At 44.9% G+C, this 1,153,433-nt stretch overlaps 9 protein-coding genes and 3 long non-coding RNA genes across 59 annotated transcripts; 9 read left to right on the top strand and 3 right to left on the bottom strand.

Annotated features, from left to right (window-relative positions):
• The first annotated feature begins 102,109 nt into the window (after window positions 1-102,109).
• COL13A1 (collagen type XIII alpha 1 chain) lies at window positions 102,110-266,242 on the top strand. Its single transcript, XM_039546112.1, has 44 exons — window positions 102,110-102,294; window positions 113,230-113,299; window positions 154,558-154,565; window positions 157,135-157,161; window positions 161,827-161,862; window positions 165,110-165,136; window positions 170,307-170,357; window positions 181,948-181,983; window positions 183,565-183,591; window positions 184,733-184,759; window positions 187,054-187,080; window positions 187,188-187,214; window positions 188,357-188,383; window positions 194,102-194,167; window positions 198,632-198,748; window positions 199,172-199,213; window positions 201,347-201,373; window positions 202,181-202,216; window positions 204,675-204,737; window positions 205,623-205,649; window positions 217,287-217,331; window positions 219,201-219,233; window positions 221,356-221,418; window positions 225,010-225,063; window positions 226,799-226,885; window positions 227,613-227,666; window positions 231,109-231,153; window positions 231,529-231,597; window positions 232,348-232,371; window positions 233,511-233,564; window positions 234,131-234,175; window positions 236,498-236,650; window positions 237,324-237,422; window positions 237,950-238,003; window positions 238,289-238,330; window positions 238,892-238,918; window positions 240,810-240,890; window positions 244,152-244,187; window positions 246,933-246,986; window positions 247,545-247,598; window positions 248,292-248,327; window positions 253,253-253,339; window positions 261,162-261,200; window positions 265,902-266,242. The coding sequence occupies exons 1-44, from the start codon at window positions 102,250-102,252 to the stop codon at window positions 265,902-265,904; spliced, it is 2,151 nt and encodes a 716-aa protein (XP_039402046.1). The 5' UTR covers window positions 102,110-102,249; the 3' UTR covers window positions 265,905-266,242.
• Window positions 266,243-306,678: 40,436 nt separating this feature from the next.
• On the top strand, window positions 306,679-353,919 carry LOC120409181 (core histone macro-H2A.2). Of its 9 annotated transcripts, XM_039546795.1 has the most exons (11): window positions 306,718-306,829; window positions 308,701-308,758; window positions 319,847-320,083; window positions 325,349-325,455; window positions 326,205-326,402; window positions 329,495-329,605; window positions 331,491-331,590; window positions 345,902-345,991; window positions 348,757-348,931; window positions 352,131-352,263; window positions 353,229-353,919. In XM_039546795.1, exons 3-11 carry the CDS (start codon window positions 319,912-319,914, stop codon window positions 353,289-353,291), a joined length of 1,149 nt encoding a protein of 382 aa, XP_039402729.1. In that variant the 5' UTR covers window positions 306,718-306,829; window positions 308,701-308,758; window positions 319,847-319,911; the 3' UTR covers window positions 353,292-353,919. The 9 variants fall into 9 exon arrangements, with proteins under 9 accessions (XP_039402726.1, XP_039402735.1, XP_039402729.1 ...); XM_039546792.1 differs by lacking the exon at window positions 308,701-308,758 and having other exon boundaries at window positions 306,679-306,829; XM_039546800.1 differs by lacking the exons at window positions 306,718-306,829; window positions 308,701-308,758 and adding an exon at window positions 307,614-307,635.
• Window positions 353,920-354,681: 762 nt separating this feature from the next.
• On the bottom strand, window positions 354,682-380,321 carry AIFM2 (apoptosis inducing factor mitochondria associated 2). 7 transcript variants are annotated; one of them, XM_039546785.1, is made up of 10 exons: window positions 380,206-380,321; window positions 378,372-378,566; window positions 375,992-376,107; window positions 374,717-374,875; window positions 373,686-373,805; window positions 368,179-368,271; window positions 367,590-367,698; window positions 359,066-359,218; window positions 356,749-356,949; window positions 354,682-354,906 (listed from the first exon to the last, which is right to left on the bottom strand). In XM_039546785.1, exons 2-10 carry the CDS (start codon window positions 378,544-378,546, stop codon window positions 354,752-354,754), a joined length of 1,281 nt encoding a protein of 426 aa, XP_039402719.1. In that variant the 5' UTR covers window positions 378,547-378,566; window positions 380,206-380,321; the 3' UTR covers window positions 354,682-354,751. The 7 variants fall into 7 exon arrangements, with proteins under 7 accessions (XP_039402719.1, XP_039402724.1, XP_039402723.1 ...); XM_039546790.1 differs by having other exon boundaries at window positions 378,372-378,560; window positions 380,206-380,227; XM_039546789.1 differs by lacking the exon at window positions 380,206-380,321 and adding an exon at window positions 379,723-380,131 and having other exon boundaries at window positions 378,372-378,563.
• Window positions 380,322-437,580: 57,259 nt separating this feature from the next.
• LOC120368543 lies at window positions 437,581-444,117 on the top strand. Of its 2 annotated transcripts, none has more exons than XR_005582634.1 (4): window positions 437,581-437,771; window positions 441,263-441,381; window positions 442,733-443,818; window positions 443,984-444,117. It is a non-coding gene; the product is annotated as an uncharacterized LOC120368543 (long non-coding RNA). The 2 variants fall into 2 exon arrangements; XR_005582635.1 differs by having other exon boundaries at window positions 442,548-443,818.
• Window positions 444,118-444,184: 67 nt separating this feature from the next.
• Window positions 444,185-490,334, bottom strand: CHST3 (carbohydrate sulfotransferase 3). Of its 3 annotated transcripts, none has more exons than XM_039480659.1 (3): window positions 489,873-490,334; window positions 453,942-454,222; window positions 444,185-452,726 (listed from the first exon to the last, which is right to left on the bottom strand). In XM_039480659.1, exons 2-3 carry the CDS (start codon window positions 454,067-454,069, stop codon window positions 451,484-451,486), a joined length of 1,371 nt encoding a protein of 456 aa, XP_039336593.1. In that variant the 5' UTR covers window positions 454,070-454,222; window positions 489,873-490,334; the 3' UTR covers window positions 444,185-451,483. The 3 variants fall into 3 exon arrangements, with proteins under 3 accessions (XP_039336593.1, XP_039336594.1, XP_039336595.1); XM_039480660.1 differs by lacking the exon at window positions 489,873-490,334 and adding an exon at window positions 488,986-489,376; XM_039480661.1 differs by lacking the exon at window positions 489,873-490,334 and adding an exon at window positions 463,637-464,580.
• A 47,697-nt stretch (window positions 490,335-538,031) lies between these two features.
• LOC120409285 (prosaposin-like) lies at window positions 538,032-573,216 on the top strand. Of its 5 annotated transcripts, none has more exons than XM_039547067.1 (15): window positions 538,032-538,116; window positions 552,473-552,606; window positions 553,977-554,051; window positions 554,345-554,470; window positions 555,051-555,245; window positions 556,614-556,757; window positions 557,371-557,427; window positions 558,773-558,781; window positions 561,782-561,898; window positions 563,457-563,558; window positions 563,863-564,046; window positions 564,274-564,437; window positions 568,256-568,336; window positions 569,063-569,170; window positions 569,895-573,216. In XM_039547067.1, the coding sequence occupies exons 1-15, from the start codon at window positions 538,047-538,049 to the stop codon at window positions 569,928-569,930; spliced, it is 1,602 nt and encodes a 533-aa protein (XP_039403001.1). In that variant the 5' UTR covers window positions 538,032-538,046; the 3' UTR covers window positions 569,931-573,216. The 5 variants fall into 5 exon arrangements, with proteins under 5 accessions (XP_039403001.1, XP_039403000.1, XP_039403002.1 ...); XM_039547066.1 differs by having other exon boundaries at window positions 552,470-552,606; XM_039547070.1 differs by lacking the exon at window positions 538,032-538,116 and adding an exon at window positions 538,632-538,786.
• Window positions 573,217-575,139: 1,923 nt separating this feature from the next.
• Window positions 575,140-620,534, top strand: LOC120369467 (prosaposin). 2 transcript variants are annotated; one of them, XM_039482800.1, is made up of 14 exons: window positions 575,140-575,232; window positions 597,208-597,341; window positions 600,197-600,271; window positions 601,663-601,788; window positions 603,467-603,661; window positions 605,376-605,519; window positions 608,830-608,886; window positions 611,970-612,086; window positions 613,973-614,068; window positions 614,600-614,783; window positions 615,017-615,186; window positions 617,000-617,080; window positions 617,641-617,748; window positions 618,950-620,534. In XM_039482800.1, the coding sequence occupies exons 1-14, from the start codon at window positions 575,172-575,174 to the stop codon at window positions 618,983-618,985; spliced, it is 1,584 nt and encodes a 527-aa protein (XP_039338734.1). In that variant the 5' UTR covers window positions 575,140-575,171; the 3' UTR covers window positions 618,986-620,534. The 2 variants fall into 2 exon arrangements, with proteins under 2 accessions (XP_039338734.1, XP_039338733.1); XM_039482799.1 differs by having other exon boundaries at window positions 613,970-614,068.
• Window positions 620,535-634,095: 13,561 nt separating this feature from the next.
• On the bottom strand, window positions 634,096-1,143,329 carry CDH23 (cadherin related 23). 26 transcript variants are annotated; one of them, XM_039481198.1, is made up of 69 exons: window positions 1,142,449-1,143,314; window positions 1,117,162-1,117,233; window positions 1,099,381-1,099,458; window positions 1,024,258-1,024,400; window positions 1,011,927-1,011,974; window positions 1,011,257-1,011,349; window positions 929,091-929,285; window positions 925,997-926,125; window positions 915,700-915,778; window positions 891,022-891,134; window positions 888,476-888,664; window positions 868,900-869,049; window positions 866,484-866,642; window positions 826,022-826,086; window positions 824,260-824,497; window positions 821,743-821,848; window positions 820,733-820,860; window positions 810,895-810,967; window positions 808,403-808,519; window positions 806,115-806,227; window positions 802,191-802,298; window positions 798,331-798,520; window positions 796,454-796,599; window positions 795,319-795,538; window positions 790,378-790,530; window positions 787,806-787,919; window positions 786,128-786,276; window positions 760,274-760,334; window positions 759,162-759,310; window positions 757,448-757,583; window positions 756,406-756,794; window positions 756,205-756,306; window positions 754,331-754,333; window positions 751,556-751,705; window positions 749,655-749,783; window positions 748,453-748,581; window positions 746,242-746,469; window positions 680,680-680,901; window positions 680,459-680,578; window positions 676,721-676,901; window positions 674,179-674,312; window positions 672,581-672,790; window positions 667,848-667,955; window positions 666,288-666,390; window positions 664,036-664,161; window positions 663,618-663,821; window positions 661,748-662,206; window positions 660,433-660,549; window positions 657,829-658,053; window positions 657,067-657,236; window positions 656,182-656,319; window positions 655,733-655,852; window positions 654,037-654,214; window positions 652,787-652,998; window positions 651,665-651,859; window positions 649,510-649,620; window positions 648,595-648,724; window positions 646,162-646,425; window positions 645,303-645,464; window positions 644,479-644,735; window positions 643,094-643,191; window positions 642,263-642,383; window positions 641,390-641,469; window positions 640,073-640,113; window positions 639,563-639,623; window positions 638,741-638,870; window positions 638,037-638,159; window positions 637,396-637,509; window positions 634,096-635,219 (listed from the first exon to the last, which is right to left on the bottom strand). In XM_039481198.1, the coding sequence occupies exons 2-69, from the start codon at window positions 1,117,226-1,117,228 to the stop codon at window positions 634,896-634,898; spliced, it is 10,077 nt and encodes a 3,358-aa protein (XP_039337132.1). In that variant the 5' UTR covers window positions 1,117,229-1,117,233; window positions 1,142,449-1,143,314; the 3' UTR covers window positions 634,096-634,895. The 26 variants fall into 26 exon arrangements, 24 of the variants coding, with proteins under 24 accessions (XP_039337132.1, XP_039337133.1, XP_039337135.1 ...); XM_039481199.1 differs by lacking the exon at window positions 1,142,449-1,143,314 and adding an exon at window positions 1,135,762-1,135,812; XM_039481201.1 differs by lacking the exon at window positions 754,331-754,333.
• VSIR (V-set immunoregulatory receptor) lies at window positions 694,119-737,397 on the top strand. Its single transcript, XM_039481223.1, has 7 exons — window positions 694,119-694,341; window positions 710,642-711,097; window positions 712,580-712,636; window positions 717,566-717,673; window positions 729,155-729,182; window positions 733,388-733,575; window positions 735,092-737,397. The coding sequence occupies exons 1-7, from the start codon at window positions 694,251-694,253 to the stop codon at window positions 735,127-735,129; spliced, it is 966 nt and encodes a 321-aa protein (XP_039337157.1). The 5' UTR covers window positions 694,119-694,250; the 3' UTR covers window positions 735,130-737,397.
• On the top strand, window positions 765,854-782,506 carry C7H10orf105 (chromosome 7 C10orf105 homolog). Its single transcript, XM_039481224.1, has 2 exons — window positions 765,854-766,126; window positions 779,947-782,506. Exons 1-2 carry the CDS (start codon window positions 766,051-766,053, stop codon window positions 780,369-780,371), a joined length of 501 nt encoding a protein of 166 aa, XP_039337158.1. The 5' UTR covers window positions 765,854-766,050; the 3' UTR covers window positions 780,372-782,506.
• On the top strand, window positions 981,966-987,544 carry LOC120368744. The gene is made up of 3 exons (XR_005582756.1): window positions 981,966-982,255; window positions 985,571-985,654; window positions 987,414-987,544. It is a non-coding gene; the product is annotated as an uncharacterized LOC120368744 (long non-coding RNA).
• Window positions 1,141,710-1,143,823, top strand: LOC120368743. Its single transcript, XR_005582755.1, has 2 exons — window positions 1,141,710-1,141,925; window positions 1,142,229-1,143,823. It is a non-coding gene; the product is annotated as an uncharacterized LOC120368743 (long non-coding RNA).
• Window positions 1,143,824-1,153,433: the final 9,610 nt, after the last annotated feature.

The raw sequence follows: 1,153,433 nt of genomic DNA, 5'->3' as shown, positions 1-1,153,433 counted from the left end.
ACAATTATTTTGATTTTTAATTCATATATGCGTTATTTAGTGTAATAAACAGGGATTGCAAAACCCATCTCACTGGCTTTGCTGGTAGCATAAGATTGCCAACTGTCTAATCGCAGAAACCCAAACATCCTTGCCCCGCCCCCCTGTCGCACCCCTTCTCTGAGGCCCTGTTCACTACAGTTCCACTCCCTCTGTCGCTTGCTCTCCCCCACCCTCATTCACCTTCACCAGGCTGGGGCAGGGGGTTGGGGTGCAGGAGGATCTGGAGGGTGGGGCCAAGAGGTTCAGAGTGCAGGAGGGACATCTGGGCTGAGCCTGGGGCAGGGGGTTGAGGTTTGGGGTGCACGCTCTGGGAGGGAGTTTGGGTGTTGGAGGGGGGGCTGGGGCAGGTGGTTAGGGTGCAGGAGTGGGGTGTGGGCTTTGGGAGGGAGTTTGGGTGCAGAAGAGGGCTCAGGGCTGGGAAAAGGGGGTAGGGTGCAGGAGGGGGTTTGGAGTGCGGGCTCTGGGAGGGAATTTGGGTGCGAGAGGGGGCTGGGGTTGGGGTGCAGGAGGGGTTCTGGGTGCAGGCTCTGGCTGGGCAATGCTTACCTCGGGTGGCTCCCAGAAGTGGTGGCATGTTTGGCAGCAGCTCCTAGGCTCAGGGGTGGTCAGGCGGCTCTGTCTGCTGCCCCTGCTTGCAGACACCGCCCCCTCAGCTCCCATTGGCCATGGTTCCCTGTTCCCGGCCAGTGGGAGCTGTGGAGTCAGTGCTCAGGGCAGGGGCAGTGTGCAGAGACCCCCTGGCCACCTCTGCACCTAGGAGCTGCTGTCGGACATGGCGGCCACTTCCGGGAGCCAGGGCAGGTAGGGAACCTGCCTCAGCCCTGCTGTACCACTGGAGTTTTAGCATCCTAAAATCTCAGTGTTTGGCTTCAGTAGCTTCCAGGAGATCGAGTCCGATTCCAGGAGACTCCCAGCCAAACTTGGAGGGTTGGCAACCCTATGTTCCCATAATGCAATACCTTGGAGTCAAGCCCATTAATGTGGTATGACAAGGTTAGTGGGCAAGGACCTCTTGAAAAGTAATGGCTGCCCCTCCTTTTCCAAGGGAATGGGTGGGGGCAATGATGGTTGAGGAAATACATTAACTCTGAACAGGAGCCCTCGCTTGGCTGAATGGAAAGACTAGAAGTTCAAAGCCAATAATAAAAGAGAATGAGTGTGTGAGAGAAATGAGGGGGACAAGGTGGGTAGGTCAGGGGGCGTGGGGAGAGATTGTGTGCATAAGGAAAGGATGGGATCAGAGGGATTTTAAAGGAAGAGACTGCCTCCCCTGAGGTAGTTACATGAGCTGCCCCATCACAGCTGAGGAGAGTCGGAAGCCTGAAAGAGAGAGTGAGTCCCCCTTCCTTAGGAATCCCGCTGCTGCTGGTGCCAGTGACAGCTGCTCCGAAATCCACCTGCTACTGTTGGCGCTAGGAGCAGGGAGCCTAAGAGAGCAAAACCCTCCTCACTTCTTCACATAGCGGGGTGGGAGGTGAGGGATGCTGCGGCTGGCTGCCACAAGGCTTGATTTCAACTTCTCTTCTATCCAAAAGGAGGGAATTGAGAGGCCGCTCTTTAGCAATACATTGGAAAAGGAAGGGCCACTGAAGTCCAAGTTCTTCACAAATATCGTGAAAAGAAAGAGTCCATTTGATTCCCCTGGTTCTGCTGGCTCCCTGCACCCCCTGGTTGATCTAGTTTGGATGAATTCCCTCTGTGTGTTGGAGCCACTTTCGTTTTATATGACATTATCATTATTGGTCCTTGCCACGGGCTCTCAGCCTATGAATGGGTCGGGCTGTATATTTAAGATTGCACATCGTCCGCCTGTCCTCCCTGCTGTGTAAGCAGCACCAGAGAACATCTGCTGGGCTACCTGGAGCAGCAGCATTAATGGAGTTAAAAATGTTGTAGGAGTCATTAGAAACATTCTGTCAAGAGACTTAAGAGCAAGTGGACTGGCTGGGGCGGCATCACTTCTGATTATTCCGATCTTCAGAGTATTCCCTGTCAGGGGAAAGAGGGAGGTTTTGACCAAATTATTACAATCTTGCTTCATTAGGCCATTTGGCAACACATCCATCTGAGAATGCCAGAAACCTGCCTCCAGCTTCTCCCAGGAAACCCATCTGCTCTGGCCAGCTGCCCATGTTTGGAGGTGTAGGGTGCCCTCTGGTGGCGGACACGTACCTTTTTTGTAAGAATAAAAGGCAATTTGCCTTGGGAAAGGAAGGATGGCTGTAGAGAAGGATTGTTTTGAGACAGGTTTGAGGTTTTTTGGTCTGGAGAGGGTAAGGTTGGTTCAGAGAGATCATTGCCTAGTTACCTCTACTGGCTTAGCCTGGGTTTCAGGGCTGAGAGGCAGCTATTCTTTCAGCTTCCCTCCCAGGTCAGAACATCCCTTTATTCCTGTGTAAACATTCTACAGTAACATTCTACCAAACACTGCGTCTCGCACTAATGCGGCTGCAGCGTCTAGTGCCATCACTGCAGAATAGTACTGCATCATGTAAGTGTCTCATTAACCTCCTCAGCCCTGGTATCTAGTCTCTCTCCAGTGGAAGACATCTGACCCCTCTCCCCCTCCCTCCCCCCCGTTCTCACTTCAAAGGTCCATATTTTACCTCTGCCTTTGAACAGGTGACACTACTCCTTCCACATAGCAAGACTCCTTCCCATGGAGCTAGACAACCTGAATAAAAGAAGACATAAAAGAAAAGGGCTCAGGCTTCCTCAGCAGCTTCAAGTTACTCTCAGGCAATGTGTCCTCATTCAAAAATAAACTGGTGGTGATGGCAGAGTGTGTGTGTGTGTTGCGGGTGGGGTGGGGATGAGGGAGAGCAGTACAGAGGAGGGTTGTTAACATGCCTCAGCTTCCATGCTATATTTTTAGGGTTGGCATTTAGACTTGGCTCAGGTACAAGTGGCTGGAAAATGTCTGGCATTTCCTCTTCCTGTCAGATGATATGGTGAGTACGTACGGGGCACTCTACCCTAACACACCAAGCCCAGGCCATCAGGTGGCTTGCACACAATGCAGGTGTCACCTCCTTGTCTTTTTGTTCATCTCTAGCTTCCAGAAATAAAACAGAGTCTCCCTCGTTAATTAGGATTAATTATTCATATTATTACTGTTAGCAATTAGCACTAATGGAGCCCTTTCCATCTTCAAAGCACTTTACAGATATTCACTAATTAATCACATCTCCTGCTCTGCTTACTCTTAGAACCTGTCTGAAGCTAAACAAATAATTTAAAGCATGTTGTACTGTGTCAGGAGCTTCAAATAGCACAGGTCACTTGGGGAATACTTTAAATATATTCAGTGAGCTGTCTAATAGGTTTTTTGTTAGATGTGCATCCATGATGGGGAAATATACTATTGCATGGTAAGGAAACTAAATTGCAAGTGAGCAGAGTCCCCACCCCAGATGTATGGGAATGGGAATATTTATGAATGGAAATTGGTGACCAGCTGTAACCAATGCACACAATTTATCTTAAAGCACTGGTAAAAGAGCTGCCAGAAGAAGTTGCCAAATGATTAGGGAATTTTGGTTTAGGTTGCAGTTTCCTCTTCTCTTTGCCTTCCTAAATTTTCAATTTCATTTTCTGTGGCTCTTCAGACCCCAGCCATCAGTTTTATGATATGACTGATTTGGGTTCATGTCACATGAGGGGCTATCAGTTGGGGATTCCAAGAGCAGGGTCACCTCATTCCATTTGCTAGGAAATCTGTGAGACTCCTGTTTTATTTTTCATATAGTGAAAAATGTCCTCAGGATTTTAGGGGGTCTGTGAATACTGAGAAGACAGCGGCCCAGTAATTCCATTTACCCAAATGCAGAGTGGGTGAGGTGAGGATTTGGACTGTGAGGGGTGGCTCACGGGCCAGTACGTGTGATGCTTTTCTCGCTAGATCCTTCAATATTTTTAAAGCTGCTATTCCCAGCACCATCTGGAGCTGTCAGTTCTAATCACCAGAAGCTTTGTGGCTGACTTTTGGATGCTGTACACTGGGATGCACCAATATCAGTGAAGCTAGCTCTGTTTAAGGGGGGAAATCTCTGGCAATGATAGAATCACCAGTTTGCATCTTTACGAACACGCGGATCCAATTTACTTTTAATGCTGGTAAAGACTCAAAGATGCATTTGCAATATTTTAAATGCTAGACCATGGAGGAACATATCACAAGAGAGGAGATGCAGGAATGGCCCAGATCATCCATGGAGAAGAACAAGCAGACACAAAGGTAGCCCCTGGTGCCTGGGGGAGCTGAATGAGAGACACACACAGGCAAGCCTTGGTATTTGCAACCAGTAAGAATTCTCCAATGTGTTGTTTTTGAGAAGTAGTTTTCATGGGATCTACTATTCAGGAAAAGACGGTTACTCACCGTAGTAACTGTTGTTCTTCGAGATGTGTTGCTCCTATCCATTCCAGTCAGGTGTGCGCGCCGCGCATGCACGGCTCTCCGGAACATTTTTACCCTAGCAACTCTGGCGGGCCGGCTGGCGCCCCCTGGAGTGGCGCCGCTATGGCGCCTGTTATATACCCCAGCCGGCCCGTCCGCTCCTCAGTTCCTTCTTGCCGGCTACTCCGACAGTGGGGAAGGAGGGCGGGTCTGGAATGGATAGGAGCAACACATCTCGAAGAACAACAGTTACTACGGTGAGTAACCGTCTTTTCTTCTTCGAGTGATTGCTCCTATGCATTCCAGTCAGGTGAATCCCAAGCCTTACCTAGGCGGTGGGGTCGGAGTGAGACGTCGCGGAGTGTAATACCGCGGAGCCGAAGGCTGCATCGTCTCTGGATTGCTGCACCAACGCGTAGTGGGAGGCGAAGGTGTGGACAGAAGACCAGGTAGCCGCTCTACAGATGTCCTGGATGGGGACATGGGCCAGGAAGGCGGTCGACGAGGCGTGCGCTCTCGTCGAGTGAGCAGTGAGGCGACATGATGGCACGCGAGCAAGCTCGTAGCACGTTCGAATACATGCTGTAACCCATGAGGAAATTCGTTGCGAGGAGACCGGCTCGCCCTTCATGCGGTCGGCGACTGCTATAAACAGCTGGGTCGAACGTCGGAAGGGCTTCGTCCGCTCGATGTAAAAGGCAAGTGCCCTGTGGACGTCCAGGGTGTGCAATTGTTGCTCATGAGGTGAGGCATGCGGCTTTGGGAAGAAGACCAGGAAGAAGATCTCCTGGTTAAGGTGGAAGGCCGACACCACCTTAGGGAGGAAGGCCGGGTGTGGTCGAAGCTGCACCTTGTCTCCATGGAAGACGGTGTAAGGTGGACCAACCATTAGAGCACGGAGCTCCGAGACTCGTCTTGCTGATGTAATTGCAACGAGGAAGGCTGTCTTCCAGGAGAGGTAGAGCAGAGAGCACGTGGCCAGAGGCTCGAAGGGCGGTCCCATAAGCTTGGCCAGAACGAGGTTCAAATCCCAGGTCGGGGCAGGACGCCGCACGGGCGGGTACAAGTGGTCCAGGCCTTTAAGGAAGCGGGAAACCATCTGGTTGGAGAAGACGGACCGACCTCCCGTAGGTGGACGAAAGGTGGACACAGCTGCCAGGTGTACCCTCAAGGAGGCGACCGCCAGACCTTGCTCCTTAAGGTACCAGAGGTAGTCCAGGATGGTAGGGACAGGGACTACGAAGGGATTGAGGCCTCGCTGGTCACACCAGAGCGCGAACCGCTTCCATTTCGCAAGGTAGGTGGAGCGAGTGGAAGGCTTTCTACTCTCTAGCAGGACTCGCTGTACCGCCGCCGAACAGGCCCTCTCCGCGTGGGTCAACCACGCAGGTACCAAGCTGTAAGATGGAAGGACTGCAGGTTCGGGTGGTGGAGTCTGCCGAAGTCCTGAGTGATGAGGTCCGGCCACAATGGAAGGGGGATGGGATCCCGAACGGAGAGCTCGAGCAGCAGGGTGTACCAATGCTGCCTCGGCCAGGCCGGAGTGACGAGTATGACGTGCGCTCTGTCCCTCCGCAGCTTCTGCAGCACTCGGTGCACGAGCGGGAACGGAGGGAAGGCGTAGAGGAGGTGATCCTTCCAGGAGTAAAGGAAGGCATCTGACAGGGAGCCCAGCGAGTGACCCCAGAACGAGCAAAACAGGTGGCACTTCCTGTTCTCCTTGGACGCGAATAGGTCTACTTGGGGAAACCCCCACCTCCGGAAGATTGTGTGCACGACATCTGGACGGAGGGACCACTCGTGGGAGAGGAACGACCTGCTGAGATGGTCGGCCAGCGTGTTCTGCACTCCCGGAAGAAAAGACACTTCCAGGTGAATTGAGTGGGAGACGCAGAAGTCCCACAGGAGCAGCGCTTCCTTGCAGAGGAGGGAGGAGCGGGCTCCGCCCTGCTTGTTCACGTAGAACATTGCTGTCGTGTTGTCCGTGAACACTGTCACGCAGCGGCCCTGCAGGCGGGTGCGGAAGGTGTGACACGCCAGACGGATCGCTCGCAGCTCGCGGATGTTGATGTGCAGAGCGAGCTCTTGGGGTGACCAAAGACCTTGGGTGTGAAGGTCGCCCAGGTGAGCTCCCCAGCCGAGCGCTGAGGCGTCCGTGGTCAGAGTGGCGGATGGGCGAGAAGGGTGGAACGGGACTCCCGCACACACGACGTCTGGGTCTAGCCACCAGCGGAGGGACTCGAGGGTTGGCTTGGTGACCGTGACCACCATGTCGACCGGGTCTCGATGCGGGCGGTACACCGACGCTAGCCAGGATTGGAACGGGCGAAGGTGGAGCCGCGCGTACGCAGTGACATACGTACAGGATGCCATGTGGCCCAGGAGGCGGAGGCAGGATCGCACCGTCGTGGTAGGAAAGGTGACGAGGTCTTGAATACTGGAGACCAGTGTCTGGTGCCGAGAGCGCGGTAGGCAGGCCCTGGCCAACTTGGAGTCGAGAACCGCTCCAATGAACTCCACCCGCTGCGACAGAATTAAGGAGGACTTCTCGGCATTGATGAGAAGACCGAGCCGGTGAAATAGAGACAGGATTTCTGTCATCTGGTCCATTACCAGCCGCCGAGACGTTCCGCGAACCAGCCAGTCATCGAGATACGGGTAGACGTATATCTGACGACGGCGGAGGGCTGCGGCAACCACTGCCATGCACTTGGTAAACACCCTCGGTGCGGTGGATAGGCCGAATGGCAACACTGCGAACTGGTAGTGTACGTTGTTCACCACGAAACGCAGGTAACGTCGATGGGGAGGGTAGATCGCGACATGGAAGTATGCGTCCTTCATGTCGAGGGTGGCAAACCAGTCTCCCGGATCCAGAGAGGGAATGATGGTCCCCAGGGTGACCATGCGAAACTTGGGCTTGAGCAGATATTTGTTCAGCTCTCGAAGGTCCAGGATAGGACGTAGCCCTCCTTTCGCTTTGGGGATGAGGAAATAACGGGAATAGAATCCCCTGCCCCGCCTGTCTTGAGGCACCGCCTCTATGGCACCCACGCTCAACAGAGACTGGACCTCTTGTAAGAGGAGCTGCTCGTGAGAGGGGTCCCTGAAGAGGGACAGGGAGGGTGGGTGGGAAGGGGGGGGCGAAACAAACTGAAGGCGGTATCCCGACTGGACTGTTTGAAGCACCCAGTTGTCCGTTGTTATTTGGGACCACGCCGAAAAGAAATGGGAAAGGTGGTTGTAAAACAAAAGGGTAGGATCCGTTAGGGAGAGTGATCGGCCGTCCCCGGGCGTCCCATCAAAAGGCCTGTTTGGACCCTTGGGGAGCCTTGGAAGGGGCCTGTGGCTGGTTGCGTCTGCTGCCAGATGGTCGACAGCAATTTAGGCCAGGCCGCCTGGTGTTGTAGGGACGGTACTGTGGCTGGGCGAAAGGCTGGGAGGGTTGCTGCCTGAAGGACCTGCGCTGTGTTGCCAGTGTATGCATCCCGAGAGTGCGGATGGCTATGCGACCGTCCTTCAGGGTCTGGATCCGGGAATCAGTTTTTTCGGAGAACAGGCCCTGAGTATCAAAAGGCAGGTCCTGCAGCGTGTACTGCACCTCCGGTGGTAGGGTGGAGGACTGCAGCCAGGAGATGCGCCTCATAGTCACTCCTTAGGCCAGGGTCCTTGCTCCCGAGTCCGCGGAGTCAAGAGCGGCCTGGATGGAGGACCTGGAAGATTTTTTCCCCTCGTCCAACAGCGCCGAGAACTCCTGGCGGGAGGCTGTTGGGAGCAGCTCTGTAAACTTCGCCAGGGACACCATGAAATCATAGGCGTACCTGGCGAGGAGAGCCATCTGATTGGCGATCCGAAGTTGCAGACCGCCAGCAGAGTAGACCTTGCGGCCCAACAGATCCATCCGCCTCGCCTCCTTAGACTTCGGCGCTGGGGCGGGCTGACCATGCCTGTCCCTGTCGTTGACCGACTGTACGACCAACGAGTCTGGGGTCGGGTGAGTATACAAATACTCATATCCCGTGGGGGGGACGGAGTACTTTCGCTCGACCCCGCGGGCAGTAGGAGGGACGGACTGCCAGATTGTCGTGGCGTTCTTTTGGATTGTACGGATTGTACAGATGAACGGTAAGGCCACCCGTACTGGAGCCTCCGCTCCAATGACGTTCGTTACTGGGTCCTCGTCCTCCTTGACCTCTGCCACGGGGAGATCGATGGCCTTTGCCACGCGGCGAAGCAGATCTTGGTGGGCCCTCAAGTCTATTGGTGGCGGATCTGTGGCAGATGCTCCCGCCACCGCCTCATCTGGAGACGACGACGAGGATAAGCCCTGGACTACAGCCTCCGTAGATGGATCTTCCAGCGGTTGGTCGGCTGGCTCGGGCTGAAGGTGCCTCTGGGGGTCAGGCGGTATCGAAACCGAACCCGGTGGTGAAGGGGGCGGTCGACTTAAGGTGGCCTCTGGTACTCTGCGCTCGGAGGCAGGGGCTCTTGGAGGGACAGGCACCCCCTGAGTCTCGTATTGGGCCCAGGGGACCCAGAAGCCCCACTGCTGTGCACCCTGAGGTTGACCCTGTAGAGCAGGCGGGAGGTGCCTGTTGCTGCCTGCCTCGGACGCGACCGACGCGGGGCGAGATGGCCAAGGGGGTGCAGAGGCACTGATGGACTGCGCCGTCGAAAGTGGCAGCCTGTCCCCGGACGGTGCCGAGGATCGGTGCCGGTCATCACGGTACCGGGATGGTGACCGAGACCAACGTCCGCCGCGGTGCCGGGAGCTCGACCAGTGCCGGGAGCTCGACCGGGATCTGGACCTGCGGTGCCGGGAGCAGCTGCGAGAGTCACGGTGCCGGCCATGGTGCCAGGAAGCGGACCTCCGTCGGTGCCGACGCGAAGGTGATCGGGACCTGGAGCGACGCCGGGAGTGCGACCGGTACCGAGATGTTGAACGGTTCCGGGACTGCGACCGGCATCGAGACGGCGGCCGGTACCGCGATGGCGAGCGGTGCCGGGATCTGGAGCGGCGGGACGGTGACCTTCGATGGGACCGGGAACAAGACCGGGACCGGGAGCGCCGTCTGTGCCGTCCGTCCAGAGAAGGGGGCCGAGTCATCATCACCAGCTTCCCCGCCGATACAACAGCCCGCACCGGCGGTGCCGGGGGCCGGAGGCTCGGTGCCTCTGTGAGCTCTATGAGCTCCCGCGCCGTTGAGAAAGTCTCAGGCGTGGATGGCAGCTGCAGCTCAACCGCGGTTGGCGCCAGGGAGCATGGCGGTGCCGGACTCGACGGCCCTTGCGGCGCCGGAGGCAACAGCACGGTGCACGTCCTGTGCACGGTCACAGCCGGTACCGTAGGTGGTGGTATTGGCTGGGCTTCTTGACCATGAGCGTGGGTCTTTGCAGCTTCCTTCGCCGGCTTACGCTTCCTGGAAGGCGAGAGGGAGCGGTGCCGGGTCGCCGGTGCCGCTGGCTGAGGTTGGGGAGCCTCGGTGCCGGAGCGGCTCGGGGCCGCCAGTGCGCTACGCGCCGATGAAGCCCTCGGTGCCAGCGCGGTCGGAGCCGGGGGCTGGAGCGATGCCTCCATCAGGAGCTGCTTCAGGCGAATGTCCCGCTCCTTACGTGTCCGGGGCTTAAATGCCGAACAGATAGGGCACTTATCTGTCCTGTGACTCTCCCCGAGGCAACGGAGACAGGAGTTGTGCGGATCCCCAACTGGCATATGCCGCTGGCAAGATGCGCAGGGCTTAAAGCCCGGTGCCTTGGGCATGAGCCCGCACTGGTAGAGGAAAAGGGGGGGAAAACCCTCTTTATCCTAATCCTAAAACTATCTAACTAACTGAATAAACTATCTACAGTAAGTAATGAAAAAACTATGTACAGAAAAAGTAGCGAGAGCTAGGGTTGTGGAGGACAGAGAGCACTCCACAGTTCCAACTGGCCGTCACGGGCGGTAAGAAGGAACTGACGAGCGGACGGGCCGGCTGGGGTATATAACAGGCACCATAGCGGCGCCACTCCAGGGGGCGCCAGCCGGCCCGCCGGAGTTGCTAGGGTAAAAATGTTCTGGAGAGCCGTGCACGCACGGCGCGCACACCTGACTGGAATGCATAAGAGCAATCACTCGAAGAAGAACACTGCAGATCCTGGTCCAGACCCTCAGTTCATGTAAATTGTCAGAGCCCCCCTGACTTCAATGAAGTCATTCCAGTTTAAGGATCTGGCCCATAGTGCCTATGTGCATATGTCTGGGCAGGTAGTAGGAGGTAGGTTAGGGTTTGAGACTAACATAGCATTGAATTGGTGTGTAGGGGGTCCAGGTGAGTGATAAGGTGAAAGGATTTATTTAGCAGTGTTGTTGATTGCAGTCACTATTTGCTAAGCACTGACAACATGCTCAGAGCTGTACAAGGCACAAATATGAAGACAGTCTCTGCCCAGAGGAAAGCCATGAAATGAGTGTGGTGACCCCAGCGTGGTACCATACAGTCAGGAGATCCAGTGCAAAGCTTGCAGTCCCAGAGTGGGTCAGGCTTGAGTTTAGAGTATAGACCTAGCTAGCCTCCCACTTAGAGGGGTTTCCCCTAGCTCAAAGCACACTGCTATGATGGAGCTTCCATGAAATCTGCCAAGGGCATGTGAGAACAACCTGGGCATGAGACCACCCTGCCGATTCTTTGGTTTGACATAGCTGCAGTAAGAAGAAAAATGTGACCTATGGTATCAACCTCCCCCGTCCCCTCTTCCCCTCTTTTATCCCTTCACCTGGAAAAAAAATCTAACACAAGAGAACCAGCTGCAGAAGTCTTTTAGTGGGAGAAGCTCATAAATCTCCATCCAGCCCCCCGACCTTTGGTTTCCCTGGGGATCCACATGGAGGGAAAGGAAGCATTTTTCCTGTATCAGTGACATGTAGGACAGAGGTCTCCCCTTGTCAAACCAGATGTTATATAGATACACAAACCTGTGCTGTCAATTATAAAATTTGCCCAGATCCTTCACCTGAAGAAAAGGATATTCTAGTTAGAAAGGCACAGCTTTGATGAGAAGGTAGGGATGGAGTAAGGGTTAACTAAAGGATTGGAAAGCAAAGCCAGGGGCTTCTTTTTGTGAAGGACAGATTTTCCATTTCAAAAGAACCAATCCCATAGAAGGTTGGGGGTTGAGTCTGGGCATGAGGAGGCATCCAGATTAGGATGGGAGAAGGCTCACCAAAAACAAAACACAGGACAGCTCAGGTTCAGTGCTACCCAGCACACCATCTTGATTTGAGTGTTGGCTCAGGGATTGATTCTGAGCTGAGTTCAAGTATGGTTTGGGGTTCAGTTCAGGATAAATGTTGGATCCTGTAGAGGACTCCACTTAGTGCTCATCCTCACCTAAGCCCATAGGGGAGGCAAGAGGCAGATGTACTTGCCTTCCAAGGTGTCTCAGGCAGAAAACCAGAAAGTAATTGGTTTCAGAGAGTCATCTGGTGATCTACCACACTCATATACAGAGACTCTTTCAGCCAGGAAGTGCAGGGTAGTTGAGAGAAGATAAATAGTTAGCGTTGCAGGGGCATTACCAGAGGAACTTACAGCCTAACAGCAGTAGCTATGAGAGAAATGCAGGGCACCAAGCAGGGGTTTCTTCTACCAGGTTTGTGTGCAGAGGGTTTGTCAGGTGTGCCATGTGGGCACAGCAGAGTTAGATGGGGGAATACGGGAGGAGCCGTGGAAACTTCATGTGGATCCAGTTAACTTTTCAAAATTCAAACACTAAGGGTAGGTCTATACTTACCCGCCGGGTCGACGCATAGAGTTCGACTTCTCGGAGTTCGAACTATCGTGTCTAATCTCGCGATAGTTCGAACTCCGAACGCGCTCCCGTCGACTCCGGAACTCCACCACCGCGAACGGCGGTGGCGGAGTCGACGGGGGAGCCGCGGACTTCGATCCCGTGGCGTCTGGACGGGTGAGTAGCTTGAACTAAGGTAGTTTGACTTCAGCTACGCTATTCGCGTAGCTGAAGTTGCGTACCTTAGTTCGACCCCCCCCCATTAGTGTAGACCAGGCCTAACAGAAATAGGCTCCTAACACTGTTCTCCTTTGTCCCCTAATGACAGTACACATCTGCTGTGGAAATGCTAAAGCCCTGTTCTTCCGGGGGGAGGGGGTATTTTCTCAAGGGGGCACCAGCAGAGTGCATTGCTCTCTCATTTGGATGGTGAGAGAAATGGCAAGTCCCTGTTCTTCCATTAAGGGGACACTTCCTGTAGGTGGCACCAGAACCACTCCCTGCTCTCTAACTGGACAGGGACAGAGATGCTATAAACCATATCTCTCTCCCAAGAGAGGATATTTCCTGTGGATGGCACCAGCACCATGCCCTTCTTTCTAGCCTGGGCAGCAGCTGAGATGTAAAGACCCAGTTTTCCAGTTACAAAAGTTCGTGAAATGAAGCTATTTGCTCTCCATTGTGCAGAGAGCAGTGTTCTGAGATTTCCCAGAATGCAAAGAATCTCCCCATAATACCCAACATAGGAACTCTGAATTTTAGATGTAAAGATAAATTAAAAATTGGCATTGCAGAGCCTCTCCTCCTCTCATGCTGCTGAAAAGTGATATTAACAGCTACCAGCTGAAGCTTAATACTGGTTTGCACATCAGAATAACCACTGCTGTTTAACAGATTGTTAATGTTCTGTGCATAATTGTTATAGTCCTTCTCTTGATTGTCAAACCAGTATTGAAACAGGATAAAAACTGGTTCACTCTCTCCAAGGCTGGGCTCCCAAATGGATGGTGCCAAAAATGACATAAGTTTTTTCAGCAGTACAGTGCTGCCTGCCAGACACTAACAAATGCACTGTGAGTGGGGGTATGCTCACAGTCCTCTTACAGTGGATAAAGGACTCACTGGAAGTAATTACTTTCTGCACTACATTTTTCTAGTGTACTCAATTGAATGTTTGGAGTCTGTCTGTGAGGTCAGGGACTTGAGTGCTAGGCTCAGCAAAGGGGAAAAAATTAATCTCCCCATCAACTGCCACTCAATAAACCAACACCTGAAGGGAAAAGTGGTGACCAGGCAGAAAGTGGAACCCATACCCCTCTTCTATTTGCTAACAAACATGGCACTGTGCACCTGTCCCAAATACACTCCGGAAAGGACTGCTGCAAGACCTGGGTGAATAATGCAAAAACGGTACTGGGAGTATTTGCTTGAGCATTTCAAGGAATTGACCTTGATTGTGTTGTGGCCCTGTGCGCTCACATTCCCCCCAGAACTGTACAGAGGAGATTTGCTAGAATGAATATGCACAGTAAGCAAGCAGTCAGCCTGAGTAGTGGTCAGATTTGACTCTGAACTGAGCAGTGAACATCCACGATCTGAACAGTGAATGTGCAATTTGAAATTTGCTTAGCTAATGATGTGCTACAAAAGTCATCCAATCAGGGAACAGAATCAATACCATATGACTGCTATATCCAACTGCCAAAGTGCAAATGGTGAATATTCACAATGAACTCTTTGGAAAAATGCTCTGCAGGCTGAGAATTAGTTACTAAAGAAATTTGAAAATATTAACAAATACACCTGAGAATTATGCAACTTGTCCATAAATAGAAAAAATGTTAAATAATTCACTAGGAATTATTTGCCAAGTTCTTCTTGTAAACTCTGCCTGCATTTTGGAAACTTTCAGGGATCATGTGAGGCCTCCGCTGTCTTCAACTTTTTTAATTCCAGGCCAGCTATGGAGAATGAGACTTAGTATCTGCCAATAAGTCAGTGGCCCTGACCATCCCATCTGTGGGGATCGCAATTACTCTGCCCATGTGTGAGGGCATGGCCTAGCACAGCAGCTGTATGCACGCCTTGTGCTCCGCTCTGTGGACACAGCAAAGGGAAGAGTAATTGTCAGAGGAGGAAATGCTGCTCGCCATTCTCCCCCACTCAGACACATTTTGGGAGACTGTGCAAGGACAACATAGAGCTGTCAGGAAAACTCTTCTGTTTCCTCACCAAGGCAGCAGCAACAAATGTGCTAGGGAAAAATCCTGCTGGACCTTAGTAGAACTGGCAGTAAACCATACCAAATAAGAGCCATTTATCATAGTGTGATGGACTGTGGCTAGAGAGGTATGCACTCCAGAGATGAAGAAGAGATATGGAGAAGCACATGGATAATGGGCAATGTCTGCAACCGTACGGTTGCCAGGAAGTGAATTCTCTGATGCACACTATTACCATGTTGGCTTCATGCACTGTTCATTTGGATGCATACTGCAACTTGTGTGCTGTTGTAAGGCCTACTCTTTTGAAAACTATGCAAGCAAGTGGTCAAGTCTTTTGTGTTTTATGGCTGTCACTTATGAAGCAGGTCAGTACAGTCTGCTGTCAGGGTCTCTATCTCTGCATAATATTGTTCGTTACTTGACACATTCAGTCAACTAGCAACCTCCATACTCTGCCATCCACTGAGTGTATTTTGCTACTCTTTTCTATCCTCAGCCTTTGTTCCTCATCATGCTGTGGACTGGTAGTCACAGTTATAGTGGCTAGGGGGTGGCAGTAGCTGTTGTACAGTCTCAGCACTTGACAAGCTGAGTTCTCATGTAATGAGCAAGACATATATGCTATGGAGAGAGGCCAAATAGAAAGACAAACAGAGACAGGCAGGTAGTCACACAGCAGGGCAGAAAAAGGAGGATGAATGATTGACCCAGGCAGGGTTAGGAGAAAGGCAGAAAGAGACATAGAAAGAAAGGGAGAGAAAGCAGCACGAGCTGGGGAAAGATGCTTTTGTGGTTAAGTCATTAGACTTTGAGCCAGGTGATCTGGGTTCAACTCTCTATTCTGCCACAGATTTCCTGTGTTACCTTGTACCAGTCACAGTCTCTCTACTCCTGAGTTCCCCATCTGTAAAGTGGGGATAATACTTCTTACAATATTAGAGGGGAGCATAAATCCACAAATACCAGGAGATGCTCAGATATCACTCTCATGAAGGCCATGACAACAGAAAGAGAGGATGGATAAAGAAAGCCTCTCATGAACTGTTACTGTACCTCCTGTTCATTGCCCTCCTTCTCTTTGCATTCCTACTTGCTCACAGCCCTGAACATGGAGGCTGCTCGAATCAGATTTAGATACAAAGGATCCTCCCTATGACTTTGCTCTGAACCACTGAAGATGGTAAAGGGAAAAGAGGAGACAGAAGTCCACCAGCTAAACCTTGCCTTGTGTGCACTCGGGTGGGGGCAGGGGGAAGGGAAGAGAGGCACAGAGGGACTGTGGTACGAGGGGAACCCACTATGATTTTAGGAATCCAAGATTGAAATATATTGTGAAATTTGTGCAGTGTCTAGTTCACACAGCTATATATATGGAACTTGCTCTATACATTGACTGCACTAAAATGACCTGCTGTGCCTTGGGCCTTTCCCTTTTGCTTCTGAGAGCAATGAGACTCAGAATGGGATTTCACTACTGAACTCAAAGGGGAGGAGCAGGGGCACTTGTATTCTGCATCAGCATCTCAGTAGAGGAAGCTCCATTGTCACTGCCTACTGTTGCATACATTGGGATAATAGAGCAGGAAAGAAGTCAAGCACAGGGTCATGGCTCCTATACTCGGAGATATCAGAGCTCATTCATGGGGAAAATGATCACCCAGGCCCCCACTCTCCCATCCTTTGTAACATGAAGAGTCAAGTCAGGCAAACAAGAGGAGTGCTAGGAAAGCCGTTTTGTCTTGCAGGTAAAGGATGAGAAAGCAGCACAAGGCCCACCTCAGACGCTGGGGGTCATGGCCAGGAGAAAGGGAAGAGGCAGTAGGGACTGTGCTTCAGACACGTATTTAGCTGTCAGAAATGTAATAGCCAGAAAGGTGACTTTCCACCTCATTCTATGGGGATGCCAGGAATGAAATGCTACTGTGACAGAGTGGTGCTATAAACCTTATATCCATGATGGCCAGGAAACTCAGGGTCTGTACTGTTGATATCTTGGATAAGAAGCTGAATAGAACAGGGACAGCAGTTACCAAAAACACTGTTTCCATGTAGCAGTTTTATTCATGAAACATAAGTTGGCCTTGCTGTGTAAGTCTCCACAATCATTTTTTGTCTCCTCCCAAAGGGGACAGCTCTACTTATTGAGCTCAATGGAGTTACACCCAGGATGAATTGTCCTCTTGATTATCCCATGACAACTAGAGGCCCCAACCAAGATCAAGGCCCCATTGTACTGGACACTGCACAAACCTAGAGTAAAAGGCAGTCTGTGTCCTGACAATGTCACAATCTCCCCTCATCTGTAGGCACTCATTCTGCTTCCCCTGTTGTTGCACCTTACTTTAGTGCATCCACACATATGTAGTCCATAATGCATCTTTATTCAAGAGAGGAGTTAGGTGAGTTTTACAGTCAGAGATGCCAAACCAGAAAACCTTTTCCTTGAGGACAAGATAGTGCTCCTGAATCCAGGTGCCTGCTCATGTGTGTATGTCAGCCACTTTCTCTTTGTAGGAAAGATGGTTTTTGTCTGACAGACAAGTCTCATCTGCCATGGCCAGTCCTATCTTTTTCAGTAGCTATCCTCCCGCAATGGACAATACTTTGTTTCAGGTGAAGAGGCAAACTTCACTATGCACCTAACCAATTGGGCAAAGCTGAAGCTTCCTTCATGACTCCTGCAGGAATCAATTCACTCCCTGAAGCAAAAGATTTGGTTACCATTCCTGAGTTAGGATAAACAATTGTCCTAAAATAACCCAGCTTTGAAATCTGACTCAGTGACTTCCTGATGCTGTCACTTGATGGTCATCTCTCCAAAGACATGACAAACTGCACAGGATACAACTGAGAGCAGGAGAGAAGAATGCAGTCAGGAAAAACAGATGAGGTGGCTTAAACCTAGTTATTTCAATTTCATATTTTATTAAGTGTATCATTATTCTTCAGGGCAGGAAATGTAGAATTGGAAGCGTACCTCTCCAAAATCTGGCGGAGAGGAAACCTCTCTTCCTTTTTTTTTTTTTTTATCACCCTGTCTCTCCCACCTCCGTCATAATGGCCTCTCCCAAAACACACAATTTCAGGTTTCAATACAGATGCTCCAGATGGGACATTGTATACCTGAGCCTGGATGCTGAACAATGCCCACTTTCTTTCCCGCGGAGCAGCATGGAGTAAGAGACTCGTGTTGTCTCAGCTTTCGTAGCGGGAGATTTATGAAGTGTTCCACTCCAGGGGACACTGCCAAATGTTAATTGCTTCTGTTACATGACTGCTGAGGAAGAAGGGGAAGAAAAAGAAGGAACTCTTTCAATAAAAGATGGTGTTTGAGGTTCATTGCCTTTAAATGAAGTATCAGTTTATATCCCTTCTGAATTGCTGGTCACCTTTGGTTCTGCTTTTGAATACTAGTTGCCACAGTGCTACCTGCCTTTATTCTGTTCTTGGTTATGAAGAGTATAGAAATGTCCAATCAGCACATTTAGCATGCAAGAGAAAAACCCAAACAACTCAGCCTCTTTGAAGTGCAGTATCTAAGCAAGATAACCACGTTGGCAAGGGGTTACCACACAAGGGGTCCCTATTAAACAAGGCACAATTATACCTAACTTGATTGCCTCTCTCCCCAGTCTGTGGCTCTCATTTTTATGCTGGTATAATTCTATGGAGTTATATCCATGTACAATTATAGTCATGCAGCTGTAAATCAGGCCCCATGTCTTTATTTGGGGTGTGAGAGGAACATTTATTTTTCCTAATGTGTTTCTTTTTAATAAACATATGTAATGTTTTGGATCCGGGCTAATTTATTTTAGAAAAGTAGCCTGGATAATTAATCTATAATCCCACTGAGAGAGAAAAGTGAGTGGGAATTTTAATAGAAGCAGTAAATTAGTAGTAACTTTTGCAACACAACAGAGACACTTTATCCACTAAGCCAGTGGTTCTCAACTAGGGGTACGCATCTTGCCAGGGGTACATCAGCTCACCTGGATATTAGCCTAGTTTTACAACAGGCTACATAAAAAGCACTAGTGAGTCAGTACAAACTAAAATTTCATACAATGACTTATTTATACTGCTCTATATACAATTCATTGAAATGTAAGTACAGTATTTATATTTCAATTGACTTGTTTATAATTATATGGTAAAAATGAGACAGTAAGCCATTTCTCAGTAATAGTGTGCTGTGACCCTTTTGTATTTTTATATCTGATTTTGTAAGCAAGTAGTTTTTAAGTGAGGTGAACCTTAGGGGTACTCAAGACAAATCAACCTCTTGAAAGGGGTACAGTAGGCTGGAAAAGTTGAGAGCCACTACACTAAGCTTCACACACTTTTGATGTGGAGCCATGATAACCATAGGACAGTTTCTGTTGTGCAGCTGATACACTGAGAATTACCATTAACTAAAAAGTTAGAAGAGCTATTACTGGATTCAAGGAAGGCCATTTCTTCATCCCACACCAAGATCTATGTGTGAACACTAAATTCCATGTAAATCAGATCTGGTTTACCGTGGCCATAACCTGAAGCTCTTAATCAAACCTGAGATACAACTGAGTAATGGCTGCAGGATTTGACCCTGTGCATTTAACTTCTTTAATGGAAGAAAACAGAGGACTTTCCCCACATCTAATGCGCACAGAGTAAGGCAAGGTTTGTACATAATGTTAAAGTAAGTCTGTGCAAAAATAAATCTCAGAAACAAAGAAACCTCATTATTTTGCAATACTTGGTATTGACAGAGCAACACTCCAGATTCCTGATTGAGTTCAGTATCAAATAGAGTTAATTCGATTCTTGTTTTTCAGACTTGGCTTGAGTCGCTTCAGTAGTGTCCATGTTACGCATGGTGTGTACCATTGGCAGGGCTGGATTAAAGCATAGGCTACCTAGACACATGGTTAGGATCCAATTTGTGGGAGGGCCCAATCTGAGCTCTGCCTGGTCTGGTTCAGGTACTGGTGCAGAAGCTAGCCCAGTGGCAGTGAGGAGCAGCAACTCTGGCCTTCCCACTACCATTCAGGTTTGTTTCTGCAGCTCCTCCATCACAGCAGATCAGTGCAGCCAGAATTGAGTGAGTGTCATTGCAACATGGCACACAGGGGTCACAGTGATGCTCGGGTTTGGCCCCTTGAAGGGGCTGTGAGCCCAACCGGAGCAGCACTGTGACCCATGTGCTTCATCACAGAGGGCCATGCAAACCTGCCAGGATGCAATGCCACTCACTCAATTTTGGCCCTGCCAACCCCTCCATCATGATGGAGGGCCACAGGGCCAAATCTGAATGGGTAGTGGGGAGGCACATTTTCGGATTGGCTCCTGCACCGGGGCTCCCCTGCAGCCTTTTCCTGCTTCCAGAAGCCTATGTCCCTTTTCTCTGCTCTGCCTCGCTCAGTGACAGCCTCAAGTCCTGTTAGAAGTACAGAGAGCCGCGGAGAGTGCCCACACACAGATGAGCTGGTGGGGAAAGGGAAGTGGGGGATTCTGGGGTGTGGACACAAGGGGTGTTTGCTTAGTGTAAGATAAAAATTTTTATGTGTAGACACCCTGCTAAACTAAAGTGAGAGTGTTTCAGTTGTGTGCACCAAGTGAAAAATTTCTAGGGATGCTTCTGAGCCACTCTCCATAGTGTGTAACTCAGAGGAAACAGAAAAGGAGGACAAGTGACTTTAACACGTAACCTTAAAAAGAGAGCTATCAAGTAATGAAAGTGCCAGAATCTGCCAGGAATAAGGGGACTCACTGTTACTGAGTCCTGCCAGTAACCTCCAGTTATGACCGGAACAAGAGATCCATCCTGGAGCATTGTTACTCAGCTCTGGAATCATTACAGGAGTCTGGATGGAAAACCATTTACATGGCCAAAATGCCCTTTTAGTTCCTAGAACTGGGATGGATTTGACTTGTACCTGGGAAAGTTGTGGAGATGGAAAAGCTGCAAGCAGAAATACCTTGACTGTTCACAGCAAAGAACTACCCATTAGCCAAGAATTTCACAAAACCTCCAGGCTATTTCTCAGAAGAACTCCAGCAAAGAGTTCAGACAGTCTTTGGGAAGGTGGAGAATGCCAACTTCTTTGTGGAGCATTTGCCCACATGCAGTTATCTCTTTAAAGTTTATACATTTACTTTTAATAATGGTTTCCAGCTCACTCACCAATAACTGAATGAAAGGGCTAAACTCCTACTACTTCCTCAGCAGAATACTCAGCTTCTGACCCAGTGTTCAGGCTTCCCTCTTCCTTTCAGAAGCTGGACTTTCTAGTAAATAAAAACATCCTCTCCCCCACCCCCCAAAGAACTAGGCCCACCACTTGTATAGCCTGATGGAGCTAATTGGATCCACCTGACAGTATGACTCAGCAGTAATTACTCAGACTTGTAATGCAGGATTTTAATGCATGGATGTATGGTGACTCAGCAGAAGAGCTTCCATTTCTATACAGGGCCTTAGAGTCTCCCACCTTGTAACAAATCTGCAGTTATATGTATTTGGAAAAGAAATGCACCAAACACTGTTAGAAATCATTCCACTATGGAAAGGTTGTTTTATTCTGACACCTTTTTGGACATTTCATTAGCTAACAGTTTCTCCCTGTCATACCCCAGGACCCTTGCCTGAGGAAATGGTAAGTCAGATTTATTCCTGGTTAACTAACTTCTGTTGAGTTACACCGCCATGAATTTGGCTGACTATGTCTGGGAATAACATCACATGGGTACTGTACTGTAAATAACACAGGTATGTCATCGGCAGGACTCATTCTGACACCTCTACTGCAAGTGTCACTTCCTGAGGTGGCACTATATTCTGGGAATGCTGTCACTGTGCCGTAACAATTACTGGGGTTATAAAATACTCCTCTGTTGCCTCTCCTCCACCTCTTACATCAGCTTGAAATTAGACTGTGAATGAAATAGCTAACAGCAGCATGGCTGGCTGAATATCAGCTGATCACAACAGTGTGGCGATTTCCAGGATGACACACTGCATGGTGGTGGGATTGTGAAATGTCCACTCCAAGGCAACACTTCTCTAAGACATGAAGGCCTCCATTCTCTGGAGAAAGCCATACTTCAGTTTGTAAAAGGAGAGTTCCTAGCTGAAACTTCCCTCCCATAAGTCACAAACCAACTGGATCCAAGCTGCCTTCATTCAAGGAAAGTGGGGAGTGTTCAAGTGACTTTGAGTGAGAAAGAAACAGATCTCTGTTTTGAGTAGACCCTTCTCCCTATCTATAGCCAGCCTCTCCAGCTTTATACAATTGACATATGCATCTCAGCAAATGATGCCCGGGGACGAAAGCTGGGGAACAGGGCAGAAGGCAAAATCTGAAAACATTTTATAAAATGAAACTCTTTCTCTAGACTTGTAAATACTGTAACAGCTTGTAACCCTGAGCCAGTTTAGAGACCATATCCCCACTCAGAGTGGGATCAGGAAGTTAGCTTTACTTAAGACCCTTTCCATTAAGTGGCAGATCAGTGGTAACAATGATTTATTTGCCAAAGTAACCCAACAGGGTTCTTTGTCCCCACTGTTTTGCAGGATTGGTTTCACTTTGCAGAAGCTGTCACTCAGTGTTCAGATGGTTATTGGCTCCTCTGTGCAAACAGCATGAGTAGATCTCCTGCTTCTGGTTTTCCAGGACTCTTTACATATTAGTGGTGACATAACAAACTCCATCCTGCCTGGTATTTTCCACCCTTTGATGATATCATCATGATGCAGTGTAGTCCTGTGCAATGTTGGAACTACTTCTTCTTGCCCTCTAACAAAGGATATGTAAGAAAACTTAGTGGGGAGCAGTTAAGAAGGTCGTAATCCAAGAACTGCCAGGTGTGTTATTGGTCAGTGAGGGGGTTCTATTCATTTGAATTAATATTTTAGGAATCAGCTTCTTCATATGCATTCATAATGCTCCCTAGGCAGAGCCTTCTCTTTGGTTTGGCCATGACAGCCTGTGACCCTGTGCAAACCAGCTCTCCTTAAACTTTGGCGATGGTATAGTGGAGCCTGCAATAAGGATCATCTCCAGTAGGCTGTCCCGCTTTCTTAAAGGACCACTTTAAGGAAGCTTTGCAAAACTGTTATAGAAATTCACATGCTCAAGCACAAATCTACTGACCAGCCATGATGATTGAGGATGGAAATAATAATGGTATTTTACTTACCAGTACTTGCCCCCAGATCAGCCCTCACCCAAAGAACAAACTCACTGAAAACTCATACAAGGTGTGCAGGCAAATACACCTCTGCAAGGCTATTTTTAAGTGTCCCCACGGGTTCTGATCAGTTCTGTTTGACCTGTAGTTAAAGAACTCAACGAGGTATGTCAGGTAGGCGATGCCCTGGATAGGCACTTGATTATATATTCAAAAGCACTTCCATGAAATGCAGATATTTGGATAAAGAAGAGTCCTTACTGGCATGACAGATGGCTTTAAGGGGGAATGGGTGGATTCTCAAATGTGCGCAGTGTTGGTCTCACTGAAAAGAATGATGAAACTACTGATGATTTCAAAGGGAGCAGAGATAGGCCAATACTGAATGTTTTGGAAAATCCCACCCTAATTCCCTGATCTAATTCCCCCATGCCACCCTATGTGGGATCCTTGGCACAGGGATTTCTGATATTCTTTTACAATTTCCCCCTCCTCTGCCCTTTCTCCTTTGAAGCTCTGACTCGTACCTATGAAGTATGGCCATGAATCCCCCTCAGGATCTGTCATCAGCACCCCTGAATCAGTCATTCTGAGTTACTATGGAACTTCACAAAGTGTTTCACCATTTTCACCTCATTTAAATAATCTACTCTCACCCCAGATCTCATCTCTTGGCTGCAAGTCTGCCGCCCAAGGACCTGTTTCTCTTTGGACCTTTCTACTTAGTTCTTAAAACATACTGTTGTTGCTGAGTGATGCAAAGTTTTCCCTTCTCTTCCCCAGCTGCCCCATAGAACCAGGGACCAGGATCAGGGACCGAAGCAGATCTGTCCTTTAATAGGGTACAGTTTGCTTTTCTTGGGTATTGTAAATATGCTTTTTAAGTAAAATGAACAAACCCAGATCAGAGAGTTTGTTCTTCTAATACAGCACAACCTCAATGGGGAAACTGCACAGGAGGGTTGATTCCGTGTGTTGCTATGTATGCACAGGCAGTCACACAGGCATAGGAGGAACACGGGAGTATGTGTCCCCTTATCCTGCCCAGGATTTTATCCAGGAATTACACACCCCATATTGTATTAGAAGCTACATTTGTCCTTTCCCAATATTATAAAAAGTTGGGCCACCCCATGTATGCATGTGTAACATCTATCTATCTATCTATCTATCTATCTATCTATCTGAGTACTTAGGTTATGTACTTACTGCAAAATTCCTGCTGCTTCTTCCCCCACCCCCACCCCCACCCACCTCCACCCCCACAACCCCGACTGCCCAAACCCACCAGCAAGTCATCTTGTCCCTGCCATTCTGTGAAACTTTCGCCTGTTCCAGTCCCATCAGTACCTGTCACTCCAGATAGCTGCGTCTCTCTCTCTCTCTCTCTCTCTCTGATCAACCCTGCTCAGCTCTTGGCTCAGGGAGAACATTCTTGGTCACTGTTTCGCAGTCAGCTCTGCACCTGTTTCTCCACAACGGCACCATGGGAGTCTAAAGCATAATAAAGGGATATAAATAATGCAGTGACACACACACTAGCTTACACAATCCACTACGGACGGCAGTGTGTGCAATCTGTAATGAGAACCATCAGCTGTCCTCTTGCAAGCTTCTCAAAACCCTGTCACTGGGCCCTTTTGGTATCATCCAGACTATCACAAGCAAGTGGGTTTTTGGGTTCTATATTGGGAGATCCTCCACAACCCAGATGGTAAAGATTTTGCAATTCTATCTAAATATTTACATAACAAATACTGATCTTGAGCTATTTTGTTGCCATCAAACACATTTTTAGGTAGTAAAAAACAGGGACCCAAATTCATCCCTCATGTAACTCCTGTGGCCCAGAGCTTTTCATTTTATTTGAGAGATCTGTGGTCCCTAGAACCCTAATTTAAAAAGAAAGGGTATTATATATCAGTTTACATTTAAAAATGTGTGCAAGCCTGCCACTGAAAACCAGTGAGGAGTTTATAAGATTATACAAAACCCCAGTGCAGATTCTCCCAAGATTACTAGGTATATTTTAGCCAATAACATAGTAGAAACTCTGAGTTGTATTTAAAATGAAAGCTTTACAATTACACTGATAATTCACTGCCTCCTGTCAGCAGTGGCTATCTTAATAGAAGGTGACATCATCTGTGGTATCAGAAGTAGGAGAGGCCCAAAGACAGAGATTGTAAACCAGTTTCCTTCCAGTGGAATACTGGTTTAACAATCGGGGGGCAGGGGGGAGTTTTTCTGTTTAAGCATTAACCAGATTATTTTAATGTTAAAGAGTATGATCCTGTTTCTGATCATTAATGAGCAGTAAAACTGAATGGGGACTGTCAAATCTCAACTCGCAACAAATGGAGTCTCCTTTCAATACCCACAGAAAAATGCCAGGTCAAACTCTCACTAAAGCTCTTTGTTACACTGTCTTCAACCAGAGCAAAACAAGGTTATTCTATTTGCTTTCATGCAGTGTGTGTACGTGTGTTTGTGTGCGTGCATGCTTGAGAGAGAGAGAAAGAGGGGCACATATCACTTGCACAGGTATATTATCTTACACCTTGGGTAATGGAACTTGTGGGTGGATCTCTTACCCCGTATGAACACTTACACCTAATACTTGGGGATGATCCTGGGTTAGTATTTTTGTGCCTGGAGTGTTTTGTGCTTGAAGATAAGAATCTTGTTACATTCAGTGAAGTTTTATTCACTGGGGCAAGTTTGGAGATTTTCTGACAGAATGTTTTTCCACTGGAAAATGCCAATTTGTCAAAAGTGAAACATTTTGTGGTAACATCTAGATTTCAGCTCAGTTTTGTTAAGGCACCTATCTGCATCTTTAGGCATCTAAATGGCTTTAAAACCTGGCCTCTAGTGAAAAAGCGAGGAGTTTTCTTCCTTGCATAAATCCCATCAAAGGGATCTGTTCTATGAGTCCTTTCCCTCTATGAGTGAAAAGCTATTGGTAAGGAGCTGAATATATACCACTCTCTTTAGCATCTGGTCAGTCTGACCATGCTGCTATAAAGTGGGGAAGCTGGTTACAATTTCCCATCAAAGTGAAAAAAATCAGCAAGATCTTGTTCAGACATCAGAAAGCCTACAGGACCCAATCCTTGAGCTCTTCCCAGGAATTGCTCCCAGCAGTGCTACAGACAAGAGATGCAGACAGGTTGTAGTCCTGTCAAGGGCTGCCATTGCCATGTGGTTTTTATGGGAGCACAGCGAACCAAGATTTAGGACTACTGGGATGCTGATCAGAGCCAAAGTTTTTGAAGTTTCTGCTCTACTGAGTGTCTTTCAGCAAGACACAAGCAGCTCTGACATTCCAGGAAAAATAAAAGAAAATTAATGGCCTCAAAAAGACCCAACTGTATTTCATAGTTGTATTTATTTTTATATCCCTAAGATTTTAAGCAATCTGTTTCCATAGGGGAAAAAAAATATTGTCGCATTCTGATTCATTTATCATTCTGATCCTTGACAAACTATATTTTATAACACACAAAAAATGTTCTAAAAGGCTCCAGAGTTTTTTGGTGCTGTAGGTCACGGTTCTGATATACAGTGTGTTTGTGTGTGTGTGTATATGTCTCTCTGTTGAATGTCTTTTCACCAACTCACTGATTAAAATATAGCCTCGGATTCCAATCCTGCAATTAACTGTGGGTGCACATTCGCCTGTGTGGAGCCCCAGAGACTCCAGTAGGGGTGTGCCTGAATGCAGTCACTTGCAAGATCAGGGACCTAGTCTGTAGTGGCCACAAATAGTTACGATCTGACAGCTGCGTGGTGACCTAATGTGAAATTAGTTGGTAATCTCAGTCCAATTCCTGGTAGCGAACATGTGACCGTATCCCTAAAAACCACCATCACAGCCGGTACGACTTGGCACCCTTATTAGCAATCTCAAATAGAAGGCTCAATTGTCCCCTGTGCATAGAAACCAAACTCCCCTCTGATCCCTAGAGATAGTGCGGCCAGATCAGGGTTGAGGTACACTGGCAGGGCAGTATGGAGAAGAGTGCATTGCTGCTGCCTGTGCTTTACCAGTTCTGTGGGTAAACAGAAGACTTCAGTCTCTCCAATGCTGTTTTCAGTCTGGCATCTTGCACCAGCACTAAATTTATTTTAAGTAAAAAAAGCAACTGAGAGCCTTCGCATGTGTTCCAAAGGTCTGAGCGCCATGAAGCTAAGTGGTTTGGGGACCAGCAGGATATGGCAAGCCATATCCAGGAAGCCCCAAGGGATGAAGAAACACACCACATGTTTTTCACTGAATTCTCAGTCCTTTCTGCACACTTTTGAAATTGTTAATATTTATTTGAATTTTCTGTCATCAGATTCCTTATGGTGCTAGGAATTTCCTTCGCTCTGGGTGGAAGGCTCACTTTGCTAAATAAGGAGCTCTCACACAGAGTTGAACACTGAACTGTATTTAGGGGTGGTGAGTGGTCTGAAAAGTCTTATAATAGAACATAAATCTTAAAGGGATATTGCCTGGATTTAGAGCCACTATTTGTTCCATCTGAAAATTGTTGTAATCGAGACGGAGATATTTTGTAGTCTCCAATAGTCAGATTTTGATCTAACTCACACTGTTTGTAAATTAGGAGTAACTCCACTGAAGTCGACAAAGAGTCCTGTGGCACCTTATAGACTAACAGACGTATTGAAGTTACACAAGTCTAAATCTCAGAATCAGCCCAAACTCTCGCTCCTTAAAAACAACATCTCACTCCACTGTAGCTGAGACAGTATTTTTAAAAAAGCTATTATTTTTATAGGACCTCTACAATTGTTTTCTGCTATTTTGTTATGTGCTTATGCCTGCTGGCTCTGACTCTAAAACCGTAATTAATTACCAAGTACTGTTCCCACATATATTTCTGCTGGCTTGATTGATGATGCTGAATGAACAACTAAAGAAGTAAAGAAAATATTCATGTCGAAAGGACATTTTCAAGGTGCTCTGTGTAATTAAAAAAACCCGCATGCATTTCTCTTCTTCTTGTTTACATAACTCTTTGGAAGCTGGAATGCAGAAGGTGTTACATTTAGCTATTTTTGACATTCACTCGGTGCACACACTAGTTTGTTGGAGCTTCGCTCAGAAGGGTTGAGCTATTGACTTCTTAAAAAAAATGTTTTTAATTGGATGCTTTGTCAAGCAGTGCATTGATATGCTGGTACCGGGAGCAGTGGAGTCAGGGAATTACGCACGGAGTGGCATGATTTCTTCTCTGTTTCCCCCATGCTCCAGGGATAGAAGGAATATGCTGTTGGTCCATTCCTATAACACAGTATTACTCACTCTTTTCTGGCTCGGATTCTGCCTGTTCCCCCACCCTGCCCAGCCACTTTCTGCTCAGCCATTTCCTGCCCACCTATTCTAGGGAGGGGGCATAGTGTGTGCACAGCACCTGTTTACCCCTACACACCAGGCCCCTATGTCTGCATAGCCCATGCAGAGGTAGAATCTAGCCCAGTGAGATGGGAAGCATCTCTTTTTTAAGTTCAGCTCCGGTTGAGGAAGCAGGGAAAGAAATCTGTCCAACAGAAAAGGACAAGAGTGGCAGGGAACTAGCCTATTTTCATGTGTCTAAGACAGTATTGCAAATAAGAGGGACTATACAAAAATGAAACACTAGAGGCCAGATTCTGTCACCCTTACTCATGTGGGGGGGTGTCCTACACTGCAATCAATCCCAATAGTTTCAGTGGGAATACTTGTGGAGTAAGGTAGTACTCAGTGTGACTAAAGGTGGCACAGTGTGGGCCTATAAAAGTGGTCGATAGTTAACTTGCCTTTAATACCAGGATTTCTCCCTCCCCCTGCTTTTTAGAAGGTGAATCTCAGTAGCAATACTGCCCTTCATGGCCTGAGCCAAAGCTGGAGATTCCTGGCTTTGCTTTGTCCGTTTTCCGCCTCATCACTTCTTTTGCTTTATTGCTTCTGCTGTGTTTTTATTCATCTCTCTTCTTTTACAAGCAGGTCCCTGCAACCCTTTTCTGGCTGTGTCCTTCCTGCTTTCCTGAAGAATCAGTTACCGAAATCCCAACTGGACTAGCCTGCCAGATTGCTTTGAGTAGTGAACTGCTGCCCCCGTTTCATTTGCCTTGTAGGCAACTCTGCGTTTCCTCCCTTTTCACAGATGTTTCACATTACTGTAGGGCTTCAAACAGGAAGGCAGGGGACTGTGGAATATTTTGCTACATTAAGTAATGCAGGTCAGACCTGAAACCTTTGGAAAGGAGTTGGATAAACTCAAACAAAGCTGGTTGTCGAAGCCCTGGTCTTGTGGGTTTCATGCCTCAGTCTCCAGTGGTAGGGACAGACGGTAAAATTTGGCAGATTTGTCAAGAGAAAAGGATGAAGCCTGTCACTTGCCTACGTGTAAAGCTGGCCTTTTGCTGCCTTTCCTTCCTCACCAACTCAGAATTTATCACTCCCTAGTAATTTTTCCCTACATGAAGCTTATTGCTCCTTTCCCTTGGGATGGCAACCTTATTCTTCGAGGAGACAGAACTTTTGGCCATATTCAGAGATGATATCCTCTAATTCAGACTCCCTTCATCTCGGTTAGAATATTTTAAAACTACTTACACCCAACAGGAATCTTTCCATTCACTTCAATGGACTTTGGATTGGGCCCTAAGTAGGTGTGACTTACACAAAAAGGAGCTGGAAGATATGAATTAAAGGAGCCTCACTCTACTTTAATTTGTGCCTTTCTTACACTTGCTCATAAGAACATAAGAACAGCTATACTAGGTCAGACCAATGGTCAATCTAGCCCAGTATCTTATCTCCTAATGCTGGCTTGTGCCAGATGCTTCAGAGGGAACGAACAAAACAGAGAAATTATTGAGTGATCCATCCCGTGTTGTTCAGTCCCAGCTTCTGGTAGTCAGCAGTTTAGGGACACCCAAATCATGGGGTTGTATCCCTGACCATCTTGACTAATAGTCATTGATGGACCTATTCTCCATGAACATACCTAATTCTTTTCTGAATCTGGTAATTCTTTTGGTCTTTACAACATTCCCTGGAAATGAATTCCAAGTTGACCATGCACGTTGTGTGAAGAAGTACTTCCTTATGTTAGTTTTAAACCTGCTACCTATTAATTTCATTGACTCCCAGTTCTTAGGGTATGTGAAGGGGTAAATAACACTTCCCTATTCACTTTTTTCACATGATTTATTATTTTATAGAACTCTATCATATCCCCTCTTAGACATCTCTTTTCTAAACTGAACAGTCCCAATCTTTTTAATCTTTCCTCGTAAGGAAGCTGTTACATACCTCTAATAATTTTTTGTTTCTCTTCTCTGTAATGTCTCCAATTCTAATATACCTTTTTGGAGATGGGGTAACCAGAACTGCATACAGTATTCAAGGTGTTGGCATATCATGGATTTATAAAGTGGCATTATGATATTTTCTGTCTTATTATCTATCCCTCTAGCCCAGTATCCTGTCTTCTCACAGTGGCCAATGCCATGTGCTTCAGAGGGAATGAACAGAACAGACAGTCATCGAGTGATCATCCCCTTTCATCCACTCCCAGCTTCTGGCAGTCAGAGGGTAGGGCCACCCAGAGCACAGAGTTGCAACCCTGACCATCCTGGCTAATAGTTATTGATGGACCTATTCTCCATGAACCTACCTAATTCTTTTTTGAACCCTGTTATAGTTTTGGCCTTCACAACATCCAGAGCCTTGGGGGTTAACCCCGGTATTTGCCTCTTTGCTTTGTGAAAGCAGACCATTTATTTCTACCCGTTGTTTCCTGTCTTTTAACCAGTTACTGACCCATAAGAAGACCTTCCCTCTTCCCCATGATGGCTTAGTTTGCTTAAAAGCCTTTGGCGTAGGGCCTTGTCAAAGGCTTTCTTAAAGTTCAAGTGCACTCTCTCAGCTGGATCACCCTTGTCCCCATGCTTGTTGACACCATCAGAGAATTCTAATAGATTGGTAAGGCATGATTTCCCTTCACAAAAGCTGTGTTGACTCTTCTCCAACTCCTTGGCCTAAGTCACACCTATTTAGACTCCCTCACATATGGACAGAATGGGTGTGAGTAGTTGTAATAGTTTAACTCAGTGTAAGTGGGTCTGACTCATACCATCTCTGAATTTGGCCCTTATTGTTACTGTGATGTGACACCTACCTCCTCCTAAATCACAGCAGGAGAGCAAATAGGAAGGATGTTAGGTCTAGAAAGAGGAATTTTTGTTATTCTTTGATGGTCATTGGCAGGGAATGCTGATCCACCCATGCTTTTATATACAGTGTGCCTATCACCATGGTACTGAAGGGCTTAGCTATCTAAATCTGATCTAGGTTCAGATCCAGGTTTCAAATTCTCTCAAAGTTCATGAGCATTGGGGAAGTGGATTCCAGTTCAGAGTATTATTGAGAAAAGCTGATCCTGAAATCTGGGTTACAGTGTAGTTCTATGTTTCAAACTCCCTAAAAGTTTGGAGAGGTTCAGATTGGGGGATCCAATTTTGGCCCAGCTCAAATCACAAACTGCGGCTCCTTTACAAGGGGAAACTTTGTCAATACCACACTGTATGAGGTCTCAGCCACCCTGTGGGAGCCTGAGGTGAGTTATGTTGAAAAGTGTCAGCCACCCCTGGGAGATATTCTGTGAGCAATCACATACTTAGTCAGCCCTTAAAGGCACAGCACACAGGTGATTATACCCTCAGCCACACAACAGTCACGAAGGCAGAAGTTTCCCCCTATTTCTCCTCAGTTCTTCAGAGGGGGTTTCAGGGCGATGAGAAGAGGAAGGACCACGTTCAGTGTCCGTATGTAAGTGGGATTCAATGGCTATTGCCGTCTCAGATTTAGAACAATAAAAGCAGCCATAAAAAGAGTGAGCGTCTCGTTTGAGGGAAAGATTCTGATCATGGTTAACAAGCAAACTTGTTGAGCCAGAAGCTTTTACCCTGGGGTTTACTTCTGATTGCCCCAGAATCCTCTGCCTAACTCTTTGGCCTTTTGAACAGGTGATTTGAAGAAGCTGGTAATTTTTTGTGCAGCCTTTTTAACCAGGCTTTGTTTGGAAGAGAAGGTGAGGAAAGGTGTCCTGTCAGGAGCAGGTAGCAGCAGAGCAGGAGCGACAGCTTGGGATGACAGTCACACTTGCCTTCTCTGCCACCTCTCCACACCCAGTCTCTACTTCATTCCATCTCCTTTCTTCTCTCTCCCCCCTCTCCTTTTCTTTTACTCTTTCTACCTTTCGTCAGCTTCATCTCTAAAAGGTCTCTCCCTTCTCCCTATCCCTTCCACTCCATGTGTTTCTCCCTTTTCTGCTCTCCTGGCCCTTATTGACTCCTCTCTGTTGTCTTCCTCCAACTCTTTACCTCTGTCCCCTTCTGTCTCCTCATTCCTTCCTCTCTCCCCGTCTCTCCACCCTGCTTGTCATTATAACTAGCAGCCCAATAAACGCGTCAAGAAGGACATCTGCTATTGCTCTCTTTGCCCTGACAGCCCGCTTCTCTCCCCACACCTCCTCCTCCTTCTCCTTCTCCCAAGCCATTTGACTCTTTGCAGTGTGAAGACAGGAGGAGGAGGGAGTCGTGGAGCAGCATCAATCCCACTCCTGTTGACATCTGGTGATCTGAGAGCTTTGTGAAAAGCTCCAAAGGACAGCTGGAAGTCTCTTTCGGTTGCACAAAAATATGCAGGACCCTCCTTATTATTGTTCATAAATACACCTCAGAGATAAGCCTCCCACGTATATATGGAACCTAGACTGTGGTTATGGGATGGGAACAAAATGGGTAGGGTGGAGAAGTCAAAGGAAAGGGAGTCTGCATCTGTCACTTGGTAGCCTAGGCTCTCTTGGGGTAAAGAAAAAGCTGCCCTGGCAGGAAAATCAACTTCCTATATGAAACTGACACAATCAAGAATTCCTGATGGTAGGTCTCATGCTGGTGCATAAATCTCCTTTCATGACTCCTGTGATCGGAAATCACTTTGCTACATCATTGCGCCTATGAAAAGGTATGGGAGGGGGAGAAACATTTGAGCCAAATTCTGCCCCCAGACACACATTCACTGCTCCCACCGACCCTACTCTGGCCTTTACTATTTAAAGCACTGTGTTTTAAAGAACAGGTACTGGCATGTTCTAAAATCTAAAGACAGTTTGAGCCACTACTTGATTTGGCAGGTTCGGGGGTTACTGACCTCCCATAACCAGGAAAGATGGAGGTGACTTCATATGAACCCCATCTTTGCTTCCTGGTCTTGAGGCTTCTCCTTACATTGGGTTTAGTCAGCCCTGTCCTGAATGAACTTTCTCAGGTGGTTCTTTTCATTCTGCTAGAACAATATCTTGCTGCTGTTGCCTGGTTCCAGTCTACTTCTGAGGCCACTGGCAGGTCCCTATACCTTGGATGGGAATGACAGGATAGGAAGAACCCAGCCCATTTACAAAGGTATCTTTCCCTAATCAGTCTCCTGGATCCATTTTGGGTATTTTGTAATTCCCCAAACACATGGCAACTAATATAGATGGGTCAATTGCTGTAGAATCGACGAGTGAAATATAGTGAATGATATGCCTCTCCCATTCAGTTTAGTCATGAAATCTGGCATGGTTTTTCTGATCCCCAAAGGTGTTATTCTTGGTCCTATGCTATTCTGCTACATTTTACTGGCCAGCATAGCATTTAACAGTGCCATGCAGGTCTGGAAATGCTGTAGTAGCCATGATGGAAGTTGTTTATTCCTGTGAGTGAGAAGGACTCTGGGTACAGAGATGGCAAAGCCTTAGGGTTTCACTTTTTGAAATTGTAGGGGGGAACCTGACATTTTCTGGAACATGAACAAAATGAATGACCCTCAAGGATTATTGATACTGCACCACAGCATTTCATTCACACCTGAAATTGACAGTTGCCTGCCCCACCGAGTCATGAACTACGGATGCTACCCCAGTTGAAATCCATGGCAAATTGAATTGAAAGGATGGAGGATTGACACTAAAATTTGACATAACTTAGCCAGTGAGGACAACAAGCAAAAAGTGTGGGAGAGGGCACAGGAGAACAGTCAGAGCAAAAGATCACAAGATAGTTGGAAAGCTGTGCACTATTTTCACAAAATGAGGTAGGCTTCCATTTTCACTCACTGCAGAAATGGGGAAGAAGCCCCCTCCTCCCAATTCCATGTGAAACTTTCCTCTTCTCTCTAGTTACTGATTAGAGAAGAGAGATTTCTCTTCCTTCATGACCAGGCCCTGAGAAAAAAGGGGTCGGTGACGAGTGACTGATGTCTCTCCTTTAGCTTTCCAAGAGCTTTGGAGGCTGCTGGGCCATTCATTCCAGCAAATGTCCTTCCTTCCTTAACCATTTGACTTTCAGTGTGCCCATTAGAGTAAAGTGAGGATAGCCTGATATCTGCAGCTCTCTTCCTTACAGTTTCTCCAGCAGGTACTGTAAATTAAAGCCTGTCTCAAAAACCCTTAAGAAGCAACAACCAGCAACATGAAAGGGAACGTCTGGAAACATTGTAAATGCAATTAGATAGATAGCATCATCTTACACCACAAGAGACTCTTTTGTATTTTTATACATGGTAAGAGAATAAGCTTTCTGAATGAATCTGTAGAGCGAGCCCCTGGGCCAAATGCTGCTCTTTTACACTAGCCCACATACAGACTCACATGAATAAAGATACTCATGTGTGTTTGTGAGACTGGGCCATGAATCTCTAATAATTATTTCTTTAACATTCTCTACATGGTGCAAAACTATACATAAAAAAACAAAGTAGGAAGCAGATGAATTATCAGCCTTGGGACATGTAATAAGACAGGAAAGTCAGAGCTGCCTCTGGTGACACAAGGAACGGCAGCAGATGTGCACACCTCTTTCAGGATAAGTTCTGTATTTTCTTTTTTGTTGTTTGTTTTGCTTAGTGTGCATTTCCCTGTCAGACGCACACTGCTCTTCACAAAGAGCTGTGGAAAATTACTGCTCCTTGTGCCTCTGGGTTCTACCTGGCTTGATACATGTCATCACACTGCAGATCCTGCTTGAGTTATAATTAAAGTGGCAGCCCCCAGGGATTTCACAGCTGCTCAGGTCACATCAAGGGAGACTGTGAAACATTTGCAGTTATAACTTATTCTCCTAGCACAAGTTTTCCTGGAGTCACCTAAGGCAGCAGTAAATAGATCCTTGAAGCTTTCCTTTAGCTGCTATACACCTTTTTTTGAGTCCTCACATTAGGGCACAAAACGAGACAGCCTTCCAGTTGGTGATAGCCAGACAGGGGTGTTTGGGAAATGCACAGAAGGAAGGAGACAGTTTACAAAGTAAGAAGAGATAAGGTACCAAGCGATAAATGATAGTGAGACCTCTCCTGGAGGGCATGATATAAATAGACAGCAAAGGGTTTCATTTTCAATATAGCACTTGCCTCGTCTCCTCACCCCACTCACCAAAGCACCGCTTAATGCATCCTAAGAACCCAGGAAGCACAAAGTGGAGCACAGTAAACCTGGGAAAGAGAAGATACTGGCAGTGTTTGGGTGGGGCCATTGGGGTTGATATGAAGAGGAGAGAAATCTGCTTCTGGAATTAAACTTTATGGATAACATAAGAAGGAGAGAACATAGCCAAGGAGTGCTAGAGTGTACCGTGTAATCCCACCTGTTATCCCACGCAGTGCTTCTTTTCTTTGCTCACATACATGGGCTTTTTATTTGTAGTGTCCATGGGTGGGGCGAGTTGAGATTTTCCAGTACCCACGTGGGGGCGTGTAGTCCACCTCTTTGTATCTTATTCTAAATTACTGTACACAGTTAGGAGAGCCTCTTGAGATATAGCAGTATAATGTTAGATACCAAGCCACTCCTATCTAGCTGATTCCCAATACCAAACATGGGACATGCATGTTCTTTAGGACATGCAGGGTTAGTTTGGTGCCTGAAGATGGTGAGAGTCTGGGAACAAGGTGCTGTACTATACTGGTGTATCTTACTATACTATCTAGGACTGGTGTTATTTAATAGATTAATTAATGGCCTGGAAGAAGGAGTAAATTTTGAGATGGCAAAATTTGAGGTGACAAAATTATTTAGGCTAGTCATATCTAGAGAGGGCTGTTAGGATCTTCAGCAGGACCTAACAATGCCAGGCAAGTTGGTATCAAACTAGGCAGATGAAATTCAGTGTAGACAAATTCAAATTAATGCACATTGGGAGGAACAATTTGAACCACTTGTAGACATTGACTGCCATAACTACTCAAGGAAAATCATTCCTCATTTTGATTATAGAGCTGACTCAAGCTTGGGGCCATGTCCCCTTTCTGACAATTCAAGTCTGCAGTTTCTGGGCTCCTATTGTCTGGAACAGAAGATTCCATTAGATTGGATAAATGATCTGATCAGGAAAAGCACTGCTAAAGCATAACAGCTGGCAGGCTGAGAAAGGCTATTCTGTCCATTCCAGAAATCAGAGGGTGTTAACAAGTCTGAGGGACTTTCTTCTGTCAGCCAGGGGGTGACAGATCATTAGTCTCAAACCTGGCCTTGCAGGTCCACCACACAGTAGCTTGCTGACACCAGTAAGATGTGTGGGCTGGTGGACTCAGTGGTGGATTTAGAGTTAGTGGGGCCCTGTGCGCAGCTTCATTTTCGCACCCCCTCTCAGGACCCAGCCAACAAAAAGAACATTCTCCCTCATCTCCCCGCCCCATTTTTCATTCTTTTTTTCTTCCTCCTCCTCCTATATTATAAGTAATGGGAAGTAAATGAAAATAAAGTGAGGTACCTTGATTGGGGCAGGGGGTTGGGGTGCAGGAGGGGTGAGGGCTCTGGGAGGAAGGTTGGGTGCGGGGTGCAGACTCTGGGCTGGGGAAGGGGCTTGGGATGCAGGAGGGAGGCTGGCATTTACCTCGGGCAGTGTGGCTCCCAAAGTGACCGGCACACACACCCCTCCAGCAGCGACTCCTAGGTTGGGGGGGCAGAGAGTCTCCTTGTGCCACTGCCTGCAGGCGCTGCCCCCGCAGCTCCCATTGGCCACAGTTCCCAGCCAATGGGAGCTGCAGAGTCAGCGCTCGGGGTGGGAGCAGTGCATGGAGACCCCCCCTCAGGGGCCGCAGGGACATACCAGCCTCTTCTGGGAGTGAAGCGGTGTGGAGGGAGGGAGGCAGAGCGGGCAGGGAGCTGCCTTAGCCCTGCTGCTGGCACATCTCTGTGTGCCCCCTGGGAGGAGGAAGGCAGTTGGTCTCCGTGCGCTCTCTGGGTTGGGGGCAGCATGGGGAGCTGCCTCCCTCCTCCACCAGGGGCATGCAGAGACATGCCAGCAGCTGGCTGCTTCTGGGTGTGGCGTGGGGCCACTGGCCACGGCATCCAGGCGGCCTGCCTGCCTGAGCCCTGCTGTGCCGCTGGTCCAGACTTAGGGTCAGATTGTCAGATATTTCTCCTGCATTTTGGGGGCCCTTTGTTGTTGGGGACCCCCTGCCACCACAGTTTGTTTCATGGTAATTCCGCTCCTGGGTGGACCCTAGTTCACCAGAGGCACCAGCCCTGAAGGTCCCAATTGGAGGAGATGTCTGGCATCTCCAGTTGGCTCAGACTCACTATTCAAGCCAGAAGGCACAGGAAGTTTTCTGAATAACTAAGTGAATCCCTAGCTGGATGCTACATTGGACCCTGCCTTCTTGCCTGACTCCTGAGCCCTGCCTTGTTCCTGATTCCTGCCTTCCTGTCCTGTTCCAAAACCCGGCTCCTATGCTGCACCCCTGGCTACTAACTCCGGCTCTGACCTTTGGCTTGACTCCTGACTCTGTCTCCATCTTTAACTCCTGGCTCTGGTTCTTGGCTCCTGACCCCCAGAGCTCTGACCACTAGGCCTGACTGCCTACATGCCAGTAAAGGGCAGTTTGCTTGAACCACTAACCCCTCTGAGTGGGCCCATCGTGGTATAAACCCAGTGGAACTCTCCCTACCCGCAGGGAATCCTGACGCTCCAGGAGCAGGTGGCCTGCCTCCAGATGGACAACAAAGCTGTGGGTGTGGATCACGCAGCTGGTATTGCAGGGGCAAGTCCATCAACTCTGTGCAGAGAAGAGTGTGCTCCAGGCCCGTGCGCCAGAACCTGTCACCCCCATCCCGGAGCGCTTCAGTGAGGATCATTCCAAATTTCGAGGCTCCGTGACCCAGTGCCACTTTTTGCTCTTGCTTTGCCCTCAACCATACTCATCCGACCAGACCAAGGTAGGCCTAATAGTCAGCCTGCTGACTAGGGAGGCCTTGGACTAGGCCTCCCCATGCTGGAAGCCAGCTGTCCAGTGCGATCTAACTGGGACATTTTCCACCTGGCAATATCAACCATCTTTAGTGATGCCAACCATGCTCGCTTTGCTGAGACCGCCTTGCAGAAACTCCGATGGGTCAGGAACAGCTGCCTCCTATGCAGCACACTTCTGCCATCTCACATCAGACAGAGTGGAATGCGGCAGCCCAGCTGTTCCAGTTCTGATGGGAACTGCAGGATGAGATCATGGATGAGCTGGCTAGAGTTGAGATCCTGATGGATTTGGGCACCTCTATGGATCTTGTCATCTGGATTGACAACCGACTGCGTGAATGGCAGGCAGAATGATGGGCGGCACCGCAGCCGTACCTCTTCCCCCCATTGGTTTCTGTTCTGCAAGTCCAGCTAATGCAGTTAACCTGGCCTGCTGGCCACTCACCCCCCAGCAAAGGGAGCACTGGCAATGTTTTAACCTGTCCTTCTACTGCAGTGAACTGGGTCACATTATGTCTGATTGCCACATGAGGAACCCAGACTGAAAAGATCAGGAAAATGAGCCAGCCCATCCCCATAAAAGGACCTGGTATGAGCACCTTGACAAAATGGTTCCCTAAGTCTCAAGTCCTGGTCCTATCTGGAATACATGCTGAACACCGTCAACCAACATTGTGTTTGCAACTACTGGTTGAGGTGCTCCGGAGCACTCCCTTCCAATCCTTCTGCAGCAGGCCCTCATTGACTCGGGTGAAGCAGAGAACTTTATCGAGAGAAATTGATGGGCCCCTGCTTTCCTCCAGGCCATGCCCCTGGAGGTCACCATCCAAGGACACCGAGAGATGCTGCAGTTCAGTGCCTTTTCCCTGCAGTTCAGTACCTTTTCCCTACATTTTACTCTGATCCTGGATATTTCTTGGCTGACTTTCCATAACCCTCTCATTCATTGGCACAAACTAAAGGTCAACTTCTCTTCGGAATACTGCCGGCAGCACTACTTGATCCCAGGAAGTAGAGAGTGTCCAGGAGAGCCCTGACAGTCACAAGCCAGGGTAGCTGGTCCAACAGACTTGCCCGCTGATGTGGAGCCTCAGCTTCCTCCGAACATACGTTGCCGATGTATTTGAAAAAAAGAATATAGACATCCTACCCCCATATTTTGACAGCTCACCTGAACTACCGCCAAGAGAGAAAATTCCATTTGGTTGCATTTATGCCATGTCTGAACCCTAATTGGCCACCCTGGCACCTACCTGAAGGAGAACCTGGCCAAGGGTTTTATTTGCAAATCCAACTTGCCTGCTGGGGCGCTGGTCCTCTTTGTTTTAAAAGAAAGATTGTAGCCTCTGATTTTTCATGGACTACTCAGTGCTGAATCAGATCAGCCTTAGGAACTGTACTCCCTACTTCTAATCTCTGAACTATTGGACTGTGTAGGGGCTGCCTGGATATAAACAAAATTAGACCTCCATGGGTCATATAACCTAGCACGTATTAGAGCTAGGGATAAGTAGGAAACTGTCTGGCTCTGGGTGGATCAAGTTGTTGGCCTCCTGGAACACATCATCTTTGATTGCAGTGCACAACTTATCTCCCGCTTCTGGTGTGAAGTCCTCTGGATGTTGGGCATTTGCTCCTGTCTCTCCTCTTCCTATAACTCCCAGTCAAACGGTCAGATAGAGAAAACAAACCAAATTCTGGAGCAGTACCTATGGCGCTATATAAACTACCACCAGAACGACTGTTCCTTGCTACTACCCCATGCAGAGTTTGCATACAATAACATGGAACATGCATCTACATGACAGAAACCCTTTTCATCAAACTATGGGGTCCACCTTTGATTTTATCTGGAACTATTTATGGCCTCTCCCAGCCCATAGCCTTAGATTGGGTGCAACAGATCCATCAGCCCCAAGGTGACCTTAAAACCCACCTACAGGATGCTAAGAGAAGCAACAAGCAAAATGCAGAACAACAATGACAAGAAGGGTCCATTTTTTCTGTAGGTCAGATGTTGTGGCTTTCAACTATATATCTGCACACAGACAGGCCCACTCATAAACTGGATTACCAGTTCCTGGGCCCCTACTGAATTTGGTGCCTAATCAATCTGGTTATCTTTGAACTCTTCCTGCTCCAATCCCTCTGAATCCACCTGGTGTTTCACATATCGCTTCTAAAGCTCCTAACACAGGATGTTTCCTCATCACTCCCAGCTGCTCCTCGGCCTCCCAATACATGTTCAAGGTCACAACAAATATGTCCTCCATGAGATCCTTGATGCCAGAATGAGATGTGGTAAACTCTGGTATTTGATTCAGACTACAAGTCTCTCAAAGAATGTTACTGGAAGCCATAGAAAATGTCCACACCCCTGACCTGGTATAGAGCTTCCAAAAGAACCAACCTGGAAAACCCAGCCCACTAACTCCCAGAGGGTACCCTGGGAAGGGTGATGTGAGGGACCATGTGTCTTGAATCCAGCTCTGTGGGTCCTCAGGAAGTCTGCAGGCTGCAGCCACAAGCTAGTAGCTTACTAGTACCAGCATGGAGTGTGGTCTGGTGGATACTAGCTCACCATAGGCACTGCCCATGAAGGTCCTAATTGAAAGAGATGTCCAGCCTCTCCAATTGGCTAAGACTCACTATTTAAGTCAGGAGGAGGAACAGGAAGTTGTCTGAACAACTATGTGAATCCTTGGCTGGCTGCTACGTTGGACTCAGACTCATAGAATTTAAGGCCAGAAAGGACCATCATGCTCAGCTAGTCTGACCTCCTGCACATTGTAGGCCATAGAACCTCACCCACCCACTCCTGTAATAGACCCATAACCCTAGCTGAGTTACTGAAGTCCTGAAAGTATGATTTAAAGACTTCAAGTTACAGAGAATCCACCATTTACTCTAGTTCAAACCTTCAAGTGACCTGTGACCCAAAAGAAGGTGAAAAGCCCCCAGAGTCTCTGCCAATCTGACCCAGGGGTAACTTCCTTCATGACCCCAAATACGGTAGTCACTTGGACCCTGTGCATTTCAGCAAGATCCACCAACCAGACCCCTGGGAAAGAATACTCTGCAGTAACTCAGACCCCTCCCCATCTAGTGTCCCATCACTGGTTGTTGCGGATATTTTCCATTAGAAGTCACAGATCAGCTACTTGCCACTGTAGGAACCTGCCTTCTCGCATGACTCCTGAGCTCTGCCTTGTTCCTGATTCCTGCCTTCCTGTCCTGTTCCTGATTCCTGCCCTCCTGCCTTGTTCCAAATCCCTGCTCCTACTCCCACTCCAGCTCTGGCTCTGACCCTGGGCTTGACTCCTAAATCTGTATCCTTCTTTGACCCCTGACTCTGGTTCCTGGCTCCTGACCACCCCTGCTCTGATGAGTAGGTCTGATCTCCTGGTCTATGACAGGGCTGGATGTACTGAGGTGTGTTTGTGGCTGCCTGTTGGTGATTTTGTTTCTCTCTCCATATGAAGGTATTTGACATGGTCACCACTTTCTCAGGCACTGGAATCACAGCTCTTTGCTTACACTTGATGGCATCAGTTATGAATACCAGACAGCAATGGCAGAGACAGAAATTCCATTCTTGTGCAGATTAATTGTAGAAGCATTCTCAGGAATTGTGCCAGCCTCTTTATCAGTCAACCCTTCTTTATGTGGCTGTGGTTTGCTTTCGCGAGTCCCACTTGCATTTATTTGAATATTAACAAACCTTCTGTAAAGGCTCACTATGGTTCTACCATTCCAGCACTAAGAATCCCTGTCCTACTTGAGATCCTAAAGCTCCTAAAATGGTCCCCAGTTAGTCTTCCCATCTACATCACTGGTAATTTATTGCTACATCTGCCATATGTTGGTCTCCATTCCATACTAATCTCGCTTCAATCTCTGCTCTTGCAACATGGCCAACCCTTTAGCTTCTTCGCTTTCTTCAAGTTGGCTTTTTCTATAATTTTCTCTCTAACCAATCTGTTTGCTCTCCCGCCTCTCTGTGAGATACAGATCTGTTCTGTCTCCTAGAAATAGGCAGACATGCTGAAGTTTTCCCAAAGCTAATTTTTCCATAGTTCACTATCTAGCTTTTAGCTTCTGCTCCATTATTAGTGTTACAGTAGTTTACCATCCCCTTTTAATATAGGTTTAAATTAGAGGTGTCCCAATAAGAACTGGATAATTCAAGCAGAGGGTAACAGAGTGCATTACCTTTCTCTCCTAGAGCAATTGTTCTGATGTTTCTCAAGTAAGTAGTGACTTAAAGTCTTGAACATCTGATAGCTGTTTAATTGGTCTATGAGAAATAAGTTAGTAGCCTCACTCCATTTTGTAGCAGACCGGTGCATACATCGTAAAAAAAAACACTGCCATGTGTAGCACCCTCGTTTGCTGCCTAAGTAGACCGGCCCAAGATTGTGTGCACATGGAGAATGAACTATCCTCTCACTTAGAGGTGGCTTGAGCTAAGTGGTACAGGGAAGCTTACATTGCTACTACCTGTGCTACAGATAAAAAGAAAATATCACTCTCTAGGACTGTCAATCTTCCCCCTTTCACCAGCGCTAATATCACTTACGAAAATGTCAAGGTAGTGACAGGCCACAGGATGGATGCAAGCAAGCCAGTTATTCACCAGCATCACCAGCAAGTTGTCTGCCATTACAAGAACGAAACAGCAAAGATATAGGAGCCAAAAGCTCTATTTTAAGAGGCATGAAGTGCAGCATTAATGGGAAACGATTCCTTTGAAAGATTTCTGCATATGTTCAGAAACTCCATAGTTTTCATAACAATGAACAGTTCCAGGGCTCAGCACTTTGCCCAAGCCTGTCAGACAGATCCATACTTTATCAAGAAGTGACGTCTGGGTTTATTTCATAGGGATCGCCTCTGGACTCAGTGAGAGAGAAACATCATGTTTCAATTCCCTGAATGGGCATATATCTTACAGTGCAGTTTGTACCACATCTGTAACGCCACCTCCAGAAAATCACAGCAACATGGAAAAGGTGAAGGAAAAAATGTGCATTTAGGCCAAGAAAAATAAAAGTATGGAAAGTTTCTGCAGATGAGATCTGCTGACTTTTCCCACCACAAAACCTGCTGCCCTCCTCAGCAAAGGCAGCATGAGCCTCAGAGAATCTTCCCTGGAATGCAGATCACTCACAATGTGATCCACCCTCACTTTGCCCCCTCCTCACCCCCAAACACTTGCCTGTATATCAGAGTGAGAGCTGCCTGCAGTCGACTCCCCGATAATATCACCAGCTAAACTTGTATTTTATAATGAAAAAAATAAACATTGATTCTATGCAGATCAAAGAATCCAAATACTCAAGAGATGTTTTAAACCTTAGGAAAGTTAAAGGCCGGAATGGAGTCAGAGCAACCAGTCATGGGGAGTTTTAATCATTATGCAAGCTTCCCTACATGGCTCTGCCAAGGCACCTTGATCCTGATCTGCAGCACCAGCTGCTATTCTAGTCCTGAGTGCCCCGCAAACCTCTGCTAATGAACCCCTACATGAACTGTAGTACCCCCTGCTATTTCAGTCTTACAGTCTCTGCCAATGCACCTGAATTCAATTCCCCCAATAAAGGCCTAAATTCCTCCTGGCCCATGAGTGAGTGATGGAATGCCAAATCTCCTGAGATTAACTCACATGAGCTTTGCCTGTTAAAATTCTTTCTCGCCACTCATGTGCAAGTCCAATGCAGAGAATTCCTGTGAAATACATCCGAGGGGTGCTTGCTTTGTTTGTGTAGGTTCCAGAAAACTCTGCTGGGAGGATGCTGAAGGTGTCAGACATTGGGTGTGGGGGAGGGAAACGGGGGGCATGGAGGGAGCACAAAGCAGGACTGATCCACCGCCTGTCAACCATTGAAATTCCTGATATATGGAGTTTCTTTTGTGCTGAGATCAGCTGTCAGCCTGCTGCCTATTTTTAGGCATGCAGATCCCACACCCTCAGTACTATGTTGTGGCAATACTAAAAGAGAGAGTATGCTAACTAATGGTATCTGTGCATGGATACTCATGTGTTTGTACACGTGTTTACTTTAGCACCTGCATGAGTGCATATCTGAGCATATGCATGTTAATACCAGCGTGCATATACGTCTGTGGATGTTCATATGTGAATAGGTGTTTGTGTTTATGTATAATAGAATGTGCAGATGTTTTTGGTTATATGCACAAGTATTTGAGCATATTCCTATTCAAGTGTGCATTTTCCTGTGTAGATAGGTACATGTATTTTATACATGTATATGACTGTAGCAACCTGCATGGAACCTGAAGGAAGAACCACAGTTGCAGGAGGGAAAAATTTACAGGAGGCACTAGTAAGTCAGTCTGTATGCACATGACTAGAATGCAAGCTGCAGTTGCAACATCTCAGTAAATAATTCTCTTAATTTAACATCTCAGTTTAATTTTACCATTTTTTAACCCAAAACAAAAAACAAAAACCCTAGAAGAGGGAATAGACTCATTATAGAGCTGAGAACTCTAGCAGCTACATGTAACTTTGGAGACATAAAAGACTCACTTAGAGGGGGGATTACATGTGGGATATGTGAGTCCAGTTTACAGGAGAGACTATTGAGAGAAACAGATCTAAACCTAGAGAAATGCCTCTAAATAGCTATGGCAGCTGAATTTTCCAAGGAAAGGATCAAAACAATGACAGTCACTAGTACAGAACAAGTACATACATTCAGGCTAAAGGAACCCAGAAGGCAGGGCAGAGACAGATTGACTGATAATGCAGGCATCATGTTCCAGCATATGTACTGTGGAAAGCAGCATGAAATGCTGAAAGAAAGATGCCCAACCTATGGGCAATGGTGCCAGAAATGTGCGGAAAAGAACCACCCTATGTCCCCAAACTGCATCTACAACACTGCATAGAGTGATAGAGGACACAGAAGCTTCCAGCGAGGAGGAGGATGTCTGCAGTGTGATTTTAGTAGATCCAAAGACTCTCAATGTACACATGCTGCACAAGAAAGCTGTCAGTTGTTCTCCCTTCTCTCTCATGCTGATTGCAGTACACCACCACAGTATCCTCAATGTGAGAGAGAGGGGGAAACAGTTACCAGGGACCCGCCCAGTATTCTAACAGAATGTAAGGCATATTTTAAGGAGATGGACACTTAGAGGACAAGCTGCAGTTAGAAATAAAATCCCACATGGAGCCCCTGAGACTCCCAAAATATAGAATTCCATTAGTCCTGGTGGAGTCATTGAAGAAGGAACTGTCAAGCCTGCTAAGAACGGGCACATTACATCCATCAAAAGTAGCTTAGTGTGGAACAGTAGTCTAGTAGAGGTGAGAAAACCTTCAAGGAAACTGAGAATCTGTATTGATCAATAACCTCTTAACAGAACATTGAAAAGAAGTCACTACCCACTCTCAATATTGAGGACATACTACCCAATCTATCTAGGCCAAAAGTGTTCACTGCTTGTGATGTCAACAATGGGTTCTAGTATATTGAGATAGATGAACAAGCCATCTCCCTGACGATCTTTGCCGCACCTTTTTGGCAAGTACTGCTGGGTATGAATGCCAATGGGCATCAGCCCAGCCCCAGAGGTCTTCCAATATAAACTCAACCAAGCACTGAAGCATACCTGAGTTGAGCCAGGGAGTATATCTACTGCACATGCATGAATGTCCTGTTGAGAATGTACACAGAACAGAGTGAAGTGTGCAAAGAATACAATGATCAACAACAGAAGGAGACTTTACAGCCTCATGAAATACCAACCTGACCCTGGGAAAAGGTCAGAATAAACGTGTTCATTTGTAATGACAGGAACTATATGCTCACAGCTGATGACTGCTCCAGTTTCTGGGAGGTGGACTATCTGGAGGACACTTAAGAAAAAACTATTATCTGGAAACGGAAGGTGCATTTCGCAAGTTAGGGAATTTTTGATATGCTATTTTCAGACAGTGGGCCACAGTATACTGCAGCAGAATTCAAACAGTTCAGTGCCAAATGGGAATTTGAACACAAGACATCTTCCGCTGGGTATCCATTATGTCTCTGGCAGACCAAGCACTAGCTCATGCCAAGGTCCCCATGTCTTAACTGAACACTGACAGACACTGAAATCACTTGTGGGTTAACATTGATAGCACAGGTATTAGAATTATAAGAAAGTGTTTGGTGTGTGGACTCTGCTGAATGCTAGTGAGTCGTTGTATGCCTAATCTTTCTTGTAATATTGGTATTCCATATTGTAATGTGATATTTGTGTGGATATAGTGTGAGCTGTGACTGTAAGAATCACCATACAGGAGAGGGCAGTGAAGAGCTGCTCTTCTATAGAAATTGTTACACCTCTACTAAAAGAGAAGACCTACCGATACAGGCTATGGTTGGAAATTACAACTGCAAACTCCCTACATCTGGACTGAGGAATTGTCAACAAAAGGATGAAAGACACTTATTGTTGTTTTGCTTTCCTTCCAATGAAGATGAGTCATGCGAATGGACTCCTCCCACCAGCTGAGTTTGCAGCAGAGAGCACATCGCAGGAGAAGGCTAAAACCCCAAACAAAAGAAACTAAGGATCGCTATATTGCCAGGACCTTGGAGGGGCAAGGCATTTCCTTGGCATAAGCAAGAGATTCCCCCAGCTGCTTAGCCTGGGTTAAAAAGGACAAATAGAGTTTACTGATTATAGAAGCCTCTATTATCTTTTAAAACTCAAGACTCTAACTCATTTGTGTGTATGTTTGCTCTCATTAACCTTGTAAATAACTCTCTAGTTTCCTTTTCCTATTTAATAAATTTTCATATGGTTTATTTTAGAATTGGCCACAATTGTTGTCCTTGGTGTGAGATCTAAGGTGCAATTGACCTGTGGTAAGTGACTGGTCCTTTGGGACTAGGAGTAACCTGAATATTGATGTGATTCTTGGTTTAAGGGCCATCTATCACAGAGATATGCTCACCTGGGTGGTAAGACAGGCCAGAGTATCCAAGAGGACCATCTCTGACTCTTTTTAAGGTTGTTAACGTTCCTGAGGATTGGCGTGGGTGGTTGGTGAAATCTAAGTTTAGAACTCACAGCGAATTTGGGGTTTGTGCCTGTGTTTTTTTAACAGTCTTCCCTGAGGTGGGTATTCACGCTGTTGCACCCCTGTTGAGAGTGTCAGACCCACACAGCAAAGGGAAGCCAGAGTCAGCATTACAGACTGCCAAGAGACTGATGGCAAAAGCGAAACAGACAGGAAGATCCAGCAATGTTGGGCCATCACAATACACTCACCCAGGGACTAGATAGTGCCCCAACACAGGGACTGATGTGTTGGAGAACCAAGACTCTGCTTCCTATGTGGGGCAGTCTGCTGCAGCCCAGCAGAGGAATGATAGACAGGAAAGAGAAGCAGTTAAGAGAATGCCAAGCTAAGCTGGCAGCCCGTCACAACAAAGGAGCCACGGACCTGAAGTCACTGTGCTCAGGTGAGCAGGTCTGTATCCAACCATCAAATAGTCACACAAAGCAATGGTGAAAGGCAACAGTCCAAGCTGCATGTCACATGAGGTGGCTACAGACTCAGGACAGTGGCGGAGATGACCAGCACACCTAGACAGATGGGCCAAGGCCAGGACCAGGAAGGCCTTGAATAAGTCATCAGTTGGCCTGACATAGGAGAGTCAGAAACAATGCATATGAGCAATACAGAGGACAAAACAGGATGACCCCTAACATACTGAAGGCTGCAGCGGGTGGAAACAATTCCCCTCCAACAGCAATAACACAACTAGGAGATTGTTTAGAAGATCAGGATACATGAAAAACTACGGGGCAGACAACTGGCTGGCAGTAAAGGCCATAGCCCTAGAGTGGACTATGTACTGGTAACCTCTGGCCCCAGTAACTAAGCAAATACCTGTACAAAAGACAGAACAATAACAAAAATTCTTGTAAGGAAAGTGGAACAACCCGCATGGAACTTGGAGGGAGGAGCAGAGGTTGCAAGAAGGAAGAGGCACCAGGAAGTTGGTCTGTATGCAAATAGGTTGAGTGCTAGATGCAGTTGCAGCGCCTGTGTAAATAGTTCTCTTAATAGAGAATCAGTTTAGTTTTACACATATGGAGTCCTCTTATGTTACTACCCAACACATGGTACATGAAACAATTATCATTAGGAAGCCATATGTACAGCGTGGTCTTGTATGGGGAGAGATACATGGATTGGTTAAGGGGAGGAGTAGGGAGACAGCCCAGTTGGCAAGAGAAGGTGAAACAGTTAAACATGGGGGGTTGGAGGAGTGGTGCTTGACCCACTAGGAAAATGCTTTCACCAATGTGGTCTGTCCCACCTGTTATGTTACTTTCTCTCTTACTCCTCCCCCCATTATTGTCTCTCACTGCTAGGTACATATGTTGTAAGTAAATATACACAAACACGCAAGGCCTACCCTCCTACATAATGCTGCTCTGACTAGTTTCTGGCAGCTTCTAAAATATAGAACATTGTGAGCACCAGTAGAGGGCTCACTGACTAGTTAAAGGGATACTCTATCCTATTCTTACACTACACTGCCTCTTCCTTTGTTTTCTCTGTTCTTCATTCCCTCTTCCCAGTGATGTGCTGCCAATATTTTAAATAACCAGTCCACTCAAAATTCCCCCTTCTGCCTGTATAGCGGGAGTGCCCGTGGGCCAGGGACTAGGGGATCTACGCACTTTAAACATAAATGTTTTCTCAGACCCTGGTTTGCCAAGCGGCTTTGCTTTCTTCCTTGGTCAAACTTTCTTTAAACTGTGTTTGTTGGAGATTATTATATTATGTTCCTGAAAGACAGAGCATATACACATAGGATAGTACTGTGTCCAGCTGGTGCGATTTGAAGAAGGTGCTAGGCACTGGGATGAAGAACTTCTGGGAAATCAAGGTGGAGGCAAGGATATCCTGGAGGGTAGGCCTTGCGTGTTTGTGTATATTTACTTCCTGACACATATTAAAAAACACCTGCAATTTAGTGAAATCTTATCCCTTCCAAAACCAAAAATATGTTGGGCAAATGTATTTCTATGAGCTCTAAGGATCTCTGGCAATGATGTTTTGCGTCCAGACTGAAGGTAACTACATCAGAAGGAGGGAAATCATATTAGCCTCCTATTCAATTTGTTGCAGTTTAATAAGTGGTTTCCAGGAGTCCTTGAGAGCCCACTCCAGTACATCACTAGCTTGAGCCCAAAAAACTGGACCCAAACTTAATTGTAGACAGGATCAATTAATTTCCTTAATAGCAACCTTGCCATAGTCAGTGCCAATATTTTCTCTAGTCCACACCTATGATCTGGTCCCAGTTCTACTATAGACCAGGCCACAAGTGAGCCATAATCCTAGCTCCCAGTCTTGCCCTCAATCTTCTGACTATCCTAGGACCATTAAATTCTAGCAGGCATTACTTTCTTATCTCCTCAGGGTACTGAGCGCTGGGTAAGCCGGGCTGCTCCTCAGGATACTGGGCGAGGGGAAGCTCAGGCTGCTCCTCTGGGCGGCAAGCACGAGGCAGACTCGGCCAGTCCTCCTCCAGGTAGCGAGCCCGGGGCAGGCCCGGCCAGTCCTCCTCCAGGTAGCGAGCCCGGGGCAGGCCCGGCCAGTCCTCCTCCAGGTAGCGAGCCCGGGGCAGGCTCGGCCAGTCCTCCTCCAGGTAGCGAGCCCGGGGCAGGCCCGGCCAGTCCTCCTCCAGGTCGCGAGCCCGGGGCAGGCCCGGCCAGTCCTCCTCCAGGTAGCGAGCCGGGGCAGGCCCGGCCAGTCCTCCTCCAGGTAGCGAGCCCGGGGCAGGCTCGGCCAGTCCTCCTCCAGGTAGCGAGCCCGGGGCAGGCCCGGCCAGTCCTCCTCCAGGTAGCGAGCCCGGGGCAGGCTCGGCCAGTCCTCCTCCAGGTAGCGAGCCCGGGGCAGGCTCGGCCAGTCCTCCTCCAGGTAGCGAGCCCGGGACAGGCCCGGCCAGTCCTCCTCCAGGTAGCGAGCCTGGGGCAGGCTCGGCCAGTCCTCCTCAGGGTAGCGAGCCTGGGGCAGGAGCTAGAGCACTAGTGTCTGTCCTCTCCGGCGGCCAGCGGCCAACTGAGCGCTGTGGCTGGGCCTTTATACTTCCTGTCCCGCCCCTTGACTTCCAGGGGGCGGGAACAGGCGGCGGTGGCTCTGCCCACTGTGGCGTCCGTTCTGGCTCGGCCCTTTCAGGCGCAGCTGGGACCCAGGCCGCCTCACTACATGGACAAACACGAGCCTAAGCCTGACAAATTTTTCCACTTGTGAATTAAATTGGATTTGAACAGAGGTCTCCAGAGGATACAGGCTGTTTCACTAATTCTCTGCATTGCCAGGTCCTCAGAGAAACTGCTTGGTCAGGTCCCACGTGTTCCTGCAGTAGAGTCTGCATTGCAAATAGTTTACATAAAACAGGTATTTCCCCCTGTTCTGTTGTATGTTCTGTTAGTAGCATCTCAGGCACTGGTAAAAAGGTGCTAGTGAGCTCAGCCACCATACGAGGAGCTGGGAATGTAAAACTTTGTCCATTCACCTCAGGATTGGTAGGTCTAGCCCATTGTGGGAGTCGTGAGTGCTGAGTTTGGTCTGACACTATGGCCATGCACAGTGATCCTGTCTCCAAACTGGTCCAAAATCTGGCAGCCACTTGCTCATTATTAGAGTCCCAGGCCTGAGCAAGTCTGAGGTGTGAACCTGTGAATTCCAGTCTGCCTGCAGGAGAGGGACAAGGTCATTGGCAGGACAGTAAGAAGGAGAGGGGATGTTTGTATTTAAAAGAAAAGAAAAAAGTATATAGTCTGCCCTGCTTAGAAAGTAGTTCCATTATGGCATTTGCAATTTGATTACTTCAGAACCAGGGCCAGAGCATTCATCTTGCTGAATGTCCTTAAGGGACTGTAAAATGACTCTCAGTCCCCGCAGGGTCTGAAATAATGAATTCTGACCTCCACTTCCAAAAAGTGGTGCTAGAACTGACTCTCAGTCAAAGGCAGGATTTTTTAAAGAGGCCTGTGCTGCAATGAAAGAGAACGGAGTGAAAAGGGCAATGCTAATGATGGTACAGATGATAGCTATGCCTCTGTTCTCAATCCTCCATCTAATGTCTTAAGCCTTCAGGGTGGGAGTCCCTTTCTGATGACTTTCCTAAGGTTAATTGAATGCAGTGATCCACAGGAGCGTCACCAGAAGTGTCCTCTATTGCTGAGCTTCTAGCTATGTTGCTCAGGCAACTTTAGCTCTCCCTGCCCACTGTTGGTAGCTAATAGGGGCTAGGACATGGTAGGAGGGAGCAGCCAGAGCAGGGATCTGCAGCCGAAGTTGCGTGGGAATCACTGCTTGCAGCTTTACTATGAAGAAAGCTTCACCCCAATGAACCTCCTCTGAAAGATGCTGTGGGGTCCTAGTTCCTGGATCATGCCCAAATTTTAGCTCAGATACATAGTGTCTCCATACATTTCCCTGCACTTTCTGTTGGCCACTTCCCCCTTCCTTTTCTTTCTGTAAGCAGCATTGTGTAATGCTGTTGGTGAAGAATGGCTGCTGCACTTCCACTCCAGCTGGTATCATGTCTCAGAAAAAATTAGTTCTCAGTTTGAGTATAATTGCCTATTTCAACTCATTATAATCGCCCATCCTGGATCCAGTGCTTTTATGTCCTTTAGCCACAGGGTCACAGTGAGTTCCATTACTGGCAGTAATCTGCTCAGCTGGAAGTTTTGACACCTACAATTAGAAGTTGGGAAGTCAGGTATTTTCCTCTATAAATACTCAGGAAGGCTCAAACCAGTGGGAGATCTGCATATTATTTTAATTAGAAATACATGTTTTCCTTATTAAAATCTTGTGATGCCTTTCAAATATGTCCGAAAAAAAGACATGAAAATTGGTATTAAAGCCACACACCTATCTCTGGCTTGTGTAGCTAATCCCATAAGCTCTCTGTAAAAGGGAAGTCCTATTGAAGTCAATGGGAGTTCTGCATTCAGAGTGCTTGCAGATTAAGCTGCTCTGTAAATAGCTTATAGTTAGGTGCAGGGAAAATGAGATGAGAGGTAGGATAATTGGACTTTAGGTCATTAACAGATTGCAGTTCTGTTGGTTAGAAACATTATAGGTCTGATATTGACAACCGTACTCATGTAGATCAGTTCTTTACTTCATGAACAGTAGCCCTACTGAAGCAAGGTGCTACTCAGTTTGATTATGGGAATTAGAATCTGACCTTGTGTTGGGTTCTTTACTCTTAAATAGTCATATTTCATAAGTCTGACCCTGAAACATAACTAGCTACGTGAAACTCAGATGTCTTGACTTCACAGGGGTTCACGCAAACCCTTCCCTCAGTTTTGGTTCATGGAATTTTAACCCCCTTACCTCCCCCTGAGTTTTCCTTTACATGAATTAATGCAAACGCTGCAAGTGAAAGTCAGCCAAAATGTCTGAGATTTGTCTAGTTTCAGGGTGAAATAAAACTAAGGGAAGCCTCTGAGTTTGTTATGGTTTCTACCCCAATCAATAAACTGAAATCAAAATTAAAAATTGGCTCAGGTTCACTTGAAACACAGCCCAGGTTTGCTTGAAACATAGCCCAATTTTATTAGAAGGCAAAGCTTAAAAGCGGGCTCGGTTGTGTGTCAGAGAGGGGTGTCTAGCACATGGAAACCGCATGAGTTACAGCCAAAGATGCACAACAGTTTATCAACCCAGGATAATTGTGTACCGCTAAACAGAGGAAAACAAACCCGCCTGGATTCCAAGACAGTGCTGTGATGCAGAGAGCTCTAGCAGGTGCAATCAAACCCACAAAGGTGACTTTGCATCACCACATGGGAAACAGAAATTAATATTTTAAATGCCTTTTTTTCTAACTTAATCGACCATAAGCAAGTTGAGAACTGCACATCAGACTAAGCCAGTGTATCCTCTGCCCGGAAAGCTGGACACTTGACCATGCAGGTGTAACTCATGTGGTGGCAGAGGAAGAGCTGGGATGACTTGGAGTACTTTATACAGGCAAAATAAGGGTTTTCTGACTGTGTAATAAATTCATTTTACCCTAGATGCAGCCTGTCATTTCTCATGTTCTGCTTGGTTTGGGATAAAGAGGCGTCAACAATATCAAAAGTCACCACTATGCCAATTACCCGTTGAATATCTACATGACTGAGGCATCCTCAGACACAAACTATGGATGCTGAGGCAAGCAAGAGTAGTTGTGTCTCTTTCAAGGGTCAGTACAAATGCTTTGCCTGGCACATGTTTCTTGGAGCACAGCTGGCCCATTGGTTCGTCACACTCTCCTGCCTCCCATCACGCGTGATGCTTGCAGGAAATGCTATCTGGACGATGAAAAAAGCAAGCTGGAGGATTTTAGAATGGAGCATGTTTGTGGTGGGTGGAAATGCTGCAATCAGTCTTCAGGAAACTAGCCCTTTCCTCACATGTACAAATTCTTGCCTTCATTTTGAAAACTAAGCTTTCTGCTGTTGCAGTTTAGCAACTAGGCTTTGATATATGTTATCAACCAAAGGTATCTATGACATTTTCAAGATAATGGCAAGTTAGTGGAACTGGATATGGCTAGGTGGAAATCTGCAGCACCAAGAATATTGCAGAGCTGCCAAATCTGCTGCTCTTCCCAACAGGTTAGTGTTTTTTGGCCCTTTCTACTAGTCAACTGGAAAACCTAACCCTTCTACTGCTGAGCTCCAGGCTTCATGCAGAGACTGGAGGAGGGGGATTTCATATGAAATCCGATAGTTTATGTGTGCTAGTACTTAGCTGTTGAATTCAAATGTTTAAAAGTGATCTGTTTTCCTGACTTCTCTCATAATTTAGATTATTCAGATTCTCTATACTCCCACAAGAGATAACTCTAAGGCACATGTTTCTACTGGTGCATACAATATATATGTAATATGTGCAAATTTACAATCCTTTGCTTATTTATTAGAGGATGTGGCATGTGCTCCAAAGATGGGCAGGGATGTGCTTCTAAAACTCAGCAATATCTTGATAATAATGATCCCACCACTTTGGGTCATGAAAACCACCCTATCTTGGAAAGTGGAAACCATGACACACCGTGATGCAAAAGGCATTATTTAGCACCCTCCTAGGCTACACTGCCCAGTCCCAGGCCTGCAGGCTGTCAGAACTTTAGCATTAAATAGCAAGTTCAGCATCCAATGGCTTTTTGTGGCCACTATTGCACTAATGAAGCTCCTTCTAGTTCCAGTAGGACTATTTCATGGTCTGCTTTCTGCAGTAATTTTGGTTTTATTGCCGTGGGGAGAATGTTCCTGCAAGCCAATGAAATGTTCACAGGGGTGATAAAAGGTGTAAACTGAACTAACCTCATGTGGTCCCCGAGAAGCAGAAGTGGATGAAGGGACTTCTCCCTGTTTAACAGGTCCCTCCACTTTGTAATAAATTGAGCTTGAGGTGTTGCTGTACGAAAAACAAATATTTTTAGGATGGCTACAGTATGCCTGAGATTGCCCCTCTGGAGAGCTCCATGGACTGGTGTTTTCTCTTCATTACACCTCACTCCTCTTAGACTTGGTTTCCTGGTGGCTACTTCATTTCCCTGTCCTCATGTTATTTTATTTTCCTGTAAACCCCTCCCCCCACACACACACATCAACTTTTTTCAATTTTTGTTTTTGTCCCAGCTGATTTTCCTTATTTTCCTCCCCTGCCTTTCTGCCATCTCCTTTGGTGCCTTCTTTTTATGAACCGGACCATAGCTGGGAGGCAATGCCAATGCATGGGGGGCACTAAAACTTCCCCCTTCTCATCACTGGCAGAAAGGTAACAATCCTATTGTGGTAATGATTTGCCAGCCAACAGAACAACCCCAAAACTCTTCTCTTTTTTGACTGTGGAAACCTATGTGGTCCCATCCACTCAGGCCTTGGACTCTATAAAATCACAAAGGGTATGGAGAAAGTGAATAAGGAAGTGGTATTTACCCCTTCATATAACACACGAACCAGGGGTCCCCCACTGAAATTAATAGGCAGCAGTTTAAAACTACCAAAAGGCAGTATTTCTTCACTCAACACACAGTCAACGTGTGGAACTCATTGCCAGGGGATGTTGTGAAGGCCAAAAGTATAAATGGGTTAAAAAAGGAATTAGCTAAGTTCATGGAGGATAGCTCCATCAATGGCTGTTAACCAAGATGGTCAGGGACCCAACCCCATGTCTGAGTGTCCCTTAACCTCTGACTGCCAGAAGCTGGGACTGGACAACAGAGGGTGGATCACTCAGTAAAGTGCTCTGTTCTGTTCATTCCCTCTGAAGCATCTGGCACCATCCACTGTTGGAAGACAGGATACTGGGTTAGATGGACCATTGATCTGACCCAGTATGGCTGTTCTTGTATTCTTATGTTCACTTTCAGTCAGCTTGGTAGATCTGCCATAGAATCATAGGGTTGGAAGGGACCACAAGGGTCATCTAGTCTAACCCCTGCAAAGATGCAGGATCTGTTATGTATAACCATCCAAGTCAGGTGGCTATCCAGACTCCTTTTGAAAACCTCCAGTGAGCTTCCACAATCTCCCAAGGCAGTCTGTTCCATTGTCCTACTGTTCTTACAGTTAGGAAGTTTTGCCACGAAGCTTGTGGCAGCACTGTGATTGCAGAGTGTCTTGCACTTAGGGTGACCAGATATTCTGATATGATCAGGCCCATACCCCTTCCCACCTCCCCACCCCACAAAAAAGTCCTGATTTTTCACACTTGCTATCTGGTGACCCAGCTTGCACTTCAATCTCTATACTCTCAGCCCTTCCTTATGCAGTCCTTGCTGAATCCTTCTGGTCTCCATTCCAACATGATTCTAAAATCCTCTTGCTCTCCGAGCCCTGATCTAAAGCTCATGGGGAATCAATGGAAAGATTCTCATTGACTTCAGTGGGATTTGGAATAGGCAATAACCTGCACTGAAAATAGCATGAAAAGTGGCAAACCTTTTCCTGCTCAGCTGTATACACTCAAAGCCTTCAGGATTCAGATTTATTTCATTTTACTGAAGAACAAATTGGAAAGGTAGGCTGTATCATATTTCCCATGTGAGAGAAAGTCACTGACTTGTAGTATTTCTTCACATTCCAGTTTGCCTCAGATTCAGATTTAGGATCTAATGGCTTATAGTCTTTCCACAAACATTCATGAAAAGGAGCCAAAGTAAGACGGTGTTCATAACAATGCTCTGGCTTGCTTGGAACATGTATGGTAACCAGAGACATGAAATCAAGCAGGCCATGGTAGTATAGTATCCCAAGACTTGTGCACTGGCATAATGAGTTGTCTCTACTGCAGTCAGAAGCTGTAAAGTTCAACCCAGGCAAGATTACAGTGATGTGCAGATCCTATTTCACTGTAGTTCTTGAGTGTGACACAGAGGCTCTTTAGCAAAGGATCCCCTGTTCTTTGTAAACATCTCTCAACTCAGCCCTGACAAACTCACTACACCAAACATATCTTACAGGATATTTATGCATAAAAAGTAATGTGAAGTTATCTACAGAAAGCTTGTAACTTGTCAAGATTCAAACTCATTGCAAGGTTGTATGTATGAGTAATATTTAAGGACTAATGCATTTATATTGAAAGTATGCTTTGTGGACTGGGAATAAGAATTAGTCACCAGGGGATAATGCAGCCTTAGGGTACGTCCATACTACCCGCCCAGGTCGGCGGGTAGCGATCGACTTCTCGGAGTTCGATATATCGCGTCTCATCTAGATGCGATATATCGAACTCCGAACGCGCTCCCGTCGACTCCGGAACTCCACCACCGCGAACGGCGGTGGCGAAGTCGACGGACTTCAATCCCACGCCGTGAGGACGGGTAAGTACTTCGAACTAAGGTACTTCGATAGTGTAGCTGAACTTGCGTACCTTAGTTCGAACCCCCCCTCCCCCCAGTGTAGACCAGGCTTAGTGATGACCTATTCGGTTTGGCGGGAGTTGTCGCATCATCCAGTTTAGCTGGTGATGCAATGCAAGACTTAATTGTTTGGACTTGTGCAATGCTAAGACTTTTGATGGAAAACCATCAGACGCAACTGCAAACAACTGAAACCACTTAAAGCTAAAAAAGTAACATTACAACAAGAAAGTGTTTCTTTCCTGTATGAATAGGAACAAAACCTGTCTCAGTATAACATAGAGGAGGGAGAGGTCCTCTGGATCCATTTGCTGAGGAAACCCCTTGTGGAGCAGAGATGTTTTCATGAATGTTTGGATCCTGGTTCTTTTGAATCTAGTCAGCTCTGCAACAGACTGAATTTTGTTGGGGAAAGGGAAGCAAAGGGATAGCAAAGGTAACTACTGATAAGTATAAAGACAGGTTTGCATTTTATTATTTTGTTTCATATTGTAACCATTTGTTTCCACCAATTTCTCTCATTTCTAGTTAAATCTTTATCCTCTCTTAAATAATCCTACTTTTGTTTGATTAGAAGTGCTCACAGGTGCTGTGCAGTTTATAGGAGTGGTGGTTTACAGCAAAACTGGTAAACTGGGGCACGCTGCACCTTTGGGGGCACAGGATCTGGGATTTGTGAGTAGCCAGTGTCAGGGACTGGATATCATGGGGGAGTGATTCAAAGGGACTCGGGGACTGGGATGTACCTACTGTTAACTTGCAAGATGAAGACAGGGCTGGCTCCCAGAGGAGAGTGCTTGAGTGGCTGGAAGGCTGGTGGTATTAGGGTGCCAGACAGAGGCACGATTCCCTCATGCTGGAGGCAAAGGGTAACAAGGTGACTCACAGTTCTGGGTGCCCTGAGAACCATCATATTGAGTGCAGATGTGATGAGTAGCAGTACAAAACCCTAATGCATTTAGCTCCCTATAGCAGTGATATAAAGGAATAAAATCCCCCTTGTTCAGATGCTGAGACAGAAGCAGCATGAGTTCTGTCCCCTTCAAGGATCTCTCTTTTTTATTTAGCCATATTAAGTGTTGACTGTCCCTCCTCTCTTGCTTGCAGCCCACTCACTATTCCATCTGGCACTTTTCCAGTTGGCGCTGCTCCTCTTTGAAGATTTGCACTCCACCCTTATAGAGGCTTCTGTTTTTAGAGGCAGCAATATCTTTACAGAGCCTCATCCACACTAAGTTGCTAACATTAGACAAGGGGGAGGTGACTCAGTCCTCTTAAGGGATGATTTCTTGTTCCCAGCTACTGTAGAAAATTACAGTAAGTAGTTAACATCACTGGTAAGATGCATACAGAAGAAAATATGGTACTGTGATGTTGGCAGACCAGGTGCCAGCTCACGCCAAGGCCACAGGGCCTCACTAAACACTGACAAATGCATAGCTGGAAACCAGTCTGGCTCACCTGTGTGTTAGTATTGCTAAAATAGATATTAGCATTATAAGAATGTGTTTAGTGTTTAGACTTTGTGGAATGCTTGTAGCATGCTGCATGTATTAATTCTACTTACAATATTTATATCTCATGTTATAAGGTAATGTTTAAATGTTTGCTCTGTAACTATAAAAAACTATAAAACCCCCAAAGTCAGGAGAGAAGCATTACTCAGTGTGAAATACCAGTTATTTGGTTGGTGACATCTAAGTATAGAACTCACAACCAGTTTGAGGTTTGTGCCCTGCTTTTTGAAAGTCTGCCCTGAGGTTGGCACTCATGGTTGTGAGCCACTCCAGCAATGTTTTCCCCAGGAGTTGAAATTAGAGGGGGTGTTTGAATGTACAGGGTGTGTGTGTGTTGGAAAAATGACTAAATTGGAAACACAGCATGTACTAGTTAACCACTGGGGCGAGGGATGGGGGAGTTTGGGGGGTGGCGGTATAGGGAAATCTCTTGACAGCTTGCTACTAATAACATTAGATCTCTGATTTCAGTCAGTCAATAGCAGGAAATATGGAATTAAAGGCTGCCACACTGTCTTTAATTCACCTTGTCAAATGCAAATAATTCAGGCATAACGTGAGAGTTAAGGATGAGGCACTGTAAATGGCATGGTATGGAATTTCCTGGCTTTTATGGTGAGGATGGAAGAAAGAAATTATGTCCTGAACTTTATCATCAAAAAACAGCCTAGTCTCTAGGGTCTTTACAGACCCAAGCATATTTTAGTCAGTTTTAACATTTGTATTTAGCAGCCAATACACTGGAATGGTTCTGCCATTAGATACATGTTTATTCATTCATTCATTCATTCAAGCAGTTTTTAAAAGTGAGCTACATATCTATATGACTCAAACAGGACTCATCTGATCTGTTAAGCAGGTCCACTTTGAGTAGACAGATACTTCAATATGTGGAAGTTCCAGGAATTTGCAAAACAGATTGGCTAATCTTTAATCCTTTATACAAAAAACATCAAAAGCAAGATGATTTCCAGCAGTGAAAATCCATTTAGCATCTTAGTACGTTTCAGCTTCTAGGTGAAGCTGCCTCTGGAATCCCTTCAGTGAGTGAAATCCTGGCCTCATTCAAGTCTATAGGAGTTTTGCAATTGACTTCCATGGAGCTGGGATTTTACTGTTTCATACTAGCCATCTGGTTACCAGCCTCACTGGACTACATATCAACAACTCTGGTTGCTTAGATCCCAACTGAACAGGTTCAGTTCAGGAAAATACTAAATCATTGGGATGCTTTAAAGTTTCAGGATTAGGAATATTTTATGCGGGGGCTGGCAGACTAAACTGAAAACTAACATTACATATGAAGTATCTCGAGCCAGGTTCCGTGAGTAGCACTTAACATGCTGTTGGGGATCCCCAGAGCTGTGAGTCATTGTTACCTCTCTGCCGCAGCGAGAGTTAACTTTGGAGTCATCCTGGATAGTTCTCCGAAAGCACCTGTTCAATGTGCAGTGGCAGTCAAAAAATACAGGGGTGCCTAGGGTCACAAGCATTGATGTCAATGGGATTATTCATAGACTCGGGTCCTATTCAACACAGACAAATAATTTCAGCAGGACAAATAGTTACAATTTCAATGAACATTTGTGGGAAATATTGTGTGGGCTTTGTCCATCTCTAGTGAGGAGACTGATGAATGTCTCAGAAACAAGGGTGTCAGGGCCTGAACAAGAGAGGTGCTGGGCAGCTAAAACTTCCATTGACATTGTATGTGGTGTCTGTACACAGGTTTACAAAGGTCACCTCATTCACCTTCAACGTGACCTGCTAACATGGGATACTTCTACTCTATTTTTGGCTTGATTCATATTTACATTAAGGGCTTTGGTCACCTGAGAGATGGAACTGTCAATCTCCAAGGTCTGTATGGGCTTGTTGACATGTGTACAGGGCTGGGAATACTGTTTTCTCCTTAAATGTCCTAACATAGAAGAACTCTTTGCAAACTGAAATACCCAGATGTTACAAAAACAAGAGAACCCTTAAAGCTGGTGTGATAGTGGACATGCAGTAAACTTCAGGCAATTTGAAAAGAACACCACAGGGAACACTGGCAGATTATGTATCAACTGAAAGAGAACAGTCATCCCAAAATAAAAATATTGGCCCACAGTTTTAGCAATGTACATGCCGGGATTCACACTGAGTTTGTGTTTTTTGGGTAGCAGTCCCTTAAGCATCCACTGCTACTGTGCGTGCTTTTATCTCTAGCTCTCTTTTCAGTACATGTACTGGTAATTTCTTTTTCTAATCTCGAGGCTCCCTGGCCCTGCCTTCAGGATTCTTTAGTAGCCCTGCAGCTAACTAAAGTGACATATTTCAGAGGGGTAGCCATGTTAGTCTGTATCAGCAAAAACAATGAGGAGTCCTTGTGGCACCTTAGAGACTAACAAATTTATTTGCGCATAAGCTTTCATGGGCTAAAATCCACTTCATCGGATGCATGGAGTGAAAAAAAATAGGCAGGTATAACTGTACAGCACATGAAAAGATGAGAATTGCCTTACAAAGTGGGGGGTCAGTGCTAATGAGGCCAATTCAATCAGGGTGGATGTGGCCCATTTCCAATAGTTGACAAGAAGGTGTGAGTATCAACAGAGGGAAAATTCCTTTTTGTAGTGACCCAGCCACTCCCAGTCTTTATTCAGGCCTAATTTGATGGAGCCAAGTTTGCAAACTAATTCCAGTTCTGCAATTTCACATTGGAGTCTGTTTTTGAAGTTTTTTTTGTTGAAGAATGGCCACTTTTAAGTCTGTTATTGAGTGTCCAGGGAGATTGAATTGCTCTCCTACTGGTTTTTGAATGTTACAGTTCTTGATGTCTGGTTTGTGTCCATTTATTCTTTCAAGTAGAGACTGTCCAGTTTTGCCAATGTACATGACAGAGGGACATTGCTGGCACATGATGGCATATATCACATTGGTAGATGTGCAGGTGAACGAGTCTCTGATGATGTGGCTGATGTGGTTAGATCCTATGATGGTGTCCCTTGAATAGATATGATAGCATGAAAGGACACAAATCAGACATCAAGAATCATAACATTCAAAAACCAGTAGGAGAGCACTTCAATCTCAATTGGACACTCAATAACAGACTTAAAAGTGGCCATTCTTCAACAAAAAAAACTCAAAAACAGACTTCAAAGAGAAACTGCAGAACTGGAATTAATTTGCAAACTTGACACCATCAAATTAGGCCTGAATAAAGGCGGGCGGGGATGGGTCACTACAGAAAGGAATTTTCCCTCTATTGATACTCACACCTTCTTGTCAATGGTTGGGAATGGGCCACATCCACCCTGACTGAATTGGCCTTGTTAGCACTGAACCCCCCCACTTGGTAAGGCAACTCCCATCTTTTTATGCCCTACATAATTATACTTGCCTACTGTATTTTTGACTCTATGCATCTGATGAAGTGGGTTATAGCCCACGAAAGCTTATGCCCAAATAAATTTGTTAGTCTCTAAGGTGCCACAAGGACTCCTCATTTTTTTTAAAGTGATACAGTGACCACCAACACATCACTTTGCTACATTTTCATCATAATGGCAAATACACACACACACAACAGGAAAAGTAATGGGCTGGAAATTTCAAGTTCAGGCTTTCTTTAGAGACATCGAGCACGTCTAGGTTTTGGCAGGGTCAGAAATATGAAAGTAGATTTCCCCATAATTTCTTTTTACCAAAATCATGAAGGGTAGATGTACATTTTTTATAAAAATTATTGGACTTTTTGGGCTTGAAGAAAAGGGTTGGTTCAGCCTGAGTTTGGGGCACAGTTTTGACATCAGTTCTTGTTCTTATTTTAGTTTCCAAATTCCATAAAAATAGCCCTTTTGGGACTCAGTGTTCCTGATCATCCCTGCAAACATCAGCCTGAGAGTTGGAGAAATCATCCAGCAACAGAGACAGGCAACAATTGAACAAAAACTTTAGACTTCCTGGCACTCAAAGCAGCCCCACAAAGATTAGCTCACCACATGCTGAGAAATCAGTGCAAGTGAAGATGGATGATAGAACAGCAGCTGTGCATATCAAAAAGCCAGGAAGGATGAAGACTATCTTCACTCTACCAGAAAGCAACCAATATCTTCCTCTGCATGAGCCAAAGAGGATCCAACATCCATTATATGTAATTCCTACCCCAAGAGAGACTGACTCCCCAGGCAGACTGGTCCCATAGTGTGAAACACTTTTCAAAAGAGTTTGGATTATATCAGGAAGGCTTGACGTTTGTAACTGAACTCTGAGGAAAGGGAGCACCAGAAGCAGATTGACTGCTCTCAGATGACATTTACAAACTTCCCACATTCTGATCCAGGACAAACTCGCCGACAGCATGGAATGTGGATGAACTCTCCTTCCCTTGGAATCCACAGTCTTTTCCTTCCCCAACTAATCTAATGCTACCTCCCACCCCCCCAAAAAATAAAATAAAATAAAAGGATCAATGGATCATGGAGCAGATTTTGTTCTCAGTTACATCAGTATAAATCAGGAATTATTCCACTGAGTCAATGGCATTATCCACCCACAGGTATAAAATCTGTGTGAGATCAGAATCAGGGCCATGACCGTAAATCTCTGAAAGGATGATCACACTGGAACCGGTATTCACAAATACTGTTAAATATGGCCACACAAACCAACTCCAAACCAAGACAAAATCCTTTACCAAAATTCACGGGCAAATCAGCATTCATGACTTGGAAATGGAAGTACGAGATCGTCCAAAGGGTACTTTACGAAACAGTTGAAGTTGTTTCAAGAAAAGAATTTCCCCATTACTCTACTCACAATGCATATTTTGTACACAACCATGTTACTGCCCAAAAATAATAGTAAATGTAGTACCGAGTAGCATCATAGTTAAAATCAGTTCTTACAGGTTAATTCATAACAATTAGAGCTGGGCAGAAATTACAAACTGTTTTCTGCAAACAGGGGATGCTCTAGGCATTTTGCCGCCCCAAGCACTGCAGGCAGGCTGCCTTCGGCGGCTTGCCCGAGGAGGGTCCGCTGGTCCCGCGGCTTCGGCGGACTCTCTGCAGGCATGCCGCCGAAGGCAGCCTGCCTGCTGCCCTCGTGGCGACCAGCAGAGCGCCCCCAGTGGCTTACCGCCCCAAGCACGTGCTTGGCGTGCTGGTGCCTGGAGCCGCCCCTGTCTGCAAAACAGGGCAGGATATAATGGTCTATATCTATTTTGAATCCAAACCGGAAAGTCATATAGTGCATGTAACCCAAGACTGAGCGTCAGCAACAGCTATTAACCATGAAATGATCACATCATATTTTCAGGTGGACGATAGGAGGTGGCATTCAATGTCAGACATGAGCAATAAGTCTTTGTATTGACCTGACAGAGAAGGCAAAATTTAAGGGCAAATGAAAGGCAGAATTTACTGGCTAACCACATGATTATTCTCAGTCATTTAGTAGCCAGAAAGGACTCTCAAGGAAACTACTGTAAAATATATAGGTCCAAATGTTCAGAATGATCACTCCATTGCTGGATGCCCAACTCAAGCTATCACTTTCAGAGGATCTAAGTCCTGTAGTTTCCATTGCTTTCACTGCACGAGTAAAGACTCGGCACCTTTGAAAATTAGACTCATGGTGTCTCAAGTTGGGCACCTATATATTGAAGCACCCAAACTCAGAGGCCATTCTGATAATTTTGCACATAGAGACAAATTCTTTCCTTAGATACGCACACAAACTAGCCACAAATTTCAATGGCTCCTGCATGCATGTATTTGAGAGTAGCATCTGACCACAGGCTATATGGTTACTGTCCAAAGAAGGCAACGAGAAATTGTAAGTGGTATTTTATGCAGAAAAAGTAAAGCTTTGAAAAGTCTTCCACTAACTAAATGCTTCATGGTTCTTTAAATGGCAGGATGGTTTTTGATGGACAGAAAATACCATGTTGGTGTTTTCTCCCGAATTCATCCAGTTCCTTACAGACAATCATACTTTCTGCAGAAACTGTTGATTAAACAGTCTGTCTAACACAGAAAGTCACATAATATGTCATTAAAATTATTTGTAATGCACTACAGGAGACACACCAGTGCTGTCAGAATCCATGGAGCTGGTTAACTTCACCTTGATTTACAGATAAACAGATGAAGTCTGTGACTTCCACTTGCTGACTGCATGCAAGCAAACTCCCGATTACATGCTGAACTCTGACTCTTTGGAATTAATTGGGACCACCTGGAAGTGTGACAGTAGCTCTGGTGTTACCCATCTCATCAGAGTGTTGTCCTCAATAACACTATTTGCATTGAAAAGTTAAGTCTTGCTGCTGTCTCCACAGAAATAATAACCTAGATGAACCTGAAAGGTAGACAGACATACTGTAATGCTGGATGAAAGATTTCACCCATCAAATGATAATGGAGAATTGAGGGTGGGAGTTGCTGATTTTGTGGAAACAATATAGCTGTGATGCCTTCCTTTTTTCAGCAGGGCAGTGTCTTGATTCATGAGTTTTAGCACAAATAAAAACCTAATAATTCAAAATATAGCAACTGCAAAATACACAAAATGATGGTGAATTTGTGAACTTCAACAAAATCAGGTAAAAGGTTTCAGTGCAGCTACCTCTGGATCGATTGGTCAGGCTCGCCACAGTCTGAGGCTGCTCTCACTCCAATTTTACCCTTGTGTAACTCCACCGGCTTCAGTGAATTTTTTTTACACCAGTTTCAGAGTGGTAGCCGGGTTAGTCTGTATCAGCAAAAACAACAAGGAGTCCTTGTGGCACCTTAGAGACTAACAACCTATGCCCAGATAAATTTGTTTGTCCTCTCACACTGGTGTAAAAACAAGAGGAATCCTTGTGGCACCTTAGAGACTAACAAATTATGCCCAGATAAATTTGTTAGTTTCTAAGGTGCCATAAGGATTCCTCATTGTTTTTACACCAGTGTGAGAGGACAATCAGACTTTACATTGCTAATTATGCTGTTTCTAAGGTATCCTTCTCATTACCTTCATCTCTGAGAGATGAAGGAATACATTTAAAATGAGCTCAAACTACACTTTGTACTCATCTGCTTTTTCAAGTCTTTTATAGATTTATGAAGGAAGTTCAAACAACCCAACAAGCCCCTTTCCCAATATCTGCTACATATCTCACTAAAGAGGCTGTCACAAGTCAGAAGTTAATTTGTTCTACAATCCAAGCTACTTTTAATGCTTTTTGTTGACACATTGGAACTCAATCCTATAAACATTTACTGATGTGAGTCATTTAGATCACATCCATTGTCCCACTGAATTTGATGAAAACAAATTAAGGAAATGACAAAGTTCTTCCTTTTGCTGCTTTAGCAAAAATGTTTCAAGCCATTTAAACCAGTCTGTGGCTCACGTTTATCGAAGGTAATGTACAGCCATTATATGGCACCAAAGTTTGAATCTTTTCTGTTAAGAAACATTGAGATCAACAGTAAGACCAGACTTTGGGAGGCAAAGAGAGGGAAGTCCATGTCCAGGGGAACATTTGCCCAATATTATTTATCTGGGAACAGAATGGAACCCTCTTTCTAAAAGAAAAACACAAACAGAATATTAGGGGCATAACTTACACATGGGGTGGAATATGCTTTGTAGACCAGACTCCTTCACTGCCTTACCTCCAACTCAATCCAATGGAAAAGATGCATCCTTCAAAGGACATTTCTCATTGGTAGGTATGCCCATATTTTGTTTTGTTTTGTTTTTCATTTGTGGGAGTTTTGCTTGGTTGCTTTAAAATAAAGGTCCATTATATTAAATGGTTTAAAATGCTTTTGTCAAAGCAGCTAAGGATAGGGAATCATGGGGCAATATCAATTCCTTTTTCGGTTCTACCCAGAGTTCTCCTTATTTGCTCAATTTATCAAGTACTGAGAATTGTTCTGGTGACAGTCTGGTGATGGCCTAAATCTCTGTGATCTTTAAAGCTCATGTCTGGCACAGATGTTTCTGTTATTTCATCTACTTTTTGTCTGTTTGTAAAAGGCTCAGCTCAAGTTAACACATGTAGAAGTCCTGGGAATTTAATAGCAGTTAACTACCTGAAATTCCCATTGGAACTGGCAGATGCTTTAAAAATGCTATTATTCCTCTGAGTTAACAAAGGGCCCATGACACAGCATAAACCTCCCCAAATGTAAATAGACACTGTTTTTTTGATACAATGTGGATATGGGGGAGAGATAAGGATGATGGGAAGAGCAATGCTTAATGGCCTGGAGGATATGCCATGGAAAACAGCTTTGCACTGAGCAATTTTTTTTAATAGGTCCCAACAAGGACATGAAAAAAAAATATGAGCGGCTCTGTTGCAGGGGTTATTATACTGAAGAGAAAACCTGACGTTCTGCAAAAGGCACACAATGGAAAGGAGAGGAAGATAGTGTGTGTGTGTGTGTGTGTGTGTGTGTGTGTGTGTGTGTGTGTGTGTGTGTGTGTGTGTGTGTGTGTGTGTGTGTGTGTGTGTGCACGCAGAATATTGGGGGGAGATGCCATTCTAGGATTTTGTGTTTGTTTTTATTTTCAATTCATTCCAAAACTCCTGTCTAAATACTCCCTGAACTTTGGATCCAGCTCTGAATTTTATGACTCAGGCCTACCTCCAATCTTCAATTTTCTCTATAACTCCAGGGCTTCTTTTTCCTTCTCTTTGTTTTGTGCATGTGTGTGTTTGTAATCCTGGTTTCCATTACACCAACTTTATTAGTGAGTGTGGGTGTATCTGGAGTGATACAATACTGAGCAGCAGCTTTAACCTAGTTATCCTACTTTCACATCCAGAGATGTCTAGCTGAGGTCAGCCACAGAGCTCATTAACACAGTAATTGCTCCCAGTTTGGATACTTGCTTGGTCTCCTGCTGATATTTGGTCTGTTAATTCCAGGGAGATTTTGCTTGTATGATTTCAGTCAAGAAAATTTGAGAGCCAAGAAAAGAAAGGTTTTCACCAGCTCAAAAAGTGAAGTGAACTGAAGATTCCAGTTCTGCAGAGAGACTAATAGAGACAGAAAATATTAATGAAACAATAAAGATACATCCTTTCATAGAATCATAGAATCATAAAACTGGAAGGGACCTCAAGAGGTCATCTAATCCAGTCCTCTGCATTCAAAGCAGGACTACGTATTATCTATATCATCGCTGACAGGTGTATTTCCAACCTGCTCTTAAAAATCCCCAATGATGGGGATTCTACAACCTCCCTAGGGAATTTATTCCAGTGCTTAACCACTCTGACAGGAAGTTTTTCCTAATGTCCAACCTAAACCGCCCTTGCTGCAATTTAAGTCTGTTGCTTCTTGTCCTATCCCCAGAGGTTAAGAAAAACAATTTTTCTCCCTCCTTCTTGTAACAACATTTTATATACTTGAAAACTATCATGTCCCCTGTCAGTCTTCTCTTCTCCAGACTAAACAAACCCATTTTTTCAATCTTCCCTCATAGGTTATGTTTTCTAGACATTTAATCATTTTGGGTGCTCTTCTCTGGATTTTCTCCAAATCTTTCCTAAAGACGTCAAAAGATCTACTGTCAAATATCAGTTCAGTCTCACTCTAGGGAGGGTGAAGTGTCAGAAGAAGCAGGATTTTCAAAAATAGTAAACATCTGTTAAAAAATTAACATGCAAATGGAAAGGTTCTGATCTCTCATTGCCCTTCACCTTATGTAGCCATTCATACCAGCACAATGGGAGTTTAAACTGCTGCTAAATCAGAATGGTGTAAATGTCTACACAAGATGCAGGCCCATAGAGACTGAGACCCAGTGACTTTCAGCTCATTACCCAAAACAGTTGTACTTTCGGTATGCCATGTTCTGACTATTCAGCACAGGTGAAGGCTGCTCACCCACACTAAAAGAAAAGACAAAAAACAAAGATTGAGAATTACTTTTTTAGGTATATCTTTGTAATATGAATTGAAAGCTGGCTAGAATTCGGAGTGCAGAATATTTGGTAAAATTAAATGTAACCAAATTCCCAGTGAACGAGTGAAAAGCAAGAGTGTAAGCCCCATGCTGGTCTGTAATGTGTTGTGTATGGTCAGTGTGCTGACAGACTTTACAAACACACAGCACACAGCACATTCTGCAAGTGGCTTGTTTACACAAGGCAACTTGTGCCCTTCTATAGCTGTAGCAGATGGTGTCCAGTTCAAAAATCAAACAGTGACACTGGGCCAAAGAGTCTTTAATGGTCATATCTATGGTGACCCCTACAGATTAGTCATCTTTTGGGTTTGGAAATTAAGCAATAATGGGCCTTAAACTGCTATTTCATTCACCTTCAGCTCCTCTCCAGGGTCCTATTTCTTCTCCTCTGTCCCATTTTACCTGTAAAGCAGAAGAATACACCCACGACTGAACCTCTGCATGCAGGGAGTCAATAAAGGGCTAATTTTCAAAGCAGTAAAGGTGAACTAAAAACTTTTGTAAACTAAAAACAGTGAAAAACTCCCAACGAAGTAGCAGAAAATGTGTGTGGACTTCATTAAAGCAAAGTGTTTGAAAAATCACCTCCTTCTTGACAGACCTGCCAAGACCTGAGATCAGGATGCTGTGTTTCTCCTACAGCTAGGGTGACCAGACAGCAATGTGAAAAATCGGGACAGGGGGTGGGGGGTAATAGGAGCCTATATAAGAAGAAGCCCCCAAAATCAGGACTGTCCCTATAAAATGAGGACATCTGGTCACCTTACCTACAACAGCTCGTGTCATCACTGATACCCAATGCTGTAGGCGTGCTTAAGTGTTTGCCGAATTGGGGCCTGGGGATTGAAAGTGACTATTTATTTTTTTCATAGTTATAGCAGGTATCTTTTTTCTTTCTCAGTCTTTGCTCCAGCAGTTTAGTTAAGGTTGCTCCACTCTGGCTCTTTTATGAGCCCCTTCTGATTTCTGATACATATGTGTGCTTCGCTGTGAACCTTGCAGACCGAGTGTGAGTAGTGGCGTGCAAGCAACACCGGTCTGCTCACTCCATAATGGAGATCCAAAAGAATGTGGCTCTTGGATTAGCTCAGCCAGTTTGATTTTACAAGAGAGCACCTGAAGCACAGCTGGAAATGATCGTTTTATTAATATTTCTTTATTAACAACAATGTATGCAATGTGAACTCAAGTGATGGACACCCTCTTTACTGAGTGTATTGTTTCTCCCTCCCCCCCCCCAATAAAAAAACAGCCTCAGCAAAATGTTAGGCCTTATATTCACAAGGAAGTTGCACCAATTTAGTTAAATCTGTTTTTAAACTAATTTAGTTTAAATGATGCAAACACCTGCGTGGACTCTCCTTTTTCAGTTTAAGAGTGGGTCCAGTCAGTGGCTTAGAGTGATTCCCAATAGACTTAAGCTAAAGTGAAATACACCCGGTTTAAAGGGAAATAAGAGTGTCCAGACATGCTTTTACACCAGTTTAACTAAACTGGCTTAAAATCACACCTTCAGTTAAACCTGTGCAATTGTTTTATGTAGAACAGCCCTGAGGCCTGGGTCCTCTGATGCAGGGGTTCCCAATGTTTTTCTTTCTGAGCTCCCCCTTGCAACATACTATAAAAACTCCATGGTCCAGCTGTGACACAACTGTTTTTCAGCATATAAAAGCCAGGGCTGGTGTTAGGGGGTATCAAGGAGGACAATTTCCTGGGGCCCCACACCATAGGGGGCAACGTGAAACCAAGTTGCTCAGGTTTTGGCTTCAGCCCCAGGTGGTGGGGCTCAGGGCCCTGGGCTCCAGTCCCACATAGCAGGACTTTGGCTTTCTGCCTTGGGCCCTAGCGAGTCTAATGCCAGCCATGCTTGGCAGACCCCCTGAAATGTCACTGAGCAGTACTGGTACTATATTCACTGTCCAGTGACTGCTGTCCTTTACTGAGCCTCACCTCAGCTTTGCCACCTTGTCCAGGGGAACCAAGGAACGGTTTTATATTTTGAGAAGCTGTCCCAATCCCCAGGGCTTGGTGCAGAGATGGGATTGTCTTAGGGAGCTTTGTTCACCCCTTAAACTCCCAGGCGCCAATAGAACAGTCAGAAACCAGTATCCATCTGCCACTCATTCCTGGCCAGTCCAGCCCAGCCCAGCATAGACCAGGTCCAGCAGTCTGAACTCATCTGATGGTTTTTGTTTTGTTTTTTAAACCACAATTATCCACACTACCTGAGTCACACACCAAAGGCCTCGCTATCTGAGTCCCCATGATGTTTATTCCCAAGCATCATCTAAAATGAAAAATAGAACAATGCCACCTTTCCTGATTCATTCCTTGTCCAAGAGAGGTGGGAGCAGAGAATACGCTCCCCATTTTGTTCCCTGTGCCCAACAACCTACATCTGTCTCTGCCCTCAATTGAACACAGATGCCAGGAAATATTTCTGCTGTAAGATTGAAGTGAAAACACATGGAGGGAAAAAATCCTACATTTGCATTTTAATTACTGTCATCTATAGAAACTTGGATAGTGCTGGGGAGATCTTTGAATCAAGCACACAGTCGTGTGTGCATGTGTGTGTGCACACATCTGCATGTGCTCTTGCACAGTAACTTACAACATGCAATAGCTCACCCTGTATTTTTGGCTGTAATGCTACACTATTTTTTTAAAAAAGATTAGATGTTTCCTTTTATTGTTAATTCAGAGAAACATGATCCCAGCCAGATTAGTCTTACCAAGGCTAAAACTGGGGGTGATGTTATACTACATTCTCACTTTGTCTGTCTTGTCGATTTAGGATGGGATTTTCAAATGCACCCGAGTTAGGAGCACAAGTCCCACTGAACATTAATGTGACTGGTGTCCCTAACTCAATCAGGTGCTTTTAAAAAGCTCACCTTTGTCAACTCTTTGAGACTGTGACTGTCTCTAACCATGTACATGTACAGGGCCTACCACAATAGGGACTCAATCTTGACTGGGGCCATTTGACTCTATTGTAATAAATTGATTAATCACTTCATCCTTTAAAAAAACAAAAACAAAAAAAGCCTTGTTTTCCTTTTTCCCAGGTGGCTTCAGTGAGAATTACTGGGGTGAATCATTTCAAATCACTTCATTTGACTTGTATTGGAACTTGGGGAAACTAGGCAATGTTTGAAGAATTGCAAACCCATTTGAAAGTCTAGAATGTGTAGAACCTTTTGAATTTTTTTTTCTCTTTTTCTCTCTCTGGGTCATAACAGTAACTTAAGGATTCCATCTGCTAAGACCCACTACATTTTAGTATAGTCTCAACAGTTCTGTCCTGGTGCTACTAACTGTTATACACAGAACCCTGTTACAGGGCTCCCAGGATTTCATGGCAATACTTTCCGACAGAAACATACACATTCTTCTTCCAGTCAAATACTTCTTGACTTTCAGAGCTAGCCAGGTACAGAGTGTACGCAACTTTCTCTTCTGCTCCTTTTTAAGCATCTGCAAGTTGCTTTACAAGAGTCCCGATTCTGCAGCCCCTAATCACAGTGCTACTAAGTGGGAGTAAGGATTGCAGAATTGGGCCAAAATTCTTCCAGCTACCTAAGGGTAGAAAGAGGCCTTGAGCATTTGCAGTTATTGTGTTTCTTGTTTGACTTGGAAAACTTCCACTGATTTTTCTGGGAGGACTTTCACTCATTCACACATTTTTGCCAGATTTGTTTGTTATTTTCTGGCCAGACCTCCTGAACAGGGTCTATCAATAACTAGCAGAGACGGGCATTAAAATGAATGATGTCTGAAGTTTGTTGAGGAACATGCAGCTAGAGTACAAGCAGCCTTCTGCATGCTCAGACAGCCCCTTCCCTGAGACTCTGACGGGACTTGGAGAACCACAAGGAAGTCACCAATCCCTTCTGGGATCACAGGTCACTGCCTACCTCCAGCAATCAACTAAGAATAAGTACACCATCCTATCACCTTCCAGGGGTGAGACACACCATGTTACATATGCAAGGGCACAGGAACGGCCCTAGCCATTTTGCCAGCCACTGAGTCTGCAAAACCTCTCAAGAATAGGCTCCTGAATGAGATTCTAGCATGTCCACTTGGTGATTCCCATTACTGATAACAGGAGTTATGCATATGGCCCTCACTGCCCTGTGGCAAGTCCTGCTCTTGGCTCTGTGGGACTCAGAGCTGGAACTTAGGGGGATTCACTTTAGATACAGATGCTACAGAAATGTTCTGCCAAAGCCTACGGGAGCTTTTATTTCCTGAGCTCACTTCATAAGTTGGAAAAGCTGCTGTTGGGCTGTAACTTATTGAAAAAAAAAAAAAGACAAAGTACATTGGAAGTCTGTGCCTCACCGATAAGCTGAGCCTGTTGGGTTGGTTTCCATCCTAAAGTGGATCCCCAAGGGAACGGGGTGATCACTCCTCTCCTCCCCTTCACTATGAAGCTGCCTTTCTGCACCCCGCTTATTAACTCTTTAGTTCACTTCACCACAACAGTTCCTCATGCTCTCTGCCAGGGTGGGGTTATTGACATTCTGTTGACTCAGATGGTAAGGAGGGTTGCCCTAGAATTGGAACAGCCCTAATCCGTCTCATATGTTTTTCATTGTTCCCAATAAAGGGACTTTCCTGCTCGACATCTGGTCAGAGGCTGGCACAGCTGATCTAACCACTGCCCTCCCCAGGGATATAGGTCAGCTGGGGAGGAGGGCTGCAGTCTCATTTCATTCCCCACAGGAGCAGTAGGAATCTATACGATTGGATATTGAGTATACTAAAGGATCCCCTCCATCATCCAAAAGCAAACCTTCATTATGTTAAGCAGACTGGACAATTGTGTCCCCTGCTCTATACCTGCCTTTCTGCTTAAAGGCTTAAACAAGTGCTGGTTTTGATTAGATCATTCCTGATTGGTCTTAGGTCTTTGTTTCCTAATGTTCATCAGGCTAGAAAGTTTCATTACATCAAGCACACAATTGCTGGTGACTCCCAGCATACAGTACTTCGTGTCACAGTAAACGCATTATGCAGTTCCTGTTAACTTCTATCTTCCTGGATTTCAGCATCAGGCCAGCCATTTGCTCCTACCATACCGCACCTCCCTATGTTTTTGTTGGGCTAAATCAAGTGTATCCAGGTTTCCTGAGCACTACAGTGAGTGACCCTGGGGAGCTGCACTGAAAAAGAATGTTTCTCTCAAGTGGAGCCATGTCACCAATAAACTTGTGATTGGAAATTTTTAGTAAGTTTGGCAAAAAATTAATTAAATTTAAAAAGTGAGCAACGGTGATCTTTTTCTTAGTGCAGCTTGGTGGCATTGTGCCTGAGAGTTGAGGGGCTGATGGCTATGCTATACTAGGCCTCTGCTCTCAAATGAAAGAAAAGGCCTTTTAATGGCAATTCAAATGCATGAATTGAATTTTCCATGAGGTTCTTACCCAACGTGTAGCTTCTGTGCTAGTTGGCTGCACTCCTGAAGACCTCTCCCTCAAAGCCTACATGATGAGGCCAAGTGCCACAAACTTTTGGTAACCCCCAAATAAACTTGTAACCCTGCTTAAAAGTCCCATTCTACATGTCACACAGATTAAATCAAGTAGAAATAGCCCTCCATTACATGCTTTTTATATAAGGAGTGAGGTGAGGGAGTTAAAACCAATTGTGTGTTGTCTCTCTTCTCATTTCTCTTGATTGTGTTCTTTATCCACAGTCTCTTTCTATTGTGTTTTCTCCCTACAATTGTAAGAGCCTTTTTCTCTTTGTTTAAAACAGAAAACACGAAAGGAGTTCTCTCAAATTGTACATATAAGCATCTTTTAATTGGGGGGAAAGGGAAAAACAATCAAAAGAAATATGAACACTCAGGATATATATTTACCAATAAGAAAATAAGCAACACAAATCGTTGCATCAGGAGTTTAGTCAACCCACTATTCCAAGTAATAATTGTCCAACTTATGGAGTTCCAGAACTCTTAGTCCCACGACAACCCCCATCCACCTAAAACCACACTCATGAGTCCAAAGACACTCATAGTATTCGGGGGCGGGGAGGGGTGAGAAGGCAGGGGCTGGCCTCTCCTCTACCAATCTATTCCAGTCCAGACCACCCTATCAAGTCCCACTCTGATATGCAGCTATTTGATCCAGCTCTGTGATACCAGCTCTGCTTCTGCTGGCCTGGGGCATTGTGAAGTCAACTCAGTGCTGCCCTGGTTATCAGGGTGCTTAAAAGCCTCCTCTGTGCTCCACTAAGTCAAGCCTCCCAGTGAGGACAGATCCAGTTCACTGCCACCACTTGTCCAGTTCCACAAATTCACTCCTCACAGAACACAGACTCTCCAAGCGGGGAACCCACAATAAAACAGGACACTTGCACATAGCCCCTGCTCTGTGAATTGGTGCTGCAGTTCTCTAGAATTGAGCCTCCTTCCCCTGCTGAATCTGAGTTTTGATACTAAGCCAAAGCCTGACAGTTATACTATTCAGGGTGACCTACTCATGCCAGGGGATATCCAGAAAATTCCTGTGCCCTTTCATTAGTATAATAATACTATTGAACTATTATCATATTTACAAATCAAAATAAACAAATTCCAACCAAAGCAACAACATTCAGTTGCTGGAATTATTGGCAAACAAAATTAAAATTCATGTAAATGAAGCTGGCCAGAACTGGCTTTCTCCTTTCTCCCCTATAGAGGGAGCAGAGTTCCAGCCCTATATGTATTCTGGCTCTGGGGCTTCCATCGGTCTAGTTAGGTTGTAAGCTCTTTGGGGCAGGGATTATCTCTTGCTATTTGTTTGTACAGTGACTAGCGCAATGGGTGCTCTAAATACCACTGTCATACTAAGGAAAGCATTGGAGAATACCATCATTTTTAGGGGGACATACTATTACCTATTCCTCCAAGTGTGAATTCTGCTCCATGGCCTATAAATTAAATGAGACCTTTGCCTGAGGAGGGAGTTTAAGGAGTTTGAGTTTCTTTTGCTGCTTGAGTAGTATTTTTGAAATCTCTCAACACTGGCATCTTGTCAGATTAGTTTGTGTGGTTTTAACATGGATGTGATTTTGTAAATTGAAAGACATATTTAAAAAGTCAGATCTGTACAAAATGCACTTTGGACCTCTAGTAATTCGACACTAATTTAAAATAAAACAATCCTGAAATACAAGTGGTCTCAAACCAAAAACCTAGATCCAAAATCCTTAAACTTTGGAGGGTTTTAAAAAAAACCCAGTCACAAAATTTGAAGCTTCGGCCCGTCCCTATGTTTAATTCTCTTTAATGTGAAGTTTTAGTCCTACATAGATGGTTTTAATAACCTTTAGTATGAATAATCAGCTATACAGGTGTAATGTAATCAAGGTTCATTTTAATTAAGTCCTGTTAGGTCACAAGGCAGTATGGTCTAGGAGGGGCCAGTATACCTGAGTTCTGTTCTTAGTTCTTTAAGTCACCTGCTATGTGATGTTGGCAATTCACTTAAATTCTGTGTGCCTTCATTTTTGCACATGTAAAATGGGGATAATGATACTTATCCTTCTTTGTAAAGCACTTTGAGATCTATGAATGAAACATGTAATACAAGAGCCAAGTATTAATTATTAATTTATGCTCTGGAACTACTCCATACGAAGCCAGTCAGGACTCTGGGGGAGAATGCCTCCTCTCTGTGAGCATACTATCTCCAGGGCAAGAAGCTTACACAGCTTCAACTTTCCTGGGTCTGACCTCAGAGCATTCAGCATCCCCTTTTCACACTGTGCACTTCCCACAGCAAGTCCGCACAGGAGGGGCTCCTAAGGGAAAGCCAGAGGGCCCTGCACCCCAACTCCGCAGTCAGAAATGACTCTCAGCCAGCCAGTAAAACAGAAGGTTTATTAGACGACAGGAACACAGTCTAAAACAGAGCTTGTAGGTACAGAGAACAGGACCCCTCAGTCAGGTCCATCTAGGGTGGGGTTAGGGAGCCCAGAACCCGGTTCTGGGCCTCTCTCCATTTCCCCAGCCAGCTCTAAACTGAAACTCCCTCCAGCCCCTCCTCTGGCCTTTGTCTCTTTCCCGGGCCAGGAGACCACCTGATCTCTTTGTTCTCCAACACCTTCAGTTGGCACCTTGCAGAGGAGGAGGGGCCCAGGCCATCAGTTGCCAGGAGACAGGGTGTCGACCATTCTCTGCGCAGACAGCATCACACTGGCCTTCTAGGGCTCTGCAACAATCATACACCATTATCCCACCATCTAGATACTTAAGAAAGGCATAGGGGAAACTGAGGCACCCATCCAGTATTCAGAGAAACATTAAATTATTAATTATTATTATTATTGCTATATTACTATTAGACATTATTATTGGTGGCACTTTATACTTAGAAAACTGGGGCAAGATCTTTAGCTGATGTAAATCAACGGAGCTGCACTGATCTACACCAACTGAGGATCTGGTATCTTTTTTTGGCTGCCAATAGTGCTGCATTAATTAATTTGTTTTGATACTTACCTGTTGCAATGTCTTTTGCTGTAAGCAGAATAAAGAGTAAAGGACATAATGATAGGTTTATAAGATCTCATACTTAACACTTCCCTACAATATGTTTCCAACATATGACAAGGAGAGCACTGCCAGTAAATAAATATGTTAACACGCATTACTAATAAATGAGACAGACTAAACTCTTGGTAGATTGGAAACACTCCTTGTGGAAATCTTTTTAATGTACAGTAATGTAACGAGGCTGTGGTTGGCCATCGATCTCTGTCAGCCACACAGACTTCCCTAGTCTTACAGTGACTTCTGTACATTGTGCAGGTGTCAGGTGGGGATAGTGGCTACCGTATGGCTTTCAGGCAGATTTCTGGTGTAGCAAAAGCTTTCCATTTTGGAACAGCTTGGAATCATTATATGAGCAGAGAAAGTGCTTGTATAAGGTAAAGCAAAGGAAACTGCTAGCCCTTAGGATTTTTGTTTTTTAATTTCCTGTGTTCCAAACAAATAATAGGGGACCTATTCTAAGCTGGGTGTACTCACATCCTGAGGCCTACAGCTTGGCAATATCAGGCGATAGTTGGAAGGGAATGTCCATGCTATCCAGTATCAGCCCACCTCTGTCTGGGGAAGAAGACTAATGATATCCATTTGGGGATCTCCACATTGCCTGTCTATTTACCCATCCCAGTCTTCTGGTTTTGGGGCTGTAGCAGAGGGCGCTCCGGACTGGAGAACAGAGCTAATTCCCGGAGTCACCAGCGGGAGGCGCCGCAGGGGTGAGTCTGACCCATTACAGGGGCCTACAGCCTTAAGCTGCATAGGAAAGGTCAGGAACAAAAGCCCTATGTTTGCCATGTCTGTGCATGACTTTTCCTGGTATGTTATCTCTGACAGTGGTGGTATCACAAAAATAGTGCAATTCAATGTAAGTCTGACACTGCATCGTGCCACTGCAGGGTAATGTTAAACTATCAACATGTCTATTTTAGATAATATAGCAACAGAGCTGGTCAACATTTTTTCATCAGAATATGACCTTAATTAAAAAATCAACATTTGTCACCAAAAAAGTTGACATTGTTGAAATTATTAATGTTTTTAAAGAAAAAAATCTCACATTATCAACTTTTTTTGGATTAAAAAATAAACAACAAATGGATCCACTTTGAATCCCTCAAAAGGAAAACAACTTTGAAATTTTGAATGTTTATTCCCAAAATATCATGTTCTCAATTTTTCAAGCAGCTTTACATAGTACAGGGGCTGGCACGCTGCTTCCCGCAGCTCCATTGGCTAAGAACAGTGAACCACGGCCACTGGGAGCTGCGGACGGTCAATGTAAACAAAATGCCTGCCAGAGGATTATCCTGATGGGCCACATGCCAAAGTTTGCCGACCCCTGACCTAGTAACTACTGCTGGGTCTCCTGGTTTTGTGAATGGAGGAGGATTAGCATGTGCTGTGTTAGTATGGGTGAGACTATAGGCCAGGCCAAATTTTTAGAAAACAATGTCCCTTTTTTCATACGCAATTCAACTTACTCCACAGTATATTACAAGGACTTAATCCTAGAATCATAGAAATTAGAGAAGTGAAAGCCCTATTAGGTCCATATCCCTAGCAATGTAGATCTATTGTCTTGTCTTTGTCCACTCTGGTTTTAAATGTTCAGAGCAATGGAATATTTTAAAGGGACACTGTCTAGTAAAATTTACTTTTAAAAAAATTACTTATGGGCCTAATCCCCATTGCAATTGTTGTGATCTGAGTCCCTGTTGGTAGTTTTCATATTCACTTTTGCAAAGATGTAAATAACTACACAAGGTGCAGCAAAGTGGAGAATCAGGCCCACGTATCTTTAGACCAAAGCTGCCATAATACATCAGAAGACCAGTGCAGTATGCACAGAGAACGTCTACCCTTCTCAACCAGAGACAACCCGGGACTGCCAATAGTGGGGAAGGGCGAGCAGAGTCAGGATAGCTGGCTTCAGCCATGTTACTGAGCATGCTCAGTCCATTTGAGCATGCTCAGTACAAGCCAAGCAGCAAATGGGGGGGCGGGGGACACATGCCTCCACATGCCCCCCCCCCAAGTCTCGCCTCTGCTCTCCCCCACACATTGGTTGCACACTCAGACCTTTGCAGTATTGTGGCCTGATTTAGCACAGCCCTTAAGCACATGCTTAAACTTAAATGTGCTTAAGTCAGCCTTAGGGTATGTCTTCCACTGAAGTCAAAGGGAGTTAAGGGTGCTTAGCATGTCTTTCATCCTGTTCTACTAGAAACACAAAGGGGAAAAACAAAACAAAACAAATGGAGTCAGTCACTTTAGCAGGGAATATTGTTTCCAAGGTTTGTACAGTCTGAAGTACTTGACAATGTTCTTCAACCCTCCAGTGTTTTGCTGTATTACTGACAGCCTCTGGTGTACTGCACAAAGGTGGCTCATGTCCAAGCTTGTACTAACGCTATCCCCGCAAAGTTAATTTCACTACAGTGCACGTTATTAAACAGAGAGCGCTTACATTGAAAATGTGTAGAAACACATGTAAGGAAACACTGAACGTGTTTGTTATAGGATGGCGTTCCTTTTATACCAACATCATACAGGTCGGTAATGTTAATGGTCAGGGAACATTTAACTTCTCCATCTGGAATCTTTATCCCAGGAGGGTCGCAGGCCCCACAGGTCTAATGATAAATTTGCTTTTAGTTGCAGGTGATGAGGTAGAAGTGCTGGGATTGTATTTCCAAACATCTCTTAACCAAACAGTCTCCTCAATACCTTATGGTTTCTCCTCTGTACAGATCACTGCACTTTCTGCAGACAATACATTACGCATTTCCTTTTGAGGTGCAAGGAGAATGTTCACTGGTTTATAAATGAAACTCCAGGACCATGAATTTCTCAATGGATGGGTGTGGTATATTCACATACACTGCAGGTTCCATCTCATGGTTTGGCTTTAATTCTTACATACGTATACAATAGCTTGTACTGGAATTGGAAGCACCTTGGCAGTACCCGAGTAAACACCAAACATCTTTTATAAAAGCAACTAGGAATGATCTTTAAATTTGGCAGAATATGGCTGAAAAGGTTGAAAATCTCAGTCTTTGTTAAACTACAGCTGCTACGAGGAAGCCACAGACCCACTGTTTGATTGCTGCTTCTTGTGAACTTTCCTAAACCCGGTCTATGGTTTAGACAATGGACCTCTTCCAACCACATTTCCTTGAACATTAATAAAATCAAATAACTAGCTATAGGCATTCCAACTGCCTGTGCAAAATGATTTCTATACCCCAGACAGGAGTTTTGTTCTCATGCAATCCCAAAATCAGCCACACACAGTCTGGAGCTGTTTAAAGATTTGCCTTTGTTCATTGACCAGCTCAATAAATAAATCAAATTCCTGCTGAAGAATCTGGCAGGTGTGTGTGTGTACAATGAGCTTCTCTGGGTTCTGACCCATAAGGGATATCAGCCCACTCAGATTCAATTTCCCTGACAATTCATCCATCTCCTGGTGATACTCAACAATGCTCTGCAAAATGCTGACACTTAGAGAGCCATCATCGGTCAGAAATGTCTATCTAAGTTAGCTACTTATTTGGCCCCCTTTACCATAGTATCTGAGCACGTCACAATCTTTAATGTATTTATCCTGATAACACTCCTGGGAGATAGGGAATTGTCATTATCTCCATCTTACAGATGAGAAAGTGAGGCACAGAGAGGCTAAGTGATGTGCCCAGTGTCACACAGGAAGTCTGTGACAGAGCAGGGACTTGAACGCAGCTCTCCCAAGTCCTAGACTAGTGCTCAAACCACTGGACCATTCCCTCTCTCTCTTTTTCTCAAAAGCATTGCTTTAAAAGTAATATTTAATAATGTAAGCTTTGCAAGGGATATCAGTCTCAGGCAGAAAAGGTCCAGAGGAGGTCAACAGAAATTATTGGTGATATGAGTGCAGTGAAGGGAAATTTTCTAAACAGTCAGCAATGAGAAGGTCAGAGGGGATATAGCGTGAGATTTTCAAAACCAAACAGCATTGGCCTAACTTTGCTCCTACTGAATTCGGTGGAAAAAATCCCAACAGATTCAATGAGAACAGAGTTATGCCAACAATCAGTGCTTTTGAAAATCCCACTCATAATCCTTATAGTATGATGCTAGTCAGGCCTTCCTATTTACCATTTCTTCTAATACAAGAAGTAGAGAGTAACTCAATTGTGTTAAAATATAGCAAGTCTAAAGTGGATAAAAGGAAATACACAATCAATAATCAATCTGTGAAACTCACTGCTGTTGAATATTCTAGAGGCTAATCACTGAATAAAATTTGTTTTTAAAGGATTACATACTGGGATAGATGTTCATCTCCCTACCTCCTTGCTACACCTAGACATCTGGTGGATCTAGCTATTTGGAGATTCCCTGGTGTATGGGATCCCTAGGCGGGAAAGAGCTGGCATAGCCATTTCTATGCCATCTGGTCTCGCAGGCTCCTGTTTGAGGTGTGACAAGGACATGAATGAGAGAAAGGAGCATGGCTGGAACATCCTTGAGGTCCAGCAATCCCTGACTACCACAGTAGCCCTTGGAAGGCCATACTTAGAGGATGCTCTAAGCTATGACAGGGCTGAACTCTCCTAGAAATTAGAAACCAACATGCACACAACTTAACTCTGCCTCCGTACTGGTGGAATGAGAAGACAAAAGAAAATACAACCAAAATCTTTCAAGTACAAGTTAATAACACAAAATACTACTTTAATATACGTCTGTTAGTCTATAAGGTGCCACAGGATTCTTTGCTGCTTCTACAGAACCAGACTAACACGGCTACCCCTCTGATACTTTAATATAGTTATATTCAGGTATTACTAAATATATAGTTCGTGCACGTATGTGTGTTGGAAAGACACCACACGTAAAACAGGTATCATATATACAACTTCCAAGCAGTATGAATACAGAATTTTGCAGTTCTAAAGTTTCTCCAGCCACCGTAGAATAGGAACTTCTTATAAGCTCTTAGAAATAAAATTGGATAATGTCCAGATCTGAGGCTAGAAGTGATATGGACACTATCAAGTTACACTGATTAGTCAGAAATTATGACGACAAACATCATCGTGGATCTCATTTGAGAAGTTGGTAAGGAGAAAAAAGGAACACCTCTCATCAGGTAGATACGTGATTATGGAGCCCTTTAATGGTGGGATTGAGAGTGAAAGGGTGAAGATTCAGGGCCAGTGCAGCAGTACAAGACCCAGTAACAAGAGCAAATTCTGTATTAATTTGGAATGTAAAATTATCTGGAACCAGAAGTCAGTTTTAAATGCAAATGAGCTGTGACAAGTTTTCAGAGGCTCACTCCCTAAAACACTAAGGCTTGGGGGAGATGTAAATGATTACATAACAAACTGTTCTAGCAATTTAGTGGTCCCCCAAAAAAGCTGTTTGCTGGGAAATTTGAAGACTCGCAATGGGATTCAGGCCCAAGGAATTTCATCCATATGATCCCACAGAGATGTGTGCTGCTATTCCTGTACATCTTGAAAGGAACCTGCTATCAGATCCTTTGCTATTTTCTCTCATGTGGCCCCCCTGATAGGCATGATATTTCAGTCTCCGCTAACCCATGCACTCCAAATATTTAAAGACACTTGTGCATACATAGAATCACAATTTGCCTTATGTTTAGGAAGAGACAGTAGGAAGAGGCATTCCTCTCTCTACAGACATGCCTGGACAATGAATTCCCTTTCCCCCTGAGAAAGATAAACCACAGTGTCTCAGTTGGCCCAGATGGTTTATGGCAAAACAGAGTTTTGCACCAATCAATCACAAATCTTAACAATGAGGGTAAATCATACTTAGATTCTGTCTTATCTGTGGCAGTTGGTCACTGCTAACTCATCAGAAATTCATAGCTTCATACAGTTTCAGGCCAGATGGAACCATTAGATCCTCTAGTTCAGGGGTTCTCAAACTGTGGGTTGGGACCCCAAAGAGGCTCGCAACCCCATTTGAATGGGATTGCCAGGGCTGGTGTTAGACTTGCTAGGGCCCAAGACCGAGGTTGAAGCCCTTGGGCTTCAGCTTTGGCCTCCAATCCAGGCGGGGCTGTGGGCAGGCTCGGGCTCCAGTCCCCTATCCTGGGGTCGTGTAGTAATTTTTGTTGTCAGAAGGGGGTCACGGTGCAATGAAGTTTGAGACGCGCTGATCTAGTCTGACCCCCTGTATATCTGGCCCTTAAATATCACCCAGTTATCCCTGTATTGAGCCCAATTACTTGTGTATGACTAAAGCATATCTTCTAGAAAGACATCTAGAGATGGAGAATCCACCACTTCCCTTAGTAATTTGTTCCAATGATTAATCGTTGCCACTGTTAAAAAATTATTCTTTATTTTCAATTTGAATTTGTCTGGCTTCAACTTCCAACCACTGGTTCTTTTACGGCTTTCTCTGCTAGATTAAAGAGCCCCTTAGTACTCAGTATTTTTGGTCAAAAGTGTTGGCTTTAGGTTAGCTGTAGTCTAAGTGTTTCACCAATTTAGCTCCAAAGCTTGGTCATCATCTTCTGATCAGAAATGATGGCTTGATGAATTAAATTAGTTGTTTATGAAGGATCCCCATGGGGCTGACTTACCGCATGATAATTTACTTGAAATAGTAGATAATTAATCACAAGTCATTCCATTTTGATGGGGATGCTCTTTCTCAAGGGTTTATCATTTATCCTCATTGTCACCATTGCACTAAAGAAAACTCACAACTATCCGATTTTAGGTGCCAGAATAACCACTGAGAACATAATGAGCATTAGATAATGAGCACTAGAACTGATTTAGTTTATTTAAACTAAGTTCAGTACCACCACATCTAACCAGATATACTTATCAGAAAGAGGAATCTTAAAACTAACATGCTTCAATATTTCCCCAGGAGGCTCCCATTTATTGATTTGCTTTTCTTTTTGAAAGTTACAGGACATACTTTTCTGGCATACACCCAAATTTTAGTTCTCACTTTTTCAGTGTCACCAGTATTTTGCCACTTGCTTCATTGTAGTAATCTCCCCTATATTTGAAAGAACCAGCTTCCCTGTATTAGTTCTCTGAGACTGAGAGTTATGCTTAGTGTCTGCACAAGATATATAATTGTGTTTCTTACTGTACATGCAGATATCATCAAAGGTGACTCTAGAAAACTGCACTGCAAAAAAATTGCTAAGCTTACAATCCATTAATGCCAATTGAAGCTGTGAGTGCTCAGCAAAGCACCCAAAATTTCAGGCACCCAAAATTCAAGGCCACTTTGGAAACTCTGTTTTATCACGTTGCCAATGGAGACGGCACACCACGGTTACTTTGCTCTGTTTTCTTTTTGTACACCAGAAGCATTATTGATAAAGTCAGCAGTGTGGTGTTTAGTGATCACAGATTGCTTATGAGCTTGCAAGAGAACTTCTGCCCATGCATTCCACCTGGCTGTACATAACAGCAGCAAGAGCTTCAGAGTGACCCACCCAGACTCTCTGTCTGGAAAGCTTCCCCCTAAAAGCACAGCTCCCAACGCCCCAGAACCTATTTGTGTCTGGGATTACATTTGCCAGCTAGCTGCTGCTGCTCCAGAGCCTGCAAGTGGTGCTCACATTGTTTTCCTGTTTGCCCCTCAAAATAGTGGCTATTGGGTTTTATGTAATTTCTCAACAGCGGCATGTCGGTTAAAAAAAATGATATTTAGAATCAGACTCTAACATTTTTAAAGTGAAATTTTAAAGGTGGTTTTAATACTTTTTAATATTTTATTTTTACTCATAGCCGTTTATGATCAGAATAAGGTATCTCAGATAAGGCGTTTGAAACTGATACTTGTTTCCTTACCAGGGCTGCCATTAGACTTGCTGGATCTCAAGGCAGAAATCCGAAGCCCGTGCCCTGCTGCCTGGGACTGAAGCTGAAGCCCAAGCCCTGCTGTCCAGGGCTGAAGCCCAAGCCCTGCCACATGGGGCTGAAGCTGAAGGCCAGGGAACTTAGCTTCGCAGGGCCCCCTGTGATGTGGGGCCACAGGCAATTGCCCTGCTTGATACCCCCTAATGCCAACCCTGTTCCTTACTGCAATTTGTCTTTGCATTGCAAAAGTGTTCCTTGCATCATGATTGCAATTATTTTATTGTATCACTTATGAGTATTAAGCTGCTGGCACTGATTTTATATGGGAAAAAAGATCAGTTATTCTGAAAGGCAACACATAAAGATTCACAAGGATTTTGCAAACAGACATTATAAAAAGGTAGATTAAATCAGAATAGTTCGACTGACTTCTGATGACAACCTGAGGAGCTGTCCCTCTGTCTCCATATTGAATTTTGCAGTTGAGTCTTCTCTCACTTACACTCTTGTAAATCTGGAGTAACTACAGATAAGTCAACCTAGTGTAAAACACCAGGGCTTGATTCAAAGCCTACTGAAATCAATGGAAAGACCATTGACTTTAATGAGCTTCTGATCAAGTCTCAAAATCGAGGTGAATCAGTCCCTTTTTGTCTTTAAAATCAGTCATATCAGTGACCCCTACTGTTTTGTGGTGCCTTTTGAAATGAATGCTCACGTGGTACAGAAACAAGTGTTTGTTAAGGATGACTAATAGTTCTGTCAGGGAATCTTGCACTAGCCTCGCAATGCCAGAGTGACTGATTGTGAAAAAAAGGAAGAAAGTCTTCAGGAGGTGCTTCAAGAGGACCAGAAATTCTTAGTGGCCAGCACCAGAATACCCCAAAAGATGCAGAATGATTATACTGCAGTTGTCTAGCTGTGCTGCTAAAAAAACACCTTCACTCGTATGGCAGCTAGAAGACATGACAAGTTGGAAGAAGCCTCACAAATGGCTGGGTTTTTTTGGAGAGAGAGCTGACTTTAATAAGACAGGTTAACCCCTGTGACAGGAAGATTTACATCAGACATTGCAAAAGCAATGACAGAGAGAGAAGCATGTTACAATAAGAGCTGTGTATAACATGAGCCCTATAAGCAGCAGCAGCTGTTGCCTCATCCATGTCACGCAGCTGTAGCTGGAATGGCTTCAGTGAAACTCCTAATGCAAAGAGCAAGAAACTTTCTTTCAGGAAGGCTGTGCCTTCCCTCAGGTCCTTCCACTAAACTGTCACCAAACTGGAGACATGAAGTGACTCTAGACATGGAGAGGAGCTACGGATTAATAATTACACTAAGGCCAATCATTTTAGACTTCCATCATTGGAAGCATTCTCAATCAATGGAAACTAGAGCACAGAAAAGCTAGTGATCTGACATCACTCAGTGACAGAGAGGTGTGAGAGAGCCTGAGTGAGAGGGAAAGGAAACAAAAAAGAGAAATAGGGACCGAGGTGGTATTTCACAGAAAACTCAAAAAAATGTGACACCAGGATTTCCACTATCCAGGACACCCCAGCTCAGGGCATTTCCTGACAGTTGAGAATATCAGGAGGGGACAAAGTTCTCCTTTTCCTCCCCCTAAATTTAGTTTATTTAATTCTTTCCTCTCACTTTGATGTGAATTATTGTCAAAAATAAAACCAGCATAGGTTACAATATTCAAAATCTGTGTTTGTTTTATGGACTACCAGAGAGATGTATAATACAGAGATAGTAAGGAGAAGAAAAGGGAAAAGAGGAAGCGAGAAAAAGTCTGTCACCAGATTGTGTAGGAATAGAGTAGTGTCCTTTTAAATATATTTGAGCTCTCTAGTGGCCCTCACCATGTTCTGTGTTTCAGAGGCAGCCAGAAACCAGTCTGAGCAGCAGTATTTATGTAGCTAGGCCAGGCTTGTTCGTGTTTAATAAACATGTTTTTTTGGAACTCAGCTGTACCCCTGTGGTTCGTATTGTTATTGTTGTAGAAAGAGCAGATGACAGAAGAGTTACTTTATGGAGTGAAGGCTCAAATACTTCTGCTTTCCTCCAAAATCCTCAGGGCCTGATTCTCCATTCCCTGACACCTTGTGTGGTCATTTGCATCAGTGCAGATGGGTGCAGAAGGTTGCCAAATAAGAGTGGTAATGTTTTACCTCTATATCGCATCACTGTAAATAACCACATGAGGTGGAGAATCTTTGCTGTCCAAAGAAGCTCTAGATCGTGGCATTCTTTGGCAGTGTACACCGGGTTACTGATAATCAATCCTTCTTTTGAGGAAGCTTCAGATCAGTGTGTTCTCTAGCCATAAACATCAGCTTGTTCAGATAGTTCTGCTTCAGATCAGAACACTCTCTGCCAAAGAACACCACACAAATGATACAGTTTTTCCCTCTAACTGAGCCCTAGTGCAGGATACACTTTTTGCCACTCATTTTCCTGCTTAGAAGAGTCTTGGGTCTTTGCACACTTTCTGATTCTGTGATTTTAAACTTCATGTCGAAATAATGGAGGAGCCTTCAGACCCTTGACCCTCCCCACCCTGGGAAAACCAGAAACTGCCCTGACAATGATCCCTTTCCCACCCCTCTCCCACTCTGCAGTTCTTGCAGTTTAACCTGCCCCTCTAAAAGAGGCCAATTTAAGGCAATGGGCCACCCCCCCAGTGTAAATTCTTTGCCTTCAACTGAATTACACCAGAGATGAATTTGTCCCCATTATTAGCGATTGCTGTGAGACCTGAATCATTCAGCCTTTGCAAAGCTTGTCCCGGAATGTGGGTAAATCATCTACCATATTTGCAGAAGCAGGCACATCAGTCGGGGAATTAGACCACCCAACAAAATAAAGCATCAACCTACAGAAGACAGTACTTGTTTTCTGTGTTGCTTTGTAGTTCTTTGAAGTGTTTAGGTAAACAAATGTGTGGGGTTTCTGGACACACTTTGGGTCAAGGATACATAAGACTAATTAGTCTATGTATCTGGTTGGGGTAACAAATTCTACATGCATTCGGTCTGAATCCCAACACCGGGGTCTAACTCTTTGACAATACGTGCCACACTTGGGGCTTACTCAGGGTTTGGAATGCAGGCAGCATCCTAGTAATTATAGACATTAAGAATGAACGGACGGGTGAAATCTATATTTACTTTAATGTGGCTAGCATGCAAATGTGGTACATGCAGTGGCTGATCTGTTGCTCACTACCTCCTCTTCCTGTTGTATGCCCCTAAACTATTGGCAGACACCAGGGATCTGCTCCTGCTCCCGTTAAAATCAATGGCAAAACTCCCACTGCTTTCTGTGGAATCAAGATTGGGTTGGTCACATCACTGATAGGATAGCAATAATCCTGCCAAGTGCTGTCTGCAAGTAACCAAAAATTGCACACCATGATATGTGACACTCAATCTCTAAGGGGAAACCCTTGCCACCCATTCCTTCAGAAAACTCTACATTTCATAGCTCCTCAACATGAAGAATACATTGTGTCCTTATTAAATAAACCAGGTGTAATGACCAAAATGACTTTAAAGATGGCAATCAAGGGGTATTGGCTTTGGCCTCCAAAGAAGAACTAATGAGAAAACAGATTCACTCTACCCCCCTCATGCCCTGAGCTCAGCTCACAAACCCTTGCCTTCCTGTGATCCTGCCCTGATTTCATTTTGTTTTCCCTTTCTCCCCTGCTCTGATGTTCCCATGCCTGAGCTAATGTAGTTTCTCCCTCCTTGTGCTGCTTCCTTACTTTCTGAACCTCTCTGCTCTGTCATATTGCTGAAAATTGAGCGAGTGACAGCGCAGGAGGAGTGAGCCCAGTGTTGTAAACCAGTTTCTATCCAGTTGTCATAACACTAGCAGGGGAACAACAGGGAGACAGTTATGGCTCCCTGATACTCTGCCTGAGTCACTTTGGGGGCTGCATGACCCTTCTGCCTCTGGCAACGACCCCCAACAGACCACCATCTAAAAGGATCTCTGGAGTATATTGTGCTCCACCACCCCTTCCCTCTCCCTGCACTGGGGGCTGCAGGAAAGGGGAACACGAGTCGACTCAGCCAACTCTATATCCCTTGGGGATTCCTCCGCTTGCTGAATGGCACAAATTTTAGAAAGCAAAAGCTGGGAATCTGTCCGCTGGTGTTTCCATACCCCAAAACCAAAACAGGTGCTTTCATTCTAAATGTAAAGGAATAGATCTTTGGGTCCAGTACAATCTCTTTGCATTGCTCCAGCTGTGCAGAGATGGCTTAACTGGATAGATCATAGTGCACCAAATGGCTGGTATTTTCAAAAACAGTTTTCCAGGGGAGGATGCTCCCTGCTCCTCTGTAAGGCTCTTACCTCTGTTCTCTTTAAATGTCCCATATGTTTGACACATGGGCAATAAACATACCCATACTGTTCCCATATATTGTGTTGGTGTGGGAGTGTGCATCTTTTTCTACCAGGATCAGCTGGTGTTCTTCAAGTTATCATTGAATAAATATTCTATTCATTACCTTATTTCCCCTAGAAGTCCTGCCACCCACGCTGTGCCGGAAGTGAGATAATTGTGCAGATCAAGCTGGAGTAGATGGCCATCTCTGTGACTCCCACTGCACAGGGCAAAGTCCATGTGAAATCAAATCCAGACACCAGAACAAGAGAAAGAGAAGTGACTGCCTGTGAGAAGCTGAACTCTCCCTTCCATGCCTATAGCTGTCTAGTGTTTCTGTGTGGAGCAGCTCCCCAAGAACGTCAAAAAATGAGTTTTTCAGGGCAATGCTCCTCCACTTGTCCACCTCAAAACAAAAGATAAGGGATTGATTGAAAACACAAATGAAGTTGCAAAAAAGGAAGCTTAACTCTGAATATTCTGGATTCTATCTGTTTGTATCTCAGCTTTAATGCGATTTTAACCTAGTTGTTTTGGATTTCCTTTATTGGGGAGGAGATAGCCAATCTCCGTATGCTGACTCCTATCCAGCTTACTGAATATGCCATAACAGAACTGTATAACAATAGCGGGTTGGTTCATCTGGGCTCACTCTCTAAGTGAAATGCAGCTGAAATCACCAAGTTTGCCTAGTGTGATACTGAAACCATAAGAAGCCACCAAGTTCCACATGGTTTCCTTCTGAAACCATAACTCAGCTTAGGTTTGCTTAGTATTCGGCCCAGGATTGTTGTGCACCTACGATGAGTTTGCGCTTTGTTACGGAACACAAAGAATTTGCGGGGTTTTGTGTGAAAGTTCTGCAGAGCTGCAGAAGCCAGCCCCTGTTGTCAGATGTATGAAGCTGACTTAACCTCGATTAAAAAGAAAAGAAATTAGTTTGGCCATATTAGGGTTATAAAATGACAAAGCCAAAACTAGATGTTACCAGTTCCACATCTTGTTTTGTGCCCTTGACATTTGCCAAATCTGATTCACAGTGTGCACTGAGCCCCTTTGTGTTTTAGAAACCCAAGTGATTGAAAACAGCCATGATATCGCAGCATGTAAAGCCTTACTACTCATGAACAATACATTTTTTCCATTTATTTTCATAACTCTTTCCCCAATGGATAGCATGTGCCTCAATTTTGTAATTCCACAATGGGCTGGAGCAGCTCCTAAGGGAAGAACTGTTCGGCTCCACAGGCTACTTAATACTTACTATAAACAATTGCCAAATTAGGTAGTTAGTACCCAATACTACTGACCTGATCAGCATGGTATGCATATTTGCATGTCTGGGGAGAAAAGGAGTGGGAGACAAGGGAGGTGAGACTGGGGTTACTGAGCAGAAAATCTGTACCATAAGAAGCCTGTAACTGCATATTTACAGTGCACATCATAGTCCATAACTTCAAAAGAAATGTAATCAAGCGCTGGTCACCGGACCCATGTCATACCCAGTTATAATGTAGCCATTTAAGGATGGAGTTTTACCAATAACCCACAGGGATACATTTGTAAAGGAGGGAGCAATCTCAGCCCTGACCTGCACCCACCCTAGCCTTTTTTCCCCTGAGTAACACCACACAATTCTCTAAATATCCCTTAAACCTGATCTATGACCTCCCTCATTATTCAAGTCCTGGGCACGTCCATACATCTATGGTCCTATATATTCATCCTCATCTGACATTCCAGTTCCGTGCTTCCTTTAATAGAAACTGCTGATCAGGGCACATTGTGAGATGGTACACAAATGGAGAAACAGACGAGACCACCAAATTCATTTCCACTCTGCCCTCCAAGAATTTAAAGCTAGATGTGCATAGGTGAAAGATCTTTCAAATCATATGAAAACAGCATCAGGCTGCTGAGAAGTTTTCCTTCAAGGAGCACAATGTACTATAATTTGCAGTGCACAAAGTGGGTGAAAGGTTGGGGAAGCCCACAACTGGAGGGTAGAGAATAGGTAACAGCATTTTTTAAAACTGGAGGTGGTGCAAGGACTGCTTACTAGGAAAGCAATGGGCAGTTGAACTACAGTGAAAAGCTAGATCTTGAGACAAATGCAAGGTATTCTCTGTGGAATTACCAGGAAAGGCTTGTGGCAAACACTGGCAGAGCCAATAACTCCCTAAGCCTGTAGGCCATCTCCGCTGTCATGGAGATTTCTAATAGGGTGACCAGATGTCCTGATTTTATAGGGACAGTCCAGATTTTTGGGACTTTTTCTTATATAGGCTCCTATTACCCCCCACCCCCGTCCCGATTTTTCACATTTGCTATCTGGTCACCCTAATTTCTAAGCATAGCAACAAGTGGAACTGGACCTGAGCCACAAAGTTCAGATCCAGAGCCAGAACTAAACTCCTCCAAGCCCCAGGTGTAGTAGTGATCTAGTGTTGTGGTTAGGCTCATTATTAAGACAGGAGTCAGCCACAAAGTTTCAATCTGCATCTGAGCCTTCCCCAGTTCAAGAACTAGTATTTCTGTACAGATCCATCTCTAGGCAAAACAAGCCTGATTTCTGTTTATGCAACATCAGTAAAAATAATGTCATCAAGGACATTAGAAGTATCTATAACTTATTGTGGTGTGGACAGAGATTTCAGTTGCTTATCTGTCTTTTTACAGTAAGAATGACATGCTCATGATAGTTAAGTGGAAAAATAACAGCAGCAGCTTCAGACCTTTCCTTTATGGGCTGGTTAACTTGCCACTAGCAGACTCTGGGTCCTTGCAAACACTCATGTCCCTTTTGAACAGCAGGGGCCATTCACTGACAGATCCCCATTCGGCTGCTCCATACATTTCCACCACTCCAATGTGCTGTTTTTCTCTCTCTCCCCCAGCTCCCACCACCATCCCTTTGCTCTGTCTCAGAAAACATCTGTTTCCAGATGTTGTTCTCAAGTCTAATAAATGCAACAAAAGGCTTGAGTTAATATATTTACAATGGCTCAAGATGTCGGCTGCTAGTTAATGTCAGCAATGGATCACCCGAGCACAACAAGACCCCCTCATTTCCTGACAGGGAGGGGGGGAAAGGAAGAAGAAATGGTGTGGATTTTTTTCCATTTAAGACATGACCTTAAAAGGGGAACAGCTTCTTAGAAAATACCCCAGATTTACAGGATCAATACTGTGGGCAGTTACTGAGACAGCTGGCTGGAGTGTCCAGCTGCTGAGAGGAACAAGCTGTTTGTTAAGAGAAGTTCAACTTTCAGCAGAGGAAGGTTGACACTGCTTGGTGCTGTCACCCAGCCCTTAGAGTCCAAATAGAATTTTGACATAGATTTGTTATAAGCTTGGTTAAAATACATAGCAGCATATGGCTATAACGGGACAAAGATATAAGAGGACCTGGGTTCCATTCCCAGCTTTGCCAGTGACTTCCTCCTATGTGACCCCTAAGTCTTGAACCTGAGAGGTGAGGAACGCAAATGCCACCTGAAAGCAGACAATTGCAGGGGCTCGGCAGTTCTCTCACAATCAGGCCCATAAAAAAGAAACTTCTCTGTGACTCAGTTTCCCTACCTGTAAAATAGGTACTTTAGAGGGGTATTGTGAGGCTTAATTGTTTAAGGTTTATAGAGAACTTTGAGATCCTCAGATGAAAGGAACTAAAGAAAAGCAAAATACTATCATCAGTTATAAATTAACATACATAGACGTGTATAGAAAACAATGAACAAACATGTAAATTAACCAAAAGTATCAGGCATGTACTTAAAACAAAATAGCACCTGCAGTCACAAAGACAGGTTCACATCTTCTTTCTGCTTAGGGAAGTACATATTTTAATATATTTACCATACGTTTCATTGCATGTTTATAATAGCGTTACCACCCCCAATGGACCAGTTACAAACCATGAATGTCTGTGCTTATCGTCCTTTTATGGAATTATATAAAACTTCCAAAGCAAAGCGAGTGCTATAACCTGAATGTTGGAATGTTGGGGAAAGTCCAACTAGGAAAAGTCACCTGAGTGTACTGGGTCAATGAAACCACATCACTGGTAGTGTTTGAGCATCTGGTTAAATGTCCCCAGCTTTGAGAGTCACAGCAAGTTCTGGGTGTGTTTCAGAAATAGGGACACAGACACATGCACACATCCCACCCTGGAGGACTACAAAAGACCAGTAAAGAATTCTGCACCCATATCAAGAGACATGAGGTGATTCTAATTGCTGGGGACAGTCTCTGGAGGCACCTTGTTAACAGAGCAGCACCACTAACTCAGCTTACACAGTTGGATATGGTCCATAGCTAAATTAGTCAGTTTATATTGGCACAGGATTATAAGACTCCTTAATTCCTCATGGATAAAAAAATTACCCTCCTTGCACATCTGCAGCCAAAACTCCTCATCCACTAAACTTTGCTGCGTTGCAGCTCCCTAGCTTGCAGCAGTTATTACAGTAAATGAACTGATCAGAAGAGGAGGTGCTGGCTTAGAGGCAGGAAAAGGCATTTATAAAGTCACTCAACCGATGCTTGTGTCTGGACTGCAGGATCTATATCACAAATCAGATCTGAGGAGTGGGGAACTCTCTCCAGCTAGCTCTGGGATTTGAATTATATACACACAGCATGTTTCCTTCTAAATGTTAAGGATGGATTTGGTGAATTTTAGTGCTCATACTGGTACAAGTGAGACAGACTGATGGCCTTAGCAGGAGTTAGGCATAATACAGGCAGGTGCTGCACACATTTCTGCCAGTTCTACTCAATCATGATGTTACAGACCCCTTGCTATTCTAAACGCTGGCCACTCATAGCATTACCAATACTGCTCAGTCCTAATTCTTCCATCCCTGGTATTTCAGTCACAGGCCCCCACATAGCTCTGCCCTTGTGCTTCCATTGTGGTCATCAGCATCATTATTGCGGCCATGGACCTCCACAGCCCAACAGTTTTTTTTCAATTCACCTCAGTACTGTCCTGCAACACCCCTTGCTATTCTATCCCTCCAGCCATCCCCATATCTCTGTTCTAATCTGAGAAATCCATTATCTCAGCCCAAGCCACCAGACATATCTCACTTCAAACCTGTCCTACCACACACCCTCAATTACAAGCCCGATACCCAGCCAAGAAGAGAGAACTAAGCCTGGCCAAGTATAGTGGGTTTGTGATGTAGGCAGTCACCCACTAGCGACTTGGATGGGAGCATCATCATCATCATGTTCCCATTACACCTCTGGTGTTTAGGGCAGCGACAAAGCTCCTCCACGCCTGTCTGTTTCTGACAAGTCTTTCAATGGTTCCCCAGCTGTGCCCCAGGTTTTTCAGCTCAGCTTTTGCAGCGCTTCGCCATGTTGTTTTCGGGCAGCATCATTTTCGCTTGTCTTAAGGTGTCCGTCTTATTGCTACTCTGGTGATGGAATCCATTTCCATCCAAAGCACATGGCCAATCCATCTCCAACACCACCTGGCAATGATGGTGCTCATGTCCTCTTGGCTGCGCTGTGTCAATAGATCTTGGTTTGAGATTGTTCTGGGCCAAAAAATACAGAGGATTATTCTGAGGCATGTTGTATGGAATGAAGACTGTTTGGACATGTCATACTTTCTCATTCCCCAGCATTCTGCACTGCAAAGTAATGTTGAAAGTACACAGCTCTGATAAACCTTGAGTTTGGTTTTGGTGTTGTATTTTGATAATTTCCAGACTGTATTTAAGCTCCTGAAGGTGTTCCATGGGTTACCTAGGGAGGTGGTGGAATCTCCTTCCTTAGAAGTTTTTAAGGTCAGGCTTGACAAAGCCCTGGCTGGGATGATTTAGTTGGAGATTGGTCCTGCTTTGAGCAGGGGGTTGGACTGGATGACCTCCTGAGGTCCCTTCCAAGCCTGATATTCTATGATTCTGGCTTTATTGATTTTGTTCTGGATATCCTGGCTTGTTCCACCATCCTGGCTGATGGTGCTGCCCAAGTATGTGAACATTTTTACATTGGTGAGAAAATAATCCTCTATCCGTACTGGTGATGATGAAGCAATATTAAAGGTCATGATATCTGTCTTATTGCAGTTGAGTTTCAGTCCAATTTGCTGGCTGAATGCACTGAGTCGAGTTGTTTTTTCTTGTATATGGTATTGGTTATGTGATAGGAGAGCGACATCATCTGCAAAGTCCAGGTCTTCAAGGGATGAGAAGGGTGTCCATTTAATGCTTCTTGGCATGTCTTCTGTTGTATGCTGCATTACCCAGTCGATAGCAATGTTGAAGAGGATTGCAGACATGACACACCCCTAATGTACTCATGTTTTGACTTCAAAACTGAGCTCACTGTGATCAGCATTGCATGTAAAGTAGAAATAAAAGCTTTGATGATGCTGATTATATGGAAAGGGATTCCATATGCCCGCAGAATGTGCCATAGGCTGGTCAATGCTATCAAAAGTCTTCTCAAAGTCTACGAAGTTTATGTAGCGTTGCTGTTGCCATTTTAAGCACGGTTCTATTATGTTTCGTAGAGTGAAGATCTGGTCTGTGCATTCACGCCCTTTCTGAAAACTGTCTTGCTCTTTTTGAGAATGCTATCAACTGCCTCTGATATACGCTGGACTATGATCTTACACAATACTTTGCTTGGCACAGATAAAAGTGTAATACCAAGCCAGTTATTACAATCACAGAGAGTTCCTTTCTTTGGTGTCTTCACTATAACCCCATTGGTCACTCATCTGGCACTTTTTCCCTTTCCCAGACTGATGTAAATAGAGGGGCCAGGATAGAGCCTCATGTTATTGAGGAGCTGGTGAGACCTATAGCCTTCAGCTGTAAAATGTTAGTGCGTTAACTCCTGGAAAACTCTGCCATTGAACTTAGCCTAAAATCCATCCTCTTAAATAGATGGTGGTCAACAGGGCTGACAAACAGGCCACCTTTCATCAGCAGGAGCAGTACAAACTTGAGAAAGGGGGAGGGAGATGGATTTTCAAACCTATTGTCTATTTAATACAGAAAGAACAAATGACCCATGTTGTATTATCTGTCATATTTGTAGGGTGCCCATCACAATAGTATCTAAATACTATCATCTAGGTGCCAATGTGCTGCTATTTCTTCATATTTCTCCATCAAATCTTACCGACCTACAGAACAGAATCGTCAGCAGAATTGAAAATAGGGCAATGAACTTAGACATTTCTTTCTTCCCAGATTTGCTTGTAGGATCTTCTATATACTATTTTTTCAGTCTTTTAACTCCCTCACCCACATACCTTTGTCTTGCAGCTAACATGCTCTCAGCCAAGAAGGTCTGCATGGGTGTCTCGTTAGAACTATCAACATCAATTTGAAACGGGTCATAGAAATATCTGCTGAGTGACAATTTCTTTCCCATTCTAGAAGTTTAATATGCTAGCTCCAAAGCTACTCCTGCTGGCCAGGATTGGGAACTGAACATGTTTCTTTCACATGGTATTGTGGGTATTAATTGGGAGTTGGAAAAAAAAACCTTCAGGTCCCTTCTCCCTGACTTCAGGGTGACACAGTGATGTTGATCTCCTGGAAAGTCATGTAGAAATGGGCCTGAGTTGAAAAGGTCAGATCTAGATCTGAACGCTTTCCAAGCTCAAGGATTTTAGATCTAGGGGTTTGTTGCTGGCCTGTCCCTAAGTAAATGGGCACAAATGCGTTAACCTTTCCAAAGTTCAATATACTTGTCAATAAACTCAGTTATGAGGAGATGTAGAATATTCAACATGCACCCAGTCATTCTTTGCTTCACATACACCAGACACGTACATGAAATCAAAGCCTCATAACAACTGGAGAGAAACTGAAACAGAGAAGAGAAAATTGTGAGGGAATGACGGGTAACAAACTCAGGTCCATAGGCAGTCCTCAGATTGCAGCCACTACCCAGCAGCTTGCTGGGACCAGCAGAGAGTGTGGGCTGGTGGACCCTAGCTCACCAGTGGTACCTCCTATGAAGTTCCTGATTAGAGGAGACATCCAGCCTCTTCAAATGCCTCAGAGTCACTACTTAAGCCAAGAGGCAAAGGAAATTGTCTGAGCAACTAGGTCATCCTCCTTGATAAACCTGAAGAAAACCAAGAAGCCTTCCTGTCTTTTCACCATTGACTATCTGCCCATCCATCACCAATTTCCCTTCCTCAGGATGTCCCCGCATCCTTCATCTGCAGCAGTAAATAGGAGACTCTGTTTGGGATATAGCCTCCTTTGTGTCTGACCAGGCCAAAACTCACCCAAAATGGTTTGGACTGGCTATATTGAAATGTGCACAGTAGATTTTAACAGGACAGAGAATGATTCCTTCAATAGACTCTGGATACAACCACCAGGGAGAAGACAGGGCTATAATTTTTGTGCCCTATTGGAATGATATCTAGATAATCTTGACATCTTGATATCTGGTATCAATGGGGATTTAAATGCAGAGGGAAAGCAGGCCAAGAATAGATAGGAAAGAATCGTAGAAAGAAAAGTATTTATTACAAATAGTGTGATGCTGCCATATAAGACCATGAGCAGGGCATGTTTTATAACTCCTAAATTCTGGCTTGTCCCAAGAGGTGGATAACATCCAAACCACAAAATAGGGAGGGTTAGGAAGTTAGCACAGTGTTCATGTGACAATGCAGGCACTTCAGGCTTTTGTGACTGGTACTTCTGTGCTGGTCTGCAGTGTATAAGCAGCTTGAGTCCCTTTCCTTTGCCTATATTAAAACCTACAATGAATTTTGTGCTGCTGCAAACCCCATGCATTGCTGAATGTAAGCGGCTGGTACAACCAAGGTCTTAACCTAGTTAACTGGTGCAGTTCCCAGAAATGGTTGAGAACTAGCATGACTGCAAATAACCTGGCCCAAGAGTCCTTTTCCTTTACAAAGAAACATGCTGTACAGCACTGTGTAACCAAGAGACCCCCCAGAATAGGGGGAAATCAAAAGCTTCAGGAAATTCAATGGAAAGCCACAGAATGCTCTCCTGAAATGTACACACTTTCTCTGTGTACCAAACTCTCAGATTATGCAGCACCAACTATTTTATATGAGAAACTGTTGAAAGAATATAACCATCGGCAGACAGAGAATGTTTTCCATTTATCCAAAGAAACAACATTAATTTGAACTGTTAAAAGACAAGAAACCTGTTAAAAGAAATTTTTTTAAAAGGATTTCCTGCCTAGCAGACGCTACAATCTCATTTTGGAAAATAAGTGGCTGTGAAAGGGATGTGGCTATTCAAAGAATAAACACTGTGTGCTACTGGGCCCTCAGAGGGTTTGTTTGACTGAGGGGGAACAGTTCTCTCTCTCTTTAACCTGATCCCACAGGTCTATTTCTTCAAACTCTCCAAAACGGAGATCAGGCTGGAGATGAATATGAGTTTTCTCTGCCAGTAATTCCAAGCACAGACTGCGTGCAAAATGTTCATTTAAAATGTGTAAATGACAGGGAAATAAATAGTCACAGGGGAACTTGACTTAAGAGGTCGGTTCACAGCTTGTGATTTAATGATCACACATCACTGTAGCCTCACATTGCTTTGTTGCTGTGTGTGAGTGAGAGACAGAAACAGAAAGACCAAAGGACAGACTGATGGGCAGATGAAGAGACAGAGGGGACACACGACCCCTTGGGGTGAGATATTGAAAGGGATTTATTTTCCTCAGTGTGAAGAACATGGCAAAGCTAGGAGGTCCTTATTCAATGCTCTGAAAAGCAGAAATAGGTCATTATTTCAGCCCCAGGGGTGGTGCATACTCTTTATAGCATATCTGCGGCATTACTGTCAAAGTCACATGTACTTTGTGGCAAGCTCTCTCTACATTCTGTGGCCAGGTCCTTGGGTTCTGGGACACCCTGACTGCAGAACTGTGCTCAGGGCTAACTTTTCACTTTATAAAAAAGCTACATTTCAGGCCCTCATGGTTGGGAAGATAACCTTGAAAACAGGAACCAAATGTAAACAGATGCAATGCTGTCTTCTTAAGTCAGCAGATAACCTGAAACTATCCCTCTGAGAGAGGTGAAATGGTGGTTGCTGTAGAGTGCCCTGAAATGCCAGATGAGCCTGCAAGGCATTTCTCACTTTCTCAGGTATCCTTCACCTGGCTGTGCTCACCCTTAGAGCTTTATCCAGGACTTGGGGATGCTCCCGAGTGGGCAGAGTGGCTGTTCATTTAGCTCTGTGGAACTAATCAGACTCCTGTGGGAGCAAGAGCCATTAAAAGAACCGCACTTTATTCCTGTTACCCAGCCCACTACACAGCTCTCATCCCTTCTCCTGACAAAGTAACCACTCTGTAAATCTTCTCCAAACATGGAGAGGTGCCTGGGGAAGGGGAACCAAGAAGCTGAAATCCTATTTCATGGAATGCTTAGTGCAAAGGAGAGACTGCACTGATTGAGGTACTTGGCATGTCTAGCGATAGCCCCTTTCCAATCCGTGATCTCAAAGCACTCAAGTTGGTCCAGCACTAATGACCCTCTTTGCACTTCATGGGGAATAAATTCTAATGGAGATCTGATTGTGACTCCACTAGTAGGGCCCTCTCGGGGATGCTTGCTATGGAAGGGATCCTTCTTCACTCCCACTGGGCGCTCTGTGGGAATCCTGTGAGCAGGAATCACTGCAAAGAGGTGTTCATTCAGTGTACTGCCAGACTGCCTGGACACCTCCTTTCACCAGCTAGCACAGCCTACAGTGGGGCTACACTGGCCTTCTACATTCCCCTGCCTGTTTCCCCAGTGCAAGGAAGTTTGTGGTCACTTTCCACTGTAACCTCCTCCTTTAGTGGAGCTGCTGTCCCCACAGACCTCTGCTACACTCTGTTCCAGCAAAATCTGATATAGACCTGGCTGTTAATTAAAACCCATGTGAGTTAAGTGAGAGATACTGAGACCAATTCACCCACCACTGAAATGCAGCCATCTCCCCAGTGGAACATAGCACCTGTATAACAATGCAGGCTGCTGGTGCACCAAGACCACTGCCCATTGTGCTGGCCACTATTGTCTCATTGTTTCCTTTCCCTTCCCTGTCTGTCTGTCTCCATCTGTTGTCTCTTGTCTTATACTTAAATTGTAAGCTCCTCGGGGCAGGGGCCATCTTTTGTTCTGTGTTAGTACAACACATACCACAATGGGGTCCTGGTCCTTGACTGGGGATCCTAAGCAACATGGCATGTAATTAATAGATTATAATAATAGCAATAATAAAATAATAATAATTAAATGATATTATATTTTAGATAAAATAAATAATATAGAACCCAGTGGGAATTGCAAAGGGAACGTAGGCAGATAGAATGTAATTACCTCATCTGGAATTTAGCCAGGACCCATATTTTTACTTTAACAGAAAGTGACACACAATCTGTAATGACCGCAAGTGATAAGAGCCTCATTTTTTACATCTGGTTGAAAAAAATAGTACTTTGAGCAGCCCAGTACCCCCTAACCCTGTGCTTGGAGAGGAGAACAATACATACTGAATCATCAGCCTCACTTCCTGCAGCACCAGAGTGTGTCAGGGGAGGCGTCCTGTCCAACAACTGACCGTGGCCAATCCTGGTTAGGTTATAGACCTAAAATGATCAGAAAACAAGGTACGCTGCCTGCAGACTGAAATATGAGCATTTAAAAGACAGTCTGAGCCCCCCAGGCAGTAATCCCCTTCCCTCCCAACACATTCTCTAGCTCCTCCATTTTGAGCCATAACATAGGTTTGATTTAAGATATCTGGGCTCTATATTCAATTTATATGCCAGCAGAGGCTGCTGAAAGGACAGACCCCATTCAGTTCAGCTGCATGCTGAATGTTAGATCCCATGTGGCTTTTGTGGACCTTGTTCACAGTTTTGGCTATTTCCCTCCTGTCCCACATCAGGGAGCTGCTCTTCTGAAACACCGGCACCAAATTAACCTACATGTCCTAGTTACTGAGCCAGATTTGTCTCCACACCAAGAAAGAAGCCAGTGGAAGATTCACTTCAGAACAACCTGAAAGCAGGGTGAAGTTCTGCTCCCAGTTACTTCCATCCCAGACAAGTTCAAAACACCAGACCTATCCAGAAACCAGGACCCATTTGTGGCAGTATCATAAAGTCCCCTATGAAGGAAGTTAAAACAACACCATGGTGTGAGACAAGGAAAGAAGTGTGAGTCCTGCCTCTGCTTTACAATCTCTTTCCTGATGCTATAAATAACTGCAGTGAGTGTCACTTCAAAGGGAAGGGGTAGCTGATGAGAGGTGCTTTGGGGACTGATGGGGATGGGGGCGTCGCAAGGTCTGATCCCACCCAGAAACTTTGCATAAATAAATAAATCATTGCACAGAGAAAGAGAGAGAGGGAGAGCAGAGGAGGTTACTTTGGGAAGCAGTACAGCTTGCTCATCCGATCCGTGTAGTTCAGAGAGAGTGTGTCATGTTACAGAGAAGCCAGGATCAGCCACAGTGCAACTCCAAAGCAGTTGAGAATTACCTCTCTCTAATGGGGACTTTCATGTGCAATCTCTTAACCACTCTGCTAAGGAACTGAAACTGATAAACCTAGAGGGAGAGGAAAAGAACAACAAAGAAAAAAGACTGAAAGACATAAACTGATCTGATTATTTTCCCCAAAACTTTTCTGGAGTTGGATCCTTTCTTTTTTTAAATCACTTTTTTCCCCTTTTTATCCATACAATTTTGTTGTTGTTGTTATAATTTCTATTATTCAGTGGCATTGGGATTCCCTCGGACGCTGCTCTTCCATGAATTCTGGATTGTTCTTCTTGGAGTGGGATTGAAACTTTATTTATTCTATTTATTTATTTATTGTTTCTCAGGACAGGGAGGGAATGTTGGAGGAGAAGGGCTGGAAAGGTGCTAGCAATGGTGCCTTTGACAGGGGGTGCATTGCTCCCCCCAGGACAGGGGATGGAGAAAGATGCTGCAGGTTTCCTCTACTGCTGGGCTCTGGGCTTCCTGGGGTGTCTTTGATTTCTCTGGTGCTGAGCCTCCTGCTATACTTTAGGACATCAGACCTGCAATCCAGGGTTTCACATTTGGAAGCAGACAGATGCACTCAGCTCCCTGCCTGGCTCTCTGCAGACCAAATGGAGACAGCTATTTTGGGAAGAGTTGACCAACTGCTTGATGAGGTCTGTGTGCTTTCATTTTCATATAAATATATATTTTAGCTTTTTCTATTTTGCTTAAAGAATTTTCTAAGCAAATGATACAGCTAAGTGCCCGTTAACTCATTAAGATGTGAATCCCCTCAGATCGCTCCCCTTTAGCCCTCCTTCTTTATAAGCAGCTCAGATTTTGCTTCTGTCTGACAAAGTCTATGATTTGTCTGAGCTTTCATGGTTTTAAAATTAGAGGGTTTTGTTTCTTTTCCCCAAGAAAGGGGCCCTTTATAGCATCAGTTTTTAACTTCAGTCTGTTAACAAGGGGTTTTCGATTCATATGAGATGACAGAATACCAGTAGGGATAGGTATACAGGATGCAATTCAGAGAGCAGATTTAAACATCACATTAACAGTTTAAAACAAATAGAAAAATTCATCGCCAGCGGAACTGAACATGCCTGGGAATAGCCTGGTGATAGTAGCAAAGGTACCCATATTGTGACAGGTAAACTGGGAAAAGCAGCAGGCAGAGACAGGTAAATATGATGATAAGCTGATGTCCTAGGTGCTTGTTTCAAAGCAGTTTGGAAGAAATTCCCCTTTATTTCGATCCAAACTACTTTTACAGTAGTTTGGAAAATAAAAAGACAAATATTGCTAGAGTCCTTCTAGATATTAACAGAAATTCATACTCTTGAGCTCTTCACTGGCTTAAGCACTAAGGGCCTGATCCAAACACTACTAAAGTCAATGAGAGTCTGTCTGTGGAGTCTATTGGGCTGTGGATCAGATTCTTAGATGCTACAGTGATGGCTCCTGTCAAAAAATCTTAGACGGACACACCAATAGATTAATGAGTCATATTGTGCATCTTAAAGCTCAGAGATAAACCCCTCCAGCCCTGAAAGATCTCCCATTTCATCATTGTAATGTACTCACTTCATGTTTCTAATCATACAATTATAGAAATGTAGGGCTGGAAGGGACCTCAAGGGTCATCTAATCCCCTGCACTGAGGCAGTTCCAATTCTACCTAGACCACCCCTGAGAATTGTTTGTCCAACAGGTTCTTAAAAACCTCCAGTGACAGAGATTCCACAACCTCCCTTGGAAGCCAATTCCAGAGTTTAACAATCCCTATAGTCAGAATGTTTTTCCTAATATCTATCTTCAATCTCCTTTGTTGCAGATTAAGCCCATTACTTCTTTTCCTACCTTTAGTGGACATGCAGAATAATATATCACTGTCCTCTTTAAAGCAGCCCTTAATGTATATGATGTTATCAGGTCTGCCTTCAGTCTTCTTTTCTCATGACTAAACATGCCAAGCTTTTTTAACCTTCTTCATAGCTCAGGTTTTCTAAGCCTTTTATCATTTTTGTAGCTCTCCTCTGGACTCTTTCTAATATGTCTACATCTTTCCTATAGTTTGGTGCCAAGAATTGGACACAGTACTCCAGCTGAGGCCTCACCAGTGCCCAGTAGAGCATGACAGTTAGTCTTACATAGGACACTCCTGTTAATACAATGCATTTGTTCTTCTCAATTGTTGTTGATGGCCAACTTTTAAAATCCTGTACAGCTTGTGGGGTTTGCTGTGGCTCTGACAAGTGCTAGAAGTTAGATGGGTGCTCACTTGTCCAAACCAGTCAAAGATGCAGAACTTTGGTGTGCACTGACTCAAATGATCAGGATGTTCTGTGATACCCAGAGAGAACCCGGGAGGAGGGAGAGGGGGGGAGAGAAGGAGGGAGCACGCTAGGTCTTTTTTTCCTCTTTCACTGTGCAAACCACTCCAGCTTTTGCTCAGGTCATAAGTATCACAGATTCGTACAAATGCAGGGTATGGAAAGGACTGGTGTCAGACCCATTAGCTTATAAAAATGGAGCCAGTTTCTGCAGTCCACTGTGCTTCATTATTTCATTCACATATTGCAATATTAGGAAACTAGTCAAGGAACAAAGTAATAAAACCATTGAGAGCTGCATTACCCTGGAACACCAGCAAACAATGAACAAGAGCAGCACTGTGACTCTACCATTGTCTCATCATACTCTGAGAGAGGATTTTTGGCACAGGTTAAAATAATGGGGGGTTCTGGATAAAATATTGCTGTACTACATGTAATGACTCTGAGTGCTTGATATCTGTGGATGGTTCTTTGACAGCCTGATTAGCTTGCAGATGAGCTCTTTAGTAGCTAACATTGATATGGCACTGCTGTGAGGAAGCTCACACAGCTGAACTCCTAGCTGGGATTGGCAGGGCACAACCCTACAAGCCCACACTGCCGGAGTCCTAGTAATGCACTTCTGTGAAGTAGATCACACTGCTAAAGTCCTACTGACCTCTGTGGGGCACTGCCATGAAGAGGCTCACACACTGTTCCATTCCCAGCTGACCCTGGGAGAATGGGAATATGAAGGAAGTCCCTATCGCTGGAGTCCCTGCTGGTATGACAGGACACTGGTGTAAGGAAGCTGGCAGACGAGACAGCACTACTAGGCCATTGCCCTGCGAAAGATTCAAAATTACAACAGACCTCAATGAAAGAAGTTAGGTTCTCTAAGAGAAAATGAGTCTGATTCTCCTGTTACACCAGATTTACACTGTTGTGACTGCATCTACTTCAATGGAGTTACTCTTGATTTACACCCGTGTCCGTGAGAGGAGAATCAAACCCAGTAAACTATATGTTTTCTCTTCTCACAGCTAGCTCAACGCTTTAGCGACACAAGTCCCCAGGAAGGATGTCAAGAGATAAGAAGGAAAGAGACAGAGCAAAAGCATAGAGAACACAGATAAAGGAGAGTAGAAAGGGAGACTGAGAAAAGAGATTTAAAGGGAGGGAGAACAAGAATGGGAAAAGCAAGAGAGGGAGACAGAAACTGATGGAATATGAGCGAAAGAGGCTGGGAGATCACTTTAGAGGAAGGGTGAGCAAGGAAGCATATTCATCCCCTTCTCTTTCAGAGCGTCAGGGCTCTTACGGCCACATCCTCCTGGACGAACTACACTCTCCCTCGATGTTTTGACCTTAATGAGTTATACAGCTGCCAGTTTCATAGAATTCAGCTCATAATAATGTTTTTAAAAAAATCCCCAGACTTCCTAATTGGGGAAGGGGGGGACTGCTGGGGTAAGTAGAAGAACATGGAGTGAAGCAGCCTGGGACCCTCCTTTCAATTGTGTCAGGGGGTGAGGCTGGGGGGACACCTGTATTTGTGGACTGGGGATTTTGTGAGTGTATATGTACATGTATGGGGCTTGGATTCACATGCCTGTGGCTGTGTGTTCTCTGTGTGTGGATATAAAGTCAATGTATGTACGAGAACTGTTACGGCATGTGTTTGTGTGTTTATTGTGAATGTGCAGTTTTGTGTGGTGTATGTATGCAAGTGTGTTGTAAATGGGCGTGTTGTGAGGTGTTTATATGGGTGAGCGTATGCTTGAGAGTGGATTGTGATTGTGTGTCGTTTTATGTTTCCCTGTGCGTGTTCAGGCTGAGTTACCACCACATACCTTTATGGGGGCAGCAGTTGGGAAGACTAAGGGCCCAGTTCTCACCTGTACTCTGGTGGCATAAAGGGACACCAATGGCACTCTGGGACTCGTCCTTTGTAAGCAGGTTTCTCAGCTAGCTTATACCTGCCAGAATGGCTTCACACTGCCGTCCCCACAAGGAGTAAGAGGCAGGCAGGGAAAAAGGGAAGGCGAGGGTGTGGTTGGACCATGCTGGACTCTGGCTGCTCTTGCCTGAGGGCAGCCAGTGCAGTCATAGTGTAAGTTCTAGCTTGCACCAGGGGCATGAAAGAGTCCCAGCTTCCCTGAAAACATGGGGATGGGAAGGAGGTTGGCAGCCACATGCTCCCCCGACTCCCATCCACACCCCGTTCCTTCGTGAAGAGCAGGAATGGAGCAACAGAGAATTGGTGCCTAAATACATAAGTGATCTAGCAAGACTCTCACTCACACAGAAAACATTTCTGCCACTTACACCTAGAGGAAGGGCCCATTCCTGCTTCCCATGGAGAGTGAGGAATCACCTGGAGAAACACATCCAGCATAACAGAAAGCCACTCTCATCCATTTCAATTTCCTCTTCTTCCCAGGAGCTGTAGCCACAAGCTATTCCATGTGAGCATCTACTTCCAGTGCAGGTTGTTCCAGTGCTGCCCACTCTCACATTTTTATTCTAAATCTTGTGATATTTGTTGTCTTTGTAAAGCCACAGCTCCTGGGGTCAGGGCATTACAGGAGAATCTCAGCTTTCATTTTTTTAAATGTAAGTTTCTAGCTGTCAAAGTTGCAGAGAAAAGCTTGAGAGACTCAGGAACCAGAAGGCAAATAAAAAGAAACCAAAACTTATCATTTTTTACAATCTCATGTTTTTAATCAAATCTCATGATTTTTTTTTTTACCTAACTCTCACACTTGGTGTTGGCTACACTGCTGTTCCTCCCTTCAGTCCAATAGAATTAACAGACTGGTGGGCAGTCCTCTACGGAGCCAGTCTGACTAGTGCAGACTTCATTAACTACTATCAAAACTTCTCACTATGGTCATGTGTAGTAAATACTGGGCTGGAGTTTTCTGCCAGCCAGGAATGGATTCTATGTCTTTCCTTGAAAAAGTCTGTGCCGACTAGGTCTGATATGGATGTTTCTGAGAAAACTTTGGCTGCAGGCTAGAATTCCTCTGTATTTATGGGGCATGAGAAAAATCAAATAAAAAGTGCAAATAAACTGTATAGTTGGCATTGAAAGCCAAGGCAGTGATTTGAAAAGAGGCAAATGAAGCATTTCCTCATGCTGGTGAACATGTGGTCTTGTCTCTTCTTGCCAGAAGCTCAGTGGGATGGAGCACAGGGTGTTCTCAGGGCTGCCTGCTCACAATACATGAAGAAACGGTGAACTTCCAGAGTTGGGAATTCATCTTTTTTACATAATTTAAAAACAATCATCATCCTGAAAACCCCCAGGAAACAGAGAGTTGACTTTACTGTCACTCTGCACCTGTACAAAATACAACTCAGCCATATATCCAATGTCACGGAGTCCATTTGTCACCTTTTAAAAGAGATTTTGGGGCTGTGTTGGAGGAGGGGAGAATGGATCAATGCTCTTTTCCATGTGTCGGTATAGACTTCTAATTTTCTCAGCATTGGGGAAGGTGCTCAGCAGGGGAACTCCTGGTATATTTTCCTTCTCTGTTCCCATCTAAAGATTTTCTCTCACTTTATTTAAGTGGTTCAGGGAACTAAACTTCATGATTCTTGCTATCTAATGGTCAGCAAGTGCCAAGCTGCGGTGCCTTTAGTACTATGTGCTACCTTTCCCTGGCTCTCCATCTCAGCATTGCCAACCCCCGACATTCAAATATCAGAGAATGAGAAAATGAAAAAGGTCCCATAATCATGAGATTGGCTTAAAATCATGACATTTTACAAAATAAGTTTTGGTTTCTACTTATTTGCCTTTTGGTTTTTGAGTTTGTAGCGCTCACTATTGAAGGTGTTTCTTTTTGCAATTAAGGGGGCTAGAAACTTTTTAAAAAATGTATGTGAGAGTCTCACATGCTCAGGTAACATGCTCCAGGAGGTGGGGCTATAAGAACACTAAATACCATGAGACTTGAGATAAAATCACACGAGCTATTAGCGATGCTACTAGTCTTTGAACTCTTCTGACTGGCTACAATGGATTCTCTAGTATCTGTTTCCTTTAGCAGCTGGGGTGGAGCAGGAAATGATTTTACCCCCTCATGAACCAAAACAACTGCAGCTGCTCAAGAGCTCTAATCCAGTGCTTCCCAAATGTTTGACTAAGGTGACACATCAGCTGCATTTGGCCTTTTTTTTTTTTTTTTTTTTTTTTGTGACCCAACATTACATATATGCACCTTCCCCCCAGCACCATAGCCCTAATCCTGGCCCGGTGTGGAGGGGATGCCCAGGGCCATGGCATGGGGTTGGACAGTGAGTCTGCCCTGCACTTACCTGTACTCACTCAATCATGACAGAGGAGAAGAGAGGCCAAATTTGAGTGTGTGGCATTCTGACCTGGCACATGAGGATGCAGCACCTCTAAGATATGGTCCAGCCACCGCTCCTGGAGTGACAGCTGGGCCAACCCTGAGTGGTGCTGCAGCCCTGTGTGCCAGGTCACAATGCCCGGAACAGTGAGCTAGGCCCAGCCCTATGGGACAGGAGTCACCACTGTGTAGTGGGCTCATTCTCCAACCCTCCAGACCCTCCCTGGGGCCTCCTCTCAGCACTGGGGCAGGAGAAGTATGTTTGCCTAGACCAGAGCCCAGTGATGGGTTCATCCAGCCCTGTACACGACAACCCATCTAGACCCTTTCCGCAACCCGCTTGTAGGTCGGGACCCACTGTTTGGGAAACACTGCTCTAGTTCAGTGGTTCTCTAAGCCAGTCCGCCACTTGTTCAGGGAAAGCCCCTGACGGGCTGGGCTGGTTTGTTTACCTGCTGCATTCACAGGTTCGGCCGATCACGGCTCCCACTGGCCATGGTTCGCTGCTCCAGGCCAATGGGGGCTGCGGGAAGGGCGGCCGGCACATCCCTCGGCCTGCGCCACTTGAGAACCACTGCTCTAGTTTACCTCCTCCCAAGTACCACTCTCTGTTTCCCCTGAGCTAGGACACATCCCAACCAGGCACTCACTTGGAATGGAAGAATGGAAGACTCCTATTAACTTTAACTGGATTTGGATTAGGCCCTATAAATTAGTTAGCAGTAAGCTGCCATCTATTATCACCTTCAAGGAAACTCACTGCCAGCTTCATTTGCTATTTCCAACATGTATTTCAGATGTATTTGTTCTATTTGCCCACTCCCAGACACTACATCTTGCCTTCTGCTCACAGCTATGGCGGCACATAGTGATGGGTGGTCCCATAACTATAAGCACAGTAGTTGCCAGATAATCACAGACAAACAGGACCAAGAGTAGAACTTACAGCCTGTAGCTGCAAACACACAGGGCACTAACCAGAGCATGAGAGCTGCAATTCCAGAAACTCAGGACAAGTTTGTAACCAATTAGTTGTATAAACAGAAAAAGTGCAGCCAGGAATGTGGATGTTTAAGTGGCTTTAAAGAAGTAACTTGGGCAAATGGTATCATGATCCTAATATCAAACCTAACCTTGGAAAAAACAGACAGGGTGACAGAGTGGTAAAAAGACCTGAGCCTTGCCTACCTCTAGCACTTCCATCTTTTTTACCATGAATGCAGCTGCATAGGAGTCTGATTTTGGCCAGTGTGGATGCACCTCTCAGGCATGTAATAACACACTCCAGTCCCACTTAATTTGGTGTCAGCAGATTTACAGACATCTCAGACTGGATCCTAGAGCTAGTGGGAAAATCGATCTTATTTTTTGGGGGAAATTTCAAATAAAATGAAAATGTATAATTTCCACGTGCATTTTTTCATTGATTAGTTTTGAGTTGAAGAAAATCAACAGCCCTCCCCAGAAAAAAACAGTTTTCTATTTTCACACCCCCACAAAAAATACAACAAAATTGGAAATTTTCTCATAGAAATTTCTGTTTAATGAAAAAAACATGTTTTGTAAATAAACAAACACATACATAGTTTTGACCCACTGTACTGTCTGTTTTTTTTATCAGCTGAAGAATTACTAAAAGCATATCCAGGTCAGTCAAATAGTTATCCAGGACTTTTCCAGTAGTTACATTTTATATAGATTCAAACATTTTACGGGGTTTAAAATATCAAATGGGTTACATCAATATTCATTGCTTAATTATTTGGATACAAATTTCAAAAAAATCAAGTTATTTCTCTTATAAAAAACTGGTAACTTTGCTGCTCATGATGAAGGACAGAGAACATCAGTTGTAGCATGGGAAAATCGTTTATAGATCCCCAATACATCTTAGTCTAATCTGCCACACTCCCTCATGTTCTGGGTCTTGAGCTTTTTGGAGCAGAAATTACTTGTATTTAGTTGAATAGTGGTTTTGTGATATGGAGAAATGAAAGTGAAGATGAAAGCAGTAAAATTACTTTCCTTGGTGACCTAATCTAGGAACTGAACTTAGGTCTCCTAAAGCCATGTGTTTTTCTGTTAGTAGTCAATATTGGTCTAGTATATTACTCATGGAATTGAAATCCAGCGGCTCCTAAATTCTAATTCCACAGCAGAAAACCACAAAGCCCCTGCTACCTATCCCTGAGGTTCCAGTGGATCCATGTAGTCTAGAGGCCAGTCTGGCTACTTCTTCCATGGGTTCAAACCACAGTAGGAGAATTTGAAGGAAACTCCACAATGGGAACTTTGCAGACCTTTCCTCTGTGAGAAGAGGGGCCAGCCTTCTATCAGCACCCATTATAAATTCTTAGATTCCAAGCTCTCCCTGCCATTTCTAACTATTTGTTTATAACTTTGTTTTTAAACTCTAGGGGAACATATGGTGCTAGCTCTGATCTTATAGATGATTTTAACAGTACTGTACATTAGGTACATTCCACTCTTCACATTCAGTGAATAAGGCTCTGGTGAGTTCTGTATTTCTGTTTCCAGAGTCTGGTGGGTCATCACTTCTTCTGCACAAAGTTCTACAGTAGCAAAGTAAATTGCTGATTAAATAAATGTTTGTTTCCACTAGTTGTGTGTCACTGTCAATTTCTTTTGACAGCTTGGATGTCCTCTGCAATTTTGAGTGACAGATCCTTTTTACATTTTTAATATTTCTGGTCTATAAATAGTACATCAAAGAGCCGAGTTCCAGGCAGAACATTAATCTTCACTAGTTAGAGAATGACTTGTCACAAAACACTCCTGTCCATGCAAATCATGCACTGTGACATCATCTCTTAACTCACAAAGATAAATGACACACAGGGCCCAATTTCCAAGTGTAGGAACTCTACTGAAATGTTGAAATCTTGTGTTTGGATGTTTAAATTGGCACTTAGATGAAAAGGGGAACATACATGTCCATTTGTTCCAATTTAAGATTCCATATAAAGCATATGAATTTCCTATTTGTGCTCATGTTTGAAATTTAGCCCAGAGTATTAAAAACCAAACTACAGCTGTGAACTTTAATTGCAGATGGGTCTGAGCCACAACATTTAGATTAGGATCCAGATCTCAACACTCCCAAAGTACAGAAGCATTCAGAGTTAGGTTTTTAGTTCCGGAGGGTACACATGTTATATATAAGGGAACTGGGATTTCCATTTTGAGGGAAATCCCATGAATCAGAATGAAAACAAAAAATCTAGGAATTGCCCATGAAATGAAATTTTAGGAAAAAATTCATTTTGGGTCAATTGAAATGTTTCCTTCTGATTTTGACATTTAATTAATTATATTGCACTACCTTATATGATACATTTTGAAATGAAAAGTAGTTCCATTTTGACTTTATCTAAACACTTTGTTTCAGTTTTCTTTTATTAAATTAAATTATGTCAAGATCAGTCTATTCCCATGGGAAAATTTTATTTCGATGAACTGTTCCATCAGAATGTTTTTGACCAGCACTACATAGTTATATGCAATGTACAGTGCCTATTTTTGGACAGTTATCAATGTTGAGAGGAAAAGGCTCAGATAATATATTTTAGTTTTCCAGACCAAGTTTTTCAAAAATAGCAGCCTAAAGTTAGGCTTCTGAGTCCATATTTAGGCTCCTAAATAAGTGACATGATTTTCAAAAGTACTGAGCACTGATCAGTTCCTGTTGACTTCTCAGTAAGGTCAGTAAGAGCTGCTGGGTGCTCAGCATTTTTGAAAATCATGTCATCTATTTAAGAGCCTAAATATGGATATAACAGCCTAAAGTCAGACACTTATCTTTGAAACACTGGCCCAAGTTCTCAGAGATGTGGATAACAAGAGCAGGTGAATATGATACACAATGATCCTTAAAAGTTAGCTTGAGTCATTAGTGGGGAGTGTTGCCCTAAAACTCATACAGATAGTTTTCTATTTAATGGATAGTCTTCTCAAATTATCAACACACCCACAGCTCCAGTCATGAACAAGATGCAGACAGCAGAGGGGTAAATCATAAACTGCTTCTGAACAGAGACCCTGTGTGGCTCACCAAGCATCTCAGTAATGTATAGCCAACCTAGATGGATTCATGTTTTCTCTTCTCAGTCATGATAGGTGTATTAATAATACACTCATGTGTATACAATTAAAGCTGGTCAGAACATTTTTAACAAAATGAGTTTTCGTTTTCAGAAAATGGTGTTTTGTAGAAACTAGTGTTTCACAGAAATGTATTGATTTTGATAGAAAGGTTTCTGAGATCCAGAGTGGACTGTCTTGTCAATTCCCAGAGAGAGAAAGACTTAAATCAAAAGCCTGACATGTTTGATCCAAAATGAGCATTTCAACACAGCTCTGTTTCACAGACATTGTCAAACAGTTTTCTTTTTGTTCCAATGGAATGGAAACACATTTCCAAACCCCAGAAGTTTTTATTAAATAGATTTGTCATTGCCCAACCAGCTCTATATGGAATGTTTCAAAGTTGCTGTCTTCTCTAGGATCATCTCTTTGGACAAAAATTACCAGTAGGCCAAGGAGCTGGCTCTTTGGGAGAGCAGGACCTGTCTCCATTTTTTATCTGCTACTTAGAGTTTTCTGTTGGGTTTGTGAGCATTACAGTCTTCACGTGGGCACATAGTCACCTCTTAATTCATCATTGTGGCTTTTTGCCAAAGGATCACTCTTGAAGGTTATTATGAAGTTTTATCTGCCTGCTTTCAATCAAGAGACATGTGGTATAAAGTTTAAGGTTGTGGACTAATTACCTGCCTTCAATCCAGCACCAGACATCTCTTTCTCTTTGTATCTCACTGATTAGCTTCCTCCCATCCTACTTTTCGGACATGCTAAGGTTTGGGTTTCATCCCTGTTACTGATGCTTTTTTCCCCGTTTACTTTACAGAAATTAAAGTTCAACTTGCCGAGACATCGAGAAGTTCGAGATACCCACCAGAGGTGCAATTGCCCAGCAGGTAGGGATCTCTGAGGCCTTGGTACCTTAGAATAACTAATGAGCTCTTATTTATCTCATCTCACCTTGAAAGCTTTCCTAATGTACTGCAGTATTGGGTTATAATGATACATATAATATAATAAACCTACATACGGAATGTATAAGTACATACATACAGGTTTGGTTACTTATTCATTTATAAATAATAAATCTCTGTATGACAGAAACTCATGAGAACACCAATATCCACACACCCAATGTGAGCAATAAAATAGACAACCAAGTGTGTTCTTATGCTGTCTCTCTGCATGCCTCTGAGGCAGTGACCTTTAAGACCCATGGAATTATACAGGTAGCTGAGGCATCTTGTAAAATTACCACCCTTGATGTATAGAAATAAGTCTATATTTTATGGCTTTGTTCAGTCTTGCTTGTTTCCAATTCCAAAGGATCGTGCAAATACTTCCTCTGATGTAGTTTTAATACAATAGGTGAAAAAAAATTGTGGAAAACCCATTCATGAGCTGAATTTTATTCCATCATCATGAGTCATGCAGTCTTCTTTGTCATCTTATAATAAAGTATACTAAGTACAGAGGAAATAGAGAGGTGGAAGTTGTTTTATTTTTAAAGAACAATAGCACTGGTCTGTGATAGGAATGAACCAAAACCCAGTGTCCAAACACTCCTGAACTTTGGAACATTATTACAGACCAGGCCCTTTTCCACAATGGTACAACAGGTTCAATTTATGTTTAGTTTAAAAGACAATTCAAATTAAACATAAATTAGATGGACTGGTCATTATCTCTCTTTATCTACACTGTATAGCAGAGATGGGTGAAGCAGTTCAAATCAAATAGGAATCCCTCAGCCTAAATCTCTTTCCAAAACTCAAATCAAAACTTAGTTGAACCATTGTTGAGTTTCAAAAAAGTTCCACTAATTTTTCCTGCCATTAGCCTACAACTTCATGTACTGCTCCACCCCCACGTTATTGCCAGGACTTGACATATAAGAGCTGAAATACCACAAGAAACAATTTTCTTATTATATTTCTGGAGCAGCCGAAAGCAGGGACCTTGGAATTTGAGTTCAGAGTAAAAAAAAATAGATTAATACATTATTAGGCCAGAATGGATCATTATGATCAATTACTCTGACCTCCTGTATAACACGTCATAGAATGTCACCCAAGAATTCCTGCCTCAAGCCCATGAGGTCAGCTGAAGGTAGCTAAGACCCTTGTGAAGTGGTGACAGCAACAATGGCAGGCTTGTCGTAGGATTTGGGTGGCTGCTCATTCCATGCAGCTCTCAGTGTCTTCTGAAAAGATAACCTTGATTCCAAGGAGAGATGAATATTTCTTAGACCTTAGACCTTAATTGAAGGTGGGGATGATGATTTCTCATTGCGTGTTGCACCGCTCTGTCATGAATAAATATTCCAAAGGCACAAATGCTCTTTGCAAAATTCCCTTCAGTCAGTCTCCTGATTCAATGGGTGAAATGTAGCCATGTTTCAAAACAGGTGGCACGGCTGGTGGAGCCTTGGTTGACGCCAACCTGTGCACATGTGCTGCTTCAATGTGGTCCATAATCCAGGTGGAGACCTTGGAAATCATTTTACCCTTGACATTTTTTCTGATGCCTGAGATGTCTGAGGGCTAGACACAATCTGGAGTCCTAGACAGTGTGACCCTTATGGGGAGTCCGAGGCTATCACAAGCATGGAAGAGAATCAATATGTTGCAAGCACTTGGTATAAGCCCCTTCCTCCCCAGCCAGCCCATTCCAAGGCCTGTAAACAAGCACACAATCTCCCTTGCTGAAAATAAATGTTTAGCAAAAGTGACATTTGAGTATAACCACAATTCCAAGTCCAACTTGTTCCATGGTACATAATGGAAAAGGAAATCAAATCCATTTGCTGAACTTCTCAGTACAGGATATAAAGGTCCTGGACAGTCAGAGAAGGGTCACACATACAGTAGGAGGGGTCCACAGCTCTAGGGCATGAGAGGTTTGTTTGTGAACTTAAACAATTTGAAGGCAGAGAGTAGGGAAGCGGAGAGGATGTATAAGTGTGTAACTATGTCTCAGTTATCTGGGTATTCATGATAAGAATAACAAGAATAGCACGGTCAGGAAAACAACAAGGTTTTTTTTGGTCTTATATATAGAAAAGAGTAAGGAAATATATGTTTCCTAAAACTGGGAAGTTGATACTTCAAATCATTCATGCTTTGCTTGGGTGTGACCACCTATGAGTATAGTGTCATTGCTGGGTCACTGTGTTTTTAAAAAAACAAGGAGTCCGGTAGCACCTTAAAGACTAACAGATTTATTTGGGCATAAGCTTTTGTGGGTAAAACCCCCACTTCTTCAGATAATAGCAAGTTTCTTAGTGCTCAAGGCATGTGCATTCAGGTTAACAGCACGAGCCTTGGTTATTTCGAACTAGATTCCTTGGATGAGATTAATATCCCATGAGCCCTTTCATTTTCCTGTAATCTGCCAGGCTTCTCTGGTACCAGACTGCCTCAAACAGGTTTGATGTATGTCCTGAGATAGGCCCAAGTATCCACAAAACATATGGTAGCTGTTGGGCTCTTCCCGCTACAAACCTTAACAATTAGGGATGAACAAACCTTGGGAACTATTTCTGGGTTTGCAAAACTACCTCAGGTATTTGAATTATTTTTTCCTGTACTTTAAACCAATGATTTTTTAAAGGAGATATGATGTTTAAAAATAGGTGGGTGGGCAAACATTGAATGCTTCAGGTGGACTTTGAAGAAAACCCCACATATTACCACAACTGGTGTTTATATAAAACTAGAATGAAAACAATATCTGTGCAAGTATCAGACTAGTTCGGCTGGCAGCTGAGCAACAGATTGCCTCATGTATAGTCTACCAATTGTGGTAATGATGATGACACAGATCAATTGAATTACGGTAGAGTTTACGATGTGCCTGACACTTTCTAAGCGTATATTAAGACTAAGTTCCTGCCACAAAGAGCTCAGAGTATAGGCTCTTTAGGAACCACAACTCAATACCGAAAGGAAAAATGAAGAATTTACTGACCAGCCCAGAAGAGCAAAGATTGCAGTCCTAAACAGTGGTGATGTGACTCTCAAGAATAGATAAACAAACTATCCATGCCCTATCATACTGACACATACCAGGCTGTCAAAATAACAAGGACTATCATACACTCAAGATAGCCACACAAGGTCACCTGCCATATCTCTCTCCTTAAGATGCTATAGAGATCTCTTATCCTAACCTCCTTCTGAAAAAGTGAGGAATACCTTCACATTCAGGACTATATCTACCCTAACCCAACCTTAGCTGAGATGAGTTGTTCTCTTCCTGACTATAACATCCCAGAATATTCAACAAACTAAAGTCCAAGGATTTGTTTAGTGACTACATCCTATCAGCAGATGCCCTTGTTCATTTCTGGGGAGTGGAAGTGACGCCATGTCTTGAGAAAGCCCCCTTCAGATTTCTGTGCAGGATTTTGGAACACCATAGGCAAAGATCCATCCCAGGTTTTGATCTGAGGCCATTGCTTGCTGGGCAAGACTCTGGAGCTTTGTTAGGACTGTGCACATGCAGAGCAGAGATGTTAAATAAAGTTCATGGTTATTAGAAGAGAGCCACAACCAGAACCTCAAATCCAAACTCATTTGAATTTGGATTGTCTATGGATTTGATCCCTAAGTATGAACCTGACTACAGTGTGGTCAGATGCAAAACTGTCCGGGGCTTATTTTCCAGCAGTGATTTGGATGTGGCTGAAATCTCTTGCAGACTGCTTGAGATGACCGAAGTCTCTCAAGAACAGCTGATTTCCCCAGATTCCTGCCATTTGGTACCACACTGTCACAAGAACAGCTTGTTAGATTGCAGCATCACTGAATGCAAATGTAAACCCTCCTAATCTAACCTCAGCATGATCCAGATTTGAAACTTGTCTCCTTAGACCATCCCTTATAGCTATCTACTGTACCTCAATCCTGAATCTCAGTGCTTGGATTCAAGGAGCTCTTAGTGACGGAAACACAGCCAAGAACCCTCCCCCGCAAAAGCAGGTTGGCACAAGCGGCTGGCCTGTATATCTCACATACGTCATTCATTTTTATTATAATTTTTTTATTTTCCTCTCTTCTGCTCCTATTTTCACAATTCCTTTCTATTTGTTTTATGCTCTGCTGGCTTTCTGCTTCAGTTTTCAACATAATTTTTATTAGATATTTTCTTTGCTCATTTTCTTACAAGATTTGTCTTCAAGCAGAATCCCAGTTCAAAATATTTTAGTTTATCAAACTTTTGAGAACATGAGTGGGTTCAAAATAAGGCAAAGTTGAGTTTTCCATCACTCTAAGTAGCAGGTTATTATTATTTGTATTGCTCTAAACTGAGATTAGGATCTCATTGTGCTAGGCACTGTACATGCATATACTGAAAAGCTGGTCCCTGCCTGTCAGTCTATCAGTAGCTAAAAGACCAGGCTGCCTCATGGATGTAATATGTAAAGTCAGGTATATAAAAAAGCTGAAAAAGTCTGAAAATGTAAGAATTTGATGGCAACAGACCGTGAATCCCAGTGATGATTGAATCTGGTAATATTCTGAACAAAAAGAGCTCTCAGCCATGCTTGTAGATGTTTCCATTGCTCTACACTGACTCAACAAGACATTCTAGGTTTCAGTGTGATGTTTGGGGTTATTGTGTGTGCTGGTTGTGTTGTTGTGTGGGTAGTTTTGAAGAACTGTGGCAGTTGGGACAAGTAGTCATGATCTGTGAAGACTCCCTCGTAAATTAGCTGGAGAGTAAGGGTGATGATTAGTTGAGTTTTCTCTGATATCAAAGGACTCTTGGCATGGCATAGATATATGCCTTCCTTTGGCACAGGTGCAATTTTAAAGTCAAAATGGCTGAGAACTTAAAAATTGGGCAATAAGAGACCACAAAACCTAGTGATGATTCAGCCTGGTGATAGTCTGAACAAAAAGAGCTTTGAACCATGCTAGTAGCTGCTTCCATTGCTTCACACTGACTCTTCAGACTCTTTAGGCTTCAGAATGACATTCCTGGAATCTTGTTATATAGCTGACCGGGGACAACAGGTGGCTACAAGACAGAGATAGCGAGGAAGGGGACACAAGGTAAGAGTGAGACAATTGTTATAAGTAGTGATCACAAATAATGAGGAGGTAGGGTTGGTTTTGTTTGTTTGTGGGGATATTGAATTTGAAAGCTGATGGACCAGTTAGTAATGGTGGAAAGTTTAGGACTGTGACCTGACTTTAGGAAGAACTCTATAGTAATAGAGAGTACTCACACTTCTGACTGCAGAGGAGGGTTGCATAATCTGTGTCCGACTGCAGCAACCTGACACCACCCTGCTGTCAGTTACATGAGCCAGGCGTTGGCACAGCCTGATAAAATGATTTCACCATCTGTCAAATGAAAGAGCTCCTGTGAGAAATGTCTTCTGGACCCTTTGAGTCCTGGGAATTCTCTAACATAATTTCTTCCTCAGTTCTCATGAAAGTCCTTGCACAGCCATAGGCCCTCAGGAAGACTACAAGAAAGGAAGATAATGTGCCTCCTTCTTTCAGATTTCACACTTACTGACAGGGGCCACCAGAGCCCTGAATTGCTGTTAATATTTGTCTTCTTGCTTTGTAGTCTGTGATGGCAAAGATAGACAGGGGGTTCTGCCTCTCTCCAAACTCACAGCACACTGAGCCAGTGGGGACAGTAGGATTTAGTCCAGAAGCTCCACTTTCCAGGAAGAAATCAGGATGAGACCCCTGTAATGCCTTCAGGAAAGTGGTATGGCAGGTGACATATTGGGCCTCTCTTCACTCTCCTTCCCCCACCTATAGCAACTTCTCTCCTCTAGGCCCACGTCTCTTGGCATGGCTGCAGCTGGGATCCTCTTAACTTAAGGAGGTTAGAAAGGAATCTCATTGGACTTATCCAGGCCACAGGCTGCAGTCCAGAATATGTCACCCAGCACTGGTGCAAGCCAACTGGCAGAAAGCAACAGGATTTCCCATTTCTCCCTATCGTCCCACTAGGGTGACCAGATGTCCTGATTTTATAGGGACAGTCCTGATTTTTGGGTCTTTTTCTTATATAGGCTCCTATTACCCCCCACCCCCTGTTCCGATTTTTTCACATTTGCTGTCTGGTCACCCTACTCCCCACCCCTGCTCTTTTTCCTTGCCTGACAGTTAGCAGTAAAGAGGAAGGAATACCAGGTTTTTCTAAGTACAGAACTTTGCATTTCTTCATACTGCATGACTATGCAGGGGAGCAAGGGGGAGTAAAACCACTCCCCGCTTATTCACATTAGCCCTCCCGTCATCATGGCTCCAGGCACAAAGGGGTGGAGAGCAGAGGCTGAGATCTGGTACTACCCTTCCCCAAGCAGAAGGGCGAGTTGATGATTGAACCTTGGCTCGACCCCCATAACATGCTGGTCAGCAGGGCTGAGCCAGCATGAAGGGGAAAGCAAGCTGCACCCAGTAGTGGGTTGCAGTATATACTTCCTCCAGGAACCCTTCACTAAAGGGAAGCTGTAGCAATACGGGGAATTTGTCTTTGAACAGCTTCTGAATTCTGTTTGGTACTGGAGACTTTCAAGGTGTTTCTATGTTACAAGGCAAACTCCATTTTGAACATGGGGCTCGCTTGCCTTCTCTGATGTGTTTTGCCTCCATATTAAGCTAAAACGCACAAGAGAAATTCTTTTACTTGGTACAGGGCTAACATTGGAAGGTCATTAAATATTGATGATCATCCATTCAAATGGAGCAAGCCTTGGACAAAGAGATGGCTACTGCCCGAGGCACCAGCGCTCCAAGCATGTGCTTGAGGCAGCACTTTCCCAGGGGCGGCACTTCGTCTCCTTTTTTTTTTTTGCTTGGGGCGCAAAAAGCCAGGAGCCGGCCCTAAGCGGCGGTGAGCTGTGGCGGTGGGGGGTATGGGGAGGGCCGCTGGAAGTAATCTGGGGATGGGAAGAGGAACCAATCCCTCCCCCCAGTTCACCTCCGCTCCACTGCCACCTGCTCCCCCGAGCACGCTGCCACTCCGCTTCTCCCCCCTCCCTCTCAGGCTTGCTGCGTGAATCAGCTGCTTTGCGGCAAACCTGGGAGGGAGCGGGGAGAAGCAGAGCGGAGGTGAGCTGTGGTTGTGGGGGGCGTGGGGAAGGCCACAGGAAGTACCCTAGGGGGGCAAAGGGACCGCTTCCCCACCAGCTCACCGCCTCCTCCCTCAAGCACACCGCCGCTCCACTTCTCCCCCCTTCCTCCCATGCAAGCCTGGGAGGGAGGGGTAGGAGGGGACATGCAGCATGGCCGGGGGAGGAGGCGGGGCCGGGGATTTGGAGAAGGGGTTGGAATGGGGCAGGGAAGGGGCGGAGTTGGGGCAGGGCTGAGGGGGCGCGAGAAAATTTTTTTGCTTGGGGCAGCAAAAAACTTGGAGCCGGCCCTGGCCCGAGGCAAATCAATTTTTCAAGTCTGAATTCTGGGTGGGAGGTAACTAAGCAACAGATCACCTAGTAGGGGATTTTGATCACCTAATAATGCTGATCAGGGGTCACCTGACAAAGAGGACTGGAGATTATAAAAGAGAGGGTGTCTCATTGCTACTTTAGAGACAGTGAGAGAAAGGAGAAAAAGCAAAAAACTGTTTGAAGGAGTGAGAGGACACTGAATGTTCTGGAAAAGAGTCCATGTGTAGGAGGGAAAGGGAGAGAAGAAGGAACCTGGATTCCTTGAAAGGCTCTGCCTTAAACCCAAAGAATGTTAAAGAGAGGGAAGGAAACTGAGGCACGGGAATGCATGTTTTGTCTGGATCTGTATATCTCTCGTGCTGTCTGAAGTAAAGAGTAATTTGTTGTGGAACCTTTGCAAAGCCTGTGTATTATGTTCTTCAACGATCACACATCTCTGAAAGGGTAAACTGTGAACCAGAGTGCCCCTAAGGGTGTAAGCAACCGGGTTGTCATCGGGGAACAGCACTGGTCCTGGGGGCCTTAGGCAGCTGGGCCTCAAGATCCCCCTTCCATGAAGGTAGCAGACATTCTGTGCCTAGGAAATGTGCCAGAAAGGCAAGAGCCTACTGAGACTCATTGAAACTTAGAGCACCTGGGTCCAGCAGTTTGGTGAGAGTCCAGCAGAGGATGTTTTATCAGGGCTGTGACAGGACAGAATGTTTCCTGGAGCTCCTTGGTTGCTCTGGTGGAAATCAGACCGTGACACCCCTGTAAGAGGTGCAGCAGGTAGAAGCTCACTGGCAGGGGCAAGATGTGGTGGAAAGTGGTGAGGACAAGATATGGCTCCACCTACCATCTGCTCCTTTCCCCCCCTTTTCTGGGAAGGTACTTTATGGGTGTGTGCGAGAGGGGAAGCAACTCAATAGCAGCCCCAGTACTTGCCCAAACACAGGGGCTACAATTCTGGTTGGCTCTTTTGTGGTCCAAACAAAGGGAGGTTCTTTACTCCTTCCCCCATGTACATTGTGTGGCTGTCTAAGCCGAGACCACCATTTCCCCCTCCCTTTTTACTTCAGCAAAATTCCTGGTGATGTCCATGGAATTCTGCCCCCTACTCGTGTCAGTTGTACCCTTATGCCAACCTATGCTCCTGCTGGAGCAGCACAGCTCTTCCCTAGCCCTCCCAAAGGGCTTAAACTAAATGCCACAATCGAGCTCCATGAAAGGACTTTAGCATTTGGAAGCCAGAAGGGGATGGGGGGCTGGAGAGGGTAGCAGCAGCAGATGTGGGATTCTGCAAGACTCTTTCTCATTGCCCTTGACAATGCTATAACACACTGATCAAAGTTACAGCCAAAGAAAAATACACTTTGGAGGTCAGCGTCCCTCACAGAACCCTATACGCCTGTCACGATGGCAGGGAAGCGGGAGGAATCTAGTCCTACTCCTTTTACACAAGATAAGTGTTCCAGCGGTGCAATGCCAAGTCAGCATGGAGACCCTTCACTCCATTCTTTTCCATCCACCCGCACAGGTCACATGATTCAGGCCTGACGCAAAGTGCTCCCTCCCGCCATGCATGCTCAGAGTCACGCCAGTGTCAGCAGTTCCTAGAGCTTTACTCAGTGGATCTATATTGGAGTCAGTCTCCATCCCTCCTCTCACCTGCCAGGACCCTTTGAAATGTTTGGGGGGGTTTATTTATTGTTGTTGTTTTTAACTCAGTCCTTTTTTGTCCTGTTAGGAGAACTGGCACAGGCACAGCATGACAGATACTAGTGCTCCTGAGCGGCCTGTGAGATTAAAGTCCTGGAAACCAGCTGAACTCTTGGGTTTGGCTTGCAGGGCATGGGGGTGTAGAAAAGTTTTGAGATTCTTGGAGGTGGGGGAGATGAAAAGGAGTGGTCTGACTATTTAAATGCAGGGGCTCTGTTGAGAGGAAGTGTGATTTGTCAGTTTGTCTGGCTCGGGGCCACTGAGAAGTGCTAGCAGGGTTTGTAACTAGATATGCCATCCCCTACGGTTCCTACAGCCATACCTACCTCTCACAGACACAGCTCTCTGAGCTCATCCAAGCACAGATGGAGAGAGGAGAGCTCCTGCACCAATGGCAGGGGGCTGGGTGTGTTTGTGGGTCTGCAGGCCTGTGCTCCTAACTGCATGTAATATATACTAGGATAGATTCGTGACTGGCTGGGATTCGGGCACCCTATGTTCCACCACACTCTCTGAGATCAAAGGGAATGGGGTCTTTGGTCCTGAACACTTGCCGGGACAGAAGCTGTCGGCTTGCAATACCAGCAATGTGTAATGCTGTACTGAGAAGGGCTATAGATTTAGCTTTCAGACAGTCAGAGGATTATTTGACAATGTTTTCAACACATCACAATAATGAAGTTTTGATTGATTATATCATGTCATCTTTCATCTGTTGTATGTTTTAATATTTGCTGGTTTTAACGTTGCTATTTGTGAGGCACTTAGACTACTATGGCTGTTTTCATCTTCAAAGAACAATACAAATGTTAATCAATCGCACAGCACCCCATGGCAGTAGGGAAGTAGAGTGAGGCAGGAAACAGTTTTCCCATCTTGCAAGAATTTTCAAGATTTCAAAAAAAATTCCTGTCCCAAATTGGGACGAAACATTGAAATCTTGAATGTTTGCAATTAAAAAATCTTGGATCAGGTTAATTAAAATGTTTCAACTCTGATTTCAAGCTTTTTATTTTACATTTTTTAAAACTATAAATTAACAAATATTGAAATGAAAAGTTATTTCAAACTGAAAAATGAAACTTCCATGTAATCAATTTTGAACCTTTTTACATTTTTTTTAACTGGGAAATTCATCAAAACCACCTCTTTCTCCCAAAAAGTTTTGGTTTTGACAACTGGCATTTTCTGATGAAAAAATGTTTCATCAAAAAAAATTCCCAATCAGCTCTGTGTATAAGTGCTTACAGATGGAGAAACTGTGCCTCAGAGAGGTTAAATGACTTTCCAGGATCAGTCAGTGAATTATGGCATAGCCCAGTTTAGAACTCAGCAGTTCCTGGTCAGACCAGTAGACACCACTGGCTCTTCTGCTAATGCCATTCCTGGAAAGTGCCACACTTTAAAAATGACTTAGCAGCATCAGAAAAGCTGATTACCTAGCAAGAGCATCTTGTGGGTGCAACATATCTGGAAAGTTATAGCACAGTAATTGTTTAAATATTTTTCCTTACTTTACTATATAATAACTCTGCTTGGAAATTATTATGTGATTCACTTCAATTTAAAAAAAGAACAGGAGTACTTGTGGCACTGTTCTCTTGTCAACATTTTTTGCCCTCCATTTTATCCACACACTCTCGACTGTGGGGTTTTTCATGCACACTGGGCTGCTGGCAGTATTATAAATAGGTTGGGGATTGTTTGGTTTAGAAATACTGTTGAATCATTTGTTTTGAAAATATAAACACGCAATGAATTCCATGGACTGTGCAAATAAGTTGATGTGAGTGAACAATTTACAAAGAACTATTTATTTAGTAATTTAACCCCTTTTCGATTAGTGAATTAACAGACTGCAGCTTAGAAAATATTCAGAACTGTTTGATGAGTAAATGAACAAATTTCAGCCTATTGCTTATTGTGACTATTCCTTCAAGGATTCAATATCCATAATTCAATATTTAAACTGTGCGATTGGTCAGCCAAATCGTGTTATTGTTTCTGTTTCTGAATGGTTGACCAAACCTTTGTATCTTCAACTCAAATCAAAATATATTGAAGTCAATGGGACTCTCTTTCTGTTGACTTCAGTGGGCTTTAGATCAGGTCCAAAAAAGAATTTTGTTTCACTATAAAATAAATGAGCTTTCATAATTAAAAAATCTCAGGTCAAAACTTGCTTTCCACTGATTCTCTAAACTTTTCCCATCTCATGAATACAGTATTTGTGAAAAGTGAGTTAACAGGCTGCAAAACAGTCAAAGTGAAATTCTACTTTGAAGTTGCGAACATGCTGGTAAATATTTTCCCCACTATTTGCCCAGCTCTGATTATGAAGAAATGAAGGTGAGTCCAATTCTGAACCTTCTGCTTTTAAATTAGAATTAAATCAGTTAAATATTATAAGCAGACATAGATGAGATTCAAAACACTGGATCTGAAAACTTCTAGGCATTGGGGATATCTGTGTTTATTTATCTAAAATAGTTGTATGCTCATAATCTGAGCATTGTATTGTGCATTTCCTTTTAGCTATTTTAGTATTTGTATTTTAATTAAATTGAGCTACCCTCAATTTCTTATATTATTGAAGGCAATAAATAGGAGGACTTGATCAGCCTTCTTTATTTTAAACCATTTATTTTAAAACATCTAGATTATGGATAGGATATTCAAAAGCACTGAGTGTTAGCCTAATTCTGTTCTCATTGAATTCAATGGGAGTTTTACCACTGAATTCAGTGGGAACAAAGGTAGGCCAATGCTGTGTTATTTTGAAAATCCCACTATGTATCTCCTTTGACTCTTCTCTAATTCTTCTCATCACTTATTGTCTAGAAATGTTTCCCTGCCCACACGCATGTCTCTAATAATTCTAATTTCATAAGGAGGAATAAGATTAAGATAGTGGTTTAGAACATGTGAAGTCATTTCAGTGAGTCTGAGCAACATGAGTAGCAAAATGTGGATATAATCTATATTTTACTGTGTAGTACACGTGTTACACAGTGATCTGGGGAGACGTATTTGTATGTATGAGCTTTGTGCCATGTATGTGGAATTCCCCCTGATCTGCAGCAGCTGGAAGAAGCCTCTGTCCCTGAACTCCTGAGGCCAATTCCTCAGCTGGTGTTAATCAGAGTGGCTCCAGTGAAATCATTGGAGCTATGTTGATTTATACCAACTAGTGATCTGGCCCTGATCTTTTCCATTTCCAGCAAGACTGAATCCCAAGATCATGTCAATTTATAAAATGACTCCAAACAAGTAGAGACTCAAGGTGGGTGAGGTAATATATTTTACTGGACCAACTTCTGTTGGTGGAAGGGATGAGCTTTCGAACTTCACAGTCTGGTAAAGGAAACTAGAGTTTCCAAGCTTAATACAAGGTGGGACAGATCGTTAACCATCAGTGGTTCACACATGTTGTAAGAGACCACTTAAAATGAAGTAGGAAATTAACACATCTGCAGTCATAGGACAATGAAGTGCTAGTAGGCAACAGGGTGTGTTACAATTTGTAATGGGCCATAAAACCAGTAAAAAAAAGAGGCGTACTTGTGGCACCTTAGAGACTAACAAAGTTATTTGGGCATAAACTTTCATGGGCTAAAACCCACTTCATCCAATGCATGCATAAAACCAGTGTATCCATAAAATGAGTGTCTCTCTTAAGTCATGGAGTTATGAATTTAAGTTCCCATAGAACTGGTCTACACTAGGAAATTAGGTCTGTATCACTACATTGTTCAGGGGTGTGAAAAATCCACACCCCTGAACAATGCAGTTAAACTGACCTAACCCCCACTGTGAGGATAGCGCTAGGTTGACCGAAGAATTCTCCCATTGATCTAGCTACCATCTCTTGGGGAAATAGATTACCTAGACTGATGGGAGAACCCCTCCCATCGGCATAGGTAGTGTCTTCACTGAAGTGCTACAACAGTGCAGCTGCAGTGGTGAAGCTGCGTCTCTGCAGCATTTTGAGGGTATGGCTACACTTACAGTTGTACAGCGTTGGGAGTTACAGCTGTCTTCGTACAGCTGTGTAGGGAAAGCGCTGGTGTGTGGCCACACTCGCAGCTACCAGCGCTGCAGTGTGGCCACATTTGCAGCATTTGCAGCGCTGTTGAGAGTGATGCATTATGGGCAGCTATCACAGCATTCAAGTGGCTGCAACGTGCTTTTCAAAAGAGGGGGGTAGGGTGGAGTGTGACAGGTAGTGGGGGAGAGAGAGAGAGTGGATTTTTGGAGCCGACACTGTGTGTCAGATTTTGCAAGGCAGGGAGCTGAACATTTCCTTGACCCCTCATTCACTGTTAACTGCAAATAGCCTGCAGACCAGATAAGCAGCTGCTCCAATGGACTCCCTTCCCCCTCCCTCCCCCCGCTGTTTCTCTTCTCAAGCAAACATTCATCCCCCTGCCTGCCTCATTCACAGCAAGGTAGTGGGTTATCTCAATTGATTGTTCACAGTCAGTTACAGATTGATCACAGCAAACAAGAGCTGTGTTTGTTTTTTTAGATAAGCAGCTCCCGGAGCCCCGAGTTCACAACAAAACAAAACAAAGAGAGTAATTTAGTTAAAAGCATTCTGGGATATCTCCTAATACCCTGGAGGCCAATAACAGCGCTGGTGTGTGGCCACACTTGATGAGCAGCGCTGCATCACCAGCGCTGCACTCGTTATACCCCAAGCAGACCAGGTGTACAGCCAGCGCTGCAGGCAGGGAGTTGCAGCGCTGGATGTGCCTTGCAGGTGTGGACAGTTACTAAGTTGCAGCACTGTAAAGCCTCCACCAGCGCTGCAACTCTCCAGTGTAGCCAAGCCCTAAGTATAGACAAGCCCACATTTGTCTTTTGAAGGTGTCATGCAGGTTTCCTTTGAAGACCAGGACTGAGAGGTCAGATATGGCGTGACTGCTTTGTGAAAATGTTCATTCACGGGTAATAGGTTTTTATCTTCGATCATTTTTCTGTGTGCGTTCATTCAAGAGCATAGTGATTGTCTGGTTTCACCCACAGAGATGTTGTTGGGACAGTTGATACATTGGAAGAGTTACACCAAGTGTTGTAATAGGCATGTGTAGGATCTATGGAACTTGAAAGGAGTGTGGTGGGAGTACTGATCATCATAGCAATGGAGATGGTTTTGCTTCTATTGTCCAGGCAGGGTCTGGTGCCACTTTGAAATGGTGCTTCCTGGTCTGTGGGAGCTTGCTTCTGATGATGATGTGGTGAGATTGGGGAGTTGGTTTAGGGCTAGAAGGAGTGGGAAAGATTTATTTCAGAATGTGGTCTCCATTGAATATGGGCTGTAATTGTTTGATGATACCCTGTATGGATTCTAGCGTGGGTTGGTAGGTGACAACTACAGATGTGATGCTGGTAGGGTTTTTTCTGTATTGAAGCAGGTTCTCCTGTGATATTTCAGTACCCCATTCCATGATGTCATCTACTTCTCTTTGTTATTTAGTGAAGTTAGTTTTAAGTGTATTAAAGTATGTATCCCAAAATTTCTCTTCTGAGCATATTCTGTGGTATCTGAGTGTCTGGCTGTAAATAACACATTTTTGGTGTGTCTGGGGTGGTTTTTGGATTTGTAGTGGTAAGTGTGGCAATCCATGGGTTTCTTGTAGATAGTTTTCTCTAGGGTTCCATTATTGAAGCTGACCATGGTGTCCAGGAAGCTGATGATGGTGTAGGAGTGTTCTAGATGGTATTTGAGGGATGGATGGTAGTTGTTGAAGTTGTGGTGGAAATCTATGAGGAATTTAGGTCCTCTCTGCAGAAGATGAACATATCATTGGTTTTGTTATGCATTTTTCCAGAAATTCTTCTTTGAGATGGCCCATGAAGAGGTTGGCCTATTAAGGAGCCATCCTAGTACCCATGGCTGTTCTCATGATTTGGACAAAGTGTTTGTTGTTAAATGTGAAGTTGTTTGATGAGGATGAAATGGATGTATTTGGTGATATGTTTGGGGTGGATTTCTGAGCATTGTCCGTTGTCTTGTAAATACTTGAGGAAGGCAGCAATGCCATCATGGTGAGGTATCTTGGTGTATAAAAAGATGACATCCATGATGGCAAGCATAGTGTTATGAGGGAAGTTGTTAATGTTGCAAAGTTTCTGGAGGAAGTCAGTTGTGTACTGGAGGAAATTGACTCTCTGTGTGGTGAGTGGTTTGATGATGCTTTCTATGAGCATCCTCCTGATATTCCTTCAGTAAGAAAGAATCTGTGGCCAGATAGGATGAGCCTGCCTGGACTACTTTGTTTGTGTATCTTGGGAAGCATGCAGAAGGTCCCTGGGGTGGGTTAGTGGGGGATGAGGTTGTAGAGTTTCTCTTGCAGTTGTGTGGGGAACAATTTGATGATATCCTTAATTTCCTGTATGAATTGTGGTGTAGGGTTTTTCTTTGCGTTCTTTGTAATAGCTGGCATCAGCGAGTTATCAGCTGCCCTCACTGATGTTCATCACAACTGAGGACTACAATGGCACCCCCTCGGTCTGCTGGTTTGATCAGTATCTCGTGGCTGGATTTCAATAACTGTACAGCTGTCCTCTCAGTGGTGGAGAGATTGTGGGGGATGTAATGTTTGTTAAGGACTTTAGTCATTTTTTTTCCTGAAGCAATCGATGTAATGATCCATTTTTTGGTCTTGTCTGCTCAAGGAAAATAGATACTCGGGTATCTCCTAATGGGAAGTTTGAGATCCATGGTGATGGCTGCAGCAGAAACATGCTGTGTGTGTGTGTATTTGTTGGGTTTGTTTACAGAGGTTTCTCAAGAGTATTTACATCAAGTGCATGCCTGTGCTTATAATGTATATGATACACATGTGCATCCATCAATGCCTTGACAAAGCAAGGCAAAAACATCCCAGTAGTACAGTCCTGAACTACTGAACAGAACCTCATCTTTAGCTGAGCTAAAGTAGTAGAGCTGAGAAGACTCTACTGTGGGCAGAGGGGATGAGATGCAGCAAAGGGAAGAGAATGAGAATGAGGTTTGAAAGGAGTTGATGTCCCCAAGCAGGCTCACAGTCAGCCAAGTGTGCACATGCATGTGCATATATGGTCATGCAGTATGCAGAGTTGTGAAGAGAAACATCCCTGGTGCTCCCCTACCTCCATCCTTATAAATACTGTCACTTATACTTGGCCAGGATGCGTAATCTGCAGTGATGTAAAAGCAAATAAAATCAGGGCCTTCTTCCTTAGAATGACTGAAGCTGTCAGTGGAGTTTCCTGCTTTGTGGTAGATGTTAAAACCTTTCAGAAGATGGTTAATTATCAGTCTTTACTAACAGAGAGGAGATGGAGGTGGCAATGGAGTGAAGGAAATGCTAGAGAGAGAGAGAGAACAGTTCTTCCCCTAGAGGAAGGGAGACAGAGCGGGGAACTCTTAAGTAGTATGTCTCTTCCACAACAGGAAAGACTGGGAGCCCAAGAAACTCATCAGCCGGACACCAGCTCTTCCCATTGCTCCCATTTCAAAGTCCCTTGCCTGATGAATTTTCACTTCACAAGTAAAGGAGCAGTGGGGAGCTGAGCTCACCCAGCCAAGGAGAGGGCCAGAGTTGAAGCTCTCTATAGCTCTTAGCAAAGAGGGGGGGAATGTACTCCCTCTGACTTTCCGTATTTTAACCCTGCCTCGCGGTCAGGATTGAGGCAGGCTTGTGGGAAGGCTGAGCTACCACTGCCCACTCAGTACCTGTTGTTGACAGACAAAGGATTTTGAACTCCAGGGCTCTCAGTCTGGCACCTTTCACCAGCCTGAAACTGCTCCTCACCTCTCAAATGTACTGAAGAGAAGTCAGGTGCTTCACTCTTCACGAGGATTGCGAGCTTTTCTCTTTGAGATATTTTGTTTCTGGATGGAGTTAGATTCAGTTTCAGTTGTTTTGATCAGTCTCTGCCCTATCTCTTAACCCATCCCTTGAGACCGAGAAGTCTGAGGATCTGCTGCGGCTGGTATCTAACGGGTGTCCTTAATGCACTGATCAACAGGAAGAGCAATGACGTTGTCTTCTTCCTCCAAGATCAGTTTTCAGCCCAGCTGCCAGGCCATATCCTTAACTGGGGTCTGTACGTTTGCGGGGAGGGAGGAAAGAGAAAATGCTGCACTGCATGCTGGGTAGGACAGCTTAGAAGGCAGAGCTGGTACAGAGAGAAACATCATCTGGTAAACACATAACACTCTCCCCAACCTTCTCCTTTCCTCCCCCCCGTCCCCCCTGCTTAGGAACACATTCAATCCTCTCTTTGATGGATGTCCAAGAAAATACTTCTTCCACATCCTAAACTTGTTAGCACCAGTTAATCATCTTAACCTTCTTCCCCTCCAAATACACACACCAATGAGTTTCCCATCACAGACTGTCATTAAAAACACAGCAACACTTTTCGGGTATGATTTGGTTTCAAAGTAAAGGTTATAACAATTAATTATTAAACTCTTATGTTAACCCTCAGGTAGAGATCCATTAATAATTCTGAATCCACTTTCCAAAGCTCACTGGATGGAAAGCAGCAATCAGACCTACCACCACTTTGCTGCAATTGTTATTTCTTTGTTTATTTTGGTACATCTCTAAATTGTCCAGGGCTATGGATTTCTGACAGGAGCAGACATTCAATTTGAGATTTACCTGCAATTCAGTCCCAGGGGGTGGAAATTGAACTAACACAGTCTGAAGCAGTATCAGACAGACAGAAGACTTTCTCAGACTGTCCACTCACTTGTAATATGGATGAAAACAACCAGAACTAGGCTTGTGTGTCTGCCTGAATCTGCCCTGACCCCAAGCACTGGGCCTGTATCTAGTCCAGATAAATAACCACTCTGTATACAAATCTTCTGCTCTGCAGCTTCTCAGCTCATGAAAGGCTGGGGAAGTTTAAATGCGAGAAGATTAACAACTGTATCAAGAATAGCATAAGAATATATGTGAGAATGTAATTTGTTAGAACTTCTCCCTCTCTTCAGATTTTCAGACAGGTTTCCTGTGCTCTGTACTTCTGTATCCACTGGTGCCTGGCATTGTGTGGGGATGAAAATAAACAATAGGTGTAAGGCAGGTGTGGCATTTCCAGAGTTTGGGTCGGTTTCTCCATGCCCTGGAAACCAGATAAAATTAATTAATGAAGTCAGCAGTTAATTCAATAGTTTGGTTTTCTCTCATGCACCAGATTTTCTGGAGCTTCAACTCAGTTTTTATGTTTGCCCCAGCAGTTTTACAGCCACAAGCACTTTCTTACATAAAATCCAAAATTTATAAACACACATTTGGGGACATAGACAAAATGGACCTGACTTGACATCATGAAATACCTATGGCATGAAAATCAATATTTTAACAGAAATGTATTAATCAAACTTGTATCTTTTTTAAATATGTATTTGAAATAATGGCGGTGGTAGATGACACTCTTTCTGTCACTTTCAAATGAGTTCTTGACAGGATGCTAAGGAATACTGTGCTAGTGGAAAGGCTATCTTTTTGCTGAGATATATTAGAAATCCTTGACCCTCTGTGATCATTAAAGACTCCACAGCACTTATGACAAGAATGAGCCCTGGGAACTTAGCTAAATGATGTCAAGTTATTAAATTCTACCAGCCTAATTCATCCGTATAATTTCACTTGGATACAGTTGGGTTTTTTGTTTTTTTGCATTTCCTTCCTGAAAACACTGTTGTTTAGGCTTACAGATGCAGTATCATTGCTACATTCCACACAGGCTGGCTGCATTTCAGAGGTGGGTGAAGCAATCCCTGTAACACTTTGGATCTTTAAAGTCCTTTTGGATCTTTTGGGGATGAATGGTGTAATGATCTTGGAGTTCATTAAATAACAAACCAGTGAATGAGAAAGGAATAAAACAAACTGTAGAGCGTCTCTGGGGAACTGCTGCACAAAGCCATGTGGTGTTCCCAACCCCCGCCTCCAAGGCACATCGCCAAATCCCTATGCTCATAATACTGTCCCTTATGACGGAGTGTCTCAAAATTATAATCTTCTACAAAGATATCTCTACAAATGGTGCTACGGCAATGTGCAGTATTGTATTTTAAATCTCTCTCACATGTGTTATGTAACTCACATGTGCTAGATGTTTGGGCAACTATGTTCTTTCCATATGTGTCCTTCTGTTCTCTGAATTTGGTTGGGCTTCCACTTTTCTGTGGTATCTCTCAGTATTTCCTGCACTAGTCTGATCTGGTTTTAATACTCTTTCTAATAAGGCCACAAAGCCTGAGGGCTGCCCTCTTCTTTTATGATGTCATTGGTGAGCGGCATCACCATCACTCAGGACAATGTAATTAAATCAGTGTATTCCCACGGGGTGTGTAGGGTGAATGGAGGGGAGGCTGATTAACAGCACATTTTACACACACGGTCTGAGACCACATTGGCAGAAGGGTAATATCAATCAATTGTCTGCCTCTTCTCCCTCCCTTAGGATGTCTTTTTTTTCCCTTTCAAAGAGAAACTGAAGATTATATCAGCCTAACTGGAATATGAACTGATGGGGGGTTGTGTGAGGGACTTGTTTATTATGGTTTGATATAGCTTCAGGCAGCATGTGTATTACAGAAGAGACCACCCAGTAATCTTCTCTGAGGCAACACAAACTTCCCCTTCCCCCAAGCATTACAGCTGTGCGGGTCAGAGAGGAGCAGGTAGGGAAGTGACATGGGGTGCAGGAATAACTTGCAATCAGAAAGGTTAGGTAACATATGGAATGCCTGGTGCAGTATCTCATACAGGGACCTAGCACAGAACAGAACGGGCCAGAGTCACATGTGTACTCCCTGGTTTTCCCTCTTTAGTAAAATCAGTCAGTGCCTTCTGATGGAGTGGATATTTTGCTTGGGGTGGTAACAACTGCTGAGAACTGTACCCTGGCCTTGCCGCTAATGGACTCTGAGGCACATTGTGGGTATTATTTTAATACTAGCTCTTGATTAAGGGATTTTAATAATAGGAGGGAGCTACTGTTCCTCCCCTCAAGATAGTCACTGCCTAATTAATAGCTCATCCCTGAAACCTCTCAGAGAATGAAAGCAAACCACGCCAGGCACAAAGAACAAGGGGCAACAACAGGCAGAACAAGAGCAAAAACAAAACTAAAGAAACAAAGCTGGGCGGTGCAAAGGTGGAATGTCCATGTAAAGCAGGAATATCACAACCCTTGCAACAACTCTAGGGCCAGATTTGGATGCCGTCTCACCTGAGCAGTGTTTATGCTAGAAATAGTTCCACCCAAGTGAAAGAGAGTTTTTGGGTAGCAAGGTATTACCCAGCATGAGTAAGGACATTAAATAATACTATGGGCCCGAGTTTATTTTTCATATGTTAATTCTGGGCCCATCAATAACATCGACACATGGCTTCCACGGGTTTTCATTCAGGTTTATCCATGTCCTGTATTTTATAAATTGCTCACAAACTGGTGCATTCTCTTCTTTGTGCTGTTGAAGAACACCAAGGCTTTTCAGTCTATCTGCACCCCTGTAAGGGGAGGGATACATATTGCCACATCTTTATGAACAGATTGTATGTCACTGGGGAGAAATAACCCCATGAAAAAAACCCAGAGGGTCCAAACAGACCCCCTGTTTGGGAATTCAGTGTTTCTCATAGATGGCTGGGAAACATTTTGGTCCTATCATGGAGCATGCATCCCAAAAATGGGGGCAATGGCGAAAGCTAGGTCTCAAGGATACATTCTGCTTTGACTTACCCCTGAGTAACCTCAGTGAAGTCTCAAAAAAGTGACATCTTCCCATGAGGTGAACTCAGAGGAGAGCATTGGTTGTCACTAAGGGCAGACTCTGTTTGTCTCCCCCTTCTCCAATTCATATGACCGCTGCAATTCAGTCATTTGGCAGTGAGACAGGTCTGGGGACTGGGTGAGCATGGAAGCATTCCACTCTTTTTCTTCCTCTTCATGCTCTGCTAATAGGTGTTCGGAGAACAAACTACGGAGGGGATCTGCTGACACCAGAAGATACACTCCACCTGGATTGTTTCCTGGTGTCACACCAGTTCAGCTGGTTCCTTGGTTACAGAGCACTCATCTATCCAGTTCCTAATCCCACCCCTTTAGAACTGACACAGTAACAGTCTGAATACACTGATGCCATAGACACATTCAGGATGCCTTGGCTGAGTATCTGGTTGTTAAAACAGGGCTATTGTAAAAACAATGTCATGTGTGCAAGAGACAATTATAAAACACAGTAAAGTAGAAAGATGCAAAAACAGAGAGAGAGAGAATGCATTTGAAAGTATGTGATGTTACCAGCTGCTTCATATAAGCAGCCTAATATTTCACAATTGATTATCAACTAATATGCACTTCCTTGTTCATTTAAACCTGTGTGTGGTAACCTATTGTTCAGACACAACCTTTGTTGTTGTATTGAACATACTGAAGGAGAAAGAGAAGGAGGTGGTGGGGGGGAGAGGAATGGGGCATTCCCTTTGTGACTTCTCCTGTCCCCAATTTTCAGAGCGAATTCCAGATTGCTTTTCCATGCCCTCTGTGTTAATGCACTTATTTTACTGTCAGTCCATCGAGATTTCTGGGTTTCTTGACAAGCTTTGATCTTTTTCAGATAATAATGGGGACTGGTTCTCAGTTCTGTTCAGAAGTGAAGCCAATAGCATCAGACTCCTTGCATGAAGTGTGGTCACAGGCACTGGATATTAGGACTGCTCCCTTGCTAGTCTGTGAGCTCTTTTACCATAGGAGTTTCCTCATGCATTTTCTGCGCAGAAATAAAATACCCAGCAAATTGCCTCAGCTCCTCTCCCTCACTCCCTCTCCTCCTCTTTGCTTTTTTTATTTATTTTATAGCTGGTTAGGAAATGGATTTTATTTTCCAGGAAAAATTTCAATGAAGGTAAGGAATGTTTATTTTTGGCAAACTTTTCCACAGTTTTACTTTTTAAGTTATTAAAAAAAAATTGGAAACTGAAAAGTTTTCTGCTTTTGTCCATTGAAAATAGAAACATTCAGTTTTCACATTCTGGAGAAAACCTGAAAAATTTAGACAAAAATGGTCTTGTGGTCAAAAAGGTATTTTAAATAAAAAAAATTGATTAATTTTTTTTGACCAACTCTACTTTTCCGCCTGTGACCTTACTTCCATCTCCTCTGTGGCTGCTCCTGCAGTTGGCACACCAAGCTTTGGTACCACAACATGGCCAGCAAATAGTGTCCCTCCACAAGAGCTTCCCTAACAGGAGTGGGAGCATGCAGGGCTTGTAGTGGTTGGTGCAGACCATGATCAGATTAGCCATACTGCATGTGTAGGCACTGCATTAGCATTGAGAAGATGTTAGATGAAAGGACTGGGAAGAGGATGAAGAGTGGGAGGAAAATCAGAGCAGAGATATAAGGGGAGTGGGGGACAAGGTTGTTCTTGTATGAAACATTTATTTCTGTGTTATAGACTCACCTTTTCAGTAGTTTTATTGATGCTGGTGCATAGTTTCTTGTGATCTAGGGAAATAAACCCAATATTGAAAGACAGGAAGTGCTGAGTTCTAATCCCAACTCTGCTGCTTCCTTGCTCTGTGGCCCTGTGTGAGATACACAAATTCTGTTCCCTAGAGATAATAATACTGACCTCATATAGGAATTGTCAGGATTACGCAACATTTTTCAAATGTGGCCACTGATTCTTGGTGCCTGTGTTCAGACACCTAAGTGTTTGTAGAGGTCTTTGACCATGCAAAGTGCTATGTAACTTTTTACTTGTAATAGGGTTGTGATATTGGATCAGCACTAGCAGACAAGTAGGGTTCTCAAACAACATAACATAAAGGTGTGCTAATTTCCTCTGGACATCTTCTCTCCCACCTTTTTTCTGGCTTCACCTTTATCCTGCCTGGTACTTCCTCTAAAACCAAGAGTCACTGTAGCACTGCACACACTCACCAGTGGTTACAGAATACACCTCTGTGAATCTGTCTCCAGGCAGGAATTCTCCAGCAGACAAATTTCTCTGTGCCAAGGGCAGTCTTGCATATTTGTATGGGAATTGTCATCATTGCTAAGGGCTTGGCTACACTTACAAATTTGCAGCGCTGCAGCAGGGTGTGAAAACACACCCTCTGCAGCGCTGCAAATTGCGGCGCTACAAAGCGCCAGTGTAGTCAAAGCCCCACAGGGCTTTGTCCGTTATTCCCCACAGGGAGGTGGAGTACGGACAGCGCTGGGAGAGTTTTCTCCCAGCGCTGGCGCTTTGACTACACTTAGCGCTTCAAAGCGCTGCCGCGGCAGCGCTTTGAAATGCAAGGGGGGAGAATGTATGCCAGAGTCTGTCTCCCCTCCTCCCATGAAAGGCTCCTGACACTTACCCTCCTCCCATCTTCTTCCTACTTTAAAAAGAGCTAATGACTTACTCTGTCTCTCTAGGTGTTTATAAGGCCCTCATCACCATAATCGCTTAGCACTCCACATGCAATAATGGATTTTTCATCACAGCACACCAGTGAGGAAGGGAAATACTAACCCCACTGTACAAATGGGGAACTGATTAGATTAAGGGACTTGCCCAAGGTTACAGAGAAAGTCCGGGGCTAAGCCAGAAGTAAACCCAGGTCTCTTGAGCCCCACTGCAGTGCCTTACCCACTATACCACCCTTGCTACCAGCATTCCCAGCCTGGGTTTCTGCTAGTGAGGGAGTGCTGTGTCCAGCAGAGCCCCCATGTCTTTAAGGATTTTTTCACTTTCTTTAACTTGAAGAAAATATAAAGTCTTGGAATTTATATATGAATCCTAAAGGAAATGGAAATCCCAGTGGAGTCTAACGTTAGCTACTGCTGCAATTACCTGCTCCCTGAGGAATGCAGGATGAGTGACTGACTCACCAGCATGCTGCCTTTCAAATCTGTAACCCTCCCCGCACCCCAACCCCTGCACTTATTAGATTCTGTTTCTGTCTTCTGATGGCATCATCAGTTGGACCAGTTCTTCCCACAGGTTCAGGTTCTGCTACTGTGGCATTAGCACATTAAAAGAGTGCATACAGGACACTTTCAGTGCCCTCACGTGGGGAGCATCACGAAGTGGCTGCCATCTTGTGCAAGGCATCACTTGAAAAATCTCTTCCCTGATTAATTATTTATTATTTTTATTTGTACTGATTCTTATATTTATTGAGCATGTGCCCAATGCTGCACGAGGCAGAGAGTAAGGAACAACCTTTGCACCCAGGGGCTTACCACCTAACGCCATGTAATATGTCATTTGGCCTGTTGAATTGTTCAGTATACATTGTTCATTTTATTTTTTTTAAGTTTGTCTGAGTGCTGGATTATCACTTTCTCCCAGGAGCTCTCCTTTCCCTCCCACTACAGGCAATTGCTTTCTTTTCAGAAAAGTGCACACACATACTTGTGTATTTGACACGTTTAATACATTTTCCATTCCTATAGACCTAAGCCTGGAATCTTTACAAAAGAGATTATGAGCTAAAAGCTAATATGTCTCCCCCTATCTCCTTCCCAAGCTATTGTCGATCCCTCCATAGATATATCGCACTGTATTCTGACAGAGCACTCTACTTTTCTTGGAGAGACACCCCCTTTGTCTCTATTTGTCACTGCTCTCATTTGTAAAAGCCATGGGTCTTGGAAGTCTTCATGGCATCCTTTTATTGTGTGTTTGTTGGAGGGATTTCTGAGATTTACACTTATTTTTTTCCTCATGACTTGGGGTAAGTTTCCTTTTAACCTTATTGTCCCTCCTCTGGGAACTCTTCCCCATTTGTTTTGCTGTGTATGAAATGAGGAGAGTAGCTCTCTGTGTTGATTTTCCCCTAAATTTTCCCCAACAGCAAAAAAAGAAAAAGAAAAGAAAAAAGAAAGAAACATCCCATCCTTTTACATCTTCGTTTCTCTCCCTTATTTCTTAGATTAACAAAGAACCTCTTGGGACTTAGTTAAGAAACACCCTTTGGCCTAACACAAAGCCAAGGCCTTGACAGATTTGCCCAGCTTCCTGGCTATTAAGAAAATGGATAAATCATGAAGACTTTAATGGAGCTTGGCTAATACCATGGATTTGTTGAAAGATGCAACAGTCTGACTGAGACTAGGAGGAAACTGGTGTTTCCAAGGCCAAGTTAAATGCAGAAATGGCTGTTCTTTTAATTTTGGTTTTGCCTTTCAGTTTCCTATGGCCCTCGTACTCTCTCTATAAAATGCAACACCTGGTGAGTCTGGTGTGGGAGCTGCAGTGTTCAAGCAGAGTATTCAGTGAATATCCGCAGTTTGATCTAGGTAAAGAAAACTACAAATCCCTCTTTCCCAATCAGTCACATCCAGGGTTTGCTCTTGGATAAAGGGCTTACACAGTGCACCAATGGCTACCCAAAGTAAGTATAGCAGGACAATGGAACCCAGAGATTCAAAACTTATTAATGAATGATTTAGGTTTAGAATAATTAATCAATATTGTGCACTTAATCTTTTAATCAGATTTGTTATACAGGCAACCTAAAGTGTCTTCAAGAAACTGAGACATATGGCCAATACATGAATGGAAGGTAAATAAACTTCAGATGAGCAGGTGACTCCATAGAGGGAGTGTGCATGGGTCAAGGAAGGTTCCTAGAAACCACAGCAAGTGTAATGACTGTGAGAGACCAGGCAGTACCTCTGCCCTGACAGGTAGCTCCCAGGATCACAATTTCAAGCTTTCTTTGCATCCAATGAGGACTAAAAACCTACTGTTTGAAAATGAAAGCTAAGATTCTAATTTCATCATGTGATTCCAGGAGCTGGGGCCTTAGGCAAAGGCGTATAGTGCCTTGACTGAATGTGGCCTTGTTGGTTCTGAAGTTACAGTGACCAAACAGAAGCACCATCACAGGTGTCCCCTCACAAGAAAATTGACAAGAAAGCTGCAGTTTCAGCCCTGCTCTGTCCACAAGTCCACTGGCAAAGGAGCAGGGCAATGCCATGGGCAAGAGCTTGAAGAAAGAATTTATGGTTACTCTAATGATGGGGTTTGGGAGGCACCCAGGAGCCAATCTGTGCCATCCTTTAGACAAAGGCTGACAAGCAACAGGGGTGTGTTACTGGCCTTTATAGGGCCAGAGCTGTGACAAGGTTAAAGTCCCACTTCCTCCTATAGTTACAGGAGATATCAATCATCGTGGTGGCCAGACATGATCTCAGTTAAAGGAAAGATCACCCCATACATTTTAATATCCACAAGGGATGTGAGACAATGTTTGAGAGACAACTCAAGTAGACAGTGATGAGAGAGGAAAGAGAGTCTTTAAAAAGACCAGGGATATGCAACTCTCATTTGCTCCTCCCAGCTTAGGTGACAGGATCTGTGGTTAGAAAAATAAGATGCAAAATGTATTGGGAAGGATGAAAAGAAGGTAGTGTATAGATTAAAAAGTGAGATAAGAAAGCAACAAGAATTAGAAGAGAAAGTGGCTAAAAATTAATGTGTGAAAGGAAATATTCAAAGAGTTGCACATTGGTAATTAAGATAATGGAAGACAGAAAAGCAGGAATGAATTTATGTAACTTGGCACGTGAGCAAAAGGTCACTGGAAAGTTGTAAATTTAGAAAGTTGGACATATTATCATCAGACGTTTTTATATAATTATTAACTACAGTAGTCTCCAACTATCTACTGCACCTGGACAACTGCCCTACAAGAGAGAGATATCATAACTTGCAGCCACAGACAAGTACAGTTTCTTTTTTAGTTCATCTGGACATGATTTACTTGTGTGTGTGTTAGCCAAGTTTCCTGTAGTTTGTTACTGATTCATCTATGGGGTTGTGCAGTGCATGGCTGAAGGCTACGGATAATGTCTAGCTCCCCAGAAGAAGAATTTCATGGATTTTCTAAGTAAATGGCCACGTGCAGTTCCAGAATTTTGAAGGAGTATCACCTAAACTCTTGGAGCAGAATATGTTATGTTAGATAAACTACAGTGTGAAGCTTAATAGATACTACCCAACACTCTTCACAGGATCTGTTCTTTGGACAGGTGTATTGTTTGAACAGCAACTTTTTTTTTATGTTAGGGACAGCATGTGGGAGACAAAGGGATTTAGGCTGGGATTTTCAAAGAGACCTGTGGGAGTTAGGTGCCCAACTCCCTCTGAAATTCAATATGATTGAGTGTCTAACTCCTGTGAGCCTTAATGAGTACAAATTCTAAGTCTCTGACTCTTATTATTAACCATTCCTAGTTCACATGTCGGATATCCTGTAAGAACTTTGATAAGATGTTATGTTCAGGTTGTGAATCTATGCATTTATAAAAACAAGCCATTTACACCTTCACCTTAAATCTTTTTTGTAGTGAATCATCTACCAGTCTAGGCAGGAACAAGCCTGTCACCAGTACATTTAGCCCCTGTCTGATCCAAACTTAAAGCACTGCTTTCTCCTGCCAGCTTGAGTCTGGGTTTTGGTTTGTTATTTCAAGTGCCCATAAGCTGAATGCACCTGACTAAGCTCAGGAAAAGGCAGGGATTTAGACAGAGACGGCAGCAAGGTAGAGAAGAGTTTTATATGCCAGAAAATGTCAACAGAGATTTAAGTCAATGGTCTATAAGCCAAGTGCAAGGTGTGATGACATTCTGGTGCTAGATCTCGCGTTGTGCCAGTCATTCAGTTAATACCTAACAAGGGATATGTTTTGGGCCTTTCTTTATACACATGGAACAGTTATGGTGCATGAAGCGGGACTACAGTTTTTCATAGAATCATAGACTTTAAGGTCAGAAGGGACCATTATGATCATCTAATCCAGGGGTAGGCAACCAATGGCATGCGTGCCGAAGGCGGCACACAAGCTGATTTTCAGTGGCACTCACACTGCCTGGGTCCTGGCCACCGCTCCGGGGGGCTCTGCATTTTAATTTAATTTTAAATTAAGCTTCTTAAACATTTTAAAAACCTTATTTACTTTACATATAACAATAGTTTAGTTATATATTATAGACATAGGAAGAGACCTTCTAAAAACATTAAAATGTATTACTGGCACGCGAAACCTTAAATTAGAATGAATAAATGAAGACTCGGCACACCACTTCTGAAAGGTTGCTGACCCCTGATCTAGTCAGACCTCCTGCACAATGCAGGCCACAGAATCTCACCCACCCACTCCTGTATCAAACATGTGGCTGAGCCAGTGAAGTCCTCAAATCATGGTTTAAAGACTTCAAGGTGCAGAGAACCTTCCAGCAAAGGACTGGTTGATCACAGGATGACTATGAGCCGCCAGTGTGATATGGCTGTGAAAAAAGCTAATGCAGTCTTGGGATGCATCAGGCGATGTATTTCCAGTAGAGGTAAGGAGGTGTTAGTACATTTATACAAGGCACTGGTGAGACCTCATCTGGAATACTGTGTGCAGTTCTGGTCTCCGATGTTTAAAAAGGATGAATTCAAACTGGAACAGGTTCAGAGAAGAGCTACTAGGATGATGCAAAGAATAGAAAACCTGTCATCTGAAAGGAGACTCAAAGAGCTTGGCTTGTTTAGCCTAACCAAAAGAAGGCTGAGGGGAGATATGATTGCTTTCTATAAATATATCAGAGGAATAAATACCAGGGATGGAGAGGAATTATTTAAGCTTAGTACCAATGTGGACACAAGAACAAATGGATATAAGCTGGACATTAGGAAGTTTAGACTTGAAATTAGAGGAAGGTTTCTAACCATCAGAGGAGTGAATTTCTGGAACAGCCTTCCAAGGGGAGTAGTGGGGGCAAAAGACATATCTGGCTTCAAGACTAAGCTTGATAAGTTTATGGAGGGGATGGTATAATGGAATAGCCTAATTTTGGCAATTTATTCATCTTTGACTACTAGCGGTAAATATGCCCAATGGCTTGTGATGGGATGTTAGATGGGGTGGGATCTGAGTTACTACAGAGAATTCTTTCCTGGGTGTCTGGCTGGTGAGTCTTGCCCACATGCTCTGGGTTTAGCTGATCGCCATTATGTAAAAACCAACATAGCTCAGTTCTAAGTGTCTCTTATTCAGTAACACGGATGATTCAGCCATGTCTAGGGAGGTTGTGGAATCTCCATCTCTGGAGATATTTAAGAGTAGGTTAGATAAATGTCTATCAGGAATGGTCTAGACAGTATTTGGTCCTGCCATGAGGGCAGGGGACTGGACTCGATGACCTCACAAGGTCCCTTCCAGTCCTAGAATCTATGAATCTGTGTCAGAAAGGGAATGGAAGTGTAAATGAGTATGTGTATCTCGGGAGAAGGCTGCATCTTTCATGATCAGAAAGAGAACAACACAATACTGATATATTTGATGACCTCCTCCCACCCCACCACAAATAGACATTCTCCTATATTAGATGGAGACCCTGAGTCTCTGCTCAGAGTTTGTCCCCTGCTGAAGGTAGGGGGAGTTTGACTATGTAGGCAGACGACTGCTTTGTGTTATGATTCTGTTATATAAGTAGCAATGGAAATTGCAATATGGTGAGACTGTATGAATGAACCAGCCCTGAAATGAACATAGGAGCACCCAGTGTTATAATGACAGTGAAGCCTATTTAAGGGACCACCTGAAACAAAACAACTCCACCAGCTGGAGCATCTGCAAAGAGATGATCTAAATTTGGACCTACATTCCAAACTGGATTCTGCAAATGGCCACTATCTTTAACATAGGCCAAATCCACCTGGATCCAAAACAACCTCAAATTCTGGAGTGTTTGAAATCCCGATTCGGATCTGAATTCTGCAAATTGAGCCCAGCTCTAATCTAAACTACTGCAAAGCAGCACACAAGCAGCCACCTGCCATGCTGAGCAAGGTCAGCTTTGGGCTGCTGACATTTTAATCAGCATTTCATAACTAATTGCCTTGACACCGCTATCTTGTTATCAATTAACATAGACCTGAATGTCAGGAAGTAATTGTATGTCTCTAACTTGCTAAGGCTGCCTTCTGGGTCTGTGAAATGACTGGGTTTCCTCACAGAGATGCCATTACACATTTAGCGCTCTCATCTTTTTGAAGAGCTCATGAGGGTTAATCCAAAGGAGTGACTATAAAGACTTTATGCTACCCATCACAGTCATGTATTCTGGGTATGCCACATCAATTCCGGAAAAACTGTAGTACAAAAACATTTGAGAAAGTTTTAAAAACATGTATTCACCTCCCCCTCTTTTTTATGTTAACTAAGGCTAGTCTGCCTTAGTCCAGCTATCCAGACCTCAGTGGGAGAGAAAAACTATATGGGATAACATTTTAGACACTTTTAAAAATTGCCTCTTCTCCATACATCAGTGGGGACCTTTAAAAGGTTCCACTGGTTTAAAAGACTATTTAAACACAGTTCTGGCAAACTTTCCATTTCTAAAGACAGGGAATATTTTTGGTACCAGTAGAATATTTAGACCATTGGAATCCACTGTAATAATGCCAAGTTTTTAAGAGCTGATATCTTGGGATTTGGGGCCTTCCAGGCTAGAAAGAAGTGTGGTACTGGCATATCCTGTTATAAAATTAGGGTTTCCTCTTCCCAATGATATAAAGCTCTTGTTTCTAACCCTGATGCATCATAACATATTGGACCTTTGAGCATTCACTGGGACAGGGTTGAATACTGCCTGTCCTGATGCTGTAATTTTGTGGGGGGCACTTTACCTTTTTGAGAGGAGAGGAGAATACAGAGCTGTTTGGCTGTTTCGTTTAAAAAAAGGCAAATGGAATGTTAGGAGTGGTCCCAGTGGAGACAGATTTGTGAGCACAGAGCAGGGGAAGCAGTCAAAGGTTTATGAAGAATTCAATATTTTTTAAATTATCATCATATAGCACCATACATGTGCATTGTGCTGTGCAAAATCCGAACATTTATAGCATGTTTCTGCAGTTCATCACATGGATGTCACCACCACATATACAAATAGAGAGAGACAGAAAGTTCCTCTGAGGGCAGCTTCTACCTGTGTAAGAATTAGGGCTGTTAGGAAGGGTAGAGGCAGGTGAGGTAATTGACATGTCACATGTGCCTTAGAAGACCATAGGCTACCTATAATGACTCTGTTTTTTCAAAGCTCATTATTTTAAAAAGCGATTTGCAGACTCATCTTTGCTGGGAATTGCTGCATCATTCCCCTGATCCACCCCTAAAATGTTTGTTCTAATCACCCCCCGTTCCCCACACTGCAAGCACTGCCACTGGCTAACAGCAATAGCAATAACTTACATTTCTACAGCACCTTGCAGCAAAAGTGCTGAATAGAAGAGGTGCTTCCAAAGCAGTCCTGTCACTGCCTGGAGCCGCATGGAGGGCTGCTGGCAACAGGGAAGTGCCCCTCACCACCACACACCAAGTCACTTGGGGCTCATACACCATAATAAAGTGACATTCAAATACAGTACAAGCAAAATATCCTCTTAAAGTGAAAATCAATACAAGCAAACAAGGGGATTCAACTGAAAAGAAAGGAACTCAGGGAGGTAATAACTACAGGGCCCCTGCTATGAAGAGACAGAGGCACACAAGCTTGGTGTGCCTCGTCGGGGAGCTCTTTGCACTTCATTCTAGCTGGATTTAATTGTTATGAACGCGTGATCATCTGTTTGAGTGATCTCTCACCTTCACCTCCCACCCCCCTGCTAGTCATGGATTTCGTCCTCGTTTGCTATTTGTTTATAGGTACTGGATTTAATTTGTCTTCTGAAGCACCTTCTCTGGCTCATACAAATAGCCTACTGTGAAAATATGAGATGGAAAAAATGATTGGCTTCATTTGCACCTACACTGGTTTGAGGGTTTCAGTTCCAAGAGAGTTTTGTGCAGTTTGCTGTTGGCTTTGCTCCTCAGGAATCCAGGCCTAGTGAGACATGGTCCATCAAGGAGTAAATAGAACCTTTTCTTCTGAGCTAGTGCCTCAGTTTCACCAGGACTGCAGAAACTTAAAATACCTGTGAGAACATACTGTAGATTTACTACCCAGGCCAAGTGTTACAGGATTGCCCTGATTTCCCATTGGAACATTCCAAAACATCACATTGTGGTAATGCCACATTGCATCAGTATTGGGCTTTTGCGATGTGGCAAAGTGGCACATGGTGTTTGTTCTGCTAGACAAACTGTTAAAAGTTGCAATTCTTACTCTGAACCTATAGGTCATGCGCTTCTCCTCAGAAAATGTAGTGAGGCACACTGGTTTTTCTGTTAATATATATTATTGTCAACTGTTCCTCCCAGCACAAAATGGTTTCTGCAGACTCTTCCCCTTATGCTTTCAACTGATTTGAGTACGTCTTATGCATCATAAATAGTGCAACTTGCTTCTTCACATCTAGATAAAAGAATGGCAGGATAGAAATTGTCCCCATGGCATCCAGTTCAAAAACGTCAATGGGGGAGAAAACAAAGTTTCCAAACTTTTGTCCATGTCAGAACACTGACTGTGTGTGACCCTCCTCCTCCTTCCCCACCCTCAGAGCCGGATATCTTTGTGACAGCCTTCTAGCCAAGGACTAGGCTGGTGACAATTTGGAGGCATGAGGGAGGTGGCTCCACAGTATTTCTAGAACCTAGCAGAGAATGGCAGCACTGGAGATGGTAGCATGTTTCACTATGGCCAGATCATTGAGCCAGCCTCTACCCCAAGTTTTCAGCATGACAACGAGTATTAAGAAGAGAATCTTCTTGATCCAACAACCTACATAGAGCAGAGTGGTGGGTGACAGTTAGTTCAGGGCTTGTGATTAGTGCACTCTTGCAGCAGCACTCCTCCACAGCAAGATTTCCACAGATCAGAGAGCCTTCTTCAGAGTGCCCAGCCCCACTCTCTAAACCCTGCACACATGACAGAGGGCATAAAGGGATGTGGCCACAGATGGGCAGCCTGGCCAAGTGATGCATTCCTAAGCACAACCCACTGCGCACTACTGAGGTAGGTGGCAGACATTTGGGGGGTATTTCACTACTCCTGCTCAGTCCCAGGAGTAAACCCTGAGTGCACAGTGTGGCTCAACAGGCTGTGAGGTATTGAACCATATCAGCATTGACCTGCTTGCTGTCATCTGCTGCTACTCAGTGCGTTCCCTTCCATGTCCCTGCTGGGTCAGGCCCCAGGTGTTTATCTGAAAGTGGCCTATGTACCCAGTATAGCTTTCATGTGGCTTAGAGACCCCAGGCTTCTTTGTTTGTTCTTAGTGTAAGTTTTTCCTACCTCATTGATGATTTCTTATAAACATAATTCTCAACCTATAACATTGCACCAGTAAGAAAGATGCTACCAAAAAACATAATATATCCATGACTATGCAACTTGAAATGATAAATGGCTATGGACCAGGGTGAGTGAGGGCTTAGTGGGGAAGGGAGGTAAAAGATAGACATGGAAAAGGGCAAAGCAGATTTATGTGCACAAAGTCCTGAACCTTAGTATCAATTGCAGCAGCAGCAGCTTGCATCATCTCAACTTGATCTCTGAGTGCTTTGTGGGACTACGATATCGAACAGTGTGAGAGGTGTGGCTGCAGACATTATTTGAGCAGCTCATACAACTGTTGCTGCTTTTTCATATGGGAGATTAGTGATAGGGAGAAGTCTGAAGAGGTTACCATGTGTCAGAAAGCCTGAGAATTGGAACGTTAAGGAATCAGAAGAGAAGTGAGGATGTGTCCCTGTTCAGAAAAGAGGGATGACACCCAGGGGAGGGACAGTGACATTAGATGACCTAGCATGTCGTGTCCATTTGCTTTTCATTCTCCCCATGTGCTGCAAGCATTTAAATAAAAGGACTGGAAAAAGTCTCATTTTTGTATATCTTCAGTAGGTGCCTCTATACCCTCTTCTGAATTACTGTTTTGCTATAGTAAAGCTCTACAGTGAATCACAATAGATAATCCTGGGTTACATGGCTCCCATAGGCACTATTATCCCCTCTTTCTCCAGTGGTGGAAGAACACAGTATTACAAAAGTCTGCTGCATCTGAGGACTCTAGCTTTCTTTTTGCTGATACTAAGTGGTCCTGCATTCAAAGCCCAGCCCCAGAAGGCCTCTACATGTAAAGTTATTACAGGCTTAGTGTATTCGTACAGGAATGCTCAGCTCACTAGTTTGAGTTTATTTATATATGACGATGCTGCTCCCTCTCTGTGACTATTAATTTTATAGAGGGAGTATAAAAAGGATGGACCTCAGCTATGTCTTCTGCCTTTGATCTGTTTGTGGTGCACATACTAATCAGCAAAGAGCTGCAGGCATCACTGGATTTACTGTGTTGTTCAGGATATAACAGCATTGCTGAGTTTATCTCTTGGAGCAGACAAAGGCTTATATTTTCTTTCAGTGGAACTGCAAGATCATTCCATGACATCCCAATGTCAAGTTTCAATTGGTCTGGAAATGCAGGGATATTTAATTATTATTTTTTTAATTTTTTGTTGTTACAGTTGCAACATTACATAACTAATAAGCACATACAATAAAAGATTATTCCATGGTTTGTTGAAATGTGATGTACTAATAGGGAGAAATACTAAATGTATCTATCCCATTGGCTGAACTATTAACTTAATGCAGTGCAAACAGGGTCAGGTGATCTCATCTTACTCAGAAAGAAAGGGAGTCTGGTTTGCCAGTATAAAGTTTAGTTATCTGGACTGATGTTTGTAAATTTGTCCATGGTTTAAAAACATTGCATAGTTTGGAGATTCATTGGTTAATTGTAGGTGAATGTTCCACTGTTTTTACTGGAATCAGGGGTTTATTGTATAACATCTCCTAATACAATCTGGTTTCTCTATGACAGAAAGATTGTACTGTGTAGAGGTGAGATGGCATCTGGATCTGGAGCCACATTAGATTTAAGGTGAGGCTGCAGGTTCAAATGGATGGTGCCAAAATTTTGCAAGTTGATTTTATGAGATTTTGGTTCTAGATACTGGAAATCTAAAGAGAATAACTGATCTTGTGAGATTTCCGCTATTTGGAAACCAAATCTCACAAAAATGTTTTTGCCTCAAGATTTCAGCATCATCCAAACCAGAACCGGGTTTCCTTCCAGTTTTGGATAAGACCAGCGGCCAAACTCAAGAGAGCTCAGCTGGGATTCATGAATGTAAATTGGACCAGCCCCACAAAAATGCAAAGGGATTCTGAATGAAGTTTCTGGTTTTGACTCATCTCCAGTTCTAATATCTAATATAATACAGATGCTTATAATGGAGTGATTAACTGACTGACTGACTTAATTTCCATGTTCCCATTGAGCTAGAGTCTTGATATTCTTGTTCATTAGGGGCACTTGAGTACAAGCGGAGAAATCCCAAATTTGAACCTTGATCAAAGGTCACCATAAGGTCATCAGTCTCTCTTATTGGATTTTACAGCTGAAGTGCCCATTTGAGCTACAATACTGAAAATTGATGCATTCATTCATTCACCATGGTCTGATGATCACAGGGGAGGGGAATTAAATTTGACATGGCTATCATAGATCACCAAAGTTCAAGAGTCAAATAATTTTTTTAACAATCTTAATTTCTCCCATGAGGTAGTCATGTTGGGTGTGAGACATCAAGTATGAAAAAACTGAAATAATCTAAGATCACCAGTTTTATTTACTGGAGTTTAGACATGAACATTTTTTAAAGATGAACAAGTACTCCACAGGCATTTACACAGCCACATCCAATGCTAACGGATGAGCCTGCTGTCAGCTACTCCATCTTATCAGTTAGCCCAGTTTCTGGGCACTTTTCTTTTAAAAGACTGTCTAGAAAATATGGAAAACACAGAAAACATTGACAGTTGTATTGTATATTCCACTTTCCCTACTGAGAGGAAACCACAAAAAATGAATCCAAATGTTCCTTTTCACAAGCAATACCCACAGAATTTTTCAGGAAAATTTGGGAACCTGATGAAAGAAACTTGTCAGTTTAAGCTCCAGATATTTACTGGTATTTATTCAAAGTTTTATGTACATGGACTCTTCAGTTCTTCATATTGGCAGCTTACAAAGGCTTTTCAAAAGAAAAGAAACCAAAGGTATTAAGGAAACATCTTCCTGGAGGATAGATTAGCTCCCAGGGGAACTGAGACAGAAATAAAATATGGAAATTAGCATATAGTAAAAGAAAAAGGTATCTAGTGTATTTGATAACTGTAATTTGTTCATTACCCTTTCCTTGCTATTGTGTTCCCTCCAACAGGAAGGTCCCTGGTGCTTGTAATAAACCATATAAAAGTCAGGAGGATTTTACCTCCCTTATGTCTACTGGACTGTTTTAAATTCTAAGGCGTTTATTGGGCATGAGGGTGGTTACAAATATAAGTCCTGATCCTCAAAATCCACTTGAGTAACTTTACTCACATGAGGAATGTAATGGGGCTGCGCACTTATGTAGAATTACTCATATCTTAGTTTGCAGGATTGGGCCCAGTCTGTTTCTTTCGTGTTTCCAATTGTTATTTAAGTTCAATGTTTGGTTTCAATACTAAAGGCTAGATTTCCCACTCTTTGGCTTCCAGCAGCAGCAGAAGTGCTTGGCAGGGTGGAAATCTAATATCTCTGAGCAGAATAATTTGGGAATAAGGAGACAAACACGGTAGCTATTGCAATGCAGGAGCTAGTATAGCCTAGCTCTTTCTTTACCCACAGCTTTCTTTTTCTGGTTGTTGTAAGCGTCGGCTTTGTCTGCTCTGACACTCTCAGCTGCTGTTTTTTGGGAAGGAGGTTAAAGGGCAGTTTGAAAGTTATTTTGGTTGAGCACGCTCATGCCAGGAGCATTTCTGAAAAACAGGGGTATGTGGAAGGATGTGGGTGCAGCAGAGAAAACAGAGAATGGATGTTTTTTACATCTTCTCCATATGCTGCCAAAGTTATGGTTACACCTTTTAAGGTCACCCACCTCATTAGGTAGAACATTCCTCATGTCCAACCCCCAGTTCCCCTCTTTCACTGATTTGGAGAGTGCCGCATCTGTCTCTGATTAGGTGGGCTGTTTTCACCCACAGTCCTCTCTCTGTCCAAAACCAAAGGGGGGTCTGTCTCCACTATGTATCCTTCTGCCCCGTACTCCACAAGTGTCCATTGTTAGGTAGAGAACTCCACAGGATTCCTAATTTTGCTATATTAGGAAAGGGTTGTCTCCTGAAATCTCAACCACAGAGGGGAAGGAAGTTGCTTCCCCACCTCTAGTCAGAGGTTTTCCTGTCTTTTGCTGTTTCCAGCATGTACCTCTAGACTGTTGTGCACAATCCGCCATCTCTGCTCAGATGTGTAGATAACCTACAGCACAACTTGCTGTGTAAAAGTTAAATATTTGTTAATACCAACCATAGCACAACATTTCCTTTTGAAACAGACACTTGAACTTGTTTGTCAGATGGTGCTGAATGTGGAGGGAGTGAGAATTGGTGCTAGGGGCAATCACTCAGCACAAGGTTTATCAACAAAGGCTGTTGAAGCACCAGGTGAATGGCAGTGGTATCTCAGAAGCCAATTCACATAAATAATAAACAAGCGTCTCCTCCATAACCAACCAACCAACCATCAGCAAATGATTGCCCACCTCAGAGAGCAGCAGGCAGTTGGCTTGTCAGGTTGGGAAATGCAAGCCAGATATTTTGCAGTTCTCTACATACAGCCAGAGGGACTCTGCCATAGTTTTGCCCCTGTTAATATGGACCTGGAGTGATCTGAAGGTGAGCTGGACCCACCCAATTGCCACCACTCGAGGGGACAGTGACTGGTTTAGGCCTGAGCATAGTTTTGACCCCAGTAGTCAAGGCCTTGTGTATTGTGCTCAAGAAAGGCCCCTTGACTTCTGTGGCAGCTTCATTCCAGTTAAAAAGTGGAGGGTTAGTCAGCACAGTAGCATCTGGTGGTGTTTATCTTGAAATTCAGTTCAGTGTAGTTTCGGTGTACTACACACGTTTGTACTGACAACACATAACCGTGAGAGAAGCTGGAAAATGTGGAAGTTAAGTGTGGGGAGTTTGGGCGTTCAGCAACAAATGAGGCATGGGAGGCAGCTTAGGACTGCTGCCTAAATACACCGGGCCCAGTCCTCAGCCTCACTATGGCTGCTTTGCACTGCATCTGGTGTCATAAAGCAGCCATAATGCAGGTGTAACTGGTTAATGGAGATACCCTAGGAAAGTGAATCCGTGGGTGGCATACAGGCAGTGTACTATCTCCTACTCCACTCTCCCTTTCCAATGTAGGGGGCCTGGCCAAGGGGAAATGGGCAAGGCCGGGCATCTCTATGCCTGAGCAAGCCCCACTGCCAGAATGACCCCTCAAGGCCACAAACAGCTGTGTGTAAAAGCAGCCCTGAGGCTGCTTTAACTTACCCCAGGAACTAGCATGGGCTTCAGCTGTCCTCTGCTCCACCTGATTTATGTCACCTCGGCGACACAAAACTGCTGTAAAGCTAGAGGATCTCTTCTGTGAGAACTCCCTTGACATTGGGTGTGTTCAAGGGAAAGAGGGTGTGGCTGCAGCATCCTTATGCCCCAGCAGTCTGCAGGCAGCCAGGTATCAGTTAGAAGAGTCTGAACCTACTCTAACTTGTGAAATGGTCCCTGCCAGATGGAATCAGAGGGAAATAAATATGGTTTAAAACCACTTTTGATCCCTTGCTCCAGTCCTGTGCTGAATACAGCTAGGTTAGAATAAAGGATCGGCCAATGTAAACTGGCTGCATATGGTGTCACATCTGCTTAAACATGCCAGTTTCTGAATGGGCATTCTGTATTGTGTGACAGAATGAGTGAAGAGATATTTCTCAGACAATGAGATCTACATGGCCCACTCTGCTGTAATAAAAGAAAGGTGGGATGGAGCAGTGGGGATGGGGGAGGAAGGAGACAAGGGACCAGGCAGAGTGTATGTTGTGAAATGTAGTGCACCGGCAGACCATGCTGCTGCTGCTTCTGACAGAGGTCTGGCATGCTTCACTGCAATCTGATCACATCAGTTTCCAAGGTGTCATGCAGCCCATGATTTCAGTAAGAGATGCAGATGAGCTTGCTGAATGGCAGCCTAAAATATTCTGTGATATCATAAAATGGTCATGGTAACAAGTGATGACATCACAGTGGATGTCTGTCTCCATTTTCCTCACAAAAATAGACAAAAATTCCACTAGGCCACAAACATCTCCAAAATACCAGTGACTGACTTGAGAGAGAGAGAGAGACTGGATTTTTCTGTTAACTTTTTGTGCTGAAAAAGAACAAAGTGGTTAAAGCTCTTAACAAAAATGGGGAGCATAAATTAGGTACAATTTCTAGACTGAGGACAGTTGCTATTTGGTGGCATTTGCTGGGCGGTTGGATTTTATTATTATTTTCTCAAATGCAACATGTTCCGGAAGGTCAGGCTGTTACCCAGAAAGGCGCAAAACTCGTTAAAAAGAGATGTACTTGGCAATGAATGAATGGATTTAAGTTCTATCCACATGATGGTTTGTCCCTGTGATTGAAAAAGGGTGCAGATGCTGTAAACCTTACATAGGTGAGACATCCCATTGGAGTAAATTGCATGAGTAAGGACAAGCAACATGAGTGAGGGCTGCAGGATCAGCTCAATAGCTAATAGCTGGCACAGGCTTGTCATGATTAACATCAATACTTTGCAGCTGCCAACTGTGCTGCAGCCATGATTAAAAAAAAACAACCCACATGGTATGGACAAGCTTGAGGGTTAGTCTATAGCATGATTTTGGCAAGCATGCTTCTAAATAAAACCCAAGCCTCTTTCCAATATAAGACTGAGACAGTATTCAAACCATAACGTGAACTTATAGGGACAAATTCTGCCGTAGGTTTTGAGTGCAACACCTGAGGATATCAGTGGGAGCTTAGTGTATTAACAAATGGCAGAATTCAGCCCACAACAAATATGCACCTGGAATTTAGGGATCTGAGAAAGTCTGACAGGGTTTATTTTAGAGCACATTTGTAAGAAACCACAGGCCTTTCTCTGTCTTCTCTCCCCAAGTGAGATCACCTCTACATAAGGTCACCCATATATGTCCAATGGACCATGAGAAGGACATTTCTGTAGAGTCCTTCCACTTTACCTTTTGATTTTAAACTTGACTGTCTGGAGGAGACGAGAGCATTAAATCAGAAATTCCTCCTTTAAAAGAAATTAGAAGAGACTGTCAACAGAAGACAGTGATGGCTAAGGTGGTATATGTTACACCCCTAACACTCAGACTCCCTTAAACCTTCTATTGATATGCAAGGGATTCTAAATGATGAAGACCCAGAAGGCATACGTCCAAGCAGAATGGCAGCTACTTTGGCTTACCCTTTCTTATATCTTCTTACAACTCTTTCTTGTGGAAACTAAACAAATGTAGCCTCCCTCACATGTTGGCAGAGTGTGAGGCGGTTCCAGGGCGTTTAACTGAGCATAAATTAGTGTAAGGAAGGTCCCTCTCACACCACCTAACATATCACTTCTGGATTTTACCCACAGCCTGGATGAAAATGATCAGCAAAAATAAATATAAGGATTACTTATTTAATTATGGTAAAAGGAGATATTGATTGACCAGAAGAGACTCTGACAAGACACACTACACTCAGCTGTCTTTAAACCTATCTGTAAATGATGCAGCATCCTGATTTTATTTCATCATATTTACCCTCAAAGGTTTTAAAAATCAAATTTCACAAATTTGTAATTCATTGCTCTTGGCAGCAAAGTGATTTCAATTAACCTGAAATGAAAATGAGTGAGAGACAGGCAGAAGACAGAAAGAAGGAGGGAAATTTGGGGTCTGATTCTGATCTTGTTTTCAGTGGTGTAAATCAGGATGAATTCACTGACAACAATGGAGTTACCTGGGTGTAGAACAAGAATAAGTGAGATCAGAATCCAGTCCACAGAGAGAATGAGTGAGTGCAATGTAAGGAGTGATCATCTAAACGTTGTCTTCAGGATTTATTCTATAACAGCACTAATACCTGTTTATTTTCCTTCTTCTTTCTTTCAGGACCTCCTGTAAGTACCAAAGTTCCAGTGCGTTTGCGAAGTGTGCACCTGATGGTAATGGGGTGAAGGGGCCTTGAGGGGAAATTAGCAGTAACAATTTTCTCCCATATGCCATGTTATACCCAAGTTTGCCTTTAAAATCTCCCAGAATCTCTCAAACACCAAATATCCTTTGTATTCAGTCATAGTGCCTAGATCCTTAGTGGGATTTCACAGACACGCCCATATAGCTCTGCACAATTCTGAAATCTCACAGCATGGGATTGAGAAAGCTCACAGGGTAGAAACAGTGAATATAAAGGGCTAGAAATACTCTCAACTATTTTTCACATACAAAAAGGAGGATAACAGTGTGCAATTTGCATGCATAGGATGCCATACACTGAATTCAACATATTTTTAAAAACCGTGTGCAAATATATGTTACACGCATACCTGTGCAACTTGTTCTCTGCCACTCAGCCAGCGTTGCTGAATGTTTGGGGCTAGATGTGCAATTATTAGTTTTGAAGAAAAATTGTGTAGATAGCTTCCTTTCCAAATGTTAGCCAAATGCAAAAACTCAACTCAGACAACTTAGACTTCAGAAAAATGTCCCAACTACTGCCAGAATGTTTCTAGTTACTCATTATTGCTGCTAAAAGACCTTGAAGGGTATGAATCAGAAAAAGCCTTACAAGGACTGAAGGAATATCCCCACAAACATTAATTGATACAAAGGAATACGGTAACTATTGCATTTTAGACCTTATAAAGGAACTTGTTTTATATTAATGTATAACATAATCATACTAGATCTCTGCAATGGGACTTGGACAGTTAGACATCCAGTAGTCATCTTTTGTCTGCATCCGACGAAGTGGGTATTCACCCACAAAAACTCATGCTCCAAAACATCTGTTAGTCTATAAGGTGCCACAGGATTCTTTGCTGCTTTTACAGATCCAGACTAACACGGCTGCCCCTCTGATACTTGACATCTTTTGTCTGTAAGTGTAAAAATTGCATTTTCTGTTATGACTTAAGCAACAAGGCTTATAAAACAATGTACAGAGGACATTTTAAGGCGAACTAGTTGCTACAGAACAGATTTGTATTCCCTTTGAGATACTGATCCTGCAAACCCTCAAATGCAAAACTTTCAAGCAGTCTCTGTAGGCAGAGGAAGACAGCCCTCCATCAGTTCACAGGTTTTCTTTGCAACAGTAAGGGCTAGAAACTTAATATTTTAATGAAAGCTTAAATCCTGCAAAAAACAAATGGGACCACCAGAGAAGTGATGACACAATGTGCTACTGTATACCAGCTTTTTCTGACCCCTGAATCTGTCTGTATAAACAACTGTTTAGGACAGGAGGTGAGAATACTGTAGCCAATTGAAATAACAAGATGAAATTAGGTAGACTGAATTTAATTAACCAAAGTGGAATATTTCCTGGGCTCTCAGGCTAACCACGCCCTATTCTCACTAAGAATGCCAGGAGATTTTAAGGGACTGCAAGTGATAGCAGTTCAAAAATCACAAGCATAACTTCACTGTTAAATATTTAAGCAAAGCACTTGGTGTTTACATGCTGAAGATTTTCGCCAGTGTTTTTTCTGATTAAAATGGATGGGAATTAGTTTATGATGTGTGGAACAGATTCCCATGCTGCTGGTTTCACATATGTTAGTCCAGCCAGCAACTCAGAAATGCTGACACACCAAAAATCTCAGTTTATTATACATTTCACAGCATGTAAATGTGAAGTTTCAGACTTCTGAGCTGAACAAAATGGGAGCAGCTCTTATCTTGTACCATTTAGGGCCAAACTGAGGGGCTATGTTTCTGCAGGGCTTTTTCTGATACATGACAGTGGTGGATAGAATTGGCAAGGCTGAATTCCAAAAAGTGAGAAACAGAAAAGATTAAAACACTCCTTAGTTATACTCGTTCTTGGGCATATACTGTCAGAGCAACTGAAGGGGCTTAAAATTACACATTGAATTAGAATGGTCCTAGACTCTTTGAATTTCCAGTGGCAGATTCTGTCATTTCTTTACCAATTTTGATGTAGATAGGGTAATTTGAAAGCCAGCAACCTGTAGATGTGTAATTGGTAAGAAAGAAAGAAAGAAAGAAAGAAAGAAAGAAAGAAAGAAAGAAAGTGTTAGTTTGGAGGTTCTCAAACTTTTTCATAGTGTGAACCACATCTTAGATACCTTCCCTCCCAGTCATGATTATACAATATCTCTATGGCAACTATAGAAATTCTGTACATGAATAATTAATATTCATCAGATGGAAACAAGGAGAAGACTCAGAAGCATGTGGCTACCTAGCTCTCCGTGGGCTACCAGTTACCCACAGACCCCAGTTTGGGAATCTCTGTGAAAGACACATACCAAATAGAAATAAAGCTTTAAAGATGGGTTGGGAAAATGGAACAATTAACTCGGGTTAGTATGAGAGCTGTTCTGATGACTTAACAGTTCTGTTTTCTCATTGTTTATACTGGATTTCTTCTTTTTAATCAGTGCTTTCCCTACCTCCTACCCCAGTTTTTGTGCCAATGTTGCCTTTTCTGTTTTATTTCAGGGCCCTTCAGGAAGACCAGGGCTTCCGGTAAATAGCTTTTTTCTATCATGTTATTTCTGTTTTGTTCACTCTCTTTCTCTCTCTGACAGTAGTTTGAAAGGCAGGCCTCAAGGCTGTGTAAATTGGGAGGTGGTAGTGGTCTCCAGTGGTGGAACTAAATTAGATGAAGAGCATGTTGCAAATGAGATATGGATCCCAATAGGATAGGAACAACAGGACCTTGGCAGAACAATGTTCCAAGAAACACATTTTTTATAGGATCCTTTTGTGTTTGGGAAACATGTGGCCTTTTAAGATCACCCTTCCAATATGAATCACCTTCCCCCATCTAAAAACCACGTTTGTATTGTACTCTCACTGATAGGAATCTGAGCTTCTACAAGCTTTCCAGGAAAGACTGGAGGTTCTATTTCAAGCAGATACCGGGATGGATATTGCAGTGATTTGGATTATTTATTTTAACTCTAGGAGAGCTTGGGGGATGCAGGAAGCATCCATTTAATCCGTGCTGATACAGGAAGTAGAGGTGAAAGGGATATATAGAGATCAGGCCACAGAGAAGTGAAATTCAGACATCAAATGGACACCAAGCCATCCCTTCTCATGGCCACAGTAGAGCCAGTTTATGGCCAGTCACTCCACCTGTTTCTTAATGTATTCCTAGTGAAGGGGAAACTTTGTTACATTGTCAAACTGGCTTCTGAGTTACACTGAGGGGTACATGCTTCACCTTTTGCAAGTGTTCTGGGCAGGGAAGAAATGTCAGGGGCCTCTTGCCCTTCCCCCCCGCCACTCCCAGGGGCCAGGCAGAATGGTGACCTAGCACTTTGAGTGTCAGGCAGGCAACCTGGGTACTGTGCCCAGATGCGCTTCTCATTTCCAAGGGCGCACAGACAGTGGATTTGGGGTGTTGTCCAGTCTCCAGCTCCCCTTTGCCTGCCAGTGCAAGCAAAGGGACCCTCTGCTCAGTGGCCACCACTCCACTCTCCCCTCTCAGTGCCCCTCAAACAGAAAAGCCAGTCTGTAACCTAAAGTTCTCAACAGTTTGTTTCTTTGCCCCCCACAAGCTTGTTTTCATGAACAGTCCTATTATCACTGGTTAAAATTAAATCAACATGGTGCCTGCCAACTTCTCAGGGAGTTGTAAATCCATTACTAACTTTAATCCAAATGAAAATGAAGTATTAGCAATGGTCTGTTGCTGAGATAAATCATGATAAGGATTGTATATGCTAGGATCAATATATTTTCTCCACTGTGGCAGCCTGGGCCATCTCCAGGGGAGAAATCAATAGATGGATGAAAAGTAGTTGGCTCAAACTCAAATATTGAGACACAGAAGTAATATTAACAGAAAGAAGAAAATACTCTAACCTCACCATCATCTGAGGGCAGCAGGCCACATATCATCAAAGCAGTGCAGATCCTTGGGCTGTGGTGGACTCATCACGACTTGTGGACATACTGATTGCCACAGTAGAAAAGAATTCCTTTGTTACATTTTTGGTGGGTCAGGAGGCTCTTCCCTCTCTTTTTAGACAAGGTTTTGACCACCATGGTCCATGTTTTCATTGCCTTCAGGTAAGATTATTCTATTCATGCTACCTGGGGCTGAATGTAATTGTCACATGAAGGCTGCAATTGCTGCAGCACAGTGTCCCACCTCACAAGTAGTAAAAGCTGATGCAAAGTGCTGTGTGAAACTGCTGGCTCCCCCTTCATCTAAGGCCCAAATTCATGGTTTGTCTCTAATTTACAAGGCTCTTACAATCCGGGGTTAGATTACTTCAGAGTAACCTTACTTTCAGAGACTATCCAAGCCAGCTGGGCTCCTGTATTGGAGAGATAAGTCTTTCAGGCTCAGGGAGCAGAACATTCTCAGCAACAGAACCAGGTATGAAACCCTTGGCCAGAGGAGATCAGACCAAGCCACAGCCTGACCATACTCTGATCTCAACATATACCACCTTTGGATGAAGTCTCCTCAGCAATGACTTCCACAAAAACACAAACAAAAATCCACCCATTGCCTAAGGGAAGGAGAGAGCAAAACATCTTTTAAGACCACTCAAGCCTTCTTCATAACTATTGTTTGGTGCTTGGTTACTAAAACAATAGCCACTTTAGAAATACAGCAGGCAGGCAGGCAGGCAGGCAGTAGGGCTATGAATACAATGCTAGCATACAGTGCAGGACATAAATATTATCTACAACAAAGTGTATTTCCTGGCTTCACATCATAGGCAACTCTTTCTCATAAACATCTGGCATTTATTTGCTATACTACTGGGACCATTTCCCCCCTGCTTGTATTGTTTAGAAGACCCTAAGTACTGTGTAGTCAAATACCAGACACAGTGCACTCATACATCATTTCACGATGAGGTACTTGGCAATTTGACATCAGGTACTGTACCAATCACTGTGCAGACTAATATCAGACACAGCTCTGTCCTATACAGTATAAGTCATTATGTGGTCAGATACCAGTCACAGCACAGCCAGAAGGAGTTTCTCTCAACAGATTCAAAAGTCTGGAACACCCTTCGACTACAGATCATGAGAGTTTGACCCTTGTCATCTTCATAACAAGTTGCCAAGCTCAGCTGTAGAAGAAAGCAATGTCCAAATTAAAGAACAAGAAAACTCAGCAGCAAGCTCCCAAGCAGAAGCCAAGAAATCAAAGAGCAAGGCAATGAATTTCCTGTCCCTTATAGAGAAATTCCATTGTTTTCTGAATAAACCATGTACAGCACCTAGACACAGAGACAGAGAGAGAGATCAAATAGCATGTTGATGGGGGCAGTATAAAAACCAGAATGGGATGAAATAGAATAGATATTGTCTCCTTTTACTATGCAGTCACATACCATCTATGTAAATTTAATCAAACTGCTTGTGTAAATCACCTGAAATAAAACTGCAGCAGAGATATGGCTTTTTGATTTATCAAAACACGTATGTGAAAGAAATGCCCATTGATTATGGAATAGTACTTGTCTATAACTATGGAGTTGTTAAACCTCTAAATACTTTTTACCCTATTACATTTAAATCTTGTGCATATTGAAGTGTATTTAGAAGATTAATCTACAGTATTATTATGTACATCAGACAGGGAGCAAAGAAAGGTTACTGAGCAACAGTGGCAGCAAAGTGCATTCCTTGAATGGCGAGAAATAATCTGCCCACTCCCCAGATTTCAATACAGTCTTCTCCATTTGCTTTTTCTCTACACTGCTTTCTGCAGTTCCATTACTGGATAGCAGAGCAAATTGGCAGGTCACAGTAGAAAAATGACCATCAGTATTGATTACAGACACTGCTGGGGAAAAAAGAATTTCTGAACATTTACCAACATCAAAGATTATTTTCCTAAGCAGAGTTACCTGTGTAATCAGTATGTATCCCTAACTCCTACTGATCACTAGTGGACACCGAACTAAGGTTCTGGCTCATTGCCATGATTAAAGCAATAATGACAGAAGACGCTCAACGATTTCATGTAGGTGACACAGTTAGGGTTGTTTTCCCCTCATCCTTGAGCCTCCTACATTGTCTATGTTCTTGTCAGGTGCTGCAGAAACCAATCTTCTCAGAAAACACTATTATAGTGAAAATATATGAGAAGATACAACAGAAACATTGATTTTTTTTCCATAGTGAAACTTAGGAAAAAACCAAATTGATGATCAGAAACAATACTGAGAGATTTTACAATGTCATTTTTGCAAATTGTGCAGTGAAATCCACAAAACAATGGACACCATAAATAGTTCTGTATCCTCTGAGCATCAGCATACTGCTCTCTAAGTCTGCAGAGCCGTTCGCTTTTTGTGACCAAAAATACAGAGTTTTTTTTAATTCTATAGTTAAATAATAAAAATATTCTTTAAGATTCAGAACTAAAATCTATATAAATGGCTAAGAATAAGCCAATGGCTTTGTGTCCATGTGTCTTTGCCATTCAGTTCAAGTATCGTCTCATACATTCTTAGGCAGGAACATTCATGCAACCTCACTTAATGATTTTCATGCCCTAAAGATGCACGGGGCAGCATTCTCTACAGTTAAGAGACACAGAGCACAGCCATTAATATACATTGTGCTAGACACGCCATTTCCTGTGTTATCTTGTTATCCACATTAGTATAACTTTCCCTTTTCTGGACTACTGGAAAATGTGGACCTGTTCATGGTCTCTGAGAGTTCTATCTTAAGTGGTAACAGCTCTGTAAATAAATAGCTACCATTCAGATTTCCTTGGAAAGCAAGAGAAAAATGTGATAATTAGGTACAGAAGGGAGCAGTTTCCCAGCAGCTGGATTATAGAAAGTGTTGAAATTATGATTAGATTCATAGTTGGATCACAGACTTGCCTTTTTTTTCCTTTCTAAATGGTTATGCTGTGTTGGTTCCTTGTGCCTATATAGCAAGGAGTTATACTGATAACTTACATACACATCCATACCCCACATGCTTACACATATGTTCAAAGATACATACAAACATATGAACATGATTTAAATATATGTATATATCGTGTATCAACATATGTGCACCTACACACTCACACACCTCAGTCAATTAATAATCAAAGATACACTCCTATGTGACATCTAATTTGTGTCATTTTGAGGTCTTGCTTATGGTCAGTTTCCAACTGCCGTCTGATTTTGCATTAATTGTTAGGGAGACAAAGGCGCCATGGGAATCCCTGGAAGACCGGTGAGTTACAACCTCTTGCATCTGCCTGACCTGACTGACACACATTTTTCCGAAAGCTGGGATGCCTGTGGGTCGTTTGGGGTGATACTTTCATTATTTCAGGGAAATGATTCCCCCAGCTCCTGGCTCCATTTTCAGGTCTGGTTTGGGTACAACAAGGGAAAAAGCAGCAGCTTCCCTCATGAATAAAACTGAATGAACTGCTGCTCAGATCTGCTTCCAGGTTTAGAAATTCTAGGCTGCGGGTTCTATCATTTGTGATGTAACCAGGCTCCACCCCGAAAACGGAGGCATGAATCCTTGGTAAGTCTGTAGGGGGCTCTTACCTGAGACATTTCCATACCGAAACCAAATCTAAATGGGACTCTTGAGAAGGAGGCCCTGGCTACATTCTGAGAATGGTCCCTGCAGAACCATGTGTTCTAGTGGTGCCAAGCAGTGGGCTGCCGATGGTTTCTTGCTGCCTGCAATGTACTTGCCTATGTGCCTCTGAAGGTAGAGGAGAGGCAAGTTCCCCCTGCGGATCTGTGTGTTGAAAAAAATGATATAGATCAAATAAACATTTGCAGCCTTTTCTCAGCCTATGAATGTACAATGTCTGCCCAGCACATTGGCTCTAATTTGGCCCTCCAGGCATACAGTACATATTTAAAATAACAGTGACACTCTGAAGAAAGGCTGGGCAGCGCGTGTCATACAGCATCACATCAGCACCCCAAACACCTTTGCATTGTGCGGCTCTGCCTTCTGTTCCCTGTGTTCCCTCTTAATGGAGTTGTTCTCTTTACTCCCCATACATGTTGATGTCTTTCCAAAGAGGACAACATAACAGCCTCAGGGGTGAGGTGACATTCCACTAAGTTCACTCTGAATTGTGGATAGGTCCTGAATCCTTATGCTTTTCTCTGGCTGAGACACCTGCCCTATGACCGCCCCACATTTCAGACAGAAAGAGGAAACTGTGTTGCTAGCTACCTTCACTCCTTGCCAGTTCCCAGCTGTTCAGCTTGCCACAGCTAAGCTCCTCTGAGTTACCATTTGGATATCTTCCCCCCAAACATTTTACATCTTTAAACATCTTTTGGGAAGGCTGCGTGTGGATGAGTGAGATGTGTCTGGGTTTGATGCCTGCAATTTCACAGGCAGATGTAATATAGAGTGGCTAAAGTGGTCATGCCATAAGAGATTACACATCCAGGGCCAGATCCTCAGCTGGTGTAAATAAGTGCAATTCCATTGAAGCCAATGGAGCTATATGAATTTACACCAGGAACTGGCCCACGGTGTTTGTTATGGAGGCTGATTAGCAAAGAGAAGTTCTCTTTTTACATACAAATACAACAAATATTATTAACAATTAACAATTCTTGGCATTAAATGACTCTTTACATCTTCAACATATTTATAAACATTAATGATATAATCAGCTACTCACTGCCATCAACAGTGATGGAAAAAATATAGAGAAAGAGTCAGCGAATTCCACAGATCGGGTGGGCATAACCCTGGGTGGCTTGGTTTTTATAAACCTCATGAGCCAGGGTAATTCAGATTTGAGTCCCAATTAATCCAAGCCCCCAAAGTATGGGAGGGTTTTATGGGTCCATTATATTTTATGTACTATGCTGAGGACTTCCTTAGCGATACCTCTGGGTAACTTTCTCTCTCCAGTAAGGTCTGCTCCCAATGCCTCATTGGTATTGGAGCCTGGCATGCCTGAGGGGGTTAGCTCTTCACTATTACTGTATTGCCAGACTGAGGGTGATTCAAGCAATGCTAGTACATGTTCATGATGCCCTTCTGATTTGATGTTGTGTTGCCATGACAGCATTACTTTGGAAGTAACTGCTGCTTTCAGTAATGTGACACAACAGGATATAACGCAAGGTAGCACAGTTTATGAGGCTCACTGCTCTAGACAGAGATGGAAAACAGACAGAAATCTATATAGTGTCTCTCATTTTCTGCTTATTTGTATGTGCTAGAAGAGGGGAACTGAGTAAAACTGCCATTAGACCCTGCTAGGAGGCCTCTGAGAGGCAGAGGAAGCCGGCTCTGCAGAAATGCCAGCCCCTGCCAACCACTGGAATAGTGAAAGATGAGCTAGTAATCGAACCTGAGACTTTTGGTGGGTAACATAGATCACAACACTTCCAGATGAGCCCCTGTTTAAAGCCTACACACTCTGTTAATTAAAGCCCCAGCTTTGCCGTTCTTATACTAAGTGAAGCCTTCCTCTGTGAGTAGTTCCACTGAAATCAGTGAGACTCCACATGTAGTAGGTTACTCCTCAGTGTGAATAAGGGTGGTAGAATAAGGTCCTACCATAAAACAGGCCTGTTTTAATTGTAATTAATCTACCTGGAGTGACTTAATATATTAAACATATTTCAGTATGTAAGACTTAAATGTATTTTGCACATTTACCCCACAGATTTCACACAGCCAGCCCATATATTATATCTAATTCCCCCATTTTGAGCCAGGCAGAAGAGAAAGAAGAGAAAAAAAATCAATATTTTACTACTGTTTCAGTAATGAAGCCTGTCAATTAAATATATTTCCCATGCCCCACCCTCCCATTCAGTCAGATACCTTCTTCCCAGCACATTCATCCATTTATCCTCCTCTGCCTTTCCTCAATGACCCTTCTGTCTCACACACTGAAAGGCTGGCCAGGAACTCCTGCCACTTGGCCAGTGTGGACTGACTGTTAGCCAAGTCCATCTTCAGCTACTGTTCTGACCACCATGGCTAATCCCACCCGGGGACTATCATCCCTGGTGGCAGCTGTGCCAAGGTTCCTTGTCAGGTCTGTTGCTGCTGCCTCACTTACTTGTGAGCTGATGTCTCTGTACTCTGAGCCAGCCTTGCTAACTATGGCAAGCTTATCACTAACACACAGCTTCAGTTTCCCCCCACACCACCACCACTTGTTAAAATCAAGAATTGATTTTCGCATGCTGGCTGAAAACCCAATTTCAGCTGCCACCTCTCTCAGCTGCCCTTCCTCTGAGACATTGCCAGGACAGCTGATCTTGATGGCAGTGGAAGGGGGAAAGCAAAGGTCATTGTGCTTGTGTGTGAACCTTAAACAGAGCATGCGTCAGTGTCTGTGACCTGTTTTTTGTTGTGTTGTTTTGTGTTTGGGTTTAGTGTGCCATTAACACTGATTCCTGTGTTTGTGTCTCTTTCTCTCTCCCCTTCACCCTTTTGCATGCGGCTGCGACTGGTGTAATTGACCCAGGGACTAAAGGGGCAACCCGGAGAGAAGGTGAGTCAGCTCTTTCCAGCTCATCATGTCATACCCTGACCTCTCTCAGCCACCTGAAATCCCTTCACTTCAAATCACAACAATTGAAGAGCTGTGCCTTTAAAGCCCTCCGTGTGTTTAAAGCACACATGGCTCTGAACTGCCCTACCCCTCTCCTCTCACAACGTGAGCTCATCTCTTGAATTCCTTCCAGCCCACACAGCATCTGAGGATGTTGAATTTTTTGTTTACTATAATTTACTAACATTTTAAGGGCTGACTTCCAGAGGTGGATGGGCACGCTCAATATTTCCAGCTGGGCCTTTGTGGTTTTTTAACCATTAGCTTCTTCACTGCTGACAGCAGTGCCTGGTAAGTCCAGGAAATGTGCATATGCAAATGTGATAAGATACAACACCTATGTCCTAATGGCCCATCCAGTTCCTATGTGTTGGGCTTCTCCTATTCACCATTCCTCTGATCACAGACCATGGCTCATCACCTCCATTCCAGGGTTAGTCGCATAGTGAAAAAACAGGAGGGAAACAGGATAGATATGGCAACCACCCCACACACATACACTTTTTTACTTCAATCATATCTTCTCCATTTAAAGAAAAAAGACCCTGCAGTACTTCCTGTCTCTCTGAGCAGTTGCCTAAACTATTTGAAAAGTATTGAATGAGTTTTTTGTCCCTACATAGAGCTGGTAGTTTACAAAGCCACTTATATGTCACATTGGTGACACAAATGTCATGAAATATTCAATGTCAGTCAACACTTTATGTCTTCAGATGCCACTACATCATACACTCAAAAGGGAAAGATAGGAGAGGGACAGAAGTGCCTTGGATCAATTCAGGCAGCATCTAATTAATTGGAAAATGAACAGCAAAATGTGCAGAAATTAGGAAATGTCTAGATGTTCACCCCATTGTTTGAGGAAACATCTGTAAAGAGTATGGTATTGGCAAACCTGTTCAGACCTCTGTGAAAAAGATAGGGAGCAAAACAGTGACATACCATAGGAAGAAAGGGCAAGGCAGGATGAAAATCTGGTTCTTCTTCTTCTCCTTCCTTTTGTTCTTCAGGTCACTCCTCTCGTTCCTTGTTTGGATTCTCCTGGTAGCCAATCAGCATTATCAAATCATCCAAGATGCCAAAGCCCCTTTGGCAGATGATGTAGTTGTATCACGTAATAACACTCTTTTCATTCCACTAGTATCTCAAGAGGAAGTTAAACAGCAGCTACTAAAGATGAGCATTTTAAAATCAGCAGGTCCAGATAAGTTGCATCCAAGAGTTTTGAAAGAGCTGGCTGAGGAGATCACTGGACCATTAATATTGATTTTTCAATAAGTCTTAGAAGATGGGAGCGCTGTTGCAGAAGAGTGGAAGAAAGCTAATGTTGTGCCAATATTTAACAAGCATAAATGGGATAACCTAGGTAATTGTAGGCCTGTCAATCTGACATCAGTCCTGGGCAAGATAATGGAGCAGCTGATATGGGATTTGATAAAAAAAGAATTAAGCAAGGGTAATATAATTAATGCTAATCGACTTTATGGAAAATAGATCCTGTCAAGCTAATTTGATATCTTTTTTTGGTGAGATAACAAGTTGGCTGTTAAAGGTAATAGAGTTAACATAATATACTTAAACTTCTGTAAGACATTTCACTTGGTACCACATGACATTTTGACTAAAAAACTAGAGCAATATAAAATTAACATAGCACTCATTAAGTGGATTCAAAGTTGTCTAACTGGTAGGTCTCAAAATGTAATTGTAAATAGGAAATCATCATTGAGTGGATATATTTCTAGTGGGGTCCTGCAGGGATCAGTTCTTGCTATTTAACATTTTTATTAATTACCTGGAAGAAATATCAAATCATCACTGATAAAGTTTGCAGATGATACAAAAATTGGGGGAGTGGTATAACAAAGAGGACAGGTCACCAGTACAGAGCAATCTGGATCGCCTGGTAAACTGGGCACAAGAAAACAGTGTCCATTTTGACTGTACTTACATAATGGGGAACTTTGGAAGCAGTGACTCTGAAAAAGATTTGGAGGTTGTGGTGATCAGCTGAACATGAACTCCCAATGTGATGCTGTGGCCAAAATGGCTAATGAAAATCCTGGGATGCATATACTGGTTAATCTCAAGTAGGAGTAGAAAGGTTATTTTACCTCTGCATTTGGCATTAGTGCAGCCAGAACTGGAATACTGTATCCACTTCTGGTGTCCACAATTCAAGAAGTATGTTGATAACTTGGAAAGGGTTTAGAGCAGGATTAGAAAACCTGCCTTATAGCGATAGACTTAAGGAGCTAGACTATTAAGCTTAAAAAAAGAGAAAGTTAAGGGGTGATTTGCTTGCAGTCTAAATGTACCTACATGAGGAACAAATAGTTAATAATGGGCTCTTCAGTCTAGTAGGGAAAGATACAACGTGATCCAGTGTTGAAGCTAGACAAATTTAGACTGGAAATAAGGGTACATTTAATCAATGAGCGTAATTAACCATTGAAACAACTAACCCAGGGTCGTGGTGGATTCCCCATCTCCGGGTGAATCAAGATTGGATATTTTTCTGAAAGATCTGCTCGAGACAGTGTTTTGGGGGAAGTTTAATGGGCTGTGTTATGCAGGAGGTCAGACTAGATGATCATAATGGTCACTTCTGACCTTGAAATCTATCATCTGTGACTATCAGTCATGTATTGTGTATTATAAAGCATATTGTTGAGATAGTCTGCCAGTCATATGACCTGGGTTTGCCATGAAGCTTTGACGGCTTCTATTTTTCCAGGAAGAACTTTGCTGTTTTTTTCTTAATCCAAAATGAATACCTTTTATAAATAGCTACAAAGAGGACTTTTCCACTCCCCAGGTCATGGCAGGTCACAGCTGCCTCTAAGTAGCCCAAAGTTCCCCATTTTTACTCTTGCTTTCTTCACTCAGTTTCTCTCTTCTTTTCCTTTAAGTAGTTAGAACATTCTTCCCCAAATCACTGCTACTCTTCTTTCACTTTGAACTGAGGAAAACTGAGAGGCTGTCCCTCCTTTTTGCAGCCAGATCATTCTTCTCTCTGAACACTTGTCTTTCTGTGACTTAAAATCCTGTTTCCAAGTCCAGTGAATAAAGTTTACTCCCTTTAAAGAGAAAGTAACTCCTTTAGAGCCATGGACTAAGTATGCTAGTCTTTCTTCAGCAATTAATGCTGCTCTTTAACACTAGTAATCTACCAAAGTAGAACCTCAGATCTGAACATCTCAACTCAGGGAAAGCTGCTACTTAAATCTGGATGAGGCCGTTGATGCTTAGGCCTATCCCTGCTTTTGAACACAGAAGGTGTCTTGTGCAGTGAAAAAGTTTCCATAGCAGCACATCCCTCCTCTGCAGTGCGTGACCAGAGAGAAGGAATGGTGAAGATATTTACTAGGGTGGACCCAGGGCATTGGGGAGGGGCACGGCCAGATTACACTGCACTCCAGTGGTTTTTGGCCGGAAGAACTAGAGTGCCCAGATGTCCCGATTTTATAAGGACAGTCCGAATTTTGGGGTCTTTTTCTTATATAGGCTCCTATCACCCGCCACCCCTGTCCCGATTTTTCACATTTGCTGTCTGGTCACCCTAGGCAGAACCGTCCCTATGGTGGTGTTTCAGCCTGAACCCAAAGGTCTACACTGCAGTTTTATAACCCCACAGCCCGAGCCCTGTGAGCCCAAGTCAGCTGACCCAGGCCAGCTACAGCTGTGCCTCAGGTCTCAGCTCAGTATAGACGTACCATAAATGTCTATCATTGCATACAATACACGATTAAGTCATAAGAACATTTTGTCTCCATGTCAGTTCCTACTTATTTTCAAAACCAGGTTTGACCAAGCCACTTATTTCTGGGTAAAATACATTAAGCTGCTTCCACATGGAGTTATTTAGTTTACTTTAGACCTAAACTTTCAAATTCCAATCTGGTCACTAAATCTCATTTGATCCATTCATAAAATCATAAGTACTAGAGTTGAAAAAGACCTTGCGGTTTGTGCAATCTATCTCGCTTTCCTTGCCCTACCCTGTGAGACACAATGTGATCTCCAGTGTATATTCAGAGCTGGGTTAACCAGCCAGTATTTTAATATCTCCAGTGATGGTGCTTTCACAAGTGAACCTCAGGAGACTATTCCATCCTAATAGTGATCTTATGTCTTTCTGTTACATTGCACCTTTCACTCCAAAGGCACCCTGACCGCTTCATAAACTTGATAAAGTGTGTACATTTTGGGTATAGAGCTGCCATTGAAATGCAGATGCATCTGGGGTGAGATGTGAAATCTGTTTAAAAAGCACACAGCAATAGACTGGAAAAGGAAATGAACATCACTGTCATCAATTCAATTTCACAAAGGAAATTTAGGGAGGCAAAATGTCATGACCTGAATTAGAGTTTACCCAGGGCTTGAGAGTAACAGCTCTTACTGAAAGTGTCACAGGATCTTTAATAATCACAAGAGGTCAGGGCCTCTGTGTTGCATTTTATCCAAAAAGTATTTTATGTGTCTATAATTTTCCTTGCAGAACATCTCATTTTCCCCTTACACAGCACAGCTTTACTCCTAGCTATGCCTCTCTGCATTATTCAGTCCCTAGACTAGGGCAGGTGAAGCTTCAGGCCGAAAAGAGTGATCAAATAGAGGGGAGGCAAATGTGTGCTCCCAGGGCATGGGGAGTATGCAGGCATGAGATGAGGTCTCATGTTCCTCACCAAAGGGAGTCCTAGTGGTACCATCTCTTAAGGGGGGTGGGACACTTCAAAATGGCCTCCTCTCATGAGCAAGAAAGACCAAGGAGGTTTTTTATCTCAGGTGGGAAGGGCTCTAAGCAATCACAGGTTAATCATGGTCTCTCTAGAGAATGTGAATATTGATTATTTTGATCTCTTTTCCATAATTGTCTTTCTTCCTCCTCCTCATTATCTCATGCAATCACCTCTCTCTCCTCCCCTCTACTGATTCACTATCCACCCTTGTTCTTTTCTTCATCTCACTTTTTGCTCTCGTGTCTTCTCACTGACGCTTTCACATCTCTCTTCCTCTTCCCTTCTTCTGCTTCCTTGCCTTCCAGTTTTTTTCCTTTTTAATCTTTCTTTTCTCACACCTTTTCTGCCTCTGTCTCTCTCTGCAGGGAACCCCTGGAGAAGCAGGCATGTCCATCATCGGTCCCCGAGGCCCTCCCGTAAGTGATTTTCTCTCTATTTTTGTATGATGCAGGCTGAGGGTGACTTACCAAAAAAAGACTAAGGAGGGGTACCAAGTCAGCAGCAGCATTTCCAGAGGAGCAATAACACTATCTGATGTGGTTTTCCTGTTTGGCCAGGCTTGTTTTTATACAAATATTATTTACTATATATAATTAAATTACAGCCCATATTGCTAGAATTAGTGAGCACCTAGTCCTTAGCAAGGAAACCATATAGGTTTTTCCAGTGGTTTTTTCTCCTGTGTTTAAAAGGAAGAGAAATAGTTCCACCTCTTGGCAGCAGCACTGATGCCTTGCTGTGATTACGCCCTTCGCTTTGGGCGAAGCATGTCTTCTTTGGCTGAGTGCTCTTTGCAATCAGTCTAGCTGGCAGATGGCATTGCTCCATCTTTACAGTGCAACATGTCTGGGTTTAAGTCTGGGCAAATGGCTGCTGGAGATAACAAAAATGGGTAATTTAGGAACTTGCTTGAAAAATTCAATTTCTTATCCTAAGACCCAAAGTTTTTGTTGCTCAGCCAGGTTCACCAATGACAAGCATGCTACTGTCAATTAACGAGAGCTGAGGTTTCTCTCTGAAGAGTTCAGTGAACCCTTCCTCGGCTGCTATCTTGATGGCTTGTTTTAATAAAGGCTTGTTTTAATTAGGGAGCAGAGAAGAGGCACTTAGAGAGATATGCTGGGCTGGAGAAGTACAGTATTAGGCCCTGATCCTGCAAGGAGTTCCAGGCAGGTGCAGAGATCCACCCACATGAAGCTCCTCAGAGAACTGTAGCCTTAGTGTCCTGGAAAGAATACAGGCTTAGAGCTTTCATGCATCCCAAATTCTAGGTCCTCCTTGGATTGAAGTTCATATTTCCAGCTCTCCCTAACATAGTAAATGCACAGTGTCGTCCAAATTTCAGTTAGGTCTTTGTATCGCTATAGAAACTCCAGTTTTCCAGTACATTTCCAGTGGTTATTGGCTAGAGTTTAGATTTGTATTAATGGCATTCACTTTGCTGGGGTTCTTTGATCTAACTTCATGCCATGGAAAAAGTTGAAGCACATTTCTCCCCATCCTTCAGGACCTAAACATGGCTGCCCCTCCAGTGGCACTTTAGAAAGGTACCTTTCTCACAGAATGAAATTAAATATTAATTTAAGCTCCACAAGGAGACAATGAGTTTAGACAATGTGTATTAGGTAGGACAACAAGTATGTGACAAATATTAGCCCATGTTTTCACTGCTTTACAGCTTATTGCCCAAATAGGTTATTACCACTCTCTTTCAGGCAAGCATTTTCACTCTCTCTCAGGTCCATCCATTCTGATATACCATTGATTTCCACTGCAGTGTGACAGAAAAAACTTCAATCCCCCATGCCGCTCACCTGCCCTGGTAACTTCCTTTTTTGATTAGCTTTGTGAGGAGTAGCATCCTTGACCTAGAGAGAGGATGGGAAACATATGACCTTGTTTCACAGCTAACTGGTTGAGGTCAAGTGAAAGAGACCTCAGCAGCCTGGACAGTCGGCTACATCTGGCTTTCCAATTATCTTTCCATAAGTCCCGTGGTAAGTGCTCCTAATAAGAAACAGCTTAGTCTGCTCCCAGTGCCACCTGTCCGCCACTGTGAGTTTGATAAATGGCAAACCCAAACCAGGAAACAAATGCAGATTCTTGGGTTTTTCAGAAGACAGTGACTTTTATTTTGATGGCTGCAGTTTTCTGAATGGCAGATAGCCTTTTAGGGTCTTGTGCTAAACTGCAGAAGTTGCTTCAACCAAGATGTTCCTGCTAGGCTGCTATTAGCAGCAATAAGTAGGCCCCTACCAAAGTCATGGTCCATTTTGGTCAATTTCACGGTCATAGGATTTTAAAAAGTGTAAACTTCAGGATTTCAGCTGTTTAAAACTGAAATTTCATGGTGTTGTAATTGTAAGGGTCCTGACCCAAAAAGGAGTTGTGGGGAGGGGGGCACAAGGTTATTGTAGTGGGGGTTGCAGTACTGCTACTCTTACTTCTGCACGGCTGCTGGCAGCGGTGCTGCCTTCAGAGCAAGGCAGTTGGAGAGCGGTGGTTGCTGATGGAGGGAAAGTCATCACCAATAGCAATGCAGAAGTAAGGATGGCCTGGTATGGTATTGCCACTCTTACTTCTGCACTGCTGCTGGCAGGGAGCTCTCTTCAGAGCTGGGCTCCCAGCCAACAGCTGCCACTCTCCAGCCACCCAGCTCTGAAGGCAGCACATCAGTAAGGGTGGGAATACCGTGACCTAAGATCCCTGTAAGTTGCGCGGCCATGCAGCAGCTTATTTAGCGCTGCACAGGCGCTCAGGGAACCTACACACGGATTTGCCATGGTGGGGGAAGAGGTGGCCTTGCCCCAGCCACAACCTAGCCCAGCCCCGAACTTGCCATGGCCAGGGCGGCCCCCTGGTCCCAACTATGCTGCATCCTGGATCTGCCATGGCTGGGGCACCCCTACCGCAGCCTGAACCCAGCTGGGGTGGCGCGTTGCAGCCCAGCCCCAGCCGTGGCCAGGGTGGCGCAGGGCAGTGCAGCCAGCCATGGGGCGGCACAGCCCAGCCCAGCCCAGGCATAGCCAAGGCAGCCCGGCCAAATAGCCCGGCTCAGAGCCAACCATGGCGGTCCGGCTTGGACCTAAACCTGGGTGGCCCGGCCTGGACCACTCGACCCGGACCCAGGTGGCTTGACCCAGACACATTGAGCCCCTCATCCCCACCCCCACCCCAGAGCTCACAGCCCCAGCCGGAGTCCTCACATCCCTGCACCCCAATCCTCTTCCCAAGCCCTGAGCCCCCTCCCACACTCCAAACTCCTCCGCCCCACCCCCACCCCATGAATTTTGTTATGTGCACCAATTTGAAGGTGATGTGTCACACATCATCTCCATATTGGTGCACAGAACAAAATTCATTCCGCACATGGGTGGGAAAAATTAGAGGGAACACTGACCGTGACCACCCCTAAAATAACCTTGTGACCTCTGCAACTCCCTTTTGGGTCAGGACCCCAAATTTGAGAAACGCTGGTCTCCCTCATGAAGTCTGCTTAGTGTAGGGAAAACGCATACAAAAGACCAGATTTCATGGGGGGAGACCAGAGTTCACGGTCTGCGACGCGTTTTTTTGGTCCTGAATTTGGTAGGGCCCTACCAATAAGGAAGGACAATAGTACATCAAGCAGATTGGGAAAGAAGACCTAATAGACAAAATGTCCCTCCCCACTACCCCAGGGTGAAACACATTGTTCACTCTCTGCAGAGTCTAGGAACAGGAGCCAGGGGCGGCTCTAGCAATTTCGCCGCCCCAAGCAAGGCGGCACGCCGTGGGAGGCGCTCTGGCAGTCGCAGGTCCCGCGACTCCGGTGGACCTCCTGCAGACGTGCCTGCGGAGGGTCCGCTGGTCCCGTGGCTACGGTGGAGCATCCGCAGACACGCCTGCGGGAGGTCCACTGCAGCCGCCTGCCACCCTCCCGGCGGCATGCCGCCTCAAGCGCGCGCTTGGGTCTAGAACCGGCCCTGACAGGAGCGTCTCTCTGGCACTGGAAAAGATATTTTATTGTCCTGATCCTTTTAGCCAACAACAGGGTGTCCTGCAAAGCATTAATCTCATCTCTTTATTGAGTTTATGTGCACACTTTTAATTTTCCATGAGAAAGGCTCAGCATAAGCACTTTGAGGAAGTACATTATAAGTCTCCCAGACTTAGTATAGCAGAGACAGAGGAAAAGAGGTTGTTGTTCAGGACTGAGGTGTTTCAGACGAGTTGTGTTGTGATCCAGGAATAAACTAGCAAGGGGTGTTACAGGTCAGGGTGCATTGACAGTGCTTGTTCTGCCTGCACTATGCTGGGCTCAGAGTAGATCAGTCCCTTAGTTTTCTGAGCACTGAATTAACCACACAATGGAATATCAGAATAACAGGCTTGTCCCTTTCCCCCTTTGTCATAAACTGCAGCTCTTAGCTCATAATCGGCCTGAAGAGTGATGCAGATGTCCTGAGAGTTGTAATTGGATAGATCTACCAACAGTCCCAGGGTCAGCCTCATGCTTTTAGCTGCTCCTTCAGGCTGCCTCTCTCACTCCATCTGTTCTTATGTGACCTCAGTTCTGTGATCGCTCTCTCTCTCTCTCTCTCTCTCTCACACACACACACACACACACACACAATCCAAAACAACACTCAACAAAAACTCCTGGGTAGGCACACACACACACACACCCCTTTTGTCTTAAGTGAGGCTTATGCTTACAATTATGTTAACGGGAGGGCAAGTTCACATCTGCTAATCTCACTGGGGTTTTAACTCAACCCATAAAAAGGGTTCACCCAAGTACTAACAATATTTAAAATGAATTTTTGTCTATCACAGCCAAAGCTCTTAGAAGACCTATGACCGAAAGCACCCCTGTATACACACCCTACACATTAGTGTAATAATCTTTGTGCAAAATATGCCTTCTGAGGTATCATTTAAAAGCTAATGACACACTGATCATCAATATTCTTGTGTAATGTATGTGTGAAATGCTTATTAAGAGTTATGAACATAAACTGAAATTATGACTACAAATGTGCTTACCAGATTAGTCTGGGGAGTGGGTAAACCGCTTTCTCAAAGACAAAGGACAAGCTGACACCTCTAGCCAGGTGTCTTCAAAGTTGACTGGCAATCACCTATCAAATGGCCATTCTTTGGCAACAAAGCAGGGCAGGAACAAATCGATCTGCATTTTAGCAAACAACAATATGGAACCTCTTGTACCACGAGACTCCCTGTTTCCTTCCTCACAGCTGGAATGAACTTTATCTAGGGGTAACCCCCAGGAAAATGTATTTCAAAGGGGGACAGGACTATAAAAGTGAGGGGCAAAAACACACCAGGTTCTCTCTCTCTCTCCACCTAAGAAGACAAAGGAACCAGCCCTTTGACTCTGGGGGGAGATCCTGATCAGAGAATTTGGTCAGCTCTGTTGCTGGGATATTACCTTGAACCAAGTCTAGCTTATTAAGTTTCAGCGACTAGAAAGAGTTTTATCTTTATTTCTCTTGTAACCTTTTCTGACTTTTCTGACCTTGTACTTGTGCCCACTTAAAATCTCTCTCTTTGTAGTTAAATAAATGTGCTTTATTTTTAATCTAAACTAATCCAGTGTTGTATTTAAACTGATCTGTTTGGTAACTCCAGTTAAAGTCGCAAACAGTTGAATATTGACCCTCTACAGGAGCAATGGACTTTTTATATCTGAGCTGCCCAGAAGGGGCTGGACACATGTGTTTGGGAAAATTCAGGATTGGGAGTGTGTTGGGGTCACCCTACAAGTAGTAACCCAGGCTGGTGAAAGCCAGTGTGGCTGGCATCTTGCTGACAGGCTGCTGGGGTCAGAGTTGCTGGACCAGGGCTGTGGCTATACACAGACATTCAGGGTGTGATTTGCATGCTGGCAGGCTGTGTGTGAGTGGCCCAGGGTGGGAGCTACAACAGTAAAGCATAGTGAGGTATCTAAGGTTGTGGGGCAGGAGGTGACAGAAAGTTGGAAGGTATTGCCAATAAGGAGGAGGACCGGAATATCATACAAGAAGATCTGGATGACCTTGTAAACTCGAGTAATAGAAATGGGATGGAATTTAATAGTGCAAAGTGCAAGCTCATGCATTTAGAGACTAACAACAAGAATTTTGCTATAAGCTGGGGACTTACCAGTTGGAGGAGACAGAGGAGGAGAAAGACCTTGGTGTATTGGCTGATCACAGAATGACTATGAGCTGTCAGTGTGATGTGGCCGTGAAAAAGGCTAATGCAGTCCTAGGATGCATTGGGTGAGGTATTTCCAGTAGAGACAGAGAAGTGTTAATACCATTATATAAGGCACTGGTGAGATCTCACCTGGAATACTGTGTGCAATTCTGGTCTCCCATGTTTAAGAAAGATTAATTCAAACTGGAACAGGTGCAGAGAAGGGATACTAGGATGATTCAAGGAATGGAAAACCTAGCTTATGAGAAGAGACTCAAAGAGCTCGGCTTGTTTAGCCTAACCAAAAGAAGGCTGAGGGGAGATATGATTGCTCTTTATAAATACATCAAAGGGATTAATACCAGGGAGGAAGAGGAGTTATTTAAGTTAAGCGCCATTGTGGACACAAAAACAAATGGATATAAACTGGCCATCATCAAGTTTAGGCTTGAAATTAGACGAAGGTTTCTAAACATCAGAGGAGTGAAGTTCTGGAACAGCCTCCCAAGGGGAGCAGTGGGGGCAAAAAAACCTAACTGGCTTCAAGACTGAGCTTGATACATTTATGGAGTGAGTGGTATGATGGGACTGCCTACAATGGCATGTAGCCCATCGGCAACTGGCATTAGCAAAAATCCCCGATGGCCAGAGACTGGACACTAAATGGGGAGGGTTCTGAGTTACTACAGATAATTCTTTCCCAGGTATCTGCTTGGTAGGTCTTGCCCACATGCTCCGGGTCTGATTGCCATATTTGCAGTTGGGAAGGAATTTCCCCCTGGATCAGATTGGCAGAGATGCTGGAGGTTTTTCGCCTTATTCTGTAGCATGGGGCATGGGTCACTTGCAGGTTTAAACTAGTGTAAATGGTGAATTCTCTGTAACTTGAAGTCTTTAAATCATGATTTGAGGACTTCAGTACCTCAGCCAGAAGTTAGGGGTCTATTACAGGAGTGGGTGAGTGAGGTTCTGTGGCCTGCAATGTGCAGGAGGTCAGACTAGGGGATCATGATGGTCCCTTCTGACTTTAAAGTCCATGAGTCTATGAGACACAGCCCCTTACTGGTTTGGATTGTACCCCAGAACTTCACAAGCCTGTACTGGCAAAATTCACTTCTTCCACCCCCAAAGTCTGTTGAAAAGATGATTTAATTTCATGAAGAGTTGGTGATAAGTATAAAGGATTACCTAATGCCAAAGATAAATAAGCAAATGCTGGAGGTTGGGGCCACTTTGGAAAGAGGTGGGATGACAAATAGTTTCCAGATTTTCTTTTAGAGGAAAGAGGAGGTTCAAGTTTTCACTTCCAGAGTTTTCTGCCGCTTAACTTCTCTTCAGGCATTCTGGCCAGAAAGAAGCATTGTGCTGATTGTCTGTTTCTGCCACTATCTCCATGATTTGGCAATTTCCAGGACTATATACTTTATATGAACAACATTTGAACAAGAGAAGGAAAAAATGTTTCTTGGAATCTTTAGTTGGTCAACTTTAGCTTTGGTCTGTTATTGTACACATCAGACTTTAGCTAAGGAGTAAAAGGAAGCAGTTTATAGTTTACAAGAAAGGTAGCAGAGGCCAAATTGCACCATTTCCGGGTTTCCTCCCTGATTCTTTTCTTAGCACTTCTTGTCTATGGGAGTAGTCCAAAAATTAATGATTTATTAATGAGATCTTCTCAGTTCTCACCCTTTTGGAAATCAGCATTGGGCAGATCCTTAAATTTATAGTGTATCTTCTCCTCTGGTCACAAGCCAATGGATCCAGGTGGTTTTATATGTATCCTGCAAAGCAACTATGACCAAATTCAACTTAGTAAAGCTTTAAAAAAAACAATGTGAATGATTCAGTCATTCTAGCATTCTGAATAACAACATTGCTTTTTGGTGCAATCTGAGACATTTTATAGTAGCTGTAGTTCTCTAGAGCCCTGCAAAAAAGATTTTGGGCCCAACTCTACATTGTGCCAAGGCCCCATTATGTCACTCCAGAGGCGTAAGGGGCTGTAAAGAGGTGGAAATATTCTCTGTGGAATACCCTGAGGTAAAGGCTCCTTCTACTGCCAAAAGGGCTCTAATCTGGCCCTTTTCCCAGTCCCCAGCACATGCGGGGGAGCCAAAGGAGGGAAGAGGCAAGGCTGGGCATTGATGTGCTCTGACTATTCCGTGCTTCCTATAGTCTATTGGGCTTAATTCCACAATGCTGCACACTGTCTAGTGAGCTAATCCCTTGCTACTGCATAGGACTGTTAACTACAGTGATGGAGGAATTCAAAAAGCACGCAGGCTCACAATTTCCGAAGAGCCCCACCAAAATCATGAACGCTTCTTTATCCACTGCTCGCTGCGCCTCTGCACCCCCTTTTTCTCCCAACCCAGCCAGATCCTTCACCTGACCTCCCAAATTCTTCTCTCCCATTCTGAACATGCATCCGGCTCCCAAGTCATTCGCCTCAACTGCTAAACAGCCCTGAACCTTCACTGATACTCCACTGTGAGGATCAAAGGTGTGGTCATAATCTATGTTCAGTCCCAGCAGTTGTTTCATTCAAATCTTCTATGCTTAGGGACTTCCCTAGGTTAAAAGTGCCCTAGAAGGTATTTCCCTTCCCCACCTCACCCAGCTCAGAACTGGTAAGTCCCAGAATGCACAAAGTCTCAAGAGAATAGTTAGCCCAGCAGAGAGAACAAGACCTATTGAAATTGCAAAATGGATTTCAGGGGTCAGAGAAGAAGAGGGAGGCACAGAATTTACTTCATTCAACTATTTTAATCTAAACAGCTTAATTTCAGAATCAGACTGAAAATTGTTGTTATTCTTTCCAAGATGGCTCACACATCGCTAGCTAAATCAGGATTTAAGATACCCTTAAATAAACAGGACTTGTAGGATATCTGTGCTCTGGCACTTAGTGTTTTGCAAACTAGCAGCCATGAGGCTTTCACCCTCTGATTGTCTGCATGTGGTTGAATCTATGGGTACGTCTACACTACGGGATATTCGAATTTTTGCATAAACTTTTTTGTAAAATTTTTTTTAAAAAATGTGTGGCGCGCCACTACAGCACATTAAATCGGTGGTGTGTGCCATGGTCCCGTCGCTAGCGCGCGTCGATTCTGGAGCGTTGCACTGTGGCTATTATATCTATTATATCCCCCGTTCCCCCCCCCCCCCCCCCTGGAACTTCTTGTTGTTGAGATCCCAGTGCCTGATGGGGCAAAAATTGTCGGTTGTGGTGGTGGTCAAATGTGTCTTACTACTCCTTCGTCTGGGGAAAAAAGCGCAGACAAGCATTTCCTTTTTTTTCCTGGCTGGCCTGGCAGCATGCCAATCATGGATGGCAATCATGGTGTTTGTTTTGTCTTTCATCGTATGTGTATGTGATATGTGTACTAGATGCAGCAGCAGCGCTGCAGCAGCGCTTTTTTTTTTTGCTTTGCATTTGCTAGAGCACAGCAGAGCCATATTGCCATAGCCATCCATCCATCAAAAACTGAGGATGATGGGCTGAGAGGATGACCATGGCTTGCTGCTTTTTTTTGCCATTGCTGCAGCAAAAAGCCAAAGCCAGAGCGCAAAAACTGATTGGTTTACAGCGTATTATTTTGTGCCATTTTTGTACCATTAGCTTGCTTTAGCTGCAAAAGCGCATAAGCAAAGCAGGAAGCAAAAGAAAGTCAATCCCTCCTGAAATTATCTAAAAAATCCCTCCTTTCTAAAAATAAAAATAGAATCAGTGCTGAACTAAGAGCACCAAGAACCAAGAGAAGAGAGCACAGCTGCAGAGTGAGAGCAGCTGCTGTTCTGTGTGCTATCAGCAGGGCTATCTGTATAACATTCCACTGTGCTCCTGTTTGTTCCCCAGCCTTTCTTCCCTGGCCCCTTCTGGCCCCCCCCTACTTGTGTGTGGAATTGTGATGAATGAATTAATAAAGACACACTGACTGACAGAGAAGAACTGACTGACTGTGAGCTGCTGCTGCTATGATAGCCAGACAGGACATTAAGCAGTGAGTACAGCAGAAGGCAGCATAGAGGTGAGAGTCAGGATCCCACTGCTCTTTTCTTTTGAACCTTTCTTTTTGATACACACAGCTGGGGGGGGGATGGATGCTGATGCCCTGATTTGCTGCCATGCAGCACATTTGCACCATCCATCCACCAGATCCATTAGGGGCAATAGAGGCCATGAGGAGCATGGCGGGGCCACGCTGACAGCTGGATGGACAGCTGCTGCAGCTGATGATGGATTTCATCTGATGATTTTCCAGCTTTGATGCTGATGATGGATTTGGAGGATGGATTTCATCATAGGAGCGAGGGAGCCAGGAGGAGGGAGGAGGGGATGCTGTGCATGGCTGCATCAGTGCTGCATCGTCATGTAGTAAAGATAGAGAGTAAGGATAGGTGACATGTAAAAGAGTGGGAGAGGGGCGGGTGGGGGTGGGTGGGGGTGGGGGGGGGGGACCTGTGTGGACTACACTGCTGACCTCTGGACATACTTGGAGCCCAGCCAGAAATGCAAATATTTTCGAGGGGGCGGCAGGAACTGTGGGATAGTCCATCTCCCAGTCTCCAGTCCATGAGCATCCATTTGATTCTTTGGCTTCCTTGCTTTCTTTTCCACGCTGTCGCTTGCTCTCTGCTGCGCTGTTTTTTCTGAGATTTTTAAAAAGGATTCTGAATTTCTTCTTCTGTGAAAGCGCTCTCTGATAGATCTGCCCTGACGTCCTGGATTTGCCACATCCGCCATCACATGCATGCCGCCTTTTTGCTTTGATTCGCGCCACATCGGTTTGCGCTGATGAGCGCTCCAAGGCTGGGCAAACAGAAAGCCACCTGGCAACAATTCCGTTTTGCTTTTCCTGCATCCGATCACAACCAGCGCACAGCAGAGGGCGGTCCGTGGATCCACTGAGTGTCAGATCACACTATATATAGCCTAATCCGATAATCTCGATACCCACTATATGTTACTCTACTGTTAATATACTGGCTGGCGTAAAGAGGAATTAAAATAAGTCTTAAGAGGCCATTTAAATCGATATAAAAAAGTTATATAAAATTGCCGGTTGCGGTTACATCTGTTTCGCGTTTAGGCCTGGCCTATGACAAGTAGTCTGACAGTCACTCCACTGTGTAATCTGCCAATACTTGCTGCATTTTGTTTGATTCAGATCTTGCATTGACAATCAGAAACTGACTTATTGGAAAAAAAGAGCAGGGAAGGGGCTTGTTTACATCACCCATTCACTTTACATACAATCCCTTTTTATTTTGCAGAATCTCTGCTACAAAATTTTCTTTGTGGGTAAAACTAATGAACTGGGGCAATAGCATAGAGTTTGTCTTGATGATATAGACTTGGTGAGCTGCAAAGGTTTGCACATTGCACTACACATCACTCAGTATTAAACGCCTCACTTTATGGCCATGCATGTGGCTATGCAAGGAATTTCCATAAAGAGAGCTTAGGCGTTGGAAAATGCTCCAGAAGGCCAGCGTGTGAGCTAGGAACGCCCATTTAATTACTTTAGAAACTTCAGACAAAGTACTCGGAGTCCAAATTGGACCATCTCCAACACTGTCCTGGCTCCATACAAAACGAAGCTGCGATTGGAGACTTCCCCTGGCTCCCCGGTAGCCTGCTTTCTTAAAACACACTTGAGTCTTGGGTGACTATACTGAGAACTGCAGTGATATTACACAGAGATCAGGTTGGGGAAAATAACAAACCCTGAGGCCCTGCAGAGCAATTTTAGGAAGATATGTTGCACTGCTCTCAGATTTCTTTAAACCTCTCTGTCTCCATTTTATTCTTCTCAGGGACAGCCTGGAACGAGAGGTTTTCCTGGATTTCCGGTAAGTGGAACTGTTAATCTATGAGGTACAAGTGTATAATATTGCCAGCCCGTGTCACTAAAGCTAAGTGCCTTTCAGCATTTCCATCCAAAACCATGGATCCAATATAATGTAATTGAAAAGGTTTTTTCTGTTTCATTACTATTTTCTTTTCTTTTTAATGATGCCTTAAAAAACAAAGATACAACACTAAAGGAAATTAAATTTTTAAAAAACCCTAATGTTAAAATACCATGCTTGACGCCAGGTCTGTGCTGTAAAAAACACCCCAAAACAACCAAAATAAAGAAAATAAACCCCAGGTAAGTGAAATTCCATCCTTAATGAACTCCAATGTGATATTGTAATAACAAAGAGCCCCTGAGATTCATCCAGCTCTGTGCTGTGTGGCTCAGCTATTGACCTTGCTAGACTGAAAGCCCAGGCAACAGGAGGGGAAGAGGGTGAAAGCATGGCTGGAATTTCTTTTGCAGCACTGTAAGTTACAGATACAGCCTGAGTGGGCCATGACATGAAAAACAGATACTGAAGATGAAGAAATTTCCATTTCAGCTCCACACTTGCTGGCAGGTTGGTCCTGCAGCACCATCCACAGCAGCTATTCTGTTCCAAAACTCCGTATTCATTATGTATTTTCTGTTAATTTATTATGATAACTGAACTACCTTTCACACACACACACACACACACACACCCGCCAGCCTGCTCAGTTCAGCTGAGGGCTTGGTAGTTTTTAATTCAAGGGTTTGCTGTATATAAACACAGATCTGTGGGCAATTGCCTTGGACTGAAAAAAAAAATGAGGACTCTGCAGTCTCCATGCTCACTGAGCACTGGATGCTCTGTCCTGCCTCTCTGAAAGGTGGCCAATAATTGCAAACTACCCTCACTTTAGTAGGAGCAAGGCACTGAGGAGAAGCAGATCTCGCCACACTTTGATGTCCAAGCATAAGGAGAGCAAACAAGACCAGATCGAGTTAAAATAAAAACAAACCAGGGCCCAGACCCTGAAAGGTGTTTTAGTGCATGACTCCGATCTTCCCATTTTATCCTTTTCTCTCCCCTCATTTCTGCCCCTCTCCACGACTTCTCAGTCATCCTGCCAGAGTCCTGAGGAACCCCCCACCCCCATTTTTCCTACACAGCCCCACACACTTGAGCCTTTGCATCACAGCCAGCATCCTTCCAGCCAAGGAAAACTGCAAGGGCCATTCAGAGCCCATCAAGATAGTTCCTTAATTAGCCAGAGGCCACTAGTGACTGAGGCAAGAAATTCCCCCATGGGACTGAGCGATGGCTACATTGGCTCTGCAGCACACCCCACCAGTGAGAGACCAGGATAAGAAATCTCTCACATAGCAGCACTCCACTGGGTTAGTCAATTTGCTTTCTTTCTCCTATGTTCTGCATCTCAAGGGGTTCATTGTTTAAAGTCACAGCCACATCATTCCTTCACTGTTCTTTCTGCCATATCCTGTGTAATCCATCTGCATCCTACTAAGTCTCCACCCAGATTTGTGGGGCAAATGTATAAACCACCAATGAACTAGTTTCCCATCAGCTCTTCCTTTTTTCTTTCAGGGCCCAATTGGTTTGGATGGCAAACCGGTAAGTGAAACATTTCCCTCACAGCTTCTCTCTCCCTGTCCATGTCCCTTTGTCTAGTACTTCCCCTGTCCTCTGAGCCAGGCTGTTAAGAGGTTAATTTGTATAGAATTATTTTGCAAAGTGTGTGCATGCCCATTTGGACAGGAGAACACCACCACCAAACTCCCCTGGAGAGGCTTCAGAGCATCAGCAAATCATGGAAGGTGCCCTACTGATGTTGCTCTTCTGGTTACCCTATTGCTTCACCTATGAACTAGCACTTATCCCTGAAGCTGCCCTTTAAACTTAACTGAGCAATTGAGTTCCCACCTCCAGCAGTGACAGCGAGAGACAGAGACAAATAGAATGAGTTTCCTAAGCTTCAGATATCATCTCACTACAGCCTAGACTAGCTATTAATTGAACATTATGGTTTATTCCTCCCCCACATTGCAACAAGTCAGCCAGCACAGCAAAGGATTCTGAAGGCCTTTGTGGCACTCAAGCCTCTTTTGTGGTGAGCTTTGTTGTAAAACAGGCAAATGTAAATAATGTTCTGCCCCTTTAAAAGGGAAACAGATACTGCAGAGTTTCTCCCAACCACAGTCAAGAAACAAGGCATGAGTTGTTTCAGGCATGTCCAAAAGAAAAGTCTAAACTGTATCTCACTGCAACCAAGTTTCAGAAAGAAAAAGAAACCACATTGCCCCACCCAGTGCTCTTCCTAGCCCCAAACTGCATACTAAGGATCCTATCTCACTGCCAGAAACATCCCTCAGCAGCTCCCAGAAGCATCCCTCTTATACTCTGCTGGGGATAATTAATCAATCAGAGCACTGCTACCCTACACATCACTGCACTCGGGGCAGACAGCTGTGCTCCTTCCTCTAATCCAAAGGAGAGCATTAACCCCTTCCTGTCAACCTCTAGGGAGGGTCTAAATACCTTACCACATGTCCATGCTATTCATCAGCAAAGCTTCATTCAGGAGAATGATCAGAAGTGATGATCCACTTGCTGTGAGGCTACATGGGCACAACATTATGTCTTCTTGGTGTCAAGAATAAGCAAAATGAAATGACCAGCCACAGCATGGGGATGTATAAATGCAGTGCTTAGGCCTGATTCTATAATGATAACACACACTCTTTTACCTTTTCAGGGCCATCCTGGACAGAAGGGGGAGATGGTAAAAATTACATGTGTATCTTCAGGGAGAAGTGGATTGGTTTGGGGTTGTATTGGTTCTCCTCAGGGGCATTAACTAGAGTTTGACTCAAATGAAATGAGTAATCTCTGCATACTAACCACCCAAATTCCTGCTAACGTACTAACTTTCTAGCTAATATAAGAAAATCATGATAGCAGAAGCTGGGAGATTTATCTATAATTTTTACATGATGAGTACCTGTATCATCATGTTACAATAGCAACTCTATAGTTATACATGGGAATGTCATTTCCATTATTAAGCCTTATGTTCAGTTACTAAGTATGTTCTTTAAAAATACTTTGGGAACTGAAATGTTTCATGGTTGGACTCATCTCAGAAGTGAATGTTTATGGAAAGTTTCATAAAAACCCATTTAGTAGATTTTGGGTTTTCTGAACAACAACAAAAAGCACATTTGTCACTTATTAAGATGATTTTTCAGATTTTTCTTGATAAATCCAAAATGGCTTAATTTTAATGCTACCAACTTGGCATGTACTTTATGGTGTCTTAAACAAGGCCTTGTGACTTTGAGATATCTGAAGAACTTTAGTTGTGAAATCACAATGATATAGATGTTTAAAACTAATATGTAGCTGTGTTAATTTCCTTCATTTCATCAAAATTTCAAATTTTGATTTTTTTTGGCCAGCTCTAATTTTCACGTTTCACATGGTTCAGGAAGTTCACTGTTCACAAGGTTATTCAAATGAGTAATTTGGAAAGCCAGCAATTAGTAATATCCCTGCAGCCAGCAACCATATCAGCTACATATAGGTAACTGGACACACTTTGGATTACTCAGTTTTTACTGTTTTTGTTCTTCCAAAAAATATCCATTTTGTTAACTCTACTGCTATTCTGCCTGAGTGTGTTTATTCCAGTGAAGTCACTAGTTTCAGTGAGTTGCAGTCCATGTGTTGATATGCAAGACAGAGAACTAAAGCAATGTGGGTGTTCTCTCTTACTCTCCACTTGAAGCTAAAGTAAAATCTTATAGCTCCCCCTTTCTTTTCTCCCTAGAATCTGTCAAAATAGTACAAGCCTCAGCCTCACCAAACTCCTGCTTGACCTGACGCGAAGGCCAGCAATTACTGATTTAACACTACTTTGCAAATTAATTGTCTTTCTCTGTCCCCTCACTGTTCAAGTAGCTTTCATTAATATACTGCATGCACAGGGCATATCATTGTTTGCGCCAGACAGAAGCTGACTGCTCAAGGTGCTAAATATTTTGTATTTAATATAATCCATTAGACTCAATAAATCTATATCCAGTCATGAAGGATGCTTCCAGAGTATTCCTAAACATCACATTGAGGAAACAGAGAGTTAAAATGGGCCTGACCTACACAGGATGCTCCCATTGGCTTCTGTAGTTAGATCCCATCCTTCTGTAGGGCTAAATGCTGCCCTTTGAGAGCACACATGTGATTCTCAATTAAGCAAATGAAAATTGTATGAAGGAATTCAAACACAGACTTTGGCTTTTAATTTATTCAGGAGTGAAGCTGCAAGGTGCTGAGCAACTGCAGAGAGACACTAACCAACCTCAGTTCCCATGGAAATGAACGGAGGGTGCCCAACACATAGCAAGAATTAAGTCTTAAAAAAGAAAAATTATAGGTGAAGCTGAACCCGCTGGTGAGCATGTGTTAGAGGTCCCCTGCTGGGCCATGCCATGCTGTGCCATCCCATGCCACAGAGGATATTGTTACAACCCCTCAGAGAGTTTTAGCAGCTCATACTTTTAGTTCTGAGGCCCCTGGTTCAATCCCTGCTGTGTCAGTCAAGATTGTGGCCATCAGATAAGTGGGGGCTCATTTGGGGAGCCTCAGATGCTGAGGATGAGCATCCTTTGAGCAGATGAAATATGTAACCCTCTGGTGCATCAGTATTACTGGTGCCCCTCTGTGCTGATCCACAGAGAATATAAGTTGCTCCAGTATCAACTTTGCTTTTGGTTCTGGAAGTCCCTGCTTCAGTTCCCAGTGTGTCAGCCAAGAGGGTGGCTGTCATATAACTACTTAATTTTTCACTCTCCTGTTGGCATCCCCATTCAGTAAAGCTGCAGGACTTGTGCATCTTCGCTCCTCTAGTGTAAGAAACACTGCAAGGGGAACTGAGATCTACCATAGAAATTTTTGGCTAAAGACTTTTTTAAAAGCCACATTTCCATCTGAGTACACACCACATGCTGAGATGTTTAATGTTCCTGTCATTGAATGTATAAGCATATATATAACTCACAACAATGTATTTTTTTAAAGGGTGTTGCTGGTCCCAAGGGACAGCCGGTAAGTGCTGAACTTATCACCTTCTTGTAAATCTACCTTCTTTTGGCACTTTCCCCTAATAGGCACAGTGCTCTTTAATTAATTTTTTTATTGTTTTCCTTTCACAGGGACCTCCAGGACAAAAAGGAGAAAAGGTAATTTTAATGGGAGCTAGGTTTATAATGACATTTAAAAGGCAAGGAAATGATTGAGTGGTTCATCTTGGTGTTCCATAGCCTTCAGCTATGGCTTTCAGAGCAAATTAGGTCAGTTCACAAAACAGACAAGATTTTTCTAGTTGTGGGCTTATCCTGTGGACATCTGAAAATCAAGCTGTGTTCCCCCCGCTTCATACATCAACTCCTGTCATGACCAATGCCAAAGATTATGGACTGAGAACTCCTCTAGAAATGCTGTTGATAATGCCTGAGGCTGAATGGAATACAGCCTGCTCTTCTATAGCTAAAGAGCTTACGGTAAAAACTTCTTTTCTTCACTGAATTATGCAACTCTGACTCAGAATAGAGATAGGAAGCCAATGTTAGCTATACCAAAGTGCCTTTTTTGACCATACTTGTAATTTTAACTGAGGCTAAAATGTTTTCCACATGGTCACATTGAAATCAGAACAGATACGTTTAAAGCATGAAGAAGAGTTAAAAGCAGCAATGGATAAGGAGCAACATGAGACCTAGGTGCTTTGATGAGGTTTTGTTTATTTTTTCCTAAATTGTTTTAAGAAAAAGACTGTGACACTAATAACAAAATACAGTGTTTCCAAAACTAGAAGTCAAAAGCATGTCTCCTAAATCCACATGTAGGCCTCTAAATAAGAGGTCTGATTTTCAAAAGTGCTGAGTGATGTTGGCTCAAGAGTTTTGAAAATCACCATTTATTTAAGTGCCTAAATATGAATTTAGGATCCTGTTTTTTTCTAAATCTTTTCCCAACTGTGAAGACCCAGCAGCTACAATGAAAATCTGATGGGTTATATGCTGGGAAATCCTATAAAATGATAGTTTGGGTACATTTCAAAATGAGAGAGAGCGAGAGAGAGAGTGTGTGTTTGTCTGTCTGTCCATTGCTTTCTGTGGCTCTCTGGGCAAAAGACAAATGACGACACTGGGGAGAAAAGGGGTAATGGATAATACGCTGGATGCTCAGTTGGTATAAATTGGCATAGCTGCAAGTGTAGCCATGCTGATTTTTACCTGCTGTGGCTCTGACCCCATATACCTACTTTAGTTCACTGCATTCACAGTTTAAACTATTTTCTTTTAATCCCCTCCTTTCACAGGGCCAGTGTGGAGACTACCCACACAGGGTAAGCAGTATTTGTTATTAACTGTCCCATGGCTTCCTGCACATTAATCCTAGTCTATTTGAATGGCTTTTATATGAGACTATAGGATATTTCATTAATGAGGTCCATCATATGTGTCCCACGAGTGCCATTTTACTGACTGACATGTATTGTTGGAATGTACTACATAGAATTTTCTAGGAGGGATTTACAACTTTATTTCATTCCTTTAAACTAGGACAGACCTCCAGATATATACCCATCCCATGCCCTCAGGGAGAACCCCCCCCCGTCAGGAGGTGGGCTTTGCCTCATGAGAAAAAGGATGCGGGCTGCACCCCTAAACCTGGTGGATCCCTAGGGATCTGTTGGAATCTAGGGTCATTCAGAGGCTTTGTGCCTCCAAACCATCTCTGGACCCTAGTGAGTGCCCTCGCTGGCAGCATGGCTAGGACATCATGGGCGGCCTCAGGGAAAATGTCATACAGCTAAGGGCTCTGTTATCTTTTTCACCTAATTTGCATAAGGCCAAGTCAGGGCACAATGGGCATCTTCTGCCCTGATTCTGCACTGTCCTGGCCGTCTCTCCCTTCCCAGCCCCTCTGCTCTCTGCCCTCTCCTCATCCAGCACAGGCCCTGGACCATGTGGAGAGCCTTCTATAGAGCCCGAAGGGAGGGATGGTGCTGCAGAGTTGACTGAGCTAAAGTTGGGCAAAACTTCCATGGGTGGCCCCCTCCATGTGCAGATCCAGAGGGCATAATCTGGCCCATAAAGGGCTGCAGAAATGTAGGCTTCAAGAGCAAATCAGCAAAAGGCAATGGGTAAAACTGGCCGTGTGCCTGGAAAGCCTATGTATTTATAGTTAGAACGCTTCAAGTCCATGTATTCACTGAGGGGCGGGAAGTTTTTTGAGGGAGGCGGGGTAGAAATTCTTTACCTGGTAAATAATGCCTATGGTCTACATTTAGAGTTAGACATTCAGTTCTGTCACAGTTCCCAGTGAATTCCCTGTAATCTTGTAGATGCCACCTGGCTTTTTGCACATCACTGCTTGGAAAAGGGGAGGGACACTTATTTATTTTGGTAATAATCTTATTAAGCCCAGGAAGTAGCCCCACTTGCTTCCCCATCCTGCCCTTTCAAGAGAGACGGGAGTATATCATGGGGTTTAGGGGATTATAGGGATAGAATTTAACCAGGCATAAACAAAACTAAAAACAACTCTAGCTCTGAAAAGCCATTGGAAATGCACTGGAAGGACATCATATGAGAGAATTGAAACTTGTAACCACTGTGCACAGGGAGACAGGCTTAAAAGCTTTCTATTTATTTTTTCAAAAGTCTTTGGACAATTAGATCGGGTGCTGGCCCCGGGCCCAGAGAGAAGTGGGGTGAGGGGTGGTCCAAGACTCTGGTATGAAGACTGCATGTAGATAGCAAACCTGTCAGTGGCATCTGGGTGTTGGGGGGAGAAGGGTGGTCGTGTGTTCCGGCCCCGATACAATAATAGAAGGTCAGCTGTGTTTATTTAGACAAGCCATCTCACTAGATTGTTATGTTAAAAAAAAAAAGCTAACAACAATGTTCACTTAAGCAGTGTCCTGGGTTCCATTACAGCCCTTGGCTCCAGACTGTCCACATTGTTCAAAGTGACAAGCAGTGGCAGGGACCCAACACAATTAGGAAATGGAGAAATTGATTACAAATTAAGAGGCATAACCTCAGTTTATACCTGACTGAGGTCACAAGTGGTCTCAATTCATAGTCATTGCTGGATGTTGGTCCACATTTAAATACCACCACCACCCAATCAATAGTTGGCAGTCTCCACTTTAAAAAGGCCCAGGACTGTAACACAGGAGGTGCTACAGGTTAGAATTATGACGCACATTGGTGAAGCTAGGCAAGGGAAGCCCGCCAGTGCCCTGCTTGGCTCTATCCAGGACTACAGGAGCACCAAATCCAATCTTTTAAAAAGTGGTATGGAGGTGCTTAACCTGTCTGAGTCAGAGCTTCTGAAGTGTGTGTAACAACTGCCCTCAGACCAGTTTCCTGTGTTGAATATACCTGTGAGCCAGAGGGCTCTAGGGGGAGGGGAATAGTAGATGTGCACAAGCCTATGCACAGATATCCCTCTCTTCCTCATTATAAGATTTTTAAAAAGGGAAATGAACATTAAGAAAAGTCCCTTTTTAAATAGTTTTATGCACTTTTTTAGCTAACTTAGAATTTGTCTGGTTCAAACAAGCAGCAGTTACCATCATCAGATGCCATGGGCAGGACAATGAATTAGAAATATAACAACAGGGACAGGTTTTTGGTTTTTTGGTTTTTTTTAAAGAAGGGAAATTTAAAGTCAGGGCTCCCTCTTAACCTGCCTTGGCCCATTTTTTAAACCATCAGTCGATTTTGTAACCCATGAGCAAACAGGACATACATTCTCGTGGGTAAAGAGAACATACTAGGAGGTTACAGGGTTATAATCCTTAAAGACAGACTGGGTCATCAGACCATGTTACAAAATCACAATGGCCAGTGCAGGGCTGGGAATGGAACCTGGTCTCAGAACAGTCAGGCCAGTAAAGTTCTTTTTTCTCTTGATGATGTGGTGTATCTAACTGACCCAGTTCTGTGTCACTGTGTCTTCACTATCCCCTAGGAATACCTAAGTACAACACTTGCAGCCCTGCGCTCTAATCAGATCCTTACACTAAAGGTTTGTGGGTAATGGTCTAACTGGACCCAGTTCTGATGCAAAAGAAACAAGGATGTGGATCCAATATTGCATGCTCTGTTCTGAAAAGAACTTGCCATTGGGACTTTGGGGATGCAATTCTGGGGACAGAAGAAAGAGGCTTGAAATATATTTCTTACACACCTCATATGCTTGCTCTCTATGTACTTGAATTCATAGTCAGGTCCCTTCTCACCTATGCTCAGTTTTGAAGAAGGGAAACTAAATAGGCTCCTGAGTTTCCATGCCGTTTTTCTCCTTACCTATTTTGAATAGCCCCTCCCACTCCCTTCCTTCTAGCCAGCACATTTCAGCCACTACCTCTTCGAGTCAATAGAGTTACATGAGATACAACAGGGTTCACTCTCACACACACACACACACACACACCCCACACACAAATCCCATCTTGGTGACTCCCAGATCATTCACCCGAGTTACTACAAGGAGATGCTAAATGGATCCTTTGCCCACCTGAAAGATAACAGTTTTCCCAGCCCCCACAAAACAGGCAACCAATCCAGAATGTTCCACTCAATCACCAGGCTGGTCTCATATTACCTTGCTCCCTGACGTTGTCCTAATAATGCCCAAAAGGAAATATCCATTCATCAAACCAAGCTGAAGAAAATTCTAGAATATCTCTGTATTTTCCAGCCATTGTGATACAGCATCATGTTGAGTGGTGTTGGCCATATTCCACACAATGCACACATGGCACTGAAAACCCTAATTCGTACCGTGAAAGCTCTGGTCAAAATCCCACCCGTCCCACTTCAGCCCTTCCTTTCTCTGTTCTTTGCCCCACTCTTCACAAAGGTTTGCTTTTTGGCAGAGGAGAACCTGCTCCTATCAAAAGTGGCCTGGTCAGTTTTCTAGGGTCATTTTGTATTTCTTGATAGCTTATGATTTCTTGTGTTAGATTAGGGGACAGGATAACATTAAAAATGATGTGAAACCTGACTGCCTCTGAGAAACTGACTGGTCTCCAGAGCCCTGGCACTGAAAACGTGGCTGCTTACTCCCTCCCAGATGCCACGTATGCTGACTGCCCGGGTACTGCAAGTTTTCAAAGGTTCAGTTGATCATATAGCTTCACCTCAAAAGCTGAAATTATCATATTTAATTCTTCTGAGATTCAGTGCGCCCTAATGTGGTCTGTAAATCTGCTTTTAATTGTGGTCCTCTGAGTCAGAGGCTCTCACCACTGGTTTGCCTCAAGTATGTATTTACTGTTTATATAAACTGCCCAGTGGGCAGGACTGTAAGGCTGCAATATTGTGATGACATTTCACTTTGCAACAAGACTGGGTCTGAGCTTTCAGTAAAACACAAACACCCATGTTTAGGGGGAGCAGAGCGTGCTGCTTAGATGCACATCATCGCTGTCGTGGGAGACCTGCGGGCAACACCTCTCAGCCTCGAGTTCACAGTTCAGACAGGGAAAAACCCCAGGGAGGAGTACTGTGTGTGCACATGTGGAGGACTTGCTGCTCCCCTCACTTACACTGCTATAAATCAAGAATGACTTCAATGGAGTTAGGACTAGTGTGAAACTGAGGTAAATGGGAAAGAGAATCAGGCCTAATATGAGCATTCCTGGTGTTTGAATCGGTGCTGTCAGCACCAGTGTGCTGTGGTTCAAAGCAGCTTCCTGAGTGCACAGGCAGACAGGAGCATGTTTGGAAGTGGAAATTAGATACAGCAGAAGGATGAACAGAAGACCCAGAGCTTTAGTACATGGTTTTGATTTGTGAGGATCAGCTTTGTGATGTAGAGAGGATTCTTGTCCAAAACAGATCACAAGCCATTGTTACTGTTAAACAAGGAGACACAAAGTGCAGGCTCAGCATATTGTGAGGCAAAAGTTCATCCCCTCTGCTGATCAGGGAACATCTCAATTCACTCGCAAGTTGGGTCATGATGATACAGAGTGTCTTTGTGAAGCAAAAGAAAATGAAGGATCTTGAACAAGTGAGACGGCTCCTAATAGAATTCTGCTTTGCTATAAAAGGGTATAAGTTCACAAACTGGTCTCATTCTCTCACTGCTGTTCCTGGCAGGAAATGTGAGGTTGATGAATAGGTGATGAACTTTGTCTCTGCTTGGGAGGGACTCCTTCACTGTTGTGCATTGACCCCTCCAACCAGTTAAATGGTGGAATCCCACAATAGCTTGAAGGAGCAGGTCTAACGAGGAGGAAAATGGCAAGATTATTAGGGCTTTTAAAGGAACATGAAGGACAATCTTGGGGTAAGGGAAGAAAAGGGGATAACTATGAACTGTAGCGAGGGTAACTGTATAGTCACCAGTCTTTGTAATTTGTAGAGAATTCATTGCAGTTTTATCTAGTAACATGGTGATGTCCAGAGAAAAAATATATTTCTTGTAATGAGGGTCACAGAAATATGGAGCCGCAATTGCCAAAGAGCTCATGTGACAAGAGGAGCTTTAAAAACATAGAGCAAACTGCTGTCTTAATAAGTGCCCCAGATCTAATAAGGACCAAGTGAGAGAAACAGCACTGTCCCAAGGGAACTCTGGGGAGAAGAATATTTATGTTTTGTTACAATAAAGATTATCTGAGGAGGGCAGCAGAAGCTGGCACAATAAATCTCTTGGTAAGTTTCCTTTCTGAGTTGAGCCGAGATAGAAAGCAAGAAAGAACTGATAGAATGGTTGGGTGTGAAAGACCCGGGGGTAGCAAAATTATATTCCCTTCAAGGAAAACCAGAGCCTTCCAAGGCCCAGCACAGAGGTATTCCTTCCTGTGTTTAAAGTATAATACAGAAGAGCTCAGAGGTTTGCCAAGCGGTACCCGATGACAAGTATCCCTCCCTGTGCCATTCACAACTATCTCTCAACTGTGGTTTATGCTCATTACAGCCTTTCTTTTTCCCTATCGTTTCATTTTCTTCATTGGCTGCTCTCTCTTGATGTCCTACTGACTCCTTTGCCTTGTGACCTTTGCCCTGTGACCTTTGGGTTCGGTCTTCTTCTTCAGCTGTTGCCTCTCCTCAATTCAGTGCGGCTGGCTCCACCCCCGGTTATAAAGAGACGCACTTTCCAGGTAGCCACTTTTTCCTCCTTGCCTGTTTTAAGCCTACTCCGAATCGTAAGATTAATTAGCTTCTTTCCTTCCTTCGAGAAGGGGTTTCAAAAAGACTTTGGCAGAGCCAGGGGGCTCTCTTTAGAATGGAGCACATATTTGGTGGGAAAATGTGTCTAAACAGAAACATAGTGAATCCAGATTTTTAAAGTAAAACAAATTAAATATGAAACATATAACTCGAAGGAAAATGGGGTAAAAAGGAGGTAGTGTCATGGATAAGCCTAACTGCTACCTTAAGGAGCCAGTTCCTGCATGCACAACAACAACATCAATGGCTGGTCAGAGATCCCTTTTTGAAATTTAGTAAGTGCTGTAAAACTGGTGCAAGAAGCCATGCTTACTAGGCAAACTCCTGTTTTAAAACATACTGAGCCACCTCATGTTATCAGCTGATTTTTGTCGCTCCTTTGCATGGTCATGTCAAACAGTTTTCACTGTGTATGAGATATAGAAAGCAGGATGTCTCAAGGGATGGGTATTCCCTATAGAGCCTTTCATTTCCAGGCTACTGGTCTGTGCCCAGTACAATTTGCCGCTTACCTAGAGTTATCATCTGGTGTTTTTTCAGCCATGTGAAATGAACTGGTGCTGTCAGCCCAGTTTCTACTGGACAGGTGTTTACATCACAGAAATCACCACAGCTGGCATTGGTTGTCCCCCTAGCTGGTAGTCTCAAAAGAGAAGCAAAGGATTGAGCTGATAGAAAGATTTTTAAAACCAAAGTTCATTTCCTGGGCCAGGTAGGGAAGCTTGCATGGCTGCACTCCATTCTATACCTGGCTTCATTCTCCAGGACTGTAAATCTCATAAGCATTACCAAAAAAAAATGTGAATTTGAAGTATATGATTCATTTAGCTTCTGTGAAATTGACTCCATAAGCAGCAGAAAATGTAAGCCCACTCCGACAAATCCTGCCTCCCCACAGCAGAATAGTAAGTCATATGAACTCTGGGAGCCAAACATTTGGAATGCTAGAAAGAGCTGAAGCTGTAAAACAAATATGACCACCAGTAGTTGGAAAAAAAACTGCTGCTACTTTACACTACACCAGCAAGAGTGTTATAACAGAGAATTTGTTGTGGGGGAGCAGTGGTTAGCTGCAAGCCCTGTTAGAGGGAGAAGAGAACATTGAATCCACAAGGAATATCTAGGCAACTAATTGGTGTTTAACAAAACTGAAAAATAGCACCAATTAATGGCTAAAAATATTAAATGACATATGATAAGTATGATATCTGATCTCCAACTTACTCTATCTTCCCAGTTACATTCCAGTTAAATCCTAAAGGGTCTTTCCAGGCTGAAAGTACTAATAAGAATATAATTATGTAGTAACTAAGATTTATGTGTCTAGGAGTCTGTCTATATGGAGCACTTGCTTAAACAAAGTCCCCTGCAAAAAAGCAAGGACACTGCAGTGACGGCATATGCTTTGCTCAGGCATCCCACCAAAGAAGGTTGCCTGTGTCTTTCTGAAAGCTTGCCAGCTGCCAGCGTGAATTTCCATCAAGGCAACTGGGTTTAACATATATACACACATTAGCACCTTCTGTGCCCCGGTGATCACAAGAAGTGGATAGCTACATCCAACAGAGGGCCCATTCCAGTTATTAACAGTCCAAGTAGTGGGAGACGGAGCAGGCAAATAGGATTCCCCCTTGTTTCAGTAAGACATAGGATTAGCAACTGAAAGTACCAGCGAAGTAGGGTGACCAGATGTCCCGATTTTATAGGGACAGTTCTGATTTTTGGATCTTTTTCTTATATAGGCTCCTATTACCCCCTACCCCCGATTTTTCACATTTGCTGTCTGGTCACCCTACAGCGAGGGCTAAAACACAAAGAGGTGAACTTTATCACCTTAGTACACAACTAATAGTTTGTTTTCATATTCATAAGGTTTTAAAATGTGTTTTTTTTAAACTATGCCAAATCCAAAGGCTTGATAGCTCAGCAGGTTAATGTATTCCCCGTCCGCCTGGCTTAACTTCAGATCCTTGTCGGGTGAGAAGTGAAAATAAATGTAGTCTCATCCATGTTTGGAACAGTGAGTAGGGTGTGCTCAGAAGATGTGTGCCAGGGCTAGCAGTGTAAGTCAGGAATGAGAGGCAATAGCAAGGAGGTCTCAGGCAATTTTGTAGTGTGCCACTGCTCAACTCTATCCAAGGCTATTTGCCTCATGTTTTTATCAGAACCAAATTCACACCAAAAAAAATATTTAAAGGTGTATGGCTGACAGTCCTTTAATGACACTGGCTATAGAATACATTCAGCTCAAGGAGGCTCATGTATCTCTATGGAAAGACCCCAGGATGTGCTAGGAAACTGCTTACAAAAAGGGGGAAAGATAAAGCTCTTTTTTCCTAAGCCGTAGCGTGGGCAGGGTAAACAACCAGCTATTGTGATTGGATACGGAGGGATATTACAGAGGGGAGGCCGGGTCACTAATGGGCTTGAAATATTTCATTTCAACTTTCTCATTTTGATTCATATAGTTTCAACTTTTATATTATATAAAATATTAACTATAATATATAAATAGAATATACCATATTTAATATAAAAAATCAACAGAAAATGGATCAAAATGATAAAGTTAAAACAAAATGTTTTGACATTATCAAAACAAAATGAAATTCAAAACAATTTGTTTCACCTTTTTCCCATCAAAAAAACTTGTTGAAAAAAACATGTGGATGTCGATTAAACTGCATTTTCCAATGGAAAACTGTTTTGTCGAAAATTTTTCGACCAGGTCTGCTGCTAATGTGACTGGTGCCCTCTAATGGCAGTGCCCTTATACTGACTTGCCACCAGCTACCAAACCCTCCTTCATTCAGGTTAAATCCTCACCCATCACAGTGTTAGCATCTCCATTATTATAGAGCAGTCCTTTTCTGCTGGTCAGTGTTGTTCCTTACTAGTTCTAGGAGAATTCACTTTCGCTAATGAAGTAATAGCTGTGGCCATTCCTTGGGCACCTTGAACAAGCCTATTTTTATGTAATGCTTGTTGTTAGTTTATAAACTTAAGGACACTGAAGGTAGGCAGAGGGATCACATAACTGACTTACAAGAACACATACCTATAGCATAGATGTAGCATTGGTACTACATGCACAGGATATGTATTGCATGCATTGTACACACATGTGGATAATGACTGCATGTGAGTGGAACCACATTGTATCCAACAACTTCATCTTCTGTGCAGTACAAGTTCAGCGGAGACAATGCTCTTTATCTCTTGTGATATAGCCCCAAACCCATATATTCATTTTGAATAAATTACTACGTTGTATTTCAGGCCTTCCAGTGAGATCACAAAGAGAATTTTGTTGAACTTAAATCCTGCCACTGATATTAGGACTTTGTGATACTGTATCTAAGGAGAGGGAATGATAAAAAACGAGAAAGCAGGGAGCTTAACTTGAGTGTCATGGTCCCCTAGGAATTTACAGGATTAATCATTTATAGATCAGCATTCTGGTATTTAAATGGGATCCTTCTAAATCATTACCTTCTCACCACCAGCCAGTTATGACTCTTGATTCCCCCACCCTGCGACAACAGAGGCAAAAGCCATGTATGAACGCTTCAGAATGTTGGGGAATCCAAGACACTGGCTGTTGAGGTGGCATGTGATGGCCCAGCTACAAAAGGTTTAGTTCAGATAAGCACCCAAAAGTTTGGATGCTTTTGTGCACCTTATCCAAATCAAACTGATTTTAAGTCTCACAGGAATAGGCTTTCTGAGGAGAATCCTAGGTCTTCCTGTTTCTGGCAGGCTCCAACTTAAAAGAAATTAAGAAAGAGCAGACACACGCCAAAACTGAGAGAGTGTTGTGTAATGATTAGAGTATGAGAAAAAATTACACTGAGGATTCATGGCTTTGCCAGTAAGTGACAGAGTGATCCTGGCTTGATTTCTCTAAAATGGGACTGAGAGTAGTCCCCTATTTCAGAAGGCACTGTGTGGTTTCAGTGATCACTGACTGGACAGTGCTTTAAGAACCTCACATGGAAAGCGCTCAAAGATTCTTGGGGGATTCTCAATATTATTATATAAAATGAATCACACTTTTTTAAACTTAAAAAACCAATTTACTTTGTATTTGGGTTGCTCCTGGCACTATTTTAGTATCTGAGCCAGTTTTCACATTTCCTCTAAGTGAGCTCTGACTAGGAGCTTTAAAATGTAGTTGCAAACTAAAGGGAAATGGCTCCCATCAGTCACCCAGAAAGACCATCAGAAGGGGACCTTTGCCTGAGTTTTGGAAACCTCTCCTGCCACTAACTGTAACTTGCTTGGCTTCTCTCTCTTTCACTTGCTCTGGCTGAGCTGCTGTATGTCACACATCCTGGATGCTGGGCTATGGGTTAAGCCTGCCTGATGGTAATCCTTGTTTTAATGAACCTCAGGGCGAACAAGGACAGGCGGGGATTCAAGGTCCGCCAGGGCCACCTGGTCCACCAGGGCCAACTGGACCATCTGGACCAGCAGGAAATCCAGGACAACCTGGCCCAGTTGGGCCACCCGTAAGTTTAAATGAAACCAAACAAGCAGCATTTATCCTTCCTCTCCCCTGACATGCATGCAATTTCCTTTGCCTTTTATTGTCTCCTCTGAGCCGGGTGCACTGACCACAAGCAATTTCTCAGGGCATGGCTGGAGGAAAGAGTTCCCAGGCAGAGAGGGAGGAGTTCTATGCCTCCAGCTATCCCTATCTGCACACACATATGTGAGACGGTGACACCAGTGCCATTTCCTCCTCTCCAGCCTATGCCATGGGGAGGAAGTAACACTCCGGCTGTAATTAGCCTGCTCTCAGCAGAAACCAGACTAAAAAAAGCCCTTGAAATCTCTTTGATGTTCTCTCCTAGTTCTATTCCCAGGCTGACAGCAAGAAGCCTAGGAAGGTGAAAATACTGTCACTAATATTCCTTTCCTTCTCACAACAGGGCAAAGCAGGGGAGCCTGGAAAGGCAGGCAAGGATGGAAAGGTAGGTTCAGAAGAGCTGCCTCACTCCTCTCTCTTGTGCATGCAGCATTCATTGCATGAATGCAGCCAGCTCCTTAATGCCTGAGGACGTGGAACATGCCTGCAGGGCTGAACCAAGTGTTCAGCAAACTGGGCGACTGCACTTAATGTCTCCATTGCTGTCTGTTTCATTCACCGGGGGTCACCTCTGCTGGCTCTGCTCTCAGGGTGTACCCAAGTTCCTTGCTCAGGGACCGTGGGGAGACATCTTAGCATATTTTCCCATGGTAAACATGATCAGAAGCACTTTACATTGAAGTCTTCTGTCCAGAAGACTTCAATGTAAAGAATATATACAGCATGGCTAGTGCCAGCGCTAGCTTTTCCCAAACTGATCCACCCTCAATGAGCCTCAAACCTGACCTGGACACTCTTGGGGGTGACAGGTAATTTAGTCTCCACAGACTTTCAGTCCTTGGTCTCTCTGCCAAAGAAAATAGCAGTTATGAGGTTTTACAAATGCTGACATCTGTCCACAAGGAACTGTGTGAAAGCACCAAGTCATTTCATATAGGCCACCAAACAACCATCAGTTAGGCATGAACTTTGGTCTTTGCCCATCTAAGATGGGTTGGAACTAGCAACCTATATGTGAAACACTCCTCAGATCATTACCCTGTGAGCCCCTCACTTCACCTCTGTGTCAATACATTTTTATGTAGCCTAGAATGATAACAGTGTCTAGGGACTGAGTAATTGAGAAGAGATGCTGATAATAAGTTAGGGATGGAGGAATGGAGAAAGGTCATAAGGATCTGTGGTAAAAAATCACCCAGACAAGAACAGCAAAATTAGGGCTTGCTTATGCTGATGCCTAACTTTTGGTTAGTGCTGTTCACATGCAACAGAATACAGAAAGCCTCAGTAATGGTTGAAGACGTAAAGCCTATTACCTTCTATTTCTTTAGTAGCACACGAAACAACTACTCAATTCCTGTGTCTAACAATGAGGAGCATGGCATTCTGGCATGCCAGACACCTAGTACTTAGGAAAAAAAGATACTATCATTCCCCAATTTTTTTAATAGCTGTTACAAACCTGCTTGCAGAAAAGGGACATGCAGTCAACAGAGGAAAGGGAAGCCTCTTTGTGCATGTTATCTACAGGCAGAAGACTCAAGACTTGGAAAATCCCCACTTTTGATCTTTCAACCCAAAGTAGCCATCTGAATGGCCATAAACAGGCAAAAATAATGTAAACTCAGGCCGTAGAACATATGTGGGGTATCCGTTCCATCTGTCTCATTTGGACTGTTTACATCACAAGGGCAGCTGCCATATAGAAATTTTAGATATTAACATTTATATGGCATGTATAGTACCTATTGCTTGATATGTGTGCAGATTGAATGGCTATTTCTAATTTAGCACAGCTACTGGTCTCCCTTCCTTCTGAAAGTCTTATGAACATATTCCCACTACTAGGAAAGTCAAAGAAAACCATGTTCAGTAAAACCCATGCTTCCTGCCCCTAAAGAGTACTTTCAGACGTGTAGCATGCCACACAGGTAGATTTCCTTTTTAATGAAGAAAAGAACAGCTCTATTCGAAATCGGATAATAGCACATTCCACCATGAAGAAAGGATCTTTCTGTTATTCCACAGTGCATTCTAAAGGACAGGTAGTCCATATCAACTCTCTCCCTCCCTTAATTCCTTTGAGATCACCTAGTTGCGTAAGGAAGAGATTACCCATTTATTGAATACTACCAGTTTCCAGTTGTGATGGTTTTGTTTCTCCAGTGCATATACATACAGTGAGCTGGGAATGAGCTAAAAATAGGCAAGAAAAATAAACCAGATCATATTCTGGAACCATGACACGTTGGGCAAAGTAGCTTGGTTTTCAAATTTACTGAGACAAAGCCTGGTGGTTTGGGATAGTACTTGTGGGAGGGAGACTTGGCTGGTATTTCCATAGAGTTTATCTACTCAACAAGAATCATTTTTGCAGTGACATTCTAAAGTGATGAACTCTTTAAAATCAAGTTAGGTAGCGATTGATGTCACAGTAGAAAAATAATTACTTGCACCCCACTTCTCTAGATATTTGCAGTTTTCCCTACCTCAGAATGTGTTCTTATTTTATCTACAGGGCTTACCTGGATCCCCTGGACCAAAGGTGAGACATTTTTCATCATCTGTAAGCATAAACGAGGATAAGAAGTTTAAAACCCTTAGCATAGATGTGAGCAAAGCTGGGCATGATCATTGTGGAAAGGTGGGGGAGGAGGGAGAAAAGAGGGTTGCTTCATAATACTTCTGAAAAAGTTCATAACCAGACTGAAACATCTTATTAAGGGCCCAATTCCAGACTCCTGGCTTATTGTTTTCAATGGAGGCTTTGTCTGAGGGAGGAGGTCATCATCAGGAAATATTGCAAAAAAATAAATAAATTGCAAGACATGTCTTTGCTGGACTTTACCATAAAACATTTACCACATTTTATGAATTTATTTTGTAGCCATGTTGCTAATTTTGCCAAATTTCCCATTTTTACTTGCCAAACTTGCGAAATGTCACTGACAAAATGTGAGATTTCTTTTGCCTAAAAAATCCCCAGTTTGCTTTCCTTGAGATACTTCAGACAGAGCTGTAAGATTAAGCAGCTTTAGGCCAGATTAACTGTGTACATTGAAAGCAAAACCAAATGATGTGCCTTGCAGTGTGTGGTGCAGCTTTCCTATTATGTTGTAATTCATGCAGAGTAAAACTCACTCCTGTGCATTGGACTCAGACAGGATATAAGCCCTGTTTTGAAAGCTCCAGAGGGAATAAATGGTGTCTAGGCCTCATTATGTTTCTCTGCACAAGGGTGAATTTCACACTCAGTGTCCTATTTTTCTTCCTGCATCTGCACAGGGAAAGGACAGGGATTTTTCCTTTTCAACCTAGCATCACCGGCTTGTCTTCATTTTGATTTTTGCAGGGAGACCCTGGAATTCAAGGATACCATGGGAGGAAGGTAAGAGGGGGAGGTAAACTTCTGAGCAACTGGATGATCAAGTATCTTAAAATGCATTATAGTGAACCAGAGCCTGGTGGGAGTGTAATAGCAGAGAAATGCCATCCTTACCACACACATTCACACACACCCCACCAGAGCTCTTCCATCATTTCCTGCAATGAATGACTTGCTGGCAGAGGCTGGGTATGGAGGAACTCTGACCTCCACCATAGCCACCATTCCTCTACCGTTCCCTGCACTGACTCCTGCTAAGAGAGCCGAGTACTGAAGATAGTTTCAACTCCCCAATAGCCACTACGCCTACCTACTTCCCTGCAGCAGTTTCTTCTGGGAGGGGCTGAGGCAGGAAAAGCTGTAAACTCCCCTATAGAGTCACTTCTTCCTGGCTGAAATTTATTTTGTGCACCCATGTGCGGACATCCTCCCTCTCCACCCACCCAGTCTGAATGGAGGTTGGAACGAGCTATGGCATTTACAATCCCCCTGGTATGTATCGTTCTCCAGATTAAATGATGGAAGGTTTGATTCAGCCACAGGTTACCAGGCAGAAGCTGGTATTACCCAGGGCTGTGGATCTCTAGAATTGAAAGGTCTGCCCAAAGGGTAGTTGTCCCAGTGCAAGGCACATGCACTCCCTATATTTTATGGGGCACAGAGGTGACCAGAGCAGCCCTAAAATGAGATGGTACTGGCCAGAGAGGAGCATAGCCAGGGTACCAGGGGAATATGTTCATTCAAGTCATTCCCAGGCAGCTGGATTCAGATGAAACTCCAACAGCACGTTAAAGATACTCCCCTGGGGAAACACTGTCTGCCTTCCCCTGAGGTTAAATCCCATCCTAGGATGTGGCTAGCCTTGCCCCAGCAGCGCTGAATCCGCCCAGAGAGTTTAAAGGACAGACAGAGAGGGGGAGAATGAAATGAAAGAGGATAAAAGGGGAGAAATATTGACAAGGAGGATGAGGGAGTGAGAAGAGGAAAGTGAGTATTCCCAACAGCCGGCAGTTGTATATACTGTGTTATCTATACGTTGTTTTATGGGTGCTCTGTGGGTGAAGTGGCAAGACCTGAGAGCTTTTTAATTAGTTCTGCATAAACTGAGAAGTTTTTGTTATGTCAGGAAATGAAAATTATAGCCCCTGTGGACCACAGTCCATTCCTGCAGACACACACAAAATTTACTGCTGCTTCTTTCAGCAAACTGTCGGTTTTCTCATTAACCATCCATCCTTCTCCTTGCGACATTCAGGAGGCTTCTTAACCTTCGAATGTGCTGAGGATGTCACTCATATGGCATATTAGTGGGTGTTTGTACCTGGATCTTTTCCTATGGACGGCAGTTAATCTGGTTGATTTATTTCTCAAGCAAGGGGTCTGAATTCCTTTCATATTATGAGAAGGGTGATCCCAGGTCTGGGATCCATTAATGGGGAAGTGTGCAGGAAACACAAGATTGAATGAACGCAGAGGAGAAAGTCCTCCCCGCTGAGTCGACAATGAAAGGAAAGAGAAACTTCTATACTGCCCTTACATAATGGGCAGACTCAGGATTTGGAGAAATCTCTCCCTCCATTTTGATTTTTTGTATTGAAGGTAGTCTTGTGATACTAGGGATGTGGTGACCATATCTTCACATTTAAAAACCAGGATACTTTTGTGGCAACATGTTTTAGGGTCATAAAATACCTAGGCAAAAGGCAAAAAAAAATTTTTTTTCAAGATGTGCTGGTGTCACTACTGTTAGCTTCTGACTCAACAGCACCACAGGTGTGTTTCTCAGAATGGAAGATTTTTTCCAGTAACTCCCCATTCTCAATGAGTTTATAACTGAACATCAAACCAGGGTAATTAACATTCACTTTGAGCAAAAAGAACAGCTTTGATACTCTCTACAGTCATGCAGTCATTATCTTCACTCCAAACACTTCATCACATTGAATAGTTGCACCACTAGATTGCTTGTTCTTGGTAAAGGCTTAGGAAATTCTACTCAATATAGCAATATAGCCTGAACAAACATTTTCTAGTTATTAAAAATCAGCAACCCAACATGATGGCTGATGAAATGAAAAACCAGGACTTTTCAGGCAACCCAAAAGAAGTTCCTGGGGCACTACGTTGTGAAAAACCTGGACACGTGGATATATAGTCACTTCAGCCAAGGATAAAATGTATTGTATGAGGGATTGGAATATGTGTTCCTAGCACCTAAACACTGATGGGATCAGGCTGTTTGTGAGGAACTGTCTTCAGTGTTCCATCTCTCTTTGCTTCTTGCTAAGCAGCATGTCTCTCAGGGCAGGGTAAGAAGGCTACGTTGCCACATGTATTATGGGACTGTTCTCTGTCCTTCCCTCCCCACATCTTTGTTAATATTTCTTGATATACTGAAGGCCCCTTTTCTTCCTTCTGACTGTGTTTGCCTCTCCCTCCATTTTCTTGCTTCTCTTCTCAGGGTGAGGTGGGTGAGGCTGGCCTACCAGGTGCACCTGGCCTTCCTGGACCTATTGGCCCCAAGGTAACCATTAAACTAACAATTCTTAGCTAGTCAGTACCTCCATCTGCTTAGTGCCGCTAATTGCCACCCAGACATGGACCCCTTTTACAGAAACACAAGTATACAGAGGTGTGATACAGTCTCAGATGACATGGTAAGCAATGTGATATAAATGTCTAGATAGACTCAATAGATTCTTTGCACACTCTGTCTAGATGACATACAAGATCCAGAGTTGTTTTTTGTAGATGGGGCCTGGACAATTGTCAGCCACTGGCCTCAAGGCAAGAATGATTCCTTGCTCTCTGGAACCAGGGCCAGGCTCCAATGTGCTCTGTCACTTGTAGATGTTGTAATGTAATGACTTGTATGTGCACAGACTATTATCTTCTGCTGGAACATGACAGATCTGGCAGTTAGTGGAGCTGCTCCTTTACATAACCTCTGGCTTTGGATACTGGAAGTGACCGAGTGACAATGCCTTGGATTTTCAAAGGGACCTCAGGTAGCAAGGCGCCCAACTCCCATTAAAAGTTAGTTGGATGTAGGTACCTAACTCCCTTCGGCTCTTTTAAAAATCCCAGTCAGTGCCTCCAATGGATACTGATGAATGTCATAGACATTGATCACCTATGTGTTCATAGAACATTCCCATGCACCCATTTCTCCTCTACACATTGTCTTGCATTGGTGTGCAAGGATGAACTGAAGTCAGCCCTCGAGATGCTACAGTCATTGTGCTTTATGCTTCGGTCATTTCTTTGTAGCTACAGCATGCATGTCTCATAAGCTAAGCTCTATCAATTACTTTCTATTGTCATTGCTATTAAGATTATACTGTTTTTCTCTTTTTGTTCAATATGTCTATCTACGTTTCTGCTCTCTCTCTCTGTTCTCCTTGCACAGGGTGAAAAGGGGGACACTGGCGTGAAGGTAGGCATGGGAAACATGGTTTTCTACCATATTTTAAGAGACAAGTTGCTATTCAGAACACTGTATTGTAAGTGGGAGTTGGGCCTGAGAGAGACCTGTTGGATATTTAATGGAATACATATATGAGCTGTGATTAATCACAAGCAGACACACCATGTCCTGGATCTTTTATGCGCATGCAATACAAGCTGTCTTTAGCCACTTAGTGGAATTTGATTCTTACCAAAGAATTTCTCCGGCTATGAAGTTTACTAATGATTTGTTACATCTCTGTATTTGAAGGGATGGGCTGGGGTTTCCTCATAAAGTTTGGTTAGCTGACACATCAAATCTACTCAAGCTCTGCAACTCTGAGGCTGAGGTTTGGCAGTATTCTTTCAGTCTCCCTCTGTTTCTAGGCTGGACAGCTCTTTTTACAAGCTAACATGGTTTTCTGCCCATATGTTATCTATTTGATTAAAATTTATTGCACCTACATATTTAAAATATATTACTCAATACAGACTGTTTAAAACTTTACAACATTGGCCGTTTTCATGACAGTCAAAGCATATTGTGCCATACCATATATTTTAAGTATAATGAGAAAAGGCCTGTTTTATAATATTTTACATACATTAACTCTGACATATATATTTAAAATATTTATTATGTGAAATACATTTTATTAATCATGCAACAAATGTACCCACATACATTTTCCCTTTGTGGGGGATTATCATTCTAATGCACTAAAGGTTCCTTTCAACTATACTCTCGTGTGTTAGAATGAGTTTAAAGGGGTCTTCTTGAGGGATCTGGGGTCTCCATTTAATAGCTGTATATTACAGCAACAAATGATCTTCCTTTTAAGATCAACTAGAGCAACACCGAATAGATCTTCTAAATCATTGCTTTACGCAGATCCTACTCATAAACAACATCTGCATGTAATTCAAGATCCTTCCACACATCCATTCTTACACTGGTGTAATTTCATTGACTTTGATGGACTTAGTCCTGATTTGCACGTATGTAAATGAGAGCAGAATCAGACCAACAGAAGATGGGTTTTAAGAGCTATGAAATTACTGGGTTCTGAACAACTGTATGCTTTCTCTTTAAACTAATAGGTAGAATGAGTTGTGGATGACCGAGAGCAGTATATGGTCCTAAATGAGGAAAAATGCTATAAGTAGAATCCAAGTCCCAAGCCTGTTTTTATTCACTTGTGTCACTGCTATCAGTCACCTGTTCCTCATGCACTCTAAGTACATGGATTAATAGGCCTTTGATTCAGTTTCTGGAACCAAAACCAAAATTGCCTGGTCCCAACTCCAGACTAAAATAACCCCTCAATAACAGATGACAAATCTGAGATGGCCTCTCAAACATTCTAATCCCCTTTGTCAACTTTAATTGCATTGATCACTTGCCTGTCTTGTATTGTGATCCTAGGAGCTTATCACAAACTCTCCTTCCCATTTCCTTGATGTCTCTGGACAGAAACAGAGACAAGAAGGGGGACTGGGAGTGGTAGCTGCTAGTCTGAGGCAGACTGCATGGAATGGAGAGAGAAATGTGGTAACCTTTCTCTCTAGTCATTTACATTTTACAGCAAGCCAATATGTTATTTTCTTTTGTGCCATAAAAAGAAAAGCTTCTTCAAACCTATCCAGTGATCTCTTTTGGTCAGTTACTCACACACACATTCACAGATGCAACCTCCACATTTTACATTGGAAAGCGATGGATAATTGTGACCCAGGAAATGTATCCTTGCTCTTATGGTCCTTATTCAATCCAGGTTCCCCCCGACTCCCCCAGCAACACATTTTGGAATGGGATCATCAATACACGTTTTAAAGGGCCACCTTCCCATCCCAAGTGCAATTTATCCCTGTTTATTAAGACTCTTCCATTTGTTACTGCCATTCTCACTTTGTTCTGGGTTCTCTTATTTCCCCACTCAAGAGGAATAAGAATAACAGCAGAGCATGAGATCCCAGACTAGCAGTAAATCAGCAACCAATGTACGTTGAGACAGTGCATGTGTTTGACCTCCCTGGAGTAGCTTCTTTCTAGGTATTTTCTTTACAAAAGAAGATTATATGGGACTTGGGAAGGCCCTTGCTGTTTTCCCCTTCAAACCATTCTGCTCTGAGTTAAACATGTGCAACCTCATTAATGGTGACAGGGTTGTGCAGAAGTAGCTTGGGTCACAGTTGGACTCTAGTTATCAGAATTTGCCCAGGATATTGTTAATTCATCGACTCTTTAAAAATGACCATGTAGGCTCCTTTTTTGTAGCTAGTTGCATACTGAGCATTTGTTCCTTATTACATTTTACCTTCTCTCACTTTACATTCCCACAACTTACAATGTTCGTTGCAGAATCTGGGTGTCTCACTTTGCTTCTTCCCCCTTCGGCCTCCATGGCACTGAACTAAATCTTAGCCCCCATTAAAGTCAATACAAGTTTTATCAGTGGTATTGATAAGACTAGGATTTGGCCCTTTGAATATATATTTTCCTGTCAAATTCTGTTTAACTTAAATGATCTATTTTAGGAAGTTTCTTATAATTATTTTTAATGGTTATTCCTCATTCCCAGAGGCAGGAGAATAGGAAGAGTAGGAAGCAACCGGCTACAGGCAAGGAAGCTAATAACCACACAATTTTCTGTCTCCTGAACAAGGATCCAAGCTTGAAGTGTTTTCTTTTTTTAATTAGGGGTTTGTTATTACAACCCAACACTGCCAGAGAGCTAATCAGAATGTGGCACTCTCCGTTATTAGGGATACCCTCAGTGTGTTTAGGCTGATAACATGAAAGGCAAGGGAAGGAAGGGTAGATCTGCCAAAAGAGGGAAACTGGCAAGTACTTTCTGTGCCCATGAGAAACGCTGCAATCCTGTCTTTCATGGCACCTAATGCCACATTTATATGAGACAAGTGACATTTGAGAAATTGTAAAATGGTATTGTGGGCTTCCATATTTATCACATTTCAGTGGCTTCCAGATCAAGTGTGCTCAGCTTCCAAAAAAAAAAAAATTCTAACTACTAGCCTTGCAAACCTGGGATCTGAAAGTGAACTGGGTTATTTCTGACCTGGGCACCATTCCCAGTCATAAAGATTCTGCAGGCCAATGTTGCTCTTAGGTGCACCTGTATAACTTCATTCCTCTTTAATTAGACCCTTAGTTATATCTGCATGACCCTATTGCCTTCAGATATAACTGAGGGCATAATTTGAAGACAGTGGGTTTGCCCAGGTAGCTTTGCAGCTGGAGCTCAGTTAACAATTCTGTTGGTGATGAGCAGGCCAGAAAAGAATCCAGTTCACTCTCCCAGAGCTGGGTTGGTTTTACAGGGCTGACAGCAGGAAAGAATCTTGTTTTTGCCACATCAGTTGGCAGAGCTGACTGAATACACAAAGGGAACAAATGTGCACAGGCTAGTGCAATGTTAAAATTATATAGTTAACATTTTTTTAATTCAGGAAATGCAAAAGTTAAGGTTCTTGCTGCCACATTGCACATCCAGTTTATTTTATAGGATATACAGTATGATATAAAGAAGACATTGTTGCCCAGTAGACAGAGCATGGGGTTTAGCATTAAGAGACCTGTTTTCTGTTCCCAGCACTGCCACTTATCTGCTGTGTGACCTTTGGCAAGTCACCTCACCTCTCTGTGCTGGAGTTTCCTCATCCCCAAAGTTGGGATAATGAAACTTACTTCCTTTGTAAAGTATTTTGAGCTCTGTGGCAGGGATCAGCAACCTTTGGCACGTGGCTCGCCAGGGTAAGCACCCTGGCGGGCCGGGCCAGTTTGTTTACCTACCACGTCCGCAGGTCCAGCCGATCACAGTTCCCACTGGCCATGGTTCGCTGCTCTAGGCCAATAGGGGCTGCAGGAAGGGCGGCTAGCACATCCCTCGGCCCACGCTGCTTCCTGCAGCCCCCACTGGCCTGGAGCGGTGAACCGCAGCCAGTGGGAGCCACGATTGGCCGAACCTGCAGACGCGACAGGTAAACAAACTAGCCCAGCCTACCAGGGTGCTTACGCAGGCGGGCCGCATGCCAAAGGTTGCTGATCCCTACTCTATGGATAAAAAGCACTATATAAGAGCTAAGTGTTATTACTAAATGTCTTATTTATCCAGAAAAACAGGAACAGAAAATATTTATATGAGCAAGGTGACCATGTTAGTGTTGCTGTAGAAACTTAAACGTTTACATATCCTGACTATTTTTAATTTAACTGTGCATCCTTATTATTGCATCAGTAAAGTTTCATGCATCAGTATATATTACCATTCACGTGTATTGCACTTTAGAGGGTTGGTAGTTATTTCCACTGTGATCTCTCTGTTTCAAAAGAGTGGGTGTGGAGGGTCTAGTCTATACAGAGTATTTTATTCACACTGAACACCCACTGCTTTGTACTTTTCTGGAACTTGGCCCCATATCACACTAGTTTCTTGTGGTGGCTTAATTAAATATCAAGTGTTGAATCTGGAAACTAAAATGACAGATGAGCAGTAAGGAAATGAAAAGAGGATGGTAAAAAAATTATTTTTCTGCTTTTATGAATTTCCTCTTTCCTTGATTTTATAGCTGTCTTCAGTTCCCCAGAGTCCCTCTGTGAGTTAATATGCAGAAGTTTGAGGTTAATATGCTCAAGAATGGCATGCGAGCTACTTAAAGAGGCCCATTTGGATAATGGGTACAGCCAATTCAGCGCTGACACCTAGGGGGTGTGTACATTGCAATTAGACATTCATGGCTGACCCATGCCAGCTGACTCTGGCTCATGGGGCTTTGGCTAAGGGGCTCTTTAACTGCAGTGTAGACGTTCAGGGTCCAGCTGTAGCCCAAACTCTGGGACCCTCCCACCTCACAGGGTCCAAGAGCCTGGGCTCCAGGCTTTGCCCAAACATCTACACCACAATTAAACAGCCCCTTAGCCTGCGCCCTGTGAGCCTGCATCAGCTGGTATCAGGGGTGAAAGTAACTTCAAAGTCTGACTAGTATGAGGGCCTGGCTCTGGGGCCCTGGAAGGGGCGGAGCCTCAGACAGAAGGGGCGGGGCCTCCGGCAGAAGGGGGTGAGGCTGAGGGTCAGCCTCCCCCAGCCAGCCCTTCAGGGCTGCCCAGCCCGTGCCACCCAGTGCTCCAGCAGCAATTCAAAGGGCCCGGGGCTCCGGCTGTTGCCGCGGTAGCAGTGGTGGCAGTGGCTAGGAGCCCCAGACCCTTTTAAATCACTGGGCCCTGGGGCAGCTGCCCCTTTTGCTCTCCCCCCCAACAGCCCTGGAGGGGGTAAAAGGGGTAGCGACATTAAGGGGCAGCAGCGTTTTAACGTGGGCTATGTACAGACCTGTACCAGCAACCACTTCTTACCGGTACGCCGTACTGGCCCATACAAGCCCATTTTCACCTCTGGCTGGTACTGGCCACCCATGGGTGTTTAATTGCAGTGTAGACATACCCATAGTTGCAAGCAATACTAATACTGATCAGCATATTATAAATGCTTCGGCCCACCTGGAAATTTCCAGCTATACCAATAGGTTAATGCAACATTGAGCATTCTGCTGAATAAAACATCACATAGTACTTTTGAGGGAGATACTGAGAGAGTTAAATAAGAGCTTCACCACTGTCTGTGAATGTGGTCGGTTCATTAAACACCAGCAATAGGCAGCTTCCTAATCTGGGATTTCCGAGCCGCTACTGACCTGAGAGAGGTTTCAGATTTCACCGTTAGAAACATTGAAGCTCCATACAACTTGTGGCCTGAAGATGGGTGAGGAGGGCAGGAGGAGGTATTGCTAGTGGATGGGACTAAAACACATTATTGGAAATTCTGGTCCTTAGACTGAGGTCTTGCACTGCCCTCTGCTGGGGTGTTAAGAGAAGTCTGGTGTCAGTGCAGTTCTTCCAATCCAGATTACATCTGAAGAAACAGTAACTTTTCCAAGTTTATCTTTGAAACAAATCTGCCTCTCCTCCATTTTGCTCAGCATGCTGTTCCAAAAGCTTATGTCATGAGAGCCATTTCCTTTCCTGCATTAACTGTTAGTTGTATATGAAAATGGCATTGTTTAAATTAAAGCTTTCATTTCCTGAGCCTTCCGCTGGCTGTGGACACCTTGCTACATCACTTGTGACCCATAGACCACACATTAATCCTGTGTCAGTGATTGCAAACTCACTTGCTTCCAGTTTTTGACTTGGGGATAGGAGTGCTAGTGTCCATATCCAGTGTGTGTCTCATGTATCACAAACAATATCAGCTATGTAGTGAATATTAAAGCTACATAGACTGTCTTGATGTCTGGGATGCAGAAGTGAGGGCTGAATTTCACAATTCCCACCCAGGCTGTTAAGAGGCAGTGTGAGCTAGTGGATAGGGCACTGAGGTACAGTTCAAGAGATGTGGTCGGTACTATTCCTGGCTCTCCCCATGACCAGCTGGGTGACCTTGGGCAAGTTACTTTACCTCCAGGCCTGTTTTCCTTCCCACCCTTTGTCTTTCTTATCTTTTTAGATAGAGGGCGCTTTAAGGCAGGGGCAGTCTGTTTTCTGTAGCTGGTCCTGACTCTTTTATAAGGAAGGTGGAGGTTAATTTCTGCCTGTGACAAGCCCCTTAGAATTGCAGTGTTGCAGATTAGGACGCTGAATCTCAAGTAGTGAAAATACTAGCACGTACGTGGCAGCATGAAAGTCAGGCTGAGGCCTAGATTTTTGAAGGCACTTAGGCATTGCTCCACTCAGTGCTGCAAGGCCGTAGTGACTTAAGAACCTATGTCTCATTTTCAGACGTGACAAGCTCCTAAGGGCCATATTTTTAAATGTATATATGTGCCTTATTCTCTTAGAAATCAGTGGGAGTTAGGTGCCTAAATACCTTTCATAATCTGGCTCTTAAGAGCCTAAATCTTATTGAAAGTCATTGACATTTAGGGTTGTAAGTGCCTAAGTCATTTTTGAAAAAGAGACCATGGCTATGTCTACGCTAGAGACCTTACAGCAGCACAGCTGTACTGATGCAGCTGTGTCACTGTAAGATTGCTTGTGTAGCTGCTCTATGCCGACAGGAGGGAGCTCTGCCATCAACATAATTAAACCACCTCTAAGGAGTGGCGGTAGCTATGTTGGCAGAAGAAGCTCTCCCGCTGACATAGTGCTTTGCACACTACCACTTATGCCAGTGACACTTATGTTGCTCAGGAGGGTGTTTTTTTCACACCCCTGAGTGACATAAGTTTTCCAGCATAAAGGATAGTGTAGATGTGACCTTAGGCTCCTAAGTTACTTAGATCTTTCAACACTGAAGGCCTGTCTACACATACAGTGGTGCAGCTGCGCCACTGTAGCATTTTAGTGAAGACACTACTACAAGTGCAGGAGAGCTTCTCCATCAGCATAGTTAATTCACCTCCCCGAGAGGTGGTAGCTATGTCGACGGGAGAAGCTTTCCTATTCACACAGCGCTGTCTACACCAGGGGTTAGGTCGGTATGACGATGTTGCTCAGGGGGTGTGGATTTTTCACACCCCTGAGCAATGCAGTTATACCAATATAAGTCTGCCTGAGCACATAGATACCGTTAAAAATCCGGGCCTGAGGACCTTGTACTACTTGACATCCCAGAGAGTCCACCTCAGACAGACCTGACCTGCCAGCTCTGTCTGTTTAGCACTGAGATGCAGGACTTGTCTACATGAACATTTAGTTAATGGCAAGTGGGAGTGTGACCATGCCACAGATAACTGTCCCTGTGGACCATGTTGACCCACATTAATAGTTCGTTAATGTGCTTTGATCTAGTCCCATTCAAAAAGGACTAGATCAAAGTGCATTAATGAAGTGTTTATGTGCATCAGCAGGGTCCACATGGGCAGTTAGTCTGTGGCATGGTAGTGTGGGGTAGAGTCACACCCCAGCTTCCTGCAACCTAAATGCTCATGTAGAGAAGCCTGCATGTTTTAAAAACAGATTTACATCCTCAGCAGCTCCTGAAGAAGTCCCCTGACTGCTTTGCCTGCACAGGATGTAATCCTAATCTCTCAGCAATTAATTTGACAAACAGCCACGTAAATTAAATATGGACACATTAGGCCACAAAAAGGCATCTACAAGACTCAGCACTGCAAACTGGCAGGATAAACTAAGGAGCTAGGAAGAAGAACACAAGAACGGCCATACTGCATCAGACCAAAAGTTCATCTACCCCAGTATCCGGTCTTCTGACAGGCCAATTTCAGGTGTCCCAGAGGGAATGAACAGAACAGGTAATCATCAAGTGGTCCATTCCCCGTCGCTCATTCCCAGCTTCTGGCAAACAGAGGCTAGGGACACCATCCCTGCCCATCCTAATAACCATTGATGGACCTATTCTCCATGAACTTATCTAGTTCTTTTTTGAACCCTTTTATAGTCTTGGGCTTCACAACATCCTCTAGCAAAGAGTTCCACAGGTTGACCATGCACTGTGTGAAGAAATACTTCCTTTTGTTTGTTTTAAACCTGCTGCCTATTTTTTTAAAAAGCTAAAGGTAGGAACATACTCTCTTCCTTTACTTTAGGATTTTTAGTACTGGATTGACAACATGAAGAGCAAAAATTCACACTTGCAAAAGTAGAAAGAAGCACCCATCAACACATTTTGATCTGACAAAGCCCAAGTCTGTTGACCTTCTGGGTATGGCCAAGGCATTTTTGTCTGCCCCAGCTTTTGCCTCAGATGGTGATTATAGGCTTTAGGTTTATCTTTGTCCTGGGGTAAATCTACATAATTATAGGGATACTGATCAGTGTATTGTATATACCACATTCTGAATTTTCTGCCCAAAGATATTGTGATGTGTGCACAGTGCCAATCCTACAATGGAAATAAAGAAATGGCTTCCATACCCATGTTCTGCTCAGGAGCTGGCACTGGGTGTTAGAAAGCTCTTCAGGGCAGCAGATGCAAGGTTTAAACATAAGGCTCTCATTGTTCTGTTCTCATTTATATCACTGATGTAACAAAACAATTTGGCTCACATTGTCCTATCACGGTAATAGGAGTAATACTTTGAGACAGAACATGGCATTGCAGTCCTCCTGGTTCCATCCAGGTGCTAGGAGGTACCCAACATAGGCGGCAGGTTTGTATAATTTTTGGTGGGGCCCAAAATGGTGGTGCCCCCCCACTCCCGCCCTGTAAGCTGATATAAAATGAAGCTACAATGCGTCAGTGCCACAAGATTACAAGGGTCAATTAAAAGTGGAAAGTCAGAAGCAGCACTTGCCTACTTCAATATACAGTATTATATTTTGTTGCACCTGTTGTGATGAAGTGGGAATGTTCTTAATATTTTCTCTGAATACTGTGTGGGTGCCTCAGTTTCCCCTGCAAGATGCCAACTAAAGGTGTTGGGGACAAAGAGATCAGGTGGCCTCCCTGTCCGGAAGAGACACAGAGGCCAGAGGGAGTGTCAGTTTGGAGCTGGCTGGGGAAATGAGGAGAGACCCAGAACTTGGTTCTGGGCTCCCCACCCCCCAAGATGGACCTGACAGAGGGGTTCTGTTTTCTGTACCAACAAGCTCTGTTTAAACTGTGTTCCCGTCATCTAATAAACCTTCTGTTTTACTGTCTGGCTGAGAGTCACATCTGACTGCGGAGTTGGGGTGCAGGGACCCCTGGTTGCCCCAGGACCAGCCTGGGCAGACTTGCTGTGGAAAGTGCATGACGTGGAAGGGCATGCTGAATGCTCCGAGGTCAGACCCAGGAAGGTGTAAGCTTCTTGCCCTGGAGACAGTCTGCTCAGAGAGGAGGCTCCCCCAGAGTCCTGACTGGCTTTGTATGGAGTTGTTCCAAAGCATCACAGCATCCCCTTCCACACCGTGCACTTCCCAGAAGTCCACACAGGCACTGACACTCCCTCCTCCGGCCTTTGTCTCTTTTCCAGGCATTAGGAGGCCACCCGATCTCTCTGTTCTCCAACACCTTCAGTTGGCACCTTGCAGGGGAAACTGATTTGGGAGAAATGAAGTAAAAGCTGCCCAAACCAAGCTTGAGCACTCCTGAATTTTGAGGTGTTCAAATCTGGAAGGCAGGTGCTGGGGGTGGGAGAGGGCTATGGGCTCCATGGGGGAGCATGGCAGCAACTGTCTGGAGCTGCAGGGAGCCAGACATGCTGGTCTGAGTGGCACAGTAAGCGGTTTGGGGGTTGGAGAAGAGGTAGGGAGTTCCGGGGGGCAGTCAAGGGACAAGGAGCAGGGGGGGTTGGATGGGGCAGAGGTTTGGAGGGGCAGTCAGGGGACAAGCAGCAATTGGATAGGCATGGGAGTCCAGGAGGTTTATCAGGGGACAGGTAGGAGGGTCCTGGGGGGAAGTTGGGTGGGGTTTCAGGAGGGGGCAGTTGGGGACGAGGAGAAGGGAGGCTTAGATAGGGGCTGAGGTCCCAAGGGGCAGTTAGGGGCAGGGGTCTTGGGAGGGGGTAATCCGGGGACAAGGACCAGTGGTGCTTAGATAGGGGGTGGGAGTCCTGGGGGGCAGTTGGGGCAGTGGTCTGGGGAGGGGGCAATCAGCTGCCAGGGGCTGGGATTCAAAGGGATCTGGGCTGCGGGCAGCCGCGGGGAGCCCAGAGCCCTTTAAATCCCAGCCGCGGCCGGGTTGAGAGGGCTCTGGGCTGCCGGCAGCCGTGGGAAGCCCAGAACCCTCTGACTCCCGGCCGCGGCTGGGATTTAAAAGGCTCTGGGCTCCCCGCCGCAGCGGGCAGCCCAGAGCCCTCTGACTCCCGGCCGCGGCTGGGATTTAAAAGGCTCTGGGCTCCCCGCCGCAGCGGGCAGCCCAGAGCCCTCTGACTCCTGGCCGCGGCTGGGATTTAAAGGGCTCTGGGCTCCCCGCTGCAGCGGGCAGCCCAGAGCCCTCTGACTCCTGGCCGCAGCTGGGATTTAAAGGGCTCTGGGCTTCCCGCCGCAGCGGGCAGCCCAGAGCCCTCTGATTCCCGGCCGCGGCTGGGATTTAAAAGGCTCTGGGCTCCCCGCAGCAGCGGGCAGCCCAGAGCCCTCTGACTCCCAGCCGCGGCTGGGATTTAAAGGGCTCTGGGCTCCCCGCCGCGGCGGGCAGCCCAGAGCCCTCTGACTCCCGGCCGCGGCTGGGATTTAAAGGGCTCTGGGCTCCCTGCTGCAGCGGGCAGCCCAGAGCCCTCTGACTCCTGGCCGCAGCTGGGATTTAAAGGGCTCTGGGCTCCCCGCCGCAGCGGGCAGCCCAGAGCCCTCTGACTCCCGGCCGCTTCTGGGATTTAAAAGGCTCTGGGCTCGCGGCGGCTGCCGGCAGCCCAGAGCAGGGGAGAAACCTAGCTCCAAATATTGCTGGAGCAGAGCCCCTGACTGTGAATATTCCTGGGGCTAAAGCCCCAGGAGCCCATATAAGTTGGCGCCCATGGTACCCAACAAGAGAAGCTCTGACTAAGAGAAACTGTCTTGTTGAAAATAAAAGCAGGAGTCGGGGTAAGGGGGTTCTGGCCTCCCTAACAAGAACTTCCTGACATCTTGTGAAATATAATGTCCACCACTGCTTTAGCGATCACCAACACAGACCCTTCTGAAGACTCATCTCATGCTTGTCCCTCTCAACTTTGTTTCTCATTCCATTTCCAGGGAGAGAGGGGCATGCCAGGGCTGCCAGGAAAACATGGAGCTAAGGTATCCTGCAAGGAATGGAGTGAGCTTGTCCACCTGACCCTGCCCATACCTCTCAACTGTCCCTGACTTTCAGGGATGGCCCCAATTTGGTTTCCACAATGATTTTTCTCACTTTCTCTATCATTTTCTTTCCGCTTCTAAAATGCAAAGCATAGGGCCTAATTTATCAAAGGGATAACAGGGGAGAAAAGTTTTACTGAAGAAATGACATGCCTATTCCCAATGCTACTTCCTATTTTGAGGTCTAATCCTGCAAGAAGCTGAGAGTCCTTTATTCCACTGAGATCAGCACTTCCCAGGATCAGACCTGTAATACTTTTTTCTAGTGAGAAGTAATACTAATTAGTATTGGTCAGCACTTTATAAACTGTGAACATGTATCTAGTGGGCCCAATTTACTCCTGCCAACTCCAGTTTTAGGTATGTGTTATTCCATGGAAATCAGTGGAGTTACACCAGTATAAAAATGGAGAATGCAGTGGTGAATCAGAGCCATTGTGTGTATGTGTTGCAGGTTTGAAATTAATATTGGAAAAGATCACTAGACTTACTCATTACAATTTTAAAGTAGAAAAATAAGGAATAGGAATAGCATCAATTCAGTAAAATCTAACCCCCAATACATGATTTGTACATGATCCCTTTCATGACTCGGGCCCATATTTACTAAAAACTACTCACCTCTGATACATTTCTGAATGCTTTTCCCCCTTTTATTACATAGAATCCCTGATTTCCATCTTCTGTCCTTGTGTTTTTTAGCTTTGTCCCTGATTTCTGTTTCAGAAAGTTGAGAGGTATGATCCTGCCCTTCCCCTGCTTCACACTTCTCCTTGTTTGAATTTTTCCAAGCTCTTCCCAGTTATGAACTCATTCTCTTCCTTCTTTTTGCCTCTCATCTGCTACGTTAAGTTCCCCAAACTCTCCTGTTAGCTTCTTTCTAACCCTGCTTCATCTCATTCTCCCCCACCTCCTTTCCCACATTGTCATTACTCCTCATGTTTGCTTTCATAACTGAACATTTTCACCAGGATATAACTAGCACTAACACTTAGAATACAAAAATATCTAGTCTGAGCAAGGGAGTCATGCTGAAGTTTTGTTTTTGCACCATTGTCACTGAGGGAAATATAATCGTACCCACAGGAGCACCTGCCCCAAGGGTCCAATAAACAACCATCTCAGTTTCCGGAGCGGGATTAGAGTCCATAATTTGTTGGTGGTGTTTTGCTCTGCCGTGCAGAATGACGCAAGAATCTGAGTGCTCGAGAGTCTTTTTGCCGGTGATATCTGGCTTCACAGATTTCCTCTGCAAATCTGATACTTGAGTTTATGTCTTCTGTGGTAAAACAGAATGATGATGGTTAACAAGACCAAGAACATTTTCTCTTTCTATTGTCATTGGACATTTTTTTCAGGGACTGTTTTTTAATAAGAGTCTGGATTCAAACATTTAACTAGGTACTTGGTCCTCATGTTGTCTCCTTCATCAGTTTCTCAACACTGCTCCTATGGGGTCATGGGTTCAACTTCACTAGATTAGCACACCTAAATCTGGGGGAAGGGATACATTGTTTCCTCTGTGTGAGTTAAGCCAGTGATGTCTTTCTTTGGTGGCACAGCATCCTTGCTATTCTGGATAGTATAGGCACTACTATAGGAAAGGTAATTTTAATGACACTCCCAGCTTGGGGAACCAGGATGGATGTGTGTGGTAGCTACTGTGTTACAATGTCTCTTCTGAGCTTTGGAAAAGGAAAGACATAGATTATTTAAAGTTCCTACATGGCTGATTTTTTTTAAAGAATATATATTTATATTTACTTCATTTCAAACCAAGTGTTCTCATCTTTCCTCTCTCTCTGCTAGGGGGTTCCTGGAATGGCTGCTGCAGGGATGAAGGTCAGTTTTATATTAAAATGCAGCCTCTTAGGACAGGTCATGGATAAGAAAGAGGATAAGGGCCATGAGAGGAGATGAAACCTCCAGCCTTAGACTGATGGCCATTAGTTCATGGTAGGAAAGCCATGGATTAAAAGAAAATGGAGACATACATTCATTCTCCTGCCAATTTGGAAAGGGGAAAGCTCAAGCTAAAACAGCTATAGAAAATGGCTATCCCTTTTATCAGGGAGAGGCTAGGGCCTGTCTATGTTATAGCTAAATGCTAACTCCAGTGGGAGAATGACTGATCCCTTCCCTGAGCAGCTAAACTATACTTGTTCCAACCCTGAGACTGTAAGAAGATTTCAGTTCTCTTAGTCCCTCAGTTCACTTTCTGTGAGACAGCAGTCCTCTCTTGGTTTCAGCTCCTCTCAAACCCTATTCTTAACAGTACTTGAACCTCCCTATTTCCATAGCTTCCATTTATTTCCTAATAAACAAAAATTATTATTATTATTAAATCCCACCTTTTCAACCAATATCTCTGTTTCTCCACTGCCTTTGAACCAGATAGATTTCTGCATTAGTATATGCTCAGTTCTCAGATTTCACAGTGACAGGCAACCTTATAAAAACCTAGAAAGATAGGTATTGCCAGATTAGCCGGCTTGAAACAGCCCAGATGAGTTCCAAAACCCACTGACCGATACCAAGGAACAATGGAATGCTCTATCCATGAGCCTAACTTCAGCAGCCTATGAAAAACCTTGGAAGCAACAAGAACTGTCCTCAACTGCTGGTGAAGGCTCTCTCTCCCACTCCCCTTGGCTGGTATAACTGGTATAACCAAGATTCCATGATTGTCCAAGGCCTAGCAAAACAGGGCACCAATTGTGATTGGTGCCTCTGGATGCTACCGTAATACAAATAATTAGTAATAACAAAAGCCGCAGAATCCCCTAGAGCCAGCGACAGCTGTACGAGTAGCAGCTCAGGAACAACGTGACTCACCACTAGAAGCTTTCTGAAATTGTGAGAGACCTGGTCAGACTATTCCACACTTCTTGCTAGGACCCCTGGGACATTCCCTTTAAACAGGCACGTCTGGGAAACCATTTCTTAGGAAACAACTCAAAATGGTCACTTACCTCTCTTTTATTAATGGCACTTTCAGCCTATGGGCTGTACCGTATGTCTTCAAAATTAAGATAAAAACAACAATATCCATGTACAAGAATAACCAAGAGAAAAGAAAAACCAAGTCTGTAATATGCCTTTAAATTTGACCTTATACCCCTATTTCCACAAATCTAAATTCAAACTAAAGCACAGCTTTGGCTTGATGCCTTCTTAAATGACCCTTCTCTTTTTTAATCTAGAAGTGGGTTGGCCGCCCCCTCTCTTCTCTTTCCTTCTCACTGTGTATTTTTCCATCTTTTCCCCATGCAGGGCAAGCCAGGAAATCCACGAGAAAAATATTGCTCTTAAAGGAATAATCATTGCAAATCTGCATTTCCTGTATTTTGTTTACAGGAGCTTATAATTATAAGGCGTTTCCTGATGTCCTCTGTAAAATGCCATCTCTGCTTCAGAAAAGCAGAGTTGCATTTCTCCCTAACAGAAGAGAGGCATGTTTGAGAGAGATTTCCATATTGTAATTAGACTATCTTCTGTCCCCTTCCCTCCCTACTCACTCAGTGCTCATGTCTGGGGGGGGATATTCCCCTGCCATTCTCTTTCTTTTCTTCTTTGGCCCTTAGGCTATGTGGCAACCTGCTATTACTGGAGAGTATATTCTCTCCCTGTTCCCTTGGCTGCCTCTCCCCACCAGCACTTGTGCCTCCTTCCAGGGACATGCCGATGCTGCAGAGGAAACTGCTGGGGATGCATTCCTGCACTTTTGGCAGATGCTATATAAATTGGTCCCATGTTTCATGCCCCCTCCTATCAATATGTGTAAAATAGTAAAAATGGTACAAAAATACCCCTGAATTTCTTTCACTTGGCAGCAGATTCAGACAACTGAGCAGCTGACTCCTCTTGTTTTAGCTTTGACTAGGTTTGTAGTGTTATATTGTAGAGTGTGGAGACCACCAGCCATATAACAGATGTATTCTCTGTCTCTTTTCTTACCAACAAGGGAGAAACTGGAGTTGCAGGGATGATGGGCCCCCCAGGTTTGCCAGGGAAAAGGGGACAGAGGGTAGGACAATGCTTGTTTGGATGTGATTTCTTAGCACTGCTGTACTGGCCTGCTCCTCCCCTGTAGCCAAGGCTAAAGTGGGACTGCTTTGCACTATACTTCCATGCTTGTGGTGGAATGCTCTTACCCCATTGCCGATGCTCTCATCTCATTGATGAAGTGTGCTTTGTATGTTCCTCCTTGCGAGAAATAGAAAGACCAACCCAAAGCGGGAATGAGTGCGTTCTGGGAAGGGAATGAAGTACTGAGCATTAGCATTCTCTTGAGAAAGGTTTTGTACCATTTGATTACAGCAATAATAAATGATGAGGAATCTGAATACCCAGAATCAGGATGTCTTAATAACATGTATGTACCTCAGAATGTTCTCTGTATGTCTCTCTGTCTGGATCCTCCTCTCACTACAGCTCATGAATGCTGATCTTGATTCTTGGAATACAATGAAAAGCAGATATGCTGAGCACATAACAGGAGCAGAGTGCTGGAGTCAGTTTGATTATCCTGAAAAGGAAATAAAATCCTTACATCCAATTAGTATTCCTTCTGCCAAAGATGCATAAAAGTCCCTTGCTACCCAAACAAATGCAATTATTTAACAAGACTGACTGCCTGATTTTGTGGGTAATGAATATATTCAGATGGGCCAAGGCCCACCTTCTGTTGTATAGATGCCAAATGAATTGCAGGTAGAAATCAGAGCATCTGCACTTCTAAACACCTGCTTTGTGATTGCAGTCTGGTAAGTCTTAGTGGAAGTACCCCGTTTGCACTCATGACTGAATTAGGAGTACAAATTTTGCGGGTGCAAATCATGCCCATGAAAAGGATATCACATTATTGAAAATGTGTCCCTTAAATAGGAAGGGACTGAGAGTATGTTCATTCCTCTTTGAATTGAGGTGTTACCCATGGCTGTTTCAATGAGCATTCAGTTTTTTTTAATTATTGACTTCTGTTGTCTGCTCTTTAGGTTCTCAGTGAACTTTTCACCACACGATATAGTGTGTCTGCATCCATAAGAGCAGCTTCCCTTTACTGAGGTGTTCCACTTTGACTCAGTGGATTAATATGAACAGTGACATGGCTGGAGATGATAATATTCTGACATCCTAGAGATGGCCAATAATTCAAACTTTCCTTAGGAAACAAAATCCAGCACATTGGGCCCTTCTCGCTTTTCCAAGGAGAAAATCATTAGCTTGTGGTTGCAAGGTACATGTTCTAACAAAGATGAAAAGTTACAGAGCACTTATACTAACCTGGAGGTCAGAGAGTCTTGTAAAATGGATAACTGTGCTGTCTTCGGTGGGATGCAGAGTTGTCTAGAACAAGGATAGTTTTCTTTTAATTAATTCCTGAAGAGCCATACAGTGCATGCCCCTTCTCAGAACACTTTTGCAGGCACCTTGCATGTTAGATGTCAGTCCTTGAACTCTGCTGAAATTCATATACTTGTCTTTCTAGAAGATTAAAATATCTCAGCCTTGCATGCAAGGAAAAATAAATTCCTTAGCTATATTTTTTTCTTTTGATTTTGTTGTTGTAATAGAGCCAAGCTTGTGGGTCAAGGTCCTGTATAAATACTTTAAAAGGCTCTATAGACCAAACTTCTGCGTTAACCCACCTTAAAAGAGATTCCATGTACCTATATGCTATTGAGAAATACAGGCAAGTAACTGTTCGTGTGAGAGTTACTCTTTAAAGAGTTTAAATAAATCTAAACCCAAGTATTATCCAATGCTATTGGGGAAAAAGGTTGGGGAAATGGGGACTAATCATAGTAAAAAAGATAGTAAAAAAATCATAGTCATCATCATCATTTTAAAAAATTACTAACTTTGGAGAACTAACAATTACAGGAAAGAAAATACCTTTTCTCTAGTGGTAAGTGTAATAGTACTAGAGACATTCTCTTAGAGACTAAAATGATTGTAAACTACAGCAACCAAAACCCTGTCAGCTGTTTAAATAGAGCCTGTTGTACGAGCAGCTCATCACGTATGGAAATGCTGGAGATAAGGGTTTGGTTTACAGTTTGCACCCTGTGGACAGATCTTAATCAGAATTTATAAGGCAGTAAGTGAGCCATTTGTGGCACAAAAATTCTAAGAGATGTGCCTTGTACTGATGGCTTCAGGCACACAAAAGATATGACTGCAAGCTAAACAAAGTCACTTCACAAAAACATCCATGGGGTGGTCTGTGTCTGTCCTTTACTCATTTCAATGTGGAATTTATCCAGAATCTGATTATACCTCTCGCAACTCAGTTCAATCAGACTACTCCTCTTGCTGGGGTTTTGACAGCTTTGGGGTCACAACAAGGATGGCCTATGTGGTCCTCTTCTGACCTTGTAATTTTCCCTATTCCTGTTTTCACTCCTCTTCATCAGCACTGAACACTCGAGAGTTTGGCTGCTAAAGGAGATGATGCACTAATTCTTTAGAGCCTGATGATGGAGAAGAGGATTTGTTATTATCAATGTACTAGCAGATGCACAAACAGAAAATATCTAAAGGTCGAACAAAGGGTATCTGAGTATCTCTGAGATGCCCTTACAGTACAGTGAGTTTGATTCCTTTGGAGGAATGCTGTCAGGATGCCCTTCAAACTCATCGGCTGCAGTCATATTCAGAAGCGATAGGTGGCAGCAGCAGGAGCAGGAATGTCTTTCAGAACCGAAATGAAAAGAGTTATTTCGGTATGTGCCCCTCAGACAATCTGGGGCATTGTTGCACTATCAAGCAGTGCTGCGCAATGCTATTCACTCACAAGTTTTTTAATTTTTACCTGATATTTGGCTTGCACAGAGGACCCAGTTTCATATTTCCCTGCACCTCAGAACACTCAGCCTTCCAGTGAAGTCAAGGATCAGGCCCTAAGATGACTTCAGTCATTTACACTTAATTGAGCAGTTCCTCAACGGGTGTAAATGGTCATAGTTCCATTTACTTAAATGAGCTCTAACAATTGACACCAGCCACAGAATTATCCCAATAGCATCTTGTATGAAAATGTCTCTCTTACTTGATTCCATGCGACCATTTGTATCTTGCATTCACTTTCAAACATTCATTTGCTGCATGAAAGGGACTAGCAACAACTCATGTGTTCTACACAAGAAGCATGTGCGCAGGTGGCAAAGAATTAACAACAACAAGCACTGCCCATCTGCAATGAGTTTGTTGAGTTTTGGCTGCTAGAACAAGGAGGAAAATACATAATCAAAGTGCAGGTTTTAAAGTTCAAAATGACCTTTAACTTGGTAGGGGACCATTGTACAGTGACCTGTTAATGCTAAGAGTTTCACAGAAAGGAACAGACAGTGGCACATACTGGCTTTCTAAAACATAAGGTGAAAAGATGTCAGAGATAAGAGAAAATGATGACACAGTTGAGCAGATACTGAAGGCAGGGAGAAAGCCTTGGCTGCCTCTTAAAAGGGCGTCCCAGAGGGAAAAGAAGAGTTTTAGGAACGTTTGCTGTATTGTATCAGATGAGCTCTATGGATCCAGTAGCACTTGCACTGATCTCACAAGTAATGGAAGCCCTTAAAGCCACCCCCTGACCATTTCTGCTTTTCACCAACAGGGAGAGAAGGGAAGAGCTGGTGATCCCGGACTTCCTGGATTCCTAGGACAGAAGGTTTGAATGTTCTCTGACTTTTGCCACACTTTCCCATTTTCCTTCCCCTAACAAAGAAGCTTGCACTCACGTGTACACAACTACCTAAACTGTATGCACATGTGCTTGCATACACACTTACACATATATATGCACGCACACACACAAATACACTGAATACTATAATCTGTACTCTACCCTACAGATAGGAGAGGGTCAGGCTCTCCAGATAATATGAACATGATTCCATGGCCAGTTCCACTGAGGAGAGGGAATTAATTTTATGTCGACAGGAAGAACACAGCACATTTCTCACCCTACCTTTATGGTACCCCCCTCTTCAATCCCTGCAAGATAGCAATTTCAAGACCCGTCCCAAGAGCAGCTGGATCCCATTTGATTTAGTTTAATAGCCTTATTTTTATTTTGTTATGTAGCTTTTTTAAAAAATACCCAGCTACCTAGTGTGAAAATCTGATTTATTTCAACCCAAACAAAACACTGGGATCCAACTGGAAATAAAACATTTGGGGTCAAACATATTGCTGGTCTAACTGGGTGCAACTCCATTGATGGCACTGGAGACACAGCTGCCTGTGACAGTGATAAACTTGGTCTACAGAATAAGAGGAATGAGTGGTTTAGGGGACTGACAGGAGAATACAAATCCTTTCATCTCTAGGATACTGGCTCACAAATCGTGTCCAGATCAGTGACGATTAAAATGCTCCTTACCATCCAATGGCTATTTGATGCTGTATATAAAATGAGAGGGTGGTTTCTGTACAGCTCCCAGTGCATGTCACACACACACCCCCAAATGCAATTACAGCTGGCACTAACTCTTCAGCAGAGAGCCAATGGACTGAATGGGCCGACCTATTGCACTATTAGAATGGCTATTATAGAAAGGGACTGAGACACAGTGGCAGAGCAATGTGGGGAAGCCTGTGCAGGTACTGTCAAGGCTGTATCTGTTTTGTGACCACAGAAAGGATTTCTGTCTCCAAAGCTGTCAGATGAGTTGATGGAGAGGTGCCAGCAGGTCAAAAAGGGTGGGGCTGAAAGGACTGATGGATTGGGGCCGGAGGAAGAGTATGGAATGAATGGATTTTGTGCATGATGGTGGGAGGGTTGGGGGTGTTTTTCAAGCCATGTCACATGTATGACTGACTGAGGTGGAGAATTTTTGAGGGAGCCCCTTGTTTAAATGTTGCCAACACGCTGCTGACTGAGGGTGTGTTTACACATGGAGCTGGGGGTCCGATTTCACGAGCTCACATAGTGTAGCCATTGCACCACAAGTGGTGAGAGGGTCTAGCCTCCCTGAGTGTGTGCCCATCAGATACGAGGTGGGTACTCAGGGAGCTTAGCTCCTCCTACTGCTCATGCTTCCATGGCTACATTCTATACCGATGAGAGCCAGTGTGAGTATGTCTCCTCACGTGGGGAGTCAGGCATGAACTGCATTGGCAGAGCTGTGTACAGGCACAGAAGTCCAATAACAGGAGGGGCTACAACTCCAGATGCAGTGGCATGGGGAGAACCCCTCTCTAGCCAGTTTTATCAGTCTCCAGTTCTCAGCTCTAAAATTCACTAGTAAACAACTAAGTAAAATGCAGCCAGGTTCTTCAGTATCATCCAGCAGCCAAACCTTGTCCTGCTTCCCCCGACCCCAACACCACCACCTGGCTGGTGAAGTTACAGAATGAGAAATTGATTTAACTGACAGTGGATTATTTCCTCCTTGAACCAGGGAGAGAAGGGAGATGCTGGCAATGCACTCGGGGGAGGTAAAGGGGAACCCGGACACCCGGGACTACCTGGGCCTCCAGGACCAAAGGTGCGTCTCTTTCCTCCAATGAAGTCTGTGTTTCCTTTTTGCATGAGAATGTACCTAGCTCAGGGTATTTAGGAAAGGGTTGAAGTTTGCATTTGTCTGCACCTGTAATTACGCACTGTGGAGATTTCATAAGCTAGCCAGCTCCTGCAGAGTTCTTTAGTTTGTTATTTTTAAATGCTGAAGGTCAGAACATTTATGAACTGCATTTCCTGGTGGGGGGGGGGGGGAATCCTACCTGTGTTCAAATGATTTCCCTATAGGGTTTGTAAGCAAACAGTCCCTCAGAATCACTGCCAGCATCTGGTGCCATAGATGGCAGCTGGGACAGGGTGAACATTGTGTATCAGGACTCGGAACCTCCTCTCCTGCTGTGTTCCTGCCTAGAGAACTAGCAGCCCTCAAACAACACCTGATAGCAGAGGATGTTTAGGACACGTAGGACTAGTTCCATTCACAGTGCAGTTAAGAGATGACCCATTGGTCCCAGTTCATACCACCCATTCACTTTGTAGCCCCGTAGCCCAAGGGTAGTGTAGTAATGGGAAGTCACCCCAGTGCTCTGAAACTCCTAAAAGAAATCTGGGTATGCCAGGTCTACCTGAGCTAGTGGAATGCTTCCTGTCTGAAGTGCTGTCAGGTCTAACCGCTGACCCCTAGCACAGCCATTGTTAGAATCGCTCCTTTCTGCTCCTTTATATGAATCTGTTGCTCTTCTCTTTTTTCCTAGGGGGAAGCTGGTGACATTGGCCAGACTGGAATTGCAGGACCGCAGGGGGAAAAGGTACAGAGGAGGAGGAAAGCACAATATGGGCTTATGGCTTAGCAGAGGATTCCAGGCCAGGGAGCTCAGTTACAATGCGGCAATAGGAAAATTGTTTCCCAATACAAAAAACTTCCCTTAAACTATACCTAACTTGATGGCTATAGCCAGTCATTAAAAGAAATAACAACTTTCTCCAGTACACACAACATTTTCTGCAGGATCTGCACATCCAAAGCAATCAGAGCAGTATTAATCAACAGGCCCACACAAGCCTGGGTCTGAGGTGCAACGGTATTTGCAGGAAGAAGGCAAACAAGCTGCAGTGGGAATGCCCAAGCAGGTAGGGAGACTCTGAGGACTGGCCAACCAGCCCACACCTAGCAACTGCAGTTATGTAGTACAGGAGCTATGACATCATGCTGGCCACCCATAGCTGAGGATTAGCAGGATGGAGGGAAGGGAGGAAGGAAACAAGTCCAGGATAGGAAGTGTGGAGCTAGACAAGGGGAAGGCTCTGCGAAAAGAAAGGGTTGCAGCCAGACTGATTGACTCTCCCAGTAAGTCAGAGATACTCCCATTTGAACCAAAAAAACTCCCGACTCCTGACTGAATAACATTATCTCCCTCATAAAACTACATTGCCCAGAATCTTGTGCGTTAGCCACACACACATACACACACATCAGTGTCTCTCTCCCTGAGTCAGCAAGAGGGGCTGAGGCACCTGATGCACAAGATTCTGGGTAATAAGACTGACCTCTGCTCTGCTTCTGGCACTGGGAGTGCAAGAGGGGCGGAGTTGGCTGGGCTTGGCAGCCAATGGTAGGGCAGGGAGGTAGATTTGGTGTGATGGTGATGCAGAGCTGAAGCAGTGCAAAGTGGTATATCAAGGAGGGGTCCATGCCCCATTTTCCCCAGGCCTTGGCTGCAGCAGAGAGGGGGTGAATGAGGGGTTCAGAGAGGGGAACCTTCCCACTCATTCTGGGACTCAACACAGCACAGGGGTTGTAGTTTAGGCGGGGGGATCATACCTCATTCTCCCCAGGCCTTTGGGTGCAAGAGGAGGGCTAACACCTCCTCCAGACCCAGGACTGGGCACAGCAGGGAGAGGGGGGGCTGCACGGTTCCGTTCTGCTGCTAACACCCTGACAAGAGTGAATGTCTTGTCTCTGCTTCCCCAGGTGTAACTGTGGGCCTGTCTCCCCAAAGGCCACCTTTGGCTGAGCTCATTATTGCCTGGCCAAGACAGGGTCCTGTAATTCTGTTTGCCTCACTGTGTGTGCTCCAGAGTACAAGGCCCTGGGCGGGGGGACAGGGAGACTGAATGGAGGTATGAGTGAGGGAGCAAGAGCGTGGCAGTGGGGATGTTGGTTGGGCTGGAGCAGGGGCAGTGAGGCTTGCGGGAGATGGAAGGATGCAGTGGGGGTATTTGGTGGGACTGGGGGAGTGGAGGGGCAGGATGCTCCCTAAAAGTAGTTTGAAAATGTTGGCCAGTATGCTAGTGAGACAAGGAGGGCTGAAAGGCAGGGTTCCTGGGATCTGGGAGGAAAGGGGAGGGGTCTAGTGGGTCAGAGCAGGGCGGGCCTTGATGGGACTAGCGGGGGGCAGGGTGCTACCTGAAATCAATTTGAACATGTTGTTCAGTACCATTGCAGCACAGCAGAAGTGCTTCTTTCAAAAGAGGTGTATCAAGAACTGGGACTAAAGGGTTAGGAAAATAGGAGATGTACAACATTTTAAGGCTTATAGGTTCTCCCTTGGCTGACCTAGTCTTTTGAACAATCTTTTCAAACAAGCAGCTTCTGCGGGAATGTGCTGAATAAAGAATATGCTAGACAGTGTTGTGGAATGGTGATAGTAGGGCGTAAACGTAGCTCAAAAATATGTTTTTCCAGATCCCTCTAGTATGCTGAAATAGGAACTACTTCTTTAAAGTCACTCCAGGCTGTACACTGCAAGTAGAAACAGCAGATGGAATTACAACAATAAGTGTTTTGGGCTGAACGTCCTGAAATAAGAAAAAGAAATAGGGGTTATACGTATCTAAATGTACTTTGTGGGGAGTGAAGGGTCTCTTCGATTGGAAAGCTGTATCTTCATTAATCAGCTGATCCCCGTTTGCTTTACCTCCTAACATAATGATGTAGCACTTGTGACTGTGTTTAATGGTCACTCCTGAAATGTGAGCTTTACAGTCTCATTTGAAGTTCAAACAAGATGTCAGATTATCATGTACAAGGCACTTATATGTAGTGTCTACATCATAGTATTGAAGAATGCTTCTCTGAAAAGAATATTACAAAAGGCCACATACACATTGTGTGGGAATTGTCCATGAAAATCCTGTTAAGGCAGCTGAAGCACAGAGCATCACTCTGGCTGTAAATCAGGGCTCCGATGGGATGGGATGTCTAAGGATAAAGAATGAAATTTGTAGGAGGATCAAAGACTTTAGTGCTATTCATCACCAACAAAATACCAGCTGGCCACTCCATGTTCATCTCCCTGACCTGATCAGCTTTGTCTAGTATCAAACTTCTCAATACAGAGAATTTTAAACACTGCTAGTTTGGATTGCTATTTGGTGGTGGGAGATATGTTAGACAGGAAAAGCCAACAAATATCCCTGGTAATGTTATTGAACAATAAAGGCATTTCTAGCCTTTGCCTTCATTAATGTGTACTACCCGCTTGAACCACCTCTCCTGGTGTGTTTTTCACATTCTGATTTCAAGTGCCCCCGAACATTAGATTGTGACTTCTTGTTTTACCGTTCCCCCTGCCATCTCAACAGGCTGTGTACCCAAGGTCCCTGTATTGTGACCATTCTGAGTACTGGTAACCATAATCAATTTCCCGTTTTGCTCTTCTTTTTTCGTGACTGAACACAGTCATGTCTCAGAGCCGCACTCCCGATCACAGAACTATCATTTTAGTCTGTACAGAACATTCCATCAGCAATGGAAGAGGGAATGTCAAAGTCAATATACTAAGACGCAGACAGGGGCCTGGACTAGGGGCCTGCGCAGGGGCATAAGTGGCAGTAGGAGTGCCCCATCCCCACGTGTCTGAGTGCCTGCCCTGGACCTTGGGCTCAGAGGCAAGTGGCAGCTGAGCACTTGCTACTCTCTCCTCAAGCAGGTAGGTAGGGAGAGGTGGAGAGGGAGCAGAGATTTGGCTCTGTCATTCTTGAATGCGCTGCCCAGCACAGTGGGACAGCATGAGGTGTGGGGGGCAGTAGTTTGCTACTGGTACAGGTCTGTAGCAAATTACTATCCCCCACTGGGGCAAGGAGAGAGCAGGGAAAGAGAAATCCTTCTGCAGGGTAATTCTGGGGAGACACAGCTATGCACTGCCCCTTACACAGGGTCAGTGTATTGCACAATCTAGCCCTAAATCATTTCATAGTTGCAGCAAAAAACTCCAGACCTTTGATAATGCAATGTTTGTATTGTTACAGGGAGAACCTGGAGCACCCGGAGAACAGGGGCCTGTTGGTCCCAGGGTAGGTGCTACTTCACTGACTAATAAAGGGGCTTCATTCATGAAAATATAAGAAATTTTAGAAAGAGCAGAAGACTACTTGTCCCATTTAAATGGCTTCCAGACTGTTTTCCTAGTGTCTTACCAAACTCCTTTATCATGATCAACTGGGTTTATTTTTAGCCCCTTTGTATTGCCATAGTAGGGAACAGCAGCTAGAGCATACTGATGAATCTGACCCACAGAACCTACATGCTGGAGTCTTCCTGCCATAAGCACTTCCCCACAGCTGTATTTATCAATCGCTCCTTGAACGGTTTTAACTTAGAAGAATTCAGACAACTCCATTCTGCATGGGAACACCAAGTCCTGACTGGAGATCTGGTTCATTTTATAGGGTCCCAAAGGGGAGCCAGGAAAGGATGAAATGGTGGATTATGATGGTAACATCAACGAAGCTCTACAGGTGAGAAACTATCCTACATGGCTCAGGAGCCATGTTCAGTGACTCCTGGAGTGAATTGTTTGGTTGTTTTCCATGAGATGCTTTCTCTCAGTCAGATTGGTTCTTTCTCCCTTTGCTACACTTTTTAGTAGCCCAGGTGATGGAAGAAGGGTGGGGCCAGAGGAAGAGAATGTCCCCTTGGAAAGACAGAAAATTTAAGACTGTTGATCTCACATTTCATTTTGAATGAACAAAACTAAGGATGTCAGTCCAGCCCAACATACTTCTTCCATACTAATAGCAATGAATAATGCTTATTACTTATACAGTGCTAGTCCTTTACAACGACACAGGACACATTCTTAATAAAGACAGACACAGAGTTCATCTGAACTCCCTCATAAGAATAACCCAGAACATACATATTAGATTGTTTAGAAAAAGTCCATAAACCATGCAGGGAAATGTCTTTCACTCTAGACTAGTCATGCACCTACCAGCAGAAGATTACTCACAACTTCTATCATCCAGCCTTCCTGGCAGCCCCTCAGTGCTCCCAGCACAGAAGGAGTACATTTCTGGAATATTATTACAAAGGGGGCTAGGGCTACTTTTCTGCTTATTTTAATTTCATGCCTGTAATATATTCCCTAGCCGTTTTAACCAGTATAGTGTTAAAAGAGAAAAAAAACCCACAAATATGATGGTCAGAAATAGTTTCATTTCAAGTGGGACTTTTATTTGTATTTATTTATTTCTTTTAATTTTTAGGAAATACGAACCTTGGCCCTGATGGTGAGTTCTTACTCTTCTCGCTGTGCATTTTGTTTTTTGAAGAAGTAACTGGATTTTAGTAACAGCTAGAAGGAACGTAGACAGTGATACAGACTGACAAACTTTTAATTCCTTGCCACAAGAATGTCTGGCCTTTACAGTTATGTGCTGACACTAAAAAGCAGCATTGACTGCTAAAAGAAGGACACTTCTTGTGTTATACTCCTGAGGCTCTTATATTAGTAGTACTATTTGTTTACCTGCTTTGTAAAGGTTATGCTGCTGTTCAGGCACTCAAGACAGCAGAGAGGATCAAAGTAAGGAAGGCCAAGTGCAGGTCAGGATGGGCCTAAGTAGTGCTGTTTTCAAGGCCAGTGAAAGTCTCCTCTCTTAAGCATACCCTTCCCTAATACCAGGGATGTATGATAGCCCAGCACTGTTTCTCCTGAGCGATAGCCATCAATATTAATCCCACTTGAGGGGGCAATTTAAAATGGGATGAAGAACTCGGTCCATTATAGGACACACATAGCTGTGACCTTTAATATGTAGCAAACGGATACTATGATTATGTGCACATTAGGAACTTGCATATCAGCCAACGTTTCCAAAAGTGGCTTCTTATTTTGGGGGCTTTCATTTTTGAGTGCCCACTTTTATGACAACATGCATGTCTTAAGCTGGGTACCCAAAAATTGGGGCACTTTTGAAAATTACAGGTAAATAAATCATTTCTACCATTGCTAAATTTGTGATAATTTGTCACTTAATTAAATTTAACCTACACTGAGGAACTCAGAAATATAGAATTTTCCTGCTATCTGTGTTCTCTATTTGGGTACCAGATTTCTACAAGCAGAATGTATTTATTATCAATAGCAAATAATTAATTAAATTCACTTCATTATCAGAAGCAGATAATCAAAAATTTTCATGGTAATTATTTTTCGTTCATCAAGTGGAGAAATAAATCTATGGTTATATTTGACTCTGAATTGCTATTTTTGGTTATTCAGTAGCCCACTGTTAGTTATTCATTTTCCAAGTTAATATATTTCAGGATTGCCAGTGCAAAAATGTAAAGAAAATACAATTCTGCCTTTCCTCCAATATGAGGAGGTTTTGAAAAAAAAAGTCATTTGCGTATTTTTCTTATTTAGGGACCTCCTGGACTTCCAGGAGTAGCTGGGCCCCCAGGGCTACCAGGACAGAAGGTACCACTTTCCCTTTGTCATTCATGAAAAGATAACTAGAAATGCATGAGAATCAAAGGCTGGAATACTGATGCGATTATGCTCCTTGTCCACCTGCATCACCCATGACATTCTGCAATTCTTCTCCTCCTTGCACTCTGTACATGCTCAGTTATCATATCTTTGCCTTCTCCATATCTCACATTCCTCCCACAATGACCAGGCATGGCCTTGGCTCCAGGAAGGAGAATGCTTTCTTACTCCCACTGTCCTTCAAACAACTGCATATTAGAGTTAATCTCAGTGCATCGTTACAGAGTAGTCCAGGCCATGAACTGCCAATCAGCATGAACAACTATAGTGGAGTTAATCACCCTTAAAATTCTGACATTGTTTTGAGCCCTGTCTCTTAAGCATTTGCAGCCTTTCTTTTTGTGGTTATTGGTAATAAGTAACTAGCTCTCCCAGAGTCATTGCTGTTGACTGTTTCCATAGCACAAGCCCCATCTTCTAGTTTCCAGGCCTCATGTGAAAATAGGCAAAATAACACTTTTAAAAAAATGATCTATGATGATTTTGCACTTTAGGGTGAAATTGGTTTACCGGGTCCTCCTGGACACGATGGAGAGAAGGTAAGATGAGGGATGCCATGCGCAGATGAGAGTTATGACTCTTCTCTGTTGCTGGATTTGGGAATTTAATGGCTGATAATAACTGGAGCTAGTCAACAATGGGAATATTTTTTCCATTAACATTTTTCTAACAATCTCTCTCTCTCTTCCACTGAAATTCAAAATCTCACCATAAGTTTTCATCAACCTGTTAAATTCTGAAATTTTCTTGAGCAGCACTGTAGCTACTCAAGAACAGGATTCATTTTTCATAAACATTTTTGCAAAAAAAAATGTATCCATGTTTTTGGGGGGACAAGGGGATGGCAAACTGATTTTGGAAAATTTTGACCAGTTCTAAATAATAAGCATACATGAACCTTTCAACTGCATCCTTTTTCACATTTTTTTGTATACATGAAAGATATACACTCTAATTCATCTCTCATTTGTACCAGATTTATAGCAATGTAAGAACAATGGTGTTACTCCTGATTTACACTAGTTTACATGAAAGCAGAATCAGACCCATTAAGGCTCAATCCAGCTAGCTGCTGCGTACTCTGACCCTGAACCAGCAAAGAACTTAACAATGTGTTTAACGCTAAGCACATGAGTAGTCCCCTAGAGTCTGATTCAGCAAAGTGCTTAAGCATATGCTTAACTTCTTTAAGCATATGAGTAGCCCCATTGAAACCAATGAGACTTCCTCAGGTACTTAAAGTTGAGTACATGCTTAAGAACCATGCTGAACTGGGGCATTAGGACCCAGTCCAATGTCCACTGACGTTAATGGGATTCTTTCTCTTGACCTTAAAGGGCATTGAATCAGACCCCTTAGTGCTTTGCTGGACTGGGGTCAAAGTGCTCAGCAGCTAGCGGGATAGAGCCCTAAGTCAGGAATTATACAGTCTCCCTTTTTCTAGTTTCACTCACATAATTGTTGATACATGAGCTCTGCCTCTGCCCTTAACTTGACACCCAAATCCTCCTCCATGCATCTGTGAAGAAAAATTGCACAGAGCAGAGCTTTGTGGGATAGAATCTCCATGAACAACTTCTCTGAACTGCATGCAAAAGTGTCAAATAGCAAAACCACAGCAGTTCCAGTACTTTTCTAGTATCAGGGAGTAGCCATGTTAATCCGTATCCACAAAAACAACAAGAAGTCCAGTGGCACCTTAAAGACTAACAGATTTATTTGGGCATAAGCTTTCGTGGGTGAAAACCCCACTTCTTCAGATGCACTGAAGAAATGGGTTTTTTACCCATGAAAGCTTATGCCCAAATAAATCTGTTAGTCTTTAAGGTGCCACCAGACTCCTCAGTACTTTTCTAATGAGCCTTATGTAAAGGTGCTGCATTCTGCCATTACACTCACACACATACATGTCTTTTTTTACTGGTGACATGTCATAAATGTTTTTCCCATGATTGGTTGAGTGTTTACACTAAAAACCAACAACAAAAATCATTTTCACTCTGCAAAAATGAAAATTTAAAGAAAAAATTTCAGGAATGTGACAGCAAATTTAATCAGAGGGTTATAAGATGACCACATAATACCCAATGTTCAAATAAAATCAGCAGATTTCAAGATACTGCTTATAATTTTGGACTTTTATTCACTACTTCATAAAATGTTCCTCTTTCACCCCAAAAATGTTGATAAAGGAAAGCTGTAAATTTCACATTACTTGTCCATGGACAAGAGGAGAGTATTGTCTAATGACATCTACTCATATGCTAAGCACTACCTCTGTGTAAACCACCATACTGTATCTCAGGGGTCAGCAACCTTTCAGAAGTGGTGTGCCGAGTCTTCATTTATTCACTCTAATTTAAGGTTTCGCTTGCCAGTTATACATTTTAACGTTTTTAGAAGGTCTCTTTCTATAAGTCTATAATATATAACTAAACTATTGTTGTATGTAAAGTAAATAAGGTTTTTAAAATGTTTAAGAAGATTCACTTAAAATTAAATTAAAATGCAGAGACCCCCGGACCGGTGGCCAGGACCTAGGCAGTGTGAGTGCCACTGAAAATCAGCTCGCGTGCCGCCTTTGGCATATGTGCCATAGGTTGCCTACCCCTGCTGTATCTTGTAATAGAGCGAGAGGGACTAAATCTCATTTATACTAAGCCTCCTGCCCCCATATTCCTCTGTGAATTACATTTGATTACATTCACTGTAAGGCTCTGTTACACTGCCTGAGTGGTGTAAAGAAGCTTCATTGTGAATGAGAGTCAGGCCCAGAGACTCCAGTGAACTAAGCCCCATACTTTGATGTCTTTCCCTAACTGTAGAAGTATTATTTTTAAATCGTGTGAATATCTTTTTAGGGGCCACGAGGTAAATCAGGAGAAGTGGGGCCTCCTGGTCCCCAAGGGCCCCCAGGAAAGGAGGGACCTCCAGGAATGAAGGGAGAGACTGGACTTACAGGGACCCCAGGAGCAAAGGGGGAAAAGGGGGAGGCAGGAGAAGCTGGCTCTCCGGTGAGTAAATACAACACATCATAGTAGTGAGTTGTGTTTGCAAACAGTCACGGCAGAGATGGGCATGAACCAAAAGCCTGGGTGCAAACACTCCCAGAGGGTGAGGGCCTTGCATGTGAACTTTAGGAACAGGGACCCTCCTTAGTGTACAGTGCATGTACGTGTAGAAGTAATCACATCAGTCTTTCAGTGTTGAAATCCCTGGCTGCTCTCTGAGTGACACATCCTAATTGTTTCTCTGAATACAGTAATAGTGGATTAATACTGCTTTACAGAATAAAGCATCTCTTATGTGTTTCCACAAGGTTATTAATAATTGACTATTGCTCTCAGTCCCATAAGAGTTAGTTTCTAGGACGAGATTTTGGCAGTAATCCAGGAAACAACCTAAGCATGAGCATAACTTTAAGCATGTGAGTATTCCCATTGACTTCACATGGAGCAATGAAGCACTTCACAACTGCAAAACCAGGCAGCAAAACATTTAAACATGTGCATGTTTTCATGCACAAGTAACCCTCTGATTTCAAGTGGAGTGAAGTGGAGAACATTAACATCACCCATGCTGCTCAAGGAACTAAAGGAACTTTTCAAATTTCAGTTTAATGTAATGTCTATTTTTTATTTGCATGATTTACTATTGCAAGAAACAAACGTCTTTCTTGATCTGTAGGGTCTTGATGGCCCAACTGGGGAGAAAGGAGAACAAGGTGACCAAGGGATACCAGGACCTTCAGGATTACCGGGTCTAATTGGACTTCCAGGACTGACAGTAAGAGTGCAAAAGAATGAATGAATTTTCAAGTTGGGTTAAGCAGAGGGCAGAGCAAGCACCAAAACTCTGAGGGTAACATGTTCAAAAGGGCTTACATAATTTAGGAGCCCTAGATCCATTTTCAAAAGTGACTTAGGGATATAGGATCCTAAATCTCAATGAGAGTCAATAGGATTTTACTCCTAAACTGCTTTGCACTTTATGCTGGTGAAATAATAGTAGATCCTAGCTATACTCTCCATACCCCAACTCTAGGATTTAAGGGAATAATCCCTATACTGAAAATCCATCCTCGGACAACACTTTCAGAGACCTGAACCTTCACATGGTGTGTAATATTGGCACAGATGTTCAGGGGAGCAGAAAGGGATGCAGATGAACCATGTCTGTAAATAAATGCTAAGTTCTCTTTCCTCCTTGAAGGCATTGCTATTTCTAAACTTGTGGCTGTTTCATAGCTGGCTGTTGGCGGAGCTAGACTCACTGGTGCTTCTGTTCACATAGTTATATTGTTGTGTTTACAGGGAGAAAAAGGAGAACCTGGTGAGGATGGGGAAAAAGGAGACCCAGGGGACTCAGTAAGTGTCTCTCTTCACTTTTTTCTGTACTATCAGAAGATGTACAGTTGAATCTTGTCACCAGTGGTTCTTGAAACTCTGCAGGTCTCACACCAGCCACCTTCTCACAGACATGACAGCATCCTCAAAGCTTTCATGAGCTTCTTGGAGTGGCAAACGCCATTTTCCATGTGATTTAATAACCAGCCATCCACTGCTCCCAAATACCTAGTTTTCTGTAGACTGTGCCTGGTACTTTCGCAGAAGCATTTATTATGACAATTACTTTTTTACCTTGGTTTTTAGGTATCAGGGCCACCCGGGCCCCAAGGCCCACCAGGTGCTGCAGTAAGTTCTGATTGATTACTTTGGGGGATGAGACTTAAGGAGATATTTGAATGAAGTTAGTGTAATGGTTGTACAGATTTTTGATGGAGCTTTTCTCGTGTATAAGAAGTGGTGTGGGAAAGTCTTAGCAGCAGGTATGCACCACTGCCGGATTGTTTTTGGATAGACTCTCTTCATTAGCAAACCAGAGTCCATGAAGTATGCCCTAATGTAAAAAATACCTTCCAAAACACTATGTATGTATATAGTTGACAATGTCATATTAAGCATATATGAGCTCAGTATGCCAGAAGAGAAAGGTTGTATGCGATGTTGTTGTAACTATGTTGGTCCCAGGATATTAGAGAGAAAAGGTGGGTGAGGTAATACCTTTTATTGGATCGGCCCTGTGTAAGCTCAAAAGCTTGTCTCTTTCACCAACAGAAGTTGGTCCGTCCAATAAAAGATATTACCTCATCCACCTTGTCAGAAAAGCAAGTTATCACATTGCACATGAAACCAGGATACTGGGATTTAAAATCATAGTAACAAAATATTTACCATTTCTTATCTCAACTGTAGGGTCTTCAAGGCCTTCCAGGACCGAAGGTAAGGCTAGAAGCTGTTAAGTATCGATATTTTACTTGAGCTGGCTGGAGAATGACAATTCCATTTCACGACAAATTTTGAGGTTTAAAAATTTGTTTTTGTTCTGCACTGGAATGAAGATAAAACATTCAGACATTTCTGCAAAATAGAATTGTGTCAGAAACATCTGTTTAAGGATTGAAAAGGTCAAGTTTTCAATTCAGGTCTCTCTCTGTGACCTGAGAGGCAATCTTGGACCGCAGAAACCTTCCTGATGAAAACTTCACCAAACTAAATATGTCTCTGCAATACATTTTGGCTTTGACAAGACAGCATATTTCAACTAAAAAACATTTTATCAAAAATGTTCTGCCCAGCTCTACATTTTAGCTTTGATCCAGTTAGGTGGTTTAAATGACCTCTCAGTGAATGTTGTAAGATGTTGATCTAAACATGGAAGTACCCACTTCTCCTGAGTAGTCTAGGTGTTTGGCTACCTGAGCTTACCGTCCTAATACATTCATGGTGCCAATTGGAATGGCGCTTTTACAGGACGCAGCACTTTTGGGACAGATGTCCTCACATTGCATACTAATTGGCTTTCAGAATTGGTACATTCTGTAAAAACCAGAGATGTTCATTCCTATTTCCCCAAGCGTTGGGTACACATACAAATATAGAAATGTCAGTTGCTCAATAAACCACTAACCACTGCTACCACTTATCTGAAAAACCTTTGAAAGACCCAGGCCTAGTAGTTTGTGTGGGTATATACCAAAAAGACCCAGACCAAAGAAATTCTTGAAGTTTTGGTTAGAGGTGAGGGAGGATGGACCACACATGACCCTCCTCAAATTGCTCTGATACCTATTGGCCTGATCCCAAAAGAAACAAGTCCAGGAAAAATTAGGTATGGAGTCTTTTATTCCATGCCCTTAAGCTCCCAGGTTCCTTATAGCACCTTCAGTCCTATGGCAAGTTTGTAGCGATCAGGAAGAGAACTGGCTACCCTTTGGAAGCACATGTTAGAGGTAGGAAGTCTCTTCCAAGTACATACACTAAGCCAAATAGAATTGTTTCTGGGACAATGGGGCAATGATATCAATTTTTACCAAAAAAGGAATGCTTTTTCATGATTAAAGGGAAAGGTGGCAAGTATGTGTTATATATACATACTAGAGCTGTGCAAGAACTGGAATTTGCATTTCTATGGGAATTTTGCAATTTTGAAATTTCTTCCATTCCAGAATGGAATGAAAACAAAAAAATTGCAAAATTTCCTGTGAACCAAAATTCACATTAAAAAATTGTTTCTGGTTGATCAAAACATTTTTTACAACATTGAAACATTTCATTCTGATTACAACTTTTTTCATTTGATATTTTATAGTATGAAATTAAAAAAAGATCAATCATTTAGAAGCGGAAAGCCAAAATGTTCCATTCCAAAAAGGTCAACATAGAATGTCACTTTAGTTCAATTTTAATTTCAAGATGAATCTTCATCAAAAGCAACACATTTCCATGAAATATGTCTGCCGGAAAATTTCTGACCAGCTCTATTATATACGCTTACCTTCCACCTGCTTGTCATAGATCTACTTTCTCACTAATTTCTGAACACCAGAGGGAGGGTAATATATGAGCTCTGTTCCCCATAAATTCTGTAATGAGACATTGGCCCTGATTCTTGTCTTTCCTGCACTGGTGTAAATCAGGAGTAACCCTACTGAAGTCAATTGAGCTACAATGTTGTTCTCCAGTGTGAGAGGAAAACCAGGTCTACACTATCCAAGGTTTCTTTAGCCTCTCGTACACTATCTTTGGTGCAGCTATGCCTTTGGAATGGAGAAATGTTTGTTTTAGAAGTGGTGCCATGATGGGTTTATTTTCTGATCCATTCTTCCTTCAGGGGGAAGCAGGGATTGATGGAATGAAAGGAGAGAAGGGTGTCCAGGGTGAGAAAGGAGACCGAGGTCCACTGGGATTGCCCGTAAGTCTCCAGGAAGCAAGGAGAACTTGGGAAGCCATACATAGTCCATTCTTAAAAAGATCCCAAAATAAGAGAGACAGATAAAGATTTGATTATCTAAAATTAGAATTAGGGACAAAAAGCTGGCCTATGAGCAGCAGTGCCTATTGGGTTTTAGTCATGGACAAGTCTCAACTGTTTTGGACAGTTGGTTGGGATCAGCATCTGAAACTGGAGAAGCTTATCCCTCGGATCTGTAAAATTGGACTAGGAATCTCATTAGAACAGGTTCCCTCAAGTTCCTTCTGCTTTCCTGGCTGAAAATACTGTATGAACAGCTTTTCTTCTGGTCTTTTGGCACTTCTGGTTTTGGTCCTGGCCTTGAAATGCTGAGATGTGCAAAAATGAAGAGAAAACAGTTTGCTGAGCTGTTTTTAAACAAAGAAAGGTTTTGTTCAAGCTTTGGGGTCTTTTTAATTTATCCAATCCAGTTAACTTATCCCTGTTGTTTTTGCAATAAAACTTGTTGCCTTCCCAGAAGCAGTAAATATCCAATTAAGTTTCATTCTTTTCTTGTATATGTAGTAAGGATATTCTATTTCAACATATTCATGTTTAAACCAGTGTTACTGTGCTGCTCAGTTACATGTTATCAAGGAAGCACTAATGCATTTCAGTAGAGTTAAGAATCAGAGTGTGGTCGCTTTATATCAAAACCAAAGGACTTTGTAAAGAAAAGGCACAAAGTTTTACCTGTTCAGAAAAAATCACTGAAGTGAAAGCACCAAAGTACACCTTTGCTGAACCTCACACTGCCTAGAAACATTCACTGCAAAGAGCTTGTTGTGTGCACCTGTGTGATTTGTTGTTATTGGCCTTTGTGTTATCACCCAGCTCCCTTGTCCAGATAGTTTTGGCTGAAAATTGCATGTCTTTGTTTATAACAATAGTGCCAAGATGTTTAAAGCAGTGATGTGCTAAATGACTTAAAAAATGAGGATATGACATCTGAAACTTGGTTGGGAAGCATGTTGCACAGATGGACTGGCTCACACATTTCCTTGTCGGGTCCCCCATCTACAGTTCCTTATAATGCAATGCAAGTGGCAATAAATCAAGAAACAAACTTGCTCTCAGGGGAGTTTTAAAAAAGGTGGAAAGCAGAAACCCTCCCAATTTCACATTCACCCTCAAAAATATAACTGGGTAGTAAATGAACCACAAAGAACGTAATTATTGAGCTATGCAGCCATTGACAGTTAGCATAACGTTTATTGAGATGTAGATGGATTTCATTTGCCATATTCAGAGGAAATAAGCTACTTACTCAGGACATATAAATACTCTCTTGTTAAGATATAAAGGGCCTGATCCTGCTAGTTTTCAGAATGTAGACCCCTAAATGTGGTTGAAATAATTAAGCGTCTAATTAGCATTTATCGTGACAGATAGACTGTAGATAATGTGTTAGAAATCAATTGTTAAAGCAGCACAGTCCCACTGAGCTCAACTAAGGGCAATAATTGGACCAGAATTTGGCCCACCGACTTTAAACATTTAGACCCAGACCCACAAAGGGATCCAGAGAGATAGTGAGTGAGAATGCCTTGTGGTTAGGGCAGCCACCAGGGAAATGGGACACTGAGGGCCCAGTCCCCTTGTTCCAATGATCCTTTAATTATTTATTCACAGAGGAACAGGTTCAACAGGAGAGACTGCAGGAGTCCCACATCAGAGTATCCCTTAGTTCAGTAATTAGCACACTGTCGTGACAGGTGGGAGACCACTGGTCAAATCCTTTCTCCCACTCAGGCAGAAAGGGCAATTGAACCTGGATCTCCCACAACCCAGGTCAGAGCACTGACCTCTGGCTAAATATTGTAAGGTCACCACCACTAATAATAATAATTTTGAATGGGACCCAATCTGGTAGGCAGCCTCTGAGCGTACCCACTGGATCGGGCCCCATGGATGAGATTGGCTCCTCTGCTTGTCTTCCCCTGCTTTGTGGATTGCACAGGGGCTTAGGTGGGACACAGGCATTCAGCCACCTAGACTGAGACAGCAGTGCACATACCCAGAGACAAAAACGTAGGGGCCAAGTGAGTTTAGGTGGCAGCTGAGCAGAAGTTTTGCAGACCACAGTGGAGCCTAAAAATGGTCTAAGGCATGTAAGTACCTTTATGGAATTGGCCTTACATATTTAAAACACAGCTACTCTAGACGGTATTACAAATTAAAGCATTCACACTGCAATCAGGTGAATGAGATCAAAATTGAGAAATATTGTGTCAACACTCTATCATGTACATGTCCTACACTATTGATTACAAGATATCATGTGTGTGTGCAAGAATTCTCCTTGATCATTAACTTGCTGTTCCTGTCTGATAATTTAATGATCACCTAATATTAAACATATGATGTCAGAATAATACCAATGACGACACAGTGATCCTATAAACCCATCTGTCTACCAATGTAGGCATTTAAACCACCCTCACCACCATTGTATCTGGATACCTAAGTACTAAACTCAGGTGTATACTTCAGTGTAAGATTCAGGCAGATAGAGAAAGCTATAATTCAAATTAAGGCTCAGCTTCCAAAGTTGAAGCTAAAGCAAGATTCCCAATATAAATCTGATTTTCAGCCACTCCCAACAGCTGGCTTTACCCCCTTGTCTGACTGCTAGACCATGCAGCTCTCTCTATGTGAGGCATGGGCAGTTTTGAAAATGGAATGTACATCCCCACTGATACACACTTCTAGCTGGGAACTCCCTGAGCAGTGGATGGCTCTCCAGAACCTATCGATATCTGGGTGGGTTCCGGACACCTCAATTCCACTCAGGTACCAGTGCTGTATTTCATTTCACCAACAATTCAATGCTGCGCTGGACAGCCTGACACTGTCATTACAAGGGTCCGCAGCTCCACTGTCACAGTGCCCTTCTCCTTGCCTAGAACAGTACAGAGCAGCTTCTCCCTAGGGTGATCACTGAGCGGTACTTTGGTACAGAGTAAGAGGGAATGTTGCAGTTTCAAAGGTATCAAAGGCACTAGCCAGTATTACATGCATTCAGTGTCTCTATGTTTTCACTGGTTTCCTTGTAAGTACTATCACCTGTCCTTGAGTTCTTATTTTTTGTTTTTGTTTATTGCGAGCATATGTTTGTCTCAAGTCACTGCTTCACTCACCTCTTCCCTCCCCCTTTCCTTTTTCTCCCCTCACCTCCCACTCCTTCCTGCCTTTTTTGTTAACCCTTTCCCATCTGTTCAGGGTGCTTCAGGTTTAGACGGCAGGCCTGGACCACCGGTGAGTTTCATTTCTCCATTACCCTACATTCCTCTTCCCTGGTACTGTGATGTGTCTTGTCCATCGCACTATGCCCTCGTTTACATTATGAGTCGCTTTCTTTTCCCTGAAGATGGATAGGATGTCAAAATGCTAAATTTAGATATTGTTACTGAGAGGTGAAAGATCGCCTTCTTGTCACTCTCAGTAATGTACTTCACATCCTTTTAACCTTTTTTTTTTTTACTTTATTTATTATTATTACCAGGATTATATTAAATGAAGCCTCTGCATGAACCCATTATGCCATGTACTTCTGTCCTCATATTGTGAACTGTCTCCGTCTTGTCTTTCCCCGTGGTAGCCTTGCTTACAGCATTGTGCAACAGCATCTCCTCAGACTTGTCTTAGACATAGTAACACCTCATTGTGTACTGTTTTCACACATACCATTTAGGACTGCATTGCAATGGGTTGCATGCGCAGCTCTTATTATAACCTTAAATGCACCTCTCCAGTAGGAGGAGAGGCATGTGAGAAACCTTCTGAAAAACAGCACAAGCCACCCCTTAGTGAGCACCAACACACCACACAATTTCCTGAGCTTCAGCAGCTTCATAAATGCTTTTACCAAGTCTCAAAATCATTGGTGGAAGTTTTAACTTTAATTTTATTCATCTGGGAGGCAGTGCTGTCTAGTGGCTGAGCAGGAGGCTGAGAACCAGGACTGCTAGGTTCTATCCCTCATTCTGTCATTAAATCGCTGTGAGACCTGGGGCAAGTCAGATAACCTCTCTGTGTCTAAGTTTTCCTAAGTTGTAAAATGAGAACAAAAATAATGATGCTAACCCAATTTTATAAAGCACTTTTGATCCTTAGATGAAAATTACTATGTAAAGGCAAAGTATTATTATTTCTTCAGAGGATGCTATATAGCCTCCAAATACAGTCAGATTTCACTTTTTCAGAGGTACTTTGATTTCCCCTACTTCAGTGGAACAGGAATTAATTTCATTGCCCCATAACTCCCCTGAAACAGAAATTGAATGACAACTTCTAATTTGCATATTTGTTTCAAGAAGTTGTATATTTATTTTTACAAATTTTCTAGATATTCCCTATGGATCTTTAGGGACTCTAAGCCTTAAACTATCTTAAAATGGAGAAAATGTATAGGTAGTTAAAATTCCCATGGTGCACTTATGGTTCCCTGCATGAGTCCAGGGAATGATTTTTTTTCCTCATTTACACTGAAGTGGCATGTGTGTGTCATGATGAATTACTTCTCCAGCCAGTTCCTGCAAATTCTTACAGGTACAAATAGTCCTCCTTACTCACACGAGTCATCCTACAGAAGTCAGTGGGACTCCTTTTGTGAGTAAGGATTGCAGGATCCAACCTCTCATGAGTAAACCTCCACTTCCTTTTCCTTCGATCAAAAGGATAAGCTACTGTAAAAGGTCCAAAGGTCTCCCTTTTACATTCCTGACTGAGAGGTAATTTTCCTTTCTAGCAGTCCATGAAAGAATTAAAAAATTGGAACTTGCATGGAAGCTAGTTTTTCACCAGTCCAACATAATATGATCTGATTTGGCATAGAGTTAAAAAGGTAAATGCAAAAATATGTTCTGTTTAGGAAGGTGCTTTGAAATCTCCTAATCCTTTATTTAGATTTTAAAATGGCAGCCTGGAGAACATTAGATACTGTGACACAGAACACTCATATGGCCTAAGGTTGCCAACCCTTCAGGACTGTCCTGGAGTCTCCAGGAATTAATCTTTAATTAAAGATTAATTCTTATGTCATGTGGTGAAACCTCCAGGAATATGTCCAACCAAAATTGGCAACCCTAGTTATGATATGTGGTATAGAAGTCCACAAGAGGCTGAATCCAGATTCAAATGAGTGTAAATCATAAGGATTTCCGCAGAAAATCTAAATTAGTCGTCTTGTCTTTAAGAATGATAACACTTCTCATGGCCAAAAGGGCTATTGCCTCCTACTGTATTATTAATGCAAAAAGATAAGAATTGATTGGGTTGACTAATTAATTTACCAACATCCAAGCAAGCTTCAATGTGGCTGAAAATTTTCGTACGAAAAAGGGAGATTGATTCTGGGCCAAAGGCTGAGCACAGAGACTGGATTTTCCCTTTACCATGACCTAGAACTTGTTGGAGTGATCTAAATGGTGAAAGGGTGGACAGAGGATTTAGGATTGAATGGGTACTCTCTCATGTTTGCCTCTGTGTATGCGTGCATCTGCATTAGTCCGTGCGGCATGGTGACCTTTCAAACTGCATGATGATCTGCCTACCAAAAAATAATGCAAATTCTATTTCATTTTTGCTCAACTGAACTCATTTGGAAAAAAGCTTAAAATGTCTACATCGCCTTTCTGCTGCTACAGGTTTCAGCTTTGCTGGGGATGCAAACTCATGGGTAAAACTACAGTCACCTAGCAAATAAAGGGGTGTCTGTCAATGTTATTTTTCAAGAAGGCCACTCCCCAAATAAAAATAAGGCTTTGTAAAAATATACTGATCTTGTATGGCCATTTCTATGGTCCTATAATTGCATGTGAGAGTTGTTAAGAGAACTTGTCCTCATCAACCCTGAAAGCTGTAGTAATTCAAATGACTCCTTACATAATTGAATCTCCTTCTCAGCTCTGCTTTTTCCTCAGGGACCATGCTGTTTCTCAGTTGTAAAGAAGCCTGAACATGAAGAAAATGATTTATGTGTTTTTGTCTCTAAAATTGCAGGGTACTCCAGGACCAATTGGAGCTCCAGGACCAGCAGGACCAAAAGGGGAAAGGGTAAGTTAGCTTTAACTAACACACACACACACACACCCCTCTCCCCAACTTCTTCAAAGTTTCATGGACGGTGCCAGCTGCTACTGTTTCTGAAGCACAGTAACTGCCGCTCCTTCCAGAAGTTGGGACTTGGCTCTTTGTGACTTTTAAGAATTTTATATTTTGGCTTTTTTCTGTACGGCAACTAGAGGCCCTGAAATGGGTGCCCTCTGCATTATTTTCAGAAGTATTCATTTATCCATCTGTGCCCAGCCTGTTAATGGATATGTCTATACTTCAAGCTGGAAGTATGAATTACAACATGGGGAGACATACCCATGCTAGCTCTGATCGAGCCAGCCACTAAAAGCAGAGTGTGGCCGTGGTGGCACAAGTGGCAGGAGGGACTAGCCACCCCAAGCATTTACCCTCCAAGGTGCTATATACATACTTGGGCAGCTAGGACCTCCTTCTGCTCGTACCACTGCAGCTACAATCTTGTGAGTTGAACCTCCAGATCGAAGTGTATTTGTACCCCATACTGTATACAAAAACTCTTCTCTTTTGTCTCTGTTTTAGGGCAGTAAAGGTGACCCTGGAAATGCAGGACCAATGGGGCTAGCTGGGCTTCCTGTAAGTATTGGGGTCTCTAAATTGTCTGCCATCCATGAAGCTTTCACCTTCCAACAGCAGCATACTCTGCTGTAATGGGAGAGAATGTTCCCTCACTGACATATTAATGCCAAAGTGAAGCTGAGGAATTTGTACAAATAACAGTAAATTGAAACCCTGGTTTTAATTTTCAAAGTAAGAGACTTTTCTCCCAGTCCCAGCGCCCTCAGTGATATTATTTAAATAATTCAAATATTTTAAAACAAATAATAGAAAAAGAATTATTCTAGCCAGCAGAACAATATAGAGAATCAATATGTAACAGTGTAGATCTTGAAATTACTGGGTAAAGTAAGCCATGCTTGTGCTATTATTGAACATATCCATTCCAAGTGTTTACTTTTCTGAACTGAACACCAGCCTTCCAAAGGCTGACAAGACAGAATTGGGGCCCCGTTTTGGAACCCTAGTCACGAAAGTAGCCCTTCTATGGGACTATTCACATGATCAGGGTTTATTCATGTGCTTAGCGGGTGTAGGATTGGAGCTGTAGCTTTAGATGATCACAAACTATCTTCGTTTTAAAATAGAAATGAAGAGGTTAGTTTATTTGCTAAGTTTTTGTCTGAAGAATTATTTTGACTGAGTAAACAAAGGGACCAGTTTGGCTGACATAAAATCCTTTTTTTTCCCCCTCTTACTGATCTATTTTAGGGTTTACAAGGCCCATCTGGTGACAAAGGAAACCGGGTAAGTCAGGAACCAAACTTCCTGCATTTGGTTACTAATGTCTTTATGTAGTGGTGGAATGGTTAAGTTCTGAATTACCTGGAAAAAACCAGATGAATTCCTACGTGTTAAACCCTTATAAAGCAATTTACAGATGTGTAATTTACAGTGTTTACATCATTCAAACACTAAAGCATACTGCTGTATTTTCAGAAGCGCTCAGTGGTGGCCTCTCTCTGTTCTCACTGAATGAGGCCAATGCCGAGTGCCTTTGAAAATCCTACCTTAACATGCTTAGTGAGATGTTCAGGGATGTCAACCAGACAATTCCCACCAGTGGTAATAACGGCGGTATAGCTAAATCTTGTCACATGGTACTCAAATTCCCCTTGATGCTGAAAAAGAATGTCAGCCACTTTATTGCAGCAAAATGTTTTCCAAAATTTCCAGAATTACTTCATTTTTTCAACCAAACATGGAAATCTGGAGAAGAAATTAAATATGACTATAATAAAGAACCGGATCATGCAGTCTTAGACTCCTTACTCAGGCTTTGACTTCAATTGGTATAAGAACTGCAGAGCCAGGTCCTAAGAAAAGCAATAGATTATATTAATCGCTGACAATCTTTTTTACATCATGTGCCTGTGTTACAAAGAAATAAACTATACCAAAGTGTACATATTTAAAATATTTTTATATTAGGATTATTAGTGATCTGAATCCTTTGATAAACAACAATAAAGAGATACACAGTTGAGAATAGTTTATTCACTTGATACATATAGATTCTCTTTATAAGGCTCTGATGCCATATGCAAGCATTTCAGAAATAGACTAAAGCTGTGTTGGAATATGTGCCAAAGCAGTAATTGTATGAGATGAATATATTTGCTGATAACATTGGGTGAGTGCTGTCTCTCCTTCCTTATCATCTGGAGTGCTCCTCTGATTCTGTGTTCGACAGATTAACAATTTTGAAAAATGCACTGCCAGTCAGCATCTTAAACAAGGAGAGACTATTCCAAATTTCTTGAAATTCATGGCAGCTCCAAGGTGCTGCTACCTTTTAATCATTCCACTTCTGGTTTTGCTCTTTAACCTTCTCTTTATTTTATTAAGGGTTTTTTTCCTGAATAAGACATAAGCTTAACAGGATCTTTATTTAGACTTTTTCAGTTGGCTTTAAATCTGGATAATGTATTTAGAGAATGGGACTTTTGTTGGCTGCAGTAGGAATCAGTTTGGGTTAACGTGGCTTCATTGTTCTCCCTCACATAAAAATAACTGACAAGTGAGAAGAACAGCAACTTCCATAGATGATGAGAGGGGAGTGTCACAGTCCCCTTGAAATAAATATTTGGCTGAAATGCAACAAATTTTTTGAAACAAAAATGTTTGAGAAAACGGAGTTTGTAAATGGGCAAATACTGTAGCTTTTCAGGTCTGATCCAGCAAATATATATTTTATCACTAGCAATTTAACGAAGGGCTCCTCCTCAGCCCACAGTCCTTTTAACAAATTATTAAGTGGGCCACTTATTAGAGTTACTCTGGGGAATTAGGGTACATTTTATTTTTTAAAAATGTAAGCTTCCCGCAGCAAATGGCTTTGTCTGATGCCCCAGTCTAACTGACATTCTTACAAATACCTCACAAGCTCCATTCCGCAGAAATCTGGAGACTTCTGTGTGCTTAAATTCATTGTCAGGCTACCAAATGGGGTCTCTCATTAGCCAAACTGTTTAGTCACGAGGAGTTTGCTCTCCTTTCCCATAGCCCAGGGTTGAGCATGGGCGATGGTACTTTCATACCTATTTATGGGAGACACGCCACAGTAATGAAATGACATGGACTTCTTCAGGCACGAATGTTTTTTATTTTGATCCTCTGAGATAGACTCTCTCTGACAGGAGACCCGGAACAGAGAGTTTTAACAACTGAATTCAAACACTTGCCTTGTGTTTGATCCATTTTCTTGCTGGAAAAGAAGCTGTTATTTAAAAATCTTTTTAATAGTATGTACTAGTAACAGCCATGGGCTATTAATAAGATTTATGCCCATACATTGTGATTAACACATTGAAAATAGGTTCTGAAGCGCCCACCCCATTCCCTGCAGTAATTTGGCAAAAATCCCCTTTACAGGCCTTCCAGTTGCAAAAGACAGAACCCTGCCTTTTTATGCTGTGGATCTTTTCTGTGGAGCAGAGCCCTTTGTTCTTATGTCACTGTAGGATGTATAATAATAGCCTTCAAGATCCAGTGCGGTCATGAAAATAGTGTGCTGTGTAACAACTGAAATGTTACTGGAACATGACAGCCTTGTGGAATACCCAACTGAAAAAGTATAAATGCTGAACGTGTGCATTAAAGCTACACTCTTCACATTTTTTTTATAATATCTATTTTTTTCCTTCTCCTGTCTGTGTGTTCGTATGTATTCCTTGCTTCTACAGGTCCACCTTTGTCCCCTTTATCCCTTCCTCCTCTTCTGCCTTTTTTCCTGGGTCCTTCCTCCTCCCTCCACTACAACCCATTCCACATTTTCTCCTGGATTATCCTCTCTCTGTTCCAGTGTTTGATCCTGGGTGATTTCTCCTAGTTACCTCTCCTATCCCATCCATTTCTTTTGTCAGCTTGTAATTTATTTTGTCTAAAACCTTTTACTTTTTTTTTTTAAATCTATACCTGTGCTGCCTGATTTTATTCCCCCTTCAGCCATCCCACTTCCATTGTATCCTCAGCAGCTTTGAAAAGTTCTGCTCTTTTTAAAATATAATTAATATGAAGATATTTTGTATATATATTTTCCTGTAAAGATCGAGGGCCTATCCTGACGTTGACCTGCGCTTAGAATTTCTATTTAATTCAGTATGAGCTGAGGGTGAAATTTACCCTGTGCAGAGGGCCAGTGGGAGACCTGTTCACTATTTAAGATCCTCTTCTGCCCTGTTTTTACATAGGCTTTATGCTGGCCCTCTGCACAGGGATGAATTTCATTCTGTGGGTGTGATTCTTTTCTCACGGACCCCAATGTAAATCAGGAGTGACTTCACTGAAGTCAGTGGAGTGACACTGACTTAAACCAATTTTATACCAGAGAAAACTCAGACCCGGCTCTCTGCACAAAACAGAAGCAATATCAGGCTAATTCATTTGCTAAAATTAAAGCTGTGACAGATACAGACCTACCTTTGTTAATTAAGAAAGAGAGAGATTTTTTTTTAAAGTACAACATTTAACAAAGCAGCGGAAAATGCTTACGTAAAACATACGGTATTTTAAAAATCATTTAAGAGAATGCATTTAAAATTACTTATTATAAACCAGAAATACTTTTGGGGGAAGGACAAGGAGAAGTATAAAGGAAAACAGGTGTAAAACTAATTAATTGGTAATCAGGTCCAAGGATGTGACAAAACAGGAGAGCCAGACTTGGAATCAAGTGGCCAGTATCTTGTTCCTTGGCTCAGTGGAGCTCATGAGAGTCTAAGAAGTGACACACTTGGGCTCCTGAGCCAGGCCTAGGACCACTCAGTGTCCAAACATCTCCTAGCCCAGGGCTGGCCAACCTGAGCCTGAGAAGGAGCCAGAATTTACCAATGTACATTCCCAAAGACAGGGGCGGCTCTACAAAGTAGGCTGCCCCAAGCAGCGCGGAGCGCTGCGCCGCCCTTCCCCAGTCCCGCGGCGGGTCCCCTTCCCCCCCGGCGCATCATGGGGGGAGGGGAGGTGTTGTTGAGCTCCTCCGCCCGCCGGCCTGCGGCGGGCCCAGGGGAGAGGGAGACGGACGGCGGACCTGCCGCAGCGGAGCCGCGCCGCGAGCCCGAACCGGCCCCCCCTCCCCAGCCCCCGGCCGCCCGCTGGCCCCCTGCCTGTGCCCGCCCCCGCCCGCCCAAAGAGCCACAGTAATACGTCAGCAGCCCTCCCATCAGCTCCCTCCCCCGGCTGCTCCCAGTGAGCGGCAGCCTTGCCAATCAGCGCCTCTCTCTCCCCGCACCTCTTGATCAGCTGTTTCCTGGTGTGCAGGAGCCTGGAGGGGGGGGAGGAGCGAGGGCACGGCAGGCTCGGGGGAGCAGGGGCGGCTCCAGGCCCCAGCATGCCAAGCGCGCGCTTGGGGCGGCACGCCGCAGGGGGGCGCTGTGCCAGTCGCCGGGAGGGTGGCAGGCGGCTCCAGTGGACCTCCCACAGGCATCCCTGCGGAGGGTCTGCTGGTCCCGCGGCTTCGGTGGAGCATCCGCAGGCACGTCTGCGGGAGGTCCACCGGAGCAGACCCTCCGCAGGCATGTCTGCGGGAGGTCCACCGGAGCCGCGGGACCAGTGACCGGCAGAGCGCCCCCCGCGGCGTGTTGCCATGCTTGGGGCAGCGAAATGGCTAGAGCTGCCCCTGCGGGGGAGGGGGCACGAAGGGGTGGAGTGGAGGCAAGGCCTGTGGCAGAGCCAGGGGTTGAGCAGTGAGCTCCCCCCCGGCACATTAGAAAGTTGGTGCCTGTAGCTCCAGCCCCAGAGTCGGTGCCTATACAAGGAGCAGCATATTAACTTCTGAAGAGCCTCATGTGGCTCCAGAGTCACAGGTTGGCCACCCCTGTCCTAGCCAGTCTGCGGAGTGGTATTAGGTGTCACTCTCCTGGCTGGAGGAGTCCCCAGTGCAATCCCATCTACAAAGTTCAGGGGGCTGACAGTTCATTTAATGCAACCGTGGGGTCAGAATCCTTATCAGACAATTGCTGAAGTGCAATACATGTAAATAAAAAATATCAATAAATCCACAAAAGGCTTTCCTATCAGAGCAACTTAACTGAAGGAATCTCCTTTTTTACAATATTTTTCTAGACATTTGTTTTATTTATTTATTTTTTTAAACTATCTCTGACATTTATTTGAAATGGATGATCCTAAAGCTTTTGTGTATTTTTTTTCTTGGACTAAACTATTATTTACAGGGGGAGAGGGGCAAGAAAGGCTCTAGAGGGCCTAAAGGGGATAAGGGAGACCAAGGAGCGCCTGGATTAGATGCACCCTGTCCATTGGTATGTTCTGTTTTATGAAATGTTTTATTTTAAGATTTGCCAATGAGGAAGAAAGAAGGAAAACTTAAAGTAACTGCTGGACATAAAGAGCACCTGCTATAACAAAAGTCACATTGCTTAAATAAGGTCCTGCGCTGCTCCAACTGGAGTCTATGGCACAGCTGTTTTCTTCAGTGTGAGGCAGGAACAGTCCCTTAAAGAGCAATTGGGCTATGGAGTAACTTGGGCTTTGGCCCTTTCCTTTCAGGAGCTCCAAAAGGAATGGGTGAAATGGCAGGAGGCTGAGAGCAAAGGGGTTTTACTATGAAAGGAGAACCCTGGAACTCCCACTTGCGGGTTGCTGTTCTTTGGCAATGTTTAATATCATCACCCTTAAGCAGCGATGAAATCTAAAATGCCTTCTTTTTTGCCTCTGAGCAGTGTCCATCTGATGTGTTTGTAAGGGAGTCGCTCCTTGTTAATGACACAGGGCACCCAGGTTAGGATACCCAGAGGGAAAACAAATTGGTGCGAAATCTGATGGGAGGTACAAAAAACGATCAAGATAGCCATGTCATTCAACATGACATTATCTCACTTCATTGGAAGCCTCTTTACATTTAAAAAGTAGCAAGAATTATCCAAATTATTTTCTAAAACACGAATGGAAAAACAATAATATATGGCAGCAAGGATTATTTTATATATATCAATCATACCCTCGCTATTAAGGAAGTTCTGTGTGTCTAAAATGTTATCACTGATCTTTTTAGTCCCCTCCCCCCCGGTATATTATTTGCTCAAGCTGAAGAGTCACTTGCGTACCACAGTAATAAGTGCAGTGTACGTGCCCAGACAGATCCTGCGCAGAAGTTATTCTCTTTTGTTTCAAAGTGGGGACAGCAACTGAAGATGATTTCTAAAAACAGAGATCCTCTTCCCATTCCCCCAACCAATAGAGTCCTCCCAGATTTAACAAAATCAGAAAAGCATCTTCAGACACACACAGAATACAGAACCAGCAAGGCAATCTTTCCTACCGGTTATGTACTAGAGATTCAAACACTGATTATTTATGTACTGGGTATGTAGCTTGAGTGCCCTTTGATTATACCAGTGCGGGACTGGGCCTCTCCTCCCATGACATGGAGGGGATGGCATTGACTGGAATAATTATAGTGGTTGATTTCATGAACAGGGACTCCGAGGTTTTAAAGGCGAGAAGGGTGAGCCGGGGTTACCTGGGCTGGACGGGCTGGATGCCCCTTGCCCATTGGTATGGTGTTACCTTCCCTTTCCTGCATGCTTCTGTTTGCTTTTCATTCTTGATTGTTATTTTATGATACCTTCAAATAGTGGCATGTACTGTAAACCTACAGCAATGGTGCCATCCTTACCAATCTCCATCCTACCTCCCCTCACCCGGCTTGCTTCACAATATGACCCATAACACCCTTTGCAGTGAGTCACAGTTGCTACAGCCATCCCTTTGTAGTGCGGGGAGAAATGAAGCAGTAGTCGGGATGTTCTACCACATTAGAGTATTAACAGAGTATTGTTCATAACTGCTTCATTACTTCCTGTAAGATTTCCTTCAGAACCCCTGCTGGACCAATGCTTCGAAAGCTGACCCTCCAACACCTCAACTCTCTATTTGATCATTTGAAATGCTTAAATCCTCCATTAACTCCGCTGGCCAAGTGTGAATACTTGAAAGTAAAGTCTAAATCTCCTCCACACCACCTATGCACCGCCCACATTTCAAAACAACCTATCAGAATGCAGACATAACTCTCAAACAATCCCTGAGAAACATACCAGTACAGTATTTCAAGTCATCAAGTTTCCAGTAACTAATTTCTAATTATAAGAGTGTTCTGAAAAGACTGAAGCACTCCACTCTCATGCCATGACTTAACAAAAGACTTCACCTAAGTCATCTTTCAATCGCTCATGAGCAACATAAATGTCTGGGGGGAAATTATGGATTTTGCAGTGCATTCAGAATGTAAACAAATTTGGGCTCTAATGGAAGAATCTTTCAGAACTGAGGGACCTTCATGGAGAATCCCATGCCAGCAGCTCCTTCTCTCTTGTGATAAGGGAGTGCCAGCTCAAACTCCTGTTCTGGCCTCAGCTCTGGCAGCAGGCCCAACATTTCTCCTTTCTGTTGTTCTTTAGTGTTTCAGAGAAGGTTACTCTTGACTTGAAGGCTGCCTAGTACATTTCCTGACATCCATCTTACTTGACTCTTAAAGAGATATTATCATTTTAATGCCCCTTCCTAAATACTGCATCTAACCCAAATATGACAAAGCTGCTCTTGCCATCACACTAAAAAGCATCAGTTTATTCATTTACTCAAAAAAAACAACTCAGCTCAAATGCAGTATCTGTTCCTTACGGTATGTCTGGGAGCATGGGTGAGGCTTATGATAGTGTAACGCCAACAGACCCTGGTTGTCAGCAGGCGAGATTGAACTGGGGACCTTTGGAGCTTAGTGTAGGAGCTTCTACTGCATGAGCTAAAAGCCAATTGCCTGTTAAGCAGACTCATTAATTTCTCTCTAAGTGGCACTAGATAGGACAGAACACCACACCCAGGAGGTGTGTGAGTTACAATTGCACCAGCTGAGCCAGTGTATTGAAAATAGCAGTGGGGACACACAGGTAGCAGCTCAGGCTAGCCACCTAAGTCCAAGCCACTGCCTGTGCCACAATGTCCACACTGCTATTTTTATCCTGCTAGTTCAAGCAGAGCTACTGAGAGTCTGTGAGGACTAAGGATTTAAGGATTAAATCCTTGATCCTCCTAGTTTCCATTTCTAATTTGACCAGTCCGGGAACAGCTGTGACCGTACGGGTGGTACAACCCCACCTGGGAGCCAGAGTATGGATTTGAGCAGCTAGCCTGTGTTGCCTTGGCTTTACTGCTGTTATTCAAGCTACCTAGACCAAAGCTAGCACAGCTACATATGCTTCAGTCACACCTTTAGTTGCAGGGTAGAAATACCCTGAGAATGTTAGCACCAAGTCCTACTCGGTGTTACACATGCACAACCACATTTGCAAAAGGTATGATCACAACCAGCTCATTTGACCTTCTTGGACCATAGACAAACCAATGGAAAATTATGTTTTAGAAAAAAAGGAGGGGGGGGGACTTTACTGAGAAACAGTTGCTGCATCTGAACTGAGTTTTTCCTGAGTAGATAAATACAGTGGTTGCCATTAAAATCTTTACAATTTTGCCTTTGCAAGTCGCTAACATTACTGTTACTCCAAGTGTTCCCTGCAGTTTGCACTTCAATTTTCTTTGCAGAGTGAATAATTGAATACTTCTGTAATAATAGCCATCTTTAAAGGCCAAACTATAAAGATTTTAATGGAAACTCCTATTCTGTGAACACTGGGTAAATAAACAAATTCTGCCCTCATTCACAGAAGCTAAAAATGCAAAAGAACTGTTCAATCAACTAGTTCACTTCCTGCAACTGCAAGTCACTTCTATACTGAACATTCCTAAATTGCATAAAACACTCTGAGAGGATCTCTAGATAAAAGGATTCTTCCACTATGCGGGAAGACTAGTTTATCTTCTCTGGCACTACTCCTTCCAACTGAAAATTGCACTGCAGGGCAGCAGCATAATGCATGTCTATCATGACTATTTTTGTTATGGGAGACACACCAGGAAATCTGGTGAAATGAAAATGCCAACAATATACAGTATTCTGGCATCCAAGCCTGTTTGAGACATTAAATAAGCATGTTTGTTGACCCAAAATTGTTAACACTTACCCCTGCCTGGCATTTTGCTGACACAACTTACTTCCATGCAGGATCTGCACAAATGTATGGAGTCTGTGAACTAATGCAAATCTAAAATATGGGACTCTAATGACTCATTACTAATAAGCATGTCCCACCTCCCTCCCTCTGCAAACTAGCCTGCAACAAACACTTCCTTGTGACCCTGTTCTTCCTTTGATCCCTAAACCATAACTCTCCAGCTTCCTGTTCCTTTACACACCTAACTTTCAATTTCCTCCTGCAATCCACTACACAATTCATTCCCCCCTGCACCAGCCTACCAATGGGAATGCACTTCTTCCCCAGTAAAGGATCCATAATCATTTATTTCCACAGTCCTGCAGCCTGGGGGAGGGAGCATTGCTGGGAGGCTACATTAAGAGAAAAGGACTTTCTGTCATCACCCAGTGATATTTGGTCCATCAAAGTTGCTTATCCGTGTACTTCAGTTAACTAGTTTCTCTCTCATTATAACAATGTTCATTTTCTTCTCTTTGGTTTTCCTTTTCTTTTTTAAAAATGAGATGGTGAGCTGTGGAGATGTCTCCTACAATAGTTAAGAAGCTAAGAATAAACTAATTTGATTGAAGAAAATGGGTCCAATTCATCCTTTGTATAATTTCACTGACTGCGGTAGAGTTACATCAGGAGTGTATATGACCCAATAGCTCGAACTGTTAGAGCAGTTGTAGACATCTTCCATAAGGATTTGATTGAACGGTCTAACTATCAATGGCCTAACTTGTTAGGTTAGGCTGTTTTACCTGTTTATTAGCCCAGTAATTTCTCCCCATCATCCTCTATTACCTGTTTGACAAAGCTGGTTAGTGCTGATCTGAGTAGAATTAATTATAACATTTCACAAAAATTCATCTACCCGTTACCAAGGCAAAGGTCACCCTGTTTGTTTTCTTTTAATATCCAAATGTTTACAGGATACAAATTTTTTTCAAAATAGAAACACTAAACCTGTATAGGGATGTCTGATCCTGTGATCCTTTAGTGCAGGATCCTGCCAACTTCAAAAGGAATGCTGCACAAGAAAGGCTTGAAGGTTTGGGCCCTGTGAGAATACAGGCCTAATCCCATCCATTTTATTGAGGCAAAATGCCTATTTGGCCAGCTATTCAGGATGCCACAAAGGGGTCGTAAAGCTGTCTTAAAGGGGCAGCTAAAGATTTCTTCATGGTAGAGGAATCCTTATCTGGTGTGGAGCCGACTCTACTACTCCACCTCCCAGACTCTCTCAGTGTAGGAACATGTTGGGGCAGGAGGAATGTGACTGGAGCGGTCTGCATTCCAGCAATCCCTACAAACATAATGGCTCCAAGTAAGCTATTTCCAGACAACACAATTAAGAGCACCCCTGAGGTTGCTCTAGGTTATCCCAGGGGTTGAATTGGCCCTGGCTGTACCCGGGATTGGGGTAGTTAAGAAAGATAGATAGTGGAAAATGGCCCTTTTAAAGAAAAGTGCACCCATTTTCCTCAGTACAGGGCTCCAACTACCATCTGGTAGTAAGCATTTAAAATAATTAGGATTTTAATTAGGTTGAGCATGGCAGCAGCCATCTTGATGAAAAGCGACAGCAGAAGTAAGGGAGCCTAATGTCAAAGACCAAATACATTTTCAACCAGATTTATAGATGTTATAGTTAACATTAAAAACAAACTTTTGCATTTAGATATGAAATATTTTGCTTCCTTATTAAACAGTTAAGTTCCTATTGTGACAGTGAAATAAGCTTTCAAAGCAGGGTGAAATCGGTTTTCTAATCCATTCTCCCAAATCAGTGTCCCATGCCACCACTATAGGAATTGAGCAAAATGGAGGCAGTAATGTCTTAATATATTCTCAGAGCCTCCATCTGGATGGCATTTATTCTGGACTTCACCCCAACTCTAAGGGATTAGCCAGATGCACCAGAAAAAACATTTTGCATCCATTTCAAACCAGCACTGAAAAGGCCTCAATCCCCACACTTCACTCCCCACAAAAAGCACAGTGCAAACACTTTAAAAATGGGCCTATTGGGCCAAGATTATCTGTACAGTAACTCCTCACTTAACGTTGTAGTTATGTTCCTGAAAAATGGGACTTTAAGTGAAACCATGTTAAGTGAATCCAATTTCCCCATAACCATTAATGTAAATAAGGGGGTTAGGTTCCAGGGAATTTTTTTTCACCATACAAAAGACTATATTACACACACACACACACACACACAGTATAAGTTTTAAACAAACAATATAATACTGGTACACAGTGATGATGATTGTGAAGCTTGGTTGAGGTGGAGGAGTCAGAGGGTGGGATATTTCCCAGGGAACGCCTTACTGCTAAATGATGAACTAGAAATTGGCTGAGCCCTCAATGGTTAACTCTCACACTCTACAAGGCAGCAGGAATGGAGGGAGAGGAGACAGTGACACACACTGTGTGTGAGAGAGAGATGCACATTTTCCCTTTAAGTACGCTGACCCTACTCTTAAGTACACTGCCTTGTTAATTAGATTAGCTTGCTGAGACCACAGCTGCTGCCAGCAAGCTCCCTTCATCTTGAGCCCTGGTGTGTCCCACCTGCCCTATGGAAGATGGGGTAAGCGGGGTGCAGGAGCAGGGGGGAGGAGGACACCCTGACAGCCCGCCTCTTCTTCCCCCCCCCAGCAAACAGGAGTCTCAGGGAGCAGCTCCAAGGCAGAGGGCAGTACATGGCAGTGGGGGGAGGGACAGCTAAACTGCCGGCAATTGATAGCCTGCTGGGTGGCTGCCCACAGGGAACTTAGGGGAGCTGATAGGGGGGCTGCCAGTCCACCCTGATTCCAAGCCCCCACCAGCTAGCTGCAACGGGCTGCTCTTCCTTCAAGCAGTGGACAAAGCAGGTGGCTGCCAAATGACGTTAGAAGGGAGCATTGCACAACTTTAAACGAGCATGTTCCCTAATTGATCAGCAAAGCAATAATGAAACAATGTTAACCTGGACAACTTTAAGTGAGGAGTTACTGTATCTGTCCTGTTATTATGGTTAATAAAATTTATATTATGGTAGTGCCCAAACATCCCACCCTAGTATGCCCAAACACAGTCCCCACTATGAACACCTTGCAATCTAGAACCTTCAAAATTGTTTAAACTACCAACTCATATCCTAAACTGGTGTTCTAACAAATCTGCGACTGCCACACCTTTTTCTTTGTGCCCTATATGCTGTATAGAATTTGCCAGTGCCCCTATTTGTATTTCCTTTCTTGCTATTGAAGAATATCTACAAATAGAATAAAAGTGTCAAGCAGTGCAACACAGAGATTTCTGATGTCTCAGCAGATTTGACACAAGGGATTTCTTGACATTTAGAAATAAGGACCATACAGCCAAGACATAAGAAAGCGTAACTCCCAATGAATTTTGCTCAAGTGGACAAAGTGACCATTCCTCACTCAATGCTAAAGCCAGCCCAGATAAATTAAATGAAAATATTTTCTAGACATTCCTGCAAGTCCAAATGTTAGTGCAATGTTTGGGATCCGTTTTGCTGTATGTTGTCAGGAACGGCACGTAACCTCCGAATTATGACATGGAGTCACGCATGACAACATAACCAGCCAGTTCGTGTCTCCCACTGCCAACATCCTGATATGTTTTACTCCTGAATTGGAGCTTTTATGTTTCCCTCTTCAAGGAAAGCAGAGCCCAACACATTTTCTGAGCAGAACTAGAGCATAAATGCGTAACCCTGCAGCCTAATACCCATCAACAGGAAGCCTGTGTGTGTTCCCTGCACAACATAGACAAATTTCCCTCTTGAATCTCTGGTTTCGGCTTGAACCCTAACCAGGTCTTTCAGCGAGAAAAAATGGGTCACCCAAAACAGAAAGGGGGAAATTATAGACATTAGGACATTCATCCCAGCCCAACTCAGACTTAAATTGTTTGTTGCAGCTATAGTAGTTATAGTAGTTAACCCTTTCCTTCCTTCCTTCCAGCTCTGTCTCCTGATCCTAAACTGTGTTTGTTTCCTTCTTTGTTGTAGGGGGAAGATGGCTTGCCAGTTCAGGGCTGCTGGAATAAGGTAAAATAATCTTGGAACTTCTATGACTGTGCTGAATTAAAGGTGTTGATGCATTTTGCAGATGCTTTTCTATGAGTCTTTCTAATGACAAAACAGATGTGTAAAGCATGCAGTGGATTTTCAGTGCCAGTGCTCATGACATGCAAGGACCAAAACTGTCCATTTGATTTATCCAATAATATACAAATAAAATAGGTTAAAAATGGTGGAATTGTATTGGCAACCCTGGATATTCCAGGCTTAAAAAATATCTTATAGTTGCACCGAATCAAAACTCATTAGCTGTGTTATATTCCTACATATCATTATTAGTAAATCATACTTTTTATCCATAGATCTCAAAGTACTTTGCAAAGATGGGTAAGCGCTGTTATCCCCATTTGGGGGAAACTGACGCACATAAAAAGCCAACATTTTCAAAGTGGAGTGCCTAATATTAAGCACCTGAATCCATTTTAGGCACCCAAATAAAGGTAATTGACCTGATTTTAAGAAGTTCTAAACACCTGCAGATCTAGTAGACTTCAACTGAGTTAATCTGGAGTTACTAGTGTAAATGAGATAAGAGTTTGAAATAGAAATCTCTTATATGTGGTTAGGTTGTTGTTTTAAATTGTTATTACAGCCAATCCAGCATGCTAAGATAAAAATCAAGATAAATAAACTAAAGCTCCAAATTTCCTTCCAATAACCTTCTGCCTGGGTTATAATTAGCATACTTTATGTTTTACAACTGAGGAGGTTTTAAAAGCTCTGAAGGGAATAGTACAGCTGGGATTTTCACAGAGCCTAAAGGAGTCAGGCGTATAACTCCCATTGACTTTCAGTAGGAATTAGGTACTTAACTCCCTTAATCCCCTTTGGAAATTCCAGTCTAAAGATATAATGATAATTCAAGCCCTAGTGCTGTGAGCAGCTCCAATTTTATTGTTTATAATATTGACTGGGAATTTCAGGTTTTAGTCCTGGCTGTATAAGGTGTAACATGATTCAGTAGCTGGAAGTTGAAGCTAGACAAATCCAGACTGGAAACAAGGCATACATTTTAAATGGTGAGAGTAATTAAACATTGGAACAATTTACCAGAGGGTGTGGTGGATTCTCCATCACTGAAACTTTTAAAATTATGATTGGCCCTTTTTAAAGACACCATAATAGAGGCCCAACTTCAATGTATACCCCAAATTAAGAAAAACAGTAAAAGAACTAAAAAAGAGCCACCGTGGCTTAACAACCATGTAAAAGAAGCAGTGAGAGATAAAAAGACTTCCTTTAAAAAGTGGAAGTCAAATCCTAGTGAGGCAAATAGAAAGGAGCACAAACACTGCCAACTTAAGTGCAAGAGTGTAATAAGAAAAGCCAAAGAGGAGTTTGAAGAACGGCTAGCCAAAAACTCCAAAGGTAATAACAAAATGTTTTTTAAGTACATCAGAAGCAGGAAGCCTGCTAAACAACCAGTGGGGCCCCTTGATGATCAAAATTCAAAAGGAGCGCTTAAAGACGATAAAGTCATTGCGGAGAAACTAAATGGATTCTTTGCTTCAGTCTTCACGGCTGAGGATGTTAGGGAGATTCCCAAACCTGAGCTGGCTTTTGTAGGTGACAAATCTGAGGAACTGTCACAGATTGAAGTGTCACTAGAGGAGGTTTTGGAATTAATTGATAAACTCAACATTAACAAGTCACTGGGACCAGATGGCATTCACCCAAGAGTTCTGAAAGAACTCAAATGTGAAGTTGCGGAACTATTAACTAAGGTTTGTAACCTGTCCTTTAAATCGGCTTCGGTACCCGATGACTGGAAGTTAGCTAATGTAACGCCAATATTTAAAAAGGGCTCTAGGGGTGATCCCGGCAATTACAGACCGGTAAGTCTAACGTCGGTACCGGGCAAATTAGTTGAAACAATAGTAAAGAATAAAATTGTCAGACACATAGAAAAACATAAACTCTTGAGCAATAGTCAACATGGTTTCTGTAAAGGGAAATCGTGTCTTACTAATCTATTAGAGTTCATTGAAGGGGTCAACAAACATGTGGACAAGGGGGATCCGGTGGACATAGTGTACTTAGATTTCCAGAAAGCCTTTGACAAGGTCCCTCACCAAAGGCTCTTACGTAAATTAAGCTGTCATGGGATAAAAGGAAAGGTCCTTTCATGGATTGAGAACTGGTTAAAGGACAGGGAACAAAGGGTAGGAATTAATGGTAAATTCTCAGGATGGAGAGGGGTAACTAGTGGTGTTCTCCAAGGGTCAGTCCTGGGACCAATCCTATTCAATTTATTCATAAATGATCTGGAGAAAGGGTAAACAGTGAGGTGCCAAAGTTTGCAGATGATACTAAACTACTCAAGATAGTTAAGACCAAAGCAGACTGTGAAGAACTTCAAAAAGATCTCACAAAACTAAGTGATTGGGCAACAAAATGGCAAATGAAATTTAATGTGGATAAATGTAAAGTAATGCACATTGGAAAAAATAACCCCAACTATACATACAACATGATGGGGGCTAATTTAGCTACAACGAGTCAGGAAAAGATCTTGGAGTTATCGTGGATAGTTCTCTGAAGATGTCACGCAGTGTGCAGAGGCGGTCAAAAAGCAAACAGGATGTTAGGAATCATTAAAAAGGGGATAGAGAATAAGACTGAGAATATATTATTGCCCTTATATAAATCCATGGTACGCCCACACCTCGAATACTGTGTACAGATGTGGCCTCCTCACCTCAAAAAAGATATTCTAGCACTAGAAAAGGTTCAGAAAAGAGCAACTAAAATGATTAGGGGTTTAGAGAGGGTCCCATATGAGGAAAGATTAAAGAGGCTAGGACTCTTCAGTTTGGAAAAGAGAAGACTAAGGGGGGACATGATAGAGGTATATAAAATCATGAGTGATGTTGAGAAAGTGGATAAGGAAAAGTTATTTACTTATTCCCATAATACAAGAACTAGGGGTCACCAAATGAAATGAATAGGCAGCAGGTTTAAAACAAATAAAAGGAAGTTCTTCTTCACGCAGCGCACAGTCAACTTGTGGAACTCCTTACCTGAGGAGGTTGTGAAGGCTAGGACTATAACAATGTTTAAAAGGGGACTGGATAAATTCATGGTGACTAAGTCCATAAATGGCTATTAGCCAGGATGGGTAAGAATGGTGTCCCTAGCCTCTGTTCGTCAGAGGATGGAGATGGATGGCAGGAGAGAGATCACTTGATCATTGCCTGTTAGATTCACTCCCTCAGGGGCACCTGGCATTGGCCACTGTCGGTAGACAGATACTGGGCTAGATGGACCTTTGGTCTGACCTGGTACGGCCTTTCTTATGTTCTTATGTTCTTATGATGTTTTTTCTCAAAGATCTGCTCTAGGAATTATGTTGGGGAAGTTCTATGGCCTGTGCTATACAGGAGGTCAGACCAGATGATCACAATGTCCCTTATAGCCTTGGAATCTCTGTTCAACTGAAATACTCTGTAGCCTTGGACAAGTCACATGGGACCTAATTTTCAAAACCTGCCTCTAGCTTTGGGTGCCCAACTTTAGACATCTCAGGCCTGATTTTTCAGAGCTGCTGAGCACCTGCAACTCTCATGCATTTCACTTAGAATTGTAGGTGTTCAGCCCCACTAAAATTAGGCCCTTTGTTTCTAAATTAAGACATCCAGAATTGAAGGACTCTAAACTAGAAGTCCTTTTTTGATCATTTAGGTTTTAACTTCAGTGTGCTCATGAAAAAAGGGGTGTATTATCTACTTTGAAGATCAATTAATTAACTGATTTGTAAAGTGCTTTGAGATCTTTGGATAAGGGTTGCTGTTTAAGTGAAAAATAGAATTACTATGCCAAATCCTGGCCTGAGTGTATCCAGGATGGAGAGCACTCAGACTCTGTGGACTGTCTGAGCTTTGCAGTCATGACAGTTTGTGCTAATTCTGAAAGGACACACTACCTGAGGCAACTCAGAGCCCTTACAAGGCTGCCCAAAACCTACTCCATCCCAGGGATACTCCCCCCAACCAAGTCCTTGAGGAGGACATCAAAGGAGGCACTGAGATCATGCAATGCATCTGATGTCCAAGAGGAATAGGTATGACACACACGCCCCCAAGCAGGCTGACAGCTATCCAAGAAGAAATTTATATCTTTGAAATGGAAATATCAGATGGAAATGTAGGGGCCCCCTAACCTGAAGATTCCAATCAATGATATACTCACAGACATGCACTGACACAAACCTTGTAATAACATGTTTTCTTTAAAGAAAGATACCATAGAAACCTATTCAGGTCCCTTCTTTTCCCTTCATTTTCTGCCATTCAGCTGCATAGGAGGTCTTGATGCCCTATAGCCATTTCAGGCTTATGCATTCATCAGTGCCACACTTCAGGTTCTGGATCATTATTATTAGTATTACCTGTTATTTGCATTAGTGCAGAAAGCAGCTCCACAAACAGCAATTTCAATGGGTATGGTGGGGCTGAGGAGGGTGGAGAGTTATCCAACATTGTACCCCCTCCTTCCTAACCAGACAAATGAAAATGGTCATTCCTGAGGTTCTTGATTGCTTCCTCAACTGTTGTGTGTCCTGGAGCATGCTCAGATAACAAGGTCCCCCAAGCTGTGTTTCCCTCCATTAAGAAATCCTTGCAGCTGTTGAATTGTGAAACTAACACAGGTTTATGTTTTCTTTTGCAGTGATGATTCTAACCATGGACTGGCCTGTGTGTGTTTTGTACATAGAATATTTATTTTTATACAATGTTCTTTTCTGAAATGCCAAGAAGTTATACATTTTACAAATTATCAAAAGCTGCATATATTTTGTACAGAAAATACTAAATTTCCCTTTTTCTGTTTGTCAATCCTTTATATAATTCTGTGTCTATATTATGCTTATATTGTTGTGGAGTCCAGCTGTAATATTTGCATGATATTTGTGCACACTTGATAAGTATTGGAACTTAATAAATTATTGCATTCAGGTGCCAAAAGGAACTGCCCTATATAGATCTGAAGGTCATTTCCCTTGCCAAATCAGGAGAAGTAAAGAATATTTGAAGTGTTATGGATTTTATTATTAAAATGAAATATGACAATGTTATCTTCTTGTGAATAAACTATGGTGTTGCTGGGGAAAGCCTGGGGCAGCCAGCAGTGCTATTAAAATGAGGGACTTCTATTTATTACATCAGTTTAGAGCATAAGGACTTTCTTACTCAGTTTGCCATATCCTAGTGCAACCAAACCACCACTAGAGGACACTACTGGTGCTATTTTAACAAAGGTGCCCATTCATCAGTGAGGATGTTTAGGCAGCAAAACATGTACACACATACAAAATCTGTCTTAAACTCTTGTAACGAGTTAAGATGGTATGTCTCACATTACCACTTAGCCACCAGCATTTGTGATTATGGCACCAGTTCAGCAAGGAACTCAAGCACCTCTCTTAATTTTAAGCACAAATAGTCCCATTAAAGTCAATGGGATATGCACATTCTTAACATTAAGTAACTGCTTGAATGCCTTGATGAATAAAGACCTAAATGAATACTTACTGTACATATGAATACACATTTAGTATCAAGTATCAGGGGGTAGACGTGTTAGTCTGTATCCACAAAAACAACAAGGAGTCCAGTGGCACCTTAAAGACTAACAGATTTATTTGGGCATAAGATTTTGTGGGTAAAAAACCCACTTCTTCAGATGCAAGTGAGGTTTTTTACCCGCGAAAGCTTATGCCCAAATAAATCTGTTAGTCTTTAAGGTGCCACCAGACATTTAGTGTCAATCATAAAGTTACATGCAAATTTGCAGAAGAAAATAATCATAATTTGCATATGCACGTCTTAAATACTCATCTTGGATTACCTATATTAATGTCTCAATTCTAAGGTGCCCACTCAGATAAAACTATGTTAGTAGGTTAAAGAGAACATCACAGTGTATGTTGCAGAAGCAGTAAAAGAACACAATGGGTGCCACACTAGTGTAGCAACTGACCTCCATATATAAAGACCACTTGAAAGAGATTGCTAAATCAGAAATCTCAATTTCATATAATTATGCACAAGCCAAACTGTGATTCTAATAACATAGAAACTCCATTCGTGCTTGTGCATTTCACATTGTACACAATGGACCGAATTCAGTCATGAAATAAGTGCAGTTCCCACTGAAATAACTCCATTTATGCCTTGGTTGAATTTTGCCCACTGTGTGTATTATGTATTGGAAAGAAAAGTATGATGTGTAATTCCTAAAACTTGTGCACCTTTTGTAGCCTGGGTCTGAAAGGTGAAACACTAGGAATAAAGTTTGCAATCGGGGGATAGAAGGGAAGCTAATAGTGTCAAAAAAATCACAGTGGAGATGAACAAAGTGTACTCCATCAATTAAACTAAACAGAGGCACTGAAATCAAGTTGCTTAATGCAATACTGCAGGTCTCTCACCATTTTGCTATATATTCCCTACCTCCAAAGTACCTGCAGTACTGTATGTATCAGTCTTACATAAAAAGAATCCCATATCTATGCAGTAGAAGGAGGGTGAACACCTGGTTTGAGAAACTGCAAGTTAAAAAAGCCCCAGTATACAGTATGTATCATATCTAGAGGGCTCCCAATTTGTTATCTTAGCCAACAGATTCCTCTTTGTTGCCAAATGGAGCTACCATCTAAACAGAATTGCCATTACCCTGTGTTAAGACACTTTGTCTGAAACAGTGTAGCATGAGCACTAACAACTGTATAGCACTATTTTTTCATAAAAACATTGATATTCAAATCCAGCTACCTGTTACAAGGTTGTGGAGCTGTGGAGCGAGGCTGGCATGGACAGCAGTTATCTGAACACTAACTGATATTACCCAATTCTAGTCTTATAATTGGATCAGACACAAAAAAGTCAGCCAGTACGAAAATCAAAATAAAACTCTGTCCTAACAGTAACCCTATAACTCAGTCCTTGTAGGGTTGTTACGGCGTTAGAGAGGAATTCCTTTGCTAACCTCGTACCAAGAAACAACCAAGATGAATCAGTCCAACCCTTTCTAAAAATGGCAGCTGAACTTAAACAGCCGGCATTGACAAACTCCTAAGAAAATTCACAACTGTCTGCCTTTTGTCTGCCCCTTTCCTGTTTTCTGAATGTGTTCTTCTTTGTTGCATGGCATGAATTTGTCACGGCAAGATTTTTTTTTTATCTAAAAGAAAACAAAACTTACAACGGTAACATTGTTTTACATGGCAACTGAAAGTTAATTCATGTGCTCAGAGGAGTATGATATTTATTTATTATTTCTCAGGCTGTTTTTCAGCTGATAAATTTATGGGGAAGGAAGCTGTTGTCTGAGGCATCAGGGACCTTGAAACGCAATCGCCAGAGCTTGGAAGCTGCTAAATCATGACAGTAAAATAGGGTTGCCAACTTTCTACTTGCACAAAACCAAACACCTGCCCCCTACCCTGCCATTCCTCCAAGGCCTCACCCTCACCCTACCCTTTCTCCAAGGCCCAGCCCCCCGCTCACTCCTTCCCCTCTCTCTCTGTTGCTCACTCTCCCCACCCTCATTCACTAGGTCATTTTCACTGGGCTGGCTCAGGGGTTGGAGTGCAGGAGAGGGCTCTGTGCTGAGGCAGGGGGTTGGGGTCTGGAAGGGTGTGAGGGCTCCGGCTGGGGGTGCGGGCTCTGGTGTGGGGCCAGGAATGAGAGGTTTGGGTTGCAGGAGGGTGCTCTGGGCTGGGATCAAGGAGTTTGGAGGGTGGGAGGGGGATCAGGGCTTGGGCAGGGGGTCAGGGATGTAGGCTGCAAGCGGCACTTACCTCAAGCAGCTCCTGGAAACAGCAGCATATCTCCCCTCCGGCTCCTATGCGGAGGCATGGACAGGCGGCTCTGCATGCTGCCCCATCCACAGGCATCACCCCCTCAGCTCCTATTGGCTGCAGTTCCCGGCCAATAGGAGCTGCAGAGCTGGGGCTTGGGGCAGGAGCAGCGTGCGGAGGCCCCTGGCTGCCCCTACATGTAGGAGCCAGAGGGGGAATATGCTGCTGCTTCCAGGAGCCGCGCAGAGCCATGGCAGGCAGGGAGCCTGCCTTAGCCCTGCTGCGCCACTGGCCGGACTTTTAACGGCCTGATCAGCAGTGCTGACCAAAGCTGCCAGGGTCCCTTATTGACTGGGCATTCCAGTCGAAAACGGGACACCTGGCAACCCTACAGAAAAAAGAAAGAGGTTTTAGGAGCACTAGATAAAATGGGCTTGATGTTCCTGTCACTTACTCCTTTATTGCACCAGTGTAACTCCAGTGACTTCAGTAGAGTTGTTACTGCTTTACACCAGTGTAAATGAAAGGCAAATCAAAGACCAATTGCTGCAGCTAGAACCCACTTCCTTTTAGTCAGCAATGTGCAAGTACACACACCCGCAACTGTCAGCTCATGCTCCTCTCCCCACTTCTTTGTTCAGCTTTACTTTGAACAATTCCATTCAGAGCTTTGGGTTGGCCTGTTCTTTAAATAATTTCCAAGATATCACTGGGCTGTGAATTACTGAGTCTGGATATCAGATCTTAGGCCTTTCAGGGGTTTACCATTCCCTCTGTGGTTTCCTAAAGAAGTCACTGCACATTTTAAAAATGTCACTGCAGTTTTTGTGTTGCAGTTTGACCCACACCCATCTTCAGTGGCAATGATGGGGTAAAATATCAAAGAGATCAGCACATCCAGGTCCCGTGCACTGAAGGGGTCCCCCCAAATAATTATTTTCCAATAGTAACAATTAGTCTTCCCCTAAATAAAAAATAAATAAAAAAGATTGTGTTTCCTAGTAATGCCTCTAGCCCTATGCAGAGAGCGGTTTGGGATTTCTGTTTTTTCTACTGATCTGCACCACCTTTAGCCTTCCTTCCCTGCCCATTTGGAAATTAGCCTGGTGTGCTCCTCCTCTGTATCAGGAACTTCTCAGTTCAGTCCTCTACTCCCTGGGATAGTCCAGTTTTCCTTCTTCCCCACAGTGTTTCCCCTGCAACACATAAACACCCTCTGAAAGCTTAAGTTCAGGCCCAAGCATTTTAAATTTTCAAGACTGAGGGCAGGTCTACACTTAAAATGCTGCTTTGGCGCAGCGGCACCGCTGTAGTGCTTTAGTGAAGACGCTCTACGCCAACAGGAGAAGCTCTTCCGGTGACACAGCGCTGTCTGCATTGGTGCTTAGGTTGCTATAACTATGTTGCTCAGGGGTGGGGATTTTTTCACACCCCTGAGCAATGTATTTACCCCAAAGTAATTCCGTAGTGTAGACCGGGCCTGGTTTTGCTCTGGGTAGATTCCACCGACTTTACAAATTAGTTTTATTTTTATCCTGACCTGAAAAATAACAAATACTTCCAGGCAAAGGGGATCTGTAGACTTCATTTTAAAAGAAAACTTGGCTCTTAAATACTAATTTTAAGGGAGCTTGGCACCTAACTCGCTTAGGTTCTTTAAGGAACCATAACACCTTTGAAAATCTGTCCCTGAGAGTCTGACAGAGTTAACAACAAGGAAGCTACAGGAAAAGTAGAAGAGTGTTACAAGGTATACACAAATCTGAGAGTGCGAGAAGTGAGGAGGAGGCAATGATACCTAGATAGCAGGCAATTCACAAAGTAAAAAGGGGAATTGACCTCTGCAAAGGGAAAAATATTGAATTTGCTCCTTTGGTTTCCCTAAAAATTTTGGCCAGTCAACAGAAACTTAAAAATTCTATTGTGGCTTCATAAGATAAAGCTATGCTGGTGATGAGGGAAAGATTTAAAGGGCCACACTGCACTACTGGAAGTTCCTAGGCCTCCTTCCTCTTGGGTGACTAGCAGTTGATGGAAGGGCATGGCCTAACTCCATTCAGAATACTTCACATTGCTGGCAGCACTAACAGCTGCCTTTGCATTCAGGAATCACAGAAACTGGTATTGTGATCCACTCCCTGTGCCCTCCTTCCCCTCCTTGTGCACCAGCACAGGGCCAGCCATGATCTAGTCCTGCTTTATTAGCACTGCATGAGATATCAGGTACATGATATTTCCACCATCTTAGTCTAAAATTTTGGTTGAACAGCTATTCTCACAAGATTCCAGACCCTTACAGTTTTGGATTAGAACTAGAACTCAGATCGTAGAGGCATTTTGTCATCAGTGGAATCAAATTTGAACCACCCTGAAATTTGAAGGTTTGGATTCAAGGTTCAGATTTTGGTCTATTTCTACTAAAACCTAGAGCAATAAAAAGCAGTGCTAGTATTAGGTATTACCTTTGATAGGCCATTTTCATATTAAATCATTTGTCTACCACTTCAAGGGTCAAACTCCTTGGTTGATAGCCAAAAAGTGAGACAAGCTTGGGGGATGACTGCAACAATGAAAGGAGAAGAACATCCTTCCTGAAGATTTGCTGAAGATGTTTGCAAATTACCATCCAGGAGTTTGAAGGAATTCTTCAGTCACGCACACCAGAGTATTGTCCTTGACCAGCATGCGTGGTGTGGCTACTGGAGATGGGCATACCAACCATTTTTGCTTTGTTTTTTTTTTTGTCCCCTCCTTCCAGAGGCCAGCAGCAGAGCTAGAAAATTACATTATTTTTTTTTTTTTGGTCATTTTCCCAAATTCTATTTTCGTCATCAGACTCTTCGCATGAAGAATTAGGTTTGTTTTCCAGCAGCCAATATGTAAAGTAAGTGTAACATAGATACAGACAATAATTCTGTGGGACTCTCTCAGTACAATAAGGAAATTCTCTCTCTTGAACAATCATCTCTTTAAAGAAAAACTTGTATATTCATTTTGGGGAGCAGCTCCAAGAGGACATTGTAAAAGCTTTGCTACCTTTCCTGGTTACGAGATGACAAACTTCCATCTATTCCCTTTGATGATTCCATCTTTAATCCTTTCATAACCTTTTATTCTCCCCACAAGCTATACATTAATGAATCTTTTGTACACACACAAACAAAACTTCTATCCCGTTTGTACAGTCACATTATATCCTGGCATAATAGACAAAAATTCTGCTGTTTGATGAAAGTCTGTTTTCATGAAGCAGTTGCTTTGGATACTGGAGTTCCATTCAGTTTCAGTCTTTCATGATGTAAATTGGAAGTATTAGTTGGCACTACACACCAGAACAAAATAATGTGAATGATGTCTTTAGATCTCCAGAAATGTTTCTGATGTCTTGATAAAGTGCTTACGTAAACTTTTCTGTGGGTACATTTCAACAGAAGTATTCCAAGATTGAAAGGAAGGATCACAGTGGTGCAATTTCTAACAGTTACAAGATATTAAGGGGTTTTACACAGATTTACTAGAGTGAAGAAAAGATTAGGCAAGGAGTTAAATGTCACAGAGTACATTTCCCCTTTCATATGAAATTCTGAGTGTACAACACCAGAACCTCAGATGCCTCACAACACGTACCACACAAATACGGCATCCCCTATTTTATTCCTATTACTGAGAGTGAAAGAAACTCTAATCTATATATATAATATATATTTGTATGGAGTATCTCTACTATAGAGTTCCTGCAATAAAACAATGGAGCTACAATTTATAAAATAAGTACAAATATTGCATTGAGTGCACTAATGCCCCAGTTCAGTAAAGCACTTACATATGAGTAGTCCAATTAAAGTCAATGGGATTACTCATATGCTTAAAGTTAAACATGTTAAGTGCTTTGCTAAATGCATTACGTTATTTTAATCACTAGAGAAAATCAGGCTGATTTGGATAATGGGCTAGCAATTCATGTTGTAGTTCAGAAATCAAATCCAATGTGATTTATTTTTTATCAGAATAAATCCCAGAAATAAGATACTTTTATATATATACCCATATCAAGCATCTCTCACTTCAGCTGACACTACCATGCCTACTTTGGGGTTTATTTGTTTTTTATCAGTGTTTTACTAACTGCTTTTCAGCTAAAATGCACCTTTTGTTATCATCTATCTCCATGTGATTGGCTGCTAAGATCTGAAGTTGAGAGATGTGGTGGACTGTAACTCACCAGGAAAATTAATGATCCCATTACACAGGTTTAAGAATCATGATTAGTGTTAAAAAGCCCACTTCAGAGTTCCATAACCAATGATCTAGTGGCACTATTTTTACAAACATGGCAGCAAAGCATTTTGGAGTCGCTGAGACTCAAGTTTCTAAATCAGTGGATCTCAACTTTTTTACTGGCGACCCCTTTCACATCGCAAGCCTCTGAGTGCGATCCCCTTAATAAATTAAATACACTGTTTAATATATTTAACACCATTATAAATGCTGGAGGCAAGCGGGGTTTGGGGTGGAGGCTGACAGCTCGCAACCCCCCCATGTAGTGACCTTGTGATCCCCCTAAGGGGTCCCAACCCCCAGTTTGAGAACCCCTGTACTAAATGATCCAAGATATTTTGAAAGCAACGTTCCAGTGCTTTTTCAACAAGGGGAATACAGAAGACTTACTTGTAATTTGAAGGGCAGAAGAAGATGCTTCCCACTCTGGTTCTAACTCTAACTGCTATGTCTCAGGATAACTTCATAAACAGGGATGTACCAAGTATGGCAATATTAGTCTGAACAGAGAGCAGGTCCTGAAATAACTAATGAGAACACAAACCTGTCAACGTTTGTCATTGTAGGGGAAATTGTATGGAATACTGGAATGCCCACAGGAAAGGCACACTTGTGATTATCCTAATTTGCCTCTAGGCAGTCCCAGTGCATTAAATCCACCCTGATGAAGAGCCTTTATCAGGCAGCAAAAGCTTTAAACAGATTATAGGTCATATTGACTATGAGACCTTATACAGTATCCACCTCTTCTCATCCTTATGCAGAACCTTTTCAGAGAAAGTCTACTTCCAAAATAATTCAAGGATGAAGGGGACAGGAAATATCATTTAAAGAATATGTGATGCAAAATTTCCTTAAGAAGTATATCAGTCACACAGATTGTGCAATAAATGTATTAGCAAAGGAGAGAAATATCTTCAGGTTAATGAAGGGGTTAATTTCTTTTATTTGTAGTTTTTACTTTTCGGGGTGTAAGAACCTGACCAGAACTGCAGGCGGTGTGCCTTTTGTTTTTTAATGAAAAAAGTTATATTTATAGTTTGCTAATTTTAATATCACTTTTCTTTCTGTTATTAATATTATTATGGCAATACATTTGCTCTTTTTTATTTCATTGTGTTTTCTTTTAGGAGTATTTTCCGTGGGACTTTGGAATATAAGGATTATAAATACTCCCCACCCCAAAGTTCCTAAGGACATTTTTGCCCTGTTTTTCCCCAGTTCATTAGCAAACTGGTGCTTTTTACTGACGTTAATTTTCAGTGCAAAGAAATATATCCACACAGGCCACCCACGGGGACCAGGTAACAGTGACCTCTTATACAAATGGTCTCTCTAAAACACTGTCTTTACATTTTCAAAAATAAAAACAAGAATATATTAGGGACCAGATGACAAAAAGCGGTCTCCTCTCATACCAGGTGGTCTATCTTAAAGAAGGTGGTCTTGAAAGTTTCTCTGTGTTATTTTTGCTAGTGTTCTATGGAATCTCAGACTCATTAGGAATATCTGAAATGCTGATTAAAAAGAAACAAACTTTCAGTTATGACTTGAAAACAGTAGGATGTTGGTAGTTACCTTCTAAAATTATCCTGTTTTCTCCCTTTGTTCTCCCTGGCCCCAATAAAGCAAAGCACTTAAATTGATGCTTAACTTGAATCCAGTGAGTCTACTCACATGTTTAAAGTCAAACACATGGTTACATGCTTTGCTGGATCAGGGACTGTGTCTCTTTTCTATTTCTTTGTTCTCTGAATCATTTTCCTATAATGTCCCTTACTGTTTCATTCTGTTTGTCTCTCATGATTTTCTTTCTTTGCTTCTTTCTTTCCATTTCATCTTTCATATCATCTTTTCTTGCAACATCTTGTTCATTGTTTTATTCCCCCTCCCATTACCTTATCCATTCTGCTACAATGTTTTCCAGCCTTTACCTCTCTATAATCAGATATTTTGATCTGATGAAAGTATCAAACCAAAACATCAATAAAGATGGTACAGTTTTTATAGTTTTTTTATTTAGTGTTTAAAATACTAGAAAACAAAGACCAGTTTAGTTTTACAACTAGTTTATGATTTTTATTGTTGTTGGTCACAATTAAATAATTGTACAAATTTGTTTCTTTGTGACACAGACTTGCTTAGAATCATTTAAAATGTCATTTGAAAAGTACTTTCACCACAGATCATTGTATTTTTTAATTTATGTCATTTTGAGATTTCAGTAGGTCAGATGGTGGTGGTATGTGCGACGACTTGGTGGTGAAACTTCTAGAGATTATATTGGATGTTTCCTTTCTTTTGCATGGCTCTGTGTGCAAATACAGTGTCCCTGGCTTGGGGCGTGCTGGGGAGTGTGGAATTCCATTTTGCGATAATTCCATTGTTTTCTCACAGTAGCATCTCAACAACTGCTTCAATAAATCCTCCCCTCCACTGTCCTGCAAATGCTCATGTTTTCCCTGCTGTTACACATAATGGACAGAGCAATAACCAAGCAGTGTATCCTTCTCATGTGATGAGACTTTCAAAACAAAGCACATTTTTACTTAAAATCCATAGCCCTTACCGCAATTGCTAGATTATCTATTGCCTCCCTATCTTCAGTATGGGACAAGTGTCTAGTCTTACTATGACAATGATCCCGAGACCACAAATAGAATGAACTTCTGCTATCCCAATCACTGATAACAGGGTAAGAGTCTGTGCTTCATGTCTAACAGGTGCACCACAGAACTTGAAGTCTGTGGGGGGAGTGGTTATGGTGATTTTTGGCCACCTTTGCACCCTTTTGCCCAGCTTGTAGCTCTGCAGCCACCCCCCTCCTGCGTCAGCCCGACCTCAGCATACCCTTATGCCAAGGCTTGTGAGAGGGTCCTCAGAAGACTGCAGGACTTTTAAAGCTCTTTTATGCCACTGTGGCCAGTTTATCCTGTGTAAAGGTGCTGGTGTGGGCATGAGAATTTCACCCCTGGTCTCTGAGTCACATCTGACTCCTTTTGGAGTACATCTATGCCATAATATTATGGACCTTCGGAACAAGTGTGTAGCAATGCTACATCAATGAAGATGAAAATCTGAGAAACATTTGGAGCTCAGTCCTTCAAGGTGCTGAGCACTGTGGCCCCATTCCATCAAAGAACTAAGCACATGCTTAAAGATAACTATGGACTGGAGCCAAAGTGCCCCAGAGTGCTCAGCACCTTGCAGGATTGAGCCCTCTGTAACGTGTATTACAGAACGACAGTCTCTTTCCGTCATTCTTCCCCTTTGTCTAGCCAAATAGGATGTTATTTCATCTAGTCCCACCATTTACTTTGAATTTAAATTGCCATGTTTAAACAGGATAAGTTAAGACAGATCTTTGTCCTATAGACAAAGAAATCATGCAGCCACCTCTGTGATGGAGAATAGGAACGAGTGGCCCAACCCAGCAAAATTCTCATTGACTTCAATGGCGCAGGATAAACCCCCAGATTGGCAACTGGTAGACCAGACTCTGCACAACAGTGTAAGGAGGAGATATTTTTGCCAAGAAAAATGGGGAAGATCCACCTGCCATGGAATCTTTAATGTCCATACAGAACTGACAGGGCCTTGGTGTTTAAGGTCTCATCCACCTAATGACATACTTCAGCCTTTACAGTCCCAAAAGCAATAGAAAAAATATCATTGTATTTTTCAGTCATATAAATTATAGTCACATCATTTGCATTGCTGCAGTTTATTATTACTACATCTTTTGGGCTCCAAATTCATCTAATTTGGGTCTCTTGCAGTTAAAAGTTAGTGATTTCCTTTTCAACCCACTAATGTCAGTCAAATGTTAATTACGGAATTAATCTGTGCAGGAGAATTATTTATTGAAGCAATTTGTTACATATCTAGTTTTCTTGACTCTTACAAGAGATGTTTCACCTTTTTTTTAATAGAATGTACAATATTTAAATGTACCTGTATTAAAATGATGAATTATGGCTATGTTGTGATGGGGCATTGTTTCTACACATTTCTTGTAGACATCAATTGATTTCTAAGACATTTAAATCTTTATATACTTTTTACTTTTGGTACGCTGAAATTTTCAGCTTGTATGTTAGATGTTGGAATACACTAGCATTGTAAGTGCTGTAATATACTTTTTATTAATAATAATCTTTCTTATAATTATGATGATTTAGAGAGGTGATTTTTGCTCCTTTTGAATTAGTTCAGATAGCTAGAAATGTCTAAGCTTTAATACAGATTCTTTACTTAAATAATAGCTAGTAGGAGGAGAGCAAATGTTTATTTTTTTCTATATCCTTTACTACCTTATTATATGCTTTTTCAGCCAAATCAAGCCTTTGTTTTTCTTCTTGATGATGTAAGAGCACTGATTTATGTTTTGCTTTTAATCTCAATAATTCAGAACATTATTCAGAATTATTATTATGCCAGTCTGAACATTTTTAAGAGGGTTTTCTAGACTAGTACAGATGACATTTTGAAGGAATAGACACTGAACTACATCTCTAGGAGTTGACCTTGGCCATGGAATTTGAAATATTGTATTTTAAAAATCTCCCAGTATATTTAAGTATTGATATGTAAGACAGGGTTTGTTTGGTTTTTAATAAATAGATACGTTTCTTACCGATTCACATTTAATAAAGTCAGTAACTTAGTCAGGAAAAGAACCCAGAGTCACAGTCCAGTGTCCTATCTACTATATGATGTATAGTAAAAATCAGAGACTAAAGGTTTAAATATTCAGTATGTATGGGGGAATAAAGATTTAGTCAAAGGACTTCCATCCATGAAGCGGGGATAATGGTACTTACCTCCTTGTAAGATGCTATGAGATCTATGAATGAAAAGCACTATATAAGAGCTATATATTATTATATTATTATTATTTAAAATGGCTTAGCCATTTCACTTAATTTTAAGAATAAATACGATAATTTCCAGGACAAAGGAGATTTTTCTGAAAATTTTAAGTACAAGGTGTCAAAAACAGGACTTAGAATGGATTGTTGGTCTCAGCCTTAAATATGGAGCCATGAGTATGACTTCATAACTGGAAAAGTCCAATTAATTCCCATGCATCATGCTGAAACTTTACTCCTCAGTGTCAGAGCAGCGGTGGGGATTTCAATTTCAATTAGTGTGCTGTATGTATTCCTGTACTATTTGTGTTTGTTACATATGTTGTAAATACTTTCCTTTTTCCTTTTGTAAAGTAAATGTTTACTTATATTTTTTCCTATCATTTGTAAACAGCAGCTGATCTAACTAATAAATCATAAAACCATTTACATGTCTTGTTTCAATTTTGGGACAATTTTTTCTTTTTAATTACTTTTTAAATTATGTAATTATATGTTGTTTAGAAGGACTTTCAAGTAGCTTATGACCCAAATTTCACTGGCATGCCTTACAAATGTTATGAGATTGTGAGAAATGCTCTATATATTGTAAATAACTGTTGTTGTTTTTTATTAAAAATTCAGCACTCCAAGAATTTTTTTAAAACAAACCATTTTGCAGGAAACAAATAATAAATCACATGATTGTCTACTGCTGTCTCATCCACAGAAGTTCAGGTAACTAACACTTGCCCAAGCTGTGCTTATATAATTGGGGAAGCTGGTGCAGAAATAGAAAGTAAAAAAAACAAAGACCAAAAATCATGTGGTGTTCCCATTTTGCTCCAAAACATAGGCAGTACACATTGTCCAGAGTCAAAACTCACCTTTTCCTGGGCTCTGGCTTTAATAAAGAGGTATTAAAATAAACTCTTGTTCGAGGCTTTTTGGGTTATTTAGATTATTTGTATTAAAGTAGGATCTAAAGACTGCCTGATATCAGGACTTCATTGGGTTACGGACTGTACAAACACATAACAAGAGACAGTCTCTGCCCTGAACAGTTTACAACCTAGGTAGATCGACAGAAAATAGTGGCAGGGATAACAGAGGCACAGAGTGATGTAGTGACTTGCAAAGATCAGAAAGCAAGTCAGTGACCTAGTCAGGAAAAGAACCTAGAGTTGCAGTCCAGTGTCCTATCTGCCAGACAATTTTGTCTCCCTTTGCGTGTTCCTAGGATTCCTCCCTTCTGACATCTCTGCTCCAGATTCTACATTCCTCTGTCCAGAGGACAACTCTTAACTCTGTTATATCCAGGCTGGAGTTTAACAAACCACACATGCCCTAGTGAATCAGCAGGACTTGATTAGTATCTCTCAACAGGGTTCCAATACCTGCATGACTCCACAGAAGATCTATAATGCCCTCTTACAGGACCATTTTAATTTCAACTTCATTAAAAACAAATAGGTAAAATAAAGACCAGTTACTTACCCTACAGTAACTGTGGTTCTTTGAGATGTGTTATCCACATGAATTCCACTCTTGGTGTACATGTTCCCTGTGCATGCAAGATCCGGTTCTTTTGGCCACACTTGTGCCCTAACTGTCCTCCTGTCCCCCATATCTGAAGGTATAAAGTGCAAAGGGGCCCATCTGTTTCTGAGTTCCTTTATCAATACAGAACCCCAGCGGGTAGAACTCTGTAGTAACAGAGACAGAGGGTGGGGCATGGAATCTGTGTGAACGACACATCTCACAGACCACAGTTACTGCAGGGGAGTGACCATTCTCTTTTCTTCAAGTGCTTGTCCATATGGATTCCTCTCTACTGTGCAGTTGCCTATTTGCTTGGAGGCAGGTACAAGGAGCCCTACTTAAACAATGACTGCAGGACAGCCCTACCAAAACAGGCACCCAGTCTGGAAGCCTCTATTAAAAAATAGTGTCTTGTAAAGTGCCACATAACGGCCCTACAAATTTCAGGTATAGTGACATTCCTTAAATGGGCCGCAAAGGCCGAGCGCTAGTGGAATGAGCTTTAATGCGGCTAAGTGAATCTAACCTGACTAACTCATAACATGTCCTTATACAATTGGACACCCACTTAGATAACCTCTGTGAGGATATGGCTTGCCCCTTAACTCTGTCAGCAGAGGCCACAAATAGCCTGGGCATGTTCTTGCATGACTGTTTCCTGTAGATGTAAAAAGATGGTAACCTTACTGCAATAAGTGTGTGAAGTTCAGCTTCCCAAAGGATTGAGTAAGGCTTAGGAAAGAAAACCAGGAGGTGAATGCTTTGATTTATACAGAATTCAAAGACAACCTTGGGCACAAACTTGGGGTGAGATCTGAGAGTGACCCTCTCCTTGTTAAACACTGTTTAAGGGGGACCTGCCATGAGGGCCTAAATCTCCCCTATCCTTCAAGTTGATGTAATGGATATTAAAAAGGCAGACTTCCCTGATCGGTGGTATGGAGAAGGTAGTATAGGGTACAGGTTGCTAAGGGCTCAAAGAGGCAGGATCCATCAACCCAATTGATATTGTATGGAGTTTCTGAAGGGAAGGGGCTCCTGAACCAAGAGAAGACCCAAGAATGAGGCCCTAAAGGAATCTTGCCACTCTAGAGAAGGAAAAACCAGTATGGCCTTGCACAGATATCAGTGCAAATCGACCCTTATGGAATTGATGGAAAGCCTAGATTCTTTCAGGGTTAGCAAATATTCCAGTATTGCTGAAATTGGTGATGATGACAAGTGTAAGAGATATATAGAATAGATATGCCTTAAAACGATTAATAACTAGTGATTCCTTCTGGCCCTCAAAATGAGAAAAGCTATCCACTTCTGTTTATCCCAAAATAAGATACACCTAGGAAGTAAAGACAATAAGAAAACAGTCACATCATGTGAGACACTTTGTCTAAGGACCAACTTTGTGAATTGCCAGGGGGTGCTTGACCCCCCACTCTCTGCTCCAGGCCCTGCCCCCACTCCACCCTTTCCCCTAAGCCCTCACCTCTGCTCTGCCCCATTCCACCCCCTCCCCCGAGCGCACCCCTCTCCCAGCACCTCCTGCATGCTGCTGAACAGCTGATCGCGGTGGGCGGAAGGTGCTGGGAAGGAGGTGGAGGAGCTGCTTGTTGGCTCCCCATGGGGAGGGAGAGGGAGGAGCTGATGCACAGTGCTGCTGGTAGGTGCTGAGCACCCACTATTTTTTCCCATGGGTGCTCCAGCCCCAGAGCATCCATGGAGTCAGCACCTATGCTAAGGACCCACAAATCAGCCAAGATTGGAGTCCCTATCCCCAAGAATAAAACTGAAATGGCTAAATGAGAGCATTGTTAATCACTTAGGGCAGGTCTACACTAAGAGCGGGGGTCGAACTAGGGTACGCAAGTTCAGCTACGTGAATAGCGTAGCTGAATTCGAAGTACCCTAGTTCGAACTACTCACCCGTCCAGACGCCGCGGAATCGAAGTCCGCGGCTCCAAGGTCGACTCCGCCACCGCCTTTTGCAGTGGTGGAGTACCGGAGTCGACCCCGGCGCTTCCGGAGTTCGAACTATCGCGTCCAGATTAGACACGATAGTTCGAACTCCGAGAAGTCGAACTCACCACGTTGACCCGGCTGGTAAGTGTAGACTAGCCCTTAGGCAAGAATCTCTCAGAATGTGCATATAGATAACACCTCTTTCTCCTTCCCAACTTAACTAAAAAGAACTCCAAGTTACCAAGGGTGACATCCTGCTTTCCTATGCAGTGGCCCATTGCACATTCTGAGTGGATTGCGGGATGGGTGGCAGGGACACCAAAATGGGGGGGAGGGGCAGAGGGCCATGGCCCCATCACTTTTGACTGTCCATAAGGGCAAGCGATGGGGGAAGAAGGGGTGGAGAGGAGCAAGTAGGGTCTTGGGAGGAAGAGGCGGTGCAAAGGCAGGGGCATGGGGACAAGAGGCAGCGCAAAGGCAGGGGCTTGGGGAAAAGGGGAAGTATGGGGGGGCCTGGTTTGGATGCCAATGGCCCCTCCAGTTTTGGAGCGCTTCCATCGCTCCTGATGGGTGGGCAAACTGCAAGTTAAGCACACTTGAAATGACTGGCTTAAAATTGAAGGTCAAATTGAGCAAACTACCTGCTACCCCAAGAAATCCAAGTCACGTGTTGTCACCCTCAAATTATTAACTATATATTGTTTTTGTGTAAATCAAATATACCATGGATAACATGTCTTTCACCCCCAATGCGAAGCTGCCATTTCTTTGCCTTGTGAGTCAGTTCTACATCCTTCTATATATGGATAATGTCTCTTGTTCTATTGTCAGTCCCAAATAATGTGAAATGCTTATGTACAATCAAAAAATGTATGGCATATGTCTGACAAATTTAAAAGATATAAGTGAGTTTGTTGGTTTTCATTGTAAATAATTGTTGCACTCCGGAAATAATAGGAATTGTCTTGCACAAGAAAAAGGGAATATTGAAAGATATAAACCAGCATATAACTTTAGAATAAGTGAAATTGCTTAAAAGGGGAGATCCAGCTTGCTAGTAGGGATTAATAATGAAATGCAATCCTTGAAATGAATCAAACATAAAAAGCCTCCGATAAGAAAAGACTTGAAGAAATTGGTTGTACACCTGCGCCATCTACTGGATACCAATGGAAGCAGCAGAGAAACTGAGCTGAAAACTGAGCACTCACTTGGCCTGTGTCCTATAGAAATCAGAGAGTGGTCCCCTGCAATAAGACCTGAGATAAAACTGAGATAACCACATGCAACTTGAGAGCTGACTGAATTCAGCAATCAGCTGCAGAATCCTAAGTGTGACCACCACCCGGCCTATCCATATGGAAAGGACTCTCCCACAACCCAGAGTTAAGAGGATAAGAAGCGGTGAGATTTCATTTCAAATATTGTATTTCCACTTCTGTTCTTTAATACAAACAACTATAGGTTATCTTGCTAAGTCTACACCTTCCAGTGAGACATCACGTAGCCATATTTTAGATTTTAACTCCTTTATAAATCCAAGCAAATTGGCCTAAGAGAGCTTGAAAACAATAACTTCAAGTAATTGGCTTTGAAATTCTCAATTTGTCTCTTTTGGACCAATCCATTCAAACAATAGTAACCACACTCTTAAAAGTGTCTTAAAGACAAGTGCATCCTTGGAAATGTGATAGATGTGTTAGGTACTAAAGAATTGATGATCATAAGTAAATGTCATAAGAAATCTTGGTAATTTGCATTGTTCTTTAGTATAACTACTAAGCCTCAACTCCATTCTGTGATAATTGCTTTGCAAGACTGTATTGTATGCAGTACACACCTAGAACATTGGTTGTGTCTGCACTGGAGTGGTGAACTGTTGATTGTATACTAATGTGATTCTGGCTGAATTCATAAATTGTTGGTTGGTTAGGAATAAGAAAGTGTCCTGATTTGAGATATACTGTTCAAGATAAAAGTTGACCTGAAAAGAACCCAGAGTTAGAACTCAATAAAAGGGATTATCCTGTTAGATTCCATTCTATTATGGCTATAAACACTTATTCAATTGGCAAATCTAGTTTGTTAGATTTCAGCTTTAAAGTCTAACTGGCACCTCAGCAAATGCATAAAAATTGACACAGACCCCCTTCAGGCTTACACCAGCGAGAAAGCTGGTGCTGAGATGCCCAAATAGGAAATCTCTTCAATTTAGCCTTTTAATTCAGTCTGGTTAAAGATTTCTTGCTTTAGAATGGAATGTCTGAACCTCAAATGAACAGCTTTGTTTGGTGTACATCATCCAGGCTGTTACATGTAACAAAGCTTGGTCTGGGTGTTGAATCTGACCATTTTTCTGTCAGACTATGTCAGGCAGGGCCAGTAGGGTGATTGGGGGGGCTGAGTGATCCATCAGACCTGAATACCAAAACTGTCTGGCCCATGATGGGGCTATCATAATTACCAGTCCTACATCTTGTCGCAGTTTCCTCAGTATCATGGGAATTGGTGGAAAGATATACATCAGTCCTGGTGTCCAGGGAAGGAGGAAGACATCTGTCAGGAAGTCTGGGTGGAAAGCCTCTGGAGCAACACATCCAACACTTCTTGTTCTGGCCTATGACAGGTCTATTTCTGGGAATTCCTACTTGCAATAGACTGGGTAGAACCGGGTCTTTGACAGACCATTTTCTGGTTGTCTGAGAATTGCTTGCTGGGTTGTTCTGTCAACTGAAGGTAGGGGAAATCTCTCTGGACACCAGCTGAAATTGGAGCCAGGAGCTGGAGACAGCACTTCCATGGGGCAAACAGGAGAAACTTCCCCAGGATTCTGAATCACGCTGGGTAAACTCCCTGGGGAGACATGACCTGGACCAGCCCGAGCTAACTGTACCTGCCCCCTACCTCCCAGCTCTGCCCTGGCCCTTAGTCCCCTGCACCAGACTCTGGTAGCCTGAGCCCTAGGCAGGCCCACGCTTTACTCTCTATGCCCCCGATGTATAATCTCCCCTTCTTTCTGCCCCCTCCCCGCCTCATCCCCTGCTTTCTGCCCCTTTTAGTCAGTGGCATTCTGGTACCTTCAGGTTTAGGACTACACCAAGTGCTCCTTTCTGCCCCTGTCAGAAGAGGTCAGCACCAATGTAGTGGCAGGCAAATGGGGCCGTTGAATAAATGTGGCTCAGGAGCTTGGGGTGGAATCATGACTCACTGGGGCACTAATAGAGAGAGAGACTGACCAGAGGGCTTAGACCTGGCTATAGCCTTCCTGTCTGTATGAGAGGAGGCTTGCTTGGTCTCCTGAGGAGGAACAGCTTCATGTGGGCTTTCCGACTGTGCTTGGAGAAAGAATGACATGCCCTCTTTTCTCAGCTTACATGTTGCTCGAGTCAGCATCCTGGGACTGCTATCATGAACCTATAAAGGGATGAGAGGTGCATTCTAACAGAGTGAAATGAAGATTACTTTCTTGTAACTGAGGTTCTTCAATATGGACTGAGCGTGCTCAATCTCTTGGGATATGTGCTGACTGGTGCAGCTGAACGGTGGAACCGCTGTAAGCGGTGCCTTAGTACTCGAGTGCCCCTTCCTGCCCCTCCCCTCAGCGTTCCAGCACATTCAGAGGGAGCGTCAGTACCGCCTCAGTTCCTTCCACCACTAATGCAGAGCTGTGCTTAATTAGGACTCTTCAGAAGAGGGGAAGGCAGGCTGGGAGCGTGAATATACAGAGTCCATCTCGAAGTAACCTTCTTCTTTGAGCGTCCTCTGCATAGTCCCACTCTTGCGATAGTTTGGTCAACCAGATACTGACATGGTACCGTAATTAAACAGATAGTGGAGAACAGCCCTGCCAAACTGTGTATTAGACCTAGTAGCTATGTCTAGTGCATAATCTTTAGTAAAAGTATGTATCCAGGGCTGTCCTTAGGCATACGCAGTTGCGTAGGGCACCCGAAAATTTGGGGCACAACCCTCACTGACTGTGATGCAGACTCCTCTCCTCTCCGGCCCCTCCCCCACACTGGGCCAGCAGGCTTCTCCCCGACCCCACGCCCTGGCCCCTCCCCTCCCCTCCCCTCCACCCACTCCCTCCTCAGGCGGCCAGCTAAGGGCTCCAGCTCGGGCGGGGCCTCGCGGGGCCAGGAATGAAAGTTTGCATGTGAGTGAGCGGGGGGGGGGGGGGGGGGGAAGAGAGCCGGGCAAGGCTGGGAAGAGAACTGAGGGGATACCCGGAGGCTGGGAAGAGAGGGGAGAGCTGAGCTCGGTGGGGAGAGCTGGGCACGGGACTTCAGGGAGCAGGGGGCAGAGGAGGAACTGAGCTGGCGATGGCTTGGAGGAGCTGGGCTGGGAAGGGAAAAGAGAAGAGGGGGTTCTTTGTCTGGCTCAGTGAGCAAGCAGCGAACGCACTAGGGCCTCCAGGGGAGCAGGATCGTGGTCCCAGGGGAGAGCAGCTGTTCCAAGCAGCCCCACACTTTACCTGCACCGCTCCCCTCTTCTGCCCACATGCCCTGCCCTGCCAGCAATGTCCTGCAATCTCTCCTAGGGTATGTCTACACTACCCGCCAGATCAACGGGCAGCAATCGATCCAGCAGGGGTCGATTTATTGCATCTAGTCTAGAAATGATAAATTGACTCCCGAGTGCTCTCCTGTCGACTCCTGTACTCCACCACAGCAAGAGGCGCAGGTGAAGTTGATGGGGGAGCAGCAGCAGTCAACTCACCACGGTGAAGACACCACGGTAAGTCGATCTAAGTACATTGACTTCAGCTACATTATTCACGTAGCTGAAGCTACGTAACTTAGATTGATCCCCCCCACCCCCAGTGTAGACCAAGCCCTCTTCTCTTTCACTTCACCACCCTCTTCTCTGAAGTTTAAGTCCAGATGCTGAGGATCCCTTTTGGACCATCACCTTTTCCTCTCCTCCCTTCCCCTGCCGGGATCAGCAGTAGATGGGGGCTGGGAGGAGGGAGAGGCACACACACAACCTGGCTGGGGAGGAGGGAAAGTTAAAGGAAAATAAAAGAAGGTGGCATTTGCTTTTCTGCCCATTCACAATATTCTGGTCTCAAGAGGAGGAAACTGACACTAAAACAAAAAGAGGAAGGCAATGTACCAGGAGCAGAAAAGCAGCAATCAGGGCTGCAGAATGCAAGGGAGGGAGCAACCTCTTAGCTGGGGAGGAAGATGGACTTGCACTTGACAAGGCTGGAGTAGCTGAAAACTTTTATTTAGGGAAAAGGGAGGTGATTTTTTTTTTCTTGTGGATCCAAGTATCTCCAGGGCTGTCTCTCTAGCTGGTACCATTTTGAAGAGGGAGAGTTCTAAACAGTGCAGAATTGAGTGGGATTTTAAAGGTCCCTTCAAGAATGCAGCACCTTCTTCCTCACCTGCGGGAAAGACCTTTAAAAACTGCCTTAAATAATCCAAAACAAGAGCCACTGTTCAAATGAGACTTGGCTGGCTGTGGCTCCAGCCCCACTATCGAAGCATTGTTGAAACTGCATGCTGAGTTATACCCAGTTCACTGAGCCGTGTGTGGCAACCAGGAGCGTAAATCAGGGCAGAAAAAAAGTCTGGTTCCTGAATATAATTCCTTTTCTTATTGAACTGCACATCCCAAGCACCTCTTTACTTTTCTGGATTAGAGGGAAATGTTCTCTTTTAGGGAGAATGAAAGGCCATTTGGGAGTTGATAGCCCAGAGTGGTAGCAGGCAAGGGCCCGGATGAGGACTGGATGGTATCAGCTATTTCCTTTTTGTCATTCAAATGGATTGTGGGTCATGGCTGACATCCCAGCCATCATGTAAAACGCTCCCCTGTGGCCTTTTGACATGCACACAGAGGCATCTCACTGCCAAGTCCCTATCCTAGCAGGGGAGAGGAGGGGGAAGCCTGCAGGGTGATCTCCCACCTCCATGCAGCCAGTGGCCTATGGTTGCCATTGCCATGCTGGAGCCTCCACATTTATTTATTGACAAAATTTGCAGAATTTTAAAATATTGTGCACAGAATTTAATTTTTTGGTGCTGAATTGCCTCAGGAATATGGGGAGCTGGGCAGTTGGGGGGGATCTATGCGGGGGAGATTGCTGGGAATAGGGATCTGTGGGGATCTCTGGGTGAAGGGCCACTGGGCATGGGGGTTGCTGGGCATAGCAGGGTGGGGGGGCTACTGTGTGTGGGGGGCAGTGTGGCAGGGCATACTGGCAGCACAGGGCTGGGGTTGGGGGTGCAGGTGGGAGGTAAGTACAGGGGTTAGGAGCGAAGGTTAGGGGTGAAGGCGACACAATTAAACTGTTTTTAATAAAGTGCATGTGACAAGTTTTCCAATACTGTAAGCTTATGTTTGTGTTGCTAAGAGCCAGTCGGGCATAGGGGTACCAGTTTAATAAAGCTGCACAGGGCCCCATAAATCCTAAGGATGGCCCTGTATGCATCGAGCTCCATGTGGTTGTTTTAGATTTCACTTAATGGAACATGTCCAAAGCATGCTGCTGAAGTCCCAACTATCCTGGTAGAATGTGTTTTAATGCAAGAGGAGGATTGTTTGAAACATTCTTATCTCTCTCTTCTATGCACTGTCTGACCCATCTAGGGTGACTAGATAGCAAATGTGAAAAATCGGGACAGGAGGTAGGGGGTAATAGAAGCCTATATAAGAAAAAGACCCAAAAATTGGGACATCTGGTCACCCTAGACCCATCTCAGATAAAGTCTGAGCAGAAACAGCTTTTCCTTACAATTATCTGTGTAGGAAACACACAGTTTATGTGAGGTCTTGAATATTTCAGATCTATCTAAGTAATAAGATACAACTCTTTTAGTATCCAAACAATGTAACTGATTCACTCTTGAGTGTGAAGTTTTGGAAAGAATACTGGGAAAGGTTAAGTTGGTACATTGATTAACATGAAAATCAGAAATTACTTTTGGTAAAAACTAAGGGTGCAGCGAGAGCACTATTTTGTATTTATAAAAGAATATAAATGGAGGGTCTGCCAATAAAGCATGGAGTTTGCTAATCCTTCTAGCTGATGTAATTTCTATAATAAAAGCTGTTTTAACAGAAAGATGAAATAAAGAGCTAGTTAATAAAAGTTTGAATGGCAGAGACATCAGTTGTGTTAAAACTACGTTTAAGTCTCACAGAGAAACTGGGTCCCTTATGGACAAGTATCGGTTCAACAGACCTCCTAAAAACCTTTCTACAAAATAATGAGAGAAAAAAAAATTCCCCTTTGAATAGGGTTTGCTGAGTCAGGAGCTGACTCAGTGCCTTGTCACTCAACTTCCCACCAGTATACATTAATTGGGACCTGATTAAAAGACAGGCAGTGGGCAGAAGTTGGGGATACAACCGAGGGGCTAACTGAGTAGAAGTAATCCTCCAGCAGCTGGTACTATATAAGCAGACAGGAAGGAAGTGCTAGGAAGGAGAGTAGGGAGCCTGAAGGAATGGAAGAATTGACAGGTGGTGTCTACTACTGTACCTTTCCCCAGAAACATGTGGGGGAAGCTGGATACGGACAGTAAATAATAGCTGTGGCCTGCTGAAGTGATATAATAAAGTGTGGTGGTTAAGAACACCTGGTGTTTTGGTGGTCAGTTACAGAGGCTGGAAAAGACTCTCATGGGACCCCATGACATCCTCCACAGGGCAATGAAAAGCCTCCATTGATTCCTTACAGCACATACAGCTACAAACAGAATCTCTTATTCTTTAGAAACAGCAAGTACTCTAAAAACACTTGCATAGGAGTGGATACTGGATCAAAACCCTTATCTGAAACCCACAGTTGAAATCGCCTCAATTTTTAATCAGTATTTTCTAGTAGATTGTTTTATAGAATTAATCAATACATGCTGCATTTCAAGAGAAAAAGAGTTCTCAAAATCTACCACTCATGCCATAAGGTGCAGCAAATGAGAGTCTGGATGATACATTCATTCCCCTTGTTATGATAGTATATCTGGTGATACAAGTAAGCACTTGTGTGATGTTATATGATTAAAATATGACCGTGTAGATCATTATTGCTACTACTGTTATATAATCACAAAAAATCTTGTACAAAGTGTGTAAAGTAATCTGTCACTGGAAAATTTATGGTTTGCTGAATAGGATTATCCTATTTGTAGGCATGTATGTTTTTTTATCTGAAGTTATGAATATTGCTATGTACCTGTATTTCAAATCTGTTTGCTCCTGTGGTATCACCCCTGAGGGTAATTTGCATTCAGTTTGGCCAGTACATTGTGAAGGGACTATTCAATCTGAATGAACACTTAACTCACAATGGACTATAGAAGAGGCTTATCCACATCTGATGGACTTTCATGTTAATGTTCTAACTAGAGCATGGATAATGGCCTCTGCTATGACTTAGCAAAGCATGCAAGAACATGTGATTAGAACATGTGACCCTAAATGCCATCTTGTTACCTGTATTCTTCCACAAACTTGGCTGAGGGCTTTGTTTGGAACAATGGGTTTCCCTCCACAGGACAAAAGCTATAAAAGGCCCTGGAAACATCTCCATTTTGCCTTTTTCCTGCTCTGATCTCTGGCCTATGAACTTATATTAATGGGAGCATTCTAACCAAGGGACTGAGGACCTTCCAATTAATTGAGAGCAACCAGAGACTTAACCACTTAACAGTTTGTGCCATCACTGCTTCAAGTCTTATCCAAGAACTCTCTGCAACATGAAAGCTCACCATCTCTACTATGGAAACTGACCTCCAAACTGTATTCATGGCTGTATGTATAATGATCTTTTATACAATTCTCTTTTCTTTTTTAATAAATTTCAGTTTAATAAGAATTGGCTGGAAATGTGTATTTGGGTAAGATCTGAAATATTCATTAGCGTGGGAGGTAATGTGTCTAGTCCTGGTAGGACTTTTTTATATGATGAACAAGATTCAGTAATCCTTGTCATATTTGACTGGGTTATCTGGGGGGAAGCCCAAGGCTGGGCTGCTTTAAGGAAACTGTGTTTTAGCTCCTAGGTAACCAGTAAAGTATTACTGTAAAGCTGTTTTGTGACTAGCTTGGTGGAGCTAAGTATTGGAATGACCACCAGCTTTGGGGATTGTCTGTCCCCTTCCTTGCAGTTTGCCCTAATTAAGTAACATCAGTATGGGCCCCTGGGACCTCAGTCACAGCTTGAATTTCCCCTTGCAGAAGAGAAGCAAGTCCTGGGTATTCTTGGTGCCTGTGCCGTGCTAGAGCAACAAGTATCATTTTGGCAGAGTCCTGGCTGATTTTCTTTACAGCCTTCAATATTAACTGAAAAATTAAGAAAGCATACATCACATCTATTCCCCAACTGAGGAGAAACATCTGTCAAGAACTGAGCATCTCCCCTCTTCTCAAAAAATGTTTGCATTCGTGCATTGGGCATAAAGGAAAAAGTGTTTGGAGAACATCTAGCATCAGTGGATGCTACCACAAATTAATGAGATCAGCAATATGCATTATCTGATTGTTCCTTGATTTATTTAAAGATCACAATTATTTCTCTGAAATAAAGCCTTCATGGATTTTAATTCAGGCTATTTGATTAATTAGTAATTGTGTATCACAGGGATGGTGTAATTATTATCAGAGTGGTCAACACACTGCACTGCAAAGTTTCTCAGCAGGAAATCTTTATGGCACACTGTTCTTTTCAGGCAAGATAATGTGCCTGTAAATTTAATCAGAGAGAAAAAACATCACTGCATCAGCAGTACCAGAATATAACAAACAGCGCAACTGCAGAGAGTGACTGTCAAATAAGTTTAACACCATGCAGAGACTTTACCAAGAAGAAAAAAATGCAAGAAAATTAAAATATAGTTTCACAGGAAGTGAGTGAAACCAGTACCACTCATGCTACGGACTCATCTACACTTGAAACACTACAATGGCATTTTAGAGCTTCAACGTGGATATTGCTTACGCCAATAGGAGGGGGTTCTCCGATAACTGTAGGTTATTCACCTCCCTGACAGGCAGTAGCTAGGTTGATGGAAGAACTTTTTCCATCAACCTAGTGCTATCTACACTGGGACATAGATCTGCTTAACTACATCAATCAGGGGTGTGAATTTTTCACACCCGAGTGACATAGCTGAGTCTATCTAACTTTTTAAGTTTAGACCAGATGCAGTTTGGCTGTGCAGGACTCTGCATCACTCCCCATATGCTCTCCAATCTGTACTGAAAACACCTAGAGTTCCCCAGCAGGACAGGCTCAGGTAGCTTGTTGAGAAAGGGATGGTTGGATTCTCTGGCACAGCTCCACACAGGGATGTAGATGCTGCAATGCTGAGTATCATGTCACTGCATCTAACTTTTAGCAACTAGAAAAATCACACAAATGTACTAGGAGTCATAAAGACTTGTGTTAGAGACCTAGGTCCTTATACAATGAATGGGGAACAACAAGAACCTTAGAATACGATCCACAAAGCCAGCATGGCAGGTCTAGAGGCACCTAAGCTAGCTAATGGGAGATGCCAAGAAGAGGGTTATGTTCTAAGCCCTGCCCCTCTCGAAGATATGCTCCTATGACCAGGCTACAGGGAGGCATCTCTGTTTAGCAATCCATGAATGGGAACCCATCTCCTGGAGTCGGATAGCTTAGGCACCTAAGTAATTTCTTGCAGGAATGAGTTAGGTGCCGGTCTCATTCTACACAAAATGGCCAAAGGAGAAAGCGCCCACCTCCTTTTAACCCAATGGTTAGCTCACTTACCTGGGATATGGAACACATAGGTTCAATTCCCCATCTCTGACAGAGGGGAGACCGCTGATGAAATCCTCTCAAGAGAGTGCTCTAACCACTGATATATGGGACTTTCTGAGGTGGGGCTCCCTCAGTCTTTCCTGTTGAAACCATTCCATGGTGAATAAATAATGAGTAGTTGGAGCAGGTGGACTGGATTAGTCATTCTGTGTCAGTGACTATTTAAGTATTTATCCACAGTGGATCTGACATTGGGCCAATGAAAGAAAGAAAGAATACGACTCTGTATCCAACGGTTAGTGTACCACCTGGGAAATGGGAGACCCTGCTCCAATCACTTTGGTTCAAGTGAGAGTTTTGTTGATCACAGTGGAGCCAAAACTGGGACTTAGTGTCTAAACCTGAAACTTAGGCACCTAAGTACTTTTGTAGATCTAGACCTCTGCCTCTTTGAGTGGCAATGGCAGTTCATCTAATCCGCGTGATCACATGCATCACTCACAAATTAGCCATTTTATCCAATTATCTTTTCTTGAGCCAGCCTGTACTTCCATTAGGGATGCATGTTTTTTTATTCATTTTTTAATCCATAATTTATATCATGTTTTTATAGCAAACTAGGAACTCTTTTGCAGCAGCATAGGGCAACAAGCCACAGGAACCAATTATGGCGTCACTTAGAATCATAGAATATCAGGGTTGGAAGGGACCACAGGAGGTCATCTAGTCCAACCCCCTGCTCAAAGCAGGGCCAATCCCCAACTAAATCATCCCAGACAGGGCTTTGTCAAACCTGACCTTAAAAACCTCGAAGGAAGGAGATTCCATCACCTCCCAAGGTAATCCATTCCAGTGCTTCACCACCCTCCTACTGAAAAAGTTTTTCCTAATATCCAACCTAAACCTCCCCCACTGCAACTGAGACCACATTACTCCTTGTTCTGTCATCTGATACCACTGAGAAAAAACGGTTACTTACCTTTGTAACTGTTGTTCTTCGAGATGTGTTGCTCATATCCATTCCATGTAGGTGTGTGCGCGCCGCGTGCACGTTCATTGGAAGATTTTTACCCTAGCAACTCAGTGGGTCGGCTGGGCGCCCCCTGGAGTGGCGCCACCATGGCGCCGGATATATACACCAGCTGACCCACCCACTCCTCAGTTCCTTCTTGCTGGCTACTCCGACAGTGGGGAAGGAGGGTGGGTTTGGAATGGATATGAGCAACACATCTTGAAGAACAAACAGTTACAAAGGTAAGTAACCGTTTTTTCTTCGAGTGACTGCTCATATCCATTCCATGTAGGTGATTCCCAAGCCTTACGTAGGCGGTGGGGTCGGAGTGAGATGTTGCAGAATGCAAACTGCTGAGCCAAAGGCTGCATCATCTCTGGACAGACAGACCAAAGAGGCAAAGGTTCGGATAGAGGACCATGTAGTAGCATGACATAGCCCCTGGAAGGGTATGTGAGTCGGAAAGGCAGGAGAAGAAGCCTGAGCCCTGGTGAAATGAGCAGTAAGGTGGCCCGACGGAACATGGGCCAATCACAGGAGGAGCAAATGCATGACGTCACCCAAGATGGAAAGCTCTGGGAGGAGACAGGTAGGCCCTTCATCCGGTCTGCCAATACAACAAAGAGTTGGGGGCGTACAAAAAGGCTTGTCCGCTTGACATAAAAAGCGAGCGCCTTATGGACGTCTAGGGAGGGCAAATGTGCTCCCATCGCAATGAATGGGGCTTCGGAAGAAGACCGGAAGGAAGATATCCCGGATGATATGAAAGGTCAACAGCACCTTAGGGAGGAAGGCCGGACGTGGTCCCAACCGTCCCTTGTCCTTACGCAACATAGTGCACCGTGGTTTCACTGTGAGAGCCCGAAGCTCGGAGACTTGTCCAGCCGATGCAAGGCGACAAGGAAAAGCTGTCCCCCAGGACAGGTATCTCAGTGAGCATGTTGTCAGTGGTTCAAATGGAGCAGGCATAAGTCTGCTTATAACCAGGTTGAAGACCCAGGAGTTGGTGGGGCGGCGAACCTGGGGGCATAAATGCCCCAAGCCCTTGAGGAACCTAGAAACCACAGCGTGTGAGAATATGAAGCGGACACTCTCCCTTGGGAGGAAGGTAGAGACGGCTGCCAAGTGCACCCTTAATGATGAACTGCGCCAGGCGCTGCTGTTTAAAGATCATAGGGAATCCCAGAGGAAATAGAATGGAACCTCTGAGGGGGAAACATTGTGTTTCGTAGCAGCAAGAGAAAGACTGCCATTTGGGCAGACACGTTAACCGAGTGGAAGGCTTCCTACCACGCAGGAGAATCCTGTAGAACTGAGGCAGAACAATGTAACACGGATCGGTTTAGGCCCGCAGCAGGCATGCGGAGATGTGCAGGGATTGCAGGTCTAGGTGGTAAAGTTTGCCGTGACCCAGCATTATGAGGTCTGGGCAAAGAGGCAGGGGAATCGGTTGGCTACCGACAGGTCTAGCAACATGGTGTACCAGTGCTGCCTGGACCACGCTGGAGCGATCATGATCAGATGCGCTCTGTCCCTGCGGAGCGTCAGCAGGACCTTGCAAACCAGCAGGAGCGGTGGGAAAAACGGACGGCAGACGGCTCGTCCATGGCATCAGAAAAACAGCCAAGATCGAGTCCTGGGGGAGGCCTTGGAATGAGCAGAACTTCTCTCTCGTTCCGTTCCCGCAAGAGCGAATTTCCGGAAATGTAATGGCTAACATCCGGAGGAATCCACCACTTGAGAGACCGGAAGGAACTGCTGAGGCGATCTGCCAGAGTGTTCCGGTCCCCAAGAGAAAGGACGCTACCAGGTCCGTCAATTGAGCTGTGCAGGAGACCCAGAGCTGGATAGCTCCCTGCCAAAAAGAGGAGGACCGTGCTCCTCCGTGCTTGTTTATGCAACGGGTGTCCGTTGTATCATCTGTGAACACGGAGATACAAAAGCCTTGTAGGTGCTGCTGAAGCGCCTGGAACACAAGGCAGACTGCTCTCAACTCCCGGACATTGATGTGCAAGGGCAGCTGTTGAGCCAACCAAAGGTCTGGAGTGGGAAACTGACCCAAGTGAGCACCCCAGTCAAGAGATGGGGCGTTCATCATGAGGGACACCAAGGGTGAGGTGGATGGAACAGCACCCCTGCACACGTCAGGGAGGGCGTCGACCCCCAGTCGAGGGAGCCTAGGACTCTCGGGGGGGATCGAGGCGACCATGACCATGCTGTCTCTGGCCGGGTGGTGAGTCACGATTAAAGTGTACGGAGGCAAAGCCTGGCATGTTTGGTTACGCACGTGCAGACAGCCATGTGGCCCAGAAAATCTAGGCAAGTTCAAGCCAAAGTTGCTGGGAAGGTCCGTAGACCTTGTACAATGGTTACAAACGCGTGAAAGCAAGGCGTAGGTAAGCAGGCTGTGCGATACTGAAGTCCAGAGTGGCCTCAGTTAAGTGTATTCCCTGAGCGGGAATCCGGGTGGATTTCGCTATATGGATCCTCAGGCCTAAACGCAGGAATAGGACCTCGTTGACGCCCACGAGTGGTAACTTGGGCCCCGGTGGCCCCTGGAATGAGCCAATCGTCCAGATATGGAGAACGTGTATTCGACAGTGGCGGAGAGGGCGGCGACTACAGCCAGAGACTGTGAATACACAGGGGGCTGGATAGGTCAGCCAGGAGGACCGTAAACTGGAAATGACGGTTGGCACAAACCGGAGATACCTGCTGTGAGGAGGATAAATGGCGACGTGAAAATACGTGCCCTTCATATTGAGGGCGGCATACCAGTCTCCGGGATCCAAGGATGGGATGACAGTCCCCATGGATACCATGCGGAACTCCAGGTATATCATAAACTTGTTGAGCTCCCGCAGGTCTAGGATAGGTCCGAGACCTCCCTTCACCTTGGGGATCAGGAACTAGTGGGGCTAGAACCTTTTGTCCCTTTCGACCGTGGAACCTCAGCTATAGCTCCGATGGTGAGGAGCGCCCGCACCTCTTGCAAGAGGAATTGCTCGTGAGAGGGGTCCCTAAGAGGGACGAGGAGGGATAGGCTTTGCCCGATTGGTGGTTGGGAGGACCCTGATTTTGGCCCCTTAGGGGTCCCGACCAATGCCTACGACTGCCTCAGCGTCGCCTGCTGGCAAAGCCTTGTCTTTGGCTAGGCGCAGGGTAAGGGCAGCGAGGCTGGTGGAAAGGTCGGCGGTGAGACATCGGCATGTACATGCCGAGAGGGAGTGCATAGTGACCTCGCTGACCTTTGGGCCTTGCAGCCTAGGGCCAGATTTGAGAACAGGCCTTTGTCATTGAAGGACAAGTCCTGTATAGTGTGCAGCAGCTGCGAGGGAAGGCTTGATAACTGGAGCCATGAAATGCACCTCGTGGCAACACCCGAGGCCAGAGCCGTGGCTGTGGAGTCCGCTACCTCCAACAAGGTGTGGAGGGAAGCTCTCGCCACTCTGAACCCTTTTTCCAGGAAGGCATTAAACTCTTGACGGGAGATCTGAGAACCCGACTCCGTAAAGTCTCCCACTCGATGACAAGGGAGCAGGGGGAAAGACGTACATATAGGTGCCTGTCGCCCCTGGAGGATACCATGCACATGCATTCGACTCCCGTGCCTACGGGCGGGATAGTGGCCACCTGGAGATTCATAGTGAATGCCACCCGTCTCGGGAGGTCCTGATGGGCCCCCAGGCCGATTAGGGGAGGGCCTAAGGAGCACGCTTCTGCCACCGCCTCATCTGGGGAGGAGGGAGACAAAAAGCCGGGGCAAGTTGGTCTTGTGCGGGCTCACGCTCCTGGACGACCTGCTGATTTGGTGGGATGTGGGAATCCGGTGGCAGAACCGGACTCCCTCCGTACTGGTAGGAGGGGGACGACTGTCACCCTGATACCCATTGCTCTGACGGAACAGAGCGCGATGGGAGCACAGGTAGCGCGCCCAAGATGTACAGGGCAGCCACTGATGGAGGTCAGGGTCCTGTCCTGGAGCACCCAGAAGACTCTGGTGTCCACATCCGAATGGATGGACAAGGAGAGGTTAAAGCCCTGAGCGGAGTCTCCCTCTCCAGCTCATGGTGCTCGACATGGCACCGGGAATCGGTACCGTGAGGCCTACCGGTACCGGGAGCGAGAATGGGACCTGCGACTGGAGCGATGCCGGGAGGCTGGCCGAGATCTCGAGGCTCGACGCCGGGAGTGGCTACGTGAGTCCAGTGCCTGGAGCGGTGCCGGGAGCTAGATCTGCACCGAGTGTACCAGGTCGGGAAACGGCCCGCTGATCGGTGCCGCGGGTATGACCGGTACCGATATGGGGAAAACGGTGCCAGGACCGTGAACAGTGCCGACACCGGGCTTGACGACAGGACCAAGAACATCTGCAGGACTGCGCTCGTGAACGGTGCCGCTCTGTGGTGCCGACGCCGGGTGGCGTGAGCAAGACAGGCTCGCGATAGACAATATAACCTGCACCGGCGGTACCGGGGGTTAAAGCAGCGCAGGTTCTGTCCTTGCCATTAACACCCTCGCTGTGGAAATGTTTCCTGCGTGGAGGGAATAGTGAGGACAACCACAGCTCGCATCAGGGAGCGTTCAGGTGGTGGACTCGACGGCTCCTGCGTGGCCGGAGTCTACGGTGCTGATACTGTCAGTGCCACAGCAGGTACTGGCGCTGGGCAGTGCGACGTAGTAGAGCACTCGGGCTGCAAAGCAGGCGGCTCGGACGCAGCTTAATCGCAAGCTCGACCACGGTTCGTACTGGGGAGCTTTCCAGCACCGGACTCGACGGCTCTTGCCTGGCCGGAGTTAACGGTGCGGATATCGTCGGTGCCGCGGCAGACATCGGTGCCAGGCGATCCGACTGAGCATAGCGCTCGGCTGCGGAGCAGGCAGCTCGGATGCAGCAAGGATATTGTGCCTCTTCATCCTCCAGGCCGAGTGGACGTCGGAGCCAGCGACGGTCGGTGCCGAGAGGCCTTGGCGGTACCGGCGATCCGGTGCCGAGGGAGCGCTCCTTGAGGATTAACCAGCGCTTGGTGCCGAGAGCGGAGGTGCAAGAGCTGCCTCCCTCAGGAGATGTTTGAGACGAAAGTCCCGTTCTCCTTTGATCTCGGATTAAAGGCCTCACAAATGCGGCACTTATCTAGGAGGTGAGATTCCTCGAGGCACTTAGGAGAGGATCTCTTGTCAGCATCGGCTTGTGGCCGGCCGAGCATTATAAAACCTGTGGACCGGGCATCGGACCCGGCACCGGGTGAGGGGAAGGGGATAAACCCCGAACCCCTGTGAAATAAATACTATACTACAAACAAATAAGGTTAACTACAACTATAAACATCTGAACTATATACTTAACGAGAGAAACTACGAGTAGCTAGGGAAGCGGAGGTCAGCTAAGCCGCGCTCCACTGTTCCAACGACCGACACGGGCGGTAAGAAGGAACTGAGGAGTGGGTGGGTCGGCTGGTGTATATATCCAGCGCCATGGTGGCGCCACTCCAGGGGGCGCCCAGCCGACCCACTGAGTTGCTAGGGTAAAAGTCTTCTGACGAACGTGCACGCGGCGCGCACACACCTACATGGAATGGATATGAGCAATCACTCGAAGAAGAACAGTCTAGATCCATCCTCTTTGGAACCCCCTTTCAGGTAGTTGAAAGCAGCTATCAAATCCCCCCTCATTCTTCTCTTCTGCAGACTAAACAATCCCAGTTCCCTCAGCCTCTCCTCATAAGCCATGTGCTCCAGCCCCCTAATCATTTTTGTTCCTCTCCTCTGGGCTCTTTCCAATTTTTCCACATCCTTCTTGTAGAGTAGGGCCCAAAACTGGACACAGTACTCCAGATGAGGCCTCACCAATGTCAAGTAGAGGGGAATGATCACCTCCCTCTATCTGCTGGCAATGCCCCTACCTATATAGCCCGAAATGCCATTAGCCTTCTTGGCAACAAGTGCACACTGTTGATTCATATCCAGCTTCTCGTCCACTGTAACCCCTAGGTCCTTTTCTGCAGAACTGCTCCCTAGCCATTCAGTCCCTAGTCTGTAGCAGTGCATGGGATTCTTGCATCCTAAGCGCAGGACTCTGCACTTGTCCTTGCTGAACCTCATCAGATTTCTTTTGGCCCAATCCTCTAATTTGTCTAGGTCCCTCTGTATCCTATTCCTACCCTCCAGTGTATCTATCACTCCTCCCAGTTTAGTGTCATTTGCAAACTTGCTGAGGGTGCAGTCCACACCATCTTCCAGATCATTAATGAAGATACTGAACAAAACCAGCCTCAGGACCGACCCTTGGGGCACTTCGCTTGATACCGGCTGTCAACTAGACATGGAGCCACTGATCACTACCCATTGAGCCTGACGATCTAGCCAGCTTTCTATCCACCTTATAGTCCATTCATCCAGCCCATACTTCTTTAACTTGCCGGCAAGAATATTGTGGGACACCGTATCAAAAGCTTTGCTAAAGTCAAGGAATAACATGTGCACTGCTTTCCCCCATCCATAGAGCCAGTTATCTCGTCATAGACAGTAATTAGGTTAGTCAGGCATGACTTGCCCTTGGTGAATCGATGCTGACTGTTCCTGATCACTTTCCTCTCCTCTAAGTGCTTCAGAATTGATTCCTTGAGGACCTGCTCCATGATTTTTCAAGGGACTGAGGTGAGGCTGAATGGCCTGTAGTTCCCCAGATCCTCCTCCTTCTCTTTTTTAAAGATGGGCACTATATTAGCCTTTTTCCAGTCATCTGGGATTTCCTTTAAGAAGTCATAATAAAAACATATATAAAAACATATTGTGATTTCTATCAGCAATTTCTATAGAACTGGTAGATAGCACCAAATTAAATAGCTGAAGTATTTACATGTCTTGGCTATCTTGAGAGAAGAGAAGTATATAAGGATACTTTCTAGAAGTAGTATCTAGCCAACTATCCACAATACCCCCACAATCAAGAACCTTCTACAGCCATAAGAAATTATATGTACTGTGTCCAATATCCCACAAAACCATATATAAAAGAATTTTTCTGCATGTTGAACAGAGCAGCCATTGTTTAGCAGGAAAGAAAATAGATGAACTGGTATTCAAATGCACCCTACTATTCACACCTGTCCCAAGTTTTTTATTTCCTTTCTTGCTGAGCAGTGGTCATAGCATCTGCTTTGAACAGATATAGGTTTCCAGAAAGTTCTTAAGCAAATTCTAAAGTGTGCCACTTTCCTTTAGCTAGCCATATTACACCTCTGATGCATTTTGTCATGTATAATTAAAACCACCGTTCCAACAGCAATCAAGGACATACAAAGATGGACAGAAAATGGTCCATAAGACATTATGTATGTATCATCCATGATTAGTATAGAAATGATCCCAAATATGTATATATATAAATTAATTATAGGTGAGATTTTTCACCCTCTCTAGCTCCTTTACACTGGATAAAAGGGCTGGAGTTGCATAAAGGGTCTCTAAAACCTCCTGATCCAGCCAAGGGAGAATTAATTACTCCAACACAAGAACTGATGACAGCCACAGGCTGCCTGAAAGGACTCCCTTGCAAGCCCCAACATATACACTGTGTACTGAGATGTGGCTCAAGGTGGAAGGCAAGTTAGAGGTGGGCCCAGTGCTGTGACCAATAGGGCAGTCCCAGGGCTGTCTATATAAAACCAGGGGGGTTGGTCACCCAAGATTTGGGACGATGAAAAAGTGGCTTAAACCCACTTTAGCATCCACTCCCCTGGGCTGTGAGTTCTGTGTGCTACTATGCCTCTTAGGTATGTCTGTACTGAAGCTGGAAGCATACTTCCCAGCTCAGAGTCAGACACACTAGGGCTGCTTCAGCTAGTGCACTAACAACGGTGTAGTTGGAGGAAGCACAGGCAGTGGCTTGGGCTAGCAGCCTGAGTATGTACCCGGGGGTGAGGGCACGTTTGTACTCAGGCACCTAGCCTGAACCACTGCCAGTGCTAACCCCATCTACTCTTCTATTTTTATCATCCTCTAGCACAAGAAGAGCTAACACATCTGTCTACCTGAGCTTTGAAGCATACTCACAGCTACAGTGTAGATGTGCAGCACAATCTTACTCTATGTATCTTGAAATGCTATGGGGAGCACCTTTGACTTTGTGATAGGTTGGTTTTAATCTGTCCTCAATTCAAACTTGATATAGAGCAGAATTAATATCAAGAAAGAATCAGAATTATATAAACCCATTATTTTTAAAAACAGACCTTGTAAACCCTGTGGGCAGGTGAGAGCGTTGCACTGATGTAGTTATAGTGATGTAGGTGCACCAGTGCAAACACCTCACATAAACACACCATGCCAGTGTAAACCATGACTTGCAGTGGTGCCGCTGACCTAAGCATAGGTAAGGCCTCAGCTGGCTTCACATTGACATTTCCAAACACCAAAACTTGCAAAATGAGAGAAAGTGCAGATAGTCCTTGGAGGGGGTGAAAAAGGTAAAAAGATGCAAAGGTGGACTGGGAAACAACTCTTATGGGGCTATACCTTCAAGGAACATTTTCAGTTACGGAATTTGTACAGAAAGAGGATCCTAAATAGTTTGTTAACGTGAAAATTACAGTGATGAATGACTTTGATAAAAGCATGTGAAGCAGACTAGTACAGCCCTTTCCAAAAACACTTGGGGATGCTGGTAAATTAATAAGCTAGGAACATCAAAGAAACATGAAAATTATAACAGTCAGAGGGTCAGAAGGTAGAGGGATAACAGACTGAAAGGTGTGAAAGAATCAGTGAAGAAAATAATTCAAATTTAAACTGATAAAAGGAAATACCCTTTTTGCATAATATATAATTAGCCTATGGAATTCATTGCCACAATATATCATTGTAGCCAGTATCTTAGTAGGATTCAAAAGATTAGATATGTACATGAGGCCTACTAAAAACAAAACAAAAAATGAACTTTTGGAAAAGATATAACCACTCATGCTTCAGGGCTCTAACTACTGGGTGTTAGGAAACAAGAGAAAGTTATGGAATTACTGCCTACTGCAGGGTTTCTTACAACTTTCTCTGAACTATCTGGTACTAGCCACTGTTACAGACAGAACTGGACTAGATGGACCACTGGTCTAATCCAAATTCAATATGGGATTTTCTATATTCCTATAACCAGCTGGGGGAAAGAGAATGTATTCTCTAGAAACATAAGGCTTTTGTTTCTCTACTGCAGCTAGCCCCCCCATACCTATCTAGTTGAGCTCTTACAGTTTATGACTAGATATTTTATACAAGCCATTTATTTTGTTTTAATCTGAATTTAATAAATTCTATTTTTTAAGTAGACCATTTGAGTCTTAGGTTGCTTTGAGGTAAGGTCACTGCAGTCAGGATAGGTGGAAGCATCCAAAAAGTGTGTGTAGGGGGGGATTTGTCCAAACAGTGGCCCCACCCCCCAGTCCCATGCCAACTCTTCCCTGAGGCCCCGCCCCTTGCTCGCTCCTCTCCAAGCCCTCCCCCAGTCACTCACCCTTATAACCTGTAAAAAGTGGGAGGGCCATGGCTCCTGGTCTCCCCTGTTCTGGTGCCCCTGACTGCAGTATGTGTTGTTAGGACCACTTATGAGAGGCAATTGAGAAGAAAACAGTCCCTTGTCTTGACCACTCCATTGACTCAACCCTTCACCAAGAAATGAACCCAATATCAGATGAAGACAGTAGGAACATGGGAAAGCCAGCTGACCACAAAGAATAGGAGGATGGAAGACAAGATTCCTCTGAATCCCTTATCTTGATCAGGGCAGGGAACAAAATTAGTATTTTGGCCTCAAAAGAAAAGTAAAAGTAAAACTGGGCCTCATCCAAAAGCTGGCAGTCTGTGCTCAGGGAAGTTCTGGGAAAAGAAAAGGAGTGGTGTTACAAGTCAGAACTTAAGTGCATTAGCATACTTTTGTTGAGTATATTGATAACACCGCACTTGCCTACATTATGTCTGGATCTAGATCCTTCATGTGTGCTGACAGAGATTTGATTATACTGAAAAATACAAAAACCAGACGTGCACACAAAGTATGGTACAGATGTACTACCCCATTCTGCCTTCCCTTTGTAATTTCTATTGTTGCCATAAATTAAAGGGGGAAAAAAAAAGATTAAAACTTCAGGTCAGATCTCCAAGGTAGTCTGATTTTTAGCCTGACCATATTTGAGTATTCTTTTTTTGGTGAGCTATATTTCATTTGCCTCTTTTATTCTTTACCTTATAAGGTCAAGCATAAAATCCATCTATCCTTTTGGTTGAGAAGGGCTATAAGAGAATTCCCTCAGGAGAGCGTTAACAGTACCCTTGGAATAGCTCAACAGTGTCATTCAAGTTATGTACAGTGCTCACTCCCACATAAAGGAGAAAGATCCAGATCCTCAAAGGTATTTCAATGGGAGTTAGGTGCTTAAATACCTTTGACGATCTGGGCCTAAGTCACCAAATTCAGATCCCAACTTGCATTTCCTGCATAACAGTGCACCAAGTTATCATAAATCCACTGTGACGGTCAAAATTGTAGTTAAATTGAAAAGTCTTCAACTACTATTTTAAAGTCCACAAAAAATTGTATTGGGTTTTAAAAGATAAAAACCCTCATAATAATGAAGTAATTTTAATACTGTTAATAAGATTCTGAAGTTATGAAATAGTCATTACAATTCTTTAGGAGTAACAATTTCTATTCACCAGTAAGTGTGCCATATCCAAACACTGTGACTCCAATAGCTTAGGAGTTAGGCAATCAGCAATTCATAAATCCCCCTTTAATAGATGTTATTTATTTTTACAAAGAAACAAATCTGTTTTGTACTAGGAAGTCAACTGGCAGATGGTCTTTGTAGAAATAAACAGGGACAGACTCCATTTGTGTGAATAAATTTCTATTACCCAAAATTTGTAAATTTTAATCTTAAAAGATTGCTAAACAGTAATACCATCTTTCCCTAAGATAGAGAGATAACTGACAAGGAACATTTGTTTGGGGGAGAGCCAAATGTTGTGTTTTGTCTGCCTCTCTTCCTTGTACTATAGCTGTTGTTATGAAAACCCTGGATGCTTGATAACATTCTGCATAATAGCAAATGTAAAAATATACGCCAAGACTCCAGGCGTATTGCCTAGAGCAATCCATCACCAAAAAATACTAATAAGCCATCAAATGTCATTTTTCCTCTTACTGATGTATAATGAAATGCAGTTTGCTTTTAACTCAGTGAAAACACATTGTTTATCCATTAATAACTTTTCTCGTCACTCTATTCTATTAATGTTTTATACCGCCCTCATCACTGTAGTATCTGCATGCCTTCCAGAAATGCATTCAGGGATGTGAGTAATAGGTGTAACTTTGTTAATGCACATTTAAGGATGAGAATGTGTTCTACCTACAAAAACCTAAACTTACTACAGGGTAGTAGTTGATAATTTAAACACTAAAAAGGCAAGGAATTCTCAATTCAGATTTCCACACCTAGGACAAGTTCAATAATATCAGGAGCACACTGTAAAGCTCTTCAATTTCATACCCTCCCCAGATTCCTATACTATGCTAGGGCTTGCATTATCCCTTCTTATAGAAAGGGCATAACCAGGCTTCCCATAGAGATTGCCAGCTCTTCTCAAAAGACACTTGCAAATATTATACTATTTTATTCCAGGTTTCTGCTGTAACATTTGTTAATTGATGCCAGAGGAGCTTGGAAACAGCTTCTAGATGTGTAACATTCATAAATGCCTAACACAGACTGTAATCTTCCCAATTCATATAGAGAACTCTTTGGGTGAAATTCTGGCCCTACTGAAATTAATGGGAGTGTTATTTACCTCAATAGGATCATAATTTCAGCATTACTTCTGATATGATGCTTTAAATATTCACACTGCTGTTCAAACACTAATTAAGCAACTGAAAATTTAATGACAATTTCTCAAACTCAGTAAAACCTCTCCTGTGCCCTTGTTCTCATGAAGAATGCCATGACAGAACAAGCAGTTTCTTGAAGTGAGAAAAGTATTGATTTTCCACAACCCTTTAACTCAAAAAATAGTTTGTTCAATTATCCCCAATTATGCCCCTTTAAAACTTATAGTATTTCCATAAGTAAGTATTTGGAGACTCCATATTCATGCAAAGACAAACACTAATAATTATAACTGCAATCCAGCACAATTTTTGTTTTATATAATCCACTTGAATGGCATTTTTGTGATAGCATACACTGCATCTATAGCTTGTACATAATTCAAAATACAAAAATATGTATATAAACAAAATAAGGTGGAGAAAATGTATTTATTGATACAAATAAAATGGCTCAGCCTAATGACAGAACTTTTTGGTGCTACATAGGAGGCCTAAATTTATTTTTCTGTTCCAGTTTCCCCCTCTTTTTCCATTGTTACTGCATAGAACCTGCCTGATGTTAATCTACAGGCGTTATAACATTTTAAAACATTTCCTATTTTCTTGTCTCAAAATAGTATTTTATAACCCTTCTTGTTTATTTTCAAAAGGTGTGTATTGTATTATGGTTAAAAAATATTGCCGACTCTTGTGACTGCATCATGGGGTCTCACAATATTTGTTGCTTTTTCAAAACCCCAACTCCTCAGTTGGTGTGACTGAACAGCTCAGCTTTCATTTTGAAAAAAGGCAAGTCTGTAGCTTTTGTGGTTATGGCAACAAGCTTGAACACACTTCCAACCCCATATGACAAATAAAAATAACCCCAAAGATGTTATTTTTAAAAACGCTCATGACTTTAAAGCCAATTTTGATATTTGAACATTTAGGGTTGACAATACTGCATACTGACCTCATGCAATGCCCGAAATACTCTGAAGGCTGGCAGCTCACTCTCCCCCATATTTTGAGAAGAGTGGCTCCCTTAATACCAATTGGGGCATTAAACCCTGGACCTGGGTGCTATGAACCAGCCCTGGATATTACTTGATGTCCCACCAAACATGTCATTTAAAGGACCCCTAAACCTCACAATGGCGCCAACTCTCCCTGCCCCCCCGTCAGGCCAGCCTGTTCCTGCACTCAGGCAAGCCCGCTTTTATTTATGTGCTGACCCACGGCACCCCCGCAGCCAAGGCCGGGGAGCCCTTTCATCGTCAGCGGGTCGGTTTTGGAAGACAGGAGCCAGCGGGCCGGGCCAGGGAGAGGCAGCGCGCTGTGTGCGGGCGGCAGGGGCTGTTGCAGGCAAGCTGCAGTGACTCCTCCTAGAGGCGGTATGTGGAGAAGAAGGAGCCCCCCCTCCGTCCCCCTCCAGAGCTGCCGCCGCCATTGAAACATACAATACAAGAGAAAGCCAGCGGCAGGCGAGCGCAGCCCAGAGGAGTCAGCGGCAGCAGGAGCCTCCCGAGGCGGGGACGGCGGCGGCGACCTCCGGGCAGGTGAGGAGAGAGGCCCGGCTGGTGCGGAGCATTGGGGGAAGGGGGGTCATAGCGAGGAAAGCGAACGATCGGCCGCTCCGTCTGCCCAGGCTCTCCACCCGCGGCGGAGCCAGGGCGGCTGCCCCAAGCCGCTAGCCCGGGGTGAAGGAATCCTCCGAGGGACGGGGGCGGGCCGGCCCGAGGGAAAGGCCTGGCCGGCGGCACCGACGGCCGAGGCGGGTCCCAGCTGTGGGAGGTCTGGGCGCAGGGTGGTGACCGGCCCCCGGGGATGCGGAGCCGGGGCTCTGTGGGCTGCGCTGTGCGGCGCCAGCGGCGATTCCCAGCGGCGCGGCGCGGCCCGGCCCGGCGGGGGTGTGCGCTCTCTCCCTCCCTGTGTGACTCTCCCCGGGGGAGTGGGGCGAGGCGAGGGCACTCCCCCTCCGCTTCCCTTTCCGGGACACCCTTTCGGTCGGAGCCCGGTTAATGGCAGCCTCCATCGAGCTGAGCCTACAGCCCCCTGGAGCCGCGCTTTGGGGGCGGGGCTGGCAGCCGACCGGCACCGGAGGCTCGATCTTTGGGGGTTTGCGCGGGAAGATTCCTTCCCTCCGGCGGGCGCGCGCCCTTAGCAGCCCCCTCTCCTCTGGCGCGCGCCCCAGCGGGTCGCTTGTATAGCCCCGAGCCGTTCGGAGCGCGCCTCCTACCCAGGGCCCCCTTATGCCCTAGTCGGCGCGCGACTTTCACCACCCACGTCAGAGAAGATGTCCTTCGCATGTCCGAGTCTCCAGCCCTTCGGCCAATCACTTCACGCCCCTCCTAGTTCTCCTGCGGTGCGCGCCGGTGCTTTAATCTCTGGCTCGGCCAATGAGCGCGCGCACCACGCGCTGGGGGGGCGGGTCTGTTGTCTGGCGAGGAGCGCAGACAGCCGAGTCGCGCAGGAGGTGCCGGGGAAGGGGCCTTGGCAGTTTGCATTTGAAAAAAAAGGCGGGTTCAGGTTTGACAAAAGGCTGCTGTTGGACCAGGAGCCCGGCCCCTTAAAGAGACAAGCGCCGCAGAGGCTACCGCGGAGAAAACAAAACAATCGCAGCCCGACACTGCTGCGGGGAAGCGGCAGGGCCTGTTCTCGTTCGCTGGGCTAGAGCGCCGCCCGCCCCGCACCACTGGGGCCCCGCCTGCGCTGAGCTCGGACCTTGCGGGGGCTGAGCCCCGAGGGAGCCGGCTGCCCTTTCCACCAGGGCAGCATGTGGGGCGCCCGCGGGGGCTGAAAATGCCCCCCCCCTTAGTACAGATTCAGTTTCCCTTTGTGGCAGAGCTGCGGCGGCTGCTCTCGCTTGTCTCATGTCTGGATTAGCGTGTGTCATGTGCCATCAGGCACGCTGGTGCTGCCAGCTGCCAACAAACTCACCTGGGGAAAGGGAGGCCACATTGCTGGCTGCTGATTATCTACCCTCTGGTCAACCACATTCATCAGCTCCTATATCTCTTCCTCAACTCCCACATTTCATTTTATCTCCAAAATTGGGGTCAGAAATTTGCCTGCCACCAACTTCAAAACACCTCAAACATTCAGTTATCTCAGGGCTTGGCTACACTTACAAATTTGCAGCGCTGCAGCAGGGTGTGAAAACACACCCTCTGCAGCGCTGCAAATTGCGGCGCTACAAAGCGCCAGTGTAGTCAAAGCCCCAGCGCTGGGAGCCGCGCTCCCAGCGCTGTCCGTTATTCCCCACAGGGAAGTGGAGTACGGACAGCGCTGGGAGAGTTTTCTCCCAGCGCTGGCGCTTTGACTACACTTAGCGCTTTGAAATGCAAGTGTAGCTAAAGCCTCAGTTACTCTTGTGCTGAAACTCCTACTAACTCCATATTTTCTTACGATTACTCTCATTTTTGGCCAGTGGCCTTCCTTTAGGGCCTGTTTAAAGGGATACTGTCAACTTTAAATCCAGAGACAAGGTGGGTGAGGTAATATCTTTTATTGGACCAACTTCTGTCAAATAAATACACCCCACACCCCCTGACAGACATCAGTGTCACCGCCAAAAGCGCTGGTGTTGACAGCTCTGTGTTGGCAAGAGAGGCTCTCCTGCCGACATAGCTAACGCCGCTTATTGGGGGTGATTTAATTATGCTGGCAGGAGAGCTCTCTCCACTGCAAGGTCTGTAGTGTAGACAGCCAGAGACAAGCTTTTGATCATACACAGGTCTGTGAAATGTACTGCACATAACTGCACGTATTTCAAGGGTCCATTCAGGGTGAAATGCCCCGTTCAAGGTGATTCACCCTGAGTAGTCCCTTGAAATGTGTAGTAACTACTTAAGCTAAACAATCTGTTCAGATCTTGTATTTAGCTGTGACACTGAGTATGTTTCCCAAACCTGAAGAAGAGCTCTGTGTATGCTTAGAACAGGGGTTGGCAACCTTTCAGAAGTGGTGTGCCGAGTCTTCATTTATACACTCTAAGGTTTTTGTGTGCCAGTAATACATTTTAATGTTTTTTAGACGGTCTCTCTATAAGTCTATATATTATATAACCAAACTACTGTTATATGTAAAGTAAACAAGGTTTTCAAAATGTTTCAGAAGCTTTATTTAAAATTAAATTAAAATGCAGATCTTATCAGTTTAGTGTGATCCTTGCCTTTGCTTTTCCTTGCTGAGTTTTCCAATGTCTGGCATGTATTTGGATACTTTAAGCTGCACACAGGCTTCTGAGTGATCACTTGTTAACTGGCTGTCAGGAGGTCAGCGGCTGGAACCCCAGATTGGCAGCTGAGGTGAGTGGAGCTTGCGGCTGGTAGGGCTGAGCAGGGCCGGAGTCCTGGACCCTGTCTGGCAGGGGGCCTGCGCTGGAACCAGAAGCAAGGTGAGTGGGGCTGTGGTGGGGACCCCTGCTGGCAAGGGGCTCAGCCCGCCCCTGCTCTGGGGTTTTGGCCGCCAGCTCCTGCCAGCCGGGGTTTCAGCCCACTGCCAGCCTGGGGTTCCTTCACCCAGGCCAGCAGTGGGCACTGAGTGGGACTGGCAGTGGGACCCCAGCTGGCAAGGGGCCAGCAGCGGGAACCCCAGAGCGGCGGCGGGCTGAGCCACTCAGCCCACCGCCACGTGCCATCAAAAATCAGCTTGTGTGCCACCTTTGGCACGCATGCCGTAGGTTGCCGACCCCTGGCTTAGAAGCTTGTCTGTTTCACCAACAGAAGTTGATCCAATAAAAGATTACCTTACCCACCTTTCCTCTCGAACATCCTGGGATTGACACAGCTAAAACACGGCACACAATTTGAAATACAGTTAGTTTAAAAAATTGAGTTAGAAATAATTGCAGTTACTGTATCTGCCTCTGTATACCACTGCTGATTTGTGTGGATTTATAATCTTATTTGTTTACAAGTTTCTCTCACTGTTGTTGCTGTGTGAAAAGCATACCTAAACAAAAAGGGGAAATAATTCAGTAATAGGATAAAAACAAACAATATATTACCAAGTACACAAATTAAGCAAAATGAACACAATAATTTTGAATCACTTTTAGATATGGTAATCTTAGGTGTTATGTGAAGCAGTAGTAGGTAAACATTTTTTCAGACAAATAATGGTTTTAGTTGTCCTAGTTTTCCAAGCCCCTTCCTGTACATGCAACAACTTTTTTTTCTTACTGGTGCCTATAAAAAGGAAAATATCTTCCCCTTCTGTTAAATTTTCACAGGTTTCTTGTCTGTTGTAGAATCCACTAAAAAATCTCCCCCCATTCAAGATACATTTTGAACTTTTCCTCTTCTCCACTTTACTCTTTCCTATTTGCCAGTCAATTTTTTATGCTATTCCAGATATCGTTTTGTTCCATTTCATCATTTTTAGAGTTGGCAGTACTGTGCACAAAGGGACCTAGGTGTTGCAACACTTAGTGTTGCGCTCAGTGTTGCCATGTTTGACTTTTAGGCACCTAGGCTCCCTGTGCAATGAATGGGGAGAGGCAGGTGCCTAAGAATGTAATACACAAAAGCCACCACAGTAGCTAAGCTAGCTAATGTGAGATACTGAGGAGAAGGGTATGTCCTAAGCACCTTACCTTTCATGGAGATAGGTGCCTGAGTCCGGGCTGCAGGGAGGCACCTAAGTCATTTGCTGTGAGAATGAGTAAGGCTTTTGCAAAGCATCTGCCTCCATAGAAAATGGCCAGAGGAGAAGATGGGCACTGGCACCACCACTTAACTTTTATCCCAGTGGTTAGAGCACTCACCTGGGATGCGGGAGACCCAGAATCAATTCCCACCTCAGAGTCAGGGCGGAGAAAGGATATGAACAGGAGTCTGTTTCAACCACAGAGCTGTGAAATATTCTGGTGTGTGGCTCCCTCAGTCTCTCCTATGAAAGCTGCTCAACTGTGAATAAATAGAGGGTCATTTTTCTACCAGGAGAGAAGGCTTCTGTAGCCTGGTAGTTAGGGCACTCACCTGGCAGGTGGGAGAGCTAGGTTCAGTACCACTGCTCTCATAACTTGTTATTTAGTTGCAGTGGAACAGTTTCAACAGGCAAGACTGTGGGAAGCTCATAGTTCAGTGGTTAGAGCACTGTCTTGAGAGGTGGTAAATTCCTGTCCAAATCTGCTATCCTCCTCAGCCAGAGGGGGGAATTGAACAGGGGTCTCCTATATCTCATGGGAGTGCTTTAACCACTGGAATAAAAATTATAATGGGGGTGACAGTAGCCACTACCAGTACATTTTATATGGGACCAAATCTGGCAGGCAGCTTCTGAGCACACCTACCGAATTGGGTCCTGCATGTAAGTTAGGCAGATGAATGTCTATCTTTCCTGGGCCTGTGGATTGCTCTGGTGCTTAGGTGGAAGATAGGTGTCCAAAGGCCTAGAGTGAGGTAACATTGTGGATGCTCAGAGGCAGAAACTTAGGTGTCAAGGGAACTTTTACCCTGAAAAATATAGATATTATGCAAGTTTAGGAGCCTACGGGTTTTAGCACACATTTTGTAGATTGCAGTGTAGTCTCAGGGTATGTCTACACTACATACCTCACAGTAGCACAGCTGTACCGCTGTAAAGGTCTTCCATATAGCCACTCCATGCCAACAGGAGAGAGCTCTCTCGTCGGCATAATTAAACTACCCCCAACGAGTGGCGGTAGCTATGTCGGCATGAGAGCGTCTCCCACTGACAGCGCTGTCCACAGTGGCACTTTGGTCAGTGAAACTTATGTCAGTCAGGGGTAAGAGTCCTATAAACTCAGCTCATGCTGGCAAAACAGATTGAGAAACAGAAACTCAGAGCTCACTTAAATTAACATACACCTCTTCCTCGATATAATGCTGTTCTCGGGAGCCAAAAAATCTTACCGTGTTATAGGTGAAACCACGTTATATCGAACTTGCTTTGATCCACCGGAGTGCGCAGTCCCGCCTCCCCGGAGCGCTGATTTACCGCGTTATATCCAAATTCATGTTATATCGGGTCGCGTTATATTGGGGTAGCGGTGTACTTTGATTGGGACTGGATGAAATAAAGGGAAGTCCTACTTTCATAACTGCTAAGTATCAGAAGTATAGCTGTGTTAGTCTGTATCCACAAAAACAACAAGGAGTCCAGTGGCACCTTAAAGACTAACAGATTTATTTGGGCATAAGCTTTCATGGGTTAAAAAACCCACTTCTTCAGATGCATGTTGTAATTTTCACTCCATGCATCTGAAGAAGTGGGTTTTTTACACACGAAAGCTTATGCCCAAATGAATCTGTTAGTCTTTAAGGTGCCACCGGACTCCTCGTTACTTTCATAACTGAAACTTTGGTCCCACAAAGATATGTGCGCACACATGCAAATCAGGTTGATTTGTTTTAGTGATCATGCTGTTGAGGGGTAATATCATTAGCTAGAGCCAGGCATAGAACCTATGTTTAAGCTTTCTTTACTCCATTTGGCCAATGCACCTCAATCCTGACCTATTCTAACACCTCTTTCATGTTCAGGTTCTCACAAGGTTCTGTTAAGCCAGTGGTCGGCAGCCTATGGCACACGTGCCAAAGGTGGCACACAAGCCGATTTTTGATGGCACGCGGCAGTGGGCTGAGCGGCTCAGCCCGCTGCCACTCTGGGGTTCCCACTGCTGGCCCCTTGCCAGCCGGGATCCCGCTGCTGGTCCCACTCAGTGCCCGCTGCTGGCCTGGGTGAAGGAATCCCAGGCTGGCAGCGGGCTGAGACCCCGGCTGGCAGGAGCCGGCGGCCAGAACCCCAGAGCGGGGGCGGGCTGAGCCGCTCAATCACTTCTCTGGGGTTCCGGCTGCTGGCCCCTTGCCAGTTGGGGTCCCCGCCGCAGCCCCACTCACCTTGCTTCTGGTTGGAGTTTCAGCGCAGACCCCCTGCCAGACAGGGTCCAGGCCTCCGGCCCTGCTCAGCCCTACCAGCCGCCAGCTCCACTCATCTCAGCTGCCAGTCTAGGGTTCCAGCTGCTGACCTCCTGCCAGCTGGTTAACAAGTGATCACTCAGAAGCCTGTGTGCAGCTTAAAGTATCCAAATACGTGCCAGACATTGGAAAACTCAGCAAGGAAAAGCAAAGGCAAGGATCACACTAAACTGATAAGATCTGCATTTTAATTTAATTTTAAATAAAGCTTCTGAAACATTTTGGAAAACCTTGTTTACTTTACATATAACAGTAGTTTGGTTATATAATATATAGACTTATAGAAAGACCTTCTAAAAAACATTAAAATGTATTCCTGGCACGTGAAGCCTTAAATTACTGTGTAAAAATGAAGACTCGGCACACCACTTCTGAAAGGTTGCCGACCCCGGTGTTAAGGTATCTCAGCCCTGACCTGAAGTTCATAAAAAAAAATTCTTTAGACTAAGAAGGAAAGAGTATTGTAATCCAAAGGTTCCTTGACAGTTGGGAAACAGCAGTTGGAGAGAAGTGCAAGGAACAGTTGCACAGAAGTGTGTGACAGTTCTGGGAGTATTAGGAAAAATAATGATCAGGTAAAGGGAGAGGATGGAAAATTAGAAACAGTGAGGGAAGAAGGAGTCAGGAAAATGATTTCATTGAACAATGAGAGAACATATATAATGTAATAATTTCTCTCATTACTTTGTAGTCGAGTACTTTTTCATATCCACAACTCTACCGATGCGCTTTGATCTTTTAACACAGATGCTGAATGCAACCACAACATTTCTGATAGGCCCAAATACTGCTCCTATTGCGGTTTTGTCGTTGACTTAGAAAGAAGCAGGATTTTGTCCTTCAAAAACAATGGAAGAGAGATTAATTTAGTGTGAGTTTGAGCTAGATAGATACTTGATAGCCATTTGAATGACAATTATCACCAGAACTAAAAAGAATGTGTTAGTGAGATTATTCAATGTTATAAAATAAAGTGCTGAGTTTAAGATTGGCTTGTGACAAATTAAATAAGTTTGGCAGTTTTATTTTGGTTTTTATTGCGGTATGCTATCTCATGTCCTCTTTTGGTCAACATAATTTGTAAAGTAGCTTATGTAATACTCCTTCCATCTTGTCGGAGAACTTGCTTTCATCATTATTTTGTAAAAAGCAAAAGTTTACTAACAGTCACTGGGCCTGAAAACACAGAACAGTTACCAAGGGGAAATTCTGTTAAAATGTTGTGAAATAAAATTGCAAACCTTTGTGCAGCACTGCTAAAGTTCAGGATTGAGGTGCATTGGTACAGTTGTGTGGCAGTGTATGGATGTTTCCTGAAGCCTGGCATAGTGTCTGTCACAGTATTGCATCCATTACTATGATATCCGTAATGCAATTCATCCTTTGCTGCCAGAGTGTTAAATCCAGCCACAGAATTAAAAAGGGGGCAGGAGGGGAAAAAGCAGCTAATGACATAATAAAATAGCATTGTTGTGGGGGGGTATTTTTCATTCGGTAGCCCCACTACTGACATTTTAGAGCAAATATTTATCCAGTAATTAGATTTTAGATCAAATGGCAATTTTATTAGTTCCCATACTACAGCACTTGATTCAAAATTGGTAATTATTTAGGAATTCATAATGAGGTCACATGTTTCTTGAATTCTTAGTATGTCTGTCTACAAGGTTATTAGTTTATTCTCCCTTAGTTTTCGTTACTATACCTATTAATAAACACATTCAGAAAGGAAAATCAGCAGCATGGTGGATAAGGACAAATGGGTATTTTAGACCACTGTTGACTGTCTGGTGTTTTTCTTTCTTAAATGTGGCAGAAGTGTAGCTAGAATTCAATTTAGATTGAAAGTGTCCTTGATTTCCTGATGGCTGTTAAAGATGAGTAATTTTTTTGAACATCTAGACTAGTATTGGACAGGTGGGCCTTTTCTTATAGTCACTTGCTTGGAATAAACAGAAGAACTAGACCTGGATTTCAGTGTTCTCAAATGGATTTTAAATGTGTCTTTGTGATGCAGTGATATCAAAGGCTGTTAAGATCCTGATCACAGTAGCACACTATATTATGTTGTTATTCCCGGTTATAGTTTTGTCCGTCACTCCCAGTCTGTCAGGGATTGCAAGAGCTGTTGAGGCAAGAAGCTTAGCTCCTGCAATGAGTGAATAACACGTCACAAACCAGTGCCCTCTCCTCAGTTCAGGAAGTCTGGGGTTTCACATGCAGCTCTCCTCAGCAAGTTTGGTCATGACAATGTAGGACCTTGAAATTACACACGTAAAATTGGAAAAGATCAGGTTGTCTGTGGCAACCCCCCTTTTAGGGCATAAAAACTGAAAGCAGGCTGAAAAATGTGGGTGTCAAAAAATAAAAAGATTTGAATGGAGTGGGAAGAGAGTTCTGTGTTGTGCCTTCATCATGCTCTGGAACTCAGAAAGGCCCTTATCTACAGCCATAGAATAGATTTCCCACAGTGCCTCACTTCATGTCACCACAATCCTTTTCAACTTAACCTTTTCCTTTTTTCTTGTTCCACTGCTGTGAATGCATATAAGAGAAATTCTGTATATATGTCTTCATCAGCAGAAGCATCAGGTGCTGCAGCCAAATTCTTCATACACTTCAGTAGAGTGACACAGGACTTACTGTGGTGTAACTGGGGTCAGAATTAGGCATTAAAGTGGACAGCTATCTTTACAAAATTAAAATGTAGCAATTACTTGACTAATAGCTGAAGCTGTATCTGTAGCTAAAAGCCTTTTATACCGTTTAAATAAAATGGCTGATTCCAGAGTCGTCATGACATTTACCTGGGAAACTTGTTTATTGTTTCCACAAAACAGGAAGACGCAAGGAGGGAGCTAGGTTTTATTTTCTTTGCTCCTTAAGCCTAGCCTAGATTGGCTCTTCCCATTGAAAACTTCTGCAGAAGGAAGCCAGGGGGCAGAAAAACTGTTAATCATTCCCTTTAGGGCGAGAGATGAGGGACCTCCTCCCAGCTCCATGGAGGTTGGCTCCTGTGGCTGCTCAGTAGCAGCTGTGAAGGCGACCCAGAGGAGGGTGTTAATATACCTCTGACCCATATAATTTGCCTCCCAGAGTTCCAGCTGAAAAATCAGGAGCAGAACAAGGAGGGGTGGTTTTGTGGAGTACAGCTCCCTGTTTCTCCCTATCTTACCTCAGTTCTACCTCCTGAACTTAATGGACCTCCATTCACATAAGACATAGCAAGTAGGAGTGTTACAGAGGTGGCTCTCACTCTCTGCCACATGGAAAGGAGGAATGCTAAATATAGCCTTGGCAGAATTTGAGGGGTTTTTTTTAATATAATTTCAGTGGATAAAAATCGATGCTTATTTATAACTTATTTTTATCAATTTAAATTTTCAGAATTGCAGGAAATTATGGGAGGAGGGGTCAGACAATAATTATGAAGTGACCATAGACATTGAGATTTAAAAGGTTATAGCTTTATAAGTGTTAAAAGACAAATTGTCAATATCACGACAGAATATACAAGGTAATTATCCTTAAATGAAACTATGTTCTCAGCAGCATATTTTTTACTTTGTCTATCTGTAAATTATGGATAGAAATATTTTTCATTGGTTTGCGTGTGTATGTTGAAATCAACCAGTAAAAATTTAATCCTTCTAAATTTAATTATGTACACATTCACAAGGGATGATCCAGCTCCCTGTAGTTATTAAAGGCAGAACAGACAGTGAACTACTATGAACAGTAAACAGACAGTGAACTACAGGTAGTTCAGCTTGCCTTCCACCCTAACACTCTGCTTTTGATTGCTTATAACTGCCAAACTTAATCATTGGGGCTGCAATTTTCTATACTGGTGTCTACCTCAGGGCCTGGCTACACTTGCAGATGTAGAGCACTTTGAGTTAGAATCATAGAATACCAGGGTTGGAAGGGACCTCAAGAAGTCATCTAGTCCAACCCCCTGCTCAAAGCAGGACCAATCCCCAGACAGATTTATGTCCCAGATCCCTAAATGGCCCCCTCAAGGATTGAACTCACAACCCTGGTTTTAGCAGGCCAATGCTCAAACCACTCCAAAAGCTAGGAGGAAGGAGGACCAGCCAAACTGGGTAAGTGGGCCCAGTGAGGGTATCCTGAATATCCTGCAAAGAAACAGTGTGCTGAACTTGTTATAGGAACCACAACTATGTGAGCGGGTGATACTGACCATTGTTACTTTTAGGTACCTGTATGCGGACACAAGCTACATTTAGCCATGTCAGTAATTGGTTACAAAATCAGTTAGAAGATGTAGCGTGGACAGGGCTTTAGAGAGGATTCCTCTAGGTCAGTGTTTCCCAAATGAGTTAAACCAGCCTTCGTAGAGCGCAGTAGGGAAAGTGCTGCAATCTGACCACACTGACAGCTGCAAGCGCACTGGCGTGGCCACATTAGCCGCTCTTGCAACGGCCACAGAGAGCAGTGCATTGTGGTAGCTATTCCAGCATGCAAGTGGCTGCAACGTGCTTTTCAAATGAGGGGGGTGGGGAGGAGTATGTTGTGTGTAAGGGGGGGGGGGGTTGGAGAGCTGAGAGCATGTCAGCATGCTGTCTTGTAAGTTCAGACAGCAACAGACCCCTCTTCCCCGCCTCTCTCTCTCACACACAGCATTCCAGACTAATGGTTGCTTTGTCTCGGAGCAGATAAGCATGCCGGCTGTCAGAAACGGAGCTTTCAAAGGGCATATCGGCATGCCTGCAGTGATTCCAAAACAATGACAAGAGTGGCCACTTGATTTAAGGGGATTATGGGACATTTCCAGAGGCTGATCAGAGTGCAGTAATGCAACACCTCGTTCATACCGATGCCTGGGCGTTTAAGCCAATGCGCACCAAATGTTAATCTTCTTGCTGAGGTGGAGTACCAGGAGTGCTATAGACCAGGAATCAAAGCACTCTACGTGCCTTGCCAGTGTGGACGGGTAGTGCGCTAGGGTGCCCGGGGCTGCTTTAATGTGCTCTAACTTGCAAGTGTAGCCAAGCCCTTAGGCTAGGTTTTTAACAAAAATGGTTCAACCGTTTTAGAGAATGAGGTTAGGGGAGAAATATGTTGCTTTGCCTATGTTAAAAAAATTCTTACAGCCTTTTAATTGAGAAACTCTAGTTCCTCCATGCTTTGAGGTGTATCAGAAGGATTGCTATGGTGCCAGGAGACCTTTGAAAATCCACCCAACTTTGACCGAACCCTGCCTCATTTAGTGCACAAGGTAGATGGAGTTCAAGGAATGAATTAGGGTTGAGTAGTGAATTAGGCTGTTGTCTGTAGGACCCCGACCACATTTGTTGTCATAGTGGGAAGGTGTGTAGTGAATGAGGCATGGAATTGTAAGAAGAGGAAGGATGGTTTCATGGTTAAGATAGTTGAATGCCACTTTTGAGAACTGGATTTTATCTGCATCTGCCAGAGTTCCAATGGAATGTTGGGCAGGTCACTAAAATCAAAATTTTCCACAGGTGGCCACTTGTGTGTTCCTCCCTATCTGAGTGCCCAACTTGATTGAGACATTGGGGGCCTCATTTGGAAAAATGTTGAGCTCTCACAACTGCAAGTGAAGTTAATGGGAGCTATGCTTTGAACATATGAAGTACTGTAAAAATACCAACTACTCTGAAAAATCAGATTTTAAGCATCTAAATTTGGGCAGCAAAATTAGTGGACGTATTTGACAACATAGGCCTTAATCTCTCAGTTCCCCATCAATTAAATGGGAATAACACCACCCCATCTGATATGTGTGTTATAAAGAAATGCATTTGTGAATCACTCAGATGCAATGATGAGTGCCATAAAAATGTCCATACATAGGTTTTGAATGCTATACAGTAATTAAAACATGTAGCCACACACTAAGTGGTGAGGATAAAAAGAAATATGAATAGCTACCCATTCAGTAAGCATTGCCTCTTTTGTGTACTAATGAGACGGGGCCCTAAAGGAAAAAATAAATAGAAGTCTGTGGTCATGTAATGCAAGACTGTATAATCCACATTCTGAATTAAGGTTGCATGGGCACCCTCACTTCTGGCATTCCCTAATTTTTGAGTGTTTTACTTTACAACTGTAACATTCTTTTAATGTAGTTTATTTATGTAGTTTTATTTACCGTAACAAACAGAACCAAATGAAACTTCATTAAATAATGATGAGTGTTACATGCCTATCTCCCACCATGGTATGCTGAAAATATCCCCCTCACTTTGTAAATTGATTTTAAGACATTTAGCAAGAATTAAATCCTTCCACTGCAGATGCATCATCACCTGCTATACACAACAAAGAGATGTTTACAGATATATTGAATAGCAGCAATTTTTTTCTATTATAATCAGTTAATGTGCATTCAGTTTTCTTGTATGCCCCAAACTGCTCTTTCTGATCTATTTCTGTCTTAATATACAGTGTGCAAAAGAACAGAGATTATAGTGTTTTGAGTGCTCAGATTGTATGCTGTTTGATAAGTGATGCTTCTGCTTTAATATCTGTACTGTGGCCAGATCAATGTCTCTGTGAGAAAGCACAAGCAAATTTATATTGATACTGTTCTGTAGAAGTTTCTGCTATACTCACCGTCAATCCATCTCTTTTCCCTTGCAGCTTTTGTGTAGGTGCAAGTAAATAAAAACTTTCTGTCAGCAAATTGAAAGGAATATAGCAGCAAGATGTCTGCCCGAAGTGGGAAAAAGAAAATGTCCAAAATGTCACGCTCAAGCAGGGCAGGTGTTATTTTCCCTGTGGGGAGGATGATGCGCTACTTGAGGAAAGGAACATACAAGTACCGGATAGGTGTTGGAGCGCCAGTCTACATGGCAGCTGTCATAGAATACCTAGCAGGTAAATTAAGAGCTTCATTTTAGAAGTGCTGATCACGTACAGAGCCAAGTGCAGTCCATGGGCTATGCACACTGGCGGGGGGGGGGGGGGAGGGGGAAACAAGCTCTAAAAGAGTATAGAATATACCAAAATGCATTTAATGGGCTGAGGTGTATTCCTTCACATATTGGAGCAGCAGGGGCAGCATGCTTGATCTCTATGTGGAAGGATTGTGTTACTGTTCTGCAATGATCTCTTTGCCTGATCTAAAAGTGTGATGGGCCATAAAGGGTTTTGCATTGAGTACTTTTTTCACAAAAGAGAGACCAATGTGATGATGTAGGACTCCGAGAGAGTTGGATGAGTATAACAGAGGAGAAAAAAGGAGAATTCACGTTACTCTAATAGCATGTTCTAGTTAAATTAAACTACATTCTCTTTAACCTCATCTACCCTTACCAAAAAAAAAGCTCACAAATAAAACCCAAAACAAAAAACCCAAAACTTGTTAAAGTGGCTGTGAAATGTGCTTGTGGTTCAACTTTGTTATGAAACAGTTTCTACTTGCTTACATGTCCAGAAAACAAACAAAAACCCAACCACCACCAGCCCTGCCCCCCCCCCACCCACACCTACCTTTAATGATGTTAGAGAATGTGTTTTAACTTTAGTAAATACCTAAGCTTTATGTGGTGCCATGAAATTGAACATAAGGTACCAAGGTTGGGGTGGGGGAGCTGACACAGCAGGTTGCTGTTGCTGCACTAGGTTTTCCCCTATCAAGACATTCAAGTTCATATTTTTATTAAGATCTAGAAGAATTTAGCCTCAGTTTCACCATAATATAAATTTGTCCACATCACAAAATAGCCCCTTAGCAAATTGTCATTGTACCAGTTGGGGGAAGGGCTCAGGCTGGAATTACAGGGATGTCACAGTTGATGACTGAGGTGTATTAGGAGAACTGTGAGGAGTCTGAGGCCTGGACTAGTTGAGTGTGCTGCAATTCACAATTACAGTTTATTGCAAGAACTGCATGGGAGAAACTTGCATGGAGCCTGCCTGCCCACGTAACAGCATATGTGTCTAGCAATTGCTATCTAGTCCCTTTTACTCATATTTGATGCACCCTCTGTTATAACTCCTCTCCTTGTCAAAAAAATCATAAGGAATAAGTTTCCTTTTCAAATGCATAATACAGAAGGATTATTTTGAGACACTGAAGAAATAAGCAAGTCTAGTTTTCAGGCTTTTGGTTATGTATAACAGGAGGGAGCAAAATGCCGGTGACACTTTCATATTCACCATAAAGCAATTCTGGAATCAGAATTCACCTTTATCTAACACTGGTTTTGAAGTTAAAAGGAAAAATATCATTTATATGGTACAAATACAGTTAAGTTTAAATAAAGCACTTCTGTTCACCTATGGCTCATCCAACTGCAAGAAATAATAAATCCAGAAAAATAAGTTAAGAATGAAATGCCACAGGTAAAAGATCCAACCTCCAGAGAAACAGACTCAAAGTCTGAAATGGTGATTGTGCCTTCCTCTCTTTCATTTTCTAATATATTATCAATTAAGTTGTTTGTTCCAAAATCTCAAGTGTGCATACGTAAATAAACCCATACTTACACAGACCTATTTTATATATTAAGGGACCATTGTAGGCGCCGAAATCCGTCTTAGAAGGATATGGTGAAGTTACGCTGTACAAGGGTAGGGGCATGATTTGGGAAGACCTTGCAAAGCGACTTAGCCCTCTGTGGCATGGAGCATGGCTCTAAGGCAGTGGTTCCCAAACTTGGGATGCTGCTTGTGTAGGGAAAGCCTCTGGCAGGCCAGGCCAGTTTGTTTACCTGCCGCGTCTGCAGGTCCAGCTGATCGCGGCTCCCAGTGGCCGCGGTTCGCTTCTCCAGGCCAATGGGAGCTGCTGGAATCGGCGCAGACCTGCGGACACGGCAGGTAAACAAACCAACCAGGCCCGCCAGGGGCTTTCCCTACACAAGCGGCATCCCAAGTTTGGGAAACACTGCTCTAAGGGGATACTTGCACGGCTGAGAGGGGGGATTGGGAAGAGTGAGGCCAAGAGGATCCATTGTTACATGGATCCTGCAATCTCTCCTCCCTGCCTAGCAGCTGCCTTGGGCTTTGCGTCCAAATTTGGCCAAGTTGTAAGCCTTTGAAAAAGCTGCAGTTTGCATATACTCAGTAAAAAGGTCTTTGATTTTTAACAGTTAAAATCCTTGTAGTGTGCTCCAGCCTCACAGCTCCTACATGTGACTGGACTGCACATTCACCACGCCCACACTAGCCCTGAGCCTGCTACTGCCCAGGGCTACAGGGGCTCAGAAGGACTTTCCCTGTAATTACTGCTCCTGACCAGGGTAAAGCTGGGTACTGGAACTGAGAACAAGGAGCCTGTCTCTCCTGTGCTCACAATAATCCCTCTGCTGGTACCCAGGCTGTGTGGAGGAGGAAGTCATCTGAGCTGAATATAGAAGGGAGAAAAGCTGGACTGAAGGAAGGAGGGGGAGGAAGTACAGCAGAACCCTGTTTATCTGATCCAATTGGTACCAGAGCCAGATCAGATGTACCGTAATCAAAAATTCAGATAATCCAGAGAATGGGAAAGTGCGAGGCTGCAGCACCGTCTAGCAGCCACAGGAGAGATCGCCCACTTCTGGACCTGTGTGCGCTGGTTGTTCAGTTAATAAGAAGAACCAGATAATGGAAGGTCAGATAAACGGGTTCTACTGTATAGGACAAGCAATCTGGTGAGATTGGGACTGGAGGGGAGGGGAGAGATTGGGACTGGTTAGGATAGGAGATTAGGAGCCGGGGGAGTGAAGGCAGACTGGGAATAGCTGGGCAAAAGATTGGGATTGGAAATTGGGGGAAGGGAGGTTTGGACTGCTTGAACTAGGAGATAAACTGGAAGTCATGGGGGGCAGTTTGGGACTAGGAGCCATCTGGCTGGGGAGGAAGGAGCATTGAGATCGGACAGAAGAAACTGGAACTGGCTGGACAAGGAGACTGGGGCTAGGAACTAGTCAGAAAGAATGGGCAGGTGTGGGGGAGAGACAGATCTGACAAGGAGATCGAGCGTTGAGCGGGAAATAAAACTGGCTGGGCAGAGCTACTGAGACAAGGAGCCAGGGGGAGATTGGGATTGGACGAGGAGCCCCGTGAGAGGAGACTGGCAGCCAGTGTTTAAAAGAACATTATTAAAGTTGCAAAATCAAGCAGTCAAAAGTTATGAAACATCAAAATGAAGGTTGCCTGTGCAAACTAAATGTTCCACAGGTCCCCTGCCTCCTTCAGGGCACAAGATGAACCTGCACTGGGATGAATGTATATGTACAAGGGAGCCAGATTAAGGTTGCACAGGCAGTCTTAATTCTAGCGTCTAATTCTTGAGTGCTTGATTTTGCAACTTTAATAATGTTCTTTTAACATAGGTAGTGTTTAATAGTTTATATATTAAACAGCTGCTAATAGTTTTTTACATAACTCATTACTAATAATTTCGAACAACTTTTACAGCTTTAACATTCATATTTTGCTGCTTAGGGTTTATTTTGTACACTAAGAAGTAGTAAAAACTGGAGGACAGGTTTGCAGGATTGAAGGCCTCTTTTCCTCCTGTGGAGTTAAACCTCCTGTCAGGGGTGCTGGAATAATTTTTATAGTGGGGTGCTGAGAGCCATTCAACGAAATAGTAAACCCGTATATGATGGAAACCACTTCAAGCCAGGAGGTGTGGCAGCACCCCTAGTTCCAGCACCTGTGCTTTCTGCTCTAGTCCCTGGATGATAAGCCAAGTAGTTTTCTATAGATTTCCAGTGAGTTTTCCTTGGAGATTTTTGTATTTGTACCTCTTGCCGTTTTTTTTTAATGAGAAAAAAGTACAATGTCATCAATGAAGGACTGATGCAATTGTGACGTGAACCCCAGTTACCAAAAGAAAAAAAAGCAAGGGAAGAGCGGGACATTAGACATTCTTAAAATGAATCAGTGCTCCAATATTATTTTGATGCTTGCTTAATGCAAAAAGATACCCAACCAAACAACCCTCCCTCCCCATTAATATACTAGTAGAGGTACCTGCCCAAGGAACAGGTTCTTCCTGTTTTTCACTATATACAAGGTTAAATTTGAGAAGTTAATGAGTCCCACTGATTGAGTTGAACATTGTTTTTAAAAAAATTGTAGCAAATAAAGAAAAATCACATCTGCCTGTGTGTTACATCTAGATAAATCACAAAAAAGGTAACTGAGGTTGCAGGTCACAGCTGAAACCTTATTGCAAATCTAGAGACACTACTTTTCACATGAACTATGGCATGACCATCAGTCCCTGGAGTTTCTGGAAGGGATTCACAACCAACAGTTCATGCAGTCAGAATCTGGGTAGCAAGTTACCTACTTGCATCCAAACCAAAACTCTTCCTTATGTAAAATGAATCTTCACACAGCTTTGTCAGTGCCCCTCAATCTAGACCCGTAGCATTTCCTTTCTGTTCTATTCTGCTGGCCTTCACCATAATTCTATCAATGCACCTCACTCCTTGCCAGCAGCATTTTTGCTTGTCTAGTCCTACGAATCCTCACCATCAAGACTCTCTACTAGATTTTTGTTTTTTCCATTGGCTGCTCACACTGTTTTATTGTTGTAGGATTACTTGTGAATTTTGGGCTGCTGACATTTTTTGAAAGAGCATTTTAACTTGACATTTGAAGAAAGCAATATAGAATTACATGAACCAGTTTTTAGCACCCTAGCTTTTTACAGTGTCTGTTTAGAGAAGTAGGAAAGGATCACAAAATAGGTTTTGTAATTTGACATAAACATTGACTATTGTTTTGTTTCTATGTTTTTCAGTAAGGCCTGGTAGATTTGTAATAAAAAGATTTTTAGCCTGATTTTCCTTTACACTAAAGCCACTTTACACTGCTTTGGCGATATAAAGTGGCATTACTGTAAATGAAAGTCAGGCTGTTCTTATCTTGAGAACATTTGCCACCATAGTAGGATAATTTCTAAGTAGGTCAAACCTGGGATTTCAGTTATTTGCTGTTGTCCCTTTAAAGCCAAACCCCCCCCCCCCCCCATCTGGAAACGATACCTTACAGAAGTTGGTCAGAAAGATGCTGTGATACTGCACATCAGATTCTGGAGTGGGGAACAAGATGCTTCATTATTCCCTGAAGAAAGCCTGCACTCCAATTTTGTTAGATTTGTTGCTTTTCTGTTGCTGATTTTTGCCCCCAATGTGTTTGCAGCCGAAATACTAGAGCTAGCGGGGAATGCAGCAAGAGACAACAAAAAGGGAAGAATTGCCCCCAGACACATCCTCCTGGCAGTTGCCAATGATGAGGAACTGAACCAGGTATGCTTTTAGTTTTTGGTTGTCTGTACACTGTAGCTCAAGTACAGCTGCCATACTTAAAGTTTAGAAACAGTCCAATGTGGTATTCAGATGAGTCCAATATGGTTCCTACAACAGAAAATTAAACAAGAATCTGCCCGCCAACATAAGAACAAAAATGACTTTTATGCCATGAACTCTTTTTTGTGTAAGGAATGGAAAAGAACACTGTAGGTAATTCCTTGTTCTTTATGTCTTAAATGGCCACCTGCATGTTCTGTCAAGTGATTTGCCAGTAATATATGAATGCGTAGTTGACTTTGTGGGAGAGATATTATTGGGCGTACTTCAGGACCCCATTCCTTCAGTGCTCCCATAAATAATGCCAGAATCTATCATTGTCACGTAGAGTTTCAGCAGTACTCTATCTCTAGTTAATTAATCTGATCCAGAGCTGAGTTATTTTTTATACTAGGCTTGGCAGATGGAGAATTCCTTAATTGCTTTTATGTCTGTAATTCTGTATCCCTAGCCAACATCCTTTAATTTCAGGCTGTTTACCTTTACTATTAAATAATTATTGTGAAGTGCATTGTTACTTTTGTATGAGCGTTACAGTACAAATGCAACAAATAGAATAAAATGAGCGTTTTAAATATTGTATACTCAACTTGTGTATAGTGCAGTGTAGTCTATGAGGACAGTTCTAGTCAAGAATGATGGATTTTAATCAGATAAGTCATGCTTCTTTACACTGCCTCTCCCTGCAGTTGCTAAAAGGAGTGACCATTGCAAGTGGAGGGGTCCTGCCCAGAATTCAACCAGAGCTTCTTGCCAAAAAACGAGGTGCCAAAGGCAAATCTGAAACTATCCTTTCCCCATCTCCCGAAAAGAGAGGGAGGAAATCCTTGGTGAGCAAGAAGAGTGGAAAGAAAGCAAAGGCTACCAAAGCCCGTGCACCCAAAAAGGTAAGCAAAAACTAGATTTGGTGTTTTGGGAAGTGGGAGAGACTGGTTGAATGAAGAATGATACAGGGGAATAGGAGAAATTAGATGGATGCCTTCCCATTGCTTATTAGTTGATTGGTATCTTGTTTGTGACAACTGGAAGTGGGAGGTAGGGGTTGATAATGAGTGAGAAGTACATGGTCCAAGAAGGTAGTGGAGAAATGAGCCATCGGATTATTTCTGTAATGAGCATCCAGAATTGTGGCAGTCAGTGCTTAAAGGATACTTTTCAGGTACCTTCACATTACCTTCTACGATACCTTTACAAAAACCCATACTGTAACTAGGATCCTGCAACAGCTTTGTGGGAAGGATGCTCTAGCATATAAAACACACTTCCTCATCACCCACCCTTATTTTTTCCACCCTGATTCCCAAGAAGTCCAACAGCAAAGCAGCAGACCATCACCACCTGCTAGCTAACAACTGTAAAGTTTTCAGCCATACTACTATGACAGGCTTTCTGGTTTCCAGTGGTCAGATTTCCAGTGGTCAGAGAACTTGTCCTGACATGGGATATATACTTGGTGCTGAAAAGGATGCATTATATCAGCCTTTTGTAATTCTCTCAGAGTAATGTCTCCACATATTCACATCAGTCTCCATCTTCTCCTCTTACCTTTTGGTCTCTTGCTGGAGACATGATTTCAATGCTTTTAAAATATATATATTTTTAATTGCAATTACATCTATGAGAAGAATGAATGGGTTGGAGGTTTTGACTGCTAAACTTTCCTTCACTCTCTAGGCCATGGGGACAAAGCTGTCCTGTATCCCCAGCCAAAGTTTTTACTAAAAGTAGTAAACATACTCACCGTGAATGTATCCCCTTTTGCTAGAGTGCAGTGCTGCCAGAGATCCTTATCTCTAACACTCCTTGCAGACCACTAGTCTTTGCACACTGGACACCTCTAGGGTCTTCTTTGGCTTGGTCCTTTAGTCAGGTCACTTAGAAGTTTAAAACCCATTTCAAGGTAGCAAAAAGGTGCAACAAAGGCCAAGTAAATCTTTAATAACTTTTCCGCCCCTCTCAGGGTCCACTGAAGTGATCTTACTGGACCTACCTCAGGGCCTCCCCCATAGGACCCTAACCTTCTGCAGAGTTCTTTCTCTGTTGCTTCTTGTCTAGCAAGTTTTTCTCTCCACTGACTCCTCTCTCTGGGGTCTCTAGTTGCTTCCCTTAGGGATCTCCCTGCTACTTGCAGGCCCTAGTTTAAGGCTCTCCACCATAGGAGCCTACCCTGCTTCCTGTATGTCCTGCAGGAGAGTCCTGCCTTCTTTGCAGTCTCTCCCCTATTGAGCTTCCTTAGTCTGCTTATAAGGTCCAGGTATCTAATGGATCATCACCTACCTCTGTCCCTGTCTAGCAGGAGGCCATCAGTCAATCACCCCTCAGGCGGAGCACGTATCTAATTGTTTTTTTTTTCCCCCATTGCTAGAAGTTGAAGGGGGTTCTGAGTTCCACCTAACTCAAAACATTACTCTTGTAGTCTCATTTGGTTTTTCTTTCCAAAACCTAATGAGACAACATACTTTGCATATTAAGAGGTCTATGAGATTTTGTTTGGATAGGACTAAGTCATTTAGGTCATCACCTAGACTTTTTGAAGCCTTGGGGGATAAATATAAAGATAATGCCATTTCCGTACATCATCCATTGAAATGGATGAGATTATGCACTTACGTCTTAGCTAGAGTACCTGAGCACTTTAGGGCTCCCTCTACAAAGGCTACAGTGGTATCAATTCATCCTTCTATAATGTTTTCATCATAGAAAACTACTAGAGCTGCTCCCTGGAGTTCTGTTTACACCTTTATGCAGTACTATGTTCTTGACTTGGCACTTAGATACAATACTTACTTTGCAATCCTTGCTTAATTAGGGTTGCTCAGCCTGTCTTTCTGGGTTTGTACTGCTTGCCATACTGCCAGAGCTGAGAAAATGCAGAGACCACCTCTAAGAAGAAAGTAGAATTACTTAACAATAACTGTAGGTATCTGAGAATAATAACTATACATATTCACATCACTAGCCACCTTCCCCTCTTATTCGGAATTCTACATTCTCAAAACTCTGGGGTTCAGCAGGAGGAGTTGAGGTGTTGGTCTACTTGGCCTCTTACATCCTTTGGTCTGAATGTTCAGAGCTGTAAGGTGCATGGTTTTTTTCCTAGAAGACTCTTGAAGCAAGGCTGCACCAAGGGGTGCATCCCAAAAGTGTGAATTTGCAGATGCAACACTCTTGAAAAACTACAGTTACTGGTGACAGGTTTCAGAGCCATGTTAGTCTGTATCAGCAAAAACAATGAGGAGTCCTTGTGGCGCCTTAGAGACTAACAAATTTATCTGGGCATAAGCTTTCGTGGGCTAAAACCCACTTCATCAGATGCATGAAGTGAAAAAAAGTAGGCAGGTATAAATATACAGCACATAACACATCTTTTCATGTGCCGTATATTTGAACCTGCCTATTTTTTTTTCACTCCATGCGTCTGATGAAGTGGGTATCGCCCACGAAAGCTTATGCCCAAATAAATTTGCTAGTCTCCAAGGTGCCACAAGGACTCCTCGTTGTAGTTACTGGTGAGTAACTTTTCATCTAGGTCATCTGAGTGGTTGTCTGATGGGTAATTATGTGATAAAGGTGCCATTGGATTATGATTTATTTTCAAGTTCTAGTGGCTGCTCCCTGTTTGTTTTTCCATATAAATTAGAGCATTTAGCTGTTACTTAGTTTGAATACTCACAAATTAATGCAGCATAAGTAAAATTACAAAAACAAAAATTCTCAATAAGCTGCAGACATATGTACGTATTACTAAATCTTACAGTACCACAAACCTCCACTGTGCTCCACCTTTACTTTTACTATGTTCAATAAATAGTAGAAAACACTTCTAATAAATAACTTTGGGATAGTAAAAAGCTATGGTTTGGTTGTCATCCTATGAAGTTTAGATGGAGACCATTGCTTTTATCTTTTGAAAAATTATAATCACAGACTTCTTTTTCCTGACTGTTATTGCTTCATTTTGCCTTCTTTCCCCCAATAGAGCAAGCAGAAGGAGAATGAAAAAGAAGGGGCCTCAAATTCAACATCTGAGGATGGACCTGGGGATGGATTCACCATCCTGTCTTCTAAGAGCCTCGTTCCAGGACAGAAGGTAATAGAAGTCAGAGAACATATGTTATGATATGATCGCACCATGGAGTCTAACATCAGCAAGAGAATATTTCCCATCCTGCATGAACACAAGCTCTCCCCTAGCATTCTGGCTCAGTTGTTTGGGATTTAAAGCTGGATCCAAACCCCATTGACGCCAGTCGCTTTTGGATTAGGCCCTTATAAGATTTGTCTGCAGACTGAAGGTTTTCAAGATCAAGACTGGATATTCTTTCTTCCTGGTAAGAGTGAAATGATGATTTGGGTCTCCCAGTATGGCGATAGGAGAAGAGGAGGCTGTGTTTAGTTAAGGCCTAGCTATGCTGCTTCTCGTTATGTTAACAAACCATGTTTAATCTTCCAGCTAAAATGATTTCTAACAGTTTGGCTGGCCAGAATTCTAAGATGTTTCTAACAGGATTTTGCCATGTCCACATTGTCCAGCTAAACTGTCTAACAAAATTCTCGCCTTCCTCTTTTGTTTTACATGGTGGTCAGGATTTTTTTTAGCTTCCTTAACCTCTTATTATCATTCTATTTGAAAGATACTGCATAATTTCTTACAGACTTAACTATGGAGACATCATTCAAGCTTTTTCATTTTAAAGGGTAGGATGTTTCAAAGAAAAATATATTTCATGAAATTTCTTCTGAAGATCCCCCCCGTAGGAGTTGCATGCCCTGCCTTATGAATCTCAGAACCTTTTAAAAATACTCAATAATTGGAGCCATATGTATGCTTTATCAGGCCCTCTTTGGCACTGGCTCCATTTGAGATCAGCACCTACAGCTGTTGGCCTGGACCCCTTAGGCACAAGGACCATGTGCAAGACTTGGGCATTGGCACCAACCCAACAGCAGCTCTCTCAGGTTTCAGTACTCCAGCGTCAGTTTGGTTTGATTCACCAGAAACTGGACATGTTGGCCCCCACTCCTGGTTCTTCAGCCCCTGCTGGGCCAAGCTTTAGCATATGAAAGAGTAGCCCTAATTTACAGATTGCATACCACAGCACATAAATCTGGCAGGTTCTTTTGGAGCAATAGTGTAGCTAAGTGGATGAGTATTGGGTCTGTCGTGTTTGAGATATGGGTCCTGGTTCCCAATTCCACCAGATGTGACTTTGTGCAGCCTCCCATTTACTTCTGTACAATGGAGAGGGCTGATACTTACCCTGCTCCTAGAATAGAGCTATTAGGCCTTGCTCAATAATAACAGTTGTGAAGTGCACAGAATTCCACTCAGTGGAATTGGTAAAACTCATTGTTTTCTGGCTACCAGCCCCACATATCTTCTCCAGACCAAAGGGCATTTTCAATAGCAGAAGATTCCATTGTGTATCATCCAGAAGTTCAGGTCTGTATTTCTGCTTCAGAATGAAGTAGGGAGACTCAGGGAGGTTAGGGAGCATGCTCACTGCACATGAAGTACTCACAGAATTTAAGAGCAAATCTCCAGCAAACTCTACTTAACGTGCAAATGATGAGTTTCCAAAGCTTATAGAGCTGTGATGTCATTTTTTGTGTGATAATCTCAATATTTCTGTCCTTTTTTCTGTTGTTGAGATTGAACAAAGAGAGAAATGAGACTGTAGAGTCTGTAGAATAGCTTTTTGAACTCTCATTAAGGCTTCAATTATTGGTTGTTTCCAGTTCTGTGATTGATGTGTGGGTGGGGAATTAGGCCTGGTCTACTCTAAGAGCATATAAAAGTAAAGTTTAAAAGTTGGAATCAGACAACTTGACTACAGTAAAATGAATGACCCATGAAAGTGGGGTCCATCTGTCTTCTCTTACAGTAATTTGGTATGTTCTGTTCTGCCCACACACGGTTTCACGGTTAAAATTATTAGTTTAATTCTTTCTATATTCTCATTCTCATCTTGCAGCTTTCTCTGACACAAAGTGACGTCAGCCATATTGGCTCCATGAAAGTAGAAGGCATTGTTCACCCAACAACTGCTGAAATAGACCTCAAGGAGGAAATAGGTAAGGCTCTGTTGGAAGCAGCAAAGGCAAATCTAGCATTGGACTGAGATCTGGTCTACTGGCTGACTGCTGAAATTTAATACTCTTTCATTTCTGTCCTGAAAACCACGCTGGAATTGAGCAGGGATGGCAGGCTCCAGATATTTGCAGCTAATCGGTGAATTGCAAATAATAGCTAACATACAGATGAGATGACAAATGCCATGATTAAAACAGGATAGGTTTGATATCTTATCATTCTCCCCTCCAAGTCAAGACTTGTTAAATCTTCTGTGGTCCGTAGTATTAAGACTAAGGGTATGTCTATATATACACAGCGCTGCAGCGGCACAGCTGTACCAATATAGCTGCGCTGATTCAGTGCATCTGGTGAAGACGCTCTATGCTGATGGGAGAGAGCTCTCCCGTTAGCATAAAAAACCCACCTCTGTGAGTGCTATAAGCTACATTGGCAGGAGAAGCTCTTCCACCAGCATAGGGCTGTGAACATGAATGCTTATGTTGGTGCAACTTATGTCGCTCAAGGGGGTGGAATATTTACACCCCTGAGCGACATAAGTTATACCAACATAGGCTGTAGTATAAACAGCCTAATTGTGGACCTAGGTGATCCTTTATTACTGCCTTTTAAAAGTTTTCATCTTTTTAGAATCCATGGGTGCTAACGCAGTTAAATAATCAATTGTTCTTCAAGTATTTTCTCGGTGGGTGCTCCACTTCAGGTGCGCATGCACCTCTGTAGCCCTGGATCAGAGATTCAGTTAGCAGTGCCTGTTCAGCCCATACACCCTATGCCTCCTCGTGTTGACACTGAGGCTACAAAGGAGTGCACGGATGAACTGCCCTCAGTTCCTTCTCAACTGCCTTGATCTGAGACGGAGCCTTGATGTGTCCCCCTTGAGCATGCCTCACTTTATCTTTCTTAGAATACTTAGTGTAGTTAGTTGTTAGTTTCAGTGTTGTTATAGTTACTTAGTTAGTACAGTTAAGTAGGGAAGAGGATCATTTCTCCTCTCTTTCCCTCTAGGGGACTTGTTTCCTCCTGGCAGGACATGCCTGGCTTCTCCAGGCTTCAAACGCTGCCTTTCCTGCTCAGAGACCATACTGGTCAGCAACAGCCCCTCTAAATACTTCCACTGCTTGGGGAAGTCCTACATCACAAAGAAGTACAACTTCCATCTAGCCCTCAAGCCCAGGGCAAGGAAGCACAGGGAGATTAAGATCAAATTAATCATGGAGCGCTTCCTTCAACCATCGTCTGAGCCAGGTCAGGAGACTCCCAACCTCTCCCGCTCTGCAGTCACCCCCATTCATCTATCTCAGGATAGATCCAGCACCTCTTCTATCTTAGCACAACCTTCTCCTAAGAAAGGGGAGACGTTTGAAGTGTCAGGGAAAACTTCCAAAAACAGGAGCACAGACTCTTACCTTAAGGAGCCAGCTCCAAAAATGACCAGGTCTCTGGAGAGATCTACAGTCTCTGAAGCCTTAGCTTCTTAGCTTGGTACCATTGACTCAAAGGACTCCTCCTCTGGTACCGGCAGGTCTGTGAAGTCCTGGAGTCCCAGAGACATTGCTCTGATAAGACCTCATTACCATCTTGGAGCAAGGAGGGCGAGCATAGACACTTGGGATGGGAACCATTGGGTTTGGCCCAGCCATTGGTACCTTTGCATTCATCCCAGCTGTTACCTGTGTATTCTGCCCAGCCATCGGTACCGGCACCCTTGGCACCAAGCATGTAACAGTGCCAGGTATCATTAGCATCAACTTTTTTATGCCCACCAATGGTACCATCAGCAACTCTGTCAGTGCAGCTACTGCATTGGTACCGATCTCCTACTCGGAATCGCAGGAGTTTAGGTATACAAGGGACCTCTCAATAACAGATGAGCGAGAGTCCCCACTCCTCTTGGGTACTGAGCAGCTGTAGGTGCTGAGACCCTGATCTCTGGATTACCGCCTCTGGTACTGCAGGACTTTGCACCGTTTTCTGTGGGTGTTACCCCATTGGACTTGATGGAGGAAGATGAGGAAGACTTTCAGTCGTCTCTTCTATTTCTGTTCAAGGTTCTCAGACATGTCTCTCCAGGAAGCCTTTGTCTGATAGTTATAGGGAGGATCACGCTTGCTATCAAGGGTCATCATTCATTCATTCATGCCCCAGATCTCCATAGTCTTCTATCCTGGGCCATTCGCTCTAGCTGGTTCCAGGTATATGGTAATCCTCCTGGTTGTGCTGTCACCACCCAGCGTCATGCATCTTCGAGTTGAAGACCCTTCTTTTTCCAGGCTAAAAGTCTCTGTTAACTCTATTGTTGGCGTTTCTGTAGCAAGCTGATTTTTACAGGGTGGAGTTGCTAGCCCCACACCCAACCCTCCTCCTTTACCCTGACTTGGGACAGGCAGATGGCCCCAAAGGACCTCTCTGGTGGAGTTACTATCAAGGGTGGTGGAACCAATCCTGTATGCCACACCCACTTCTGTATGGGCCCCGCAATGGGGCATATTGGGCTGCCTATTAAAAGCAATTTGCCAGACCACTGGTACCATCGCATAGGGAGGCCAGAGTTGTTTGATTCTCCCATCCCCAACTTGTCTCCCCCACTGGAGGAAACAATTGAGGAACAGGAGGCTAAGGTGAATAAGGAGGTTACCACTCAAATACATATTTCATCCTTGTCCCCGGAGAAGGCCACCACTCCTTGGGAGATGTTTTTCTTCTGTCCTGCAGGAGGGGACTGTTCTGTGCATTCCTTCCAATGCCACTTATATTAAGGGTGATGAACAAGATCAGATAGGACAGATTTCAGAGTAGCAGCCATGTTAGTCTGTATCAGCAAAAAGAGCAGGATTACTTGTGGCACCTTAGAGACTAACACATTTATTTGCGCATAAGCTTTCATGGGCTAAAACCCACTTCATCGGATGCATGCAGTGAAAAATACAGTAGGGATATACACACACACACACACACACACAGACAGAGAACATGAAACAATGGGTGTTACCACACACTATAATGAGAGTGATCTGTTAAGGTGAGCTATTATCAGCAGGAGAGAGAAAAAAAAAACTTTTTGTAGTGGTAATCAAAATGGCCCATTTCCAGCAATTGACAAGAAGGTGTGAAGAGCAGTAGGGGGGGGAAATAAACATGGGGAAATAGCTTTACTTTGTGTAATGACCCATCCTCTCCCAGTCTTTATTCAAGCCTAATTTAATGGTGTCCAGTTTACAAATTAATTCCAATTCATCAGTCTCGCGTTGGAGTCTGTTTTTGAAGGTTTTTTGCTGTAATATTGTGACTTTTAGGTCTGTAATTGAGTGACCAGGGAGATTGAAGTGTTCTCCAACTGGTTTTTGGATGTTATAATTCTTCTTCGAGTGATTGCTCCTATGCATTCCAGTTAGGTGTGCGCGCTGCGCGTGCACGGCTCTTCGGAAGATTTTTACCCTAGCAACACCGGCGGGCCGGCTGGGCGCCCCCTGGAGTGGCGCCGCTATAGCGCTAGATATATACCCCAGCCGGCCCGTCCGCTTCTCAGTTCCTTCTTCCCGCCCGTGACGGCCGTTGGAACAGTGGAGTGCTCCTTTGACCTCCACATCCCTAGCTCACCTCGGTTCTAGTTTTGTAGTTAGTGTATATAGTAGTTAAAATAGTTAGTTAAGTAAGTTATTAGGTAGATTAAGGGGAATTATGGGGGCTTAGCCCCTCTTTTCCCGTCCGGTGCGGGCGTATGCCCAAGACACCGGGGTTTAAGCCCTGTGCGGCTTGCCAGCAGCACATGCCGATTGGAGACCCTCACGACTCCTGCCTGCGTTGTCTTGGTGAGGCCCATCGACCAGATAAGTGCCCGATTTGCAGATCGTTCAAGCCTAGAACGAAAAAGGAGCGGGACATTAGATTGAGGCAGCTCCTAATGGAATCGGCGCTTACCCCTGCGGTGCCGACACCATCAGCTCCGCCGTCATCCTCGGCACGGAGCGCTCCAGCGGTCCCCGACCGGTCCGGTACCGAGACTATTAAGAAGCAACCGGCACCGAAGCCCTGGCACCGTTCCCTCTCACCATCGGGGAAACGGAAGCCGCAGCCAAAGTCTGGGAAGACTGCTGCATCGAGACCTCTTGTCCAGCAGCCAGTGTCGGCCCCCTCGGTACCGACCTCGACAGTGCACGGACCGTGCGCAGTACCGTCGACTCCAGCGCCGACAGGGCCGTTGAGTCCGGTACCTCCGTGCTCCCTGGTGCAAACCGTGGTCGAGCTGCCTCTCCCGTCCACGCCCGAGACGTTCTCGACGGCGAGGGCGCTCATAGAGCTAACAGAGGCACCGAGCCTCCGGCCCCCAGCACCGCCGGTGCGGGCTGTGCAGTCAGTGGGCAAGCCGGCCATGATACGGCCTCCTTCCCCTGACAGATGGGATAGAAGGCGATCCAGGTCCCGATCCTGATCCCGATCCCGGAAACGGTCACCTTCATGCCGATCCAGGTCCCGGCACCGGTCACCATCCCGGTACCGCTCTCCGCCTCGGCGCCGGTCGCAGTCCCGGTACCGCTCCTCATCGCGGTACCGGTCGCACTCCCGGAGGCGATCCCGGTCCCGGTCTCCGGACCGTCGGCACCGAAGAAGGTCCAGATCCCGACACCGCTCCCGTCACCGTTCTCGGAGCCGCTCCCGTCGACGACGGTCGAGATCGCGGTCGACCTCCCGGTACTTACGCGGTCGATGGTCCCGCTCTCGCTCCCGGTACCGCGACGATTGGCACCGGTCCCTGGCACCGTCCACGGACAGACTAGCGGCATCGACGGCGCAGTCTGAGTGCCTCTGCCCCCCCGTGGCCTTCCTGCCAACCGTCGGTCGCCTCGCACAAGGGCAGCGGTGGAGATCACCGGGCAGACCCCCAAGGACAGGACCACGGTCCACAGCAATGGGGCTTCTGGACCCCCTGGGCCTTTCACGAGGCTCAAGGCACCCCCTCCCTCCAGCAACCCAGGCCCTCCGACCACAGGGTGCCCGAAGCCACTGTCAGCAGGCCCCCTCCATCCCCTCCGGTTGAGGTTCCGCCACCACCTGTACCGGCAGAACATCCCGTAGAGGCGGAGGCTTCGCACCCCATGGACGAACCACAGCTACAAGCCATGGATCAGGGCCATTCCTCGTCTTCCTCGCCGGACGAGGCGGTGGCGGGGTCCTCATCATCGGATCCCCCACCGATTGACTTGCGTGCCCATCAGGACCTCCTCCGTCGGGTGGCACAAGCCATCAACCTCCCGGTCGCAGAGGTCACTGAGGACGAGGATCCAGTTACTAATGTGCTTGGAGCTGAGGCCCCGATGCGAGTGGCCCTGCCCTTCATTCGCACTATTCAGAAGAATGCCACTACAATCTGGCAATCACCTGCGTCCATCCCTCCCACTGCTCGAGGCGTGGAGCGAAAGTACTACGTGCCCCCGACCGGGTACGAGTACCTGTATACACACCCGGCCCCAGACTCCCTCGTTGTGCAGTCGGTGAATGACTGGGAGAGAAATGGGCAGCCCGCGCCAGCGCCAAAGTCCAAGGACGCGCGCAGGATGGACCTGTTGGGCCGGAAGGTCTATTCGGCTGGCGGCCTTCAACTATGGATAGCCAATCAGTTGGCTCTCCTTGGCCGCTATGCCTACGACAACTTCGTGGCCCTCTCTAAGTTTACGGAGTTGATTCCCACATCCTCCAGGCAGCAGTTCTCAGCCCTGTTAGAAGAGGGCAAGAAAGCCTCCAGGTCCTCCATCCAGGCCTCACTGGACTCTGCAGATTCCAGAGCCAGGACTTTGGCATCAGGAGTGACCATGAGGAGGATCTCCTGGCTGCAGTCGTCCACCTTGCCGCCAGAAGTCCAGTATACCTTGCAGGACCAGCCCTTCGATACCAAGGGCCTATTCTCGGAGAAGACAGACTCCAGAATCCAGACCCTTAAGGATGGCCGTATTGCCATCCGCACCCTGGGCATGCACACGCCTGCTACCCAGCGGAGGTCCTTCAGGCAGCAGCCCTATCGGCCATTTAATCAGTCCAGGTCACGGCCTGATAATGGATGCAGAGGCAGACTGAACCGCCGTAGACCATCGGGCAACCGGCGTACCCAGTCCCAGGCGCCCTCTAAAGCCCCTCAAGGGCCAAAGCAGGCATTTTGATGGGACGCCCGAGGACGGCCCATCAGTCTCTTCACTGGATCCTTCCCCGTTATTTTTCAACCGTCTTTCCCGCTTCCTCCCGGCGTGGTCCCAGATTACAACAGACAACTGCGTGCTACGCACGGTAGAGTCCGGTTACCGTCTTCAGTTTGTTTCACCCCCGCCCTCCCACCCACCTACCCCATCCCTCTTCAGGGACCCCTCTCACGAGCAAGTCCTCTTACAAGAGGTCAAGTCTCTGCTGAGCTTGGGTGCCATAGAGGAGGTGCCGAGCGATATGCGAGGCAGGGGATTTTATTCCCGATATTTCCTAATCCCCAAGGTGAAGGGAGGTCTACGACCCATACTTGACCTCCGAGAGCTCAACAGGTACCTGCTCAAGCTCAAGTTTCGCATGGTAACCCTGGGGACTATCATTCCCTCCCTGGATCCGGGAGACTGGTTTGCCACCCTTGACATGAAGGACGCATATTTCCATATCGCGATTTACCCTCCCCATCGACGCTACCTGCGTTTCATTGTCAACAGCACGCACTACCAGTTTGCAGTGCTACCCTTCGGCCTCTCCACAGCGCCGAGGATCTTCACCAAGTGTATGGCAGTGGTTGCCGCGGCCCTCCGCTGTCGTCGGATACACGTCTACCCGTATCTCGACGATTGGCTGGTCCGTGGACCATCCCGCCAACTGATAGCGAGTCACATGACCACGATCCTAGCCCTGTTTCAGCGCCTAGGACTTATGATAAATGCCGAGAAATCAACGTTGACTCCATCACAAAGGGTGGAGTTCATCGGAGCGGTCTTGGATTCCAATTTGGCCAGGGCCTGCCTGCTCCAACCTCGGCATCAGTCTCTGGTCTCCCTAGTTCGGGGCCTACAATCCTTTCCAACAACAACGGTGCGTTCCTGCCTCCGCCTCCTGGGCCACATGGCTTCGTGCACGTTCGTCACTCCGTACGCGAGGTTGCACCTTCGCCCGTTTCAAACTTGGCTTGCGTCAGTGTACCGGCCCCACCGCGACTCCATGGATATGGTAGTCACGCCCACGAAGCCGATCCTCGCTTCGCTCACCTGGTGGCTGGACCCGGAAGTTGTGTGTGCCGGAGTCCCATTCCGCCCTCCTCAACCATCCGTCACCCTGACCACGGATGCTTCAGAGCTAGGGTAGGGGCACACCTAGCCGACCTGCACACCCAAGGTCTCTGGTCGCCCCCAGAGCTCTCCTTACATATCAATGTCAGGGAACTGCGGGTGATTCGCCTCGCGTGTCAAGCCTTCCGCTCCCGTCTCCAAGGGCGTTGTGTCGCGGTGTTGACGGACAACACAACGGCGATGTTTTATGTCAACAAGCAGGGTGGGGCCTGATCCTCCCTGCTTTGCACGGAAGCGATGCTCCTGTGGGACTTCTGCATAACCCACTCGATTCACCTGGTAGCGTCCTATCTTCCAGGGGTGCAGAACACGCTGGCCAACCGTCTCAGCAGGTCGTTCCTTTCACACGAGTGGTCGCTTCGTCCAGATGTGGTGTACACAATTTTCCGAAGGTGGGGGTTTCCCCAAATAGACCTGTTTGCCTCCAGAGAGAACAGGAAGTGCCACCAGTTCTGTTCTTACCAGGGTCGCGCCCCGGGCTCCCTGTCGGACGCATTCCTCTGCTCCTGGATGGGTCACCGCCTATATGCCTTCCCTCTGTTCCCGCTCATACATCGGGTGCTTCTCAAGCTTCGGAGGGACAGGGCCCACCTCATACTCGTCGCTCCGGCCTGGCCGAGGCAGCACTGGTACACTCTGCTGCTCGAGCTCTCCGTCCGGGATCCTATTCCCCTCCCGTTGTGGCCGGATCTGATAACGCAGGACTTCGGCAGGCTCCGCCACCCGGACCTGCAGTCCCTCCATCTTACAGCCTGGTGCCTGAGTGGTTGACCCACGCGGGCGTGCCTGTTGATGGCGGTCAGCAAGTCCTGCTAGAGAGCAGGAAGCCCTCCACTCACTCGACTAACCTCGCGAAATGGAAGCGTTTCGCACTCTGGTGCGATCAGAGAGACCTGAATCCGTTTGTCGTCCCTATACCAACAATCCTGGACTACCTCTGGTCACTTAAGGAGCAAGGTCTCGTGGTCTCATCGTTGAAAGTGCACCTAGCGGCCATATCCGCCTTTCGGCCGCCCATCGGTCACCGGTCCATCTTCTCCGATCCGACGGTTTCCCGCTTCCTCAAAGGCCTAGATCGCTTGTTCCCGCCAGTACGGCATCCTACCCCGTCCTGGGATCTGAATCTAGTTTTGACCAGGCTCATGAGAGCCCCCTTTGAGCCCTTGGCCATGTGTTCCCTGCTCCATCTGTCGTGGAAAACAGCTTTCCTCGTCGCCATAACCTCAGCGAGGCGAGTTTCCGAGCTTCATGCCCTGACGGCTGGTCCACCGTATACCATCTTTCATGCAGACAAAGTTCAGCTTCGGCCACACCCGGCCTTCCTCCCTAAGGTGGTGTTGGCCTTCCATTTGAACCAGGACATTTTTCTTCCTGTTTTTTTCCCAAAGCCTCACGCCTCCAGTCAGGAACAACAGCTTCACACCCTGGACGTCCGCAGGGCCCTTGCTTTCTACATAGAACGAACAAAATCCTTCCGACGCTCGCCCCAACTGTTCGTAGCGGTGGCGGATCGTGTGAAAGGCGGTCTCCTCTCAGAGGATTTCCTCCTGGGTCACTGCATGTATCCGAACATGCTACGAGCTTGCTTGTGTACCAGCTAACCACCTCACCGCTCACTCTACGAGAGCACAAGCCTCGTCTGCCGCCTTCCTGGCCCATGTCCCCATCCAGGACATCTGTAGAGCGGCTACCTGGTCTTCTGTCCACGCCTTCGCTTCCCACTACGCGTTGGTGCAGCAATCCAGAGACGATGCAGCCTTCGGCTCAGCAGTCTTACACTCTGCCACGTCTCACTCTGACCCCACCGCCTAGGTAAGGCTTGGGAATCACCAAACTGGAATGCATAGAAGCAATCACTCGAAGAAGAAAAGACGGTTACTCACCGTTGTAACTGTTGTTCTTCGAGATGTGTTGCTCCTATCCATTCCAGACCTGCCCTCCTTCCCCACTGTCGGAGTAGCCGGCAAGAAGGAACTGAGGAGCGGACGGGCCGGCTGGGGTATATATCTAGCGCTATAGCGGTGCCACTCCAGGGGGCGCCCAGCCGGCCCGCCGGTGTTGCTAGGGTAAAAATCTTCCGAAGAGCCGTGCACGCGCGGCGCGCACACCTAACTGGAATGGATAGGAGCAACACATCTCGAAGAACAACAGTTACAACGGTGAGTAACCGTCTTTTCTTGACGTCTGATTTGTGTCCATTTATTCTTTTACGTAGAGACTGTCTGGTTTGGCCAATGTACATGGCAGAGGGGCATTGCTGGCACATATCACATTGGTAGATGTGCAGGTGAACGAGCCTCTGATAGTGTGGCTGATGCGATTAGGTCCTATGTGATAGGACAGAGTTATCCTTACAGTGCTGATCTGGCTGAGACAGGATTGGTACTCTTACCTGCTTCACCCATGTGCCCAACCATCATTCAAGCTCCCAACCATTCCTTGTCTGCTATCACAGGATGTGGGTCACATGCTTCTTCCCAACCTAGTGGTTCTCTGCCTCAGAGCATGGCTCCTTGATGGTTCACAGGTTTATAATCCTCCTGCTCTTCAGAAGTACAGCAGGTATTACTGAATAGTAGGAAGACATCAGTCTGTACTACTTACCTGCAGAAATGGAAGAGACTCTTCCATTTGTGTTGTCGCTGCCTTCTGCTTGAATCTGTGTCAGTTTCAGTCATCCTGGATTACCAGTTGGATCTAAAGAAATCAGGGTTATCAGTTAGCTCAATTAAGGACCATTTGGCCTTAATATCAGCTTTTTAACCTCCAGTAGAAGAGTTCTCCATATTGCTCACCCTGTGTCATCTAGTTTTGTAAGGGTCTGGGGAATTTCTATTCCCAGATTAGGGACCCCATCCTAATGTGGGACCTCAACCTGGTACTTTATGAGATCTCCATTTGAACCTATGGCAACCTGTTCACTCTTGCATTTGTCTATGAAGACGGTCTTCTTAGTAGCCATCACGTTGGCCCAAAGTGTCAAGGAGATTGGAGCTTTGATGGCAGGCCTCCTGCCATCTCACGGCATTCTTTAAGGACAAGGTCTCTTAACGTCTATAAATTCTTGCCTGAAGTTCTGCTGGAGTTCCCGAAGCCACAGTTTCCTATAGGAATCCTGCTTACACACCTGGATGTTAGAAGGGCACTGGTGTTTTACTTAGATAGGACCAAGCAATTTAGAAAGTCACCATTTCTTTTGGAGATGCATTCGAGGAAGCCTCAATTTCTAGTCAAGGACTATTGAAGTGGATTTCTGGATGTATTATTGCTTGTTATAAGGTTGCAGGTGTTCATCCCTCCAGAGGGTTATAGCACATTCAGCCAGATCATAAGCAACTTGTATGGCACTACGGAAGAATGTACCAATATCTGAAATATGTAGAGCCACTACACAGGCTTCAATATATACATTTTTGAAACATTAGGCCCTGATCCAAGCTGTTAGATTCCATATAGCACTAGGTTCTGAAGTACTGCTTTCAGTTCTGGACTCTATTCTGAAATTCCCTCCTCCATCTGGGGATACTGCTCAGAAGTGGAGCACCGATAGGGACATTACTTGATGAAGAGGTTACTCACCTTGTGCAGTAACTGGTTCTTGAAGATGTGTCCCCCTATGGATGCTCCACTGCCTGCCCTCCTCCCCCTCTGCTTCAGATTGTTCCATAAGGGATGTTTGGGTGGAGAAGGAACTCATTTTGGTTTGCCTGCACACTCCTATATAGCCTTGGTGTTCAGCATGAGGAGGCATTGGGTGCATATGCATGCTGAACGGATGCGGTTAACTAAAAATCTCCGATCAAGGGCTTGAGAGGCACATGCGCACCTGAAGTGGAACACCCATAGGGACACACATCTCGAAGAAACGCAGTTACTGCACAAGGTGAGTAATCTCTTCATATATCCCTTTCTGTATTACAGTTATTTTGTATTTGCATTTGAAAAAGCTCAGAAGGAAATGAAATGTATTTATAATACTACTTATCATGTCTTTCGCTGTAGATCTCACATGCTTTGTAAACATCAGTGTCATAAGCCTAACACCACTCCTGTGAGATAAGGAAGTACCATTATCCCCATTTTATAAGTGGGGAATCTGAGGCACAGGGCAGTGAAATTACTTGCCCAAGATCAATTGCAGTCAGGATCCCAGAAATAGGCACAGGATCAGGGCTTTATATAACCATTCAGCAAGGATTTCATCCCCACTGGCATCTCAACTGTTTGTTTGTTTTATAAATGATTGCAGAAAAGCAATTGGATCAGTTACCTCAGCTGATTCTGGAAGTCGAATAAAATACAATTTCTGCTGGCATAATTTTCCTGATTGTCCACTTTCTTCACCAGGGAACTGAAGTGAAGTTGCAGAGTAGCGATCTCTCTGCCAATAAGCAGTGTGTCATCTTCTAAATTGCTGAACCTGGCTTTTAGATTAGCAGTTTTGGGGTATTCTTGGAAAATTCTTGCAAGGCACATTTTGTATTTTGATTAGAATTTTTTCATACCCTGTGCACATCTTATTTACGATAGTTTCTAGTACAGTAACTCCTCTCTTAAAGTCATCCCGGTTAACATTGTTACGTTGCTGATCAATTAGGGAACATGCTCATTTAAAGTTATGTAATACTCCCTTTTAAAGTCATTTGGCAGCCGCCGGCTTTGTCTACTGCTTGCAGGAAGAGCAGCCCGCTGCAGCTAGCTGGTGGGGGCTTGGAAAAGGGTGGACTGGCAGCCCCCTATCAGCTCCCCGCTCCCCTAAGTTCCCTGTGCAGCAGCTGCCTGCAGTTCAGCTGTGTCCCTCCCCCCACTGCCACGTGCTGCTCCTGCCTTCTGCCTTGGAGCTGCTCCCCGAGACTCCTGCTTGTGCTGGGGGGGGAAGGAAGGAAGAGGGGGGCTAATGTCAGGGTGTCCCCCTGCTCCTGCACCCCACTTACCCCATCTTCCATAGAGCAGGGCTCAGGAGAGAGGGAGCTTTTTAGCAGCAACTGTGGTCTCAGCAAACTGATCTAATGAACAAGGCAGTGTACTTAAGGGAAATGTGCATATCTCCCTCCATTCCTGCTGCCTTGCAGAGTGAGAGAGGGCTCAGCCAATTGCTAGTGCATCATTTAGCAGTAAGGGAAATATCCCACCCTCTGACTCCTCCACCTCAACCAAGCTTTACAATCATCATCACTGTGTACCAGTATTAAATTGTTTGTTTAAAACTTATTTTGTGTGTGTGTGTGTGTGTGTGTTGTGACAAAGCTCCTCCTCTATCTTGGTGGGTCCTGGGCTTATTGGCAGATTTGCTCGCCTCAGAGGTCTTCCCTTCTGGTGGAACCCACCATCTGGGTCAACTCCTCCTGTGTCTGATCAGGAGTTGGGAGGAATCCAGGCCCGCCCTCTACTCCGGGTTCCAGCCCAGGGCCCTGTGGATTGCAGCTGTCTATAGTGCCTCCTGGAACAGCTGCATGACAGCTACAACTCCCTGGGCTACTTCCCCATGGCCTCCTCCAAACACCTTCTTTATCCTCATCACAGGACCTTCCTCCTGGTGTCTGATAACGCTTGTACTCCTCAGTCCTCCAGCAGCACACCCTCTCCCTCTCCCTCTCAGCTCCTTGCACCTCTTGCTCCCAGCTCCTCACAAACGCACCACAAACTGAAGTGAGCTCCTTTTTAAACCCAGGTGCCCTGTTTAGCCTGCCTTGATTGGCTGCAGGTGTTCTAATCAGCCTGTCTGCCTTAATTGGTTCTAGCAGGTTCCTGATTACTCTAGTGCAGCCTCTGCTCTGGTCACTCAGGGAACAGAAAACTACTCAGCCAGTATATTTGCCCTCTAACAGACTCCTGTACCCCACTGGTCTGGATCTGTCACAGTATATATATAATATAGTCTTTTGTCTGGTGAAAAAAAAATCCCCTGGAACCTAACCCCCTCATTTACATTCATTCTTATGGGGAAATTGGATTTGCTTAACATGGTTTCGCTTAAAGTCACATTTTTCAGGAACATAACTATGTTAAGTGAGGAGTTACTATATGAGAGATCTGATTCCCATGCTTTCATCCTTCTCAGCGCTATCTGAGGAGCAAGTACAGCAAAGCCTACTATACACTTTTCTTTAAACCTATACTATAAAAAAGATGGCATATTTTATAGAGAACTAAAATTCAGGTACTTCAAATAATGAGATACTAACTCAATGTACCAAAACCAGTAAAAAAAAGTGTTACATGCTGTGTTATTTTCAAGAACTCAAATAATAAGCAGATGTGTTGGACAGTACAAAAAAGCATACCTTAACTTCAAGATTTTAACAATAAGGTCATTCTGCTTGTATCTCATATTATCGGGAGATGACAATTTAATTATGCATATTAAGAACAATGATGGTCAAATGTAACTGGCATTTAGAAAAATTTAGCAAATTTAAACCTTTTAAATTTTCCATTCACGTATATCCTCTCACTTTTTCATTATTATTATATCAGGGAAAAAAATAGACTTGGCTTTCGGTTTGCGATGTCAGAATCTCATTTTTATGATATATCCGGAGAACTGAACAGGCTTCACTTACAAAAATGCATTTTAAAAAAGTTAAATACAACATTATTTCCTCTTGGTTGTTTAATATACTAACCTCTTTTTGCTGAGTGAAGTAGGAAAGAGGGAATTTTTTAGTTTGTTCAAGGTGAAGAATACGTGATCATTCCACATGGTTTAAACATACGTTTATTTTGTACATTTTTAGTTCACACATGTTAACAAACATTTATTCATTTGGCTCTTGTAAAATGCATAAATGTTAATAAAAATAAGTGCTAATAATAACAGGTAGTTTAGGATTGATAAATAAATCCTGGCGAATAAGAGTGAATCAAGATAATACATGTATAACTTTTGTTCTTGAAACAATTTGCAGTTGTATTTTCTTTTAAAAAGAAATATAGTTTGTTTTGTTTGTTTCAAATAAAAGCCTTTTGCTTTGTTTCCTTGCAGGCAAGGCCTTGGAAAAGGCTGGAGGGAAAGAATTTTTAGAAACAGTAAAGGAGCTCCGCAAATCACAAGGACCTTTGGAAGTTGCTGAAGGTAAAAAAGGCCCTATTTTATCTTTTTGAATATATCAGCTTTTCCTCCTCCCAAATACTCATTCCTTTCTCCTGCCACTCTGATCCGTTCTTGGGTTAATCTAGAGCTTTGTCTACACTAGGAAATATTTTTTAAAAAATCTCTCTGGTGATGCAGAGGCTCCTGTGCCTTCCTCCTAACTGGTGCTGGTATAGGGGATATACCTGGATGACACGGAGCGGGCTAGGATCCCCCTGTTCTGTGCCCATCACATGGCTTTGGTTTTTAGCCCCATGGCAGTAGTTAGGCTGCCTTAACTTACACCAGGGGACCATTTCTGCCCATGGCAGCCCCAAGATTGGGGGAATGCAAAGGTGAGCTTTATGACCTTTGACCTATCCCCCACCCCCAGATTTGCACATTGGGTGTTCCTCAGCCATAGTTAAGGATCTAGCTCGCAATATAATATATTCAGTATAAAAAGAGCAGTAGTTCATAAGTTACCTTGTATTAAACCAATTTTATTAGAACTAATAATCAAAGCAGAAGTTTTCCCTAACTGTACTTTAATTGTTTGAATATAAATATAGATGTAAATCTTATGATTATCTTTTTCCTTAAATTGCTATTCTCCCACCCCGGCACAACAGCTATATTATCAAAAATATAATTATGAAAGAAATACTTGTGGAAATTTTAAAATACCTGTGGCAATGTATAGCTCTGAGCTTACTTTGTAGAGGTTGCATCTTACTTGTGAACAAAATTAACCGATTTACAGGGGTTGAAGATGGAAAAAAGATTATATCCAATGTTCCCTACAATACATTTGCTAATACATTGTCCAATCTAGTGTCTCAAAACCACAGAGACTGGATGCTGTAAACAGTCTCATTTTAAAAATCCTCCAAATAAATAGCCTAGTTTTAAAAGCAAAGGGCCATCCACCACTACCCTGCTACAACTTATTTTACCTCACTATCACACTAATTCTTAAACACTTTTGGAGTAAACTACTTTTTTACCCATTAATATCAATGGACAATAAATGGTCTTCATACAGGTAACCTGTTGCCAGGGAAGATAATGAAATGAATGTATTTTACCATTTGTGTTGTCACATGCTATGTTGGTATTTTTAAAATTGCCACTTTCATTATTTTAGATGCTAATGTATGACACAAAAAGTTTTTTAAATGGCTGGAGCTCTCCTGTAATACTGTGCTCCATCCTAAAGGTGACTGACTGTATGTTAAAGTGGTAGATCAGAAAATTCTTGTTTATATTTTAAATAGCACCACTTATAGTTAAGGTTTCTCAACAATTTCCATTATTATACGAGTAAGGAGCAGAGAAGTTTTTTTACCTATGTTTTTGGCACTGTTGTGAATACTGTGTCTAGTTCTGGTGTCTGCAATTCAAGGATGTTGATAAATTGGAGAGTTTAGAGAAGAGCCACGAGAATAATTAAAGGATTAGCAAATGTGCCTTATACTGATAGGCTCAAGGAGCTCAATGTATTTAGCTTAACAAAGAGAAGGTTAGGGGGTGACTTGATTACAGTGTATAAGTACCTGCATGGGGAACAAATATTTAATAATGGGATCTCTAATCTAGCAGAGGAAGGTATAACAAGAGCCAATGGCTTGAAGTTGAAGCTGTACAAATTCAGACTGGAAAGAAGGTGTACATTTTTAACAGTGAGCGTAACTAACCATTGGAACATCTTACCAAGGGTCCTGGTGGATTCTCCATCACTGGCGATTTTTAAATCCAGATTGGATGTTTTTCTAAAATATAGTCAAGGAATTATTTTGCAAAAATTGTATAGCCTGTGTTATAAAGGAGATCAGACTAGATGATAACAATGGTTTCATCTGGCCTTCTAATCTACAAATAAGACCGTGTTTTCAGTTGCTTACAACTTTGCCAAACTTTATCCATTTCCTTGAAGTTGAGTGGGACCCCGGAGAATTGGATTCTATTGTATCCTCTGCCACCAAGTTCCTATGTGATCCTGGGCAAGTCACTTAAACCATACTTTTCATAGTTGGGCACTAATTGTATGTTCCTCGTTTTTTGGGTGGCCAATGTGAGACACGTGGTGACAGATTTGAAGAAGTGCTACGCACTCACAACTGCAACTGAAGTTGATTGGAACTGTACTTTCAACATATAAAGTGCCATCAAAATATTAAGTAGTCTGAAAAATCACCTCCCAGGTGCCTCAAGCTGGACATTCAAAACTGTTGGGTACTTTTGATCTTAATCTCTTTGTGCCTCTATTTCCCATATGTAAAATGGGAATAATAAGGTGCTGTGAAGATAAATTCATTAAAAATCTGTGAAGCTTTCAGATATAATTGAGAGAATACCATAGAAATGCCCATCAGAAAATTAGGAATACTGTATTCAGTACAGAGTTTGAATGTGTGTTAAATAAGGCCTGAGACCACACACAGAATGAGGATAAAGACAAATATTAAATAACTAACCATTCACTGAATGAGGCATGGATCCTGTGGGAAAAGTATCTGATCATGTAATTAAACAACTGTATCTTAACGTATAGCACAAGGGGGGGCAGTTAAGGCTGCAAGTGCAACCTTAATTCTGGAACATATCCTAATTCTTGAGTGCTTGATTTTGCAGCCTTAATGTTCTTGTAAGTTTTCTGGAGTGAACAATAATTAGTGTTGTGAGTGAAGTGCTTTGGGATGGAAGGTGTGATAAATTGTAAAATGATTATATTAGAAACTAATCATCACCTTTTCTTTATGTATTAGCTGCCCTCAGCCAGTCCAGTGGACTAGCAGCAAAGTTTGTGATCCACTGTCACATCCCACAGTGGGGTTCAGACAAATGTGAAGAGCAACTTGAGGAGACTATTAAGAACTGCTTAACAGCTGCAGAAGACAAGAAATTGAAATCTGTGGCTTTCCCACCTCTCCCCAGTGGCAGGTACGAATCTTTACCCGGAAGAGGCTGATATATTATTACAAATTGACTATTGTAAATGGCATCTGTGGCAGGAAGGGGGATTATTATAGAGGCCAGATTCTACTTCCATTGAAGTCAGTGGCAAAACTCCAGTTGACTTCAGTGGTGCAGGTTCAGGCACAAAGTGCTCTTCTTGAGTAAAATGGTATGAAGTGTCATTTTTGCATGAAGATAGCAATAAAAAACACTTTATAATAAATTATGTAGAACATAATCTAATAAAAAGGAGATTCAAATCTGGTAGATCAAAAATTGGGCCTACCAACTATGTTTTGTGTTGTTGGTGAATAATTCTTTTAATCTCTGGGCCTAATTTACGACTGTTACTTCCTTTTTATGCTACCTAATCTCACAATGATGTTTCTTACTATAAAACTCTGTTAGCTTCAATGCCAGCATAAAATTGGATATAAATAATAATGAACCAAGCACCTAGTCTATGCCTAAGAAGTTTGATAGAAGACGGTAAATTTTGGTTTGTTTACATAGGTTTCTCCCAAGAACACCCATTAAACAAGATCGTTGTTCAAAATCTTTTCTTTTAGATAAAAATTGTTTTGTTTTTAGAGTGTGATTCTGCTCTGAAAAGCAACTGTAAAAAGCATTGTGGGATTGCAGGTTTGTCTCCCAATAATTTGCAGATCAGCTGTGCTTGGTTGACAAGTAAAAAACAGTGTTTTGTTATTTTTTTAACTGCCTACCCACTAACCCACTTTGGACTCTGTCAGTAACAAAGCTTATGCAAACCAATTTAAGCCTTCATTTACACGTATGCAACCCTGCTGGCTGCAGCAGATGCCCTTAGTTACACTTGCACAATCTTTTATGTTTGAGTTTGTAGAGATTTAAATGATTGGATCGAAGTAAATGATTTTGTTGGTTACTTACAAGAAGGAGTATCTATCTTACTCTTTCTCATTGTGTTGGCTCTACTGTGTTAATAGGAATAAAAAAGGTTAAAAAAACCCTTATTTTTACTCCTAAAATGAGCAGATGTGTCGCTGAATGCACAGAAAGAGCTGATCTGATAAGTAATATGCTATTTTTACATAACCACTTTTCAAATTAGGATCATATTTTTAAGGGATCAGGATATAAATGGAAATGGAAATAGAATATCATGTTAATGCATGTGTTGTTTCATCCACTGTTTCCATCCTTGGTTTGACTGTGTTTTAGTCAGAGTTAGGTTTGATAGGTCAATAGTGTTCTCTCTTTTTATTATTAAATTGTAGCTTTTAAAATAAATTTGATTTCTAGTTTTCAAAATTAGTGTAATCTCCACTGTGACCCTCTTCTTTAGAGTGCTTGTTCATATATATTCCATGATTGGTGCACACGCACCCATGCACTCGAGATTGGAGGTTTTGGCCAGTAGAGTCTATTGGGGCTGCACATGTGCCAACTGTCCTGGTGCTTCTGTCCTAAAGACGTAAGGGACGGAAGGGCCCAACTGCCACATCTCACCATCCATGGCTGTGAGACGGAGCCCCCAGTGTCTCCCTCTCAATGTATCACTTCTTTCATAATCTCTAAATGTAATACGTATTTATTAGTGTTCATTAGGATACTTGGGGTTAGTTGGATAATTACCTGTTGGAACATTCTGAATAGGCTTTCTTTTGTTGATAGTTTAGGAAGTTTTTATGTTCCTTCTTCATTATTTTCCTCACGGAGATCTTTTTCCTCTTAGTGGCACTTAGGGAAGTCTCATCCTAAAGCACATGATTTTAAATATTGCCTCTTTTGTGAGGCAGCAATTCCTGTCTCTCCTGATGTTTTTATTTGGGGAATCCCGTATCTCCAGTAAATGCTTGGTGTACAAATCCTTTTCTATAAGGACTTTCAAATCTAGGGAGGCAAATCTAAAAATGTTTTTTATTAGACTGCTCCATGGGACCAACCTCTGATCTGGGCACAGCTGGACAAGTTCCATCATAATCCAGAAGTGCTCCAGTGAATTATGGATCCACTAGATTCGAGGTTCCATCTTCAGATTCCAGTAGGATGATTATTAAGTCCTCAGAGGAAAAGGAGCATTGCTGCTTTGCTAAAGTGAAAGATAGATCCTCTCCGGGAACTTCTAAAGTCTAAAAGATGTCTAAGTCTACGTACTGCTCTGATTCAGAAGAGGCTCCATGGCCCAAATTGAGAACTGTGGGAGCATAGAGGGAGTATGGTGTGAGACTTTGGTATTGTATGGCAACCTAACGTTAGCTGCCTCAGGTACTCAGACTAGAGCATCAGAGGTTACTTGAGCACCGAGTATCAACCAAGAATTGCTCCAAGTGAAAAGGACCCAAAATCCCTTGACTTATTTGGTCATGAGTTTCTCTACCATCTTATAATTCAGAAATTTGAATTATCAAGCATTGCTGGTTATGGTTTTTTGAACTAAAACAAATTTTTGGATTTTACTGATAAGCTACCTCAGAAAAGCAGAGAGGAATTTAAATCTTTAGTTACAAAAGGAGACTTAATAGCTAGAACATCCTTACAGGTACCTCTAGGCGCTTCTGACCCTGCTTTACAATCCACAGCAACACCAGAAATTATGGGATGGGCACCCTGGCTCCAAAATTCTGGCAGACAAATGTGGAGAATCTTCTTTCTGAGGGCTCAGACCGTCTTAGCTTTAAGACTGCCGATATGCTTCACACGTGGAAAGATTCCCAAATCACACTTTACTGTCTTAGGGTTCATACACCTGGTATCAAAAGAGTTCCCGAGTTCCAACCCAAGGTAGTTTCAGACTTCCATTTGAATCAAATGATCTGTCTGCCAGTATTCTTTCGCAAACCGCATTTTAATCAAGGAGGGTCTAGGTTGCACACTTTACACGTTTGCATGGCATCAGCATTTTGCTTCAGAACTTTCCCAAAATAATTGATAGAATTAGCTGAAAGAATGAAAAGGTCAACTGATTTCAGGCCAGTGTACGGGTTTCAGGGTGTATTAAGCTTTGTTATGGAGTTAACTACTTTAGAACCCCCACTTATATTAGAGCCCACTCTACTAGGGCACAGCCAGCCTCTGCTGCTTCCTTGTAAAGCATTCTCACTTTGGACATCTTTAAGGCAGCTACTTGGGATTTAGTACATAATTTTACCGAGCATTACTTCATAGTGGAAGCATTGAGGTCTCATGCTTCCTTTGGCAGAGCTGTGCTGCAATCTTTATTTAAATGGACTATGAGCACCCACCTCCACGCATCAGATCACTACTTGGAAGTCAACAAGAATGGAATATACATGGACAAGCATTCGAAGAAGAAAAGTTACTTACCTTTACAGGTAACTGGAGTTCAAGATGTATTATTCATATGTATATTGCCTGACCCACCCTCCTTTCCCACTACTATGGAGTCCTATTGCACTGGGATTCTGCAGTGGTGAAGGAACTCAGTGGCGAAGGATCTGAGTGACGATTGGGCCCACACCATCCTTTACGTCCTCCGTATGTGAGCATGAGAACATGCAGGGCACAGGCGCAGCCCCCACAGACACTGCTGGCCAAGACACCAATCTCACCTGCATAGGGACCATGCACACCAAGAATGGAATATATATGGACAAACCATCTCAAATGAACTTCAGTTACTGAAAAAGGTAAGTAACTTTTACTTTCACTTACACTTAAATTTCAGAATACATCCTGCTAAACAAGCAAAGGAACTAGTCCTGAGAATTATATCCATACCAAGTTTCGGATTTCAAACATTTTTGTTGTAGTTTTGTTCAAAAGAATGTTAGGGATTTTTGCTGGCTTTTTTTTTTAAAAGGAGAAGAGAGGGGGTGTTTGGGTTTGTTGTTTTACAATGAGAAAATATTTTTGCACTCCCCTTTGAGTGGGGGGTGGGGGGCGAGTTGCTTGAACTTCTATGCCTGAAAAAAAAAATGTAGGCATAGACCATTGATGGAAAAGGTCAACCCTAAAAATGAACATTTCAGAAAGATGTGTGAAAACTAATAATAATTTAAACTGTTTTGCAACGTTATAGTAACTGCTGCTGGTGAGTATAATACAGTGTCATTGAGTTCATGTTGTGAAAAACTAGTGTTTTATTTCTTGACTTATGTGTTTTATACTTGCAATTAGCGTTGCCTTAATGCAGGATTTCTCATGTAATAATATATATACACTCATTTTGAAAATGCATTTTGTTCTTTTCAGTGTCATGAGTACAGTGTTTCCCTGCACAATTAGAATGACTGAATTTGAGACTAACTTCCTCTTTTCCTTTTCTTCTGCTGCATAGAAACTGCTTCCCAAAACAGACCGCAGCCCAGGTGACTCTCAAAGCCATTTCCACCCATTTTGATGACACTAGTTCTTCCTCCCTGAAGAACATTTACTTTCTGCTCTTTGACAGTGAGAGCATCGGAATCTACGTGCAAGAAATGGCAAAGCTAGACACCAAGTAGCTATGGCAGCCAAATGAAGCTTTATTTTTCAACATAAATTTGAGTAGCATTAAAGAATTAGAGGTGGGTTTTATTTTTAAAACGTGGTGAAGAGGGGGAATGTTAGTAGTTTGATGTTTTGTGACTTAATGGAGAACTTTGCTATGGAGGAGAGGGTTTAGTCTGTGATTAATTCTTGCTATAGATACCCCCTACCATTTTATATCACCTTAAAGAAATCTTGAGTAGTTAATTTGCCAGCTCTCTTCAAAAGTTTGTTTAAATGTGTCTTGCTTTTTTAGTTTAGGACTCATTTTAGATTTGTAGCTTTGAATTTTACACACACGCACACAATTCTTTGTTCCCCTTTCTTTTTTCGACGGTGGATGGCAAAATGTTAATTTTTTTTGTCTACATTCCATGTTGGAGAGAGAATTTTAAAGATGTACTAGGACCTTCTATTTTGTTTTTCCCCATAATAATCTCTGTAATTACTGAGAATATTTCATCTTGTTTTTTTGTTTTATAAGAAAAAAGAAAAGAAAATGTGTCAAGTGTATTTATTATAAACCGTACCCTAACTGCAGACACTTTTGCCTTAAAATGAAAGTCAACAATACCTCGTGTGGAAATATTTGACATGTGAATACTTAGTGTACAGACAGTACCAAATATGTGGCCACAAAATACTGCCATATAAAAGACACTGAATTAGAGCGTGTGTGGAATTTTTGCCAGGTAATAGGTGCAATGCTGTGCATCAATTCAGGATGGCAGCCATCTGTTCTGAGGGCCAGACTCAGAGTATTATTGTCTTGAAGACTTAGGCAACCCAAGGCCTTCACTTGGACTATAAATTCTGCAAAAGCAGCTCTCTATGTTGTGAAGAGATAGTTTGGTTCAACAGCAAATCCTGAGCAAAAATAGCAAATGGGGGTAGTGGACTTGCAGAGATAACATATCACACATTTCACTCAAAAAGAGGACTGGTAGACAAAAATGAATGGACTTTTGAAAACAGCTTATTCTGCTACTTATTTTAAATTTAAAATCCATTTAAACTGAATTCCTTTCTCAGCTCCATCTTAGCACATGAACTGTGTTTTGAAAAAGTTTCAGCAAGAAATACAGTTTCTGTGCGGATCCACTTAACATAACTGAGAGCCACTTTAAAAAGAGGGCTTTATGTTATTATGATGCACCATGCTAAAGAATGGCATTCGTAATACATGATGTTTTGGTGCAGTATTGATATCAGTCAAATAGTCATATAGCTTGTGTCATATTTTGGTAATGATGCACCTTACACTCTTTTCCAGCTTTATTCATGCCAGTTGATACATGTACTCTCTTGCTACTTCATCATGATCCTTTCGATCTAGCAGGGCATAGTCTGTTCCATAGTCTTCCAGCTCTTACAAACAAAAAGGTCCCGGCTCTTGACAATAGTCACCAAAAGACGTCCCACGTAGCATCCATTAATCTGGCCTACCCCATCATTCCGGCCCATCGACAGCAGGAAGGTTAGTGATCCTAGAAGTGGGAAACATACACAGTTCGCCATCAAAAAAGTTGCAAATGAGATCAAACAGCATAATCAGCACCCATGTGCTTCATAGCACAATGGGACCAAATTACATGGCAAGAAATAAAAGATTTTTGTTGCTGATTCTCTAGAATGCCCAGCAATATGGGATTCAGTCATAGTGTTTTCTGGGCAGCCTGGCTTAGAATCTCCTCCCCCATGCATGCCAGGGAAGTGGGAAGCTTGTCAGCTTCAGCAATTCATTTTCTCATCTCCGTGGGCCTCAGCCACTGCTTGGTTCTCTGGGTAGTCTAGCTGTCCAGCCAGCACTTCTGGCTCCCAGATCCCACGCTGGCTGGTTCTACATAACAATGAAGGAAGCATGCACTGCTATCCAGTTACTTCCCCCTTGTACAGAGCAAAAGGACTTCCAAACAAGTCCTTAAGGGCCAGGAGGGAGAAAACAAAATGTTGGGTACCAGGCTGCAGCAAACTGAATTAATTCTATAGTATCTTGGACAAATGCTAAATTCCACAGCTGTGGAATCTCAAACTCCACGGGGCCCAGCACTAACTAAATTGGTCAATTCACCTCACAGAGTCTCAGGCTCCTTTCAGACTCAAATGGGCATCAGTTGCACTCGATTCACATTTGTAATGTTTTTGCAACCACAGGGGGTAGACACCTTTTATTATTATTATTATGATGATGATGATGAAAGGCTGAGATTCAACAAAGGGCAAGTTCTGCTGCAAATGCCAAGGAACCATAGAATACACAAGACTGATGATGCTTTTGTCCAGAGTCCTCTATCCTGGGCCATTTGCTCTAACTGGTCCAGGTATGATCTGAAGAATCCTTCTAAGGCAGCTATTAATGAAGGTCTAGGACCACTCTGGTGGAGTTGCTTTTGCACAGCTATATCCTTTATTCTTATAATTTGGAAATAAGGGTGGGAGATGGAACAAGAGAACCTTGTTTTCTCCCTCTCTCCTAAACCAGAGTTAACCTTCAGGTAACAGATGTTTCCATTTATAGAGGACTGATTCTTATCTTTTATGCTGCTGTACCTCCATGAATTCAATGGAATTATTCATGATTTAGAGTAATATAAATCAGAGGAAAATTAGGCACATGGCATCGTGACATGTATGCACTTCTTGTCCTAAGTCTTGGCATTAGAGTGGGTCAATCCAAGCCCCCTGAAATGTAATTTAAGAAGATCTGGAAAGCTATTCCAGAGAATAGGTACACAGACGGGCATCAAAAGCAAGTGGGCAATGCACTCTGGATGTCCTATTATCCCACTGCTACAGCAACTAGCAAGGAAGGCTACTGGTAAATATTCACACAAGAAATGCCACTGACTTAAATGGGACTAATTGCACAATAAAAGACGATGCATGTGATTAAGATTTTGCAGGTTTGGGTCATAAGAGTTTTAAGTCATGATATTTTGCTGTTCCAAGGATTTAATGTCCATAGTTTGATAATCAACTCATTAAGATAATGGTTTCCTTTATAAACTGTAACCACCATATCCTCCCACCAATATAACGGTAATCAATCAGCAGCGAAGGGAAAGAACATTTCAAAGTACAAAATAATCAAATAGTGTACTTGTTTTGTTTCTGTGTCAAAAGGATTGCTGAAGAGTTGGCAAGAATATTTTTTTAAGAGGAAGAAAGTAAGAATAATGTCAGTGATAAAATATTCAAATCCAAATTATTTCCTTCAACTCTCAATACAGTCCTGTGCAAGTTATGGATTTCTTACAAAGTAATTCTATATAGAGATGAAGAAAGAATCTCATCAGCTAAGGCTTGTTATGAGCAGAGCCCAGTTTTACCTGGCTGGTAGGTTTTAAGAGGTTTCTGTGTCAGACTGTTGATGATGTTTGTCACCACAATATCGGCATGGAGCCCAGCATGGTATGCCATCTTCGGTTCCTTCACATCAGTACAATCACCAATAGCATAGATGTTATCATACCCTTCCACCTGGAGGTACTGGTTGACCTTTAAAGCACCATTACTAGCCAGCTTGTCCCCTGTTTAAAAATAAAGTGCATCACCTTACGGCCTGAGGAGTTGAAAAACAATGCAAATCCAGTGACACAGAGCATTCAGGTGAATCACTACCACAAGCTGCATCATTAACTATTCAGTAAAGTAGTTGTTTAACTTATGTTTGCCACAGCAAGAGAATGACACTCGCCTTGTAAGAAGTCACTCCTATGTGATGCATGAAAAATCATGTTTAATTGATACTTCAGCTGGTAATATCACCTGAGAGTCCAACAGTGTCTGCAAACCAGGAAAAGAATGGGCCAAGTCTTCAGCTACTGTAAATAGTCATGGCTCAATTGAAGTCAGTGGAGCTCTGACAATTTACACAAGTCAAGAATCTGATCTGAAAATGCTAACTTTTGTTCTCTGTATCAGGCTCTCTGAATTGACTTTCAGGGCTAGAGTCAAAGGGTGGCCTGAACAGATTTGGTTGTTGAGGAACACCACCACTCGTAGCTTTGCCAAATGGTAATAAGTCATTCTAGTGAGAATTACAGAATTTCAAATCTATATTATAGCACATTAATTCTCACACACATACATATCCGATTTTCAGGCAGCTATATATTCTTCTAGGTGATAAGTTACACTTTGGACTTGAAATTTTTTTATGAATTTTCTCAGCAGAAATTTTAATATCTTTTCCATGAACAAAGGGTGATTTTCAGTGGTTTTAAAAAAATGAATAAAGCATCTGAACTTTTTTCCACCTGGATGACTCAATTACCCTTTTAAAGCAGTAAATAATGAATGGGTTTCATCCTCAGAGGACTAGTGCCTTTCAGATGCTTGAAGGAATTTCCTTTGAAAGTTGTTCATTGTATGTGTACAGTACACTAGTTTCTATTTTGGCCACATAGGATACAATTCTCCAGATACACAACTGAAATGCAGTTTGAGCCAGACTATTCTGGATCCTCCTTGCACAATAGGCAGCATTTGCTCCCCTCAAATCCCTTTTACCATTTCTATCAGAAGATGATCATTTGAATGTGCAACTCGTACAATATAAAATTCCTACGTCCTTTCTAATGCTGTCTAAGGGAAGAGCAGGTTAAGGGCATTAAAATTTGAATTAGATGTGCACTTGTTAAATCACACATTTAAGAAAATGCACATTCACATGTGCAGTTGCACTAACGCTCACATTTTATTTGTCTTCCCCTTGAAAACACGGAAGACAGATGAGTGATATTTACTATATAATACAATTGACTTAATTTTAAAATGTAGAATACTTTAATTGAAACATAATACCCTTGGAAATATTTTATTGCATAGGTTTTTAAATAATTCACCAAGTAGGATTAGCTGAACACCTGGGCACAGATCCTTAAATGGCATAAAGTGTCACAGCTCCACTGACTGCAGTGACAGTGTTATAACAGCTGAAGATCTGCACCCAAGGCATTTTAGTAGGGGTTAACCCTTCACATTTAGGTGGAGAGTCCTACAAGTGTTACAGGCCCACTGCTAAGTGCACCAGCTACTAAAGTTCCATCCTAATTTCCCCCATTCACCTCCAAATGCTGTGTCTCTAGAGCACGGTATTACCAGCACACTGATGGATTCATCGCGCTCATGGAGAATATTTGTTCTTACGCTACCAAATCACAATTTAGCACATTTGGCACTCTCTATATAGGATAGCTCCAGGACTGGAACAATGGGATGGGGGGCTCAAGACCGTAGTGCACTGACAGATGAGTTTAGCAGCAGGAGTGAAACCCTGGCCTTACTGAAGTCGGGGAGTTTTGCCGTTGACTTCAATGAGGCCAGGATTTCACCCAGGACTACAATAGTAGGATATATTGGGTGCCTAGCTAAAGTTAATGGTTGGGAAAGGTGAAGAAATAATACAAACCACTTAGTATATAAATATACGTCCTCTTCCACAAACTTCCACCAAAGGGCCACTTTCTTTTTTGAAGTATAAGCTTTAACCACAGAGATTAAATGTGCTCTAACTATACCAAGTTAAATTTCAATACCACTTGTATACCGTCTCTAAAATATTGAATTGAGATAAAGTTTAAAACATGTTATTACCTGTGCTGAAGAATCTTAGCTCCACCCTGTCCTATGGTTTTAACTTACCAAATGCACTGCTGTATGCTGATGAATTGATCTTTATACCAGTGCAGAGAATCACCATGTCAGCAGCAACCTCTCTGCCCTTTTCTGTCTTGACTGCCATATTCTCTTGGAATCGGTTTAAAGTCAGCATATGCAGGTTGCTGACTCTGTCACCTGTCATAAGAAGCAGCATATAGGTCTTTGTGATCATTAGCAGTGATGTTGCTACCCTCTAAGCCAATGACTCAACCTTTTACTTCTTTCAGGAGTCTGATTTGTCTTGCATATCCCCAAGTTTCACCTCACTTAAAAACTACTTGCTTACAAAATCAGACATAAAAATAGAAAAGGGTCACAGCACACTATTACTGAGAAATTGCTTACTGTCTCATTTTTACCATATAATTATAAATCAATTGGAATATAAATATTGTACTTACATTTCCGTGTATAGAGCAGAATAAACAAGTCATTGTCTGCATGAAATTTTAGTTTGTACTGACTTAGCTAGTGCTTTTTATGTAGCTTGTTGTAGCACTAGACAAATATCTAGATAAGTTGATGTACTCCTTGGAGGACCTCTGCGTACCCAAGGGGTACGTGTACCCCTGGTTGAGAACCACTGCTCTAAGCAGCGTAAGCTGCTTCCTTGAGCACCAAAGCCTAAGGAGTCCAAAGTGTGTCATTTTTAACAAAAATACTTTTATAAAGATTGTACATTTAGAACACAGATTACAATATCTGTTCTACACAAGGCATACTGAAATATCTCCCAAAGTTTCATTTCAGAGAATCATATTTAGTTTCCTCCATTTGTTCCTTTCCTGGAGTTTATCATATTTTCATCCTGAATTCCCACTGTCCCTTTTATCTTCTGTGAAGTGCCTTCACATCCAATGGCAAAGCCTCTTGTCTCTGTGGATAATCCAGTCACTTTTCCATTACCCAGAAAAGTCTGATCCTGTAGCATGCGGAGTACCTCTTGGGTGATGCTGAGTGCCCTTCCTTTCCACTGAAGTCAATGAAAGCTGCCAATGCTCAGCAACTTTGAAAATCACTTTGGTATTGAAATGTGAATTTCAGAATCTAACTTTAGGACCTAACGCTTAAAAATGTTGGCCAATATATATGATTATAGGCAGAGCTGGTAGCCTGGCACTGTTTTAAGACCCTCTTTTCAATTGCTTATATATAGCTTTGCCAAACTGTTAGGCTGAAATTTTCCATGTCGGGTGCCTCCATCAAACTGATTTTTTTTCTCTCCCCAAAGCTTCAGCTAAAATTGTTCATGCAATTTCAGAAGATAAGACTCGGGGAAGGGGGGAGGGGAGAGAACGTTGTTTTGTCAGTGTTAAAAACAAAATCATCATCCTGTTTTGTTGAGACACTCTAGACCCTCCATGCTGAAAAACTCAGTTTGCATATACTCAGTAGAGCCTTAAGAGTGTGTCAGTTAAATTCTCTGATGCATCTGCTCTTGGCATGCTCCATTCCAAACCTTTAGGGGCTGAGCAGGACTCTCCTGTAATTGCTCCTCCCAGCTGTCATGGGATACTGTGGTGCCAGATGGAAACTGAGCAAGGAGACTGTCCCTCCTGTGCTCTCAATTCTTCTAGAGCCCAGGCAGAAAGGAAAAGGAGGAGGAAGCAGCTGATTTGAATGCAGAGAGATGAGAAATGGTGAAGGCATGCGTGGCTCACAGGACCAGCTCTGCCAGTGCAAAAATGGCTCTCTCCACTGCCTGTGGCAACAACTCCCTTTTTTCAACATAAGATCTCTCATGTATTTTGGAGGTGTTTATCCCCATCTTAGCTGCTTCTTACCCCCAAAACTGTAGGCTGAGACACATGCACTTCATCTCTACATTTTGTTTCTTGGTTGGTATTTTTTGTTTTGTTTTTTAATGTCAGGGTTGGAAGGGACCTCAGGAGGTCATCTAGTCCAACCCCCTGCTCAAAGCAGGGCCAATCCCCAAACTAAATCACCCCAGCCAGGGCTTTGTCAAGCCTGACCTTAAAAACCTCGAAGGAGATTCCACCATCTCCCAAGGTAACCCATTCCGGTGCTTCACCGCCCTCCTAGTGAAAAAGTTTTTCCTAATATCCAACCTAAACCTCCCCCACTGCAACTTGAGACCATTACTCCTTGTTCTGTCATCTGATACCACTGAGAACAGTCTAGATCCATCCTCTTTGGAACCCCCTTTCAGATAGCTGAAAGCAGCTATCAAATCCCCCCTCATTCTTCTCTTCTGCAGACTAAACAATTCCATTGAGTTAGTGCACTAAAACAGGGGTAGGCTACCTGCGACACGCAAGTTGATTTTCAGTGGCACTCACTGCCAGGTCCTGGCCACCGGTTCAGGGGGCTCTGCATTTTAATTTAATTTTAAATTAAGCTTCTTAAACATTTTAAAAACCTTATTTACTTTACATACAACAATAGTTTAGTTAGATATTATAGACTTATAGAAAGAGACCTTCTAAAAACCTTAAAATGTATTACTGGCACGCGAAACCTTAAATCAGAGTGAATAAATGAAGACTTAGCACAGCACTTCTGAAAGGTTGCCAACCCCTGCACTAAAAAAATAGCAGTGTAGCCAGGGTAGTGAGAGTCCTGGCGAACAGCAGGATGGGATAGGCACGCCAACTACATGCCCAGGGGGATCAGGCGGGTTTGTACTTGGCATGGCCTATGCTGCTGCTCACTGCTACCCATGCTACCCCAGCTACACTGCTGTATGTAGAGGGCTAGCTCAATGATAGCTAGTACAACTATGTTTATGCAAGCAAGAAATCACACCCTCAGCTCCAAGTGTAAACACACCCTAAAAGTTAGGGTGCGCCACCTGAGGTGACCCAAGAGGTATTTTATCACATATAGCCACTCAAAACCCATTTCTTCATTCAAGTGCTATTTGTAAAATAGAAGGTGTGGAGGGATACATGGTATGTAGCAGCATATGTAGAAATAAAACCTTTGGGTTAGAGAATGGCGTGTCACATCTACTTCAACATACAACATTTGCATGGCTGGATCACTGTGAGGGTGACCCAAGAAGTCACAGATAGTCAAAATTTTGTCCCAGCCATTCAGATTTAGTTTCTTATTCATTGAATATTAATATTTATTTTCTTTATAAAGGAAGGTGCAAGGGAGATGCTGAGGTGGCAGAAGTGGGAATAGGAGTTGGGGGTGAGAGGGCGGGGCTGATGTGGCACAAGCAGGAACAAGGTTTAGGGTGAGAGGGAGGCACTGAGTTGGTATGGCAAAGCAAGCTCAGTTGAGATGGAGACACTGAAATGATAGGGCTGGAGCTCAGAAAGGTGCTAAGGCTGCAGAAGTGCAAGCAGGGACAGGGTGAGAGTTAATTGGCTTGAGATGGGCTTAGGCTCAGGTTTCAGTGGGTTTCTGCCTGTTCCTAGAGAAGGGCAACACAGGTGTGACAAGATGATGGCGATCAACACATGGCTCAGGCAGTGGTGCTATAAGGAGGGCTTTGGGATGTACGGCCACTGGGAAGCATTCATGGACAGAGGACTGTTCTCTCGGGATGGACTTCACCTGAGTAAGGAGGGAAATAGACTTCTAGGATGGAGACTGGCACAACTGATTAAGAGAGCTTTAAACTAGGAATTTGAGGGAGATAGCTGGGAGATGTCCAAGTAATCTCCACGCCATAATTTAACATTGAGAGGGAAAAAACAAAGAGAGGATACAGCCGTGGGCAGGAGAATGGACATACGGAGGAAGGGTAGTGTAGATACCAGTCTAATAGGTGATACTGGTGGTAAAATGTCTGTGCCTAATCAGGTAAAGAATGTCAGTGAAGGCAGACGGCAAAAATTAAGATGTTTGTGCACTAATGCAAGGAGCCTAGGTAACAAAATGGAGGAACTAGAGCTACTGGTGCAGGAAGTGAAACCAGATATTATAGGGATAACAGAAACATGGTGGAATAGTAGTCATGACTGGAGTATAGGTATTGAAGGGTATGTGTTGTTTAGGAAAGACAGAAATAAAGGCAAAGGTGGTGGAGTAGCACTGTATATCAATGATGAGGTAGACTGTAAAGAAATAAGAAGGGATGGAATGGATAAGACAGAGTCTGTCTGGGCAAAATCACATTGGAAAAGAAAGCTACTAGAGCCTCCCCTGGGATAGGGCTTGGGGTGTGCTACAGACCACCGGGATCCGATTTGGATATGGATAGAGACCTCTTTAATGTTTTTAATGAAGAAAAATCCTAATGGGAATTTTGTGATCATGGGAGACTTTAGCTTCCCAGATATAACTGGAGGACAAGTGCTAGTAATAGGGCTCAGATTTTCATGGATGCAATAGCTGATGGATTCCTTCACCATGTAGTTGAAGAACCAACAAGAGGGGATGCCATTTTAGATTTCATTTTGGTGAGTAGTGAGGACCTCATAGAAGAAATGGTTGTAGGGGACAACCTTGGTTCGGGTGATCATGAGCTAATTCAGTTCAAACTAGATGGAAGGATAAACAAAAACAGATCTGGCACTAAGGTTTTTTATTTCAAAAGGGCTGACTTTAAAGAATTAAGGAAATTAGTTAGGGGAAGTGGATTGGACTGAAGAACTCGTGGCTCTAAAGGCAGAGGAGGCCTGGAATTATTTCATGTCAAAGTTGCAGAAACGATCAGAAGTGTGCATCCCAAGAAAGGGGAAAAAATTCATAGGCCGGAGTTGTAGACCAAGCTGGATGAGCAAGCATCTCAGAGAGGTGATTAAGAAAAAGCAGAAAGCCTACAAGGAGTGGAAGATGGGAGGGATTAGCAAGAAAAGCTACCTTATTGAGGTCAGAACACGTAGGGATAAAGAGAGAAAGGCCAAAAGCCATGTAGAGTTGGACCTTTCAAAGGGAATTAAAACCAATAGTAAAAGGTTCTAGCGCCATATAAATAAGAAGAAAACAAAGAAAGAAGTGGGACCACTAAACACTAGGGATGGAGTGGAGGTTAAGGATAATCTAGGCATGGCCCAATATCTAAACAAATACTTTGCCTCGGTCTTTAATGAGGAGCTTAGGGATAATGGTAGGGTGACAAATGGGAACGAGGATATGGAGGTAGATATTACCACCACATCCGAGGTAGAAGCCAATCTTGAACAGCTTAATGGGACAAAATCGGGGGAGGGGGGCAGATAATCTTCATCCAAGAATATTAAAGGAACTGGCACATGAAATTGCAAGCCCATTAGCAAGAATTTTTAATGAATCTGTAAACTCAGGGGTTGTACCGTATGACTGGAGAATTGCTAACATAGTTCCTATTTTTAAGAAAGGAAAAAAAGTGATCCAGGTAGCTATCTGTTAGTTTGACATCTGTAGCATGCAAGGAGGTCTTGGAAAAAAATTTGCAGGAGAAAGTAGTTAAGGACATTGAGGTCAATGGTAAAATTGGGACAAAATACAATATGGTTTTACAAAAGGTAAATCATGCCAAACCAACCTGATCTCCTTCTTTTGAGAAGGTAATAATTTTTTAGACAAAGAAAATGCAGTGGATCTAATTTACCTCGATTTCAGTAAGGCATTTGATACGGTTCCACATGGGGAATTATTAGCTAAATTGGAAAAGTTGGGGATCAATATGAAAACTGAAAGGTGGATAAGGAACTGGTTAAAGGGGAGACTACAAAGGGTAATACTGAAAGGTGAACTGTCAGGCTGGAAGGAGGTTACTAGTGGAGTTCAGGGATCGGTTTTGGGGCCAATCTTGTTTAATCTTTTTATTACTGACCTTGGCACAAAAAGTGGGAATGTGCTAATAAAACCAGCGGATGACACAAAGCTGGGAGGTATTGCTAATACAGAGAAGGACCGGGATATCATACAGGAAGATCTGGATGACCTTGTAAACTGGAGTAATAGTAACAAGATGAAATTTAATAGTGAAAAGTGCAAGGTCATGCATTTACGGATTAATAACAAGAATTTTTGTTATAAATTGGGGATGCATCAGTTGGAATTAACAGAGGAGGAGAAGGACCTCGGCATATTGGTTGATCACAGGATGACTATGAGCCGCCAATGTGATATGGCCGTTAAAAAAGCTAATGCGGTCTTGGGATGCATCAGGCGAGGTTTTTCCAGTAAAGATAAGGAGGTGTTAGTACCATTATACAAGGCACTGGTGAGACCTCATCTGGAATATTGTGTGCACTTCTGGTCTCCCATGTTTAAGAAGGATGAATTCAAACTGGAACTGGTATAGAGAAGGGCTAATAGGATGATCCGAGGAATGGAAAACCTGTCTTATGAAAGGAGACTCAGAGCTAAGCTTGTTTAGCCTAACCAAAAGAAGGTTGAGGGGAGATATGATTGCTCTCTATAAATATATCAGAGGGATAAATATTAGGGAGGGAGAGGAATTATTTAAGCTCAGTACCAATGTGGACACAAGAACAAATGGATATAAACTGGACACTAGGAAGTTTAGACTTGAAATTAGACAAAGGTTTCTAACCATTAGAGGAATGAAGTTCTGGAACAGACTTCCAAGGGAAGTAGTGGGGTCAAAAGACATATCTGTCTTCAAGACTAAGCTTGATAAGTTTATGGAAGGGACGGGATAATGGGATAGCCTAATTTTGGCAATTAATTAATCTTTGATTATTAGGAGTAAATATGACCAATGGCCTGTGATGAGATGTTAGATGGGGTGGGATCTGTTACTACACAGAATTCTTTCCTGGGTGTCTGGCTGGTGAGTCTTGCCCACATGCTCAGGGTTTAGCTGATCACCATATTTGGGGTCAGGAAGGAATTTTCCTCCAGGGCAGATTGGCAGAGGCCCTGGAGGTTTTTCACCTTCCTCTGCAGCGTGGGGCACGGGTCACTTGCTGGAGGATTCTGTGCACCTTTAGGCAGTGGTAAGCTTGAGCCGGTTCACACCGGTTTGCAGGAACCGGTTGTTAAATTTAGCAGCCCTTTTAGAAACGGTTGTTCCAGGACAACGGGTTCTAAAAGGGCTTTATTTAACAAAAGCTCCGGCCCAAGCTCACTTCCCTCTCCTCTCTTGCTCCGCCCCTTCTCCTCCCCCTCCCCTGCTTCCCACGAATCAGATGTTCGCAGGAAGCCTGAACAAGCAGCAGGCAGGCAGGCAAGCTGGGGCGCGGGGGGGAGGGATGGTGCGGCTGGCTCAGCGGCTCCCTCCAGCACAATTCCTGGTCCCGGAGCGTGGCTCCCTCCAGCCTGGCACCCCCTGGCCGAGCGCCCCCAGCCCCAGCCTGGTCCCGGCCCCTGCCGAGCGCCCCCAGCTTCGGCTCCACAGCTCCAGCCCGGCCCCCGCGGTGCCGGTGCTGGTCCCAGCCCCCGCGGTTGCGGCTCCAGCCCGCCTCGCCTCGCGGGCGCTGGTGCTGGTCCTGGCGCTGCAGCTCCGGCCGATCCTGGGCACCAGTGCTGGCTCCGGCCCGGCCGGTCCCAGGTGCCGGTGCTGGGCCCGGCCCCGCGGTTGCAGTTCCGGCGCTGGGCCCGGCACTGCGGCTCCGACCGGTCCCGGGCGCCGGTGCTGGCTCTGGCCCGGCCGGTCCCGGGTGCCGGTGCTGGGCCCATGCCCCGTGGTTGCGGCTCCAGCCCGGGCCCCGCGGCGCTGGCACCAGTGCTGGCTCCAGCCCGGCCGGGCCCGGGCGCCGGTGCTGGGCCCGGCCCCACAGGTGCGGCTCTGGCCCGGGCCCCGCAGCGCCAGTGCCAGTCCTGGCGCCACAGCTCCAGCCCGGCCTGGCTCGGGCCCCACGGCGCCAGTGCTGGTCCCGGGGGAGCGGCTCCAGGCAGCGCTGTAAGGGAGCAGGGAGGGGTGTTGGAAGAGGGCAGGGAGTTTGGAGGGTCGTGGGGGTGGATAGGGGTGGGGCAGTCAGAGGGCAGGGAACAGGGGGATTGAATGGGGGCAAGGGTCCGGGGGGGGCAGTCAGGAAGGAGCAGGGGTTGGATGGGGTGGCGGGGGGCAGTCAGGGACAGGGAGAAGGGGTGGTTGGATGGGGCAGGGGTCTCGGGGGGCAGTCAGGAATGAGAGGAGGGGTTGGATGGGGCAGCAGGGGGTAGTCAGGGAAGGGGGGTGGATGGGACAGGGGTTCCAGGGGGGCGTCAAAGAACGTGGGGGGTTGGCTGGGGTAGGAGGCTGGGGGGGGGCGGCCACAACCCCCTCATGGGGTGAGGAGGAGGGAACCTGTTGTTAATATTTTGGCAGCTCATCACTGCCTTTAGGTCTTTAAACCACAATTAGAGGACTTCAATAACTCAGACATAAGTTAGGGGGTTGTTACAGGAGTGGGTGGGTGAGATTCTGTGGCCTGCGTTGTGCAGGAAGTCAGACTAGATGATCATAATGGTCCCTTCTGACCTTAAAGTCTATGAGAGCCCTGTTCAGTCTTCCTTACCAAAAACAAGCATCAGAGACAACGGTTCCTTATAAGAGAAGGAGTTAGAGATGAGGGAGTAGGGGAGGAAGCTTTGAGGATTTTTAGAGTCTCGATCTGAGTTAGAGAAATATTAAATGAAATTGGTTAAGACGTACTTAACAAGAGACGCACTTCTTTCTTGAGAAGAATCTCCTTCACCACCTGTCGGACACATGGTAGAAGCTCCACATCAGCCAGTGCGATTTTTGAGTGAATGAGGGTGACCTGCGGACAAATGCAAAATAACTACAGCCAACTGGGGAAAAACAAAAAAGAAAACAAAAACAAACCCGAGTCAGCCAGGAACAAATACTATTTAAACAGGATTGTGTCTGACTGCTGTCCCAGCAAGCAGGCAAAAGCAATAGCCAAGCCTTCTGGCTTTCAGCATGCAGTTCTTGGCAACAAAGGCAGAGTAGGGTGGATGAGTGAGTGGAGGATCTCGGGAAGAACACTAAGCTAGTCTGCTTACAGCCACCCCAGCACCAGGATGCACTGCAGGAATGCTGGCTGTGAGGGCGCTCACAGTTGCTCCACTTCCAACCTTGCTGAATGAGAGGCTCTATGGAAAATGGTGGTGAGGGAGTTTAGCCATGGCAATCCCAAACTGCTCTAGGAGGGGCATTGTGGAAGAACACATTTAAGTCACCGGATGAAGGAAGCAGCTGGTGGAGCATTAATTATTGTGTAAGTTGTTTCTTATACCTCTTTGGCTGGATATTCTGTTTTGATCTCTGCAGCCATCTCCACTCCAGCAGCACCACCGCCTACTATCACGATACGTGGAGATTTTTGGACCTTGCAAAACCAAAAAACAAACAAAATCATATCTCTTTGTTGCATTATTTCATGCATAAGGTAACCTAGAATGAGGCATTCAGCCAGAACACTCATTCTGGCAGCACCAGCCGTGCACCTTCCCAACTTAATAGGAAGACCTTAGGAAACAGTGGGGGTGAAGGACCTCTCTGGCTTTAAGTTTAAGCTTGATAAGTTTATGGAGGGAATGGTTTGATAGGATAACACTATTTAGTCAATAGGTCAATAACGTGCCGCCACTGGTAATTAGTACCGAGGGTCAATGTTGGGATATTGAAAGTCTTTTTCCCGAGTGTCTGGCTGGAGAGTCTTGCCCGCAAGCTCGGGGTTCAGCTGATCGCCATATTTGGGGTCGGGAAGGAATTTTCCTCCAGGGTAGATTGGCAGTGGCCCTGGAGGTTTTTCGCCTTCCTCCGCAGCATGGGGCAGGGGTCGCTTGCTGGACGATTACCTGCTACTTGAAGTCTTTAAACCAGGATTTGGGGACTGCAACAGCTGAGTCAAGGGAGAGAATTATTTCAAGAGTGGGTGGGTCAGCTTTTGTGGCCTGCATTTTGCGGGAGGTCAGACTAGATGATCATAATGTCCCTTCTGATCTTAAGTTATATGATTCTTATTAAAGTGGAGTCCACACAGAAACGTATCAATAGAACACCCTTTATCTTCTACCCTCTGGAATGAGAGATGGAGTTGTCCCACCAAAAGCACCTTCTAAATCCCATCCTACCCTTGAAACATCCTTGGCAGTTTTGGCCCTCAAAAAAAAAAAAATCTTGTATTTCAATAGGAAGCATTGATAGGATACCCGAGTCCTAGGGAAGGGCTGGCAACCACCAAATGCAGCTTGTTTACCAGATTTCAGGTGAATTTTTACTGTAACAATAAGCCACTCCAAGATACTCATTAGTAGGACAACACTGCAGCCTGGAGCCTGTTATGAGGCATGAGGTGGTGTGCCTTCATCTACCCAAGAAGTGCACCTATCACCTATTAATGCACACTTTTACTACCATCAGAATCCAAGGCCCATTCATTTAGATCTAAAAAGAAAAATAAGTTGGGGGCAAGGGGAAGGAAGGGTGCAGGAGTGTTGTGCAATATGTCTTTCCACTATGAAAAATAGTACTTGGAGGATGATCAATTAATAGTCAAAAGGGAAGTGGCTGCTATGGAATCAGGTGGGTCCAGCATTTTACATGTCCTGCTTTAAAAATCATCGCACCTTTTTAACATAGAGGGTAGAGGAATTTTCTTCTTTCAGGATGAGATCCCAACTGTGCAGCCTGGGCTGATGCCTGACTGTGATATCACCAAAGAGGTGTTTAGCAGGGTGGCTTGCCCATTAGGGTTGGAAGGCCTGGTGCCAGCCAACTATTGTTAAGGGTCACACCATTAGAAGAGCAACAGGAGGCTGAGGTAGTAGTGGCAGAGGCCAGGCTCTTCAGAGAAGACTGAGATTGGAGAGCAGCCCTAGGTAGGAGAACTGAGAGTAGCGTGCTAAGGCAGGAGCGAGACCCTGATACCAGGGGAGTTTGGCAGTCAGAGCCTGAAAGCTGAGCTCCAGCTAAGTAAAGCCTGGGAGTAGTGACTCAATCGCTCTGAGGAGAGGGGGTGGAGGGACTCTCTCTTGCTAAGGAAGAAGGACACACTGAACTGGCATAGGGCCTGGAAGGGCAGATTTGGAGAATTAGTTTGGATCTTCCTGCTCTCTTCAGTGAAGCTGAAGCAAGGTGATTATGGGAAGTATTTTGCAATTTCAAAATTTTTCTTCATTCCTGGAGTTGTACTTTAGTCTTTGGTTAAAAGGTACATCAAATGAGAACTGCACACGTTATAAGTTTCAGGTTCCCTTCATTATCTTCTGTATTTCTTTTCATCTGTGTTACATTTGCAGTATTATCTGTGCCAAAACTATATACTTGACACTTGAATTTTTGTTCAGTTTGTTATTGTTTTTACTGCTACTTGTAAGTATTCTGCTGTATGGGCAGTGTCCAATTGTTTCTGTAAGTTTGACAACAGAAGATAGGGTTGTCTCAAGCATGTATTACTGGACCATTGTATACACTGTTCCACCCATCAAGACTCAGATTAACACGCTTCCTGTCAATTTTTTGCACACTGTTCAGTTTCCTTCTCTTATACTGTATCCAGAAGTCTTCTAGCAATGTCTGCTTGCTGGGTGGAGAGTGACATGATTCAGTCATTACGGACCAGGCTAATGAAGTGTTTGTTCTGAACTAGATGAAAAGGAGAACTTGTTGCATAAATGAACCAAGTAATCTTTTCACTTATATAGTCTTGCTGGAATTTGCTGGTCCCGATTACCATGGGTTTATTGGATGAAGAAAGTATCAGAGGGGTAGCCGTGTTAGTCTGGATCTGTAAAAGCAGCAAAGAATCCTGTGGCACCTTATAGACTAACAGACGTTTTGCAGCATGAGCTTTCGTGGGTGAATACAACAAAGTGGGTATTCACCCACGAAAGCTCATGCTGCAAAACGTCTGTTAGTCTATAAGGTGCCATAGGATTCTTTGCTGGATGAAGAAAGTCTCTGGTACAAGAAACTGACTGTATGTTTAATTGCAGCACTGATAGTGATACCAGCAGATGATGGAAATTCATAACCTCTTAGTGTATATCTAAGCTAGGCCCTGAAACAAAATGGTAAAGTCAGTCACTGAGTATTACTCAATGCACAGCTTTAAAAAAAAAAAACGAGAGATCCCTCCTACTGCAGCTGTGTGTACCACTGTTTAAATGAGTCTAAACCCAGTTTTATAAGGAAATTAAATAAAGGATTATCTATCTAAACTCTTAACCCTAGCAACATAAAACATCTTGAGTTTAAAGGTTTAAATTCATAAATGCTAATAAAACTTTAAACAGGAATAGTTAAACTAGGATGTTGGATTATACTGAGTAATAAGAGATCATTTCAGAAGTCCAGCAGTAACAGTAAAAGTGAAATTGATATATTCCCACAAAAAACTAGCATACCAATTATATTTTGAAAGCTAACATTTTGAAATGCACAAGTAATCCATTCAAAAAGTAAGCTTATGACCATCTCTGTTTACTAGCACAGTAAGACATGGTGGGCAGTCCATAAGATTGAGGCAAAAATAAAGTTTGCTAACCAGTTGGTCCAAATTGATGTAGACATGCTAAACAAAGTCACTGCCTTCTGAAGAGCATTTTTCAGTGTCTCGTTCTGACAATCGCCCTGGAGCTCTGTTTACATTTGGCACGTTCCTTTTTACTCAGAGGTACAGGAATTTATTGACATTTTTCCCAGATAAGATCTCTTTATGATCCGCAGCCATGGCAGGCCTTCCCTATTCTCCCCACCCCCACAGTTCTCAGGCGTTGAAATCAACACTAGAGACTTGCACTCTGAAGAATGCTATCCCTTCCCCCCCCCCCCCATCCTGTTTTGACACTGGGGTTGCTCCTTTCTGATTGCACACTCTGCTCTCTCTCCCTCGTTACAGAACTCCCCTCATGACATTCCAGGGTACCCTCCAGACCAGTGAGGGGCTGTGTCACCCCTGCCCTGCAAACTTGGGTGCCTCACAGTGCTCTGCTGCTGTAGCGCTCCCACCTGAGCCACTCACAAACAGCCTTCTAGTATGCAGGTTACACCCCAAGTGTCTGTGTGTAGTTGCAGCCTGTCAGCATCACACCAGTCACGCTCTGGCTTCCACCAGCTGCGGTTCCCACTTGCAGAGTGACCCCAGTACAATCCCAGTCCTGGATTTTCCCCCAAAATATATGTTCTGTCCTGTCTAGTGCTCTCCTGAACAGTCCAGATACTGGATCTGTTGCCCCGGTAAAGGGATCAATATTAAACAATTTGCTACCATAAATGGAGTTACCCACACAGTTCAGTTTAGCCAATACTGGATTAGTTTAATTAAAAAATAAAACAAGTTTATCTCATTGTTTTGAGTATAAGTATAAGGGCTCAAACTCAAATGGTTATAAGATAAAACACTTCCTAGTACTGGTTCAAGGTGAAGTCCCTTACTACATGTTCCCAATAACATTGCCGACCAAATTCTCAGGCCTGGATCTGCTCCCAAAGGCTGTTCCTTTTGTTGTCTTAAGTGAAAAAAAGAAATTTACAGGAAAAGATATCTTCGGGTGTTTTGCCCCTCACTTTGTAGTCCTATTCCCCTCTGAAATGCATTTTCCTGAGGTTTAACATACAGTTTATTACTGCTGTGAGGCTGGAGTTATGGAGTCTCATGGTGAAAGGTTTCATGTTTTCTAAGATCCAGATCTGTTTATTCCTGCTTCCCCTTTCTTGCCATACAATGGCCACTTGACAGGAGATTGCACATTAACTCTGACACCCATCTAGAGGCATCAGCTTGTCCTTTGTCTTTGAGAAACTGGTTTATCCAGACTTGTAAATACATTTCAAATCTAATTTCAATTAGATGTGCCCCATCCCCATACAAACCAAAAAAATTACAATCCAAGACTTCTGCTTGTGTAACCCAAATCTCTTTTGCACTCCAATATTTTATTTGTTTAGCGACAGGAGGAGGCAGTTAAGAAATTAATGGATTTATATCTGTCTGCATATATAAGCATGGCCATTTACTCAAAGTGCCCAGAACCATCCAGAAGCAAGGGCTGGTAGTTACAGGGCAGATCCATGTTTTGTCATGAGCTGGAAAGTTTTGATGGTGGGTGGGAGTCATATGTATTCCTAATTTGAGATCGGAGCTTATCAGCACTCACGTAAGGAGACACTATAAATAAGAGTAGACCACCACCCAGGTGGGCTCAGTGGATGATCCTGATGAGATACATGATGGTGTCTCCTGGAGAATGAGTGAGGCTGGGTCCCAACACCTGTGATGAGTTTACCAGTTTCTCACACCCATCAGCACACACACAGGGTTCCTCACAAGGTCAATCCCTTAATACACTACATGGACCATTGTGCCATATTTACAAAGGCTGATCTCAAAAGTCAGAATGTTTTTCCCCTGGTTCCCTCTAAAAAGCAGCTTTTAACTCAACTTTTGATGGAGGATCATGGATTCAGCATTTATTTAAAAGTTTTGAAACTAATGCAAAATATGTTAAGGTCTAAAATTATAATAATTCAAGTTTCATTTTTAAAAAGAAAAAACCTTCAATCTGACTTAAATAAATGTATCCATTTTGCCAGCCCCCTCTCTGATCCAAGTGCCACTGCATTATAACACCCCACTCACCCCTGAACTACAAATTTGGATGTTGCCAGCACTTGTTAGTTTCATCTTCCCTCATCTGGATACCAATAAGATCTCTCACCATAACTATAATTTCTTGTATCTTTCTCAAAAGATCAGAGCCACCCACCACTTTTTCCACTGATGGTTTTCAGTCTCACCTCCTTGACCATGTCTTCGTAAGTCTGAATGGCAGTTTCCATGTCAATGATCTGGTTAAATTTCCCAGGGAAAGGCCCATCACTGCCTGTAGCAAGGATGAGGTGAGAGTAGAAAAGCTCCTACAAGGAGAGAGAGTGGGATCAGACATCACTTTGAGAAGTCCAAGGTAAAGGATACTGAACACTGGAGTCGCTTTGCAGGTGGTGTTCTGACACCTCCCCCTGCCCTGGAATTAAATAGCAACGCTCAGTTCAAAAACAAACATCTTTTGCAGAACTAAATGACTCATGTAATTGTTTACCTGTATTGAATCTGAAGATATGAATGGGGACTGTGTGAGTCTCAGTAATGGGATATCACAGCCTCTTTTCTAGGTGCAATCACTATGCAAAATGGGTATTGTGGCTTCAGTCCAAGTTGTGACAGACAAATATGTACATGACAAGTTACCAGCAGAGCTGGCCCTCTTACTGGCCATCTCTGCAGAGTCTAGACCAGGGATCGGCAACCTTTCAGAAGTGGTGTGCCAAGTCTTCATTTATTCACTCTAATTTAAGGTTTCGCATGCCAGTAATACATTTTAACGTTTTTAAAAGGTCTCTTTCTATAAGTCTATAATATATAACTAAACTATTGTTGTATGTAAAGTAAATAAGGTTTTTTAAATGTTTAAGAAGCTTCATTTAAAATTAAATTAAAATGCAGAGCCCCCCAGACCAGTGGCCAGGACCTGGGCAGTGTGAGTGCCACTGAAAATCAGCTCATGTGCCGCCTTTGGCACGCGTGCCATAGGTTGCCTACCCCTGGTCTAGACACTGAATGGAAATGGTGCAGACATACGGAAATAGTGCAGACATAGCTACTCTCTCCTTTTAAAGGTGGTCCCTCCAGAACAGGGTTAAAATGCTTTGGCAGGGCAGTCCTGGAAGCTTACTCTGCTGCTGTCCATATATGTTTATCCTGTGATTGAGAGACTTCTGGACAGTTAATTCAGCATTTCTTACCAGCAACAAGGAAGGGAACAGCTTGCCTGAGGGCTTGACTGGACCTGTGGTGCAGCATTCAGTCCTGCCTTACTGCATAGTTGCTGTGCGCTGCTTCCCAGCTCAACCCTACGCCCTGTCACTTTGATAAGTAGGAAGCTGCCACATGAGGCATGTTTTGGGAACGAAGGGATGCAGATGTCTCCCTGGTGAAACACTACAATTAAAGCTGGGCAAATACTCTGAACTCTTCTGTAATCAATGGCTTGAGGTTTAAAGAGAGTTTGCTTGGACCATGCCCTGCCCTCTTTTGTATGGTCACTTTGCACAACAAGGGAGTTATTGCAGAGGCTCACATAAAGTGAATTTTTAGCTTGAACATCTGAGTACTCATAGGCGCCAACGCCATGGATGCTCTGGGGCTGGAGCACCCATGGGAAAAAAAAAAACCAATGGGTGCTCAGCATCCACTGGCAGCCCCCCAGGTCAGCACCTCCCCCCTGCCTGCCACAGAACAGCTGTTCCGCAGCGTGTAAGAGGCGCTGGGGAAGAGGGGGAGCAGCGGGGGTGAAAAGAGGCAGGGGGGCATAACCACCAGGGGGCCGCAGCCCACCCACTTGGCATCCAACCAGGCCCACCCAAATCGGGGCCGGAACCCGCCGAATCCACAGGCTGGGACTCCTGACTCTGGCTTGGTGTCCGTCCACCTGGCTATGTCCCTCTCCTGCTGGCGCTGCACGCTGCTGCCCCAGTGCATTGAGTGTGCCTCGGGGGGGCAGGGCTAGCACTGGGGCCGAAGACCAGGGCAGCAGTGCAAAGCACCAGCAGGAGCGGGATGTGGTCAGGCGGCTGGACACCAAGCCAGAGTTGGGAGGGGTGGGCGCGTGAGCTTGGAGGAAAATGGGTGGAGCAGGGGTGAGGCCTGGGGCGGAGCAGGGCGGGAAGAGGCAAGGTCGGGGCTTGGAGGAAAATGGGTGGAGCGGGGGTTGGGCCTGGGGCGGAGCAGGGTTTGAGCACATACCCCTGGCAACTCGGTAAGTCAGTGCCTATGTGAGTATTTGCACCACACATGGGAACAGAGACAAACCCCAATTATCCAGGTGATATGTCTGAAATTCAAAAGAGTTGGAACTTCAACACCCTTGAATTTCAGGTGGTACGCCCTCAGCTAGTAGTCTGCAATCAGTCCAAAGAGATAAACCCTGTAAAGAAACAGTAAATCTGAACATGACAGAGTAGAAAATCATCTGCTCACTGCTGCATATGCAGAGTAAAATTATTCATGGGAAGTCATTTAGTCAGTCTGTCCCCAATGCACTCACCTCACCATCATTCAGCAAGACTTTCTGCCTCAGTAGGTCTATTCCAACCACCTTGGCTTGTCGGAAGCTCTCCCCAAAGGTCACAGCGTAAGAGATGAAGGTTTTCTTGGCAAATCCTGCAATGAAAGGAGGTTAATGCCACCTATATACTGGTTAAGAAAAAAGGAAAGTAGGGGGACTAGAAACCCCATTTTCCACTATGTTTCCAGAAGTCCTCTTCAAATGGCCCTCCTTTGGTTATAAGAATTTGCTTTCTTGTTACACAGAATAAAGGCCTGCTCCAGGGCACTAGCATCCTGACATCTATTCTCTCTGCCACACAGTAGAACCCAGAAAGTTTTTGCTTCAGTTGACAAGAACTGAAAAAGGCAGACGTACAATTAAGGGTGTCTCTACACAGCAACATCCTGGAAAACTAATCAAATTAAGTAAAGTCTGAATTTGAAGTGGATTAGTTAAACTGCATTAAATCCCTGCATGCTTTTATTAAAGTACCTTTAATTTAGTTTAATTCAGAGGGCTTGTTTTCACGTACTGTGGTGCAATTGCACTGGCTCAGCTGTAACTCTGTACGTGAAGATGCCCCTGCTGACAGGAGAGCTTCTCCCATCAGCATAGTTAATCCACCTCCCTGAGAGACAGTAGCTACATTCACAGGAGAAGCTCTCCCATTGACATAATGCTGTCTATATATGGAAGTTCAGTTGGTATAACTATGTTGCTCAGGAGTGTGGATTTTTCATCCATTTTATAATCGATATAGGTCTGGAGTGTAGACCTAGCCTCCACGACAATGTTCACACAGAGGTTTACTGCTGTTTAACTAATCCACTTCAAATTCACACCTCTACTTAGTTTGCATTAGTTTTCCTGGAAGTCCTCATGTAGCCAAGTCAGAAATCTCATTTGGAATCAAGGGAAGAAGTGTCTCATAAGAAAACCATAACTCAAGCCAACAAGGCAAAGCCATCTTAACTTTTGGGATAGTTCAGCAATTTTCAGAGTATGGTCCATGGACCTCTAGTAGAACCTTGTACAGTGAATCACAAATGAATATTGACACCAGACCACTGGAAGGTTATGGGGCTGGAGGTGGGGTAGGCCCCTGGAAGTCTCTCTCAAGGTGTGCCGTCGGATTTAGAATGAAAGAGCTGGAGAACAACCATGCTATTCCTTGCAGGGTAATCATGGGCCACAACAGGAGCTATTTCCCCTTAAACAGTCTCAGCTGCAGAGTAATGTATTAGACAAAGACATTAGATGTTGGGAGGCATACCATTTTAATGTAGATCTAAATTTGGTCTCATGCTATTTGACAGCATTTCTTTTATGACTTTTTACATTAAGTCCAGGACCAGGATATGTACTGGAACACTGCGGCAGGCTGAGAGGAAGGGATTTTTGTTTTTTAAACTAACTGATCACTACTGAGAAGAGAAAGTCAGTATGTTACCAGTCATATTTTATACCCGTGCAGCATGTCTTCAGTAGGGGATTGAACAGGCATAGCTACACCAGTATTGCCAGCCCCAAGCATTCTCACTCACTCTCACAAAGCTACACAAGTCAGCTGACACCCTACCCTGTCCTTCCTCCCGCCACCAAAAAACCAACTAAAGAAGAATGGCTCTAAAATCATTTGCCTTTTTTAGAAGTTAAGCTGAAAGTTCTTATTTGCCTTTGGGATGTTGAGCTTTTGGTGTCACTTTGTCAAGCATCTCTCTAACCTGAAGGGCTAAAACTCAATGTAATTAAACTGAGATTCTCAAGTAATTCCATTACTACTAGAGCTGGGGCACTAAAGGAAAAAAAACTAATATTGCAGGGCTCTCAGCAAAACCATGTCACTAAAACCCCAGTGCAGATGAGCCCTAAGATCCTGAGGAATCTCAGTAACAAGGCTCATGCTCCCGCTGTTAGAGTAACATTCTAAGTATCAAAGAGGCTTAAGATAGCAATTTAGAGTAGCAGTCATCTTTCATGTTCTTGTTTATGGTATCTTTAAATCTTCACAAATGCCTGTGCAAACAGTGTTCCCTATGCCTGGGGAAACTCACAGCTGGCATAACTTTACAGATTTGCCTTTGCACATAACTATTAGTGGGAACAACTGCATTTGTGGTGTCACTGTGCAGGTGACTCAGAAGTCTGCAGCTCAGGTTTCTCAGAAGGCAGTAATGGTCTCAAGTTTTATCAGAATACAGAAATAATTTAGTTTAACCACAGCTGGAGATATTTTTCTATTTTGGAATCTTACAAGAGTTTTTTAAATCTGTGCATTTCATCTTTCAGAAAGAAACTCCACCTATCCTAGTGGGGTAAACATATCACAAGGGACCAAAGATGGTCCACAGACTTTAGGAAAAAGCAAATAAGTTACCACTCTGTACAGAGGCCCGGAGAGCACCCACATTGTGGTGGAATGCATCTCTCATGTCCACAAGAACAAAGGGGATTCCCCAGGACTTTAGTTGACTGGCAGTTGCAATTCCCCCGAAACCTCCTCCAACGATCACAACACGCACCGAGTCGTCCACTGAGAGCTTGGATCCCATCCTAGATAGCAGAGCTGCTTCTTCAGGAAAAAAGAGAATAAAAGAAAAAAGAAAAAAAACACCACGCTAAGACGAAGGCAAGCAATAAAGGCGTCACAAGAGCTCCTTACCTGTGGAAAGTAAGGACTTGATCCTGCAAAGACTTAAGTAGTCCCATTGAAGTCACTGAGACCAATCATGTACTCAAAGCACTAACAATGTGTAAAACAGAAGCCAAAATACGTATGGTCTGAAGACAAACTTTCGGAACAGTTTGAAGCAGGCACTTCTACAGCTCAGCTTCTTACAAACTATCTCTTGCCTCCCAGATAGCTGATAGGAGTGCAGCAAGGAACATGCAGATGGAAACAGCAACACAGAAATTAAGTTGCTTGAGATACGAGTTTTATTCTTCCTCCAAAAAGTCATCACTCTGCACCTTGTGAAAAGGCAGAGGGGAATCGAATCGGCCCTATATGCTAGAGATTTGTTGTCAACAGAAATCTGTTTTGAGAGGGATAATAATATGTTTGTAAGAAAATATTTTAATTGAATGTACCAATATCTCCTACAACAGGGGTTCTCAACCTTTTTCTTTCGGAGGCCCCCTCAACATGCTATAAAAACTCCACAGCCCAGCAGCGTCACAACAACTGGCGTTAGAGGGTAGCAAGCAGAGCAATTGTGCAGGGCCCCATGCAACAGTGGGCACTGCTAAGCTAAGTTGCTCAGGCTTTGGCTTTAGCCCTGGGTGGTGGGACTTGGGGGGGTCCCAGGGCTGCAATTCTGTGTGGCAGGGCTTTGGCTTTCTGCCCTGGGTCCTAGCAAATCTAGCACCGGCTATGCTTGGTGCTAGACCCCCTAAAACCTGTTCGTGCCCCCCCAGAGGGCTCCAGACCCCTGGTTCTGGACCACTGTGCTAGAAGAGCACTTCCTAACTGTCTCTGTCAATGGTTTTCAACCTGTGGTCTGCAGACCCCTGGGGGGCCTCAGACTATGTCTAAAATTTCCAAGGGAGCTGCACCTCCATTCACAATGGAGGGGGCCGGAGGCCGCACACTTCTAGGAGTCAGAGACAACATTTTTTTTTTTTTAATAAACAAAACATGCCACTCCTCCCACTCCTCCGCCGAGTACATTGCATAACGCAGTGCTCGGCCAGCCCGGCGGAGCCGACCCCTGGAACCAGCACAGTACCTCCGGGGAGTCAAGGAAAGCCCCGTGGAGCACGACGCGGCCACGGGCCAGCGCTCAGGGGCAGCGTCTGTCTTCACTAGAGTCCCCGCCTCTGCTGCAGGAAGCGAGCGGAGCTGAGCCTGCCCGGCGTGACGAGCAAGGGCTGGCCCCAGCCTCTGACTGCTCCACTCGCCCCCGGCTCGCCCCACTGCGGACCCGGGAGGGCGCCGGAGGAAGCCCAGCCCGCGTCCCCGCCTGGCCGCTCATGCCCAGCAACACGGCTCAGGAGACAGGCGGGGCAGCTGGGCTCCCACGCAGCTTCCGCGGGGCACGGAGGCGGGCGTGGTCCGAACCGAGCCTCTCTCGGTGACTCGGCAAACCCGGCTCGGAGCCTCCGGACGGAGCCCCGCTCCCTCCCCTACTGAGCCGACTCCTGCCGCCCGCTCCGGGAGCCCCGGGCGCGTTGCAGGGCCTCGGGGGAAAGCTGAAGCCGCAGATACTCACCGTCTGCTGTGTTAGAGGCCGTGAGGGAGCCCAACCCTCCTCCTCCGCCTGCAGGAGAGAGAGTTCGGCTGCCTGTTGGTCTGGCACGTGAGAGTCGCGGGTTCCACCCGGCCGGGATTGTTCGTGGGCTGCTTGGTTAGATGCCCAACACTAGTCTAAGCTAGGGTGACTGGATGGCCCGATTTTATAGGGATAGTCCCAGTATTGGGGACTTTTGCTTATATAGGCACTTATTACCCTCCCCTCCCTGTCCCGATGTTTTCACATTTGCTGTCTGGTCACTAGTCTAAGCTAGCTGGTTACTTTTGCATGGGGTTGAGGTAGCAAACAAGGGAACCAGCTGCTGAGTTATAGCTATGTGGGGGTGCCTGAGTCCTGCTGGTGGCTTGTCAGGTGGCAGTGGAGTTAGGCAGTATGCTATTTGGGTTCAAGGGGGAAGTCACAGCACTCACAAGGCATGTGCAGCATGACCTTGCAAAGGCCGCTGAGGCAGGAAAGCAGCAGTGAAGCAAAAGCAGCTGCCTCTATCTCCTGCATGGCTGCTGGGGGCTAAATCCACTGGCCCCAGTCTGGAGTGATTTTACACTGCTAACTGAATGCCTGTACATGCATTTATGCTGTGCTGTTCCATTGCAAATAAAGAATATTTTCATTAAAATAATTCAGTCAGTGACTAATGGTAATTTATTCTGAATGTGTGACTTTTGCCAGTTACCATGCCCAAGTTTTAGCTTTGCCCTGATAAACCACTTCCCAAAACTCAGTATTCAGAATGTCCACAAGTTAAACTGCCTGTGTGCAGAAAGCATTTAGCCCAAAGTACTGGGAGGTATTTGATGTCTATCACCATTCTGATCTGTATCATACTAATGGCACTTGTAGTAGTTAAAAGTGCAAGAAGAATATATTGGAAGCCTTCAGGGACCATAGTAAACATTTTAAAACACCGAACAGCTGCCTTTTTAGTAGATCTTGGTGAGCAGCTGGAGAGTAAACTGCTGTTTACTTCAGTTGTGAGTTGTAAAACTACCACCACCAGGGCTGAATTGGGCTCCTAAATTTCCTTTGACAGAGGCAGAGCACAGAGGCCATTTGTGCAGTTAGCAATTGTATTTAAGTGCAGGTAATTTGGGCTTCTGCAACACAAGCTATTCCAGAAGAGCAGTTGTTACATGACGCATACAGTCTTGTGAATAGCATCCTATCGAACAGGTAGGCAGGAATTGCTCCGGGCCTGCCTAGGAAGGCAGCAGGTCAAACAGCAAGCCAGCTCAAGCACATGCCTCCACAGCTCTGTACAGATTAATTCTATTTGATTGGATTTGTTGGTTTTTCTTTCCCGTGTTGTATTTGCCACTATTGTCACATTCCCAGGGTTAGCCAGCTGGCACAGCAGTTCTTTTACAATGCTAAAGGCTAGAGCAGACTTAATTCTCCAACTGTGAGGCTGGCCTTCAAAGAGAATCTGACCTCTCTCAAGGAAGACAGGATAACCTGAGATAAGGAATATAAACAGATGCTTCACTCTTGCTTTCAGTGAAAATAAAACCATCTGGCGAATACTGAAGTCTTGTATATTAAGTATTTCTCCAGACACTTTGGCCTTTTTGAGTCCCCTCTGGAAAGGCCCCAGGGAAAATGGAAAGTGAACAGGCTGCCTCATGTAATGGCCTTTCAGGATACCTGGAGTGGAATCTTTATCTCACAGCCTCTGCTTTTTAAAATGCTTGCATGTTAAAGAGGCCAAACCACACAGCTGTGGGCTCTGCAATCTTCTCTACAATAGTGTCATTAGGCTATTTGAGCACCTTAAAGGTGACCAGAAGAGGCAAGCTTGGGTTTGTGACCTTTTTTGCTTAAATGTAGGCAGCCAATTAGGAGCAACCCTGATTCAGCAATCATTGTAGCTGCATTGGTGCACTGCTGACCTCTTAATATAGACAAGGGGATGCAGAAGTGTGCATCAGCTGAGCTAATTAACCAGGATTAACTCAAGTACTGCCAGCCCTGATTTTCCTTTGTCTATAGGGCTTGGCTACACTTGCAGATGTAGAGTGCTGGGAGTTAAACCAGCCTCAGAGACAGCAGCAGGGAAAATGCTGCCATGTGTTTACACTGTCAGCTGCAAGTGCACTGGCATGGCCACATTAGCAGCTCTTGCATTGCCACAGAAAGCAGTGCATTGTGGTAGCTATCCCAGTGTGCAAATGGTTGCAGTGTGCTTTTCAAATGCGGTGGGGGAGTGGAGCGTGACAGGGAGTGTGTTGTTTGTATGTGGCAGGAGAAACAGTGTATTTTGGGGGGGCAGAGACTTGTCAGCATGCTGTCTTCTAAGTTCAGACAGCAGCAGATGCCCCTGCCTCCCTCCCTCCCTCTCACACACACACACACACCCCTCAGCAGCATTCCACAGTAATGATTTGCTTTGTGTCGAGGAGCAGATAAGCATGCTGGGTCAGAAACAGAGCTTTGAAAGGGGATATCCACATGCCTGCAGGCAGCTGAGTTCAAAACAATGACCAAAGTGACCACTTGACTTCAGGGGATTATGGGACATTTCCAGAGGCCAGTCACAGCACAGTAATGCAACACCCCGGGGCTCCAGCAGCGCAGCTCAGGTGGTGATTTAAAGGGCTCGGGGCTCCCACTGCTGCTACCCTCCAGGACCCTATAAATTGCCACCCGAGCCCCACTACTGGAGCCCTGGGGTAGTGGCGGCAGGGCTCTGGTGGTGATTTAATGGGCATGGGGCTCCCGGCTGCCTCTACTGCAGCGGAGCCCTGGGCCCTTTAAAGCTCCACCAGAGGCTGGGGACCCCGCCGATGGTGATTTAAAGTGCCCGGGGATTTAAAGGCCCCACCTCTTCCGGTAGAGGCCATGCCCCCTCCTAAGGACTCTGGAGTACCGGTAAGTCCTTTAAGTTACTTTCACCCCGATCTTTCAGGAAAGACAGCATAGATAAGATCTGAACTCCTGTTGTAAGAGTCAAGCCAGAAGTGTTAAGGCCTTTCAAGTCCTCTTTATGCAGCATAAATACACCAAAAGGGTACAAATAGTTTCTGTACCTTTCTAAATTATCTTTGATAGGATGTCCCACAGCTGGGACATTCAAAGGAGCATGTAGGTAGGGAAGTGCCCACTTTACATGAGTGACAATGAAAACATCCAAGGACAAGCAGCCTGACATCCTACTGAGACATCTACAGTTAAAAACTATGCATTGTAGTTAAGAGCCAATTGACATATACGAGTAGTAGTCCCCAAATACTGCTGGCATTGAAGCTTTCTGCATTGTACTTGCCCAGCAGGAGAGGTTGCTAACTCAGCACAATTGCTGAGCCAGAGCCATGTCTTTGTTTTCCTGTCCCGCTGTGCAATGGGCAGCTATTTCACTTTCTGCCCAAAGCTCTATGTTGGCTGGAGGGGTAAGGGAAGAAACAACAGGCTTCATTAATACTGAAGTCATGTGGCTTGCTAAGAGTTCATGTGAAGAATAATACTTTAGGAAAACTATGGGGAGCAGGGGAGTTTGCAGTAATGCATGCACTTGGGAGGGGCAAGGCTTTCTTCAGAAGCTAGAGAACACAAGTAAATTCCTGATGCAGTTGGATCAGGCACCACACCTGCAAGTCATGTGTACCTTGAGAAGGATGTGCTGAGCTCCTGGGGGAATTCTCATTTAGCTGTGTCAACCACCACCAAGGATTTTGCCAGAGGCCATTGCAGGCAACAAACATCAACAAATCTCTAATGCCGGACCTGTAATGGAGAAGTTGTGAACCTCTTTTCAGTGAGGTGAGCCCTATCAGTCCCAATGCTGTTATAATAATTTGTTATTTAGATTGTGGTAGCACAATTTTGGGTGCTAAATTTGTTCCAACCATGGAGACATCACATCCTGAGGAGCAAAACAATAAGGCAGGCAGAGGATGGGGCTAGGGTTGCAATGGACAAGCAAAGCAATGGGGGTATTGTTGGTGTCATTAGGCATGACTCTAGGTAACTCAGGAGGGTGGAAAACCACAGTGTCAATGAAGCCTTTCTGTAGTAGGCCTGAATGAACTAAAGTCACTCCATGTCTGACCAAAGCACTCCCATGTTTGAACTTTAATCAACCTAACAAGCTAGCAACAGAGAATGGAATGTGTAGCAGCTAGTTATCAGTGCAACACTGATACCAGGAGGCAATAATGAGGCCTGCTTGCACCTGGCTAAGGGGGGCAGAATAACAGATCAAGGAAAGTAAAACAAGATAACTGTTCACAGAAGAGTTACTAACGAGCTAAAGTGGTTTTTGCCAAGTATGACTTAACTGCTTAATGTAATTGCTACTGCAAAGTGTATTTGCTGCATGGGAATGAAAGGTGGGGAGAGAGGGGGTAATGAGAATGCTTAGCTGAAATCAGGTATAAAGAGGGAAAAACTGCTTGTAGGTGTGCGCAGGATTTGAGATTGCTATGTCTCCCTTGCACCTTATTTGGGCTCAAATAAACTTTGTCTGCTTCTCCACCTTGGTGTGTTTATTGGAGCGAAGCACACCGGGCAACGAACCACTATTTGCTGCCTCGAGCATTCTGTGCCGGCAACAGTATGATAGGTTTTTTTTAATCTTGGGGTTGGCTTTTCCTCCCCCCCCCCCACCCCCAATTCAGTTCTCATCTTTTTCTCACACTAATTCAGCCTCCTTCCTCCACACAGAGGAACAGTTCACTTCAGATTGGAACAAGCCTCCAGTTCTTTATCTCTCAGTTCCTTCTTACCGCCCGTGATGGCAGTTGGAACTGTGGAGTGTTTGATAGCTCTTCACGTCCCTAGCTTCCTTTAGTTCATTGTTGTACATAGTTAGCATAGTTAGTTATAGTTGTTAAGTTAGCAATAGTTAGTGTTAGATAGATAGGCTAAAAAAGGGGGGGTTCCCCCTTTTTTGCCTTAGCCGGTGCGGGCTCATGCCCAAAGCACCGGGCTTTAAGCCCTGCACGGTGTGCCAGAAACCGATGCCCGTAGGAGACCCGCACGACGCGTGTCTCCGCTGCTTGGGCGAAGGGCACCGGACTGACAAGTGCCAGACCTGTTTAAAATTCAAACCACGGACCCGCAAGGATCGAGATAGCCGCTTGAAACAGATCCTCATGGAGGCGTCCCTCCAACCACCGGCACCGCCCGCGCCGCTTCCGCGGCCTCCCGTGCAGGACACACCGCCGGCACCGACTGCGGCACCGCCGGCGAAGAAAGCGGTTGCGAAGACTCGGCACCGCTCACTCTCGCCCGCCAGGAAACAAAGACTGGCGAAGGCTCTGGCTCTGGCTCAGGCTCGCGTGCAGGACTCCGCCAAGGCGACTCCGCAGCCTTCAGCCCCTGTGGTGCCTCTGCACAAACAGTGCACTGCACCTGTAACTCCGGCGCCGCAAGGGCCGTCGAGTCCGGCGCCGCCTCGCTCCCCGGTGCCGTCCGTGGTTGAGCCTCGGCTGCCGTCGACGCCGGAGACTTTTACCTCCGCGCGAGAGCTGATACAGCTCATAGAGGCTCCAGGCCTCCGGCCCCCGGCACCGCCGGCGCGGGCTGTCGTCTCCAGGGGCAAACCGGCAGCAATGGTCCGGCCACCCTCCCTGGAATCAAGGCGTGGACGTCGGACACGGTCCCGGTCTCGTTCCCGCACCGTCGACAGCTTGCCGTCCCGCCGATCGCATTCCCGGCACCGCACTCCATCGCGGCACCGATCGCAGTCTGCTCGTCGGTCGAAGTCCCGGTACCGCTCCTCTTCGCGGTACCGGTGGCACTCCCGATGTCGCACCAGATCGAGGTTGCCACCAGCTCGGCACCGACGGTCTCAGTCCCGGCACCGTTCCCGGCGCCGCGACTCCCGCGGACGCTCCAGACGTCGCAGTTCGCGCTCTCGGTCGAGCTCCCGGCACCGGTCGAGCTCCCGGCACCGCGATGACCATGGTCGGTCTCGGCATCGGAGATCTTACTCCCGGTCGAGCTCCCGGCACCGGTCGAGCTCCCGGCACCGTGGAAACAGTCAAGCGAGGTCGCCTTCCCGGCGCCGACGGGAAGAGCATCCCTCGGCGGTATGCCCTGGACCCTCCTTGGCACCTCCTTGGCCTTCCCGCCCTGAGTCGGTCGCCTCCGGCGCAGAAGCCTATGGGCTCCCGCCTCCGACGCCACCAGCCCAGCCTAGCGGGGCCCAGCAGTGGGGTTTTTGGGTCCCATGGGCACAATATGAGTCGGACGCTGTGCCTGTTCCGCCGAGGCCTCCAGGGGCCCACCGCAGAGTCCCAGAGGCGTCGATATCTCGACCACCGCCATCCCCACCACCAGCCGTTCCGGTGGCGCCAGAGGGCCCCTCCGAACCCCCAGCCCACCACGCAGTGGACCCCTCTTCGGCTGAGGTCGTTCAGGAGTTATCCTCCTCATCCTCTCCCGATGAGGCAGTGGCCGGCGCGGCATCAAGGGAGCCGCCCCCCGTTGATGCGAAGGCGCATCAGGACCTACTCCGCCGTGTGGCGACGGCTATGGACCTCCCTGTAGAGGAGGTAAAGGAGGACGAGGACCCCATTACGAACGTGGTGGGGTCAGACTTGCCAGTCCGGGTTGCGTTACCTTTTGTACGCACGGTCCAAAGGAACGCCGCCACCATTTGGCAAATGCCCGCTTCTGTGCCTCCCACAGCCAGGGGCGTGGAAAGAAAGTACTCAGTCCCTCCCACGGGCTATGAGTACTTGTATGTGCATCCGACTCCGGACTCCCTGGTGGTGCAGTCCGTTAACGATAGGGAGCATAACGGCCAGCCGGCCGCTGCCCCAAAGGCAAAAGAGGCACGACGGATAGACCTTCTCGGCCGAAAAGTCTATTCTGCAGGGGGCCTGCAGATGAGGATCGGTAACCAACAGGTCCTCCTGGCCAGATACGTGTTCGACATACTCACGTCCCTGGCCAAGTTCACTGACCTCCTGCCGTTAACATCCCGCCAGGACTTCACCACAATGTTGGAGGAAGGGAGGCGATCCTCTCGCTCCTCCATTACAGCCGGCCTCGACGCGGCGGACTCAGGGGCACGGACCTTAGCAACAGGGGTCACGATGCGGCGCATCGCTTGGCTCCAATCTTCCACCCTGCCTCCAGAAGTCCAGTTTACTCTCCAGGATTTGCCCTTTGACACCAAGGGGTTGTTTTCGGAGAAGACGGATTCGCGGATCCAGTCGCTAAAGGACGGCCGGGTGGCGATCCGTACACTCGGGATGCATACGCCGGTGACGCAGCGCAGGCCATTCCGCCCGCAGCCCTCCCGCTATCAGTCGCGGTACCGACCCTACCCGGCTCGGCGACCGGCCCAAAATCGCCGTCGCCCATCGGGCAACCGCCAAAACCCGGGCCAGGCCGCTTCCAAAGCCCCACAGGCGGCGAAGCAACCCTTTTGATGGGACACATGAGGGCTGCACATCACTCTCCCCTCCGGATCCTCCCCGTGTATTTCACAACCGCCTCTCCCGTTTTTTCTTGGCGTGGTCCCGAGTAACGTCGGACAGCTGGGTGCTCAGCACGGTCCACTCGGGATACCGTCTTCAGTTTGTTTCGCCCCCTCCTTCCCACCCACCTTCCCTGTCCCTCTTCAGGGACCCCTCTCACGAGCAAGTCCTCATACAAGAGGTCCAGACTCTGTTGAGCGTGGGTGCCATAGAGGAGGTGCCTCCCTCCAGGCGGGGCAGGGGATTTTACTCCAGGTATTTCCTCATCCCCAAGGCGAAAGGCGGGCTACGTCCTATCCTGGACCTTCGCGGGCTGAACAGATACCTACTCAAGCCCAAGTTCCGCATGGTCACCTTGGGGACCATCATTCCCTCCCTGGATCCGGGAGACTGGTTTGCGGCCCTCGACATGAAGGACGCCTACTTCCATGTCGCTATCTACCCCCCTCATCGGCGCTACCTTCGGTTTGTGGTCAACGACGCCCACTACCAGTTCGCCGTGTTGCCATTCGGCCTTTCGACCGCCCCCAGAGTATTCACCAAATGCATGGCGGTCGTCGCCGCAGCACTACGACGGAACCAGATACATGTTTACCCGTATCTGGACGACTGGCTGATTCGCGGTCTGTCCAGGCAACTCGTGGAGAGTCAGATGGTAGAGGTCCTGGCTCTCTTTCGGCGCCTCGGTCTTCTCGTCAACACCGAGAAGTCAACTTTGATTCCGACGCAGCGAGTCGAATTCATTGGGGCGGTCCTCGACTCCACGGTGGCCAGAGCCTGTCTCCCTCGCGCTCGACACCAGACGATGGTCTCCATCATCCGGGACCTCGTCAATTTCCCGACTACGACGGTGCGGTCATGCCTCCGCCTCCTGGGCCACATGGCATCGTGTACGTACGTCACCGCGTACGCGCGACTTCACCTTCGTCCGTTTCAGTCCTGGCTCGCGACGGTGTACCGCCCGCATCGCGACGCCATCGACATGGTGGTCACCGTCAACAGGACGGCTCTCGACTCCCTCCGCTGGTGGCTCGACCCGGAGGTCGTGTGCGCCGGAGTCCCGTTCCACCCTCCTCGGCCATCGGCAACGTTGACCACGGACGCCTCTGCGCTCGGATGGGGGGCTCACCTCGGAGACCGGCACACTCAAGGCCTCTGGTCAGCGAGCGAGCTCACGCTCCACATCAATGTCCGCGAGCTCCGAGCGATCCGCTTTGCATGTCACACCTTTCGGACCAACCTGCAAGGCCGCTGTGTGACAGTGTTCACGGACAACACAACAGCAATGTTCTACGTGAACAAGCAGGGCGGAGCCCGCTCGTCCCCCCTCTGCAAGGAGGCGATCCTCCTGTGGGACTTCTGCGTGACCCACTCCATTCACCTGGAAGCGTCCTTTCTTCCAGGAGTGCAGAACACGCTGGCCGACCATCTCAGCAGGTCGTTTCTCTCCCACGAGTGGTCCCTCCGTCCCGACGTTGCACACACGATCTTCCAGAGGTGGGGGTTTCCCCGGGTCGACCTCTTCGCCTCCAAGGCGAACAGGAAGTGTCTCCAGTTCTGCTCGTTCCGGGGGCACTCGCCGGGCTCTCTGTCGGACGCTTTCCTGTATCCGTGGCAGACTCACCTCCTCTATGCCTTCCCTCTGTTTCCGCTCGTGCACAGAGTGCTCCAGAAGCTTCGGAGGGATCGAGCCACCATGATACTCGTGGCTCCAGCCTGGTGGAGGCAGCATTGGTACACCCTGCTGCTCGAGCTCTCCGTTCGGGAGCCCATCACCCTCCCATTGTGGCCGGACCTCATCACGCAGGACTTCGGCAAACTCCACCATCCGAACCTGCAGTCCCTCCATCTTACAGCCTGGTACCTGCGTGGTTGACCCACGCAGAGAGGGACTGTTCGGCGGCCGTGCAGCAAGTCCTGCTTGAAAGCAGAAAGCCTTCCACTCGTACCACCTACATGGCGAAATGGAAGAGGTTCGCGCTCTGGTGTGACCAGCAAGGGCTCAACCCATTCGTGGTACCTGTCCCTACCATCCTAGACTACCTATGGTACCTTAAGGAGCAGGGTCTGGCGGTTTCCTCCTTGCGGGTCCACCTCGCATCGGTGTCCGCCTTTCGTCCGTCAGTAGAGGGTCGAACCATCTTTTCCAATCCGATGGTCTCCCGCTTCCTGAAGGGCCTCGACCGCTTATACCCGCCAGTGCGTCGCCCTGCCCCGACCTGGGACTTGAACCTCGTCCTGGCCAGGCTCATGCGTCCACCATTCGAGCCTATGGCCACGTGTTCTCTCCTCTACCTCTCCTATAAAACGGCCTTCCTGGTTGCCATAACATCGGCAAGGAGAGTCTCGGAGCTCCGAGCGTTGACGGTGGGGCCCCCCCTACACCGTCTTTCACGCGGATAAGGTGCAGCTTCGTCCTCACCCGGCCTTCCTACCAAAGGTGGTCTCGGCCTTCCACCTTAATCAGGACATCTTTCTCCCGGTCTTCTTCCCGAAGCCCCATGCTTCGCCCCGGGAACAACAGCTCCACACCCTCGACGTCCGTAGGGCGCTGGCGTTTTACATCGACCGGACAAGGTCCTTTCGGCGTTCCACCCAGCTCTTCATCGCAGTCGCTGATTGCATGAAAGGCGAGCCGGTCTCTACCCAGCGCATTTCCTCCTGGGTGACTCAGTGCATCAGGTCATGCTACGAGCTGGCTCACGTGACACCATGCCGACTCACTGCTCATTCTACGAGAGCGCACGCCTCGTCAGCCGCCTTCCTGAGCCATGTCCCCATCCATGACATCTGCAGAGCGGCCACCTGGTCTTCGGTCCACACCTTCGCCTCCCACTACGCGTTGGTGCAGCAGTCTAGAGACGACGCAGCCTTCGGCTCTGCGGTATTACACTCCGCCACGTCTCACTCCGACCCCACCGCCTAGGTAAGGCTTGGGAATCACCTAACTGGAATGCATTGGAGCAATCTCTCGAAGAAGAAGAAGAAAAGACGGTTACTCACCGTAGTAACTGTTGTTCTTCGAGATGTGTTGCTCCTATCCATTCCAGACCCGCCCTCCTTCCCCACTGTTGGAGTAGCCGGCAAGAAGGAACTGAGGAGCGGACGGGCCGGCTGAGGTATATATTTAGCGCCATAGCGGCGCCACTCCAGGGGGCGCCAGCCGGCCCGCCGGGGTTGCTAGGGAAAAAAGTTCCGAGAAGCCGTGCACGCGCGGCGTGCACACCTAACTGGAATGCATTGGAGCAACACATCTCGAAGAACAACAGTTACTACAGGTGAGTAACCGTCTTTTCTTTATCTACTTCCACTGACATTATACGAGTCTTCCCATTGACTTCAATGAGAATTGGATCAGAGGATTTCCTTGCAGGCATCCTGGAAGAACTGGGACATCACGAGGGATTTAAATGAGGAAAATATAGAGCCTTTGTGGACCATCTCAGGAAAGGCCTGTCAAGCATAGGAGAGTTAGGGAAGAAAGAAGAGAGAGGGTTGTGGAAGAACCTATGACATAGCTGTATGTCATAAACATACAGCTAAGGGTAGCATAAAATCTCTCCTTTACCTGTAAGGGGTTAAGAAGCTCAAATAACCTGGTTGGCACCTGACCAAAAGGACCAATAAGGGAAGAAGATACTTTCAAATCTGTGGGGGGAGGTTTCATTTGTGCTCGCTTTGTTGCCCTCTCCAGGACAGAGAGAGACCAGGGCAGGAAAAACCATGTCCTAAAACTCTACCTGAAATAAGCATCCAGGTTTACAAACATTGTAAGTAAAATAGCAAGGAAATGCATTAGGTTATCTTTTGTTTTAACTTGTGACTTTTCCCTATGCTAAGAGGGAGGTTTATTCCTGTTTTCTGTAACTTTGAAGTTTTGCCTAGAGGGGATTCCTCTGTGTTTTAAATCTTATTACCGTGTAAAATTACCTTCCATCCTGATTTTACAGAGGCACTTTTTACTTTTTTTTTTCTTTATAATGAAGTTCTGTTTTTAAGAACCTGATTGTTTTTTAGTGTCCTAAAGGGTCTGGCCTGTGCTCACCTTGTTTACCTATTTGGTTGGTATATCATTCTCACGCCTCCTGCAGGAAAGAGGGTGAAGTGGTTTGGGGGGATATTTTGGGGAAACAGGAACTCCAAATGGTCCTTTTCCTGAATCTTTGTCTAACTCACTTGGTGGTGGCAGCGATACCGTCCAAGGACAAGGAAGAATTTGTGCCTTGGGGAAGTTTTTAACCTAAGCTGGTAGAAATAAGCTTAGGGGGTCTTTCATGCGGGTCCCCACATCTGTACTCCAGAGTTCAGAGTGGGGCGGGAACTCTGACACTGGCAAACAGGGCAGTGAGGCTGGCATCATTGACAGAATAGAGGGGATGTGGTTTTACAATAAACAAGAGTGGATAAGGAGGAAAGGCCAGAGTTCTGCAGGGCCTTGAAGGCATTCAGTGTTGACAGGGGACTCAGTCCTCTGGAGAGGATGTGGCAGGAGCAGAGAGAGAAATTTACAATAAAAGGGTATAATCAGATCCTGAAGTGCTAAATGTGGGTCTGTGATGTTGTTCTGCAGCACAGAAATTATCCATAAGCGATCCAGGTCCTGTGGCATTCCAGATAAATGCAGCCAGTCGCTTGGATAAACATAGCTTTCCTCCACACTGCAGTTATTGTGGGCTGATAATTCTAAATATGAATCACTCTACAGAGGCGCGCTCTCTCTCCAATTTCTAAGGGCCAAGTTCTGCTCTTATACCTTGTGCAAACCCACTAACTTTGGGCCAAACCCTGGTCACCATTGAGGCAACAGCAACATTCCCATAGATTACAATGGGGCTAGGATTTGACCAATTATCTTTAAGAAGGCTGCACAAAGTCTAAGTCAGTACAGAATTTGGCTCTTCCTCCTGCTCCCATTTCTCCTCTTTTCTGACCCCTTCCTCCTCATTTGTGCTAGAGAAGAGTGGCAGTGGATTGATAAGCCCCTCAGAACAGTTCTTTTGCCACAGAGAAGGGACAATGTGGAAGAAGCTTCCTACCTTTATGCTTCAACCCTGTTGTTAGGGGGCCCCTTTTAGACAGACGGCAGTTTGTTTTCTGGGCTTATGGTCTAAGAAGCCTGGAATCAAAAGTCAGCTGGTGAAACGGTGGATCCTGACTTGCTCCTTTCCTTTTGGAGAAGTGACAGGAGTAATGTCTTTCTTTAGGTTCCTGTGTTCCCTTACATGGGCTGCACCTGTATAAAGGGCTGGCAACTGAATTTGCCCCTCATTCTGTCAGGGGATAGGGTTGACCCTGCATCCTTGATGCAACACAGTTCACTTCCCCCATTCCCCAAACCACAAGATCCCTGTGGATATTGGAGGAATATACTGGAGGCCAAGGCAAGTCACATGGAGGCCCAGTGTCTCTGCACAGGGTCATAGCCACATATGGCCTCTTGGGAGTTCTGCAGACCTCTTCTGACAACTACTGCTCATGGAGAAGTGAGTCTGACTGCACAGAGGAGGAGGAACCTGAGTATCACAAGAGTTCCTAGGAGTTTGGGGGGAGCGGGAGAATAACAAGAGAAAATGCCAGACACAATACAGGGAGGCTTGTGCTGTCAGGAGAGCTGTAGGAGCATGGCCACCAGGGGGCATAACTGACCCATTTGCAGCAGAGTTATCATACTCTTGGCAGGTTCAGCCTGGGAAGGAGAGTTGAGGGCAGCTCAGATCTGTGTTTGTCAGTCAAAAATCAAAATCTGGTGTATAACTGGTGTCTAGGCTCAGTGGAGGGTTTTTTTTGTTTGTTTGGTTTTTTAAATAATAAAGATGGAGAATTGGAGGCAATGCATATATTAGAACTTCAGAGCAAGTGAAAGCCTTTGAATTCAACTTCCCAAATCTCCTTGTTAGTCACTGAGTGAGCAAGGCACCTCAGGCCCTCTCCTCTCCCCACTTTCTCTCTCCTTATCTTTCCCCCATATTCTGCCACACACACCCCCACTCCCAACTTTGTAAGTGCATGGTCTTGGTTCATCATTGACACCTGTGAGCCACAAAGAGCAGGCTTTATAGGAACAGGGTTCCTCCCTCTCTCCACAAAGCCCTTGAGGCAGCATGTTCCCATAGGGGAGAGAGATGAGTTGTGCTTTCTGTAAGCAAGGGTATTTGTATGAGTGGGTTGAGCTGTGTCTCAGAGAGGAGTCACTTCTGGTGAGAGCTCCCAGGTGTAGCACCATGGCCATTTAGCGAGTGCTCCTCATGGCTAGGGGTCACATCACAGGTACCCTGCCTGTTAGCCCATTCTTGGAGGCCCCTTAAGCACTCCATACAGTCTTTCTTGTTGCTCACAGCACTCCATGCTGGGGCTGGTTTAATATCAAATAAAGCTCTGACCTCGGAGTCCTGAATCACAAAATAATCCAACCAATCCTCAATGAGTCCTCAGCATAAAGTCCAAAATCATAATTCAACAGTTCAGAGCTAGCTCCAGTTCTTCAGCCACAACTAGAGCTCTTTCTCCATCAGTCTGCTCCGTCTGAAGCAGCCCTTTCTGGCTAGAGAACTCAGCTGTCTGACCTTGCTTCCTTCTCCTGCATCTTCTAATTCCTGAGTTTGTCTCAACCACACCATCCCCATAGTTTTCTGCAGCCTTTTATATTTGAATTACCTTATTCTCTTCAAGGGGGGCTCATGGTGTAATCAGGGTTGGCTTAGCCTCAAGCCATGGGGCATGCCACCCGGCTACAACTGGAAATAACAAATTCCCCTGAGTGCAAAAGGGATTTGACATGACCAGGAAAACACCACTACAAATACCTCTATTATCTGTCTGTCTGTTTAGTGTGATCTATGATTTATGTGAAGGGAGGCTTTTGAAGTAGTCTTAAAAAATACTGGTATACAACAAAGTGTCAAGGAGCACCGAAAGCAAAGATTTGACTGATTTTTACTGAATAATGGGGGGGGGGAACCCAACACTAACTATTTTTGAAGCATTTCAGAGCTTTGAACGAGTAGCTTAACATTTTATGCATGATGTGATCATTTCCTGCAAAGAGAATAAATACATTTGTTTTTCCACCCTGTGTTTTTTAACCCATCCCCTTTAACAATAGGTTTGTGCTTTACCCTCAAACACCCATCTAACATTTCACCCTGCTGTAATCTTTCCAGGCTGGGGAAACTGGTTAGGTCATGACATCCTAAGGCTTGGTCAGTAAGGATGACAGGGTTTGGGAAGAAGCTGCAGTTTCTTGACAGCTAACTAGTCCCCTTATCCTAATACTCCTGTGCCCAAGTGCACAGCACTTGTCATTATGTCCATCCTCCTGGCAGGAACACCAAAGTGTGTACTGTTCAGAATTCTGCTAATGGCTCTCCTGCTCGAGAAGAGCACCTACAAATTGAGATATGCCAACTCACTGGCTACTTTAAAGACTTTAATCTTAATATTTATATAGCTCCATGTATGGCATGGCACTTTACAGGGCAGATCCTCAGCTGGTTTCAATTGTCATAGCTCCATCTGACAAAGTACACTAGCTAAGAGGATCTGACTTTACATGAAGATATAATCCCTGCCCCACAGAGTTTTCAAATCTAATTCAATTGTATCCCTGTAATCCTATTAACTAAACTCATGGCAGACTTCTCCAACCTGGGAACACTTATGTAAGCCAATAATCAACTCTCAGAAAGGCAAAAAATGTGCTTGTGTATTAACAATGCTTTTTTCTTAACCTGCCTTTAAAGTCAATACAATGTAAGTGAAAATAAATAGATCCTTAGAACCCAGAATGCATTTCTCCAACCAGATAATAAATATTTTTAAGGTAGATCAAATTTTAAACCAAAACTGCTCAACAGTGCCCCTTTCAGCACTTGGCAAAGGTCAACTTTTGCTGCGTCAAAACAACCTTATGAAAGTTGCGTGCTGTAGGTCTGGAGCACAACCAACATGGGAGACAGGGCCAATGTAAAAAAAGGAGCCCAAACACAACAGCTGATGTAAAAAGAGTCTTTATGAAAGGAATAGGAACCCCAGGTTCTGAGGCAAAGCATCAAACTACAGGCAAATGGTAAGAAACTCAGAATGCAAAAAACAGTGTGGTTGGATTGAAGACTTATGTGCACTCTGTAGGTGTTTCCATGCTTTTTCAAATATTGTTGCATACCTCCTTGTTTTGATGTTATTTTTCCTACAGTCGGCAAACAAGACACCTTAAGTAATGGCCAGTCTGCTTCAGAGAGAGATTTGTCTTATTTCAGTGGTCTGTAGTACTGCAAAAATACATTTTTGGACTTCAAGTGAGATCAGAAACAGTCTGGGAGAAATGGGTAGCCATCTATTTTTGACTCACATTTGCTGTGCTCAGAACCCCGGACTGGTCACACCCACAAAGTAAAATACAGGGCTGCCTGCTTCCTCTCCCCCCTGCTCCGCCTGCTCCTCACTGCACTGATCTGAACCAGAGATACAGAGCGGGGCAAAGGGAAGGGCTATATCTGGAGCACTCCTGTCCCCTTCTTTGTTGACATTAAGAGCACTGGTGCAACAGGCTGCATAGCACCTCTGCTTCCATGCTGAACTCAGGTGAAAGGAGGAAGAATGTTGTGCCACCCCACTCCCTTCCTCTCTGCTTCAAGCTGTGTGATGCAGTTTGCTGTGAGTACATGCGTGTGATGTATGCTGGAGTGTGAACACTGTATGAGACCATGAGCTGGCCCCAGCCTCAACTCTCCTGAGTGATAACCCTAAACGTTGGATGGGCTCTCCAGCCAGGCCCAATGCTAACACTTGCCCAGGCCCACAAATGGGTGCCAACTCTAACCACAGCTGATGCCCACAAACTGGTTCAAACCCAAGCCTGGAGGCACAAACTGACCCCACCATCACCCTCGCCTGAGTCCACGAGCGAGACCCAATCCTAAAAGTCACCTAAGCTAACAATCTGGTCCCAACTCTATACCTCACCCTGACTTTCAAATTGGCCTGACCCGACAAGATGGTCTCAATCTTCACCCTACCTTGGGCTTTCAGACTAGCTCCAACTTCATTTCTAGCCAGACCCAGAATCCTGTCCCCACTCTGCGATTAGATCTGGCCCTCAAACTAGCCCAAGCCCATGAACTGGCACTAATCCTACTCTAGGTTCTCAAGCCAGCTCCACTTTAACCATAGCCTGAATTTATGAACTGGCACCAAACCAGTAGAAATGCAAATGATGCCTATGTTATGAGCTTGATGCAGAAATTACTGGGTGAGTTTCTATATATAGTCTGTGATATATAAAAGTTCAGATTAAATTATTTTAGTGGTCTCTTCTGTCTTTATAATCTACAAATCAATGAAAATATCTGACTAGCAATCTAATAAAATACCAAATTCTGCAGCAAGCAGTGTCTGCTTCATTCTTTTTACTAAGTTCAGCCCCGGTGATGTAAGAACATGCACACACAGGAATACACTGTAGTGTATAGTAGGATGGTTACCCCACTTTTGCCCCTTCCCATCCTTGTTTTCATTCTGGTTGCTAAATGCCATATTTTCCTTATCTGCTCATTGTTAGATAAACATATTTCTGTCTATTTCTTTTACACAAATTCCATCTGTAAAATGGGGGAAATGATGCTGAATTCCTTGGTATAGCTCATTGAGATCTACTGATGAAAAGTGCTCTATGAAAGCTAGGTGTTACTATTCTTAATTATTATTGTTATTAACAACAACAGCAGCATAGTACCTACCTTTTAAAAATGGGGAACAAAGACCACCTGGGGAATTATAGACCCATCATCCTAACTTCAACACCTGGAAAGATAACTGGAACAAATTATTAAACAATCAATTTGTAAGCACCTAGAGGATAATAGGGTGATAAGGAATAGTCAACACAGATTTGTCAAGAACAAATCATGCCAAACCAACCTAATTTCTTTCTTTCATAAGGTTACTGGCCTAATGGATGTAGGGAATCAGTAGACGTAATATCTTGATTTTAATAAAGCTTTTGATACCATTCCAGATGACAGTCTCATAAGCAAACTAAGGAAATTAGGTATAAATGTAATGACAAAGTACGTGCACAACCAGTTGTAAAACCATACTCAAAGTAGTTGTCAATGATTTTCTGTCAAACTGGGAGGATGTATCTTGTGGGATCCCACAGGGCTCTGTCCTGGGTCTAGTACTATTCAATATTTTCGTAAATGACTGGGGTAAAGAAGTGGAGAGTATCCTTATAAAATCTGAGGATGACACCAAGCTGATTGGGGTTGCAAGCATTTTGGAGGACAGGATTAGAATTCAAAATGATCTTGATAAATTGGAGAATTGGTCTGATATCAGCAAGATGAAATTCAATAATGAGAAGTGCAAAGTACTACATTTAGGAAGAAAAACAAATTCACAGCTACAAAATAGGGAATAACTGGCTAGACAGTAGTACTTCAGAAAAGGATCTGGATCACAAATTGTGTACCAGTCAACAATGTGATGCAATTGTGAAAAAGGCTAATATCAGTCTGGAATGTATTTACAAAAGTGTTGCATGTAAGACATGGGAGATACTTGTTCTACTCTATTCAGCACCGGTGAGGCCTCAGCTGCAGCACCATGTCCAGTTTTGGGCACCACACTTTAGGAAAGATGGGGACAAAATGGTGAGAGTTCAGAGGAGAACAACAAAAATGATAAAAGGTTTAGAAAACTTGACTGACGAGAAAAGGTTTTTATAAAAAATGGGTATGTTTAGTTTTGAGAAGACTGAGTGGGGACCTCATAGTCTTCAAATATGTTAAGGGCTGTTATAAAGAGGATGGTGATCAAATGTTCTTCATTTAGATATTAAGAAAATATTTCTAAATACTGGAATAGGTTACCTAGGGAGGTTGTGGAATCCTCATCACTGGAGGGCTTTAAGAACATTTTGGACAAATACCTGTCAGGGATGGTCTCGAGGTTTATTTGGTCCTGCCTCAGCTCAGAGGGATAGACTAGATGGCTTCTCAAGGTCCCTTCCAGCCCTATGTTTCTATTATTCTTTTCCTAGTGTTGAAATGAGCTACCACCTTTGTATGGCATTGTTGTTAATGTTCAAGGGATTGGGGTCCCTCACACTGGGCCGGTGCTACTATTAAGGTGAACTAGGCAGTTGCCTAGGGCGCCAAGATTTGGGGGCGCCAAAAAGCAGTGCCCCCAAAAATTTTGTTTACAGTGTTCCTCCCTGAGCGCGCGGTCGCTGCTCCACTTCTCCCGCTTCCCAGGCTTGCAGGTGTTTGGTGCCGCAAGCCTGGGAGGAGAATTAGAGTGGGGGTGGTGTGCTCGGGGAGGAGGCGGAGCAGAGGTGAGCTGGGGTGGGGAGGTGCTGCATGGCTCCCCGGGGATGGGGAGCTGCCATGGGGGGGAGCGCCTCAGGGCAGGGGCGGGGGAGAGGGCGCAAGATGGAAGTTTCGCCTAGGGCACAAAACTTCCTTGCACTGGCCCTGACCTCACCCCTATAATGCCACGTCCTAGAATTGGCTAAGACTGAACCATCACAGTCCATGCTTGGTGACCTATAGACCTCATTGCAACAAAAACAAAAGGGTCTTCTTTAAATGGACATCATTTCCGGTCTCGAAGAAGGAAAGGAAAAAAGCCCACTCACCAGTATAGAGTACAAATGTTTGACCCATTTCTAGTGATCAATTTGTTAATGAACTGCAATGTCAGGTTCATCACCACAACAGGGGACTGTATGAAAGTCTAGCTATGCATTTTGTGGCATGTAGATATCTTTTGAGGAAATCGATCAAGGAGTGTTTGTGTGTCTGGGGATGGAGATCAACCAAGTAACGATTAATTTTGTTTGACCAACTGCATTGTTTTTTCTTGGCCTGTTAGCTGTGATCACAGATACTGTCTGATACAACTGTCAGGAGACTATACCCTGCTTTTGCATGGGAATAGATGTGATGATCTAATAGATCTTTGCTATCTCTGGCATCTGTGCCCGTATTCTGGGGGATCGAATCAGGTTAAAGCAGGACAGAAAATTCTCTGGAAAAAAACAAGTTCAGCCTAGTTTCTGATTGTTCTCTCAAAATCAACACTGGCTATTTTTGCTTTATAAATAAATCCCACTTTTAACAAAAACCAACAAACTTCATTTATTTATTCTTTCTCCAAACAACTCACTTCTCATTTTCATTTTTTCTGTGACATCAGCCAGAGAGACCTAGTCATAGGCTCATTTCCACATCCCACACTCCTAGGCCAAAATAGTCCTATATTTGTTGGGTGAGGTTAGGAACAGTACATCTATTTATAGATCGCATGTGTGTCCGTGAGAGATCATACAAGGTTGCAGAAATCCCACTGGAAAAGGGATTCTGACACAGAAAAACCCAAAGGGTGAATCAAGCCCCTTCTAAAATATTGAACTAATCTTTGTGTCTAATATGCAGTGAAAAAAATGGCCTGGGTTATTTGCCAACAGGGGGTCTAGTTTGTCCTCAGTTTTACCACAAGACTATTCTCCCTGTTTCAGTGCTATAAAAAAGGCGTTGTGCAGCAGGATGGACGTAGGAAGGAGCTCACTGTACACTCTGTGGCTGGCCTAGACTGCTGAGACAGAAGGACTCTTAAGAAGTTCCTCCACTCTTCCTGTCTCTCTCCCCACTTCTCCCCACACTCTGTGTGCAAAACACATGCTATAAAATCAAACACCCCTCCCTACCTTGGCCCTTCAGCTCCTATTTTCTGTTTCCCCTATATAAAACAGGAGAGCTGATAGCTCTTTTATGGGTATTAGCTTTCCTTGTGCTGTGACTGAGCATCTGAGTTTCAATCCAACCCACTGTTACAAATGTGATGAGCTTTCCAAACTCAGCTGAACCCTGCCTGTGGCCATCTGCATTAGAAACAGAATAGGACTGCCCTCTTTGGTTTATATCCCGATATTATGCTGAATCAAATCAGATGCCTACTAGTCCTTCCCAGTCACCAAAGAAAGGCTGGTGTTTCTGAAAAGAGCTGAAAAAGTGAGGAAGCTGAAGATGGAATGAACATGGAGATTGGAGAGGGAAACCCATTTCACTCCAGCAAGAATTTGTTTCTCCATGTCAAGACTGGCATTTGGTGAAGTATCATGTTAAGGAAACCCAGAGGTATAAAACCATGGAGTAGAATTTCCCTCCCATGTATGAGAAGGACACATCGTCTGTGGGAACATTCCCAGAGCTTACTGCAGCAGCATACAATTTCACAGAATCATAAAAACGTAGGACTGGAAAGGAACCTTGAGAAATCCTCAAGTCCAGGCCCTGCACTGAGGCAGGACCACATAAACCTAGGTGACCCCTGACAGGTGTTTGTCCAACCTGTTGTTAGAAACCTCCAGTGACGGGGATTCTACAACCTCCCCCGGAAGCCTAGTTCAGAGCTTAACTACCCTTAGAGTTAGGAAAAACTTTCTAATATCTAACCTAAATTCCCTTGCTGCAGATGAAGCCCAGTACTTATTGTGGCCCTACACTGCATGGTATGGAGGGAAGGAAATAAGTTCAAGGGCCTGCAAAATGTGAGTAGGTCATATGTACCCACACTAGTGGTGCTGCTCAACTTGTATACAAGTTGATGAGCCTGCTACAGCTTTGGCAAACAGACCTGGGTCTTTTAGTTCAGGCGGGAGCAGCTCGTGCTTTAAGATGCAGAAGGACATGGCATAACGCATGCAGATGGAGAGCACAAAGGAGGGAAACAGTGCCAACGTACTGCGTATGCACACACACAATCCTACAGAAGCTCCTTTACCCGAATACTATGATTTTCAGAAGTGCTGATCCCTTGCAGTTGCCGTTGACTTCAAATGGAGTTTGGTGCTTGACATGGCTGAACATCAGGCCCCATATGATTGGGATACGTAGGGAGGTGAGCTAATTTTTCTTATGGGGTTAAGGACTAGAAGTAGGGTTGAGCGTGGGGGTGAGAAGAAATTCTGATCATGGTTCTACTTAAGGAGTGAAGAACTAGAAGGTAGACTAGTTAGCTGATGTTTCTTCTTAAGGGACAGAGAACTGACTGGGGGTGCAAGATAATATCAGCTATTAATTATCCTTAAGAAGTAGAGAGCTAGAAGGTGTGTCAGGGGGTGCTTTTCACTAAGGAGTAGAGAAGTGGGATGAGGGGGGACTGGGGTACCTGCTGCACTCTCTTCTCCACATGTGGAAAGTTTCCAATGAGAGCACTCCCCTGTTAAGGGATCTCTTCTCTCCCTCTTCCCCGCCCCCGCCCTTCCCCCAGCATTCCATTACAGTGAAAACAGGGCATATAATAAAACTGTGCCCTTTAAAAAAAAAAAAAAAAACAGCAGCCTTACAGATGTCCTTTGTGTGAAGGTGTAATTACAGGATAAATATGGGATGCTGACCAAGAAACATGGTCTGGTGAGACATGCAGTCTCTTTAAATAGATAAATTTGCCATTTAATTTTGGCATATTCCTGTGTGCTGCAGCCACTAGTCTCTCCTTGGCCCAAAGGTACTATCTCTGGCCCACAGGAGGAAGCAAAAGTCCAGTGAGGTAGGTGTTACTATATAAATAAATGAACTCTAGTCGGGATAATGCACATTTAAAATGTTTTCTGCCTGGGAATGCCTAGCTATTCCCAAGAGCGAGTGAGGCAGTTTATGCTCCTCTTTCAGACATTGCTTAGCATGCTCTTTATGTTTTTAAACCAAAAGGAATAGAAAATATAGCTTGGTAGGGCAGTGCAGGTTCCAAGTGCCAACATGCAATGGTTCTTCTCCTCCTTCCTTGAGTGGATAGTGGGAAAAGCTGATTTCAGTGTGGGAAACAAAGAGATACTCCAGCCCAGATAGACCTTAACTTCTTAACTAGGAACAGTTGGCATTGAAAGAAAACTGTTTGCCCAACTTCTTGTCGCATGGTGTTCAATATCCCTTATTTCTTGTGCCTCCAAGGTCACTTCCTGTGTGTGGCAGCCAAAGCAGGATGAGTGTTGGAAAAGAAAAGGCTCAGGCTAAACCTCCATCTTCCCCTGGCCTCATGCTGGCACTTGAGTGGAGGTCCTCAGGACTGGATTTGTATTATGGATCTGACATGTCCGATGCTTCAGGCAGATGCTAATAAATAAATTGCTTCTCAAAAGTGTTTATCAAACTGCCTGATATAGAAACCCACCTTGATAATGTTGAGAGGGACCTAGAATTAAACTATGCCATCCTTCTTAATCAAACGGGACAGAGGGGGTGGAGGTGCTTCTTTCTCTGAAAGCTTATCTCATAGAAATTTGGCGAAATCTTTCACTTGTCCAGATCAGCCTCTTTTTGACCTTCTAGTATGTCAAACACAAACACTTAATTGTAAAAATTCATCATTTAAAAGTTAAAAAACTTTACCACACCTTCAATTAAATAATCTTCGGTATTTGCCATGCATCTTTGTATATCATCAGCACACGCAATCACTGTTGTATTTACATACTCCTCCATGCTGTGGTGAATAATATTAAATCCAGCACAAATCCCTATGAACCATGACATCTCCCTTTTTTGAAGTGATACCATTAATAATCCAGGATAACTGAGTCAACGAGCTGTTTTGACACATTGTCCAGACAATATTTCTCTATGCCTAGAGCAGTCCATGTAGGTCCCTCATCCTACAAAGTTAATGTAGGCACCTTCTAATGTTTTTTTTTTCCCTATGCGTTTGCATAACTCCTTTATGCACAGTTGCTGCTTTTGGCAGAATGCTTCCCACACATTAATTGCCCTCTGTCTAAAGCAGCTTCTCCTGAATTCCTTTCTTGATCAAGGATTACTTAGCTTTCACCTAAACTGTTTTGATTATGACCCTGTTCCCCTCTCACACTGTTGTTCATCATCCACCTTCCCTATACAGCTCAGAATCTCCCAACTGCTCTTTTCAGTTCCTCTAGTCTAAAAGATGGAAAAGCCTGGTTTTCCCCCCACTAACTTCTCACCATGACTATAACCCCCAAGCTCCTGAATCACCCCTAACATCAGTTGTACCTTTCAGTTCTCCAATATCCTCCCCTCGATAAGAAGCCCCAAACTGTGCACAATATGCCTGTCTCCACCTTTTTTTCCCTTTCTGTCCATTCACTATTATGTATTTGTATTCTGTATTTTTCTATGCACCTAGACAGTTGTCTGGCTGACTTGCTGTTAGCTAGCCCTTCATCCCTGATCTCCCTAGCTTGTACTTACTTTACCTGCGTGTGTAGACTAGAGTCCTGGCTCATCTTATTAATTTCAGACCAGGAAAGGGATTCAAACAATAAATAACACGAGTGAAAGAAATATCCTCCTAGTTTAAAGCCGAGAGGAAATTGGACTTGGATTTGAAAGGAAAGGAAAATGCTAATGTTCTCCAAGCTGCATGGTCTCGTTAAATCATTTAATGAGGTGGTTTTTTTTTTTTAAATGGCTGTTGATATTTTTCCTGCAGGTGAAGGATCCTTGGAATTTTCTCCAGAACCTGCTGCTGAAGCCAACTTAAACAAGAATAGTCCATTTTATGGCAAACCTAGCAGTGCCAGGACAGCTCCGGAACAAACCCTGAGTGTCTTAGAGAGAAGGAGGGAGGGAAAAGGCAGGACATATTTGCTGGTCCAGTGTCAAGTTTGAATTAGACCGGTAAGGGGAAAACACCAGACAGAGAGGTTACATTTAGGCTGGAACAAGGGTATTAGTGAGCTCCCCTCCACTAGCAATCCTATACCATCTCCCACAACGACTCCTTCTGGAAAGGGATGGCACTGGAATAATTGTGAACACCATCACTCCTATTACATAGACTCCAGTTAGGAGACATTAGGACTTGTGTAGCTGCATACAGCCCCCTAAATCTTCTACAGCTACATCACAGCCGCTGCTCTTATACACACACACCACTCACAGAGGTGATAAAGGGAACATGGTTCTCTAGTTTTGTACTGTCATGTTGAAGTACTGGCTGAAGCACTCATGAATTCTCATTCACCCACCCCAAAATATTTCTTTTTAGATTGCACCTATGCCGACTCGTTCTCCCGCACTAATGCATGCTCTTATACACACACACACACACGTTCCCTGTATCACCACCAGGGGCCTGTATACTCTGTAACCCTTTGAGGTGGGGGCGGGGAAGGGCATTTGGGCCCCACAATTGCATCACTAGAGCTGCCTTTGCCTCAGGGATGCGGGCCTAGTGGCCGGAGGCAATGGGGAACCCGGGCCCATCCAACTCCACCAACTCCCACGGGCGTGAATCACTGAGTCGGTGTGGGTGGGTCCGAGCAAAACACAGCAGCTCCTCAGGGGACAATGCCTAGTCCCCCGATGGCTACTTCCTACTATGAGTCCTAGCATCGTGATTTGGGTGTCAGTGTCTCTGGGCTCAGCAGGCTGCACTGCTCCTGGCAGCTGCAACCTCCCTGGGGCAGCTGCTGACACTTGGGCATCAGTCTAGGGCACGGCCCCTCTGGATCTTGAAGTCCAGGCTTTCCAGTGCTCCTCAGCTGGACCCAACGAGGTGCATCCTTCCTCCTCTGCAGTCAGCCCTGACTGGGCTTCTCCCTTTTATACTGCTAGAGAAGTTGGCACATTCTCAGCAGGGATGATGGGGGTGGAGCTTCCACTGTTAAGAGTGCTGCCTTAACCCCTTCATCTCCAGTGCAGGGCCTGTATACCCCATCACAGTATCATTCACCCATCCTGCCATCTGTTGTGGTTTATTTACTTCCCAGCATACACCAACACTTCCATTTCAATCTCTTCTGCACTGTCTGGCATTCCTTGCCATAGCAATGAATAGCATATAGAGTAATAATGATTTTCTGAGTGAGACTAAGCCTAACAAGTCTTATCACAAAGAATCACTGCAGGGGACAAAAGATTTTCTGGTTTAAGCACAGGCCTAGGAGTCAGGAGATCTGGCATCCTGTGTGACCCTGGACAAGTCACTCAGCCTTTGTTTCATCCTCTTTCAGGGTGATACTGTTCTGCCCTACTGGTGGTATTGTAAGGCTTAATCCATTAGTGTGTAAAATGCGTGAAGTTCTTCAGCTAGGTTCTGATTCTGCTCCATTGAAGTGACGTAGGGTCAGGCCTATGAAAGGTGCTCTATAAGTGCAAAGTATTTCCTTAACCCTGGATACCACGGTGGACTCTGTCAAATTCTCTGTCGAAGGATGTATCTCACTTTGAGAGTAGCTGTTTTATCATTTTCATGGGTGTTTTTTCTTTTTGCCACAGTCAAAATAAATAGCAAGTGTCCTTAGAAGCATTAATCACACGTTATTAGTGAAACTACTCATCTGAACTAAGACCAGCGGTTTGGAGGAGACTCAACATCCGTGTACCTTCTTCATCCTGGGATCGCTGCCTCTTGCTGTGGCTTTTGTAATTCCCCATATGAAAGCAGCCCTCTGTTGCTCCTCTCCAGGTAACAGATATAATCATTGTTGATGTTGGAGAGAATCTTCATCCTCCAAACATGTATGCTTGGGCAGGTTGCAGCCAGCCCAGAAAAACAAGCTACTGCTTCTTATTCATGTACGTGAGAGTGAAGATTGTGTTACTAACTATTATTGCTGCTCAGTACTATAGCCTTAAAATGTCTTAAGCTTTCTTTTAAGGGCATGGCTACACTTGCAGATGTAGAGTGCTGGGAGTTAAACCAGCCTTCGGAGACAGCATCAGGGAAAATGCTACCCTGTGTTTACGTTCTCAGCTGGAAGCGCACTGGCATGGCCACATTAGCAGCTCTTGCAACGCCACAAAGAGCAGTGCATTGTGGTAGCTATCCCAGCATGCAAGTGGCTGCAATGTGCTTTTCAAATGCAGGAGGTGGGGTGGAGTGTGACAGGGAGTGTGTTGTGTGTATGTGGAGGGTTTTTGGGGGGGGCCGAGAGTGTGTCAGCATGCTGTCTTGTAAGTTCAGACAGCAGCAGACCTCCCTCCCTCCCCCCGCCTCTCTCTCACTCACTCAAAGCAAGCAGCATTCCTCAGTAATGGTTCCTTTGTCCCAGAGCGGATAAGCAGCCAGCTGTCAGAAACAGAGCTTTGAAAGGGCATATCTTCATTCCTACAGTGAGTTCAAAACAATGACAAGAGTGGCCACTTGACTTAAGGGGATTGAGATGTTTCTGGAGGCTGATCACAGCTCAGTAATGCAACACCGCATTCACACTGGCATCGCAGCACCCAAACGTTATTCCACTTGCCGAGGTGGAGTATCAGCAGTACTGTAGCCATGGAGTCAGAGCGCTCTACATGCCTTGCCAGTGTGGACGGGGAGTGAGCTAGTGCGCCCGGGGCTCCTCTATTGCACTGTAACTCGCAAGTGTAGCCAAGCCCTAAGACATCTCTGCCTTTTGATTTGAACCCAGCATTTGGAAAGATCAGAAGGTACAAGTGAAAAATGCTTCATGCCCTGGATGGAGTCTGAATGGAAACTGCCAATAAAACATAGGACTGGAGTTCTTGCACACTCTGTTGGCAGTTTCCATCTTGCTGAAAAATTACACCCTTTGTGACATCTCGGTTTCTCTTTGACTTTACTGATGACTCCCAAGAACAATTTTACTGTCACTGTTTAAGTGACCAGTTTTGTATTGTATTAGGACTGTAGTTCTTGCGATTGTGACTACGATAGTAAAGCTAGATGGAACCTGGCTTGGTTTCCCTGGACTGCTAGGCCTGGGCTCCCTTTGAAGGCTTCCAACTTCCTTTTAAGTTCCTAGTGCAAATCACTAAGCCTGAATTGTAATGAAGGCTATTTTTTTTGGTTTTGACACCTGTTGTATCCCTTTCTAATGCATAAAAGCCATAAGTATGCCGAATAAAGCTTCCATTATATTATCCATGAGATCAGGCACATACCACTGCTGCTCTCGCTATGGGACACTGCCAGCTGGAATTCACTTTTGACAGCTCATTACACATCCATTAACAACTTCTGTTCTGTTCAGTGAGAATTGACCTTGGAAGCCTTTAGTGATTGTACCACACACTGGCAATTTACCTTTTGATTGCTTCACAGAAAACCCTCACCTTCTGCTAATCTCTCTCCCTCCCTCTCCCCCCATAATATGCAGAAGCTGCAGTCTCTATTTCATTCTGAAATAACAAAAGAACACAAGAATGGCCATAAAGGGTCAGACCAATGGTCCAGCTAGCTCACTATCCTGTCTTTCACCACTGGCCTATGCCAGATGCTTTGAATGGAATGAATAGAGCAGGGCAATTATCAAGTGATTCATCCCCTGTTGTCCAGTCCCAGCATCTGGCATTCAGAGGCCTAGGAAAACAGAGCATGGGGCTGCATCCCTGATTATCTTGACTAACAGCAGAGGTTACCTGTGGGGGGACATGCAGTGAGTGTCACATGTCCCACCAGACTTGCTGCTTGGCTTGTATTGAGCATGTTAACATGGACTGAGCATGCTCAGTAACACGGATGCAGTTGGGTGCCCTCACTCTGTCCCCCCACTATTGACAGTCACGGGGTGTCGCTAGGTAATCATTGTTAGACCTATCCTTCGGGAACTTATAATTTGGTTCAAAAAAGAATTAGATAACTTTTAGCATTCACAACATCCCCAGCAATGAGTTCCACAGATCGATTGTACATAGTGCAAAGAGTACTTCCTTATGTTTGTTTTAACCTGTTGTCTATTAATTTCATTGGGTGATCCCCTGATTCTTGTGTTATGTGATGTGGCAAATAATTACTTGCTGTACATTATTCATGATTTTACAGACCTCTAGTATATGCCCCCCTTAGTCATCTCTGAATGGTCCCAGTCTTTTTAATCTGTGTTTATATGGAAGTTGTTCCATATCCTTATTTTGTTGCCCTTCTCTGTACTTTTTCCATTTGTAAAATATCTTTTTTTAAATGGGATGACCAGAACTGCACACAGTATTCTAGGTGTGGTGTGTCAGATTTATATAATGGCATTATGATATTTACTGTCGTATTATCTATCCCTTTCTTAGGTTCCTAACATTGTTAGCTTTTTTGACTGCTGCTGTGCATAGAGTGGATGTTTTCAGATAACTATTCACAAGGACTCAGGTCTCTTTCTTGAATGAGAACAGCTAATTTAAATCCTATCATTTTATATGTATAGTTGCAATTGTTTTCCAATGTGTACTACTTTGCATTTATCAACATTGAATTTCATCTGTCATTTTGTTGACTAGGCACCCAGTTTTATGAGATCCAGAGGTGAAAGTAAGCCGGTACGGTATGGTACGGCATAGCGGCAGGAGCCAGTACACCATGCCGGACCACATCGACTTCTGTGGCAGGGATTTCAAGGGCTCTGTGGGGAGCCCTAAGCCCTTTAAATCCCAGCCCGCAGCTCCGGCAGCCAGGCTGGGGCCAGCATTTAAAGCACTCCTCCAAGCTTCCTGCCTGGCCCCAGCCCGCAGCTCCGGCAGCCAGGCTGGGGCCAGCATTTAAAGGGCCCAGAGCTCCACGGCAGCTGGAGCCTCGGGACCTTTAGTTTGCCCTGGGGGCTACCAGCCACCTCTGCAGCTAAGAGCCCCCTGGGTGATTTAAAGGCCTTGGGACTCCCAGCCACTGCTGGTGCCCCAGGGCCTTTAAATCTTGAGGCCACGCCTCTTCCGGATGAGGCCACGCCCCCTCCAGACTCCAGCCATACCGGTAAGTCCTGTGAGTTACTTTCACTCCTGGTGACATCCCTTTGTAACACTTCACAGTCTGCTTTGGACTTAACTATCTTGAGTAATTTTGTATCATCTGCAAACTTTGCTGCCTCTGTGTTTACCCCTTTTTTCCTGATCATTTATGAATATGGTGAACAGCAGCACAGGTCCCAGTACAGATCACAGGGGGGATGCTGCTATTTACCTCTCCATACTGAAAACTGATAAAGGGTAGGAATAAATTGTTTCCTGTATTTTAACCAGTTATTGATCCATGAGAAGGCCTTCCCTCTCATTCCATGACTACTTAGTTTGCTTAAGAGCCTTTGGTGAGGGACCTTGTCAAAGGCTTTCTGAAAGTCCAAGTATACTATGCCCATGGGATCACTCTTGTTCACCGTCGTGAAGCAGAGAAACGGCTTGCCAGCACACTAGCAGTTAAAAAGAGCCTGTGGGCCCAGCTAGCCCCACCTTATTATATTTGCAGCAATGCCAGATCTGGAGGGGAGAGAAAAGTATGGAGCCTGGCTCAGTATGAGGCTGACTGGCAAAGAGGCAGGCGCTAGCTGCCTCCCTACCTGAGGGATGGATCACCAGCCTAGCCAAGGAAGCCACCAGGAAATAAGCAGTGTCTTCCTGGCCAAAGGAGACTGAGGGTATGGCTACACTTGAGAGTTGCAGCGCTGGTGGAGGCTTTCCAGCGCTGCAGTTAGTAACTGTCCACACCTGCAGGGCACATCCAGCGCTGCAACTCCCTGGCTGCAGCGCTGGCTGTACATCTGGGTCTGCTTGGGGTATAACCATTGCAGCGCTGGTGCTACAGCGCTGCTCGTAAAGTGTGGCCACACACCAGTGCTGTTATTGGCCTCCAGGGTATTAGGAGATATCCCAGAATGGTTTTAACTAAATTACTCCCTTTGTTTTGTTATGCAGCCTCTCTTTGTTTTGTTGTGAACTCAGGGCTCCAGGAGCTGCTTATCTAAAAAACAAACACAGCTCCTGTTTGCCGTGATCAATCTGTAAGTGACTGAACAATCAAATGAGATAAACCCACTACCTTGCTGTGAATGAGGCAGGCAGGGCGATGAGTTTGCTTGATGAGAGAAACAGCGGGGGGCAGGGGTGAGAAAAGCAGCTGCTCCAACGGACTCCCTATCTGGTCTGCAGGCTGTTTGCAGTTAAGAGTAAGGGGTCAGGAAAAATTTCTGATTTTGCAAGGCAGGGAGCTGATACACAGTGTCGGCTCCAAAAATCCACTCTCTCCCCCGCTCCCTGTCACACTACACTGCACCCCCCTCTTTTGAAAAGCACGTTGCTGCCACTTGAATGCTAGGATAGCTGCCCATAATGCATCACTCCCAACAGCGCTGCAAATGCTGCAAATGTGGCCACACTGCAGCGCTGGTAGCTGTGAGTGTGGCCACATACCAGCGCTTTCCCTACACAGCTGTATGACCAGCGCTGTAACTCCCAGCGCTGCAACTCTCAAGTGTAGCCATACCCTGAGAAAGAGTCCTAGGAGCACCCGGCCTAAGAGGAACCTGGGTGATAGAAGTGTAGAGACCTTGTGGGGTCTCAACCCCATCAAACTTATGGCTGCCAAACCTGGACGAATCTGGGACCGCAGCAGGATGCTACCCAGGGTCCACCAGGGGGCACTACTAGAGACAGCAACTTGGACTATAGTGGCCATGCTCCAAACTGAAGGGACAGCAGTAGGAAGTAGCCCAGGGCAGTGGGTATAGACTTGCTGCTGGGAGGTCCCCTACCCTCCCTGCCTTAAAGGCTGAGGTATCTGACAAGGGGGCTGGAAGTGAAGTACTCCAACCACTAGGTCACCTGGCCTTCTAAGCCTCCAGTTACATCCACATGTTGTTTGGCCCCCTCAAAGAATTCTAAGAGATTGGTGAGGCATGATTGCCCTTTACAAAGGGCATGTTGACTCTTCTCCAAGAAGTCATGTTCACTTAGGTATCTGATAATTATGTTCCTTACTATAGTGTCAACCAATTTGCCTGGTACTGAAGTTAGGCTTACCGGCCTGTAATTGCCAGGATTGCCTATGAAGCCTTTTTTAAAAAATTGCATCACATTAGCTATCCTCTAGTCATCCGTTACAGAAATGGATTTAAATGATAGGTTACATACCACAGGTAGTAGTTCTGCTATTTCATATTGGAATTCCTTCAGAACTCTTGGGTGAATACCATCTGGTACTGGTGACTTATTACTGTTTAATTTATCAATTTGTTCCCAAAATTGCCCTACTGACACCCCAATAGGGACAGTTCCTTAGATTTGTCAACTAAAAAGAATGGCTCAAGTGTGGGGAAGCTCTCTCACATCCTCTGCAGTGAAGATCAATGCAAAGAATTAATTTAGGTTCTCCACAATGGCCTTCTCAATTGTCCGTGGCCCCACCGATTGTTTGGCAGGCTTCCTGCTTCTGATGTACTTAAAACATTTTTTTTGCTGTTAGTTTGAGTCTTTTGCTAGTTGCTCTTCAAATTCTTTTTAGCCTGCCTAATTATACTTTTACACTTGAATTGCCAGCGTTTATGTTCCTTTCTATTTTCTTGAGTAGGCTCTAACTTCCAGTTTTTAAAGGAAGTGTTTTTACCTCTTATTGTCTGTTTTACTCTATTGTTTACCCAGGGTGGCATTTTTTTGGTCCTGTAACTTCTTTTAAAAATATTTGGCATATACATTTAATTTGAGTCTCTTTTATGGTGTTGTTAAAAATTTTCTATGCAGCTTACAGGCATTTAACTCTTGTAACAAAGTGGCCAATATTGGTATGGTGGGTTCCATGCTTTTTTTTTGAGGGGAGGGGGAGGCTGGGTTAGGACACCACCCCTTGCCCCTGCTCTTGAGGCACCAAGGGCCCTGCTAGTGGCCTGGGAAGGTAGTAGAGAAAGGAAGCAGTCTGGGTTTGCTCCTCACTCTGAGCCCCAGCCCCTCTCAATCCCTGCAGGTTTCTTACCCTCATTACCCTCTGTCCTTGAGGCTGTGGCAGGGTCTCACATCCCCCAGTTCTCTGGTCTTTCAATTCTCCATAACCCACCTCCAAGCTCCAGTCCTCTCTCCTTCCTCACTCCTTCCACCCTGTCTACCGGAACCAGGGCGGGGTTTATCAGGTTCCTGACAGGGCCTTAATTGGCTACGGGTGCTCCAATTAACCAGTAGTAACCTTCCCTAGTCTACAGGGAACCACGCCTTATTTAGCCTAGGGTTTATATATCTCCCCTCTCCCACTGCTCCCTGGCTTTGCTGTATCACAGGCTGTTTCTTTTAATTTCTGTTTAACTAGAGTCCTCATTTTTGTGTAGTTCCCCTTTTAGATATTAAATGCTACTATGCTGGGCTTCTTTGATATCCCCCCCCCACACACACATACACAAGGATGTTAAATTTAATTACATTATGGTCACCAGTACCAAGTGGTTCAGCTATATTCACCTCCTGGACCAGATTCTGTGATCCACTTAGGACTAAATCAAGAACTGCCTCTTCCCTTGTGGATTCCAGGACTAGCTGCTCCAAATAGTATCATTAATGGTGTCTAGAAACTTTACCTCCGCATCCTGTCCTGAGGTGACATGCTCCCAGTCAATATGGGGATAGTTGAAATCCACCATTATTAGGGAGTTTTCTATTTGTATAGCTTCTGTAATCTCTCTGAGCATTTCACAATGGCTATATCCATCCTGGCCACGTGGTTGGTAGTGTATTTCCTATTGCCACACTCTTATTATTCAAGTATGGAATTTCTATCCATATTGTCGCTATGGTACAGTTTGATTATTTAAGATTTTTACTATATTTGACTTTCTGCTTTCTTTCACCTATAGTGCCACTCCCCCGCCAGCCTGACCAAAGTTAAACTAAGGTGATGCCACTGATCTGTGTCTCCTGATCAGCAAAATATTAGCTCTTCCTTTAATAGTGTTACTATTATTTCCAGTGCCCAGAGATCTGATAGGCACCTTGTAGAACAGATATTTAGACATGCTCCTTATACCAAAGATCTGACCGTCTCAGATTGGAAATTCCAAGCAAGGGAGAGAACAGAAAGCGAAGGGATTGGACAAGGTTACATAAATATGATCATGCAGTCTGTTGTAATACAAGTTTGGTTTTATACAGCACACGTGGCAGGATCTCACTGCACTTTGCAAACATCGATTTAATGCAAGCTGTAAACAGCCCCTGTGAGATAAGGGAAGTGTCGCTCTCTTCGAGTGGTGAAATGACTTGCTCAAAACCACACACCCAGTGGGGAGCAGAGCCAAGAGCAGAACCCAGGTGTCCTGCTACTCTCAGACCTTCCTCATCCTTCCTCCCCAGAAAGCAGCCAAGATGTGAGCCTGCTCATACTGAAAAACGATGGGAATTTTGCCATTGACTTCAATGTGAGATTGGGCTCAAAATGTGTTATTGGACAATAAAAGGAAATTAATTATAGCCCAGAGATGTATTGTTCTCCCTTCAGAAACAGCAGTACATTAGTACATGTATAAATGGAGTAGGACAGTATCACACTAACACTGGCTAGTCGTAGTATATACTATACTCAGAAGCTAGATTCCCCCAGGCAGAGAAGGTCACAAGGTTCCTGAGGAGGTCTGTTATACGACTTTAATTATGTCTACAGGGTGAAATTATCATGCCCCTTCTTTGTCCATTTTGCCCCTCCTGCTTAGCCTTCCTCAGCCAGAGTTTGGGGCAGCAAGGACTGTAGGGTCTACTCACCCAGTACTCCCTGCTGTGAGCAGGTGCACAGGGACATGGTGGGAGAGGGCAGGGAATTGGATGGCCTGGCACTACTTCCTCCTTCCCCCTTCGCCATCTACCAGGCACAGAAGCTGGCTTGTCACATGAGGGAATAAGCAGCTCCACAAAAAATGGGGCTATAACTTAGTTCTCCCTGAAAGCAAGGGTGGACAGGTGACTTAGAGAGTCAGAATGCCTTCTCTGGTCTGGGGCCCAGACAGGTCCTCTGGCAGTGCAGCTGTGCGCTGCCCCTTACCCACGACAGGTTGTAAAGCTACAGTCTAGCCCACAAAGACTAACTCCAGAGCCTTCCATTCCTGCAAAAGAAAGATTTTGCCACTCTCCATATTCAATAGGCCGAGAGAGCAGATGTAAATGAAATAAAAATGCAGACCTAGCTCTGTGAAGAGGCTCCACTCTGGAATGAAAAAAAATATATGTTAAGGAACATATATTAGTTTGCAGTCCTTTTGTGATATCATTTATATTATTTTTAAAAATCTGTTAGTGAGCAGCATCCAGATGGGCTGTGGTTTATCATCACAATGTGACTAAAGCACGGACAAAAATGCATTTAATGGAAAAGCTGCAGCACAGTTCCAGACCAGATGGTGTCACTTTGTAAGAGCTGAAGTGCTGCATTATCAGAAAAGGGGGGTAATGGTATGAAACTCTGTGCTAAATGCTTCCAAAAAGGTGGATGTAAGGAACATGGCCCAGAATTAACGCCTGGTTTGCTATATCTTGGGAAAATTAGAACAATAGACTCACTTACCAAGCTCCACACTGTAAAAGATTAAAAATAAAGCATTTGCTGTACTCCAGTGGCTCTCAACCTTTCCAGACTACTCTACCACTTTCAGGAGTCTGATTTGTCTTGCACACTCCCAAGGTTCACCTCACTTAAAAACTACTTGCTTACACAATCAGACATAAAAATACAAAATAGATGCTGCACACTAGTACAGAAAAATTGCTGACTTTCTCATTTTTACCATATAATTATAAAATAAATCAACTGGAATAGAAATATTGTACTTACATTTCAGTGTATAGTATATAGAGCAGTATAAAGTCATTGTATGAAATTTTAGTTTGTACTGACTTTGCTAGTGCTTTTTACGTACATTGTTGTAAAACTAGACAAATATCTAGATGAGTAGATCTCTGGGTACCCCCAAGGATACACATACCCCTGGTGGAGAACCATTGCTATATGCTGGTCAGAGTTGCTTTTCACAATGAAGTTCTCTAGCCTGGTGCCCAGAGAAGGTTGATCAAGATGTCAGTCGATATGTTTTGCTTTGCTAATTGACCAGAGCTACCAGTATAGAAATAGGTCACAGTAACGATTCAAACCACAACAGCCCACAAAAGTGTGTAAGTGTCATTACGGTGTTTGAGGCCATTGCTATAAATACTAGCACCAAGGATTACAATACTTCATTTATTAAAGGAAGTAGTGTCTGATGCAGGACTGGGAGTCAGGTGGTCTGGGTTTGTTCTTGGGCAAGTCAATTAACCTGTCTGCGCCTCAATTTCTCCATGTGTAAGGTTGGGAAAATGATACTTCCCATTCTCAGAAAGGGGTTGTGAGGCTCAATTCATTCGTGTGTGTAAAGTGCTGTAAGGTCTGTGGACGGAAGGAGCTCTGGAAGTGCACACAGTATTGTTGCATTATCGTAGTTCACAAATGTTAGAGCACCTGTGAGAATTTTCCCTTATTTGAAAAGCAGCTGCTAGTGATGTCTGCAATGTGGATCACAGGTATGTGTGGGCTCCCTGTGTCTCAGTGTAGAGTAGGCATCTTGGGTGAGATGTGGCTGTGGATCTGTGCCTACCCCTGTGATTGGGGGCAAAGCAAATCATTCCCTTCACGGAAGGGAGAGTAGCTGACACCATCCATTTCCCCGTGGCTGTGGCAGTGGGGGGTAAGGGCAGCAGTGGCTGTGAAGTGGCTCTAATGCAGGGGCGGCTCTACGTTTTTGGCCGCCCCAAGCAGTCATGCGCGGGAGGCGCCCCGAAGCCGCAGGAGCAGCGGACCTCCCGCGGGCATGACTGGAGAGGGTCCGCTGGTCCCGCGTGGCTCGGCTGGACCTCCCGCGGCTGCGGACGGTTCGCGGGTCCGGCGGCTCCGCTTGAGCTGCCGCAGTCATGCCTGCGGGAGGTCCAGCCGAGCCGCGGGACCAGCGCCCCCTCCGCAGTCATGCCTGCGGCAGGTCCAGTCGTCCCGGGGCTCCGGTGGACCTCCCGCAGGCATGACTGGGGCAGGTCCGCTGGCCCAGCCCGCTGCCCCCCGCGGCCGCAGAGGACACCCCCTAGATTTTGCCGCCCTAGGCACCAGCTTGTTTTGCTGGTGCCTAGAGCCGCCCCTGCTCTAATGGCGTGCCACAGCCTGGGATTCCTTCTCCTTTTGTTCCCCATCAGACTCTTCACTGTTTCATGTCTTTTACTCTTAGAACAATAAAGAATATGTCAAAACCCCCTGGGTACAACTGAGCCCCAAATAACTGTGTTTCCTAGATGTACACAAATACACAAGGCCTAGCCACAACTAGTTTCTAGTGGCTTCTAAAACACAGAACACAGTCAGCACACTAGAGGGATCACAAACTATTTAAAGAGATACTACCCTGTACCTATACACTACAGTTACACAGCCTGGTCACTGCCACCTCTCACGGAGGTGTAAAAGGATAAATGGACACAAGTCAGGTATTAGGAATGGCAATATACAAAAACCTGTAGGAGAACACTTCAATCTCCCTGGACACACAATAGCAGATTTAAAAGGAGCCATCCTGCAGCAAAAAAAACTTCAGGACCAGACATCAAAGAGAAACTGCTGAGCTTCAGTTCATTTGCAAATTTGACACCTCAGCTCAGGATTAAACAAAGATTGTGAATGGCTAGCAAACTACAGAACCAGTTTCTCCTCCCTTGGTTTTCACACCTCAACTGCTGGAAGAGGGCCTCATTCTCCCTGATTGAGCTAACCTCGTTATCTCTAGCCTGATTCTTGCTTGAATATTTATACCTGCCTCTGGAAATTTCCACTACAGGCATCTGACGAAGTGAGTATTCACCCACGAAAGCTCATGCTCCAATACGTCTGTTAGTCTATAAGGTGCCACAGGACTCTTTGCTGCTTCTATATAACATATAACTGAGCTGTTTTCGTGTGCCCTAGAGTGCATAGCCATGACATGATTGGTTCTGCTTCTGGATTTGGAGCTATCCATAGGGTGACCAGATGTTCCATTTTTAACGGAACAGTCCTGTTTTGGGGGATTTTTTCTTATATAGGCGCCTATTGCCCCCCACCCCCTGTCCCATTTTTCACAGTTGTTATCTGGTCACCCTAGCTATCCAGAAATCATAGCAAGGAGCACAACTGAACTGTAAAGGCAGCAGCACATGGGGATCCAGCCACACAGCTCTTGGCTGGGCCCTGCATTATCCATTAAGGTAAGGAAGGGATGTCAGACCAGAGAAGGCCCCCCAAACCCACCTATCCCAATCTGCCTTCCTAGGCACTTGCGTAACTCAGATCCTGGCTCTACTTCTACATCCTCCCGCAGCCCATGTGAAGCGGACAGTACATGTCCCCTAAAACCTCGCAAAGCCTCTTACAGCATCCAGCTCCAGACCAGTGTAGGCTGCAGGAATAGCTGCCTTCCAACAGATTTATGTTAAAGAGTTTGGCCAAGGCAGACTAATTAGGGTTGAATTTCAGCGGAATTCAAAGCTAAATGCTGGTACAGCATGCAAAGCCGACTGAACTCTTCTAAAGGGAGAGAGATCCAGACAGGGAAACACTTCATGACAAATGCAGTTTACAGCTGTGTAAGCCAATGATAACGTGATGCAGTTCTCCAATTTACACATACATCCTGAATGCGTGTTTCCAGACCACATTGACAGGTGCACGGCCTACACTCAGCAATGCAAAGCACTCCTTCCTCAGCAAGCAAGGATGTGCATCTTGGGTTAATATCAGATTTATATTAATGTTTAATTTAATCTTCCCGTTTGCTTGTTTAACATAATACAAACCAAAATATGAATTCCTGAGTGAGACACACTAGCATGGAGAAGGGGAGTGTTCTTCAGCCTAAACATCCTTTCCCTCATGTTTACTGTTGGGTGGTTTGTTTAGTCTTTTATGTCAATGGCCTAACTATATTGATCAGCTAAGGCACCTAATCCTCCATTTTCCTGCCCACCACCCATTTCAAATTAGCTGGAAAATATAAGGTCCTTCTCCCTAATCTCCATATGAGGAGAGAGATCTTCAGAATGATCTGTTACTTTGGAAAGCAAAGAAGTCAGTGAGCTTTCTGGGAAAGAGGAATCCTAAAGATAGAGTCACACTTTTTAACTGTTCTAATTGGACTGTTCCCACGCCTAGCTGTAAATGTAACAATAGTATCATGTAATTGCCCATGGAAAAAGCCTCTGTCTTGAGAAGCAAAGGAAATAATTCCCCTTTCTCTTGACTGAAAGTGAAATGGAATCATGTACTGGAATTCTTAAGTCAGATCCCAGGGAATGTAGTCTTTCTTGGAACAGACCAAAGTGCAGTGAAAGCTCCTAGATATGAAGTGTTTCCTCTTTAATAGGGCACAAGTGCTTTAGAACAGCGTTTCTTAGCCTTTTTGATACCAGGCAGCAGCTTGCTGCCTTCCTAAATGGTGTAGCTTATCAAAAGATCTATTTAATATAAGCCTGTTTACGTGAATGCTAATGTGTCTTCTATTAAGTTAAAGTTTGCAGCAATGCAAATGGGCCTTTTATAACTTAGTATCAAATAATATGTTGGACCACAGTCCCCCATGAGGTCATCGCTAATCTTTGCATCTGTGTTTCATTACTCTAAGCATTCCCAGGTCCCTTTCCTATCCCTACAGCCAAAAAGGAGCTTCACCTCTGCAGTTCTCAGCATGAAAAACAAAACCCAGGTTTCCTGTGTTCATTGCTTTTGTGACAGACTCTATTGCACATAGAAGACAAAAGGCTAGCCAAGCTGTACTGATGGATAATGTCCGTGATTTATTCCACGCAGAGTAGTCCAACATTATCTATAAGTCCTACATTGTGTGGTCTGGGTCTGAGACTTTAATTTTACAGGACCAGTTTCTTTTTACACATAGAAGAGGAATTTGGTCTTCAGGCCTTTTCAAAACTGACCCAATTCTGTATCTTGAACATGACCTGGAAGTTCTCCTAGGATGAGAGGATAATTTATTCTCAATACTATTCTAGGACTCCAATGCTGCTGCCATCTACTCTCAGCCACAAAACACTGCTCCTCTTATTCATCCCAAGTGTCACATGTAGGGCAAGCTTCTTCTCATGTTGAGATTCAGTTATGGAGGTTTTTAAGCAGAGGAGGGGCATTCAGATATGTTTTTCCTTGAGTCTACATGCTGTGTTAACAGAAAGCATGTGTTTCTGGTCTGCCCTTAAGCAGGGGCATCATTTGCTATGGGGTAAGGGGGACAGTGCCCTCCCAACCTTGGTTCTCCTTGAATTTTCATAGATCTCTATGCTCCCCTTCTTGCACCCTGCCTTCTTTCCCTCCTCCCCCAACTTTGCAGGATATAATATAATCACATCTAACGTTCTATACGCTGACACAACTTTGCCTCCCCCAAGAATTTTTCTGAAATGATGCCCCTGCCCTGAAAGTAAGAATAACAGACACCTTTGAAAGGACCCGGGCTTGTTTAACATTCACCCTCATGCAAATACTCAAGCTGAAAGCAGCCTTTTAGTTACAAAGGTGTGCTTTGATACCAGCCAGCTCTGTGTTCTTGGGGAACCAGGGTGCAGTATTCAGCCTGACTCATGAAAGACACTCCCCCTCCCCCAGCCTCTGCTTAAACCAAAACCCATCAGAGGAAAAAACTTGCAGAGAGCAGTGAAGGGCGTTAGGAGACACACCTAGACCCCTCCTGAAAAAGGTGACAAGTTTTTAGACATCTCCATTAGCATACAGAATGAAGAACAGAGACAATTTCCCTGCATGAAAGATGGGACAGGGAGATATCTCAATTTGCATACGGAATGGAGAGCAGAGAACTGCACTGAATTCTGGGACCAGAAAAAGCCGGGAAGTACTGCATCATGGGAATCTCTGCTCCAGATGCTAATGACCCTACACCTGCACACACCCAGCTCAGCAATTATCAGACCAATTCTAGTAATGAATCCTTGATTGATATCCAAAATACTGAAGCAGCCTAGTTGTATTGTGAGCTCCCTGGAAGAAAACACCACCCATAGCCAAGAGTGATCAGCTTCTATTGTCTAGCCTAAAGAAAACCCTTGAGTCATTATTTTCCCCGTAAACAAATCTAGTGTTCTCCCTTGAACCATTGTATTTTCTCTACAAAAATCCCTATTCACCCTCCAGTCAGGGTTCTGATGCTTAGGGTATGGCTACACTTACAAGTTGCAGCGCTGGGAGTTACAGCGCTGGTGGCTCATAGGGGTGTAGGCCAGCGCTGTGGTGTGGCTGACAGCTACTACCGCTGCAGTGTAGCACACCTGCGCACTTCCCACGCGCTTGAGAGGAGGATTATGGGCAGCTATAGGTATGGCTACACTTACAAGTGTTGCAGCTGGGGGTTACAGCGCTGGTGGTCATGCTGTGTAGGGGGGGGCCAGCGCTGGTGTGGCCACACTGACAGCTACTAGCAGCGCTGCAGTGGCCCCACACTTGCAGCACTTTGCGCTGATTGAGAGGGTGCAGCTAGCAGCTATCCCACAGAACACCTCGTCCCGTTTTGGCGCGTGTTTGGCGCTGAGTATTGTGGGAAGGGAAGGAAAGTGTGGGGTCATTCGGCTTCTGTTCCAACGCCCGTGGTGCGCCAGCTCACATCCCAGCATTCTGTCTTTCCGGCAACGTTTGGCACCATTGTGAGTGTCTTTCTGTTTTACTCTGTGGAAAATGGAGCCGAGCTGCTGAGGACTGTGCTGATGAGCCAGCACAACACACACGTTTGGCAGTCTAGCTATTCCTTCAGCTCCAAAGTGACAGCGAGGAGTCTGACGGATGATATCGATATCGATTCTCCCACTGCCACGTGACACCAAAGTGCTTGTGGCATTCACAGAAAATGCTCATGACCGTTGCTTGCTGCTTTCAGAGCACAACAAGCACTGTGTGGTCACACATCATGTGTGGAAGTCTGGGATGACGAGCAGTGGCTGCAGAACTTTCGTATGAAAAAGCCACTCATGGGATGTGTGTGTGAGCTCGCCTCGCCTCACTGCAAGCAGGACACAAGATTGAGGAGAGCTGCGGTGGTGGAAAAGCGTGGCTATTGCATCTGGCAGCTGGCAAGCTGGCAGCCAGAGACGGTCGGTCGGGAACCAGAGTGGGAGGAAAATGGAAGGAAATCGCTTTGATTTGAGTTTGCAAGGCAAGGCAATCGCTATCCTGCTAAGAAAGACTGTGACTGGGGGAGCGTGGTGCAGGACATGGTGGATGGCTTTGCAATGGGTAACTGTGGAGGGGAGGGCAATGGATGGGACGTCCTATTCTGCCCCACCCCCTGGCATCAGACAGAGCAGGTATTCGTAAATTGTTCTGAAAGGGTCTCCCAGGCGCCAGGGGATCTGGCGGGCCATTGACATCATTGACATTTGGCCTGGCTGGGTGCATGATGCACGATGCACGTGATCTTCGGCCTGTTCAGGAAGATGGAGGAGGATGCAGGGGACTTTTTCCCAGACAGGAAATGCCCATTGTGATCCTTGGAGACCCCGCTTACCCGTTACTGCCTTGGCTCATGAAACCCTATATAGGGAAGCTTGATGAGAGGCAGGGACCAAACTACACAGGCTGAGCCGGTGCCGAATGACTGTGGAGTGTGCTTTTGGCCGTTTAAAGGCATCCCCGCTGGCGTTATCCGCTTGCTGAGCTAGACTTGAATAATATTTGTGAAGGAAGGTTATATCCCATTGCATGCTCCTGTACCACTGAAGGTCAAGTCCTGATTATGGAGGGCCAGGGAGCAGGAGTTCAAGTAAGGGAGGCTGAAGGGCTTCAAGGAGAGAGGGAAACGAGGGGAAAGAAGGAGTGAGGCAAAAAGCTCAAGAAAAGGGGGATGCTTTGAGAAGGAAGATGACTGAAATACACTGTTTTTGTTTGCTGACCTAAAAGTTTTTCATAAATACACTATTTACTGGGCTATTCTATCTTCCTATATCTGCTATAATAAAGACTGTTTTCAAAAAGTATCTTTGTTCTATTGTAAAGAAAAATTCCAAAGAAAACAGACAAACACAAGACAACAAAGAAAAAAACAAATGAAACAGGGACAGACACACAACAACTCACACACACAAGAGGTGTAGGTGTGTGGGTTGGTGAACTCTTTATTCCTGCACTTCCACATGCATGCATGTGGCATATGTGTTTGTTGATTGGTTGTTTCAGTGGTGTATAGAGGCATGGGTTATGGGTAAAGAACAGGTGTTGGAGGAGTGGTGGGTAGTAGGTGGTGGTGGCTGGAAACTGAATGAAGCAGAAAGGGGGGGCAGCTGGAAGGGGGGAAAGAAGGAATGCTGAAAAAGCTTTGGGACGGGGGCTGTGGGGCAGCACGGGACTGCTCTGCCTGCATAGCTAAGATTGCCTTGAGAGAGTCCGCTGGGGCTCAGACAGGATCTCAGCAGCTGGTTTGTGCTTTTTTCTTTGCCACAGCGTTTCTCGCCCATGTCTGTCTCTGGATCATGCTTTCTTTCTCTCCTCCTTCAGTTCCTTTCTCTCTCTCTCTGCTTGCTTGAAGAAGAAGTCTAGCATGTCCTCTTTGCTCTTTCTTCTTTCTTTCTTCTTTCTTTTTTTCTCTGTGTTGTGCTGTGGAACATCTGCTACCAGGAGTCAAGGTCAGAAATAGAATGAAAACATTTAACAGGGGCAGCATTATCCACTATCTCCAGACACATGAATTGTTACACTGAGAGGAGTGCACTTTTTAACAACATTCTTTTCCCACACGCATAACACGACAGAAGCCACGAAATGGTGAGTGAGGGGTGCTTATAGAAGGAGAAGTGGGGCTTGATTGATAGAGGGGGCTGGTTGCTTCGATCTGGAGTGAGGATAGAGGGGAGTGAAGATGCAGCTGCAGGGGTGATCTCTCATCTATCTATCTATCTCTTCACTAAAACATCTTCCTCACATTTTTTAAGGAGTTAAGATATCTCCCTGCTCTCCTGCTCTGCGAGTCACTAGGGGACAGCGGGAGGCTCTTTTACAGCAATGTGGATTCCGCCCGGGACCCTACGCGGCTTGCCTGTGTTCAGAAATGATCCCCCCTCGCGGGAACAGTGGCGCGGGGCGTCGCGTGTGACTGGGGACAAACACAGTAGTGGCTCCCTATAAACCTGCGCAGGCATATTGCCCACTCTGGCTGACTTTTGCTGAGATAACGAAGCTCTGGCTGAAACTTTTGCTGAGATAACTGAAGCAGATTACCGCGACGTGATAGACCACATCAACGGGCTATTCCATCTAGAGGCTGGCATGCATGCAGCCATAACCCCCCCCCTCCAGAAACATTTTCACCCAGAAAAAAAAAAAAAGCGCCCGTTAACCCGCCTCTGCTTGTCTTCCTTCTGCTGCTGGCTGCTGCGATTGGGTTGGTACTTTCTCCTGGCTTGAGAAGAGATCCTGGCTGCATGCCCACTCTGGGTGTTCCCCCCCATCCCAGCTTCTCTCTCGTGTGGTTTCCTCCCCGCCTCCTCCTCCGCCGCCGCCTCCGCCTCCTCCTCCTGTCCCCAGCCTGCTCAGAAGTGTCCATCGTTATCCTGGGATTGGCAGTGGGGTCACCCCCATATCTCGTCCATCTCCTGTAAAAAGGGTGTCGGGTGGGCTCTCGGATCGGATCGATTACACTCGCGGGGCTTTTTAATAGCACAGCTCGGCTCCTTAACTTTCACCTGCAGCAGAAGGCCCCGATCGGCCATGCCCTATCCAGCAAGGACCTTGATATCTGCTCAAAGATATCGTAATTCCTACGGCGGAGCGCAGCTGTGCCTGCACTGATTCCCTCAGCTGTGCCCAAACACTGATGAGGTCCAACAGCTCGCCATTGCTCCATGCTGGGGCTCGTTTGCCACGTGAGGCATGGTCACCTGGAAAGATTAACTGATTGCACTCCACACCTGGCTGCAGCAAACAGGAAGGAGATTTTTAAAATTCCCGGGGCATTTAAAGGGCTGGTCACCTGAGGCAAGAGCAGTAGAGTGCAAACTGATGAGCAGAGTGGCTGAACAGGAATTCTGGGATAGCTCCTTATTCCCTGGAGGACAGGTAAAGCGCTGGTGAGTGTCCACACCTGCTGAGCAGCGCTGATCCACCAGCGCTGCTGCCTTTCCCCCCTGCCTGGATGGGTTTCAGCCAGCACTGCAACCAGGGAGTGCAGCGCTGGTTGTGCCCCCAAGTGTGACGGGGTGTATTGCAGTGCTGGAAAGAAAGCACTCGCTGCAACTTGCGCTGTAGTAGTAAGCAAGCCAAAAAGATCCAAACTATGCATCAGTTCCACTGGGACTCTGTATTCTCCTGACTGAGCGTGCTGGGGACTCTGCCTGTCTCCTGCCCTCAGGACCCTGGACTACCACCATCACCTGGGAACCCCGACCAGTTCAAGCTTCAGGGAGCGGTGAGATCCCCTTCTTTTTCTCTCTCTCTGTTTTCTTTTCTACCTTAGGTATTAACCTTTAATAATGTATGTTATGTTGGTTTAGCCCTCCTTGTGTAGTTATCACTATTATTCAGTAAATAACTTTTATGGTTAAGTTGGTTGCTTCTCTCTCTCTCTTGCTGAACTTTACTCTTTTGTGTTTTTAGCTTTTCCCAGTCACTCTGCAGCAACATTTCTTTTACCCAGGCTAAAGATCCCTGCAGTTCCCATAATACTGGGCGTTTGCTCATCAAGTAGGTTACTACCAGTACAATTGTGATGTGAGAGTGGGGATAGAGATGTGCTGAATCTGGGACGCATAAGGGTGGCAACTTGATAGTGCTGCTTGACCCAGTCCATGGAGCCCAGGGGCATAAGGAGAGGCAGCTTGAAAGTGCTGCTTCCTCCAGCTCAGTGAGTCCAAAGACATATAAGGAGTCAGCTTGACAGTGCTGATTGACCTGATCCACTCAGACTTGCTCTGTTAATGTGTGGGTGGGTGGGAGTTCATCCGGTTCTGGGGCTGGAGAAACCCAGCCCTAGGGAACCTAGGTCCTGCAGCATAGCTCCATTGGGAGGGGACTTGCAGAAGGGAGCAGTAGAGCTCCATATGAAAACACAAGTGAGACAAGCAGTACATTGATAGAATTGCAGAACACCCCTCCCCACCCCAGAAGAGTAACCCGAATAAATGAGCATACCCCAAAGTAACGGGCAAACCAGGTAACAGCTTCTAGGAGACCAATTAATCCTGTGAGCCTAAAATTCACAAGCAGCTTCAGCATCTCTAGCCAGTCCCATCAAGTTGTGCTCAGTCACAGCAAAGGCATAACGCCATCTGTCAAGGCTGAATCCCCACTCTGGCACTTCGAGTGCAGAAGGTGGGGGCCTGCAAGGATTTTAAAAATTAATACTGGCCACTCCAGGCTTGTATTAAACTCCCAAGGTTACAGTTTTTCTCTGACCTTGGCTTGGTAAACGCTGCCACCACCCAAATGCAAAAAACCCATTGGACCCAGGAAGGAGCACTTGGGAACTCCTTCCTGTGGGGTGCCCTCAAGCCCTTTTACCTCCCTTCCCTCCTCCCCCAGGGAAGATCTGAGAAAGAAAACAAAGGAAATTAGCTGTTGCTACCAGCTAATCAAACAACATGCACAAACCTCTGAGGACACCAAAAATTCAATCCTGTTTTTAAAAAAGGTAAATTTTATTAAAAATAAAAAAGAAAGAAAATACATCTGGAACTTTTAGGCTTGCTTTATTTTTAAGAGCAAAAAAAAAAAAAGCACCAAAAATAAAATTTTCTTCATCATTCATCAAAAAAAAAAAGCATCTGAGGTTAGCACAGAGGAGTCCATTACCATAAGAAATAAACAGAAATAGTCCTAATTGCATCTTTCTGAACATTCCTGATCTACTTACACATTTGGAAGTTCCAGATAAGTAGTTCTAGGTATGATATGATGATTTATGATCATACCTGGCTTAAAGCAGCTTACAACATTGGTGATCTGTGTCTCTGATCTCCAGAGAACAACCACAGACACAAAGGGAAAGCTTCTTTCCCAAGTTTAAAAAGTTCTAGCCTTCCCATTGGCTCTTTTGGTCAGGTGCTCTTTTCTTTACCTGGGGGACTTTATTAACTCTTTACAGGTAAAGCAAGCAGAGAACAACCACCAAGAGGGATTTTATAGCTAACTGGATGTCCATAAAAGGGAGCTCCCCCCTCCTCCTTCATTTATCACACCATCCCACAACTGTATTCAGAGGCGACAAATCACAAGGTGATGGAGTAAGTCTAAAAAAATGTAGAACTAACTCAGGGATGGAGGAGGAGAGATACAACAGAGAAAGCCGCTCTATTTTAAAACCTGAGGGGTGTGTGAACGTTTGCTACTGTCAAAGGTTGCAAATGCTCTCGATTTGTGAAACTCTCCCTGCAAGTAATGGGTTGTCTGGCTCTGAAACCAATTGTCCTTAATTTATTCCCTGGCTATTATGCAAGGGTCTGGCTGTATTTCTACAATGCTAGGAGGTCAGAATTAAACCAAACAAAAAAAACCCAGTGTCCCACCCCTTGAAACGAGCCCCCTCCAAAGGGCTGGAATGCCGCTCCTTGAGAAGTGCCGCCCCAAGCACATGCTCGGAACGCTGGGGCCTAGAGCCGGCCCTGGTTGCACCAGGGCTGGATTTTGTCTCTCATGTGGGGGGAGCAGCCCAGGTGTGCTCCGCCTGGTCAAGACACAAGGTGCAAAGGTTAAGTGTCTGTTTAATGGTCACTGAAGCCTGTATAGTGTAAATGCTTTGGTCCCATGCATTTACCTGCTGTCAGCTCAGGACTCTTACCTGAACTCTACCAGGCTACGTATAAAGGGTCCTTTTGCTTGGTGGCTCCAGCTTCTCCTACTGACCCCACCAAGTGCTGGAGACCCACCTGGCACATCTATAGTACTTGCATTGGAGGTCTGTGGTGGGGTTGTCACTGCCAGCAGTGTTGCACCACAGTTCACATATCATCGGGCCTGCTCTGAACAAGGAGGAGTTTGGTCACTGCTTTTACCTCGGGGTTTGGGAGTGTGTTCCTCTTCTTTCCAGTGCTCTTGGACTGGTATTTACATTTCTGTACTGGGGGGTTCAGGCACCTGTAATCAGGGCTGCTCTAAGTTCAACCAACAAGGGCAATTTAATCTTCTGAGGACCAGTTAAACTGGCTTTCCAGCTTCTTGCTGTGCAGCTGGAGCGTAGGGGAAGATCGGTGCCTTTGTTGTTATGTGATTTGTTTATACAAATCCTTTACAGCTTGGAGGACTTAGCCACATTTTTTAGGCATTGTTTGGAGAAGTTATGCTGCCAATTTTTAGTCTTGAGATGTAGAACCCTATTTCTATTCTGGGATCTACATCTGTTTTTTGTCTCTGGGGAGTGTGTCCCTCTTTTTTTTTTTCATTCTTTGCATGTGATTCATATCCTGTATTTTCAACAAGTATTGTTCTGGGGTTAGCAGTGTTTTCCCCCTCATGATAGCTAAAGAGATTTCAAATGACATAGTTACAAATTCTTCCCATCCCTGAACACATCTGTGGGATATCCAGCTGAATTCAATGACATTTCCGCTTCCCTAGTAGGATAGTTAAAAACAAAAACTTGGGAAGCAAGCTGTGCTTTGGAATGGCTGCTTGTCTTTTCAGGACAAAGTCAAGGCTGCGTGTGTGAGTGCAGAAGAGTTATTGTGCAAACAAAATAAACAATGAAATCAAACAACAAAAGCAGTTAACTTGAACAATCCAAGACCATGGCATAAGAGATATCTATTGATCTATCCATTGTTACTGCCCTCATCACAGTGGTATCTGAGCTCTTTCACGATTCTAAAAGTAAATATTTCTACAGATTCCAAGACCTAGAGCCTAAATCAACACAGATCCATTTACTTCAGGGATATTATGCTGATTGACATCAGCTGAGGAGCTGCTGTAGTCTTCCAGAAGAGTGAGCAGGGGCAGGATGATCCAGTGATTGGGGCGTTAGCTTAGAGTAGTGGTTCCCAACCTGTGGCCCTTGGGCCACTTGCGGCCCAATCAGCAAACAGCTGTGGCCCATGTGACATACTGAGGGCCATACAGGTAGTATTGGATGCAGCCCACAATGGTAAATAGATTGAGAACCAGAGTGTAGGAACTGTGATTTCAGTTCCCTGCTCTTTTACAGACCTATGTGATGCTGGCTGAGTCATTTAGCCTCCCAGTGTCGAAGCTCCCCATCTGTAATATGAGAATAATAACAGGGGTATTACGAGGATAAATATATTAATGATTGTTTGGTGCTCAGATACTGTGATAATAGAAACAATGTAAGTGTTGAGTCTGAACTTTTGATGAACTTAAACTTAACCCAGATTTGATGTCTCTGTCTGAAACTTTTAATCAAAGCTCTGACCTGCGAACTACTCATGACACCCCCCCTCCCCTTAAGTAGCCATCTCCCCTTTTGTCTTTTTAAATTTACATTTTAACCTGTTTTATCCTGTAGAATCTTGATTGATTATGCATGACCATTATGATCTGTTAATCACTTTGTTTACTTCTGTGTATAAATATTGATGCTCAACCCTAATAAACTTGCCACACTTACTCCGAAGCCTTTAAGCTAAGGATAGTGTGAGCCCGTTGATCAACGAAGTGTTGTCTGGTCTCTGACAGATTGTGAGCCCCATACCAACTCCGCACAAACTCGGGTGCTGGAGAGGTGAGTAAGGACTTGCTTTTTACCTAACAATTTGGGGGCTCGTCCGGGATTCCTTCTGGTGCGGTGCCTCTGTCCAGTGGTCAGACCACTCATATACGAATTGGCAGGCGCCACGGGAGATTTCTCCCAGCCAATTCAATATTGAGGGGTCGTGTACTGGACAGCAGGATAAACGCTAGTTGGAGGGCTCCTGTCAGACACCATGGGTCAAGGGACTAGCGTGCCTCTTGAGAGTCCGCTGGGGATTGTAAATAAGTTATGGAACGAAGGGAAACTCCCAGTACAGACAGGAATGTCTAGGAGGAAGTTGTATACACTGTGTGTAAGGAATTGGACTGGGTATACCGCGGTATTGGCCGACCCGGAGATGAGGTGGCCTTCGTATGGCTCTTTCGAACAGGCCGCCTTAAGAGGAGTAAGGAGCCAGATCGAAAAAGACCATCCGGGACAGTTATGTTACTGGTTTTGTTGGGACACAGCAGCAGAGCTGTGGAAATCTTTAAAAATTATGGCAGTCAGGTATTCTCCCAAGAGTGAATCCCCTCCATGTTATTTCGATGAAGAGTATAAACCACGGCGTGTTTTGACTCGTCAGTTGGTCCCCACTGCACCTGCCCCTATTCCTCCACAGGGGGGCTCTCTCCAGAGCGCAGAGGGGAATCTGCAGGACTCCAGATTGGAATCTCTGCAGAGGGATAAGGAGGAAATGGAAGGGCACACCTCGGGAGGAGTAATTACTAGGCAAAAGATCAAGCAGATGCAGCAGGATGCATACTACTCTTATTTCGTTTTTTGTGAATCAGTCAGTACCCCCTGTAAGGGATTATTTCTTAAAGTTTCGCCCTGGTTGGGGAGGTGAGTCAGTCACTTCAGTGTTGGACGTAACTGATTTTGCATGGGAGAAAGAAAGGGAAAGTAGTAAAAAGAAAGAGAAAAAGGAAGAATATAAGTTGATGGCTTTAGCTTTTCGCGGTGGTATTCGAGGCAGAAGCCGTGGCCGTGGCAGGGGATTTCAGGGTGTTCGGGGAAGAGGGTCCTGGCAACCCCAGCCACCAGGAAATTGTTTTCAGCACCCAGAGGGTCCGGTCGCATCCGCAGATACTTACACCAGGGACGAATACACCCCTGCACCACCAGCCCAGCCCATTCCTCAGGCTTGGATCAACTACAGGCAACAGCAGCAGCTGCAGCAAACTCAGCCTTCTCAATGACGGTACCCCGGGGGCGAAGGCAAACAATGTGATGGTCTTATTTCCTTAATGTCTTTAGCCGGCTCCTTCCTCACTTTCTCCCCTCCCAGCAAAGAGCCTCGTCTAACCCTTTCAGTCCAAGGACTGCCTGTCTCTTTCCTCATTGATACTGGAGCTACTTTCTCTCTTTTAAATCATGCCCCCTCTCCCTGGCTATCCTCTGAGGTTAAAACTGCAACTGGGGTGGAGGGCAACCCACAGTCTCTGGGACTCACTTTGCCTCTAAATGTTATTTATGCTGATAAATGTTTTTCTCACCGTTTTCTTTTTTCCCCAGCTTGTCCGATCCCTTTGATGGGCCGGGATTTACTCTGTAAGCTTGAGGCTACTTTAACCTGCACTCCTGAAGGGGTAGGATTATTGATGACAGTGTTAGGAGATTCGGCCCCAACTCAGGGTAATTGGGAAACCCCACCCTCTCTCTCCCCTGACCTCACTGACTTGCCTTTAACCCTCTGGGGAATTTCTGACACTGATGTTGGCCTGCTCCTTTCGGCAGAGCCAGTAAGGATTCAAGTGAAGCCCTCCTTAGCCCCCCCCGTCAGTCCCCCAATACCCCCTGTCGCTGGAAGCCCGGGAGGGCATCCGCCCCATTATCGAGGGATTCATTGCACAAAAGCTAGTCCGCCCTCAGCGCACTCCCTGTAATACCCCTATACTGCCTGTCAAAAAGCCTCCTAAAAAGGACGGAGACCCTATTCGTTGGCGCTTTGTACAGGACCTACGGGTTATTAATCAGTATGTGGTCCCTCTTCATGCAGTAGTTCCTGATCCAGCTACTATCATCAGCCAAATCCCCTGGGATGCTTAGTGGTTCACTGTTATTGACTTAAAATCAGCCTTTTTCAGCATTCCTGTGCACCCAGACTCTCAGTATCTCTTTGGTTTCACCTGGGAGGGACAAAGTTATGTCTGGCAACGACTTCCTCAAGGCTACAGAGACAGCCCCACGATTTTCAGCCAATGCCTCCGCCACGACTTGGAAGGCGTCACCAGTCCGCAGGGATCCACGTTAGTCCTATACGTAGATGACATCCTACTAGGTAACCGCGAAGAAGCTGCCCTCCGCATCGATGGTAAGGCACTTTTATTATACCTACACACCAGAGGCCACAAGGTAGACCCTAACAAGATTCAGTGGGTCTCACAGAAGGTCCGATATCTGGGCTTCCTGTTAACCCCAGAGGGGAGACAAATGGACCCAGTCCGCATAAAGACTATCCAAAACTGCCCTCTGCCAAACACCAAGAAACAACTTCGAGGTTTCTTAGGATTAATTGGCTTCTGTCGCCCTTGGTTGCCGTCCTGCGGGGAGTTGAGCAAACCGCTCCACCGACTCACTGCTAACCTTGCTCCTGACCCTTTGCAGTGGTCCCCAGACACGATCCAAGCCTTTCAGTTACTCAAGGACAGTGTGGCCTCCTCCATGTCTCTCCGCCCCCCCAATTACAGCAAACCCTTTCACCTTTTTGTCCATGAGAGGGGCGGAATTGCTAGTGGCGTCCTTACTCAACTGAGCGGGCCCCACCATTTCCCGCTTGCTTTTTACTCCCAGCAGATTGACCCTGTTGCTCAGGGAACCCCATCCAGCACCCGGACTCTGGCAGCAGCTGCCCTGCTGATCACAAAGGCAAAGAGCCTGACCCTGGGTCATTTTACCACGGTCTGGACCTCTCATGCCTTGTCAGCCCTTCTGCGTAAGGGCACGACCCAAGTCTTTTCGGCCCATCGTCAGCAGCAGCTAGAGGCCGAACTCCTAGAAGACACTAACCTAATTTTTGAAAGGTGTGGGCCCCTTAATCCAGCTACCTTGCTTCCTGACCTGCCAGTCCTCCAGGATCAGCACGACTGTGTGGAAGTAGTTCATAGCATCTTACAGATAAGGAACAACCTGTTTGATGTGCCACTGGACAACCCTGATTGCATCCTCTTCTCGGACGGAAGCTCCTTCTATGTTGATGGCAAGCGTTTCACCGGTTATGCAGTCACCTCTGAATGGGACATTCAAGAGGCCGCCTCACTGCCAGGCAACTGGGGAGCCCAAGCCGCCGAACTCTATGCCCTGGCCCGAGCTTGCCAGTTGGCCGCTGGTAAGACTGTTACCATTTTTACTGATAGCAAGTATGCTTTTGGAGTTGTGCATTGTCACATCCACCTCTGGAAGTTTCGAGGTTTCCAGACAGCTGCCGGTAAACCCATTCAGCACCTCCCCCTCATCCACAAGCTTTTGGACGCCCTCCAAGAACCCTCGGTCCTGGCTGTAGTTCACTGCCGGGCCCATACTAAAGATGATAGCCCCGTCACCCGTGGGAATGCCCTGGCTGACGCCTCCGCCAAGACGGCTGCCGTCTTACCCTTAGCCATGCCCACATTGGCTATTGTAACCTCCTCCTTTACTCCACCGCACCCCGTACCAGTACCCGCTGCTGAACTACAGTTGTGGGAGAGCCTCGGAGCCACTCTGGTCAAAGGGACCTGGCTTATGGCGGATGGCCGAGCCTGCCTCCCTCGCTCCACATACCCCGTGGCAGTTCGCTGGCACCATGATAAGGGGGGTCACTACGGCACGCACGCCCTTGTGGACACCATCGCTCGCTTTTGGTATGCTCCAGGCATTCAACCCTACTGCCTGTCAATAGTGAAAGCATGCAGCACATGTCAGCGTAATGGACCTGCTCCATCTCTTAACAAAATTAAGGGTGGAAGACCTCCGCCTGCTGCTCCATTTCAACATCTTCAAATTGACTTTGCAGATATGCCAAAGGCTTTTGGGAAAAAGCACCTCCTTGTTTTGGTTTGCCCTCTGACTTCATGAGTCGAAGCTTTTCCTACTGCTAATTGTACTGCTGCCACAGTAGCGAAGATCCTCCTTAGAGACATTGTACCCCGTTTTGGCATCCCTCTTGTGCTTGACTCAGATCGCGGACCCCACTTTACTGGTAATGTCCTTGGCCGTTTAGAACAAGGACTGGGCATTTCACACTCCTTTCATACACCCTACCACCCCCAGTCTAGCGGGAAAGTTGAGCGTATGAATAGGGAGCTTAAGCTTACATTGGCTAAATACTGTCAGGAAACAGGGTTAAAGTGGCCTCAGGTACTTCCCTTGGTCCTGTTTCACCTTCGTACTCGCCCAACCCGTGTATTGGGATTATCCCCCTTTGAACTGCTCTATGGACACCCCCCTTTCAAAGGCGGGGCGCTACCACGTGCTGATGTTTCACTATTGGGAGGGGATCATATGACCGCGTGCCAGTTTCTCTCCCTACAGGCTCGCCTCCGCACTTTGGAAAGCCTCGCAGTTTTCCCAGACCGTGCCACTAGAAGAACAGATCCACCCGTTCCAACCAGGGGACTTCGTCTGGGCCAAAAAGTTCGTTTGTGGCGACACCCTCCAGCCGAGGTTTACTGGACCCCACCAGGTTCTTTTAACAACCCAGACTGCAGTGTTCCTGGAAGGACGCAAATCCTGGATCCACCACTCCCACGTCAAGCCAGCCGTAGTGGACCACAGTGACGGACCAGCAGCTCTTGCCACCACTGAGGACACTGCCTCTGACCAGTGGACCAGCTTACCTCTTTCAGACATCAGACTTAAATTGACTCGAAAAAAATGAGAGGACCTTTTATTCTGACAACGGTATGTTTTTTATTATGCCTTTTTAGTTTATTTTCTGCTTATGAAGATAATGCTTTTATTAGATATTCCCACGAGGTTAAAACTCGTATTTTAGGAAATAGAAGTAATTGCTGGGTATGTACTCAATTTCCAGTAAATGCAGAACAGGGACTCCCCTTCACACCCATTCCCCTGACCACTGCTAATATGACTTGGATGCCACCGGCTAGAGTAAAAGATCCAGTCCAACACAATCTTACATGGGACAAAACAGGAGTGCCGATTAACAGATATCTCAGGGTAACAAATCAGACAGGATCACTGTGTTTTGTTAAAGAAAAGGGGTCAACTTTTGTGGGAACCAGTAAATGCAACATGTATTTTAATGGCACCGCCTTTAGTAAAAATCTTGGCTTCAAGCCTTGCGCATCCCACTTATCCCATATGTGGATCCCTCACCCCGATACAACTTTTTCATGGGTGGGCAAGCCTTCAGAGTCAGCTTTTAAGAAGCCCTGCTCAGATCACGAGGGTGTCCAACTAATTGTTAAGGGATATACGATTGCCTTCTACAACTGCTCAAGCAGTACTACACTGCACTTTGAAAACACCACTACCAAATTGTGCCTCTGCGGTTCGCACAACGACCCCTCTGCGTTACCAGGGGAACAGTGGTCCAACGGGTGGTGGGTTACCTCCTACTTTGAGAAATGGAATACCTGAAACGCAATGTATGGAACATACTGGGTGTGCGGGCCCAAAGCTTATTACTTTCTCTCCCCTGATTGGGCAGGGTCATGTTATTTAGCGTGGCTCACACCGCATTCTCGCATCTCCCTCACCCCCCCCCCCCATTTTCCCCATGTTCGCAACATCCGTGAAACCTTCAGAGATATTAATATCCGTGATGGTTTGTCGTGGCAACGGTGGGCTGGTCTTATTAGCTTGAGGGGTGGTGTCATCCGTCTACAGGGACTACTAGAATCTTTAACCAATGAAACTGTGACCCTATTTGAGAATCAGGCCGGGGAAATGTCCCAACTGCGCCAGTTAGCTTTGCAAAACCGAATGGCTTTAGACATAATGTTAGCAGCCCAGGGAGGAACTTGCGCCCTCATAAATGAAGAATGCTGTGTTTTTGTAAATGACACCTACCCTGACACCTTTCAACGTACCAAACATCTAAGGGAAATGGCTAAGAACTACTCCTCTGGCCAGCCACCTTATGATTGGTGGGGAGCCTTATGGAATTGGCTGCCTGGATTTGGGTGGGTTAAAAACCTCTTGGTGGGTATTGTTGGGGCCATAGTAATCCTTATAATACTGTGTTGCTGTATTCAGTGTGTCCCCTCCCTCATAAACTCATGTGGGTCAGTTTATTCTTTTCCTACTTCAGCCAAAGGCCTTACCCTCTTCGAGTTGGCCCAGGCTGAAATTGCCAAACGGCCCTTGGCTCCTTAAAATGGGGTATAGCTTTTGGTAAATAGTTATCCCAAAGCTACAAATGGAGGAATGTTGAGTCTGAACTTTTGATGAACTTAAACTTAACCCAGATTTGATGTCTCTGTCTGAAACTTTTAATCAAAGCTCTGACCTGCGAACTACTCATGACACCCCCCCTCCCCTTAAGTAGCCATCTCCCCTTTTGTCTTTTTAAATTTACATTTTAACCTGTTTTATCCTGTAGTATCTTGATTGATTATGCATGACCATTATGATCTGTTAATCACTTTGTTTACTTCTGTGTATAAATATTGATGCTCAACCCTAATAAACTTGCCACACTTACTCCGAAGCCTTTAAGCTAAGGATAGTGTGAGCCCGTTGATCAACGAAGTGTTGTCTGGTCTCTGACAGATTGTGAGCCCCATACCAACTCCGCACGAACTCGGGTGCTGGAGAGGTGAGTAAGGACTTGTTTTTTACCTAACATAAGTATCTAAGATAGAAACCTAGACAGTTAAGATGTTAACTCTCACACAGTTAAATACAAAGAGAAACCTCTCTCTGTAATATCTTCCAAACCTTCCAGATTAAAGATGAAGTCTTGAATTTATTAAAATCAGTCACATATTGAGAACAGATGCTCCACAACAATTGAGGTGGTCATGGTTAAAAATGGAGAGGAGAAAAATCGAACAGGCATGACAGGATAGCCTTCTATATATTTTGGTTTGCTTTTCCCACCCAGCTCTCCCTGCAGCTCTTCAGTACCTCTTCTATTCTTCCTGCTTACCCATGTGAAAGTAGAATGAATTATATTGTAAAAATAAGAATGGATTAAAGAAATGTTGTATGTACCTTTAAGCAGAAATAAGAAATGTTGAAATACAGGTGCCAGGAAAAGAAACATTAGGCATAAACAATGGTGCTAATGGCAAAACATTAACAGAAGATGGGTAATAGTAAGGAAATAAGATATGCATGCCTAGCCCAGGTAAACTTATCTGATTATGCCTCCTTTGTTATCTTGTTAAGTTCTCACCCTTTTATCTGTATAAATAAGATAGTTTGTGTCTTGCATGGTGCTCACATTATCTGGGTGTCATTAGCAGAGCGCTGTGCTAATAAAACAGAGTGGTCTGACAAACTGTGAGTCCTGAGTCTAACTTTGACACCCATTCAATCCCACTTTGCTAAAATACATTTTTCTAAACTTCCAGGTCTCACTCAAACTCCAGCTCACTACAGAAGCCCAGGCTGTGAGAACACATTGCGTTTCCTTAGAGTGGATATGGAGTATTCAGAAAATATGGGATGTGGGGTGTGTACAAATTTTGTATTTAATGACCCTCTCTCCGGAAATTTGAAACTGAGCTGTTTGCATCTTGGAGTGAAAAACACCATCGAGCAGTGACCTCAAGTGCGAGTCTTACAGCTGCATGGCAGGAGGAGTGGGCAAGGACTGGAAGGAAGGTGCTAAAAATGTAGTTGCTTAAAGACGCCTTGTAGAAAACTGAAATATAGAGAAACAACCCTTCATAATATTGAAATTTATGATTTGTCCCACAGTAGTGCCCAAAGGTCCCAGTCAGGACTGGGGCCTCGTTGTGCTGGATGCTGTACAAACATGCAATAAAAAACAACCCCTGTCCCAAGAAGTTTGCAATCAAAAGCCATGAGCCTGGAAAGTTTTATGCCCAGGTCTAATTTAAAGCATGTGAATAGTCTCACTGAAGTCCTCAAAGTGAAGCATTTGCAAGATCAGGGCCTAAATACAGTCAAGAGACAACAAGAGGAGTAGAATACAATGGACGGATAAAGAGGGGAGACAAAGGTGAGTGCAAGAGGAACACAAGCTTGAATATGTTCTTAGCTAAGTGTACAAATTGGAGGCATAAACGTTTGTTTCTTATAAGTTAGGTGGAAAAGATATTAATGAATCACTAACTGGCCACCTGCCAAGTCAGCGTCATTAAGCAGTTTACTATAGACAGCATGGAAGAGAGGGTCCTAGGAAGGGCAGTGATCTGGATAGGGCGTTCATATATAGAGCATATTAGATTTTTCTCTTCTTTCATCCATCAGTATAAATAGACAGTCTGCTCTTGAAAGTTCAACTTTTCCTGTGGCTTTCGTTAACTAAAGCCTTTGTCACAATTAGCTTCTGAGGAAATGCTCATGAAGTCACAAAGGGGATTATCTGAGGTGTGGAATAAACAGCAAGAGCCGATGAGCTCTGAAGAAATAAAGGCCAAGAGGTTCAAACCTGGGTGCCTAAAACCGCCTCCTAAATCCATGTCTAGTCACCTGACAGGAAGTGGCCTGATTTTCAAAGATTCCCAGCACCTGTAGTTCCCAGAGGGAGTTGGAGCTGTTCAGCACCTCTGCTAAAGGGAAGCGTGAGTTTCTTGATTGGCGTGAAAGAAGACACATGTGGGGGAACCTATCTATGGTGTTTCCAGGGCCAGATAGCCAAGAGAGCTCAGCATGAAAATCTAGACTTCATTTGGGTGTCTCACTGGTGGTTGAGCCCTTTAGAAAATCTGACCCTGATTGGATCAGCTCTTCCATTGCATTGTTCTCTCCTCCCCTTCTCTGCTCCTTCTTTCAGTCTCTTGATTTGTTTTGCACTCTGTCCATTTGCTGATCTGGTTTTCACCCTGTTTTTTCATTGGAGTTTAGTTTTCTCTGTCACCTCTCTGCTCCTTGTTTCATAGTTTCTCCAAGGTGAAATGGGAACCTAATAATAACTGAGTGTGAATTAAATTTTCAAATCCGTAATGTTGGCGGGGCCTTGATGCTAGACAAAGAGAGTTATTAGGTGTATTTTCAAAATGAACCATTAAGGAGCTGATCCTGCAAAACCTTCTCACACAATTATTTCAAGGGGACTTAGTGAGTAAAGATCTGCAGGACTGGGCCTTAGAAGGCAAAACAGCAGCCAACCAGTCAGTACCTTGTGCTCTGGTAGGAACAGCAGCCAACCAGCAAATGCCTTGTGCTCTGGCACACTATTATGCACTTTAATGCCTCTTTAATGTGCTGTGTTTTCATAGCTGGGGACCCAGAAAACTCCCGGGACTCTGTGCTGGATCAAAGTCAATATCTCCTTGTTGGTATTCCATGACCTGCACAGAAAGCCTCAGCAGCTGTTCCTGGCCTGCAGCTGAGACGGCAAGTTCCAGTTACTCCCAGTCATTCCTTGCAGGTTTCTACTGAAATTTGCATCCTGCTGGTAGATCTTATGGAGGTCAAAGATGCTTTTTTCCATGAGCAGACAGTCTCCCCTGCTCTGAGCAATCTGTGCTACTGAATCACATGGTTTGGGCTGGCATTTTCTAACCCCTAGAGCATCAAAACAAAATATCCACTCATAGTCACAGTCACTCTAATGTGATGTGTGTATGTTAAAGGGCTCTTTGATGGGCAGATAAATGGGTGATGACTGAATGTAATCATTCATGCCTATGACACTGTATAAATGAGGAGTTCAGTTCTGCTGAAACATGTTGGATTTTCAGCCCTGGAAAAGGAAGCTCCCTCTTGGTTCACAGGGGAGCATGAAAGGATCCTTGTACTTTTCTGCTCATGCTCCTCAGCTGTAACCTGAAAGGATCATCTCTGTGCTTGAGGTAGTTCAGCCTGGATAAACTAAAGTAAGGGGAGTTGGCAAATATTTAGTGGAGTTAAGTCTCAAATAAAGAGATTTGCGGATACAGACTAACACGGCTGCTACTCTGAAAAAAGTTGGGTGTTTTTTATTTACCTTCTGGTTTTTGAATTTGTAGTGTGCACTCAGCTCACGTTTTCCAGCTTTGTTCTGCAACTGTGAGGAGTTCTCTACTAGGAACTTTGGGGGTTTATTTTCAATGAAAGCTGAGATTCTGACTCAGTCACATGGATCCAGAAGGTGGGGCTTTAAGAAAAACACCACATCTTGTGAGACTCTTTATAAAATGGCAAGAGTTGGCAGCCCTGCATTTTTATAACAATCATCTAAAAGTCACCTGACTGCAGCCAAGACCTATCCAGCATCTGAGAGACTGAGGACACTCAGCTTATTTGGAAAATTGCCCTTGTAAAAATGTTTCAAACTCTGCTGGCAGCTCTCCATGTGGGCCAGGTTCATTTCTGAAAATCTCAGCCCCATTGTGTATAGCATCTACAATTTCAGCATTCAGAAAATAACATGGAGTTCCCTGGGAGGGATTCAGACTGGCTAGTGGGGAATATGATCAATGCAGGAACTCTGTCTTACACGAGGGAAACAGCAGCATGTGAGTGGTTAAAACCCAGGCCCGATTCCCAGTCATGTATTTTCACACTTTTTGGTAATAGTGTTATTCTTGCCCCTCGCTCCTCCTCGGCCTCTTCTCTTGGCTGCTTCTTATGTTAACCCTCCATTAGGCAGTTAGCAAAGCCTCTCTCACTAATGGACGTTAATGTGTTTCCTTAACCCCTCGGAGTCAATGGCTTCTCGTTCTCTTTCTGAGGTCCCTTTGTGGTATGGAGGGCTTTGCAGGCAACCCAGTGGAAACCCAACCCCCATTCTGCTGCCCCGGCTCCATCTTTCAGGCTGCCTGTCGCCAGATGCCCCACTGGTGGCTGTTCCTACTTTTAGATACTGTGTTTCGGGACAAATGGTGGAAGGGATTCCGAGGGGCTTTTGGATCAGACTGGACTTGATTAGGGGGCCACGAGGCTGAACTGCTCAAGGCTGGTCTCACTGTTATTAGGAAGGAGTGGTGGTCAGCCTTGGCACAGGAGCCAGCCCGGGCTTTGGAAGAATTCCCTGGGCCTTGTTTGAGGTATTGGTTTTATTCGTGGCACTGTTCTGGTCTCCTTTCAATGTGGCCTGACTGTTCTTTTTAAAAAGCAAGGCAGCCACACTGGCTTTGCTATTGTGGCCTCCCAGCGCTATATGGCCCGCAAGTCCCCTCCCTGCTGACCCCCATACCCTCTCCAGTGGTGCCTGCATGCACCTGAACAAACTCTTTCAAGGAGTGCAGTCATACACAGCCATCCCTTGTCCACCTGTCCCAGTGAATGAGACCTGCTCCTCCTTTCTTCTCCAAGCCAGGAGCACTTGGGTAAACCTTGTCCTGCTGAGCTTTTACTACCAGCCTGTTCTCTCAATAAACTGCAGGGCTGCATTTAGCAAGTCTTTTACTAGCTATTAAAAGATTACACCTCCAGGGGACCCGTTTACTATTTGGAGCCTGTGTCCAGCCATTTTGAAATGTATACCCTTTACGAGCATTTGTATACAAGCTCATTAATAGATCTGTGTGAAATTCACAATTGTTGTTTCACAAAGTTTGGCACAAACACTTTCACTGGTGTCGCCTTGTGGCTGAATTTTATTGACAATGTTTGTAAAGTGGCTGTTAGCAATGAAAAGACAGGAACGTGTGAATTTTCCCATTCCCCAGGCAAAAAATCACCCTTTCTCTAAAAAAAAAAACCTGGTCCATTTCTGTTGTGTTTGCTGTTGCATTTGTGAGGTGAGGCCAAAATACTCTGGAGGCAAGAGCTCGTGTTACCCTTTCTGCTGAGCCCTAATTCATTTTGGGAAATCTGCCTGTGACCTTGGTAAACCAACTGCCAAGGCCGTAGGCGTTAGCTAAGAACTAACAAACTCATAGTTGGAAAACAAACCAGCTCTCTGTATGTTAGTCTTGTTCAACATAGGTATTAGTTTTGTAAGAATGTATTTAGTGTTTAGATTCTATGAAATGCTCGTAGGTTGCTGCATGCATTAATCTCACTTGTAAATCTGTGATAGAACAACAAATTTAAGTTTTGCTTTATAACTTTGAAAATGTTTGCACTGAACTTGTGAACCCAGGCACATGAATCATCTCTTCCCTCCTCTCCCCCACCCATTAAGGAGGCCTATCAAGATTAAACAGGCCATCAGGATACAAAGGATTGGTGAATGGCCCCATCACACCTTGGAAATTCTACATGCAAAGAAGCTCATCTCATAGCTATGTCTACACTGGAAACGTAAGTCGACTTATATTAGGTCGATTTATAGCCACTGCGGTTATTACTGCGGTGATGCACGTCCATATTACCCTCCCTGGATCAGTACTGCGAGCAGGGGCGGCTCTAGGCACCAGCAAAACAAGCTGGTGCCTAGGGCGGCGAAATCTAGGGGGCGGCAAAAGGCTGGGTCTGGGGCCCCAGCTCATCCTGCCGCTGCGAGCTGAGGAGCGGCCCGTCCCCTGCAGCCGGGGGGGGTGGCAGGCTGGGCCGGCGGACCTGCCGCAGTCATGCCTGCGGGAGGTCCACCGGAGCCCCGGGACGACTGGACCTGCCGCAGGCATGACTGCGGAGGGGGCGCTCGTCCCGCGGCTCGGGTGGACCTCCCGCAGGCATGACTGCGGCAGCTCAAGCGGAGCCGCCGGACCCGCGAACCGTCCGCAGCCGGGGGAGGTCCAGCCGAGCCACGCGGGACCAGCGGTCCCTCTGCAGTCATGCCCGTGGGAGGTCCGCTGCTCCCGCGGCTCCGGGGCGCCTCCCGCGCATGACTGCTTGGGGCAGCCAAAAAGGAAGAGCCGCCCCTGACTGCGAGCCCTCACCAGGAGCGCTTCCATCCATCTAAGAGGGGTAGTGTGGGGAATTGAAAGTCTGGTCTCTCAGCTCTGCTGGCAGTTCCCTACCAGCTGTCACATAGGCACCCAGTGGACTGCCCTCCCCCCCACTCCCTATTTCCCGCTGGGAGCTGGGGAGGCTGCACAGGGCTTCTCGCCTTCCCATTCTCCACTGGGAGTGGGGAGGAAGCTGCCCAGGGCTTCTCGCCTCCCTGTTCCCTGCTGGGAGTGGGGGGAAGCCGCCCGGGTTTTCTTGCCCCAGGGAGCGGGGTCTAGTTGCCCTGGCTTCTCACCCTCCGGCCCACCCACTCCCAGCTGGGACGGTAATACCACCCAGGCTTCTCACCCCTGCTCCCAGCCAGGATCAAGGGCCATTCTCGCCCTGGCTCTCCAGGGGAGCTGGGGGCAGCTGGGCTCTTGCTAACCAGATTTCTTGTCAATTTCATGGCTCCCTCCGCTCTTAGGTTGGCCTGACTGTGTAGTGCGCCCCAGCCCATAGACTGGAAGGCTAAATGTAAAAGATAAAACAGAGTCACAAGAAATGTTTTCCTTTCTTTGCTGTTTGAACTTTCACAGGGCCAGAGATGCGCTAAATTAAGGCAGAGATCCCCAGGGGTTACCCCTGGGTCCACCCTGAAAGACATTTTGAATTGACAGATTACTACATCTGTCATCTTTAGGAGCCATAGATGGTAATGCATTTGTGTGTATATGCTTGCTTGCTTTAACCTGTAAATAACTGTCTCATTTCTTTTCCCTAGTTAATAAACCTTTAATTAACTTATTAGAGGGTTGGCTACAGGCATTGTCTTTGGTGTGAGAACTAAGATACAAGTTGATCTGGGGCAAGCGACTGGTCTCTTGGAACTGGGAGAAACCTGAATATTTTGTGATTCTTGGTGTAAGTGACCATTTATCAGTTAGTCCATCTTGCCTGGGTGGCAAGGTAGCCTGGAGAGCATAAAGGGACTCTCTAACTCTGAGGTAAGACCGTTACAGTGATCCAGGAGTTCACATTTGTTCCTGGGCTGGTGAAATTCAATTACAGAACATACCGCTAGCTTGGGGTGTCTGCCCTGGTTTTACCTGTCAGCCCTGAGGTCGGCACTCCTGCTCGTGAGCCACTCCAGGCAGCGTGACAAGATTTGCACCTGAAAGATGCCTAAAGCTAAGGCCCCATGACCCAAAGAAGCCTCTTTTCTTTACACCCTGGAGTCTGGCAGGACAAAGCCTCAGACTCTGGCCTGCACAATTTTGGCAGTAAAACACTTGTACCTGAAATCGAGGCAGCGACAGCCCAGAACATAGATATTTCACAAATGACTGGATACTTGGACAGGACGTTTTGGAGCTGAGAGATAGAAACAGCCTCATTAAAAATCCAGAGTTAATGGTGTTCCTCCAGCTAGATGCTTGCTAGGGATGGGTAGGTTCCAACACTTCACTGCAGCATCTTCCTACACCAGCTCCAGGGCTGGCCATAGCTATGAAAGACCCTGAGAAAAGTGAGACTGAACCAGTGGCTGTCGCCATCCCATCATTTACCCAGAATAACCCGGGCTGCCTTCATCTCACTGCCTCTGAGCTGCAGTGAGTCCCACCATGGATGCCTGATTATGGGTGAGGAAAAGAAACAGGGTGGAGCCCAATGATTCTCTCTGGTTTGTTAAGTCCTCTTAGGTTCCTGAAGATGATATTTCCCACATTCATTTTAGCCTTTTCTTTTCCCTTTGATGGGTGGTAACATTCCTCTCTATATTTCTGATGGATTTGAAACCAACTTTTCTCGCCCTCTCTGTGGTATTGGAGATAGCACCAGCCCTTGTGCACACTGCTCTGCTACCAAGGTTTGCTAAACAGCTGCTGCACAGCTTTCCTGATTGGAAATGAGCACCTGCAACTTCCATTAGAGTGAATGGGAGTTGAGTGTTCAGTACCACTGGGGTAGGAGAGGGCAACTAGGCTCTTGTTTAAATTCTTGTCAGCACAGCGGTTTCCTTTTTCATCCCCAGATCTTATTTTCCTGAGCGTCTTCCAATGTGTTGACTCTGAGCGCCGTTGCTGCTGCTACACGGATAAGGAGAACAAGTCACTGCCCCGGGGGAGCATGTTACACAGAGACTCTTACCAGCTGCTGCATCTGCTGCTGCTAACGTCTACACTTCCCCTGCTGCCAAAAATAACAAGTGAATAAATGCCAGAGAGACAGGAGATGCCTTTTTGGATTCTGCTCCATTGTGTTTTTAATTAAATAAGTCAAGTCAACCATCTTCTAACTGGTTACAAGGTTCACATTCATTTCTGTGCATGGAAGATTCAAACTAGAGTACTGAGTACTCTCCTCAGAGGATGTGTCTGTCAGCGCTTCCTGGGGCTGGCAGACCACAGTGGCTCCAGGAGTGTAAAAAACCCTGTGTAACATCACTGCTATGGAGCCAGGCAGGCCTTTAAGCTAAACTCTTAACACAGGGCCAGTAAGAAAATATCTGGACATTGGTTTAGCTGTTAATTTAGTTTTGTAAAAACTCCTAGGTGGCAGCACAGAGTTCTCCCCATCCAGATAAATAAACGAGGGATGCTGGACTCCCTTAGGTGCACACTTCCAGCTGCCCAAGGGACCCCATCCCAGTGCATTTCCCTTTGAAGCTTGCCTGATGCCGGGGCCGACCCTCCCTTGCCTCCTGTCCCCTTGGATTTCCCCCAACAATGCGGAGAGCCCCTGCAGCTGAAGTTACATCTGCTTTCCTGGAGGCAGGTGTTCTGATTTTAAACTTCTGGGCTGTGTGATGTCAGCCACTGAAGAGGGCCAGGCACCTGAGAGTCCTCCCTTTGAGCTGACAAGCAAAGATGGATGAGAGGAGGAAGAAGGGAAGGAAGAAAACAGCTGAAGTAATAAAGCAGCTCTCCATTTTACAGCCTTAGGAGCACAGATGGCAGTTGTGAGCCTTCCTCTCTCTGCCCTGCTGGGGTGAAACGCAGCATAGCTGCAAGTCAAAGGCTCCATTCAGACCCTGCTGCCAGCTCCTTCTCTTTCTTCACACTTCTCCCCACCTGAAATGTTAGTGAGTGAAAGGCCCTCCCCCCACGAACTAGCCTGATAGCTGGAGGTTGCTATGCTGCAGTACCGCAAGGGAGTTGGGGTTCAGGAGAGCACGACAGGCTGACTGCATGCACAGCTTTCTTCTAGCACCTGAGCCTGGTCCCTGTCCTATAGGACAGAGAAGGGAGAGAGAATGTGTAGCTCTATCGAACACACCAGAGAAAGAATGTGATGTTAGAAATTTGCCTTTCCATGTCTAATAACTGGAACACAGAGGAATAGTCCTTTTATGTGCCAAGGTCAGAGACTGTCTCTCTCCCGCAGCCTGAAGATCTGTTCAGGGAGAGAGAAAAAACCTTTAAATAAACAAATAACTGGTGAATGACTCTCTTGTGCTTGGGAAGGTCAAGTGACTGGCTGAGCAGAGAACTGACTCCCTCTGTCTATCCCAGGGCTATGTACAGAGAAGGTAGCCATCCAGCGTGGTTCCCATGAGCTGCTAATGAATTCAGCCCTGCCCTGAGGGACTGCTCCAGCAATGAGACAGAATTCCAGTCTCTAGGCCAAATCCTAGCCTGATTTAAGACCCACTGAAGTCATATGTGATTGCAATAGGTGTAAATCATGGCAGGATTTGGCCTTCCATGTCTAATCACATATCTCACGTTCATCTACCAAATAACCTCAGCTCTGACTATTGCAATTTTTCTCTCCATCTCTTGGGATGAGAGAACCTGGTATCAGCTCCCACCTGAGGGGGGGGGGAGAAACCTGAAACCCCCATATTTACTTCTCATTATGCACAAGTCTGATTCCAGATGGGCTCCCCAGAGACAACAGCCATTCTTTTATGCCACTGCGGCATGTACCCTTTCACTTCCTGTGCATTTCTGTGTTTTCCCAGGCCATAAAAATATATCCAAAGCCTTTGTCCTGTCTGGGATTTATTGTGTCTCAGGGCTAGGCTACACGAGAACGCTACAGCTGCGCCACTGTAGCATGTCTGGTGAAGATGCTCTCTCGTCAGCACAATAAAACCCCCTCTACAAAGGATGGTAGCTATGTCAACATAGTGCCGTCCACACTGGCGCTTAGGTCAGTATAAGTTACGTTGTGCAAGGGGTGGCTTATTCACACCTCTGAGCAAGATAACTTTTACCACCATAACGCAGTGTCAACAAGCTCGCAGCTTGTGAAATGGGCCATTTGAAAGGCTGTCATTTAAAAAGTGCTACAAAGAGTTCCATGTCCTACACAGCCCGAGTTCGCCAATTTTTGAGGTTTTTTTCACCCATGCTTTCCTTAAAAAATAAAAAAGACATTTTCCTCCTTCCTATTGCTGTGCAAAGCCCCCTGACTCTCCCAATAACAGGGAACAGTGAACCTAATCTGGTTCAGTTATAGAGTGTGGAGGTGTTACTTGTAACAACAGCAGTTAGCAGTTTCGAGACAGAAGTGTGATTTTTGTTTGTTTCTGGGTGTTAAGAAAAACAGACTTCTCAAAACAACAGCATTTTGTTTGAAATCATAACTGTGCTGCTCTGAGTTTAATTGTTTACCTTTTTTCCATTTCTTGGGATATTTATTGTCTGCCTGGTTTTGGGTGTAGCTCAGACTCCCTGCTAATAAAATATTTCCCCTCTTTTTCATATAATAAATAAATACATTCCCCTTGCAGTTTACAATATTAAACCCTCCATTCTCTGAACGGTTCCACATGTTGCAGGAAGTGGCAGTCTCTTTCCTGCCGGACTGCAGCCCTTGTAGACAAAAAATAAAAATAAACTTTTGAAAAGCACAAACAAAACAAACAATAGCAATAATAACGCCTCACTTCTCAGAACCAAAGTGCTGGTTGGAGCTCCAGGTAAACACACTCTCCCCTACTGACTGCACCAGAATTGTTTCCACTGGGGGCTCCCTGCTGGAGCTGGCAAAGTAAGTTTGATTAAGGAGCAGTATGGATCTGATTCATGGTTACCCTGCACCTTGGTGCTGATCCAAAACCTGTCAAAGTCAGTGGGAGTCTTTCCATTGATTTAAATGGGCCTTGGCTCAGGTCCACTGGGTGGTCATATCGTGTAAACCATTTCCGTTTTGTTTTGGGGACCATTTACAGCCACTTTATACTGATGCAAATGATGACACAAGGTAGAAGGCAATTGGAAATAGGGCCCCTCGTGCTGTACCTATAGCTCTTGTTGTCTTGAGTATATTGAAGAAATGCTCCAGTATGCATTAAGGCCCTTATTCTGGAAAGCACCTCTGATCAGGACAGCTTTTATGCCTATGCTTAACATTAAGGTGTGCTTAAAGTTATGCCATGCTTAAGTGCTTTCCTGAACTGAGGCCTAAGTCTGCTACCTTTCCAAAGGTAAACAAATTATAATATAGGATGAGGCAGTTAGAGGACAGAATGTGAATATTAAAGAAAGAGAGGTCAAAAATGATTGTTTGCACCAGAGGGTCTGTGAGCTTGAAGGAGGAAACTGTTGTATATTTGCCCTTTATGGTTTATACACCTATAGGTAGTAATTTAAAATGTGCTCTTCAGTGGGTGCAGAGCTTGAGGTTCACAAACAACTCCACACGTGAGTTGCAAGGGCATACATAGAAAAGCCCCCTTTGAAGCACATATTTGTTAATTTCTTTTCACTTCTCTAAGCTTCATTTATACTAGGGGTCCCCAACGCGGTGCCCGTGGGCGCCATGGCGCCCGCGGAGGCATCTAAATGCGCCCACGTCCTGGCTGACAGTCAAGCATCCGCTGAAATTGGTGGCATTTTGGCGGCGATGCCTCTCGATGACGCCGCTTGCCACCGACAAGCGACGTCATCAAGCGGCGGCGACACCGAAATGCCGCCGAAATTTGGCAGCATTTTGGTGGATGTTCAACTGCCGCCACGGTCCTTCGTCTGGCGCCCGCAAGACGAAAAGGTTGGGGACCACTGATTTAGATATAAGTAATTCCTTGAAAAACTGTAAAGATAGTTTAGGCCCAAAATTTAGGGATAGAAAAATAAATGTTTTTTTTTGTTTTTTGTTTTTTACAAAACCTGCTATTAGTCAATTTTTTCATGATTATTTTTAAGCTCAATTGGAAACAGTTTCCACCTTTTTGTATCAACATTCTCTTTGCAATATCTGCAACCCAAACACTGCAGAAAGAATTGTGCTAGTACAAGGGAGCTGAAAAGTGAAACTGCCCGGCATAAGTGCGGGAACTGGGGGTGCTGCTGCACTCACTGGCTTGAAGAGGTTTCCATCATTTACAGTTTGGTTCAATGGCTTTCAGCAGCCCCACTATAAAAATTGTTCCAGCACTCCTGCTGCCTGATCTGTTTTCATTGGTTACTTTCTGCATTTCAGTTTGGACAAACTGCATAACTGGAGTAAAATAAATTCATATCTTTAAAAAACTATTTCAGTTTAACAATATAAGGTGTTGTTAGTAACCCTGGGAGGGAGGTGTGGATTGTTGCTCTTTTTTAAAAAGAGAACTGTGATGGGGTGTGTACTCCACACAGGCCCTGAAAGGGTTAATGTGGGCCTGAGGGACCAGTTAGGGTACCTGGCTGTACCTGGAGGGAAAGCCAGGCTTAACTGAACAAGAGACTCAGCTGGGCTGGAGCAGGCTGGATTATAAAGCCAGAAAGTTTGCTGGAGAAGGGGACTGCAGGGAGACTCTGAGGTTGCTCTCTGGGAGCACAGAGGAGGGGAGATGAAAACCCAAGAGGGAGAATAAGCACCAGGATTCTAACCCTAGAACAAGGGTCAACCCCAGAGGAGTTGTGGGGAAAGGAAGCCTGAGAGAGCTAGGTGGGAAGAAGCCCAGGGAAAACAGCAAGGGGTAGGACCATGCAGACCGTGGCTGCTTGTTACAGGGTTTCTGGGCTGGAACCCAGTGGACAGTGCAGGCCTGGGTTCTCCTACCAACCCCTGAGAAGTGGCACAGAAGCCCTGGAGAGGAGCTCTGGACAGCTGGTTTGGAAATTTATTTTGTTGCCCTGAAAGGGGAGGACTATAGTGATCTCGCCGGAGGGCCAAACCACAAAAACAGAGCCCCTTGAGTCACAGAGAGTCAGAGACAGCAGAGCATGCAGTGAGCAGCGGAAGGGGACGTGGGAGTTGGACAGAGCTGTTCCCCAGAGCGAGCAGGAGGAGGTGCCACCTAGCTCGCCCTGTGATAGAGACACTGTCAATTTTTACATGGGTGTAGGTTGGGGGCATACACTATGTTACGGTACACTGAGGGCTGAGAATTTCAGCCATTATCCTGCATTTATTTTTGTGTTTCTCTTTCCGTTGCTCCAACAGGGGTGTGCTCCAGCACAACAATGGCCATAAACAGCATGTGCCTGGATCTCACTCCTGCATTAGCGTCTCCCCTATGCTGATCACCCATGTCAGCAACAGCTTACTCCGTCTACCTGCTGTCCAGCTCCAGTTTACCAGTGCTCCCAGGCCATGTCCATGGATCCATAGGCGATCAGGGGGACTGCTCCCCTGCCCAGCTGTGCCCGCCCCCACCCTTGTGCATGAGAATTCTGATATTCTCTCATGCTAGTGCATGAGATTAGGAAGTGAATCCAACCACGGATGAAACTGACTGCCTAAAGTACTGATAAATGCACAAAGTAAACACACTGAAAAACAGAGAAATGTCTCTTGCGATCTCTCTACATTTGAATAATCTGTGACAACAGGAAGTAAAGATAAGTTTCAGAAAGAAGTTTGCTGTGTTGACAGTATCCCTTTAAATTTGATTTAAAACAAAAACCTGATGCTGCCCCTTCAAAAATTACTAAAAAAACAAAACAAAACAAAACAAAAAACACTCCCAGCTCAGCTCTTGTTCCATGTTTCTTCCCTGAGGATGTATTTAAGGGTGAAGGGGACTCAGTGGGTATCTCAGAATAATGATGAGGCTGAAAAGGAGTCTGAAGACCTCTTCTGGAGTAGTCTCTGGGTTGCCCCACGAAGAGATCAAACTCCAGGAAGCAAAAACCTAACTTAACTGTGGATTGGACAAGGGTCAGCACAGGCTAGGAATTTGTCTGTTGCAATCTGAGACCATCTCTTTCTGTTATGGAAACTATTCCTATTGCCTAATTTTGGACGAGTTCCCACTTGCCTGCATCCCAGTCTCTCTCCTCCCCCCTCTCCTGCCACAAAAAGCTAACTGGTACAAACTACTCCCCTTTGCTTTGGGCAGGAGAATTGCTGGCAGCCTCCAACCAGCACTTCCAAAGATATACAAACAATAGCAAGGACAAAATATAAATACTATTACAGAAACACCCTGCCACCACCAGCCAAGAAAGCTTTCAGTATCGACCTCTAGACCAGCAAATGATCACTGAGGAATCCAGCCTCCACGGTGGTGGAAGACAAAACAACTGATGGCACCTTGGAAGGAGACCAGTTGAATCCCCAGGGATAGAGAGCATTGCTTTCTCTTTCTCTTTCTAAGTCTCTCTCTCTCTCTCTCTTAAATAGTGTTTTCATTGTCTCCAGGCCACCTCTTAGCTGCTGGCTTTGGTGCACTTGATAACAAGCAGCTAAGGTGGAAAATGCTGCACCAGTTCCAGAGATCATGGTGTGGCTGTTTGCTGGCTCTGCTACATGTTTTCCTGATGTCCTGGCATTTTGCTCTTCTGAGAGCATGGTCTGAGGGAGTGTGCTCACCCTTGTAGGACTCAGTCACATCTCTCAAGGTTTAACAGGCTGTTGGTATATTTAAAGGTCCACAGACATGCACAAAGTGTCCGACATGAGTGTCTGTCAGCATAAGGCAGCAGCAGTCAGGATGGGAGGAGAGAGTCTCCCAGATCCTCTCACTAGGGATTTACTAAGAGGTTTCTTGGCAACAAACTCCAACCAAGTCCCTTTCTGACAGTTCCGTCAACCCAACCAAATACAGCTTAGCGAGGTCTTTAAGTTTGCCCAAGGCGATATCAGTGCAACCCTTGGCTCCTCTCACCTCCTCGCTCATGCTCGGCGAGATGAGGGATTTTAAAGTGTACAAAGATTTTTAAAACATACAATTCTCTCTTTGGAGGTTTAGTGCAGAATGTCCTTTGAAAGAAGGGTGGTGCTTGTGCAGAGAAGAAAGCTAAGAGGTGAGGTATGGAAGCTAGTACCTACTGCTTTGGTTCTCCCAACTGCCAGCTTCTGAGCTCCATTTAGTTTCAAAGGGTGGCCACATTATAATCCATCTAGACGAGCCAGAGCTCCTGGCTGTTACTGCATTCCCCCTGCTGTCCACTGGAGATTCAGAAAGCACCTCGCTAGGATGAGGAGTGCATGGCAAACACAAGCCTTATAAACGAGGGTGTGATGCGTGTCAGCAGGGGACAGTGGCCCCTTTCCACTTGCCCCTTTCCTGCTTCCCCAGCTGTTCTTGTGCTCAGGTTTTTCTTTTTTCAGTCTAACCGTATGTTTCCGTACAGAAACCCAGCGATGAGAGCTCTTACGTGATCCAGAAGGCCCTCCTTTCCTCTAGCAAACTGATGGATCTGTTTGTGAGGGTCTCTTGGTCGCTGGCCAGTTTGTAGCCAAACAGATTCATGGCTGGGCCACAGACGCTCTGCACCACCTGGGCCAACTTGAAGGGGATGCTGAAGCGCCACTTCTCGAACTGCTCCGAAGAGTTCTTCTGGGTGGAGTAGATGCCATTGCTGTCCTGAGGTGCCTGGGTGTTCTTCTGGATCCATTCCTCCACCTGTGGGGTGAGGCTGATGCCAGCAAACCTGTACATCTCCTTGGCATTTTGGAGGGGTGACCTGGCAATATCCTCATAGCGGATCAGCATGTAGCGGCCCCGCAGCCAGGCTGGCTGTTTCAGGCCAAGTTCAGCCGAGAGGCGGATGCTCTCGCAGTTCCCCCGCAGCCTCTGCACCTCATCCTCGTTGAGGGGAGCTGCTCCTTCTGAAGCCCATTTCTTCCAGGTTTCATACTTGCCCGAGAAGGCCACAATGCGAGAGGCCAGCACTGCCCGAGGGTCCCGCACCAGCTGGATGATCCTCATGTCTAGGCGGGGGTCTTCAACCAGGGGTCGTAAGAACTCCAGCTGCCGAATTCGCACTGTCTTGAGTGCCATGTGATTCTTGTGCAGGCAGGCTTCTGCAGCGAGGGTAATGTTGAGGGGGCCACAGCGGCGGTTCTTGCAGTGGTACTTCTCAAAGACCTTCTTGACAAAAGGGGTGCAAACAGGGTCCTCGCACAGGGAGCGGCTTGAGCCCCGCCGGAACATATACGGGGTCAGGTGCTCCTCAGGGAACGGGGTGATGAAGTTCTCCAGGATGTAGAGGTCACAGAGTAACAGCTGCTTCAAGACATCTCGGTAGACGAGGGCCGATCCCACTGCGTTTGCTCCGCCTGGCTCGAATGACACTGTCCTCTCGATGTGCCACAATGGCTCAAAGAGATAGAAAATGTTGCCCTGTTGGTTGAAGAACTCTCCCACAAAGGAGGAACCTGTGCGGGTGGTGGCCATCAGGAGCACATGTCTCCGGGGTCTCTGTGCCACAGCAGGCTCCCTGGTCCCTCCCAGCTGCAGGGTGACATTCTGAAGCCGGCTCTTGAGCTGAGAGAAGGCAGAATCCAGCTCGCTGAGGGACAAGAGGGACCCATTTTCTGACAGCAGTAGGCCAGGGTCTGTGCTGTTGATCTCCATCAGAGATTGTGGGGCTTGCTTCAGCTTGTCTGACACCCTGCAAACAAAGAGAACAAAACCACAAACAATGAGGCAGTGGTTAAAAAGGGAGACATTTAGATTTTCACCTCTAAGCACCTGAGTTCATCTTATTTCACCTGAGGCCTAACAAGTTCAGTAGTTTCAATTTACTCCCTTGTGCCCCTCTGTCCATATTGCAAAGCCAACACAGACTGGCACAGCTGGCAGTTTTGGAGTAGCAGTAAGCTGCAGGTCGGGATTAATGGGCAGTGGTGGGGCTGTAAGAGAACCCAGCAGTAGAACAGCAGGACATGCTGCAGGTCAGGACTGAGGTGATTTTGGTGTAACTGCTTCAGGGACATTTGCACAGAATATGTCCACTCTATTCATCCTTCATTTTCTCAACTGCTAACATTTATCAGCTTTTAAAAAAGAAAAGCCCTAAGGCAGGTCTACACTGGAAACTTACATCGGCATAGCAACATCTCTCCGGGGTGGGAAAAATCCACACCTCTGAGAGACATAGTTAAGCTGACCTAACCCAGTATAGACAGCACTGTGTCCAGAAAAAGTCTTCCGTGGACCTAACTACTGCCTCTCAGGGAAGTGAATTAACTACAGTGAAGGGAGAACTCTCCTGTCACTATAGTGAGTGTTTGCACTGAAACGCTGCTGCAGCTGCACCACTGCAGGCGTGCCACAGTAGCATTTTAAGTGTAGACATGGCCTAAATAAAAACCCTCTTCATTCCCTCAGTATGGGCAAGTTGGCAGCTTCAGCTAGACACTTTGGCATCTCCTCACTTGTCATAGTCTACCTGGCTATGATCTTCTATGATGCCCATCTCCAGTGTATTTGTCTTGCGCATTTTCAAAGCATGAGACTTACATATTAATCCAACTATCCTGGGGGTCACTGGAGATAACCAGGAAACTAAGGCATAAAAAAATTTGGTTGATTGGGCAGGCTGTTTACTGAAAGTGGGGAAAGAACTGGAGGAACCAATGCTAAGCACTGCTGGGAAGAAGGCCTTTCACTGTAGCCAGTTGTAGTGACTGACTGGGATTGTAATGGAAAGAAGGTGATAGGCATTAATGGGCTTCACATTCCATGAGGGAGAAATGTATCTAGTTGTACATGGCTTTGGAAGGCTGGCTGCAGAAAGGTGAGGTGAAGGCTACATCAAGGATGAAGAGAATCCCCAATCTCCAATCCCCAATACAGCAAGAGCTTGCTCTCTCTTTTTTCCTACCTCGATATGATATTGTTTTCCTTCTCGATAATGACAAGAGCTACAACAAACACCAGGAGAATGGCATACTTGCTCTTCATTCTCAGGCAGTGCCGCAGGTCCCGGATATCCTGGGGTCCTTTATCCATGGGGAGAGACTGGGGAGTCCAAGGTCTTGCCTCAAAGTCTCTCCCCCTCCAAGGAGAATAAAGGAGCACCCCCCCCGCTCCTTGTGCTCTGCAACTATCTAGAAGGCATTGTCCAGTTTTAATACTTCTTGATCAGACAGGTGACACCCTTGCCTGCACAGAGAGAGAAAAGGGGAAGTGTTAGTGCTGGGAATGAGAAGATGGGTTGCCTGGAATAAACCAGTTTAAGAACTTAACTAGTGCAGGGTCAGCATCTTTCATATGGTGGATGCTTTAGTTAGAATTCAAGAGTTACACAAAATGCTGACCCAGGGAAATCTCCATCGAGATTGACCCCCCAACCAATCAGTGTGATATTTTCTCCAGTATCTGCTCAGAGGCTTTAATAGGTTGCACCACACAAACAGAAAGCACTTTTCCTCCCTCTCACCCGCTGCTGACTCGGACAGTCAATAAAGCATCTCTTTACTCTCTCAGGAATTAAAGAGCGAGAGAGCAGGGCTCTACATCAAGGGCCTGGTCAAGATCCCATTGCACTGGAAGAATAGGATTTCAAGTAACATTGATTATAATTGGCAATTCTCAATTTAAATAAACACTCACTCCTGCCAAGCCCACAAATGCTACCCACTGCAGTCAAAAATAGTCCCTCACCCCTCCCCAAGGCAGTAAAACATCCCTAATGTTGTCTGTCTCTGTTTACAGTAGACTGTGTGCTCCTCAGGACTGCAACTGTGGGCTTAATACTGGTCTTACACTTGTGTAAATCAGGAGCAATTTCACTGAAGTCTCTGACCTCACACCAGTTTCACCCAGTTCATTATCAGGCCAATATGTCATCTTCTGTGTCTTGCAGAGCCGTGAGCGACCGGTTAGTGCTTATGAATAATGATAAAATGTAATACATTTTAGATAGTCAAGAGGGGCACAGGATTCATATTCACTTCTCTAGAAGCTTTGCCTGGCATCAAGCTGTCAATTCAAAGATACGGCCTTTAGCTATTAGAGTTCTTGTCCTCACTTTCATCTCTCCTGCCCTGACTGTTTCTCAGTAGTTTTAAATAGAAGTAGGACTAGCTGGCTCAGGTGACTTAGGATCACCTGGGGGCAAATTTGGATCAGGTCAGTAATGTCAGAAATCACTGCACCAGCACAGCTGCTTAGCTTTTCTGGATAACAACTGGCAGGCTCCCATCGGTGAGCAGGGGGTCTGCATCAAAAACCCACCAACACAACTTGCACTAAGTAGCACGCTTCCAGACAGTCTCAGCAGAGGAGCCAAGGATTCTGAATAATTCACTCCCCATAGCCACTCTCTCAGCCCCGAACACAGGTCTTTCAGGTCAGGTTTGCAGGACATTGTCCAACCCATGTGTGACAGCTTGCACAATGTGACTATGCAGCGCCTCTCGCTATGACACCTTTCCTGAGAAACATCAAGTCCTTCCAGTGCAACTGTAATGCTTGTTCCCAGTGGATTTACTTTACTTTCGCAGTTTGGCATTTATCAAATGCAGCCGTAGGGGATTCTCATCTTTTCCCTATAGGGACTGGCCTTTCTCTAAACACAGACCTTAAATGCAAGAAGCCAAATTACCCCCTGCTGTATCTTCACTGAATTGTAGGGATGGATTGGCTGAAGTACTCTACACATCTAAACTGGCTATCAGGAAGTTTAGACTTGAAATTAGACAAAGGTTTCTAACCATCAGAGTGAAGTTCTGGAACAGCCTTCCAAGGGGGCAAAAGACATATCTGGCTTCAAGACTAAGCTTGATAAGTTTATGGAGGGGATGGTATGATGGGATAGCCTAATTTTGGCAATTAATTCATCTTTGACTTCTAGTGGTAAATATGCCCAATGGTCTGTGATGGGATGTTAGATGGGGTGGGATCTGAGTTACTACAGAGAATTCTTTCCTGGGTGTCTGGCTGGTGAGTCTTGCCCACATGCTCAGGGTTTAACTGATCGCCATATTTGGGGTCGGGAAGGAATTTTCCTCCAGGGTAGACTGGCAGAAGCCCTGGTTTTTTTTTTTTGCCTTCCTCTGCAGCGTGGGGCATGTGTCACTTGCTGGAAGATTCTCTGCACCTTGAAGTCTTTAATCCATGATTTGAGGACTTTAATGGCTCAGACACAGGTTTGATACAGGAGTGGGTAGGTGAGATTCTGTGGCCTGCATTGTGCAGGAGGTCAGACTAGATGATCATAGTGGTCCCTTCTGACCTTGAAGTCTATGAGTCTGTGAATCTCACATAGACAGATAGAAAGCAGAGGTCAGGAAACTGAAATGCATCTCTGGGCCTCAAATCTGGGGAAGCAGAGACAGCATTGCAGTGTACCGATAGTGCTTCCTGTCACCTGAGGATGACTGTCATACTGCAGTAGAGAGGAAGGTGGGGAGGGGGATTCCCTAGCTATAAGTGAATCAAAAATGTCAGGACTTGATGTTTTGGAAACATACTCCTCCGTTTAGTCCCTGGGGGCAACTGCTCCAACAACCAGGAAAACATCTGCTGCTCTCAACATCTGGAGAGCTGGTGTTAAGGGCCTATAAACAATTTCCTTCTCCTGGATGAACAAAATTTCAACTAACAATGAGTGCAATAAAAACACAAGGGCCTCCTTCTCTTTATAACCTCCATCCTGCTTAGGAGGAACAGCTGTTGAGAGCATCCACCAACCTCTGCCCCTCATATCTCCGTTCCCGAAATAAATCTTGTGAGAGACCCCTTGCTGCACACTTCCCCTCTGGCAGCATCCCTCCCCTGCCCCCATCAGAGTCTGAGTTCCCAGAACTGAATACAACCACCTACATTTTACAAGCACAGCTTTCCACCCCACCAGCTGTTCAATTGCTGTGCCCTACAGGCTTCCTTGTGAACCACTAATGAAGAGCTGGAGAAGGGGGGCAGGATGACACAAAAGGGGAATCCCAGCATGGAATAGGCAAAGGGAGGCAGCCCTATTCTCCTTCATCCTGCCAATGGAAAAGAGCCATTGCTCACTCTGATTTGTTGGAACAGTTCCAGATCCAACACATTCTGTGTTTAAGTAAAGGCCCTGTTCCCTTCACACTTGCCTGCCAGGACTAGCCCTGGGAAAGAGAGAGCACCTGAAAGTACCATCTCTTGACAGGCTTGGTGCAAATGGAATTCCTGTTACATTAGTCACCATTCCAGCCTGATGCTGTTTTATGCTCAGGCCCTGGGGGCAATATATTTTTGGAAGGGAGTTTTACAGATTTCCAGCTATTAAAAGGAAACAATGTGGAGAATCAAAGTTTTCTGTTCTATCCTTCTCTCTTAATTTCCTAGAACACAAACAGCATTCTCACTTCCCAAGAAATTTCACCAGTTCTTTGCCTGTTGTATAGACAAGTTCCTTTTGGGGTTTTATTTTTTCTTAGTGATAATTTAAAAATGCTTTTTTGCTGATTTAGAACTCGGTACCTGTACAGGGGTCGTAATTCCTATACATGTCCAAATTTATACTGTTTTGACTGGAGCTGTGTATGACTTCTCTCTGTTGCCAAGACTTCAGATACCTTTTCTATGGCTTCAGTTCAACAGAACTCTGCCTAGGCCCACCAAGAGGTTTGTGGGACACAGCAAACTTTTCAGTGAATGCTGGCCCAAGTACTGGTTTAGTAATGAAACCCCCACTCTTGGCAGATTTGGCTTGGGTCTGAGTTTCAGTACAAATGTGTGTGCAGCTCCAATCGTGATTCCAAGCTACAGATCCATATGATCACAAGTATGAAGTTACATGGTACATGGTTCCTGCTTTGGATTAAAAGTACTTCTTAAAAAGTTATACACAAATGCTGTGGACACAGCATGTTCATCCCCTGGGAACAAGGCATATTGTAGGGTAGGCCTAACACATGATTTAAAGGAGACTTTTTCTTAACTAACAGCAGCTTCTTGTTTTGGTGGTATTAATATAACAATTGTCATACAGTGTTTTTCCATTTTACTTATGTGGAAGCCATCTAATATTTTCTTATGCCCGAGATTATGCTGTTCCCCAAATGTTCCTAATGGTATTGTCACATTTAAAAAAGGCAAATATCCAGGCAAGCTGTGAACTGTCCAGTCTCTCATATGGCTTAATCAACCCCCTTTAAGTCAATGGGAGTCTTGCCATTGACATGAATAGCAGTTAAATCTTTGCAGTACAGTGTTGTCCTTCGCTCACGCCATTTGACAGGGACCAGGAACTTCTCCATGTTAATCTTGGCTCTAATAATTATTCCATTTGTTGCCATGGGCAAGTCACTTAATCTTGCTGCCTCTGTTTTCCCAACTGCAAAATGGGGATAATAATTCTTAACTATCACAAAGGAGAGTTTAGATTGCACTATATTTGTAAACCATTTTGAAGATGAAAGGCACTACATGATGTAGGTGCAAAGTATCCTTATTACGAGAACGTGAGGAAGAAGGAGTAAAGATAGTCTTGTGATTAAGGCACGGGACTGGAATGCAGGAGATCAAAAATCAGTTCCTTGCTTTCCCACAGACTTCCTATGTGACCTGGGTAAGTCACATAATCACTCTATGCCTCAGTTCATGAGTAAAAGGGGATAATACCTCCCTGTCTTACAATGTAATCTCCCAATTTGTTGATGTCTGTGAGGTGCTGCTCAGATACTACAGGGATGAGGGCAATGCAAGTTCCTATATGGATAATTAAGGGCAATTACCATTTATAGACATGATCCTCCTGCATCAATAAAACAGACTGCTCCTCTCTTTAGAACTGGCACCTTAGGCCTGGTCTACACGGGGGGGGGGGGGAGGGGGGATCAACCTAAGATACGCAACTTCAGCTATGAGAATAGCGTCGCTGAAGTCGACGTATCTTAGGTCAACTTACCTCGAGTCCTCATGGCGCGGGGTCAACTGCTGCCGCTCCCCCGTCGACTCTGCTTCCGCCTCTCGCTGTGGTGGCGTACAGGAGTCGATGGCAGAGCGATCGGGGATCGATTTATCATGTCTTTACTAGATGTGATAAATCAATCCCCGATAGAGTGATCACTACCCACCGATCTGGCGTACCCTAAGTTACAGTTTCTTTGCAGTTCCCCGATGTGTGCTTTCAGATTTAATCCACCCTCCTTTTGTCTTTGCTTGTACATTGTCTGTCAGTGTGAATACAGGACAGCTAAGGTGAGCATCTCAGTCATCAAACCAACCTAGAGCAGCCTGGGGCATTTTCTCCTTGGCTTTTGTTTGCATAAAAGTGTTTGGGGGTGTCTGATTTGTTTTTTGCACTCAGTCTCTCTCCATTAGGTGAGAGCAGGAGAGACTCATGAAGAGCACAGCCCAGAAATGTGCATTTGTGTCACTGTCCCTACAAATGCGATTATGAAACTGATACCTGGGAAGATCACACACACTGCTTTGTAGAGACTCTGCTTTGTCCTGCTACACAACTGCACAGACCAGGCAGCCCCCTGCAATTATAGTGTCACAATGACTTTTGTTTTGCCGTTGGACTTTGAAAATCATTTTGTTTCTTTTCTTTTTATATATATGGGTGTCTGTTTCCACAGTACAAACTGCCTGCCAGCAACACACTTTCAATTTCCCACTAGTTAGAGCACAGCTGCTTCACCCCTCCCCCCAGCCTATAGATTTCTGTCAGTTTCTCAGACTGTGCGGCTATGATGATACACGTCAGTCACAGGAAATGTTTCTATTTGGGTAGCGTCTAAGAGCAAAGGAACTTAGGTTTTTGCAGCAGCTTTCATTGTGGTGGAGGAGGGGTATAGACAGATTAAAATCTCTCAGTACATTTTATTTGATACTGTTTTTCACACAGTATTTTTATTCCCCTTTTCTACTCCATAAACAAATAATTAATAAAATAATTATTGACAGTACATGGAAAAAACATTTGCCCCTCTATGTACTGGGGGTAAACGTCACCTAGATTTATTTATTTATTTATTTATTTAGGCTTGATTCTCCATTGCCCTGTTCACACCAGTGCAACATAAATGAAAAGTGGATATAAACTGCTGCCAAATTGGATGGGGTATTTTGCATCCACCTATGCCCTATGCCTGCAAAGAGCAACTAAGAATCACACCCTCAGTGTTTAAAACTAAAAGAAAAGGAGTAAGTGTGTCAGGGACAAAGAGTGGAACAGTTTGCCTAAGAGAGTCAATCACTAGCCATCTTTAAATAGAAGTTAGATACGTTTGTTGGAGAAAATGACACAGAGACTCATAGACTTTAAGATCAGAAGGGACTATTCATGATCATCTAGTCTGACCTCCTGCATGTCGCTGGCCACAGAACCTCACCCACCCACTCCTGTAATAGACCCACAACCTCTGAGTTACTGAAGTCCTCAAATCATGGTTTAAAGACTTCAAGTTACAGCGAATCCACCATTTCCACTTGTTTAAACCTGCAAGTGACCCATGCCCCATGTTACAGAGGAAGGCAAAAAACCTTACATATGTTCTGAGGCAGGAGGCTGCAACAGATAATAAAAGAAATTCCTTCTGACCATTCCAGCTATGATTCTGTGAGGTTCAAATAATTTCATTTCAATTATTTTTTCAAATGAACTATATATTCATTAAAATGGCAAGGCGGCTGGGTTATAATGGTAGCACATTTTCTATAATGAAGTATCAGAGGGGTAGCCGTGTTAGTCTGGTTCTCTAGAAGCAGCAAAGAATCCTGTGGCACCTTATAGACTAACAGACGTTTTGCAGCACACTTGCATCCGAAGAAGTGGGTATTCACCCACGAAAGCTCATGCTGCAAAACGTCTGTTAGTCTATAAGGTGCCACAGGATTCTTTGCTGTTTCTATAATGAAGACATTTTTCAGTCCGTTTGGATTCTGTAAACTGCTGCAAACTGTTTTTGGTAATACTTGTCTGGAATTTATTCCCAAACCTACAGAAAGTTTATCACTCTCTATTAATCTGATAGAATTTAACAGAGAATTACATTCCTGCTATAAAATTACACAGGATGGTTTTAAAAACCTATGGGAAGGATATTGTTCTCTATTAAAGTCTATATTGCATTATTGATTTTTATGCCTATTAAATTCTATAGCCCTTTTCAGTAAGGACTGAACATGGGCTGAGACAGGGCCAAGATTGGTTTACTTAAAAGCTGAAGGGTCTGGTTGTAAATGACTGAAATTCTGGCATAAGGCACCTGATTACTAATGCATAGTTATTTCTGCTACAGTTAATAAGTGAATGATACACTTGCTATTACAACATCTCAGGAGCTGTGCTCTAGTTGAGTGCAATGGCACTCCCATTCTAAATCCCATCTTTCCAGTCACCTACAACTTTCTCAGAAACTTATCTTTAGGCTGAAATTGCTAATGGTTAAAGCAGCCTTGTCTGCCCCTTCTCACACTGGACCCTGATTACCTTTCCTCTCCTGGATGCTACTCTGATTTCCTGGCCCAGCTATAATCAGAACTGCACTATTCCAGCCTCTGTCTCAACCATCAAGCAGAGATAGGGCTGGGAAATTCATTTTCAATCTAATAAATAAAGGTATTGATTTAAAAAACAAACAAACAAACAAAACACAACAAACCAACAACCTGGGTGTTAGCCTTGAGGCCCCTCCATATTCTGCTACGCATGACTTTCAATGAGAACCAACTTTTAGCCTTCCAACTAGTCACCCGGCCTGTGATGATGACATAATCAACTCCAGTAGCGAAAGAGCCTGTTGTACAGAACATAAGCAAGAATACAGAGTTCTAATTGCTGTGAAGACCATGGCTCTGACTACTCTGGCTACTGTGCTACTAAGGGTACGTCTACACTACCCGCTGGATCGGCGGGTAGTGATCGATCTATCAGGGATCGATTTATCGCGTCTAGTGTAAATGCAATAAATCTATCCCCGATCTCTCTATTGTCGACTCCTGTACTCCACCATAGCGAGAGGAGGAAGCAGAGTCAATGGGGGAGCAGTGGCAGTTGACCCCGCGCCATGAGGACGCGAGGTAAGTTTATCTAAGATACGTCGACTTCAGTTACGCTATTCTCGTAGCTGAAGTTGCATATCTTAGGTCGATCCCCCCACTAGTGTAGACCAGGCCTAAGATCTCAACCTTAATGTTGCGGTAACAGTTTTGTGCATGCACTTTAAATGAATTCCAAGTGTTCCTGATAGCCTGAGGAAAAGGCAAAACAAACCCCGGTGAAATCCACAATGAAGTCAAAACCCACTATTTGGAATCACAAGCATAATGGGTATAATTTCATCTCTAAAATAGGGACTTTTGCACAAGAGAATAAAACCCTTAAGAGGGTGTCAAACATTGTGAACTGTTTATACTGAACGTCACACATGCAATCTTCACCCATATAATATGTGTAGCCTCTCCTTACTAATTATGCTCACACATCTTGTCCTGTACATTGTGTTTGTACTCTCTCCCCCCAGGCTGAGCTTTTGCTGTTGATAACATGACACAGCCTGGCCCTAGAACAAACATCTAGAAAGTAGCACAGAGACATCAAATTCAGTAGTCTCTTTTGGCAACTTGCTTGGCTTTGCACTGTCTAGTGTCTCAGAGACAACGTTACACACAACAACCATGAATACAAAGTCATTTAAAAAGCAAAAGAAAGAGACTGAAATGTTACGTTTCTTATTTCAGATCTTCACTCATACAACACGCTCTGTGTTGCCCTGTGTTCTGCTCTTTATCACAGAAAAATAGAGAGCAAGTTTCCTTGGTGCCCCAGCTCTCTCTCTCACATGCACACACACCCCCTTTTCAATACTCTCCAGGTTCACTCAAAATATCTAACGAATCAATAAAAATATTGTCCTTCCTTAATCCTAACACTGACCTGGTAAACAGTTTATTGCAAGAGATCAACCAAAAAGACTAGAAAAGTGTGACAGTCACTCTTTGCTTTGACTACATTGATTTTCAGAGGGAAGTGTTTTGTGTCAGAGAGAGGTAGGGAAAGGCTCAGAGGACAGTGGCTTGTAGATTCAATTGTACACTTGTAGCATGAGAAATTCAGGGATATGTTAGCATAAAGATCAAATCCCCACCAGCAGGGGCTGGAGAGAACACTAGAACTAAATGAACACGGAGACTCAATTTCCCTCTAATGCAGGAAGAGGGGCTAGTTAACATCCCATGTGTCAGGGTTGAAATGAGGACAAATTTAAGGTGAGACAGGTTGTTCATGGTGAGTTTGATTTTAATTAACTCTGGCCTTCTGCTTTGCTTCAGAGAACAGCTCTAAGGATGGAACAAAAAACAAACCAGCAAGAATGTTTTGCTTCTTTCCATTCACAGTCTTGCCAGAACATGTCTAACATGGGTAGCATATAAGAAGTCTAACCCAGGTAACATATAAAAAGTGCCATGGCTAGAAGATGAATTCCAAACTCAGGTCTCCTTCTAAATCAGAGTGATAAATACCTTGCTCAGCTTGGGAAAGCAATAGCTGTGGTTAGCTGGGAAGTTTGAAAGTCAAAAGTGAAGTACTGAGCTCTAGAGAGTGGAGATCATACCATGAGGAAATTAGCTACCCCTCACCTTGCCAAAGCTTTTAAACTGGACTAGCCTCTCTGCCCCCATCCTTCTGGCCTGGTCTGTTGTTCCAGGGCAGGGTTTCACAGAAAAGCAGACTCCCTGACCTCTGTCTCACCACAGGCTTCCTTTTAAAAGTCATATTTCTGTTTATGAGTTTTACTATGGATCGTTAAAAGTCTGCAGTGGCTCATAAAGCAACATGATCTGCAGTTTAATTTGAGGCTCTGCTTGAGGATGTGCCTCCAAACAGCTTTTCTCCTAGGAAAAAGGGGAAGTCAAGGGCAAGTGACCAGAAAGAACCTTCCCTAGGTCATTGTTCCTCTGACTGTATTTTAAAATATTTGGACACAGAGGAGTGGCAGTTGAAAAAATTCCCAGTTTTGTCAGCAGTTCTGTGTCCAGAAATAGGCAAATTCCAGCATTGACTCTGAGAATCTCACATGTCTTTTCGTTGTCCTAGCCAAGGACCCCACAATTCAATAGCTATCCTCTGCTGTGGTCAGAGGAGATTCATTCTCCATGTTCATGCAGCTCTGCTCATGTTGCTCCTCCAATGGCCCTGAGCTATAACTGTTCCTTTCTGGGAGCAGTCTGCACACAGATTCTCCTGTTCCTTTTCACCGCTCCATCAATGTATCACTACCAACATGCCCAGAAGGAGATACTGTATCTCTGCACTCCCCTGATTAACCATGCTTCTCTGTATCACAATCTGACCCTTTTGAAGAGATGCAGATGAAATGCCAGGATACAGCAGCTGCCAGAAGGGACAAAGCTAAGTCTCCGCTGACAATCAAGACAATCTGTGAAGCAAAATAGCAATTGTTGCAAAAGAATGAAGAATTGATTTATCAGGCAGGACTTCAGCAATACAGAGTAAAGTCATACAGTGTGTCAATCTAACACATATCCAAGAAATTATTTACAGAGTCCAGTTTCTATGACTACAAAACCCCATGAAATCTATATCTATAAAAGTAGATCTAAGTGACATGCTTGCAGTTTGTAAGAGCAACAAATTGTTACAGAAAAGGATGTCATAATTAGCACATCATGTAGTTCTAAACAGTATTCTACATGAGGATCAGAAATTCTAGAAATGGGAAAGACCATCTATTTCATCCCTTTCCAAGGCAGGATTTCGCCCTAGTGTACTTCTTGTGCTCTGTTCAGTCTAATTTCAAATGCCCCAAGCAACAGGTATTTCCTAAGGATATTAATAGTTACTAATTTCAGTCACTCTGCTGCAGCAAAATATCCCCTCCTACCCCAGAGGCAGGTGGGGTTCAGTGATGCTTTTTCTGGTTTGTAAAGTGCTTTGGGATCCCTAATATTAAAAGTGCTACATATGTGTGCAGTGTTAGTTTTTATAAAACATCTTCAAATATCTCCAGATTTAGCACTTTTTCTCAAGAGGGAGAGGGCAGATTGGGGGGAAGGGAAGGGAAAGATGTGTAGATGAGCAAAAAAACATAAATACACTAAGATACCATATTATATAAATGGTGGGATTTTCTAGTGCTCCTAACTCCCTTAGGTGCTTAAGTCCCAATGATTTGTAATGGGACTTGCGCTCCCATTACATGTTTGAAAATCTTCCTTTAACTTCTCTAAATAAAAAAACAAATTGCATTTTTCTTTCTCTGTGTTTTGTTTCCACCAAAATATTATAAACAAGGTTACACACTCAAACTGAATATAACACATGGCTTCAATTTCATCTCAAGGTTCCAATGATTTGAGCTTTACCCTTGTGGTTTATATTGTCACCACTGATGAAATAGTGCAATTGGATATAAGTTATTCCCATTATCTAGTAGGGGAAGGGCCAAGCCTGTATGATAGTTATTGTTTGACTGTGTCCTGCAGCAGAATGTGAACTAAAAAACTCTACTAGACATTGCATCAGGCCAGAAAACTCTTGTACTTGGTCTCAAAGCCAAAAAAATACATTTCTGGCGTTGTATATCAGCTGTCACTCACTATATACCCTTTCTGTTGTCAAGGAGAAATAACAGAGAAAGAAAACAATGCAGAGAACAAAGAGCAAAGGGTCAGATGGAGAGGAATGTAAGAAGAGAGCTAAGACTGACTCAGGCCTTGTCTACACTGCCACTTTACAGAGCTGAAACTTTCTCGCTCAGGGGTTTGAACCCCCCGAGCACTGCAAGTTTCAGCGCTGTAAAGCTCTCTGGCATGACTCCCAGCACTGCTGAGCTACTCCCTTCGTGGGAGTTGTTTTTCACCAGCTCTCCCAGCGCTGGTGCCGTGACTACCCAGCCATGTGGCAGCGCTTTAACATTGGTAGTGAATACATACCCTTAGGTAAGGGACAGTGCAAAAGAATTATTCCTAGAAGACAGCAATATTTTTTTAAGGTCACAAAAAAGGCAACAGAAAGACAGATATATTTTGAGCTGCTGCAGAAAGAACAAAGGTTCATTCACCGATTGCAATTCTCCAGAACAGCGGAGATTCCTTGTTCTCCACAGAAGAACCTTCAAAGACAGACATGAGGATTTACTGTTTTAGAGGCTTGGTTCAGCATGAGTGAAGTCAATGGGAGATTTCCCACTGAACTGAATAGAAAGCACGAGCAGGTCCCTACTCAGTAATGAAGAAGTAAACAGCAAACTGAGGATGGTAAGCAGGACAAAACAAAAACACAGACGCTTTCCTCTCAAAATAAAGTCAGTGGTGGAAAAGCCAGTTGTAACATAAGAAAATTCACATAATAGTCAGTTTGCATTTTAGTCAAAAGAAAAAGATTTGCATAGCAAGTGAGATAAGAAGTTCTCCCTTCTGGGAGGCAACTTTTCTCAAACCGGATGTGTGGTGCCTGGTAAAGCATTTGTTTTCCATTGTGCAAAAGGATTGTCTACTAAATAACTTTGGGGAATGCAAATAACTATTTTTGTGGACATTTTTTCCCCTGGTCCAACAAGTTTCACCCCATCCTTTTCCCATCACTGTTCAGTTCTATGCACAAGGCATAATATCCTGTGTACGCAGAGCCAAGTAACTGTCTTCCTACCCAGATCCAAAACCATTCTCTTCTCGTGCCAGTGTAAAACCGGCATACTCCACCAAAGTCACTGGTGCAGGTGAAAGGAGAATTGAGCCCTTTGATTCCCAACCCATTCCTTGCTTTCTGTTTCTCTTTAAATAGCTGTCACTCGTGACTGAAAGGCGCATAATCAATCAACGAATCTGTCTCATCATGAACTGATGCTTTAATGCCATGGGAAGTCTGGCTGTTCCAAAGAAAGGAGTAGTGCACACAATGTATTTTGGGAAAATTGACTGATGGGTATTCTGTAACTACCAGAACTGCACAGATTGTTGTTACTGGGTTTAAAGTTTATATTTACGTACAGACTTTTGAATATCAATTGGCTCAGAGGGAGTTGCTTGCTAAGAGTAGTGTAAAAACAAACCTGCTATAAGTGGAGGATCTGTGTACTGCAATTGTAGTTTTACACATTGCAATGTATGGGAACAATTCAGGATTTTTGCTGTGCATCAGAGCTATAACTGGGTTTAGTGTATTTCAGTTAAAGAATGAGCCTGGCAAAAATATATTTAGCTTTATACACACATATTTTGGAGATATTCTGGGAGATTTTCAGATTTGACAAAGATGCGTAAATGTGTGCAGTTTTATACTATCACTGACGAATGAACTATTTCCATTGGTGGTAAAAGCCCATTAATTCAATTACTTTTGTTTGAAGGGCAAATCTGCCCTTGTGGCTCTAATTCTTAGTATATAGGCACCTGATATAGGCACAAGATCTCCATACACCCAAATGATTTATGGAAATCACATTCTAGTTTTCAAACATAAGACTACAGCACAACTACCCAATAATCAATCCACAAATCTTGGCCAAGTGTGATACATGGCCCTTTCAAGAAACACTTCATTTAAGAGCTGCAGCAGAAACAACTATACGCAGTTATTTCACTTTGGGTCGTACTAGTCAATTGAACAGAACTGGATCCAAAGGTTGTTAGAGTGCTTCCACTTCCTGGCTCCATGTGTATAAAGCAGCCTATTGAGAAGCTCAGTGCATGTCTGCCACTTGGTTTCTGAAATTTTGGTTGCTTTACCTTTGTAGTGATCAGTAGTGAAAGAATCATGCATCAGTTTGTATATTTAAAGCTTTTGTTAGTTTAATTTGTCAGCAAACCATTCAGAGGGAATGTGTGTTTGGGACAGCTGCCTTTTGGTTTACTAGACTCTAGGGTTGCCACCAGTCAGTTTCAGCCAGACAGTAAAACTTTCAATGTTCTGCTCAGTGTCTAAGTGATGACAGAACTTGACAGAATATTTGAGCAACTGAAAAAGGAATAAAATATACAAAACCTCTCTAAATAACCCCTCAACTCTATTCTGCTCCAAAATTTAGTAAGGCTTAAAAATCCCTTCTGAGCCTCTGATTTCTTTGTTGTGAGAGAAATTTTGTTTTCCCTTCCATTAGGTTATTAAAAATAAAAATAGCTCATTGTGGAGTTAAGGAGCCCAATGCAGTCAAGAAGACAGGGCAAAAGTACACTGTGCTTTATTTCTTCTGTCTTTCTCAGGTAGGGTTGGGTGGGCAGGCCAAAGGACAGCGTGGGGAGCATCACATCAGTTGAGCTGAGCAAATACAAAAGCATTTTTTGCAAATAGTTACTCAAATAATCAAATTTGCTGTGACTGTGTTTATGGTACTTTTTTGTTTGCTTGTGGAGGATATTGCTGCAAATGTGTTTATTGGCAGAGAATTCACTGTTTTTGTGGGCATTCTAAGCATATATGGGAGAATATTTAAAGAAAATGAATTTCAAACCCATAATCACAGATATCTGCACCAGAAACTTGATTCTAAGTGTCAAACTCATCCACTCAGAGAACTGAACATTACTATAAATCCTGGGTGGCCAGTCAAAGCTAATTAACAATGCTTCAACTTCTGATACTCACAACAAACTCCTTGCAAATAAGGCACAGCCAAAAATTATTCACTGAAATTATTCAGTGAATTATTTCAAATAATGACTATGTTTGAGAAAACTAATCTATTCACAGACAAGTCACAAACTGAAAAAGAGGCAACAATACTTAAATTATTTGCTACAAAATATGCACCCAGTTCTATCCATCAGGAGGTAGATTATGCTGATGCCCCAGAAAAGGAATGAGTCGTCAGGTATTGTGGGGGAGAAAAGTTATGTAGACTATTGCCCCCTCGCTTTAACTGTACAGAGAAATTTGAGATAGTTGATGATCAGACAGAACAGGAAGCAGTGCTGTGCTTCAGGACCAACGTCACTTCACTCTAGGATAGAATGGCTGACCCTCTCATTTGTTGTATATGCAGCAAAAGAAATTTTTGAAACTTGAGCCATTCCAGACACACACAGAGCTTGTTTTCAGGAAGAAATCTCCACTCTCAACCCCTCAGTTACACAGCTGTCCAAGTGCATTATGGTTTGTGCCATGAAACATCAGATGCCCACCAGTTCTGGAGACAGGCTACAAGCTTGGATGGGCCAATGATCTGGTAAAGTAGAGTATATAGTTACTGGTAGCATTCTGGTGTGTGTGTGTGTGTGTGTGTGTGTGTGTGTGTGTGTGTGTGTGTGTGTGTGTGTGTGTGTGTGTGTGTGTGTGTGTGTGTGTGTGTGTGTGTATTTTTGATGGATGAGAGCATTGTATACTTTGTGAGTGCTAAATTTCAGAAAACATTAAGTGACAGTTGAGCCACCTTCTTTCAGATGAGATGTAAAAAGCAAGAGTGATGACTTCTGGTAGGTATTCATTTAGCTCCCATGTCTGCCAGGAGTAGGGATTGTGACAGATATTGAAACTGCTTCTCGGCTCTATGAGCTAAGATGTGAAAAAATTATCTAAGTTACATCTTTGGGGACCATACTGTATATAGCTTATGAATGGTTTATGTATGATTGTGTTCTACTCTATGGGGGAGGGCTACCACACCTCCTACAGGAACTAAAACACGTTATGGGGCAGGGGAGCAGTGATTAATGTGAATCACTCTTAGGTTTCATATACTGGTTCAAACTTTTCTATCCAGAGACCAACAGACAAAGAGCTTTTAGCACAAACAGGCTGTGTTCTTTCTGATCCAGCATGTCACATTAGCCCTTTTGGCCACAGCATTGTATTGGGAGCTCATGTTCAGCTGACTGTCCACCACAATCCCCAAATCTTCTTCAGAAATCATTGCTTCCCAGGATAGAGTGCGCCATCATGTAAGTATGACTTATAGTCTTTGTTTCTAGATGTACACATTTTTAGTCATACTAAAAGCATGTATTTGGTTGAGCCCAGCATACCAAGTGGTCTAATTGCTCTGTATCAGTGATCTGTCCTATTCATTATTTACCATGCCCTTAATTTTTGTGTCATCTGCAAACTTTATCAGTGATGAACTTATGTTTTCTACCAGATCATTAATACCAATGTTAAATAGCAAAAGGCCAAGAACTGATGCTGTGGCACCTCACTAGAAACATACCCATTAGATGATAATTCCCCATTTGCAATGACATTTTGAGACCAAACAGTTAGCCAGCTTTTAATACATTGTATGTATGACACGTTAATTTTATCTTTTCAGTTTTTCAATCAAAATATCCTACAGCACCAAGTTACACCGTACATAAGTCTATTATGTTGACATTATTGCCTATTATCAATCAAATTTGTAACTTCATCAAAAAAAGATCTCAAGATAGTTTGACAAGATCTATTTCCATTAATCCATGTTGACTGGCATTAATTATATTACCCTCCTCTAATTTGTTATTGAGTCCCGTATCAGTTTTTCCATTATCTTGCCCAGAATTGATGTCAGACTGACAGGTCTATAATGACCCAGGTCAACCCATTTACCCTTTAAAAATATTAATACAACATTAGCTTTCTTCCGGTCTTCTGGAAATTCCCCAGTATTCCAAGACTTAATGAAAATCAACATTAACAGTTGAGTGAGCTCCACAGCCACCTCTTTAAAAACTCTTGGATGCAAGTTATCTGGACCTGCTGATTTTTAAAATATCTAATGTTAGTAGTGGGTGGAGGGATAGTTCAGTGGTTTGAGCACAGGCCTGCTAAACCCAGGGCTGTGCAGTCCATCCTTGAGGGGATCACTTAGGGAACTGGGGCAAAATCAGTACTTGGTCCTGCTAGTGAAGGGGGCTGGACTCAATGACCTTTCAGGCTCTCTTCCTGTTCTATGAGATAGGTGTATCTCCATATATTTATAATATTTTATTTAGTCACTGTTTAATATCATTCTGAGACACTAGTGGAATGCAAAGAGTGGTATCGTATAATATGACTACATCATCACCTATTTCTAGGAAACTGAAAATTGTATGTCAATATATATGAGATGTGAGCCCCAATGCACCACAAGTCTGTACTGACAGCCACAGCCACAAGGCACCAAGAGGTCAGCCCTCTATCACCACAGTGATGATCATTCACAGACTGGGCCTTGCTGTTCCTGTGATTGCAGGGGAGAGACAGAAGAGTAACAATTTGCTCTCCTGCTCTTCTCCCCTACTCGGCATAGCAAAAATACCTATGTAGATAGTATGCAAAGGGGAGGCAAAGGAGAGTGAAATTCTGATTGGGCAACACATGAGTATGTAGTCTGGGGGGAAAAACTGGTGAAAAGAAGATTGTGGTCATTACTGGCATACTGGGGCCTCATTACAGAACAGAGGACCTGGGGACAAGAGAAAATTCTAGGTACAAGGGACAGATGGTCTTCCTAACAGTCTTCCTCAGTAGAGAATGCAAGGCCCAACTCTGTCCCTCCCACTTTTTATTTCCTCTTCTTCAGTACTGGAAGTAAATCCTGAGCATGTGTGCCTGCCTGCCGGCTGGGTGACGAAACAGAATGAGGTCATAAATGGCCCATTGTTAGCTGAAACAGAGAGGGTCTCTGTGCACATTTAACACTTCCCTCTTGGATAAGTTACTCCAGCTGACTTTCAACCTCCTAACTCAGTTAGTTTTATCCATGAGACTCAAGTTTTCTGGGTTGAGGAGGATTGTGTTTTCTTGCAAATCAAAGTTAGTTCGTGTTGCTGATGAAGGTTTTGGATTTGGTACTTCAGGAGTGGGGGCGGCAGCCTTGGTAGCTTAATCAGATTGGAGGTGCGATGCAACAGATTTGTGAATCTGTAAAAACCCAGGGGCTGGCTAGTCTGGGATCACAGGAAAAGGAAAATGATGGGCACCTGCATGGCTGTATCTAACCTGATTAAATGCTTCTAACCCAAATCTGTCTGAGAGATATCAAACTGCACCCAAAAGGGGATAATAAATGGGATGAATTGTGCTTTTCTTCTCTTTCAAGGTATAAACTGATCTCAGGGTACCCAATTTCTAAACTATTTTCATTACCTTCCAAGAGGTGTGACTGTACTTCTATTTGTTCCTATATTAAAAATACATGAAAAATTGCTATCATCTGCTTGCACGGAAAAGAGAGGCCACTGATATTTTGTTTCTTGCCATTTTTAATACTACCTTGGGCTCACTGGATATCCTGGCAGATGGAAAGATGAACTGATTCCAGCAAACACATTCATTTATTCACCTTATATTTGGCCCTGTCACCGCTGAGAGCAGAAAGATTTCAAAAGCCCTAGGCAACAAACTACACATGGACTCTGTATTCTGTACAAGCAGATGACAGGAATTTTTCATGTTTTGAAAACAGAAGTAAATGTATATTCACACTCCTGGAAGGTAACAGAAATAACTAGCATTGTCTATCCCTGTTAAATGCTTCTGCCACAACAACTACACCCCTGGACAGTCTTTATTTCAATAGCTCAAATATCCAGCCATTGTTAGTTTTTCTCAGCCGCATGCCATGTTATTCGAGGTGTCTCAGAGCAAACAAAAGGAACGTACACCATTAGAAATAGAAAGAAAACCCCTAACACTAAGTACAGGTGGTTTGGTGAGCTTTCCCCTGGTTGTGATGGTCCTGTGCTTGACCCATCTACTGACTGCTGCTCTCTCCACCACTAGAGCTGGAAATGTTTTTCAGTTATGGCCCAGGTTCTTACAATTGACATTGACAATAAGGTCAAGACTTAATAAACTTACAGATAAAAAAGGGTTAATAAATACTAGTCAAAGGAATGCCATTCTTACAAGCAAACCTGCAGATAGGGACACACACAGCTATACATCCCCAGGCAAAAAAGGACAGGCTGGTACAGTGTCATTGTGGAAAATTACTGACACTTGCTACTAAAGATGTAACAAAATCATCACAAAAGCCCATGGAATGGGTTACTAGGAGTTGGCGTGAGAAGGGTTACATCAGGCACCAGAACACACAATCTTTCATAGGTCTCTGGGGTTTAGAAAGCTGTCAGCCAGAGTTGACACTGAACATAATACTGATGATAGTAAGAAACAGATGTAACTGGTTTTAGCCACATCTGGGGGGAAAAAAAGAATGTTAGAATGAAACCATCCCCCCCCCCCCAGATCACCTCTTATATCTCCAAATATCTTACAAAGGACACTGGGCATGCAGCGACTATTCAGGCACAACCAGTGCCCATTATTATGTGCTCAGCAATAGCTCACGTGCTGCCTTTAATACTAAAGCTAGTTTAAGGGACTGATCCTGAGAGGTGCCCAGAAATTCTTAGCTGTGCAGGCCCTTAACAAGAGAGAATTTTGGCCAGACTGCCCACAAAGATGATGCCTCTACTTTCTGAAAAGTGCTGGGAATTCTTCAGCTTCCACCTGCACAGCAGCTAGAGCCAATGTCTTGAGAAAACGTTTGCCAAACATCTGATCTGAATGACCACACCTCCAATTTGTCCAGATCCCACCCTTATACTTCACTGCAGTGTCTACACTAGGAATAAGTTGAATTCCTGATATGGGAACATGAAGCCAAAAGCCAAAATGGTACCAGCTGAGAATTCCTGCCACCATATTAGGGGAAACTTCCTCCAGAGAGAATGGCATCTGCATGATAGGGCATCTAAGGCTATGTCTACACTGTGTTTTAAAACCCACGGCAGTAAGTCTCAAAGTGCAGATCTACAGACTTGGGTTTGTGGGGCTCATGCTATGGTGCTAAAACTGTGTATACATTCAAGCTTGGGCTAGAGCTTGGGTTCTGAAGCCTGGGAGAGGGGGTTCACAGCTCGAGCTCCAGCCCTAACTCCAATGTCTACACTGATCCCCACTCCACTGAATCCACATGGCTGAGAAGAGTTTAGTTTTGCAGACAGGCCTACAGAACTGTTCTGAGCAGCCTACACAGCGTAATGATTTGTAGAGATTCTTTTTTTGTCTGCTTTTTATTTATTTTAAAATAGTTAAGCCATGCCAGTCCTAAGCCTGGATAAAAGAGAAGGGTTCTGCAGTTGGGTCTGCAACACGCTCAGGTAAAATCATACTGCAACCGAAACTTGAGGATGGTAGGTGCTGATGGAGCACAAAACCAAGTATCCTGGCAACCAAATTTGTAACAAGAGTAGGCACAGGGAACGTACACATGTTGTATAGTACACGAAAGCCAGCACAGGTTACACAAGAAATGAAAAAACACCATCTGAATATACTTGGTGTCAGTGAGACAAAACGGGCAAGGAGTGGCATGATGATGTCTGATTTTGTTACAATCTTATACTCAGGTGGAACAATGCATGAAAGAAATGAAGGAATTATACTGGATAACTTCACAATCAAGACCCTGCTGGCTTAGGAGCCAATGAACAACAGAATCATAAGTCATGCTGCAAACAAGACATGACAAGTGTACAATAATTCAAGTATATGCACCAACAAATGCAGCAGGTGACAGTGAAAAGGATACATTCTATGAGCAGGTGCAGCAAGTACTGGATGACATGCCTAACCAGGTGTCTTCAATACACAAATTGGCAACAACTCTACTAGCTGGGAAAGAGTCATGGGCACAGTAGTGGAAAGCATCCAAGCTGATAATGGCAAATGGTTCTTGAATCTCTGTGGCACAAAACCCCCGGAGACAGGAGACAGGCTCTTCCAGCACAAGCGGACTCACAAGCTCACATGGAGATCACCAGACAACGTAACTGTCAACAAGACAAGTATACACACAGACTAAAAGATGGGCATCTTCTTTGAGAGACATCAGAGTCTGCAGAGAAGTAGATGTTGTCTCTGATCATTTTCTTTTAGTGGCCATGTTACAGTTTAAACTTAAAAAGATCATGAAGACAGACAAAAAGAGTGTTTATAGCAATAGAGAAGTTCAAGGACAAAGAAATGCAGATCAGATTCCAGACTGAACTTAGCAACCATTCCAGTGGTTTACAGGGCCAGGCTGATTAAAGTCTAGAAGACAGCGGGTCAAACTAAAAGAAAACAATAGATGAGTGGAAAACTCTGAAGGGAAAAAAGGAACAGTGCATGATGAAGGCAGAACAATTAGAGATGGATGGAAGATACAGAGAAAAGGACAAAGAAATAAAGAAGGGATGCAGGCCAGATAGAAATGCCTGAGTTCAGGAAAAGGCTGCAAAGGCAGAAGCAGCAGAACAGAGGGGAGATTACAAGCAATCCTACAGAATAATGAAAGACCTCTCAGGAAGAACCTGACTGTCACAGGTGATCCTCATCAGGGACTCTCACAAACAGATGTTGAAACACATGAAGAACAAGCCAATTAAAAGAACATTTCCATTCCACATTAAACTGTCTAGAGCTGATGCTTATGTACTAGCTTGAGAGAAATGACAACGCTAAGACAGAAACAGAAGAAGGACCAACAACACCAATGAAATGTAATCAGCCATCAGAGACCTTAAACAAGGGATAAGCTCTTTGGGTTGACAGAATTCAAGCAGAAGTACTAAATGCAGGTGGCAAAATTCTAACTGAGTAGCTAACAAAACTCTGTAAAAAAAAAATGAGTGAAAGAACAAGTGTCACAAGACTGGAAAGATGGTATCATCGTGGCATTGCCAAAAAAGGGTGACATCATCAGTGCGTGAACTAGAGATACTGTACTGCTATCAATCCCAGGCAAAGTATTGGCTATGGTTATACTGAATAGAAAGAAGGCGGCAGTGGATGGAATACTATGAGAAGAACAGGCTGGGTTCTGTCCAGGTAGATCACATTGTGGACAGATGTTCACTGTAACAGATCGTTGAAATAGCTTGGCAAAATCCCAGCTTAATCAACTTTATTGACTTTATGAAAGCATTCGATAATATCCACAGACACACACTGTGGAATACTGCTAGACACCAAACAAGCTGATCAACAAAATGAGGAGTATATGATGGAAACAGATGCATAGTAAGAACAGATACAGGCCTGAGTGAGTGGTTCAATATTGGGGCTGGAGTTAGACACGGGTGTGTGTTACCACCAATCCTCTTTGGATTAGCAATAGACAGGGTGATGAAGCAGGCAACAAAAGGTATAATGGACAGTGTAAAATGCCAGGTTTCAGAGTAGCAGCCGTGTTAGTCTGTATCCGCAAAAAGAACAGGAGTACTTGTGGCACCTTAGAGAATGGGTTAGTGGAGACAAATTACACAAGATTGACTTTGCTGATGAAACAGCTTTTCTAAGTATGACCTGGAACAGAATGACTGCTCTTACACGGGAGAACAGGATGCAGCAAAAATTGGATTGAAAGTAAATGCAAAGAAACCCAAGATTATGTAGGAAACTGGACAACCGATGCAACCGTCTACGTGGATGGAAAATAAATGAAACAGTGTGCTGCTCTCTGGGGAGTGTGATGACATTTGAAGGTGGCTGTGATACAGATATTCATACAAGATTAGGGAAAGCAAACACCATGTTTGGAAGGATGAACAAACAGAGGTCTCCACATCAAACTAAAGGTCAGACTATACCATGTGATTATACTGAGTAGGCTACTGTATAGAGCAGAGACTGGGCCAATGACAATGGCTAATAAAAAGACATTGGAGGCTGCCTGTGACAGATGGCTGAGGAAGATACTAAACATTTAATGGAAGGACAATAACAAATGTGAAAGTAAAGGGGCAGATAGAGCAGGACATGTTGGAAAATATCATCAAAAAAAGAAGGCTCAGGTGGCTGGGACATGTACACCCTGTGGAAGATGGGAGACTTGCTAAGCAAGCACTGACTGGATACTCAAAGGAGGAAAAAGAAAGTGAGGAAGGCCAAGGAAGAACTGGCAGAAGAGTGATAGAGGATACTGAATGTACTGGCATCACCTGGGATGCACCACATTTCAGTAAGAAGTGAAAATGAGTCCCCAGTGCACAGCTGTCCCATCACAGAAGGTGGCAAATGATTTTGTACAACTCGGGAGGGACACAGGACTGCAGGGCATGCCACAAGTCAAGACTGAGGTGCATTGGCACAGTTGAGCAACAGAGGCTAGAACTGGAACAGTGGCATGCGACAAAGAAAGGACTGAGGCCTGTGGGGTGTCCTGGCTGGGAACTGCAGGGCTCCAGGAGAGGATTCCCTGCCTTCTCTCTCCCAGTCATGCATGAATTCACATACCTCACCTACTACTCTGCAGCTGCACACTCACTGTCACATACTCCATCTACCCCAGCTGATGGACCCTGGAACAGCATGGTCTGCTCCTTCAGGGGTCTGGGGCCAACCAGCCCTGCTGGAGTGTCAGACCCCACTTTGAAGGGGTCAGGTGATGCCCGTAAATGGCTGAGAGAGCTGAGGAGGAAGGTTGGCCCCTGTGAGAAAGGGGAGCTGAATGAAAGGACCGTGTAATCTGTGCCGGTCAGGGGAATAGTTTTGGTTTGGGTTCCTTTGCTAGTTTTGTGTGTGAATTAATAAACTGTGCCCTGAGGGACGGGCCTGAAAGATACTGGTGTGGTTAATCCTTCCTGGGCTGGGGAAACAAGCCAGCAGCACTACAGACCCTGTCTGTGCAACCATCAGTGTCCTCTCACTCGTAACCTCCCCTGTGCTGAGTGTCTCCGGGGGGTCAAGGGATGGGCGAGGAAGTACAACAGTAAATAAAAAGTCCCCAAGAGTTTGGTGAGTTCTCCCTGCTCTTTTGATGGTTCAAAGCAGCACTTTACAGCAAGGCCCATCTGCTGTTCTTCCTACGGCCAGAACTGCAAATGGTTGCACCAATAGTACAGGTACAGCCCTGAGGAATTCATTTCTTCTTTCCTGAAGCTGTCTGCTGCCACCATCTCATCTAATTGAGCATAATTATATACTCACTTGCAATTCTCTGTAAGCACAAAACACACAGCTGGAACTGCTGTCATATAGGGAAAGGGAGGGAAATAAAGGTGTCAAGGAGAAAAGTATGGAATGAGAGACTGGATGGGCCAGCCATCTGCCAAAGTCAGTCAAAGGCAGTTTGCTCATCCATCCATTCCTCCGTGTTGCAGACTATGGGCAGCAATAAATGGGAGACATCACACAGGAATGGAAATAAATTTAAAGTTCAGATTACTAGGGCAAACCACTGGAAGGTGTTAATAAATGGAGTCACATTTCCTCAAATGACTCAATGGTCAGCGAAAGAGCTCCTGGAGTGTGAACTATGAGCCTCTAGTTCTAGGTCCCACCCCGTTCTTTATGGGATTCCTTTATTCATTCATCCTTTCTTTCACCTCCAACCCCTGCTTTTATGACTGTAATCGGAGACAAATTCAAACTCAATGGAAATGAACGTGTAGCACTAATTACTCCTCTCCAATGCCCTGGTGCAACTTCTTGGAACTTGACTGTGGTACCAGCTGGTTAATGCTGCCGTAGAGTATTAATGTTCTAGAATCAGAGTACTCCAGTGTCAGACAGGGCGAAGGCTCCCCTTGTCTCGAAGTAATGGAATCTGCTTTGGTGTCAGCTGGGCCGAGGATTACCTTAGTATGGAAATTCATCTAGCATAAGAAATCTTGAACAGGTTTCTATTTGTTCATTTTGCATAGACTCCGCATCTCCTCTGCTGTGCACGTCTCCATCCTTCCATTCTCCATCTCCCCCACTCCTCTCATACACACTCTCCAGGGATAAGCAGCACTCGGTGGCTAAATAGTCAATGATGTTTTATTGCTTGATTAGTGCAGGGTAGAGATGTTTCTTCAAACCACAGCTGAACTGGCTGACTGCAGACTACATTGGCCAAATTCAGACCCATGTAAGACAGGGGTAACTCCAGAGAAACTGCAGCCTGCTTGAACCAACTCTGAATTTCATCCCATCAGTCAAACTGGAACTGCAGCTACAGCTCCTGGAAATATTTACATTATATATAAGTTCAGAGACAGCCTCAAGTGACTGCAAGAGCATAGTTCACTTGACAGGCTCTCCTAATGCTATAAATGGCAAAAAAGCAGACCACTTAATGGATGGATTGACTATTTATAGTTGTGTGGACTGCATGTGATTCATTTCCTGGAACAAAGACCTGAGGCAAGAATACCCTTGAATAGGAGTATATTGGAGGGCTTATTAGGACACATACCCAATCACAAAGGGAACTGCTGCCCCAACCCAAAGGTCCTGCCTTCAGCATGTAGTTTTTGAGGGGACTCTTGCCGGACTTAGCGGCAGCCAGAGCCAGGCAGAATGCAATAACTCCCACGTAGCTCAATCTTTTTTTCAGCATTCCTGCTATTTCATGCCTGGGCCTCCACCAAACAGACCACCAGACTGATGTATCGTGCTAAACTGGATGGTAGTTTTGTGCTGTGAGCAAACATTCGCTGAAATCAGCAAACATTTAATTTGTAAGCCTAAATAGGATTTAAATCTTGCACACCAACAGGAAAGTCTTGCACACTAATGCGCTGTGCTACTTATTCCCACTTCAGAGAATCATATCGAACAGAATACATAGACTAGGATATTCCTGCCAAGTGGGAGTTGCTTTGTTTCTAATTCCTGGCTGTACATTATAAGCGCTGCAGGTAGCACTGCAATAGTTAAGGCTGACCAACTCCTTCCACTATAATACTCTGTTTTCAGTTGCTTATACTATATATATTTCATCTTTTTACTTTATCAGATTAAAAAAATAACGAGAGCTAATGAGAAAAAAACACTGTGAAAATAGCAGTGTGATAAGAAGTGTAGTTTTAGTTGTGGTTTCTGGTGCTACTTTTGTTCACAGTCTGAAAAAACCTTGTAGCCTACAAGTTGCTTCTAACCTGACTGCCTCTTCAGACTGTTTTGTATTAACCACTTTAGTGGTTGTTCAAACTCGTATGCTTGCTTCAGAAACACAACAAATTTTTCCCGCTCCCTTTCTCTAAGTGAAACTTTGATGCTGCCTCTAGACTTTCTCAAGTTATGATGTTACTAATGTAAAAATAAAATAAAGTCTGGGTGGATTGTACAGCTTGTTTTCAAAACATATCCTCAGAAATATCAGCTTGACTTAGGGATTCTAAGCATGTAAATGTGGCGACATGCCCCCGAAATAGGAACACTAGATAGAGAGAGTGGTGTGTGTGAATTTATATTCACTTTAGGCCATTCTCACAGTTAGGCAGACAATCTACTCTGTAGCCATCATCTTGCCAGTTAAGCTGGGAGCAGCCATGCAAAAAGGGGTCCCATTAGGAAATGCATAACATGAAGCAGCATGAACGTGGGACAAGTGCCGTTTGGTCACAGGATGAAAGCCTTGGGCTGAGTTTGACTGACATGACCATTTTGTTTTTTTAAGATGATGGCCAAGCAGAATTTTATTTAAAAATTAAAATCAAAGAGTATATATGTGAGTAAAAGAAAGTTGTCTCACTGTACATTTTTAAAGCTTCCTGAAATAGGACCAACTCCCATCCAAATTAAGTAGACAGTGTTCCCCTGGAAAGCCTCAGTCAGAGCAGAAAAGTTGGAGCTAGTGAGTATACAAATAACTGCTGCCCCACCCTACCTATGACTCCTCAGCATGGATATAGGGGACTGACTTTCAGGGATTTTCAAGGAAAAACTCCCAGGACTCTGTAACTTTAGGTTAAGAGCATTTTTACTCTCTCTCCTACTTGGTTCTGATGCAGTCTCTTGATACAGGGAGAGAAACTGGATGGATTTATATCATCTCTCCTCTGAGCAAAAGAATTCTGGCGTATCTCTGTATAGGCCAGTGCAAGCAAACAAGACACACACACCCACACCCACACCTTCCACATATCATTTACAGCATTGATTCCAGTAAGCAAAGAGTCAGAGGATCCAGTCTGAGTAAGTCCTCAGACTCTCAATGACTCCTCTGTTTTGACCCAGCTTTGGGATGAGTTAAACTTGGATCTCCCTAGCTGCCAGCCATCTAGAGGGCTGGATGGTAATATGTATGTATAGGAGAGGAATATAGAGAAGGAGTACGTAGGTGGGCATATGTGTGGATGGGATGGGTTGAGTGGGAATGTACAAGTTGTCTGGATGCTGCCACACAGCAGTGGCCTTGTATAAAGGATGATCAAAGGCAATCTTGTTAGTAGAGATAGAATAATAGAATATCAGGGTTGGAAGGGACCTCAGGAGGTCATCTAGTCCAACCCCCTGCTCAAAGCAGGATCAATCCTCAGACAGATTTTTGCCCCAAATCCCTAAATGGACCTCTCAAGGATTGAACTCCCAACTCTGGGTTTAGCAGGCCAATGCACAAAACACTGAGCTATCCCCCACTAATATATGAGTGACAGCATATGTGCACCCAGGGTTGAGAGCACAGCAGATGTCTGATATAAGCAGACTTTTGTCACTTCTGAATTGCTATTAGCAAGCTCAGAAAAAGAAACTGAACCTTGAAAACTCCTTCTTCCCTCCCTATCTTCCCCACACCAGTCTGCCTTCCTCTTTCTATGCTGCTAATTTTCTTAAAGCTTAACAATTCTCCTGAGTTCTAGGTTCTCTGTCATCTGGGGCAGTTCAGGTTTTTTGTTTCTTTCATTGTTTTTGGCTTTGTTTTCAAATAAAAGTAGTCCATGCAAGGCCACAAAAGAGCAGAATGGACCATTGCTTCCTCTTTGTTCTCTGCAGGGCAGAAGCAAACTATTGAGACAGAATATTAACTGCTCTACAAGTCACTCATGTTGCTGTCTATTTATTCATACATTTTGTAATTAGATTTTTTTAAAAGCTACTAATTCCTTGATATTGCTTGCCCTGTTCTTCTCATTTGCTCATTTTCCCATCATCCACTACAGGCTAACAGCTGTTTTTCTCTCTTTTAATATTTGTTCCATTATTTTGCTAGGGTAAATATATCAAATATTATTATTTGCATTATAGTAACAGCTAGAGGCCCCTGTTGAGATCAGAGCCCCGCTGTGCTAGAACCCATATGTGTACACAGCAAAAGACAGTCTATGCCCCACAGACGAGACAGGAAGACTACTTTGAATAGGTTTTCCACAGCCCTGGACACTGCAGCAGCCATTGTTAAAAGAAAAATTCAAGTGAGAGAAGGGGCGTGTTCTGGCTTTTATTTCACAGATAGTTGCTGAGGCCTAGAGAGATTGGGATTTATCTAAAGTCAGGCAGGAAGTCTGGGGCAGAGCTGGGGATCGAATCCTGATCTCCTGAGGCCCAATCCAATATCCATGTCTTTTCTTCTATCAGTGTATATTAATTAGCTGCTTTAAAACTCCATGGTAGTGGTTTTTACATCCTGTATCTTGGTACATGGTCTGTGCAATTGTCAGCAGACAATTTCTGTCGAAACTTAAGATGATTTGAGCAATTAGTTTTTGAGATCCATAACTCAGACAATCAATTTTTAATCCTGTTTTTAAAAATGTCTAACTTTTTTTGGGGGGGCCACATCTTATCTCAGAAATAGCTTCTCCTAGAAACTTCAGATGAAGTTTACTCAGAAGCTTTGGGCAAGGTCTAGTGTGCACGACCAAATCTGACACAGGGAAAGACATATTTGTCAGCTATTCACTGGCAAAATAAAGACTGTCAGGCTCCAACAGAATGTAAAGGGCTATCAGTTGACTGGTGCAGACTTAAGCTTTCTTTGTTGTTTTTCAATAAGTTTCTAACCCTTCTCCTTGCAGAGGGAGCCTTCCAAGTGGAAATTCTTTGCTTGGGAGTTCTGTAATGAATTCCTCTGAAACATCAGAGATGGCCATGGCAGGAGATGGGACACTGGGTGGGGTGGGTCAATGCTTTGAGGTGGTACTGAGCATTCTCCCTCTCTCAGGTGCTTGGCTGGCTGGCTGGCCGGTTCTTGGTCACATGCTCAGGGTCTAACTTGATCGCCTTATGTGGGGTCAAAAAGAAATCCCACCCCCACCCCCAGGTCAGATTGGCAGAGACCTTGGGGTCTTTTCACCAGACTCTGCAGCACGTTACTTGCCAAGATTATCTGGGTATATCTTGATTGTTTCCCTGCCATTTTGAAAGCCTCAGGCACTGATGCACCTTGGTCCACCCTATTCTCTGCCTATGGGACATAATTGTCTATTCTCCTGGTGGCAGTAATACTTTGATCTAATGTCAGTTGCTGGGTTAGTGTGTGCCTGCTGAGTAGGGTTGGTGGCCTGTGCTATACAGGAGGTCAGACTAGAGGATCTGATGGTCCTTTCAGGTATTAAACTCTATGATGGTAAAAGAACAGAAAAATTCTGGCTCACTCCTCCTTGTTAGCTATGGCCTTGCCCAGGCTCCTCACTCACTCGCTACTGACATCTTCTCCTTCCAGGTGCACCCCATGCGAGGCCAAAGACGACAGGCACCATCAGAGTCTTTATTACCCACCCACTCCTCTCTGATAGCTGCTCTTTTCTTCAGTGGTTATGCTAGCAGTACTACCAGGAGAAACTGTCCACTGCTCTCCCCTACTACGCTACATGAGCCAGACCAGCCCCTCCATTGTCCTTACAAAGACTGCAGACTTCTTAAAGGCCTATGGAAAAAGCTGACAAAAGAACATTACAAGTCCTACTCTCAGAAGCTTTAAATTTGCAGTGGAAATCCCCTCCCAACAGGACTGGAGAAGGGCTTAGAGACATGTCAGGAAAGAAAAATTAAATATTTTCCTGTCTTGGTTAAGCTCCCAGCCCCTATCAACTGCTGTTTGAAGAGAAAGTTGAGATTACCCTGCAGAGAGAGAGAGGGAGCACACATCGCAAGGTTCCTCAGAACTAAAATAATCCAATTGTACCTTTCATACCGCAAGAAATGAAGCTCATAAATAAAACCATGAACCAACCATGTTCTATAACAGCATCTGACTCTTTGCAGTTTTCCCAGAAAATTGCATGGGCATTCTGTGGCTCACTCCTTACTTAGCCCACTTCCTCCATTCTAACACATCTGGCCCTGGTGAGTGTAGAAAGAGAAAAGGAAGGACTTGTTTCTAACTCACACACCAAAATTTCTGAATAGAGCACTGAACTGGGACTCGGGAGGCCTGGGTTCTATTTCCAGCTCTGCTGCTGGGTGACCTGTGGCAAGTCACTTCCTCCCTCTTTGTGGCTCAGTTTCTCCATCCATAAAACACAGGGATAATAGTATTCACCTTCTTTGTAAATCCCTTTGAGACCTACTGATGAAAACTGCTATTTAGTAGTTATTATTATTATTATTATTTATTAGATGTTGTGTGCTACATAAAGAATCAAATCCTGGAGGTAAAATCCCATTGACTTCAGTGCCTAAGTAAGGACTCCAGAATTTATCTGGGGGTGTGTGTGTGTGTAAAGAGAGAGAGAACGCACAAGGGTTATACTTAATTTTAAAATAGATGCCAGTGGTTTTCTTCTCAGCCTGTTTACTCACTGGGGTTCGTGGAAGGTCAAGCTGGGGACTTGCTTATTTATTTTCCTCATTTTGCCCCCCCTTCCTCCTCCAGACCACTCTGGACAGGTTTTCCACTGCCCTGTTAAACGGACTAAGTGTGCTGGGTACAGTAGCATCCACTCAGAAAAGCAAAGCAAGTGAGATGAGCATTTGTAAGAAAAGAGGCTGCATTCCAGCTCCCAACACAGCACAGACTGGAGAAACAGGGAAAAGTGCTGGTAGATGCCAGCAGATCTGTACTGGCATTTTTATAACAATCTTTGTATGTATTTACTTCAAAATACAGGATACAGATGGACTTTCTAGGCCCATTATTTATTATTGTGTCTGCCTTGAAATAGGAACTGATTGCTTTGATAACCAGAATGGGATCTGCTTTTCTATCGTGCCTTTTCTACTCATGGAATCCCAAAAGGCTTTACTAAGCAATGACTTAGACATGAGGGGCTTTATTAATAATGGTAGTGCTGCCATGACTCTGTAGTTCAGATGGATCACTGTGTGGGTTCTCTTTCCTCTACAGCAGAAGTACACCAGTCTGATAAGGTGCTGTGCTATGGCAGGATGCTGGCCCTTTCTCAATTGATAACAGACCTGGGCTACCAGGGCTCGCACTAACACTCTAAAAGAAGCTGTGTGGACAGCACTGTGAAGCTGCAGCTGGGGCTGGAGCTGGGGCTGGGGCTCTGAAGACTAAGGAAGGGGATGAGCTCCCAAGCCACAAGTTCAAAGTGTTGTCTATACAGCTATTTTTAGAGCACTAGTGCGAGCCCCACTAAGTCTGTCAACCCGGGCTGGCAGGCTTGCTCCAAAATGCCGTGCTGACATACCCAGGGTGCACACCTGAGACGGGGAACTGTCTCTCCTTTCTTTCTCTAGCAGTTTTGCCTTTCTCTAGCAATTCTGTTTGGCTTGTCATCTGCCCCCCCTTTATGGTTGCCTCCACTGGGCTTTTTGCCAGAAAAGTCTGTTGAAATGAAGCAGAACCCTCTTATTGTTTGCTGGATCTGACTATAAGTGAAATGTGCCTCACTGGATATTTTTGCTGCTTCCAAAAATACTCCCTTGACTCAACCACAGTTAAATGAAGATGGACTTTTCAGGGAACGACATGAACACTGGACAGAGGGCTTTGTTCCAGGTAGCATTTTGATAGCTGCTCTCCAATCCTCCATCTGCTCATGGCTCCATAAATACCTTCCAACTGGTGTAAAGGAGGCAGCCCTTAGCAGATTGCACTCCGGTTTTGTCTTCATCAGCATTACCAATTAACTCAAGTTAGCAAACACATTTGTGCATGTCAGCCTGGACACCACAAATGTTTGTGGTTTATCCTAGAACAAATGTTTGTGTCCTGGAACAAAGGTTTAGGGAGCGTCCAAACTGTTAGCTAACTTAAGCTAACTGATATAATCAACCAATTGGAGTTAAAAATCCTCTGGTGTAGACACACACTATGTTGCTATGTTATAACCCTAGTATAAAGTGGAACCAAAAATGTAGTACCAAGTGCCTCATGTTCAGGAAGCTCTGACAAAGAACTGCAATTGTGGAAGAGATCACAATGTCTCAAATCCACTCCAGAACAAAAGAAACACTAAAACATAGTGTGCCTTACCAGCTCATTATATGCATTGGCCATGTCATTTCATGTTATAATATTACAAGTCCAGGGAATGTAATTATGCCCTCAGAAACCCTCTACTCAGAAGGAATAGGAGTAAGGGGAGTTGGGAAACAATTTTAATAGGAGAAAAATTGATGAGGGAGACTGAGAGTTAAAGGCTTTGGTTTCCCCTTGTTTTACAAATATGAAAGGCTAGACCCTACCTCACCCCTTCAGTGCCCTGGACACAATCAATCTAAGGGTTCTGCTATCAGATAGCTTTTAAGCAGGAGAAATGAAAACCACACAAGTAACAGAGAATGTAACTCCCTATAACTGTGAGGTCTTTGTGGGGCAGACGGAGCAGTAGGGACGGACCAGGAATGAAATGGCGAGTTGTTTGGGAGTCTTGATGAACATTTCAATTTCTACTCTTCTATCTATTAGAAAGCAAGGGTAGCAGGAGGCTGCTTCTCCTGACCACCTCTTGGGCCATATACCCTTGAAGAAATTATCCAGGTATGTGATTTCTCTAAAAGGGCATGATACAGGAGATGGTTTGGGAAGGGGAAAGAGCGATTTTGTATATAATTTACTAGTTATTCTGTAGACTACTTAGTAAGAGAGATCATCTCCTGGACCCATCTCTGCTCCCAGCCCAACCCTCAAGCACTGCCTCCTTGGTTCCCAAAGTGGTTCACCCTGCAGACTGCCAAGAAGGGTTAAGGGGGGCACAGCTGAGCCATGAGTAGGCCTGAGAACTACTGGCTTACACCCCAGCATATGTGCAGGTAAAGAGGGAATGAGTTGTGCCCGGCTGCTGCTGTTTCTCTATAGCACAAGATATAATGTTGATTGGTGTGTGTACACTCTCCCCGCTCTGTCCCAGAACACATTTAGAACAAGGAATGTATGTCTCTGTCTCAGTAAGTTCTTTCTCAAGGATATGTATTCTATGTATTGCTTTCAAACCCTCCCACAACTCAGGTTCCCTCTCTCCCACTCCGGGAAAATGCCCTTCTAGACAGTCGCCCAGCTTCTATGGGAATGGAATGTCCTTTTCTATTTCTCATAATCTCCCTGACCCATTCCTGCATTGAGAGAACAGAGAAACTGCTGAGCACTGTGACTGTTCAATAGGCTAATCTGAAACCTGCATTTGCTCCAGTTTTATTGTGTAAACAAAGCAGTATGTTACCCTGAGCCCACTATCCAAGCTCCTGCAGATAGGACAGGAAGCAAGAAGCAGTGTTAAGAAACAGAGAATTCCTTCTAGTAAATAAATCTGTTGTTGTGCTCCTGGGGAATTGGAATGAATATCCCAGAATGCAGCTGTGTGCATATAGCATATTTTCAGGAAACATAGTGTCCCCCCAAAGCAACAAGTCAGGTGTGTGTGTTACTGACTAACATCATTATCTCTTCATCACCCTGCTCTGGACCCATAAATCACCCCAGTTCCTAGTGGAAAAGGACAAGTAATGCAAAAAGGGACTTAGATCCCTTGGGGAAATGAGGTAAGTCAAGATGAAATCCTGTGGTTTATACATATAGGGATCTATTCTCCCACTGATGAATGAGGGATTTATGTGGATAAGACCTCTGAACAGTAACAGGAATTATCCACAGAAAGCCTCACGTGCTCTGACAGAAGAATACACCCATGTGTCTGTTTCTCCATCTTGGAGTTTGGCTACAGCAATCAGCTAAGTCAACAGGAGTCAGTGCTTCCGATCACTGTGGCTGAAGTCTAAAATGGAGGAATTAGCATGATTTGCGGTGGACCTGCCAATGCCAACTCTGCATCGGAACTCTCTGGATGGAACTTTCAGACATGGACTGGTGCTCAGCCCCAGTCTGCACCAGGGAGAAAAAGAAGCAAGTGAGGAGAATTTTCCATACCTCTGAGCAAGAAAACAGGGTTGACAAGAAAAATGATGCAATTCCAAGATACTTATGAGTAAATCCCCTTTTCCAGAGCCAGACACATTGCTCTTTTTGGACAGAAGCTCACAGTTAGAGCTGGACTGTCTGTCCTTAATTTTTAACAAAGTAACCAAAAGAACTATATCAGTGTTTTTCAAACTTTAGTACTGGTGACCCCTTTCATACAGCAAACTCATGAGTGGAACCCCCCTTATAAATTAAAAACACTTTTTTTTGTATTTAACACTATTATAAATGCTGGAGGCAAAGCAGGGTTTGGGGGTGGAGGCTGACAGCTTGCGACCCCCCCCATGTAATAACCTTGCGACCCCCTGAGGGGTCACGACCCCCAGTTTGAGAACCTTTGAACTACATGGTGTGGGAGGTTCCTGGGCTAACAAGATCTTCTCTTGTGAAGAACTGCATTCAGATCTAGCTAACTCCACTAGTGAAATGAAGTCCCCAGCAGACATTTGTCTACAAAACCAAGATGTGGTTTAGGGCAGCTTACATCCTCTGCCCATGAGAAGCCCAGGAATTATCAGAGGGTGCTGCATGCCAGGCCTACCTGAGGTGGATTGTCAAAACTGTCTATAGTAGACAGGGCCAGGAAAGATGCTGCAACTAAAGACTGAAGTGAATTGGCAGAGGTGGGTGAACCCATGATAGAAACTGAAGAAAGTAAAGAGCTAAGGGGGAACATACAATGTTTTAGCTATCGATATTAAATAGGAATCACATCTGCAGCTACTCTAGCTAGGATATAGTTACAAAGATCACAAACTTTTCTGCTGGGATCAGGAAGAAATCCCTCCTCCCTCTCCCTGTATAACACTATATGGTGCATTAAGGAGGTTTTACACCTTCCTCTAAAACATCTGACCATTGTCAAAAAAAGGATATTACACTACTGTAGATAAATGCACTGCCAGATTTCTGATCTAGTTGCACTTCCCTGTTCTTCATGTCATGGAAAAACAAACCACACCTAGCACCGGTCTCTTTGTTTCCACCTACCTGGAGGTGTGGGTCTTCCTTAATTCCTTAACTGGGCAGATCCTCAGCTGGTGTAACTAGCACAGCTCTGTGCTGACCCAGCATATTCAAGACAAGCATTTTAGCCTGCGCTTTGAACTGCCTTTCACTCCCAGCAATGCTGCTTCATTTTAAATCTGCTGGCAATTTACATTCTGGAAGGAGGTTCCATGAATCATTCCCTAAAACTTCCATCTGAACAGGCCGCGTTGCACAGCACACACACAAGTTTTCCAGAATTGTATCCCAAAGTTGGAAGGACAATTAGTGCAATGACTCTTGCCCGGCGAGGGTTGCAACCACTGCTCCTGGCTTTGCAGGAGAGCCTGACCCTCCAAATCGCAGCCTGGCTTTGGGGTGAACGGCTGTTTATGTTCTCCTCTTTCTGTTTCATGCAGCTTATTCCTCTTTGCAGCGTGGCCTTTGCAAAGCCAAAATCCGGCTAGTTGCTCCCCGGGACCCACCGTGTCTAGCTTGCTCTTGGGCTCTGTCCTCTCCCTTCCTTCTGGCCGTCTGGTCCGTCCCTAGGGGACCGCTAGGAGCACGCGGAGTGCCGCGGGACTTACAGACGGAGCAGGGGCCGCGCGCCCCCGGATTGCCCCCAGCCGGCGCAGCCCGGCTCTCCCCAGCCCACCGCGCCCGGCCTGTGCTCGCTCTTCTCACGACCCTTGGGCGTGTCTGGGGGGGGGGGTCAAGGGGCCCAGCCGCGCTCCTCGGGGCACGTTTCCTGCCCTCCTCAGGGCGCAGCGTCCCGGCTGGGGCTGAGCGCGCCGCGGGCATCAGCGCACGAAGGGTCCCCCCGCCCCGCCAAGGAACAAAAGCAGCGGCGGCGGCGGCGGCGAGACCGTGCACGCGACCGGTTGCCTTACCCGGCTCGCTCCTCCGGGGACGACCGCGGGGAGCTCTGCCCGGCGGGACGGGCTGCGGCCAGGGGACCATCCGCGCTCGCCCCTCCAGCGGCGCAGCGCCTGCTCCGGGGAAAGCGCCGCCGCTTCCCCGCGCCAGGCTGGGGCTCGCTGCCCGCCCCCTCAGCCGGCGGCCGGGCTCTCGCCCCTGGCAGGCACAGGGCTGGGGGCCGGGAGGCTGCAATGGACGAGAGGGTCGGGTCGGTTTCAGAGCAGCCCCCGGGGGCGGAGGAGCGAGCTGGCCTCCCCCCGGCACAGGCACACGCGCCTCACGCCGCCGCCTGGACCCCGGCCCCTCGGAAAGTCGCTGCTGGGCCGGAGGGAGCAGGCGAGCCCGCGACGGGCGGCGCAGGAGAGTTTTCAAGTGAGCCAAAGTCACCAGCGGGTCCCCCTGCGGCGGGCTAGAGGAGGAGACGGGGGAAGGGAGCCCCGCCCCTCGCCTCGCCGCTCCGCTCGCCCCCTCCTGGGAGCAGCCCGCTAACAAGGACCCTTCTGTTGGCTTTGTTCGAGACACTCCGCGCAACGCCGCCCTTCGCGGCTCTGCCGCTTGCCGGCTCTCGGGGGAGTCGTGCGCTTGGTGCTTGCCGGGCGGAAAGCTGCGCTCCGCGCTGGCGGAGGTGGCCGAGTGCGCATCTGGCCAGACAGGCAGAGGGGTGCGGTGGCTGCAGGAAAGGAAACCTGGGGGGGAGGAGGGGACGACAAGGTGTGTGGGGGGAGGATGGAGCGAAAGGACAGGACAGATTTCATCTGTGTTATCTCCGCACTTCTGATTTCCTTATCCCTCCCCTCTGCAAGGGAGGAAATAATTTAGGAGGGAATCGCATGTCGGTGAGAGCCAGATCTCTGAAGTCACTCGGATCGTGACTTCCCACCGTAGTAGGAAGGATTTCAAGCTCCTTTTCAATCTGAATATTCCAAGGCCGTTGTCTACCCCATTTGTTGCAATTGTATCAATGGTAATTTTGCGCACGGATCATGGGTGGGATATGACGCCCTTCTCCTCGCTGTAGCATGCACAAAGCGAAAGTAAAAGGGGGAAATTGTCGTCTCTCTTTTTTTAAGGAAAGTGCATTTGTGACTAAACAGTTTCCATATTAGTGTGGCTGGGTTTTATTTCGTATTTTCATTATTGTGTGTTTTCTATTGCTACAGGGCTCTTTTGATTATAGATGATGGACTGAATTTGTAGCCCTTCTTGCTCAGCTTTTGGCAATTCATGGTAATAATGCTTCCACTGTTTCCATTCCAGAGCAAGGGGATCTGATACAGTACTGTGAAAGTTCTTTTTTTCCAGTGGAGTGCAGAGTGTTAGATCAGCAACTGCTCTTGGAAGATGATATTTCCTTGCACTCAGGTGTTGTGGATGGAGCAGATGCAGGATGCAGATCTGAATTTCAAACATCCCAGATTTCAAAGTAGCAGCCGTGTTAGTCTGTATCCGCAAAAAAAACAGGAGTACTTGTGGCACCTTAAAGACTAACAAATTTATTTAAGCATCCCAGAGTTTATGGACATTTAGAGACAGGGTTTAGATTCAGGGCCATTTTTAGTTGTTACTGATGTGGTGACCCAAATCCTGTAGTTATTAAAAATATCTTGCATTGTCACATTATACTCCTAGCACTATAAGGTGTATATTCACCCCATTTATTGAAAGACTTCAGGGGATAACACTAATAGGTATATAACCATGTATACACAACTTTAATTCCACTTGAGCATTCAGATTACATTATAAACCACAAAGCAGCATTCAGATCACCAGTACCTGTGTGAGATGGAATTTATTTGTGTGACACTGCAGCAAGTCAGTTATTCTGGAACAGCTGGGTGTACACCAAAGATTCAGCAAACACATGAGCCTCAGATCTTTGTATTTTTTTGTAAAAACCCTTCAGAGCTTGTAAACTTGCTGCCACTCTCCCCTCCTTTCACTATAAACCCAAGTCTGCAAGCTCACAATGAGGTGAGTCCTCACATAAATAAATAAATAAACCACATGGAAAACTGCTCCACCAAAAGGTCAGGAAATTGAATTTATCTCCCTAGCTCCTATTTAAATTGGCTTCTGGCTCCAAATGCAGAAGCTAAGCAAGCTGCTGAAACATATTGTAATGGTAATGTTTTTTCTGAAATTGCTGCATCAGTTTCTCACTGTAAATGAGATTGTGTGAGACTTTGTGTGGGTGTTAATTCATATGCAGCTTTATATGCATACACTGCTTTGTATATGTTCACAGTTATGCACATGGAATGTGTGTGAATGTATGTGTGAGCATATCTTTGTGTTATGGTGTGTGTGTGTGTGTGTATACATAAATGAGTTTGTAACCATATGTATGTGTGCATGAGTATGCAAGTGTGTGTATTTGTGCAAGTGTGTATATGTGTGTATGTGAATGTGTGGTTTTGGTATAATATATACCATGCCCTCCATGTGATAAATAGCACAGACATGATACATTTATCAGAGTAGCAGCCGTGTTAGTCTGTATCCGCAAAAAAACCAGGAGTACTTGTGGCACCTTAAAGACTAACAAATTTATTTTAGCATGAGCTTTCATGAGCTAAAGCTCACTTCTTCGGATGCATAGAATGGAACACACAGACAGGAGATATTTATACATACAGAGAACATGAAAAGGTGGAAGTATGCATACCAACAGGCAGAGTCTAATCAATTGAGATGAGCTATCGTTAGCAGGAGGAAAAAAAACTTTTTGAAGTGATAATTAAGATGGCCCATAGAAGGTGTGAGGAGAACTTAACATAGGGAAATAGATTCAATTGGTGTAATGACCCAACCATTCCCAGTCTTTGTTTAGACCACAGTTAATAGTATCTAGTTTGCATATTAATTCAAGTTCAGCAGTCTCCCTTTGGAGTCTGTTTTTGAAGTTTTTTTGTTGCAAAATTGCCACCTTCAAGTCTGTCACTGAGTGGTTAGAAAGGTTGAAGTGTTCTCCCACTGGTTTTTGAATGTTATGATTCCTGATGTCAGATTTGTGTCCATTTATTCTTTTGCGTAGAGACTGTCCTCACACCTTCTATGGGCCATCTTAATTATCACTTCAAAAAGTTTTTTTTCCTCCTGCTAACGATAGCTCATCTCAATTGATTAGACTCTGCCTGTTGGTATGCATACTTCCACCTTTTCATGTTCTCTGTATGTATAAATATCTCCTGTCTGTGTGTTCCATTCTATGCATCCGAAGAAGTGAGCTTTAGCTCATGAAAGCTCATGCTAAAATAAATTTGTTAGTCTTTAAGGTGCCACAAGTACTCCTGTTTTTTTTTATGATACATTTAGTTATCATTCACTTAGGGCTGCATTACCTGCCGTCTGCCCACTAATCTATCTTCCCCAGGATTTATTCTAACATCCAACCCCTTGAACAGTTGCTAACAACTTCTTTTTTAAAAAAATCCATGTGCCACAAGAATGTTCTCTGCTTCCTGCACCCAAAGTACTCCAGCCTGAGGCCTAGGACAGGCTAGATTAAGCCCTGAGCCAGTGACAGCTTTTCTGTACATAAAGATGTTGCAGCCCCACAGGGCTTGAAATGTGAGCCATTTATCTTCGTGAAAGGGAGATTCCCAGCTTACTAATGGGGGGCACAGCACTCATTTCTAGCCTTGCAGAGCCACAAAGTATCAGGCTTTAAAGCTGCAATGTTTCTCTGTATAAAAAAGGCATTTTAGATCTTGTTTAACGAGCTCCCTCTGAGCCCTGTATGGTTGGACTCATGGCAACTAAGGCGTCTGGCTTTATAGAGAGAGGGAAACAACATATAGTCCCAGTAAAAAAATTAAGCACTCTTTAACATTCCTAAAATATTTTTTCTGTAACACACATGGCATATGCAGAATGCATGTGCCTAATAGTGTGGTGTGGAATGAAGGTTTTATTGGCATTCATTTAGGATGACCAGCATAATTTACTAGTGGCTTTGCTACTCCTGGGTAGGGCACCCATCCCAAACTCAGGCTGATAAAATCTGCGTGTGTGTATGTGTGTTTAATGTAAGCATGTGTGCCTTTAGGAACAGTGTTTGTGCACTATGAAGGTTTGTCTTTAGGTAAGTGTTTAGGTTTGTGTGTTTGTACATGGAGGTGTACATGGGTGTCTGTATAGAGGGTTGGTGAGTGCATACATGTGAATGTGAGAGTGTGTATATGACAGCCTCAGCATACTGTGTGTCAGGTTACAGCCTCCATCTATCGGTGCTGGTTGGTTATTAGCAGCTCACTAGCCTTGTCTTCCACAAAGAAGGCTGTTTAATGGATTCAGGTAATGGGGAGCATGTTAGGGAAAGGGTTTGTTGTATTAGATGGAAAGCATCAAGATATTTCCACATCCTCTAACAACCACCTGCTCCTTAGCTTGGCTTCTTTACCCTTCCTGTCTACATTACAGCCAGTGCTGTTTTCTTAGACCCTGCCTCTTCATTCATGTCACACCACCTTGTTGGACCAGTGAACCTACTACTGGTTGTATTATTTTGCTTTCTTCATCTTCAGTTCATACCACGGAGCCAAAATATTGGTATTGAATGGCATTGCAGTTAGATATGGTAGCACAAATAGAATTCTGGTACTGTAATGGTGGGGAGGGTGAGAGAGACAGACTATATTTTTATGGGTGTATATTTAAAGAATGAAAGACATATGTGGCCTCATCCTGTAGGCCTTTCATGTACAGTGTTCCCATTGAAGCAAATGGGAGTTATGCATAAGGCTTGCAGGACTGGTTCTACATAAATAATGAAATGAGATATATGTGAAAAATGATGGTTATCTGGACTGACTGCACACCATTGGGATTTATATGTGATTTCTAGACATAGTTAAGCTTGTAGGATTTTTGAACTTCTCACTTATTGTTTCCATTGTAACAAGGGAGTATGTCGTATATGTTGTGGTTAAAGAAGATTCTAATCAAAATATATATTTTAAAATTATTATAATTTTTAAATGAATGCAGAAGGAAGAGGGTCTGTAATTGGCCACGCATGTTATCTGAGAGTGATGACCTGTGTGGCTTTTAGTACACTATCAACAGTAGTAGCAGTATACGTGGGGAGTTGAAGGAGAGCCAAAATCTTTTGGAGCTCAGGTTCTGTAAAGTCAGAATGCGTGCCCTTGCTTTATTTCACTTCTAAATCTGCATGATTCTTGCCAGATTTCAACTCACTTAATATGGAAATACTGAGAGCAAGCCTCTTCTCAATGTATTTTCAGTCACAAAAATAACAATTCTCTTCCCATTTATAGAACCCTCCTTCTTAGGATCTTATAGTACTTTACAAACATGTATTAAGTCTAACATTCCCCCCTGTGACATAACTTCCCCCATTTTACTGATGAGTGAACTGAAGCCCAGGAGGCTTAAGTGGTTTTTCCAAAAAGTAGATTCGGGCTAGCACTGGGAAAAGAGCACAGGAGTTTGGATTTCTACTGTCCTATTCTAGCCACTACATCATACTCCTTTCCTAAACTACTCAGCCTTCAAATGAGAACAACAGCTCTCCACTCTGCTGGACAAGCCTTCAGTGTCCCTGACAAAGTGATCATCTTTCAGTTCCCGCAGGAACTGCATTCTTGGAGTCTGGATTCAAACATAAAATCTCCCCAAAGCCCAGAAAGCAGGTTTACAGTCTTTATTTCCAGGCATCACACCTCCTTATCCCAGCTACGGTCTCTACTACATTCCAAAGCAATGCCCTCCAACAATGACATCAGAAGAGAGGCATGGGGAACAAGTTCTTACAGAAATCAGAATGCTTGGGTCTGGTGTGGGGAGGGACCCCATCTGATTCCAATTATCTAGCTGGAGCTCTGGATACCTGCACTTGGTCCAAGCTGATGATGTGTCTGCAACATCACTCAGTTTTATTTTTAAAAGTGCTGGCTGTTTTTAAATTAACTCTTACCCAACTGGTATTTTATCCTATCCAAGCTACTGCACGAATTTGTCCAGATACAGGAACCTGTATTCCCTACCGACTGCATAGGATAGCACAACAGTTTATATACATCCAAATAGTCTTCACTCTGTACTTTCCTTAAAAGGCTTTTTGATGTTACATGATAATACAGGGTTAATATACTGCATTTATAAATAATGTATACATAAAAATGCAGTATAGATTAAATTCAGTTCTTTCCTACTTTTTCATTCACTTTAAAGTCATAAGAACATAAGAATGGCCACACTTGGTCAGACCAATGGTCCATCTAGCCCAGTATCCTATCTCCGACAGTGGTGAATGCCAGAACTTCAGGGTAGTGTACAGAACAGGGCAGTTGGAGTAATCCACCCAGCTTCCCTCCTGGCTTCTGTCACTGAAGTTTATGGTTGTCCTGAGCATGTGGTCACTTCTGGCTTTTATATTTATGGTGGATGGTAGTCTGGCTGTGGAGATAGTCACTTGGAAAAAGTCAGGCCAGATAGCTGGGATTTGGTAATGAGCTATAGGACCTGTCACTAGTCCAAACTCAGCCCAAATCAGTAGTGACAGCAAATCATTTAGCATTTCATGGTCTCAGTGGCCTGTTCAAAATTAGTTGGTGGTCTCCGTTCTTCTGCTAGTGGAGAGCTGTCCACATCACAGCTGGCTGCCTTATTGGCAGTTTCATCAAAGAGCTCAAAAAGTGAATGAAGACAGGAGGGAACTATTTTCTTGTCCTTAGGAGAGTTCTGTCCAGATCAGGGGTGAAGCAGGTTTGAAAACTTGAAGTGTAGGGTCATGCTCCATGGTTGCTCCCTGTAGTATACATTTTGGTGGGTAAATAGAGGATTTCAGAGCTGCCAGGAGCTCATCAGGAACACTGGAAAGCCATGTGACACAGAAGCAAACCCACCATAGCTGTGAGTCAGTCCATGGGGAAAAACTCAGCTAGGCTCAAAATTACATGGTTGAAAATAACCTGATGATTTAGGTGAGTAAAAATAACACTAACCCTGTGTTTCTTGAAACTTAATTTTGTAAGCAAGGTTTGCTTGTGTTTTCCATACACAACAGAATTTTTGGCATTCACACAGAAGAAAGTACAAGACTTATACATCATAGGCTCACAGCAGTTCAGAAGGATGGCTACCACACCAACCAAACATAGACGCATACAAAGTTCGGATGAAACAGTTCAGTGTTCCTCATGATGGACAAATGTGTCTGCAGCAAACATTTCAGAGTGGTGTGTCAGAGTTTAGGACATATTGGTGATGGAAAAAATAACTGGGACTAAATGGTACAAATATGTCAATTTTCTTCGGAGTTATAGCCTTTCATAATATGCACTGAAAATTGAAATTCATTAGTGGCTTAACCAAGACATATCAGCTATACTGGATTTTTATAAATTCAGCAGCAAAGAGCTGATTACCACAAATCCATGTGCAAATGACCAATTAGACACCTAACTCACCATTTGTGTGCATAACTGTGATAGTGGCAGGAACAAACTAGACAAGCACATTTTTATGCACAGCCCATGATAGCTATCTTTTGAATGCTGATCAGTTCTCAGTAATATGATGAAGACTTGTCTTTCTGTGTATGGTGTAGAAGCTTATGGATATGGAAATGATAGACATCCAATTTCAGTTCTGGTCAGAATGAAGGAAAAGAAGAACTTAACATGTTTAAGTTTAAAGTGCAGTTCTGCTCTGAAAAGCAACTCATTGAAAGTACCATCATGGGTTCCAAGTTTACTGTCTCTCAATAATTTCCATATCAAATGTTCTCAGTTTGCAATAAAATACATTTCCTTGTCTAATTGCCAACCCTACAAACTCACCCTGGGATCTGAGAACCAAACAGTTTCTTTTCTTATATATCATCACCAGTAATAAAGATTTTGGAGGCCAAATGATATCTTTGTAACCCCATTATCTTTAGACTATACCTTCACAGACAACTGTACAATCTCTGTTTGCCTTCTTTGGGGCTGCACCGAGGTAACTGTTTATATTTATCATTGGAATTTAGCAGCCAGTTTTGTTGATGATGCAGAAGATGGAACAGAATTCAGCTCACTCCTTCTTAGCTTTGTTGGCTCTGCAGGGCTAACTAAAGGTACTAAAAATGTACGTTTGACACTAAAATCAGCAGATGTGACTCTGAATTGACACACAAGGAGCAGATCCAGTGAGTAAAGAGATACCATTTTCATTCAGATGTTTTTCAGAGTAAAGTTGTGTATAATTTGAGGATTCTTCACATGCCACAGGAAGGGTAGTGTATCAGTTGTTGGGGCACCCAGGACTGTGATTCACCTTGTTACCCCTCTATCTCCAATGAGAGTGAGTCTTTCTTGTGGTATCTAGGTGTCTGCTCCCTCACACTGCCAGTGCTTTGGCCAGTCAAGCACCCTCCTCTGGGCTTATGCCAGCCATTTCTTTGCCAGAATCCTTGAGTCCCTTTGAATAGTTCCCCTGTGATATGCAGCCCCTGACATTGGCTTCTCACAGAACCTCTACACCCTAACGTGCAGCATACCCCAGTTCACCAGTTTTACCTTAAATCCCCTCTCCTGTAAACCACACAGCACTTGTGAGCACTTAAAATTAAACAAAAGAAGGTTTATTTAAGAAAGAATAAAAATTAATGAGAGAGCGGTGGAAACAAGTGGTTACAATACAAACCAAATACATAAAACATGAACCTGGGTCTACACTTATCAATAGTTATCTTTCCTGCCTATAAAGTAGATTTCCCCCCCAAAGTTCAATCTGTTGCAGAGCTGGCTGGTTTCTCAAGAACAAGGAGCCAAATATTCAGGAAAGCACCTGTTCAACTGGGGGTTTCCTCAGTGAATGCATCCAGAATGCCTTTCCCTATGCTCTGTTATACTGAAAACAGTTTTTTTGTGTCTATTCACAGACAGAGAGAACCCCTGCTTTGTAGAGTTTCTTTCCTACCTTTAAGTGGTTGGGATTGTTTCACATTTTCTCTGATGGTTTTCCCTTAGCTGTGGCAAGAGTAGACAATAGGATCTTGCATTACCTCTCCAGCTGATTTGGGAGGGGTGACAATGGACTTTTGCTTGAATGGGTCATCACAGAGGCATATCACCTACTAGTGCAGGGGTGGGCAAACTTTTTGGCCCAAGGGCCACATCGGGGTTGTGAAATGGTATGGAGGGCCAGGTAGGGAAGGCGGTGCCTCCCCCCAAACAGCCTGCCTCCAGCCCCTTATCCGCCCTCTCCCACTTCCTGCCCCCTGATTGTCCCCCTCAGAATCCCCAACCCATCCAACCCCCCCTGCTCCTTGTCCCCTGACTGCCCGCTCCTTGGATCCCTGCCCCTAACCGCCCCCTGGGACCCTGCCCCCTATCCAACCCCCCCCTCCTCTGACTGCCCCTCCTGGGACCCCCATCCCTAACCACCCCCTTGGGACCTCACCAGCTACTCACCCCTCCCCAGCCCCTTTCAGAATGTGGCCCTGCGAACATGGGCAGAGGACTCAGGAGGAGCAAGGATGGCTGCGCAGCTGGAGAGAAGCAGTGGGTTCCCCTTCAAAGCGCTGCTTCTCTCCTGCCGGCTGCACGGCCGCCTGGTGCTCCTCCTGAGTCCTCCGCCCCCGTTCCCCGTGCTCCTGCACCCGCACTGACCACCTGCTCCCCTCCCTGTGCAGTGCAGCCCCTCCCACTGTGGGGGGTTCATTGGTGCTGAGCTGCCTGAGTGCCCAGCCCTGGGTCCCCCCGTTGTTGGGGGGCCTGTGTCAGGGCACCCTGTTTTCACTTGTAAATCTGCCCCTGAACCACGCCACTCAGCTGGAGCCAGCCATGCCGCCGCGCTGCTAGCATGGCGAGCTGAGGCTGCGGGGGAGGGGGGACAGCAGGGGAGGGGCTGGGGCCAGCCGGGAGCTCAGGGGCCGCGGGCCGGGCAGGACGGCCCCGTGGGCCGCAGTTTGCCCACCTCTGTACTAGTGACTAATTTCTACTCCAAGTACATAAAGCATGCTTTTAATATAAATACATTATTCCTTAAATATTATCCATCCATACATCTCGCAATGATTATGAGTCTTGAAAAGTTCTGACCTTATGTGTTACTCTTTATGGATAAGTATCTTGTAAGACATGTGTTTGGTATAGTGAGTATGCCAGGTCTGAGATGAGAGCTGTGTGCAAGGAACAGGGATCCCTTTGCCAAGGGGTCTCTGTTTCACAAATAGTCTTGCAGGGTGAGCTCTCTGGAAACTATCCTTTCAGTGTAGACAAACTGAGTGCCACTCACTTTACTGTGAGAGGTTCTTCGGGATGAGACTCTTAAGACTCAGGTCCTGTCTGCTATGTGTGGATATTAAAGATCCCTCATCTCTTTTTATAAGAGTAGAAGTTTGTCCAGGTGTTTTTGCCTAAATTGTCTTCTTTCTTTGCTGTTGTGCATTATACTATTGTCTAATACCTTCCACCCCAGAGATAGCTGCATTTCAGTGGTACTGGATGTTCACAGTCCAATATTTCAGACCTGAATTCCTAAACTTAGGTTGCAGTTGGATCTGTGAATGCTCAAGCCCTGAAAATCAGACCTGTCACTTAAGTGTTTCCCTATGGATTTAGGTGCCGAACCTTAGGCCTCGACCTCTGAAAATGTTTGCCATAGTTTGTAAAGCACTTTGGAAATCTTTGAGATGAAATGCATTATAGACAAGAAAGTATTGTTATTAGATTCAGTTTCTTTACCTTTTTTCTAAAGAAAGTTAGTATCATCCATTTAGTCCTTACGTGTACACAGCTTCCATTGAAGTCACAGCAGTTTTGCATTTAAAAAGTCTAACAAATCAGTTGTTATTTTTACTTAGTTTAATATATACTGGTATATTAGAAGGCCTGCCTCATGTATGTAGGTCTAAAGTATATATTTTCAAGCTAAATTAAGACGAACAATAGTCATATGGTTAAGGCCCTGGACTGGAGACTTGAGAAATCTGGATTTGGTTCCTAATTACGCCAAAATTTCTGTATGACTTCAGGCAAGTTACTTAATCTTGCTCAGTTTTACATTGGCAAAATGGTGTTAATCCTCCTTTCTCCTGCCCTTTGTCTGTCTTGTCCATTTAGTTTTGAAGACCGTTGAGGCAGAGCTGTCCCTTGCAGTTTGTCTGTACTGTGCCTAGCGCAATGGGGCTTTGATCTCAGCTGGGGCTCGAGCTGCTATTATACTACTAATAATATACATTTATTTTTAAATCGCTACTAAATCCTAATACTTGCTGTGGAAGTATATTTTTACCTCATTGTCCCAGAGACACAGACAAGGTTTTCATCTTGAGGCCAAAAGACCAAAAACATCAAGACACTTGATCACGGCCTTGGATAGGCCAAGAGACTACTGACACTTGATCTTAGCTCATAGATCTGACACTTGATCTTACGCTTTGCCCAGACATTTATATTCAGCATATGAAAATGCACTTTTCATACATATTCTTCAATACACACTTTAAATGTATGTATTTTCAAATATTTAATGTGTGTGTATATATATAGTCATAGGTATAGCTCTCTATATAAGTGTTGGGGTATATAAGGGTTAAGTAAAAACCTGGCTAACCCCCATAGGGAGGAAGACACAGTCAGGCACTCTCTCTTCACTTGATAGATAAAGTTGCCACCCTTTTTCCTCCCCTTCTGCTTGTTAAGGATAGATAAGTGTTGCAGTTGCATAAGGAATGTGGTTGTCTGAGGGATACCCTTTAAGAGAAGAAGTGTTATCTCCCCCCTCCCTTCCTTTCCCAGCTACATAAACGAGCTCAGGGTCATGGCCCCTTCCTCCCTCCCCTGTGAACTGCTGATTAAGGCAGAGGGGAAAGTAAGCCGGTACAATCCGGTACGGCGTACCGACAAGAGCCAGTACGCCGTGCTGGACCGCATCGACTTCCACGGCGGGGATTGAAAGGGCTCCCGCAGGCAGCCCAGAGCCCTTTGAATCCCAGCCCGCGGCTCTGGCGGCCGGGCTGGGGCCAGGATTTAAAGGGCTCCGGGCTTCCCTCAGTGGCAGGAGCTCTGGGCCCTTTAAATCCCTGCCCCAGCCCCACAAAGCTTGGGGTTCCCCCTGGTGGCCAGAGCCCTGGGCTCTTTAATTTGCCCATGAGCCCCGGGGGGCTCCCAGCCACCTCTGCAGCTGGGAGCCCCTGGTTGATTTAAAGGCTCTGGGTCTCCCAGCCACAGCTGGTTCCCCAGGGCCTTTAAATCTTGAGAGGCCACGCCTCTTCCGGATGAGGCCACGCCCCCCTCAGGACTCCGGCAGTACCGGTAAGTCCTGTAAGTTACTTGCACCCCTGGATTAAGGGAACTTGTGGCTACAATTACTGCAAAGAAATGTATCTTCAAGTTAAACATGTCTGTATAATATGCTTAATGCAGTAAACAGGGGCGGGTATAATTATATTCAGTATATAGTTATTAATATTCATTATGTGGGCATTTATATTACTAAATAAGGAGTTTGGGGGTGTTGTAGTAAATGTGGGTATTTACATATTCACTTAGATAAAAGAGCGTGATGTGATTAACTCAGTGCTTACTCAACAATTGGGTCGAGGGAAACAAGTACCGCAATAAAGAAGCCCGTTTACTCAATCCTTGTCTGGGTCCCCCTGCTCATTCTTCTCATCTCTAGCAATAAGATGCCAACAGTGTGGCAAAATTAGAACCAATTTTGAAGCTGCTATGAGATGGTCAATAACCCCTATGCCATCCTTGATCTTTTCTGTCTCTAAGAGCATCAAGAATTCTCCATGAATAGCAAATATATGAGAACATCAAAAGCGTATAAATGCTATAAAAGGCCATATATTTGTCCAGAATATCTCAGTAGAATTTTTCCAATCTCATCATCTCCACCACTAACCATACCTTCTACCACCAGACTTTCTCTGTAGTGGAAGAGTTGTTTTCATATTGTGATTGATAGCATGCTGATTCTAACTACCAGGAGGAAGTCATTAATACATTTTCTTAATGATCCAGAAAAGTTGGTTTGGATTATCTCACCAGAGACTGATGGAGAAACCTCTGATTGAAAAGATACTTTTCCAGCTAATCCAGTCTTCTTCACCTGTCCATTGTCTATACTTAACATTCCAGAAGAAGGCAATTGTGGAAGTTTATGTAAGACAGTCGATGTGACTGACTCTATCTGGGGGATTATACAGCTGAGATAGTGTTAGTCTGCATCTGTAAAAGCAACAAAGAATCCTGTGGCACCTTATAGACTAACAGACGTTCTGCAGCATGAGCTTTCGTGGGTGAATACCCACTTCTTCAGATGCAAGCTCATGCTGCAGAACGTCTGTTAGTCTATAAGGTGCCACAGGATTCTTTGTTGCTTTTACAGCTGAGATAAAATCTGAAAATATCATTTTGTTAGGTTGCGGGCCACAATGCCATATTTCATACTTTATTCAAAACATGAGCTCAATTGTTCTTTCCCACATCATATGGTTGTTTTGCCTCATTGGACAGTGGTAGTCTACTTGCCAGTCTAGTATAAAAATGTAAACTTAAACTTTTACAACAACTCATCAGGACCCTAAAATAGATCCATTATGTCACCACTTTAAAAATGCATGGGCCTGGTCCTGGGGTCCAGCAGAGCTATGCTTGGCATAACTGGTGGCAATGATGGTAGGGAACCGGACAGAGATGGCTGGATGCCACCTCTGTGCTCCCTTGATCCCTGGAGTTTCTGGGGACCAATTTTTCATGCCCCCCCATGCAATTTAAAACAGCCTCGGGGTTGCTCTAAATTCTGCCAGCAGATAATGTGCCTCAAGGGGTTATTACACCAGTGGAGAAATGCCAGAGCACAACAGCACTCCAGCCACCCCTTGCTCCTGGTTGTGTCCCTTACACAGGGATGTGGCTAGAAGTGGGTGTATAATAGGGTGGCATGGCCAATGAGCTGGAGACCCTGGGGCTAAGCAATTCCTGATTACAGGACAACCCACACCTGGGTTGTATCAGGTGCTCCCAGGGTAAAAGGCAGCAGGAAGGTGCAGAGGAGGGGTGGGTGAGAGAAGCTCAGGAGATACTAACAGGAGAAGGAAGTAAGGCCAGAGGGCTGAACTCTCTAGCTAGAAAGGGTTGGTGGTTTCAGGTGGAGCAGACTGACAGAGAAGAGCTCTGGATGTGGCTGAAGAACTGGAGCTAGGTATGAACTGGTGAACTATGATTTTGAACTTTATGTTGAGGACTGTTTGGATTATTTTGTGATTTAAGGACTCTGAGGACTGTGTGAACTTTACTTGATATTAAACCAGCCCCCAAAAGAGATGCTGTGAGCCACAACAGGGACTGTCTGGAGTGCTCAAGGGGCTGGCAAGAGAGGGCTAATAGGAGTAGGGTGCCTGTAAAATGAGTTCAGTCTTTGTGGCCGGTTAGTCCATAGCCTCTCTGCAGAGCAGCAGTTATTGCCAGTTCAATTAAAGTTTCTAAATCAACTCACTCTCATGCAGAGACTAAGCGTGGAAAACATCCGCTCCAAAGGGGAAACATTTCAGACATTAGGACCTACTGGAATATGGCATAAAAATGCAAATAGTCACAACCACTTCCCCCCACTGTAATGTTGCCAAACTGGCCACTGTCAGATTAAATGGCCAAAACTTGCTTGCCTTTATCTGTATTGGGGGGGGGGGGGCAGGAGGGAAGGGGGATTAAAATTCACTCCTGTGCTGCATGGTCCAACATAAGGTCTATGTACCACCTACATCACACATATGATTTGAGGGACTCAAATGGTGCTTGGGCCTGGTGCTGGACTCTGCATAGGGGTGAATTTCACCTGAGGAATAATAATTGCACTTAGATCAGTGGGACTATTTGCCTGAGTACTATGAGCAGGATTTGTTCCAAAAGTAAGGTGTGTAGCAAGACACTTGAAACATGTCTCTTGAAATATATTTATCCTGTTTGATCTTATTTTGGCTTGAAATTAACCAGCGATGTAACATTTTAAATATGAGCCACTCATATAAAATATACAGATCTTTATTTGCCCTGTGGGTATGTAACTGCACAAGGGTGGGGGATGATGTGAGGGTAAACACAAGTTTAGAGGGTAAACACAAGCAGAGATGGCAGTGATGAGCTTTTGCAAAACTAGAGTTTTGTGTTTGCAAAACACATAAGGGTGTCAGATACGGGTCTCATTTTATCTGGACCCCCCAAAGCTTGGGGAATGAGGCAGGTAATGACTCTTGTTGGCTTCCATCCATCCAGGTGCCTGTCACAGTATCTGAGTGCCTCCCAGAAGTTAAAAAATGATGGCAATAACATTTTGGCACACAATGGTGTTTTGATCCGTCTCTAACTCCGAGCTCTGTGATTCAGTGAGGAGGCAGATAATCATGTGATAAATGGCTCATCCTTGTATGCTGATCATTGGTGACTGCTCCCCTGACTCATTACTTTGTCCTTCCACACATCAGCACTCTTATTCCTTTCTCCAGGCTTGTGACTCCACTACTGGAGACCCACTTCTTTAGGATCCATTTACTCTTTGGCTAGCCCTGCTGCTTCCAAGGCCAGGCGGTCATCAGACACCAGGGAAAGTTGTGGTGTCTTGTGCGCTCTGCAAAAAGCTGCCATTTGGTGCTGAATGCAAGGAAACAATGCCTTGTGATTCTTTACAGATATGCATTGTAAGCTGCTCTTCTGTCTTGGGTGGTAAAAATAAATATTGTGCCTTAGCTAAGATCTATCAGAGTACAATAGCTGAGAAGTTCCCATAGCCAGCCTGGCTAGATGATTGTCTAGGCTGACTCCTGCTGGGACTGCTGTTACTCCTACACCTCAGAAGACTGACTTCTGATGTGACCAGTACGGAAAGACTGGAGAGCAAGTGTTTCTTCATCATTCTCCACAGTGGCTCCTGCTGGGGGAGGATGGGCAGCAATGACCTCTGCCCTCCACCCCAGCACAGTGCACAGCCCACTTCCTTCAGTGACTGCTACTGGGGGGAGGCTGTTCTCTTCTTACATGCTAAGGCCAGAGCTGGTACACCATTCTCTGGACTAGAACAACAATCTTTAATAATACCTTGCACTTACATAAGTGCTTTTCCTCTAAGGATCTCCAGGTGCTTTACAGACAGTAATGAATGAAGCCTCACAACACCCCTGTGAGACAGAGAAGCTCCAAGGTGTGGTGACTTGTACTGAATTGTGAGCTTGGACTATGGTATTGACATGGCAAGCTATGCAAATGTGAAAAGACAGGGGAATGCTCAGGTGTATGTCAAAGATAGATACAATCTGCCCAGGATAGGCTTTATGGGGTGCTTGGTTGGGGACTTATCCCCTATGTCCATTTATTACTGTCATCCAGGCCTGATTTGGAGGCAGGTTCTACATAGTGTGATGCTTTCTCACAGTCAGTTGGTAAAGCTAAAATAGCAGCAGCAGCCATGACACCCAGTGCCATGCTTTAACCACTAGACTCCTGCTTCCCAAACCTAATCAGAAATCTTTCTACTGGGGCAGGGAGGAACTGCAGTTCCATGCTGAGCATAAAATCAGTCCTGGAGGACGGTTATCAAATAAAATTGTGCTCTGCTGCCGTCTGGTGGCTGATGCAGCCACCAGGAAATGATACAATTTTTGACTTATGGTATAAATAAAGTGAGACTGCCCAGCAGGTTTCAATATCCATCTTCTGGAACTGGGGCTGCCCTTGTTTTGAACACAAGCTTCTTCTCCATTCCTACCACTGTACATCAGTTCAGAGGCTAACAGAAGAAATTACCCAGAGTGCTTTTGTCCATAACGGCTTGGTCACGTAGAACATACTTATTGTATTTAAAAATAAATAAAAAATCAATCCAGTATGAATATAAAGTGCCTCTCCAGGGCTCTTGTAGTCTTTGCCAAAAGTTAACAGTATAATCAGAACAAGAGTAAAGACCAGCAGCTTCCCACATACCCCTCCCGGCATGCCTGGCTGGTTGGAAGAATCAGCAGACGGGTTCTTAAGCCAAGCAGAAGTTCAGTGGCTGCTCAAAACACATGCCCATGGCTGTAACTCCTCCTGTCTGTGTGTCCCCAGCCCTGCTCCTGCCTTACCTCACTCCAGGTAGCCTGGCTCTGGCAGCCAGCCTCTGACTGTGGACTCCAATTCCTGGCTGCTGACTTCTGCTCTGACCACTCAGAATGACTGCCCACATCCTGGTCACTGACATTACCTCCGCTCATTTATAACTGTGACAGTAAATGGATGCACTGTGTTCAGTCTAGCTAGGGTGGGGGCAACCTCCCACATTTCAGGTTGGATGGAAACAGCATAGCCACATTACCTCCCCTCTACCCAGTGATGAGCTGCCAAATTTTTAACAACCGGTTCCCTCCTCTCCCCCCCCCACTCCTGTCCCATCCAACCCCCGCCCCATGTTCCTTGACAGCCCCCCCACCCATGCCCTATCCACCCCCCTTCCCTGTCCCCTGACTGCCCCTTGCCACCCCATCCAACCCCTTCTCTCATTCCTGATGGCACCCCGGGGACCCCTACCCCATCCAACCACCCCTTCTCTCTGTCCCCTGACTGTCCCTGGAATCCTTACCCCTAACTGCCCCCCACCGCCCCATCCAGCCCCTGCTCCTTTCTGACTCCCCGACCCTTACCCCCATTCAATCCCCTGTTCCCTGCCCTCTGACTGCTCCAACATTAATCCCCCCCCCCAACTCCACTGCCCTATAACCATCAAGCCCTACCTGCTACCCTTACAATGCTGCCTGGACATTGGGTACCAGCAGGGCTGGGGCTGGGACCCCGACACAGGGGCAGGAGCCGCGCCCCCCAGCCGGACCGGCCGCAGACGCCGGGACAGGAGCCCTGCTGCGCCGCCCGGCCGGCCGCGGACCCCGGGGCATGTGCCGTGCCCCGCCCGCGCCCGCCGCTGGGCCACGGACCCGGAGCCAAGCTCCGCCGCCAGGCCGCGGACCTGGACCCCGGGGCAGGAGCCGAGCCCCGCCCACGCCCCCCACCCAGCCGCGGACCCCGGGGCAGGAGCCGAGCCCTGCCCGCGCTCCCCGCGGACCCCAGGGCAGGAGCCAAGCCCCGCCCGCCCTGCTTGCTTACCTGCGTGCCTGCCTCCGTCCCTCCTGTTCAGGCTTCCCGCGAACATCTGATTCGCGGGAAGCAGGGGAGGGGGAGGAGAAGGGGGCGGAGCAGGAGAGGAGCGGGAGGTGAGCTTCAGCCGGAGCATTTGTTAAATTTAGCAGCCCTTATAGAACTGGTTGTCCTGGAACAACCGGTTCTAAAATGGCTGCTAAATTTAACAACTGGATCGCGGGAACCGGTGCGAACCGGCTCCAACTCACCCCTGCCTCTACCCCACCATGCTCTCTGAGGGTCATGTTGCACTGAATACCCTGTATCAACTGTGCCAAAACTGACCCCGTGAAACAATCCAGTCAGGTTTTATATGCAAGGTCCAGGGCCTTGCCCTTAAATAAATCTTGGGCAACTGGAACTTTATTAACCAATGATCTTACATTTAATAGTGTGAGCCCAAAACTGGGATCTTCTCAGGTAACACCCAAACTCTTGAGTTTACTTTACAGGCCAAAACCCGTGGTTGTGAGATTATGCAGCTCAGTTCTGATGTTATGCTTATAAGAAGCACACGGGATCTTTTTTCAGGGGAAAAGACAATAAGCCACATTTATTGAAGATACAACACATTAAATTATACCACACACATACACACACTGTCCCGCCAGTCGATGTTATAGTTACCAGTTCAGAGTCCAGATCAATCTAGAGGCCAGCTAGATTGATCACAGGTAGGGAGGAGCCGGGTTCCATCAGTCACGACACGATGCTCCGGGGAAGTCTTGGCAGGATGAACCCAAAGTTTCATGGCAAGGCACCCTGTTTATATAGTGATTTTCCTTCATTGGGACCAATGAGTCTTGCACCATTGTGCTGTAATTAATTGTTGTTTGATGAGTGCTTGTTTTCTTAAATTGTCCTTCTCATCCTTTATCTTGTTCTTTTATTAAGTTCCGCAGGGAGTTATCCCTGATCACAGCTATTTTGTCCCTATTTTGTCACAGCTATTGATAGGTGCCTGTCTCATTTTTAGAGTTGTCAATCTGCCCTCCTCTGACATTTCAATTGGGGAGTGTTGCAGCTTTCTGGCACCCTTGCATCTGTTTCCAGTTCTTCCCTCATACGTCTGGTTCAGCGATGGCCTTCACACTTATCTCTAAACACATACATTCTTCATTCACAAACAAAACAGAATTAATTGACACAGAACATTTTGAACAGGAACATCAAATTGCAATGCAAAAGAAAACAATCATGGCATTCTTTTACTTATTTTAAAATGCTAAACCTCCAACAAATTGTTGACCCTCAAAGGTCTGTTACTGCTCTGAAACCAGTCAAGACACAGATTCTGGCTGCTGTATCTCTACCTATTGGCCCATTAGGCCATTCCTTTCTGTTATTCAAAAATGGTGGCTGGCAGGATATGATCAAATCATACAAAATACATTTAATACATGCTACGTTATTTTTTATTCTAAATTATGTAAAATACAAAAATAAAATCCTACTACTACACTGATTTGTGCCAAACCACTGACTTCCACCCACCTGTCTTCCGTGCCTGTTTCCAGAGGGACCAAGGAATGCAAGCGCTCACAACTCTTCCCCCACTGGGCCTCCAGATCCACCATTTTGGGATACAGTGCCTAAAGCTAGGTGTTAGCATGAGGATCCCCAGGACAAGATGCAAACGCCTTCCATACAAAATGTCCCACCCCTAATCAGGAAGGGGAGCAGTCCTGGCTGTGTGGGGTGCAGTGGGCCATTCTTGAGCTGCATGAGTATTGTGTCCCCTAGACCGGCTGCCTTGCTGCTGCTAGGGTGACCAGACAGCAAGTGTGAAAAATCGGGACGGGGGTGGGGGGCGGTAATAGGAGCCTATATAAGAGGGAGACCCTAAAATCGGGACATCTGGTCACCCTAGCTGCTGCTAATAGTGTTAGGGGCTCATATGAAATCTGCAATGACTGAGAACTGGGGATAGTACAGAGAGGATTCAGGCTGCATTTTCCCCCCCCTCTGTAGAGGCTGGAAAACTATCGAAAATACAATCTCTTGAGGCAGCCCTTTCTTCCAAGTGAACTTCCCCTCAGCTGTGTATGTATAATACTTCATCCAGCCTCATGCAGTCTGGTATAGTCCCATGACCCTGATACAGCAAGATTCAATTTCCTACAGCTTGACCTAGTCTAATATAGCTTGTTACAGCCTGTGTGCAATATGATATGAACTGGGTCAGTATATTCAGCCCTGAATGCTGGGAGTGAGGCTCTCACCATTTCCAATGAACCCTGCTGGTTGATTTAAGGGCTGGTACTGAAGGTCTCCAAAAGGATTTCTCCCTGAAGGGTGGCAGAATCTTGTTTTGACCCTTCTCTCCTCCCAGATGCCCCACAAAATTCACATTTTTCTTGATTCTGAATGTTTCTGTGCTCTGACCCCTTCTCTCTTGATGTCACAGAGGTTCCAAGAGTGAAGTTAAAGTGCACAGAATTTGCCTCATCTTTTTTCAATCTTGCTCTTTTTATTTTTAATACCTAAATCTGAAACCTCCTGGATTCTGGCCATTATTGTCCTTTTGACCATGTCACCACCTACTCTCTTGCTTCATTTTTTCCCATGTAAAGTTCAGGAGTCCTTTATTTCCAAAACTGTTGCTAACACCGCCCATGCCTGTACCTTCCTGTGGTTGAACCCTTCTGCAGAGCTTACCTGTGATAAGTGCTATATGAATGCTTATCGATTAATAGAACGAGGTTGGTATAATTGTGACTTCATCTCATCCTACAACACCTTTCTCTCTCTCTACACTCTGCCCAAGCATCTCTCCCAAGTACCTTCTTAGTTTCCTCTTTCCTCCTCCAGACCACGTGTTCCCTGTTGCGCTCCAGCTGTGACCATATAGCACTCTGCAATCTAATTTTTTAACTGCACGAATTATGTTGTGTTGCACTGTCTGTGCAGGTCTTTTATACCTAAGCCCTCTGGGGGCAAGGACATTGTCTAGCACATTTTAGCTATGGCAAAGCATTGCGCACCCTTATCTAGCACAACAAAAATACAGTAATAAAAGTGCCATCTTTGGGTACAAAGGGCTGGACAGGTACTTTCAGTCTGGCAACACTTCCCTGTTTCATTTCCTACTCTTAACTGCAGCAGCCCAGCCAGAAGTTGAAGCTAGCAGAAAGATTAATCTCTAGCTGTCTGTAACTTCCTATTGCTGTGTGGTGAATGGCTGCTGTAGGGTAGCTGCTCAGAGCAGCTTCACTCATCAATCCAGCAGCACCTTCACAAGGAAAGAACATCTGGCTTCTAATTTCTCCATGCAAACACACTGTAGCAAAAACCTGAAAGTCCAGAGGGTAGTACTGCACCTTTTGGTTTAGGACCTGATCTAAGGTCAACAGGAGCCTTTCACCATACAGTATATTTAATGGTAGACTTACCTCAGTAGGGAACAACAATACATTAAAGTTTACATTTTGAAGCAAACAGAAATACAAAATGCTCAATAGGTGCAAAGCAGCTGAATTAATATTGTGGGAGACACCTTAACTTTTGGAATGACCTCACTTTTAACTGTTTGATATTTCAGCTTAATGTTGTATTAATGCTAATGTTTTGCATTTAGTTTCTTTGTTTGTTTGCTTGAAGAAACAAGTGGGAGAGTGGTAGGAAAATCAAAAGGGGTGGGTGGCGGGGGAGATACCTGGCGTTTGTAAAATTTCTAAGCTAAATAATAGGTTCAGATCTAGGGTAACCAGATAGCAACTGTAAAAAAAATGGGACAAGGGTGGGGGGCAATAGGCCTATATAAGAAAATGTCCCCCAAAAACGGGACTGTCCCTATAAAAATGGGACATCTGGTCACCCTATCCAGATCAAAGAATTTACAAGATCTTCAACATTCCACGGTGTGGCTTTTAATTCCTTGATTCTAAGCCTCTGCTGAAAGATTCACTGACTTTCCTTCTTCTGGGTTACAAAAAGCCCTTTTTAAATTGTGAATTAAGTGATTCCTGTTTGTATGCACCCATGTTTGGGGTGGAATGCAGTAGCTATTTATAATGCTGTACAGAAGTTTAGGCCAGGAGAAGGAAAACTGTGTAGATGTGGAAATGTAGAAGGTATTCAGGGAAGAATGTAATTACCCAATTTGGTCAGGACACCTATTATGAAGGGCACTGAAGGCGTTGAAGTACACCCTGCTGGCTGACACCCTGAGAGCCCAGGGCTACCAGGTCCAGATACATGCCCTGATCATGGGAGCCCTGGGCTTGTGGGACCCCCCACAATGAGCTGGTACTGAGAGCGTGCAAAGTTGGTTGATGCTATGCCCAGCTCATGAGACAGCTCCTGGTGTCTGACACCATCAAGTGGTCCAGAGACATCTACACGGAGCACATCACGGGACACCGTCAATACCACATTGAGTAATCGAGACCGCCTACCAGGGAAATAACCCACTTCCTTCCCTGATGAACTAAGGGACACACCCCACCCATCTACTTATTCATGATACTGACTTGGCGTACTCCCGGAGCCCACTTATCCACTGACGCTTTTAAAAACTCCCGCACTCCAATCTGGGTCTATGCTGGTTATGTGATATGTATGTATCTCACGATCCTGATAACCAATACGTGTAATCCCTCAGAACTCAAGCCTGACCCCAGATGTACAGTACCTTCCCTCTTAACTTGTGTATATTTAATTTTAAACATTAACTTTAATAAAATTTTATGAATACTGTATGTTCTTCTCTTTTTGTTTGGCAGCTGTGAAGGGGTTGATTACAAAGGGGTTAATTCCAACAGGACCACACAGCCCATATAGGAAAGCAGACAAATACCTCTGATAGCCCCCTACTTAACAATACTTAAAAGACAATGTAGAGAACAATGGCTGTGAAGTGTCTCCCTCAACCCCCAGCATTGCATAAACCAGTTTGAGAACATGTGATGTGATACAGGGAGATAAAGGAGTTTGGGAGTGGATATTAGGGAACATACTCCCTAGAGGGGATGGTCAAAGAGGGACATGGACTGTGGGCAAGCTGAATAAACCCCAAAAGGGGGCAGATCTGGATAGACCTAGCTAAGCTTTAGGTCAGACAGATGTGTTTAGACCAGGCCTGTTGATTAATCGTAGTTAACTCACACAATTAACTCAAAAAATGTAATCGTGATTAAAAAATTAATTGCGATTAATTACACTGTTAAACAATAGAATGCCAATTGAAATTTAATGATCTGGAGGATGGCATGGACTGCACCCTCAGCAAGTTTGCAGATGACACTAAACTGGGAGGCGTGGTAGATACACTGGAGGGTAGGGATAGGATACAGAGGGACCTAGACAAATTAAAGGATTGGGCCAAAAGAAATCTGAGGTTCAACAAGGACATGGGTAGAGTCCTGCACTTAGGACGGAAGAATCCCATGCACTGCTACAGACTAGGGACTGAGTGGCTAGGCAGCAGTTGTGCAGAAAAGGACCAAGGGGTTACAGTGGACGAGAAGCTGGATATGAGTCGACAATGTGCCCTTGTTGCCAAGAAGGATAATGGCATTTTGGGCTGTATAAGTAGGGGCATTGCCAGCAGATCGAGGGACAAGATCATTCCCCTCTATTTGACATTGGTGAGGCCTCATCTGGAGTACTGTGTCCAGTTTTGGGCCCCACACTACAAGAAGGAGGTGGAAAAATTGGAAAGAGTCCAGAGGAGGGCAACAAAAATGATTAGGGGGCTGGAGCATATGACTTATGAGGAGAGGCTGAGGGAACTGGGATTGTTTAGTCTGCTGAAGAGAAGTATGAGGGGGGAATTCGATAGCTGCTTTCAACTACCTGAAAGGGGGTTCCAAAGAGGATGGATCTAGACTGTTCTCAGTGGTATCAGATGACAGAACAAGGAGTAATGGTCTCAAGTTGCAGTGAGGGAGGTTTAGGTTGGATATTAGGAAAAACTTTTTCAGTAGGAGGACGGTGAAGCACTGGAATGGGTTACCTAGGAAGGTGGTGGAATCTTCTTCCTTAGAGATTTTTAAGGTCAGGCTTGGCGAAGCCCTGGCTGGGATGATTTAGTTGGGGATTGGTCCTGCTTTGAGCAGGGGGTTGGACTAGATGACCTCCTGTGGTCCCTTCCAACCCTGATATTCTATGATTCTATGAAATATTTTGGATGTTTTTCTATATTTTCATATATATTGTATTCTGTGTTCCAATTGAAATCAAAGTGTATGTTTTGATTACAAATATTTGCACTGTGAAAATGAAAAATAGCATTTTTCAATTCACCTCCTACAAATACTGTAGTGCAATCTCTTTGTTGTAAAGTGCAATTTACAAATGTAGATTTTTTTTGTTACATAACTGCTCTCAGAACCAAAACAATGTACAACTTCAGAGCCTACAAGTCCACTCAGTCTTACTTCTTGTTCAGCCAACTGCTAAGACAAACAAGTTTGTTTACATTTACAGGAAATAATGCTGCTCACTTCTTATTTACAGTGTCACCAGAAAGTGAGAACAGGCATGTGATAAATGAAGGGAGAGGGGGATAGCTCCCTTTTAATAACAGCCAGCCAGTCAGTTAGTTATAAAGTCCCTCTTGGTGGCTGTTCTCTGCTTGCTTTATCTGTAAAGGGTTAAAAAGTCACCCAGGTAAAGAAAAGGGAGTCTGCACCTGACCAAAAGAGCCAATGGGAAGGCTAGAACTTTTTAAAATGGGGGAAAAAAACTTTCCCTTTGTGTCTGTTGTTGTTCTCTGGAGAGAGGGAACAGAGCCGGACAGGGCTGCAGTTATGCTGTAAAAAGCGTTAAAACCAGCTATGAAAAAGCATCAAATCATACCTCAACCCTACTTATCTGAAACCCCAAATATGCAAGTAATCAGGGAATGTCTAGAAAAATGCAATTAGGATTATTCCTTTTATTTCTTATTGGCTTGTGGACTCCTCTGTGCTAACCCCAGGTGCTTTTGTTTTGCTTCTAACCTTTAAGATGAACTCCCAAGAAAGCTATTTTGGGTGCTTAATTTTTGGAATTGCTTGTTTAAAATCTAGCAGAAGCCTAAGTTCCAGAGTGGGGAATCAGCCTTGACAAGGCATTTTCATGGAATTTTTGTAGCCGGCATTGCAAGGTATTTATGTGCCAGATATGCTAAACATTTGTATGCCCCTTTGTGCTTCGGCCACCATTCCAGAGGACATGATTCCATGCTGATGACACTTGTTAAAAAAAGAATGCATCAATTAACTTTGTGACTGAACTTCTCAGGGAGAATTGTATGTCCCCATCTCTGTTTTACCCGCATTCTGCCATATATTTCATGTTATAGCAGTCTTGGATGATGACCCAGCACAAGTTGTTCATTTTAAGAACACTTTCACTGCAGATTTGACAAAATGCAAAGAAGGTACCAGTGTGAGATTTCTAAAGCTAGCTACAGCACTCGACCCAAGGTTTAAGAGTCTGAATTGCCTTCCAAAATCTGATCATGATGGGGTGTGGAACATGCTTTCAGAGGTCTTAAAAGAAAAGTCTTAAAAGAGAAACTACAGAACCTGAACCACCAAAAAAGAAAATCAACCTTCTGCTGATGACATCTGACTCAGATAATGAAAATGAACATGCGTTGGTCTGCACTGCTTTGGATTGTTATTGAGCAGAACCCATCATCAGCATGGACACACGTCTCCTGGAATGGCGTTTGAAGCATGAATGGACATATGAATCTTTAGCACATCTGGCACGTAAATATCTTGTGACGCCAGCTACAACAGTGCCATGCCAACGCCTGTTCTCACTTTCAGGTGACATTGTAAACAAGTATCTGAGGGGTATCCGTGTTAGTCTGTATCCACAAAAACAATGAGGAGTCTGGTGGTACCTTAAAGACTAACAGATTTGTTTGGGCATAAGCTTTTGTGGGTAAAAAACCCACTTCTTCAGATGCATGGAGTGAAAATTACAGATTCAGGCATAAATATGTATTGACACATGAAGAGAAGGGAGTTACCTTACAAGTGGAGAACCAATGTCAAAGGCCAATTTAGTCAGGGTGGATATGGTCCACTCCCAATAATTGAGGAGGAGGTGTCAATACCAAGAGAGGGAAAATTGCTTTTGTAGTGAGCCAGCCACTCCCAGTCCCTATTCAAGTCCAAATTGATCGTGTTAAGTCTGCAAATGAATTGTAGTTCAGCAGTTTCTCCTTGAAGTCTGTTTTTGAAATTTTTTTTTTTTTGAAGTATGGCTACTTTTAAATCTGTTATTGAGTGTCTAGGGAGATTGAAGTTCTTCTCCTACTGGCTTTTTTATGTTACCATTCCTGATGTCTGATTTGTGTCCATTTATCCTTTTACAGTGAGACTGTTTAGCCAATGTACATGGCAGAGGGGGCATTGCTGGCACATGATGGCATATATCACATTAGTAGATGTGCAAGTGAAAGAGCTTCTGATGGTGTGACTGGTGTGGTTGGGTCCTGTGATGGTGTCACTGAATAGATATGGGGACAGAAAAGGCAATGGGGTTTGTTACAGGGATTGGTTCCTGGGTTAGTGTTTCTGTGGTGTGGTGTGTAGCTGCTGGTGAGAATATGCTTCAGGTTGGGGGGCTGTCTGTAAGTGAGGATTGGCCTGCCTCCCAAGGCTTGTGAGAGTGGGGGATCGTTTTCCAGGATAGATTGTAGATCATTGATGATGCACTGGAGAGGTTTTAGCTGGGGGCTGTATGTGATGGCCAGTGGTGTTCTGTTGTTTTTCCTTGATGGGCCTGTCCTATAACAGGTGATTTCTGAGTACCCGTCTTGCTGTCAATCTGTTTCCTCACTTCCCCAGGTGGGTATTGTAGTTTTAAGAATGCTTGATATAGATCTTGTACGTGTTTGTCTGAGGGATTGGAGCAAATGCAGTTGTATCTTAAGGCTTGGCTGTAGACTAGTAGGTCACGTGATGTTTCCTGGATGGAAGCTGGAGGCATGTAGTTAAGTATAGCGGTCAGTAGGTTTCCGGTATAGGGTGGTGTTTATGTGACCATCATTTATTTGCACTGTAGTGTCCAGGAAGTGGATCTCATATGTGGATTGGTCCAGGCTGAGGTTGATGGTGGGGTGAAAATTGTTGAAATCCAAGTGGAATTCTTCAAGGACCTCCTTCCCATGGGTCCATATGATGAAGATGTCATCAATGTAGCGTAAGTAGAGCAGGGGCGCTAGGGTGCGAGAGCTGAGGAAGCGTTGTTCTAAGTCAGCCATAAAAATGTTGGCATACTGTGGGGCCATGAGGGTACCCATAGCAGTGCTGCTGACGTGAAGGTATAGGTTGTCCCCAAATCTGAAATGGTTGTGGGTGAGGACAAAGTCACAAAGCTCAGCCATCAGGCGTGCCGTGGCTACATCAGGGATACCGTTCCTGACAGCTTGTAGTCCATCCTCATGTGGAATATTGGTGTAAAGGGCTTCTACATCTATGGTGGGCAGGATGGTGTTTTCAGGAAGATCACCAATGCATTGTAGTGTATCAGAGGGGTAGCAGTGTTAGTCTGGATCTGTAAAAGCAGCAAAGAGTCCTGTGGCACCTTCTAGACTAACAGACGTATTGGAGCATAAGCTTTCATGGGTGAATACCCACTTTGTCAGACGCATGTGAATGCATTGTAGTTTCCTCAGGAAGTCGGTGGTATCCCGAAGATAGCTGGGAGTGCTGGTAGCGTAGAGTCTGAGGAGAGAGTCCAAATAGCCAGATAATCCTGCTGTATGAGTGCCAATGCCTGAGATGATGGGGCGTTCAGGATTTCCAGGTTTATGGATCTTGGGTAGCAGATAGAATACCCCTGATCGGGGATCTAGGGGTATGTCTGTGTAGATTTGTTCCTATGCTGTAGCAGGGAGTTTTTTGAGCAGATGGTGTAGTTTCTTTTGATACCCCTCAGTGGGATTGGAGGATAGTGGCCTGTAGAATGTGGTGTTGGAGAGTTGCCTGGCAGCCTCCTGTTCATAATCTGACCTGTTCATTATGACTACAGAACCTCCTTTGTCAGCCCTTTTGATTATAATGTCAGAGTTGTTTCTAAGGCTGTGGGTGGTGTTGCGTTCTGTACAGCTGAGGTTATGGGGCAAGTGATGCTGCTTGTTCACAATTTCAGCCTGTGCACATCTGCGGAAGCACCCTATGTAAAAGTCCAGTCTGTCATTTTGACCATTAGGAGGAGTCCATGCAGAATTCTTCTTCTTGTAGTGTTGGTAGGAGGGTTCCTGTAGGTCAGTGCTCTGTTCAGTGGTGTGTTGAAAATATTCCTTGAGTCGGAGATGGCGAAAGTAGGCTTCCAGATCACTGCAGAACTGTATCGTGTGTGGGGGCGGTGGGGCAGAAAAGGAGTCCCCGAGATAGGACAGACTCTTCTGCCAGGCTAAGTGTGTGGTTGGATAGATTAACAGTATTGTTGGGTGAGTTAAGGGTACCACTGTTGTAGCCTCCTGTGGCATGTAGGAGTTTAGATAGTTTACTGTACCTTTTCCTCTGTAGAGAAGTAAAGTGTGCATTGTGAATGGCTTGTCTTGTGTTGTAAAGTCCAGCCACATGAAAGTTTGTGTGGAAGACTGAGCTCTGAAAACTGGAGACTCTCATACAAAACCATTCTTGATCTTCTCCTGTTTCCTGTACAGGATGCTAATCAGGTGGTCCCTCAGTTTCTTTGAGAGTGTGTGGCACAGTCTCGCACCATACTCAGTGTAGTATGTCAATTGCAATGGATTTTTTACCCTTTCAGTCCATTTGGTATGATGTCCATCTGTTTGCACTTGGAGAGGAAGATGATGTCTGTCTGTATCTGTGCGAGTTTTTTCATGAAGTTGATGGATTTCCATGAAGTTGATGGATTTCTCTTGGTATTGACACCTCCTCATCAATTATTGGGAGTGGACTACTGTGACGCTGTACCCCATAATGCTTTATGGGAATATGACATAACTGGCATATGTTTTGTGCTGCCTGTGCCATGTAACATATAGTAAATCATAACCTTTATGTTATTTCTATATCTATTAATTCTATTTGTACACATACATCATTTTGTACTTGAGGTTAAGAATATTGGCTGTATACTTGCTTGATTTCTAAGTAAGCTTTGTGAGGCATTTGGTCAGCTTCTTTAGGAAGGTATTCACAAGGTTAAGTACCCGATCAGGAAGCACTTGGGGAACAATGCATCTTGGAATGCTCCAATCCACATAAGAAGTCCTCCTGGAGACATACAAGATATCATGTGAAAATTGGCTTCTGTCTGTAAAGACTGTGAGTCATGCATGGACATGTGACTTGCCCAGGTGACTCTAGAACTCCATCTTGGAACTGGACTTTGCATAGGAGTGAGGAGGGGGTCTCCACCCACAAGAGAAAGTCTATTTAAACCCCTGGGAGACCCCTGCATTTTGTCTTCATCTGACTAAAGAGAAGCAGCAAAGAATCCTGTGGCACCTTATAGACTAACAGACGTTTTGCAGCATGAGCTTTCGTGGGTGAATACCCACTTCTTCACTTCTTCGGATCCGAAGAAGTGGGTATTCACCCACGAAAGCTCATGCTGCAAAACGTCTGTTAGTCTATAAGGTGCCACAGGATTCTTTGCTGCTTCTACAGAACCAGACTAACACGGCTACCCCTCTGATACTTGACTAAAGAGAGCCTCTCCACTCCTCCCCCAGCTGCCCCCACCCCAGGATACTGAAAGAAACTGGAACAAAGGACACAGACTTCAAGGGGTGTGAGTGATTGCTGGACCCAGGCTAAAAGGAGATTAGTCTGTAAAAAGGAGCATTCTGGAACTGGTGAGATTATCTGTATTCAGTTTGATTAGACACAGATTTGCGCATTTTATTTTATTTTGCTTGGTGACTGACTTTGTTCTCTCTGTTACTACTTGGAACCACTTAAATCCTACTTTTCGTATTTAATAAAATCACTTTTTACTTATTGATTAACTCAGAGTATGTATTAATACCTGGGGGAGCAAACAACTATGCATATCTCTCTATCAGTGTTATAGAGGGCGAACAATTTGAGTTTACCCTGTATAAGCTTTATACAGGGTAAAACGGATTTATCTGGGTTTAGACCTCATTAGGAGTTGGGCATCTGAGTGTTAATGATAGGAACACATCTGTTAACTGCTTTCAGGTAAACCTGCAGCTTTGGGGCAAGTAATTCAGACCCTGGTTCTTTGTTGGAGCAGACGGGAGTGTCTGGCTCAGCAAGACAGGGTGCTGGGGCCCCGAGCTGGCAGGGAAAGCAGGGGGCAGATGTAGTCTTGGCACATCAGGTGGCAGCTCCCAAGAGGGTTTCTGTGATCTAACCTGTCACAACTACATCTACCCTGACTAAATTGGCCTTCAACGTTGGTTGTCCACTTGTAAGGTAACTCCCTTCTCTTCATGTGCCAATATATATTTATGCCTGTATCTGTAATTTTCAGTCCATGCATCTGAAGAAGTGGGTTTTTACCCATGAAAGCTTATGCCCAAATAAATCTGTTAGCCTTTAAGGTGCCACCAGACTCCTCATTGTAGACAAGAAGTGGGAAGTATTATCTCAAATGTAAACAAACCTGTTTGTCTGAGCAATTGGCTGAAAGAGAAGTAGGACTGAGTGGATTTGCAGGCTCAAAAATTTTACATTGTTTGTTTTATTTTTGAATGCAGGGTTTTTAGTATATAATTCTACATTTGTAAGTTCAACTTTCATAATAAAGAGATTGCACTACAGTACTTGTATTAGGTGAATTAAAAAAAAATTTTTTTACAGTGCAAATACGTGTAATAAAAATAAATATAAAGTGAGCACTGCATACTTCGTATTCTGTGTTGTAATTGAAATCAATATATTTGAAAATGTAGAAAACATCCACAAATATTTTAAAATGGTAATTGATTATTGTTTAACAGCGCGATTAATTTTTTTAATCGCGCGACAGCCTTAGTTTAGACTGTTTGTATTGAACCCCCTTTTTCTTGTTGTGCTTTATTCCTACTTGTAAGACCAAATAATATTTTGTTTGGCTGTTTTTCTGTCATTGGTCACAGCTCCCAAAGACCTGAAGGGCAGCCCAATCTAATTGGGCCTGCTGAGTAATCATGCTTAATATGGTTAGTACACAGAGTACTCTAGGACGCAGACTGAAGAGTGGGAGAACTAGGGTTGCCAGGCATCTGGTTTTCGACCGGAACGCCCAGTCAAAAAGGGATCCTGGTGGCTCTGGTCAGCACCACCGACTGGGCCGATAAAAGTCCTGTTGGCGCTCCCTGGCTCAGTGCAGCTCCTGGAAGTGACCAGCATGTCCCTGCAGACCCTAGATGGCTGGGAACCATGGCCAATGAGAGCTGCAGGGGTGGCACTTGCGACAGAGCCGCCTGGCCGTGCCTCCACCTACGGGCCAGACATGCTGGCTGCTTCCAGGAGCAGCGCGGAGCCAGGGCAGGCAGGGAGACTGCCTTACCCCCTGTAACCATGCCTTTTGTGGGTCACACAATTGAGAAAATGAAATTCAGGACAAACTGCTGAGAAATAGGGCAGACACACCCCAAACTAGTGGTTATTCCTCCATAAGATATACCAAACAAGCAACAAAAATAAACTTCTGTCTCATCACACTGGCTAACAAGAAGTCATAAAAGCAGTTTCCTTAGGTATTCCAGTCCTTGTATTACCCCCAAAACCACTGGATTTAAAGATGAGTGGTTCTTTACAACCCATCTCATCATTCTTCTGATCCCAAAGAACTAACTACACACCCAGGTCAATATATAACTTAGATCAGGGGTAGGCAACCTATGGCACATGTGCCGAAGGCGGCACGCAAGCTGATTGTCAGTGGCACTCACACTGCCCAGGTCCTGGCCACCGGTCCGGGGGGCTCTGCATTTTAATTTAATTTTAAATTAAGCTTCTTAAAACATTTTAAAAACCTTATTTACTTTACATACAACAATAGTTTAGTTATATATTATAGACTTATAGAAAGAGCCCTTCTAAAAACGTTAAAATGTATTACCGGCACGCAAAACCTTAAATTACAGTGAAGAAATGAAGACTCTGCACACCACTTCTGAAAGGTTGCCGACCCCTGACTTAGATCTTACCCAAAAATCATGCTGATGCTAGTCCTTTAGTATCTAAAATCTAAAGGTTTATTCATAAAAAGAAAGAAAGGTGAGAGACTGCACCCCCAACTAGAGCCCTCACCCCCTCCTGCATCCCAACCCCCTGCCCCAGGCCCGGTGAAAGTCAGTGAGGGTCGGGGAGAGTGAATGATGGAGGGAGAGGGGCTGGGGTGAGTGGGGGTTGAGGTCTCAGAAAAGGGGTGGGGCAGGGGGCGGGGTAAGGGTGTTCGGTTTTGTGCACCACCCTGAGAGGTGAAGGCAGGAGGCCAGTCACTTGGAGGGACTTGCGCTCATACAAATTGAGAAGAGGGTCAAAGGTGCAGATAATATATGTGCCACAGTTCCGGGGTAAAACCCACACTATTGTGAAAAGCTCAGTAGGATGCTTGATTACCTTGAGTTGTCAGGGCCTTGATTTTATGTCTCATACAAAAAGACAGTATTTTCACTGGTTCAGGGCAGCTTCCCTCTCTTCAGTGTATGAAACAAGTAAATAATAAATGCTGTCCACAGTGCAATCGGGCTGGGATATCCTATATCCAGTCTCTGGTTATTATTTTTCTTGCATGCCTTGCTGATTGTCATCCATATCTGCAATCCCAACAAATCCCATCATCTCCAGCTCATCAGCGAGATTTTCAGTTGATATTTTTCAGCATGTGTTGCTTTTTTTTTTAATGTACATTCTAGGGTAGGATAGGTTCAATATGTGTGATCAACACTAACCGTGTCTCTAATGAACCTTGCAAATTGTCCTCTCCTAGCTGTACACACTCACATGTATGCTCTTGAAATAACTCAGCAATAGAGTTTCTGTTCCGTTTTCATTTCTGCTTCTTTAAGGCTGCCGCAGGAAAATAAAGAAGTCACTGCACCACTTTTTCTTCTTTCATAATACACATTCCCCAAACCACAGCTGAGAAGAAAAATCAGAAACTATGCAAGAACAGAAGGGCAAAAGCAATGTCTCTTACACAATTTGTTTTTTCTCTGTGACCTTTCCCAGCTGTAGCCTTTTAACACAGAAAATATGAAGAACTGTATTTGTAAAGGTTAGGATAAATCAATCTGGATAAAATGTCCCTTGATGCCCGAGATGCCATCTGGGTCAGTGGGCAAAGCTAGAAGAACCAAGATTTTTTTCATATACTGACTGCGTGTGCCCTCAGTTTGTCAAATACACAAATATCTTTTGATTCTGAAGATCTCCTCAGTGGAGTTGTGTGTGACCAGAGACCTGCTCCAACTGTCATTAACAGCAGTGGAAGTTTTCCTATTTCCTTTAATGGGAGTTGGGCTGGCTGCCAGGAGCACAGTTCAGCAATAGACAGTACACAAGGATATTCTTTGTTGCTTTTCTGTGATGCTTCATTCCTCATATGGGGCAGAAAGGTGCCTAAAACATGGTGCCTACTTCAGATGCAACCCATATAGTCCTAATGAGGCACATGGCTACTATCTTCAAGCCAGAGTCATGAACTACGGGTGTAGTTGTCTTCAGCATGTTATGTCCAAAGCCCCGCGGACAGGGAAGCAAGCACTGCAGGACCCAAATGTTGCAGCAAGGTTCTTAGGTTTGCAACACTCCAGTGCTGGAAGGCAGGCACTGGCTTTAGATAACCCAGTACTTAAAAGACAATGCCATTAAAGCATTATGTCAGGCAATGCTGGGCCAACATCCTTGGCTTGGGACAGGGGAGGTGGCCTGCAGGCAAGAAAACTGAAACAAATTTCTCACAGAAAGGAAACTCCAAATTTTTTCATTGTTCCAGTTTGAACCCGAACCCCCCAACCAAAATGGAACGGCTGGCTGCCCCCAACTCCCCAGGGGCAGCTGAGGCAGTCTCTTAGAACTGGGGGCAACCCAGCTCCAATTGGGCCTCCCAGGGTTTCCAGGACTGCCAGGCTTTCTGCTCCCTGGCAAGGAGCTTGGAAGCTCTGGTGTCCAATCCCTGACCTTGCTGTGTAAAGAGTCTGGGTTATCCTAGCTAAAAGGTACCAATTACATCCTTACTGTCATGCACAAGCACCTATTTGGAGCAACCCAGACTTGCAAATTGGGAACAAACCTGTAATTTGGGAGAACTTGGTCCCTTTTCTAACAGCAAAGCAATGTTATGACCAGCCATCCTGAGCAGAGTAGCTGTACTTAACAATTAAGACATTGCTAAGATAACATATCAGTTTAGTCTGGATTCCCTAGGAATGCCAGAGGTCCCGGAATTATTGGTCACCTTAGAAATACTTTATAAACACTGCAGGCCTATGTCCATTATGTATACTTTGCTAATGAAGAAAAGTACCATTAGTTTGGAGTTCATCACAATCCCTAATAGAATCCCAGTGGCAGGGTATATTCTGTAATGTTAAAAATTCTCAGGCTCTGCTTGATACGCCAAAAGATTGTATTCAAAATGCATTGGATGCCACAGAGGTTGCACAAAAGCTGGGCTTTACCCTCTGAAGTTTATTGGCTTTGCAACAAAGAAAAAGGTACCCTGATATGTATGCTATGAGACTGGCCAATTGTCAGGCAGCAGTGGAAATAGGTGGGCACAAGAATTAAAACAGTGTTCAGCCTCAGCAGCCAAACATCAGCCAGAAATTATATCCTAGGTTATTTACCTCCTAAACTGAGTTTAACTCTGTTGCAAAGACTTCAGTTTTCGAGGGCTGCAATGATCACTAAGTGGTGGTGAGGGAAGCTTTTTTTTTTGCAAAGATCACTAAGTGGTGGTGGGGGAAGGGTTGGTTTATCCCTGGAATAGAGCAGTGGTATTCAGACCTGTCTGAGTTAGCAGCCAAAGAAAGACTAGCTTATTGCCTTAGAGAGCAATTACGAGAAATTTAGTCCCCATTTCTAGATACACTTGGATACAAAATGTTGAGGTGGCTCAAAGAATACCAGACTTCTATTTCACCTAACCCCTCCTCCTCTCCCTATTGGTTATCCTCACCCTTATATGTTATGGGTATGTAGTATTGTCTGGTCTTGCAGCTTTGACAAGTTGTAAAACTGTAATTTTATTAGAGAGATGTATACAAGCTGTAAATTTACTTTTTGTACTTTTTACTGTCTTTATGAACATTAATCACAAACACAAAATAAATAAAATGGAGGTGGGGGGGAATCTATAAATGTCTGTAGAATCTGATGCATTTAAAATTGGTGAAATATTCCAAGGAACTTTCTGACTGCAATACAGTGTCAGGAGAACCAAATCAGGGAAGAATACACTTGCATTCTGAGGGTGCCCACTAAACAGGAGAGGCTAAGCCCAATAACGTTTGTTTCTATGGAAAAGTGTTTCCCTAAATCGCTCATTAACCCACACCTGCAGATCTGGTAATGAGCGGGGATCAAGACTCTGCTGCACCTTATCTAATCAAGCATCTGGAGAGAGAGAGAGAGAGAGAGCACGCAAGCATTTGCAGCTGGACAATACAAGGTACAGACTGGGGGAAGATTTACAGAGTGGATTCAGTGCAACAAACAGAGGTCAATGACGGAGGGTGCTCTGTTTTCCACTTCTTTGGTACCAATCTGATTTGAAATACTGAGCCATTTTTATCTCGCTATAGTTGCATTAACAGTACCTTTGGCTTGATGCATTCGGATGATCAGATAGAAAACTGTGGTGTTTTATTGCTATGATTGATATTTGTGATTCTTCAAGTTGCAACTTCTTGTGTTTTATCTGTTTCTGTTTTAGGCCTTTATCATGCAAAAGGGTTTGTTGGGGTGGGAGCACAGTGTCTGTAGCTGGCAGTGTGACTCTCTACACTTCTCTATTCCTGTACCAGGGATGGACAAATAGAGCTTTCAGGTTTCCTTTCTGATATTCTTTCCTGGGGGTTAATACTCAGTAAATATTAGGTATAAACTAATGTTTCATTGGTGGTGAATGATGAGTTTTCTCAGATCTGATTTTTATTTGTATTTATATAACTTAACCATAAATATTCTCTACATACATTCACTTTTTGGGACAGTTTTTCCATCCTTCATCTCTTCACAGAACATCTTTTAGGAAAGTTACTACAACTATTGAAAAGAAGATCTTAGGATAGTATTGTCTCGTCTCATCTCATCAGCCATAACACTTGCATTGCTGGCATGAATCTATACTGAGTCAGTATCAAGTCTGATGGTTTTAATATAAGAAGGTGCCTGGTACCTCTCTTGGGTCACTGTCAGACTAAATGAAAAAAGACCCCTTTGAATTCTGCCAGCTGAATACCAACATTGGTTAAATTGTAAATCTACATACTAAGGACTTGGCTTGCAGAATGTATATGACTTTCCTGCTATTGCACATTCCGTTGCTGTATTTTTGGACATTCTCATATGAAATGCAAACAGAAGGGTATTGAATTATAACTATCTGGCTTCCTTATTTGTGGTGCAACCGAGCAACTTTCTTCCTGATTTTAACTTTGTTTTTGCACTGCAGAACTGAAAATTGAAAACCAACCTGATGGGGTGTTTCTGTGTTGCCGATTTAGTGGGAAACCCCCACAATGTTTTGTGGTGCCACTTGTTTTTAAAATGGATTTCCTTGAAGGTGAAAGCAGATAGACTTATTTGAGCTCTGTCCCAATTCCAGAAGAATTTGGGGGTTGAGTTCTCTGGCCTAAAAGGCCAGATTCAATTGCGACAATCTTGGCTTCTGACAAATCTGTATTTTTAGACTTTCCTACAGAAATGCTGAGCTTGACTCCTCAGATCCTTGAGGCATAGATAATGGCAGTGTGTGTTCTGTCATGTGACACAGTGAAATAATTATCAGCGAGAAAATATGTTAAAGTTTGCGGTGAGTATCTAGACTCATCAGTTCTTCCATTTTACCCACGTAGCTTTGCTTCATTCTGACTCATGTCAGAGCTTTGGCCATTAGAAATCAATTTATTCTCATAGGCTCCAGTGGACGTTGTTATCTGGATCAAAGTCTTTGATTTACAATGTTTGAGTATGGTTGGATGGTGTCGCATTGCTTTTCAGAATAACTCCTGCTTACATCTTTGCTTAACCCTGACCTTATTGACTGCAGATTTCACAACAGTCTAGGAGCCAAAAAGGAATTTGTTTGACCTCCCACTCCTTCATTGGGACCTCTTATTTTTAAAATCTCAGTTCATATGATTAACTTGTCCTATCCCTGCAAACCAGCTCAATTCTCTCTACTTGTTTGGTGGTTTTGCTCTTTTGTTTTAGGGATACAGAGGAGTTGTTTAGTATAGACATAGCCTTCAAAATAAAACCAAGAGACTGTACAGCGGCACAGCTGTACCGATGCAGGTGTGTTGCTATAAGGTCTCCCACATAGGCACTCCATGCAGACGGGAGAGAGCTCTCCTGCGGGCATAATTAAACCACCCCCAATGAGTCGCAGTAGCTATGTCGGCAGGAGAAGCTCTCCTACTGACATAACACTATGCCCACTACCACTTATGCTGGCAAAACTATGTCACTCAAGGTTCCCCCCACCAGCAGCATAAGTTCTACTAACAAAAGTGCTAGTACAGACATAGGAATTAGGCTCTGTCAGGTCACCTGGTTTGGATTAGGGTGACCAGATAGCAAGTGTGAAAATTAGGGATGAGAGTGGGAGGGGTAATAGGCACCGATATAAGAAAAAGCCCCAAATACAGAAGCAGGACATCTGCTCACCCTAGGTTTGGATCATCCTTTTCATAGCAGAATTTTTTTCCCATGGGGAAGCAGAAAGCAAAGGTTTCTGCGGGTGACAAATCAAATGGATGAAGGGAGAGCAGTGTTAGCTTCTGTCCTTTATACGGTCTTGGTAAAGACAATACTGATCATAGCTTTTTCCAGCAGTGTTGACAACTCTTTTTTGATTTTTATTGTAAATCTTCCAATATTTGTCATGGTATTATTTGGTAAAGCCTCAGTACCTGGAGTCAGGTGAAAGTCTTTTGTAAACTTAACTTCATTTTCATTATTTTAAAAAGTGAGTTTCAAGCCTAAATTGTCAAGCTTTGAGACACTTGGGACAATGTAACCCCGAAAGACTCTCACATCAGAAGGAAAATAAAAACCTAAAATATATTTTTAATTGAAGTAGGAGGCTGTGTCTGACTCAATTTTTGAAGGCTGGGGTTGGCAGTACTGATAGTGCAAAGTAGTGCTGTGGCAGCTGATACATTGTCAAAAGCTGTAAATGAGGGCTATAAAAGGTGACAGCAGCAGTAACAATAAAATAATAATAAAAACCTTGGATGTCTGATGCATTTTTACAAGGAGGAGGAGGAACAAAGGGGTGGAGAATATTGGGCTGGTGATTGTGGTTAATCCTCTGCTCTGTCATACAAAAATCCAAGATTCAGTCTCTCATCCACTGGGTAGATAAAGCTGTGCAGATAAAGCGACTTGTTTTAAAAACAGATTTCCTTCAAGGTGAAATACATCATGGGACAAATCCCCTGGAGGTTGGGAGTGCCTCAAATAAATTGCTCACCACTGATCCAGGAGCATTATTAATTAGCTCTGAAGAGAGACCCCTGCAGCCCTACTCATCCAAAGAATGACAACAAGGCCTGCAGGAAGAATGAAGTTCTCCTGCATAGAGAACTTTCCACTAGGTTTCCACCAAAACAAACACACATGCCACAGAAAAGGCTTTTAATTTCTTGTTTCTTTTGTTGCCTGCTGCCTTTCAGCTATGAATTCCTGCCCGCCCGCCCGCCCACCCACCACAAGAGCAGAACAGTGTAGTGGAAGAAGTACATATACCCTCAGCTCCTGCAGGCTTTACTCTCTTGAAATTCCCATGGGAATTAATAGGAAAGACTGCAGGACTGACTCTCTTTTTAATTTCATTTGTAAAACTTCTTTTTAAATACAAAAGACACATGTTCTGTTAGCCACAATGTTCTCTGGGGCACATGTTAATACTCCATTAATACCTTTCTGGGGCAGTTACAAGCTCATTCAGTTTTGGCCCTGTGCCTCAAAACACAGCTGTGGTATACATTAAGGGCCCTTTAATGTACTCCATGTCCTGAGATATTGATTAAGTAATACAGTACTTCTTGCTATTGTTATCTTGCTATTGAACCCTCAGCAAATAATGATGAAAGGCCAGGCCAAGCAGAAATGTAACTAGCAGACAGCTCCTTTTGAAAGTGAAGGAGCCCTGCTACACTGCAAAAACAGCCATTTGAAAAAAAATGACCTTTTTAACAAAACTAAAACTAAAACTAAAAATAGATTTTATATACAGTTTCAGCTGACATGGCTGTGGTGCTTCTGTTCTTAGGGCCCAAATTGGTTACAAAAGACACTGAGATAGCTTAAACCAAGGGCTGGTCTACATTGAAAAGTTACATCAGCATAGCAACCTCTCTTAAGGATGTGAAAAAATCCACACTGCTGAGAGATGTAGCTAAACTGACCTGACCCCTCAGTGTAGACCGTGCTAGGTTGATGGAAGAATTCTTCTTTTGACCTAGGTACTGCTGCTCTGAGAGGTGGATTAACTCCAGTGATGAACACCTCATATCACTAGAGGTAATGCCTACATTTAAAGAAGCTGTGCCACTGTGGCATTTTAAGTGTAGACCTAGCCCGAATTACACCATGTCTACAGAGATAATATGGCTGTGATAGAGGCATGTACTGAAAATCAGCTGTTTGTAGGAGCCTGGAATGCAGCAGTGCTGTTACATTGTATGTTGGCCACTCCAGAAATTCAGGCTGAGCTTCAGTCTAACAGTATTGGCTGCTTTAAAAGTGGCTTGCAATGAGGAAAATTAGACCTGTGCCATCTTCTGCTTTTTAAATGATCTACTGTGAAGGCCTGAAAGCTGGTGGGTTTTAAGGTTATTTTTTCTGCTTGTATTTCACCTTAGGAATTTCAAGAATGATAAAGGGGAAGACTTGACAGAGGACTTGGATGACTAAGGGTTTGTCTACCCTGGCAATTAACAGCGCTGCAACTTTCTGGCACAGAGGTGTGAAAAAAACACACCCCTGAGCGCAGCGAGTTGCAGCGCTGTAAAGCACCAGTGTAAACAGTGCCCCAGCGCTGGGAGCTACGCCCCTCGTTGAGGTGGGTTTTTTTAGAACACTGGGAGAGCTCTCGCCTCATGCTGCACTGCAACCACACAAGGCACGTTAAAGCACTGCCGCAACAACGCTTTAGCATTGCTAGTGTAGTCTAGCCCTCAGTATGTACTGAGAGTTTCCTTAACTCCTGACTGAAGAGGTGGGAGTGCTGACTCCTTCAGGGAAAAGAATTTTGCTTCCAATTGTATGAACAAAACTAAGGATAAACAGTATTAATAAAAATCCCTTCCCTCAATTGCTCAGGCTTCACCTCTTTGGCACTGTGATGTCACAGTACCCAGGGCCGGTGCAACCATTTAGGCGACCTGGGCAGTCACCTAGGGCGCTGGCATTTCGGGGGCACCATTTTCTTCGGCAGCAACCGCAGCGGCTGGATCTTTGGCCGCCCCGGTCGCCACCGGCATTTAGGCGGAGGGAGCTGGGCAGGGTAGCGCGGGGAGAGCTGCCTGCAGCAAGTAAGGGGGGGAGAGCAGCACGCAGGGGAACTCCCCTCCCCAGCTCACCCCTGCCCCGCCTCCTCCCCGTGCACACCGTGGCTGCTTCACTTCTCCCGCCTCCCAGGCTTGTGGCGCCGAGCACCTTAGGCGCCACAAGCCTGGGAGGCGGATAAGTGAAGCGGCCATGGCGTGCTTGGGGAGGGGGCAGGGCAGGGGTGAGCTGCTTCACTTCTCCCACCTCCCAGCCTTGTGGCACCAATCACCTTAGGCGCTGCAAGCCTGGGAGGTGGGAGAAGTGAAGCAGCCACTGCATGTTCGGGGTGCTCGTGCATGGAGCAGGGGTGAGCTGGGGCAACGGGGGTGCCTCAGGGCGGAGGGTGGGGAGCTGCTGCGGGGGGGGCGCCTCAGGGCGGAGGGGAGGAGCTGCCATGGGGGGGAGGGGCGCCTCAGGGCGGGGGCGCAGGGGGTTGGAGGGCGCAAGGTGGAAGTTTCTCCTAGGGCGCGAAACATCCTTGCACCAGCCCTGACAGTACCACTACCTGTCCAGTCATCCATAGGATCTCCCAGGATAAACAAATCTAAAGTTGTAATGAAAAAAAATGCAGTTGTCTTTATAGATCACAAATAGGCAATGACAAGCAGAAACATTTTTTTTCCTTTGCAGATCATCTTTAAGGATTGGTTAAGAGCCAATTATTGAGACTTGTTCTCAAGACTTCTTTTCCTGGCAAACACAATCTGGTTGCTAAAATGCAGGATTCAGAAAGGGGAAAATTTTGTACTACATGCTCCTGAACCTGTCAAGGGTGTATTGGTTCCAGGCTATCTTCCTCTTGTTTATCCAGCAAATGTTTTGAGCTGGAATAGGATTCACCCAGCACTTTGCTTACACTATTATTATCCTCTAGGTAACATGTAAAACTCAACTATTCTGACATCAGTTGTCAAATCTGAGTCACTGGAGATGAAAATATTGCTAGTTTGGCATCTTTGCTTTGATATTGTTAACTCATGTTTGAAAGTTCAGTACTAGAATGGTTCTGCATTAATGGTGACCTTTCCAGTTGTTAAATCTTTATTTCTTGTTTGTGCATAATGTTAATTGGGAAGCAGTGTACTCCAGTGGACAGGGCACTTGGCCCGGAGCTGAAACCTCCATTCTGTTACAGGCTCTCCCATTGACTAAATACATGAGAGTGGGTAAGCCCCTTCATCTTACCTCTGTTTCCCCACCTGTAAAAAAGGGGAAATTGTACTTCCCTTCTTAGAAAAAGCCTCAAATGCTTCTGAGGCATCAGCTTCTAGTTTTGCAGTTCTTTCATGCTCTCCCCCACTGGCTCAGTGCGGTCACCACAGAACACTTAGTTGTTAGTGTTAGAGAAGCCAGTCTCCATTGCATTAAGTGAAGGTGCTTTTTAAAGTGCTTACAGCATAGAGCTTGTTCAGGCAGCCTGCAAAACCTGAGGCTGCAAGGGTCCTTGGATGGGTTCCCAGGGTTTCCAAATTGCTGTGTCATGCATGCTACATATGCAAATATATGAGATCACCAGGAGGAGTTTGAGGAGGCAGCAAAGGCAATTTGTGTGCCCTAGGCAGCACATGAAGACTCAGCACAGAGCATACTCTATTTTCTCATGCCAGCTGGGATCTCTTGTATTGGATCTGTCAGTCTAGGTAGGAAATTACATTAGAAGCTGTGCTGCTGAATTCATCCCATGAGAATGAGTCGTGTTCCAAACTGGGGACTCCCTTGACACTCATCCAGCAGCCTACAGCTGGAAAAGGAGCTTTGGATCAAAACAAGGGCTCTGTGAGGTGTTGCACTTGCACCTCCTCTCTAAAGACTAGTTGAGAGTGTTATTTTGCTGCTTATTTGGAAGAGGGAAATGTCCTGCGGACAGCATCCCACCATCTGCAAGTCTGTCCTCAAGTCAGAGAGATCAAAGCATGCCCTTACATTTGAGGGATGTGAAAGAGAGGCCAGGAGGGGGAGAACTCTTTGTGGCTCAAGAGGGTAACTGATGCTTCAGAAGTGGGTTGCTGAACTTGTCCCTGTGAGGACAAGGCCTCAGGCTGTCCTTTGCTGTAGCAGTGGCACAGGAAATCACTGTATGGCTAGTTTGATAAATTGGTAAGGGCTCATGTACCATACTTCAGTGATGGGTACAGAGTAATTATCTAGATATCTGCTCCAAAACCTGTTTGTGTTGAGTCAAAGCATATAGTCACTTTCATGAAGCATCATCTGACCAATAAACATAATTAAACAAACTAAAGCACAACTTAGTTCCAAGTTGGAGAATATCTGAAGAACATACTTTTGTGTGTGTTGTTTGTAAGGCAGGCTGGATACGTTTGTGATTTTAGGTAACAGATGAGGCAACTTATATCATGGAACCTGATGTTTGTTAATGTTCCCGTAAGGGTGATAAAGGGACATTGCTAGGCTTTGGAAGACAGTTCTGGTTTTATTTTATTTTAAAATAAATAAAAAATAAAGCAAGTCCAGAATAGCTGCAAGATAGAGAAGGACAACAGCACAGATCCCTTCTGCTAACTTTTTTTTGTTTTTTTTTTCAAAGGAATGCAGGAGGGGAAGAAATTTGCTCAGATTGGCAGAGTTCCAAGTCATCTTCACTATCATTAGTCATGTCATTCTTACTGCTGACCTTGGACTATGAAACTGTGGAACAGCACTGGGTAGCTCTGTCCTGATGTGCAAGGGGGAACAAGATATTCTTAGATTCCAAAAGCAGCAAGTATAGTAAACACCACATAAGCTTACCATACTGTTGGCTTTGTACCATTTCTCAGGTTGCCTCTTAGAATATCCTGCTACTTCCTGTGTTCCAAGCACTGTCTTCCTTCAAATTCTTCCCCCAAACCTCTTTTTCTTCCCTGTTCTGTATTAGCTGGGGAAAATGGCTTTGTAACAAATTGCAAGTTCAAGGTATTTTAATCAGCAACATCTATATACCACATTGTGTCCACACACATCAGCTGTCCTCAGCCTTTTAGAAGCATTGGCTGTTAGAGGGCTGTAATGCCAAGGTGGAGGTCTTTTGTTTAGTCTGGCTAAACCCATGCAATCTGCAATGGTTTTGCCCCTTTGTAGACAAGAATTTACAAGTATGTGATTGCACATGTTCAGTGAGATCTAACTCACATTGCAGAAAGCATCTAAAAGCTCCTGCTCTCAGCAACACCTATTGAATTCCTGCTGTCTGTTTCCAGCAACAGGTGAACACAATGGAAGATAATATGCTTCTTCATTCTTAACAACTGTAAGTGGAGTTGTATGTAGACACATCAAAATGTTTTTGTCAAAACCAGAGTTGCTTTGTGGACTTGCTATATCTTGCAAAGACAAGCAAGGCAGCCACCTATTTCTGCAACTGATATCCCTGCAAGGATTCCTTGATTAGAATAGACACTAGCTGAAGAGAACTTTCACAATGCAAACATATATAGTGTTGACCTCGTGAGTCTGCTTCAGGGTGGATTGATTTTAAATCAGCGCGTGGAAAGCCTCAATTTAAATTGATTTTTAATCAACATTTCCATATTAATTTACCCTATTTTCTAAGGAAAGGTGCATTCTCATTGGTTGATACAAATATTAAAACATGTTGATTAACAAATAGAGCCTTTATATTAGATTTTTTACATATCTTTTTTATATGTAGGAGGTACACTATAACTATATACATTTATTTAAGCAATTATATAGCTTAATATTTTCAGATTCTTAATTGTACACTTTTAGAAAGTTAGAAAATGGTGAATGATATATTGCTTAAATAGATAACATTTTGCTCATGAATTACTGTCAATCTGCATTAGGATAGTAACTGGAATTTAATTACACACCACCATATAAAATATATTTTTGTTAAACAAAACAACCTTAAATGTTTTGGACACAAACTTCTTATCAAAACATGTTTCACATTTACAATTGTCTTATTAATCCCACAGTTCCTTTAACTGTAGTTGTGAATTAAATTGATTATTTCAGGTCATCCTGGGAAAATTTTCAAATATGCCTAAGTGCAAGTGACTGGTGCTTAAGTTCTTACTCACCTTAATGTCTTGAAAATGATACTCTCCTAAATTACTTAGGCTGATTTATTGTGCCATATTTATAAAGCTTGACCTCAAAAGTTAGAATCATGGGGAAAACATCTTTATATAGAAAAGCCAACCTTAACTCAAAGGTTTTGATAGAAGCTCATGGAGTCAGCATTTTTTTTTTTACTTAAATGTTAGGAGTATAAGAAGTTTGGGCTTTAACATATTTTGGACTAAATTCAGATTTCATTTCAACAGAAAAATGTAACAATCAAAATAAGATTTAAATAAAAAATATTATCCACCCTGGTCTGTACTGTATCCAGACAAAAAGAAACATAAATGGGAAATTTACTTTTCTGTTTGTCCCAAAAGTTAACTCTTGAAGTGTATTTTAAAATCACAACTTAAATAATATTGTTAACCATTTTTCTGCTTATCCTTGAATCAGGAATATCCAGCTAATATCTAATGCAATGGTGACAAATGTTCTAATATTTTATTCATATGAAGGGAAAGTTCTTGAAAATAAGTTCTTGACTACCAGATATTCTTTTGAGTGTTCAACGGAGGTGCTTAATGACATGGTACATACTTTTATCTCTGCTCATTAGCTGATAACAGTATATTCCTGTGATATGGGCTGGGGGTTTCCATAAATGTGGTTCAGAACCAGAGGTAATTCATCTGAACAAACTGACATATGGTGAAATGATCCTTGTGTCTCCAAATACTATGGAGTTGGGGACGGGAGAGATGGAACAGGTTGGGAGAGTACAGGATTTTTAGTTTGACGACATTAGGCATACACATGTGTTTGTTGCTTTTTACTTTATAGCTTTTTGTTTTGGTTTTGTATAATTAAACAAAACTCACACTGCTTCCTCTGAAATTTCAGAGCAAAACACAGAAAAAATTCAGCTGATTTGAGCAGGAAAACCCCTGCAGACTTTGCCAACATTTACAATTTGTATTGTTATATAGTATATGAGCTCAAAAGATAGAGAGGCTCTAGCACAGGGGTCGGCAACCTTTCAGAAGTGGTGTGCAGAGTCTTCATTTATTCACTCTAATTTAAGGTTTTACGTGCCAGTAATACATTTTAACATTTGTAGAAGGTCTCTTTCTAAAGTCTATAATATATAACTAAACTATTGTTGTATGTGAAGTAAATAAGGTTTTAAAAATGTTTAAGAAGCTTCATTTAAAATTAAATAAAATGCAGAGCCCCCTGGATGGTGGCCAGAACCCAGGCAGTGTGAGTGCCACTGAAAATCAGCTTGCGTGCCGCCTTCGGCACCCGTGCCATAGGTTGCCTACCCCTGCTCTAGCAAAACAAAATCCTTCAAACACATCCATTTAATACTGTGAATCAAAATAAGACTAACCTAGCTATCCTATTAATCTACAAACCTCCCCATGCAAAAGGCTTCCAAGAGGATCTAAGATGGTGTCCATGATGATAAAATGTACATGGCTGATAGTCTGGACAGTAAAGTCTCCCAAGAAAATCAATGCCTTTGCTTCAGCTACCTGAAATCTTAGCTAATCTTTCCTCCTTTTCAGGTTTTTCCTTAGAAGACTCTAGTCCCCCCACTGGGTTCTGGGATTGGACAAAACCCACAAATTACTCCCTCTCCTACTCAGATCACGAACCATCATCCTGATTCACCCCACACAAATGGATTCAATCAAATTCCCAAATTGTGTGGGAGCAAACTCTATCAAACCAAGTAACCTAGGAGTGGAAGAACTAGTTAAGCAGAACCACCACCCCTTGACCACTTCTAAAATGAATGCAGCAGTGCTTAGGACACCATCCTATGATCCCACTGCCCTTGCAGGTGGTTGTGGCTCTGGTGAAGCCCTTGCATAAGTTGGTTAAATAGGCCAAGTTGTCAGCAATGTGCAGGTAATACACAGCTCTATATCTGATATAAAAGATGTAAATAACACCATTTTCTAATTCTAACACACAGAAAAGATCAGTGTCTGGCTGAGGAGCATGTGGTTGAAACTGAACCCAGACAAGAAAGGATCGATACTTGTGGGGAAAGAGAAGCAGTTTGAAAAACTTGCCTCCTCCAGAGCTACCCCTTCAGGCATCTACCTATTCATTGTAATTTCATAACCTCAGGCTCCTGAATGTGGAGGCCTAAACACACTCATGTCCACTTACACTGGGCCAGAAGACTTAGAGCTAGCAACAATGATCCACAATTTTGACCTCCATGCCCAATAACTGCAACTCCCATATCCGGGAATGAAGCCAGACAGCCTAAGGAAGCATCAGCTGGTACAGCACCTGCTTGCTTGCTCAGCAACATGAACTGCTGTAAACATGCTGACCTTCTGCTCTGTATACTGGCTTCCCCTGGAACTACAGTACTACACCTTTAGTGGTTATTTTTTATTGAAAGTAGTCATCTTTTCCTTCTTAAACCTCTCCCCCTCAATGTGTTTAAATCTCAGGTCAGTTTTGTTTTAAAAAGTTGCAGAGTAAAGGTTGAAAACATAGCTCTTAGGCTCAAGAATGAGAAGACACATAAAACCCATTTTTTTTAAATCTCTATTTCGAAGCCACTGTATTTGGGGATGGGGGTAAAAAAAGAGGGCTGACATGATTTTGGATTCTGCTATGTTTTTCAAGGGTTCTGTTTAATATTCAGAACCTCTACAAGGTTGTCTGCCTGCCCTATACTCTCATGGCAGTTATATGCTACTAACACAATGAAACTGATGACTAATAGGCAGAGATTTATAAGGACAAGAGGGAAGCAGAACTTTCAAAGGAGCCAGCCCATGAAAGAAGTAAGAATGAGCATGACCTCTGACTGTTCAGAACCAAATGCTGAATTGATCTTTGATTTTACTTTTCTCATAATGAGCTCACTACTCGGTCTTGTGCATATCTGGAACAAAAGAACCTCTCTTCTTTGTTTCTTTCTTTCTTTCTTCATTGAGTGAAGAGAGAGGCTTATAGTTGTATATTTCTGTAGGAGGCACTTGGATACTAGCAAGGGTGGCCACATTAGTACACATTGAAACCTATAGTCAAGCATGATCAAGTACAGCGACCATGACAAAGAAGTCCTGACAGGTAGCGGGGGTCAAACTTAGGAAACTTCCTCTCTTTAACCTTGCAATTAAAAACCCAGGGCTGGTTTCTGTCACCTGCCTGGGCGTATGGGGCTGTTTAATTGCAGAGTAGATGATGTGACTCTGGGCTGTAGGGAGGGTCCCAGAGCTCAGGCTCCAGTTTGAGCCCGGATGTTGAGACTGTAATGAAAGAGCCCTTAGCCCGAGTCAGCTGCATGGGCGAGGTGTGGGCTGCTCAGCGCAGCGCAGACATAGGCGGAGAGCCACGCCGGGGACGAACAGCAGGTACTGGACCAAGGCCTGTATTCCAGCTACTCCAGCCCTCCTTCCCCGGGGCCGGACGGCAGCCCCCGGCTTGGCTTAACGGCGGTCACGGGGCGCGCTGGGCGGTGGCGCAAGCCCGGGTCACGCGGCAGGCGGAGCCCTCCAGCCGGCAGCCGTTGCTGGCTGCAGGGCTAGGCGGCAACGCGCAGCAGCAGTCCCGGGGGGTGGGGGGCCGCTCGCAGCCAGCCTCCTGCGGGCGCCCCCGGGCGCGTCCCTGCGCAGAGATAACGGGGCGGCGCGGCCTGAGCCAACTGCCCCAGCCCGCGGCTTGCCCGTCACGTGGTGTCTGAGCACCCCCTCCCTACAACCCCCCACATCGCTCCCTCCTACGCATGCGCCTTCTCCGCTAACCCCCCTCTCCCCCTTAGGGCGAGATGATTTAGCGTCAGAAGACCCGGAGAAAAGGAGCATGCGCAATGGTGAAAACGCTGCGGGAGGGGGGGTCCGCTGTGGCGTGATGAGCGCATGCGTAATGGCAGGCGGGAGGGGGTTCCCCCCACCAGGGTGGGCAGAGCATGCGCAGTGACGGGGGCTCGGGCTGGGCTTATATAGGCTGCGATCAGCTGATCGGCTCCGCATTGCAGAGACGCAGATATGCAGCTGCTCCTTTTCCCGTGTCTGGTGGCCGCTGGTAAGCGGGGCCGGGCCGGGCCGCGCGCGCGCTGGGCGGGGGCCCTGCTGGAGGCCGCTCACGGGGCGGCAGCAGCAGCAGCTGCGGGTAGACTCCGGGCTGGGGCGAACCCGCGTCCCTTGGTGCCCGGGCTGGCCGGGTCGGCGGGGCTCGCCCCTGCGGGTGGAGGCAGCGGGGCGGTTGGCTCTAGGGCGGAGGCCGGGCAGCGGCTCCGGCAGCGGGAGCTGCCCGGGGGCAGCGGGGCCGGTGTGTGTGTCTGTATGGGGGGCTGGGCAGAGACGCCCGGTGCCCGGAAGCGCTGGGCCGGGTCCCCTCCCCGCCGCTGGGGTGGGCCTGGGAATTAACCTTCCCGCCGGCGGGCGAGGGCTCGGAGGTGGGTGATCCAGGCCAAAGGCTGCGCTGTCTCTTGGCCGCCGTGTGCAGTCGGTGCTACCCAAAGAGACCAGGTAAATACCCTCCTCAGAGCTTCGTCAGACTCAGCAAATACCGCCTGGGTCTTGACCGCGTAAACGCTAGAGATGGGCGCTAACTAATCACATCTTCCGTGGAGTGAGAGCCGCCACTGGCACAGTCAGCGTCAACCATCTCAGCAGCCTCCATGGGACTAGATGTTGTATTAAATGACTGATCGCAGCCCTCCCAGTCTGAAGAAAATAGCTGTAGCTCTTGTAATATCTTTGCTCATGTTGTTTACAATCAACTCCTTATTTTTGTATAGGTGGCCAGGGCAATAGGTTGGTGTGTTCTTACTAATTTTGATTTTTCAGATGTCAGTTGAATGCTAACGGTATTGACTATTAAAATTAATACGTTTATGATTTTCAGTACTTCCAGAATAAAACAAGCCTGCGAAATGATCATAACATCTTAAACTCCTTATGTCTAGCGAGCACTAGAATCTTTAGCTTTATATCTTAAATGTTCAATGTATCAGGGCACATGCTTCAAAAGATAATGCTGACTCTTGCTGTAAATGACACAGCATTGTAAAACACTGTTGGCTGCCAAAACCCTGAAGAAAAGGAAAAAGCATTCAAGAGAATGTTGTGGGTGGAGAGCCACAGAAAATAAATCTTGCCTGGAGCCTTACTATTTTTTACTTTACTAATGACACTGCAGTACTCATCATGATGCAATTTAGTTTGATATTCAGTGCTTCTATAGTGCTATGGGTTTAGTATTTTACTTAGTAAATAACTAAATGTTCTGTGCTCCAGCACCGTCTGTATTCTTAATAAAACAAAATATTGAGGGAGTTGACAGACAAGGTGATAGATGAAGAAAGGAATACACACAAAATATTTGAGGGGGTTTCTTGCAGCGTAGTGTTCATCACATGACTTTGTAAAGGACCTATCTTAAATCTATCCAAAAAACCTAACAGATCTTGAAAAATTAACCTGATACCTAATTCAAAAACAAATACACTAAATAGAGTAGCACTGTCTGGGGACAAAGTGCAGATGAGGAGAGGCCAACCTCCACACCAGTTACTGAAAAATGGGATTGTGCTAAGACCTATAGCAGGATACTGTAGCTCATCAGGAATTCAATGCTACTGGCTGGAGGCAGATATACTTGAAGTTTGGAAATCCTACCAATTTTTTTTTTTTTACTGTAAAGGCAAAGAACCCTTCTTTGTTCTTCCACTTGCCAACTCAGGTGCCTGCTAATGTCTGTGTCCATTACTCTGTTCCTCTTGTCAGCCTCTTTTCTGCAGATGATGATGAGGTGTTTCTAGTCTGCCCTGTGGCTTAAAGTTCTTTTTTCCCCTCAGTGAATAGCTCTGATGCCTCTGTTTGCTACTGTTAATAGCCTTGCCAAGTGTTGGCAAAGTGAAAATGAGATGATTATTTGTCAGTTTCATAGCTACCCACAGGGTTATGAATGGTAGAAGTGAAAATTGACAATACTCAGTGAATCCTCTCACTCTGTAGCTTGGGAAAACTGAACAGCAGCAGAAATATGGCAGTTGTCTCTGGACTAACAAGGGAGGCACAGCACAGCATCACTCTGATTGGAAAAATATTTTTGCAGTCAGTGACTAAACACTTTTCTAAACTATAGTCTGCATAAACTGATGGCATTGGTCCCCCCACACATCCAGAAGCTTCTCACTTGTAAATGAGGAAATGGATTTTTAACCCTTGTGTACAAAGAAGGTTTTAAGCCATAACTCAGTCACATTGTTCGTTAGGTGACTTTTTGGCTGTTTAGAAATCCATGGAAATAACTGATTAGGAGACTGCTGCAGGTCACACTGCAAAGATTGAATAGAGACTGGCAATGGTTGAGTCATTACACTACTTGAATCTGTTTCCTTATGATAACTATCTTTACACCTCTTTTCAACTGTCTGTAATTGACCATCTTGATTATTACTACTACAGTTTTTTTCCTGCTGATAACAGGTCATCTTAATTAATTAGCCTCTTAGGGCTTGGCTACACTGGAGAGTTGCATTGCTGGTGGTGGCTTTACAGCGCTGCAACTTACTCACCGTCCACACTTGCAAGGCACATACAGCGCTGTATCTCCCTGGCTACAGCGCTGGCTGTACTCCACCTCTTCCTGGGGAATAACGGCTGCAGCGCTGGAGTGCCAGTATAAACAGTGATTAATCTTACTACACTGTAACTGACCTCCGGAATTTTCCCATAATGCTTTTAACTAAAGAACTCTTTGTTTTGTGATGCCTCTTTGTTTTGTTGTGAACTCGGGGCTCCCGGAGCTGCTTATCTAAAAAAACCAAACACAGCTACTGTTTGCTGTGAATGAGACAGGCAGGGGGGTGAATGTCCACAGCTAGTGTTTGCTTGAGGAGAGAAACAAGCACGGTGGGGCGGAGTGGGGAGTCCCTCCGAGCAGCTGCTTATCTGGTCAGAATTTGCAAGGCAGGGAGCTGACAGTGAGAGAGAGAGGGAGGATTTTTGGAGCAGACACTGTCAGCTCCCTGCCTTGCAAATTCTGACCACTTCCCCCACCCCATATTCATTCTTAAATGCAAATAGCCTTCAGACCAGATAAGCAGCTGCTCGGAGGGACTCCCCGCTCTGCCCCACCGTGCTTGTTTCTCTCCTCAAGCAAACACTAGCTGTGGACATTCACCCCCCTGCCTGTCTCATTCACAGCAAACAGTAGCTGTGTTTGGTTTTTTTAGATAAGCAGCAGTTCACAACAAAACAAAGAGGCATCATAACAAAACAAAGTGTTCTTTTTTTAAAAGCATTTTGGGAAAATTCCGGTGGTCAGTTACATTGTTTTAAGATTAATCACTGTTTTTACTGGCAATCCCCATGCTCCGTCATACTCCACCCCACCCCCCTCTTTTGAAAAGCATGTTGCAGCCACTTGAATGCTGGGATAGCTGCCCATAATGCACCACTCCCAACACCGCTGCAAATGTGGCCACACTGCAGCGCTTTCCCTACACAGCTGTATGAAGACAGCTTTAACTCCCAGTGCTGCAAGTGTAGCCAAGCCCTTAGAGTTGGTATGGTACTTTCTCTGTATGTGTGTGTATATACACTCTTCTTATATGTTCCATTCTATGCATCCAGTGAAGTGGGCTGTAGCCCATGAAAGCTTATGCTCAAATAAATTTTAGTCTCTAAGGTGCCACATGACTCTTGTTGGCAAGAGCTATATGACAGCTTTTTTATGTTTTTAATATGTAACTGCGTTCTGAAAAATGCAGTCAGAAAAGTTTCAGACTTTATGTATGGTATTTAGGTAAAGTATGATCCTGAGGGTGAATTAGTCTGGTTATAAAAGGGGTGGGTGTAGGTGGAGGGGGAGTGAGGGGGTTGCTACAGGCTGGGAAGGGCCAGCTTGTTAGTTCTTATTGCTATTTCTTGGTACCTTGATGTCCCGTGCCCAGATGCTGGTGCCTTTCCCCCCCACCTCTGTGCATGCTCCTGCCCTTCCCCTGGGTTGGGTGCCTGACTACAGTGGCTGGAAGGTGGGGAGAGGAGAGCTGTTTCAATCTGCTCCCCAGCAGCTGGCCTGAAGTCAAGCTCTGCTGACCACTCCAGCCCTTCTTGGGTCCTACTCTCTTCCCTGTGTGTGTGGAAACATTGCTGGGTCCTGTACTGGAGGTCTCTTGAGCTATTGTGGGGCTGGAAAACACTTTTTTTGTGGGGGAGGGAATGTAGATCAGCCTCCCATACTTCAACTGGGGTGGGGGAGTGTGTGTGGGGCGGGGCCCTGCCTGGTTCTACTGCCTCTGCCTGAAACAATTGAGCACAACAGAGGACTTTTGTTAGACCTGTTTATTTTATAAATACTGTTGGTCTGTGCTTGCTCACATGAGTCTTGCTATGCTCACTAATTACTTCTCTTTGGAAGAATCATGCAGGTTCGAATCACTTTCCTTGCTATTGAAAATGTTGCAGCATAGTTTGACTTCATGAGCTATTAAAGTCTAGCTTTGTCTGTCATGTCTCAAAGGAATTGTTTGGAAGCTCATTTTAATGTGGCTGATGAATGTAAAAACTTAAGGCTGTTGTTTGTACCCATGCATTCACCACCTTAATTTTAAAGAAGACACTATAGAAATAAGCAGGTTTTAAAAATCCTGTTGGATATTACAAAGTAAGTATGCTTCTCAGATACAGGTGCCTTTTAAAATACACTTGCTAAAACTGAGTGCCCCACTAATCATATTGGTCTTTTGTGTAGCTCTGACAGCTGCTGCTTTTCGTCCTCAATCCTTGAGCAGTCCCTTTCTGCTCTGTTTTTTGGATGCGGTTGGCAGGTATAATTTGGTGGTTTGCAGTAAATGGAGTATGTGAGGTGGACCTATAGCTGAAAGAGTCAGAAGACTGAGGCCAAGTCTATACTGGTATAATTATGTTGCTCGGGAGTGTGAAAAATGCACCCTCCTGAGCAATGTACAGTAACTCCTCACTTAACGTTGTAGTTATGTTCCTGAAAAATGCAACGTTAAGTGAAACCATGTTAAATGAATCCAATTTTCCCATAAGATTTAATGTAAATGCAGCGGCTAAGGTTCCAAGGACATTTTTGGGGGGCAGACAAACGGTATATACTGTACTGTGGTGGAGAGGTGCCCCGGCTTACTCCTGGGGCTCAGGGTGCGGGAGGGAGCTCAGGTGGGGGTGTGGGAGGAGGCAGGAGTGCAGAGCACTTACTTGAGGCAGCTCCTGTTTGGTGCAGGGGGTGTGCCTGTGGCTCTGCGCAGTGCGGCACCTCCCCCATGGCTGCAGTTCTGGGAGCTGGCCCCCCCGGCAGGGCCACCTGGAACGAAGGGGCTTTAGGGGCTGCAGGGCCCTGGTCTGCAGCTCTAAAGCCCCTTTCAGAATGTGGCCCTGCAAGCCCGGGCCGGAGGACTCAGGAGGAGCAGGGGCAGCCAGCGGCCGGAGAGAAGTGGTGCTTTCCCCTGCCGGGGCATCTATGTGCACCTGTGTACTGGTCGGCGGACAAGCATCCATTAAAATGCTGCCAAAAAGCGGCATCATCAAGAGGCAATGCTGCCGAAAAGCGGTGTTGCCAAGAGGCAGCGCCGCCGAAATGCTGCTGATTTTTGGTGGCGTTTCGGCGGCTATGCCTCTTGATGTTGCTGCTTCTCGGTGGCATTTCGGCGGATGCTTGTCCACCGGCCATGGTCCTTGGTGGCTCGTAGTCCAGCGCCTGCCACCTGGAAAAGGTTGGGGACCACTGTCCTAAGCGGTGGGGGAAGCACTGGGAGAGAGGGAAGAAGAGAGGTGGGAGGAGGTGGGGAAGAGGAACTTGTGCAATGCTCCCTTGTAAAGTCAGCCAAACGACTTATAAAGGAGTATTGCACAACTTTAAAAGAGCATGTTCTCTAATGGAGCAGCAATGTAACTTTGGAACACTGTTAAGTGGGAGGATGCTAAGTGAGGAGTTACTGTAGTTATACTGACCTAACCCCAGTGTAGTCAGCACTATGTTGAGGGAAAGCTTCTCCAGTTGGCGTAGGCCTGGTCTATGCTGAGGGGAAGCGGGGTTGGGGGGAGAGAATTGATTTTAAGTTACGCAACTTCAGCTATGTGAATAACGTAGCTGAAATCGATGTATTTAGATCTACTCACCGCAGTGTCTTCATTGTGGTAAGTCAACGGCTGACGCTCTCCCATCAACTCCGCCTGTGCCTCTCGCTCTGGTGGAGTACTGGAGTCGACAGGAGAGTGCTCAGCGGGCAATTTATTGCATCTAAACTAGATGCGATAAATCGACCCCTGCTGGATCGATCGCTGCCTGTCGATCCAGTGGGTAATGTAGACAAGCCCATAGGTATCATAGGAGGTGGATTAACTATGTCTGCATAGTAGTGTCTTTATTAAAGTGCTACAGCAGTGTAGCTACACCAGTCCAGCTGAAGTGCTGTATGTGAAGACAAACCCTGAAGAACTGGGAATCTGGGTGAGGCTTTTATGTTGCTTTGCCTATAAAAGACTGAATCAACAAGATAAAATGGCAGGTAATGTGGTGTGAAGAAGCTTTAAGACTGTCTAGACCAGAAGTCTGCAAACTTTTTGGCCTGAGGGCCACATCTGGGTATGGTAATTGTATGGCAGGCCATGAATGTTCATGAAATTGGGATTGTGGTGTGGGATGGGGCTTCGGGCTTGTGTGTATGTGTGGGAGGGGAGGATGGCACCGCTTGGAGGTGCGGGCTTTGGGGTGGGGTTGGGGATAAGCGATTTGGGGTGTAGGAGGGTGCTCCAGGCTGGGACAGAGGGGATGGCTCCAGCTGGGGGTGGGGCTCAGGATGAGGGTTTTGGGATGCTGGAGGGTGCCGAGGGGACCGGAGCCACAAGGACCTTCCTGACACAGGAGGTCAGGTCCCTGCCTCTGCGCTCCGCGGCTGAGGCATTAGAAAAGCTGAGGCACCTGCCTTTGGTGCTGTCAGCACAGAGGGTAGGGATCTCGTGGGAGACCCCCTACCCTTGTTAAAGTCTCACCTGTGAGACTGTTCTGCTTCTTGCCTCCGCTCCAGGGAGGGTGAAGCAACGCTGCCCACCAGTTCCGATCTGGCTGGGGAGCGTGTCGGAGCGGGATTAAGCTTTCACGTCACCTCACACGGTATGAGTGCCCGTCTGTCCATGGCATGGAGTCCTGGCAGGAGATGCATCTTTTGAATCCTGAAGCTCCTGGCATTATGAATTAGAGATGGCCGAGGAGAGTGTCTCAACGGGAGACGAGCCTGAAGGATTTTTTTTTTTAACTAAGTAACTAACTATGTAACTACACTAAAGGAAGGGAAACAACTGGGATGTAACTGCATCGGTTAGTTGTGTTCAATATTTTGACTTGGTTATATTCACTGTCTGGGTGGGGGGGAGTGATGCTGCCTCCATGGCTGACTCTGCCTGGTGACTAGTGATGGTATCTCTGTCCCTCTCCCCCCAGCCACTGGGAGCTGCGGGAGGTGGTGCCTGCAGCAGGCAGATCCACTGCAATCCCTGAGCTAAAGGCTGATTGTGTGCTAGAGTGAGATTGGAAGAACTAGAATAAACCAATGATCTGTGTCCACAAAGAACTCGTTTGGTTAGTCATCATCCCTGTAGCCACTATGGGTGACTGGTTCTTTAGTTCATATCTTCATTATTAATCTCGCCTTCCATCCTGTGCTTTCCTGTTTCTTTGTTCTTTACAGCTGAAAGGATACTGTTAGTCAGCTGACTGTCCACCTGCCTCATCTTCCCCACATGAGCGTCTTATTCATTCACCTTCTAAAGCTTGTGGCTTCTCCTGATACCTGACTGAGGATTGTTCTTCTGTAGGAAAGTTCTGTGTGCCATGATTGACTTGACTAGCACTTGTGTATAGCCCCTCTTGTGTTGCATTGCATTACTCTGCTGTTGCATTCAGGAGTGAAGAGCAGATACTAAACCAAGTTCACTTTTTTTTTAAAGCTACTGGTGGAAAGATGTGTGGGGATGCTTTGTTGTGACCTAGAGGCTCAATTTGAGTGTTCAGACTATTGTTAAATAGCAAACTCATAATCTATGCAACTTCAGAAAATGAGCTAAATGTATTTTTGGGTACTTTACCTACCAGTTTTTTACTATTGTATGTCCAAGTTTTGGGGATTTTCCAAGCAAATGGGAACTTGCTAAAAAGGAAGTAGTGCTGTCAAATGCATAGGATACACGGAAAACCATATTTTGTATTATTGTAAGTCTTCTGTTTTTACTTGCACCATAAAATTATTGGATGGCGTTCCTTTAAAAATCTTATTCCAGCTGGGTCCTGCTCACTGTAAGAAGTGCAAGACTTGCATCACGCTGTTAGTGTTCTCTCTCCCAACCTGGTAACCTGAAAAAAGCATATTATTCCCACTCTTTCTAATCAAAAGATGCTCGTTATTTGCATGCCTTGCTGGCAAATAGAGCAGTCCACGCTGCTCCCATTTTATGAATCTCTGTCCAATATAGAGCCAAGGAGCAGAAATTTATATTAAAGGTATGCAGCTGAAAACTGATAACAATTAATGTGTGGTTAACAAATGTTCTGTCAAGAGTCTAGTGGCCACATAAACAACATAGGCACAAAAAGAATAGGACTGATGGTTAACCTTCCCGCAGAAAGAAGTTTTTGAAACAGCTCTGTTGGACTTGTACTTAAGTTCTTATCTAGAGACAACTCAAACACAATTATCCTGGTGGTTTTTAAAACCAAACAAACCTGTTAAACCTGGGCAAACCCCTCTGACTTAGTTTTGGTTTAAAGCAGGCTCATTTCTTTTAAACTAAAGTGAAAAAATCTAATTGATATAAGCTAAACCATAGCAAGCCTAGTTTTAAATGTCTGCACAGAAGATTGCACTGACATAACACAATAGGTTTAATACTGCCCCTTAATCTAGGACTCTTATTCACTGTATTGCCATCATCCCTCTCTAGATAAACTGATCCACTACTACATTTGTGCTTTTCAAAAAACTTCTGAATTCATTATTTCAAATGTTGGTTTGGTAGTATGGACCAGTAGACGGCCTTGGTCGTCACCTGGCTTCTGCCTGAACTGAGTTTTTTCCTGCCATGAAAGGATTCCCAAATACAAGTTGTACTTCCTTTCCATAGGATATGGGGAGCCTTTTAGCAATGTCTGTGGCTGAGGCTTGGTAAATGCAATAATGGTTAGAGCCAACTAAAGTTTAGTTAATCAGGATTGTGATTTGGGGGACGGGGGGAGGAAGAGGGAGAGAAAAGAAAAGAACGGCCATACTGGGTCAGACCAAAGGTCCGTCTAGCCCAGTATCCTGTCTTCCGACAGTGGCTAATGCCAGGTGTCCCAGAGGAAATGAACAGAACAGGTAATCTTCAAGTGATCCATTCCCAGCTTCTGGCAAACAGAGGGTAGGGACACTATTCCTATGCATCCTTATTATTAGCCATTGATGGACCTATCCTCCATGAATTTATCTAGTAATAACTTTATAATATCTCATTAAAATGTAATGCCATTAAAATAACATGCCATCTAATAGTTCCTGAAACTACTCTAAAGGGTGCTGGGTCTCCTTCATACTTCCCTCCTCATATTTTCCGCTCAAAACCTACATCCATCATAATGAAGAATTAGTAAAATATCTGTAACCGATATCACTTGTCTTGTCATGCTCCCTTGCTATGCTTTGCCTTGTACTAAGACTCTGACTTCCTCAAAAAAACATAGAAACAGCACAAACAAAGAAGAGGGATGTCATAATTAACCATTCTGTTGCAATATATTCACATCCAGGAGCTGATGCCTCTACCAAAGCAGCTGCCAAATCAAAGGTTTTGCTAAACAAATGGGAGAAAATCTACAGCGAGGCATTTTGTCATCCTATAAGCCACCTGAGATGATCTCTCAAGGAAACTTAAACCCAGTAGAAGTATACTGCAGTTGAATGATTTTTTTTTTTTAAATCAGCCAGTAAAGTTCAATCAGAATTTCATTAGACATGTAAATTGGACACCATATGCTAAACCTGACTCTCATAATAAATGAATGAAGGAACGTCAGACATAAACACATTACAAGGCAAACTAATCAAGTCTGTGTCAAAGAAAAGGCTGTAGCTTTAGCAGAGGGTTGTATCTATTTGAAAGTATAATTTGACTAGATGGGAGCAATCTGGGGCCTGAGTTTTAATAGCCCATTATGCTAATTTGACTGAAAGGCCAATAGAAATTCAACTGGTAGCATTCTGCAAGCAAATATATACAGGGGCTTCAGCAACAGTGACTACAGAGCAAAATGAGGACAGCCCCCCCTTACTAATCAGTGGGCAGAAAAGAACATTCACCTTCTGATATCTCCTCTATAGAAGTCAGTAACTATCCACTAGTGACTCAAAGTAAAGTCCAACCAAAAACTTAATCCACTCTTATTATTCCCAAATCTCAACAATATGAATCTCGTGAGCAGTGGAGCAAGCAGTTTCACAAGACTTTCTTAGTAAGTCTTGTGAATATCTTACTGGTCTTAAAGATTCTAATCCAAACGGTCTGCCTATAAGCAAGGGCCTGTGGATGGATACATAATGCTATGAACTTTTGCAGAATCATACTCCTGAATGTTTTTTTTTGTTTTTTCCAAAAATTTGTTTTTTAGATCTTACGGTTGTAAATGTAATCTCCCAGACAGTCACTGGTGTAAAGTTACTTACAATTGTTTTTCTGAGTCTAGACAGCCTCAAACTATAGTTGATAGGTGTGAACTGTTCCCCATTCTACTCAAGGGAATGTCCATTCTGAAACCTAATGTAAACATTACTTTAAAAAAAATCACAGTTGCGATAAGTACAAATTTGTAACTGTAATAGCTGACTGATTATATATTAAGTCATTAAGTAACTGTTAGCTGGATTGGAAATTTAACTTAAAAAAAACCCCAACAAAAAAACCCGCCCACTCCTGTCCTAGCCTCAAGGAGGAGGGGAAGAAGAGTGTCATCCCTTCCTCTTTGCCAAAACCTTAGATGGCCCCTATGTAGCTACAAAACTTTCTTGGCCCCAGCCCTGAATGGCTTCTGTACAGTTGTGTGTTTTCAGTGCAAACTGCTGTGATGTGCAGAAAATCTGGGAGAATTTAAAAAAAAAATGAAATCTTTGTACAAATAACGAAGGATGATATACAAATTTATTTAAAAAAAAATTTTATTTAGTATAATCTGAAGCTGCTACATAGTTCTGATCTTTCGCCAGGTGCTGCAGAATTTGGGTTGAGATCACTTTGTAGTTCAGGCTGTAGCCAGGGCTATATGTCTCTAGAAGGAGGTGTATGTGAGCACATGCACATAGCTCTGGTCCCTCAAATGAAAATCCTACTTCTTGGATGGATTTGGAGAGAGTGGACTTGGTGTGACGTAATGTTGAGAACCACCATTGCTCTCTACCAGTGTTTACAGCTGGCTTTTTAGTAAGTACCTTTTAGTATTCTAATCTGTAGAGTAAAATTGATCAGGAAGACTGTCTCTCTGTGGTCTCTCATAACTTGTCCCATGATGGGCCATCGGTAAAGGCAACAGTGCTATTACATCTGTAATACAGATGTTTAGCGGGTTCAGGTAAAAGATATGAGCATTCTTTTTGTATTAGATAGCGGAAGCCCTGAAACCATTCTCAAAGAAGGTGTTGCAATGCAGCTCTACAGGTCTAGAGGTGCTGTAAAGTACATGAGATGGAAGCTAGATGTGGTGTATGCAAATGACTTGTAGGAGGAGCCTTGGCAAATGTTGGCAATGAACCCAAAAAGGTTGGGTGGATTGACAGTGCCTCCTTGTGAGAACTGTTGCTTTCCCATCAGGATGCGTATTTATGCCTTTAGCTTAGCCTGTCCCCTATCTTTCAGTGTCCTGTGAGGGGAGAACACATTGGGTGTCCCTTTAAAATGAATAAGCAGACCGAAATTCCAGATTCTTGATCAGCAGGCACTCTGCACTTTTGTAAATACTGGATTAATAATTCCTGATGAAGTCTCTCCAGTACTTTACAATTAACCCCTTAAGAGAGATTGCTCATGAATGAATAGCATGTTTAGCTAGCATTGCGTGCTGTGATGGTGGCTGGGGTTTTTTAACTGAAGAGAACCTTGAAGCTAAAGTATGGCTTTTCCTTAATCTATTTGGTTCTGTAAAGACTCTGTGCAACTGAGCTAGTGCAAACGAGTGTTTTGGAGAGAGTGCAGGTGAGAGGGTGGTGGTAACTAGGTGAAAACGTATTGCAAAATATAATTTACACATCATATTGAAAGTAGCAGGCACAGTGACAGGTTTCAGAGTGTTAGCTGTGTTAGTCTGTATCAGCAAAAAAACAGGAGTAGTGTTGGCACCTTAGAGACTAACAAATTTATTTGAGCATAAGCTTTCGTGGGCTAAAACCCACTGCATCGGATGCATGGAGTGGAAAATACAGTAGGAAGATGAATATGGATATAGATATAGATATAGATATATACACACACACAACATGGAAAAAAATGGGTGTTGCCATACCAACTGTAACGCGAGTAATTAAGGAGAGCTGTTTTAAAAAAAATAAAATAAACTCTTGTAGTGATAATCAGGGTGGCCCATTTCCAACAGTTGACAAGCAGGTGTGAGTAACAGTGGTGTTGGGCGGGGAGAGGGAAGAATTAGCATGGCAGTTTTTACTTTGTATAATGACCCATCCACTCCCGGTCTTTATTCAAGCCTAATTTAATGGTGTCTAGTTTGCAAATTAATTCCAATTCCACAGTTTGTCGTTGGAGTCTTTTTGACAATTTTTGGGGATTGGGAATGGGAGGGTTGTATGGGGGGTTGGATGGGGTGGGGTCCCAGGGGACCTGTCAGAGGGCGGGGTTTGGATGGGGTCAGGGCACTGGGAGCAGGGGGGTTGGATAGGGGGTGGGGTCCCGGGGGTTGGTTAGAGGTGGAGGTCCCGGAAGGGGGTGGCAAGGGGACAAGGAGCGGGAGGGGGGGTTGGATGGGTCAGAGATTCTGAGAGGGGCAGTCAGGGGGTGGGAAGTGGGAGGGGGTGGATAGGGGGTGGGGGCCAGGCTGTTTTGGGGAAGCACAGCCAGCCCTACCAGCCCCTCCATCCAGTTTTACAACCCCAATGTGGCCCTCGGGCCAAAAAGTTTGCCCACCTCTGCCTTAGTATGAAACCAGCTTGTTTGCATTGGTGTCATGGTCTCCTTATGAGAAGACTATAGATCACACAGGTTAAGTATTGGGGCCGCTTCCCAAATAGTGATACTGCCCCTGACTAGTTCAACGATCCAGTTCAAAAGGATCGTTGCTATTCCATACCAGTTTTCCAAGTCTAATTCGCTTTGAGGAAAGGTGGGGGAGTAGGGGAAATAAAGCAGCCCAGTTGGAGCATTGTGGTTCTTCAGAAACCCACACTTTAGAAAGCTTGTTAAAGAAGTGCTTAGTTGATCTGATGACATATTCAATATTCAGAAATATGTATGCATTAGAACGTAGTATTTTGTTTGTGTTGGAAGTATGTGTAGGGACTGGTAGTAGGTGGGAATGGGGGTGATGTGTATAAACGTGACTACAATCTGCGTAAGTTCCTACCCTAAAATGTAAGGGCATCAATGTCTTAAATCTATTTTAAAAAGCTAATTGAACTTCTCTAGAAGTTCATGTGGAGTAACTATTTACTTAGGGTATGAGAGACCTTCAGATGTGCAATTTTGAAAATTTACTTTTCTTCAGCAGCTGTGGCAAGCCCCCTCTTGTGGGAGAGAGACTGCGTGAAGGGTCCTGAGATATGGTGTCAGAATTTGCGGACTGCGTCACAATGTGGAGCTGTGAAACACTGTCAGCAAACTGTCTGGAACAAGCCTTCTGTGGTGAGTGTAATTGAGACTTGTTCCACTCTACCATTCTGCTCATCTGTATTGTCATGTGCTGCTTTATTGTTCCTAACGTTTGTTTCTGACTTGGAGAAGGAAGGTGCCATTTGAATCACTCTCTTTTCTAGATGTTCAGGCCATCTAAAATTTTTGCATCAAAGACTTGGCTACAATGTGTTAATTCAGATCTTAAAAAGAAATAGGATTTTCTTATGCAAGCTATGGAAGGAAAGGAAGAACACTCTGCTAACTTCTGCCTATGTCAGTCCAATTACCGTTTGTAGGGTAGCAGGAGAGGGAAGAATACCCTAGAGACCATCCTGGACAGAGACCAAATGAGCTATGTAAACTTATTCCTTTTATGCTTCCAGGAGTGAATCCTATAAACTTAATGCCTGGTGTCTAACATCCATTATGGCTGCAGAGATCTCACTGAGTCACACTAAATTTGAAGGTGTCACAATGGAAAAATAAATAAAATTGTAATTGTATATATGCTGCACTGTTTCCTAAGACTTATCATGTACTGCATTTTCTGTGGAAACTTATATTGTGGCAATGACCTTCGTCTCCATAATGGTATAATCAGTGCGCCTTCCAAATCTGTGTGCTTGAGAAAGAAAGTATGTTTTAATATGGCTAACATTTGTGTATAAATGCATCAGGAAATGTGTTCGAGGGTACAAGAGTGGCTAGTTCTACTAGATCATGTGTTTCCACCTCCTACCCCCTTGTTTTACTCGTTTTGCTGCAGACAGGACTAAAAATTGATTGAATACCATGTCCCAGAGGCAATGTTTTAGCTTGATTCAAAAATTGGTTATGGGAAGATTTGGCCATCCGACCCCCACTCTTGCTAGTTTTGGACTACAGTTTTTGCATCATTCTGATCTTATTTCTATTATTCTCCTTCCTCAACGCAAAATCAAATGGTGGCATGCTTTCCACCTAATTCCTAAACAGAGCAGTCAAAAACAATCTCAGGAGCCTTAATGTCTTGAAGGGGAAGGTGGAACAGGAAAGTCCCTCTAAGATAGGCATATCAAAAGCAAATTTTCACACAGTCATATGTGAAAGAGAACATGTTGTATTTGTGATATTTCTTACTGCAGTAGATGTGCTATTGCTTTGTTTTCTTCCACCCACATATGTTGGTTTTGTATCTGACATCCGTCTATCCTAGACACTGGAACTTGACACATTTGAAATGGCCTTGACTTTGGAATTGAACATGAAGAGAATTGGCCTGTTTTTGGAAGAGAGGAAATAAAGCACAAAAGGCTTGAAAAATGCAATGCACAAGGAAAGCTTAGTATATTTACTAACTTTTAGGTCCCTCTGAAGTAACTTTTGTTTGTTTTCCTCAGAAAAGCATCCCATGTGACTTATGTAAAGAGGTTGTAACAGTGGCTGGGAATCTCTTGAAGGACAATAGCACAGAGGTAAGCTTAAGGGCACTATGTGACTTCATTGTAGTAGTGGTGATCTCCAAATGGGGCTTAATGCTTTTAAAAACTAGTGTTGAAAGAAGTATTAGTGCAGTGAGTATCAACACTGGTGGCTCTGGGAAGATCTGGTCTTGGAGAGCAAAGACCTGTATCCTCACACCCCACCCCACTTCAGAATTCAAGTGTTTCCAGATTGCGTATAGTCATTCTCTGAGAATGAAGAACTGGCACATCTCTGTGCAGCTGCATGCATGAACACCGCTAATAACCCTCCTCTCATCTCCTAGGGTGAGATCCGTTCTTATATCGAGAAGATATGTGAGTTCCTTCCTGACCAAGGCCTGGTATCTGAATGCAAGGAGACCGTGGATGCTTACCTACCAGTTGTCATGGACCTGATCAAAGAAGAGTTAGTAAGTTGACTGTAAATAATTTTTGAAAACCTTAAATTGAAAAACTATGCCATGTCTCTGAGTTTTGTCCCTTGTAGGGTAAGTGGTGGGTGGGTTTAATCATTTAAACAGATATGAATGAGATTACTAACTCCCCTAATGTGCAGACGGTTAAGTCATTGTAAAAGAAAACAAATCTAAGTAGTGGTGTATGTCCAGATCGTGTCTTTGTGAAACCTGGTTATCCAAAACTCCCTGTTCTTAAATTTTGTCCTCGATCTCTCATAATTTCACTGCTCCTGATAATATAAATGTTCCTGATGTCCTGAAATGTCTTTGATATAAATTGGGTTAATACAATAATAGAAATTACAGCCAGAAAAGTTCTATTCACTTGCCTCTACGGTGTTGCATTATAAATCCAATTTAAGTGTTTCCATTTCATGAAGGTGCCGATTAGGGTTTACAAGGAAACAATTAAGTTTAAATTCTAAAACCACTTTCTTGCAGTGCACTTCTAAGGTGCATTCAACTTGTGAGATTGAATATGGCATCAGACTAGTGCTTTGTTTTTTCTAATTTTTTTCTCTCTCATATTCAGGATAATCCTGAAGTACTGTGCAGTGCCCTCTGCTTGTGCCAATCCCTTCAGAAGCACCTTGCTGCAATGAAACTTCAGAAACAGCTCCAGTCCAACAAGATACCTGAACTGGACTTCTCAGAACTGGCATCTCCCTTCATGGCTAATGTGCCTCTTCTCCTTTACCCTCAGGACAAGCCCAAGCAAGAGTCTCAGGTAAGGATGCAGCATGTCTCTGGGCACAGGAGAAGTGAATGTGTTTTCCATTCAAGTATCACAGTGGTCTTTATAACAGTTTATTGATAATTTGTGTTAACAGGCAACTTTAGAAGTTTGGAAAGCCAAAATGCATTTAACGAAGTGAATGCCGCACTACAAATAAATTGTGTTTATCATATGAATGTGAAATGGCCATTTTACTGGCTACGCAATATTTGTTGTGATTTGTCTTCTGCATTGTTATAGGCCGAGGTAATGGTACAGCCTATCATTAGGATTGCCTGACACTTTCCGTTATAGGATCCTGCTTTTCAGTTGCTTGTAACTTTTTGCCAAACTTTAAGTCTTTGGGATGAAACTCTTCCAGGCCAGGTGTCAGCCTCCGGCAGAATTGTTCTCTTTGAAAGCTTCAAGAAAAAAGGTCCAGGTGTTTCAGAGAATGGGATGAGAGGAAATATGTTTTGACTGTTTTAAAAAAAATAAAATAAATAAAACAAACAAAACTTTCTGTTTTTAGTACCTCTCCCGGCTTTCGAGCAAAGGCTTGAAATTTGTCAGGGAAGTGCTTTTTTGCTGTTGCAGTTTAACAAAAACAAACAAACAAAAAAAAAGCACACCTGGCCAAGTTATAAGCCTCTGAAAAATCTTAAGTTTGCAAAGCTCAATAGAAACTTGTTAGTTTAGCAACTAAATTCACTGAAGATTCTGTCTGTATTGAGCATGCTGCAGCCCAGGGCTGCAGGAGCTGAGGAGGACTTTCCCTGCAACTGCTTCTCCCAGTGGCACTAGACCCGAAAGCAAAGAGATTACTGAGACCCCCAGGAAAGAATCTCCCTGCTGATACCTTGTGGAAGAGGAAGTAACCTGAATCCAATGCTGAGGCAACAAGAACTGCCTTACAGGGAAGGAACAAGATGTGTTCTACAGGGAGTAGACCAAAAGCTGCAGAGGACAGACTGGAAGAGCCTGAGGCAGAACGGCCTGTGACTATCAGAACGTTCCCCTCCAGAGCCAGGAGTCTCAGTATTCCTGAGCTGTCAGCAAACAGCTATGACACCTGCTGACAATGTGTATACCTCATCTCCCCTCAAATGGCTGGCACACACAGTGAGGGCAACAGACTATTCCTGTCAGTTACTCCACTAGCTCAAGTGCTTTGAGCAGGGGGTTGGACTAGATGACCTCCTGAGGTCCCTTCCAACCCTAATATTCTATGATTAGAACTTATGATTTTATAAAGTACTCTTTAGAAGAAGCATTAAAGTTCTTATCATAAAAGTGGTAATTGATACCAGCAACACAAGTCTGGCAGATGTTCCTGCATAACAACCGTTAAGATAGCATTTTCCTTTTCTCCCTTTTCAGGGGGCTGGGGACGTGTGCAAAGACTGTGTTCAGCTAGTCACTGATGTTCAGGAAGCTGTAAGGACCAACTCATCTTTTGTGACTTCCTTAATTGCTCATGCCAAGGAGGAGTGTGAACGCTTGGGCCCTGCCGTAGCTGACCTGGTAACAAAATAATCTTCTGTTGATTAAGGAAACTGTCCATAGTGGAGACATGAAATGACCTCTGTAAATGTCGGTTTTCAATGGGATTTTATATTTGGTAGAAACAAGGTAGATAATGTTAGGTGCAGCTCTTGGATTTAATTTGCTGGCCCAGCACTTACAAACCATAAACTTTCTGATCAAAAAAAGCTTTCTACTTCCTTCCTCTTCCCAAAACTAAATCCTCACTCTAAGGTGAGCGTCTTAATGTTTTGAAAAGCCTGGAGGATTGTGGCAAGTAATCTCAGAGCTAATAGCAATTAATGGGTGAGGTAATGCTGCAATAGTTTGAATATATTTTTCTTTCATTAAATAACAAAATGGGGTGATAGAGAACACATGATGTGCACAAGTCAAAACTTTTTTTGACTGTGTCCAAAAGTGTCACATTCAAGAAACTGTAAGTACACAAAGATAACCTCATAGCACATATATGCTGGGGACAAATTAATTATTGTGGGAAACATTGCTGTGAATTTTCCAAGATGTATGTAATTTCACCATAATGTGGCATTAACAGTTGCATGTATGGGTAAAATGGTTTTGTTTACTGACCTGTATTTCTCTCCCACAGTGCAAGGACTACATCTCCCAGTATTCAGACTTGGCTATTCAAATGATGATGCACATGGTAAGATCATATGACCTCAGATCTCCTCTTGGTATAACTTCTCTGTTTTGTATAGCTTCCTCTTAACTTATTCTGGAGAATGGTCATACCCTAAGCCTTCTAAAAGTCATCAGGATTCCTCCAGATTCATTTTGAGGTGTGTAAACTTCATAGCTGAGGTCTTGAGATCCTTAATCAAGTCATATTAGTATACTTGGCGACTAAAGTCTGAATTAATTCTTAAGCTGTTTCCCCTATGTATCTGTCACAGCCATTCTAAAGATACATAGACATCTTTGTTCTTGCAGACCTCGGAGTGCATGTAATAAATGGCTTTTAAATCTTCCATTGTGTATACTCTCTCGAACCTGGCTACTTTTTTCACCTCTATGCCAAAAATGCTTCTTACAGATACCAGAGCTGGTCCATCCCAGGGACCTGACTTGATAACAAAATCTAGTTGATGGAATGGATGTGTGTCATCCCCACGGTAGTAAGCATTGTCAGAAGAGTGGTATTTCAGATAGCTGAAGTTCTAATGCATCTGAGGTTGGGGTGTATGCAGTGGAGAATAAATTTGTTATTCCATTGATACGGGCATCGTGTACAAAAATGCATAAATTTTTTTGCAACCGCTTACAGAGCACTTTTTCGTCCAGGGATTGCAAAGCACTTTACAAAGACTGGTTAGCACTATTATCTCTGTTTTTAAAAATAGAGGAACTGAGATACTGGGATGTGTCCAAAGTGACACATTCACTGGCAAGGTAGATCTCTGAATAGAGCCCATGACTGACTTGAACACTTGTTCTAAGCAATAGACATGTGATCTTGCTTTAAATAACCTTACTTAAATTGTGTTCAGCATGTCTCAAAGGCTTGAACTTGACAGTATATTGTGGGCCTCTTGTTTCAGAGTTTGTCAGTTAGAAATGACTTTCAGGAGTTAAGCTCACACTTTAATTGGAATGAACATTTTAATTTTCTTCATAAAGTTGGCTTCAAATTTTCAATTGTAACTATTGCATCTTGACAGTACTTCAAAACTGGAACATGAACACATTTAACTTTCTGGTTTGCTCTGAGCAGTGTTCACATTTTTGTCTGGATGTAATCTTTCCCAGGGTGCCTTATCAACGTGATAGCTTGAAAAATGTGCTACGAGCTATTCTGGGGTGAGCAATTAACTAAATGAAGGGTCATCCTTGCACTGCCTACCTCATGCATAGAGGTTGGGGCACTAGCAAGATTTTTTTGTAAAAACCATATACACAGCTCAACTGCTTGAGGTTTTTTCCTTTAATCAAACTGTTATGTCTTTCATTTCTTATTTTTTCTTTCTGTCTCCAATCTCCTCTATCAACAGCAGGACCAGGTATGTGAGTAACTTGCCTGTGGTGGTCCCTTGCTTTTCAGCTGTAGTTCACCCCTTGCTAATTAGTTATGTATGTGGTGTGGCTGCCCTCAGCTTTGACAGATACAAGGGATGTTTGGGGGTGGAGTGAAAAAGAGAGAGGGGAGAGACTAGGTCATGGTTCCTGCTCCTGACATCAGCTCTTCATTCAGATTTCAACCTAACGGTGGAACCACCAGTGGAGCGGATTGCTTTTCCTGGGGTAGAGGTGAAGATGTAGGAAAATCTTGACGCTGCCTCTAATCCGTTTCCGGTTTCACTCTTGAGTCCTTGAGCTCTAAGATGAAGTCAGTGCTGTGACTGGTTTTCTTCTAGGATAACCTTTATACATCAGGGCAATAGTTGTAGACAGCCACAGTATGTGAATTGGGAAGAAGATACAGGGGGCCTTCAAATTTCCACTCTTCCAGTGCTTCTTAGTTTCCTACTTAGGAAAGTCCTGGGGGAGACCTTGTGTCTGTCATGTTTCAATGAGAACATGTTGCATGTATGTGGTGCTGCTGTAGCATTAATACCTTGAAACGCTTATTATAGTGCATGAACCAGGGAACTCAACTAAAGGCAGTGCCTGGCTGACCTGAATCTATGTAGTCTGAAGCGGTGCTTTATGTCTGAGGTATTGCTTCTATCTGTGCATGGAAGTCTTACGGACGAGGGGCATGATAAATAAAAATGTGGCATTGAAGCAGTAAACCTCCATTGTCTGAAGTTGTTGGACTTGTTAGAGGATGGAGATGGAAAAACACTTGATCTCCCTTTCTATTACTATTTGATAGTCTGACTGTCCATGTAGTGGGGGGAAGAGGGCAGTCTGAGTCTGACCACATCTAATCTAGACTGCTTTTTCTGCTAGCCTCTGGTGCTGACGAGAGTTTGCCAAAAACCTATTTGGAAACACAATCCTCTAGCTTTGTACCCTATGCTGTTGAAAGTGCTGTCTGTTTTCATTGTGTTGGCATGAGGGGTCCTATTTGAACAATTGTTCCCTGTTTCACATGTATGGCATTAGTTTGTTTTTTTTTATTAGTAGTGCCACCAGTTTCAAAGGACTCAGGACTTCTAGTTACATCTGTGCGTGTCAAACAGGAAATCAGCTTCTAAAAACTTCCCCTTCTGAAGGGGGAAAATATTCTGGAACTGTTTCTAACACACTTTTATGGCATCATAAAGTGCACTTACGGCTATGAGTGTTCTAGCACTGCAGGTCGTAGGGTCCTGGATTCTACTAATGTTTAGATAGCACTTCCTCCTGACCTTTCCCTAATCCTGTATTAACCATACACAGGATGGAGCAAACCATAGTGAACCTACCTTGGGAGAAGAGTGGGGCAGGAAGTGTCTTAGTTCAGAGAATAAATTAGTCTTTAAGAATTTCAGCCCAGTTCATTATGGGACATCAGCCTGAGAGGCCCGTCCATCCTTCTTCCCCTCTCATCTCACTGCTTCCTCCCCAAATCTTTCACAAACTCTTCTTTCTGGATTCCAGGTATGTGGGAAATGTCCATGAAGGGGGTGGGTGGGAGAGAATGCAGTCCCTTTTACATAGCAAACTCTCCAATTCTGGTGTCTATTTATAGTGCATTGCTTGTAGTGGGTAGAACTACAGATACAGTAGCTCCAGTCTTGCTGACTTCCCCCCGTGGTGGTCTGAACACAAATGTCACAGAATCAGCTAAACTGTGTTCAGTCACTTGGTTACTGTCATGTAGGTGCAAGTTCTTAAGGGAGCACCATCACTCTGAAATTTAGTCAGTCTAAAGAAAAATGCTGTCCTTTAGTGCTTTGTTGCTTTGTGAAGAATCAACACAAATGGGATGTTGGTAAGAGTTGTACAATGCACAAGAACAAACAGAAGAAATAACTTTTTTCCTCTAATCTTTGTTATAGCAATAGTAAGTGTCCACTATAATAGTAGTAGGGGAGTGACTTCTCTTTAAATTTAAATTGGTGTGCCCATTTGAATACCTTTGCTACCCCATACCGCAGCAAGATTGGAGCAGATAGCTATAATCCATTCACCATCATTGGGATTGCTGAGCTGAAATAGTCGCACTGTTGCAAAGAACTGTAGCAGAATGGCTCCTGTACCACAAGGCAGGGCTCAATACAAGAAACCTACATTTGCAGAGCCATGTTTGCTGATGATCGAGAGCTTTTGCTTCTATTTGATTTGCTCCTTCCTCTGTATGATTTGATTAGTAACTTGAGTATCTGCAAGATTTATACTATAAAACCCAAAGCCTTGTGTACAAATAACTGGTTTCTGCCTAGCTTTTTTGTTTTGTTTTTTGCATTTCTTGAAAAATTTAGAGAAATATAGGCTACGTTCCCTGCTACTGTAGGGATAGTATATTATAACTGCATAAAAGTGATCTTGTTGGAAGCATCGCTTCATGCCAACACTTTATTTACAGAATTTAATCACATAACATGGCATCTGATGAAAGTAACAGATGCTTTTACAGAAAATAGTTGATTTTGTGGACGTCAGTCAGTCTTGAACTTCCCAGCATTTCTTGCATCTTGCACAATCTCCATAGAGTCCAGATAAAATGTGTTCTTCACTCAAACCTTCATAAGTTTAAAGGGGAAATAGCAGAATATCCTCTCTACTGTCATCCCATTGGCTACTGAAGAAGATGCATGTCTTTTAAGGGGTTGGTCATTTGCAAATACCTAAGAACTAGCCCTAAATCCCCACTAGTTTCAGATTAAAAATGACTAAACCTGGTCAGTTTGTCTTGCCTATAACAGTAATGGCCAAAACTTTTGTTTCCTTCCACAATAGTTGAATTTGAGAACAATCTTCTTGCACTTTTAGAGCTCCTAGTTGTATTACTGCTTTTTCAATTCTGGGCTATCTTTTCCCCCTTTTATGGAGTCTGTGAGGTTAAATAGAATCTGTGTAGAATCTCTTAAATTCTGTCTTTAGCTGATGTGTGCGGATCCCTCTCTCTCCAGCAACCAAAGGATATCTGTGCCATGGTTGGATTCTGTCCTTCCCTGAAATCTGTGCCCCTCCTGACTCTAGTGCCCGCAAAAGTGATGCATGAAGTGAAGATGGAACCTGTGGAGGAGGTAAGATGGGGCTTTCAACACCACCCGCTGTTTTTTTTTGGTGAAAGGACAAAGGCTACTTGAGCCAGATGATGAAGCAAAGCTATATAGATGTGTGCAGACTTTCAGACTTCCATTTCAGTGCACAGAATAACACGTCTCCTAGCATATTAAACTATTGACCATCACTGGTAGGGGTTTTAGTTTACGAAGCTGCTTCCTTTTGGAGAGTTGCATTTTGGGGCAGGTGCAGAGCAAAGCTATGAGGTACCATTTTAACCTTTTAGTCAATTATGAGTTGTAGTACGGTACTAGACTATGGCCAGGACGTCTTTCAGTTGCGTATAGCTTGAATTTTGAACAACATTTTTTCAAGCATTATTAGAAGCACTAGGACTAAACCTTTGATAAAATTGAAGTTTAGCCTACGTTTGATGTTAGATGCTTCCGATGTTTTTGCCTTTTAAAAAGGGCAGTATTCATATGTAACTCAATCAGCTCAATTTATATTTTGTTCAAGCTTTCTGAAAATCAGTTCCCTGACACCTTTTGTCTGAGGGGAAGGATAAGAAACTTCAGCCCAAAAGAGAAGTCTTTTTTTTTCTCTTCAGATAGTTACAATGCACTGGAAATGGGGACTTTGAAAAGAATGTCTTTGACAGTATTCTCTCTGGTACAGGAGACTGGAGGATGCTTGTAGCTCAAATTGATTTGGTCCTGAAGATCCCAGTGAGCTCTGTAGCTTTTTAAAAATCAATGCAGATAATAGAAACAAAGTAATTGGAATGGGGAAAAATCACCTGGATCAGTGGTTCTCAAACTGTGGGTCAGGACCCCAGGGTGGGTCGGGACCCTATTTTAATGGGGTCACCTGAACTGGCTTAGACTTGCTGCCTGGGGCTGAAGCCTGAGGTCCTCAGCCCTGGGTGGCAGGGCTCAGGTTACAGCCCCCGTGCTTGGGCTTCAGCTTTAGTGTGCCGCCTGCCCTCCCCTCCTCCCTCCCCCCCCTGCCCCCTTTGAGCAGTGAGGCTGAGGCTTTGTCAGCCCTCCTCCCCCTCAAGGGCAGCGGGTCTTGGACAGGCTCAGGCTTCTGTCCCCCCACCCCCCTGGGGTTGTGTAATAAGTTTTGTTATCAGAAGTGGGTCACGGTGCAATGATGTTTGAGAACCCCTGGCCTAGATAGACACATTCCCCTGCCTTTGCAGGTTTCAGTCCGCTTCACATAAACTTTTCATCCAGTATTAAACCAGACAAGAAGTGACCTTTCCAAGGGCCATTCCTTTCTTTTGAAGACCCTTTTGGAACTTACAAATAGACTTTAAATTTCAGTTCACCCGTGGCTCTTTGTCCATACTGGCTCCATCATATGCAACTCACTTTCCAGCAATTTATCAGTGTCAATTAGTGTGTGTTTCCATTTGTAGCAATTTACTTTGTCAGCTCACGAAAGTCTAATAAAGGAAACAAGCTGTCATGCTGCACCTGAACAAATTTCACATGTGGTTGGTGATAGTCTTTTCTGGATCATTTTAACTTTAAAATATTAATGCCATAATCATCTATATTGCCTTATGCTCAGATGCAGAAAAACCTGGTGCAAGCGGAAACCTTCTCTGTCTGCGATATATGTGAGACAATGGTGAAAGAGGTGACCAACCTGCTGGAGAACAACAGGACCGAGGTGTGGAGTTGGTGCAAAGGACGATTCTTATACTGTGATATTTTGAAATAGAACTTGTACTAAATACTTGCTGGAATGATGCAGCTCCTTGCTTGGAGCATGTACCACTGCTGTTATAGGGGTGGAGGGAGAGCTGGTATGTGGTAACTTATATTGCCCTAATAGTACTCTCTGGGTTTCTCATGCTCCTGGAACAGTGAGATCTGTCCCCCTCCTAAGTGGGCTCAAGGGCATAAATGGGTACTACTGGGATTGATTCCATGGGTTCTTCCTTCTCACCATATCTCCTACTCTCATATTCCAGGAGGAAATAGTGTTTGCAATGGAGAAGCTCTGCTCTGTGTTCCCTCAAAGTATCAAAGACCAGTGTAAGGACTTTGTGGAAACCTATGGCAAAGCTGTCATTGACATGTTGTTGGAGGCAACTAGTCCCGAAAATGTATGCATCATGCTGAAATGCTGCACAAGCCGCAAGCCTTCTCCTGAAGGTAAGCACTGAGTAACCAGCTTGGAGTATAAAACACACTTGTTTAATGTGTGATCGTAGTCCCTACAGGGGAATACGATCTTTTACTATACTATTTACCTGGACCTTAATTGGTAGCCTCTTGGCTACTCTTTAGTCTAAGAACTGGACCAGCTGCAAGATAAGAGGTTTTCAATATAATCACTCTAACAAAAAATGCTAATGGTCAGTCTGTCTATTTTTGTTTAGTGAGAATTGCTTCGGAGCCGTTGCAGGCTGGTGACTTCTGTGACGTGTGCAAGATGGTTGTACATTACTTAGAGAAGCAACTGGAGAAGAATGCTACAGGAGCTGAAATTGAGGCTGCACTTGAAAAAGTCTGTCACTTCCTACCAAAATCTATCAGCGAGGAGGTAAAGTACCTTATGTGGGGAGGGTAAATAGACATAAAAGTGATAACTTAGCCCAGTGGTCCCCAACCTTTTTCGTCTGGTGGGCATCAGACGAAGGACCGCCGGCCAGGACACGGGCGCATTTAGATGCCGCCACGGGCACCCCGTTGGGGACCCCTGACTTAGCCATTATGAGGCTAGAGGATCTGAGGGCTTCCCTGTCACCTATCGAAGTGCTTTTTCTCTACCCTGATCCTTTTCCCTTCAGTAGATTATCCTTTCTAAAACCCAGCTGGGACCAAATTCTTGTGCACTGTGCCTGGATATTAATGTCCAAGTCTTCACAGTGACTTCTTCTGTGCTTGAGATGGCTCACTGCCTCCATCTGTGGCAGGTGATATTTGAAATATTATGGAAGGGCTTATGGGCCACTGACTGCTTTGAAACTAGCCACAGTACAACTGAGACTCTGGAGTGTGTGTTTGGTTCTAAATTGCCCCAAATTGGCAGCCTGATCCCTGTAGGGCCGCCCAGAGGGGGGGCAAGTGGGGCAATTTGCCCCGGGCCCCGCAGGGGCCCCCATGAGTCTTTTTGGGGGCCCTGGAAAACTCTCGCAGGCCTGGGCCCCCAGAGCTTCTTCCGCTCTGGGTCTTCGGTGCCGGGGAGGGTCCTTCCACCCTGGGACCCACCGCCGAAGACCCCAGGCCCTCTGAATTCTCTGGGCGGCCCTAGAACCCTGTTGGGATTTCTCCGATGCTTGATATCAAAGGATATAAGTTTTTTGTTCATAGTAAACTGTATGAGTGAGGCGGAAGCTTGATCTCTGGCCGATCAGATGGCAGCACCTGCCTCTGGATATGTGGCAGCCTGCCTTATAATCAGAAAAGAGAGCAGTACAAATTGGATAAACGTATAAAACCAACTAGCCCAGCAAAACAGTAGAAAGGCAGAATTCACATGTTGACTTGTATGAAAATACTGCCCAATGTCATGCTAAAGCAATTATTGATGATCAGTCAATTCCAGTAAGTATAATGGTTACAGTGAAGGACTTTGTCCCTTCTCTGGAGGGTAAAGGAGCTGGGGGGTTGTCTGCTGTCCCATCCTGAACTGGGTGCAGTTTAAAAAAACACCTTTTATATTGAGGCGCAAGTTGCTGTATTGTTTCTCTGTTAGCTTTCTTGGGAAACTTGTAATGACTGTGGTTTGATGCCCCTTCTCTGAGGTGGAGGGGTTGGAACAGATCACCTGTTAGACTGCCTCAGCCTTTTGGTATAGTTTAGGGGATTAATAAAGTTGTCAGTAGTATACTGGCTCGTGAGTTAGCAAAAGGCAACATGTGATAGTACACAGCTTAAGATATCCTGGTAAACCTTGATTGGATGGCTGAAGAGTGCTAATGGGATGAAGTCTTTCACATAGACCCTTAAATGGATTTGGACTGGTAACCTGTGACTAAAAGCCGTTATAAGTTGTTGGCTGTCCAGTGACTCCTGTAAAGTGAGCTGATAATCAGCCCATGTCACAATTGACAATCTTGTTGGAATTCTAGGAGAATTTTCTAGCAGAAATCCTAGACTTAATGGTCATGGAGATTGATCATCATCTTCTCACCTTTAAAGATGGTATCTCCAGTAGAAGGCTGAGGGGTATTGGCGCAGTGGAGCTTGCCCTGCTGCTGCCTGTGTTCAACCTGTTGAGTTTCCATTTCAGATACTGGCATAATCTCATCAATTGCACTAAAATTTGCTTTAAAAAAGTTGAGCAGACTTTTCTCTCCATAGTGCTGTGATTGTCCTTGGAATACTTTTGCGTGTACTCTGCCTCTCCTCCACCCTTCTCAGTTCTTTCATGCTTGTGATTGTATTCTAAGCTACTGCTCTGAAATTTAGCTTCAGTGGCAGGTTCGATTTTGGTGCTCCTTCCAAATAACATACAGGCTATGATGGTAAAACGTATTGCCACAGTGAACACTGTTTGGAGGAGGGGAAGGTTGTCTTGTAAACTTTTTTCAATAAATCCCTTCACATATCACAACCTAAGACAACAAATGTTAGTTTAAAAAAAAAAAGGTTGGGGGGAGGAGAGGGAAGACTTTAAATTAGACCCCCAAAAAAGGCCTGTTAATATAACATAAGGACTCTGTTAAAATCTGAATTAATAAACAAAAATCAAGCAGAAATCAATACACCAACATTGGTGTGTCGAAAATAAGGCCTGATTGGTGGACAGAATAACCAAAGGATGGGCTAGTCTGCATATCACTCTGCATTTGGGTCCTTAAACAAAAAGTTTTGGGGAGAAAAGTTGGCTACAGGTGCAAGCCTCACCATCCTGGTTGTCTCCCCCACCATCTCCTGGACTCCCAGCATTTGTTATTCCAATCCCGAGAGGTGACCTGACCAGGTCTAAGTGAGGGACCAGATCACATTGCTGCCTCCCCCAACTTTGGCTGAATCATGAACACCACCTGGGATGTGAAACTTTTTGGCTTTGTCTCGACTACACTTTTTTTGTCGACAAAAGGCAGCTTTCATTGACGAAATAGTGGCAGTGTACATGCTGAAATGCCAATGTAACTGCCCTGCTATGCCAACATCATAAAACAACCTCAATGTCAGGCGTAGGGCTTATGTCTGTATAGTTAGGGCAATGCAGTGTCTGTGTAGACACCATGTTCCCTACACTGGCTGTTGGTTGTCATTCTTGTCAATTTCATGGTGAGTGGTGAAACTGGCAAGAAAGCTGGGCAGCTAGAGTCCAGTGACCCTCTGCTCCCAGTGAGGAGTCCTGGGGTTGCTGGATCCTGCTTCTAGTGGGGAACATTGGTTGGCTTGTTAATTTTGTGGCTCTGGAGGGGCAGCCAAGCTCCCAGTAGGGAGCTGGCAGCGGAGCTGAGACTAGGCTCCCACGCTGCTCCCCTTAGGTCGGTGGAAGCACTCCTGGTGAGGATGCATGCCACTGACCTATGGAGGGTAGAGTGTACATCGGCCACTGCAGTAATTAATGCGGTGGCTGTAAATCGACCTAAATAGGTCAACTTACCTTTGTAAAGTAGACATAACCTTTGTCTCTTCCCACTGTCCCTATGTATCCTTTTCCTTCCCTGCCTTGTTTATTCTGTTTCCTCTCTCTCCTTTTTCCTTCTGTCAGACAAGTCTGGCTTTAGGCCTTTGTCTTGCTTCGTCTTAAAGGAAGTGGATTGGACTTCAGCAACAACCGCTCCAGCCAATCTTGACTAAATTCTTCCCCTTTCCTCAAAAGGACAGTTATCACCATTTAGTACTGTCTAAATAACAGTCGAACAAGGGGAGACTTCCTTCTATAAACTCTCCAGCTGAAGGGAAAAGGAACAACCAGCAATGTTGTTACAATAAAAGCCTTACTTAATACTTTTGCATTTCAAATGCTTTAACCATTTTTCCTTCTTTTCTGTAACTTAAAAAGAAAAGTTATTTCCCATGGTACTAAACAGGCTAAAGCAGGGGTTCTCAATCTGGGGGTTGGGACCCCTCAGCGTTGAGGTTCTTACATGGGGGGTGGTCCTGAGCTGTCAGCCTCCACCGCAAACCCTGCTTTGCCTCCAGCATTTATAATGGTGTTTAAATATATTAAAAGTGCTTTTAATTGATAAGGGGTGGTCGCACTCAGAGGCTTGCTATGTGAAAGGGGTCACCAGTACAAAAGTTTGAGAACCACTGAGCTAAAGTCTCTCTATATCAAACCCAAATCTTGTTTAACACAATTGAATGTTACGGTGACAGGGTCTTAACACCTTTAGCTCACATATTCCATGTAAATTAATACAAAATGTCTCAACCACCTATGTCTTGTTACAGTGTGTTCAGTTTGTGGACCAATATGAGCCCCTGCTTGTGACGCTCTTGACAGAGATGATGGACCCAACTTTTGTGTGCAGTGTAAGTAGTGCATGCAGCTAACAAAATTTCTGTGTAGAAGCTCTCCAAGGCAGGGACTGGGCTGGACCTTCGTGTGTGTGTGTGTAATATATATATTTATTTTACTTACTTACACACACACACACACACACACACACACTCTCTCTCTCTCTCTCTCTCTCTCTCTCTCTCTCTCCCCCCTCAATGCCTAGCATGCACAGGGTCCGCTGTAATACACCTAATAAGTATACCATCAGCAGGGTGCATTGGGCCTTGCAAGACTGTAGTCTTCTGGTCTTTGGCAAGGATGAAGGAGAGCAGGGGGTTTCAGTATCTCCCGCTTGCATAAGTGAAATGATCAGATCTATGTTTCCAAAATCTTAAGTACGAGAATTCTACCTTTAGTGAATAACTCAGACTCACTTATATGAGGTGGTCTGCTTCTGGTAGGAACTTGTGTATTAAGTCAAGACCAGAAAACAGCATAGAAGCTGAAATTGTCTGTCTGAGACCTGGTGTCATCGCAGAAGTCTGTTCATTCAGCTACAGACTGAATTGTCAGTAGCAGTCTGGCACTGCGGGTGTGGAAGCTCCTAGCACTGCCTCTGCTTTGGCTAAGTGTTCCAGCCCCTGTTGGCAACAGTCATAGCTGTACAGGAGGGACTGAATCATGGGAGAGGAAGTGAGATCGCTGAATGTAAATGGAAAGACACAACTCACCTTTCTCTCCCCTCTTTCGCTACACAGAAACTAGGAGTCTGTGTGTCGACTAAACAGCATCTCTTAGGGTCAGAAGAATGTGTGTGGGGCCCAGGCTACTGGTGTAAGAACATGGAGACTGCAGCTCAGTGCAATGTAAGTCATTAGGGATTTCCTATTCAATATCCACTCTAAGGGGGTGCTGGAAAATTAATATGCAGAAAGTTGAAGAGAAATGCAACCGCTTTTGTTAGAATCCCTACAAATACAATGTTCTGGTTTCTGTAACACATCCTTCAAATCCTAAATTCCAGTTTCAGAAAGTAAACAAGTGGGTCCCATTAGACCAGGGTGTCCTGGGTTTAATTATAGGCTCTTTCTTACCTGTTGTTGAATTACAGCAGAAATGTGTCTTATCACCTTCATTTCCCACCCCGAACCCTTCATATGGTACAAAACGAGCCATGTATTTAGCCATGGCTAAAGCCATGTATAAAGCCAAGGAGGATTTAACATGACTCTTTAATGGACAGATTCAACTGGCAACAAAAACAGGCAGGATGTATTGCTGTTCATTGGTAGGGGATGTTTCCTTTGGCGGGTGCAATCTCTGGGCCCTGATGAGAATGACTGAAGAATCAGCAGCTGAAATCTAACTTAGAGGCCTCTAATGTTTGAGTTCCTGTACCCCCAGTCTTTCCTTGTGAAGCCCCCCACAATGAATTTGATTCAATACAAAACAGTCTTTGCCCCTGGAGTCCTGGGTGTTGTGGAGAGGCCCCAAGCTGTTCATGCAAATTCACGGTGGGGGTGGTTTCATTTAAAGCTAGCAAGCTGTCTTCTGCACTTCTACTACTACTCCTTTCTCTCTCTCTCCTAGGCTGTCGAGCACTGCAAACGTCACGTGTGGAACTAGAAGAAATCTTTTAATTCTGAAAATGTCTGCGCAGGGTTTTTGTTTTTGTTTTTTAAATTGTGGGGTAAGCTTGGTGGGAGAACCGAATTTCCCTCCTTTCCTTGCCTTCTTAACTTCCCAACCCTGAAGTTCCTTTATTGTCATTCTTTTATAGTAGTGCTGTGGAAGGTTCTGATCTGCAATGTTGACTTAACAGAGGCTATTTCTGATCATACAGTTTAGTTGATTATATGCTAAAAGAATATGCATTACACTGTGGATTTTGGCCAGTAGGGTGGAGTATTTACAGGTCTGGGAGGAGTGGCGTACAGTTAAAGTAAAATGAAGACAAAACCTTGTGTCAGTTCTAAAAAGGATCAGGATAGTGACTAAATTTTAATTGTGGTTTTTTTTAGTCACTGGTTGGGAAGACCTCCATATGCTCTCGAGTGCTCTGCATAAACATCTGGCAAGAATATTAAATTATACACTAATTGTAAATTTCCTTGTTCCCTCTGAAGATTACACTGTTAGGGTAAATAAGTCCACAAATCCCTTGGGCTGGAATCTTCAAAGCTTTATAGTTATGTGAAGAATATGCACCTAGAAAATATTCAGTAATAAGTGTGTGTAAGGTCTTTGTGTGGGGTGGAGCAGCGTTTGTATTGAGCTCATGGCCAAAGTTTAAAGATGTGATCCCGTGTAAACAGATCATTGATTTCTGTAGACTTAGGGCCTGATCCAAACAAGTTGTGGGAGTGGGATGGGCCACATAAAAGGCTTTATGCAGTGAAAGTTCAGAAATCCCAGAGCATGCCTGGGCAGTGGGTTCTCCTTGGACCTGGCCAGTGCTTCAGAGACTGCCTGTGGGGAATTTCAAATATATCTTATGATCTGTTGGGGGAGGAAGTGAGGGTTAATGTGAGAAAACAAAAGCAAAGCTGTGTGCTATGAAAGTGAGCTCTAGCTAAAAATGTGTGAGGGAAGAGAGAGAGGAGGGGATTGAGCTTAGGTTTCCACACACACATGCCCTGCGGATGAGCAATGCTCATGTTTGTTTCCCTGGGTCCATGATGAGGGCCTTGGTGTCTTAAGCTCTCCTCATCTGCTGCGCAGCCAGAGGTGTCTGCTCACCTCATGAAGTCTGGAAATGGTAATGATCTGGGGCATTGTGGTGCCATCACTGTCAAGAGGGGAACTTGCTGGACTACTCGGGAGTGCGTACATGTCTGCCTCCTTTGTATATCTTCCAAGCTGCCTTATGGTGAAGTGCTGGACCCTGTGTGGGTGAAAGAACCAACCTGCATGAGCTTGGAGCATCCTGGCCATTTCCTCTGGACCTCATTCTAGAGGTCAGTCCAGAGTGTCCCATGCCACAGGCAATAGGCAAACATTTAAGGCATAGGTCATCCCACTCCCAATTGAAAGACTCTAAACTGCTACTTTGTTGTTGTTGCTTCTTTTCACCAGCCTTGTAGCGCCCATATCTATGTACAAAATGGTCCCAGTAAGCTAAATCAGTGGATCTAGCACATTTTGCTAAAGGGAGTATATGAAAGAGGGATGAGAAAAGAGGGCAGTGATTAATCTAAAGGTTGGAAACAGAGTGGTAAGGTTTTATTTCAAAAGGGCACTGATCCTTTTGTTTTGAGGTTCACCCAGACAGCTGGTGTTAAGATGGTATGTTTTTCAGTGGTCCAGGACTCCAGAACAGCCACCAGGCTCCCTGGCTTTGCCCAGAGCTGCCACTCACTTTCATCCACCCCTCAATCTGTCAGCATCACCAGTGCACCAGGAGAAGCCCTGCAGGACACCCATTAATATACAAAAGTGCTCTGCCTGCAGAAGATGCACTGAAAATAATAGGAGACATTTGTACTATAGATCTATTTCTGGCAGCTCTGTTAGCCTGTGAGGGGAAAAAAACTTGTGTTAATGCTGAGCCTACGCAGCAGACCACATCCCTGCCTGGATTCATGCAACACAGAGCCTGGATAATGTAATAGTATCATATTAGAGCAGTGGTTCTTTGCACACCAAAGAAATGGGGCCCTTTCTATAGCCTGAGCATTAGAATAATAGGAAAGACATTTCAAGAAAGTCAGGGTACATTAAACCCTAGCAAAATGTGGTAATGCATTCCTTTATTTGTAACGTTTCATGAGCATTTTTTCATATTCATTTCTTTAGAGCACACAACAAATCCAACAGCATACATTCCCTTAGCATGCAGTGAGGAACAAACAGGCACAGAACACCTCAGCCTTTTGTTTTTCTAGAGAATAGACAACTGCCATTAAACCATTGGAAAAATCCCACGTATATGGACATTGACTGTCTCCCCAAACGTTTGGCTTTGGACCACACAACTAATTACCAGATTTGAGTGCATAATTCTGAACAGAATTTGTCAAAAAAGAGGCACCTAAAATAAATGTTAAATGTTTCTGGAGAAGAGAAGATGTACAGCTGAGCACACAACTCTCAAAGCAGGCATAACTAGAACTTTGAAAATTCCAATTTCAGCTTATTCAGAGAGCTGCTAGTGAGAGTCTGCTTCTCTGTCAGGGCATTCTTTTGGGGTTGGGAGTGTGGAGTGGGGGACAGTTCTAGCAGCACACATCAGGAACATAAACTAATGATTTGAATTAACTTAAAACCACTCAGTTGCAGCTTTCCTGCAGCTTTACTTTCTCTAGTTGTACATCCTAGTTGACTGAGATCAGTGACTTATGTATTTTTGTTTGGATCTGTATAGAACTCCGAAAGCTCTTGTTTATCAAAAAAAGCTGTAAAAATACTAAGCATTTGCAGTTTTTCTCCATGATTGTAGTTTTGTGCAGTGGCTACTGTCTCATCTGGGGTTTCTCTGCCCAGAATTGGCGGGGGGGGGGGATGTTTTCAGGAAACAGTGGGCTCTCCTTAACAGTAGCATCTCTGCCCTAGAATTATAGGAGGTGTGATACTGCAACCTTGCATCTTTTAAATTACATGGCATCCTTTTTATTGTGGCTGGGGGTAACACACTAGTTTTCTACAGGTGACAAGATTTTAATTGTCTTGCTTTTTTTTGGGAAGCAAATGATTAACATAGTCACACTTGGCGCAAGGTGAATTGGGAACTCTTCTGTGTAGTGTTTCAGTTCTGGTGTTAAGAACCTCTAGTTTTTGTTTCTCCTGGAAAATGATAGCATTGTCTTACTCTAGACTGGAGGAGAAAAACATGCAGTTGCTTTCTGTAGAACATTGTCTTGATTTTTGCACTAAAGCTTCTTTAATTAACAATAAAGACTTCCTGAAAACCTGACATCTTTGTGCTTTTTTGCTTTTCTATGGTATAGTAGTTCCTGAAATCTTTTACTGGCTTTCGTCTGTTGATGATCCTAACATTGTGTGCGACGTTCCTCTGCTGGAAGTTCCCAGGAGGGCCTGAATTTCGAGATTAGATCTTGCCATATGCCTCTAAGGATTAGATGTCTTGCTAGAGCTCCCTTTGCATGAAGAGGAGTACATGCCATAGCTTCTCACCAAAACTGTTGGAACATAGAACAGCATTGTCACTTTTTGATGGGGTTTCCATCCTTGTTGGAAGAAGGATACACATTGACCTATTTGAGTGGTGTCATAGTTTAGAGATCAAAGTTTTCTTGTGACTTTATCTGGAACACAAGGCCGATGGAATGGGGATTTATGCATTGTGAGTGGAGGAATTCAGTGTGGCTGGACTTTGTTTCAAGTAATTACTTAACTAACACCTTTGACCTTTAAACCCACTGAGCCTGGTTCTTTAACTAAGCAGCATAAACTTGGACAACAAAGAATTGAGAGCTATGCAAATCCCACACCTTCCCTTCTAGAGTGCCATGTGGCAATATAAAGAAAGGTCACATGACCATAGGTAAGTTAACTATTCCAAGCATATCTACCATTCTAGTGAGCAAACCGAGACCTGGGGGTATGGTGCTTCCTGTTGTGACCTCGATAGCTGTTCTCACATCTCCCATCTCCCAGTGATGGAAGTATTTTCTAAGAGGAGACCTGGCACAGCAAGTGATGTGCACCAGTACAAGTGCCCACTATCTAGTCACGGTCTTAATTCAGCTTAAGAGAGACATAGGGCACTGAGGTAGGGTGAGGAAGGACAGAAACTGAGCCCAAATCTTGGGTGGGAGGCATTCAAAGCTCATAGCTGAATTGAAAGGGTTTATGGAATAAATCATGTTCTTGAGATCTCAAACTATGAACCTATTGTATCCATTCACAATAGGATGGAAGACTCTTCTCCAGGGATAAAAGTAGTGAGGAGTCCATATATGCTGTCCTTTCCTCTGTGCTCCAGTACCAGGATTCCAGACGCTGCGATTGGCTGGCAGGAGTCCACTGTCACATGGGCCAGTCAGGTCTTCCATACTGAGCAGGAGATGCCTGTAGATTAGCAGGCTCAACCATTGTTGCCAACATGGGTCCCCTCTCTTGGCTAGTGCACGTTGTGCCACAGGACCCCAAAGCAACATTAAGGTGGTACAATGCCAGTGCTGTCCTCTGGGGGTGGAGTGGGGAGTCTGCTGGAGACAAGGCAATATCAGTCTATAAATCATTTCAAATGACTCCCCTTTCTGTCCTCCACCCTTGCTGTCTCTTACCTGGATGTGTCCTGGTCAGAGGGATGCTCTTAGTCTCAAACATTTGAACTGGGTTTTCATAGGCGCTGCCGGGTGGGGGAGGGAGGGGGAAATGGCTAGTCATCTGGGAAGTAGCACGTTGGCTGCCTCTAAGCATAACATTTCACCACTAAGAATCTGCTTGCTCTACACCCAGCAACAAAAATTAATATGGAGAGTGACCTATCAATATGGGATGAGGCGGGGGAGGCTTGTGTGCTGCTGTGTTCAGTATGAAATATCCAGTTGGTTTTAGCCACCGCTCCTCCACACCCCTACTGATTGCAGGAACCATGACAGGAGTAGGACAGTCTCCTTCCACCTGCAGGGAACAGGCCATTGTGCTGAGCAGCATCAGGTTTTTCTTCAGCTCTCCTGGGGACGTGCTCAGTTCTCGCTCCTTCTTCCTCAGCATAATTTTGGTAATTATTACAATGATATGCAGGGGAATGGGTGTGGTGATGATCTTGTGGGTGTCAGCTCACTCCTTGCTGCCTGTCTCGGGGTTGCTCAGTGTTGGAGAGGCACAGCAGAGGGTAAAGCCCTGGAGAAGCTTTAGCTCTGTTTCCAGCCACTGAAGGATTTTTAACCCAGAAACAGCATGGACGGCATGTGGAAGGGCTGGGTGCTGCTAATCGCTCTCTACTTGGCTTCCTACCAAGGTAAGGTCAGGCTGTTTTTTCTCTCCTCAAAAGAGAGCACCAAAAAAACCTCCCCTCTTTTTGTATCTGCTATTGTCAGCTCTTGGAAGAAAGATGAATATTTGCTTTCTGGCCCCTTCCCCAGCCCCCCATATCATGCGCTGAGATACTGAGGATGTGCAGTATTCTATAGCTTCTATTTGTGGGTTAACCCTGGCCCAGCTAGGAAGTGAGCACAGCACATTTGCTCTGCATTCTACGGGAAGGATGTACTTGGTTTGTTCCCAGTGCAGCAGAGCAGGGACAGTGGCACCTGAGTTCAGAGCAGACTTTCCCTGTGGTCTAGATTGGTGCTCGATTTGTGTCTCATTCCTGCAGAGATGGTGTGTATGTAGGAATGTTAGGAGATGTCACTTCTGATTGATTCTGTGAGTGGGTAGAACATCATTCAGAGCTGTCTTTGCATTGATCCATGAAGGGTCTGCTTCCTAATTTTTATTTTAAAAAATAAAAGGAAAAAAAAATGAACCATCAGCTCTGAACCTTTTCTCCTGATAAGGTTATGAATACTTGCATATAGGCTAATGCTGGTTATGCTGACAAACTTCAGCGGGTGTTTGGGTGAGTTCTTATTAAGGTTACTATCTCATGTGGCATCTCCAGAACTTCACTGGCTATAGAAAAATCTCATAACTGTGGCTTTGAATATTTGCTAGTAAAGTTATGCACTGAAAATTAAAGCTGTAACTTACCAGTAAATAGATTTGGACTATGAGAGAACCCCAAATCCACCATACTCCTTGTAATACTAGGAAACTGATTGTGAGATATGCTGGTCTGATCTGAACATGTGATCCCTGTTGCAACATTAGGGAGAGGCAAAGAAACACCAAATTCCCCAAGGGAATATCGCATCCAGTCCCAAAGCTGGCAATCTGCCTTACTCTGTGTAGGCAGAAATACTGGTTTAAAATGGAAATGAAAATCCTTTCCCAGCCCACCTCCAACTTCCTTGGTCCTGCCTGTCAGATTGCCACCCCCAAACAGCGCACCCCAGATATCAGGCAATCTGCCAAAACACTGACCTTTAGAGCAGGACAAGTGCCAATAGCACCTCCCCTGGTCTGAGGAACAGGGAATAAAAATATCAAAAGCTGAGTCAGAAGCAGCTAGTAGGGAAATTCAGGAAAGTTTGTTAGCAGCTAGCGTGTCAGTGCCTGCAAAGCCAAGCGCCAGAGCTAGAGTGCTTTTCAGCCTCCTGTGCTAGTCTGGCCAGTGAGGTGATACACACCCTGCCGCCTTGCAACACACAACTAAGCAGGATACTCTGAGTCAGGATGTGAGTTAAGCTAAACCAAATTAAGGCCATTCTAATTCTGAATGAGAGGACCTACAAAGGTGTTTAATGCAGTTTAACTAAACCACTTTAAAATCACTCCTTTTAGTTAATTTGGATTAATTTTTTTGGTTGCCCATGTGTACAGTCCCATAAGTTTGCACAGGAAGCTGTTGCACAAAAGCTATTGTGCTTAAGGGGTGAATTCAGTCTTGCTCGTGTGTGTGTGTGTGTGTGGACAAGCCTTAGCTGGCACCTTTACAAATGCATAGGTAGATTAGGTTACTGGCATTTACAGCTCTTTCTGAGTGCCTACATAAAGAAGATTGGGAAGCTAGGCACTTGGTGGAGTGTAGATGCCAGACATGGAACTAAGGAAAGGGGGAGGTGTTTGATCCCCCTAGAACTCCTTGGGGATTTATCTGTGGTCTTGAGATCCCACCTCTGTATACTGGGTAAATGCCATACTATGGGGTAGTGGCAGGTCAAACAAGGCATTGGGTATATCTTATGTTTGGGTACCTGGTGTCAGATCCTAAGCATCAGGTCTGTAACCCAAAGAAATCTCTGAGCTCACAGGTTTATTCAGTACTGTAGGGATTTGCACTGATCAGCCACTTAAGGTAATATAGATAAACCTTAAGTTCTCTGTAGCTTGAGGTCTGAGAGCCTGATCAGCTGCTCCCTCTCCCCCAGCTCTTGTAGTGGGGATTCAGGCTTACACTTGTTAAAAAATTTTAAATTAAATTCATGGAGAGATCCTATCTCCTAGAACTAGAAGGGACCTTGAAAGGTCATTGAGTCCAGCCCCCTGCCTTCACTAGCAGGACCAAGTACTGATTTTGCCCCAGATCCCTAAGTGGTCCCTTCAAGGACTGAACTCACAACCCTGAGTTTAGCAGGTCAATGCTCAAACCACTGAGCTATTAGGTGAGAGAACCTAAACATCACATCTCTGCCTCCCAACATCACCCCCATCTGGGGATCATTTTTACAACCTATAGTTGGGATAACAGGAAGCATGGCTCTGTGTGCACCGATTGATTTGGGATGGGTGTCTGTGGAGGGAGTTTATATAGAGCCATCTGTGGGATGTGATCTGATTATCCATATTCATAGATTCTAAGGCCAGAAGGAGCCACTGTGATCATCTAGTCTGACTTGTCAAACACAGGCCATAGGACTTTTCCTCCCTCCCCCAAATAATTCCTAGAGCAGATCTTTTTAATTCAAGCTTGATTTAAACATTGCCTGTGATGGAGAATCCACCACAACCTGTGGTAAGTTGTTCCAATGATTAATTACCCTCACTGCCAAAAATTTACACCTTATTGGGTCTAGCTTCAACTGCCAGCCATTAGATCATGTTATCTGGTATCCAATATTTGTTCCCCATCTAGTTATGTATAGACTGTAATTAAGCCACCCCTGGAATATCTCTTTGAGAAGCTAAATATATTGAGCTCCTTGAGTCTCTAAGGCTGAAGATTCTGAACTGCATAAACCACACCACCACCTACACAAGATTGCATCATACATGCCCACAATGCTTTTGCAGGCTGAATAGACGCGTCCTTGCCTCGAGGAACCTAGTATTATTTAGTCAAATACAATACCAAACACGGAAGATCAAAAGAGTAGTGTTGAGACCTCCTTAATCAAAACTGTTCTCAAAGCATAATTGTATGGGTTGATGTAACTGCAGTGTGTTGTTCCAGGCACCCATGGTGAGTGGAGGAAGCATATACTCAGGTCAGGTCTACACTACAGACTTCTGCCAGCATAGGTATGTGGGTCAGGGGTATGAAGAGGTGTGATCCCCAACCGTCATAGCTGTGTTGGCAGAAGTCCCTAGTGTAGATGCAGCTATCCTAGCAAAACTGCGCCTTTCCCAATGTAGCTTGTTCTGCTCGTGAGCTGAGGTTTTACTAGACCAGTGCAAAGCATAGCTTTGCTGGTCTAGCTATGCCCACGGTAGGGACACTTTGCTGGTATAGACTACTGGCATTCCTATCCTGCTGTGGACACAGCCTTAGTCATGTCTGAATGCTGCTCTGAGCTCCTGTCTTATTCAGGGAGCTGAATTTTGCCCTGTCTGCACTGATGAAAATAGCTTTGCCTTTTGTCATCCCTCTGAAATGCTTTATTTTGGATCCCTTAGGACTGATGCAGGATTGTAAAACTGCTTTGGCTACCAAACACTAAGGGCTTGTCTAAGCAACTCTGGAAAGCAAAACTGCTTTAACTACTAATGTGGATGCAGTTATGCCTGCATCAGGAGTGGCTGGAAGCTCGCTTAAAGTGGGGGTGTCAATGGCACCTGAACTGTGGCCCTGCTCTCACATCGCGCTGCCTCTCTCCTCTACTCCAAGACCCCGCTCTCCGCCCCCACCTCCTGTCACTCACCCTTACTGCTGGTAAAATGTTATGGCCATCCTCCCTCTCCCCTTCCCTCCCCCCCCAATCCCATTCCGATGCCCCTGGCCAACATAAAGATTCTAATACCAGTGTAGCTGTTCCCATATGAGAATAAGCTACACTAGCGTGTGGACACAGTATGAAGATGTCATTAGGACTTGTACAGATATAACTATTTTTGGTTTAAAAAAAAAATTACACCAGTAAAACTATTTGTTACAGGGTAAGTCTTTCAAGTGCAGACTAGGCCTAAGTGTCCTAGGTGTGGGGGAAGGGGAGGAAAAAAAGTACCAATGAACCCACGGATTGGTGGGCAGGCCATGTGTTGGGGGGCAATACAGATTCCTGGTGGCCGAGCATATTCTCCCCAATAATGTAGCCGATGGATCATGTAGCCTGACAAACTGGGCTGTGCTCTGTTGTTGGTGTCAGACCAATTTGTCCATGTTGGCTAATACCAAGGAGGCAGGGTGCTGCTTAAGGCGTCCCACTTAAATGCACAGTAATATCAGAGTAGGGGTGTGCTCAATTTATTTTAACTAAGGTGAGGAGGCTTGGTTTGCTCACCAATCACATGATTAAATCAGTAATAGCACACACCCAGTTCCTATTAACTACAGTTTCCACTGGCTAAAATAGGGTGACCAGAGAGCAAGGGTGAAAAATCAGGATGGGGATGGGGGGAGGGGGGGTAATAGGCACCTATATAAGACAAAACCCTGAATAGCAGGACTGACCCTATAAAATCTGGACATCTGGTCACCCTAGGATAAAATAAATTACCAGGTTGTTCATGGTGCTTTGCTCCATTGAAGAGACAGAATGGTTAAGGCTTTGTTGGATAATGCTACAGTGATTTCCTACCTCAACAAGCAAGGAGATGCCATGGGCCTGACTTTCATAATTACTGAGTACCTACAACTCTACTGGAAGTGAATGGCAGCTATGGATGATTGGCAAATCTGAAAGTCAGTGCCCAGAAATCTGGGAATAACTAAGAGGGTCAGCTGTCTTCCTAAATCCTCCTTGGCATGTAGTGTTAAATACCAGGGGGAAATGTGAGGACAATTAGGCAAAGGAACAAACTGCCAGTGGAGACTGGAATCTCCACTATTAGAGGAAAGTTAGACTTATGCTAGGCACCATGTATTAGGCCTGGCTAGGATAGGAACAGTGGATTCCTATCAGAGAGAGGAACGCAATGATACGTTTGGTGTTCCTGGCAACCCAAATGATTCTGAGTGGGGGCATGGGAAAGGAATGACTCCAGAAGAGTTTGGACCAATGGCCTAGTTAGTACTTGCTACTTCCTCTCTTTGACTACAGACTATTGGCTTTATAACAAATCTATAGACAAGGCTTGTAAAATCCATTCCTGAGTGGGAACTTTACCTGGTGAGTGCAGGCTCTGAACTGCGGAACTGACTCTTACATTTTTTTTTTAAATGATGTAGGCTTTATGGCTGCAAAGAGAACCTTCCCAATGGTAACTTCAGCATTATTTATACTGGGGCTGCTAAGTGGCAGGGCCTCCTTGTGCTAGGTGCTATGCACCTAAATAATGGAAAAAATGGTTCCTGACCCTAAGAGCAGTATCTCTTCTTTGTGTGTAATAAAGTTACATGGAGAGACAACAGGTGGATATGATAAACAGGGAGCACAAGGGAACAGGGAGAGCGTTATGAGTAGTGTTATAAGCAGTGGACTTGGCGCACTTAGTGTAGCCTCAGTTACGCAGCTACTTTTCTGCGGCCGGTGCGGGACCTAGTCATAGGGGAGGAAGTCCCAACAAATAGAGGTGAGTGGGGGGATAGAGCACTGGAGATTCCCTTTTCACAGCCAGAAGGGGCAGAGTAGCAGAGACCTGTGAACTGTCAGGGGCTCTAGGTAAGGAAATAAGAGTAAAGGGTGTGCGAGAGAGAGCGATCAGTCCTCCTTTCTCGCAGCTTGGAAGAGCAAGGAAATCAAATGCGTCACTCACCAACAAGAGGCTGTTATGCAAGATGTTAGCTCTTTAGCGAGTGTCAGGATCATCACCCAGGCAGGAGGTTGGATTAATTTGAATCAAAGCAATTTAAATCAGCAAGCAGGAAACAGGGGATGCTCTAGGCATTTTGCTGCCCCAAGCACGGCAGGCAGGCTGCCTTCGACGGCTTGTCTGCGGAGGGTCTGCTGGTCCCGCGGCTTCAGCAGACCCTCCGCAGGCACGCCGCCGAAGGCAGCCTGCCTGCCGCCCTTGTGGCGTGCCCCCAGTGGCTTGCCACCCCAAGCACGCGCTTGGCGTGCTGGTGTCTGGAGCCGCCCCGGCAGGAATCCTTGAGTAAAGTCAGCAGTTCTAATTGTTTTGCATTCATACTTTCTCATTATTTTCCTAAAGAGAGGTTGATTCTCATTGTTGATTTGCAACTAAATATAATCTTTACACAAAATGTGGTGCTGCTTTTTGCTAACCACAAGGATACACCATACCTATAAGCATTTACTTAAGCAATTATATAGTTTTAGTTTTCTCTTCATTATGTGAGAAAATGGCGAATGATATACTTATGTACTAGATTATTAATTTTTACTTGTGATTTCAGTCAAGCTCTATTTGAGTAGAAATTCAAATTCAGTTAAAATGCACAAAACCAGCATTTTAATTTATTAAAACTATCTTAAATGTGCCGGATACATAAGAAAAAAGTTTATCAAATAAAAACGAGTCCTTGTGGCACCTTAGAGACTAACAAATTTATTTGGGCATAAGCTTTCCTGGGCTAGCTTATGCCCAAATAAATTTGTTAGTCTCTAAGGTGCCACAAGGACTCCTCATAGTCTGTATCAGCAAAAACAAACTCGGCTACCACTCTGAAACATGTTTATCACATAGTTCACCAAAACAGGTTCAGCATTTAAAATTAACTTATTTACTAGACAAAAGGAATATTATCTGTAGGGTTAGTGAATTGAACTGATTATTTCTGGTCACTGTCCTTCAAGATTTTAGAACGAGCAGATCTCATCCTTTACCTAGTTTTTATTCCTAGACTGGAAGAGGAAAACAAGCTTTGCTGCTTTTTTTCAGCTCCCAATTGGCATCTTACCATTGAGTTAAGTAGTCACTGAACTGAACTAGCTGAATACAATGAAATGAAGGAATTATTCTCTCTGCACCTACAGAAGAGGCTATTGCTGTCCAAAGCTTGGTTAGCACTTCAACAAACTCTGATTCCAGGTGCTTAGCCAGTGACTTCCACCAGTTCAGTGGTCTGACTTGCTTTAAAACTTGGTGCCAAACATGTTCTTCTCAGTATTAGTTTTTGCATTTAGGGGATTTTAACAGATTGTAATAAATTTAGGCTTTAACGTAGGTTGTCATTTCGAATTTAATTTTAAATATTTTTATTTTTAAAAAGTTTGTTTAATTTAAATAAATACCCATTTAAATAAAAAATCCAATTTTGTTTTTTAAATCATAGATTTTTATCCACCCTACGTGGCAGAAATCCCAGCACCTTCGTCCTTCCCAGCAGCTGGAATTGGGTTGAGGGGCAGGTTACTCATCAGGGAAATGCCCCTGAATTTCTACGGCCTTGCCATAGGCTAGTATGTGATAGCTTGTTGCCAGGACAAGGCTTTGAAACTAGAACAAAGGCATCCATTTTAGAATGAGATTTGTATAGCTTCCCTACATGTAAGATGCAATACATCCTGGCCTGTAATGTAGCAACATGAACAATTGCTTCATTGAGAGAGTGGGTGTACAGCACGAAATTCAAAGCCAAGGCTTCAAAAAGGGTATGACACCTACACAACTGAGAGGTAACCCCACTGAGGCCAAGATAAAAGATGAGGGAAAGACCCCACTAGTAATGCCCTGGTGAGAATCCCATCTCCACTACCTCCTCCATCTGCTGGAAGGTGAGGATACTGGCATTTCAGCAATGGTGCTGTCCTTATACCCAGACCAGATTCAATCTTTCATCTCCACCTCTGGCTACTAGATATCTGATCGATGCAAGACTTGACCCCATCTATTGTAAGGGACAAGGGGCTTTTAGTTCAGCAGCTACTCTGATCAACCTCGCTTTAGGGTCCATATGAGGTTGTATTTTGTGTGTGTGTGTGTATTCTGTATCGCAAGTTCATATACTTTAAGAATCAGCCTAATGACACATTACCACTATCGAGCTTGTTGAAATTTCATCGCACCTTCGCCACTCCCACCCATAATCAGTAAGAGTTTGCATGATTTGGGTCAAACAAAATCAAAGTGGAAGATTTCTAATACGTGAAATGAACATATTGAAGGTTTGCAACATCAATCAATAATACATATTTGAATAGGAGTATATGAGGTGGGTGGTTTGGGGTATAGCACGGACCTCAATTTTCATTTGATAGTGACCACTATTTTTAATGTGAAATAATTCAACAAATCATAAATATATGTATTCAACAAAGTTATAGTTATAATTTTTAACCAAATACTTCATTTTGGAATCATTATAAACAATTACTAATTTTTTTCCCCATTCAAAGTAAGTTGAGTACCTTAATATATGAGTAATACAGGTTACTACTTGTCATTGCTATTTTCATCTGCAAATGCTAAAGCTGATTTTGTCACATCATTGCACGACACCGCACCTCAGCATGCATACAATATGGTACATGGCAGTTTGGCACTCTTACATTCACAGCTCATAGATTTACAAGGTACATTGCTACTGTATCCCAGCCTGAGAGTCCAGGGGCAGCTAACAGTCCTGGTACAATGTTCCTGTGCTGCTCTGCAGCAGCGTGATGTCTATTACAGCTCTCTCAGACTGAGGGTTTCATAATCATTAAAGATATTAGGCCGTGTTCCAGATAATGGTGCAAGAGTAAGACAAATGTCAGTGTCATCTGATAATACTGCTACTCCTACTGGTTTCTCTTTTGCAACCATCACCATTTACTGTATAAGGATGTTGGCTTGATCATGCAAGGTGGCCATATTTTTGATCACTACATCTCACAGGTTTATTTCAGCTGGGGTGTTGTCTGTGTGTGTAAAGTGCTTTAGTGTGTGTTGATAGGGAAACTTCTTGCTTGAATGAGTGCTGTACAAATGATGTCTATCAACTGTTTCTTATTTTCGGTAACTGTCAAAACAACTTTATGTACACAGTTGCCTCCACATATCTTCAACTGATGCACTCCGCTTGCCATTGTAGCTCTGCTAGATATTGTGGCATTCTTTGTGCTAAAGTCTTTGTACCTGTCTAAGACAAGGAATACATCATGTGCTGCTAACTTGTGTTCAGCACAGGCTCTGAAATTGGTCACAAAGTTCTTGACGATACCATTTGTTAGCCAGCATGCTACCCAAAGACCTGCGGAACCATCCATGACTGTGCAGATGACTTTCTGTGAAGTATCTCTAGTTGATAACTCTGTCTGAAGCTGTTGCCTTGGCAATCCTCATGTCACCAGGGTCAGTGAACACTGTGGCTGATACAGGAGCCAATGTGTGACCAAATATTTTTTATGTCAATTTATCAAACTACCAGTATTCTTGATGTCAGCCAAAATATTCTTGATGTCAAGATGCAGTGCTGTAGGAAGATGAAGTCAGAGATGACAGAACACCATTGCTTGTTTGGTGAGATGGTGCTCTTTTCTTGTCCCTGTCTTTTGAGGTGCCTCTCTACTTTTAAGGATGATGTGTAAGTAGACACACTTTCTGTGACATTATATTGTGAGAGTGCTATCTATCGGCATCAAGTCATGCTTGGAGTTGCTCACATATACTATCACCAAAGTCCTTATGTTTGATGTTTGTCTTTATTCTCATGGCACTTTATTCTGACTCTCTTTATTCTCAGTCATGTTTTGTGGATCAGGCTGGCAGTTGAATATCCATTTGAAAAACCACTCTGTTTCTGAAAAAATCAATCACAAGATTTGAAAGATGAAAGTGCGTCTCAGTACACTCTACCATATTTTAGTAAAAATATATCACAGAAACAGATTCAACATGCCCGTATTATTCTAATCAAATTCTTGTCAAAGATAAACCAAACACACATACCGAATGAGGAGTAAACAAGCTGCAAACTGCAAGCAGGTAGTGATAGCTGGCATGGAAAGTAACCAATGAGAAGCATAAAAAGAAAACAAAAGGTAAAAACACTGCTGCCCGTGTATTTGGTTTATAATCTGTTACTGTCTATAATTATCCAATATTTGAAAATTAATTCTCATGAGTGAATATGTAAGAATTTGTCATAAGCATGCTATGAGAATATAAGAAAAATATCTTGTGACTTGGTCTGGAAGAAGTGGAGGGGAAGACGAGAGGGGTACTAGCAGGGTATACTGCTAATACAGACCTAACATATATACTTCCTAGCTAATTATGTTCCCTAACAAAATATTAGCATGAAGCTTTCATTAAAATATAATTGAAATTCAATGAAATTGCTTTCACTGTCATTTCACTTAAAAATCTGACGGGGGTTGGTAACTGGCACATATTTCAAAATGTTCAGCAGTGACAAGGTGTCATCAGGCAGTTTCTTTGAATTTATGGTCTTGACATTCAGAATCTACAAAGAAAATTGTGCGAACACTAAAACAAGATATTGTTGAAAAGTTGCATTTGGCCACTGGACTGTTTCTCTCTCTATTCTCATTGCCTCTCCCCACCCCTGAGAGCTGGAGGAGGTTTCTGCTACTCCCCAGCCTCCGTATTCTTGGATCCTGCTCTGCCGGGAAGTTGCCCCAATGTCTCTGCTGTGTAGCTCAGAGCCTTCCTGTGGGCACTAGATTGACAAGGATCATGTCAGTATCAGTTGCGAGCCATCTTTCAGCCTCTTGCAGAATATTAACTACAACTGGTCAAATTTTTTTTCACAAGATTTTTGTAGAAACCTGCCTTTTCCAATATAACTCTTTATGCAAAAATTGTCAACACTATTGAAATATTTTTTGGGAATTCTATCATTTTACTGCATTCATTCTCAACTTTTTGTTTACCAACAGGTGCATTTTCTTACCAAAAACTGAGTTTCCAAGTAAAAGAAAAATTTTAATTAAATCAATCTCAGAAAATGTCATGGAAAATGGGTCCATTCCATAGCCTGTGAAATGGGAACTTGATGTTTCTAAAACTTTTGCGGAAAGGTTCTCCTGTATTTTGACTAGCTCTAACATTAACCAAATTTAAGTGAATAGTCCTGTGTCTTTAACAAACTGAATGGAAGTAACTGCCCTTTCCTGCAGATACTTCCTACTAAGTTTACTCAGGGTTGCCCCTGTGAGTAAGGAATTTCGAGGTCTAGGCCTCTGACAGGTAGGAAGCACAAAAATCAGTGCAGCATTTGCAGCACAAAGCTCTAAACCATTAGAAGTCATAAAATGTACATAGTATGGGTGAAATTATAGCCCCTTTGAAGTGAGTGGGAGTTTTGCCAGTGACCTCAGTGGAACCAGGATATTACCCTACTTATCTTAAAAATAACTCACTCCCACAAAGGCAGACATGGATATTCTTGAAGTGTAACAAAAGCATGATCTAAGGCCAGATTCTGGTTGCTACTTTACTAATGCAAAGATGGCTGGAAAAGTGCCCTAGCAGGGCAGGTTGAGGATTCCCCTGGTGGGAGGGAATCCCAGCTGCTATAAAGCCATCCCTCAGCTTCCTCCTGACCCCAACCCAAAGCAAAGGGGATGTGATGGTAGAGTGCAGTGCTCTGGTGATACTCAGCTGGCTTAAGGGCCTGTAGAGTTGTTCTAAATAACATTGAGGCCGAACTGGCCCTGGTGACCAAGAGAGCACAAAGGTGGCTTAAATTGCCCTTTGCTCAAACCTCTTCCCCCAGCTGTGCCAAGAGAGGCTCTGACATGGCTAAGGGTCTGTCCCTCCATCTGTAAAAGTAATAGACCCTTGGTACTAAGGCAGAGCTCGTTGTATTATCTGTTGTGGAACTGTCAAATGGCACAGGTACTTCCAAACAAAATGCAAGAGGAGATCCAGAGGTTAGGGGTCTATGACAAGAGTGGGTGGGTGAGGTTCTGATGGCCTGTGACATGTAGGAGGTCAGTCTGGCCTTAAAGTCTGAGACTATGACCATAGGACTAGACCTGGATTACTGTTTCCATCCTAGCTAGAAACCTTGGCTGTTCTAGGCAAAATGAGCCCTACTCAGAATACAAAGTGAGCAGGTGACTGAGTGCATTTTAAAAACATGGACTGCTTAGGTAAGCCAGGGCAGACTTGTGATTAGGCTTTAAGGAGGACAAGTTGGTCATGAGACAGATTGCAGCACCCAGCTTGTAAGACTGGCTGGGTTGAAAACAAATGGGCAACAATGATATACTTTGCCCTTTGCTTGTATAACTGATGGAGAAAGAGATGAATGAGGGTGTCATCCTTGCAGATGAATATTTGTAACCAGACTGAACAGTGGTATGTGCTACTGCCTCTTCCAGAGTGAGACCTCAATTAAATTTAAAAAACAAACCATGGCTCCTTTTCTCCCCTCTTCTCTCTCCTGCTGTTTACTTTTTCTTTTCTTCCAGGTGTTCTGAAATCATTAACCTTTTCACTGTTCCTATCGATCTTGTTCCCCCAGCACCGGGGCCCTGGCAGAAGGCTCAGTTGATTACACTTAAATATGACACTCATCGGGAAAAGTGTGTGGGAGGTCTTCTGTGAGAAACCTGAATTATTAATTCCAGCCTGGAGCCTTAATCCTACCATTGATGCTCCAGTATGAGCTATGATGCAATTCATTCTGATTTAAAATCGGCCGGATGTTGGAGAATAAAAGTAGTGAAGAAAAAATTTCCAACATGGGTGCTAAAGTTAGGTGCTTACAGGCCTGGTAAGTGGCTTGGTTTTTCGAAGGTGCTCACTGACTACAAACCTGACTTCTATAGGTCTTGTGGGCATTCAGCACCTCTTAAAGATCGTCATAAATATAGATTCCTAAATATGGATTTAGGGCATCTCACTTTAGGCAGCCAAAGCCTGAACATTTTGGCTAGAATTTTTAGCTTGTGGTTTGTTAATATTATTGGAACTATTTTAATTGCCCTTACAGTAGTGTCTTGAGGCTTCATCCCAGAACCCAGGTCTCATTGTGCTAGGCACTGTTAAAACTAATCCACAGCCAATTTCCACAATGCAGCATTTTGAACATAAACACTGGGAAGTTTTTGAATTGCTATTTGGAAATTTTTCTCCCCCCAGCCCCACTCTTGACTTTTTCTGTTTTGGGATTTTGTCTTCTGATTTGCTTTTGAGACACTAAATAATACATTAAAAGCAGGAGAGAGCTATTTCTAAGGAAACTTTTATATCTCTGTGTGTAAAAATTATAGGTGGCATGAATATTTGAACTGGAATGTTGATGCAAGTTTTGCAAATACATTCATATCTCCCAAAAATACCTCTTCGCTTTTACCATTTAGTAGGTTTTAGATATTGAAATATACAGCATGCAAATGTACCATAATTCGCCTAATATAAACACGCAATTGAAAAGCAAACAGTAAATCCCAGAAATTGATTTAAAGCTGCAGCTCTAATGCTTCAGTAGGGGAGTGGATAACTAAACTCTTGCAAAGACATAGAACTACTCCACCGAGGACTGGAGCAGATGATCTTTAAGAGACAGTTAGGCAATGCTCCTTTAGGAGCCATCCCACCTGATGTGCAACTAATAGATGGCTGAGGAGTGTAGGGGGAGAGGGAATAATGATGAGGGATCTTGGCATTGTGAGGGGTTGGTACTACAAGGAACTGCACATGGCAGCCTTTCTTTACTCTTGCAGACTGGCCCTGGCTAGTCTTATTGGTTTTGAAAACTATTCTTTCAAATCCTTATAACTTTAAATAATGGTCAGAAATTTGTTTTTGAGGGTTTCTGTCACTTTGCAGCCCTTGGGCAATGACCGGTAAATCCGTGTTTGTATGGAGCCTCTTTGTAACTAGACCAGTGGCTGACTCTAAAAGCTCAGGGCGTATGCTCCCATCTAGGACACCAAGGGAGTCTTGTTGCTAAACCTGTTTTTCTCCTGTAATAGCATGTCAGTATCAGTCAGAGCTCTGGGCTAACACATGAGTCTTGCTGAAGCCATTAATTGCAATCTGCACCATCCTGCCCTGGATAGATCCATCTGGGTTTAGTTCAGTGTTGTAACATCTGATAGGCAGTCCCTGCCAGTCTGCCTACTCCCGTGCATGGTGTTGAGTGATGGCTTTTAAAAAATGTTGCACCTGCTACTTACTTGGAAGATTATTTAATGGCCCTGGTGGTGGAGTGTAAAATAATTGGGTGGACTATTCGAACTACACATACTGCGGCCCTTGGGTGCATACCAGCCATTTTAAAGAGAACCAAATAAAATTAGAGCAAGGCTTGAAATTCCTATTGCATGTCCCAGGGCAGGTCTGCAATGCAAATATAGGTGCTCTTAAAATATTATTGCTCAGTAGGGTACCTAACTCAGTACATCTGTCCTCTCCCACCTTGTGTACAGAATTACTCTTGCAGCTCTGCTGAGATTGTTTCTTCTGCTCTCTCCCCCTCCATGTCACTGGTAGGTTTCTCTTTGAAGTATCCAAAAAGCAAAACAGATTGAGAGGTGATGGATCAGAGACACAACTGGAGGACACACATGAAAATCGCAAGACTGGAAGGGGAGCCATGGGGGATCATGGAAGAGAAGAGGGACATTCAGGAGAGAGAAAAAAATGGAAGGGGTTGCTGCTCCCTCAGTAAGAGACTGAGGGAGACTTTTATAGGAGTGAGCAAGAGATGAATTTACAGGCAGTGTCTGTAAATGAAGCTCAGGTCCCAAAATGAATCAAACAGGCATTTCTGGCAAATTCCTGGCACCACTGTCGGGGAGAGAGGAGGTGATGGCAGAATCTTAATGGCACTTTACTGTGGCTTTACTATGAAAAGTGACCATATAAAAACACGACCATCTAACTCAACATATCTGCTATCAGCACACCTAATGCAGAGTGATCTGGACTTTTCTCCTCTTTGAATATCATCAACAGAATTACTTACTAAGTTCCAGTTACAGGGCCAACCCGTGCAAACCAAATGCAGGCAATAGGGTTGCATATGTGTAACTGAGGGTATTACTTGGTCTGCAGACCCTTTAAGTAATGGTGATAGATAAAATGTGAGAGAGAAAAAGAACCCAGCTTGACTTTCAGAGCCCAGCGTGAGTTGGCAAGACTGACAAACGGGGGGAATATACACACACATATACACTGCACGTATCTTATAAGAAAACTATTGGGAGAGACATGGAGGCCTATGGTACCATTCCTACAGCATTCATTACTTTCAGCATGCTTTAATATTAAGACCTATGCAAGGATATTGTCTTTATTTCACAGCCTTTTTGTTTCCAATTCTTGGTTGGTCTGAGCCTCGTCTTTCTGAAGGGCTTATGGGGATGGCAACAATAACAGGCAATTCCCCACTTGATACTGAAGTCTCAGGAGAGTAAATGTTTCCCAGGAACAGGCTGGTTGCTCTACAGTCACAGAGGAATGTGTTGTGTGCACAGCACAGCTGATTCCCTGAGATCTTTGTGAACAAGCTCACTGGCTTGTGCAGCTTTGGATCTAGTTATAGCCAGTTCACTGCATCTGGTACGCAACGGGTGATCTCCATAATGTCTTTGTGGGGAAATGAAGCTGTGAGTTGTATGCTGAGAGCCCCTAACAGCAAAAGGTGGAGGTCACGGAGCGAATAACTTGTGAACAAAATAGCTTGTCACCCTGTGCACTGGCTTTGCCATCTTTTGCTGTTGTCACAATTACTAGGAACTCTGCTGGAGCAATGGGAATGGCCCACGGGGGCTCCAGGAAAAAGGTTCATTTCACAGGAGTTTAAGATTTTTTTTCATATTTCAGTCATGAGAACAACATAAATCTTTTTCAAACTACACTGTAAACTGAAACTGCCTCTTGGCTTTGGCACCTTTGGTCAACTACTGCTTCATTAGACTTCACAGTAGCCTGGCATCACAATAGAGCCAGCTGGTGAGATTTGGTTGGGAATGTGACATGACCTTCTTAAAGGTCAGTTTACAATCATTTGCTCAGGGCCATCTGCCTCTTGCTGTCAGACAGAATTTAGCTCACAGCTATACTTACTATTTACTTGTAATGCGGTAGCACCTAGGAGACCCAGCCAGGGACCGGGGCATCTTTGTGTTAGGTGATGCACAAACACAGAGCAAAAAGATAGTTCCTGTCCCAGTGAGCTTCCCTACTAAGTACGAGACACAAGGCACTGAGTGGATACAGCCAGGCAGATGTGGGGAGCCAAAAGAAACAATGAGACATTACTGATCAGCATGATGGGCAGGGATCTCGGCACATCAGCTGCCTTAACCGCTGTCAAGTCTTTCGTAGAGATCGCAGCAAAGGAGACAGCCTGGGACTAGCTCTGACCTGAATTCCTGACTCTCTTCTCCTGGCAAGGTGAAGACCTGGGTTCTGCAAAGAGCACTGGAGCCACTTTCCAAATGCTCTGTTACCTCTCTGCTCTGAGTCGTCTTTTCAGTCAATTGCTGCTGCAGTTTCAGTTGCTTGTGTTGCTGGTCCCAGTGGAATAACTAAGGAGACAGGTTAAATGTTGCAGGCCAGATTTATCCTTAATAGAAGCCCATCAGAGTCAGTAGAATGAAATCAGGGATGAATTTGGGCTTATGAGGGTTATTTACATGACATACTCTTTCAAAATGGCATATGCAATCCCTCCATCAGATCAGTACAAGCAGGGGCGGCTCTAGCAATTGCGCTGCCCCAAGCAGGGTGGCATGCTGCGGGGGGGGGGGGGGACGCTCTGCCGGTCGCTGGTCCGGCGGCGCCGGTGGACCTCCTGCAGATGTGCCTGCGGAGGGTCCACTGGTCCCGCGGCTCCGGTGGACCTCCCGCCGCCTGCGGGTGGCCCACCCGAGCCGCGGGACCAGCGGACCCTCCGCAGGCATGCCTGTGGCAGGTCCACTGGAGCCACCGGACAACTGGACCCTCCGCAGGCATGCCTGTGGGAGGTCCACCGGAGCCGCCTGCCGCCCTCCCGGCGGCAGGCCGCCCCAAGCGCACGCTTGGCGCGCTGGGGTCTAGAGCCAGCCCTGAGCACAAGTAGCAGTTAGCGGAAGCTTCAGCAGGCAGTAAAGAGTGAGGCCCAGCCTTGGTTCTAGACTCTGCCAAGTCCATTCCTGAAGACCCGGGAAGCAGTACCAGTTTCACCGAGTCTTCTTCGGGTTAAGATGCAGGGGTTGGCTGTGTGTCTAGCCTTCACTCCAATTGCTACACAGCAGATTGGAAAACCAAGGTGGGGCAAATGATATAAACGTGTGCAGGCCTGTAATCTCTTTGCCAGCATTGCCATTGTGACAGGAAATGCTTACTATAGAGAATGAGTCACCAAAGAATGCCTCCTGTTGAGCAAAACACAGGGTATGGAAAAGAGCCTGAAGGCCGTCGAAGTTCCATGCAATAGCACATTGCAAGGGTCCTAACTAGGCTTGTGAGGTGACACCTTATTGAGGCTGTCAAGGTTCCTTCCCCACTTTGAACTTTAGGGTACAGATGTAGGGACCTGCATGAGAACCGCTAAGCTTAATTACCAGCTTAGATCTGGTTTTACTGTGACCACCCAAATCCTTTGAGTTATTTGGGAAACTCTGTCTACCTTCCCCCCAGACTATCTCCCTCCCAGTAGCCTTGAGAGACTTTTCCACCAAGTTCCTGGTGAACACAGATACAAACCCCTGGATCTTAAAACAAGGAGAAATTAACCATTCCCCCTCCTTTCCCCCCACCAATTCCTGGTGAGTGCAGATCCAACCCCCTTGGAGCTTAAAACAAGGAAAAATCAATCCGGTTCTTAAAAAGAAGGCTTTTAATTAAAGAAAGGTAAAAATCATCTCTGTAAAATCAGGATGGAAAATAACTTTACAGGGTAATCAGATTCATAGAGCCCAGAGGAACCCCCTCTAGCCTTAGGTTCAAAGTTACAGCAAACAGAAGTAAATCCTCTTAGCAAAAAGGAATTTACAAGTTGAGAAAACAAAGATAAAACTAACATGCCTTGCCTGGCTGTTACTTACAAGTTCAAAATATGAGAGACTGGTTCAGAAAGATTTGGAGAGCATGGATTGATGCCTGGTCCCTCTTAGTCCCAAGAGCGAACAACCCCCAAACAAAGAGCACAAACAAAAGCCTTCCCACCACCAAGATTTGAAAGTATCTTGTCCCCTTATTAGTCCTTTGGGTCAGGTGTCAGCCAGGTTACCCGAGCTTCTTAACCCTTTACAGGTAAAAGGATTTTGGTGTCTCTGGCCAGGAGGGATTTTATAGTATTGTACACAGGAGGGATGTTCCCTTCCCTTTATAGTTATGACAGAGGCAAAGGACCTGCTGAGTGTAGGGAGAACAGAGGCTTTTCCTTCTGCTGTGTAGATCAATATGGTTTTCTTGTAGGCTCTGTTAGCAAGGTAATGGTTTAAACTGGGAAGGTGATCTCTGGAGTATCGGATTTTAATAAATGAGAATAGATTCTGTGGAAAAAAGCAAAAATTACTGCAGGCATTAAAATTGTGGGATTGATTGATTTATTTTTCCTACTATTTGCCTCCTGACTTTCCACTGCCTGTGATACTTATGCACGTTGGGTGGATTTAATTAAAGCTAGATGAGGGAAGTATGTTTTTTTCACATGGTACCTTTTCTATGCTTGTTGGATTGTAAACTCTGAGGACAGGGTCTTTGTCTCCTTCCCATTCTGTACAGCACTGAGCACCCATCAGAACTTAACACAGTAACTATAAGGGGTGAAATTCTGGCCCCAGTGAAATCAATTCTTGGCCACTATGAAGCCAATGGCAAAATTCCCATTGACTTCAGTGGGGCCAGGACTTCATGCCATGTTTTAAATTTCTGTCTTATGTGAATGTTGGTGGGACACAGAAGAATCCCCTAGGGATGGTGCTTAACTGGCAGCAATTCTAATGGGGTGAACCAGTGACTACTGCCCATTATCTACATTAAACACCACCTGCTTCCATAGTTCTCTGTACCCAGGACCTGGTTGTGTTGGCTTGTGATATCAATTTGTTTCCTCATAGTTTCACTCTAAATCTTCCTTCTGTACTTAATTTTTTGTCTTTGTCCCAACTTGCATTTTTAACTTTCTGACTGGGCCTAAATGAATTGGGCTATTTCTAGGCAGCAGTTAACGCTCCCTTTGGCTTTTAAAGTAGATTCAGCATCCAGTCTCTAAGATAAAAAGCTAACCGGCAAACATCACTGGTACTTGGGCAGACAAACTAGTGAGGATGGAGTTGGCACAACTATGAGACTTAAATCAGAGGTAACCAGCAGCACATTTTGGTGTGATATTCTAGCCCCATTGAAGTCACTGGGAGTTTTGCCCTTGACTTTAGTGGGGCCAGGATTTTTAACTTGGTTCTCCACAGTCCACTTAATCTTGCTTTAGACAGCAATGCCCTTTGAACAGATTATTCAGTGATGTGCAATGGGGTATCTTGTATGTTTGCCATACCTGGATTGATCTGGAGAATGGGGACTTGTGCTACAGCCACTGTCACAGTAGGTCAAGAAGACTCTCCATTAGATACCTACAAAATCTGGTACCTAAGGATTTGGGTCATTGTCCTGCACTCCTAAAATAAAGGAATAAAACAATAACTAGACTGTCATTCACTCTAGCCTGGAAGATTTATAGCTTGTCATACCCTCCATTTTGGAATAAACTCACAATTCTGTCCCTCCCATTATATCTAATAAAAGCAGGGGTAGTACTGTAGTTGTAATAATAATACCCAGCTCATCTAGAACTCACCTGTATAAATTACTGCTTGTGTCAGGGCTCAGTAATGTGTCAATAGCTCTGACCTCCTTCGCTTTCCACAAGGAAGTTGCGATGTGGACCAAACCCCAGTAATTGAGCTCTAGCATATATTTGGGTCAAGTGGAATTTTCTCCTTGACTTGTTGCCACTGTTATGTTTAACATGAAATTTGCTATGTGCCAGTCCCACTCTGGCTTTAGCAAACCTCACTTTGTATATTCTGGATTACTTCCTGTTCTTAGCCAACAGCCTAGGTTGAGTTGTAATATTAAAACAGGTCCTGAGTGTTGAGAGAGCCAGGGAAAACAAGATGTGACTAAGAGGAGGATCAAGCTAACTGAGTAGTTTGTTTGACAATTATTTATAATACCACCCCAGAAGAGCCAAGAGGCAGTATGGGAGGAGTCTTCTGTCCTCCATCACCTCCTCTCCTTGGAGTATGGGAGAGTCTTAAATTCCTCAATTTCCTGTAACTTCTGATTTTCCAGTTCCTGTTCTTTGCCTGTGGCAGGAGCCGTCTAGATCAAAGCCTATGCTACCAACTTAGGACAGCTCATCTACTGAGCACTTACATGGTTCTATACACATGTTCTATACAAATAAAGTATATTAAAAGAACATTTTTAAGGTTGGAAAGGCAATCACTCAAGTTAGGAATTGCCAGATTTGTGGTTGCCTACATAACCTTAGTTCTGCCCCCTTCAATAATGCATTATAAGAGAGTCTTCATGATCAGATAGTATTTTTATCTACAGGAGTCCTGCCTCATTTAGTGCTCAGAGAATGAGGTAGTTCAATATTTTCTTTTATCTTCATTCAATGAATGGTCCCATGTGTTACTTACTGGACACCATCCAGAGTATGCACTAAATATGTAATTACTAATTTCTTCATGGGCTTTTCTGTGGTGTTTGATCACCATTGTATAGGAATACTTCACAAACATTAATGGATTTATCTTCACAACACTCCCGCAAGCTAGGAGTTATGATTCTCATTTTACAGACTGGGACCTGAGGCACAGTGAGATTAAGGTACAAATTTGCAAAACTGGATGCAGTGATGTCTTCCTGTGTCAGCAGAAGTCTGACCCAAGAGCTCCAAGAAGGTGATCACCCTGAAGCTTCAAGATGCCTATTTAAATGAATTTTTTTCACAGTTTCGTTGCTCATCACTTATGTGAAACTTCCTGCTAATGTGCTTATCCACAGTCCTGAACTGCTTCCCACTGCAAAACTTGATTTCAAGTCACCCTAAGGGAGTGGAAGTCTTATCTGCAGGGCTGGGTCCAGGCACCAGTGTAGGAAGCAGGTGCTTGGGGTGGCCAATTCAAAGGGGCGGCACGTCTGGGTCCTTGGCGGGAATTTACCCTCTCTTCCTCTTTGAGCTGCTGCTGAATTGCCGCCGAAGAGGAAGAGAGGGAGGGCCCCCGCCGGACTGCCGCAGAAGAAGTGGCGCGATTGAGCTGCTGCCGAAATGCCGCTGCTCTTTTTTTGGCCACTTGGGGCGGCAGAAAAGCTGGAGCCAGCCCTGCTTGTCTGGTAGGGTTTGGTTGCTAATGGGCTTTGGATAAACCCTAAAGAGATTAAAGAGCAGTTTCTGAAGGCAAGAGCTCAAGTTTGTATCTTTTGCAATGGCTGAGTTTCGCACACTGCTGTTCAGATGCTATCCCCATGCAATGTGCACCCTTTGTCCGGAAATGAACTAGCCTGCATTGGTTTCATTCCCTCCTTATGAGAAAATGATACATTGCACAGGAAAATACCAGGGAAACTTCCCTGAAGTTCCTCTAGTACCGGTACTCTAGTTAGTTAGTTCAGTGCTGAAATGCATACCAGCCAGGAATGTTAGCCCTTCAATCATAGTGAAAAGGCTTTAATATTCTTCCTTTTCAAGGCATCCTTTGTGTGAAGGAAGGCACTGGCAGGGAGTCCTGGGAGACCGAGATCTAATGGAGGAACTTTGGGGCTTAAGTTTCTGGAATCCTCTTTCGAAAGTTTACCTAATTTATCTCACTGATGCCTCCAAATTCTTTTGTGTTGACTCTTACATGGTTTTTAGCATATTAGAACTAGGGGTTTCTTGTGTGCTGGAGGTATAATTTAATCCAGTAATTGGAGACGGAAACAAATCAGTGTTTGGGGTTGTGGAGTTAATAGGACCTACAGAGCTACATAATATAGGCTGAATTGGCCTACACTGCCAACTCCTCCGGATAAAATGTAATACAGCTGTCTTAGAATGGAGACGTATGGGCAAGGCCTCCATATGGAACAGTGTGTGGTAACTCTTCTTCAAAGGTTGAATAGCCTCTGAATTGTGCAGTTTGAAAATGGGCTCTCTCTCTCTCATTGGCAGCTGTGGCGAGCCCCCTCTCCTGGCAGGAAGAGTGCACAGAGGATCCTGAGAACTGGTGTCAGGATGTGCAGACGGCTTTGCGGTGTGGGGCTGTGGAGCACTGCCAGCAGACTGTTTGGAACAAGCTTCCTGTGGTGAGTGTGTAGTCTGAACAGGCTTGTTCTCTTCTGTCAGAGCCCGTGTGTTCCCACGTGCAGCTCTGTAAAGTTCAGGCCCTACTTACAGGAAGGAGCTGACATGTGAATTGCACTTTTCTGAAACTGTTTGTGTCCTCCCAAAATTTTGTATCACGTCTTTCTTTGATACCAATAGGACTGCACAATGTGAATGAACCAAAGGGAGAGAGCGACTGGCTGACTTCTCTCTTTCAGCCCCTTTGCTCTGCATGGTTCATACCCTTTCCACGACAGGCTGCCACCAATCTAACAGACAGCCCTATTTCTTTGATGTTTATAGGAATGGACATGTAACTCTTGCACCTGTTCGAAAAAATGCATAATTCCAGAGGTCACATTAGGCCACTGTAAAACTTATGCTGGAGAATTTACAGGCCTTCCAATAAAAATAAAAAGCTTGTGAGTATGTATAGATGCCTGTGCATTTTCCCAAGAGTTCCCACGTATGGAACTTTTCTGTAGAAACTGAAGATAATTGTTGGACTAGCCTAGATCTCTCTAACTACACAATTATCACTGTGTGTACTGGAAAAATTGCAATTTGCTATGGCCAATAAAATTTATTGGCTTCTGTGCACATAATGAGTGGAGGTCTGATTCTCAATTTCCCCATCCTTGCACTTGGGGCAGGAACAGGGTGGATGGTTAAAGTGTCTTTTAAGCTACCTGTATGTCCTCCATACTGTGGGGATGTTCAGGGCACTACTCAGTCTCTGGTGTAAGCTAGAGTTAGCCTTGGGGCTGCTCTAAGTTACGCTCTTCTTCCCATGGCTCCTTTTCTCTGCCTCCCAAAGTTTAGCTGAAAAGCAGTACACTCCTGTCATGCTCCTGGCCTGCACTGACATGCCCCCAAAGTTCCCCTATACTGGGGGCTGGGAGCAGGGCTGGCAAAGAGTCGTTAGACCAGTTCTATGTCAGTGAGGACCCCCTGTCTGTCAGTCTCATGGCTCCTTTAAAGTCTCTTTCTGCCGCTAGACTAATGTCAAGAGGCCTTGGTGTAAGTGGGAATTGGGCCCCGTGTACGTCAGCTGGTTAAAGAGAAGGGGAACACCATCTGGCTAAGCATGGGAAACAGGCAACAAGTGTAAAAGTCACTTTGAACTATAAAAACCGGTTTGCAAAGAGTGATGACCCTCCCACACCAGTTGTTCTCTTCCCTCAGCCTGGTGTGGGGAAAATCTGCTTTTCTATAACCTTATGACTCATCCCAACCTTGTGTTTAATTCCCTCCTTCCTCTTTCCATGCTGAATATCACGTTGCACACCAGTCAGTCAGGCCAAGAGACCGTTTCTTTTCCACCTCCTTCCTAAATGGGAAATGCACTAAACCCCCCCAAACTCTCCCATAGAAGCAGTTCGCATTGGCTGGAGGCCTTACCTGGTCATTGCTAGACTTGTTAACATAAAGGAAGGCTGATACCGTTTTGGAGGGTTAGTGTGCTGCTTTTGAGGTGCGCTTTTGTCCTGTGCTCTTTTTAAATAATGAGCCTTTTTGATTCAGAGTTTCTCTGTGGGTTATTGGGTTTTTTTGTATTAGTGCCAGAAGTGCAAGCTAGGTTGGTGTATAAAGTCTGCAGGCAGGATCCCTGTTCTGACAGATATCACAATGTCCATCAGAGCTGGGCTCCCCCTTGCAGGTGTTAGCTCAGTCCAGGGAAGTCATGTGGAGAGGGGTGGTGGTGGTGGTGCGACATCTGGGTGGGGTCTGGCAGTGGTAGAAAGCTGGGGGCATGGGGATGGCAGATGAGATGGGGAGTCTGTTATTCATTCTGTAAAACTTAAGTGCTTGAAATTTTCTATATCTAAAATGTCAAGGAATTCAAAATGTTTAATGATATAAGATTCCATCTTTCTGTCTCCTGCAGTCACCTAGGCCCACTTCATGCCACTTATTTTCTGCCTCTGTTTCATGCTCCTTCTCCTAGCCCCTTCACGAGGTACCTTATATTTCCCCCCTTTCAGTCTTCTGTCCCCTCTCCATGAAGCTCCTCTTCCCTGCCCATACCCCATCTGAGACCGAGAAGTATGGCTCCACGTGCCACCCCCTCTATCTCCAGTCCCCAATCTACCCTCTCTGTGCCTCCATCTCTTTACCCCGCCCAATCTCCTGCCCCTTTTTATTTACTCCTCTCCCCACACCCACCTCTGCCAGCCGCAGGTCAGCGTGCTGTAAAGAGTTTTATATTTATAAATGTTTGTTATATAACATTCATCTGTGTATGGAGATAAAACCAGTTCTTGTCATTCCCCCAACTGGACCCCTACTCCAAAGACCCCACTAACAGGGAAAGTAAATATGAGTTTGGAGATGGGAGGACAAAAAGGTGCTAAGAAAACTTTCTTGGATTAAATGATAACAGGACTTTTTGGAAGCATGGTAGCTTTAAAACTCCTTTTCTGCCCCCCTCTCCTCAAAAACCTACAAAACAAACCTTTCCAGAAAAAATCTATTCTGGGATGAGATGGGGCATGTGAAATTTCAGGGGAATGTGGTTTTGGGTTTTTTTTAGAAATTGGGGGAGCAGAGGCTGAAACTTGGGCTTATGTGAAGCTAGCTTCTTCCTTCACTTTATGATACAGAGACAAGATATAACGCTGTCCTTGGGAGCCAAAAAATCTTACCGCATTATAGGTGAAACTGTGTTATATCAAACCTGCTTTGATCCACCGGAGTGCACAGCCCTGCCCCCTGGAGCACTGCTTTACCGCGTTGTATCCGAATGTGTGTTATATCGGGTTGTGTTGTATTGAGGTAGAGGTGTACCAACATGCAGGCCCCTCTCAAGTAACTCTTTCCTCTTTTCTAACCCCAGAAAACCATCCCTTGCCACATGTGTAAATTGGTGATATCAATGGTTGGGAAGATCTTGCAGGACAATCGCACAGATGTAAGTAGCCTGAAGAACCCAGCAACCTTTTTGGCTTTGGGCACTAGATGCCTTTACAACTATAGTGGTGTCCCAGGGAGGGGCAAGGAAGGGGAAGAATATCATGAGTGGCTTTTGTTACCCGAGTTTCACAGAGGTAGGAAAAGGAAAGCAACGTAAGATCTTCTGTCCGGTGTTTGATCAGGATGGTCACAAAACCTGAGAATGACTTGGGAGTTGGAAGTAGATTAACCCTATTATTACCTACCTGCTAGTCAGGAATTTCCATGCAGACGTTGGTCAAGAGTGTCATGTACGTAAAGTCCCCTTTACACTGTGCTGTCTCTGGCAGTGCAAATGGTTACACTGCAGAGGAAAGGTGCCTAAAAAGGGAATTGGTGTAAGGTGAGAATCATGGGATACAGGGAGGGGGTTTGGGCCTCAGTGACTCTAGCAAAGGGGGTCCCTTTCCCTGTCTCTCCCGTGGGGAGATTTAGAAGTCCTGCTTACCTCTGATATGCCACTGACTTGCTGTAAAACACTGTTGTTTGAAGTATCAGAGGGGTAGCCGTGTTAGTCTGGTTCTGTAAAAGCAGCAAAGAGTCCTGTGGCACCTTATAGACTAACAGACGTTTTGGAGCATGAGCTTTCGTTGGTGATCCGACGAAGTGGGTATTCACCCACGAAAGCTCATGCTCCAAAACGTCTGTTAGTCTATAAGGTGCCACAGGACTCTTTGCTGCTTTTACTGTTGTTTGAATGTTTTTGCATTCTTCCCTTGCCCACTTGGAGCACTCATTTAGCTTTGGGTAGGATGGTGGGTTACTGTGCAGTCTCTGAAGAAGCTACAAAGATCTGGTGTGTGATGTGGCAAGGGGATTTTGGAGCAGCTATGTGTCACTCTCCCCTCTTTCCCTTTGATGCAAGTGCCATTCCATCTGGTCAGCAGTCCGTCCATGTAGTCAGGTTTTTTTAGCCTCCTTTCTTATCCCTAGTTGGAATTTGGGTTTCTATGAAACAGAGAGAACAGATAGTGGATCTCCTGGATTGTATTTGAAGCTAGAGAGCTTGCTTCATATGAAGCCTTTAAACCTATAGGAATTCTTTCTCACAGTGACAGGTCTTGCAAGAAATCTTCCTCTTACCACAGTGTAGTAGGTGCCAACACTGGCATCCTTTCATCCCCCAGAAGATCTGGGATTGTCTGTTTTTAAATTTGAGACTGGAGAAATAAACATATTTCATCTATCCATGCTCCAGTTCTGCTGAAAGTCTGTCTTCCCCCAATTTGCCTTAACAATTTGCCCAGATTTTCCATAGTCTCTCCTAAGACTGTGAAGAATGTACACATCTTTTTGCCATGGTGTATGTGAACACAGCCCATAACATTCCCCTCTTCTCTTGTCTCCTAGGAAAGGCTCCGCGCTTTCTTGGATAAGTCATGCCAGTACCTTCCTTTCCAGGACTGGTCAATCAAGTGCAAGAAGATGGTGGACACTGGCATGATAGTGATCGTAGAGCTGAGCAAACAAGTATTGGTAATTGGTTGGGGGAAAAACAATGGTACAGATTAATATGTAAAACTACTAGGTTGACTTTCTGCATTTTTTTGTCCCTTTTAGGACAATAATAATAAATAATATGGTAATAGGCTTCTGAAAGAGCATATATGCAGATTCCAGTCCAATACATTAAGTTCTGTAATAAAAAAACAAAAACTTTAGATAGCTGATATACAAATTCACTTACCTGCCAACATTTGAATTCAGGGTCCTAGCTGACCTGCAGCAATTGATGACACCATTAAAACCTAAATTACTTAAGGACTGGAGGCTTAAAAGTGACCTCCAAAGGAAAATAAAACAGGTTTGCTCTATTTTTGACTTCTTAAGATGTATAAAGAGGTTCTGAAAAGGTTTTTTACAAAGCAAAATAACTTCTGCTGTTTTTAACACTAGAAATATCAGGAGTGTCAAAGCCTTCTCTGATTTTGCAGAGTCATGTTGGAGGTCTCAGGAATGTAGATGTAGAACTTTCTTGGACCTTAGCTGGAGGGTAAGGGGGGGGTGTTGAATTTTCCAAACTTCCTTCTCGAAGTACTTCTCAGTCATTTAAGTTTTTTAACAGTCTGAAGAAACTCCCCCTCTCAGTTAGTCAGGTTTCATGTCCTCGGTACTTGGATGTCACTATGTTCTCCAGCTACCATGGAGACTTCCAGGGTAGACAACACCAGCATTTCTAATATTAAAAAACAAACTTCCCAGGCCTCTTCAGACCTCATAATGAAGCAAAACGGGGCACAAATGCCTCCTTTCCCTCTTTGCAAGTTCCCTTTATGTGTTAGAGAGGACACTTACCATTAGAGCTGGGCAAAAAGTTTTGTGATGAAAAATGACCTTCTGTAGGAAATGGACATTTCTGACTTCTTCGACATCTTTAGTTTTTTTCCTCCAGTGAAACAAAAATGTTCATTTACTTTAATTTCAATTTGAAAATTTTCTTTTTTATTTTCCAGCCTGCCCCGCCCCCAAAAGCCCCAAACAAAAACCCCTGAAACAAAAAAAATTCAATTTTGTTTAGTTAAAAAAAGCCACCAGAAAATTTAGTAAAATTTCAGATGACATCAATTTTTTGGTTCAAAAATTTTCATAGAAAATACTTGCCATATTTCTATCAGCCCACTGCAAGAGCAACACAGAGACCAGATGTCCTGACTCAGGTGAAAAGTCTTTAAGTTAATTTTCCCTCTTTCTCCAGTGTTTATTTCTGCACAACGATTTGATGCCTACACCAGCCTTTTCCCATTGTATGGTGTTTAAAATTTCATTTCCATTCATCTTTAAAGCACTTAGCTTGGCTGGCTATATATCTTCTAGTTGTCACTTTTTATACAGAAGAAAGCCAGGGGGGTGTATGGGACTGCCCCTGGACTACAATGGAATAATGAAACAGGTTCCAGTGTACACAAGTTGGGGGGGGGGCGGGGGAGAATTGCTAGGGGAAAATAAACCTTTACATTCTGTAAACAATTTCCTTGCTGGGTATCTTAGCAACTGTTGCTTTGTTCACTTAGATTTTTGCTGCTCTGACTAAGTAGCAGGGACGGGTGCTGCTTTTTATTTGTATCTATCTCCTCCCCCAAGGTGCAAGGCTAACTTTGATTAGGACTGTGATTGTCCACAGAGTGATGACTTGGCCTTCCTTTGTTCTTTTTAGTCCAACCCTGACGTAGTGTGCCGTGCCATCACCTTGTGCAAATCCATGGAGACTCATGAGGATGCTCTGAAGATTCAGAAGTCACTGCAGTCCACTGAGAAAACTGTGATAGACTTCCCTGAAATGATGTCTCCCTTCCTTGCTAATGTCCCTCTTCTCCTTTACCCCCAGGACAAAACCCAGCAAGAGACCTTGGTGAGGATGCAATATGGACAGATTAGCTTCCTCAGTTAATCAGCTGCACACAAAGAAAGCATGCTGTGTTCTGTTTCAGTGTCACAATGCTGCTCAATAACACATACCAAACTGATTACACTTGGGAGCACAAACACATGGCTTTAGAATGTAAGAGAGCAGGAAGCCCACTCAGGTTTCAAGTTGCCAGTTGGACTTCAGAAACATATTGGGCCAGTTCCTGAGCTGCTGTATATTGGCATAGCCTCACTGAGGGCAGTGGAGCCACACTGATTGACACTGGCTGAAATACTGTTCAAATTTTGGTTTAGAATGAACAGCAGCCCTTTGAATTAATGGGGTCTCGTCCCTTCCCTTTGCCGTGGCCAGTGGTAGAGTATGTGACTCTCCACGAACAGACTTTAAAATGCACGTTAGCGGGTATTTAAAAATAAATAAAATCAGCAGCTAAGGTGGTGTCAATAATAGAGAAAATTAGCAACATTGCTGGTCATACAATAATTTGGATTGTTTGAGTAATGTTCTTTTGGGCAGAGATTGTCATTTACTATATGTTTATACAGGGCCTAGCACAATGGTTGGTATGGTGGAAGTATGTAGAAACCAATGTTAAACAGTAACAATGTACCGATTAGCAAGTAACAAGGGACAGTTTGATTAGATATGGGACCATTCCTGGCTTATGCTAATGTGTTTTTACTCTTCCTCCTCCACTCCTAGAACTTGTACCCTGCTTTCTGTCTCTGACTATCTTATTCCCTCCCAGTGTATAATTACACAGTACCTTTTACTAGCTCTTTCTTTTGTGTTGCACATACCTCAATTTTTTTATGATTCTGTTCACTCAAGTGTTATGATCATTTGTGCTATCTAAAAATGATAGTCAGGTACTAATTCTCAGTGCTCCCACTGGGGTGAGGGGCAATATGCAGACAGCATGTGAAAGGTAAGATTCCACCCTGTGCACAGATTGCTAGATGGAAGTCAGCAGCTTGTTAAAATCAGGAATGTCAGGGCTCAGCTGGCAAGCCCCATATGTGCCCAGGCAAGGCAACAGTGGAATTTAAATTGGATGGGAGGGAAGCCTGGGAGAAGAGTCTGTGTCTTACCTGAGTCTTCTGAGGGGGCTGTTCCTTGGAGAGAAACATGGGTTGAGCACAGGAGTGGGAGGTAGGAATGCTGAGTTTTAGGATATGTCTACACTGCCATGTTACAGCGTGGCCGCAGCAGCACTGTGACGTGGGCAGTGTAGTCACACTTTCCAGTGTAGTCAGAGCTCTCCCAGCGATTTAAAAAAAAAAAAAAATCACCACCCCAAACGAGGGGTGGAAGCTTTATTGCTGGGAGCGCAGCTCCTGACGATAAAGCAGTGTCTATACTGGCGCTTTTCATTTGTCGCTCAGGGGTGTGTGTTTTCACACCCCTGAACAACTAAAGTTTTAGTGCTTAAAGTGGCAGTGTAGATACAGCCTTAATGCTCTGACGTGGCCTCTCTCTGTTTCCTGGACAAATGACTAACCTCTCTGCCTTTCTTCACTTGTCAAATGGGATAATACCCGCCCCCTTGTAGTGCTGTGAAGATTAGCTATGTTATAAAGAGCGTTGACGACAAAACTGCTGTGAATGCTTCCTCTGTTAGTAGTGAGGACAGAGCAGCGCCACTAGTGCATGGCCGTGTGTTTTAATTTTTGGCTCTCCCCTTATCTTTCATCAGGAGGAAGGACATTTGTGTGGAGACTGTGCTCAGCTGGTTGCTGACATTCAGGAAAAAGCGAGAACCGGGCCTTTCTTCACTGAGTCCTTAGTTGCTACTGCCAAGCAACTGTGTGAACTCTTGGGACCTAACATGGCTGATGGGGTAACAGAATTTTGATTTCACTAAGATAATTGAACTGACTCCAGTGGTGGCCAGGGTGGTACTGAACAGCTGTTTGCTTGGTAGAGGCCATAAGTACTCTGCTCTGGAGTCTTTCTTCACAGTCTGCATCCATTCCCTTCCTGCTCTTCCATGTGGACAGAATGTGCATGGCTGGATTTGTCCTTAATGAAAATGCTGAACAATGTTGATACGTCTCTAAGGCCTCTGTCCTCTCCTCCTTCAGATCCTTCCTCCACCCACGTCTGCAGAGATCCTGACAAGAAGTTAACCAATTAACATTAGCTAGGCTGAGGGCAAACTGGGGAGAGCTGAAAATGATTGGTTTTAAAGAAATTGTGTATACACTGACTGTGTGTTATCCCTCTCCACCATCCTGCCTGCTTGCTTATGTTCATAGGTTGGGGCTCTCCGGGGTAGAGGCTGTGTCTTTGTGTGTAAGGACAGTGCCTAGCACAAGGTGCTACTGAAATAATAAATAATAATACTGTTGAGAGTGATACCATGATACCATTTTATTTACTGAGCCAACTTATCAGAAACAAGGCTTTGGGTTCTAAATGGTTAAGGCCGTGATCTTCAAAGGCATCTGAGGGAGCTAGTGCCCAGCTCCTTTGGTCCTTGGTAAGAGATCAGTCACTATTGGTGACCTGACACCCATAAAAGCAGCAAAGAATCCTGTGGCACCTTATAGACTAACAGACGTTTTGCAGCATGAGCTTTCGTGGGTGAATACCCACTTCGTCAGATGCAAGTAGTGGAAATTTCCAGGGGCAGGTATATATATGCAAGCAAGAAGCAAGCTAGAGATAACGAGGTTAGTTCAATCAGGGAGGATGAGGCCCTGTTCCAGCAGCTGAGGCGTGAAAACCAAGGGAGGAGAAACTGGTTCTGTAGTTGGCAAGCCATTCACAGTCTTTGTTTAATCCTGAGCTGATGGTGTCAAATTTGCAGATGAACTGCAGCGCAGCAGTTTCTCTTTGAAGTCTGGTCCTGAAGTTTTTTTGCTGCAGGATGGCCACCTTAAGATCTGCTATTGTGTGGCCAGGGAGGTTGAAGTGTTCTCCTACAGGTTTTTGTATATTGCCATTCCTAATATCTGATTTGTGTCCATTTATCCTTTTCCTTAGAGACTGTCCAGTTTGGCCAATGTACATAGCAGAGGGGCATCGCTGGCATATGATGGCGTATATTACATTGGTGGACGTGCAGGTGAATGAACCAGTGATGGTGTGGCTGATCTGGTTAGGTCCTGTGATGGTGTCGCAGGTGTAGATATGTGGGCAGAGTTGGCATCGAGGTTTGTTGCATGGATTGGTTCCTGAGCTAGAGTTACTATGGTGCGGTGTGCAGTTACTGGTGAGAATATGCTTCAGGTTGGCAGGTTGTCTGTGGGCGAGGACTGGCCTGCCACCCAAGGCCTGTGAAAGTGTGGGATCATTGTCCAGGATGGGTTGTAGATCCCTGATGATGCGTTGGAGGGGTTTTAGCTGGAGACTGTATGTGATGGCCAGTGGAGTCCTGTTGGTTTCTTTCTTGGGTACACGTCTGGCTTCCTTATTTCCTCGTGCGGGTACTGTAGTTTTGAGAATGCTTGGTCTCTGCAGAGACCAACACCTACAAAATCTCCACCAAGCATTCTCAAAACTACAGTACCCGCACGAGGAAATAAGGAAACAGATCAACAGAGCCAGATGTGTACCCAGAAACCTCCTACTGCAAGACAAACCCAAGAAAGAAACCAACAGGACTCCACTGGCCATCACATACAGTCCCCAGCTAAAACCCCTCCAACGCATCATCAGGGATCTACAACCCATCCGGGACAATGATCCCACACTTTCACAGGCCTTGGGTGGCAGGCCAGTCCTTGCCCACAGACAACCTGCCAACCTGAAGCATATTCTCACCAGTAACTGCACACCGCACCATAGTAACTCTAGCTCAAGAACCAATCCATGCAACAAACCTCGATGCCAACTCTGCCCACATATCTACACCAGCGACACCATCACAGGACCTAACCAGATCAGCCACACCATCACTGGTTCATTCACCTGCACGTCCACCAATGTAATATACGCCATCATCTGCCAGAGATGCCCCTCTGCTATGTACATTGGCCAAACTGGACAGTCTCTAAGGAAAAGGATAAATGGACACAAATCAGATATTAGGAATGGCAATATACAAAAACCTGTAGGAGAACACTTCAACCTCCCTGGCCACACAATAGCAGATCTCCCTGGCCATCCTGCAGCAAAAAAACTTCAGGACCAGACTTCAAAGAGAAACTGCTGCGCTTCAGTTCATCTGCAAATTTGACACCATCAGCTCAGGATTAAACAAAGACTGTGAATGGCTTGCCAACTACAGAACCAGTTTCTCCTCCCTTGGTTTTCACGCCTCAGCTGCTGGAACAGGGCCTCATCCTCCCTGATTGAACTAACCTCGTTATCTCTAGCTTGCTTCTTGCTTGCATATATATACCTGCCCCTGGAAATTTCCACTACTTGCATCTGACGAAGTGGGTATTCACCCACGAAAGCTCATGCTGCAAAACGTCTGTTAGTCTGTAAGGTGCCACAGGATTCTTTGCTGCTTTTACAGATCCAGACTAACACGGCTACCCCTCTGATACCTGACTCCCATAGGCTTTGAAAGGACTTGGATTCCTCTTCTTCTCCTTCCCCACTCCTAAAATATCATCATTAGAATTATAGACTATCAGGGTTGGAAGAGACCTCAGGAGGTCATCTAGTCCAACCCCCTGCTCAAAGCAGGGTCATTCCCAGATAGATTTTTACCCCACTTCCCTAAATGGCCCCCTCAAGGATTGAACAATGTTCAAACCACTGAGCTATCCCTCCCCCCCTGTCATTGCTCTCCATGGAAAGCATCCAAAATGCTGGATACATTTTAGAGGGGAGTGGCAATTAATTCCAGAGCCAGGTGAGGTAATGCTAGGGATTCTTTCAGAAGCTAGTCCCAAAAATGCAACATTACATGCCGAAGTTCGGCACTTCATTTCTGATCCCTGCCCCTCGTCCGCCTGCCCTGTGACTGTGTCTCTTCCACAGCACACTTCTGATAAGGTTTGAAAGGTAACACATAGAATAATCCAAAATACTATTCACATTCAAAATGTACATTGAGGTCATGCTAGCTTCTGTGGGAACCATTGCTTTGAATTTTCCCACACATGTGTAATCTCCTTCCTAATGTGGCATTAACAGTGATGTGTGGCAAGAACGGTTGTTGATATTTACTGGGATGTCTGTCTCTCCCACAGTGCAAGAGCTATGTTTCTGAATATTCAGAGTTTGCCATCCAGTTTATGATGCACATGGTAAGCTGAATATTATGTTAAATACATCTTCTTTAGATCTTTTCTATTCTTGGTGCTGGGTCTTCATCAGAGCTTGTTCTGGAAAAAGTTACTTTATTACCTTTAAACCTTCAGAATGAACCTTGAGGAATCCTAAGGCAGTGTGAAAACGACGTGGTTAATGTCCTATGGATCCTTTTAGGCCATGCAGGAATGCTAGTGGATTTTGGAAAGAATAACAGCTGAAAGATTTTTATTTAGCAAGCTTTTTTTAAAAAAAATCTAGTTTTGCCACGGTCTCAATTCTAGGTAGCTCTGTCACTCTGGGTGCAGAAGGCACCCTCTTGTGTTGTCAGAGTTGCATCTAGTGTGGCTTTTAAATTTCCCCACTCTGACTTCATCTCCTATGTTTTACACACTTTCAGCTCTCTAGGCAAACAGAGTTTCACACATGTACCTGAGTAAGTCCCTCCCAATGGAACAAATGATAAATGGAGCTGCTGTGGCACATCCCCAAAAATACTTCACAGCCTTGGAGGCTTTGAGACAGCTGAAATCTGAATGTGGGTGGTGTGGGTTGGGTTGAAAGTTATGGAGAAAAGAAGAGAAACATGTCATGGCAGTGATGGTGAGGCCGTGCCGTCCGCTGTGAGATGAAAATCATTGTTCCAAGTAGCACTTTGCACTTGCACAGCATTTTCATCCAAGATCTCAAAGCACTCTAGAAAGGTGGGTAAGCATTATTATACCCATTGTAGAGTTGGGGAAACTGAGGCACGGTGATTGACTTGCCCAGTGTCACTTTGAGTCAGTGGGGAACAGAACTCTTCTTTGACTTTCATTCCAACTCTAACTGCTAGACAGCAATGCTGCCTTTAAAGTAAAGAATCTTTTTTTTAAAAGAATAATCCAGATTTTAAGTTTACTTGAACATAACCCTTTTCAAATTCAAAGGGATGTTATGAGATCCTGTTTGGGATTTGTTCTTTCAGTGCCATCTGGGGATGTGGAGACATTATTTTATATAGTAACAAGAACATTCAAATACTTATATATTTGGTCCAATTAAATGTGGATTGTAACTAGTACTTAGGGGTAATATTTTAAGGTGAGGAAAAGAACACACTGAAAATCTTGGGTTTGCCCTTGGCAGTGCTCAACTTCTGTCCTGAGTTAGTCTGACTGAGGAATGTCCATTTTAATTGCATGAAAATTGGCTGTTTGCATGCCGGGAGCTAGTCTGGAATGGACAATGAAACCATTGCTTTACGTTTCTAATAAAGATGACTGGGATCCAGGTGGACTGGTGGGGAGAGGTGGCTTCCTTAGCAGGTTCATTTATTTGTGGAATTTCTATATGTATTTTGACCACTTGATTTATTTCATCTGAATTTTAATTGTTTCATCTTTTCTTTCAACAACCCTGCTTCTTCACTAGCAGAACAATAAGTTATGTGTTAAACTTCCCTGCAGTGGTGCATTTCTTTTTGCTTTTCATCTAAAAGATTCACAGAAATGTAGGGTTGGAAGGGACCGTGAGAGGTCATGAAGTACAGCCCCCTGTGCTGAGGCAGGACCAAATAAACCTAGACCATCCCTGACAGGGGTTTGTCCAACCTATTCTCAAACCCTCCAATGACGGGGATTCCACAACCTCCCTACTCCAGAGCTTAACTCCCCCTAGATCTCCTATGAGTAGGTCATGGTTCCTGCTCCCAGCACCTGCTCCCACTCCCAGCCCACATGTCAGTTAAGATTTCAGCCTAATGATGAAAAAGTGAGCTGGGAAGCAGGTGTGAAGGCCTTCCTATGATAAAGGTGAGGACAGGGTAATCTCCCTGCTGGCTCCAATCAGTTCCCTGCTTTACTCTGAAGTTAAGAAGGGCCCAAACTATAGCTGATTGAAATTTTCTGACTCTTTATTATTATTATTTTTTGGATGAAAAGTGCTGTTTTGCTGAAACTGAAATGTTTTGCTAAAACAGTTCCACTTTGACTTTTCAGTGAAAAATATTTGAAAAGAAACAATTTTTTGTTTAGTTTGGAGTTGACATTTTTGTTTCACTTTCGTGTTTGAAAATTCTGACCGGCTCTCCTCTAGGGTAACCTTTATGGGTCAGAGCAATAATATGGATAGCATGAGAGTCTGAATTGAGAATTAAAAATGGGGCCCTTCTGTTTCATAACTAGTAATTTCCTGGGAGCCCTTGGGCTTGTTCTGCTTTCATTTACAAAGAGTAAATGAAGAATAACTCCACGGAACTTAATGGGGTTACACTGGGGCAAAACCAGGGTGAGAGTAGCATCGGTATCTGTCATGGTGCACCATGGGATCATGTTGCAGGGACATGGTGCTGCTGCTGCAGAATTAATTCTTGAAATGCTTATCCCAGTGTGTGACCCAGGGAAAGACAGTGCTTGGCCATGTAGTCAGAAATTTGGCTACATCTTGGAGGTATTGCTTCTCTCTATGCACAGTCTATGGAGTCTGGGTAACGTGTCTATTATTTATCTGACGTTGCACAAGCTTCTCTATGACAAGGATGTCTTATACTTTGAGGAATAAGGTATTAATTGGGAGGATGCAGCAGGGATTGCATAGCTCTGCTGGTGCACTGATGTGGGGTACTGAAAACAGACATTTTGCAAAGCTGCATATAGTACCTAGTATCAGAGGGGTAGCCGTGTTAGTCTGGTTCTGTAGAAGTAGCAAAGAATCCTGTGGCACCTTATAGACTAACAGACGTTTTGCAGCATGAGCTGTATTCACCCACGAAAGCTCATGCTGCAAAACGTCTGTTAGTCTATAAGGTGCCACAGGATTCTTTGCTGCTTCATATAGTACCTAAGAGCTAGCCTTAAATCCAGACTAGCTACAGATCCAGTGTCATCTTGAGGAAAGGAAATCTGATCAGACCGTTGGCCTGGTAACCTACCTTCAACCACCATTTCCTCCAAGAGTGTATGGAAGCTACAGTTGCCAGGTGTATTGAAACCTTTATAACCCTGGTTTGGGTTGTCTCCTCCCTCTTTAGGGAATTCTTCATAGAGCCGATATAACCGCATAGAGCTTGTCCTTACTTGATTTGTGTATCTCTCTCCAGCAACCGAAGGATATTTGTGGCAGAGTTGGATTCTGTCCTTCCCTGAAATCTGTCCCCCTCCAGTCTCTGGGGCCAGCTAAAGTGATGCATATGTCCAATATGAAGGAGCCTGTGGAGGTAAAATGAGTCTTTAGCGCCCTCTACTGTTTTGCTGAAGAAAGAGCAAGGCTTGCATATTACCCACATGAGCTGGAGCAGGGGTTCTCAAGCTGGGGGGTCGTGACCCCTCAGCCTCAGGAGGTTGCGAGGTTATTATGTGAGGGGTCACGATCTGTCAGCCTCCTCCCCCAAGCCCTGCTTTAACTCCAGCATTTATAATAGTGTTAAATATAAAAAAGGTTTGCAGTGTGAAAGGGGTCACCACTACAAAAGGTTGAGAAGCACTAAACTGGAGGAAGGGTCAAAGTCAGGCAATAAATACAGACTTCCATGTGTACTGAACAGCCTGAATCTGTGGTATAAAGTACCAATCTCACTGTTCTGGGGTTAGATTGCAAAAGAGCTTCTCTTTATAGAGGTGGTATGAAATGTAATACAGAACTAGGGCCTGGTCAGGATTAGACCTGATCAAAACTTTCACATTTTACAAATTTTGATCTTTGATTTGTTTTGCCAAAATGCGTTCACTTAATCCCTCCCCCCACACCTCCTTCCCCAGCTCTGTCAGGACATCACTTTCAGTTGCTTCAAACGTTATCTGTGATATGCAATTCTACACCATCATCAGAGCAACTAGCCCTTAGCCAGGGCTAATCTCTGGTAAGGTTGAAATTTAGTCTGAATTTGCAGTTATCAGAACCCCAGAAGCACCATTTTTTAAAATGTACCATGTTCACATGCACATAACTCAGTCAGAGCAGCCTGTATCTTAGAATCATAGAAAAGTAGGGCTGGGAGAAACCTTGAGAAGTCATCTGGCCCAGCCCCCTGCACTGAGGCAGGGCCAATTAACCTAAACCATCCCTGACATCCCAATGACGGACATTCCAGAACCTCCCTTGGAAGACTCTTCCAGTACTTAACTATCCTTAGAGTTAGAAAGTTTTCCCTAATATCTAACCTAAATCTCCTTTGCTGCAGATTAAGCCCATTACTTCTTGTTCTACCCTCAGTGGACATGGAGAACAATTGGTCACAGTCCTCTTTGTAACAGCCCTTAACATAATTAAAGACTGTTATCATGTCTCCTGAGCCTTCTCTTCTCTAGATTAAATGTACTCAGTTTTTTTAACCTTTCCTCATATACCAGGTTTTCTAAAGCTTTTATCATTTTTGTTGCTCTCCTCTGGACTCTCACCTATTTCTCCCCATCTTTCTTAAACTGTGGTGTCCAAAACTGGACACAGAACTCCCCCTGAGACCTCACTAGTGCTGAGCAGAGTGGGACAATTACCTCTCATGTCTTACAGATAACACTCCTGTTAACACGCCCCAGTGTGCTATTAGCCTTTTTCACAACTCGTTGCTGAATCATATTCAGTTTGTGATCAACTATCACCCCCAGATCCATTTAAGCTGTACCACCTACCCAGTTGTTCCCCATTTGTAGTTGTACATTTGATTTTCCCCTCCTACCTGTGGTACACCGGACCCCTGCTAGAATGTGGGGTTTTGGATCCATGCACAGTCCTGCGTTAACACAGGAACCGCATTATAGTGGGGACCGTGTTACTATGGATTCCAATAATGGTAATTAAATTTGGGATCCATGTGCAGTCCCGCACTATAACCGAATTCATGCTATATGGACACACGTTCTAGCGAGGATCCGCTGTACTTTACACTTGTCAGTTTTGAATTTCATCCTGTTGATGCAAGATCAATTCTCCAATTTATCATTAGCGAGATTTCAGTGCAAAAGCAGTGTCCTTCAGATCACTGGGGAATACACCATATAGAATTTAATAGGGATGAAAGCAATAGGGTTCACTAGAAATGACTGTATCCCCCACCCCATATGATCATTGTTTTACATGAACATTCTGTTGTGCTGTAATAAGCAGGAAAACCTGGGACCAGAAAATAAAACTCCCCTGTGCGGGATGTGTGAGATTGCGGTAAAGGCAGCAGAAAGCCTCCTGAACAACAACATGACAGAGGTATGTGGCCTTCTGTTCAGTGATGCAGAGCTTGCATAGGCTATTTGAGTGCAGCTCCCAGCTTGGAGCATGTCCTGCTGCTGCTAGGGGGGTGCAAATAGGATGACCAGTCAGCAAATGTGAAAAATCGGGACAGGATAAGAAAAAGACCCAAAAATCAGGACTGCCTCTATAAAATCGGGACATCTGGTCACCCTAGATGCAAGAAAGTTGGTATGTAGCCCTGTACGATAGCCTAATTGTGCCCTGTATTCTCATTTCCATCGTTTAGGGGTGGTTAGGGGGAGAAGGAATTCTGTGAATGGCTAAATGCTGCTTGCAAGCTCCTCCCAAGGCTTGATGTGGGACAGGCCTTGGCTTAGACACTTTTTAGGGTTAGTGGATGAATCAACACAGTAAAACATTTGTCTGCAGCAGAGGGAAGAATAGCACAGAAGATTGAGATCTATCTGCCCACTACTGAGGTACTATAGAGGATAGATGGCATAGATTTATTCTCTTCTCCTGACCCCTGCTGCTTTTGTTTTCCAGGAGCAAATAGTCCATGAAATGGAGAAGGTCTGTTACATGCTACCTCATGGTGTCTTAGGGCAGTGTAAGGACTTTGTGGACTCCTATGGCAAGGCTGTCGTTGTCATGTTGTTGGAAGCAACTAATCCCGAAGTTGTATGCATCATGCTGAAATGCTGCCCCAAGAATAGCCCTTCATACACTGGTAAGCACTGGGTGACCAGTATCCTGTCCAAAGCATGCTTGTTTCCTTGTGAAGAGTCCAATCTATGGATATATATGGCACTAGTGCAGTATTCATCTGAGGCCCCTTGCTGGGGTTGGAGGAAAGGAGCCTTGCGCTGGTTCCTAGGTCTGGGACTAGAGCACACTAAGCAGCTGAGAACGCTCACTAGGAAGCTGGATATCTAACATTCTAATGTTCTGTGTGTCTGCTAGAGAGAAGTGCTCTGGAGCCGTTACCGGTAAATGCTGGCGAGTTCTGCAATGTGTGTCAGATTGTTGTAACTTATATTGACAATGAGCTGGAGGAGAACGAGACACAGGCTGAAATTGGGACTCTGCTTGTGAAGGGCTGTCATTTACTGCCAAAACCCTTGACAGACAAGGTAACTGCAAGTAGCTGTTGTGGGGATGGAAGATCTGATGTCCCCTACCCAGCTGGCTAAAACATATGTCTTGTGCCCCAGTGGCTCTCAACCTTTCCAGACAACTGTTCCCCTTTCAGGAGTCTGATTTGTCTTGCGTATCCCCTAGTTTCACCTCACTTAAAAACTACTTGCTTACAAAATCAGACATAAAAATACAGAAGTGTCACAGCACACTATTACTGAGAAATTGCTCACTGTCTCATTTTTGCCATATAATTATAAAATAAATCAATTGGAATATAAATATTGTACTTACATTTCAGTGTATAGAATATAGGGCAGTATAAACAAGTCATTGTCTGTATGAAATTTTAATTTGTACTGACTTCGCTAGTGCCTTTTATGTAGCCTGTTGTAAAACTAGGCAAATATCTAGATGAGTTGATGTACCCCCTGGAAGACCTCTGCGTGCCCCAGGGGTATTTGTACCACTGGTTGAGAACCACTGTTGTACCCCATCCACAATGCCTGTCACATATCTGCTGCTTCTCCCCTTCTCCTTAATGCTTTACACCTATATATTTTAGAGTATCCTTTCTAAAATCCAACTGGGAACAAATTCACATGCACCGAGGCTGGGCATTAATGTCTGAGTGTTCGCAGTGGCTTCTCTGCTTGAAATGGCTGGCTGCCTCCATCTCCAGCAGATGATATTTGGAGAATCATGAAAAGGTTCATGGGCTGGTGACTCTGCTTTGAAACTGGCCAGTGCAGCTGAGACTCTGGAATGTATATTAGTTCTTAGTCCCTGCTGGGATTTCTCTCCTCTTACTCAGCACAAAATAATATAGACTTTCTTTTTGTTCAAAATAAACGGCATGAGTACGGAGCAAGTTGATCTCTGGCAGATCAGACGGCGGCACCTGTCCCTGGATATGTGGCAGCCTGCCTCCCAATCAGAATCAGAGCGTTATACAAAATGGACAAATGTATAAGGCCACCTAGTCCAGCATCACAGCAGAACTGTTCTAGAGATAGACGCCTCATGTGCTAACTCAGGTGTACGTCGTCGTGCCCCAGAAATGTATCATATACTGTCCTGTATTGGCATTGCACCATATCTGAGCTGTTCAGTCATTTGCAATAACAGTCAGAGGGACGTGTGGAGGAGTTTCAAACCCTTCTCTTGAGGGTTAAAGGAGTTGGTGCCTGTCCCATCCTGAGCTGTCAGCAGTCTAAAAATCCACCTTTATGTAGCAATATGAGTTTGTGGATCCTTTTGATGTCTGCTGTCTGGGTAAAAGCTGTCATGGCTGCAGTCTTGGTGCCGCACTGTTACCTCTTGGGGCGGGGGGAAAAGTCATACCAGAACTACAGACTAGCTGCCTAAGAGCATTTGGCTGCCTCAGTACTTTGGGACTGCTGCTGAGAGTAACGGATGCATTCATAGCGTGTGAGTGCAGGGCAGAGCCACCTTTTGGCCAGCTCCTGCAGAGGAGTGTAAGTCTTTGTGTTTCAGCATAAGGTCATAGGAGCTTCTTCCCCTTCTCCTACCTGCCTCAGTGCATACAGAGTGTGTGGTGGGGAAGGAGGGAAAGCAATAGCTTGTACATTTCTTGGGCAATTTTCCTGACCTGTAGTAATGCACTGCTCATTTCTAAAGGACTGAACTACTCTCCCTAAGCACCTCTTCCCCAATCTCAATGGCAACGTGTTAATCTATAAAGCACAAGACAATCTGGGGTTCCCCTGTTTGAATCAGGGTACTTTGTCTTCATCTCATGATGGTCTAGCAGAGTATTCAGTCTCATGTCATCTCTTCTTGTTATAGTGTGATGAGATTGTGCTGCAGTATGAACCAGAAGCCCTACGACTCCTGGTACAGATAATGGATCCTTCTTTTGTGTGCACTGTAAGTAGTTCCGCTGGCATATGCAATAGGAGAAGTATACTATCAGTTTAGCTATCCAATTGCATGGTCTCACGAAAGGGCAGCTGTTCATAGACTATTGGTTTTTTGCCAGGAAAGAAGAAATAGATTTACAGTATTATCTTCCCTGCCCTGTGATTCAAATGCAGGAAATGTAACTGCCATGTAATGCAGTGTGAAGTGCGTGTCCCTGCTTCAGATGGGATCTTCAATATTAGATTCACAAATGTGCAGCCAGCATAGAAGCTGAAATTGTCTAGCATCTGAAATTCGGTGTCCTCTCAAGGGGCTTCTCACAAGTCTGTTCATTCAGCTACAGACCCAACTGTCTATAGCAGTCTAGCACTGTGGTGTTGGAAACTCCCAGCACTGCCTCTGCTTTGTCTACACACTCCAACTCCCACTGGAGATAGTCACTGCTGTGCAGGAGGCACAGAATCATGGGGGGAGGTCAGGTCAGGAAGAAGTGAGATCACTGATGTCAATGGTAATCAGGAAAACATAACTGCACCTTTTGTTCTCTCTCTTCTTTCACTGAACAGAAAATAGGAGCTTGTGTATCATCCAAAGAGGATCTCATGGGAGAAGATCCATGTGTGTGGGGCCCAAGCTACTGGTGTAAGAACATGGAGACTGCAACTCAATGCAATGTAAGTCACCAGAGATTCCTCCAGAGGGGAGAGTCTGAGATGCCATTAAATTAATGGGCAACAAACTAAAGTACTTCAAAAATATTGAACCTGATTCTCCTTTCGCTTATGCTGGCCTAAATGAGGAGTAACTCCATTGAATGAAGTGTAATGTTAGTGTAAATGAGAGGAGAATCAGGCCACATTTGTGAGAGAGAACTACAAATGCCTGGCCTCCGGTTGTTGGGAAAGGGAGGTTTATCTGGTGGGAATAGAGGCTTGTCAGCTCTTGCTTACCTCTCAGGTCCATTCAGAAGAAGTGTCATGTGCCACTGCTAGAACACTTACAATTACGCTGGCCAAAGGATTAGATGTTCTACTGGAGTGACCATCCTGTGCTGGCAGTGAGATTGACCTAATGGGACTCTTCTGTCTCTAAAACCTGAGGCTTCACTGTTAACAATTCACTGGTGCAATTTCGAACAGCTGACTGTGAGCTGATAGGCTCAGAAGCTGTAACCGGCCCACTCGAATGCTTTTTAACCCCTTGGATGCCAGGAAACTGAGATTATTTTGGAGAAATCCACAAATGCTAATGCAGAGGAGTTAGCTTAGAGTTTTGACTGAGACTAAAAATACATCCTAAAGGAAGGAGATCAGCTGGGAAGAAGGTTGGTCACATCCATAGATGAAATAGAAGGAGCTAGATTAGCCCACGTCTGGCTTGGCCATTTCCTCTAGAACTTGAACTCTCACCTGTCTAAAGGACAGCCCATAATATAAAGCATCTTCATGACCTGTGACAATTGTCTGGCTCTGCCCAGGAAAAAGCAAGGGTGGAGGTTTTATGGAGAACAAAGTTTTGCCCTGCCCCAACCAGGGTCGGGAGTCCTGGGTGAGGTAGCTTGACAAGTTAATGCAGCAGATCCACAAGCCTCTCTTCTTCACTGGCTAGGTCGAAAGTCTCGCAGTTACTGAATACTTGTATGGTCAAGTCTCTACTCTTTTCCCATGGTCCACCCTCATATCGGATGACTGTTTCAGTCACAGAATGGTTGCTGGTGCATACAGATGCCTATTTAAGCTGCTAATTTAATATCAGTTTGCCCTTAAATCCTGAATGGTGCTGGTGCTCCAAGCTGTTTGTGCAAATTGACGCTGGCTATGTTATGATATGACAATACAGGCCTCTTTTTCACACCCCTCTTCCTCTTTCTCCTAGGCTGTTGAGCACTGCAAACGTCATATATGGTACTAGAAGAAACCTTTCCAGCTGAAAATGTTTGCCATGGTTTTGATTAAGCATCCTGGATTTGTTTGGGTGGGGATGGGTGAGATGTCCAAGAACTGTCTCTCTCCTCTCCCTTCTGAAGGTCCTGTGCCTTCAGGTTTGTTCGCAGTGCTGCTGCCATTTAGGGAACTCCTCTGCAATGCTGACTCAACAAAAGCCTTACAACTGTACCGTTCTTTGTGCATTTGGAGCAGAGGGGTTGTTGGGTGGGGAGTGGTGTAGCGTGGGGTTTGTTGTATTGTGAATTAACCGCCTTGTGTCTAATTGTAAAATAAATAAACCAGAATAGGCTGACTAAACTGAAATTCCATGGTTGGTTGGTTTTGACTTTCCTGCAGTGTTCTTGAGCACCCTGCCCTTACTTCGAGCAAGACAATAAAGGCTCAGATTTTTAAAGCAGTCTGAGAGATTTAGGGATTGCAAGTGAATGTGATCTGGGCCTCTCAATCCCTTGGGTTTATTTAAACATCCCACCCTAAATTTTATTGACTTGTAAGTGAAGAGTAAAACTGCCATTTTGAAATGTTTTTTGTATAATCCAGAGAAGGAAGGCTTGGTGTTTGACTCCACTTGCAACTAGAAATAAGTTTTTTTTAAGTGCCAGATCCTCATCTGGTGTAAATTGGTATAGCTCAACTGAAGCCAGTGGAGTGATGTTGATTTTTACCAGTGGAGGATCTGGTCCTAAGTGCATCGTCATCGTAGCAAAGAAAAGGGCAATCTAAAAGCACAGCTTGTGTGGCAAGAGCTGCAGAAGCTGTCTCAATGTGGACATGTTTGTGTTTTGTTGGGGGGCTTTTGGGTAGACATCTTAGGAAACTAACTTGATTAAATTTAACTGTAATTCTTACCTTTCCATTACTTTCTCTGGTGGTACAGCCTCGATATTGGGTTTTTTAAAGTTGAATGAGATACAAAACCATGATGTATAGCTTTTCTGTTGGAATTAGTACAGGATCTGAAAGTACTTCGTGTTCAAAAAGCATAGAAAGATACAAAGCAGCTGCAGTTTTTCACTCCGTGTGATGAAAGTTTGTAGTGGCTACCAAAGCATCTGCCTTATATGGGGTTTTTCCCTGTGCATCAGTGGGGAGAACATCCAGCTCTCCTTAGCTGTAGCATCTTTCCCCTAGCATTACTGGCTGCATGACATTTACCCTGATAGCGCAGCCTCATGTCTATTAAACTAGACCCAAGCCCCAATCCTGGTCTCACTGAAGTCAGTGAGGTTTTAAAATGTTTCTCCTTCTTGTCAGGAGTGATTGGCATAAAAAACTTAGGCAAGGATGCTCCTTCAAGTCATTCAGATTCTATTATGGCAAGCTCAGTATAAATACCTATGTAGAGCTTATTTGTGAGAGGAGCCATTTTAACTCGGCAGGCAGTACTCTTGATCTTCCCTTCTGCCCAGCTATAGATGTGAGGGGAAAACGTGCAGCTGCTTTCAATAGAACATGGTCTTAATCGTGCATGAAAGCTTCTGTAATTAAAAAATAAAGACTTCCTGTAAACCTGACATCTTTGTGCTCTTTCCCTTCGTACATAGTAGTTCTTGAAGTTTCTCACTGGGTTTCATGTGTGGGTGATCCATCCATTATACACCCTTCTGCTGCAAGTCCTCATTATCATCTGAATTTAGATAAAGGTCAGATCATCCCATAAACTCCTAAAGGCTGAATGTGTTATACAGGTGGCTTGAACATGAAGGGTGTGTTTTCTGCTGCTTAGCAGCAAATTTGCATGAACATAGGGTAGCACTGACCCCAGGGTGTTGCTCCAAAAAGGGTAGACTGTTGAATATATACAGATGGCCAACAATCCAGTAAAGAAACTTTTCTAACTTATTTAGAGATCAAAACTAACTTTAACTTAACATGGTACCAGTACTTTTGAGTCAGGCATTGTTCTCAACTTTCTAGAAAAACTGGTTTCATACCAAAAGCTAACTTGAATAGAAGTGATGGCATCTTGGCAATTAGGAAACAAAAAACTCATAACTAATTTCTATCAATCTTTGCAGACAACTTTCCTAACCAAGAAATGTCCATACATGGCACCCTGGAAAAATGTCCTCCTAGATAGACAAATTATCCCAGAGAAATGGGGTTTGATGTGGAAAAGAGGACCAGTAACTGTTTCACTGGTGTCTCATAGCAGTCAAATTAAACATACAGTATATAAAGAGAGAGATTGAATGGGAATAAATGTTGGAGAAACTGTGGTGAAAAAGGATATTTTGTGCATATATAGTAGACATGTTCAGTTATTAGAAAGCATTGGGATGCAATTTGTAACCAAATACCATAAATTGTTGGATAGTTATTACCAAATGACCCTTTGGTAATCCTCCTAGGGGTTCCTTGAGGAAATTGTCACACAAAATGAAATAAAGAATTAGTTCCTCATCTGGTAGTAGCTTCTTGATGGAAAAAGGAAAAATAATCCAGCTGTAGAGGAATGGTTAAAAATCTGGGAGGTTTTATTGCTATGGAAAATAATAGCAAAATGGACAAAGGACAAATAAATACATAGATATTTGGTTACCTTTTAGTCAATACTCAAAATAAATTCACCTGGTCATTTTTTTTGACTATTAACATGTGATTACACATTTAACAGACCAGACATGTCAATCAGAGATTTCACTCCATTTAATAAGATCACTAGAAGTGACATGCAACAGGGGTTGTAATGATGCTAACTCTGTTAAAGAGTTACATCCTGTTAAATAGAGAGATCTAATGACTATATTCCTGTAAAATGACTCTCTAAACCAGGGGTCTCAAACACAATTTACCTTAGGGCCAGTGCCAGTCCTCAAATCCTCCCAGTGGGCCAATAATGTTACTCATGCTGCCCAGAACCCACCCCCAAAACTCCACCCCACCCCAAACTCTGCCCCCCCCCCCGCCTAAGGCTCTGGAGGGAGTTTGGGTGGGGGAGGAGGTCTGGGGTAGGGGAATGGGGTGCAGGCTCTGGGAGGGAGTTTGGGGTGGGAGGAGGAATGTGGGAAGGGGAGGGGGTGAAGGCTCTGTGAGAGTTTGGGGGTGGGAGGGGATGTGTGGGAAGGGGGTGCAGGCTCTGTGAGGGAGTTTGGGATGTGAGGGGGTATGTGGGAAGGGGGTGCAGGCCCCGAGAGCTGGTCCCGCGGCTCCGGGGGACCTCCTGCAGGCGTGCCTGGGGAGGGTCCGCTGGTCCCGCAGCTTCAGTGGAGCCGCGGGACCAGCGGACCCTCCGCAGGCATGCCTGTGGGAGGTCCACCGGAGCCGTGGGACCGGCAACCGGCAGAGTGCCCCCCAGGGCATGTTTGGGGTGGCGAAATGTCTAGAGACGCCCCTGGTCACCGAGAACAGTTTTCTGAATAGTCAACAATCAGCCTGGGGCCGTTGTGAAGGCCATATGTATAAATGGTATAAAAAAAGAATTAAATACATTTATGGAGGATAGGTCCCATCAATGGCTATTAGCCAAGATGGTCAAGGATGCAATCTCATTCTCTGGGGGTAGGCACAGCCGGTGCAAGGATGTTTCGTGCCCTAGGTGAAACTTCCACCTTGTGCCCCTCCTCCCCACCCTGAGGTACTCCCCTTGTGGCAGCTCCCCACCCTCCGCCCTGAGGTACCCCCCCACCCCAGCTCACCCCGCCCCGCCTCCTCCCCGAGCACGCCGTGGCTGCTTCACTTCTCCCGCCTCCCAGGCTTGCAGCGCCAATCAGCTTAGGTGCCGCAAGCCTGGGAGGCGGGAGAAGTGAAGCAGCCACAGCGTGCTCGGGGAGGAGGCGGGGCAGGGGTGAGCTGGGGCGCGGAGTTCCCCTGCGTGCCGCCCCCCCCTTTACTTGCTGCAGTGACCCTCCCTGCGCTCCCCTGCCCAGCTCCCTCTGCCTAAATGTTGGTGGCGACCGGGGCGGCTGACGATCCGGCCGCTGCAGTCGCTGCCGAAGAAAATGGCACCCCCCAAATGCCAGTGCCCTAGGCGACCGCCTACATCGCCTAAATGGTTGCACCGGCCCTGGGGGTAGAGTGTGTGTGTCCCTGCCTGCCAGAATTGCTGACTGCCAGAAGCTGGGAGTGGATGACAGGGAATGGATCACTCGATAATTGCCCTGGTCTGCTCATTCCCTATGAGGCATCTAGCACTGGCCACTGTTAGAAGACAGAATATTGGGCTAGATGGACCATTGATCTGCCCCAGTATGGCCATTCTCATGTTTAAGGAAACAGTGCAATGAAGAGATGAGGCTCACAGCCACTGCTTTGAAGGCCTCTATTAGGCTTGGGGAGCAGAGACATGGTCTAAGACCATGACTATGCCCATGGGACAGTAAAGCCAATAGGTGAAAGACTGAAACATGGAGGTGTTCCATGTCTGTTTTCATGAGCATTATTTTGGAGCAAGAAATAGTCCGCTCAGCCTCATTTTTCTCCATTTTGGAGAATGAGGGTGCATTTCACTGGTGAGGAGCATCTTGCCAGTGTCCCTAATGCTAGTGTTCAGGTCCCTGACACTGCAAGACCTAGATATAGGTTTGCAATTTGAAAAGTTCATTTTTTAAAAAATTCCATTTCAAGGAACTTCTGTGGGCCTGTCCATGATCGGGAAGGGGTTGTCCTGCCTGCCTCATGACAGTGAAAAACCTGCTGTTGGCCATTTCCTCTTGCAGCCTTTAGTCTGCTGAAGCAGATTATTCCCACTGAGTGGTGGCCTCGCTCCCACATGAGGGCTGAGGTGCCAACAGGTTTATAGTCCGGACTGTTTTTCGATGGAGAATTGAGGTTTCTGATTAATTTAAATGTTTCACAAAAATATCTGCTTTCCACCGAACAATTCAATTTTTTTGGTCAAAGCTTTTTGGCCAAAACCATGGCTGCTGCAGTTCCTTGAGAGGTGGTGTTCAGTTATCTTGTAGCCTCATTTTCCTCTATGGGGTGGGGGACCCTGGTTGGAGTAGTTCTCCCATAACGCATCGTGGCGAGGGGCTCCCTTAATGAACTGCATCTCCTCACCAACAGAGGAAATCATGTTTTGTCATAGGAGATGACGAGACATAGTCCAGCTAGGGAGCCCTGCCTCCAGAAGAGGTTAGGATCTTGGGGCACCACCACACCAGCCTTTCCAAATCAAACTAGTTTGCTTTTCAGCCTTAATATTTCTGAATTTGAATTTTTGCTGAAAATTGACCTTGTATGGGAAAGAGGGACACTCCATTTTTTTGACGATTTCTATTTATACTATAAATGACTTCAGGATCTTGGAGGCTGTAACAAGGCTCGGCTGTGGTTCACATGTCCATCCACATGGCTGAATCCTTCACCTTGGCACCCATGCCAGAAGTGTTTAAACTGGATAATAACAGGCCATACCATATGCACCCATAATACATGTCACAAAGAAGCCTCATACATGTGCTTCCTGTGTATATGGGAGTCAAGGGATAAGAGAAGGAAGCTCATTAGATTTAACCAGAAGGATGGCTATGCCTCCCAGAGCTCATCTTAAATATGTCATATCTGGCTTTAGCCAGGACTACCCACTCAAATCACACTTTATGGAACAATTTTATTCCAGTGCTTAACACAGTATTTTCAGCTTCTCACACTCAGCCCTCTGAATGTCTTTTCCTCTCTGACATCCCCCACCATCTCTTTTACTGTCTAATGCTCTTCTCTGCTTTACCCATGAGGTGGCTGCAGTGTTCACACCCAGCCTTCAGGAGACCATAACTCATGTTTCAATATTACAGTGTCCATTTTTAAAAGGTCTCTAAGAATTAATAAATGTGTCTCAGCTCTACAGTGAACACTGAGACTGGAGGCATGTGCATGCTCACGTCATGCAGAAGGTGGTCAGTGCACCCCTGGAAGGTTGAATCACATTTGAGGATGGGACTATTGTCCTTGCTGACGCTCCCAAAGGAGCTCAGCCAGCTGAAGTCCCTAACCTGGGGACAGAGAGATGTGGGTGTCAGGACTGTAAGAGCCTCATCAAATAATGAGCAGTGCAGGCAACAAGTCTCTGTTTCTGCATTGTCTTCAGTAAAGGAGGAAGTGGACGGTGTGGAAAGTTCATATGCTAGCCTTGGTTTACTTTGCTGGTCAAGCAGGAGAGGGTCAGTTGGGTTGCCTCAGAGCTTTGAGCTGATCAGCAGCCTTGCTATTGTGTGGGGAGCACTGCTGAAGACATCACTGATGACTCTGGTTCTCTTCCCCAGATGCTGGCTGAGGCTATTTATAATGCTGCACTCTGAGCCACTAGTGCTAACAGTGAAAGTGCATGTGACCATTTGTAAAGGGCCAGCCCCAGAAGGCAGGCTCCACATTATGTTGTAGCACTACAAAGAGCAGTGGCTCATCACCTCCCAGTGAGGCAGCGAGTGAAGGATCAAACTGAGTTGCTCAAACTAGTTGCTATTGGGAGTGATATTAAGGCTTGAGCAGCACCTGAGGCAAACAAAGGTTCTGAGGCTAAATGTAATAAGAAAAGCCAAAGAGGAGTTTGAAGAATGGCTAGCCAAAACCTCCAAAGATAATAAGAAAATGTTTAAGTACATCAGAAGCAGGGAGCCTGCTAAACAACCAGTGGAGCCCCTGGATGATTGTGATACAAAAGGAGCACTTAAAGATGATCAAGTCACTATGGAGAAACTAAATGAATTCTTTGCTTCATTCTTCACGGCTGAGGGTGTTGGGGAGAGTCCCAAACCTGAGCCATCCTTTGTAGGTGACAAATCTGAGGAATTGTCACAGATTGAAGTGTCATTAAAGGAGGTTTTGGAATTAATTGATAAACTTAACAGTAACAAATCACTGGCACCAGATGGCATTCACCCAAGAGTTCTGAACGAACTAAAATGTGAAACTGTTGAACTATTAACTATGGTTTGTAACCTGTCCTTTAAAGGAGCTTCTGTACCCAATAACTGGAAGATAGTTAATGTAACACCAGTAGTTAAAAGGGGCTCTAGAGGTGATCCCAGCAATTACAGACCGGTAAGTCTAACATCAGTACTGGGCAAATTAGTTGAAACAATAGTCAAGAATAAAATTGTCAGACACATAGAAGAATATAAATTGTTGGGCAAAAGTCACCATGGTTTCTGTAAAGGAAAATCCTGTCTTACTAATCTCTGAAAGTTCGTTGAAGGGGGGGTCAACAAACATGTGGACAAGGGGGATTCACTGGACATAGTGTACTTAGATTTCCAGAAAGCCTTTGACAAGGTCCCTCACCAAAGGCTCTTACATAAATTAAGTTGTCATGGGGTAAGAGGGAAGTGCCTTTCATGGAGAACTGGTTAAAAGATGGGGAACAAAGGGTAGGAATATGTGGTAAATTCTCAGAATGGAGAGGGGTAACTAGTGGTGTTCTCCAAGGGTCAGTCCTAGTCCCAATCCTATTCAATTTATTCATAAATGATCTGGAGAAAGGGGTAAACAGTGAGGTGGCAAAGTTTGCAGATGATACTAAACTGCTCAAGATAGTTAAGACCAAAGCAGACTGTGAAGAACTTAAAAAAGATCTCACAAAACTAAGTAATTGGACAACAAAATGGCAAATGAAATTTAATGTGGATAAATGTAAAGTAATGCACATTGGAAAAAATAACCCCAACTATACATACAATATGAAGGGGGCTAATTTAGCTACAACTAATTAGAACAGAGATCTTGGAGTCATCGTGGATAGTTCTCTGAAGACATCCACGCTGTGTGCAGTGACAGTCAAAAAAGCAAACAGGATGTTTGGAATCATTAAAAAAGGGCTAGAGCATAAGATGGAGAATAGCTTATTGTTCATATATGAATCCATGGTATGCCCACATCTTGAATACTGCAAACAGATGTGGTCGCCTCATCTCAAAAAAGATATACTGGCATTAGAAAAGGTTCAGAGAAGGGTAACTAAAATGATTAGGGGTTTGGAACGGGTCCCATATGAGGAGAGATTAAAGCGGCTAGGACTTTTCAGCTTGGAAGAGAGGAGACTAAGGGGGGATATGATAGAGATATTTAAAATCATGAGTGATGTGGCAAAAGTGAATAAGGAAAAGTTATTTACATGCTCCCATAATATAAGAACTAGGGGCCACCAAATGAAATTAATGGGGAGCAGGTTTAAAACAAATAAAAGGAAGTTCTTCTTCATACTGTGTAGTCAACCTGTGGAACTCCTTGCCTGAGGAGGTTGTGAAGGCTAGGACTATAGCAGGGTTTAAAAGAGAACTAGATAAATTCATGGAGGTTAAGTCCATTAATGGCTATTAGGCAGGATGGGGAGGAATGGTGTCCCTAGCTTTTGTCAGAGGGTGGAGATGGATGGCAGGCGAGCGATCACTTGACCATTATCGGTTAGGTTCACGCCTTCTGGGGCATCTGGCTTGGTCACTGTCAGCAGACAGGCTACTGGGTTGGATGGCCCTTTGGTCTGACCCAGTATGGCCAGTTTTATGTTCTAAATGGGCACCAACCAGGCAAGATCATGTAGCAGCAGTTTTTAAGGCACAGATGAAAAAATTACTCAAACAAACAAAAGGGTGTCTCCTCAGAACAAAGCTAATTAAATAGAAAGCACATGCACAGGACCTCCCTCCTCCCTCACCCCCTCACCGGCCAGTCTGTTGGTTTTGTAGATGAAGCACAGTCTCAGCCCCTCACAGTGTAGATGGTTCAGAGTGCCAAGCAATACACTGGCTTTTGACAATGGTAGTAACTAAATAAGCAGGCAGTTTCTGGAACCCAGGTCTGTTCTGCTCTTGCCACTGGGGTGAGTCATAATGGTTCCTTGTGGCTCTACAGCATTGTTTGCTGCGTGCCACTGTGGCAAATTTTACCAGCGACTGTAGCTGCAAGTACCATCATAGGCTGAGGCTGAACTGATCGATTCAGAGATTTTTAAGGCCAGGTGGGCCCATTAGGAGCATGGAGGCTGCCCTGGCAGCTGTGAGTGCACTTGGACAGCCAGGTGGTGCTATTTGAATTTATTAACAACAGTCCCCAGTCGTTGATGGACACTACTCACGGCTGTTGCAATAAGATAAAGTGCACCCTAGGGATTGGGTGTGGTCCCTGGGGAAGGTTTCCAAATGCTGTTCGTTTCAGTTTGTGTCTAGAAGACACACCATGCCCGCTGGTTGCTGTGCTCTTGGCCTCCTCGCTGTCTCTGTGTGCCGGATTCTATGGTTCCGTTTGCCACCAACCCCGTCCTGTGGTTCAGTCTCCCACATCAGCGAGCTGAACTATTTCAGTGCCAAAGCTGAGGCGTCCTTAGCAGGCTCTGGTGGAGCTGTCAGCTAGTTGTTTATTAGTGTCCTTGGACTAGGGTGACCAAAGGGAAAAATGGAACACCTGGTGGGGCTAGCCTGAGCTCCCCCAATGCAGGGCTGGGCCAAACCCCTCCCTCTTGCACAAGGCTGGGGCTGCCCTACCTGTTCGCCTCCCCCCACCCCCACCCTGCGCAGGGCTGACATCGCCGCTTACATCCCCGCATGGTCTGCCTCACCCCACTTTTTGGACAACAACTGATCAGCTTGGCAAGAGCAAATGGGACATATACCCACTTTTGTTGGACCAGCTGGGACACAGCTTAAAAAAGGGGCCGGGCCTGGCCAAAATGGAGATGTGGTCACCCTACCTTGGCCCCAGCCTCACCATCAGGGGAATCAGGGCAGAGGCCATATCACTACCTGTAACAGCTGTTCCCACCACTTCACTTTCATAGCGGCTGCAGCTCTACTAAGGCAACTGCCATGAACAGCTGCTCTGGCCTATGGGCCGCCTGCCTCTTCTCCATCATTTTGGTGAGGGCCAGTTTACAAAACAAAAGGACAAATGTTGCACTTTTACTGGAATTGTGTTTACAATGAGCACACGGGCTCTCTGCTACTGTGACCAGCTTTTATCCAGAATCATTGCTAAGGGGCATCCTGCCACCCCTTGGTGGTGACTCAAGCTTTTCTTGTAATTCGACTATAGCTACTAAACTGGCTGATAATTTACGTGGCAAGGCTAAATGACCTACCGTGCCTAAGTACACATTTTCCTATGGTGTTCTGCTATAAGGCTGAGGGGAAGGTGCCCTAAAGAGGGTTTGATTGATGGTGGAATTCACTTCTGCTGACACGGGGGGCGGAAGATGCAACTGGTGTCCCAGAGCATTTACCCTGGGCAAGGGCAAGTAGTTTTTACAGCCACCAGTAGAGCATGGTCAGGGTTGGGCTGATTGATTCATTCCCTGGTCAATACCTACCCCTTTCTCAGCAGTGGTGGCTTGTGTGATGATTACATCCTGGCTCCCCACTTTAAACATGCACACATTGGTTGAACTGTTTGTTTCTGATTATGTTCACAAGCGCTTCCACTTTTGCATTACCATTATGAGGAAATACACATTTCATGTTGTTACTGATGATTGAGCTGGTGCCCCATCAGGCCACTTGCAGCTGTGATGTTCAACTGTCACCTCAGAAACTTTGCAGCTAATTATCAGGTTCACCAATTAGTGTGGACTGACCAGCACAGGAACAGGCAAAATGTCATCAGCTGATAAGGCTTGAGTTTTTACTTTGCGGCAACACCGTACCAGCACTTTCCAAATAACTTAGCTACGTTGGTTTGCTGCTTGAGTGTTTGATGGCAAATATAGGCAATTCATGACAGGGCACAGTGGCTGTAGTTCATTAAGAGAGTGGGACTCTGGGGACTGAAATCTCAGGTGACCAAAAGTACTGAAGTTGCTAGGTGTGCGAAACCTGCACAAAAAAGAACGGCCTCTACCCTGTGTCCTTGGGCAAGCAGCCCGTACTCTATGGGCATACATGAAGGTGCTGACAAGGTCCACTCAGGACACAAAAAGAGCCCAGTAAGGGGGGGGTCAAGGCCTCTAGGTGTGTACATAGAGAGGGGCCCCACTGTGAGGCAAGGAGGAACCCATGAGGCCAGCCAGCCAGACCTAGTGATAGTTGCATCAGCCTTGCTTTCCTGTCCATGTAGGACAAGTAGCTATGGCCTGGGATGAAGCAGCTAATTGTCCCCAGGCTTGCAGACTCCCCAGTCCTTTTCTAAGGGTTTCACTGTGTTCCTGTCCTCGCTTCACTTTCATTCTTTTTTTATGCAGAGAAATAAAGAGCATGCTGTCTCCATGCTTCACAGGGTGAAAGTTAGTGAGCTCAGCCTCAATCCCTTTAGGGCTAACAACTCATCTCCTGCTTCCTGGCAGGAGGCGCTGTATTAGCAGAGAGGCTGGGGAAGAGGAGCACTATATGACAGTGCAGAATCAGTGTAAAAGAGAGACAGGTTGGGCAGCTGTGACCAATCCATGCCAATGGTCTGTAATATCTAATAGCTTTTTTGTAAAGGACCCCACAAATGCTAATTCAGGAGACATTGGTTAAAAGTGTAGCCTAAAGGATGAGCACCCATGCAACAGAGGCAATTCCAGGGCTTGGGGGTATTGTGTGAGGCAGCTTGGCAAGCTAATGCTGCAGATGCTTCAAATCCACCTGCTCAGTGGCTAGCTAGAAAACTACATCAGTTATTTAATACCTGATTATGCAAGTTTCTCTTTCATTCTATCAAGTGACAAATTCAGCCACAAAATGGCTAATGCTGCATAAACTTGGACAGCATGTGACTGAGCCTACTGAAAATGGGGCTTTTTCTGGTAAAGACCATCAGCCTTTGAGTTTTCTATGCCACCCCCACAACTACACCCTTGGCCCTCCCACCCCTACTTCCAGCACCCCTGCTGGGGGCTCTTACAGTGCGCTGGGCTCCAGCTATTAGGCCTGGCTGGGCTGGGCTAGGACTTCTTCTCCTGCAGGGGCCAGGGCACACCCACCTCCAGGAACCTCCCTGTACAGTGCCACCTCTCCCCCATGCCTGGGGAGTGATGCAGACAGGAAACGGAGCAGGGGTGTGGAGCTTCCTGGGGCCGGGGGGAGGTTCCAGAGGTGGGGTTGACTTGGAGCACCTCCTGCAGGAGAAGTCGTCCCATTCCTCCCTGGTGTCGCAGGGTTGACAGCCGGAGCCTGGTGCCTGGTAGGAGTCCTGGCTGGGGTGCCCCCAGCCCTGCCCCTCCTAGCAGATTTCATGGGCCTGACCTAATCCATACATGAAATGAGGAAGTGTGGGCTCATGTGGTTTGGCCATGTAAAGCACTGTCCTGAGGTAAGAGAGTCCAACAGCTCAAGACTGAAGGAAGAAGAAAGAAAAGTGGGTGTGTGTGTGTATCATAAAGGAAGATGTGTTAGCATGTGGTGTGATAGAGAATCTGGCACTGAACAGAGAGCACTTTGGAGGGAGAGGATTCACAGAGCAAACCTCAGCTGAGAGGATTAATGCAACAAAGATTAGTAAATAACCAATTATATAGCTATGCTAATATATAACATGATACTGTGGGGAGGCCAATTTATCATAATTGCATTTTTGTTAAGGTATAAATCAGTCCTTATAAGTCAGTCCAGAAACCAACGCAAATCAACCACAGGGCCTTCTTGGTGTCACTAAATGCCGTCCATTAATCAGCTGGAGGAATTACTGTTGCCTCCTAGCCTGCCATGGTGGTGCAATCCTTTGGCAGCACTCCCAATACCAACCAAAATGGAGATTTGGGGTTCAGGACCATAACTCAGACCAAGGTTCCTACATTTGTGTGTCCAGCTGTTCCAATATAGTCTTGTGAAGCACCAGATGATGCTCATTAAAAGGCCTGGTCCTACCCCATTGATGTCAATGAGAGCTTTGCTATTAACTTCAGTGAGCATGAGATTAGGGCATGAAATTAGACCAAGAGGGATCTCTGGTAATACTTTGGGCTTATTACCTGAAATCCGGACTGCAGCTGGCACTCCCAATTGCTCACAGAAAGTCACAATGGATGCCATCTGATTAGACCAAGAGGGATCTCTGGTAATACTTTGGGCTCATTATCTGAAAACCTGACTGCAGTTGACACTCCCAATTGCTCACAGAAAGTCACAATGGATGCCATCTGACTTACTATACAAGTCTCACTTCTACTTTCTCCCAGACTCTTAGCCTCTGGTCAAGTCACACATGGAACTAGAAGAAAACCTTCTGACTGTGGATTTTATGAATATTCTGGCAATTTCAAGGTAGATTGCCTACCTCAAAGAAGGGAATTGTCTCTCCCCTGTCATCTTCTCAAATATTCCTTTAGCTTAATTGCTGTTGCAATGTTGCTGCGCTTGGAGGATCTGGTGTGCAATGAAGACATAACAAAGCTCTTTTTGATTGGCAATTGAATTATGTGGTGGAGTCTGAGCATGAGCATGATATATCATTATGTTGGGGAAGTGGCAGTGAAATTGAAAAGGGCAAAATGTGTATTCTCCCCCCACTCACCTCTTCAATGTGAACAAACAGCCTAGCATCTCATATTTTTAAAAAAAGTAATTGAAAAGCTCAAAACCAAGAGGACATTTAAATGTTTTCCTTAGGATCACTGGTGATGGTAGAGTGCTTTGCCTTAAACTTGGCAAGACACATCACAAATACCTTAATTTTTTAATTGCTTCACATTATAACCAAGATGCAGAGAATCTAAAGACACAGCTAATTCAGAATTAGTTGCTATTGTCTTGTGTATTTGTTTTTCTGGAGAATGTAATTTTCATTTATACAATTTAGCCATATGCAAACTCTTTATTCAGGTTAAGGCATAGCTTTCCTTAGTTTTGTTACTTTTTCTAGTGTCTTAGCTATTTAGGTGATATTTACATTAGTATTTACATCGATTGGGACAGAAAACAGTGATTGTGTTCAAAGCAACTGCAGTTTTTCTCTGCACATAATGCAGGATTGGGCAGAGACTGCAATGGCTGCCTCATGAGGGGTTTGCCTTTGCGGCATGGGGGCAAACGTATAGAAAACATCCAGCTTTCCTTATCTGTCATCCAGTAACTGTAGTGTTGCGTATGACATTTGTCTAGAAAGTAAATTTTATAGACTATAGGCTGAAACCTGGTGCCTTAAGTGAGTCAGTTTTACAATTGCCTTTAAAGGGATCAGGCTTTGCTCCTCCCCCCCCCGGGTGTTTTTTTTCATTCTGATTGGACAGAATCATACTGAGGGGAGGTTTCAATTTTCCTGCCTTCTTGTAACGGTTTGTGCCAGGGATACCGCACCAGTGGCACAGATACCACAGTGAGGTGCACCTGTGTAGATAAGATGGATTCAGAACTTATTTGTGAGCTGGTGCACTTCCAAAAATCAGGACCCTTAAAGATCAGCCTTTTCCAGTAGCTGCTGCCCAGCTTTAGATACGGGGGCCAGGAAGTGGGGAGGGAGATGCAGTTGCTTTCTACAGTCTCTTGATTTTACAAAACAAAACTTCTCTACCAATAAAAACTTCCTGCAAGTGGGACAAGCTTTGTGCTTCCCTCCCCCCAAGTCATATGCAGTAGTAGTTGAAGTTCTTTCTGGCTTGCATCTACTGTGATCACCATGTTCTTCTGCTAGATGTCCCCATATGGCCTGACTTCAGCTAAAGCTGAATCTTACCCTTTGTCTTACAGATTAATGTGTTCAGAGTTTTTGAAGGTCAGAAAGTACCATTATGATAATTGAGTCTGACCTCCTGCATAATATAGGCCATAGAACTTCACCAGGTGATTCCCACATCAAAGCCAATGCCATGCTACACCGTTGGCTCCAGTATGTACCATGTGCATGCTATTGCTCAGCAGCATGCCTGCAGGACTGTGGAATAACACTGACTTTTTCCAAGAGATTACATTCCTTTGCTAGAAGTCTGTTAGAAAGGCGCCTCTTTGGGTAGTATTTGTAGGGTTCTGTGGGGGTAGAGATTAAAGTATGCTTGCCACTTCACGTAGGGTTGCAGATAGGGCATTTAGACACTATAGAAATGTTGAGCAGAGGAACTGAGTGAGGCCACACGCTTGTCTGTGTTTAATTCACAACAAAAATTCAGTCACAGTAGTTCTTTGCTGATATATAGCAGTGTATACACAGATGAGTGAGCACTGAGAGCTATGTAAATCCAACACCTTCCCCAGTGAAGTGCCCCTTGGTAGTGAGAAAGAAACAAAAATGGACAGGTTAACCAAATCCATATTGTATTTCTGGTTCATTTAACAGACCATTCCCAAAACTCTCAACAAGTTACTATTAGAAACGGAACAAACAAACAAACAAAAAAAATTACACACGAACACTCTACATTCAAAACCCAAGTTAATGTCAGTCTGTTTCTGGTTGACGTCGTGTATGATTTGGTAAGCCAGCAAAATGGAGAAAAGTCTTCGGTTTGTTTTCTCTTCCTGTAAAGGTGATGACACAGATTAATGCCAAACAGATTCAGACTCCCTTTATAGGCTTCCTGGAATGCCACATCAGCCCCAGAATCTTCTTCCCCCACCCTGGTGTGATGTGCTCCTGTCCCATGCACAGTAGGAGGATGCACTGATGCAGCCATGGGCGACTTGAAGAGCCAGGAAATATGCAAGTCTTGAGTCTTTGTACCCACTTGGTGCAGGTTTTTTGCAATTCTAAACATTAGTAGTTCATGTCTATATTCTGCAGGGCTTCCCTTCTTCTGTTTTGAAACTTTTAATCTTTCATATTTTTAAAAAAAATAAAAAAATATGAATTTAATGATCAAATGATGTGCGCTTCTAGTAAAGCACAGTCCTGAGAGCCCTCCACCAAGGTAAGGCTCCCCAAGGCTGCTGTATCAAAACAAAACAGTTGGCTATCTCTGTAGGATTAGTTTTTGGGGCTGTAATTAGGCCACCAGGTTCTCGTCTACCCTCTTGCCCCGTGTCTGTGTTTTCTTTTTGCAGTGACTATCTGCTTGGCCACGCTTTCTTGGAATGCTAGACGAGTGATGCCACTTCTAGTCATAACTCTGTGATCTCCAGTGGGCTCTCCACAATCACCTCCCTCATCTTGTGCATGGGGGTGGATTTGGCAGACTCGGTGCGAGCGTTGCGGTCATTATAGCCTCCACAGTCTGTGTTCAGTGTCTCCAGGGACCGACCCAGCACTTTCTGGTCATCCTCCGGCAGGCTGTTGATATCAGAAGTTAGCAGAGTGCCTGTGCTGCCATGCACCACATGGATACCGTCTGGGCCTTTGAGCTCTACAGGTTGCTTGTGCCGGAACCGAAGGCTCCCCTGGCTCGGGCTCTGCTCTTCCTCTTCATCCAGGTCATTCTGGATCAGCTGCAAGAAGCCCAAGCACAAATCAACAACATGGGTTCCAATACATGTGTCCCTTTCCCTCCCCTGCCTCCCTTAGCATCATTGCCGGTTACCAGTTGTCCCCTTGAAGGCCCTAGACAGCTTTTCCTGAAGCAGGGGTCAGCATGAGGGGCAGGTTCCACTAGTTATATTTGTAGGCAGCTTCACAGCAGTGTTTTCTTTGCTTCGACTTAAAGCTGAACTGGAATCTGAGGTAGATCCTACACGGACTATGAGCATTAACACAAAATCTGTAACTATGAACTCCTCTACTCCTCCTCAGTGGCACCCAGAGGCCTCAGCTGGGACCAGGCTAAGTTGTGCTAGAGGCTGTACAGAAATATAGACTGAGACAGTCCCTGCCCCCAAGGAGCTGCAATGTAAATTATGAAGTAATTATTTTTCGTATTACAGTAAGATCATGGAATTGGTTTTTGAGCTGTGTTGGTCTTGGAGCAAAATACTGTGCAGTGGAGAGTGCAAATGGGGTGAGTTCAAGTGGGAGATTTCAACAGTAGATTTTCAGATACTTTTTTCTTCTAACTAGCCTGAAAGAGACTCCACTAGTTTTAGAGTATCAGGGCTGGGGGCAGACAGGGGGAGCGAAGGCCAACGAAGGCAGGGGAGGCCAGGAGGAAGGAGCTTTTTGCACAATCCAGGGTTGGGTTGAAGGGAGCTGAGGAGGCTTAAGTGGGAGGGGTGGGTTTGCCAGCATGACTGAGGATAAGCGAGTGGGATTCTGAGGGAAGGTAAGTGGAGGGAAATGGTGCTGTGTGTGAATGAGGGTTCAGAGTTGTGGGGAAAGAGATTAAAGGGAGCTAGGAAAGTAAGAACTGGCTCTGAGCTGGGGGTCTGTGGGGAGGAGGAGGAGGCGGCTAACTCCTGTTGTCTCCCACCCTGCCCTGTACTGTAAGGTCTCTCAGATTTTCATTCTGAAAGGGGAAAGGTGGTAGAAGAGGGGCCTCTTTTCCTCTCACCTCTCCATCAACTCCCATCCCCCAAACCCTTCCCCATAACCATGTCTCAGCTTTTCCACTTTGAAAATCTGCTTAACCTACAATGGTGGAGCGGATGGTGAGGGGATAGAAAAAAGATTTGGAGTAGACTTTGCTACCTGCAGCCCCACCATTAACTGGAGGCCCTAGCTGCCACTGGCCGTGGTTTAGCTGTGAGCACAAAGGAGGAAGGATGGATATTTGACAATATTCTACAGAACAAACACCAGGGAGGAGTTGAAGTCTGGCCTGAAGGCGGAAGAAGAGGAGCTGAATGAGAGAGGTGGCCAGCCTGGCAGACAGGAGCATAGGGGGCATACGAAATGAAATGGCCGTGCATTGGGAGGATAAACAAAAACCTGTGCTTTGGAGAGACAGTTTGAGATTTTGGCTGGGAGTGTGGGAGGAGATATGAGATTGAACCCAGAGAGAGGCAGGCCTGGGAATCCTTCACAGAGACAGAACTAGAAGCTGAGAAAGTGGAAGATGCTGCCACGATAGAAGGGGACACAATTCTGAGTCACACCAACATGTGCGGGACCAAGAGGAGGAGAGTGACCAAAGGAGATGCTGACTGAGCAGGCAGCAATGTCGGAGAATCAGGAGAACAGAGCGCTGCAGAAATGGAGAGGCTGATCAGCTAACTATTATTATTGGAATGATATATTCTAAAGGTTTGTTCCAAAGAGCAAATGATCCAAGCAAACAGGATAAAGGGGGAACCGGTGAATGGTGGGATGTCACATTAACTGGGGGATGTAAAGAAGTGTCAATGTGGAAATTTAGAGAGGAAAGAAAGACACTATCATGCTGTTAGACCCATCCTGGGGGACACATACTCTGTTGAGTGGCATGCCATCAACTCCACTGTATTCCAGCACCATTCCATTCTGTACTCTGGTGATGAGATGGCCAAGAATGTGGCTACGGCAGGAATCTCTCTTTGTGCCAAGTCAGAATGTTTCTGTGAGTATGGCCTCCAGTATAAGGTGGAGACCCCTCCCCTGTGTCTGGTTAAACTGGCAGCCATGAGCTCACACAGCTTTAGGGGGCAAAAAGGTCACCCAGCAGAGTTTAGAGCAAGTCAAAGGCATGGAAACAGACACCCCATTCCAGAGGGCACAGCAAGCATTTCCTCTCATGTCCATGCACACGCTTTCTACCTCGGTAACCGAGGACTGGTCCCCCTGACTGGTGGTGGCTTTATGCACCATCCTCTGGGCAAGCAGTTTTTTCAGCCGCATGTAATCGTCCAAGACCACCTTCAAGAGAGAGCCCTGGATGGAGGGGGCAACAGGAGAGATTATACAGGGGCTTCTCCCTTCCAGCCCCAAACTCTGAAACCACCTTGGTGAGGAATTCCAGGTGTGAACCTAACCCCATCCAAGAGAAACCAGGCAGGCACTTTCCCCTAAACAAAAAAGGATCTCAAACGAAACTGTGTGTTTTCACGTCAATCCAGTGCCATCACATTTTAAACATGGGATTTGCCATAGTGCATTTGCTACGGCTGTCCCAACAGTTAGATGCCAAGGCTGGTTTTCTGCTCAAAGATTGTGCTGTGTCTAGTTGGGTGAATTTTAGAGCTGTGTTCCCGTTAGGTTCCCAACAGGTTCACACAGCAAAGACTAGTCTGCACTGGCTTGTGTCAGGGCAACATTCTTCTCAGCTGCGGCGAACCTGGAGCTATTTGGGAACCTCACCTTCTCTTGCTCCTTTCATGAAGAAGGACAATGATTAAGATGGCATAGGACCAAAACGTGAAGGCTTTTGGACAAAAATGGAGGAAGCCAGCTTCACTCACCTTGATGGGCCCTTCCCGCATGATCTGACCTAGTTTGGCAATGTTGTCATATTCCTGGATGGCTGCTCGCAGGTAACGGTCATCATCGGGTTTGGCAGCAGAGGGCTCTCTTCCAAATGTTCCCTACAACGGACGGGAGTTTCTGAAAACAAAACCTCAGCAAAAATGGGGCAGAACCATGGGCAGCGGGTATCGGAGGCTGTGCCTCCCCAAACAGCCCTGTGTGGTCCACCCATGTTCTGACCTCAGGCTCCCACCTGCTTCCCACTAGTGCTCTGCGGGGCTGTGGGCTGGCTCTTTCCCCCAGAGCCCTCGACTGTGGCCGGCCTGTGGCCAGAGAGTCCGGGGCGGCTGGAGCCGTGCTCGCGCTGCCCACCCGTCCTCCCTGAGCTCTGGGGCTGGAGGCCATGCTGCCCACTCTCCCTGTGTTCTGGGGCTGGGGGCCACACCACGCACTCAGGGGCCAGGGATGCTTGGGCGGCCTAGGGGTGTGTGCGCCCTCTGGGCTCCGGTGGGGGAAGAGGGGCGGGGAGGGCAGGGCCTCGGGAAGAAGGGGCGGGCGGGGCTGGGGTAGCTCTATTAACTACAATGGAATTACTCCTGATTTGCACTGGTATAAGTGAGATGCTAACTCAGTCCATCTGAATCCTGACTGAACAGTCACTTCCCCCACCAAGGGTAAGAATAAGCTGGCAGTATCTCACGTGAGTCCTGGCTGGGCTGTTCCATAGGTCTGTGATTTCACTCAGGTTCTCAGGCAGGTCATCTTCATGCTCTGCCTGCGCTGCTAGCTCCATATTCCTGCAGAAAGGATCTAGCCACACAGGGTTAGCCCTATACAAACATACAAAGGGCTGAGGTGAATGAAGGGAGACAGCAAGATGAGACCCGCTATAGCTGCTTCTCTGAAAATAACACATTATTCTACTCTAGGGCTTTATGCACGGTAACCACTCATCCCAAAAACCAGACTCTGACAAGTCATATCTCTTCCTTCCATCACAAACAAAATATGAATTTGCTTCAATCCTCCATTTGCCTTCAAGCTGTAGTTAAATTAAGAGGCATTTCTGTACAATTAATTCTAAAAGCCTGGATTAGGCATTTAAACAACAACTTCAAGCAAAAACCACTTGGCCCAGACCCCTTCCTGTAAGAATCTATAGGGGATAAACTGTAGAATTGTAACATCTGCCTGCAGGTGATTTTCAAAGTTCTGTTGTGTCTGCAGTTCATCAGTAAGTGCCACTAGTCTGCACTGCTTTGGTGCTGGATTAATACGAAGGGTGACTTGCAAGAGAGGTCCAGGTCTAACTAATGTTATGGTGTTTCCTGATACTACCAGGCGGTGGCAAGTGGCTAGGTTTTGGTGGCAAGTGGCTACAGAGATGATTTGTGTTGGAAGTGCTAGCAGAAGCCAGTGGTAGTGCTAAAACACTTGTTCTGCCCATGGAATATCAGAGATTCCTCCTGCTGTGTCATGTAGAGTGAATTGTGAAAAGCAAAAAAAAATATTATGAACTCACCCATCAAAGGAATATTTATTTGTGTTTGGCATGTCCATGATGTCCATGAAGCCTCGGTTTCCTGCGGAAGGCAGCAGGTGTAGGTTAGACTGACATTTATACAGGCTAAGTAACAGACAACAGCATGCCTGTGGGCACAAATCCACACTTCTATTTGGAGGGAGAGATGGGGAACGGACAGCCCAGCACTCTAGATCTTGAAGGAAACAACTGCAATGCCAATGGGGGAGATATTATGGGGCTGATAATGCAAAGCTCCGGCAACTAAAAAAAATTCTCCCAATGTCATATCTATGCATCTATTACCAATAACAAGGCAAACTCATTTCTAATTTATTGCCCACTAGCAGCCCAAAGTCTCTTTCAGCAGATTCCTGGGTTTCTCCCCACTGCCAATATCTGTGCTTCACACTATTTCCCCCATATTTATTAGCCTGCATGACTTCAAGAAGAATCTCATATTGTTATATAAAAAAAAAAAAACAAAAAAAAAAACCCAAGGTCTCCCACCTGTTGAGCCGGCCACGATAGCTTTTAATTTCCTTTTGTGTCTGGGGGAAAAAATGAAAAAAAAATTAAGCCAATTGAAAGAAAGAAAGAGAGAAAAAGAAAGACTTAATGGAGAGAAGTGTGAGGAACAATCATGTGAAATGGGACAGCGCTTGCAAATCTCTTCCCATGTACAGTCATAGGTCACTAGACAGCAAGGAGAAGGCCTATGGTTTCAGGACATTCTCAAAAACAATCTGTTAGAACAGGTGGTGCCTTCTTCTCTTGGCTAGAGCTCTAACATTTGTAGTCTCTTGCTGTAGGTATATTATTCCAGTCACTGCAGAACGATCCTTTACGTCAGGGCTACTTAAAGGATTGTGATTCTTGGGCTCTTAGGTAATATTTTCAGCATATGTGAGCTAGGAGCCTGAATTCCATTTAAAGACTAGGTGCATTTAAAATTGGTGCCCATCATTTTACCCTGCAGTACCCAGGAGCTTAGATTAGCCATTCTGGTTTATTGTTCCCAGGTTGCATGGGTTACTCATGATGTTCATAGAATCACAGAATCATAGAATATCAGGGTTGGAAGGGACCTCAGGAGGTCATCTAGTCCAACCCTCTGCTCAAAGCAGGACCAATCCCCAGCTATATCATCCCAGCCAGGGCTTTGTCAAGCCTGACTTTAAAAACCTCTAAGGAAGGAGATTCCACCCCTACCCTAGGTAACCCATTCCAGTGCCTCACCACCCTCCCAGTGAAAAAGTTTTTCCTAATATCCAACTGAAACCTCCCCACTGAAACTTGAGACCATTACTCTTTGTTCTGTCATCTGCTACCACTGAGAACAGTCTAGATCTACCCTCAGGTAGCTGAAAGCAGCTATCAAATCCCGCCTCATTCTTCTCTTCTGCAGACTAAATAATCCCAGTTCCCTCTGTGATGGTACCTCCCATAAGGCTTTATGGAAATATGCTTAGAATGTGTTTTATGCTACATATCTCCATAAAGGTTACGATCTACTGAATGCATTAACCCTATTTGTATGCATGTATCATTTTTGTATTAGAAGTTATGAATGTTATGAATGTTGGCTGTGTACTGGCTTGATTTCTAAATAACCTTAGTAGAGCATTTGGTCAGTTCCTGGAGAAAGGAATGTTGAAATTAAGTACCTAATCAAGAAACACTTAAGGACAATGGATCTTGGAATGCTTCAATCCACTGTCATTTCAGGTTATTGTTGTCATTTATTCTGCTCTATACTATCCAAAGAGTTAGGTTTATTCATATCCTTGCATTGTCCTGCAGTCCCAGGCACTTAGGGTTACTCACACTGTTCTGTAGTACCAGTTCATGAGGATGAAGAGCATGGCAGCCAGGAAGAGGAGAATAGCCAAAATGATGATTGCCATCTAGAAAAGATAAGTTATTTGTAACAGATGTGAGCAATTTTAAATCTGAAGATGGAGAGCAAACAAGCAGGATATTAATACAAGAGGAAATGTTTCCAAGTTTTAGGCAAGCCTGGGCCCACAGGAAGAAAGTACATATTGTAGAGAAGGGATAGTCCATCACCAGCTAGTGGATGCAGTAAAGCAACTTAGGCCTGGTCTACACAGGGGAGGGGGAGAGGAAGGGATCAATCTAAATTATGCAACTTCAGCTACGTGAATAACATAGCTGAAGTCGATGTACTTAGACCTACTCACCACAGTGTCTTCACTGCGGTGAGTCGACTGTTGCTGCTCCCCCATCGACTATGCTTGCGCCTCTCGCGGCGGTGGAGTACAGGAGTCAACGGGAGATTGCTCGGGTGTCGATTTATCGCGTTGGGTGTCGATTTATCGTGTCTAGACTAGACGTGATAAATCAACTCCTGCTTGATTGATCACTGCCCACCGATCCGGCGGGTAGTGTAGACATACCCTTAGCCTCTAGGTTTAATATGTCCTGCTGTCAACTCATCCCACTCCACTGGGTGACAGTAGATTCCTGGAGAAATAATTCCTTCTGCTACATGTCAGCAGCTGTAAATACCACTTTCCTATTTTAAAAAAAGGCAATTTGGAGGCAATCATGCAGGAGACACTTTCTTTTAGTGTCACCCAGTGAGTGGGCTGGACAGCCATGCCAAGTGATTCTCAGGGAAGTGAAAGGGTTGATGGCGCAGGCAGGTAGGGAATCAAAGATGCCCCTCTCCTTTACCTGCAGTGCTGAGAGGTCATCTGGGGCCCTGGCAGTGATGGCAGGCTGCACGTCCAACACGTTGTAATTCCTGAAGAGATTCCTCAGCTGCTCCTTATTCTCATCAATCATCTGGATCACTCTAGGAAGAAAGAAAAGAGAGCGGATGTTTGAATAGGGGCTCCTCTCATTTCCTGACCACCCAAAATACCTTTTAAGAGTTTAGCCCAGGAGATTCTGAACCCTCCTCCAGATAGCCCAAAGCACAATGGGATTGGGAGGCAGAAGTGCACATTGCTTTGGGCAGCTTGGATGGTACCAGAAGAGACTTTGCAAATGACTTGATCAGCAAGTTCCTGGCTATGTAGCAAGCTAACCAGATTTCAAGGCTAGCAGATGTTTCTTAAAAATGCAGTATTGGAATGTGATAGCCACTTGTTCTGGTGCTGGCAGCAAGCTTTGCTGGTGGAGCTAAGGCAGCAGTCATGAAGAGTTGGGGCAAAGTGGGGTATGTGCAGGTGTTATTTCACTGTCCTCACTACTCTAGAGATGGGGACAGGATGCCTAAGTTGGAAACAATGCCGAATATGACTTCACCTTGTTTACACCGACCAGTCAGTCATGATCAGACTTGGGTCCACTAGTGCATTTAAACACAGTAAGATTTCCTTGGGAGGACAAGCCTATCCTCACAGAAAGATGCATTAGATCCATTGTTACTGGCATCAACCTTTCGGTTGAAATGAAGCACACTGAGATATAAAACTTCCTTATTGATTCCAAAAGCATGAATGCCCCTCCTCCTGCTTCCTTCCCTCTCCTATCTATGCATACAGAGAGACAGCAGCTTACCGCTCCACATCCAGAATCCTATTGGTTTCTCTATTCACCACATGGATCAGCAACTCTGTCTGGGCAGAGTTCACACGGCCCTTTTTGTCCACATGGAACTAAGAGAGAGAAAACAGATGCTCATGATACAGCCACAGGGAACATGTCACCTTCGAGGGCAGCCACCCCAGGCTCTAGCGCACCATAGGGCTTTGTGCATACTATCAGGCCACCCCCATATCGGTTCTTTCATGGCACAGTTTGTCAGGAGTTCAGAGAGGGCTGAAACCCCAGTTCAGAACACATCCCAGAAAAGATCTCACTAATAGGAGACTGTAAGCCAGGGCTTCTTGCGAGGCCCCATTAAAGTTTTCATTTTGGGCCCATCTCTGCAATTTGCTCACCTACTGCTTTGGCCACTCACCTCAGTCAGGAGGTCCTACACCATTAGCCAGCAAACTAAGGCCACTTTGGGTTTGAAATAAATGGCTGAGGCCCTCTTCCTTTATTCAACTGTTACGCCTCCTTTCCTGCTCCACAAAGACACAACCTGCTGTCCCAGAAAGGGCTGCTGTCATTGCCCAGGCGTGCAGGGGCAGCACAGACATTTGGGTTGAGGAGGAAGCCAGGAGCTGCTGAGCTCTAATCCCAGATCTTCCACTGACTTCTTGTGTGAGCTTGGACTAGTCACAACCCCTTTGCGTATCAGTTTCCCCATGTGTAAAATGGGGACAATATTACCTACCTCCCATACAGCCATGCTAGGAGACTGAATTAGTCTGTAAGGCACTTTGAAGATGCCCATACTTTATGTAACGGCTAAGAATTATTCATATAATAGACCAGCAGAGAAGTGTGGGGGTGGGGGGCGTGGAACCTCTCACATAAGCACTCTCCTCTTTCCAGAACCATGATAAGCTGATATTTTTGTTAGCTCTATCCTGCAGTGTTCCCACTGAGCTGATACACAATGATCAAGTGTCCCCAGTCTGGCTAACTTTCTATATAGAGACATTAGATGTCAGTCAAAAGTGCTGCAGAAGATTGGATCCCTTTCTGTTCATGATGGTGGGTGGTGGAAGGAACAGGGCACACATTCTGCTCCTGTTTCAGGGGAAACCAGTTAAAAATAAAATAAGGGGGGTTCTTGAACCATCAGTGGTAGATCAATCACTTTGTGGCTGGATTTCTGTTGTAAGTCATAAAAATGACCACATGGGGTCAGACCAATGGTCCATCTAGCCCAGTATCCTGTCTTTCGACAGTGACCAGATTCCTCAGAGTGAATGAACAGAACAGGGCAATTTCAAGTGATCCATCCTCTATCATCTAGTCCCAGATTCTAAGCAGCGTGAGCCATGTTATGGCACATCAGGGTATGTGCATGGCCCAGGAGCTGTTATTACCTGCACATCATCTGTGTTGACAATGGCTCCTGTGATGTTGGACAACAGACTGATGAACTCTTCCTCAAACTGCCGCACCTTGTCTGGGATCTCGTTGATGATGATTTTCACCCGCTGGTCATCACGCAAGATGTAGATTCCGACAATGGCAGTGTCATTATGCCCTGCTAGGTCTGAAGCCATGATGTCCACCACAAAGTAGCCAGGGTTGTAGGCTGTGAAAAGGTCAAAGGTTCGCAGGATCCCATCCAAGTTACCTTTGGGGAGAGCCAATCAAGAATTAGCCCAATAATTTTAGATGACCATCAGTAAATAAATAGACTCTCAGCTTCCTTTGTGCTGTTTGGGCTGGATGGGGATTTATCCATAGCATATAACCTGGCCCATAACATCATCTCCGGTGTGAACATTATTCCTCTCCTTGTGCCTTGGAGGCTGTTGCCTCCTCACGCAAACCCACGCCTACTCCAAATAGCTCCCCAGCAAGGGACTGTTGAAGACATAGCAGAAAAAATGAGAAAAAGAAAAAAGTGCTCCCTATCTGTGTGGTGGACAGCTCGGCGTACCCACTCTGAGCCACAGAAACAGTGCATCAATTTCAGCCACTGCTGTGGGAGGATCACACATGGGACCAAAGAAATCTGAGATGGGAGGTCTGGCTGCAAACATATGGCATCCTTAAACTTCCCCACTCGGACTAGCTAACTGTCATTTCGGTCCCTGCTTATGGGTGGGAGGGAGGGGAATGAGAACCTTTGGATCTCTGCGCTGTCTAGTGAGAACATCTCTGCTTGAGGCCCCTGTGGTGACAAATGGGTACTTACCAATACTGAAGACGCTGGCCACCTCCTCCGAGTCATTGGAGTGCTGCTTGATGTAACGGATCCCCAGGATGTTGTACAAGACCAGGCTATTGTTCCCCACATCGGAGTCCAGTGCCACTACCCTGATCAGCTCTGAACCCACCTTGGCATCCGTCGCAACCCCTTTTGGGGGTGGGGGACAAGAAAGGAAGAGAAGAAAATGGAGTAGGGTATGTAACATGAATCTCAGTCAACACACCCCGGAGTAAGGAGGTACTGTAAGGAAGAGTTTCCCCTGAAAATGCCAATTGCCATCATGGCAAAGAGAGATCCCTCACCCCTGCCACCCCCCAAAATAACCCCTCACCAAGAAGTTTCCTTATCAGTCCTGTAGACAATATGCCCATTTGACCCCTGAACCCGTTCAGTTTGCCTGGCTTTGCCAGTAACCTTTCCCAAAGAGGGAGAGAAGCCAGGGCTATTATGGAGCTGCACAGCCAGACTCCTGTGTCAAATAGTCTTCATCAGCGAGTGAACCTCCCTGGGAAGCTTGCAGCTGACAGTATAACCGCCTGCTGCTGTCCAGGGCTTTGCTGGTAGATTGTAATTGGCTGTGCAGTATGGCAGGTTTTGGGAATGGAGCTTAGCTTGGTGAGTTAATCCAGGTCCCCTCCACTATCTCCTTGGAGAAGTTTGGGTTTCTCCTCTTGTACAGTTTTCCTTCCAATAGTCCCCATCCCAGGCCACAGTGATCTCACCCCTCACCAGCCCAGGATGCTCAGGACCTGAGCTTGTATCCTTAAATGGCAGCCTCTGTTTTTACCCCAGGGAAAACAGTCAACCAACCAGCTGGCCATCTTCTTGTAACACTACCCCTTACCTGCTGTGTATTCTGACTTAGAGAATCGGGGAGGCTGATCATTAATATCATCCAGAAAGATCCGGACTTCCTGCAGAGTGGTGTCTGTGCTGGGGTCCAAGGCCTGGATTCTGGCTGCCCTGTGACCCCGAGGAGGTGTCCAGTTCCTGTTACTGGAAGCTTTGACAGTGATGGAGTAATAGGGCTCTGTCTCTCGATCCAGGTCTCGTAGCACCTGCAGCTTCCCCTCCTGGCTTAACTTGAAATTGTTCTCCCTGTTACCAGCTAGGAAGGGTAAATGGAATGCAAGTCAGTCTTACCTGTGCCCTAAAACTTCCCTTTTGGATCTGGTACATAGATGAGGAGCACAGATGGGCACAGAAGTCTAGTTCAGACCATAAACCTGTCCTTTCCCTGCCTTTCTCCAGATTTCCCTTCCTTCCCACAGGATTACATTGGGTCCACTCCAGTCAGGCCCAGAAATGGTGTCCAAGGTCTCCTTGTCCTCACAGGAAAACATTTCAAAATAATGTATCTAGTTCCATACATTTACAGATCTTTTACAAACACCCAGTAAGATACATTCCCTTCCCTGCACAGCTCACTGAGTCTGCTCATGAATCCTGATTCTGGTTCTGCTAACACGAAGGAATCCTGAGCTCTAAAACATCACCAGTTCTTAGGAAATCATATGATATTTTAACACATGGCAGGATATAAATGGAACACTCTGGATCCATTTCTGTATCTCCTAGAATTAGTCCCACTGATGCCATGACAATGGCTCCTCGCGTTCTCCTTACCATGTACCTCACATCCACTTCCCTCTTTGGATAGACTCTTATGTATGAATAGTCCTCTGCATAAATACCTCTAAACCTGCTAGGAAAAAGCAGATGGGAGGGGTCAACAAGTCCCCCATGGGATGCACACATGAAGGCCACACAAGTGATACCACAGCTCTCGCCTGGGATGTTCCTGTGTGGCATGGAGGGTGCTGGGTAAGGGATCACAAGCTGTGCAGAGGGGTGTGTGTGTGTGTGTGTGTCTGTCTGTCTGTCTTTCTCCCACCCAACTTTCCCTGTCCCTTTCTTCTCCTTCCTCCCAGCTGAACTGGCCTTTCAGTTTAAATGTTTCATTTTCTTTAATTCAACTCATGAGCTGAGTTTCTCATCTTATGAAAGAGGTTTAAAAACTATCCCCCAAGAAGTGTGCTCACCAGAATAGGCTGTCACTGTGTGAAACATCACTGAGTTCATGTAAGGACTGACATCTCCCTACCAAAGGTTTAAACAGCTGTCAACACACGCACACACATGCTGGTTGCCTTATTATGGCACCCTGCTACAAGCAACTTTCCTAACATCCCCTTTTTTCAGCTCCTAATTAACCCATGAAACAGCAGGATAGTGTTTCTCTGGCTTAGTGATGCAGCTTCATGCCGTACGCCTGGTAAGATGTTTTGCGGTCCTTGATATGGAGTGTTGCATTGTCAGATGGAATGTGATACTGTGCTGCTAGCAACCTGCTCTGTGTGACAGCTGCATTTTTCACTGGGTAAGGAGAGCAGGCACCGCCACTACTGCATTTACAGAAGCAATGTTGTGTTCATGCCAGAGCAAAGCAATACCTTATGGATTTTATTTTAGGACCCTCTGCCTCTGCAATAGCTAAAATAACAGTACAGCCTCCCAAGGCAGGAAATGGCGGAGGAGGTGAGTCTGTGGGGCCCATCTGAAGAGATCTAGGTAGAAACCTGGACACACACGCTGTAAGTTTCTAAAGACATGATTGCCCATCCACCTCGATTTTAAGCCATTTTAAGTCACCCTTGGAATATCAGCAGAGTTGCAAGTTAAGATCAAGGAGTATCTTCAGGGCTGTGTGATGGTCCAAGGGCTAGAATAGCAGCTTTGCTCCCAGCCAAGATTGCGATGCAATAGCAGAGTTTAGGGGTCACAAGGCTGGAATAGCCAGGGGCTGATGAAGGTCAGGACGTAGGTGCTGTGACAGAGAGGCGTTGAGGAAGCTTGCACAGCAGCTGTCATTATGCCTGGCTCTAGGTATTGCTCTCTGTCCTGCACCTTCACCAACACTGAGGCCTGGTCTACACTAGAAAATTAGGTCAGTTTAACTATGTCTGTCGGGGTGTAAAAAATCCACACCCCTGAGAAGCCTTGTTAAAACGACCTAAGTCCCTGTGCAGGAAGTGCTAGGTCAAGAGAACAATTCTTCCATTGACCTAGCTATCACCTCTTGGGGAGATGGATTACCTGCGCCGATGGGAGAACCCCTCCTATCGGCACAAGTAGCATCTACACTGAAGTGCTACAGCGGAGCAGCTGTGCCACGGTAGCGTTTTAAGTGTAGACAAGCCCTTAACTGATCCAAAATTAAAGCAGCAGCACTAAACAAACAACCCCACAGAGAAACTGAGAAGGGAAGCAACTCTACCTGCTATGAAGTAATAGACGATAGCATTGGAGCCCTCATCTGCATCCACAGCACCCGTGACATTCCCCACAATGGTACCAGGGTGGGAATGTTCAGGAACAGACAGAGCTTGATACTGAGGGCTACCTCTCTGCCAGCGTGGGCCCAGGGAGAAGAGAAGGAGTGTTACAGGGGAAGGCAGTAGAGTAGTAAGAATAAACAATGATCATGATGTTATAGAGCTCACTCTGACCTTACGGACTGGAGACTTTTTCTCTCTTTGCCTTAAAATGCTACTAATAGACAAATCATAACAAACTTCATTCAAGGAAAACCAAGGGCCTCAGTTAATCCCCAGGGACCACATTACTCATCACATATACTACACACTGCACCCCCAGTCACCATAGGGAAGGCTCAGGATTGGCAGCTGGATTGAGATGAGAATTTTTGTTTTTGTGGCTAATGTTCATTTTCACTTAGCACATTAACTGTCTGCTGTCTCATTAACTTCAGCATGTCCTATGTCTACATGGGGGAGGGATAGCTCAGTGTGTCCTATGTCTACACGTGGGAGCATTGGCCTGCTAAACCCAGGGTTGTGAGCTCAATCCTTGAGGGGGCCATTTAGGGAACTGGGGTAAAAATCTGTCTGGGGATTGGTCCTGCTTTGTAGCAAGGGGTTGGACTAGATGATCTCTTGAGGTCCCTTCCAACCCTGATAATCTGTGATTCTGTGGGGATTAAAAACCCATGGCTGGCCTGAGTCAGCTGACTTGGGCTTGTCGGGTTTAGGCTCCAGGGGTGAAAACTGCTGTGTAGATGCTTGGGCTTGGGCTGGAGTCCAAGCTCTGGGACCCTTGGAGATGTACTCAGATAGTCCATATCCCTTCCCTAGAACTGTCCACTGCAAGGGGACAAGATAGCTCTGCTTACAGATGGTCTCAGGAAGATAGGTTCATTGTCATCAATGTCATCCAGTGCCACCTGGAGAGGCTGCATGGTCTCATACGTGGGCTGGCCCTGGTCACACGCCACAATGATCAGCTGCAGGAGAAACACACACACAACTTTGGTCACACGCTTGCCTTTTAAGACTCTGCAAAACACTAGCAAATGGGGAGGCCCTACTGCAAGCCAAGAAGTTAGTGTGATGCTGTATGATTGAATATGAACATTTATATCATTGATATTATCACTGTTAGACAATTGCAACAAATCTTGTACAAAGTACGTCATGTAAGGTGTCAATGGAAAAGTTATGGTTCACTAAGTATGATTATCCTGTTTATATGCATGTATCATTTTTGTATCTGAAGTTATGAATATTGGCTATGTAGTGAAATCATACATATGTGTTGCATTCCTGGGTAACACCCACCACGTAAAATTTACATTAAGGCCAGAGAGTAATGTTTTGATGGCCCTTCATATACACTTGGCCCTCACAATGGGCCATAGAAGAGCCTCATTCTGCCCAGATAGATCTTCCAGTGGATGTCTCAGCAAGAATATGGGCAATGGCTACACCCTGTGAGTCATCAAGCCCTGTAAGGACATGCAAATATGCTCAGGTGACCCTGGACTCCATCTGGAGCCAATAAATTTCCAGGCACATGGTAGAGGATATAAAAGATCCCTGAGATATCTCCATTTTGCCCTTTCCTGCCCTGATTCTGTGGACTATGGACTTACAACTAAAAGGACCATTTTGAACTATGGACTGAGGACCTTCCAATCTTCTGGAAATTACCAGGGAGACTTTACAAGTTAGCAGTTTATTCCATCACTGCTACAAACCTGATGTAAGGATTTTGCAACTATTTGTATGTATATGATCTGTTAGTCATTATTAACTCTCTTATTTTAAACCTTTAGTTTTAGTTACTAAAAGGATTGGCATTAACGTGATTACAGAGTAAGATCTGAGTTATATGTTGACCTGTCTATGTGGCTGATCTCTTGGGATTAGAAGGACCCTATATGTGATTAAACTGCTTTTCAGTAACCGTCATCATAAGAGTCCAGTGTCTGGCGGTGAGACGAGGGCTGGAGCCTAAGGAGACCGCATCTTTGGCTTCTTGCTAACCAGTGTGGTGAGACAGAAGTTCACTTTTGTTACTGGCTTGGTATAACCTATTGATAGAATAGCCACCACTTTGGGGTGAGTCTGCCCTATTTCTCAGCACTTTGTCCTGAATTTGGCTTTCTCAGCTGTCACCCACTGAGGCATGGGGACAGTTAGGGACTGAGAAAAAGGTGAAGGCTGATAGAAGAGGTTTTTTCTGGGCTAGGAATAGCAAATGAAAGATAACAGTGACCCTATGTCTTGGAGCGAATGGAGTGGAATCAGAGAATGTATTAATATCATGTTCCCCTCAGCTATCAGGCTGGTAAATCTTTTGATACATTTGATAAACTAGGGAGGTTTGTGCTCAGCAGCCTGGGGTGAGCTGTAGACCTAAAATTACTACAAGTTGAAAAATGTACAGCCCCAACATTTAACGCCCCCTCTAAAGGCCTGAATGCAACATGCGTAACACCCTAAAGGTAGCTGGATTGCAGATGATTTCTTTGGGGCGGAGTTACAATGGCACACAGCAGCCCATGACCACAGTTGGACAGGGACAAGGGTTGGGAGGAATACACCAAAGTGTCAGAGAAACAGTTCATCATCAGGACTTGCAGTTTCTAAGTTACTGCTTCCTGCTATTTTTATTACTTGAGAGGTGAGATTTTAATTGTGAAAGTGGGAAATGCACAGAGAGAGAGCCCAACACAGTGAGATCAACCACTGTGCAGGACTCACCCATACCACTCGGGGGAAGGTTTCAATCCTGACCTGCTAACAACCCCAGCTATTGCAGTCCTGTGTCCACCCACAGATCTGCCAGTGTAACCCTGTCCTTTTCTGCTGCATGACCAGTCCTGAGCCTCCATACAACTCTCCCTCAATGATAATATGGTTCATTCCCTGTGATGCCAGGTCTGAGACAGAGAAGGACAAACTTGGTAACAGTTTTGTGATATGGACAAACAAGCATGTGGACTAAATCCATGTCCCAGCCACCACTCCTTTTCCCAGACTTACACTGTACACTGCTTTTTTCTCTCGGTCGAGCCTCCTTGCTGTCTGGATGAGTCCACTGCTGGAGTCGATGCTGAAGTACTCCCAGTCTTTATTCCCTGCTCCGGTTTTCAATAAGTTGTACTGTACAGCTCCATTGAGACCCTCATCCTTGTCTGTGGCATAGACTTCGTACACATTGGACCGGAGAGGTATTTCCTATTCACACACACAAACAGAATACCAATCCATGTACAGGGGGAACACACGCCAATAAATCTCCCAACTCCCCTCTTTACAGACCATGACAAGAAGAGTGGCCTGCAAAGTACTTAATGGGGGCCCTGTCTGTTTCTGTGAGCACCCACAAACATTTCAAGAGAGTCCCTGCTATGAACTGTAAGGTGATCCAGGACAAAATGCTGGCTTAAATCACACCAGTACAATTCATGCACATCTCCACTGTACAGCTGCACTGCTGACAATATCCCTGTCTGTTTGCAATGCTTCTATCTGGTGGCCAAGGCTGCTGTTACAGCTTCAGACATGCAGGAGTATACTGGACAGCTTCCAAAGGAGTCCGGGAACACAAACAAAAGCATCATTTTCTACACCTGAAAAACAGCCTCATTTTCTATCTGGGTTCTGTATGAGCTAAGCAGAGCTTCACGTAGACAAGAAACTATTTAAAATATCAGTGTTTCAGTCCCCCAGATTGAAGACCTCATTTATATATACACTTGGCACACTCTGATCAGTGGTTTCTTTATTTTGCTTGTCTCCTGAAGTTTCAGTTCCCTAAAGCTACCCTGAGAGTCCCCATTAATTTGCTCTCCTTGAACCCTTCATGAGACCCTCTGATAGGGACAGGTTCTAGCAGGGACAGGTTCTAGCAGGTTCTAGCAGGCTACAGTGAGATATCTGATCAAAGAGTCAGTCAAAACTAGGATCACAATAGCTAATGGATTGCTCCTTTGGAAATCTGGCTTGTTACATGACATCGCTGTCCAAGTTAGTGGGGACACAGTTACTTCTCCTGGTTTTGCATCTTCCAGTACAAGCCCCTCTGTTGACATCTTAATGACACAGTGCCAGTAATCACCAGTTCAGACATCTACACCACTGCACCATGTTAGCAGAGTTTACCTCTTTAATATGCAGGATGGTGCCATTGGGTGGCCGGACAAACACTGGCCGGTTATCATTAATGTCAATGACCTCCACCTGGAGCATGGTGGTTCCCCACAGAGGTGGCCTGCCTTTGTCTGTTGCCACCACTGTCAGATTGAACCTCTCATAAGACTGTAGGTGTCTTCGGGATGTGATGAGCCCGGAGTCTTTATCAATCTTGAAGGCCTCTGGGGACAGAAGAGACAAATCTATCACTCTGGGCTCTCTGCAGGAAAGAGAGTATTATAAATTATTGCATGGTATAAACTAGGAACCAGGCTGGGAGAATGAAGCAGTTTAGCCAGCTAAGGGATTCTGGCAGACAGCTGAATACACCATAGTTCACTGGTTGAAAATCATTGGCTGCAGCATCCTCGGTCATATCAACACACTAAATCTGAATCACCGTAGGCTTCAGGACCCTACAACCATGAGTGTATTGTTTACGGAGCACAACACACTTCCCACTGCTATCCCTGTTCCAGGTACATATGCTCTGAAGTGCTGACATCCTAGTGGCATGTTGGAGTTTCAGAGAATCCCTTAAAGCCGCAGAGAGGCTATGGCTGATCTCACTGAAAGATGTAAAGCTCATAGGTGTTCTCCTGTTATTTTCAGTTCCTCCTCTATTCCACTTGCAGCCCTCTTGATACCGTGGCAACTGGGGGTGGACTCACAAGTTTCAGAAAAGTGGGGTTTTCCCTCCCTTTTCTATATACACATGCAGGCTCTGACCTTGTACCTACCACCTCTCAGTGATACTTAATACTCTGGAATACTCTGTCAGTATCCACCTCAAAAAACAACCTGCCCTCCACCCTTTCCTGGTTTTTATTTATGTAAGAGGATGTATAGTGGGCCCATTCCAGGAGCAGGAACTCGGGAAACAGTTTACATTTGTGTAACTAGGAAGTCTGGGAAGTGGCAGCCTTGGGTGTGGTAGACAAGAGAGAATCGGAGACTGAGCAGAAGTGGAAAGGTCTGCAGGGCTGCACTGCATGGCCTCGAAGGGAACAGAATAATCTGTGGTGCAGCCATTGTGTGTGCATATGGCCCCAATGCTAACTTCTTAGCATGTGAAATGGGAAGAATGATTTGGTTGTTGTGTCCTCTTAGATCTTTCCAATTTTAACTCTGTGTTTCTGTATTTTCCATCTCTCTCTGGAAACACCCTTTGTGCCTCTCCCACCCCCTAAATGCCCAGTTTTGCTAGTGGGGCCGCATACCCACTCCAGGACCCTCGATGCTGTAGGTCACCACTCCATTGTCACCCTCATCGAGGTCCGTGGCTGTCATGGTGATCACAGACGTCCCCGCTGGCTCATTTTCATACATACTGGTGCTGAACTGTCGCTTGGCAAACTGGGGCCTGAAGTCATTGATGTCCAGAACCGTAATCAACACCTGAAGTGAAAGCAAACTGGTCATGTGGATAAAGACACATAAAGGGGCAGAGAACCTGCAGTGACCCTATCAGACAATAATACCTCCTCTTCCATAATACTTCTATCCCCCGTCTTGCTCTCTATTTAATTTTGTTACACAAAATGCTGACTGACTCCAGCAATAAGAATGGCCATTGCCATGTCTCCAAGCACCACTAGGAACAATGACTACAGCAGCCCACACCTGGCAGGCAGGGAAATAGTTGCTTCAACAGAAGCTGCCTGCTAGTTACCAGACAGCCCAGCCCCCTCATCAGGGGCTTCTCCCCAAGCTGAGCAGCAGCCTCTGTACTCACATTAAGGAAAACTGTGCATTAGCAATGGTGTAGGGGGCAGGACAGACTTATCCAGTGATGGGATCAGGTGGTGGATTATTGCTCAGAGACAACCAGGTGAGATAATTTTACTAGTGAATAGAAAAGCAGGGGGCCTTGTCAGAAGTCCCCGCCCAGAAAACTTGAAATCCATTGCTCCTTACAGGCCCTTCAGAAACTGCCTTGTCCCTATAACCAGCTAAAACTGCTGCACATATAACTGATTCACAGGCAGATATGTGAGCAGGAGAGGGTAGAGGAGCTAGCTCCAGATATTGTGGCAAGTGCTCTGGCATTGGCATGAAAGGGCAGAACTGAGAGCTCAGAGCCACTGAGTTTCTTTTCTACCATGCCTGACTTCCAAGAAGCTGCAGCCTGTAGCATGGTCAGCAGTCCCTTCCATGATCCAAGGTCAGGACTTAGAGAGAGTCTGTGCAGTGACTCTAGGCAGCTCTGGCTGTATTCAGTTCTGGGAACTAAAGAACCCGAAAGAACTACAGGGTCTGTCTGTGTCCAGTAGCCTCAAAAAAAAAATCATCTTTATATCCATTACAGCCAAGATCTGTATCTTACTACACAGCCCAGTGGGATCTGCACTCTGCATGCTCCTATTTCTTGGCCACACTGTATCTTCTGGGCTTGTTTAAAATAAAGACTGCAGTAAACTTGCAAAGTCATATTGCTAGAGAGTAGATGTGATATGATCACAGCTGCATCCATTTATCACAACTGCACTGCTGGGCTTGTCAGGACACTGGAATGTAACCACTTCAGATGCTACATTGTCCCCTTACACTATAACATACCAATGACTCTGCCCCAAGGTAGCACCAAGAGATCCCATCTTGAACTGCTGGCACTTTCTTGTGGGTGCTTCCTCTTTTATACTGTTTTCCCCGCCCCCTCGGGCTTCTATGCTATTTCCCTCATTCACTTGCTCTCTGATTTTTCTTTTGCCACTTCCTTTTTGGACTCATATGCGCTCTCTCTCTTTCACACACACACACCCCTCACACACACACACACTTTGCTGCTCTCTCTTCCCATACTCTGTACTCTGCAAAGGCTTTCTACAGTCTGAAGAATGCACACAAACCCATGGAGCTTTACACCTATGGCATAAAGATGCATCTTAAACCCATCCCAGTGTTGTGGCGTGGTACCTGCACAGAGTTCTCTCGACGGTTACTAGAAATGTCCCCAGGGTTGTCCCTTGCTACAGCAGTCAGCGTGTAGTGATCCTTCTTCTCTCGGTCCAGGGCTGACAGGACATAGATATCACCCTGCAATACACAGACCTTCAGAAAGCAAGTGGCTGTTTGCATGCCATTTCTGGGGTAAGTTGACTGCTGGTTAATACCAGGTGATTAGTTTAACAGAAATAGGAGAAGGACAGAAGGGAAGGGAAGAATCCCCTTCTTCAGGCTTGACTCCTTTTCCCTAAAAGGGGAGGGGGACTTTAAGAGTTCCTCCTCCCCCCAGTTTCCCATGATATATAATGAGATTTTGACCCCCAAGGGCATTCTGTCAGCAGCAGTCCCCTCCCATTTAAAGTGCTCCTGTCCCATATCCCTGTTGTTAGTGCAGTACAGCTCCATTCTTCACCTCTTACCGTGTTGGGGTTTATCCCAAACTTGCCCTCTCCATCTCCCAGGTTGTACTGGATGAGGGCAAAGCGCCCGGAGTCTGCATCAGTGGCCCTGACCCTCAGGATGACCGTACCCAGTGGGACATCCTCAAAGACTGGCTTCTGCAAGTGCAGAAAGAAGAGGAGAGAGAGGGTAGCTGAGTGAGGGTTTGACCCACCCACACACCACTAAAACCAGCAAAGCATTCAGAAAAATCGGTGTGTCTGGAGGATGAGCGAATGGCCTCTGCTCTTTTTATGCAGGGGAGGGACTGCTCTGGGGCTTGCGGGTGGGGTCTAAAACACTCTCCGGATTTTAACTACCAGATTCTACAAATTAATTAAGCTTTCATTTAAATGCTATGAACATTCAACCCTTCTGTATGGAAACAACCCCCCCCGAAACTGAACTCAATGCAGCACCTATTAATCCTGAGCGCAGAGAAAGAGCCTGAAATAATGGCCCTGAGATAGGTGGGAAATGGAACACACACCTCACTAGGTGCTCACTCTGGAACCTAAGGATGACAAAGTAAATATCAACATTATTATCTACCTCACTGCTTACCATTTTAGCAGAAGCATACAGTTAACATTCTGCCAATTGAATCTTAGCTAAACATTCAGGGCCTGATAGTCATTTGCACAAAGACCCCTGAAGAAGTGTCTAATCAGCAGCTTTGCCCTTGGTTTTATTAGTGTTTTGCTCTCCCCTGTGTATGGTTCTCATGGGATTCTAACTAGCAAGCACCGTGTAGTACATAATATTTTGGCCTGCAAACATCCAGCCTGCCACAATGGCCAGGTACGTGCTTCTCCCACCCTGTTGGCCCCCAGCAACACACATTCTGACTGTTAAATCCCATTCACCTGGTAAGACGTCTGGCTGAAGATGGGATTATTGTCATTGATATCCACTATCTGGAGATACACTGGGATCTCAGCTGATCTCCGAGGAGAGCCATTGTCTGAGGCCCGGACAGTGAAGTTCAGCCACTGCACCTCTTCATAGTCCACCGTGCTATTTGCAATAACCTTCCCTAGAGAGAGCAGACTCTGAAATGAGAACCCCTCTGAGCCCTTTCACCGCTGGCCTGGCCATACAAGACAGGCTGATAACTGTCATCTCATTTCTATAATGTCCATTATGGAGGGAGGGAGAAGACGTTCCCATAGTTCTACATATGCATGGATCATGAAAACTCCCATAGGATGGGTTCCACTGCTTGAGACAATCACTTCCTCACCACCACTGGGATCAGGCTCAAGAAGGCTGACCAAGACTCTGAGCAGCGCTGCTGTGGGGGCTGGGAGTGGGGGAGAACAGGGAGAGTTGGTCTAGGAACGTGCTAGCTGTTCAATGCTGGTGCTGACAGCTGTAAGGAGACAGCCTTGGTGATTAGTGTCATGCCTTCAGTGATCTCTTGGCATGTGAAATAAGGAACCATTCAATGTGAGTAAGGATGGCTGTGATCTGGTCCTCTGTGAAATGAGCTGTGTCAGGATTGTACAAAGGACACCAACAGATTAGTCCTCACCTCAGCATCTGCATTCATCCCCTCCCTGCTGTCCCTTTGATAAGATTTAGAGGGTCACAGGTGAGAAAAGGGACTCCTAAATTCCCCCACCTACCTGCTGAGAGGTCTTCAAGTCGGGCATACCCTTCAGGTGAAAGGTTCAGCAACTCATAGGTGATCTGTCCATTGGCACCTTTGTCTGGGTCCACCGCAGACAAGGAAATCAGGGTGGTCCCCGGTGTGGCCCCTTCCACGATCCTCTCAGTGAAATAGGTGGCCCCAAACGGACGGAATCGGGGAGTGTTGTCATTGACGTCCAGCACGTTCACTGTCAGCTTAGCTGTGAGGGCAGGGGAGGCAGAGATGGGGGGTGAGAGTAGATGGATGGGGACCAGATGAAAAAGAGACAGGATGAAAGAGAAGCAAGTGGAGAATGGGAGAGAGAGAAAGAAAGGAGGGATGGTAAGTAAGTGGTGTGTCAGATCCTCAGCAGATGGAATTATGCAGCTCCACTAAAGTCAACGGAGCTCAGTTGATTTGAGGACCTGGCCAGAAAGTTTAAGTTTAATATTCATTCCTTCATGGAGAGCTCTGGGCTTTTGCAGGAGCTGCTCTACCCACAGTCTGAAGCCCTCGCTTTGCCCGTTTTTGATGCCTAGCTCATTGCTGGGAGAAGGGAAGCGAAGTTCCACCAGCTGCTTCCAGAAATAAGATGGGCCTGACTTATTCAAAGACCATACAGCAGACTTGAAAAATTCTAGTCATTCACATGCCCTAGGGAAAGTAATTTTCTTTGATAGGAAAGTAAAAGATGAGTAGTTTTTTGATGCTGGAAAAGGCACTTGGGCCTGGGCTGGTAAACTCTTGTAAGAATTTTGCAAGGCTGCCATCACTTACAGCTTTCTCAAAGAGCTGCTGTTAGACAGAACAATGGCGTCTTCCCAGGCCCGCTGACAGCAATTCCAGGCCCCAGGGCAGAACAGTCAATGAGCCCTCAAGCATGCACAAGCCATGCCGGCGCAGATGTGGTCCACCTGATATTTGGGTGGTGCTGTGCCTGTGCTGGCTCGTGCCCAGCGAGCTGCTGGCTGCACTACTTTTGCCCAGTGAGCTGCCGGTACAGCCAGGGTTTCCACATACCCACCTGGTAGGGTTGCCAACTGTCTAATTGTGAAAACCCAAAGACCCCGCCCCCTGCCCTGAGGCCACACCCCTGTTCTGCCCCTTCTCCAAGGCCCCTCCCCTGCTCACTCCATCCCCCCTCCCTCTTTTGCTCGCTCTTCCCCACCCTCATTCACTTTCACCAGGCTGGGGCAGGGGGTTGGGATGTGGGAGAGGGTGCAGGCTCTGGGAGGGAGTTTGGGTGTGGGAGGAGGTGAGGGGTTGAGCTCTAGGAGGGAGTTTGGGTGCAGGGTATGGGCTCTGGGATGGGGGTTGGGATGTGAGAGGCGGTGCAGGGTGCAGGCTCTAGGCTGTGGTGCAGGAGGGGGTCAGGGAGGTTGGCACTTACCTCAGGTAGCTCCCGAAAGCGACTGGCACGCCCCTCTAGTAGCAGCTCCTAGGTTGGGGGGCCAGGGGGTCTCAGCACGCCGCTGCCTGCAGGCACTGCCCCTGCAGTTCCCATTGGCCACAGTTTCTGGTCAATGGGAGCTGCAGAGTCGGCGCTTGTGGCAGGTGTAGCATGCGGAGACCCCACACCAGGGGCTGCAGGGACATGCTGTGCTGGCCGCTTCTGGGAGTGGTGCGGAGCGTGGGTGGGCAGGAAGCCTGCCTTAATTCCACTGCGCTGCCGGCAGTGGCCAGGGGCCCCCGGGCCCTTTTAAATCGTCCAGGCCTCTGGGCAATTGCCCCCTTTGCCACCCCCCTGTTGGTGAGCCTGAGTCTTCCTACCCAACAGGAAGTAGATCATCAAGGCATCCAAGAACTCAGGACCAGTGACCTCAGAAATGGGTGTTACTAGGTGCGGTACATTATTTATACAAAATTAAATACCAGTTCAGTTGTACTCAAAATCTAAGAAAGCCATGGTTAAGGCAGTGCTAGAATGGGGTGGGATATCCAGCCTGATCAATTATAAGCATGTATCTTACCAATAGCAGACCTCCCAGCAGCCTGTAGAAATAGAGATGCAATGAAGCATACCCTCGGATCACAATATACCCTCCCGGCTAACAGCACTTTGCTCATAGTCACAAAACACCTACTGCTGTTACAGCACATGTGAACTTTCTTTCGGCATGGGACCTGCAATATAGCAGGGGGCTGTTTTGTTAGGGGAAAAAAGTAGATTTAAAAAATAAACCCACGGGGATCAGCAGGAGAAATAATGCAGCTATAAAATGGAGGAAGCACCCTCTGCTATTCCAGGTTTTAGTCCCCCAATCCTGCTCTCCATCAGATCATTTCCCTCATGCAGCATTTATTGCTTTTCTAGTTCTGGGTCCCTGCTTTGCCCTGACCTGCACACCCGCTTTTACTCTATTCCTGGGATCTCCCTTAGCAGAGGCTGCAGTCATGCCAAACTGCAGCATGGTTTGAGAATGTGGAAATACAGCCATTGGGGGCCTTGCCTGAGAATCCATCATTTCCTTCTGGCATAACCACCAACAGGGTTTGAAGCCAGGTCCTTAGCCAAAAAATGCCATAGCCTGAACTGATCTGCGGCCCAGCCCGACTCTCACACTGGAATGTGAGCTGTCTGCAGCAGGAGTTCTCTTACCATTTGGCACACTGACGGAACGGTCAACAACATCGCTGGCGTTATCATGGACAGAGATGGTGACTTCATACGTGGCCACTAGCTCCCTGTTTAGGGAGGACTTAACCTTCACAGCTCCTGCAAAGCAGAAAAGGAAAGAAAACCACCACTTACATAGATTGTAAACCCTGCAGCGGCCCTGCCTGATTCCTCTAGGCAGAGGGGCACAGAGCACCAACCCCAGGAAGCCCTCTATTACCCCACAAGCCTCTCTGCCCCTGTGTGGTGGCCTCCTGCCTTTCCCTATGTCATTTATAGATTAAAAGGAAAAAAGTCAACAGGCAAAAATCCAGCTCTTTGTTAAAAGCACACCCACACCACCCTGCCTCAGGATGGAGCTAAGTAGACATCAGTCTGTTTTAGCAACTGGGTGCATTTGTGCTGGGGACGGGAAGTGAATTCTGAACTTTGGAGTCAGCTCTTCAGCTGGTGTAAATTGTGTAGCTCCACTGAAGCCATCAGAGCGACAGTGCTTCACACTGATGGGAATCTAGCCTTTATTTCACCCAAAGCCCTCGTCATGGCCATTGGGGAGAGACGTGCAGGTTTCTTCTGCCTTTTTTTATGAGTCAGCTTTCCACACCTGAGCTTGCACTACGTCAGTCCTGTTGTTCCACAGCACAAGGCCCTGCGTCATGAAGAGACCGGAGGCGTGCGATCTGGGACTGTGGTCTCATCAGCAAGTGAGACGTCCCTTACACCCACCTCTCTATACACCAAAACATGGCAAGCAAGAGATCACTTACCCGAAAGAGTCCCCCCACCCACCAGCGAGCCGCTGCTGAGCGGGTGTCTGCGTTCAGTCTGCGAAGGCTAAACAACAGCCAGCTGCGTATGTCAGGGCTGCTCCCTCACAGCGTGAGGCAGCCAAGCACCCAGCCAGTGATGAGAGTGATCATGGTTATGACTGAGATGGAAGGGAGACAATGGATGAAGCGGACAGAGGACTGACTGAGATTGACACACAAACAGAGAGATCAAACCTGCCAGGCTGGGAGCCATAAGGAAAAGAAAAGGCTTAGTTAGTTAGTTAGTTGGCAGTGCAGTGCTGTTGAAGTGCAGCTGAGAGAGAGGACAAGGAGAGTGAGAAAGACTTAAGAGAAAGGAAGAAAAAGACAGAGAAGGGTGGCAAGAGCAAGGAAGGGCTAAGGAAAGACAAAGAGAAAGAAAGCATGATGGGGGAGGGGTGAGCGAGAGAGAGCAGATAGGGATGGGAAGAAGTAGAAGAGGGAAGAGAGAGGCTCAGCCATACAAACAGTTTCTCTTGTTCTTGTACCTGTTTTAAAATCCACGGCAAATGCTCCTTGCTGGCCCAGCACTAGAGCATTGGTGTCATCCTTGGCCAGAATCTCAATGATATAATATTCTAACCGGGGGTTGAGATCTCTGTCTATTGCTGTGACCTCAGCGATGATGGTGCCAGGCACTGCTGACTCAAGCACGCTGACCGTCTGGATCGGGTTGATGAACTCCGGCCGATAATCATTGACGTCAGCAACAAGGATGTTGATGGTGGCGGTGCCAGAGAGAGGAGGCATGCCTCGATCCACAGCCATCACTGTCAGCCTGTAGGTGTCCCTTTCTTCCCTATCTATGGTGATGTTGGCCACTCGGATTACTCCGGAGTTAGCATTGATCAGGAACTTATCCTGAGCTCCACCCTCAATCCGGTAGCTCAACTGCTGGTTGAGGCCGCTGTCTGCATCTGTAGCCATTACCTGAAGGACAGAAAAACCTGTGGGGGAGGAAACCCATACTCTGACATTTGAGGCTTTTTCATTCCCCTAGGTCATTTTCAGCAAGTGAACCACCAGGCTGGAACAGTCCAGTGGTTCATCTAGTCCACCATCCTCTCACTGCGAGTGGCCAACGCTGGAGGCTGCAAATGAAGCTCTAGTACCTCTATAACTAGACTAACTTTAATGCTTTACCACACGGGGAAATTTCCTCCTCCCTAAGCTATGCCCTAAGCATGGGGAGTGACAGCCCTTGCAAGCACACAGATTAAAAACCAAGGGACAGCTGCAAGTAAAGCAAATAAAGGCACAGATAAAATCAAACTGGTGTCTGGCTTATTCATCAGGTTTCAGAGGAAAGTGCAGAGAGGAAATCATAGAAATCCCAGTTTGCTGGAGTAATACAAACAAGAGAAAAACCCGGACAACTTTGTAAAGATGATTGGTAAATTCTCCTTACTGGGTCTGACCCATGACATTGAGAGAAAACTGAGGAACATACATGTATGTAAAAAGAACAGGCGTACTTGTGGCACCTTAGAGGCTAACAAATTTATGTCAGCATAAGCTTTCATGGGCTACAGCTCACTGTATCAGATGCATAGAATGAAACATATAGTAAGAAGATATATATACATACAGAGAGCGTGAAAAAGTGGCCACTTCCACCTTTTCATGTTCTCTGTATGTATAAATATCTTCTTTCTGTGTGTTCCATTCTATGCATCTGATGAAGTGGGCTGTAGCCCACAAAAGCTTAAGCTCAAATAAATTTGTTAGCCTCTAAGGTGCCACAAGTACGCCTGTTCTTTTTGTGGATACAGACTAACACGGCTGCTACTCTGATACATGTATGTAAACATTTGACATGCAGTACTAGAACTATCTGTACAAATCCACATTAGTCAGATGGCAACAGGAACATCATGTTCTCGGTGTCACTGGAAATATGGAGAAGTGCCCTACTGTGCACAACCCCATTATGCCAATGGCGACATCAGTGGTCTGGAGTGTGCAATCAGACTGTGCACCATGCAAACACATCACACCTACATTATGAAAAAAGGAAACATGCAACCCTGTGAAAAAAATGAAACTGAGCTTCACTCTGGTAGGTCAGCTCCTTGATGGAGTTGAAGTCTTGTAACCCATGATTATTACTATGGACAGAGGAGACTTTCTCCCCTCACCTGTAAGCTGTGATGCTACTGGCGGGGCACTGCAAACATAGCCCCCAAGTCCCCAAACTCCCTTTCTGCAAAATCCCTTCATCCTCACAGACTGAAACCCTGAATCCTGCCAGCCCTGATATCTTCTGTCCTTTTGATGTCCCCAGGGCTGGTTTCTCCATCCCAGTCCCCATCTCCATCTCTGTCCCATTTCCTTCCCACACAGTGGTATCAGTCTGACCTGGGGGGCTGTTTTCCTGCAGTTGCACTGTCACCACTGCTGGGTTAAACGATGGCCTGTTGTCATTATCATCCAGTATGGTCACAGTGAGCCTAGCAGTGCTGTTCAGCTTGCCAACATCCTCTGCCACCAGTGTGAACTCAAGGCGTGGGTTCAGGAAGGCTTCCCTGTCAATCACTCTGCCAGGTTTTACCAAAATGACACCTGGAGGATAGTAAAAGTCAGCCAGAAAAAAACCAACCACCAAGAGGCAACTTCAAGAGGGGGTGCAGACTAGACTCAGGTGCAATCCAACAGCTTTCAAACTCTGAAAACATCTGTGCCTTGGAACTGGCAATGTTACCCAGTAGCTCTATATTTCAGACAGAGCCGGCTTTGACAGGGCACCTTATAACCAGGGTGTGTGTGGCTAGCTTACCTGTTCTGTTGTTGACAATGAAGAGGTCCGTTGGCATCCCCAGCAGCTGGTACCTCACCAGTGCATTGATGCCCTGATCATTGTCCAAAGCTAGAACTGGACCATTGAGCACTGTGATGGGAGTTCCTGAATCAAACAAGAAGTGTTAGCAACTGGTGGGGAGCCCTTCATGGACACCTCCTCTCTCCCACTCCTCCCCCACAGTGACTTGTGACTGATAGCAACAAATGAATGAGGCAGACAGAGTGAGGCGACATGAGACAGTGAAATAATGGCTGTTGCAGCCTTGGCAGACTGACTCAAGAAGCCCGTAGGGAGAGGTCTAACACCCTGCTAAAAAACAAACAAACAAAGCCATCAGACCTTTTGAACAGACCACAGTGACTTGAAAGGTACTTCCCAGCATGCTTTGCAGCAGAGTCTTGCTTATTTGATTTGTCCCTGAACTCAGCCTAATATACATGTCTGTGTGTCAGGGCCGGCTCTAGGCACCAGGGCTCCAAGCACGTGCTTGGGGTGGCACTTTCCAAAGGGCGGCACTCCGGCTCCCTTTTTTTTTTTTTTTGCTTGAGGTGCAAAAAGCCGGGAGTTGGACCTGAGCGGAGATGAGGTGCAGCAGTGGGGGGCATGGGGAGGGCCACAGGAAGTAACCCTTGGGGGGAGGCAGAGGAACCGCTCCCCCCCCAGCTCACCTGTGCTCCACTGCTGCCTGCTCCTCTGAGCGCACCGCCGCTCCATTTCTCCCTCCTCCCTCCCAGGCTTTCTGCACTAATCAGCTGTTTTGCAGCAAGGCTGGGAGGGAGGGGGGAGAAGCGGAACGGCGGCGGCGCACTGAGGGGATCAGGTGGCGCAGAGGTGAGCTGCGGCAGTGGGGGACGTGGGGAGAGCTGCAGGAAGTAACCCTGGAGGGGGCAGAGGAACCGCTCCCTCCCCCCCCCCCCAGCGCACCTCCGCCTCCTCCCGCAAGCGTGCCGCTGCTCTGCTTCTCACCCCTCCCTCCCAGGGGTAGTAGGGGAAATGCGGTGCACCCAGGGGAGGAGGCGGGGCTGGGGATTTGGGGAAGGGGTTGGAATGGGGTGGGGAAGGGGCAGAGTTGGGGCAGGGCTGGGGGGGGGGGGAGTACGGGAAATTTTTTTTGCTTGGGGCGGCAAAAAACTTGGAGCCAGCCCTGCTGTGTGTGAGCATGTGTGGCAGGGACATGGATCGGGGCTTGTTGGAGTTTGCTAGCTATTTTGGATGCATGTTAGTCTCAAAGAGTATTTTTGCAAGTGCACTGATCAGCCAAGTTGTTCCCAGTGTACAAGAGCCTTCAAGGACTTTATGTTCCAAGCCAAACAAAGACACCTGTGATCTCAGAGTGGGAGTTATTTTAAGGGGGGAAAGAGGGAATATTGCTACCAACTGGGGGAGCTGAACAAAGTAGTTATCTGGTATAAACTGCAGAAGCCAGACATTTTACTATACTACCTCTAAAAGCAAACACTGTTCCAGCTGCGAGGGTTACAGAAGGCTGTTCCCTACACTAATGAAACCTAGAGCTGCTCAACTTGTCCTGCTTTATGGCAGACAGAACTCACTCAGTCTGAAATAACAAGAACAAAATGCTGCCATATTTCAGCAAAACATGACAATAGACGGTTAGGCAGTTTGGCTGTACTAGAGCAATTAGCTTCAGTTAAGAACACGGCAGGCTTTGCACCACAGTCTGTGACTTCAGGACATGGAGTTCATCAGCTAGATAACAGAACAGCACATTTGCCTAATGCCACCCAGATGTATGATTTGTAAAGGGATTGTCTTGTTGCGGGACCAGAGTGTTACTTTGGTGGGAAAAATATCCACTTGTATAAAATGACCCTGACAAAGCCCTGGCTGGGATGATTTAGGTGGTGTTGGTCCTGCTTTGAGCAGGGGGTTGGATTAGATGACCTCCTCAGGTCTCTTCCATCCCTAATCTTTTATGATTCTTCTGTGATTCTATGACCCTGCCTTCTCTCAATGTTTATCTTCATTGCCCTGTAACAACATCCTAGCCCACATCAATACCCCCTCTGGCTGATCTAAAACGTTTCACTGCTAAGTGACATTGTCGGTGTTCAGTTAACGATGTTATATAGGACAGCTCATGAAGGAGGGACTTTTTTCCCTAATGGCCATCCCCTTCATCTAGCTGGAGGTAACTGGGATGGGTTGGGAATCAAAGAAAATTCCTGTAAGTTGAGAATCATATATTAAAGGGAGGACAAACGCACCTGCTGGGGAGTTCTCCATCACCTCTGCCTCATAAGAGCTCTGAGTGAAAAGTGGCCGGTTATCATTTTCATCTGCTATTGAAATCACCAGCAGGTCAAAATCCTAAGGGTGTATGAATGAAACAAAGAAAAGGGGACAGTGACTACGATACCTGCTCCTCAACTCACTTCCTGCATCAGTGTCTGACATGTACCACCTCATCCAATTCAGCACCATGGAGAACCTAAGCCATGTGCAATCACGGAACTGCATCACCAGAACATACCATAGGATCTGTAATGCCTTTACCCAGGTGCCTGGGCTTCATTCCCAATATCATATAGCAATATGAGGTCTGGAACGGCAGGGTAGGGGAATTACACATCCTATGGTATCATTCTGTAAATGCAGTTCCATGGCTGAACATGGCCAGCTCAGATTCTGCATTACTATTATACCATGCCATTTGGAATATAGGCTTTCCTATAGGGAATTTATGCTCTCACCATGAAAGGGTTTAAACCATACACACAGAGTCTGTGGATTTAAAGAAAATATTGTATCCCATGTCCTATTTTATTTCAGGCAGTTCAAGAGTTAATAAAGGGGAAAGCATGACCTCCCAGCAACCGCCTACACACACTCAATTCTGCAGGCAGCAAACGGATGCCATCTGCAATCCTATCATACTGCTCCATTTGGTCTGACTCCATTACTGCTGCCATACTGCAGTACTGCGTAACGTAGTCTGCAATGCAAAGACATAGCCTTGCTACCTTCAGACAGATCTCTATTGTAACAATACATTCCTCCACTTAAACAATAAGAGCAGAATTATACATTGTGCCCCTTTAAGGTAGGCTGGAGATTGTGAGGTCAATCAGATGGAGGAATGTGCTCCTTCCAGAGATGGCAGCAGGCCACTTGCAGTTTCCACTCCTTCTATCTAGAAAGGAGAGGGGGCTGGCCCCCCAGAAGCCTCCGCCCTAAAGATACCTTCTACAGGAGAACCTGGACACACAGGCCATACCACGTCTGTTCTGTTATAACACAACAGTGGGTCCAGTAAACCATGTTACTCAGCCACAATTGCAATACCCCCGGTATGTTACAGCACAGAATCCTGGAACTACAGAGCTACATGCTAATTTATCATCTGCACCATGTTCCAGAATGATGCCCTGGAATTCATAGTACAGAAATGCTGCATCATCTCTTCTAGTAATGTAGCACCTAGTTCTCTCTGGTACTGCCACTGTGCTGTATCTCACTGTATTTCAGAAAGGCCAGTGAAGCGAGTTGTCGCAGGGACACCATTACTGAAGTAAAGGCTGGGTAAAGGTCTATTAAGAAAATTCTATCCTGCAAGAAAAAATGTTGGCCTGGTTTTCTGACCTAGGTGGGAAATCACAGAGAAACGCGTGGGCTTGGGCCATTTGCCTCTGGAATTCAGAAGTTAATTTGGAGGAGGAGGTTGTCATATAAGTGTTTTCAGTGAATAGTCCACCCATCCCCTGATAACATAAGAAGCCTTTGCCCCTGCTGCTTCAATGGAGAACCCCAGCATTGTCCATAATTACCCGCCTGGCATTGCGCATGTTCTCAGGATTGTCCTTCACTGTGACAGTCAGTCTGTACTCAGCTACCTGCTCCCTGTCCAAGGGACGGCTTACGTAGACGATGCCAGTCTGGTGAGAGAAAAGGAGAAAGATCAAATAGAGATGGGCCTCCCCATGCCAAACTGAGGAGAAGAACCAGCAATGGGTGAGAAGCGGAGAACCCGGAGCTCCACAGGCTCAGTACGTGGGCCACATTGAGTCAGCAGTCAGTGGGACTCTCTGGAGGAATTCTGGCTGACTCAGCTGAATTTCCGCAAGAGGAGTGTACACCAGAGCTGGAGCTGTGTCACCTTTTGAAAAGGCAAAATGCATGCTCCCCTCCATACCAGTCCAGCTGTGCTGGCCAGTGTGCACAGAGGTTTGGTGTACCATGGCTTCACCATTGCCCCTCTCAGGAGCAGAAATCTACTGCCAGCAGTGGTGCTAGACAATCACACTGTCCTGCACCCTCTAGTGTGACTGGAGCAGCAGCAAGAGATGGGGAAAACTGCTCTTTGCTCTGTCTACCCCCTGTTCCACACCCACACAAGACTAGCTGGAATCTCGCCCATTGTAAATAACGCACATGCAAAAGTGGAACTGTATGTGTGTGAATGGTAACAAGGCCAACATTTTCATGAAACACTCGACTTTTGGGTCCCAATAGAGCCTTATTTTCAGAGATACTGAACACTACCACTTGCACTGACTGAAGCTAGAATTGTGGGTGCTCATTGCCTTGGGAAAACCATGCCTTAACACCAACAACTGAGGTATTCTGAATGATGGGCTGCTTGGAAAATTTGGCCCTAAATAGGGTTGCCAACATTATATTTCAAAAATAAGGGATTTTCTTCTTAGCACCCCTGATCCACCCCTCCTCTCGATATTATTAATAATGAGCAGTACTCACCTGCATTTGCCAGGGGTATTTCTTGCTGCTTTTTGCAGCACTTAGCAACTCCCAATCTCTTTGTACGGAGATGAAGAAATAAGGGACTGTTGGCAACCCTAGCCCTAAATGACCATGCCAGGTTTGAATTTTCACGCAGTAAGTTTCTCTGTGGTCAGGCCTTGCCCTGATTGTGTGTGTTGTTACTGTTACCGTGGTTGGTACATGCTTTCTCTCCCCCCCTTTGTGCATTTTCATACTGATGTTCTTTTGGGGAATTGTTCTGCAGGGATGGAAGGGTGTGGTCTAGAGTAGTGGTCCTCAACCAGGGGGATGTGTACCCCTGGGGCACGCAGAGGTCTTCCAAGGGGTACATCCACTCATCCAGATATTTGTCTAGTTTTACAACAGGCACATAAAAAGCACTAGCAAAGTCAGTACAAATGAAGGCCACGTCTACACTTACAAGCTTACAGCGGCACAGCTATACTGACACCGGAGAGAGCTCTCCCGTCAAGATAATAAAACCAGCTCAATGAGTGGCAGTTGCTAGGTCAGCTGGAGAGTGTCTCCCACCGACATAGCACTGCGCACATGAGTGCTTATACCAGGGGTGTGTTTTTTCACACCCCTGAGTGACAAAAGTTTTGCTGACATAACTGGTAGTGTAGACATGGCCTTACATTTCATACAGACAATGACCTGTTTATACTGTTCTATATACTATATCAGTGGTTCTCAAACCATGATTTCGTTTTAATGGGGTCACCAGAGCCAGCTTTGGACTTGCTGGGGCCCAGGGCAGAAATCCATAGCCTGAGCCTCGCTACATAGGACTGAAGCCAAAGTCTGAGTTTTTAAGCGAGGTGAAAATTGGGGTACGTGAGGCAAATCAGACTCCTGAAAGGGGTACAGTAATCTGGAAAGGTTGAGAATCACTGGTCTAGAGCAACAGTCAGTTCCCTATTTTGGAAGGCATTATTATGTGGTATGCCCCTTAAATATTCTTGTTATAAATAATTAAGAGATGGAGGGCTGTGTCAGAGAGTTGTCTCTCTCTCCAGCCACAGCATGTGATGACTGGCATGCAGTGCACACTATGCCTGTAATCTGTAGCTTGTTAATGTTTAAAACATGCCAATTCTTGTGCAGTGCAAAGCAGGAAGCACCAGTTTGTTGTGCTCCAGTGCAAATTGGTGCAGATAACGTGCACAGTCCCCTGCACTGAGTGAAAGTCAGTCTCAAGCCTTTGCTCACCAACTCCCTTACTTTCAGGAGGTCAAGGTAAAAAAGAAACAGGTGTGAGTGTAGCCCACACACCTTCTGGGTGTGGTGTTTTGTCCCATTCAGGGGTGAAAGTAACGTAAAGGACTTGCTGGTACTCTGGAATCCTGAGGAGGGGCGTGGCCTCCACCGGAAGAGGTGGAGCCTTTAAATCCCAGGCCCTTTAAATCAGGATTTAAAGGGCCCGGGGCTAGGGCTGTGGTAGCAGCAGCTAGGAGCCCCATGCCGTTTAAATCACCCCCTGAACTCCCAGCTGCAGAGGTGGCCGGGAGCCCTGGGGTTCGGGGGCAATTTAAATGGGGCGATTTAAAGGGCCCAGGGCTCTAGCTGCTGCTACCCTCCAGGGCCCTTTAAATCGTCTCTGGAGCCCTGCTGCTGGAGGCCTGGGGTAGCAGCAGTGGGGCTCCAGCGGCAATTTAAAGGGGCCCGAGGTGGTAGCGGTGGCAGGAGCCCTGAGCCCTTTAAATCGCCACCCGAGCCCCACAGCCGCTACCCCAGGGCTCTGGCAGTGGGGCTCTGGCAGCAATTTAAAGAGCTCTGGGCTCCAGCCCTTTAAATTGCTGCCTCAGGAAGCTGGTCCACCCCGGTATGGCGCACCAGCTTTTGCCGGCAGGGGTGGCAGGTTTGTAGAAATTTGGGTGGTGCCCAGAACCTGCCCCTGCCCAAATTCTGCCCCCCCAAACTCCACCCCCTACCTGCCCAAGACTCTGGGAGGGAGTTTGGGTGGGGGAGGAGGTCTGGGGTGCAGGCCCTGGGCTGGGGCAGGGGCTGGGGTGCAGGAGGGGTGCAGGGTGCAGGCTCTGGGAGGGAGTTTGGGGATAAGAGGGTGTGTGGAGGGACGGGGAGCAGGGGTGAGGCTGAGGGTGGATTTGGGATGTGGCTGGGGATGAGGGGTTTGGGGTGTGGGAGGGGACTCAGGGCTGAGGCAGAGGGTTAGGGTGCAGGGAGATGAGGGCTCTGGCTGGGGCTGGAGATGAGGGGTTTGGGGTGTTGGAGAGGCTCAGGGCTATGAACGAGGGTTGGAGTGTGGGGTCATGAAGGCTTTGGCTGTGGGTGTGGGCTCTGGGGTGGGTCAGGGCTTGGGATGAGTTTGGGGTGCAGGCAGGCTGCCCTGGGACTGGAGCCAGAGAGAAGGACTCCCCCCAGCCCTCTCCCTTCTGGCAGCAGTGAGCTCTGGGGTAGGGACCCTCTTTACCCCCCAGAAGCACACTCACCCCCCCACTGTCACTGCACATGCTCCTAGGGCCCCTCTCAGGTCCAGGAATCCTCCTCGCCTCCCCTGTGGTGGATGCCATGCTGGGGGCGGGGGGGCCTGCCATCACATGTGTGCCTCCTCCCTGCTGCAGCCCCTCACTGTAGCCTCACTGGGGCTGCCCCTTGCCCAGCGTGGGGCAAGAGCAGTGATTGTGGGCAGGGGGGCGGCTGTACTGGTGGTGGGTCCCAATGGAAAATGAAAGGGTCCAAGGAGGAAAGGGAGCCTGCCCTGGCAGTAGTGGAGGGGGGCACTAGGACCCTGTGGCGGCAGTTAATGCAGGCAGGCAGCATGTTGCTGCAGGGGACAGGGCTCCGGGAGCCAGGGAGGTGCATGGGGGCAGCAAAGGGGGGCCGGGGGACACTCAGGGGAGGCGCAGGGGGGCAGCAGGTGGGGCCAGGGGGGAGACCCGGCCCCGAACATTCGTGGAGCTGGGCTCCCGGACCCTCAGTTTTGCGGGAGCCAGGAGGTGGAGTCAGAGAGGGAGAGACTGCTCCATTTTCTTGCTGGTAGCCACTGCACCTTTTCTTACCGGTCCTCCATACCGGCCTGTACCAGCTTACTTTCACCTCTGCATCTAGCGGCACCAAGACTACTTAAAGAACAATTAATGTGCCTGCTCTACAACCTTAGCTAACAGCCAGTTGGCTTTTAGCTCATGTGGTAGAGGCTGATGCACTAAGCTCCAGAGGCCCCAGGTTCGATCCTGACAACTGCAGTCTGTCAGCGTTACATGAGCATTTCTGAGGAGAAGCTAGAGCAAGTGCCATCATTGGCATGCAAATGAGTTGTTTAGCTATTCTCTCCCCTCCTAGGCCTTTCAGCTGCTACTGGGAAGGAGTACCTTCCTTGATGTATGAGTAGTGTCACACTCAGTAACATAGGATCTGGGTCTCTCGCATACCCTTCTTGCTAATCACTTTTTGCCTTGCACTCATACATGCAACGCTCAAACCCCGTGCTGTGCAGAATCAAGCTCTGAATGAACTGCTGGTGTATCATGTAGGTAACATGTAGGTCTGCATGATTTGGGTCGGTACGTGGTTCTCTAGCCAATGCATGGCAGTATCTGCATGTAGAACACATCTGCATCTCTATTCTGTATGCAGTTATGTTTGCACCGCTGCGTGTAGGGCATATGTCACAGCATGTGGGAACACCTGTCACTGTATGTAGCAAATAAAGCCCTCTGCATAGTGCATGTTTGTACTCATACCTAGTGTGGGAAGGCCTATACACAGTCACATGAGTCGCTACGTGTAGAAGGAATGAGATCAGGATACTTACAGTGCCATTGATGTAAAAGGTGTTTTCTGCATTGCCGGCTGTTATGTTAAAGGTCAGGAGACCGTTCCGCCCACTGTCGGCATCATGGGCAAGAATGCGGGTCACAAAACTGGAGATGGGGGTGTTCTCGCTGAGTGTGAGATTCATCGGCAGGTTGAGGAGCACAGGATCATTATCGTTAATGTCTAGAACACACACTCCCACCATGACCTGAAATATGGAAAAGAGGATTCTGGGTAGCAAGGCAAACACCAACTGCATTCAATGTCTCCTCACGTTTTGAATTCCTGAATGGACTCTCACTCTTCTTCCATATCACATTCAAGCTTTGTGATTCCTTCCATGTAGCCTCATATGCTAGGAATTTGCTACATGACCTGCCATGATCTCCTCCCTCACCTGCTTCAAGTCACTCCTTAACACACAAGGACAGTGAGAGAAAATGGAATACACAAATAAATAAAACAGAAATCAATCTCTAAATAAAAATCATGGAATTTACAAGGAATGTGCTAACCCCACCACTCAGTCATTGCGGTAGCATATCCCCTTAGCCCTTTCGCTAGTTAGATTGCAAGCTCTTTGGATCAGCGACGTTGCCTGCATACAGATGCTCCCCGACTTACACAAGCGTTCTGTTCCGGAATGCCTTGCGTAAGTCGAATTTTGCATAAGTTGGGAACGTATACCCGACAATTACGCAAAAAAAACCAAACCCAAAAATAAAAAAAAAACCCAAACACCTTACGGAACGTATGGAACTTTTTCCGTAAGTGCGGATTTGCATAAGTCGGGTTTACGTAACCTGGGGAGTGTCTGTATTTATCTATTTTTGCCTAGTACATGGAGGGCATTCAATAAATAATGATAAATCTGCTTCTCATCCATTTCAAAGCATCCATAACTCTACCCCACCAACATCTCTGCACTTATCTCTTTCAAAACTCTCCCATCCCAGACTCTGTCTAAGCTTCTCTCCTGATAGCTTCCTTCCTCTCCTTCACATACTCCTGGACTGTGGCTGAGGACCCTGGGATTTGGCCTAATGATAAATAATAGAAACAGCAGAGCACCAAAGGCTAAACCTAAATAGGAATAGAGTAATCAAGTGGTGAGCCCAGCTCTATAAATGTGACCTCCTGAGCCCCGCTTGGGACAGGACATGTCTCCTATGATGTGGGAAGAGGGGTGTCCTGCAATGCAATAACCAGACTGATGCCATAATTATGAAGCTACTGGTATGCCCTGAAATCACAAGCCTCAACAACCTCTAGTTCACTAACTAGTGGGCTTCCTGTGCCCAATTTCAGTATATGCCAGCACTTTTTTAGGTGACATAGGTTAGAGGAGGAAGAACCTCTTCAAGCTCCAATTTGAGGCCTAGTGGAGAAAAAGAAAGGGGTGGTGGTTGTCACCTGACAGGAAAAGAATGGAAAAGGTGAGGGGGGGGGGGAAGGAGAGAGAGGAGAGAGGATCAGGGATTCCTTTTTCTTCTCTGTCCCCTCACTTTTCCCATTTGGTGTACAAAGCATGCTGGGAGTGAGACATGTCAGGGAGGCCCCACTATCCCAGCCTCATGACCTCCCAACAGGACTCACTGTGGAGCTGAGAGGAGGTGTCCCCCTATCCTTGGCAGCAATGGTGAGATTATAGAATGCAATGTTTTCTCGATCTAGCTCGGCATCCTTCCGAACTCGCAGCTCCCCCTCCACCGGAGAGATCACAAATTCTCCTATAAGAGAGGGGGTGGGGGGAGAAAAAGGGGTCAGGATATTTTCCAAAGGAGGTTTGCTAGCACCAAGCAGTGAGGAATGAGGAACTCACATCAGGTTAAAAAGGCAAGATCTTGCATTGGCTTCTTAAGTGGGAGTGGGTAGGGCTCTGGGGCATGTTGCTCCCTTGATTGTCACCAGTGAATTTAGGCTCTGGCCATGAAAGTGTTGCAACAACACATGTAAAGTCGAGTTGGGTCTGTGGAATTAAAGAAAATATTGCCTCCCTTGTCCTATTTTATTTCAGTCAACTAAAGTGTTAATAAAGGGGAGAGGGTCACTTCCCAGCAACCTCCTATCCACACTGAGCTCTGCAGGCAGCCAGCAGACACCATACTCTTTCCCCAAATGGTCACCTTGGGAAGTGGTTACTGCTGTGACTCTCTCCAGACAGTGAACCTGACTGTGGGAGTGGCTGGGCACTCTGATGTGCTAGGTACCCCCATCCAGGACTTGTGAATATACTGGGGTGAGCAAGAGGTGTAAATACCAGTTTGCTGAACCTTTCATGAATCAAAGCCATTTCTGTGACAATGGCTTAGTTACTGTGTCCTTATGTAGAGGACATTTCCAAAGAGATTTGCAGTGGCACAATCATCGCCTCTCAGGGCAAACATACTGTACCCAGGTTATTTAGGAGACTCTGAAATGCGGGCCAGCTGGCACTTGGGCTGTCCTTCCTTCCAGAAACCCGACTTAAGGAACCATGAAAATGGTGGTGTAAATCTATTCCCTGATGTTTGTTAGTACCTATCGCTGCGCACATAGTCTGCCTTGATTAGGAGTCTGTTCTGAGCAACGGCCCAGGACTGGGATACCAGGGGTCCTGTAGTTCTGGTGTGAGGTGTATTGGCAGAACTCTGTATATCTGTGGGAAGCCTGCACAAAGGCAGAATGCAACAGACCTGGCCAGAGCCAGGGCTAACAGACTCATTTTCCATAAGATTTTTGAAATTCAGTCCCTCTAATGACAAATCAAAAACTCTCCTGTCCTTCTTTAACACCCTAGTGGCTGAATGACAAATGAGCCCAAAGACTGAGTGAAATGTTTCTTTCCTCCTTAGATGTGGCGGTATGTGATGTTGGTGCTAGAGACAGAGGTGGGGATCTCAGATTGTTGCTCTGCAAAGCACAGCCAGAACTCCTGCATGAGCTCCAGCAGCACAGTGACTCTCAGAGGACTAGAACTGTGTGTTGTACGACGTGGTGAATAGATCCTGCTGTGTGTGTGTAGTTCAAAGTGTTGTCTTTTTTTTTTTCCTTTTAAAACAGCTTCCATGCTCCTCTGGGATTTCTCCAAAGCCCCTCCCTAGCTGGTGCCCCTCTTTTTGTTCCTTGGATAAACCCAAGCCCAAGTCCCCGATGAATAGGCAATAGCAGGTTGAAATGGTTCCTCACAGAGCGGATGCTTCTCGTAACAGGATTTCCTGATGTAGAAACTCCAATTTCTCAGACAAACAAGTTGAGAAGATAGTTTTTGAAATGCTTCCTGAACTTTCCTAAACCACTGCAGCATTTTCCACTCTCTCCCCAGCTCTCTGAAAGGTTTGTGTTTAAAAAAATAATATATATATATATATTTTTGAATGAAGTTGCTAGTGTGCGGCTCTCTCTTTCCAGGGCAATGGGGTCATCTGAATGAGGAGGGGAAAGAAATCATAGATGCTTTCGCCTATTCCACTTGGTCTGGTGTGGATCTCAAGGAAAAGACATTCTTCTTTACACCCTCCCTCTGCCTGCATCTGTCCACACAAAGCTGTGATCTGGACCTTCAGCCTGACCCCCTTTATTCAACGATCAGATTGTACAGCTGGACTTTCTATTGGTCTTATTCATGGAGTTGGGCCTGTGTCTGAGCATATAGGTGCAGGTTCAGTGAACAAGAGAGTGCAGAGAGGTGTTTGTTAGCAAATAGCTGTGTATACACATGCAGCTGTGTGAGTGGACATAGTGATATACACACATGGGCGTGTGCACCAAGAAGTGTGTATATGCATTTCATTTACTTACAGGCATTTCTACAGCACTTATCACTGAAGTAGCTCAGCACTTCACACATAATAATGTCCCCCTCACAACACCCCTGGGAAGTAGGGAAATGTTATTCATTTATACACTGAGGCAAAGACACTTGAAGCGACCTGCCTAAGGAAGTCTGAAGCAGAGCCAGGAATCGAATCCAGACAGTTTCTGAGTACCAGTCCTGCCCCCTACCCACAAGACCATCCTTCCTCATCAACCTGTACTTCCCTGTTTGTGCATATGTGGGCAAGAAATAGTGCACAGGCATGTGTGTTTGATGGGTGTGGGAACAATCCAAAGGAATCCTAGATATTAGCTTCTGCTTCTCCTCCCCATCCCAACTCACCAAGAGGGTTCCCTCCTATGATGCTGTACTCCACTTGTCCACTAGGCCCTGAGTCCCCATCATGGGCCAGGAAAGTCCACACCCTTGGGCCAGGCTGACCTTCTGTGATGTCAAAGGGTCCCTCATAGGCTCTTGGAAAAGTAGGCTGGTTGTCATTGATATCATTCAGGTTCACCAACACCTGCAGTTAAGACAAGAATGTATACAGTAACGGAGAAACCATGGAGAACAGTGGAAACAGAGCCCACCTTTTTTCCTCAGTCCCAGCCAGTGGTATCTAATATCCTGGTTAGAGGGTGTGAAGCAGGCACCATGACAGAGGAGTCAGGGAACATTCCTTCCCAGATTGTTTTCTTAGACTAAAGTGGTGGCATCTCCTTTGTCATCTCACTTTATTAAAAGGCCTCTGTATGTTTGTTTAAAACATTCCAGAGTGTCTAGGTCGTATTCAATCTGAAGCATAAGCAAAATGCTTCCTGATTTGCTGTTTTCAGAACATACTGACCAAGGAGACAGCAAATTATCTTCCTCTTTCTGGTTTACTGAATTCTCCAAAATTCCGTAAAGTCACTAAGTTTCAAATTAACATGCTGGTTTGACCCTGAGCATACTGGTCATATTATGGCTGTGTTCTTAGCCAAATTAAATATAGTATGAGGAAAACAAAGTTTGTATGGGTAGGCAAAGAATCTGCGGAGCCCACGGATTTGTGATGTCCCTGAAGCTTTTGTTGTATTAGCAAAGTCCAAGTAAATCACTGCCCTGCTGTCTGATTGGCTCTGCAGCCTGACAGGCTGAGGGAAAAACAGCACCAGCCTCCTTCTGTCATGTTATTCTGGTACTTTAAAAACAGACACCACCACTCCATTCTAAATGCTGGAGCAAATTAAAGCAAAAATCAGATGGTTTACATGTTTTCTGCAGCACATACAGATACAAAGCTGGACAAACTGACTACCTGAGTTATGTTGAAAAATCAGCAAAGAATCCTGTGGCACCTTATAGACTAACAGATGTTTTGCAGCATGAGCTTTCGTGGGTGAATACCAGAAGTGGGGATTCACCCACGAAAGCTCATGCTAAACACTCTGTCTCTATAATAATAAACAGGATTCTTCTTGACTAGACACAGAACTACCTAATGAAAAATGGATGGGCAATGTGGAATCCTAGGCCTTACACACAGACAGTAACAATATCAAAAACTCCTCTGACCACAGTAATCATCAGCTTGATGTGGAAGACCAGGTCGCCATATGAGTTTGCATGCTGCTGTCTTTTTCGTAGTCCGTTGCTTTACTTCTCCTTTATGTATCATACACTCAAGAGTTGTTTCTAGCATTGTGCAAACCTTAAAACCTCCAGAGTTTGGGTACTTATCCAAAACAAACCGAAAGGCATGGATACTTTGCTGAAGCATATCGCACTATGTGAATCTCTTGGTGCTGTGTGTTTCTTTTTCCTGACTAGATGAGTTATTTTTATTATTCTTATTTACTAATGTTACAGCAGTGTCTATGGGCCTCAGCCAAGATCAGCCCCCATTGTGCTAAGTGGTATAGCAAGAGGGAGTTTCTGCCATGAAGAGCTTACAGACAAGACTTGCAAAGGATTGCAGAAAGGAAGTATTATTATCCCTGTTTGATTTTTTTTTTTAAACACAGATGGCCAATGCACAGAGAGATTAGGTGGCTTGTCTATGATCACACAGAGAGCCTGTAGGCAGGGCTGGTAGTTGAGCCCAGATTTCCCTAGTCTCAGGCCAGTGCCTTCACCACAAGCCTGCCCTTCTTCTTACAATCAGGTTTCTCATGCAAAAGTTCAAGGTAACAAATTTGAGATTCACTTTCTACAAATATTTAGCAAAGAATACACTTAAAATTCACTGTTGGCACAAACCTTCTTGCCAGTTTTCCCCATTGCTATTATTTATTATTGTGATTTATTACTTCTATTGTGGTTGCACTTAGGAGCCATAGTCATGGATCAGGACTGTGCTAGGCACTGTACAAAGACAAAGCAAAATGATGGCCTCTGGCCCAAACATCTTATAATTTAACTACATATTGAAATATAATCAAACAGATATTCCAATTGCACATGGTGAAAACAGCGATGAGGCCAGTTTAAGAATTATGGCTGAAGGTCGGGGGAGATGTGATATCATTCTGGACACAGAGAGATGTTTCCATTTGACTCCTTGAGTTTTGTTTTCAATTGCAAATGAATGTTGGATGGACTATTCCAGCGGTTCTCAAACTATGTGGCAGGCCTCCCAAGGGAGGAGTAGGAATGCATCAAGGGAGGCATGAGCTCTGTGCTTTAATTTTTTTTTTATTGTTTTAAAGAACTCTGGCTTCAGCCCCGGGTGGCTGGGGATTGTGCAGAAGGGCTGTGCATATCTGGGAGGCGGGGATCAAGGGGACAGCTAGAGCGCCACTGCCCAAGCTTGGGCTTTCCTCTCTCCTCCCAACAATCCTTCACCTGGAGGTGGCGGGGCTCCAGCTGTCAGTCCTCGGGTGGCAGCAGCAGTGTAGAAGTAAGGGTGACAACGGGGCACTAAGTCTGCTGTGAAAAGCGATATTGACGAATATCAATTTTCACATCCCTTACTTCTGCGCTGCTGCTGGTGCAGCGCTACCTTCAGAGCTGGGCGCCCAGCCAGCAACCGCTGCTCTCTAGTCTGCCTTCAGAGCTGGGTGGCAGCATATGTACTTGTGGGGGCAGGGTGTAAACGACTACAGACACAAAGAAGGGGGGGCACAAACAAATAAGATCTATTCAACTCCAGTAAAGAAACAGTCTCACCATAAGTTGCCCCTTTATACGCTCACCTTGACAACCATGTCCAATTCTGGTCAATAAGGATATAGCACAAATGGAAATGATCCAGAGAAAGGCAACAAGCAGTTGGAGGCCTGGACAGACTTTCACATGGGGAGATTAGAAGGAATGGGAATGGCAGGTTTAGAAAGGAGATGAATAAAAAGGTGACTTGATAGAGGTACGTAAAGTAACATGGCAGATAGGGGCTCTGCTATTTCTCCTCCCCCAATACAAGAATAAGGGGACACCCAAAGAAAAGAAAAGGGGCAATTTAAAAAGGATCAGAGGAAATAGTTTTTTTTCTAAACACAACAACACACAAATGATCAGGTTAATTAGACATGTAAAAAAACCACTTCCTTTCATCAAGGAAACACAGCAGCTGTTTAACAGGACACAACAATCCTGCACAACAGCTTAGATCAGGAAGTGATGGAGAATGAAGCTGTTAGTTGAAAAATCAGGGGGAATGTTGATGGATATAACCAGGGGCTACAAAGTAATATGGGTGGGGGATAATATTAGAAAATGTGGGGTGCTCTGATGATGGGTCAGAAATGGCTCATGTCTCAGCCCATTTATTCAGTGTGAATCTGCTGCTCCCTTTGGGGGTAGAGGGGAATCATCACAATGAACTCGCCCCCTTCCTGTTCACGTCCATATTTTGCAACAACATTGTGGATAATAGCGTGCAGCTGCCACACATTGTTGAGCAAGGACTACTAGACAAAATGACCTAATCACCCCAGATGTGTAGAACTATTTGCATTCCATAGAAGGGGGATATGAAACTTCTCAAAGGGGCACTACTGCACAGAATGTTGCAAGTCCCACCCCTCCAGCTTCCCACAACACCCCTCTCTCTAATGGTTTAGAGTATTGTGGAACAGTGCTCCTATAGCAGCTACATACCGTTGTAGTGCTTGTGAGACGGCGTGACGGGATTGGACACTCGTCTGTGGCAGTGACAACCAGGGTGTAGCGTCCATGGCTGATTTCATAGTCCAGCTCCTTCACAGTGCAGATCTGCCCCTGAAAAGACGCACAAGAGTAGTGGGTTGTCTAGTGTGAGGGAAACTAACCAAACAAACGGGAGAAATAGGGTAACAGCTTGAAGACATGAAGTTACTAACTGTGGTGCTGTTTATGTGAAAGGTGCCCAGGATATTCCCCTCTGCGATGGCGTATGAAACTGTGCCGTTGGGCCCTTCATCCCAATCCAGTGCCTTGATGGTAATGAGGGTGGCGTTGAGGGTGGCCGGGCCCTCATCCAGTGTGACTTCATACTGCTGTTGCTGGAACACTGGAGCATTATCATTCTCATCCAGAATAGTGACACACACTGTGGTAGTGGCCTGTGGGCAAAGAACTAACACAGTGAGCGTCATGTGCTAAAAGAAATGTACAAATCCTGGCTGCAGATCAATGATCTGGCTAGAGTGGGGTTGGTGGTGCAATGATCACAGGGTGAAGAATTCTTCTAGAGATAATAATAGTACATGTGAATTATTGCCAACAAAAAACGATGCTTTTCATATCTGTTGCACTTTTCATCTGAGGATCTCAAAGCACCTTACAAACAATAGATAAGCATTTAACAAATCAGTAAACCAAGGCCCACAGAGGCTAAGTGACACGCCTATTGTCGCACGGACCCTGCCTAGTTTTGTTTCTTCAACTGTTTCACTATTGTTGGTAGCAACACTGGGAGTTGTACTGGAGACTCGCTGGTGTCTAACCCTGCTCAGAACAGGCCTACAGGACGCAGTGGTTAAAAAGGAGGCGCTGTTCTGCACCAGAGCTTCTATTGTTACCAGTGATGGCAGCAACAATAGATAGAAAAAAGAAGTCTAATGTTGGCACTGCCAGAGTGAATTAGGGGAAGAGCTGGAAATAGGATGATGGATTTCCAGTCACATGATCTAACCGCTAAGCCACACTTGTCCACTGTTTAAGCAGAGTGTTCTTAAGACTCTTCCAATTTTTAATAACAGTGCCCAAGTGTCTGGAAATTTTTATTGCACAGTCTTTGTGGTCAGCGAATCACTGTAAGTTCTTCCAGTCACATCTCAATGGTAGATGATAACTGAAGTACACAAAGACTGTCAGGATAAGAACTGTAAATCCATCAAAGTCATCTTAATTATGCCCTTTCCTCTTTTAACAGGAGAAACATTTGACAAATGGCAAATGCACCGTAAGTCACACAAAGATGAATTTCTCTTATCCCAGTGGCTGGTGATGGACAAGAACATTTCTCAGGTGGGACACTTGGCAGGGTGGCTGACTTCCCCCTATGTCTCAATGGAATGCTCCTGTCCTCACCGGCCCTGTCTCTGAGTAAGAGCAGAAGGCTGGAGAAATATTTTTACTCTGTGTTGTCACCTGCCACAGGAAATTTCACTCTGTAAGAAAGGCATGAAAGCGGAACGTGCCAATCTCACCCTGGCACAGGTCGATGATCGGGTGGGTGCAGTGACATTAGCACCCCAGCTGTGCATGTGACACAGGAAAGAGTTAGGGTAAATTAAAATGGGACAGTTGTGGGTCCCTCTGACCAGATTTTAGTTGTAAAAAACACTTGACTTTGTGCTAAATCTCTCCCTAATCAGAAGCCTCTTGTCCCTCAGGGAATAGTTTTCACAACAGCTCTGCAAAAATGTTGCAACAAAACCTCAAACCACACAATAGTCAGGTGGTTTCCTCTTTCCATTACAGACTCAAAACACGGGGCAAGTGAGTTGGAGAGTTTCTCTACAGGGTCGTACACTTCATTGGTTATGCACACCGAGCTGGCAGGCAGCGGGAGGGGCAGGAACACAGTCTCTATCCAATAACCTGTTGCAGTTTTACAGGTCACTGCCACTAAACCTACATTTTATTGTTAAGATATCTCAACCACTCCTTCTCGTCTCTTTGTTCTTTCATCAGGTTTATAAACAGCTTCCCCTTGACAGTGCCTGTCTTGTGCTGCAGGCAGAGGAGCTCTGTGACTAAGGACTTGTCTACACTTACCAGAGGATCGATGCTGTGGCGATCGATGCATTGGCGATCGAATTAGCGGGTCCAGTGAAGACCCGCTAAATTGACCGCTAATCGCTCTCCCTTGGACTCCTGTACTCCACCTGATCGAGAAGAGTAAGAGGAGTTGACCGGAGAGCATCTCCCATCGATGTCGCGTAGTGTGGACCTCGCGGTAAATAGATCTAAGCTACATCAATTTGAGTTATGCTATTCACGTAACTCAAATTGCATAGCTTAGATCGACTTTCCCCTGTAGCGTAGACAAGGCCTCAGCCAGTCATTACTCTCTTCCTCCAGTGACCCTAATGCTACACAAACACTAACCTTAACCGCCAACCCTACTGCCTGCCTTGGTCACTTCTCCTCTTGACAGTGCCCATTCGGTGCTGTAGCCAGATAGGCACTGTTTAGATTAACCTAACACGTTTTGACCAGGAATAGGTAAATGATCTTGCCTGAGCTAGCCATTGTGTGGAGAAAGTCACAGTGCAAATCTCCAGACAATATTGCTTCTGATCAGAAGCAGCCCCTGCCATTCCAGTCCTGACCTGCTACATATCCCCAACTCCCTCAAAGCACCTCGGACCTGACCTGTACTGTCATTTGCTGACTCATTTCAACCAAATGGGATCAAAGTATGCAAAGTAACTGGAAGGAGTGAGAGACAAGTAGGTCTGATGCCCTAGAGTTCCTCTGCCCGGACCCATAAATGACAGTGTGTGGAAAACAGACTTTTCTGCTCTTCCGGTTTTCTGACTTGTCACCAAAATCAAAGATATTCTTCCCACTGATGCCTAGAGCATTCCCTGGCATTTTAGAGTTGACTCATCCCTAGTCTTTTAAAGTTACTGCATTACAGACAGACAGACAAAGGGAGAAACGCCAAGGAATTAAGTGTTATGCTCCACTTTGCTTGGCCAATTAGCTTCGCTAACCTTGTTTGATCCTTGGGCCCAGTTTCTAGGTAACTCCAGCTAATTAATTTAGTCACAATTTGGACATGAAACAAGTGGAATTAATCAATTTTGGCTATATTTTACTTTGAGATTTTGAGCTTGTTTGAACCTGCAATTCAAAATGAAACTCAGACAACAGATGGGGAAGTTGCAAACTTAAGTGGATCAAAATCAAATGTTTTCTTGACACGCTGTGAAGCAAAAGCAGTGAGTGCAAAACTTTCACTCAGACTGGGAACAAGGTGAAGGCCCTTTTTACTCTACAAAAATGGAACAATAACTGGGGCAGGGGAAAAACAGCAGGGCCCCTCAGAGAGATCACTTTATCTTACTCCAAATACTTAAACAGAAAGAGGACATTAGGTTTAAAAAAAAAAAGTGAAAATGTGACTTGCATATGCAACGATGTGCAAAGAAGGCAGTTGCCCCAATCTCCACCTTGTAGGATGACGTGGGAACTGAAGCCACAGCCTGTAATAATATAGCTTTTATCTGATGGATAAGTCAACATGTGGAATACAAAAATTCTAATAAAAGATAAGGATTTAGGATGCTCTGTCCTTTGAAGCAGAGATTTGCTCTGCCTGTGTAAGGCTCTTCACAAGGGCACCTCATGATCAGTCTAAAGAAAAAACAAACAAACAAACATTCCAAACATACCAACCAACCCAGCAGATCAGGATCCCAGGCAGAGCTGGGAGGATGGTGCTTCCTGTTATGAGTACTTTTCTACCACTGGGGGATGATATATAGAAATAGTTATTTGAGGGGAGAATTAGGTTATAAAGTGCTGCGCACTGGCATGCATTGACTGTGCAGCTACTGTTTTCAGACAGCTAAAGAGAAACATTACAGAACACTTGGAGTGGGAAGTGGGAGAAAAGAAATTGAGCCCCTCTGAACCTCACATCTACAGTATATACAATCATAACTCAAGTTAACTACAGCGAAGGGGGGATACTGTATGTGGCTGGACACTGTATGTGGCTGGACAAGGGGATGTCCAGGGGGTGGGATTTCATGGGGACTCTGTTCTGAGCAGCGGCGTGGTAAGGGGGCTGGGCCGGGTGAGGGGGGGTTGGATATGGGCCACAGGGTCTTGGGGGCAGTCAGGGGATGGGGAATGGAGGTGTTGGATAGGGCGTGGGAGTTACAGGGGGCCTGTCAGGGGAGGGGGGTGCAGCTAGGGGTTGGGGCAGTCAGGGGACGGGGAGTTGGATAGTTGGTGGGGTCCTGGGGTGATTAGGGGCGGGGTGGGGTCTCTGGAGGGTGGTCAGAGGATAAGGAGAAGGGGCGGTTGGATGGGTCAGAGGTTCGGGGCCTGTGGGGGCAGGGGTGTGGAGAGAGGTCAGGAAGTCAGGGGACAGGGAGCAGGGGGATTGGATGGGTCAGGGGTTCTGGGGTCCTGTCAGGGGGTGGGGAGCAGTTGGAGAGGCATGGGAGTCCCGGGAGTCTGTCTGGGGGCAGGGGTGTGGATAAGGGTCGGGACAGTCTCAGGACAGGTAGGGGGTAGGGTCCTAGGGAGGCAGTTACAGTGGGGGGGGTGTGTCTCAGGAGAGGGCAGTCAGGGGACAAGGAGCAGGGAGGCTTAGATGGGGGTGGGTTCCTGGGGGGCAGCTAGGGGCAGGGTCCCAGGCAGGGGCAGCTCTAGGTATTTTGCTGCCCCAAGCACAGCAGGCAGGCTACCTTCGGCAGCTTGCCTGCAGGAGGTCCCCGGTCCTGCGAATTCGGCGGCATGCCTGCGGGACGTCCACTGAAACCGTGGAACCAGCGGATCCTCCGCAGGCATGCCGCCGAAGGCAACCTGCCTGCCGCCCTTGCGGCGACCGGCAGAGCGCCCCCTGTGGCTTGCCACCCCAGGCACGCGCTTGGCGTGCTGGTGCCTGAAGCTGCCCCTGGTCCCAGGAGGGGGCAGTCAGGGGACAAGGAGCAGGGGGGGTTGGAGGTTCTGAGGGGGGCAGTCAGGAAGTGGGAGGGAGTGGATGGGGGAGGGGTGAGGGCAGGACTCCCTGGGTGCACACCCTAATGAAATGTGCTGCGCACGCCTATGAGTGGGACACTGTTACAAGTAGTGAGGTTGGAGGAGGAGGAAGGGGAGGTTGATTAGTCAAGGTTCATTTGCTGTTGCATATATTTTCCCATTCCTGCTTGCCATCTCAAACTATGCACGAGTTAGACCCATTCTCAGTAGGGTACAAGATTTCTCTCCAGGCAAAACACAAGGGACAGGATTCATTATATGCCTCCCCACTAGCATCTTGGCACAGTTTCATTCCAAATGCATTTAGAAGCTTGCCTGGCATGGGGGAGGGTCTCTCCTTTACCACTCACCAGTTCACCATGTCACACAGCCCAGTCATATCTCCTAAACAGAGCAGGGTGACACCTGCATTATAACATCACCCCCAATCAGCACTATGGGCCTGCCTTTGGAATAGTGCCATATGATGCATTACAGTGCAATGAGACAACATCAGTATTGCAATGCTGCACTCATAGAGTCTTTGCCCAATGTCTCCTGCCAGCGCCTCCATTGACTTTCATAGTCCAGCTCTCCTGACCCACATTTCAAATTACTCTTTCCTTTTTCTGCCTTCTACCATCCTTTCTTCATGTGTTCTGAGATGCTCTTTCCCAAGAAGGCAAACTATTTTCTCTCATTCTCTGAAGGTTGGTTCTGTTGGGATCTGTACTGAGGTGGAATGGCCTCATTCCAGCGCACAGCAAGCTAACTCACCCTGTTGGGCTCAGCTAAACTTACCTCTTCCTCCTCACAGGAAGTGCAGGGGTGTAGCAGGGTGGTCACCCACTCCTGCCCTGAAGCGCTTGAAATCATTCCTGGGAGAGGGCTGAGGCTGCGAAAGGGCTGCTGGCAGGAAAAGCAGCAAGCCTCGGCTGGTTGGGGAACCAGCCACAGATGCGGCCATGCCCCAGTCAGGGCCCAGCTGGCCCTTATAAGAGGGCAGTGGGCCAGGAGCAAAGAGACACTTCCTCTCTAGCCTTTTGAGAAGGAGGGACCTGGCTGCTGAGCAGGGTACCTAGACTGGAGCCAGGCGGGGGAAAAGCCAGAGGAGCTGGGGAGCTCCAGCCTGGAAATCCCCCAGGCTGCAGGCCTTGCTAAAGGCCGAGAAGGTACTGGGGTTGCAGAGGGGCAGCCCAAGGGTAGGCAGAGGCAGCTGGTCCAACCCCCCCTTGCCAGTAATGAGTGGCATTTATCACTGCAGTCTGCCCTAGGGAACGGGGGCTAGGTGATGACTGGCAGCGGCCATAGACTGAGGCGAGGTGGGGATAGAAGGTGGGGATTCCTCGGGGCGGGGAGACCCAGATCTGTGAGGGTACGGCCAAGGGGCAGCACCCCGGCCTGAAAGGGGCACCGGGGTCCAGGAGGGACTCAGGCCCAGCGGTAAGTGGGACACTGGCCTGCAGAGGGCGTTCCAGAGGCTGGAAACGCTAATTCCCTGGATGACCAGCAGGAGGTGCCAGAGGGGTGAGTCCCGCTGTTACAAGGGGGCAGTGCAGGAAGTATAAGAGCAGGGCCCTGCATCTCCGTTGGAGCCAGACCAGGTAAAGAGCCAGATGTTCTTCCAAGGGAACTGAACCTCCAGTGGAGCCCATGACTGGCTGTGGTGGGTGATGAGGAAGGCCAGCTGCTGCCCCAGAAGACAGAGAGACTCAGAGAGGAAGTGGAGAATCAACTACATGGTGCAAAGACGAGGAGCCAGGCCCCCATGGCTGCAAAGCAGCCCCACCAGACAATGGTAGGAAGGATCCCAGGGAAACGAGGCAATGCCTCAGCTGTGTGGGTGCAAGGCAGCAACTCCACGCTTCCCTGTCTACCCTGTGATGGGATCACCCATCACTTCTAGGGCCCTGGGCTGGGACCTGGTGGAACAGGGTGGGCCCTGGTCTCCCACCCCTGGCCCCACACTTGGGGCTGAATGAGCACTAACCCCTAGACTCTTAGGCCTGAGCCATTGACTGCTATTTTCTTAGCCCTTTCTCAGGAGGCCTTGGCCATTGACTGATTATTTGTGTAGCCTTCAGTTCCCAAGAGCTAGCAACAGCAACAGGCAGTCCAGCTCCAGCAGCAACAGCAGCTCCTTCAACAGCTGGGCAACCAACAGTAACAGCTGATTTGGGAATTGGGGGCCCACTCCAGGCACCAGTGAAGGAAGCAGGTGCCTGGGGCGGCCAACAGAAAGGGGCAGCAGTCCGTCGGTTGTTGGGGCGGCACATCCGGGTCTGCGGTGGCACTTTGGCGGCAGGTCCTTTAGTCCCTCGCTTCCTCTTTGCCAGTACTTAGGTGGCAACTCAATCGCTCCGATTCAGTCTTCGGCAGCAATTTGGTGGCGGGGCCTTCACTCCCTCTCTTCCTCTTCGGCGGCAGCTCAATCGGGTTTTTCTTTTTCTTTTTTTTTTTTTCTTCTTCGCTGCTTGGGGTGGCAAAAAAGCTGGAGCCGGCCCTGCCCAGCATCAAGATTAACTGCAGCAATGCCTGCAATAGATCACGGCCATGCTGCCGGCCCCTGTGACACCAGGCCCCATGGGAAAGGCAATCCCGGCAGCCCTTCCTGCTCTTCTGTGTCTGACGATGACCAGGAGGCCTTTCTGGTCACATTTGAGTGGGTTGCCTCAGTGGCACAGTGGCTCCTTGAACAGTGGGCCAGTCTCCTAGCACCATACTTGACAGGCAGCCGAAAAGCATGATCCTCACCACCTTTGACATTACATCCGATACATTCTGGCAACATTTCTGGGGAGACACACTGGGGGCTAGACTGCACATGGTCATGCAGCAGCTGAAGGACACCTGGTGGTGGTGGCTCTAGCCCAAGCAGCACACCAGGGTCGAGGTCACCAAATGGGTGGTCCTGGAGCAATTAATCACATCCTACTACCACAAGGAAGGGCATTGGTCCTCTGCTTTCAGCTGGAGATCCTGAGAAAAGCGGTTATCTTAATGGAAAACTGTGTGGCCACTGAAAGCCCAGTCTGCCCTTGCTCTCAGAACCCAACCCACAGACTTTGTGGCCAAAAGAGGAACCACCACCAAATCAAGGAACTTCCCAAGCTGTTGGCCGAGATTGAGTGAGAGTCATACCAACAGGATCCCAGGTATTGGTGATGGTCACCTGGAGCATCAAGAAGGGCCACAGGGTCCACTGATCTAGTGAGGGAAACCCAGATGTCTGGAAGCCTGACCTTCTTGACAAGTCCCAGAGACTGGCCTAAGCGGTCAGAAATGGGCTGATATTTCACCTGCAGCTACCTCGGCCATCTCTGCCAAGAGTGCACCGTGATGGACTGTGACTTCGGGCAAGTCTGGACCAGGGAGGCTTGTGCTTGGAAACAGTCCTCCAGCAAACTGACGAGCCCTGTGGAAATTGACGGGGTACGGGTCCCCATGCTCATGGACTTGGGCTGCAGAGACTTGTCCGACGAGGCCTCATCACCACCCCAAATCTGCAGTGGGAAGTCATTTGCTTACAAGGTATCTGCGGGGATGTGAAGCTGTACCCCAGTGCCAGGGCCACCATGACCGTCAACGGTGTGACCAGAACCATGACAGTTGGTCTGGCCTCGAGACTGGCCTACCTGGTCATCCTCGTCGGGGGCTGGACAGGATTTATGAAGTTTCTATGCACTGAGAACCTTGAGCCAGGCAAACTGAAGTCCACATTCAAGTGGGACCTCCTCAAAGAAACAGGAGAGACATCCAGTAATCCAAACACGGACATCGGGTGAGCCTGGAATGGTAAGCTTGACAGCCCTGACAAGAAGGCAGGCCCTGTTCACCAGCATGGGGAGCATCCACCAAACTCGAGCACTGACTTTGGCTGAGATCAGTCAGAAGACCCTATGCTGAGTTGGGAGTATGAGCAACTGGCCAGCATAAATGGGAGGGTCATGGAGCCCCAATGAGCAATGCAGTACCCTTAGACTGAGCTAAAAGGGGACTGTCTATACCAAGTGGACCATGACCCGCAGATGCAAGAGGCCCAGACCCAGCTGGTAGTCCCCTGATGCCACAAGCAAACTGTCATGAGGCTCACCCATAACGTCCCCGCTGCTGGGCATTTGGGCCACAAAAGGCTGTTGGCCCAAATTTTGGCCTATTTTTTTTGGCCAGGAATCCATTGGGAAGTCAAAGACTTTTGCAGCTCCTGCCCACAGTGCCAGCTTGTCACTCCACAGGGAGCACCGAAGGCTCTGCTTCTCCCACTACCCATGGTGGGGGCTCCCTTTGAGACGCTCGCCGGAAGTGGAGGGAATCCTCGAGAGGAGCATGGCCAGTTTCAGGTACATTCTGATGATCCTGGACTATGCTACCTGCTTCCCTGAAGCAATCCCACTCTGTAATACCACAGCCCGGACCATTGCTGTGGAGATATTCAAGGTCTTTGCTTGAGTGGGCCTTCCTTGAGAAATCTTGACAGATCAGGGGATGAACTTCACATGAAAGCTGCTTAAACAAGTCTGCAACCTGTTGGGCATTGAGATGACTTGGATGTCTGTTTATCACCCTCAGATGGACAGCTTAGTCGAATGTTCAACTGAACCCTCAAGGGCATGCTTTGGAGATTCTCCCCAAGGGAGCTCCACTACAGGGACCAGCTCATCCCCACTCTGCTACTCGCAATCCAGGGAGTTCCCCAATTTTTAACCAAGCGCTCTTCATTTGAGCTGCTTTATGGGAGGCAGCCATGGGGATTCCTGAACCTGGCGGGTGAGAACTGGGAGCAGGCACCTTCGCTGTCGCAAGGTCTCCTGCAGTATGTCCTGACTGTGGGACTGACTTGAGAAGGTGGGGGAATCTCCACAATGCACAGAAGTCACGGGAGCAAGCTTACAACCAGGAAGCTTGGGGAAAGGGCCTTTGAGCCCAGAGATAGGGTTCTCCTGTTGCTCCTCTCTGAAAAGTCAAAACTGCTTGCCTGAGAGCAGGGGCCCTACAATGTTATCCTCCAAGTGGGGCCTGTTAACTACGAAATTTGGGAGCCAGACAAGCGAAAAAACTACAGATTTATCATTTGAAACACTGATGTGATCAAGAAGGGTTGCTGATTGCCCAATATAGCCCTGAGCCAGAGTTGGGCCTACAGGCCCCAGTCCTGACAGACTTTGAGGAACCCCAAAATTGGTGACACCCTGATTCCCAAACAAAGGAAGCAAGTCAGGAGTCTATTAAAAGCATTCCCCAAGACCCTATGGCTTGGCCAGGACAAACCGCTCTCGACAGCATGTGATCCTGAGAACCCCGGGGGAGATCGTCTGAGAGAACACACAGCCCCTGCTGTGGTGAATGTGAGAGATGGTGGAGAAAGAGGTCTGAACAATGGTAGAACTGAGGGTGATTGAGGACTCCCAGAGTGAGTGGCATAGCTCCAGTGTTCTGGTCCCTCAGGTTCTGTAGAGACTTTAGAAGGGTGAATACCCTATCAAAGTTTGATGCATACCCGATGCCCCAAGTCAATGAATTTCTTGACTGGCTCAGCAAATCTTGCTAGGCCCTCACAAAAGGGTACTGGCACATTCCACTGGATCCAGCCTCCAAGAAGAAGATGGCCTTTGCCATCCCAGTGAGACTATACCAATTTACCAGGATGCCCTTCTGGCTCCATGGGGCTCCCTCCACCTTCCAGTAGTTTATGGACCACATTTTATGGCCCCATGGCACCTATGCCGCCATCTACTTGGACAACGTGGTCATGTATAGCAGTAACTGGGAGGACCATCTCAACAAGTGGTGGCCATCCTTCAAGCTTTACACACAGCTGGACTCATGGTGAATCCCAGCAAAAGCAAACTAGGCTAGGAGGAGGCCACCTATCTAGGATACATTCTGGAGCGTGGTGAAGTCCACCCCTTGTGGGTAAAGTCCAGGCCCTTCAGACCTATCCACTGCTGCAACCAGAACAGTTCCTGAGGTTGGTGGGCTATTACTGCCGCTTTGTCCCCAACTTCTCATTGATCCTAGCCCCCTTGACAGAACTTCTGAAGGACAGCCCTGACGAGTTTGCTGGACAGAAGACTGCGCTCAAGCCTTCCAGGCACTTAAAGACTTCCTGTGACAACCCATGCTGTTCAGCACTGACTTCTCTCAAGAGTTTGTCCTTCAAACCAATGCATCAGAAGTGTATCTGGGAGCAGTCCTCTCCTGAGAAGGGGAGAATAGCACCCCATGATTTACATCAGTTGGAAGCTGTTTCCACATCAGTGCAACTATTCAGTCATTGAAAAGGAGGCGCTCAATGTCAAGTGGGCCACAGAAGCCCTGCAATAGAGCCCCCTTTCCTCTAGTGACTGATCACTGCATACTGCAAAGGAGACCAAACCATGGTTAATGAGGTGGCATCTGATCCTCTTACCATATGCTTTTTCAGTCCAACACTGAACTGGTAAAAGTACACAAACACGATTTCTTTCCCCAGGTGGGGGAAGGTGAATCTCAGTTCCTCGGGGATGGATTTAAGAGAGTGTGTGTGTGTGTGTGTGAGATGAGGTGGAATGGCCTCACTCTTGCACAGATGGGGCTAATTCACCCTGTTGGCCTCAGCTAAACCCTTGCAGGAAGCGTGGGGGCAGGGCCTTGCAGTTCTGTTGGAGCCAGACGTCCTTCTCAGGGAGCCAAACTGCCAGCACAGCCCATGACCGGCTGTGGCGGGTGATGACTCCCTGGAGCCAGCTGCTGCCCAGGAGACGGCGAGACCCAGACAGGAAGTGGAGAGTGAGCTGCTTGGTGCAGAGACAAGGAACAAGGTCCCTGATGCTGTGGAACAGAGCCACCAGACGACAGTAAGAAGTAACCCAGGGAAACGAGGCATTGACTCAGCTGAGGTGCTTGGAGACAAGGCAGGGACCCCACGCTTCCGCACCAACCCTGTGATGAGATAACCTGTCACTTCCAGGGCCTTGGGGTGTGACTCAGTGGAGCAGGGTGGTCCTGGGTCTCCGTACCTCTGGCCCTCCACTCAGAGCTGGATGAGCACTCACCCTAGGCCTGAGACATTGACCGCTTGAGTACTCAACCCTTAAGCCCGAAGGACTGATCCACTGACCGTCTGCTCTGCATGTCCCCGTCTCTCCCCTGTCCAGGGGACCTGAGCTATTACTTGCTCAGTGACTCAGCTGCAAGCCCGGGTGCCCGAAAGACTAACTCGGCATGAGTACCAATTCTCCACAGCTGCCAAAGGGGACCATCCCTACCCCGAGACACAGGACCCCTACAGGATCCAATAGTATCTCCTGAGGGGAAAAAAACATGAGCACGCTAGGAAAGGGTCACTTACCAGGCAAAATGGTGGACTCTGGATTCTGATCCTGAATGAGCCTGTAGCAAGGCAGCCTGGTTCCCAGCTGCCCCGGAGAGAGATGAGCCCCTCCGGATGCCAAAGTGGGCAGAGCCAGTGGAGCTTGCGCCCGCCCGCAGAGGTCAGGGCGCAGGACAGGAAGTACAAAAGCCCAACCCCAGAGCTCACTAGAGGCCCGGCTGCCAGAGAAGCCAGACGCCTGTGGCCTAGCTCCCGGTGGGGAGACTCCTGCAGTCTGTGAGCAACCTGCGGACTGGCCAGACCAGCCGAGACCCGATTTCAACCAGACCCCGGAGAAGCTGTTAAGCCTGCCTGTGGCAAGCTACCCAGAGGAGCTGCCAAGCCTGCCGCTCGCCAGGTACCCTGAGGAGCCCATGGTGCTTGATTTCATGGAGGACACCGTCCAGATACCTCTAGAGGGGGAGGTAGGAAGTAGCTTGGGGGCAGCCGACCCTAGTCTGGCTGCAGCACATCCAGAGCCGACGTAAGTGTGTTGCGGTCAGGATCCCCACTGACGCAGTAGTAGGTCTTCTGCTGCTGCTAGGGCCCCGGGCTGGGACGCAGTGGAGTGGGAAGGCCTCTGTCCCCCCTGCCATCCAATGTGCAGGTGGAAGTCTCCCCCTCTCCCTGGTCCTTCGGAGCTAGGACCTGGGCCTCCTAAACCTATTTGTTTGCTCAGCCCCTGCTTGAGGGCCTGAGCCCGACTGTTTGCTGCCCTGCCCGGCTAATTCCCCAATTCACCGGACTGAAGTAGTGAGGTGGCCTGGTTCCCAGCCGCCCCGCAGGGGGACGAGCCCCGGCCGAACCCCTCTACAGAGCCCCTCATACAACTTGTGCTTCAATCAACTCAGCTAGAAATTAGGTTCTTTAAAAAAGTACAGACTTCACTGAAACCTGGATAGTGTATCTGAGTTGTACTTTCTTGTGAGGAAAAGCATATTTTGAAGTGTCTAACTAGCTACCTCCAAATGTAACAAATCAGCCTCCTGCTACCCTCATCCACTTATTTTAAAACCAGTAACATATAAATTGAAAACAGAATGAAGTGCTGCATTTCACAGTTGTGTGTGTGTGTGTGTGTGCATGTGGCCACCTAATCTCAGTGCATGTGTTTTGTGTGCCATGGAAGTAGACAAGCTGAATTTAGCAGTCCCACCCAGTCACAGTCCCCTGTTGATTTCAGGAAACCTGCAGGGATTGGATCATTGTGTTGAACAGCACAAAGTTTCTTTTCTTCCTCTGACCTCCTGGGGGTGCTCTCAGCTCCTCTCTCAAATTACAGTATGCATTATCTCAGTGAAATTTCCTGTGTATGCAACTCTCTTGCTCCTTCTGTCTCAGGGTTGCTCAGAGTGCGCGTGTAAGACACAGGAGAGAAAAATCCTGGAGAAGGGCTAGCTCCAATTTCAGTGAATGAAGATGGATGTTTACCACAGTCATGCAATGGACAGCGTGTGGAAGGGCTGGGTGCTGCTCATCGCTTTCTACCTGGCTTTCTACCAAGGTAACGTCAGATTGGTTTTCCTCTCCCCGAAAAGGACAGGAAAGGAAAACCTAATTTTCTATCCACTTGCTGTATCCACCCTCTTTTTGTTTGATCAGAAGTCAAAGGAATTCCAGTGTAGGTAGATGTGTATTATTTACTTTCTCATCTTTCTCCCTGTGTTAAGGTTCAAGGGAGATTTCTCAGACTCTTCAGGAAGGGGCTCTCTTCTGGGGATGGCTAAAGAGTGCTGTTTATGAGGGGGTAAGAAGGGGAGCTGTTGTGTTTGTTAAATTCTGCTTTCCTGCAATTATTGTCCTCCCTTTTCCTTCACTTTGAACTAATTTGTGCATCAGAACAAAGCCAAGTGATAAACAGAACAACAGCACTGGTCCCATAAAGGGATATCGAGAATGTGCAGAGATGAAGGGCTAGATTATTTTCTATTTGCTGCTTAACCCCAGCTCTTTTGGAGATGTGAGCACAGCACATTTGCCTTGGGTTCTAGGTGAATAGAGTCTTTCATTATTAACAGAGTGGCAGATAGAGGCAGTTTGTTTGAGTTCAAAGAAGACCATCTTTGTAGTCTATAGAGATGCTCATCTTTGCTGTCATTACGGCGCATGTGTTTGTGTGCACACATTAGGAAGCTGTCACTTCTGCCTGCTTCTCTGGGCATACAGGGCACCAACCAGAGTGGACTTTGCATTGATTTATTAACTGGGTGCTCCCCAGTTTTCAGAAACTGAGCCATTGAGAGATCACTGTTGGGCTCTGAAGTTTTCCCTACTCCAATAGTCTTGAGTATTTCCAAGCAAGTTGGATACCAGCCAAGCTGTCAGCCTTCAGCTGCTGCTTTGGTGCCCTCAGCTGGCCTCGAATCAGGGTCACTTATCTCATGCGTGATGTCTCACGGCCTTTGCTGAACACAGAGAAGAGTTTTGTAATTGGGGCTTTTGATGTCTGCAAGTAAAAGTTGCTCAATGAAAATTAAAGACAGAACAGGTTAACAAATAAAGGGCTACAAGCTGAAAGTGGGGTTCTATAATGATGCCTGAAACTGCAGGGAAATGATTGTGTGGGACATGATGCTCTGATCCTAACACACACTCCCTGCTCTGTTGCTACCAATGTGACCTAAGGAAAAATCCACCTTGACTCCAAATCTGGCAATCAGCTTAACGCTGGACAGCCACAAATGTTTGTTTCATATAAAGAAGGAAAAAAACCTCATGTTCTTTCCTCCCCCCCCCAGCCCCCCGGGCACACCTCATCTCCCATTGACTGGTTACTGGCTGGCAGATTTACTGATCGCCGTGCTGTGTGAAAGGAGAAATCTGCCACAAAATAGGTCTTTTTAGTCAGACAATAATTGCTAAGAACTCCTATGATCTGGGGTGATAACTGTTGCTGTTTCTGCATGCCACACACCAGAGCCCCCTTGCATCCTCTCATTCCCCTCTGTAAACACTCTGTGCCTCCCTCCCATCCCCCTCTATTTCAAGGTCTCTCTACATTGCCACCCCTTTTCTTATGCTAGGGACTCTATGTGCCCCCCAATTCTCCTCTCCCTGCCATACCAGGGTCCCCAATTTTCCTCCCTGTGCCAGGAACTGTGTGTGTATTATCCCCCCACCACACACACACACACTCCTATTTCTTTTCTTTTTGTCTGGGAGATAAGTCATTCATTCAACATTTTTAAACTGTATTGAAAAGAAGGGCAGAGCTGAGATGGGGCACTTTTATGCTGGGAGGTGTTAAAAGCTGCCATCAGCTAGTTCTTTGGTCTACAGCAGGGATTGGCAACCTTTGGCATGTGGCCCGCCACAGGGAAAGCCCCCTGGCTGCCAGGCCGGTTTGTTTACCTGTCAGGTCCACAGGTTTGGCTAATTGCGGCTCCCACTGGCCACAGTTCGCCGCTCCAGGCCAATGGAAACAGCGGAAAGTGGCAGCCAGCACATCCCTTAGCCCGCGCCGCTTCCTGCAGCCCCCACTGGCCTGCAGCAGTGAACCCACGGCTAGTGGGAGCCGTGATTGGCCGAACCTGCGGATGTGGCAGGTAAACAAACTGGCCCAGCCACCAGGGTGCTTACCCTGGCGAGCCACATGCCAAAGGTTGCCGATCCCTGATCTACAGACAAACTGAGAAATGACATTGAGTTGAGTGCAAGACTTCGCTTTGCTCAGCCAATAAAGGCAAAATGCCAGAAACTTCATGCAGCTGGCTGGAAATTGATCAGATACTGGCACACATCAGTAAATGCAAGATCAGGCCATAGAGTTGCCATGCTTTTTAGCTCCAAACTATGCCAGTCAGACCAGTGGAGTGCTGGGATGTGGATGAGAGTGTAACACAGAACATGCAGGAGACTGGAATTCAGGAGTAGAGCTGGCAGGTGTCAGAAAGGACAGGAACACAATCTCTAGCCTCGAGCCTATAACTATTATACATAAGCCCCTTCGTTTTCAGTTTAAACCGATTTTTACCAATAAAATCTCAGGTTTGACTGAAAACAAAGAGACCTAATTATACAGCATACTTCCACTAAACCTAATATTTGATTGTTAGGTTGTCTAAGCCACAGCTTTTCCTCTCTACCTTGTTTTATCAATCTCAATGTTACTGCTCAGACTCCTCTGCCTGCAGCACCTTGTTTCATATTAACAACAAAGTGCTGCAGGCAGAGGAGTCTGAGCAGTAGCATTGTGAAATCAGAGGTAACTCAGCCAGTCATCACTGATTCCCTCCAGAAACCCTAACCCTGCTGCCTTCATGGTCATCGCTCCCCTTGGTGCCCATTTGGTGCTACATAGGGTTGTCAGCTTTCTAATTGCACAAAACTGAACAGCCTTGCCCCTCCTCCTGCCCCACCCCTACCGTGAGGCCCCACCCCCACTCACTCCATCCCCCCTCCCTCCGTCGCTTGCTCCCCGCTACACACACTCACTTTTCACTGGGCTGGGGCAGGGGGTTGTGGTGTGGGAGGGGGTGAGGGCTCCAGGGTAGGTCCAGAAATTAGGGGTTCAGGAGGGGGCTCCAGGCTGGGGCAAGGGGTTGAGGTGTGGGAGGAGGTGCAGGCTCCGGCTGGGAGTGTAGGCTCTGGGGTGGGCTGGGGATGACGGGTTTGGGGTGCAGGAGGGGGCTCCAGGCTGGGGTCAAGGCGTTTACAGTATGGGAGGGGGCTCCGGGTAGGGGCAGGGGGTTGGGGTGCAGGAGGAGGTGCAGGGTGTGGGAGGGAGTTTGTGTGTGAGAGGGGGTTCTGACCTGGGGCGGGGGGTTCAGGGTGCTGGCTCCGGCCGGGCGGCGCTTACCTCAGGCGACTCCTGGTTGGTGGCACAGCGGGGCTAAGGCAGCTTCCCTGCATGGTATGCGTTGCCTGTGGCCCACTAATGCAGCTCCCATTGGCTGTGGTTCCTGGCCAATGGGAACTGCGGAGCTGGCGCCAGGGGCAGCACATGGGAGCGTCCCTGATCGCTCCTGCGCTTAGTGTCTGGACATGCTGGCTGCTTCCGGGGAGCTGTGCAGAGCCAGGGCAGGCAGGGAGCCTGCCTTAACCCTGCTGTGCTGGCAACTGGACTTTAAACGGCCCGGTCAGCAGTGCTGACCGGAGCAGCCAGGGTCTCTTTTCGACCAGGCGTTCTGGTCAAAAATGGGATGCCCAGCAACCCTAGTGCTGCAGGCAGAGGAATCGCTATAGATGAAATAAAACTGTTTTGACTGGGCAAAGATAAAAGAATTTGCTGGAGCCAGCCAGGAGTGGTGTGGAAATCTCCAGCCTCACTCCTACTCAGCCAATATTGCTCCTGATTTGAAGCAGCTGAATACTAGTTCAGTCTTCAGGCCCTACACTCTCCAACACTCATGTCAAACCACTTCAGTCCTGGCCTGCAGTTTCATTTGCTGACTCATTTCAACCAATGGGATTGAACCATGCAAAGAACCTGGAAGGAGTGCTTAATGACAGACTCAGTTACCACTGAGGTCACAATGCAGCACTAAATGGGCACTGTGTGGAAATCAGACTTTTTCCATGTTCCAGTTTCCTCACTGTCACCAAAAATCAATGGAATTCTCCCCCACTGACACCTAGAATGTTCCCTGACATTTTGGAATTAATTGGACTTTGCCTCTAAAAGTTCTCTCATTACAGGCAGACAAGTGCCACTGAGTTCAGTGTTAGACCTCACTTTGCTCAGCCAATAAACTGAGAAGTCTGTACAGTGCCCAGCAAGCTAGGGACCTGTTTCTGATTGGGGCCTCTGAGTGTTAATATAGCACCAGTAATAACGTTACCCTGGTGAAAGAGGGATGGTTGCCCGCCCTTGTGGAAATTGCCAATTGTACCTTCCTCTGGACACATTTACGTGGATATTTAAGCAATCAAAGAAAGAAAGATTTTCAAACCTCAACAGAAATTAAAACTAGTCCTTGATTCCAACATAACACTTCTTACCTGTACCTCTAAAGCAGAGGTTCTCAACCTAATTACCATTGTGGGCTGCATATACAGCTCTCTGTGTGTTATGTGGACCACCTCCATACAATATATATAATATCTGTATGGCCCTAAGGATGTCACATGGGCCGCAGCTGTGTGCTGATTGGGCCCCAGGTTGAGAACCAAGGTAACTTTTCTGCTGTTCACTCTCTGGGCATGACCTTTCAGAGCACAGACATTCTGTCTTGGGCTAAGGTTCTCGGGAGGCCCCTGCAAACATTGTTCTTTCAAAGGTGTGTCATGCCAACACTCAGGCCTCCTGCAATTTTGTATTAGTATCACCCTGCCAGGCATTCTGCACAGAACAGATTAGTGGAAGGGCAGGTTGCAGAACATTGGTTAGGACAGAAATGGACCTGGAGTGTCCACCACTCTGTGGGTGAGGATAGGGGGGACAGAGAGACTACCCAGCTGATGGTACCCTTTGCTACTAAAGGGGGTGAAGATAGCACTATACAAGGGGCAAAGAATGGCAGGGAATCCAGGGTAGCGAAGCTCTGCTTATAGTGTCTTGTGTAGATTAAAATGCACTTTACTGTGGGCCTGATCCAAAGCTCACTGAAATCAAGGAGAGTCTTTGCAATGTCTTCAGTGGGTTTTGGATTAGGCTCTAAGTGAGGGATTCACTTTTTTTTAGCCATCTAGGATATTGGAGCTAAACATCAGGTCGCATTTAAAGTAATATGCTAGTTCAAGATTATTATTATTTATCTTCGGTAGTGCTCATGATGGGCTGGATGCTTTTCAGACAGATGAGAAGAGACAGTCCCTGTCCTGAGGGGATGCCAGTCTAAGGGCTTGTTTGTAGAGGCCTGCAAATCTGCAGATATCCGTGGACCATATTTGCAGATTGCATGCGGATGCAAATTTTGTATCCGTGCAGGGCTTTACTCATTTATACAAACAGTGCACAGCAAGCTCAACTGTAAATCTATCCTGACCCAGCCTGCCACACAGTGAGTGCGTGCCCTTGTGAACTCTGCTGCTGCGCACTAAAACTTCCATAGTGCACTTTATTCAACTCGTGTTTCAAAGTGGGATAGATTAAAGCGCACAACAGGACTTCCAGTGTGTGGGCAGCAGGATTCCCAAAGGCAGTCAGTGCACGGTACGCTAGAACAAGGCAGATTACACCCTAGCTTGTTGTGCCTTAATTTCATACAGACAAGCCATAAGAACAGACAGAGCTTAGAGGAAGGGCCAAGAAAGCCAGGGATGTAACCGTATGCTCCGGGTGTCCCTAAACCTCCAACTGCCAGAAGCTGGGACTGGACAACAAGGGACGGATCACTTGAAATTGGCCTGTTCTGTTCCTTCTCTCTGAAGCATCTGGCACTGGCCACTGTCAGAGACAGAATACTAGGCTCAGTGGACCATTGGTCTGATCCAGCCTTGCCATTCTTATGTTCTAATGGCAAAGGGATCTCTGTCTAGAGCCAGGCAAATAACATTTTTTTTTTGGCAGTTTAAAAATGTCCAAAAAATTTCAGGGTGGACAGAAAATGAAATTAATTGAAAAGTTTTAAAAATGTAATTCAGATGAAATGGAACATTGTGTTTGCCTGAAATGAAACATTTTGTTTCAGTTTCGAGCATTTTAAAATATTTGACATTTAAAAAAATAAAATTACTGGAAATTTTGAAAGAAAAGCTAGTTTCAAACCAAAAATTAAAAAAGGTTTGTTTCAAAATTTTCAAAACATTTTTTTGGGGATTTTTTTTTAGGGTTTTTTACGTGGATAATTTGGTAAAGACAACATGAATTCACAAAACATTTTTGTGTAACTGAATCTGCACTTTTTGCTGAAAAAATAGGATTGGTCACAAAATTTTGCCCATCTCTTTTTCTGTCACAAAGTAAATTAGATTCCATCTAGAGCTCATGCGATTTTCTTTGTGAAACCCCAAAAGTAGTAACACTCATGATTTCTAAATATATCACACACTTGAACATGGTCACGTTTGCTATTGCTCATTAACCTTTTAGCAAGCCACCTCTGGGCAGCATTGTGAGCGAAGGTAACACTTCAGGTGGAAACAGTGAGAAAGTTAGTGGTTTCACATGTAGTTTCAGCAGAGTTTCACTTTGAATTTTTTCTTGGAACCTGAAACAAAGCAAAACTAAAAGATGAGGCCACCAGTGACACATCCCATGGAAAATTCTATGCTAAGTCACAGAGAACATCTTTGTGGATTTGGTGTATTTCTGCTGATGAATTTACACAGGATTCTAAGTTTTGGTTGCAGGGTTTCTTCTGAAAGTGGATTGATGCAGTTAAGGAATGGATGGGTAAGGTTCTACAGGAGTGCTAAGTGAGGTTCTGTGGCCTGCAATGTGCAGGAGGTCAGACTAGGTGATCATGTTGGCCCCTTCTGGTCTTAAAGCCTATGAATCAATAGACATATTAAAAGAATAGATCTACAGTGACCATCTGCACTGTGAAAATGACTAATAGTTGACAATGGTGTCAACAATGGTTCTTCCCTGGCCCTTCCAAGCAATTTTGAAAACAGTTTAGCTGCTAGTGTAGATGGGTCAAACCTATCAACACAATCTCATTTGCTGTAATGTTTTGGTTCAATCTACACTGGCAGCTGATCTGTATTCAACACAATTGAGAGGAGGCCAGGAGAGGCACTGTCAAAACAAGATGCTTTCCCTAATGTAGATGTGTCCTAACAGAAGTCTGAACTCCCCACATTTATCTCACTGGGATGAAAACTCTGAAGCCCAGTGATAAATTAAGACAGTCTTGCAACATTCATGAAAATGTACAGCCTGGGTACAAAATGTACTTGCCTACCCTTACTGTCATGATCAGAAGGCGCATAATAGTTTTCCCTCCCCCACTAACAGCAGAGAGAGAGCACCCCTCCTCTCCCTGGCTTGGCAAAGCACTGCTTCCTCACAGTTCTTCCTCCTCCTTGGCTGGTGGGCTAAGGGATCTCCATCCTCTTGTTAAAATCTACTTCAACCACTGGTCATGGAGAAGATGTTAATGAAAAAACTGATGATGTTTTACTCAATTGTTACAAAAATAAATAAATAAAAATATTGTATTTACCCGCCCTGGGAAAGTGAGTGAGAATGTTGCTATGCTGATGCTGGGGGAGAAGGGAATAGCAAAGAACAAGGGGGATTGAAAAGGGAAGAGCTTTGGAAGATCTCTCAGAGGGCACAGAAATTCTCAGAGAAATGAGGGGAGGAGTTTTCATTTGTTTAAACAAAATTCTAGATGAAATAAAATTTATTTTATTTTAAGGAATTCAACAGTGACACAAAGTTAATTAAGTGACCTTAGGGTTTTCCTCTGCATTTTGCTTATTTTCTTAAAAACATCCTGCAAATTTAGACCTGAATGGTGAGGAGAAATCATGCCTTCCTTGATGTCCCCAGGATGCTTGCATCATTCTCTTTGCATTGGCTCACCACAGATTGCAGGAACACGGAACTAGATTACACAACCAGTGACACAAAGCTGTGTGTTGGTTGGGCTGAGGCAAAACTATTCGGACCGAAATGCTGGAGGGGAGGTGAGATTTGTATTGGCCTACTATGGTGCTAGTTATCTGCTAAGAGAAGGGCTCCCTGCGTGCGGACAAAAGCAAAGGTCATGTTGTGCCCTTACTTCTAAAACTAGGTCTGAGTAGGGGTTAGTGAAAGCCACAGATCCGCCCCTGCTACCACCTGCACTGATTCCAGTGGAAAGTCCTGATTAGGATGGGGCAGCACAACACTCTATCAGCTAGGCCTTCTGTGCCATCAAAACCTCCTGAAATCGCTGCGAGGCCAATGCCATGTCAAGATGTCACAACCAGGGCTGGCTCCAGACCCCAGCGTGCCAAGCACGTGCTTGGGGTGGCATTTTGCCGGGAGGGTGGCAGGCGGCTCCGGCAGACCTCCCGCAGGCATGACTGCGGAGGGTCCGCTGGTCCCGCAGCTCCGGTGGAGCATCCGCAGGCATGCCTGCGGGAGGTCCACCAGAGCCACGGGACCAGCGGACCCTCTGCAGGCAGGTCTGCAAGAGGCCCCCGGAGCCGCGGGACTGGCGACCTCCAGTGCGCCCCCCGCAGCGCGCCGCCCTGCTTGGGGCGGCAGAATTCCTAGAGCCGCCCCTGGTCACAACATGATTTGGTACCACATGATACTTTGATTAAGAAAAATTAGAACAATATAAAATTAACATGGCACACATTAGATGGATTAAAAACTGGCTAACTGATAGGTCTCAAAATGTAATTGCAAACAGAGAATTCACATCGACCAGGTTTGTTTCCAGAGGGGTTTGCAGGATTGATTCTTGACCCTACACTATTTAATATTTTTATCAATGACCTGAAAGAAAACATAAAACCCCATCACTGACAAAGTTTGCAGATGACACAAAAATTGGGAGAGTGGTAGATAATGAAAAGGATAGGTCACTGACCCAGAGCAATCTGGATCGCTTGATAAACTGGGTGCAAGCCAACAATGTGTATTTTAATATGACTAAATGTAAATGTATACATCTAGTAACAAAGAATGCAGGCCATACTTACAGGATAGGGATTCTATCCTGAGAAGCAGTGACTCTGACAATGATTTGTGTGGGGGATAATCCGATGAACAAGAGATCCCAGTTTTATTTTGTGCCCCAAAGAACTAATGCAATCTTTGGATTCACAAACAGAGGAATCTCGAGTAGGGGTAAAGAGGTTATTTTATCTCTAAATTTGACACTGGTGCAACTGCTGTGGGAATACTGTGTCCAGTTGTGGTGCCCACAGTTAAAGGGGAATGTTGATAAACTGGAGAGGGTTCAAAGAAGAGCCACAAGAATGATTATATAATTAGAAGACATGCCTCATAGTGATGGACTCAAAAAGCTCAATCTATTTAGTTTAACAAAGAGAAGGTTAAGGGGTAACTTGATTACAGACTATAAGAATCTACATGAGGAATACTATTTAATAATGGGCTCTTCAGTCGAGCAGAAAAAGGTACAACAAGATCCAATGGCTGGAAGTTGAATTAGACAAATTCAGATTGGAAATAAGGTATACATTTTTAATGGTGAGAGTAATTAACTTTTGAAACAATTTACCAAGGGTTATGGTGGATTCTACATCACCGACAATTTTTAAATCAAGATTGGATGTTTTTCTAAAATATATGTTCTAGGAATTATTTTGGAGAAGTTAAATGGCCTTTGTTATACAGGAGGTCAGACTAGATGATCACAATAGTCTTTTCTGGCCTTGGAATCTATGAATCTATGTCAAGACAATTTAGTTCAGAAGGAGGACGTTTGATAAGTGGTAGGCCACGAAGGTGGGACTAGTTTCTATTTGTAGATTGTTCTATTTGTTCAGTCAACAGGAACTGATTGAAAACAGTAAAATGATATATCAAAAAAGTTGAAATTTCCAAATTATTTCCATGTTATAAAATTAAAAATGGACCAATTTTCCATTTTGTGAAAATTGTCCATGATTTTATTTTACTGACTTTTAATCAAAATCTTTACAGAATGCTTTGTTTACTAAAAACTGTGTTTTCTCACTGAAAACTGGGGTTTTGATAAACAAAAACATTTTAAAATTATTTTAATTTAAAAAATTGATTTAAAACATTGAGAAAACAGAACATTTTATGACATTGATAAACTTTTTTGTGAAAAATTAATTTTAGAAAAAGACAATTTTCAGTAAAAAACCTTTTTGTATGAAAAAAATTGAGCTGTGGCTCCTTTGGTGCCTTTTCATTGTCTAATCTGTTCAGTGTGACGGATATAACTGTGGATGTATATGTACTTTCTGTTTGCATTGGGCCTTTAACTCCAAATGAGGGGGGAAGGCAGGAGAAAAGTCAGGGCAATGAGATGGATGGAGGCAAGCAGGAATTGTTCCACCAGTCACTTAGGATTGTTTGAAATATTAAGGTACCAAATATACACTTATAGGGAGCTATAATAGAGACAAGGGGAGAGTGATTGGATGTTTGAATATACATGAACCTTTGATGCCACATGGAACTAAGAGAGAAGCATGATAAAAGACTGTTTATCTGTACAGTGTGGATGACATTTGTTAATCAGTTGAACTGTAAAGGGAATTATCCTCATTAGCATCATGCATCATTCTGGGGGGAGAACACCAAATACAACAGAGTTTCCTAAAGACTACGCGTTGTGCTACTGGTACAGAGAGAATGCAAAGAGTACCAGTGCTACCAGCTGCCATTTTCCCCTGCCCCAGTCTTATCACACAATCCATTTGTCATAGGTCTCACCCCCACTTAGAGCTGTTGGGTTCCAAAATGGGGACCTGCATGGACTCCCCTAAACTAAAATCCTAGTTTAGATCTGGTAAAAGCTGCCACCACCCAATAATGTACGTGTATTGGGACACAGTCCTTCCCCAAAATCCGTGGGGATCCCAAGAGCCCCAAATCCATGGAGTTCTTACACCCAGGAGAAATAAACCATTCCCCCCTGCTTCCTCCCCCCTCCCTTTTCCTAGGAGAGATACCGGGATCCAACTACAGAGGGATGCCTTCCTTTTCCCTCCTCCCCTTTCCCTGAGAATTTACCCAAGGAAAGATCAACCAAGTCCTTAACAGAAAAGATTTATTAAAGAATAAAAAGAAAGTAACTGTGTCTGTAATACCCAGATAGAACAATACCCAGGGTCTAAACTTATCAATTTTTGGAGAGAATTCCCCCTCCCTTCTTTCTCAGTAAAAGCAATAACAGTACAGAATTAAAGAAATTCTATAGCAAATCACAGAATTGCAAATACAGAAATAAAAGTATAAGAATACTAGTTCCTTGCTAATACTCACTAGCTTGAATAGAAGAATTTATTGCAGAAACCTGGGAGGACTTGATTAAGATGTCTGTACTCCCTTAACTCCCAAGAGAGACTCTCTAAAAACAAAGAACTGAAAAAAAACTTCCCTCCACAGGGATTTGAAAATATCTTGTCCCTGATTGGTCCTCTGGTCAGGTGTTCACAGGTACTGCTTGTTAACCCTTTACAGGTAGAAAAAAAACCTTAACCCTTAACTAACTGTTTATGACACCATTAGATAGCTTTAAAGAACTTCCCTTTGAGCTTAGAAAACAGAAGGAAAACACAAAAAGCCAAACACTGTGAGCGGCAGGTGAACCCCCCACCTTAGGAGAGGCTAGCCCCGCAGCCCCACCCTTTCTGCATGAGGCCCCACCCTCCACGGCAGGAGCCCTGAGCCCCCTCACCACCCTACACCACCCCACTCCTGCCACCAGAGGACCCCTGGGCTGGCCCCAGTCCCGGAGCCAGCCAGCCAACCCCAGCTGCACCTGCCGGCTGGCCCAAGCAGCCCTAGCCCCAGCCCTAGGCTGGCTGGCCAGAGCAGCAGCCCTAGCCTCTGGCCAGCCTGAGCAGCCCCAGCCCAGTGGCCTGTAGCAGCGGCTGCAACCAGGGAAGGCGTTGCCTTCCCTGGCCTATTATACCCACCACCCCATGGCAAACACTTCACATATATGGTAACCTCTGCCCAGCACGACTGCTGGCACAGGATCTCTTACCAAATATGTGGGTTGTGTTTATTTTCCACCACTGTAGATGGGTTCCATGAAATCCTGTGGGTGAAGCAAGAGCTGTTTTAAGATGCAGAGTAGGCAAAAGTATGTACTTTCTTTTCAGTATTTAAAAATATACAAACCAAAAAAACCCACCCACACACAAACACTACGTGGACTTCCCTAGCTCTCCTCATAGACAAGTGTCAGAAAGTGGTTAGGCAGATCCTAGCAGTGCAGTGACTGTAATAGGCAAAAACAGCAACTTAAACGTGCTCAGCAATAGCTCAGACCTAGCCTTGGACATTATTATAACTTTTCTTATTCAGTAAGGGAGCATTGGGCAGGGCACTGGGACAAACATTCACTCCTTAAAATAAAATGCCACAAGATCTATAATAAGTGACAAAGATCTGTAATGTCCACCTAGACAGCAGCCACTAAAAGGTAGGCAGACGAGAGGTTGCCTCATCTGCAGGATGGCACCTCAAACAGTGCAGCACCCCAGTAGTACTGTAATGCAATGTCCATATGAGATATAAGCCCAGCTGCTGGACTCAGCTTCCCAGTGCAAACCCAATCATGATATTATGGCTGTATCCACTGTGTGCAAAGAGAGAAAGCCATGGCATGAGTCCCTCTGATGTGGGGCCTCACAGTTTGATGGTCCAACTTTAAAGGTGGAAAATTGGGGGCACCTTTGATGAGGCGGCACTCCTCTGATTTTCAGGGGACCTCATTATGGAGGTAACAAACACAAAGAATCCCATGGGACGCTTGTCAAAGGTGTTGCAAGGGCAGTTTCCTCCGATAGACTTCGACCTTCCTCCCTGGAGGCCCCTTTTGTACTCAGACCTCATGGAATCAGGATTAAGAACCACTCTTCGACATTTGCACAAAATATCCAGAGTGCCCTAGGTACTGAGATCGGCACGCAGAGACCCACCCAGAAATTTCACTGTATCAGAGCCCCTCTGACTTTATTTCCCCCACTCCCTGCACTGTCTGCTGAAATTTAGAAAAAGTAGTATGAAAATAAAAGTAAATAATACACTTAAATAATTCAGGTGCACCAGGAGGTTCAGAGTCCAACAATGTTCTAAATACAACAAGTAAAGGACAAAAACTGAAAGACTTTAAGGACATTTTTCACTTCCATTTGTCCAAGATCAATTCTGCTATTTGAGCTGGAGGTCTGTTATTGGCTGAGAAAGTCACATGACCCTGCATAGGTTAACATTAGTTCTGCATTAGAAATTAAGTTCTTGTCAATGTAGGGACCTAGTCTAGAACATAATTTTCAAATTCTATTTGCACAAGGTTTGTCTGTCTTCTGGGGGGCTAGGTAGTATGTAAACCAAGTGAACTCGAGCCTGTTTCAATCCTGAAAGACTTCTGGGGTAGTTTGGAGCAATGTGTTTCATTGGCTCCTGCGAAGTACATCAAATGAAAAACCTCAAATCAAATAAAGATGGAGCCAACAGAACAACAGGATGTAACTGCAGTGAGAGAACATTTTGTCCTCACAACACCATCATAGCTGTAACAAATTAAACCCCAGAGACACCTCACCAAGTGGTCCCCCTTTATCAATAGTTTCAAAAATACAATAAAGAAATCCTTTTCTCTCTCTCTCTCCAAATAAATCTTTTTTTATCTCTCTCTAGTTTTTGAAGGAGTCCCTGAGGATATAGTGCTTCTGAGACAGTGGGCTGGCTGGAGGCTCAGTTAGGCAGAACCAGGGGCGGCTCCAGACCCCAGCATGCCAAGTGCATGCTTGGGGCGGCATGCCGCGGTGGTTGCTCTGCCGGTCGCCGGGAGGGCAGCAGGCAGCTCCGGTGGACCTCCCGCACGCGTGCCTGCGGAGGGTCCGCTGGTCCCACTTTGGTGGAGCCGCAGGACCAGCGGACCCTCTGCCGGCACGCCTGCGGGAGGTCCACCGGAGCTGCGGGACCAGTGACCAGCAGAGTGCCTCCCGCGGCATGCTGCCCTGCTTGGGGTGGCGAAATGAATAGAGCCGCCCCTGGGCAGAACCTAGGTAGGCACCGTTCCAGTCTTCCTCCACACATTTGCACGTGCACTGCAGTATTGACCTACAGTACCCAGCCTCACCACGTCAGCCATGGTACCTCACAGATTTGCCAATTTACCACTACCTGACCTGTAGCACCCCAGGTATTCCAGTCCTGGGTCCCCACCCAACTTTGCTCATATACCTTAATCCTGACTTTCATCACCTTGCAAGCCCCAAAAAGAGCTCTGCTAATACACCTCAGTTTGGAGCTACAAACATTCCCTACTGTTCCTTTGCTGGGCCTCTTCTGAGCACAATTTTCAGTAAACAATGATGAGGGATTTCCAAACTCTGCAGAGAACAACTTCTCCCATTACGGAATTTGAGTGTCAGACAGTGCCACCTCTGCCTTTAGAGAAAATGGAAAACACAAGCAGTCTTGCATAAACAGGGTGAGGTTAAAAAAACAATCTGATCTTGGGGTAGGGGTGGGGATATAAACTGTTGCTATTTCTTTTTTTTATACAGGCATTAACAGAGCCCTGGTTGCGGGGGAAGAAGGAACTGAATATAATGCCAATGATGAGGATTTGTAACTGAATCATAGGCATTGTGAAATTTCCTCATTTGAGAACCATGTACTCCCCCTCCCATCATCCTTCCCTCACAAACACAGAGGCTGCTGATCCACTTTGATCTCTCGCAGCAAATTTTACAGTGCTAAGACATCACAGAACTTGCATCCCACAGCCCTAGTTCCAGTAAGCGAGTGACCTGCATAATACTACTGCTACCACCCAAATCAGAAAGAGGGCAAAAGCTCCTTGCTACATGACAGGAGTAAAAATAGTGACTTGTTATAGTTCAAGTACATTAAGCTTACTGCCTACTGAAAATAAGTCTTATTTATAAGGTTAAGATACACTTCCAACATTATTTACATAAAATTACATATTTTTTTACATATTTTTAACACTTTGGTGTCCACCAAACCTGTTGCCATTGAATGGGAGTTCTGCTAAATGGAAACAGGACTTAGCCCTAAGCTCTAAGAGGTTTCTCCTCCTGTTGCTTACTGGGACCTTCTAAAAAATTTAAACTGGATTAATTTATGGCTCCTGTACATTACAAACGGTCCAAACAAAGTGCTCTCTGTTCAAAGTACAGTTCCTTTGAGTGCATCTGAACTCCAGAGTGGACAGGTCAGGTGTCACTATCATGGTTTTTTAAAAACATGTATTATACATGTTGTATTATTACAAGCTTTTTGACTCTGCTTGGGTGAAACAGCAGCAAAATATTTAAGTATCTGACAGGTATAACATGAATTGGATTATCAGAAAGTCACTTGTCTATGAAAAAGAAACCCATTGGTGTCTGCTGTCTTTGATCCACAGATCTAATCCCTGTGAAAGTAATTTGACATTTACTGATTTAAGGTTTCTTATACAATTCTGCACCACAAGACATACTGCCTTTTTGTATATTATAGCATAAGTTTACCCTGTCCAATTCTCTCTCTCTTTACCTCCCCACCCAAATGTATAAAGGATACATACACACAGAGAGAGAAGTATATAAAGCATATTAACTTGCTAGCATTAATCCGGAGAAAAACTATCCTAAACAATCAGGCAGGTAATGGAGTAAATAGAGTAGAGTTAGCCAGCATTGGAGATACCTTAAAGTTTTAGCTCCTCTTGGTGAAATCTGTCTTGTGAGGTTTTTTTTTTTAATTTTTTTTTAAGAACATCTTTAATAGTTTGCACCAAAGAGCAGTAGTAGCTGCATGGAATGAAGGAGGCTATAATGTGGAATAGTTTGGTCACTCATATGATTACAGCACAGTGAAATGACAAGATACACAATGAAACCTCAGGTCTAATTCTTAGGGGAAAGAGGATTTGCAAACATTGGTGATGTCCTGTATAGCGTGTTTGCCTAACCAAGGCAATATTTGCCCAATCTAATGTACTTAAATTAGTGGTTAGAGCACAGAACTGAAACAGGACTCCTGGATTCTAATCTCAAATCAGCTGCAATGACACACTGTGTAACCTTGTGTGAATTGCTTAACTAACCTCTGTGTGTTTCAGTTTACTCATCTGTAAAATGGTTATGGTGCTTATCTACTTCACAGGGCTGTTGCAGGTGTTTGTTTAATTATATCTTCAAAGCAGTGCAAAGAGTTGTTATTCTGTAACACCTCGCCATTTATCTTACATTTTAATTGCCTAGTGTTTCTTTTCTCCATGTAGAACAGACAACAGCTTTCATGATCACCACTCCTTACTCACTCTACGTCTGCCCAGAAGGACAGAATGTTACCTTGACATGCAAGCTCTCTGGGCCACTCTCTGCTCGGCATGACTTACTTTACAAAATTTGGTACTTCAGCAGCAACGGAGACCAAAGCTGCTCTGAGAAGCAACATATCCGCAATGTAACCGAAAGGGACCTGCATCATGAGCCAGGGAAGCATCATGGGACACATAACAATGTCACAGAAAGGTACTTCCATGGAGAACAAGCAAATCACCATGGGCTGGAGACCACCTCGGACCACCATGGGACATTTCATGTCATCATGATGAATCTGACTCTGCAGGACAGTGGCAATTACTGCTGTTATGTGGTAGAGACTAAAAAGGAACATGGCAAACTGAATTACCAGCAAGTGGCTCATGGCTTCATGGAACTTCGCATACAGAAAGGTAGATGTAACTGGGAAACGTGCAGAATGTGTGTGGGAGAGGCCTTTATAAAGAAAAAATTTGTGCCACTTCAACTCACACTGAAATCAGTAGAAAGACTCCCACTGACTTTAGTGGGAACTGGGCTGGACCCAAAGTCAATAGATAAAGATGGTGCTGTAGGTCAGAACTGAGGAGCACAGGCTCAGTTTATTTATCATTCAGGACTGGATGGCCAGGGGGTGCTGTAATCAGAATCAAGGTGCATTTGCAATACTATGTGGGGCCCGAGCCTGGAAGAGCAACAGATGTCATAGGTCTGGGTTAAAGGAAAAAAAAGATCATAACTTTTTTAAAAACATAAGCAGCTGGAAAACACTCCCCCCCCCCAGCTTAGATAATAAAAACAAAAATTACATAGTCACATTGATTTTCTTCAATCTCTTTCTGGAAAAAAGTTTACTTTCAGGCCCCAAATGACAGAGAAATATCAAACACTGTTTTTGGATGCAAAAGTTATATTTAGTCCTGGACCAATGACAGTTTGATTGTCCAGTATCTTGCAAGCATCAAGAGCTAGAAATTAAAGCTGGATCTTACTGGACAGCCAGAAGGCCTAACATTCCAGTGGTAGAAAGCATCACTATTTTTAGAATTGCAATAATTGATTTATCATTTCTTTTTGGATTTAAGAAAAAAATTAGTTAACGGTTTGCTTTAATTACTGTGATTCCTGGCAATTAAGATAATTTGGGTTTATAAGCACAATAGAAATGAGAGTGGTGTAGCATAATAAAAGCAAGTCTCAAACTGTGGTTCATGGAATGCTATGCTATAGGTATGCAGAGAACTGGCTGGGCACATGGTGCTCATTCTCTATCACTTGCTTAACTGCTTTTAGAGAAAACTAAATATCAGTATTACTTTTCCATGCAAATAATTTACTGTCATTGCCACAGGGATGTTACACAATTGCAAACAGGCAGTTAAGAGATCTGGGTGGTCAAGAATGGGTGCAGTGATCCATGGGATCACAACTGAGAGGAAATCTGGCTGTCACTAGACAATCCATTAAGATGTGGGCCTCACGGCAAAATCATTTGAGAATCCCTGGTACAATTATTTTAACTTGCACTTGTACACATTGCTAGTGGCAAATGTGTAGTGCTACATGCTGGTGGCAAATGACACATTGGTAGCTTTACCACTAGAAATTGTACTGTCATATCCCAAATGTGTGTCAATAAATCCTATAGACCACATCTTCTCTCTGCGCTGTAGGTGGATTAGATGGAGGGCAGATCAGAAATAGCAGCCATAACTAATTGTTATTGCCATTTTTAAACCCTAGCTGATTCTCTCTCTGTCAAAAAGAAAGACAACTGAAGCAAAGTTAAATGTAATTCCTTGTTTAAATTTTAAGTAGGATTTTCTATCTGACTTATTACTGGATGAGAACTGAATCCCAGGAGATGTAACCAATTCTTCTCTTTAATTCCGCAGCCAGAGAAGCATTTCCAAACTGCACATTTCATCCTGGTGCCAGCAAAGACAAAGAAAGTAAGTGTTCTCTATAATGCCCTGCTTATTATCCTGTTTTATGTATTTTCCTAGGCACAGGTGTTCATTTTACACATTTGCATTTCAGACAAAACCTGGACAAAATAATCCAGCTGCAAGAAACAAACTCCAGTTAAATCCCTGGGAGGTTTATTCCTTAGCTTCTACATAGTAATAGCCATTGGGACATTGTGTAATCTGCAGGATGGTTGTGTCCTAGGTTCCTGGAATCTCCTCAAGCCCAGACTCTCCATGCAGACTACAAACTCACTCAATGGAAATCACTCATAGCACATACTGAGAGAATTAGGGTTATGAAACAAAGCATGCTGGGCCAAATTCTCTGCTGGTGTAACTATGGTTCCATTGACTACACCAATCTACATTAGCTGAGCATTTGGCCCTGAGGCTTTATTGTGGCAGTATACAACTGCTAGCTTTCACTGCATGATTGTACACACAGTGCTAACTAACCTCCCAAAGCTACGTCCCAGCATGCACATAAAACCTGGGATAAATTATTTGGGGGTGGTCTTGCCTGTTGTTGCAAAGTCCTGGTGAAGAATGTGGAGAGGGGTCTTCCCAAAACAACAGATAGGACAGCAGCGCTTTCCCCCTTCTCTGTGTTCCTGTCAATATTCCATCAAGTCCATTCTAACTCCTGGTTGGCATTCCCTAACCCCACACCCAAAGCCATATCCAGCCATTTATTTTTACACAGAACTCCCTCATTTATTTCATGGAGATTTCAGTCTGTGGATCAATGGCAGGATCAGGCCCCACATGGCTAGTTGAGTCTAATGTGAAAATGCTGTAGCTATCATACTTTGTGGCCCTCCAGCTATTTTCTGTTTTGCCCCTTCCTCCACATCAGTGTATTTTGGAGTGTTTTCTGGATGCTCACTTATTCACGCGTAGTGGTTAATATTTCTGCAGCACCAGGGATGTGCATGGTGCTTTACAGAGAAATAAAATACAAAGGCCCTTTTCTGAGGAGCTTATGATACAAAAGAGCTGGAACTTTGGGAGTAATTCATTGTGTTTGACTGGCTGGACTGGTTTACCATCACCCAGTGATCTGTGATTGCTGGTCCAGGTCCCAAACTGCGCAAGCAGTGAAAGTAGGAAGTGAGCCATTAGAAAGAGGAATTCTGCAGCGCGCTGTTCTGCGAACTACCCTATGCAGCGCAACCACACAAAAGGCCTGGATGGAGTAAATACGAGAGTCCAGTTCAGGGAAACACAGAACAGAAGTCTGAGATTTAACTGCTACTGCCACAAGCAGAGAATTGAGCAGCGAATTATTTTAGAGAGCCGAAGTGTCAGAGAGAAACCTTTTCCTGTGTGATACCATGAAAACTCTGTTACTATCCTGAGACTGAGTCATCTCTCTTCTGACACAGAAACTATTTTAATTTGAAAACATACGTATCTAAAGAGGAAATCCAAATCTCACATGAGTGATCAGACCAATACCTCACATTAGTAAATAACCTATTTATGCACCTAAGTGCCAATTTGAACCCTCAAATGTGGTGTCCTGAAAAGGATGTCCACATTATAAAATGAGGCCTCTGTGTTAATACAGATGGCTTCCCCCTCGGGTACAAGTTACTTCTCCTTCCAGTTTTAGCCTCGTGCCCTAGAACATTGCAGAACTGGTGCTTATGCTAAAGGACACCATCAGACTTTGCAGCAGTGTTTAACACTGGGCAAATTCCAATATCAAGCACCAAAAGGCTAATGGAAGCCAAGGGACTACTTGTTTGAATCCAGGGGCGGCTCTAGGCACCAGCAAAACAAGCTGGTGCCTAGGGCGGCAAAATCTAGGGGGCGGCAAAAGGCTGGGGCCCCAGCTCATGCCGCCGCTGCCAGCCGAGGAGCGGCCCGTCCCCTGCTGCCGGGGGGGGCGGCAGGCTGGGCCGGCGGACCTGCCGCAGTTATGCCTGCGGGAGGTCCACGGAGCCAGACGACGGACCTGCCGCAGGCATGACTGCGGAGGGGGCGCTCGTCCCGCGGCTCGGCTGGACCTCCCGCAGGCATGACTGCGGCAGCTCAAGCGGAGCCGCCGGACCCGCGAACCGTCCGCAGCCGCAGGAGGTCCAGCCAAGCCACGTAGTCATGCCCGCGGGAGGTCCGCTGCTCCCGCGGCTCCGGGGCGCCTCCCGCGCATGACTGCTTGGGGCGGCCAAAAAGGTAGAGCCGCCCCTGTTTGAATCTGACAGTCCAGCATCCTGCATGGGGGGGAAGCATCGAGCAGTTCCAAGGAAAACGTCACTTACCCCTTGTGCTTTTCAGACCTTTTTTTTTTTTTCATCCTGTCATGTCATTCTGAGGGTTGAACCACCGTGTGCTTTGCAATTACATCAGTCACAGGCCTGATGCCTTCACTTGTCATCCTTTAGATTGGGAGATAGCAAATCAAAGCCTCTGCTACTTGTCTCTAGTGGCTGTGGAAAGGGATATGAAATATCCCCTGGCACTTTCCAGAAGAGATGGGGAATAATCACCAATGTGCCCTAGCCAACATTCTCTCTCTCAACAGGGATCTAATGTCCTGTGGGTTTGAGCTGTTGCTGGGCACAAAAATAGTTCATCTGTTTGTCCCTGCAGTCACTAAACTCCAGGTATCTAACTTTTTTTTTTTTTTTATTAAAGATCCCTTGAGACTGGAAGATGCTATGTAAAACTAAACTCTATTCTGCAGCACAGCCCCCGCCCCCACCCAGAATTCTTAAATCTGCAAGATGATGCTAATTCTGAACCAGATGCTATAGAAAGAAATCTGGGAAATCATTGTCCTACTGAAAATCTGTTTATACTGAGTTCAACAGAATCATGCGCCAGTAATACATTTGGCTGCATACTGATAATATCACCTATCAAAATCCTGTTCTGACCCATTTTAAAATAAACCTGACTTCTCAGGAAGAGGAGTCAGTCAGGGAAGGGTCCCCAGTGACAATAGGAGATTCTTTTTTCATTTTTTTAAAATGAATTAATTTCTAGCCCTCATGATTGTGGAGAAAGGTTTGAAAACATGACCCGTAAAGGCTCAAGAACCAGAATGCTAATAAAAATAACTTCATTTATTATTTTTAAACCACACTCATGATCTTTGGGCCTGACTCATGGTTTTTGAATGCCTGGAGTCGGCAGTACTAAATATATTCTGTGAATTTATAGTACTGCAAACGCCAGGCATTAAAAAACCATGAGTCAGGTCCAAAGATCATGAGCCAAATTCAGACCTAGAGAAAATAGAAGGAAATCTACTGATTTCAGTAAACTTTAACCCTTGCACAAGAGCTGAATATGGTCCATTTAGAATTAAATATATTCTGTACTCTAAATAAGGATAATGTAATCAGAAACCTCAAAAATATACACCAACTTCATCAAAAATCTCCTTTCTGTCACATTGCCTGAAATCAGTTCTAAATTTGCCGGAGCATTCATACCATTATACCACTCAGGTATATTTAGCCCAGATCCTGATGTTCACTTGCTCGATATGTTCCTCTTTGTTATAAGATGTTCTCAGCAAGAATGGTCTGCACCGCTTGAAAATGCATTGCTTTCTGCAGCTAGCCTCCCACACCCTTGATCATTTGGAATATCAGCATCAGCATGATCCTCCTCCCTTCTTCTGAATCTCTGGGCATTCCCAGAGAAGATGCATCAAATCTGCTCTCACTTTTCTGCAGGTCCAATGAATGCCACTGACTGATTCTGAATCATATGCAACTTGCTGGGTCACTAGCCAGTCCTGAAAGGAATCTTTTGCTGAATTAACTCCAAACCTACATCCCAATCTAATTACTTAATATTTTTGCACAATCTCTGCCTATCAATTCTGCAGCTCACATATCTGTCCTGACTTACTCCCATTACATTTGCTGAACTTGCAGTACATTTCATTAAAAAATTACAAAGGCCAGAGATCAGATCTTTAGCTTCCACAGAAAATCAAGAAAATTCCTTAGCTGGATCTGGGTTATAAAGTTCTTTCCAGTATACAGTCAGTTTACTTATTACTGCCCATAACTGTAACTATTGCTAGTGGTCCTGTACCTCTTCCCCATATTAAAAACAGCACCAAGCTATATGACTGAAGACATTTTTCCACCACAGTATGTTGACATACAGCTGAATGATGATTTGGCTAGTGAAGACAAAGAGTGATTAATTTTTGTTAGCTGACTGGGGGTCTGATCCCACGCTCATTGAAGTCAATGGGAGTCTTTCCACAGTCTTCAATGGACTTTGTATCAAGCGTCTTATCACTTATTAAATAATTTTCTACTTGTATCTGTAGTACAGCTGGGACTGAACAAAACCCATGTATCTGAGCACCCTTAGAGCTTGGAGAAGTTTGGTTTGGGAACCAAATTTCATGGCTTAGACCCAGCTCAATTCTATAGACAGAAGAAATAATGCCACTCGCTACTCCTCCAAAGCAATGTCAAGCCTTCTGTTATAAGTTTGATGAGTTATCCAGGTTTCATAGGAGTAATGGTAGCATGCTTTCATGAGACTTCTGGGAGCATCAGTATCACAGAATGCTTCTGGCGTATCTTGAGAAAACCAGTACATTCTGGAGGATTTCGCAGACAGGAAACGATAAGTTAAATCTTATTTCAGTGCTAAATTCCCTCATTGGCCTGTTTAGTGGGTATTCAGTACAATGTTTTGCACATTGCTTGTTTTTCATTCTTGCTTTGCACTTTATGTATGATGGGAAGCCTGAACCCACAGAACCTTTTCCTTTTTACTCTTGAATGCCTCAGCAGATGAGAGGTTCCTGAGAATTAGAACTAGGAGTTTTTAATTGTTCATTCAGAAGAGAGCCTGACTTTAGGCCATGCAGTTTGAAACAGCTCTCACTGGCTCACTTAGTTCACCTCTGGCTTCTTTGTTCCGTTTCAGACATCACAGCAGCTGCGCTGGCAACAGGAGCATGCATTGTGGGCATTCTCTGCTTGCCCCTCATCCTGATCCTCATCTACAAGCAGAGACAAGCAGTCAACACCAGGCGTATGTATCAAAATATTCCCATTCCCTCACTCCTTCCCTTCCTCACTTTTATTTCAATATCTCACTGAAATGATTAGCATTAACTGATGTTGGGATAATGTCTTTGTGGATTCTCTCTCTTAGTCGGTTATTGCTAGGACCTTTCATGAAGAGGACACGACATTCAGAAAGCCCTAATATCTGCACCAATGCAGGAATAAGTCAGCTCTGTCATTGAGCCTGTCAGGGGTTGAACTGACATTAGCCAAATGATCCCTGTCAATATTAAAAAGTGTGCTGTGTGGCTAAACACCCTCCCTGCCCCCTCCAGTGAAAATGTATCCAGTAGCCACCTGTGTGCATAAACAATCAGGCCCTCTGAAGCCATTTTCATATTGCCCATAGGAGGCATTCAGGGCTAGAACAGGCAAAGGCTCATTACCAAGTCCACAGTGATGTACTAAGATGCGGACTGTGAGACACAATGACTTGGGCATCAGGAAGATAATTCTGGTCACCACATTATTAGCAATGGATGTCACTCATCCTAGACCCATATTTATCTCTGTTCCACACAAGCTTGTGTATTCTTACTGCTTCTTACTGTAATTATACATCAGAGTGTAAGCAGAAGCAAGTTAAAAATGGTGGGAAACCAATAAAACCTGGGGGAGAGGAATACATCCTCACATCTCCTAGTGGTTGCATTTGTGCAAAAGAAATGCTAATTTGCAACTGTGGTTATGGAAAGCTGCACATACTGTATGTTAAAGAACTACAGCTCATCAGTTTCAGCTTCCTCCTTTATAGCTCTGTGCTGTGGCCTTCATTATGTAACTCTGTTAAGCATCCTAAAGGCCAGCGTTACACATCTGGGTTTTGGCAAGCTATCATATACGAAGAGCAGGCTGTCTAGCCTGGAGAAAACAAGCTAGTTTACATAAATCTCTTGGGGATTAGTGATGGGGTAGGGAACACAGATTGAGGCAGGGCAGTTTAATATAACTGTAAATATGCAACAGCATGTTTTAAAGTGTGCCTGGGCGTGGCAGGGTACTTTGATTACATGACACCAATTCTTGGTCACATCAGATCTCTTACACTGTTGCATCAACATTTACTGAAATATAATGTTAATTTTTTTAACTCCATAATTTGAGCTTCATTATGTGACAGAAATAGCTTTTCTAGTCTGCTTTTCTTCTACTCAAGTGATTGAAAAAATTAGTTACTACTATAACTTTCTTTAAAAAAAAAAAACCAAAACACTCCCTATATTCCACATTCCTATGGCAACAGAATCCCAGAGGAATGTTTCCTCCCTCCCACCCCCTCCAGCCCTAGGAAAACATGTAGCTCCAGGGGGAACCCAGGCAAGGCCCTGCTCAGACTCTTCTAGGGCTATCACTCATTTTAATGAGCGAGCAGAAAGAGACACCCCCTTCTGCTGTGGTCTGGGCTTAAATTCAGCCCACAGGGCTGAAGCCTCGAGCCCCGAAAGCTGTGTGAGGGGGATGGGGACTTTGAGAAATAGCTTATGAGAGAATTTAAACCCTGGTTGTGGTGACATTTCATCAGTCCTTGGGAAACTGTAGAGTTTCTCTGAGCCAGTGGGTAACTATGTAGCTCTGACTACAATAAATTAGAGAAGTGATTTGTGTTGCACAATCTGGTGAAATGTAATTAGTGAAATATAGCAGCAAGTTTCAACATCGATTTCTAGCTGAAAGGAGGGGCCTGTGTTGGTGCTTCTGTACCACTATGTCAATAACCCTGGTGTAGCAGGGTGCTGGTGCAAAGGCACCTAATTAGCCCCTGCTCAGCCAGCCCCAATCAGGGGAAATAGATTGGGGCTGGGAAGAAGTCTGGTGCCTGGCTGTTAGAACTGGCTGCACCTGTGGGCCTGAGGGTTCAAGGGCTATAAAGGCTGGCTGGCGGCCAGAAGAAGGGGGATGGCCAGGGGAAGGTCAGTGTCCAGGCTGAGGGCAGACTCTGTATAGGAGAGGAGATTGTCAGGCCTGCAAGCTCTGTATATAGTATATCACTGGTGGTGGGAGAACTTGTGTAAATAAAGCCGTGGGTGCTGCAGAACTAGAAGCTACTCTGAGCTTTACTGGGGCAGCCAGTGGAAGAGGGGTGGGCAGAGGACTTGTTACACCTGGGTACAGGAGTTACTGCCTGCCACATGGAATACTGCCCTGTGCACAACTTGAGGTTGTTTTAAAGTGAATGGAAAAGCAAAAATGAACATTGAGTTAACAGAGACTGATTTGCTGAATGTCGCAGCTAACCAGGCTGTAGGGAGTGTTCGGTACAGAAGTAAGTTTTATGTATTTCAGTACCTTTTCTCCTGTTTCTGAAAGATCCTGATTTACTGGACATATGCCCCAAAATGTGACATCAACAAATACCAGAAGTCTGACTGAAATCAATGCCAGCTATGCTTGTTATGATGTCACAGAACAATGCATTCTGGGATATAGTCATTGAACCAAGAAATATTATTAGGATTTGATAGGGGTAGGGTGGAGAAGAAATGAATTTGAAAAGATTAGCTTAAATTTATTTCTTTCCTGAATGCTCCCCCACAATCCTGCTCCATTTGGGACTGAAATCTGAGTTTAACTTGGGTCAACTTTTGCTTTGCAAGCCACCTTTAAGCAGAGGTCCAGGAGAAATGGTTGGCAGCAATGACAGAACAAACTGACTCGGGGAGGGGTCTTGTGATGAGTATAGCATAAATACTCCTCACAAAACAAGGCAGTATGAATGCTCATCCACACAGGCCTATGGTTAGCCATGTAGCATACAAAGGCAGAATGCAATGGACATGCACGCATACTGCAGGCTAAAGAGGGGGCAAACATTTCATAACTGTGCAACAGACAAATGTTGCCACCTTTCTTGTATGCATATTGTCCACAGAACACAGTGCAATCTCCCAATTGCTCAACATTAGTCAACAGAATTCTCAGGGCCCGATAGCCCATTGCCCTTGTGTTGGTGCATAACAGGCAGAGGCCACCTGTGTGGGAGAGGGAACCTTCCCACTCCCATACAATTACAGTCACTGCCATTGGTAGGAATCAGAAGGACTGCTTCTTCTGTGTGCTCCCAGGGAGATGCAGCATCCCAAAGGGAGAACGGGAAGGCAGAAAGGAGGCAGGGCCAGGAATGTGCACTCTCACTGAACTGCGAAAACCAGCTACTACCATCTTGAGGAAATTTGGGGCTGAAAGAATCTTAGCAAGTTAGAGGTTGTACAAAACAAATTAATAAGGAGAATGCTCTGCCTCCCAAACAACATTTCAGTGTCTTACTCAGGGCACGGGTAGGGGAATGTGAATCAACAACAGCAGCTTCCAAAGTCATGTCTGGAGGAACAGTTCAACAAGATAAATTCTCTAAAGTCCCTCTGTGCACCTGTGAGTCTGGAGTAGAAACATGCCTCCGCAACTGTCCTTTGAGGGATTGTGGCTCTGCACAGTCCCCCAGGCATGGCAGTTTTACTCTAAATGGTAAAACTTAGCTCTTGTTCTCTAGTATGTTCGGTGAGAATTTGTTGTTCAAAATCCTTTTTGTTTTGAATTAACACATAAGGGCACAGATACCAGGGTGACAGGCCCTATGGGATTATATCAGGGTGGGACTATTTACAGTCTGACAGACAATTTTTTTCAATGGTCTAAAATCCACATGCATATCCCGATTGCTTTGAAATTTGCTATGCTTCATCAGAGTTCTGGGTAGAGTTAGTGTTCAAAGTTTGGGGTCATTTGGGCAAGGGGCTCCAGAGATACAGCTCTTCTTTAAAAAAAAAAAAAGGCATCAAGATTTACAGCTATTACAGCTTGCACACACCTGGAGCTCAAACTATGACTCTGATCCTCCCAAAAAGATAGTGCCTGTTCAGTTTTGATCTCAGTTAGTGTCCGGTGCCCACTGTCCTGCAATATTTTAAAAGTTATTCAAGGTAAAAGTTGGCTTGACAGTATGGCTCAAATTAGGTTGAAGAGCCAGAGAAAGTCATTTGAGAATATGCAGCAGGTCTGGTGCTCTGGTGGTGGCTGAAGGTGATGTGCTGTGGCCAGTGATGAGCTGCCAAAATATTAACAACCGGTTCCCTCCTCCTCACCCCACGAGGGAGTCGTGCCCCCCCGTTCCCCGGGACCCCTGCCCCATCCAACCCCCCCCCCACGTTCCTTGACACCCCACCCCTAGGACCCCTGCCCCATCCACCCCCCTTCCCTGTCCCCTAACTGCCACCTCATCCAACCCCTCCTCTTATTCCTGATGGCCCCCCAGGACCCCTGCCCCATCCAACCACCTCTTCTCTCTATGCCTGACTGCCTCCCACCACCTCATCCAACCCCTTCTCCTTCCTGACTGCCCCCCAGGACCCTTGCCCCCATTCAATCCCCCTGTTCCCTGCCCTCTGACTGCCCCGACCCCTATCCACGCCCCCACAACCCACCAAACACCCCCTCCCTGCCCCCTTACCACACTGCTTGGGGCCCGGACCGGTTCTGCTCCACCGGGACCGCAACTGGCGCCCTGGGGCTCGACTCCCCGGGCCAGGCCAGAGCCGCTCGGCTGGCACCGGGACCGGTGCCGCGGGGCCCGAGTCCCCGAGCCGGGCCGAAGCCGCTCGGCCAGGACCAGCCCGAACCGGGGGCGCTCAGCCAGGGGCAGGGGCAGGGGGAGGGGGAGCCAGACTGGACCACGTGCGCCATGCCTCCGTAGAGCTCTCCGCGCGTAACTCCCCACTGCCCGGCTTACCTGCCTGCTCCTTGTTTCAGCCTTCCCACGAACATTTGATTCGCGGGAAGCAGGGAAGGGGGAGGAGAAGGAGGACGGAGTGTTCAGGGGAGAGGGGGCGGTGAGCTGGGGCCAGGGGCTGGGTGGACAGCTGCCCGAGCCTTTGTTAAATTTAAAAGCTTTTTTAGAACCAGTTGTCCTGGAACAACCGGTTCTAAAAAGGCTTCTAAATTTAACAACCGGTTTCTGCGAACCGATGCGAACCGGCTGGAGCTCACCACTGGCTGTGGCCACTGAACCTGAACTACATTCATGTACTGTGAGGCTGAGTCATGCCTTTGGCAGCATTCTGAGAATATTTTGTTTCCCCCCAACTTTTCAGTTTGCTAAAAATGTCAAAAAAAAATTCAGTTTGGGTCAGCCTGAAACTATTTTTCAGTATGGTTGACAAATTTAAAAAAAAAAAATAATCAAACAGCTCTATACACAGGTGACCCACAATCACACCCCTTCACTAGCACCACTTTCTTAAAAAAACCCAAACCAACAACAATAAAAATTCACTGCCCAAAAACTTAATTAATACAGACTTAAGTTTGACTGGCAATATCTCCTACCCTTGCAGAACGTCAAAGTTAAGGTGCATGCCATGGCTACCACACAACCTCAGTGCTGCCCTCCGTTAGCTGGCAATGGCTCAGTAAGGGAGGTACCACAATAAATAGATAGAAGGAATGACTCAGGCAGCTCCTGCTAGTGAGTTTCATTGTGGGAATACTCATGAGAAGAGAGCACAGAGGGGTGTGTACACAGCCAAAGCCAAATGTCCTAAAATCCAAATGAATCATTTGGAATTATCAAGTTTCTTCCACCTCCACCACACTCTTACACAACACACACTGAACATACATGACCACATGCCTATAGGCATGAAAACATTTGCACACAGACCTTCACACACGTGCAGCATATACGTCTGTACCCATACACAGCCAGTTCACACATGCAGTAACTATGTGCATACTCGTATGCACAATACCTACTGGAGTTGTATGAACTTGTGCATATATACAAGTGTATTAACAAAGAGTTTTACTGGATGAGGCTCTCTGGAGACCTTTGTTAAAATTCCCTCCCCCACATTTAAAGGGAGGAGTGAGATGATTTCACAGTCTGTGAATGAATTCACCATCCCTGCCAGAGGTAACTAATTCCTGGGGCTTATAAAAGTACTTCTGAAGAGCAAGGATTTTGAAATTGGAATACACCAGACTGCACCAAGTGTCAAGTATTTTTTTTGTTTTAAATCTCAGAGATTATATCCCCTTGATATCTCATTAGGCCTTTAGTCCCACCTTTATTACCTATATGTTGCTCAGGAGCAGAGTACAAATATTTGTAGTATGTGCATTTAATATAAAGTGTGCTTGTCAAGAGGTGTTGCATTTTCAGTGTGATCATGAGAAAGGATGTGTGTTTTTTTTTTTTAAATGGGAAAACAAACAGATTTCCCTGTCCTGCACCTCTATTTTTCGCACGGCCATGCAACCAGGGGACATGAAGTTTACCACAGGCTAAGGACATAAATAGTTTAGGATCCCCTTATTAAAATATTACCAGCATGTGTGCAGATAAATGCATGGCCAACCTTAGGGAAAATGACACTCTGGGAGAATTTGTATTTTGGTGCTATTTCTTCGAGTTTGAGAACAGCAGTGTGGAGCGCAGGGAGCGAGGATCAACTCCTGGCACCGGAGCCCGGCTGAGCTGCACAGGGCAGAGTTTCTGAGCCTGGGGGCTCCCCATGCCATACCCCCCCAGACCACCTAACAGGAGGAGAGCAGGTGTGCAGGCATGGGCAAGGGGACCCAGTGTCTGGCCTGCTGGCTCCTCAAGGGCAAGCTCTGCTGCCTGCCCCTTCACGCCAGCCTGGCAACTGTGGGTGGCATTGGCTCCAGCCCCTGGCCTGCCCGCACTCACCCCTGCTCTGGCAGCCCAGGTCTGCCAGCTTGTGGCACTTGGAAGGCACCTCCCTGGCCCTGTTGCCCACCTGTAAAGTCGGCCCTGGGTAAATACATTGGATAGAGCATCGTTTCTCAAACTGGGGTCTGCGAGAGTACTCCAGGGTGTCTGTGGCCCCTGCTGATCAACTCCTCCCCCTCCCTCCCAGTGCCTCCTGCACACTGGGGAACAGCTGTTCAGTGGCGTGCAGGAGGTGCTGGGAGAGAGTGGGAGAAGCGGGGACAGGGTGCACTCAGGGGAGGGGGTGCAAAGACATGGGAAAGAGGAGGGGTAGGGGTGGAGTGGTGGCAGGAAGAGGTGGGGTGGGGCCTGGGGCTGAGCGGGGCACTTGAGGGTCTGCAAAAAATTGTATATAAAAATGGGGGTCCTCGGGTTGCTAAAGTTTGAGAACTGCTGGTATAGAGCATGCACCCAGCATAGGCGCCGACTCCATGGGCGCTCCGGGGCTGGAGCACCCATGGGGAAAAATGGGTGGGTGCAGCTCCCCGACCCGCCTGCCCCAGCTCATCTCCGCCTCCACCTCCTCCCGAGTGCGCCGCGTGCCCACTTTTCCCCCCTGACTCGTAACCCTTGCGCCACGAAACAGCTGTTTCACACGGCAAGAGCTGGGAGGAAGGAGGGGGAATGCGGCGCGCTCAGGGATGAGACGGGGCCAGGGTGGGGATTTGGGGAAGGGATCCAATAGGGGCAGGGAGGGGGCAGAGTTGGGGTGAGGACTTTCAGGAAGGGGTTGGAATAGGGGCAGGGAAAGGGTGGTGTCGGGGTGGGGCCAGGGTGGGTGCGAGCACCCACCAGCACTGGGGAAAGTTGGCGCCTATGCACCCAGGTACAAACAAGCCTGCAGTAGCCCAGCTGCAACCTCGTTTCGCATTGTGCTAACTTCAGAAACGGAAGCTCCTCCTTCCCCTTCTATTAAGTTTCAATCCAGGATGGCCCCACGCTTCAGAACTAACAACACAGTAAGCCACAAACATTAGGGCCTCTCATTTCCTTTGAGTTCAAGAGGTGGCAGCTGAACACTGGAGACTTTAAGATCTGAAGATGTCAATGAACAAAAACACGCCCCCCCACGACTGTCGTACTGCAGAATATTCCTCCTCTTCTCCCCCTCCTAAGCTGGTTTTATGTCCTGCGGAGTGAGGGGAGGAAGATCAGGACATGAGTTGTCTTCCTCAGGCCTTGGCTACAGTGGCGCTTTACAGCGCTGCAACTTTCTTGCTCAGGGGTGTGAAAAAAATACCCCCCTGAGCGCTGCAAGTTACAGTGCTGTAAAGTGCCAGTGTAAACAGTGCCGCAGTGCTGGGAGCGTGGCTCCCAGCGCTGTAAGCTAATCCCCACGGGGAGGTGGAGTACCTGCAGCGCTGGGAGAGCTCTCTCCCAGCGCTGGCGCGGCGACTACACTCGCACTTCAAAGCGCTGCCGCGGGAGCGCTCCCACGGCAGCGCTGTACGGCTGCAAGTCTAGCCATAATCAAAGGGGAAAAATCTGCATGCCTGGGCAATGCTCCAAGCAGTTTATTTATTTGTGCCTAAAGTGTGTGCAAGCCCCGTTCTGCACACCTCCAACCCACTCTGTATGCAAAGATTCCCCCTTCACACCAGTGCAGAAAATCAGGATATTAAATTGGATCCCGGCAAATGTAATCTACTCTTTCATTCTTGGACCTGCATTTCAACCTGTCCCTTCCCATCACTCTCTTTATTCCAGGCTTTCACTGAGCAGGGTTTCCTTCTAGCCAGATTGATACTTAGCACAGCATCATGTCTTTCTCAACAAGTGTGGCTCAAATTCTCTTACAAAGCTGGCGCTAATCCCAAAGCCAGAAGAGGTCACACAACAGCAATGCGTACACTCCTCTATGCTAGGGCAGGGTAAGGGGGAGTGACAGACGTCTCAGGTCACTCCTGAACATAGATCTTCCCATCAATGGCACTGATGCAGGGTCATGCTGTTGTGATAGCAGGTGAAAATACGGGCAACAGCTGCACTGTAAATTAACCCACTGGAGTTGGGATTCTTCAGAGATGGTGAAAACAATAGTTAATGCTGATGAATTTTGCATCATGGAAGTAGAGCACAAAACTTTCAGGGTTAATACTAAATCTGCCTGCCACAGTCCACTCCTACACGCCTGCAGAACACTCACTGAATGGATGATCAAGGCCTGGAATGGAATGGGCACGATGGGGCCCAGGAGTCAGCCCACTTAAACTGAGAGAGGAGAATCGATTGACAGATTGGAGAAAGGGAAGGATAAGAGCAATGAGAAATGAACAGGGAAGAGGCACAGAAAGCTAGACAAAAGGAGGCATAGCAAGAGAGAGAAACGAGGAGAAACTGAGAGAAATACTGATTGCTCTTATGACAAGGTAGTATAGTTGTTACACTTGATGTATAATGAAATCCACTCCATTTTCATTGCACTAAGAAATTACAGTCATGAAATAATCTGCAGAACAACCAAACATCACTCCTGCTCTATATTTACTGCGGACATTTAACCACGTGTAAATGTCATGCCAGTCAGGGGCGGCTCTATGTATTTTGCCGCCCCAAGCATAGCAGTCAGGCTGCTTTCGGCAGCATGCCTGCGGGAGGTCCGCTGGTAATGCGGATTTGGCAGCATGGCTACGGGAAGCCCACCGGTCCCATGCCTTCGGTGTCCCCACCGCCGAAACTGCGGGACTGGCAGACCTCCCACAGGCAAGCTGCCGAAGGCTCCCTTACTGCCACCCTCAGCGACCAGCAGGCCACCCCCTGTGGCTTGCCGCCCCAGGCATGCGCTTGGTGCGCTGATGCCTGGAGCCGCCCCGATGCCAGTTTACAACAGAGGAGCTCCTCTACTCACGGCTTTATGGAAAAGAGACCTTTTGTTGGGGCTTTGTCGCAGGAACTGAAAGCAACATCAAAAAGCAACAGTACATTTGTGACAAAAACCTTCTGAGGGAGCGAATGCTGCTTCAGAAGGCAGCTGTGTCAGCAAAGTGAACGTCAGTCCCAAGAGAGCTCTCTGCAGTTTGTACAGCTTGCCTTGCACACCTACCTGGCCACAATGCACACAGCCTATACAGATGTGACATGCAAGGGGCACAGAGTGTGAATTCTCCCATAAAATTGGCAGAGTCGGCCAAGCACCTGCTCTGTTGATGCTACTATGATCTGGAAACTAAACGGTAGTAATAGTCATGGTACTAGTCCTAATATTACTACTATTAATAGGGGTGATGCTGAAATAACTGATGTTGAAGTCAACTTTATTAACACTAATACTGACTTTACTAACATTGGGCCAATTCTGTAGTCCAAACTCAGACAAAACTCCTGTTGATGCCATGAGCCTGTTGAGAGCATGGCCAAATTGTGAGACTCCCTCACCAATAAGCCCTAATGGAAGAACAAATACTGTAAAATGCAATTGCCTTGAAAAGATGGCTCTAATTGGTACAGTTGAGCGCCAATGCGGCTGAATCAGAATTTGCTTTGATTTAGTTTTCCTAAGTAAATCAGAAGCTGTGCTGTGTTTGCACAGAGCATGAACTGCATACACCCACCCTAAGAAATCTGAGCACATTACAGAAATCAAATCCAAAACAAAATGCCAGAAAGCCCCCCAATATTTAGAACGTCCACACAAGAATCATCATGGGTCACTCTCCTTATCTTGATGTTTTCCATTAGGACAACCTTGTTACACGGCCCACAGAAAGTGCTGTGTTCAAAGGTTAACACCAAAGAAACTCAGCGGTTTATACCTGTCTGTGCCTGGATAGCAGAGAGTTCATGCCTTCTGAAAGGGGCACCAGCAAGCTTTGGAGAAAGGGTTCATGCATTATGAGCCTCTCTTCTCCTCTGGAGTCCTACTTTCAAAACATGATTGAGATCAGAAGCACAATGAGAGCTTGGAGATCTCAGGCTGCTCCATAGCAAGTATCTGTTGCGTTTACAAGTTGACAGGGTTCCTCCTCCTCATGATAATGCAGAGTCGAAATCCAAGAGAGCTCTGCAAGTCAGACTCAAGGTCCATTAGTAAAGCTGTAGGAAGACGCAGGAGGAGCTGCAGGTCAGTGTTGTGTCAGTGGGATAAAAAGGCCTGTGCTATGGCTGCTTCCACTTTTATTCATCTTTAAAACATGTTAACGAAGAAGGCAATGAAAGAGGAAAAAGGAGACAGCTCCTGGCAAGCTCCAGAGCATTCAATTTGGTATCCATTTTCCAGATGAATTGGCAGTTTCCGTTCCCCTAGTCCAAACCACCAAATCACAGATTTACGAGAACAGAAAAAGTTGCACAGGAAAACAAAACACAAGCTAATCAGTGAAGAGGAAAGGAAAGGAACGTGAGGACTTAACCGCTTGTGTGCTGCGCTTTGGAGCACCTCATTTCTATTGTATTGCATTGCCTATTGCTTCAGTTTCAGCAATGCATTCTGGTCACCATGGCTAAGGCTGGAATAGGTCCCCACACTTAATCCCTTCACTGCTGATGGAATGTGCCCATGTCCCAGCCTTTTGTGTGTAACATAGAACTCTATATCTGACACCTTACATGAGAACCCTGGGCAACTGTCCCAGTTACAAAGCAGCAAGAGCGCTCACCTTTAGGGGGAAACTATGCAGAGGAATTTCTGAATTTGCAGCATTAATATTTTTGCCATGCAATTGACTGTAAATAGCAACAGTTGTTTTTTATTACTATAATAAAACTTTTTTTGTCTTTTCGCAGGTGCTCATGAACTTGTAAGAATGGAGAGGTGAGGAAATCTTAAGTCTTTCCATTTTCCACTAGCCTGTTCATGCTCCCTTCCCTCCTTGTGACCCTGGAAGTGGCCTGCTTTTCCTCTCCTTCCTCTGATAATGACCTAAACTCTAGCTTGGCAGACTGCTAGTGACTCTGGGCTGTACTTACCTCCTTAGCACAGTGGTAGGGATGATGGAGAATCCACATTTAGATAACTGCCCCACTATCACAAACTTCTACTGCCTCTTCCCAAATGGAAACTACCTACATCTTTTTTAACCCTGTCATGTGAGAGTCGGAGTCTCCCTGCACCATGGAGGCTCCCAAATCCCCACTGCTAAGGCTTCAAGGTATCCGTTCTATGCCTGTTGTTCCTACTGGCGTCAGATAAAATATACAGAGAATGAGATGTCAAGGACATGTGAGACTCCAGGCTCCAGCACAGTACAGAGGCTTGGCTGCTGGACCAAACGGAAGGGAGAAAAGGAAGAGGCATGGGAGTGGTAGGGGGAAAATGAGGACAGAGAGGGAGCTACAGAATGTGAACAGCATTAGCAGTAGTGCTGACTCTCTCAATTTCATCACGTCTCTGGTGATTTTGGGTGTTGTTTTTTCTTTTTAACCAAGGCTGCCAAAATGGCCACCATCTCCTATTGCTGAAGCCAGCAAGATGGCCACCATTTCCGTACAGTCTATCTGCATGTGGCAGCTAGGCTGCTCTTCATAACATTGGCTTCCACCTCCCATTGTTTCTTCCAGTGAGACTGAACTTAAGCCATGCCCACAGGCAAAACCGCTACCGCTCCGTAGTTAAGGGAGCTGTCCAGGACTCAGGGAATATAAGGAGCGGAAGAGACCCTGTGAAAGGTGAATGGGGGAAGTGAGGAGGAGCAGGGCACTGGGGGAGCAGGAAGAAGATTTAGGGGATGCAGGAGGATGCGAGAAGCAGGAGGGAGGCCCTGGAGGTGCAGAGGATAGTGATGGGCATGGGAATGGAGGGGATAGACTCGCAACTCCCTCAGTCTGGGGGCAGTGGTGGGGAAGGGGAGTCCTATCGAGTAGCCAGGGGAAGGCAGTGTTGCCAAGTCTTGTGGACTGATCTGGAGTCACAGGATTCTGGCACCTGCAAGAGGAGCTCTTTCAGTGACCCGAGAAGCCCCCTCAATCCTGCAGTTTTCAGGGCTGGGCATGTGGGCAGAGCTCTGTGCAAGAGCCTCAGAACTGGGGATACAGATCTGCTCCACCACTGGGACCCGCCTTCAGGTATGTCCTTATAGCAGAGTGAGGGGCCTGGGGCAGTGGGAGGCAGGGAAGTGGTGCTGCTAGGACCCAGGCAGAGGAGAAACCTAGGGGCAGGGGAGGAGAGCAGTCAGGTGCTGCTGAGTCCCAGCTGGAGAAGTCCTGGGGCAGCAGGAGTCAGGGAAGCATTGCTGCTGGATCACCAACAGGAATTTGATAGCAGTTCCCCTGTCTTAGGGGTGAGGAGTGGGTGAGTGGAGTATACATCTGAGCAGTGGGGATAGGAGTCCATTTGTGTTCATCAAAGGTTGACTTTTCAACCTGAAATAACACCACACAGACCGGCAGAGGAATAGAGACGAATTTTTAAAAAAAAGATTACAAACTATTATTTGATTTAAAAAAAAAAAATCATTGTTTTGGGTGCTCTGACTCGAGATTTTTTATCTCTTGTGTTTGGCAATACTGCATTAGGCTGTGGGAAGAATGAATTACAAGGAACTGGGGTCATAGAAGCATTGTTGACAATAGATATCAGTTGTGTCTTCCTCTTGATCTGTTACTAAGCCAAACTATATTCACCACCTATTACAGAGAATGGTTGACGTCTTGATCTGCAAGAGGAGTAAATACAGTATCCACCCACTCTACCTTTTACTTTAATTCTTGCTTCCTGGCTTTTCATTTTGAACTCTGGTAGCCTGAGGACAGCATTCTCCACCCCCAATCTCCTACATGCAGAACTCTCCAACTACCCTTCATCTGGCCCTGTGCCAGATTTCCTACTTTTTCATTTTAAAAGTCTCATCAACTTAGCCAGACAGGCCTTGACTAAAAGGCTAAACCTGTTGCCTGCCCTGTTGAGCTGTTTCAAGCAGTAACTGAAACTGGCAGGATAAATCAGAAACTGAAATAAGAATGCAAATTAACCTTGGTTTTGTTTATTGACAGTGATGGAAACTCAAAGGACATCTGGCCACTTTGGCCTTAAAATAAACAACACATAGTGGAGGAAACATTTAAATGAAAATTTAACACTTATGTAACCCACATACCTCCTGGGTGTGGTGTTCTGTCCTATCTAGTAGCACCAGAGCGCTTAGAGAGAGAGAGAGATAAAATGAGTCTGCTCTACAGCCTTGGCTAATAGTCAGTTGGTTTTTTGCTCATGCGGTAGGGGCTCATGCACTAAGCTCCAAAAGTCCCAGGTTCGATCCCACCCACTGACAATGGGGTCTGTTGGTATTGCACTTAGTTGGCCTGTAATCCTCTGTAGCTGTCTTGATTGTTAATAAGTGCTGAAATTCAGTTAGCTAATCACAGCACAAGACACCCTAGGGAGCTATGCGCTTTCTTTCTTTCTTTCTTTCTTCCCAAGGGATAGCATTGCATGTGGAAGGAACTGGAAAGCAGCTTAGGGTTGAGGTTGATATCAGGGGTACTTTTAGCAATCACAAGCATGATGAAAAGATATTCAAATTGGACCTGATGAAATGTGACATTCCATTTGGTCAGTAACGGCAAGGGAGGGTTAAAATTACTATTTTCCTTCTCTCCTGGTCTGCAAAAGAAAATTAATTTACAAATTTTCTCCCCGTATTTCAGTGCTTTATTACACTGTATTTGTAGGGGCTGCCCTGCCCCTCTCTTTCAGGTCTTATAAACTGCCCTCATTTATAATATCACTAATTGCAAGAACTGCTCAGCTGCATTTCCTGGTTGCTGATGGTGTTCAGGTAGCTTGTGTTAGCATTTTATATTGCTAGAAAGAGGAATCAGGGCCCTTATAAATATATTATACCTAATCTAGGGCCAACTAGAGCTTCATGATTGTGATTATGCTGCATGCTATGGTCATTTGGAACTTTTCATTATCAGTGGAATTAGAATTCATATCCTGGTGCTCCAAAGACTCAGGCTCCCACAACTTGAGCTAAAGAAAAATCTCCTTTACCTGTTAGCAGTGTTGGGTCCATGACAAACATAAAATAGAGTTTCAATTCTATTGGGTATCTCAGGATGTACCTACACTGTAGTGCTGCCTACTAACTAGTGTGGCATTGCAGGCACTCCCTGCCTCAGTTTCCCTTCTCTCAAGGACAACTCCACACAGTCCAAAAAGGGGCAAGACAAAATTTTCCTGCTGGGGTTCTAGTTTATTAAATACAAATCAACTTGAAATAAAGTCTTTCCTATTGGTCTCAGGGACATGCTCAGCCTTCCTCTTTAGGGCCTGTATCTCTGGAAGATCCTCTCCGTTAGGAGAGTTTCTTTCTCTATAAGCACCAGCAAACAAGGGGCTAGCAACCCTGTGACATACCTTCCCCCAGCAAAGCCAACCTATACCGAAATGTGCGCTCAACAATGGCTAATGGTTGGTCATGTTCTCCAGCCAGGAGGGTGACCAGATGTCCTGATTTTATAGGGACAGTCCCGATTTTGGGGTCTTTTTCTTATATAGGCTCCTATTACCCCCCATCCCGTCCCGATTTTTTATGAGGCCCAGGTGCTCATTATTCAATTAAATTTCTAAATGGACTAGTTCCCTTTAAATTTGATTATCATGGTAACCTGGGCCCAGACTCCCCTTAAAGGTGCCAGTGACCCCATGACAAGGGTTATACCACTTCTCATTATATTGTTTTTATTGAGATCCTGCCTCCTTCAGAATCATGGTTTCCCTCCAGCAAGATCCCACGCCTGTGCTTGTATTACATCACAGTTGTTTGCTGTACAAAACAATGGTGGCATTACAGGGGAAAAAACAGGTGCTAGGAAGCAAGCCCTAGAAAAACGATAAAGGGCAAACACAAGAGAGACCCACCAGCTTATGTTTAAGTCAGATACATAGGAATTCCGTACTAAGAACAATAAATGCTACTGTTAGAATATAAGAAAGTCTATAATTCTGGAGTTCTCCATGGGTGAGAGAGAGAGAGAGAGGGAAAGCAAGGACTGACATTGTATTTTCTCCTGCAGTAATGCTCAAGGCATTGAAAACCCAGTCTTTGAGGCCGTTCCATCCACAAATACAGAGTCCAGGCCCAAGCCGCAGATGACATACATGGCCAGCCGCCAGCAGTCAGAATCGGGCCGACACCTTCTCTCAGAACCAAACACTCCGCTGTCTCCTCCAGGCACAGGGGATTGTTTCTTCCCAACACTGGGTAAGTGTCCATTTTACAAAACTATTTCCTTGGTTAACCCGGGCTAAAGCTGTCATGACAGAGGCATCAGGCAGCCAGCCATTGAAGGAGGACGTGAGAAAGGAAAAGAAGCAGAAAGGGAGGGGAGTGATCCCTTGTTAAATATTCAGTTTGAATCTAACTTCTCATTTAACATGAAATGTACCATCTTGTGACTTTGGGGAGGGGGAAAAACACTGCATCTCTGCTGTAGTGTCTCATTTTATACCTGCTGGGCCTAATTTTGGTCTCAGTTACACAAGCATAGACATGGAGTGATTCCACTTAATCCAGTGAAGTTATTCCAGATTTACGCTGATGTCAATGAAACCTGAATTTGGCCCACTGACCTTTTCTCATAGTTATTTGGTGTCTCAAGAGAAATTGCTGATACAAACCAAAAAATAATAAATCTTTGGCCTGGAGGTGGGCAGGGGAACTTCCCTTCGGGTTAGTTGTCACATTGCGGTGTTCTGCAGTGGAGAGATGGGGGTGGGTGGGTGTGGTTTTGAAGTTACTGCCCCATGAAAGAGGGTCCTTTCTGTAAGGTAAGGAAAGAAAAAGAAAAGAAAAGAGAAAGAGAAAAGGGGGGGGGAGGACAGGGATAGCTCAGTAGTTTGCACATTGGCCTGCTAAACCAAGGGTTGTGAGTTCAATCCCTGAGGGGGCCATTTAGGGATCTGGGGCAAAAATCTGTCTGGGGATTGGCCCTGCTTTGAGCAGGGGGTTGGACTAGATGACCTCCTGAGGTCCCCTCCAACCCTAATATTCTATGATCTCAACTTTTGGGGGAAAGAAACACAGCTGTGGCATAATTGACTCTTTTGGTTTGTCCTGTAGCATGGGGTAATGATGAGGTTTGCCCTTCATACAGGAATTTTTCTTTCATACAGGGAGTTCTCACCAGCCAGTGAGTCTCTGCAGTGCTCGAGTTCCAGGTGTGGGCTAGCAATGTTAAATTGGTGGACACACTTGTCAGTCCATTATCCCTGCCCCTAGAGTATCCTCATATTCATCTCCCAGAGCTGTTCTGACATTTCACTCCCTGTTACTACTAATACAGTAGATGCTGTTACAAGTAGGGAAAGCTAACTCAACTCAATACCAGCTAGAGAAAAAAAAATCCTGCCAGTTGCCCTAAGAAATGTTGCCTCTAGGAGATTTAAAATTGTGAGCTACGGAACAGTAGGGACAGACCCAAAGCCCAGTGAAATCAATGGAAGTCTTTCCATTAACTCCAACAATGTGCTTTGGGTCAGACCCTTAGTTCCCTTTCCCTGCCACCTTTGCACCTGGCGACATTTGGCTGAATCATTCTGCTAAAAGTGCCTGCAAATGGCAATGTATACCTCCAGCAGCTCGGATCTTCTAGAGACTTGTCTATAGTGGGGAAGAATTTTCTGTTAAGCACATAAAACCCACAGCTACAGAGGTGCCCAGTGAGCTCCACATCCCTAAATAACCTCCAAAAATTAACAGATTTGTCTCTCCTTTTCAGAGCCTGTTCCTGATTCTCCAAATTCCATGAAAGTATAAAATTGCTGAAGAAGAACAACTTTCACTGAATTTGTTGTCAGCAATATGGAAGCAGCTTTGGCTATTGCTGAAGCAAAGGCTTTATAGGCACGGCCACTTCTGAGCGGAAAAAATGACCAACACTTTCTCTAGCATTCAATGCTTCCCCTGGCACCTCAAATTCATTGCTGCGCTCATCTTCCTTAGAAAGTTTCTCAAGAAAAAAAAACAAGAAAGAAAGAAAAAAAGATCACCACAACTGTTGAAACTCTTGCTGGTTTTTCTTCACTGCACAAGGAAGCTTACAATTTAATGACCAAATACATTGCTAAACTCATTGTTGGTGTGCAGTTTCCCACACCATGCTTATTTACAACACTGGCACCTAGAGCAGATATAAGAAGATGACTTATTAAACTGGAGGGAAAGGCTGAACAAAAAAAGAAGCCTTACAAACTGAACTGGAGTGAGAGATCCACTCTCCACATTTCATATGCCCTGCCCCAATGGAAATTTGTGAAGAGGAAAACAAGTTCCTCTTCAATGGGTTTAGATTTTTGCTACCTATTTTCTTAGAGATGTATGTGTGTATATATATATAATTATTTTGCCTGCACTGTTTGATGTCATTGCATAGAAACTGTATGGTGTGTTTATAACTTGTGTCCCTTTATGAAAAGATGTATGACGGGAAGATTTCGTAAGAAAAATTATATCAGCTGCCAGCTACAATATCTAAAGAATAAGGAGTCAGTCAGAAATAAAAGTCTGGCTTAAGTCATGGAGTTTGGCTCTGGATTCAAATTGAGATCCAAACTTCTCAAAAATCCAGGAAAGTGTGGGGAATCACTGCTCCGATTCAGTCTTATTGTAGAGATGGACCTGAGCTGTGCAATTTGGACCTAGATTCAGATTCCAACTTGCCTGAAGTCCAAATGGGTTGGAATCTGGTTTTCCAGTCTGAGCCCATCTCTGTTAGAAATGTGGCAAACATCTCACAGAGAGTCTGAGTCAGAGAGACACCAGCCACACCAGTAAACATTTCAAGTGGTTTAATTTATTAGCATAGTTTAATCTGTGTTGTGTTCCTCTGTTTTCATAGCCATGTTAGAGAATCCACGCCCCCTGTTTGGGAACAACTTTTGAAATGCTTTATCCACATGCAATCATGGGAGAAAATAGTATCTTCTGCCATCACTCAGATACGTTCATCTGGGACTATTTGAGTGACCACACCAAATATCCATAGGCAGAGCACCTCAGAAAGTCTGCAAGGATTTAGTATCTCAGAATTGTCTCCTGTGGGATTGCCAGGAGAACTAACACACCCTGCCTGGTAATACACTCCAGTTAGAGGCGTGCCCATGAGAACCAACTTGAATTAAAGTAATGTGTGTTCAGCAGAGGTCTCATGGAGTGGGTCAGATGACTATTGGCAGGTCATAAAATGATTTTAAAATCTGCAGTCATGATGCAAATCATGATAACTATTTTCAGATTTGTTACTCTGAGTTCCTTTACATGGCTGAAAAAGGTACAATGTGGAAAGGCTAAGGAGATTTGAGAAAGAGAGAGAACACTATGAAAAAAACCAGTTTTTGTTCAAGGGTCACCTGCCCTGTTTGGCGTAGATGTACAATAGGAATACATGAGTCTCAATGAAACCATAACATATATAACCTTTCTGTAAATGACCCAGCTTTGTGAGAGTTTCAAGCAAGGTACAGACTGGTAATGGAAAGAATATACACTGCCAAGCATGAATGAAGGCCTGACGGCTGCATAGATAAGGGGCAGTGAGCTCCACCCGGGATCCAATCCTCTCCCATCGTCTTGCTCATATTCCCTCAGATGGGATGGGCATGTCAGCTATTCTATCACACTTGAATGATGCCAGCTTGGAACTAAGCAACCAAAGAGTCACCATCAGTAGATTGAGGCAGCCCCTCAGCATGAACAAATCCTAGGTGGAGGAGGAGAGGTGGGCAGAAGGGAACGGAAAAAAGTCTTATCCTACTGTGGGAATCACACCAACAATAGTTTTTAATGTAGCCAAGAAGAAATTTTGATGCTTTCATTCTGAGGCTAGTTTTTCAGCTGGTTCAGAACCCATCCATCTCTGTTTGAGAGTCACTCCAGCTGGCAGCTTGGGTCTCAACCTGGGAGCAGAATATTTCATTTTCGTACTTTAAAAAAATCGTAGGCATTGATGAAAAATAACCAAGATTTTGATGTTTTTAAAAAAAAACAAAAACAAGCACCCCTCCTCCCCCAGCTGTAACATTTTTTTAAAAATGAACCCTTTCCAGGTGATGGATCTGTGATATGCACTAGAGGCCCATGGCAAAGGCTGATGGGAGGTGAGAAAGGGTCCATTTGATACTTTGTAAAGTTTAGAAACTTCTTTAAACAGTGGAGAGAGACATGCAGCTTGGAACTGAGCTTCCCCCTATACCTTTAATACTATGAGGAAGGTGGAAAAGTAGAGTGGGAACCCTCTGTTTAAAAGCATATTTTACATTTTGTTGCCAAGAGATTCCCCTTGGCAGCTTTCCTCCGTGTCCTCCAGTCCAGAGGAATGCCAGGGAGACTCCATCTCCCACCTAGACCCTATCTTCCCTGGCACCTAGAACCTATCCTCCCTGCCACCTAGCACAGAGAAGCAGGTCATTGGAGGGGAACTTCTTAGGAGTGTCTGCTTCCTGACACCCTCACAGGCAATCTATAGGCTGGGGTGAAAATGACCAGGGGGAAATGGAGTTCCACTAAGATCATAACACATAACTTACACAAACCACCACCAAAATACAGAACGCAAATAGTGTTCCTGAAATGATTCCAGAATCAGCAACATGACTCCCACAGCGACTGATGTCATGCCCAACTGAGTCCCATGTCAGAGTCACACAACTAAAGCTTACCAGCAGACATTAAAAATAAAAAATCTAAAAAGTCATGTAGAGAAGAGAATATGCTCCTGGGTAGATTTCCAGCCTACTGACAAGTCTGGAAAAGTTTAGGCCTGAAAGCTACTTGTTGTGATGATTGTGTCATTAGTGTGACTCAATGGCTCCAGGCCATTAGGAACCCAGCTATGGTGCCAGTTGTGTTTTCTCTCACCTTATGTTAGATAAGCATCCTGAGATGACCCCACCAGAACCCGGGTGTAGCTGACTACCTTATCTATGCAGCCATGACAGCCCAGCAGTCATCAGAACAACCTGGGATGAGCAAAACGTCTCTTCAACACTCCAAACAGATAACAGGATAATATCTTGCGGCAGAAAATGCTACTTCAGGGTTTGATTAATTTCAGAAAAAAATCTCAGATCATTTAAATAGACTGCAACTATAAGGCCTGTTACTAGTACATCATGGTACACCACAGCAAAAAGATGCTCCTCAACCACATTGTCTCTCTGTGCCTATCTGAGAAGCTGCAGCCTTTCAGAACTTCCGCAGTCCTTCTCTTTGTTAACAGGGTGATACATGATGGTACATGGCTAGGGGCAAAATCTGCTAATTCCTTTAGCGGTACTGTACCCCATGTAAAGATGCCCATTGAGGAAACCTGAAAATCTGTGTGAAAGCTGAAATCTTCTACTGATTAGCAAAATTCTCTGCATGATCATCACCAGTCTTGTGGATCCCACAGCATGGGGACATCAGCATGACAAGTGTATATGTATCTGATCTGGGGATCTATTTGCTTAATGGGTCCATTCCTGTGTCAGCTGTTAACTGCTTCCCTGCTGAGCAGTGCACTGGATAATTCTGAGAAACAAGACCTTGCATGGCTAGAGATTTTAAAAGGAAGCAAATGAGAAGCCACTGGAGCAAGGAGGCCTTGCGCAAACCAGCTGCTACTCGTCCCAAAAGTTACAAAATAACCTCCTGGGTTGCAGAAGGTACCCAGCTGTGCGCTCCCACCCACTGACTTGCTCCAACTCAAATTTCAGTTCAAAAGATTTCACTAGCTATCGAAATTCCCAACTCTCCTCCTCGCCACCAAAAATAAAAATCAGGTAAAAACTCTCTGGGGGCCTAAGTCCCTTTGGTTCATATGGCTACACAAGCTAGCCCTGTTTCTGTGATGTGACTTCATGCCCCATTTAATAAAGGGCTCAGGATGGGGTTGAAAGGGCCAATTCCCACCTTCCCTGCGGTTCTGCTAGTCATTCCAGAGCAAGAGACTAGAAGAGCAGAGCATGTGGGAAGCATGCAAAGGCATGATAATGTCTCTGCCTTCAAAAGGAAGACATGAGCCTGATGGGAACAATGCATGACTAAAGAACTATGTGTCAGATCTGGAAAAGTGGCTCTTGATACTGCTTTTTAATTTTAATGTTGTTATTCTTTATTAAAAAATAAACAAACAAAAAACCCCCACCTTCTCTTCATAAAATGCTCACATTGTTTGTCTCCTGAGACAACTGACAGCAGGGTGGCATGTTCTGAAATTGAAGAGGGGTAAAGAGAGTAAATCTAAGGGGACGGTATAGGGGATAATCAACTGCTTCGGGCTATTTGTACATTCTGATTGCTGTGAAATGTTCTCCAGATGTGTATGCATTTGTTTATAAAAATACTGATTGATGATACAATAAAGTTTTATTGGAAATATTGTTCTCTTACGTAACAGAAAGGGATTCACAAACAATAGCTCAAAATCTAGCCAGCTGCAGGGAAGGAGGGGCCAATGACATCAAATATCAGGGGCTATAAAGAGGACGGTGAGGTTATTAACAGTGCTGGGAAGAGACAAGTTCCAAGTTGCCAGGGCACAGTGGCCTGCATGGCAAAACCAAAGTTCTTTTGCTAGAATAGTTTTTCTTTATCGTCTTAGATCATTTCCAGAAATGACAAGTCTTTAGCCAAAACTGTACAAGACTGTCCCCCACATTTCTCTATGGGGTTCTGTCGCACACTTGTAGCCTGGTGGAAAACAAACCATGTTACAACTAGGACAGCAGACTAAATGGAATAATCTCCTCTTAATGGAACCACCCCTTTCCACACCGCACCTGACATCTATCTTAACTTAAAAATCCGCTGCCCTGATTCTGCAACAACCGTGCTAAGTGTGTAGGGAGGAGGGCGGAAGAGAAGTGCTGCCATACTTCCTTTATTCTGTTTCCTCTTTTGTCTTTGAACATGTTTTTGCATTGTGGTTTTCCTGTTTTCAGCCTGCTAAGTCTTCTTTGTAGCCCTGACTGGTCTCCAGCCATTTTCCTTTCTGTGATCACTCGGACAAGGAGTGGAGACTTCAGAAAAATGGCACCGACAGTATCCCCTTCTCTCTGTTGCACAGGGACATGGCCTCAGGACTGACCTTACGGGTGGGCAACCACCCAGGGTGCCGCGGTCAGGGGGATGCCATCCAAGTGCCACAAGCTGGCAGGCCTGGGCTGCCGGAGCGGGGGTGAGTGCAGGTGAGCCCAGGGCTGGAGCCCCTGGCCAGCCGGGAAGGGGGCAAGTGATGCCACCTGGAGCTGCCAGCCTGTCAGGGAGTCACAGGCAGCATGGTTCATACCTGCAGAGCAAGTGGGCCAGCCCCTGGATCCCCCCTTCCCATGGGCATGGGTGGTGGCTGCATACCCACTCTCCTCCTGCTAGGTGGTCAGGGGGCGTATGATCGGGGGAGCCCCAAGGCTCAGAAACTCCTCCCTGTGCAGACTGACCAGGCTCCGGACCCAGGAGCTGGTCCTTGCGCCCTGCACCCCATGTTGCTGTTCTCAAACTCAAAGAAAGGGACCAAAATACAAGTTTGTCCAAAGTGCCATTTCCCCCTAAGGCTGGCCCTGCAATATCTCAGTGCTCCACTAAGGACAACTTCAGCACAATGGCAACAGCAATGTGCTCTTCCTGTGACTGGCAAAGGACACAGCCCATTTTTGCAGTAAGGGAGACTAATGAAAGTGGCAACAGCTGTGAGCTCCTCCCGCGACTGTTGCTGGGGCACAGGGACTCTGTACTTCTAGCAAGGGGCATTGCATTAAGATGGCACCAGCACTGTGCCCCTCCATCCGAGTGGCAATGGAGCATAGATACTAACACCTCACTTTCCTAATGTGGGAAATGACATCAAAGAAAGAGCTTCCCTGTTGTCCCGCATGTCTCCCTAACCCTCCCATGGCAGGGGCTCGGTATTACCCTACTTCCTTCTATGGCATGGTATCGGTTTCCCCTCCCCCTCTGCAATTCCCTCTTTCCCAGCACCACTTTCTCTTGCTGTGGGTCCCTACTCCCCCCAGTCCCTGTTTTCCTCTGCCCCAACTCCAGGTCCCTGATTCCATGTCCACCAACCCACTCACTCCCCATCCCCTGGTTCCTGCTCCCTCATCACCACCACTGCCCTATACCTCCACCATCACCTTCGGTCCCCATCCACCTACTTCCCCCTCTCTGAGTCCCTGCTTTCCCCTCTGCCCTCAGCTCCACTTCCCCCATACCAGGTTCCTGCTTCCACCAGCACCAACTACCCCCTAACTCTCTCCAGTCCCCTCTGGGTTCCTGCATCCTTTGCCCCAACCCCTTTGGCCTTGTTGATTCCTCCTAATCCCCACTCCACCTGCTTCCCCCTCCAGGTTCCTACTTCCCTCCCCACTCCACTCTGAGTAAGAAAGACACTACAGAAAATTAGCATCTACTGAACTTCTGAAGATATACAAGTGCAAAAAACAAACTTTCTGTAAAGAACCCTGCCAACAGTGGCTGAGCTGCACCCGCAGATGGGGCGAATCAGGGGATACGGCATAAAGAAATGCACACGTACACTTGAACCATTGCTTGCACACATTCTACTTTCAGCCCATTAGCAGCATAAGCAATGAGCTGGGAAAACTGTGCAAACAAACACAGGCTGCTTCTCCACACAAATAAAAGGAGCAAGCAGATTTTAGAGAACATGAACGCAGACATTAAGTTATTAATACCAGCGCTAAAGCACTAGATGTGATTTGATATCAAAGGTTGCTTTCAGGGCATTTTTACAAAGCTAAGTTGTTACTAGGCAATTTAAGGAAGTGGAAGCATGGAATAGGATAGAAGTTTAACTCACTGAGTTCTGCACTCTGTGATTGCAAGGAAAATCCACCCAGAGAGGGGCAGCAGGGAGCTGCATACACAGACCACCATCCCCATGGGAACAAACCATGTACTTGCAAACAGAAAGAGGGCAAATGAGAAATAAAGAAGGGGAAAAACTGGTTACCTGCAACAGCTCTAGCTATCCACTATGTCTTGCAGTGATGTTTACTATCCCAGTCCTAGGTCTCTACAGGTAGGTCTACATTGCATTGTAAACCTGGGCTCAGACTCAGTTTTAGTCCAAACCCCCGACCATCCACACATAAATCATCTGACTCGGAGCCACAAGGTACTTTACTTTGTTGCCTGAACATGTTTACTGTGTTCCAAGCCAAGATTCTAAACCAGATTTACTGGAGACTTACTGCAAGTTGGCTTCTGAAGTTGAAGCTACCGAAATAAAAAATGAAAGTAGTACAGCTCCACTCACTATGTTATCTCCGACTTGACCAGGAAAGGGTGTAGGGCAGGGGTGGGCAAACTTTGTGGCCTAAGGGCCACATCGGGGTTGTGAAACTGTATGGAGGGCCGGGTAGGGAAGGCTGTGCCCCCGCCAAACAGCCTGCCCCCACCCACATCCGTCCCCTCCCACTTCCTGCCCCCAGACTGCCCCCCTCAGAATCCCCGCCCCATCCAACCCCACCCCTGCTCCTTGTCCCCTGACTGGCCCTCCCAGGACCCCTACCCCTAACCGCCCGGGAACCCACCCCGTTCCCTGTCCCCTGACTGCCCCAACCCGATCCACACCCCTGCCCCTGACAGGCCCCCAGGACTCCCATGCCTATCCAACCACCCCCTGCTCCCAGTCCCCGGACTGTCCGGACCCCTATCCATACTCCCACCCCCACCCCCCTGACAGGCCCCCAGGACTCCCACGCCTATCCAACCCCCTCTGTTCCCTGTCTCCTGACTGACCCCCAGGACCCTCTGCCCCTTATCCAACCCCCCTGCTCCCTACCCCCTTACCATGCCGCTCAGAGCAGCAGGAGCTTGCAGCCCCGCTGCCCGGCCGGAGCCAGCCATGCCACCGCACTGCCTGGCAGAAGCGGCCGGCCAGAGCGCTGGTGGCATGGCAAGCTGAGGCTGTGGGGGAGGAGGGACAGCAGGGGAGGGGCTGGGGGCTAGCCTCCCTGGCTGGGAGCTCAAGGGCCGGGCAGGAAGTCCTGTGGGCTGGATGTGGCCCATGGGCCGTAGTTTCCCCACCTCTGGTGTAGGGGTTGAGCAGAGAATGGAAACTCAAGCAGGCAGATTCTCAGCCTCATAAGAACTTTTTATTTCTATTTTTTTATGCTTTCAGAGAGGTTAAATTAAGGCCACTGCTGTCCCATGCCCTAGGGTCACCAGTCAAAATCATCATCCAATGCTAAACAAAGAGAGGGATGGCTGCTGTCACTATTCTCCTTGGGTGTGTCCTGGAAAGCCCTTACCATGTGAAATAATGTGTTGTCTTACTTGTCCTTAGCACATCCCCATAGCAACACTGTTTCTGCCAGAACTGTTTTGCTACCTCCATGCACAGCATTCCTCATTATAAATGCTTGCACCAGTGCATTCTGGGACTCCTGAAGCATCTGTCCCACAGGGCTCAACATAGTCACTGTGCTTTGGCATCCAGTGCTTTAGGCATCCTGTCCCCTTTGTGAAGAAAGTGCATATTCAGCTGAACTTAAGCTAACAACCTTCTTCCAGACATTGCAACCACTTGATACAACCCTCATTAGTGACTCAGATATTTTAATAATGGGTTTGATAGACAGACAGACTTGTCAAATGCCTGGGATCGACAGCTGGTGTAAATGCAAGTCACGGTGCAAGTGTTGTTGCAAACTCACAATGTTCATGCTTGTTGCAACATTTCCTCCAAAAGTAGAACAGGCTTCTGCACCTCCAAGAGTTTCACAAATACCTGCGAGAGATGATATGAGATAGCAGGAGATGGGGCCACAGAAAGAAAGAAGCTTGTCAGTTTTTCTCTGTGGGTTTGAAGGTGTGATCCTGAAGAATACTTGTTTACTAAAAGTGTCTGTGTGAAGGACTTCAGTATAAACATCTAAAAACCAGAGTGATCAGCCAGAGGAAGAGATAAGAGTGGGCTCTGTCACATGATAAGGATCAGGTCCAGGGAAGGAGGGAAAGTGAAAATATTTATAGTAAAATAATATTTTTATTTCCCATTGACAAATATTGGTTTATCAATGTGTCTTAGTATGTCCATTTGATATTGTGGTCTAACAACCTGGGCTCAGCTAACATTTCTTCCACAAGGGGGAACTATCAGATACACACGCGCATACCAATATACAACTTGGCATGCACCACTCAAAAGCTCAGGAGCTGCAAATGGTAAAAGTGGATTTGGGATTTAAAATTTGTCACTGGTAGTATATTTTCTTGATTCCCACAACCTGGCGGCCTCTTTTGCTATAAACAAATGGAATTAGTTTTTCTTACAAGCCACCAATGAGTCCTCTTATGTATGTGCTGGAAATGGACAGGTATGAGAATGACACGCAAACATTCTGCAACAATCTGGACACTGGAATGTAAAAATATGACTTGGCATGTAGAATAACCACAGCTGGTGTGTGTGAATCCTTTAAAGAGTGCCTCCTGGGTAGGAGTTATGATAGCTTGGGTAACCTAATGTATATTCATTTGCATCAGGATGATTATTATTCTGCGTGTATTTTAACCACCGTACAAGCACCTGGAGGTAGGGAAATACCCCTGTATGTCTAAACTGAAATAAATAAAATAACACAGTTCTTAACTCTCTTCTGCTGTTGATTCTCACATTGCTATAAAAATGGGCCAGCAGCTGCAAACTGCTGTTGTTCCATTTTCACTGCTTATGGTGGTCTCCAGACTTGGAAACTTGCTTCCTACTACCAGGCAGAAATGAGACTGATGAACAAAATGGCATCAGGATAGTTCTGCTAATAGACCATGGCTGTCAGCTGCTGGGTTACTGATTCTGAGTTATGTGTTGCAGTCTGTGAGGCAGACAAACTATATGTTTTTTAAGAGAGCCCAGTGCCCGCTCCTGTCCCTAGTGGTTCTGCACAGTGGAGACAAGCAAGGCAAAAAGCTCTGGGTAGATGGAGCCCTGCATGTCTGACAGAGCACAAACAGTGCTTGTGGAGCAGGATGACCCCTGTAGTGGCCAGCACATCGGGGACTTTGCTTGTGTTTTTAGTACTCACAAGGAGGAGGTAAACAATTCAAGGCTTATTCTGGAGCCATGCCAGAACAGATTTATAAAAGGTAAAAAGCAGCGACACCAGGGCATGCTGGGAGACTGAATGATGATGTTGCAGCTGTGTGCTGACAGTATTCAGTAGATTCGGTTTTGAAAGCTCCACATGAGGAGTAACTTACATGAGGACCTTGGACACGCACAGAGAACTGCTGCTCTGCCTGAGATGAGCTGAGCTGAAACTCCCCATTGCAAATACAGTGCAGAAAACATTTACCTTTGTCAAGAGGGTCATCATTGTGCTTCTCCAGAAAGGACACCCAGAGGGCTTTTGGGGTCGCTGAGTCAGATGGCTCACTTGGCAGGTCCTGAGCTTGAATACTAATGTCAACTCACCCTCCCCCACCACTCCACCCCTTCTCTAATAGTCACACATACATACAGGAAGCGAAAGGCTGTTGTGACTCAGGACTGCGTAGGAGGGAGACCTCATTTTCCTCCAGGCTTGAGTTTTAATATGCATATCACTACTAGTGAGGTGAATCTTTATTGAATGCTTTAAATTCCCTGTATATTGACTGGGTAAATCACAGAAATGAAAATAACCACCATGAAGTGGGTGCGCTGTGGGCTATTAGGGATGGAGGAACTATTTACACTTAAACTTGTATTTACCCACACAGACCAATATCCACAAAATAAGCTCCTGTTTTCAGCCCTGGATACAGATATGCACCCTCTTACCCATACAGTTTCTCAGGGGTAATCTTGTGAACAAACAGCACTTCCCAATCAGTTCCAAGCGCATTTCCATACACAATTGTAAGAGCCCCTCCACCAGCACTTACTGAAAGGGATGGGTTGCCCTCATCTTCCACGGTGACAACCAGCCGGTAGAACCTCTGCTGCTCACGGTCTGGAGGGGACGGGCGGGTGGCGATTTCCCCAGTGACTCGATCCATGCGGAAGATGAGATCTTCATTCCCTTGGGTGATGTAGTAGGAAAGGACGCTGTTGAGCCCAACGTCCCTGTCGGTTGCTTGCACCTGAGCCACAGCAGTGCCTCCACCAACATTCTGGAGATCCATGGGTGGAAAGAGAACGGAAAGAAAGAAAAGTCAGCTTCCAGCACAGACTCATCTGAACAAAAAGGTTCACAGTGAAACAGCTCTCAGCAGTACCCTCCAACACAGCAAATGGGGGAAGGCTCCTCCAGCATTTTCATTATAAATCTCCAGGTACCTAAGCTGTACAGCTCTATGCTAGGTGAAAACTTGACAAAACAAAGAGTCGGCTTGAGGGAAATTGGACAATGGTCTCAATATTTTTCCATGGCACCTACCAGGCCTGGAGATCAAAGCTATCTGGGGAAGATAGAGCATGAACAGGTGAAGTACAGTTCTCCCCACACCACTCTGCCTATGTGCTTCACCCTCAACTTGCAAGGATTATCTCTAGGGCTGAAATGTTAGTTCAGTTACCAGCTCAATCCAGGAATGCTGTGGAGGCATGCCAGCTAAGGTGATAATTACTTTACTGCCACTCGTGATTGTGGCTTTTCCAGTGTAGACACCATTATCTTAGGAAGTGAGACCACAACTACCAGCTCATTTCACACAGGCCCGAGGAGCTGTCAGATGGAAACCACGTTTTGCCACTATCTGTTCAGCTGAGCGTTAAACCACTGAGCTGGCAGGGAAAGGCATAGTACCTTGTTACAACTCCTCACCTTTGTACGACTCTACTAAACAATAACTTTTAAAATGAAATTTCACATGGTGTCATTTCATAACTTGAGCCATTTACAAAACAAACCAGCCTGTCAGGCCAGTGCCCAGGGGCCTGCCCAGGCGCATCCCACTAATACCCAGAATGGCTTCAGTTGGCTGGAATAGCGCTGAATGCATTTTGCTCTGGCCCATGCCTGCCCTGAAGCCATGTGCAGCTGAACAGATGTTGAGCCTGTTGTCAGCAAGGGGTAACTCTTCTAGGGTAGCTCTAGCCAAACAAAAGGCAAAGCCAAGCAGCTGATTTCCCAGGGCCAGTGGCACAAATGATTCAGATACAAATTAAATAGAGAAGTGTGTTCGGATAAACTATTACGTTTAATTCAAAGCTATAAATCATATACACCATGCAGATATAACAAGGTGTCACAGGCTACACACACATTATTTGTATTTTATTTTTCATAATCACATTAGGATACCCCAGTTCAGGAAACAAGTTTCCTTTTTCCTGCTTGGTGGTGTTTTATTGCTTAATTATCAAACTTTCAGAGACTGTTTCCCAATAGCAATTCATATTCTGGGGAGGGAATTCTCTTTAATTACATGTTATTTTCTGGAAGTTTCATCAGCCCGTTAGGTCATTCAGTTTTTCCTGGCAGTTGTATGATGCCACTTAATGAGCAGAACAATGGGTTCAAAACATCCTCCAAAGAATTTTGTTTCAAATGAAGTTATCCACGTCTCTTGTTCAGAGGAATCAGGAATTGGCATGGTATTTTCTGGAGGAAATTGTTTGAAAACATGGTCCCTCTTGGCAGATCAGCACGATCTCAGCATACACCGGGACAAGAGTCTGAGAGTCCGATTCCAGGCTAGGGCCAAGCTCAGAATGACACCTGAGAGGGGTGAAGAGGGCTGTGGGCCACCTTTTGCTTCCTGGATCCTATAGGTGGCTAGGGACTGGACAAGCCCCTGTGGTAAGTTAGAGCTACCCCAAAGACTGCTCTATAATTTATGCTGCCCCCAACGGCTCCCTGTGGAGCTGTCCATTAGCCAAGAACAAGAAGAGTGCATTGTGCTTGGGCCATGCCTCCTCTGATAAGTACCTATGCTGAGGACTGCAAGAGAGGGAGCAGAGCCATACACCTGGCCCTATATCACTGAGGAATCCTACTGATACTGACAGTATTCCCCAGTGAGACGATCCACTGGCTTTACAGCCCCTAGGCTGGATTCCCAGGAAATCAGCATACAGCGGGTCCTGTGTGCAGGCATGTTTCATTTCGGGGGAAAACTGAGACTGTTATGTAAGGCAGCAGAACTGCTTACCTCATTAACACTAACATTGTATCCAAAGGGATTCCCAATGATTGGTGGGTTATCGTTGACATCCAGGATATTAACTCTTAGTGTGTGCTCTTTTCTCCGAGGTGGGACTCCACTGTCAGATGCCTGGATCTGCAGTGAAGCATAATGGTTACATCTGGGCAGAAGCTGTTTTTTGGTCAAATCTCGTTGGAAAAAAAAAGACACCTATAGTGCCACAAAACCAAAAAATATTCCATAAATAGGCCCTGCCCAATAGGTGAGATCCAAAATTTAAGTTTTCCATTAAAAGAAAAAGTTTTAACAAAATCTAAGAGCAATAAAAACAGTGTAACCAATTAAAAAGAAACAATTTTTAAAATTATATGATTTTTAAGAACTTTTCTTCCATTGCACCAACAAACCTTTGCAGCTGTCTCTGTTTAGCATAAAAAAAAAGCACTGAAACACCATTTCCCCCCCTTTGATTCCCCTTCTACATGATGGTGCTCCTTAAAATACTTGGAGAACCACCTTGTAAGGCTATCAAATGTGTCCATATATTTTTGTTTCTAATGTACAGCCCTCTCTAGCTAGCTCCGAGAAGAGGAACCACAGCTATCACCTGGGGAAAGGATGAGAGAACAAACACGTGACAGATGTCATTTCTTAATGCACTGGAAGGCACTCAGATATTGTGATGATACGGGCATTATAAGAACCCATACAAACTAGAATAGAATGTTAAAATTGCTGCTGTGGTACAGTTTTGCACCTCTATTTGGAGCGCCAGCTGTTAAAATGCTGAGCTGTAAATAACTATATAATATTACAAACCAGCCTATTTTGTGACAATCAAAATATACGCTGTACCACCATCTATTCAGCAATGCACAGCATTGTGTCATTACACTTACATACATACACACACACACAGAGATGTGCAATACTTTGCATGAAATAAGCAGCACATACAGGGAAACTATAGTATTTTTGGTGTGGAAAATTTTCCAATGATTAGTACAACCAGCCACAAAAGTACCTGCAGCATCACATGAATGACAGTCAGAAACTACAGTTTCAGGCAGTCAAACTTCACCCACTAAAGGCAACATTTGGACCATCTAGATGGGTAATGAGTTTCTGTATCTTGACTATTTGCCTTGCCCAGTGAATGGTGCATATTGCAGAAAATGCAGCTAAGATGGTGGAAAACTCCAAGTTACCTTTAAGGTGTAGTGATCCAGCAGTTCTCTATCCAATGGCCTTCCCACAAACACCTCTCCATAGGTATTGTTGGTGGTGCGTATCTCAAAGACGGTACCTATATTTCCTGATGTCAGAGAAAAGGCCACCTGCAAGAAGGAAATAAATAATGGAAAGTGTGGGGAAGTGAGGAGCAGTGAGGTTAGGGAAGGGGGAAGAAAAGGGGGAGAGAAACAGTCATTACAAAGTGACAAGTTCTTATTAAACCTGGCTCCTGCTTGCCCTTGTGCTGAAAATCCAACACAACAGTCTCTCTCAGAGTATTTCGTACACGTGCTGCTGGTTTCGGGTGGAACCAGAAAGAATTCAGAAAAATAGCTCATAGAAACATTAACCAAACATCTAGTGCCAATCCAGGTTCCAGTTCAGATGTTGTGAGCGTTCTCAATTTGAGAAAGTTTTTATTCTATGTGAATTGATTTGCTCATCTCTGCTCTGTTTGACCACATGTTCCAGGTTTCAGCATAACTGAGGCTGTCACTGAGGCATACAGACACAGGACCAAATTGATATTATTAGAGAATGATAATAATAAATACTATATTTATTAGCAGTAGCACCCAGTGTGTGCTACATGCTTTCCAAACACTAAAGAAAGATGGTCACTCCTTGGAAGACCTCAGTCTGAGGAAAGGAACTCTCTGACTTCAATAGGCTTAGAATGTGGTAAATGTGAAGTAACATCTGAATTCATCAGAGTTACTCTGGAAATACACTGCTAAGGATTAGGTCAGGGGTAGGCAACCTATGGCATGCGTGCCGAAGGCGGCACGCAAGCTGATTTTCAGCGGCACTCACACCGCCCGGGTCGTGGCCACCGGTCCGGGCAGCTCTGAATTTTAATTTAATTTTAAATGAAGCTTCTTAAACATTTTAAAAACCTTATTTAATTTACATACAACAATAGTTTAGTTATATATTATAGATTTATAGAAAGAGACCTTCTAAAAATGTTTAATGTATTACTGGCACCTGAAACTTTAAATTAGAGTGAATAAATGAAGATGGCACAGCACTTCTGAAAGGTTGCCGACCCCTGGATTAGGCTGATTAATTTTGAGTAAGAAACTCACTGGAATCTCACGGCATCTAATTAATTCTTCCAGCAGATTAAGGAAGTAACAAAGTTCCAAAGCCAGAGTTTCCTGTTTTAATCTGGATAGAAATCCCCTGCTGTCCATTGTGAGGGTAGAAAAAACATATTCCCCCCCCCCCCAATTTTCAGGCCCACTGTTGCACATGGCAGCTGTCACAGCATCTTGGCTCTGAAGGGAATGCTTAATATGTCCTTCCTCTGACACCCTTCACAGTCACCAAAGCAGCCCTTACCGTTAGTGTTTTTGGCACTATCCATCCCACACTAAAAGAGCAGCCCCATTGCCAAATATTATGGTGTTCGCGTTCATAAGGATCAGAGTTCAGTACTCTGATCTTAGAGACCCAGAGCAGGGAGTAGCTGGAAAGGAGCTTGCTGAGGAGGTTCTAGAGAAATCTTGCTTGAGAAACATTAATGAGGCCTTGTAGGATTGCCATAAAAAGGTTTTGCTCTTTGGGAATATGTGCAAGGTGTGCAGGAAGCAGACCTGCTGAGGTATAAATTAGGAACTCCATCCTCCTCCTTTCTTCATGAAGCTTGTTCCACTGTTGGGCCTGAGTCATTGTCAAAGCATGTATCTGAATTCAGGAGTTCCTATCTGTCAGTCATGTGCTCAGTCCAACAGCTCGCAGTGCCTCATAGCTTGAATGGAAATATTCCTTCATAACTTGGAATAAGCAAAATCTGCCTCCTCCATCCCACTCGCTCACCCATCTTCCTTTCTGTAGGTCCCAGTATAGTTTGTAGCTGCATAAGCATTGGTACCTGCCCGTTGCTTCCTGCATCTGGGTCTCTGGCCAAGACTACAGCAATTCGCCTCCCAATGGCACTGTCCTCTGCTACGCTCACCGCAGAATCAGAGGTGATGTCAAACTGTGGGCTGTTGTCATTCTCATCCAGAACGGTGATTGTTACCTGTTGAACGTGAGTGCAGAGATTAACAAGAGGCTTTATCAGGAGCACGGCTCTTGATAATTTTCCTGAAGGCAACCGTGCTGGATGGGATAGCCTTTCGGGTGAAACTGAGATATGTGTAGAGTATCTTAAAGATCATAAACTGGCATTCCAGTGTTGCCTTCCAATCCCATTGTATTAAATCTCACCAGGTGTGCTGACAATGTCAGAAGAACTATACAGGCCCTGCTGAGTGGCTGGGGACTCCCTTTTCACAACCTTTGGCATGCGGTTAGTGTTAAGTGCATTTGAGAGCTCCTGGAAGGGAAGGACAGATGCACTGACAGCAGACCCTAAATCCTTCCTCACTTGGTGCTGCTGATAGATCTCAAGCTTGACTCACTGAAGGGGCTGGTGCAGTTCAGCTGAAAAAGGATTAAGAGCCGTGATAACATTACTGTTGTTTAATAACATAATATACAGAGATATACCTATCTCATAGAACTGGAAGGGACCTTGAAAGGTCATCGAGTCCAGTCCCCTGCCTTCACTAGCAGGACCAAGTACTGTCCCTGACAATTTGTGTGTGCGCGCGCGCACACCCCAGATCCCTAGGTGACCCCCTCGAGGATTGAGCTCTCAACCCTGGGTTTAGCAGGCCAATGCTCAAACCACTGAGCTCTCCCTCCCATTAGGGTTAAGGATGGGACCCATGACACTCATTTTACTTTTTGGAGTCCAAGGTCTCAAGTGTTGAAAAGCTGCTGCACTAACTCCTCCAAACTTATTGAAGATGTCTAATTCAAACAGGAATGAATTGAGGGAAGTCCTATGGCCTGTGTTATACTGGAGGTCAAATTAGATGATTATGCTGGTCCCTTCTGGCCTTATAACCTATAACGCATGAATCTTCTGCATATGCATGTAAGGTAGACAAGGGAGGGGTGAAGGCTGGCGTGAGAGGGGGAAGACAGTGTGGCACTTGAGGGGGTTTCCTCCACTCAGAGCTCTCAGTTTTAACTGGCTACTTAGACATTGTATAGACCCATCCCAGCAGGGGATGCTCTGCTAGTATTGTGCAGGCTCAGGCCTTTGCTGTTAAACTCACGAGAATTCACAGGCCTTGTCTACACACAAGCTTGCCCTGGTTATTTTGATTTCATTTACACTGGGAAGTATTTGATATAGACTAAATCGACATAAGCCATTTATAAGCTGGCCTGAGTGTTCACACAGAAGTTTGCATCCATTTCACTAAACTGCTGCACTCTAGGAAAGTTTTGGGTGTGAACAAGCCCAGAGTTTCCTTCCTGGGATGATGGATACACTTCTTCCCAGTTAGACAGGATGATACTCTGGTCCACACACGATGGATCCACAATTCTATGGACAGATGGGTTCCATGCCTAAGCTGCAATCTGTGTACCATTCAGCTGTGTCAGGTAAACAGCAATGCAGAGAGACAGGAGGGATGGATACAGAGAAACCTAATACACACAGCTCCATAAATAAAATCAGTTGTGATTCAGCATTCGTATTTATAAATGCAGCACTAAGACGCAACAGTGGTAGTAACATCAGCAGGAAAGAGAAGTGTTAGATACAGATGTTGCTCAGCAACTCAAAGAGGAGACAAGCATCTGCCTCTTCTGTGACTAGCCAGAGGAAATACTGTCGTCATGTTCAAAATTAAAAACTTATACACTATATATAATGGGAGAGAAAGAGAGGAAGAACATTTTTGTTCTTGAGGCTCTATTTATGGGTGCTAACAGTCCCCAGGTGCAGAGCTAGTCAATGTGATCACGTCCTGGAGGAAACCTGTGGGTTTTTTTGAGTTTGGGTGACTGTTATTGTTATAGCTAAAAAAGGCAGGAGAGCGGAAAACCCAGTCGGCTCAAGAAGAAAATCTGCAGCTGCTGAAGCAAGCTCCCACTACACAAGGGAGGGTATGTTTCTTGGAAGCTGGCTTACCTTCTTTCCAGACCCTTTAGTAAACTTAGCCCACCTTCCTTGTACACCTACTTGGATGGCCACAGAGGGGCCAGATGCTAATCTGGTAGAAATCAGTAGAGTTCCTGGACTTCAATTCAGCTATGCTGATTTATGCCAGCTGAGAATCTGGCCCCAGATGTGCTTTTTAAAATACTCCACAAAAAATCCAGGTGAAGCGAACATGAAAACTGTGTTGCTGAGTACTCATGAGTCAGGAGACAACAAAGTTGAGGCTGCAAGGGTCGGGGGGAAGAGTAAAGAGGGTTCGAAGAGCCTCCCCCACCCTCTGCACAGAGTCTAGGATTGATCATAGTCCTTGAATTCCCAAAGCACAAGGACTGGGGAACCCTAGTACCAGCAGCAGCACTAGAAACCTCACAGGAGTGGAGACGAAAGCGCCAAGGCTCTAGCTCCCCTTCACCCCAGCCTTGGCGGGTGGAGCTGGGCAGGGGCACTGGGGAGTACATGCTATTACCTGTTAAAGGATAAGAGTAGATGCTACCACTCTGGGTGGTGCCCAGTTCTCCTGGAGCTGCCCCCTATTCAGGACCAGACACAAGTTTTGCACAGCTACCTATGCAGTGACTATCAGAGAGGAAGGCAGACAGGAGGAAGGAAGGGAGGCATTAAACTAGGAACAAACACTCTTACCTTCTGTTGGAGGGAAGCAGAATGGGAAAGAAAAAGAAAAAAAATACAGTTAACAGATCTTTCCCTTCTCTTTTAAAAACCATGGCATGAGCTAAGTGCTTTAGAAAGGTGAGGGAAGGGGAGGTTGGTGGAACCAGAACAGTGCAGGCAGGTGCTGTGCAAACTTCCCCTCCATAGCTTTGCCAGTGCACTTTAATCCACGCCCAGAGCACCCAATTGCTATTCCAGCTCGGAGACTCTCCTGAGCAGGGACTGCCAGGCAGATTGCGCTGTGCAAGGTTCCTTTTTGTTGAGCAGCTTTGTGATGTGAAGGCAGGACCCCCCAGGGGAAAGGCAAACACTTCTATCAAAATTCAGATCATTTTATCAGTGTCAATCCCCCCCCCGCAAAAACACTTTCTGCAAGCCAATCAACATTCTATGGGTAATTTGCTTCACCCCACCCCTGGCCACTTGCTCCAAAACCTCAATCTTCGGACTACAGAATTAACCCAGAAATTACCATGAGAGTGTCTAGAGAGAAAAGAAGCTGACACCCTGACTGCTGGAGGCCAGTATCAATTGCCTGAGCAGACATCATTTTTAAAGCCAACAAATGTATCAAAATTCAAGCTATTGGAGTCCTTTAAACCACAGCATATGATCCTCAAATGATATTCAGTGTCTGATTTAAAACAAAAAAAGAAAATTAGGAGTTAAAATCTCTAGGTCAGATCCTCAGCTGGTGTAAATCAGCGTAACTCCATTACCTTTACACCAAGGACCTGACCTGTAGATCCAATCCTTAGCTGATCTTTTGTGCTAGGCGTTGTAGGATATATGACCTACAAGTTGCCTGCAGATCATAAATCTTTGCAACCCCAAGGACAGTGGGGGTATTCAGGAAGGAGTGTTAACCACACAGTTACACTATCAAATATTTTAGACCCCAAATTTTACCTACCTGAGAATTGTTTTAATCTGGTGAGTAATCTCCTCCAAACTCTAAACAGTTCCTTTTTTGAAAAGCCCAGCACTCTTATGTAGAAATTAAACCACCACACCCCATGTTTATGTACATGACCCTATAATACAGGGCTCTTGCACTCACTAATTTTCTGGAGGGCTTGGCAAGAGTCCAGTGCTTAGTTTAGGAGTGGGAGCAATACCATATGCCTAGGACCCAACCAAGAGACCTCACGGAGGTTATTCAAGGAAACTTCAGGTTAACAATCACCTCACCATACAACCCATGAGTTAGCAGTTCAGGAGATAGCACTGCAGAGAGCTGCCAGGGAGAGAGAGAGGAAGGCATGTGCAAAGAGAAAAGGGGAAAAAAAAGAAGGAAACTCTTGGAAGCGTGGTGAGCACCGTGATGGCATGGTGGAGACCCCAATTATGGCGGTGTGGTGGGCATGATGCTGCCATGGCAGAGCCCCAAGTCTTAGCACTGTTAGAGGAGGGGCACAACCACAAAATGATTCATGTTTAGCAGAAAATGCACATCTGAAAGTACCTGGGTGGATGCAGACCAGGCACATTGCAGTGGGGATTCACCTGACCCTTGGGGAAGGAGAGAGGTGAGATTGTGAGTTGCAAAACTATTAGAACACTAGCTTCTTAGGGAGCTGTAGTTGCAAGCCTCTGAGGAGGCCACTGTAGACTGTTCTCCCAGCAGGGCAGCTGCACCCTGGGGAGGTGGATAAAGATTAAGCGGGTTAGAAGTAGGAAACAAAAGGCAACCCTTCAGAAGGAGAGGTGAGTGATGGTTGGCTGGGATACTCCTTCCCAAACAAGAGAAATAAAAGGATGTTCTCATCATGCGTCAGCTCTTGTTTGGCTTGTACCAAGTCTAGGATAAAGGACTACTGCGAAAACAGCTAAAATCCACTCACCACAGTAGAATCAACCTTTGGTCCACCATCATCTGCCACTACTGTTAAAGTGTAGAAATCCCCCTTCTCTCGATCCACCTGGCCTTTGACTGTGATGACACCCTACAGGGGACAAACCACCACAAAGATTGTGAATACCCATGTTGTGCTTACTGCTCAAGCACCTAAAGCTGGCCGGATTGGCCATTGTTAGCTACGTACAGTGATTCCATTGATCTTGAACAGGGACAGTGCCTGAGCATTGGTGTTGGGATCAAACTTGTAGGTGATCTGGTTCAGGTTGTCAATGGAGCGTGCCAGGACGCGCAGCACCTCTGAGCCTGTGGGGATGTTTTCTGTGATCACTGCCTCATAGGTGAGGTTTGAGAACTGCACAGCCTCATCCAGTTCATTCAACAGGCTGACATAGACACTGCAGAAACCTTGGTTGTTGGGGGGTGCCTGGTCTGTGGCAGAGACGTTAATCAGGTAACTGGTTTTTGTCTCATAGTCCAGGTAGTCGATGGTGGTGATGAGGCCAGTGCTCTCATCAATTTCAAACTTCCCCTCAGAGCCAGACAGGATTTTATAATTCACCAGACCTCCATTCCCTGGGGGAGGAACAAATGATCAGAGTTAGACTGGACTTCACAGAGAAGCAGACAAGACCACAGGACCCCTAACTTTGCCCAGCAGGTCGACTTGCTGAAAGCCTGAGGGGTGCCCCTAATCTACTTAAAATGGAAGAGGTTACAGATATTCTTATATCTAATATGGAGGTGAAGCCCGAGTCCCAGAATGTAATGTTCCATCTTGATTTGAGTTAGCTGAAGCACTTTAAGCCAAGACAGGTTAACCCCACACACAGCACAGCTGGTTTTATCATTTCTTTTACTATTTTAGTGATTTTTCCTCTAAGCTGCCCAAAGGTACTAATGAGATGGTATGACAGACCTCCTCCCTTCCCTGAGAAGGCTTGGGACAAAGCAATGACTAAATGTCCATCTATCAATGGACTGGCCTCTGCTGTCTGGAGTAAAAGAACCCCAAATCAGAGGAACTAGACAGGTCAGCTGCAGGCTTGAGCCTCCCTAAGCGCTCTCTGTTATTTCAGGCACTAATCTGCATCCTTTGCACTCCCATACCAAGAGTGGGGAAGGAGAGGCAAGAATTCACTCACACAACCAGAGACAGATGGTGTGATCCCACAAGAGGCTGGGGAGCAGGGGTGGCAGATTTTTGCAGCTCACCACAACCTCCTTACCTGTGTCTCGATCTGTTGCCCGGACAACTGCGACAGAAGTTCCAATCCCTGCAGTCTCTCGCAGCCCTAGACGGTTATACTGCCGTTGGGTAAACACAGGCACCTCATCATTTACATCTTCCACATACACTATCACCTGGGGGAATCGCCAAAACAAACCATTAGTGTATTGCACACTGTCTGGAATTTGTCCTGAAGAAAACAATGAGAAAGAGGCTTCCCTGGCAGAAGGAGCTGCTCTCTTGCATTTCAAGGACTGGGAGCCTCTCCACAGACCAGTACTATCAGAACATAGATACTCCCCGCTTCAGTGGATACCACTAGGAGAAGTTACAAGTACAAATCATGACATTCCCCCGTGAGTCCATCTCACGTAATTCCAATAAAAAGAAAAAATATATAGCTGGGAAGCTGATAACAGTAATAAAGTGATTGCCCAATTTTGTGTTTTTTTGCCAACTTGTCACCAACATTGGTGAATTTTGTGAGTTTGCTTTATTTGCTAGGGAGATGGCAACCACTAGTTCAAATCCTGGTAGAGCTGACTCGGCCCTGCCTCCTTCTGAGGTAGACACAATTTGAATTCTATGCACTTTACTGTGTAAGAGTCATTGGGACGAGACCTTAAAAAGTGAGATCCTATTTGTGCCACATAGGCATTAATGATCCTGTGTTAAATTTTGTAAGTGTTGCGGTCCACTTAGCGTGTAGGCCAAAATATCCTTTCTCCACGAATGGTGTGCTGCAGACTGGCTATCTGCCAGCTTGTTCCGGGCCTCCTCTTCCACAGTTGAATGGTGGTGTTTGTATATAGGCCTCAATCCTAGAATTGCATCCACATAGGCAGATTCCTGCATCCATACAGAACTCTGCTGAAGTCAGTGGGTCTGCATACTACAGAGGTTCACCTACATGGATCCGACTGCAGGATTGGGGCCTGGATCGTGAAGTTCTTTGGGATCCTTCAAGAAGAATGGAGTTGTACCTATAACAAATATTACTACGAATGACATTTATTTAAAGATGTCACTGGCCACACACCTGTATTTTCAGACAGATCACAAGTACAGCTGCCTTACAAAGCCACAATGTGAAAATAGCAAAAGGAAGCTAAGTAAGCAAGATTGTATATTCAAAAAGGAGGAGGGAAATTTCCATACCTGGACAAATATTGGGCAAGTGTAACCCTACAGTTAACCAGTTTTTCAATATCATGTTGTTTGTGTATGTATATTGTGTTCTGAAGTGATTACGTAGCTTCTTTTTTTCTAATTTGTGACTAAATAAATTCAGCATAACCCATTTCTAATCCCTTGAAAAAAATTCCCTTTGCTGATGATTCTCTTGCCAATTTTCAGCCTAATTACATTATGAAATGGCACAGAAAAAGATCCTCCACCCAAAAGCAGTACCCATAGAATTTCCATCAGTCATTTCTACAGCACTTTGCTGATATTTCCATCTCTGCTGACTCTGCACCGCAATGCGTGGAAATTACCAACATTTGATGAAAGCGCTCTAATATTTTGCACTAAAAAAGTCTCTCAAAGTTTTGTCTGGTTTTACCATTACCCTCTTGTTACTCCAGGTCTAGTCATGAGTGCTTTATCACTTCTGCTGATCTCCCTCACTCACCCCTTGCCAACCTTACTCTGATGTAGCTCCTCATTGCTTCTGCTGCACCCCTCTACCTCAACCTCAGTGATGTCCTTACCCTAACAGAGCTCCTCATTGATCCTTGTTCACTGTTGTAGGCTTCCACCTCCAGGACATGGGAGGAATTGTGCTCTCTGTCCAGGTTCCGTAAGCCCCGCATGACCAGCCCACTGCTGGGATTGATCCGAAAGTGGTTGTAATTGTTTCCTATCAGTAAACAAACAAAACACAACAAAGTGCATATCAATCAGTTCTCCAAGTGGAACAAACATCATGGGATCCCCACACACAGCAAAGCAGAATTGTGGAAAAGTGACTCAGAGGTGATACTTGTGTTGTTAAGTTTTAGAATGGGCATACATCCCCATAGCATTTGTTCATTGCCCTTGATTACCAAGCCTTATCCATACTAAGCACAACTCAGAACTACTTTAAAAGCTGGATTAACTAAGAATTTAATCCCCATCCACACTACAGAGAAACCATACTAACTAAACCATTCTCAACAAAACTGTGCTCAGGAGACTTCCTTTCCCTTTGCAGGGCCCAATCACGCCTCTAAAATGTGGTTGTGAAAAATTAAAAAAAAAATGTTGTGTGGATGCACATCACATTAATTCCCTAAAGAGGTAGTAATGTGGAGCAGGCTGTAATGGGTCAGCGTAAATGAAGGGTAATTACACTGGAATAGTGCTTTTTGAGACCTAACTACCACTAATTCATATATCTGGAAGTTTTACATCAACATGCAATTGCTTATCCTTACTCCTTTGGATTTATATTTAAAACATATGTTGTTAGAATTTAAGTGCATTAACTACATTATTATGCTGTCACCCATCTCAGTGATATAGGTAACAATGTCTATCTGATAGCTATTGCAGGCATCAAAAACCAAAACGACAATGCAACTAGAGTTACCATAGCAGAACCCAAAATTGTCAAGGACTTGACAATGAATGGGGGAGAGAATGATGAAATTTAATACACAGGGAAAGGGGTGTTTCTGTTAGCTGTAGGGCCCGCCAAAGAAGGCCAAAATGTGATGAAATAGTTGCATCATGCAAGTTTGCCAGTGTGCTTATCCGGCCAAAAGGTGATAGCAAAACTTCAGTTAACCAAATCACATAGACGCACAATTCCCTGTTGCAAAGAGGCACCTAGACTTACCCTTGACAATCCTGTACCACACTCTCCCATTAACACCTTCATCCGCATCTGTGGCTTTCACCTTTGAAAAGAAAAAAGCCAGTAAAGGCCAGTGATTTTCAGATTGTACCAAAAGCTATCTCCTTCTCCTGCTCTTATGCAAGGCCAAAAGCAACAGTCCTCAGATACACAGGATTGTCTTGTTTCCCCAAATCCTCTGGGTCACAGGGGCACATCTTTAAATATCCCTATTTCCCAATGGATTCAGAATCAGAGGTGCCTTTCCCATCTGGAAATCTCACCTCAACTATGGTTTAAGTGCATGGATAGACCTTTCTGTTGCTCTGTACTGTGAGTGAGGAGGTGTTGCTCCTTGGTCTTCTCTGCCTATGGCAGAAAGTAAATATATGAAATTCAATAAGGACAAATGCAAAGTACTCCACTTAGGAAGGAACAATCAGTTGCACACATACAAAATGGGAAATGACTGCCTAGGAAGGAGTACTGCGGAAAGGGATCTGGGGGTCCTAGTGGACCACAAGCTAAATGAGTCAACAGGGTAACACTGTTGCAAAAAAAGCAATCATTCTGGGATGTATTAGCAGGAGTGTGATAAGCAAGGCACAAGAAGTAATTCTTCCTCTTTACTCCACACTGATTAGGCCTCAACTGGAGTATTGTGTCCAGTTCTGGATGCCACATTTCAGGAAGGATGTGGACAAATTGGAGAAAGTCCAGAGAAGAGCAACAAAAATGATTAAAGGTCTAGAAAACGAACTATGAGGGAAGATTGAAAAAATTGGGTTTGCTTAGTCTGGAAAAGAGAAAACAGAGGGGACATGATAAGTTTTCAAGTACATAAAAGGTTGTTACAAGGAGGAGGGAGAAAAATTGTTCTTCTTAACCTCTGAGGACAGGAAAAGCAGTGGACTAAATTGCAGCAAGGGAGGTTTAGGTTGAACATGAAGAAAATCTTCCTAACTGTCAGAGTGGTTAAGCAATGGAATAAATAGCATAGGGAAGTTGTGGAATCTTCATCCATTGGAGATTTTTATGAGCAGGTTAGACAAACACCTGTCAGGGATGATCTAGATAATACTTAGTCCTGCCATGAGTGCAGGAGACTGGACTAGATGACCTCTCGAGGTCCCTTCCAGTCCTATGATATATATAATTAGCCTAAGCTAATTGGGTACCCCAAGGTTCCAGATGACTGATCTTCATTAACACATTTGTCAATTATCTGGAAAAGGCGGAACATCTACAGATAACACAAAATAATTTAGGTTAGCTAAGATTAGCGAAGATGCCAAAGAACTTCAGAGGGACCTAATAAAGCTCGGGGAACAGGCAGCATGATGACAGATGAAATTTATCCTTGACACATGCAAGGAAATGCACACTGGAAGAAATAAGTTGAATTTCTCCAACACATTGTTCTAATGATTCAGGAAAAAGACCTGGGTGTCACTACAGACAGCTCAATGAAACCTCTGCTCAATGTGCAGCGGCTGCTGTCAAGAAACAGACAGACTGTTAGGATACACATACACAATAGGATAGAAGATAACACTGCAAATGTTATAATGACATAATATATGTCTATGGTATGCCATCACCTGGAGTACTGTGTTCAGTTCTGGTCAACCTATCTCTAAAAAGATACAGCAGAAACAGAGCAGGTGCTCAAGTGGGTGACAAAAATGACTATCAGCATAGAATGACTTCCAGATGAAGAGAGACTGGGGCTGCTTAGTTTAGACTGGGGATGAATAAGACAGAGAATGATGGAAGTATGCAGTAGTGAACGGTATACAAAAGAGTAAATAGGAGCACTCACCTGACCTTTCCCATAATGCAAAATAAAGGTGACCGTCAATTAACTTAAATGGCAGACAATTTAAAACTGATAGAAAGAAATATTATTTATGCAATAGAGCCAACAACCTTTGGACTCAAATCATGGACTCAAATCATAGAGCTATCATAAAAGCTTCATGTAGATGCTGAGACTAGTATATATATTATGCTATATACAGGCAATATAACCCCTTATGATTTAGGGCAAAAACAAACCCTAGTTGAGGGGATTGTGAAGAAATGTCCTTTCTGGTTATTCCATAATTGTCCATCATGGGTTTTTTTGCATCGTGCTTTGAAGCATCTGGTTCTGGCCAATATCAGAGACAAGTTACTGGATTGGATGGATCATGGGAGGATAATTCCTAAGTCCTAGATACACAGTGTTGAATGAAATGTTGCCAAACACTCGGGGAGACTTTACATAATGGGTCCACCTGGTGTTTCTATGGAACACTACAGGGTTTCCCCTCCCCATGAGCACTTTCCAGGAACCTACGCCCAAACATCCTTCTTGCTCCGCCTCTGTTTGACCTTCAGAGCTGTTTCAGCAAATCTGCCAACATCACAGCTATTAACAGCCTTCAAGCAGGATATTGAGGGGGTGGAGGGCATGAGTGTCTAATGCCTCCTACACCAGATGAATCAAATTTTTCTAATTTCCTTTCAAGGAGAGAAACAAACGCCTCTCTTTTCCCAATATGCAGAAGAAAAACAAGTGTAAATTGTGGCTATTGCTTTGCAAAATGACTGAGGTGAAAAAAAGGCATGAATGCACAGGAATTTGGGGAATTTCTCAAACATTTTTCTTGGTCTGTTTTGCCATGTAGGTATAAAAGTTTCATTCTGTCAAGGCTGTATGTTTTGGCTGAAAGTGTTACTGAATATTCTGGTTTAACAAAGCAGAAAGGGGATATGCAACAAAATCTCCAAAAATGGCATTACACAAAGGGTTTTATCTTGCCTTGTTGCAAAACAGATGTAAGGCCCAAATGATCAGAAGCGGCCACTGCATTGGGGTGCCGCAATTCATGGGTGTCCAGCTTCAGACACCTTTGGGCTGGTTTTCAAAGCAGCCTCAATTCTAAATGACATTCATAGGATACACAGGCTCTCAGAACCTCAAAGTCGGGTCCTAGGTGCCATCAATGGGGCACCCAAAAAGTGAAGACAGACCAAGTTAGTGGCCACTTTTGCAAATGTTGATGCCACAACCTCAAATCGTCCAGCTTTCCTTCCTGTGTCACACTCAGACCCATGTCTCCTCCTCAGTGCCTGTCCAGTCCATATCCCCCGGACACTCACCTTATAGCTCAACTCAAAGCGCTCCCATCCCCTCTCCTCCATGCTGAGAAATACATGATCATTAGACACTTCTGACTGCAAGCACAAAGCTAGTTTTTCTGCTGGCAAAGGGCAGGCCAAAGCACTTCGCCGCCTTCTCAGCTACCCTGGCATGGTCTGATTTTCAAAACCAATTTTAGCTTGGTCTGGGCCAATTTTTACTTACCCGTGAGCTCATTTTCTCTGAAAAGGGGACCTATTTCCAAGTGAAAAGTGTGTAAAATATAGCATATTTTGGGGTGACCTGAAACTATTTTCAGATTAGTAATGACATGGGGGAAAAGCTCACATTTCAAGCAGCTTTGACTTTCCTGCCAAGCAAACTATTTAACATGCCTGCACCATCAGGCTTTGAGTCTGTGAGCTCATTTCCAGGACAGGATTGCATTGGCTCTCTGTTACCATGCCCGGATCTGACAAATCAGAGAAAAAGAGGGCAGTGTGAATCCGAGTTCTATTTCCGCCGGCTGATAATTCCCAAGCATGCCCAGAATGTCTAAGTGGAGGTCCCTTCTCAGAAAAGCTGAACGAAGGAGAGGAGTCAGAAGAGGACAGCGGTGAGGAAAACCAGAGGAAAGGGAAGAAGAGAAAGATTCTTAGCAGAGTTTAACGCCGCCTTGGGCCGCCATGCAGTGGGTGTGTGTAACGAGAAAAAGATTTCAGTTTTACAGTGAAGACAAAAAGGTGGGATTTTCAAAGCCCATAGAAATTAACAGGAATTGGGTATCCAAATCTCCTAGGCCAAGGTGAAAATCCCACCCAGAAAGATTTCCTCATCCACCTTCTGCACAGGATATTTTTTCACTGCTCATCCCAGGTTATTTGATAAAGCCACAAGGGCAGGTATGCCCTGTGGGGAGATGTGCAAAATGGGTCAGCAGGTGAAAAGAGAGAGCTTTGGCTCTAAAGCGATTGGCTTCCATCTGCATTTGTTAAGCTACTTGTTTTCAATACACTTGTTTGGCTGCACTGCGCAGCTTCTCCCTCTGCTGGAATTTCTGGTGAAGTCGCAATCAGGTGCCTGTGATGCCACTAAAATGACTGTGAAGCAACCAATCCAGCACTATGGACTTTAAGCAGAGAATAAGGAGAATGGAAGGTGCACGGGGGAAATATTTGATTAAACAAAAACAGTCAGATTCAAATATCCTTATTCATGTGGAGTAGTAATTTACTCCTCAAATAGTCGCATTGATTTCAACAAAAGCTACTTGTGCAGTAAGTTACTACTCCTGGGGAATGAAGGTGGAACAATCTGGCTCAAATACATTTGATACTTCTCAAAATGTAGGAAAGGCACAAAACCAAAATCTACTTTCCTAAGAAGAGAGATTTTAAAGTTTTCTATAGTATGAAAATCCTGCTTTAAAGCTGCTAAAAGCAACTTGCCCACAACTATTTGTGACCTTTTCTGCTTGTTTTCCACATTAGAAATTTAGATCTAGTTTTCCCTGTTCTCTCCTGAAAGATTCTGATGCGGACTGGAGAAGCAGCAGGACTAGGACATAACAGGTAACAACAGACAGAGCTGAGCAGCTGAGAGGGGCAGGGCTATTTAGTTAGACTGCTTAAATGTTAAAACCCATTTCATTCAAAAGGGTGGAAACACTTGGGAGAAAAGCTCTCTTTTGAAAGATACAACCTTCCTTCTTTTGCAGCCAGTCCTGTGGTGAGTGCTCCAGAACAAACTGACAAGACAAGATGAGATACTCCTGTTATTTCTAAAGGAGAAAGCAGGGAAAAGTCACCTTTAAAATAAACTATCAGGGTTTCCTTGTCTAGCAAAAAGAATACACAAAGAATTTCCCTTTTGCAGGTTATCTTTAAAAGAGAGACCAATAGATACAGGACAGAAGAGTGAGGCTAAAAACAGGTAGTAAAAGGAGAGAGAGTTAAGCGGGAGAAAGAAAAAGCAAAGAAAGATTAGGGAATTATTTTGAGGAAAGAAAAATAGAAGAATGAAAAGAGTGGAAGAGTAAGTGTGTTTGAGAGAGAAGAAGAGAGTGCAAAGGAAAGAGGCCTGCTTCAACTCCTCCCCCTCCCCCAGCTGCTGATCCCAAATCGGCTCCCAGAGTAACCTAAAGGCTGGCATTCAGTGAATAGCAGCTAGCCACCAGACTGTACCATTCAAACTTTCTGCAGGGGAAGGTGAACGCTGCTCAAAGAATTACAATTTAATCCAATATCCCTTCCCTAAAGGGACTACATCCAAACCTCAAACACATACACAATCCTAACGAATGACCAAACGAGTTTGTTGATTCTAAAGTGCAGTAGCTCTGTAGGTTTGGCTAGTTCATTTAAGTTGTTTTGACTTTGTCTGTTCCTGCTATTCCCATCCTAGCTGCCATCTCTCCCCCCAGCCTACCTTACCCCCCCTTCCCTTCCCCCAAGTAGTAAGGGTCTGGAAGAAACAGAGAGCTATGGAAGGGCATGCAGCAAGAGGGAAAAGACAGGAGAAGGTAGACACCCCTGTGCATCTTGAGTATTAGTCAGAGAGGTACAAAGCCAGGGGACCGGCTGCAGCCTCATGGGATTGTCCTGAAAAGATAACATCAGCTGTAGGAGCACACAAGGGGGGAAATGATCAATCAATGATCTGCGCTAACTCTGAAGAGCTATCCTGCAGCCTGTGTTATGCAGCAGTTCTTGACAGCTTCTACGGGAAAGGTCAGTGCTCTCAGGTCCTTCTAATCTGGACAGCCTATCCCCTCTTCCCACCTTTCAAGTCTGATTTCACAAAGATCTGGAGAAAAGCAAAAGGCTTTAGAGCCGCCAGGGCATGAGGGTGTGAGATGGTCTGGGACGCTGCTAAAATAAGGTGGTCAGTGTCAAACCTGATCATTCATGATCACTGTCTCTGTCTGTTTGCTGGGGTATCCAACAATGGAGGAGGGAAACAGCTCTGTGAATGTATCACTTACTGATCTGCAGGTAGGGTTTTGGGGCAGTGGTCTGAGTCTGAGGAGATTAGTCAAAGGGAAACATATTGCATCCGAAGAAGTGGGCATTCACCCACGAAAGCTCATGCTGCAAAACTTCTGTTAGTCTATAAGGTGCCACAGGATTCTTTGCTGCTTTTACAGAACCAGACTAACACGGCTACCTCTCTGATATTTTAAGTGATTGTTCTGCACTGATTAGGTACTAAAATACTGAGTTTTCTGAAACTTTGTGCTTGTTAGTACAAAACTGAGCCACTGAATTTTACATCCTTCCCCAAACAGGTGAAAGTTTTTTTGTTTTTTTTTTGGAAAGTTTTTTTTTTGCATATTAAGCAGAGCTGGGAACACTTTCCTAGTGTTCACCAATTTCAAGATACAATGAGAAGGGAAGAGAAAAGCCCCTTTTCATCAGCGCTGTATCACAAGTGCACAAGCCACTGAAAACGACTTTCTCTCAGCAAATTGTCAGAAAAGGTGATGAGAACTTGTGATGACTACTGCAAAAATGCACAAACCCACTCCAGGCCTGCTATTTGGTGAGATCGAGGAGAGGAACTTTTTGTTCCATTTCTTATTATGTTCCAAAACTATGACTTTTTCACTTTTGTTGCAAACACTTTACAACCTTCATCTGTGTGCTATAGTCACTTCATACTATATTTAATCAGATGGGGCAATGTTTTGCATGGTTACTGGCAGTAAGGTGACCAGATGTCCCGATTTTTGGGTCTTTTTCTTATATATGCTCCTATTACCCCCACCCCATCCCGATTCTTCGCACTTGCTGTCTGGTCACCCTAACTGGCAGATTGTTTGTTCTTCAACAGGCCTTTTATTAACACTGCTGGATTTCACTAGCTAATTGTGCTTGCGGTGGGAGCAATCACAGAATGGCAACTTTGGTATGCAGGCAGGGCTTGGGGGAAACGAAGTGGCTAGTATGTTTAAAAATACTGCTGGGCAAATGCTTTGTTAACATATTTACAGAATAATGTATCCAATTAATTTCATGAGATTTAATAAATAAATTAAATTCTAAATTATTTGCCACCTCTAGTTGTGTATGTGGCTGAATTGAATTCCACTTTCAATTCAAATGGATACATGCCAATTTTATACATATCAGGCACAATTTGCTCAGCAGTAGTATAAAACTAATTTCAAATTGCTAGCTGCAGCACTGGCCTGAATCTGTCTGTTACCCAGAGCAGCCATTTCCCCTGTACTGAACAGTGAACTGATGAAGGCCTTTGACTTTGTGTGGTAGCAAAGTGTCCCGCTTAATATGTGGTATATGGGGGAGGTTCCCCTTTCTGCTCTGAAAGCCATTAACATGGGAAGCCCTTCACTCTAGTGGGTACCACACAGCAGATCCCAGCACTAGCTCGGTTTGGGGTCCAGGCTCTGGCAACACCATCTCAGAGAGAGAGAGAGAGAGAGGGGCATGCAACTGGAGAAGGGATGAGAGAGTTGTCAGGGACAAGCAATTAGGGGTGGAAAGGATGAGATATGGAAAGGATCTGCAGAAAGAGCAGGAATGTTTCTTCTCAGACCTGTGAGTCTGCTTTAGTTTACCTGTGGATTAGGATGAGCATTCAGCAGGCTTTTGTGGGAGAAGGGAAATCAATACACTGTCTCAGGAAAATAACAGTGGACATTAAATTGGGAGTGGACATTAAAGTGAAGGAAAATAGACATAATGGCAATACAGACTGTGCACAAAGTTGTCTGATTTATCAGAGAGATTCCACTCTTCAGTTCAGAGCTCGGAGGCCAAATGCACTCAATTACAGCAGTGTAAATTTGGAGTAGCTCCATTCAACTCAGTGGAGTGGCAAGGATGCTGGTTGTAACCAAGAGCAGAATACGGCCTATGGCTGCTAGCACAAGTGACTTGTGTTTGCAAATCCCTTAGTGTATTCTCAGCCTGAGGTACTGGATATCAGCTGTGCAGCGCTCTATACTGTCAAGTACAAGAATTCAAAGCTCTTGAGACAGGTCTCCACAAATGAAATTGGCTTAAAATCTAACACATTTTGGTTTCTTTTTCTTTGCTTTCTGGTTTTTGAACCTCTGTGCTGTACATGGGTTCATGTTTTCAAGCTTGGCTCTGCAACCGTGAAGGCTAGGAATTTTCTTTGTCTTTCTTCCTTTTTTTTTTTTTTTTTTGGGAAAGCTGAGATTCTCATGTAATGACTTGGATCCAGGGACTGGTCCTTAAGAAAAAATACCAAATATTGCAAGATTTGCAACAGAATCACAACAGCTGGCAAAAATAATCTCTGGTAGTGCCAGAATCCTGTGCCAGAATCCTGTGAATCATGCTGAGAATACCCGTCTGGAAATCAAAATGATTCCCATCTGACTCAGTCAGTGGAAGAAGGAAATGACTCAAAACCTCCCTCACTCCCCTGGATGGCTGGGAATGGAATTGCCACTGAGGCCATGTGAAAAGAGTGCTTTGGGTCACCCTCTGGTGAACACTGACAATAATCCTGGTGGTATCCCTAGGGGGCCCTCAGCCATTTCTCCAATGGAGTTGTGGTAGCACGGCAGTGATGCCAGGGTGAGGGGCGTGAAGTCTGGAAAGTTTGCATTTTTTTTTTAAAACATGAAAAATCTTTCTACTGAAGGTAGGCAGCTGGAAACCTTCAGAAGCACATCTGAACTTTGTGAAGATGACTTCTGACCCTTCACTTTGCCACATGTTAAAGGAAATAATCTGATTTTGTGTAGGTAATTCGGTTCATGTGGTTTTCTTGGAGCTCTCCAGGTGAAGTTTGAGCTGCTTTGGCTGCAGCAGGGCAGCTTTGGAAGCTACAGGGAATGTGGTGGCTTTTCCCTACATGTATTGAGGGAAGTTTCTCCATCTAAAGAATTGTGAATAAACCTCTTTCATGAGAACCACCACCAGAAGGTGCGGGAAGGGCAGAGGCTGAAACAAAAGCAAACACATATCTTACCAACCTGAAAAAAGGCTTCTACTGGTGGGGGAAAGGACCTCCTCAGATCTGACATGACATTTAGTAAGATAAATGGGCCTAAGAAGTGATCCAGGGGAATGAGATTCTGATACAGTGTCACAGGGGGACTGAATTATAGCTGTGTACATTGAATCTTAAGTCTAGTCACTCACCATATGTTCTTCATCATAGTAAATAGACACCGTCAGCCACAAGTATTTTTAGGAACTGGTTGGTTAAGTCACTATTAATGCTGGAATATAATGTGATTGCTTAATGATTGAGAGTGCATGTATGTAAAATGCTGTTGTCTTTTTTATTATAATTAATAGATATCCCTTAAAGCTTTATAGACAATTTAAAAAATGGTGGGTTTTTATATTTTCATGTATTTAAAAATGTTATGATTGCATATTGTGCCATTCTAGTACCTAGAGTATTTGCATAGCAAACATTTTGCAATAGTGATTTAATCTCTGTAGAAATATGCAGCAGAATATTTTTCCAACTCTCAGTGTCAGTGGGGTCAGGATATAGTGCAGTTCACCTGAAGAATGGATTTTCTATTGGATGTAGGGATTAAGCTAAAAGCAAGCATGACTTAGCACACTCCCCTTTTCCTGCTTCTCTCATAGAAATAGGGAGTTAGACTGTGAGTTGGATAGCTCCTCTACAGCCATCTTGATCACTGTCCACCATGACTGTTGCAATAGCATAAGCCTCAAGCTTCTATAGAAACAGCCATTTAAATGTTAGCTTCGTATATAAATCATCAAGGAAATCTGTGGGAAATCTCCTATATCGTTCTGTGCACATTGCTTGATTCAGCTTTCATTTGGATAAATTCATTATACAGTTAAGTCCCTCCACTGACTTTTACACCTGGGAGTTGCCTCTTTAACAATGGCTACCAGCAATTCCACTGAAAACCACCAACTGCAGGCTAACTCTTATCTGTGGGCCAGATGTTGGCCTAGCTCTGGCTGCTCTGGCAATGCAAAGCAACAATAATGCTGGCTTAGATGGCCTGTGAAAGATTCCATTAGCATGGGGGATTCCTGAGTGATACCGAGCTGCTGTAGCTGCTCCTAAGCAAACTCCTTTTCTGGTCCTCAGTGTAGGGGGCGTGGCTGGGGAAATTTTTTTATAAGCTGGCTAAGGTGTAAAAATTTTGAAGGAAACTAACTCATTAGCATGATATGAAAAACAGGGTTCTAAATACAGAGAGAGAGAAAAACAGTCTTGTGGCTAAGGCATTGAACGGGATCAGGAGATCTAGGTACTATTCCTTGCTCTGCCACAGATTTCCTGTGCGACCTTGGACAAGCCACAGAATCTCTCTGTCCCTCGGTTCCCCATCTGTAAAATGGGGATAACAATACTTCCTTTGTCTGTCTTGCTTATTGTAGGCAGGGGGCAGTATTGCCTATTATTAAGTGTACCAGGCATTTTGCATAAGTCCCTGTTTTCACTTACTTATAACTTTGTCAAACTTCAACCATCTGGGCTGACATTTTCCATACTGGATGTCTGCCTCAGACTGAATTTGTTTGGAAAATTTCAGCCAAAACGGATCAGCCACTTCTGGGAACGAGGCTATGGAAAAATACGTTGTTTTGCTCATGTTAAATTCTTGAGACCTTTTCTCTGAAGAGCTCTAGCTCCCCTTTGGAGCAAGGACTTGAAATTTGGCAGGAGATGGCCTTTCTGTCAGGGATTGCGCCTTTGCCATCCCCATGAAAATCTGCCTCAATTTGGCCATGTTATAAGCCTTTCAAAAAATCGCAGTAATATCTATAAAAAGAACAGGAGTACTTGTGGCACCTTAGAGACTAAGGCCTTGGCTACACTGGCGCTTTACAGCGCTGCAACTTTCTCGTTCAGGGGTGTGAAAAAACACCTCCCTGAGCGCAGCAAGTTACAGTGCTGTAAAACGCCAGTGTAAACTGTGCCACAGCGCTGGGAGCTAATCCCCACGGGGAGGTGGAGTACCTGCAGCGCTGAGAGAGCTCTCTCCCAGCACTGGCGCCACAACCACACTCGCACTTCAAAGCGCTGCTGTGGGAGCGCTCCCGCGGCAGCGCTTTGGAGTTTCCTGTGTAGTCAAGCCCTAACAAATTTATTTGAGCATAAGTTTTCGTGGGCTACAGCCCACTTAATCGGATGCATAGAATAGAACATATAAGAAGAGTGTATATATACATACAGAGAAACCAAAGAGTCCCATCTCCCTCTTCTGCTCGTCTACCTATAGGATGACGATCTACTATTGCTATCAATTATTTCAGGTCTGTGCGGTTGATTCCATCCCTGTTGACAATGCATGTGGGTGTCATTTTGATGCCACATGATGGAATTTCTGTTTTTTCAGTTTGCATTTTTTTTAAAAAGAGCAAGGACATTATCCATAAAAACTACATTAAAATAACATTACTAAGGGCTTGTCTACACTACAGGACTATTTCGAATCTACTTAAGTCGAATTTGTGGATTATTCCTTAATAATAGTCATTTTTGTGTATCCATACTAAATACACAAATTCGACTGTAATCCACATTCACAGGGCCAGCTTTTTGACTTTGCACACTGCACTGTAATCTACTATCCCCCCCCCGCCCGCTGCCCATTTTTGTGATTGGATTTCCAAATGCATGCTGGGCAAAATGTGTCGTCATTGAACCGTCAAATCCCCCCCTCTCCCGCCCTTTGTCCTCCTTGAAAGAATCTGTGTTCGCGCGCCTCTCTCTGCCTCTAGCAGCGCACGGCGCCGGACCAGCAGCCAGGCCTCCCGCTCCGCTGCTGCGATCCTGCACTTATCAACTCCTCGCACATTTCTCGCCCACCTCCACACACCTCTTCCACAGCAGAGAGGGCAGCGCAGCAGGGGCGAGGCGGCGCGCAGAGCTCAGACCACAGAGAACAGTGCAGTCAAAGCAGTGCAGGGTGGGCAGTGGGTGTCATGGTGGGTGTGGGGTGGGGTTCATGGCGTGGCGGGGCGATTCGGGGTGGAGTGGCGTGCTGCAGGTGGGACCGCACAGTGTGGATAGTGCTGAGAATCTGGATGAGCGGGCGTGCACTTTCTTTGCGTGGTGCACTTTCTTTGAACCTGCTGACCTTGCTGTCCCCTGCCCTGCGCCCAGCAGCCTGCACACACAAGCGAGCCTGGCCCTGCCCCTCTGAGTACGCCCCACGCCAGACAGCTGGAAACCAGCGGAACCACTACAGCGTGCGGTCAGTGCAACGATGGGATGCTGTGTCATTCAAAGGGGATTGCTGTCGTTGAAGCAACCCTCTCAAAGGTGGTGACTGGACTGTCAGGCCAGCCATAGATGTGGCCGCGCCATCATAGATGGCTGCGGTGGGGCTCACTCGGGATTCCTGGACTCCTGGCGGGCTATACCCACCCAGGCCATCCCACCAGCCAGCCCACCAGGCCAAGGGGCACATTTGGTTGCTGCTGTGCTGTTTGGTGGTGCAAACCATGGTGGGCCACGGACGGGACAGCGGGGGGTGGGTTCAGGCGGGGGGCGGCGTGTGTGTTGTGTGTTCTGGTCTTCTTAGGCACCTCCTTCGGAGGCCAGGCATTCACACCACAAAAAAATAACGGGGATGGGCAGATGCTGGCTACAGCAGTGATCCTCGCTCCTGGGACTACGCCCCCTATACAGGCGCCTAGCCCTATACAGGACAGCCTTGGACACTGGAAAGACACTGTGAGGAACTCTGGTGGAGAATGAGTGGCAAGTGCAGAATGGTGGTGGAGTGTGCTTCGGGAGCGACTCAAGAGATGGACCTTCTGGACATCTGCTATCAATATGCCAATATGTGCTCTATCGCTCTGCTATTGCTGCTCTTGAGCTGCTGCTAGGCGGGAGGCCCGCAAGGAGGTGGGAGGAGGAAATCGCCTGGCTTTTGCATGGTTGAGGCACCCGTGCTGAGGAAGCGGCCTGCATCAGAGCGCTATGGCTCAGGCTTTGCCAGCGGGGGAGCCTGGACAGACCTGTGACTGTTTGTTGTTTTTGAGAGAGCCTTGAGAGATTCATTTCCAAGTTTTTTCCCATTTCCCACCAAGTTTTTAAAACTAAGGACATTTAAAAATAATTAATAATTTTTTACATTTCTGTTTGTTTTCTGTTGATTATTTTTGATTTCTGTGGGTTTCTAGTGACATGTGTGTGGTGGGTTTGGGGTTGGGTTTTAGTGGGGGGGTGGGTGGGTGGGTACGGTAGGGGTGGGGGGGGTGGGTTGGGGGGGGGGGGGTGGGGGTGGGGAGGGTGTGGGGGGAGGGAGGGAGTCGGTGGAAGGGGGGGAGGGGGGCTGGGGGGGGGGGAGCTACGGTCCAAATGCATGTGAAGGGAAGCCTGCCTTTACGGCATGGGACATGTGGGACAGGACCCTGCACAAGCATACACCTCAAGGAGACCAGGGGCACCTCAGGCCACAGACACCACTGGCATACCACACAGTGTCTGTGTGTGCAGACTGTGCCTGCAGTGCAGTTGCCCACTGCTGTAGGTGCTGTGTGCTGGCCTGTGGCATGGCACTGTGGGCTGCCAGCAGTGACAGAAAGTCTTCTGACAACACAGAACAGTGAACAACACAACAGCCACAGAACAACCGCTTTTAATAATACAAACACACAGTGGGGTTTGAACTTGGTGAATGGACTGGTACATTTTGGTGGTTTTGCACAGTAAAAATTTTAAGTGAGCTTGTTGTCTCTAACAAGCTGTAGTGCTGGCGAGGGCAGACGTGTGCTGCGGTGCAGGGTCCGTCTGTCCGTCCCTTTGGGTGAGGGGACAGGGACTTGGCGTTGGAGGCGACGGTTGCAGGCACACTGCTTCTTGCTCTCTCTCCTTGACTAGGCTCTCCTCCTGACTGCTACGTCGCTGCTGGTCTGACTTGCTCGGGAGCTCATTACTGCAAGCAGCGCATTTCCTGCCCTCCCGTTCCCTCTGCCTGCTGGTCTGCCCTTGCCTCCTCCTGCTCTCCTTGCTGGTCCCTGCCTCCCTGCTCTGCCTCTGCTCTGCTCTGCTGCCACATGCCCTCCTGGCCCTGGTTCTCTGCTGGCCTTCAGTTCTGCGTTGTCTTTTCTTTCGCTGTTTCCTGGCCAGCCTCTGCGTGGGGGATGGCGGGCAGTCCGGGTGTGATGTGAAAAAGGGTGGGCGAAAGGATGGTATATGTTTTCACAGAAAACATTGTGAACAAGAACAGTTAACAGGTGAAAAACACAGAAACAGTCAACAAGAGTAAACATCTCAGAAAGAATCCGAGAATCTAGTTCATTGGAATGAACCAAAGCACTGGAGGCGCCGCATAGAAAAGATAGCTGCATCCTGAGGCGCTGCGCTGCAGCAAGCCTTAGTGCACAAGCGTGCACTGAGTCTGTAGGCCTTACGCTGCAGCTGCTGGCCTGCTTAGCAGTACAGAGTGCTTATCAAGCTGTTACAGTGAGGTGCTCTCCTGCTGGAGGCAATGTCCAAAGCAGAAAGATGAAGCGTTATGCGCTTCCCTCCTGAGTCCTTCCACAAGACAAAAGTAGCTAAGCGAGGTCTGTTCTTAAAGTAAAACTCCTGTAGCGAGGGTCATTCTGTGCAAGTAAAAACTCTGTTGCGAGGGTCATTCTTAAGTCAAAAAAAAACTGTAGTAAAAGTAAGTTCTTATCTAAAGTAAACAATAGTATGCAAACACATCACTAAAAGTAAATTCCAGCCCACACACATTAGATGCACACCACGATGCAGCACTAGCTGAACAGAGACCGAGCGGTGACAGGCGCCAGTCCCCACAGAGGATGCCACGAAGCCCTAGAGTACGCTGCCCCTGCACCAGGCCCCTGCAGCGTGAGGCATTGGCGGGCCCTAATGGCTCTTGCTGCCAAAGCCCAGCTTGCCTCCTCTCCCAACCCAAGAAAGTCTGAGCTTTTTGAACTCTTCTTGAATAGTTTTTTGAAGCTTCCCTTTTTGCTCCATTTTTCATTGTATATATTATTATATAAAAATTTTTTTATATAGTTCCATTTTTATATATTTCTATTTTTTATATATATCCCTGTTTTTTATGTTTTTTCATTTTTTTCTTTTTTTTCCCTGATTCCCCTTCCGATTTCTGTTCCTGTTTCCCAGTCCGGGGCCGTCTGATCTGTGGGATTGTGAGAGGCCGTTATCCTGGCTGGGGGGGAGGGGAGTGAGGAAAGCGGGGAGGGGAAAAGTGAGCGGGACCCTTCCTCCAGGAACGCCTCCTGTCCCCCGAGGAGTCGCGATCCCCCCTTCGCGACTCACACTGAGAGTCTGTGAGTCCACCCACACGGGGCACCATCTGCTGTCCACCGTCACTGCTGGGGACTGGTCCGGTGCCCTGCCGGCTGCTCATGCAGCCCTCTGGGGCTGGGGCACTGTCTTGGCTCCTTGCTCTTTTGATCTTTCACTGATCTCGCTGCCTTGTCGCATCTTTGTTGCCGCCGCACTTTCCATTTCTTCTTCTGTATCCTTTCTCTTGATCTTTTTCTCTCTTCGGCGCGAGTTTTCGCGGTTCGCTCGTTCACCGCGTTCCTTCGCCTCCGGACCTCCAGTTGAGCAGCTCCTATCGTTGCAGGTGCTGCGGGCCTCTGCCTCATCAGCCACTCTCTGTCAGATTCCCTCCTTGCAGACCTGCATCAGCGAGGTGCGTCCGAACGGCTCCACTCTGGGGCTGGCCAGCTCGCAACGAGGATTCAAAATGTGTGACAACAGAGAATTGCGCAACAGACGAATCCAACCAACCACAGAGTGGCTGCTGACTGGCAAGCTCTCCAGAGCATCCTGCCATTGCTCGGCGTCCTGCTAAGTTCGAGTGGCTGCGGCCGAAGAGCTAAGTTCGTTAGCAGCGTTACCAAGCCTAAGCTCCCAAGTGGGTGGTGGAGTACCTTTCGGACTCCACCTGCCCTGTGGGAATTAAGCGAAAGAAAGTCAGGCCTAAGTTTGCAAAGTCTAGCACTCAAAACCAGGAAAATGCCAGAATTAAGGTTGCCTGTACATATGCACTATGTGAGAGTCTTAAATGACATGATTACAAACTATTTTTTCCACAGCAACCCTGCCCCATTCAGTGCACAGGACAGACAGTCCTCGCTTGATAAACTGCTAATTCAAGATTTTGTTTTCTCCTCCTTGTTCAGTATGTGGTCCCATGTATTATTTACTGTGTAGGGGCTTCTCAGGGCTACTGTAATATAATTATAATAAACCAATTAATAATAATTTTAAAAAATATTTACCCAGCCCTTATATTTCTTGAAAATCCAAGCAGCTCAGTGATGAAAAGAAATACATCTGAATGTTAAAATGAGTGTTTGAGACTGAGTTCACATAGCTGCACGGTTGTACTAAATGCCTTTAGAATGGTCTTGGTAGCAACATTTTCTGGAGTTTCATTGAAAAAAATCCATTTTTTTCCCCCCAACCCCCAATTATATTTGGTGAAAAATTCTGATGAATCGAAAAAGTATTTCCTATTTAAAAATGTTTTGATGGAAATGTTTCGGCCAGGTCTGGTATTTCCCTTCCTTACACTTCACTGATGAGCTTTACATAATGGAGTGCCATTGGAATAGCAGCACTAGAGATGTGACGTGCTAATTATCTGGGGCAATGGGGGAGGGGTGCATTTTGCTCCACATACCAGTATGTGGCTATATATTCCCTTTAATAGATATTCCTGTCAGGAGGTTCTGTTGTTTTATATCTTGTATTTTAGTTCAGTGCACATGAACTTTATTTAATAGATCTAAATCCCACAATAGGGTATCTTTTGTTGCATTGTCCCTGCTGGTGTATTGGAACAAACAGTTCCATAACCTCATGTCACAGGCTTGCAGCCCCGTACTTTATTTCTAGAGAGTCCAAACTCTGGACTGTCAGCCAGGGTAATTCAATTTCTTAAAAATAAAAAGCCGGGTGCTTGTTAGAAGGTGTCAGAGTTACGAGTGGAATGCAAAGATGTGCACTTTGCCCATGTGATGATGGGCCTCATGGAAACTTCTCCTACCCTCACTTTTACTGGGGCCAGTGGCAGCTTCCTGCATCATGTTTTTAGGTGCATTTTAGTACTGGTGAAAGGTGCTGGGCCGGTAACCTGGCAAACTGAAGTCTTCTCTTTAATCAAGGAACACGTATCTCACACACTGGCCCACTGACGTGCCTCAGCCCAATTCTGGAGGAACCATCCTCTAAGGATAAGATGGTCATTCCATCTCTAATCCCAAGTAGTCATTGTCCTCCTTGCTGATGTTACCCACCTCAGTGCTAACTGAAACCAGTCATGAGCGTGGTTTTGGTGATGTGTGAACCTCTGTGGACTGAGGCCATCAGTCAATTTTACAACAGCTACGGAACAGCTTCTAGATCAGGCCTGCACAACTCGTAAAGCGGCGAGGGCCACATTCTTCCAAAGAAAACAGCTGAGGGCCGAAACCTCCCGGCCCCGCGGAAACACCTGCCCCAGGGCCGCCCAGCCCTGCGGAAACAAACCCTTCTTCCCCAGCACCGCCCCACCAAAACAGCTGTGGGCCAAAAAGGAAGGTTGGGGGTGGGGAGGTGATACTTGATTTTAAATCAACCAGGGGCTCCCAGCTAAAGAGGTGGCTGGGAGCTCTCAGGGGCAAATTAAAGGGCCCGGGGCTCCGGCGGCTGGGGGAACCCAGCAGGGCCAGCTCTAGGTTTTTTGCTGCCCCAAGCAAAAAAAAATGTGTCTGCCCCCCTTCCCAGTCCTGGGTTCCCCCCTGCACCCCCTGCTGCCCCAGTCCTGGGCTCTCCCCCCACTGATCCACATCCCCTGCCGCCCCAGCGCTGAGCTTCCCCCTTTCCTCCCTACCAGTGCCCACCCTCCACCCTGCTGCTGCCCCAGCCCTGGGCTCCCCCCCACCAGTGCCCCCCCCCCACCTCCTGCCGCCCCAGCCCTGGGTCACTGGTAACTCACTCCCAGGGTGGGTCATTCAGCAGGAATTTTGGATGTGCACAAAACACAGACAGGATTGGTTCCCATATGGTTACAGAGCTGCAGTAAAGTGGAACAATTTTCAGCTTGTGTGATTGGAGGATATCTGGATGCATATTATAAGGCTGTCCTCCATAAATGAGGAAAAGTTGAGGTGCCTTTATTATTCTTTTGTTCCACTCTTTCTTTCTATGGGGAATTTGCTAATGCAATCTCACTGTCTTCCTTTCAAACAAACAAAAAGGCAATGGCTGTTGAAAATAGCAATTCCAGTCCTAATAAGCATTTCTTGCTCAATTTTATCCTACTTTTTCTACAGCAAGTTACAGTGGATCAGTATATTTGATTTGGGAGAAATGAAGTAAAAGCTGCCCAAACCGAGCTTGAGCACTCCTGAATTTTGAGGTGTTCAAATCTGGAAGGCAGGTGCTGGGGGCTGGGGGCTCCATGGGGAGCATGGCAGCAACTGTCTGGAGCTGCATGGAGCCAGACACGCTGGTCTGAATGGCACAGTAAGCGGGCTGGGGTTGGAGAAGAGGTAGGAGGTTCTGGGGGCAGTCAAGGGACAGGGAGCGGGGGTTGGATGAGGCAGAGGTTTGGAGGGGCAGTCAGGGGACAGGCAGCAATTGGATAGGCATGGGAGTACCAGAGGTTTATCAGGGGACAGGTAGGGGGTGGGGTCCTGGGGAAGTTGGGGAGATCTCAGGAGGGGGCAGTTGGGGACAAGGAGAAAGGAGGCTTAGATAGGGGCTGGGGTCCCAAGGGGCAGAGGTCCCGGGAAGGGGTAATCAGGGGACAAGGACCAGCGGTGCTTAGATAGGGGGTGGGGGTCCTGGGGGGCAGTTAGGGCAGGGGTCCGGGGAGGGGGCAATCAGAGGCTGCGGGCTGGGATTCAAAGGGCTCTGGGCTGCCGGCAGCCGCGGGCAGGCCTGTGCCCTTTCAATCCCAGCCGCGGCTGGGGATCTCTGCGGGCAGCCCAGAGCCCTCTGATTCCCTGCCGCAGCTGGGATTTAAAGGGCTCTGGGCTCCCCGCGGCTGCCAGCAGCCCAGAGCCCTCTGATTCCCTGCCGCGGCTTAGATTTAAAGGGCTCTGGGCTCTCCGCCGCTGCGGACAGCCCAGAGCCCTCTGATTCCCGGCCGCGGCTGAGATTTAAAGGGCTCTGAGCTCCCTGCTCCTGCAGGCAGCCCAGAGCCCTTTGATTCCCTGCCGTGGCTGGGATTCAAAGGGCTCTGGGCTGCCCGCAGAGCGCCGTGTGCGGGGGATTTAGAATCCCCAGGCGGGCCGCACAGTGAGGCTCCGCGGGCCGCATGCCGCATGCGGCCCGCAGGCCGTAAGTTGTGCAGGCCTGTTCTAGATGGTAGCCTATTACAGCTGGTATGGGTACTTCCACCTTTTCATGTTCTCTGTATGTATAAATATCTTCTTACTGTATGTTCCATTCTATGCATCCGATGAAGTGGGCTGTAGCCCATGAAAGCTTATGCTCAAATAAATTTATTAGTCTCTAAGGTGCCACAAGTACTTCTGTTCTTTTTGTGGATACAGACTAACACAGCTGCTACTCTGAAACCTGACCACCTTATTTCTGTTAATCTTCTGCATTGCAGGAAAGATGAACACAGAGGCTGTTGGGAATGAGACCTCTCCCACACCTAGTATCCTTGGATTCCTTGTAACCACCACCAAGTTGGTCCCACTAAGTCCTGTGGCCCCAGGGGAGAAGCCAGACCCTTTGCCTATTATCATCGCACTCATCTGCATCTTTGTCCTCCTGGCTACCTGTCTCATCTTCATCACTCTCTGCAAACCAGCAGCACTCGACCAGGCCCGCTATGGGCCACACGAGTGCATGCCCTACCACCCAGAGAATGCCAGTGAACCGCAGCTAAGGTTCTGGAAGCGACTGGGCTCCCTAAGGCGTTCCATAAACAGCTTCAGGCGGGCCCAGCCTGTCTCCCAGTGCCATCGGACCTGCTCAAGGATGCCACCAGCCACCCAGGATTGGGACTTCATGGAGTCCACTAAAATGTGACAGCTATTCTGCTGCAAAAAACAACTCACCTCATTGCACAAACACCCCATTCACTGCTGTCAATGAGATCTCAAATCGTCCAATACCACTCTGCGGAGCACAGAGTCAGGACAGAGACCTTGGGAGAGAAGAGTGGCAGCAATTCCCGTACCTATGGAAATCTCTAAAGGAGTCCCACAGCCCACAATGTGGGAGCATGAAGTTTGTAAAGACCGGCTGATGGAACCAGATCTCACCACTGTGGTACTGTTTCTTGGGGCCCTACAATCTGGAACTAACCAGCAGTGAGTGACATAAGACCAGCAACATCTGCTAGCGAAGCATTTGACAGAAGGCGCCACTAATTCTAAAGCTCCTCGGAAAGTGTCTCCCTGGGGCTAAGGTGTCTATTTCTCCAAGGTTTGGTAGTTTGAAGTTTCCCCCCATCTCTTTTACTATAACGCCCAAGGGGGTGCCCACGCCGATATTAAAAGATCTGCCCTCTCCTCACAAACAGAAGCATTAGGGTATGTCTACACATAACCCACAACAGTGGCACAGCTGCACCTCTGCAGTTGCTTTGCTATAGGGATTCAGTGAAGACACTACCTAGAACAACAGGAGGGGCTCTCCCATTAGCGTAGGTACTGTGCCTCCCAGAGTGGCAGTAGGTAGGCCGACGGGAGAATTCTCCCATTGACCTAGTGCTGTCTAGGGTCAGAGGGGTACATCGGTTTAACTGTGTCACTCAGGGCTATGGATTTTTCACACCCCTGAGCAACATAGTTATACCGACCTAATTTCCTAGTGTAGACCAGGCCTTAGCCATTACAGCTCTTAGTTAATGGAGAACAGAAGCTCTCATAGGTTTTGCCAAAGTCAGATTAAAAACCCCAAATGCACCTGTAGGACCATGTACTTCTTCATACATAAAACAGCTGTCTACGTCAGGTGTGGGACCGTGGCTAAGTGGCCATATTCAGTTCACTGTATATACCCTGAGCCAGTATAGATGGAGGGAAGCAGAGCCAGTGCAAGGCACTGTACTGAATTTGCAAGGAGGTGATGGGAGGAAGTGCCTTGCAGGTGCTGCGTTCAGACCAGATCTCCCTTCAAACATTCAGCACTGGCTGATTCAGGAGTGGCACTTGGGCTGCTACCATTTTAAAGTTTGTTCTCTGGGACAAACAGGTCATGTTTGCCTGATGCTGAGCCACAGTGTCACGTACCCCCATCCCCACCAACGCCACCCTGCAATGCTGTGATACATCACTGTCACCTTGGATAACATAACATGCTGATGTTGTGTCAGTCTGGATGTTTTCTAGGAAACAATATTGTCCCTCAAACCTCACTTGCAACACGTGTGCCATTTTAAAAAAAGGACATACAAGCTGGGCTCCAAAGGGTGCTGTTTGATCTCCCTTTGCGGTGGATGGCCCCTGGGCTTTGTGAGGGAGAAGACAAAGAAGGGGAAAAAAAACTAGTGGGGACACTGGATCCCTCTCTAGATCACAGAAAAAAGGGAGCTCATTAACCCCCTCCCCAATTAAAACATTTTCTTGTTTTACTTATTTGCATTCACTTATTTGCACCATCTGCTTTAAGCACTAACCTTTAATACTAGTAAGGAAAGTGAAATAAATGCTATTCTAAGCATTCCTGCTGGAGGCCTTAAGAATTTCTAACACTGGGGTCCGTGGGATCTTGTGTCTTTTAACCACTAACAATGCCCCTTTCTGGGAAATACTGAGAAATGGAGCTCGAGAATGGGTTGAAGAGGATGTGAAATTGTGTTACTTCAGTTTTAATATGTGTTTTGAATATTGCAACTAAAATATCCAGGGTTCCTGTTTCCTGGTCTGAAAGGGGTAGGTCCAAATGACACCCACGGGGAGATTTCACAGATACCTCAGAAGGTGCTGCTTGGTTTCTTTTGAAGAATGTTGGGTAAGTCATGTAACATCTGTAACAAATGACTTGGGCAAGAGAGCAACAGTCTCACTGGCTAACAAACACTGCATCTAAGATGAGTGACCCAGAGTAAAGCTATTACAGAAGTGTATTCTTTGAATTGACGTGTATTCCTTTTAAGCAGATGTATTCCTTTACGTTTTTTATTGTATTTTACATTTTCATGCCTTTATAAGCGTATTCTTTTAGCCGGTTTATTCTGGAATTGGGGCCTCATTATAATTCTGTAATGATTTGGAGTTTGTGCATGGAAAATGTCTTCTCTCAGCTGGCCTATTCCTAAGCAGGTGTGTGCTACATAAGCTCGACTGCACTCACTCTCTGTTCACCACGTAATGTTTATGTACTCATCCCAATGATAAAATCCGTAGGTTGTTATACATTTCTATGTAATCATGGACTCCACAAATCTCTTCTGAAAAAAACACTTCAATAAATAAGCAGCAGGATCAGGTAAACATGCTTGTGAATGCATTAAAAGGGCCTTTGGAGGGTTTCAACCACTGGCAAGTTGGCTGTGCAAGGATGAGCCCCTCATTTCTGCTGCGAAGGACATATGACTGGTACGGTAATCTGCCTTCCTGTTTACAAGAGGTTCTCTAAAAATAGCAGTATAAAAAATAGCACGTTAGTATCTTAGGGCCAGGTTTTCCAAAAAACTCCACACCCGACCGCTCCCATTTAGCTACTTAAATAAAGTGGCCATTTTTTTCACAAGTGCCCAATGCCTAGCAATGGAGCAGTGCTCTTTCCAGCTAGCATCTTGAGAACAATGAGACCTGTTAGGTTCCCATTTAGCCCTAAGGGTTCATGACACACAATTTAAAACACAGGGAACCATTAAGGGAAAGGAAAATGCATCTTCTTTAACTTACTCAGCTGTAAACATTTATTTTAAACTAAACCCACAAAATTATTTGTTTCCTGGATTTGTTTATATCATCACTCTGCCATCATTTAAACCCAGTTTAATGTATTTCATTTCCCTTTGGTTTTGTTTCAGGGAAAACAAGCTTTCCTGGAAGGTCATTAAAGCCTGTTTTACAGGCAAATTCTCTGAGGTTATCACCTTCTTTTCTTTCCAGACTTTCATGTGCATTTCATTTCAGGGAATATTCTAGAAAACATCATATTGTCTTCTGTAGGAAAGCCGTGATACCAGGTTCAGTTTTGTTTCCTAGTTATTATTGCGTTCCTCCACAATATGTTATTATCCAAAAGACAGGCAATCAGAACAGTTTCTGCATAAACACAGGGCAATTGTCAAGCATGTATGTTCCTTCTGTTTAAAAACATCTTTTGATTTGCAAACATATTTTTGTTTCAAACTCATCAAAAGGGGCTAATCCGCGTGATGAGACAGGAGCCTGGCAAGTTTGATTAGGAAAAACAAAATAAAACATACTTTCAAGGTAAAGCATGATCAGTCTATGCTCATCCAGAGCAAATGCAGCAAATGAATGAAAACAGGGTTAAATTATGGGATTGTGCAGACTACCTGACTTCCCGAATTCCCGTAGGGGGTCTGAACAGCATCACTACATTACCCCGAAGCAGAAAGTTAATGCTGTGGCTGCTCCTCCAGAAGGGAGAGGGCTGGTTGCAAAGATGGGGGGAAAGTCCTCGGCACCCACCAAGGTTCCTTTGTACTTCCAGAGTGGCACAAAAGAAGCCTGTAGGCTGGCCTATGTGGGAAACTGAGGATTCCCCTTGTGTGGGCGAATGCTCAGCCCTGCAAAACTTGCACAGTGAGCTTTAAACCACCTGTTCCTCACTTCCTGGTACAGAGGACGTGGCCAGTGCAGCAGGGGCAGAGGTGGAGAACAATGTACTTCAGCAATCCTGGGCCAGCAGAACAGTCCCCAGTCCCTGGAAGTGAGAGGCTGCTCTAACTTCACCGGGGCTGGTTTGTCCCCTAGCCAACCTTAAGATCAGGACAGGTGGAGAGAAAATGCATTACGAGAGCGCTTCCTTGGGCTTGAGTGCAGCATAATTATTCTTGGCCTTTGCCTGGAAGTGGGAGTCGAAGAGGAGTGTGCAGGTGTACGTGAACACACACTCAAGAGAGGGACATTTCTACCCTTACCCATAAGAACCTGGGAGTTACAGGTGTCCAAGTACAGACTGGTCACTAGCCCCATAACTAAGAGTGTCGTCATTATTCCCTCAAGACAATCAGACATGCTTTGCAATCTCTTCCCCTTTCGTCCATGGAGGCATCCATTTTTTACTGATTATATCTTTTAAAAGTTTGCTTCTGGATGCGGAGCTGAACTGACAGCCTGGAGAGCAGGGTCCCATATGAATTCAGAGATCAGGCAAAACATGGGCAGCAACAGAGCCCAGTACTTCTTCCTACACTGCCCTGGCAATGTGACTTGACCCTGATCTAGAGGGATCAGCTCTAGGGTAAAAGAGCAACTTAGTCTCCAGGCCTGTTCAATCCTTGGATTCTCTACCTATGTATTTAGATGTATATGCACAGAATAAAAAGGGAACCTACTGTTATGCTCTGAGCACACTGGCATAATTTAAGAACTACCCACATCAGAAATAACACTGCAGCATAGCTAAGGCGCAGCAAAGCCAGTCAGCATAACCCAGAACCAGGCACATAAAAAGCTAAAATTCAGACAGACAATCAAGAGCACCATTTGTGGTGATTTTTTTTCCTGGTAGGGTCATATGTCCACTAGGAACTACTCAGACGGAACTACTTTCACAAATGGCACCCTTGATAAGGGCCATCAGATGATAGTGACTTTCAGTTACTACCAACCTGGGTGGGATTCAACTAGTGACCAACAGGTGAAAGGCTCCACTATTTTTTTCCCCAGTGAATCACTTTGCCATCTCCTTCTCCCTCCACGTGACAGGGACAAAGCCCTGTCACCTCACTGCCCCTTTTCCAGCACTAAGAGATGCATTCAAGGCATAAGAAGGCCTCACAGAGCATACTGCAAAGACTCATTGGTGCCCACTCCAGAAAACATTTGGATTTGAAGTGAGGTTGGAAACCCTCAGAGACTGAGTGAATACATGCATTCATTCCCGGCTCATTCAGCCATTCAGCTCTACTGATGGCTAGTTCCAAAGGGGAAACAAAAATAAAAATGAGACTCCAAACTCCTCTCTCTCTGAAGACTTCTATATCCTCTCAGCCTCTTAGCTCACTGGGAGGAGAGAAAAGACACTGCAGCCTCAGCCAGTGTCGCAATGAAAGCGGCTCTGTTCTGGGGCACTAGCTGCCTGCTATTGAGGTCTGTCTCCTTTCCCTCCTCACCATGGAAAATGTTACTTTACCCAAGCAGACTGGAAACTTGCAGAGTGCAGCTCTGCTGCTGCTGTGTCCTTAGCCACATATACCAGCTGGGCGGGAAAGAGAAGAAAAGCCAAAGAAAGAGAAAGGAAGAGGCTTTCACAAGCAGAGGTTTTTTCTCAAGAAGTGGGGCGAAGCAGATTCCTGTTTTTTCTCTTCCCGGGTTCCCTCTCATTCCATGTCTCTGCTCAGCATCCAAAAAATGAATGACATAACTTGCCTAGCTTCCTCTCTCCCAGCCTCTCTCTGGTGTTTTTAGTCCATCAAAGGAGAGGAAGGACTGGCTAGTGAGTGTACAGTATAGAATAATCCTAGACTAGCAGGGAGATGGATCATGGCCAGAGGTGGAAAGACCTGTTAAGTTCTATACATCTGTGTCTTTCCAGCTAACAGTCTGAACGTCGCAAGAGGGAAGGGAGGTTAGATTTCCTTTCACACAGTAACACTCTTCCTTTGGAGCCTGAGGAAAAGGAGGGATACATGCCTGCACTATGCTGCTGGAGTCTGGGATGTTCTCAGGTACACTGGCCTCATAACTGCTCTGAAGGAAGATAGGCCGATTGTCATTGACATCTAGTACAGTGATGTGCACGGTTGCTGTCCCAGTCCGCCTGTTCCCTGTGGGGCCATTGTCTGTGAAGAACAGAAAACACAAGGGGGTCCATCTCACCTCTCTCCGTCTCACAGACAGGAAGCACATAGTTCTCTTGTCAGGTGTTGACTATTCGTTGAGGATTACATTTCTACAAGATGAAAAGGCCTTTCCTCGTCTTACGCCAAGAGGTGGGCCATAAATGAGGGAGCTCCAATTCTGCCACACCTTCCACAGGGAAACAGACTATGGCATCATAAAAAATGCACACACACCTATATGCTACATGGAGTGGCCAATTAATCACCCATTAAACAGAAACTGTGAAAAGTAAGAGGCCCACATTTTCTCTCTCTCTGCCCCCAAACTCTCTTTTCTTCTTCACCTTCTCTGCAATTTCAAAATCCATGCAATTATTTTTCCTTTTTAAGGCAAATGTTCTTTTTTAATTAACCAAAAGAAAAATAGGAAAACAGCATCAGATGCCCAGCTCTGATGCAGCAGCATAAATCAATATGCATGACAATGCAGGAAACAAAAAGATGGCATGAAAATGAGTTTGGTTTCAAGACTCCAAGGGGTTACCATGAGCAATGAGAAATAAGAATTTAACATGTTTTTAAAAACATACCTTAACACTTATCAGTTTTAAATACAGCAAACTGGGGGCCAGGAGACAACATGGAAAGACAGACACCCTGATAACTGCCTGAGGATCAGTGCTTATCCTTTGTTATTTCAGAAATGGTCACTAAATATCCAGCTGACTTGTATTACCAAGTGCCAACGTAACTCTACATGGGGTTCTTTGGAGATGGGAGGAGACAGAGGAGTTCCCTCTGCTTCTGTAGCTAGAAGAGGGCCAAAATCCATAAGAGGGAGATATTATTATCCACAGCTGCAAACACTGGGAACTGCTGGTCTCCTAATATTGTTCCGCCCCCTATATCATCTGGTTTTCACGTGCATTCCAACAATTTTGTGGTCTATAGAAAATTCCTACCTTGTGATTGATCTCCCCTTCCAAAGAATGCCAAGGCTCCTATAAACTAACACAGCACTGTAAGCCCTTGGTGATCATGGCCAGAAAATAGTTGGCACTGAGTCTCTTTGATCATGCCAGCTGGCTCCACAGTGTCAACTGGCAGTAAGCGAACCAGGTTTTGGCCTGGCACTTTCAGATTGATCTTGTTGCACCCTAACTGCATAGTGAATATTTTCATTACAGCAGGATATACAGTAACAAGAGCTTGAACTGTTTCCTTACCTGAGGGAGGGCTTTTCCCCCCAGATCACAGTAGAGCAGTACAGGGAAAGCCCTGGACTGAATGAACACAAATAAGGAATCCCTCTGCCACCCAGTAAAGGCAGGTCCCTCCACACGGGCTGAGATACATTAACAGAAGTGGGATATGAATCATTATTATTAAAACACATCTACTGACATTGGTTTACATGGTGCTGGCAGACAGTTCTCTCTCTCTCTCCAATACACCCCAAAGAAGACTTGTATATAACCTAAATTGTTTGCTTGAATAACAAACAAAAAAAAACTGAGGGAAATCCTTACCTATGGCCTCCAGGACTAGGGTATATGATGCCATAGTTTCTCTGTCGAGATTCACTACTGTTCTGACCACACCATCTCTGAAGCCAACACTGAACTTACCATCCTGATTTCCACCTGCAGAAAGGCAAATGAAAATGTTTCAAAGACAGAGCGAGAAAACAGACACAAATTAAAACCTAACCTAATATTATTGGGAAAACACCACAGTAAAACCAACGAATGCTTTCTAGTTATGGCTCCAACTAATGGATGACAACATAATTATTACACTGTTTGGCTCTTGAAAGCTGTTGGGAAGACATGTTTTTAAAATCATTATTGCACAACATTGTCTTGTACCTATTCTGCCAGATCACATGAAGAAAGTAGTCTCCAGGATACTGGATAGGGTAACACAACCAAATTATGTCAACTGTATGAAACATAGCACATTTTCCACAACCCTCACGGCTGCCCAATGTAATGCAATTAGTTCAGTCCCTCACACTACTCAGCGCAACACATTGCTACCCAAGTAACAAGCCAAATGTCACAATGCTATGGATTAATCAGTGCAAACCACCACAGCATGACCTGATCTGTGACTCAGTCAGATATACCAGAACAACTCCGTATCTGCACTCTTTGGAAGAGGATGGGAGTGTTTTATATGGTAAAGAATGAACAGGCCAATAACTGCTAAAGTAAACAGCTCCCTTTTCCCCATCCCTCCAACTACTGGCCGAGGGCCTTTATTAGACAGGTTACAGCCCAACACAGGTTATAGGGAATGCTGTGCTAAGCTAAAAAAGTCCAAATGGACACTTTTGGCTTCTGAAAAAAAGTGGGTCATTTCATACAGTTTTCATAGTGTCCATGGGGAAACACATATGTATTTTTTTCTTGCTGGACCATAAGGGCTGTGGGACAAAACATAGTGCAGCTATAGTAAGAAGAGTGATCATAATGTGATGTTACTGGTTTTTCTGTGTTTCCCTCTTCATGCCCAAGTCACAAGTGCTCACTTTGCAAGTCAAAGTACTGGAAGGGATTTTTTTTTTTTTTTAACTGCAGGTAGAGAAAACTCAGCTTGGGATGTGAAGACCAAGTTTTGGGGTTTATTTTTGGCCTTTTTCTTCACTTTCAGTATTAGAGATTCTGCAACTAGAATTCAACTGACTATTTTGGTGATGGCGCACAAGGCAGATTAGAATCCAGTTTGCTCTCCCATCACTCTGTTGGCTCTGCAGTATTAACAGAAATAAAAGCATGTTTGTTTCAGTAATGGGAGCAGATTTGACCTGGGAGGGGGGAATATAGTATTTTGTATAAGAAGGTGCTATTTTTACAGACATGCTTCCAACCATAAATGCACTTTAAATTAATTGTGCCTTATGACTTAGTTGCATATCTCACGGCTGCAGTAAGCCAATCCTTTTGCTTTTATGATGCTGAGAGGGAAGATGTGGCAGAAGGAGAACTGAAAAGAGTTCTGGTTCTGATTTCAATCAAAACCATATGAGTGAGAATCAGAATGTATAAGAAGAATGCAGAGAAGTAATGCAGGTACAGCACTTCTTTCCCGGCTAAAGGACGAGACTACTTAATAGCTAAAGCTAATATAAAGCTAAACAAATTTGGGGCATCATCATCATTTCTGTACAGAAGAGGGCGATAATGCACAACGTTTGGAACCTCTGGAGAAAGCTTTTTGGAAGCGTGAACAACAAACTTTCTGTCTTGTATATCAGAACGACACAGCAAACTCTTCAGAGAGCACCATCTCCAATAACACCTACAGACACCACAACAACACTGCCATCGAATAGACAAGCACCACTTCTGCAAACCAAAACATCCTTCTCCACCTCTCCCATACAGAACACATCAGCACATTCACACTCCCTCTAGCTCCTCTGTCCCCATGCCATTGCCAGCATTCCCACTCCACGGGGGTGGAGCCATCTTAATAAGAAGTAGTCTCAAATGTCTATTTCCCCATCCCTGGGTGTCACTGGAAGTTGTGGCCAGCCGCAGCTCATACCTCCCCTCCAGAGGGTTTGGTCTACTCAGTGCTAGGAATAGTTGGAGTTATGACAGGAGTATTCCAGAAAAACGGGAGTGGAAAGGAACCTGAATCTAACAGCTATATCAACGGTGCCCTACGAGATAGGAGGTGGCACATTTTCATGTCATCTTCCATGCCTGCCTGAATACAGCTCCCTTGGCAATGCTTCACCTGACCTTGCAAAGGAGACCAACAATTCCTGCTTCAAGCCCTCATGCTCATGTTGTGCAGACACACACAGCTGATTACGCTTTCAGGTTGATGAAGCATAGATAATTCTCAGCCTCAAACAGTTTTTCAGTCATTTGCAAAGCATCATAGGAAAATGTAAGCAAATCAGCCTTGCAAAGCAACAGCAGGATGAAAAGCCCCTTTGGCTGTCTGATTTGCATATGTTTTACCCACAGTGCTTTGCATCATGACTCTGGAACAGGTCTAAGGATGGATTGATGTTCTCCACTGCACAGAGATTAACGGCACAGCCAAGATATATCAGAGATAAGAAGGCATAGGAATATTTGGTACCAGTGATGAAGTAACTGAGCTCAGCATTCAGACCCACATCAGCGTCAGTGCAGTTCAGACGGACCACTTTGAAGTCCCGGCGTATGTTCTCAGGTAGGGAGATGTTGTGGACAGCTGGGAAGAAGGTGGGGTTCTCATCATTCACATCCAGAACTGTAACAGATAACAGAGGGTCAAATATGCCCCTTGCCTATGCACCCAGTCTAGTCTGCTGTTCTTAAAAGGCCACTGCCATCTACCAAGCTTTCAAACAGATCCCTTCACTAGTGACTGTTCTGAACTTTCAATTTTTACAATTCCTTTATTGTTATTTATTATTTGTACTGAGGGGTTGCCTAGAGGCGCCACTCGGATCAGAACCCCATTATGTTAGGTGTTGTACAAACACAGAATGAAAATACCATTCCTGCCCTGAAAGGCATAAAAGAGTTCACAGTACAAGTAGATACTCAATCAGCACAGGACAGGATTGGTTCTGAGGGACAGACATACAGAGACAGTTCCCATTGCTTCCCAGGGGAGGAGGGAAGAGAATCTGGAGCCTAGAGGTAGATGGCCTAGCCATCTCCTGGTGCATGGCAGAGAGGATGCTAGGGCTATAGGTGCAGACAAAGATCCTTCCACATGTCCCTGCCAGCAGGTATATGGGATCTTGGGGAACAATTACCACACGGGTGGGGTGTAAAATAAACTTTATTAAGAAAATACAAAAACAGGGAAAATTCAATAGTGAGGGGTATGGGTTGTTAAGGTAGACAATTGGGCAGGGGTTTCTTTTTTGGTAAACAGTAAGGGGGTTTCAATAGTGGGGTACAACACAGTAGGATACAATACAGTGGGTAATCAGTTAACACTGAGGTATGAATGTAACAAGTAGCTAGCGATTTCTATGTAAAAAGGTGTGTCACAGCAGCATATAACCAACTAACAGTTATGGATAAAATGTGTTAAATAACAAACAATTCCAGGTAAAAATGTGTCACAGTGGTGTAAATGTAGAATGTGAGGGGTACCAGAAAGGAAGAAAGTAACCAATGGGGTTTTATGCTAGAGATTTAAACTTAGTGAGACAGAGCAAACAGGTTGCAAGCTTAAGCAGCAGAGAGAGTGTAACAAGGTAGAAAGACACAGAGAAGCTGGGGGGTGTGTGTTTGCAGTGGGAAGACAGACAATTACAATTATACAGAACACAGCAAAATCTTATCTATGAGCTAACTTAACCAAGACTACACAAATTAAAACACAATGCAACAATTCTCTAAGCCTAACTTACAAAGTATAATGCTAAACTTAACTTAATGGGTGCACCTTATGCTAAGGATAGTTCCAGAGGGCTGAGTGGTGTGTGTCCAGGACACAGCTCCAAAGGGGGGTGGGGTGACTGCAGCAGTGGATAGAGCTGAAAACAGTCCAAGGCAAAGCCCACAGGAGCAGAACTTAGCAGCAGCACAAACTTATTTTCAGTGGCAGAGTGCCACGGGGTTTAAGAGAGAGGTTTTAAAACGCAGACCAAGGTTTAGCTTGAGTCTGTGTGCTGGGGAGACAGAGCCAGCAGCCAGGATAGGGGGCAGGGTGAGAGAGGTTTTAGGACACAGACCAAGGTTTAGCTTGAGTCTGTGTGCTGGGGAGACAGAGCCAACAGCCAGGATAATAAAATAAAAGTACAGAAAGTTTCACAGAGGGATTCTTACCATCCCCCAAGGCAGCAACAGAGGCAGAAGCAGCAAGAACATCAGAAGGCTCGGTACAGTCTTGATAATCAGGAGATCTCTCAGGCAGCAATTCGTTCTTCGTGGGAGGGGGTTCAAAAAACGGGGGTATGCTCAAAAATAAAATGAGAGCGGAGAAAGGGCCCCCAGAACCCCTGGCTGATCAGACCAGGCAACAATGCAAGAACCTTTCTGAAGTCTGTTAAAAAATGTCTGTTTTTAAAGACAAACCCTGGCAGCTTCCCGCCAGTAACTCTGATTGGTTCCCCTTCTCACAGGGAGGAGAGCAAGCAGGGAAAAACTGCAGGTAGCCACAGAGACATGTTTGGACTAGTCCTGAGCCCAGAGGTATGACTCATGCCCAGGATCTTAAAAACACAATAGTCTTGCAGCTCTGGATAGAGCCTACCCTACACCAAGCCCAGGTTTTAACAAGGTGATAACAGGACTAACCCTTTGAACAGGGCAGTGGTCCCACTTAGCATAGGTGGCCATCCCTTTGAGAAGGGCAATGGCTTTTGTTAAACAACTTAGGGGGCCCTCCCTTTGAGAAGGGCAGAGGCCCTGGTAAATGACTTAACAGCCAGGGAGGGGCGGCCACAGGAGGAAAACAAGAACAAAATGGAGCTAAACCGTGCCTAAACAGCAGAGTGAAACAGGCCGTTAGAGGTAAAAGGGCATCCTTTAAAAACTGGAAGTGAAGTACTAGTAAGGAAAATAGAAAAGAGCATAAACTCTGGCAAGTCAAGAGTAAAAGTGTAATAAGGCAGGCCAAGAAAGAATTTGAAGAGCAACTATCTAAGGACAACAACAACAATTAACAGCAATTTTTTTTTTAAGTACATCAGCAGCAGGAAGGCTGCTGAACAGTCAGTGGGGCCACTGGATGCTCGAGGTGCTAAGAGAGCACTCAGAGAAGACAAGGTAGTTGAACAGAAGCTAAACTAATTCTTTGCATTGGTCTTCACTGCAGAAGATATAGGGGAGATTCCCACAGGTGAGCCATTCTTTTGAGGTGACAAATCTGAGGAATTGTTCCATATTGAGGTGTCAACAGAGGTGGTTTTGGAATAAACTGATAAATTAAACAGTAATAAGTCACCAGGACCAGATGGTATTCACCCAAGAGTTTTCAAGGAAATCAGATATGAAATTGAAGAACTACTAAGTGTTGTATGTATCCTATCACTTAAATCAGCCTCTGTACTAGATGAATGGAGGGTAGCTAATGTAACACTTATTTTTAAAAAAGGCTCCACAGGCGATCCTGGCAATTTCAGTCTGCTAAGCTTAACTTTAGTACCAGGCAAGTTGGTTGAAACTATAGTAAAGAACAGAATTATCAGACACACAGACAAAAAGAATATGTTCGGGAAGAGTCAACACAGCTTTTGTAGAGGGAAATCACACCTCACCAATCTATTAGAATTCTTTGAAGGAGACCACAAGCATGTGGACAAGAGTTATCCAGTGGATATAGTGTACTTGGACTTTTAGAAAGCCTTTAACAGGGTCTTGCACCAAAGGCTTCTAAGGAAACCAAGCAGTCATGGGATAAGAGGGAAGGTCTTCTCATGGATCAGTAACTGGTTAAGAGATAGGAAACAAAGGATATGAATAAATGAGCAGTTTTCACAATGGAGAGAAGTAAATAGCAGGGTTCCCAAGGATCCGTACTGGGATCATTGCTGTTCAACATATTCATAAATGATCCGAAAAAAGAGGTGGAACAGTGAGGTGGCAAAATTGGCAGATGATATAAAATAACTCAAGATTGTTAAATCCAAAGCAGATTGTGAAGAGTTACAAAGGGATCTCACAAAACTGGGTCACTGGGTGACAAAACGGAAGATGAAATTCAATGGTGATAAGTGGAAAATAATGCACATTGGAAAACATAATCCCAACTATACATACAAAATAATGGGATCTAAATTAGCTGTTATCACTCAAGAAAGAGATCTTGCTGTCATTGCGGATGCTCCCTGCAAACATCCACTCAATGTGCGACAGTCAAAAAAGCTAAAAGAATGTTAGGAACTAGTAGAAAAGGGATAGATAATAAACATAATGCCACTATATAAATCCATTGTACACCCACACCTTAAAAACTGCATACAGTTCTGGTCACCTTGTCTCAAAAAGATATATTAGAATTGATGAAGGTACAAAGATGGGCAATGAAAATTACTAGGAGTAGGAACAACTTCCATGTGAGAAGAGGTTAAAAAGATTGGCACTGTTCATTTTAGAGAAGAGAGGATAAAGGGGGGCTATGATAGAGGGCTATAAAATCATAAATGGTGCAGAGAAAGTGAATGGGAAGTGTTATTTACCCCCTCACATAATATAAGAACTAGGGGTCACACAATGAAATTAATAGACAGAAGGTTTAAAACAAACAAAAGGAAAAAGTTCTTCACATAATGCACAGTCCACCTGTGGAACTCATTGCCATAGGATGTTGTGCAGGCCAAAAAAAACCTGGGTTAAAAAAAGAATTAGATAAGTTCATGGAGCATATGTCCAGCAATGGCAATTAGCCAGGATGATCAGGGATGCAACCCCATGCTCCGGTTATGTCTAAACCTCCAACTGCCAGAAGCTGGTACTGGATGACAGGGGATGGATCAGTCAATAATTGCCCTGTTTTGCTCATTCTTGCTGAAGCACCTGGCACTGGCCACTGTCAGAGACAGGATATGGGGCTAGATGGACTGTTGGTCTGATCCAGTATGGCTGTTCTTAGGCTTATGTATGGCTATTAAGTAAACTCACATGAATTAAAACACTAGGTTAATTAACAAAAGGTCAGCTCTGAGAATGCAACCCCCAAGCAAAGCAGAAACTCATTCCCCTTCAGGCAAAGAGCCGGGTAAACAGACTGTCCTTGCTGCACACCCTGAAAGGAACAGAAATGCCAGGGCTGTCAGAGCAATGGAGGAAACAGATCCACAAATCTAGGTTTCCCCCACCCTCACTGACAGTGCCATGCCTTCATTGTCTCAGTGCTCATGTCTGGGCACTGCTAGCGTGAGCACCCCAGATGATCTCACTTATGAGGAAGATATACACCCAAACCATGTGGGGACAGCAGTACGAGGATAGCCCCCTCCCGATGCATGGCAGTGGGGATTCTGGGACGAGGGGTATGGAAACAACCAGGTCTAGGAAAGAATGCCAAGTGTTGGCATGAGTGTAACGGCCTAGGGATGCCCAGCCCTATAGTCACCTCTGACTGTCAGGGTGCTGGTGGAGCTCTTGGACGGTACTCCCGCATCACTTGCTACCACCCTGAGGTAATACTCGGAGATCCTCTCCCTGTCCAGCACTGCTGTGGAGTTGACGAGCCCACTGCTGCTGTTGATGAGGAAGTCCATTCGGGGCATGCCCACCTGCATGCGGTAGGTCACCTGCCCATTCAGACCCTCATCTAGGTCTATGGCCACCACCTAGTGAGGATGGAGGGGAGAAGCAAGCATGAGAAAAAAACCAACATCACTCGTCTTATATCAGAGCCCTGAATATATTGCCTTGGTCAAAATAAAATAAAAATACATAAACTTCAGACCCAGAGAGTGAGAGATTCCATTTCCCACAGACTCTGAGTTAAACACAAAGGGTACTTTGACCATCACATCTGCTAGTGGTTACAGTACATAGAACCCATGCTGTGACAATACAGGGCTGCATGTGAAATGTACTCCCCTTGAGTTAAAGTATCGGTGTCACATCTGTGGGGAGAGGTTTCAGGAGTGGGAGTTCTTCTACTTAGTACTTACAGAGAGTACTTGGCAAACATTACCTAACCCCTGCACAACCCCTGGATGGCCAGTACTGATGTTTCCTTTCTGCAGATGGGGAAATGGAGGTACAGAGACTGCAAGTGACCTGCCCAAGCCACAGCATGAGTCAGTGACAGAGCCAGGACCTGAGCTGGGACCACACACCTTTCTCACAAAGAAAGGGGCCAGCGAGAGACAGAGGTTGGATGAGGAGTAAATAACCCCTTTATCACCATCACAATTGCATGTAAATTAACCTGAGCCAGTCTCCTGCCATTTGGTTAGATCCCTAACATTGCCTGTCTTATGGAGTCTGGGGCTCAGAAATGAACTATCATTTACTGCATCCCCATTTTATACAATGCTGGCTGTTGACTCTGGCCATATTTATCTGGGGGAGGGTACTGACTTCACAGAAGGCTCTCACCAAAATGCAGCAATGATAAGCATACTAAACACTTCCATAGCACTGGCACTTCAATAGCACTTTTACAAATGGTGGTGGTTAATACAGGTTAACATGGCTATACCACCACTGCAAAATACAGGTTGAAACAGAAACGATGAAAGCAGCAGATTCACCTGGAAGATGGAGGAGCCTGCTGGAAGGCCTTCAGGGACCTCAGCAATGAAAGGCAGGTTCTGGAAGGTGGGATCATTGTCGTTGAGGTCCAGCAAATTCACAAAAACTGTGGCACTACCAGTAGCCCGTAAAGGCGGTCTCCCACCTGCAGGAAAGGCACAACTTCAATCGACAAGCAAGGCTAACGGCAGAAATCCTCCAGAATGAATGCCACTGATAGTTCTACAGGGTCACCTTTCTTTCGGAAGGAGAGTGATATAGGATGATTCTCCCCTGGCTGGATCTAGCAGAGATACCACTAGGACTAGAATTGGCAGGCAACACAATTCAGATACTGGGACCCCAGGCTGGAAACTAATCATCAGAGCTAGTTAACAGTTTAAAATAATCCGCTGAGAACAGCAGACAACATGATGACAGTATGTGTATGTGGTTGCAGAACAAAAAATATCTATGTTATATGATCCCCACCATACAGCGCAGCTGAAAAATGTGTGCTGGTGTAATTAACACTGGGCAGTAGTAATGCAAACATGGAAAGGACAGGGTTAAGGCTTGCATACAATCTTACTTTGTCATTGCCTGACTTTTGAGTACTTAGCTGTGCAACCAGAATGTTCATTTAACTAAATTTAACAAACAAACAAAACCGAACGGTCCTCATAGGATATTCTTTTCAGAGAAAAAGATTTTTTTTTAAATCACTCAGCAGCCCTTTCCCCCTAAATGATACCATTATTTCGCTAGATATCACTGGAATGTCATTCCCCATGTATCCTACAAGTCTTGCAGGAGGGAGCCCCCTCTCCTGCAGACCTTAAGTGCTATGGCATGCCTGACTTCAGAGCAGTTCCCTGTGCCCCAGGGATCTTACAAGCCTCACAGAAGAGACACCAGCCTGGGGCTGCAGCCCTTGTGATATAGAACACAGAAGCAGGGTTTCCCTCTTGCACATGACAGCAGCTCCCCTTGAATGGCGTGCAGTAGCAGAGGTCCCCTCCTGCTGACTTCCTACAGTCTGCGGAAGAGGAGCTCCTCTCATATCCTTCTTATGGGTACGAGGAGGTTTATAAAAGCCCTGCCGCAAACACTTACAGAGAATGCTGGGGTTGGGGCAAAGGCGCTTAAAATTTCCCTACCTTCTGCTTTGTAGGACCCAGTTAAATTAACCATGTGTGCAAACACCACAGCCTTCGCTAGCTGCACACTCAACACGCTGAGTGAGCAAATCCTTCCGAAACATACTGTACATGCACAAAGTACAATCTGGTCAGAACTCAATGAAAGCAAACCCAGTTTTCATCACAGCGCTCAAAAGCACTTTTCCTCAGTAAGGGCTATTTCCAGGCCAAATTTCACCTCTCTCATCTAATTTGTCTGGGCTGTTAAAACAATTCATAAAAATTTTTTTTTTTTTTTTTTATAATTGGGCAAGTATTTCCCCTCCCTCCCCAATCTTCTCCTCAGAAATGGCTCATCTATTTTGCTCAAAATAAAAAAAACAAAAAACCTTAAGTTGCTTTCAAGCAGAGAACAGACTTGGAAATTTTAGCTTGATACGTGAAAGTTTCAGAAAAGTACATGCAAGTGAAAACAGAAGGTTAGAATGGAAATGCTTATTTAACCTTAGCCACAGCGGTTGCTACCAGTCCTGCTATGTCAAAAACAATTACGCAACATGGTAATTTAAGGGAATTCTACCATGCCACTCCAGTAACTTACACTCTGCTTGATAATGGTACAAAGAGAAAGAGAAAGAAACAGGATGCAAAAATAGATAGATCCTATATTTGGAGCAACAGGAGAGACAAATCGCAAAGACAGACAATAAGCAAAGAGAAGCAGCATGGAGCAGAATAACTGAGTTGGAGCTTACGGTCAGTGACGGAGACCATGATCTTCCTCATCAGTTCAGCTTCTTGGGGGTTTGGGTTCTCTCTATCCAACACGACCCCCGTGGTCCGGATCTTCCCCGTGGTGCTGTTGAGACTGTAGAATTTATTTGGTGGCCTGATGCTGTACACAAGGGAGCCATTCTCAGCAAGGTCAGGGTCAATAGCAACCACCTGGAGAGACCAAGTGCAGATGTCAGTCTGCTAAATCAAGGAAACCCTGTTCAGTACATGTATCCAGGCAGCCAACTCTCGGATCTGAGATGAAAAACTGAAAAGGAAATTAAAGCAAACCAAAAAGAAATACAAAATTAAGTGCACTAAAGAGCTTGTGTTGCCCCATGGGAAACTTTGAAAATAACCCTCTTTAGGCATCATTCTCTTCTGTGTCATACATTTTCTGTTTTATTTTTCTCCCTCAGAGTTTTTAATTCCCAAGGACATTTACATAAAAATAAGAACTTTGTTACTTAGGACTTCACTGCTCCTGTTGCTTGTCACCCACCTGATTTAGTATTATGTTGGTGATATAATTATTATTTTGCCAGCAAGTAATTGTGATGTCAAATGCATGATGACTTTCAGTGGGGAATAAGCAGCAGGAGCAGTGGCATGCTGAAGAAATACAGATTTTGTTTCATACAAGACATCCCTACAGATCAAAAATAATGGAAAAGAAATATGGAACCCCTATATGGCACCTTCCATCACAGCATTTTACTGAGACTAATCAGCCTGCGCAATATCCCTGTGAACTAGACAAGGATTATTTGCCCACCACTTAAGCGCAGCTTCTCTCTTGGGTGGAAGGTGAGTGCTGTAACAAAGCACAGCAACCCCAAACACCAATTTAGGAGAGTTTGTAGAGAAGAACACGGCCTCCAACTCAAACTGCAGGGGGAGTTCAGACAGATAAATTACCCCCACAGCAATTTGATATAGACACTGGGGTTAATTTACAAAAAGCTCCATCAGAGTTTTAATTGCCACAAGGGAGCAGGGTCTTGGTCTTACAGCTCATCTGTGTTGGGATATAGAAGTTGGAGGATTTGCCAACTGGCAACAGTTGATCTTTAGGGGCTAGTCCTGAAACCTTTAAACCCTGAATCTTTCTGCTGAACTCCCCCCATTTTATACAGAAATCATAGCACAAATGGCAGATAACATTGGTATTGCCGTGGCATCTAGTCAATGGCAGAGATTTATTATTTGTACTGTGCCCCAAAACATGCCAGGTGCTTTACAATGGTGCACCTAGCACAATAAGGCCCTGTTTGGGGCCCCTGAGCACAATTGTAATGCACCAAAATCCATACTTGAATAGTACTGAAGTGTACTGTAGCACTGTGCTATACTAGACAATGTAGGTATTGTAAATTATGGAATGGAGAATGGGTGGAATTATGGGCAGAGTGGAAACTGCAACATCATAGCTTTTACCAGTCCTCAAGCTCCATACAAACTGCCACACCCAAATAGACCAATGGTCAACAAGTCCAGTACCCTGTCCCCGAGGATCACCACTGATGGAAGCTTCATAGTAACAAAGAGCACAAGAATATTTTGAGATGGAAGGAAGCCCAGCCAGCCCCTGTCTGTCCATGTGATCTAAGTGTCTGTTCTAACTCCTTCAGGCGTGTACTTACAAGTGCAGAGAGACAGCGGCAGAGCAAAGGGTTACAAACCAATATACCATAGAAACCACCACCTCGGTTTGCCTGTATCAGCCACAATGCTTCATTTTAATTACTCAGGAATAAATTATATTTGCTCAGCATAAATGATAATAATTTAACATATTATTAAACCCCTCTGCTTTCCCATATCCTGCTGCTGACAGATTCTTCCCAATAAAAACAGATGCAGACGGAACCACAGTCATGTGTCCAAGTGAATTGTGCACTGAAAAAGCACAGCTTGCTCCCCCATGGGGAAGGGGAAGCAGATAGGCCAGCTACGGTAATGCAGAGTTAATTTCTGCAAGGTGGGCTTGGAATGGAATCCATTCCCCCTCCCGCTCCAAGATTAATGTTTCACTACAGGATTTTTCCCCCCTGTCTTTCCTGTTTGATGATATTGTGGATTCTCTTCACTTTTCCCTCATTTATTTTCTGTTTCACGCCCGTCATTTTTCTCCCAGCATGATGGAAAATAATTCTCTCTCCTCCTCTCTTTTATTTTGCTGAAGAGATTTGAAAGACTTTAAATCAATGCCTTTCAGAGAGGTCCTTGAGGGAGGTCACAGGCGAGGCTAGGAAAGCAGAAGTTAGCCAAAAACATTGTTTTAAAGAAACACACACGCGTGCGCAGTGGAAAGACTACAACATGCTTGGGGTGGGAAGCATGGCTGCAGTTCAAGTACTGTGTTCTCCAAATGGACTTTAATGCCTATATAATCATATCAGGGCCCAGATGCACAGTGGAAGACACAAAGTTCAAGTCCCATACTGCACATGGATCAGATTCCAGTCTCATGCTGTAGAGAGCCTGTGCTATCTGTAAGGAAACTGCAGTGATTGCTGTAGTCTCAACACGTTAAGCTCTGATCCTGCAAAGACTTAACTTTCTGCACTTGTAACAATAGTCCTATTAGCTTCAATGAGATTGCCTACAGAACATAAAGCTAAGCACATGTATAAATCTTGGCAAGATAAGGGCTTTAGATTGCTAAATGGATATTTACTAGAGGAAGCAAGTACATGGGATAACTCCGGGCTAGATCCTCAGCTGGTGCAGATGGACAAATCCACATAGAGCAGTGGAGTTGCACTGATTTACCCCAGCTAAGGACCCACTCTTCAATTTTCATTTTTTTAAAATGAGAAGTATCTGCCAGGATGCTGAGATCTTCATAATTTTAAACACTGCTGGGGTCCCTGAATGGGAGCTGCCATTTCACTGGCACTTTCCAGCAGGAAAGCCAATCAGCTGATAGAGTCCCGTCTTCTGCAATTGGATCTGCTCATGCAGACCCTCTGACCCACATGGACTCCCACTGACGTCAAGGAGCTTGAGACAAAGCAACTGCTATTTAGTAGATACATGAGTGGAATGGCTGGGGACTTCTGTTTTAAGGTCATACTGATATTTATTAGAAAATGGTACAAAACATTGTGGAGACATTTAAACCATTGTTAAATTAACAAGAAAATCCTTTAATAGACAGCAGAATTTGCCTTCAATCAGCCACAGAAGCCTCTAGTCTTGTTCCCGTATTCATCTGCTAAACAGCAGTGCAAATGTTCTCAGCAGATATGTAAGATGGTGGCTGTTTCATTTATTATAGTTTATAACCATTTAACCTTATTGGTGATTTATCCAACCAGATGATGTGGTTATTGCATTTTTTAAATCAAACTGCAGTTTTCCTTTCAACAAAGGCTTGTTAACTCCATGGCTTTAAGCATGAGGATTTCCTGCCTGTATCCCACTTTCTGGCCATGCGAACACCACTGGATTAAAGGAACAGACTTCTTAGAATAACTATTCTCTTCATTGTGCCAAACACAGTGAATGCGGCGAAAATGAATTTTGCACAGTGTGCCAATTCCTGCCTAGGAGAGTGCCAGGGCTGGCACGATGGAGGGGACAGGAGATGGCAGGTCAGGATGGAGAGATACATATACAAAGGTGCTGCAGGACTCAGGGCTGGTATAACAGGACTGAGGTACCCTGGCAGCACTGCGAGGCAGAAGCATGCACAGATCTTTGTCTCCAGTTAAAAGCATCAGCCCTTCAGTATTACATATGCTAAAAGTCAGTCCAGACAGCACAAAGATTAAAACTAGCTTATTTGTGCTTCTGGATTCAGAGGGTGCATTCTGTTGGCTGTCATGGCACATACCGTTGTGACATCGGAGTCTGGGGGGGTCATTTCCACCAGGTTAATGAAGTACGGATCATCCTTCCACATGGGATAGTTATCGTTAATGTCCAGCAAAGTGATGTTCACCTGCAAAATGATAAGTGTGAATATGGAATTTCCTATCCAGTCACCAGCATGGTATGACCCTAGAGTAGCTGCAAATCTACCTCAGTGCTTCTGCTTATTCATGTCAGATAGGGTTGGGCTTACAATGTCTGACCCTGGTCCTTTCACCTTTCCCTCTGAGCCAGTGTCTCAAATGATGTCATTTTAGCAAGATGGATGTCCCGGTGGGTGGCTCCAAAATGATGAGTGTAATTAAAAGGATTTCTTCTTAAATCCAATTCATTGTCACTACCAGACGAGAAGGTGCTTCTCACCATGCACCGTTTCAGAAGCACTGTGCTGAGTGCCATGAGAGCCACTTTCCTCTCCATGAACACTGCTGTCTAGAGCCAAGTGAAACAGTCACCGCAAATATGGAAATTTGACCAATTCTGCCTTTTCTCCAATTTTTTCATTATTTGAAATTATTCACTGAATAGTCTCAGTCCTTATGTTGGGTGGCATGTTCCATATCTGGAATACAAAGAAAGTTGGCTCATTTTGTATGGCTCTATAGGTCGAACGGTGCTGTTTCCTTTCCTTGACTGGACAAGCATAACACTTCAATTCAGGTTTAGAGTGAATCCTTGCACTGATGAATTCAGAGTGAGTTTTCTATGCATATTCTTCTGCATTCCCTTAAAAGTTGCTGTTTCTACAAACACTCCTATAGGTGAACTCACTGAGTAGGATGATGGTTTGGGCATTTTCCATACTGGGACTCCATGTTACAACAGAAGAACATTTCAGAATTCCTAATGCCTAGTCATAAAGGGAGGGTTCTTGTGATTGCTGAGTTAAGAACAACACACTAGCAGATTCATGGAAAATGGACGCTGAAGGCACAGGGAAAGGGAATTTGTTTGAACATTCAAACAAATATTTGCAGGACATTTTTATACTCTTCCCCAAACGCTTTGTTTTGCCTGGGCTCTGGTCCACATATTCCCTGCTATGGCCCAGAACCAAACAAATCCTACTCACATTACATGAATGGCCCCACTAAGTCAATGGTACTACTTCCATGAGTAAGGCCAGCAGGATGGAAACCTAAATTGGACCTCCAGATGTTGCAGTTTGAGGGAGGCCGAGGGGAGCTGCCTGATTTCCCATTGCAGGCAGTGCAATGCAAGATAGCCAGTGTTGGTAGGGGCTGTAGCTGGGGTGCCACTGTTCATTACAACTGCCCTATTAGAGTTTTATTGTAGCAAAGTTAACCATTCTCTATTTGAAAAAGTTTTGGCAGGGCTGAGAGCAGCTGCTACCCTCATAAATGCTAATCAGAGACACTACAAGATGCAGTCTGAGCAATTTCCTTGATCTCTCACTACCCTGGTAAATTATTTAGAGTTTGAAATTCCCATTAATTTAGTGGCCTGGGGCTGCTGCTTATTGAACAGGGCATTTTACTGTATTTCTGAAAAGTTCTCTTCCCAGCAAGGCACCTGACTCAGGCATTGTGGCAGGATGTAGGGATCACAGGGCAAGAATGTTAGGAAAGGGAGGAAAAAGCAAAGAACATGACCATTAAGTGAAAGAAGCAAGAAGGGAATGAGCGCGAGATAGGCAAGGGATAAGAGAACATGGATGGTGGGTGCAGAGCAGGGAGCAACAGAGAAGCAGAAAAGGGGACAGAATACAAAGCAGGAAGAGAATGGCACTCTGAAGCGTTAACTATTTTTTTTCCAATGTAAGAAAAGAAGGTGGCTGGGGGTGGGGTACACAGGGTCCAGATGGCTCATGGGATTGATGGTGGGATGCAGAGCCTTTCACACGCTAGCTCTCCGGTTTAAATCCAGGCCAACTCAAGAGCGATCAAAATAAAAAGTTTCAGAGGGGAAAAATAAAATAAAACGGGAGGAGGGGTGACAAGAACAGGCCCACCCAGCGCTTGGGTTAGTGAAATTTCATCTATACATTTATGTGCACATTCTGCTCCCAGCTTCACCTTGGGGCTGTATGGAAAGGTCCCACATCTCTGCTAATCTGTGAGGGAAGGAGGTGATGGCAGAATGTTGCTGCTGAGGAAACCTGAATCGAAGTGTAGTTTAGCTTTGGGAGGGGGACTAAGCTAACTGGCAGGCACACAGCAAAACACTGACAGGTAACCACTTCTATTGAATTTCAAGCCCTGGTTCACGGGGCACCTTTTTTTTTTTTTTTAAACGCAAATCCTCCTAAAATCTCCAGTACGTTTATCCTTAGTGCCATCTCCCACTCTTGTGGTCCTAACGCACACCCGAAAGCAAGCACACATACACACGCTGACTGTAAACAAGCTGGTGACTGTAACAGCTTTAAGAGTTTTAACCAGCTCTTACAAGCTCTCTTTATTATCGTTCATGTGCAGGAGATGGCCTACTACATGCAGAGTGGGACGTAGGAACCCTATCACATCTGTCCCACCATTCAGGGCTCAGATAGTTGTCCCCAGCTGCTGGTTGCTTCTACAATATCGCTCCAAAGCTCCAAGAGAGGCTAAGTCAAGATCAGGGTTTTGATATTACCAAGTATTCTCCTAAAACAAACCAAAGCAAACCGTGCATGTGTCTATTTAGCTCAAAAGGAGACTAAGGGTCAGATCTCACAGTTCAGAGAGATGCACATTCCTTCAGCCACACACAGGAGGAACACAGGTGCCATCCAGTGGTAGGTCAGGAGAATCTCAAGTTTGTGGTTTCCAGGGCTATCCCAGTCACTGTTTTCTATTTAAGGCACAGAAGAGGTTTGTTAGGGGAAGCTCAGATGTGTATTCCCAATGGATATCCCATAGGATGTGCACGTGGGGCCTGCTGATGGTGTGGCTGAATCACAAGCATAGGCTCTCTAGGGCGGTTTCATAACATCTGAGAAAGAAAAGACCTACCAGATCAACTACTCCATTACCTAGGGACAGATGCAGGATTGTTCTCTACGACACGTTCTCTCTCTTTCATGTTCTCTCTCTTTCAGTACCATTTTAAGGCCCCAAGCTTACACTGCTTCCCTTGGGATATTAATCCACAGCCAAACTGTTCCCTTTCTCCCAGGTGCTGTTCTATTTCAAGACACCGGAGTGGCATGTCAGCTTATTCTGGGGTGTGCATGCATTTCCCGTGTGGATTTCTGGGGGTGTGTAAAGCTGGTCAGCTGGTGTGAATCCCAACATGTGCATTCTCTAGGGCTATCACAGGCAATGTTTGCTATTTAAAGGGCACTAGCGTGGTTTGTTAGGGAATGCCAGGCACGTATGCCCTATGGAGATCCCAGGAGCACTGGGTTTGGGGCTCTTCTTTCCTATTCAAAAGGTGGTGCAGTGGCTGGTGAATCTTGGGTGAGTATTCCAGCTAAATGCAATAGTCAAACTTTAATCAGACACCAACTTCCCACCAAGTTTTCAGGTTCTCTAATTACAGATATTTTTAGGACATATGTTAAAGTAACTTTTCTCCATTCCAGAAACTGTTCTTTGCCTTTTAATGAATCTATTAGGAGACTGGTCCACTCCCATGGAGCCTCAAAGAGGACACAGCAACAGACATGCCAGCCACCGCAGACACAGCAGGACTGTAACCTGCCTGCCCCAGATTCAACAGGAAACATCAAATTATCAAGGGGCCACTCCTACCCAGCAAAAGCAAGAACTACCTCAGACAGCTCTCCCCTTTAGCAGTACAAAGACACTTCCAGTGACTCACAAGTGGATGAACAGATTCAAGAAAGATTGTCATCTTTATATTAGTACCTGCTGCTCATTACATCTCTTGTACTATCAGAGCAAGGAGCAGTTTGGCTGAGACCAAAAGCATTTGAACTCACAGTGGCAATGCCTGTTTTCTGGTTGTGACCCACGCCACCATCCATGGCCCGGACAATGAGTATGTACTCTGATTTGGCCTCTCGGTCCAGCAAAGAGGTTGTGGTAATTTCACCTGCAGAAAGGGGAAATGGAAGAGAAAAGAGATATAGGATAATAGTGATTCCTAGGCACATGGCCAGATGGGATGAGGAGAGTGGCATGAGCATTTGGAAATACTAATGCACAAAGGTGTACACAAGCCTGAATGTGTGTCTACAAAGAGAGAGATCATTGTGAAGGGGTGAAAAATTCAGATTTGGAAACATGATCAATTTCTTCCACAAATGATCACACGCAGAGAGAGCCGAGAGACATGGGCACTGAAAGAGAAGCAATGTCAATTCCATGATTCTGTTTAAAATAGACAACTGTAATTTTCTAGGGCAATCTTTGTAATCCTCAGAGGGGTCGACTCCATCCCTTCCCCTGGCAATGCCAGGGTACTTAAGGGAACTGGTACCCTCCCAACCCCGATACATTTAAGTATTCCTAGTAAAGGTCATGTTTTAAGTTGTGTGTGAGGGCATTAGAGTACATGGTCACATCAGTGACACTAGATGAGCGACTGGTCTATATTTGTAATTAGCTATTGGAGCTTGAGATTCCAGCCATGATCTAGGGACAATGTGTCATGGTGACACTAATGATCCCTTTGAAGCAGCCGTGGTGAGGACTAGATCAGTGATGCAGTTGTGTAGTAGCGTGTTCTGTGATGGAACACTTGTACAAACAGTTCCACTCTGCAATGCACTTGTCAGTCTTTTCGCTGCGATTGCAGACTCAGGCTGCGCAAAGCTTGTGAATCAGCTTCAGCACAGTTTGGAAATAATCTGGATGAATTCAGGCTCTGCTTTGTTGCTTTCAAAGTTCAGATATATTAACCTAGATGACAGGTAATCTATGACATCACTGTAATGTTACCTGGCTTGAGCTCAGTGACTTCACAGCCTTTTGAGGACATCACTGTCTCTTAACGAACATGTAGAAAAATAACACAAGAATCTATCGGCTGATATTCCCAAGGTAATAGCAGCTCACAGGAAGGAGCCAAGCCTTAATTTGATTTGGACAGAATTTTCCACACTGTGGCAGACCACAATGACATTATTTCTATCACCTCCTCAACCATCTGTAATCGCCTTTCAATACCAAGTCACCTTCCTGCCCATCACCTCTTCTTCTCCCACTACTCCATGTTCCAGTTGTTGAAAGGACCTCAGCATGGAGGACTGAGCTCCACTACGGAAGAGCTTTTATGGGAGGGGCTGTCCGGGGTAGCGATAGAAGGAAGCAGGAGGAGAGGGAAAATTAATCTAGATGAGAGAAATTTAAAAAGTTAAAAGGTCTTCTTAAAATATATTTGCTTCCAAAGTTTTGTGGCATCAATTAATTCACAGGCTGAAAAAAGTAATCAGTAAAAAAGTTTTAAATATGAATGTGTCGCAATGATGGATCACTCCTCCTGTCTACAAAATTGCATCTAATTAAGCACACCTTTACAGAGCAGGTTCAGCTAATTTGAATCAGGAACATCTCTAGAAAGTGCATACACCTTGAAGGCACTGAGCAAGCAGACACAGTTCTGCAGTATCTTACTTTTTCATCCTTTCTTTACATGCCCCTATGTACCAATGTATGCTATAATGTGCCATGATTTGAGGTGAGGATGTGAGTGAAAGGAGTTCTTGGATTGCACTGGATACTCAGATTTTTCCAGAGAGCTTCCTCCCAGCATTGCTAGGTCAGCAACAGCTTAGAACAATGTGGTGTGAGCTTCTTCATAATCGTGGCCAGTTATGTCATCTACACTAATCCCCAAGCAGTCCTGGGAAATAACCCCCTTTCCCTTCTCGTAGACTGAATAACAGAGTAGAATGTTGATTAAAGTTCCCCTTGGACCAGGCCCTTTGTTCGCTAGTCACTCTCTCACTTCCTTCTAGAAAATGACTGTGGATTTGGGTACCACATACTATAGTGGCAGGATGGGTAATTGTGCCTGAAGTCCTGGGACCAGATGCACTTTATACTCCCTTAGGCTGTGTTTCTCCTACAATAAACACAGTGGGGAACATGAGAGAGAAAGATCATGGGGAGGGGGAGGAATGGAGGGAGGAAAATGACAAGAATATAAGGATGGAGGGAAGAAAGAAAGATGTGAGAGAGGCAGAAAAGGAGAGAATATGAAAGATGCTGGAAGGAGAAAGAGAGGTAGGGGGAAAAAAGAGAAAGATCACGTGGGCAGGCTCACCTGAACGAGCATTGATCCGGAAGTGAGAGGAACCTTCGAGGGAGTAGATAATTGACTCTTGACCATATTCTCTGGACCGGTCCAAATCAGTGGCATTTAAAAATAGCACTGTGGCTCCTTGGAAAACACCAGAAATGAGGACTCAAAGATGCATATTTGTTAGCAAACTGGTGGACAAGGGCTAGGTCAGAAAGCACAGCACCCCCAAAACTCTTGACCCAGTGGTCACTCCAAACCAGGCAGCACGTTCATATCTATTCCTGGCCTGTTCTTTTAATAGGTCTATCGTTTTCTACCCTGCTAACTGGTCCATCCCTCCAAACTGACTGTTGTATTATCAGCAGCTCTAACACCCAATTCAAACTTGTCACTGTGTCTAGGAATCCCAAGGTGAGAGACTTAATCACTTGGCAGCTCCTAAAGAAAGTACACAGGCCCTCAGGGATTTTAAGTGCCATGTTAGTGGCATTTTAATGTTAATCCAGGGGAACGAGGTTGCTTGAGCCGGCTCTGGTCGGATGGGTAATCACTACCACCACCAGCTCGGTCATGACCAGCAAGCAGTTCATGATGGGTTTGCTACTTACATGCCCCAGGAAAGCTGACAAGGATAAACTCTTTAACAAAAAGGTATTTAATGTTGAAGGGATTTAAGTGCCATGGTGAGGATCTTTGGTTGCATAGCTGGGAGGCTGTTGCTTTTACAAGTTGCTTTCTCAGTAAGACAAGGGTGTGAACTGTATGGGAAGGTGGAGATTGGGGGAGCGTGAGCTCCAATTGGATAGAAAGCCATTTTTGCCTTTTACAGGTTTACTCTAGCTCTTCTGATTTTCACTGTATAAGCACAAATCAAGCACATGCTTCACTTGATATTTACCAGCATAGCTATGAACTGGGTGATGCTGCTTCCTCATGCAACTGACTGGTGAGAGCAGAACCCCAGTTACTCCCTCGGTACAGTATGCACGGACACACTGTGTGGAAAAGTAGGATTGTACCAAGCACAGGTGCTTTGGGAGTTTGTCAGCCTCATGCTACCATGCAGGCAGGAGCAATACTTCTGCATCCAGTATTTGCCAATTATAAGGTTGGAGGCCCACTAGCATGGTTGAGCATACAAGAGGAAACGTGTGGATAGACTGCCCCTACCCATGCATTGACCAGCCTAGGATGGCACTGGGAGAAATACAAGCAGCTCTTTTTTCCAACAATGCAGCAATGTATGTCAGTCAACATGTGCCCCCCTACCGGTGTTCCTGGAGGTATTATCACAGATTCTGCTCTAGGCAGGCACAATGCCACCAATTAGCACTTCCTGGATAGCACAGCTCCTCTCCCAACCCTTATGCCACCCTACCTATAGGCGCCTTCATTGACTCCTGTATGGATGTAAGTACATAATCTATTTGTGGGTGTGATTTCGAAAGCACTCAGAGTTGGCCTATATCTGCTTCCAGTGAACTCTATGGGAGTTTTACCATTGACTCCAGCGGGAGCAGAGTTAGGCCAACAGGGACTGTCTTTGTACAGTGCTAGCACAATGGGAGGCCTGGTCCATGATCAGGGCTCCTAGACACTACAGCAATACAAATAATATACCACCACCATCACCGAGCACTTGAGACACGTACAGGGTGGGATTTGCAATAGTTTTGTCTGAGTTATATGTAAGGGATGTATTTTAATTTTCAACTTAAAAAAGGGCCCATCACACAAATTCTGGATGGTGAATAATGTTAACAAATATATGTAACCCTGTTCTTTCCACTGGTCAGTGTGTGCTGTGTCTCTCCCTTTGTGCCCAATCCAGAGGATGTGAGGATTACAGCTCCAGCTGCAGAGGCTGGCTCTTTAGCTCATGCTGTCGAGACCCAGGCTTTCAGCTCTGGAGCAACCTGGTTCAATCCCCAGTGCCGGCTGAGATGGAAGCTGTCACATATACACTTGGTAATGTGCTCATAAGTGTCAACCCTGAAGGCTGTCATCCATCACTGAACTACACGCCATCCCAAATCTCACCCACTAGGCAAATGCCAGAGCAAAAAGATACTCTTCATGGCTCAGTGGAAGGTCTAACAGTTTGAATCTGTTGAATCAGCAGGGGAAACAAGACCCAGAACCAATGGCCTTTCCTCAGAATGCCCTTCCTTCAACTCCCCACCATCCCTGTCTGATGCTAAAACACCCGAGCGGGTTAAGCTGCTACAATGGTACGTGTGGAGAGAGGCAATGTGCATGACTGCACATATCTTGTGTGTGTGCAATGCATTATGTATGTATTGAAATCAGGAGGTCTGGCCATTAGGCAGCTAATTCTCTCTCTCTCTGCAAACTTGCTTCTCATGGGATGCTGACACTCTCTGCCAGTTGGGCTCTTTCAGAATCTAGTGCCACCTCCCCATTGGCTGAGTAGGCGGCCATATAAAATATTACCAGTAAGACACCACAAATGGGAAGCCACAGAAAGAGAGTGGGAGCACAATTTTCCATACCTGCCATGATGTCCTCCATGACAGTAATGACGTAGGATGGCCGACTGAACGTGGGTGGATTATCATTTTCATCCTAAAGAGAAAATAAGAGACGTTGGAAGACACTGACTTGGAAAAAGACAACAGAATAATGACAAAACTCTGGTGTGATAGGACATGGAAACGTCTACCTCCAATTGACTTGCTGCCTCATTTGGACCAGAACACTGCTGCTTTAACAGTACAGAAAGGGGGAGGATTGTCTTGTGGTTAAGGCACAAGGCTACAACCAGGAAGATCTGTTCACAGACTTCCATTGCAACTCTGGTCAAGTTATGATACTTTGTCTTTCTGTGCCTTAGTTTCTTAATCAATAGGATGGGACAACAACATCTCTCTCCTTGGGGTGTTGTGAAGGTTAATTAGCTACAATAGGAAAGTTGTTTGGAGATGAGAGTGCTATGTATAGGGTAGGCATTGTTATCTGCTAACACTGTCTAGGGGTCGTGCATACGCTGGGAAAGGAAAGGCACTTTATTTTGAACATTTCTTTTCTACTCCATTTTTTCTACTGCTCTCATAAGAAGCTTGAAAACAAAGGGTTCATCTCTTCTCTGCTTCCAAATTGTGGTCAGCACAAAAGGAGTGGGGCAGGCATAAGGGAGCCACTTACGGCGCCCTGGTTCTGTGTTGTTTGGGACCTTATGCCAGTCAAACAGAAAGCACTGACATGGAAAACATAGCTCCAGCAATGCTCCTTCTGCCCCCAGGTTCTTCATACCATGAGTAGGGAGTGCATAGCTGGCAAAGGAGCCAGCTTTCCCGGCTTTATGCCTGCAGACAGCTTATCTCCCCACAAGGGAATTTCTGCTGGCCACTTTGACTCAATGGTTCAAAGTGGCTGGAGTGGAAATGAGACTGTGGCAAAAGGTGTCTTTCCCTACTGATTTTTTAAAATAAACACAAACACCAATTCCCTCCACCCATAGGCACTGACTCCATGGGTGTATGGGGACTGGAACACCCACAGAAAAAAAATAGTGGGTCCTCAGCACCCATTGGCGGGCCCTGTGATCAGCTCCTCCCTTTCCCTCCCAGCACCTCCTGCGGCTCAGGTGTTCAGCTGTGTGCAGGAGGTGCTGGGGGAAGGGGGCGGAACAGAGTGGGAAGACACGGGGTGGGGGTGGGAAGAGGCAGGGTGGGGACGGGACGTTGTTGGGGAGGGTTGAGCGGAGTAGGGATCGAGCACCCCTGGGGAAATGAGAAAGCCAGCGCCTGTGCCTCCACCACTCACATCCTTCATCTATAGACGTTTCAAATGGAGCAGAAGCCATAGTGGCTTCCTTTCGTTAGCTTCTCTGCATGTGCACAAGTACCAGTACAGATGTTAACAGGACTGTATTAATTATCTGCCTCTGCAGAGAAAAGTGGTGGATTCTCTCGTGTTTTGCTACTGACCAAGCTTACAGTTTCTGGGAGGGATGGAGAGGGAAACTGATGTACAGAATCCCAAGGAGATTCCTTCTCTGATATAAACATTTTCAATTAATTAAGTCTGGTGCTATAAACTGCTCTCTTTCTGTTATTCATTAGAGAATGTCTTGTGAGTGCCTCCTCCTCCTCCAGCACACAGTTTTAGAAGGGAGCAAAACATTACAAAAGCCAAAAACAAATACAAGCAACATCTCCTCCTCCCTCTTCTTCCTCAGAGCTGCACACAAAGACTTTATCATTCAGGATCACACTGGCCAATGACACATGGTCCTGGAAGTCATGTTATCTTTTTATTTTGCACAAAACAAGAATCATCTGATTCCTGATTACAAGGAGGAGGGAAGGACTCACTTTCTTTTACAAAAGTGAATGTAGTGCTGATGAAAGATGACATTTCTGGGGACAACAAATCCTCTGTCCACAGGACAACCATGGCACAGACAGTGGTAGTGCAATTTTTACCACACTGCCACACTCACCTAAACATGCCGAAACCACTGCTAAGGGTGAGAAGGTAGTGCAGTCTCCAAGAACTGTTCTACTAAGACTCCCCAAAGAACTCTGCAGTATTTGTGCCTTGGATACTTGTCTACTAGCAAAGGAAGATCACTGACTCATTTCACAATGGCTGTCAGATGTTAAGTAATAACCAATTGTAGACATGCAGACTCACCCCTGTGGCACCTCCTGCTGGTCTCTTAGGGAATTAGCTCTTTTTCCAGTCAGGAGCCCTCTCTGCAGGCCGGTGATCCACCTGTCCTCTTGGCCCCCATGTCGCTCCCTGGACCCTGGTGCCCTTTTAACTGGGGTGCTGCCCCCTGGCAGTACCCCACCAATCTGGGTCTCCCCTCCCTCTTTATAACAGCCCTTTACATATTTGAAGACTGTTACCAGTTTCCCCCATCCGTTTTCTCTTCTCTAAACTAAACATATCCAGGTTTTTTTAAACCTTTCTTCATAGGTCATGTTTTCTATAGCCTTTTACTTTATTACTCTGCTCTTTGGACATGTAAACATGATGTACGCCAAGGTAAGAAGCAACAGTTCCTTAGCTTTGGAATGATTTCACCAGTTAAATATTGATCCCTGAATACATTCTATACCTAGGATACATTCATCTCTGAAAGGGTATATTGTTGAAATAATAAAATAATATATTCATGAATATTTCTAGTTACCACTTCTAAGGTGCCTATCCTGCTGATGTCTTTTTGAAATAAAATGGATGTGAGCAATACACATTTAATAACTACCAGTATTAGTTGTCATTTATAGTTCAATCCTGTATACATTTTGCTATATATTTAAATTAAATTACCTCTCCCTCCACCCCAAACATGCACACTGCTGAGTAACACAGTTAAGCTGACCTAACCCCCATTGTGGACTTTGCTATGTAGACAGAAGAATTCAGCTGTACAGTTGCAGCCGTGCTGATGTAGGGCTTCCAGTGTAAACAAGATTGGATACTGGTGCGCATGAGCTCTGCACAGTGCACGGCCTACAGCATAGGGGATGAGGGGAGGTGACTTTATACAACCTTCGTGATTCCCTTATTCTGGGTCCACCTGGCAGTGGTTCAATGGCAGGTGCAAGTTAGAGCCATCTCAGCCACCATCAAGGGGCTACTGGACAACGGTGAATCGGGCTCATGATGCACAAGCGATGACTTTGCCAGAGGCTGTAAGAGGCAGCCAGCAGAGTCTACTGACAACTTTAAACAGACTCATTTTTAAAGATTTCCATTTCTCAGTGAGCCCCTTGTACATAACAGAACCAAATTAAACACAAAATCCCTATAAACGTTTTTATAAAAGGAATTTCTGCTCATTTCTTGGTGGTGATGAGGTTTTTTGGGTTTTTTTTGGTGGGGGTGCATTAAGCAAGAGAGAACCCAACTAGTTAACTGCAGGAGAAGCAGTGAAGCTTACTTCACACAAAGCGCTAGCAAACATACCTAATAAATAACTCAAAAAACAGGTTATTTGCTCACTTTCTTCAACTGATTCTCACATCAGAAAGGCAGCTACTGCATTTGACCAACTGACCAAGAACGCGTGGGATAACAGGAAACTAACACTGAACACCAAGCTACCGGGCTACCAGACGTGTGTTTTCAGCAAGATCTGGACCTCCTACAGCAGGCATGAGGGAAGGCTAAACACCTTCCACACCTGCTGTCTTCGTTGTACTCTACACATCAAGTGAGAGCTCAAAGTTCCTGACACTGAAGCATTTGAGAAAGCAAAATTGTACAATTTAATCTACTCTCAAACACAAATGTCTCTGTTGGCTCAGTCATCTGCGTCAGATGTATGCAGGATGCATTCCACAGGATCTCCTGAACAGAGAACCTGCAGATGTTCCTCAGCCACTGGGATGACTTTGGTTCAAGTTCAAGGATGTTTGCAAAGGGGACTTGAAAACTCTCCACATCAACACCGCAAGCTGGGAAGACGCAGCTAGCAACAGGCTACATTGACCCCTGGTGCAGCGCAGCCCTCCAAAAGAGGCTGAAGAGAGGTGGCTGAGAGAAAGGAAAGCAAAGCGAGAGAAGAGGGAAGAGCAACAGGCCCCAAGTGCTAGTAGTATATTAGTTATATCCTCTGACCCTGCTCCTTATGCCTACACTACTGGTGACAAGGCCTGTCACACGAGAATTGAACTTTTTAGCCACTTGTGATGCTGCACCATGCCCAGGGGCAGCTCTAGGAATTTGGCCGCCCCAAGCACGGCGGCATGCCGCAGGGGGCGCACTGCCGGTCCCGCGGCTCCGGGGGACCTCTTGCAGACGTGCCTGCGGAGGGTGCGCTGGGAGGGCGGCAGGCGGCTCCGGCGGACCTTCTGCAGTCATGCCTGCGGGAGGTTCGCTGGTCCCGTGGCTCCGGTGGACCTCCCACAGGCATGACTGCGGAAGGTCCGCCGGAGCCGCCTGCCGCCCTGCCGGCAAAATGCCGCCCCAAGCGCGCGCTTGGCGTGCTGGGGTCTGGAGCCGGCCCTGACCATGCCATACAATAAGTGAACAACTTTTGCACTTACACCACAGTCTTTCAAGACTGACGATTGCCACCACCATGTTCAGGTATGGTAACGTTAAGTGATCCTGTCTCTACTAGTAGATACAAAAAGGTTCAGAAAAGAAATATGTTTTTCATGTTGATGGTTTCCCTTTAAGCTTGTCTCTGCTGGGAGACAGAGACAACTGCTGTCCTGATGAACTAGATCAACACCACTTGGTTTAAAATATTCCTAAAAATGGAAGAAGGATCAGCTTGAAGGTGTTTTAAAGGCCATTCAAATAATGTTAAACTGACCAAACCCAACAACAGAAAGGAGAAAATACCCCATTTGCTTGAGTCCCTAGATCAAGGATGAGCTTCCAGAGGCCTCTGATAGCCCTATAGCCATGACTGATGCTTTTGCCATTGAACTTGATATTTGAGGCCATTTCACATGCCAGTGATGCTCTACACACTCTAATTAAATTGCCATCCTCTGCTATCTTTGCCGGAAGCAGGTGATCTTTAATCAGCCTTTGCATCACTTCTGTGATGCTCAGTTTTGCACACAGTCCTCCTCGCAGTGTGATGAACCTTAATGTGGAAATCCCCTCCGCTTTATACTCTCATTCTTGGAGGACATGGCTATTGGGAAACCCATCCATCAAAACATATCAAACTTATTAGTGCTGCATTTAGTGTTTAATTATGGGAACTCAGTAACAAGCTTGCACATTGTGAGGTGGGAGGGGGGATGTCTGAACATGGATGGGGAAAGCAAGTGAATAAATGAGAGATTATGGAATAAATTCCCGCCAACTCTGGGAAACCTTATTCTGTCATTTTTCACTACTAGGTTTTTTGCACTTTTCCCCAAATTGTCTTGTGCTTGCCACGGTTGGAGACAGGATACTGGCCTAGGCAGCCACTGGTCTGAGCAGTATGGCAATTCCTACGCTCCTTCAAGAGAACTGATTCACCCAAACAGGGGAGTAAGAGCCTCACTTTCTGCCCACCACCAACCCTGCTCCCAGGCTCATTATATTTGACTCATCGGCTTCAGAGAAACTGATTTAAAATGTTTCCCCATCACTCCACCTTCCTTGCCAAAGGCTCTATTTTCTTTCTCAAAGCAAACAGCCAGTCTAGCAACCTCTCTTAAGGGGAGACTTTGTCAATCACCAACACCTCTTTTATTATATACTTATATATAGTTAGAGTTACTGGCTCGCTGCGCAAAACGGCGTCTAGAATGTCAGTGACGGAGAGCTAGGCAGAAACTTATTAGTGGTGATATTTCCTGGGATCCTGGCATCACACTTGCTATTAGTTCTAATTCATCGGCTCCCTCTACAAAAGCTTATTGTCCCCTAATGGGAAATCTACAAAGCGAGTTTGACTTCTTTATTAAAAACCAACAAGCAAAGGATGAAAAAAAAATTACCTCCCTCCACACTCTCAGTCACTCTCTTGTTCTGTCTTTTTTTGCTTTAAGTGCCATTGTGAGCCACTTCTTCATCATCATCATCTTTTTTTTCAGTTGAGAGAAAATCCCTTTGGTTGAAAGTGGAGAAAGTGACAGCTACTTAAAAATCATCAATGTACAAAATCAGCCAGAAGGAGATGACCTTTTCAAGTGTGGTCTTTAGACAGATGTGATTACACTGTCCATAGAACAGCCAGGGGAGGAAGTATTTAGCCACTACTAAATTCCCTTATTTCTCCCTCTTATTCCGCCCCATAATATTATAAAAAGAGTTGTGGAGGAGGGAGAAGAGGGAAGAAGAAATCACTCACTTCTGATAGCAATGAGTTCCTCCATCTTCTGGTCCGTGCATTGATGCCACTTACAGGCAAGATCAGATCAGATCACAATTAGACTGAAGGGTTATCAAGTAAACAGACTCCATTGCTGATACCTTCCTTGAGACTTTGTCAAATCACAATATGTTGCAAATCGACAATCTGATCTAATCCTGCAGAGCAACATGTATAAGCTAATTCCCCCATCAGCACACACATACCATCTCTGATAAGAACATCTGTATCAGGATGCAGAAGGCAAAGAAAGCATCCGGTACAATGCAGCAACCCAAGCCTTATCCAGCCAAGACAGCTAGCATTTGAAAAATAAACAACTGACTGTGACTGATTCAGTGACTGATAATTTCAGACACTGGAAGTGCTAATGTGCATTTGATATTCATGTCAGACTCTGTGCCATTTGGTTTCAGGCACCTTTAGCTCTTTAAAAATGAGGAAAATGGGGGAAGAAAAAGGAAGAGCCTCTATTAATCCCTTTGAACTTTGCAAAGATGGAAATGAATGAAGACACTCTCCTATCAGGCATCTGCTCTCTTCACCCCATTCTGATCCCCGTGTTCCATGGCTTTGCAAGCAACTCAGTGGAGGAATCTCCCAAGGCTTCTTGTCAGGTTAGTTGGCATAAGAAGGAGAAAAGGAAGACATCACTCTTACCAGTCAGCTCCTGCGGTATTACCAATACCAGTTCCATATTAGGTGAATCCATCTATACTACACTCTGCTGAACTTACACCTTCTGTTTCTGTGTAACACTAAGTGCCCACAGCATGAGTAGTTAAAGTTACAGTAAGATCCAGGATGCTGAGCTGATAACACCTTGGGGAGACCTAGCAGTTTCCATGAAGAAGAGTCAGATTCCCAAAGCAATCACCATCAGGTGCGGAATACACATAACCTATAAAGACTATACCAGGAATCTAGTGGGCTGAGAACAGACTCCGAGCAGGAACTATGGTCTAAGCCTGAGTGATCACAGACTCTTTCTGTAGACTTGGGCAAGTTTACTTAAACTTTTAGTTTCTCTTTTTGTAAAATATACATAATAATTCATGTTGTTCAGCTATTTGAAGACAGAAAGCACTTTATAACTGCTAAGTATTATCCTTGCACTCCTAACCACCACCCCTATCATGCTCCTCACCCTGCTGCAAGCTCAAGCCCTTTACAATTAGATTTGCATGCCTGGGTTTCAATGGCTTTCACGCAGTGAAAGCAGAGGAGAACAGGTGAATGGGGTCCTGATGATTGACTTCTGTTGACTGTTTCCATGAGACCTCAGAGAGCAGCTAGGTCTCTCCACTGCATCACCCTCTGTAGCTCAGACACAGCAAATGTTAGAGACAGACTGAGTTTATTTAGCCACCAGATTTCAACTCTCTCCTCAAAACTACTATAATGTATTGGGCAGTATCTTACAGGCCCATAAGGCTTGGGTTTGCAAAGCATCAAAGGGAGTTAGGCACTCTACCTTTCAATGAACTGGGTTCCTAACTCCCTTCGGCACCTTGAAAATCCAGCCTGACATTACTAATGTTATTTTTGTAAAGGAACTCTCGGCAAGAATTTTTTCACTCTGCTTGCGGCTCACACCAATATCAGTTTATGAGCTGCTTCCGCTAGCTCTGCAAGAGAAGATTATGAACAAAAATTATTCCTTAGATGTGCATGTACCTGCTAAAATCACTGATGATGCTGGTGCTCATACAAGGCTACTTCTCAATCAGAAACACAAGGGGTGGGGTCAGATGGGTTTTATTTAAAAAAAAACAAACCCAAACCCCACATTTGAGAGGGAAAGGAATGCTATTTCTTTAGGTTGCTTTTATGAGGGAATTTCAAATAATGGAGAGAAGAGTGTATGTGCGTGCATATATATTTACATGTACAAACATGTAAATACAACACATGTACTGTATCGTATGCAGACGATATATTACGTATATACCCACGGGTGCTGGGTGATCTCGCTCTATGATATAAAGGCAACATCTGGTGTTTACAACAGGAAACTGCAAGACAGGACCCTGGAGCATTACTCTGGTTCTGCCACTTATGTAGTCCGCGGGCTTTGGGAGGTCACTTAACTTCTCTGCGTATTATTTTACATATCCAAAGCATGAGCAGAATGGTATCTATCTATCTCACAGGGCTTGTAAAGCCCTTTAAGATCCTTGGATGAAAGGTGCTATGTAAATGCAAACTCCTGGGGGAATTCTGTGCCACTGCACATGTGCAGAATTTATGTCCCCTGCAGATTTCTTTGCTTCCCAACAGAAAAATGACTTTCTGATGGGGAAGCAAAGGGAAGCCATAAGAGTGGTCATGTGACCCTCCCCAGCAGTATTTTTCATGTTCCCAGGGCAGCTGGCAGAGAGGTAAATCACTGTGGGGCAGGGGATGGGACTGGGGAAGACCCAGCTGGTGGCTCCTACCCTGCACCAGGCTCAGCTGCTAGTCCCAGCTGGCCCCTGTTTTCTCCCCTGGCTGTAGGAAGCTCTGCAAACTCTCCCAGCCTGCATGCTTCCTGCACCCATCGTGCCTCAGGTGCAAGGGGAGGGATCACTGTACAGGGAGCAGCTCCCCTATTTGCCCAACCCCTGTGCATCCAGACCCCCTCATGCTCAGACATTCCTGCTGAGCCTCACCCCCCTTGCACCCAGAACCCTCCCTGACAAGCCCCACTCACCCTGCACCACCCCGATGAGCCACCTGCACCTGGATCCCCACCCTACCGAGCCCCAAGCAGCTGAAACCTGGATTCCCACCCCACTGAGCTCAACTCTGCCAGCATCTGGCCCCCCCACTGAGTCCCCCAAACCAAGACCTCCCTGCCAAGACCTCTATCCCCCACACACCCAGACGACACCTCCCCCGCTGAGCCCCAGCCACCTTCACCTGGATCCCCCTGCAGAGTCCCATTACCATTGCACCCAGAACCTCCCAAAAAGCCCGTGCATCCAGATCCACCCTGCACACAGATCCCCCACTGAGCTGCCTATACCCAGATTGCCCCACACAGAACCCTCTCAACCACACCTGGATCTCCCCACACTAAGCCCCTGCACACTTGGATCCTGCCCACACCTGGTGCACCTGGCATGGAGGGACAGGGCCCTGGAGTGTTTCTGGGGCAGGCCACGTCCTAGCTCTGTGTCAGGGTTGGATGCAGCCTCATCGCTGAGTCCGTGTCCTGGGGGGAGCTGCACAGTGATCTCCCGCCTCTGTGCAGCCAGTGGCCTGTGCTCCCCAGTGCCATGCTGGAGCCTCCACATTTATTTGACAAATAAAATTTGCAGAATTTTTGCAGAATCTTAGAATATTGTACGCAGAATTTTTATTTTTTTGGTGCAGAATGCCCTCAGAAGTACGTATTCTTACTAAAGTAGAAAAACGGCTGGGGCACTGACATCAAGCATGTGGACATACTCATCTGGCAGTGCCCATGCTACTAGCCATTAGTATGCCATGATGAGAATTGCCTGCTTGGGGTAGGACTTTGTGGGGAGTGGAAGAGTGCAATGGAAGGCACAGCTGGTACTTACAAACACCTCTATGGTGATGGGAACAGTGCTGTTAAGTGATGGGACACCAGCATCCTTGGCCATCACAGTCAGATAAATAACTCCATTGGAGACTTGCTCATAATCCAGAGGACGAGTCACACTTATCACTGAAATGGCATAAAGCATTGGAGTAAATGCAGCTGATACTAGCCCATTTCACAGCTAACACATACACCCGAGCACACGCACGCACGCATCAAACAGCAGCAGCAGAAGTCTGTCTGGTACAACTCCTGGAGCAACGCATTTAGATCTTGTCTACGCTAGGAAAATCTGAGTTTTTATTCCTCACTGATATAACTGCACTTGTGCTACCACTGGCAGCAGCTGGTCACAGTGCTTACAATGCCAGAGCCCACCATGGCTAGCACTGGTGCAGTTGCTCCAGTGCTGATAACCACAAATGTTTCCAGGGTCGATGCACCCTTAGTAATCCACAGAAGCATTTACTCTGAGTCAGCCTCAGTCACTCAATGGCGGTATAGCCAGCCCCTCTTCAGAGCGGGCACCAGCTCCCACCCCTCCCAGTAAAGCAATTGCATTTCTTAGCAGAATTGCCCTGATTAAGGCCAAGATTTTCAAAAGTAACAAATGTAGGGGGGAGGTCTCAATTTTGAACTACAAAATTGAGACACCTTAAAGGGGCCTGATTTGCTCCTTCTGGGGGAAGCAGGGACCCAAACTTTCCTGAAAATCAGCCCCCAGTAAAGTGGCCTGAGCTGGGAACCCCATACCCGAAGCACTCAAAATGACTAGTCACTTTTGAAAATCTTGGTTGATTCTTCTCCTGATACCAGGAGTCAGAAGAACAGCACCGAATGGCACATCCACACACCACCTTCTGTATGCAGCCAATGCTGCAGGCTCTAGCCCATGCCCAAGGAGAAGGCTAATGTATATAACCAAGCCACCACTCCCACCTGAGTGCCACTCGGCCCGTTACCCCTCCCCCTCGTGGCGCACCCTACCAGTGCCCCAACAGCGCTCACCTCCATACCCTTCAGAGACACTAATGTCAAACGAACTTCGGAAGGCTGACGCTTGCACGATGCTGTAAGTGATCTGGTTATTCGGAGAGGAATCTTCATCAGTTGCCTAGGTTGAAGCAGAAAAAAGCCCCAGTGTTATCATATAAACACAGACGCTGTCTCTGAGAAATGCTGCAGCCTAATACGCAGAGAAGAGAAGGCAAACAATTTTGGGGAAAAGATGGGAAGAGAAGGGGCTAGGGAGAAATGAACAGTATAGAAGGGAGGCAGTAGTGGTATGGGAATGGAGATCTGTAAATGGATGTTCCTAAGGTTTATATCAGCCTTTGCCCTAGTCTAAATATGGTCATAACTAATTCTAGGTGGTGAGCGTGGGGGTCTGTCACAGATCTGTCTGTGGCAGGGTGCCCCCGTTAGGCTACGTGGAAAGTGCCTGCATCTGTCCAATTACTCCATTCTCATCCACACAGCAGGTGCTATGGGGTCTTTTCAGCATGCCAGTGCTCACCTTCAGGCTGGGGCCTCTCATTCCCTCTCTGTGTCCCCAGTGATGCCACCAAACAGCCTCTGGCCAGCAAATGGGGTTAAAAGAAAGGCAAAGAAAAACCTGCAGGCAGCTCCCTCCAGACTTCAGAGGGGCCTGGGAGTATCAGCGTCCACTTCAGAGTTCTCTGGGATCTAGTGCAAGCCTCAATTCTTTCCCCCTTCAGCTCAGGGGTTCTGTACCCTCCTCCTGCGAGGGCAGGGCTCTGCAGCTGTCAGTGCTCTCTCCAGGCCTGCCTGGTCTGAGTGGAGTTCCCTCTTTTTTAACTCTTCCTCCAGTCCTGGCATGATTTGCAGGTGTGGTGAGGCGGGGCCGCTCCAGCCCAAAGCAACTTCTTAACCCCTTCCATGCTAGGGCGGAGTTTATATATTGCATCACAGGGTCCCTTACATTGTAACAAGCAGAAAGGCTTGGTTTCCTCTTGCTGTTTTCTTCTGGACTACCCTTTTATCCTCATGTTTATGCCAAATAACCTTCCCTCCTCTCACTTACGTGTGCCTTGGATAAGGTGTCCTCCTTCCTTCTGGACTGCTTGCCAGAGTTTGTGAGGGCAAGACAGAAACATTCACTAATGATAGACACCACCTTGCTCTGTGAATTGGTGAGCAGCAAGAGATGACAGAGTTTTGAAATCATCATCTCTCTTCACATCCCACCACAGAGAGAAGAGTCACTGTGTCTTAAATGCATCTTCTCCATTCCCTCACACCTATAAAGAATAGACACTTAGATCTAAAATATCTAAGAGATGACCACAATACTCTTACAGTACTCACACAGCCTGAGTTTACTGAAGACGGATACCAGCATGAAGAAAACTGCAAAAGGCCTAGTTTATTCTTGTCATGCTCAAGGAGACAAGTGGATTCCATCATCTCTTGTTTTAAACAGAAAAAGCTTACAATTTGATCAGCAACAAACTGCTCAACTCCCACAGGTAAATGCGATTTCATCAGGAAGGGATCTGATGATAATGAAGATAAGTTTGCATTCTGGAGAAAGCTTTGCTAGTGGGTATGGTACACTCCAGGGGTAACTCTGGCGATGATACAGCTGGGATGGGAAATTCTTGTGACTCGCCTCCTCTTTGCTAAGCATGGCTTGTCTACATTTGTGGAGCTTGTCCACCCGTGTACAGCTTGTCATGCCAGTGATGAATTTTGAAGTTGAATAAGCTTGTCTCAAATTTCAAACCTATCAAAATGGAAATTCCACTGCCTTCAGTAATTCTACATTTCCCTTTAACAGTATGTTCCTGTCCTTCTATAGCCCTGCATTTCACAGGAACTCCAAAGCAATGATTATACAGACACTCATAATGGAAACTCAGCTCTCCCAACCTCTCACACATTCTTCTCTTTACTTAGCTGAATTCATTAGCATCTTTCCAATCCTGTCATAAAATCCAGAGCGCCTTCAGGGAAGTCCCAATCACTCAGTGTAATAAAGTCTGATACAGTAAATCCTGCACACATCCAAGGAAGCCACGGTGGGAGGAGGGGAGGAAAGGGACATGGGGAAAGTCTAGGCTGCTAGAGAAGCAAAGTCAGTTGCATTTCACAATAAGGAGTAATTAAAGCATGCAAAGGAGCAGATGGTCTGCAATTCCTTCTCCTCCTTCCTCCCACAACCCCATATTCCTGACCAGTAACACTCCTGTTTAATTGCATCCATAAAGGGTTTAATTATAGTGGGTAGCTCTCTCCGTGGGGCTTCACCACCCGGGCTTCAGACTGCTTTCAAATGGGAGGGGATGACAGAGAGCAATGATGAATAAAAAAGAAATTAAAAGAGTGAAGAGAAAAAAAGACTTAAAATGCACTTTATGCTGTTTCTCTCCTCTTCCTGGCCCATCTGAGACTTACCCTAGCTGGAGAAATCCTGGATCACAGGTCCCCCTAATAATATTGACCACTGTGTATCTGGAGAAAAGGAAGTATAGTAGAAAGTGAATCGGTGCTTCCATTTCTTACCCTGAGACGGACCACCTGAGTGACTGAAGGCTCATTTTCCCGGAGAGCCCCCAAATAGGATTCTTTCTGGAAAGTGGGGACATTATCGTTGACATCCAGAACGTTAATCCTCACTCGCCCTGTAGTCTCTTCCCCACCCCCGTCCCTGGCAATCACAGTCAGAGTGTAGCGCTGCGTCGTTTCAAAGTCTAACCGGGCGATCAGTGTGATCACACCTGTGTCTTTATCCAGAGAGAACCTGTCAAGCAAAACAAGAGGGGGAGCAGAGGAGTTACCAAATCAAACCCTCATTTCAGGCAGACAGGAAACAGCAGCCTGAAACAACATTGTAAGAAAGAGGCATAGATGAGAAATTGGAAAAGGTTTGATGCTGTGCGCATCATCTCATAGGTTCCTCCTGATGGTAACATTTCACAGTACTATAGCCTCTTCCAACTGAAGATCTCATTGTACTTTTCAGACACTGATGCACCCTCAGCCTCTGGGTGGTAGGTGTTATCTACCCCATTTTACAGACAGAGCAAATGAGGCACCAGGAAAGTTAAAGCCAAACTCCTGAAGAAACTGAGGCAAGAAGAGGTCAAAGACAAAATTTTCAAACTCTGGCACCCAAATCCACATTTAAACCCTTAAATAAGCAACCTGATTTTCAAAGGGGCTGAGCAGCTGCAGCTCCCATTGAAGTCAATGGAATCACATCCGGGATGAATTTTGTCCCTTTTACGCCTTAATGTCAATACCATATTCCTTCCATTGTAGCAAAAGACTCCCAATCACTCACCCATGGCAGCAGTGAGTCTCATGTGTAGCTCTAATACTATCATATAAGTTGTTGTTAAGTGTATGTGTTGGCCTCTAGTTACATATTTGTGCAGCTAGGTCCTGATTTAGCAAAGCAATTAAGTGTGTTTCTCTTTAAGCACAGGCTTAAGTCCTGTTAATTTAGCAAGCCTGTATGGAGCCCAACAACTCATGGCTGAACAAGAGCCTATCTTTTAAAAAACACCCAGCCCAGATTTAAAGACTCAAAGTGATGGACAATCCACCACATCCCTTGGTAACTTGTTCCAAAAGTTAACTATCCTCACTGTTAAAATTTGCACTTTATTTCCCGTTTGAATAGGTCGAGCCATGGATGATGTTACACATTTCTCTGATATACTAAACCTCAGTCTAGTACCAGAAAACTTCTCTCTGTGCAGGTACTTATAGACAGCTTGAGTCTTCTCTTTGATAAACTAAATAGACTGAGTTCTGTAAATCTCTCATCTTAAGCTGTGCCTGACAAACCTCAAACCATTCTTGTAGCTTTTTTCTAAACCGTCTCCAATTTTCCACTATCCTTTTTCCAAGTATGGACACCAAAACCAGATATAGATCTGGACTGATATGAACTGGCAGAGATGGCTTGAACAGTATCCACACTTAGTACAGGGCTGATACCATTGGAGTCAATGGAAGTTTTACTATTCTCAATAGGAGTAGGATTAAGCCCTCTGGTATGATCCAGCCCTGTCTGTCCCTCAATTTATGAGCACCCAAACCACATGAGGAATTTAAATAGAAAACAAGCCATTTAAAAACTGGAATAGGCCTTCTATTAGGGTCAATTTGCCCTCCCTGTAACAGTTTATGGTAGCCTCTCTTTCAAGAAAGACTTCACAGATTAAAGTTACCAACATTCCAATTTTGTAAATTCATGGCAAGACTGAAAGGGGATTTTAAGGAACTGAAACTATCGGAGGGGTTTTGTCGCACTTACCTGTCAGGATCATCACTGAAAAAATAGCTGACTTTCCCATAACTGCCCACATCATTGTCAGTTGCCTAAAAAGTTTAAGTACAAAGGGAATATTAATAACAAAGATGTTTATGAGAATTTCAGCTTAAAAAGTAAATTCTGATTAGGAAAACATATAAAAATCTATAGGAATCTTAATTCAACCTCTCCTTCATATAGCTGCTGCATTGACCAGATGGTTCCTTGGACATCCTTCTAGGTTACCTATATGCTCCCTGTTCTCTAGGATATCTTGCAGAAAGGGTGCAGGTATGGGGTTGTTACACTCCCCTCTGCAATTCCTCTGAGGGGATAACTATTTAACTCTGCTTTTCTGATCCTCCACCCTGCCATGGCTCCCTATAGCAGGAGCTGCACCCAAAATCCGTTCCAAGTGGATATACAAATCCAGTGCTGCTTTCTGCCCCTGCTCCTTACAAGTGAATTAATAGGCTAGCACCAGTGCAGATTTTGTTAGCTGACATTTTTCACCTAATAAATCTGGGACTCAGATGTTTTTGCTTTCCTGAAATGTATTCTGTGTATGTCCCTGATTCATAGTCTGCCCTAGATAACAACACTCCATCAAATCCTCTTTATACCATGTCCACAAAACTTTAGCAGTAGGAAACTTTTCATATACTCTAACTTACATACCAAGATGAGCTGGCACAGTAAATAGCACACACAAAAATACATCTGTGAACAATGGGGCATAATAAAAGACAGAGAAAACTGAAAAGAAAATTAATACAATGATTATGAAAGACAAGATGCTTGAACTGTCCATGATACAATCCTGCAGAAAAAAAGCATTACAAAAATCCACACAATAAAATGAGGGGCAGTTACACTAACATGGGGTGGGAGTGGGGGATGACTCCAGAGAAAATTGCAAAGCCTGATTTGCCAAGAAAAGAAAATAAGACATAAAAGTGTGGCATTTACAGAAGGGAGTCACAGTCCATATAACTGAGGTCAAGCAATCCTCAATTAAAAGTAGGTAAAAGGGCATTCCCACATACTGGGTAATTTACTGTCCTCATTTCTCATGTTCAATGGCAACACCCATCGACGCCAGTCTCAATCATGTGAAGATGCAGAAGTACCAAAACTGAGATTGAGGCACATTTTTACTATTTACTTAGTGTTGACAATGTGCTTGTCGCTGTACAAAACACAGACATGAAGACAGATCCTGCCCCAAAGCTCTTACAGTCCAAAATACAGATACTCTAGGCAACCCAGAGATGGGAACCATTTAAAGCTTTGATTTTTATGCCAACTCACTTTACGTGGCCTTACAAGGACAAAAGTAGAGGGAAAATACCAACAGGCATGTACCACAGCAGATTTCATCATTTTGTATAATCTTATTTACATTTTCTATTCCCTGTTCAAATAACTCTGGTGTTTAAAAGTCACCTAAGCGCTAGCTCAAGCACATGAAAACTGGCTTTCACTCACCCTGGATCTTTACAACAGATCTGGCACTCAATGTCTTTTGGGACAAGTCCATTGTCACATTGTTTTATTTTTCCTTGATAGCAAGTGGACTAACTGCGGTTTATCATTCAATACAAATACCTAGTAGAATGTGCTGCAGTAGGAAAGAAAGACGCAAAACCTATTCATGCATCTGAAATATGAAATCATATCCTGCTTTCCCACTCAGGGGCTCTTCTGATGCCTGCTGGAGGACAGAGAAAGCTCCCATAGTTGTAAACTCCATGCTCACTCTCCACACTCCCTTCACAATGAACATCCCTCTCCACGACTGAGGAGGATTAGACAGTCAATTTTCTCCCTTAAACTTCTGGACGAGTCACCACTGGTCAATGCTAGATACTCACCCCAGCCCACAATTTCCATGGTGGTGGGGTTTTTTAATCAGAGGAGCCAAAACACCAGTTCTCAGACAAGTTAGAACCCAATTCTGAAAAGTATTTTCCTGGAAAAGAAGGATGGCTCCTGTGGTTAGGGCCTGGGACTCTAGACACCCTACACACAGGAATTCTGTGGCAGCTCAAGGAACTGTGAGACTTTGGGCAAACCACTTAGTCTCTCACTGCCTCAGTTCCCCTTCTCTGAAACGACGCTATTAGCACTCCTCTACCTCACCAGAGTGTTGTGAGGATGAATACATCAAAAGCACCAAGATACCATGATTATGGGAGCCAAATAAGTATCTAAGATGCACAGATAGAATCCTAACTGGATACTTAAGGGCCCCTTTTTGTTGCAGCAACAGACATGTAATAAGAAACCTTTGCAAAAATTGTCCTACTTCAATACCCCCATAATCACTTTTTCTGCACCCTTATGTTTCTGAATTATCCAAACAACAGTAGACACCATTCACTGTCAATATTTCACCATAACAATAAAATACAGACTCTGAAAGGGACAGCTTCATGGTCTAAAGGTCAGGTTGGAAAACTCAATCTTGTTACAACAAAAGATTCAAATCATAGTAGGGTCAACTCAGCTTTTTACCCTTCCAAGGTAGCTAAAGTGAGTGACATGCATTTCTGTGCCCCCCCTTCAAACGAAACCTTAACAATAAAAAAATAAAATAAAAAGGGTCTCATCTCCTCACCCTGGATATTAAGGATCCCAAAGCACTTTTAGTAACAGCAGGGATATGCCCTGTTGCCCTTATTCCAAAGTCTCCCCTGTTCAACTGATGTGCCGAGTGCCCCAGAGGGATGTGCACTGCAATCATGCTCACGCCTATGGTAGCTCATAAATGCATAAGAAAATATATGGGGACAACATGTAAAATATCACTGTCAAGTGCCTGCACCAAATACCCCCAAAACATTGTTTTTAATTATCTGGGAATGTTGACACATTCTTTGAGAGAGAGAGAGAGAGAGAGAGACAGGATGGCTGTATGAGACACACACCTGGTCACACATATGAACGCAACCTCTTTTAGCGCCACACAATGTTCTGAAAGGAAAATTATGCAACGTTGCAAATACCTCTTTGTTTAGAAAGGTAAATGTTCTTTATGTAAGAAGAAGTTTGCTTAGCACAGAAGAGGAAAGAGGGGCTGAGCGCTGCTACTGTGCTTTTAGCTCCTAGCAGAATCTGAGGCCTTTCACCATCAGCAGCCCATCCATGTAAATCATTTGGAGCTGTGATGAGTTTCGCAGGCTGACCATGGCAAAATAATAACAACCTTCCCAGCAAAACGTGTAAAGCTCAAAGTGTCACTCTGGGTGAGCAAGGCGAGATTTGTGGATGTTTTAAAGTCTTTTCTCTAATGAATATATAAAAAATGTATGAATGGCAGCAAAGGAAAAGGACCAGAAAATTTTATTTTAAAATGAGAAAAGTGGAATAAAAATCCCAAACTATCTATTTTTTTTTTAAATGTCTTTTCTAAATTGATCCCTTGTCTGGGTTTCTTTGGTTCCAGTGGAACAGGGAAAGGCAGGGGCAGAAGCACATTTCATTTCGTAATGCCATCAAAGGGCTGTATTTTAGGGCTGGGGTGGAATAGAACACTCTCCTGCAACCTTCATGATTTATATGTCCTTGATTATCCTTGACAGAACAGATGTCCAAGAGTATCACAGGGGGAGGAAACCCCTTTAACGGTGCTTAGCTTGCCTAACAGTTATGGGAGTGGGGAGGAAGAAGGGGGTATGAACAGAGAGAGCATCACAGGCACAGAGAGAGGGAGAGAGAAGGAAGAGGAGCAGCAAATGCGAAAACTAACTGGAGAGAAATCATATATTTCTCAAAATGTCTTCCCAACTCAGGCAGTGAATTCTTAATGCCTAATGCTAGTTGAGTGACACTCCAGCAGTGCACACCTTTAACACCTGCTAGTACATTTAGCTGAACAGTCTTCTGCCTACTAATGCTGTAATGTTTGATTTATTTATTCTGTACATTACAATTTCATTAAGCAAACCACCCCCTGCCTTTAATTACAGCCAAGTAGCCAGGGAGAATCCCACCAGGAGACCAGTGATTCTGAAAGGGTCTCTCTCTCTCTCAATCCAGGCTGATATCACAGCGAGGGGGAAAGGGATAGCTCAGTAGTTTGAGCATTGGCCTGCTAAAACCAGGGTTGAGAGTTCAATCCTTGAGGGGGGCCATTTAGGGATTTGGGGATTGGTCCTGCTTTGAGCAGGGGGTTGGACTAGATGATCTCCTGAGGTCCCTTCCAACCCTAATAATCTATGATTCTAGGAGGCCTCTTACTACACACAGAGCCTGCCTCTAGAAAGCAGCATGAATCTTTTAGTTGCACACAGCAAATACTACATGGGGAACTGTGCAGTCCTGACTGCTTTGTTTGCAGTTGGTGCAGCAGGATGTTGCATTTACACTGAAGCTGTGATGGCAAACTCCTCTGAAGTGGGTTCTTCATTGCATTAAGTTCCATTTAGTTGAGACAAGGGAACCAGTTCCCTATATGTAACAGGGGACAGTGTTGCAGTCACTCTCTCCTTCCTTAGTCCAAGCACATGTCTCACTTCATTTTCCCCTCACAGTGGGGAGTAGCTGACACAAAACATTTATTTCTCTTATAAGCACAGCTCCTGCCACAATAAGCAAGGAGAGGTTTCTTACCAAACTACCGGCATATTTTCCCTCCTATGAATGAAAGTCTTGGAGGAGTATGAAGCAACAAAAGGGAAAACTTTGCAGGAAATGTCTCTGGTTTTGTTCTAATGCACAGCACCCTTCTTGAAGAGCATATCACAGTGCTGCATCCATATCCCTAATCACTCTGCATTAAGGAGGCACCCTGAATGCAGAGAATCAGAGCTTTGTCAGATGGGAAGGAGGACAAACAAAAGTAATTGCTGCTTGACTCTGTTCCTTCTTTCCCTTTTCTTCGTTCAACCTCCCATGCCTCTACAGTATTCAGGAGAACTGCTGTTTGGTCTGGCCAGGACTTCCCTGTAAGAAACCCACATACCTATCAATTTGCGACAGCTCAGCTCCCCCCAGCAAGCCTTCCGGGTGTTTATCCTCCCCTGCCAGCTGGAAGCTGAGAGGTTGCAATTTCCTGCTGGGGTAATCGTCCCGCATGCTCTTTCAGCATCAGGCTTCAGTTTTTCTTGGTTCAGAACTTGTCTTTGAGAAAAGGTTCTCTGAAGTCTTGAACCAAATGCATTCCACCCCATTAGGGAGAAGGCTAATGAGTGGTCACACAAGCAGCAGATTCCTCATTTTTGATCCAACCTCATCTTTGCACAGAGAGCTCTCAGGCTGCCCTGAGTTAATGTGGCCAGTACATCTATCCACAGGTGTCCAGATGGCCCTTCAGCCAAATGGTTCTCAGAGCCCCAACTGTTCACTGAGAAGGAATGGATTTCTGGCTACACCTTTATACAGCACATCAGTGCCCACTTTAGCAGGCTGTTAACAAATGAAACAGTACAAGGTGACAAATGCTGCACATTCCAGGTTCCCTTTATATACTGTTAGTACTATTGTTTTAATCAAAGATCCCTTCAGTTCTAACTTCGGTTCTTGTTGCTCCTGTCTCTTGCTTTGTTCAGATTAATTTCCTGTCAGTCTCTCTAACAAATCCACCATGATTGCTAGCTATATTACACAAATGTGGCATTGGGAATGAACAGACCCTGGACCTTCTGCTCCAAAAACACAGGCTTCTGTACCTTGAGGGACAAGAGAATCTCCATGAATTATTATGTTGCTTTCAGTCAGAGTTTATTTAGGCCAAGCTTGTAAATGCCAGGCACACTTGAGACATTGCTGTTACAAAGTGTCTAATAAATAAATATTTTCAAAACAGAAAACAAGTTAAAAATAAAAGTCAAATTCACGTCTATTGTATCAATTCACGCCACTGAAATCGATGGAGTTTCACCAGCATACCATGTGGCCAGGGGCGGCTCTAGAGCCCAGCGGGGCAAGCACCCGCCTGGGGCGGCCCTTTCCCAGGGGGGCGGCAGGCTGGGCCGGTGGACCTGCCGCAGTCATGCCTGCGGGAGGTCCACCGGAGCCCCGGGACGACCGGACCTGCCGCAGGCATGACTGCGGACGGTTCGCTGGTCCTGCGGCTCGGCTGGACCTCCCGCAGGCATGACTGCGGCAGCTCAACCGGAGACGCCGGACCAGCGAACCGTCCGCAGCTGCGGGAGGTCCAGCTGAGCCGCGCGACCAGCGGACCCTCCGCAGTCATGCCCGCGGCAGGTCCGCTGCTCCCGCGGCTCGGGGGCGCCTCCCGGGAATGATTGCTTGGGGCGGCCAAATTTGTAGAGCCGCCCCTGCATGTGGCCCAGTAGATCTGTTTTTGCTAAACTGGATTAAATGGGAAGGTGATCCAGCCATATTTGTTGTGGGCCCACGGACGGTGAATTCAGGATGAATCAAAGCAGACCTCAGAAATCTGCATGTTGTATAGTTACTGAAAACATCCTGTGTCATGGTGACTCTAAGCACACAGCAGCCATCCAACTCAAAAAGAGATCGTCCTTTATATTAGGCTGTCAAGATCCCTGTTATCACAGGCACAGTCCCCAGTTTTGATAAACACTGCAATTTAGTTTGAGGCACCAACTCTAGTTCCTGGGCCAGGAAGAAAATCACTTCTGCTGGTGTTAAGGAAAGGAAAGGAATAGCTCTGAAATTGCACACGCTCTGCAGAAATCTTCATTATTTCTCCTCTATTTCTGGGGTTAGGTTGGTGGATTTTTACTGCTGTTGACAGTGAAGAAGTAATAGCACTAGGCATAGCACAGGCAAATGGTGGGCAAGCTTCACACACATTGCTCTGATATTACACTTCAGTTTTGATATGCAATACCCCCTATTATTTCAGTCCTGGGCTTCCACATACCTCTGCCAATGCACATCAATCTGTAGCACTCTAATAGTCCAGCCCTAGGCCTCTCCTGAGCAGAGACTGCCAATCATATACACTTGTACAGTGGATTCATAGGGCCCGATTCTTATCTTACACTGATGTAAATCAGGAGTAACTTCACTGAAGTAAATGGAGTTACTCTGGTGAAACTGAGATCAGAATCAGATCCCTTCTGGGGTAAACTACACTTTATACCGCATGCCCACATCTATAAATTTTTACCATGCATGTTCAAGTCTTCATTTTAAGTGGCAGCGATTGCTACAGTTGCATGTTTTTTTCCCATTTTAATTGCACCTTCTTCCATTTGCTTATTACTTTCCCAAACTTCCACATATTACACTGAAATTTTCTAAGAGTGGTCACTGCTCAAAGATAAATCTGCACAAAAATCAGTTACCCTTTATTTAAAAACAAAAAGAGTGAAAAATTATCCTTTACTCATTCTTAACAAAACAATGCCTCTGCTCCCCAGCACATCCAAATCTTGCTGCTAAGTTTTTTGTTTTGTTCTGAAGAGCTCTACAGCTGAAATGACGGGGGTAGAAAGATAAAATTTGGGAAATAAAAGTCAGTGCTAAGCATGAATGCCTTGGAGTGTTTCTGGTGACAACAGGGTTTAAATTCACCACATTAGGATCCAATGAAAACTCACACTTTGCACATATGAAGCAAAATTAGAATGGGATTTTGTCACTCAACTTGTCAGGTGAACCAACCTGGGCCAAAGTGAGTGAGAGAGAGAGAGGTGGAGGAGGGGGCGGGGGGCTAATTTAGCTGCATAATGAAAAGGGACCTTTTAAACACAGTTATATTAGGTACCAAAATGCTTTTAAGGGTGGGATTTTCAAAAGCACTTAATAGGATGTGTGTTCCTGTTAGTTTCAGGTGCCTTAGAAAAATCACACTCTTAAAAACATTTTGGTACCAAACATTTTTTTGTTAATAATAAAACAGCTTGATGCAATTGAATCTTTCCACTATGACATCTAAAGGACAGATATTATCATTGCTATATCATCTGTATGGGTATATTTTACTGTGAAAAGATCAGACCATTATTATTAAAAAGTCACCATATACACATAGGCATTACTTCTTGTTTTCAACAGACATGACACCAAAACCTAGGATCTGAACACTCTTTGACCTTACAGGGTTTGAAAACCTGATTCACTCTAGTTTTCCGTGTGCACATCAATAAGCCAGATTTTTACCATGCCTATCCAGGAAAAGGATTTTCCCTATGTATGCCATGCCAAGGATTTTCAAAGGATATTCACTATGGGTGCCCATCTTCTTCAAATACTATTGCTCTCCAGTTGCAATGCTTGGTGTGTTCCTCTCATCCTGCCATGATCTTTAGATGTATTCTATTCATTAATGCCTTGCTTTATGGGGGACTCTTATCAGATGTGCGAGAGTCATCTTGGCAGCTGTTTAGGTGAGAAAATTACAGAACTAAGCTGAACAGCCCTGACATCCAGCTTGCCAATCAAGTGACACTGAGGTCTGATATGAGGGGGCATGAACTTTTAGATATTAATTTACAAGGTTTCTATATTTACAACTTGCTATGAAAAAATCTTTTAAAAAATAATAAAGAATAGACAATTTCTTCTCCCCAGAGCTTCCCCTCAGGAATTAGGATAATGGAACATTCCATAAACTCTTAAAACCAATGAAGGAGGAGGGGTATTTTTTGCCTGTCAGATCCCAGTGTTTAACCAGCCAGCACTTTGTTTCCTAAACCCCAAGTGCAGCGTAAAAGGACAGTAACAGTCAGATAAGGCGGCTTTTCAGAATGCTTGGATTGGCCGGTGATGAGGTAATGATTTATAACAGGCTTGACAATGCTACCGAGGGCTGGCATTACCAGCAAAACTAATTCCCTCATTTGGCCCTTTATAATTGCATTTGTAAGTGCTTATTTCAGTGATGGACAATGCTGGGGAAGTGTAATTTTCTTCTGCTGATAAAAAACCAACTAGGGGAAAAAAGAAGGTTAAAAGAAGGTTAGTGTAGTACAAGGTGAGCTGCTCCATGGGGCCGCATGTTGCACGTGAACTTTGGCAGCCCCTAGAGGGATCAAAACCACGTTCTGTACTGAGCTTAATTCTGTGATTTTCCAGCATGTAAAACAAAACTACTAACATATCGCACAGAAAGAGTCGTTGGCAATTCATGTCTGATTTCCTTCCTTCTGAAAAAAACCCTCCTCCTGCTCCAGCATCTTCCACACTCTTAAGTGGCAGAAGCAAGGCCAGGTACTAGCAATGACCCATCCAGCCTGCTGGCTCAGAAACAGCTTATGCTACATGTGCTAGCTACTCCGGGACAGTGTTGGCATGTGTTATTGCCATGCTAAAACACTAGCAAGCTCCTGAGGTAAACGACACTTGGCACTTTCAGTTGTAATTGTTTCTAATGGAAACAATGAGCCCAATTCTCTTTTCCCTTAAACAAGTTTTCCAGAGTAACTTCAGTGGCATTACTTCTGATTTACACCAGTGTAAATGAGAGGAGAATCAAGCTCAGTGGATGTTCTGGTGATGACAGGCCCATGTCATGTGATGAGCACACTCATACATCATGCAAAGGCAACCAGGGAAATAATGCAGGTTCCTGCTGTGTGTGACAGGAGACATGAGAAAAGGAAGAACACACACTTTGGACATATTTAATTTTTATGGTTGTCATAATATTTACCTTACAGAACCTTTTAGTTTTAAGGATGAAGTTCCTTAACGGTTCCTAACCCACAGGGAAGGAGACAGAACCACTGACGAGTCTAAATCTGATTAGCAAAGCTACCCCAAGGACTGAATAAGAAACCCACCCACTCACACTGGAGGACATGCAAAACACACACACAACCACTTACTTGGTTTACCTATCCCTACATGATTCCTGGGCTTCAGCTCTGCCCCTCTTCCCTTGCCCCCCCAACACCCCCCCCCAAAACACACACACGGCCCTAACAATCTGACACCAGACACAAGGGGGAAAAAAAGCAGAAGATTCTAGGGGATCCACATCAAGAATCAAATGTTTTTATGGCTGTTCATTTCCTGCACAAAAAATATTCAAATAGGGTCTGCCCAGTGTCACCTGCAAAGGTCAAACTGAAAACATGGGTCTATTGCTGTAGTTTTATGAGCTGTCACCGCTGCAGTCCATTTCTAGAGATCATTTATGTACAACCAAACTCCAGAAGAGTGCCAGAAAGACAAGATCTAAAGAAGCCACAGGAGTAATTCCCTGAACCACACTGCAGTGAATTAATATGCTCATGAGACAACATGCAGCTACACTGTATTACATGTGTGTACTGAGAGTTATATTTGTGGATAGAGACTAGCATATTGTGGGTGCTGCCATAATACAAACAAATTTCACATGTATGTGTGTACAAACACACAGAGGCACATCTCCTTCTCTTCTGTGTAGTTTTATCCTAATACATAAATATCTCTTGTACTCTCCCACAGACCACACACACTGTAATACATATATTCAAAAATACCCCCTCACACGTTCACACACCCCAGCCAATGCACAAACATTCCCCTCTCAAACAGACCTATTTTGCACACGTGTGTGTTCTCGCAACACCTTAAACCTGTCACACATGCACATACTTTCTCCCCTCCATTCCTAGGCACCTATCAGCCATACACACCAGCAGGAAGCTTGTGATGGGAATCAGCATGAGAGCAGCTGCTGCTCTAGACCTGCTACAAGACAAAAGGGGAAGCCAAAGCTGTAGAGCAGTTCTGCTCTTGTGCACAAATCTGCAGAAAAGGGCATGTCGTACAATTTGTTCAGGAAACAATAGCAATGTTTGACATGTCATAAGGATTGATGGAGCAGAAATTTACATGGGAGAATGCATTTTTAAACAGCTCCATGGAGCCCTGGTGCTTTGCCGGTAATGGTTTCAACATTCATCATTCACTGAGCCCCACTGAGTAACTCCTTAAACTACATGAGATTAACTCTACTCACAGCAGCTCCAGGGAGGCACAAAGAGATGAGGAAGGAAGGAGTTTAAAGACACAGGAGCATTTTCTACAAACAATGAGAGCAGAAGAATGCCTAGACTGTGAGAGCCCTTTAAAATACACCCTCTGAGCTCTGACAGTGCTTCTTGAATGCTTCCTCCACTGCCATGTTCACAGATCATCAATATGGAGGGGCCCTCCCAATTAAAAGGTTAGACTAACAGTCTTCTAATGAACACTTAACCCTTATGTGGTCACAATGTGAAGCACTGGATGTTTTCAGAGTACTGCCCAGACATCAGTTCATCTTTGCTGCATCCCTGTGAGGGAGGGAATATCATCCCCATCTTCATTTTATAGCTCAGGGAAGAGGCTCAAGTAACGTGCCCAAGGCCACAGAGTGGGGATTAAAACTCAGGAGTGCCCTATGTTGAATCCACTAGACTATGTGGCCTTCTATTCACTGCCTCTGACTGACTCTCCTGTGACCAACTCTCCAAAGACATCTACAGGATCTCTTATGGAACGTGTATATTTTTTAAAAAGAACAGGAGTACTTGTGGCACCTTAGAGACTAACACATTTATTTGAGCTTAAGCTTTCGTGAGCTGCAGCCCACTTCATCGGATGTAGCCCACAAAAGCTTATGCTCAAATAAATTTGTTGGTCTCTAAGGTGCCACAAGTACGCCTGTTCTTTTTACAGATACAGACTAACACGGCTGCTACTCTACTGTATATTCTGAGGTTCCCCAATGCTCAGAAACATGCTGGCATGGGGGTGGGGGGTGGAACACTGAACATACTTCAGTATAAGACACAAAAATGCAGACAGACACACATACACACAATCCTCTGCTGCAACCAGTGTTGTGTGCATCACTATGTCTACACTGCAATTAAATACCTGTGGCTGGCTTTTGTCAGGTGACTCGGGCTCACGGGGCTCAGGTTGTGGGCTGTAAAATTGCAATGTAGACATTTGGGCTCAGGTTGAAGCTTGGGTTCTGGGACCTACCCACATTGTAGGGGTTTGAGTCACAGGGGGCACACCGTGCTTGTGAGTACCACTGTGTTTGAGGCATACTGGGCAGATACTTCCTTGCAGCTTTGCCAAACCTCCTGTGATAATTTCATTGATTTAACAGTTGATCTACCTGAACCAACCTGCCACAGGGGGAGAGAATTCAGCCTCACTGCTCATTCGGTCTGGGCTCCCCTTTCTGCTCATAGATTTCAGCTGTAACCTAGAGGGAAACCTTCCCCAGCTCACTTTTCCTGGAATAAGATGGGAACTCTTCCCTCCTCCACCCCAAGTTAAACATGGTTTGCAGTGGAAATGGATCTTTGAGGTGATTGGCTAGCAAAAGCACAGTGGAAGAATAATTAATTCCTTTTGACTTGGAGGAACATGCTATGGAGTGGATGTGAACCTGAAGGGTCCTGCTACAAGATGGTTCTCATAATAAGAAATGAAAAAAGCCCTGGAGAGGTGGAAGGAGAAAATTGTATCTAGGGAAATAATGTTCCCATTCCTATTGAATCCCCATTACTGGGATTGGGGAGAAGGATAGCCATAAGCTGGAAGTGTGTGGGGTAGGGTAAGGAGTAGAAGAGGGCAAAGAATGGACTAATGGGAGGAAATGGAAGAGGTGGGAGGAGAGGAAGGAAGGGAAGACAGAGAGGATGGGAAGAGTGAGAGAAGAAATGGCAGGGGATAGAAATGGAAGGGAGTTGCTGCAGGTTTGCAATTTAATCCTAAAAACCATCTCACCAAATCTGGAACACAGCACATACTGTATAATGAAGCCATAAATAAAACCATCCCTTGGAGAGATCTAATTCAGCAAATCAAATGAAATTTAACCCCTTGCATGCAGTTCCTTGACCAGGTAATTAAAAAAAAAAAAAGGAATGCATGTTTTTCTGAGAGAGAAGGTGACCAACCCACCCTTTCCCTTCGTGGTGCACACACCCTTGAGGGAAAGGGTCCAGTTTCAGATGTTATTGCTATTAATAATTGCTGTCAAAGTGTTCAGTGCAGTACAAGGGACAGATATCAAATCCGTCTCCATCCTGGAGAGCTTGCAATCTAGCAGAGAGACATGGAGAAGACAGGATGGACTGGGAGACTCAGAGGAATGAATTACCTTCATTCATTGCAGCTCCATCCAATGGAAAAAACCCTGTCCCACCAACTGAATCTCTCGTGTTTGAAAGTATGAGGAGTTTGGTGTCTCTCTTCTCTGTCACCCCATGGGGCACAGTCATTGCTGAGTCTAGCTTAGGGAAATGGGGAATGCTGAATGACAAAAGTCAAACCCCAATACCTCCCCCACATTTCTCCTCCACTGCCTTCTCCCCGAGCATAACTCACACAGGCTTCACCCACCAGATGTAACAGTAGCCACCAGTCAGTGGATATGGATCATGTAACCTAGTAGGGGTATAACCTCTTGTAGCCTGACCCACGCCGAGCGACACAGGCCGTTGTTATAAAAGAGCATAGGCCTTTGATATGGTGACTTAGTGTCCTTATACCAGCCTTCTGTTCATTTGTCTTTCAGAAACTGCTGGAAGAAAGATGACAGAAAAATACTGAGACTAGAGGAAAAGGTTTTGGGCATCTTTTTTGGGGGGTGAAGAGCTCCCAACCTTTCCACTTCTGAAATCATCTTGGAGTCTCCCTTCATGTTGACATTATAGAGTCATACACATGAGAAAATGGTTTATCCTGTTGCACTCTGAGTGCTACTGGAATACTCAAACCAACCAACCAACTAATAATAAATGATACATCATGATCATAATAATAAGGTTGGGGTGATGATCACAGCTGCTAGGCAGATGGGGAGAAGGGGCAAGATTACCTGGGGAAAAGATGTCCCAAGAGGAATGAAGCGCATAAAGCCTTACGTCTATCACCCAGAAATGTTAAGGGTAAAATTTTAGAAAGGGCGTGAGTGACTCAGGAGCCTATGTCCCATTGACAGTCAAAGAAAATCTACTCTTTTGTCACTGCCTTTGGGAAGGCTTGGTTCAAGCTTTGTCCCGGGATCAAGAGACAGAGAATCTGCATGGAGGAGGAAAAGTATGCACTGTCATACCTGGTGCACCCCTGCTGGACACAGGCAACAAATTAATGACACTTGTGGCCTCTCCTGTGCAGCCTGCATTGCAGGAATGACAAATGGCCCTGGCAGGGATGATCTTTACAGAGGTGTGTGTGTGTGTCTTTATTCTCCTCCCAGCCTCTCCTCCTAATCAATAGCAATCCTCAGCAATACATATCAACTAAAAATACCCCCCCACCCCACCCCTAAAAGTCCACAGCTGCTGAGAGTATGGCCATGGTATCTGTTTAAAAAATGGGGAGATTCTTTTCATGCCACAACTGGAGGCTACAAGGAGTAGGGCTAGGGAGAGAAAGGAATGAGACAGCAGCCACAACAACCCCAGCCGATGAGAGAATTCCATTTAAGATGTCACTCTGCAGGCCAGGCAGGGCTGCCCAGGCAAAAGGAATGAAGCCTGACACTATGGCTGTTAGATAAAGGAGTTCCCAGGTTTGTTTGTTTGTTATTGTTGGGGGGGGAGGGTTATTCTCTTTTTTATTTAAAAACCAGGAAATAAAAATTGATGGGGAGCAAATTGCTTTGGCCAGAAGCTCTCTGCTTAAAAGAGTTGTAGCAAGAAAGCAATTACCTAATGTCAAAAACCTGTCAAAGCATCAGTGTGACCTGCCAGCCTCCCGGTGATGCTCTGTGGGGTGAGCAGCAGCAAAATGGGACCATGAAATGGGAATGAGGTCTGTGTACAATATGCCAAATTGCCTGCCTGGCTGAAAATACTCTAGTCCACCTCTCACAGAGCCTTAATCTTCAACATGGAATGTCGGATCTTAGCCATGAAAAGAAGGCGGCAAAAGGAAGATTCCCCCTCGCCCCTTTTGTAGGCTTTTTTAGGAAGTAAATTGGACAAAGGTGTTGTCTTATATTAACTCAGATATACAACACAGTTAGCTGTGCTCTATACCACAGCAACTTTGCTCTGTGCCTCAATACTGATCTGAGGAACCATTTCCAGAGATGAAAGAGAAGTTAACTCTCCTCTAAGACTGCCCACAAAGAGGCAATCAGTACCAGTTCCAACAGGAGTTTCATGGTATGGACATTTTTCCACTAGGAACTAGATTTGAATTGCACACTGACCAGTGAATGACCCATCATCAGGTAGTAATACCTTGCGTTACTGATCAAAGCCAAATTCATGACAGTGACTTAGAAATGAAAGGTTTTAGAAATGAAAAGCTCTGAATTCCCATCTGAGCCTGCCAAGCCATCCAATCCCACACCACTGGGCAACTTCAAAGCAATATTCAAAAGGTGAAACATTTTATGTGGCAACTTCTGGTCACAACTGATCAGACTCAAACCAACATCCTAGAGTAAAAAAGGCTACAGATGTCACCGTTTGTTCCCCAGCCATCCACTTCCTTGATCTTGGCCACAGGTGAACCAGGATCTAGTGAGGATTAGTTCTTCTATGTCCTGCTACCAGTCTCCAGCATCACCCAAACTTCATCATTGTTTCTACAATGTTAGCGAACAAATGGCTCTCTCTTCCATAAAATATCTGTCGGAAGTTGGTGTCCTAGCAAATAGCTCTAGTGATATTTACTGAATATTGTACTCCCTGAAAAGCAGCATACATACTGATTGTAACACAATTGGATATTTGGAAAGATAGAGACTGAATAGTTAACCGTAGGAATAATCATTTGGATACAAAAACAGATCAATGCCTGGTAGGAATTCCTCTTAAACTATTATAAATTCTGCAAATGAAAACTACATCTTCCCCAGTATCACTTTCAGGAACCTCTCTCTTTCTGTGTCATCTAAAGAGTGGAACTTGGGCAGGAGATTATAATCAGGCGCTACCAGAGATGACCTGCTGATCAGAATTAGCGAGCTGGAGCCGTGTAAAGGTGATTGGTTGGGGGGGAGGGAGGCGGAGAGGAAAGAAACAGGGAATCGAGGAGATGGAGGGCTGCTAAGAGCAGGACACTGTGAAAACTTAAAGTGGTTCTTGAGCAGCCTGAGAGTGTCGAGTCTGAAAGGATGCGAGGGGGAGGGGGGGTTTAAAACTAAACTAACAACCCAAGAGAGCTCTTGCTGAGATTGGCAGGGGGGAAAAAGGCCAATCAACCCCCCTGGGAATTACAAAGGCTCTTCCACCTCCTCTCCCAGCTGTTATAAAACACAATCAAGGGAAGCTGTTTTTTCTAACAGCAGACCCCTCGACATCAGCCCGCCACTAGAGCAGTTAGCACTGTTATCCATGCAGCAGCCGCCTCGATTTAGCACTGAGTAATTTACTGCAGTCAGGCTGTTAGTGGTTGGAGATTATGGTCTAAAATTTTATTCAGTAGCTATACTGAAGGCAGCCCTTTAGTAAAGAAGTAGACATTTACTCAGGGGTTCCACATACATTCTCTTCCCCCCCTTTTATTTTATTCCCCAAGGTGACACCAATACAATTTAGACATTCGCCTCACCAGGTTTTATTGGAGCTCTGTGATTGGGCCAGGCACAAGTTCTCTGCTAATGAACCGTATTGATTTCATATTCTCTTGTTGTCCACCTAAATGGCAAGCAGCACATCTGATAGATTAAATAACCACACAATTGCCTGGCTGACATCTCAATCATTCTGCTGTTAGGTCTCTAATGAATTTTACAGCCCAGGAAAACGAAAGAAATTAAGGTCAAAGTCCGATGCAGGAAATATAAATCACCAACAATCTTTGAAATATTCACAAGCGCTCATACATATAATTCTTCGCTTGCCTCTCTCCTCTTTGCCGCCATTAGCAACTCCATCTTGTCCAGAGAACAGAGCTGATAAAGCACTAAGAATCAGGAGTTCTGTCTTGGCCTGAGGAGTGGGAGAGGCAGCCCATTTTGGAGCAGGAGTGAAATTACAACAAGATCCCACCCAGAGGATCAGAGACCTAGAACCAGTCCTAGTCTGAAGGTGGGTGTGAACAGACCAGATCCTGGTGGGGAGGAATGGGACAGCATGGCCCAATCTTTGTGCACAAGGAATGAAGGTAATTCAGACTGGTATCATCTACAGCTAATAACCCCTCTTTATGTTAAGCTGCATGTAGGTATAATTTTTGTCTACATTAATAAACATTTGCCGCCTGCCGTCAGAGAAGCAGAAAAAGTTATATTACAGCCAGGGCTGCTTCAAGCCAAGCTGGGGGTTCCTACAAAGCAATTCAATTTCCCTGCATAGACATACACGAAGAAGCCCAAGAGTCAATGGGCAGCCACCCGCCAAGCCAACTGCATAGGGAGTGGAGAGAGGGGCAATAGAAAGTATGTTCAGAACTGGAGTGTGCGTTTCTGGAGTGAGTTAGAGAGACAGTGGATGGAAGTTTAACGATAAACAGGAAGGGGTGAGGAGGAACTTGTGATTTCACCCAGCTACAGCTAAGGCATTGGGGTGACATCCCCCGATTCCCCAAGAGCCTGAAATTACTACCCACCCAGAGATCTCAGTTGTATATGAGCAGCCTGAACTGCACACCAAGCAGCACTGGAGTATGCACAGTAAGGACCAACTTGACCATAGACATTTCAACCTCTGGGGTGGGGGCACCAGAAGTTGCAGATTTGCCAGCACTGTCTGAACTGGCCCTGACTGTGGGTCAGGTGTATGGAGCAGGCAAGGCCAGGCACAGCCCATTGCACTAGCCAACATGGAGAAACTGCAGAAGCAGCAGAGGAGGCAGTATCAAAATATCGGAAAGAAAGAGAAGGGGAGAGAAGGGTCCCACCCCTCAACATGTTTCCGTGTCATTCAGGTGTGGGGTCAGTTTCAGGTTTGTTCCCATGATTGGGCACCTCCCCAAAAAGCAGCCTGAGCCTAGTTATTGGACATACCAGCCTGGAACTGATAGATGGATAATGTCCTTGAATCAATCTCAGAATTATAAAGTAGTTTAAGTAGGTGTAACTTCCACATTGAGGAGCTGGAAGAAGGTGCAAGTTAAAGTAGCCCCTCTCCACCCCACTTTAATGTATCCTTCTTCTGAGCTCCTCAATGTACACTAATTTAGATTCCCTTACACAACCACAGTGTGTGTAAGCAGGTCTCAGAGAGTAGGTGAGCAAGCATGTGGGGGTTGGGAGTAGTGTCTAAGATCTTGTCTACACTACAGAGAGTTTTGTCAACAAAAGTTATGTCGACACTCAAAAAGCACTAATATAAAAATCGGTATTGCATGTTCATACTCTGTCAGCATAGTATGTCCACATTTGGGGCACTAGCATCGATAGTGTGAGCAGTGCACTGTGGGTACCCATCCCACAGTCCAACTCGACACCTGCTGCTGCTAGGTCTTGTGGGAAGGCAGAGCAAATCTTGGGACTGGGGTCAATGTCCCATGCTGCATTGCTTTCTGTCCCAGTATTCCATGGGCTTGCTGCATTGTTCAACAGCCCTTCTTTGCTGTGCACACCGGCATCTTTGTGAGAAAGGATGGATCCTGCTCTGCTCTCCTATGCTCTGATAACTGTCATGAAGACATCATGGATGACAGTGCAGTTAACTGCAAAGTTCCTAACTGAAGAAGACTCCCAGTTGCCTGACATGCTATGTGATATGGATAGGAGCAACTTTAGATTGCTTTTGGCATTCACAGAACAGCTGCATAGGGTAGACAGTTGCTTTTGGGCTTGGGAAACAAGCACTGAATGGTGGGATCATATCGTCATGCAGGTGTGGGATGATGAGCAGTGGCTGCAGAACTTTTGTATGTGGAAAACCACCTTTCTGGAACTGTGTGCGGTGCAAGGACACCAGAATGAGAGCTTCCCTATCAGTGGAGAAGCATGTAGCAATCACTGTGTGGAAGCTGGCAACTCCAGACTGCTACTGATTGGTAGCAAATCAAGTGTGCAGGGCAATAAATCGCATCCTGCTATGAAGGACTGTGACTCTGGGAAATGTGCATGAAATAGTGGACAGCTTTGCAAATGGATTTCCCTAACCATGGAGGGGCGATAGATGGCACACATATTCCAATATTGGCACCAGACCACTGTGTGATGGAGTACGTCAATAGGAAGGGGTGCTTCTCCATGGTGTTGCAGGCACTTGTGGATCACCGTGGGCATTTCAATGACATCAGTGCGGGGTGGTCCAGGAAGGTGCATGACACCTGCATCTTCAGGAACGCTGGCCTGTATAGAAAGCTACAAGTGGAGACTTTCTTTCCAAACCAGAAGATTACAGTGAGGGATGTTGAAATGCCCACAGTGATCCTGGGAGACACAGCATACCCCTTATAGCTGTGGCTCATGAAACCTGGACAGCAGTAAGGAGAGGTTCAACAACAGGCTGAGTAGGTGCTGGATGACAGTTGAATGTGCCTTTAGCAGATTAAAGGCATGCTGGCGATGCCTTTATGGCAGGTAAGACTTCAGTGAGGATAATATTCCCATGGTCATAGCCGTGTGCTGTACGTTGCATAATCTTTGTGAAGCTAAGGGTGAAAGGTTTGCTCCGGGGTGGAGTGTTGAGGCAGACTACCTGGCTGACGATTTTGAGCAGCCAGATACCAGAGCTATCAGAGGGGCCCAGAGCAGGGCAATTTGAATCAGGGAGGCTTTGAGGCAACACTTTGAAAATGAGAACCAGTAATGTATTTCTCTGTGATTGGTGCTGCAATGTTACATTACATGTAGTTTTACTAGGAAGCAATGGTGACATTTGGGGCCTTACATTCCAGTAAGCAAATGATTAAACTGCCTGTGTATGTATTGGTAGTGCCTGCTATCTCAATTTGTAGGAAACAAATAAAGATGAGTTACCATTCAAAACCTTTGCTTTTATTGCACAAGAAACAAAATACACAAAGATGCTTTGTGGGAAAGGCGGCATCAGGGAAGGGCAGACTTTCACAGCTGTTTGAGGGTCCAGCTATCATTTTGAAAGTTGTCCAAGGGGGTGGAGTGAAGGGGAAACTGAAGTCCCAGAGAGTGGAAAGGAATGTGTGGGTGGAGTTTTTTTGGGGTGGGAATGGAAAAGAGCTCTGAATATGCTGCAGGGGAGGGCGGATACAGATCTGCTCAATCTGCAGCATTATTAAGGACTTCAGCATCTGCGTTTGCTCCTCCATGACTTTAATCATCTGCTCAGTAGTGTCCTTAGCAAACTCTGGATTTTCTTTTCTGTCCTGCCTTTTGGCTTCCCTCTACTCCTTACATTCCCTTTTCTCTGCATTGGAGTGCAGTACCGCCCAGAACATGTCTTCTTTGCTCTGTCTTGGGCGCTTTCTTATCTGGCAGGGACGCTTGGCCGGGATGTGTGGGGGTTCCTGAAGGCCACATCTGCCGAAGCAGAAGGAACAATGCACCGATGCAGGATTGTTAAATTCACGCACAGCATTGAAACATTTCAGTACAATACACCTTTTGTAACATAATCACTTTCTCACTGACCCTTGGCAAGCACACATCTCTGCGAACACCCAAAGCACGGCGAGTGTTGGGTTGGGGGTATGTTTGCGCTCTACATTGGGAAAAGAGCACTCTGTAAGGGTTGTGGTGCAGCCAACTAAGGAAAAAATTCTAAAATTCTCCCACACTCTTCCACAGGCAGGGGTCATTGTAGCAGATATCTCACTGCTGAGGGTAAGCAGGGAAGTGAGGGTACATCTACTACACAATTGTGAAGTCTGCCCTGGTCCCTATGCTGATCACCTGTGTGCCACTTTGGTCCCACACAAGTGATTGACATGGAAAGTTTCCCACAATGTGCGAAAGAACAAAGCAGCTCTGCCACAGTACCTTTGGCAGAGGATTACTGAGTACCTCCAGGAAACTTTCCTAGAGATCTCTCTGGAGGATTCCTGTGAGATCTCACCGTGCATAAACACCCTGTTCCGCTGTACCAATTAGCTACACAGGGAAATGCCCAGCTCACAGAAACACAGCCACCCTTGTACATTTCTATACCTTGAACCCGCCTCCACACTACACAAACCACAGTCACTTACCAGGAGTCTCCTCTCCGGCTTCTTACTCGCCGGACAGCAACTGCTGAGACTGGCTAGACACCTCCAGAGTGGGGAACGGTTCCTAGCTGCCTGCCCCAACGGGCGATCCCTCCAGGAGCTCCACATTGTCATCTAACTCCATCCACCTCTTCATCAATTACTGTGTCCTCCGGGTTAGGTCCTCTTTCTGCTGCCTCTAGACCCACTGAAGTATCCATGGGGCTCTTGGCAGTGGAGGTGGCAGTATAAGGTGTCCAGCTCCTTATACAACTGGCAGGTCTTAGATGCAACACCAGACTGATGGTTTGCCTCCCTCACCTTATGGTACACCTGCCTTGGCTCCTTTATCTTCGCTCTGCACTGCAGCGTGTCCTGATCATAGCCCTTTTCGCACAAGCCTTGAGAAATCTGCCCTTAGGTATCAAAATTCCTACAGCTCAAGTGCAGCTGGGACTGTACAGCCTCCTCTCCCCATATACTGAGCAGAGCCAACAGCTCTGCAGTGGTCCAAGCAGGAGAGCATTGCTGCGATAACCTGCCGTGGTCACCTGGGAAGATGCAATGAGACCTCTCCATGCCAAGCAAACAGGAAATGGAATTTCAAAAATTTCTGGGGCTTCTAAGTGGGAGGGGCAGATGGTTGTTTACCTGGCTGCAGGGCAGTGGAGTTCAAACTGCTGAACGGAGCGGTCACAATGGGCATTGTGGGATACCTCCTGGAGGCCAATTAAAGTGATGAAATCAAGTGTGGTGTCTATACTGACACTTTGTTGACAAAAATTTTGCGCAAAAAGCCTTACGTCTTTTGTCAGGGTGGTTTTATTTTGTTGCCAAAACAGGGCATTTTTGCCACCAGAAGTCGCATTGCAGTGTGTATGCATCCACTGTTTTGTTGACAAAAGCTGCCTTTTGTCAACAAAACTTTGTAGGGTAGACAAGGCCTAAGTTACAGCACCTTTGGCATCACTTCTTGTATCCCTGTATGTGATATATTCCTAGAGATCAGTTTCACAGGCCACTTTTTCACTTGAAGCCAATTAAGTCAGTCTTTCCCTACAAGAGACTAACATCAGGTGCTGTGGAGGAATTCCAGATGGAATTTTTGGTCAGGAAAAGGTCTAAATCCCAAGGAAAGAGAGATAGGGTCCCCGCGTACTTTTAATCTTTGGAGGGAAAAACCTTCTTTCCCAAGTCCAAGTGTTTATCTGAAGGAACTCGTTTAAAACAAAGATAAGATTTGCTTTTCAACCTGTGGACAAGAGCAGCAGAATTCAGAAACAGACAGACAAAAACTGTGTCTGGGGGCTTGATGGGCCATGGATTAATGACTAAATCTGTTCCCCTCTATGATATTAATGTACTAACTGAACCCGTAGAGATTTGGATTCAAGTTATGATTAGGTCTCCAATGTAAATGAGTTTGGTGGGATCAGCCTTCTCAATAGTGGGCACCTGTCCAAATCACAAATACACAGCACACCTGGCAGACTGCCTATGGGAGGTCTCATAGCAAAGAGTTGTTGCAGGTCAGAACTAAGATGCACTGGCAGAGTGAAGGGGAAATCCTGCAAAATTCATGCCCTGCTTTGTGCCTGCCTTTAAGGAGAGCTGTCTGCCCTTTAAACCAGTACAAACACTGCATACGTAATGGCTGTACTGGTATTGTTGGGGCAGTGGGTGTGTGGGGATAATCATACAGTAAGCCTGGTGCAGGGCAATGGGACAGATAAATCTGGATGAGGAAAATCTATTAAAAGATTCTTGTGGCCATATAGGACTGTTACTTGTATTTGTGAAGCCTGGGTTTTGGTAATTTTTAGCCCACCAACAGCCCAAAACAGAGCAACACCTCTCCTTCCACAAGAACTCCTTTCAACTCTCAGCTGCTCCCAAACTACCAGCACTGCAAAAAATAATAATGGGGAGCAAACTCCAGTGAGTGACTCCTGTTCACTTGTTTGTTTTTTAAAGGATATAATTTGGACAGGTGCAAATGTGTGTTTGTTGGTTTGTTTCATTCCTTTTCCCTTCTCATTTTTTTTCTGCCTATGCACTGTGAAAGTGTGTATTTATCCTGACAGCTCCATCAGGACACACGGCGGCTGCGAAGGCTGCAATAAGTGTCTCTCTCTTTAGCGCTTGGGCTGTCATGATTCTTATTCCATCCCATTTCGGTTTTACGGATTGATATTTAGATTAAAGAGATAAACACAACCAAAGAGCACTGGGCCCTGACAGACAGACGAGAACTTCAGATCCGTCAATCATCTTGCTACCTAGTAATTCCTCTTTTTCCCTCTCTCTCTCTCCCCCTTCGCTTTATTTACCAAGATGAATTGATAAGAATATTTAAAAAGAACAAGAGGCTTGACCAAATAACAATAAAAAAATTGCATTTAACTTTCCAGACAATTTGGAATCTCTTCTTTGATTACTTAACTATTTACTGTTTCACGTGTTTGCAGTTTCTCTCTCCTATCGCAGATAAAGAATTCAATTTTCTTTTAAACGGTGGGGAAATTGGAAGAGATTTTGTTCTGTTTAAGCACAGCTGGAGTCTCAGGACTCAGGGGGATTGAGAACAATGAGATCAATTAAGATGCCAGTGGAGAAGAGAGCTGGGCAGAAAGGATAGAAGAGGTGGTGGGAGAGGGAAGAACAGGGCTCAGAGGACATTTGAACAGAACAGCCCCTCCCGACCCATTCCCACACCTCAATTTTTCCTGTTTGTAGCAGAGGGCTCATCAGGCTGCCCTATCCAAGAGGTTTCCAGGAGAAAAACATTTACAACCAATTTACACGCCTGAGCTTTCAGATGCTACCTGAAAGCTAGTCTATTATATCCATTCCACCCTATCTCCAGTCTGCAATCACAAATCCTCATCCTTCTCCTCTCTACCCTGTTACAGGTAATCCAGCTACCTTCCATAACACATCAGGATTTCTTTATCATCCCACATTGGGCTTTAAATTATATGCTATGGTCCCTAACCACACACACCCTCACCCCAGTCCTAGCTACCCCAGGCCTTGCACCTAAAGCACACCCCATCACCCCTGATGGTTAGTCTCCCATCCTCTTACCAATCATGTTCTTCACATTCACACTCCCCAATAATTCCCACTGAATATGAGTAAATTCCTTGTCTACCTATAGTAAAAAAAGGAACAAGACGAATTCTGTCTTCCAACTCTTAGGCATGATGTTTGGGTCACTATACAGCTGAAGGTGCACTGCCTTATACCTGATCTTTCATCACTCTACATGCCATCATGGTGTCAGGGAATGTTGTGCTACTAGATATCATTACCTATGTGGATAGGAGATGTTGTACTACACTTCAGTCCTAAACATTAAGAAAGCCTCCTACGTGGTAGGGGAGTCAGAGAATAGGTTCTCTCCCATCCAATTTCCATTCTTCCATACACATGTCAAAAGAGCACTCATTTCCCTAAAGCAGAGACTCATGATTACAAGCTTTCTGCACTCTCCTTCATTTTTCACCCACCCATTTACTGAGTGAAGTTATTTTTCCATCATACTGCTGATTCTCTCTACTTTCTGTAACTTCTAGAGTCGAATATTCATCTGCAGACTCGAGGAAAGGCAAGCTAACTATCCTCCCAGAGAGTGACCCAGTCACTTCAGTATTCCTAGTGCTCAGGCACCCAGAGATTAAGAGTCTTGAAGCTGTGATGCATCCAAGAGGCAGAAAGAACCTAGTTTCAGGCAAAAAAAAATTTGGTGAACACAAAAAAGGAGTGGAAGTTCCATAGCCTGGAAACAGAGTATGCTAAGCAACTTCCCAAAATTTACTCAATGCAGTGATCTTATCAACAGCACTGGATATGGAGGAGCCTAGCTCCCTGATGGCTATGAGCAAGAGAGCCAAGTTTCATCTCAAGCTCAGTACTGAGTCAACAGCAGCAGAGTATCACACAAGTGGAAGTAGCAAGGAACAGCATCCGGCCCCCTGGTGACAAGATGCTGCAGAGGCACAAGCTGCGGTGAAAAAGACTGAGGCTGTTCCTTGCTGGAGAGTCAAGCAGGTCCAAGCAAACAAAGACCATATCCCCGGGGTTGTCTCCCAAAGATAAATCAGAACTTCTCTGTCAATGTTTTTCTATTCTAGCCCTTTTGAGTTGGCAGGTCTTGCCCTAGTTTGCTGAACAGCTCCTTTCTCCCCAGATAAGAATAATAATACATCAAACAAGCAGACCAAATGAGTGACATCCCCTTCTTCTGGGAGAGACCTCTTAGCTCTCTGCAAGTCTCTCCCTATTCTGAGGGGAGGGAGCTTCTTAAATAACCTGCCCTTTCCCAGCATGCTTTGCCAAACTCTTAATCACAGTCCCAGCAGCCCCAGGAACTACAGTTCCCAGAAGGCCCTCAGGAGTGAAGAGAACTCCAGCCCACCACTCTGTGCATGAGAACTGTTGTCTCAGGCCCTGAAGAAAAATAGCCATGTGGGATTTCTTCCCAAATTCCCACTGCCCTCCTGAAAACACTTCTCCCTCAGTGGTCACATTCTTCATTCCACAGTAATCTTCCACAAAACCATAGAATGGGGTAGTGCTGGCCCCAGAAGCTCCTCTTAAGGTCTCAAAGGACCAATACACCACATTATTGTCCTGTGAGACAGGAGCAAACCTTGCTGAGGGGGAAAAAACCTAGGGGGAAACAGCACAGTGGAAAAGATCCAATGAAACCCTAGCAACACTCCAGACCACAGGTTCAACTCAGAAGCAGATCGACTACACCTAGCCCATCTGCTAGGACTTTTACCTGCACAATGGTATTGTTATGTGTAGTACTTAGCATCCTATGTTTTTTCTACTTGCTATAACTCACAACTTCTTGAGATATAATCGCCAGCTCACACCAACCAGGGATTTTCCTTACATGTGTTTTTGGGAGTGATGTTGAACAAAGACAGTAATGGAGATGCATGTGATATCAGAAAGGGAGGTGTGATTCCCCCTTCCCGAATGAAAGGAAGCTGGAGAGAACCAGTGTAGGCAAAGGGAGATTTGAACCACCTTAAGGGTGCTAAACCTGATTACAGAAGGCCTCCGGTTTGGAGTGCAGAGTGGGACTGGCAGCAGCCCTGGAAGTGTATGTTCCTGTCTTTGCTTGAGAACAGATGAAACCTTGGATCAGAATCTGGGACGACGGGAGATGGAGTAGCAGCAAAAACATAACAAGAAAAGTCCATTGTATCAAGCCCACTAGCAGGAATAGCTGACATCCAGCAGACATGTTCCCATTTGCTAAACTGTGCCTTATTTACTTTTCAGTCACCAAGCTGAGATTGCTGGACAGAACAAATCCCTGGGGAAGGTATTTACAGGGGTTTAAGACTGCGCCAGCCCCCGGCAGACCCCAGCATCAAGTCACAAAAGCCCCTTATGCAGCTGTCAGGAAGTAAGAACCGATAGCAGACTGACAGCTGATTGAGAAAGTGATTTGCATTTTAAATATGAGTTTATTGATGTCTGGTGCTCTCTTTCCCAGTGTGGGATGACTACATTATTACTTTTTTGTTGACTGGCTTTTACGGCTGGCTGGAAAGAAAAGAAAAAAATTGGACTGGGATCGATTTCCTTGTCCCTGGTGGGAGGCCAAAGGGAGATCGAAGAGGCAGAAGAAAAGTGATGGCCGAAATGGTAAAAGGGAGAGACTTTGTCAACCGAATTAAAGATGCCATAATGAGGGGAGCAAAGAAAGGTTAATTAGCACATTTACTGCGCTAGGATCATTCTAACAAGGCGTCTGCCAACTATATGCAGATATTGGGAGAGGGTTATGTGGCGGGGGTGGAGAGGGGGAGAGAAATGAGAGAATATGGGCAGCTGAGCAGGTGTGTATTTCAACTATGGGGGAACATACATGTATAAGAGAGCAAATATGAGTGTGAACATAGAGAAAGATGTATATGTAAACATGAGTCCAGGTAGCGTGTGAGTGTGCGTACATTCAGACACTGGTATGAGGGAGGGTGTAGCAGATTACATGCCTGCGTGCTGGAAGGATGTGGAGCACATTAAGGGAGGTGGGTCTAAGCAAGAAGTAAACTAACAAGAGTGAGGTACCCCAAAGCTCTGTACTAGGACCAGACCTGTTTAATGCAGTTATTAATTTGAGCAGTGAGGTAGTAAAAGTTACAGGTAGCACAAAATTATTTAGGTTTCTCCGAATCGGAAGGTGAGGAACTTTCAGAGGAAGCCAGTGTGAATAGGCAGCATAATGGCAGAGGAAGTTCAATGTTGGCAAATTCAAGGCAATGTGAACTGAAGAGAATACTTTGAACTATTCAGACACTTCATTGGCTTCTATTAACTGCAACAACTCAAGAAAGGATCTGGGCATCATTGTGGACAGCTCAATAAAATGTGCCACTGCTGAATGTGCAGCAACTGTCAAAAACCAGTGGAATGTTGGGACACAGGAGGAATGGGTCAGAAAATAATACTGAAAATATTAGAATGCCATTATATGAATCAATACGATGCCCTCCCATGGAACACTAATTTTCCATTCTGGCCACTGTGCTTCAAATGAGATATAACTGAAATAGAATGGTGTCAGTGATAAGTGGGAGAATAATTAGATACATGGAAAACTTTTTCATGAAGAGAGATTTAAAAGCTTGGGACTATTTGGAGAAGTATTGAATCTGAAGGGCTATGATGAAGATATACAAAATAATGAATGGCATAAAGGTGGTTTATCTGGCATTTCTGTTTATCCTTTTTCGTAATACAAGAGCAAAGCAACAGTTAATTATGCTGAAAGACAGTACATTTAAAACTGAAAAAATGAATGCTTTTTATTGTTCAAATATAAAACATTATTCTAGATTCATAGGTTTTAAGACCAGAAGGGACCATCATGATCATTAAGTCTGACTTCCTGCTTAACACAGGCTATAGAATGTCATTCATACATCCAGTCCAATAACTAAAACATCTCTTAGAATTAGCCTTTGGAATTCATTGCCACAAGGTATCCTTGAGGCCAAGACCTTAGCAGAATTCAAAAAATTACCGGACATTTACATGGATAATAAGAATGTCCAGAATTACATTAGTAGAGCCTTGTTGTAAAAAATCCCTAAAAGTTTGGAAAGGTGAGCCCTCATGCTTCGGGACATAAACCAACCTCTAAGTGAAAGGACTAAAAATAAACTTCCCTAAGGACAGATCATTCCCTAATTATCCTCTGTGAAGTGACTTGCATCTTCCTCTGAAGCATCTGGTTCTGGCCAGTGTCAGAGACAACTTAAAGGACCGGATGGATTACTGGTCTGAATGCTGGTATGATCTGGTATGGCAATTCCTATGTTTCTATACATTAGTTTTCTCTATAGGAACAGTCCAAAACACCATAGTGTCTCTATTGTAAAATGTACAGTTTTGGGCCATGACTGTAAGACTCTAGTGTATTGTTTCAAAAAGAGCAGTAACAAACTGAGGTGAAGGAGGAGGGGCACTGAAGCTCCTGCTCTGTCACTGTAACACATCTTCTCACTTTTTCCAGAGTAATTTATCTCGACTTGTCATTATTTTTTGACTAAGAAGAAAACATAGGCTCAGTGGGGAATACACAGCAGAGTTCCTGGAGGCTTAAAGAGCAAGTCAGTTGACTTACTCTGGTACCAGCTGATTCAGGCAGCCTAAAGCAACTGATCTGAGCCTAAACAGCCTAAAAAATCCTAGAGATAGATCCTGGACTCAATGCTACCATACGAAAACGCTTTCCTGTGGAATTGTTTCTCTGCAGACTATTTAAGGCTAGGCAAATTGAATGCATGTTGAGTTAAAAACAAACTTCATTGGTTCATCTCAGTTTTAAATATTTCAGTTATCAGCATTTTTCAGATAGAGTCAACTGTGCAGATCTTAAGGAAATGAGAGTCTTAATACCACCTCCCTAGCCATTAATTCTCATCTCCTATAGGCTTCCTTACATCCATTCCCCATCCCTGTAGGCTTTACTAATGCTATTGCCAAATCTTAACACGATGCAAATTAGGCCATTCTGTACATCCCTAACCTTAGAGAGGATGCACCTGATTGGTCCCAGCTCCTGGCAACTCCTGACTGACTGAATAGTGATGTCCTACATGAATGCACCAAAGGCAGGTTTGTTGTGTGACTAATTATTTTCTGCCCAGAGCTCTTCTCATTCATGAAACAAGAGGCACAGGATGGGTGTAGGGAATCTGCACTTACCAGGACAGGAGTTTTATCTGTGTTTCCACATTCTCTGTCCCATGTATAAGAGCCATGGACCAGAGAAGAATGGTCTAGAGTTCTTGATCATACAAAAGGAACAACTGTGGCCTCAATGAGAGGGAAGAATAGGAAATCCATTAAAGTAGAAATAATCACACAGAGGAAGGTTCGTACTCCTATTCACACTGGGGTACTAGTATTGGGACGGGGTTTGTATACACGAACCCCTTACACCCCACTGTTGCTACCAGTGCAGCTCGAACAGTGTTAGCAACAGGGGGAGCACTAATACAGATTGATGACTGGAACTCTAGCCACTGTCTTATCTAGACGGGCTCTGGGACAATACGGTGGTTAAAATGCTAGTGGGTGTGATACACTAGCACTCCCATCATTGCTCCCACGTACGGAGCTGAACCAGTGGTAGCAACAGAGGGAAATTGTCAGGAAAAAGGCTACTGCAAACAACCTCAGTGACTGAAAGCAGTGGTATAGCAAGGCAACGGTCTAGCCAGCTGGATAGAAGCTTAGCAGTACCAGGAATCAGGCTCCCAGCCTCTGAAAGCAGCACTATCCATAGAGCAGGGCACTAGTGGTACGATCCACAGTTTCAGAGCCGAATGGATTAAAACTGCCCAGTTTCTCTTCACACTAAACTTTGGATCTGCAGCTTCAAGGTCAAAAAGATCAGCAATAGGAGTGAAAAAAACAAAAAGAAAAAGAAACTCTGAGGGGCACGATACTCCTGCTATGCTGGACTAGTGATCTGGGCTGGTCTACGTGGAAAACGTACATCAGCATAGCTACATCGCTCCAGGGTGTGAAAAATCCACCCCTCTCAGAGATGTAGCTATGCTGACGTAAGTCCCGGTGTAGACAGCGCTAGGTCAACAGAAGAATTCTTCTATCGGCCTAGCTATAGCCTCTCAGGTAGGTGGATTAACTACAGCTATGGGAGAACCAGTCCCGTCGCTGTAGTGTCTACAGTGAAGTGCAACAGTGGGGCTGTTGCAACATGTTTTAAGTGTGGACATACACTCAGACCCTCACACAATGGCAGGAGCGATTTCTCAGTGTCCTTCGCTGAGACCTAGACAGCTCTGCGACTTAGCACAACAGTACAGCACTGCAGTCTCATCAGATTGGCAATGGACTGCTGGGCTGCTGTTTGAACTCCTGGACTTGGCATCCAGCAGGGCCAGTCTGACAGCCCCACTCTGTTACCACTCTCTTCTGCTCTTTCACATATTTTATTTTTGCTTACATGCAAGAGAAAGAAAAGGGTCAGTTGCCCTTAAAGCACCAACCACAGATGCAACCACATAGCTTCTATCTCAGTGACAATACTATAGAGAGAAACACTGGCCCTCCTTATTGTATAGGAGCAAAACCCAGGAGAGTACCTAGCTTATTTCATAAGTTCAGATGGACACATTGCTTCTTTTCCCACACTTTCTACTGCATCCATCTGCTGATCTCTCAGGTCAGACCAGAGCCATAGAGCCACAGAAGAGACAGCCAGGAAAGCTGTGGAGACACAGAAAGGGCTCTTGCCACTCCTCCTCTCTCTGTAGGAATTGTCTAGACAGCGTAGGCTAATTGAAACAGAGATATGTCCTGTTCTCCTATGACTTCCCCTCACCATATCCTCATCTTTGTCAGAAGCTCTAGCTTCTAGGAGAAGCTCACCACTGAAAAGGGCCTCCTTCAGATAATGCCATCTGGTGGCAAAACACTTCCCCTCCCCACTTCCCCAAATCTTGGATGGGTCAGAAAGGGATCTGTGCTTTACCATTAGATACCTCCAGACACTTATAGCTTATCCTAAACAGCCCCTAATTCCCATCAGTGAAAATCCCTTCACTGCACCTTTTGGAGGCAGCTTCCACAAAAGGCAGAGGGAGGAACATCAAGGGGCAAGAGCTCAATTCTCATCCAATGCCCATGTTCACAGTGTCACTTCTCTTCCCAAAGGGAGCCCATCAAGGACTCTGGGATCTTACATTCCACACTACCAAGACTTGTCATTCTGCTCCTCTAAGGGCTGCTGTGCTCCATCATCCACTGATTCTCTCTCTTCTTCCATACACTGGGTATCCTCTACTATATACAGTACATGAGGGGTGGGGAATTTGCCATTTGTTCTATAACTTGTTTTCTGTAGGGCTTGGGCTGATATTTGATGGAGTTTTGGATTTCTGGCCATTCAGTTTTACCTACCCCTCTTTCCTCTATTTATTGAGCTATTCCTCTCTTCAATGGATTTATCCTCCTATCTGGTCTAAGGTCTATCTATGTGCGTCTCTTTGATGTACAGCTGCTCATGTCTTGGGAATTTTTTCTAGTCTATCAGTTCATCCCCCCACCCCCAGTCTATCCATTCACAGATTCATAGCTGGGAAGGGCAGGACTTGGAAGATACTCCCCTGCCCGGCTTCTTGCTATACACATACAGGAGTAAAGAAGGCTGGGAATTGCTTAGACGGTGGTCACAATACCATTACTCACACATGCCTTCTTCTGTATTGATGGTTATGAGCCTTGTAGTTGTTTTGGAGAAATTTCAATGATTTGGTCCTGGGACTATACGTAATACCCTATTTGCAGCCTGAGGGGCATGGACCCACATGCAACTCTGGTCATTGTACAAGCCTATCATCTGGTATTCACACAGCCTGCACAGCTGGTTTTCACGTGACACAGAGCAAGCAGAGACCAGTAGTTAAGTCTGTCTTCCCTTGTCCTTACCTGAGAGGAGGACTACAACTAGAGAGCTATCTTCACTGCTTCTGCAGAACCCCCTATATGGAGCAAAACTGTTCCCAAGCTGGTGCTGTCTAGTGCCTGTAATGTGGTGCTCTCACTCATACACATAAATATCACCCTATACTAGAAACCTACTGACCGCCATACTTACCTACATGCCTCCAGCTTTCATCCAGACCACAGCACATGATCCATTGTCTACAGCCAAGCTCTAAGATACAACCACATTTGCTCCAATCCCTCAGACAGAGACAAACACCGACAAGAACTCTATCAAGCATTCTCAAAACTACAATACTCTCCTGCTGAAGTAAAGAAACAGATTGACAGAGCCAGAAGAGTACCCAAAAGTCACCTACTACAGGACAGTCCCAACAAAGAAAGTAACAGAATGCCACTAGCCGTCACCTTCAGCCTCCAACTAAAACCTCTCCAGAGCATCATCAAGGATCTATAACCTATCCTGAAGGATGATCCCTCACTCTCACAGATCTTGGGAGACAGGCCAGTCCTCACTTACAGATAGGCCTCCAACCTGAAGCAAATATTCACCAGCAACCACACACCATGCAACAAAAAACACTAACCCAGGAACCTATCCTTGCAACAAAGCCCATTGCCAGCCCTGTCCACATATCTATTAAAGGGACTTCATTGTAGGACCTAACCACATCAGCCACACCATCAGGGGCTCGTTCACCTGCACATCTACCAATGTGATATATGACATCATGTGTCAGCAATGCCCCTCTGCCATGTACATTGGCCAAACCGGACAGTCTCTATGCAAAAGAATAAATGGACACAAATCAGACTTCAAGAATTATAACATTCAAAAGCCAGTCGGAGAACACTTCAACCTCCTGGACACTCAATTACAGACCCAAAAGTCGCAATTCTTCAACAAAAAACCTTCAAAAACAGACTCCAATGAGAAACTGCAGAACTGAAATTAATTTGCAAACTGGACACCATTAAATTAGGCTTCAATAAAGACTGGGAGAGGATGGGTCATTATACAAACTAAAAACAATTTCCCCATGCTAATTTTTCCCCTATTGTTGCTCACACCTTCTTGTCAACTGTTTGAAATGGGCCATCCTGATTATCACTACAAATGTTTTTTTTTCTCCTGCTGATAATAGCCCACCTTAACTGATTAGTCTTGCTAGAGTTGGTATGGCAACTCCCATTTTTCATGTTCTCTGTATCTATCTTTCTACTGTATTTTCCACTGCATGCATCTGATGCCCAAATAAATTTGTTAGTCTCTAAGGTGCCACAAGTACTCCTCGTTCTTTTTGCTCATAGACAGCAGAGTCACCAGGCTCACTCACAACCACTATTTTAAAGTGCATGCTTCCATCCATCATGCTGGGACTGTTTCTGCTCTCTTCCACTGCACGTTCCAGCAAGTCTCTCTACCCAGCATACAGACTTCTTTGTCTGTCTGCCCCTAAACTGTGCTCCTTTGTGAAAGGTTGTACACTGGGACAATGAGTTAGACTGAAGTGCTACATCCAGTGACGAAGGAGCACAGCAAAGGGTGTAAGCAGAGTCAGCTGTCCAGTCCCTAGGCTAGAAGGATTGGTAGGTTCTGCCCCAGCTACCAGCAGATATTGAAGTGGTTTTTTTTTTTCCCTGAAACAACTGGCCGTGAAACCTTTTAATAACATAACAGAAAAGGTCAGAGCAGGAATTTCACACTTCTTGAGCAAGCTGGTCTGGTATAACTTCATGCCCCCAAGAAGCAAGAGTGCTGAGAACAAATACAGTTCCCTAAATCAACGGGGGTCCTTTGACACCCGGGACCAAGTGCTAGGAATTGTTTGCCAATCTCCCCCTTTGTTTTGTTGCTGGTGTTTGTACAGTGGTTATTTTCAGGTGTTATGAAGGTGGTAAGGAGGGAAGTTATACATCGAGAAACCATGTGCAAATGATACAGGGCACATCACTATTTCTGCACTGTCGACATTTTCAGCTGTATACTTCTCCCCAGAGGTAGCCTGGAAGGGGAGTTTCCCCATCCCCAAAAAAGGGCCACATCTAGTGTAACAAAGGAAACTAATTTTCTTTTCAAACGAGACCTTTTAAAAAAGATTTTAAAAAAGAATAGAATTTAAAATGGAAAAAGGATGGAGTGGGAAAATGGATTTTTGCCTTCTCTCTCTCACACACACATACATGTTCATCATGCGGTATCCTGTGTAACCATGTCAGGGCAGGTCTCTGTAGTCACACTAATCTCTGAAACCCTCCCTCCACCCCCCAGCCTTATTTTCAGAAGGGCTGAGCAGTCTAGTTGAAGTCAATAAGAGCTCTGGGTGCTCACAACCTCTGAAGAAAACTGGTCTCCAAACTTTTAGTTAGTGAGAAGGATGGATGGGAATAATTGCAGCCCTCAGTGGGGAGAACAGAACACTTTGGCTTCCTGTCTCATCTCTTACGACATAGCTCATCACTGCAAATTTTGCCCTTTGTTAAATATTTTAATGCAAAAGGGGTACGGAGATTTCGAGTTTCTCTTTCATACAAAGCCTCCATTTTTGCAAGTGCAATCTGTTGCTTGCAATAAATAGCACTCATAAATTTACACAAGTATCGAATGGCCAAGAAGATCCATGAACAAATGTGCAGATGCAAAATTACATGCCAAAATAAGGTCCAATTCAAAAATACATTATTATTGTAAATGGCTGAGGCTCAGTCTCCCAAGCTTGTAAGAGGCAGCATGGTCCAGGGGATAATTCCCTGATAATTCACTGGGCTCTCTTCCTCACTCTGCCATGTTGTGGCCTTGGACGTAACCTTTTTGTGCCTCAGTTTCCCCATTTGTATAATGAATACTGTGACGTTATCTGATTAAAATATAACCATATATATCGTTGTTGCAACCACTGTTATAATTTGCAACAAATCTTGTACAAAGGTAGTCACGTGGGGTGTCTATGAAAAGGTTATGATTTGCTGGTTATGATTATGCTATCTCTATGCATGTATCATTTTTGTATTTGAAGTTATGAATAGTGGCTCTATGTCTGGATTTCAAATGTTTGCTCCTGGGGTAACGTCCATGAAGTAGTTAGCCAGCACATCTTGGAGCGACTATTCAAACTGAGTGGCCCGTCAAAAGGACACTTAACTGACAGTGGACCGTGGGAGACACCCATCTACACTGAGTGGACTTGTTCTGTGCTGTCTGGAATACAGGTAATGGCTTCCTGCAATGACTGAGCAAAATTTGGCATGAACATGCGACTTGCCCATATGACGCCAAACTCCATCTTGTTGCTGTAATTTTCCACTGTAAGAAAAATGGGATTGCCCTCCACATGGCAAAAGCTATAAAAGGCCCTGGAAACACCTCCATTTGGTCTTCAATCCTGCTTCTTACCTCTGGACGAACTTTGCTAGAAACTGAAGCTCTGAACAAAGGACTGAATGACCCATCCAAGCTGTGGATGTATTCCAGAGATTTTACTTAAGCCAGCAGTTTATTCCATCACTGCTACAAGCCTGAACCAAGAACTTTGCCATTACTGTATGTAATTGATTCCCTTAACCTATTTTAACTCTCACCTTTCTTTTTCTTTCTTTCTTTGAATAAACGTTTAGATTTTAGATACAAAAGGATTAGCATCAGCATGATTTTTGGGTAAGATCTAAGTTATAAATTGACCTGGGTGTGTGGCTGGTCCTTTGGGATCAGAAGAACCGTTTATTTGATGAGACTGGTTGTAAAGAACCACTCATCTTTAAATCCAGTGTTTTTGGTGGTGATATAAGAACTGGAATGCCTGAGAAAACTGCCTTTATGACTTCTTGTTAGCTAGTGTGGTGAAACAGAAGTTTACTTTTGTTGCTGGTTTGGAATATCCTATGGGGGTTAGCCACCAGTCTTGGGGTGTATCTGCCCTATTTCTCAGCAGTTCGTCCTGGATTTGGCACTATCAGTTGTGACCCCCACTGAGGCATGGTTACAAATATAAACAATACTTTGGTGTTCTATTACAATAGCATCTAAACCCTCAACTAAAATCAGGGCCCCTTTGTACTGGGACCTGTACAAATACATAGTGAGAGAGAATCCCTGACCCAATGACTTTACAGTCTAAACAGACAAGACAAAGGGCAACAGGGGAAACTGGTACAGAGGTGGAGTGGCTTGTCCAAGGTCACACAGCAAGTCAGTGGCTGAGTGTGGAATAGAATCCCTCGTTCCTGGGCCCCAGTCCAGTGCTCTCTCCTTGGACCGTACCACTTCTCCAACTTTTTTAAAGCACTTTTAAATCTTTGGCTGAAAATCACTATATATAAATTATTATTGTTGCCCTTCAAGCTAGGCACTATTCATAAGATGGGTCAAATTCAGCCCTACTGTGAGAGGAAGCAACTCTCTTGACTTAAGTGGGTTGCAGCATGCTCCATCAGGGCTGAATTTGGCCCAATATCTCTCCGCACTTAAATATAGCTCCAGAAACAAATGGGTCTCTTGAAGGGAAATTTTTCATGCCCCGAGGGACATGCCTTCCAGCATGTTCCAGGTTCCTGTGCACACTGAGGAGCTGCTTCCAGGAAGCCTGTATTTTCCAGCTGTTCACATGCAGGCAAATCATTCCCTGAATTTATGATACATGTATCATGTGGACAGAATTAAACAGATGGATAGGAGAGGGAAGGGAAGTCAGAGAATGTGAACTAGAAGGAGAGTGCAGCACACAAACAAAATATTAGACCACCGCACAACGTTACAGGGTGACTGGGGAGGAGGTTGGGGGCTCTGCAAAAGCAGCTAGATGTTCACCAAGAACCTCATGTGGAGTCGTGTATTTGAACCTGCACATACTCTGCGCAGGGAAGCGATAGCAGAGAGCACAGAGCGGGAGTAAAAGGAGGCTCTGACTCTCTGCTGCTTGCACTTACTGATGATTTATACGGGTAACACAGTGTTACCCTGCTGTCAGTGACATTAGGAGGTCAAACGCTGCAGAAACAATTGGCCATTTGTCATCACAAGTGAAGTCTCTTTTTCTCTTTCTTTTACATTTTCAGATGTTCAGACCTAGGGAGGAGGTCCAGGGAAAGGGGGAATTGCAGTAGGGAACTTGTGCATGTGCACATTTTGATTGGAAGGCTCCATTTTCTTACTGGCTCACTAAGGACTCCTCTTCCCCCATCCCCCCCATCCCCAAATAGCTAAATAACAGTGATGGGAGGTGTGTCAGGCTGGGGACTTGGAAAGTGGGCTGAAAGCCTAGAATTTCAGAGCAGTTGGGAGTAAACTCTTCCCCTCCTCAGGAAGTAGAGAAAAGTGGCTTTTAATCACTATTATATCATGCAGAAGATCAAAGATTTCCTGTTCCCCAGACCTCCCCTATTTTGGAGCCGTCCATGTCTCTGCCTGGAACAAGCTTTAGGCGCTGCAGCGCCAGCTGCCATTCTGCCATCTCCAGAAAAGGGCTGACACGTGTACGCTGGGGTCCTGGAGACTGCCCTCCATTACCCAAGACAGGGAATATGCACTCACCAAACACAATGAATGCTGCTGTGAAGAGAGGAAAAGTTACTATGTTCTCTCTTAGAAGCCCATAGAGGACACACAGAGCTATTTGAATAAGATGATCACCTCAGAAATTTGGGAAGACAGGAGGAGACACAAAGAATTCCTGTTCACATTGATCCTGTAACATGTGGCTTGGTTTCTGTATTAAGTTTGTATCCATCTAGATTTCTGTTATTTCCCTGAAATGTATGAATGTTCTGTTCTCTGTTTTGATGAGATTGAGGACTAATTTTGAAACCATCCCTTTCTGCTCCCTCGACACCCTGAACCAAATCTCCACTGAGCAGGGTTAGATGACCCGGTGGTTTAAATTCTGGTGGCTGATCTACACTAGTGTTTCCGCTCTTGCTACCAGCTGCATTAGTGGTAGTGCACAGGTGGAGAACGTGAGGGATAATGCTAGTGTAGATAAGGCCTCTGTGACAAAGGGCCAATCCCTCTGAAACCACTGTCCTCGTGCTAGACTGTCTGTGACAGTGGGATAATGCCAATGGGACTATTACCCTCAGTGCAAGACCATCTATGATTGAAGATTAATCCTCCAGAAACCGCTGCTCAGTGCTGATGTAACTGGGATGGAAGGTAATCCCTTTGGAAACTCAGTCCCAGCATCTGACTATCTCTGCTATAGGGCTAATCTCCTGGAGACCAGTTTTTTCTACTCTCCAGAACATTTCTATAATTGTTTTCCCTCTACCTTTCAAAGTACAGGGGAGTTTAAGTTTAGAGAAGTTACATCTTCAAACTAGCTGTCTAAAATGTACCCACAAAATCTGTGCATGCATCCATTGCAAATACAAAATATAGGCTCATTTGTGCAAAAGGGCATTTTTCAACACAGAATGGGAAATAATAGACATAAGTAGCCTTTTGCACATTTAATCCATTTTATGTACTTTTGGGAGAGGTGTAAAGAATGTGCACTAAATTTAGATGGCCAGTTTTAAAAATTTGTCCTTAATAATCACCCACTTCAGGTACCCAGGAAACTCTTTGAAAAACTGTAGTTTATCATGACGAAAGGCAGCCCTCCACGAATAAAATGAACCATGCGAGGAGCGTGGGATAGTTGGTGGAACAATTATGTTAAGTGAACACTATTTCTGACACATACAGAGCACTGCATCTCATATACAAGTAGTAGTATTTTATGAGGGTTGTTAGAAGTTTGGGATCAGCTGGGAGGACAATCTGGATTTCAACGCTAATTGCATACATTCTGATTTATCATAGAAGATTCAACTCCTGGCATTTTGTGTTTGTTCCAAAATGCAGGCATAGCTGGAAGTTGGAAAAAAGACGCTGTAACAATCTCATTGTTTAGTGTCTGATGGCCTGACTAGCTAAACATCTGTTTGAAATATTAATAACTCTCAGATGGGAACTGCTCAGGGGCTCTGTACAGTTTCACACCATCTGTTTGTAGAGTAAACACACTTACACACCCCAAATCATTTTGTCAGAGCTTTCATTCTCTTATCTCTGTGCGTGTGTGTGTTGGGGGAGTATGTCTGTCCAGAGGTGTGGGAGCTGATGGGAGAGAACATGTATTGGGGAATGGAATGCGGGAGAACTAAACACATGTGAGAGGATATTTAACTAAAGCAGCACAGGAGCACCCACCAACCAGAAATACTTCATGAGTGATGTTATTCTTCCTAAATGGCAATTAACATCTATTTTAAATAATTTTTAAGATGGGGTTTGGTTTCTGGTTTGCCAGTTTACTCTGTGCCATCAATAATTCCTTCTTAGAAGCTAGGAAATGCATTTTCTTGCCTTTCTAATTTTCTCATTCCCCATTTGGTGAAATGAAGCATAGAACTCAGTTCCCCACCTTTAGTTACTTTTCTGCTCAGGTACGTCTACCCTTCTGGCTGGGGCTCTGATTTCCAGCTTGAGGAGACATACTCGCACTAGCTCACATCAATCTAGTGTGCTAAAAATAGAAGGTAGCTGTGACAGTGCAAGGAGTGGGAAGGGCTAGCCACCTCGAGGATGTGCCCACCACGCATCCTAGCATATACATGGGGTGGCTAGCCCCACCCACTTCCCACACTGCTGTGGCTACACTCTTATTTAGCACACTACATTGGTGGGAGCTAGCACAAAATGTCTCCTCAAGCTGGGAATCTCACCCTCGGCTTGAAATGTAGATATATCCTTTGTGCACCAGCACCAGCACCAGCCGAGAGGTCATTCAGAACGTGCCTTGCTCTGGCAATGATATTTGTTAGCTAATTCTGGTCTGAAACCCAACAGGAGGGACATGCATATACCTTTTCTCTCAGTCTCTAGCTGCACCTGTTTTGCCTAGGTATTGCACCATACACTGGGGAGCAGGAGCCAGGCTCATCTCTGAAATGATGCAGGTGTCAGGGTAGGGATAATGGAAGGCATCTTGCAAATCTCCTGATTTAGCACAGGCTAGGATAGCTGGTTCTGCGATAGAGGCCCCTACAGGGCTTTGTAGGGCCATATAATTTCAGTTCTACCTCAGCCCTCCTTGCTCCCCATCCAGCCCTTGATATGCCCACTAGGCCCACTTACCCCCACCCTTGCTCTGCCAATAGTGTGCCCTCAAAGAACCCTTGTGCCTAGGGCTTCTATGAAGCTGGCAGGGCTACTCCCTAGGTTGTCCTTGTGCCTGCCCTGTGGCTCCTTTGTGCCAGCCAGGCCTACTATGTTTGGGCACAGTTTTTCAGACTGCTTTGTTGTGAATGTGGCACCCACAATAGGGATAATCAATCCCCAGGAATAGCTAGATAAAAGCGTCCTGCACCAGTCCATGACCCATTTGTTCTGATAGCACAATGCACAGAGCTTTCATTTTCATTGGTGGTGAATTCGGTGGGGTCAACATATCACAGCTTTGAGGACAAGATGTAATAAAATGCATATTGTAACTTAAGAAAATTCTAGGTTGTTTCTACTTACGTGGACCCTCAAGACAGTGATTCCCACTGTGACGTTCTCAAACAGGCTGACGTTGTACAGGACTTGGCTGAAAATGGGGCGGTTGTCATTCTCATTGATGAGGTTAATCTTCACACGAGCAAAGCCAACGTGGTCTGGCATGCTCTCGTTTGCGAACAGCTGCGCAGAGACAAGAGGCAAGCAACACAGTGTGTCTTTTTTTAAAGTGAGCTAAGCATCAGTTCTTTAGTGATCTCCTCTGATACTCTGTTACTACAGCAGCATGCCTCTGGTAGGCCATCCACAAACAGTGCAGCTAACTCAACATTGAGCATGATGCTGGAGGGGTTCAAGGCAAATCGCTCCCAACCATTCCAGGCAACCATGCCCGTTTACCAGACTAGAAGACCTTGGTTATACTAGTCAGAGTCAAATACCCTTCCCCCATTATTTTGTGCACTCTAACTAGCAATGACACCAAACCTCAGCCTTGCAATCCTGAGAATATGCCAAGCTCCACTGCAGGTGAGACCAATGGTAAGGAGTTTAGAATCATCAGTCACATACCACAGGATACAGTATTTGTATGCACACAAGTTGTGGCAACCATCTGTTCTATGGGCATAATAGCACTGCTACTGTCTCCTAGTCATCCTCACCCTTTAAAGACACCCTGAGAGGGATATATCTAAGCTTCAAGCCCCAGGGGTCACAGCATTAGGAGCTGCCACTATTTCACCATCTAACCAGCTAGCTGAATGGGACTGGAGCATTGGAGTTTCTTGTTTACACTTTTCACTGCTCAAGGAAGGCAGGTTTTTATTTATGCTTCTTTACTGGTGTATAAAAGCCCCTCTGCCCGGACTAATAGCAACAGGAGCTGCTGGCATGATCAGGAAGCTGTTTTGCTTGCCAGAATGTATAGCTGAACCAGACAGTGGGACGCAGCTCAAGCAGGCGGCTGGAAAGAGTTTTGCTGGCTGATAGGTGCATTTAAAACAAAGTTTTATGCTCTATAAAGCTTTTATGGTCCCCCAGCGTGAGGGTGGGGGGGAGGGAAACACATGTTCTGTTTAAGCTCTAGTAGCTGAGGCTCTAAATTTTGAAAGAAGAGAGAAGACTCAGAGCAAATATATTTTTTTTCTTCCCTTTTTAGGGGGTGGCCAGGTAAATTTAATGTGTTTGTATCCAATAGCTCTGACAGGAGCAGATTGGGCAGGTACTATGCAAGTTTGCATACACAACTCTACTAGGGCACTCCATCCCTGAGCTTTGGCAGGTCTGACAGTATAGTCCTGGGCTGCCCCCACAGCCCAGCCACTCCATCTCTATGCTGCCAAACAGTATGGTAGGTTTGTGAGATCAACCAATGTCCACTGCCAGCCAGAACGACTGACGCAATCAAAATCGTACCACTTAAGTCAGGTGTCGGACTTGGCTGCCCAGAGGTGACAGGCAAGGCAGGGGTGTCAAATATACAGCCTGTAGGCAGAATCTCATTCTCAGGACCTGTTTGGCTGGCCTACAGATTCCTCTACAACACACAGAGTTGGCAGCTGCTGGATAATGCTGCTCAAAGAAGACAGGAAGTCCCTGGAGACAGAGAGGGAGGCGGGAAATTATGCCTGCTTGGGCACAGGCAATGGAGGCCCTCATCTCTCCCTTTCCTCCTTCTCAGCCCACAGCAACCCTTTGTGGAGCCCCCAGGGATCCATGCCCTGTGCTCAGAAGAGCTTCCTTCCACACTCCAATGCTGGCCTCACAGGACCAGGTTCAGGGAAGCAGCTCCTTCTCCACTTCCCCGCCTCTTCCAGAGAACAAGACCCGTAGAAAGAATCCCCGCAATGGAGGAGGGGAATCGCCAAAAAGGAAGAGAAAACAGAGGTGGGGGGAAGAAAAAGAAAAGGGAAAAGGGATAACTCTGTAAGGGTGGAAGAAAAAAAAAAAAAAGGAGAGCAAGGGACAGTCCCCAAGAGGAGAAAATTCCCAAAGGGGGGGATGGCAGTAGGAGAAGAAAGAGGAAGGGGCTATCCAAAGGGGGGGGAATGCAATGAAAGGGGGTGAAGGTCCAAGTGTGTGTATGTGTGAGAGAGAGAGCATGAGTGTGTGAGAAAGGGTGACAGACACACACACAAGAGATGGGGTGTGTGACTGGTCATGGGAGGATGCTCAGAGGGAGAATTAAAATGTCTTACGTGGTCATTAAATGCAGTATTTAACTTTGCTGGATGAAGAGGCACATTCTGCAGTTGGACACAACTGCAAAATTACCCCCTTGACAGTGAACTTTTTACTCCAGGCCGACGGTTTCTCACTGAGTGAGTTTGCCACTCGTGGGCTACTGCATTATCTTACTGCATAATGTAGCCTTGGGGTCCTCCCATTTCCAGCCCCTCCTCCCTTTGCCCATTCACCCCATATTTGGGAGAGTTCTTACGGAAAATTCATAGCGAGGAATTGTCTCAAAGTCCAGCGGCACTGCAACTCGAACGCGAATGTCTGCCTTTCCCTGGATCGAGGTTGGGGAGATGATGAAGTGATTGGAGTTGTTTCCCACCAGGTAGACCTCAAAAACACTGTTGAGTCCCTAAGAACAATATTTCAAAATAATAAAGAGAGGAACATTAACAATGACAAATGCAAAATGTACCTGGGTTACCAGTGCAATGCAGGGATAAACAATCCAGGCTAAATGCATGATAGGCTGAAAGATAATCCAGTGGTAGCAAATCCAACAATATGTATGAATAAAAGGTGAAGAGAAATGAAATCAAGAGACAGGCAGAGAGAGGAGACAAACAGATGAATAGGAAGAGAGGCATGGAGAAGCTAGCCAGAAACAAGGGAGGAGAATGGAAAGACAGATGAGAAGTCACACGGACAGGGATGTCTACCTGGAAGAAACATACTATTTCCTCTCTATTTTCCTGTGCCTTTTTGTTCTGTGTTTGTACAGCAATTTGCACAATGGGGTCCTGGTCCATGACTAGCCCCTTTGGTAATACAAATTAAAAATAATAATATTTCATCAGTCCCATTGTACATATGCAGGATGCAAAATATATGTGGTTGGTATAATCCTAACCTTACTGCACAGTATATAAATGTAAGAAATGAAGCTTGCCATATTTAAAGATACAGGAAGATTCTGTACACACCACACATATTTTACCATAACATGGTGAATGTAGGTAAGTACAGCAGATGTGCTTCCCCATATGTTTTACCTGTAGTTGGAGACTTGTGCTCCCTTCCAAAGAATACTACTGTTCTCCACTACTCAGCCTCTGCATGACCCGACCAGCCTTTGCCATCTCAGCCTGGATCTGCATTACCAATCCTACCCTTTACTGCCAAGGTGGCAGGATGCCAGGGAAAATACAAGCCTGATGGCAAATGGACAGCACACACTGAAGTGTGCCACCCATATGCCAAGCCACAGACAGTGCATCTCCAGTATGCCGTGCTCACGCTAAACCCATAGATGGCACATGCCACTCGTGTCTCAGGCTCACAGATACCACATGTCCAACATACTACACGCAAGCAGAGACCATAGATATCACATGTCCAGACTGCTGTCTACACATATCCAGTGCAGAGCCTGCATGCTGAGCCTGAATGCATCCAAAACACAGCCGGCTACATCACTGAGGGGATTAGGGTGACCAGATAGCAAGTGTGAAAAATCGAGACAGGGGGTGGGGGGTAATAGGAGCCTATATAAGAAAAAGCCCCAAATATTGGGACTGTTCCAATAAAATCGAGACATCTGGTCACCCTAGAGGGGATCCTTTAACCTCCAGAAATGCAAATATTGATTCTAAACAGTTATTTCTATAGACAAAGCTTCACTTTCCTAAGGCACAGCTGAAACTGGGGACTCAAGGGGTCCCCTCTCCCCAAGCCTTCTTGAGAGGCAAGCAGGAGCCTTTTCCCAAATACTGATAGTGACACTTCAGGACCTTCCAACCAAGCAGCAAGCTCCTTCCCTTGGTGCAACCCAGCAGAGCACATTACAATAAAGTTCAGAAACTGCCAGAGCCGAATTTCCAATTTTCCCCCGAATGGTCTCCGGCCTGTTAGAAGGAGGGACCAATTAAATGCACGAAGGGGCACTAATAGCAAAAGCTGGCTGAGCGTGACCGCTGAGAGCAGGTGACATGCCAGAAAGTCCCCTCTCTATTTTCCCCTCCCTCTACAAAAAAAAAAAAAAAAAGGTATTCCCATGCAGAGGTGGGGAGAGATCTGAATATTCCTGATGCTTCTATAGTACCAGAGGTATGCGTGGCACTTCACGGACAAATTAAGAAGACAAGATCTCTGCCCCAAGGAGTCAAGAAACTAAATGAGACTGAAAACTGTTAGACTAGGACAGCTGATGGGGAATGTACACAACAATAAAGAAAACAAGAGGCAGCCTGCTCTTAGGAAAGCTCTGGCTACAGGCTGTAGTACTGCACTTTCGAGTGCTCCTGCTTTCACATACACTAGAGATGCTATCATAAATATAAAGGCAAGGGTAACAACCTTTATATTTGCAGTAACATAAAATACCTCCTGGCCAGAGGTACAGAATCACTTACCTGTAAGAGGTTAATCAATTCAATTAACCTAGTTGGCACCTGACCAGAAGGACCAATGGGGAAAGAAGAAACTTTAAAATCTGGTGGGGGTGGGGAAAGGTTTTGTTGGTGCTTTTTTTGTTTGGTTCCCTATCAGGGCAAGGAGAGAGACCAAGCATGTAAACCAGCTCCTGAAATGATACATCTAAAATTACAGAAATTGTAAGTAATAGCAAGAAAATGCGTTAGATTACTTTTGTTTTAACTTGTGAATTTTCCCTATGCTAAGAGGTCATTTTATTCCTGTTTTGTAACTGGGAAGCAGAGTCAGAGGGGAATCCTCTGTGTTTAAAATCTTTTTATTTACCCTGTAAAGTTATCTTCCATCCTGATTTTGCAGGTGTGATTCTTCTACTTTTTTTTTTTTTAAATAAAATTCTTCTTTTAAGAACCTGATTGATTTTCAGTGTCCTAAAAACCAGGGATTTGGTCTGTGCTCACTTTGTTAACCTATTGGTTGGTATATTATTCTCAAGCCCTCCCAGGAAAGGGGGTAAAGGGTCTTGGGGGGATATTTTTGGGGGGATAGGGCTCCAAGTGGCCCCTCCCTGAATGTTTGTTTAAATCACTTGATGGTGGCAGCAATACCGTCCAAGGACAAGGAAAGAAATTTGTGCCTTGGGGAAATTTTTAACCTAAGCTGGTGAAATATAAGCTTAGGAGGTCTTTCATGCGGGTCCCCACATCTCTATCCCAAAGTTCAGAGTTGGGAGGGAACTCTGACAAATGCCCCATTGGAATTTTTTTTTTAAATACATTGTCAGGGAGAGGAGATGTGATTTGTGCTGGAGTACAGATTAGTGAAGGATGGTGAGCTGGAAGAAGTAAGAGAATGAGGGAGGCTTTTTCACTGGTTGGAACAACTGGATGCCACTGGACTTCCTTAGAATGAGGAGGATGCGGTAAAGGCCCCCAAAACTGGGTTTGGCAGAACTGGATTATTTGAAGGAAGTGGGGAGAGTTAGGAGAGTTCATGTATAACCCAAATGGAGGCCAGGCTTTTAGCAAGAACAAAGAAAAGTTATTAACAGCAGACCTCAGACCTCCTTGCTCTGAGGTCTTCTCACTTGAGTTGGAAGCTGCATCCAGAAAAGAGACCAAAGGGTTTTATGATGACTTGCAGACCTCATATCAGAGCCAATTCAACTAATGGGGCTACGCCTACAGTGTCTCTGCCCCTACCTAAGGTGAAGACAACTGTGCAATTACACTGGAAGAGAACGGATACTTCAGAATGAGAAAGACTGCAATGTAACCCAACGGGTAACCGCTCCTTTTCTGTTGGTCTACAAATTTGAAAATATTTTGAAAGCACATGGAGTTGGATCATTGGGAGCTGCCCACTTCTATGGTAGCTATGGTATGTCTAGTGTCTGCTGTCAGTTCTCAGTAAAACACATGCATCACTAGTCTCATCCGATGGGCTCATTGACTCTATCGAGTCCTAAGGAGAAATCTGCAATATGCCTCCATTAACTATGATGAGCTTTATATTTGCTACACCAGGAAGGCGGCGGAAAGGGAGATGAGGACAAGGAAAGGAGACCAAATCAGACACTAACTCTTGCAGCAGGAGTGACTAGCGTAAAACAACATTTGCTTGGCTTCTGCAGTTTCCTTTGAGCAGGCAGCTTATGAAGAATGTATGGATGTGTCGATACCTTTCTTTCAGCCTTCTAGATACATCATAAAGCAGCAAAAAGGGCACAAGCCCAATTGAAAAAAAAACCAATTATTTTGCAGGTTACCTTTAAATAAGAGTATTTATCCTATTTCTATAGCTTCATGGACAAATGCCGGGGGACTCTTTTTCCGTCCCTCTATTCAATTTTCAATCCTATCTTAATATAGGAATTTAGTGCTTAATACCCTTTGCTTGTTTGCCTTTAACCCCTTCAGCATCCCTGGCACATAGGGGACATACCCAGAAAACTCATACATCACATGTGCCTCCTTGCATACCATTTGTCACATTCTAGCATCTCAATGAATAGACTGTGCAGCCTGCCAGGGGCAGACAAGGGATTAATTGACATACTTACTGTGAAACAAACACATTAATAACCACAACTAACTTCTAAATTATGCTATTTTTAAGAATGCTAGTGCAGGTAAGTGAATGCACTGCCAGATGTTTGGAGGTGCTCATGCAGCCGCTCATCCCCACATACTGAATGCTGAGTATACATCTATCAACACAGGTTGGACACTCTAGATACACTGGTTCTGAATCCAGCCTTTCAGGACAGCTTTTTAGAGGTGGTGGTCAGGAGAGGTGGACGGTTAGTAATGAAGCAGTAAAAGCGGGCACCTGTTTAAGAAGATATATATGTTACATCAGTTTATATTCTCTGCATTAGAGCATATTCAGTCTTAACACATTTGAACAAAGGTCCTTCTTTCAGTTCAGAAAGGGATTACTAACTCGGAGCAACAGCAATGATTTGCCTACTCCAGCATGACTCATAACAGAGAGCTAGATTTTGATATCCTGCTTTACATTTAGTAGCACCTTATTTCACAAGTGATCCCCTTGCCTTCAGTAGAGCTACATGGGTAGCTGTGTACCACCCAGCATGCACTAGGGTATCCAAATCGGGCTCTCAGATGTTTTTCACAGTACCCCTCACTTGCACTGAGTACTTAAATAAAGAGATTAATTTGTTCTAAATTATTTATTTATTGGCAGTCCTATAGTGCTTAGCAGCATAGCATCTGAGAGCCTACAAACAAGTCATACCTGAATCTGAAGTGTCCCAAGCTGGAAACTTGGAGAAATCAAGAGGATACAGATCTGCATCCTCCAATTTTCCCTCTAAGCTCTGCAGCTGTCCTTTAAGGTGGAAGCCATGGCAGCCAGGACAGAGTCAAAGAAAGCCCTCTCCCCACACCTAGCTGGAGCCTCTCTCTGGTACCTTGTACCAGCATCGTTGTGTGCCAAGGTGTCTTTCATCACTGTAAGATGCTGTGGATTTTCTTGGAACTGAAGAGGAGTGATTTTGTTGGGATGCGAGATAAAGTTGAACATCAAAAGGAACCCCAGCATGTGTGAAAAGGAGCTGGGTGGATTAATTCCCCTCCAGCTGGGAAAGCAGATCAGTCTGTTGATATTTGCCATCCCTAATTACCAACCACTCCAATGCCTGAGCCTCCCCATATGAAGTCTTGAGGACCAGAATTCATCTGCCTTTTGGGAAAGTTGCTATAATTTTTCAATTATTTATTTATTTTTGGTTTCTGCCCCCATGCTGCTTTCCTTGCTCCTAGTTACTGGAGCCTTCGAACCCCCTGCAGATGGCTGAAAGCAAATCCAAATATTCAAATTGTTATCAGCTGCCCACCAGAAGGAGTGGGCTTAGACTGGAATACAGCTATCTCCTCCCAATACACACATTACCCTACAGGAAAAGAGGGAGATTTGGGAGAAAGATTTTTCTCTATTGTTTTTTTTTTTTTAAAAGACATCTTCCCCCTTCTCCACCCCATCCTACATATGAAGCAAAGTGAGGACCTGCGAAACATGGGGAGACAAACAGAAATAAACAGTGTCTCTTTGAACAGTGTAAAGATTCTCTCTCATAAAGGCAGGTTCACAAATGAATCAGCTCTGGCAGACAAAGTTACGTATGCTTTATAAGATCAGTAAAGGACACATGGGCATTAGAAGCATCAATTGTTTGTGACCTGAGTACATGTGGGTTTAGCCCATGTGTCTGGCTTGTAAAGGAATGCTGTTGAAATTGGAGGCTCAACCTTTTTCTGCCGTTTTCCCTTCTTTATTCTTGATCTGTTTTCAAAGCCCATATAATGCTTCAGATTTTTTTTTCACTCCTGAAAAGTAAATGCTTTAATGCTCTTTCTTTAAAGAAAAAAAGAAATCGAGGTCGGCTTATAAACAACTGTAAAATAATGAACCAGCATGAATAGCCGAGCACTTGTGTGTAACCCTATAATAATAAACCAGCCTGTTTACATTCTGTGGAGGAAACAAATCATTCCAGAAAGAAACAGAGCTCAGAAATAATCTTATTATTAACAAGAAAAAGCTAGAAAATGCAATTAGTATTTATTTTAATAATGCACTCAATCACTCTAGTATCTGTGGTAGGTTCTAATGCAAAATTAAGAATTACAATTAGTTTAAACTGTGAAGCACTCCACTCACTATACAGAGCACAGGGTCCTTGGGCTTTCTTGTCCTGCTCAAGGAAGACCATGGCTGTGCCCAGTACAAACAAGGAGGCAGGGCCTCAACTTCTGTCCCTGGACCGCCTAATGCAAGACACCAACCATTCATAGAAGACAGAGGTCATTCTCAGTGCTCCCTTTCCCCCCAGCAAAGAATGTTTAAAAAAAAAAAAAAGGCAATAGGATAGGTACAAGTCAAGATAGGTACATGGCTACAAACAACTGCCCTCACAGACTTTCCTCTTGCATAGACTTTTCCTCTCACAACCTGGTACCTGAACTCGCCACCTCTGATTGAAACTACCCTATGCCAATAACCAATGAAAAATCGCCCTCAGAAAGTCCGCTCCTCAAATTCCTTGGGGGGGGGGGAGGGAGAGAGATGAGCCTTGCAGTGTGTGCAAACAGTGAGAGAGCAGGACTCTGATAGACTAATGGGGCAAATGAGTTCCAGTGTCAGACACCTTCATGGAGAACATCCACCAGCAGCCCCCTCCCTCTTACAGCAAGAGGGCCCAACTTGAACACCTCTTCCAACTGCCTCTCTTGCAGCGTGGCATGAAGGGAGACAACTCAAACCACTTAGGGCTCCACTAGGCCAGGGAACAATGAATGGGCCTTGTCACTCTGGAGACCTTGTACCAAATCCAGAGGCGAGTCTAGCTGGGCTTACTCTTTCTTGTGCTCCCCTCAGTGTGTACATTATGCCAACAAAGCCTCCCTTAGACCTGTGCAGTGTGGGTACAAGTAAATCTAGAAGTCTAATTGAACACAAGGGGGTCTAAGCTACATGCTGTCTCTGAACGTGAGCCTTGGGTTCAAAATTCTGGGCCTAGTGCACAAGTGAACAAGAATGCAGTGGCCACCTCTAAGGGCTTGTCTACACTGACAATGTTAAAGCGCTGCCACTTTTTTTTTTTTTTTTTTGGTTAGAGCTGTCAGCTCTAAAAAAGCCACCTCCACGAGGGGTGTAGCTACCAGTGCTGGGAGCGTGGCTCCAAGCGTTGGTGGACTATCTATACTGGCACTGTACAGCGCTGAAACTTGCAGCGCTCAGGGAGGTGTTTTTTCACACCCCTGAGTGAGAAAGTTGCAGCGCTGTGAAGTGCCAGTGCAGACAAGCCCTGAGTGTCTAAAATGTGAGTGTGCTGGGGTGAGGGGAGGATGTCTACACGTATCTGAATGGAGCTCATTACTTGCTTAACAACTTCCTGCCTTCCTAATCTATTGTGCAGTGTGACAGAAAATCAAACTATACAGTATTTCTGCTCTTCATCACTCCAATCTAGGCTTCGTTTAATTAAAGCCCAATCAAACACCCAGAGTGACCACACACAGAGTTGAAAAATAAGAAGCCATATTGCCTTGGAAGAGGAGGTGAGAGGGATCTTAGGCAAACAAAGAATGGATTAGAGGACCATTTTAGACCACTTTATTGCATAAGCAGCATTTTATTCTCCAAAACTACTGACTAGCTATTTTTTTCTTTTGTTCAATAACAAAGCAGAGGTGATTAGCTTATAGAAAGTCCCTGTTGTTCCTAAGAAAGCGAGAGGAAGGGATTCAGATCAGGCACTCAGGCTGTGACACATTGACATGTGCGTGTGTGTATACAAGTGTACACAAGTACTCTGTAGCAGAATAAGAGACTAGTTAATATAACTGTTCCCCCTATGAGTCATGGGCAAATTTCTGCTCTAGATAGAGCCTAGCTCTAGTATTCCGCTCTCTCAGTGCATGGAACTTCCCCTGACAACAGGGTCCGTGCTCAAGAAGGCAGCACAGAAAGTCAGTCGTGCTCCACCATTCCATTTTGATCTGAGAAGGGAATGTTGCTCTGACCTTTTTTGTACAGATTGCCCTTGAACATTGAATGCTTGTAGGAGATAACCCTTGTGCTCCAATTGCTACCCATACCCTGCTTCAGCATCCCAATGCATGCTGAACACATCCTATATGATATCTTGTACTTATCCAGTGCTTTCCCAAAGGATTGGGAAATGATTTACAAACTGATTATTTGCCAGCAAAATGCAGCCACTTCTGGGTAAAATGCAGGAGACTAACAGCACATAGCAATTGCTACACAAGAATTTAGTGCAAATAAACAAACAAATAAATAAATAATAAAACAACCACCCTGTGTCCAACTGAAATTACTGGGAAATTTAGGGAAGCAGACTAATCAACCACATAAGAATATGGCCAGGACTCAGGAGTCAGCACCCTGCTCTTAGGGAAAACAGTATGGGATCTTTAATTACCATAATCAGGACTCAGGTTTACATTTCCTTCAAAAGACATACACACACATACTGATTCAGTGTAACTCTCAAGTTCTTTCTACACTAACTAAGCTGTCGCTTCAGTTCACAGGAGAAAAATTACCAGACCTCTGAAAAAAATGTTTAAGAAAACAGCTGCCCCTCTGCATGAGAATATCCCTCCCTCTCCTAATATTCAAATCCTTTGGTACTCCTTCAAGGTATATTTAGACCACAAAGAGTTAACACCAGAAATGTGACTGAATAGCTTAGAGGAACGGCTGCTGGCAACAATCTGGCCTATTCACTCAGTGTTCATCCAGTAGCCAATGGCAGTACAGCTACACCCCACCGAAGTGTCTTCTTGAACTAGCCTTCCCCATCAATGATCGCAGTGCATCCACACTGAACCACAGACAGGGCATAGGCGAAGGCACTAAGAGTCCAGGATTGAGAGAGAGAGAGAGATGGGGACGAGGGAGGGAGATGGTCTATTGACCTCTGCGTAGCTGAGTGCCAGAGAGAGAGAGGGGCACAAGCTGGGAAAAGCTGTTAATCTATTTGTCTGATGTCTCTTTCTGGGGAGGCTGGGGGTAAAGGGTAGGGTTGGTGGTGGTGCTGCTGTTTCAGAGGTGGTGAATTTTTCAGGGGAGTATCAGTTAGGTCCCTCTCTTCTTCCCATCACTACCACTCTCTTGTGCTTATGTGGCTTTTTGCGTACACCTACATTTCCCTTGCTCCGCTACCTTCAGCTCTTTTCGCCCTGCATGTGTGTCTTTGCAAAACCCCTTCCCAGTCAGCATCACCACAGGAGGCAGAGAACGGCCTCTGGAATATCATCACAACCCTTTCCTTTGACAGAAGAGGACATTCCCTCTTCCCCCACAGAAAACACCCATCCTCCAGAGTAGCACTTCACGGTTTGCTTTTTTAGTTTCCATAGGCATTCCCATGGCACCCACCATTGTATCACAGTGCCTCTCACAACTAACCAGGAGTGGGTGGCCAGAGCACATTTTGGTGCCTTTTCAATTCCCTGTCATACTGTACTCTCCCACTTTCCCTCCACTCTCCCTCACTCCCTTCTCTGCCACCTTGTCCTATTCAATCCAGTATTTCCACATTCCCTCTCATTTCTCCTCACCCTCGTTCTATTTCGAGCTCTTCTCCTCCACTGCCCTTGACTTCTCTTCCAGTTTTTCAATAAACATAACAAATGAAGTTCATTCCTTTCCCCTCAGCACCAGAAAGGCATTTGCACATTTTCCCTTCCCAGTCACTGTCCTGACCACAGAGCCCAGTGAGAAGGGAATGGAGGGTAGGGTAGAAGAAGTAGAGACTCTCTCTCCAAAGGCTGGTCAGCCTGAGGTTTGGAAGAAAAACAGTCTGCACTGGCCGGTGCCTGTAGTCATCTGGCTGTTGTCAGAGACTAAAAGAATCCACATTTATTTCCAGAGCCCAAAGTTCCCAAAAGGGAATACTCCCCACATCGTGCGTGCATTGGCTTCACCCAGCCTTTCACTTCCTCTCCCCTCACTTTGAGCCCCTTCTAAGCCTTCCAGCTGCTTAACACTCACACACACCTTCTTCTGTAGCCTTCTGCCTGCTTCAAGTGCCTCTTTCCACACTCCTGGCCTTTCTCCCCTCCCTCCTTTCCTGCTTTCCCCCAGTTATCTGCTGAATTCCACACACGCTTGCACAGACGGGATCAATCCGAGGCTGACTCGCCTTCAGCTTATCTCTGCTCCAAATGATTGATTTTCCCTCTTTAAGGGTAATTTGCTGGTGAATTCCATGTATTGCAAAAAACCCTGTGAAATCTAATTCAATCCAATTGGCAGCTGGCACTTTTGGGAAAGAATACTGGAGAGCTGTCAATTTTCCTTTATAATTATGCACTATGTATATCCTATTTATAGCGTGTCTGTCTATATGCATACATATAGTATATATAAGATTCATACATTACATGCATATATTCATATCCATATACACATAACACAACGGCGTCTGAGGCTACTTTATGCACCATATATTTTTAGATTCCTATAGTATTTTTTAAAAACTTTTTTATAATGAATATTTAAAATATTTAAAAATATAAAATCAACATAGATGCAGTGGTTTATGTGCTAGATACATTCTCTCTCTCCCTCTCTCTGCAGTCAACCATGATCAGTAAATAAAATTAAAGCCAGAATAGAAAAGTTTGTTTCTCTTCATACCCGATTCCACCTTCTGTTTAGGACATCCTCCAGTTTACCTAATGTACTTCTGCAGATACTAGGGTGATGACGACAGTTTAAGAATCTGGACAGAATATAATTTGATGGGAATAAGGGTTTACATCTACATGAGGGATGCTGCAAGTGTCAAACATTATTATGGGAGTTGGTATTGCAACTGGAACACTTTGATGGAACAAAGTTAAGCCAATTTTTGAAAATCCAACCCTATCTGTTTAATAAGAATTTCAGTTACTTCAGTCAGCAAAATCTCCTCAGAAGTCCCCTGAGTTACTACTTCATAAGAAAAACAGTAAGAAAAATGTGTAGTTCAAATAAATGTTGTACAAAATACATGGGGAAAATGGCTAGATATAAAGATTGGGTTATACCTGACAATTATTATACCCTCAAAGATTACATGCCTGGCTCCTCCTTTCTCTTCTTTCCTCACATTGGGCTCTGGCCAAATCTTGTTGCTTGTCCCTCTAGCATTTCTAACCCTTATCCTACATCCTCACTGCCAAAGCCATAGTTCAGCCCCTCTCATCCACACCACTGAGACTGCCTCATCTCTAGCTTCCCTAATTGTGCATACTCCTTTCTTCAACCTAGCCAGCATTCAGCAGCTAAAATAATCCCCCCTGCCTCCTTGGTCTGCCTGGGTCCCTTTCCCATCTCAAGCATTTTTACTTGCCTCCCTGTTTCTCCCCACATAAAAGTTTGAGCCCTTTGTCCACACTGTCTCACAGCTCAGCCCTGTCAATCTCTTTGCTCACCCTCTGCACTCTGCCCTCTCTTTCACACTGCTACCTACACCTGGAACAACATCCCTCTTCCAGTGTGCCAAACATCCTCACTCTTCTTCTTTCAGAGGGGTAGCCATGTTTGTCTGTATCAGCAACACCAACGAGGAGTCCTTGTGGCACCTTAGAGACTAATAAATTTATTTGGGCATAAGCTCCCATCTTTTATTTTGGGCAACTCCCATCTTTTCATGTGCTGTATATTTACACCTGCCTACTTTTTTTTTTACTCCATGCATCTGATGAAGTGGGTTATAGCCCACGAAAGCTTATGCCCAAATAAATTTGTTAGTCTCCAAGGTACCACAAGGTCTCCTCGTTGTTTTTACTCTTCTTCTTGAAACCTTCCTCAAAACCGACTTCATCTTTCTTTCCAAAATTGACTCCCACCCCTTTGCTGTGTACTCATCCCCCTTTCTGTTTCCTTACCTCAGTTTTAAAATATCAGAACTTTACATGCTACAAGGCTCTCTTTATTCCATGTATTGTAACACTCATCCCTTTTCCCCTAACCCCTTCCTTTTTCTGTTATCACCACATTTTAGGCTTGCCTAGTTTAGACAAAGTTCTTTGGGGCAGTGATTTTACCTTTCTAATCTCTGTAAAGTGTCACACAAGATGATGATATTAAATAGTAACAATACAGTATTAAAAGGTGTCTTCTTCCTTGTCATCTTCACCAGAGACTAGTGGTGGCTGAATGACTCTATAAACTAACTGGAACCTGATCCACACAAAGAGATTCCTGGTCTCAGAACTGAAACAAACCTTTCTGTAATAATAAATAATATTAGGCCTGAATCCCCTCTCACTCATACAGGTTTTACTCTTTTGGTGAGTCAATCCAGCAGTATGTGACAGGCAAAGCCAACCAAAGGCATATATTTGGTGAATATATGATTACTCTTCTGTAAAGCACCTGGTACAGTCCTGGTGCGAATGACTTCCATTGTCCTTCAGAAGAGGCTCTCAATCAGCTTTAGAAAACATCTAAGTCTCTAAGGTGCCACAAAGACTCCTCGTTTTTTTTATATTCAGATAGATCACTCTCCATTTTGCAGATGGAGAAACTGAGTCACAGATGGGCAAATGAGTTAACCTAAATTCACATAGGCCTGACCCAAAGAAAACTGAAGTCAATGAAAAGTCTGGAATTAAATTTAACCGTGCTTTGGATCAGGCCCTTAGTGAGCAAGTGAGAAAGTCAAGAATAAAATGCAGGTCTCCTGATGCTTATGCCCCTGTTCTAACTGCTAGACCACATCGGAGGCTGCATAATGATTTGATGGCTGAACATGCGCTATCAGTGGAAAAGCAAAAAGGGCCAATTGAATTAAGATAGTGCAGGGGAGTGTTAACACACGTGGAAACCCCTAACTAATTACTCCTCCAGAAGAAAAATCAATCATATGGGCAGAGGTTGAGCCATGCTCCTACAGGAATCTCATCAGATGCCAATCTCCTTCCCTCCTTTGCTTTGTGCAGTGAAAACAGGCCAACTCAATTAACACCACATGGCTGTACCTGGAATCCATGTCTGAGGTCATTCTTAATTCTCTAACAGATTTTCTTCTCTGATACGCTCTCACACCCAGCTGTTTTCCCTTTGTTCCCAAATTTGGTATAATTTCTTCTGATGCAGAAACAACTCTCTCATTTCACCCATTCAGATCTTTCTGCTCTGGAGGGCGGAGAGAGAAGTGTTATGTTCATCAGGAAGTGAAAGTCAGTAAAAACCATTTTATGGCTGAACTTGAAGCAGAATCCATGTAGGTTATTTCTTATATTCACCCAATTCAGCACTGCCTACACCTGGTGATGCCGCTTTTACTGTTCACATTTTCATGCCACCTCAAACCAACATCTGATTAAGCACAAACACACTTGGCGCTATTGCACACACCAAATTTGTGTGTGCAAAACCTCACAGCTGTATACAAAAATGGGTACTTAAATTTGCCATCACCCGATCTACATTCACTATTTCTTGTTTGCAGGCAAAAATGTGGGTTGTGAGTGCACAAACAGACATAGAATCATAGGATTGGAAGGGAGCTTCAGAGGTCATCTAGTCCAGCCCCCTGTGCTTGTGGCAGGACTAAGTATTATCTAGACCAGAGGTGGGCAATAATTTTCGCAGGGAGGTCACTCCACAAATTTTGGTAAGTCATCATGGGCCGCACATTTCTAATATATTAATGGAGGGGGGGTGCAGGGTCTGGGAGGCAGTTTGGGTGCAGGAGGAGGTTTTGACCTGGAGCAAGGGGTTGGAGTGTGGGAGGGGGTGCAAGGTGCAGGCTCTGGCTGGGAGGCGCTTACCACGCCGCTCCTGGAAGTGGCCAGCTGCTGCTGGCATGTCTCTGCGCTTACAACACTCCTGTTAATACATCCCACAATGTTGTTTGCAACACTGTTGACTCATTTAGCTTGTGGTCCACTATGACTCCCAGATCTCTTTCCGCAGTACTCCTTCCTAGGCAGTCATTTCCCATTTTGTATGTGTGCAACTGACTGTTCCTTCCTAAATAGAATATATTGCATTTGTCCTTATTGAATTTCATCCTATTTACTTCAGACCATTTTTCCAGTTTGTCCAGATCATTTTGAATTTTAGTCCTATCCTCCATGTGTAGTTGTGCACATGCAAAGAGGCCACTTGTGAAAATTTTGCTAAGGAACAAGCTTTTTTCAAGCTAAACTATGCTCATTTTTTTTGAGTGATAGTAGATGGATTTTCAATATGGCAATGGGCTGATGTTTTAATGGAGGTGGTTTTGGATTGAAAACATCCAGATTTTCTCTGTTTGTGTTTTTAGTGCTAATTCAGCAAAGCACTTAAGCACATGCTTAAGTCCCTAACTTCAGTAGAATTAAGCACACACATAGGTGTTTTGTTGAATCAGAACCATAAAAATTTTATCAATATTATGTGTGCAAAATCAGTTGGGAAGAGTAGAACTAGCAAAATTCCACCATTTTTAAAAAAATGTCACACAGTTCTAGTTATGAAACACATCAACATATTAAAACCTTTCTTGCTTATAATAGCATTGAAAACATTTTAAAAGGGGCAACCCCACCCTTAACCGCCCCTTCTACAAGTGCTCAAAGGCCACACACAAAGCGAGGAACCCTACAAGTGGACCCTACAAGCGGGAGTGTGGGACTCTGATTTGAATCAAGGGCTAATTGTGTTTGCAGACAGCATGACCCAATTTGGTGACAGGGCTGGGGTTTGTTTTTAAAATGGAAGAAGGAAGGGACTGACTAAGCCTTCGATAGGGAGCTCTTTCTTTCATCAATCCTTTGCCTCCTTACTTCCATGTAGGGGGAGAAATAGCACTGGTTGTCCCCGTCTTTCTGTAGGATAGGGGAAGTGAGATGTAGAATAATAGACAATTCTCTCACCACTGGTCCAGTATTAGTATAGCTGCACTGGCATTAGCAATGGTAGGATGGATTCCTGGAGTTTTTATTACCATGTTGCCTAGCTTTGCTCAGAGTAAGTACCCAGTGTGGCACCAAAAATAAACAAACAAACCGATGTGATTTAGAGCTGCCTACACAGCCACGTGACAGATCAGAGGGTAATTCTCCCTCCCCTCCACATAATCTAGTGAGACTGCAACTTGATGACACGTATTGTGCTCATCTCTGGGCACCTCAATGACAGAAAGATGTCAACAAACTGCAGGGAATTCCAAGACCGGGAAAAAAAATCACAAAGGGGCTGGAGATGTGAGGAAAGAATGAAAAAAATCCTCTGTCTATAGTTTGTTTAAACAACAACTAAGGGACCATCCCTGGAATTAAAATGTGGGGTGGATGATGAGGCATAAAATAAGGGGTAGAATTGGTCTTTCTAAATCTGTTAAAAAAAATCTTGCCTTGATTTTGTCTGTCTCTGTCTATGCTTATTTATTTAGACACTTTCCCCACTGAGTTGAATTCTTTTCCATTTCCCTTTGCCTCTCATACATGTCATCTCCTTCATGAAGGCCCCAGTGCTGAAATAGCTTCTGTCAGACGCATCCTCATTCACCTCTGTGCCTAAAGATCTCTTCCCCTCATGCTCCCCTCCATTCCCATTTGAAATCCCCACTGCTAATGATAACATCGTAGACAAGGGAGAGTGGGGCTCTTTTAGGTCTTGTCAACACAATGAGTCCCTGGCAAGCTGGGGTGTGAATCTACCCCGCACTAAACCACTTTGCATTATTTGTCTGTGTGGACCCTGCTGACACACATTAACGGTTTGTTAATGTGCTTTGATCTAGTCCTCTTTGAAATGGCTCTGGATGAAAGCACATTAACAAACTGTTAATGCACATCAGCAGGGTCCATCTGGACAGTTAGCGCACAGCAGGCTAGTGTGGAGTGGATTCATGGCCCTGCTTGCTATGAACTAAATGTTTGTGTTGACAGGCCCTTAGTGGAAACTACTGTCCCTCCCCTTGGCTATGGGATATGGGGCCTGTAGTTCAGTCATGTCTAGGAGCCATTTGACCAACTAAAAGAAGAAGGGGACCTCCATTTCTCCATCAGAAGCCCCAAAAGGGGATCCATGTGGATGTATTCAGGCAGTAAGGAGGAAAATAGAGGAGAAGAAAAAGGGAAATAGAAAGAATTAACAGGAAAACAACAAGAAGAGACAGGAGAAAGTCATGATTTGGACCTTAATATTTTGCAAACAATTACATTTAGCTATCTTTATAGCTGTGACAGAATCATCACATGCCGAGAGACTGGGTATAAAATCCTGACCCTGGAAAGTAATGGGAAATTTGCTGTTGACTTCAACAGGGCCAGATTTTCACCCTGTAAGACAAAGCTAACGCGCTGAACTCTCAGACTTGTGTGTGGGGGGTGGGGTGGGGGGGAGATACTCAAAGCCAGCAGCAGGTTCATTGGTACCTTGAAACTACTGTGTTCATGTAAATCAAAACTTTAATATTCTACTTTTAATGCAGAAAAAGGTTTGGGGGTTAGCAGAGTAAACAAACTGTTCATGAAAGATTCTAAAATGAGTCTCATTCCCCCAAGAGGGCTGTTCAGATGAGTAATCTTGCCATTCTGAATGCAGGCTCATCATGATAGCCTGTGTAATTTACCCTTTACAGCACTGCAGTTTTGCAGGTTGCAAGCACCTATTTGCGGCCATACTAGAAAGCATGACCTGACCTGACTGTTCCACACAGTCTCCACACCGTTTAAACCCATCTCACTTCCCAGACTGTTGCCCCAGTAGATTTTTATAGCACCAACTTCCTGGTTAATCTAGTTGCTGCAATATGTGCAGGTAAGCATGTGAGTGACAACATTTGGAAAATGTGACGAGTGCAGAGACATATCATGCCATTTCTACACACAGTAACTCCACTGGTTTTATTAAAATCAATGATAAGAATCTCAATCTCAATAGCAGAAAAGTTAGGCCAGGGCCAAGTGATTTTGACAACTGCAACCAATCTGTTTGGGAGTTACAGAAGCTTAAAGAAACTTCATTGCAAACCACAAAACTAGTTTATTTTCTGCTCTCATTACTTAAATGGATGCATGAATTCCCCCCTCCTCCCCCCGCCTTTTTAAAATTAGTGAGACTGAAAGACTGGTGTGAATATGCGGAGATGCATTCCACACTCCTATACACAGAGCTTTGAAGCAGAAACAATGACAGAGCCTTCGCTCTATTGACACAAACAGTCCTACCATAATGTCTGTCAATTAAAGAGCTGCTGACACTTCATGGAACACCATGACAAATATCAATTTAGAAACAATCCTGACTATCTGTCATCTTATTTATAATTCTGTTCTTTGTTTGCTAAGGACATTTGCAAGAAAACATGATCCCGTTAGCTGTTTAAGTTCTCAACTGCATGTTTCCCAGCTGTAGTCATAACTCTCTGTTTACGATGTACGTCACAAGTAGACTATTCTGATTAGTGCTTTGTCATAATTGTTTCACACATGAAAACAAATAGTTTGGCAAGTTCTTACAAGAACTTGTGAATTTCATGAAGCGGGGGGGGGCAGAATCTGCCACTGCCACCAGCAAACACAGTTTTTGTGATAAACAATGGTGGAGTTATATCCTCAGAACAAATTTGAAATCTCCAACCTTTTGCCACAAGTGAAAATTTGCTATTTTTACAGAGACATTGTACATTTTAATCAGCCATCTGATTTCCCCCCTCCAATGCTCTAATCTAGTACATTTAATAAATGTGAGGAACAGAATAATTAAAAAAAAATTAAAGATCCCATTTTCCTGCAAATATTCTTTATACTGTGACCAAAAAAAAAAAAAAAAAAAAAGGCAAGAGAAATATAGATACCCTATGCTACAGAAGTAGGATTGTTTTTAGATATTTTAGAAAGTTCTCCATGTGGTGCCAGCAGTTTCCCCCCCCCCCCCCTCTCCTTAGGAGGCATTGTAGACTGTAGCATGGTTGTAGGTTAGGATAGTAGAGAAAAAAGACATGTATTGCATGAGTCAAATATGAGGAGTAATTGAAGAGTGTAACCCTAGGGCTGGAAAACCTAATGGAATTCCTAAGTGAAATGGTTCAGTGCTATAATAAATAGAAGGTCCATTAACAGCAGCAAAGAACAGGCCACAGATGCTGCAGGCAAATGTTACTAGGGGTAACTGCAGCCACTGAACAGTAGTAAGAAAATAAGTATCCCAATCCCCCTTCCTGTCAGACCATCAAGTAATTGTCATTTAGGATTAAAGGTTTAATAGGGTGGAGGATGGGGTACACAGATACCCGCTTGTAGCTGCTTCTGGAATGTCTGTTCAAGTCTGTGGTCTCTCTCCTGGATAAAACTGTTTACACAGGGCAAGTGGGATGCAGGAAGTGAAACAAGAGTCAGATTTCCTTCCAACACTATTCATTTGTTGAAATGCTCTGATTACTGATGAACTTTCTTTGTTCCATATTTATTTTTACTTCACCTTCTTTACAATGGGAACTGAAAGAGGTTTGATACAGGGGTTGGAAGCTTTTCTGTTCATTATCATTTCTAGAAGAGCCTGTGTATTTTGGCTGAAATTCTAACTCTGTAAATTTTTACGTAATTTTCTGAGAATCGCTACCTCTCTCCATACACCTCCTACAACAGCACCTAGTGGGACTTCTTTTCCCTTTTTCTTCCAACAGAGATTGTACTACTGTCTCAAAACTTGTTCCATATTATGGGACTTAGTCTCTTCCCTGCACTGATACAAAATAGACCTTTTACTTTTTTTTTTTTTTTTTAATTAAGACCAGATGGACACATGGAGGATGAGTACATATTGCTATAGGAAACATATCTTCAACTTTCACAATTCTTGTTCATTTAAATGTTCAATGATCATATTGTATTAGTAGATATTTTATGCATAGATAACTGTATGGTAGGGTTTTGGTGACTCAGTTGTGTCTCCCTCCCCCGCTCACAGTTTATGTTACCACCAGAATCCCTCCCTGGAATCTTCTCCATCTATAAGACAGGTTGGAGAAAGGAAGCTATCTGATTACCTGACAGGTGCTCTGAAGTACACAAGAACTGGTATGTGGTACAACCATTTTGTTGTCATCAGTCACATTATCCTTATTTTACAAAAACAACAAGAGACCTCATGAAAGTGTTTGCACTTTGGGGACTGACAGGCTAGAGTGACGGCTGTAGAAGATACTGAACAATACCCAAGGTATGCAGCTATCATGGGTATAACCATGCACATATTAGTGCCCACTTCTCTCTCCACGGTCCATTTATTAATCTAAGTATAATGCGCAATATACAGAAACAGAAGGCATCAGAGGTACAAGACAGAGGATTTGTGAAATCACCCGGGGTGCCTGTAGGGTGTATCTGCAGCAAGTGGCTATTGATATTATTCTGATGTCTTACCTCATCTTTATCCTGCACCTGGACGAAAAGGGGAAGGGCAAAGCCCACCTGGGCCAGCTCTGGGATGCCAACACTGTACTCGGAGCTATTGAACTCAGGGGCATTGTCATTTATGTCAATGACAAGGATGTTGAAGGCGGTGATCACAGTAGCATTGGAGGGGGTGCGGTCATCATTCAGCTCTGTACCCTGCAAGGGAAAATATCGGCATGGCCTTTATTTCAAAGAACAAGCATAAGAGAAATGCAGAAGATTGTGGGCCATCATATAGAAATTGCATACAGGCAGTGCAGTTGACTGCTGTCATTGAGTCAAAGTCAATGGCACAGTAATAACCTTCCCTTGTCTTTCACGTCATGGATGCAGCATGATTTGACCGAGGCTTTAAATGTGCATGTGTGGTGCAAGTTTATTGTTCAAAGTGGTAGACTGATAACTATGGCTTTAGTCAGGCATAATGTAGGTAGGAGCTGTGCAAGTTCCCTCACCTCCGAGGTCTGCCAAGGATGGGCACACTGAATTTTTACCATTTTTACCACCTCTACTACTCCGGTACCTTTCGCTCTGATTATACTCATTACTACTGACCTACAAATCTGCCTGTCATCTGGACTGCCACCTTTAGAGATTTGCCTTGTGGGACCAAAACTGTTGTCTCTCATTATGATGTTGCACATTGTAATGACACAAACGCATACCAGCATGATGCATATAGGAGATGGTTTTCCTCCACTAGCATTAATGTCAAGATTGTTAACATCTTGCAAAATAGCCTGGCAAGACATGGGTGACACTTCTCAAAACCAGGGTTTTCCCAGGACATCTGAGGGAGGTGGTGACATCAGGTTCGTTCCTGGGCCTCTCCTGAACTGAGATTAGCAACAGTGAAAATCGTGCTGCGATGTGATGGAGACAAACGTCCACTAGAAAAATAGGACAAGACCAACAAACTCATTTTACTTGTGACTTAAAATAGGTTTGGCTGCAAATTACTAGACATGAAGGGTCAGTGCACTGGCACTATGTCATAAGTTCCCACCAGACATCTTAACTTATACAGGGTTTTTCGGTGCGGGTAGTGGGAGGAGGAGAGAAGGGAGGTGGGTGGGTGGAGGATGAACCTTATTGTCACAGAAATGAGAATGGTGAAGGACATTTGAAAATAGAGTTCTTCTTCTTGTATTTTGTATAATCTAAAAAAACCGAGACAAGACCACATGGGGCATGGGGAGGAAAGAGCCCCCCTGCAGCTCCATGGAGCACTGGAGGGCAGGCAGATGGGGCTGCTAAAGATCACCCTGAGGCTATGATTGTGGAGCTGGTAAAATTCAGCATTTCCACAGATTGGCATTTGGGCCTATTCCATATATACACATACATACACACACACTCTAGTTTTTAACCCCAAAATCAACCCCACTCCCTCCCCGCCAAGAATCAAGGGAAAGCAGCAGGATTCCAAGGGATGATAATAGTATATTGACCGTGTAGAACTCCACAGAAAGACCCTCACCACAGGTCAAGCAGAGTAATTATGTGTCATTTTCTCTCCCTGACAAAGCGCTGCCCCTACCACAGCAAGGAGGTGAGCTGTACTCTTCCAGTGCTGGCTGCCATCCTCCCAATCAATGACCTCTCTAACATGCTGATTTTTTCCCACGACCCAGTTGAATCCACACTTCTAAATGTGTTTCCAACCCACTGGCTGACTTGGTATTGATTTTGATTAAAGGGCTGAAATCGGAGTTGGGGGAGCAGTTCTCTGGTGGGGCCTCATGGTGTTGGAATTTTATGCTTCGATGCATTTTCATGATGAAGCCTTTTCTTTTTAATCCTTGTACCATGCAACACAGACACACATGTGGCTGAAGGATCTGCTGGACACCAAAAATACAGGAGCCCAGTGAGATGAAAAAAAAAAAAGACCCATTTTTGTCATGGCAGCATGTGTCTCTGCCCTTCTAATTCTGTTGCATCTCACAGCCCCGGCTAGCTCCAGCAGTACATTCCCGCTTCATTAATCCACAGCACACTGCTCATCCTGCTGCTCAAAGGGGTTGAGGCATGCAGTGTGTATGTGTCTAGCCTCCTCCCACCCCAAGGAGTACCACTGAGCCAGAACAGAGCAGTACATACACTGCAGAAGATAGAAACCACCATAAGAGGAGTACCCCAGAGCAGAAGTTCACAGAGCTTTGGAAGGGCTAAATGAGCTAGCAGCAGCCAGGGTGAATCACAGGAAATAGAACATGTTAATTCTACATCCCACTCCCCCAGTCTAGGGATAATGGGGTCTGACCCTGATGCCAGACAGGGAGGGAGAGAGGTCCTGCACTGGGAATAGCAGAGGTCTGCCCTGGTGTCAGATAGGGAAAGAGTAGTTCCAATGTGCTTCTTTACTTGAAATAAGTCAGTATTAAGCAGCGCAGAGCAGCAACACATTCACAGATGATCCTCCGGTTGAAGTGCTTTTCCTCTCCCTTCAGCTATGCTGATCCTTTCCACCTCCCCCGCTCCCCAAAAGGATATTGCTCTCAGTGTCTCACCTTCACTGTGAGAATGAATCCAGTGCTGTAGAAAGGGTTTTCACGGTCCAGTGGCCCATTTAGGGTTAAAGCTCCACTGATGTAGTCCAGTGCAAAGATGCTGTTGGTGTTACCTGGCAATGAAAAACAGGATGAGCACAAGCAGCCCATATTGCTAAAGACACAGAAACTATGAATTTAACTCAGAGAGGAAAGCCTGATGAGAGAAGCCTCTTCTCCCTACATGACTAGATCAGATGCAAAAAGTGATTTTAGAATTCAGAACTGTAGTCTGGTTTAAGACCCCCAGCTGGGTAACAGATTATACTAGTATATGCTGTCTTAAAGCATTATAAATGCATTTTAAAATTAAATGGCTGTAAATCAGTTCCTCCTTAACTTACCTACCCAATATTGGGCTCAGAACTGTGCTTTTCTTGCAAGAGCTGATAGCATCACAAACACTTCAGGCAGTGTAGGAATTTCAAAGAGTTTCTGCTAACATGTAAATGTACTCATCATTTTTATCTCCACATCTATTCTGTTACTGACTTGGGATCTCAGACAGCATATACAGACCAACACTTTGCAGTTTACCTCTTAGCAAGCGTGGAAGTCTGAGCATAAAGAGAGAGCAGCTGCAGTGGGGCAGCTACTCCCATCACATGAAGGTGGGAGGGAAATGGTTGGACGGCTGGGGGTGAGCAGAGCCTTAGCTCCATCTCCCCCCGCCCATGCACCAGCTGCGGAGCTGAGGTGGTGCAGGGTGGGAAGTATGCTGCACTGGTGCAAAGGGGAAGCGAGGACCCAACTGGGACCTGGCCTGCTCCTGGAACAGGAACACATTTCACGCTGCCCTTGACTTAGGGCTCGTGATACGGTATCTTCATGGTCTAGCCCCACATGGTTTTAGGACAGAGATAAAGCAGCACAATGAAAAGGCAAAATCCAGTTACTGAACTGAACGGGGTTTGGTTTAGACTCCTCCTTTAGCTGACGCACTGCATTCTCATGTCCTCCACATCCCCTCGACTGAACTCTGCCATTGCCGCTGTGTCCCCTGGATGGCAGGCTGCCCCTTCTTGGTGTCCCCACTTCCCTCGGGGAGTGGGCTGGACCCCCTCATTTGCTCCCATCTAGTTTGTAGATGCTCTTTGTTCCATGCCTTTGGGTGCCTTTCTACAAGCTTTAAATCTGGTATCCCCGAAGGTTACATGTGTGACTAGCCACACCTGATGCCATCATCAATGCCTCACTATTTTGTGCTTCATCCAGAAGAGCCTGTCCTGCTCTCATGGCAACCTGGCTCAGTTTTCTCCTTCTTTAGAATAAGACACTGGCAGAAGGTTAACACCGTATTGCTGAGAGTCGTACAGCCTACTTGCCAGCAGATATTAATAAACTGAATCTCACGGGACTGGGGCTACCCTCATTATAATCTCATCCCCTTTACCTTTGTCAACTGAGACAAAGAAACCAGTTGTCACTTGGAGCTTTGGATATCTGATGCTTGCCTTGTGTGATATCCACGAAGGAGGCTATTGAATTAATGATCAGGGGCTTGCACGCACGCGCACACCACTTTCCCTGTACTCTCACAGTGTGTAAGAATTCCTGATCCCAAACACCAACATAAAGGAGGAGGAGGGGATTGTTAAATTCCATCCAGCTGCAGGGGAGGGAAGAGAAAAAAAAAAAAGACACCCAACTTCTCAGTACTTTTCTATGATAAAAACTATTTGCCAATTTTCTGGAAATGCACTTCAAGAAAATTTGCCATTACAAAAGTATCCTTTCCTTAGCTCTTGACCAACTTGCTCTATTCTGATCCTGTACCTCTGCCTGCCTGACCTAGCCACTTTGATATCACTTTCATCATATTAATATTCCCTTTTATTGGGTGATTAATAACCCATTTCTTGCTTCTAGTTACAGCTGTCTTCCCATCTGACTTGGTCGCAGTCTAGCTTTCAATCCTGTCAGACATTTTACACTCCAGGAGCACAATGAGCAAAGAGAAACCAGTGTCGTCTTGTTGTCCTGGACTGAGTCCTAACTCTATAATTGTACATTTCTCCTTTATAGTGGAGGTTTACATTTTCCCTCAGATCTCCAATTACAGAGTGCCTCATGATTCTGTCCTTGGGTCCTCTTCTCTATTCCATCTGAAATGGCCCATTGATTGTTTCAGTGACAGAGTTCACAGCTTAATGAACTGTTAAGGATCTACTTACAAATATTAAATGATGTTCACTAGCAAATCATAACAGGTACCAATAGTTTCCACCTTGGACTTTACCTCGATGTGGTGATCACCCAACTCTACAGTCTTTCTTTTTGAGCTTATTCTCAGACCTCTCTAACTAACATCTACTCATCTGTCTTGATTGTCAGTTCCTGGCTACTGCATGGTTGATTAAATCCTCTTTCAGAATTGAGGGAGAGAGAAAACACCCTTGCCCCACATCATTGATCCTACTTAAACTATGACCTACTTAGCTCACTGACCTCTCTTAAGTCAAGCCAGAACTTTGTTACCTAGGCTAGAAATGTTATAATGTTAGGCAAGAAAGATGTGGGAGGAGAAAAAGTTCAGAATCATGAAATATTACAGCACACATTTCAAAACATTTCTAAATTTGTCCTTAGCAGTATTGAAATTCTTCTTCGTGCCTTAAAGCACTTCCTATCTAGAGCTATTGAAGTAACACATCACCTTCCTTACTCGATTTTTCTCTTTCTAATGTTTTGGGAGCCTTGGAAATCTTCAAATTTCTCCCTGCTCACCAGGATCAACCAATCATAATTAAAGATAGAAAAGACCTACAGTATTAAGTCATCTTGTCCCTGCCAGTGCCCCCCTCATCTTCACTGGATTCCTATTCATCTCCAAATCTAATCCAAAACTGTCCTCCTGATTTTCAAAGTCTTCACATACTTCATGCTACCTCTCCAAATTCATATCCACCAATTCCCTGCACTCCCTATGCTTCTCCAGTCTGGGCTTCCTCCTCCATTCCTTCTTCAACAGCGGGGTAAGGAGGTGGAGTCAGGCAGGCTCATGTTTTCACTTTGTGCTGCCATCCAAGGAACTCTGTGACCTTCTTCCCTCGGACACAGAATCATTTCCTCTCTTTGAAATTTGATTGTCAGATTTTTTCTCTTTAGCTATGTCTGACTCAAAGTCATTTTGTGATTCCACGTTTGAAGAACAATGTATAAAAATGTATTGAATTGTACTCAACAAGTTTAACTCTCCTAAGATGCCAGCCATTTCCTTGGCTGTATATTGCCCTGGTAAATTATATACTGGGGGGGGGGCAGCCTTTGTACATTCCCCTAACATTACATGCAATAAATATATATTTTAATTAAAAATACATTTTCCTGCCACTAACAATCTGCCAACTGGTGCTATTGCCAACTTCAACCTCATACCAATATGTTCTAGTGGAAATGCATCAGTGGGGCTTATTCTGAATTTGGCCAGAGCATGAAGGACCTAACAAAGCCCTACAGTTTGAGCACTGGACCCCTCATTCCAAAAGTCACCATGAATTTGGCTCACAACCAGAATCTGAGCAAACATAAGGTGATTTTTAAGAAGAAAGGGAACTTAAGGACCCAAATGCTCTCCAGCTGTGCACATCAGAGGTTTTCCTTTAGCTCAGCCTCCCAAATATTGTTCAAACTAAAGACATGCATCTGATGTATTTTGGGGAGCCATTTTGCTTACACAGAGTTGGTTGGCTCTAAAAACAGCCTTGGAGTAGGAAAGACATGTCTCCAAATTAGTCATTCAAAGTCTTTTCATAATTTTCTCTACACAGCCTCTTCAACCATCAATTCATTAGTCCTCTGACCAATGGTCTTCCATGAAGTACTGCACTATACAACAATGCAAATTCCTGCTCGGTGCGTCTCTTTGGAAATTCTCTCGTTAGCTTTACATTTTCAATTTCTTCATCTTTTTCATGGGGGGGGGGGGGAAATAGCCATCTTTACATTTTACTCCCCATTTGCTGTCACTCAGCCTTCCACTCTTTCCACCCCTTCTTGCTATAAAATCTCTCCTTCATCCCTTGTCCTCTCGTTATCTGTCAGTCTTTTGACCCAGTAAAAAGTCCCAGCCTGGGTTAACTGCAGTTTAGCGTGTGGCTGACTGTGCATACTGCAACACAGGCTGATGGCTTTCAATTGGTTTGTCTGCTCCACTGCTCTAACAGCAATTACTTTCACTCCTCTTTCTCCTTTCCCGCTGCGTCTGGAAAGACAAAGAAACCATTCCAAACCACTAGGTCTCTGCATCAGCCCACTCGGAGGCAGAGGGATTCCATGGATGCAACAGAGCCACACAATGTGGAGATGCTGAGGAGCAGGGATGAGAGTCTGGCATGTTGCTGCTCAGACTCCAATCGCTAGCTGCTGGACATTCACCCACAGATAAGTCTCCAATGGCCTCTGAAGCAGATAATAACTATCCAATGAAATCCTATGAGTTAGCAAGGGTTTGTCTCTCTATTATATAATGTTGGCAAGTGACTCATCCATATACTGCCATATTCAGATACAGTTGCAGATCTGGTGCCAGTGTTCTTTGCATTGCTCTATGCCACTATCCCAATCTAACAATGCCTGACAAAGATGTCCGGAGCCTGTTTCATGGCACTCTGAACTCTGATCCTGTCTGCTGCTCTCAGTGCTGCCTGCCTGTCCAAAGATCCCCGGTTCTTTTGGCCCTGCCTCGCTGCTCAGACCAGTGTTACCTGCCCATATTATGCTACCTGCACTGTCATGTCCTTCAGACCCTGGTCTTGACTGACTGATGCTGCTTGTGCTACTCATCCTATCCTGCCTCCCTGACCCAGTCTAATGGATGTGCCAATACAACAAATTGCTGTTCCTCTGATGACTATATTGTTGAAGCAGCACTGTAATACCCAGACATGAGAGAGAACACAGTGGATACACAGAATCCTCTCTAGTGTATTTTAAATGGAGATGATCTACCAAGATAATTCTGTTGCTCGGAGGGTATAAGATGGAGCAGGCTTTTCATTCTGTGTTATTGCTATCTTAGAGTGCAGTACACAAACCCTTTGTGACCCAGACAGAGAATATCAGCACCTGAAACTGAAACTTCACCCGATACGGAATGATCATATGAATATTTGAAAACAAAGTGCTCAAAGTGGACTTCTCTTCAGGGGGAAATTGTACTGTTCAAAGCCTCTCTCCACAACCCTCTTAACATTTTGTGCCACAACCGTCACACAGCACACTCACTTGTAAACAAAAATTCCAGTACCATTTAATGTACCAGCCAGAGAGCTAGCTTTCCTCTGCTGCATCCCTACTCCGACCAGACAATTAAGTCATCACAAATAGGTTCAGGAATCACTAACAGGTAGCAGGTTCACCATTAACACATTTCCACTAGCTATGAGATAGTCTGTTCCAAAGCTATGAAGAACTTTTGAAAAAAGAGCTGCTATCTAATCTCTGACACATCAGTTCTGCAAGGGGTCTTCAAACCCACTCTCTGGCTTGTGCTACACCAGGGGCTTGTGCTTTCCCATGGCTGAACCTAGGAATGAATCAGGAGTGCTGGCCTAGGTCTAACTCTGGACTAAACAGAAACAGAAAGAAACAAAACCTGAGAAGGACCAAAACCCCCAGTACCATTAGCACTTTGAAATGAGCCTGACGGCCACCCAGCTGCTTTCCCTGCAAAGTGACTGGAGAGCTCATGACTGTAATAAGAAACTGCTCATTCTGGCTGTGAGCAGAGCATTTATCATGGGCAGGAGCTCTTCTGGCTCAGTCAGACTGAGCTGGCAAATTTCAGGAACTGATGGGTCCTTCAGCAAAAGACTCAATGGGATTCTTATACTCCCGGTGGGCAACAGAGATCCTTACCCCTCCTGGGAAGGGCATCTCCCTTTCTTCCTCCGCTACACTGAAACACAAATGAAAACCCGCTGACCTGGAAGAGGTCAGGCGTGGAGCAGAGTACAGCCCAAGAGGGCAGACTGAATGGCTCGGAGGGGAGAGCAGATCAGAGCAGTGAGAGGAAACCTAGGGGATCCAGTTGAGGTAAGAGGCAAAGAGGAATCATGGCAGGAAAAGGTGGGGTGGTCAAAGAGGTTGGAACAAGAATTAAAACGGAGTGTAAGATTAAAAAAATATATATATTTTTAAAAAGTGATGGTAAAATAGCTCAGGGTGGAAGGAAGACTCTGAAAAATAAAATTGTTACAGAAAATAATATTTTGAAATTTGAAAAGTGTAAAATAGGCAAATAGAGACACTGAAAGACAGGGACGAAAAGATGCATTAAGTTATAGAAGAAAAAGGGAAGTGCGTGAACAGAAGAGACAGACTTCCATAGTAAATAAAACGGTACTAAATCTCTCCATGGGTTCCATGGCAGTCTGTCTGAGGCATGACACAAGATTTCACAAGAGGGCCTTCAAAACCTAGGGTGAGCCCTGCCCACTTTTCCAAAGCCCAGACCATGTGCTAACTTTGTAACATACACATTTTAACTGGAGTGAGCTTCACAAGAACCAAGTTCAGCTCCCTGCTCTGGCACCAGCTTCCCTGTGTGATCTGGAGCAAGTCATTTATTCTCTCTGTGCATCGGTTCCCCCTCTGTACAATAGGGAGGATAGTACTTCACTACCTCACCAGACAGATGAGAGGATAAATACATTAAAAGACTGAGAGGCACACAAATGCAATGGTAATGGGAACCATACAGTACCTTAGAGATACAAGGTGGGTGAGGTAATATCTTTTATTGGACCAACTTCTGTTGGTGAAAGAGACAAACTTTCAAACTACACAGAACTCTTCTTCAGGTATGTGTGGCTCGAAAGCTTGTCTCTCACACCAACAGAAGTCGGTCCAATAAAAGATATTACCTCACCAACCTTGTCACTCTAATATCCTGGGACCAACACAGCTAAAACACTGCAAACACATAATACCATAGACAGATATATGCAATCAGCACCATTGCTGCTAAAGCCTTCATGTATCATTTTGTTTTTCTTGGTCTATAAGAATTTTTCCGGTAGGGTATGGAGATTTAAAAAGACAAGAACAAGGATCAGGTGAATCTGGCTAAAATATAGGTCATCTTTGGGAATTGTCAATTATAAATCCTATCCAACTCATGAGTTCCTTTCATCAGCTGGGGTGAGGAAAAGTGAGATGAAGAGAAAAGAGCAGGAAGGAAGCCAGATCAGGAGCAGCAGGGCTATATCACAATAGCAAAATTTCAGGTCTCTTCTAGTCTCATTGTCGTGGTATAGATGCCATTTTGGAGAAACAATTATATAAAGTGGGATTTTGTAAGTAAGGACCATGATTCTTAATACCTTCTGATGACTCTCTCGGTTTAAAGACGCTATTTAAAAATACTGGACTGACTCCAGAAAAAGGAGAAAGATATTGAAGTCTTCTCCCCGCCTCCTTTGCTATTGGTAGCTCATTACTTTTCAAATTATGCACAAAGAGAAAGATTTGGCTCCTCTCCATCTTTAATTAAGGACTGCCTCTCAACCAGCACTGTCCAACCCTCTATGCCTAGGTGAACGCTCCAACAGTCCCCCCGTGAAGGGACGTTTGTGGCTGAGAGATGCATTGTCAGAATGGCGGAGACTTGCTGAGCCACTGAACTTGGAGTGAATGACTTTCATGAGATGTGAAAGGGGAACCCATCACACTCCTTGTGCTGGATAATTTATTAATCAAAATGTGCTCTGTCAGGGCTCCTCTGCACTGAAATAGATGCTGTTGGATGTGGTTCATAGAGTCGGCAACAGACACAGTTATCATTATATAAATAGTCCATCAGATGCTTTGACCACCTCACTGCTTTTCACCTTGAGTTTTTGCCCCCATACAATATGGAGACAAGTGCTTCAGGGCAGCTTCTCTTCTGTCTTCATCAACACATCCATAACCTATCAGTAAGAGCATTCCTCGGTCTCCGCCCCCACTCAGTTTTGAAGGGAAGAAGACATTTCCGAAGGGAAGAGGATTATAGTGTGTTCTTTATTTCATAAACTACACCCTCAGGAACAGAGATTATAAATTCATCATCTCCAGTTCTAGAAAAAAAGCATGTCTTCTCCTTGATCTAGAATCACATTACTGCTTGTTTCTAGAAACACTGATCCCTGCCATGGCACTCAAATCTAGATTGTGAATTCTGTAGAACCCGTCCCCCCCCACGCTTCTAGAACCAGCAATTTTGGTACCTTGTCTGAGAGAGAGTTAATTTACCTGTTCTAACACAACAGATCCATAATTTCTAATCTTGTGGTTTCTAAAAAGAATAACCCTTCCTTGCAACAATCACAGGTAAAATTTACCTTGTGCAGTGTCGCAGGTACACACAAGGACCAATTCTACCATCTGATATACGGACACAATTCCCATTAAAGTTAGTAGGAGCTGCAGTCATGTATTGAAGAGAAGAATAAAGTCCATAGATTCTAAAGATATTGGATTTCTGAGCTAATCATAGTTGAGGCTATGATTTTGGCATGGAAATTTTAAAGAAAATTTCACAGCAGAGGTGTGGAAGAAAAAACCTATAAGTCATAGAAAGGTCACCAAATAAAGTAGTTTTCAGGACCTTAACATATACAAGAGTAGAGTGGGGGTGCTGAAAGGTGAGTCCAGGGGTGCCTAGCACACAAGGTCACAGTACACTCAGGTTTGGCCCTGCCATCACTCCATAGATGCAGACAAGCCTGAGTGGCACTGTGACCCCAGTCACAAGGGTGCAATTCCACTCACTTTGGAATCCTAATCAAATGCATTTTCCCAGCCATTTCCAAAGCAGTGGGAGCCCAATTTCATGGACTTTATCCAAATTCATGATTTCCATGACCACTATAACCTCTGTGACAAAACTGTAGTCCCAACCTTAGTTTATCATTGTAAGGTGCTGGCTGTTCCCCAGCCCACAAAGGACCTAGTGACAAACCCAGGGTCTCTTTCCAGACAGGAGTTTTATTTTTCAAATGTAGGAAAAACACAAACAACACTTAAGCTACAGCTCTCGGGATTTTCCCCTTTGCCTCTCTCGGTCCTTCCTGCTTCAGGGCCTGGTGCAGGTTCTTCCTTGTCTTTTTCACTAAACACCACATCCCAGGGGTTTATCCCTGGAGGCCCTTTTTCCTCAGTGGGTTCCCACTGTCTTGCCTCCCAGGGAACTCTCACTAGGAAGCTCCTATTGTTCCGCCTTCCTTATTGACAGCCTGGCTCTTTATAGTCCCATGTGCTTTCTCACTCTCTTAATTGGCTAAACTGAGAGCACCTGTTCTTGCACAGGAGCTACTTCATTTAAACAGGCCAGCCACCCTGTGGCAATCATAGTCAAGGATTCTGAATCCCAAACCACAATATTCTTTTACAAGCACATTTTAGAATTCAGCTGATGTCTAGAACTGAAGGTAAATAACCAGCACAGCTTTGGACCCTGGACCTGCTTTGCAGTCTTGGGTATCACATTTACACACTTTTGTGCAAAATCTAGAATGCTGGCATCCAAAGTGGATGAAGAAATCTTGAGACTGTTACATTAATTATAATGTTTCAGGAGATTTTTTGCCTTTCCCTGTAGTCACTTTTGCTTTATCTGGAGATAGGTTTGTGAAATTTGTGGACAACTCTATATGAAGGTATCCACTCTTCCTCCCCAACACGGGTACACATAACAGCATGATAAGTATATACAACCCCTCAAAGGTGGTACTTCAGGGAGAGATAACATAGCAGTCATGGATTGACTACGGCCGTGACATCATTGTTTTGAAACAACACCTTAATGGGTGACATTTCATTAGAGGCATCTTTCAATGTGGTAGGCTTACATATCCAAATATGCACCTAAAAGATTTTAAGAATCAAGACCAATAGGTCTTTCTTCTCCTCTATCCTCCATGATTCCATGAAATGAATGCAATGAAAACCTATTGCCAGAAAACTGTACTCATTTGCTCAATCCAGAAGCCTGAAAGTTCCCTGAGAAATTATCATAATGAACGAACTTACAGAACACATGGACAAATAAAATATTACTTTTTACAATGGGCTGTTTGTGTACTCTGCCGGTGGCAGTCACCATGACGTGTGCGACGCTAATATAAGGGATTATGAAAGAGTACACCAGTGTGGTATTAGAAAGTATTAACCAGTTCAAACTTGTTTCAACCACATTTTAACAGGAAGAAAAACTTTAATGAGAAATATTCACACCACTTTGTTGTGATACAACACAAGATTCCATTCAGTTCTGTTCTGTTCCCCTCTCAGTACAACACAATTTTCTCTCATTCCCAAAGGATGACATAAATGTTCATTTCACCCTTTTATTTAGCCTCCTGTTTAACTTGCAGAGGGCTTCATTCAAGTAAACAGGGAGCAGAAGGCAAATATAGTCCCAAAGAGAGCATGTTCCTTGTACATTTGGACTTTCATGCATTTATAGCTTGACTAGAGTTTATAGCATGAATTTTCACAACCCCGCATACAAAAGAAACACACACATTAAACTGCTGGGGGATTTTTATGCAGATTGTTTCTGCACTGGACTTCTGAGGTTCACAAAATATCCCTCATTCCCCACCTCTGGCAGCAAACATACTCATACAGGGACTTACGGATGGGTTTCACTTCCACATACCCAACAGCTGCTTCCTGCTGACATCAGAAGCCATACAGGGGGCCATTTGTATCAACATAACCCCCCAGATGGCATTTCTACCTTTGTCATTGCTTGTTTGGATACATTTTTAACATAAATAAATCCACTTCCTTGCTACCTTTCTGGAAACTCTTCCACTCAAGGCCTGAGTAAAATCATAAGAACTCTTCTATTTTTTCCTAGTCCCCTGAAACATAGACAGACATTGCAATCCCACTATGATTCAGTATTCAATATTTTCAATGTTTCTTCTGCATGTGTATGGTTTTTAAATAAAAATAACAAAAAAGCCAGAATCCAACATCCCAACTCTCTACTGAGGGATCCGACTTTTAAAATATCAGACGGAATGATGATTATTTCTATTTGGGTCACTGTGTAATTATAACTTCACACAATTTAGACTCAAAATTCTTTAGGGAAGGGGAAAAAACAAAAACACTTTAACATAGCAATCTGCCTTGGCTACTGAAAAAGTGCAGTCTCTCTCCAGTCCAGATTGTCTGCACACACTCCTCTTTTTTGTCACTCAGTGTGTCTCCTTTTCTAAGTTCTTCAATTCCTGGTAGAGTAGTTCTGATATATTCAATAAAAAAGTGTGGGGTACTACCTGGTATTATTTCCCATTAAACTTGCAATCAACTGGCCCTATGCCAACACCGAACCCCTTTCTAGATGCAGACTTCAGCCCCACTTCTCCCTCCAGAAAAGCCTGCCAGCCCCTTTCACACTCTTTTCAGTCATTTCCCAAACTAATGCTGACTTATAGTTTTAATTACTGAAGCCCATTTGCTGGGGAAGCACTTTGCAATGAAAGCAGCTATTATAGAAGCCGTATTTACTATGATTGTTCCTGGATTGACAGCAGGCCAAAGTAAGATGCCAAAGTAACAACACAGCCTGTTGGTTCACAGCACTAGAGAAACACCCAAGCCACCTAGTAAACTAGGGCCAGGGCATCAGCCGCCATCTCACCCTCACGCTCAGTCACATTCCCTTGCTTTGGCAGTGTGGAAAAACAGCCTTCAATCAATTTGGTGTGAGGTGTATTTCTACATATCAGCAGGTCTTCTTTCAAAAAGGTTCTGCTCTGATCACACAAATCACATAGGAAGTCCTTCCCTGGCAGGTATAATTTGAGAAGACTTTAACACACGGGTAAGTTGGAGTGATTTGAATATGGGGAAAAAGCCAGCACAATTTAGGCCAACCAACAATGGATACATTAAACTGATCAGTCTTATTTCAGGACATGCTGTCCCTTCTAAAGTCCATTTTAGGGACTGGGGTGGGGGGCAAATTTTTAAAGGTATTGAGACACCTAAAGATGCAGATGGGTGCCTAGTGGGATTTACCAAGGGAAGGCTAAACAACTTCCTAATCTGGGAATGAGAGATATTATTCGGCCAAATGACTGACTTAAAAACCTGCACAACAACTGGAAAATAAGGGGGCTTGAGTTCTATTTGCCTTTGGAGAAAGGTGCTTCATGAGCTACTGCATGATTTTAAAGCGATTATTCTTCAATGGTACAAGAAGCGGGGAAGCACTACTTTCAAGCAATATCCACACTGTTTCTGTATCAAGGGCTTCTATTTAGTTAGACAAACACAGCATCACATTTTTTAATTCACACTTCCCTTGGAGTACAACAGCGTTAATTAAAAGGGGGGAAATGTTTTTCTCCCCCCAAAATTTAGCAAGTTTCATAAAAATCAACTTTTAAAACAATGTTCTAAAGGTTTCACAAAACATCTAAGCCCCAGCAGCTCCCTGCAGCCGTGGGCCTCGTTCTTCTACTGTCTTCTACAAAGGCTCTTCAAGTACAGGGAAAGGCATATTGATTGTCCTTGTGTAATCTCCCTGCTGTCCATCCATCACTGAACCTGAAATTTGTCAATCACATGGAGATTGACACTTTGACATCATTGGTAGCCGCTGCTTTTCCAGAGCCTATGAATCCTTCTGTCTAATTTAACTCTTTGGTGTCCACCCTTACGGTACAAGTCAGTCCTATGTATGTGCATCCAGAGTCCTGCATCTCTATACGATATTAAGATAAAAGTTTTGTGCAGATTTTTTTATTTTAAGATCAACTTGAAAACAAAGTGAAAGGGTTTTTTTCTAGGGAGGAACAAAAGGGATGGATTAATTAGGAACAGGCAGGGGTGGACTTACTTTCACCTGTGGAGACTTGGGTTCAAAAGTCAAGCCTTGAGTAACCTATGAAAATGGGTTTGATTTGGGTAATTGGAATCAAGCCCCCCTTACAGGCTTTGACTCTGTTTAAAACCAAGTCTCAACTGGGCAGATTCCCTCTTTTTGGTTCCCAGCATACCCTTCCTCTGCTCCTAAGGCCACCTCCCTCTGACATCATACCACAGGCCTGGGTTTCCTCTATTCCACATAACAATCATCAGAGAGATGGGGCACAGTGGTCTTTATTCCCCTGCAACTCCTTCCACTCTCTGATGGGGGGGAAGACAGTTGGCTACTCCTTTGAGACCTGGAGGGAGACTACCAAACAGGGACACCATTCCAAACTATTTTCTGAGCGTGTGGTAGGTGTCTTCCCAATAGGCCAGCGGAGATTGACACAGTCCCAATTCCCATTACAGCTTCCCCACCTCCTCCTTCCCCCATCTCTTCTATAATTTCCTAGCAATCACAGAAGGGTGTCAGATCCAGCCAATTCGAGGAGGAGGAGGGGTCAGAAACACTTACAACCCCCCACTCCAGAAGACCTCATGAAGTTCTGGAGCAGTTATGGATATCCCAGATGATCTCAGGAGAAGAGAAAATGTATAAAGAGCTGGTAAATGGGATGATGGGAGGGAGGAATCAAAGCATGTAGAGAACAGAGGGAAATATTCTTGTGAGATTTCCACCAGTTTGGTGCTGATGCTCCAATCCAGATCCTAAATGGGGCTATGACTCAGGAGGGAACCTAAATCCTGAATATTAACCTTTTGCAGGGAGTGTCTAGATCCAGACATTGTCACCTGGACCCATCCCTGATTTTAGCAAGCCGGGGGGGCTGGCTAGCTGAATGGCAGAAGCTGGAGGTTTGAGAGCTGGTTTACTGCATTCTCCTAGTCACTAGGAACATTGGAAGTCTGGGCTCTGCATATTTATTTCAGACCTCTCTGTCAAGGCTGATTCCTCACTCTGGCACTTCGAGTGTAGAAGGTGGGGGCATGCAAGGATTTTAAAAATTAATACTTGCCACTCCAGGCTTGTATTAAACTCCCAAGGTTACAGCTTCTTTCTGACCTTGGATGGGCAAGATGCTGCCACCATGCAAATGCAAAAAAAAACCAACCAACCCCTTTTGAGAACCCAGAAATGCGCACTTGGGAATTCCTTCCTGTGGGGTACCCTCAAGCCCTTTCACCCCCTTTCTTCTCCAGGGAAGAACTGAAAAAGTAAACAAAGGAAATCAGCTGTTGCCACCAACATATGCAGCAATTAAACAGCATATGCACAAACCTCTTAGGGACACAAAAATCCAATCCTGTTCTTAAAAAGGGTAAATTCCAGAAAATACATCTGGAACTTAGGCTTTTTGCTAGATCCAAAAAAACAAAAAACAAAACAAAACAAAACTTACAAAAATTAAGCAACAAAATAGCTCTCTTGTGGTTCAGCTTAAAGGTTACAAGCAAAAGAAAAACACCTAGGGTTAGCACCGAGGAATCTACAAGCCAATAAGAAATAAAAGAATTAACCTTAATCGTGTCTTCCTAGACCTTCCCTGATTTATTACATATCAGAGGTTTCAGATAAGCAATCTCTAGGTATGACCTCATGGTTCCTCTGTACCTGGCTTAAAACTTTCTACATCATTGTTCAGCCCGGTTCCTGCTTTGCATCTCCTCTCTCCCGACCAGCCAAAGGAGGATCTGCCCTGTGTAAAAGGATTCTCAGGTAGCACCAGGGGCAACTCCAGGCACCAGTGCAGCAAGCGCATGCCTGCGGCGGGAAGCCGGGGGGGGGGGGAAGGGGGGCACGGCGTGCCGGTCATAGTGAGGGCGGGAGTCAGGGAGCCTTTGGCGGCGTTTCTGCAGGAGGTCCGCTGGTCCCGCGGCTTTGGCGGCAATTCGGCAGCGGGTATGCCGAAGGCGTGGGACTGGCAGATCACCCGCAGAACCTGCGTTACCAGCGGACCTCCCGCAGAAACGCTGCCGAAGGCTCCCTGACTGCCGTGCTTCAGGTGGCAAAAAATATAGAGCTGCCCCTGGGTAGCACTGAGCTGCCCTTCCCCCTATTGCCAAATACAGGGGATGTGGCTGGGGGAAAGAGCACCTTGGCCAACTCATCCTTGCACCCCAGGAATCCCAGATTGCTGTAACAACTACTTGGGGTCCCTGGCAACCAGTGTAAGTTAGCAGCCTTTAGACAGCTCTCTCACCTGTTATGGGGGGCTGGCCCAGCACAGAACAGCCCCAACACAAGGGGAGCACCCACCTACCTACTCCTCAGTTGCTCCAAGTCACAACTCAGGATGCAGGCCCATAAATGAAACATCAAAACCTGAATGATTTGTTTATGCTATTTGAAAGGGGGAAACATGATTGAGTTTTGCATACACCAAACCACAACTGTCCAAGTCCTTCTCCATTGGATATGGATTAGTCCCCAGTGCTGTAGGTTTTTCACTTTACCTGATTTCACAAAATGCTAGTGGAACTTTTATCAGATACACCATTTAGGGCAGGTCTATACTTACCTGCCGGGTCGACGCGTAGCGTTCGACTTCTCAGAGTTCGAACTATCGTGTCTAATCTAGACGCGATAGTTCGAACTCTGAACGCGCTCCCGTCGACTCCGGAACTCTACCACCGTGAACGGCGGTGGCGGAGTCGACGGGGGAGCCGCGGACTTCGATCCCACGGCGTCTGGACGGGTGAGTACTTCGAACTAAGGTAGTTCGACTTCAGCTACGCTATTCGCGTAGCTAATGTCGCGTACCTTAGTTCGACCCCCCACCCTAGTGTAGACCAGGCCTTAGACATTAACCCCATAATTGCTGGAAGTTATTCTATACAGGTGAAGGAATAGGCTTCCCTCATTCTGATTTACGGTGCTTGTGCCTCTGCACTTTTGCTTTCTGAGGCAAGATGATTGTTCTCCACCTGCAAAAACTGCCTTTCCTTTTCCAAAAAAACTGTGGGTGAAAATGAAAGTGTTCAGCTTTTTGTTAGAGTCCCAGATCCAAGGATTATTCTCCAGCTGTGTCAGTGCTGAGCATTTCCTTACACAGCTCTGCTAACAGTCCCAGTTTCTTATTAGCAAACCAATAGACATTTTTCATCTCAGTGGTGTCACCTGAGCTACTGTGTCATTCCAGGAGCTGTAGGGTAGGGGGAGAAGGGCTCCCATTGGTGGAACAGCAGATGAGGAAGCTCAGAACTGAATGAACCGAGACTGTCAACCAATCCCCAGGTTGGGGGGGTGGGGGGGGGGGGAGTTCTTTAGGTGAAAGCCGAGTCCAGTTAGCGGAGCAGTGGGAGAGAGACGCCAATGTGAAACATTAGGGAAGGAGTACTCAGCTCGTGGTAGGTACTGTGGTGAAGATGTAGAACAGCCTGGAGTCAAACACCAAGAATATAGGGCCAGATCCTCAGCTGGCATATCCTGAATCTCTCACCTTGCCCACCACATGACTCAGGTTACCCCAACAATGAAAGCTCTGGTTCTCACACAGTAGTAGCATTTCCCTAATACATTGGTGGTCACTCTGTGCCTGGGCCATTGGGGGCCCCACTTGTGCGGCCTTGCACAACCATGGACAGCAGCAGTCATTGGGTGCCTTGCAGTCTGGAACACTGGGGCTGCTTGCTCCCACTTCCCCCAAGGGGGCAGGATGCTGAAAACAGGATGAGGAGGGAGGAACAATAGTTAAAATGATACAATGGGGTTCTGAGAGTTGTAAATGCATCAGCTAATGTCCAGCCAGCTGTAGTTTCTCTCTTTCTAGAGGCTAGTGAGGCCCTGAACACCCAAACACTAGTTTTGCTGCCTTCCCATTACCTGGTGCACCCTGGATGGTTCCAGGAAATCAATCTACCTTAGCCCAGAGAGCTCCCCTAAATGAAAAGTCTTATCTAGAACATGTCATGTTTTATAACAAGTCACTTGCTTTGCCTGGAAAATGAAAGATGATGAGGCAGAGTCCTCGGGACAGAGGCTATCTCCATAAATCTGCCACTAAAGGAGTCGTGGATTACTTTGCTGAATTAATGATCTGTCCTTCAAATGGAGCCCTGACCTCAACTGCTGAGCATCACCAACCTGCCAAGGCAGCTAGTGAACTTCGATAAGGGAGAGATTCTGTACAGCAGTGTGAGAAGGCTGGTTGCAGTCTGATTTTTGGATGGCGTTCAGTGTTAACTGGCATGTACCCACACAACCATCATTTTCATTACTGCTCCCTACTAGAAACTCTCTCTTGTTCTTTCAGGCTCAGATGTTATTTATTTTCTCTTCGTTTTAGTATTGTTGACCCGGTTTGTGAGGAATCAAGAAAGGTTTTGACTCTGAGTTTGTGCGTGTTAATTGCTTGTTAGGAGATAAATGAGTGGACTTAGATCAAGGACAGTTTTTTTTCCTAACTGAATTCCACTTACAGTATGCACAGGGATCCCTATTGCCCTGAACAATGTTGGATATAACCAAAATCATCAGCAAAGCTTACACTGCACAGGTGTAGCTCCACAGGCAGAATTCCAAGAAAAACAGGCTGCAGCCAGTCTCCTTGCCCCCTCCAAGATTCTTTTCATGATATTTATTCTAGGGCCACGTCCCCTCTAGGGAAACATGCAGAAAAATTCCGATCATTGCTATCCATGGTTCTGCTGCACTAATGGAAGCCCTAGTGTAGACAAGCCTCTGGTGGCTTCTGATATTGCTATCTCCATACCAGGTAAGTGTAGGGTTTAGAGAAAGTTTTAAAATTTGGATTTTTCAATGAAATTATTCATTAAAATCTGAATGCCAAAAAAATTGTCAAAATAGTTATTTTCATGGATAGAAGCATATTAATTGACTCAGGAAAAACAAATTTTAAAAAGGATTTCTCTATTGAGGGAAGAAATCTTTAAATTAGTATGTAGCCAAGCCAGCCAGCTAGCTGGAAACAGTGGACTCCTCAGCTATGCCAACCAAGAAAGAAAGACATATGGATGAGAACATTGGATTCTGTATGATTTCAGACTTCAATATCTTTGTAACCAAACAGTATGTGATTACACCTTAAAACTTATTTTATATGGTTAATCTTGCAGTTTTATTGTTTTCCTGTCATGAGAACCTTGTGCTTGTAGATAGCTGCATAAATAAGAGCGTCTGCGGTATATCCTGAAGAACAATCTAATGCACATCTAACAGAGGTGGGGGGCTGAAATGGACAATGTCAACTTACGATTCAGAATTTTTTTCAAAAATGTCCTTCCCAGTGATATTAACACCATAACTTATTAAAACAAAGAATGATAAACATCCAGTTTACTTGTTGCTGTACTTACACAGTGTGGACAATAAAAACAGACTGAATTAGTGGATAATAGAGATAGTGTTGCCTAGACACTAGCACTAGCAAACTCAGGAGACCTGGGTTCTATTCCCAGCTCTGCAACTGGTTTTCTGGTTGACTTGGGACAGGTCACTTCCTACCCCTGTGCCTCGATTTCCCCATCTGTCAAGTGGAGATAGCGAGGTTTATCTTCTTTTGTACAGCACCTTGAGATCTACTGATGAGATGTGCTGTATAAGAGCTAGCTAGCTATTATTATTAATTTTCACTTTTGCTTACAGTCACTTGCTAATTCAATTAACTTCCTGATACCCATATGTTATACAGCTTTGCAAAATTGTCATGAAAATTTACCTGCCTAGGCACAAAATCTACTCATTGACTTTTACTATAATGATTAAGGATAATGACGAATTAATGATGTTTTATTTGACTGCCAGAAAACTATTCTCCTTGTGTGAGTAGAATTTTGCAAGGATGCATTAACAGACTGTTTCAATGTTTGGAATATAAAAACATGAGAAGGTAACATATTCCTTCAAAAAAAAAATATTGGCATGGAAATTTTAAAGAGACTTGATTCAAAAGAAGTCAGAGTCATTTCTATTCATGCTTATTTTTATAAAATTTAAATGTTGAGCCTAAATTGACCTGCCAGCATGAGTTTAATGAATCATGAATTTAAAGTACCTTTCTCTTAAGTGGAACAGACAGAGGACTAGTCATCTACAACTGTGATTTCATAAGAGGATGCTTCCTCTAGCCAGTTAACAAGTTACAAGTAACTGTTCAGGCTGTGGCCACATCATAGCTTTTCTGCCATTAAAACTAAACTTGTGCACCCAGACGTACCATACACTTCCTGACTACGTTTGTATTAGTGCATTCTGCAGACATATGGGTAACTATCCCCTAATGCGTCAGCAGGGGATAGAGTGCCCCAAAGACATGAACATAGGGCACTACCAGCAACACATGGGGCAATGCACTCTGGGGTGACACAATCTGGCCAATCCCATTCCATAGGCACTGTTAGGAGGTCCACAAATAGAGCATGCTGTGCTAGGAATAGATTCCCGTGAGCTTAACCTCCGTCTCTGGCATGGATGAAACACTGTTAGCAGATGAGGTTACTAACCAAGCTTCAGTCATGATGTTGTTTGTGGACACAAACCACTTCAGTAATTGGTTACAACTCAGTTAAAAGCAGAAGCAGTGAACCTAGAGGTTTTATCCCAGAATACAGTTTTCAGGAAATCTTTGGTTTAAGCCAAAGGCAGAGTGAGGGACTCAGACTGAGGGAGCAACATTCCTTTATCCCATCTCAGGATACAGATTACTGGGAGTCTTCATTGCTTTGTGTTTCAACACAGTACACCTGATACTGCTCTTGTGCTGGAGTAAATGAGGAGTGAAATTAAAGATATGCCACTTGAAACTGGAGTAAATGAGATTAGAATTAGGCCCAATATGCTTCAACTTGTTCTCTGGCATACATTAGGCAGTCCATTCACTTGGTGCTCCATACATACCTTTAAATTCAAATCCTTCTCTTGTACTGGGCACTTAATCTGTCCATGAATGTGCTGCTCCTCAGACCTCAGCAACACTACCATACTGGGAAGTGCTGAGGTTATCAGGAGGGATGGCAGATGGACAGTTTCAAAAATATTTTTAAATGCCTGTGTTTTCGGCTTTCCCAAAAAATGCAAAACAGTTTAATCACTTGTGGCTTCGATGTGTTCTTAATGATTGTCTCCTACAGTAGCTGCAATACTCCCCCCCCCCCCAGCTAGATCCATGGGCAGTGATTAAGTTATTGGCATATTCAAGCAAATCCAAGAGTCTTTGCATGTGTCTGACTGTGACTGTCAATTCACAACACACACACACACACAAAGCATTTTTGGTTTATTCCCACTATATCTTGACTGGGTAATGGTTGGACCAGCACAGACAAGACTGTTACACTAGCCACATTCTCAAAACAGGTTAATGGCTACTTTGTAAGAAAGGAATAAAACAAAAGTATAAACATAGCATGTGTAAAGCTGAAATTTGGGGATTGTTTGCTTGCTTTTAAAAAATCAGCCATGGGGTTTTAATAGAGTAGAGAGCCTGATGTGAACATGAGAAACTTAGCTGACCTGTAAAATGTATACATGCTCATTTGGTTTGCAGATTTGGGACAGAAGACAGTAAAATGTTTCAAATCTAGGCACAGTCTGTTTTGTATAGCAGTTGACAAGCTAAAAGAAAATACCTAAAAGTGAAGTGAAATGAAAAATCACATTTCTTCAAAGCTAAAACGTAGGCTTCCCATATGTCTGTAATACTGTTCATAGTTCCCTTTCACACCGACTAGAGCAGTGGTACTGACACCTCAGTGGTTCAGGAGCCAAATTAGCAATCAACATTACCCAAAAGAGCCACAGTAGTGTGAATGTATTGTTCCATTTACTATAAATTCATATTTAAACAGTATGACAGGGGAAATATTTAGTTTATATATATTATTCTCACAGCAAAATGACTATGTATTATTTTATCAACTGCAATTGGTTAATAACACAGTAAAAGCATCCTGATTAGTTAATAATTAAATCATACAGTGTTTTAATATTATGTGGTATTGTTTTTAAAAGGATCGTCCACTTGAGGGGAAGGAGGAGGATAAGCTATTAAGAATTCTTCTATGATATAAAAATCAATCAAAATTCAAAGTAAAGAATGGATGTGTGAGAAAACCAGGCCACAACAAAGAACTTGGGAACCTCTCAGAGCAAAGGGAACAGGCCAAGCAGGGTTCATGGCTAAAATCTTGTCAGCGTTCAGCCTTTTGGCAAGAAGAGTAACCTCTAGGCTGACAGCATTTACAGAATACTCCCCAAAAGTCAGAGGGATGAGAAAGGCCATGTTCACACCACAAATTTCCCTCAACCCTAAACATTTTTCAAGGCCAATCCATGGCTGTGCTTCAGGGAACTTGATTTTAGAAGCACAAGGCAACCTGTGTGGAAAGAGAAATGTTGTTGGAAATTCTGCTCACGCATGATGTAGCTGAGCATAACAGGTTGCCAAAAGCAATGAAAACATGCAGTATCACGTAAGGGCTGAGTCTACACTAGATTTATTGGGACGTTTCCCACTGTTCCATTATTACCAGTGCGACTCCTAATGTAGGCAGTAGTACTACTGTAGGCAGGGCATTGGGGATATTACTACCGCATAGTCTAATGTTCCTTAGAGCAGGCCTACAGATCAATGGGTAAAAATGCTTGTGACCATCGGTGCTTTGTTTACACTTGTGTTCCCAGCATTGCCAACTAGGAGGGAAATTTCCCCTAAAAGTCTAGTGCATAAAAGGCCGAGGAGGAACCTGCCCCTCTACCCGACATCTCCAGGCCTCACGCTGGCCAATAGGAACAAATTAAAGGGATAGGAGCAGCAAAGCTGTCAATTAGGAGCACAGGCAAAAGCTATAATTTTGCAAGTGGGGAAACCAAGTGTCATTATTAATGGGAATACACATTTATCCCAAGACAAACTCAACAGCCAAGCCAGCGGAGAAATACAAAGGTGATAGCTATATACCGAACAGCACTCGGAAAATGACATTCCAGAAGATTAGCCTGCAGAATGGATCTTGGGAGAGGAGTAATTGGATAACAGAGCCTTTCACTTCTAGGTCATGGGTTTGAATGCAGCACAGGTCAGCAGTTGCAGAAAGTCTTTGACATCTGAAGGTTGCCTGGGTGCCTCTGTGAAATGATTTTGTGGTCCCAATCTAGTTCCCAGTGAATCAGTGTCTACATCACAAAAAACCTACCACTGCAATTTGCTCTGATTGATATCCCTGTGTGACAGGTCAGCATCAATCGGTCAGTTAATACTGTATGTATATCAGAAAAAAAATGTTTAAAAGGAATTATACAAATGTACAATCCCGGTATTTTTAAAGGTAGATTGAGCTGGATTCAGACTAAAACTTCCAGACAGGGACAACAGACATGAAAGCCAGGATCAAGCCACGCTGACCCTTCAGGTTGATTGAGGTGCAGGCAATATCAAAGACATATTTGAAACACTAGGCTTTGAGAAAGAACATTCTGAAGCAACTCCAGAGTGAGATGTGGAGGGGAGGGTGGGAATTTTGAGCAGATACAGGGTACAATAGTCATTGCATGGAGGACACAGATTGTTACACTTCACCAAAGAGGAGACCCCTGCACAAACACTCCATTGCTGAAATGCTGCTGTAACCTAGCCCTGCATACTTGATATGCCACTGGATTTTGTCCAAACCTCCATTATTAAAAGGCATCACAAAGTATGAAGGGCTGGGATTCCAGAGAACAAGAGAGAGGAAGGGCGACATGGGACACCTGAGATGCAAGGCCATGTCCCTCAAATAGAGGCCTGCAAAAGGGGTCAGTGTCAAGCTGAAGAGAAAGGATGTATGGGAAACAGAAGATAATGCTTATTTCCTTGTAACTACCTGCATGGTATCTATCTAGAGGAGCTGTTGCAGGTATTTTATCTCTATGCATCTTAGCCTTGAGCTAGTGGAATCCATGCAGAAAGGAGAATCGCATTCAGGTTTTTTCTGAAGTCAGATTCTATCTTTATTAATCAAGTTTTACTATAACTCAGGTGGTTTTAGATTGCTTGGGAATTTCACACAGATCACTTCAAAGAAGCAATTAAAGGGCATAGACTAAGCAAACCTCTCTCACAAGGAGTTGTTTTCTGACCCATTGTCCCAGTGAAGCATGGGAAACGCCTACTGAAAAGGATAAATGGACACAAATCAGATATTAGGAATGGCAATATATAAAAACCTGTAGGAGAACACTTCAACTTCCCTGGCCACACAACAGCGGATCTTAAGGTGGCCATCCTGCAGCAAAAAAACTTCAGGACCAGACTTCAAAGAGAAACTGCTGAGCTTCAGTTCATCTGCAAATTTGACACCATCAGCTCAGGATTAAACAAAGACTGTGAATGGCTTGCCAACTACAAAACCAGTTTCTCCTCCCTTGGTTTTCACACCTCAGCTGCTAGAAGAGGGCCTCATCCTCCCTGATTGAACTAACCTCATTATCTCTAGCCTGCTTCTTGCTTGCATATATATATATATATACCTGCCCCTGGAAATTTCCACTACATGCATCCAACGAAGTGGGTAGTCACCCACAAAAGCTCATGCTCCAAAACATCTGTTAGTCTATAAGGTGCCACAGGACTCTCTGCTGCTTTTACTGACCAAGGAGAAGAAGAACTGAGGGCATAATATGATGGCAGCCCCAGGAGAAGGAAGAATACGTATGGGGGAGTGAATTATGCTCTCACCCTTTGAGGTGGCACATTCAGGTAGGGTTAAGAGAGATGGTGGTGGGAGGTGAAAGCCAGCTCTTACACTATTAATCCAGCTTCTTTCACCAGTACTAAATTCATTCAAAAATAGCAAGTAGCCATACCAGCTTGTGCTGTGATCCTACAAAATCTCACAAGTTAAGCAGAGTCATGCCGGGCCAGGCCAATAATTTAATGGGAGTTAACTAGGGAACATTTAGGTGTTGCAGAAAATGGTCTCAGTAATTCAGCAGGTAATACATCACACTATTTCCATAACTATATCAATAAAATGACAACTGTATCAAATAACAAAATGCTTATGCCTAGCCATCTGCAGACATCCTCTTTGGTGCAGTATAAAATGGAACTATTCCTTAGTGATGACCATAGTTAAACTTCTGTTTTACTCCATCACTTATAAGTTATGCAGTGATCCTTAACTTGTGAAAATAACCATGTACCACACTGTCCACCATTATATATATTTTTTCTCTAAAAGCAACACTATCATGGCCAAATGCCTAAGGACTCTCCTAATCCCCTTGCAGACCTGCTACTTTGTATAAGGTGAACTGCATACAGCCTTGAGTCAGTGGAATACATCCAGAACAGTGAACTGCATTCCAATATGAGCTAGACACATCCAAAGGTGCACAAAGCAATTAGCGCAGTGTCGGTGCTGAGGACATGAAAATGCATATAGCAGTCATGCTGCGTGCACCTTGCATGTTACTAAACTCTGAAAGGTCACCATATAAAACATTGTCAAAAAGTAGGTAAAATAACTATTTCCACTCAAGAGAGTTGAGATGTCACTAACAATGGTTTGTGACGTCACTGAAGGCAAAAAAGGCTCATCAGAAAAAAAAAATTTCAGTTATTCCAGTAGGCTTTGGTAATTAGCAATGTTTGATATTAAAGAACTGACTACAAACCAATATCACAATTAAGTAGTTAGTTTAATACAAATAGTTTTTCAAGTTTGGACAGAGTAGGTGAAAGCTCTTTAAAAGGCCAATTCTTCCCTCACTTCCAACGTACGCCAACCATGGGCTCATGATATGGTCTCCGCATGAATTACCTGAGACAATGGTGTATCCAATACCCCTGGGCCGTCCTTTGTCCTGGTCAATTGCCGTTATCATACGCACAGTTGTACCCTAGGAAGGAAAGGAAGACGTCAACTTTCCAGGCCCTGTAGACTTCCATTGTATCATTTTCCTGTACTTTATTGTACTGCAGGTTGTGTAAGACTTATCTCACATGCACTCAGGGGATGAGAAGAACAGAGTATCACAGAACTTCATGACAGAGCACGTATAACAGTTGAACTACATTGCTAATCCGACGAAGTGGGTATTCACCCACAAAAGCTCATGCTCCAATACGTCTGTTAGTCTACAAGGTGCCACAGGACTCTTTATTAAAAAAAATTACATTAGCAATAATGTTCTAAGTATTTGTAAGAATCAGGAGCTTCCTGCATACAGCTCCACCAAAGCAGCTTATTTCTGTCCTGCAACACCCTTTGCTATTCAAGTCCTGTGCCCGCCACAAAACTCTGCCAAGATACCTTGATCTTGACCTGTAATACCTAAGGCAGAACTAGATCTGTAACACACAAGGTTGTCTGAGCAGATTGAGACAAATCATGTGGTAGTTTTGTGAAGTGAGCAAATGTCCACCAGGGACTATGATGACACCAACAAACTCATTTCACTGTCACTTGCCATCTACCTATAGTAGATTAATTTGAAGCTAGGTCACCAAGGTGAATGTTGCAATTAATGCTTGAGTTGAGAGGGTCACTTAACACTGAGAGCTAAAACAGAGAAATCGCAGCAGAGGGTAAAGGAAGCTGTAGCACATTTAAGGCAAAAAGACTAAGACTATAACAGATACACAGACTGGAGTTTTTAGTTTATAAGGAAACCTTTACACTCTTTAAGTTTAGAAAAGGACTTCCACTGAGCAATAACTTCCTCAGCTTGGGGCTTCAGGACTCATATCCCACAAAGCAATCGTTTTTCCACCTTACATCTCAAAATTGGTCGATACATGGATTCTACCTGCCCATTTGATATTCAGCTTTGATTTCTTTTGGTTTTTGTCTTCAGTGTTCTTTGAATGAGGCTTTCTTGGCAACCACAGATACTGATCAAGGCTGGCCAGCTACCTGATTGACCAGAAGAACTACAAAGATTTGTTACATTTTAATCGAAAGCTATAGACAGAACGAGAGTCAGAACAAAGCTCAGAACAGGGGTCAGTCTATGGATGGTTGCCTCTGTCAGACAGCCACTTACACAAGCTCCTTCAGGAAAGTCACATCACTGGCAGTCCCATGAAAAGCCAAAAGCATGGACAAGCCCAAGAGCCCCAAGTAAACAGTAAATGGACAGAGACTGACCAAGGATTAGTTTTAGTTTTTGAACCAGAAATGTTATTCAGGTACGTGGACTCACTATCTGGCTTCTCTAGCTTTGGCTTCAGTTATGAGGCTGCGGTGAGTCCATGCATGGGCACATTGTGCACGCACAACACAGTAATTAATGTAGTGTAATTAATGTAGTGTGAACACATCTATGACTTTAAACTGCTCTGTTTTCATTGGTTTATTGAGAGCGGGAAAAGAGGCATTTATTTCACCCTGAGAGAAAATGTCAACAGTGGCATTTGCATGTCTAATGAGGAAGCGCGACACGCTGGCATTGGCTGCATTCCACCAATGTCACAATTCATCAGCTGAAGGCCGAAGGTTGGAGCCCTTGAGTTTCCACCATTTATTTAACCAACCTTACTGCTTGTTTTTTTCTTTACAATTACAGCTTTTTTTGTTTTTTTTATGAACGGCACTGAATTAAAAAAATCGTGCCACTATGCATGCATGACAATGTGTGTATGTAAGTGTGCATGCAGTGCATATATATGTGCATATTTGGGTCCCTATTGGTATAATGATGTACCCCGATGTGGGGTGACTAGGTGTATGCATACTTGCTCCTGTGTATGTGCTTGCATATGTGTGTCCGTGCATGCCTGCCTAAGCATGTGCAAATATTTAAGCATGCAAAGAAGCAATACCTGTTAGTGTCTGTGTGTGTGCACAAATCATACAAAGTACACAAGCCAAATAGAGGGGAACCTCATTGACAGTGCAGGAGATGGAAGTGATCCAATGACATAAAAATAATCTCATTTAGAAATTAAAAACAGCCTTCAGCTACCTTGGAGAAACCACTGAGAGAGCTTCTCCCACAGAAACTCAGACTTTCAGTCCCTCACTTTCAGAGCAGCAATCTGTCTGACTCCATGAAGCACAGAGGGACTAAGTGGAGAATATATGTAACTGGCTATAATAAAAGGGAAGTTCTTTGGGCCGTGTATACTTCTCTCCTCAACCTTCCATGGCATTTCAATAAACTCCAAGTAAATCTGCACTTTTATTTGACAGCATTAAGCATAACTCCCAGGTCACTGACCTTTGAGCAGCACTCAGCTGCTGGGATCCAGCAGCCACTAGAGAGTCTTTAAATCGCCAGGAGTCATTGTGATTTCCAAATCAGCAAGTACAACTAAAGATGGTATTTACAAGCAGCAGGGAAAAGGGAAACTGAGGCAGGTGGGAGCTGAGAGCTGGGATTTAGAAAGGAGAGGGAAGAAAGCAGAAAAGAGGAAGGGAGAGAGAGAGAGGCAAGACTTAAATGCACACAATTCAGTGCTCACTTCCTAAATGTGGTACACTTCAATTTACTATTCCCACCAGAGAGGAGCCTCCAGTTGCTCAATGGCAAACTAAAGTGCTTCTCCATTCCAAAAGACACGGGACGCGGCGCTGGCCTGTCTGACAGTTCACTCATCGCCTGTCAAAAGAGAAGAAGCAGCTCAGAATGATAAGTGTCACAAGCTGTGCCATACATTTCAAAGGGAAAGCAACAGCTGGGGAGGGAGGAGGGTTAGCGATCACACAGGAATAGTAATGGCCCTGTTTATTTTGGTGCAGGTTTATCCTACAAAAAGCCACCTTCTGTGGCTGCCAAGTGGGATGATCGTGGCCAGAGGCAGAAGCTAAGAGTACTGATGCTGCTGTTAGGGTTTAGGGATTTTCTTTTTAGAAAAACCCACCTGCAAGAGCCATGGGGTAACCCACAAGATAGATGGTATTTCACCATCTGGTCATGAGGATTAAAGGACTGGCAGCACTGGAAACTAGGACTTTGGCTGGCTCTGGAGAGTCTGACACAGGTTTTCATGGAGTTGTTTTCGCAATTGTGGGTCAACCCTTTCTACTTCTCCCCACTCCTGTTTACAAGCCCCTCCTCGTGCCCTGCTGAAAAGGATTCACACTTTATCCATGGCAGTGAAACACACAGTACAGTGGATATGATGCCTCACCTCCACTGCTCAGACATCCATTTCCTGAAAGCACAGAAGAGACAGCAATTGCCACCTGCTACACTTCCCTTTATGGCCTACCAGATTGTGACTATTTTTCATGCAGTCCTGTTTATATGATGCTCCACCAACATCGATGTGACAAGTGGAATGAAACTCCCAGGAGTTTGTAGGTCTCCCGCTAATAACCTGATCCAAAAGTCATGAAAGTCTTTCCACTGAATTCAAAGTATCGGGTCTTAAATGTCCATCTTCAATTAATTGCTTTGTGTGAAATAAAACATGACAATATAGTCATGACTTGCCCTCATAGCTGAGCACCTGGGTAACAGCCTCAAATGCAGAGCACTTATCCACTATCCAAGAGCAAATGGTGATCTGCAGAAAAGCACTTCTAGAGCCAAGCAGCAGAGGGTTGGAAGGGAGCTGGATCAATGTGACCCTAAGAAAGACCTCTCACTACACCCTCTATTTTCTTTAGGCATCCTCATGTACCAGGCTTTTATTACATATTCTGATGTCCTGACAAAGCCAAGAAATCCCTCCTCCCAAAAAATTTGCCCTAATCCATCCCATGTTTAGTTGGTGAATTTCAGGAATGATAAACGCATCTGAAATCATGATAGCTAATTTCTGATGCTCCAATAGAAACTTGGCACCAACTTGGAGCAGGTTCTGTTTACACCTATGTTCTGCTGTGTCTCAGGGTGCACGTAGAGGGAGTAGAAATGCAAATTGATGCAATTTCTCCATTTACTGCAAAGATCAAATGGGAAATAAAAAAATACTTCTGGGGCCCCATCCAGAAACATCCTCAGTATGTTAATAAATATAACGGCAATCCATGGTAGCTGTACAGAGTGAAAGTGAAAGTCCTGACAGCTCCATCCTTGTTAGGTGCTCCCTCATATGAAGAAACTAAGTTTCCTCCTCACTTACTCCGTCTCTCTCAACTCCTCTTGGATTGGCAGCTAGTTTCTTCCCTGGCTCTTCTTACAAGACACCTTAACTTTGTCTGTTGTATCATCACAAGATGAAAGCCTATTGTCCAGGAAACTCCAATAGCAGGCAGGCAGTTACCTCCATCTCTAAATCAGAGGTAACTCTGCCACTGTCACCTGGGAGAAGTCCATGTTATTATACACTATATACTAGTGAGGGTCCTAAGCTGAATCATGAAGTTCATGTCTACTGGTGGTAATCATCCATGTATCTGTCAGGTAAACTGGTGGTTGCAGCTACTCCTGAAAGCTCCCAATAGTCTTACAGGGATTAACCCCTGATCTGACTGTCATGGAGGGGTGAGGCCATAACGTAAGGCCCCAAAGTAGAGGGTGTAAAATGGGAAGCAGAGTGCTGGAATACAGAATAACCCACTCCCACATGGATGGAAGGGGAAGATTTAAAAAGCAATAATCTGAAACAGCCCCATGCTTAAAAACCAGAAAAAAGGAGAATTTTACATTAGCCAAATAAAGTTTGAGGGGTTTGGGGGAGGGTAAATAAATCCTTTTTTAATAAAACCCTGAGCTTTTAATAAAGCGTTCACACTAACGGGCTGGAAATAGTCTAAGAAGGAATTAACTGAGAGCTATCGATACTCTGGAGCCAAGAGGGTACTGTTTCTGCATTATTTCTTTAACTTACTGATTTGGGGGTGGAAGGTAGGGAGTTTGGAGGTGACAAAGAATTAAAAGTATTTTAATTCTATTTTAAGGTGGATAAATGCCATGCTGCAATAAGGAACACATTATTCACTCACCTTGGAAAACCCAGTCAGAGACTAAAAATTACTGGGTCTCAGCATCTCTCACTGTTGCACAGTTTCCTGTCTGGGATGCCAGTGTGGAATGTATTCGGGTGTGCCTCAGCTTACCTCTTGCTGGGTGGATTGTTCCCATGTCCCCTCTGGAAAAGAAGCTGATGGTTTCTTGATTTAAAGTTCTTGGACAAGAGTGAGCTGTGGTCTGAACACAAAACTAGGAGCCTGGAAGTCCTGGGTTATCGGACAGCGAGTCCTCTTTATGATTGGGGGTAAATCCCTTCTCTATGCCTCCATTTACCTGTCTGTAAAATGGCCACATACTTAACTGACACAGGTTGTGAGGATTAACATCTGCAAAGCATTTTGAAGAAAAGAACTCTATACCACACATGCTGAGCATTACTGTAACTGTATGTATTCTGTTTTGGTTTGTCCAGGAGCCAGGGGAAATTTGTACTGTCCCCTTTGAGAATACAAACTGCATCAAGAAAGGCATTGCATATTCTAATGAGAAGACAAATTCTTTCCCCCTCTTTGCCTGCTAATGAATTCTTAGTGGAGGTGAGGGGAGGAGGAAATTTCTTTCCTCAGAATCTGAATAAGTATATGCAAAATGTTTTTGAATTCTGGTACAGTATCCTCAGCTCAGAAAAATAAGAACCACAGAAGCACTCTTCTCCTTTCTTCCTTCTTCTGTCACAGGATTAAGGACGTGAAAGATGACCCTTAACCCCGTGTCAAGGCAGGAGAAGCCAGTGGGAGGGGGAGGGGATGCGCTTCAGAAAGCTGCCATGGCAGAATCTGAAGCAAAAAAAAAAAAAAATCCTATTTCTCACTCTTTATTTCCAGTCAATTCTAGTCAAAGGGCTGATAGGGATCTGTTTTCAGTAATTTGCTGCAGTTTATCCACTCCTTTCACCTTCTATCGGCTCTTCACCGACAGGCTGGCTGACATGCTGTTACTTGAGTGAGGAAATTAAAATTTGATGCAGTAATCCCAAATAAGAAGATTTTATTAGGTAACATATACACTTTAGATTATTTACTCTTGCCTGATACGTAGATAGAGAAACACAGTCGTGCTGTGCACCATAGATAAACAGAAAGAGAGAGAGAGAGACAGAGCCAGAGAGGCTGGGGAAACTATCAGGAACCTTGTCCAAACCTTGTAGGCACCCTTATGTCTACAATAGCAGAAACAGCTTGTGTATATATTAGCCCAATGGGCCTGAAGAGGGATGCATATATCAGGTCAGAGTGCATGGTAAACAGACCACAGTGTCCAGGTCAAGTTAAAGCCCATTTTGTGGCAGAAGTGAAATAATCCCAGATGTCTCATCAAAATCCCTAGCGGACTTCTTTTTTCACATAACAGAACCACCACACAGTTTGACCGTTTTTATTCGGCACATCCACAACTGAATACCCAGGGTGTTATAGGTCAGGATGGAGGTGCATTTGGGAGGCTTTCACGGTCCATGTACGCATCATAATAGGTTCTGGAGCAGTGATTCTCAACCTATTTACCACTGTGGGCTGCATCCAATACTACCTGTATTACCCTGAGAATGTCACGTAGGCCACAGCTGTGTGCTGGTTGGGCCGTAGGTTGGGAACCACTGTTCTAGAAACTATATTGGTGCCTGATTTCATGAGGTTCAAAAGTGACGAAGTAGAAGTAAGTGGCAAGCTACTGTACTGCTACTTTCTTTTTTTTTAATTACTTCACTGTTAATAATGATCACTATTCTTGCAAGAGAAAATTCTAGTGGAACCTCTTACTACAGTTTTTCATGATTATATCGGAATTCACTTCACACTAGTCTCCTGTTCACATATGCATTGAGACTATTAGGTCACAAAATCTCCAAACCAGACCTACGGGTAGACAGCTTGGAGATCTGAAAGGAAAAGAAAAATAGTCAGAGGTGGTGTAGATAACAGCACCAGGCTGGTGCTTTGATGAGCCATTTCTTGTCTTGCAAAAGTGGCACAGCCAAACTTCAGCATGTGCACAGAGATTTGTGTTCTTATGCTCTTTACAGACTTCAGAAGTTGTTCCCTGAAGGGAAAATACACCTGTCTTTACACTCCATCATTCAATCAAATACAGATCCTCTTTGAACTCCCATCTATTGCACACACCAATGTAATGGAGAAAGTAAAGGGGAAATCACTCAATACAAGCTGTACACTCACATATTTTCTATGGAGGATGAGGACATTTTGATGGATCAGAATTGTGTTTCGTCCAGTTTTACTCTTGAATTCTATTATATGCTTTTTCAGATGCAATAAAAGAACAACAGAAATTAAATCTATAAACAAGCTGGAAATCTGATAGATTGTGGCTTAGTAGTTGTGGGTTGATTTCATATTTCACCTTAGACATGGATTTTGTGGTTATTTTATCCAGGCTGAGTACTATACTTTCAGAAAGTAATTGTTATGTACGTTAGTGTAAGTAACAACATGAAGGGACCATTTAGCTTCAGTCTTACTATACTGTCATTTAATTTAAGAGAGAGAGTCCTTTAATGGATACAAGGTCATTCCCTGAAGATGATCCAGTCTATAATCTTTGATAATAGTGGGGATTTTCATTTCATATCATTCTTTTTTTGCTAACAACACTCTAAGTAGGAACTTTTCTTCTTCACTGTGTATACTGTCTAGTGCTGGGAAATGCTTAATATAAACAAGACAGGATTTCATGTGAGCGTAATTCATGTGTCCTGTTGTATCTATCAACTGCATCTCCCCTCTTGAATCACTTCTCAGCCTTTTGGCTCAGATCAAATGTAATAGAGCCCTGGGCACCTGGGACCTCAACAATGAGCGGGTGCTGAGAGCGTGCAGAGTTGGTTGGCACTATGCCCGGCTCATGAGACAGCTCATGGTGTCCGACACCATCAGGTGGTCCAGAGACATCTACACGGAACACATCATGGGACACCATCAATACTAGGACAAGTAAATGAGATTGCCGGTCAGGGAAATGACCCACTTCCTTCCCTGACAAACCAAGGGATGCACCCCATCTACATACCTATTCGTTACAGCAATACTGACTTGGACTCTAAATACATTCTATGGGTGGCATACCCGAGATCACTTATTTACTGATGCTTTAAAAACTCCCACACCCCAATCTGGGTCTATGCTGGTTATGTGCTATGTATGTATCTTGTGCACCTTGTAACATATACTTGTAATCTCTCATAACTCAAGCCTGACCCCAGATGTACAGTACCTTCCTTCTTAACTTTTGTAAACTTGATTTTAAACATTAACTCTAATAAAAAAAATCAGTCAAATATCTAAAACATCTTCTATTAGGGAAAACTATATCCTATCCTTGCCCGGGAAGACAATCAATAATTTAATAGAGCTTTGCCATCACTAACATCTATGATCCTAGTAGTAGTATTCTGGCACATCATCCCATCATATATTGCTTTTGATGTGTATATTCAATATTATTTACTGATTGCCTGTATGCTGCCATTTATTGTATGTGTGTGTAGGAGGTTGGTTCTACCATGTACAAACAAGGACGTTTTGGTTCTGAATTAATTGTAATTTCCTATTTTCTTTTTGGGGGGGGAGGGGGTTTGGGGAGGTCATTTGGAAGAGGCTATTCCACTGTGTGATTTGTGCATATAGGTCTCAGCCCCACTGATTTTGTAATGGTTTATTGTTTAGAGTTGCCACCATATGTCCTAGTCTTTCTAGGATTGTCCTATTTTCAAAGGAGTGATTTGAATCTCACAAACATTGCTTATAAGATCCTCACAACATGGACTACATTCACCCAAACATGTACATTGCATTGCAATTCGCTGACATGACATCATAATGTCACGACATCTGTGTTTGTCCAACCAAACACACTCCTACAAGATTTTCCACCTTCATATATTCATAAATCCCAAGGCCAGAACAGACCATTGCGATCAGTTAGTCTGACCTCCGATATAACACAGACCATAGACCTTCCCCAAAATAATTCCTACAGCAGATCTTTTAGAAAAACATCCAATCTTGATTTAAAAATTGTCAGTGATGGAGAATCCACCACAACCCTAGTCAAATTGTTTTAATAGTTAATTGCCCACACTGTTAAAAATTTACACCTTATTTCCAGTCTGATTTATAACTTTTTCTCTGTGCTTTTTCTGATGGCATTAGACAATCCCTCCATACACTCAGGGAATGCTAAAAATCCTACATTTCCTGCCCAGTGTGCAGGACTACAAGGCCCATCCATACAGACCTTGAAATGTTCTAGTCAATATGTAGTATTTTGGAAATTCTTCAGTATGAGCATACATTGAATGCAGAAGAAATTACTTGGGAGTGGGGGGAGTTTTGAGAACATATGTAGATGAATGTAGAGCTATGAAAGTGAGGCACATGTGACCCAAGCCTGAGTTAAGGAGAGTGGATCCTGGCACTGGATGAACCTTCTCTGACATCACCAGTCCACCTTAACTTTGATTTGCAGCCGTTGCTCCTGTTCCAGTAATGAGCCCTTATACAGCTTGGACATTGCACTCCAATTCTGAACTACATTTATTCTAGTCCATGGTTGTTCTTGAGCATGTTTATGTTAAATTGTGTAGCTGGATGAGATGAATGAATTAAACTGTGCCCTAATCAGGCATTTGAATGCAGGATTCCAGAAGTGGTATGTGAGTGCGTGGAAGTCTAGAACATGATGATTTTAGGACAGAATGTCTTTTTCTAAAAGTGTAGAGAACACATGCTCTATGGGTAAAATCTTTAAAAGTTACTTTGGAATATAAGTACCATTGACTATCAATGGTATTTAAGGTACAGAGGTTTTTGAAAATGTTACCATATATCAAGCTACCCTTCCCCAGAATGAGCAGATGCCTTGCTATTGTCATAACACCTTTACCAAACCTCAAATCAAGGACTATCTGTCATTTCCCCTATTTTGTTCTGCAGAACAAAAACTATGTGATGGTGTTTGCATTTGGACATCATGAAGCTGCAATGAAGATGGTGTTCCTTCCCAGCCCAGATTCAACACCTGAAAATTGGGACAGAAGAACCAAAGAAACCATCCTGAGAGGAGGAAACCTCTTGACAGGAGAGGATTATCCATCTCCAGCATTATGATGTCTAGTGTTCTTTATCCCCTTAGCCATACCTCCCTTCCCTTCTCACTGCAAGAAAAAGAGGCCCTTACCGGAGGTGAGTTCTCATAGATGTTTGTGCTGTAAGGCAGGTTGATGAAGACTGGATCCATGTCTTGCACATCTGTGATGGTGATTGCCAGATTAGCCAAAGTGGATAAGGGCTTGCTTTTATCTTGGTCCTTGAAACCCGGAGAGGAAAAAAAATAATTTATGACAGGAAGAGAAATACCCAGAACAATAGTTCATCCCACACAATGGTCAAGTGTTTCAGATCTGCACTTACAGAATTCCTGCTATCTCACCCACCATCAGGTTGGGATCTATAAATACTCCAGGAAATCGCTTTTTCTTAAAACTATCTTGTGAAGTTACTGTCTGAAGTACGTGTCTCTGAGCTGGAAAATAATGTTTTTCTCCCCAAGATTTGCCCTTAACAATTTAGTAGACATGTATTTTTCACTGTGTTTTGAGTCTGCTTTTTGTTTAACAAATATTCCAAACCATAGTTTGTTTTCTTACATTGAAATGTCTTCGTTTTAACTAAGGCCATGCATTTTGTTAACTGTTGCTGCAGTGCCAGCCGGTGACTAACAAGGGCTCATAACATGGTCATTTATGTGGACTCCATAAATAGCAACCATTTATTTTAATTTCTACAATTGGAATAATGGGTTAAAAATAAATACAAAACATTTAGCCTTGGGAGAACATACCCTCATGATATTAAAATCACTTGCAAGTAGGTTACATTTTTAGTTTAAAGAAGTCAAAAGTCACCCACTTCTATTATATTTATAAATGAGTTGGGCAAGATTAGTACAACTGCAGCTCTCTTTCTATGTAAGGCAAATTGCTTCCTGTGTTGTAGTGAGGTGAGTGCTTGGAACAAGTATGCAGGAGGTCCTATTATGAAAGCCTTTTAAAGCAACAGCCTTGGAACATTTCAAGCCAGGGGGCCGGAGGGTGATTGGGCTATTGTATGCTTTTCACTGCTGGAAGTCTGGGTTCAAACATGGCTAAGCTTGCAAGAGAAATAACCTCAATGGTCTCAAGATAGTGAAGTAGGCACCCTTACTACTGAGTCCTCTTACTGCCAACCAGAACTGCCGCAATATGCACTCTATTACAGCCGCAGTGCCTGAAATGCCACAAATGTGAACTTCCTAACTACAGTGTCTTGTGAGCAATAGTTGGGACTACATCCATTTGAGCTTTCTCACAGCACTGCCCTGCATCAGGTGAGGTCTGCCGTACTGGGAGCACTCCTGCACCAGTCCCTCCACAACGGGAGCCCCAAAGCCATGCTAGCTCACGAAGCCATTTGCCAGATAAGTACTAATGCTGTGTTACATATTCTACCAAAGAGAATTAGCATGGATGTCATATGAAGAGAGATAAATAAGTCTCTTGATACCCAACCATCAGGCACAGTGGTGAAAGGCAAACATTAGAGGTTACTGCACACTTCCACAAATGGTTTTGAACAGCAGCAAGGACTGATTGCCAGGAGATTAATGTTAATTTAAACTGCATTCAACAACACAGCTTGCACATTACTCTCAACACACAGGCCTCAGTGTTTACGGCCTTGCTGGATGCTTGTTTCTGACTCACTCTTTTGCTATGCTGGCATTATCACTACTGGGCTTGAGGATTTTATTTTCTTCAGATAAAAACTTCTACTTTTTTGGTTTGGGTTTTAAGTCTGGTGAAGTTGGACTGATAATATGGCCTGGTGGTCTGCACAGTGCAGGCAGGCATTACATAGGCTTCTGAATCTGAACAGGCTCTGCCTGTGCAACCTCAGTTCTGTCAAATAGATGCCCAGATCCCCACCTCAATGTTCCTGTCTATCCCAAACCTGGACCTACACACAGCTCTGCCTGTACAGCTCAAACCTAATCTACAGCATTGCTGAACTGCCGTTCTGGGCCTCTCCTGAGCACACACAGACAATTCTGTTGTAGCACATGTGGTTTTGTAATATGACAAATAGGCACCCAAATTGAGGATGAGATCACTAAACTCACTTCACTTGTGTCTAGATATGGAATGCATGGGCAGTGGCACCTGTCCTTCAGGAGTTGGAAAGCCAAGTCATTAATGAACAGAGTTGTAGGAAGTCACAATGTAATCATAGCATGGCTTTGACATTGAATTGCAATGTTTACTTCATGGCATTGTATCCTCATGACTTGCAGCACCACGGATTGACACATCCCAAGGCAGAGATCACGAGCCAGAATCAGGATGCATAACTGTAATTATTTACTGTCTCTGCAACTCCATGCCACTCTCTGCCCTCCTGCCAGCCATGGGTACCTGTGGGGAGGACCCAAGCAGCTCAATCTTCCATACCTGCTAACAGTCCCAATTTAGCTGAAATGGTCCTGGGTATTGTCCTGGGGAACTGGTGAATGTCTCTTCAGCCCCTTCCCCTCTAGGAAAACTAGCTCCTGCACATAACTCTCCAGCAGCTGAGGGGGGAGGGGGGCTGATGGCTCTCAGACACTCAGCTTATTAGATGAACTGCTCTTGGCAAAAAAACCTCTCTGCCCCACATAGCTGCAAACTACCCTGCTTCTCCTTCCTAGGGCCTCTTCCTATGCTTGCTGCCTTCACTCCGGGGCTCAAACATCTTCTCCCTTGGGACAGGGTACCCACAGCCCTGCTTTCTCAGATAGTGCTGTAGTCCTCACTAACATCCCTAGCTCTCCCTCATCAGGGTTCATGTTCTGCTCCAGGAAGCCTCCCCCTCCACTCCTCTCCAGACTGCAGGCTTCCTGTACTGTGCTCCACACAGTCTCTTTGGAGATTCAAGTCCCCACATGAGTTGGAAGCCACTAGTCAATTTGTAAAATAATGAATTTATAAGCATAAAATATTTGAAAGAAACGTATGTTTTTAGTGTCATGTACACACTTAAAATATTGGAGGCACTTGGCAGTCAAGCCCATGCCTATGTGGCCACCTAAAATATTCTAAAATAGAATTTTACTGTTGCAATCCACAGGAACCTAGGATTCCAAAGGGAAAGTAGAATTAGGGGAGATAAAACAAGGCAATAATAGATTCTTTCCACTGCAGCTGAAGTCTCTTAAATGTCAAGCAAAAGAATTAAATGAAGCAGATGGCCTGACTCACCGTTGCATTGACCTGGAGCTGGTAGGCCTGAGTGATTTCATAATCCAGCCCTCGTATCACCGACACAATGCCGCGGCCACTGTCAATGGCAAAGAAGCTGGATGGAGGCTGAAAGGAGTAAAGCACACTGCCTCCTGCCCCCTGGTCTGGGTCTGTGGCATTCACTATGAAAATTGGAGTTCCCACTGGTGTGTTCTGGAAATAAAGAAGTGAATACAATAAACAAGCTCTCTCTGTTTTTAGGATGCTTATATGGTATACAGTTGCTTACTTTTATTACAGCATTGCCATAGCTATAATAGTTCAAATATTATAATAATAATATTATACAGTTGTGTCAAGAAGACACTTTCATTCTAAAGGCCTATTTTCAGACACTTACGACTTTCCAGAAAAATCACTCTTTTAGCTAAAACTTCTCTTGTTTGTTCTCAGCCCCACATTTCAACATTAAATCACTCCCTTTTTCACCTCCGGCTTTTTAAAAAAAGCAAAAATAATTGCATTAAATGTAATACTATGGTTGGATTTTACATGAAATTCAGAGTTATAGTTCCCACAGCAACTGAAACCTGGCCAGATTACATACGTATTAAAGTCTAAATTTTTATAAATGAATAACTAATCTGCATATACACAGCTAAGCATACAAAATCAGCAACTACAAATACAGTTTGGCATTTTCTATTGTTAATTAGCGGTAGGAGCACAATTATCCATTTTGGGCAGAACTACTGCATTTTGTACACATGCAACTTAGACACACGTTCTTGAAAGTGGATCTTTAAAGGCAGAAAAGTTATACAATATGCAGCAATCAAAAATGCTATCCATGTGCAAGAGGGCTAATTTAAAGCTACTTTGAGACCACAGCATCCACGTGAGGTAGGCACGTATACTTATACAGCATTCCTAACTGTGTTAAGAAATGAACAATGGGCAGGATTAATATTGCTCTAACGCTTGAAAGGGGACAGCAAAGGTCATAACATAAACAGGCTTATTAGTGGCTGATTATGCCCAGCTTGGATAATACAAATTACTTCTTCGAAACCCTTCTAAAGGCTCCCTATTTTACTGGTTACCTCACTTACATTAAATCATTCCTCCTCCATCCAAATGGAGGTACTGCAAAGTACAAATGACTGCAGATTCAGGGGTTTAATTCTGAACCCGAGTTGTTACTGGTCCTTTGTCCAGGTGCAGACTTGCCAGAGCTTTGTAACAAACCTGCCCATTGTCACGTTCCATGTCAAATCTCCTCCTCCGGCCAGGGTTTATGTTCACAAACTACCCAGTGAATCAGAGCCAAGTTTCCAGTGATCCCGGTCAGAGTCATATGTTTAGACTGAAAACATGAGAAATTTTCACATACCAGATTGCACATACCAGTAATTCTGATTTGCCCTAAATCAGGCAAAACTTAGAGGTTCAGCTGAACTTTACTTTAGTTCTTGGGTGGGTTCAAAACAATAACTCAGAAAAAAAGAATTTAGGCACGTGAATTCATACCCATCAAAACCCACAAAGTTTCATATGGACCTGGTCAGTTGAGAGTGGTAATTTAGGACACTACCTGTAACTTACATTTGGGCCTGTGGGCTCTTGTGACATGAACAAGAAACACAATGTCAGTTAGCAAGGTGCTAACACAAATACACCATATCTGCTTTTTTTGGAGGGTCGGGAGGACAGGCACAAAAGGGTAATACAACATTACAGTAAGTGTCTTGACACATTAACTTGCCTCAGGCTCAAACAAATCGCTAGAGTTTTCTGCTACAGTTTCACTTCTCTGAAGTGTGAGGACTTGCAGAATTTTTTTTTTTTTTCTTTTAATTTCTTTATTAAATATCAAAATACTGAAGGTCTTATAAGTCATGGCCTGGTTTTCTGGGACCATCCAGGATTTGTGAAGGGAATCCTGGCTGACTGAATGGTGTTTCATCATAACTGCAATATGAATCAGTGAGCTCAACTAGCTTCCTTTGGCCAGAGACCCATCCATCAACATGAATTTTTGGCTCAGCTATGTCTGGAAAGTGTTGTGCTTCTGGAACATATGCTCTGTATCATGGTCCCATGCACTCGGATTTGCAGCTTTCCAGACTCCTTTCTGTACCATACTGGGTTGCTACTTTTCTAATGGCTGGTAAGGAGACCCCCTAGGTCCTACCCCTGTCTGTCTCTTCTCCACAAGACCCTGCCCCTGCTCTGCCTCTTCCCCCCAAGGGCCTGCTTCTGTCACTCATAGGGTCTTCACCAGCACAGCTGAGGCTACTACGAGCTGCGTGAGCAGTCTGGCCCCGGAGGTGGCAGCGGCTGCTGCTCTGCCTCCTTCCTTCTTTCCGCTTAGGGTTGCCACCTTTTCCACAGATCCAAAAAAACCAGACATCAGGACTTGTCAAATGGCACCCATACACACAAGCCGAAACCCAAACCGTCTGGGTGAAAACTGGATGGGTGGCAACCCTAGTACCAGAGTGTGCCGCAACTCAGTGAGGAGATCCCATGTCAGCCCCCAACACTGGCACACCTAGACCCCAGATTGATCCCTGAAGGCAGGAATGAGAGTTGTGGAGTAAGAGAAGGAGAAATGGCTGAGTGCAGAGACTGGGGAAAGGGTGTGGAGTGATTATTATTAAGCAGGCACCTCTTACTCACCATCATAACAAGAGCCTCCATTCCGACCCCCCCACCACCAAAACCCTGCTGAACCACCCCCTCTGACAGGGGGAGTCACAGTGCCCCCAATTTCTATTTTGGGACTCTAGTCCCCTTAAATTAGTACCACGTGGGAGACTAGCAGTGTGAGCTGCCTGCTCAAAAACGCCTAACCGCCGTCACCAGATTCCATCAGTTCAATAGTCACATCTGCATCAGCTACAACTCTAGTATCATACGCTTTCTGAGAACAGTGTCCTTATAATTCCCATATTACGAGCTTCCAAACAGCAGCACTCCAATACACTAACCCACCGCCTGCCCTTCCCCTTCACAGATATCCTTTCAAAGCCAGCTACCCTTACGATGCAGTACGCCACTGTCAGAGAGCGCCTTACAGGCTCCTTCTTTAATTCCTTCTGGTGAGCTGCACAGTATCAGCATTAAGACTCAAACCATTACAAATTAACTATTAATGGGAAAAAAGGAGTCTAAATGCAGGCCTGCTCTAATGAGGTCTGGGGGTATTGTCCCTGGGAATAATAATATTCATAAGGATAAAGCTAGCTTTGATGAATACATTTCCTCTTCTTTTTAAGTGTCTCCAGTCACTCCTTTTAACATGCAAATCTGCTCTGGTCACCAACAATTATTGGGCTGCACGGCTGGCTGTGAAAAAGGAGAGTTTGATTTAGCCGGTATTGTATGTCATACAATAGCCAAAAACAGGCTTTGAAGGGAATTCATTCTCTAGCCCCCAAGGCAGCACAGTTGCTCCAAAAGAGAAGCCGCACTGAGGATTTGGAGTTACGGGTGTGATAAGTTTTGGTTTTGTCAACTAAGGCACCAGCAGACATGAAAAGGAGTTTGGAATCAAGACAGCTATGAAGCCTGGATTCTGGTTGGGGATAAAATCGGTTATTCTCCTATCTCAGAAATTCGCTGGCCATCTCTCCCTCTTGTACTTGGTCTGTATAGAGAGTTACACTTGAACAGGGCTTCAGAGTTTGTATTTTTATTTTATGTTACCCACAAGGAAGGGGGCCCTGTGCATCTGTGCTAAAGCTATAAATACCTCAAGGAGACAGGCAGCTACAGGTAGGAGAGAGGTAAACTGTGCTGGAGAAGTTTTAAGAAGTGAGATATATGACTAAAAGACAAGCAGAATAGCAGAGCTGCATCCTGAAACAGACCCATAATGCTGCTTATTCAGTTTCTCTAACTTGCTTCAAGTTGCATTGACATTTATCATCATCACCACGTTACAATGCAATGGTGGTGTCAAAATATCCCATTGCACAAACCACCATCACATGATGACTAGAGCTGTGAAAAGAACATATTTTTCATTTGCTGGCCACTCCAAATTGGGAGGAAATTGTTTCAGGTCAGTCAGGAACAATTTTTTAAATTTTGTGATGAACCAAAAAGTGACCTACAATTTGTTTTTAAACAAAAAAGCATCAAATTAAAAAAAATGAAATTGAAGTAATTTTTGTCACAAAAAGTTGTTTCAGTTTGAAATGTTTTGTTTAAAAATGCTGAAGCAAAACATCTTGGGCTTGTTTGGGTTTTTTTGAATTTGTGTCCCACTGAAACAATTCTCTGAATTCAAAAATGAATTTATGAAATGTTTTGATCAACCTAGTGGACCGATTTTGCCCAGCTCTAATCGTGACCTCGCATCACAATGTCATTCATTACTCAGGCTCCCCAAGTTATTTCAGGTGCCTTTATTGTTCAAACTAGGCAGCAGAAAGGATGCAGGACTGTGAAGCCAAAAGGTTGATAATGCTGCTGAAAATGTGATGGGCCTCAAACCTCTACAAATCTAACTGTCCTGTTGCTAAGGTACAGCCACTCTCCTTGGTATACAACCTCTGTTAGCTTTACTATTCAGCATCTGCTTCCTCCATGGGCAGAAACAAACGTTACAGTACAAATGTAGAACCTCGTAATTCACACTACTGATTGTAGAGACAATGCAATTCAATGAATTTTATGAAAGAATAAGAGCAAATCCTTAAAATGTCAAGGATGCGGCATCAGAAAATAAGCCGTGCTTGACATTTTTAACGCCATTTTAACCATTGATTACACACCAAAGCATAGGCTAATAAAAACAAGCTTGCTGCAGCATATTTGGTTAAGCAACAAAGTGTTAGTAGCACGAAACCTGAGTACTAAGGTGCTGGCTGTGCTATTAAATCTTTGCTAAGAGGTAGTCAGAGACAGTCACAAATTCTATGCAAACCTCTACCACTTGCATCAGTTTTATGATATGGGTAAAATCCTGCTTCCTCCTCTGAACATGTTGATTGGCCCAAAGTTCAAAATTTTGCTGCAGAGGATGGATTTTGAAAAATTTTCTCCGGGCATTCTGTGCCCCTGCCAACCATAGAACTGTGCACCACACCAACACAGAGAGGTTTATTGGGAGCAAGGTAAGAGCAACAGAATGGCCAGCAGGTCCATGACCACATGGACCAACTGACCTAAACACCCTATGGAAAGGGGAGCATATGAGCCACCGCTACTACTTCTGTTGAGATTGTAGAGAAATTATGGAGCATCTCCATTAAGACTCCATGGCCATGAGTCTCGGGGATAATTCCATCACCCCATGCTTTGCTGAGAACACCTGCCCTAAGACTATTTCCTCAGGCTTGGAGGCAGGTCAAGGATTTGGACCTATACCAGTAAATGTTCCTGGAAAAGTCTCTTTTCATATTAGAGCGTGTTGAAGTGAGCAGCTCTGGTGAGACCAAAACAGTTAGGAGGCATAGACTGAGAACATGACGACACTCCACTAAGAAAGGAGATGTTCCCTGGAACCTAACCCTCCCCCTATTTACATTAATTCTTATGGGGAAATTTGATTCGCTTAACATCGTTTTGCTTAAAGTCGCATTTTTCAGGAACAGAACAACAACATTAAGCGAGGAGTTACTGTATATTGAACATGCCTGAGCCTTAGAATAAAAGCATCAAGAGCTTCAGAATAGCTAGAAAACCTACAAAAAAGAGCTATGTGGGCCACTAGAAGATAGTCTTCCACTGAACCTATGGCTAGAACTATTCCGCTGTATATTTCAAGTGCTTTTACTACATGGGAGTAAAATCTGCGGTCCAAATGTAATGGACAATTACACTGGTTAGGACAAACTCCCAGCAGAAAGCCTAAACATATAGTATTTATACAACTGCGTGTATACAGGAACTGCAGCAACAACGGCTGCAGAGCCAAACTGGGTTCATTCCCCATCTTAATCAACACAAAGAAAATAATACTGAACTTCCGGTGTCATCTCAACCAAAGCAGCAACACACTCCACAGCAGAGCCCTGAAGGATCAAAAACTAAATACAGATCAAAGCATGCTCCATTTGTTTGTCATCAGGGCCGGCTCTAACATTTTTGCCGCCCCAAGCAAAAAAAAAAAAAAAAGAACGCCTCCCCGCCCTCCCAGCGTCGCACCGCCCCGCCCAAGTCCCCGCCCCCACCCAGTGCCGCATCGTGCCGCCCCGCCCAAGTCCCCGCCCCTCAGTGCCACGTCACGCCCCCCCGCCCAAGTCCCCGCCCCCCCAGTGCCACGTCACGCCGCCCAAGTACCCGCCTCCCCCAGCGCCACCTGGCCAAACCAAAAACAACAAAAACAAACCCCAATCGCCGCCCCCTCCCAAGGTGCCGCTCCAAGCACGTGCTTGGTAGGCTGGTGCCTGGAGCCGGCCCTGTTTGTCATCAACAACTAACCTCCCAGGCAGCAGAGCACACAATCCACTCCACACTGAAAAATGGTCATGAGAGTACAACCACACTGAAACTCATGAATATACGAGTCACTGGGAAGGCCAATCAAAAACACAAGCTACACTACTACAGATCTCTGAACAGAACTATTACACTAGCAGCCTACCTCATTGCAGTGAAATATGCAAAGGAAGGACAGACTCTTATCAAACACAGCATCAGTGACCATAAACTAGAGCTGGAACTGGGGAGACATAGATAAACAGTCCAAACCCAGAGAAGAGTGGCGGAGCAATCAATTTGACTCAGGAGAGATTGGGAGAGACAGACACTTTCCATTCCAACACAACAGGGGTACATTGCAAATACAAGGAAAGGATAGTTCTTTAAATGATCAGAAATAAGAGTTTTCATCAAGAAGCTATAAGGAAGAGCTGTGTCTAGCCGTGAGGGAAAGGGGAGGCCCAGCAGAGATGGCATTACACTATGTAGCAGCCTTCCCCTGTACCAGAAATGGACCACAAAGACAAATGGACACAGGAGATCAAATCCAAACACAGTGTGAAGCCCCAAGCAGACTGTACCTTCTTCTGGTGGAGCACAGGGTGCGGGGTTTGTCTCTTACACTTCAGCAATACTGATATAGCTTGTGCTGCCAATATTGTTTTAATGAACTAAACTGACATACTAAAGCCCCATTTTACAATTGAGGAAACAGACAGACAGTTTAGGTGACTTGGCTCAAGCTCAGATATATAAAATGAAATCCTGCTGGACGCACTCCCATTGACTTCAATTGGGGCAGGATTTCACCCCTTATGTACGTCTATATCTTGAACGAGCAAATCGAATTTTGTAAGGCATACAGGCATGTTAATATCTGGAATATGAAAACCCTGTACAATATCCTAAACAAAAGGCACCTGCAAACACATTCCGTGAAGGTGCTACATATAAAGACCTTTTTAAAATATTTATGATATGCTCAGGAGACACAGCTACAGTGTTTAATATCTTATTATAAAGCCTTCTATAAAATACATTAGTAATCAATATTTGACAGAAACTATTCTGATAAGGTGTAACAATATATAGTAGATTTCTACATGTACAAAAGGTATCCTTTCAACATGCATGTGCCATAATACCAGATAGATTACATAATTCAGATTTAATAGATTAAACAGATAGATATTGTAAAGATTCCCATGAAAGTTTTATGCATTATTTTTTACTCTAAACATAGCTTGATGATCTCTGAGCTGCCCAGAGCAAATTCAAGTGGTTTGCATTCTGAAATATCAGCTACATGGAGCCTGCAGATCAGGGCCGGCTTCAGGCCCCAGCACGCCAAGCGCGTGCTTGGGGCGGCATGCCGTGGGAGGCGTTCTGCCGGTTGCCGGGAGGGCGGCAGGCGGCTCCGGTGGACCTCCCGCAGGGACACCTGCAGGAGGTCCACCGGAGCCGCGGGACCGGCAAGTGGCAGAGCGCCCCCCGCGGCGTGCCGCCATGCTTGGGGCAGCGAAATTACTAGAGCCGGCCTGCTGCAGATGAACTGGAGATGAGGGTATGTGGATAGATGATATAAGGGTTTTCTTGATGTTTCTGTGCCTATGCAGTGTAATGCGACACGCCATGACTGGAGTGACCCAAGAACGTTGTGAAATGATGCACACGGAACCACTTAGAAGCACAGATAAGTTGAAAGTTGACTCAAAGGCTAATCATAGATCCTGTTACAATGCAACAAAAGCTGAGATACGCATGGAGTTAGCAGATATTGAGTTACAATATTCACAGCCTCTGACTGAAAAGCTTCCACGATATGGCTTTGCACAATATGCACAGCCTTCAAAATAAGTTAGAAGACGACCTGGACTTCCTGGAATTGATTCTTGTTTTACATGCACCATCCTATCACCTGTCAGAGCTTTTTTTAGTACACACCTCTGTTCCATGTTGTGCTTTATTGTATCTGTAGATCATCCCAAGTGGACATCTTTGCTGACAGCTAAACTGCACAGTGATCTGGCAAATCTGGAGAAGCCAGTAATGGGACATTCTGATCTATCCAGGACAGCCCTAGCATCATGTGTCCCACAAGAACATGGATCAGGACACAGAAAATTCACTTTTCAGAAAAGGAGGGGGGAAAGTGTGTGTGTGTGTGTGTGGGGGGGAATCCAGTTTAGCTCTGCCATGTAAATAATCATAAGGGATGGACTCTACCAACCCAGAAATCAGGCACAACCACCTTCCAAAGCAACAGCCCAGAAAACAGAATACTCTAAAATGAACACTAAAATACGCCAATAATTCTTCAAAGAGGAAACTGCAAATACAAGGAAATTCAGAGGTCAATTCTCCCAGTGCATCAGTAAGTCTGTTGAGCTAATTTCTCACTCAGTCTAAATACAATTAATTTGGGTCTTTTTCAAGGAATAGTTCCATTTGCATTTCTCTATGGACTTGTTTCTCTGCTCCACAACAGACTGTGTGTGAGACCTTGGGCAAGTCACATAGCCTCTCTGTGCCTCAGTTCCCCTTCCGTAAAATAAGGATAAAAATGAGGATCTACATAATAAGATTTCAGGATTGTCAGTCTGAAGCCTGAATGTCTGTAGAGTCAGTGCAAAGTGATGGAAATATCTACAAGCATGACTGAGAACTTTTGTTGTTCAGCATATCACCAGGTTCAGTCATCACCGGGATTCATAGTCTATCACTGTCTGATTTTAAGTTCTCAGCCATTTTGACTTTACAAATTACACACATGCAACAGCAAATACCATGAAAAGAATCCTAGACATTGTGATATCAGAGGTAACTCAACCAGTCACCACCCTTACTCTGCATCTAATTGACATGCAATCATTTCATTGGTTGCATAAGGGAGACTGCACTGATCATGGATTACTTGGCCCAAATGCCACAGTTCTTCAAAACCATCCACACAACAACACAGTCAGCACATACAATAACCCCAAACACACACCGCTCCCCTCATTGCAGCACACCCCTCATTCACCACTCATATCTATCAACACAAATCTCCCAGCACAACGACCCACATGCAAATCAACACAACCACCCCCAACAGAACCAGTGCATGCAATAACGGAACCCCAAACATCACTCTGAAGACTATAATGTCAGAGTCAGTGTGAAGCAGTGGAAACATGGTTGAGGTCTCTTTTTTTTGTTCAGAATATCACCAGATTCAATCATCACTAGGATTTGCAGTCTGTTACTGTCCAATTTTTAAGTTCTCAGCCATTTTCAGTCTTTTTTTTTTTTTTAATACACACACGACTTTAAAAATGATATGCATGTAACAGCACAGGCTTTCAGACTGTGAGGTGCTCAGATATTCTGGTAATGGGGGTACCATTCCTAAGATACCTTGTCACCTTTAGTGCTGAAACTGAATTCTTCTGTTATGAAAACCTGAAACAAACTAAATGAATGAAGAATCAGAATTTCCTTCCTGACATTCCACCACCCCCAGTTCTGAACATTCCCTATGCTGTGTATTCTGACAACAGGCAGGTACCGGGTTAAATCAAGAGACCCTTTCACAATATAAACCTGGCATCAAGAGCCCTTCACAAGGCCCAAGACATTCTCAAGGGCAGAGCTCCAACTCTCTATAAAAACCTAAGGTAGATAGACAGGTACAAGGAAAGCCCAGCTAAATGAATAAACATATTAAAGGAACAGATTCACACTATGCTTTTAACAGCTTTCAAACGAATCAAAACCATTTCATGGGCCACAAGCCACAAACACCTAGAATGTGACTTGATCCAACACAGACTCATCCAACTGGCCTACTGCCAATTGCCCATCTATGTGAAGAGGAGAGAAAGAGAAAGTTGATTCTTCTATAACAGGATCAGTATTTGATACAAATAAAGGTGGGGGAAGAGGAGGTAGACTTTGAAAAGTACATTTCCCAGTTGCCCCCTTCATTTATATGAATGAGATTTTGCTTTACATTAATTCTTGCAAATTCTTGCAGACACTTGAAAACCCTTTAGGGCATTCTAGCTCTGGGTAGAGAAAGAGCTTTGGAACTACCAAACCCACAACCCTATGAAACATGCACATTTGCGCACACAAAATAATTTTTCTAGGCAAATAGTGTTCATGAAGATGAGGAACAGGCAGTTCTGATTTGAAGTAAGTAGAATGCCAGGAAACTATTCTGCAAATTCTTCCACACAGCTCTGCTAATGTTCCAGAATCCTGATCTCAAAGACCCTGTTGCTGTTCGAGTCATGTGCCCCACACAGCTCTGCCATTGTACCACAATCCTGCACTTCAGCTCTTTGTATTGCACAGGGCTTAAATTCTCATGTAGTATTTCCCGGAGCTCCCCTCCTCACCCCAATCAGTGCTCTGGGCTTCAGCTATGGGGTGGGGAGTTTCAAGGCTACAGTCCCGCAGGAGGCATCAGGGCTTAGGGCTTCTGCCCCACAGGTTTAAAAATATTTATCAGAGCTCTGGTATTGCGCTATTCCAATCCTGGACATTTCCTGAACAAGAACGTCCTATTGTGCCTCACAGTGTTGGGGTTTTGACATAATGGCAGGTATCTACTTGTGCCTTGTTGACTAAGAAAACCAAGTTTGTCTCCGCCAGGTCTGCAAAGACTTAAGGCCAGGCATGAACCCTGCCCCACTGAGCGTGAAAGGCAGACCCATATTCTGGAGAGGCATAATTGTACCTCACCTAGTTCCTAAGTAGTATGAGATGCAGGTTCATATAGCAGCTGAAAGGGAGAAGATATTTAATGCCATGTATACACTGCCTGGGGAGGAGAGGGAGTTCTGTTCAGGATCAGTCTCCTACTCAGACATGCCATTCCCTTGTGGAGACGTCTGCAGCTGGGGTCTGGGGTTTCATTGCTAGCACAACTGTGGGTCATGTCTGAGACTCCTCTGGAGATTGATGAATGGAGTGAGGACCTGCAGGTGTACCGGGTTGAAAAGTGAATGACAAGGTCACTGGCCAGCTGCCTGCCTGACAATCGGCATCTTCCTGTGGTAGAGTCACTGCAGGTGTTTTATTCAGCCTACCATGCCAGCAGGAATCAGATCCAGTAAAATGTGGCTTGCCTCACCCACCAGCAACCAGAGGAACTCACAGGACCACCATAGGACCACCCAGGGCAAAGTCACCCAACCATACAGGAACAGAAGCTGGCAAAAATTATTAGGATGCGAATGCACACCCACTGTACCAATGCAAATAATATGTAAAAACAGCAGGCAATCTGGCCAAACAGCTGCCTGAAGGTCAATGAAATTAGAGAAAGTAATAGAAACAGATTGATGGGTGCACACTGACGGGAATTGGGGTTAGGACAACAGGCAGCTTACGAAGCAGGCCTTGCTCTGCTCTTTCCAAAAGCAGGCTTCTGCCCAGCTGAGGCTTTCAGCCAGACAGGTTCCACCATATACTGGATTCCTCTCCCCTCCCAGAGCAATCCCACATATGAGGTGGATAGCTGATCACTCCTCTGATTAAAAACCACTCGCTAGGGTCTGTCTCTCCTATAAAGGATCACAAATTTCACACTTATTAATATTATATTTCTAAAATAAAAGGGAATTTGCTTCCCTTCCTTATGTCTCTCGGTCCTACTATCCCTTTTCACTCCTTCCTTTTTCTTACCACACTCCCATGGAGCAAAGAGGATGGAGGAGGCATAGAACATTTTAAAAGACTCTTTAGGCCTCCCAGTGCTCAAATGGAGGGCTTTCTTGTCGACTCTGCCTCATCTCAGGTCACAAGGCAGGAGGGAGCCTTTTAACCACAGGCCATGTTCCTAGCAGGCACAGTATGAGGTGCAACAGACAACCAAATTCAAGTGCTCTGTTGTGACCTGGTACTCCACTCCTGCTGCATCATCAGCAGAATCCTACCTACCCACCCCCAGTCATGCCAGACAGAAATTTAAGATGACTAGCTGGAGTGGGGAGAGGGAGAGAGAGAGAGAGAGAAAGAGGGGGCAAGGAAAAAAAACAAAGGAAGCAAAGGTGGGGGAAACAAAGAGAAACAAAGAGAAAATGAGAGAGGGAGGAAGAGTGATTATTAGTTTATATGATGCAAAGCATATGCCCCTGGCTGACTGGTGAGATGTTAGAATCCACCCCAGCTCCCAGATTTGCAGATTTTGTTCATTTTATGTCTCCAATTCCCCTGGTCCTGGAGGGCTTAGCAAACAAAAGCAGAGGAAGAACCTTACTGTGAACTGAATCACCTCTACCCTGAGATCCCTCTTTCTAAACTCCACAGACAGGAAAAATTAGTCCTGATCCAAAGATTCATCTCTCTTCCTTGGTTCTGTCTTGGAGGTCACCTGCCTGCCTCATTGAATCAGCCTCTTGCCTCACGCATTATACAGGTACAGTACACTGAAAGTAAGCATGCATGCTCGCACTCCCCCCACCTTCTCCAAGATTTCCAATCTACTTGTTAAGGATTTTTTTGCATTATTATTATTTCACATGCATTAATAGTAGACCTGGTCAAAGAAATTCAAAATTTCAAAATCAAAATTTATTTAAAAAATTGACATATATTTTGGTGACAATTTTGTCCCTTTTTTCACACCAGCTCTATTTAATATGCATCTCCCATTATCTCTGCTAAGTGACCTCTCTCTTTATAGGGTGGCATTGGCAAGCAGCCATTACAGAGCAATAATTCAATTGAGGAGCTTCTGAAAACGTAATAAACACAGCTGGAGTATACATGTTAGCAAAACTCGAGGTTGAATTACAGCCTGGTTAACTGATCTCATCTCAGTGTGCTGTTATTCAAAACATAAACAGTCCAATTCAATGCAAAATGTTAAAGAAACACACATCATAATGAGCAGGCCTTAGCAGGAATTCGACACACTGGAAGCCAGTTTGTTCTGCATCTGGTGTCAGGGAATGCTGCTTATGGTGCACTGGTCAGAGCAATTACTAGAACGCCTGACTGCATGCTGGCAATTAGTCATGGATTACAAGGATATAATGGTCCCCTATGTAGTGAAATATTGTAACATGCACATAACTTCTCACAAACATTCTGCTGTCGAGGGAGTGGCAAAGGAAAAATTGCTGTAGTATGATAAATGGTCTCACAATACTCCCAAAGCACTTCTCAATACATAAAACTGCACATTGCTCTGCCACACACTTCATAGATACCAACAGCAGCAGAATTTAGCAGGTAAGCTAGGCAACTAAAGGCAAGAGGGGGAAGTTAGTTTGGGTCATAGCTCCATTATAGTATGGGCAGAACATCCCTCTTCTTTCAACTCTATGCAGCTGCTTCACATCCTCTCCTGGAGGAAAAGGAAGTTATCTTTGTCCCTGATGGCACAACTTTCAGGTGCTTAGCCTGCTGCGCAGTCCTTCACAGGTAATAATCGGAGATACACCAATCTCCTAGAACTGGAAGGGACCTTGAAATGTCATCGAGTCCAGCCCCCTGCCTTCACTAGCAGGACCAATTTTTGCCCCAGATCCCTAAGTGGCCTCCTCAAGGATTGAACTCACAACCCTGGGTTTAGCAGGCCAATGCTCAAACCACTGAGCTATCCCTCCCCCACCAAGTCCAATATAGCAGCAGTAATCTCTGTCAAGCCACACTATTGTACACAAGGCACATGACACCAAGTAGCAGGTGGGTCTCCACTGCTGGCACCTCGCTGGTTTATTTGTGGGAAAGGCAGTTAAATACTACTCCAAACACCATACCCATCTGCTATTTGTTTGTCTGGCATATTGTAGGGGCAGGACAGGGAGAAGAAAGAGGAAAGATGGAAGAGAAAGAAATAAAAACGTCTCTCTTGTTTATAACTCCCGCTGCTGTCCCTCCTAGGAAGTGACATGATAAGTGGAACCTGTCACTTGCCCACTCTACACCCTTGGGAGCAACAAAGCTGCATGGAGGTTCACACACTCCTCTAGAATCTATTTACCTTTTTAAAATATATCAAGGGCGGGAGGAGCAAAGTAAATCTCTGACAAACAATGCAACTTCAAAGAGGGGCTCTGTTTGACCAAGATTGAAGCAAGTTTGCCAGCCAGGCACAAAACATGGTGCCTGCCAGTTCCAGCATTAAGTCTTGTGAGGTCAAGGAAAGTAACAGGATCAGTTACAATTCTAAAAGTGAAAAAGAGGGTGGGGGAGAGGATGAAGTGAGTTGATGCATTAGCTTTGCAACATCAGAAGGCTTTGGATTCTTCGACCATGGGATGGTGTTCCAAGATGGAGGAGTGCTAGGCAGAGACAGGCTCCACCTAACGAAGAGAGGGAAGAGCATCTTCGCAAGCAGGCTGGCTAACCTAGTGAGGAGGGCTTTAAACTAAGTTCACCGGGGGAAGGAGACCAAAGCCCTGAGATAAGTGGGGAAATGAGATACCAGGAGGAAGCACGAGCAGGAGAGTGCAAGAGGGGAGGACTCCTGTCTCAGACTGAGAAAGCCGGACAATCAGTGAGTTATCTTAAGTGCCTATACACAAATGCAAGAAGCCTGGGAAACAAGCAGGGAGAACTGGAAGTCCTGGCACAGTCAAGGAACTATGATGTGATTGGAATAGCAGAGACTTGGTGGGATAACTCACATGACTGGAGTACTGTCATGGATGGATATAAACTGTTCAGGAAGGACAGACAGGGCAGAAAAGGTTGGGGAGTTGCATTGTATGTAAGAGAGCAGTATGACTGCTCAGAACTCCAGTATGAAACTGCAGAAAAACCTGAGAGTCTCTGGATCAAGTTTAGAAGTGTGAGCAACAACGGTAATGTCGTGGTGGGAGTCTGCTATAGACCACCAGACCAGGGGGATGAGGTGGACGAGGCTTTCTTCTGGCAACTAGCAGAAGTTACTAGATCGCAGGCCCTGGTTCTCATGGGAGACTTTAATCACCCTGATATCTGCTGGGAGAGCAATACAGCGGTGCACAGACAATCCAGGAAGTTTTTGGAAAGTGTAGGGGACAATTTCCCGGAGCAAGTGCTGGAGAAACCAACTAGGGGCAGAGCTCTTCTAGACCTGCTGCTCACAAACTGGGAAGAATTAGTAGAGGAAGCAAAAGTGGATGGGAACCTGGGAGGCAGTGACCATGAGATGGTCGAGTTCAGGATCCTGACACAAGGAAGAAAGGAGAGCAGCAGAATGTGGACCCTGGACTTCAGAAAGCAGACTTTGACTCCCTCAGGCAACTGATAGACAGGATCCCTTGGGAGAATAACATGAGGGGGAAAGGAGTCCAGGAGAGCTGGTTGTATTTAAAAGAATCCTTATTGAAGTTGCAGGAACAAAACCATCCTGATGTGTAGAAAGAATAGTAAATATGGCAGGCGACCAGCTTGGCTTAACAGTGAAATCCTTGCTGATCTTAAACACACAAAAGAAGCTTACAAGAAGTGGAAGTTTGGACAAATGACCAGGGAGGAGTATAAAAATATTGCTCAGGCATGCAGGAGTGAAATCAGGAAGGCCAAATCACATTTGGAGTTGCAACTAGCAAGAGATGTTAAGAGTAACAAGAAGGGTTTCTTCCGATATGTTAGCAACAAGAAGAAATTCAAGGAAAGTGTGGGCCCCTTACTGAATAAGGGAGGCAACCTCGGGACAGAGGATGCAGAAAAAGCTAATGTACTTGATGCTTTTTTTGCCTCTGCCTTCATGAACAAGGTCAGCTCCCAGACTGCTGCATTGGGCAGCACAATATGGGGAGGAGGTGACCAGCCCTCTGTGGAGAAAGAAGCGGTTCAGGACTTTTAGAAAAACAGGACAAGCACAAGTCCATGGGGCCGGATGCGCTGCATCCGACAGTGCTAAAGGAGTTGGCAGATGTGATTGCAGAGACATTGGCCATTATCTTTGAAAACTCATGGTGATCTGGATGACTGGAAAAAGGCTAATGTAGTGCCCATCTTTAAAAAAGGGAAGGAGGAGGATCCAGGGAACTACAGGCCAGTCAGCCTCACCTCAGTCCCTGGAAAAATCATGGAGCAGGTCCTCAAGGAATCAATTCTGAAGCACTTAGAGGAGAGGAAAGTGATCAGGAACAGTCAGCATGGATTCACCAAGGGCAAGTCATGCCTGACTAATCTAATTGCCTTCTATGAGGAGATAACTGGCTCTGTGGATGAGGGGAAAGCAGCGGATGTATTATTCCTTGACTTTAGCAAAGCTTTTGATACAGTCTCCCACAGTATTCTTGCCGGCAAGTTAAAAAAGTATGGGCTGGATGAATGGACTATAAGGTGGATAGAAAGCTGGCTAGATCATCGGGCAGCGATCAATGGCTCCATGCCTAGTTGGCAGCTGGTTTCAAGCAGAGCTGGTTTTGTTCAATATCTTCATTAATGATCTGGAGGATGGCATGGACTGCACTCTCAGCAAGTTTGCAGATGACACTAAACTGGGAGGAGCGGTAGATACGCTGGAGGGTAGGGATAGGATACAAAGGGACCTAGACAAATTAGAGGATTGGGCCAAAAGAAATATGATGAGGTTCAACAAGGACAAGTGCAGAATCCTTCACTTAGGATGGAAGAATCCCATTCACTGTTACAGACTAGGGACCGAATGGCTAGGCAGCATTGCTGCAGAAAAGGACCTAGGGATTACAGTGGACGAGAAGCTGGATATGAGTCAACAGTGTGCCCTTGTAGCCAAGAAGGCTAATGACATTTTGGGCTGTATAGGTAGGGGCATTGCCAGCAGATTGAAGGACATGATCATTACACTCTATTTGACATTGGTGAGGCCTCATCTGGAGTACTGTGTCCAGTTTTGGGCCCCATACTACAAGGAAGACGTGGAAAAATTGGAAAGAGTCCAGCGGAGGGCAACAAAAATGATTAGGGGACTGGAGCACACAACTTATGAGGAGAGGCTGAGGGAACTAGGATTGTTTAGTCTGCAGAAGAGAAGAATGGGGGGATTTGATAGCTGCTTTCAACTACCTGAAAGGGGGTTCCAAAGAGGATGGATCTAGACTGTTCTCAGGGTACCAGATGATAGAACAAGGAGTAATGGTCTCAAGTTGCAGTGGGGGAGGTTTAGGTTGGATATTAGGAAAAAAAATTTCACTAGGAAGGTGGTGAAGCACTGGAATGGGTTACCCAGATTCACCCTGTGGGTCAGGAAACAGCCCAGAGACCTTGCCCTCTGGTAGAAGCCACAGTCCAGGTCAATTCCTTCTGTGTTTGATCAGGAGTTGGGAGGTTTGCGGGGAACCCGGGCCCATCCTCTACTCTGGGTTACAGCCCAGGGCCCTGTGGACTGCAGCTGTCTAGAGTGCCTCCTGGTACAGCTGCGTGACAGCTACAACTCCCTGGGCTACTTCCCCATGGCCTCCTCCCAACACCTTCTTTGTCCTCACCACCTGACCTTCCTCCTGACGTCTGATAACGCTTTTACTTCTCAGTCCTCCAGCAGTATGCCTACTCGCTCTCAGCTTCTTGCATGCCTCTTGCTCCCAGTTCCTCACACACACTTCCTCTCCCCTGGCTCCCTTTGGCCTGACTGGAGTGAGCCCTTTTATAGCATCAGAGGGGCCTTAGAGTCATGTGCTTAACAGCCTCACCTGACTCTTAGCAGGTTAATTGGAGTCAGGTGTTCTCATCAGCCTGGAGCAGCCCCTGCTCTGGTCACTCAGGGAACAGAAAACTGCTTATCCAGTGGCCAGTATATCTCCTTTCGACTCCTCTGCTGTTCCCAACTGGCCTGGGTCTATCACACAATATACACTTTAAAAAGTCAATCACAACTAAACGTTTTCATTTTGTCCAAAAGAAATATTTTGATCTACCCCAAAATAATTTTTCCCCAGAATTTCCTGCACTCTGGGCTAGGTGAAAGTCTCCAGATTCTTTTCATTTGAACCAAAGTCTCCACAGATTAAAGGAAAGTTCATTAATTCACTGTCTCTCCCAGTGCCCTCATCTTTAGCATATTTGAGGAAGCAAACCCTTTCTGAGATGAAGTCAATAAACAGGTTCCAGCTCCTGAGAAGCTGGAAGGGGGGCTGGGGAAGGACTGTGAGGGTAGCCTGTTTTAATGTTCTGAGTTGCTATCATGTCAGCCCTGATTCAGGACATGACAGATGGGAACCCAGGCTGGCCTAATGAGACATTTGAAAGTCAGAAGCAAATGCTGAGAATGTGAAAACCTGTCAGTCACAAAGCTCAGGGCCTCACAGTGGCAATTCATTTGCTCTTTCTTGCCCCTACTATAAGCAAGGCAGTGGATTTTCAGTTTCAGGAAGCTCTGCTTGAGAGCTCATTCTGACTGTCCCAGCAAGCCTTTGGCTCAGATGGGGAAAGGGAACCCTCCCCCCTCCTTCAGCTTCTGCCTCCAGATTTAGGTTTCCAGTCATGTCACAACAGCTTTATCTCATTCATGCAATCATGCACAAACCAACCGCCCTTCCTAGGTAGAATGCTGTTCTGAGAGAGAAAAAGATTTGAGAGATCCTGTCTCTGGTTTAGCTTCTGACCTCATAGACAACCTACCTCAGAGTCAGACGGTGTGTGGCCATAAAAAGTCTGACAAAGAACCTCTGAGTAATACCACCAGGTGTCAGAGTCAGCTTTGTGGTAAATTCAGTAGCAAGATGAGCTGGGCTAGCAGCATCACATTCTCCCCCTGTTCACCTGAGGTGAAGAACACCTGAAGCTCCCACTGAAATTGAATCATGCCTGGGAAGCAGGTACTATTAACCCAGGGTTTTGGATGCAGAAGACTGACACAGAGATAGGAATGTGACTTCCCCAATGAATTAGTGGCAGGGCTGGGAATAGAACCCAGGTCACTTGACTCCTGATACTGTGCTCTAACCACTCGACAATATTGCTGTCTTCCCTTACCAACAGGTGAAATTTCACTACAGTCCTTCCTCTAATATCATAATTCAATAAGAAAAGGCAAGTCTTCAGTAAGATTTCCCCCTACAGACCAAATCGCTTTTAGGACAAACTTCTTCACTGATCCCTGCATTAGGGTTGTGTCATGAACAGCTAGATCCTATTGGTTAGGTAATATTTTATATGCAGTGTCTGGTTACATTCATGAACACACGCGCCTTATGAAAATGGGGCAGGGGAAATGGCTATTGGCTGTAGAGTGGGTAACGTCAATGTATCTGACCAGAATGTAAATGTTGATTTAGGTCACCACTGAAACTACTGCTTATCACTTTACTGTTAGCTCAAATTCCTACAGCTCCCTCCCCCACCCTTTTGTCTCTTCCATTCCCCACATTGCATGTTGCCATATACCTAGATTGTGAATTCTCCGTGGCAGGGACTGTCTTCATTACTCATTTGTACAGCACCTAGCACATGTGGGGCCATGTTTCTTGATGGAGCCCCAGATGCTACTGCAACACATAAAAATTAAAGAATGGACCCATCCCTAGTCACTAGTGGAACAAATCCCAATATTGCCACACAATTCAGCAAGAATGGGTGAAGCTTAGGGACTCAAAAAGCAGAGATGCTACAGGTCAGGAATGAAGGACAATTAAAAAACAAACCAACCAGAACTGGCTTTCTATAATCACCTGAAATGGACATTTGGCACAGTTCTTGAGAGGGAAGAAAGCCAGAATTTGAATTCTAAGCAGTCTGACATGGACTTGAGGTGAAGCAATAATGAGTATCACTTTTAACAGTGTTCTGTCATTATCAATTCATCTGGGTAACCCTTTCTGGATAAGTCCATTAGCTCATGTTTAATGCTGGCACTCCCATGGAAGCCTATGGGGTGATACTCTGGATTGCAAATGACTTTCATTAAGCAGAGTGTTAATACAATAACGTACAAATGAATCCCTAATGATAGGACACTAGCAGTATTACCTCTACTTGATATTAATTGGGTGACACTTTATTTTAATGGTACATTAATTAATGCAGAATTTCAGCGGAAGTCCACATGACACCTAACATTAATACAAATGAATTCATTATCATCTGTGTTATTACAAGAAATGACAAATAAATCTGAAACAGTGGGACCCTTCAAATAATAATCACGAATCATTAGGTACTACATTCATTTATGCAACATATTGCAAATATATACATAAAATCTAAAGATGTTTGTCTGTGAACACATTTTCCTTTGCACACTAGTTTGGTATCTCATTTGCATTCCCTGAAAAAGTGCTTCTGTACTCCTCCGACAGCTAAGGATATTCCCTCTTTCCCCCCCTCCCACTCCTAAGGATGCAACCACCATCCATCCTGGCTGAGGAGCATTTGGACTCCCTTCGGAGTTCATCCTCAATAAACCCGGAAGGTGCTTCTCCCTCTTCACCAAGGATTGCACATTGAAAGCTTTGCAGGATTCCTGGCACACTTCCACCTGGGCGGAGAGAGACTGGGACAAGTAATTGAATCCTGGTTTCCTGCACAGCATGACTCTCGAAGTAGTAACTAAAAAATAGGACCAGGCACTACATTTTATTCACAATGCAAATCCACAAGAAAAAGTCTCCTTCCAGGGGAAGTTCCCATGAGGATTCCCTACCTCCAACTCCTATTTCATGGCCCTCTGACTGCCTTTATTACCCCTCAACACCTGCATTTTTTTTCCCAACCAAACTGCAAAGGCCACACCCTGCTGCCCCTCTGACAGGACCCCAGGGTTCCCCTCCCCAAGCCCCAGCAGTCGCCCTAGCTTTGCTGATATGTTCCTGTGTGAGTACAAGAAGAATGGTCAGATCTGAATGATTGCTATATTCCAAAGTCAGGTGACAAAGCAGTACCTTGATTTATGAAGCCAGAAGGATCCTAAAAGAGCTTTCTAAACAGCAGAAGTTACTAAGGAGTGCAACAAGCAACAAACACTGCAGAAGATGAGTTATGATTTCCATCTCTCTTTCACCAAAGTTTCTGCCAGACCCATAAAAAGTGAAAACCATCTCCCCCAATAAATTTTATGCTCTGGTAATATAGGCTAAAACTGCCTTTACCTTAGCGAAGAGCTGTTCAAAGATGTTCCACCTTCATGGGCACAAAATATCTGTTCTACCTCTGATCAGAGATGGAAAATCTATTTGAAGTTTAGGACCTGTACGTTCTGATAAACCAGTCTGAAGAAAACCTCTTAAATTGAGCAATCTCTGGAAGGCCTGGTCTACACTACGTGTTTAAACCGATTTTAGGAGCATTAAACCGATTTAACGCCGCACCCATCCACACTAAGAGGCCCTTTATATCGATATAAAGGGCCCTTTAAACCGGTTTCTGTACTCCTCCCCGACAAGAGGAGTAGCGCTAATATCGGTATTACCATATCGGATTAGGGTTAGTGTGGCCGCAAATCGACGGTATTGGCCTCCGGGCGGTATCCCACAGTGCACCACTGTGACCGCTCTGGACAGCAATCAGAACTCAGATGCACTGGCCAGGTAGACAGGAAAAGCCCCGCGAACTTTTGAAATTCATTTCCTGCTTGCCCAGCGTGGAGAGCTCATCAGCACAGGTGACCACTCAGAGCCCATCAGCACAGGTAACAATGCAGTCTCCTGAGAATTGAAAAAGAGCCCCAGCATGGACTGCACGGGAGGTACTGGATCTGATTGCTATATGGGGAGAGGATTCAGTGCTAACAGAACTGCGTTCCAAAAGACGAAATGAAAAAATATTTGAAAGAATTTCCAAGGCTCTGATGGAAAAGGCCACAGCAGGGACTCAGTGCAGTGCAGAGTGAAAGTTAAGGAGCTCAGACAAGCCTACCAGAAAACCAAAGAAGCAAACGGAAGGTCCGGTGCAGGGCCAAAAACATGCCGCTTGTACACTGAGCTGCATGCAATTTTAGGGGGCTGTGCCACAACTACCCCACCCCTGTCCATGGATTCTGAGGTGGGGGTTGTAATCTCAGCCATGGCTGAGGATTCTGCGGGCAGGGAAGATGATGATGAAGAAGAGGAGGACGAGCTTGCAGAGAGCACACAGCACTCCGTTAGCCCCAACAGCCAGGAGCTTTTTCTGACCCAGACGGAATTACCCTCCCAGCCCTCCCAAGCCACTATCCCAGACAATGAAGCCATGGAAGGGACCTCTGGTGAGTGTACCTTTGTAAATACAAAACATGGTTTAAAAGCAAGCGTTTTTTAATGATTGATTTGCCCTGAGGACTTGGGATGCATTCACGGCCAGTAAAGTTACTTAGAAAAGTTTGTTAACATGTCTGGGGATTGAGCGGAAATCCTCCAGGGACATCTCCATGAAGCGCTCCTGGAGATACTCCAAAAGCCTTTGCAGAAGGTTTCTGGGCAAGGCAGCCTTGTTCCGTCCACCATGGTAGGACACTTTACCACGCCATGCATGTAGCAAGTAATCGGGTATCATTGCATGGCAAAACATAGCTGCGTATGGTCCCGGTGATTGCTGGCATTCAAGAAACATCCGTTCTTTATCTCGCTGTGTTAGCCTCAGAAGAGTGATATTGTTCAGGGTAACCTGGTTGAAAATCAGGAATTTAATTAAGGGGACAGAGATGCCCATTTTCCTACTGGGTTCGTGGCCTGCTGCTTAAAAAAAATCCTTCCTTGCACGTAGCCAAGCGGGGGGAGGGGAGGAGTGAAATAGCGATGAGCTTTTTCGCATTTGGCTATCAGGGATCTTCCCAGCTACCAGCCACGTGGGGGGACGGGGGGTGATTAGCAGTGAGCTTTCATGATACCAGCCATGCGGTGGGGGGAGGGGTAAAGCACCGCAGAAGCCAAAAGACAGTGGCTTACCATGGCCGCATGCAAGCTGAATTCTGATGCCCGGACGTGCGTCTGTGAGATCTGTAACACCAGAGCCGCAGGCACTCAATATTAAGATGCAAAATGCGACCTTGTAGTGAAATCACATGTGCTATGTAAGGTGAATAGTGCTGTTCACTGTGAAAGAGTATAACCATTGTTCTGTAAAATGTATCTTTTTAAATACTTCTCTCCCTTTTTCCCCTCCCTTATGCAGCTGCAAATTTTTCAAGCATCCCTACTCTGTCCCGAAGGCTAGCTCAGATAAGGCGGCGGAAAAAAAAGGACGCGAGAAGAAATGTTTTCCGAAATCATGGAAGTGACCTGCAATGAAAGAGCGCATCTGAATGAGTGGAAGGACGTGGTAGCAAAGTACAGGAAAGATGCCAGTGACCGTGAGGACAGGAGGGACCAACGTGAGGATAGGAGGGACGAACGTGAGGACAGGAGAGACGCTCGAGATGAGATGAGAGATGCTCGAGATGAGAGGTGGCGGCACAAAGATCAGCAGTGGTGGGATGCAACTCTGGGGCTGCTGCATGATCAAACTGACATGCTCCGGCGTCTGGTGGAGCTTCAGGAATGGCAGCAGGATCACAGAGTGCTGCTGCAGCCCCTGTATAACCACCCTCACCATGTTCCACATCCTCCTCACCCAGACGTGTAAGAACGCGTGGGGGGAGGCTCCGTGCACCCGCCCACTCCACCCCCGTGGACAGCCCAACCAAAAGGCTGTCATTACTGTGAAAAAATTTTAGTGGCCTTTTCCTTCCCTCCTATCCTCCTCCCAAACCACACCCGGGCTACCTTCTCAGTTCTCTCCCTCTTTTTATAATGAATTAATAAAGAAAACATGATTTTTAAACGAGAGTGACTTTATTTCCATAAGCAAGCTGTAATCGAAGGGGGAGGGTGGGTTGCTTACAAGGAATGAGTCAATCAAGGGGGGTGGGGGTTCATCAAGGGGAAACAAACAGCAGTCACACCCTACCCTGGCCAGTGATGAAGCTCGTTTTCAAAGCTTCTCTGATGTGCACCGCCTTCCTGGTGTGCTCTTCTAATCTCCCTGGCGTCTGGCTGCGCGTAATCAGCGGCCAGGTGATTTGCCTCAGCCTCCCACCCCGCCATTAAGGTCTCCCCCTTACTCTCACAGAGATTGTGGGGCACACAGCAAGCAGCAATAACAAAGGGGATGTTGATTTGGCTGAGGTCTGAGCGAGTCAGTAATGTGCGCCAGCGCGCCTTTAAACGGCCAAATGCACATTCCACCACCATTCTGCACTTGCTCAGCCTGTAACTGAACAGCTCCTGACCACTGTCCAGGCTGCCTGTGTATGGCTTCATGAGCCATGGCATCAAGGGGTAGGCTGGGTCCCCCAGGATAATGACAGGCATTTCAACATCCCCAACTGTTATTTTCTGTTCTGGGAAGTAATTCCCTTGCTGCAGCCGTTTAAACAGAGTAGTGCTTCTGAAGACGCGAGCGTCATGAACCCTTCCCGGCCATCCCACGTGGATGTTGGTGAAACGTCCCTTGTGATCCACCAGTGCTTGCAGCACCATTGAAAAGTACCCCTTGCGGTTTACGTACTGGGTGCCCTGGTGCTCCGGTGCCAAGATAGGGATATGGGTTCCATCTATCGCCCCCCCACAGTTAGGGAATCCCATTGCAGCAAAGCCATCCACTATGGCCTGCACGTTTCCCAGAGTCACAACCTTTCGTAGCAGCAGCTTAATGATTGCTTTGGCTACTTGCATCACAGCAGCCCCCACAGTAGATTTTCCAACTCCAAATTGATTCCCGACTGACCGGTAGCTGTCTGGCGTTGCAAGCTTCCAGAGGGCTATTGCCACTCGCTTCTCCACTGTGAGGGCTGCTCTCATCTTGGTATTATGGCGTTTCAGGGCAGGGGAAAGCAAGTCACAAAGTTCCATGAAAGTGCCCTTACGCATGCGAAAGTTTCGCAGCCACTGCGAATCGTACCACACCTGCAAAACTATGCGATCCCACCAGTCTGTGCTTGTTTCCCGGGCCCAAAATCAGCGTTCAATGGCTAGAACCTGCCCCATTACCATCAGGATCTCCAAAGCGCAGGGGCCCGCAGTTTGAGAGAATTCTGTGTCCATGTCCTCATCACTCTCATCGCCGCACTGCCGTAGCCGCCTCCTCCTCGCCTAGCTTTGCAGGTCCTGGTTCAGCATAGACTGCACGAGAATGCGCGAGGTGTTTAAAATGTCCACGATTGCAGTATTGAGCTGAGCAGGGTCCATGCTTGCTGTGCTATGGCGTCTGCACAGTTCACCCAGGAAAAAAGGCGCGAAACAGTTGTCTGCTGCTTTCACGGAGGGAGGGGTGAGGCTGTATCCAGAACCACCCGCGACAATGATTTTTGCCCCATCAGGCACTGGTACCTCAACCCAGAATTCCAAGGGGTGGGGGAGACTGCAGGAACTATGGGATAGCTACGGGATAGCTACCCACAGTGCAACGCTCCGGAAATCGACGCTAGCCTCAGACCATGGACGCACACCGCCGAATTAATGTGCGTTGTGTGGCCGCGTGCACTCGACTTTATACAATCTGTTTTACAAAACCGGTTTCTGTAAAATCGGAATAATCCTGTAGTGTAGACGTACCCGAAGACTGTGAACAGGTACAATTCCAAGATGCTCTAACTAAAACAAAAGTCATACATTGGGTGGAGTCAAAACACTCAGATTCCTGGGGATGGCTTTATTAACAAAGAAGTTATCAATAAAGTTCAGCTCAGGCCTTCTCACCAGGCTTAGCTGCCCCTAAGATGCCTGTCTCAGAAAGGGTCAACCCTAGGCTATTCATTCTCTCTGCTCCTATAGACACATTCCTACCTATTCCTTATATCCAAATAGAGTAATGAGCCACCTGCCCCAATAGCTCAACCGCACACACGTAACCCTGTCCCAGCAGGATCAACATTCAAAACCTACTGACAGGAGTGGGTATTTCAGGTAAACACTTTCACAAACTCTCACTCCCATTCCTTGTCAGATTTGTAAATTCTGGATACCCTGACAGACTAGCAGGTGGGTTCTGTAAGTTCCTTCTAGCCAATGGTCTGCATGAGACAGAGTTGGCACCCAATGCACTCCAACTCAATACATCCACCAGTTTTGTCAAGAGCCTTAGCAACTTTTGTTTAAATAAGTGTTACAAAATACATGTTTAATTAATTGCACCGTCTCTAGATGATGTGGGGAAAGGAAGATAGGGCACTGATGAGTGGAGAATAAAAATGAGCATATAGCCAGCGCAAAGGCGGAGGACTTTAATATTCAGAATAATGCAAACAGCAGTACAAAGCAAAGAAAGTGTTCATCTAAGGAGAATTATGGCACTATGAATAGCAATACACACAGTCTAAAAAGGTGTAACTAAAGCATGGCTCGGGAAGTTCTTCCATGCAGCCCATGGACTTCAGCCTCTCTACTACAATATTACCACCTGTATAGGAGAGTCTCAGTGCACAATCTCCAGATTTATCTGAATAGCGAATATTCGGATCAAAAGAGGGAACTTGAAGATTGGTGAGGGCTGCATGTCAGTGCTGAAGATGAACCAGCATGGGAGCAAGGTTTCTTCACAGAGATCCCCAGTGTCCAGCCAAGATATTTGAGTACAAAATTTCCCCCTTAACATACAGTTCCATACATGATAATGCACTACATAGAATCATAGAATCATAGAATTCAAGATCAGAAGGGACCATTATGATCATCTAGTCTGACCTCCTGCAAGATGCAGGCCACATAAGCCGATCCACCCACTCCTTAGCAAGCGACCCCTGCCCCATGCTTCGGAGGAAGGCGAAAAACCTCCAGGGCCATTGCCAATCTTCCCTGGAGGAAAATTCCTTCCCGACCCCAAATATGGCGGTCAGCTGAACCCCGAGCATGCGGGCAAGACTCTCCAGCCAAACCCTCTGGAAAAGGTTATATCATACCATTGACCCATTGTACTATTTACCAGTGTGGCACTTAATTGACCTATTGACTAAGCCCGTTATCCTATCATACCATCTCCTCCATAAACTTATCTAGCTTAATCTTAAAGTCATGGAGGTCCTTTGCCCCCACTGTTTCCCTCGGTAGGCTGTTCCAGTATTGCACTCCCCTGATGGTTAGAAACCTTCGTCTAATTTCAAGCCTGAATTTCCTGACTGACAATTTATATCCGTTTGTCCTCGTGTCCACATTAGCACTGAGCTGAAATAATTCCTCTCCTTCCCTGGTATTTATCCCTCTGATATATTTAAAGAGTGTGATCATATCTCCTCTTATCCTTCTTTTGGTTAAAGAAAACAAACCGAGCTCCTCAAGTCTCCTTTCATACGAAAGGCCTTCCATTCCTCGGATCATTCTAGTGGCCCTTCTTTGTACCTGTTCTAGTTTGAATTCATCCTTCTTAAACATGGGAGACCAAAACTGCACACAATACTCCAAATGAGGTCTCACCAATGCCTTATATAACGGGACTAGCACCTCCTTATCCCTACTAGAAATACCTCGCCTAATGCAACCCAAGACCGCATTAGCTTTTTAACGGCCACATCACATTGCCTACTCATAGTCATCCTACGATCAACCAGGACTCCTAGGTCCTTCTCCTCCTCCGTTACTTCCAACTGGTGCGTCCCCAGCTTATAACTAAAGTTCTTGTTAGTCATCCCTAAATGCATAACCTTACACTTCTCACTATTGAATTTCATCCTGTTACTAATACTCCAGTTTACAAGGTCATCTAAATCTCCCTGGAGAATATCCCGATCCTCTTCCGAATTGGCAATACCCCACAACTTGGTGTCATCCATAAACTTTATCAGCCCACTCCTACTCTTGGTTCCCAGGTCAGCAATAAATAGATTGAATAAAATCGGACCCAAAACCGAGCCTTGAGGAACTCCACTGGTAACCCTCCAACCGGACAGTTCCCCTTCAATACTACCCTCTGCAGTCTCCTTTAACCAGCTCCTTATCCACCTCTGGATTTTCATTTCGATCCCCATCTTTTCCAATTTAACCAGTAATTCTTCATGCGGTACCGTATCAAACGCCTTACTGAAATCCAGATATATTAGATCCACCGCATTTCCCTTGTCTAAAAAATCTGTTACTTTCTCAAAGAAGGAGATCAGGTTGGTTTGGCACGATCTACCTTTCGTAAATCCATGCTGTAATCTATCCCAGCTGCCATCGGCCTCATGCTCCGGAACCACTCTCTCTTTTAAGATTTTTTCCATGACTTTGCATACTACAGATGTTAGACTAACAGGCCTATAGTTCCCCGGGTCACTTTTTTTCCCCTTCTTGAATATAGGAACTACATTAGCTAATCTCCAGTCAGTCGGTACAATCCCCGAATTTAGGGATTTATTAAAGATTATCGCTAACGGGCTAGCAATATCCCTCGCCAATTCCCTTAATATTCTAGGATGAAGATTATCCGGGCCCCCCGATTTACTTCCGTTAAGCTGTTCAAGTTTGGCTTCTACCTCAGATACCGTAATGTCTACCCCCATATCTTCATTCCCATCGGTCCCTCTATCACTATTCCTTAGCCCTTCATTAGCCTCATTAAAGACCGAGGCAAAGTATTTGTTCAGATATTGTGCCATTCCAAGATTATCCCTAATCTCCACCCCGTTTAAAGTTTTAAGCGGTCCCACTTCTTCTTTCTTGGTTTTCTTCCTATTTATATGGCTAAAAAACCGTTTGCTATTGGTTTTAATCCCCTTCGCTAGGTCCATCTCCACTCGTCGCTTTGCCTTTCTCACAGCTTCCCTGCACCCTCTGACCTCAATAAGGTAGGTTTCCTTGCTGATCCCTCCCATTTTCCACTCCTGGTATGCTTTCTGTTTTTTCTTAATGACCCCTCTAAGACGCTTGCTCATCCAGCTCGGTCTAAAACTGCTACCTACGAGCCGTTTCCCCCTTCTCAGGATACATGCCTCTGACAACTCCTGCAACTTCAACCTGAAGTAACCCCAGGCGTCATCTGCCCTTAGATCCCTAAATATGTTAGCCCAGTCCACTTCCCTAACTAGTCGCCTTAATTTAGTAAAGTTAGCCCTTTTGAAATCGTACACCCTAGTCTCAGATGCACTATTGATTATCCTCCCATTTATTTGGAAACGAATTAGCTCATGATCACTCGAGCCAAGGTTGTCTCCTACAACAATTTCCTCAACAAGGTCCTCGTTACGCACCAAAATCAAATCTAAAATGGCATCCCCCCTCGTCGGTTCAGCAACCACTTGATGAAGGAATTCATTAGCTATCACGTCTAGGAAAAGCTGAGCCCTATTATTATTACTAGCATTTGTTTCCCAATCTATATCCGGGAAGTTAAAGTCCCCCATGATCAAGCAGTTCCTATTAGTGTTTACCTCCTTAAAAACATTAAAGAGCTCTCTATCCGTCTCCAAGCTAGATCCTGGCGGTCTATAGCACACCCCAATCACTATCCCGGGTGAGGCTCTGGTAGTTTTCTTCCCCAATGTGACCATTGCCCAAACAGACTCTGTATTATCCATTGCATTGCTAGTTATCTCATTACATTTCACCTCATTATTGATATACAGTGCTACTCCCCCACCTTTACCTTTGCATCGGTCTTTCCTAAACAGCACATACCCTTCCATACCTGTACTCCAGTCATGGCTACCGTTCCACCATGTTTCGGTTATTCCTACGATATCCGGTTTCAATTCCCGGACCAGGAGCTCCAGTTCCTCCATTTTGTTACCTAAGCTTCTCGCATTGGTGAACAAACATCCTAATTTTTCCTGTTGGGCTCCTCTCACTCTTTTCACCCAACTCGGTAGGGACACAGTACTTCCAGTATGACTTATAGATCTAGTATCCGTCCCCCCCCTCTTCCTTACACGTAACCGCCCCCCTCTGGCTATATCTGTTGTTATCTTGTTGTCCTCACTCCCAATGTATAAATTTGGCGTGGAGAGCACCAGGACCTCTCCCAACCGTCTCCCCCCAGTGTCTAGTTTAAAGCTCTTTTAATCAGATGAGCCAGCCTCCCTCCTAGAAGTCTACTTCCTTCCCTACTTAGGTGGAGCCCATCCCTTGAGAACAGTTGTCTGTCCCCAAAAGCCTCCCAGTGCCCATACATCCCAAAGCCCTCCTTGTAACACCACTCCCTCAGCCAACTATTAATCGTCACGATCCTCTCACCCCTTTGGCGCCCTTCCCTAGGGACAGGTAGGATCCCACTGAAGATCACCTGAGCCTCAATTTCCTTGAGCGTCTTACCCAACCTGGCATAGTCTCCCTTGATCCTCTCTAGCGAGAATCTAGCCGTGTCATTCGTTCCTACATGAAGGATGATCAAAGGGTTCTTACCCGCTCCTCTTAGGATCCTTTTCAACCTCAGGTCCACATCCCGTATTTTAGCACCCGGTAGACAGCACACCCTTCTGTTCTCCGGATCGGCCCTGGTCACAGGCCTGTCCAACCTTCGCAGTATGGAATCCCCAATAACGTAGACCTGCCTTCGCCTGGGGACAGCACGGTCCTCTAACCTAACCCCCGTTCCCCCTGGTTGCAAGCTCCTTCCATTCCTATCATCCCTTGTGGTTCCCCTTAAGCCATCCTGTATCCTCCCTGGGCCCACACTTGGTGCTACCTCCATCGACTCCTCCCCTTTTTCTATGGGACTGGCCGCTCGTCTCTTTTTCTTTGGCCTCCCACTGTCAGCTACCACTTGCTGTACCCCTTCCTCATTCTCCAAACCTTCATACCTGTTCCTTAGCTCAATTTCCCCCTCACTGGCTCTTCTTTTCCTTGGCCTGCTTCTCACGGTCACATGCTTCCAACGCCCATCTTCCTCCTCTGGTGGTCCCCCCTCCTTGGCCTCAGCCCCTGCTCCCCCCTGTGCCCCTGGGCATTCCCCTTCAGTTACTGCTTGCCATTGCTCCATCAGCCTCTCAAACCCCCTTCTATTCTCTATCAGGGTTTCTACCTGCAGCTCTAGGCCCTGGATCTTTTCCTCCAGCAGCTCTATTAGGCGACATTTCATGCATATATAGTACTGTTCTGGGTCCCCTGCTAGGACCAGGTACATACCACAGCTGCTGCATGCTCTCATCCTTGGTGTGTCCTCTGCTGCTTGGCTCATGGCTGCTCCTGTCTTGGCCTCGCTTGGTGTTCTTCCCTGGGGAGCACGGTGCTGCCCCTTCTGCCAACTCCCACGCTAATTCCCCTGTTGGCAGCCCTGTTTGCTGCCTCCTGTGCCGCTGCCTGGCTGGGCGGCCGCTTTTATAGGCCCCTCCTAGCCTGGCTCCTCCCCCTACTCAGGGCTCAGCCAATCCTGGCTCAGCTGCCCCTTCAGCAGCCTGCCCCTCTGGGCCTCTACAGCGAGATACAAACACTACACAAACAGACGCAAAGACACTCACCTGCTCCTCCAATGGGAACTCCCACGCTAACTCCCCTGTTGGCAGCCCTGTTTGCTGCCTCCTGTGCCGCTGCTCGCATACATCTGTGAAGGCCAGAGTCAAAGACCCAGGTAACACCACTGCCAGGCAAGACTGGGCACAGGCTTGTGACATCAGGGACAATAGCAATGAGCTATCAGTCAAAGAGGAGGGTGGCCAGAGGGACTGTGTGGAAGTGGAGCAAAGGGAACTGAGCTGTCTCAGAAGTAGTGAGAGAAAAAGCAACTGAAGAGAGTAAATACAGCTGAGCAGCTAGTCAGAGGGGAGGGGGAATTCATCATCCTAATTGATGCCAACCACATAAATTATGCCTTGGGAAAAGTGACCAGCTGAGCCTCAAACTGGGCCAGATTCTGGCCCAACAGAACAAGCGAAATGCAAAGAAATGCCTCAGGCAACCACAGCAGGAACACTGTTTCTTTTTAATTTGAGTGAGTGATACAACAGCCTGAAAATAGGTGCAGGTAGGTTTTCTTGTCAGACAGACTAATCTTAACTGCCTCTGGGCAAGTAATCCAGCTGGGACATTCCCCCTCAGCCTGGTCAGTGCTACTCCCTTCAGGCTGAGACTGACATGTGGAAAGTTCCTTCATGGTAACAAGGTTCTTTGAATGATCCAAACTCTGGCTTTTAACTAGTCTAACTACATCAATGATATTTCTGTCCTCTGGACAGACAACCTAAACTCCTGCATAGATTTCCACCATAACTTCAACAACCATCACCCATCCATTATATTCTCTCTAGAACACTCAAACACAAGCATCAGCTTCCTGGACACCAGGATCAGCTTCAACAATGAAACCTTACTAGCTACTACATACACAGATCGCCACATCTACCTTCACAGATCCAGTATCCACCCCAAACACACCATCAAATCTGTTCTCTACAGCCAAGCATTCACATACCACAGAATATGTTCCAAGGAGAAAGTCCAGGATATACACCTTAACATACTGAAAACCGCCTTCACCAAGCAAGGACACTCCACCAGAGATGTAGATCACATCATGGAACAGGCCACGCAAATATTTCAAGAGAACCTGCTTCAACACAGAAATAAAACCCCTTACAACCACACACCCATAGTTGTTACCTATCACTCCACACTGGAACCAACATGGGGTATCATTAAACAATTACAATCCATACTCAATGGGGACCACATTCTGAAAGAAATCTTTCCTGAATCCCCTCTTCTGGCATTCAAACAACCCCCAACCTCCCTAAGTTCATCAGCAGAAGCAAGCTCCTTGCAGACCAGGATACTAAATGCCCCAACAACTACTAAGTGGATTAAATGAGACAATCACTACACTCTCGAATGAACTCACACAGGAAAAAATTATAAAAAACAAAAACCACGTCACTGTGTGTGAACACTTTTCACAAAACGATCACTGACCTCTCAGTACTCCTCAAAGAAAATCTGCACAACACCTTCAAAAGATGAGCCTGGAAGCTTAAATTCGCAATTTGGCTAGACACTAAAAATCATGGACTGAAGAGAGATACTGGATTTATGGCTTATTACACCAATCTATAACCCAGCCACTAACCACCACCCCCAGTTTGTTATTTTTTTCCCCTCCTTTCCCAACTCTGACTGGAGATGTGTTGACTAGGCACTGCTCCTTAACTACTTATGCTAAAAAATCCATTCCATCTTGTATTTTGCTGTGACACTCAACAGATTTCCCAGACCTGAAGAAGAGCTCTGTGTAAGTTCAAAATTTGTCTCTCTCATCAACAGAAGTTGGTCCAATAAAAGATATTACCCACCCTGTCTCCAGTAACTTGGGACCAACACAGGTACAACAACACTGCATAAATAGGATCTTACATGCCACCTTAGATATTTGTGTTCACTTGACCTTATTTCTCTAACATGATTCCTGTTTAAAAGGATTTCCCAGAGGATCCAACACATTGATTTATGCCTATACATTACTGGTAAGGATACGATTCTGTCACAGAGATGATGGATTCTGTGACTTTCAGGGACCTCCGTGACTTCTTCTGGGGCAGGTCTGGAGCAGCTGCCAGCCCCAGTGCTGCCGAAACAGCCAACTGGCAGCCAGCCCCAAGGCTGCCAGAACAGATGGCTGGCAGCCAGCCCTGGACCCAGCAGAGCAGCAGTCCTGGGCCCACTGGAGCAGTTGCTGGGGTTGGATCAGCCCCACTGGGGATGGAGCAGCAGTAGTCAGCCCCTGTTGCAGTAGCAACCGCGGCGGGGCTGGAACAGCTACAAGTCCTGGCAGTGCTCTGTTTGCCTTCTCCCACCCCCCGTGGTATTTTTAGTAAACGGGACAGGTCACAGGCTTCCGTGAATTTTTGTTTATTGCTCATGACCTGTCCTTGTCTTTTATTAAAAATAACTGTGACAGAATTTTAACCTTAATCATTGATTTATGCCTATATGTGAATTAAAGCAGCGATATTGTGGAATTCCTATATTTCATTTTAAACAATAAAATCCAGACTCAAGAGGGTGTCTCTGGCTGGAAATAGGTACATTTTAAGTGTCATCCTTTCTGGCACCCATTTAGGAAATAAGGTGAACACTACTCTTGTTGGATAGGCAATTTAGGTTCTCCTCTTTACCCAGATGTGCTCCTGCTGACACCTGTATGTCAAATGTGCATGGGATTCCTCCAGAGAATAATTCATCATTAGAGCTAGGGGGAAAAAGCAAAAAACTAGGGCTGTCGATTTAATCGCGTGAGTTAACTGCGATCACTCAAAAAATTAACTGCAATTTAAAAAATGAATCGCGATTAATCACACTGTTAAACAATAGAATAACAATTGAAATTTATTACATATTTTGGATGTTTTTTCTGCATTTTCAAATATATTGATTTCTACTACAACACAGAATACAAAGTGTACAGTGCTTACTTTATATTATTTTTATTACAAATATTTGCACTGTAAAAATGATAAACAAAAGAAATAGTATTTTTCAATTCGCCTCATACAAGCACTGTAGTGCAATCTCTTTATTGTGAAAGTGGAACTTACAAATGTAGATTTTTTTTTTGTTACATAACTGCACTCAAAAACAAAACCATGCAAAACTTTAGAGCCTACAAGTCCACTCAGTCCTACTTCTTGTTCAGCCAATTGCTAAGACAAACAAGTTTGTTTACATCTATGGGAAATACTCCTGACTGCTTCTTATTTACAATGTTACCTGAAAGTGAGAACAGGAGTTCACATGGCATTTTTGTATCCGGCATTGCGAGGTATTTACATGCCAGATATGCTAAACACTCATCTGTCCCTTCATGCTTTGGCCACCATTCCAGAGGACATGCTTCCATGCTGATGACGCTTGTTAAAAAAATAATGTGTTAATTAAATTTGTGACTGAACTCCTTGGGGGAGAATTGTATGTCTCCTGCTCTGTTTTACCTACATTCTGCCATATATTTAATGTTATAGCAGTCTCAGATGATGACCCAGCACATGTTCGTTTCAAGAACACTTTTACAGCAGATTTGACAAAACTCAAAGAAGGTATCAATGTGAGATTTCTAAGGATAGCTACAGCACTTGACCCAAGGTTTAAGAATCTGAAGTGCCTTCCAAAATCTGAGAGGGCCGAGGTGTGGAGAATGTTTTCAGATGTCTTAAAGAAGCAACATTCCGATGTGGAAACTACAGAACGCAAACCACCAAAAAAGAAAATCAACCTTCTGCTGGTGGCATCTGACTCAGATGATGAGAATGAACATGCATCGGTCTGCTCTGCTTTGGATCGTTATAGAGCAGAACCCATCATTGGCATGGATGCATGTCCTCTGGAATGGTGGTTGAAGCATGAAGGGATATATGAATCTTTAGCACATCTGACATGTAAATATTTTGTGATGCTGACTACAACAATGCCATGCGAACAACAGGTGACATTGTAAACAAGACATAGGCAGCATTATCTCCTGCAAATTTTAACCAAACTTGTTTGTCTGAGCGATTGGCTGAAGTAGGACTGAGTGGACTTGTAGGTTCTAAAGTTTCACATTGTTTTATTTTTGAATGCTGTTATTTTTTGTACATAATTCTACATTTGTAAGTTTAACTTTCATGATAAAGAGATTGCACTACAGCACTTGTATTAGGTTAATTGAATATACTATTCCTTTTGTTTTTTACAGTGCAAATATTTGTAATAAAAATAAAGTGAGCACTGTACATTTGGTATTCTGTGTTGTAATGGAAATCAATACATTTGAAAATGTAGAAAACATCCAAAAATATTTAAAGAAATGTTATTCTATTATTGTTTAACAGTGTAATTAATTGCAATTCATTTTTTAATCGCTTCACAGCCCTGCAAAAAGCCCATTGTAGGTTATAAACATAACAAATCCTAGAGGCACAACAATTATAAATAAATCACACCTTCCCCCTCTGCCTTCTCTTCCCCCTCCCACCCTCTCCCTTTCTTTCCTATCACTGTCAAAACTTGGTCTTGATGTCTGACGGCAAAGTTGTGCATGTGGATGCAACAGTAAAGCCAGCCAAAGTTTATAAAAGCTTGTCTTCACCCATTCCTCTCAGTCTTCAAAAGAATACTGCCAAGAGGAGAAAGACAGGATTCCAGACAACCCCCTGTAGTCTGTCCTGTGGTTTGCAGCAGGCACAATTAACTAGCATTGACCAAATTAAGCATATTTTTGGGCATTTACACTCAAAACAATGTTGAACTGAGCATGTGGTACTGCTCATTCCCACCGCAGGCTGTTACTGAATGAAATAATTTCTTAAAAATGGGAGATGAACGTTAGGTGCTTAAGTCCATACTCAGGGATTTGTATAAGTGGCTTTATTTTTTAAAAGCCCTAAGGCTCACTCACTTCAATGTGAGCTGCTGGGTGCTCAGCCCATTTGATCCTGAATGCAGGAAGTTCCTGTGTCAACCTGATTTCTGGAAGATCTAAGTTTCACAGCCATATGCTTGTCTCATACACCTGCCCCAACTCATAGAAACGTAATGCTGTGCAGTGTCACCTTCACAGACTCTGACTGTCCCTCTCACCACTGCACTGAGAAACAAGTAACCCATTGATGACTGGTGTTGGATCTACAGGTGAACATGGACATAGAGAACTGATCTTTATAAATATTATATTTTCCATCAGTACTTCCCCTCAGTTCAAGTAAGTGAGTTTTGCTGTAGTCCCTTCACAGAGCATTGGAGCAAGTACCTGCTGTGAAGGGAATGTTATGGGATGGGATGAGGTGTGGAAGAAAAAATAAGGAATGTCAGCTGTACTTGGTTTTATAGAGCTAAGAAATGAAGTTAAGAGGAAGAGGTCTAGCTCTGGGTGGTTACAACAGAACTTCTCAATCCACCCTCCCTGCCTCTCAGAGCAGCAGAGGAAAGAAAGGAAAGAGGCACTGCTTTATCTTCTACAGCAAGGGTAGGCAACCTATGGCACGTGTGCTGAAGGCGGCACACAAACTGATTTTCAGTGGCACTCACACTGCCCAGGTCCTGGCCACTGCTTGGGGGGGGGGAGGGGCTCTGCATTTTAATTTAATTTTAAATGAAGCTTCTTAAACATTTTGAAATCTTTTTTACTTTACATACAATAGTTTAGTTATATATTATAGACTTATAGAAAGAGACCTTTTAAAAAAGGTTAAAATGTATTATTGGCACACGAAACTTTAAATTAGAGTGAATAAATGAAGACTCGGCACACCACTTCTGAAAGGTTGCCGACCCCTGTTCTACAGCAACATTAACAGCTATTTTTTATTATTGATCCAAAGTCCCGGGAGCACAACCCATCCAGAAGCTTGGGAGAATTTTTAAACCTTAGGGACGTTTAAGGCTAAAATAAAGCAGCTGCAGCCACACCAGGAGTGTGGAAAGAGTGTCCAGAAACATCAGACTCACCATGGTTGGATACTGGGGACTTTCCAAGGCTTGAATTTTGGTTTGTTAAGTACCGTATATACTCGTTCATTAGCCCGTTCGTTTATAAGCCGACCCCGCAAAATGGATAGGTAAAAATAGCAAAAACTGTGACCCTTTCATAAACCAACCCTATATTTCAAGGTCTGGAAAACTTTGGTTCCCAGCTCACCAGGGTAAGCTGCTGGCGGGTCAGGATGTTTTGTTTACTTGGAGCATCTGCAGGCATGGCATTGGCTGGGAATGGTGACCCGCAGCCACGGGGAGCTGAGGGGCCCATGCCTGCAGACGCTCCAGGTAAACAAAACAACAATGTATTAGATCAGAGATCGGCAACCTTTGGCACGTGGTCCGCCAGGGTAAGCACCCTGGTGGGCTGGGCCGGTTTGTTTACCTGCCGGGTCCACAGGTTCGGCCGATCACAGCTCCCACTGGCTGCGGTTCTCTGCCTCAGGCCAATGGAGGCGTCGGGAATCATAGAATTCAAGATCAGAAGGGACCATTATGATCATCTAGTCTGACCTCCTGCAAGATGCAGGCCACATAAGCCGATCCACCCACTCCTAAAATAATTCTCTCCCTTGACTCTGCTGTTGAATGCTCCAAATCATGATTTAAAGCCTTCAAGTAGCAGATAATCCACCAGCAAGCGACCCCTGCCCCATGCTTCGGAGGAAGGCGAAAAACCTCCAGGGCCACTGCCAATCTACCCTGGAGGAAAATTCCTTCCCGACCCCAAATATGGCGATCAGCTGAACCCCGAGCATGCGGGCAAGACTCTCCAGCCAGACCCTCTGGAAAAAGGCTAACAATATCCTATCATTGACCCTTTGTACTAATTACCAGTGTGGCACGTTATTGTCCTATTGACTAAACCCGTTATCCTATCATACCATCCCCTCCATAAACTTATCTAGCTTAATCTTAAAGTCATGGAGGTCCTTCGCCCCCACTGTTTCCCTCGGTAGGCTGTTCCAGAATTGCACTCCTCTGATGGTTAGAAACCTTCATCTAATTTCAAGTCTAAATTTCCTGACTGAAGCAGCAGCCAGCACATCCCTTGGCCCACCCTGCTTCCCGCCGCCTCCACTGGCTTGGAGCAGCAAACCGCGGCCAGTGGGAGCCATGATTGGCTGAACCTGCACATGCAGCAGGTAAAAAAACTTCCTGGCCTGCCAGGGTACTTACCCTGGTGGGCCGCGGGCCAAAGATTGTGATCCCTGTATTAGATATTCAATTCAATGATTCCATAGAGCTTAAAATCATCAAATTTTGGTGTAGACCCATTTATAAGCCGACCCCCGCTCTTTGATGCATCACTTTTTTACCAAAAATATTCAGCTTATGAATGAGTATATACAGTAACTATCGCAAAACCCTGCCGTAGTAGTTAAAATCTTAGTTTATCAGAGGGAAACCTGAAAGATAGCATGTAGTGCATGGCTTGCACACACACAGCAGAAAAACGTTTCTTCTTGATTTCATTTCTCAACACCCAGCTAACATACCTTAGTTTCCTCCTTCCAACCCCACCATTTCCCTTTCCCTCCCTAGGACTGGCTGAGGTGACTGTGCAGGCTTTCAGTAGTAATGATTCAGGTAAACATGTATTTATTCAGGCTAGCTGTAAGCCAAAACATTGACTAAGATGAGGAAATAAAGATTCTCCTCATCTCTACCTCCATTTATCTCACCTGCCGTTGTTCACTTTTCTGTTCTGAATGCCAGGGACAAGACACTTAGCACCTACTGTTAAGAAAAAATCTATTACATGCGAGAGAGACACTTCTTCATAAAGCCAGTGACAAGCAGCAAGAAGTAGCCAGTTTCTCTTTCATATTATTCTTTTCCAGGCCACAGCCATGGGCACGAGCTCCTAACCAAACAAACAGCTTGAATTATTCATTTCTCTTTCAGTCCCACCTACAACAAGAGAACTTTCTGTAAAGGCTCATCCCTGACTGAAGATGGTAGACTCTTGTAGCTAAAGGCTTCAAACACTCACCCTCCCCTTGGTCTGACCAGTTGGACCAGAGTACAGTAATTGTGAACTCAAGCACAGCCAGAAACCTACACAGGATGGTACTGGAGCAGTCTGTCCCCACTAAACCTATCGCCTTTCATTCATTATCGAGATGTCGACTCCTGCCTCTGATCAGTCCCTGATGCCTGCTTCCATTGCCCATTCATTAAACTTTCAAGCAAGTACCTCTGTTCTTTCTCCCATGCTGTCTCTCATGCTTGGGAGGAGCTCCCCGCAAAAATCTGCAAAGCTACCTCGTTATCCTTCTTCAAAATCCTCCTTAAACTCTCCTTTGCTGTGATACCTCCAGAAACTGGACCACGGTAAGGCTTCTGGAGTGCTGAGACCACTACCTATCACACTGACCCAGGGCCGCCCAGAGGGGGGGGCAAAGGGGGCAATTTGCCCCGGGCCCCGGGCTCCGCAGGGGCCCCCAAGAGAAGAGCGGAGGCTCCCGCCTCCGCCCCTCTCCTGGAGCCTCAGCGCATCAAGCGCCGAGACTCCGGCCGAGCCCCTGAGCCCCGCCCCGATCCGAGCCGCGTGGTGAGCGGGACGGGGCTGGGAGCTCCAACGGGGCCTGAGCCCCGCCCCGCTCAGAGCGGCGTGGGGAGGGGGCGGGGCAGCTCCCTCCGCTCGGCGTGGAGCTCACAGCCCCGCCCCCTCACCACGCGGCTCTGAGCGGGACGGCGCTCAGGCCCTGCCGGCGACGCGCTCGGTAAGAGGCCGAGGCCGGGGAGAAGCCGGGGCCAGGCGGGGGGGGAGAAGCGGCGGCCGGGGCCGGGCGGGGGGAGAAGCGGGACCCGCCGCCGTCGAATTACCGCCGAAGACCGGGTGGCGGGTCCCGCTTCGAGGGTAATTCGGCGGCGGGGGGCTCCCGCCGCGGGTCTTCGGGGCACTTTGGCGGCGGGTCCCGGAACGGAAGGGCCCTCCGCCGCCGAAGACCCCGGGCCCCCGGAATCCTCTGGGCGGCCCTGCACTGACCAATACTGTCTCCTTGTTTCTTTGCAATCCCCCATCTGTCTGTACCCACCAACTATCTCTTGTCTTATACTCAAATTGTAAACTCTTTGGGGACAGGGATCATCTTTTTGTTCTGTGTTTGTACAGTGCCCCTAGCACCATGATGACTTGGTCCTTGACTAGTGCTTGTAGGTGCTACAGCAATACAAATAATAAATCATGAATGCCTGAGCCAGACAGCATTTTTATAAATGTATGCTACTGCAAGAGGCTGAGGCAGTGATACCTACCATCACTTTTGCAGCCAGAGTTCCTATAGCAACACGTTGCTGCGGTGGACGACTACACACCAAATAAGGACTGTCACATAGGTACAGGCTGCCATATTCTCTCATTGTTCTTTGATGTCAGCTGATATCGAGCCTCCAAAGCCCTGGCAGCAGCAGTAGCTGCCACAGAATTTAATGAGTTCCATTTCTCTTGGGTAACTCCATGGTCTTTCTACAGATCTGCACTTACCATTTGAGGTACACACAGGTTGGGGTGACAAGGCCATGAGATGGGGGGAAGGGAACCTCAGAAACCACATAGCTCCATGCTCCCAGAAACCCACCTTCACATTTCTTCCCCCAGGAAGCACATTTTCCAATAGTCACCACATAATGTCCCCTCTGTGCTCCCCCTTGGAAGCACCCATTCCTTTTTCCTCTCCCCACAGCTCCCTGTACCTATTGCAGCATACTGTATTATCCCACTCTTCCTGAGCTGATGCCTAGTGAGCAATCAGCTCTGGGAGTGAAGGCTGGAGACTGACTGAGGCCTTGGCAAACGTATGTTGTTACCCATTACAAGATAGTTGGTTTAAAATAGGAGCAGCAGAGTCTTTTTCAAAAAATGGGGGCAGAAGCATTTAGCAAGTTATTAAAGGGATTGTTCTTTAAAAGACCAATCAGCTAATATTGAACTGATTTTGAAGGTGGGCATCAAGCAGTCAGCTGATGACAGTGAGGCTGCGGCTCTTTTTAAACAGTGCTTAACTTGCAACAGTCACACACACCCTCACCCCCCACCCCACCCCCGTAAAACACACCTGGACACCAGAACTTTCCAAGAACTCAGTCTGGACCCTGGGCAAGTATAATTCTGACACCAAGCAGTTAACTGCAGCCAACATCTCAGTCTCCTGAGTTCTGATGTACGGCCAATAGAATCAGTCTGAAACCTCATCATTTCAACCAGATGCGTAGTTGAGGACCATAATAGAGTTCTGATTCATTTTCCAGCCCACGAAAAGCAACCTGCCTGCAGAACAGCACTGAAACCCCCTCTCCTCTCCTCCCCTTCACCACTCCCATTATAGTCCCTGTTTCCCACACTGCAGTGATTGCAGACCCTCTTAGTTCTGCTGATTAGAACTGATGCCACTAGTTTGTTCCTGCCACTTCAGTCCCTACCCTCTATTATTAAAGGTTTTTTTAAAGTTTGTTTTTAACAGCTCTTCCAGTTCAGTTGGTGAGTTTATTTTTCCACTTTGGCTCTTTCCTCCACTGTCTTGATTTGCCGATGGATTTCAGTGGCTGCCAGAGTTCAGTAAAACCAGGCTTGCAGAATAGTATTAACTTCTAACCCCGGTGTAAAAATAGCTATAATAAAGCAGGGTGAATAATATAAGGCTTCACCTAATGTAACTTTGATTAAAAAGTGCTGCCTGCTTCATCGCTTCTCTGTGGTAACTCCAGAGAAGCAACAGGAGTTCGTCCTTTCAGAGCTCTGAAAAGGCTTAAAGGTTTTGGAAATGAAGTCTGATACAATGCGTGCACATCTTTGGGCTTGTTTTAGGAGGGTTTGGGACCTTGCTTCCAAAGCTTGGTGTACCCTGCACCTCTGTCTGTAGAAACACAGCTGTTAACTAAGTGCAGGGCTGAAATAGGTGCTTACATGCTTTAAGAGCATTCTCTACCTTGTGTTGAGAGGCAAAACAGATCCTGTCACAGGCTAGTGCCTGAGTTAAAGATACTATGCAGAGAAGCAGTAACACAGGGCAATGCTGCAAAATTAGCAGCAGGTGTCCAAAGCAGAGACCAAGACAGAGGAACATTTCCCTGGAAGACCTTCCTTCAGAAACAAAATCTCCAATTATTTAAATCTTCTCCTCTTCGCTCTCTGTATCGCCAGACTGTGGAAGGAACTGTTTTATTACAGGGAGAAGGGGGAGGGAGAAAAGGTTTTAATTTCACGCCTTGCACCAGGTGTCACAACTCTGGACACTGTTTGTTATCTGACTTCTGGCCCTATCTCTGCTCCCTGCACTCCTGAGGCAGACTCGGCCAGTTGGCGTTTTAATTTATTCTCTGCTAGGATGGGGATTCTATTCAAGTGAGAGCTCTCACTGGTCAGGCATACCGTTTTAATAACAAAATGCCTTCAAGTTTGGAAGTGCAACTTTGTGCCATGTTAGGGAAAATTCTTGTCACTTCTGGAAGGCTGCAAGTTATATGGTACAGAGTACAGGAACGGAAATCCAAAGAATAAAGGAAAAACCACTGCCTTATTTCTGCATTTACTTCACTGTCCTCTACTACATTTACCTTGAACTGATACATCTCAGTAGGAGCTGTATAGTAGTCATTCCAAATTCATTCTCTCTCAAGCTTTCAAGTCTCTCACCCGGACCCTAATCCTGGCTCAAAAGGGACCACCCACTCCTTGGAAACAAAAGGAAGGATACCTCATGAACTCCATAGTTATTCAGTCAGTCTTCTTTTGATACCAGTTACCAATACTGGTTAAGAGTTCAAATCTGCTGTGCAAGGGCCTGATCTTGAACTCTTCCTGGTCACTACATGTACATCTTTTGACTTGGACTAGAAGTGCATTCATCTCCCTGGGCAAATGACTTCCATCAGAAAAGGCCTCTGAAGCCCATGAAACCTGCAACTGTGGCCACCCCACTGTCATACAGGATTTTAGGGACCTAGAAGTGTCAGTACTAATCTCAGTTTTCATTTATTTTTTAAATTAAGTTTCTAGCCCTTTTCCCTTGTAATTGAAGTAAAAACGTGAACAGATCACAAAGCTTTAAAGTGTATCAGTATATTTTCCTCATTATCAGAGATTATTCAAATTCCTAACTTCTCTCCCACCCACACCACCACATGCCCATGGCTGGCCTTCCTGTCTGAAAAAGCCATATTCAGAGGTCCTTCTCACTTTGGAACTCATTTCAGTTTGCAGCTGTTGGGGGGAGTGTTGCCCAGGTGGCTGCAAGCTCCCTCAGACAGCTTGCAGCTAAGTCGGCACCTCTGAGAGCAGCCAGTATGACCTCAAAACACAAAGCATGGTAGCTTAATAGCGTAAGAGTCAGAATGTTTAGTGGCTCAAGCAAGGGACTAATCCAAGCTCTGATACAGACTCCCTCTGTGGAGATAGTCAGGTCACTTAATCTTTCTGCCTTTATTTCCCCATCTGTGAAATACAGATAATTATCTCATTCCCACCATTGCTAACACTAGTCCAGCTCCACCAATGCTAACTGCAGTGGGAGCTCTATTGTAGAAAAGATGCCAGCAAACCTCAGAAGTCCAACCAATGTGATCTCTGGACTTGCTCTGAGCAAGGTGAGACAACGTGATGGTGAAAACACCAGCGGCAGCTTGGAGTCCTTTCTGCACTAGGCTACTGTTGCTACCACAAGTGGAGCTGACCCAGCATGAGCAAGGATGGGAAAATGTAGGCTAAAAGCCTAGCGTAGACAGTCACTGAAGGGGTTTATTGATTGATTAACATTTGCAACGTGCTAACATTCTGGAGTGTATCCTCCAAGTGCTCTTCTAGCAACCCACAAAACCACAGCTTGGATAACTGCCCCTGGCGTAACATTTCAAAATGGTGGCAGCAATGCACAGACCACAAGCAGGCAGGTTCCATTCCTTCTGTAGCTGGAGGCTGCTGCTGATCAGTCTCTCCACATATTTTAATATAAAATAAGTCAATTAAGCTTGGGAGTACCCCCAAAGAATCTCAGTCTCAAAGTCTCCAGGCAGATCCTGTGCAGAAGGGTGTGATCATGGAGATTAAGAATCTCTTATGTTTTCAGTATGAACAGGGAGGTGAGGAAAGTTTCAGTAATAACCTGATTCACAGACCTCTCCAGGGCTCTGTTCCCCATGCAATTCTCTGTTCCTCTTTCACTCGTCATGTAGGTTCCACACAGTGGCAAGAGGAGAAAGTGACATGACTGAACTGCACTGTGACTCCGATCCATAGAACATATTTTTAAATTTTTATGTATTTATTTTACTTGGGAGGAAACTCTTCTCAAAGTTTGTTCTTTAAACTTCTTCCCACCGTCCACCCCCTTCTTTTGCTACTGTGATTTGTCAACACAGAGTTTAGATTTCTGGCAAAGGACTCAGGATGAAAGAAATCAGAGCAGGTAATTGCTGCATGAAAATAATAGCACAGCAATTTATACAGACAAAAATGGGCCATGGAATACCAAGCGACAGCCAACAGTGGGGAATCAATACCTCCCAAGAGGTGGGATTATTAGGGAGAGAAAGGGGCTTGAGAGATCCATAAGTGTCTGATGACCGACTATTTCCAAAAAGCCATCAGCTGAATGATAAGTGCCTTCAGAGCTGTGCCAGAGCCCTTCCTGGGTAAAAGAGGCAGGACAAGGCAGCTGAACTGTGTCACTCACATCTCTAGAAAAAAGAACAGGAGCCACCGTCCCTCTCCCCAACATGTCCTTTCCTAAGGCTTTATATCTAATGACTGCCACCATCATGTTTCTGTAACATACTGGAAAAGCTGGGTGGAAAAGCAGCCAGGCCACCGCCACTATTGAACTCTCAATCTCTCACCCTCTGAAAGGATGCCAAGTAATGTCCCACTGTGGGCCTGTAGTAGGTTAGACCTTTCTGGCACCCCCTTGGGGACAAGGTGAGCAGTCCTGCCATCTTGGAGATCCCTCCTCTCACCACAGCATTGGTGTACGGTTGTCTTGGAGTCTGGGGCACAGCCCTCAAGCTGTACTGCTCAGGGCATCTGCCCCAGTACAGAGGGTAAAGCAGGCCAAACAAAAAAAATTCAGGATGCCTGTATGGCTCACAAAAGGCAGACTCCAGGGCTTTTAGAAAAGTAAAAAGAACAGGCTCCTCTCCTTTCTGAAAGGCTGCCAAGTGGTTTCTATAGTCAGCAACCCCTGTTTCCAGGGGCTAGGGAGCTCTGGAGCCCTACTCCTCCAGAGTGCCACCCCAAGCTGTGCATGGATCCTCCCTTTTAAGGACTCCAAGCATGACAAGCCTCACTGGGGTGCTGGATTGGGGCCGATTCCCAGAGGAGCTCTTTAACTCCTTGTTTACTGGTGTAGGCCTCTGCCCCACCACAGGACCTCCATAGAACAAACTATTTTCCCCAACTAAAACACCTCCCTGTGAGTTCTATTTGTCTGATCCAGCTAGGCTCTCTTTCTGGCATGCACATTAGGAATCATCCCAGATGTGCACAAAGGAGGCCCTATTGTTGATGATGATGTTGATATTTTATATTTTTTATTTTGTCATTAACAACATACTTGAATATTTCACACAAGCATTAACAAACCTTATTCATAATCTGTGTTTGTTATCTTTGAAAGGACCCATTTATGTTTGGTCAACCTCTTAGAATTATCTGGAGACTTAATTTTGTTTATATTCCAAAAGTGGTAACTGGACATGAGGCACTTTTTTGCAGGGAGCAGGAACTTTCTATATCCCTACAGAAGAATGAGCATCTCTCCATCTCTCCCCACTTTTCCCCTCAGTTCTTAAACCCCATACTGCAGCCACCATAATCCTGATTCAGGAAGAAAGCATGGGACTCCTTTCCAAAACTATAAAAAGATGTCCACTCCCCACCCTTTTGGGGGGGGGGGGGCAAAAGTGGTCATTGGTGCCCACACAAGGCATTTCCCTCTGTTCTCCAGAGATTGTAGTGCCTCCAGCTTTTCAGTCTGGCACAAAGATGTTGTAATATACCTTAAAAGACAAATACAAGATCATGCTTTTCCCAATTATCCTGGTGCCACCAAGAACCTAGTATCAAAGAAATAAATGTCCCAGAAGGAGAAGAAAAAGCACCATGAGGAAAAATGTCTTCTTTCAAGGCAGTCCTTCAGGACTGTAGCAGGTGGCATTAAAATATATCTTTAAAAATAAATAGAAAATGTACTGATAATATAGTCTGACTGCTATACCTCTACAGTATTTCTAATGGCCAAAAAGGTTGCCTTGTCTCTTCAGATGTGTCAGATGCACAGACCTCAATGGGGGGCTGAGGTTCAGAGCCTCAGCTGATGAAGTCTGCATAGTTCAAACACTGCAAAGTGTTTGAGGCCATGCTCCCAAAGAGCTGGGAAGACTTAGCAAGGTACATCCCTTTTGCATGGATTTAAGCATCTTGCAGTCAGTCGTCTGTCTCACAAAAGGTACTTTGGAAAATTTGACCCAAAGAGTGTTTTCTTTGCATTGAAGAAAATCTTTGTTCAACTTAGCATTAAGTATTTTCATCACAGTTTCTCCTGGCAAAGAAAGTGGCAGGGAGGCTGTGGCCGTAGAGAACATTTTCTCACAGGATGTTCTCTCCACTCAGAAGATTAAACCTGAGACTCTGATATGCTCAGGGAACATCTGGGAGGAAGAACAGTTAAAAATAAAAATCCCAAAGGGTTAGGTAAATGCTCTGCAACCATGCCAGCAGCTGCACTGCATACATGCCTGCTTGTACACCATCTAGTGGAAGTGCAAAACAGATAAAATAGCCCCACGTTAGGAGGGAACGGGGAGGAATAGCGCAATATGTGAAATGCCACAAAAAGCAGGGGGAGTGGGGGGAGAGAGTTTACAGTGGCTTGCCCCAGAGATGGCAGGGACAAATTGGGTTTTTCAGAGGGAGATATAAGGAGCTGCTATATCTCTGGCTTTGCATCATTTAGTTCATCGGGCCTGACAAGCGTCTAACAAACAAAGCCACAAGCGGTAAGAGCGTGTGCGCAAGAAAGAAAACCTTTCGGAGATTTGGAGACATGGCTTCCCCCTCAAGGGGTTTTCCTGTATTTCTGTTGAATTGTTTGGGGTTTTTCCCCCTTAAATATCTACAGAGAAAAAAAATCAAACTCTTATAAGAAGAGTCATTTTACAGGTATATGGGTCAAGCAAAGGAAAGGGGAGTGAGCCTTAAATAAGGATTTATTAACCGACCAGACTGAGAGATGATGAGAGACGCGTGTGCATGTATGCACCCCTGGGCATTCCTGCAGGTGCGGTTCTTAAAGCACTGATTGTTGGCACAACTAGGAAAAAAAAACTAGTCAACAAACTAATGCTGAGAAGGAAAGCTTTCTGGGGAGTGACAGGTGATAGCCCATTATCTATTGTACCACTACACGTATACGGGGAAAGAAGGGATGTTGAAACTACCATGACAATGCAGTATTAATTAAAAATAAAAACCTAGTTGCAAGAGGGAAAGTTAGTACTGGCTTTCCTGTCTCCATCTGCTAAGGCACCAAAAATCCCTTAAAAATATATTTTTTTTCCTGAAGCATCATTTTACATTTGCTTAAAAAACAGCAGTAGCCAGCAAACACTGCACTGACTAACTAAGATTCAAGTGTTATTCTTCTTCTCCCCATCAGTCAGGCTCCGTGAAGGATTAATACTGTGTGGGGTTTGTTTTGTTTATTACTTCTAACGACTTTCTCATTATCATTTTGCTCCGAAACAAACGATGGTTATGGGAGAAATCATATTATTTGGATGACTTTATTAAATTAGAGAGCAAATCTGTGTATATTTCTGGCTCAGGACAAATGTCTGAACTTCTGGGTGCCAAAATTCATTTTCAGACAAAGCAGCTTCAAGAAGCACTAGAATCAGAGGTTAAACTGACCTTCAGTCACTTGGGAGATGTGTGGAATGGGTCTCAGTTTATCCCACTGGTCATTTAGCCAAATCACCAAGACAAAACCCAGTTCTATCTATTTCTGTGCACAGGAAGCCCAAGACTAAAGAACATAATAGGGGGAAACCAGTGACAACAAAGCCCAGAAAAGGAACTCCTGCCTCCACTGCCCCATAACTCTATATGGGAGATTCAACTGAGTTCATGGCAGAGCTGGAAACAAACATTCTTGTGCAGGCAGCAACCTTCTCACGTAACCTTATCACATGTAAATCTCTGTCAGCATTAAGTAACCTGGGTTTCTTCTGTCTTGGCACAGTTCTACTATTGCACATCTCCCACTGTTTGGAACCCCCTCCAAGTAGTTCCAGAAACATCAGGCAATAGATAACTCTGTGGCAGCACAGCTCCTAGTTCGGCATCCCCATTGCAGCATGCCACCAGACAGGATCTGACGGAACCCCAGAAAGAAACAAAAGCTGCCTTCCCATGGCACAGCTTCTGAGAGAGAGTGGAAGTCTAAATACTGCTTGTTCTATTGCACGGGCGAATCCCCTCTTAGTGCAGGAAGCTTTATTGGCAATGGGAGAAAATAATGGTGATGATGTTTTAAATGGCCTGTTTCTGATCCAAGGGTAGGTAACCTAACAAAAGGAAAGCACCACATGGGAAATCCATATGCACCATGGTGCATAATTCATGCCCTGCCTAGCTAACTGGATTCTGTCTGCCCTTGTCTACATTAGCAAAATTGGGACCCAAAATTCACTATTAGTTATTATTTATATCACAGTAGCACCTACAGACCCCAATCAAGAATGGGAACCCATCATGCTGGGCACTGTAAAAAACACCTAATAATCACTGCTTGGTGTCCTAGACCCCTGTAAAAGCCATACACATCCAAGCACAAAGATGTTCCCAACAGCACACAGAGTCAATCATGCCATCACTTGCATGAGACTTGCTTCAAGCAAGGTTAACCCTAGTGTTGTCTACCACCACTGTACATTGCAATGTACATTGCACAATGCCATCCTGGACAGGAATCACTGATCTAATAGCCCCAACAATACAAACAGTCCTCCTACCACCAACCCACAGTGCACCAGTCACTACTCAAGTGGCCTGTCTGATCTGGTTTCTGCGCTCTGCTGCACTCTACTGCCAGAAGCCACTTACCTGTAACAAAAGCAGTTTAAGCCATGGAGCTCATTTACATAATTTTGAGATGCCTTAAAACAGCAACAATTACATCACAGGATTCATCACCCATTTTTGAGAGTGTGAGCACAAAGCATGACACCTTCAGACTGCTAATAATCAGATCAACCTCAAGTGCAACAGGTTGTCTGTCTGGCTAGGTGTTAAGTTGCTTCACATCCTGCTGCTTCCTCCCTCCACTATGTAAGGAACACCACTAATCCAGCACCCGCTGAGTAGGCAGATGAATAGATGTTTCTTCAAGTCTGTGTAATCCTGATTCGTTAGTTATGGCAAAAGCACATATGAGAGGTCTCTGGGAATCGCAGTGGGAGCTGAGATGCCATTAATGTCAATGTCAGGCAGTGGGAAAAGAGTCTTCCTCCTACTGCTCTTGAAAAGTCAAGAGTTTTATTTAAATTCTAGTATCAAGTACTTTACCTGGCCGCCCTTCATGAACCTGTCAGAAAGCTCCACTAGGGCCTTTGTCACTGTTGGCTAATACCTCTTCCTGTCAATGTCCTCTGGAATTTGTTGAGGAGGAGTAAGGGCACAGAGCTGGACACAGTTTCCATCAATAGCTCCTAGACAATTAAGAGATCCCAATTATATGAATCCTTCAATTATCCCTTGCCCACCTTGACTGCATGTCCCTGAAACATACTGCATATTATCATTCACACCTGCACGGCAACCCCTTCCATTGTGGACTTCCCAACCAGTGAGTAACTCAGGGTAGCCAGCTTCCACAGAGCAACTTGCCACCAAAAAAAGGTGGGGGAGGAGCAAAGCTCTCATCCTGGTAATGCAGTGCTGCAAAGTCAGGGTTAGCTGACTGGGAAAGAGACTCTTTCCTCATTCTGAAGTTCTGCATTCATTGCTGCTCGTCCTCAGTCATCAGAGGAACTCAGTGCAACATGTTTGTCATTGTTATCCAAACCCCAAAGTGGCACTCCAGCTAGTGAACTTCACCCTCAGGTACTGCAGGTAAAGCAGGCTACTCTGCAGGGGTAGGATGTGGGTGGCCATTGAAGCACCCACTCAGTGCGCTGAGTAGCAGAACTGAGGTGCACTCCGCAGAACAACCTCTGCCACTTGGTGGCTGCTTTTCAGAAGGTCAGACAGCAAGGAGTAGGTAGGTGTTCACCCTGGCCTTCAATTTGAGAAGACAACCTGGAAGTAACACTGGGTTACAGGCACTTAGGGGAGTGTCTGAGAGAACCGTGGGAATTTGATTTCTTGTCCCACAGTCCTCTTGGGCTCCTAAAAAGCTGTTTAAAATCTCCCACAAGCCACTGCTTATCACAAACTCTAGAATACATACTCAGAGAGCAATGCAACTGCAGTGGTGTAATACAGTTTGAATATGGGTCAGAATTACACCCCAAACAGGATGGCTAATGTAAAGATACTGCACCTAGCTTACATTCTCCCTGATAATGACCTTACAATATAAACACCATGTTTAGGTGAAAAGGGTAAGTTCTCTCAATGATATTCTGTTTTCGGTCTGCAGATTCAGAAAACATCTGCAAAGCCTTGTCCACTCTAAGTTTATCTCTACACCAGCGCTTGTTGTTGATAAAACCAGTTCAGCTCCACCCTGGTAGTAACAATGTGAGTAGTTACCAGCAGCTCCTGATACTCTGAAACCACCTGGTCATATAGATCTGCTCTGCACAGAGATGGAGAACACAGCGCTTCAAGTGCAAAGCAGCCATCTGATGCCCTGTCTACATTAGAGTTCCCATCATTAGTGCTACCAAAGGAGCTGAACTGTAGAGATAATGGAGGGAAATTTGGGGCATAAAAGCTCAGGAGAGTCCCCCCTTCCCCCTCCCTCCCAAGCCTCTTCCATGCAACCAGAAGGGATAACAACTTGTTTTATTTAAAAAAAAAAAATTAGATCCTGGGGAATATAAAAGATTCCTAATTCCACACATTAGGTGTTGCTTCTCTATGCCCAAATAAAGGAAATGTATAAAACATATTAGCCATTTACTCTGTGCAAAACACAGGAGGGAAAAAATAAAAAACCTGAATTAAATAGCATTTTCCAGCTTCTCTGGTGATTTTATAACAGTTAAAAAGCTGTCTAAAAGATATTTAGCAGTGTCCCTTTAACTCTTTCTCCCATATATGGTATCACTGCAACTATCCAAACTGAACAAACCCTACTGGTGATTAGGAAGAGAATACTGAGGCTGTAAAGCCCTAATATAAGGTCATCATTGTCTTTCATTTCCGATGTCAGCCGGTTTGTAAAATACATGCCAAGCTGCCTAGTAGCACAATGGAACCCACTTAGATGTACCCTTGTCAGAGGAGCAAGCCAGTAACAGAATAAATTTTCCACTCGGAAAATCAAACTGTCCACAGAAATACAGAGAAGCCCTTTAAAATAATACCTGACACAGGAATAAACCTGTTAAAAAAATAAATTCCCCCAAGTGTGCCCAAAGGAAAAAAGCAACAGGAAATCGACCCAATAAAAGATCTGTTAAATGAAAGCACTTTCCACACGCCAAACCCAGATATATGACGTGAAACAAGGAAGCCCTCTGAGAGAAACCCCTGCTGGAAAAATGGTTAAGAAAGTATTTTGGGGCAGGAAGGTTATCTGTTTAGTGGGGTTCTTGATGGTACTTGCAACATTGCCATTTGTGACCTCACAAAGCATACACAAATGGTGTAATTTACACAGTGTCTCCATCCTGTTGAGAGGTCAATAAAACATGCCTGCCCTTCCCTCACTACCACGGCTGTCTTTCTTCCAACTCATAAACCCAGATATTCGTGCTGTAAAATTTGTAACAAGCAGTAAAAAGGTGGTGGGGAGCAGAGAGATGCTTTTAAAAGACGACCTGTTGTTCTATTGCACAAAAACTTCTATTCACAGACCGGCCAGCTACAACCCCTCGAGGATCCAACAGACTTGCTCTCATCAGGGCTTTTCCATCACATCTTTACGAGTGTCTTTGCAATGCTTGGATTAAAAAAAAAAAAGGGTACAAACTCTACTAATTTTACCACAAGGAAACTATTAAAAGTGGCGTGCAATTCCCCATGCCTGTTCATAGAGGGTATTGGTGGGTAACTCTCTCTTTTCTCATCAGCTGTCTCCTCCTGCCTTGGTCTGTTAGTGAGATCTCAGATCATTCTTTGGGACATCTCAATTGATCACTATATCAGAGAACGTGATATTACGAACAGTGGACCTTGACATCACTGAAGGAATTGGGACAGAGTAATCAGAAAGAAGAAATCAATATAAACACACCAGTAGCTTAGTAATCAATTATGGAAATTCTTCAATAGTTCAATAACTTGGCATTAGAACATGGAGACAGCAAGAACTTCACCTGTTAAGGGGAAATAAACAGCAATGGGGCAAGAAATGCAGAGAGAGTGTGCCAGTACGGTAAAATCTATTCTTTTATATTTGTTGGGGGGTGTCAGGAGTTTTTAAAAAGGGAAAGAGAGTGGCCCTGGAATCTTTAAGGGTATGGAGGGGCACGTCAGTCTTTTCAGCAAACAACTTGGTGCCTTCAAAGGGAAGGTCTTCTATGGTCACCTGCACCTCCTTAAGGAAGCCAGATAGGTGTGACCACAATGCATAACCACCACTATGGAGCTGGATTGGGCTGCTGTGTTGGCTGCATTGAGGGCTGACTGGAGCACTGTTTTGGCTACTAGTTGTCCCTCGTAAATAATAGCTCGGAACTGGTCATGGTGTGACTCTGGGAGCTGTTCAATAAAGGTGTTGAGCTTTGAATAATTGACAGTCAATCATATTTTGTCATTAATGCTTGATAATTTGCAATTCTAAATTGCAATGTGGCAGAGGAATAGGCCTTTCTCCCAAAAGTGGATGGGGGGAAGTGGTAGATGTGGTATATCTTGACTTTAGTAAAGCTTTTGATATGGTCTCGCTTGACCTTCTCATAAACAAACTAGGGAAAAGCAAACTAGATAGAGTCACTATAAGGTGGGTGCAAAACTGGTTGGAAAACTGTTCCCAGAGAGTAGTTATCAGTGGTTCACAGTCATGCTGGAAGGGCATAATGAGTGGGGTCCCGCAGGGATTAGTTCTTGGTCTGGTTCTGTTCAACATCTTCATCAATGATTTAGATAATGGCATACAGAGTACACTTATAATGTTTGTAGACGATACCAAGCTGGGAGGGTTTGCAAGTGCTCTGGAGGATAGGATTAAAATTCAAAATGATCTGGACAAACTGGAGAAATGGTCTGAAATAAATAGTATGAAATTCAATAAGAACAAATGCAAAGTACTCCATTTAGGAAGGAACATTCAGTTGCACACATACAAAATGGGAAATGACTACCTAGGAAGGAGTACTGCGGAAAGTGATTTTGGGGTCATAGTGGACCACAAACTAAATATGAGTCAACAGTATAAAGCTGTTGCAGAAAAGTCATCATTCTGGAACGTATTAGCAGGAGTGTTGTAAGCAAGACACGAGAAATAATTCTTCCACTCTACTCCACTCTGATTAGGCCTCAACTAGAGTATTGTGTCCAGTTCTGGGCACCATATTTCAGGAAGGATGTGGACAAACTGGAGAGAGTTCAGAGAAGAGCAACAAAAATGATTAAAGGTCTAGAAAACATGACCTATGAGGGAAAAATTTAAAAAATTGGGTTTGTTTAGTCTGGAAAAGAGAAGACAGAGAGGACATAACAGTTTTCAAGTATGTAAAAGATTGTTACAAGGTGGAGGAAGAAAAAATGTTTTTCTTAATCTCTGAGGATAGGACAAGAAGCAATGTCTTAAATTGCAGCAAGGAAGGTTTAGGTTGGACATTAGGAAAAACTTCCTAATCATCAGGGTGGTTAAGCACTGGATTAAATTTCCTAGGGAGGTTGTGGAATCTCCATCATTAGAGATTTTAAAGAGCAGGTTAGACAAACACCTGTCAGGAATGGTCTAGATAATGAGTTCTGCCATGGAGTGCAGAGGACTGGACTAGATGACCTCTCAAGGTCCCTTCCAGTTCTATGATTCTATGTGTGGGCTGAACAGGCACTGCTACCAAAGTTTTCAGATCAGCAGCGCAGAGATACAAGTGCACCTACAGCAGAGCACCCATAGAGAGACACATTTCGAAGAAGAAACTACCATTATTTCAGCTAGTTCCTCTCTGTTTTGGCAGGCCCAGCTCACCCGTCTGCACACACATGTAGAAATGTTAAAGGTGCTCAGATAATCATCTGCCTTATATACCGCCCCTGCCATATCAGTCCTGGAGTTCTCCTGAGCAACTCTCAGTGCAACTGGGATGAACTGTATGTTGGTTGTGTAGTATACAGCAGCCAAAGAAAAGTCAAATTATTTGTGGCCAAAGCAATATTTGAACCCTGGCTTATCATAATGAAAAGCTCATACATAATCTATTATCTTTAACAGCTTGGCCCATCCACAACCAAGTTAATTCCCTTAAACTCCATCCTCACAAAGAGAGGTGGTAGACTTTCCATTTTTGTGACTGTGCTCTCCAAGGCAATCACGCCAAGTGCAACACCCCATTAGCTCTCCTCTCTTGTATATTTGAAAACAGGGCATCAAACAAAACAAAACAAAAAACAAACAGAACCAGATGGATCTGTAGCAAACTGAAGATGTGTGACATCTGTAAAAGAACAAATTTTTAGTATACAACACTGTACTTGCTCCCTCATCAAATGGGAAGAGGGAGACATGGGGTTACCATGTGGTGATGTCTATAACAGCACCTTAGTTTTGCATTTCTCCTACAGACACCATGGCAAAGCCACCTTCAAGCAGTACAGCAAAGGTGTCTACATTGAAGATCAGATGTAGGCAGGGAAGGGAAAAATGTAGACCCATTGTTTATGTGATAAACCAGCTTCCAAAGAAATACAATGTGATACAGCAGGTAGAACCATTTCTTTTACTTCTTATTTAGCATCTAAAAAGATGCAAACTAAACAAATGGGGTGAAAGTCTTTGAACAAAGATTTCCAACAGTTTAATATATTGTGGTGCATTACAATAAGAAAATTTACACAAAATGGTTGCTGACACATTTAAATCCTTGACATGTCTATATCCAACTAGCCATGCTCAGGAATTAAAACATGACCCTGTGGAGAGAACTGGGAAACTTCTGATTTATTTTTATTTAAAAAGTGTGACTTAGTATCCCCTCTCACCTTGTATTGTTATCTACCAAGCATGAAGAGGTTAAAACAAGACAAGCCAATGTGGTGCCTGGGGGGAAAATCAGGTAACCATAAATGAACTAGAGAATCACAGAATATCCAAAGATCATTGCATCAACTTGATAAAAGTGTTGTGTGTGTCTGTATGGACTAGGGGGATAATTAATGCAAGTCCCTAGGCAGGTAAACAAGTCTGGAGAAGCATCACTTAGCTGGGGGAAATTGCACAGACTAGCTTTACCTGGTTAGAGAAACTTGGCAAAGGACTGAAAAGCTGTAAAAAGTGACTAGACTGACACAGGAGATGGGGTTGCTCTCACCTGATGCAAGAGCTGACACGAGTCTGTGACTACAGAGTCAGCCTCTGCAGAAAAGGCCTGAGGTATTTTGAAACCCATGAGGTTCCTATGTGGTACTGGTAGACAGGTACAACCTGGTGAACATGTGTATCAGCTGTTTCTTGTTTTATGATATATTTACTCTGCCATTTATTCAGAACAAAAACATTGCATTCTGCTTTGTAGAGGCTGGCTGGTCACTGGTTAACTCTGTCATTGCCCAGGAGAAAACAGGACTACAGTGACTGAAGTCAAGTCAGGCCTGCCAAGGTGAGCATAGTGAATTAATGGCGGGAAGAATTGCAGCCTGGATCCCCCTGGTCCGAAGGGAGAGGAACACAGGTTCCTGCCCCAAGAAAGTAGGGTGACCAGACAGCAACTGTGAAAAATCGGGATGAGGGTGGGGGGTAATAGGCATCTATATAAGACAAAGCCCCAAATATCAGGACTGTCCCTATAAAATCGGGACATCTGATCACCCTACAAGAAAGTGATGGCCAGAGACCTGAGACTTTGGCAGGTGCCCTAAAGGAGGCCACAAAGGGGTCAGAGGTGCAGTTACCTCAGTAACTATGACAAGGACCTCACCAGAAAGATAGAATGGGAGCTAGCCAGCGGCCTTCGAAGTATGTAAAAAGGTCAGCTGAGCCTCCTGCAGATAGATACAGTAGGAGAACAAAAATGAATGAGAACAAACCAAAGGGATATTTTGGAGACTGGAAGTGACAGTGGCCTGGCCATGGCACAAGAAAAGATAGAAAATAGATGACCATAGGGTTTCAAAATCCGTAATACTGTCCCTTAATACTGTCTGCAGGTCTAAAAAGCCAGACCCAAAGATAGTGACTGAGTAATCAGCTATCCCACTATCCAGCTCATGCACCTACATTCAAAAGTTGGCAGGCCTGGATCAACATTCATGTTGCACTCCACATCAGTACCTGGCCCGGGCAAGCTAATGATCCAACCAGAAGACCACATTGGGTAATGGATCCTGATCACGTGACACCTGAGGCACACTGTGCATATGCTAAGAAGATGATGATTCAAAAGTTTACTCCAAGTTAACTGCACATGCAAATTGTCTATTTTGATAGACTTATTAATCTCACTGAGCAAGGCAATCGATATTTCAGTTGCACATTATTGAACATTGCTTTTAAAAAATAGCCTTAACGGCCTTTCAACTGAATTTCTGTGATTTTGTGTCAGCCTCTCAAGCTCACTCTTCCTTCTGAAATCAGGGAAAGTGGCCCAACTGTTACAAAGACCGGGTTTGTCACCAGCAAGTGGAATCCTCTAGAAAGAAAACCTGCAAGAGAGAGATAAGAAGCATCTTCTCCACACATCAGAGTTTAGGGAAGGGACCAACACAAATATTAATGAGACATTTAACTCAGCCTGTTCTGCAATCAATAACACCTGGCAAGGTGCACAATCATACCAAGCGTTTGCATGTCAGTGGGTGGGCTTGGAGGACAGGAATTTTCTGCTAACCCCCTCCTCTGACGTAGTGCAGGTAGCTGTGCAACCTCATTTGCTGCAGCGTATTACTCACCTGCATTAAAGGCAGGCAAGGAGACTACCACATTCATTTTCAACCAGTTATACCCAATAACAGCACCTATCCTAGCCAGTCAGAGTCCATCTTTTTTTCCCAGCCCTTCCAATCATTTAAAATATAATGCATCTGGCTGATCTAGTCAATATTATGCAGCCTTTCACAGAATGTACGTGGCCTAAGGGATGTGTGACCAGCACTAGGATGTCAAGGGGGGGGGGCCCTCTGGAAATGGTGACAGGGTACAACAGGAGGGTTTAATCATGAACCAATGACTCCATCACCAAAAAGAGAACAAAGGAAGATGCAGTGAGAGGAGAAGGGACTAATTCAGAGAGTGTTGCGAAGCTTGTGGCTGCAGAAATGGAGATTACGGTCCAGAGAGTCTATTTACCTTTGTGTGCTTATTACACACAAAACTTTCATTTGTCACTAATCCAGCTTCTCCCAAATTCTGTTCTCTTAAAGATCATCTCTTGTGCAACTAAAAGCTTGAGGTACAGGGACTCAGCATGACCTCGGGGGACAGGAGAGACTGAAAAATAAGACCCTGGGCAGCATTCTGCAGTTATGAACTGGAGACAGTCACTATACAGGAGAGAACTGCGCATCCCTCTCCCTGGCTCCTACTCCTCCCTTCCCCCTCTTCTCCAGCTGCCACATGCTCTTCCATCAGGATTCCCAGGCTGGCGTTTGAGGGAGCTTCAATCACTCCTATCGCGCCGACTGCAGGAAGAGAATGACTTTCAGCTCAATTACCCTTCACATTCCAATTCCATAACGCTCCGATGAGGCTTTTTAACCAAAAACAAAAAAAGCATGTCTGCCGCAGCCCAGCCTGAAGCGCAAACGTGCAGAATGGACGTGACTAATAGACCTCGCTGCTTGCCAAGCCTGCTCCCTGGCCTTGAGATATTTGCTTGCCCTCTCTTCTACCCAACTTGCCTCAGTTTCCCCCTTCTCTTCCCCTCCACCTCTTGGTTGTCTTTCCCCATGGGGTGCCCAGAATGCAATCATTTCACTTACACTCCAGCCTTTGCTCCTCCACCTGACCCCAACCCCATCTAGGGAGAACCAGGTTCTAGAAACACGTGTTAAAGTCATGTGATTGGGGCCAGGAGGAAGCACTATCCCCACTGTATTGGTAACGTGTCTGACACCGAACAGGACATATATCCCAGATAGATTTATATCCCCAGCTGGGATGTTTCAAGAATGTTCCCTCCAGCAGGACACGGCCACTCATGCTCTACTGTGCAGACCTTGGCAGAAGGGGTTGGCCAGGAAACCCAACACACCATGGACCCTTCACTTCTTGGCAAAGCTTCAGAAAAGTAGAGCATGACTAGGAAATGGATCTGCCATCTTCTAAATGAATGCTAACCCCCTACCGGCAGCTTCAAGTGTCCTTATGAAAATACAAGCCTGCGTAAGGAACAGTACATGACAAGGATTTGTGCCCAGTGTGACAAGCCATAGGGATGCAAGCTGGTTGAAAAATGTAGAATTTGCAGGGCAGTTAGAGATAGATTGTGCTTTTAGGGCCTGATTCAGAGCCTACTGAAGTCAAGCCAGTAAGGCACACAGCCCAAGGAGATCCTAGAGGCATTGCACTGAAGGCAGGCTCTGCATCTCCAGAGGCTGAGGGATCTCCTGCTAAAGACTGCAGTATATACTCCCCAAAGACAGGGCCAACTCCAATTCCTCGCACTGAGAGCTGGGACTCTCTGTGAGGCGGCTTGCAGTGCTATCAACACTAACCTCCAACTGTCAAGGACTGAGATGGTGTCTGTGCAGGGGCACAAAGGAGGAGGGCAGGTTCCTTCTGCTTCCTCTTTCTCACCTCTCCCCATCCCCCTGTATGCAGACACAATCTGGCCCTGAGCCATCATAATACATTTGTAAATGGTTAGGGGCCACTAAGACCCCGCATAAACTGCAGCGTTTCTGATGTTCTGAGATGCAGATGCAGCAATTTCCTTGATCTCCTATTGCCTTGGGAATTCATTAATTGGGGTAGCAGCCTTTTTCACAAAATCACCCTCATCAAATGCATAAAATACACATAGCAAAAGAATAACCACCTGTCCTCCCAGCCTCCCAGCAAACTGCAAACTGGGGCAGACACTTCACGGACTATAAAATAGCCACTGCACTGGAACAGCTTTATGCTTTAATATTCTCGCTCTCCCTTGACCAATCTTCAGAAATAAGGACTGGCATGCAGTTCTCAGGGTGGGTAACATTCACTCCAGGGAGACATGAGAGCAAATGAGACTCTATAACTGCACATCTGGCCATGTGTCTTTAGCATATATAATAGTTATTTTATGTGTTGGCTCAGTAGTTCCTGCCCCATGTTGGGCTTGGAGCTCACAATTACACAGATCAGAATTTTTGTTAGCCATTCAGTTTGTTCACTTATTCCAAGCCATAGTATGAAGCAGAGATAGGCCCAAGCTGCAAACTTCTGCTCTGGAGCCACACTGTTCCAAAGTTCAGAGGGGCTTGGATCCTGGGGTTTCATCCTGGACCCATCCCTAACAGAAAGACACAAGTGTTTTCTACTAGCACATTGTCTACTCTGGCAGAGAAACAGGAACTGGAGTCACTAATCTGACACGTTTAACAGAATACATTACCAACCCTTATTCTCTTCCTAAATCTGAGAGTCAGTTTAGTGGTCATGGTAACACTGGCTTAAGCTAGACATAGTAAGTCTAGGCTTGAGCACTATCAATATGGAGTTTGCATGCAAGTATGTACAGATGGCAAAGATCACTCATACACTGACTGAACAGAAGGTGGCCAACTTAATTACACCTCTGCTTCTCTTCCCTAGCTCCCTTGCTTCCCTTACAGTTTGATTTACAACAGCATTTTTATACTATCCTTGCAGTAGGTCCTACAGAGTTCCCACACACTACAATCCCTCTGCTTCTGTTCCACCTCCAGAGGTAGAGCCTTCAATCTACAGACCATGAAGTGCTGCTCAATGCAATCTGAGAGGAAGGAACAGAAGCACCTGACACAGAAAGGACCAAATACCATTCTGTGATCTGATTTTGCAAGTTAGAGCCAAAAACCCATCATCAACTCAACATGTCATAATGGATGTTTCAATGGCAATAAACTAGAGGCACAGCTCCTCTTCTCTCGTCTTCTGCCCATGTCACCAGGACAGATTAATCCTGTCTGCAGTTATTTGGATTGTATTAAAACACAAAGCTTGTGTGCAGATGCACTTTGTTGGTTTCTTGAGTCTCTCTCGCTTATAGCCATTTGTCCAGATTTTTTTTTTTTTTGGGTGAGAGGCTACCTTTAAAGCCCATTGTGTATTATTACACTAAGATCAAAAAGCCAAAAGGGGGAGAGAGCTGGTGCTGGTGACTGAGCCAACAGAATGGGAACCATTGGAGCTGAAAAATAAGGAGAGAGAGTCTGACATTTGGAAAGCAAGGCAGAGTGGCAGAGACACAGCACGAGCAAAGAGACAGGGGAAAAAAAGAGAACTGAAAAAGCATATTTACAAAGCTCATTTACTGCACATTTGCCCAGTTCTGTTGCTCAGAAAGTGGATGGGTCTGAGATCAGCACCACAGCACTGGGGATGATCAAAGAAGTGTGTGCACTGCTGCTCAGCGTCAAATTTTCTTGAAGCCACGGATGGAGTGACATGAAAACAGGCCTTCTTGTAGGAAACAAAATACCTGAACTTAGATCCAACCCAGCTTAGGTAAAGGTTGAACAGTCATTTTGATTTGGTCTGGGCACTAACTGACATTGTCATTTTTATTTAAATTAGTTATAAATAGGAAGAACAGATGAGTTGGGATGGATGTAAAAGTGAACCAGGCCAAGAAGTCCATGGTGAGCTAGCTGAGGCATAGGGAATCTCAAACTAGAGGAGGCTGCAAGAACTGAGCTGGGGATGTAGAGCGGATAAGATGAGACTAAGCAGGTGAAATCTAAAGAACCCAGTCTAAAAAATGTTTGCTGCTTCTAAGTCCAGGTTCTGTTTGAGATTTGGTCCAGTATTCATGTGACACTGAATATCATTACAGGACTACTCATCCTTAAGTGCAGGCAGCAAATTATTCAGCCAAATGAGACGTAAACAAGGCAGGATTGAACTGGGCAGTAAATGAAGGACAGAAATGAGTCTTCACGTGCAGCAATAGGTAACAACCAATCGTGTTCCCTGGTGACTGTGAAATTTGAGAGAGAGCATTTGTGAACACGATCATTGAGGACAGTTTCACATTTGTGAGACATGGACATACAAGACTGGCATCTCCAAGGCTAAAGGTCAAACATTTTCAAATGTGACTTCTAATTTTAGGTGCTCAACCAGAAAGATCCACAGCCTGATTTTCACCACAACTCTGGTTAATGTCAATTTAAGTTGTGAGGGCTTAGCCCCACTGAAAGTGAGGAAAGTGTCTCAAGTCAGGTACCTAAGAATTATGGCACCCTGAAATTATAGGTCCCTTAGAAGTTTTTGGCCTTAACTTCACTGTGTCTCAACTTCCCTATCTATATAATGGGGATAATATGTACCCACCTCAAAAGACTGTTGTGAAACTCAACTCATTAATATTTGTAAAGAGCTTTGATATCCTAAGATGGAAGGCACTGTACATATGTGCACAGAATTCATAATTAAAGGGGCAGAACTCTAGATACTGGGAATATTGAAGGGACGAGTAGCAGAAGGTGGAGTGTTTAAAAACAAAATCAATAGTTTAAGTAAAAATGTGTTAAAGAGTGGCAGGCCCAAGCAAATCTAGTTCAAGGTTTGGTTTTCAGGTCAGATCTCCATCTTTTTAGCCAGCCAAATGGGAAAGCCACACAATCATACTTCACCCTGGAAATGATGGGGATCACCTGCTGCTGTGCTGAAATAAATCTCCTTCCCCTTGTAGGTGGGATGTTGATGAAAAGGAGTCATCTTGCTCCTCTTGACCAAGGAAGATCACCACAACGCAAATCTTTAAAAGGAGATGGGTGCATATTTCAGAGGTGGCGGTGGATCTTCTGTAAAGCATGCCTAATGGGCACTCAAAGCAATTTGGTCCCAAATTTGATCTAACTAATAATAGGTTTCAAGTGTCCTTTACATTCAAAGGTTAAATGTTCAAAACTTGGTACCTAAGTTATGCCTGAAAAAGACAGACCCGTGACAACCATATATCTGCATGTACACAGACCAGGTACCAATCTCCATACCCAAGTGTCTGTTTAATTCACAGAGTCCTGTGTCAGAGTGTATGCACACACATATTGTGTGCAACCAATCTAGGCTCCAAGCCTGAAAAGATATCCCCAAAGTATCTGTTTCTGTTAGAATAAATCATATAACTGGCAAAAGATAATTATTATTTTTTTTGGTAACGTTCTTTGATGTTCCACACCATGTAGTTACTCCATGCGAGTTCCCCCTACTGCCTGATTTGCAACAAACCATTAACAAGCAAACCTATTTCCAGAGGGAGCCACACACCTACGGACATAAATGCTGATGCCAATACACAAAAAGAGAAGTAAACAAAGAGGAACCATGTCATTTCTATTCCATTAGAAACTTCAATGCAAGGAATCAATGTTTACTGATTAGAAAAAAAGGACAACTGGTAGCAAAAGATATTTCATTTTTCAAGCTACTAGGAGCATTTTATAAACTGTGCACAGCAAAAATGTAAAACCAAAACTAATAGCCAACAGCACTTCTCCATTACTTAGTCACTTCTAGACTAAAAAAGTCCTCCTTGGTGCTGTGTGGTCTGCAACATCATGGGCTTGAACTAGTCTGTATTCACTCATGGAAAGAGTCAATAGCACAGGCTATCACCAGGCTCCAAAACTAAGGTCTTAACAAGAATGCTTTGCTTCCAATTGGGCTGAGGGCTGCTAAGAAGCCATCATTGCTAGAAATAAGTGGTAATGCCAAGCTCACAGGTTTGCCATGAATTCAGGTGGGTCTTGAAAAGACAGGCATTGTTTTTCCTGGGAACTGAAAGGAGCTATACTTTGGCTGACTTTTAGTGTTTGTTAACTTCCTACTACTTTCCTCACGCCCCCTTGCTTACTGCAACCCCCCCAAACACAAAAAAGTGTTCAGCGTCATGAGCAATGTCTCAAGAAGATTATGTGGAGAAGACGACATTGTCACAGCTTTGGAAGCCAATCAGAGGAGGAATTGGGGCTAGCTTTATGTGCAATGATTAATATGGAGTATATATGTACTGGGGATGAGGGGCTTGGGAAGTGTGTTTATCCTCACTATGCTAATGCTAGATGGATGACTGCCTGCTTATCCAGGTTCAGCTCTCACCTTTCCCCTCTCTCTTTCAGGTGTGCATTGTTGGTAGAATTCTTCTGGGTATAGTTTTTCTTATTCTGCCCTGAAATGATTCCTTTGGCTCTAGGAATCTTATTTTCCCAAGGTGACAGCTTCACTGCAGATGCATAGAATTATCTGCTGCCCCACATACTCCTCTCCTTGACATCCACATCTGCCATTTTCTCCCCTTTCTACCTTTCTCTGTCCCACTTCGTCCACCCCAGGGGAACCTGTTTGGTTGGAATGGAATGATTATTTTTAATTTTTAGGTTGTTTTTCCCCTCCTCTTTTGCTGCAGTATCCCTCCCCACACAGCCAAAGCGTTGTCTCGTGGAAATGACTGTAATCTCCAGCGCACTTTAGACATTACTTCCACGCCATTTGGAGTTTTCCGCCCCAGTAGTTTCCTGTTACATTTCTCATTTCGCTTCTTCGGCACATGTTTTAAAGAGTCAGGATCTTGTATATGCCAGTGAACTGGGACAAATAGCAGGACTCCCAGAGGTGGAGAATTTTTACCCTCTGATTTTGAGGAAATAGCTCATTCAGGGAGGGGTAAGTTTCCAGAAAGGTTTTGAAGTTTTTGCTATGATTTATTAGAGCATGTACCACCAAGAGAGACAAGGGGCTGGAAATTCTCAGGCTTACCAGGCACTCTACCTTGCCAGAGCTGCTTATACAGACATCAGGATTCAAGTGATGGAGCAGGGATATTTGATAACCTCTGAATCTTGTGAAAGATCCTTCTGCCCTCCAGTATCCATCCCCATCACTAAAACTCCCCCATTTATTCTTTTCCCTGTGTGGCACAATTCACCACATTTTTAATAAACTACTTACCCACTTCAAAGTTTTTGACATTTGGATCCTATTGCAAACTGATTGTGTGCACATATGTCTGATAAGAATGGTGCAGAATCCTTTGGGCCAAATTCTGCATTTGTTTACACCTGTGTAACCCCTTTTACTTATGTTCATCTGCCATGGGAGGAGAAATTGAAGGCCAAAGCTAGGATCTGGTCCCAGAACAATAGCCTTTCATCTTGGAGAACCTCCATCAACCTGAGGTCAGCAAACCCAAAGCACCTCATGAACTTCTCTTTGCTTATGCTAACAGTGAAATTTGTTTATCGTGAAAATGGATATTTGCATATATTTAAAATTCAACTCCACAGCTAAATATCACCATTTCAGCCAGCACACACTGCATAACACCTTTCCCAAATCGGGAGGTAGGTAGGGGGACAAGACAGCAACTGTGAAAAATCAGGACAGAGAATGGGGGGGGTAATAGGCACCTATATAAGACAAACCCCCAAATATTGGGACTGTCCCTATAAAATTGGGACATCTGGTCACCCTAGAGGTACGTGAGAGTAAACTCAGCCTGCTGATTTCTGCATTATTCGGGTTCCGTGCTCCCTATTTACACTTGCTGGATTCTGTTTGCTCTTTTTTTCAGTGTCTGTGTGTGCACGCATGTGAGAGCTGGAGAAGTGGGGATAGGATGTGGTCAATAGCACAGTCTCTCAACAACCTATGAAAGAGACCTTGCCTTGCCTCTACTGGCAGAACTTTGACGTTTACAATTTTTCTAATGTAAAGACACATTTTAATGTTCAAACAATCACAGCAGTCAGAAATTGACCAGTCTCCATGGATCACACACACGCTGGCAGGGTGAGGGGAGCTATGAATGTCGCTTTTTCTGGGATATTATATTCTACCTAGAGATTACAGATCAAATTAAACCTTCTCAAAGACCTTATCTAGCTGAGAGCTGTTTTTTTTTTTTAAACAGATGGACATTACGCTTCCATTTAAGATAACTAAAGGAAAGCACATCCTTCTCACTGCATGCCTCACACTGCCACTTGTTTGCTGTACAAAGTTGGGAAGTAATTAAAGGTTGCTAAGAAATCAAAGAAAATTATTACCATTCCACCAGCTAGAAAGGAGCTTGGTGCCCAAAACCCCCCTCCCCACAAAGTGAGCCCATTGTGACCAGCTCTTCAAGTATCTGAGAGAAAAGATGTAGATCTTGTTGTTTTGCCCACAAATTAACCTGTCAGAGCTAATAGGGGCTGGAATTTAACCCAAGCACAAATAAATACAAATTAAAAACAATACAGCATCAGTATATAGTATAGAATAAAAAAAGCGCCAACGCCTGCAATGATGTAAACAAAATACTCAAATAAATCTAAGCCCCCATGATATGTCTAAAGTTCACACGCATTGTGAATGGATGGGACATGGCACTGGAAATGTCTAACATTCACTTGCTGCAGGGGATTGTTACACTTCTGTGAAATGGGGACATGTCACAATGTAGAGTTCCTGTGAGCACAAGTGGAATCCATCACTGTCCCGTCTTCCTACGTGCATTCCAGGCAACCAAGAGCAGGTTACTTCCATTAGTTTACAGAACTGGCCAGACTGAAGCAGCACTGCTCGAGGAAGATTTCCAAGTGGGGAAGCATAAAAGCCTGAATGGGTCAGGGAGCTTTAGGCAAGATGTGGAAATATTTTATCAAAACAATAATGCTGGACCAGGGCATGTAATTACATTGTCTGTCTCACACACATGCATGCCCAGCAAGTGTACTCAGCAGTGAACTTCTTGCCACCTGCACACCCAAAGCATGTCAGTACAGTGCGATATCCTTTTAGCCGTATTTTCTGCTCTCCACCTCCTTTCACAAAGTATAAGCAGAGATCCTTTCCATGGGCTGTAGCCCAAGTGCAATCACAAAACTAAGACTAACGAACAGACACTTTACAAACCAATAGCATTTTCTAGAGGGTTTGAGGGCACTAACATCTAAATAAACTCCTTGTCCTGACACTGTGTGCACACAGCTCCCAGTTTGCTCTCTCACATACAGTCCACACACCTCAGACATAGTAAACTATTCCCCTAACACTGTAGGTGCTCATTGTAAATCATCTAAAGACAATGCCTCCTTTAGGCTCCCTCTGCCTAACAGAGCTTTAAGGCCAGTCTCTGGATGGCGTGGGCAATCACCTAGAGTGTCAAAAAACAGCAGTGTCAGGGGAGTCAGACATCATCAAAAAAGGAGTCAACCACGAATATGAACTACAAAGCAGAGGTTATTATGCCTACCAGACTGTCAGGAAAATTTTAGAAACTAAATCTGTGAGTTGGAAGGGAGCAGTAGTTAGGTTGAAGGACTCTCCACTGACAGCAGTTTGAATCCAAATTGAGAGTGTTACTCTTCACTTCACTATGTGGGCTTTATTCCAGAGTAAGCACACTGGAATTGTTCATGTTTCACCAGCATAAAACTAGCATAAGAGTTCAGCACTCAAGCCCAGGGACTCTAGGTGTGGTGTATGGGGCAGCACAAACTGTTACCCTTAAGGTCCATGTAAGACACTCATATCTAGAGTGTGCACTGGGGATGGGGAGGTCTAATGGGCTCCAGCATCTTTCTAGAGGATGTTCTATTACCTTCATCTCTGGCCCAACAGGGAAGCTCTGCTGACTGCACTCTTGAAGTTCCCACACAGCAGTACAAGTAGCTTCAATGAGCAAGCACCACAGCACTGGCAGCTCACAAATATTTCAGCCCTTATCTGGTCTAGCACCTCCTTCCAATGCTTGCTTGCCCCACGGCCCTCTCACTCTCCAGGACTCGGGGTGCTTTCTGTTTTTGACTCAGCCTTCCAGCCTAGTCAATATATAGTTTTCCCTTCTGGGGTATCAAAGCCCCTCCGGACCAAGTGTCTGCATACCATTCCAAGCAGTCCCCCTTGGCATTTCCTGCTCTGTGCCACTTTCTCAGTGGCTGGTCAAGGAACACAGGCGCACCCGCTACTTTGGGTTCCAGTCCAGGGACCTGATCAGAAGCAACCAAGGTCTAAACAGTCTCAAACCTTGCTGCTTTTTCCTACTCTGCCTTCCACAGGCTTTCTTCCCTGAAACTCCTCTGAGAAAACCCTTCCCACAGAGCTTGGATTTCAATAATTTTGCTCCCCCTTGGGTTTATTCCTAGCCTTCTGTCTGTATCAAGAGAGTGACTGCAGACTCTCTCCTCTCCCAACAGCCCCTTTCTGCTGCAAACTTCCTGGCTTTATACAAGTTCAGCCAGCCCTTGCCCATCTGGGCTTCATCATCAATTAACTTTATCAATCAAGTCTGACTTCCCCCCACCCCTCATAGGTGCAGCCTGTAAGGTTAATTGGCCCCTCGTGAACCACCCTAACCCCTTCAGGGTTGGTGTGGAGTGAACACCCCATCACAAGGAACAAGAGCTATTGGCTGATCTCCCTAGATTTCTGCATGTCCAACTCTCAATGGGGTCTAAACCCCAAATAAATCCATTTTACCCTCTATAAAGTGTATACAGGGTAAACTCAAATTGTTCGCCCTCTATAACACTGATAGATATGCACAGCTGTTTGCCCCCCTCCCAGGTATTAATACATACTCTGGGTTAATTAATAAGTAAAAAGTGATTTTATTAAATACAGAAAGTAGGATTTAAGTAGTTCCAAGTAGTACCAGACAGAACAAAGTGAATTACCAAATAAAATAAAATAGAACCCGCAAGTCTATGTCTAAGAAAACTGAATACAGATATAACCTCACCAGTTCCAGTAAGTTTCCTTTTACAGACTAGTCTCCTGCTAGCCTGGGACCAGCAATCACTCACTCCCCCTGTAGTTACTGTCCTTTGTTCCAGTTTCTTTCAAGTATCCTTGGGGGTGGAGAGGCTCCCTCTTTAGCCAGCTGAAAACCAAATGGAGGAGTCTCCTAGGGGTTTACGTAGACTGTCTCTTGGGGGTGGAGACCCCCTCCTCTCTCCTATGCAAAGTCCAGCTCCAAGCTGGAGTTTTGGAGTCATATGGGCAAGTCACATGTCCATGCATGACTGAGTTTCTTACCAGCCAAGCCACATTCCTGGGAAATCTCCAATATGGACTGGCATCTCCAAGTTCATTGTTATCTTAAGTGGTTCTTGATTGGGCACTTAATCTGCTGGCCAAATGCTTTACTGAGGCTATCAAACAAGTAGACAGCCAGTATTCCTAACTTCAAGCACAAAAATGATACATGCATACAAATAGGAGGAATGTATTCAGTAGATCATAACCTTTATATAGATATCTTACATATCACATGTAGCATGAAACATATTCTAGTTATGTCATATATACATTCATAAGCATATTCCATAAAGCCTTATGTGGGGCACGTCACAGGTGGATTCTACAAAAACTATTTTCCAATGACTATTCTTTTGAATGTTTAAACTCATTCTCTCAGGCTATGCTTGCATCCTTCTTTGGTGTTCACTTCCCATGGACATTTGTGCCATTGCATGTTACCGGGATTGGTGTTTGCGGAAAGTGAATTACAAAGTTACAAGAGGAGTAATTGGATAAACCAAAAGTTTACATTCACATAAGGGAGTATTTGTGCTGGAAGTGCTTGCATACCAATCCCAGAAACAGAACCATGTGATTTCTGACCAATCACAATTACCCAACACAGTCTGAATAGTGAATATTCCACGGCACTGTTTGTGATCAATCCAGAAAGTTTTAAAAACCTCCATCAGATAATTTTGCATACTAAGTACATCTTGATCTGTTTACAGGTATCCTGTGCGGGGGGGCTGGGCCAAGGGGAAGAGGATAGATTTGCCAGATAAATTATTCACTGCCAATTATTCATGCAGCTCTAAAAACCACACAGAAGCAAAAGGGTGGGTAGAGAAGGAGGCGGCAAGCAGGGATAAAAAAAGAAAAGAAGAAAACGGCCAGCACTGATTACTGACAGTTCTACAAAGTAGCAGGAATCTCTGTCCTATCAGAGCTTTATCATCTCCTTCAATTTAAAGGTTTTTTTATTTAAAGAAAAAAATAATCAGAGGTGGCCTGGAGTATGTAAGAGAATTACTAATGTGTCTGAACTAGAAGTTCACACTCATTCCAACTGCTTCATATTCACAGCATCAGGCCTTGTCGCCATTGCAATAGAATTGTATGGGTCTCCAAAGACTCCTGGGCAGGATCAGCTGGGAAACGGATGCAATTACTAACATGATTACCATTAAAACAAAATAATCATTTTAATTACATCTCGGGCTTTGGCTTTTTTGCTCTCCACCCTCTCCAACCACTATCACATTCCAGGTAAAGGCAGTGTGATGACGACCCTTTCCTGCAGCCCCCACTCTGGGCAGCAGCACACCTTTCCACCCAGTTTGAGAGAGAGAAAATGCTGCTTCAGCAGCATCAGTACATTAAAAATGAAAATGGTAACCCCAAGCTTGTGAAGTCTCATTCCCAGAGGCTCTTGCTAGAACAGAAATAACTGCTGTAAATGGCAAGTGATTGCCATTTATTTTATTTGGGAATGTGGTGGCAATACAATCAAAACCACGGTCAGCGGACACAACACTGACAAGATGGACTGTGGCTGCAGAGGCAGGACTCTGCTTTGCAGAAACTTCCTTTGCCTATGTTTCTATCTATAAAAGCAGGCTAGAGTTTTCCTTTTCTTCCAGTGCTGTCTCATACTGGAGTTTGTTCTTATTTATTTGCTTTGAATGAGACAGATACATTAGATGGTTCAAGTCTGCAAAGAGGTCTATAGAGCAAAGGCTAGAATACAGACTAGCGAGTTGATAGTGGAAAGACTTGCTGCTTACAATGCAGAGACTTGTGGGGGTGGGGGGAGTTTACTGGAAACCACATATGTATGCAGACTCACACCACACACACCCTTGCTTATGCCTGATGCTTTTTAATATGCTAAACTGCTGCAGACAAAAGTCACAGGGCTACAAAGCCAAAGGTGGCAGTTTTCTAAATGATGCCACCTATCTGATGTTTAGAGGAGTTTTCTAATTACCTCCTCACCATACTAACAGGAGGGAAAGGTCAAAGAACCTTAGCCCACAAAATGCCCTTTGGAGTGGATGAGAGATATTTAGATTCTGTAGCCCAGAGGCACTGGCAGCTGAATGGCTCAATCCAGTGGCAGAGAAATTTGGAGATGATTTATTGGTCTCTGCTTCTCTCTCTCTCTCTCTCACAGATCAATAGGCAGATGGTTATAGATGTAGTGGAAGCCTCTTGTGCTGTAAACAAAGCCCTAGTATAAATTAGTATGACCTGTCAAATTACAGGTACTTCTTTTGGTGCATCATCTCATGGGTGGTTGAGGTACTAAGTGGCAGTCTGGCACCTAAAGCGTGACCGAGAAGACAGTCTTATGCCAAAAGATGTAACCTAATAATACACATTACTCTATATATTATCCAATGTGTTAAATATAACAGAATATAGCAGACTCAGACTAGTCTTCTGAAAGATAAAAATCTAAATCTGCCTCAAAGGAATTTAAAATCCCAAAGCAGATGGGGAACTGAAAGATGCCCACAGTCAAATCAAAATGGAACGTTGAGAACTGACTGTTGCAACGCTAGCCCCACTAGTCCCTAGGACAAGGAGGCACCAACCTATAATGTGTGATCCAATGAGCAGGAAATTAAACTGGGGATTACCTTTTGTAAAAACCCATTCTCTTTTCTGAAACCTGTGGAAATAGCTGATTCAAGCAGTTGTTGACAGATGGTTAGTACACATATCCAATAGCTCCTTGGTTCTTCAGCCGTTGTCAACCAAGCAAGTTGGCAGACTGAACGCAAGGCAAGAATGCTGCAGAAGAACATTCTTTGCTGTTGTCACACATGACATCACAATAAACGTATGCGCGCGCGCGCACACACACACACACACACACACACACACACACACAGAGGCTGGTACCATTAGCAACATTGAGACAGTCGGCCAAAATCTCTAGGAATTTTGATTTGTGGGAGGGGATGGACAAAGGACTGATACCTCCTAAACATCCAGTGGGGCCACTGGACAATTGAGATGCTAAAGGAGCACTCAAGGAAGATAAGGCCATTGTGGAGAAACTAAATGAACTCTTTGCATCAGTCTTCCCCTGGTTGAAGATATGAGGGAGATTCCCAAACTTGAGCCATTCTTTTTAGGTGACAAATCTGAGGAAATATCCCAGATTGAGGTGTCATAAGAGGAGGTTTTGTAACAAATTGATAAACTAAACAGTAATAAGTCACCAGGACCAGATGGTATTCACCCAAGAGTTCTGAAGGAACTCAAATGTGAAATTTCTGGGCTACTAACTATGGTCTGTAACCTATCATTTAAATCAGCCTTGTACCAAAATGACTGGAGGATAGCTAATGTGACATCAATTTTTAAAAAGGGCTTCAGAGGTGACCCTGACAATTACAGGCCAGTAAGCCTGATTTCAGTACTAGGCAAACAACAAAATTGTCAGACACGTAGATGAACATAATTTGTTGAGGAAGAGTCAACATAGTTTATGTAAAGGGAAATCATGCCTCACCTATCTACTAGAACAGGTATGTGGACAAGGGGGATCCAGTGGATATAATGTATTTAGATTTTCAGAAAGCCTCTGACAAAGTCCCTCACCAAAGACTCTTAAGCAAAGCAAGCAGTCATGGGATAAGACGGAAAGTCCTCTCATAGATTGGTAACTGGTTAAAAGATAGGAAACAAAGGGTAGGAATAAATGGTCAGTTTTCAGAATGGAGAGAGGTAAATAGTGGTGTCCCCCAAGGGTCTGTACTGGGCCCAGTCCTAGTCAACATATTCATAAATGATCTGGAAAAAGGGGTAAACAGTGAGGTGGCAAAATTTGCAGATGATACAAAACTACAAGATAGTTAAGTCCCAGGCAGACTGTGAAAAGCTACAAGAGGATCTCTCAAAACTGGATGACTGGGCAAGAAAATGGCAGATGAAATTCAATGTTAATAAATGCAAAGTAATACACATTGGAAAACATAATCCCAACTATACATATAAAATGATGGGGTCTAAATTAGCTGTTACCACTCAAGAAAGATCTTGAAGTCATTGTGGATAGTTCTCTGAAAACATCCACTCAATGTGCAGCAGCAGTAAAAAAAAAAAAAAAAAAAAAAGCAAACAGAATGTTGGGAATCATTAAGAAAGGGATAGGTAATAAGACTGAAAATATTATATTGCCTCTATATAAATCCATGGTACGCTCACATCTTGAATACTGCATGCAGATGTGGTCACCCCCATCTCAAAAACGATATATTAGAATTGGAAAAGGTTCAGAAAAGGGCAACAAAAAATTATTAGGGTTATGGAACAGCTGCTGTATGAGGAGAGATTAATAAGACTGGGGACTTTTCACTTTGGAAAAAAGATGACTACGGGGGGATATGATAGGGGTCTATAAAATCATGACTGGAGTGGAGAAAGTAAACAAGGAAGTGTTATTTTCTCCTTCTCATAACATGAGAACTAGGGGTTCACCAAATGAAATTAATAGGCAGCAGGTTTAAAACAAAGAAAATGAAGTATTTTTTCACACAACACACAGTCAACCTCTGGAACTCTTTGCCAGAGGATATTGTGAAGGCCCATCAATGGCTATTAGCCTGGATGGGCATCAATGATGTCCCTAGCCTCTGTTTGCCAGAAGATGGGAGACAAGGAATGGCTCACTCGATGACTACCTGTTCTGTTCATTCCCTCTGGGGCACCTGACCAAGGGTGAAAGTAAAATTTCTCTCTTACTAGTTCAGTGTCCCCCAGCCAGCCTGCTCGCGCCACTCAGGGCTCCAGCAGCAATTTAAAGGGCCCAGGAGCCCTCGGCCCTTTTAAATCACCAGTCCCAGCGTAGCTGCTCCATTTGCCCCCCGCCCCCCGTCAGCAGCCGGGGAGGGGGGGGAGAAGGGGCAGGGATGTTAAAGCGCTGACGTGGCAGAGCTTTAAAAGGACCTTGCTTAAAGCACTGCAGCAGCAGCACTTTAATAACGTTGCTGCCGCTTTTGTGACCCCCCCCCAATTGGCGGCCCTGTTGGGTCTGACAGGGCCACCGATGAGGGGGCGCAAAAGCAGCAGCGCTTTAAGCGGGGTCCTTTAAAACACTGCCATGGCAGCACTTTAAAGTCAGCGGTACAGGCGGCCACCTTTTACTGGTACGCTGTACCGGCCCGTATCGCCTTACTTTCACCCCTGCACCTGACATTGGCCACTGTTGGAAGACAGAATACTGGGCTAGATGGACCTTTGTTCTGACCCAGTATGGCTGTTCTTATGCTAAAGAAGATGATGAGAAAACTGCTGCTACAGAAGAGAAAATCCCTGTTGGAAATAACCTCATGGAAGGTTCAGCCAGGAAGGAAACAGTCAACTGACATTTCTGTCATCCAGTCAGGACTCTCAATTCCCCACTGAACCAGTTAGCTCACCCGGTACCGATGTTATGCATGGAACCTGCAGGACCAACAACTTAATCCTGTTGATACTGAATACATATGGAGTTAATACCCACAAAATCTGGGTGTGCAGAACCACGCTATTTTATACAGCCAGAGGCTCCCATCATGAATGTGATGCATAACCCAGTGAATAGGGAGGCACCTGCCCCTGAAAGTTACGTGTATGCAGACTGGACTAGAGAGGCATTGCTGTACCCACAGGAAATATTCTGTGTCTAGCCTTGTACCATACCTGGACCAGACTCCAAAAATAAGTGTTGGTTCTGTTCTGTCTTTGTTAGCTGGTTTTACATAGAATCATTATACCATGTCAGGCTGGCAGACCAGACTTATTTTCCTACATGTTATGTACAATGAAGAGATAAATGGCTAGCTGACATTTAAAGATACACAAGAATTTTCCGATCCAGGAACATCCACTATTCCCCACCAGAGTCTGGACAATCCCAAAGCTTGACTAGATCTCATGCGTGAAACTGGGTTTCTGGCATTTACTGATGCTCCATGTCTATTTCCAGACAACACAGAGAAAGATCTCAGCATTATACATTTTTTATTTAAAATCCAGATTCTGGGAAAAGTGGAAACAGAAATATAGGAGGGAAGGAAGAGATTATGAAATTTCTCTAAAGTGAGTGCACAACTGGTTGAAAGACCATACTCAAAGAGTAGTTATCAATGGTCCACTGTGATGATGCATCTAGTGGGATCCCACAGAGGTCAGTCCTGGGGCTGATGGCACTATTCAATATTTTAATTAATGACTTGGATAATGGAGTGGAGAGGACGCTTATAAAATTTGTCCATGACACCAAGTGGGAGGGGTTGCAAGCACTTTGGAGGACAAGGTTAGAATTTGAAATGATCTAGATAAATTGGATAATTTGTCTGAATTCAACAAGATGAAATTCAATAAAAACAAGTGAAAAAGTACTACACTTGGGAAGGAAAACTAATGCACAACTACATAAAGGGAATAACTGATTGGTAGTAGTATTGCTGAAAAGGATCTGGGGATTATACAGGATCGCAAACTGAATGAGTCAATAATGTGACACAGTTGCGAAAAAGGCTAATATCATTCCGGGGTGTATTAACAGGAGTGTTGTACATAAAACACAGAAGATAATTGTCCTGATCTACTTGGCACTAGTGAGATCTCATCAGGAGTACTGTGTCCAATTCTAGGAGTCACAATTTTTGGACAAATTGGAGAGAGTCCAGAGGAGAGCAGCAACTATGAGGAAAGGTTAAAAAACTGCACATTTAGTCTTGAAAAAGAGACGACAGAAGGGGGACCTGATAACAGTCTTCAAATATGGTCAGAGCTGTTAAAAAGACGACAATGATCAGTTGTTCTCCATCTCCACTGAAGGTTGGACAAGAAGTAAGGGGCTTAATCTGCAGCAGGGAAGATTTAGGTTAGATATTAAGACAGACTTTCCAACTATAAAGGTAGCTGAGCTCTGAAATAGGCTTCATGGGGAAGTTGTGGAATCCCCATCACTGGAGATTTTTATGAACAAGCTGGACAAGCACCTATTAGGGATAGTCTAGGTTTATTTGGTCCTGCCTCAACACAATGGGCTGGACTTGATGACTTCTCAAGGTCCCTTTCAGCCCTATGTTTCTATGAGTTTATGATTCTATGTAGTAGGGGCAAGGAAAACAGTGAAAAAATGCATCTTAGAGAACAAACCCTGAAGGTCAGTGTGGCATGCACATGGGTGCCTAACTAATGTACTACCGATGCTCTGCAGGGCACAGACACAGGCAAACATGTTTTAGCAAATTGGAAAACCATAGAAGTCTATTATAGCAAATCAAACAGCAGTCAGCATGACAGCCATTAGCCTGAAATGAATACACGGGAACTTAATGAGGTCTGTCAAGGCCAGCTTGGTGAATTAAGTTGCCAATTCTAGCTGGATTCCCCTTTCTTTACAGACTTGAAAGCATCCGAGCTGCCTCATTAGAGTTCGACAAGTGAATTGCAGGCCCTTTTGCCCAGATAAAATGGATAATTGCACTGGAACAGCAAAGTGAGGGGTTTGGGGAGAGACCTCCCTCCTTCCACAAATGCACACACCTGCTCTGCTATTCCAAACAGGTGACTGTGATGTAAGTAAGGCCTGGTCTGCACTAGGGTGGGGGGTCGAACTAAGGTACGCGACTTCAGCTACGTGAATAGCGTAGCTGAAGTTGAACTACCTTAGTTCGAACTTCTTACCTGTCCAGACGCCGCGGGATCGAAGTCCGCGGCTCCCCTGTCGACTCCACCGTTCCGGAGTCGACGGGAGCGCGTTCGGAGTTCGAACTATCGCGTCTAGATTAGATGAGATAGTTCGAACTCCGAGAAGTCGAACGCTACCCGTCGACCCGGCGGTAAGTATGGACGTACCCTAAGACATGACAGGCACTGAAGACCACCATGCCACAGGCACCGTACAAAAGCATAAGGCAAAGCAGTGTGATTGCCAGTCCAATGATCAGTGCAACACACAGAGCTTAACGTTAAAGGGTGCATTTGCATTCCCACTAATCCCACTCACATATTCCCTCACACACACACACTTGCAAAGTGCACTACATGGCTCATGTCCAAATAATTTACATTCTTGAAACAAATGGGCTTTGTAAGGCACTGGTATACTGTAGACGGGTCGGACTCACCCCTGCGGCACCTCCTGCTGGTGACTCCGGGGAATTGGCTCGTTCCAGCCCTGGAGCGCCCTCTGCAGGCCGGTGATCCGCCTGTCCTCTGGCCCCCGTGTCCCTCCCTGGACCCGGTGCCCTTTTACATGGGGTGCTGCCCCCCGGCAGTAACCCCTTTCTCTCAGGGTCTCCCCTCTCAGGGAACCCCCACCCTCCATCCCCACCTTGCCTCAGTGTATGGCCACTGCCAGTCATTGTCTAGCCCCACGTCCTGGGGCAGACTGCAGTATCAGCCTACTCATCACTGACAAGGAGGGTTTGGACCTGCTGCTTTGGCCTACCCCGGGCTGCCCTCTGCAACCCCCCAGTAGCTGCTAGCCCAATGCTAGGCCGCAGCCTGGGGCTTTCCAGGCTGGAGCTCCCCAGCTCCTCAGCCTGTCCCCAGCCCTGCTCCCCTCAGGTACCTGGTCTAGCTCCCTGCAGCCAGGCCCATCTCTCTCTACAGCCAGAGAGAGACTGTCTTGCTTCTGGCTTCCCTGGCCTTTTATAGGGCCAGCTGTGGCCTGATTGGGGTGTGGCCCCAGCTGCAGCCACTTTCCCAATCAGCACTGCCTAAAGGCTGTTTTCTCCTGCTACAGCCCCTTCCCAGGGCTGTTTTTAACCCCTTCAGGGAAGGAGCAGGGGTTCACCCTGCTACACATACCTATTCAGAAGCAGTACCTTTAAAGGGTGTTTTCTCATGTTCCATTTATTTATACACGTTATTTTTGAATTCTCTACTGCCATACTTCCCCTGCTGCTCCATCTCTTAGTTGGGACCACTACTATCACAAAATAAATACAGGAATAGAACCAGGGAAAACCCTCAATATCTACAAAGTGTGCCAGCAGCTAATTTAAGGGAAATCACATTTGCATTACTGTTAGCCCAGTCTCCCTCCCCAATTTCACAGTCCCATTTGTTCATTTTGCCTGTTCATGTCTGGTCTTAAACCTGGATCACAAGCTCTTTAGGGCAGGGATCATCTCTGACTATTAGTAACCTCACTGTTTATCAAGAGCAATATCATAGAGGAGTTCCTAATACCCTCCACAGCTGTGTCCCATAGCAACAATGTGTCTACATTCCTTGGAACTACTGTCGTTCCAGTTGAACGTTGGACACTTCAAAGCAGAGGCGGCTCCAGGCACCAGCACACCAAGTGCATGTTTGGGGCAGCAAGCCGCTGGGGGCGCTCTGCCGGTCGCCGCGAGGGCGGCAGGCAGGCTGCCTTCAGCGGCATGCCTGCGGAGGGTCTGCTGGTCCTGCGGCTTCGGCAGACCCTCCGCAGGCATGCCGCCGAAGGCAGCCTGCCTGCCATGCTTGGGGCGGCAAAATGCCTAGAGCCGCCCCTGCTTCAAAGTAACATACCTAGCATGAAGCAAAGCCACCCTTTTGTGCCAGGGGCCTGATTTTCCAAGGTGAAGAGAACTTACACCTCCCTGGGAAGTCAATGGCAGCTATAGGCATTCAGTACCAGGTGATTGTAGCAGCTAAACACCACACCCAATTGTCAGCTTTAAAAATGAGACGGTATTATCTCTCTTGCTTGCTCTGTTCTGGCCTGTAGGTGGGCTTGTGACTCCTCTCCCTAGGATTTCCACCTGAACAGGGATGGACTGATAGGCTTTGGAAAATGTAATGTGAAACTGTGGTGGGAAGAAGGGCATGTCCTTGCCAACCCAAAGTTCCTACAAAATGAAAATACCCTCCACAAAAAGGCGTAAGCTTGAAGCCAGACTGTCGCCTCCCAAGGATCTGTAGTATAATAAGCTACAAGCAGCAAAGAATCCTGTGGCACCTTATAGACTAACAGATGTTTTGCAGCATGAGCTTTCGTGGGTGAATACCCACTTCTTCGGATGCAAGCAGTGGTAAGCTCATGCTGCAAAACATCTGTTAGTCTATAAGGTGCCACAGGATTCTTTGCTGCTTCTACAGAACCAGACTAACACGGCTACCCCTCTGATACTTGACAATAAGCTACAAGTGACTCCACCAGCAGTGTTATGGAGGAAAAGAGGACAAATAATAGTGATGACTTTTCTAGCATACTGATACCTTTAGAACGTCCTATTGGATTCAAAGAAGCACTTCCTCCCTTTTTCTCAGTACTTTACCACACATTAAAAAGGCACCATGGAAATGTTATCTCCTGGTAGAAGAACAGAAGTGCTTTCAGGATACTGGCTGAATGATGAGTATGTGGCTCATTACCTCTGACCACTGTCCTTGCTTAAAGATCATGGACAGAGATTACAAATTGGCTCATGAACACAATTACATTAGACCAATTTCCAAAAAAGCATGAGCTCTGAAAACTAAGTTTCAATGTTGGTCCATTATGGGTAACACGATGCTCGCTACAGCCAAATCTGGCAAGATGGGCTGAAAGACCCCTCACTAGAAAGCAGGTGACTCTTTTCCAGAAGAGGCCAGCAGAGAAAGAGTGTGACAGATTTTCTTTTTCTCTCTTCCAGCACTGCTGCCACAACGCCTTTTTCTCAACCGAGCAGGGGCGGCTCTAGGCACCAGCGGGCCAAGCGCCCGCTTGGGGCGGCATCCTGGGGAGGGCGGCATTTGGCTCCGGTGGAGCTCCCGCCGGCATGCCTGCGGCAGGTCCACCGGAGCCCGGGACGAGCGGACCTGCCGCAGTCATGCCTGCGGCGGGTCCCGTCTTCCCGCGGCTCCGGTTGAGCTCCCGCAGGCATGACTGCGGCAGGTCCGCTCGTCCGGGCTCCGGTGGACCTGCCGCAGGCATGCCGGCGAGCTCCACCGGAGCCAAATGCCGCCCTCCCCAGGATGCCGGAGCCGCGGGAAGAGGGGACCCGCCGCGGGACTGGGGAAGGGCGGCGCAGCGCTCCGCGCTGCTTGGGGCAGCCTACTTTGTAGAGCCGCCCCTGCAACCGAGTTTAACTTTCACATCCATTCCTGAACCTTGGCCCTCCTTCCTCCCCATACTCGATGCCAGTAAGTTAAATCTCCAGCCTTCCATATATCTGAATTTGCGATCTTAGTTCTCAAGATGGAGGTGACAAGTGAGAGGAGAAATGGCATGGCTGCTCCAGCTATATAAATATGGGAGATTAATCTAGCATCAATTCCAGATGGGTACAGAAATGCAGTTTCCGTTCATTTCTTCATGACCAGGAGGGAGCCCTTTCTCTAACACACACCATAAAATATTTTAACAGGTTTTTATGGGGTGATGTTGGGATGGGGAAGAAGGAGAGAACATTCTCTTCTAGTCTTACCTGTGTTCCAGGGAGGAGTACATTGCTTCTGTAGATAGGAAAATAGTTTGAAAGGAGGAGAGCAATAGAAAACAACGGTCTATGTGTTCAAGGATTTAGGTGAAGTCACCTATAAGCCAATTTCCTCCTCTCCCATATCCTAGAGTGGCCTTGTGGAGACAGGACATGCAGTTCTAACATGGATTGCTCACTCACTTTGCAGACCAACTAAAATACCCTCCCCTTCAGACATATCACCGTACAGAGGATCTGCAGGATGGAGATCCAGTCACTCCTCATTCATTTCAAGAGGTCTGGGCATACAAAGGAAGCAGGGAATGGGTAATACAAGTATTGCTGACTTTTTTTAAAGTTTACACTCTAAAAGGGAAAAGAAATGCCTCTGATGCACTGTCATTCTCAAAGAGGTGTTTCAGATTATTTGTTTCACATAGAAGCAGACAAAGCAAATGGGAGACAAACTTCAGGCCAATTTATCACAAGCAGCCTAATGAAGGAAACTCACCCACACAGGAGAGGGAAAGTGAAAGATCCAAGCTCCAGCACAGCAGGGAGCCTGTAAGCCAGCATATTAACCAAACATTTGTAATCCAATAATTTGTATTTCTCAATTACCAAAGACTGCTCAGTTTCACATACACTGATGCACTCCTTTATCTGCACACAGACGCATGCTCCAGGAATAACAAGGGTCTGCCTGGGGTCAGACAGGAAGAGGGCTCCCCTAGTCTGGGAATAGCGGGGCCCAGCATCAGACAGGGAAAAGGCTCCATCAGTTCATTTCTCCATTTCAAAACTGTTAATCATTTGACTAAGACTAGTACCAGCCATGGTGCAGCTTGTCGGTCTCCATCCTCTCCCTCACTAAACACTGGCTGCTAGGCTGTACCCAACAATCCTGAAATCAGCCCAAAAATCTCCTGAGTGAGAAGCTCCTTGATCATTCTCCTTGACTGATTTTACACAACTTTATACAAGGTTAGCAACGATATAGGAGCTATCTTCTTCCTGGCAGCCAGCATGGCCAAGCTACCCTGGAAGGAGCGTGACGGTCTTCTCCTGGGGAGAAGAATCTCATCACTACAGAGAGGTCTACAAGGAGACTAAATAGCTGAGAGAGCAGAGCCATTCAGGCAGAGCTTTCCCAGAGTTTGCCACTAATCTAAAAAGGCTTGAGGGAACATTTACTTCTACACAAAATTACCTCCATGGAGACACCTCTTCCTTTGTCCCCAAAAGAAAGCAGAAGCAAAAACCAGATTCCTATTTTGGGCTGCTTTCAATCTTCGCTCTTTCCCAAAGCTTGCTCCTGAGTTAAAACCCCACACGGAGTGTGTGTTACATTTCTTTGAGCTCACACCTCACTCCTCCACCTGCCTTTTCCCAACAGATATACTCTGCCTCTGGAGCGTTATCACTCCACTACTACCCATTGGAAACAAATGGCCTAGACTTTCAGGGATTTCATCCTTCACGGAACCCCAACAACAGGAAGGTGGAAGAGACCAAACACCCCAGGGGGCCATCACCATCACCACACAGCTGGACAGAGAGCTATGCTCCTTTTACAATTAACTGACACCAATGGGCAAGCTCTGCCCATGAGAAGAAAAAGTGTCCAGGGAAAAGGTCTCTCCAGAGGAAATCCAGGCTCCTACCTCTGCAATGCGAACACTGTAGGGCTGATTGTGAAATCTTGGAGGATTGTCATTCACATCTCCCACTTGGATATTCACTGTCCCCTTGATCACCTGTGGCCAGAAGGAAAAAAACATACAGCTGGCATTAGGCTACTGGGTATTTTCTTCATTCTCAAAGGATTTCACAGAAGGGACAGATGTAAAATTGAAGATCCAGGCAGGAAGAGACTAAAACTTCAGCAGCTGTCACTGCCCTAGAGCCACAGCTCCTGTACATCATTCTCTTTAGATCCCCAACAGCCAAGGTCCAATGGGACTTATGATGCCTCCTGCTGGTAGATGTTGGGACTAAAGTACTTCTCCATTCCCCAGTATCCAGTGCAGCCACTCCACTCCTTACAGCTCCCCTTCTAGGAGATGATAGCATTGTAGCTGCAAGATCTCCCGAGCCAGTGGCTTTCTCCATTACTCCCTGCAGCTCCACAGCTTCTATGTAACGGTAAAACAACTTGCATCTGTATTTCTACATCATGGCATACAGTGCTCTCCTGTTCACTCTCTAATGCCCCTTTCAGGGAGAGGCTGGGATTGCAATGGCTGTGAACTCCTCAACAGCCAGTGTTCTCCCAGTCCCACTCCAGGCTTCTCTGGTCTCAGATCACGAAATGAAAAAAAGAGTCACACTTACCCCTTGGCTGTCACTGACAGAAAATTCGACCGTGAATTCTGACTTAGTCTGAAATGAAAAGAGAAGAAAAACATATAATTAGAGGTACTGTAGCGTTTATCAGTGGATGGCAGGCTTTGAACTTTAGCCGAGTATTATTACATGCAAAATACTGTCGTGGCCTTGAAGAGAACAGGGAGTGGTCAGAAGCCCACTTACATACATTGTATATGAGTGCAATTGCTCAGAAATATTAACCACATGGGGCAGCTCTTCCCCTGTGTCAATAGGTGGCAGGTATTGAAGCAGCCAGCTTGCCAACTGGCAGCCGAGTACTCTAACCAGAGGCGGGTACTTCATGAAAGCCATACAGATCAAAGAATCTGCTGTTTAACCTCCTTTGTTGTGCCCACCCGCTCCAGCATTATTCCAGCATAAGTTGTGACCCTGGCAACATAGGCTGTTTGCAATGGCAGTGAGGAGGAGTAAGTGAGGGAGAGACAGACCTCCTCTAGGACAGGGGTTCCCAAGCTGTAGCCCATGGACCACTAGTGGTCTGCAGAGAGCTGCCTGTCCTCTTTGGTTCCAGAACAAATGTGAGGGGGAGATGAAAAGAAGAGTAAATGCAAACAATATGAGGAAGTTTGATCAAAAAGGACACCACACTTATCTCACTAAAGTCTGCTAAAATACAGCACTGCTTTCCTAATATTACTCTGACACACTGCAACTGCCGGGATGTTCTGCTACTGGGAATGCCAGGGGAGGTGTCCATGAGACAAGCTCTCTAACAAGATGTGGTCTGCAGTATACAAAGGTTTGAGGCCCCCCCATAGGGGAAAGGGCTAGAAAAGTCAAATGCCCCATGCCTCTCAGCATCCCAGTTAATTCAACAGCTTAGTCTAACAAAACTAAATAAATGAAAACTCAGCACTGACCCTGTGATCCTGACTTTAATCCAGAAGGACTCTAAAGAGTCAAGGGGAAGCAAAGTCCCCATTTCTCTGCTCTAGTTTACAGATTAGAGACAAGGGACCTGTGAAGTCTCATCAATTTTCCATAAACTTCTGGTTTTCCATACCACTTCTCCCTCCCTATGTACCATCCCCACCCCACTGGCTCCTGGATGTGAGTGCATCAACATCTTCTATACAGGAATACAGAATGTATTTTCTATGCTGGATCAGGTTATTGGTCTGCCAGCTCTAGTGTCCTGCCTCCAAATAATGGATGGCATCGGATGCTTAAGAAGAAGGTGGGGAGGAACTTTCCTTCCAGACAACCTCTTTTCCACCAGGGACTGTCCCATTTGAGGGCCATAAAATCTTGACAAAGAAATCATGTGGGGCTGTGGAGTGTGACATAAAATATTACAACAGAACTATCTGTTACCTGGGTACATCTGGTTTCATTTAACCCAAGTCCCATCCAGCCATCGAACAATTCCTTTCCTTCGCCGAATCCTCCTTTTACAGCTTCACTGCCCCCTAACCACTACTGCTGTGTGAGTGGAGTGACAAGTGTTCTGGAGGCGTTGCATAGGAAGGATCTGAAAGCAAGCTTGGAATGATTCTATGTGCTACAGACTTGGTTGATTTATTCTTAGTAAGGAAGCTCAGGGATCGCCAGGAGGCTCTGGTTCCTCAAACTGCAACTTAACGTCGCTTAGGCCTGGTCTACACTAGGCGTTTAAATCGGTTTTAGGAGCGTAAAACCGATTTAACGCCAAAACCGTCCACACTAGGAGGCACCTTATATCGATTTTAATGGCTCTTTAAACCGGTTTCTGTACTCCTCCCTAACGAGAGGAGTAACGCTAGTATCGGTATTAACATATCGGATTAGGGTTAGTGTGGACGCTGATCGACGGTATTGGCTTCCGGGAGCTATCCCACAGTGCACCAGTGACCGCTCTGGACCGCAATCTGAACTCGGATGCAGTGGTCAGGTAAACAGGAAAAGCCCCGCGAACTTTTGAATATTTCCTGTTTGCCCAGCGTGGAGCTCCGATCAGCACGGGTGGCGATGCAGTCCGAAATCAAAATAAAAAAAGAGCTCCCGCATGGACCATGCGGATGTGATCGCTGTAAGGGCAGGCAAATCCGTTCTATCAGCGCTCCGTTACAGAAGATGAAATTCAGAATCCTTTTTTAAAAATCTCCAGACAGACGCCATAGCAGGGACTCAGCGCACTGCAGCGTGACAAGCGTAACGGAAAGCCAAAGAATCAAATGGACGCTCATGGACTGGAGGACTGAAGCTATCCCACAGTTCCTGCAGCCTCCGAAAAGTATTTGCATTCTTGGCTGAGCTCCAAATGCTTCTAGGGTCAAACACAGTGTCCGCGGGTCAGGGCATAGCTTGGCAATCTACTCACCCACCCCCCACCCACCCCCAGAAGCGAAAGGTAAAACAATCCTCTGACTTTTTTACATGTCACCCTATCTTTACTGAATGCTGCAGATAGACACGATGCTGCAGCCGTCAACACCAACATCCTTGCTCCCCCCCCCCGCCATGGGCGGCTGATGGTACAATACGATGGCAATCCATCCTTGTCATCAGCATCAGCTGATCGTACAAAAAGATGGAAATCCATCCTCATCATCAGCCTCAGCTGATGGTACAAAAGGACTGGTAACCGTCCTTGTCATCAGCCTACTGGCCCTAATTTTTTCTGGTGGATGGATGGTGCAATATGGCTGGTAACCATCCTCATCATAGCAACAGGGGGCTGAGCTCCATCAGCCCCCACCCTTCATGTGTAAAGAAAAGATTCAGTTGCCCCTGGACTAGCAGTGGGATGCTGGGCTTCTCTCCTACACACTGCTTTATGTCCTGTCTGGACTATCATAGCAGCTGGAGGCTGCCTTCCACTCATTTCTCACTAACAAGTCAGTGTGTCTTATTCCTGCATTCTTTATTAATTCATCACACAAGTGGGGGGACAATGCTACGGTAGCCAAGAAAGGCTGGGGGAAGAATGGAATCAACAGATGGGGTTGTTACAGGAGCACCCCCTGTGAATAGCATACAGATAATAATTTCTGCAGGCTCTGACACAGAGCAGCTGTGCTCTCTGGTTCTATGATACGGTGGTTCTCTAGCACACTTGCCTATATTAGGCAGCACTGATTCTATTTTTAGATACCAAAAAGGAGGGATTGACTCAGGGAGTCATTCCCAATTTTTGCTTTTGCGCCCCTGGTTGATCGGCCAGGGGCACTTATGACAGCAGCTAATGGTACAAAACGATGGAAGGTGCAATATGGCTAGTAACCAATCTTGGCTTTTGCGCCCCTGGCTGATTGGCCAGGGGCACTAGCAGCAAATGGTACAAAAGGACTGGTAGCCATGATCATCCTCAGTTCCAATTTATGGAAGGGTTTGGATGGTGCAATATGGCTAGTAACCATCTCTGCTGTCATGCAAAAGCAAAAGCATGCTTCTGTGTAGCGCTGCTGAATCGCCTCTGTGAGCAGCATCTAGTACACATACGGTGAGAGTCACAAACAGCAAAACAAGCTCCATGATTGCCATGCTATGGCATCTGCCAGGGCAATCCAGGGGAAAAAGTCGCGAAATGCTTGTCTGCCGTTGCTTTCCCAGAGGAAGGAGTGACTGACGACATTTACCCAGAACCACCCGCGACAATGATTTTTGCCCCATCAGGCACTGGGATCTCAACCCGGAAGTTCCAAGGGGCGGGGGAGGCTGCGGGAACTATGGGATAGCTAGGGAATAGCTACCCACAGTGCAAGGCTCCAGAAATCGACGCTAGCCACGGACCATGGACGCACACCACCGATTTAATGTGTTTAGTGTGGCCGCGCGCACTCGATTTTATAAAATCTGTTTTACAAAACCGGTTTATGCAAATTCGGAATAGTCCCGTAGTGTAGACGTACCCTTACACCAGGATAGTGGTTTACCTTGGAGGGGGTTTCAGGGATGGTTTACCAAAGCATACATTCCCCTCCATGAAGGCTCAGGTAATGCAATCTGAGAAGGCCTCAGGGCAATGCCTGTAGCCAGTCTAGCAGCCCAAATGCCAAGGACACAGGAGAGAGATCAGTTTTCCTTGCTGCAAGACTCTCCCACATCAGCTTTTTCATCACTACTTCTCCCACCCTCTCCATCCACAAGTGCAGCCACAGGAAAAAAAAACCCTGGGGAATGGGGACCAAGATCAGATTTTGTTGAACATAGAAAAGGATAACCCAGGGAAGAGACAGGACAGACAGACAGACAGGGCTTCCCCCAGCCTAATTTCTGTCCCCACAGCTCATTTCAATCACATCCCTTTTTAGACTTGGTTATTTATTATTTAGCATCTAATTCTTTCTATTCAGTAAATCTTCTAAAGCTCACTTTGTCTCCCTCTCATTTGTTCTTTTCCCTTTCACTGTTCATTCCCTTTCTACTGCTATTTATTATATTAGTTGCCCTCTGTCCTTTTGCACCTCCATCTCATTTTCCTACATTGTGCAAGAATTGATGCATTTCCTTTGCACCCCTCTACCTTGCTTTTCTTATGTGGTTTTCTCTTCTTCCCACTTTGTAATTTCTCTTCCCTTCTCCCTCTAATGCTCCCCACTCCCAGGCTCTGTACTCTCTTCCCACCTTCATCTTCTTACACACTCTCTCCTGCTTACCCCACCAGAAACTCTCTCACACACTTCTTCCCTGCCTACGGAAATCACACACACTCCTGCCTGCGCCCCCAAAATTTCTCTCTCTCTCTCTCACACACACACACACCCCTTGCCATCACAATCAAGCCAATACATAAACATCTGCTGATGCCCCCAGGATCAGTTCATATATGCAGACTCCTCTCCCCCCAAATCCAGTCACACACATATATACATACAGGCTCTCCCCAACCACAACCCACGTGGGATTTGATACAAGGCTAATCTCACAAACACTCCAACTTCTTGACACAAGCAGCCTCCCCTCCTCCCAGTCTCCACCTCCTCTGCAAGCCTCAGTTTCCCTCCTTGCACACTGATTCCCCTTGTCTCTTGTCTCCTCACGCACCCCACATCTCCCTGAACTTTCTAGGCTCTCCCCTACAACTTCTCAGTGCCCTCCTGCTTCTCACATTCCCCCATCTCCTCAGAACTCCTGGTCAGCCCCTCACTCATAACATGGCAGACATCTTCCCCTGAGGGCACCTTGACTTCAATTCCATTGAAGACAATGGAAGAGGATAGTCATCTTCACTAAGGGCAGCCTTTGCTTCCATATGCAAAACTGCAGGGAAATAGTGGTCATCTTGACTAAAGACTGTTTGGTTTCAGGCCTATTGAAAGTAATGGAAGATGGTGACCACTTTGAATACAGGAAGATTTGGGACTTTGATGCCAGCAGTTGTGAGGTCATGGTATCTGAGCAACTCACCAGCACTAGTGGATTTTAGCCTCACATGCCTCTGTGAGGTAGGGAAGTACTTTCTCGGTTTTATAGATAGGGAACTGAGACACAGGGAAGATTAAGTCCTTTGTTCAAGGTCACACAGGAAACCTGTGGCAGAGCAGGAAGAGATCCAAAATCTCTTGAGTTCCAGTCCAGTGACTTCATCATATGAACCCATCCTCCCTCTCATCAGAAACAGGGGAAATGCAGCAGCCAAGGGACCAGCAAAGCTCAGCTTTCAAAGACGAGCACCTAAATAGGACATCTTTCCTTTGCATTTAGGCACTCAAATAGGCATCGACTGTGAGTATGTAAAATGGTCATTTATGTATGAGATTATGCCAATTTTAGTATCCAAGTCCCTGATCTTGAGAGAAAAAGCCGTGTACACACAGTTGAAGTCACTATGAATAGTGATACCCCGTATCTCTTTAAATAAGATCCTAAATGCAGGTTCAGATTTTCTTTAGAAGTGAAAATTGAACCAGAAGAGTAGGCTTAAAAGGGGACAGGCTGAGCACGTAATCTTCTCTGAGCCTCTGAGTGCTATGCTCTCTGGCAGTTAGTGTTAATTTAATTGTTTATTAACATTACAGTAGATCACGATTGTGAAATCCAGGGCAGGTAACGAGGCAGAACTAACTAGTGACTTCTGCTCCAGACCTTTCCTTGCTGAGGACCTTATAGTCCAGCTTCTGACCCTAGTTTGTCTCCGACTCTATCTGCCTGCTGTCTGCAACTTGGTACCTGACCGGACTCAATCCTGACCCCTCTACTCTTCTCCTGCCTTCAACCTGGTAACTGTCCAGTGCACATAGGTCACTCACTGCCTTGTCCTGAACGTTTGCTCAGATCAGTGTTGCCCACTCCCAACCCCATCCAGTCCCTCCAGAGATGACAGAAGTGAAACCCTGGACAACAGGAGCTAACCAGAAGGGACCAGCTCCAAACCAGAACCTCGGGCTCCCCAAGTATCAAAACTACCTGGATGTGTTTGGAAAGAAAAATGTGGATTCATTATTCCCACACAGGGACTATGACTGTCCAATAGACCTATAACCCAGAGGAAAGGTGCCCTATGGACGGATATACACCATGTCTAAACCACAGCTAGAGGCACCATGAACCTATAACCAGGAAAGTCTTTTCAGGGGCTTCATTCAGAAATCCACCTCTCCAGTGGGGACACCAGTCCTCTTTGTGCAAAAAAAGCATAGGTCACTATACCTCTGTGTAGTCTATCGTCCATTGACACAGGTGACTATTCGAAACCAGTACTCCCTGCCCCTCATCCTGGAATTGTTAGACCACCTGAAGACTACCAGGATCTTCACTAAACTAGATATTTGAGGGATATACAATCTACTGTGAATAAGACCTAGGGATGAATGGGAAACCACTTTTCATATCCAATATGGGCACTTTGAATACTTAGAAATGGCATTTGGATTAATCAATACCCTACACTGCAACATTTTCTAAGTGATGTATTCAGGGCTTCCTGGACCAGTATGTGATCATCTACCTTGATGGTGTTTTCTGGGAACCTTGAGCAGCACCGAAATCATGTCTGGTCTGTCCTTGAGAGACTATGGAAGCATCATTTGTAAGCCAAACTACAGAAGTCCACCTTCGACCAGACCACCATTGAATTTCTATGCAACATCATCTCCCCGGAGGGCATTCAAATGGACTGAAGAAGGTGAAAGCCATCCACAACTGGACAGCAGAGGTGGACCCTCCAAGGATTTCAGTGCTTCCTGGGCTTTATGAATTTTTCTAGGCAATTCATCACCAACTTCTCTAAACAAATAGCCCCACTGACTTTCCTCCTTCCTAGAGCCATTCAATTCATGTGGCTGCCGAAAGCCCAGCTTGCTTTTGGACCAGTTCAAGACCACCTTCACCATAGCCCTTGATTCTGGCACACCCTGACCCAATGTGCCTTTTACAATGGAAGCAGACACATCCAACGTAGGTCTTGGGGCATCACTCTCACAGCGATTTGGACCACAGTCAGTTCTGTACTCTTGTGCATTCTACTCTCTAAAACACACCCACAGAGATGGACTATGAAATACTGGACTAGGAGCAAAACCGTATTTGAAGTATGGAGTCATCACTTTGAGGGAGTTCAGCACCCAGTACAGGTTTTTACAAAGCACAAGTATCTTGAGTACCTTCATAAGGCCCACGCTTTGAACCAGAGGCAGTTAAAATGAGCCTCGTTATTCTCTCAGTTCAAGTTTACAACTACCTACACTGCCTGGGAAACTGAAATGGGAAAGCTAACACTATTACGAAAGGAGGAATACTACTTGGAAACTGACATTAGCGTGATGATCCTCCCATTTTATGTTGAGGATCTTCCGAAGAAAGTGCTGGTGCTGGCATTCCAGGTTTTTCAGGTGTTTTCTGTAAGTCACCTAAGTTCACAGCCATAGAGGAGAGTTGCAATTACCACCGGTTTATAAACTGAAAGTCTAGTATGTTTTCTGCTGATGTGATTGTTGAACACCCAGCAAGGCAGTCTGCCAAAGGCAAGGCTGGCACAGCGAATTCTGTGCTCAATCTCAGCATCTATGTCTGCCCAGATTGGCAAAGTATTCTACATTTTCCAGTTCTTCTTTGTCAATGTAGATCTTCCTTGCTGGGTCTGATGATTGACCAGGGACCAGCTGGTGGAGAACTTTTGTTTTGCTGATGTTCAGAGTTAGCCCTAGGCAGTTGTAAGCTTCAGAGAAGCAATTAAGGGCTGTTTGAAGATCCTCCTTTGAGTGTGCAACTACAGCACAATCATCTGCGAACTGGAGTTCGGTTATTGTTGCCGATATTACTTTAGTTCTGGCACGGAGACAAGAAAGTTTGAAGAGGTTGCCGTCAATCCAGTATTGGACACCAATGCCCTGTGGTAGATGGTCTTGGGTTAGTGTTTTCATAGCTGCTAAGAAAATGGAGAAAAGTGTGGGTGCCAGTACACAACCTTGTTTTACACTAGTTTCTATGACAAAGGGCTCAGCGGTAGAGCCATTGCACAGGATGGAGGCAGTCATCTGGTCGTGGAGGAGTCTTACAATGGTGATAAATTTGCTTGGGCAGCCAAACTTTGACATGATTTTCCCCAGAGCCTCATAGCTGACAGAATCGAAGGTTTTGGTCAGATCAATAAAGGCCATATACGGCTCCTGGTGTTGTTCTTGACATTTTTCCTGGATCTGCCTGGCTACGAAAATCATGTTGGTTGTGCCTCGTGATGGTCTGAAGCCACACTGGGACTCTGGAAGTACTTCCTCTGCAAGAGGAATCAGGCAATGTTAGTGTCCTCACAGAGGCCAAGATCTTCAGTGTTGAGGACCTGCTTATACAGCACCAGCGGAGGTGGAGTGGGCACTGTGTGCGCATGGCTGATGTACGCTTACCAAAACAACTGCTGTATGCCCAACTCACCAAAGGAGAAAGGAAACGGGGAGGCCAAAAGAAACACTTTAAAGACACCCTCAAGATAAACGTCAAGAGATGAGGCATTGACACAACACACTGGGAGACAGCAGACCAGGATAGGAATAACTGGTGAAGACTTGTCAGAGAGGGAACGTCCACTTTTGAGGAAAATCGCCTTGCCCTGGTCGCAGAAAAAAATGACAGGAAAGACAACTGTCACACAACAATTGTGGCCCAACCCTGTTTTCCAACACCACCTGCAATGTCTGCCAATGAGCCTGTGGCTCAAGAACTGGACTCCTCAATCACCAAAGGACCCATGAAAAATAAAACCTGTGAAAGAGATCATCCTCGACCTCCAGGGATCGCTGACTATGACTATTTGGAAAACAAGGAACCTAGTTCTCAACCTCTCTACCTCCTCAAACAGAGTAATTTTGTCAAAGTCATAATTCAGCAAGACGTACTCTCCCTCATGTGGTCTGCCTCACAAGAAGACCCTGCTTGCTCAAGGAACACAGTCTATGCCATTAGGGGCTAAGATGCATTGTTCCGTGTGGGATAGGAGAACATACTTCAACAAGTGCATATATGTCCCCCCCCGGGATATCCCTAACTGGAGGTGCTATGGCTGTGCCATGATGCTCCATTGGCAGGTCACTTTGGCTACCTTAACATTTCCCTCATGGTTGTCTGTTTTTAATGATGGCCTCACATGCAGGCCAAAGTCCAAGCTTATAATAGACTCCTGTGCAAATACCAAGATGCCCTGGACCAAACCCCTCAGCACCTTGAGACTACTGCTGTATGCAGAGTTTTCATATAACACTGACCATGCCTCTACAGGTCGGAGCTCCTTGTTGGCTAATTACAGGTTCCACCCCCGTTTTCACCAGGCACTACCAGCAGCCTGCCTGAATCCAGTGGCCACCAATGGGTCCAAAAGATCCACGTCATTCAGGAGGAGCTTAGGAACCATCTAGAAGAGGCAAAGAAGGCTTGCAAGAGGCATGCGGCCCATCAGTGACAAGAAGCTCCAACATTTGCATTAGGCCAGAAGGTCTTTCCTGATATGCCAGCAGATCAACTAAAAAACAACAAGGAGTCTGGTGGCACCTTAAAGACTAACAGATTTATTTGGGCATAAGCTTTCGTGGGTAAAAAACCTCACTTCAGATGCATGTAGTGAAAGTTACAGATGCAGGCATTATATAACGACACATGAAGAGACGGGAGTACCTCACAAGTGGAGAACCAGTGTTGACAGGGCCCATTCGATCAGGGTGGATGTAGTCCACTCCCAATAATAGATGAGGAGGTGTCGATTCCAGGAGAGGTAAAGCTGCTTTTGTAATGAGCCAGCCACTCCCAGTCCCTATTCAAGCCCAAATTAATGGTGTTAAATTTGCAAATGAATTTTAGTTCTGCTGTTTCTCTTTGCGGTCTGTTTCTGAAGTTTTTTTGTTCAAGAATAGTTACTTTTAAATCTGTTATAGAATGTCCAGGGAGACTGAAGTGTTCACCTACTCGCTTTTGTATGTTACCATTCCTGATGTCCTATTTGTGTCCATTTATTCTTTTACATAGGGACTGTCCGGTTTGGCCAATGTACATGGCAGAGGGGCACTGATGGCACATGATGGCATATATAACATCAGTAGACGTGCAGGTGAATGAGCCCTTGATGGTTTGGCTGATGTGGTTGGGTCCTCTGATGGTGTCACTAGAGTAGATATGGGGACAGAGTAGGCAACGAGGTTTGCTACCGGGATTGGTTCCTGGGGTTGGTGTTTCTGTGGTGTGGTGTGTAGTTGCTGGTGAGTATTTGCTTCAGGTTGGGGGGTTGCCTGTAAGCGAGGACTGGCCTGCCTCCCAAGGTCTGGGAGATTGCGGGATCTGTTTTCCAGGATAGGTTGTAGATCGTTGATAATGCGCTGGAGAGGTTTTAGCTGGGGGCTGTACGTGACGGCTGGTGGTGTTCTGTTATTTTCCTTGTTGGGCCTGTCCTGTAGTAGGTGATTTCTGGATAGCTGGGAGTGCTGATAGTGTAGGGTCTGAGGAGAGAATCCAAATAGCCAGATAATCCTGCTGTAAGAGTACCAATGCCTGAGATGATGGGGCCTCCAGGGTTTCCAGGTTTATGGATCTTGGGTAGCAGATAGAATACCCCTGGTCAGGGCTCTGGAGGTGTCTCCGTGTATATTTGTTCCTGTGCTGTAGCTGGAGGTTTCTTGAGCAGATGGTGTAGTTTCTTTTGGTATTCCTCAGTGGGATCAGAGGATAGTGGCCTGTAGAATGTGGTGTTGGAGAGTTGCCTGGCAGCCTCCTGTTCATAATCCGACCTGTTTATTATAACTACAAATATGCCCAAATAAATCTGTTAGTCTTTAAGGTGCCACCAGACTCCTTGTTGTTTTTGTGGATACAGACTAACACGGCTACCCCCTGATACAGATCAACTCAGTTACCTTTAAACTGTAGCTTCCCCAATCTCTCAAAATACACCCAATTTTTTATGTTTCCTTTCTGAAGCCCTTCTTTAATCAAACCACACACTGCCTCCACCAGCTGAAATCCAGAGTAATAAAGAGTACAAAGTACATGCTGTCTTTGATTCCCAGTGGATGCATGGCCACCTGCATTATCTGGTGGCTATGGCCCCAAGGAGCACACTTGGGAGCCTGCTTCCCATGTCCATGCCCTTGACCTGCTGGAGAAATTCCACAGGATTAATCTGGACAAGCCTGGACCAGCACCACCCCAAAGGGGGACTTGAAGGGGTAGATGTAAGAACCTGCAGGACTAAAACCTGGGACCATGTAGGTTCTGAGCTGCTGACACTTCTGCATTGCCATTGGAAGCTTAGGCCGTGTTTCTTCTGGAGAACCCTGTGAAGCTAGGCACTGCAGAAAGTACCAGAACGCAGGGCCTGAGTGGTGGCCCCCCACTGATTGGCTCATGCTGGTATATAAACCACAGCCCAGTCCAGACACACATTTGCAGAACTGGGTATCAACATAGCTCCTAACACTACCATGAGGTCCTGATCAAGGGTTCAGAGTACCAGAAGGGGATGCGTGCCCACCTTGCTATGGAAAGGCTCATTTAGGGATGGACAAAAACTGTGCATTGAAAGTTTTTCCAACAGAAAATTGGATTTTCAATTAAATGAATTTTCATCACATACAGTGTCGGCTGTCTCTGGAAAATTTCAATTGAATGTTTTTTTTTTTTTAAATGAATACCTAAACCTCAAAGTTACCACACAGAGAGAGCTCACTCCTCACAGGTAGGGCTTTGAGAAGGCTCCTGATCACCCCATACAAGAGGCAGACAGAAAGATGAGCAATAATTTCCATTCTGATGTTTGGTCAAGATCCTCTCCATTTGCCCCTTCCCTCCAGTTATCAGATGCCTTCCATAGGGAATATTTCTGACAAAAAACACATCAAGGTGTAGCAGCTTGTCTTCTAGCAGCAAATGGCATTACCTCTCTGTCCAAGGGCTGCCTGAGCCATACAACTCCAGTCACGCTTTCCACTGCAAAGAACCTGCTGGCCTCCTCCCCGACCACACCAAACACAAGACGGTCGTTGTCTAGGTCCCGGGCAAGCAACTGAGTCACTGATGAGCCTAGAACAACATAAGCGAGAAAAAAGCAAGTGGATGAGAGGAAGAAAGGAAGGAAATGTCAGACTCATGGAACTAATTAGCTTCTTATTGCCAAAATTGCATTGTTCGTTTTTAGAAAGTCTGTGTTGTGGCCCCATCTTTGCTCACTTTAAAAATTTACCCTCCAAAGATATTTAAGTATGCTGCAATGTTTCAAACAAACAATCCATGCTCTAAGTAGCAAGGGTGGAATTGAGGATGGCTTTACTGCTCTCTTCAGCAGAGCCACCACTGCCATGCTGAGTCCACATTTCCTAAAGCTGCACCCCTTGTAGGGAAGGAATTGTTGCATATGGGAAAGTCGAATTAGTTCAGTAAAAGTGGCAACATCCAGCTGTGCCAATCACTAGAAACAGAGATAATCCATGCGTCTTTTTGGGTAAAAATCTGCCAACAACATCCATCCTCAGAGCTGTCAGGCACTTTACTTTCATGTTGTTTAAGTTGTTGCTACTGAGTTTTAGTGCCTATGGAAGTAATAGGAACAACAACAGTCGCTAGACTCGGACAACTGAACAGCTGCTACGTGAGCTTCCTTAACTCAGTTCTACCAGTGTATCCACTCTCATTTCAATCCTAGAGCCCCATTTCACCCATCTGCCAATGTCTCTCTCGGTCTTCACTGGCAACATGCTCTCGCTGCATTTCAGGGTGTTTTTTGTGGACAGATACCCACTAGGGATTATGGGGATATCAAACTAATTTTCACTATGCTTGAGACAGAATTAGTACCCAAGAAACTGAACGTGGAGCCCAGGAGGTTAGGCAGCAAAGGTGGCTTTAAACCACTTATGTGTCACTCAGATTCTGGGCTGCCTAAGCACATAGAGTGGCCCCCACAACAAATTACAGCAGCCTTGGGGGACGTTCTAATTTACAATAGCCTTACATAGGCTGCCCCACAGCTCAGAGCAGTTCAGCATCTCTAACACTCAATGGTAGGGAGACAATTCCTCCCACACCCGACACACCTCCTCCTTCCATCCCTCCCTTCCTCCTTCCCTCCATGCCACCGGCTGCAAGGAAGGCAGTACAAGAACAGTTAACACATTAACAAGCCCACACTAAGACCACCACCACAAAACAAGGGGTGCACACACAACCACTACTCGGGTGCTTCACTAGTCACTGAGGCATAGCATACAGCACGTTGTTTTTATACAGGAGGCTAGAGAGGGATAAATGCAAACATCTGTTGGAATGATCATAATGAGAGCAGATCTTCCTAGAGGATTTAGAGCCCAAATATCTCAGTAATCTGAAGGGAGTTAGGACAGGGCCATCATCAGTTGTCACCAAACCTGCAATTTTTATTACTTTTATCCATTTTTCAGCAATTATCCACTGCCAGAAGCCATCCTTTTCAGCATCTTGAATAGCTTAGCATAGTGTTCAGAGCTTCTGCTCACACCTCTCTTTGTGCGTGTAATGGCAAGTGACCTTTCCTGAGTACATTAATTGAAGATGGACTTTTAATATTATAGTTAAGATTTTAAATGATCTAACTGCCTGGAGTTGCTGCTGACTTCCTGCTGGTGTTAGATACATAGGATGTTGGGAACATAGGCTCTTCCTGCATTTCTCCTCATCCTACGTATATATATCCTACGGTGACACCCTATACCCCATGTTCACTACTTTTATTATTTATATTATTTTATTATTTATTATTTTATAAGGTTATGATATATTTTGTACAAAGTATGCCATGTGAGATATCATTTGAAAACTCATAATCTACTGAACATCACTAACCTGTTAAGAGGTGTAGCTTTACACACAGTGTTGTTATATGAGATTTTACTGTACTGAGTAATATGCACAAACCAATTTATCAGAGACAAAGACACCCTAGCCCTCCAGCAAGGTGCTAAAGGGCTATTACCTGTTTAATTGGCCATTCACCCACCGGGGTGGGGGATAAACAAAATATTTCCATTTCCTCCCAGAAATGCTTCAACCCTCACATACACCAGAGACGGTTTGTCTGTACCCCAGTGGGGGGTAATCCTCAAAGAAGGGAGTGGGATATAAGAATGAGAGACAGTGACTTCCACCTCACCTCTTCCCCTCCATCTCTACTCGTGGCAGGTAGATCACTTAAAAGACAGAAGCAGCATCATTGAACTGGGGGAGTGGTTCTGGCCTGGAGGTTTTCCAGCTAATAAAGAAAGCTGTAAGCTTTTGGTGAGAAAAACTCCTCTTTTTGTTTTTAACCCTATTAGGCTTGGTAAAGTTAGGGACTAGCTCATGTTTTTATCTTTTTATTTCTTTTATAACCAATTCTGACTTTTATGCCTTATGACCTTGTAATCACTTACATTTATTAACTATGGAAAGATAAAATCTATCTTATTGTTTTATCTTAACCACTGTGTGTTTCAATTAAAGTGTGTGGGGAACCTCTACTGGATAAACAGAGCTGATGCATAATCATTACCAGTGTTGGAATGACAAACTCTCTATGAGCTTGTACTGTCCAGAGGGCAAGTAGTAGTACAAGACACACATTTCTGGGAAGTAAGGCTGGCTGGGACTGGGGATATGCGGTTTGTGCCCTGTATGTAACTCAGGGATGGCTGGGCATAGCATTCATGTATTCATCTGGGAGTGACTTTACATGCTAGTGGCTGTGAATGAGCAGAGCCCAGTGGGGTTGCTGTTCACCAGAAAAGCTGTGTAAAAGGCATCACAGGCTTGAGAGTTGAGGGGACATGTTTGCATATGGGCATGTTTGTTAGCCTGAGATACAATTTTGGGTTTGATACTCATGTCCTCACTAAAATGTGTGAACAAAGACTCTGTGTTGCATTTCCCACAACCACGTGGGGCAATGAAAGGAGATAAGGAAGAGAGTTAAAGTGTTGTTGGGCATGGTGGGAATATAATATACAAGTGTACACTTGAAGACTGCCTTGACTCTTATTTCAAGACAAGGTCAAGCAACCAGTTGATAAGGGCAAGGGGGATGGAGGGGGAAGGTATATCAAACACTACAAGCCAAAGAAAAGCCTGGCCTTGGCCAGTACACAACCTCACTCCCTATCCCTCCCATAAGGTATAAAAGAGGTAGTATCGAAGCCCCCAGACCCTCCAAGACGGAATATGACTATACGTTGTAAGGAGTGGGACTAACGGCATGCACTGCAGGTATAATTATGCCTGCTAAGGAAAGGGAAACTGGGACACTAGGAAAAAGGCTCTACTGGTGTGCAGAGCTATGAATATGCTTGCTTGATTAACCCCAATAAACATCGCCATGCCTGCACTTTGGACTTCTGGTCTTCTGCTTTCTGTCTGCAGCATAAGAACCAGGGCAGGGGCGAAGGAAAAGCTCCTAACAGGACACAGCTGTCCACCTTGTACCCTGGGGAATGTCACACCTATTCAACAGCACCACCCACAGGCAGTGCTAGAGTCAGGAACCAGTGCAGACAAACGGGATCAGAAATATTAGCACTGGAACATTTAGGCTCTTTCTTCCTCCTCAGGTACATTGGTAATAACATAACTGTGTTTGTTAGCGAGTAGCAGAGTAACAGAGGTGTTTTTGTCGAATAGAGGGGAGATTTGAGTGGTTTGAGGGAATTCTAGTGTCCAACGTGAGAGACAATTAGTCGTGGTTAGAGCCAGATGTTAGCACTACCTGAGCTTCTGCATTGCATCTCCGTCCCATCCTTCGGTACAGTCTGCTGTTCCAGACTTGGTCACCTTCTGAACTGGGCGTCAGACCAAATCATGCAGTGGTTTTGTGATGTGGACAAGTAAGAATTAGACCAGGACTTTATTTTTTCCCCTACAACACATAACCCAGATCTTGTGCAGTGAAAGGCTCATCATGTTGCTTTAGTGAGGCATTATCCAAAAGTGCTAACAAGCACTCCACATAATGTACAGTTTCATTCACTGGATTCCCTTTATGGCAGTCTCTGTAATCATCAAACAACTCACTTTCTAGGAATAGTTGCCATTAGGCAGCTCAGAACTTTGCCTATCGATATTGTTGATATTGTACAGTACAAACAATATGGCCTAAATCCTTCCTTGAGTTCTACTTGTGCAACCCCATACCCTACATTTAAAAAACGATTAAAGAGAATAGGCCTGATTTACCCCTTATTTGCACTAAATGTACACAAGAGTAATTCCACGGAATGCAACGGAGTTCATTTCTCATTTACACTATTTTATATATATATATTATATATATCCTACCCTCTGTCCCCCTGCCAAAACCCTACCTCACCTTAAAAACAAAATTGTCCAGCATCTGCTCTATGGTCAAGTAATATTGAAATCGGTGTGTATGCAGGCAACATGGCTGAGAGAGTCATAGATGTTATACATGCACCAGGCATATATGAGTTTACGCTTGCTCCATGAATGTGACATGTATGAAAGTCTGTACATATCTGCCTTTGAGGGCGGAAGTGTGTGACAGAAGGTTGTGTGTGCAATGCACATATGAGTATAAGTGTGCATGGTTTTACCATCCATACGAGTTGTGCTCACGTGTGTGGCTGGAGGGTTGCAAACCTTTTTCCTCATGCATTCGAGGCAAGATGCTGAACTAGGAATAAAAAAAAAAGTTTGGTATGCTTTGTATAAAGCAGTCCTACAAAAAAGAATGGAAGCAAGAGAAAGACAGCTATGACTTTGATTTCATCACTGCAAGAGAGAAAACCTCCGCAGTTGCTTGGTAAAGAGAAGGCAAAAACATCAGGAGCCGGAATGAAATGGATCAAAATGCACAGTATGTTTCTGTATCAAAGTCAGGGAAGCCCTGAGGAATTCCAGCCCTCAGTCAGACCATGTGACATACATAAAGCCCCCTATATTGCCAGAAGCCATTTCTCAGCCAAGGGAAAGCAGAGTGGGGGTTGTAAGCGCAAATGGGAGCTTAGATTCCCCCTCACATTCATGGGAAGAAAGGTCAGGAAGGTTACACCTCAGTGGAGGCTGACACTCCAAGCACTGCCTGTGCCCAACGTGCTGAGTTTGCTAATTCTTGCCTGCATGGAAAACTCTCTCCCTTGCATAAGGCTTTGCAGAAAGATCTCTGCTTCCTAGTGGGGTTTTAGACGTTGCTTCTCCCCTAAACTGTACCTCTATTTACAACACTGTATAAAGCAGGTACCTGATCCTATATGAGGCTGGTACTCTCTGGCTCACCTCCACTGGCATTCTGTGCCGCCACTCAGGAGAGCTGGATTTTGTGGCAATGGAGGGGTGAAACTTGGTTTCTAGAGTGGAAGTCAGGAAGGCATATGCATAGAGTGACATTAAGGCAAGTAAAGACAAGGAAGGCAGAAAAGGAGAGAACACTGCATTAATATTCTTATGGATCATGACAACCTCAGAGTATAGTTAATGGGCCTGACTACCCCTCAGAAGCTTGTTTGCTTGCAATGGCAAGTGAAGCCAATGGCATTAGTGGATGTGTATCTAAGGGATAATCAGAGCCAATAGGAGCACTTTACAAGAGTTGAACCTATCTTTTAAATATGACAGAAAAGTAGCACAAGTGACAGCCAGTGTTTAATCATTCTGGTAACAGTGCACAGCTGGCCAAGGGCACAGTGAGAGGGGCAAAAATTCCTTGGTACGACAGCAAGGCCATTCCTACGTATTCCTGGTACAAATCTATGCACATTGGTAAGTCTTAGGGCCTGTCTACACTACAAAGTTGGTTTAAGGCAGCTTATGCTGGCCTAACTATGGAGGTGTACACACTGCTGGGCTCCTTCCGCTGCTTTAACTCACCTGCTACCCCAACCTAATAAAACCACCTGGATGAGAGGCATAGAGCTTTTTGCGCCGTAGTTAGAGCGATGCAGTGTCAGTGTAGACACTGCATTGCTTACATCGCCCTAAGTGGCTTCCAGGAGGTGTCCCACAATGCCCACCGTGACCACTCTGGTCACAGCCAGGTACACAGGTGAACGCCCCTCCGCCTTTAAAGCCCCAGGACGTTTTAAAATTGCTTTTCCTGTTTGCTCAGTGTGGAGAGCAACTGCCCAGCTGACCATGCCAGTTCCACACAGCAAATATGCTCCTGCCTGGAGCACACGGGAGATGGTGGATCTCCTCAGTCTGTGGGTAGGGGAGGCTGTGCAGTCACAGCTCCACTCCAACCGCAGGAACTTTGAGATCTATGGCCAGATCGCTTGAGGCCTGGTGGGGAAGGGCTATGACAGGGACACCCAGCAGTGCCATGTGAAAATCAAGGGGCTGAGGCAGGCGTACCAGAAGGCAAGAGAGGCAAAGAGATGCTCTGGTGCAGAGCGCAGACATGCTGTATCTACAAGGAGCTACATGCCATCCTCAGAGACAACCCCACTTCTACTGCCAAGAGCCCCCTGGATCCTTTGGAGGGGCTCGAGTCGCTGGCCACTGGAGTGAACCCAGCGGATGCTGTGCTAGATGAGGAAGTGCGGGCAGAGGAGGATAGTAGATAGGCAAAAGGGAGATTCAATGGCATGGCAAGCCAGGATTTCTTTGTGAGTCATGAGCAGTCTAGTCAGTCCGAGCAGCCCAGCTCTGCAGACCCTGATGCAGGGGAGGGAATCTCTGGTAATGTCTCTGCTTCAATACTGCAGGGACACATCCGGTCATGTTCTGCTTTTTTAACTGGGCTACAAGAAGTAGTGAAATAACCAACACAGGAACAGTTTCTATCTGCTTTTCTTTGCCTTGTACAGCTAGGTAGAGGGGGCCCTGCAGAAAAGTTTGTTTATGCAGAATGAGATGTCCCGTGACTCCTCCATAGAGATCTCTAGGAAAAATTTTCTGGCACTAACCTGCAATCCTCCGCCAAAGGTTTCTTGGGAGGGCTGCTTTGTTTCTTCCCCTCAGAAGGAAACTTTGCCACACCACTCAGCAATTACTTCAGCAGGGACCATAGCAGCACACAGAGCAGCAGCATACAGTCTCTTTCTGTAGCCACATGCATGCTGGAGCTGGACCTTTGCAGCCTTGGTTAACTTCAGGAGTGAGATATCAGCTGCAAGTAATCAGGGCCGTCTCCAGACCCCAGCGCGCCAAGCGCGTGCTTGGGGCGGCATACCGCGGGAGGGCGGCAGGCGGCTCCGGTGGACCTCCCGCAGGCATGCCTGCGGAGGGTCCATTGGTCCCGCGGCTCCGGTGGAGCATCCGCAGGCGTGCCCGCGGAGGGTCCGTTGGTCCCGCGGCTCCGGTGGAGCATCTGCAGGCGTAGTCTGCAGGAGGTCCACCGGAGCCGCGGGACCGGCGACCGCCAGAGCGTCCCCCGCGGCGTGCCGCCCTGCTTGGGGCGGCGCAATTCCTAGAGCCGCCCCTGCAAGCAATCACCCCTGCTCCACAGGAAGGAGACTGAATGCAATTCCTTCCATAGCTTGTCATTCTGCTTAGTCCTGAAATCCACCAGAGACCCCTGGAGATCAACAGGAGGCACTCGGCATTCGTAGCCCTTGCCACTGGAAGACAAACTCAGATCCCTGCAAAGCATCATGTTTGTGCAAGACTGCCCTCAGGCCTGCATATCTTCAGCAACAGGGAGAGCTTTTTCAGGGGAAATAAAATAGAGAAAAGTTTCAGAGTGGTAGCCGTGTTAGTTTGTATCAGCAAAAACAATGAGAAGTCCTTGTGGCACCTTAGAGACCATCAAATTTATTTGGGCATAAGCTTTTGTGGGCTAGAACCCACTTCATCAGATGCATGGAGTGGAAAATACAGGAGCAGGTATAAATACATGAAAAGATGTGAGTTACCTTACTAAGTGTGAGGTCAGTCTAACGAGACAATTCAATCGACAGCAGGATACCGAGGGGGGGGGGGGAAATAACTTGAAGTGGTAATGAGAGTGGCCCATTTCAGACAGTTGACAAGAAGGTGGGAGTAACAGTGGGGGAAATTAGTATTGGGGAAATTAAGTTTAGGTTTTGTAATGACCCAACCACTCCCAGTCTTTATTCAGGCCTAAGGTGATGGTGTTCAGTTTGCAAATTAATTCCAGTTCTGCAGTTTCACATTGGAGTCTGTTTTTGACATTTTTTTGTTGAACAATTGCCACTTTTAGGTCTGTTATTGAGTGACCATTGAGATTGAAGTGTTCTCCTACTGTTTTTTTGAATATTATGATTCCTGATGTCAGATTTGTGTTCATTTATTCTTTTGCATAGAAACTGCCCGGTTTGGCCAATGTACATGGCAGAGGGGCATTGCTGTCACATGATGGCATATATCACATTGGTAGATGTGCAGGTGAAAGAGACCCTGATCGTGTGGCTGATGTGGTTAGATCCTATGATGGTGTCCCTTGAGTAGATATGAGGGTAGAGTTGACACCGGGGTTTGTTGTAGGGTTTGGTTCCTGTGCTGGTATTTTTGTTGTGCGATGTGTAGTTGCTGGTGAGTAGTTACTTCAGGTTGGGGGGCTGTCTGTAAGCGCGGACTGGCCTGTTCCCCAAGGTCTGTGAGAGTGAGGGATCGTCCTTCAGGGTAGGTTGTAGATCCTTGATGCTGCACTGGAGAGGTTTTAGTTGGGGGCTGTAGGTGACAGCTAGTGGCGTTCTGTTACTTTCTTTGTTGGGCCTGTCTTGTAGTAGGTAACAGAACACCACTACATATATTTTTGCAAATATTACTAGCAATACGTGTTAAATTCTGGTATGCTGTGTAAATCAGCTGTGGCCAGAATGAGGGATGATAGATTAGAGAGTGGTGGGGAACTTCACTGCTTACTGTCAGACCTTCTCATATTTGGCTCTTTTAAAAGTTATTACACTTTCTTTAGAAAAACTTCTATATTAGGCCCTAGGTTTGAGCTAGACTCCAATGAGACTAACTCAACCTTAATTCTTTTTTAATCCAATTTTTTGTTAATTCCCCTTTTCCCTTTTTGAGTGAGTGCAAAGAATTTAAATTATTTTGATGTATAAATGCCCCTTGCCAGCCCCAAGCATACAAAAATCTTGAGCCAGGACCTGCCAAATGATCATGTGTGTTTAAAATGTTTTTAGGGTTCTTTTTATTTGACTTTTTGATTTTGAGCCTCTAGGGATCATGTTTCCAACTCTCTCTGCAACCAGGAGGGCTAGAAACTTACTTTCAAAGCTGAGCTTCTCAAGTAATCCCAAGACTCCAGAAGGTTGGGCTTTAAGAAAAAACACCAAAAGTAGCGAGATTCTGATAAAATTGTGAGAGTTAGCAAGAGGGGGGGAGCCTGGTTCAAGGCTCTGCAAGAGGGGAGCCTGGGTCAGATAGAACTAATGAGGCCCACCAAGTTAGCTTTCCTCTCCTCCCAACGTTAATAACTCTACAGCTGTTTGTGATGGTGGAAGTGTGTCATTTGGCTAGCCACCTTCTGCATGCCCCCACATGTCCTGATGTCATGCTACAGGCAGCCTGCCTCCGTTTCCCTATTCAAAGGGTTCCTTAAATAAAATTCACATAGTCGATTTTTGTCCAATAAACTTCCCTTCATCCCAGGTCTAATTTATTGACCACAAACAAAACTCAGTCCAGGGGCTTCTCTTCTCCCCGAATCTGTTTGTTGCAGTACTCCCCTGCCTAGACACTCCATCCTTTCCTGGTGGGAGTTTTTTTCTACTCCCATGGAGTCTTCTCTCCCTAGCCCTCAGCCTTCTTCAGCACTCTGGCTCTGGTTCCCAGGGTCCAAACCCTTTTTCTTGGTCAAGGATCTCCTGCTCGAGCCTCCTGCTCACTGCAGCTGTTCTGCAATCTCTGCCACAGCTTCCTCTGGTTCTCTCCCTGGGCCCCTGTGACACTAAGCACTCCTGTATTCACACCGCACACACTATTGTAATAATCTTTGTATAAAATATGCCTTGTGAGGTATCATCTGAAACCTCATAACTCACTGGTAAACAATATCATGCTGAAATGTCTGTAGCAACAATGTGTGTAAAGTTACAAAATCCCCGCTGTATAACATGAAAGGCACATGTTCAAACTCCCATAGCACCAATTAAGGCAAAATGGGCCAAGCAGGTCTTAAAGGGATGTGTTCACCTCAAACTTGCATATCAACTGTAAACAGAGTCCTCAGGCAAGGAAAGGGGGAAGGCCAGAGACAAAGAAAATCTGCATATCAGCAAACAGGGGAGGGAAAACAGCATGGGACTTCTTTTACTGGGAGACTTCATGCTGCCTTACTCTCAGGGGGAAAGAATTCTTACCTAGGAGTCACTCTCAAGAGCTTGCATTTCAAAGGGGGAAATGAGTGAGGGGAAACATCCCAAGTCTTTCTCCCTGTCACACACACTCACTCTCTCTCAAAGACACCAAAAGAAACAGCCTTTGGACTTTGTGGAAGAGATCCTGACCTAAAGACTTTGGTCAGCAATGCTGTTGGAAGCATATGGTAAGAACCTTACCTTGAATCAAGTCTAGTTTGTCAAGTTTTAGTATCAGAAAACATTTCCCTTGTTACCATTTCTGACCTTCTTGCCTATGCTTATACTCACTTACAAATCCATCTTTTTGGTTAATAAACTTGTTTTATTGTTTAATCCAATCCAGTGTGTTTAAGTTAAGTTGTCTGGGTGGCTCCATTTAAGGCAGCAAGTTGTTGTGTATTGTTCGCTTAGAAGAATAATAGACTTAATATCTCTGGACTTTCCAGGAGAGAGCTGGACAGTACAGAACACACATTTTGGGGGGGAACGGGGAGGAATCCAGGACTTGGGGAGTGCTGGGGTCACCTTGTAGTAGTAACCAAGGCAGGTGAGAGCCAGAGTGTGACCAGAGCATGGCTGGCAGGCTGCAGTTATACACAGACCAGGGGCGGCTCTAGGATTTCCGCCGCCCCAAGCAGGGCGGGACGCCACAGGGGGGCGCTCTGGCGGTCGCCGATCCCGCGGCTCCGGTGGACCTCCCGCAGGCATGCCTGCGGATGCTCCACCGGAGCCGTGGGACTAGCGGACCCTCCGCAGGCACGTCTGCGGGAGGTCCACCGGAGCCGCCTGCCGCCCGCCGCCCTCCCGCGGGACGCCACCCCAACGCGCGCTTGGCGTGCTGGCGTCTGGAGCCGGCCTGACACAGACACTCGAGCGCCTGCATGCTGGTGGCTGTTTGTCAGTAGCAAGGTGTTACAGGGTAGGTGATGATACAGCCCCTCACTGGTCTGGATAATATCCTGGATATCACAGCCCCCTTTCTCCAACTTCCTGCTGTTCTTATAGGGGAAATTACCTGATCCCTGCTCACCTGTGACTCCATAGTAACCAAGGTTGGTTAGCCCAAGGCCTCTAGGCCTTCAAGGGGGCAAGGAGCCTGTTACACAGCTATGCATGTGTTGAAACCAGAGGTGGTAGACAGCAAAGGAGGAAAAATCCATATTTTATCCATATAAAAGCTTTAAACTAACTCCCCTGCTCACTCCCACCAATGCTCCTGAAGATTTCTGCAGTCTCCATCATTCCTTCATACCTCACTACCATCCTGCCCCCATCCATGTGCCCCCTCCCCCTGCATTGTCTAGAGCTCCCTCCCTCCCATTCTGAGCTGGGGAAGCATGGCACCATGCTATGCCCACCACATAACCTGAGTCTTCTGCCCCCCCCCACATGTTTTCTCCCCAAGCCCCCCCACCGTCCTTGGCCTCATTTCCATGCCCCTTCACAAATTCTCACTCGACCACAGTTCCCTCAGATGTCCTCCCTCCCCCACAATTTTATATTATATGTATTATATATTCTGGAGTCAGGAGCTCACTTCAGATTTATCAAAAAATATTGTTCACGCTAACCTGAAAAAACAAGTCTTTATATTTTCTTTAATCGCCAACCAGCCTTTCCAAAATGTACTAAAGACTCTTGCCAGCAAGACCTACAAAAGCAGATTTGAATTTTCTAGGCCAAGCCATTTTAAATATATGATGAGCCACGAAAAACTTAGAATATGTTTTAAAGTAAACTCCAGGATCATCTGCAAAGCTGCATAACTCAACTCTGTCTTTTTTTTTTTTTAAACCAAAATTCCTAGGAAAAAAGTTTACTTGAGGATGAGATGTAGCAGTGGAGTAACGCACATCTGTTTGAAAGAAAGGGAGAGATATGAAATATTTCTCATTGCTGGTGGAACCAGTAGAAAAAAACCCAAACCACAAAAACCCAATCCCAGTAGTTCTGGTTCATGCCCACAAAAGACAATTTTCACTTAGCATCTCATTTTTTAAAGTGTCAACAGTGCTGAACTCATTGAAGAAGCACAAAGCTAACAACTCCTCCTGCTCCAAGGAGCTTACAGGTCCAAAGACACACACTGAGAAGACAGGACACAACTGCGAAATCCAGAACTAGTGCAGGGTTGTTTTCTACTTTTCCAGTTCATAATATCACCCTTGCTGTGGGACCTGTGGGCACCCTTTCTTCTCCCTCTCTCACTTCCCTTGTTGTGCTGTTTATCAGCTGCACTAGCTGTGGCTCTCCACCGCTGGTCCCCAACCAGGGTCCATGTTTAAGATACTTCAGCAGGGGCTGGTAGAGCCCCCACCTTTGCCGCTCTGTCATTCTGAGCTACCCCATGACAGTTCTGGTAACTTTCCTGTACTGGGCAGCCTGAGAGTGAACATACCAGCAGGCTAGAGAAGTACCTACCAGGTATAGCAAAAGGGATGAGTTACAATAATTCCATAATTGAGCTGGAAAAATCCCAGGTTCAGCAGTAGCTCAGAAGGCCAAGAGCGGAGCAGGATTAGACGTTGGGATGGGTGAGAAGACTACCCAGAGTTGGCACAGAGAACCCAGGGTCCATTGATCCCAAGGTGGGCCACAGAGCCAAGATTAGGGATACTACCCCTCCTGGCAACCAGGGGTGCTCCAGAGGGGGCTACATTTAAAAACCAATTACAATACCAACTCTGGGTAGTCTTCTCCTTGTAACTCATCCCTTGCTATATCTGGTAGTACTTCTCTAGCCTGCTGCTATGTTCACTCTCAGGCTGCCCTGTACACGAAAGTTACCAGCAATGCAAAGTTTGGGACCTTGTAAGCAAGCTCAAATGCCAAATAATACACACTGTCCAGACTGAAAAAGTTCTAGTTAACCCTCAAGGCCTGCCAGTTCGGTTACTAGGCATCAGTGCTACTTTTGAGGAGGAAGGATCATCCTGGGAGGCAAGGCAAAGGACAGCCATTCAGGAAACCTAGCTGTTACTGCTGATCGTGCCACAGACTTCCAGTCTGGCTATGGGCAAGAAGCGCATCCCCTCTGTGCCCTCATCTGTAATGCAGGGATATTAATATTTCCTTGCTGGACAGAGGCATTGAGAGGCACAATTCATGAATATTTAAGAAAGGGCTCAAGATCATCAGATGATGGTTCCTGTATCATTGGAAAATTTTAAACATGGATTCGTTACAAGGAGTCGTATTTCCTCTTAGATGGGCTACGCAGGGATTGAACCCAGCTCCATGTGTGCACAGGTGGATACTGTGCAGAGCCCACTTTTCAGGGGCTAGAGAGGAAAAGGAACATGACATCTCACCAGTAATGTGCTGGACATTGAGAAGAACGGAGTAGTCTACATGTGTCAACTGCTTTAGCAGAAGGACAAAGGAAACCAGGACAAATAATCTTTTTGTAGTGCAAAGTTATAGGCTCCATTTGTTTCCCCTCAGGAATCAGACAGGACAGTTAAGTGTCTTGATTTCTCCAGATAATCACAATTTATCTTGTCTTCTTTTGCTTTCCCTCTTTCAATCATGGCTGCTGCTCTCTCACTTTCTTCTTCTTGGATTCTTGAACTTAGACTGACCTCAGGGGATTTTTTTTCAGGGGATTTTTAGTTTTTCAAGTAGAAAACTCCTATCTCAACGTCTTGCTTTCATCTCTAAATCTGGGGTTTTCTAGCACAGCAAATACCGATTATCACGGACCACAAAGCGCTGGGCTTGACAGAATGACCTTTCAAAGGTTGCCAAGTTTCCCCCACCCTTCCCCCTGGAAACTAAGAATGCTTTTCAGAGAGGCGTTGCTTGGTAACTCAATGCTTTTATAACTTCCCCTCCCTCCACCTGCATCAGAGCTGCAGAGGAGTGAGAAAAAGGTGCTGCTTTGTGTCCAATTGCCTGGAATGGACTTTCTAGCATCACCATTAACCACTTTCCTTTTTTAAAAAATAATGTATTTGAAAGAAGAGGCAATGATTCCCTGAGAAGAATAAAGATCCTCAAAATGCAGCAGAGTTTTCAAAAACATTGGACCTCAGAAGCAGGAAAGAACCAGAGGGTACAACATGGAAAATTACACCAGAGAGAGGACCAAGATGCTGGGAACTGGTACAAGAGGTGGGACAGGGCATTGGGCATTGGTATGGAGACTAAGGAGGATGCTGGGAACTGGTACAAGAGGTGGGACAGGGCACTGGTATTGAAGATTTGGGGGGATGGGAGGAGGATGCTGGGAACCAATACCAAAGATGGGATTTTTAGTTATTTGTTTTAAAAAACACTCTCAATGAGCCTGTTCCAAAGCTCATTGGAGTCAGTGTAAGACTCTCTACTGCCTTCAGTGGGCTTTGGGTCAGGTCTTCTGACCCCAAATACATTTAATATTTATGGTTTAAAATCTCATTTTAAAAAGGCACTTTGTTTCCCTAGCCTTGGCCCCTTCATTGGTCTCACTCCACCTGGCCTTATGACTGAATGTTTTAGCTCATTCTCTGTACAGTTTCTTTACACTGCTGTTTCTTGTCATTTATGCCATGGGCACGCCACAATCTGGAGATAACTCAGCAAAGCTTCAGCTTATGGAAAAGAAGCTTTACTAAATAGAACTGAATACTCTCAAGTGGAGGGGTGGGAAAGAAGGAACCAGCACTTCATTCCCAAACTGCACAAAGCACACTGAGCAAGGGGGCAGAAGGCAGAAGCAGCTCTTTGTACCATGGCCTTTGCCCATATTTGCTTTCCAAGGGGGCTGTCTGAGAGCTCTTTAAGACAACAGCTATTAGAGTACTCTGGAAAAGCACAAATGTAAGTTCAAGATACTTCAGATCTTTTTGCAGAGTCTTACACATGACATATAATAAAATCACTATGTGGCCCTCCCCAGCAAAGGGCAATCCCGAGGAGCACTCAATACATACAGCACCAGGTCTCAGGGCTTCATTTTATTACAAAGTATCTTGCTCCAGTAAAAGCTTCCTGTCAAAACAAAGCTAAAAGGGGATGGCATAGTCAGCGAAATTCTCTGCTGGAGATGATCAGCAAGTCAAACACTGGTGCTGGCTTTTCTGCATTTCTTTTTTTAGGACTGGATAATGAACATCATCATTTAGGGCCTGTGTACTGATGCAGAGTCCCATTGACTTCAGTGGCAATCCAGGCTTGGCATGGCAGCCCTCACTCGAGTGACACTGATTGCAGGACTGAGGTGTGAGTTATGCATGCTGTGGTCAGGACAAACATCTCAGGTGTTAGGACATAAGATGATCATTGTAGGGGCGAAGAAGCAATCCTTATTCCACAGGCTGCCCAGTTCATTATAGCAGGGAGGCTTCCAATACACCTCCACCCTGGAGACAGTTTGCAGGATCTAATCGTTAAAGGCAAATCCTATGTTCCTAATTCTTCACCTGTTCCATTTTCCTTCTATGTTTGCACAATCCATGTAATTCTTTCCTCCCCAAGCACACCTTAAAAAAATGCTTCCTCCCCTCACCTTTAAAAAAATGTTTCTTTGATGTTTTCCCTAAAGATAATTTAATGCCAACATTTCTGCATCACTGGGCAATCCTATGACAGCCAACCTGTGTGCCTATGAGGGATGAAGAGGACAACAATTCTCTGAGGGGGAAAAAATCTGGTTTCCAGCTAAACGACACAGCAAGCAAGAAATGCTCCCACTATTTGTACATTGATTTATTCTGCTTTTGTCAGGCTCACAGAGATGAATGGCACAGGGCTAGGAGATACAGCTACATGGAGAATGGGAGTTGCCCTTCTAGATGCAAAAAATGTATCAGGAATATGGGATCAGCACAGCGGGCTCACAAAAAAATATCACCCCAGTATATACACTAGATAGATAGGCAAATGCAACTGAATAAACCAGGTGGTAAAATCTAGGTAAAGGATATTGATATATTTAATAATAAAACCTGACAGTCCCACATGACATTCTCATAAGCAAAACTTACGTTAAGCATTTCCAGACTGGATTCCTTATTTACACTATCTCAGTTTAAAAAATAGACCACTGAGGAATTATGTATTCTTTCTTATTCATTCCATCTCCTGTTCTGAGTCCAGGCATCTGAGCAAATGGAAAAATCTCTCCCCTTCTCCCCAAAAAAATCTTACTAAAGTTGCCATTTGTTTTTAACTGCACGGATTTGTCCTCTCTCTCCCAGTCAGCTCCCTCTTTCGTAGAATCACAGAAGTTTGTGTTGGAAGGGACCTTGAGAAGTCAGCAAGTCCAGCCCCCAGCTCCGAGGCAGGACAGAGTACACCTAGACCATCCTTGACAGGTGTTTGTCTAACCTGTTTTTAAAAACCTCCAATGATGGGGATTCCACAACCTCCCTTAGAAAACTATTCCAGAGTTTTGCTACCCTTATAGTTAGAAAGTATTTCCTAATATCAAACCTAAATCTCCTTTGCTGCAGATTAAGCCCAGGTCCAGTGGACATGAAGAACAATGGATCACAGCCCTTTTTATAAATAACCCTTAACATTTTCCTGGTTGTGCAGTAGCAGTTTGTTAACAAACTCTTTTCCCAATGTCAGCAATGCTCCTCTGCCATGTACATTGGCCAAATCAGACAGTCTCTACGCAAAAGACTAAATGGACACAAATCAGACATCAAGAATTGTAGCATTCAAAAACCAGTAGGAGAGCACTTCAATCTCCCTGGACACTCAATAGCAGACTTAAAAGTGGCCATTCTTCAACAAAAAAAACTTCAAAAACAGACTCCAACGTGAAACTGCAGAACTGGAATTAATTTGCAAACTTGACACCATCAAATTAGGCCTGAATAAAGACTGAGAGTGGCTGGGTCACTACAAAAAGTAATTTTCCCTCTTGATATTCACCAGTTCTTGTCAACTGTTGGGAATAGGCTACATCTACCTTATTTGAATTGGCCTGGTTAGCACTGACCCCCCACTTGGTAAGGCAACTCCTATCTTTTCATGTGCTTATACACACACACACACACACACACACACACACCTGCCTACTGTATTTTTCACTCCATGTATCTGTTGAAGTGGGTTTTAGTCCATGAAAGCTTACGCCCAAATAAATGTGTTAGTCTCTAAGGTGCCACAAGGACTCCTCCTTGTTTTTGTTGATTCAGACTAACACAGCTACCCCCCTGAAACCTTTCCCCAAACTGGCACATTCCTGCTGAGATTATCAATGATGTAGGTGCACAAATAAGGAAGTAACAGGTAGCATTATTGATTCCAGTTCCACTAGAAACATCCTGGCATGCTGGAGTGAGATGGGGGAGAAAATAAACACTTTGCTAAATTGAAAAAGGTTTAAAACAATTGAAAGACTTATTAGCTTTAAAGAAGGCATTGTGAAACTACACCCCATATTCATCACAGTAATATTATTATGATATGATTATGGCATAATTATGATGCATTTTGTACAAGATGGGTCATGTAATGGGTCATTGGTAAGTTGTGATTTGCTCAATATGATTATCCTATTTGTATTCATATATCATTTTTGTATCTGAAGTTATAAATATTGACTGTGTATCTGTATTTCAAATGTGGGTACACCTGGGTAACACCCACTAGGCAAAGTGCTTCCAGCCTAGACAGCTGGTGGGGAAGGGCCTATTCAGGGTAATGGTCCATTAGAAAAAATGATAGGCCTTAGGAGAAGCTTATCCCCCACCTGGTGAGCCTCCCTGAGAATGCTCCAGACTGCCTGTAAGTAATGGCTGCTATGACTCTGCAAGGGCATGTGACCAGACCACATGACTTTAGACTCCATTTTGGGTACCTGTATTTTTCCACAAACTGTGCTGGGAACTGTTTTTTAAACAAAGGGTTCCCGCCATATGGAAGAGCTATGTAAGGCAGGGAGTGACATCATCTGTTGTTCTTCACTCCTGCACAACTCAACACCTGAGAGAAGCTCCAAAAGAAAAGGACTTGGAATGGAGGTCGGGATCCCAAGCTGCAAAGCAAGTGCAGCTTGTGCCTTGAGAATCTGCAAGTCTGCTTTGATCAGTTTGCTATCACTTATAATCACTTAAAATCTATTTTTGTACTTAATAAACTTGTTTTATGTTTTAATCTAAACCAGTGTGCCTTTGAGTGAAGTGTCTGGGGAAAAATCTCACCTCTGTGAGCAAAGGCTGTTTCATACCCTTCCCACATTGAGGGGAAGGCAAACTATACATTAATGAGCTTACTTTGTACAGATCCCTGTGCAATGTACGGCAGTATAATTCTGGGTTTATACTCCAGTGGGGGGTGCATGCCTGAGGAGCTGGGGATTATCTTAGCTATCGCTTCCACAGGTGCCAACTTTCCAAAGTGCCGAGGAGTGCTCAATCCCTGGCTCTGCCCCAGGTCCCGCCCCCACTCCACTCCTTCCCCCAAGGCCCCATCCACACCCCACCTTTTCCTGCCCCTACTCCACCCCCACCCCGCCTCTTCCCACCCAGTTCCTCCCTGTCCCCCGAGTGTGCCACATCCCTCACTCCTCCTCGCTGTGAAACAGCTCACTGTGGCAGGCGGAAGGTGCAGGGAGGGAGGGGGAGGCACTGATGGGTGGGGACCATCAGTGGGCGGGAGGCACTGGGTGGGGGAAGAGCTGATTGGGGGCTGCCGGTGGGTGCTCAGCACCCACCATTTTTTCCCCCTGGGTGCTCCAGTCCCAGAGCACCCACGGAGTCAGCACCTATGATAGCCTCTCTATTGTTGGTTCACGCAGTGGCAGGCCAAAGCCTGCATGTAACTGCAGCTGGGTGTGTCCCTGCCTGTGTGAATGCTGGTGGGAGTATAGGACCGGGAGCGGTCTACTGCTTGTCACAGCAGCATAGTGTGAGAGGGAGCCCAGCAGGGGTGGCTCCAGGCCCAAGCACGCCAAGCGCGTGCTTGGGGCAGCATGCCGCGGGGGCGCGCTCCACCGAAGCCGTGGGACCAGCGGACCCTCCGCAGGCACGCCTGCGGGAGGTCCACTGGAGCCGCGGGACCAGCAAGCGGCAGAGCGACCCCCCCAGCATGACGCTGTGCTTGGGGCGGCGAAATGTCTAGAGCCGCCCCTGGAGCCCAGGCTGGTGAGTCAGAGGGCTCCGTGGTACCCCAGTTCCAGGTATGGAACCTGGGGGAAACCTGTCACAGGCATGACAAACAATAAGATCAAATTACAGAACAATAAGGAGTAGAGAAAATGAAACACTGTATAAGGATGGCATCAGTGTCTATTTAACCATCCCCAGATTGATAGAAGTTCCTATGCTAAAAGGCCCCTTTAAAAAAAAAAATCATTGCCTCTCCATACTGCCTGGAAGCCTAATTACCAACAATGATCACAGAACCATATATTTTACGTTAAAATTAATACATCACATTTGGAATGATATCACACTAATTTATCACAAGATTTATGAAACTTGCACATTTTCTAATGAGATTTATGCAAATATTGCTCCATCCATTGTTTGTGCCATAAAAAGTTCCATCTCAGAAGCTGCACCGTCAAACAATCTCATTCACTTTTATGGATATCCATCCTTGCCCCTTTAGTCTCTTGAAAAGATGATGGATCAAAGGGTGGCTATATTTTAGATCTCCGTATGCACCACAGAATGATCATATAGTTCCAAAATTAGCCATCAAAACAAGCATAAAAAATTATATCCTCCTATCAGTAGATGATGGCTCATCTAGCATAAGGTTGGGATCCCTTAATAAAAACATTTCAAGAGTCTTCAGGAGAACATTTTCAACTAATCTGAAGGAAATTAGCTAGCAACCCACTTTTGAGAAGGGCTGGAGAACTATAGAGGTACCAGAGAATTGGGGGGAAAAACAAATATTTACCCTCTGGAAAGTCTAAAGTCAGTCCCCGGTAAAGTAATAGAATAAATATTATGAGAAAAAGATGTAAACGTATAAAAGAAACATGAGCAATGAGCATCATGGAGTTATAAAGGAAGAAATCACACCGGATAAACTTGATTTTTATGACAGAACTATAAAATGAGTGGAGGAAAGGAATGTACAAGATGTACCATCAGTTGTACTGTCTTACAAAATTAATTCAAAGTGGCTCAGTTATAAGCACTGTTTCAGAGCATGAAAACTCACTTAAGGACATTGTGAGCAGGTGATATTCCCACTCTGTTCCGGGTAAAGTCTGCTCATGTTGTATAAAGTCATATGTACTCCCCAGCTTGGGTTAGCTTTACTGGTAACTCAAACAACAACAGGACACAAGCCTCAGCCTAAGCTTCTCCCCAGCTCTAGCAGTTCCTAAGGTTTCTTAATGGCAAATGTGATTTTGAAGGGCATAGACAAGGTGCCATGCCACGAAGCGGGGGTGTGATAATCTCTGATTCAACTGTAGTTGGACTACTGCATTGGTTTCTGGGCATCTCAAATTGGACAGCATGCAGTGCTTAATTTGTAATGAAAGAGGTGCCGGGGCTCACGTTATTAGGTGCCAGGGCTCAAGCAATTTTTTTTTACTTTCATAACTGATGTGGCAAGCCCAGAGGTGCTGGGCTCAGCCCTGGCAAGCCCCCATACAAATTAAGTGCTGAGATTGTGCAGAGAAGAGTATCAAAACGTGATTAGAGGGCTGGGCGGGAGCTTCTTTTTCTTTTTTTTTTAAATCAGTCAGCTACATAGAACTTGGCTTCAGTGGAGCCATCCTGTTGGCCATATACAACTATTTGCAAGGTGTTTCCACCAAGAACGAAGAGGTTTTAGGCTGGGGGGAGGAGAGTGACTAGAAGTAAAGGAAAAAATGTGGATGGGCTATTAGCAGAAAGTTCCTCACAGTGAGATCTATTAAGGTGCTGAAGGGTCTCCAGGAAGCAGTGGACAAAGCCCTATTCACTTGGAACTTTTAAAACTAAATGGGGCAGGGGGACAAACAAAAAAGAAAAAACCTAAAGTATACACCATTGGGAACGATCCTGATCCGGCTCCACATGCATGGATTAGATGCACAGTCTTTTCCATCTCTAATTTCTATTATGCTGTGAACATTGCAGTGAAGAGGGGATGACAAAGAGAGAAATTACAATCCAGGAATGAAAACAACATGGAGATTGAAATCCCTTTCTCACACTAAGAGAGTAGAGGTCCCCTCCCCTCCATTTTAAGGCCCGGGGCGGGGAGGGGAACAGAGAAGAAACAGTGGGAAAGAAGGGTTTGCCTGGGGACTGAATGAATATGGAGAGTGAAATCCCTCTGGCTTTCAACTCTGAAGTAGATTGTATGTTTTCCAAGATGTGGCAGCACTCTCTTTATGAAGTAGGTGTTAGGGTGGTGTTGGTAATCCTAAGGCTGACTTAACATGAAAGCAGAAATCCCTATTTACTATTGGAAATATCAAATCAGAAAACTTGCCTGGCATGGAGTGTCCACCTTGCATTGTTTTTTGGTGAACCCTCCAGACCAGAGACTCAAAAACAAGGGACCTATGGCTGTTTGCAGCGTGGGTGGGGAGAATCCTGGGACTCGGGATGCTTTTTTGGAGAAAAAGAAATTTAATGAATTTTAGGGCTAATTTGCTTTACTTGAGATAGCTTTGGCCAGCTGGCCAAGAAAAGAAACTCAGAGATCAAATCCTACTCCTGTGAATACAGAAACCCCCTCCTCTGTACATGTGTACATACATATATGTACATATATTCCTGCACCTACATCAACAGAACCTTATAAACATCCTACTTAAGTGCTCTATATACATACCCACTCACTCCTCTTGGCAAAGCTACTTGAAGTCTGACTAACATTTCTGACACAAAGTTTGAACCCTAAATCCACAGAATATCCTCTTTTTTTTTAAAATGTAATTTTGCAGATAAAAATATCCCATCTCCATCCATGGCCATCTCTGAAACTTCAGGGGAGGGAGATTTAAAACATTCCTCCCAGAATATATCGTCTGTGGGGTGTGGGGAATCCCTTCCTGATGCCCTGAAGCATGAGCTCTTAGAAACATGCACTGGAAGTGAGACCCAGGGCTGTTGAGCCCTGCCCCCTACCATCACAAGCAGCCCCATCATACAACTGAACTCATAAGCTTGTCCATCTCTCTCTTAAAAGTGATTAAGTTGTTTGCTCTTACCTGGGGCTTCCTCCTTCCTTTATTTTTATTCAGTTTTGTGGCAAGAATTGGGCTCTGAAGTCATACTACAGAACACCCTGAAACTCATTGACATAGAATTGTATTATAACAGACCCCAGTCTTATCTTAGATAGGCCTGATATTGTGCAAAAAAAAAGTTTTGTAGTGCTGGTAAACATGACAACCCCATCACAGTCCTAAAGGGCAAGCATTATGGTTGCTTCTGTTAGTGCTATAGAATCATAGAAGATTGGGGTTGGAAGAGACCTCAGGAGGTCATCTAGTTCAACTGCCTGCTCAAACCAGGACCAATACCAACTAAATTATCCCAGCCAGGACTTTGTCAAACTGGGCCTTAACAACCTCCAAGGATGGAAATTCCACCACCTCCGTAGGTAACCCATTCCAGTGCTTTACCACCCTCTTAGTGAAATAGTATTTCCTAATATCCAACCCAGACCTCCCCCACTGCAACTTGAGACCATAACTCCTTGTTCTGTCATCTGCCACCACTGAGAACAGCCGAGCTCCATCCTCTTTGGAACCCCCCTTCAGGTAGCTGAAGGCTTCTATCAAATCCCCCCTCACTCTTCCCTTCTGCAGACTAAACAAGCCCAGTTCCCTCAGCCTCTCCTCGTAAGTCATGTGCCCCAGCTCTCTAATCATTTTCATTGCCCTCTGCTGGACTCTCTCCAATTTGTTCACATCTGTGGTGGGGGGGGGGGGGCGGAAACTGGATGCAATACTCCAGGTGTGGCATCATCAGTGCCGAATAGAGGGGAATAATCACTTCCCTCCATCTGCTGGCAAGGCTCCTACTAATGCAGCCCAATATGCCACTGGCCTTCTTGGCAACAAGGGCACACTGCTGACTCATATCCAGCTTCTCATCCACTGGAATCCCCAGGTCCTTTTCTGCAGAACTGCTGCTTAGCCAGTCGGTCCCCAGCCTGTAGCGGTGGAGGAGATTCTTCCGTCCTAAGTGCAGGACTCTTGTTGAACCTCATCAGATTTCTTTTAGCCCAATCCTCCAATTTGTCTAGGTCATTCTGGATCCTACCCCTACCCTCCAGCGTATCTACCTCTCCCCCCAGCTTAATATTATCTGTGAACTTGCTGAGGGTGCAATCCATCTCATCATCTAGATCCTTAATAAAGATGTTGAACAAAACCGGCCCCAGGACCGACCCCTCAGGCACTCCGCATGATACTGGCTGCCAACTAGACATTGAGCCATTGATCACTATGTGGGCATCTAATCCCTGGAGGGGATCTCTCTCTCTCTCTTCCATGTCATGCAATTTAATTAACCTTTACTCTCAGACCAACAGAGACTCAGTAAAGTCATACGTAACAGGGTGGTCTTCCCCTTTAAGAGCGAGGAGAGGAATCCAGCAGTCAAGTGCTGGGCATCAGCCAACCCAGCTGTAGAGCGTCAAGTGATTGGGACAGATGAGTCCCAGGTGTGGGAAATAAAGGAGGCCCCCAGGTCCATGCAAGAGTCTAGGACCCGAAGAAAGGTATGAGCACACTCTTGTAGCTACAGCAGAGGATTATAAAGAGGCAGTAATAAACTGAGCCCTGAGGCAAGGGCTATCAACTGAACTGGGCGTGGCCGATTGTCCCAGGCTGGTGATTGGCGCCTCCAGCATGGTTAGAGAGAATGCAGGGTAGTTCAATTCAAGGGGTTACACAACAAATTTAAAACAACAAAAGGCTCACAGTGACCATTTGTGGACCAGATCAGTTCTAATCCCTAGTGTCCATTCAATGTTGATTGTTAATACATGGTCCTCTAGGAAAGAAAGAAAGAAAGAAAGAAAGAAACATGGCTGTTGGTTATGAGCATGCTTCTGAAATCAGGCTTATCTGTAACAGGCAGAGGTCATTCTACTCTTGTCGTCCTTACTCTCTGGGCTGTCTCTTCCAGTGCTTCCTGCAGGCTGGAACTTTGAAACAACACTTGCTGACGTCCCTGGGCTAAAACTTCCTTCCTCTAGTCCTGAGCCTTAACCCAGCCCTCTAGCTGCCTCTGAACTCTAACTCCAAGATTCTCCAGAGACTTCCAGGAAAAACTGCCTCAGATGGGAGTTCTGCAAGCATACTTTTTGTGCTTGCCCTACTCTTCAAGAAAGGAAGCTCCTTAAACAGGTTTAAGTCAGGTCTTTCCTTGTACATGCTTGATACATACTGGTTCCACCCTCTGAAATAATCTGACTGAGGGCTGCAAGGGAGGGTGTAACAGGATAGCCTGCCCCTTTGAGGACCAGGTGGTCCAGGGCTAGCCATCCCTGTTTAATTAGCCATGTCCTGCATACCTATGTTGTGCATAGGATTTAAAAAAGGAGGAAGCCCACCAGTTAGGGGCTGGTTGTGGAGGACAGGAGTTGACCTAGATTGTGGCTGGAGAGCTGAGCTACAGGAGTGGAGCTAACTTTTGAGAGCAGCCCCTTGGACATGGGGTGGAATCCAGAGAAGCAATCCTCAAGCCAGTATGCGACAGACTAACAACATAACTTAACAATTAAGTTAAACCTTGTTGAATTAGTTTTAATACTTTTGGGGTGCATTGTATTAAAAATGTAATTGTGTAGGTGTTATTGTGGAATTGTATATACTTGCTCTAGGAGACTGACTAATGCAATCTCTGCAGGGTATTAGGAGCTTCAAAGGGCTTTTTGGAACAATACTCATGATGGGGATTTCCTACAAAGTACATGGGGGTAAGGGGAATGCAAATGACCCACTTGTAGCTTCAAAAGGGTGGATTCAAAGGGTTTTTCTCCACAGGGTGTCTGTTACCTACTGCTGGAAACTCCAGATCAGCCCTCTACCCCACTCCACCCCAAACCATATAAGCGTGTTCTAAACATGTCGTGAGGGTACTTGTTCTGAGCTGAAGCAGTAACCACAAGGAATCCTCTTGGGTGAAGGTCTGAAGGACTTACCTGGCAGAATCCATGATAGGGTTGGGGTGATCTCGGGTAAGCTTATTAGCATGCATATAAGTTCTTGGTTTTAATACATTTTCTCTGTAGTGCTTTTTACCTTCAGAAATAAATGGGCTTGCATAGAAAGTGCAGTGTGGTACTTCTAACTGTTGACAATTACTCGGTCAGCAGTCTCTGAAGAGAAAGCAAGCGGGTGTGCTTGGGCAGCCTGTCTCTGCTGGGAATAACACAGTGAAGGCAAGGAATGGTCCAGCCTGGAAATATCCCAGTCACAAGGGAGCGAGACGCAGGTTTCTACACGAGCAAGACAACTGCTGGGGAGCTGGAGGTCTGAAAGTGGGTACCCTAGACCACTGAGGGGAAATGCAGGTGCGGTTGCCCTGAACTGTGACACAGCGTTCCACAAGAGGAACGGGGAACTGAAGAGAAGCCCAGGAGGGGCAGAAGACCATTGTGGTTTATGTTGTACTTGGACTCCCAGTGGACAAAAGCCCACAGAGCCTGTGCTTTGATAAGAGTGAGAAGAACTGCGAGTTGAACCCAGGAGGGGTGCACGACCTACGTTAACATGGGATTATTGGGGAAGGTGGTGTTTATTTGGGGAATACAAGTATCCCAGAGGGGGACTGAACTTTTAAGTGACTTGGCCGGAGGGTTAGGCTATGATAGACCCAGATGACGGTGACCAACAAGAGGCGGAAGCCAAGGGGAAGACCCAACCACCCCACACCCAGCTACAAGGGGGCGATGACTAGTGAATTACTTCTGTGCATGTGGGACCTTACTCTGGGATGAGACTCCAATAATGGACGGATTTAGTGGTCCATCAAAACATCCTGACCAATCCAAGGATAACAGCTTGATCCCCTGCTGGAAAGACACTGATATCCCCTTCAGAGTCCATTACAATATTGCTGTCAGTGCTGTGGAGAAAAGCTGGGCTTTCCTGAACAGTAAGTACAAGCTTTGCTTGAAAGAAAAGTGTCCGTCAGACTTACAAGTGGTATCGGATATTGCTGCCATAACAGAACTGGGCCCCCAGAAGGCAGTACCTGCACCTCTGAGCAGGGATACACCTTCAAGCACCACACAGGACATCATTCCTAGGAGCTTTATTTTGCATAATATCAAACACAGCAGCAACAAACAGCAGATACAGGCATAGTTATCAAAGCACCAACCCTACTATTGACATACAGGTACGGCAACAGGAGAGCAAGCCCTACCAATCCATTGGAACACAAAGTTCAACCATCACCACTCTTCTTCCATCATTCTGCCAAGTCAGTTCTTTAATGAGCAGGAGACAGAGAGCTCCTCTTACCAATAGTTCTTCAAAGGGCAACATAATCAGTTATAGATATTTCTCAATAAGGTATTTAGTAAGTGGTGGGTAAGGGAATTGAACAGCTGTCTTCTCCCACTTCAATTAGGAATCCAGGCCAACTTACAGTTTTTCATCTAATCACCAGTTTTCTTGGCTGGTTCCACTTGCCTTTCTACTTACACAGTGAAGTTTCATAAAATGAAATGGGGTGGGGATAAGTGGAGACCTGAAAGAAGAGGAAGAAACTGGATGGCAGTGGGGACAAACTGCTGGACAGTTCCAGGGACAGAGTGGAAGACAGAGAGAACAGTTTCAGACTTGCTATTACACTTTCCTTCACACAGATCCTCATTCAAGTTTTCTTCTGTTCCACATGGAGTGTGTGGGGTATGGGAGTGGGGGTGCGGACTTCTAAGTCAAAGTTACAAACAATGGAGGGCAAAACACTGGGAAGAGACAACACTTGTATAAAATCTTCATTTCCACACAGTCTCCCTGTGGCAGTTACACAGAGCACCAAGATCCAATTTTATCATTTGCATAAAGCCGTGCCTAGGGTGACTTTAATCTCATTGGGTGAATTATCAGTGAATAGTGCTTGTGAAGAGTACTAGACAGCTCTGGAAACTGACAAAGTCCTGTTTGCTCACAGGACAGATAGAATGATCTTTCCGAGGAACGTGCCTCAACCCTGATCTGAAGTGGGACGTGAAAGTGCAGCGTGTGGAACAGCATACCAGCACTTACTGACAAGCTCTCCATACTGGCACGGATTAGATCTTGCAGTTTACTCCTGCTCGTACACAACTGAGGGCAGCTCACAACATGCAGCAAGTGCACTTCTCACTGTTTCAACTCCCCTCCCACTACAGAACCCCTCATACTTCCTTATTTCCTTCCTTGGGGATCTCTGTCCTGGGTCCTAGCGTAATGATGTATTCATTGCCAGCCATTTTCTCCTCTCTAAATTAGGTCATGCTATCCATTAAGGATATGCACATCCCATAGTTTCTATATGGTAAACTAATTCTAGAGCTGATGGTGGCTGGCAGAGGTCGGGGTGGCACATATGGACACAGCACAGGGATATAAGCAGCAGCACCAACAGAAGGAAGGGAAGGAGCAGCAGCAGCAAGAGTGGTGTGGGAAAGTCAGTAGCACCAGCTGGGCCCAGACCCAAAAGTGTGGAGTGGGGGGGAAGAGAGAGAAGGAAGGAAGGCAGAAGGCTGGAGAGTTGAGGAATGGGGAGGAGGTCAATTGAGTTTAGTGTCCTTTGGAGGGTAGATAGGAGGAGAAAGAAACTAAGGAGGAGGGAAAATGTGGAGTGGCCAGACAAAGGCAGAAGAAACACACCAATCCATTGAGAACTGGATTGCATCCACAGACTAACTTTGCACCCCCAAGCACCAGACAGCAAATGACTTTCATTCACAACCCACCTGTATCAGGCCTCAGCAGAGTTTCCATATTAAACTAGAGGTTCTCTGAGCTATTCAGTCCCCCAAGTGTTTAAAGGCATGGCTTTGTCAGCTATGTCAGAAAGTCATCTTGCAGTTACCAAGTTTTGCATTTGGGAAAACTCGTATCAAATAGCAACAGCAAAATGATTATTTCTCAGGAGAATTTCCAAACTGGCTTGGGTTTTGTAGTGGTTGATGTTATTTTGGATTCATTACGCACCAACTTCCAGAAACAAAGATGATTTGTATAAATTATTCAGATTGCCACAAGGCTAGTTGTACAAGGAATCACAGAGATTATTAATAGGCAGAACTGCAATACTTATGAAGGGTTCCAGCTTGAAAGTACAAGGAGGAAACTGGAGAGGTGAGAGACAGGTTTTCTAGATTCAGATTGGGAAGATTGTGCTCATTATGGTAATTGCCAACTAGCAAGCACTTAAGGGCAAATAGAGGACCTTGGACCCAAAGGCTTCTGATTACAAGATCTGCAAACAAGACTCAAAGTCAGGATCCTCTCAGACTGGAGGTAGCAGCTTTACCAGGTGAACCAATGGAGAATATTAATCATTTGCAGGCTTACAGCATCTTCTACCTGAGCATTTCAAAGTGTATTAATAACAAATAATTTAGCCCCAATGTTCCTGCAAAGTAACTAAGTGATTATCCCTCCTAGAAACTGAGCACAGAACTTTTCAGGGCAGGGACTGTGTCTTTCTATTGTTTAGACAACATGTAGCACACTGCATGCTGCTGTAATACTGGGAGTAGAACCCAGGAGACCTAATTCCCAATCCCCCACTCTATCCATTGGCATACTGAACCAGCAGGCATGGCACACCGGTTCTCCCCACTGGAGGTCAGCTCTCTCATATCACAATGCTGTGAGTACTGTGCATTCAATGTGAAATGGACTCTGGAAAGAGCAGACTGATCTGGCCAGGGGCAGCTCCAGGCACCAGCACACCCGCGCGTGGGGGGGCAGGCAAAGGGGGGGGGGCTGCGCTCGCCGCCAGGGCAGCAGGCGCATGCCTGCGGAGAGTCCGCTGGTCCCGCGGCTTTGACGGACCTCCCACAGGTGTGCCACCAAATCCACGGGACCGGGGACCTCCCGCAGGCAGCCTGCCTACCTTGCTTGGGGCGGCAAAATACCTAGAGCCGCCCCTGGATTTGGCACCCTCAGGTTCATATAATATTGACCAAGATTTGGCTCTGGTGACCTGAGCTGAAGGAGAGGAAGTGAGCTGATCCCTTCTGGAGATGCTTTGGCTGGAGGCAGTGTACAGCTCTTATTACACATGCTCCAAAGCAATGTGTCCCCCAGAAATCTTATGTTTTGCCTGGCAAGAAGATGAAGTGGCCTTAAGGTTCCTACTTCTGTCAGAGGGAAGAAAAGCCACAGTGCTGCAGAGCTTACCTGTAGCCCTGCCTCTCCACTATGCTACTTTGAACTGCTGAAGAGAAGGGGCATTGGTTTATACACATACACACAAGATTAGTGCACACCTAGCTGGTGTCAAGTATCAGAGGGGAAGCCGTGTCAGTCTGGATCTGTAAAAGTAGCAAAGAGTCCTGTGGCACCTTATAGACTAACAGACGTATTGGAGCATGAGCTTTTGTGGGTGAACACTTGCATCCGACGAAGTGGGTATTCACCCACGAAAGCTCATGCTCCAATACGTCTGTTAGTCTATAAGGTGCCACAGGACTCTTTGCCACCTAGCTGGTGGCATTTTCACCTTGCTTGTGTATTCTGTCTATATTGTGATATTCTGCTCCAATACAGACATACCCTGGCATTTGTCAGCGTGCTTCAAAAGGGGCTCCATTGGCCAGAAAGCTGTGTGGTATGTTCCCAACCAGGAGGTTGGTTCTATCCAGTGTGGATGGTGTAGTCTACTATTACGCATATGGCATAGTGTTAGAAGTACTGTCCTTTGGACAAGGTCCCTTCTGCCCACAACTGGCGGCTGCTGTTCAACTGGAAGCTACAAATCCCTATTTTAGAGCAAAATCAGTAACAACATCATTAGGCTGGCCAGTATGGTGGTTTGGTGGCCAGAGTGTACTCTGGTGCAATAGCAAAGTACACTGAGGGGGGAGGAAAAGCTCTCTAGAGAAATCAAGGTCATGCTGGTTGGCTGAAGTCAAAAGGGCATGGGGTCAATGGCCAGAGCTGTCCTATAAGGTTATGAGTCCTTAACCAAAGGGGATTTTACAAGTAGTGACCATTACTGAATCAGTTTCAGTGCCTGAACTTACACTAGATGATTCAATCCACTTATTATGAAGTATATGTATTTAAGATACAATAAAAACTCTACTGCTTTGCATCCTTCCTCCATCCACTGCACAGATGAAAGCCTATAACCCATGATCCCCAAGCTACAGCTGTAGTATGAGTGGGACCCATGGGAATAGAGCAGGAGCTGGCAGGACTCACTTTTAAAGAGTTAATTCTTGGTTAATCAGCTATATACCCTGCATATCCCCTTCTCCTTCCCTACCACAAAAAACAAAACTAAAAAAAAACCAACAGAAATAACCAGTCACTGGATAGCTAATTTAACAAACTGGAGTGTAGATGAATACCTAATGAAGACGGTGGTGAGAGGGTCTGAGGGAGATTACAGGACTAGGGAGATGCACGTACACCATCTTTAACAAAAACCATACCTTGCATGGGGATGCTTCTATGCTACTATTGCGTGTGGTGTATGGAACTCAGGAATACCTTAAGCTATCAATTCTAGCTCTGAGGTGGCCTTGCACAGAGCAGAAGCTAGTTCCAAGGCTGCTGAGAGAAGATGGCTGCTCACAATGGAAGTCACGTTTCAGGTTTTTTCCAGTGTTTCTCTTTTTCTTCCCCTCTCCAGCACAGAAGTGCCAAAAGAGAAGGTGGGGAGAGAGAGACTTTGCAGGTGGCGCATGGTATCTCAGCCACGACTGCTTATCTGTGTCCCTGCCACCGCTCCACGGTAAATTGCTTGTTGATAAATGAGGCTATTTAGGAGCGAGTGATGCCAACATTACGGTTATTAATGACACCGATGTGGAGAGACATTTAAGAGCGGCCTGGTGTTCTATTGTCCTCTCACATGTGAGTAATGGGGCAGTTCAGTTACAGGACTTTTAAAACCAGCTTGGGGTGTTTAACACCAGAAACAAAATAAACCTGGGGGAAATGAATGGATTACACTGGACTGATGATTCACTAATGAACTGATAAATCCTTCCTCCTTTAGAGTGGGCTGGTCAGAGTTCTGGTCTTCAGCTGACCTCAAGTCCAGGACATTCCACCTTTCAACAACTTCATATTCAAGCCTTCCTCCCACATCCCATAAGAAACCACAATTCCACTCATAAATACAATGCATAAGAGCAGGACAAACACAAGCCCTCTCAAAGCTGACAGACTGGGGAGTTCATCATCCCTGTCTCCCACAGTTATATCTAGAAAACCCAACCAAATAAAACAAAAGTCAAGACCTAACAGTTGGCCTGCATTAGAGGAGCAAGCCTTCCTGATGTACTAATAATGTGAGGTGTGCCATGGAGGGTTGAATTAGCTAAAGCACTGAAAGCTCACACAGGGCTCTTCCATCAGTTTGCATGTGTCAGATGCCAAATGTGGCCAGAGGAATGATGTGCAGGAAATAAAGAGTTTTTGCTGGAACAGACTCTTACAATAGAACTTCTCAGGTGCTGGTGAGGGTGTGGAAACATACAAGTATGCACCAGAAGTCTGCTTCTGAGTTAATGTACCCAGAAGTATTTTATCCATAAAAGCAGCAAAGAGTCCTGTGGCACCTTATAGACTAACAGACATAAAAGAGTATACTACTGCAAACAAACATCTGGATGTCCTTGTTACAGTGAATGATTTACTCAGTGAATTTAACTCAAACAGTCAGAAGGGCTATCTTCAAATAGGCTTGGATTCTTAAAATGTATTCATTATTTGAGTATATTCAATGAGTGGTTTATTAAAAACATATTTCAGTCTATGGATTTCTTGCTAACTGTTCATTATGACTATTGTTCTGAGTATTGGCAATTTGCAATTCACATTGCACAATTGGTCACCTAAGGCACATGGGAGTGTTTCTGCCCAGGAGTGCCACCAGCTTTTTTGCCGCTCTAGGCGGCGGAAGGTCCCGCCCTCGAAATGCTGCCCCCGACAGAGGCGGCAGAAGATCCCACCCCCGAAATGCTGCCCCTGACAGAGGCAGCAGAAGATCCCACCGCCGTGGTCGCCACCCCCCAAATGTTAGCTCCCTAGGCGACCGCCTAGGTCGCCTAATGGGTTGCGCCAGCCCTTTCTGCCTCTGGATTGAATGATGTCTAAATCCAGAAACAGCTTCCAAGATGGCCATGTGAACACCTATGCAAACATGGGGAGTTCTAACACTGTCTTTCTGTGAATTTCCTTGAAAACAAAATGTCATTTACATGAATGTGAATACAAAGTGAGTAAGAGGAGCTGTGAAATACCAAAATGAAGTCACATTGTTGTATTCAGAAGAACATTCATGAACATCTCACTAAAGCATTCACCCAACTCTAGCTCCATCTGTGGTTCCTTACCCAGCATCCCAGCTATACATTTCTGATTTCCCTATCTTGTTCTCTCAGCTCTTTGTCTCAACAATCCAACAAACATTTACTGCACAACAGTCGGATAGGAGGGGAAATCAGGAATGCAAACAATAAAGACTCGTAAGAGAAACCTCAAAACACCAAGAGATTCTCCATGGAAGAACCCCATCAACTCTACAGTAATCAAATTTCCATGTAAAATAATCAGTATGCCAGCTCCCTCCAGAGAGTTACACTAGTCCCAGCCTCCCTCAGCTAGAGAGCTGCTAGGTATTATGGTTATGTGGTACAAACATCAGGTTTGAAATACCTAATTCCATTGAAACAACAGATTTTAACCCCTGCAGGACTGACTCAACCCTTCAAGTCTCTGAAGCAGATAAACTGTAGTAATGTGCATAGGACTACATATCAGCTCTACCTGGATAGTCACTAAACCCATGGCACTTTTTGCATGTTGTTGCTCTGTGCCAGCTGCCCAACTGATTGCCAGGCTTCACTTCAGATGCAGTTGCATTTCAGTAGAAGGTGAAGTTATTCCTCTATGGCTTGTAAAGCATTCTAAGTAGATTTGGAAAAACATTACTATTCTGGAGCAAGCATGTTTTATTTTTAGGACAGACCAGGGAAATCATTTGTTTTTCATTGTCTTCATCACTGTGGTAAAAGGTAGAGAAAGATTTGTGCATGGATTGGTAAAATTGCATAATATTGCAAGCTTGAGGTAGAGATACATCAGAAATACAAGTGAAAGATAGTGAGCAAAATCCTGCCCCATTGACTTCAGTAGGTCCAGAATTTTACCTAATATTTATAGGGAGTGTCCCCCATCTGCAGGGAAAATTAACTACTTCTTCGGGCACTGCAGAAGCTGCTGTAGGGAATACAGGAGAAGCTCTGACAATAGTAGAGCTCACAGCTTTCTAGTCCAGCCCTTAGAAGTAGCAAATCTGTACTGTACATCAACAGTTCATTAAAAATAACTGTCAGGGGGCAGACAGATGGCTTGAAAAGTAGGACAGTGCCCAGTCCCTAGAGACATTAGTGCAGGAGCTACTATACTTTGCATTTCCACTCCTTATTCCTACTGGAGGATACAGGTATTACCCAGTCAGGTTCTTCTTCTCACAAAATAGCATGTCTAGGGACATACTCAACATCTCATACTTCACATAAACCTCCATGAACATGTAGGAATGTGACTCTTATAGAATGAAGAGAAGTAGCAGTTTAAATGTCGGGGGAAATAGGGGCTCTGGAGCAATGGGATTAGTTTAGACCTTCCTCTGCCTGGTTCTCTCTTAGCCTTGTTGAGACAGAGAGGATGGAGTAAAGGAGTCACTACACTCTGGTGCCATTTGACTGTAACAATACTGAGGCTTGGTCTACACTACAAACTCCTGTTGGTATAACTACGTCACTCAGGGGTGTGGATTTTCCAAACCTCAGAACAATGTAGTTAGGCCAACTGGTGTAGACAACACTATGGGAGCCCCACCCTGACCGTGGGATTCCGAGGGGGGGTTGTATCTGCCATGTCTGAGATTTATGCAGACGGGAAGATGAAGAGGAAGAAAGAAGAAGAAGACCTCGCAGAGAGCACACAGCACCGTGAACCCCAGCAGCCAGGGCTTTTTTATCACCTGACGGAATTACTTCTGCTCCCAGCCCTCTTCACAAGCTATTCAGAGAATGATGCCCTGGAAGAAGCTCTGTGAGAGTGTACCTTAATAGCAAACAAGTGTTTTTTTAAGCCTTTTTTTTTTTTGATTTTTGGTTGCCCAGAGGGATGGGGATGCAGATACAACAGTATAGTTAGAAAAAAAAAGTTTGTTAACATGTCCGAGGATTAGAAATCCTCCAGGAACATCTCGATGAAGCGTCCTGTAGTAACTCCAGCCAAGCCCTTGCAGAAGCCAGCATCCTGTTTCCTTCCACCATGGTAGGACACTTTACATGCCCATGCATAATGCATGTATGTAGAAGGTATCAAGGTATCATGCGTGGCAAAGCATCTACATGGTCCCGGGTCTTCACTGCTGGCAGAATCTTCTTCTTATTCTGTTCTCTCAGCAAAGTGATATCGTTCAGGATAAGGATAAAAAAAGGTCTGGTAGATTTTCCAACTCCAAATTGATTCCCGACTGACGGTAGCTGTTCTGTCTGCAAGTTCCAGGGGCTATCGCCACTCGCTTCTCTACTGATTATAATCGGCATTCAATGGATAGAATCTGCCCCATACCATCAGGATCAGTGTAAGTGTAGTCAAGCCCTAAATGTGAAATAAACTAATGCAATGGAATCCTGATCCTGGCAAGAGGTGAGAGATTTCAGACCAACGAATGGCCAAGGTGACCTAGAAAAGTCAGACTGATAAGCAAGTCATGCAGCTTCTACTGCACTCAGGTTTGCAGCTCCAACATGTGGCTTTGCTTCTATGCATGTGTCTCTCCCCTGTGCCCAACCCAGCCACAGCATAAAAACTGCCTCTGTCAAAAATTGAAAAAACCCAAAGTTAAAAAGCAAAACCCACATGAAATCCCAGCTGTTTAGATGTTTGAAGGAGGGAGTGAAATAATCGCACTGGTTTCATGGACTGTTCTAAAAATAGAAATCTATGGAGGGGAAAATGATCCAATAAGTCACCGTTTTAAACTTCACTTTCTTCAGTTTCTCAGAGTAAAGCTTTTTCCCCCCCTTGAAGCCCTAATTAATTGCTTGTTGTTAAGAGAGAGATGGGTATTGACCACTAAATTCAGCATATGCTTGCCAACCGCTACTTGTAAACCATAGAGAGGAGAAAAGTGCAACACGCAGCAGCCTGTGTACTGATAGCTAGCGTGTCGAGTATTTTTCCATCTCATTCAATACTATCAGCTTCCACAACACTGCTGACTCATATGTCAAACCAGCTCACTCCCAGCACCTCATAAGTCTACTGTATCTTGAAGTGCCCCTCAGCTAAGCCAATTAGCTCCTAAAGGCCAATTCCTTAACACACTATGAACATTGCGCTACATGTACATTGCCAACAGAGATGAGAATTCTGGACTAGGGTCCATATGAACTCCCTGTAACTGGCTATGTTCCAGCACCATTCTCGAGAGTAAGAGGTTTAAGATGGGACTTGAATTAATGAGTTCCCCTCTATGACACATGAGCAAAAAGGAAGGGAAAATTTATTGAATACAGATTTTAATTCTGAAAACTCATGTATTTGCTGGAAACTGAACCCTACCTGTGCTATTTAGCCATTCCGAAGTGAAGAGAAAAATCTAACTAGGTTTGCAGAGTGCAAATCTGTATTTAGTACTTTGTCCTTTCCTACTCAGTGCCCACATTCCTCATGGAGAAGCTCACCAACTCCAGCCCTAGCTTCTTTCACAATTGCCTATGATGATTTCCAATGCATGAATACTGGCTGTAGTAGTTCATAGAAGGTCACTGAAGGGAATATCAATCCAATAGGCATTCTGGAATGTTGCTCAAGTAGTTATCAGTGGTGTTAAAAAGCCCCAACAATTGGAAGATAGAGTTTTGCTCAGAAGCTGAAGTCTGGTATAAAACCCTGATCTGGGTCTGGCTTCACTCTGTCCCTAGATAAAAATCAGCCAGTGATAAGATGAAGGAACCTAGTAAACATTTTAAGGCTAAAGGTAGAGCCCTAGGACTGTGTAGTATGGGGCCATGGCATTGTCCTGAGACAAGCACTGTCATACAGGAAACATCACACCCGGTACAGCTCAGAACGTGGCTCAATTCCACCTTTACATTTTCAGCCTCACTCAACCGTTAGTTTCCAACTAGAAGCACAGCTACCTAGTGTCATGCCAAGGAACATCCACACAAATTCTCTCAAATGGACACACTTCTTAGGGAAGGTTGGTTCATGTTTTTGCCTCTTTATGTCACAATACTCCACTGGACTGAGTCTTTGTTTGAATGAGGTTCATAGAAACACAGGGCTGGAAGAGACCTAGAGAAGTCATCAAGTCTAGTTCCCTGCGCTGGGCAGGACCAAGTAAACCTAGACCATTCCTAACAGGTGTTTTTCCAACATGTGCTTACAAGCCTTTAGAAGCCTATTCCAGAGCTTAACTACCCCTTGTGACACCTGCATGCCATACTCTGCATCAAATGGCAGGATAAAAGTACCAACAATGAGGTTCTGGAATGTAGTCATGCCACAGGGATTGAAACCATGCTTATCGCACAGGGGCGGCTACAAAAAAATTGCCCTGCCCAGTCATGCGTGGGGAGAGGCGCCGCCGAGCAGCGGAGGCGCAGACCTGGGCATGACTGCGGAGGAGGATCCGCTGCTGGGCGCTGGCTCAGACTCTGCAGCCTGGCTGCTGTTCGCTGGTCCGGGGCTCTGGCGGGAGCTGCCGCAGCCATGCCAGCGGCCCGAGGTCCAGCCCGCGCGGCCGCAGCGCCGCTCCGCGCAGCGGCCCGGCGGTCAGGTGGTCGGTCCCTCCGTGCCCACGGACGACCGACATGACACCGCAGGCACAGTGCCCCCCCTGCTGCCCCCCCCCCCCTGGCCCCCCCGGCAGGTGCTTATCGCATCACAGGTGCGCTGGGCTGGTCATGTGTTGAGGTTGGATGATGTAAGAACCTGCAGGACTGGAACCTGGGACCATGGGAGTTCTTTGCTGCTGACGCCACCACATCACCATGGGAGGCTTAAACTGGACTCCCATGAGAGGACCCTATGAGGCTGGGCTTGGCAGGAAGTACAACCCAGCAAGACCTGAATCGTGGGCCCTTGCAGGGCTGATACCAGTACTTAGACTGGGAAGCTGTGACGGGAAGCTGTCTGAGCACCACAGACTGCCTGCCTGCATCCACTCCACACCCTGCTCGCAACAGACCCTACACTCCAACTTCTGACCCTGGTTTGTCCTTGACTTTGCTCTTCAATTTCTGTTTGCAACCTAGCGCCTGACCCTGAGCTCCTGGTAATCTGATCTTGCCTGTCTCCTGTTGCCTGACTCTCTGTTTGCCCTGTGGACTGTCTTGGACTCTGACCTCCCGGTATCTGACTCGGCCTTACTCCCAACTCCTGCTCTGGCCACTAGGTCTATCTGACCTCATTCCAGTCATGACAGACGACACCAGATCACCATGGCAGTTGCTGTATGGCCATCTGAACGTGGTCAACTGCATATAAGGCAGACAGAAGAAATGTTTCGAGGATACACTGAAACATAATGTGAAACAGTGCAACATTGACGTTGACAGCTGAGGGGGAGTCAGCCACAGATAGATCAGGCTGGTGAGAAGTAGTCAACATTGGGATTACCCAGTTCAAGATTAACTGCCTTATGGATCTTGAGGCACAGTGTCAGACTCAGCAGGCACAGATTGTACTCTCTTCCTCGGCATCAAGCTGCCTACGCACTTCATGTGGGAAGGACCACCACTCGTGCAGTCTTTTTAGCCACAACAACCACACCACTCTCCTAACAGAATACCATCATCAGCATCATCTTCAGTCACAAAGACAACCACCACCCTTATGGTTAGAAAGTTTTTCCTAATATCAAACCTAAATCTCCCTTGGGGCAGACCAAGCCCACTATTTCTTGTCCTACCTTCAATGGACATAGAGAACAATTGATCACAGTCCTCAACATATTTGAAGACTGCTATCAGGTCCCCTTCAGGATTTTATTGCTGGAGGGCAAAATGCACTGGCATGAGGCTAACCAGCACAGTAACTTAATGCACTAACCTTTCACCTCTGGAGACCTGGGCTTACAATTGTGATTTAGGATTACAAGTGAAACAAACATAGCAGGCTCAGCCTGTCCATAGCCCCTATTGGACTTTTGTTTGCATTACTGCTTCATGGCAGGATTGAGGTATATTGGCCTCACTCAGTGTAAAAGAAGCTTGCCCATTGCCTGCCTGTACAGTGCCTCATTCTAGCCAGTTATCACTCCCTTTTCATCAACATGGAACTCACCCCTTTTCCTCCCTCCCATTAAAGGATATTCATTTTAGTATGAGGTAACTAAGATATGGAGCACTGCAAAAAGGTGAATGGTGGAAACCTCTTGATTCTGGCCCTTGTCCTTGTGAGAATGAAGAGAGCACTGTTGCCTCAGCACCTCCCAAATGTTCTCAGATTTGGTGTGAAGCCTGAGATTATCACTATCATTATTAAAGACTAGTAATAAGCCCTATTAACCAGCAGAGAATGAGAAGGGAATAAAGAAAGGATTTTCTTAGCAGAAAGAACTGCAAGAGATTCATAACTTTCTTAACGCCTGTACAAATAAAACAGATACCCTCACTGCATCTGTTTTGCAATCAACCTTACTCTTTCCATCTTCAACAGGAAAATGCTTCTATTCCTCTCGTCCTTTTTAGAGAAATTATTCACAAAGGCATTTTTGAAAGAAAAAAAAATAGCTTTCTGGTTCAAATACAGTTGAGTCTTAATTGAAGGAGCCTGGCAGGCTACTAAGCCCATGACTGCCACTAATGAAACATGGTCACCCTCCCAAGAGGAAACCCATTTAGCATCTTATTGACCACACAACAAAGAGAAAGACAAATGTATGGAAATGACTAGTACCTGCAGCAGCATCCCTGTGGCTTGGAAGTTTTGAGGACAGATCAAAAGGGAGAGATTGCCACTAGCACTGATTAGAGTGGGGTATAGCGTGAAGTGGTGTACAAACTTCCCTCAGGCAGTTATGCATGTCTACCTCAGGACTGCTCTGTCTCAGTCCTGCCACTTCAATTCTGAAAGCCACACAATGCTCTCCTCCAATGTTTCAAACCTTAGCCTCTTATTATGAGGAGCTAGGATTCCAAAGGTGATTGCATCAAAACCTTGTACAAGTTGGCTTCTCTTGTATTAAGGCAGATTTTCTTGCTTTACAGTTATAATTTTCTCAGTGCACAGGTACACCCCGTTATTTCTTCTCTCTAGGGTGGCAACCCCAAGGCAGCCTTCTATCTCACATGCACACACAGCTTGCAATCTTCCTTCAACCTCCCGGTAGCAGCAACAGCATCCGACATGTCTCAGAAATGACTGATGAATCAGTAAGTTGTTTTCAAGCAACTTGCATGCCTAACCGGCATGCAGGATGACAGACCTTGGGAACCGGGGCATTAATACTGGAGATTTATAGTCAAATCTGTCACGGATGGGGAAGTTTTTCCAAAGAACTACTCTGCCTGAAGGTCGCTTTTCCTGGGTAGTAAGTGCAAAGAAACTTTCTCATGCACCATTCCCCCAAGCAAAGAGAGCATCAGCATGCTGGAAGAAAGGCAGGGGCATGCTGCCAGCTACTGTGCTCTGCCTTCTGTTGGTGTAAGTTCTCACAAACTCTGTATTTCCAGCGATGAGCCACTGATTTCCACAGGGCATTTGATGCATCAGACAGGATGCTCACACATGCTACTATTTATAGGAAACTTTTTTAACCCATTGGGTGCCTGTAGTTAGTTATTTGCCACCTCTGTAATCTCAGTATTTTTGCATTTGTGACTGGCACTGAGATTCCCAAAACCAAGAGATCCAATAGAAGCTTAGGCGAATCTTGGAAAGATGTCTTCTCACAGTGACCATCATCCTAAGGGATTCACCATGAAAGAAAACCAAAGGCATGTCTACATTGCCCCTCAGGTCAGACTATGGGGGCACCCATAGCAGTACACACTAACATGCTGGGCTGTAACTCCTCCATGTGGACATTGTGGGCACGAACTAAAAAGTTTCTAATTTGCATTAGTGTGGTCTCCCTCAAACAGGACTACATCAATGCAAAGTCAGTCTCTTTTAGTTTGTGCTCAGTGTCCACACACAGGGGAGTTACAGCACCTGCTCTGCACACACCCCATAGTCCAAACTGTGCCCCAAATCACACACTGTGGCCTTTTTTTCCTACGTTTTCCCATTAGGGGGAGCACTAGATTAGACAAGGTGGCAGCGTTTTAATTACTAAGTTGTCTAGACCTGCTCTAAGTAAATTGTATCAACATGGTAGTTAAAACACATGCAGTGACCTGGAGCCCAGTCTATATTAGTATCCTCACTATTGCTATCACTACTGACTGTAGCGGTGTAAAATTTTAGGGAACAAATCTTGGTGTTGATGCAGCCTGTGGCTGGATTTCTTTTTGCCTTTTTTTTAAAAAAAGCTGAATAAATCACACTGTCAATAACTGATATAGATAAAAGCGTTCAGATTTCATACTTGAGAGCTTGAAGCTGATCACCTGCAGAGGTCAGCACAATCAGCTAAGTGCATTTTAGTGGGTTTTCTTCTTCTAAAAGAATCAGTGTTGGACTCTGCCAGGGTAGACCCCAGACTTGATGGACCTGTGATTTGCTCCGGCAAGGCAAATCCTCTGCTCCTAGACTATGCACATGTCTAACTCAAGTTTGACTCAAAGTAGTCTCCAGGCAATGTGGTCACACACTTGCACTCAGGACTGAGACCACAGCATGGCACATCTACTGATTTTATTCTGGAAAGGAACCGGCCTGTGAAATATGAGCTTCCAACAAGTCCAGCAGTCAGGGACATGCCTCCATAATTCTAGGCTGCTCTCTGAGCTTCCTAATCATCTCCTTAGACCATATCTAGACAAGGAAAAACAGTGTTTTAAAAGGGTCAGTCAACATATTTTAACTAACATTTCTCACACAGGTGTAGACAGGATTGAACACATTTAAAAACATGTTCTCTGGCTGTGGCCAACCCTAGAGGGAAACCTTAATTTTCACGTAGGTTTAGTGTGTTGCTTTCAAACTATAAAAGCCTAAATGGTTTGGAACCTGCCCAGCTGAGAACCTGCCTCTCTCCCTAGACAATATCACATCATTTGTGTTGAACAGTAAAGCAATTAGCCTCATGTTTTCAGAGGCTGTCTTAGGGCAGCAGAGCATAATGTGATAAATCTGCTAAGGGTCAGTCTGCTGCTGCTCTTTTCTCCCTGCTGAGGAGAGTTTTAGGTCACTGGGAGAATGATGGTTGGTGAGGAGTAGGTCAAGGTGGTGTCTGGGGGCCTTACAAGGAGTGTGATGGTTGGAGGCAACTGGTAGACTGCTTCTTGGGACCTAGCAACCTACTGCACATTCCAAGGTTAAGTACATGTGACATGCTACCAAGGACCAAGATCGTTGACCACAGCACTCCAGCAAAACCAGCGGAGTGCAAAAAGAAAGCTACTTTTGGCACAGTTTTCCATGAGGGGCTCTTGCCTTTAGAACTCATTCCCCATTTTGGTCCAAAATGGCCTGATTTGGTGATATTCAGGGTACAGACACACTGCAAAATCCATCTATTTTCTGGCTTTTGGGGAGGCACAAGTACAAGGACGTCAGTTACAGAAATTCATCAGATAACTCAATGAACAGCTCTTTTAACCTTCTCAAAGTAAATTTCAAAATGCAATGGCAATGAAAGTATTGCTCACCCCCTGCCCCTAGGACAGCCTCCTTCAGACACAGGAGAATACTGAGAAGCAGTGCGGTGGTTAGAACAAGGTAAATAAATTGTAACAAATAATTTACTCAATGCATTTTGACTGCAAACAGACTACAAATGTCTCAAACATATTGTCAGAACTATTTGTCAATACTCTCTGAATAATTCTTGACCCGTATCTCTTTGGGGAGCAGTTGATCTCAAAATTTGGTACCATTCATTCATATGGTATGGTCCTGTTCCCTGAGTGGATGAACCAGAGACTGTGATTTCCAGTGCAAATACTTACGACTATCAATTTGAAATGTGCTTTCCATGAATATTCTGTGGTATTCATGGACTGGTCCTGCCAGCATCCTCAGCAGAAAGCAAACACAAATGGGGTGCAGACACTGGCTGAGCTTGTTCACTACAAATTCCAAAGACTATTTGTGGGCATGTCTAGATCTACAGAATCTGTGCTATTTAACAGCCCGTGCTTCAATTGGCCAGATCTCATGGCTTCAGCACCTCCAAGACGGAGCCTCTGAGATACAGCACTCTTGTTTCTCCCCAGGAGCTTTGCCAGCAAGTCCAACTGAGATAGGCTCCTGTACAGCCATTTACCCTTTTCAGGGATCAATGCACCTCAAAGTATTTGCAGCGACTCCATGCAGCCTTTTCAAAACAGGACAGGGTTTAACACAGATGGAGTACATCATCGGGAAGTCCTTAGGTTATCACAGAGAAGCAAAGGTATGGACTCCCTTGAGTCATGATGCCTGCGAGACCATCTTGGTTTCCTTTCTTGGTCTCCGTCCCCTGGTCTTAGGGCTCATCTACACTGGGAACTTAGATGCAGCTATGCCAAGGTCTCAGGGGTGTGAAAAATCCACATCCTTGAAAAATACAGTTATATCAACCCTAACCACCAGCTGCGCCACTGTAAACTCTGTAGTGTAGACATAGCCGGTGTTCATGTGTGCTCCACCCAGGTAAGCTGGGAGCCTCACATTGATAGGTGTCAATTATTCAGTCTTTGGTGTTTCCATTAACTCTGTAGGGTTCCAGTCAGCCCTTAACAATCCAATCATATCACCGCACACAATTATATGACAAAACAGGAAACATGAGGTGCTCTTTACACTCAGTGTGCACAGCAACACCAAGCACTGAGGGAAACTTAAGGTGCCTATTGGAATCACAAAAATATACCCAAAATTCCTACATCATGTCTTGCCAGTGGCTGCCCTGTTCTTGTCAGAAGATAAAAGCCCAGCCATATGATTTCTTGATAGAGATGCCACTGTAAGGCGTTAGAAGGAGAAAAGGAGTCCCTGTAAAAACCACCATCACCTAACATACCCAGGTACAGGCAGGCTGTTTTGTCCTCTCCTGTTTTGAACATTTTCCAAACAAGCTTCTCTGCTTTGTCATGGGTCACTAATTTGAGCAGAGGTTGGGGAGGGCAACACAGAATATATAGTGCAGGATTTCAAAATATTCCGCAAGAACTCCCAGTGAGAAGAATAGATCACTCCCCTTCAGGGCCATTTCCACCTTTCCCCCTATGCTTTTTGCTGAGAACTCTCCCAATTCTTTCTCCATCCCATATGGTTCTTATTGCAGTCGCAGTTTTGGGGAGAAGCTTCCCTGAACCACTTGCAGAGAGCTAACTTTTTAGCTCTATAGTTACAGTGACATCCAGCAGGCTTGCCTTTCCTCAGCCCCTTTGCATTAATTTTGTTTTGTCAGGCACTGTTGATTCACAGCTGGCCAGCTCTGTCTCTTAAATGCATCAACATATGAAGTCCTTTTTACAGCTTCCCCCACCCCTCCCGCCCTCCAGCCGTTCTTGCTTCACCTGATCAACTGCTAAATCACTAATTCTTATCAGATTGAACCAGGCAACATCTGCAGTCTGCAGTGGTTCAGTCAAGTTCCTCCCCATCCTTCCCAAACCTGCCACTGAAGCAAGGTGGAAATGCACACGCACATACACAGAGCAGAGAAAGTTCACACATGGGCACAGAATTGTCTTCATAGAATGAATGGATGCAAAGAGCAGGCAAGTGATAAATGAAAGCATGGCAGAGATGAAGGAAAGGCAGATAAGAGCCAGGGTCTCATTCTCAGATGCTGGGCATGTGATCTGCTCCTTGCCTGAGTTACAGATGAGTTAATTAGCTGTGACATTCATTAGTAGCAGCTCCTAATTACTGAAAATTAATGTTGGTTTTGATAGAGATGTTGGCTAAAGCTCACAGAGGCAAAGGCATTATTGACCTTGTCATTCTATTAAACAGCTAGTTAAGTAGCAACACTGGTTTGAGTAGGATGCACACATGCCAACGGCCCTTGCCTGGCCACTCATTGCAAGCCACAGCACAATCGCCTTTCCCTCTATCCAGTCCCTTCTCTGACATTCACTACTGTGCTGATGTTGCAGTCTCTGCTGTTCTATCCACACTTCTGCCAAAGTACCATGTATGAAAGCCATGACTATTCAGCCAGCGCCCTGTCTGTACCACTGGTGACTGTGGAGATCTGCAGCCAGCATCCCATTCAGGTCACCACTGCTGTGATGTCCTGAATCCATTGTCTCACCAGTGTTGCTGTTCTAAAACGATAAGCCAGCTCTAGTGGCAGGGCATGTGAGCAGCTCTCTTGGATGTTTCAGCCAGCCAGGAGCACATTTAGCGTGACTTCCTTTTCTTAGGCTCAGAAATTCTAGCATTGCTATGCTATAAGCACTGGGGCTCTCTCACCGCCAGCACCTGCACCTTTCTGAGGAACAATGGCAGGAGCAATAGGAGCCATGAAATAAAAAAAGGAAAGAAAAAGAAAAAAAAGTGTTAGCTAAGCCCAGTTCTATTCTCTGAGGCAGGCTCAGAATCCAGCCTGGGATAACTAAGGAAATAACTGATATATTGAAACACAGAGAAAATATTTGCCAGCACAGAGTTTATCAAAATACCAACGTGTTATTCACACATTAATAATAATAAAGATGTCAAATTGTCAGATAAGAAGTTAATCTCATTCAGAGCACAATTAAAGATGCTATTACCCTGCCACCTGGGGCCACTTCTGCTTTTACAACACAGCGGGTTTAATAGATAAAAGGGACGAGAACACGATTGGAGAAGCGGATTGCACAGCCGAGCCCCTTGTAACCATCACTTGTAATCATAACTGCCGCTCTCCAGCCAATTCAGCAAAATATTTATTTTGTTGTTATTTCTCAAAACAATTCCCACACAGAGTCACACTACTAAAGCTGTTCAGGAAGAGCATTTAATTACACAGTTAAGAGGATGCTCAGAGAGTTACTTAAGGAAGCGTCTCTAAGCAGATGCCTGCTTCAGACAGCAAGGAACGCAAGCTGACCCTCTGTTTAAATGTGGAATTCCAGCTGATGTCAGGGGGAGGGGATCTGGTTGGGCTGAAGGCCATTTATGGCTCTCAGTTTGGTTTGGACGACTCAGACACCATCGGCGATAAGAGGCATTGTGGATAACTATGAAAATCATCAAACCACTTGTGCCATTATTAAATCACTGCCTGTATCTAGAGTCATCATAAGTTTCTGAGAACCAGAAAACATCCCTGTTTTTAGAGACACTCTCAGGTCGACTTTACATCCAGGTGCCCACTGAGAACAGTGGTTTTAGTGCTTGGATACCAAAATAATAGGTATTTTGTAGATAAGACCTGGACACCAAGCTCTCTCCTCGTGATTGCTAATGAGACCAACAGAAGCACTGAGCTGGCAGAGTTTGGTGTTCTCAGCTCAGTCTCTAAGAGAGAGTACATGAAAATGCAAACCACAAGGACTAACTTCTAGATGATTTGATTATCTTGGTATTGCCTGTGAAAAGGGTGCTGCAAAGTAGAGAAAGAGTCAGATAAACCTTGGGAAGGAAAAGTCCCTTCTAGATCAGGGTTATTGGGACAGTGCCCTTGTTCACAAATCTGTCAAGCAATGGAGAGGAGGAGGGTTAAAGTTCTGAGGAAATGGCAACCCTTAGTGTTTTATTGTGCAGTGTCGAAGAGTCCCTAGAAAATTTAATTGATGACCTATCAAGACAGCAATACCGGTGCTGTCCCATCCAACACATGTACAACTGTGGAGAATTCTCAAGGAGCTGTGCCTGATTATGTCACCCCAGTGGCTCTGGACAACTGCTCCTGTGCTGCCAAGGGAAGTGGAACCCAGGAGGAAGGGCTGGAAGATGTGTTTTTGTTCAAGAAACAGTCCCCTCACTTGGCACTGTCCCAGCTAATCTAGGGCTCTAGGGAAAGGTGACCTGGTTAAATTCCCTGGAAAGGGGGACCAATATTATGCTGGGAGTTTATGGAAAGCATCCCTATATTAATATTTAATTACTATTTATACAGCAAACAAAGGCAGTGCATCCTATCTCCATGAGGAGGATAGGGTGTGTGATGTTGCACTCCATATGCTTTATGGAAATATGCTTATGAATATGACATAACTGGAATATGCTTTATGCTAAATACCCCTTGTATGGTGTCATTAGAAAGCTTGTAATAAGTGTGTTCATCCTATTTGGTTGCATGTATTATTTCTACATCTGGAGTTAGGAGAAGATAAACTTGTATCACTGATGTAAACATATTAAGTGGAGCCTATTAAGGGTGCTCCAGAAACAATCAGCTGTAAATGGCCATAGTTACTTGAAAGCCTTCCTGTGTACGTTTGGGCCAGCCCATGGGGAATGGAGACTAGGGGTCTTACAGTGACATGTGACCATGTCACCTGATAATGAAATCCTTCTCAAATCTGGTACTTTTCCATTTAGAAGGAGGGGTGGGGACCCACAGAGACAAAAGATTCCCGCCTTGTGTCAAAGCTATAAAAGGGGTGGATCAGGACAAAAGTGGCTGCCAGTCATGAGAAAATCCTGCTTATCACCTAAGATGTCTACTGGACCTAACAAGGACTGTACCAAGGGAAAGGATTGGGCCCAGACTAGGAAGGAGTCTAGTCTGTGAAAGAAGCTTATTAGAACATCTCTGAGGGTGTGTAATGGGGCGACGACTCACCCTGCGGTGCCTCCTGTTGGTCGTCCAGGGAATTAGCTCACCAGCCTCTGGAGCACCCTCTGCAGGCCGGTGTCTCGCTTTGCTGCCGGCCCCTGTCCCCCTCCTGGGGGCCGGTGCCCCTTCTCTCTGAGTTCTGCCCCCTGCAGTACCCCACCGTCTCGCTGGGTCTCCCCTCCCTGAGGAACCCCCAAACCCCTATCCCCACCTCACCTCAGTCTTTGGCTACTGCCAGTCACCATCTAGCCCCCTCTCGCTGGGGCGGACTGCAGTATAATTGCCACTCATCATTGGCACGGAGGGTTTGGACCTGCTGCCTCTGCCTACACCCTTGGGCTGCCCTGTTGCAACCCCACTACCTTCTCAGCCTTTAACAAGGCCTGCAGCCTGGGGGTTTTCCAGTCCGGAGCTCCCCAGCTCCTCTGGCCTTTCCCCAGCCCTGCTCCACTTTAGGTACCCTGCTCAGCTCCCAACAGCCAGGCCCAGCCCTCTCAACTTCCAGAGAGAGTCTCTCTTGGCTTCTGGCCCACCGCCCTAATAAGGGCCAGCTGGGCCCGCATAAAGCCAGCCGCAGCTGTGGTCAGCTAACCACTCAGCTTCCCCAGACATTCTTAATCTCTCTTACCCTGCTGCAGCCCTTTCCAGGGCTGCTTTCACCCTTCCAGGGTCGGAGCAGGGTGATCACCTTGAGACAGGGTAAGATATTACATATAATCAGTTTATTAATGTATTAGGCTTAGACTTGCGTGTTTTTTATTTATTTTGCTTGGTGGCTTACTTTGTTCTGTCTATTACTTGAAATCACTTAAATCCTACTTTTTATACTTAATAAAATCACTTTTGTTTATGAATTAACTCAGAGTATGTGATTAATACCCGGGAGAGCAAATAGCTGTGTATCGCTCTCTATCAGTGATATAGAGGGTGGACAATTTATGAGTTTACCCATATAAGCTTTATACAGAGTAAAATGGATTTATTTGGGGTTCAGGCTCCCAGAAAGGCTGAACACTGGGCGCTGGGAAAGTCCCTGTTAACTGAGAAGCCCCTGGGCTGAGTGAATCTCAGTTTCAGTGAACTACAGAGAAGCATGGCCCAACCTCTGGGTCTGTGATGGAGCTGACTGGAGTGTCTAACTCAGCAAGACAGGAGTGGAAGGGTGCCTGTTCTGGCAAGAGGGTTGTTCTCAGTGCTATCCCAGCTCACTGAGAGACAGTCTGAAGGGGATTCTCTCTGACCAAACCCGTCACAGGGTATATTCAGTCTAGTAATCCCACACTCAACAGCAAGACAAGATGCAGCATTAAGTATCTTGGTTATCTGAAGTAGTTGTCCCAGTTCAGGGCAACTGCACCTGTATTTCCCCCTTGTGGTCCAGCAAAGGCACCCATGCTAGGCTCACAGATTCTCAGCAGTCACATCTCTTCGGCAGAGACCTGCAGCCCCCTCCTGACCAGGGTTTTTCCCAGGCTGCACAGTTCCCTGCCTATATTGCAAGTTCCCCCAGCAAGCCAGACTGCAAAAGCAGGCCTGCTTTGCTTGCTTTTCAGAGGCTATAAACAGCATAATTGGCCAGTTATAAGGTACCACACAGCCCTCTCTAAGCAAGCACATTTATTCTTAAAGGTGAAAGTATTACAGAGAAAACATTAAAAATAATAAAAGCACCTACACACATGCTAATAAACTTACCAGAGATCACCCCAATGGCTCTGCTAGGAGTAAGTTCTCTCCCACAAAGGAGTTTTTCTGTGGTTTACAAGTTCATAACAGTGTTTAGCTCAGAACGAGCACCTCTATGCATAGGTTAGCCTTTCCTTTATACAGCCTGGGTCTTTGATCTGCAGAGACCACGAACAGGTAACCAGCCAGCCAATGTTTTTTTCCTCAAGCTGTACTTTCAAAAGGCTGGGGGTTTGTACAACCTTGGGTGGCACATTTCCATTCACCTCCCCCCACAAATTTCCTGGGAAACCCACTTAACTTTGTTCCAGAAGTCCATTCTTGTCTGGCACATAGTTTCAAATCGTCCCTTGAAGCTCATAACACTTACCTGGGTTTACAGTGGTCAAGTCTCCCCCCTAGAGACCTTACAGACAATTCCACAATAATACATAAAAACTTTGCATTTTTAATACAATGGACTTCCAAGCTACTTAGCCTTAATTCAAAAAGGGGTTTCAGGGATTTTGCAGGAAATTGCCATATCTGTCACAATAGTTCCCATGCAGTTTCTCCAAAGTTTTCTCTAATATGATACTTTTCTTCTAAAATGCAGCCTGTGCAGATCCCTGTTATTTCAGGCTCATAATGACATTGTTTTATATTGAGCTACCAGTAAAGAGTGAGAAAGATAGAAAACAGTAGCCAGTCATTTTTATGATAGTAGTTTCATGGCTTCAGGGAGGACTGTGCCTTAGACTCCTTTTAGTCTCTCTTAAGTACATCACTCATGTGATAGGCCTGGCTGCCTGCACTTCACTCTGGGTGGAACTCAGACTAGATCTCTGGGCGGCAGTGCCTTGGTTCCCAACCACGTGAATGACACAGGCCTAACTTGGTTGTAAGAGTTTCCCTTTGGCAGCCTGTGACAGCATATGTTTGTTATGAAGATGCTGTTTCTCTGCCCCTGCAAAGCATTATTTATTGCTTCCTCAAAGGGTACAAGCATATCGCGCAAAGGGTAAAAACCAATAGACAGGCTACTTGCATTGATATTATTTACACCTTTGTAAGTTCCACTCCGCCCAGTCAACTCCATCTCTAAGGAGGGGAAACAGACTGCCCCTGCTCACAATATCTGTATCTCTCTATGTCCACATGAGTTTTGCCAGCCTGTCAGTGTTAACACACACTGGGCAGCCTCTCCTAGCTCACCCAAAGCCCCTCCCTTCTCCACTCCCCTGCAGATCTTGAACCTGGGTCCACAGGGTTCCCAGTTGACTGTTGCCTCCCTGCTCCCATCTAGAAGCTTGTTACTAACCAACTGAACAGAAGAGACCATGAAACCTGAAGTTACATCAGGTAGAGCTTCCCTGGGCCTGACTGGAGGAACACTGTGAACTCAGATTGGTCAGGACTTCCTATTTAAAGCTAAAGAGGCACAGGAAATTGTCCACACAACTGGGCTCTGCCTGGCTGCTACATTGGTCCCTGCCATTTGCCTTGCCCCCAGTTCCTGCTCCTGGCCCCTAGTCCTCAAATATGTTTCTGACCCTTTGCTTGAGTCCCTGACTCAGACTGTTACTCCACCCACTAAAGACAGACACCCATGTCTCAGCCCCAGTGCACGGTCTATGAGGTGTAGGTCTCCTTTGATCCCAGGCTTAGGTATGTCTACATTACAAGCACTACAGCAGCACAGCTACACCACTGTAGTGTAGACACTCACTACAGCAATGGAAGAGTTTTCCATCACATTAGTAAATCCACCACCTCAGGAGGTGGAAGCTAGGTCCATGGAAGAATTCTTCTGTCAACACTAGGGCTTAGGTCAGCTTAACTACATCACTCACACCCCTGCATGATGTATCTAGGTCAACCTACATTTTAGGTGTATATCGGGCCTAAGCCCTGGGAAGAGTAAACTATTCTACCCTGGTTGGAGTCTGTCAGGTAGCTTCTTCCCCATTGGTGACTCAGCCATTGTTATACAAGGGTATCTCTACACTGCAATTAAAAACCTGCAGCTAGCCCCATGCCATCTGTCTTGGGCTGGGGCTCTTGGGGCTCAGGATAAGGGTCTGTTTAATTACAGTGTAGACAATCAGGCTCAGGCTGCCGCCTGAGCTCTAGGACCCTCCCATCTTACAGGGTCCTAGCATCCAGACTACAGCTGAAGCCCAAATGTCTACACCTCACTTAAACAGCCCCTTTATCCCGTGACCCGCAAGCCTGAGTCAACTGGCATGGACCAGCTACACGTTTTTAATTGCAGTGTAGACATACCCTTAGTTGCTTTGAAGGACTATACCTGAGGTTGAGCATTGGCCTGCTAAACCCAGGGTTGTGAGTTCAATCCTTGAGGGGGCCAGTTAGGGACCTGGGGCAAAAATCTGTCTGGGGATTGATCCTGCTTTGAGCAGGGGGTTGGACTAGATGACCGCCTGAGGTCCCTTCCAACCCTGATATTCTATGATTATTATTATCTTTGCCATTTCCTGTGATTTCCCCATCTACGATCTCCTTTGATTTAAACTCCATTTCAAGTAACCCATCATAACCAAACACATAAAGGCCTGCACAGTCGTAAAAAACAACTTCCCAGTTTGTTACAAGTATCACATAGACTCCAGGCAAGATCAGGGCCTATTGCACTAGGCACCATACAACAGACACGTAATGAAAGACAGTCCCTGTCATGAAGAGTTTTCCAGTCTATGCAGACAGGATAGACAAAGAGTGAGAAGGGAAACAGAAGCATAGAGAGATGAAGTCACACAGTAGGTTAATGGCAAAGCTATAGGACTCACCACCTTCCTCATACACAGTGGATAGCTGCACGAATGAACAGAAAGAGTGCGAGATTTTTTGAGGCCTGATTGTCACAAAAAGTACCATAAATTCTGGCACCATTTGATTAGACCAGGCCTAGAACACCTGCCCACAGTCCAAAGCTTTTAAGAAACACTGAAATTCATACAATCCACCTGACAGAACAGTGATACCATCTCTTATTCATCAGATCAAGAAACACAAACCAGCAAAAAGTATTTAAGATAAGCCAAATGCTTTTTCTGCAACAGACTAGAATACATTGTCTCTTCTTCCGTTAGGCGTAAAGCAAGCTAATGTGAAGGGGGGCAAAAGGGGGAGGGTAAAAATCTTAAATACAAAGCACCTATTAAAAAAATTGAGGCAAAACCACCCCTCTTGCCATCTGCCAGGAGAAACCTCTTCTCACCATTGCTGTCTGCCAGACTGTTGTGAAGTGGCCCATGCTCTGTAGGCCCCTCCCCCCACTCTTTTCTAACCCCCCCCCCCCCACAGACAGGACTGTATGTAAATTTGGAAGAGGCATCAGATGTTTAAAGCTATTATCAGAGCATCCTATTCCTTCCCCAAAGAAAACTATGACTTTACCAGTTTGGGAGTGTTCTTTTTCTTCTCCTCTTCAGCATGGAACATTAATTTATGACTATTTTTCCAATTCCACAGAAGTAAAAAGGTAATAGCTTTTAGATTATTTGCTTTCTGTAACCTGCCTTTCGCGGCTATGTGCCTGACAGGACTGCAGACAATGTCCCAATCACAGGGACAATTTCTCCAGGAAAGCGAAGAAGAATTCATATCTGGCATGGAGATTTTTTTCCCCCTTTTCATGCCAGCAAAACTGCAAGTAAACAGCTGTAAAAATTGATAACCAGAAGGACTGTGCTGTCTGCATGGGGAATCTCTTGCATAGTTGCATCCTTAAGCAGTTCAGCGAAGTCAAGCTGAGACATTATGAAGATTATCAGACCTCAAGTCTGACATGCTCTATTGAATGAACCATTTGGACAAGCAGAAAATCCAGATGGGTTTCACTGGTGAGTTGAGTCCCCCCAGCTCCTAGGAACTTGCTCTGTATGTTTGTGCAACAGCACGTCCAAGACTCTGAATTTCATGGTCCTACCAGTTGCAGCTCTGTATGGGGAATTAAAGAGAGCAACCCTTCTAGTCTAGGCTTATGGGAGCTGTGCACAGTCATCTGCCAATAAAAGTGTGTCTTGCAGACAACACAGGCTGCTTTAATGGGACATTGTTGCGGGAAGACAATTCTAAGCTGACCGTGGTCTTTTTACTGATTAGATCCACACATGCTAGCAGTGGCATAAAGGGGGAAGATCTTGGGCACCAAGATAGAAAGGAGGTGGTGGTCAATCACTTCTGTGTTGCGAGCTTACTGTCAGTGACACAGAGTGATTAAAGTCTTGCAAAGTCCATGGACTTTCTAGTTGTCTGGATGGGTGACTTCAATGGAACTATGCCTATTTACACCAGCTGAGGCGCTAGGTCTCAGGGATCTTAGCTACATCGAACTGCCCAAGACTTCAGTGAATGTCAGGAACTTTGAAAGAAGGTCTAAATCCCATAATGCATCTCACTGTACAACAGGACATTTTGTCCTGGTCTTCTATTTCTTCCTAACTAGTTTATTCTCTGAGGCATATGCACTAACGGCCATTAAAGTGTAGCTAAACACGTGCTGTTATTACACTGTTAGGCCCAGACCTCAGCAAGGTTCATAAGCACATACTTAGCTTTGAAGTCGAAGCATGTGGGTAGTCATATTAAGTTAAGCATATGCCCATATACCCTGCTGAAATCAGGGTCAGGAACATTTGATACTTTTTAAGCTCACTGCTTACTTTTTTCAGCTATTTGCCTTAATATCCTGCTGCACTGAATTCCACGTGTTAAAATTCTGCAAACAGAAGTGCTTATTTTTAACTGTTTAAAATTTGATTAAATTTCATTGCTCTTGTATTATGGTAAAAAGGTAAATTCCAGAAAGCAGATTGATTTTCTGTATACCCCTGGTCATTTTATATTTCTCTGCTATACCTATTCCTTCTCCTCTCCTTTCCAAACTCATTAGTCTCTAACCTGTATGAAAGCCTGTCCCGTCCAGGGCCTGGATCGTTTGTTATCCTCCTCTGGGCCTTTTACATTTCTGCTAGGTCTGGGTTTTTTTATTACCTGACCAAAAGTTAACAACAGTATTCAAGATGAGGCTATAGCCGATTTATATAATGGCATTATGGCATAATCCATAATATTCTATATCTCCTTGTTCACTCACTACAGGGTGCCACCTTGTGGCTTCACCTGGGGCTGCGGATTAGCTCTTTCCCATCTGGTGCCCCCTTCTTCAGTTTCTCACCCCATGGTGTCTCTCGCTCTCTGAACTCAGGGTGCTCCCCCTTTGTGACTCGGTCCTTTGGCCAGGTCACTGTATGGCTCTCTCCTTCCAGGTAATCAAACTCCCTCCAGCTGTCCGGTTGGCATCTCCAACAATACTGTGCCACTTCCCAGTGGGTGGCAGAGGAACCCATGTCTGCTCTCTGCACTGGATTCCAGACCAGGGACCCTATAATAAGCACCCAAGGTCTATGCAGTCCCCTTTCCTTGCTGCTGTTTCCTTTGGCTTCTTCCTACCTTGCCTTCTCAGGCTCTCTCTCCCCACAACTCCTCTGGGGTTAACCCTTCTTCCAGGGTGAGGATTCTAGGGCTTGTTCTCCCTGTCGGGTTTTCACCTCCCCACCTCTCTGCTCCCAGAGAGTGACTTCAGCCTCTCCCCCTGCAGCCTCCTTCTGGTGTCAACTTCCAGGCTTTACACTAATCAGCCTGCTCCTGCCTAGCTTGGCTTCATGTTCAGTTAAGCCTGGTTCCTCCTCCAGGTGCAGCCAGGCACCACAATTGGCCTTTCAGGCCCACATTAACTTCTTCAGGGCCTGTCTGGGGAGCACATCCCATCATATTCCTTTAGCTGAATATTCATTCTTTAAAATAGATCATGTTCAAGTAGTAAACAAGAAAAAAAGAAGACTGAATTACCTTCCTAGTTGCACACACACAGAAAGACAACCTATACAGTATAATACAGGAGACTCACAAGAGCAATAATTTGACAGAGCAATACAGATGAATGGAATAAAATTGAGTTACTAACCATTAAAGGTCAAGTATTTGAAATCTTTTCCCCTTGTGTAAAATGCAATATTAATACATCTTTAAGAAATGGATACACAGATTATTCACTTCTTTTTTTTTTAAACACACAGCTGCTGCAAACTGAGGAGATGTTTTCACTACAGTGTTCACAATTCTGTCTCAACCTTTTCCCCCAAATGGTTACAGCTAATGCAAAAGCCATCAGTGTGTATGAGTAGTCTGACATGAGGAACCAATTTATTAACTTATACTGCCAATCAAACGTATTCATCTGTTAAATGCAAGAGTATGTTAGTTTTGTGTTAAGGTTGCACAGTTAAAACATTAGGAAATGCTGACTCATGCAGCAATATTAGCTTGGGCACATTGCACCTACTGTATTTCCAGGTCGTACAACAACATTGTGAAATGTTCATATACTGTATTAAAAAGTTTACATTTCCCTATTTCTTTAAAACAAGGAAAGGATTAGACTTTATCATTAGGCTATTTTAAGCACTGAAGGTGGCACAAGCTATAAGGAATTAAGAATGTAATGTCTACATCTATAGATATGCACTAATCATGTGTGTGGTTTATTTTATGAGTATAAACTCCCAGACAATGAAATTTTGTGGACCTGCTCAGTACAAAACAATTTAAAGTGTTCATAACTCTTTATTTTCACCCAATTGTTTTCATACCTGATTATGGCCATTCTCCTCAACAAGGACTAGTAGCATTCCAGTTTTCAAGTTTTAAAGCTCAGCCATCTTTGAGTTGTGTTAAAAGTGTGATCTTTAATTATATATCAAAACAGCAGGAAACAGTTTAAAAGGCAACTGAAAGGATTTTACTTAAGATATTGAAGAAAAAAACACATTTCAATTGAGCACAAGCATAAAAAAGTTTAATTAAAAGATTAATTTTTAGATGGTTAAGAGTGTGAAAATTGTGTAAAAACGAGTATAATTAAAATTAGTTTGCAGCCTTAATAGTAGTTTTCACTACAGCGCCTGCACTGTAACAAAAAAAAAAATGCACATTTTTTGCATTATTTCACTGATAAATTTATAATCTTGTGAATTACTGCAAGTCAGCACCACTCTGAACCTTCTATTCCTAGCACTTTTCATTTTCCACACCTGTCATTTCACTGAAATTGCAGTTGAAGAGCAGTGCGGGGAAGAAGGAGTACACAGAGGAGGTTATACTTAGGGCTCTGTGTCCGTCACAGAGGTTGCAGAAGTCATGGATTCTGTGATTTTCCACAACCTCCATGATTTCTGCAGCAGCCAGGGTGGGGGATCCCAGGGCCGCCCAAGCAGCTGGCTCCGGGGCTTGACTGGTGAAGTCAGCAGAGTTTGTAAGGTGTATAAGCCAATTACTATAAATCAACTGTTTCAATTTTTATTTAAAAGACAAAATAAATACAAAAATTTCACGGTGTAACATGAGAAGTTGTAAAATCTAACACTCAGAGATCAGGAATGACAAAGATAAAGGTTACTCCAATCTGATATTTGGTCCAGATTACATAGAATTTTTTATTCCACTCTTCCTTGTTACATGTAAACATGAATGTATTACTCCGTTAGTAGACTATAAAATAGACAGCATATGCAAAATTGCTGATTTCACAATTTTAAAAATCAATTTTTAGTTGCCTGACTTTTTGAATATTTGATCACAGCCTTAATATTGTATACACTATAGGGATTAATTTTTTTATTTATTAAAGAACAAGAATGTAATGCCATCAAGGAACCCTCTAATGACATCAGAAACCATGAGAAAAGAGCTTGTGTCACAAGAACTGAAATGAAATATCCTTGTATTATGCTGTTTTGTAGCACGTTTAGAATATTCACATTTATTATCATTATAGCACTCAAGTGTGCCTGACACTTCACAGAACAAATAAGAGGGCACGGTCCCTGCCCCAAAGAGTTTGCAGTGTAGTTTTAGACAGAACATAATGGTTGAGGGCAATACTGTGACCTACCAACAAATACTAAAGTGGGGATTAAGTTCCTTCTAATTCCCTGCTAAACACGGGATTACTGATAACTTTTTTCAGACATACCTAAAATGCATTTTGTGAAACTATCCAAGCAGATTTCATATGCAGTAATACCTCAATCTCTCTCACAGTTAGAGACCAGCCTATTCATCTTGAATTACCCTTTGTAAATGCCAAATCAATTCTGCTAAATGCATACACACACGCTCAGAGAAATGACACACATGTGTGGGGGTGACAAACATATATACACTTTCTGGCATAAGTGGTATCACTTCTCAGGAATGGGAAAGCCATATCCTTTGAATGGAGCACAGACTGCTCATTTCTGCCATATGGCTCAGCCCCAAGGAGAACCTCAGAACTTGAGGCAGCCAAACTACTTTGCACAAAGGCCTGATCTACATTAGATACTTTATATTCTATAGCACTATGTAACTCTTCTCTAGGTACCAATGGTAGCAGCCAAGGGCCAGGTTCCATCTCTCTACGATCCTTTCTACAGTAAATAAAAGCATGGTTCAAGGTTCCACCCAGAGCTGCACTCCTATTTCTGGCCACGGCAATTAAAATGTAACTTCCCCAGTCACTCTTCTAGGTGGTTTATTCCTACTTGCAAGCACTCAGGAGTCTAGGAATATTAGGGCTAAGAGAGAGAGAGAAAAAAACCCCACAGTAACCACCTCTATATTTACATACAACCAAACGAGCAAATCCGGGGTTTGGGAGGATCACCGACCCTGTAGTCCAGCTTCACCGTTCAGCTTGTGGAGCTTCAGCTTTCTCAGTCTCACAACAATCCACACTCACCTAAATCCGTACTCATGAGTCTAGTTACATTCCATAGTATTCAGAGGGGAGCCTTAAGGCTGGCCACAGCTGGCTTTTCTTTCCCCTTTTCTTGTGTAGAGGGAGCAGAGAGTTCCATCCCTCCCACCTAACATCTAGAGCTGCTTGCTTTCCTCGTGGCTGACAGTGGCAAAATCACAGCTTTCCTGATCTACGGTTGCAGCTTGCTCTGGTGCAGCTATAACAGTGGCTAGCCACCAATTGCTGCAACTGGGACAAAATTGTCAATGCAGCCAAGACGCTGGCAGCTGACAATGTTTTAGCCAACCTTGTCATTCTAGATTGGCTGCGGGCAAGGTTAGAGAAGACAGCAGAGATGGCCTACATTAGGGCTCTCAATTGTTAGCACTGGTGGAACTGCCCCAGTTACATTGTGTGGAAGTGGAGAAAGAGATAAAGGGAATTTGAACATAGAGATCTTAGTCTCTAGGAATAGAGCAAAAGTCAAGCTAACAAAGTCGGGCTGACACTGACTCTAATAACGCGAGACTTGAAGGCCTAGGCCAGTAGAAAGCAAATGGGAACAGATTGTAAGGGTATGTCTATACTACAAAATTAGGTCAATTTAATATAGTATAAGTCGATTTTTTGGAAATCGATTTGATACAGTCGATTGTGTGTGTCCCCACTCAAGGCCATTAAGTCGGCAGCGTGCATCCACAGTACCGAGGCTAGCGTCGACTTTCAGAGCGTTGCACTGTGGGTAGCTATCCCACAGTTCCTGCAGTCTCCGCCGCCCATTGGAATTCTGGGTTGAGCTCCCAATGCCTGATGGGGCAAAAACAATGTCACAGGTGGTTCTGGGTAAATGTCATCATGCCCCCATTCCGTGAAAGCAACGGCAAAAAATCGTTTCTTGCCTTTTTTCCTGGGTTACCCATGCAGACGACATACCATGGCAAGCATGGAGCCCGCTCAGCTCACTGTCACCGTACGTCTCCTGGGTGCTGCTGGCAGATGCGGTACTGCAGTGCTACACAGCAGCAGCTCCTTGCCTTTGCAAGTTAGCAAAGACAGTTAGCAGCTGTATTGTACCATCTGCTGCTGACTCCTGGTTCCTCCTGGCCGGCCAGCCTCGGTGAGGTCGGTCGGGGGCACCTGGGCAGACATGGGAGTGACTCCAGGTCATTCCCTTCTTTAAGTTTCGTCTAATGGAGATTCAGTCCTGACACTCATCAGGCAAGCCTACCAAAGAACCAGAGAGGCAAACGGCAGCTCTGGGTCAGAGCCTCAGACATCCCGCTTCTATGATGAGCTGCATGCCATTCTAGGGGGTGCCCCTACAACTACCCCACCCCTCCCGGGCTATCTTGGCAGTTATCCCCCCGCATTTGTGTGATGAATTAATAAAGAATCCATGAATTTGAAACAACGGCTTTATTGCCTCTGCAAGCGGAGATCAAAGGGGGGAGGGAAGGGCGGTTGGCTTACAGGGAAGTAGAGTGAACCACCATTCTGCACTTGCGCAGCCTATAGTTGAACTGCTCCTTACTACTGTCCAGGCTCCATGAGCCATAGGAGCAAGGGGTAGGTGTGACCACGCAGTGCTGCTGACTGGGAGAGCAGGCTAGGCAGAAGCGTCCAGCTGGCATGATATTCCAGGACAAGACAAGGGGATGCTGCTGTGTAGCAGTGCAGTACCGTGTTTGCCAGCAGCACCCAGGAGACATACTGTGACAGTGAGCTGAGCGGGCTCCATGCTTGCCATGGTATGTCTTCTGCACGGGTAACCCAGGAAAAAAGGCAAGAAAAGATGTTTTGCCATTGCTTTCACGGGGGGGGGGGGGGTGGAGGAGGCTGATGACATGTACCCAGAAACACCTGTGACAATGTTTTTCCCCCATCAGCCATTGGGAGCACACCCCAGAATTCCAGTGGGTGGCAGAGACTGCGGGAACAGTACAATAGGCCAACCCTGTAAGCCATGTCGTCAGTCGCCCCTCCCTCAGTGAGAGCAACGGCTGAGAATCGTTTTGCGCCCTTTTTTCCGCACAGACACCATACCACAGCAAGCATGGAGCCCACTCAGATTACAGTGCTCAGAACTGCCACGGCGAACACCGCACACATTATCCTACAGTGTATGCAGCACCAGAACCTGGTGACGGAGGATGTGGAGAAAGCTAGTGTACTCAATGCTTTTTTTGCCTCTGTCTTCACAGACAAGGTCAGCTCCCAGACAGCTGCACTCTGCAGCACGGTATGGGGAGGAGGTGACCAGCTCTCTGTGGAGAAAGAAATAGTTCGGGACTATTTAGGAAAGCTGGACGAGCACAAGTCCATGGGGCCGGATGCGCTGCATCCGAGGATGCTAAAGGAGTTGGCCGATAAGATTGCAGAGCCATTGGCCATTATCTTTGAAAAATCATGGCGATCGGGGGAGGTCCCGGACGACTGGAAAAAAGCTAATGTAGTGCCCATCTTTAAAAAAGGGAAGAAGGAAGATCCAGGGAACTACAGGCCAGTCAGTCTCACCTCAGTCCCTGGAAAAATCATGGAACAGGTCCTCAAGGAATCAATCCTGAACCACTTAAAGGAGGGGAAAGTGATCAGGAACAGTCAGCATGGATTCACCAAGGGCAAGTCATGCCTGACTAACCTAATTGCCTTCTATGATGAGATAACTGGCTCTGTGGATGAGGGGAAAGCAGTGGATGTGCTATTTCTGGACTTTAGCAAAGCTTTTGATACAGTCTCCCACAGTATTCTTGCCAGCAAGTTAAAGAAGTATGGGCTGGATGAATGGACGATAAGGTGGATAGAAAACTGGCTAGATGGTCAGGCTCAACGGGTAGTGATCAATGGTTCCATGTCTAGTTGGCAGCCGGTATCAAGTGGAGTGCCCCAAGGGTCGGTGCTGGGGCCGGTTTTATTCAATATCTTCATTAACGATCTGGAGGATGGTGTGGACTGCACCCTTAGCAAGTTTGCAGATGACACTAAACTGGGAGGAGTGGTTGATACGCTGGAGGGTAGGGATAGGATACAGAGGGACCTAGACAAATTAGAGGATTGGGCCAAAAGAAATCTGATGAGGTTCAACAAGGACAAGTGCAGAGTCCTGCACTTAGGACGGAAGAATCCCATGCACTGTTACAGACTAGGGACCGAATGGCTGGGCAGCAGTTTTGCAGAAAAGGACCTAGGGGTTACGGTGGACGAAAAGCTGAATATGAGTCAACAGTGTGCCCTTGTTGCCAAGAAGGTTAATGGCATTTTGGGTTGTATAAGTAGGGGCATTTCCAGCAGATCGAGGGATGTGATCATTCCCCTCTACTCAGCACTGGTGAGGCCTCATTTGGAGTACTGTGTCCAGTTTTGGGCCCCACACTACAAGAAGGATGTGGACAAGTTGGAGAGAGTCCAGCGGAGGGCAACAAAAATGATTAGAAGCAGCAAAGAATCCTGTGGCACCTTGTAGACTAACAGACGTTTTGCAGCATGAGCTTTCATGGGTGAATACCCACTTCTTCGGATGCAAGCAGTGGAAATTTCCAGGGGCAGGTATATATAAGCAAGCAAGAAGCAAGCTAGAGATAACGAGGTTAGATCAATCAGGGAGGATGAGGCCCTGTTCTAGCAGTTGAGGTGTGAAAACCAAGGGAGGAGAAACTGGTTCTGTAATTGGCAAGCCATTCACAGTCTTTGTTTAGTCCTGAGCTGATGGTGTTAAATTTGCAGATGAACTGGAGCTCAGCAGTTTCTCTTTGAAGTCTGGTCCTAAAGTTTTTTTGCTGTAGGATGGCCACCATAAAATCTGCTATTGTGTGGCCAGGGAGGTTGAAGTGTTCTCCTACAGGTTTTTGTATATTGCCATTCCTAATGTCTGATTTGTGTCCATTTATCCTTTTCCTTAGAGACTGTCCAGTTTGGCCGATGTACATAGCAGAGGGGCATTGCTGGCATATGATGGCATATATTACATTGGTGGACGTGCAGGTGAATGAACCGGTGATGGTGTGGCTGATCTGGTTAGGTCCTGTGATGGTGTTGCTGGTGTAGATATGTGGGCAGAGTTGGCATCGAGGTTTGTTGCATGGGTTGGTTCCTGAGCTAGAGTTACTATGGTGCGGTGTGCAGTTGCTGGTGAGAATATGCTTCAGGTTGGCAGGTTGTCTGTGGGCGAGGACTGGCAAGACAAACCCAAGAAAGAAACCAACAGGACTCCACTGGTCATCACATACAGTCCCCAGCTCAAACCCCTCCAACGCATCATCAGGGATCTACAACCCATCCTGGACAATGATCCCACACTTTCACAGGCCTTGGGTGGCAGGCCAGATCTAACACTCAGAGATCAGGAATGACAAAGATAAAGGTTACTCCAATCTGATATTTGGTCCAGGTTACATAGAATTTTTTATTCCACTCTTCCTTGTTACATGTAAACATGAATGTATTACTCTGTTAGTAGACTATAAAATAGACAGCATATGCAAAATTGCTGATTTCACAATTTTAAAGATTTGGGGTAGTTGTGGGGGCACCCCTTAGAATGGCATGCTCATCATAGAAGCAGCATGTCTGGGGCTCTGACCCGGGGCAGCCGTTTGCCTCTCTGGTTCTTTGGTAGGCTTGCCTCAGCTCCTTAAGTTTCACGCAGCACTGCTGTGGGTCCCTGTTATAGCCTCTGTCCTTCATGCCCTTGGAGATTTTTTCAAATGTTTTGGCATTTCGTCTTTTGGAACGGAGTTCAGATAGCACGGATTCGTCTCCCCATACAGCGATCAGATCCCATACCTCCCACTCGGTCCATGCTGGAGTTCTTTTGTGATTCTGTGACTCCATGGTAACCTGTGCTGATGAGCTCTGCATGGTCACCTGTGCTGATCAGCTCGCCATGCTGGCCAAACAGGAAATTAAATTCAAAAGTTCGCGGGGCTTTTCCTGTCTACCTGGCCAGTGCATCTGAGTTGAGAGTGCTGTCCAGAGTGGTCACAATGGAGCACTCTGGGATAGTTCCCAGAGGCCAATACCCTTGAATTGTGTCCACACTACCCCAAATTCGACCCAGCAGGGTCGATTTCAGCACTAATCCCCTCACTGGGAAGGAGTATAGAAATCAATTTTAAGAGCCCTTTAAGTCAACAAAAATGGCTTCATCATGTGGATGGGTGCAGGGTTAGATTGATCTAACTGCTAAATTTGACCTAAACGCATAGTGTAAACCAGGGCTAAGAGATACTGTTTTGACCTTGTGTTAGATAAGAATGGAATGTAGACTGTGGCAGAAATTAATGAGAAAAGTGAGATATCAGGAAGAAATATGTATAACAAAATGCAGCTGTTGCTCATTATTGTATGTAATTAAAAGTCTAAAAGCTTGCTTAATTGTTTATCTAACAGAGACCTGCCCTGCCCATGTGTACTCTCCCGCACATATTGCAATTGCTCAAAATAAACCTACCTTTGGCTTGCTGCTCCAAACTCAGAGTGAGGACTTGTTTTTCTCTCACAATTGTAAACAAGTTACAACTCATTTAAGACCTGTCCACACAACACATTTTAACCATATAATAACTGGGTCCTCTGATCTGCTTGTTTTGTAGTGCAGTTGGGTCCCTTACTGGAGAGTATTTAAATGCAGTATGCAGGTATTTAGCCTCATGGGGGAAGTGTCCTTTGATATACATGAAAGATATGTGGTAATTATTGGCTATATATTTCCTCTTACAAACAAGCATATTTTCTAAAGCTTCTCAATTTTTCTTCCAGTTTCATCAAATTTTGCAAATTCAAAATCATTTTGTGAAATTTTGCTAAACATTTCTTTTTAACAAAGCACCCCTCTTAGCACCCCTGCCAGGGCCGCCCAGAGGATTCCGAGGGCCTGGGGTCTTCGGCAGCGGGGGGCCCTTCCATTCCGGGACCCGCCACCGAAGTGCCCCGAAGACCCGCGGCGGGGCCCCCCCTGCTGCCGAATTACCACCGAAGCGGGACCCGCCGCCGAAGTGCAGCCCGGTCTTCGGCGGTGGGGGGCCCCCACCGCGGGTCTCTGGGGCACTTCGGCGGCGGGTCCCTGAATGGAAGGGCCCCCCGCCGCCGAATTACCGCCGGAGACTGGGCTGAACTTCGGCGGCGGGTCCCACTTCGGCGGTAATACGCCAGTGGGGGGTCCTTCCGCCCCGGAGCGGAAGGACCCCCCGCCGGCGAAGACCGGGAGCGGAAGAAGCTCCTGGGCCCGGCCCCGCAAGAGTTTTCCAGGCCCCCCGGAGCGAGTGAAGGGCCCCGCTCCAGGGCCCCCGAAAAACTCTCGTGGGGGCCCCTGTTGGGCCCGGGACCTGGGGCAAATTGCCCCTCTTGCCCCCCCCCCTCTGGGCGGCCCTGACCCCTGCACTCCTCCTAGCAAGTACCAAAGAAACAGTGCAGAGAAGATAGCTCGGCTGACCCACAAATGGGTGGTCTTGGTGTGCACCATGCCCAGAAATACACACAGTAACAAGAACTGCAGCCAACATAAAAGTTCAGCTTGTCTCAACAATGAGTTTACAACAGCTTTGCAACCATCCTCTGTGCTTCATTTAATTCACACCTGGTTAGTACCCAATTAGTATCTCATTAACAGTATGCCTGAAGCACTTTCTTTACACTAAGGCTTTTAGCCCTTTTCACACACTTATTAGGCACCATTAGCAACATGCACACATACATACCTTATTCTAAGACTGTGCCCTCAAGTCCCAGTGCTGGGACTGGCAGAGCACTGTCAACTTCCCTCCACACCAATGGAGCTGAAGGCATCCCATTGCAGGATTAGGCCCAGTCATGCAGTTACTACTTATCAGCACTGTACAATTATAAAACAATTTCAGGTCCAACAAGTACCTTCCTTTACGAAACACCTCAGCTGTTCCAGGGAATTCTACCCAGTTCAGCAAGTACCTTGGGGGATACTTTGCCCAGGCCCCTATGTGCATCCTTTGTTCATATTCAAATCCTCTCACTGGCACAGTTCCCATAGCTCTTACAGCCTCATACCCTGCAAGAAGGCCACCCAGTGGAAATGGGAGGGCATGATGTATAGGTGAGAACAGCTAGGTCTTGGAGTACAAGCTATATCTTTGTCACTGAAGAGTTAAACAAATAATGATTTCCCCTGTTATGTCACTATTATTTCACCTAAAGCATCTAGTGCATTGTGTGACTGGGAATATTATGAACTGCCGTATGCAGCAGGGCCCCGCAAGAGTTTTCCAGGCCCCCCGGAGCGAGTGAAGGACCCCGCTCCAGGGGCCCCGAAAAACTCTCGTGGGGGCCCCTGTGGGGCCCGGGACCTGGGGCAAATTGCCCCTCTTGCCCCCCCCCCCCGGGCGGCCCTGACCCCTGCACTCCTCCTAGCAAGTACCAAAGAAACAGTGCAGAGAAGATAGCCCGTATGCAGCAGGGAACCCATTTCACAAATTTCACTTTACTTTTCATCATCTTGTTTTGGGTGGTGTCAGGAACAGGTAGTTTTGCTTTTCTGCTGACTCTCGGGGCATTGGCTGTTTTTCAATATGATACATGTTAAAACAAAGTAACATAAGAAAATTCAGATAAACACACCTTTGACTTATAACTTTGTGCTTGTGAAATATCTGGTGACAGTGGTCAAGTGGCCACATGCCATGTTACTGGGAAAGCCAGCAGTGCTGGACAAATCCCCACAGAAAGTCTAGTGCCTTGACATCTTCCCAGCAAGCAAGAGGTGCTGAGCCAGAGAGTTCATGGAGGTGTGGGCCTTCACATAATTCCAACAAGCTAGTGTGTCTGTTCCAGTGACCTCACAGAGACTCTTACTTGGATACAAGCCCAGCACTCAAACTGTTGAGCCAATAACTTTGTGGAGACTTATGCTTTCCCATCAGATCAGAAAACTAGAGATGCCGAGTCAGTGAGCTCAGAGAGACGTGCGCCCTCCCATCAGCCCAGCAAGCTATAGATGTTGAAGCAGATACCTCTCAGATATCTGTTCCTCGAAATCTGCCCAGAAAGCTAGAAGGGCTGAGCCACTGTCCTCACAGCTGTCTCTCCCTAGCACACTCAAGCAGCTTAGCTAGTTTGCTCCTGAAGAGTGCACAGAGGCCTGAGCCTTGATGTGTAAAGCTAGAGGTACTGAGCCAATGTCTCATCATGAATGTAGGAAGCTAGGACTGGGGAACATCAGCTGTGTTCATTTTCCCTGCCCAAAAATATATGATGAACTCAAATATCTAGGTAGGGGCTGCCTTTTGCTGATGCCCCAGTGGCAAGCTCTGTCTCTCCACCTGTCTGAAATACCAGCAGGTGTGCTATATTCTCCTGGGCAAATCTGCCAGCAACAGACAGGTTTCTCATCCAGAGCCAAACACAACTGAAGAGATAGCCCCAACCAAAATACCATACCCCGGCCTCTTTTCATGTTGAAGTTACCCATGGATAGTCAGACTGCACAGTGAAACTCTGGAGTATTCATCTGTATTTGCCATTCTAGTATAGCAGTTTCAACCTCAGGTTTTATAGCTGTGGTTTGAATAGACCCTCCCAACCTGTGAAAGGAGTGTATAGAACTAGAGCACCTCACAGGTAGCACTGCTTGGCCATCTCTCCCATCCTCTGCTCCTATACCAAACCTTGTAGTCAGTCAGTCAGTCTCACACACACACACACACTTTTCATCATTCTCACCCTGAAAATGGAACAGTCCTAAAGTATGTTGTTGGAGTCCATCCTGACAGCATAATCAAACAGTTACTACTACTTGAAGATGGCATTATCCCCCAATTACATTTAAATGCAGCAGCCAAAATGAAGGGAACTCAGAACCAGACTCAAAAATATTACCACCTGTCAGGGTTCCTTCCCCACTCTGAACTCTGGGGTACAGATGTGGGGACCCGCATGAAAGACCTCCTAAACTTATTTTTATCAGCTTAGGTTAAAATTTTCCCAGGGCACAAGTTCCACCTTAAACAGTATGCTGTCACCACCAAGTGATTTAGACAAAATCAGGGAAAGGACTACTTGGAGTCCTATTCCCCCAAGCCCTGCACCCCCTTTCCTGGGGAAGGCTTAAGAATAATATCCTCACCAGTTGGTACAGGTGAATACAGACCCAAACACTTGGATCTTAAGAACAATGAAAAATCAATCTGGTTCTTAAAATAATTTTAATTAAAGAAAAGGTAAAAGAATCACCTCTGTAAAATCAGGATGGTAAGTACTTTACAGAATGACAAAAGATTAAAAAAAACACAGAGGATTTCCCCTCTAGGCAAAACTTTAAAGTTACAAAAACAGGGATAAACCACCTTCTTAGCACAGGGAAAACTCACAAGCTAAAACAAAAGATAATCTAACACATTTCTTTGCCATAACTTACTATTTCTGCAATACTAGATGCTTAGTCCAGATATGCTTAAGGAGATGTATTTTTCCTGCCCTGGTTCCTTACTGACTCTAAAAGAACAGAACACAAAGACACAAACAAAAACCTTCCCCCGCAGATTTGAAAGTATCTTCTCCCCTTATTAGTCCTTTTGGTCAGGTGCCAACCAGGTTATCTGAGCTTCTTAACCCTTTACAAGTAAAAGAGGAATTAACCCTTTACAGGGTAAAGAGAGATTTTATGCTACCTTTAGCTGTTTAGGACACCACCGTATTCCTTTCCTGAGTTACCTCTTCTGTTGGGCATTTGCAAGGCTCCAAAGCATGCAACTTTCCCAGAAACACGTGCAAAGGCAATATAGCTAATTACAAGGTTGCTCCCTGTTCTGAAATTTGCTAGGAAATCTCAGTTTTCTCAGGTCTATCCCACATCCTGTAAATCCATCTTGCAGGGCAATTAGAGAGTCATGACTTGATTCTCAGTGATGACATTGTAACCAAGTGAAGACATCATGCATGCCAGTGTGTGATGATATTCCAGGATGATGTGAAAACACAAATGTCATAATCAGGCTGCAGCATCACATGATTATTTTATCCCACTAATGTCACACCAGGAGGTGATGTTCCCCATTTCTTACAGCAAAGGAAAGTTCGGGGTTGTGCATTTTGTTTTTCATTGTATAGCATGGGAGAACTAGGAGCCAAGAACTGCCAGATCCTAATCCCATCATAACATTGATTCTCTCTGCAGTTCTGAGCAAGACACTTAAGGACCAGTTTTTGTTTGTTTGTTTGTTTTGGGGGGAGGAGAGGGAGGTTAAAGGCACCTGAAGTTGCAGACCATTACTGAGAAGGTTTTCAAAAGGGTCTATCTGGGGCTTTAGCCACCTAAATACCTTTAATAATCTGGTTTTAACCTCTTGGCCTCATTCCCTTCTGTAAAATGAGGATGACACCACTTACCTACTTCTTGGGAGAATTAATTAGCAAAATGTCTTGGAAGTGATTTTAAGAGTAAAAGCAACTGCTAACTATTGTCACTATATTTGTGGATCCTCCTAGTATGACAAACTCCATTCCACTTTGATGCAGATGCAAACACAGTAGCACCTCCTACCCAATCCTCCCTAATCTCATGCTGAACCATACACCTAATCACAGACAGCTGCACAAATATTTGTCCTGCATCATCATCAAACCAGTTCTCAGTTATACATGCAAAGTCAGGGGCCTTGTCCTTCATCAATTCATAGATGGTGATAACCTCATTAGCTACTGACTTTGCATTAAAGGGTATAAGAACGATGAATAAGAAGTTCTGGTTCTCCACAACTTGCCTTCCACAAGGTAAAACCAATGAGACCAGAATTAAACATCTGAGTCCAAGTTTATGCCCCATAGTTTTGTCTTCTACTTTGTCTTCCTTGCTTCCCATCACAGGGATCGAGGGGCCTAAGAATCGGTAACCAGTCCCTCCAGCTAATTCATAGCTCCTGCAGCTTCACCCATTTCCAAACAGACCTTCCTCGTCCCCTGTGCTGCCACTACCCACTTCTTGTTTGCAAGTAAGAAGCCTCTGCCATGACTCTAGGCCGGCAGCCCTGTGGCTGGGTGATTTCCCCCCCTCCCATTCCTTTCCTCTCTTTAAACCAGCCTCTTGTCATGCACATCATAGAGTACCTAATATTCCTTCACTTCACTCATTTCTCTATTGTCCTTCAATTTCTTCTCTGCTGCCTAACAAATTCAATTGCTTTTGTATTCTTCATATTTGTGTTTTATATTCCCCCTCCAATTCACCCCTCCCCAATTCTGCAGTGCGTGTGTGTGTTTCTCATTACTTCTGGGTGAAATAACTGACTAGGGGGATCAGTCCACCTGAAAATTGCTCTCCCTGGACTTAAATGAAACAGATGGGCATTGATGGTGTTTTCAGAGAAATTAATCAGCCTGGACTGGCGGCGGTGCCAGGAGCTCCATAGGCCCAATCTAGCCTAATGAATTCCAAGCTCTGTCTTAATAGCTCCTGACAAGACTAATTTACTCATGTAAGTGATTAGAGAGGGAATGATCTCTTTAATTGTTGCTTAAGACTCTTTTAGGCCTCACATGAGGGAAGAGGAGGCTGTTAATTTCTAGTCGGGTAAGTGAGAATACAGGGGGCTTTTTTGGGAGGGAAGAGGTTAACAAAGAAAGGAATAATGCAGATGCTTTGGCACTTCCTCCCCGCTCCCTCCCCCATCTAGGGTATTCCAAGTTGGGTGCAGTTTGGAGGGGATTTGTCCTGCCAATGGATGACTGAATTCACTGTCCTGATGACAGAGGGTTAACTTTTGAATCAACTGAACGTCTGAGAAAGTATCCATTCAAAGATGCAGCCTACAGTGTGATTTCTGTTGCACGAGTGCAGTTATTGGAACGATTACTGTATTCTTTAGTAAGTCATTCTTCCCTGAGAGTGTCACAATGTCATAGGTTCAAATCCCCCACACCGTAATTTCATGTCTAGTAGTAACACCTCAACGTGGGAGAAGGGGATACTGCAGCACTGCTATGCTGTCCTTTGCATGCAACATTAAAGCAAGGTCCCTCAAGCCCACTGCTGGTAGAATTTAAAGATACCATGACAGTGCTGAGTAAGCAGCTGGGGTAACCATGATCAAAATTCCCACAGGAAATACAGGTTTCAATATCCAAGATGGTGTGTCAACTCATGCCAAGTATATAATGACAGCTGTGTTTGTCTATAGTCACTACAGACCCTATTTATGTAACTCCTTGTATAGCATTTGGGAGTCCATGAATATAACGTGCACTTTACCATTCACTACCTGGGGGCTGTGCTTCTGACACCATGGTGAAATATCTGCTGCCAGCTAGTTGTGTCCCAGTCCAGGATATTTATGGTTTCCAGACGACTTTTTTTAATTTGAGAAATGTAAGTGGGTGGGGGGCAGAAAACAACCGCTAGACCAGGGAGGATGAAGAAAATTCTGTTTTGTGAAGGATTTTGATATTTGTCTTCATTCCAGTCAGAAACAAAACTTGAAATTTTCAAAAAATTCTCCATAAAAGAAATTTTCAAAAAAATGTTGTTTTGGAATGATTAAAAAAAAATGTCCTTTTGATTTTGCTTTGCAAAACCATGCAAAATACACATTTTGAAGTGAAAAATCATTTCAAAATGAAAAAAGTCAAAATATTTCATTTCAATGTTGTCAAGACATCCTGTTTTTACATTAAGAGAAAAAAAGTGAAAAAAGTTCTGACAAAACTGGGGCAAAAATCTACACAATTTCATAAACTGTTTCAACTTCTGTAGAACCACATTCTTCATCAGAAAATATTCAAAGTTTTTCAAGTCAGCTCCACCTACCAGCTCCATTTACTCCATGTAGCTGCTTTCTTCATCAGAAGTTTCTCTAGGGCAAATTCAGTAGTGATTCATTTGAAGGGGATAACAAAATTAGAGGGGTAGCAAATACACAGGAAAATAGAAATAATCTGTAAAGTGATCTACAGATATTAGTGCTGCAGTAGAGCCTGCAGATAAAGCACATGCAAATAAGCAAAGTCCTACACAAGGAGCGCAAGAAGAACTGCACAGGTATAAAACAGCAGTATATCATCATATTTAGAGGATTTTTTTCTTGTTTCCTTTATACCATCTTCATCTAGCTTTTTCAAAGGTTGTGAAAGGAGGTGCCCATTAAAATCCATATTAAGAGGTTGTCCACCATATGAAGAAGTTTGAGATTCACAGCAGACCAAGAATCACAAAGACCAAATTCTGTTCTATTGCGCTGCATTACAAACCACTGATAGGCACTGCTACCGACAATGCTAATCACCACAACTCGGGCTCACATTCCACCATGGTATTGACTGGCTCAATGGGAGCAGGCAGCTATTGTTTCAGATAGACCATGTGATGGAGTAAGGAGTGGGGAGTATTGACCTGGTAATGTTACGTGGGAATTTTACGGGTTTACTGTCTGCATTGGTGCTGGATGGTGGTGGGATATCAGGGTGTGACTTCACTTGAGGGATGATATTTGAGCACGTAACCTGAGCGCAGGAGGGGGTTGGGGCCAGGTGACACCTTCTGCCAGGGAAACTGGACAAAGACTGGAGGAGGAGCTGGGGTGTGTGGCTGAGGGGAGACTGCTGGAGGGGGTTTCAGTTTGGAGCTGGCTGGGAAAATGGAGGGAGACCCAGCTCCCTACCCCCCAAGATGGACTTGACTGAGGGGTTCTGTTTTCTGTACCTACAAGCTCTGTTTTGGACTGTATTCCTGTCATCTAATAAACCTTCTGTTTTACTGGCTGGCTGAGAGTCTCCGTGATTTACAGGAAGGGGGGGAGGGCGGGTGCAGAGCCCTGACTCCCCCACACTCCGTGACAGACCACAAAACCCACAGCACCCATTGCATGCTTTTGTCCAGACAGTCACCAAGTTAAAACTGGTGCTACAATAAATAGCAGTGATTGGCTAAAAGTCAAGTGACCATCTTTACTTGGCTCCTGTAGTCCTCTGAATTTGGGGAAGGATCATCTTAGAGCAGTGGTCTCCAACTGTGGGGGGGCACTAAGGAACTTTGGGGAGGGGAGGTGTGTGGCAGTGCCCAGGCCAGTCCCCACTGGGGGTGAGGATGAGGCATCATGCTTCCAGCCCTGCTATGCTCCCAGACCTGCTATGCCCAGGCCAGCCTCCATGGGGGGCAGGGAGGGAGCACTCTGCCCCCAGACCAGCTATGACTCCAATCCCCTTCAGTGCCCAGTCACACACTGTCCCCAAACTCAGCTGCTGAGGAAGCCCTGGCTCTGTGTGCGTGCGCGTGCGTGTGTGTGCGTGCGTGTGCACGTGCACATACAGATTCTGTTAATGGTAAGGGGGGGTGCAACTGGAAAAAAGTTTGCGCACCACTGTCTTAGAGCTTATCAAGCAAGGATGTCCCAGGTCCATAGGCTCTCTAGGGTGTATTCCAGGAGGCCTTTGCCACTGTCCCAGAAAATGTATAAGTGAAGTGCAACACCATAGGCTGTGGGCAAGACTCTGTTTGAGGGGCTGTCATGGATCCACAGAATCTGTGCTATGCCCCATTTTTTAAACGGTCTCTTGAAGCAACCCCTTTAGTATGGCAGACCTCCCTCAGCATAGCCCAGGCAGCCTCACCGCCTTGCAGATGAGCATTTGGGCTCCAGCACTCCTGTTTCACTCTGTGATTTCTGTCCAGTGAGTCCAGATGAAATAGACTCTTGATAGAGACTTGTACACTCTTCCGTGACTAATGCACCTCAGCAGGTATTTACAGGGACACTCAAGCAGTGTTTTCGAAACAGAGTAGGATTTATTAGACAGCTGGCACACAGCATTGGAAGTCCCTAAGTTAGCATGGAGTAATAAAGGTTAAAGCATAGTCCATTCTGGCCGAACCAGCACAAACTATCAGCCAGGTTATAGTGGATCACGTCTTCGTCTCTCTCTCTCTCTCTCTCCCCCCCCCCCCCCCCCCCCGATTCCTTTGTGGCCAGCTTCCTCCAGGAGCCAACTCCTTATTCCCTGCCTGTGTCTCAGTCTTTCGTTCTTGAGCTGGAGCCTCTGCTCAGCTTCCCTGCTGAGAGGTGGGGGGCAAACTGCCTTCCTCTTGCTCAGTGGGTTTTACGTGTCACTGCTTGATCATTGGGACTTTTCCATTGTCTTTTTGGGATTCTGCATCAATATGGGTCGCTTTCAGCATGTTCCAGACAGTCCCTGAACAGCCCTATTCACTGCAGCGCAGACAGCAAGGTGACACTCACTCGCCTCATGTCCTGCTCTGCCCTCCAGAGCAGACCTCATACCAGGGCCAACTCCAGCTTTTTTGCCACCCCAAGCGGCAAAGAAAAAAAAAAAAAAAAAAAAAAGATAAAGCCGCGATCGGCAGCACTTCTGTGGCAGCTCTACCACACTGCTTCATTCTTCAGCAGCAATTCGGCAGCCGGTCCTTCCCCGAGAGGGACTGAGAGACCCACCGTAGAATTGCCGCCGAAGACCTGGACGTGCTGTCCCTTTCCATTGGCCGCCCCAAGTACCTGCTTCCTGTGCTGGTGCCTGGAGCCAGCCCTGCCTCACACTCATAACTGTGCAAAGTGCAGAGGGAAACAGAGGCACACAGAATTCATAAAAATATTACAGAAAATTCCTACTTCGTGACAGGTCCTCAGAACAACTGAATTCAAAACTGAGGTCTCTTCGTGAGGTGGTTGGAAAGACCTGATTCTGATGATTCATGCTGTTTTAATCTCTTACCAGAAGCACCCTTGACTGGGGTCCCCCATAAATTTTGAATGCCCTGCTGATGTTTCATTAGCTGCTAGGTTCCTGCTGCATGGATCTGCAGTGTATACGTGTGAGGAAGGGTGGAACAGGCAAGCGAAGGAGGCCAGTGTAAATGGGGCCCCGATAAGATCACAGCTATTAGCCTGCAGATGGAGGCCCAGACCCACACAGTCGTGCACACACTGGGCTTACAATCAATTCTTTCAGCATTAAAAGCCAGCCACCGGCCCTGATTGAAGAGCACAAGTTTAATGGACTGAGAGCCTGGAAAGAGGCCAAGAAAGGCCCGATCAATTTCTACATTTACTAAAACCGATCACTAGCAAAACAAATAAATAAAATAAAAAGCTACATCTGTCAATCAAAAAATTGCCAATTTTCTCCAAGGGCACTATACACAAAATCTCGTCTCTACCCAAACTCTCAGCTCTGACTGACTCTGGCAGCAGGATTGAGTGGCTGCGTGCGCACATTTGGGAAGGTGGCGGGGAGTTACTACTGTCCAACAAAAGCCTGTCACAGAATTTACGCTTGTTCTAACCTCCCTGACCTAACTAATGTCTGTCTGTCTCTCTCTCTCTATCACTCCCCCAACTCAATTGCTTGTAACTGCTTCTGTGAAAGCTTCTAGGATTTGTTTACTAGCTACAGTGGGAAGCAGGAGAGGAGAGGGAAGTAGGCAACAAGTTACAAGAAGCCCAGCTGAATAATTATTGTATTACCACAGCACCTAGAATCCTTACTCATGAACCAGGCCCCCGTTGTGCTAGGTGCTGTATAAACACATTTATTTTACTATACTATCTATGGAAAGCCAGCCAAAATAAAAAGAGACTGAGGAAATCTGAGAGCACACATGCAGTTTGTATATTACACAATAGTATTTTAGTATAAAGTGCAACTGGGCTACAGCCTATTTCCATGTGTAATTTTCCTCCACGAGCACCTCTCAGAGCAGTTCTAGTTATGAGCTACAATTTTATTTAAGAGTCTATTTCCATCCCCTAATGCATTTAGATAACTCCCACTAACACCTAGGACTCTGATTCTCTGTTGCCCTCCATCCAAACTGGTTCAAAGTGGGTGTCAGACCCTACTGTTCTGGTCTGGTAACAGTTTACACTTTGCACTGGTGTAAGTAACTAAACATGTTGCTGGGCAATGGAGAACTAGGCCCTCAAGCGTCAAGAGATCTCTGCTGAGGCTTGATCTTGCAAAGTGCTGTGCTGAGCTCTCCCTGGGCGAGGATGCTACTTTGAGAGTGGAGGGCATTCAGCACTTTTTCCAAGATCAGATCCTTGATCTGGAAGATTTCAGGGCAGAAAGACATCCCCCTCCTCCCTTGTTTGCATATAAAGCCACTCCAGCTTCCTTTCAGGAGAGAAGGCACACAGGAGCTGATGGAGGATGAGCCACATAGTTTGGTATCCTGAATCGATATCTTAATCAAACAAACATCACACACTTCCCAGGTGAATGTTGCATATTTTGCCCAGTTGGGCAACTTCAAACACACTTCATAGCCAGAATGGATGCCTGTTAGCCATTCTGTGCTCCTCTTCCTTCCCCCAGTCGCTTTCACACACCCCAAACAGGCCTGGAAACACAATGCAATCTGCTCATTAACATAAGTGAGGCACACTCACCCACGGGGGTATCCTCATTGATCAGCAGGTACGTGTCAAAGAAATAGTTGATGAAGTACGGCAGCCGATTGCTCAGACCTGAAAGGATGAAGAAAAATAAGGTTTTAAATTTATGTTATCCTATTTCATTTGCTTGGAAGGAGGTTGTGGTGGAGGAGTACTCGGACCAAACAGCTGGCAATGCCCTGGGGTCAGCCCTAACTCTCCGTGAGGCCAGCAGCAAGTCAGTCAGTCTTCCTGTGCCTTAAATCAACAGACCTTGGGAGACAGGCCAGTTCTCGCTTACAGACAGTCCCCAACCTGAAGCAAATACTCACCAGCAACTACACACCACACAGCAAAAACACTAACCCAGGAACCAAACCCCGCAACAAACTCCAGTGCCAACTCTGTCTGCATATCTATTCAAAGGACACCATCATAGGACCTAATCACATCAGCCACACCATCAGGGGCTCGTTCACCTGCACATCTACCAATGTGATCTATGCCATCGTGTACCAGCAATGCCCCTCTGCCATGTACATTGGCCAAACCGGACAGTCTCTACGCAAATGAATAAATGGACACAATCAGACATCAGGAATTATAACATTCAAAAACCAGTAGGAGAGCACTTCAATCTCCCTGGACACTCAATAACAGACCTAAAAGTGGCAATTCAACAACAACAAAACTTCAAAAACAGACTCCAACGTGAAACTGCAGAACTGGAATTAATTTGCAAACTGGACACCAGCACATTAAACCTGAATAAAGACTAGGAGTGGTCATTACAAAACCTAATTTCCCCCATACTAATTTCCCCCTACTTTTACTCACACCTTCTTGTTAACTGTTTGAAATGGGCCACTCTCATTAACACTACAAAAGTGATTTTTCCTCCCTTGGTATCGTACTGTTAATTGAATTGTCTCGTTAGACTGACCTCCCACTTGATATGGCAACTCCCATCTTTTCATGTGCTGTGTATTTATACCTGCTACTGTATTTTCCACTCCATGCATCTGATGAACTGGGTTCTAGTCCACGAAAGCTTATGCCGAAATACATTTGTTAGTCTCTAAGGTACCACAAGGACTCCTTGTTGTTTTCACAGCTTGAGGGACTCACCTGGTCCCATTCCTCACCCAACTGCCTGTATGCAGTGTAGCTGTAGCCATGTTGGTCCCAGGATATTAGAGAGACAAGGTGGATGAGGTAATATCTTTTATTGGACCAACTTCTGTTGGTGAGAGAGAGAAGTTTTCGAGCTTACACCGAGCTCTTCTTCAGGTCTGGGAAAGGTACCCCCAGAGTCACAGCTAAATGCAAGGGGAAGCAGATTGTTTAGCCCACCCACCACTTGCCCCCCGCTTAAGGCTTAGACCTCTTACTTTTAAAAATGATTGCTTGCCCGCCCCCCCGGCAGCCCTGTTGCCAGGTATCCAGTTTTAGACTGGAAACTCCAGTAGAAAATGGGACCTGAGTGTCCGGTTAGCAGTGCTGACTGGAAACTAAATGTCCGGTTATAGGAGTAACCACATTAGCCTCTGCTCCTCCCACGGCCAACACTCACCCTAGAGGGCTGGAAGAGAACCTGTCCTGCTGCTGCGGGAGGAGGGGCAGCTCAGCGCAGAGAGAGACAAAGAGAATGGGCTAGAACCAGAAAGGTACCCGCTCCATGTGAGCAGGAGCAGGGGGGATCCTGTTTACCCCCTCCCCAGCCCTGCTGTGCTTGCAGTTTACCCCTGACCCATCCCTTGCTCCAGAGACCAACCCTAGCTCCTGCTCCACTGTGATTTTACCCTTGGTCCCTTTTACAATCATTCCCCAGGGGGGCCCACAAATACATTTGGTGCCGGGCCCACAAAAAGAGTTAATCTGGCCCTGACCTCACCCACCATGTTTCTCAAGGGTTACACGGTCTCATTCCTGAGAAACAAATAGGGCCCATTATTGAAATTGGTTTTCATGGTTCCATGATTGAACCAGAAGCTGCTGAACAAAGTGGGAAGCTTCATTTTACACACAGGGTGTTCAGATATCCCAGTAGGGAGAACTGCAGAGATACTTAAGCCTAGTCTACACCTAAAACTTACGTTGACCTAGCTACATTGCTCCGAAAAACATCAATGCCCTGTGCGATGTAATTAGGTCAACCTAAGTCCCGCTGTAGGTGCAGCTAAGTCGATGGAAGAATTCTTCCTTAGACCTAGTTGCCGCCTCTCGGAGAGGTGGATTTACTATAGCCACAGAGAAAGCCCTTCTGTCGCTGTAGTGTCTACAGTACAGCCACGTAACTGCAGCTGTAGTACTTGGAGTGTAGACAGACCCTGAGATACCACGCAAAGGAAATTAATGACAGGGGAGGGAGGGTTGGTAGGGACATGAAGTGGACCAGAAGCCTTTTGATCCAGTTGCATCTCTCCCCTGCCCCGGAGGCTCAGATGAGGATGCAGATTAGATAAAGCACAAAGCAGCCCAGAACAAAACAAAGGGAAGAATACCCTAGCAGCCCAAACCTGTCACTGCACTGCTGCTGACTCAGACCAGATTGATTTAAGAGGGGCACAGAGATAGAGATTCGGAATGCAGCCAGTGACCAGGGCCTTTTTGCAGGGTGAAGGAGGCGGGAGCAGCAGCATAGGGATGGGAGACAGCAATTATTGTTTTAGTGCATGATTAATATCTCGCATTGTTCCCATGGCTGAGAGCCTTTTGCCTCGTCAGCCTTAATTCTGCCACAGCGTCACTTTTTCCTTGTCGCGCTGTTCTAATTGCCTCCTTTCGCCTTTAATAACCAGGCTCAGTTATTTCAACCCCTTGTTTACTTAGTGAGAGCGAGGCTGAGAGCACGTGCGCCCGTCCTCAGAACCACAGCGGTTGCCACCCCACGGGCTGGGGCTCATTAGTTCTGAGAAACTTCAGGCCAGACCATGTGGACCAACAACTGCTGCCTGAGCCATGGGAAAGGTTAACTATTGTGGATTTATCATGGGAGCAAGGATAGAGATGGGGTGCAAGGTGGCAGGAGAGAGATGCAGCAGGTTTCCAAGAGGGCCTAGTGCATTTGACAGATGTGTTTTCCTTGATTTCCAGCCAGGGCTGAAACAGCCAGTACACTCATTTATTACGAGATGCAGTTTAACTGCCAGACAACAAACATTATTGAACAAGGGAAGTGGAGATTTTAATTGGCCCGTCAGAAGTGTTTTGCATCTGGTTTCCATGGGCTCCGGTTTCTGGCTCACCTGGAAAGCAGGGGTGAATGACTGCAGGAGTCAGGTTCTGAATACAATGTCCAGCTGCATCGTGCAGTCTGACCCGGAAGCAATTACCAATCCAGTCGGGATCAACTCAGCCAGGCCAGATCATTGCCTCAGTCGTTAGCCCAGCCCTATTAGAAAAGCCAAGGAAATGCCAGAGATGCCATCCAGGGGGAAGCATGAGCATGGCCCAGGATTGAGACGGAGATGCTCTGGGTTCAATTTCCTGGCTGTGCACAGGCTGCCTGAATAACCTCCTACCCATCACTCTGGGCCTCAGCTCCCCAGAAAACAGGAACAAGTATACTCTTGTCCTACCACTTTGTCTGTTTATTCTGCTAGCTCTTCACCTAGCACACCACGGCCTGGATCTTGGTTAGGGTCTTCAGGCACTATTGGAAAACAAAGTAATAGAGATTTCCCTCAAAATCACTTTACACACTGAAACTAGGTCTTATCTAACAGCAACAAAAAGCTGGAGAGGAAGTGCTGGAGGATGGGCTATAGTGCCTGTGAATAGTTCCCCTGCCTTTGAATTTGCTGCACTCTCCTCTGCCCCACGGCCCGTTAGTTTTGCATGCTCCCAGTCAATTCCATGCTGAAATACGAATTTGTGAATGTGCAAAGTAGCCATGTTGCATAAGCAGTATTGCTAATGCCAGGTAATAAAAAAATCATGAGTCAGACACCCCAAAATCATGAGATTTTAATAAATAATACATTTAAGGATGTTTTATTTGCCTTCTGGTGTTTGAGCTTTTAGGGGTCCACATTTTCAAGCTCTCCTCCTTAACCGCAAGAGCTAGAAAGTTTGTTTGTTGTTTTGCGGGTCACTGCAAAATCCTACCTCAGCGCCTCATTGTGGCACAGCTGTGACCCTGGCCATCTGACAGCTATGGTAGCGGGGCATATGCTCTGGTAGGTCTAATTGTGCTACAAAAGGTGTTGGACTATCCAATCCAGGGAGGGGGATTGCTTTCTCAGAAAGAGTGCTTTCCCTTCTTCATAGGGGTTGAAGGATAGCTAAGCTTGAAGAAAAACGCATGCCTGCCTGCCTGGCCAGTGGGATGGCTTGAAGTTAACGGCTAAAACAACACAAGTAAATGGGTTTTAGTTCCCTGCGCATTATCAAACCATTCTACAGTGGCAGAGCGGAAATTGAGCGACGAAAGGCTGCTAAAAATGTCAGGTGCTAGGCCAACATGGAAAAGGACAACCTTTGCTGTGTGTACTTACAATTGTAGGTTGCTGGCGAGGGAAGAAACGTTAAACCATCTGATGGAAGAGAAGAAAAGGATAAGATGCGATATCCTTGATGTCAGCAAAAGCTGACGAAAGAAGGAGATGGAATCAACTGGAAGGATGGAAACACTGAGGCTCGGAAAGGGAGATGTAGTTAGAAATCTTGGAGGAGTCAGATTTATCGTCAGCAAGGATTGGTCTTTGAAAGTTATATCATGCCAGCTAATATCATCACATGTTGGTGTGTTGCATCTTCAGATGGAGTCAAAAGCTACCCTCAAGATCATCCAAGCCTACACTCCCACAAGTGCAAGTGAGGACGAAGAAGTGGAAGAATTCTACCGAGAGCTCGAAAGAGCCCTCATGCAAAAGTCCACTTACACTGTCATGATGGGAGATTTTAACACCAAGGTTGGGCGAGAGAAAGCTGGTGAAAAGTTCAGCGGGAGATACGGCAGTGGTGAAAGGAATGAAAGAGGAGAAAGGCTGGTAGCGATGGCAGAAATGAAAGAACTGTACATGGCAAACACCTGGTACAAAAAGAAGACCGCAAGAAGGTGGATGTGGGTCGCGCCAAACGCGAAGAGCAAGAATGAAATCGACTATATTTTAGTTAATAAAAGGTGCATCGTTCAAGACATCTCTGTGGTGCAGCCTTTCAACACCGGCAGTGACCGTCGCCTGCTTAGAGCGAAGTTGATTTTCGATGAAGTGGTGGAAAAGAAGGCGTTACAGATGGCAAACAGGAAACAGCAGTCGAAGACATTCGGTGAAGCAAAGCTGAAGAAAGCAATCTCTGGGTTTGACTGGAGTCAGATGGAAAAGTGTGATGAGGACTATAGCATTTTTGCTGACAAGCTGAGATGTTGCATAAAAGCAGCTTAAATTTAAAAGCTGAAAAAGGCAAAAGGAAGAATCTCAAATTAAATGAAAAGCTTGTTGGAGAAGCGGAGAATTTGTAAATGTGCGAAGTAGCCATGTTGAAAAGGAGCTCGATAACAACCTCGAGTACTCCATTCTTTGCAAGCTTATACGGCGAAAACTGAAGGATGACTTTGAGAACTTCTGGAAAGAAAAGCTCCTCAAAAACAGCTGAATTATGCAAGAGCCTCAAGACATGCAAGCAGGAATTGACGCAGAATAGATTGAGCGTAACAACATTGAAGAACAAGGATGGAGAGACAGTAATTGACAGACTGGAGGAGGTCTGTAAGGACTCCTATACAGAACTGTTCAAATCAAGAATCAACATCCCTCTCCCAATGCTCCAAGAGTCAGAAGAACACGTCCCCCCAATAATCGTCAGCGAAGTCTGAAGCACACTACACCAGATGAAGAAGGGGAAAGCTCCAGGCAAAGATGGAATAACATCAGAAATTATTTCTGCGGGAGGCGAAAAAACTTTGGAAAGCCCTCGCTTTAAGATTCAGTTGATATCTTGAAGAAGGAAAAATACCATCAAGCTGGAAGGAGTTGAATACCATCTTGTTGCACAAGAGGGGCGATAGAGAAAATCTTAAGAACTACTGCCCTATATACCTGCTCTCTCACCTCTACAAGCTCTTTACAAAGGTGATAACAAACCAACTCTCACAGAGTCTGGATGAATAACAGCCAAGAGAGCAGGCAGGGTTTCAAAGAAATTTTAGCACGATCAACCATACATTTACCAGTAGCCAGCTCCTAGAAAGAGCAAGGGAATACAAACTCCTGCTGTGCATTGCTTTCGTCAACTATGAAAAAGCCTTCAATAGCATTGAGTTTAATGCAATATTAAAGGCGCACATAGAGCAGAGCATTAACATGCAGTATATCAGTTTGTTGAAGGAAGCGAATACTGGATGTACAACAGACATTACTCTCCTTGAAACTCCCCTCCGCATCCCAGTCGAGAAAGGCGTAAAGCAAGGAGATCTGATTTCACAAAAATTGTTGACTGCCTGCCTCAAAATGGTTACGAACAAGATCAATTGGAGGAGTGGTGTCAACATAAATGGAGAATGATTATCTCATCTCAGATTCATGGACGACATCGTACTAATTGCCGAAAGCACCAACCAACTGCAGAACATGCTACGAAGACTCGACAGGAAAAGCAGTCAGGTCGGCCTGAAAATGAACCACTGCAAAACAAAATACATGTGATCAGACATCTTACAAAAAGCCCAAACAACAGTAACAGGGGAAGAAATCGAAGAAGTGGAACAGTACATATATTTGGGCCAAGAAGTTAATATGTGCCAAGATCTGAACAGAGAACTCTCATGAAGGATTCGGACAGGATGGTGTGTGTTTAATTCCATCAAGGACGTCCTCAAAGGAAAAATTGACAAGACCACATGTACAAATATCTTCAATTCAAAAGTGTTGCCAGCCATGCTGTATGGCAGTGAAATGTGGGCACTGACAAAGAGAGAAGAGCAGCAGCTGTAGTAGCTGAAAGGGCAATGGAACGAGCTATGTTGGGAATTTCCCTTCTGGATTGCATTCCAAATGAAATGATCAGAGAATGTAGCAGTATGAAATATATTGTCGTGGAAAGCAGATATAACAAGATGCAATGGGTGGGCCATACAGCATGGCTCACGGACACTAGGTGGACCGCAATCATTGCTGAGTGGTACCCACAAGAACAGAAAAGACCACCCAGTTGGCCTCCAAGAAGATGGGAAGAAGACATTGTTAAATATCTCGGATGAATGTGGAGAAGAAAGGCAAGAGTGCAAGAATGGTGGACATGTTGTGATCAGTGCAGTATTAACGACAGCTGAAGACTGATCGATCCAGGTGATCCAGGTGTTTTGTGGGAGGAAGCGGGGTTTAAAAAAAGGAAAGCTAAAATTCTCACTGGTGCCATGACTCCAGGAGCTGAGGCTTTAAGGAAGTTAAGCCTTGTGACAAAACCATAAGAGTTGGCAACCCTGTAAGGAGCTGCAAGGCAGGGATCTGAAATGCAGGCTGCTGCAGTAAACACCAGGCCCTGGTGGCTGCTGTGTTAAACTTATACCAGGTTTAAATAAAAATAATTTTGAAGTGTTATATACATGCTCTCCATGCCTTCCTAGGGAGGACCCCACAAGCAGGAGCTTGCATTCAGAAGAACAAAGGGCCAGCTAGCTAAAGAGAAGCCAACAGGGAGGTGCCTTGACAGCAATGCTGAGCCCATCAACTCCTGGCTGTGTATGTCTGAGACAGGTGGTTAGACAGAAGCATAGGATGCTAGCATGTTGGAGCCTAGGAATCAGGCACCCAAAAAAGGCAGGTCTGGAGAGTTCAACTTTTGGGATTTATATTTCTTTGCTGGAAAACTCAACTCAAGAGAGAAAACCATGAAATTCTGGGCATTTGATTGTTAGGCGATAGTGGCAACAAAATTGAGAAGAGGAACAGAACCTCCACTCTCCAGCAAGCCAACTGCTAATTCAGCAGAGAATAGTTGTGAAGAACCATCTTAGTGCAAAGCTTAGCAACAGCTAGCACTTGCTTTCCTAGCTTTTCTCTGCTTCCTCAATACTGTTCACGGGCATCCCAGCACCCTGAAGCAGGGGACATTTCAACACACTCAGTTACCACCTAAGGATCATTAATGCCCTCTAGTTTCATGGACTAGCAAGGCCACACTTATTTTAAGACAAGAGCATCCTGCTTGTGCACCAAACTCATCTTTCTGCAGTTTTCTTGGCTTCACCTTCCTACTGGATGTCCCTTAGGGAAAAGTAGAAGGTAATAAAAAAAAAAAAGTATACCTTTTTCTATAGTGTTTTTGAACAACTCTATAGAACCTGACAGAGAAGTGACTCTGCTATAAAATTTTACAGGACAGTTACAAAAACCCTGTGTAAGTAATAGAGAAGAATATCCTTGCTGTAAGTATTTTCCATAGAACCCTGATAAGTTTCTGTAGAAATGTATTCGTTTCATCTCAAATTTGATAGGACTCATTTTTAAGGGCGAAACCTCCAGCCTCTATGCTAGCTGCACACACAGGATGAAAGGAGAGCTCTGTGTTTAGATCCCTTATACATTTGCATGTCTCTGAACTTAGAGGCTCATGGTCTCCATTTCCCACAGCCCACTCCAGCTCCTTATCTCCACAGGCCCACCTCTTGATGGCTGATCTGTACTAGAGACACTCTACAGCTGAAGTATCTGTTGGTCCCTGGTGCTCTTGCAACAAACTGCCTGTTACACCAACAGCCACCACAGTCAGTGCGGACTGAACCCAGGATCATCAGCATCCTCTCCCCCCAAAACCAAACAAAATAAACCACCCCACCACGGGGCTCTACCACGGAGAACTCTGTTAGCTCTGAGTAGCAGCTATAAAGTCACTAGGGCCAGCCACCAGAGGCAGACAGGATTCTCATTACACTGCTCCTACATGTTCCTAAAATACCGGTGAAACCAGTTAAGGAAATATTTCTCTCCCCCCAACTAGTATCTTGGTTCTCACCTCAGGTGGCTACCCTAGACCAAGTCTTTCCATTGGCTGATCAGTTGTGATGTCAAGGTTTGCGAGCTTACAACAACGTCCATGAAGCGTTGATAGGAGTAGGAGTTACAAATACTGGGTGCTCTGTGCTGCCAGTAGAACGAAGAGATTGGCTGACTCACACAGATGCTGGCTTTAGCCTGGTGGAGAAGATGGGAAGGAGCAGGGAAGAGTTGCCACTTAACCAAAGAGAAGTACTGGTTTCATTACACAGCAAAAACTAAAAGGAGAAGAAAGCCCGAAATAAAGGTTCTGGAGAGGACCAGTTCAGTGCAGCTTGAACAAGATGCACTGATTTCACTTTCTGAGTTTGGGGATGTTTAATAGCAGTGAATGGTGAATTGCTAACATTGGAGATAAAGGGCAAAGGGGCAAGTGGAGTGAGAAAAGCTCACAGTCATGTGTCTGCAGGGAAGTGATGTATTGCCAAGCAGCCAAAACCAGTAGGGAGAGAGAACAGGCAGGAAAACAAAAAGCCTGTGCAGCCTTAAGGTGACAAACTTATAACAGAGAAGAAAAATGGGCAAAGAGGAAGATTTAGCACTCGCAGATTGAAGACACAGAGTGGAGAAGGGATTGGGGGCAATAGCTAACATCAACATCTTACCTCTTTAAATACTGGATTCAAATCCAGGTTGTCACAACACCAGCCAAAACAAGTTTGGTGCTTTCAGTCTATTCCCAAGTGTCTGATATCCCCACACAAGTGAACCTGACAGACAGCTTGGGAGAGGCTCCCATCCTAGGGCTGCAGTGAAGTGAAGGGGCAGAGATCTCATAGGTGCTGGAACTGGAGTTTCTGGGGGTGCTGCTGCAGCCCCGGCTTGAAGTAGCTTCCATTATATACAGTGTTTACAGTTCAGTTCAATGGCTCTCAGCTCCTCTTTTATAAACATTGTTCCAGCACCTCAGAGATCTGTGTTGGAAGCTTTGATGTGCCTGGTTCTAGCTGGTGCTTTTGGATGTACTCTTGCCAAAGTGCTGAAATTCACCTCTAGAAATACAGAAACAAAAGCGACCTAAGAGCATTTAGCATACAGGAATGGAGCTGGGAAACCTACGTACTCACTCATCTGGGCTCCCACAGCCACCTCCTGTGTCACTTACTCTTTCCCTAAAATAGGGATAATGCTTTTCCCATGGCTACCAGACAGGAGCATAGGGAGGGTTACATGATCTGTATTTGTGAAGTGCCTTGAGAACTCCAGTGCTAAGCACCTGGAAAAACAACACACACAGACAAAATGGTTCATTCAATGCTAATTCCTTTCCTGAGGGTTAGAAGTCAGTGCATACTGATTGGTGTTCCAGGGTGGGAGCTTACGAGGTGGAAAATAAAATTCCCAGACCAAAAAGATCTTCTCTGTGGCCATGCAATTTTTTTAAATGGTAGTTGAAAGTGCTTGTGGATAATCGACCACTAAAGTCTCTGCACGCCCTGCTGGGCAGCAGCTTTCTGAGATCATCTGCCACATACAAAGCAGACCTCTGAGTAACAGGCATTTCATTTCAAGCCCCTAGTGGGCAGTTTTTTCTAAAGACAGAGTGGCCTTGGCTTTGTAGAGGAGATTCGTCTTGATTCGCGTGATGCCTTATTTATATTATATAGTATATTAGAAATCATGGTTACAGCTTCTAAACCAGCTGTATCAGGATGTTTGATGTATTTGAGCTGCCAGATCACAGACCATCCATGATCCAGCTACAGTGCTTAGATACCCCAGGGATAGACAGAGCTAGGACGGGGCAAGGAGGTGGGGTTCTGAAGCATGACTTCTCTCTTCTGTGCCTCCCAGTGTAAAGAGCGAGTTGTGTCTCTGACGTGATGGCTGTCCCTAAGAAGATGGACTGTCAAAATTCAGATGGGAAGGAAAAAGAAGTGCGGGGGGTGAGGGGAGAATCTTTGGGATACAAACAAATGTAGGTCAGAGATACAGGGCCTGAAGAACAGGAGTCATCCAGAAACCATTTGGAATCAATTTAAATATATACATATAGACTTGATTCTCAGCTGCTCACAGTAGGCAAGTGCTCAGGAGAAGGCAGCAAAAGTGGCTGTAATGCACCTTTCCACTCCCCTAAATCCTGGGGCCAGCCAGGAGATAAATAGCCCCCCAGAGCACGTTAGCCCCACCTAGGGCAGCAGTTCTCAGCCAGGGGCCCGAGACCCCTGTAGGGCTGAGAGCAGGTTTCAGGGGGTCTACCAAGCAGGGCCAGCATTAGACATGGGTGGAAAGTCGAAGCCCTGCTTGTGGGGCAGAAGCCCCACCACCAGGGGCAGAAGCCGAAGCCTGACCAAACTTAACTTTGTGGGGCCCTCTGTGGCATGGGGCCCCCCAACAATTGCCCTGCTTCCTACCCCGTAACGCTGGCCCTGGCTTTTATATGCAGAAAAACAGTTGCTGTACCATGGGGGGGGTGCTGTGGAGTTTTTCTAGCATGTTGGGGGGCCTCACAAAGAAAAAGGTTGAGAACCCCTGATCTAGGGAACGTTCTATTGAGCAGGGATGGCTGGCAGGGACTGCACTCCTGGCCATCCCTTCTCCCTTCCCTGACCGCGCCCTTGCCTGACTCCAGCTTCCTTTCACACTGGGGACAGGCAACTACGTAGGCGTTATGCTGCTGAGAGAAATCAGGTCTTTCCCTTTGGGTCAGCTTTAAATCCTCACTGGGGTGGCACAAAGGGGACTTAATCTGGGCCAAGTACGTGGCTTATATTTTTGCTACTATGTCTTAGTGGGGAAACAACAATTACTTTAAGTGTTATCAAAGGGAGACATGACTGATGTTGTTTCTCAGAGAGTCACATACAGGCAAATAACCCCCCATGCTAAGGAGTATCCACTCCACCAATTATTCCTGCGCCAATCCCAATTTTCACGGGGTGGCGCCGTACACTTTTACAACAGATAATAAGCCACTTGAAACTTATTTGAGTCTGACATGACCTGGTACCATTTGCAGCAGGCTCATCAGGGCTGTCTCCAGGCACCAGCGCAGGAAGCAGGTGCTTGGGACAGCCAATGGGAAGGGGCGGCACGTCCGGGTCTTTGGCGCCAAAGAATGAAGCGGCACGGTAGAGCTGCCATCAAAGTGCCGCCAATCATGGCTTTCCCCCGGCACCCTTCTCTTTGCTGCTTGGGGAAGCAAAACAAGCTGGAGCCGGCCCTGAAGCTCATGACATCAGAGGTGCTGGGACAATTTGTATAGTGGGGGCGCTGAGAGCCATTGAACCAAACTGTAAACCCTGTATATAATGGAAACCACTTCAAGCCAGGGGGTGCAGTAGCACCTTCAGCACCCCTAGTTCCAGCACCTGTGCCTGACATGATGACACAGAGATCACAACAAGCTTATTCTAGGCAGCAATATTCGAGCCACTGAGCCTCCAGATACAACAATATACCAGGGAGGAACGGGAGCTGCTTCTCCTATATCCCCAGCATTGACGACACATCAGCGTTCCCAAAAAGCTGGACACTGCCACTCTGCTTTTATGGCTACCACATGGTTTAAGTACAGACAAAAATAATTCGCTTGAAAAGCTAAGCCTTGGTGTGAAGCTTGGGAGCCTTCTCAGGTTGCCTGGGATCTGCATTGTGTTACATTGTTACCTTGCCATGGGGGAGTTTTAGAGGGCTGCTGCTGATCTCGTCGACACTTTGTCACTAACCATTTTTGTGCATGTGAGAAATGAGCCAAACTGCTGCTATCATCATCAGCTTAACAGGAAAGAGGAGGATTTCAGGGGGGTCCACAGCAGAGCAGTCTCCTATTCTTGCTGTGAGGTTTACATGAACCTGTAAATATCCCATTGGGATTATAAAGCTATTTCACAGTTAAGGAATGGGTGTTATTGCATGGAATATATTAAACAATTAGTTTAATAATCTTCTTGCTGAAGTCTGCTTAAACTGAGGAGAAAGTGCTGCCACATGCTGTGGTAATGGTCTCACTCTTGTGTAGCTACTGTTGGCTTCCACTTTACATATTAGCCTTTTGTCTGCTTGTTTTAATTTCCTTTAAGTTTTATTTACTCACCCTTTAATCTGCTGTACAGACAAACAAACATCCTAAGGAAGAAACAGTATTTTCCCTTCCACCCACACTTCGTCAGCAGAGTGCTTACCTACCGCAAGATCATCAGGGATAGATGAGAACTAAAAGCAGCAAAGAGTCCTGTGGCACCTTATAGACTAACAGACTTATTGGAGCATGAGCTTTCGTGGGTGAATACCCGCTTCATCGGATGCATGTCAGATGAGAACTAGTGGCCCTGTGCCCTACCCTCTTACTGGAAAAGGCTTTTGACTCTATCTACCCAAGGGAAATGATCATCTGTTGCTAACAAGTGTTGTTACTGCAGAGTGATTTCCCCCAGTCCCTTCTCCGCTGGGGTTGAAGAGGATTTCCTAGTTTATACGGGACACCACCATTTGTAACACCATTAAAGAAAGGCTTCCTGGCTAGAAGCTCTCAGTCTGGACCAGAAGTGAGAAAGCCAATGCCACCCCACAACCTCTCCCTTTCCTGCCCTGCTAAGCAGGGCCGGATCTACAGTTTTCGCCGCCCCAAGCAGCGCACCGAATTGCTGCTGTGGCGGGGGCAGTCCGTGTGCTCTTAGGGTGGCAGGCGCGTTTCCACAGCGGCAGCAATTCAGTGGCAGCTTCTATGTTTAGCTGAAGCTGACGCGGACAGCTAAATATAGAAGCTGCTGCCGAATTGCCACCACTGTGGAAATGCACCTGCCGCTCTAAGGGCACACTGACTGCCCCCGCCGTCCGCGCTGCTGGGGGCAAAACAACAGGGACTACCGCCCCTTGCAGATTGCCGCCCCAAGCACCAGCTTGGAATGCTGGTGCCTGGAGCCGGCCCTGCTGCTAAGGGACAGTTTGGCATTTCTAGATGTTAGCAGGCATGATAATGTTCACTGTGTGTCACACATTCCCCTCTGGGCTTCAGCCACAGAGGACAGGAGTCTGTTACAGCCCCAGCTCTAAGGCTTAGCGCTTTACTTCAGGCTGGAGAGGCTGCTGCTTGTTTCTCTGGAGGTTCCCAGTTATGATTAAGATGATGGTGGTCACAGAAGGAAACTGGCTAAGGGGGCTGAGAATTTTGCTGGGCGGAAACCTGCTTATTGGTCCTTTTAGGAGTGTCTTTTTGTGATGCGAACACTTGTCTGCTAGGACAGTCTGTGGGGGCTGGGCACCTCTGGTAATCATGCCATATTTAAGTCTCTACAAATAGGTGTAAGTGCTTGAGTTTAGGTACCCACATTTGAAAATTTTGAGCTAACCTTCCAACTTGAGCATGTTAGAGATTTCCACCACCGCTGGCTTCAGCTAGAAGTCTCTCCCCTCGCTTAACTCATCCTCCACTCCCACCAACTCCCTTCCAAAAAAGCAGGGTCGGGGAGCATTACTGGTCTTGAATTTAATTTGTCGGGGGGAGGTGACGGGGGAATCTCCCATATTGTGCTTGCTCCCTTTTTAGACACGTTTCTTATAGTATTGTTAACAAACCTTGCGGTGCAGGAGCATACAGGTAGATCATGTGGCTGTTGAGGAAGGTAGAAGATGTGATATTCAGAGACTATACACGGAAATGAAAGACAATTCAGTTATCAGTGCCAATGGTATTGCCGCCCCTCCACCCTAGCAATATTGCTTTAGTACTAGATATGTACTACACATTCAATTATATTAATTTTTGAGAGACACAAGGCTAAAGGGATACCTAGCATACTGATAACAGTTCTAGCACAATTGGCTGGTCCTCTCTTTAATCCCAATGCAGAGAAAGCCCAATCCCTCTAGGTCTAGGTGTGTGTACCACTGCCCTCTACTGGGCAGAATGAGAGGCTTCCAGATGTGCACCTCCAGATTACTCAAATTGGTTGAAGTAGGGGACCAGCTCCTGTATTTCCTAAGCCTCCTCCTCCACATTCCTTGTCTCACTGCTCCTTCAGCTCTCAGCAGCTTTTAGTGGGCACTCTTTTGAGAATGGAGAGCTAGAATTCATGCTGTGTAGCATCTGAAAGTTTCTAATCCCTTTAATCCTAACTCTAGGAAATCATGAGGAGAGGAGCTACTAAAATCATGCTGGAGTCGAAGTGCGGGAGAAAAACAAGACAGCAGTCAGAGGGATGTGATCTTATAGTCTGGGTACTTAAGGAGGGCAACCCTGCTGGGGGCACCCTATAGAGGCAGGCTGCAGGATGACAGGTGCACTCAGCCTCAGTTTCCCTTTTTGTCTGTCCACAGAAAGAACATAGTCTCCCTGTGTTTGACACAGGGCCCGCTTCTGGGCATAATTTATTAATATACACAAGTGCAGTAATTCCCTTATGGTAAACCCACTCTCCAACTCCCACAGTAAGCAGATACAAACATGGCAGGTTTTTCATTCCTCGCTCCAGTGACATGGCCTCCAAATCACCCAGCCAAGAGTCAATAGCAGTATTTTGTTCCCAGGCCCCATGCTCCAAGCCTCCCTCTGAGAGTGACCAATCTCATGACTTTTCTATCACTGCCTCCCTGCAATGAGCTCCCCGTAATGCTCCACTCCCCAGGCCTCCCTGCCTGAGTCTCCAACCCCTGCTCAGGGAACATCCCTAGGGGACCAAGCCCTTGCTCCCAGGCTCCTCCTGCAGCTCCCCACTCAGGTCTTCATCCAGAGGGCTCCCCCTCCTGCAGTGTTGCATTACCCTGGCCTCCCTGCCTGTCGTTTCTGTGCCTGCACCGGGGAGCCATCCTCCAGCAACAACCCTCTTGCTTCTGGGCTCGGCTTCCCCTGGCCAAGCTGGATCTTCCTTTTTCCCCAGGGGGCCACTGCCCAAGCCTGCTGCTTGTCAGATTCCAGCTTTGGTCAGTTCCAAAGAGCAGCTCTTTACCAGGTCTCATCAGAAATCCTCTCTCTTGGGTCCCTTGGAGCTTTCTCCCAAGCACCTCTTGACAGCTCTCTGCTGCTCTTCTGTCCTGGGTCACGCCTTCCCTACTCCAGCAGCTCTCACCTACCTGATTCTCTAGGTCTGCACTCAGACACTTCTCTCCCACCTCGGACTCTGACTCTCCTGGTCTCCTCCGTCAGAACCCAGGTGACTCTCCTCAGCCTATTTGGGGGGCAGTCAGGAGGAATCACAAGGGCAGTAGGCCCTGCTCCCTCTTAAAAGGGCCGATCACCCTGTGGCAAGGTGTCACTTTGCTTATTTGTCTCAGTACTTTGGTTTGTTGAACGTTAGTGATGTAAAACCGCTTGCAAGTTTGTTTAACAAAAGATGAAGTCAGTGGGCCAGATCCTCAGGTGCTCTGCATCCAGCCTGAGTTCTGCTGCCAGCACCCTCAGGCTACCAAATGTGTGTGGCGTGTCCAAGGAGATCCACTCCAGAGGAAGGGTGAGCCTGCTGAAACATGACAGCCCCTGGGTAAAACGGACTGAAACCTATGGGGGAGCTCTCACCACCCTAGCCAAAGTTCCCTCTTTAAGCATGAATGGCCACGTTCAACAGCTCAGCTGATTGCCTGCCAGCGAGAGGCATGATGCAAGACAATGGGTGTAACACACTTAACACCCTCCCACATGCCAGATGATGAAGTATTTAACCTACAGTTCTTTCTAGTGCCACTTGGGGATTAAAGCCCCACAGCATGGCCGTGGTTGGCCCGGGCCAGCTGACTCGGGCTCACAGGGCCTAAAAATTGCTGGAGCCTGAGCTCTGAGCCCCTCCACCCTGACAGGATCTCACAGCTCACACTCCAGCCCGAGCTCAAACAGCCCTGGAGCCTGAGCCCCACGAGCCAGAGTCAGCTGACTGGCCAGCCATGGGTTTTTTATCCCTGTGTTGACATCTCCTTAGTGGCCCAATGCTGCCCTCTAAGTCTGAAAACTGGTCAGTGGAGGCTGGGACGGAACAGCATGCTGTACACTATCTGGGATGGAGTTGGTCCACAGTGCATAAACAGAGAGTAAACACCCACTACCAACATTGGTACAAAAACTGCCCGCAGGAGCTGCCAGCTGGTTTGGCATGTATCTGCAGAGCCCTGCAAATCCGCGGGTATCCACTTTATAGCCACAGACTGTGTTTGCGGATACAAATGTTGTATCTGCTCAGGGCTCTATGCATCTGTAATGTGTGAAAGTCTGCAAGGATTTTGACACCTCATTCAATACCTTCCAGCAGAACAATATGCAACAAACAAGGTACACACTGCATGTAGTTTCTAAGTAGGTCTTATTTTCATAAGGGAACATATTTCCCTCTCTCAGTCTAACATATCACAGTGTGAAACGGACATAAAACTGCAGGTCCTGATTCTCTTTTAGGACTACTGTGACAGCAAACCCTGTTGGCAGATAAGCATCAACTATCAACAACTGACAGACTCAATCAGAACTGAAACCCCCCCCCCAATATAATAATTATTTTCTTGTGGTAGTGCCTAGGGACCCCAATCACAGAGCCGGGCCCCATCATACTATGCATATAAACACATAAGACAGCCCCAGCCCCACAGCACTTAGCATCTATGTACTGCCCAGCCCCAATTTTCTGGAGTGGTGGCTGGTTTCTTCTGTGACTTTCCTTAAAGGCATCTGTGTAACAATAGGTTCAATCACAGTGTAGCTGGCTAGAGAGATCACATACGCAGTAGAAAGATGAAGTCTTTGTGCCCCCAGAGATAAAAAGCTTAACAGCTGCATGTCTGGGGGTTTAAGTGCTACCACAAAGCTTGAAATAGAAAGATGGGTCAGGGAAAAGGAAAGAAGGATAACCGAACAGAGAGAAACTTTACTTACCCAAACAGACGAGCTCCCAGATCAAGAGGAAGAGCAGAAAGTTGCTGGCAGCAAAGTGACACTTCATGGTTCCTGACAAAGAAGAGGAGAGGCAAATTAAATATTTCAAGTCTAGTCAATTTTGTGGATGACATCTTTCCCCCAAAGCACACTTGTGCAGCTAAGATGGGGGGCAAAATCCCTTCCCAACATGGGTTACAGCAACGACATTGCAAACACAATTACCACGCACCCAGGCAGCACGTCCAAAACTTATTGGCTGAAGGAGATAAACCAGGGTCATTCTATTAGGAGATGGGTAATCCCTAAAAGCCTCAGCCTTCACCCCACGCAACAAGTATGGGGAGACAGAGAAATAGTCAGTCCATGAAAAATACCATCTGACAGTTACTGCTGCCCATCCCGCAGTCATCACCAACCTCACCCAAGAAACTGGTTAAAGCTGGCAGTGCCTGGTGATATGTTGTTTGGGCACAGGAAGCAGAAGGGTGCCTCTTGGTGGGCATTCAGATGATGGTGAACAGAGATATCTATAAGCCACGGCAAGTACTGATCAGGTCCATAATGCTAAATTACACAGCATCATGGAGATACAAGAGACCTACATCCAATTATCTTGTCCATAACTCTGGTTATACAGGATTGGACCTTACAGTTTAATATTGCATTAAAAGCAACTGTACATGTCCCAAGAGAAAGGACTTTTGCTGTTTCCTTTGGGAGATTCTTCCCCCCCCCCAATCAGAGATCTCACTGTTAGGAAAACCTTTCCTGATGCCCAGACAATTTTTGTTTGCTCATTTTAAATTTCATTCCTCCTATTTATAGCCTTTTGAATTATTCTAAACCACTCCTCTCCCTCTTTGGTTTTAAATTCTACACTTACAGTCAGCAGGTCTCCCTTCAGCATCCCAAACTATATTTAGCTCTTATAACCCTGCTTCATTAGTTATTTCATAATAGTTATTGGAATCTGTCTAGTGTTTACTGAGGTGACAGGAACAAAACCCTGTATTCCAGGGACAGGCTCCTATAGCAAAGAGTGGTTACCACCTTCCTGCTCCAGATAGTCCAAACCCGGCTTTCTTTACACAGTTCCACTGTGATTGACAAGCCATTGCTTTCCAAATTCCTCCTTTCAGTTGAATAGCATTAGGACAAAATACTTTACTACTCTTAACTGTCCTGATCCAATCAGGGTATGTCTAGAAGTATTAGAGGCAGTAGCCTTATGACTGTATGCCATACAAGTGTGTTCTATGGCAGACCTCATTCCTCCCCCACCTCGCACACTGACATGCAAACCAAGTGTGGGAATTGAAGGGTTAAAAGTAATGGGTCAGAGTCATCCCTGATTTAATTCTATGGAGTTACACCAAGGATGAATTTGTCCCATTGTAGCGGGAAACCAGCGTCAAATGACTGCTCATGTCACAAATCAAAAGGAGAGCAATGTTTTATTCTTAGTCTCCAGTAGATGTTTGCTCACATCATAAGAATCATTACACAGTTCAGCATGATCAGCAGTGTCTGCTCAGGAGACAGCTCTCCAGACTGGCGCAGCAGGGGGGCTGCATGTCTGGGCTGAGATGCACAGGACACATTGTTAGGAAGGAGAGGGTTGGGGTAGCTGTGAAACGCTGGAGGTCAGGATTAAAGTTGTGTTGCAGTGTGGTATGGGAGCCCAGTATTGGTATAGCAGTGAGTTATCAAGTTGTACTGGCAGAACTGTGTGGGAGACCAGGACTGGAATCACTAAAAAATCACTAGGAATTTAGAAGTACAATGTAGAAAACAGCAGAGAACACATGAGCACACCCAAAGCTCTCAAACACCAGCACTGCTGTGAAATAGTTATGAGCTGGAAGAACATTGAATACATTAGCATGCAAATAAGCACTCTAGCACCCCACTTAGCTTCTAGAATTTCCCAGGCTAGTATTAACAGAGCACATGGCTTCTTACAATGAAACCACAGAATTAAAAATGCAAACAGAAATGGTTAGAATGGTCAGATGCTTACATTGTTTTCAGATGATTAAATAAAAGATACAAAGGGGAGGGGAAAAAAAACTCAAAAACCTCCAAACCACAGAAAATTTGTATTTTAAAATGAGATCAAAATAAAATTGAATTATATGATTGATAGCAAAATATATACTGTCCTGGAGACAAGTATACATTATGCAGGTATTATGCACAAACGGAGAGTATGTGTGTATGTATATACATTTAAACTGAAAAAAACCCAAAAATGTATATGTAACCATCAAGTATACTTATTTGTAACCATTCTCATCCCCATCCCACCTTACCACTCCTTCCTTTGCTATGATCTCTTGTTGCGTCTTGTCTAGTATCTTACATCCTGCAAACAATCTAATTAGGCAGACTCAAGCCACCATGGAGTCCCACTGATTCAGCATGGGTAAGGATTCTCCTTTGAGGGGCTGGGGGCCTTATTTAGACTGAGTGGTTGGGGATAGGCCCCATGTCCGACTGATCTATCTGTACATCACTGACCACATTTCTGGATGCTGTAAAATTAAGGCCAAGATCCTCAGCTGTTGTAAATCAGCATTCCCCACAGTCTTCAACAGAGCTACACTGGCTTAGGCTAACGGGGATCTGGTCCAGTAATTGGAGTTTGACATAAAAGCATGTATATAGCTACTAAAATGCACTAAACTTCATTTCATGTAACACCTGTTGTACTCAAGGGATAGATTAATAAAGCAGTGGATCCTGGATGAAGTGCTTTGATATGGGGAACTCCCACTTGGACTGCAACCACCACAAACAGGCAGACAGGACCTTACTTTAATGAGTTATCTGTAAGATGGCATCTCATCATATAGAGGCTCTCTCTCTCTCCCCCCTCGCTCCAGACTGCATATTCGCATTTGGTTTGCGTCACCTCACCTTATGACAGCTCAGTGTATGGGCCAATGAATCTATATTATCATCATCAAGTTATTTGCTGGAGGGGGGATAAGGGGGAGGTGTCACCTTCTTGCCAAAATTGACATAACTTGTGTCTCGAGCTGCAAGGGCCCTGAAAGTCTCTGTCCCACTTGAATTCTGGGAAGATTTCCTACACAACAAGACATTGAAGTCAATCCTGCATGTTACAATAACTCACTTAAGCACATGCCTCACTTCTCAAGGGCTGCTCATGTGCATAAAAGTTAAGCGGGTGCTTATGTGCTCCTTTCTCAATTGCCACCAAAGTGCTCAGCATCTTGCAGGATCAAACCCACTGAGCAACTTCCAGTGCTATTACCCATATATTTAGCCCATCACAGGACAAAACTTCCTCTTCTCATCATGCTCTTCCATTCCTAAAGGCCATGCAAGGTGCAAATTGCCCCACTCTCACTAATCCCGTACACCTGAATCCTTTCCCTCAGTATTGCTGCTTTTTCAAACCTGCTGCTGTGACCAAGCAGGTGGTGAACTCACATGGAATCCAGCAAGGCTTTTAATTCAGCTAGTAGCTTGCACTGGCGGTGGGGTGGGGCAGAGAGTGATCACAATGCAATAAGAGGGACTTCGGTTGTGGTTCTGCTAAGGGTCAGCCAGGGACAGCTCAACTGTCAGCACCTTCAACCCAGGTTGCAAGCAGCCAGAGTTATGAACATACTAGGGGCTCTCTCTCTTGATCGTAGACCAATTTTTATGCTTTTCTCCCTCATTTGTGATGAAAGTTTCCAGGATACTATTCACACACCCTCAGCCAAAGAGCATCCTCCCTTCTCTTTCTCTAAAGGAACATCACAACATAGACCAAAGGAGACTAGAAAATAACACAATGAAAATAAGCAAGAGATGGTGCACCCAGTAGTAAGGAAGGTTTGGGCACTAACATTAATTTAAAAATGGAAAGCTATGTAAGCGTTCATTTATTGATTTTCCCATTTTTCATTCACCTGTCCAGCGGGGACTGGAAGCGGAGATTTCCAGCCCACCAGCACAGAACTAAAAGAGTCCAGTTAGTTTGCTAAAGGATCCATGCTAATCTGAAAAGCCAAAACTTGTGATGCCCCCTCATCGCTATTAGAAATGGAAGTGCTCCCTATTAGACAAAAGTGTGGAATAGCTCCCTCCAAGGGAAGTGATGAATACACCATTATCTGGTTCATAAAACTAGAGCACTCAAGGATATGCTATAGGCAGCAACACTGTACTTCAGGAAAAAACTGGGATCAATTCTGCCTTTTTTATTTTCTAAAATGTAACCTTTGGAAATCATGAACCTCGGTGGAGGTCTCAGATGTGAACTGAGAGTTCTCAGTCTTTAACTGAAGGAGCAGGCATGTTGAATCTTAAATAAGCTAGTATTTTTCCCAAATGTTTCAGTCATCTGAGCTATAGATATTAACAAAAGTCTGAAGTGTTCGAATATAAATAAATTCTCTCTCTCAATTCATCAGGTTTCACTTGCATGGTATTTCTTACCAGTTCAGTCCTCATAGAGTCAACCAGGAAAAACAGGCTAGACAAGACCTGCAACAAACCACCCCACACACACCAATCTTAAGCTGTGTGACAGGTCCTGCTCACTTCTGCCTCTGCTCAAGTCCACACACACAGCTCGGAGACCTTTTTGCTGGTAAAACACCCCATGCAGTTTGTTTACCGTGTGGATTCCCATAACCCTGGTACACTACAGAGCTTTACACCTACAGCCCCTGGGAGCCCTCAGCTCCTGAGACAAGCAGGGGGAAACAATCTGCTTCTTCCCATTCCACTTCCTTCCCGTGCCTTTTGTACCATCTGCCTGATGGCTTAATTAGCCATTTAGTTCTCCTCATCCATCAGTTAGGCGCAGCTCTTCTTAAGTGAGATCTGCTCTGCTGTAATTAATTAGAGCTGCAGTGACCAGAGTGCTGGCTCAGCTGCTATTCCCAAGCACTCTGTCACAAGCCCCTCTTAGTGCCTTCTACTCCCTCCCTCCCCCCACAACCTACAAGGCTGGACATTACAAGGCTGAGGAAAACCCAAAAAGCCACAAACCCATTTTCTTCCATTGCAGGTCCCCTTTAAAGCATTGCCATTGTGGCGTGACACATCATAACCAAAGTACGAGTGTCCCTTTCCAGCATGCAGTCAAGTAACCCTAATTCCAGAGCAGCACATGTTTTGCTGGCACCAGAGAGGATGCTGCTGTGGCCCAAATGGAGACGTCAACAAAACATCCCATCCTGCTGCCGTCTGCTGCATGAGACTCACAAGAGGAGGAAACTGTGTTTGTGGTTTTGAACTGGGGCGACCACAAGCCAGAGAGGGTGAAATGTTATTTTCCAGCTTCTCAGAGTGTTTCTCTAAAACAACTGTCAGTGGAAAAACCATTCAAATTATTTAGAAATAAAGACAGTTGACAGCCTCCCTTTTAAATTGAATGATAATCTGAATGTTGTATATTCTAAGTCACTTTTTCATTACATAAGTAATTGCTTGAAATGCCATTTTGATTGTCTTCATTAATATTGCATTTCTCCACACTGGTTTCCAGAGACGGTTTTGTTTTGATATTGTGGATTTAGGAATTTCAAGGGAGAACTTTAAAATTCTGCATTGGAGAGAATATTTAATTGTGCTTTGTCCCTGAAAGAGATTCTTTGCTAAAAGAATTCGCTGTAGAAATATAGTTTCTTGTATATATAAAGCTAATAAGGGCTCTGGATGGGTCATCTGAGGGAACTGAACCTGCGACCTCTGGATCTAAAAGCAGGAGGCGCTACTGTTTAAGTTAAATGACAAGCTCCATTAGCTTAGGGGCAGTAGTAGACTCAAGCTGCTAAGCAATCCAGCCACTAGAGGGTGACACAGACACACCTGCTCAGCACGTTACTTGAAACTTCTGCTCAGACTTTGATGCTCTGACCACCCAATTATGGTGTGCTTCGAAGATGTACAACTCACTCCCCAGTGCCACCCATTTTGCTACACGTGTTCATCTGTGCTCCCACAGAGACTTTTAGCGAGACAATATTAGCCCCTTACTCAGAGCCTTTTCCTTTCAGTCGTTCCTAGGTCTACAGTGGTGACTCTGTGCTGCATATTCTGATAGAGAAATGTGAGAGTTTTATTGTGACATATGCAGCACCCTGATTACCTTAGCTAGAAGTGGGGGTAGCATTTTAGATAACAGGCCCCAAGCCTTCAATCAGATCTACATTCACACAGCGTAGAGCCTCACTGACTTTCTACCCACATGGGCCAGATAGCAGGATTGGGGCTCCAATTAGTAGTAGGACATCTTCTGGGTTTATGGTCTTGGCTCAGTGCCTACCTAGAAATCACTATAGCTCATCTCTGCCTTTGGTTCAGAAGCCTGTTGTTATGGGGCAGAGCGTGCAATGATAAAAATGTTCTTTCAAGGGACTCAGTCTTCACTTAGTTACATTGACTTGCAGTCACCCCAGAAGGCCCATCTCCAGGTCCCCACTCCATGCCGTCACTGTAAATTAATCAAGGTGAAATTGGCAACAAGTGGTGGAGAAGCTGCCAGCGATTCATCTAGAAGAATTATGGACTTGATGCACCCGCATATGCCACGTCTGGATTTGCTGTTCTGTGTATTGTTATCAGGCTGGGAAGTGGCAGTTTATAGGGCTGTGCACCTGTATTGGTTATTTTAAATGCACTGTTGGGACACTTCTGTGCGAGAGGAGTTGTTATACATACAAAGTACCCTTAATTGCCTTCGTCAGAACAGCAGCAGTTTCTGCATTGCCTGTGCCCTGTTGGCAGCCATGCAGAAACATTTGGGCTGCTGCTGGCATTTTTATAATCCCAAACCTACAATCGCCGCCTCCCTTTCCCCCACCTGGTCTTCTCTTTCCCGAACACCACCACAATATTTGTGTCTTTAATTTACAGTGTCAGTCTTTCTGTTTGCTGCATGCTGTTCCAAGAGCATAAAGAAGAAATGAAAGTATAAATCAAAAATGTCTCCCAAATGGCTTGTGTGTGAGGAACTGCTCAGTAAACAGCTCTTTTCAGTCCCCTTCCCCAAACCACCTCTCTAGACGCACATCAAGCAATTAAAGAGCCTCCGCCCCATGCCCTTTCCCCCTCCCCCCATCCACAGAATAATTGCAGCTGGAAAACGACAGCTGGGGCTACCCACTAATGGTATTTGCTTCCTTTAGAAAAGACAAAAAAAGATCACTGGCAACCCAATAGGGATCTGTGTGTGTGTGCGCATGTGGCATTCATCCACCTGTCAAGGAGGCTTCTTCTGCAGTGGCATTCTGACTGCCACCATTGCAGTGATTTTCCCATCACACCTGGCTCTCTCTCTCTCCCTTCTGTTCCCAATTATTGAGGAACAAAGGGAGTGGAAAACACGTCCCTCTTCCTAACCCATGGAGACTTCAACATGATGATGGTCTTTAAAATGTAGACAGAAAGACCCCTAAATGGGGAAACACATCAGCAATGACAACAACAAAATATCCACAATGGAATCATGGTATGAATCAGGGATGTTAAAAAAAACCACACACACATACAGAAACATCAGTAGGCTATGAGAGGAGAATTTCCTTTGTAAAACTCTGTTATTAGATAGCCACATACAGAACCATGGCATGGGACTCACAGACAGACAGACAAAAGACAACTTTAAATTGGGCTTCTCTACACTTTCTAACCCATATTTAAACATTTAGGGCCAAATTCTGATCTTCAGTATGCATGTACTATGCTCCTGTCTTCAGTTAGAGATGACAAGCCCCTCACTCTGGACCCCAAACTTTGGATCTGCCTTGATACTCAAGCTTCTCTATAATGGGTTTGAGCCAAAACAATTAACCTAAAACATCTTCAAATTTGGTAGAAGTTTGGATTCAAATCAGATTTCAGTTCTGATCTTCAAGCACCTCTTTCAGACAGAAATGAAGGATGTCCCTTGACCTCTAGCAATTCTATGGACATTTGTCTTAGTCAATGTTTGTCCAGAGCTTTGATGATCACTGGGAAATCACCAAGTGCATTAAGACAACTATTTAAGATACTGCCAGAATTAACTACTTAAATTGGCACAGAATTAAAGTTGGATCCCAAGTGATCCCATGGCACCTCAGGCCATGTCTACACTATAAACTTGTGCCAGCATCACTTTGTTCACTAGTACACAAAGACACCCAGGCCCAGCTGAATTGCTATGCTAGCAAAACCCCAGCATAAGCACTCCTATGCCAATAGAAGAGTGCTCCTGTCAGCATAGCTAAACATTGCCTAGAGAAGTGATGTAGCTATGCCGGCACAACTCCTCTTTCTGTTGGCACTGGCTGCATCAAAGGCCTAGTCTACACCTAAAACTTAGGTGACCTCACTACATTGCTGAAGGCTGTGAACAATTTGATGCTGTGTACAAAACTTAGTTAGGTCAACCTAACCCCCACTATAAATGCAGCAAGGTTGACAGAAGAATTCTTCTATCGACCTAGCTACCAGCCCTCAGAGAAGTGGCTTACCTACACTGACAGAGAGAACCCTTCCATTGATGTAGGATGCTACAGTTACACAGCTGTGGTTCCATAGCTCTGCTGCTGCAATGTAGACATACCCTATGCCAGCATAGTTATGCAGTGTAGACATGGCCTCCTACTGAATTTCTATTCAGAGATTTGTGCATAGTAAAGCCATGCAACCATGACCAAGTTCAGCTGGAAATTGTTTTTTTTTTTAAATGGTTAGTCTTTCAATTAACCTCATGTTGAATCCTGGTGAGAACATGTGGGACAGAACCTGTCAGCTTTGACAGAACCAAGAAGTGGTTCTACTGAAAAACACCAGTTTCCCCATGTGACCTCTAATTGCGAATGCAAGCTGTGTTTCAAAAGCATCAGCAAATTGCAGCCTGTAAACATTCACTAGTATCTACAGACTGCAAACACATTTGGATCCAACTTGACAAGGAACTTGTACAAAGTTTGTACAAACCACTTCTGCTGCATAAATGCGGGTCGAGCTCCAACCAAGGCCAATTCTATGAACGGAATGTTTTTCCCACCTCTACTATGTGCCTGCCACAGCTCCCCGGTCAGATCCCTGCCCCATTGTACTACTGCATCAGAGCCCCAGCTCCAATAACTTGTGAATCTTTTGCAACACAAATGGTTCACTTTTTGTCACAATTTGCTAGTAGCTTCTCCTGCTCAGGAATCTACCACTAGTTTCTAGCTAGGTGTTTAAAATAAATATATTTTACAGAAAAGTAAACTAAAGTTTTAAAAAAAATTACATTGGCATGAGCAATACACAAGTCATAATTCCTGAAAATAACAAATTGCAGAGCAGGGTAATCAGAAGTAAATTGATATTGATAAATAAGCTTTTCTTCCTCACAGTAGGTGGTTTATTTTAATCTAATGAGTTTTAGATTTTCTGAGCTTTCAGATTCCATGATGAAGAGCCATCTGCACTGGAATTACAGAGCGCTTTGAAATATTGTAATTTTATGGCTCATTTTGTCAGGACTCTTGAAAATGAGATTTGTTCCCAGTGAAGAATTTTGCCCTCTTTCTCCACCCCCCACCTCCAACCCCATGGTGGGGGAAATAAAGAGAAAAAAAAACCTTTTCCCTTGTTAAATAAATACGGGCCAACGTATCTGTAGACATTTGGTGGGGGTGCAAGAGAAGGGAGCATGAATATGGCCAGTGTGTTTTGGGAGGCAAGAATACAACTTTTTTTTTTTTATGAACACCACGGCGGGTGTGATGGGGGGGGTGGGGGAAGAGATGCTTCATATAGAGAGTCTAGTCTCCCATCTATGTACCCTTCCCCACCATCTCTCTCTCTCGGATAGCAAGACAAGGCAAACAATTTCACAGAAGAATTGGGTTCCCCTGGTTACCCCATGGGCTGAATGATCAAGATACACCCGCTTCTAAAATTATCACAACATGGCTGAGGGCTAGGGAAGCAAGGAGGGAAAGAATAGCTGGTCCAAGGGGTGATACTGCAACAAGTCCCCTCCCGAACTGTACCTGGCAAAATGGAGCCGCAGCAATCTACCCTTAAATCTTACGACAAAGCACATCCCCCAAGATCTATATCCCAAACAGAGACAGCGCAAGTGGCTATGACAGACAGTCCCATGCGTCATAGGAGAAAAAGCACATTTGAAAACCTTCTATGAAATCAACTCCTTCACCTTCCCTCCTGACTAGGGTAACCAGATGTCCCATTTTTAAAGGGACAGTCCCATATTAAAGCCCTCCTGCAGGTGTCCCAACTTTTTCTTAATAATGGGTAAATTTTCCCATATTTTCTGTCCCCTCACTCCCCACCCCCATCAGTACAGGTGGGTTTGGCTGCTGGCCAGATCCCTGCTCACCAGCGGTGAGTGGGGAAGGGGTCCAGTGGCGGACGATGCCAGAGGGTGTGCAAGGCTGGTGGCAGGGCAAATCTGCAATGGGCAGGGCCAGCTACTCCCCCTTCTGGTCTGTCAGCACAGCCTCCACTGTATGCCAGCTCTTGGCCAGCAGGTCCCTGCCCCCATCTTGTTTCCAGCCACCCCTGGCTGCCCACTGCAAGCTGCACTGGCTGGAGAGTGCAGGCAGGCGCCAGCGGGTTGTGTGCCATCTCTGCTGCCCACCCATCGACCCTTTACGTGCTCCCCCTCTCACTGTCCTCTCCCTGCTTTGCCCCTTCATCCCACCCCTGCCCCGCTGCTCCCGGCACAGCACATCCTGCTCCCAGCACTGAGCGGAGAACCAGCCCCTGGTCGGAGCACTCCGCTCACTAACAGCCTGGCCGGCAGGTTCCTTCCTTCCTTCCTTCCCCCACTGCCTGTGGCTGAGCCAGCGCCCCGGGAAAGCCCAAGACCCTCCAGCCTGGGGCACTGGACAGGAGGAGCCAAGTGCTGTGTGAGGCTTTGCACACTCAGGACTGGCATGGGGAACCTCTCTCCCCCTCAGCTAAGGTCTGGAGTGCGTGGGGGGGGGGGGGAGTGATTTCCAGCCTGTTCATACCCCCACCCTGCAGGCTCCCACAGCAGCCCCCTTGACAGGAGCATAGCACCCTCTTCACCCACCCCCCCACCTGGTTCCTTCCCCCAGGGAGCACGGGCTGCTCCATCCTCTAGGCACCCTCTTCTGCTGACCCACCTGTCTGGCCGGGTTTGCTGAAGCCCCTGCAGTCGGGTTCCCTGGGCCCTGGTACACAATGCATTCTCAGTGTTTAGGACTTAACCCCTTTCTGTCCACACTGTAGCCGGCTGACAAGAGGTGGCTGGGTTACGTCAGTGGCCAGCAGCAGCCTGAAGGTGTTAGCTGCCTTTCCACACTGTGCCGGCAGGAAAGGACAAGCTGCTTCGAGCCACTGGGGGAGGCGGGGGAAGAGATGAGTTCTGCAAAGACACAGGCCAGGTCATCCCTCCTCCCCCAGCTGCTGCGGCTTGAAGCGGCTCCCTTCCCTTCCACACAGCGCCAAAAGGCTGCTGCTGGCCACATCCTGGTGTGAACCCTGGCAGAAATCTGAGGAGGGGGCATGTGACCTGGCGTGCCACCCGCCCTGCCCCCAGTGGGTTGACTTGGGAAGGTGCGGTGGCAGGTACCAGGAGAGGCAGGTTTGTCCCAGGGGCCCAGCCAGGCATGGAGGGCGGAAAGGGCTGGGTAGGGAGGGTTGGGTCGGGTCGGGTGTGTGTGTGTCCCCTCCCCATGTGATCCCTAAAGCCTTAAGGATAAGAAGATAAAAAGAAATACTGCGTAGTTGGATTATTTTTATTTAACAGGGGCTCAGTCAATTTAACATAGGTGCCGACTCCGTGGGTGCTTCGGGGCTGGAGCACCCACAGGGAAAAATTAGTGGTTGCACCCACCGGCAGCCAAGCTCCCCCCTCCTAGCCTCCTTCTCTGCCGCCACCAGTGCGCCGTGTCCCTGTTCCTCCCCCTCCTTCCCAGTGCTTCCTGCCGCCAAACAGCTGTTTGGCAGCACTTAGGACTTTCCAGGAGAGAGGGAGAGGAGCAGGGATGCAGCGTGCTCACGGAAAGAGGCAGGGTAGGGTCAGGGCCCTGGGGGAAGGGGTGGAATGGGTGTGGGTCAAGCACCCACCGGGCAGAGGGGAAGTCGGCGCCTGTGCAATTTGACGTTAATTTGAACATTTGTACTGCATAGTTCTGATGGATTGCCATTGAACTCACTTGAACAGGAATAATTTTACCCAGTGTCCCATATTCAGCATAGGGAATATGGTCACCCTACTCCTGACCAGTGCACTAAAGTGGGCAGAGGGGAAACATACATTTGCACCTTTCCCCTGCCCATCTTGGCAGAAAAGAAAGGGGAAAAGAGGGTGTCCTCAGTATAATCTGCAGTGCATGACCTCCTGCCTCAATGATGGGCATGCAAATTGCTGCAACACTGTACTAACACTGAGAAGCACAGTGTCTGTTCAGAAAGCCATTTTTCCTGTAACGCCGAGTTGCCAAATGTAAGATACATCTCCCCTCCCCCAACTCTGCACTATTTACAATGGGAGACTGAGGGAGGTAAGAAAGATCCACCTCCTTGCTGTTCTAGGTGGCTGCTAATAGGAATCCAGTCAGCCATATTGAGTATTATTACTGCTATTTATTATTTGTACCGGGGTAGTGCCTAGAGACCCCACTCAGGGGTCTGAGCTGCACTGTGTCAGGCACTGTACATACACACACGGAATGAAAAAAGAGCAGCCCTGCCCCAGTATGTGGTGTATTGAGGACAGGGCTGGAATTGTAAGCTATCGCTGTAAGAACGGGGGTGGAGAGCAAGGGGAGGGGGGCAGGCCTGGTCCTGGTCCTGCTTGCAGGCTATAGGGCCCCTGCACAGTCAGTCTGTAAAGAGCCATTCTCATGCAAGGTGGGGTGAGTCCTGCCTCACAGCCTAGGAAGCAGCCAGTTTTCCCTTTCTCAGCTGTCAGGTTCTTGTGCGATTTTGAATTCTAAGAAATAAGTGTGTCATGGTGCAACCTTCCAGCAAGAGTATTCCTGTTTTTCATCTCTGTCTGTATGTGTGTGCTGTGAATACAACTCAGTACACAGAGGGAAAAGAGATCAATTCCTTGGGTAAAGTCCAAAGTTGCCAGCACAGTGTCTCTGCAGTTGATCAGCTAATTACCATCTAATTCTACTGTCATTAGCAATCACCTCCACTTGGGAGGCCTCACTCTCTCTGGAAGGCAAACATTTCCTTCAAGCGACACGGAAGATGAACACACGCACGAAGTCAGCGTGTGCGGTTTGCGTGGGTTTGTGTTTTGAATGGCGGGCGGACTCTACTCAGCAGAGGGGGCTGTGTTTAAAACACACAAACAGGCACTGTGCTGCTGCCATAGAGGGGCAAAGAGCTTCAGGAAAGGCTAGGCACTCGAGGCCTGACCCAAAGGCTGCTGAACTCAATAGGAGACTCTCCAGGCTCTTAGAGCTTAAGCCTGCTCTGATTAAAGTCAATGGGAGTTTCACTATTTACCTCACAGAGAGCAGGATCCAACCTGACCTGAACAGCAGTTTGTAAGGAGGTGGATTCCCCTCCTGCTCTGAACACTTTAGCACACTTCATGTAGTCCAAACTCACCCTTTCCTGGGCTTTGGCTTCACTACAGTGTCACATACTTGGTTGTATATGTACACGAAGCTTCTTTGCACACACCAGCGGCTTCTTGCATCCCTCTATTCCCTCCCCCCGTCCCCATAAGCTCCCTGTGGGTCACCCTCCCACCCCTCTCTATTTCAGGGACTTTCGGCTGCCCCTTCCCCCCCAATCTGTGCCCTCCCATTCACTCCTCTGCCACATCAGAGGCTCTGTCTGTGCCATGTCCCTCCCCCATCCATACCACTATCCTTCATGCTCCCCACCACCCATGCCTGGGCTCTGTGTGCACTCGCAATTCCCCACAGCGCTTTAAGTGTTTTACAAAAGAGGTCAGTATCATCCCCTTTCACAGCTGGGAAAATGGAGGCACAACTGTGACTCCAATGTCAAGTCCTAGTCCAGTGACCTATCCACTAGGTGACACAGACTTCAGCCTAAGTTTCCTCCCTATACTTAGCTGTTCCTAGCATTTTCCCTGCAGGACTTCTCTGTTCCAGACCCTACATCCTTTCCTCTTATACCCTGGTGGGACCTAACAAGATCCACCTGCTAGTATGACTCATCAGTAATTACACTGCACTTTCATGCTGGTTTCAAGCAGCTATCATCAGAATGACTCAAAGAGGAGCCCTGAATGCTCATATATTGGCCTAGAATCTATCACCCTGTGGCAGTGTATTTGTACATACACATATCCTGCATGGAAGTTTTCCAGGATGGGAAGTTCTGGCTACTCCACATATGAACAAGAGTCACACAATAATTTATTTTGCAACTTTCAAAGACATCCACAGAGGGGACTTGATTCAGAGGCAGCAGCTTCATTTTTTATGTACTGAATAAGAATGTCATCTTAGTTTCAAATACACACGGGTCAGATCACTAACTGCTCAGGATTGTAGTCTGTGGGTTACTGGCACGAGGAGCAGCACTGGAAGAGCAGCAGGGAGTTGCAGGCCCGGATTGCTGTGCATTGACAGCACAGTGTGGGGTGAATTTGCCCTGCACTTGCCTAGAGCAGTGTTCCTCAATCTTTTTGACATCAGGGGCCAGCTTACTGCCTTCCTAAACTGTGTCAGGGAGATCTCAGGGACTGGTACCACGCACTGAGAAACACTAGCCTACAGTACATCTTTCTGTTGTTTCAGTCCATCAAACGCTTAACATTTTCCCTCTCCCAGCAAAAAGAAAAGCCACCTCTATTTTCCTTAAGCTGTGCTTTCCCCTGTAAAGAATTCTGGATGCAAAAGCTAAACATGGCAAATTCAGTAAAAAAAAAAAAAGCTTACTGATTTAAAAGCTAGAAATTCACAAATACCAGAAATCAAGCTATATTTTAAAGCCCTCCCAAATTTCTGTTTCTCCCTGCCCTCAAATACCCAGACTCGATCTAAAATCCATTTCAGTATCCCTATACGAACCAGACACATGCAGATGATGCAGTGGGATGAACGCCAAGGATTTAATCATTCTTTTCCATCTCTAACTACTCCAGTTCCAGTCTGTGTGTTTGCATTTGGTGTTTGCAACAAAACCTGTGTGGCGTATTGTCCGTTCCTACAGCTGTGGAGCAGGGGGCTGGAAGGGCAAATCTCAAAAAAAACCCAAAAGGGTGCTCCAGAAGCACAGGTCGCTCTAGGCAGTCTCAGCTGCAAAAGCTTTCAACCCATTTTTCTCTTCATCCAAATCAAGAGAGAAAGTGTCCTTGCTGAGTCTGCACAAAGCTCACTTAACTCTCAGGGAGAGGCACTTCTCTGCTACAGACCTTTCCAAGGCCCACTAGCTGTTCAAGCTAATGAAACTGACACTTTGCCTGATATAGTAACACTGTGGGCACGCTGTGGCTAATCACTTGCTTGTTGAAACCTTTTAAAAATTGGGGGTAGTAAGAGGAAGGGAAGAAAGGGCTACTTAGAACAGTCAGACCAAAACTGCCACCTCGTTCGCTCAAAGAAAGATAGATACAAAGTGAAAAACAAAAATACCCGCCATGAAACAAACTATTTTACAACTTATTGGATGTTCAGTAGTTAAACAGCCACAACACACCCACTCATGCAAACATTCCTGATCAGTTGCTGAGGTCCCACTAAGCTGTCCAGTCATTTTTTCCCCATGTTTCCTTCCCCATCATTACAATCTACCAAGATTTATGTATAAAATAGTCTCTCTTTCCTCTTCAGCCTCATTCCTTCCTCGATTCTTTCATCTATGACACTGGTGAGATCACAATTCACTTCTCAGAAGTGGTGATGTCAAACCCTCAGACTGGGCTGAGGAATGGGACAAATCAATGTGGATTAAAGACAGGACACCTGAAACTTCAGCCTTTGTTGAGTTTTGAAGGCCGTTGGTTAGCTTTTCACTACATTCCTGGCTCTGTAGTTTCAATCAAAAGAAAAGCTGTTCTTGTTTCTGCCCCATCCTTCAGGCTTAAGAGGAGATTTTGATAGTTTTCATGAACGTCAGAGCCTTTGGGAGCTTGCCCAAGATGAGCCTCAGACACTGCGTTATTTCCATTGCAGCCTTGTCTGATCAGCTTTATTGAAATGTCCATGCTGCATGGACATCCACTAAGCAATGCAAAGACTACCCAAGTCCCAACCCCATATAAAATGAGTCCAGTATGAAACTTGGGATAATTTGTGTTTTTTTAAAAAGAGGGATAGCCTTCTTACTTGTTCCAGACCCCTGGTCAGGAATTGGGAGAGGAGCTGCACAAGACCATCTTACACCACCAGCCTCTTGGTAATCACTAAGGAAGGGGCGGGGAAGGGAGGGAATAATAGAGAGAAAAACGAACACTAAGGGAGGAGTGGTGGTGTGGGGAGAGGAGAGAATTACCACTTCCTCAATCCTTTGCTTTAGCTGAGTCCCATCTCTTGTCTGCCCACAGTATCTGGACAGTAGGTCCTTAGAGCAGGAATCTTGACCCTGTGTTTGAGAAGCCCCTAGCATGTGTTAGATGCTAAACAAACAAAAATGGGAAAATAAATACAGGAAAGGGGCAGCAAGGTTTAATGGGGTCTCACTGAAATAGGTTATTTTTAGAAGTTGTCAATGTCTGGCAGAGGCTCTTGTATCTGTGGAAGAAACCCACCTCCGGTCACCTAAAGAGCACACTGCTAGGGCTGGTCTCATGTACCGTTGTTTTAATGGGTGGCTTTCAGTACTTCTTTGAGGGTGGTCCCCTTTAACAGTAGCTCTGACTCACCACTGCCGCACACGGCAGTTCCAGAAATCTGGTACTTCAGATACACCAAGAGAGACACTCATCACCTAAGTATGTTTCTGTGACAGTTCAGTGACTCTCAGACCCTTGCTTGTGTCCATTAAATCCAGCAAAGACAGTGTAAAGATTAGCCTGTTGTTCAAAGCTCTCCCTCCACACACATACACCCTTCTCTCCCCGCTCTGGAGGAATTAGCCCCCAGCCTCCAATATACCAGGTCTATGAAAGAGAACAAAATGTCCCAGTGTTCCTGCAAGTCTGTCCACTGGCAAGTTATTGGAAAAAAAGAGAGTGGATATAATAAAATCTCAGTGCAGCTCCTACTAGCTCAACACAGTCAGAGAAGCTTCTCTGCCCAGGGACCACAAAGGCTTCCACTTCAAGCCTCAGCCACTGTGGTGCAGCCCACACACAAAGCAAGTCCAGCCCAGCCCAGCCCTTGGCAAGGCATTGTGTTGTTTGTCTTTCCCCACTTGTGCTAGGCACTGTACAAATGTGTTTGAAGTTAACCGTGGGCCACCATGCTTGCAAGCCCAGGGCCTAAACACACAAAGCAGCATTATTACAGTAGTTGCCACTAGAACAGTGAAGGAAATTTTACAGGAGAAAAATTCCAGTGGCTGTTGTGAACAGTTGGGGTCAGTTTGCCCAATGAGCATAAAAGGACATGTAATCAGAGAGCAAGCACTACATTTAAAATTCTACAGTGATGATGTCAAGACATATGTTGTGCCTGCACATACACACTCATGGCAACAGCAGCAGCAACAGCTGGGACTCTTTATGTTCTAAAGAAAGAGAAAGGCACAGCCCCAGATCAAGCAAATCTTGTATCCTAAACCACTTACATTTAAAAGGGATCTGCGTTTAAAGTCATCTGCACAGAGGGCAGCCAATACATTTAAGAAACTTGACAAATTAAATCAATTTTAAGATAGAGCTCTCAGTACTCCTTGGAGGCCATGGGTGCGGGGGGGGGGGGTTGGGGGTTAAAAAAATCTCATTGCTTTTATTTATTTTTAAAGCGATATACACGTAGTGTAGTGTTGTGAAACAATCTTGCCCTTTAAGGGGATTCCCTAGAGCAGAAAGGTGGCAGAATACAATCGGTGTGTTGGGTCCCTTGTTAACCAATTGATCACAGCTCTCATGGAGAGGCAAATCCAACAAGCCCCACAGTTACTTTCAGAGCTGTGTGGGAACCAGAATTTCTATTTCATGGGAAATTCCATGTTTTTCAAATTTGTTTTAATTCCAGATAGGAATGAAACATCAAATTTTGATGTTTCCCCACAAAATGATTTGGGGGGAGGAAGACTCATTGAAAACAAACCATTTCATTACAATAAAAACATTTCATTTCAGTGTTGTCTTTATTATAATGGAAAACAACATTTAAAAAAATGAAAGAGTCAGTTCAACTCCCCCACCCCTTAAGGGTTCCAGAATGGAATGTTTTGATATTTTTTTTCTAAACAAAATTTCTTCTGAACCAACACATTCCCACGGGCTGCCTCCCACATGCCCTCTTCTGGCCAGAGGTGACACTGCAGCATCTTGCCTCAATTTCCCACTCTCACAACCCAATGGTAATTAAAACTCTCCCCTTCTGGGGTTCAATTTACTTAGTCCTTACACTCTTGCCCTCCAGGCCCCAACCCCCATTTAGTGCATCTCCCGTGCACTTGAGTCAGGAGACCCCCCAGTCCTCCTTCTCAGAACTGGTTTCATTTCTTTTCCTCCATGCAGGAGCCAGTCCTGCTCCCCACAACACGCACCTACAGCTGTTTTCTCAGCCCAGCTGCAGCTTCTGTCCTCTGTTGAACAACTGGTCCCACTAGCTAGAGTCTTCTTGGCTCCTACTCTGGCCCCTTTTAAGTCCCAACCCCAACACATGTGTAGTGGGCAGGGCTAATTAGACAGGGCTGGCTGACCCAAGGCCTTCTGGCCCTTAAAGGGGCAGGACACACTGTTACACAGCAGAACATTTTGATTAGATGAATCAGCATTTTCTGATGGAAAAACATTCCATTGGAAAATTTTCAGCCAGCTGTAGTTACTCATTACACTATGCTGCCTTCACAGCCTCCTTGTTACTGGGCAACATGTCAGGTGGGATCTGTTGGGAAGGAACAGAGCAGGTGACTTCCTCTGCCAGAATAACTGAGGAAAAGAGCAGATGACAAGGAGCTATGGGCCCTGATGACATTTCAACCCATTTTGCACTTGGAGTGAAATCTAGGCTGCTCTGTGACACACGATCTCTCAAGCTCTACCTGCAGCACTACTAGAGATGGGGTCCTCCAAACCTCTGCACACCCTAATTTTGAGGAACCCAGATCCAGATTTCCCTCTTCCCCTCAAACACAGTTATGGTTCCAGATCAGAAACAGCTGATTTATATGAGCCTGAAAACTCATGAAATCTGCAGCATCACTAAGCAGTGGCAAGGAGCAGCTGCACCAGACAAATTGGAGGCAGATGGGAATAAGGGGAAAGACAAGAGGGACATGAGAGAGAAAGAGAAGGGGATTCTCCCCTCCACTTAACTTGGGACTTCTCTGAAGAGTCTGAATCTATGCCCAACTGTAAACTCTCTAGTTACATAAGGAACCCTGCGTTGTGCCAGAGAACCCAAGAGTTACACAGGGAAGTCCCCAGGCACTGCACGCAGTTTGGAGTTCAGCTACATTGCCCCTTCTTTATTGTTCAGCACCAGACTCCCTCTAGGACTAGAGAGAGATAGATATGGCAATGGCCTTCTCCCTCTCTCTCTCTTCTCTATCCTCTCAGCAGTATCCACTCTCTTGCTATTCTGCCCCTCCTCTCCTCTCTGCCCTGCATGAGAGCTTCTTTTTTTGCTTTTTTCCTCACAGTTCATAAGTTAACACAGGCACACAGTTTCATATTTCTCATCATTTCTCATCATCTCATCAGCAGGCTCCTCAGCTTCACACTTTCTTTCTTCTCACTTAAAAAAAAAAAAAAAAACACTGTACAATTAATACTTTTATTTTAATTGAATGTTAATAACTAAACTGTTTGTTTCCCATTTGTTTAAATGTTAATTAAAAAGGCAAGGCTAATTACTGTTTAGTTGTATTACAGTAGCACCTAGACCCCTACCCACCATGACCACCATGTACAAACACAGAGAACAAGAAAAAAAAGAGAAGAGAAGAGACCATGAGTTTGCCATCAAAATTAGGCCTGAACTCCCCTGAAGCCAAATGGGAGGCTAACACATTTTGACTGGACAGTATGAACAGGGACCAAGTTGTGTTACAAGAGTTTGTCAAAACAATACTTTTGAGACTAGAGGACGCTCTAACAAAAGCATCTATTGTGTCCCCATCCCGCTAAGAACAAACCAACCAACCAATGAGAGCCACTGCTCTTATATAATTTGAGGCTATCCACACAGGCCAGTCAAATCAAGCTGGTCAGAAAAGGATTTGTTTTCCACTGAAGAACTTCAATGAAAGGTTATTTTTGTTTGTTTTGGTCCATTGGTTTGTTTTTAATTTTAAAAAAAGACAACCTGAAAACCCAATAATTTTTTATTAAAAAAACCCTCATTTGTAAAAAGCTGTTTTGTCAAAAAAGCCATTTTCCATTTCAATATTGTATTTTATTTATTTTAAGATACCCCCGACACTCATTAGCTAGAAAGCAGTTCTGTCTAGTTTTTGTTTTTGTTTTTTAAACTGTTCTTAGGAACCACTGCAGATGAGGCCTAATTCAAACCCTCGCTCCTGTGGTACAGACACATTCCCGTACATTATACTTTTTTGGAAGTTCAGTCCTCTTCCTTTTTCTACTATCTGCCTTAACAAGAGTGGGGCCGTTCCCTGCTTCCTGCCTGGCATCCAAAATCAAAACCAGGAGTCATTTGGCATTTGATTTGCAAAGACTTGGATGCAAGGACATTGACATGAATATGACATTTGTCAAAATCAGAACCACCATGTCATTTCTTCTGTAATCACTATGCATCCTCCCCTTCAACTTGGTCTCTGTCATCTACTCAAGTGGCAGCTTTGCTCACCTCAATTCTCACTCCAGAAGAAACTTGCACTCCCTACAGCCCGTATCATGGAAGCAAATATATATTTAAAAAACACAATGTTAAATAATAAGAAATGCAAACATATACTCCAGCAATCAGAGCAGCTGATTTCTTGGCATGCAAAGCCATCCTCACACTGATATTTCCACTAAGTTATTCATGCTCTTTTACTTCCTAAACATCCCTTCCACTCACCAATATGTCACTGTTGCTGGGTGGTGGCACAGGCAGCTTGCTGCAGCCTTAGGACAGGTGTGTTCGTCCTAGTCTCTGTACCTTTCCTGAAGACTTGCACTAGGCCGGTATTACTGCACCTGGGCATGTCAATCACTAGTCATGCCACATTCTAGACTGTCCTCTTCCTCATGCACATCCCAGATAGGAGAAGGCAAACTGAAATATTCCACAGCTGAATATTATGCCTGATTCACTAGTCTCTCTGCACCCTGCATAGCCATTTAGGACTGTGCAAAGTGGGTGTAAGCCACTCCCAAATCAGAATTTGGTTCCCATACCAGCAGTAGTGTTTTACACCCACATGGCACAGGAAGGATTGAGGGTGGCACTTACCCTGTCTCACTAAGACAGACTTCTTTACTTAGCCTTTATCATTATAATGAAAATCCCCAGGAAAAGCTCACCATTTAAAATAAATATCTATAGCTATGTCTTTTGGCACCCAACCAGGGATCTTGAGTCATGGGAAAACGCTGGCCTCTATAGGAGCTCAGTTTGAGTGAATCAACTTTCTGATATCTTTCTAAAGGAGAAAAGAAGTTGCCTCATGCAATAGTAACAACAGATTGATTATTCCATTACTGCCATTGCCTCAGGGAAGTACTCCTTCATGTTTTCTTTTCTACACTGCGATTTAAAACTTCTCCAGGTGCTTTAATGGTTTCATCTTTGTCATCATGATCTCAAGGCCAGAAGAAATACTCTTTGACTTGTGATCATTTTGGTCTCTCTGAATTTTTCATGTGATGGTACAGCTATGCTGGGTGCACCTACAAACAATGATATCTCCACTTCAGTAAAACCCTGTAGCACTAAGCAGATCTTTCTGGAAACTCTGCTACTGGCAGATTGCACCACATTAAGCAGGTGACTACGAGCCCTCAGAACTGGAATACCCTCCAAGAGTCTACATACAATGCAGCTTTCAAACTGGTCTCCATTCAGATATTCTTCCATGGCTGACCTCTTACCAGACTCTGCTTCTCTCTCAAATATTAATTATTAGTAGTAAGTACTTATGTTATGGCAGTGCCCAAAGATTCAGAGGAGAAACAAGACCCCACTGTACTGCACAAACATAGAGATAATTCCTGTCCTGGAGAATTTACAGTCTAAAGATACAAACAAGCAAAGAATGGAGGATGCGCATACAACATATAAGCAAAACTAGAATCATAGACATTTTGGACTGAAAGGGATTTTGAGAGGTCAGCTAGTCCAGCCCCCCTGCCCTGAGACAGGAGCAAGTACATTTAGATCATCCCTGACAGTTGTTAGTCTAACCTGTTCTTTAAAAGCTCCAAATGATGGGGATTCCACAGCCTCCCTTGGAAGTCTATTCCGGAACTTAATTATCTTTATAGTTAGAAAGTTGTTCCATCTACCTCACTGCAGATTAAGCCCATGACTTCTTGTCCTATCTTCAGTGGACACAGAGAACCATCAATCACTGTCTTCTTTATAAACAGCCCTTAACATATTTGAAAACAGTTATCAGGTTTCCACTCCCCCTGTCCACAGCCTTCTTTTTTCAAGACTAAACATGCCCAGTTCTTTTTAAAATCTTTCCTCGCAGGTCAGGTTTTCTAAATCTTTTATCATTTTTGTTGCTCTCTTCTGGACTCTCTCCACTTTGTCCATATGTTTCTTAAAGTGTGGCTTCCAGACTGGACACAGTACTCCAGCTGAGGCTTCACCAGTGCCAAATAGAGCAGGACAGTTCCTGCCTATCTTATAGGTGACACTTGTTAATACACCCCAGAATGATATTAGCCTTTTTCAAAACTGCATCACATTGTTGGCTGATATTCAGTGTGTGATCAGCTATACTGCAGTGCTACTACCTAGCCACTCATTCCCTATTTTGTAGTTGTGCATTTGATTTTTTCCTTCTTAGTTATAGTACTTTGCAATTTTCTTTATTGAATTTCATCTTGTTGACTTCAAATCATTTCTCCAATCTGTCAAGCTCATTTTGAATTCTAAGCCTGTCCTCCACAGGGCTTGCAACCCTCCCAGTTTGGAGTGATCTGCAAATCTTAAGGATACTCTATATTCCATTAGCCAAGTCATTAATGAAAATATTGACTAGTAGTGGACACAGGACAGACCCATGGGGACCCCACTAGATACATCCTCCCAGACTGACAGTGAATCATTGATAAATACTTTGAGTGTGCTCTTTCAAGCAGTTATGCACCCAGCTTTTGGTAATTTGCCTAGTTTGCCTATGAGAATGGCATATGGGACTGTGTCAAAAGCCTTCCTAAAAAACAAGATATACCACAACTATGGCTTCCCTCCTATGCAGTAGGCTATTAACTCTATCAAATAAGGAAAGTAGGTTGGTTTGGCATGACTTATTCTTAATAAATCCACATTGGCTATTACTGATTACCCTACTATGCTCTCAAATTGATCATTTCTATTTTGTTTTGTTAGTACAGTATGTTGACATATTAATTCAAATTCACTTCCCCCACCCAAAAAAGATACTCCAAACGAACAGGAACCATCCAAGGTCCTGATCCTGTCATGAGTTCCATGCAGGCAGAAGGCCACTTCATGGTTCTCATTGCAGAATCAGGACCCAAACGTATACACAATGAGAGCCTCTCTCCTGGTCCTCATCCATCTTCGTTTTAATCTTTGCCCTCCATTGTCTAGCTTACATTGTCCTCAGGACAGACTTTGCCTTTCAATCATCAGGTACCCCGAAGGCACCATAGAAATAATAAATATTAGCCTTTTTGTACAGGAGCAACTGAAACTGCAACTAGTGGTAGGTTAAGCAATAAAACCCACTTATCAAACTATCCTTGCAAAGAACCTTCTCTCCGTATGGCTTCCTATTTTTTTAAACAGACCCTCTTGCGCGATCTGGCGGTGTTACCCCTTGTTCGCGCTCGGGGAGGAGAGGTCCCAGTTTGATACCGCTCCGTTAGCAGCCCCGAACTGGAGAAAGGGATCCGCACGGCTCCCTACCTCCAACACGCGCATGCCAGGACACAGAGTAGCCTGCAACAGGTACCCACCCCTACAGCCAGCTCAAGCAGCACAGGGTCCCTGGTCTGTACGGGCCTCCCCGTCTGGTGTCTGGCGGCCGAGCCGCCAGCGGTGCGAGCGAACCCCGCCCGCCCAGGCCCGGGGGACACGCCGCTCGGCCAGCTGGCAGCACATGGCTCGCCCCTTCCCCCAGCCCGCGGCTCGCCGGTTCAGCCTGTCCGAGCTGGGAGCCCAGCGCAGCGGGCGAAGATTTCCCCTGCTCTGGCATGCCAGGAGGTTCGGCTGGAAACCGAGGCGCTGGCCAGACACCCCGTGTGTGTACAGACAGGCGGGGCCTGTGCTGTGACCCCTCCCCGGAGAGGGGTGTTACTACAGGCAGCCTCTGCAGCGCCAAGCTCGTGAATGAACCAGGCACCCGAGGAGCGATGCGCATCTCTGGCACCCTAGCAATAAGATTCAGCTTGTCCTGGGGGTGGTGGGTGCGAGTTTCTGCCGCCCGTTCCCTAGGCGGACTGCACGCCTAAGCGCGGGGAGGGAGGCCAGGCCCGCGAGCCCCTACCCAAACTCACGCAGCTCTCTGGCATGCCCCGCGGGATCGAGCGTGCCCCTACCGAAAGCTGCGTTTGGAAGGTAACTACAAGTTGTCAGAAACTTACAACGTGCGGCCATTGCGGGATGCCCCATCTCGTCATATTGCCAAGGCACCGGGTCACGGGAAGGACCGGGGGTTTAACAGATTTTTTAAATGACCACCAGCACAGAAATTAAATCGGGGCGACCTCGCCGAAAAAGCCCCTTCTCCCTGGGCCATTTGACAGGGAAAATTTTTTTTAAAAGTTTCCTTGCAAAACAGAAGAGAAACGATATGGGGGGGCAGTGGGGCATTAGTTCGATTGTTGCTTTCACTTTGTATTTAAAATATTGATCTTCCAGGCTAGGCTGGCTGCTTCCCTCCCACCCCCCACCAAAACACAGCGCAACACAAAGACACGAAATTGGCGGGGGGTGTCTCTTCACATAACGGCTGAGGGATGCGATCCAGGGAAACAGGCTGCGAGGTAACAAGTGTTTCTCCCGCCTGCTCCGGACTAGACACGATCACACCGACAGCTAGCGAGCGGGGGATGAGAGAGGCTGTAAAACTTTGCCTTACCTGACGCCCGGGAGCTCACCGCGCCTGGGGACCGCTCGCTCTGTAGTGAGGCGGGAGGAGGCTCACTCTGCCCCTTCAGAGGCTGCGAGGTTGGAAATTCGTCCCCCACGTCCCCTCCTCCGGGCTAACGAGTCCCTTGCAAAGGATGGAAAGTTCAGGGCCGGCGGGGAGAGATCCGTCACCAACTCCAGCTCGGAGCCCTTCCCCGCCACTTCCAGCCCGTTTCCATTGCCCACCGACGAGAGCGTCTCCGCTGCGCCTACGGAACGTTCATACGGCTTGATTCGGCGCAAGCCAACCCGCGGCAGAGCGATGCCCTCACAGCCCAGCGCACCCTGGAGGAGTCCTGCTGTAGCCCAGCGCCTCGCTGGCTGCTCCGTCCAAGGCCATGGCGGCCGCGGGCAACTTTAGCTTCTTTCTCCCCCCTTAGGTCCGTTTACACTGCTCCTCTCTGCTAGAGCCGCGGGGCAGAGGAAGGGGGTTCCGCGGGGGCAGCGCCATCAGGGGCTCCCGGGGATTCGACCGCACCCCGGCTTTAGAAACAATAGGAGTAAACTGAGCCCCTCGGCTGCAAACGAGAGAGGGGGTGGGGGGGGGATGAGTGCAGGCAGCACAGCTGCTGCGGCTGATCACTTTGCAAGGCGGCAGCGCCTCATTGCCAGGTAATGAATATTTCAGTGCGCGTTAAACTGCCCTCAGCTGATGTCATGGTGGTTGCTGCTTTGGTGACTCTACAAATCCCCCAGAGAGAAGCCGAGCGGAGCAGAGCGCAGAAACCAGACTCAGGTGCAGCAGCTGATGCTGTTTGCCAGTGAGTTCCCAGCTTCTCCGATCCTCCCCTTGCCCGGGGAAGAAGTCTCCGCTCGCGCGCTCTCTCTCTCACTCACTCACGGGGCGGCTGCTGCTGCTTTGTACCTCCCCAGGGAGCAGGAATATAGTTATTTAAATAACGCTGCTCGATGTAAAGCGATCGTCCCTTCCTCGAGCCCCTGCCCTGCCTGCTCTGGGAGTTTGCTGAACGACAAAGGCAGATGGCAGAGCAAAGCCCTGTGACTAACCCAGGTACCCAAGGGGCAGGTGCGGTTCCCTCCAGAGTAAAGCCAGAGCATCCCCATCAATGCCACGGGGGCTATTTCGGATTTAGCAGGCTCTGACCCAAAGCACCCGGCGATACCTGCAGTTTGTAAAAGGGGCTGGGGGAAATCAAGAGACGAGCTGCCGCTGCCTTTCTGCTGGGGTTCAAAGCTCACATTTTTAGCATGGAGGGGAGCTACATGTATGAAATTCAGTCTTGCCTCGCATCCACCTCTATTCTCAGCAGTACTCCGCTTCTCTTTGGTGTGACCCCCACCCCCTCCCGCTAGAACAGTTTAGTCACACTCTTGTCTGAGGAGTACACGCACAATTTCCCAGGCCTTGGGTTATTTTTTAAGACGTAGGCAATGATTTAAAAAACATCAGCTTCTAGAGTCATTTCCTATTTCCTTGGCTCCTTCTCCCTCAATCATGTGTCTCCATTAAACGAGCATGTTTGAATAGAAATTTGGTTTTTCAATTGTGGAGTCTGGCGAATCTAAAGCATTTTTTTAATAATTAAGTTGGCCTCTGGCTGATAGCTGAGCTCACATTTAAAACAAAAAACAGGTAGAAAAGGGCTAGGTTTTGTTAGCAGCATAAACTGCACTGGAAAACAATTGTCTCTAACCACCCCTCCACCCTTCTTCCCATAATTCTAAACCAGGCATTTTGCATGTACATAAAGTTCATCTTGGCCTTTATACTAGTATCTGTTTATAAGTCTTTCTACAACTATAATATTAAAAAGCAAATGAAAATGTGCCTAGAATGATTTGGATTATTGAGACAGGCTTGAATCAGAGATGAACATGAAATAGCAGATCTTGGCACATATCGGCATCAGTTAGGATACAGGAGCATGCAGCTGGAATAGTGCAATGTTGCAAGAGTACAGTTCACCACCTCCTTGCTCTCTGGAGCCTGAGGTTCTGGCTTCTATAGGCAATGCCTCCCCTCTTACTGTTGTTTCTATCTTGCCTGTTACTGGCAGTTTGATTTTGGCACCTGACTTCCACTAAGGAAGAGGGCAATTAAATCTTCTCTGCACCTGTTTTGCTTCATGAATGCCACAAAGTAAGTTATTTCCAGTAACTCTCAATACAAGTAATGGAGAGAAATTAAATTTTACATTTAATGACAAGTTACTCCCTTAATGATGATAAATTGCATCCACTAAACATGGCTTGTCTGAGGACTAGCCAAGTATACAGTAAAACCATCTCAATCAATGTGTTTTCTTGCATGTTAGCAGAGTGAGGATACAATGTGATAACAGGATTCAGTCTGCTTGCACATAGGACCAACTTTAATAACATAAGCAAAAGCAACAGGTGACTAAAGGGAATCAAGCTGGAAGGAGCATTTCCAGACGCAAATTAATGCAGCAGTGGACTCATTTGTTTCCCAGGATAAAGTCTCTAATCACTTAGGTGCACTGGGCAAGCTTCCCCACTCCACACTGACAATACACCTCCATCCTAATGCACAACACCTAGGCCTGCTAATAACTCTGTATTGCCTCTATTATACCAGTATTGAATTCTCACACATTGCAGCTCTAGTAACACACTTTAGTCCTAACCTTTAATGTCCTCACTGCACTAGCCCAGAGTTTCATTTCAGTAGAGACTGCCAACTCTATCCCTTTGACCCCACACTTGGGCTCATGAGAGGCTCAAAAACCACAGAAGCAAACCTGGAATAGCCTAGCCTTTTAGTTAAATTCAGAAGAATTCTAACTTTCCTTTCTAAAAATGATGTCCTAATTTTTCAAAAGTGAATAGTGATTGTTGGGGGTCTAGCTTGAAGATGGTGGATTTTCAGAAAGCAATGAGCGCCAACCCACTGAAAAGCAGGCCCCTTTAAGGTGACTCAAGTTGAGCACCCAATAAACACTAGTAATTTTGGTAAATCTACATCTGTATTCAGCTTTAGACTGTTACAGAATTCCTCTTGGATGCTTTGTTACTCAAACACTCCCTCCCCCTTTAAGAACATCTTTGGATGAATGACTCATACTGATTATTGAAGTCAGGGTCTGGTAGGATTAATCAATGCTAGGACTCTCCTGAACATCTGTGGACAATTATATCAGTACCAAACTGTGGGGCTTATTGATTTGGAGTGGACAAATAGCTACTGTGGTCTAAACTGATGTTAGTAAATCATTTTGCCTGTGACCAATTTGAACTGAAGGTGAAAGGTTAGACTACTAGAGCCTTCATTTGCTGCACCATGGAGATCCCTTTAATTAAGCATTTTGAATAATTGTGCTTTTGAAAAGCACAAAATAATGGTGCATCTGACTAGATGTAATCAAATATTTACTCTGACATCCACAAGCCAGTTTGATTTTGGTAATCTGCATATCACAAAGCCCCCCAAGCATTGTAAATTAAGTAAGAGTTTGCATGACACCAACAACCCTTCAAACAGGTCTGGTATAAAATATCAGAGGTGATTCACTTAGATAATCCATAACTGTGCAGTCTACCCTCCACAGTGCATGTGTGAAATACCTGCTCCAGTAGGGAAATCACACAAGCCTGTGTTTATAATGGCCTCAGGTTAATCTGCTTCTCTGCTGTGATGCAGCTGTTGGCTCCACAGGTTCTTGAAGGCTCAGATGCTGTGAGCAGTGTTACTAGTTCAGGGCAAGGAGAAGTGAATGGGAGCCTATATATAACCTTCTGTTCTAGGGCTTCTGAGTCCAGTGTTGAACCTTAGAGCAAGCCACGCTGTAAATCTAAGTGTCTCTCTGTTACCAGACCTGTTAGACCTTGAATTATGAAACCAGCATTATAAAACATCTCCTCAAGAACAGTTGTCTGCAGCAAGAAAGTTCCTCATTACACCAATGGTAAGGAGTGGTGACAGGGTTGGGCAAGACTTCCTGGCTCATCCCATCCAGCTTCCCGCCTCCCTCGTGATCCTCCCCTACAGTGATATCTGTAAAATCATCTAATCTGTTTTAATGGACAAAACAAACACCATTGATCTAGCCCCGATCAGTGGTTTCAGGGTTTAAATACTTTCAGTATCACACTCCGGGAAACTCCACACCTTGGGGAGATGGATTACCTATGCTGATGGGAGCGTCCCTCCCACTGCTGTAGTGAGTAGCTACAATGAAGCACCACTGCGGTGTTTCAAGTGCAGACTAGCCCTAAGAGTGGCTATAGGAGCACTGGACAAGATGAATGGGATGGAGATTACCTTTCCCATATCTAAGAGAGGAGGGGACAAAGGGTATTCTTTGTATTATTCACCACCCCCTCCATCAACCCCTGTTGTGCTTGGCTTGGAGTACAAACGTAGTGTTGAAGGCGGTAGTCACTCCCTTGGTAGAAGGGGATGTTCTGCAATAGCAGATTAGAACCATGCACTGCAGGGAGGAGCAGGTGATTTGTCATAGGGAGAACTGCCCATCTTGGATTGGGTAATGTTATGATGGTTAAGCATCATTTAGTGTCTAGCAGGTGGAAGATTCCCTTACTTCAGAAGTGACACTGCTGACAAGTGGTCACTCAAAGCCTGCACTAGGATTGGACCAAGAGAGAAGCATCTGCTTGCTCTTTAATGTTGGAAGGTGGAGACTTTGCTTGTGAAAGGGGCCAGGCAGGCACAGAACCAGGGAGGAGTTTAATTCACTTGGAATAAAGAGACATGCCAACTTATAATGAATATAGTGAGGTGCTGTTAGGACTTGCTGAGACTTACAATCCAGCATGCAATTTATGTATATTAAAGTATCTCTCTCTCCTGCACCCTTCACATGTTGCTTGTTCTCTTAGGTTAGGAGCTGTTTGGGGCAGGAGTGGTCCAGCCCTTAACATGGGATAAGTGCTGCTGGAATATACAAAAACTGTACAGCTGGATTTCAGTCACATCCATAGAACACAGACAAATAATTAAAGTAGAGAACAGCAAGAGACAAAATAATTATGAAAAAAAATCCACACAAAGCTATTTGCAGACCAGGCTCAGGATTGGCCATTTGCAGTCATTCTGACTTCACACAGATGATGGCTCACTTAATGACTTGCCATGATAAATTCAGGCCAGTGTTTCTATTTAAAGTGCAGCTCTCTTACACTTAAGAATCATTGTCCTATTCCTCTCGTTCATATTCTACAGCACCACAGAACACCATTCACCATATAACCTTGACTGACTTGTTTTAGGTCATATACACACCGGTTTGCAGAGCTGTGGTCTGTTTAAAAAAAAAAAAAAAAGACCTGCTGGCTGGCTTAAAGTATCCTCCTAAGTCAATGGTTCCCAGACTTTTTCCTAAGGTGACCCACCAACTGCATTTTGTTGTGAGCCACCCAGGGTACAAATCTGAGGGAGAGGGCATCTCAGAGCCAGTGTCATCCTCCACCAGTGCCTCCTCCTTGCCCCACAAAAGAGCCATTAACCACCTGCATCAGCACCTTTCAGGCTGGCATTGCATCCTGAATCCCAGCCCAGTGTGGAGGGGAGGCCCGAGGGCAAGGGATATTGGATAGCAAACCCACCCATACTCACAGTGCAGTGACAGAGGGGCTAAGACCAGATCCCCACTCTGCATATTCCAACGAGGCGTACAGGGTCACGGTGCCAGTTAAGTTTGGCACCATGTCACAACACCACTCATTCAAATGTGGCCTGGCTGCCCCTCCATCACAATGTGGTAGTGTGACCCCATGTATAGGTGGCAGTGGCTGGGTTGGGGACTCTGGCCCAGGCCTGCAGGACAGGCGCTGTTGTTGTGGGGTGAGTGCAGGGCAGATTTGCTCTCCAAGCTCCCCCAAGGCTTTCTCGCAAGGATTGCGACCCACCATTTGGGAAACACTATCCTAAGGAACTCCACACTACTATGGTATGACTAAATATTGCATCAAATGCACAGCTCCTTTACCTTGTTTGTCTGCAACTCTTCTATTCCTAAACAGCCAAACATTGGGACTTTGTTAAAGACTCATTGCTGTGTATAAAAGCATATTCAGATCAAATACATCTCCAGACACCATCACTGCAGCCAAGGTGATTGTATGGGCCCAAGTTGAAATAGTTATCCATGGTGCAGATCGCATCATGAACCCTAAATTAAGTCTTCATGCTGTCTGAGTAAAAGGGGAGAGGAATTTTTGGCAATAGTCTTGCAAATCAGACTGATTTGCTTTGTTGATGTTCATGAGCTCTGGTTTGAAGAAAACAAAGGCATTGTGAATGTTATAATGAAAAAAATGTCCACCAGAATATTTGTGGAGGATGTGCCATCATGGCCATTTTGAAAAACTCTATTATTGGCATGAGAGAGAGACTGAAATTATGGAGTATTTGTAAAAAAAATTTGCAAAAAAAAAAAAAGCCATCTGGTCATGTCATTCAACCAGGGAACAGAAACTATACCATGAGACTTAGGTGACCAGTCTTACAGCGCAAACAAGCAAAGCAGCTAGCACAAGCTACAGCCAAGGGCACGGGGGCTGTACCGGAACCTTCCAGATGTCCCTAATCTTCTCACCCACCCCATTCTGGACCCTGGTAGCAATGGTCCCAGTAGCTTCCCCTCAGTATGGAGAAGAGCAGCAGCTAATAAGAACCTTCACAGCCTCCTGAAATCACTCAATCAACCCTGAAATTTGAACTCTAATTTTTTTTCTCATTTGCTGTCTAGCCCATTTCATATCACCTCTCTCCTACCATTGCAACTCTTCACCTGTCCAAACTAATTTTCCCTGACCATGATACTTCTCATCCTTCTTCCTGCCATAACATGTGGAATCATAGTCTGTATTTACCAGGAGGAATGTATTAAAGAAAACAGCTACAAGTACAAACATGCTCCCACCCAGCTTGAGTTCCAGCTTGGTCTTCCTTGTTTCCAGACATCCTGTCTGGAATCCTGTGCAGCACACAGACAAATGTAATTGCTGAATAATCCTGCAACTATACTTTTCCTTTATTCTCCTTACCTCGCTTCTGCCCACTCCTTTCTCTTACTCCAACAATCCCTTGCTCACCCCCTCTCCAACCCAGAGCACTCACCTCCCCAAAAATGTTTTTGTACAATCAATAAAAACTATGAAACTAAGGACACCTGTCATGCCTTGCCATTTCCCTGATCCTTTTGCTTGTAAGGTCTTTCCTCTACCTTTTAAAGGTGTTTGTCTTTTTAGACTGTAAACATTTCAGGGACTGTCTTCATATGTGTTTTACTGCACCCAGCACAAAGAGGGTCTTGGTCCTGATTGTATTGCAGTAGTGCCTAAAAGCCCCAAACAACACCACTTCATAAGCAATCAGTTAGTAAAGAAAAGCCATAGCTGAAAATGTATATGAATGAACTATTTGAATAGGAGCAGACAAAAGAGCTAAATTGATCAGTTAATTATTTGCTTTTAATAATTCCACCATCTGTAATCATCATAATCCCTCATTTTGGTGACAAAGGGAGGACATTGCTCTCAGCAACATGGAATTAAGCATCATTTCTTGCTTCTACACAAATGGTCAGTTAACCCATCCAGGTTCATCAGAACTATCATTTGAAGACCACACAGGGCACCAGAAAGCTACATCTTCCAACTTGTCAAGAAATGCACAGAATCGGCATTACCCAGTAGAAAAGCCGATAGATCAACATCCATAGACATTCCCAGCATTAATGCTATTCTTCATTCAACTTTAAAATGGGAATAGCATGTGGGTGATGGTGTCTGTAACCGGGTCTTGGCTCACCACCACTGGTGCCTCCTGCTGGTTGCTCTAGGAACTAGCTCGTCAGCTGTGGAGTGCCCTCTGCGCGTGGTGTCTCAGCTGTTGTCTGCTCTGCTGATTTGGGAACCATGTTGCTCCCCGTTTGGCGGTGTCCGCTTCAGGACACTGCCCTCTGGCAGTGCCCACTACTCCACTCTCACCCCCCTTCGGGGGGGGGGGGTAGTAACAACAGTGCTTCGGCTTGCAGCTGCCTCAGTAGCCAACCACAACCCCAAAGTCTAGCCTCTCACCTCGGGGCAAGTTGCAGTCAGTCTCAGCCATACTCCTCCATGGCCAGGTGCAGTTCAAGAAGGGAAGGGGGGGAGACCCAGGCTCACCCACTACTCTGGGTCCCGACCTAGGGACCCTCTAGCAGCAGCCTCCCTCTGCCCTCCTTCTCTCCCCTCTTGTCCATGTATCTTCCCTGGGCCACTTCCCCTTTGGCCCCATGTACCTTCTCGACCTTTTTAGCAGGGGCCACAGCCTGGCAGGTAACTGGACCGGAGCTCTCCTCTGCTCCCCCCAAGCCTGCCCAGCACTGCTCTGTCCAAGGTGCTACCTCCCTCCTGACTAGCAAGGGAGGAAAACAACTGGCTCCTGAGGGAAGAGACTGCCCTTGCCTTTGCTAGGAAGCCTTTATATAGGGCCCAGCCCGGCTCTGATTGGCTCTCCACAGGCCTTTGCTGCTTGGCTGCTGGTCTGTGCAGCCTCTCTGGCCTGTTCCAGCCCTTTTTCTCATGGAATGGGACAGCCGCCCCACTACAGTGTCTTTCCCCCAACCCAGCTCCAGCCCCTCACGTCTGGGACAACCCATTTGGTACAGTCAAGTCAGGTTAACTAAATGCTGTGAACGACTTTGCGTTGAACTTCCTTGATTTGATAGTCCATGCAACATATCTGAATGTTATGGTTGACAGTGACCCATTCTTCCTGCGTGAAATGAATTTCTAGGTCAATTTTATGCAGCATTTTAAGACCAATATTAGAATCATGCTATTTATTTGGAAAATTATAAATGAATGAGGCAAAGAAGCAGCCTGTGCAAAGTTAAGGGCTAGTCCAATCTGGTGATTAAAGGGATGGAATATATATTCCTTATATATAAGCTGATCATTCTGCACTGAAAAAGATCATATTTTTATTCTTTGGGAAAGTAATTATCTTTAACATTTGAAAGTATCCATTGTGAAAATCACCCATATTTAAACATGATGGAAAGACTAAAGGCTGGGTACTCAAAAGACCTTCGTGCTAGGATCTCTCTCTATTCTCATGGATCCCATAATTCTTGGCCAGCGATTGGATGGCTTCCATTCTACAGCTGGTACAAGCTGGTTTGCACTGTTTTAGGAATCCCTCAGAGTTCCTTGGTAACAGGAGCTAGATGTTCTGGAATGTGCCTCATTATCAGTAACAGAGCATGATGTCATGCAACCGGAGGCCTAGAGATATTAACTGCCTGGGAATAAGCATTTGGACAGGAGCTCTAGGCCCCCATGGAATGGGCTTGCAGGTACAGCTCTGAACATTCTGCCGCTGCAGACCCAAAAGCGTAACTTTACTCCGAAGACTGAAAAGTGCTTGTCCAAGTAGACAGTGGAGAACATTTGGCTAACTGCAGTTTATCTACATTGAAGAGAAGCTGAAGGAATAATCTTTGTTTACAATCTAATTTAGATTATAATAGCTCCATTTTAGCAATTTGTCATATTTTTCTGGTTTGTATGGTGCTATTTACATTAGATACATTCATTTCCATAGAGAGAAAGAAATTTCCTAGGTTTAAAAGAGTCTATTTCTCTTTTAACTAACATGAGGGGTTAAATATCATCATGTCCAGCATAATTTTACAACTCCAATCCAAGTAGTTAGAGACTCTTTTCTCTAGCCTCTGAACTAGATGTAGTAGTAATTTCCTATAAAGGGGAGTGATTCAAAGTCTCAGGTGAGGAAGGAGTTATGGGCAGGGAAAGGCAGAGTTGGAGTCCAAGTCCCTTTATCTGGATCTGGATGGCAGCAAGCTGGAGCCATTGATCCAGATTAGATTAGATGCCACTTTAGGACAGTCCTAACGTTTCCCTTCTCCCTCTCAGTTTTGAGCCTTACATTGTAAGAGCACTATTTTATTTTCACCATTTATTTCCAGCATCACCTCAGACACAGTAAAAGGTGCCATCTACAGGCTGACTGTAGACACTACAACCTTTTAGCTCTTCAGTTTCCCAAAAGGAGCTGGTTTCCCCTCTTTTAATGGGTCCTAGTCCTATGAGCTGCCCTGTTAGCTAAGGATGCTCACAGCCGAGATATCAGCGCATGGGGGCATCTCTTTGTAAGCCATGACTCCATGTGTTTGTATAGTGCCTCTCACCATGGAGCCCTAAGCCTGACTGGGTTCTCTAAGCACCACAATAATGTAAATATTAACTAATAATAAATGCATGTGATGGAATTTGACTAGAAGCATTTCCAGGGGGAGGTTAGTTAGGTCTGCTCAGAGATTGCTTATTATTATTATTTATTTGTGTTGTGGTAGCACCAACCCCATTGTGCTAGGCCCTGTACAAACATAGCAAAGAGATGGTCCCTGTCCCAAAGAGCTCACAGTCGAAGTACTTGTCTGCGCAGTCAGGTGCTAAGTGACTGGAGTAAGCAGCTGGGGGTAGACGGGTTCCAGAGCAGGGAAAAGAACAGCCTAGAATGGAGGGGTAGGTTAGACCACTAGGTTACATACCTTAGGGAACAATCCTGCACTGGCAGGAGCTGGCTGCACAGGACTTCTCTGACTCATTTCTAAAATTGAGGAAGTTGTCTATGAAGCATTCCCTACCACAGAGAGATTAGATTTCACTTAGTATGTGCCTAACATGGGCAATGGAACTGGCCATATTGTACATAGTATGCTGGGCTTTCTGTCATAAACACCAGGAACGTGATTATTTTAGTCCCTAGTTCAGTTTCTCTCTCTGGATGGAAGTGTGGAATCCAAAAGGAGCATCAGATTATAAAGTCATGATCATTTACTCATCTGATGCCATCCCTCTGTCCTGGATGCGTCAGGCAGAGAGAGAGGGGAAGATCTGCAGTTGGAATGAGCAGCACAGAACTAAGCAGAAGCTGGGCCCCTCTCTTGTTCCATAGACACAGGGCCTTGCCTACATTGA

This window comes from Mauremys reevesii, linkage group 7 (assembly GCF_016161935.1).
Source record: "Mauremys reevesii isolate NIE-2019 linkage group 7, ASM1616193v1, whole genome shotgun sequence".
NCBI classification, from domain to species: Eukaryota; Metazoa; Chordata; order Testudines; family Geoemydidae; genus Mauremys; species Mauremys reevesii.
This window is presented reverse-complemented; position numbering and strand designations above follow the sequence as displayed.

What these genes read in the sequence shown, in the direction of transcription:
- COL13A1 (XM_039546112.1), top strand. Translation starts at nt 102,250, where the DNA reads ATGGAGACAGCTATTTTGGGAAGAGTTGACCAACTGCTTGATGAG. An exon ending in TGGGAATCCCTGGAAGACCG is followed by an intron (nt 161,863 to 165,109) that starts GTGAGTTACAAC and finishes TAATTGACCCAG; the next exon opens with GGACTAAAGGGGCAACCCGG. An exon ending in CTGGACACGATGGAGAGAAG is followed by an intron (nt 234,176 to 236,497) that starts GTAAGATGAGGG and finishes ATATCTTTTTAG; the next exon opens with GGGCCACGAGGTAAATCAGG.
- LOC120409181 (XM_039546792.1), top strand. Translation starts at nt 319,912, where the DNA reads ATGTCTGCCCGAAGTGGGAAAAAGAAAATGTCCAAAATGTCACGCTCA. An exon ending in GCCTCGTTCCAGGACAGAAG is followed by an intron (nt 329,606 to 331,490) that starts GTAATAGAAGTC and finishes CTCATCTTGCAG; the next exon opens with CTTTCTCTGACACAAAGTGA. An exon ending in CCACCTCTCCCCAGTGGCAG is followed by an intron (nt 348,932 to 352,130) that starts GTACGAATCTTT and finishes TTCCTTTGGCAG; the next exon opens with AGCTGTGCTGCAATCTTTAT.
- AIFM2 (XM_039546785.1), bottom strand. Translation starts at nt 378,546, where the DNA reads ATGGGATCCAAGCTCTCAGTGGACGACTCGGTGCGTGTTGTGATCGTT. An exon ending in CAGAATATCCAGCCAAAGAG is followed by an intron (nt 367,699 to 368,178) that starts GTATAAGAAACA and finishes ATTTGTCCGCAG; the next exon opens with GTCACCCTCATTCACTCAAA. An exon ending in AGAAGTGCGTCTCTTGTTAA is followed by an intron (nt 359,219 to 367,589) that starts GTACGTCTTAAC and finishes TTCTTATGACAG; the next exon opens with GTGACAGAGTCAGCAACCTG.
- CHST3 (XM_039480659.1), bottom strand. Translation starts at nt 454,069, where the DNA reads ATGGATAAAGGACCCCAGGATATCCGGGACCTGCGGCACTGCCTGAGA. An exon ending in GAAAACAATATCATATCGAG is followed by an intron (nt 452,727 to 453,941) that starts GTAGGAAAAAAG and finishes CTTTGTTTGCAG; the next exon opens with GGTGTCAGACAAGCTGAAGC.
- LOC120409285 (XM_039547066.1), top strand. Translation starts at nt 538,047, where the DNA reads ATGGGCGAGGTGTGGGCTGCTCAGCGCAGCGCAGACATAGGCGGAGAG. An exon ending in ACGCCGGGGACGAACAGCAG is followed by an intron (nt 538,117 to 552,469) that starts GTACTGGACCAA and finishes ACTTTTCTTCAG; the next exon opens with CAGCTGTGGCAAGCCCCCTC. An exon ending in AGATGGAACCTGTGGAGGAG is followed by an intron (nt 561,899 to 563,456) that starts GTAAGATGGGGC and finishes CCTTATGCTCAG; the next exon opens with ATGCAGAAAAACCTGGTGCA.
- LOC120369467 (XM_039482799.1), top strand. Translation starts at nt 575,172, where the DNA reads ATGGACGGCATGTGGAAGGGCTGGGTGCTGCTAATCGCTCTCTACTTG. An exon ending in ATATGAAGGAGCCTGTGGAG is followed by an intron (nt 612,087 to 613,969) that starts GTAAAATGAGTC and finishes TGCTGTAATAAG; the next exon opens with CAGGAAAACCTGGGACCAGA. An exon ending in TGAACAACAACATGACAGAG is followed by an intron (nt 614,069 to 614,599) that starts GTATGTGGCCTT and finishes TTTGTTTTCCAG; the next exon opens with GAGCAAATAGTCCATGAAAT.
- VSIR (XM_039481223.1), top strand. Translation starts at nt 694,251, where the DNA reads ATGAAGATGGATGTTTACCACAGTCATGCAATGGACAGCGTGTGGAAG. An exon ending in GGAACTTCGCATACAGAAAG is followed by an intron (nt 711,098 to 712,579) that starts GTAGATGTAACT and finishes TTAATTCCGCAG; the next exon opens with CCAGAGAAGCATTTCCAAAC. An exon ending in ACAAGCAGTCAACACCAGGC is followed by an intron (nt 717,674 to 729,154) that starts GTATGTATCAAA and finishes GTCTTTTCGCAG; the next exon opens with GTGCTCATGAACTTGTAAGA.
- C7H10orf105 (XM_039481224.1), top strand. Translation starts at nt 766,051, where the DNA reads ATGATCTGCGCTAACTCTGAAGAGCTATCCTGCAGCCTGTGTTATGCA. An exon ending in TGACAGCTTCTACGGGAAAG is followed by an intron (nt 766,127 to 779,946) that starts GTCAGTGCTCTC and finishes TCTGCATTGCAG; the next exon opens with GAAAGATGAACACAGAGGCT.
- CDH23 (XM_039481198.1), bottom strand. Translation starts at nt 1,117,228, where the DNA reads ATGAAGTGTCACTTTGCTGCCAGCAACTTTCTGCTCTTCCTCTTGATC. An exon ending in TTCAGTGATGATCCTGACAG is followed by an intron (nt 824,498 to 826,021) that starts GTAAGTGCGACA and finishes TTTGCTTGACAG; the next exon opens with GTTCTCTCTGGATAAAGACA. An exon ending in GTCGAGAGAACTCTGTGCAG is followed by an intron (nt 654,215 to 655,732) that starts GTACCACGCCAC and finishes CTTTCACTTCAG; the next exon opens with GTGTTGATTACGGTTCTGGA.